We start from the raw sequence: 1081493 nt of genomic DNA, 5'->3' as shown, positions 1-1081493 counted from the left end.
ATAGTCAACAAGTGGCACAGATCTGATCTGCATACTGGAGACATAATATTGATCACAGTACGTTATAGGATGTAATCCCTGTGGGTATGAGAAATGTACAGTAACTCCACAGGTAATTTACTTCGAAAATTGCCATAAAAAAGAAAAAGCACTCCTGACTTGCAGATCTAGCCGATTTCTTGGCACAACTCGAGATTTATGAATAGTGATACAGGTGCTGTTGCACAGGGACACAGGGTGTGAGTGTCTCTGTACTCCAAATATGGTTGCATGGTACTATTAAACTGGTGGAATTGGGGGCCTTTTTTCCCACTTGCATTACAGCCCTCGAAACCCCTGCTACTCCACTGGGCATCATTAAGAATAAAAAAAGCTGTTTTGGTATTTTCTGACCAAAGTTTCATAACAAAGTATTTACTGAGTTTCGTTTTAAGATCTCAGTCATTCAAAAAGAAATTAAAGGCATCCAGGAGTATTTGAAGGCTGTTACCGGTTCTAGCGATTAGGACCACATCGTCCACATATAGCAAGACCAGGACCAGGAGTTTCTCAACTACAGCAAATATCTCGTGTTGGAAAGTAGATTATTAGCAGTGGTAAATATGCATATACCACTAGCACAATATAGGGTTCAGAATAGGTCTTTAGAAAGTTATTCCCATGCTCATCCCTTGGTAGCTTGACTGCGAGCAGGCAGGCCTAACTTTAAAGACAAGTATGTAAAGCATTTAAAAACACCAATTCAGTAAATAATTAAGATACAACTCACAATAAAAATCCAACACCAATTTATAAAAATAGGAAATATTTGTATGTTTAAAATTACACCAAAACAAAAAAAATCCAATGTAGAGAACCAGTGATGTGAATTTTTAAAGGTTGAGCACTATATAGCACATAGAAACCTATAGCGCCTATTGGGCCATCTGGTCGTGCTAGACTAGCACGAAGTCAAAATTTCAGGCCGATTGCGATGGAGCGTCTACCCCTCGTGGTAAGGTCTCAGTCAAAGTTTTTACCCTCTGACTTAGAAATGTTTCTGGAGCTTTTCTTCCCGGGGTCCCTCAAAGGTCTCATCCAGCCCAGGTTCATTATGGGTCCGCTGGCTTGCCTTGCGACAAGCTCCTGGTCAAACGTATGGAAGTCGAACCTCCAGAGCTCTCCAGCAGGATGAACCAGAGATTCAGGCTGGCTCGCGGTTGAAGGTGGGCGGCTTTACTCTCACGGTTGGTCCTGGTCACCTTTTCTACGTTCGGACTTAGAAACGTTTACAGAGCTTTTTTCCCCCAGGGCCCCTCAATGCTCTTCACCAGTCTGGATTTGGTGAGGGTTTGCCGGCTTGGGTTTCAACCAGTTCCAGGTCAAACTCTGGAAGTTGGACATCCAGAGCTTTGCACCGAGACAAACCTGAAGGGCAGGCCAGCTCGCGGTTGAGGGTCGCTGGCTTGGCTAGCCAGATCGAGTCGGTCCACTTCTGGAGCTTTTTTCCAAAGTTGCTCCATACTTCTGGAACTTCTTTGTGAAGTTCCATTGAGGGTCCCAAAATGTCCAAGACTTTCTCCAAGGGTCTGGAAGTTCCAAAATGGTTCTTGAAAGTTTGGGATTTCAATTCCCAGAATCCTCTTGGACAAAACCCTTATAAATCCACTGGTACTAGTCCAGGCTGGGGCTTCTTGGTGGTGATGGTCCAGGTGAGCTCTGTAAAACTGTAGCTTGCAGGGAATCCACTCTTTAGTCCTTTTGAAGCAGGGGGCGTGGCTTGAACGCCGAGGGAGGATGGCGGACCCGGCTTGAGCTCCGCGTCGTCGTGGGATTCGGAACTAATTATTGTCGTCTTTCTGGCAGTAGGGCTGCTTTGAGGGACGGTGGAGTGATGAGGACATCGCGGTGAGTCTTTCAACCGCTTCCGTTCTAATTTTTTATGCACCTTGAGACTTTTACTCGTATCGGCGATTTCTCCTCATCAGAGATGCGAGCGGCCACCATTTTGTCCCGCTTTTTGCAGCGCTCGCTCTCTCTTCATCAATCCTTGTCGTTTGCTCAAATGAAGCTATGTTGCCTTCTACCAGCTCCTTTGTGATGCCTGAAGCCCACTTCTGGATGTTTTATCGATATTTTTAACTGTTTTTTTTTTCTCTTCACCTCTACTTGATACTGCAATGCTCTGGCCCGCCTCCTACTTCAATATGCAGGTGCTCTTTGGCTATAATTGATGGACTTTTTGCATTCAGTATTGGGTACACTGTTTTTATTTTTTATACATCAGTGCAAAGTCCCTGGGGTACCTCGGTCCTGTTCAAGCCTAAGCTCAAGTCCATTTCCAGTCATCACTCCCTGAGTTGATTCAGTGCACCTGTGTGAGTGGCGCACTTACCTCCCTGCATTGCAGCTCTGTCAAAATTTTGCTGCTTTGGTCTCACTTTCTCGTTTTTTTCTTTTTTGGTTGGACTGGCTGTTGTTTTTGGTGATGGCTAGTGAATCCCACTTGTCCAGACCATCGGTCTCTGGCACAAAACCGAAAAGGCACAAAAATGATCCGCCTTCACCAATTTTGTCTTCGCAAAATCCGATCCTGGATACTATTTTGGATGAGGTTCGTGGCCTTCAGCCATTCATGACTGCCACCAATGACAAGCTTAGGCAAATTGAGGAAAGATGGATTGTTATGGAGAGTAAAGTTCTTGATCTTGAACAACGAGTTAGTGACATTCAAGATATCTCTGCTAAGATTCCTCATCTTGAACAAGAAATTGAGAAACTAAAACTCCACACTGAGGACCTTGAAAATCGCAATCGCAGAAACAACCTACGCCTTTTTGGTCTGCCAGAAAATGTTGAAGGGTCTGACTTGGTTTCATTTTTACAGAAATTTCTTCCAGAACTTTTAGACCTTCAGTCATTGTCTCATCCTCTCAACATACAAAGAGCGCACCGCTTGGGTCGACTTCAGCCATCTGCTAGTAAACCTCGTGGTATTATAATGTTGTTCTTGGAATTCACCGAACTAATGCAAGTTTTGAAGGCTGTCAGAGTTAAACGTCGCCTTACTTGGTCTGGTCATAACATTTTCATTTCTCAAGATATATCTAATGCTACTAACGCCAGACGCAAAGAATTCCTTGCTCTTCGGCCTCAAATGCGACAACTCAACATTCAATATGGAATTCTTCATCCATGCCTCTGCAAAATCACTCATGAGGGTCGCTCTCGCTCTTTTGAGGATCCGGATAAACTCAGACTTTTCCTGCAGAACTTTTCTTCGCATGGCATGGACACTGGCTCCTGACTTCATTTACATTATCGGATTGTTCCTGCTTTAATTGTTCTCTTTGACTTGCCTGTTTTCTTATGTTGATTCCCTGTCCTTCTTTATTCTTGTGAGGCTTATAGCCCATTTCCTATTTTTGTCCTCTGCTACTGCTTTCATTGTGGTCCGCGTCCTTCGGTGTCACCACGTTTCCCTGCTCTTAGATCTCCTTTCTTTTTTTTCAGATCTGGATGTTCGTCCTTGATCTGTTTGCTTTTCTCTTCTTCCCCTTTCCTCATCTCCTTCCTCTTTCTTTTCCTCCTTTCTATTTTTCTTTCTTTCGTTCTCCCTCATTTCTACTCTTGTTTTCTAGGTCTGGCTTAGTTCATAAGATTTGTCTTCATGTTTTTCTGATTGTAACATGTCTTCCCTTTTTTCCTCTTGTCAACCCTGCAGTTTTATGGTCCTATGTTCGTACCTTCCCCTGGTCCCGGAAATATGGTTAATGTCGTGTCTTGGAATGTTCGTGGTCTGGGTCACCCCGTCAAGCGTCAAAAGGTATTGTCTCATCTAGCTAAACTTAACACCCAGGTTGCTTTTTTACAGGAATGTCATTGCAATGATAAAGAATCACTTAAACTCAAACGTCAATGGGTCAATCAGATTGTTTTCTCTCCTGCCAATGACCGACACGGTGGTGTTGCTATTTTATTTCATAAATCCATTAATGCTCAAATCCTATCATCTGAATGTGATCCGAATGGTCGTTGGGTATTGGTTGAGGTTATCATTAATAAACGACAATTGACTTTTTTCAATATTTACGGACCTGTTAAACCAGACATTGAGTTTTGGAATTCTGTAAAATTGAAATTATTGTCACTTCCTAACTCTAATATTGTGATTGGTGGTGATTTTAATAATTGGTTAGACCCGTTCACTGATAGGCAATCCAAATGCAAGTTCAAACCTGACAAATCCCACAAATCCTTTCAAACAGCCATTTCCTCTCGCCCGCTATTCGATACTTGGAAAACTTGTAACCCTGATACCTCAGAATTCACTTTCTTTTCACCTGTACATCATACTAGATCTCGTATTGATTATATTCTTGTTTCCAAATCACTGCTACCTTGTCTCCAGTCATCGGAGATTGGATCTATTTTTATTTCTGACCATGCTCCTGTCTCCACCCACATTGACTTATCCCTCACCACTTTCAAACAAGGTAGATGGCGTTTCAATAACTTTCTTTTATCAGATCGCACTTTTATTTCGGAGGCGACTGCTTTTATTAAGGAATTTTTTTCTTTTAATAAATCCTTAGATACCTCCCTACACAACAATTGGGATGCTTTTAAAGCATCTTTCAGAGCCTTTACTATTGCCTATTCCTCAAAGAAGAAAAAATTGCTGCATGCTAAGTATAAAGAAACTTTAACCCACATAAAAGCGTTAGAGCATAAATATTACTCTTCCAAATCCTCTTCATCTGTACAAGAGTTAATCAAAGCCAAATCCACCCTGAATAAGATTGCCACAACGGAGGCCTGTAATATTCTCCTCAAGGTTAAGTCGAAGTATCATGGAGGCCAAAATAAAGCTGGGAAAATGTTGGCTAACTACCTAGAAATTAAATCAGAACGAAAAGTCATTGGCCCAATCCACTCAGAATCTGACGACTCTCTCCTCTCATTTGATTCAGATATTATTGACACATTTCAATCGTATTATAGGCTACTTTACACGGAAACCACCAATCCCTCTGAAGATGATTTTGCTACTTTTTTCAGGGATATCCCTAAGCCTCAAATTTCCCAGGATATGTTTCAACCCCTTGAAGATGAAGTGTCCTTACAAGAATTATCTGATGCACTTAAATCTATGAAGAAAGCAAAAGCTCCAGGCCCGGATGGTTTTTCAATTGAATTACTTTCTGCTTTCTCCTCAATTTTTGCACCCAAATTATTACAACTTTTTAATTCTTTTATCTCCAATTCCCAAGCCTGTGGTTCTTTTTTGGAAGCTCTTATCATTGTAATCCCCAAACCAGATAAAGATCCCTCCTATTGTAAAATTTTTCGTCCTATTTCATTAATTAATTATGATTGTAAAATCTTTGCAAAAAAATTGGCTTCTCGTTGAGAGAAAATTATTCCCCATTTTATTAATCCAGACCAAGTTGGTTTTGTTAAAGGTCGCTTGGCCTCTGACAATGCCAGAATGTTTTCCAATATCCTTGCTCTTAGTACAAAATATCCCTCCCCATTAGCGGCTTTATCCCTGGACGCTGAAAAAGCCTTTGACCGTGTTAATTGGGAATTTCTGCTTCACACCTTACGATGGTTTGGCTTTGGTCCGAAGTTTATTTCTTATGTTAAGTTGTTATACACCAACCCCAAAGCTTGTATTTTTGTTAATGGTCTCTTTTCCTCTTATTTTTCCCTTCAAAGAGGTACACGCCAGGGCTGCCCTCTTTCACCATTACTTTTCCTGTTATGTCTAGAACCATTTCTGGAACGTATCAGAAGTAATCCTCTCATTACTGGTTTTAATCTTAAATCTCAACAAATTAAATTGTCCGCATATGCTGATGATGTCCTTATTTATATGTCTAATCCTGTATCCTCCCTGCCCCCTTTTTTGAAGGAAATTGCAGCGTTCGCTAAGGTTTCAGGTTACAAACTGAACTTCTCTAAAACTGAGGTTTTACCCTTAAATCCTTCATGTTACAGATATATGTTTGAATCGTCTAATTTCACTTGGTGTCCCCAGAAAATAAAATACCTTGGTACATGGTTTACCCCCACCATTCGTGATACACTTGTCCAGAATTTCTCTGCCTTAAAACTTAAAATTACTAATTTGTTGAATTTATGGTCTCCATTATTCCTTTCTTGGTGGGGCAGACTTGATACAATCAAAATGATGATTGTTCCTCAAATTTTGTTTATATTATCTATGTTACCCTTCAAAATTCCTAAATATTATTTTTCCCAGATTAATTCGCTATGCACAAAGTTTCTTTGGAATAACAAACATGCACGTATTGCTCTAGTTAAATTGATTCGGCCTAAAAATGAAGGAGGTGTAAGATTCCCTGATTTTAATTTGTATCATAATGCATTCTTGATTCGTCAATTTTTTGCCTTGTCTAGGGATTATCAAGATTTGCCTAAGCCTGCGTGGGTTACTGTTGAATGCTCCTTGCTTAATGATTTTTCAATACGAGATGTTGTACACATGTCTAACTGTACTTTTATTTCTAAATACCCTATTTTGAAACATTCCCATATGTTGTTGCATACACTTTTCTTTAAGAACATGAATAACTATGAATCTTTTCTAGCGTCATCCCTTTGGTTTAATAAGTACATTAAATTTCGCCACAAGTCATTCTATTACAAACAATGGAAAGAAAAGGGCCTTCTTTTTGTACATCAGTTAATTGTCAACAATGTAATTCTCTCTTTCCATCAGCTACAAGTTACCTTCAATCTCCCTGATTCCTGTATTCTGCAATATGATACACTAGTCCCAATTTTGCAGGAGTGTCTACAGAAATTCCCTTCTCCTCCAACTCCTCCTTCTTCTCCTTCTGACTCTTCATTATTTCACACTTCTTTCGATACTACTCCTAGTGCCTCTTATATCTATAAATCTCTATCTACTTCTGTCTGCACAAGGGTTAAATCTAAGGTGGAACTAGAATGGGAACATGACCTCTCCTTGACTCTATCAGTATCACATTGGCATAAGTTTTGGCTGAAACTTTTCAAAACCTCCAAAGCTGCAAATCTCACACAGTCCCTCTTTTTTATTTTCAATAGAGTTATCATTACTCCTCTTTTACTTCATAAATGTAATCACTCTGTCACGCCATCTTGCTGGTCTTGCTCTATTGCTGAAGGCTCATTAGTACATCTACTGTTTTACTGTCCTAAGGTTTATGCCTTTTGGAAGGAGATTTGGTCAAAGTGTACTCGGATCTTTTCTAATAATGTACAACTTAATATTCATAATGTATTTTTGGGCTCTGTTTCACCAGATTTTGATCTAGTCACTCCCCCCTCTCCGTTATTAGACGTATTCCTTGCTGTGGCCTTTAAAGTCATTCTCACCTGCTGGAAAGATAATTCTAAACTATCCTCTCTACATTGGTGGAACTATATTTGTGATGAACATAGAATTGCTTCTATCCCTCAGTCTTCCATTCATGTACAAATTAAGTCCGACCTACTATGGTTACCCTTTACATCCTTCTTATCAACATCATCATAGTTTCTATCTATTCTAACATCTTGTTCTTCTCTCTTCTTTTTCTGTCCTCTCTCTTTCCTATACTTCTCTTTTCTCTCTCCTCCTATCCTTTTTCTTTCTCACTCTCCTTCTCCCCTTTTTCATAAAAATGTTCACTCGCCTACTTAAATTGTATATCTGCACTATTACGATTTTTAGGAGTTTTATACCTTTTGGTGTTTTATTATGCTTCACCTATTATTGTTTATTCTTGGCCAATTGTTAAGTCTTTTCACTGTTTATATTACTTAAACTCTGTTTCCTCCCTCCGTAGTATTAGCTTAACGTATAGACATCCTCTATTTTTGCTGACATGTTTTACAATTTACTTACTCCTGCTGGCTTAATTTGTATTGCTTATCTTGTGTGCTTTTATCTTCAATAAAAACTACTTAACTAAAAAAAAAGTCCTTTTGAAGCAGGTTTGATCCACAGGGCAGTAGTTCCAGATTGAGCAGAAGGCACAGTCAGTCAGAGTGCATGGCCTGGTTGGTGCAAATCAAACTTTCAGCATGGCCCCTCTTCTTCTGTAGTTTCAAGCAGCAGATCTAAGAGGCACTGCCCACTCTGATACTTAATCAGTGTTCTCTGGGGTCACACAGGAGGGCACTGCTGTCCAATAGAGTGCAGGACAACACCCCAGAGCATGACCATTTCTTCCAAAGTGTGGCAGAATGGTCTCCCAGAAAACACTATTTTCACAATATTCAATTTGACTGAAGTCCTAGCAGAGAGGCAAGAGCTGAATAAACCAACTTCCAGAAAGCACAAATGAAGGCTATACAGTGAGTTCAAAATCAGCAGTCTGTTGGAAATGTTCATACCATGCAAGGAGCGTTTCGACAGGGAGTTCCTATGATGCATGGTGGAAATTGGATTTCAACGGGAAGGTAGAGGTTGTGGTGTCATCATTGATCCGACTACAGGGATTGATGTGGCAACTTTGAAAACTTGGAATCACTGCAATGTTTGAGGCAAGTTGAGGCACTGGAAGCAGGAATGTTAATTTAATACTGGTAACAAGGCAAATGGGAATCAGGTTCAGAATGGTGGATTTCTGCAATCTCAAAGTAATAATGTGACTCAGGCACAGCAAATACAGAGGGTCCAGAATTACAACGTGCACCAAGCTCAAGCAAATGCAGGTTACGCAAGCCCCAATGCCACAACAAAATGCAAATGTTCAAATATATAACCAGAATCAGGTTTCCAATGTACACAGAAATCCTTTTGTCAATCAGGGTACATCTCAACAGTACTCTATGATGCAGGCAGAAGAGGATTACAGCTCGGACGTGTTGCAATGATGAGGCCTGAGAAGGGAGGAGGATTGCGTACTTGGCGCAACCTTATAGGGAGACCAGATTGGTCCATTCGGGGATGGTGAGGCAAATGCTCATGTCCCAGATGATGAAGCATGCCACCTTCTCTAGATGAGGGATTTCGTCCTGAAAGGGATTCCCCCACAGGCTCCTAGAGATAACCTTTAGTGCCTCTGTCTGTTTGCCCAGACCCAAGGATTTCTTTATTGTTTTTTGAGTAACTATTTGGGGATTTAATTCTTGTGAGTCTTTAAATTTCACTCGGACCCCCCTCTAGCCTTTTTTTGTGAAGCATCTTTGAGCAGCCACGGCTGCGAGTCTATGACTTGAATCCTTTACTTTCAGAACTATTTGTTCTCCACTCTTTTTGAGGATCTGATCATGCAGAAACCAAGTCATAGTCATTACTCTCTGTCTTACACAATTATGACAGAACTACAGGGGTTGGCCTTTGACGATGCCACAGTTCAAGCCATCCTGACCACACCCAGCATTATTGACACCATCCAGAGTGGGACCTCTACACAAGGGGATGACTGGTCTAGATTGTTTCTGGACGACAAAGCATTTATGAAAGACTGGTCTCTCATTGCCTGGAAATGTACGAGAGACTGACTTATTTTAATATTTAGCACTGCCAAATAAATTGCAGACACAATTCTCATTGGGATCCAGACCCTTGAGTCACATATCAAATCAATTATTTCGGTGACTCTATATAAAAAACAGGTTGATGAAACGAACAAGGTGAATAAGGAGCTTAAAGACTCCATTCTGACGGCAAAGATCAACAAATTCAACAACGGCATGGTTCTCTTTTGAAAAAGTGTATCCATACACAAGCGACAACTACGCTCTGCCACAATTTAATCAGAAAGGCAAGAGGCATGGATCAAACTATTCCACCTCAGGCGAAGAGTGGTCAAGCGATTCTGGCTACTCCACCAATGCAGAAACTTAAAGAAGGGGGTCAAACAGAAGGAGTAGGAGCAATTGGAGTGGTGGCCAATCAGGTCCCCCACCACCACAATGGTGGCCTCCTGCACCATACGGCTACCCCAATCCACCCTTTCAACCACCAATGCTCCCATACCATACACATCCTCCGTTTTTCCCTAACCAGCCTTTTTTAGGGTGTGGCTGAGGACGATCGAGGGGTAGAAGAGGACACCAACAAGCCCAGGTGCATTGGAGTCCTCCTCCCTCCCATAGGACCACACAAAGCATGACGAAGCCCACCTCACATCTAGGGAGCAGCCACAATGCGACCTAGTTGTTAATTTGAGTGACCGTCAGCTGTCTCAAGATGAACTGTCAGTACTTGACAGAGGATTGGGCTATGTCCCTTCGTACAAAGGTGACACCTTTCAGATTAAATAGGAACTAGCACAATTCTTCCTCAAAATTCGCCTCCATTTTTTCTGCAAGGACAAATCAACTGACGAGGCAGATGAAGCACCATCTAACACCGGCTTAAAAATCCGCTCTACCTTTAATCCCCCTTCTCATTTGATCCCTTTTCAGGTCCTGACCCTTGAGAAAGCGGTTTCAGATGAAGTAACTAATCTGAGTAAGAACAACAACAGGCAGTTAAAGAACATTCCCAAGAGGAAACAATTGGCAATGCAAACATTGGCCAACAACGAATCTAGCATCATCAAACCAGCAGATAAGGGGGGGGGTGCTACCATCATCATGAACGCATCCTCATATAACAGGGAATGTCTACGGCAGATGGAAAATAGGCGTTTCTATCGACCACTGAAAATGGATCTGACCAAGAGGCTATCACTGGAAATCAAAAGGCTAGTTGAAGACGCCAAAGAAAATGGTTGGATTACACCCCAAGAGGCATAATTTCTCATTACATCACACCCGATTACTCCTTATTTTTATGTATTGCCGAAAATACATAAGGAGCAAAGACCACCCCCAGCAGACCCATCATCTCCGAGATAGGGTCTCTTCTTGAGCCCCTCTCAACTTTCATGGACCATTTCCTTCGCCTGCTGGTTGTCGAGATGCCGACATACCTCCAGGACACGAAAGACATCCTCAGTCTTCTTTCCAAGACTCCGTTTGATGCAACCAGAGACTATCTTGACACATTTGACGTTGAGTCTCTCTACACCTGAATTCCTCAGGATGAAACACTGGCAGCAATACAATCCTTACTCAGCAACAGAGTTACGGACACCATCTCCCCAGTACACTTCATAATGGAAGGTGCATGATTAGCCATTAAAGAGAATCTTTTCAAATTCAGAGATGTGTTATATCTGCAGACATCGGGAACATCTATGGGCAGCGTTTTTGCACTCAGCTTGGCAAATCTGTATGTACATCTGTTTGAACAAGAACAGATACTGACAGAGATGAACCCATACAATATGCACTTTCTCCTGTGAAAGCGCAATATCGATGACGTTTTTGCCATATGGCCGGGAACACCAGACACCATCACTGAATACCATCAATGGCTCAAAACCAGGAATTAATTGTTTAAGTTTACTTTTGAATATAGTAAAACAATTTTACAGTTCCTGGACGTTCGTATCTTTCCATCAGGAGATGGCCTGGATACTGAGCTCTTCAGGGAACCTATGGCCAGAAACTCCTTACTATCATACAACAGTTACCACCCCAAATCTCTTCACAACAACCTGCCTCATGACAAGTTTAATGAATCAGAATGAACTATTCCTCGAGTGACAAATATGAAGAACACGCCAGGACCCTCTCCTCTCAACTCAAAGACAGACACTACCCGGCCAGTTTTGTCCGAAGATCCAAGCAGAGGGCAGCCAACAACAACAGAGATGCATTGATTGAAATCACTGCACCCAAAGAGGAGTCGTCTAGATCACATGTGTGAACAATTTCTGTAGATTTTAGTATCAAATGAAGAAGAGTATTCGAAAAAACGGGAAAATCCTGAACATTGGGAATACTTCGATTCCCCAACCATTGTTCGCTTTTAAAAGGAGTACAGATCTCAAGGACCAACTTGCACACACCCGACCCACACTTAAGAGACCTGCCATCCAAGAGATGGGGATTATCAGCAATCAAAGGTCACTTCCCTTGTGGGTCCTGTGCAGCATGCCCGCAAACAAAACACACCATCGCAATGGACATTGGTTCTGATAGACCCTAGGTATTATCTCGCCACATGAACTGCAACAGTGAAAAGCTGATCTACTTCATCAACTGCCCATGAGGTCTATGGTACGTGGGCATGACTACATGCAAGATAAAACTAGGATAATGGAGCAGAAGAGTACCATCCGCTGTAAAAAAACAGTCTACTAAGCTCACAAATCATTTCCTGGAAAGAAATCACTCACAAGATGAATTGACCTGGACGGTTCTGGAGAACCCCTATATACCCTTGTGTAACAGACATCACCAAATATTTGTTCTGACGTGAACAAAGATGGGCCCACAGATTACAGAGTAACAGCGCAGGGCTGAATGATGAAATCCCGTGGACGACGCTATAAAATATATGCCCTCCAGTTCAGCCACTGCATCCTACATTCAATAGTGACACACACTGTACATATACTACTAGGGTTTGTGATTTGGAAAACAATGGGCAATACTCACCATCTCCACACTAGCCATCACCTCATCAACACAGAGAAACCTTGAGAGCATCATTGCATACATCTATGACTGGTCTGGATGTAATTTTAGGCCTCTAATACCGGTAATGCGAACGGGCCGTGACTTATTTATTGAGTTTCACTCTTGCTTTATACACTATGACTCCTAAGATCTGGGTATATGACTTTCTGTTACTGGTATCCCCAAATAACCTCGCCAGTGTATAAGGACAACAAACTGATAGTATCTGAATCCCTGGACTAGTACTTGACTCGGAGATCACAAGTGTAGGCGGTGTGTGACTGTTTCACAACAGGCAGTAACACATTGACATATTTGCAACCTTATACCTACATCCATGAGGCACACACAGAACCTGCATTTTGTTTTAACTTGCTGATATGATTTATTGACAGGACACTAGATTTCATAATGATATTTGTCTTTGAATTATATAGTGCCACATACTCAGGACATGCGCTACTTCGCGTGAGTCAGAGGATCTTAACAGTAGAGGGTGTATGGCCGTTTCACACCGGGCCGTCACACACTGACATATTTGCCATCTTATATCAGCATCCATGAGGCACACGCAGAACCTGTACTCTATTAAAGACATGATTTTATGTCAAGACACAAGATTCTTTAAAGAACTCTGTCTTTGAATTAGACAGAATATAGTGCCCCACACTCAGGGCATGTGCTGTCTTGCATGAGTCAGAGGTTAAACAACTACAAAAAACTAAAAGTCCTTCAGCCCGGATTGACGCATGTTGACGGAGTGACGTCACGCGTACGAGCACACATTACCGGCATGATATAAAACGAGCAGCTTCCGGCTTGACCCCCACCTCCAGTTTCAGCTCGTGTACCGCCAGGGGTACAGGCGGAGAGGTGAGTGGGGAGACGCTAAGCACAAGGAGTATGTTGCCCCATTGCTGAATGTGCATGCTCGTAAACATCAGAGGGCTTTTGTAATTACTATCGTAATATTTCAGCATTATCATGAAGAGCTCATTTTGTCTCTAAGACGGTGCATTTAGCCATCCCTAGGGCACATGGCACATGGCACCCCTGCTGAGCTTTTAACACTAGCCGTGAAGTACAGACACTAGACACGTTTAATCACCGGCACAGGATCGCCACAAATATATGTGTTTGTGGCCATCCACAGGCCATTTTGCACCCCCCGCCGATCATTTAACACTAGTCGTAAACTCTAGACAATAGACACGGGTAACTACTGGCACCACATCGCCATAACCCGGATATATGTTTCTTGTTCCCCTTAAGAACTGAACAGAATACTCTGGGAATAAGCACTATTGTTATCCACCATGTAGTAAATAGAGCCTCTGCAACACACACATTGGCGTTTGAATTGTGTCAATGAATAGGACGTGTGTGTGGGCATCGCTTCTTCAGACTTCGGTGGCAGTCTGTGATGGCCACTAGTTATCTTTCTCATCACTACCAGCCTCAGAGTTTAATATAATGACAATCAAGGACTTGCATAGTGCATGGCCTCAGGACATGGTCTCAGGACATGGGCTAATTTCATACACAACAAGGTATTAGGATCCTATCTCTCACTCTACAATGTCTAGCTTCAGCAATTCGCTTTTGGGCTTGTGCTCTCAAATCTGGTTACATAAACACGAGGATCACACCTTTTGAGACTTTGTCTGTGGTATTACCTTACAGGGTCTTCTTGTACAAGGTTTGACAGGGCACCACCAGCACAACCTATTACATCGGTGGGTCTTTGTTTCACGCTAGTGATGCTGTCCTTAAGGCATAGCACTTCTGTGTTGTGAACGCTCTCCTGCCTTCTGTGGGCAGTCTTGCACTAATGCCCATGCTTATCATGCCCTAACATAAGGTGTAATCCCTGTTAAAACGACGCTAGCAAGGATAAATATATTGGTTCATCCATTTGAATCATTCACTTGGGCCTAGGAAGAACGAGAGATTTATTTTGTAGAGCACACACGCCCTTGACCTTATGCCAACAGGTCTGGGGCATTACTTGACTCTACTAATTTCTAAACTTCTAACTAACAAGCACTTTCGTGCACTTGGTCTCTCCGTGATCTGTTTTTCTTCAAAATTTTGTGTGACAGGAGTAGTGTCAATTCAATTCTTGGTATGCCTGACACTTCCACATCCTTTCTTTCAGAGCGGTGCCCCCTTCCCTGTGCTGTCGCCAGGTTGAGGTGAGGCCTCTTATCTGTACACTACGGGTAAGCGAATTTCGCAGTAACTAAACATGCCAGAAGCATCGTACATGTGGCGATAAAAGTATCCCACATCATTTCCACTGTGTACTCACAAACATGTTCAGAGGCACTTATCTATTGATTTTTCCTTGTTGTTTGTGTCTTTCTCTACAGGTACGACCAGTAAATCAAAACTGAAAATAGCAGGATTACTGGTTTTGTATATAATTCTTATTAACATTATTTTTTCATCACTACTCACATACTATTTTTGCAGTAGCATTTTCCAAGGTCCTGACGAACGCTGTGACACCTTTGGGTCTTCTGGGCTGAAACATGTAGACCTGTTTTTTGTCTGGCACATGCAGTTTTAAATCCATACTGCAGGTGCACTCTTTTTAATCCTGGCAGCGAGAACGAGCTAATAAAGGCAACTTCTTCGCTCTCGGTAGCTAGTTTTAACATCACTACCCACACAGTTTAATCAATATTGGTTGTGCTGCGCCCTCGCCATAACCCGTCCTTGCTCCTCTCATCTGCAGGATTTAGTATATCCTAAACAGTGTAGGAATAAATCATCCCTGAGCTCCTTCCTCTCAGAGAGGGAGTTGTAGCCCTTGGCAGGACTAGGTGTTCCCGCCAGGAGGAGAATCCCAGATGATGAAGCATGCCACAATCGATGGGTGAGGGATTTCGTCCTGAAAGGGATTCTCCCACAGGCTCGAGATAACCTTTAGTGCCTCTGTATGTTTGCCCAGGTATCCCAGACCCAAGGATTTCTTTGTTGTTTTTTCAGGTAAATGCTTACCCCACATCATTCCAGATCGACACTGGTACTACTCGCTCTACTGTGAGTACAGCAGAGGTTCCAAATCTACCTCTTTCGGGAAAAGGAATCCACGTTGTAGGAGTTGCGAATTAACATATGACTATCCCGGTTTCAGAAGTGGTACCTGTCAAAATAGGGTCCTTTGAGAGGAGTCACAGATATGTTGTGTGTGACTCAAGTCCTGTAAACCTGCTTGGACAAGATCTCTTGTGCAAGCTGAGTTCCATTTACTGTACCCCATGTGGAATCGATTTCCAGACTCATAATGAGGACATTGCCTTCAAACTTGTCAGTCAGAGTTCAGAAATCAGAATGTACCACATGTTAACAAAAGATGATTTGTCATCAGAGCTGAGTGACACAGTGTTACCTGAAGTCTGGGACTTTTCAGGGAAAGACATAGGTCTCGTCAAATGTGTTGAACCAGTCCGCATAACAGTGAAGTCTAATGCTGAGTACCCGAGAATCTCACAAAAAGTCTAACCCCTGAAACCATTGCTGGAAATACTTCTGTGATTGACTCAATGATTGAGCAAGACATTCTGAAAGAGATTGTGGGGAGTCCATGTAATTCTCCCATCATGGGTTTACGGAAACTCAATGGCAAGCGCTGTTCATGACCTGCGAAAGGTCAACTCCATTGTTTTTCCTTGTTGTCCTGTGGTACCGGATCCAGCAGTGATTTTGTTTCAGATTCCATGTGAGGCTGAGTGGTTTTCTGTCATTGACTTGTGCCAAGCCTTTCTCTCTATACCATTGCATGAGGATAGCCAATTCCTTTTCGCTTTCCAGTTCAACAGTTGTATTTTGGCATGGTGCTGAGTCCCACAAGGGTATACAGAGAGCCCAACTATCTTTTAACTAGATCCTTAAAAATAATCTAGAGTCTCTGGTGATGCCCTATCACTCATTCCTAGTCCAATACATTGACGACCTATTGGTGGCATCAAATACGCAAGAGACTTGCAAACAAGACACAATTGCTCTGTTGAACCACTAAGCTGAGTATGGACATAAACTATCCCGACCAAATTGTGTACTGTAAGAAAGTTTTCCTGTACCTAGGACATCACATTGAGAAAGGAGCAAGGAAGTTCTCACAAGAGAGAATCTTGGCAATTCTGAAAATGAATCAGCCAACTACCCAGAAAGAAGTCAAGATGTACTTGGGAATGGTGGGCTACTGTCGACACTGGATTCCTAACTTTTCCCTATTGGCCAAGCCTTTACAGAAGCTGACATACAAAGACATGTCAGATCCGGTACCATGGGTTGACAGCTGCATATGTGCCTTTTTAGACTTGAGAGAATGTCTCTGCTATATTCCAGCACTGGGAATGCCTGATTACAATAAATGTTTTGCTTTGTTTTACAGTGAGAGAGAGGGCTGCGCTGTCTCATTGCTAAATCAGATGCACAGGAATGCTCGCAGACCCGCTGAATATTTTTCAGCTACCCTTGATCCTGTAGCTGCTGTTTTGCGCGGCTGCCTTAAATGGGGCATTTACAGGGGTAATTATTGAGCAGTGTGAAGCATTGTCATTGGTCATTCATTACCTGTTTTTCTTCCTCACTCTGTAGAGGTCCTATTAACTTGCACTAGAACCCAATACCTTACCAACAGTCGTCTCACTAAGTATGAGCAGGTCATACTTGCCACGGAGAACATCGCCATTAGATGATGTACTACACTTAACCCTGCCACTCTTTTTCCAGTACCCGGAAAGGATTTTACTGAAGGTGAAGTTGAGCATGACTGTCTTGATGTTACTGATCGATGCACCAAGCCGAAACCTGACATACAAGATGTGCCACTAACTGAATCAGATTATGTGATGTTTGTTGATGGCTCCTGCTGACGTCTCTACTATCTCAGGTGTGTTTGAAGCATCCTGGCTTCAAGGAGCATTTTCTGCACAAGTGGCCAAATTGATTGCTCTTACTAAGGAATGATGTGTTTCAGATCAGCTGAGAGTGTCCATTTTCACTTACAGTCAGTATGGCTTTGGTGTTGTTCCTGACTTTGGACAGTTATGGTTAAATGGGAATTGGTGACCTCTTTAGGGTCCCCAATGAGAAATAGTGCAAGTGTCCACAATTTGTTGAAAGCGTTAGAAATTACCTGACCAGATTGCGGTTGTGAAGTGTGCTGCACTCCGCAATGGAACCAACTATGTGACAGTGGGCAACAGATATGCGGACGAGTCCACAAGATATTTTGCTCTGAATGCTTGTATCTTTAACAGGATATATCACGATGAAAAATCAGATAAACAAATTGCAATCTGTTGTTAACCACAGTTGAAATTTGGGAGGAAGATAAGCGGTTATAAGAGGAAGTGTTAGAAGCAGAACAGCAAGGTTGGATTAGAGCTGGTTGTGTCAAAAGACATGAGGATGACATTTGGGTTTCAGGAGATGGAGGACCTGTGTTGCCAGATACCTTGTTACCTCCAGTGGTGAGTCAATATCATGGAGCTGCCCATGTAGGGTGAGATGCCATGGTGCGCTTGTTCAGGAAATCATTGCTTAACCCCAGGTTCAGATTGATGGTTGAATGATTGTGTCACAGATGTGTTGTGTGCCAGCAGCAGAATGAGGTCCTGAGGATGTTGTGTGCAGCATTACAAGTCGAACAGAGGCTACATTGCAGTCGCCAACCACGGGCTTCTGAAATTGTGAAGCAGGTCAATGGCACTTTGAAATCCAGATTGGCTAAAGTGTGTGCTTCAACATCTGTGGTATGGCCTGGTGGTTTGCCTCATGTGTTGATGAGCCTAAACAGTACTCCCAATAGGAAGACAGGATTGTCTCCCTATGAAATCATCATGGGTAGAGCTATGAGACTGCCAGCTGTGCCTGCGTATGTGCTTGTGAAATTGACAGATGACATGATTCTTTATTATTGTTAAGGACTATCTGATGTGGTTCGTTCTGTGTCTCATCAGGTTGGAGAGGCTATAGTCCTGCCTCAACAGGAGAAGTGCCATGACCTCAGTCTCGGCGACTGGGTTATGGTGAAGAAGCATGTGCGCAAGTCGTGCTTGGAACTTCGTGGCAAGGACCCTACAAAGTCATCTTGGTCACTAACACAGCTCTGAAGTTTGGAGGTCTACCCAACTGGATGCATGCCACCCATACTTGCCAAGTCCCTTGTCCCCTTGATGACATAACAGAACCTGTCCTTGAAGTGCTGGCTGTAAAAGTGAGACAAAAGGAGCATGTTAGTCAATCTGTTGGGACCAGCAAGAAGCTGGAAGAACACTTGTTCAGCATGTGGGGGGTCTGAGAGAGTCAGCAGTTGGAGTCAGTTACAGAAGAGTTCCATCCTGTAGTGTTGACTGTGCCAGATTCAGACCTTTGGTGAAGGGCCTAGTGTAGCAGTAACACAAGTTGTCCCTGGAGACCGATGGCCAATGTGATAGGAGAGAGGGAGATGCAGTTTGTCTGATGTGCTCATGCCACACTTTGTCAAAAAAGATACTGATATTAGTCAAGTTGAATTTATTTGCGTAGTTAGATAAAACCATTGCAATACAAATAATTAATGATTCGATAAAATTCATCTTGTTCAATTTTAAAACTTCTACAGTCTTCCATTTGTTCATTATTAAAACAAGCATTGTGAGTTTCCAATTAAAAATTCAGTTCTTGGAATACAAAATCAAACTTCTTAGTTTGCCCATATACACAGAATAAGAGCCAAAAAGATCCAACAATTTATAACAAGCCTTCCTGACCATTCACAAATGCCTAAATGCTGAGATATAAGGGAGTGGGAGGCGAGTGACTACACAGACTGTGTGAGTTAGTTCTTGTAGTGATGGAGAAGGGTCCTAAAAGACTCTGCCTTTGATGGAGCCATGCTATGGGGGAGGAATTGACTAGAGTGCATTAGTGCCTCTGACCATTTCCCAAAGAGTGCCATGTCTCCTTGAGATCATTAAGAAGAATAAGTACGGAAATGTGCCAAAACTGTTGTAATGTCTCTGCGTGTCTCCCCCTTAGTCATGCTTTTTGGCCCTGGAGGTTACATCACGTCCTACTTGCTAGGCCTCCTAACTTCATCACAATTCTACCACCGAAGTGTGAAAGTGCAAGATGTTCCAGAGCTCTATAGTAACCCCACATGTCTCCTCTAACGGTATGCCATTAAGGCCCCAATAGCTATGCCTTATCTTGCTAGCAAGACCTCGGATGCTCCTTTGTGTTCAATGGCCATTACCCTTTTCTCCACAATCCTGAGAAGTTTTTCCAGCGCACAGTTAAGTCTGAGGTTTATAGGACTGAAGAATGCCACAGCAGCCTCTCTAAATGATCTTATCCCTCTCTTGATTAACTCTTTGCGTAGGATTTTCCGGCGTTTATCTTGGGTGGCTTTGCAGAAACAAAGCACATGAATGATGTCGTTAAGCACTTCATCGCAGAGCCTGCACTGTTCCCCGTATTCTTTTCTTTGCCAAGGCAGGTAATGTACTGATACCGGTATTATCCCCAGTCTGTATTTTAGAAACTGCTCCTTTGTGTAGATGCTGTAAGGTGTCACTAGAGAACCTTGGGGAGATCGCTCCATGTAATTGCAGAGAGTCCACCTTGCCAGCAATACTTTGGTATTTCATTTTATTATTCTTTTCAGCTCGCTGCGGCTCAGATTTAGGGCCCAAGTGGATGAGAGGTCCAGGGTGGTAAGTTAACTTTGTAGGAGCTCTCATGGGTGATCTATCCCGCGTGTCTTTCCAGCTAGGGATAATGGCCCACGGGGCCCTCCTTAGAAAGTTTGAGGCTTTGACAGCGGCCCACAAAACCCACCTGTCTGTCCAAGGTTTGTTTTACCAGGCCGAACTCCAACCTGTTTTGTGCAGGGGATGTATACGCCGGCAGATTGAAAACAACCTTGAAGATTTTTGAAACTGTGCATTCCAGCGCAGTACTGACCCGGTCCCTCAGGGCCACACTCTCATAGGTTAAGGCAGGGAGAATTTTGTCTTGTGCCACCAGCGGGATCGGACAGAATGAAGAGCCCTCCATTTTCCTAAGCAAGCCCATGCCAGCTCCAAGTGCTTTGCCTTTCCTTTTGATTTCCTCCATTTGGGCTGTAAACCTCCCATTAGAATTAAAGAGAACTCCAAGATATTTGTACACATTAGTTGATTCCACCTTTTTACTGCCCAGGTACCATTTGTGATTTTCAACTTTTCCTTTGACATGTAAGTGTTTGGGTCTTTTTCATATTAATAGGCAACACATTATTGTTGGAGTATTCCAAGGTTCTGTGAAGGAGATGTTGCAGCCCCACTTTTTAATTCTTCTGCGTACACCAGATTTGCATCATGAGTCTTCCCAATTTTGGCTCATAGCTGTTAACTTTGTTAAATAAAGGTGGGAGATCAGAAAGGAACTAATTACAAAGAGTCGGGGCCAACACACAACCCTGTTTTAATTCTTCAGTTGATGGTATACACCTTGACAAATGTGAGCCATCACCCCAGAAGATACTGACGGATTTGGCCTTATTGACAGTGATGAGGAGAGGCCAACAGTAAGAAGATCAAAGAGTACCCTGTCGGTGCTACTCCTCACCTGAATGAACATACCTAGCTATCAATGACTGGGAGAGAGCACTTTGGACATTTTGCTATAACAATTGAGCCTCCTTGAACTGAAATGTGTGGCTGAACTGAGTTTTGAAATTGGATTACCATTAAACAGACTGAATCAATTCATACTGGATGTGATCATTAGTGAGTTTGAATTGAGCATTTATTAGAAAGAATTTAGTAGACTTTGCCCAAACTACTAAAAAAAGTACCAAGGCCCGAGTCTGCTGAAGGAGCGTAAAGTTGTCACTTACAAAAACACAAATTAGGGCCAAGGAAGTCTCATGACCATTTGAATATATTCAGCTGAAAAGACATTTGAATTTTGCTTTTCTGTTTGCACAAGTGGAAACAACTCAAGAATACTGTGCTGTAACTTTCTATTTAAATGGTCTAACCTCAAACCTCAAAGAACTCCTGGAGCCTAACTCTAATACTGGTAGATGTAGAGGCTTGTGCAGGAGTGTTTGTTGTTTGACATTAGTATAAATTGCTTTGCTTGTAATGTTGAGTTCACTCCATCCTTCCCAGGTAGAGGAGGTTAGGTCTACAAGTGCCCCTCAAACACCACTTCCTATTACCTGTAGATTACCTGCAATAGATGAGAAAGACTTACATGTAGATGCAACTAGAGTAGACTATTCATTGAAGTTTATTGCAAAATGCTGTTTGAATATGTTGACACTGTATGCTAGGGATTGCTACATCTACATGCAATTACCTGCATCAGTTGCTGAGGGGATAACATACCATCACCTCCCCTTACATATGGAGTTACCTCAAATTGATTGCTGAGCTTATTCTTTGGAAAGGATCATCTTCAATATTCTTAATCAAATCATGACTTGTTTTTATTCAGAAGATCCTGCGTCGAAGCATTTAAATCGTCAGGCTGATGCTAAAAATGTAGAGATAGTGGGACATTTCTTTAGACCCACCATGCCATTAGACACTGCTTATGCGGATAGACATTTATTTTTTTTATTAATTATTTTTGAGTTTTCTATAGCGCTAGGATAGACCCAAGGGTATCAGAGCACTATGAGAATAAGTTTCCATGAGTAATATCCGAGGATTCTTATGGGTCAAGAAAACCCGACAACAAAGGAGTATAAAATATTACCGTATTATGGCAGTCAAAAACAGTTGTAAATGTCTATAACATAACGGCATTAGGGAAAAAGTGTTAGAGACAGATTAGAGACAGTGAGTGAGGCGACTACATTATTGGATCAGTCAGTGGACATAGATCAGTCTGAGAGATTGTTGAAGTAGTTGTTAAGCAGTAAATATTTGAGGTCCTGTTTGAAGCAAGAGAAGGACAGGTTGCAGCGGAGCTCCTCGGGTAGTGAGTTCCAAATCTCAGGAGCATTTCCTGAGAAAGAGTGCACCTGTGATGATTTCTTCTTCTTCTTTGCAGGTGTGAGAAGAAGTGAGTTAGAGTTTCTCAGTGTACGGCCTCTTCCTGCTTTCACTGATACAGGTGTGGAGGAGAAATTCATAGATTCAGTAGAAGACAGATGAAGAGACATATTGGCTAAAGTAGTAAATCATTCAAAATTATCCCAATGGGCCATAGAGGAATGTGAGCATAGGTTAGTGGGAAAATTATTAGCATTATCTCTAGATTGGCAACACAAAGGTAAATTGTACATATTCATTAGAAAATCCACAACAGACACAAATTATGTGGGAAATAGTAAATATGATCATACTTTTGAAGTTCGTGGAAATTGGGGATTATACTTGTATGGAGCAGATCCTGTTTTCCATGGAGTTTATTAGATTTGTGGTAAAATGCAGTTTACAGGTTACCCAAGAGGTGGTATGGAACATGTTACATTGGGATTGTTTTTCCAAAAATCTATCATGTGGGACAACTTGATGACCCCCACAGGGGAACAGCATTTGAGAACAAATAGAGGTGCCAGTGCTAGTGTAATTGTAAGAGATATCTTTGATGCTCTAATACCATCTGTAGGAGTGATACTGAATTCGCAAAAAATAGAAAGCTTTTTAATGCAGTTAAGTTGTCTACCAGTACAGCAGGAGGATTTTTAGTTATAGATAGTGAAATGGTTATGTCAGATACATGGTTTTGCAGAATAGACTTGTTTTAGATGTCCTTCTTGCGAAGGAGGGCCGAGTCTGTCGGATGTTAAAAGTTCAACAATATTGTACTTACATTCAGGACAAAAGTAAGGACTTGAAGAAATACATTAAGAACATTACTGACTTAAAGAGGGATTTGAAAGGGTTAGTAGCAACAGGTGCTATGGAAGCAACAGGGAATTGATTTTCTTCAGTAGGCAGATGGTTTGGAAAAGTAGGGTGAGGAATTGTTGGAAGCATTTTGAAACCTTAGTGATAATTGCTCTTTGTGGGTTATTCTTGTTTGTAGTCTATAAGGGATACAAACGTGCATGCGTGAAAAAGGGACTGAAGAGAAAGAGAGCGGACATGGAACTGGAGGATAGACAGAGCAAATACTATGATGACATGAAGCTTCTGGAGAAATCCAGAAGAAAAATGATGAAAATAACTAGATTGTGATTTGTCCATCTGATACAAGATTTTGATCTTAATGTGGAGATTCGCCAATAGAGGGGGAATTGGAGCAGCGTAATTTTGGCTCCACCCTTACAACTCACAAATACTTAACATAAACATGCACTTAGCACGTTTCTTATATGGTTTAACAACTAATGTAAAGTGTTGTACATGACATCATTATGAAAGTGCATTCTCTGTAGAATTAGAGAATTCAGATACACTGTGTGACAACCATATTCATTGATATATTCTTTGGAAATGTAATAAATACACCATTGTTACTTATTTAGAATGTGTTTAATTTAGAAGCGACAATGATTTATGTAATGTTTGGGGTAATGTTTCATATATTTAAATAAAATGTGGTTCTTAGACATACATATGCATGTTCAAGATTTTACTGTATTCTATATGTAACATGAAGCTAATGTACTGAAATTTAATTTTCATTTGTATTTAAAAGTGTACACCCATATTAAATGAGCAACATTGATTTAATACATTTGTCTGACTAGGCCTTTATTCCATTCTCCATTAAATGTTGTTTTCTATTTTCTGGTCACATGATTTTTTTCTTGCAGGTGCGTTTACAAGGATTGTTAGTTTAAGAATACATACATCACTGTATTAGAGATAGAGATAGAGCCTGAGAAAAAGACCTTGACAAAAAACATAAAGATCCAGAGCATTAACTAAGGAGCTCCATTCAGCATTAATGTGACATGGCTTGAGTGAAAAAAGAAGATGTTGTTCCCATGTTCAGTGTTAAACACTTCATAAATGTTGCAGCTTACAACATGAGACTGGAAATGGACAACGGAACCCCTGATGATGTGTACAGAGGGCTGTTGCTCAAGAGACACTTGTGTTAAAATCTAGTTTACATACTGTTAGAGTTCAGATCTCTTTCAGAACCTTTCCAGTACCCTTACCCCACTTTCCCTTGGACTTTAAAAGGTTTAGACCCTCTTGCTTATTCCCTTTGATCATTAATGTTTTAGCTTAGACATACATTCAATTCCCCTGACATAAAGAGGACTCCAGTGATAGAGCTTCTGAGATGCTGACACCTTTCCATACTGTCCACATTTTCCTACATTACAGATTCTTTAGGTTTAAAAACCATCCTCTTCAGTTAGGTTTAATTTAGACGATTTTAGATTTCACTCATTTGCAGACTATGAAATCAGAAACTCTTCTCTGAGCACTTAATCTTATTATTGATCTTTTGTATTGCTGTGACTGAATTGCTTGTTTGTCAAATACTGGTACACCTAAACTTCTTCAGGTGGTTATGTTTCCCAGTTGTTATTTTGTACTGTTACAGCTTGAGATGTGTACCTTTATTTGGCTTCTAATATAAAATAAACCATCTGAACTATAGTCACTGATTCCTGGTACTTATTGTGTAGCTAAATGGGTTACACTATTAATTGAAATTGATTGATTAAATGTTAACTCCCATCACCTCTCAGGCAGAAAGAAATATTCATTTAAAATGCGCCTGGGTGCTGCTTTATGCTTTTTCTTAGCGCTCCCATATGTTATAAAATACAATATACGAATGCATAAACTGCTGTCACAAACAACACTACACCGGCCACTGGCATGGCAGGATGCCCACCATGCAGTGAGTGCAGAGATGCCTGTCACTGCCGGGTTGTCCTCTCTCATCCCTAAGCCCAGCTGCAGAAACATGCAGACATTCCTACCTGGGCTGCTGTCCATCGCCTCCTTGCTGGCACCACAGCTGGCAGGAAGGTGGTTACTGGTGGGCTAGTGGTCCAGGGAACTACCGGTGGCTCCGGCAGGGGCACACCAAGGTTGACCCACCACGGCTCAGGATGCCCACGGGTGCCACGGATCGATGGTGCTGGAGAGCCAGGTCCAGTCAGTGGCGGTGCAGGTGGCTTCGGAAGGTGGTCAGACATTGGGGGACAGGATTCAGGGGGTTCTTCTGCCCTGGTGCCAAACTGCCAAAGGCAGGAAGTGCAGCGCTGCACCCATGTGCCACTGCTTAGGCACCAAGCCTAATGTAACCACAAATGATCGCTAGGGGTTGATGCCAGATACCGAGCTGAAAGGCTTGACACCATACAGAATGCAATCTTTTTGGAGCACACAAGGGCCTACAGGTACTTCGATGTGAGCCGCTGTGCCCCTTGCGATGCCCTGCCCTCTGTGCCAGGTGCTGTCGTGAGCTCGTAGGATGCTATAATACGGGCCAATATGGGCTCGGTGCATGCACTAAATGTGGCCAGGCTGGCTGGGTGCACAACGGTGGTGGTATGTTTTCTTACTGCCAGGGCGCCTTCGACATCAGCAGCCATCCTGTTGCAGTCAACACGAAGAGGTGTGTCTGCCTCAAGGAGGCTCCGACATCACGCTCACCCCTGGCTGGCTGGCAAGTACCACGTGCGTCTCAGCCAATCCAGATGCTGCTCCAGCAGCGCCAGGATTGGCTTGAGCAGTGATACTTACCACTCATTAGGAGACCGGGGGCTGCAGCATGGAACAACCCTCGCTCTTCTAATAAGCAGCCTAGTGCGGGCTGGTCGCAACATTTTCCAGCCCTAAACAGAACATGTGCACTCTTGCTGTGTGCTCCGCCGACCACCTGACGACGATGTCATCGCTTCACTTGCACTGATTGAACTCCTGCTGCCCCGCCCCCTTCTGATGCAACAGCCTCAGGCTGGCGTGGCGCGGTGGCCCACCTGGGATCGAATATGATTGTGAATGTGATTGTGAGTGACGGCACGCATGTGAGATGTTTGTTTTGAGTAGTGGGGCAACGGTCAAGCAGCCTAGTGGACGCACCGCCACTGCGCAGCTCCTCCACAATTGCTGAGGAGCTTCGCCCCACTGGTTCAGAGCCAGCAGGTGAAAAATAAAATGATGTTCTACCATTGTTTTATTTTTTACTTGCTGGCTGAGCCAGCGTGAGTAGGGAGGAGCGGAGCGGGGCTGGGGCCTTGGATGGGACCGGTTGGTGCACTTTTTAAGTGCAGATGTGTGTTTGGCCGGCCGTCTTAGGCCGGCAAAACACACATGCGCACTTAGGTTTCCCCAACCCAGCTGTATTGAACAGCTGGGTTGGAGAAACAGCACAGGATCTCTGTCCTGAGCGGAGCATCAAAGCAGCCTGCTCAGGCCAATCTTTGCACTGCTCTCAAAGCATAGCATGAGAGCAGCGTGGGGATTGCACAGAGAGTCTGTCCCAGTATCTGCTGGGATCAGGAAGAACACGGAGGCACGATGCAATGCGGGAGGCAGTGGGCAGCTTAAGCTAAGTTCCTTTTTTTATTATTAAACACCTCCCTGCCCCTGCACTCCACCTCCCGTGCTCCCCCTCCCGCATTCCCTCCACCTGCCCACCACTTTTTGCTTGTGGCAGTCGCCAGTGATTATAGCAATACAAATGTTTGCAGTTGTGCACTATGAGGATCTGCATCGCACATGGAAGCATGGGACTGCAGGTCTGCAAGTGAGCTCTTTATAATGTTCGTATTCCAGTCACTGGTGAAAAGCCCTGGAGGTAAGTTGATACCTAGGTTCACATGGAAGTTGTGTGGCACTTAGAAAGTCTCTACTGGACCTAGGATTTGTTGCTCTAAGTCCTCCCTGTAGACACTGTCTAACAGCTGGGTGGCTATCAGGTTACCTTGAGACTCATTCAACACAAACTCCTAATGACTCTCTACTATCTTTCCAGCTTGCTCAGTTTCCTTGCTGCTAGATCAGGATCTTCAATGTCCTTAACATAATTTTCTTGCACCTTCTTAACTGAGAGCACCACCACCATTAGCCAAATTAGATGAAATCCTCTAAACGCTATTGAGATATAGGCCCTGGGGGCTTTGCAGAAATCTCCATGGTCCATCTTATTATTTTTGCATTTTCTGAAACTGTTATTTCAAACCTTTAAAGTAGATCTTCTGTAGCAAAGTAATTGATAGCAAATGTCTCATTTTTTGACAGTTCTGAATCAGAATCTTGTGACTCCCTTATACTTGGATTTAGTAAATTTTCAATTTGAGCTAAATTTTGTGTCGGTGGTGTTTCTGATGGTGCCTCTACTGCATTTTCAGCAATTTCAGTCCTTAAGTTTGGACCTGGTTGCAATTCTTTTAAACTGAGACACATTTCATTTTCGGATCTTGAGGTCAATTCCGTAGTTTTTGGCAGCTTTATTGGCAGCACTGGTGAGCTGCACGGGATAGGCTACGTAATAGGGTTTGACTGAATCATTTGGACAACTGTTGCTTCTTTCTTTTCAAGGGTAATGGTGGTAAGATCACTGTCAGTGTTTCGTTCATTGCTAGCATAGGCTTCTGAAAGGTGACCTTCTTTCCCAATAAATCTGCCAGAAGTTCTCCAACCTTCACAAATGGGCCAGTCATGGCAGATGGTGAGGGGCCTGTGGCACCCTTGTTTAGGCTGTACCACGTACGCTGCAAATCCTGTACCTTACCAGGAAATGACTCATTATCTGGATCCTTCACTTCTGGAAGATCCAGCACATAGATTTTGACCTGAACAATATTTCATAAGCTGTGCAGTTCATTAAAACATGTCTTTGCATGTTAGTTAAAGCTCTCTGTGCACCACATAGCTTATTTAACCAAGGTGTGCCATTACTTGAAACCCTAATGGCTTGAAACCCTCATGGCTTGCTTAGCCTTTTGGGTGCTAAGGGTTTGCTGGACAGGGCCTCAGCACCCACCCTCCGGGGAAGCGCTGGAACTCCTCCCTCAGACCTCTCCCCCAGATACCTTACCAGAGATGGTAGCAGAAGCACATCCACTGCCACCCTCAATCCCTCCATTGGCGAGACCATGACATCAGCATGCGCATGGCACACTAACAGGATGATACTGCTCAGGGACCTGCTGGCAGCCGTTTTGCTTCCAGTGTGTCTGCTAGCAAGGACCCAAGTTGGGTAAATCCATTCACTAGGGGAGGAATCGGGTTGGAAGAAGCTGACAGGGGGAAAGGAAAGAGTTTCTTCTCCCCCACATGTCTCTCTTTTGTGCATTCCTGCTACGAAATCGCAGGAGCGGCTAATATCAAGTAGCAGGATGGACCACTAGGCTACCAGGGACTGTTGCTATTGGGGTGAGCATCCACCACAATGAGGGTCTCTCCCCCAATGGGTGCACATACATTTCCTTTGTTTCCTGCTCCTGGGTTACTCGTCCAAGGGGAGATTTGTTCCTCCTTTGTTCCCCCTCACCCCTCTGGGAGCTGATAAGCTGTTTTTTTAAGCTTCTGTGCCCCTGTCGGACTGAACATCTGTTAGACATCATGAGCACTGTGTTTTGCATTTTAGGGAGTGGACTCCCCTGGCCTGGAGTCGCTCTTTCTGGGGAGCATAATGTTTTCCTTTTGTTTTCTACCAGGATGGGAGAATGTCAGCCATTTTTTAGACTGATAGACCCCAGGGGTTTGGAAAGCTAGTAAACAACAGTGATGATAGATATATATGTGAGGTTGCGGCAACCTGGACAACGGTGCTTCCCAGGAGAATAATTTTTTCCTCATTGTTTTCCATCCCCCAGGTGACAGCTGTTTTGTAAGCTGATCTGCTCCCGTGGTGGCAGAAACCCAGTAGGCACCAGGGTGTTGTGTTTTGTGTCAAAGGGACTGTCCCCCTGGCTAAGAGCCACCCCCACTGAGGGATAGTTTTCTTTTCCTTTGGTTTCTACCCCCACTTAGAGTTGACTGTCCATTTCTTGGGGCTAACCTGCCCCTGGTGGGGAGCGGGAGTCAGGGGCAGAAAACCACTCAACACCAGGCATAATATAAATGTATATGGAAGGAGCGGCCCCTGGAAAAGTAATAACAATAGTACAAAAGCTAATTAATTAAGTATGTTGCATTTCATAAAACTAATTATTAAAAATACACATTTTGAAAGACAGCCCATGGAATGAGGCATACAGAAGAAAGGTTTAGAGTTAGCAGAAATGATTAGAGAAGGTGTCACTATTTAAGACTAAACTATTAAAAAAATTAATTAGTAAAAGATGTAAAGAATGAATCACGAGATAAATGGAAGAATAAGATGAAATGGTCAAAATAAAATAAAACGTTCCTCTACAAGGAAATAGCAGACAAGAAAATATAGTAATGAGATTACCTGAGGGGAAAGGGTAGGCAAAGAATTGGTATGCATCTGTCTGGGATAGGGACAGCGTTCTCCCAAATGATAGAGGAAGGAAAGGGCACACCAAAGTCTTTCATCACGTGAGAATTGTTCACTGGATCGGGAGATTGCACAACAATTGAGTGGAACTTACAACGACCATGGCTCTAAAAAACATCTAATACTTATATTTGTGTATTGTGGGTCACATCTATAGTTCACATCAGGTATTTGCAAATTAGAATGGTGATGGATTGTATCAATCTCCTGATTTACATAAGGATGAGGAGCTTCCAGAGCAGTATGTATTAATGTTAGTTGTTAAGTGTTGGAGAATGGATGTTAGAAATAGGGTGAAACAGATGCAACACTTTTTTTCCCCATGAATTCTTGTTGAAATGCAAAAACTGGGATTAAAGCCCACACATCTCCATTCCAACTTCTGAAACCAATCTACTGGACTACGTTTTCTCCAGTCGTAAACCTACATATAGCACACATTATTTAAAGTGTCATTGAGCATGTGATAATTAAATAATGGTTCCAATAGCATCTTCTTTATTAGGTTTGCAGTGTGAAGCAGGGTTTCTTCCATCATCAAACAGGACTTGTAGAGCATGGCTAATCACCCGTGAGGATATCCAGGCGCCGCGTATTCTATCTGTGGAGGCTTAGTTGAACAGCCACGTCTTGCGTCCTTTCCTGAATTCCAGCAGACAGGGTGAGGTCCAGAGGTGAAGAGGGACGTTGTTAAGGACCTGGCCAGAAGGAAGTTAAAGGAATGACCTCTGCTGTAGCTTCAATATATGTAAGGGGTGTGAGCGAGGTGAAGGGAGGTGGAGCGCAGGTGTCTCAGAGTTGAGGCTGTGGTTAATGTATGCTGGTCCTTGGTTGTGCAGGGCCTTGTATACGTGGATCAGTATCTTGAAATGCCATCACTTCTGAATGGGAAGCCAGTGGAGCTTCCTGAGATGGGGGTAATGTGGGTCTGTTTGAGGAGATCAAGGATGAGTCTGGCTGCAGAATTCTGTATGATCTGTAGTCTCTTCAAGGGTGCACAGACAGAATATTGAGTTTTTGTTTTTTAATATATGTGTTACATTCTTAGTTGGTATTACTTTTATCTTAATTAAATTTTGCATTTATAAGTTCTGTAGCGGGTTGTGGGTTTATAGGGGAATAGGGTGGGAAGTAATTTATTTATAATAAATTAATGATTATTTTTTATGTATTAGTATTTATTTGATTTAGATTTTATAGTGTTAATTGTGGGAATTAATGTATTAATAATTAATTGGTTGTTAATTATTATTAATTAATTTGCAATTATGTTAATTGTGCAATATTTTTAGGAGAGGGTTGTGGGTTTATAGGGGAAAATGTGGCAAGTAATTTAATTATAATACATTATTTATAATTTATTATGTATTAGTATTTATTTAATTTAGATTTTATAGTGTTAATTGTGGGAATTAATTTATTATTAATTATTAATTAATTGTCTGTTAATTATTAATGAATTAATTGGCAATTATGTTAATTTTGTCATTTTGTTGGGAGCGGGTTGTGGGCTTATAGGGGAATAGGGTGGGAAGTAATTTAATTATAATAAATGTATTAAAAAATGTATTTATTCATATTTATTTAATTTATACTTTATAGAGTTAATTGTGGGAGTTATTTTATTATTAACTATTTATTATTTGGTTGTGAATTATTAATTAATTAATTAATTTGTAATTAATTATGTTAACTGTGTAATTTGTTTAGGAATGGGTAGTGGGGTTTATAAGAGAATAGGGTGGGAAGTAATTAATTCATTATTAATTAATAATGGTTTGTTAATTAAAGCTAATTAATTCATTAAACTTAAAATATGGCAATTATGTAAGTAATTGATGTAAGTTGTGGGGTTTATAGTGGTAAGGGGTGGGAAGTAAATTCTTTTAAATTAATTAATAAGTTGTTGTTAATTGATATTAATTTATTAATGTAAAATTAGTTATGTAAATTGTGTAATGAGTTTTAGGAGTCGGTTGTGGTGTTTATTCTGGTAGAGGGTGAAAAGTAATGTATGTTTTATTAATTAATAATTAGTTGATTAATAATATTAACTTATCAATTGATAAACATTTATGGTAAGTGTGTATTGTTATTTTGTGTGTGTGTTTTGTTTTTATGAGGGTAACGTTTGGGGAGTAAATTAATTTCTATTTGTCTGAAAGTTTTGAAAATGAAGAATATATGTTTAATTGATAATTAATTATGTTAATTATGGAGGTACATTTATTAAATGTGGGTTGTGAATTGTAGGTGTTATAGGGTAGGATATAAAAAAGATTACATTTATGTAATAGATAATGTTTTTGTTTATAAAAAAATTCTATTGAAAAATAGTTTTTTGTTTTTAAACTGTTTTTGGATTGTTTTAAATAATCTTTCTAGGTATTTGTTAGATCTTTTTAATATTCTAATATGTTTCTATATTTTGTAATATTTAAAACTTTTATATATGTTTAATTTTGGGGTTTTTAAAATCTTTTGTGTTGTTGTTGTTAATTTGTTTGTTTTAATTTTGAACTTACTTCAGTGGAAATCTTAATTTTTACCCCTTTGCTATCCAACACTTTCCCTACTGTGGCACTCACTGCAGTGGGAATAGTATTTTTTACCCCTCCGCTATTCAACACTTTCTCTACTGTTGCACTTACTGGAGTGTGAATAGTAAATGTTACCCCTCCACTTTCCAACATTTCCCGACTGTTGCACCCACTGGAGTGGGAAAAGTAATTTTTACCCGAACGCCTTCCAACACTTTCCCTACTGTTGCACTCACTGGAGTGGGAATTGTAATTTTTAACTCTCAGCTATCCAACACTTTCTCTACTGTTGCACCAACTGGAGTGGGAATAGTAATTTTTATAATGTATAATATGCGCGCACAGCCAAACTTATGCAATATTCAATGAGGTTTGCTTTTTATCGTGTGCTGCCGGGGTAACGTACTCCGAGATGTTCAATACTGATTAGCTGCGTATCCGATACTAGGATGCGTCCCCCTGGGCACTACTATTGTTAGAGGTTTCATGAGTTAATCAAAATTTCTGGGGTTTAATTTTGTGAGAACCAATGATGATTACGAAAAGTTTGTAGTCTTTCCACTGTTTTTCATCCATAGTACATATATTCTTTTTTAATCCACATATGTTCTTATTGCTTTGCGTGATTACACGACTATCCCGTTAGTTCCAATGCATTTCGGGTTGTATAGCCTTCATCGGGGAAGAAACTGCAAAGTTAATCGATAAAACAAATATACTCTGAGGAGGCTACCCAAGAAAATAGAGCTAACTACAATTTCACTTAGTAAACATACTCTCATGCCTTCGTGTATGATATCATAATCCAAATCAAAAAGGAGTAGTGATGTCCGTTTTCTTTACAAAAAGTCAAAGTGCTCAGGTGGTGTTAATATGTGATGTTTCTCCTGCAATAGTTAGCAGCGACTGTATAACGCTGGTTAAACATGCTGGGACACCCCGTTGGGAGTAGCTGTGTGCTTAATAAAATTATTTATTATTATTATTATTACGAATATGCCGGTTACAAAATATAAAAGTGCTCATGTGGCGATCTATTACGGGTGCTTATATAAAGTTCAGCCGAAGTTTTGTCACTCGATAAAGAGTGAAACCTTACCACTACCGTTATCACATGCAGCCAATTCGAGTGATCCGTGAAAATAATCGGGATGAGCAACGGTGTGTTAGTAGATATATTACCATGTGTTTGCGAGCATGCCGAAAAAAAACTCAAAGAAAACTTACGGAGGAGTCGGCTCATGCGGGTATAGCGGGTCTCAGATGGTGTAAAAACATGGGTTTATGCAGATTAGTTCAATGGCTATTGAAGTAGTAATCATAAAGACAGGACTACACTCGGAGGTTATAGCGGCCATGTTGGTATTAGGTAATACGATTTTTCGTATTCAAAGCAGCCATGTTAGAACGGTAGAGTGAAAATAGCTGTGAACGCGGGTCCGTTTGTGTTAGCATCAAAATAGATGCGAAAATTTAAAATAAAAATTTGTGAATAATGTGTAGAACATAAAACGGATAGACATAATTGTCTAGTATAAACCAATAGATATTCAGCTTCATATTTTATAGAAACAAGATATTACAAATAACGCGAGAATTCCATTAGTTTGTTCATTCCAAAAGGTTTTAAGGTTTCCAATAATTTTATCCAAACATTTTCTCTTTGAAGAAGATACTTGTTCTTGTCATGGCCCTCTTCTTTAGTGATGGCTTCCAGAACTTGGAATTTTAGCTGGTTAATGTTATGATGATTCTCAAGAAAATGGCTGGCCACTCCTGATTTCATATTCTTAGTTCGTATGTTTGATTTGTGTTAATTTCTTCTTGTTTTAACTTTACGTTCAGCTTTTCCTACATATGCTTGTCCGCATGGACATTTAAGAAGGTAAATAACGTTCATAGTGTCACATGTGGCTGGGACACGCAGTTTGATATTATTGCCTTTGCGTGGATGTACTGTAGATGAGCCTGGAATGATGCAGTGACAATTGTTGCAGTTGTGACACGGAATAGTGCCTTTGTGAATGGTATAATCTTCCTTATGAATCTGTTTGAGCCTTTCCCCTACATTTTTGCTTCTTGTGTAAGCAAATATAGGAAGTTCATTGAATAAGTTATTAAATTCATGTTCTTAGGTTAAAATTGACCAATGGTGTTTTATGATTCGTTGATATGCTTTTTTGTTTCCTTTTCAGCACTTTTTGTGAGTAATTCATTTCGGGGTTTTGTTGACAACAAACCTTGGCTTGTTCCAATATGGGTGTCGGATAACCTCTTAGTCTGAATCTTGATTCCATCTCATCAATGCGATTATTCACAGTGCTAGTATTTGATACTATTCTTTTCACTCAGAGCATTTGTGAATAGTAATTTTTACCCATCTGCTATCCAACGTTTTCCCTACTGTTGCACCCACTGGAGTGGGAATAGTATTTTTTACCTCTCCGATATCCAACACGTTCCCTTCTGTTTCACCCACTGGAGTGGGAATAGTAATTTTTACCCCTCCGCTATCCAACATTTTCCCTACTGTTGCACTCACTGGAGTGGGAATACTAATTTTTACCCCTCTGCTATCCAACACTTTCCCTATTGATGCACTCGATGGAGTGCACAATCTAATTTACAGACAATTATATATTTTAATGTTTTAATTTATAATATAATGTTTTTGATTACATTTTATGTTATAAGTGTAGGTAAATATATATATATATATATATATATTCACTGAAAAAACCATAGGTTTCACACACGTTATAGTTACGAATTAGCATTTAAAAAACCTTGCAAATTCACTTAAAAAACCATAGGTTTCACATATGTTATAGTTAGCTGGACATTTCACTCGTTAAAAACCAATGAAATTCCCCCGTTATAGTTAGTGCAGGCAACTATAACTCACGCGACCGCAATCCTCTGCTGATGACGTCAGATATTACATCACTGTATTTAGACACTTATTTACCCATGTCTTCTTCCATTAATCTTTAGCTATACATATATTACAAATATTTATTTTTCATAAAGACACATATGTCATCAGTGATGTAATATCTGACGTCATCAGCAGAGGATTGCGGTCGCGTGAGTTATAGTTGCCTGCACTAACTATAACGGGGGAATTTCATTGGTTTTTTACGAGTGAAATGTCCAGCTAACTATAACATGTGTGAAACCTATGGTTTTTTAAGTGAATTTGCAAGGTTTTTTAAATGCTAATTCGTAACTATAACATCTGTGAAACCTATGGTTTTTTCAGTGAATTTGTACGGTTTTTTAAATGCTAAGTTATGTATTTATTAATTTTTTTTTTTTCAGGTTTTTCACCGTGCGCGCGTAGAACCGAGGCACAAGAAAACCGAAAAAAGGTGCAAAACGCGACAAGGGGGCAGGGTAGAAACACCCTGACCCCCTAGGCCTGCTCAGTAAGCGCCACGGAGCTGCGTTGCAGAGTGTTGTAAAAAGGGGTGTGGCCTCTGAACACCTCTCTGCAATGCAGCTCCCTGGCGCATACTGGAGGTACCTGGTAGGCTAGTTGGCCCCCAGGGGACCTCAGGATTGAAGAGGAATGAATTCCCCAACTTAAAACGCGCCACAGGGTGTGTTTGCACACAACACCTCAGGCCCCGCCCCCTTCCTTCACCATTGTACAAATATTCCTCTAAAATCAGCCGAACTACGAATTCCGATTTACTCACCTGTTATCAGGAGAGAAACCAGTGCTGCATCTTTTAGAAATTTAAAAATCGTCTGTATGACTTAAACACATTCTTTCAACTGTATACAGGAGGTTGGCTAGTGCTGGATCCAGGATCCACCACTGAGTAAGAAAAAGTAACGATAACACTACTTACCTGCTAAGTGAATTTTCTGCTTTAGGATAACATTGGTGATTCTATGTGAAAAAGTTTCTGAGTGTCAACTTTTAAAATACAATAATATTCCTTAAAAATAACTGCTGTAACCAAAACACTTTTACTCAACTGTGTACAGGAGATGTCCAAGGACTGAATCTAGGATCCAGTCCTGTGGTTAGAAAAGTAATCCATAAAGTAACTAATTGCATTTAACTAGAAATTCACATTGAGCTCAATGCTGCTTTGTGTTTGAAATTGTGTTGCCCATTGCAACAACTGTAACTACTGTACTTAAAAGTCTGTTGCCTATTTGCCAAGTATTTAAACTAAAGCAATTCATTCTGAGAAAGTATATTTTGTATTGTAATGTATAATGTAATTATAATGTAATTAAAAAAAACATATCTAAAAATAAATAGTTTAACAAATGTAGTAAATCAGTATAAAAAAAATCTGTATAACAATTAATAAATTAAAAATTGTCATTTACAAAACCTTTGAAATTCACTGAAAAAACCATAGGTTTCAGGCCGAATATAGTTAGGAATTAGCATTTTAAAAACCTTTGAAATTCTCTGAAAAAAACATAGGTTTCAGGCCTGATATAGTTAGGAATTAGCATTTAAAAAACCTTAGAAATTCAAAGAAAAAACAATAGGTTTCAGGGCTGTTATAGTTAGCTGGACATTTCTCTCGAACAAAACCATTGAAATTCCTCCGATATAGTTAGTTGTACTAACTACATCTCGCGCGCCCGCAATCCACTGCTGATGATGTCACATATTACATCATTCATGACATGGTCAGTGACATCACTGATGACATCTCAAATGACATCACTGATGACATCTCAAATGACATCACTGATTACATCACTGATGGCATCATCCACGTGACAATCAGATACCCATCATCATACACTAGTATAACCTTTCATCACTCACTGTAAAATACAGAGTGCCAGATTTAAAACCATTGACAAACCAATACAAGTTTCTAAACACCCACTCAGTGATTCCTAGATGTATACACACATCTAATCACTTACCTATAGATTCAGTCATACATGCTGTCAATGATCAATAGAACACTCTCACCTATACACCTATATCGACATTGCACACCAGCACACATCCTAATAACTTATGAAGTCATCCTACTCACTTATGCAAGCAATGGATCATACTTACTTTTACTTAGCTATACACTTATAAAAACACCACTTCATCTATTCATATAGATAATAGCTCATACTTAGTGTGTTATAAAATCACTATTACAACTATACAGTTATCCATACAGTTATCCATATAGTCACTCATACAATCACTGAGTCTTATGTATACTTATTTATATACAACAACTGACACATACACTGGCTTTTATTTTCCTGGTTTGTTGGACATGTACCATTGAGACATATATTGGCTCATCACCACACCCATAAAGATATTCACTCACCCAAACAACTGTTATAACATGTAGTTTTAACTTCATATACCTTCTGAATCAACTATTCACACATCTTTGGGCAGTCACACACCCCCCACCGAACCACACACACATTCACTCTCCCATACAAATACTCAGTTAACTAATCAATAAATAATATAGACTTTCACGTAGCTAGTAACCAACTGGTGTAGCAGTTTACACAACATGTTACAAAGTGATACAGATATTCACACAGTTTAGTCACTATCCAATATATTTAGTGAGACACTATAAATTAGTCAAGTAAACAGTCAATCACACTGCTACTAAATCCTCCATCCAGATATTTATATTTATATATCCACTCATTCTTCAATGCAAATTGCTATATATATATAATACATATTTAAATAACGAACCAAACCACATTCACTGGATGATGCCATCAGTGATGTCATTTGAGATGTCATCAGTGATGTCACTGACCATGTCATGAATGATGTAATATGTGACATCATCAGCAGTGGATTGCGGGCGCGCGAGATGTACAACTAACTATATCGAAAGAATTTCAATGGTTTTGTTCGAGTGAAATGTCCAGCTAACTATAACAACCCTGAAACCTATTGTTTTTTTCATTGAATTTCTAAGGTTTTTTAAATGCTAATTCCTAACTATATCAGGCCTGAAACCTATGTTTTTTTCAGTGAATATATATATATATATATATATATATATATATATATATATATATATATATATATATATATATTCACTGAAAAAACCATAGGTTTCAGGGGCGTTATAGTTAGCTGGACTTTTCACTCGTACAAAACCATAGAAATTCCCCCGTTATAGTTAGTTCAGCTAACTATAACTCGCGCGCCCGCAATGCACTGCTGATGACGTCACATATTACATCACTCATGACATGGTCCGTGACATCACTCATGACATCACTGATGACATCTCAAATGACATCACTGATGACATCACTGATGACATCATCCAGTGAATGTGTGTTTTTCTGAAAATTACATATGTTTTATATATGTATATCTCAAGGTCGATGGAAGAATAAATGGGTATATAAGTGTCTAAACGGATGATTTGCTTTTGAAAAATTGATTGTATAACTGACTGATTAAGTGTATCTTAGTGAATACATGGCTTAGGGAGTAATGTTTAAATATGTAAATATCTGTATCAGTCTCTCACTTTGTGTATAAGTGGCTGCATGGGTTGGTGAGTAGCTACATGAGTGTCTATATAGGTTATTAGTTGGTTTTTTGAGTATCAGTATAAGTGTCTGATGTCTGTATGGTTCGGTGGGGGGTATTACGTAATGCATAGGTGCATGAATGAGTGACTCACTGTTTGTATGTGTTGAAGACAGCATGTGTGCAGGACTGTATGGGTGGATGAGTGTGTGCATGGGTGTGTTAGTGAGTGAATGACTGTCTCAATAGTGTCTCTATGAGTAACTACATATGTTTTAAACTAGTATATGTGACTATTGGTGTATATAAGTGAGTATATGTGAGAGTGGGAGATTGAAAGAGTTCCTGTATTAATAAGTATGTGTTTCTATAAGTGATTGTTAAAAAGACTAAGTATGTGTAAGTTTCTGTAGACGTAAGTGTGGTGGTGTGTGTATAACTGTATATGCAGGTAAACGGATGTTTGATTCTTTATTAGCATGAGTGACTACGTGTGTGAGTAACTTTATGGATGAGTGGCGTTGTGTAACAGGATGTATAGGTGTATGAGTACATATGAAGAGTGAGTACATGTATGAGTGACTGTATAGGACTGTTGGTGAATGAGTGGATGTGGATGTGGATCTTACAATTACTGAATAGGTTGTTGTAACTGGTATTGGTATGTCCATTGTTTTGAAAATTTTAATTTCTATTTTTGAATGTGTGTATCAAAGGTTATATTAGGGGGAGAGGAGGTCTGCCACTCTATCACAAGGATGATGTCATCAGTGATGTCATCAGTGATGTCATGAGTGATGTCACTGACCATGTCATGAGTGATGTAATATGTGACGTCATCAGCAGTGCATTGCGGGCGTGCGAGTTATAGTTAGCTGAACTAACTATAACGGGGGAATTTCTATGGTTTTGTACGAGTGAAAAGTCCAGCTAACTATAACGCCCCTGAAACCTATGGTTTTTTCAGTGAATTTCTATGGTTTTTTAAATGCTAATTCCTAGCTATAACGTGCCTGAAACCTATGTTTTTTTCAGTGAGTTTCAAAGGTTTTCTAAATGCTAATTTCTAGCTATGCCTACAGAGATAGGACATGTGAAGAAAGAAGGAAAAAGAAAAAGAAGAAATGCAGAAAGAAGCAACAAGAAGCCTTCCTCGATGCCTATGTTATAAAGCACAGTGCTATGCCATACATCTTACAATCTGGGATTCATATCTTTGTCACAGTGCATATGCAATGTTACACTACCCAGCACATATTTTATATTACAACTTTAGAGACTACTTAGGTTACACAACACTGCCCTGTGCATATTACACTCCAAGGCGCATATCACATAGCAAGCGTCAGTGCCTGTGCTATCTCGCGCTCTCCAATGAATCTGTCATTGCGCACAATGTATTGAATATTATATTTCACGCCCCCGTTCATCTTATATCACACTTTTTGGTGCATAGTTTATACCATATACTATATCTAGTTTTCATTTTCAATCGTGCTCTCAGGACTATGTTCTATATAACACTGCGTCCACCTACCCTTTTCACGGGCATTACATTTTGCGATAAAGTTCCTAATACCCACCTTCTATGAACAGTTAGCTTGCTGCCCCATCCACCTCCTCCCTATCCTCTGTTGTCTGAATCCATGGACTAGCCTTCTCCCTCCTGCCATGCATGGTCTGATGTGCTGCCACTGCCCTGCATTTAGCGTGATGTACCAGTCCACTCATCCTGCCCTCCATTGCCCAATTCTATGGCCCATCATTGACCTCCTGCTTAGCCTCTGTGCTTTGCTTGCTGCCCCTATTCTCCTTCCCCCTGCCCTCCGATGTCTTTGTGCATGCCCCTGCTCCATCCTTTTTGACCACCATGTTCCATGGACCTGCCACTCCTATCTACTCTGAGTGTTCTGTTGAGCTGCCACTCCCCTCCCACCTGCCTAGCATTGTCAGATGACTGTAACCTGTCCCTGCCACCTCCACCCTGCCTGTCCACATGCCATGCCCCTATCCCCTTCCTCCTGTCCTCCATGGTCCATTTTACTGCCACACCCTTCTGCCCTTCCTGGTCTGTTGTGCTGCAACTGCTCCTCCTGCCTGCCCCGCGCGGTCTGTTGTGAGGCCCCTTCCCCTGAACTCTCTTGTCTGTGCCCAGGTCCTGACCCTCCCTTCTATCCTCCATGGTCCTTTGTGCATGCCCCTGCACCCTCCTTCTTGCCCATCATAGCCATTGTGCTGCCACTAACCCTCCCGCTTGCCATGCATGGTCTTCTGTGCTGCCATGGCCCCTCCCACCTTCCCTGTGTGGTCAGCTAGCTGCTCCTGACCCCCTCCCACCTTCCCTCCATGGTCTGTGTGTATGCCATCATAGTCTCACTGTTGCTCTCCATGGTGTGTCTTGTTTCTAGTGCCCATCCTGCCTGACCTCCATGGTCATCTTGCTGCTCCTGCCCTGCCCCCTTGCCCCTAGCCCTCTGTTTCCATGTGCAGACCCCTATTCCCTCCCTCCTGCTAGCTACCATTGCCTCTTTCCCCTCTGTTGTCTGTTGTCCATGTGCATGGTCCTGTCCCCTCCCTATTGCTTTCTATGGATTGTTGTGCTGCACTCCCGCCCCGCATGCCCTGTGTGGTGTATTGTGCTGCTGCAAACCCTGATGCCTGCCCTGTAGGGTCAGTTTGGTGCACCTCTCAATGTCCCTCCTGTCCTCTGTTATCCGAGTCCATGTCCCTACCCCAATTCCTCCTGCCTACCATGATCCAATGTACCATACTTGCGAACATTTTGAACTTGGTAAGATGGAGATTTTTAAATAAAACTGGGGTATTGATTTTCCCCTTTGAGTTACATTGAAAAAGAGAAGATTGTAGACAGGAAACAGATCAAGTAAAGCCCATTTGAGCTTAAAAACATTGGACGTTTCCTGACTGAAACGGGTCTGTTGGCATGTATGGTTGTATGACCACTGCCTCTTCCTTCTGCCCACAATGGTCTATTATATTGCCACAGCCTCTCCTGCCAGTCCTGTATTGTTGGTTTGTTGCCCCTGCCCCCCTTTCCACTGCCCTTCATAGTCTGTTGTGCTGCCACTGCCCTTCCTGCCTGCCTAGTGTGGTTAAATTGTTGCCTCTGCACTCTCCTACCTGCCTTCAATTTTCAGAGTCCGTGCCCCTGGCCTCTGCCTCTCAACAGTATCCCAATGAACAACTAGATTGCTAACATTCTATATTTATTACAAAAGTGTGGAATGCCTGACGTCATCTTGATGTAATCAAAACTGTAATGCCTAGAGCATTTGCTTTAGAAATTACATCTATGAGAGGGTCTTATTTGCATCAAAATTATGGTTAGTGCTCTAAAATGAGGACATATTTTCTGAGTTTTCAAATAGCGACAAAGAACTTTTAAATTATTTGTAATCTTAGTTTTTTTATCCAGTTGACCACTTGATTAAATGTTGCATCCAAGGGGAGAGGGTGTGGTGTTACTTCCAGAGCTGCAGACTTTGTAACTGGGGAACCAGGTTGGAGTTTCTGCTTCAGCTCAACATTCTGTGATTCTGGTCAAATCACTTAGGTGCCGATTACGATCCGGCAAAAACCGGGTACGAACCGTCGGACGGAGCATATTCTCCGTCCGACGCGTACCCGGTCGTCAAAATGTACAAACATGGAATTACGATTCGCACGGGAACACCATTTCCGTACGAATCGTAAAAAACCCCGACCGAACAAAATAAACCTACAAATGCGATCCGGGAAAGCGCCGACCTGACGTCGGGACGCTCGCAGCCTGCCATTCACGAACCAGGAATTACGATTCGCACCGACGTCATCCCGCACGGTGAATATTTTCCGGCTGCCAAAAACTGCCGGGAAATCAGGACGACGCGAACAAGGACCACCAGTACGCGACGGACAGACAGGACGACGCGAACAAGGAGGACCAGTACGCGACAGGACGACGCGAACAAGGAGTACCAGTATGCGACGGACAGACAGGACGACGCGATCAAGGAGGACCAGTACGTGACGGACAGACAGGACGACGCGAACAAGGAGGACCCGTACGCGACGGACAGACATGGACCCGAACCTACGTGTCATCCCGGCCCTCATAGCAGTCGACCTCCTCTACAGGTTCCGACGCAGACGCCGCAGAAGGTCAGAACAACTAAGGGAGGGGGGAAAGTGGGGTGGGGTGGGGGTGGCAGGACCAGGGCAGGCCACAAACCCCCCAACAAAGTCACACAGCACACATGCCCAGGACATACCTGACTCCCATGCCCTGGTCACTACGAGGGGGTGGGGGCGTGTCCAGCTAAGCCAGCGACCGCCACAACGGAAGTCCGTCACGACGCGAACCGGCAACACAACCAGACCGGTACGTCCCGTACCCACGCCTGAAGAGCGTGGGTACGAGTTGTACCACGCCCACACCCACGTCACCCCAACAATGGCGGGACGGCTCGTACCCATGTGGCAAAGGCCTGGGTACGGCCCGCACAAGCATCACATAGCGTGGGGACGGATATGTACGGACCCTACCCCCACCCCGTATGCATGGAGCGTACCCCCACCCCAACAGTGTAAGTACGACCCGTACCCACACCCGCGTACGTATGGAGCGTACCCCCACCCCAACAGCCTAAGTACGACCCGTACCCACACCCGCGTACGTATGGAGCGTACCCCCACCCCAACAGCGTAAGTACGACCCGTACCCACACCCGCGTACGTATGGAGCGTACCCCCACCCCAACAATGTAAGTACGACTCGTACCCCCACCCGCGTACGTATGGAGCGTACCCCCACCCCAACAGTGTAAGTACGACACGTACCCCCACCTCGAATGCATGGAGCGTACCCACATCCGTGTATGTCGTGAGCGTACATATTGTGAAATTGGAGAGGTGGGTGCAGAGTCCTCCCAGCAGTGCCCTGAGACAGGAGGGGTGGGTGCAGAGTCCTCCCAGCAGTGCCCAGACACAGGAGGGGTGGGGGCCTATCACTCCCAGCAGTGCCCTGAGACAGGAGGGGTGGGTGCAGAGTCCTCCCAGCAGTGCCCAGACACAGGAGGGGTGGGTGCCTATCACTCCCAGCAGTGCCCTGAGACAGGAGGGGTGGGTGCCTATCACTCCCAGCAGTGTCCTGAGACAGGAGGGGTGGGTGCCTATCACTCCCAGCAGTGTCCTGAGACAGGAGGGGTGGGTGCAGAGTCCTCCCAGCAGTTCCCTGAGACAGGAGGGTTGGGGGCCTATCACTCCCAGCAGTGCCCTGAGACAGGAGGGGTGGGTGCAGAGTCCTCCCAGCAGTGCCCAGACACAGGAGGGGTGGGTGCCTATCACTCCCAGCAGTGCCCTGAGACAGGAGGGGTGGGTGCAGAGTCCTCCCAGCAGTGCCCAGACACAGGAGGGGTAGGTGCCTATCACTCCCAGCAGTGCCCTGAGACAGGAGGGGTGGGTGCCTATCACTCCCAGCAGTGTCCTGAGACAGGAGGGGTGGGTGCCTATCACTCCCAGCAGTGTCCTGAGACAGGAGGGGTGGGTGCAGAGTCCTCCCAGCAGTGCCCTGAGACAGGAGGGTTGGGGGCCTATCACTCCCAGCAGTGCCCTGAGACAGGAGGGGTGGGTGCCTATCACTCCCAGCAGTGCCCTGAGACAGGAGGGGTGGGTGCCTATCACTCCCAGCAGTGTCCTGAGACAGGAGGGGTGGGTGCCTATCACTCCCAGCAGTGTCCTGAGACAGGAGGGGTGGGTGCAGAGTCCTCCCAGCAGTGCCCTGAGACAGGAGGGTTGGGGGCCTATCACTCCCAGCAGTGCCCTGAGACAGGAGGGGTGGGTGCAGAGTCCTCCCAGCAGTGCCCAGACACAGGAGGGGTGGGTGCCTATCACTCCCAGCAGTGCCCTGAGACAGGAGGGGTGGGTGCAGAGTCCTCCCAGCAGTGCCCAGACACAGGAGGGGTGGGTGCCTATCACTCCCAGCAGTGCCCTGAGACAGGAGGGGTGGGTGCCTATCACTCCCAGCAGTGTCCTGAGACAGGAGGCGTGGGTGCAGAGTCCTCCCAGCAGTGCCCTGAGACAGGAGGGGTGGGTGCCTATCACTCCCAGCAGTGCCCTGAGACAGGAGGGGTGGGTGCCTATCACTCCCAGCAGTGCCCTGAGACAGGAGGGGTGGGTGCCTATCACTCCCAGCAGTGTCCTGAGACAGGAGGGGTGGGTGCCTATCACTCCCAGCAGTGTCCTGAGACAGGAGGGGTGGGTGCAGAGTCCTCCCAGCAGTGCCCAGACGCAGGAGGGGTGGGTGCCCATCACTCCCAGCAGTGCCCATGGAACGCAAAGGGTGGAGTAGTCACAGATACCATGCCCACAAATGTCAGTCAGGTGCACAAAGACCCTGCAGTACATGTACCACATGTGTGCGAGGCTGGGAGTATACGCATGCATAGCGCAGAAAAGAAAACATGTACACATGAAGTCATGTTAATAGGCCACATACACAAGTACAATGACTACCAAGGATGCCACGAATGATGCAGGTGGAGACATCGCTCAGCATGCATGTGCAAAGGTGAAGGACTACGTCACACACCCAGCAATGGACACACAGCTCTGTGCTAAAGTCAGGGGACACCCTGCAGGGAAGAAGTCAGGGTACACAGAGGAAGGAATACACCTTGGGACAATTGCAACATGCAGCAACTGCTTACATGAATGGAGAAAGGTAGCTAACACCGTGTGATGGCACACAGATCCCAGGGTCCCCCCTATGAGCAGCACACCACTACATTACCCACACACCCAACACATGACCAACACCCACAACCATGTAGCAGCCCCACCAACAGCAATGCCAGCAATGCAGGAGTGTTCCAAGGCCAAAAAATAAATAGCTTTATTCAGCATGAGCAAAAAACTAGTATGACGTAAGTCCAATATTAACAAAGGCCATAGGGCAGTCTAGGAGTCCCAGCTGGATGGGGGACACAGTGGGATGCGTGTCCCCTAGCTTGCCTGCACAGTTACAATCCGTTGTCTTCCACAGGGGTCAGGGCATCATGTGGGGGGGAAGAAACAGGCACCGCAGGGACAGGAGGGTGAAGGGTAGGCGTCGTGGGTGCAGGGATGGAGGACTCCACCACAGGGGGTGAGGCAGGGCCAAAGGTGGATTCTAGGAGCGCGCTGCACACCTCGGCAAGGTCCTCCAGGGACTCCCCTGCACCCGAAGGAACCACAGGCCCCAAGGAGGGGGGGGGTCAGAGGGATGGGTCGCAGCGCCACTGGGGGAGGGTGTGGACAGGGGGGGGACTCAAGCACCCTGACCGGGGACCTCCTTGACCGCTTGCGGGGTGGTGTCACTGTGGGGCTCAGGGACAGAGCGGCCATGAAGGAGTCTTTGGGGGAGATGTGGCCAGGAGAGCTGAGGGGAGGGGATTTGGAGGGAGTGGATTGGGTGGAATGCGGACTCCCACTCTGGCTGCGTGTGACACGTTTGCCCCCCGACCCAGTGGGTGTGCCTACTGCTCCCTGTGTGTGCGTGTCAGGAGGTGTGCGGCGGACCTTCTCTGCTGGTGTGGTGCCTGTGTCTGTTGTGGTGGGTGCATGCTTACGTCTGGGTGTATGTGGGACAGGCATGGGAGTGGGAATTGTGGAAGGAGCAGGGGTAGGGGGTGGGACGTAGCGCTGCAGGAGACCCACTGCTGCAGTCAGTGTGGAGTCTATGGACCTCAGCAAGTTGCGTTGGTCAGCCTGCGATGAATGAATGCCCTCCAAGTATGCCTCCATGTTGTTGAGGACCTGGCTGTGGCCATGGAGGACATTAAGGATCGCAGTCTGACCAATCTGCAACTGCCACTGGATGTCCACAGACTCAGCATTGGCGGCAGCAGTGGAGACAGGGGCAGGGGGTGCGGTGCCTGGCAGGAAGGAGACATGTGGTGACCGGGCACGTTGGGAAGGGACACGAGCACGTGGGAGGCGGCTGATGCCAATGGAGGGGGCGGTGCCAGATGTAGGGCTGCTGTCAGATGGTGGTGCAGCCACCGCCCACTCGGAGAGATCATCCTCAGACCCGTCAGCTTCATACTCTGTTGTGCCAGTCGACAGGTCCCCGGGTTCACTCTCCTCCGCATCTGTCCCACTCGAAGTGCCAGCCCCGATGTCACCGCTGGCACTGGTGCTCGGTCCCTCCGCGCCGTCTGTGTCCATGTCTCCCTCCGTGTCCCCCGACGATGCTGTGGGCAGGGTGAAGAGACAGAAAGTAATCATACACCTGTATACATCTGTCACATGAGTACAATCTACGTAGGTTACAGTGCATAGCCTGAAACAAAGGATGAGTTACAACTGCAAAACAAGGTACATACGTAGGCCCTGCAAGACACAGTTGTGTGACCCACCATGCCATGGAAAAACTATGGAGAGCATGACACAATAGCAAATGAGATGACATGCTATTCTGACTGAGGAGCAAGGCCCTGGGGACAATACAGCACTGCATCTGCACCACACAGCGTGGCAGGAAATTGGGATGAGCAGGGACCAAATCCAGGAACTAGAGGCACATGCAGCATAGGTAATACTGAGAACATGCCCACCCTGACTGGCACGCTGCACCTTGAGTGTATGTCCAGACAAACATCACACACTGGCCAGTCCGAGCAAGGAGATGACAGGTCTTGACATGTAGGCCACGGCCGCCCCACCCACCCCCTACATGAGACAAATCTGTGGAGACACAGGAAGCACTTACATCTCTTAGTCTGGGTGAAATACACATGGGATGCAATAATTCAAGATTGCACACCAAATACCCAAGGTGCGCCTGTCCAAAGAATCATGTACAAATGGGCATCATCAGATGTTTGCTACAAGACACACAGGCAATGGCCACCGTGAGTATGTACTTGGAAAATCAGGTCAGGCTGGACAGTGGACACTTGTAATACATCTCACGTCAAGAAACATGGTGCCAGGGGACAATGGCACAGAGCACAACCTATGCTGTAGACACAGAGATTGTCGACATTCTCGGATTACACACATGATACCTAGGAAAAGATGCCCCTGGGGACAGTAGTGGCCACACAACTCCATGCTCCTGAATGGAAATGACTGCAACACACGCTAACATCCCTGCACTATGCGTAACGCACACTCATGCACATCATGTCACAGGCCACCACATGGGACATGCCTGCTGGAAGGCCTCGCACTCAAGAGATTAACTCCCATGTCTGAAATCAGCATTAGTGCCAACTGACATGGAACCCACAAGTCCAGAACTGGACAGGGCACAGGCAAGATCACAAAACCTGTTACACACCACCCCCACACATGATGCTGCAGGCATTGTACACTTGGAGAAGGTGTCAGGCCACATAACTTTGTGATGGAGTGACTACACAGAGACCAGGGAACACATTGCAAGGTGGGGAAGGGAGGCAGGAGAGGCCTGCAACACTGTGGGTAACAGGATCTGCACAGCACCATAAACCCTGGAAGTGTATCCATGGAACAGTGCACTTACAAATGCTGGTGAAACACAACAAACACACACATGTACCTACCCCCTTCCGGCTGCTGCATGGCCTGTAGACGCCTGTCCAAGTCAGGAAAGACCACCGCCAGCACACGTTTCTGGATGTGGGAGAGACGGCGGCACCCGCGGTTCTTGTGGCTCTCAGGTGAGTCCCCCAGCAGGAGCCGTGCGATCCTCTGCGGCCAGCACCGGATATCCTGCCAGCGTTTCCTCACCTGGGACAGGTGCCGCCTCCGACCATCCGCACTCCTCACGGTGCTGACGGCGTCCAGCCATATCTGCTCCTTGGCAGAGGCGTCTACCTGTGAGGATGAACAAGTGACACTACATCAATACACCTTGCACATGTCACGGGGACACAGATTAGAACACATTTGCTGTTTACAACAAGGCATAGTATGCATCCAACGCATTGCACCTTTGTCATAGGGACATGATCCTGTGGGGGAAGGCCAAAAGCAGTACGTGCCATTGAAAGGACACAGGTGGAATGAGGGCAACTACACAATCAATGATCCAGGCTCACACTGTGCATCACACCCACCCCTCCTGTCTCAGGGCACTGCTGGGAGTGATAGGCCCCCACCCCTCCTGTCTCAGGGCACTGCTGGGAGGACTCTGCACACACCCCTCCTGTCTCAGGGCACTGCTGGGAGTGATAGGCCCCCACCCCTCCTGTCTCAGGGCACTGCTGGGAGTGATAGGCCCCCACCCCTCCTGTCTCAGGGCACTGCTGGGAGGACTCTGCACACACCCCTCATGTCTCAGGGCACTGCTGGGAGTGATAGGCCCCCACCCCTCATGTCTCAGGGCACTGCTGGGAGTGATAGGCACCCACCCCTCCTGTCTCAGGGCACTGCTGGGAGTGATAGGCACCCACCCCTCCTGTCTCAGGGCACTGCTGGGAGTGATAGGCACCCACCCATCCTGTCTCAGGGCACTGCTGGGAGTGATAGGCCCCCACCCCTCCTGTCTCAGGGCACTGCTGGGAGGACTCTGCACCCACCCCTCCTGTCTCAGGGCACTGCTGGGAGTGATAGGCCCACACCCCTCATGTCTCAGGGCACTGCTGGGAGTGATAGGCCCCCACCCCTCCTGTCTCAGGGCACTGCTGGGAGGACTCTGCACACACCCCTCCTGTCTCAGGGCACTGCTGGGAGTGATAGGCCCCCACCCCTCCTGTCTCAGGGCACTGCTGGGAGTGATAGGCACCCACCCCTCCTGTCTCAGGGCACTGCTGGGAGTGATAGGCCCCCACCCCTCCTGTCTCAGGGCACTGCTGGGAGTGATAGGCACCCACCCCTCCTGTCTCAGGGCACTGCTGGGAGGACTCTGCACCCACCCCTCCTGTCTCAGGGCACTGCTGGGAGTGATAGGCCCCCACCCCTCATGTCTCAGGGCACTGCTGGGAGTGATAGGCCCCCACCCCTCCTGTCTCAGGGCACTGCTGGGAGGACTCTGCACACACCCCTCCTGTCTCAGGGCACTGCTGGGAGTGATAGGCCCCCACCCCTCCTGTCTCAGGGCACTGCTGGGAGTGATAGGCACCCACCCCTCCTGTCTCAGGGCACTGCTGGGAGTGATAGGCACCCACCCCTCCTGTCTCAGGGCACTGCTGGGAATGATAGGCCCCCACCCCTCCTGTCTCAGGGCACTGCTGGGAGTGATAGGCACCCACCCCTCCTGTCTCAGGGCACTGCTGGGAGTGATAGGCCCCCACCCCTCCTGTCTCAGGGCACTGCTGGGAGACATCAGGCATTCCCCCCCCTGGGTCCCCCCTACAGTACATAGCATGTGTGTCACACCTGGACACAATGGCAGAAGTCACAGTCACTAAAAAGGGACACAGTCTGTGCCAGTGGACACTAAACTCACCTGATAACCTGGTCGCCCATACAGCATGGGGTACCGTGGGAGGATCACATCCACCAAAGCCATGTTCTCATCCAGGGTGAATGGCTGTGACCTCTCCACAGCCCTTGACATGGTTCCAGGGAATCAGTAGCAGCAGCTGGGTCGTGGAATACAAAGATGTGCAGGCAAGTGCTCCCTCATGGGACCTGGCTGCCTTATATCTGCCTTGCTGGCCCATCTCATGCACAGGAGTACAGAGTGATTGGTCACTCACATTTGCATCCTATGTTTCCTCCAATCCCTTCAAACCTAGCAGTCTGTGTGTTCTCTATCGGTTTCATTCTCCTGCATGATGTCAGCCCCACAAACACATTGCAACAAAGTAGATTAATTCCAACTGACTTCTGCTGTGCACCTTCCAGAACAAATTCAAATTTTGAACTTGATCTTCATGACAACCAGCATGCATGTAGGCCTTAATACTTGTCCCTCATGTGTCCCCTATGTAATTTGGAGCTTCACACACAGGTACGGTGCGTTCCGGGGCCCTAGGGCACCCCATATGCATTGCAACGGCCCGTACACGCGTGCCTACATTCACAGGCGTGCATACGGCCCTATCACTATGGGTGGCCTCGCGTATGCGTACTCGTAGTGGTACGGGCCGTACACACGCCTGTACGCTCCCTATCACTATGGGTGGCCTCGCGTATGCGTACTCGTATTGGTTCGGGCCGTACACACGCCTGTACGCTCACTATCACTATGGGTGTTCTCGCGTATGCGTACACGTTGTGATAGGGAGCGTACAGGCGTGTGTACGGCCCGTACCACTACGAGTACGCATACGCGAGGCCACCCATAGTGATAGGGAGCGTACAGGCGTGTGTACGGCCCGTACCACTACGAGTACGCATACGCGAGGCCACCCATAGTGATAGGGAGCGTACAGGCATGTGTACGGCCCGTACCACTACGAGTACGCATACGCGAGGCCACCCATAGTGATAGGGAGCGTACAGGCGTGCATACGGCCCTACCACTATGGGACGCCTCGCGTATGCGTACTCGTAGTGGTACGGGCCGTACACATGCCTGTACGCTCGCCATCACGATGGGTACACATACGGCAGCACTCCCATAGTGATATGGGAACGTACACAGGCCCTCTTCGCAGCAGTACAGCGGTTTTCACACATTACAGTGGTGAAAGGCGGCACACAGGTAGGGATAGGGCGGACATACTTGTCCATGGATGGACATACTTGTCCATGGATGGACATACTTGTCCATGAATGGACATACTTGTCCATTAATTGACATCAAGGCATCGTCTGTGCATTACTACATGTGTGGGGCACAGGTGTGACGGCCTGTGATGTGGAACATTACTCCTGAGTCGAGAAGGCACCAGATGTATGATGAGATGTCTACAGATGTACTGTGTGATGGTGCAATGTGTGCCAGGCATGCCCTTGACTCCTTTGACATGTGTGCATGTCGTACTGCACACTTGGGGTGAGCGTCACTGGCATGGCACGGACACCAACACACGGAAGTGTCCCCTGATGCCCGGTACAGGGGTTACCACACCTGACTTGTCACTACCCACTATGTCATGTATGTGTGGGGGCTTCCCATCAGGTTGATGTTGGAGCACCCTCAAAAGCTGCAGCCGTTGCAGCAACCAACATGTGTCTGTGTGTAGATTGACATTGCACACTGTTCCGCACACCATGCCACATGTGGTAGCGGATTTGAGGTGCACATGTATGCATGGGACACGGAGTACTGTGACAAGGACATGTCTGCATCCTCACAATGAATGTGTGGTGAGTCATGACATGTGCACCTTCATGGCAAGGTGTGTGGGCTGTCCTAGTGTAATGTCATGTGACCTGTGGCTCTAGTGTTCCGCTACCAGTCTCTGCAATCGGCATCCTACTTCTGCTGATGTGTGGGCGTATGTCACTCCTGTCTTGCGTCTGGCTGTTCACTTGCACTGGGACACAGCTATTCCCATGGCATGGCATGGGGAGGTTCTCAATCTCCGTGTGTAGCTGGGTCTTGGTAGGGGTGTCACCTTGCATCCATACGTGTCCTGGGCATGTAGCACATACCTGACTCCCTATGTAGCATATGTGTATTGACAGATTAACATGTGCTCAGTACATATGAATTGTTGTCGTAGTGCACTCACTCTATCTTGTCACTTCCAAATTACTGCAGAGCGCCGCCTCTTGCCCGAGCAATTCCGGACTTGGCTGACATGCGGGAGAATGACAGCATCCGGCTCTACCGCTTCCCCCAACCGTTGATTCTGGAGTTGACGGCGAGACTGGCACCACACCTGCAACCGCAGCACAGGTATCCTACGGCACTGACACCCCAGCTGAAGGTAATGGCTGCCCTACATTTTCTTGCCACGGGTACCTTTCAATATACCATAGCTCATGTTGGTGGCATGTCCCAGAGCATGTTCTGCCGTGTGCTGCATGATTTCTTAGAGGCCATGTTGATTCACCTGGATGACTTCATCAAGTTCCCAACCCCTGAACAGTTGACTGCGGTCAAGCGTGGATTCTATGCCCTGGGAGGGATGCCCCATGTCATTGGGTCCATAGATGGGACACATGTAGCTTTGGTACCACCACACGCACGGGAGGTGGCGTACCGCAATCGGAAGCACTACCACTCCATCAATGCCCTTGTGGTGTGTCAGTCCAACATGGTGATTTCACATGTCTGTGCTCGTTTTCCAGGATCAGCACACGATGCCTACATCATGAGGTGTAGCAGGATGCCTGAAATGATGATGCAGCTGCGCAACAAAAGAGCATGTGTTGTTGGTGGGTACAGTCTGTCTGTCCTGTATTTTGCATAGCCTACCAGCATGACCGCTGCACCACTTCTAACGATGTCAATGTGCTTCCCATGTAGGGGACGCTGGCTATCCCAACATGCCATGGCTGCTCACACCTCTCCGCAACCCCATCACGCTGGCCCAGCTCCGCTACAACACCGCCCATGGCCGGACAAGGCGAGTGATAGAGAGGACGTTTGGCCTGCTGAAGAGCCGATTTTGGTGCCTCCACAAGCCCGGCGGCGCGCTCCCATATGCCCCTGCGAAGGTCTGCAAAATCTTCATGGTCTGCTGCATGCTGCACAACATGGCAGTTGAGAGAGCTGTGCCACTCATCCTGGATCAACATGACGAGGACCATCCACCCGTGGAGGACGAAGGGCTTGGCAATGGGGCTAGTGATGTGGAGGATGTGGAGCCGCAAGAGGACATCCGGACTCGGCTCATACGCGACTTCTTTGCTTAGTGGTGAGTACCAGTGTCTGAGTGTGCACGCATTGGTCCCCGTGTGGCATGTGTTGTGATGTGTGTCTCCACCTGCATGTATGGCACGTGAGTCAGAGGTGTGTGTGGGTGTGTCACTGGAGTGATGGTGGCAGTGATGGTTGTATTTCCCCAGTCATAATTGTGACCTAGCATGTTGTCATCCATACATGTGTCGAATAAATGCACATGCAAGTGGCTGTGCTTTTTGTGGCTGACTTCTTGTGTGTCTCTCTTCCCCAGGTACTTGCGCATGCCGTCTGCTGCTTGCATTGTTGTGGCACTGCTATTCCTCATGGACACGTCATCGTGGGCTGACTCAGCGTTACAGGCACGGACACGTTTGGAAGTCTCCATAGGGTAAGGGATGCATCAGGGGTGTATTGGGTGTGGCAGTTGTTCACGATGTATGCACACTGCCCCTGTCGATGTTTGGTTCCTCTGCAGACATGTCGCATCACCATGGTGCACATGACATGCAGCTGGGTACACCTGAATAGATGGTCAGACTTGTTGACAGTCATCTGTAATGGGATAGTGGATTGTGATGATGGCATCAATGTGTGTAACACTGCCCTCGGACACATGCGGTTAGCATTGGGTTGACATGCTGTGGGACTTCCACATCAGCTGATCAATGGTGTATGGCAGGCTCTCCGTGAGCAGCTGTGGGTGTTTAGCTGTTAGCCGACAATTGTGTGCCAGTTCCATGGCTAACACGCATTTGTGCTGCAGAAGGGGGGTGCCAGTGTTGGACCCACATGTTACTCCACAAGATGTGTTCATGTGTACTTCAAGTTGCCTCTGCAATCCCGAATACATGACTAATAAAGGTGTCCCTATGCCTCCAAGGTGCCTCTTCTCCGTCAATGCTGGTGTGTTGCCACAGTGCATCCAGCATGTCTGGCATGGTTCTCCCTGATAGTGGCTATGTGTCGATGTGTCGAGTAGCAAGATGCAAGCTGTGTGTGTGGGCTGAGACTGTGTATTGGGCATGATGTCCATGACTGTGTGGGTATTGTGACATGTGCCATCCCCATGCATCCAACGTTGGCCAGGCCCCCATTCTCTGCATCCACCGGACTCAAGCTTGCAGGACATGGTTCTGCCACCTGTCTACACATACCTGGGTGCCCCCCAGGACCCTGGACATGATCCCTGACCTCTGCGCATAACTGTTGCTGTACTCAATGTGTCTGTCAGCATGGTTGTGCGGCCACCCCCTCAGCTGGTTGGGCCCATCACGGGTGTGTATGGTGCTCCATGTCTGTCTTGACTAATACACTGTGACCCGTGTGTCCTGTGCCAGACTCAGGCCCCAGGGTGTGGATGGTTGGAGTCAAAAGAGAGCTCAGGCATGTTTAGACTTTACAACACACAGGTAAGGTAATAATGCAACCAGCAGGCATCTTCTCTTCATGGTGTGAATTTTTATTTTGGGGGGGGGGGATAAAGTGAGGGGCTTTCCGGGAGTTTGGAATCCAAAGTTCAGTAGGGGAGTTGGTGTCCTTGCCATTTGAAATCCTCAGAGTCCATGCCACAGTCTTTGGCAACATTGGTCAGACAGTGACCAGCAGGGCCATGTGGCAGAGAATGTCTCTTGATGCTGTGATGCTGTTGCTCCAGTGGGCCAGGTGCCAGGCCAGGTGTCCTGGGAGATGGTGATGTTGCGCCGACCCTCACGGTCTTTTACGTGGACGACCCGCCCTCCTGCGGGGACCCTCAGAAGCAGGCCGTGACGACGTCTGGGATGCTCCATCGGATGTTTCCTCCTCCTCCTCCTGCTCCCTCCCTGTGGGTGGTGATGTTCTCCGCCTTCTGGCACAGGGAGGGTCGGCCATGTTGTCGGCCATCCAACGGAGTGTATCGTGAATCCCCTGGAACACCGTCACTTGCTCAGCCTGTCTGTCCTCCATCCTCCGTTGGTGTTGCAGTAGACAGGCATGTAGCTCCGCATGTTGCTGGGCCTGCTGGGTCTTGATCCCCTCGAGGACAGACACAACCTGGGCCATGCCCGTGGTGTCCTGCCGGTATGTGTCCATGATGTTACGGACATGGGCAAATACCGGTTCCCCAGCCAACTGGTCAGGCTCGCGCCTCCGCCGTCCTCCACTCCCACCACCCCTGCCCACTTGCACCTGGCCTGCCCTTGTGGGTACATCGGGTCTCCGGGACCCCTGAGGGGTGGCATTGGCGTTGTCGCCTGCCTCCTCCTGGGTGCCCGGGACACCGTGTCCCTCCTGGCCAGCCTGGCTGCATTGTGGTGGTGGGGCAGGGATCCTGGGTGTCTCCTGGGATGTGGCAGGAGTGGGGGTGGTGGTTGGCACAGTTGTACCTGACGCAGGTGCTGCAGGTGGTTGGACACCAGAGGTGCCAGGTCGGTCGGGGTCGTCCACAGAGTGGTGAGAGTCGTCGCTGCCGGTGGGATCGGGATCCCGCAGATCCGGGTCCTGTGAGTCTTCCCCCCCCAGTGTTGGGGGGTGAACCACGACGTTGACCTGTGTGTGAGAGAGACAATGTTAATTTTGGTCCATGCAACATCCATGTTTCATCAGTTTCAAAGTTGGCACTTTTCCTCTTGGAATTAGGATCTGTCTTGCATTCCACTCACAGTGCACTTGTGCATGGGTGTGTCCCTTGGACACCACTTTGGCCCCTTTAAATATGTGTGGCACAGTCTTACTTGCTGCGTCAAGTGTGACTGCAGTCAGCAGTGGAGTGGGCAGGTGTGGCGAGCCATGCATTGGCGCCTTCCGTGTAGCACTGTACATGTGCACATGGAGTGGATCCACACACTTATATAATGCAGGTAGCTGTCGTTGTGCTCGTGAACAGGTTGTGACATGGGCCTGTGTTTTGCCATGGGGAAGAGGGGGGGTTCTGGCACTGGCCACCCTTGGCTACATGCACGCAGTCTACCTGCTGACGAGCAGACATTCCCACACACCACATGGCTGATTTGCTCTCCCTGTGTCTCCCTCCCTCTCTGTCCCCCTCTCCCTCCCTCCGTGTGTCAGCCTCCTCCCTCTGTCCGTGTCCCTGTGTCTCCCTCCCTCTCTGTCCCCCTCTCCCTCCCTCCGTGTGTCAGCCTCCTCCCTCTGTCCGTGTCCCTGTGTCTCCCTCCCTCTCTGTCCCCCTCTCCCTCCCTCTCTGTCCCCCTCTCCCTCCCTCTCTGTCCCCCTCTCCCTCCCTCCGTGTGTCTGCCTCCTCCCTCTGTCCGTGTCCCTGTGTCTCCCTCCCTCTCTGTCCCCCTCTCCCTCCCTCCGTGTGTCAGCCTCCTCCCTCTGTCCGTGTCCCTGTGTCTCCCTCCCTCTCTGTCCCCCTCTCCCTCCCTCTCTGTCCCCCTCTCCCTCCCTCCGTGTGTCTGCCTCCTCCCTCTGTCCGTGTCCCTGTGTCTCCCTCCCTCTCTGTCCCCCTCTCCCTCCCTCCGTGTGTCAGCCTCCTCCCTCTGTCCGTGTCCCTGTGTCTCCCTCCCTCTCTGTCCCCCTCTCCCTCCCTCTGTGTGTCAGCCTCCTCCCTCTGTCCGTGTCCCTGTGTCTCCCTCCCTCTCTGTCCCCCTCTCCCTCCCTCTGTGTGTCACCCTCTGTCACCTCAGCCCAGCTTCCTAGACACTCACTTTTTCCAGTCCTTTGAATGGCCCTTGGCTTGTTGCTGTGAGTTTGTTTCTGATCTCCAGGCACCCATTGGGTGTAGTGTCTGTGTGTGCGCTGCTGCTGTGGTTGTGTGTGCTGCCACTCTTTCACAGTGTTGACTGTTCATTAGCTGCTGTCATGTGCAAAACAGTGCCTTCACCCCCATGTGTTGATGCAAGGCGTCTGCCATTTGCTGGCGAGTCTTTCCTGTGTGGGGACACACTGTTTGTCTGGCTGTGACCTGGGCCATATGGGCAGTGGGCATTGTTGTCTGCTTCTGAGTTGCACAATGTGATTTTTGGGGCCCACCCTCCCGCCATCCGGGTTACCGTGTCATGTGTTGGTGTCTGCTGTGGCCTGTGACTTGACATTGTCCAGCTGGGTGCATGGGGCATGGTGGCGGCAGTGGCATGTGCGTGTTCATGGAGTGTGGGTGAGTCATGCGATAGCTTGGGGTGGTTGCGTGCCTGTTTGTGAGTTTGGTTGTGGATGACGTTCCCCCCATGTGAGGTGCGTTGTTTGTGTACTCACCCGGGTCTCGGAGTCCTCCTAATCCTTCGACTGCCTCCACCGGCTGTATGGCCATCACCCTCTCCTCCCAGGGCTGGTAGTGTACGGGTCTGCGGGAGGGCCCTCCTCCAGTGGCGTTGGCCTGGTTGTGTTCCTCCAGCATCTTGGCTCGGACCCTCCTCCGCAGATCGTACCACCTGGCTTGGCATTCCTGCCTGGTCCTTCTGGTGTCCGCAACAACATTCACAGCATCGACGATGGTCTGCCACATGGCTGTTTTTGCTGCAATGCTGGTCTGTCTGACCCATGTTCCAAAGAGCTGTGGCTCGACTCTGAGGATTTCATCAACAAGGACCTCCAACTCTCGGTTACTGAACTTTGGATTCTTGTTAGTGGGCATGGTGAGGGGTGTGGGTGTGGATGGTGTGTGGATGGTTGTGGGTGTGTGGGTGTGGTTGTGCGGGTGTGTGTGTGTGAATGTGATGAGGGGGTGTTTGTGAAGGTGGTTGTGTGAAGGTGTGCAAGTGTAAGGTGTGGTGAAGCTTGTAGTATGGTTCTGTGGTGTCTGGCAGCAGTGAGTCTGTTGCAAAGGCTCATGGTTTGTGTGTGTGGGCCCTTTTTATTGGTCCATTGGTGGGTGTGGCTGTGTTTGAAGTTTGGGTGGGTGTGTTATAAGGAGTGGTGGTGTTTTGGGCCTCTGTTTGTTTTTGGCAGTTGCAGGTCAGTGAAGGCTTTTTTGTAGTGTTTGTTGGCCATGTTTAGTGGCTTTGTGCCATTCGTATAGTGTATTCTTGTGTAGTTTTGTTTTGTCCTGGTTGTGTACGTGCGTTTTGAGCGTGTGTACGGTGTGTACATGGGCCATTTGGTTGTACGGTGCTGTCCTTGTGTGTGGCTTGGTACGACTCGTACATGCGGTTGTGATGTTGGGGCCTGGGGTGCGCTCCGTACTTAGGAGGTTGTGTTGGGGGTGCGACGGGAACGTACTGGGGTGTACATTGACGGTGGTACGACACGTACAGGGGTGGGGGTACGACTCGAACGTACTGGGGTGTACATTGACGGTGGTACGACACGTACAGGGGTGGGGCTTCGACTCGAACGTACTGGGGTGTACATAGACGGTGGTACGACACGTACAGGGGTGGGGGTACGACTCGAACGTACTGGGGTGTACATTGACGGTAGTACGACACGTACAGGGGTGGGGGTACGACTCGAACGTACTGGGGTGTACATAGACGGTGGTACGACACGTACAGGGGTGGGGGTTCGACTCGAACGTACTGGGGTGTACATAGACGGTGGTACGACACGTACAGGGGTGGGGGTACGACTTGAACGTACTGGGGTGTACATAGACGGTGGTACGACACATACAGGGGTGGGGGTACGACTCGAACGTACTGGGGTGTACATTGACGGTGGTACGACACGTACAGGGGTGGGGGTTCGACTCGAACGTACTGGGGTGTACATAGCCGGTGGTACGACACGTACAGGGGTGGGGGTACGACTCGAATGTACTGGGGTGTACATAGACGGTGGTACGACACGTACAGGGGTGGGGGTACGACTCGTACCTACTGGGGTGTACATAGACGGTGGTACGACACGTACAGGGGTGGGGGTTCGACTCGAACGTACTGGGGTGTACATTGACGGTGGTACGACACGTACAGGGGTGGGGGTTCGACTCGAACGTACTGGGGTGTACATAGACGGTGGTACGACACGTACAGGGGTGGGGGTACGACTCGAACGTACTGGGGTGTACATAGACGGTGGTACGACACGTACAGGGGTGGGGGTACAACTTGAACGTACTGGGGTGTACATTGACGGTGGTACGACACGTACAGGGGTGGGGGTTCGACTCGAACGTACTGGGGTGTACATAGACGGTGGTACGACACGTACAGGGGTGAGGGTTCGACTCGAACGTACTGGGGTGTACATAGACGGTGGTACGACACGTACAGGGGTGGGGGTACGACTCGTACGTACTGGGGTGTACATAGACGGTGGTACGACAAGTACAGGGGTGGGGGTTCGACTCGAACGTACTGGGGTGTACATTGACGGTGGTACGACACGTACAGGGGTGGGGGTTCGACTCGAACGTACTGGGGTGTACATTGACGGTGGTACGACACGTACAGGGGTGGGGGTTCGACTCGAACGTACTGGGGTGTACATAGACGGTGGTACGACACGTACAGGGGTGGGGGTTCGACTCGAATGTACTGGGGTGTACATACACGGGTGGGGGTGTACATACACGGGGGTACGTCTCGGACGTACGGGGGCGGGGGGGAGTGTTGGGTGCGTATGCAGGCACATGTCTCCATGGTTGCTATGGGAGTTCGGTGCGGACGGTGTTTTTTCCATAAGGTTGTAACATCGGATGCACAGGATGGATCGTGATTCCTCGGTCGGACTTCACCTTTCCCATTTGTACGGTAAATCGTCAGAGGACGTGTCGGACGTGTGGGTAATCATTCCCGATGCGGTTGGTATGGACTTTTTACCATGCGAATCGTGTTTGCCAGTTCGTACGGCACTTGTACGATTCGTATGGTAAAAAGACCAGATACGAGTCGCACGGGGAATTTTTTTACCGGATCGTAATCGGCACCTTAATCTCCCCATGTCTACAACCAAAATGAATTTGATCTTGTGTGATGTAACCAATGTTCATGTAAAGCACTCCAATACCTGACAAGTCTGCACTATATAAAACTGCAAATACACAAAAAATAAGTGTTTTGCACACTTCTGTCATTGGGCTACATTTGGGCTACATCTGGGTGATATTTGGGCTACATTTGGGCTCTTTTGTCTCTGGTGGCCATTTTAGGAGTTTTATTTGTTATGAAGTTTCCTAATTTCCTCATTTACTGCAGTCTCCTCAGTAGGAAATGCTTTCAGTTTTTTACTTTGATTCCATCAAGAAGGTATTCAGATATGTCACACATTTGCCATAAATACACTCCCTTAATAAACCATATCCTTATTCTGTTGACAAGTGTCTTGTAGACGTGTTCAAGAAGTATATCTGCATACTACACATTGGTAGCAGATTTTATAATCTGTTTTTAAACAAGGGTGTTAATTTGTATTTTTATTTTTTTATTTCTAGGAAGGAAGGAAGGGGCCCATTCACCTGATTTCACCTGCACGGGCTGCCTACCCTTTCTCTCTTTCTCCCATTTCTTCTGTTGCCCAACCCGTTTCTTCTTGTTTTTTCTTGCATGAGCACGAGACACTGTGGGCAATATGACAGCTTAAAATATGGTATAGACAATGTTTTTCTTTTTCCTGCTGGGTCTTGAGTGTAAATAATTGTAAACAGATAAGCTGTGGGCTCTTTGGCACTTGCCAATAGTGTTGTTCGAACCAACCAACATGACATTGCCTGTACTATTAGGTCAGTCTGTTATGTTTAAGGAGTAGAGTTATATCTCTGCCACAAGACACTTGTCAACAGAATAAGGATATGGTTTATTAAGGGAGTGTGTTCTCCTAAGAAATATTCACATATGTTAAGTGGTGAAAAGAAAGGACATGTAGACTTATTGCAAGTTTGTAAGGTTCTATTAACAGCGAGGACACGTTAAGGCTCACTTATGAGACAATTAATGTTAAAAGTGCAAGTAATATTGATGTAAGACGTCTCTGCAATTTACCTATCGAGTAGCTTTGAAAGACTCGTCATTGTTGTTCTCTTTTTATGTTCATTGTACAAGAGCGTTGCAATATGTGGTAATGTTTAGTAATAATTACAACAGGGACACGACAACACGGGTCCAATGACGACAATGTCAATAATATAATGTGCACTGAACACAATATTTTATAATTTATATATTCCATATAGATTTAATATTGTTTTGAAAAGCTGTCCTCTCGCTATGTTCATTGCTTTCTACGGTATATATGCTGTCTGCCACAGTGACGTTGTTTACACTAGGCCTGGGCTAAATTTCTGTTCCGCTCGCGGAAATTGCGATAATTTGACAATCATGCACCGCGAGAAGAGTGAAAACAAGATGGCCGCGCACGCGAGCAACCGCATGGGTAAGTTGGCGAGCCGCGACCACGCAGAAAATACCTCGAACGGGCGGGAAAAAAACTTCTGCATCTTCACGATATTTAGGCGTGTTTACGGAGATTTTTAACATTTTCGCGATAATTTGCGAAAGTCACTTTCGCAAATTCCGCCCACCCCTAGTTTACACATGATCAAGCCTTTTGGTGAAACGTGTTGTGTTAATAAACAGCAGTCCACTTACACTGTTGTTGGGTCTTTGATTCCTGAGAGCGCGCGGATTGGAATAGTGATTATTGTGAATTGAAACAGCCGGTTATCTCCGCCGGCGTGCGCGCCACTTTCCACGGGTCCACTCAAGTCCGGAAGGAGTCGTTATGGTATGATATATATATATATATATATATATATGTATAAAATTATAAAATAAATTAAAATTAATAGTTTATTAATTGTTTTAAAGGAAATAGATATATATATTACATTTTATATATGTATCTTTAAATATTTTCAAATCAAATGCATTTAAAAAAAATTGTTAACATGTCAATTTTATTATTTAATATACTTAGCATTAATTTTTATTTAAATTAACAAAATCAATATTTCGTACATCGATATTTTTTACATATATATTTTTGCTTCGATATTTTTGTACATACAATTTTAAATATAGGATGTCGATATTTTTGACATCGATATTTTCGCATCAATATTTGTGTATGGGGATATTTTGGGAACCAATATTCTATCAGTGAACCCTCTTCAGGAAGTGCGAGGTGATTTCTGTGCACAGTGTGTTGGCATAGTCCAGCCAGCTGGTGACTAGGGCCTGGATGATGGTTTGTCTGGTGTTTACCAGGAGCCATTTGAAGATCCAAAAGAGTGAGGAAGCCTGTGGAGGAGACTGCATTGACTTTCATGGTGAGCTTGCTGCCAAAGATAATGCTGAGGTTGCAGGCTCGGTTTGTCGGCATGGGTGAGGGTGCTAGTTTGAAAAGCCACCAGGAGTCGTTCCACAGGTAGGTGTTGTTCCCGAAGATCAGTACTTCCATTTTGTCTGTGTTCAGTTTCAGGCAGTTGTCTTTCATCCATTCAGGGATGTTCATCATGCACCTGTGGAAGTTTGTCCTCGTGGTGGAGGGCTCCTCTGACAGTGGAAGGTATTCCAATGGAAACTATTGTGTGTTTTACTACAAACTTGTATCTCCATCTGTTCAGGGTGTTTGCATACGCTAGCATTGTCACTAGAAATGGTAGCTAGTGTATGAAGGCACTGTGAAACTGTAAACAGGTGGTTCTTTTTTGCCCTTAGGTGAATCCCTCTGGGTCACACCTTGAGTGCCAGGTTTTCCCTATCCTGCCTTCTTATATCTTTTTTTTTACGTATTCAAGACAAGCAGAACTAGACCCCATGTTTTCTAATGGCATCTCTAGCCCCAATATTTGTCTTGTAGTTGCAACCAACCAATCAGACTTTTTAGTCCCGTGGGACCAGTACCAATCATGCAGGACCGAAAAGATCGACAGGAGAAAAATCAGATTGCTTCATCTTCCTAATTTACGGTACTGCTGGAATACTAAGGGGTTCCTGCAGGTCAAACTGTCCAGATATACCTATTTCTTTAACCCTTTTATGACCACCCCAAGTGCCTCTTCAAATGCAAAATTCCTCAAAAACTGCTGAATTGCATCAAATCACAAAAAAGGATGCTTTCTAAGTAAAGTTGTAACTTTATGACAAATTTGGTGTACTTTCGCTCACTGTTTTTCTGCATCGCTTCCCAAAATTTCCTATAGAAATTAATATGGGAAGACTATGTTTATTGGACCTTCCCCCCTTTTTCTCAGCCCCTGCTAAACAGATCACTCTGAATCTCTGCAGTAAGAAGCTGAGGTGAATGAATGTTTTGGGAAAGTTTTGTTAAGATTCCTGAAACTGCGCCAACGTTATTAGCAAAACAAAAGAAGCTCTTCCTATGATAACTCTGACTTTACAGTGACAACCACCACTGTGTAAAAATAAATGTATAAGATATATATTAGAGAGTGGCCATAGCCACTCTGTAGTTAAAATTAGGGGGCCCGATTCACAGAACTAACTTAAGACAAAATCCTAAACTTACTACCATTTTGGTATTCACAGAAGGCACTTACTCATTTTGGTATTCACAGAAGGCACTTACTCATTTCGGTATTCACAGAAGTTAGGAGTCCTAACTTTAGGACTCCTAAATGCCTTCTGTGAATACCGAAAGTCTTAAAATTAGGATTTTTCTCAGTTTAGTAGTAGTATAGTTAGGACTCCTAACTTTAGGACTCCTAAATGCCTTCAGTGAATACCGAAAGTCTTAAAATTAGGATTTTTCTCAATTTAGTAGTCCTAAGTTTAGGACTCCTAACTTTAGGACTCCTAAATGCCTTCTGTGAATACCGAAAGTCTTAAAATTAGGATTTTTCTCAGTTTAGTAGTAGTATAGTTAGGACTCCTAACTTTAGGACTCCTAAATGCCTTCTGTGAATACCGAAAGTCTTAAAATTAGGATTTTTCTCAATTTAGTAGTCCTAAGTTTAGGACTCCTAACTTTAGGACTCCTAAATGCCTTCTGTGAATACCGAAAGCCTTAAAATTAGGATTTTTCTCAGTTTAGTAGTTGTAAAGTTATGAGTAAGTGCCTTCTGTGAATACCAAAATGAGTAAGTGCCTTCTGTGAATACCAAAATGGTAGTAAGTTTAGGATTTTGTCTTAAGTTAGTTCTGTGAATCGGGCCCAGGGTGTCCAGAGATAGGGATTTGTTTTATTTTTGTCCCTTTATAACTTTGCACCCATTTGACGAATGTGCGTGAAACTTTTGCAGTCTGATGCCCTCGTTTCATTTAGGTAGGTTCATGGCATTTGGTAAAGGGGTTGCAAAGAAAAAAGGGGGGTTCCAAAATGGGGGTAAAAGCCAATGCATTTTCCATAGACTTTTGTATTTCACATAGTGCAAAATAAATCTGCTGGATTTTATTTTTACTTGGCAGTGTTACATATTGGGGTCACGGATGATTCATTGGGGGTATTGCAGGTAAGCAGAGAAAGTAAACGTTAAGTTTTAAGGTTTCTAAACTTAGTGATATCTTGTAGCACAATGATACTAAAAGAAACCCCAAAACTTAAACTAGACTTCATATGTAAAGTTTTAGATTTACTACATGAACAACTTAAAGATCTGTTTATGGGTACATGCCAACAGAAACATATAAACAAATATATAGCGAATAGAATATATTTTAGTCTACATAAGTTTTCTTTGCATGTTTTCTTGCTCATCAAATAAAACAAGCCAAACAAAAAACATCTTTCGTATGCACCGAGCGCAACAAAATGACAAATAGCGGTGAGCCACCTAACTACCATTTGGAGGGAATGATAATAGGCCACAGGAAAAATCATCTTCGTTTTTCTTAACAATAACAATGATTGCCTTTGATTCACTTTGTCCTTCATATGTAGCACAATCCTATTAAAGCTAGCAAAGATACCCAAAGAATACATCAGAACTGTATATGTAAAGTTTCAGATGTACTAAGCGAACAGCTGAAAAACGTGTGTATGGTTACATGCTCATGGAAACCTATAAGCAAATGCATAACAAATAGAATACATCTTAAGCTACATAAGTTTTCCTTGCATGCTCCCTAGCTCACAAAATAACACTGTACCCATCAAGCCAAACAAAAAACAGCTTCCTTATGTACTCCTGTGCAATAAAATGGAAAAGTGACCTAGCAGTGAGCTACATATAATTCTATATGGAGAACATGATAATTGGCCTTTAGGAAAACAAATTATTATCTTTTTTGATTTTTATAAAAATGATTGGCTTTCATTTAATCTGGGCTTCATATGTAGCACAATTCTACTAAAAGTTGCATGGAAGCCCCAAAAAAACATAGACTGCATTCTAGTTGCAGAATTACTAAATGAAGAACTAAAAGACACATTTATGGTCACAAACTTTTGTAAACCAATAAACAACATGACAAACACAATAGATAAAAAGAAAGAAAGCACATTAAGGGGCCTGTTCCAAATCCGTCCGTAAAACGAACCGACGGACACGGACCCGGACCGAATACTGACTGACACGGACCAGCGCCGTACGACCCGTGCAGTACGATGCAACGCGTGTGAATTACAACCGACACATACAGAATACAAGCCGTACGACCGAGCTGTAGGGAAAATAGTGTTCCGGTCGGAAAACCGACGCGATTTTCACCGACCGACACGAACCCGGAATGAACCCGACCGACCCATACCCGCGATGTACGATTAGCGCAGTACGATGCAATGCGTGTCAAACCAGACCGACTCGCACGGAGACCAAGCCGCACGACCGACATGCACAGACAACCGGGCACACAAGCAATAGAGACCACCGCGACCGACGCGTACCAAACACAGAAGACAGGCAGCGTGAACGAGACGGAGAAGCCCACACGAGACAACAGCAGCGTCCGTTTCCGTCACATGAACGTCTCCTTCATGCCTACAAAACACAAAGGAAAAAAGACAAAAAAAGGACCAAACAAGCAATGACAAAGCCAATAAATACCAAAAGAAAAAACATGGGACAAAGACACACCCACAACTCCAACCATATAAAGGACTACAATCACTACCATCATCCCTTGCAAACAGGAGACACAGTCAGCAGCAAACACCAGTACACAGCAACCACAGACACACTCACAAGTCACCCATCACACAACTAACACACCATCAGCACCTCATACAAAAGCACACACACATACACACAGCAAAACTTGCACCCTCACACACACATCACATCACTCACCACCACCACCCATCACCATGCCTCCAAAGAAGAATCCAAAGTTCACAAATAGTGAGTTAGAAGTGCTGGTAGACGAGATCATCAGAGTAGAGCCACATTTGTTTGGTACATTGGTTCAAAGGACCCCATCTCACAGAAAACCAAGATGTGGGCGAGGATTGTTGACAAAGTGAACGCACAAGCACCAGCAAGGCGCACAAAGGACGACATCCAGAACAGGTGGTATGACGTGCGCAGGAGGGTCAAGAAACTCATCGAAAAAGATCACGCCCTGAGTCAGTGCACCGGCGGTGGCCCTCCTGCCAAACCAGTCTACTTCAGGACCTGGGAGGAGAAGGTGCGGGACATCCTACCACCAGAGAGCCTCCATGGCCTAACAGACATCCCAGAGCCTGGTGAGTACACAAACAACATACCCAAGATTGTGAGGCATGGGGACAGTGAAACCATGCACCGCTAGCAAAGCTACACTAACCAATAGATAATCAGCCCAAGATGTCTATGCCAGTCACACAAACACAATACCTGCCATCTCATAGTGACTGGGAACTGTGTCATGACATGCACCAACCTACAAACAAATAGAGCAAGCCAGTGGCACTAAGCCAAATACACCCTGCCAGACAGTTTGCCACCAGAAACACACCACCTCACAGTGCAGCTGACTGTTAGGAAGGAATAGTGGGGATGCAGGTGAAGTGAGTGTAGCCAAAAGCATGATGGACCTGTAGTCACAGATAATGCCCACCCTCCTGATTGGCCCATCAAGACCTCTCAGAAACATGCCCACATAAAAGGGAGAGGAAAATGACTGACAAGATGGCTGACATTGGGTCCTGCTGTGGGGAGCATAAGGCCCTGCTAGGGGTTGTGTGCAAATCAGAAGCAGGACACCACTGACTGACATCTCATGAAAGACAATTTGCACGCCCTACAATGGAAGCACGTTTCATGATGGGAAGGAGGACTGATAGCCCTGACCATACTAATCAGCATGGGGAGACCCCCCCCCAACACAAACTCCACAAACCTCACCGGGTACAATGCATTGACACACACCTCATTGAAATATCAGCAAAAGATACCCCGTACTGGGTGCTGCAGTGTGAAGCACAGGGGCTCACTTGGGACTTGTAGCCAAACAAACACCAGGATTTCACAGTCAGCCATCTTGCCATTGCTGTCACACCCCCTCACATGGAAGCAGAGTCAAGAGGGAGGAAGTATGGGCATGCTGGGAAGGGGGGTGTAGCCAAGAGTATGATGGGAGTCGCAGTCACAGACAACCTACACCCACCCACATGGCCCAGCAAGATCAAACTGAACCATACTTGCCTCACAGGAAGTGAGAAGGGACTGACAAGATGTCTGACACTGGGCTCTGTTGTGGGGATCACAAGGCCATGCTGGGAAATGGCCAACAACAAACATCAGGACTACACAGTCAGCCATCTTGTCATTGCTGTCATACCCCCTCACAGGGAAGCAGAGTCAAGAGGGAGGAAGTATGGGCATGCTGGGAAGGGGGGTATAGCCAAGAGTATGATGGGAGTCGCAGTCACAGACATCCTACACCCACCCACATGGCCCAGCAAGATCAAACTGAACCATACTCGCCTCACAGGGAGTGGGAAGGGACTGACAAGATGTCTGACACTGGGCTCTGTTGTGGGGAGCACAAGGCCATGCTGGGAAATGGCCAACAACAATATCAAACTCTGTCTGTGACAAGCTGGGAAAAAGCAGTGTACAGGCAGGCATCTGTTTGAAAAGTAGAAAATGTCATGGTTGTGAACCAATGATGCATGTAGAAACATAAATCGTATTGTGTGTCTCACCCAAACACAGGTGGTGCTGGGTACTCAGCACCAAATGACTAGGATACCCAGTCCCAGACTCTGGTGGACACTGAGCTCTCTGGTCTGACTCTCTCACTGTCCTCTTCGGATGATGACGACCAACCTGGCCCATCCGGTGTGAGCCATCATGCAGCACCAGCAGCTTCAACATCTGCCCCCCCCCTGTACCGACACCTCCAGCATCTGGACACCGACAGACAGTCTTAAAATTAGGATTTTTCTCAATTTAGTAGTCCTAAGTTTAGACTTAGGACTACTAAATTGAGAAAAATCCTAATTTTAAGAATTTCGGTATTCACAGAAGGCATTTAGTAGTCCTAAAGTTAGGAGTCCTAACTATACTACTACTAAACTGAGAAAAATCCTAATTTTAAGGCTTTCGGTAGTCACAGAAGGCATTTAGGAGTCCTGAAGTTAGGAGTCCTAAACTTAGGACTACTAAATTGAGAAAAATCCTAATTTTAAGAATTTCGGTATTCACAGAAGGCATTTAGGAGTCCTAAAGTTAGGAGTCCTAACTATACTACTACTAAACTGAGAAAAATCCTAATTTTAAGACTTTCGGTATTCACAGAAGGCATTTAGGAGTCCTAAAGTTAGGACTCCTAACTTCTGTGAATACCGAAATGAGTAAGTGCCTTCTGTGAATACCAAAATGAGTAAGTGCCTTCTGTGAAAACCAAAATGGTAGTAAGTTTAGGATTTTGTCTTAAGTTAGTTCTGTGAATCGGGCCCTTTGAGCTGGCATCTGTGACATCAGCGTTGCAATGCGACTACTCCTCATAATGTAGGCATCGTGCGCCGAACCAGGGAACCGTGCACACACATGTGTGATCAACATGTCAGCAAGACAGACCACCAGAGCATTGCTCAAATGGAAGTGCTTCCTGTTCCGGTATGCCTGCTCATATGCCTGTGGTGGTATCAGGGCAACATGTGTCCCATCAATAGATCCGATGACGTTCGGCATCCTCCTCAGTGTATAAAAGGCATCCTTTATTTCAGGGAGCTCAGCAAGGTTCGGGAACTTGATATACAGGTCGAGGAATTGCAATATCCCCTCCAAGACATCGCGTAGCACCCAACTAAACATTGTTTGCGACATACCACCAGCAGTAGCCACAGTGTACTGGAATTTACCGGTAGCAAAGAAGTGCAGGGCTGCCATCACCTTCACCTCTGGGGTCAGTGCTGTAGGGTATGTCCGGCCAGGTAGCAAATGTGGTGACAACTGCTCCACCAACTCCGCAATCAGTGGCCTGGGGAAGCGGTACCGTCTGATGCAGTTGCGATCGTGCATGGTTGCAAGGTCTGGGAATGGACGATGGACAGCTGGTGCCCTGCAGTACGGAGATGCACAAAGGAAGATTGTCAGTTCATCCACCCATGTGGCCATGACCACGATCACTATCACATGCTAGTTCATGACATCACACAATGTACTGAGGTGTGTGCTGTTGGGCATGGACACATATGTCACCTACAAGACCACCACCTCACATCTCAATCCCACATGTCAACATGAGTCCCATGTAGTGCAATGGCCAATCATCTGGCTGTGTCACCCAACCTATGTGCTGCTGCAACGTTAAAAAAACACACCACAGTGACAATTGAGGCCTCATGTCTCCCAGGCATCACAAACCTTTGCCATGCAGAAACCCAGGCTCCCTGTTTTGCCACATCAACACAGCAATGGACATGGTGTAGCACGTACACACAACAAGGCAAGCTTAAGACCCACAGGTAGTGGCCACTGTTGTTCCTGCCGGCCCTACATGTACGTCTCTTAGACACACACCCCATCAAGGTTGATGCATATACCATATGGATGTGGAGACTGTCACCCATTGGCAACATTTGATCAGACACATCTGAGACACAACATGCACACAGACTGTGGGTGCACATCAGTATTGTGGCTACAGGTCTCACTGTGACGTACATGCCATCACCCCCAGGACTCAGGGTGTATGTGACATGTCCTAAACATATCCAACCTGACACTGTGGCCTTGACTCATGCCCATTACTGTCCAATTGCACATCACAGTGTTAATATGCACAACACACAAAGGATTCTGCACCCATGTACACGTGCACAGCCTAGGAGTAGCTGCACAAAGTGCCAGCCAAAAAAACAGCTGTGGCCCCCCCAAACACCCAGGGAATGCAGCCTTACATGCCATGGGACACTGTGTGGCCAATGCTGTAGTGTGGCAGGTGTGCACAGGTGTCCATGGCCTGTATATGTGTGTTGAATCCATATAATGGTCACACTAATGAGGTCCGACACGGTTGATAATGCGTACGCATTGCACGGATCATGTCCGAGCCGTGCGTACGCTTTGGCATTGAATGCAATGAGGTCCGACGTGGGTGACAATGCGTACGCATTGCACGGGTCATGTCCGAGCCGTGCGTACGCTTTGGCATTGAATGCAATGAGGTCCGACGCGGGTGACAATGCGTACGCATTGCACGGGTCATGTCCGAGCCGTGCGTACGCTTTGGCATCGAATGCAATGAGGTCCGACGCGGGTGACAATGCGTACGCATTGCACGGGTCATGTCCGAGCCGTGTGTACGCTTTGGCATTGAATGCAATGAGGTCCGACGCAGGTGACAATGCGTACGCATTGCACGGGTCATGTCCGAGCCGCGCGTACGTTTTGGCATTGAATGCAATGAGGTCCGACGCGGGTGACAATGCATACGCATTGCACGGGTCATGTCCGAGCCGTGCGTACGCTTTGGAATTGAATGCAATTAGGTCCGACGCGGGTCACAATGCGTATGCATTGCACGGATCATGTCCGAGCCATGTGTACGCTTTGGCATTGAATGCAATGAGGTCTGACGCGGGTGACAATGCGTAAGCATTGCACGGGTCATGTCCGAGCTGTGCGTACGCTTTGGCATTGAATGCAATGAGGTCCGGCACGGGTGACTATCATGCATACGCGTCGGACAGGCATGGCCCAAGACAGGCGTACGCCTTGGCCATTGAATTGTATGTAGACGGGTGCATGTGTGTATTCAAAATACGCGTTGTACAGTCAGTTCAACGAGCCGGGTGCACCCTTTGGCTCTGGACTGTCATGGAGACGGATGTGGATTCAAAACTTGTACGAGTTGTGCACTGGAAATTCAGTTGGATGCCTACAACAATGTTGAAATTTCAAGTGTTCCATGAAGGTGAAGATTTGAACGATGCGGAAGGCGTGTATGAGTCGTACTTTTAAATGGATTGGCCAGATTCATAGAATGCAACCGTGTTGGACCTATCACTTGGGACACATGGCACAGAGTCTGCCGCTGCAGCACAGATATAAGGCTGGCAGCCCCAGGGAGCTCACTTGCCTGCACTACATGCTACTGGACCACATCCCTGCTACCACTGCTGCTGTCTCTACATCCTCTGGCTCCTGCTATGGCACATACTCTGAGGGCCCCAGCCTTCACTGAGGAGGAAACCAGGCCCTGCTGGACGTGCTCCTTCCAGAGTACAGAAAGCTCTATGGGAAACCAGGAGAGGGGGGTGAGTGTGCATTCCACTGACTTCCTAATTATGCATGTTGTCTGACTGGCAGTACTAGCAGTGTGTACACCAGTGGCAAGCATTCTCAATGACTGCTTTCATCCCCCAACGTGTGTAGGTACATGCAATGAATAGTTTTCCTGCTGCTAAAGTGCATTATTGCAAGCTTAAACTATCCAGGCATTGTTAACATGTCAGACATGCATGTGCTTTTGCAATCCCCATGGTTGCACTACCTGTGTAATTTATTTCCCTTTGTGATGATGACATGTCTATCCAAATGTGTGCTGCAGCAATCTGGGGCATGTGTGTTAATGTACTTTTCGCTTTGTCCTCCTCACAGGTTGATGCCCAGCAGAAGCAGGAGATCTGGCTGACCATCGCCCGGGCTGTTCGTTCTGTGGGGGTCTACAAGCACCGGATCTGCAACTGCCAGAAGAGGTGGCAGGACCTTCGGGGCTGGGCCCAGAGGATAGCTAGAGTCCAGCTGTAGCTGTCACCTCCATGCAGGAGGGGTGGACACCGGACCCTGACTCCCCACATGCTCTGTATCCTGGCGGAGGTCTTCCCGGACCTGGATAGGCAGCTGAAGGCCAGACAGCAGCAGGAAGGGGGTGAGTCCATGTCTGATCTGTGTACTATGTCTGACATGCAAATAGCAGTCTTTTGTCCTGGTCACACTTCCACATTACGTAGCTCTTTTAGTCCCAAACTCAGGTCCCTCATTTGTGTGATGCATATGTTACACAGGTGTGGCCCCTCCAATCTGTTGCTTGTGTCACTAGGGCACTGTGTCCCTGCAGTCAGTTATGCTTCAGGTACCGGTCAGCATCAGTTCCCGTGAATCTGTTGTGTGTTTAACGGGTGGGACAATTATTTACACAATGACTGAGATCTGACATGTGATCTGTGTGTGCCCTTGAGATGTGTACCAATTGCTGGTCTGACTCGCAACATGTGGCTGGGGTATTTTAAACATACCCATGCAGCAGGGGACTCCAATTTTTGGGCCTCAGGAGTATGTATAGCAAGTATGTCACACTTGCTTTGCCACCTGACTACTGTCCAGGGCCAAACACTGTTTCACTTAGTCCTCGCCAGTCATGCCCCCTCAAGGGCATTGAGAAACACTCTGTAATCCCACTCCTGTGTATGAAATTGCATGTTGTGCTCAGTGACATGTGCCCTCAGGTGTCTGCCTCTGTGTAATTAGGGTGTGGCTTGTTGCTACGTACAACTGGGGTGTCCATGATTCAGAGGGTCAGCATGACATCTGCGATGTGACTGTGAGAGACAAGACCTGTGTGACATATAGGTGTGAGATCATCTGACAGCGCACAATGGTGTATGCAACTGTGTCCTTCATGCAGCTGGGTTACATGCATGGCAGACTGTGATGTGTTAATGTACAGGGATTAGTGTTTGCTGAGACTCATATGTCTGATTTGCATGATGTGGGGTCTTCTGGGTCCTGGATATGTTGTTTGCATGGCAAGTGTGCCGGCAATCTGCTGAGTTTGCTTTACCCCAGAGCTAGGATTGTGAGTCAGTGCATATTGTTGTTGACTGGATGCCCTGCCCCTGTGACAGGAGACAGTGTTGACTGACTTTCAGGGCATACCAGGGCCATGGCATTTAATTTGCTATGAGTGAGCCTGCATTGTGTTCAAGTGTGCACCATGCACCACATTCTGGCATTGACCATCAGGACAGGAGTACATCATAGTGTATGTTGCTGGCATGCATCACAAGCATGTGGAATGAGTCTCTGCCCATTCCTTCATCCGGACACCTGTACTGAGTCAGTAGCAAGAGGTGTGCTGTGTGTATAGTGACATACTCCTACATGTTCACTTGCATGTACAACTAATGTGTGGGTGGTGCATGTTGGCACATTGGGGTGTTAGCATCCAATATGCAATGGACATATGTGTGAAAGTCAAGGAGGGATATGTGTGCCATGGTTGATGTTGAGAATGACAATTGTCTTATCCTAAACAGTGTTGGCACTTTGAGCTGTGTTCAGCTGATGATGCCAGGGCTTGCCCTGTGATGTGATGTACTCACTGTGGTGTGTGCAGTCGGTGCAGGTGACTGATGTTGTTCTGTTACTTCCTATTCCTATCCAGATACATCAACGGCACAGGAGGGGACAGCTCCACGGACCAGGAGGAGCCACAGAGCATTAGAGGGACAGAAGGAGAGGAGTCGGGTGGACCCAGTGGCATGGAGGGCGAGTGTAGCCACACAGAGGAGTTGTCAGCACCATCCCCCCCAGCTGAGGGCCACAGCAGCTCTGAGGATGACTCCCTTGTGGAGGCAGGTGTCAGCAGCCACCAAACACCAGCTAGTGAGGCTGTCCCCGCCACCACCACCACCACCACCCCCCTCCCATCGGCTCCCATCCCAGAGGTCCCTGTGGGCTCCCGTGTTTGTGAGCATGTCTCCTTTCTGCCAGGCACCGCACCCCCTGCCCCTGTGTCCCCTGCTGCCCTGAGTGAGGAGTCTGTGGACTTACTTCGACAGATCCATGTAGGGCAGACGTCGATGCTGAAGGTCCTCGATGCACACACGGGTCTGTTGACACAACTGGTGTCATTCATGGAGGGCATTTCCTCGGGCATGTCTGCCCTACAGAGGACCAATCAGTCCGTGGCCTCCTCACTGATGGCAGCAGTGTCCCCCCTCCAACAGTCCTGCACCCTTCCTACCCCTGCACCACCCACGATTCCTAGCACCCTACCTGTCCCAAGCACAGAAACCCCCAAACCAAGGTCTAGACGTGCACACAAGCAAGCGCAGGGGACTGATTCCACACTCACAGGGGCTGGTTTGCTGACACACACACAGTCATCCACAACCACTCCACAGTCCTCCGAGACCTCTCCCTCCCAGCCCCCTTCCCTTGCCTCACCTGCAACCCCAGCCCCCCAGAAGCTCTTCCTCTGTGACCTTGGCCTCTTCCCCACTGACCCTGCAGATCCTGATTACAAGGGGAAGAAGAAGTCCCCACACACAGAAGGGAGTGCCCCTCACACCCGGACACCCTCCCCAGGCGCAGTCAGACAGAGACGCCCACCCGCAAGTCCCCCCGGCACCAGAAGAGCAAGACCCCCCCGCCACCATGCAGCTCCAAGGCAAAGTCTCTGTTCTCCATCCCCCAGGCACCCACTCCAGAGGTTCCCCCGCCACTCCCTGCCCCGGGTTCCCCACACACAGGTACACCATCCCCAAAATGCTAAGGCCATCCCCCCTAGCACTTGCTTCTCCACACCTGGTCAGACAGATGGTGCCACTGATGTGTGGACCGTGATCCCCCCGCCCTGCCGACCTCACCTGTCCCCCATTCCGCTCCCATGGATGTAGGCACTGCTTTGGAGTCCACGACCACCCTGTCTGACGTGGGCACTGCAGTGGTGAGCCAATCCACTCCATCTGACCTGGCCACTGGAGTTGTGCCGGCACCCACCCCATCTGACTTGTGCCCCACAGTTGTGACAGCACCCTCCACTTCAGTCAGCTCCACTGCAGTTGCAAGTGTCTGGCCTGCATCCACCACCTCTCCACTGCCTCCTTCTGCAGCGCCCTGATCCTGTCCCTGCGGTTCCTGGCCTGCCCCCATGTATGCCCCTCCGAGGGGATGACCCCGGTCCTTAGCAGTGCAGGCAAGAAAGGAATGACAGTTGTCACTCTAGTTCACTCCTTGGCATTTGGACATGGACTGGCCATTGGCCTTTTCTTAGAACAGACGTTTCACTTTTAAGATGCTGAATAAAGCTTATCTTCTTTATCCCTGTGAACTTGATTTAGCTGTACATTATGTTGATGTTGTTTTACATGCCCTTACCTGTAATGCTTGGTTTACAATGTTGAATACTGATGTGTTGATGTGAGGTACTCCCTGTGGTCCATGAGATATGTATCCTATTCTGGTGGGTATCCATGTCATCCTTTGCAGCTACATGGGTGTGTCAGGATCACCTATTTGTATACATCTCTCTGTGAGCATTTCATTTGCAAGGTCTCATCTGTGGCTTGCACCCCTGCACATGTGATGTGCTTCCCATTGTCCAATTTGTCACTTCCACATACTTTGTGCTCATCAACACTGGACCTACAGGTGTGGGCATCATAGTAATAGGAGCAACTGGGGCCTCTGTGCAACTTGCTAGACATATGTTTTGGTTATGTGCAGATGACTTAGGGGAGACTCCCGTACCCAGGCTGTTGTGACCAGAGCCTTAATTGTGTGGTAACTGATGGCTGACTGACCAAGTGTTCTGCAGACATGAGTGGGATTGCGGTGAATATGTTTGGCACATCTGCGCTCCCACAGGAGTTGTGTCCCCTCAAGTAAGTGTGTTGTCCAGTGACATGGCCTGGGCCCATGGTGTGTGTTGTATGGGCATGTGTGTGTGTCCACATCCCTGTTCATACACAGACAGTGTTCCCTTGATATGTTCCTGTTGTTGATGCTTGCTGAGTGGTACTGGGTTCATCCCACTACTTTTCCACTAGGCTACCAGATGTGTGGGTGCATGACACACTACTGTTAATTGGTTTCACACAAAGGAAGGTGCACTCAGGGCTAAGTCCCAATAAACAAATATATTCCAAAACAATTTTTTTCTTCTTTTATTTTAGAGACAGCAAACAGCCAACATGTTTTGTTCCCTTTGCCACAGGAACTTCTTCAGGGCTGTAATCAATTACAAGACAACATGTATAAAGACAACATATATAAATACAACATATATATAAAAGAAACAAGACTAACCTCACAATATATACATATATGCATACATTGAAAAACACATACACTTATGTATTTAGTACAAAAAACCACATAACTTACATATATAACAGTTAACAAGACAAATGGCTTGTATCACATATTTGCAAACATAAGCATAGATGGGAAAATTAAACACATACAAATTATATAATTGAATACATATTAAGATCAGAAGGAAGCCAAAGAAAGGAATGGGAAAAGAAAAGAAAAGAAAGAAGAAGAGAAAAAAAGGAAAAAGAAAAAGGGGAGAAAAAAAGAAAAAGAACAAGAGAAAAAGAAGAGGGGAAAGAAAAGCAGAAAAAGCCAAGAACTTAAGTGGGGGCTCCCAAAATGCAGCAGATGTCGAGCATTGTGGTGATGGGGACTAAACCCCCCTCATCACAGTGACCAAAAGGTAAGTCTCATCATGGTCAAAGCTGCAAATAACAAACACCATGTATGATCCCTGCTCCCAACACATCAAACACTTCTGGGGCAAACTAGTGGTTGTGTCCCATACACACAGAGATGTGGTGAGGCTAACAGTGCTGTGAAAACATAACACACTCTCGGTCATGTACAGACACGCACCACACATGGGGGCTGACAATGCATACAGCGTACAATGACACAACAGCAGAAGTGACCATCACCAAGCATGCACACATCTCGAAAATAGACACACCAATCAAAACAACATGTGTAGACTGTAGGTGTCAGATCCCAAACTCACATTCAATGCCAGCAATGGCACCCAACAACCAGGATGAATGTGCACGATGATGTGAAATGACTCACAGGGACAGCATGCAAAATCACAGAAACAGCATCCAGACAAATGCCCACAACAGCAATACCAATGCACTGGTGCAGATGCACAAACACAAACAGGTAGACTCACACTGCACATCAGACACAACATATGTGTGTGTGTGTCACAGTATCCCCAGGCAACTACATAACACATGAGGGGGGCTGAACCGCAGTGACACAGATGTGGACACAGTGCCATACAAAAGTAAACCATCATTGGGACACCCTCAGTGAGCAATCAGGTGTTGGGAGATGAGAGGGAGCACAACAGACACATGTGACACAAGCTGGAATGAACACCAACTAACACAGCAAGAGACTGACAAGCACCACCACTACCCCCAGGGAACAGACATTGGGGTGACACAAGCATGCATGACACCTCCACTGTGATGCTAAAGGCAGATGTCGTACAAACTGGGAAACCCAGACATGTGTCCTGTGCCACAAACGTACATCACACATACACAAACACAAATCACTCAGCATGGCCCCTCATCCATGGACAAACGGGAGCTAGGGGACCACCTATGCAAACATTCACATCAGTCCACCCTCAACACCACACACCCTGAACTGCAACAATGTGTATCTGTGAAGCCCACATGGACAGGTGACATTGCACATGCACCCATTACAAACACAGGAATGTTGGGAGGAACTAAGGTGCACACACACATCACACAAGGACAGTTCACAACCCTGGAGAATGACAGACATACTGCACAGTATGCGGTACATGGCCATGACCTCAAAGTTCACGTAACCTTCAGAATCCCTGCCACAGTCCCAGGACAAAGCAGATGCCAAGGAGAAACACAAGGCACACATGCTGACACCTGCCAGCATCGCAGCCATGAACCCGACAAGAGGGAGCAGTCACACACACATACAAATGTCTCAATCAGTGAAAACTACCACCTAGGGACAACTACATGATTTAGCAAATAAACAGGTGCCTTGAGGAACCCTGACTGTGTCCCATCTGTGTCTGACAACATCATCACCACTCAGAACTGACAAATCCCAATGATGATACACCAATTAACAGTAGAAACAACAACACCAACGACGGACCAAGGTTAAGCACTTCAATTCCTAAGTCTAAGAATTTTTTTTTCAGTTTGGTGCAACAACTTCCAACATCTGTCGTTGTTAGATGTTCAATAGTCCAAGAGATTTCACAGAAAGGAAGGTGCACTCAGAGCTAAGACCCAATAAACAAATATATTCCAAAACAATCTTTTTCTTCTTTTATTTTAGAGACAGCAAACAGCCAATGCGTTTCGTTCCCTTTGCCACAGGAACTTCTTCAGGGCTGTAATCAATTACAAGACAACATGTATAAAGACAACATATATAAATACAACATATATATAAAAGAAACAAGACTAACCTCACAATATATACATATATGCATACATTGAAAAACATAGACACCTATGTATTTAGTACAAAAAAAACACATAACTTACATATATAACAGTTCACAAGACAAATGCAAATCCTTCAAAAAGACATAAATGAAGCAGAGTGCTCAATATTCAGATTGGCGCATAGAATATAACAATTGAAGTGTGAAACACAAAATGCATAGCATCTAGGTCTGGTTATGATATCTTTGAATTAATAAGTTTTTTAGACTCCTTGTTAATGTACTTTTTGCATTTGCATTATTAGAACTGTAAAGTTTTGGGCTTTTAGAACATGTTTCAGTGGACACTGATGATTACTATAAGATGGCTGCATTATTTTACATTCTTAAAACCGTCATCGCTTGTAGTTACTTCCTGCTCACGTACTAGAGCATTACGTTTTTACGTATGAGTGAAGCTTTAAAATGGCGGCACTTTTTCATTACGCGTCGCTGCCGGTTATCATGCCGCCCGTCACGTCGGGACCCTTTTGGTAAGTCTTGATAGGATTTCCGTCGATATTAGATAGACTCGCTAAGAGACGCCTAGCGATTTTTTTGGTATTGGTGTTACTTAACTGAGGTGACGTTATGGTGTGTGTTTTGTTTTTATATGTGAAATTGTCACGTGAGTGCTTTCGGTATGATTTGGTTTATGTTCACTTTTTACTTTTATTATTAGTCCTTAAATGTGCTAGTTGGTATAAACTTTTGAAGTACATTGTTATTTTATTTGGAAGAGTTGCTGTATAGTGACATCTTCTATGATTGGGTTCTAGTATTGTGTTTTTTACTTTGTACAGTATATCACTTTGGTATTTGATAGGAGGTTACCTTTTGATATCTGTCTTCTCCTCTGTTTAGATTCTTAAACATTTGAATGTGCTGTTGCCTTTCTGAGGGATTATATCCTTATTCTCAATATTTGTTACCCCGAGGGGCTTCAACCACACCTTCAACATTGAAGGTAAGTCCATTGTTAGTTAGATGCACATATATTAGGTAATCTGTTTTCTTTTTGTAAACATTTTTTATTTGTAGTTGTGTCTGATTTGCGTTTTGTGTTTCACACTTCAATTTTTATATTCTATGCGCCAATCTGAATATTGAGCACTCTGCTTCATTTATGTCTTATTGAAGGATTTACATACATCTATTGACTAAAGGTGAGCATTCTTGGTAGATCTATATAGTGCTTTTCGTACAAATGCCCCTCTTGTCCTTAGAAAATAAGTCATATTACATGTTAACGCTATATATATATTGCAATAGGATACATGGGGTGATTTATCCCTTATATATATATTTGGATTCTCATAAGATTTAAGAATTGGGGTTTCGTTCTTTATATGAACGGCAAGTTTCTGGTTTACTTCACTAAAATCCTTGAGTTGTGTACGCATCATGGTCAGATTATTTGGCAATCCTATTTGATCTTTAGGTGAGACCTGTTTTGGTCACATTTTGTAGTCCTTTCTGGGTTTGGCAGTTATATATATTCTTCATGAGTTTGACGCCTTTCTAGGCTTCACTTGTTCGTTTATTATATTTGGATTGGTTATTTTGATTATTCTTTGCATCAATTCTTGGCTCTTTCTGCTTTTCTGTCCCCTCTTCTTTTTCTCTTGTTCTTTTTCTTTTTTTCTCTCCTTTTTCTTTTTCCTTTTTTTCTCTTCTTCTTTCTTTTCTTTTCCCATTCCTTTCTTTGGCTTCCTTCTGATCTTAATATATATTCAATTATATAATTGGCATGTGTTTAATTTTCCCATCTATGCTTATGTTTGCAAATATGTGATACAAGCCATTTGTCTTGTTAACTGGTATATATGTAAGTTATGTGGTTTTTTTGTACTAAATACATAGGAGTCTGTGTTTTTCAATGTATGCATATATGTATATATTGTGAGGTTAGTCTTGTTTCTTTTATATATATGTTGTATTTAAATATGTTGTCTTTATATATGTTGTCTTGTAATTGATTACAGCCCTGAAGAAGTTCCTGTGGCAAAGGGAACGAAACGCGTTGTTTGCTGTCTCTAAAATAAAAGAAGAAAAAAATAGTTTGGGAATATATTTGTTTATTGGGACTTAGCTCTGAGTGCACCTTCCTTTGTTTGAAATCTCTTGGACTATTGAACATCTAACAACGACAGATGTTGAAAGTTGTTGCACCAAACGGAAAAAAACTTTCTTAGACTTAGGAATTGAAGTGCTTAACCTTGGTCCGTCGTTGGTGTTGTTGTTTCTACTGTTAATTGGTGTATCATCATTGGGATTTGTCAGTTCTGAGTGGTGATGATGTTGTCAGACACAGATGAGATACAGTCAGGGTTCCTCAAGGCACCTGTTTATTTGCTAAATCATGTAGTTGTCCCTAGGTGGTAGTTTTCACTGATTGAGACATTTGTATGTGTGTGTGACTGCTCCCACTTGTCGGGCTGATGGCTGCGATGCTGGCAGGTGTCAGCATGTGTGCCTTGTGTTTCTCCTTGTCATCTGCATTGTCCTGGGACTGTGGCAGGGATTCTGAAGGTTACGTGAGCTTTGAGGTCATGGCCATGTACCGCATACTGTGCAGTATGTCTGTCATTCTCCAGGGTTGTGAACTGTCCTTGTGTGATGTGTGTGTGCACCTTAGTTCCTCCCAACATTCCTGTGTTTGTAATGGGTGCATGTGCAATGTCACCTGTCCATGTGGGCTTCACAGATACACATTGTTGCAGTTCAGGGTGTGTGGTGTTGAGGGTGGACTGATGTGAATGTTTGCAAAGGTGGTCCCCTAGCTCCCGTTTGTCCATGGATGATGGGCCATGCTGAGTGATTTGTGTTTGTGTATGTGTGATGTACGTTTGTGGCACAGGACACATGTCTGGGTTTCCCAGTTTGTACGACATCTGCCTTTAGCATCACAGTGGAGGTGTCATGCATGCTTGTGTCACCCCAATGTCTGTTCACTGGGGGTAGTGGTGTTGTGTGTCAATCTCTTGCTGTGTTAGTTGGTGTTCATTCCAGCTTGTGTCACATGTGTCTGTTGTGCTCCCTCTCATCTCCCAACACCTGATTGCCCACTGAGGGTGTCCCAATGATGGCTTACTTTTGTATGGCACTGAGTCCATATCTGTGTCACTGTGGTTCAGCCCCCCTCATGTGTTGTGTAGTTGCCTGGTGATACTGTGACACACACACACACATGTTGTGTCCGATGTGCAGCGTGGGTTTGCCTGTTTGTGTTTGTGCATCTTCACTAGTGCATTGATATTGCTGTTGTGGGCCTTTGTCTGGATGTGGTTTCTATGATTTTGCATGCTGTCCCTGTGAGTCATTTCACATCATTGTGCACATTCATCCTGGTTGTTGGATGCCATTGCTGGCATGGAATGTGAGTTTGGGATCTGACACCTACAGTCTAAACATGTTTTGATTGGTGTGTCTATTTTCGAGATGTGTGCATGCTTGGTGATGGTCACTTCTGCTGTTGTGTCATTGTACGCTGTATGCATTGTCTGCCCCCATGTGTGGTGCTTGTCTGTACATGACCGAGAGTGTGTTATGTTTTCACAGCACTGTTAGCCTCACCACATGTATGTGTGTATGGGACACAACCACTAGTTTGCCCCAGAAGTGTTTGATGTTTTGGGAGCAGGGATCATACATGCTGTTTGTTATTTGCAGCTTTGACCATGATGAGACTTACCTTTTGGTCACTGTGATTAGGGGGGTTTAGTCGCCATCACCACAATGCTCGACATCTGCTGCATTTTGGGAGCCCCCACTTAACTTCTGTTCTACACAGTGAGGGGGTGTTCTTTTTACATTGCCACAGTGCTATGGTGATGCTTGCCTTGTGTATGTCACACTCATGTGTTGGTCACACATGTGCTGTTACTTACATTGTATGCTCGTTGTCATAATCACTGTTGTGGGCATTTGTCACAGACTACACACTGTTGTCATGATGTTAGGGGGGATGTATTTTGCGGACATACCTGATGTTGGAGTGTGCTGGATGTGTTGCACATCACCCATCCTATGGCTGGGGGTGGCTGTAGTGATGGGCAACATAAGCCCTATGGGTGGGGGTGGCAGTAGTGATGGGCAACATAAGCCCTATGGCTGGGGGGTGGCAGGGGTGATGGGCAACATCAGCCATATGGGTGTGGGTGGCAGTAGTGATGGGCAACAGGTCCACTATGGGTGGGGGTGGCTGTAGTGATGGGCAACATAAGCCCTATGGCTGGGGGTGGCAGGGGTGATGGGCAACATCAGCCATATGGGTGTGGGTGTCAGTAGTGATGGGCAACAGGTCCACTATGGGTGGGGGTGGCTGTAGTGATGGGCAACATAAGCCCTATGGCTGGGGGTGGCAGGGGTGATGGGCAACATCAGCCATATGGGTGTGGGTGGTAGTGGTGATGGGCAACAGGTCCACTATTAGTGGGAGTGGCTGTAGTGATGGGCAACATAAGCCCTATGGCTGGGGGTGGCAGGGGTGATGGGCAACATCAGCCATATGGGTGTGGGTGGCAGTGGTGAGGGGCAACAGGTCCCCTATGGGTGGGGATGGCTGTAGTGATGGGCAACATAAGCCCTATGGGTGGGGGTGGCAGTAGTGATGGGCAACATACGCTCTATGGCTGGGGGTGGCAGGGGTGATGGGCAACAGGTCCACTATGGGTGGGGGTGGCTGTAGCGATGGGCAACATAAGCTCTATGGCTGAGGGTGGCAGGGGTGATGGGCAACATAAGCCCTATGGCTGGGGGTGGCAGGGGTGATGGGCAACAGGACCCCTATGGGTGGGGGTGGCTGTAGTGATGGGCAACATAAGCCCTATGGCTGGGGGTGGCAGGGGTGATGGGCAACATCAGCCATATGGGTGTGGGTGGCAGTGGTGATGGGCAACAGGTCCCCTATGGGTGGGGGTGGCTGTAGTGATGGGCAACATAAGCCCTATGGCTGGGGGTGGCAGGGGTGATGGGCAACATCAGCCCTATGGGTGTGGGTGGCAGTAGTGATGGGCAACAGGTCCCCTATGGGTGGGGGTGGCTTAAGTGATGGGCAACATAAGCCCTATGGCTGGGGGTGGCAGGGGTGATGGGCAACATCAGCCATATGGGTGTGGGTGACAGTAGTGATGGGCAACAGGTCCCCTATGGGTGGGGATGTTAGTGGTGCTGGCCATTCAACCCCTATGGTGGGCTGTTGTTAGTGGCCAGGATGTGGATCCCCGGCGTCGGTCCCTGAGCCGGTCATAGATGTAGAGTACTGGTATGACCTGCGCAATGGGATTCATGATGTGTTTGTGTCGTACACGCTGCGTGTTGCTCCGTCTCATTCCCGCTGCAAGCCGGTCCGTCTCGTAGCCGTGGATTGATTTGTGGCGTGAATAGTAGCTGATATGCTTGTTTTCGGATGCTGTGACGTGCCGTACATGACGAGCCGTCCGGCGCGTAGGAAGTACGCATCGTATTTGTCATGCCGGAAACTGCTATGGATACTGCTTCCGGGCAACTCGTTCATCTTTAGGAGTTACGGCTCGGACGGAGAATGGGGCTTGATTCACAGCCTACGAGTCGGTCGTGTTTTTGGCAGTTATGTGCATCGTACTTACTCTACAGGACGGACCGGTTCCGGGTACGTGTCGGTCGCAAGGTAAGGCTACGGACAGCTGTCCGACCGGCTATCGGAATCGGCCCCTAAATCTGATTGCCACGCTGTAGTTACAGCTATTATTCTTAAAGATAGGAATTCCTCCAACATTACCTCCCTAATAACTTTCCACCCATTTGACAAATCAAAATAAAACATTCCAGACATATTACATTTTCTGTATTTTGAGATGATGTAAAGTTTTGTGGTGACTCTTTAAGGGGGTGAAAAGATAAAAGGGTGTCCCAAACCAAAACACTTTTTTCCACCTATGAATTTTCCATAAACTATTGTATTTGACATAGAGGGAAAATGGCTGAATGGATTTACATGTAATTTGGCATGATTATACATTATGGTGCAGAGATGATGCTTTTCGGGTACTGCAGTTAAGCAGGGTAAAGTATTTTTTAAGTTATAAGGCATTAAAACTTAGTGCTATCTGTCACAGCTGTACTTTTGCGGAATCTCACAGAATTTGTGAAACTACTTTGGTACATGCCCATGAACTCATTACAAAAAATATAATACATTTCCATACCTATTACCACTTTAACAAAGTGGTGATAGTTTGGGACCTCCTCCTTAACTACATCTAAGGCCCCAACACTGCACACAGTCAAAGGGTAGTACAAACTGTTGCAGGGATTCTGTACATACACAGAACAATGTGCAGGATTATGGGACCTTGGTGTATAGGGGCTGAGCCTTCCTACCGCCTTGGTACCCATGAGCCCAGGACCGACTAGCTATAGTGTCTCACTCGCTCTCCTACACAAACATGAAAATGATTAGACAACCCAGAACACAACACTCCCAGATCTCTCAGGAATCGTGCTAACAAGACACACCTTTTCGCTTATACTCTCGCTCCTGTCCACATTAAGATCTGACTGAGACATGAATATAGTTTAAAATGTTTATTTTAACTAACGTGCTCTAATGTATACAATCCACAACAAGCAGAAAAAATGCATAACAGTAATACAGTTAGCATCACAGTCAGTCCATACATTATGAAGGGAGATGTCATTGTATAAAGACAATGGTGAAAGGACTATGCTGCCTAACTTCCCTCCCCTTGGCAGGAATGGGTAATATTATTATATAATAGAAGATCTCTGGGTTTTGTTAGCAGACCCCACACCTTAAAGCATAGATGGTATTTCTACATCGAAGCTGGGTGTTGCTCTTCTCCCTGGAAAGGTCCCTCTCCAAGTGTGTGTTACCTAAACATGTATTCCTGTAATATCAAAGTGCGTGCTTCCAGCAGAAGCTGCGTTAGTGAGTTTTGTCTAGGTGTTAGGGCCTGACCAGAACAGAATAACAAGGGGCATTGTTTATCCACCTTACTCACAATGTTCAGACTAAACTCCAGAAACAAGCAGAGAATGAACACAGCAGACAGTTCTCATGTGAAAGGGATAAACAGAATCTTGCAAAAATATTCATGTAGTAACATGCGCAAAAGCAGCATCATGCTTGCACGAGCCAAGCTAACTTAGTGATGTCTACAATGTCCCTATCCGCCACGTGACACCCTCCCCTTGGCCAGGTCGTAGCAGATAGGCAAACAGAATGCAACTGTAAGCAGAAACAAAGACGCCAGTGAAAAATGCCAAATCGGAGTAAAGATTTGAAATTTAAATGGAACCAATAAAATAAGTTGAAAAAAAAATGTTTTTAAGGTTGGTCCGGAAGAGGTAACCAACTACTTGGGGCACCATGAAACGCAATTTGTTCCAAAAGGTCATCACCCTCATTCAAAGCGAAGAGGGATGCCATCCAGTTGGGCAGGTCAAAGGAGCAGACGTGCTCTTCATAATCCAGTGCCTCTAGGAGCATAGTAAGACAACTTGCATGATATTCAATGAAACTTTGGTGCAGGAGTTGCTGCGCAGCCTCACAGGTATTCCAGCGCGCCAATGCTCCAAGTGTAGCCCCACGTATCAAACTCCCGTTCCCAGAACAGGCCAGATCATGAGCCAGCAAGAGATCCACCAACAGATCATAATCCAGGTTAGCAAGTGACGTATTGGAGAGGCAGACATCCAGGGCTCAGTAGAACGGGCACCGTCTGCAACAGAACAATGGTTGTATGCAAGTAAAATAGGTGAAGCGATAGTTAAGTCCATAACTCACTCCCAGAGCCAATGGCAAACATCCACAAAGTTGTTACAGTCGTTCACAGTACAGATGCACTTGGCTGGGTCTGGGCAGGAGCACAGGACGGGCAGTCACTGTGTAACAGGTGAAGAAGTGCCAGCACACCGCACCCCAATAAGAGGATCAATGGGCACCCTCCGAAGGCGCTAGAAAAAATAGAACGAATAAAGGCCGGTATTACTCCAAAAATCATCTGAAAAGAGGAAACAGAGCCAGATCCCACAAGTTCAAAAAAATGTGCAAGGCGCATTAAATATCTGATTAATTAATTCCCCAAATTTCAGTGGGAGATTCGTATTCAAGAGTGACTGAATCTCACTTGATGTTCTCGCCACCTGCAATTCGAAGGTCTCTCGAGCTGAAGTGAGAGTGACTTCTTGTTGAAACATTAGCGCTTTGTGTCTGCTTAGTTTAATGAAGTCTGTTTTCAAAGTGGGAATTGAAGGCCACAGTGAATTATCTACACTCCCTTGTGGGGGCGGAAAAAGCACATAACTGCAACAAGTAACAAGATGGGAAACCGTTACTATATACGGAATGCCAGCGCGTGAACCACAGTAATTGTGGTTATTTAGGATGAGATAACTCCCATTAGAAAGCAAAGTCCCTTTTGAAAACAGGCCAAATTAGGCGCAGATACGTTGCAAGCACCGTGAAGTTGAACCTGCCTACAATCTAAAGCATGAATCACAGTTCTCCCCTGTCATAAAAACTTCTTTATTATCACGTAGACAGCAGAATGTAAATGGTAACGACCACAATTCTTGCAAGAAAGTACTACCAAGGGGTTCAAGCCTACCGATTGGATAATGTTTTATACATGCAGTACATTGAAAGAGGGAAATAGGCAAATAAATAACCCTATATATTGACCATGCCGAAGAATCAGTCTCTGCTATTGAGAACGGTAGCTGGTCAAACTTTTCAATATGTAATAGAGTGCATGTTGAATCTTTCATGGACATAAGCTTTTGTTTATCCGTCAAAATAAAGGGCAGAAACAGGGCCATAGTGTTTTAATAATCTCAAGGCACTTTCCAATTTTTCCATATTAGCAAAGTCCAGCCGAATTGCATTACAGAGCTCAATTGATTCTGACCATGATATAATACAGACACATCATTCTGCACAATGTCAATAACAGATGAAACAATATTGCCCAAAGTGTAAATACGAGAAGAAAAAATATTAATGCTGTTTTCGACCACATCTAAAACTGTACGCAAGTTGTCTTGATCAAGTTGTCTTAATCTGAAAGCAGCCGCCATTTGGGACAGCTTCAAGATCTCATTATAAGCTGCATATGCAAAACGTTTTGGGAGAGGGGATTTTGGACCTAAAATGAAGTCTGCTAGATGAATGTCGCCTGATAAACGTGAGAGATGTTGTTTCACAGATGCCAAAGTAGACTGCCTCAACCATTGTTGACACAATTTACCCACAAGTAGTAACCGAATGTGTGTGTGGAAAACGAGGATCCGGTCTACTGAGAGTAAATCCCCTGGATGAATTTGAGAAACGTAACTGGCAAGCATTATTATTGATGGGCCATATTAACCAGCCCAAGGGATTTATAGTGGACGAGTTAAGGGAACTATTGTGAACCATTTTGTTCAATGTCTCTAAAGACAAATTTGTATATAGCTGCCAATCGTCATTTGCCGCTAGAGATGGAAAAGATAGAGAATTTAAGTTTCTAGCTGCAGCTAAACCAAAAGAAGTTGTCTGTTGTACAGTATGAGTCAGGACTATCAGATGTGATGGTATCAAACACGCACGATGCAATGATTCAATTCCCTGCACCTGCCAATCTTTGGTACCCCATATCGATTTTAAATTGATCATGTCCTTCCAATAATCATAACCTTGCAATGAAAAATTGACAATGAAAGTCGAAGAGTATATCAATTTGGTATGGGTCCGCAAGAATTTTATGTGTGTCGTAGCATGCAACCTATTATAGTAACAGTTAGGGTCAGAGACATTATAGCATGAAAAATAGCCAAACTTTATTTTCTGTGTCCATGAACTACCCTGGAATGGTGCAGGACAATGTTGCCATTGAGTATAATGAACTGTAGTCTGTATTGTGTTGGACTTATACAAAAAATTATGACCATAACGTTTGACACAGAATAAATCAGCAGAATTGGCAGAATTGAAATACAAATCCTCAGTTTCAAAAGCAGTATAATATTTCAAATCAGACAATAGTGAATATATGGCATTAATATCCCAGTCGTCGGAATGCAGTCCTGGTCTAATGACATCACATAGTGATACACGAAAGGCGAATTACATTCGAATCATCACAGTCAGGATGTAGATTTCGTATGGTACTTTAGCCCAAACAATGTCATCCCGACTTGAACAGCTGAGATGTTAACGTGGGCTTGGTCCCTTTTCATTATATGTGAGGAAGTATGTGGTGCCAACACCCCATTGACCTAATGGACAGCAGAGCGTTCAGGAAAATAATGGCCATTGATCAAAAGGAAAAAAACTGTTACAAAACCAATAGACATGAAGAGGAATATCATGGTTAGCACCATCCAAATGTATGTCAATGGAGTAACCAGATAAATTCATCGAAACCAAGAAAAGAAAATGCAAATTTTCTTTGGTGAGGCCGCTAAAGCAGAAGTTGATGAAGAAGATGAAGAGCTTGAACAAAAGGTATCTCTATCCATATAATAACCACTCGTTCCTAGGCAAAACAATGGAGGTTGATCAGCCTTAAAAGTGGAGTGTACAGCAGTAGTGTGAATATCAATAGTGTGTTACAGTGGTGGAGTAGCTTACTCAGGGGACGTAGCATCTATAGATGATGACAAAACAGGCAAAACATCGATTGAGATTTTAACATCGCCTTCCTTCTTTGCAGGAAATGCTGCGGATGACATCTGTTGCAGAGAAACATCCAGCCGAGGAATGCTATTAGGCACACTATTCAGTATCGGCCATATGGTGTAACTTGACATGTTTAATGGAAATGTCTTTCCTCCTTCCAACCTGGTAGTAGAGGCAAAATCACTGTATGAGTACCTACCCTTTAATCCAAGAACTGGTACAGGTGCATGGTAAGATAGACCAAATTCTCTTTGGTTTTCCAACTTCTCCCGGACCAGATCACCGACTTTAGGAAGCCAGCCAGACACAGGAATCAACACGCTGCAACCGTGGACGAGGGCATATGATCCTTTGCAAGGACATCTCCAGTGTTTTGTAGATCCTGTAACATAGCATAATAGTTATCAACCTCAACATCTAGACCATCAAGGTCTAGCACAAACATTTTAATGCAAAACAACATTTCGTATGGGGTCCGCCCACCCAGAGATCTTCTAGGGAGATTATTTAGTGCAAGTTGGACACCATACAAATGAGTCAGCCAACGCCGACCAGTATCTAAAACTCTAGATGTCAAAGACTGCTGTAAGTCACAGTTCATTCACTCCACTACAGAATTACCCTAAGGCCAGTATGAAGACAAAAATTGCAGCAGCATCCCCAATGACGAAATAGCACCCTTGTAAGCTTTAAAGGCAAATGCTGGACCTTGGTCAGAATGGAAGGTGCCGCAGGCAAAGGTTCCGACAAAGACACGCAAGTCTATAATGATATTTCGAGCATCAGCACTACGTTGCAGCCAAAACCAGAGGAACCTCGTGCATGAATCTACTGAAACTAAAATATATTTATATGCAGTGTCTGACGACAAATGACTGCAGTGATCAAGGTAAATACAAACAAATGGTTGATTTGAAATGTAAAATTGCATATGTGGTGGACGTGCAACTGTAGACGGCTTAATCTGTTGACAAATTTCACAAGTAAGAACATAATTACGAGTCTGTTTATACGGGCCACGCAACCAATAACGCTGTTGCAAGAGAGACACTGTCGCTAAAACTCCAGCATAAGCAGATGCCATGCCCTCATGAGCTGCTATGATCAACGGAAGCCTACAGTACTCATTGGGAATCAGCCGATCCCCACCGTACGGAATTGTAGCAAATGGGACTTGCTCAGGTGTAAAATAGTAAGAATACCTTGAAGGAAAACCTTGTGGGAAGGACGTCCCATTCTTCGTTGCCACTATAGCAGCAAGTATGTCATTGTCAATTTTAGTCATGGACCTTGTTACGGCTGCTACTGAACAAGTGGCAACTGCAGATTTGGCTGCCTCATCAGTCATAGAATTACCAACACCATGTGCTCTCACACGCTGATGGTCAAGAGTATCGATAACATGTATGAGCAGCAGACTCTCCTTTAGAGCTGCCACCCGAACCCAAAGCTTTTTATGCTTTATTGCGCTGCCTTTCCAATCTTGATAATCATTCTGAGACCAAAAGAACAAATTGTCATTCAAGTATTGCACAAAGTAAAATGAATCGCACACTATAAGAGTGGGCACTGTGGGATCAGCGAATTCTAGCACCAACAACAAAGCACGCAGCTCAGCCAATTGAGCAGTACAGTCTGCTAGAGCCTGTGTGTGCACCAAGGAAGACTTAAACTCACAGTCAACCATAGAGCCTGCCATTATAGCGCAGGCAGCTGAATAAGGATGTTTAGAGGCCACGGCTGATTGAGCAGATCCGTCGGTATAAATGATACATTTGTACCGATCCAGAGGAAGGAGAGATGACGGAGGTGGATGAACCTGTTCGTATTGTAAAAACTCCTGCATCTGCAATGATGGGTCAAAGATAAAAGTGACATCAGCCGATGTTAATGAACTTGCCCACTGAATTCAACGTGGATGTAAAGCTTTAGAATTCGGAATGCTCACCTTTGTGACAGCTTCTAGGGCAGGCACAAGAGACACTATAAAAATGCGCTTACCTTGAGCCAGTGAGCGTTCCTTAACAATCGGCATCTGTACTGCTGTAAGAATTTTATTGATGGAAGAGAAACGCATCCCCGCCGAAGTGTACAAGTGCCATTTGTATGCAACTGGAACTGTATCACCCTCATTAAACGTCAAGTATGTGAAAACCCACCGTACCCGGTACAATCCATATGACTACGTTCATAGAACTGTCTCTTGTTAAAAGAAAGATTGTCGCAAGCATTTCTGGCTGCAAAGACGGAAGAATTACGGTGTGTTCCGGAAGCCAGCTGGATGACGAAAAAGTAGGTTGTATGAATGCATAAAGCGGCTTGATACGCTAGGCATATTCAGGTATATATGTTCGACCAAAATTCAAAAAGCCCAGCAAAGTGCACATTTCTCCAAGAAATGAGTGACCAAGCCCCTACCCTCGTTGTTGAGTTCGTAACCCAAAAAGAGCACGTTCAAGTAGGCGATGTGAGATTTAGCAAAATCAAATTTATACCCCAGGTCGGCAAAAGATATAATGATATGATCAATGGGGACTAGATGTGGTATCAACTCGTCATCTGTCAAATAAATGTCATTCATATATAAGAAAGTGACTGGGTCTATAGTATGCAAAAGAGACACGACACGCACAGCAAAAGCCCCAGGACTATTCTTGTAGCACATAGGCAAATGCGTAAATCTTTTCTGAATGCCGACCACGGTAAATGTGGTCAAGTCACGGCAGTGAGGAGCCAGATTGTGACTGTTGAATCCATTGGATATATCAAGTGTTGTTTTATACTTTTTACGTACTATGTTATTTATCAACGCAGAGCTGTGGGTGTTTTGTACGGCAAATGTACAAACATGACTATTCAAATTCTTGTAATCCGACACTATACGATAGGAACCGTCTGGTTTCACTATCGGAAAAAGAGGATTATTCATCGATGAAACACAGGTTCAATTAAACCCTGATAGTCCAATTGGATCAAGATTTCATCCACAAAAGCTTTGGCGTCTTGCTTTATCAGGTACTGGGCCTGTGGCTGTGGCATAGAGCGTAAAGGTATCTCATGTGCCGGTGATAACTTGTCCCAACTCACTTGATTACGATACGCAGCCGGCGATAGGGCTAAAGCCATTCCGATGCGTAAGCTTGTTTAGCCTCATCTGAGACGTCGCAGGAAAAACTAGGAAGAATTACGTCTTCCCCGTGAAGAAGTCAAGACGAATGGGGGAGGCCAATCTGACTCTGCCAACAAAATGTCATGAGAGGAAGTAAGATTTTCCCAAAAGATTTCCTTAATTGTCTGTCTGATATCACCCTCGAGTTGTAGGATTATCTCATAGAGTCTATCGGGGGGTTCAACTGGTGCATATGCTGTTTTCATCATTACAAAAGTATCAGTTGCTCTCGCCTCCAGACAAGGACGGAATGCTTCCCACACTATAGTAACTTCCACCATGCTTTTGAGGAGTGTCACAGCCCATCTCCAATCGAGGAGCAGGGTTCTCACTGTCTGAGGCATATTTTGCTGTCAAAGCGGCAACTTTCTTGTTCTGAAACGTCGCACGGTACGGAAGCTGTCCCTCCTGTTTTGCTTTTACATCAAACTGTTGTGTCTGATCATGGCTTTTTTGAGTGGTCTTGCCTTGTCTGCGATCCTGCTGCTCCCCTCCACCAAACTGGGGATCTGATGATTCCTAAAAGGAACGAGGAGAGCAGGGATCAGGAACCTGAAATCTTTCTGGTGTCTTAAGTTTAGTGCAGTCATGCAAATCATATCTACGTTTAGAAGTATCAGGTGTCAGAGAACATGCACGCAAACCTTGCTTCTGTTGTTGCTGCTGCTTATTCTTATTCCAGTTCTTCTTCGGAAAAACTGGACGCCCCTCCTTTTCTGGCTGGGGCTTATTTTTTGCCTGAGTAAAAGGTTTAATACCCAAATTATTGCGTCCTAATGTTTTACAAAATGTGCGTATGTTCTTTGGCAATTCACTTTGTTTATCCACGTCAGCGACTACCTCAAGTCGCTGACTCACTTGCAAGCTAGCTGCTTCACTCTTTACGTTAGCAAGAATCATGTTAGATACTATAGGGAATGCCACCACTAGCCTCATCCCCAGTTCCAGGGCAGCTTCTGCCGCGTGTTCATCCTGAACTTTCTTAAGAACCATCAGAAGCACTGTCATAGAGGGGGAGCCAAAGCATAGGGAGTAAGCCGCAGCAAACACCTTCCCCCAAGTGGTGCAATCAGCTAAATTGGGAATTAAACCTTTGGTAAACTCATGGTAAGTATTCTGTGTTTTCCACAGGAGACGTGTGAGGAAAAACAGCTTTGAGTTGCTCAAACTTCTCGGCTAACCAAAAAGGGAATTCATCCCTATTCTGAGGTTGCTTCCCCATCGCTGAATTAAACATGATAGGACTTATCACCATGCCACCTTGCCCCGGCGGCTGAGCAGCACCTGCTGGAACTGTTGGAACATTACGAGGCGTCATACGAGTATGTGAACTAAGGACGTGTGTAATAATCACAGCTCTGCATGTGAAACAGTCACATAATTTGGATGTGGAGTAAAGCCTGCCAAAATGGGCCAAGTGGCCCCGTCGATTGAGAAGGGTCACAGACGGACCACTGAAACAGGGTGGGGTAGGGCGTCTTTGAACCATATGGTGTGCTCCCAAGCTGACAATGGAACTTCAAGTAAACTATACGGATGGTAATTTTGTGGAACCGCACCATGTATATATTTATGAAAGAAATGATCTTTTCCATCAACTGCAGAAAACTTAACCAAGGAGTAAAAAACCTTGAAGCGGTAATCTGCATTTGCTCTATGACAAATATGAAATCCACTCCCGCAACTGGGACTCCATTTGTGGTCAAATGCGCAGTAAGCGCAGCACAGTTAGGCGCAGCTATGACTATCGGTTGTGCCATTATAGCAGACAGCGCAATAATGGGCTTATAACAAAGAGAACCTTTTAGAATTCAAGCTTGAAAAACCTATAATATCGTCTATGTAGGAGGTAAACTGCCCCACCCCACGGACTTCTCCGTAACTGGAGTGAGGGTATCATGGACAAGTGCTAGCACTACTCAGGGGTCTCGTCAATAAGTACCAGACCAAACGTTGGAGGTGCCATGTTGAAGGGATTCTGCACATGCACAGAACTATGCGCAGGATTATGAGACCTTGGTGTATAGGGGCTGAGCCTTCCTACCACCTTAGTACCCACAAGCCTAGAACCGACTAGCTATAGTGTCTCACTCGCTCTCCTACTCAAACACCAAGAAGGAAATGATAAGACAACCCAGAACACAACACTCCTGGATCTCTCAGGAATCGTGGTAACAAGTCACACTTTTTCACTTACGCTCTCGCTTCTGTCCACAATAAGATCTGACCGAGACACGAATATAATTTAAAATGTTTAATTTTAACTAATGTGCTCTAACATGCAGTATACGAACCACAACAAGTAGAAAATGCATAACAGTAATACAGTTAGCATCGCAGCCAGTCCACACATTATGAAGGGAGATGTCATTGTATAAAGACAATCGAGAAAGGACTATAGTGCCTAACTTCCCTCCCCTTGGCAAGATGGGTATTATTATTATATAATAGAATAGAAGATCTCTGGGTTTTGTCAGCAGACCCCATACTTTAAAGCATAGATGGTATTTCTACATCGAAGCTGGGTGTTGCTCTTCTCCCTGGAAAGGTCCCTCTCCAAGTGTGTTACTTAGACATGTATTCCCGTAATATCAAAGTACGAGCTTCCAACAGCAGCTGCGTTAGTGTGTTTTGTCTAGGTGCTAGGGCCTGACCAGAACAGAATAACAAGGGGCATTGTCTATCGACCTTTCTCACTATGTTCAGAATAAACTCCAGAAACAAGCAGACAACAAACACAGCAGACAGTTCTCATGTGAAAGGCATAAACAGAGTCTTGCAAAAATAAAGTAATGTAGTAACGTGCGCAAAAGCAGCATCATGGTTGCATGAGCCATGCTAAATTAGTGGTCGGTAATGTCCCTATCCGCCACCTGACAAAACAATATGGCTGCCTTTTCATTCTCAAAAAATAGCTATTACCCAATTATATACTGGCTTCTCATATCTATGTACCAAAGAATACTGCAAAGTTATCACGTATACCATGGCCAAAAATGTAACTAATGCCTAGCTGTATTATTGGATTGGGGTGCACTTGCATCACTGATGGTGTCGCATGGGCAATGTAATAAGTAAGTCAATCAGAGAAGAAACAAGATGGCAGTGGTAATAACAGGCTGTCAGCGCCTCTGTTAAGTTGGTAAATACAATATAGAAATACGTATATAGTGTGCACAAATTAATAGACACTATGCCATCATAGTAGTGTACATTAATATATGGAAAGTGACATTTCGACATATATACAAAACTTTTTACAATTCAGAGCACAACAACAGTAGAGTAATTTTGATCTGTCACTATTAAAGATCCAATTTTAATTCAAATAACGCTCCAAAACAACACAAATACAAACAAGAGTCCATGTGTAAACAGTATTGATAGCCCAAACGTCTGTTGACACGTAGGTTGATAGATGGCGCACACAGCCGGCACGTGTTTTGATGTGTTGACGACTTTATAAAAGGGTGTTGAAAAAGGTAAGTATAGGATTTCAGAATACAATGTTACATGGCTAACAATGTTAGTTTTTCGAAAGCAGGTCAGGAAAAGTTTCAAACCATGTACTACAGCCACTTGCTAGAGCAATAATGCAGAGATAAAGAGTATAAACAAAGCGGACCAATAAGACATGTCCTGTCTTACCTCGAAAATATCTAAATTTCACCTTTTGGTTTAAGGTGAAGAAAAAAGTTTCAAGAAAACAACGTGGGTATATGTTAGCCCATTATCCAGTAAGGGGAGGTCTGTAAACAGACAAAAGTAGCAGACTATTTCAGGAATCAAGTACCCACTAGAATATCAACTGGTGGTACGGTCATAGCAATTATCAAAGAGAGAACTCACCCTTAGTGGCTTTGCAAATAGTGTCAGGCGTAAGTCTTCAGGTGGCTCGTAGTGCGAGTTTGTTTATATAAGCCCTACGTTGGCCACGTACTCATAAGCACAGAGACAGGAGTTACCTGTCAGGAAGTACACAGCAAATGCGGGCACCATTTTGCAATGATAAAAAAGAGGTTGAAACAACACTGAAACTGAGTGTATCCCCCTATTTAGTAGATATGTTCTTACCAAGTTGGTAGCACATATCTCGTATATATTTTTCTCAAAAAATAAAAACTAGAGAAGCTTAGAAATAGGCTAATTGTGCCAATAACATGTGTTGGTGTAGAAGATGGGGTACCCAATATAAAACCCATGGCAAGTACAGGTGCCATTTCGGATTGGTGCCATGAAGTTGATGCAGAAAATTCTGTATTATAGACCCCTAATCGGAGTATTATAAACATCTTTCTAGATCAGCAGCACTTGACTCCCTGTACAGTTGAGTCGATGGTCTCAAGGAGAGTATATAAAAAAAGGGTATAAAGAAGTGTAAAAAGAACCCTTCTGCCAATAGCAGTTTTGTGAGATATTAAGAAAATAAGGACCTCAGAAAAAGCATGTCTGTAGAAAGAACCAAGTGTCACACAGGAGCCAGTCAGCATAAATTTGATAGTACTCCCAGGTGTTTTCCTGAACAATTGCATTATACAATGGAACAAACATGAACTTCAGTGTTTAAAGTGAGGTTTCAAACCTACCATCCATATTGTTTAGGACAGCACATGGATTATAGCAGCACATTGGGTGGTACCGAAATGTTAGTAAGGTAGGTAAATGCTAGTTACAATATAATTACATTGTCCAACATATGCAGGTTATATTTTACATAAACGTAGTATTAAAAGTAAAAATTGTTAAGCAGGATTTGCATAATAATTTTTTGTAACACCAACTTCAGTCTTTCAGAAATACAAACATTTTTCTGTCCAGGTTGACGCCATGGTCAACAGACCTAAGCTTAGTAATAAGTAAGTCACATTTACAAAGGAATGCAAGACCCCTATTCATGGCCCTGTGTTGATTAGTAAATCTGGAGAAATACAAGGCAGTACAATTTACTGTTTTGCATTCCTCTGCACAGCATAATCTACATTGCTGCTAAATTTCACATACATCTCTATACCATGCCACTGTAGCCACTCCACTATACGCTATTCTACTTTACGCCACTACACATCTACACTGTATGAGACTCCACTCTTTGCCACTCCACAGTACGCAGCTCCAGTCTACATCACTCCACATACTCAACTCCACTGGAGGCTACTCCACTATAATCGATTGTACTCTACGCATTTCTACTGTACACCACTCGACTCTACTCTATTCAACTGTATGCCACTCCACTCTACAACACTCCACTGTATGGTATTTCACTGTATGCCACTCAACTCTATGCTATTACACTAAATACAACTCCACTCTACACTATTATACTGTATGCGACTCCACTCTATGCCTCTTCAGTGTATGCCACTTCACTGTATGCCACTCTGCTAAATAATACTGCAGGTTATGCTATTCCACTTTACGCCATTCCAATATATGCCACTCCACTCTATGCTATTCCACTGCATGTCATTCTACTGGATGCTACTCCACTCTACACCACACCAGTATATGCCACTCCAACTTACAATACTCCATTCTACATGATTCCATTGGATGCCACTCAACTGTGCGCCACTCCACTGTATGCTGTTGCACTCTAACCCATACAGTGTATGCCACCCCAGTCTACACCACTTCACTGTACACCACTGCACTGTACGCTGCTCTACTATATGCTATTCCAGTCTATACCACTCTACTGTACAGCACTCAACTCTATGCTGTTTCACTGTATGCCACTCCACTATATGCTACTCTACTTTTATCCCACGCCAGTGTACACCACTCCATATTACTCCTCTCCATTTTATGCTAGTCCACTGGACTCCTCTCCACTCTACACCAGTCTACTATATGCTATTTCACACTACCCCAATCCACTGTACATTACTCCACTCTAAGCTATTCCACTCTATGCCACTCCACTGTACTCCACTGTATGCTATTCAACTGAACGCCACTCCATTATATGCTATTACACTATACACAACTTTAATCTTGGCCCCTCCACTGTATGGCATTCCACTCTACCTTACTCCCCTGTGCACCACTCCACTGTATGTTATTACACTCTACCCCACACCACAATACACCACTTCAGCCTCTAACCACTTCACTGTATGCCACTCCTTTTGTACACTACTATAGTATACGCTATTGCACTTTATGCCACACCACTGTACACTACTACCCTATAAGCTATTACACTCTACACCAATCAACTGTACGCCACTCCTGTCAATGCTACTCTACTGTACGTTATTCTACTTTCTGTCACTCCACTGTACTCTACTCCACTCAATGCCACTGCAGTGTACTCTCCTCCACTCTACAAAACTCTACCATGCAATCGCTCTCTACGATACACCACTCCACTATATGACACAGTAATCCACTCTATGACACACTCCTCCATTGTACTCTATGACAGTCCACTTGATGATACTCCACGTTATGACACATAGGTATTTCTAACTATAAATTTTCCTTAACCTTTGTCAATAAGATCATGATCATTAGTTTTCTGCAATGAAAATGTAAAACTACAAAATGATGCTTCCACAAGGGCATTGGAGTAATCACCCCAGCAGTTTATAAGAAATGCTCTGTAATTTTCAGTATATACTAGCAATTAGGCCTCCTGAATGCCAAAACTGAACGCGGACAGCTGATACACAGAACAGCTGTTAAATGATCTGAGGAGAGCAGCAGTTGACAGGAAAGTAATCAGGGAGTTGAAAGAAAGTATGATTAGATTTCTGCCACATTAGCTGACTGTGCTTGTTCCTTGGGAATCCTGAAAGACATAAGTACATTGTTCACTTCCTGCATTGTGTGTAACAACACAAATTTAGACTCTGAAGGTGTCACCTACCAATCCATACCTCATTTTCTCTGAGTTAGGAATTGACGTTGAAATCAATCCAAGACCTAATTAGCCTACTTTTTGATTAAAAAACACATTTTACAGTTTTATTCTGCAGAATAAGGCATTTGCACCGGTCCGGTGTGTGCTTCAATTAAGAATTTACCTTACCCTGCACTTTCTCCTTATTTGTTTGCATGAATCTTATTTTCGGAAAGAAAAAAAGTCAAATCATGTATTTACCTCTCTTTTCTGATTAAAAAAAGTGGCTTCCATTTTCTTGATGAATTGACTTATTTTGAGCACTTCATATCTTCTCACAAAATCTGGATGTGGATTTTGGAGAAGATTTTTGAGAATTGTTTGATTTTTTTTTTTACCATTTTAAAGCAAGACTTTTCAAGAGTCAAATAACATTTCCACTTCTGTTATCAGTTTTGTCGTGCTCGTTGAGTTTTGAAAGGTTATGGGTGACTGTATTGGTTTGTAATTGTGGCAGGGGTGGAAGAAGGGAGAGTTAGGTGTGAAAGGTTTCAGGTTGTTAAATAGAATTGTCTTCTCCTCAGAAGAAAGAATGAAAAATACAAATACAAATTAGATCCCTCTGAGCATATAGGAATTATACAGAGTCTGGGTTGCCTATTCAAAGGCTGGTCACAGAAGCTTAGCAGGAACCATGGGGCATACATGTCTCCCTGAAAATTGTCATTGCATATCTCCTGAGTTGCATGTGCCTGGTTCAATTATCGGATCACCAGTGGTTAGTTCACCAGTGGTTAGTTCTTTGTCTCATTTTCATGTTGTTTCAGGATGTCTTGAGTAGGTCAGGTTATATTATCTTTCTTATGTCCATTTATGACAGGTGTATTTCAGTAGGTGTCGAGTTACTGCTTATGACCTCATTGTTGTCTCATGTAGGGTTATTGCTTAAGAGGGGTGATAACTCAAATCAAGTAATTATCACAATCCTCGTCAGAGTGAACAACAAAGGTTACTAAATAAACCTAGGCAGAAATCTCTGGTAGCTGTGGCACAGACCAGACATGCTTAACTTTAGAGGCAATCTGTAAAGCATATATGCAGTACTTTAAAAAAAATAAAGTCAAAACACAAAAGAAGAAAAATCCCAAACTAATTAAAAAAAATAGACAACAACAAAAATCCAATAAAGGGAACCTGAGACATACATTTTTAAAGTTTGAATTAAAAGAATGAAAAACCAGCACCAAAAATCATTAAATGTCAACCTCTATCATCTGGTAACCCTTGACTGATACTAAGGTGAAAGTTAAGGCCAACCGTGGTGGAGCGCGGACTGGATACAGGGATCATGTTCACTGAGGTGAAAAACTTACCTTTCCACATGGAAATGTTTTTGAAGGTATAAATTCTTCAACCGTCCAAGGCAGCTGGCTAAAACTGAAGAGGAGCTCGTCGATGATGGACTATTGAAGGGACAAGGTATCAGTGAAGCCATTGAGAAAGGCAGGAAAAGTTCAGATTTCACACCCAAGAAATCCTAAATGTTAATTGGATCTCTTTTTAGGGTGGCACGAGTGAAGCTTTCTAAGTTCAAACTTTCCTAAACCAGTTCTGCGGCAGCTTCCTCTCCAACAGGTACTGGTGTCAACCAGACTTGAAGGACAATAGAGGGGTAGACTCAGATGTAAGCTACATCTGCCTGTGAAAAGGTGGGTCTCTTTGAAGTTAATCAAGTGTCTTGGCACAGCCCCTGGGCTATCCTGTCAAGGGAAGAAAAACACCTCTCCACAACCAAGGCCCTTTGACCCTGTCTTGGGAGCAATTCACACCTACCTACAAGGGAGCCATCAGCTGCCGGACAACAGTTGGAATACTTATAGAAAAAGGCCACAGAGGTTTTAGAAATGGGAAAACAAAATCTAAAGTGCCTGTGTCTTAATAGTTGGATACAATTTGATGTTACCAATAAATTAAATTTTTTCTAACTTCTAAAAATAGCCTTTGAAATATTGCACAAGTTGTTACCAAATTGAAATTAACATGTTAAGATGGAATAACAGAGTCCAGGGTTTCCCTAAAGAGTCTACCAGCCTTGCTACAGTGAAAATGTTTTTTTATTTGTTTTCACTATGAGGATGTGTAGTATTAAACATTTACATGTCCTACTTTTAAATGTCATACACTCTGGGCCCGATTCACAGAACAAACTTAAGACTAAATCCTAAACTTAGTACCATTCTGGTATTCACAGAATGCACCTAGTACTTCTGCTATTCACAGAATGAACTTACTACTTTTGCTATTCACAGAATGAACTTAGTACTTTTGCTATTCACAGAATGGATTTACGACTCCTAAACTTACGTCCGCACTCGGGCCGGAAATTCCGGCCCGGAGGCGGAGCTTCCGGCCCGGAGGCGGAGCTTCCGGCCCGGAGGCGGAGATTTCGGCCATAGCTAAATCGGCCGGAATCCCCACCTCCGGCCCGGAAGCTCCGCCTCCGGCCCGGAAGCTCCGCCTCCGGGCCGGAAGCCCCGCCTCCGGGCCGGAAGCTCCGCCTCCGGGCCGGAATTTCCGGCCCGAGTGCGGACGTAAGTTTAGGAGTCGTAAATCCATTCTGTGAATAGCAAAAGTACTAAGTTCATTCTGTGAATAGCAAAAGTAGTAAGTTCATTCTGTGAATAGCAGAAGTACTAGGTGCATTCTGTGAATACCAGAATGGTACTAAGTTTAGGATTTAGTCTTAAGTTTGTTCTGTGAATCGGGCCCTCTGACTTATAGGTACTCATACCCGTCACAGGGGTGACCTATTAATGTGTAAAAGGAAGGTGTAGACCTGTCAAAAGTTCTTCTTCTGACACGTCAAATTAGCAGTACTAAACTCAGACCCTCAGGATATTGTGGCAGAGATTTGCATATTTGCGGCACAAAAGTTGAAATTTAGAGGCACGAAAATGAATTTTTTTTTTACTTTTTTGGAGCACTTTATTTTACTTGAAATCATTCCATTCCAGTTAAAAGCACCACCATTTTACAAGTTCACATTTTTAAGTTGTCTACTTTTCTTGAACACAACATTTGACACACATTTGCTTACGTGCCTGTGCAGGATATAATTCTCTGAACTACATTTGCTTACATTTCCACTTCATAGGCATATTATCAAATAACTTGAACATACTTTATAAGGGCTAAGTTCACTGATCAAAATGTTTTTGTTTGTTATTATCCGTTCAGCAACAGAGCTATCATGAAATTACAACAATGCAACAATAGCAGGCTGACTAGGACTTCTGCATGGCAACATGAGTGAATTTTATTATATAAACAACATCACTCCCATGTTTAGTTAGAGAAGCATTTCACTGGCACTGAGAGGTCACCCCATTCTGGAATTCCAGCCCAGCTGATTCCTGTCTACCTCTTGTGAGGGATGATGCCCAGTCCTCCACCAAGACGGGCCACCTGATGAAACTTACCCACAGGTAATGGGGAGTTAGATCACTCTACAGGGATTTGGCAGATTCATCCACGCTAGGCACACTAGGTTAGGTAGCGCTAGGTAGGTGTACAATATATTACAGTACTTATATGCAAGCATATGTTCTCTGAAACAGCAAAAAGGTTGAATTGTTTTAGCTTTTTCACCATTCTCTTAATGCTGATCACAATATTCTGTTTCCTTCTATTGATTATTGCAGCGCACATATTTTACTCCAGAATCACAATGCTTCAATGAATATTTAAACCGCATGTTGTGTATTTCTTGAGTATCTCTTTGGGCAATGCATGAGTAACCAAACAAATGTTTTCTAGATCTGTTACCGCAATTTCCTGAGGAGTCACGGTTGTCATGTTCCGAGGTTGCACATTCCATTTGTTACCTGTTAGGGCTGGGTACAGATGGTGCACTGTGAGCTCGCAGAACTAAAGCCAACATATCCTGTGCTCAGAATCAGTCTCGCACAGTTTTGAAGTTTTTGTTGTCCAACAAATGCATAGTTTTTACAGGGAAAGTATAAGCCTCACAACATAGATTCAGCCACTTGAACAATTAGGGGAACTGCCGAACAAGGTACTTGAGGATTAAAAGAAAGGATGGGATTGTTCAAAAGATGCAAATGAGGTTGTCTTCAGTTGGAAGCTATGTTTTACCTAACTAAATATTACTGAAAATGGCAAGGTATTCTCCTGTATCTATGCATGTTGGACGAGATGCATTAGTTCGAACATACAGAAGTATTTGATCAATCCTCATAAAAAATTTGGATCAAAAAGGCTTAGTTTGCAAAACAGTTAAATGTTTGCAAGAAAACAAACATGATTAAGATTTTGAGTCACAAAGGCAAGTCAGAGGGACATTTTAGAAGATTGAAGATAGACTTTATGGAGATGCCAGTCCTATTACAATTTGAAAACAATTTTGGTAATTGTTTGGTAGTTCATCAGGTGGGTAGAAGCCTACCCAACCAGAAGGTATGACGCCCTCACTGTTGCCAAGCTCTTACTGAGGGAGTTGGTCCCTAAATTCAGCTTACCATCCTCTTTAGAGTAAGATAAATGCTGACACTTTAAAGATGAGGTCTTAGGGATTGTTTGCATGGCACCAAAGGTTCAGCAAATATTTAATTGGGGTTATCTCTCAGAAGCATCAAAAATTGTGCAGAGAACAAATGGTATTCTGAAAGCAAATCTAGAAAAGGTATGTGGATCTAAATCACTGAAATGTCAAGATTATCGTCCATTGGTGTCGATAAACTTGAAGCGCACACTCAATAAGACTACACGATTGTCTTTACATGATGTGCTCATGAACAAAAGAGCTATGCGAATTCCTGGGATTCCCTAATTTGCACCTGTACATATTGATGATGATCTGGTTCTGGATTATTGTAGAGGTTTGAGTGATCTGGTATGCTCTATCTTCAATTAGGTGAATTTGGCTACACCTTTAGCAAGTGAAGAGCCTTGGCATGACCCAGAGTGTAAACACTGGGTTGTGGTGAAGAAACCCATGAGGACATTTGGTCTGGAGCCTAGATGGAAGGGGCCCAAGCAGGTAATACTGATGATAACCATTACTGTTGTGTGGTGGATTGTAATAGTGGTTTCACACATCTTACAAAGAGAGTGAAGATACAGATGAAGAGGTGGTTACATCAACCGCTAATTCACAGAGTCAAGCTTGAGTTCGCTACATGGATCCAGAGGGGGTGAAACAAAGAGAACAATGATTACAATGAGTTCAATAATAAGACTAAGAACTACAAGAAAATCAAATCTTAAAAACATGATCTCTGATAATCCCAAGAGCAGTTCAAGGTACTCCACTTGCAAGTTGTGGAAATCATGAGAGAGGTAAAGATGAAAATTAAACAAATGTGTTTGAACATGAAAGCTTCAATCGAGCTGATTGGACTAAAGGTGAGAAATAGGGAAGAAGAGTATTACAAATAGTAACAGAGTTGAGGTCCTGATGTACGACACTTCCAATTTGCAACTCGCAAATTGCGTCATTTTGCGGCTCGCAATTTGCGTTTCGCAAAATGGAATTTACAACAGTGTCTCAAGCACTGTTTGCGATTCCTAATGGAGTTGCAAATTACCTGCCTCATTAATATTCATGTGGCAGGTGCAATTTGCGACCCCAATGGGAATGGCTAGCACTCCCAGGGATGGTGGCCTGCTGTGGTCAGCAGACCACCATGTCTGTGACTGCTTTTTTAAAAATGCAACCCATTTTCCTTAAAAGAAAATGGGATACACTTAAAAAAGAAAAATGAGACAGTTCTGTTTAATTTTTTAAGAGTAGGCAGTGGTCCATGGGACCACTACTTACTCTTAAAAAATATTGACGCTACCAGTCACAAAGCGGAAGGGACTTCTTCCTGTTTGCGAGTGGCTACCACCTAATTGAAGTAGGTGGTAAACTGTGAATGTTTGCGACTGCAATTGTGGTTGCAAAACAATCGTACGTGGAAGTGCGACTCGCTATTAGTAAGATACACCCTTGGAACGCCCCTTCCTAATAGCGAGTCACAAACCCTATTGTGCAAGTCGGTAATAGGTTACCGACTTGAAAAATAGGGTTTGTACATAGGGCAGACCTATTTTGCGGTCACAAACAGGCCGATTTCCCATTTGGGACCGCAAAAATTGGTCATACATCTGGCCCTAAATGATGAAGCCTCTGGAAAGTCAGAGGTCAGAAAATCAATGAGAGTAAGAGTGCCAAACAAGAAGTACACAGCACCTGAATGGCCATACTTGACAAAGGTTTCTGTTGAAACAACCTTCATGAATAATTGTGAACTGAGTAAGGTGATGATCCATACATAAAAAATCTTTGATGAAATAATGGAACTGAGTTTTTAAACTTGAAAACAATTTTTGTTTTTATTATTTTCCATAGTGTGCATGAAAAGTCCTTTAGATTAGAAATTGAGCTAGATACTTTTGAAAGTTTATGACCTCTTAAAGAAGTTTGCTTTTTGTCCTTAGTTATCTTGCTTGATAGCATTTCTTTGAATTTAATTTTATCAACTGAACTTGTGAAGTACATACCTATATCTGTTTATATCGATCAATTCTGAGGACTGAAGAACAACTTATTTTTTTATCTTTCACCATTAGAGTTGGATTTTTTTTTTAGAACAGTGATAGCAATCTATAATAAAACTAGTTTAACCTTAAAGGTAGTTCTCCTAATTCTCATTTTTTAGATTTGGTTAGTGTTTTAGTGATATTATGCACTCCTGTTGGGTACACTTCTGAAAATAAAAATGACTAATATTTTAGAGATGCTACGAAAAAGTAGTAGATTAGATAACTGAGATGTTTCTGTTGAACATCTTAAGGAGGATATATATGCTAGTTTACTTAAAGCGTATAGGGAAGTGACAAACATTACCACACTGTATTGTTTGCACATATCTTGCCAACTTTTGTATTGAAGGGGGTCACATATTCTGAGCTCCTCTTAACATATGCCTGGACCTGCAGTGTTTATTATTCTACTTTTACAGATCGGGACCTTCATGTGGAATTCAAGATTGGTTTTGAGTTACAGTTTAAAGGGTTGACTATAATAAAAAATCTGGTTTTGTTAAGAAGGACTAATAATTGCTCTGTTATGTTAAATAAAACATAAAAAAATCTTCATGGAACAAATGTATGTACATTAAGGTGCGGATTCCGATCGGGTATAAAAAATTCCTGTACAACTCGTATCCGTATATTTTTATGTACGAATCGTACAAGTCCCGTCCCACCGGTGAAGTATGATTCGTACGTGAAAAATACATACGAATCGCTTCGGGAAAAGGTCTACGAGACGTACCCAGACAGTTTTACGTACAATTTGTAAAACTGAAGTCCGAGCGCACAAGTACGATCCGTACCGCCCTTCCGAATACACAAGCGTAAGTAAAACGTTCCATACGGAGCAAACTCTGTACCACTCGTATCCCGGGTAAACTTGTACACGGGATACGAGTCGTACAGCCCCTCCCTCCCACTGCGTATGTCCGCACGCACCCCCGTATGTCAGCACCGTACCCTGCGTATGTCAGCCCCGTACCCCCCTATGTCTGCACCGTACCCCAGCCCCGTACTTGTACGCACCGTACCCCAGCCCCGTACTTGTACGCACCATACCCCAGCACCGTACCCCAGCCCCCTACTTGTACGCACCGTACCCCAGCCCCGTACTTGTATGCACCGTACCCCATCCCCGTACTTGTACGCACCATACCCCAGCCCCGTACATGTACGCACTGTACCCCAGCACCGTACCCCAGCCCTGTACTTGTATGCACCGTACCCCAACCCTGTACTTGTACGCACCGTACCCCAGCACCGTACCCCAGCCCCGTACTTGGACGCACCGTACCCCAGCACCGTACCCCAGCCCCATACTTGGACGCACCGTACCCCAGCACCGTACACCAGCCCCGTACTTGGACGCACCGTACCCCAACCCCGTACTTGTACTCACCGTACCCCAGTACCGTACCCCAGCCCTGTACTTGGACGCACCATACCCCAGCACCATACCCCAGCCCCGTACTTGGACGCACCGTACACCAGCACCGTACCCCAGCCCCGTACTTGGACGCACCGTACCCCAGCACCGTACCCCAGCATCGCGTATGTATGGACCTTACAACAACATTGCATATGCGAGCACGGTACAACAACATCGCGTATGTACGCTCCTTACATACGCGAAAATGTCTCCTACTGAACCAGGACACTGTAAAACAGCACAAGGAGGGTCAATTCGACTCGCACAACACCACAAAACACGTCTACAGTAGAAAATACATGAAAATGACTGACCTGGCACATCCAAACAGGCAAACAGAGGCCCAAACTCACAACCACCTCTTATAACACACCCACCAAAATTTCAAACTCAGGCACACCCACAAATGGACCAATAAAAAGGGCCCACACAAACAAACCATGAGCCTTTGCAACAGACTCAATGCAGCTACAGAGCATACCCCAACAACTGCACCCATACACCTTAACATATACACCTTCACACACACTCCTTCACACATACCCCTCTTCACATTCCCACACACACCTTCACATTCACACCCACAACCATCCACACCCTCACCCCACACCATGCCCACATACAAGAATCCAAAGTTCACAAGGGAGGAGCTGGACATCCTTGTCAACGAAGTCATCAGAGTCGAGCCACAGCTCTTTGGAACATTGGTCAGACAGACCAGTGATGTAGCGCCTAAAGGTTTGAAAATTGTAGGGGTGCATCATATTCACCGTTAGTTAGCACCCGCATATAATCAATGTATCTTTTAGATGTGTCGTGCGAAATGTATTAAGAAATGTGTCAGCTGTATCGCAACATAGAAGTGTTCGAAATGTGAAAACATATTGTGAATGTATTCAGTAAAATGCATGATGATTAGTTTCGTTCAATGCAATGTATTAGGTTAAACGTGTGACATGATTAAAATTACTTATGTAGGTCGCTTATTCATGTATGTGAAAGTAAAAGTACTAATGCTTAGAATGTGATTTAATAGCGTGTTTAACCGAGTAGAGGCCCGAATGCACATATATCATTGATAAGAAAGGCCTGTTATTTTCTTATGTTAGCTGAATGCGGTAGGCCGCAAATGATTTATTCTAGTAGAGGTTTTGGGCTGCAGTAAATTGTAAAGTTAAAAGATGCGCAGTATTTCTCCATCCCATGATCTCACCGCAGGTGCAAGGACAGTTGGTTCGTTAGTAGAAAAGGTTTTTGTCTAAGAATTGAATTATGGGGGAAGCCAGACATGGGAGTACTTTGGAATGTGCCAATCGCAACTCCTAGCGCGGACTGTGTCTGGGACTCAAGGCCAAGCTGATGGACGATGGAGGATGGACAGCTCAGGATGGAAAAGTACTGGAAGAAGAGCTGGTCGAGGAGGTATGCCAGAGGGTGTGTTCTATGATTTGGGGTTTTGTATTAGAGACAGCACTCCGTGGTTTGAGCAGAATAGAATAGACCAAAGCAGAGATAAGAGGTGGGCGAGGAGCTAGAAGGAACACTTTAGATCGAATTCTCACTAAGTGAAGACTTCTTAGGGAGTTTCACTTCTGCCACCTTTTTCACGATTTCTTGGGTCTTAAGGGAATGCTAAGTAGGGATGTCATCTAGCATAGAGTAGGTACAGAGATGCTTTTATTTAATGATTCCTAATATCGACATTGGCTTGGTAGTTATCTACCTCATGCTTTTAGAATTTGTACTTTTGTTTATATTTAGTCGAATGCGGATTCTTCGTAGAGTAGCATTTGTGTTAGTTCCTATTTACCTGTTGTGCCTGGTACTAAGGTGCCTTTATCTACAGATGTTTTTGTTGATAATAAAATCCCGAGAGCAATAGAGATTGGGTTTCGAGTCCTTAATTATGTCAAATTGCGGAAAGTATTCTCTGATAATTGTGTTTGCTCCCTCCACGCTATTGGGCAAGTAAAAAGGTTCAATCGGCCAGAGTGGGTTCTTGGAGACTAATGGAAACAAGAAAATTGGGCCCCAGCAGTTGGTAGCAGAGACGGATGGTTACTTCCGATAGCGAGGGACGATTAGATTAAGATAAGTGATCCTTGAGACCCATAGACGATAAGTAATGGTGAATCATCAGACGGTGAGCAGCAGACGACGGCGGATGATGAACATTGACGGCGAGTAGCAGTGCGGCACGAAGCAGCAGTTTGTGGAGTGAGTATGAATAGGATGAGATGTTGTAGATTGCGGTGTTGATTCGTTGTGTGATGTCTTGCCGAGTTGGAGGGAATGTTGAGTGATTGTGAGATCAGGCTGTGAGCGCGCGCAGCCCGGGAATTGTGGTATAGAAGAAACCCTTGGTAGATTTTGTTGACCACCCAAAGGAGATCGTGAGGTACCATCGATCACCTGGACTGAGATAGGGGGAGCGAATGTGTGAGTGCATGACAACTCGACGCTGGTCGTGGGTTGCTGTATGTGGATTTGAGTATTTGTAACCTATCAGAGGCGATCTGTCTGGCCGGATGGGGACAGACAGTTGCCAACCGAGGTCAACAATTTCGAGAGACTGTGGACGAACAGTCAGAGGCTGTGGACGGACAGCCAGAGAAGTAACTTGTTTGGGACAAACGGTTATTTCAGTGTATGAATGGGACGAGTGCAGGCGTGAGACGTAAGTGTAAGGAAAGGGAACTGCTGTGAACGAAGGAAGGTGACGTCAGAGAGTGTCGCGCTGTGATAGGCTGGTTGGTGTTAGTCGCGCTGTTATTGGAGGGTTTGACATTAAGAGGTAAACAGCGTGTGAGATCGAATTTTATCAATCATGAAGTGTTTTAAGGTTTTGCGAGAACTGTGTAGATGTGACAAACATGTGGTTACTCGAGAGGGAGAAGAAGCCCCTCCTGAGGATACTCCGCACATTACATGGCAAAGAATGTGGGATTGCATACGATAATTTGGCTTGAGAATTGGCATAAAATGACTCAAAGTGAAGGAGAATTAGCATTCCCGAGGTATGGCTCATTCAGGTTAGCAGTGTTGGATCAGCTGAAGTCTGTGATGGCGGCTTTACGACCTTTGCCAAGGCCAACACAATTTGAAGCGCTACATGCGTGGATTAGAGCAGCGCATGATAGAGAAAGAGGAAGAAATCAGAAAAGGATTAAAAAGTCGGTCAGGGCTTTTCAGGATGCCAGATGGGATGCAGCGGAGAAAAGATGGAGGGTACAGGCAATAGAGGGAGATAGACTGTATCCCTTATTGATCACTTTGGAGGGGACAAAGAACATAAAGTTAGATGATGAGGATGATAGTGATTTTGAGGATAGCCTATTGGAGAGGTTGTTATCACAGAGAACACCTCCGTATAACCCAGAGGACCCAGAAGAGACTAGAGGAGTAACGATCCAACCAGAGACGAGAGTAGAAGGAAGGATCTTGATAGGAACAGAGAGTACAGGGAGCCAGTCTGTGGCTAGCGTAAAGGTCGAGAGAGATGTGAGATTACCGGATGCTCTAAAGGTACCGGTCACTATTGGACCTATTGTTTCGATTTATCACCCAGATTCAGAGGAGGTTGCGAACCCAGAACAGACAGCCGAAGGGGTAAGGAGAGAGGTCGCAGGAAGTGGTCTAATGGGAGGAAATGGCTTAGTGGGTGGAATGGCCTGGGCTTAGAACCCTATAGAATGGAGTACACCCTTGCCAGCCATGTCAGACTCATCTAGGGGACAAGAAGAACAGAGACCAGAGAGGCCGAGGTCTCTGATGGAGTCGAGATCAGATTTACGATCATGGGTACCACCTGTGAGAAATCAAAACCCAACAGTGATGACAGCAGAAAGAGAGCGGGTTACTTTCATGAATCGGTCTGCTCCAATGTGCATACCAGAAGAGAGTAGGTCGCAGGAGCAAGAATGCGAGGACAGCGATAGGGAAGGTGCAGTCTGCCGAGACATGCTGAGAGGAGCCCTGAAAGGGAGGATGATAGATGTAGTAAGGTTAAAGGCGGAAGTGGATGAGATAGTAGGTGGAAACTTACCCCTTGAGAGAATATTAATATATGGACCAGATGAATTACTCTTCGTAGCGAAGGATGTGACTCGGAAAGCACGAGCTGCACATGAGAAATTGTCAGAATTGGCTAGGCGATATGAGGTGGATCTGTCCAAGACTAAAACATTGCAAGGAAGTCATAGGTTGCAGTACAGTGACCAGGAACTGGAGGAGAAAAGGGTTGCTGGATTGAGGGCCCACAGCAGAGATCTGATCACAGCCATGCGTGCATAGCTGATGCTTGATAAATGGGAATAAAAATGGTCCAAGAAGAAAAGCTCAAGGAGAACGATAGGAGAGACCCCACCTCCGGGTGGAGGGGTGTTGGAGATAAGGAATTTCCCTTTAAGGGAAGTGCAGAATGGAGGATACGTGCATGTACCCTGGAGCAGGGGTGATTTGGCGGCATTTACGAATGATTTTCCCCGGCTTAGGGAGAAGCCCGCAGAGTGGTATAAGCAGGTTGACCGTTTTGTAAAGATCTCGAAGTTATTGTGGATTGATCTGAATACCTTATTTGATATTGTAGTTCTGGGAGATTTGTGGGCAGCATGCAAGATTGCCGTTGATTGGCCGACTTACGAGCCTGATAGGAATGCGATCACGAATGGTCCGGCAATGATAGTGATGAGGAAGTACGAGCAAGTGATTGCGTGGTTGAAGTCGAAGGTCTCACCACAAGACATTGATTGGGTGAAGATAGATAGGACAGTGCAGGAACCTAAGGAGACGGTACATGAATTTTATGAGAGACTCTTGCAGGCTTTTAAGCAGTACAGTGGCCTAGATGTGTTGGACACCAAAGATATGGGACAGTTTGCTTCAAAGTTTGTGTTAGGATTGAGGCCAGAGGTTAGTCTCATGATACAGCAGCATTTGATTTGTTGGCAAAACAAGCCTGTTGATGAGATTTTACGGTATGCCCGATATTGCACAGATGAGATTGAATCAAAGCACAGGAAGTTGAAAGATAACTTGATGCTTGTTCAGATGCAAACCGCTCAGGGACAGCCTAATGGGGGAGCGTTGGTAAGGAGACAGGGAAATTGTCAGGCGGGAAATCAGAATGTTCAGGGGCAAGGAAGGCCAAGACCAATAGACCCTAGAACAGGTATGGATGTGGCGACATTGAAAAAGACTACAGCATGTCATCAGTGTCACCAGGTTGGACACTGGAGACGCGAGTGTCCCCTGAACCCATGGAATCAGGTACAGCCGGAAGGAGAAATAATTCAGGTCCCTGGGGCGGAGGCGGTACCGAGAGTGACTAGACCTAGAACGATAAAAGGAGGGACTGGTGTTCCGCAGGTGCAGGTTCCCCAGCCACCCAGAATACAGAATGAACAACAAGGAGCTCGAACTTATTTGCAAATGCCAATGTTTGAAGTGAGCGAGGAAAACGATACATGCCTGTTGGCACGATCATGTACAAGGAGAGATAGGGATTGCATGCTTAGAGCCATCCTAGAGGTAGATCAGAAAGGACCCTTTGTGGAAGCAGACCTTGACGGTCACCCTACAACCTTTTTGGTTGATACAGGGGCTACCAGATTGACTATAAGATCGGCAGTGGTTCCAGGTTTAGCTCTTTCTGGGCAAAGTATCCAGGTTGTTGGTGTGGCAAATAAGAAGCTGATTAGTCCACTGACGGAGCAAATTCCAATCAGGATAGGAAATTTCAGTGATCGACACCAGTTCGTGGTGTGCGATTCTAGTCCGGTTTGCCTGTTAGGGAGAGATCTATTGTGCAAGCTCAACTGCACGATCTACTGTACCCCGAAAGGAGTGGAGGTACAGACGAGAGACGATGACGCGACCTTTAAGGTTGCGAATCAGCATGTGTGTGTGGAAATGTACCCAGCATTGATGGTGGAAGAGCTTCCACTTGATCTGAGGGACTCAGTGTCTATTGACGTATGGGACCTTAGTGGTGAGGAGATTGGTTTAGTCAAGGGAATAGACCCATTGAAAATCCAGATTAAACCAAACGCGGAGTTTCCGAGGACACTCCAGTATAAGTTATCTCCTGAAACTATTGCAGGGATTAAACCTGTGATTGAGTCTATGATCAGGCAGGGAATACTAATGGAAATTATGGGTAGCCCATGTAATTCGCCTATCATGGGACTACAGAAACCAAGTGGGAAATTTAGGATTGTGCAAGATTTGCGAAAAATAAATGAAATAGTTGTTCCATGTTGTCCAGTGGTACCGAATCCATCTGTGATCCTATTTCAGATCCCATGTGAAGCTGAATGGTTCACAGTGATTGACTTGTGTCAAGCTTTTTTCTCGATTCCTCTACATGAAGAAAGCCGATTTCTTTTTGCATTTCGGCTGGAAAATCGTGTGTTAACGTGGTGTCGTATCCCACAGGGGTATACAGAGATCCCATCTATCTTTAATCAGATCTTGAAGAAAAATCTTGAAGGTCTTGTGTTGCCACAAAACTCTGTTTTAGTGCAATACATTGATGATCTGCTTGTTGCGTCGGAAACGGAAGACGCCTGCAGAATTGATACCGTTGCTCTGTTGAATTACCTGGGAGAGAATGGTCACAAGGTGTCTCCAAACAAGCTGCAATACTGTTAGAGCGAGGTACAGTATTTGGGGCACCGAATTGAGAAAGGCAAGAGGAAGGTGTCTCCAGATCGCATTGATGCGATTCTGAGAATGCCGGTTCCCTCGACTCAGAGGGAAGTCAGAATGTTTCTGGGAATGGTGGGCTATTGCCGCCAGTGGATCCCAAATTTTTCCTTTGAAGCGAAGCCTTTGCAGCGGCTGACGCGTAAGGATGTGAACGATCCGGTACTATGGGATGAGGACTGCTTATGGTCATTTTTGAGGCTGAGAGAAGCTTTAAGCAGTGCACCAGCTTTGGGAATGCCAGATTATAACAAGGCATTCGCCTTATTCTGTTGCGAAAAGGAAGGTTGCGCATTAGCAGTGTTGACTCAGAGTCACGGAGGTGTCCGTAGACCAGTTGCCTATTTCTCAGCTACTTTAGATCCAGAAGCTTCTGCGTTGCCCGGATGTCTCAGATCCATTGCTGCAACAGGTGTCAGTATCAAAAGATGTGAGAGCATCGTGATGGGTCATCCGCTTACTGTTTATGTGCCACATTCTGTTGAATTGTTGATGACTAGGACTAAAACACAGCACCTCACAAATAATAGGTTGACTCGTTATGAGCAAGTCATCCTTGCTGCAGACAATGTGACGCTGAAGAGGTGTTCTGTTTTAAATCCTGCTACACTGTTGCCTATTCCAAATGTAGATGTAGATGAAGATTGTGAGGACCATGATTGTCTCGATGTGACTGAACTATGCACCAAACCGAGACCTGACATTGTCGATGAACCGCTTCCAGTTTCAGATGAGATTTTCTTTGTGGGCGGTTCATGTTTAAGAGACAGTGTTGGTCGACTGAGAGCAGCGTTTGCTGTGTGTACCATCACAGGGGTGGTCGAAGCCGCTTGTCTAGAAGGAGTATACTCTGCACAGGTGGCTGAGCTTATTGCCCTGACCCGTGCCTGTTTGGCCGCGGATAAGATCCGTGTAACGATTTACACGGATAGTCGATATGGATTTGGTGTGGTTCACGATTTCGGACAGCTATGGTCCCAGAGAGGGTTTATGACATCTTCTGGTTCACCCATCAGAAATGGGGATTATGTGCGACAATTGTTGGAAGCATTGCAAGGCCCAGATGAAATTGCTGTTGTTAAATGTTCTGCACACACTAAAGGAAACGATTTTGTGTCATTGGGTAATAATTACGTAGATGAAGTTGCTCGATTTTGTGCAGAACAGGGATATAATTTTACTGAGAACCATGTTGTGGAAAGCGAAGAGGAAACAGATTACGATGTGATGTTAGCTATGGCAGACTCATGGGAGGAACTGAAGCAGTTGCAAGATGGAGTCTCTGATCAGGAGCGGGACAGCTGGATATGAGCTGGATGTGAGAAGGGAGATGTGGATGTATGGGTTTCGAATGATGGACGAGCTGTGTTACCGGAATGTTTGCTGAACCCCATTGCGAGATTGATACATGGTGCTGTACATCTTGGCAAAGATGCAATTATGCGAGTGTTTCGTCAGACGTGGTACAATCCGAAGTTTCGAACGGTAGCTGAAGCTGTGTGCCAGAGGTGTGTCACATGTCAACAGATGAATGTAGGAAAGAGGACCGCTGTGACGTTGAGTCACATAGGTAGGTCAGGTGGACCTTTTAATAGAATGCAGCGGGATTTTATTGAAATGCCGAAGTGTAATGGGTTGAGGTACATATTAGTCATAGTATGTGTCTTTTCTAGGTGGGTGGATGCTTACCCGACACATAGGTGTGACACACTCACTGTAGCTAAGTTATTATTGAGAGAACTAATCCCGAGGTACGGTTTCCCGACCTCTTTTGAATCAGATAGAGGAACGCATTTCCACAGTGAAATCATGAAGCTGCTTTGTGCTGCCTTGAATGTAGACCAAAGATTGCACTGCAGTTACCAACCAGAGGCTTCTGGGATTGTGGAGCAAGTTAATGGGACTTTAAAAGCCCGAATGGCGAAAGTGTGTTCTTCGACATCTTTGAAGTGGCTAGATGCATTACCTTTGGTTCTCATGAGTCTCCGTAGTGTCCCTGATAGGAGGACTGGATTGTCACCCCATGAAATCCTTATGGGAAGGGCGATGCGCTTGCCAGCAATACCTGCTACTGCTTTGATTAATATCACTGATGATATGATACTGGACTATTGTAAAGGCCTGGCTGACGTTCTATGTCTCAGCGGGTGCAGACAGCAACGGTTCCAGCCGTAAGTGACCTGTGCCACGACTTGTGCCCAGGGGACTGGGTATTGGTGCGCAAACACGTGAGGAAGAGTTGCCTGGATGCTCGCTGGTGTGGGCCATATCAGATCATTTTAATAACGAACACAGCAGTGAAGTATGGAGGACTTCCGAACTGGATACACGCCTCTCATACCCGTAGAGTTCCAGCACCCTTGGAAGAAACAGCCCCTCTCGAGAACGAAAACCCAGCTGAGGTGGCAGAGCCATCTGAGGGCAAGTCAAGCTGTAGGGGTTGCTGACGCAGCTGGTTGTGCACTAAACCAAGCCGAAAGGGAACGTGAAAGTAACATCGAGACGGACTCGGAAGAAGAAGAAAGAGCTGCAGTGGGCAGTACCGAGTCAAATCCTGCGGAAGAAGAAAGCAGTGCACAGGGAACCAATAGGGAGAGTGGAGGTGCCACAGAAGCAGAAAGGGTTTGGCCCGTGAGTCAGAGACGGGTAAACTTGAGATCGGCACCAAGAACAGATCTTGCCCCAGTTTCCGAAGAAGCAGAGCAAAGTGACGGAGATCAAACCCAAGGTGCTCTGAGACGATCGAAAAGAACAAGAGTGCCGTGCCAGAAGTACGCCTCACCCGAGTGGGCATACTCAGTGACTGATGACAGGTTTACTGACCACGGGACGGCTGAGATCGATCACACTGGTCAGCAGTTCTCCGTTTCCGAGAGTGGAAGTGTTGTTGAAGATCCCAGGATTGGAGATCGAAGGAATATTGACCATCAATATTCCGAATCCGCCACTTCTGAGCATCATCCGTGGTCTGATTTTGGAAACGCTAGACTTCCCAACTTTTGCAGTTATACCAGCTCCCCAAGAACTGACAACCCTCAAACTTGAAATTTTGCAGGGGGTCCTACAGCTGTTGGGACCCACAGTTATTCTGGACTGATTGAAAATTTGCTGTATATAAAGTTTGAAAAGAAGATAAACTAGGCCCGAGTGGAAGAAGAATAAATTTAGGGATTTTCCATTGGAGGGCGAAGCAGAGCTAGGGAAGCCTCCCTGGTCTAAGAAGATAAGAAATTTTACTTTGTTAGAGGTTTCCCCCGGTTTAAGAGAGCAGCTGAATTGAAATTTCTGGATGAGAAAGAGACTTGTGTCAACAGAGACTGTACTGAACATTGAGAACATTTCAAAGATGGCGGAACCTGGAAATACACACCGTAGAGCCAAAATAGTGATAGGCATACTGTTAGGGGTAGTGATAGCTGTTATATTTGCAGTAGTAGTAACTTCATACATGGTGGCCCATAGGCAGGAGGGGGAGGTTCAGGGAACACCCACACCTACCACTCTAGGACAGGGAGGGGTCACTATTAGAGATCAGAGAGCTCAGACACTTGAGGAGAGTCGTATGTTTCATATAGATTTGTCTAGAGCTGACTTTAAACTTAATGCTTATGCGAAGCTGTTGTATGAGTATGTTGATGCGATGGATGCGAAGGATTGTTATGTGTGCATGCAGTTGCCTGCTTCAGTAGACGAAGGTACTAGATACCATCATCTCCCATTGACATATGGGATTTCTTGTAGCCTATTGCTTAGTTTTATGACAGGAGACAGTTTGAGTATTTCTTTTCGAATTATGACACAGTACTTCCTGAAGTTCCGGCATAAAAACATTTGAATAAGTATGATTATTACAAGTCAGAAGATAGACTTCGGAAGTATTTCATACCGACTGTGAAGCTAGATACAGCTTATGCTCATAGACATAATTTGACATGTTGGTTGTCCGAAACGGAAAAGAAGTTCATAGGTCAGAGAGAGGACAGGTATAGAAAACTGACTCAGACACGAGATACAGGAGATAGTCCAGTGGATTGGACGGATGAGGAGAGATTGCACAAATCTAAGGGAAGTTATGGACCGATTGCATTAGATGAAGTACAGAAGGGGAAATTGTGTGTTGCCCGTCCTCAAACGCCTAAGGAGAAGGTTCCAGTGGGACAGAGTACGTGTGATCATACTTTTACCATGGAGGACTCTGCTAAGAACTTCTTGCAAGGTCCGGTACAGGTGATTCTGACTGTGTATTATGTATGTGGGAAGAATGCTTATGTGAGATTGCCTGCGAATTGGTATGGTTCGTGTTATTTGGCTATCATTTTCCCAAAGATTTATCATGCTGAAGACTTGAATCTACTAGAGACGGGACGTCATTCTAAAGTGCGTAGAGCTGCAAGTGCAGGAGCAGTGATTGGTGATATATTTGGAGCGACTATACCTAGTTTGGGTGTGGTCCTGAGTGATGTGAAAATAAGAAGGTTGACGACTGTGGTGGATGAATTGTCAATGAATTCGGCGAGATCATTGTTGTTGGTGAATGGAGAAATGTTATCGATACGAAATATGGTTTTGCAGAATCGACTTACGCTAGACGTATTATTGGCAAAAGAGGGCGGAGTCTGTAAATTGCTGAAGGTCCAGGAATGTTGCACGTATATTCCAGACAATAGCAAGGACCTGGAGAAATACATAGACAACATTACCACAATCCATAAGGAAATATTAGATTTGACAGGAGAGAATGTGTGGGAAAAGATTGGTCAAGGATTTGGTCGCGTGGGAACTTGGTTTGCGAACCTGGGAATGGGATTTCTTGGATCTGTGTTGAAGCCTATGATAATTGCTGTGGTTTGTGTGATCTGTCTGTGGGGATTCGTAAGAGCATGGAAATGGTACAGAGGGAATAGGGTCGAAAGAGCCCTCAGAGCGAATGAGCAGAGAATGGCGAGATTTCAGGACCGTCAATATCAGGATCTTAAAAGGATGGAAGGGATTCGAGTAGAATGGTGACAACTGCCGTTTAGATCAGCTTCTTATTCCAGGGAAAGTGAGAAATGATGGTGTGATGACAGTTGTCATCAAAGGGGGGAACTGATGTAGCGCCTAAAGGTTTGAAAATTGTAGGGGTGCATCATATTCACCGTTAGTTAGCACCCGCATATAATCAATGTATCTTTTAGATGTGTCGTGCAAAATGTATTAAGAAATGTGTCAGCTATATCGCAACATAGACGTGTTAGAGATGTGAAAACATATTGTGAATGTATTCAGTAAAATGCATGATGATTAGTTTCGTTCAATGCAATGTATTAGGTTAAACGTGTGACATGATTAAAATTACTTATGTAGGTCGCTTATTCATGTATGTGAAAGTAAAAGTACTAATGCTTAGAATGTGATTTAATAGCGTGTTTAACCGAGTAGAGGCCCGAATGCACATATATCGTTGATAAGAAAGGCCTGTTATTTTCTTATGTTAGCTGAATGCGGTAGGCCGCAAATGATTTATTCTAGTAGAGGTTTTGGGTTGCAGTAAATTGTAAAGTTAAAAGATGCGCAGTATTTCTCCATCCCATGATCTCACCGCAGGTGCAAGGACAGTTGGTTCGTTAGTAGAAAAGGTCTTTGTCTAAGAATTGAATTATGGGGGAAGCCAGACATGGGAGTACTTTGGAATGTGCCAATCGCAACTCCTAGCGCGGACGGTGTCTGGGACTCAAGGCCAAGCTGATGGACGATGGAGGATGGACAGCTCAGGATGGAAAAGTACTGGAAGAAGACCTGGTCGAGGAGGTGTGCCGGAGGGCGTATTCTATGATTTGGGGTTTTGTATTAGAGACAGCACCCAGTGGGTTGAGCAGAATAGAATAGACCGGAGCAGAGAGAAGAGGTGGGCGAGGAGCTAGAAGGAACACTTTAGATCGAATTCTCACTAAGTGAAGACTTCTTAGGGAGTTTCACTTCTGACACCTTTTTCACGATTTCTTGGGTCTTAAGGGAATGCTAAGTAGGGATGTCATCTAGCATAGAGTAGGGACAGAGATGCTTTTGTTTAATGATTCCTAATATCGACATTGGCTTGGTAGTTATCTACCTCATGCTTTTAGAATTTGTACTTTTGTTTATATTTAGTCGAATGCGGATTCTTCGTAGAGTAGCATTTGTGTTAGTGCCTATTTACCTGTTGTGCCTGGTACTAAGGTGCCTTTATCTACAGATGTTTTTGTTGATAATAAAATCCCGAGAGCAATAGAGATTGGGTTTTGAGTCCTTAATTATGTCAAATTGCGGAAAGTATTCTCTGATAATTGTGTTTGCTCCCTCCACGCTATTGGGCAAGTAAAAAGGTTAAATCGGCCAGAGTGGGTTCTTGGAGACTAATGGAAACAAGAAAATTGGGCCCCAGCACCAGCATAGCTGAAAAATCACGCCTGTGGCAGAGGATCGTCGATAGGGTGAATGCTGTTGCGCCCATCAGAAGGACCAGGAATGAATGCCAAGCCAGTTGGTACGATCTGCGGAGGGCAGTCAAGTGGAAAATGAACGAGGACTGCGCCCAGAGCAACATCACTGGAGGTGGGCTGCCCTGCAGACTGGTACATTACCATCCCTGGGAGGAGAAGGTGATGGCCCTGCTTCCGCCGGTGGCAGTACACGGAGTCGAAGGAGTTGCAGGGCCTGGTGAGTACACAAACAACTTACGTAACATGGGGGTAATGGCATCCACACTCCAACTACACTAAATGCATGCAACTACCCCCAAGCCCTCACCGGACACAACCACACCAAAAACAACGCTCATACCACTAACATGTGTATGCCCCATTCACAAAGCAAGGCCATGCCATGTCCCAGGCTACACGAACCACAAACCCAAGACTGGATGTCCGGGATGCTGGGAGGGTGGGGCTCACAAAACACATTGTTCAACTCAGAATCAGACACCATTGCCCTCAGCCCATATGGCCCAGGTACATACCCATGCACCATGCTCAATGCATAGGGACTGGCAAAGTACTGACAAGGTAGCTGACACTTGGCCCTGCTGTAGGCAGCACAAGGCCCTCCTGTGACCACTGTAAACTCAAACACCAACACCACAAGCTCAGATATCTAGGACACGAACTCACACTCACTGTCATGGCAGCATGCTCCATGAGGGGACAGATACATCACCTGGGAGACCCAATGCCAAATCACACTACACCCACCAACAGACCCTGTCACACACACCCCTTACACAAGCACACACCCCCGGGGCAGGCAATGGATTTACCCACTCTCACAATGGACATGTGACACAACAAGATCAATCCATAGCCAAAGAAGCATTCAAGCCAAAAATCTACATGTGAAACACTCAGGAGAACATATCAATCTGTCCCCCGCAACATACCCATCCACAAGTGAACATTGAGGGGAATGCTAGGCACATACAACTACCTGGAGAAACTGTGCCAACTTGAATATGTATGAAACATGGATGTCGCATGAAACAGCATTAACATTGTATCTCTCTCACACACAGGGCAACGTCATGGATCTCCCCCCAACAATGGGGGGGAAGAATCACAGTCCCAGGCTCGGGAGAAACCTGATCCCACCGGCAGCGATGCCTCTCAACACTCCGCTGATGACCCCAACCCACTTGGCCTTCTGGTGTCCAAGCCCCTGCAGCACCTGCTTCAGGTACATCTGTGCCAACCACCACCCCCATTCCTGCCACATCCCAGGAGACACCCAGGAGCCCTGCCCGCACTGAACAACTGAGCCAGTCTGACCTGGAGGGACAAGGTTCGCTGGGCACCCAGGAGGAGGCAGACAACCCCGCAACTGCCATCCCTCAGGGGTCCCATAGACCCAATGTGCCCACAACGGCAGGCCAGGCTCATGTGGGCAGGGGTGGTGGGAGTGGAGGCAGGCGGAGGCGAGAACCTGACCAGCCAGCTGAAGGGACCGGTATGTCACACATACGCAACATCATGGACGCATACTGGCGTGACACCAGGGCCATCAGCCAGGTAGTGGAGACCCTCACAGAGATTAAGAACCAGCAGGCCGAGCAAGACGCCAGTCAACAAGAACACCAAGGACGGATGGAGGCAAGACTGGCTGAGCTACTGGCGGTGCAAACGGGCATAAGCCGTTCACTCCGTTGGAACGCCGACAACATGGGCAACCCTCCCTGTGCCACCAGGCGAACACCACCATCAGCCACAGGGAGGGAGGAGGAGGAGGATTCGTACGACGGCGCATCCCAAACATCGTCAAGGCCTGCATCTGAGGGTCCCGCGAGGAAGGTGAGTCGTCCACAGAAAAGACCGTGAGAGGCAGCGGACCATCCACATCTCCCAGGTCACCTGGCCTGGCACCTGGCCTTCATGCGCAACAGCAGCACCTCATTCACTGACATTCTCTGCCACATGGACTTGCTGGTCACAGTCTGACCAATGATGACAAACACTGTGGTCTAGACTCTGATGACTTCAAATGCCAAGGATCCCATCTCCCCCTGTGAACTTTGGATTCTAGGCACACTGTATAGCACCTATTTTTTCACACAAAACACTCCCCCCACCGAGAATAAAACTAAATTTCTCTAATTAGATGTTGCAGTCATTTTGCATGAGTCCACAACATACGTGTGGGGAAATGTCAAACTATGCCTGAGTGTTGAACTAACTGTAGCCATCCATACCCTGGGATCTGAGTGGGGTACAGGACACACATGGGTCACAATGTATCATCCAATACAGACATGGAGCACAATCACAATACTCACCCGTGATGGTCTCAAGCTGCTGAGGTGGGGCTTGCAATACTTTGCGGACAGACCAATTTGGAAGAGTATCATTAGGGCGTAGAGGTCATGGCTCATGTCGAGGTTCCCGGGGAAGGGATTCCCAGGTATGTTTGGCCAGGTGGGAGAACTATGTCCTGCATGCTGGAGTTCGGTGGATGTGAAGAATGGTGGCCAGGGCAAGGTTGGATGCACGGAGTTGGCCCAACGGGGTCTTGGATGACAGACGTCCAAGGTTGGTTTGGGGTCTGGGGTTGTTGACTGCCTCCTGAGTGTGGGTGAGGAGTGTGAAGGTCATCCTGCAGCAGACAATGATCCATTGCAGCTATCTCAGGTGGACGGTGATGTGACTGGGGTGCGGGATTGTTAGAATGGGGAACCTCTGGTTGGCACAGGTAGGTACTTGTGACAAGCAGTGGTCCCTTCTTCTATTCAGGGCAAGAGAATTACCCCTTCAGAACAACCCCTGCTCACCCTATAGGTAGTGTGGCGCGAGCAGTCAGGGCTAAACTTCAGGGCGCTAATCAGTTAAGCATTTATGATCACACACAGTAAATCACAACGATCCCCCACAAATGGACACCAGGCGTAAGTTGTATCAAAAATACGGATGCTTTATATAAAAGATTCTTTGTTACGCAGGCATGTACATGACCATCGATAACGGTTGCGAAATGGAAGCCACAAGATGATAATTAGGCACTGTTCTTTTCTTTGGTAACTTATTCGATCACGAGCGCTTCACAGGGCTCGGTTGAGTCGGTCCAGTCACAATGATGCGCAGTGCACCCGTGGTACAGTGATACGGGGAAATCAGAACGTTGCGGACCCCGAGTCCGATAGAGAGTTCACTGTACCTGGGAACGTGCGATGTGTTTGGACGAGTCTTCGGGGGAGATGCAGGTTCTGCACCTCGCGGGTCTCCGGATCAAGAATTCAGCGGGCGGCTCTCGGTAGACAGGTGCAGCCCAGGGCCTCCGACACGGACTGTGCGGGAGGTCACGGCGGAGGGCGGCACGGTCAGACTCAGGCTGGGAGGTGAAGCGGGGCGGCCGGATACTTTACGACGTACGGGCGGCCGTCCGAGGCTTGATTTCACTTCCCAATTAGAAATCCGGCGGGAGGGCGAGAGGGCACCAGGCACGCTCCAGTGGCAGGCAGGTGACAGGGAAGCGGGGCGGCCAGCCTCGATGGGTCCAGAGCGACTCAGGTAGAGCGGGGCTCTCGGCGAGGGGAGGCGGCCAGGCTTCTGGGTGTCACGGCCCTAGGAGGGGTGGCAAGGTGCGCAGAGCACTCCGGCGGGAGAAAGCACACGGCTCGAGTTCTCAGACGAGCGGAGACACGGTGAACCCACTGGTCCTGGGGTTCAGTTCAGGGGGCAAGCTCTTCTTCCAAGCCCTTGGAGATAGTTGAAGAACAAAGTGCAAAAGTCTCTTTTAGTCTTTTTCCTCTCCTTCCTCAGCAAGGCACCTACTGCAGGCCAATCCCTCAGGTCAGGGAAAGTTACTCCTCCTTCAGCTTCTTCCAGGTCCTTCTAGTCGGGCAGAGTTCCTTCGTGGTTCAATCTGGATCTGATTTCTTAGGAGCCAGGCTCCCACTTTTATACAGTGATTCTTTTGTTCTTTAGCGCCAGGGGGCCTGGGCCTGGCTCAGTCCAGTTCTGGAGTACTTTGTTTTGGTGACTCTGCTCTTTCCTTTCAGCAGCAGGGCAGAGACATCAGCCGCTCCACAGGGGGCGGAGCCGGCTTTGTGGTGGCAGAGCACAGGTCTATTCAAGAGTCAGGGTGTACTCCTCCCACCCATCCTGGTGCGATCTCTCTACCCACCACCTGGCAGCCAACCTGTCTCCCGGAATCCCCCAGCCCTGCTCCTGTACTGTTGCTAGGCAGAACCCACACCCACAGCAGAGGCGGACTGAGATGGTCAGGCACGCAAAGGCTAACTTTCTAAAAGTAGCATTTGCAAACCCAGGATATTAAAATAACCTTTACCAAAAGATGTATTTTATTATCCCGAGTTCAGGCATACTAAACATGACTTTCTACCATGCTCTCTGAGTCTACTAGGGTCACAGCGTGTAGCGATCCCAGCAGCCCATTCTGGCCAACGGAGAGCAGGTAACCTTCAATAGTGAAAAACGAAAATGGCTGTAATTCACTATTAAGACATGCCACACACATCAGGGCATGTCCTACCTTATGCCTACAATGCACCCTGCGCTTGGGCCTACCAGAGGGGTGACTAACATGTAGTTAAGGGAAGGTTTAGGGACTGGCAAGTGGGGACACTTGCTCAGTCAGCGCGACGGTACCAGACCGCGCGCAGGTTCTGCAGTGGCAGATCCTAGACACATTTTACCCCGCTGCTTCAGTGGGTGGCACAATCAGTGCTGCAAGCCCACTAGCAGCATTTGGATATACAAGCCCTTGGCACCCCCGGTGCACTCTACTAGGGACTGATAGTAAACCAAATATGCCAAACGTGGAAGTCAATTCACATGATACATTTTACCATAGGGAGCACTTGCACTGTGGCACTGGATGGCAGTGACACAGTGCCCTGAGCAGCTAACACCAACACAAAAACACATTGAGGCACAGACAAAAATGGAAGGGTGACCCACGCCAATGGTGCCAGGTCTAACAGGGATGTTGAAGCTGAGGTGTGCAGAAGCACCCTGGATGTGGACAAGTTTTTCGGGAGTTTGGCAGCACTTGCTCCGTAGAGGGCGGGGCTGTAGTTGACACAGCTGGTGTCGTGGACCTGGGGGACGGTCTGTCTTGCCTTGGAGTGGATCCATCTGTGGATCATGTGCATCATGCGGAGGGTGTTGCAGCATGAGGTACAGATGCTGGTGAGTTGCATGGCAATTGTGAGCGACGAGTCCATGATGCACACCATCTTGTGTGCATGGCCACTGGGTGCTGGTGCAGTGCCTTGGCGGGTGGGACACAAGGAGTTGACCCAGATGTAAGGGGACAATCCTCAGATGATTACCTCAGTCCTGTACAAGTCCAGCCTCAGGTGGCTGATGTTCAGCCATTCATCAACTGACCTCATGCCTTCTTGAAGGTTGGAACTGGCAATGGCTGTGTCTTTGGTGAGGGTGAGGAGCAGCTGGCTGTCAATGGCATACGAGATGATGATGAGGTTGTGTGCGCATGTGATGGTGGAGAGGGGGGTCCTGGACACATTGAAGATTGACACGCTGAGAGATGACCTCAGGGCTATGTGCCAGATGACGCCACTGTACTACATGGTGAAGGCTTGAGTCCCACTCCCATGGCCTTGCTGGTGAGCTACTTGGTGATTTCATCCTGGTCCATCCCCTGGATACCAGTGTTGGAGATATGTGAGCTGACAGTGTGTGACCACATCATGCATAATGCTGTGGAGAGGTCAAGGGGGGTGGCCTCACCATTGTTGAGCAGGGCAAAGTTGTCGGTGTTTGTGGCAATCATGACGGTTGCAGTGGGGTGATTACTGTGGAAGACGGTCTTGTGCATGTTGCCGGGAGCTCTTTGTGTGGAGGAAGTTTGTCAGTTGCACGTTGACTGTCTTCCTGATGACATTTGCTGGCTAGGTAAGCACGGTGATGTTCCTTGAGAGCTAGCGTTCCTGCCGTCCATTGTCTATGAAGGGCCTGGGTCACTGCATGCCTCTATCTACCATGGAATGTGGCTAACTCCAATGATACATACATGACGTGCTGGACGGGGGCTACAAGGCTGGGGAATGATGTGGTTGAGATGTTGTGTGGGAAGGGGCCTGGTGGAGATCCCCAGGGGATGTTGCACATGAGCCGGGTGTTGTATCTGCTGATGATGGAAGTCCAAAACCTGAGGGTGGTTGGTCCCACGTATAATAGTGCGATCTGCCTCTGTGTGCCAAGGCTTGCGTGTATGTCCATCAGCTTGCAGTGGTAGAAAATTGCAAGGGATTGGCTCAGCGTTGCAAGGGTGGGGTGTCTTTTTGATGGAGAGCTGATGTCAGTGCACTCACGATGCTGATGAGCTCCTTGATGTCGTGCGGTTTTATGGCCTCGGACCCATCTGAAGGATCTCCAATTGTCCTTGCTGATGATATGGTGATGGCTGTGTGTCCAGTTTTCCAGGGTTGTAAGGCCACTGATGGTTATTTGTGTTGCAAGCTGTGCACAAGAGTCCTGCTAGACGTGTATGAGTCCAGTAGGCCTGCCTTGTCCCAGGTGGCTTAATTGTTGATGTGCGTCACAGGAAAGTCTGTCAACATGGCTAGATTGTTGGATCAGTTGCTGATCCAGTGTGTGAGGTTGCAGGGTGTGGCAGTGGTGTTGGTTCCAGTGTCCCACACAGCATGTCTGTGTTGACTTACATTAAGCATTTTTGAGGGATTGGTAGCGGGGTGTGTGGCAGTGTGTTGCTCGTCGGAGACATGGATGCTAATGTGGATGGACCAATGATGGATGCTGGTGTGGTTCTCATCCAGCCAGAAGTTCCTGGCCCACAGCCACATGTATCCTGTGGATGTGAGGGCGTGCGTGACGATGGACGTGCTGATGGCTTTGCGGAATTGTGGATGTAGGCCTAGAGATTTGTAGATGGGTGTTACTCTGAGGGTTTGTGCTAAACTGGATTTGTGACCCTGAGTGCGTACTTGGGAATAGATATCAATTCATCCTCCGGGATTGTTAGTGCCGTCCCTGCGGGTGCTCTTGTATCCGTCTGAGATGGCAATGAAGAAGTTGTGTGCTGAGGATGCTTTCATCCAGGTCACTGTCCTGAAGGTGATGTGTGGGCCTGTTGTGTTGAGGAGGTAACAGAGTCCCATGGCATGCTGGTGGATGGAGCCGGTGTGGAGTAGGAGGGACATGACCTGGTTGGTGTGATAGGGCCTGGAAGGTGGGGCAGCGCTGTTTAGGCAGTTGGAGTTGCACACTCAGCATGCGAAGGTGTCGTGTGTGCGCTTAGGGTATGCCTGAGAGCATGCGGTTGATTTTCAGTTGGACATTGCTTGGAGGGTGGCTGCAACATGAGACTGTTGTGTGATGTGGGTCATGCAAGGACATAAGGGTCGTGCAATGTGCACGTTGCATGCGCTGACGGTCCTGCATTTGGCACCGCGTGGCCGCAACAGTGGCACAGACAAGCTGATGCCAGCCTAATGAATGGGTGGAGGGAGGAAGGGAGGAGCATCTTGGAGGCGTGTGGGTTGCAGAATCCGGGAACTTGGTGGGCTCTTGCCACAGGGGCCGCAGCAGCAGGCGGCATGTACTGGAAACTAGGCCGAAAGCAGCACACAAAGACAAGGATGTCAGAAAGGACAATTGCAACAGGCGTATGTAAAGGAAGGAGTGTCAGGTTACTCATGGCTTACCCAGAGAAAATGGATGAACAATCACCAAAGATGACTGACACAGGATCAAGAAACAGAAGGCCGAGCTGCGTACAGGAGACACACCCTCAGCAGGCGTTGACAGCCCATTGGGGGGAGCAACCGGCCCAAATACATACACAACCATGGACTTCATGCACAATAGAGATTATAAGCCATGAAGAACTGAATGCATGTTGCCAACTATACATAGACTCATATGCACAATCTTTGACAACTATGCCAGAGATGACGCATGCAAAGTGGCAAGAGACCTGCATTGACAGAGATGAGGCACTTTGGAGGGTGAGGCACACCTTTATTACTCAGGCTCACACTAAGGGAAATGCATCAATATGAACAGACTCACAGGTTATTTGACTGAACATATGGGATCTACGCTGGACACCCCCTTCACAACACGGATGTTGTAAATCCAAATGAACTGGCACACAAGTTAAGGGGATGAGCCAAACACCTCCTGCTGCACACGAAGAGGCTGCAATTCCCCATTGAGCCTGTTATGGAGAAGTCCCACACTATGTCCACCCGTAGCATCCCGTATGTTTCAGAGGGAAGTTTTACACAAATTGATGCCTTCATCAGAATCAAAACACCATTACAGATGACTGTCAGGAAGGGTGACTATCAATTCATGGGAGTCATGCTACATGTTATGTGCCCCATGGTGAGTCAACATGTATGCATGGTAACACAACATGCACAGAAGCAGTCCCCACACATTCCAAACACGTACCACACCCAAAATGCCTTGCTGCAATCCTTACCAAAACTGACATTTCCCCATGTCCGTACATGGAATGCTGATTCAGCACACGTTGCAAACCTCATGAGGAATAGCAGGAGGACAACGATGACACGAGCAGACAACATGCGCAAGAACCTGGGAATGACAGACACACAAGAAGTCAGCTAAAAAGAAATTCTCTGCATACATGGTCATTTACTAAACAGGAACAATGTTGTCCCCATGCTAATTTAAAAGAAAGTGTCTCAGCTAAAATGTGTGGAATGACATCATCACTCGAGTGACACATCAGAACACACATCTAAGTCACTTAGCATACAGTCAGCTGGACACACACATCGCAACACATGCCACCCAAGGCTCCAAGCGTGCACACTCAGACCCAGTGAATCACCATTATGAGAAGAAGTTGTGTATGAGCTGACTCCGGATATCCTCCTCCTCCTCCTCACTTGCCTCGTGACCAAGCCCTTCATCCTCCACGGGTGGATGTTCCTGCTCATCCTGGTCCAGGATGAGTGGCACTGCCTACTCCACTGCCATGTTGTGCAGTCTGCAGCACACGAGGAAGATTTTGCAGACCTTCGCCGGTGCATATGGGAGGGACCCGCCTGTCTTGTGAAGGCACCGGAATCGGCTCTTCAGGAGGCCAGACGTCCTCTCAATCACGCGCCTGGTCTGCCCGTGTGCATTGTTGTACCGGTGATCTGCAGCTGATCTTGGGTTGCGGAGAGGCGTCATCAGCCATGGCATGTTGGGATAGCCAGAGTCCCCTACATGGAAACATCATGTAAATAAGTGGGTCAGGAAATGCCGTAAGAGTCAAAGATACCGCAACACACAGGACAAACAGAGTATACCCACCAACAAGACATGCTCGTTCGTTGTGCAGCCGCAGCATCATTTGTGGCACCCTGCTACGCCTCATGATGTAGGCATCATGTGCTGACCCTGGAAAACGTGCACAGACATGGGAAATCAGCATGTTAGCAAGACACACCACAAGGGCATTTATAGAGTGGTAATGTTTACGGTTGCGATAGGCTACCTCCTGTGCCTGTGGTGGTACCAAAGCCACATGTGTCCCATCAATGGACCCAATGACATGGGACATCCCTCTCAGAGCATAGAAATCCCCCTTGACACCTGTCAACTCCTCAGGAGTCGGAAAATGGATGAATTTATCAAGGTGCTCCAACATGGCAGCCAAAACATCACGCAGGACACGGCTGAACATTGTCTGTGACATGCCACCAACATCAGCTATGGTGAATTGAAACGTACCTGTGGCAAAAAAATGTAGGGCTGCGGTCACTTTCATCTTGGGGGTCAGCGCAGTAGGATACCTGTGTTGCGGTTGGAGGTGTGGTGCCACCTTGGCGGTCAAGTCCTCAATCAACTGTTGAGTGAATCTGTAATGTCGGATGCAGGCATGTTCCCTCATGGCACCCAAGTCTGGCATTGGTTGGGGGACAGGCGGTGCCCTGCAGAAAATTGTAATGAATAACGAAGATTGAGAGCATCACAACATCAATGTCAATGAACAGAGCACATGCTCAACTGCTACTTCACATCTGCTAAATACAGAGTCTGGTCTGTGCAATACATCCAGGACACGTATGCCAGCTTGGTGATACTCCTACGAAAAGCCAGATCCACCCGTTGATTGGCAAGTCTACATGAAATGCCCTGAAACGAGCTGGGGGCCAGTCTGAGTGAACAGCCAGAGACATCACAGGAGTGACAAACATCCACATAGCTGCATTTAAAGAATGTCATCTCATACAGACAGCTGATGGCAAGCTAGACGCACAGGTCACATGGAATGTCAAATGTACAGATCACACACATTGCGATGAAGGGGTACACGTGAAAACAGAAAACACAGACATTGAGACGACGCAGGTATGTCCTCATGTCAAAATATCATGTTCGATGCATACAGACCCTGCTTACATGGGAATCCACATGTGGCATGGTGTGTGTAGATGTGTGCCATTCCCATCTCCACACAGACACATGTTGGATGCAGCAACAGCAGATGTAGTTGACGGAACACCAACGGCAAGCTCATAGGAACACATGACACACACATGACATAGTCACATTGGGGCACGCTGATCGTGAAATGTCAGTTGTTAGTGTCCCTGTCCATGGCAACAGGGGACAGTTGCGGGTGGTGGTGACTCTGCCATACCAGTGATGCTGTGCTTGACACATTTGTACTACAGGCACACATGTGCAAAGTGTGAAGGGGAAGTGTGCCACATAGTGCCCCATCACACATGACATGTGTACACAGGTCATCACACATTAATTGTGCAACTACATGAGGAGACATGTGCAATATCACTGCCTGACACACCTAGGCCCTGCACATGAAAGTCTGCAATGACAATGACTTGATGTACAGCCTTGTGCGAGTCAGAGACCTCCATTCCTAACGTGTGCGCCTCCTATCACCAGTGTAAGCGTGTGAAACGCACCGTACATACGCTCAGAGAGCGTGTGTACGGTCCGTATCACTATAGTAGTGGTGCCGTAGGAGTACGCGTGGTACGGACCGTACCCACGTCGTGTGTACGGTCCGTATCACTATAGTAGTGGTGCCGTAGGAGAACGCGTGGTACGGAACGGACACACGTCGTGTGTACGGTCCGTATCACTATAGTAGTGGTGCCGTAGGAGTACGCGTGGTACGGACCGTACACACACGCATACTCCTACGGCACCACTACTATAGTGTTTCGGACCGTACACACTCTCTCAGTCACTATGCAGAACATGGAGAAGGGTATTCTGTGGCTCTGTTACATAGATAAACTGTTTGTCATGTGGAAGGGTACCACTGAATCAGCAGAAGAATTTGTAAACAAACTTAGAAAGAACACTAGAAATCTCAACTTCACTTCCAATACCAGTATTATATTTCTTGATGCAATAGTAGAATTCAGAGAGGGGAGCTTCACAACATGACTTTTTCGCAAACCCACAGCTGGCAATAGCCTTCTCCATGCCCCAACAGTCACCCTGAAACACTCAAATGGAGTATACCCTATGGTGAACTGCTCGGAGGAAAAAGAAACTGCAGCTCACTAGAATCCTTCGAAGCAAAATGCTAAATCATGCTTGCCAAATTTCAAGACAGAGGTTACCTTAGTCGGGTACTTGAAATAGGGGCAGACAGGGTCGCATCCAATGACAGAGACAACATTATTTTTCGGCCCACGTAAGCCAAAGACAACATAGAGGAAAGCACAGCAAGGTATATCACCATTTACAGCAATCAACACAAGCAGATGGAGAGTATTTTGAGACATCAATTGCAGAACTTTAAAAGGTCAAAGAAGGTTACGGTTTTGAACAGCAAGGTCCAGGAGACTCACCAAAGCAATGGGAGTCAGGGCAAGCCAAGAGTAACCAGGGGAGACCAAGAAAAGCAAAGTTGACCCTCAAGTGGACTCACAGGCCAAAGGCACAGGAGTCGTGAGAGGACCCCGAGCGATTTCACCAAACAGCATCCCACGGAGCACTCAGTGTGAGGAGGCCAGAGTTCTTGGTAGGAAATAGTGCCAGAGGTTGGGGCTACTAGGAGCCCAAAGCACTTGCTCAGGAAATGCCAACAAGCATATGCAACTGCAAATGAACATGGTACACAGGGGTACAGGTATGGAAGCCCCCACGAGGAATTCTCCCCTCAAACTTGGTGAGAAGCCAGCTCGGGCCTCGAAGGATGTAGAAACCCACCTCCTGTGTTGCTGGAACCTTCAGAGTCCATAAGGGCTCAGGAGTAGCAGAGTGGACAGTCGTGATGTGGTGCCTGCGAATGCATGGGAGTGACTCCTTCACTTCAAGGGAGATATCTTTGGTTGTCCTTGATGCTCCACAGGTCCTGTATGGAGCCTGTATGGTGCACGGGCACAGACGATGCTTTGGACAGAGAGGGAGATGAAGTCGGGCCCAAATGAAGTCCAGCAAAGTCCAGAGTTTCGAAGCTCAGTGGTTTCTGGTTCAGAATCTTGTCCATGTTGAATCTAGGGTCCTACAGCCAGGTTAGCCCTTTTGTACCCACAGGAGAAGGTTGGACAGATTCAAGGGACCCTCCCAGGTGAGGGTCTGGACAGTGGGGAGGTTACTCCCATGACCTTGGTCCAGTTTCATGCCAGAGCAGGAGTCAACAACTCCCATGACTGGTTTGAACTGGACTATGCACAGGGACACCAAATGTGCCTCTCATGCAGAATTTCGGTTGGCGGCAAGCTCACCCACCCAGCCCCAATACACTAAATCCTGTCTGTGAGGTGGTCCTGTGACAGGATGCCTATTGTTGTACCTTCCTCTGCCCGAGCTTGGCTCAGCAACAGAAGGGCAGAAATGTGTCGGCAGCAAACCATTTTGTGCTGCCCTGGACTAGAAGGCTGGTACAGGGAACACCAGGGACCCCACGCAGCTTGCTTCTGAGGGGTGGAATCATACCTCCCACACCAGTTACCGGTGTGGGGATATGATTCCACAATGTTTGACACCAAACACGATAGGGTTATTTTGAGCCGTTTTAGAGTTGGTCATCACGCGGTCGCAGAATGTCATAAATGGGTGCTGCGCTAACAACCCGGGAGAATGGACTCCGTAGGCTGCAGGGGTGTCCTGCTCATGCAGTGACACCCTCTCACTTAGAACCAAGTACCTTGCCTTCACGATTGTCACGGCCTGCTATAGGGGTGGCTTATAGGTTTCAAGTGTAGTGACCCTTAGATATAGTACACCTATATCTTAAATAAGTGGAGCATGCACCACTTTACACAGGCTGCAATGGCATGCCTATAGGTTCCATTTTGCATGGACTCTCATGGGTGGCATGATACATGCTTCAGCCCATGGGAGGCCTCTGGGCTACCTTTGCCCTGGGTACATGGGTACCGTATACTAGGGACTGACAAGGGTACCCCAGTATCCAATCTGGAGTGTACCTAAGCACATGACATAACAGTTTAGGGAGAAAGCAGATAGACTGGGGTCCTGATTAGCAGGATCCCAGTCAGACTAGTCAAAAACAGTATCACATTTAGCAAAAAGTGGGGGTAAACATAAGAAGCAGATCCTACTTTCTTACAATTCAGAAATAGGTTACTTAAGAAATATATTATATACCCAAATAGAGATGATATTGAGTCTAGACTTGTACAGTTCGATTGTATCGAAGCACAGAAAGGGTCAAGGTATAGTGTTAGGTTATTATTTTCTAAGGTCTATGTATGCATCAAAATCTTTTTTTCCAGTATGCCTTGCTTATGTGGCTACTCTTAATAAATTGCAAGTCTTCAACTTGGATGCAGCAATAGTAATTATTAGGCCAAAGTGTTGAAAGAAGCAGTGGCTTATTTGGCTTTCTGAAAAGTGAAATAATTCTCAGCAGTATACCGCTTAGACTTTGATGAAAACAAGGCTAATGGTAGCAAAAGGTGCTTTAGAAGCAATACTAGACTCAGAAAATGTATGTTTCATATCTGGAACAGTATCACTTTCACTGAAAAACAGTAAACCGCATCTAACCAGAAAGAAACCCATTGGAAAAAAAATAAAAAAGCAGTTCAATTTCGATTTTCAACCAAACGTGGAATTAAATGTTATGCAAACATTACAGTTAATGTACTTGTTGCATTGAAAAAAATTTGAGAAACCATAAAAGAAAAAGCACAAGCAGCAATCATTCGAGACCTGGAAAGCTTGTGGGCATGCTTAAAAGTGTTGTAATCTTGTTGTAATGTATTCTAGAACATGGGGATGTCATGTGGAATGTTGGTGGGAGAAGGTTGAGACTTGAGCTGGGGTTCGTGATGAACGGAGTCTGTTGATGCCTTCTGTTACATATACTGGAATAAATATCATAGCAACTCGACTTGGTGTATTACGATCTTATCTTCAACACTGGCGACGAGCGACTTTCAAACTTGATTGGGGACAAGTGAGTGGAGGCATCAATTCCCCTGAGGACTTACATAAACCCACGACAGGCGATTTCGGCCTTGAAGAGACTTTGACTTCGAGGAATTCACAGATATTCTGAACCTAAGACTTTGGAGAGTGCTACTTTCAACATATTGCGTTTTTTTCAAGTAAATGTGGACTTACGAATAGATGACGGTGAACTTACACTTTCCGTTGTAAGTATTGCCATTTTTGAAAGCACTGGAACATTCTGTGGCTCGCGACTGTGTGCTCAAGCTCATTCGCGAGCGCTGAAGCTGATCGTTCGTCACGCCATTCTTCTTTGCTTCTACGTGTCCACAGTCATCGCGCAAAGACACGCATCACGCATTACGCTGTACGCTTTACGTGTCAGCGTGTCAGCCATTTTTTTTTTTCTCTGTCTTTATTGATACGGAAGCTGAAGTTGAAGCTGACATTGAGGGCGAAGCATGAAATATGGAAATCGGAATGCTTAACAACGGAAATAGAGTACTGTGACTAGCGGAAAACAGTGGATTTGACTGTGAGTTTGGTTACAACTCATATTTGGAGTGCAACATTCTGGACAGCGGTGACTACTTTTCTTGTGTTAATTTATTATTTTTTTTCTAGGTTGGTTCAGCTTTAGACTTCTGGACAGCGGTGACTACTTTTCTTGTGTTAGTTTATTATTTTACATAAGACTTGTAAAATAATCCGTAATTGTTTAATTTACATTCAGTTGATAATGGCTACTCCAACCAGTATGTCTCAACCACCAGCATTTCTATCTGAAAAAGGAGATCCTATTTTACCCTGGAAGAGGTGGAGGAAATTATTTGACTCATATATTGTTGCAATAGGTGGGGAAAAGTTTTCAGCAGTCAGAAAACAGGCTATATTGTTACATAATTTAGGAGTTGAGGGGCGTAATATCTATGATAGTATTGATCTCATTCCAGTAGGATCAGCGGAGGGTGAAGCTAGTGATGTGTATGAAATGTCCATGGGGATGCTGGAAGGGTATTTTGGTCCACGTATAAATGTAGTCCTTGAAAGACATAAATTCTTTACTAGGACTCAAGGCAGTAATGAACGTGTCAAGAGTTATGTAGCTTCTCTCAAAACCTTAGCCAGAACTTGCGAGTTTGGTGACCTTTCTGATTCTTTAGTTAGGGACCAGCTTGTGAGATGCACGAACAGCACACGTGTACAAGAGAAATTATTGTCAAAAAATCCAACTTTGGTGGAGGCTGTTTCAATAGTTGAGGGCATGGAGAATACTTCTTCTTGGGTAAAAGAGATGAATGTTAGGGGTGAAGGGAAGAAGATGAATACGAGTGATGTTCATGCATTAATGGAGGAAGAAGGTTCGTTAGATTTTGAAAATGTATCTAAGGTTAAATCTTCTGAGAAGAATAAGACTTTGCACAAAGATACGAAGACTGCTGGTGGAACTCTAAAGAATTTTTCTTCGAAACAAGACAGTGATGATCGTTCAAGTTCTCAGGTCACTAAGGGGGATGGTGAAAAGGGTAATAGAGAGATGCCCAAGATTAAGTGTTATAGATGTGGTAGCACTAATCACTTTTCCAACTATCCTCATTGTTATGCGAAGGACTCCATTTGCATGAAATGTGGGGTCAAGGGTCACTATGCTCGTGTATGCAAGTCTTCCAGGGTAGGGGAGAAGAAAACTGAGGTTGTGCGTACTATAGTTTTGAATATTGATGAAAAGAGTGGTGGTGTGGATGCTGGGAAGCTTTCCATGCCGGAATGCAAAATCTTAGTGGACTGTTATGAATTCTTGGTACTTGCTGATTCGGGATCACCTTTCACAATGATTGGGAATAAACAATGGGATGAAGTGGTTGGTCTGGACAACGTCACGCTTCTTCCCCCGGATATTAATCCTGTCAGCTATGGGGGTGCCAAAATCATTGTTTTGGGTTATATCGAAGCTTGTATCAAATTCAAAGAACGTGTTACGGTGGGGAAAGTGTATGTAGCTGAACGGGGCGATAACTTGTTGGGATGGAGACATCAAAGGGACTTGGGGATTATGCTTAATCCCAATGCTCAGGATCCCAAAGACCAAGTCATGTTGGTGGATGATAAGAATGGGGGTGGATTCGGAAGTGAGCTCAGTAATGAATGTTTTAAAAGGTTTCCAGAGGTATTCACTGATAAGCTGGGTTGTCTTAGAGGGTTTGAACATCAAATCATTCTTAAAGACAGAGCAATACCTTGTGTTCATAAGGTGAGGAGGGTACCCAACATGATGATGGGACCTCTCAAGACTGAACTAGATAGGTTGTTGAGTCTAGGTGTTATAGAGGAAATTGAAGCTTCAGTGTGGTTGGCGCCCATTGTTTTGGCCTCGAAGGATGGTGGTGCTGGGGTCAGGATGTGTGTGGACCTGAGAAGCCTGAACGAATGGATCTGGGTGGATAGGCAACCTTTGCCTAATATTTCTGAGTCGTTGAGTATGCTTAAGGGAGCATGCATTTTTAGTGTACTGGATCTGTCCTCCGCATACCACCAGATTCCCTTGCATAAGGACTCGAGGCATCTCACCTCGTTTGTGACACCACTGGGAGCTTATCGGTTTTTAAGAATGCCATTTGGGCTGGCGTCTGCCGCAGCGTGTTTCCAAAGAATTATGAAGAAAGTGCTTGATGAGGTGAAAAATATTTTGTTCTTTCAGGACGATATATTGATTTATGGTAAGGATGTTGAAGGACATAATAGGACTCTGATGGAAGTTTTGGAGAGGCTTAAGGAAAAGGGGTTAACTGTGAAGAAAGAGAAGTGTCGTATTGGTGTTCACACTGTCACGTATCTTGGTCATTTGATTTCGGGGGAGGGTATTCAGCCCAAGCTTGAACTTGCACGGAGTGTGGTTGAAGCTCCTGTGCCAAAAGATAAAGAGCAAGTGAGATCGTTTTTGGGGCTTGCTGAATTTTACTCCAAATTTGTCAAAGGGTTTGCAAGTGTGACAGAACCAATCAGAGTTCTGTTGAAAAAGGGGTCAGTCTTTGCGTGGTCGGAGAAGTGTCAGGAAGCTTTTGAGATTGTCAAAGGGGAGATTGGGAAGATGCCCACTCTCGGTCATTTTGACGTTAACAATAAAACAATCTTGACCACGGATGCTAGTCTTAAGGGGTTGGGAGCTGTTTTATCCCAAGTGGTTAATGGTGAGCAGAGGACGGTGGCTTTTGCCTCGAGAGCTCTTAGAGATGCGGAGGTTAATTATTCATGCATAGAGAGGGAAGCTTTAAGTGTGTTCTGGGCTGTTCAGCACTTCAGGTTTTATTTGTGGGGGATACCGTTTTTGGTGAGAACGGACCATCGTCCATTGGTGCAGATCTTTTCGTGTAGGCATAGTGAACATATTACTCCTAGGATAAAACGATGGAGTGAGGGGTTGCAAGAATACAATTTTGTTGTACAATATATACCGGGTTCCAGCAACAAGACGGCGGATTGCCTTTCTAGATTGCCTGTCAATGTAGTGAGTGGAAGTTGTGAAGGTGATGTAGTGTGTTGGGTGGTTGAACCATCTTTGTCTTTGGAATCTTGGATTGAAGGGGTCAAAAAGGACAAAACTTTGGAGTCTTTAAAGGGTTGGGTGACTCAGGGTTGGCCTGATTATAAAGTCTTGGATTCAGAGATGAGAGCTTATTGGCAGGTTAGAGATGATTTGTCTTTTACTGGGGGTAATCTCATGAGAGGTGAGAGGGTGATTCCTCCAGTTGAATTTAGAGTGAAAATTGTTAACACGGGCCATGAAGGCCATCTGGGACGGAGTCTTACGAAGGCTAGAGTGAGGGAGCGATACTGGTGGCCGGGGATGGATCGCATGGTTGAGGAGGTGGTGAGAGATTGTGTTTCCTGTGCCGTTAGTGATAAGTCGCATGTTGTTAACAAAGCTCCTTTGTCTCCTGTTTTGGTTCCGGATGTGGCTTGGTCAAAGTTGGGTTTGGACATTGTAGGCCCTTTTGAATTATTACCATCTTATGAACGTTTTGTTATTTTGCTGGTAGATTACACCTCTAAGTGGGTGGTTACCAAGTGTGTGTGTTCTGTGACCACGAAGGTGGTTATTGAATTTTTGAAAGATGTATTTTCATTGGAAGGGTTTCCTGAATTTCTTGTCACAGACAATGGGGTGCAATTTGTGTCCCATGAGATGGTGGAGTTTCTCAGGAATCATGGTATTGTGCATCAGAAGACAGCTTTATATGCTCCACAGGCTAATGGATTGTCTGAGAGGATGAACAGGATGGTGAAGGACTGTGCTCAAAGGGCATTGTCTTTGAAGGTTTCGTTCAGTGGGGTATTGAGGGACATGTGGTGGGCGCATCGTACTACACCTAATGCGGTCACACAGGTTTCGCCGTTTGAAGTATTGAGGGGCAGGAAAGCCACATCGAAACTTAATCCTTTTTGGTTGCCTGTGTCTTCTGGGCCTGTGGTGAGTAGGGAGGACTGTCGTAGTAAAATCCTAGATTATCAGCACAAGTATAAAGCTGATTATGATCAGAGAATGAGAGTTAAATGCAAAAAGTGGAATGTTGGGGACAGGGTGTTAGTGAAGAATCCCAGGCATTGTTTGAAGGGAGAGTCTTCTTTCCTTGGCCCCTTTACCATTGTGACAGTCAGGAAAAATGTAGTAAAAGTTGATTCTGGTGCTATGTGGAGCATGTCTAGATTGGTGAAGTATCATGGCAATACATGCAGAGATGATGTAGGAGGGGGTGTTTGTGTTAAAGATGCGGAATCTTGTAGTGGGGTTCCAGTGGGTGGAAGTGCAATGCCGTTTGGTGTGCGCCCTTCTAGAGAGAAACACATGCCAAGGAAATTCTGTGACTATGAGTTACAATGATTGTGGTTCTAAGTGTTTCTCTTTGGAAGATAGATTCATTCTATCACGCTATTATGGCAGTTGTGAATGTCATGTTTTTGTTCTTTTAATTTTATTTTCTTTTCCTTATAATTCATTTAGGGAAATGTTCTTTGTATATTGTTTGTTATGTTTTTCTCTAAGTAGGGGGGATGTGTTGTAATCTTGTTGTAATGTATTCTAGAACATGGGGATGTCATGTGGAATGTTGGTGGGAGAAGGTTGAGACTTGAGCTGGGGTTCGTGATGAACGGAGTCTGTTGATGCCTGCTGTTACATATACTGGAATAAATATCATAGCAACTCGACTTGGTGTATTACGATCTTATCTTCAACAAATAGCATTGCACAAAACAGGTTACAGAGAATTAATGTCAAGAACGCGCAAAAAAGTCAAAAGAGCAAAACCAACATTACGAAGATTAAGACATGCAAGAGTTCATAATACCGTTTTCAATCAGCTAGCAGAAGAAGGACTAAACCTGTAAAACACTTTGCAACCTAATTCTTCCCGGGAACATTAGCATACTATTTCCACATTGTGCAATTTACTACATAATTGTTCCATTTGAACGTGAAATGCAGTTTGAATCACTAATCGAAAATGCAAAACACAATATTATATATCACAATTTCACAGTTGAATGCCTGACAAACTTAATAATTTGTCAAGTAGCAAAGTATCTCATTTAATGTTGGCGACGAGCCACAAAACTGTGTGTAAATGAATAATTTCAAGTACAGTCAGATATATCAAGATGACAAAACATACACCACTGTTGTCATCTTTTTCAACTGTAAAAGGAGAAAACACTCCGGCTTGCTAAGCTATTAGAACAGCATTCAACAGGATGGTCCCATTGATCAATATTGTTAGGCAATGTTTGAGTATCTTATTGCATCATCTTTAATTCATTTTTTTTTTATTCAGAAGTGTATAATATCTGCATTTGAAAATGATGAAAATCCTTGTAAATCAGTTAGAAATATGTACACACTTGTAACAATTTAGTGTCTGTCTCATAAAACTAAAAGTTAATTGATTTAAATCATCAACTGTTCCAATCTTTTTCTACATTAATGAGGTGTATCGATACTAGTAACCTCCACCTCATTCAGCTTTTAAATGTGTAAAAAGGTGGCTGAATGCCTAAGCTTGCGCAGAATAGATGTCTCATAATCTTTTATGTCAGGTGGCAGAAATACCTCCTTTACATTGTGTTTGATGTGTTCTGACCAACTTTGTACATTCAGGACTTGTACTGGTGGGTATCATTTCAGAGCCTAAAAAGGGGTACAGAATGATTCTCATAAGTACTTATTCATTTTGGTGACATGTGGCATGATTATGTGTGAGATGGCGGTGCTCAGTGACTCATGTTCTGTTTTTACTTTGAGACTTGTGTTCCTAAAAAAATTAAGGCCCTAAGACATGAAAATACCATAACTGTCGATAACAACAGCCTTGTCTCCTGAGAGAAAAGTATTGTAAGATTGAGAGGAAATTATACTGAAATTGAGTGTACTTTCGCGATTGCCCAAAAAGGAATGTTTTAGAGGCCATCTAACAGCTGAAAAAATCAATAACCTATATTTGAACATTACATAGACATTTAATAGAGTACAGAGGAACAAAAGAGCTAAAAATCAAAATCGGGTTTTAATTGTCATGGTAGCTTTTGTTTCTTACATCTGTGAGCCCAAGTGCCAGAGTCACATGGACTGCATCCGCAATTTGCAGTGGTCTGAGGACTTTTCTACTAAAGTCATGGGGGCTTCAACTGTCATTTGTAGTGCTACCTGTCACAAGTTTCAAGTTTTTTTTTAATTTATGTTACGGATTTTCGAAGAAGTCCACATAAAATCTCAAAATAACATACATATAGATAAAATAAAATTCTAGTTAACAATTGTATACACATAGTAAAATGCATCACTCCACCAAGAGATCTAACGGGCATATACGATATCCAAGCTTCTGAAAACTTTCTAAAAGTCATATTTAACAAGCATCCAGCAAGCAGCAACATGTTATACAAAACAGGATATAAAGTGTCTTTTGTGCAATCAGTGCAAAAATGTAGGAGTTATAAAAAAAGTAAAAATGTATTTGTATACCACAAAGTGGCGCTAAGACAATTCAAATAACTGATACATAAGAGGTGAAGAATGCCCACGTAGGAAACACTATCACTTTCAACGATGTACAAGCTAATACACCATAATATAACTTTAAGACACCTTCATCATGTCTTTATTGTGTATCTTAATAACTGTTGAATCCCTTTACTGATTGTTAAATTTGTTTGGCATTTGGTTATTCATTTTTCTTTTTTTTTTGGGCCACATTCAGTAAAGTACATTGCTATATATACATCCATAAATAATTGCATGAGGAAACATTACCAATCATAAATAGGATAGGAAAGGAAATAAAAACATTTTACAAAAATGTTATTACATAACGTAAAATATGATTATTAGGCTGCATTCGACACCCCAGAGGCCCTAGATCATTATGGTTGTGGGTTGCCTTGCCTCAATATTGGCTTTCCAATTGTTGATGGAAGCCCAGATATGATTTCCTAGTTTACTAGCCCTCCATCCTTTCCTCTCATATATACCCTTTTCAAGATTATAAATAGCTAAAAGCAGTGAAAGCCACTGCTGGAGTGTGGGGAGGTGGGGGGGCAGGGTCCAACCAGGCCGAAGAGATACAGATTCTAACTACTGCCATGGCCAAAAAGACAAACTCACGATGCACCAGTGGCTCTCCTTCCTTCGTAACCCCTAATAACATCAGATCAGTTGTAAGTCTTGTTTGAATCCTCAAAGATTGTGTCAAAAATTCTTCTATAGCTATTTTCAGAGGCTCTAAAACCGGGCAAGAAGAAAACATGTGAATAATATCAGCATTGGCACTACGGCATTGGGGACAGAGGATCCCTTCTGTGCCACCCCATTGGGCGATCTTAGCTGGCGTATGGTATAGTGAAAAGATTGTTTTTTAATGCTGTGCTTGCAGCCCAGCTGACCTCAATACAGAGTGGCCCAGCTTAAGTGAGTCCATAAACTCGGCCTCTTCAATACTTAGCTTTTGCTGCCACTTCTCGCGATGTTTATCTAAGTCATCAGCCATCAATTGCCTCATCCCTCCATAAATCTAGGTGATAGTACAGCCCTCTGGATCCCTTATTGCCTCCATATAGGATCTTTAGAGAAAGCTCCCCCTCTTTCTTTTTTACGATGTAGCTTCGAACCTGAAGGTATTTGAAAAATTCTTTATGATCAATATAGAAGGACAACTGGACCTTCTCAGATGGTATTAAGCCATTTGAATTGAGCAGATCCCCCATCTTCCCCACTCCTAGTGCATCCCATCGTGCCATAATGCCGTCATGAAATACCTCTGGGAATGATGGGTTACCAAAAAGAGGAGTGTAAAAATGTATCCTACCTAACCCTAGCTTCTTCCTAGCCATAGTCCAGACAGAGACTGCTGCCCCTAGGGTCTTAATTGTAACTTTTTTATAATAGCTAGATTCTCTGTATCTCAATAGCCAATTACGGTCTCTCTCTAGCAGAAATTCTTATACATCCGGGGGAGCATCACTTCTCCACTGGTCCACGACCTTTCCTCCGAGTAAACCCGGGATGTATTGGATTGTTGTAGTACATTTTCAGGTCTGGGACAGCCCCTTCCCCCTTTTCTCTGGGGAGGGACATGAACCTGAAGGTCCTTCTGGTCTTTCCATGTGCCCACATAAACTTATTGATGATATTTTCCATCTCCTTAAACCAGTGACTTTCAAACACTAGGGGTATCGTTCTAAAGAGATACAAGATCTTTGGGATAAATATCATTTTAATTACGTTACAACGTCCAACAATCGAGAGGTGCAGATTGTTGAACCTGTCTAAATCTTTCTTACCCTTTTGGATCACAGTGGCCAGATGTTTTGCCATGATTTTGCCCCTTTCCGAGGTTATGGTAACCCCTAAATAAACTGCAGATTAATTCACCCGTGGATCTGACAAGCAGATCTTACTATTAATGACTATTTGCTTTTTCTCCAGATTGAGCAAATAGCCAGAGACTACCCCAAAACGTTTGCTCGATCACTATCTCCCTTAAGGCATCAAATGGGTTAGCTGTCATTATTGCCAAATCGTCCGCATACCCCAGAATTTTGGTCTTGAAGTCTTGTAGCTGAATAGGCTGGATTCTTGTATTGGCCTCAATTTTCCGAATTAGAGTGTCTATACAGAGTGCAAATGAAAGGGGAGAACAAGGACACCCCGGTCTAGTATCCCGCGTGAGAAGAATAAGGTCGCTTTGTCCACCCATTAAACGGAGTCGGGCCTGGGGGACTCTATATAAGTCTGTATGGCCTCCATAAATCCCTTTCAGATCCCCACCTTCTCTAGAGCGGCGCAGAGATACTCTCAGGAGACCCTATCGAACGCCTTCTCGGCATCTAGTAGAATAAGTGCCATAGGGTCTCCGGTGACTGACGTGCCATCAAATAGGGTTAAAACTCTAAGAATATCCTTGGCCGTTCCTCTACAAGGAATAAACCCATACTGCCCAGGGGATATCACCTTCCCTATGATAGTACTTAGACGATTGGCCAATATTTTTAAAAAGATCTTAGTGTCACTATTCATACGACTAAAGGGTCTGTAAAATCCCATCTTATTAGGGGGTTTCCCTTTCTTTGGAAAAGTAACTATATTGACTCTCGCCCACGACTCTGGGGGGGCTTCTCCTTTTTGTACCAGGCACATTATGTCGATTAGGTCAACCCTCAGCACAGGAAAGAAGACTTTATAAAAATCTAATGGAATTTGATGGGGACCACAGCCTTACTGGCCGGGAGTTCTTTTAAAGCTCTTTGTATTTCTTCTTCTGTAAATGTACCATCAAGGGATTCTGCACCTGCTTGTGAAAACTGCTCCATACCGAGCGACTCTAAATACTCTTTTATACACCCTCCTTTCCATATAACTTTCCATAATATCGCTGGAATACCTCGTGGATTTCCCTAACCCCTGAGACTACTTCACCCTTTTGGTTTTTTACCTCAAAGATCTCTCCCTTAGCAATTTTCTGTCTTGTCCTGGTGGCTAACAAGTGCCCAACTTGCTTGCTGTATTTATGACAGCTTTGCCGCCAGGCCAGGTATTTTTCTGCTGCTCTTGCTGCCACGATTTCTACAGCGTTTGCCTTTACTAGAGCAAGTTTCTGGAGAATCCCCTCAATACTTAAGCTATTAGCTATAGCCCTAACTAGCTCCTCTTCTGTGTCTATCATTGTGCTATAGATCATGTTTAAGCACTGTGTTGCTTTCTTGTTCCAATTCAGAGAATAGTTCAGAGTTTCCTCTCGAACCCCGGCCTTAGGAGCATCCCACACCTACCACTGTCCCTATTTACCTCTAGAAATTCTTCCAGCCATTTATTCATATGTCGAAAATGCTCAGGATCTTGAAGAAGACCCCTCTGAAATGTCCAGGTGTGTTCCGGTTCATCTGTCCCTGTGTTTGTAAGTTCTAAGACCAAAGGGTTATGGTCAGACATAAGCCTGGGGAGCTTCTTGATGGTGCAGGTCGTGAGCAACTGATGCAAGACCAAAAGGTAATCCAACTGCCCTACTGGAGCTGAAAAATATGTGCTGCCCCATTCCTGTGGTTTTAAGTGTGACCAGACATCAGTAAGCCTTGCCTTGTATCAATTGAGTGAGCGCGCAATGCACTTTTGTTTTCCGGCTCGGGTAATTACTGAGATTCCCCTTCCATAGCCCCCCCCAGGCCATTGATATTCAAGTTGCAGCATAATATGATTGGTAATGGCCATTCGGCAAGCTTGGTGAATTTCCAATGTGAAACACTGATGTCTCCAGATGCAGTCCCATGAATACCGTTGATCTGAGCTTGGAATTAAATTCCTCATTTATGATACAACTGTTACAATCCTTGAGACTACGGTTGAGGCATCTAAACGAACTTGGATTTTGACGTGACCATTTATTGAGTCACTAATGGTTTCTGATGGTTGCTTTTTAAAATCTTTACCTTGGATCCTGATGATGAACTATCAAATTGATAAGGTCAAAACACCATCGATGTTCCTTCTGGCACATTTACTGCATTACTGCATATTTGATCCTATTATATATTGGACACTTTTTATAGTATTTTTCCACTGCCATTGTGTTTGCTTTCTGTTTACACTGTAATTTGTATTATTATATATTTGTTATGTGTAACTTTATGAGTACCATTTGTATATATTTGTTTTACTTTTTTGAAATATTTTATATTTCATAAATAGTTATCTCAATAACAAAAAGCTTTTCTCAAAAACAATTATTTTGTCCATGGGTACCTCTGTATATTCATCTTTAAATGTATTACTATTTTCCATTATCATTTTTACTCTTCAATATATTGTTTGTATTCTTTATTGTGATATGTTATGACAAACGCTTCTAGGGTGGTTAGACACACTTTTCTTTCATAAGTTTCTCCCTGAACCATTGTAGCTGTGATATAATTTTTTAACATGGCATTTTCAGAATTGTCATTTAAAATCCGACTTCATCATAAGTTAGGATTTTAAATTAGGACTCCACAGACCCCAAACATGGACGAGTAACGGTTTCCGATTTGGAAATTATACCTATAAAATGTAACAAGGTAATTGTTAGAAATTGAATTTTTGGTTGGCTAGGGCATGCGCCTAAACCAGGCAGAAACCACCACTCTAGTCAGGGCAAGGTAGTTACATGCTGAAGATAACCCCTGCTCACCCCCTTGGTAGCTTGGCAGAGCAGTCAGGCTTATCCCAGAGGCACTGTGTAAATCATTTGCGCAACAAACTCACACAGCAGTGACACACTAGGCACACCACAAAAGAAACTCCACACAAGGTTATGTAAAAATAGCCTTTGTATTATCCATAAAACACATTACAACATAATCACATATATACACTGTGCAACCTGACACTTGGTATGACTTTACAGGGATTATAAACACTGCAGGGCCAATCGGGCCACTGCCATTACCATCATAATTCACGTTAGTGAAGACAACCAGTAAATACTGGTAAGGCATAAAAACCTTAGGCATGAACATCACAGCATTAACTAGTACAGCATATTATGCAAAACATAATAAGCAGTAGTGCAGTGTATCAGATCCATAACCCATCATGCCCCTCTTATGCTTAAAGATAACTGCACAGTATGCCACACATTATAGCGACATCAGCATAGCACATTATGTATATATATATTCAGCACAATGCACCACAGTACTTCCGAAATTAAATGCTTGAGCTTTGCAGTGAAAATGTATTTTGTGGGAGAGGAATGTTTGCAACTGCAACACAAAGCCACAGAAGCAAGTATTAGGGAACCTTTTAACGAAGGAGACTCTTTTTCAACATATTGCTACCACTTCTGATCTGACTTATGGTAGCCAGTCTGTCTGTCCCACAGAGGCCAACTACCCCGGGACTCGGGGGCCTCCGCCAAGGTATCACCCCACTCTATGAGCCTTTTCAATGCCCCTTTCCACTGTCAGGGCTCAGGCCAATGCGTGCCCCTCAAACAGCTGCCCACGATCTGGTGGTGCAGCTGGGAACACCAATTCTTGCTCCCAAACTCGGAGCAACACCAAAGCAGCTCAGGCCAATGACGGCAGGGACCAACGGTGACCCCAGTGGCCTCCCCTTCACGGGAGACCTCCCCCGGTCTCGGACGTTGATTGGGGAGGGAAGCCGACACCTTGCTCCCCTCCTCTGCCCTGACTCAAAATGGGCAATGTCCCTGCCTCACAGTGACCGGAGCTTACTACAAGAGAGCTCAGCCCCACTCACCATTCCTTGTGGACTCAGCGGGTGAAGTTGCAGCCATCTGCTGCAACCAATGACCCGAGCTCATGCATTCTTTGGGGGAGGTGGTAAATGGTGGTGCTCTGGTCCGGCACTTCGGGGTCGGGACCGTCACGGGCTGCCGTCCCCGGCCTCCTTTCCTCGGTCTCGCAAAATGTCAGTTTAAACTGCAAACACAGGTTCTGAAATGGCAGGGCTGAGACATGTTTAAAGGGCACTTAAGTGGGTGGCACAATCAGTGCTGCAGGCCCACGAGCAGATTTTAATTATCAGGTCCTGGGTACATGCACTGCACTTTACTAGGGGCTTATAAGTAAATGTAATATTTTAACTCTGTATTAGCCAGTGTTACCATGTTTTAAGAAAAGAGCACAATCACTTTAGCACTGGTTAGCAGTGGTAAAGTGTGCAGCAAAAATGATGCTAGCAAAAACATAAGGTCTGAAGGCAAAAATATAGGGAAAATCCATGCCAATGATGCCAGGTCTAACACTTCATTTATAGACTTGTTTAAAAATATGCTATAAGAGTATGAGAATGTGTGATTAATTGTTTGGCTAATTTTAATATCCGTGTGCTACTTTGTCAATTTCTCACTTTACAAGAAGGAATTATTGGTCGTAGATTGAGATATTTGTTAGAAGACATAACTATATTAATGCAAACTTGTACAATATATTTAATTCTGTCATATGTCAATGTAGATATTTATTGCTGTTCTTTTTATGTACCTCCAAATAATAATTTAAAAAAGCAATAACATACCCAAAGCAACATAACAACACAAATAAAATACACCCATTCGCAACTCTACAGAACAATCAAAACATTATGAAACACATCAACAACAGTCTAGCACAACGAAATCACATTGCAATAATGAAGCACAAAAACACAGCTGCGTAAAATAACAGAAAACATCATCACCACAACCAAATGCTAGCCAACAAAAGTGCTCAAACATTATTGCAATGCCACCTCCAGAATCTGGTTTTAAAAAACGCTGTTAAAAGCTGTTTAGAGCAAGCACTGCTTTAACTTGCCACCAAGGACAGGATATAGCAACACTCAAAACTGTTTCGTGATCCAACACCTTGTTCTTTAATGTAGTGTCCCCAGTGCTGCCTGTATGTGGTACAGCCGCGCTACTCGTCTGATTATGCTTGGAATTTAATTATATGAAGGCGTACAGAAGAAAGCGCATAGAAAGCGCAAGAATTAATGGTACAATATAACTCTTTCATACAAGACTTTCAAAGTGATTTTACAAACAAGTGTTTGAATTCTGAAAGAAGAGCGCCAATGGTCTTTGTTTAATCACTGCCTCTGTGCTCCACAGCTGAAGATGAAAGTCGCATCGGAGACCCCACTGAGTGGCCTTCAAGAACTTGGAGTTGTTACAGCTGGCTTCCCAGCATGAAAGAATATATTCCTTCTGGGTTTTAGGACGGAACAATGTGACAAAATAGAGCACAGCTTTGGATCATGTTTGATAAACTATCTGCTGGCCGCAGGATATTCTGCACAAAAATGAATGAACGTTAAAGTAAAGTCTCAATTAAAGGGTAAAAGTCTAGAAAATGAACTACCAGCGGGTACCTCTTGTGCTGAACACCTTTGTGATTTTAGAAGAATGTATTAAAAGTTTAAGAAAACAATGCATACATGTTCACCACCTGAGCAGAGACCTCCACCACGGAGATGGAGATCTCCCTATGTGAAATTAAAGGGAAATTTAATGAAGTTTAATATAAACAAAATGACATACATTTAAATGTAGTATAAATGTAAATTATTTAACTGTTTTATTTACTTGAAATAAATAAAATTAAATTTCACAGCACATTAAATAATTAAATCTTAAAATGAAATGGATATTACATAATAGAATATTTTAATATATTAAATGAATTATATATATGAAGATTACTTTGTAAACAATAATTTAAAATATATGATCTAATCTACTAATGTTATTAAAAATCAGAGTATCTGTACATAAACATATGTTTAACATAAAACCCCATACAATATCTTAGTCTCACAAGCCTGGTAGAACAAAAGCAGGGTCCTTCAGCAACCAGGCAGGAGAACAACAGGAATTGTCTTGGCATCCTGTTATCTGGCTTTCAAGTGTACCCACGTGTTACATTTGGCTTAACAAATCTGTCAAGCAGGATTTGACAGAGTGATGTTGCAACATCACACTGTCTAAAATAATCCTACATCAGATCAAATGGTATTGAGTAATTACTGCCCAGTATCTAGTCTCCCTCTTCCAGAGAAAGTGCTGGAAAAAGGGATACATTATCAGCTATCAACATTTTTATAGATAGTTTCCCGAGAGTGATGCTGGCTGGTTTATGCCTACTGCATGCACTATTGATAATAACAGACAATATCTAAAAGCTTCTGACAGAGGTGGCAGTGCTACACTTACTTTATGGCAAGATCGAGGTTGGTGACCTAGCATTGCTGTGGTTTGAGTTTTTCTTACTAATATAATACAATTGATAATTATGAAACCATTTAACTCTAAGGCAAATGAGTCCTACTAGGGTTCACATTGAGTTCCATGATATCTAATATTTACATGGCTTGATAGGCTGACCTAGTCTGCAGCTATGACTTTGTATTGATGTCATATCCTTACAATACACAGGTTGTGTTCTCCTTCTCTAGTCATTATATTAAGACTCAGTTAAGCTTCTAAGATTCTAAGAGCAGTGGCAATGTGGATGCAGTCCCACTCAGTCAAATTAAATGGAGATAAAACAGAGCTAATACTATTAGGGGGAGCTTAATCTGATTTGGACCCTAGAATGGTGGCCAAATGATTTGAGTGACACATTTAAATGGTTAGAGAAAAGAAAAGGCAATAATATCATATGTACCATTATTCTGGCAATCAACTAATCGACTCTGGTGCCAACCAATTACTAACAAATGCCACCTTTGTGCCTTATATTACCCATATGACCAACAATATACATTGTGATTTGTCAATTCATGTTAAGCCCACACTCCATCACAAAATACATAAAATATGATAGGTAGCCAGGAGACACACAAAGCATCAAGTTGTCAATTGCTAACATCCCATAACCACAATATATACATATATTAGACATATATTCAATATCTTCCTGTACCTTCGGCCTCATGCCGGCTTTCAAACAAAAAGAATATATGTCATATATGTCTTTAATGACTGCTGCCATGTGCCCTTATTCAGTCATATGCTTTGCAGATGCATGAATCATACGCTCAGAAGCAACAACCATATTTTCTTTAGTTTGTAATTGTATCTCATACAGAACCCTTCAAAATGGCCGCATTGGTATTTTTGCTATTCCATCTGTGTTCTATAAGTGATATTATTTACAAACTGCAAGACAAAGAATTAGTGGCTAAAGATTGCAGTGTTGTTTGATCTGTTGTACAATGGCACAAACTCGTATTGACACCCATTGTTTCCCTTTGCTCATTATTTAAGTGAACTACCTATTATCCCTCCCTAGTGATGTAAGCGCCTATTGAAGTTTGAAAATCTGTTTATTAATTTCGAAAATAACAAAATACAGAGATTACAGCAAGCATAGTGGGAAAAGACATCTCATCTCAGAAAACGTACATATCGTAGTATATCACAAGTGAATTATTCACTTCCATGCAGCTGAGCATGAGAGAGAAAAGGGGGAACAACTTGGAAACAAAAGGGGGAAAGGAAAAAGGAAGGGGGGAAAAGGAAAGAGGCTGTCATTCAGCGGTATCAGGGTCCATTATGCAGCGAGTTAGGTGGCATCAAGTAAAGATATGGGCAGTAGAAGGGTATTAAAGGGGGGCTTAACAGGTCAGGTCAGGGCCAAAGAGCGTTTCCCACTCCATCATGGGGCAGAGGGCCCAGCTTCAGTGGCATCTCGCCAATCATCCACAGCATCAGCATGGGCAAGAAGGTATCCCACAAGGGGTTGCCAGATATCCTGAGGTCGGGAGCGTATAGGCATAAGATCCCAGTAAGCAATAAGTTGTTCATGACTGTACGCTGCATCCGTTAGCCAATCAAGCACAAGCGGCAGTGTGCGCGTGCCCCATTGCATCGCAACCATTTGCTTCGCACGCAGTAAGAGGATTGCTGTCAGTTTGCTTACCGCTTAGGGTCCATCACTAACAAAGCCCAGTAGTGCTACTCTGGGAGTGCACTCAGGGAGGTGCCCCTTTATCTCTACATTCATGTAAAAAAAATGTCAGCCCAATAAGCCGAGATTCCCAGACAGTCCCAGGCAAGATGAAGAAATCCGGGCATGGGAACAGACCAGCACAAACAACAAGCATCTTTGAGAGGCCCGCCTTGAACAGCCCTTCAGGAGTGTGATAAAGGCTATGTATATATTTAAAATGAATGAGACGGAGGCTGTAGTTTGGGAAAAGTGCATGCGACTGTACACAGCGGTATCTCCACTGTTCATCCATGAGAAGAGGGACTATATCCGTGTATCATGCAGTTCGGCTCATCTGGGAACATATTGACAAAGTGTTCTGCATCTCAGCATATAACTGCGTAATGAGCCAGTGGGGAGAGGAAGTTGTCGAGGCCCACTCAAGCACTTGGAAAGATTGCAGGGCATTGGTAAATGAGGTGTGATTCACTCAAGTCACAGTGTGGAGTTGATGATATGTGAATATGTTTAACTAGTTGACGCCCCCACCTGTAAAGACTGCTGAGAAGAGATAAAAAGGGTTATCTGGGTATAATGCACCTATCATCGTAAGTCCCTATTTACGCAGTCTAGAGTGAGTGTCTGGATCCTCAGTGATGGGAAAGGAGGGGGGACCAATTAGCAGCACCAAAGGAGTGAAGAGGTGTCTGACGCGGGCCCTGCACCTGAGCTTGTTCCAAGCCTAGACAGTGGACGCCACTATGTCAACACGTACTCGCGGGCGCCTAGGGGCCATGAACAATGCCATTGAGAGTGGGCAGGGAGCCGCATGATCAGCTTCAGGGGCAATATGGGTAAGGAACTGAGTGGGGAATAGCCAGTAATGTGCAAACTGAGTCTGAGTGCATAAATAATACAGGGCCATGACAGAGGCTCCCAATTCACCCTGCTCAAAGGGGAGTGTCATTACTTCCCAGGAGATATGCGGTTGTCCACGCGCTCATGCCAGTGAGACAAGTCAGGATCTGAGCTGACGACTGAAGTGCAGTGTCAGTGGAATCGCCAAGTTGATGAATAGGTAGAGCAATTTTAGGGAGTATTATCATTTTAGCAATGGCCAGGCGGCCAGTCAGTGTCAAAGTGAGTTGCCTCCAGCACTCACTTCTATCATCAAGCCATGTAAGTAATTTGCCGTAATTGAGCTTCCACAGATTGTCCACATCTCTACTCAACCAGATCTTGAGGTACTTGATAGGGCTGTCAGCCAAAGCAAGTGGGTATTCCAGGGTGAACTATGACATCACATCTGTCAGTGGAAAGATAAGCAATTTCATCCAATCAATCTCATTGCCTGATAAACCCCCAAATCTGGTGAATTCCCTATAATGAGAGGGTCGAGGTGTAGGTGTGGGTCATAACATATAAAGGGACATTGTCGGCATATAATGACACAAGGATTCTATAAGAAGTAAACACAAGGGTGCGATGGGCGTTGTGTTGTCTGAGTCTAGCAGCCAGTGGCTCCATCACTTTCACAAAGAGTATGGGTGTGAGGAGGCAAACCTGGCATGTTCCCTTTGTCCCCTCAAAGTGATCAGAGATCCTGCTGTTCATGTGCAGCCAAGCCATAGGCTGCGAGTAGAGCAGGCCAATTAGTTTAAGAAAGGTGGTACTCAGTCCGAGGAGTGTCAATAGAGTGAAAAGAAATGGCCATTCAAGAGAATCGAATGCCTTGGTGGCATCCAGGAATAGCGTCGCTGTGTGCTATGCTGGATCAATGGTGTGGAGGAGGGCAAAGAAAGTGCGGAGATTAAAGGACCTAGATCTTCCGGGCATGAAGCCTACCTGATCAGGTCTCACTATGATAGGCAGGAGTGGAAGGAGGGGCGAGGCAATGAGTTTGGCAAGTTTCTTATTATCTGTGTTCCTCATGGATAGTGGGCGATAATAGGGGGTTTTGCCAGGCTCAAGAATTGTGACAATGAGTGCTTTATGTACAGATGTAGGCAATGACCCCGAAGAGAGTAATTCTTGATACATTGCAAGAAGGTGTGGGGCCAATCAAGGGGCATACTCCTCATAGAATGCTGTGGTGAGTCTGTCAAGGCCGGGGTCCTATCCGCAAGCATTGTTCCAAATACTACAACAATTTCCTCAGCTGTCAATGGTTCATCTATGTAACTCTTTAGTCCATCTTCTAGCCATAGTAGCTGAATCCAGTCTAGATAAGCAATAAGGTACGGGGGGCCCAGTCGTGTTTGATAGAGAGAAGCAAATAGGTGACCATGGTAGTCTGCAGGGCCTCCGTACCTGTGTGTATCTGTGAGTGATCTAATAATAGTGTAAATTCTCAGGCAACTATCCTTATAGTTTTAACTTCTATATTTCTCACAATAAGGCTCAATACACACAATTATTCATCAATTTTGTGAATGGACTCTACAACCTGTATACATATATAAAAAAAGTCTTGCATCATTCACTCAATTACACCAGTGATAATCCATACTCTTCACAACAATTCTAAGCTGTGAGACATCTAAGTCTTCTTTCAATATTGTTGAAACACATAACATACAGACTGCAAGTCTGATTGGAACGATCAATTAATATAGGTACATTACAGTTGAGGTTCCAAACAATGAATAATTGATATAAATCGTGTTCCTTCTATTATTTAGTACTCTCCAATGGTCAGAGTAAAGCAGATGCTCCATCTTTTCTTCATCTATTTACTTTATTTAGTTTCTGAAGGCTACGCCCTTGATCTTCTATTCTCTATGCGCATTTCGGCTAATGAGCCTTCCTCAGGAGATTCCATATAATAAAAACAGAGTCTTGGAGGATTTTTTAGTGTCCAAAATTGCATATGTCTAACTGCCCATTCCTAGTATGAATTAAAGGATTTTTTCTTGTTATTAGATGTGTCAATTATTTGAATGGAATATATCCTATGCAGAGTGATGCTTCCGTCAATGTAATAACCTCTGTACAACTTTTTAACGGGGTTAGCTCATGGCTGTGCCCTGTTCTATGTCCAATACTCGGAATCGGGGAGGCAAATTGCGTTTTGCCGATACCGTGAAAACACACTCCACCATCCTGACTTACTTCCAGGCACACTGGAGAGGGAATTTCTGGGGACCCAGAAGGAGGGGGGTCTCCTGGACTTTGTTTGACTAAGCCTGTTGTGGTCCTCCAGGCCTGGACACTATGTTATGATAAGTTATGTTACATTACATTATGTTCTGTTATTTAGAAAGCACACAATCACCATAGGTTTCTTGGCTCCATCCCAGAAGGAGCAGGAGATGGATAAGTAGATGAATAAGCCCAATGCAACAGTCAGGTTACAAGGAAGCACCTGAATTAGATAATGGTGGCTTTGTGGCAGGGATTAACAAACAACAAATTGAATAATTTGGCTGTGCATACTGCAGTAAGTTGGGTTATTGGTTGTGGGGGTAGAAGGCATACTCAGGCAACAACCACAATCCTTGTCAGGGTGAGCCACAAAAGTGATTACATTAACCTTTGCCTAATCCTCTGGTAGCTTGGCACAAAAGCATTCGGGCCTAACCTAGAGGCAATGTGTAAAGTATTTATGCAGCACACAAATGGTAATAAAGTGAAAATACATCACAAGAAAAAATCCCAAACCAATTGAGAATACTAAAGAAAAATGTACTAAGTAAAATGACACATAAATGAATTAAATCCAGTCAGTAAAACCAAAGTTATGAATTTGTAAATAATTTAGTGTAAAATATTGCCTAAAAGATCAAAACACCAACCATGTGTATGTGGTTGCGCTAGACAGGGGCGAAGTCAAAACTTAAGGTCAACAGCAATGGGTCACAGGATGGATACAAGGGATGGATTTGGCCCGGTCTCAGATTATCTTCGTACTTAAAAACATTTCTTGAATAAAAGTCCAAGAGAACGTAGGGCTCAGCAAGACAGCAGGCTGTGTCCGAGGATTCATCATTGCCGGGAGCCAATGGGTGAAGTCTTTGTGATGGTGGAAAAAAATCGCAGAGTGGGAAAAGCTGGATTTCCAGGCTGAGTAGGTTGTCATTGTAAATGGGAGAGGGCGGGCAATCGCTGTCAAGCTGATGAAGATTTTTACCTTCAGACTAAGACAACTTTTGGAAGTTGGAAATCTCCAGCGGGATGAAGCAACAAGCTATAGCTGAAGAGGGGTCCACAAGGAAAGATACTGTTGTTGAGAGGTCCCGCTGAATAGGATTTGCTGCTGTGCAGAAGAATGTAGCAGGAGCTACAATGAAGTAATGCCAACCAGTGATGCACCTCAGGCATATCGGCTGGCACAGAGATCTCTTTGTTCTGTTGGTTCTCCAAGCACTTTTTGGTGAAAAATACCCAAGTCCCAAGTTTCAAGGAGCAGGCATGAGTCGCACCTCTAACACCACTTTCAAGGGTCCAGGACCTGGGGCACCACTTGTGGGTTTAGGACTCACTCCAGCATAGGCCAGATGCAAGGTTCAAGGTCTCTTCAGCTTGTTATGTCACTGTAGCTCAGACAGGAGGCCAGCCAACTAGCCCTTGGGGTCATTGTTAGTAGTCCTGGGTTTAAAGAGCTGGTCCACTCCTTCAAGCAGCAAGACAGGCCTTCAAGCAGCAGGGCAGTCCTCTGGTAGCAGCAGGCCAGCCCTCTGGGGTTTGAGGCAGTCATTTTAAAGTGCTCCACATATAAAGCAGTGTACTGAAGAGATGTTCTGAGGGTCCAATATTTATACCTTGTGCAAGCCTTTGAAGTGGGGTATTCCCTTTACTACCCCCTCAATATGGTTCTGGAAAGTTCTCCCCTTCCCCTGTCAAGGCTCCAAGAAGTCTATGGTGACAAAAAGCTAGTGTCAGGGCCCTTTATGTATGCTGGGGGCAAGTCCTGTGAAGTGTAAGTGGGTCAGGGGAACAGCTCAACCCACAGCCATCTTGGCACGATGGTACATACTGCAAATACCTAGTCCCATTTTATCTCATTGTCTGGGAGGAATACACACAGTTCAGCAGCAAAACCATTTGTAGTCATGTGACTCAGGACACTGGCAGCAGGCACCAAATGGTTAGAACAAGGAACTGCCAATTTCCTAAAAGTATGCAAGAAGTGATGGATAGAATGCTTGAATTATTCTCAGCCACTGGTAATTACTCAGGGCCACATCCCAGTCTATCACTATTTTGCACACCATGTGGCCTCAGCTTAGACGCACCCATTTGCAAATAAGTCTTGGCTCCAATAGGAACAGTCCGGTTCGAACTACGAAGCCAGGTCCTCTCTAAACCAGATGACAGGCAACCTAGGACTGGTTTCATCCTAGCTGGGTCTCATCTGCTAGATATAGCTTGGTTCCAGTGCCACAGTGTGCATGGGAACCCACCTCTGGGCATGCCCATCACATTTACGGCAACACATTGAAGTATACAAAAAGTGATGGATGGAATGCTTGAAATAACCTCAGCCACTGGTAATTACTCAAGACCACATCTCAGTCCATCGTTATTCTGCAAACCATCCCACGTTAGTGTATACCCAGCCATATGCAAATTGTCCTTGCTCCAATAGGAACAGTCCAGCTCAAAGTTCCAGGCCAGGTTCTTGCCGAACCACAACAGAAGCAACCCAGGACCAGCGTCCATACATGTCTCATTTAGAATTGAAGAAGATTTTAAATTCCAATTCATTTGAGTCTAAGCCTGATATTTCAACAGCTCCCAATCAAAATGTAACCCAATATTATCCAGTGATAGAGATAGGTCTTTCAGTAGTGAAAAACGAATTTAGGAGTTAATGTTAATTGCGATTTGTAGAGCGCTTAATACCGGTAGGTCTCTAAGCGCTGAGAGAGAGTAGCCACAGCCCCCAGGAGTGACTGTTAGCCCCTGATCATTCTGCATTATTCCCAGGCCTCAGTGTGTTTCCTACTACCAAGAAATGTAAAACGTAAGAACAATTTCTATTTTTTAAATACGGTTGAGCTAGCCTAAGGGCCTTTAGAGCGTACCTTAGGGGTGACTTATAGGTATTAAAAAGGAAGGTTTAGGCCTGGCAAAAGGTTTATTTTTTCAGGTCAAATTTGCAGTTAAGACTGCACTAAAGGGTGCAATGGCAGGCCTGAGACACGTTCTAAGGGCTGCTTTGCTGGGTGGCACAATGAGTGCTGCAGTCCCACTAGCAATATTTAATTTACAGGCCCTGGGGAGATGTAGTGCCATATATTAGGGACTTATTTTACTGGGCTCCTGTAACTGATGTAATTTTCCTCCTAGTAACTCGCTGATCCTCATGTAAAGCGCTCTGATACCTCCGGGTCTAGCCAGAACTATATAAAACTCTTCAAATAAATAAATACATAAAAATAAATAAACGTATAAGTACATTAAATGTGTCAATTATGTGCACGCCAATTTTACCATGTTTTATGAAGAGAGCACAAGCACTTTAGCACTGGTTAGCAGTGGTCAAGTACACAGAGTCCTAATGCCAGCCAAAACGAATCCAGAAAACAGGAGGGGTGATGGCAAAATGTCTGAAGATGACCATACCAAGGATGTCAGGTCAAACACATACATAATGTCTTTTGAAACAGTCCTTGATAATAAAAAAAGATCAGAGCCATTAATAGATTTATAAACAATGCACAGGTCTTAAAATGAATGAGGTGTATGTTTTGGGAAGCCAGTGAAAGGGCACTTATGAAAGAATCTGGAATCCCTTTAAATTCTATGAGCTTCTGCATTCTGGACTGTTTGAAGTCCTCACTGGTTCCTATATAGAGAGAATTAGCAATAAGAGCCGTAGCAGCTAGTCTTTTACCATTACTGATCAGAAAGGGTAGTATTTTTCTGAGCATCTTTGAGAAGAATAGACTGCGAGACTTGGTTGGACTTTGAAGGTTCCTTGTCATTTTAACTGTAAGATTTTTGCCTTTTTTATCATCCGGGAAAGAATTCTCATTTTGGCAGATCTTGTTTGCCTTTCATGATTGTATTGCAGTTGTATCTGCATTTCGTTTGACTTAAGTACTAGGGATCAACATAACTTGACTAATTCTGTGCAGTGCAATCATATAGACTTACTCAACAATTCCACAAGATCGTGCAGAATCACACGCAAAGAATAATTCTGCATTTAGCACAATTTGCTCAGTGTCAAAATGCCCTCTCACGTCCAAATTGGATGCAAGGATGCATTTTATGCTGAGAAATGGCACTAAATGCAACAGAACATAAATAGTGAGTGTGAGCGGTTAGTTTGCACTCACTAAATGTGCACTTGGGCTAAGATTTTCCCCAAACTTACTCCCAGCATTTAGCACTAGTTTCATAGCACAAGATGCACCCTCAGGTCCAAAATGGGCACTAGGATGCCTTTTGTGCTAAGAAGAAAATAGCGCTAAATAGAACACAACATAAACAGCAGCATGAGCAGCACCTTGTGGTCGCTAAATGTGCTTTTATGGTAGGTTTTTTGACTCAACCAAAATACTCTCAAGTATTCGAGTGGGCGTAATCACATCATTATCAGTAATTCCATGTCAAAGAGTAATGACGAATTACCGAAATTACTCTGGTTACTCCGACGAAATTGAAATTCCTTCCAAGCCTATCAGTTACTGCACATCCAATTCTACATAAATTTCATCACTTGCAAGATGGCTCAGTAGAAGTGCCATTTAGGCGTATCAAAGTAAATGTGTTTCTCTGCATATATAAATAGCCTGATATTGGTGATTAGAAGGGCTTTAGCCTAGGGGCCCACATAGATATTAAAAAGATGTGGGGCTAGCACAGAGCCCTGAGGAGATGCATGTTTCACTGGATTTTTTATGGATTGTAAGGTTAAATTTGATTGGGTAGGCCAGTAAGGAAGGACTTGGACCAATCCAGTGTGACACCAACGATGACTGCAGCTCTGAGGAAATTGAGTAGAAAGGAGTTATCCACTATGTTGAATGCTGCAGACAGTTATGATAGGATCAAAGAAAACATGTGTCCCTCATCCAATTTTGTTTCAAGTTGTCTACAATGTAGAGGAGGATTCATTCTGGGCAGGACAAAAGCAAGCTTGGGAGTTCCTAAAACAATTAGCATCTTGGAGACGATGATGATGATGATTAAATATTTATAAAGCGTTCACAATGCCCCAATTGTGTCCTGGGACTAAAAGAGTCAACATAAAGTAACAGTTTGAAGTAAAAAAGGTAGCCTTACAATTGACTAAACATCCAAGTTTTCAGTCCTTTGCAGAAGCTAATATGGTTTGCGTCTTCTAAACACAAAGGTAGATTGTTCCATATCTTTGGAAGAAGGAAGGCGAAAGCTCTTCCACCCTTGTGCAAATACTGTATGCGTGGAATACTAAGGAGATATGTATGTGTTGAACTTACTGACCTGTTAGGCTTATATGCCTGCAATTTCTCTATTAGAAACGTTGGTACATGCTCATAAAAGCTCTTTGAGCTAAACATGCCATCTTAATGAATAGATTGCAGAGGAGGTTGGAGAGTGTCAGTTTCGTCAAGATTCTGGAAGGCCGATTTTTGGACACATTGTAATCTAGCAGTTGCTTTGACAGGCAGCCCTGAATGTAGGATTTTGCAGTAGCCTAAATGCAACAACATTGTAGCTTGTACTACTGATTTGTATGTTTCTTCTGTAGCACTGGCAAAACCTTTTGCAACATTTTCAAAAATAAAACAACAAGAAGTAGAGTCTGTATTGCTTTGTTTGTCCAAATTTAAACCTTGGTCAATTAGGAGACCCTGGCTTTTTGCTCCCAATGTTGGTACAGGAGACTCACCCAGATCTTGCGGCCATCACTTTCACAATCGTGCTATTGACAGGTCTTACCTATATTCAACTTTAATGCATTTGTAAACATCCAATGGGTCACTGCTTGCTTACATTTATGAAAATTATGTGACAATTTTTTCATCCCTAACTGATAAAACAATTTGCATATCTCCAGCATATGACATGAGAGAGAGTTTCTAATTTTTAATCAGTTTAACCAATGGGGAAATTTACACATTGAACAGCGTAGCACTCAAGACAGTGGCCTGCGGTACTCCACATCTCAGAGCTCTATTTTTTTTTAGGAAAAGGCCATATTGACCGCTTTGTGAGAAACTATGCAAGTCTTTTTATGGCTTTCCAATGAACCCCAGCTGCACTCAGTCTCTGAATTAGGACCGAATGTGCACCCGTAACAAACACAGCACTGAGATCTAATAAGACTAATGTTGTATGCCCTTCAGCCCCATGGTTTTCTGAGAGGTTGAGAAAGCTTTGACAGGTTTGCCGACATCAGGAAAGAAAGTGGCGCATGGACCCTACTACAGCTGAAAGGGATCTGCATACACTCAGTGTGAGAAGTTGGCCTGATGTATGATGTCACTAGTTATAGTGTACACCTTATATCAGTCCAAATACCCTTATGGTGATTGGTTGTAAAGTCAACCTTATAGACCAGCTATCCTAGTGGTAGCATGGACAAGAGCAGTCTTAGGCTAAACTCTGAATGGCATGTGAAGCCAGCTGTGATACCATATATAATCCCTTGAATACCAAATGAAAGGACACCACAACAGATATATATATATAAAATAAAGTGTATTTATTCTAAGCAAACCCTCAGCACTCTTTATGAGATTAGAGGTAAGTACAACACAGTCTTATTTATGCATACATTAAGTCACACAGGTAAGTAATACAGTTAGGCCCTAGGGGCCACGCAAACCATATACTAAGTAAGTGGTATAAGGACCACTGTCACGGAAATAGAATAGGCCTAGGCCTAGGGAATCGCTGGGGCTACACTACACTAGCTTTAGTTAGGAAGTGGGAGGCCCCGGGATTCGTGTGCAGAGTGGAAACACTCACGCGTAATGCGTAAAAGTCACTAGCAATAGTACAGTTTAGAAATAGATAGATTTAGGACACTTCCGGAGTAGCTAGGAAGTCGAGATTTGAAACTTAGACACTAGGATAGTCACTATCCTGATGAGCACCGGAGTACCCAAGTTACCTAGCCCACAGGCTGCGGGTGCATAGGGGTGAAGATGCGTCGTTTTCGTCGTCGACTCCTATGGAGGCCTGAAGAAAGATGCTGACAGGCAGTCAGTGAAGAGTGTCCGGTGGATCCCAAGGCTGGGATCAAGAAGAGAAGAAACCTGCAAGCAGACGGGACAGAGTCAAGGTCACTAGCCAGTGACCACGTGGAACCAGGAAGGAACCAGGCGATGTCGTGAAGATTGCAGGTGAAGGTGAAGCTTGTCGCTGCAGCCAGGAGGACCAGGAAGCGTCGAGGACGACCAGGACCAGGAGGCGAGCTGTCCCACAAAGGCTCTTGCTGTCGGCGGCGTCGAAGTTGGACTAGGACTCACCAAGCCTTGGCAAGCGGAACCCACGAAGAACAAAGGACTTGCTTCTGGTGCAGACCAGGAAGGTCTGGGGTGCTTCTTCTTTGCAGAGAAGCGGGAGCCAGTCTGGAGGAGCCAAACCAGCGCAGAAGATTTCAGGGTGCGTCATCACAAAGGCCACTAGCCAGCGGGCAAGCAACCGGACAGACGCGGCAAGCAGGAAAATGCTGAAGGGCCCCACGCAGGACTCGTGGAGTGTGGGGGGCTGATCTTCGGTGCAGATGGTGCTTGGGGTTGGGGCTTCTCAATCCCCGGTGCACAACTTCGAGGGTACCTCAGAAGCTGCGCTTTAAGTTACTAGCCACTTTTTCCAGGTAGCCGGTCCCACGTCGCTCGTCGCCTCCACGGATCTCAGCTCTGCTGTAGATGTGGATCAGGGTCGGAGAAGTCTGGAAGTCAAGGCTCTGGTCAGGCTCTGCAGTCGGTTCCTCGTAGAACGTGGGCAAAGCAAAGGGTAGTCTCTTGATGGTGCCTGTTTGCACAGGGTAGCCACTCCTTGGCTACAAGGGAGATTCTTCAGTCTTCTTCTTTCGTCGAATGTCGAAGGTTCAGAGTTTCTGTTCAGTTTTGCTGGTTCAGGATAATCTAAAGTCTTGAGGCTCAACTCCCACTCTTATACTAATCTGGGGGGCTGGGATACCTGCTAGGTCACGCCTTATGGGTGGGACCTGGGAGGGGGTGGTTACACCCACTTCCCTTTGTCCAGTTTCACGCCAGAGCTGGGGCTGGAGTGCCCCAGCGCCGGTTTGAACTGGACTATGCAAGGAACACCTTGTGTGCCCCAGGCATGTCTCATTCCTTTCAGCCCACCCTGCCCCAATACACTAAAGGCTGTCTGGGGAGGTGCTAGCACCTCCCCAAGCAGGAAACCTATTGTCCAGGCCTCCCTGGCTGGGATCACTCCCAGCTGCAGGAGGTCAGACTTGTGTCGTGGCAGCAGCATCCATTTTGTGATGCTGAGGCTTTGGTCAGAGGCCAACAGTTGAAGTATGATTTTAACATGTCTTTCCCTCTAGAAGGGAGGGATAATATCCTCATCAACAGAAATGGTATGGGGGTATTATTCCAAAGTGTTAGACACCTTACACGACATGTTTTGATAAAGCCCAACCATAGTTACCATAACCGTTTAAGATTATAAGGCACTTTAAGAGTATATGGTAGGCTATATCATAGAACAGCTATAAGGACATGATTCCGAAAGCTGCAGACAGGCTCAGCTCATGCTAGAGCACCATCTCACATGTTACCAAGCACTCTGCCTCCAGGATTGTTAAGGCCTGCCATAGGAGTGACTGATAGGTACACATGTGTCTATATATAAGGGTAGATATAGGCATACTATATCTAAGCAAGGGGTGATTACACGACCTTGCCCCAGCTGAGTGATCAGCCAGTTGTGCCTGATCGGAAGGCCAGACCAGGGGTGGCATAATACATGCTGCAGCCCCTGGGAGGCCTAGGGTACACCTATGCCCTGGGTACCTAGGGTACACTGTACAGGGTCCAATAAGGTGATCCTTACCAATTGGTTATGTACCTAGGGTACATGGAGTCCATTTTAAAGAGAGAGCAGACAGCCTGAGACCCTGAATGGCAGGATCTCAGGCCAACTAAGTCGAAAAACCAGCTAGACACTAGGCAAAAAGTTGGGGGTAACCATAGTCAGATATCCACCTTCCTACACAACCCCCCCCCCAAACGAAAGGAGATAAGGCTGGCCTTGACAAGGTAAGCCTCTATTGCCTAAGTGGCCATATAAGGAAGAACCAGCACTGGCATGGTTACCCCCTGTCTCATGGTCCACTAAGCAATCCCTCATCCTAAAGGTATCATAGGGTCTCCACCATAGGGAATCTCTACCTTGGGTGTGTCTTTGCAAAGTAAAAGGCTGGTGTTGAGATGGAGTACTGAAGTGAGTGTCCTCAAAGTGAGGCCTCAGCTTCCTCCAATCATCCTCCACCATGGATGCCTTTCTTTCTTTCACTGAGTTGCACTGTGCTCTCAGGGTCAGCCTCTGGCTACCTAAAGCTGGAGGCTGGGTCCCTTTTGTGGGCTTACTGGAGGGACAGGTCAGGTTTGGGGCCCTAAGGTCCCAGGTTTGCCTGTGCCCAACAGAATCCCTCTGGGGGAGGTCCCTAACTACCTGTAAAGGGGATCCCTCAGGAATGTTTTTACCCATCACCTGGCTACGGCTACTAGCCAGGCAATCCTCATTCTTTTGATTGGGGGGTTCTTGTGGACAGGGGCCCTCTTGGGGTCCACTGGCCTCCCTGACCTCTGCAGCCCTGGGCTGACTGAGGCAGGGTAGAGAGAGGCAGGCTACCTGCACCAGACTGGGTCCCACCTTGGAAGGGGCCACTGACATCAGAGGCTCTGCCAGGCCAGGCCTGGCTACCTCTGGGGCAGTTCCTTCACAAGGGGTGAGGTCAGATCCCTGAGGAGGCTGACCTTTTCCTAATGTCTGGGGAGAGGGAGACTTTTCTTCCTCCCCACTACTCTCTGTTTGTGTGGAGTGATCCATAGTTTCAGGCTTCACTACACCTATATCAGTCTGAGTATGGGCTGAGACCATTACAGCCTTGCCAACCTTTTCAGGAAGGCACTCAGTTTGTGTTTGAGCTGTGACTGTCACAGCTCTGCCAATCTCTACAGGGAAGTCTGTCTTTGCCTGGGCTGTGGCTACCACTGCCCTTCCAACCTTTTCAGGGAGGAAATCTACTTGGACAGGGGTTGTGACTGGCACAACCCCACTACCCTTTTGTGAAAGGCCTACCATTTTAGAATGGGTGTCTTGTTCAACTCCAGCCCAAGCTGAGAGTTCTAAGTCATTCCCCAGTAAGCAGTCCACAGGCAAGGTTGGAGACACTGCCACCCTTTTAGGGCCAGTGACACCTCCCCAGCTGAGACATACCTCTGCCATGGGATGACTGTTCTGGTTGCCATCAATGTTAGTTACCTGGTATGAGAAACCAGGCAAAAGCTGCTCAGAGGGAACCAGCCTATGGGCCACCATAGTGATGCTAGCTCCAGTGTCTCTGTAGGCCTCAGCTTTTCTACCATTGATGTAGGGTTCCTGTCTGTACCTACCCAAAGTGTTGGGACAGGCAGTGAAGTTGGCAAACCCCATGCCACCATCACAGACAAGAGTAGCTGCTGTAGGGGAATTGGCTAAGCCAGGATCCCCCTGTGTTCCCCAAGAAAACCCAGCCAATTTTTTGGGGGCACTCCCACCACCTGGGGGATTACTGCTGACAGTAATAGGTGGTGTGACAGGAGTAGTTGGAGGAACAGTTTTGTTTTTAGCCTGTGGGCAACTGCTGTCAGTTTTCCAATGCCGAGGTGTTTTACACACATGGCAGTAAGGCTTTTTAACTGTGGTAGAGGAGGGAGCTTGGGACCCACCACCCTGTGTGGAGTTTTGGGGCCCTGAGGAAGATTTCTCTTTTGTTTTATCCCCACCCTTCTCTTGAGGCTTGGTGGTATCTTTCTTTTGGTCACCACCCTGATTATTAGGCCTAATCCTGGTCCTGACCCATTTATCTGCCCTCTTTCCCAATTCTTGGGGAGAGGTCAAATCTGAGTCTACCAGGTGTTGATGGAGAAGCTGGTTCTGACAATTACTAAGGATCTGCTCCCTCATAATCAAGTTGTACAATCCTGTATAGTCCTGCACTTTGCTGCCATTTAACCAACCTTCCAAAGCCTTAGTGGCACAATCCACAAAATCAGACCAGTCCTGTGTCTGTGTCTTCTGGGTGTCTCTGAACAACAACCTATATTGCTCAGTGGTTAAGCCAAACCCATCTATCAGAGCACTCTTCAGGACTTTGAAATTGTTTGCATCCTCATCACTGACTGTGAGGAGCTTGTCTCTACCTTTGTCAGAAAAGGAGAGCCACAAGATAGCTGCCCACTGACTCTGGGGAACCTGCTGTACTTTGCAGGCCCTCTCCAAAGCAGTCATCCACTTGTGGATGTCATCCCCATTCTGATATGGGGGGACTATCTTGCTTAGGTTTCTATGGTCATAAGACCTATCCCTATCTCTAGGAATGTTGCTGCCACCAGTGGGTTCTAACCCACTTAACTTTTGCTCTCTAGCCAGAGCAAGCTTCTCCTTGGCAAGGGCAAGTTCTTCCCTCTGAATCCTCAGATTAGCTTCCCTCATTCTGGCTTCATGCTCCTTTCTCTCAGGGGAAGTCATTCCCCTGTGAGAGGAAGCATTAGAGATGTTAGAGACATGGGAGTGGATGGATTCCCTTGAAGGGGATCTGTCCCTCCTGCTTCTCTGTGTAAGCCTACTTGGGGGTCTGTAAGGGGGGACCCCATGCAAACTCCCATGTAAGCTTAGGTTAGCCTGGCTAAGTCTTCCTACTTGGCCCTGGCTGTCTACCTCTTCATCTGAAGTCTCCTCTGACTCCTCTGTGGTGGGTAGACCCTCCTCTGTACCTAGGGTACCTGCCTGAGATGCCCTAAGAATGTCATACTCCTCTAGGAGTTGTCTTAACTGAAGGAGGGTAGGGTTTGCACCCTGTTTTATTCCTCTGGAGGTACACAAGTGTCTCATCTCCTGGAATGTTAAGGTATCATATCTAGAGGGGGTCTTTTGCAGACCTGATCCTCCTGAGGGAGCATCTACTTGATCTACTCTCAGAGACATGATCTAGTGAGGGTGTGGTGTGTGCACCTACCTACACTAGTTGTATCTACTAAACCTCTCTAGTAGTTGTAGTCAGGGTGTGTTACTCCCTTCAACCTACAACTACAAAGTCCAGTAGGACTTAAGTATTATAATCTATGTTATATGTACCTAGACAATATCTGTGTGATCTTTCAAATTAGTATCTCAAGATTACAATGGTATTACAACAGCAAGCTCAGATCCCAACCGCTGCTCACCAATGTGAGAAGTTGGCCTGATGTAAGATGTCACTAGTTATAGTGTACACCTTATATCAGTCCAAATACCCTTATGGTGATTGGTTGTAAAGTCAACCTTATAGACCAGCTATCCTAGTGGTAGCATGGACAAGAGCAGTCTTAGGCTAAACTCTGAATGGCATGTGAAGCCAGCTGTGATACCATATATAATCCCTTGAATACCAAATGAAAGGACACCACAACAGATATATATATAAAATAAAGTGTATTTATTCTAAGCAAACCCTCAGCACTCTTTATGAGATTAGAGGTAAGTACAACACAGTCTTATTTATGCATACATTAAGTCACACAGGTAAGTAATACAGTTAGGCCCTAGGGGCCATGCAAACCATATACTAAGTAAGTGGTATAAGGACCACTGTCACGGAAATAGAATAGGCCTAGGCCTAGGGAATCGCTGGGGCTACACTACACTAGCTTTAGTTAGGAAGTGGGAGGCCCACGGGATTCGTGTGCAGAGTGGAAACACTCACGCGTAATGCGTAAAAGTCACTAGCAATAGTACAGTTTAGAAATAGATAGATTTAGGACACTTCCGGAGTAGCTAGGAAGTCGAGACTTGAAACTTAGACACTAGGATAGTCACTATCCTAATGAGCACCGGAGTACCCAAGTTACCTAGCCCACAGGCTGCGGGTGCATAGGGGTGAAGATGCGTCGTTTTCGTCGTCGACTCCTATGGATGCCTGAAGAAAGATGCTGACAGGCAGTCAGTGAAGAGTGTCCGGTGGATCCCAAGGCTGGGATCAAGAAGAGAAGAAACCTGCAAGCAGAAGGGACAGAGTCAAGGTCACTAGCCAGTGACCACGTGGAACCAGGAAGGAACCAGGCGATGTCGTGAAGATTGCAGGTGAAGGTGAAGCTTGTCGCTGCAGCCAGGAGGACCAGGAAGCGTCGAGGACGACCAGGACCAGGAGGCGAGCTGTCCCACGAAGGCTCTTGCTGTCGACGGCGTCGAAGTTGGACTAGGACTCGGACTCACCAAGCCTTGGCAAGCGGAACCCACGAAGAACGAAGGACTTGCTTCTGGTGCAGACAGGAAGGTCTGGGGTGCTTCTTCTTTGCAGAGAAGCGGGAGCCAGTCTGGAGGAGCCAAACCAGCGCAGAAGATTTCAGGGTGCGTCGTCACAAAGGCCACTAGCCAGCGGGCAAGCAACCGGACAGACGCGGCAAGCAGGAAAATGCTGAAGGGCCCCACGCAGGACTCGTGGAGTGTGGGGGGCTGATCTTCGGTGCAGATGGTGCTTGGGGCTTCTCAATCCCCGGTGCACAACTTCGAGGGTACCTCAGAAGCTGCGCTTTAAGTTACTAGCCACTTTTTCCAGGTAGCCGGTCCCACGTCGCTCGTCGCCTCCACGGATCTCAGCTCTGCTGTAGATGTGGATCAGGGTCGGAGAAGTCTGGAAGTCAAGGCTCTGGTCAGGCTCTGCAGTCGGTTCCTCGTAGAACGTGGGCAAAGCAAAGGGTAGTCTCTTGATGGTGCCTGTTTGCACAGGGTAGCCACTCCTTGGCTACAAGGGAGATTCTTCAGTCTTCTTCTTTCGTCGAATGTCGAAGGTCCAGAGTTTCTGTTCAGTTTTGCAGGTTCAGGATAATCTAAAGTCTTGAGGCCCAACTCCCACTCTTATACTAATCTGGGGGGCTGGGATACCTGCTAGGTCACGCCTTATGGGTGGGACCTGGGAGGGGGTGGTTACACCCACTTCCCTTTGTCCAGTTTCGCGCCAGAGCTGGGGCTGGAGTGCCCCAGCGCTGGTTTGAACTGGACTATGCAAGGAACACCTTGTGTGCCCCAGGCATGTCTCATTCCTTTCAGCCCACCCTGCCCCAATACACTAAAGGCTGTCTGGGGAGGTGCTAGCACCTCCCCAAGCAGGAAACCTATTGTCCAGGCCTCCCTGGCTGGGATCACTCCCAGCTGCAGGAGGTCAGACTTGTGTCGTGGCAGCAGCATCCATTTTGTGATGCTGAGGCTTTGGTCAGAGGCCAACAGTTGAAGTATGATTTTAACATGTCTTTCCCTCTAGAAGGGAGGGATAATATCCTCATCACCAGAAATGGTATGGGGGTATTACTCCAAAGTGTTAGACACCTTACACGACATGTTTTGATAAAGCCCAACCATAGTTACCATAACCGTTTAAGATTATAAGGCACTTTAAGAGTATATGGTAGGCTATATCATAGAACAGCTATAAGGACATGATTCCGAAAGCTGCAGACAGGCTCAGCTCATGCTAGAGCACCATCTCACATGTTACCAAGCACTCTGCCTCCAGGATTGTTAAGGCCTGCCATAGGAGTGACTGATAGGTACACATGTGTCTATATATAAGGGTAGATATAGGCATACTATATCTAAGCAAGGGGTGATTACACGACCTTGCCCCAGCTGAGTGATCAGCCAGTTGTGTCTGATTGGAAGGCCAGACCAGGGGTGGCATAATACATGCTGCAGCCCCTGGGAGGCCTAGGGTACACCTATGCCCTGGGTACCTAGGGTACACTGTACAGGGTCCAATAAGGTGATCCTTACCAATTGGTTATGTACCTAGGGTACATGGAGTCCATTTTAAAGAGAGAGCAGACAGCCTGAGACCCTGAATGGCAGGATCTCAGGCCAACTAAGTCGAAAAACCAGCTAGACACTAGGCAAAAAGTTGGGGGTAACCATAGTCAGATATCCACCTTCCTACACTCAGGCTAAAGGAATATAAGCAAGCTATTAATGAGGAAAAGGTCTCCTACTATACAATGATGACGGAATCTATTAGATCCCCTAGGGAACTTTTCACTATGATCAATTCCCTTTTAGCCCCCTCAGCCAATGTTAAATCCGAGGTCTCCCAGGACCTTTGTGATAAAATGGCAGATTTCTTCTATGCCAAAATTAAGGACATTTACTTCTCCTTGGAGAAGTCAAACTCTGTGGGAGCTACAACTAATAACCTATCTTATTCTCTGGTAGCACCCCTGAAGGACTGCCGTTTGCGCTCCTTTCCTCCTATTCTTCAAGAGGATACTGAGTTGTTGTTAAGTGGGATTAGATCCGGCTCTCCCCTCGAATCTTGTCCTCTTAAGATTTTGCACCTCCTTTGACCACTATCCTCAATACCGTTATTTCCTCTGGCCAATTTCCCACCACTTGGAAAACGGCGGTGGTAAAACCTCTGTTTAAGAAGGCCTCTCTTGACCCGACAGAATAAAAAACTATCGGCCTATTTCCCTACTACCCATCTCAGTTCTTACTTGGAGGAACACCAACTGCTCGATGGCTCGCAGCATGGCTTCAGGAGTGAACACAGTACGGAGACGGCATTAACAGTTGTCCTTAACATCTGACAACAGGTTGATGCTGGTCATACCACCCTATTGAGCCTCCTGGACCTGACGGCAGCCTTCGATACAATCTCTCCTTGTAGATTGGTGGGCAGGCTTTGGGAAATTGGGATAGAGGACTCTGCACTCAGTCTGCTTTCATTGTTCCTCTTGAATCGCTCACAAAGAGTTAAGATGGGCCAATTTCTTTCTGCCCCTAAACAACTGTTTTGTGGAGTCCCCCAGAGATCCTCATTGAGTCGCACCCTCTTTAATATCTATGTAGCCGCGCTCGCCACTGTGGTAAGATCGTTTGGCCTAGAAGTGCTTTCCTATGCTGATGACACTCAGATTTTGATTCCCATCACTGAGAGTGTCTCAGCTTCAGTAGTAAATTTTAAAAACTGCATGCGGGCGGTGGCTGCATGGATGGTTGAGAACTACTTAAGACTCAATGGGGATAAAAAGGAGGTCCTAATTTTTGGAGACAGGGTGGATATCTGGTCAGAGGCTTGGTGGCCTGACTCTCTTGGATCTTGCCCCAGTCCTTGTCTTAATGCCAAGAATTTAGGCATTATTGTGGACTCCTCTCTTTCCCTGGGCTTACAAATAAATAGAACTGTCTCAACCTGTTTTGGGATGATACAGACTCTCAGGAAGATCTTCTGTTTTCTTTCCCTTCCATTGCGGAAACAACCACTTCGGGTTGATTCATGCTCCCTCTGTGTGTGTCGAGGTCACAATTGTTTGCGATTTATCTCACGCTCCTCACCGATGGTTAAGTTCCACGGCTGCGATTTAGTTTCAACTATGCCTTCATGAATTATCTTCATCCAGTGTCTCTGTTGTCCTCCACCTTGGGAGCCTACCAGCCCCGCTTTTTTTGAGATTCAGCCAGGATTTTTCGAGGTTTCCTTTAAGGGTGCCCTCCCCCCCTTCCCCCTGCGCCACCCTGTCCTGATGAAGACCCCGGCAATAAGGACCTAATCTACCTATTTACCTACCTGGGTTTAAGGGGTCGAAACGTCGACTTATCATCCACACCAGTACCTTCAATAGTGTATTTTGCACTGTGTCTTCTTCTATGTACATGGTTGTCTAAATGATTACATGTCTCAATGAATTTATTTCTGTTTGAATATGTGGCATGAAATACCTTGCCAAAACAATTAATTTGTGATACTGTTCAAATTTTATGTCACTTGCCTCCCCCCTCCTGACTATCACTTTCAACACGATTCCCCCCTTTCCTCTGGGCACTATCTTGCACCTTATTTTGCATAATTGAATGTGGTTTTGTATCTAAAATGAGATGATACTTTTGCGGAGTGTGATTAAACAACACTCTTGCTTCCTCTATTGTCGTTCTATTTCTTAATTTTTCTTTTTGATTGTGTTCTCTATTACACATACTCTGGGACCATTTCCCTATACTAAAAATATGTCCAGCAGCTACATAATTAGTTTACGTTTTAGAAGTGGCAGTTTGTGTGCATTTTATTATTCTGAGGCGATATGAATCGTAATATGGTGGCATCACACAAAGTTTCTGAAGTTACTTATAACTCCATTCCGAGTTTCCAGCAAACATGATCAGCTCCTCATTATGATCATGATTTATATTTAATAGCCCTTATTATGTTTAATTCATTTTGCATAATTAGACTTTGAATTAAAAGGAAAATCAAAAAACTAAATAATGAGAGATAACTTGGAACCGTTGAGCCAAAATAAACAGCCTGAATACTTAAGGAATTTTTCTGAGTTTTTATCAAATATAAGATTCTACAATTCATGAATTCACTTTCATAATCTAGAAACTAAATGTTCTCAATTTTATTCTTTCAGTTTGGGATGTCTGACATGGTAAACTAGCAGTACAAAGTGAGGAGAAGGATACATCCATATTTTTTTTGGGGCAGTGGAGACAAATAACAGCATATATCATCAAAAAAGATACAGGAAGACCACCAGGAGTTCCAGACTATTTTGATGGACTACACAAGTTGTAACGTGTGAAATCCTGAGTGGTCCCAAATGACATGAAGGTGATTACCGGAGAGGCAACAGGTTGTTGGCTCCACAAATTATTTGCATTAAAGCATTCAAGTCAATAAAACTACTAAACTAAAATGGCTGCATTTTTTGGCATACTTTTTTGATCCCATAATAGAACAGACCCTGGACTCTGAAAGGACTAAACACATCTTTGTTTAACATTGCATTCTACATACTGCTTGTCAGTTGCATAAAGTAAATACTTAGAGCCAAGCATAAAGTCACACACCAGTGCACACATTTAGAGTATGGCAAAAGCAGATAGGTTATGGTGACAATGTTCTTTTATGGCATACTTGAGCAAAAATAAAAACGGAAGTTTGGTACAAGGTTAGTTCTAACCAAGATTTTGTGTTGACTGCATTATTACTTACTGTGATTTGAAATAAATTCTAACTTTTTTAATTTAATAGAGATGGAGCCACTTGATTTTATAGGTTAACATTGCCTTCTCAAAGCTGCATTGTGTGAATGGCATCATGTTTGAGTTGATATATTGACTGTTGGTATGCAGTATATTTGTAGGATAAAGAGCACAAATAACTTTTGTTTGTTACTATGAATGTAAATGTCTCCCTTTAAGGACTGGTCTCGAAACGAAAAATGATAGGCTGGTCTATTGTATAGAATGAACGTTTTAAGACTTTTCAGGTGAATTATGCATTTGGTTGAAATGGGAATCTTTGAATGATTTTTTAATTTATATTTTAAATTAGAGAGTGGCATATGTATGACAAATACGCATTTAAGGGTGCATCTTCTGGAAAACCTTTCTTGAGTGATATGCTTCTCTGCTTTTTTTCAAATGATTGCAATTTCCAGGATGTTAAAACAATCATGCCTAATGTTCTTCATACTGGTAAAAGTCATAGCAGTCCTTTCGTTCAAGGATCCCATACCACCATTCTTTTTCTTTTTAGTGAGAAATCACTCAAACATTCCAGCATTATCCTCCCTTTCCCATCTTCGTAGACTACGGAGGGAACAGAATTCCATATGTCCTATGCTCACCTCATGGCACCTCTAACCCTACCATACCCCTGACTGTGTTCTATAATTATCAATATCTTAGCACCTCTATCCTAACTGACAACGTAGAACTAATGCTGCTGATCCTACCCTGATACCTTCTTCCTATGCCATCATACTTTTACACTTACCATAATAAATTTACTCTTACATTTGTATAATCTAGTATATCTTCTGTATTAGTCCTCTTCATTTATTTCTCACCTGTTTTCTACTTCCTCTTTTCCGTTTTATATTTCCCCTTGTCACATTCTCTTTAATTGGTTGCAAAGAAACAGAGTACAGTACATTCCCAAGTGAATTCAGCATGTACAAGAAACGATGATGGAGCAGAACACTGAAGAACTGAGCAACATGACAAAGCACCCCACCATATCTGTGACATCAATACTTTAAGGATGATTAGCAAAGGTTTGTTAGATAGTATTGTTCAGAATTCATATTCAATTATATTTTTGTTTTTCAATATTCAATTATTTGTTTGTTTGTCTATATTTGTATCATTACCTGTAATTGAAAAATCATTTAAATTAAAAGGACATGCATACGAATCAAGTACTATATCATTAACAATACACCGATCAAATGAGTTGTCAGTGCCAGTAAGCATTATAAAACATTTGAACAGCATATTTTCTACCATTTAGCGCACACCGACATACATGATGTACACAATCTGAGGTTGGTGTTGGTAATTTAATACAATACTTATTACACAATCCAACAGGAAAAGGATGCCCATATGCATGTATTACAATGAGCATTGAAAAACATGTGATATTCTTTAACGAAAAAGCAAACACTACGGCTGACCATAAGTTATGCACTTCAAATCCAAATATTTGTAAAGTTCAATTCCTGTGCACAATCTTCCAGAGTACGCCGTAGGTCGACTCTACTGTAGACCAGTTCAATAATGGAAAAGCAAAAGGGGAAGATGCACCAGTAAGAAGTCCAAGTCCAAACAATATCTTGGATATTTCCTTTTAATTTTCTCGTAAGAGACCCACAGCCAACGCGTTTCGTTCCACACTGGAACTTCTTCAAGGCTGAAAACATGCAACGTAACAACATATAAATGACACCAATGACACAAAAGTACGTCACATAACACAAAAAATACATACTTTCAATAGTCAAAGTTACGAGTGTGTGTGGTTGTGTAGAGATAGAGTCCTGAGGCGGAAAGCCGGGACGGATCTTTTTAACTTTGTTCCACCTGTTATATTTTATTTGTGCACTTACCCGTTTTGTTACTTAATCTTTTTAATCTGCTAAACGCCGCTGTGTGTAGCGGAGTGCGGCCCCGCTCTAAAAGACTCGGCTAGCGCTAGAGTCTATTCATCTGTGCCTCCCTTAATCCCCATAGCAGCCGAGTAGGCGCTGCCTGGGGACCCGCCATCTTGGATAGGGCGAACAGACGATTGCTTGGCCCCTCCCCGCCCTCACGTTATCTCCAGGATAAAATGACGCTCTTTCCCGGGGAGCGCAGCGGACGGGCGCAGAGGCGGCGCCGGCGGAGCACCGAAGGTGCGCCAAAGGTAAGCCCGTCTGCGCCCGTCCGAGCCACGCCCGGGCCAAGGGCCATACCCCCTGGCCGTCTCATACAGTATTCTAGGGATACCCTGTTAGGTTTTCATACTAAAACATCCACCTGCACTCCATTGTTTAACATAGAGAACTGGGTAGGACCATGGTGCTGCAATCTATGTAAAAACAGTTTCGGTGACACTCAAATAAAGAGCCCCCCAAGCCCTAACAAAACGGAAAACCTACAGTGTGGGCTTGTCAATGTCAGGTCCATGGGCAAACATGCCCAACATATCTTTGACTTAATCCTGGAAAGGGAGCTGGACTGTCTCTTTGTGACAGAAACCTGGCTAACACAAAACAGCAACCCGGATGTGACTACCGCTCTCCCGCAGGGGTACCTCATTGCCAGAGAAGACAGACCCCTCCAGAGGGGCGGAGGAATAGCAATTGTCTACAGGGACTCACTGAGCTGCATGACCTTCCCAATCCCAGATATCAAAGGTGCGGAAAGTATAGGCTTCACCCTAACAGTTCATGATTCCTTCACCTTCTCAGGAGCATTAATATACCGACCTCTGAGAAAACCTACCGATTTCTTGAATAGTATAGGAGAAATAGCAGGAGATCTAGCCCTAAAATCTGCTAATTTCACAATTTTAGGAGACACAAATATACACCTAGACTCCTCCTTAGATCATGCCACCTTAGGTTTTACGGAAACAATGAAGGTCCTCAGCCTCAAAATACTTACCACCATGCCCACACATAATGCAGGTCATATCCTTGACTGCATTTGTTCAAACTTGGACATACTTCTTGTAAAACCTCCCCAAGAATTAACTTGGTCCGATCACAGCTACATCCCTTTTGAACTCCAAGGAATAATGAAACATAAACCAGGGATTTAGCCTTGCGCCCCCCAGGGTGGGCCCCACTGGAAAAACCTCACAGGAAAACCGGGGTTCCTAACCAAGGCACTAGAAACCAGACCATCAGCAGTAGGGAACCCTGAGAAGGATAGCCAGTCCTTCAGGGAATGGATGGATGCCCTAGCTACGGAAAATGACAAAATAAAACCAAGTTTAAGGCACAATAAGAAACATAGAACCTCTGCCCCCTGGTTTTCCCAAACCCTAAAGGAAGAACAAAGGAAGGTTAGAGCATTAGAGCGGACCTGGCGCAGAAAATATAATATAACTGATCAGTCCAGGTACAAAGTGGCTCGCCGACACTACCATGGGATGATAAAAATAGCCAAAAAGGACTTTTTCACCGATGCCATAACCAATAGTAACAACAAACAAAAAGATATCTTCAATATCGTCAACTCCTATACTAATCCAAAGAACGACATTCCCCCCTCCCAAACCCTATGTAATAACATCGCGGACTACTTCCACGAGAAAATATAGACGATCACCATAGATTTCCCATACCCCTCCCTCCTGGAAGAGTCCCAAACAAAAAACAATAACGCGGCAAGCCAGTTAGCCTTCTTTCAGGAAGTTAGCCCTGAAGAATCTAAGAGAAAATCCTTAAAATAAAATCTGGCTCCCCCTTCGTCCCCTGCCCCCCTTATGTTCTCCACACCATGGTGGAGATCGTAAATCCCATCATCAATAATATTATTAACTCTTCACTCTCCCGGGGAGTAGTTCCTGAGGAATGGAAACTAGCAGCAGTAAGACCCTTAGAAAAAAAAACATCACCAGACCCTACTATCCTCACTAATCTACGACCAATTTCACTACTCCCTACTTTCTGTAAACTTACAGAAAAGGAAGCAAGAGAGATTCTCCAGATAAAACCTTGTGGAGAATCTCTCTTGCCTCAAAAAATTATCTCCACATAGCCATATACCCCGGACAGGGACTATATATGCTTCTTTTATATACGTATGTGTCATATATTTGTTCTATATATGTATATACAAATATTGTTTGTGTTTTTTTATTGTGTAATATATATGGGATATAAATGTTTGTCTTTTCTTATCTTTAATTACACCTGTATTTATTGGGAGTTGATATATGTTGTTTATAATAATAATCTTTTATTATTTATGTATTTTGTGCATTTAGTAGGTCTGTCAACTTTGACTATTGAAAGTATGTATTTTTTGTGTTATGTGACGTTCTTTTGTGTCATTGGTGTCATTTATATGTTGGTACGTTGCATGTTTTCAGCCTTGAAGAAGTTTCAGTGTGGAACGAAACGCGTTGGCTGTGGGTCTCTTACGAGAAAATTAAAAGGAAATATCCAAGATATTGTTTGGACTTGGACTTCTTACTGGTGCACCTTCCCCTTTTGCTTTTCCTACATGTGATATTCTGTTGTCTACTTGCAAATAGATGTTATATTCATTATAAACGACTATTGTTACAATCAAAGCAAGGAGAGGGCCCGAAAAACCGATCATCTTCAAATTAGAAAGTACAGTACAATACAAATTTATAGTAGTACTCCAGCCTTTAATGGTGAAATAACACATGTGCAGTGGCTATAGCATTACGGTGAATGCAAAGAAAAGGGTGTAACATTAATACATTGCACTTTATTCATGCGATATTTGTTCATGGGTCCCCACGGGAGCCGCACTCTGAACACCCCCAAATATGTCGATACATAGTGACACACAACCAATTCTAAATATCCTTCTTCCAGCTGCGCAGTGCGTGAAGGTGCTCACTACTGTTCAAGTTTACGTTCATTAACTTGTCTCCTGTGCTTCTTTCTCCTGTGAATGATAACTATTTTGCAGCTAATAGCTAGTTTCTTTAAATTCAGTCTATTTTACTATGCATTCATTCCATAAGTTAAAATCCGTCATTGAATAAAAAAATGCTCAGAGTCAGAGCACTTGTGCATGGGCTGCCTGTACAATGCACTCAATTATGCAAACAGGTCAGGCAAAGGATAATTATTGCTATTTGAATATGTTGTCCAGTTTTCAGAAGTCCAACTTAATACCATAGTAAACTGTATATGTAACAACCTATTTTTTAATGAAAGAAAATGTTGTACAACTGTGATAATGGTCACTTCAAATGCAGTAATTTCTCAAGGTTTTCTCCAACTTTTCATATCTTCTTAGAAAACCTATAAACACATGATGTCATGTCGTTGGAAGTTTTGTATCGGTTAGTGGTATCAATTTCAGTCAGCAGGTGGACAAAAAGTTAATTTCAATACAAAACATTTGGCGAAAATATTATCATGCATAAAGACTCTGGAAGATTTCATTGCCACATGTACATTTTTACAAAGTTACACTCAGTTTCTGAACTTCAAGTTGATATGCCTTAATATACATGATCAGAAAGTGGTTTATTTTAAGTTTTGTAATCGAAATACATATGCTCGAAGGCTTTCTGTTCCCTTTTTTATCAATAATTTGAAACGTTGCCCAAGGATACTTCTTTCCTTTCTGTTTGGGAAGATGTGTAGCCAAACAAATCTGTGATTTTCAGACTGAGGAATGGACCAAAGAGGTTACTGATTAAAAATCCAACTCAACATTGATTTAATTTAATTATCTTTCAAATCAGGAGAGAATTTCTCATCTAAAACCAACCATTACCCCCTCATCTGCTTTCCCAGTCCCAGTCACTATCCCTACTGATTGAGCGTTTTGCACACCACAAACATGCTTTCACTGCCCCCTCTATTGAGTAATCAAGCCCCAGACAAATGTAATACACAATAAAAATAATTATAACTATGTCACAATATGCCTCTGCTACCCCCTTTAATCACTCCCATCATCTTCTGGCTTAATTGATTTCCTGACTCGCCCCTTCTTCCTGTTTTTTCTTTGCATGGATAGGTTTCCATGTTGTGATGGATAAAGGTTGGTTTGAGTGTTTTAGCATACTTTTCATGGATGGTGGCTTTCCTTGAGAGCTGCAAGTGTGAGGTGAAAAGCTGACTTCTATATGCATGTTGTTTCAGAAGCAATGCTTCAGTGGGTGGGTCTTTTTAATAGTGCCCCTCCTTACAACTGCAGAACAGGAAGGGAAGGTGTAATTACAGAGCCCTGCATATTGCATCCTGAGCGTGTATTAGCAGCACTATCCTACGTGTTGGCCATATCATGCCTATTTATACGTTGCTCATAAGAGAGTAGAAGCAAGTGCTTGCAAGGCTTTCTAGTTTAAAATGGAGCCTCACAAGAATAAAGAAGAATCAAAATATATCTTCTAACCATAAGCAGCCGGATGGAGATAGGCATATAGGTCTATCAAGAGTGGTACATTTGTCCTTGACTGATAAATTACTAGCTCACGTTTTGCAAACAGATGAAGCCAGTGAACATCCACTTGACCCTGACCCTGTTGAACTACACAAAGGAAAATAAATTCGGGAGCTCATTTTACTTCACAATAAGTTGAATTTAGATTTCCAGACCCCTTTCACATCAGGGAAAGTGGATTATTGGACCAGTATCAGCCAGGTTATCCAGATGTACTGCCTTTGCATACCACTATTTAAAAAAAATAAGAGATTGGTCTGAAATTGAAAATAATGACTTTCCCTTACATTCTTGCAACAAATTATAATGTGGAGCATTCTGAGGATGAATTTTCTCCTGTACTGAAAGATGATCCGCACCTTCTGATCAATTGCCCAAAAATGTGAACAGCTCTATTAAGAGGAATTATTTAGCAACAAATTTTAATCTGTAATCCTCAATTCATGTCACATTTATTCCTCTATCTTTGTTAAAAGACTTTCAGGCTTTATTTGATTAATTTCAGCAGGGCAACGACGATTCGATTTTTATGGGACTTACATTTGGTAATATATGTTCAGCAGTTTCTGCAGCAGCAGGGGAAGCCACTGCGGCCCAGCATATGATATGCTTTTGCCAATGGAAGATTGGACAGTTTAAATAAAGGACATTTGATGCATTTAACTTTTACTGATCCACAACTGTTTTGGTACCAACGTGACAACATGGTTAAAAAATATTGTAGGTTAAAACGTTATTACCTTTTCTTGCACAACTGCAAAGATGGTGATCATTTTCAGGTTTCAACCCCAGTTTTGACATCCCTTTTAAGGAAGGTCCACTCTTTCTAGAAAAAATTCAGCCCCAGCAACCTGCTCTGTCTACCAGCTCTCAGCATTTACCAACTAGCATGTGCATTACGAGCTTCAAAAGAGACCACATGGTGTTCAACTGGAGTATTCTGAGCATCAGTGGTAGCCAACAGTCAAGGATAATTGAGTGATTCATGGCTTAACCAGAAGTTATTCTGCAGAATTTGCAGAACTTCCACAGATAAACACGTTCTGTCAAACTCCTCTTCCTAGAAATCGGGTAAAACAAGCAGCTCTGACTTCAGGTCTTATGGTGGACAAGCAAGGAGTAGAGTTGGATACTATTCAATATTATTCTTTGAACAGATATCTTCAGAAGACTAAAGGCTGGTTTTATGTCCTTAGCCTTTCAACAAATTTGTGCAAACCAAGCCATTCAGGGAGTTGACATTATAGACTTTCCATCCCCTAATTAAACAATTCTACTTTCTGACACCATTGGATCTTTTGTGTGCATATGACTAATAACATTGCAGAAGCTTGTGCCACTTTCCCTCTTCTACTCAGGGTGGTAGCAAAGATCAGAGATGAGGGAGTCTCAATGATTCATTGAGGCAACAGAGACCATGGCTCCCACATCTAAAACAGTTGGCAGTAGATCAACCATGGATCATTCCTCTTCAACCCGCTCCACTTTTGTTTCTGTTCCTTTCAGAAACAAAGCTACTTCATCTCCATAAGATGGGTTGGGGTTTGAAAAGAAAGGTTACCAAATGAAGGTTTGTTCCTGTGTGCCCTTCAACTTTAAAAGTGTATGAAAAGCATTCCAATATGTTTTTTTCAAAAGGTGAATTTCTCATAAACTCCAGATATATGAAGTGATTCTTCTACTAAATTACATTTCTTAAGAGATGGATTCATATTAAGTCTATCTAACTATCCCCTAAGGGCGCATTGGGATGCCATTATGTCATTTATTGAGTCTTGAGCGGAACTTTCCCACTGGGAAAAATTAGTTGCTAAGTTGCTGAAAAGTTTTGAAAATCAAAGTATTCTATTCCTTTATAGGATTGGCAGGTAGTTGTGTCTCTCTTTAATAAAAAAAAACCTTTAAAAAAGTTGGAAATGACATCTTTACAGTTCCTTGCTAACAAAGTATTACTTTTGGTAGCTATAACAACAACAGTAGGATCAGAGAATTGATTGTTCTTTTATCAAGTCATCCATTTAGGAGAGATTTATTCCAGACGGGTTTGTTTAAAGACCTAATCCCACATTCCGTGCAAAAGTAATTTTTGGTTTTTATTTGGAGCAGGTTATAGTAATACCTTTATTTTTTTCCTGACCATCAAATACCAGAAGAGATAGATTTACATATGCTAGGCCACCATAGAGCATTATTGATTTATTTGAAATGAACAGCTGGCTTTAGGACATTTAATGTGCTTTTTGCCAGCTTTGGTGCATCTTATATGGGTAAGCAACAGGTAGCTGGCACTTTGAGTAGATGGTTGAAAAAAGTTAAAATATACCTTTACCAGAACAGGTTCTGGTAAGATTAGCCTGTAGTGTGTCAGCCTCGTGGGTTGAGGTTAAAGGAGTTTTTATGAAGGATGTCTGCATGGAAGCCATCTGGTCTACCCCCTTGCTTTTGTATAACATTATATATTGCAAGTTGGCAATCAGTCTTCTATGTCACCTGAGGAGACAGTTATATCGTCAGTACTCTAATTGCTTTTGTTTTTGCAGTATTCAACAAGAAAAAAAGATTAGAAAAAAAACAAAAATAAACACAAAGACTGAAGATTGAAATTGACTTATAGAATGAAATACTTATCGTTATTACTCAATCTGTAAGCACTGGGATGAGGAAGGTAGACTAGTTACTAACTTACATTACTATGAGTCTTGGCCGCCCTTGGCACAATCCTATATTCCTGCTAAGTGGGGAAGTGAAAAGAAACCATTTCAGGCAGAAGGTGGTTGAATTTGCTAAAGGAGATAGTGGATGCAGGATGCATCTTGGAGTGGAAATTATATTTATTATGTATTTAACAAGTATTTAACAAGGCTGAGTGCGCACAGGAAGTGATGTGATGAGAGTGAGAGCGAGCGGCAAGTAGGGAACAGGGAGCAGCTGCGTCTACTCCATGTTCTGCTGAACCAGTTTGGGGCTGAGGCAATCGACTGCTGTGGAGCCGTAGAGGAGGCAGAAGGTGGAGGAACGGCTTGCTGGGTGTGCTCTGTGATATAAGTGTAGACGAAACGGACGGGCGGGCGAGGCTAGAGCAGAGGATCCTACTGGCTGCCCAGAAACTGCTGCCGTTAGGCTAGTGCGGCTTGCGCGTCAGTAAGGGCCACTCGCATTTCGCTCCTTTCAACCAGTTTATTACCTGCCTTTTCTACTGCATTCCCTGCCGCACCCTCTCTACCACCTCCTCCCCCTTGCATAAGGAAATTTCTCAGAAATGCCCTGTGTTGACAGCAAGCTTATATCTGTAGATAAGGAAAGATAAAAATTTTTTTTAGAAATGCTGTATTTTTTAAACACGTCCCCTGTACTCATTGTGCATTCATCGTCTCACAAGGGGGTGGAGTGATTGCACCTCGTCTCCTCCTTGGTGACTCCTTGGGTTTTATTGCCCAGGGTAAATTGGGGAAAATGTAAGCTTGTTGGCTGGTGTAGAGAGTAGAAGATGAGAGTGGCCTAGGCCACCTCCCTGGTGGTGCGGAAGCGGGCAGCATTAGGTTGGTGAGGTTTTGCGCCCCATAGTGGTGGTCCACTCCCTGTACACTCACTTATTCTGCCCCCACAAGCTTTATGCCCCTCCTTGTGTCCCTTGTGAGCCTCTGCTCTATCCTCTAGGAAAAGGTAGCATGTACTGTGGGTCTGGAAGAGACTCAGATCGGTGGATAGAGGGAGGAGAGAAGCCAGCCAGGCATCAGGCATCTATGGTGAAGTAGATAAGTTAAACAAACTAGCAGAAGGTCTTAAGTCCAAAAATAATGAACAGAAAGCCGCTTAATGCTGCAAACAAAGTGAAAACCTCTTCAAATAGTCAATACATCACTAAGCCAGAAGTATAAGAGTCCATCAGCCCACCCTTATTGGGGGAGCTTCGTCATCTGAGACTCTGAGGGGTCAAGGTCTGGGCCCACATTATCGAGCCAGCCGGCCCTGCTGGGTGCCCGACCCAATGATCCCAAGATGGAAAAATCTCCTGCCACAGTGTGTAATACAACTTTTGAATCACACCAGCTCCCCTAAAATATTGACAACTGTTGTAGATTACTTGTTAGCTTTTCTCTACTGCACAGCTCTGTTGGGGTTGGAATGTTGTATGACATCATGGAATGCCTGGGTGTCTCTCCAGAGGAGTTTGGCAGTTGGTGTACTCAGGCTGAGCTGAATGGAGCTTGCTCCTGGTGGGGCTAATCTTGTACTATCTAACTACTTCCTGTTATCCTGACCACCTGTGATGGAACTAAGCTACCATTAAAGAAGTATCTTACATGAACTGATGGACTCCCGTACTTCTTTATAACATTTTGGCGACGATCTTAAGGACTGACGTGTGCACTAAGGAGTAAGGACTTCTAGGAACGAAGGAACCAAAAGAAAAGGAACTAAGGAGTTTAAGGACTTTCAAGATGTCAATTGATACGCAAAAGTAACGCCCTGGTCAGCCCCACCAGTGTCCTGTACCACCTGGACAGCCTGCAGCCTGGGCGTTTGTATTCACATCACTCTGGAACCTGCTGTCATGAGTGAACAGTCTCTCTCAACAAGCCTCCTGTGTTTTCTGTCCTTCCCACTAACGTCTTACCTCTTCAGCTGAGAGCGGGGGTGTATTTTAGGGAAGAGAAGGACTTTGGTTACTACCTTCATAGCGATTCGATTTAAATCTAGCCCATCTATGCTGGACTGCCTTAAACGCTTGGACTGATCGTTTCTTGAGAGGATGTTGGTGTGTGAGGCGATGGTGTAACAAGCGCTTTAGTCAGTGGAAGTAAGCACGTCATACGAAGAGCGCGACTCAAGCAACTCATTCACTTCTGCTTACCTGGTGTGCTGTCTTGCCGAGGCAGTTATTTCGATTGGAGCTCTGCTGTCTTCGACCTCCAATCCTATTCTGGTTACATCATCGAACGTTCACTGGTAGTAGCAGAACTCCTTGTCACTCCGTAAGTTCTGCATTCGACTGTTCTACGTGTTTCTCTGTCGTCTGACGTGTGGGCGTTACTAACGCATTCACGCCTACTACGTCTTCAGCAGCCATTTTGACGTTGCCATGGCTACATTTCTGTAACTGCGCGTTACACTCTATGATCGTAACAACGATCTCATCACTTCATGCTGTCGCGTCTTGCTTGTGGATCCCGGTGCTCGTTGGAAGCATGTATAAAGCAATTCTGTGTTCGTTGCGCTGGTTTTTCCTGGCGATTGCAGCAACGGTTTTTCTTTGGAAGGTGTTTGTCTCTGTCTTCAGTTCAGCTACAGTTGGGTCTGCTTGGTGACTTGCGGTGGTGAACGACGAAGCACATCGAGTCAACATGGAATGGAACTCTTGGCTCTGTATGGAACTGTCTATTGGTCGAGGTGTCGGGTGAGAGATCGCTCACCAGAGTATATGGGTTTTCCGTTTATTGGAATACTTGTCACATTATGCATGTCAAATTTTAGTCAGTGTGTTTACAGTCATGTTTTTTTTGGGGGTATATAACAGTTGTATGGCGCTCTCTTTTCAGTTTACATGTGCAGTGTGTACCCATTTTTGGGGAAGTCTTGGGGGCGCTGTACTCAGTCATGAGCAGTTTGAGGGAGCAGTCCGTGCTCAAATTCAAGTTTAGTTTTTGGTGACGTATACTCTGCGATGTACCCTGGTACAAGGGTATTGTACCTGGCAATGGGGAGGTCAGTTGGTATGCTGTTGTACCAAATGTAGGGGAAGTTGTAGCTTTTCTTTAACTGGGTGTCTACCTTGTGGTGTCAGTTCCCAGGGTGAATTTCCTGTGGTGTACCCTATCTAAGGGATATTGTGTGTTCTGAAGTGTTTGTTTTGTAGTGTTTCTGTCTCTGTGTCTCTGTGGGCAGGTCGTGGGGGTAATCTATGCCTCTAATTTAGTTTTCGGTGTTCCAGGGTTAGTACCCTGCGTACCCTTCCAGGTGTAAACTTGTTAGGGGATGTGGTTTACGTTGCGTTCGTAGGTAGTCAATGCCTTTAAGTTGTTGTCTTTGTACTTAGAGTGTACCCATTCCTTTGGTGAGGTTGTGGGGGTAGGCAATGCCTCTATTTTGTTTTTGTGTTTAACTCATTGTGTACCCATTATTTGGGGAGGTTTTGGGGGTAGGCAATGCCTCTATTTTAGTTTTCTAGTTTTCTTGGGTCTGTGTACCCTATGGTGTACCCTATTTAGGGGAGGTTGGTTTTTTTCAAGGGTTAGTACTCTGTGTTTTTGGCGTGCTTGACTAATTTTCAGCGCTATCAATGGGTCTTCTTTTCTAGTTGACACTGTGTTCCAGTCGAAGTTCGCCTCCATGGAACTCGTGGCCAAGGGTTTCATGTTTGGAGGACTTTGAGTGTGCAGTTTTGTGTTTAGGTCTCTTTGTTACTACTGGTGGATCTTAAGTGTCAGCATGCCTTCTGGTCTAATTCTTGTTGTTGTTTTTGGAGATGTTGTTTTCTTCCAAGGGTCTGTATTTACATCCATCTGGTTACAGGGTGTTTTCCCTGGGTGTACCCACTTTTGGGGAGGTTGGGTGGGTGTTCGTCTTTCTTGTTGCATTGTGTTTTTCATCTGTGCTTTGCATTATTTTCCCTAAGGGAGGGGGATGGGGTGTGTAGTGATGTTGTTTGTGATCTTTAACATATGTCTGTTCATGCCAGTCGTTTTGTGATACCTCGTGCATTACTCCCAAGGTTAGGTACACTTTATTGCTGCACCTTCTTGCCTAAAGTTTATGGGGTATCTTACTTTACTTCTTTTGTTCCCTAAGGGAAGAGGATGTGTTGTAGATTACTTGTTAGCTTTTCTCTACTGCACAGCTCTGTTGGGGTTGGAATGTTGTATGGCATCATGGAATGCCTGGGTGTCTCTCCAGAGGAGTTTGGCAGTTGGTGTACTCAGGCTGAGCTGAATGGAGCTTGCTCCTGGTGGGGCTAATCTTGTACTATCTAACTACTTCCTGTTATCCTGACCACCTGTGATGGAACTAAGCTACCATTAAAGAAGTATCTTACATGAACTGATGGACTCCCGTACTTCTTTATAACAACAACCATAAGGCGAAAGAAGTCTCAAGCCCATCTGACCGTTTTGAAGCCCCATCCTACCATATTGTCCATATTTTCTAAGGGACAGAGGGGTAGGAAATAAAGAAATGGGGATCCCCATATGCGCAATCAAAGAAGAAGAGCTGGGTATAGTTATGGTCCTCTCTCAGGGCTCAGTCCCACATCTGCACAATTCCTCCATACACAGCCCAGTGCATTCTATTTTTCAACCTCAGCTCATTGACCAGTGACACTTAGTGGAAGCAGCAGAAGAAATGGACATGGAGGAAGCTAAAGCTGATCCTGAAACAATTGGAGTTGGTGCCAAATCGAACTCTTAGCCTGTGTTTATGTCTGAGCCTGTGAGTCCTGTGGTACCAACTGGCACCTCAAATGTTGAAGCAGTACCAGGAGTGTCATAACCCAAGGGGGTCTCTTGCGTGGCTTACAATGAGCTTCATAGGGATGCATGTGGCTTTGATCCTGGTGAATTGGAGGACTTTTCTTTGCCGGACATTGCTATTAATATGGATAAAAATCTAATTTTGGAGACTAATTTAAAATCGCAAGTTGTCCCAGAAACAGCATTGAGTCCGTCTCTGGACTGTTCTGTCAGTGGTCCTCTACTTCCAGCTTTGTACAATGGTATGCCTTCCTCAAGGATATAATTTCTAGGTTCATTGGACCAGATGAAATTGGATGTGTCTTTAAGTGTTGGGGCAAAAACCTCATGGCGATTATTGAATGAGGGAACTAATGGAAATGGTAGAGGGAGAGCCAATTCTTTATGTTATAGGGTATTCTTTACTCTATTTTGTACTTTCTAGCTAAATAAATGGCTAATTCTGATCATGTGTAGGAAGTATTGTCCCCTATCCTAAGGGGGGTGCAGCACCTCATTTCTGCCGGAATCTGTCTAGGGAAGGAAGAAATGGTATTGAATTGAAAACGCAGGCTTCTCAAACTAATAAAGTGGTAACATATGGGGTGTTAGAAATGGGAGTTCAAGTGAGAACCTATAGTGACCCAAGGGCTTTCCCCACTAGGCACTCAGATGAGCTCCCCGGGGTGAACATTGTGCCCTGTTCCTCCTCCCTAAATCAGGTTCCCGGGGACTTTTGCCTTGTTGTTCAAGGGGAGAATGTAAATGCATCAGTACTCAAGAATTCTCCTCTGTTTTTCCCAATTTTTAAAAAGGGGGCATTCTTATGCCTCTGGATACAGTCTCACAAAATGTCCCTCCCATTGTTAATCTATCAAGGGTTAAGTATCAGTACTAGGCAGACAGTGGCAAGAGAAAATGGCTTACGGATATGGAGATAACAGGCCATAACAATTTGGGAGGGTTGGGCACTGGTTTAGAGAATGACAAAGCAGGGATAGGTTTGGTTGATCTGGTGAGTACAGCCGCAAAAGTAAATGGAGCTCATAAAATTGCGGGATGGACCTTGGACAGATTTCCACCAATCCTTTCTCATGCATATTCTCTCCCTGTATGTACTGATCTAAATCATGGGAGGTCTTTCAATGGGGGGACTTCTTCTTCTTCACCAGTACACATTTTTAAACCGGGGGCTGAGCAAAGGCAGAGCAATAAGCTAGTTGCAGGACCTGGGTCCGAACAAGTATCATGCTGTGCAGTTAGACTCTTGTTCAGGTAGAGCTGTATCTAACAGCAGTGGGGATGTAGAACCAAAGGACATCATAACTTCAGTTGGTAGTATTACAGGGAAAAGATTGATTAATATTGCAGGGAAACGATGGCATAAGGACCAGTGAATCTAGAGGGGGAGATGAGTTTGCCCACTGGAGTTGGGTAGCTGGTTCTTTGAATACTTGCAAAGAAAACCTTAAACTCGCTATGTTACAGAGGTGGCCCCCTGGGTAAAAGGCTGTCCTGGAACATGGCAGGTTTAGGACATCCTAACTCTAAGTTAAGTTCCTTAATGTTATTCCATCGATTGATAATCTGTTTACTGGAAACGTGGAGTTGTGCAGATTTTAACTATAAAAACGACATAGTTTTCTGTTGTGGAGCAAATCCTTCTGTAAAGGGTCATGAGAGTGGCAGCTTAGCTATTTTACATAGCGGTACTATACATTGGAATCATCTGGTCTTTGTTCATCTGTCAAATCTCTGCATGTGTATAAAGCTGGCTGTGGGTAGTGATATAGGAGGATAGTATTCAACTATTTTACTGGTAAATGTTTATATTCTCCCTGGGAGGGCATCTGACTCTCTAGTTGAATCCATGTTTGCTTTTGTGCGCAATATCAGAATTCTAGAAGAATGCACAGTGAAAATCATGGTAGGAGGTTTTAACACTAATATCTCGAATTGTTCCTCTGTTACATTTGGTAATCAGGAGTTGGAAGACGTATGGAGCATCCCTGAGACAACCTTGCCTGGTCATATTAGATCAGACAGGCGAGGATTACGTTTCTTGGATTGTCTAAGAAACAATAATTTTGTTACTTGAAATGGGAGATGCCAATAGGACTCTCCTGCTTCCTTTAATTTTAGGTCCTCTCGAGGGCAGTCTTTAATTGATTATATCGTGGTATCCTACCAATTGTTTGGTGCATGTACACAGTTTAAGGTACTGAAGACAAATCTGAGCAATCACAGTATTCTCTCTTTGGATATCAATCTTGAACTCAAGACGCTTGAGTCTTGGAATCCCAGAGACGATACTATTGTGTATAATAAAACAAATAAGTATACGTTTGGTCAAATAAAAATGTTGTAATATTAGCTAGACTGGTTAAAAAGGTGAATTCCAGTCCCACACAAGAAAATCCCATTGTGTGGTTTCAGAAGCATTTGATTTTCTTTAAATCATGTGGGAGCAAGAAAGTAGCTAAGGGAGCTGACCCCTTGGTGGCTACCTTTTGGAAGTTAAAAAAGCTAAACAGGGAGCTGAACTCCTTTGTAAGGGAACAATTTAAGCAGCCATCATTAATGAGGAAAAGGGAAATGAACCGATTGAAGTGGGTAAGTACATGATTGAAGGCATCTGAACGTAGAGAAGTGGAGGATCAAAATGGATGAAATTGAGAGAGATTGCACTTTCAGGTGACTTGCGCAAATACTGGGCTTTAATATTTGAATACTGTGACTGCAGAATTAAGGCTGAAGCCATCCTAATATCTGATGCAGATTGGATTCACTATATTTCACAGTTTGAAATTATGCATTGAATTCTAGGGACAGGTTTCCTTTGGAGTAAATTGACGAGTCCCCTTTCACAAAAGGATTATGGCCGTCCCTCTCGCAAGGAGATCGATTGCTTTCTTGAGAGAGCAAGGTTTTCGGGGGAGATGGGCCTGTACAATTTCCTGATATCCCTTATTAAGCAAGATATCTCCGCATGGGCCTCCTTTCTCCATCATGTACATGGGATTATTCCGTCCTCTTGAAAAGGAAGCATTGTGGTACCTTTATACAAAAAGGGTCCTAAAACCTCTCCAGCCAGTGTTAGGCAGATCGCATTATTGGATGCGATAGGAAAATTGTTTGCCAAGAGTATACTATTAAACCTCCAGGACTGGGCTTTTGGCAACAATCTTGTTCCTGTGGAGCAAGCATGTTTTCGTAATCAGAATCCTGTGCACACGTATGGATAATTAGCTGGTTCTGTATGTATTCAATAAGTGCCAGAAGGAGTCAGACAGATTCTTAATAATGGATACACAACGGTCGACATCAGGCGTGTTGTGTGCAAGATTCCTTTTAATGAGAAATTTCAGTTCAATGTACAAAAGAAATTGATCAGCCGACACGTGTTTCGTCACAACGTGTAGCTGTTGTGACTCATCAGGGCTAAGGAAGGAAAAGGGGATAGGGAAAAATAAATGCAAATAAATACAAAATGACCACAAAGGATTAAAAAAGTATAAATAATAATAAATGGAGCCATGGCAACAGTCAAATGATGTAAGCCAAGAAAAGGAGAATGTCAAAAGACCGGCTCGACATATGGTGTCGGTGAGGGAGAACGGAGGATTCTACGGAGTGCTGGGAAAGGGGTGCCAAATGAAACAATTGGTCAAGCAAGTTCGTGGTCAACGAAAAAGGAGGGTGTAAACAAGTGAAGCAGGCAGAATGTTGTGAACATAAGATTCACCGTGTGAAGACTACGTCTTGTCCGAATGAGTAAATTGGTGTCTATGATGCAAAACAAAAAATTATAACCGTGGAACGATTACATATAAAAGGAAAGAATAAGCAAGTGCCTGTTACCGGCAAGGTGGAAGATAAACGTAGTGAAGTAAGAGGTCGTAAAACGTGTCTACTACAGTCTAGTGATCCAATATAGGAGAGGTGCGAGGGCAGTAGTGGTATAAGCTAAACGTAGTGAGTCATGCCAGTGACAGGGTATATAAAGGCATGAGAAATGATTCATCACAGAATGCGATCAACTAATGAGAAAATTCATCAAGTAAATACATCAAATGGTGGAAACAGTCAAGGACGAAAAAACAGTCAAGTTGGGAGCACATGTTGATCTGGAAACGACCAGAAGGTCACAATGGGAAAAAAGACCCAACATTAAACTAGGAAAACTGAGTCATTTGAGAAAGGTGACGGTACAGAACGATGATAATCATGGTAAGAGCAAGAAGCGTATATAACAGGAAACTGAAACAAAGTCAAAATTAGCATCCTCACTGACATACAATGGCAACCAAATATGATCATGGCCACCCTGGATGTAGTTTCTCTGTACACATCCATCGAACCAGATCTAGGTTTAAAGGTGGTGACCAAGTCTCTCCAACACCGTTCGGCATCATTGTGGGAACACACCAATATGATCTCAAGTATGATGGAGATTATACTCAATAATAATTACTTCCTGTATGATAACCAATGGTACAAACAAACCAAGGGAGTGGCAATGGGTTCAAAATTCTCACCATCTTTTGCCAACCTGTACATGGGAGCACTGGAAACTGACTGGCTGTGGGGGAAGAAAGCAGCCCAATGGACGGATTTCATCGTCTTTTGGGGAAGGTACATTGACGACTGCCTGTTATTCTGGTCAGGCTCACAAGATCAACTCGATTCCTTCTGTAACTATCTTAACTCCAACGACATGAACATGAAATTCACATGCCAAGCCAGTAACAACTGTGTCTCTTTCCTTGACATTGAACTATACGTGAAAAATGACACCCTACACAGCAAACTGTTCCGCAAAGAAACGTCTTGTAACGCAATTCTTCACGCAAGCAGTGCCCATCCTCTGCATCAAATACGAACTATTCCCTACGGAGAGTTCTCCAGGGCCAGGAGAAACTGTAGCGAAGATTCTGAATTCAAAGACTGTCTTATTGACATGCAACACAGATTTTGTCAACGCGGCTATAAACCCTTGATCATCAAGAAGGCAACTAACAGGGTTAAAAACATCCGAAGAGCTATGACCTTACAACCCAAAACCTCTAAAAAAACAGACAAACAAACCGTGAGACTCATTACTGAGTACAATGCAATCAGCACCACCATACGCAAAAGCTTCAATAAACATTGGAACACTCTACTGACCGACAAATCGCTAAGGAACAACATAACAGCACACCCACAAATTACTTTCAGAAGAGGAAGAACCCTTGGAAACAGACTGTGCCCCACCACACCACGCTCAGCTCCAACCTCCTCATGGCTAACCAGTCACACGGTCGGTTTTTTCAAATGTGGAAGCTGTGGAACATGCAAATGGGCCATGAATGGCACCAAGGATTTCAGTGGATGGAATGGCAAAAAATACAATATCACGACTAACATTAACTGCAATACCAATTTTGTCGTTTACATTCTGCAATGCACCTGTAAATTACAATATGTGGGAAGTACGATCAGACCACTAAAAGAACGCATCAGCGAACATGTCAGAGCTATGCACAACGAAGATGCAAAGTACCCCATGGCTTCGCACATAGCTACATGCAAAACTCAAGGACCACGCAAAAGCCTGACTTTTTTTGGAATTGACACTGCCAAAAATAGTGTCAGGGGTGGTAACCGTGAATTAAGACTGAGAAGACAGGAAGCATCATGGATCATGCGTCTTCAGTCTGTCAAACATGGTCTTAACATTGACCACGAGCTTCAGTACTTCTTAGGGTCCTGACTCTTCATACCTTATGTTTTCTGCCTTATCATGTAACTCTATCTGCTTAGCCCTTCTGGCCCGCCAGCTGCATATTAGCTTCGTATATCTCTGAACCCAGTGATGTTTATTTTGTCTCTTACCCACTTAATTACGGTTTTACTGGGGTTATTTACCCTACTCATATGTGCATTTCTGGTTTAATTTTCTCTCCTTTGCTCGTTTCAGGTGTTTATATCATGCATTTGTTGATATTTTAGATCATGGTCACTGACCCTCAGTGGCCTTTTCACTCTAATTTTACATGTTTGGTCCTATCTACTGTCCAAGTTTATTCTTGTTACAATCTCATTTTCGTACCACCCTTGTTTCCCCTCTTTATCTTGATTGATCTTCCTTCACACTCATTTTTCACATTCATTATTCTTATCTCGTTTTCACCTTACACGGTTAAATGTCACTCCTGTTGTGTCTTTCACCTTATGGACCTTCTATCCCTCTTTGACATGCTTTTGACTTATTTGCACCATTTGACCCATTAACGCTAACCTGCGTCCTCACTTCCGGTCTTCAACCGGAAACCCCATCAGCCGCTCTAGTTGTTTTCGAAACTTGAAGACTATTTAACTTCCGGTCCTACCGATACTCACCATTCCGCACCCTGGAATCGCGAGCTGATCCGTTACCCGAGATCGCTCTTCAACCGGTAAGGCCATGCACCACACAGTCTTTCCCCTTCCCTACAGTGAATCTACCTGTACTAATCCACTTTCCCTGTCTCCCTATGGTTACAGATCCTGCTATTTTAGCGTTATCCGTGCGATCCAAGTTCCCGCCGTTCCCTCAGCGGGTCCTTCTCCTCGAGTGACTTCGTACTGAGGTCCTTTTGACATATACATTTACTCCCGTACAGGTAGCTGCCACTTCCCTCACTCTTTTTCTTCTATTCACAACTTATTCTGTGCTCCTGTCACATTTCTCTACTGTTTTTCTATCCAGGATGTTTCTCTCATTAGCATGGTATCCTGTTTTACTTAATAATTGGTGCCCTGAACCTGCCATGTATTTGTTTCGTTTAACTCGCGTCACTGACTTCATCAATCACTTACTGTTGCATTGTGTGTCACAATTTTGACTTTGTTTCAGTTTCCTGTTATATACGCTTCTTGCTCTTACCATGATTATCATCGTTCTGTACCGTCACCTTTCTCAAATGACTCAGTTTTCCTAGTTTAATGTTGGGTCTTTTTTCCCATTGTGACCTTCTGGTCGTTTCCAGATCAACATGTGCTCCCAACTTGACTGTTTTTTCGTCCTTGACTGTTTCCACCATTTGATGTATTTACTTGATGAATTTTCTCATTAGTTGATCGCATTCTGTGATGAATCATTTCTCATGCCTTTATATACCCTGTCACTGGCATGACTCACTACGTTTAGCTTATACCACTACTGCCCTCGCACCTCTCCTATATTGGATCACTAGACTGTAGTAGACACGTTTTACGACCTCTTACTTCACTACGTTTATCTTCCACCTTGCCGGTAACAGGCACTTGCTTATTCTTTCCTTTTATATGTAATCGTTCCACGGTTATAATTTTTTGTTTTGCATCATAGACACCAATTTACTCATTCGGACAAGACGTAGTCTTCACACGGTGAATCTTATGTTCACAACATTCTGCCTGCTTCACTTGTTTACACCCTCCTTTTTCGTTGACCACGAACTTGCTTGACCAATTGTTTCATTTGGCACCCCTTTCCCAGCACTCCGTAGAATCCTCCGTTCTCCCTCACCGACACCATATGTCGAGCCGGTCTTTTGACATTCTCCTTTTCTTGGCTTACATCATTTGACTGTTGCCATGGCTCCATTTATTATTATTTATACTTTTTTAATCCTTTGTGGTCATTTTGTATTTATTTGCATTTATTTTTCCCTATCCCCTTTTCCTTCCTTAGCCCTGATGAGTCACAACAGCTACACGTTGTGACGAAACACGTGTCGGCTGATCAATTTCTTTTGTACATTGAAGTGAAATTTCTCATTAAAAGGAATCTTGCACACAACACGCCTGATGTCGACCGTTGTTTATCCATTATTAAGAATCTGTCTGACTCCTTCTGGCACTTATTGAATACATACAGAACCAGCTAATTATCCATACGTGTGCACAGGATTTCACTTTCAGTATTTGTTGTAGGTCTTGACCTACGCATTGCAGGGGTAATTTCATTGGGTTTGTCCCCCCTGACCTAGTGGCACCGGACACCTTTGTTCACTTGACTAAACCACGTACACGCTTGAGCGCCAAGCTTCCTCCAAACAATCAAACCCTTACCACTGTCAACATGTTTTCGTAAGCACTGTGGTACTTTAGATAACATCACAGCTCTGCAAACCTTGATTAAAAAGTACCCAGTAGGTAAGGGTATAGCCTTATATTCTGCAAACACAAGGAGATGATGGACGGAGCGCTGACATTTTTCAGACACTCACTGTCAAGAACAAGCGAAAGAAGGTACCACGCACCTGAAATTCTATACCTCCACAGGAGCAGCCGAACAAGAAGGCCTGGACTCAAACGCGAGACAATCTTCCCAGCACCCCCGCCTCGCTACAGCGAAATAAATTTACTTCCAGCAAAACGGGGGAAAGGGGAATGGGATAACAAGAGAGACTCCACAGCTACGCCTGCTTCTCCTGGACTCTTATGTGGGTTGCTCAGGCGTCTGTAAATACAATTAACAAATGATTAATTGAATGTTCCCTCCAAAATACCTTAGCTACCCTCTCCCTCAATACTTCTCCTTTACCTGGATCTTACTGTGGATTTGCCTCTCTCTATTTATGTTGCAGTTATATCATTAGACCTTGCTGAGCTGGGGCACTGCTGATTGATGATTAGCTGTTGCGGCAAATTGAAGGTAAGCATAATATATATATATATATATTTCTACATACAGAACTTTGAAGAAGTTGCTCCTTATCTGCCTGCAGTATTTAGAAGGATTTCTGCGCAGCAACTTGGAAGTAATAGAAGACTGTACGGTGCTCTTTTTTGATACTGTCAGTCACCAAATCCAAGAATTAAATTAAGTCAATTAGCGACTGAAGACAGCAAATGATTTTTTTTTCCTACTCTTATTGAGCACTGCAAATGATGTTCTAATAGCCTTGTAAGTCTCTAACTTGCTGCATGCTTCATACGCGCTACTGCTTCTGACCCAAGCACGTTTGTACCTTTTCCACTCACCAGGAAATATCAGTTACTTGCTCTGACTGAAAAGTTCTTGCCTCGATAGACATTCAAGACTGTCTCTGCTGGTTGTTGCACAGGCGAATTTCCACTCACTGGAAATATCAGGAATTTTCAGGTTTCTCCGGCAGCGGCAGACAATACACCACTACCTGATATAATTAGGCAGCGAAGACTCACTAAATCTCTCGCCCCTAACGAGTCTTTCAGAAATTCTGTGGGAGAACAAAACGACACAGCCTCCTCACAGATAACGACAGTTGAAGTGCGTCGCGGTCAGGGAACGCGCGCACGTTCTTGAAAGCTATTTACAAAACACTAGACCGCTAACCAACTAGATCGCTCCGCGAACGGGCGCCCTGTTGGTAGTGGTTTTTTGGCAGACTAATCTTCCTTTAGAACGTCTGAAAGAAGGGAAGTAAAGCAGCCGACCCCAGGGGTAACTAAGTAGTTTCCTTTTGCGGACTGACAAAGGGGGAACCATGGAAGCACACAAATTACCGTTCTTGACACTCACCCCCAGTCACAGATCTGGGTCAAATCCATCATCGTTCTTTAGCTCACTTTGTCACCCCAGTTCAGACACAGCTATATGCAAATCAGTCTTGACCCTATGCCTCATGGGAACAGTCCAGCCCAAACTGCCAAGCCAATGTCTTCTCTGGACTGGAAAAAAACATTCTGGTACCGGTTTCAGGCTAACAGCCCTCATCAGCCAGGCTAGCTTGAATCCAGTGGCAAAGTGAGCAATAGACCCACGTCTGGGCATACCCTGCCAACTTAGGGCGAACACAACAAAGACAAGGAGATGATGGACGGAGCACTGAAGTTTTCAGAAACTCACCCCCAGTCACAGATCTGGGTTGAATCCATCATCGTTCTTTAGGGCAGTTTGCCACCCCAGGGTTTCGGGGGCGATGGGCCTGTACAATTTCCCGATATCCCTTATTAAGTAATATATATCTCTGTATGGGCCTCCTTTCTCCATCATGTTCATGGGACTACTTTGTCCTCTTGAAAAGGAAGCATTGTGGTACCTTTATACAAAAAGGGTCCTAAAACCTCTCCTGCTGGTGTTAGGCAGGTCGCATTATTGGATGCGATAGGAAAATTGTTTGCCAAGAGTATACTATTAAACCTCCAGGATTGGGCTTTTGGCAACAGCCTTGTTTCTGTGGAGCAAGCATGTTTTCGCAAGCACTGTGGTACTTTAGATAACATCACAGCTCTGAAAATCTTGATTGAAAAGTACCCAGTAGGTAAGGGTATAGCCTTATGTGCTGCCTTTATAGATTTCTCTACAGCGTTTGGCATGATTGGCTGCCATGGGGATGCCCACACATTTGCTCAGGTTAGTTATTGCACTGCTTTCTTCACTTGGACTCAGGTCCTCATGGGAGGGACCCAGGGTTTGTCGAGCAAAGTAGAAACCCATTATGGGCTGAAGAAAGCATGCTTTTGAACACCACTTATTTTTTCCCTTTATATTAATGACTTGCCTAGTAGGGTGGGGCATTGCAAGGAGGGGGACACTAAAGTAAGGAATAATGAAACTTCATTGCTTACTGTATGCGGAAGATGCCATTCTGTTATATTTAACTCCGATAGGCTTACAGAGGCATCTTAATGAGTAAGGCAACTATGCTGATGAATATTTCCTAGAAGTAAACATTTCTAAGAGTAAAATCATGGTTTTTAGGTCCCAGAAATGTAGGGTTAGGAAAGATTTGCACTGCTTCTTGGGGAAAGATAGGCTGGAAGCAATGAAGTTGCACCCGTATTTGATAGAACTTTCTCAAGCAACTGCTCTAGCAGTGATCACATTAGTCAGTGCAGAAGTAAGGTAATATCTCAGGCCTTTGCAATTGGCAGGCTATATAGATGTTGTGGACAAAGACCCTTCACCCATGTTTTAGCAGTATATCAGATTAAAATTCCACCCTCATAATGTTACGCTTGTGCAGCAGTTGATGAGAAGCATCAACTGGGATTTCTTTGAGAAGGTGGAAGGGCACATTTGCTGCCAAATTGTAACCTGAACCATACAGTTGCTACAATGGCTATCCGGTTGAAATTCGGGCTTCTCTCGACCAACGTGTTGGCTATGGCAGGAGACCTAAGGTAGGGTAAAAGTATATTGAATAGTGATGGGAGTTCCATACAGGCTGCCTTAAAACATGAAATTTTCTCTCGCTTGAAGGGAAAAAGTACTGCTTTTAGAATTGAAGCTGACCCTCTTTCAAAGCAGGCTTTGAAAACTTTAATTAAAAAAACAATCTATGAAGTTAGTCCTTAAAGAGATATTGTACTGTATTCTCGGCACACTAGGAATTACATAATATTGGAGAGTAGCATGTGCAAAAAACCTCAATCGTATGTTTTTTAGAAGCTTCTCCATGGGGTGCATAAAACCATCTTGCTATTAAGGCTGAATTTGCTCCCCTTACGAATTATAACAGGAGCATGGGAAAGATTAGCTAGGAAAGATAGGCTCTATGACCTTTTTGGAAACCCGTTGCAAGATTTAAACCATATGTTATTTGTCTGCCCTTACTACAGCCACTATGACGCAGGATGTTAAGACCAGTGTTCTTAAAGTACGATATTACTTCAGCAGTGGAGGCCCGAAATTGTCTTTTGACCCCACCCTTTGAATCAGCAAGTTCCAAAACATGTCCCTTTTTCAAACCGATTTTAAACATTTTTTAGATAGGATTATCATACTGTTCTCAGTTGTACGCATGTTGACTATGGTCATTCAGGGTAATAACATTAGCATAATATAAGTAGATCTTTAGGGTAATAAGAATTGCATTGTTGAAACTATTATAGCATTAAGAATGCCTGAAGCTGATTACACTGGATAATTATGATATACTGTATTAGAATTGCACAATTGTTCCTATTGTATTTTGCATATTGGTCAGGTTTCACATTCCTCCCAAATATGTTTAGCACACTTGTACTTTACAAGTTAAGGACTTCCATTATAAGTGGAGTGTGTTTTTATTCTGCTTGCTGCTGCTATGTAATCTGTTGTCTACATAATCAATTGTGAGATTCCTATACTGTTAGCTTATGGAATGCATTTTATCTTGTTTATTAATAATTGTAAGATTTGTTATTCGCACTTTTCAGTGTATTCTTTATGTGGAACTCTCTGGAGTTTCGAATCATAATAAATAATAAACAACTGGAAACAACGTAACAATTACCATTTTACACAATAGAGGGGTTAGTAAAAGTCCGCTATGGGGTGGGAAATGTTCAACCACTAAGGGCTGTGAAGAGGAAGACCTAGACTCGGAGTAATGATGATTTTTCAGAAAATAACGAATTTTCTTGATTCTGTCTCACTACGCCAGGCAATAAGCTAGCCAACAGGACCAGGAAAAAAAAGTTTGATTTCAATGAAGGTCCAGTACTTAGTAGAAAGTCAACCACAAAATATATCTGTCAATTAACCTTTTTGTCCATAACTCCCAGCTATACAAAGCTTAAGAAAGGAGTGAGGTGGTTTATATTAGAAAGACATAGAGCTACCAGGTACTGGAATGCATTGATCCCAAAAGAAACACAAATAGGTAGCAATTATCATTTCTGTTCAAAATAACTGCTGTGTTCTCCCTATAGGAGATTTTCCAGCTATAGAACATCACTCCATTATTATAAAGCTGTGCAAAAGGCACAGTCCCTTAACTTTGCTTGCGAGTCTCTCTATTTGTATCTGAAATTTTATTTAGCATGAATGGCATATAAATTCAGACATTCTTGGATTACATTTTTAATGACTGTACCAATCTGATGTAACCTTAGATGACTTTAAAAACAAGTTGAACGGAATGCACAGAGGTGAACCGTACATCTATTCCCCCACTACTCCTAAATTCTTTTTGGGGAAAACCAACACCAGACTTTGTATAATGGCACCAGAAAAGAAAAGACTTCCAGCAGCCAGAGATTTATGGGAGAACTTGACATAGTAACAGCTTTTAATCTGACTTCACATATTTTTATTGCTTGGGCAAGGAGGCCTATGAATGTGGTCAATAACAATGAAATCATTTAATAAACAAAGCCCCCATCCCCAAGTCTGGTCCACGTCTGGTTGCAACAGCAGGCAAGCACATCCGAAAAAGCCAAAAATATTAAGCAGAATGATTAAATGGTCCTCACTTTACACTGATTTTCAGTTGACAAACATATTAAAGCTGCATATGACAAAAACGTGCACGTGTCTTATTTCAATTGAGTACAAAAGTAAAACACCAGGAACAACTTCTCCCCAAACATTATAATGCAGAAACTCTGGACAGTGAAAAAAAATGCCTAACACTTAGCAGCAGTCATAAAACATTGTACAATGTGGATTTTGAAATGGAACAAAACAACATTTCAAAATGTATTGTTCTGGGTATCTTATGTGTAAGATTGTTTGTTCTATAGATGCCAGCTTTACTTTAAATGTTTAAACTGGGAGTATCCTTCTATCCTTTTACCATCACAATTTATATTTGAGAAACTGTAAAGTTCAAAAAAATGTAATGTATTCAATATTATTGTTATACAAGGGATAAACCATACATGTGCCAGTAAGCAGCAAATTATGTGACTTGTTGTCAATGATTTGAGAAGTGACTTTGTGACTTACTTGAGGGCCTGCCTCTTATTCTTTTAAACAAATCCTTATCACTCTCATAACAGTGACAAAAGTCATTTGGCAGACACATTGATGTAATCATAGTATAGGCAAATCTGTGAGTTTATATACATATACATAGATTTATATATTTATATTTACATTTGTAAGAGAGTGTGCACAATACATTGCACCATAGATAAACAATATGTCTCCTCTTTACCAATCAGTGTATATGTATAGTTTTCTCTTTGTGATTCTCTTTAGTTTCGAGGGGTAGGGGGAAAAAGCCTTGTTATCAAAACCATAACACCAAAATAAAATTGAAAGTTACATTGACGCTGTAAACTTTTCGCCAGTTACAGAGAGTACCAAAGTATAACAAAAGTCAGGGAGGAACAGGTTGTGCTCAAAGGCATCATTCCTCATCAGCTGTTCACAGTTGGATGAGTGTGAGAAAATTAAGAATGCCTTGCAAGCAAGAACCACAAATGAAAAATCTGTTCTCCAAACCCCAAACTTTTTTGGCAAACATTTTTCCTGCTATAAATGCAAATAGTGCAAGTACACAACAATTCTTCAATATGTTTGAGAAAAAAAAAAGAACAGTTTTAAGTACCTTCAGTTGTATTCTCTATTTAGTGGCAGATTTATCTCTTTCCCATTTAGTTACCTAAAACAAGTACCTTCCAGGCCATCATATTATTCAGTAATGGAGTACTTTCATTACTACATTTGTAAGGACATTTTGCCTTTAGGATAGTACACTGAAAATGGAGAACTAGTTGTAAGATGTCTGCTCTTTATTGGTAGGTAAACCCTGACTTTCCATTTAAAATTTGGCAATCGCTGAACCAAGGAATGATACAGATGTAAGCAAGTAATTCCAAAGATTAATACACTAACATTTATATAGTTGTGAGTTATTTGTATCACTCTGGAACTCTGCAGCAAATCAGGCTAAAACAATCAACTTGAAATTTAAACTTGTAGCAGGACAACCACATCCTACAGACACTAAGACAGATTGTAAAGGCACCGTGTGACATCAACTGTAGAGCTATACATGTAACAGCGGGATCTGCCACACCATCACAGAGGAGACCTGCTCCTCTTGTCGTTGGGGCTTTAACTTCTTGTTTACTTTCTTGTGTCCTTGACCTCCAGAGATTACTATAACAGAACTTCCACTCATTTTCTTGGACCGCTGTTTATTTTTTTGAAGAGATATACCTGGATCATTCAAAAGTTCATAAATGGTCCCATCCTCAGGGCCATTTTCCAGTGGGTTGGATATGTGGGATGAAGTCAAAGAGCTACTCGAGGAAGACAAGTCACTTTTTTGGATTGAAACTACAGAGCCACTGAGCCAAACTGCACTATCATCGTTGCCTGCGGACACAGACAGTGGTCCCTCATTTTGCTGGACATGAGAATCTTTTTGATCTTCTTCTTTCGACACTGGGTTGGCCATCATATTGTTGCTGGATTTCCGTCTTGTTTTCTTGCCTACGGACGTTGCCATGACAAGGAACTTTACAGGACCATTATGAGCGTGATAAGAAACCATCCCTCTTCCTGTAAGAAAAAATAAAAATATATAAATGATGATGGAAAGCATGCTCACATACAATTCCAATAAAACTAACGTTTTTCCCAGCACACTGTGCTGCAGACCCCTTCCATGCTAATGGCATAAGATGGGAGGAGGCTTCTGGATTTTTAGGATGAATATTCACAAGCTATCAAAGACTACATTGTGCTGTAGAACCCCACAATAACACCAACAAGTGAATGTGCACAGTGATACAATATGTATATCATATCCCATGAATGGTAAGTGGCCTTTTCCAACTTCAGTGGCAAACTTAAGTTACATAACATCAGGGAAAATCATAACAAAAAATATAATCCGCTGTTTAAAAAGCAACATTAGAGTGCACTCATCAGGATATTTGGACTGAGATGAGTAGTGAGGTACTGTGTTTATGATATTGGTGGTGAGTACTGCAAAACTAAAAAAAGAGGTGAGATGCACACCTTGCGAAAAAGATCTTTGCAACTGGTGATTGTACGCAATGGCTTGATGCACAAAAAGTACGGAAAAAAGGCATGCACTGTTTTTTGCAAATGATATGTATGAGGCAGGACTCATCTGTGAATCTTTACAAATGGTTGTGAATTTTGAGAGCAAGTTTGCAAGGCACAACAAATCCCATCCCTGTAATTGCATTTGTAAAGAGGCAGAGACTGCCAGCAAGATGTGGCGCACTGCTAGGGGAGATTATATGCTGAGGTCGCAAAGACTGCGGCATGCTGCCATAGATGCCCGCAGCTATCATTTACAAAGTGAAAACTGACCATCACCGACAGCTTCCACCATACAAATGATTACCATCACCGACAGCTTCCACCATAAAAATGATTACCAACTGCTGTACGAGCTACTCATTCTTCAATGGTTTATGACCAATGGAGTTGCACACAATCGATACATTTCCCTGTGAGTCACAAAGTAGGGGGGGCGTTGCAAGTTATTGCCCACTTTTTCTTGAGATTTAGGATTCTCAGTGTAGAAACTATGAGTCACAACCCCATTTGTGACTCGCAGTCTCACTTTGAAACACTGGGTTTTAAGCATTTGCACTCGCTTAACTTGCCATTTTGCTTAGTGCAGGCTTTGCAAGTGAAAAAATCCTTCTGTAGATCAGACTCAAAATGTTCAATTGAAAGAAAAGTGACTGCGTCAAGATTTCAGTAACTTTTCATGAAGGCACGGAATGAGAGTGGAATTTTGATCTTATACTGGTAAAGACTATAATTACATCAGAGTATTATTACCAAAGTGGTGGAAATCAAGACCTAAATATCATAAATTCACTCAGCAGTTTCACATAAACTTTACAACGAAGTAGACAGAGTGTAGTTCAACAAGGTATACCAAAATTGATAGTTAATCGGTCAACAGCGCATCCACTCAATCACATTATGTGAACTCCACTGTCAAGAGTGATCTGACCAGTACTGATGAGAATTATATTTGGAATGTGATGAGTTGTGAATTACTGTAATTCTAATATTGGTAGGTAATGAAATAAGAGGCAAAACATTCTCCTACAAAATTCCTAACCAGTCATATTACCTAATGGCCAGATGTCTGGTGGACTAATGCATTCACTATAGGGGCCTGTGTTTGACCTCATGGTCACAGGTTCAAATCCTGACAGGTCCACTCAGCCTTTCATCCTTCTGAGGTCCATAAAATGAGTACCATTGAGTTGGGTAACAATAAACATCTGTAATTCAGCACCAAGATGCCCATGGATGAACGTGCGCTCAACAAATACACGTTATTTATTTTTTAGTTTCATATAGCACAAACTTGACCCGAGGGCATCAAAGCGCGTTACAAGGATTACACATACATTGATTGCAGGTGGCAGAACATAAGTAGGAAGCAAAGAATAATACAATAAAAGGCAGAAGGGAGATAAACATTGTTGGGAGGAAACATTGGTCATTTACAAAAGATAAGGTACAAATGGGATGTAAATAATAATACAGAATATAGTGGTGTGGGGTGTATACAGAGGGGGTGGGAACAGAGATCAAAGTGAGCTGTGTGTTTGTCGGTCGAGGTAGGTCAAAATAGTTTAGGTATTTGTTGAGAAGATATAGTTTTACGTTTTTCCTGAAGTAAAGGTAGGATTGGTTGTCTCCGAGTTTCTTAGGAAGGACGTTCAAAATTCTAGGGGTGTTTCTAAAGAAGGATTGAGTGAGAGATTTGATTGCCTTGAATTTGGGAGGGATGAGAAGTCTGTTTGAGCTTTGTAGAGGTCTTTTTTGGATGGCTTGTGTGAGTTTATTGGAGATATGGGTTGGTTTTTCAAAGTAGAGGGCTTTGTGGGTTATGCGAGTTGTTTTAAATATACTTCTCGCTTCAAATGGTAGTCAGTTGAGTTTCTTGAGGGTGGGAGTGATGTGGTCAAATCGTCTCTCTCCAGAGAGTAGTCTAGCCTCTGTTTTGAGTGTAGACTTTATTGGCAGACGGTGGATTTATGGGGTGCAAGTGATCGTTGTGTTGCCGTAGTCCAGCTTGGAGAGGACTAGGGATTGGAATACGGTTTTCAGGTGTTCATGGGGAATAAATGGTTTGATTTTCTGTATGCGTTTGTATATAAAAGGCACTTTCTGCTGTGGTGTTGAAATGTTCATTCATGTTCAGGGTTTTTCAAGAGTATTCCCAAGAGTTTTAAAGAGTTGCATGTAGAAATTTTACACTTTAGTACAGTAAAGCTGTCAAGCCAGTTGTGGATAGGGTAGGGATTTATTTTAGTCTGGATTAGGAGGAGTTCCGTTTTTTCTGGGGCGGGGTTAGTTTTAGGTGGATGCTAGTGAGCCCGGTGTGTGTCAAGGAGACAGTGTTGTTGAGGTGTTGGAAGGCATTAGGTGATGCAATTTTGATATAGATTTGGGTGTTGTCTGCATAAAGACGATAGGAAATTCTAGCTTGTTTCAGGATCAGTGTAAGGGGTTTCATATAGAGTTTGAAGAGGGCAGGGGATAGGATTGAGCCTTGTGGGACTCCTTGGTTGACTAGAGTTGCTGTCAATGTGGACTTAGTTTGATATGGGTACATCTTTCGTTCAGGTATGATGAGAACCATTGTACTATGGTACCACTGATGCCAGCATGTTGTGAGAGGTGTTAACAAGAATGCTATGGTTGATTGTACCAAAGGCCTCTGAGAGCTCCAGGAGTATTAGTAGACAGGCATCCCCCTTGTCGAGGGATCTGTATAGGTCATCAGTGATGTTCAGGATTGCAGTCTCTGTACTGCAGCCTTTCCTAAATCAGAATTGAAATGTGTCATGCAAGTTAAATTTATCGATGTGGTTGTTTAATAGAGAGAGGGCACATTTTTCAATGGTTTTAGCAAGCAGAGGAAGGTTGGTATCAGGTCTGCAATTAATGAGTACATTGGGTTCTGCATCAGGCTTCTTGATGAGGGGGGCGATTGCGCCAAGTTTATGAGAGGCCTGCATGGAGCCACTGGATAGGGACAAGATGGTGATATTAGTTCAGGTTGGAGTGATGATGTGTCTGAGATTTTTGACAAGAGAGGAGGGGAGAGGGTCAAAGAGGTTGGCTTCATGTATGACAGTATTTCACAGACTTCCTTTTCAGAGATGTTTTCAAATTCAGACAGGGTAGTATTGTTTTTTGAATGAAGGTGGATTGTTGGTGGTGTTTTGGTATTCAGAGTGGGTGGAATTGTAGAGATTGTCATTGGCTGGTGAGGGGAAGGTGGGGGGCCAACATTGGAGGTGGGGTCATCTTTAGTAGGTTAGGAGGAGAAGAATAGGAGAGGGGGGTCAACTAGAGTTCAACATTTGTTATTTTATCTGAGAAGAATATAGTGAACTCTTCACAGTGTTTGTTGGAGACATCTATAGGATGTTGACAGATGGAAGAGGTTTGGTTTTTGATGATCTTGAAAAGGTCTTTGGGACAGTTTTTGGAATGGAACAGCTGGGGTAGAAAAAAGGGGATTTTTCTCCATAGATGTGTTTTTTTATATTTTAGGCATTCAGTTTGGAGGAGCGAATGATGGGCTAGAGAGATTTGATTTCCCCATTTTCTTTCCGTTAGTCTGAGTGTTCAGCTTTCATTGTTAAGGTTTGTGTTGAACCATGATCTGGAGGGGGCACTTCTTGAATTTTTTAGTTTTAAGATGAGCGATGGAGTCAAGAAGTTCTGTCATTTTTATATTGTAGTGGGCGATGAGTTCATCAGTGGTGGTCAGTTCTGGTGAGGAGATAATTTGGGAGCTGATAAGGGATTCTAACTCTGAATGCTGGAGTTGGTGTATGTTTCCCATCCAGTGCTTCAGCAGGTGGTTTTGGGAGGGGAGCATAGCTTATTTGATGCTGAGATTGAAAAGAATTAGGCAATGGTCAGACCAGTCGATGGGAAGGATTAAGTGGAGAGATGTGGCATTGTTGGTGATTATAGAGTCAGGGGTAGAACCTTTGTTATGAGTTTGCTTTTTACAATGTTGAGGGAGACCTTTCGATCCCAGGACTTGTACTGTGGTGTTATCTGCATCATTCAGGTGTAGTTGTAGGTCTCCTAAAACAATGTCTGTGGGACCCTTCAAGGAGTTTAGTGTCATAAGGTCCATTGGTTCTTCTAGGAATTGACGTTTTTCACCTAGAGGGTGATAGATGGTATGGAGTTTCAAAGGGATGGGTTCTTTGGAGAGAACTGTTCCTCCTAGGTATTCAAAAGTCAAGTATTCCACTGTGTGGAAGGGTGTTAGGCAGAGTTCATTATTGTTATGATCACTAGTCCAAAACTGGTACGATCTTTGTAGTTGCAATGAATGATTGAGAAACCAAGTCGGGTGAGGAGATCAATGATAGCAGATGAGCGGTCGTTGAGCCAGGTTTCTGTCCGAAAGCATGGGACGATTTTATGGAGTAGGATAGTTTCCCCTATTTCAGTGGCGTTATTGGCTGCTGACCAACAGTTTAGGAGCATGCAAATTAAGATGGTTGTCAAATTATTCCTGCTTCCAGATGCCACTATGCCTTGTGACCTTGAATTTCCCTGCAGTGTTGCACAAACTCCACCAAATAATTAGGCATTCATATTCATAGAGATTGCTCAGAAGTAATTTCTCTCAACTATGGTCACACTATGGAACAACTTGATATGCAAGTGGAGTGATGGATCAAACTCCCACTGGCAATGTCTGGATGCACAGCAATCATTAAAATGATTGTGCTGTCACGTTTTATACATTTATTTTTAAAGTTTCCCATTGCCTTCACTGGCAGTTTTTCCATCTCTCTGAGTGGGCTACTCATCTGACTCATATGGCCAGTTCCCAGCCTTGTACCCTCACACTTCCCTATGAGCGCGGTGTTTGGTGTCCCAGAACTTTAACATTATTACTATGTAGCCCAGGCTCATTATGCTTACTGTTGGTATCATACGGATGCCCATTTGACGTTCCTTCAAACCTGATGGAACATTTCCAAATATTCACCGTATTGCTGCAGGGCATTCCGCGTAACCCCAATACCATACAGACACTCGCAACTACTAGTTGGGCATGGTTTAAACTCCTGTGCTACCTAGGTGGAGGTAATGTCTATTCCACACATGTTCCACTTATAAAGAATTTATGACTCCCACTTACTCTAGAACACCTGGTACAGCGTTCCCTTCACTCACATGACTTATGGGTCACTGGTGACCTGTTTACAAATGGCGTACTCAAACCCAGCTCCACTATGGCTAAGGGAGGTCATTTGACCCTTACGCAGATATTCACGATCCATCATTTACATAACACACTGCGCAGGGTGTTACCCACTTATCCAACCGAAACTAAATACTTCCCACCACTCACATTGGGGAACACTTCTCCATACAGCAGCCATATAATTTCCAAATTGTACCACACTTCCTTACAACTGAAATCTATTGGTGTGGAAAAGGCCAGAGCTGCATGGGAACGTGACCTAGGTATCCCTATCCCACATAAAACTTGGTATTACTCTTGTACACAGACTAAACCTATTTCTGGTAACCACCGTCATAAACGGTAACTGTTACACTACCCCTGAGGCTCTGGCAAATTTTGAACCCTCCATATCCCATTGTTGCCCTAAATGCCAGGCGGACCATGAGGATATCCGTCACTTATCATGGACCTGTGGGGTGATAGTATCCTTTTTGGGGTACATCTATTCTACTTGGTCTCTCATGCTTGAACGACCTCTTGCAGCTGACCCCTGATGGCTTTGCTGGGGTATGTTACGCTATTACCATCAGGCTTACGTTGTTTTACTGCCTTACTTCTAGCCAAATGGCAGATTTTTTTAAAATATGGATTCTGATTTCAGTTCACATTGTGTAAGGTGAATGGAGGTGAGTTGGGCTGGTGGCCTCAGAGGGTGATTGGTGTGAGGGATCCTGCATGCACTGAGGAAACCAAAGTTATAGGGTAGGAGGATTGGCTGGGGTCAGTGGCATATGAGCTGCTCAAGGCTTCCACTTCACTTTGTGACATTTCAGAAGTGGCATGTCTAGGTTTGAGATTAACTGTTTGAGAGGGACAGTTGACCAGGTAGTAGCGTTTGAGATGTTCGAGGGTGGGTTTGTGGTAGACATATCAGGGAGAAAGCTGGGGTTGGACTTGAAGTCTGTACGTAAAGATAGTGTTGATCTAAAGTTCCAGGCAGGTGATTGTGATCAGTTGGGTTGTGGTTGGTTTACAGGGAGTGAGTAAGGTAGATTGGTAGAAGTCATAGGCTAGAGCAGGAGTTGAGGTTGGGTCTCATCTGATGTTGTAGGTGAGAGAATCATGTGTGGTAGTTTGGGTTGATTGTGTAGGAGATATATGACTTGATGAGGGGAAAGGGTGGATCTTGTACTGTGATGCGGTATTTAGAGGGATTGGAGAAAGGAGAGGGTGAGTGTGCGGTGAAGTGGGGGTTAGTGCATGGGGTTGATGGGATCGGCTGGGTGGGGAGAAGGAGAGAGGGAATGTTCTGCAATGATTGGAGAGGTGGTGGGTTTAAGGAAGGAGGATAGGAAGGTGTGGAGGGGGGGAAGTGACAGTCAAAGACAGAAAGATTGTGCTCTGTGACTTGAATAAGGATGTCCCGTTTTTGTAGATTGTTATGCACAGTTCGCCACCAAACATTTGTGATGAGGATATGGATCCATATGGGATGTTGATGGCATTGGTTATATGTAGGTTCTGTAGGAAATTAGCTCCCCATTTGGCAAGTTATATGGTGTAAAAAATGAGGTCGTTATGAAGTCTTCATGTGTTGTGCTGTGATGGATGTCGGTTATTAGTGTTTCAGGGTGTTCTTTAGGAGTTTGCGTTTGTTGTTTTTCACAGCATGCTTGGAGAGGTTTGGCAGAAATTTAAAGCAGAAGGAATTATGGCCATGTCTTTCCAGAGGATGGCCATGTGAGTACAAGTTAGGGTGTGAGGAGTATATTGAATTACTGACAGGGACTTGCGGTGGGCATGGGATCCTGATGGTGATTAGGGTATAGGTCCCTTTAGGTTTCCCTGATACCACTAGTTGGTGTTGAGGCTGACCTGTGGTTGGAGTACAAGGTTAGGGTTTAACAGGGCTTAGGTATTTATGTTAGATCATGGTGAGGTGTGTAGTGATGGGGGAAAGCGGGCACTTCTTGAAAGGAGTGAAGTACAAATGGCAGTGAGTTTAAGGAGGGGAGGTCAACATGGTGATCTAGCAGGATCCCTGGGGGTCAAAGGTGGCCCAGGGTGCTGAAAAGCATTGATGGGGATGCTGACCTTTCAAAGTTCTTTGAGGTCATTGGTGTGCATGGTTGGCTAGTTGGTGGCATGGCTAGCAGCAATCGTATCATTACTAGTAGGGATTGTTGCTAGCTGGGCTGTAGATCAGTAGGACTGGAAACTGAGTTTGCCTGCCTGGGACTGGAGGGTCGGGGAGTGTAGGCATGGTTTGGGGGTCAGTATAGAGAATCCACTAGTGTCAGAGGTAGAGAGAAGCTAGGGGGCGAATCTGAGGGTTGACCTTCAGGGTATTCAGAGGCCTATCTTGTAGTGTGATGCAAGTCCATTTATACTCATTTGAAGTTGGACAAGGTCTCCACGTCGGAGAGGCACTGGGCTTTGATAGTTCTTGGTTTGATTTCTACAATGTTAAATGAAACCTTTTGATCCGAGGAAGGTGTCTAGGGCTTGTACTGTGGTGTCATCTGCATCATTCTTGTGTAGTTGTAGGTCTCCTAAAACAATGTCTCACAGCTGGCATCTCTTCTCCCAAGTCCTCTTTCCCAGTCACAGAGGATTGGGTAGAATGTCAGACACTGTTTTCCCACAATACCAATGGTGGTACCCAAAATTTCTTGCACTGCACTAGGTACATTTCTTTTATATTCTCATCATGTATTTAGCCATTCAATCTGGTATAACTTAGTTACAGTTTTGTCTTCCAGTTTTACTAAGTATCTCTTCACCTTTGGCGAAACTATCACTAGAACTACCAGTTATTCAAGATGGTAGTAAGCTACACTCAGTCTTTGCTTTTTATAGATTACCTTGACAATTATCAAATATCCTGCCAGTCAGTGTCTTTCCCACAGCCTGAATGACCAACAGACAAATAATGTGATAACTAAAATGAGTCTTTCCTTATAGAGGGTACTACAACCAATAATTGGGTTCTACATCCAGATAACAAAAACAAAATCTGATTATAATACAATGCCCCTTCTAACACCGCTGCTTCCCAACAAATAAAGCAGGTTAAACACGGTCTTTAAAGTCAATCTCCTCACTTAAATGACTTAAACCAGATTCTTAAAAGGCCTGATCTTATGGTACATCCTTTGGAATTATAGAACGCATCATGTAAATTGGAGGCCTTTTCTCCTTAATACACAACTGAAGTTTGTCTTATCCTTTCCTCTTCTAACACTATATTCTCTTCCTCCAAAACCCTCCTCCTCCTCATGCTCTTCACCTAGAGAGGCATTTATCTCTGAACCTAAATCATGGACAACATTTAAAAAAGAGTTCAGTTAGAACAAAGGTTTCTGGCTGTATGTGGAGCTACACCATCCTTTTTTGTCTCAAAGGATCCCTTGTATTTCCTCTTTTTGGGTAAGTTTGAGATTTGTCCAAGCCGAAGGGATACTACAAATGTAGTGCTGCATATTGCGATTTGATGTGTCCCAAAATGAGGACGACTCCTAATCTAGTCTTTCCATTCTGTATTCTCGAGCGGGGATGTAGTACATATCCCTCAAATTCGGTCTTCACTGGAGGTAGAGGTTTTTTGAGGGGGGTGGTGATGCAGCGGCTTCGTAGTCTGCCAGTGTCAATAAAGTTCTGTGAACGCTGCAGTTTTTGGGGCCTGTTTATATTTTATTGACTGTGAATATTAGATTTGCAAAATTGAACGCTAACATCTGAATATGAGTGGATGTAAACATAGTAATAAGCTTTAGTGCAACTGCCATTGGGGTTAACTTTGACACTCAACATCTTTTTGTAATTATGGTACATGTAAGAAGAAGAAAGGATGTGTCCCACAGAATAAAAACATCTATTGCCCATTTCCCACTATCTATATGTGTGTTCTTGATCACTGTGCCACAGGACTCAATCTGCAGCTTACTTATGAGGCCCGATTAGGCCCATATTGTTTTGGTGTTGTTTGTGTTGTTGTCTGGAGGGTACCTGGCCTGTCAGTTCAGCTAGACTATTTTTATGTAATCAGAACTAATACTGATTTGAACATGACAGGTCTCTGTCTAGAGAAGACTAGTGAGTGAAATCCAATGGACAGGAATGCAGCCCAATCAACCGCCAGTGGCTGATATTAACTCAAGATGCGCTCTCATCAGCTTGTTGTATTTTGAGGGAAGGCACAGGGTTTACCACCAGAGTAGACAGTTGGGATGTATTCCTGCCTGGAGCCATACATGCATTCCAGAGAATGCATTCTAGAAGTGGGGCATTGCCTGCTCTACCCAGCCACCTCTCTTTGGATGGGAAATCAGTTCCAACCTTAGCAATTGGGTTTTTGAACTCAGAACATGTACTATCATGGAGTGGAATTGTTCTTTTTCCAAATTCCAAGGACTGAACCTAAATGGTGAATCCCCGCCATCAATGATATGATTTTCATTGACACAGGCTGTAGGCTACATATTTCCTCAGGGCTAGGTCTAATCCTGTACCAAACTGAATATATGCTCGCCTGATTTCTGCTGCTTGACTTGCCGATTTATAAGCCACCATTCTTATGTATGGAGAGCAGATATTCATACATAGAGTACCAAAAAGTGCCACCTAGACTTCAAGAGAGATCATAGAAGGGAGTGACCGAATTTTTACTTACAGCTGCAGGTGAGGTGAGTGGTGGCTCTGCCTCATGAGGAATTAATTTTCCATGCCTACATTTGCTTTGCTTCAAAAATATATTAATCTTTCACCCATGACTTGCCCTTTCATGGAACTCATTGTTCTCTATTCATACAACCAAAGAACTCAGGTGGCCAAAGAAACGTCAATGTTAGATACTTAGGTGTCTACTGGGTCTGCCTTGCTGAGCAGAGATCTAGCTCCCTGCTGGCTTGGGTCCTAGTTGATTCTAGAAGCGCTGATAGGTCCTTTATGCTTCTTATGTGTGGCTTTGGTGGCAATTTACTTTGAGGGTCAGAACTCTGTCTGCCTCACATCAGCGTCAAGATATGGCAGCTATGGACATTAACCCAGTGACCTGGAGTTGCTAGATCCTTTGGACTGTGAGATATCCTATTTCCTAACTCCAAACAAAGCTACATTTCCTGGTTGTTTAACTTTTAAAAGTTCACTTGCTCTTATTGTGCACTTTGGGGTTACTGTAGGACACATTTCACCCAGACAAAGTCAACAGTTCAGGCAGCCCATGACAGAGCGCAGGCCGGTTACATGACGCAAGCAGGGTTCGCTGAGCAAAGTACCTTAATCCTTGTCGCAGAACAAAATGCAGTAGTGGAAGTAGTGTAAGTCGTTGGTTCCTTAGACAAAACGCAGAGTCTAGGATGTGAGGGCGATGCGCTGGATTAATTGATGCTGAAGAAGATGTGTTGACCATCTCCACACTCTGGCTAGCTATACATTGATCCCTGAAATGGTGAGTCTGAAGGCGGTGCTGAGTGCAGTAGGCCGGGTCCAGAACTTGCAGGGGCGGTGACCGCTCAGCCCTACACAGGGCTTGGTCGCCCAACTCACTGCTGCCGCTCCTGCCTGCCTTTGCCGCCTCCTGCCTGCAGATTCCTTCGCTCGCTGCCCGCTGCTCCAGGGAATTTCCCGCTGCTCCTGGGAATTTCCTGCTGCCCGCTGCTTCTTGGAATTTCCCGCCGCTGCCTCCCTGCGGCCCCGCCCCCCTGTGATTCCATTCGCCGCCCCGCTCCCGCCACCCAGCTGCTCCTCCCTCCCGGCTCCTTACTTATGACGCCCCCAGAGCGACCGCGCAGCGGACGGGCGCAGCGGGAGAAGGTGCGCCAAAGGTAAGCCCGTCTGCGCCCGTCCGCGCCTGGACTGCGCCCAGCGCCAGACCTCCTGGTCCTTGCCCTCGCCAGCACACCCTGCACATCTATGACGCCAAAACCCTCCACGCACTCAACGCTGGCCGAAACACCGCCTGCTACCAAGCCACCCCGAGACGCACCCACGGACCCTTCACCTGCCTGACCTGCCGCTTCACCGGCCTCCGACCCAACACCGCACCTGCTAAACCGAGCCCCAGCAACAAACACCTGATGTGCATCCTGCTCAACACCCGCTCCGTTCACAGGCATGCCGTCGAACTCTGGAACCTCCTCGACTCGACAGCACCAGACATCGCCTTCCTGGCGGAAACCTGGATGAACGCCCGACGTCGCCATCGCCGTCCCAGAAGGCTACAAAATCACCAGGAAGGACCGCGTCAACCAGACAGGAGGAGGCATCGCCATCATCCACAAGAACACCATCAGCATCATGACCAACTCCGATGACACCTTCACCTCCGCCGAACACCTCCACTTCCAGATACACACTGACCCCAAGACCACACTCAGAGGCACCCTCATCTACAGACCACCGGGACCACGCACACAGTTCAGCGAAGACATCACAGACTTCGTCAGCCCGCACGCCATCAATTCCACCGACTACATCCTCCTGGGGGACCTCAACTTCCACCTGGAGGACAACAAGGACCGCAACACCACTGCTCTGCTGGACAACCTGGCCAACCTCGGACTCAAGCAACTGGTAACCACCCCCACCCACTACACCGGCCACACGCTTGACCCAGTCTTCTCATCCAGCAAATACGTCACCTTCAGCCACTCCACCAATCTCCAGTGGACTGACCACAGCTGCGTCCACTTCAGCTTCAGTAAAACGACGACCCACCACCACCCTCAACAAGTCCCCCGAAGGAGCTGGAACAAGATCACCGGCGACCAGCTCACCACCTTCCTCAGCCAGAACCCCCCCACCAGCTCAACAGACCCCAACGAAGCCGCCAACAACCTCACACAGTGGATCACCAACTGCGCAGACGCCCTCGCACCACTGAAGAAGAACCCCCCCAGCAGACGCGGCAGCAAGAAAGCCTCCTGGTTCACCGACGAGCTCATCACCTCCAAGAAGAACTGCCGCTCCCTGGAGATCACCTGGCGCACCAACCAGACCACAGACAACATGACGGCCCTCAAACACGCCACCCGCAAACACCACCAACTGATCCGCGCCACAAAGAAGACAGCCTTCAAGGAACGACTGGACAACAACACCCACAACAGCAAGGAACTCTTCAGCATCGTCAAAGAGCTCTCCAACCCCGACGCCGGAAACAATGACATCACTCCCTCGCAAGACCTCTGCGACTCCCTCGCAGCCTTCTTCCACGACAAGATCGCCAACATTCACAACAGCTTTGGCCCACCAACCACGAACCCCACCACCGAACCGATGCCCCCCACCGCCACCCTCCACACCTGGACCCCAGTCAGCACCGAAGACACAACACGCACAATGAACACCATCAGTTCCGGATCCTCTATGGACCCCTGCCCACACCACATCTTCAACACGGCCGACCACATCATCGCACCCCACCTCCGCGACATCATCAACGCCTCCTTTAACACCGCCACCTTCCTGGAGTGCTGGAAACACGCCGAGATCAGTGCCCTGCTGAAGAAACCAACTGCAGACCCCTTCGACCTCAAGAACTACCGCCCCATCTCGCTCCTCCCGTTTCCTGCCAAAGTCATCGAGAAGACCGTCAACAGACAGCTAGCCGCCTTCCTCGAGACCAACGGATCCCTCGACCACTCGCAATGCGGCTTCCGAGCCAACCACAGCACGGAGACCGCCCTCATCGCAGCCACAGACGATATCAGATCCCTAATGGACAACGGGGAAACTGCGGCCCTCATCCTCCTGGACCTCTCCGCAGCGTTCGACACTGTCTGCCACCGCACCCTGGTACAGCGCCTGAACAACACCGGCAACCAGGAGAAGGCCCTGGAGTGGATCACCTCATTCCTCGCCGGAAGAACCCAGAGAGTCCGCCTCCCCCCTTTCCGGTCAGCAGCCACCGAAGTCATCTGCGGCGTTCCACAAGGGTCATCGCTCAGCCCCACCCTCTTCAACGTCTACATGAGCCCCCTCGCAACCATCGCACGTCAACACAACCTCAAGATCATCACCTACGCCGACGACACCCAGCTGATCCTCTCCCTCACCAGCAACCCGGACGCCGCCAGAGCCAGCCTACACGAAGGGATTTAAGACGTCGCCGAATGGATGAAGAACAGCCGCCTGAAACTGAACTCAGACAAGACGGAGGTCCTCATCCTGGGATCATCACCCTCCGCCTGGGACGACTCCTGGTGGACCCCCGCCCTGGGAGCCACCCCCAAGCCAACGGACCACGCATGCAACCTAGGCTTCATCCTGGACTCCTCCCTCTCGATGACCAGACAAGTCAACGCCTTCTCGTCTTCATGCTTCAACACCCTGCGCATGCTTCAAAAGATCTTCCGGTGGATCCCCACCGAGACCAGGGAGACGGTCACCCAGGCCCTCATCACCAGTCGGCTGGACTACGGGAACGCCCTCTACGCCGGCACCGCCGCCAAACTCCAGAAGAAACTCCAACGGATCCAGAACGCCTCAGCACGACTCATCCTGGACATCCCCCGACACAGCCACATCTCCGGACACCTGAGAGACCTGCACTGGCTCCCCGTCAACAAAAGAATCACGTTCCGACTCCTCACCCATGCACACAAGGCCCTCCATGACCTGGGCCCCAAGTTCCTCAACAGCCGCCTGACCTTCCACAAGCCCACCCGCCACCTCCGCTCCGCCAGCCTCGCTCTCGCCACCGTCCCCCGCATCCGCAGAGCCACCGCTGGAGGCAGATCCTTCTCCTACCTCTCAGCCAAGACATGGAACTCCCTCCCCATCCACCTCCGGACAACGCAAGACCATCTCGCCTTCAGGAAGCAACTCAAGACCTGGCTGTTCGAGCAGTAGCGTCCCCCCCTCCCCCCCCCAGCGCCTTGAGACCCTCCGGGTGAGCAGTGCGCTATACTAATGCCTATGATTGATTGATTGATTGCATCAATTCTGATGTTGCAGTAGGCGATACATTGGTGTCCTATCGCTGCAGCGATTTCGGATCGCAGGTTCTGGCAGATGCAGCACTTTAAACTTCATCCAAAGGCCCTGGACTGGATTGGCACCACTTGGCAGAGCACGACTTACAGCAAATAAAGTCCAGGTTCTGGGATGAAGTTGAAAGGAAGTCTTTGTTATCCCTGAGACTACAGCAATAGGATGTAAGCCAAAAAGCTCTTGGAAAAACGTAAGTCCTTAGGATGTAGAGAGCAGGTCCAGTCCTTCTCACTTTCAAGCAAGCAGCAGCAGGCAGCCGGCCAACACAACAAAGCAGATAGCAAAGTAGCAGTCCCTCCTACAGCACAGCAAAGCAGTTAGCAAAGCATTCATCCCTCCTACAGCACAGCAGCTCTTCCTCCTGGCAGAATGTCCTTAGTTCCAATAGCGTTCTGAGTACATGGTGACAGAGGTCCAATACGTATACCCATTTTAGCTTTTAAAGTAGGGAGACATCAAAGAAAGGTCTTTGTAGTGCACAATATCCTGCCCTTCCCTGCCTCCATACTCCCTACAGGGGGGGTACTTAACCATTGTGTGGGAACAGGACACAGCCCTTTCAGGTAGAAGTGTCATTTAATTCCCCTCATGCTACTCAGGCAGACCCATCCACATGCAGATGACCACTCAGGCACACCTGCCCTTCCTTTGTGTGTGACTGTTTAGAGCGAATGCAGGAAGCCAGCTGTCACCCACCCTAGATGTGCATTCCATAGACAGGCAGAACACATCATATGATTCAAGTAAGAAAATGCCAACTTTCTAAAAGATACACAACAATAGGGCAACCCACTAGACCCCAAGGGATTGGGTATAATATGTCAACACAAAAATAAACCTTGAGGATTTATTTGACTTATATTAATCAATTAAATAGTCACCGTAGTGAACATCATTTCAAAAGAACTCAGAAAAAACCACAATTCATTCTTTTGTGTTCTTTTTATATCTAAAATAATTTTTTTGGGGAAATTATTTGTATTGAAGAAGTGTCACAGCGTCACACTTCTTCAATACAAATAATTTCCATTTGATGTTTTGCATATATTACAAATGTGTAAATTGATCTTATGTTATATGACCAACTGTGTATGGTGCATATTTACGAAAAAGTGTCAGTAACTACTGCTTAAGTTGTGAAATAAGACAGTAGTTTTAGTTGCCAGTGTTCAAATTGAATTACGTTTCTTTACTAAATCAATGAAATGTGTTGAAACATTCTAAAAAGAATTATTTTAGATATAAAAAGAACACAAAAGAATGAATTGTGGTTTTTTCTGAGTTCTTTTGAAATGATGTTCACTACGGTGACTATTTAATTGATTAATATAAGTCAAATAAATCCTCAAGGTTTATTTTTGTGTTGACAACTTTCTAAAAGAGGCATTTTCAGAACTGCAATTATTAGTGATTAATTGTTTGCTTTTCCTCCTTTAAATGTTTTTTTAATGATGTTTTAAATGATGACATTTGTACTATGTGCTTTTTTATGATTGTATCTTTTGAATTGAATAAAGCTTGCTGTTTATACAGAGAACTGCAAACTAACAACCAACTTCATTAAAAGATGTGTTTTTAAATTGTGAGTCCAGAGACGCCAACTTTGGTTTTCCTATCGTTTCCCAATTGGAAGCTATACTTATAAAAAGGCAGCTCCAATGTCCTTGCAGTAGTGAAACACAAATTTAAGAATATTTCAATACCAGGACATGTGAAACCTTAAAGTACAGGTCCTACTTTTTAAGGACACCACACCTTGCCCATGGGCTGTCTAGGGCCTACACTAGGTGTGACTTATGTGTTATAAAAAGGAAGGTTTGGGCCTGGTAAGTCGGTTAACTTGCCAGGTCGACATGGTAGTTTAAAAATGCACATATAGGCTCTGCAGTGGTACGCCTAAGACGTGTTTAAAAGGGCTACTTTTATGGGTGGCACAATCAGTGCTGCAGGTCCACCAGTAGCATTTGATTTACAGGCCATGGGCATATGTGATCCACTGTATGAGGACTTATAGGTAAATCACGTATGCCAATCAGAGATAAATTGATTGTTATCTCATTTTTGATACTGAGCACATACACTTTAGCACTGGTCAGCAGTGAAAAAGTGCACAGAGTTCAACAACCAGCAAAATGAAGGAGATCAGAAGTACATAGTCAGGAGAAATCAAGCCAAGGATGACAGGTCTAACATCTAGAATAGGTTCTGTGATGGAGGGGTTCCTTTTCTGTATAAAATACTATACGTCAACATAATGTAAAACTTTTCTCATTTGTATGTGTGGTGTAGATTGCAGAAAACGTTTATTAAATGTTACACCTGCCTAAAAGAAGCATACATTTTTTACTCAAAGCTCCAGCTACAAATGGTGGCTGCATGGAGCTCCCATGTGCCACCCCTACGAGGCTCCTTGATGCAATGTAGTGCCATAGTGCTTCTCTGTGATACAGTAGGGCTACTTTCATGTCCAAATCAAAAACTGCACTGGAAAGTGAATGCCAATTCGAGACTATGTGCTGGTTTGCATCACTTGATGACACATCACAGGCACAAAGGCTCGATAAATCTGCCCCTTAGCGTCTTTTCTAAGACTTCAGATTGTATCATTACTGCAACTTTGATATTTGTATTATACTACACTCATTCTCAACCTCCTTTGAGATAGGCCTTACTGTTCAAGCAAGCTACACCAGAGAGTCAAAGGGGACTGGGAGGCTAACCTTTTATTGCTGAATACATACTTTGCATCCTGTTTAGTAGGGAAATCCTGCAATCTCAGCTTTCATATTGTGAGATTGTCTCTCTGACACCAAAGATGATGGAAAAAACCAAAATGTCCCATGAAGCACAAAAATGCTAGATTACACTTATTTGAGATGATCAAAGTATGTTGCAGTAATCTTGTTTGTGTCTTCTGTTACAGTTGATGTATTTGTTTCTTTGCCATATGCAGACCCATGCTAAGTTAAGTTGTACCTATTAGAAAGGTTTCCTTTATTTTCAATTGAGCAGCAATGATCCATTTGACTTCTCTCCTTTTTTTCTATTATCTGTTCTCTTAGTGAACCAAGTGTCTTATAAATAAGTGGCTTACTAAAACACTTATAACATGAGTAAGTGCCAGAGGCGGGTCTTGATAACTGTTCATAATTATTTAGATATTTAGGCTGCTTGCCATACCTCATGACTGTTTTTCATGTATGTTTGATGTTAGAAATTTTGTTTCTGATTGACGGAGGTATGCACCGTGTCCAAGCAGGAACTACTGAAGTAGGAACCTCCTCCTTGTTTCTCAGAAGGGATATGTGAACCCTTTCCTCTCACTTACCCTTGGACCTGTCTGTGTCTCCCTTGATCTACTCCTCACTCTGCTGGTGGGTCCCAAACCACCCTTCTTGGGGTCACTCCCAAGTAACTTCTTCTTGACCCTGGTGCTGATTAAGTGGCCCGCCCCCTTGGCAAGCTCCCTAGGGTCACTGAACATGTGCTCTCTTGCAACCAAATTGTATAGCCCCTGATAATTCTCGACTTCATGGCCCCTACCCGAACCACCCCACGCAAAAAAATTCAACACTATCCACCCAGTTCTGTTGGGTAGCTTCCCTGAATTTCCGCCTATACCTCTCTGGAGTCAAACCATATTTTCTGATCAGGGCTTCTTCCATGGGGGGGGGGAATACCTCATCTTGTCCTCCCTCTCTAGGGCCAGTGAGGTACCTCTACCCTCACTAGGGATGTGTCTCCACAGACTAGACCCCCAATCTCCCTCAGGGATCTTGTGATTGTGCAGGGCCATCTCATAAGCCTTAAACAATGTGGCTATGTCATCTCCCATCACAACTTCGGGCACCAGACCTTTGGGAATGTTGATCCTCTTGTCAGAGGGCACTGAAGAAATGCTGCCACATCACTGTCAGCCTCAGCCTACCTGGACTTAATGTCCAGCTACTTCCGGCTGAGTTCATGAGCCAACATTTGTTTCCTTTCCTCTATGGCCGATTTCTTCTTCTCCTCCCCCTACATGCCCATCCTTTTTTCTCCAAAGCTCTCTCTTTCTTCATTTTCAAATTGCCATGCTTCTGTTTTAACTTTCTCTCCTACCTCCTGCCCTACAGCTTCTGGTGTGGAATCACTAATCCTGGAAGGATGTTGCCCCCCTCCTCCGCACCTCCTGTGAGTCTTCGTCTGAAACCTCTGCATCATCCGCTCCTCATCCTTTTCTAGAGTTACAGTCAAAGCTACACAAATTTCTGCCCAGGCCCTCAGTGCCTTTTGCAGCTCCAGCTTCCTGGTGTGGTCTTTATAGGAAGCTCAATTCCCTTGCAGAAATCGTTGAGCTGGGCAAAGTATAACCCGCCAGGTTGCCGGCTCAAATTCAATTTTTGCAGATGGAGATCCTACAGTCAAAGGCAGTATTTCAGGAAAGAAAAACTAAAAGTTCCAATCAGGGAACATTGAAAAGAGTTCGAATTGATCTTTTGTATGGATTGGTAGTGTACCCCAAATTAATGCGTGGCAGTGCACAAACACAAGTCCTATCGCACCGCTGCCACTAATGTTAGAAATTGGGTTTCTGGTTGGCAGGGGTATGCAGGCTGTCCATGCAGGAACCACATTCCTAATCAGAATAAGTCAGCTACACACCCTAAATTAACCTGTGCTCACCCTCTGGTAACAGCACAGAGCAGTCAGGCTAAACTTAAGAGTCATGTGTAAAGGATACTTTGACGGGTTCCTAGAGCCTCTTCTGTTTCCGGTCCCCTGCGGGATCTGCACTGGCTCAGGGCTGAGAACCGAATTAAGGTCAAAGCCCTGAGCTACATGTTCAAAATCAAAACAGGTGTAGCCCCTCAGTACCTGCAGTCTCTTGTTTGCCCCTATGTGCCTCTTAGATGCCTACGTTCATCACTCAAGGGAAATTCTCTGTGCCCAGAGTCTGACTATCTCGGATGGGTGGCAGATCGTTTGCGTACCTCGGTCTTTCACTCTGGAATTCCCTTCCCACATCTATTCGGAATGAAACGGTATATGTCCAATTTCGCAAATCATTGAAAACCTGGCTTTTTAACCAATAATCATTTAAGCAGTTTTACATTCTGTGGTCTGCCTATGCCTGGAAGCCCTTTTTGGGAAGCTGATGTGCCCTATAAATTTAATTAATAATAATAAAGTGTTTGTGCAACACTCCAAACAGTAAAACAGTGAAAACAACAAACAAAAAGATACATGGTTAGAGAAATAGAGCTTCATTTAATGAACCAAACTAGACCAAAATGACAAATATAAAAAAAGTGTAACGGGAGTTATGAATTTTTAACGAATAAACTGAAATGTAGTGCTCAAAGCATAAAGCGCCAGCTAGGTCTATCTGTTTGCTCTAAACCGACTTCAATCCAAAAGTTCAGCCTGACCTGAATGGAGTGCAGGTCTGACACAGGATCCAGCCTTGGCCCGATGAAACAGTACTTTGGTTCGCGTTTGCACCGACATTGAGGATAAGAGTAGAGGAGCAAAGGAGGCGATGGGTCGGTGTCGATCCTTAAGATGCAGGCGGAGCATCGCATCCTAGCCGTGCAAAGTTGGAGATGCATATAGAATGGAGGTAATGTCCTCGATACTCGCAGCAGCTGCCATGCATCGGCGTTGATGGAGATGTGTTGTCCTTGATCCTTGCAGCAGTGGCGATACATTGGTGTCAAGGTAGATGTGCCCGTTCGGAGCGGCGCAACAGTGTTGATACATGGATTTCAGCTGGAGCAGCACTTTATACCCATTTCCAAGGGTCCTGGACTGGCACCACTTGGCAAGGCAAAACTCTCATATGGCAGAATCCAGGTGGGGTAGCATGGCAAATTGGAAGTCTTTTATGTCCCTGAGACTTCAATCGGGGGGCAAACCAGCAAGCCCTTGGAGTCACTCTGGTTCTGGGTTGGAAAGATGCACATCTCACTCCCAGGCAAGGAGGGCAGGAGGCAGCAGGTCAGCTCAGCAGAACAGGAGTTCAGCAGAGTAGCAGTCCAGCAGAGTGGCAGTCCTTTCAGCAGCACAGCAGTCCTTCTTCCTGGCAGAGTATCCTCCGGTCCAGAAGTGTACTGAAGTGCTGGTGTCAGAGGTCCAGTACTTATACCCAGTTGTGCCAATGAAGTGGGGGAGACTTCAAAGTGATGCATTTGAAGTGCACAGAGTCTCTGCCCTTTTTACCCTGGCTCCACACTCACTACAAGGGGTATGCAGCCTTTTGTGTAGGGACAGGACACAGCCTATTCAGATGTGTCAGCTCCTCCTTCATATCCTGCCCAGGATGTCCCATCAGGATGTGGATGGCCCATCAGTTACACCTAAGATCCCTTTGTGTGTTGCTGTCTAGAGGGAATGCACAAAGTCCAGCTGTCACCCACTCCAGATGTGCATTTAGAGACAAACAGAAGGCACCAACTGGCTAAAGTAAGAAAATGCCAAATTATGAAAAGCAGAATTTTCAGAAATACAATTTAAAATCCCACTTGTGATTTTAAACTGTGATTCCAGAAACGCCAATTGTGGTTGGTCCAGTCTCTTCCCAATTGGAAATGAAACCTATACAATGTAGTAAGGTCATCACAATGCTATCCTATGGGAGAGATAGGCCTTGCAGTAGTGAAAAATGAATATGAGTTTTTCACGATTAGGACATGTAAAACTTAAAAGTGCATGTCCTAATTTTTAAATACAATGCAACCTGCATTTGGGCTTTCCAGGGCCTACCTTAGGGGTGACTTATATATATTAAAAAGGAAGGTGTGGGCCTGGCAAGAGAGTTAACTTAAGTCAAGTCAGCATGGCAGTTTAAAACTGCACACCCAAGACCTGCAATGGCAGGCCTGAGATATGTTTGAAGGGCTACTTAAGAGGGTGGCACAATCAGTGCTGCAGTATCACTAGTGGCTTTTAATTTACAGGCCCTCGACACATGTTCTGAACATTACTAGGAACGTATAAGCAAACTACATAAGCCAATTGTGGATGTCAATGTTACCTTGTTTTAAGCAGAGAGCACATGCACTTTAGCACTGGTTAACAGTGGTAAAGTTCCCAGAGTCCTAAAGCCAACAAAAACTAATTCAGAAAAATGGGGAGGAGGAAGGCAAAACATCTGGGGGTTACCCTGCAGAAAGGGCCATTTCCAACAGTCAAAATACTTCATATACAGACCTATTCCTTTATGAAAGCATAAACATTTTCAACAGTGCACTTGCTCTGCTCTCCTTTTCCATCACCTGATTTAAGGCTGATGCACTGTGAGATTCACCATTATTGTGTCGTGCTCTTAAATCAACATCTTTCTTTTTCCAGCCCCTGATTATAGTCCTATTCTTCTTCTTTAATTTGTTCAACGGGACACTTGTTACGGCCTAAGTTTACATCCACTCATGAGCCATTTCCTTGATTTGCTTGATTTACAATCAAAATCCTCAGTTTTTTCTTTTACTTGGATCCCCAGTCTTTATGGTCTCCTCCATAATGACATAAGGAGTGATATTAGGGGTTTTATGAAAGGGCTCTACGGAGGTAGTCAACAAAAGGTCAATTGTAAAACAAATAACTATGGCACCCAGCCAACAATCCTCTGAGAAGCGTCAACGGGGTTTTCATTCCAGGCACATCTCTATCACCATCAAGACTGCTTCATTTTAGAAACAGCAGTGTTCACACATTTAGAACTTCCTAACACTGTTTAATTTGTAGAGATATAAGTGCAAGGACCGGGGCTTACCGCAGGAGCCCACCATGGTGAATAAGTGTGATATTTTGGACTATTCTAGGTAACCTCACCATATCCAAATGGTCAAGAGCTCACTTAGGCACTTGCCAGACCCATGGTTCCCACCTTTCTCCAGACTCTCTATAAACTCAACCACAACTTCCCAGCCTTCTGTGAGGGAGGTCTCAAGCTCCGATGAGGGGCCTGCATCCTGAATAATGTGTGGTGGTCAGACAGGGTGAAGGTAGTGGGTAGATGCTGAACGATGGTCCTTATCCCCCCCTACATATAGCTCACATAATCCAGCATCTCCAGCTGCCTTCACCCAAAATCTTAAGACATGGACTGACGCAAAGCTTCTGCAAGCTAAGGCGATGGAGCGGGTAAACTCTGGCTGATCTCTGTCTGAAAGCACTAAAAGCATGCAGGAATTTCAAGCCTGGGGGAGGCTTAAATAGCTGTACCTAAAATGGACATAGGACTCACATGATATTGAGCACCCACTGGATTTGCAGCTATTCCTGTGGGGCCAGTGGTATTGAAGCACACAACAACATTAATAAGTGACACTAAAGTGCATTAGTGCTTTGAGGGGACCTGGAACTCAACATGTGAAGTGTGAACAATTAGTTTTCCTCAGTATTTTTCCCCAAAATAAAGCGAAACTACGGAAGGATAAATGTTGACCCTTCCTGTGGGTAAAGAGAAGAATCATTTGGATGATGGGTTTTCGCACTTACAAAACAAAACTCTTTTTAAAAGAAGTGTGAAGTAATTTTCAGACAAACGTCATATTTTAGAACTGGGAAACACTGGGCTAATACAGTGGTTCAATACAGATATACAATTTTAAATTAGTGCTGATGCTACAGTAAGCCTATACAAGCCAGACACCTAACAGCGCCAAATAAAGTGACTGTCAGAATGCAACCAGGCCTCAAATACGACAATTTTGGTCGAGGAGGGTGAGTGGAAAAACAGTAACATGTCATTTTGCCTACAGCTCTAAAATTATTGCACCAGCTACTCTAAATATTTTATAATTTCCCACAGCTATTATAGGCAGATGTTCGATGTAAAATATCTCAAAAGTACGGACATTTATCAAATGACCCCATTATATCAGCATTCATAGACACTGTGCTAACCAGTCACTGAACAGTTTAGAAATGTTAGAATAAACTACCCAGTACAGTCCAAACACTTCCACTGGAGTCATTCTTTAAATATGATTGGAAGCACTGTTCATGAAGAGGTGATTGATGATATAGCATAAAGCAGCGTTATCATTTTGATTCATTCTCACTATTGGCTAGGATTCCTGCACTGCAATCTTTTCAGAAAATATATAACTAGAATAATTGCACAAACAGTTACTAGCCACGTTTCTGAATTCTGTTTATGAAAATAGGAAAAGAACGGGCTTTTCTCCGTAAAACATTTCTAAGATCCTTTTTTTAAAATACAATTTTGCAATTGTATTGAAATTTGAAAACAATAACTGTGCACATCATAGTTCCAAAGATTCCACAGCAATCTGTCGCACAACTGACATCATCCTGGGTTTGTTTTGTACACCTGGCAACCCGTGCTGGAAAAAGCACAATCACAATATGCTGCCATCTACCGAATAAGTCAGGCGTGTGTTGATTTTTGATATGGAGTTTAATGGTTTTATTCTTGGAACGAAAATGCAAATTCACAGCCATGGGGAGGGAAAGCAGATGATTCGAATTCTCTGGAGCTGGTACACACTGCTCACTTTTCACGTGTCAGTTCCTGCTGTTAGCAATAGGTATCATATATTACCGCACTGCTGACTATTATTTATGGCGAAGTATTTACTGCAATAGTACGGGGAACAAGGCAGCACGGAAGGGATACGCATCTTGCACAGCAAACATACGGATTGCTTTCTGGCAGCCTGGGCATAAGATCCCAATTTTCGCCAAAGCCATTGCCTTGACTTTTTTATTATTGTCGGGTCACAGTTTTTTCAAACTCACCGATGGTCTGCATTTACATGCATTTACTCAACACTGCAGTTAATGCTCTTAAAACTTTCCACAAATCTCTTTTACAGAATAAGTAGTGCAAAAATGTAATTTTATTATGGGCATTTACCAGCTATATGATAGTTTATATATTACCTAGTTATTCTAGATGGCTGTGGCCATTTACATGGTACATGTGTAGAAACCTCTAAGGATGGTATTTACGAATCTCCACCCTGGTGGCAGAGTTCTCTCTATTGTACAGTATAGGGGAATGTAAAAAAAGTGTATTGAAGTTGAAAACTTAGTTAAAAAAATATGTTACAGTTTATTGTAAATTGATTGTTTTATATTTATTTTAAATGTAAAAACACATGAACATGCTAAAACTTCATTGAGGTAGTTTGATTAAAAATGTAATTAATTTAGAAACATTTTAATAAATTAAAAATAATTTAAAAAATAATTTATACGCAAGAAGTCCCACCTAAAGTAAAACATTTTTTTTATTATGTTATAAATATTAAATGTTATGTTTAGAATCACCTAAATGTAAAGTCATTATATTGCAGTAAACAATAATGCTATAAGAACCTTTAATTAATAAGCATTTATTAAAATATGCTACCATAAAATAAATACATTTTATTTTTAATACATTTGCATTTATATATTTAAATAGTATAAATAATGCATTTTAATTGAACATTATCTGATGGTGTTTTGTATTAAGTCACTACCTCCATTATTAATTTCTATGGGAGTTTGTTTCAGTACCAGTGTCTGGCCTTTTGTGGTGCTGGACGTACTAAAAGCTGGAGTACATTTACCACTGATTTGGTTGTTTTAGGCTGTAGTAACTTTAGAAGTACAGGTTGTGAATGGCATTGGGCTTACTCTATTGTGGGTCGGTGTATTGAGCCCAAACCCCTCCCTCCCTTAACTCCTACTTACTCCTCCCTAAAACCCACAAATCTGTTTAGTAAGTACACCAGATTTTTCAACCACTCTTTTAGTCCCTCTCAAATTTACTACTAAGCAGTAAACTTACGTGTGAGGATCTCTTCATAGAAAAGAGGTGGACATTTAAACTTGTAGGTTTGTGAATTGCATTTAAGAATAAGCCATTCATACTACTGTAGCACTACTTTATGTACTGCAAAATACAGTTGTGAACCAGACCAAAAATGTACATATATTCATATTGGAGGAAAAGAAAAAGTATTTTCACACATTAGAAAGTTTTTGCTGCCGTGGCTAGGTTTTGTAAACAGTCACGAAATTTCCCACTCCTGTGTCTAAAACTGAATTCCACCTTTGGGTAAACATTTCTCACTTTCTTCAAATTTTTTTGCTAGTTCTTTAATCTTCAATTTAACTATGCCTTTAAAAAGCATCCCAGAGGCAACACCCATGGCATCAAGCATATCAGAGCGTCATTAAATCCCCATGTACTGAATATGGACTGAGTGCTGCATAGAGATACTGCTGACAATAACAGGATGTGCATCTAAAATAGCATCTTCCAATGCTGTGATATTTCAGGACACAGGTGTATCCATAACTGTAGTGTGCTGGCTGGCATGTTGACCCACAGGCCTTTCTAAATTAAGATCAGAATTGTTATTCCACTTCAGAGGTTCACTGCTGTACACTTCATTGTTCTGCAAACTCCAGGAAACTGAAGCGGACAATACACATCTTTCTGTTACAACGATGCTCTTCTAATAAAATTACTGTAAATATTTGTTTGTCATATTACAAAGTATAATTATCAAATGAATGCTTAGAACGGCAGCAATGTTCCTCTGGTTTCCTTATAGTTGAGTGAAGTTACCCCCTTTATTATGTTATATATACCTTTTCTAGGTGAGATTCTTGAAAAATGGGTATTTATCTAAACTCTCAAGGTTTGTGAAATACTACTGTATTCTTAGCAGTCACCTTGCTGGCTTCCGCCCGAGCAGAAGTATGGAATTGATTGCAGTCACCATCTTAGATGATCTGCGCCTAATTGTTGACAATGAAGGAGTGGGTGCCATTGCCTTGCCAGCAGCCTTTGATACCATAAACCACATGATTTCGGTTTTAAGGCTTGCTGACATTAGCATTCATGGTACATTACTAAAGTGGATCATACCTTATCTTTCCTGACAGAACGTGAGCCATTGCAACACCTCCTTTCTGTGCAGACTCTAGGAATCTCAGTAATGGTGATACTCAAGGTTCCATTTTTTCACCTCCTTTAGTTATATATATATATATATGTATATATATATATTTCACCTCCATTCGCTTCGGTATGCCCACCACCTCCAGATCAGAGGGCGCGTCGACGGACGGACCTCCCAAGCTCGGTCCGATAATATTTGACAAAGTTCCTACAAAGCAGGAGAGTCGACGCCGTGTCAAATGCGCAAAATATCCTTTATTTTCAGTCAGCTACAACGTTAGACGCGTTTCGCTTGTCCCGCAAGCTTGTTCACTAACGGTCTCCATAAAGTTTTGCCGCCATTATAAGCTCTGCGTGTGAACGTAATACGTGTTGGACTACTAAACAATAAAAAGTAACAACAGACTTGTAGTCCAAAGTAAATTACGGACTCCCCGGCGGCTGATCTTGCAATTACTCAATTCATTTCATAATAATACAATCGGTCTGATCTCCTCTGCACATTCATTAACAATTCTAAAATAAAATTGTAAACAAGATTAAAGTATAATACAATTTGCATTTTGGAGAGCTCAGACTGTCATAAGAGTTTCGGTAGAAGTGAATCATAAGCGCACGTTATGCCCCAGTGGGCTAACCCGATCCCAGTCATAAAGCACAATGCCCTTTGTTTGTTGAGCTAATAGTACCATAACGCCCAAAACTCACACAATTCTGCCCAAGTGGGCTATTAGCAAAATTCTAAGCCACCTTAACAAGTCCATCTCATATACTCTCTGTTGTAAAAACAAGTCTGTAAAAAAGTGCACGTGAATAAATCATATATCATAACTTTAAAGAGATACAATTAAAACCATTCTAAATTTCATTCTACTTCAGGCATAGGGAGTGAAACACAGTCATTTTATAAATGTGTATGAAAGTCTTCTTCCATGTTCAAACCTTCGGGGATCTTGGTGTTGAGCCTAATAATATAATTAGACTCCAACCTTCTCAGTTTCTTAACTTTATCTCCCCCTCTCTCGCTCACAGGGACTGCATCTATCACGTAGTACTCAAAACCTTTAATACTTCTATTGCGGATTTGATCAAAATGTCTAGCCACGGGGTATGTTTTATCCCCATTCGTAATGGCTCTCAGATGCTGCAGTATTCGCTTATGTACCGGGAGTATTGTACTACCCACATATCGCAGGTTACATGGACAGCGAAGGACATAAACAGCAAAATCTGATTTGCAGGAGAAAAACCCTTTGATTTTATTCACCTCTGGCGTAAGGCCTCCCACAAAGGTAGAGGTATTCTTACCATGTGTGCATGCTTTACATTTCGCACACTTAACAAATCCCTCTTTTCTACTCAACCAATTTTGGGCTGTTTTCCTTTGTGCTCCTGGGAGTAAATTACTAACCAAGGATTGTTTTAGTGACTTGGCCTTTCTGAATGTTATTAATGGTCTCCTACCTACAAACTTCCTAAGAATAGGATCATTTGCAATAATATGCCAGTGTTTTTGTAGGATTTTACGCAAGCTTCCTTCTTGCATGTTAAAACCAGTAATCAATCGGCATTTATAGTCACAATCACTGTCCTGTCCTACTGATTTGCCTTTACCGTTAAATAGTATTTCCTCCCTCGGTTTTTTACGGGCTTTCCAAATGGCTGCATCCACCCACACCCGGGGGTACCCTCTAACTGCAAAGCGGCATTTCAAGCATTCTAGTTCTGCATCTAGATCTTCAGTGCTGCTACAATTTCTCATAGCTCTTAGGCATTCACCATAGGGAATACTCCTCACTAAATTATTAGGGTGAAAGCTTGTTGCATGAAGGAGGGTGTTACCATCTGTGGCCTTACGATAAAGTTTTGTTTTCAATTTATCGTCTCCAACATATAGGTCACATCTAAGAAATTGACGCTGCTTGCACTGATCTCATAAGTTAATTTCAAATTAAGATCATTGACCTGCAGTCCGTTAACAAAATCACATGCACTTTCTTGGGAGCCCTTCCACACAACAAACAGGTCGTCGATAAAGCGACACCAAAACAGTACATTTTCCTGCCATTCCTTAGGAAACTGCGTCTGGACCACCTGCTCCTCCCACCAGCCCATATGCAAATTCACATAGCTGGGGGCCAAGCAGGTGCCCATTGCAGTCCCACACACTTGGTGGAACAATTCTCCATTAAAAAGAAAGTAATTACTGCCCAGGCAAGTCGCAGTCATAGCCACTAGCATCTGAGTATGGTGCCACAACTGTAAAGGCCTGTCACCCAAAAAATGTTTAATGGCGTTCAGGCCATCCACATGTCTGATGCTTGTAGAAAGCGTTGTTGCATCAATGGTCATCAGTAACAAGTCTGGTTCCCAAGGAATGTCAAATTTTTCTCAAAAAATCGCCCGTATCTTCTATAAAAGACGGGAGTTTTTTAACTAAAGGATTGAGAAAAAAATCCACATATTTTGAAGTGTTCACCAGCGCACCAGAGATGGCCGAAATAATCGGTCGTCCTGGGGGACTCTCAATGCTTTTATGGACCTTAGGTATCAAATAGAAGACAGGCGTCACAGGTTTGTTAATCTTTAAAAACTGCAGTTCATCAGTACTAAGCAGCCCACGTCTATGCCAATCCACTAACAAGTTGTTAAATTTATCATGGCTAGCAATCATTACATCCTTTGCAACTCTTACATAGTTTGATTTATTGTTAAGTTGCTTATAGGCCTCCTTGAGGTACTGTTCCTTACCCCACAACACCACATTCCCCCCTTTATCAGCATCACGCACTATACATGCATCATTATTGGCTAATTTTCTAACCAAGGCATAGTATTCTTTGTCACGCTGAGTGTATGCTTGCTTCTTCATTTTTAATGAACGACACAAATTCTTCACATCATTGACCACCAAGTCATTAAACACATCTACAGAGTCCCTACTCGTTAGTGGCGTGAATTTGGATTTTAACTTAAAATTGGTTGGTACACTTTGTTCTATACACATATTCTCATTATTAGCTAGTCCCAATGCTTGTTGCAAAGTATTTGGCACTTCTTGACATGCCTGAGCATCGCGGTCTAGGTCGTTATTCAAATCTGACATGACTAGCATCAAATTCATATCGTCCACAACTAAATTACTGGATTCATCAGCCGCTAGATTGCTGCTTCGTCCGGCCGGACATTTCGGGGCAACTGCAAAAAATCTTTTTAATTTCAGAGATCTTGTAAATTTGAAAATGTCAACTCTAGTTTGAACATAGTCAATATCGGCTTTCGGGCAAAAGGATAAACCCAGTTTCAAAATATTCTGTTCCTTATCCGTTAACAAAATATTCGTGAGGTTAATGACTGTGGCGGTATTGCTATGCTCTATTTGCTTGGTTTCTTCATTTTCTCGCGTTGTTTACACTGCTTTGCCCCTTTGCGCCGCCTCTGTCTCTTCCTCTTGGTGGCCTGGCGTTTATTTGGGGGCGGGGTCGTAGGTTGAAACGTCTTTCCTCTCTTAAAAAATCAAATTCATCAATAACTGATGGTACCACTGCTCCAGTGCTAGGCCCCTCCTCTAAATCAGTATCCAATTCCGAGCTGGGAACACTGCTCAATTCAGATTGATGCTCATATGGTCTTCCACTGGCCACATTCAGCCTCTGTTTCCGCATACTATCGAAGTTTTTGGCGAACGTATAGATCTGCCCTCGTTCATAGTCGATTTTGTCACGCCGGAATTTCTGCGCCTTCCTTTCCTTGATTGTTACTTCCAATTTCGACAGTCGTTCTATCATTTCTGTCTTAAATTTAGTGATCATCTCTTGGTCTTGTTCTTTGTCAAGCATTTGCAGAATTTGCTCAATTTCTTCCAGAATTTTAGCACGGTCTATGTCGGCGTACTTAACAAGAATTTGCAGCATTCTGCTCGAGGCATCTTGGTTGTTCTCTGCCCATTCTCTTAACATATTAGGATTGGGGTCCTCGTATGTAGGAGCCACCAAAATCCTAAGACCTCTGGGAACCCTTTTTACTTCCAAGTAGCGCTGAAGCGACTTGGATTCCCACCATTTGGAAAGTTCGGAGCGCTTCAATTTTTCCAGTCTTCTTAATCTGGCCACTACATCTGTAACTTGTGCAACGCCATCCGATACAGCTCTTACGTGAACGGAGAGCACTTTATCATCAAAAATCGACCGTGCTGCCTCTTCCCTCTCCTGTATTTCACTAGCCGACATTGTCAATCAAAGGTTTAACTCAATAGGGATAAATCCCCGTGCATTGAACCGCCAATAACCTCTATCCAAAATGGATGAGATTGTCACTGTCCTTATTGGCTTTCCCTCTTCCCATCTGAATCCTGCGCCGCTTACCTCCTTAAAGAAGTCAGGTTCCCTCGGGTCCTCCGACTCGTTGATCCCTGCTGCTCACCTCGGAGAAAGCTGCACGTTGTACAATGTACATTAACCACGGGAAGAAAACCTTCAATCCCGTATCTTCAGATGGGGGGCGGTGGCTTACAAACTTCACCTCCATTCGCTTCGGTATGCCCACCACCTCCAGATCAGAGGGCGCGTCGACGGACGGACCTCCCAAGCTCGGTCCGATAATATTTGACAGTTTTTGTAGGATTTTACGCAAGCTTCCTTCTTGCATGTTAAAACCAGTAATCAATCGGCATTTATAGTCACAATCACTGTCCTGTGCTACTGATTTGCCTAATAGTACCATAACGCCCAAAACTCACACAATTTTTGGGCGTTTATGGTACTATTAGCGCAACAAACAAAGGGCATTGTGCTTTATGACTGGGATCGGGTTAGCCCACTGGGGCATAACGTGCGCTTATGATTCACTTCTACCGAAACTCTTATGACGGTCTGAGCTCTCCAAAATGCAAATTGTATTATACTTTAATCTTGTTTACAATTTTATTTTAGAATTGTTAATGAATGTGCAGAGGAGATCAGACCGATTGTATTATTATGAAATGAATTGAGTAATTGCAAGATCAGCCGCCAGGGAGTCCGTAATTTACTTTGGACTACAAGTCTGTTGTTACTTTTTATTGTTTAGTAGTCCAACACGTTTTACGTTCACACGCAGAGCTTATAATGGCGGCAAAACTTTATGGAGACCGTTAGTGAACAGGCTTGCGGGACAAGCGAAACGCATCTAACGTTGTAGCTGACTGAAAATAAAGGATATTTTGCGCATTTGACACGGCATCGACTCTCCTGCTTTGTAGGAACTTTGTCAAATATATATATATATATATATATATATATATATGTATATATATATATATATATATATATATATATATATATATGAATCACCAAATGCCACGAAAGCTTTTAGGAGGGTACTCAGTAATCTGCTGATCATCCGGTCTTCTCTCCATGACTCTCCTCGTAGTCCCGAGTAAATTATACTGCCTGACGCGTTTCGATGTAACAGGACATCTTATTCATAGGCTTGCAAAAGGTAGGTGCCAGAGACGCTCCTCTTTTATAACCGCCTTTATTTAATTGATTAATTACCATCAGTTGGTTTCTGTTTAGTGCATTTACATTTTCAGTGGCATCATGGGACTAGTAGTCCAAATTTACATGAGACTGGTAGTCCAAATTACGAGCAGTCTTTATCCCTAAGTGGGTTTCTGTACACTTTCCATTATAAGAGCATATTTCTTTCCTTGGTAGGAGTTCAGGATTTTCCAGGAGAGTCTTTTATTATCCATAAGGCTAATTACGCCATGCGGTTGGAAAGGTTTGCAACCACAGCCTCTCAGCTGCATTCCAAATGAGATGGTGCACCTCCCCACGGCGCGGGCCGCCGTGTCAACAATGAATCACCAAATGCCACGAAAGCTTTTAGGAGGGCACTCAGTAATCTGCCGACCACCCGGTCTTCTCTCCGTGACTCTCCTCGTAGTCCCGAGTAAATTATACTGCCTGACGCGTTTCGATGTAACAGGACATCTTATTCAAAGGCTTGCAAAAGGTAGGTGCCAGAGACGCTCCTCTTTTATACCCGCCTTTATTTAATTGATTAATTACCATCAGTTGGCCTTATGGATAATAAAAGACTCTCCTGGAAAATCCTGAACTCCTACCAAGGAAAGAAATATGCTCCCATGAATAGTCCCATGATGCCACTGAAAATATAAATGCACTAAGCAGAAACCAACTGATGGTAATTAACAGAAAACAATAGGCACATTTCTTGAGTTTTGCTTCACTAGTGGTGATTAGGCCCACCTTTAATTAGGTTAAAAGTCTGGGTGATGTATTGGCTCCAACTGATGCTGCACATATGGGGGATAAGGTATTGCCCCCAGAAGCCGTAATATTAGAAATATAATATAGCAACATCATGAGCTAGCAACTGTTTTTAATGACATCACTCACATTGCCACACTTATCGGTTACAAACAATAACATTATGAAACCCACAAGTGGAATATATATAGGTGTGTGGGGAATATGTAAGGTCTGGCAATTTCACACAGTAGTTAGGAGCCAATATATTGTACCAAGTTCACAAATGGTTCTGAAAATAGGTTTTGACAGCACTGGTTCTTCAGTTCATCAATGCTATGTTACATGTATTTAGGGGGACTGATTACTTCACAATATTTTCCAGTGGCTACGGAGTTTCTCTTCTTTCACACTGGCTCCACTCTGGGATGGTTTGAGTGAATATTCTACGCTCTTTCTGGTGTGCATACAAACTGCTTGGGGAACTTCCCACCATTTTAGGTCGAGCCTAGAGCAGCGCGCATGCGCTGTTGTTAGGTCGAGCCTAGAGCAGCGCGCATGTGCTTCATGCTCGACTTTTAGTAATGGTCTTTAGAAAGCTCACCACACGCACGTGTGCTTTCGTTTGTCTCCCAGGTTTTTGGGCTTTGCGTGCGTTTTTATAAAAAAGACAGCACGCAATTGGGCAAAGGCGGGTGCATGTCCCGCCTTTGCTCCGCCCACGGCCTATTGCTTGCGGTTACCCGCACAGGCCACATCTGTTTTCCATTATCGTGCCCAGACACGGGCACGATAATTGAAAACAGATCGCTCGCTGTGGCGAGCGCGCGCGCGCGCGCGCACACCACTCGCGGGCTTGTCACTTTGCCGCCATTTACTATCTGCTGGTGGAGAGGCTGAAATCACACTGGATCAGCTTCCCCATGGAGGCACGATTCGATGCCCACCAATGTCGGCCCAGCTCGGTGGCGGAACAAATGGTTGCCAAGGTAATGCACCATTATCCCACTAATCCCATAATGTCTTGCTGCCCCACAGCCACTTCTGCGCTGCACCTCTGTAGCATTCCATCGTAACAACATGTTCGGCCTCCTTGTAGCGGGTGGATTGGTCTTTTTAAAGAATATGACCTTTACAGAATGCCCTGAAATGGAAAGTGGCGTTATGGGAGGCGGTTGAAGTGCGTGTTCTAAGAATCCGGCGAACACTGCTCATTCCTGCTTCATGCAGGCACCAGCAGTGGGCAAGCATACTTTTCTCTTTTTCCCGATCTGTTCTGCTATTTTCATAAAACCAAAGAATTTGACCATTTATGAAACCCTTTCATTTTCGTCAACAGAAATAAACAGAATTAAAAAAAAAATCAACTTGTCCGTCAAGCAAAGCAATCAAATGCATGACTTCAGCACCTGATGACGACCTGGTTTTTTGTGTGCACCTTTTGTCGACGGTTAATTGTAAAACAGAGTAGTTAAAATTGTGAGTGCCTACAAGAAGCAAATAGGTCCACATAGCGTCAGTTTACCGTGATGTAAAGAGACATAGTGTATCTAATCAAATGAATGCACCAGCAGTTAGATTATGAAGTTGAATTCTTGAGTGTTGTGGAGTTCTGTCACTAAACCGTGGCCGTGGTCACTCTGCCCAGTAGTGGTCCTTGTTGTCATTATGACATTAGTACTTTTTACTTTTCTCTCTCCTCCCTTCCATACACCTCCTTCGTGTTGCCCCCTGTCTGTGGTGGCAGCTTCCAGCCTCCTTGGGCTGTTCTTGTGTTTTGGCTTTGTTTTTTAAATTTTGGTGGGGTTTGTTTATTTATATAGCGCCATTTTGACTCAGAGGTATTGGAGCGCCTTACCTAAGCAGCTTCCTTTGCACCCTTGTTACTACACAGGTGTGATCCGTCTATTATTGCAGCTCTCAGCCTCTTTCGGCCTCTCTTGTGTTTTGGCTTTTTTTGTTTTTATTTTGGGAGGAGGGGGCGGGGGGAATCGTTAATTTATATAGTGCCAATTCGACTCAGAGGTATTCGGGCGCTTTACCTAAGCAGCTTTGTTGTTTTGCTGCAGAAGTCACAGTTAAGAACACATCAAGAAAAGTCATATTCCCACCTTAAATTCAGCAATGAAATTCACCTTTTCGTGACAGTAACACTGTTAAAGCGCATTGTATACAGGAGTCCTGCTTGGGTGATTCCCCCATGTTGAAAAGGGCTGAAGGGGATACTGCGTGTGCCAGCCTGTAAGTAGCTCACGAAGTGTGGAGGAGGGAGATTACTTCATTACAGTAATAGGGCACACTGTAGGTCTTTTAACTGGCACACTGTACATGAGTGACTGTCTTCTTACACTGTTCACCAACTAGGAGGCCCTCTGGTGTTGGAGAACCATATTTAAGACATTAGCCACCTTGTCTTCTGCTTCGCTCTACATCACATTATGCCTGATAGACACGCTTGAACATTTCAGGAAATATATATTTTCTTTCCATTTTGTATTCGGGGATGCCCTAAGTCTGTAGTATTAAAATTAATATTTTCCAGCTATCAATATGGTTCCATCTTTATATTTTTGATAGTTAAGCAAGGAGGACCTTTGGCACTGTGCAGTTCTTGTGATAAGTATTGCTGGTGTCCTTGGAACAGAAACAAGTATTGGCATAGCCAATAGGTCTTATAAGGTACCAAAGGCGAGACCTATTGGCTATGCCAATGCTTGTTTAAACATATTAAGATTTTTTTTTTTTTTATGTACTAAATATAATCATAAGTAATGTTACAGGGCTAGCCACGAGTGGTGGCGATCATTCGTACATAGTGCCTTATGTAGCTACCCCTTACTTTTATCTTTTGAGAGTGAAAAGTGTAGGGAGGAAAGGATAGGAAAATCAAGTGGTGAAGCCCTAGAGGGATAGGACAGGCATGTAGAGAGGTACAGAAGTTTGGTATTACATTGGTGGCAGCTATACATACTGCATTACGACTTTTCAGATATACGGTGACTGTGAGTCCACCTGCGAGCCTGCACGAGCTCTGTTTCAGTCTGCTGCTTTGGCTCGAGGATCGACCATCCAAGTGTGGAGGCCAGATGTTTATGGGGGTTTATAAGGGTCTAGGTATGTGTCCAGCGCTTCCTACAGCCCTCTCGAGGATGCTTTCCATGGTGAGTGCTGTAGCGCGATGCTGTTCGCTCCTCTGAGGTGTGTGATCCAGTTGATCCATCCTTTGTGGTTTGTTTTGCTTGGATCTTTCCAGTTGGTTAGTACCATTTTAACCGCCACATATTTTGTGTTATTCCACATTTGCCATTATTTGTTTTTCCCACTGCCACCACTGGTCTTCACCTTCTTCTGTAATTGGTCACTGCTAGTGGATTGAAAGACATCAAAGAACATCGCTTCTGCTGGATCCTGCACACAAAGGTTAATGCAACCCGAAAGATTGTCTCACCCACGTTATCACCCAACCTTATCAATGGATTTGCACACCACTCTTAGATCTTGATAGTAAAAAATAAATCACAGCAAAACCGGGAACAGAGAATTTTGAGTTAACTACAGTAAAAAACAAACATTTGCAATGTAATAGGTCTTGCATTTACAAGAGTTTGAGCTACTGGCATTGTAAATGAGAATGCATTTTATTTATGTGCTGTTTTTAAAAAAGATAAATAAAAGACATTGTCATTTGCAATGTCAATTGCTTAAACTCTCGCAAATGTGAGACCTATTGCATAGGGCTCGGAGACTGTAATTAAAGCCTACCGAGTAACAACACACATAACAGGTGGTGTCAACATTGGAGGTTACAAAATGAGACAAGGGGGTACTAAAGAGGGAAAACTAACCCTAATGACCAATGAACAGCCACATTTTACAGTGGACAGTGACACAAGCCAATGAAAAATATGGGCGGAGAGTAGGTGGATCTTAAATACCTGAATACAGAATGCCTCGCAGAGCAGCACATGCGCTGCCCAGGCTTGACCTAAAGAGATATGTCCCTTCCAATCAGAATTAATCACATTGAATACAGAGATAAGGGTCGTAATAAACCACAAAATGAAGATGTAAGTCAAGTATCTTTGCCCACAAATAATAGGAGCTCAGATTTGTAGGTACCACCGCCTCTATTTGAGGGATACCAAATGTTTAGCACATTACTGTTCAACATTGACTCCAATTATAACCCTAGCACCTCCAGAAAGGTTCTCTGAAGTTCCAAAGAAATTCACATTATTTCTTTAGAAGTTTCAGTTACATTTTTTGTGCAAACCTGACTTTTGCCCATGATCAAACCAAGGTGGCCTTTGTTCCATCATATTATAGTAGTAACGAGGCAAACTGGAGAATACCATTAGTAGAGAGAAATGATTCTCTGATTTATAAACGCTGTGCTCTTTGCGATCAGATGAGAAAATGATTTGAAATAAAGCCACATATTCTTTCTTTTACTAATGAGTTGCTAAATCTAAAACAGGGCCATCAAGATCTACCTATATCACCACAAGTATTGGAAGGTAGTTAACATCGGTTGGCCAGAAGTAAATAGAGCATTTTTATTTTATCAAGGTCTCCTAAAAGATTTGAAAGTCATCTTGGACACAGGTGTTTAATATTCCTACTAAGTGTCTTGAAATCATACATTTGGTGGTGCAGTTGGATCATCATGTATCTGATCGTCATTTTAAAAAACATAAAGTCCTAGTACTGCCGCCTAAAGTAGGAGAGAAGAGAATTATGGAGACTTTTGACACAATTCAGTTAGACAACATGAGGGGGCTCATATTTATAGAGGTTAGAGAATCAGGACATGCAAATGGTTTGTATTTGTAGCTTGGAAGACTGGGCCATTTCGCAAAGTATTCTAGAAGTAAACCCAAGACAGTCAAGAGTCATGTGTAATTAATCATGTGTCCAGATGGGCTGTAACTATGATGCAGTCAGCTGTGGTGGACATCATTATTCCCATGAAGATGATATTGACAGAGGGTCAGGAAAGGGTGGTTTCAAGACTTTTATATTCTGAAGATTCTGGTAATTATAAGGCTACTACGTTTGCTCAATCTTTGCAAATTCCAGTCATTAAGCAAAAGATCCCTGAGGATTTGAAGGCAGTGGATAGTTCCAATTTATCTTCAGCATTAGTGAGCGCTCCTAAACACATGATTTCTTTGGTCTGCTTTGGTGCACATGATTGAACTTGGATAACCCTTGCATTGGATAGACTGGCAGGACAGTTCAAATGAATTCTGAATATTGTCAGAATAGTTGCATGGATTCATGTCCATTCAAAGAAAATCCCACTTTCAAGGTTCTCTCCGGAGTGATAATTTTGCCAGCTATTTGGTGTGCTAACGTCTTACCTCCTTTTTATGAAGAAAATAGTAATGTTTATGAAAGGAATGGCATAAATGTTTTAACTCCACACAAGGTTTATGATTGTGAGATCAGTTTGCAATCAGGTGCACACATTTCTTGCAATCAAGTGTATGGTTTTACTGAACTAACGAGAGAATATCTTTCATTGTTGAGATGGATTCATGAGCTGGGAGGTGATTTATATCAGAGAAATCCCAAAACTGGATAGGTTTGCTCAGTAGCCTACTTTACTAAGAAATGCTCATCAGCAGAACTGAATGAAAGATCAGGTCCTTAGAATGGAAATGCCAATGCCTTATCATCACACGATCATATGGAGCATGAAAATCAAGAAAACAAAGATTCACCATTTTGTTTCCAATTATTCTATGTGATCATACTATTGTTTTAATCAATTAAGTTCATTTTTGACCAAACTACGTACATAAAGTAAATTTTTAGATAAAGAGGCCTAGTTAAAATAAAAAGTAACTAGCCATGATTATTGTATCATGAAAATGCTGTGTACAAACAACCATATCAGTTAAGACATTAGGAAACAAATTGGCTTCCTGATTCAAAGATGGCTGGACATCCTGATTTTGCTAAAATATTTTGGAGGCCAATATTATTTTCTGATGTCAAAACCTATGAACAACATGTTTGGTCTGAGCTCAAATCAAGCGTTCCCATATTGAACTTGTGAGTACAAACATGTTCAAATCAAGCATTCTCGTAGTAAACCAATTAAGTTTTTGTTGAGTTGCCAAAGAATTGTAAAGTAATTCTAATGGTTGTAGATCATTTGACAAAAATGGGTACATTTCAATCTCTGCCTGGTTTACCCATATTCAAAACGTTGTCTCAGATTTTTACACAACACCTTGTTCATTTACCTGGTGTTCCACAGGCTCCGATTACTAATAAAAAATCCAAGTTTATTTCAAAATTCTGGTCTGCCTTAAGTAAGGAACTTGATATGGAAGTGTGTGTCTACCAGTTTTCATCCTCAGATGGATGGACAGAACAAAAGATGTTATCAATGTGTTCAACAGTATTTGATATATATTAGCCTTGGCTCAAGAGTAGGCTTTGAGCAAGACATTGTGGTAAGCAGATATAACATAACATGGAGCACTCATCTATCGGAATGTAACCTTTTTTCATAATGTTAGGGTATGATCCTTGTATAGTTCCCTTGAGTCCGTCTTTGTCTTCCACAGTCCCTTCTGTGTAAAAACATCTGCACAAGAGGCTTTGGAAAATGCTAAAAATCCTTATAGGTTTTATGCTGATCATAAAGGAAGTTCCGCATTTCAATATGTTATAGGTCTGAAGGTGTGGACACATACAAAAATTTGCATTTAGAAAAATCTTCTATAATCTTCTAAATTGCAGTCTACATATGTTTGCCTATTTGTGATAGAACAGATTGTGAATCCAATTATTGTAGGATGGGAATTGCCAGTCTATGAAAATCCATCCAGTTATTCATCTATCTTTATTCAAACCTTGTCCTGCAAAAACATGTCTTGCTTCACAACTTATGCCAATTTAGCTGAACACAGAAAATGAGTACATAGTATCTTGCATTATGCATTGTACAAAGAACACTTCAATTGTTGATGGACTGGAAGGGGTTTGTTCCACAATAACAATTATAGAACCAGCCTAGAATCTTTAAGCTCCATGAATATTACAAGAATTTTATGCAAGACATCCTGACAAACAGGGAGCCCCACCGCTAAGACAACGGCCTATGGGGGTTACTTCCAGGAAAAGGGTTTAGAAATATTGCTTAATGCTTATTGTGGCTTATGTTTGGGACAACATTTTAGTACTTAAAACCTGCTCACGCTGAGTGCCTTTCAGCTATCCTGGAGTGCTGATGCTGACTTGAATCAGGCTGTGCACATGAAAAGGTTGTGCATGGTAGAACGTTCTCAATGAATGTCCCAGCATCATAGACTCTTGCATGTCTAGAGGCAGCAATCTTGGATCCTCATGTATAACTTTCCTTGTGGGTCTTGGCATTCTTTGCTTAGCAATTCCACAATGTTGCTGAAGCAAGGAACTAGCTACATGAACCTCAGATTTTCCTTGTCAAGACTTTTGCTTTCTAAAGGATTGTTTTTATGAGCATTCGGGTTACAGAAAAATATCCTGAATGTATATGTTGATGAAAACTTTTGAATTTATTTCTTGGACATTTATCTGAACTCTTAAAGATAAAGACTAGGTTATAATTATCTGAGCTCTTAAACTTGGGTTTGTATGTTCTACTCAAGATTCATTGTGAAGTAACAGGGAGGATTTGAATATTGGACACTATAGCAAACACACACATCCATGTCTTGCAGAAGGTATTAGGTTCCTAGCACAGTCAGAGGTGTTAGCGCACAGATATGTTTCAGGATATTTATTTTTCATTTGTTTCATTTTCAGGAATTCCTAGTATCATATTGAAATACATTTATATATACAAGGAAATATGCTTAGCAGACTTTAGTACTCATTACTTAAGTTATAACTTTATCTTTTAGAAACCTGCTACAGGTTTATTCCTTGACCAACAGAAGTGATGAAGCAGGGTGGTAGAGTCTGTGCTTCTGCTTTCTCTCTAAAATTCTCCTTTCCATTCTTTTATCCCTGGCCTTCATGTTCTTGTGTATATGGTCACTGGTGGGGAACTGAGAGATGGAAAAACACATCATCTTCACTGGATCCTATGCAGAAGGTTAGTACATGTTGACAAGTAGATTTAAAAACGTTGTCAAGTAATTCTACCTTGCTACTAACTGAAAGAGAAAGAAGGCCACACTTATCAATGATTCGCTATGCCTCTCAGACTTTATAGAAAAGAATGACACACAGAAACTATATATTGCCTCACTAATTTTAATGGATTCATATATTTGTAAATTATCATCTTTCTATTAGAACAAAGTTGATTTAAAACCCTCATTTATGAACTCCTGGACTATCAGATCATTGGGGAATGAGCACCCAGTCCTTCTAGAGGTTACTTTGTACCCAGTGCGTAGCACTATCCAGTGGTAGATTGTCCTCTTCTGCACTGCTTTGCCTTTTTTCGCTTCAGATAACCCCACAAAGAGCTGATCTTCCACCCAGTTGCATATGGCGCAGTCTATGTAAAAGCTCAGTGCCTCTTCAAGTATAAGTCTCCACTCCTTCTTAGAGGGTTGAGGTGGAGCACAGGATGCCAGCAGAGTGAAAGTTTGGCCGACATGGAACGGTGTCACTACTTTCGGCAGAAAGGATGGCGGTGTATGCAAAACCAATTTGTCTGGTAAGAGGGAAGTGTATGGTGGATTGACCCAGAGAGCTTGAAGAAGTGATGGTAATGAGAAACATGGTCTTTATAGTAAGGAGCTGTGACAGTTGTGAATAAACTTGAAAGGAGTACATATTAGATAAGTCTGGACCAGATTAAGGTCCCGTTGGGGCATGACAAAAGAAGAAGAGGGAAACATGTTTTGCAGCCCTTCCAAAAAATGCATCAGAACTGGTGATTTAAATAAAGAGGGCTGATCAGACAAGCGTAAGAGGCTGCAAGGTCTGATAGATAATCCTTAACAATGCCCAGAGCAAAGTCTTGCTGTGCAATAGGCAGAACAAAAAACAAAACATCAGACAGCTTGGCCTGGAGGGAATAAAACTGGCAAGTGCCGCACCAAGCCACAACTTTGTCCCAACTACAGGCTTGTACATTTTTTGGCAAGGGATGCCTGGCTGCTAAGATATAGAAAAACCACAGGAGTTTAACCCATAAACCAAACTGAGATCTGGGTAAGTACGGTATAAATGCAACAATATCTCAGCAGGAGTTATTGTGATTACTTAAACTTGTATGTGCAAGACATTACAATAGGAGAACACAAGAGAGGAGGCTTCAAATAATTCAATCAAAGCACCCGTAGGCGTCATATATTATCAGAAAATCACGAAACAGTTGTTGAAGCACTGTTGGGTATAAATACCAAGGCAACCCTAGTGGAATGTGTACAAAGTGCTCGTGACAGTGAAGTAACGGCGCAGGTGATAACATGAAAAACACCACAGCATACGGCGCAAGAGAATTTACAATTTATAAACAGGTTAAAAGGTTCAAAACATCAACTTGTTCAGTTATACAATTGGTAATTTCCGTTATGTTAAAGAACCAAGGGTCAAAGTGCGCCAAAGGCGTTTGAGCTGGTGGGCAATGGTCGACAACGTTTCGATCCTATTTAATTAGGATCATCTTCGGGACCTGGGTCGCCTATTCGTGGAGTGCTCTGTGAATAAAAATAGGTATCAGGGCGGCAGAAAAGGGGGTTGGAAAGGGGGCATAATTGGCGGGAAGGAAGACTCTCAAAAGCATACCTGGCTGCTAAGATGACATCAACCACCTCGGGGGAAGATCAAAAGTGTTCAGCTGTCATCACTCAATCTCCAAGCATGAAGGTAGAGATTGCTTGGGCCTGGGTGCAAAACCCTGCCATGTTGCTATGATAGCAGGTTCTCCCGGAGGGGCAGCCTGTTCAAAGGACATATACTCAAGTCCTGCAGATCTAGATACAATACTCTTTATATCCAATTCGGAGCCACTAGGATGACTTGGGACCGGATGGGCCTGATCTCACGGTAGGAGTGGTATCAGTGGAAAGACGTACAGGAGTCCTGAATTCCACTCAAAGCGAAACGCGAACCGAGCAAGTGGTGCCTTGGAAACTCAAACATGCAGAAGCTCTGACATGGTGTCTTCTTTGTGGTTGTGAACAGATTGAGTCATGGTTCTCCCCATGCTTGGAATAGAACTTGTGCCACCACGGGGTGTCGCTGCCATTCATAATCCGCCTTTCATCGATGGCTGAGCTCATCCGCCCTGGCATCCAAAGATCCTGTGAAGTGTTTCTGGCATTTCCAAAGGTGAAAAGCCTCCTTGCACAAGGTCCGTCATCCCACCCTGCTCTGTTTGTTGCAATACCACATGGTAGTGGTGTTGTCTATGAGCACCTGTATCACCCTCCCAGTGATGGATGGAAGGAAGGTTTCAGCTCCAAGAGGAAGGCCTTTAGCTCCAGAAGGTTGATGTGAAGCCAGGACTCTGCCAGAGACCAGAAGTCTCTGATCTCCACTTCTTCCAAATGGACGTCCCAACCCAGAAGCAATGCATCGGTCACCACAGTCATCTGTGAGAGGGGACTGCCAATGGTTCATTTGAAGTAAAGTAACCACCACTGCAGGTCTTTCACAGTCTCCTCCAAAATCTGATTGTGCTCAAAGAGGACCCATTAATGTGAGGCCCAGTAGGACTTAAGATCCTACTGCAGAGCCCGAATATATGCCAACTGTTGTGCTCGGCCAGCAGGATGTAGGAGGCCATCAATTCCAGCAGCTTCAGAGTTGACCTCACTGAAATCCAAAACAGAGCTTGAAAGATCAGGATCATAGCTTGAATGTCCTGGACTCCATTTCCTAGGGGAAAGCCAAGAAACCATCCCGTTTCCAGAATGGCTCAGATGAAGGGGAGAGTCTGATAAGGAGCCAGGTGAGACTTTGGCAGGTTGATAGTGAACCCCAAAGATGACAGGCGGTTTCCCATAGTTTGGAGGTTGTTGATGACTGCCTGAGGTGAGCCCACCTTCAACAGCCAGTCTTCAAGGTAGGGAAAGACTGGCACCCCAGACTGCCGAAGAGTTGCTGTTGAGACCAAAAGGGAGCGCAGCAAACTAAAAATGCTCCTCTCCCACCACAAACTGCAGGTAGCGCCGACGAACAGGCAGGTTGGGTATGTGAAAAAAGGCATCCTGCAAGTCCAACACCACCATCCAGTCTCCAGGGCCAAGGACAGGCAAGACGTGGGGCAGGTTGAGAATAGGCCGAAGACCCTTTAGCCTTCTTGGGCACCAGAAAGTAGCAAAATTAACAACCACACTCTACTTCTGGCATCAACCCCCTCTCAGCAGCCACTTTGGCCAAAATGGCCTGCACTTCCTGTCACAAAATGGAAATATGGTCCTCTAACCAGTTTCTAGGTGGATGGTCAAAGGTGTATCGTGGGCAAAAGGAGGGGTAAGGCATAGCCTTTGCAAACAATTTGCAGAACCCACCTAAGCAGTGTGAACTCTTGCTAACCCCGATAGAATTGGTAGATTGTGCCTCCCACTGGGTGGCTGTGACCATCTAAGGGTACACTAAAAAGGTTTGGCAGTTGGGCTTTGGTGAGAGTGGAGGGCTGCTGACCTTGTCTGTTTGGGCAGTGGACACCTCTGCCTCGAATTTACTAGGTCCCTTGGGGGCTGGACAGGATGGTGGTACGGAACAAAGCCACAAAAGCAGCATTGGAACTGGTGCGGTTGAAGAGGAACAACAAGCAAAAGCAAGATGAAGAAATCAAAGCTATGCTGACAATGTGGATCTTTGTTTCCCCATGGAGGTGAATGTCCACCCATCAGGCAGGTCTGCAAAGGTTGTGGAAAAAAGAATCATTTCATAACTGTGCTGAGCTAAAGAAAAATCAAGTGCGTCATGATGGAAAGAAAAGATGTACGCGAGAATGTTACAGAAGCCCTCTCGCCGTGCACACAAAACCAAAGAGCAAAATCAGCTATGACAAGTAGAACCAGGCAAGATAAATTCTTGTAAAACTCATCATCTAAAGGCTCTACGACGTCATTGTCGAGTATCAGCGAAGAGGAAGGGTGTGCACTAATGAGATCTACCAAAGAATGGTGTGCACATGAGGAGTTAGCGGCCTGTAAATTAAATCATAGCTCAAAGACAGCTTATCAAATAATGTGACAAATTTCATTTGGACCCTCTCCCAAAAACACATTAACAAATTGAAAGTTAACAATCACTCCATAACTTTTATCATAGAGAGTGGAGAATCTATAAATATCATGCCAGTGGAAAAATGTAACAGTCTATCCCCTGTGAGACACTACCAAGCCAAGGATCATTCACAGCGATAATGAAACACAAAAAGACATTAATGCGAGCTTCCATTCATGTTCTACACAAGACTTTATCGAGTGCCTGCTTGCTCAGTTTTGCCACCGCTGCTAACTTGTGGTTGATATTCCTCAACTGCAACCTCCATGTTCAGTCCGAGATTAGGATCTGGCTCCCATCATGGTTTCATGGCCTGAGAAAACTCAAGAAAATTAAAGTACAGCTTCACATCAATGAAGACTGTGGCTCATCTACACCGTAGAGTTGCTTTTCATTTACAAGAAGCTGTACAGAAAGAGTTGGAAGCGCTTTTAAAACATGACATGATTGAACGTTCGACAAGTTCCAAGCCATGGGGTTTGCCCATAGTAGTAGTACAATAAAAGGACAGTAATGGAGCAGTGCGCATTTGTGTTAATATGCGCCAGGAAAACAAAACCATTGAGAGGGAGAGACACCCTTGTCCACACATCGCGGACATGATCATGCAATTTAACGGAGCCAAAGTGTTTTCCTGTCTTGACCTGAACAAAGGACGCCATCAACTCGAGCTGGAGTAGAACTGTAGGTACATTACTACATTTTTGACTCATGTTGGTTTGTTCAGATATAAAAGACTACGTTTGGAGTTCCTTTGCCTGCATAGATATTTCAAGACGGTATTCGCGGAGTAATTCAACCTGTTACTCATGCTTCCAATTACAGTGATGACATAGTGTTTTTTGGGTGAACACAAGCAGTACACAACAAAGACCTTAAATAAGTGTGCCAGTTACTTGCTGATGCAGGTCTCACTGCGAACGCCGGAAAGTTTCACAAAACCAAACTTAATTTATTTGGCCACATATTTTCTGATAGGGGAATGATTCCAGACCCAGACAAGGTGCAAGGTGCAAGGTGCAAGCATTGTCATCCACTTGCTCCCCCCCCACCAAGATGTTACCATGCTGCAATCCTTTCTGGCCAGTTATTGCTCAAGATGCATTCGCAACTTTGCTATAGTGAGTGACCTATTGAGAGACTTGACAGAGAAATGTACCATTTAAGTGGTCTTTGGAATGTAAGTTACAGGAGCCTCTGCTCTCCTTGCAGCGACATTACGGTAGTTGGTAACCTCAATAGGATTGGTACCTCCATCGAGGACTCCTTCCTGTCCTGCCAGCTGAATACTGAATGTCCCCAATGTTATGCCACAAGGTGAGGGCACAAACACTGGGACTTGCCAAGCGAGTCCCAGTGATCCCAGCCACTGTACCTCGGGCAGGCCTTCCAAGCCAGAGGCGCTTGGATAGATTTGCTTTGCACATATTTACTGTATATTGTGTTTCAATTTATGAAATTTGCTATTTTGTCTGTTTTTAAATAAATTTATACATATGTGTATATATCAAAATCTCCTGGTGATATTGGTGGAATGTTGAATGAATGAATTTGGGAAGGGATATTGATTTTCTTACTATATATACATCTAAAGGGAAATCGTTGATTTTGCTTGGTACTCAAAAACGAAGCCATGGTGGCAGTGAAGGATGAATACCGAATAGATGTACCTCCCTTTTGACTGGCCCCTTAAATACTCTCAGCGGTGGCTCCTCCGATATGGGTGAGAAGCATGCACCCCCCCTCCTGCCAGCAGCCTCAAAACTTGCAAAATAAAACTATAATAAAACAGGTTAATTATTGCTTTCTTTTTCAAGTTCTGAGAGCTGTTTTAGGGGCAGGGTCATCACGGGGCAGTCATCATGGGGGAGTTGTGGGCACCGTTGTCAGTGTGTATGTGGATTTGGCCGGCCAACTTAGGACGGCCAAACCAACATGCGCACTGAGATGTCTGCAACCTGAGCAGCATTGCCGGGGTGAAGACAGCAGTCACAGGCTACCAATCTCTCTGGGAGCGCAAATCCAGGGAGCTCTTGCCAATCCTGATGCTGCTCTCATGCTGCCAGCAGCATGAAAGCAGCGTCTGGATTGGCTGCAGATTGGCCAGAGATGAGCAGAAGAGCAGTGATGCGGCAGGTAAATTCTTTTTTTTTCTTTTCTTGTCGTCCAATCCCCGGCCCCCCATTCTGTCCTGACACTAGCCGCTATGTACTACTCTAATCTCATCTGGCAGTTCTTAGACTTTAAATCGACTCTGCTTGCACCTTGAAGGGGCAAAAGAGGCCATGTAGCACTATATAAAAAGTTAAATTACCTACATAAAGAGACCTACATTGATAGTGCACTTATTGCCAATAGTTCATGTTATATTTTATACAAAATGCGACGGCGTACTATACTACTTATTAAGTTTAGGACGTATGGTTATTGTGCAATCATAAGACAAAAATGCCCTTGCAGGTAAACCCTTAAAAGCAAGAGCGTTATAAACATTGCTCGCAAATAAATCTCTAAGAACATCATGTCAGGCTTTGGTAATGTGTTTTGGATCACTAAGCCGTATGTAATCGGCTGTTCCGTCATTACTTGAAGGATCGTTAACTGGCACACAGAGAAGTCTTGATTTACAAATTGTTTTTGACAGCAACAATATTGGATTACCTAATTCATCTGCTTGCTCTTTTAAGGAGCACACATTCAGCGCCGCCGAGGTCTCGCCATTCATTTCAGCAATGGATACTAGAATATTATTTATTGCCCGGAGTGAACCAGAGTTACCTCAGTGCAGAGACGGGGAAAAATGTAAATTTTCTCTACAAAACGTTTCTTGTAGGAAGCAAAATTACCAATGTTCTCGAGCAACCTCATGATATAAGCAAGTGTGCGTAACAACTTTAAGGAAATCAGCTACAAAGGTGAACGTGGCTACAGACAGACAATCATAATTTATGAAAAATGCAGAAAGTGGTTAAAAAAACACCTAGTCATACAGAAAAGGAGGCAGAAGTGTGGTGTTCAAAGTGTCTGTAACTGGCTGAATTTGCGAGGATAATACATTTAAGGCATGAGTTACAGTTGAACAGGGCAGGCGGTAGAGCAGCTGTAATCTCATTTTTTTGTCTTTTTCCGACCACTAATCTATGTACAGTAAAAACATACATATGACAGCTTTCAATAGTAGGTTTGTTGCTCTAACGGAGTGATTTTGACTTACTTAAATCACTATTTGGCCAGCGCAGAGGGCACGGAGGGCAGGGGGTATCTGAATTTAATGCCACAACGCACATCCCAGCAATATACAACCGTTGTGTCAGCGGCAGCGTCCACGACATCCAAGTACCGTTAATGAATTCTGAAACTTAGCAGGGTTTACTAAATAATAGCAGTTTTGAGGGGATCGTTCACGCAGAGACGTTCCGTTTAAAAATAAGGAGACTATGGTTGCAGTGTAAGGGAAAGAGTTGAGTTGAGTCTGCGCCAATCAGATCATCACTTCACATTGGTCTCCCGAGACTGGGCACCAATACAATTTCTATCGTACAGGCTACCGATTTCTTGTAAGCGAATACATGATTGTTTACATGCAGAATATTTGCTCCATGGTGTTAAGGCAGATCCTAAAGCACACATTACAATAAATACATCACTAATCCTAATTCGATTTTTTAAAGTTATAGTTTATTAGAAACTGGGCTGAAGTAAGCACTGGAAGTGCTAAATTAAGACACAGTATCCGTCACAGTGTTGGGTTGACTGGTGTATTAAATGGCTGAAGAACTGGAGCAGCACTAGTATTTTACCACATTAGACGGTGGTAAAAGATTGTTTCTCACAGAAAAATCTCAAAGCATATACAGTACATAAGACAATTACATGTACAGAGCAACATAAAAACACAAAAGATAACCGGGAACACCCCAAAAAAACAGTCAAAACAAAATGCAGTTCAAAAACCATAATACAACAATATAACCAGTGGCGCAGCAAGGTCAGGTGGTACCCGGAGCGGAAAATTTCTTGTCACCCCCGGCTTGACAAAATGGCAAAAAAATGTGTTTAAAACACTTCCATTTTGTCACCCCCCCCCGTCAGTGATGACACCCGGGGAGGGCCGCACCCATCGCACCCTGCTTCCTACGCCCCTGACTATAACATCAGATTGCAATGATGCAGCACAAAAACACTGCAGCACAGAAAACAACAGAACGATTCACAACCACAGCAAAATGGCACTCAATAAATATGCGCAAACATTCTTCTCACACATTACCTCCTCCAGAAAACAGTTTTCATAAAAGGGAAGTAAAATGTGATTGCAGCACGAAATACCTTAAATCAACACCAAGGACATGAAACAGTGCCTGTCCAAAACAAAATGTGTTTGTGATCGGGCTCCTGTGCTCTAAATTGGACAGATGGACACTATGGCAAAAGTGGAGGAAACTGATTGTAAAACAGTAGGCAACATATGTATTGATTATAAATCATGTTAAAGAGAAAAATCATTTTTAACAAATAAATGCTAATACGTGAAATAACATGCTTTTAAACAGAGAAAGCAGTTTTGACATATTTTGCTGCTTATGCCATAAAATTTGGAACAGATTGATAATGCTTTAAACTAAGTAACATCTTTCGAACGTGAAATGTAGATAACAAATTTTTCACATTTCTAATTATGTAACAACAGACAAATACAGTAAAATTAGTTTGTTTCATGTTTACAGTTTGCACCACTTCTTATTACAAATCAGCAAAAATGGTGCAAATATGTTTGTGTACATTTTCTGTATTAGATTAGTAGAGGAGCAACATCGACCTAGAAATCATTATCATCTTTGATATTTATGTAAACTCGATTAATCCACTATAGTAATCGTATTAATGCTATTTATGTATAGCTTAAACCAAAACTGGGACTAGGTAACAGCCTAAATTGGGACAATGCACCTCTTAACTACACACTTTACAGTTTTGTCCCTCATCACTCAAGATTCCACCCTTTCAATGCAAATAGCAAAACTAGACTTCCTAAATCAAGGGTGGAATCTACACCTCTGTCCCTCTCTGGTTAACAGCAAATAGCAAGAAATAGATGTAGACAAACTTAACACTTCTCCATTAATGAGAAACGAAGAAGATATATTTTGGCATTGGTTCCTTCATGACATGGCAAAGATCTGTGTTGGACTTGGCCCTTTTTGGCTACAGTTCCCTAAACTTGTTGCTTTCCTCCTTGACCTTTTTTCTGACATGGTGTTGCCAACTTAAATGCTTTGGGCACTTTGCCACTGCTGATCAGTGTCAAAGTGCAAGTGCTCCCTGTATAAAGTGTAATGGTAATTGGTTGTCCATGATTGGTATGTTTGCCTTACTAGTAAAGTCCCTAGTAAAGTGCACTATGTGTGCCAGGGCTGGTAATGCAACTGCTACTAGCAGGCCTGCAGCACTAATTGTGCCACCCACACAAGTAGCCTTAAACAGGGAACTCAGGCCTGCCATTGAAGTGCCTGCGCGCAGTTTGTTAAACTGCCATGTTGTTCTGACAAGTGCACCCATTTGCCAGACCTTACCCTTCCCGTTCTAGGCACATCAGACACCCCTATGGTAGGTCCAAGGTACCCCGGGCAGGGTGCAGTGCATGTTAAAGGTAGGACATGTACTAGTGTGTACCATGTCCTGACAGTGAAATAATCTCCAATTCGTTTTTCACTATGGAAAAGCCATCTTGCCCATAGGATAGAATTGGGAGGCTGTGTAATATGTTTTCCAGCCTATCTTCGCAAAGGCTTAAAATGGAGAGGTGAAGTTTAGTGTCCCTGAACTCACAATGTAATAACACATCATTTTATGAAGGTGGTTTTTGCCTTGTGTGTTTAGAAGCCACTCTTTTAGAAGTGGCTGGGTTTTTGTACTCTAACATTTCTGTGTGTCTCTGCCTCGTTATGGATTGACTGTCTGAATTTGAAAGTGATAGGATCTGGGGAATGTCTTGACCCAGGGGAGGAGGTGAGACAGCAACAGACTGACGTGCATCTGGAGTGTAGGGGGAGGAGTAGCCCCTAGAGGTGAAGAGGCCTGTGTTGCTGCCATGAAACAATGGTCCCATCTCCTGCTGAGTGATTGAGAATCCAGACCCCCACTATTCAAAGGAAGAAGGTGTCACTGGCAGGGAGGCACCCAGAACTGGCTTGAACAGGGGTCAGTGCCCCTTGAACACAAAGATTTCAAAGCTAATTAGGGGTATAACTATGAGAGCTGAAGCCCCCGAACTTGATGGAAATGGATTGATGAAGATTGAACAAGACTTGAGCTACTTCGTGGTCAAGAGGAACCTTTGCCAAGGAAGAAACAACTGAAGAGACTGAAGGATAGGACTAACCCTTGCTGTGTGTTCTGGGGCCGGCCTGCAGTTTGCTTTTTTAACCAAGGAGAGGCTAAAGGGATTTTGCTGTGTGCTGTGTCCCCCTGCTTGAAAGAACTTTGCTGTGTGCTATGTCTGGAAGTAACTTATCCCCAAGGGCCCGAAGTGAGCTGGCTCCCTGTTGCGGAAACAGAGGAACACAAAAGATTCCAGGAGAGTCTCAACGGCTCTGTGTGCGTGTGCTTTGTGCAGCCTGACACCTTCGTGAGGATTGCCTTTTTATCGTGCACACCCGGAGTCCAAGTCAGTCTCAGCGACGCTGTGTGCGTGTGCTTTGTACAGCCTGAGACCTTCGTGAGGATTGCCCAGTGGTCGTGCACCCGAAGCTCAAGTGAGTCTAAGCGACGCTGTGTACGTGTGCCCTGTTGCAGCCTGAGATCTTCGTAGCGTCAGCGGCCTGGACCAGCAGCCCCGAAGGAGCTGAGCCGCAGGCCCGAGCCCGCCGTTGCCAGAGCGGGACCTCAAGCCAACCTCGTTGGCACACTGCCCAGAATTCCCAAAGATTGCATCGGAGGCCCAAGTCACTGGAAGAGGAGAGCGAGGTTGCACCCCCCAGGTAACATGTGTCGATGCCTGGGGTGGGGTGTGGACTTGGAGGGAGACACTCTCGGTCTCTCCCATTCCTGCAGTGCTAGCTCTGCTTCAGCACGTATCGCGACCCATACTTTCCAAAGGAGTGGCAGTGCCGGGGCCAGAGTGCGGGGCTGCACTTTTTGTTTACCCCATACCCCTGTGGGGCAACTGTTGAAGGAGGCTGACTGTGAGTCAGCACGAGTGGGGGAGAGACCGCCGAAGGCACTGTGATCGGTGCTTAAGTGTATTACACATTGCATTATTGCTGCATAACGAACTACCTGATTAGTGTATTACACATTGCATTATCTCTGCATAAGGAACTGCCTGATTGTCATATTACGCATTGCATTATTTCTGCATAACGAACTACCTGATTATCGTATTACACATTGCATTGTTTCTGCATAACAAACTACCTGATTAGTGTATTACGCATTGCATTATTCATGCATAACGAACTACCGGATTAGTGTATTACGCATTGCATTATTTCTGCATAACGAAGTACCTGATTGTTGCATTACGCATTGCATTATGTTTACATTGCAAAGTGCCTGATTGTTGTGATACGCATTGCATTATTTTAACATTGCAAAGTGCCTGATTCTAGCAAATTGACACTTTTGGCCAGTCATATCACATTGAAAAGATGTTTGACAATAAACCCTGCTACACTATTACCATTTCCATCTACTCAGTCACAAGAATCATATGAATGTACATTTCTCACTTAGAAGCAAACAAAGGGTTGTGATGACCTACAAAATACTCCCCTCTCCATTACCGACGGAGAATTATGGGTTGACGGCTCATGTTTGAAATTACCCGATAGCACTACATCTGCTGCTTATGCTATCACGACACTTCAGACAGTAGTTGAGACAGCTCGTATCCCACAGAAGTCGGCCCAAGCGGCCGAACTGATTGCACTGACTAGAGCATGTGAGCTTAGTACAGACTTACTTGTTAACATTTTTACCAACAGCCAGTACGCTATTGGGGTGGCACACAATTTTGGCTGCTTGTGGAATGAAAGGGGCTTCCTCACCTCACATGGGATTTAGATAGTGCATGGAGAATTAGTGCATAATCTTTTTACTGCCTTAACCTATCCTAAGAAAGTGGCGATTGTTAAGTGTAGTGCACACAAGAAAATGACTGACAAAATAGGAGCAGGCAATGCTTTTGCGTATCACACAGCCCATGAGACCGCAACACAGCGAAGTACTATGTATGTGGTGAAGTCACAAGCTGAACGTTGGCATGATGCCAGGCAGGAAGTGCTGGACATGCAACAATCTGCCTCTGCTGACGAACTAGACAAATGGTCTTAGGAGGGAACACTGGATGATGAGGAAAATTGTTTAATGACATTTCCTTGAACCGATTCAAAAGATCTATAAATAATGATGAAGTGGATCAAACGGACACTGCGTTACAGCAATATGTTGACTTTAATGTGGGACTCTTTCTTTGTTGGTGCGGTTTTAAACAGTAGGAAAATTTGACGCTTGACCCGTGTAGTACAAACAGCAATAGCTCTTAAAACATTACAGAAAAACTCCAAATTACGAGAATTGTGACTCTACAAAATAGAATGGTTCTAGATGTAATCTTAGCTGATCGTGGTGGAACATGTCACATTATCGGGAGTAGCTGCTGCGTGTTCATCCCTGACCATGCCCCTTCTGTCTATGATGCCATTTCTAAAAAGCATACAAATAGCCACTGAGATACATCAAGACTCAAGAACATGGACTTGGACTGGATGGTTTTGGAACATATTTTCTGTATGGGGTCTGAAAATATTGTCTGCCTTATTCATAATTATTGCAATTCTCTTCACTTGTTGTTTATGTATTCAATGTGGGCCAATGATCTGTTCCCTCTGTATATCCACTTGTACTACTTGTTTATCATCTAAAACGAATGTCCAAAATGCAAATGTCCGTTTAGCAATAGAACGAGAAATCTGTGAAATGATGTGTATCATACCACTTTGAAGAAATAAGAAAATGTCTTAGCTTATGCTAAAAGGGTCGTCTGTGGAAACGTGTAATATTTTCATTAGCATAAGCAACAGCCAGTTTGGCTGTGGTGTCCATTTAGTTTCCTTCGTAATTCTATCGTCCTCTGCTGTTCACCTTTTCACGCTGCTTGTGTCATTTATTTTTGTTGACCTCCTGACATGGCTAAGCAATGTACATGCTGGGGGTTTGTGGCTGCCAGTGCACCTGGTCTTAGATGTTATCTGTTGACTGTTTACTGCTGCCATAAGCATTCCTGCTCCCCCTCCCTATTTGCGGACCACTTAGTCATCTATCTGCCCTTGTTTGCTGATAGCTATTTCTAAACTTGTTCTTTCCATTTCTGTCCACATGCTTACATTGCAACAAAACTGTATAACAGGACAATGGTTTGTGAATCCAGTGTACTTCCTCCTGCAGCACTCGAGAGTGTTGTTTGGATGAGGTCCCACTCATTAGTGACTAATATACTTGATTAATTTTACTACAACTACAGTGCCGATCTCTTTTGTTGGTCTGCGGACCTGTGGCGAGAGGGTGGTCCTGCACCAGTTTACCCCTAAAAAGGTATATTTCCACATCAGGAGGGCGTGGGGCGTCTGTCACCAGAGCTCCCGCGGTCCTGAAGTTTGTGGGTGCCATTCCTAAATGGCAGGCACAGAAACTTAAATAGAGGTTAAGGGAGGAAGGTGTCCCTCCGTAGGAAAACCTGTGGAACCGTGTCCAGCCAGTAGGGCTAGGTCCCCTAGGAGTGACTAGAGAAAACCCACTTCTAACCTGGAGGACAGGCTAACTGGGAACAGTATCCCGACTGATGGGTCTTCCAGGGATACACCTCTAGGTGGAGGTTGGCAAGGGACCAGCACCCCTAGAGAGGCCCCAACCGCCTGGAAGTACCCGTGGAGCGGCATGGTTGGCCCAGGGAGTAGTGACCAAGAGAATCCCCTGGGGTCAGGAAGGCATAGAAAAGGAGGGTGTCATTGCGGTTGCGAGCCTGCATCCGTGTTGGTGAGCAGTCTAAATATCGAGTTTTAAATTTCGAACTACAAGTATATCGAGTTGGAAATATCGTAGGTAAAGAATATCGAAGTCAAGAATATCGATGGACAGAATATCGACCCCAAGGTAAGTATTATCGAAGTCATTAATATAGATGTAAGTAATATCGTAATCAAAAATTTCGATGTCAAGAATATCGATATTTTATTAGTGTAATGTATTTTAATATGTATTTTATTTGTATGTTAAAGACTATTGTAATGTATTTTAATACATTTAAAAATAAATGTTTAGAGATTAATAATTATGTAAAATATAATTTAGCGTTTTAGTATCAGAGCGGGTTGTGGGTTTATAGGGGAATAGGGTGGGAAGTAATTTAATTATAATTAATTAATTAATATGTATTGTTTAATTGGTATTCATGATTAATTGTTAATCACTTACTAATTGTTAATTAAATATATTAATTGATTAATTAATTGTTAATTAATTACTAATTGTAAATTAATTTTATTAATTGGTTAATTATATAAGTTCTAATTAGTTTCATATTAATATTTTTTTATTGGTATTGTTAATTAATTAATTGTTAATTACTAATTAATTGGTGATTTAATTTTATTAAGTGATTAATTGATGATTAAATTAATTATGTGAATTTTTATGTGTAGTGGGTTGTGGGTTTATAGGGGAATAGGGTGGGATGTAATTAAATTCAAATAATTACTGATAATTTGTATTTATTTGTAATTAATAATAATTAATTGTTAATTAATTATTAATTGGTATTTAATTGTTATTAGTACGTTAAATATAGTAAATATAAATAATTTATTATTCCATGTTATTTGTTGTTATTGCTAATTAATGTATTGTTAATTAATAATTAATTTGTGAATAATTGTAATTTGGTAGTTAATATGTATAAATTTGTAAATAATAAGTATATTAATTATAAAGAATGTATTATGAATTGTAAATAATAGATACACTGATATTTAAATGTATTGTGTATTTTGTATGTGTAGTGTGTTGTGTGTTAAAAGGGGAATAGTGTGGGATGTAATTTAAAGTTATTTATATAAATAATTATTTTAAATAATTGGTATTTAATAATACATATTTTGTAAATTAATTATTAATATGCTATTTTTTTATAACTAATTATTTAATTGGTTATTATGTTTATAGAATCCCTATGCTATCCAGTGCTTTCCCAACTGTTTTACTATCTGGAGTTGGAATAGTAATTTTTAACCCTACGCTATCCAGCGCTTTCCCTACTGTTTCACTTACTGGAGTGGGAATAGTAATTTGTACCCCTACGCTATCCAGCGTTTTCACTACTGTTGCACTCTCTGGAGTGGCAATAGTAATTTTTACTCCTACGCTATCCAACGCTTTCCCTTCTGTTGGACTCACTGGAGTGGGAATAGTAATTTTTACCCTTACGCTATCCAACGCTTTCCCTACTATTGCACTCTCTGGAGTTGGAATAGTAATTTTTACCCCTACGCTATCCAGCGCTTTCCCTACTGTTTCACTTACTGGAGTGGGAATAATAATTTGTACCCCTACGCTATCCAACGCTTTCCCTACTGTTGCACTCTCTGGAGTTGGAATAGTAATTTTTACCCCTACGCTATCCAGCGCTTTTCCTACTGTTGCACTCTCTGGAGTTGGAATAGTAATTTTTACCCCTACGCTATCCAACACTTTCCCTACTGTTTCACTTACTGGAGTGGGAATAGTAATTTTTACCCCTACGCTATCCAGCGCTTTTCCTACTGTTTCACTTACTGGAGTGGGAATAGTAATTTGTACCCCTACGCTATCCAGCGTTTTCACTACTGTTGCACTCTCTGGAGTGGGAATAGTAATTTTTACCCCTACGCTATCCAACGCTTTCCCTACTGTTGGACTCACTGGAGTGGGAATAGTAATTTTTACTCCTACGCTATCCAACGTTTTCCCTACTATTGAACTCTCTGGAGTTGGAATAGTAATTCTTTTCCCTACGCTATCCAACACTTTCCCTACTGTTACACTCTCTGGAGTGGGAATAGTAATTTTTACCCCTACGCTATCCAACACTTTCCCTACTGTTGCACTCTCTGGAGTTGGAATAGTAATTTTTACCCCTACGCTATCCAACGCTTTCCCTACTGTTGCACTCTTTGGATTTGGAATAGTAATTTTTACCCCTACGCTATCCAGCGCTTTACCTACTGTTTCACTTACTGGAGTGGGAATAGTAATTTGTACCCCTACGCTATCCAACGCTTTCCCTACTGTTGCACTCTCTGGAGTTGGAATAGTAATTTTTACCCCTACGCTATCCAGCGCTTTTCCTACTGTTGCACTCTCTGGAGTTGGAATAGTAATTATTTTCCCTACGCTATCCAACACTTTCCCTACTGGTGCACTCTCTGGAGTGGGAATAGTAATTTTTACCCTTACGCTATCCAACGCTTTCCCTACTATTGCACTCTCTGGAGTTGGAATAGTAATTTTTACCCCTACGCTATCCAACGCTTTCCCTACTGTTGCACTCTTTGGAGTTGGAATAGTAATTTTTACCCCTACGTTATCCAGCGCTTTCCCTACTGTTTCACTTACTGGAGTGGGAATAGTAATTTGTACCCCTACGCTATCCAACGCTTTCCCTACTGTTGCACTCTCTGGAGTTGGAATAGTAATTTTTACCCCTACGCTATCCAACGCTTTCCCTACTGTTTCACTTACTGGAGTGGGAATAGTAATTTGTACCCCTACGCTATCCAACGCTTTCCCTACTGTTGCACTCTCTGGAGTTGGAATAGTAATTTTTACCCCTACGCTATCCAGCACTTTTCCTACTGTTGCACTCTCTGGAGTTGGAATAGTAATTTTTACCTTTACTCTATCCAACGCTTTCCCTACTATTGCACTCTCTGGAGTTGGAATAGTAATTTTAACCCTACGCTATCCAACGCTTTCCCTACTGTTGCACTCTTTGGAGTTGGAATAGTAATTTTTACCCCTACGGTATCCAACATTTTACATTCTGTTGTTTTTGTTGGAGTTGGACTAGTAGTTTTATTGTGTCTGATATTTCATATGTTTTGTATTATTTTTGCTATTGTAATATATCATTAATAATAAAAATTATTCACATTAAAAATATTGATTATTATTTGCTATATGTAATTATTAAATATTTATTAATGTTATTTTTTTATGTGTATAGATGTATTGGTAATTTTTAAAAACATTTAATAATTTATACGTTACAGAAATTATTAGTAAAATTAATTATTAAGTATATGTATTATATATTATATGTATTTGTTTAATTAAAGTTTTATTAAATTATATATATTAATTATACATTTTAAATATTATACAATATATTTAATTATGTTTATTTAATTTCTAAGTATAATTTGGTTTATTTTACATATATTTTTAAAGTAAAAAAAAACCGATATTTTTAATAACGATATTTTTGACATCGATATTTAATTTTCGATATTTTTGTACTTACCATGTTGTAGATAGGATGTCGATATTCTTGACATCGATATTTTTGTTGCGATATATTTGTAGGTCGATTTTCTGTCTGTCGAAATTATGTCATACAACCTCCGTGTTCTATCGCCCCAAGCAGGGAAGTCCATCAAGGTAGTTGATTGGTCTACGCTGGCTTTTGGCTGGGAAGGGGTTTTGGTGGACTTGGCCCTTTTTGGCTAAAGTTCCCTAAACTTTTTGCTTTCCCCCTAGACCTTTTTTCTGACATAGTGTTGCCAACTTAGATGCTTTGGGCACTTTGCCACTGCTGTTCAGTGTCAAAGTAAAGTGCTCCCTGTATAAAGTGTAATGGTAACTGGTCGTCCATGATTGGTATGTTTGCCTTACTAGTAAAGTGCACAGTCTGTGCCAGGGCTGGTAATGCAACTGCAACTAGTGGGCCTGCAGCACTAATTGTGCCACCCACATAAGTAGCCTTAAAGAGGGAACTCAGGCCTGCCATTGCAGGGCCTGCGCACAGTTTGTTAAACTGCCATGTTGTTCTGACAAGTGCACCCACTTTCCAGAACTTACCCTTCTATTTCTAGGCACATCAGACACCCCTATGGTAGGTCCAAGGTACCCCCTGGGCAAGGTGCAGTGCATGTGAAAGGTAGGACTTGTACCATGTCCTGACAGTGAAATAATCTCTATTTCGTCTTTCACTGTGGAAAGGTAATTTTGCCGATAGGATAAGAGGCTGTTTAATATGTTTTCCAGTCTATCTTCCCAAAGGCTTAAGATGGAGAGGTGAGGTTTAGTGTGCCTGAACTCACAATGTAATAACACTTCTTTTTATGATGGTGGTTTTTCCATTGTGTGTTTAGAAGTCACTCTTTTAGACATTTGTGTGTGTCTCTGCCTGGTTGTGGATTGACTGTCTGGATTTGAAAGTGATAGGATCTGGGGAATGTCTTGACCAAGGGGAGGAGGTAAGAAGCAACAGGCTGACCTGCATCTGGAGTGTAGGGGGAGGAGTAGCCCCTAGAGGTGAAGAGGCCAGGGTTGCTGCTATAAAACAATGGTCCCATCTCCTGCTGAGTGATCGAAAATCCAGACCCCCTCTAATCAAAGAAAGAAGGTGTCACTGACAGGGAGGCACCCAGAACTGGCATGAACAGGGGTCAGTGTCTCCCTGAACACAAAGACTTCAAAGACATTTAGGGGTATAACTATGAGAGCTGAAGCCCCTGAACTTGGGAGAAATGGATTGATGAAGATTGAACAAGACTGAAGCTACTTCGTGGTCAAGAGGAACCTTTGCCAAGGAAGAAACAACTGAAGAGAGTGAAGGAAAGGACTGACCCTTGCTGTGTGTTCTGGGGCTGACCTGCAGTTTACTGTTTTAACTAAGGAGAGGCTAAAGGGATTTTGCTGTGTGCTGTGTCCCCCTGCTTGAAAGGACTGGGTCCGTAAGTAACTTCTCCCCAAGGGACCGGGGTGAGCTGGCTCCCTGTTGCGGAAACTCAAGACCACAAAAGTTTCCAGGAGAGTCTCAGTGACGCTGTGTGCATGTGCTTTTTGCAGCCTGAGACCCTCGTAAGAAGTGGCTTGTGATCGTGGGCACCTGATGTCAAAGCGAGGCTCAGCGACGCTGTGTGCGTGTGTTTTGTGCAGCCTGAGACCTTCATGAGGAGTGCCCGGTGATCGTGCACCCTAAGCTCAAGTGAGTCTCAGCGACCCTGTGTGCGTGTGCCCTGTTGCAGCCTGAGATCTTCGTAGCGTCAGCGGCCCAGACCGTCAGCCTCGTAGGAGCTGAGCCGCAGGACGGAGCCTGCCGTTGCCAGAGCGGGACCTCGAGCCAACCTCGTCGAGGGAGGGTCCGAGTCCCACTGACCAGAATTCCCAAAGATTGCATTGGAGGCCCAAGTCGCTGGAAGAGGAGAGGAGAGTGAGGTCGCACCCCCCAGGTAACGTGTGTCGATGCCGGGGGCGGGGTGCGGGCTCGGAGGGAGACGCTCTCGGCCACTCCCATTCCTGCAACGCTAGCTCTGATTCGGCACGTATCGCAGCCCATACTTGCCAAAGGAGTGACAGTACTGGGGCCGGAGTGCGAAGCTGCACTTTTTGTTTACCCCTTACCCATGTGGGGGAACTGTTGACAGAGGCTGACTGCGAGTCAGCACGAGTGGCGGAGAGACCGCCGAAGGCACAGTGATCGGTGCTGTACTGTATTATGCATTGCATTATTGCTTCATAACGAACTACCTGATTAGTGTATTACACATTGAATTATCTCTGCATAACGAACTACCTGATTGTCGTATTACGCATTGCATTATTTCTGCATAAAGAACTACCCGATTGTTGCGTTACGCATTGCATTATGTTTACATTGCAAAGTGCCTGATTGTTGTGTTACGCATTGCATTATTTTTACATTGCAAAGTGCCTGTTTCTAGCATTACGAACTGCATAGCATTGCATTAGGACTGCAGTGGAATGTTTAGAAGTGCTCATTAATGTCACCAGAACTTACAACGCTGGCTGACCTAACAACCGGCCAGGAGGAATATTACAAATACGCATATGTTGGACTTATATCTTGTGGTCTCATCGTATATCTTCTTATATAAATTTACACTTGTTTTTGTGAAACTCGTGTGGAGTCCATTTGTCATCATTGGGTTGCTGTGAGCGTGGTTGCAAATACTTTACACATTTGCCTTGACGATAAGCCTGGCTGCTCACCCCAAGCTACCAAGGGGGTGAGCGGGGGCTATCTCAGAAGGTGTCCTTCGTTTCCCTGACGTGGAAACGAGCGTCCCTATTTGGCCTAGGGTACTTACCTCATCCAACCAGGGATCCCGCGTCTAACAATCAGATCCTCAGGAAATATTAATCTAGCCAAACAATCAAACACCATTCCAAGTGACTCTTCACATATGGCACATTCTTTCCCAATGCCAAGAGTGTGTTAATGTGTTAAAACAATTTCATAACCTAAAAGACCAGACAGTCATCAACTGTAACTCACTGTATCACTCTCTCCGACTGACAAGGCAGTGAGCTGAGCCAACAAAATGCTAGAATCCAGTTCTCCGAAAAACCCCATGTTTTCCCTCATGCATCAAACAACTGCTTCCCTCCATAACACTGGACATGACAAGTTTGATAAATTCCTTGTTATGATCAGCAGTTATTCCAAGTCTGTTGAATCACACCTTTGATACACCCAATTGAAATTAAAAATCCACAGACTTGAAGATACTGGCACAATACCGGTCTATTGCTCACATTTCCTTACTCAACTAGACCATGGCAAGGGATGTGACAAAACAACACTAAGAATACATTGAACTAAATCATTGTTTCTATGACCTCTGTGGGACCCCTAATCAGCCTTTGTCCACATGAGGCTGGAGCTCTTAACTTCCATGGGTAAGGAAAAAAGCCAACTGTAATGTTCCACAACCTAGCTCTGGCTAGGATACTGATAATCACACAAGTGAGCTTTAAATGCTGAAACATTGGGCTCACATAGCCTGGCACACTCTCTTAGAAGTCCAGTTGTTTCTCACCAGTCCCCGTCAAACAAAATCAGGTTTGGATTAGCCAAATGACTTGCAAGGTGCCATGCCACAAGGATAATCCTTCTCATTTAACATATACTTTCACCCCCTTGGCACAAGTAGTAGATCAATAACGTGTAAACCTCCGAAAACACACAGACAACACACAAGCTCACCATCAGCTACACACTGAATATGACAATTTAATCAACACCACATCTCGATTGATTGAACCTGTCACGCGATTACATTAGACCTGGATAGAAACGTCAGTTTACATGCTGATGTTGTTAAGATACCTTCTCTCCTTAAACACAATGACATTTGACACACATTCATTGGCGTGCAAATACAGGATGATAGTCTCTGAACTGAGTTTTGCTTACATTTCCGCTTCATATGCACACTATCAAATACCTTGAACATTCTGTTCAACGGCTAAGTTCATCACACAATCTGTTTATTTGGGCGTTAGGTGAAACAGCTATCACAATAGAAAAAACAATAGCGGCCTGACTGGGTCTTAAGCGTGGTAATATGGATGATGTTATTATAATACATGATATCAATCCTTTCTTTTAATAGAAAGCATTTTGCTGGCACTAGAAGGCCGAACCATGCCAAAATTCCAGCACAGCTGATTCCTGTTTACCTCACACGAGGGATGCTGCCCAGCTCTCCAACAAAGCAGGCAGTCTAATGACACTTACCCACAGGTAACGGAGAGTCAGAGCACCCTACAGGGATTTGGCAGATTCACTCACCCTAGACATATTAGGTTATGAATCGCTAGGTAGGAGTAAATTATATTATAGTAGTTGTATGCAAGCATATATTCTCTGTAGTAACAAAATGGTTGAACTGTTCTTTTTTTACCATTTTGGTAATGCTAATAACATTATTCAGTTTCCCTCTATTGATTGTTGCAGTGCACATATTTTACTCATAAATCACAATGCTTCAATAAATATTGAAGCTCCTTACTGTGTATTTCTTGTGTATCACTTTGAGTATGCATAAGTAACTAAGCGAAAGAGTTCTAGATCTGTTACCAAGATTTCCTTGGGGATTCAGGGCTGTAATGTTCTGTGGTTGCACAATCCATTTGTTACCATGTCAGGTTAGGGGTTCAGATGGTGCACTGTGAGCTAGCAGGATGGAGGCCAACATATTCAGATGGTCTGCGTGCAGTCAGTCTCGCACAATTTTAATGTTTATGTTGCCCAGCAAGTGCACAGTTTTACTTGAGAAAGTATAAGCCGTAAGACAAACCATTATGTCTCTTTGGGATGAAGAAGCCCTTTTACTACACAAACTGAGCCAAAACCAACATTCTATTCATGGGAGCAACCAATTGACTCTTTACCCTACAACTTGCTCACTGGGCTCAGAGTCCATCCTTTAGCTTTTCTGAAGCAAGAAACCTGTCCATACAGTTTGACCCCGAAATTACAAATGGTTCTCAAGTCAACACACCATTCAAGGATATCAATCTTTAGCTCTCATTATTTTGCAAAAATCTACAACCACTGCAAACAGATCATACAATGGTACTGACAAGAGATTTGGTCTTGGCATGCCTGAATAACTGTATAATCATTTATAGTCTTTTGGTGGTGGCAGCACTTAATTTGAACAAGTGATATCTGGTACTCTGCACCGGCACTTAATTTTCAACTCAGGCACTTATAACAGTCTGTCACATGGTGGCACTATCTAATTTAAAGTTGAGCACAACAACAGTTATTTATTAATTAGATTTGCATTAAAAATGATTAAGGTTGCTGCCCAAGCCATTTTTATAGCTTTGGGGGCCTAGAATATTCTGAATTCTCACACTTGTAGATCAGTGGGTGGTGCAAGCTGCAGTGGCCTCCTGACGAAGGCTCTGGCACTTATTCTGTTTAAACAAATTAAGCACTTGCCACTCAGTGTAATTTCCTTGTGAACTCCAATAGCTAGGACTCCCTCCTACTGAAATCCAAGACCATCAATAAGTATTTGCTGATACCCACATATTTGAAAGCGAGGTCAACTAAGGGTAGCTGTGTTGCATCTGAAAGTATTTTTTCATCTACGGCTACAGTCTTCTCTTCAATGGTTAGCTTTCGGAGTGTTAGGCGATCTTAGTGCCGGACAATCTGATTTAATGCAACCCTATCCTCAGGCAATTTTCATGCTAAAACTCTTAAGAAATACTCAACGCACCATTCCTCCATTCCAATGTATAGAAGTTGACATATTGAATTTTAAAAGAATAAATAAAGTAAAGGCCTTAGAAGCAGGTTGTGCTAAAAATGTTTACTTTAGGTCCCACTGGACTGTGGCAAAGTCAAATTTTTGGCCAACTGACTTCAGGACCCATGCAGGCCCTGGTGAACAAAATACCTTTCCTGGTAGCAAGCAACAAGTGATGCGCCGGATTCTGTCACGCAGTCGACGGGATGTGTCGATCTCACTAAGCTGCAGCAGTGGCGATACGCTGTCTGATTCATTTATCTGTGGAGGTAAAGCACTGGATCCGTTGCAATCTGAAGATTTTACTCCTGCAACCAGGTTGATGCACTGGTTATGCTACATGCACACAGGAGATGCATCGAAATCTGTATTCATAGTATCTGGGCCACTTCCAGTGACCCAGTCACAGGAGCAGGGACAGAGACTTTTATATCCCTGAATCTCAAGCAACAGAATCAAGCCAACAAGCCCTTGAAGATCACTTGGGGTTATGGCAGAGTCAAGCTCTCCTTCAGCATCAGAGAGCAGCAGGCAGCAGGGCAACAAACAGAAAAGCAGGCTTTCTGATTTGCATTCCACTTAAGTCCTTTAAGTAGCAAAGCAGTTCTTCTGGCAGAGCTTAGTTACAAGTTCAGTAGTATCTAATTTGATGTGGTCAGAGACATATACCTAAAAGTGCCATTGATGTGGGGGTGACTTCAAAGGAGCTCTCTGCAGTGCACAAGTATCCCTTTCAACCCAGTCCTGTCTGCTAGGCTATCTGCAGGCGGTAATCTGTCCTTTATGTGGCGATAGGACATTGCCTATTCAAGTGACGGGTTAGCTCCACCCTTCCATCCTGCCCAGGCAAGGCAATTAGAATGTAGATGTATGTAGATGGGTATTCAGGCACACCTATCCTTCCTGTGTTGTGGCTATCTAGCAGGAATGCACAAAGTTTAGCTGTCATCCACCTCAGACGTGCATTGGGGACAAGCTGTCAGGCACACAGAGCAGTAAGTGCAGAGAAACGGCCACTTTCTAAAAGTGGAATTTCCAAAACACTAATGTTAAATCCCACTTCACCAGTGAGGAGGATTTATCATTAACATTACAAAGATATGAAACATGTAAAAGTTACCGCTGTCTGATCAGGAATTACAGCTTAAACGTATATTAAGGAAACCCAGTGCTAACCTATGAGAGGGGTAGGCCTCACAGTAGTGAAAAACTAATGTGGGGCGTTGTCACTACCAGGACATGTAAAGATTAAACACACAAGTCCTACCTTTTAATTAAATGACACCCTTCCCCTAGCGTTACTTACGGCCTACCTTAGGGGTGACTTATATGTAATAAAAGGGGAGTTTGAGGCTAGGCAAGTAGTTTTAAATGGCAAGTTGAAGTGGCAGTAAACTGCACGCACAGGCACTGCAATGGTAGGCCTGAGACAGGTTTGAAAGGCTACTTATGTGGGTGGCACAATCAGTGCTGCAGGCCCACTAGTAGCATTTGATTTACAAGCCCTGGGTATATAGTATTCTACTTTACAAGCAACTTACAAGTAAATCAAATATGCCAATCAGGACTATACCAATGTCAACATGTTTAGGTGAGAAGCACATGCACTTTAGCACTGGTCAGCAGTAATAAAGTGCTCAGAGTTCTAAAGCCAACATAAAGAATCAGCAAAGACAGGAGATAAAAGGCAACATGGCTGGGGAAAGACCACCCTAAGGATGACACATCTAACAACGTGCAAAAGCAATTCAAGGTTACGGTTCCTAAATAAATATTTATTAAATGGACGAATTGAATTCTATAGCAGTAGAACATGTTTCACCATCTTAGTGTCAACACTAGGGGGGCAAGCTTCTAAGGCAACAGTAGTCAATCGTTGAAAATGGTGAATTCCAATGATGGCCCTTATAATAGCCTAATAAGATTAAACATCTAGGATTGTTGGAGGAGGGGAAACCCTCCAGAGAATTTTCTGGTGCTTGGGTGTCTGTTGAAGATAAATGATTGGGCTCCATAAATCAGTCAACTCCCACCTTCTGAAAATATTGTCCTTTCGTTTATATTTGAGTAGATTGTTTTTGTTAAACTTTTCTTCAGTGTTTCATATGGAGTGGTAAACATTAAGCATAACTTTCCAGCAGCTTCAGCAACAAAATAGAACAAGACCATAATCTTCCATCACCTCAAAAGGGTTCTTGCTGAAGCTCAGGCTCAACTCACACCCTGCTGCTGAATCTATATACTGCAATTAAAACAGAATGCCGAGAATCTCTCCCTGGCACAAGAAATTACCAGCCACAGCTAACTGTACAGCTATAGCAGATCATGCTCTCATAGTTTTAAACAGCAGGGGGGAGGAATTTAATAAAATATCTACTTGTCCATGGGGCAGGTTGCATCATAAATCTACTTGTCCTGTAACAAAAATCACTTCTCCCTTTGGTGCCATGTAGTGCGGCGACAAATTATGGCAGCAATCTCATTATATAAGACCTCTGATATAGCCGCTCTTAGTATGCCAGGGCTCATACCATAGTAGTAGTGTTTGAATACTTGCAATCCCCTTATGTTGCCACGTTTCCACAGATCTACATACTGGGGCTGAAGGTAGTGGTAAGCAATAGTTCTGGGGTTAGAATGCCCTTTTGAGTCTGTGCATACCTACTAACTTGCATGTTTTAAGGGTTTTCAACAACTCTTCTCTAATCTTTTCCCATACGGAGAAATGCTGAAAATTTACTCTTGACAATGGCAGAAGTAAACCTTCTTCCAGAGTTGGGAAAAAAAGTAGTTGGAGGGAAAGTGAACTTGCAAACATCTACAAAAATCTACACATGCATATTTGCTCATGCTAAAATGCAGTGCACAAATATTTTCTAGGAGTACTATTGCTTGTCCTACTTATGTAAGTTCTTGGGAATTCATGAAAGCCGTGTAGCTGCACATAATGCAAGGTCATATACCATGGGTGCGCTTTTGACACTTTCTTTAATAATTGGGCCCCTAATTTGGTCTGGCATTGACCATGACCTTTTGCGTTTATTAAAATTCTGTCTCTCCCTCTCTGTATTGCCTGGTTTCACTGTGAGCGACAGCATTCTGCTCTTTCACAAGGAGCATATCGGCACAAAAAGTAGTTTTGTTCAATGCCAGTAACTACTGTGGCAGTATGTGCGTTTTGAGGGCAAAAACAATTTTTGCTTTTGCCAATGTTTGTTAGAATGGTGAGGGCCCGGCCGCTCCCACAACAATATGTTTTTACAAAAACCATGCCAAAACAAGTCACACATTGACAAAACTAAAAAGCTGACCACCAATTTCAAACCTACTGGCTTTGACAATGCTTGTTTATTTTTGTTTCCCCCAATGTTACTGAAACTGGTTACACTGATTTTCCATTAGGAATATTTTTGAGAAATACTAGCATGCATCAACACATGTTACTAAATGATGCTGAAAAGAAATGGTACCTAAAATGTTACAGTAGTTTAGTGAAATGTTTTTTTCTTGCTTTAATTTTTTTATGAACATTTTAGTTTGAAAGCAAAGAATCACCAATCTTGCTTTCAAGCTTCTGCAAATATTTGCATCAAGTCAGAGCGCATTATGGAAGCATTATACATAGCCTAATTTTGCTAAACTTTGAAAACGTGTGTACACATTTTTTATACTGGAACCACTTTCAGTAGAGCAATCGGAGCTTACAACATTTACTTAAAGCGCTCGCCCTAATAATAAAGGCTTCCAATTAATGAACCATAAATACAAGTTTGAACAGAATTAACATATGGACAAAAAGATTACCTTAACTGCAGACAGTGCCCTTTTCTGATCTGTAGTGTGGTACTGCAAACTTGCAGCCAAAGGGTTTGTGCTGAAGGGGGTGGGCCTACTTGTTCCAAGGACAAAATACACATGAAAACGTGTTGCCCTTGACCCCAAACAATATGTTTTGGGCGTCAGGCTATAGGAATTCCACATCTGAGCAATGGTGACTTGATACATTCATCCTAACTAACCATATAATTGAAAATCTGAAAGCAGACATGGAACACATCTAGTCAGAGTACATCAACTATTTGCAGGGAATTCAATTAACATTTATTGGCGGAACTGAAGACCGTATTGAGAAGAAAGCTGATGAACATAGTATCTTTCAAAAGGAGAACTGCTGCACCTGAATCACTGGATCTGCAAACGTATGCTGATAAACCAGACAAAAATCAGAGCATTTGTTTTTTAGAGGCAGGTCATTAGTGCTACATACAGCAATTATTTTTTTCACAGTACAAATGCTGAGAAAACCTTGTAGAGAATTACATGCCCTTCCATTCGGTTGAATTAATCGATACCAGGCAAACTTCCTGCCAGCAGAATGGCAAAACCGAATAGTAGAAAGAGCAATCAAGGAATGTAAGCAGACATTGTATGCTTAGGCTAAGCTAAGGCATCTCTGGGGCTTGATCAGTTTACAAGGATTTTCACAAGAACTTACAGCAGGATTTTGAGAAGGTATTTCTGTTCCTGATCAACAATAACATTATGGGACGAAGCTCTCCAGAAACCTTTGAATTTGCTTTTGCGCTTGCCAAGTCTGGCAAACTGTTCTAACTGTAGACCTATCTCGATTCTAAGTGCTGACAACAGCTTATCAATTTAGGAACCACAACCCCCCCAAAAAAGGTTACTTATTGGCTAAACAATATCTTTATATCCCGAAATACTAGCTTTAGGTTTTAGTAAATACACTAATTTGGTCCCTAAATTGGACTAGTTTGGCCAAGCAAATTTAGAATTTACCACTGCCTTGAAGGAGAGGTATAGATTGTGACATACAGTTCAGTGCTTCACAACCAAATGTCCCTAATATGCTAGAGGGCACCAATGGATTCCCATCAGAAGTCATGAATAGCAATCATGTGCCATTGCTGTCCATCAGATATTAGATGTGTTTATATTGTGTGGGGGTTGCCCGCCATAATGGCAGGGATGCCCACCATTATGCAAGTAATAGTCACTATAATGTCAATGATGGCCTATATGGCCAAATGCTGGTTACCCTTATGCAGGTATGGCTACTGTTATTTAGCGATCAGCATTATTATATCACAGATGGTTACAATACACCTGAGATGCCCACACAGCAGTAGGGGTGGCTATCCTCTTAGATCAAAGAATTCCATCAATATGACAAGGAGTGCCACCATTACACATGCAAAGTGGTGGAGGACATCACACTCACAAATACTCCCGCCAATAAATGCACTGGCACGCTCAACACTGGGCACGATGGCGGTCTGAAGACCAACATAAAGTGACACCTAAAAAGGTTTCACTCAACACCTTAATGGTTCGAACTTTACCCGTGTTTTCCTACTTATTCAATGAATCTTAAGGCAATAAAAAATGGGCTGTGTTCCAAATCTCTATGACCTGACACTCTAACTGTGAGAGATAGGCAACCCTTATATTACCAGTGGACCTTAGATCCATAGGGCACAGAGGCCAGGCCTTGCAGGTAATCCAGAACCACGATTAAATAATGACCACATCACAGGTAAATTTGCTCATAACAGTAGTCAAGGGCTATGTTGTCAAAACAAGGTAATAATCAGACGAGTACAGCATAAGGCAAAACGTAAAAGCGCCAAGAGTTATAATAGACAACTGGGCCCTGCAGCTCTTTGGAACTAATGTTGGCCTAGTCCTATGCCTTGCATGTCTCCTTCATAGACAGTCCAAGGCTTCCTCCTAATTCATGGATGATTTTGGACACCCCTTCAAATTCATGTTATGTACTTCCTTTCAGTTCTGAATTCCGTAGCAGCAGGCTTTATAATATGGGCAAAGGGTACAAGAGCTCCCCAAGCTGCTTCCCACTGCTCAGATATTCCAGAACGCCCACTGAATATTTTTTTTTTAACTCATAGATTCTTTCTTCATAATATGAAACACTATCCTCTGTGAGGGACACACAGTTCTAATCCTGAAGTAACAATTGTATTTAACAGCTTGACGTCATCCTTGTTTCAAACCCATAAAGTTTATTTACAAGATAACATTACGAATTTGGGTAGGCAGGGCTCCCTTAACTGCCAGCAGGCTCAAGTAAAATCTTATAAACTATTGTTTCAGTGATGCTTGATTTAATAAAACAGGAAGTACAACGTTTGTATGCGATTATATAAAATGTGAAGTGCATTATTGAATTCGAATGTTTTCTTGTGACACTAGAAATACTTCAACCAGAAATAATAAAGCCCCATGCAAGCAGAGGAAATACCACTTACCAGTCACTTTCGGAATACCCTGCAATCGAGGAACTGGTAGTGCAACAATTAAACCGAGATTTGTTCCAACCAGCAATAATCCATGGCACACCAACAGACTAGTCACAGAGACACGCTGATGACCTACAAAAATAAACAAAAGCATATATTGGCCAAAATTCACATATGTTTATTCACAAAAAAACATGGAAGCTTCCATGTAACAAAGATGTAATAAAAAATATTGTCACATAATTTCACATACTCATGGTGCTGGAAGTATGCGTAAGAGTCACATAAACCAAAGCAAAAACATAATTGTAGAGAAAATAATTGTACATTAGGCCCTATGCGGGAACATTTAGGACTGGCTAGACACAGGGATATACTTCCTTTGAGGGCAAAAACCACTGCTATGGGACTAGGCAGTAAGCAAGCCGTTAATTCCTTGTCTCCATGGTAGTTTGTTGACTTTTATTTGTTACCTTACCTTTAATGCTGACCCTATGAACAGCTCTGCTCGCCCCATCTTCGCTGCCTTACCCTTTTCAGGTCTCGTCTAGCAAAGGCTGCGCTTGCGCAGTCTCGCTCGTGAGATTTTATGTTTTCTAGTAGTGGGGCTTGAACCCGCCCCTCTTCTCCATTGGCTGGCCTCTTAAATGCTAGTCAGCCATTGGAGAAGAGCTTTGTCTCTCGAAACAAGCCCCGTCTTTTTTGGATTCGGGGGTGTGTTTTTTAGCGTCTTTCTCGTTTTTAAGCCCTGCCCCTTTTACACTGGTGGGCGTGTTTTTTTTGTGTTTTTTTTTACAGAGACGTTCTCGTGTTTATGCGGGGAGGAAGGCAGGCGCGATGCAGCCTCGGCTCCCAATTCCCGCAGCCTCCTTTGTTCTCTGCTCGGGCTCTTCCCGAGGAGTCAACGCTTTGCCCTCACACCCACAGCTGAGAGGGAGTCCCCACGCGCTTGCTACTGGATTTCCTTCAAAAACCTCCTCGTTTAAGCGAACCTTTTCTGTGGTTGAACTTTAAAGAACTTTATTTAAAAAGCGACGATGAACCCATAGTGGAAGTTGCTGCATTACAAAAAAATAACCCTCTCCCTCCTTACATAATTAATGCATTTGCTTGTTTAAACAAATTTTGAGGAGAGCGGGCGCCCTTTGGTTTGTTGTTCGGCGGTGTTTTTCTGTTTTCAATCTTTCTCTCTGCGAGAAGTCGTGTGGGTGGGCTCAAGATGGCGACTTTTGTGAGTGAGCTGGAAGCAGCCAGGAAGAGTCTGAGCGAAGCGTTAGGGCACAACATCAAACAGTGAGTACAACTATGGCATTCTGGTGTTTAGTTCACTCCCATGGAGCCTGCTCCTGTTATATCGTCCTACCCTTTTGTTTATTTATGATTTGTCTGAGGCACAATTTGTTTTCGTTCGGCTTCTTCATTGTGGCTGCATTTCCACCTCCGTTGCTTGCTGTCCCTCCCGCCACGTTACTTTAGCACTGCTTCAGAGCTTGTCACGTGAAAATGCCATAAAGGTTTCATTAAACACTACTTTGTTCCCGGCCACCTCGCTTCATTTTTCATCATTATGGTCGCACCTCCCATATCCTCGCTGCATTGCTTGGTGCACCTGTCCGCTACCTCTCCCACTACGTTACATGTTTGTTTAAGGATCTTACTTATACTTAGCTTGGTACAGGGGGAAGGAGCGCTCCTTCGGAGAGTGCAGCTTCAGGTAACGGAGACAAAAGCCACCGGGAGCTGCACCCTACATACCACCCGGTGGAAGACAATCCGAAAGCCCCGGATTGAACACCACTGTTCAAAAGCTCTAGCTTAACATGAACATGTAGGGATTACATCAAGAGTTCAGTGAGGCTCATGTGCGGACCAGCATCGACTCCAGCACTGACTGCAGCCGGTTCAGCTCTCCCCATTCTGAGTCTGCCTCCCTCCTCCTCTACTCTTACCACTCTTCTCCTTTCTTTCTCTTCACTCTACTTTCTTGCACTCCTCTTGCTGTCCTTTTCCTCCTTTCATTCCCTTTTCTGCCCTCCTCGCTCTTCCCTTCTAGCCATTCTCTCACTTGCCGCTCTATCCACTTTTCCTGCTTCCTTTTTCTTCTCTCCCCTTCATTCTGTCTTTTTCCCATGTTATGCACTCTCATCCTTACCAGCTTTTCCTTCTCTCTGTCGCCTCTCTCTTACATTCCTTCCAACCGAGCCATCATGCCACATAACTCCTATCAGCATGATTTCATTCAGCGCCACACAGTTCCACGCAACACCATTCCACTCCACACACTACCATTCTACACCACACAATTCGACAACACACCTTATAATTCAACTCAACACATAGACACAACACACCACATACATCCAATCCACGCCACTGAATACCACATAATCCTATCAAATTCAACAACACACCACGTAGTTGAACTCCACCATACCACTACACAACACAAAATACCATTCCACATAATTCCACTCCATAACACAGAATCCCAGGCAAGGTTTTAAAAACAAAAACAAACAAAAATAATGTCATGAGCAATGCCAATAGCTCTAACTTTAACAATGCAGAGACCATTGCATTCTAAATGCTTGTTTATTGGTTGTGTGAGGATTGGATGGGATTTTTTTTGTTTTCTGATAGAAGGGGCGGGATGGCCCCATTCTGTCACCATCGAGTGTTGGTCAGTATGGCAAAGCAGAGCAAAGACACTTTTCAACTCTGTGCTTCTGTTTTTCCTTCATCATGCCATTCGCCCGATGGCAAAATGGACGGCCTACCCTTTGCCCTAGTTGGAATCTTCCGCGTTATCACAGATGCGGGTAATAATGCTTAATTGTGGCACAGCACAGAAAAACAACAACTTACATATTTACAATGTCATTATGAATGGCACAGGTCAGTCTATCAGATTTGAGATCGAAAGGTTCAAAATGAAGGTACAGATCAACGACCACGTTGTAATTGCATGCGGAGTCAAGGCATGCGTAATAAGGAGGCATATTCTGAAGTATCTCTCATGTGGACTGTGATTTTCCAAGCAGATCACCAAGCATTGCCTTTTCAGGGAGGGTCTCTACGCTTTTCCATTGCGATATTCCAGGAAAATGTCGTTTTTGCTAGGAGTTAGCTTTAACTGACCTTATTAATGACAGTTCTCTCCTCTTCACCCTCTACACTCTCTTCTTGCAAACAGGCATGTACCACATACTTTGTACGCAATTCTTTTCGACCTGAGTCACTTTCGTCATACACCCCTCTAGAGATCTGACCAGCCCCTTGTTCTTCCTCTGAAATATTTCATGTCTTCTGTCCATCTCCAATCAGAACTGCTGCTATCCACTATCATTCCTACAGCAGAGCTGAGCTCAGTTAATATATCAGCCAGTGACCACCACATCAGGGTCAGCGGATGACCCCAGTGAGCATTCCCATATTCAAATGTTGTAAATGTTTTGAAGCTCAAAACAGGTTACTAGGTTCAAGTTAAAAGATGTTTCCAATGAAGGTCACATTGTTTTTTTAGGGAAAACTCAGTAAGCAGGTCCTGCTTTGAACATCTCAGAGTGTGGCTTTCTGTCGAGATTGCTGCATACACATTAATGTTCTTGGCTCACACGAGTCTTTGGGAATGAACACAAATTTGTTTTTCCCCACACGAATGCTAAATATCCTGCGCAAGTGTGTTTTTTTCAGATAAAACAGTTCCTTTAAGAAAGTCTTAAGCTGCGGTTATTATGGGCAGGTATAGTGGGGGCTCAGTTGGAAGAGCCCCTTCAAAACTGGTGCAGCTCTTCCAATATGTTCCAGTAGCAGAGCAAGTAACTGATACACCTGGGCTGGTGTAGGATCCTTCTCTGGCACATTGCCATCTGAGACCACAGCACGCTGGAGTCTCTGGAGTCAAGATCCTCTGGAGGAAAGCAGCTCTTCACTAGCAGATTCAAACGGTCCTGTGGATCTGGTCAAAGAACTGACTCATCCTCGATTCTGGCAACAGATCCTGGAAAACAATGGTTCAAATCATAGGAAGCTGGGGACAGCAAATTAAGAGGGCCTCTAGCAGTCAGCGTTGTTCTTTCACATCTCCACAGTATGAACCTTTTCATTATTTCATTGTTTCGGAGCTGCTCGAAAGTTTTAGTTGGATGCACATTGTGAGTAGCTAGTTTGTCATTGGAGAGTGTCCTCGTCCCATGCTTAGAAAAGCCCCTACATGCTCCCGTTCTATGTTCAGTGCTGGATTTATTCATCCAGAAGAATGACTTGGGGTGCTGAAACTCTCTCCGAGGTGGCTGCAGGCAAACAAACAATACGACTTGGAGTTTATTCATGATGAAGAAACTCTCTCATGCACTCCAGCTCTACTCATTACTCACCAGCATTACAGAAGCTTCTGGCATCACTGTGGAAGAAGCTGCTACAAAGCAGGGCAGCCTGCTGGGTGTTTTTGCATGTCCTTTAATCAGGGGTGTAGCTTGCTCAGTAAGATTGGGGGGGGGGGGGGGAGGGGAGCTTCAGATTTTCCCAACAATCACACAGGCATATAATGTTATAATACATTAAAGGACAAGCAGGGTGCATGAGAGGGACCCAAGGGGCAGTAGAAAGGGAGAGGAATGTGTATTGGTATCAGTACTAAGTTAGAGAAAACACAACATTTTGTGAAAATAACCAACATTTTAAAGGAATTTCAAAACAGGGAGAGAGAGAATGTATTGTGCGTTTTTTGTCTGTGTGAATGAAAAGTTCCTGGTGAAATCCGACAGCCATTTCTTCATTCCAAACTGTTTATGAGAACAGACATTTATTGGGGGGAGGAACATCCCAAACAACACCCCCCAAAGCTAAGGCCCTGCCTTTAATTAAAATAGAACAAAACAACAACTAATGCCAATACTGATATTATAGCCAACATTACTTCAGAGGCACATAGAAATGAAGTCCATGACAACCATATTTCACAATTAAATTCTTTAAAATGTATTTCAAAATTCTTTTTAACTTTTTGATTCAAAGAAGATCTGCTCAAGTTGTCTTCAACATTTTATAAAACACTAAAACACATTCTTTGTACAAAAATAATCAAACCTTTTTTACTACAAACTCACCACACTCTCTTCTTCATACAACTCACAATCCCCATTCGCATACACTTATAACCCACACATAACTACAGCCATACAACACAGCCTCTTCCTGGTTACCTAGACCTGTTTGATATTATTGAAACACCAGGGGAATCAACCAAACAACAACAACTAATTTACACAATAGTCTTTCAAGTGCACTCCTACCCAAAATAAACAGCTCTTTTGAATTCACAACAACTTTACAGTGCACGAAAGCAAAGAAAATAAACACAAGTTTGTTTGGCAAAATAACAAAAGGTCGACGCGTTTCAAACCCACTTCTAAGGGGTTCTCTTCAGGACCAAAATAGCTCTTACATGATGTAGTATAATCCACTACTCATTTCACAAGAAATAGTGTGTGGAGAGTGTGGATGTTTTCGAACAACTCGTTAGGCAAAAGTTGCACAAGAGCTTTAGCACGCGTGAAAATACAAGTTTTCCTTCTAATCCGTCCGTTTTTGATAGAGGGCAGCTCCAGAATAAATCTTTCCTGCTTGCTGCCTCTTTTTGTGAAACAAATTCTTTCTTCAGTCCATCGTCCAATGTTATGCTCGCGAGCATAACGTTGGACCGAAATGAGTAGTGGATTGTACCACATCATGTAAGAGCTATTTTGGTCCTGAAGAGAACCCCTTAAGAAGTGGGCTTGAAACGAGTCTGCTGTATACCATGCCACAAACTTGTTCCACCGGCAGGCATATACCGTCTTAGTGGAGGGATGCCTGGCTGCCAAGATTACGTCACAGACTTCGGGAGGCAGGTCAAAAGACATCAACTGCTGCCGCTCAATCTCCACACAAGGGGGTGGAGACTGGATGGGATCGGGTGGAGGACCGTCCCCTGCTGCTGCGACAGAAGATCCTTTTGAAGAGGCAGTCTGATAGGAGGATCGATGGCCATGTTGAGCAGCTCAAGCTACCAGACTCTTTGTGCCCAATCCGGAGCCACAAGAATGATTTAGGCCCAGTCGCGCCTGATCTTATTCAGCACTATCGGCAGACGTGATAGAGGCGGAATGGCATACAACAGACCGCAACTCCACTAGCGACGAAAAGCCTCGCCTAGTGAGTGCCGCCTTGGAAATTCCAAAGTGCAGAATTGCTGACATTGTGCGTTCTCTTCGGTGGCGAATAGATCTAACCAAGGCTCTCCCTACTGTTGAATGAGACCTTGCACCACCTCCGAATGAAGACGCCATTCGTGATCCATCATGCACCTGCAGCTGACTTCGTCCGCCCTGGCGTTCAGAGAACCCGCCAGGTGTTGAACAACCAGGGATATGCCCTGATGTTCCAGCCATGTACAGAGGCGAAGAGCCTCTTGACATAGGGTCCACGACCCCACCCCGCCCTGTTTGTTGCAGTACCACATGGCGGTGGTGTTGTCCATAAACACCTGCACTACTCTTCCCCAGACAGAGGGAAAGAATGATTTCCATGCAAGATGAATCACCCAGAGCGCCAGAAGGTTGATGTGAAGCCCGGACTCCGCCGGAGACCAGAGGCCTCTGATCTCTGCCTCTCCCATGTGGCCACCCCATCCCAGAAGGGATGCGTCCGTCACCACAGTGTGGTCTGGTTGGGGAAGGGAGAGGGATCTGCCATTGACCCAATCCTGGTTTGTGAGCCACCACTGCAGTTGTTGTGCAGTGCCCTCAACGATCTGGACACAATCGGACAGATTACCCTGATGCTGCGCCCACTGGAACTTCAGGTCCCACTGCAGAGCCCACAAATGCCACCTGGCATGATCAACCAGCAGGATGAAGGAGGCCATGAGGCCCAGCAGCCTTAGAGTCATTCTGAACGAAACCGGGGATAGAGGCTGAAAGATCGGAATCATAGCCTGAATATCCCAGACTCGTTGTTTGGGAGGATAGACCCGAAACCTCGTTGTGTCCAGAACCGCTCTGATGAAGAGGAGCTTCTGAGAGGGAATCAGGTGTGACTTCGGCACATTGATGGAGAACCCCAGCGAATGCAGGAGGTCGGCCGTAGTCTCGAGGTGGGTGACAACTGTCTGGGGTGAGCCCACCTTTAAGAGCCAGTCGTCGAGATAGGGGAAGACTGAAACCACTGATCTGCGCAGTTGAGCTGCGACCACTGCTATCACTTTCGTTAACACCCGAGGGGCACTGGTAAGGCCAAAGGGGAGCACAGAAAATATAAAATGCTTGTGGCCTACCATGAACCGTAGGTAACGCTGGTGGGCCTGCAGGATGGGGATGTGAAAATAAGCATCCTGCAAGTCCAATGCTACCATCCAGTCTTCCGGGTCGAGGGCCGACAAGACCTGAGCAAGCGTAAACATTTTGAACTTCTCCTTCCGGAGGAAGCCATTGACGTCCCTGAGGTCCAAGATAGGACGCAGGCCCTTGTCCTTCTTGGGGACCAGAAAGCAGTGGGAGTAAAAACCACGACCTACTTCTGGGACAGGAACACGCTCAATGGCTCCCTTGGCCAAGAGAGCCATAACTTCCTGCTGGAGAAGTGCCAGATGATCCTCCAACATTCGGTGGTATATCGGTGGCATGGCTGGAGGGGTAGTCTCGAAGGGGAGGGAGTAGCCCCTTCGGACTATCTGCAAAACCCACCTGTCAGACGTCATGGTATGCCAGTGGGGGAGGTGATAGCGAATCCTGCCGCCCACTGGCATTTGATGGGCCTGAAAGGTCAGAGTAGGAGGGTTTGGAGGCTGCGGCAGAAGGGGGGTAGTAGACTGGCCTGCACGCTGGCTCCCAGAACCACGACATTTGTTCCCACGTACCCGGACGCGTGAAGATTGGGTAACTTGCTGCAGGCTGTGGCTCTGGGTGGGATGTAGCAGGGCACCCCTCCCATAGCCAGGAAAGGGGTGAAAAGCAGACTGCGCAGGGCTGGTGGAGAGACCCAAGGACTTAGCCGTAACCCGTGAGTCATTGAAACGCTCTACAGCGTTGTCTGCTTTGTCACCAAAAAGTCGACGGCCATCAAAGGACATGTCCATCAAGGTGTTCTGGACATCCCCTGAAAAGCCAGTGGACCTCATCCAGGCGTAGCGCTACCGACGTGGAAATAGTTCTGCCCAGAGAGCCGCCGGTGTCCAGTCCACAATGTACTGTAAACTTTGCTACATCCCTCCTGGTGGCAACAGCCTGGGAGAGCACTGCCCGGGCCTCCTCCGGACAGTGAGGCAGCACCTGCGCCACCGTATCCCACACCGAGTGGGAATAACGGCCCAAGAGACATGCAGTGTTTGCAGACCACAGTCCTAAGCTGGTGGAAGAGAAAGTTTACTTGCCAAGGTGGTCCAGCTTCTTGGATTCCCTTTCCGGTGGAGCAGTAGGGAAGGCGCTTGTGGAAGTGGAGGCTTGGACTCCCAAGCTCTGCGGAGTGGGGTGTTGGGAGAAGAAAGTGGGATCGCTCGGAGCTGGGCGGTGGCGTCGGGCAATCATCCGGGCCACGGGAGCCCCCTTGTGTTGGGCCTGGACCACGTGCACAAAAGGACATCAGTGAGGGCCTCATTAAATGGCAGCAGGGGCTCTGAAGAGCTCGCCGCCGGTTGAAGCACCTCTGTCAGGAGGTTAGTCCTGACCGCCACCGTAGGAAGCTCGAAGATGAGAGCCTCGGCTTCCCTACGCAACACCACTGCGTATGACGCTCCCTCTTCTGTAGCCACGGTAGGAGGAGACAAGATGTCAAGGTCAAGTGAAGTGTCAAGACCTCTGTCATCCCCCAGTTCCTCTCTCCAGTCCTAGTCAGAACCTAGCTGATCCGTTAAAGAGTCACCTGACCCCTACCAGTCTTCCTCTTCATCGTCTGGATGCCACTCATGTTGAAAAGGGGCTCAGTGTCCACTCCGAGATGCCGGGGTCGACGCCAGCCAGGGGGCCGACCAGTGTCGAGCGCGGTAGTGGTGCCGGAGGAAGCGGCGCCGGTGAAGGCGTAACGAGGTCAACCGGCGCCGATCCGGATCTAGGCCTGGATCCAAGGGGGGCCTGCGGGGCCGGATCCGCTGGCAGCCAAGACCTAGGCCCCCCAACCGAGTCTGCGGGGCCCAAACATGCGCCGGCGGGGTCGGTCTGCCCAAAGATGGCATGCATTGTCTCGTAGATTGTATGAAGCTGGGAGGCAGTCACTCTGGGTCCCAGAAAGGGAGGGAAACTCGGAGTCGACTCTGCGGAGCCGCAGGAGGGGCACCACCCGCGTGCTTCGTCGGATTGGCTGACCGACGAGGAGAGTCGAAGAGCGACGATGCTTCTTCGACTTCTGCTTATGCTTTCACTTACCCAACCTCGAGTGCAAGAACTTCGAAGATTTCGAACTGGAATGGTGGTGGCTCTGCGACTGGTCACTCGACCTCCCTCTCGACCAGGACCTCAAACAGCATAGAGCCGACTGCTGGTGCTCAAGCAGCTTTTGGGACTGCTCCCACAAAACCTTCGGCGCCATAGACCGGCAGTCGGAACATGACTTGGGGTCGTGGTCACGCTCCAGGCAACAAAGACACACTCAGTGCGGATCCATTACAGACCTCATGCGATGACAAGAACTGCAGTCCTTGAAACCGGGCATCCCTTGTGCATCTTCGGAGTCGAAGACTCGAAAAAGAAGTTGACAAAAGTCGAGAAAAACTTAGTCAAAAAATGACTGAGGTACTGCTCTTCCCGGACCTGCTCTGGCTGGCGTGGAAAAAGAAATAACTGACTTCAGCACGCAAGGGCAGTGTCTAAGTAGCTGCTGTGACATCATCCCGGCGACCACGACGCAGATGACGGACATGGAGCCGACCGACACCACCTTCCATCGCGCAGAGATACTGCTGACGAAAAAAAATTCTGGATCCAGTCTGACGCCTGGGGGTAATTCTAAGGTAAGGAATCTATAACTAATGTGTTTCTTTCAGATATGGCATTTTATTTATTTGTGTTTGTCTGCTATGCTCTCAGCAAACTGGGCAACGCTCCTCCGCTCCTGAGGAGGAGCCGCCCCTGCTTGTGTATATTGTGTTTATTACCTTTGAAGCAGAAATGAAGGCAAATAGTAATTTGAATGTGCAATTAGGTCTACCTCTCTAGGGCAGGTGAAGGGATTGTTGAATTGATTTACCCTGAAACTGCAAGGGAAAACATGCTCTCAATGCCTCATTCCCTCTCCATCCACCCTGGATCTACCTTAAGGTAATACACACATGAAGTGAAAAGACAATGGGAAGGTAATATGATGCTCATTATAGCTCCGCTACTCTCACTGTGTCTGTGAAGCTGAATCAATGCCCTAGGAAGAAGCAAGGATGGTTTAATAACGTTATCTGAAAACAACAAACGTTCATATTGCTAGTGTTATATCCACTCACCACCCACTAGTGAAATGCATGTGCTGGGGGCATTGGTAAGCGTTTCCTCTTTTTGTGTTTGAACAAAAGAGCAATCTGTGTTACAAATTAAGGCTTGTTTGCATTATCACATAGTCCTTGCTTTCTGCTGTTTGTATCCTATTCTATTTTGTCCTAGGAAGTACAGCCAAGGTCTTTTAAATTTCAGACTCCAGAGTACAAGGCACTCCAGAGATTCTTACAGCTTAGCAAAATTACTGCAACTATCTATTACAAATGCCAACAGTCTCTTCTGTCAACAGCAAAGTCTGCACCCCGCCTCCAGTTGTCTTTGTCCATCCTTTGCTTTCTTGAGCTGATATCAGTATTAAGAAAGATCTCTAAAAAATCTACTTTACAAGAGCATAGAACAGCAAATAAAGGAACAGTGTTTATAGAGTTGGCCGTCCTAACTTTCATGATCCTGTATGAATTTGAGTCTGCTCACAGGAATGTGGATCCACTCAGAGTATGAGTGACAGAGCTTGGGTGTTGCCAATAAGTCTACCCACCTCACACAGGGATTGGTTCATGATTCCATTGCATGATTTAGCACTGCGGGTCAAGGAATAAAGTGGCCAATTCCTGCAATGTCACAGCAAAATCAGTTAAAGAATAACTGGAAAAGGCCAATGTTAGCCTGGTCAAGTAAGCCAATAAGAAAGAATTCAAGCACCCAAATTTTAACCTAAGTTTATTGGTTCATTTACTGTTCAAACGTTCCACAAGTCTGCTAACTGTACATTTAAAGGTGGCCAGTCCATCAAAATCCATCTTGTTTCATATGTTCACATTAAAACTCATTTATACAAAAACAGGTCCTGCTATAGCAGCGATACTAACGTTTTTTTCCTCTCATTAAGCTATTAATGCTTCTGCAGTGTTGATCACGCCCAGGTGTGCAATCAGAAAATGTGACTATTTCCAGTGTCTCTGTAGCTCTCCCTTGTTCTATTCCCCTTTCCCTAAGTCTACTACTAAGCTACACGTTGTCAGTGTATGGCTGAGTGGCAGTGGGTTTGCTACAGTGTGGAACTCACATCACTCCCATTGGATCTGGATTGCAAGTTAGTGCATCTTGACAGATGTTTGGCTGTAAAATGTGATGTAGAAGAAGCAATACTGACAGAAAAATATGTTTGTATTCATTATAAATTGAAAAGTGAAGGTGATAATAAAAACCTTTATGGGGATATTCGTGTTTTAATTAATAATACAAATATTACGATTTTCCTGTATCAGCAGCTGTCCCCATTGTAGTTCTTAATGGCAATAATAATAATTCTTCAAAGAATTAGCAGCTGATATTCCCGCCCCTTATCCCTGTGTGTGGGTCAGTGCTTACCACATGAAACTTGTGGGTACACATTGTGTACTTCACTTTTATAAAACAAACTCAAGTTGGCTGCCCAAAACTGATGCATGATGTTATTCTAAACTCTACCAAAGTCAGTATTCTGTCCTGACATTACAAAGTCAAGGCATCGCAGGCGTTGCACTAAGAGCAAAATGGCACAGCATTTTAGAAAAGTATGGGGGTCTGAGGCCCTTTCAAATATTTAGTGGTCCAAAAAGAAAAAAAACAGGAGCACCATATGCAGAAGGTATTTCTGATAGAGGGAATACCACAAACAATGCATATTCTGGTTGTTTTTATGAGTGATGAGCTGGACTGCCAGCTAATGGTAGGATAAGGAGGGTAGCCCATGCTGCTTCGACCACCTAGTGATTACAGCATAACTTGGAAACAGGACATCGGACAGCTACTGATAAAGAGTAAACCCCGACATTTGAATTATAAATTTAGATTGAGGTTCGATGAAGTTCTGATGATTTTTCATCAGATCCCATTACTTGATGGCCATGCAGCACTGAGTTTGCATGGAGGCATGTTTCTAAGAACTAATGGATGTGCCAAGGAACCCTGGTTTGTGCTCAGAACTATACTACATCTTTACTGTTTGGGGTGGCAGAGTGCTTTAATGAGTCCATGTACACAAACAAAAGTATAAAAGACACGGCTACACTGGGTATCACATAGGATTTTAACACTCAATGGGAGAGAATGGGTACTTGAAACCACCGGCAATAGTGTTGGGTGAGTTTTTTAGAACTGCATGGGACTGAAATATGCTTCTAATAAATACTTTTAAACCAGTAATTTAGGTGCATGATGATTGCCAGGGCATTTGTTCGGTCAACTGGAACAAGCAAACTACTCTGTCCTCCAAATCTGTAATGTTAAACAAAGGGTCACTGGCATTCATCTTGCCAGAACAATATGCACATTGTGAATGGACAAAAAGGTTGGGACAGCTACATGCACAATCTAAAGATTGGTTCATAACATAAGAAGCGCACTATATTATGCCACTCTGGTTAAAGCTGTTAGAAATGGGGGTCTCTAGTTGGCAGTGGTATACACCCTTTCCAAGCAGGGACCCTACCTTCTAGTCAGGATAAGGGAGTTACACACACAGATAACCACTGCTCACCCCCTTGGTAGGTGAGCACGAGCAGTCAGACTTATATCTGTGTTATGTACAAATACTTTGAACATTGCGTCTCAAAGTAACACAGTGAAAACACTACAAATGGACACAACACCAGTTTAGAAAAATAAAGTATCTTTATCTAAACCAAACAAGACCAAAGTGCCAAAAAACCAACATACACAATTTAAAATATGACTTTTAAAAGGTTTCACGAAATTCTGTACATGAACTCTGTGAATGCAGTGATTTTACGCAAAGTACCTCAGATGCATCATAATCCACAAGGAAAAACGGCAGCAGAGGAGGGAAGCGTTGGATAACACATCGATGCGTCCTGAGTCCTAAGGTAGGCGATGCATCAGTTCTGCTGCACACAGGAGAAGTGTTGTGTCGAATCTGGATTGTTGGGCAAAATGATGTGTCAAAATGCAAGGTGGTTCTGGTCTGCGGGTGATGCATTGGAAAAACATGGCATGCAAGTGCAATGTGTGGAAATCCGGGAGCGCTAGTAGTCGATGTGGTGGCAGCAAACAGGCACTGCGTCGATTTCATCAGCTGCAGTCCCACAATGAGTCAATTTTTTCTGCTGTATAGAAGGGCCTGCTTCAGAGCCAGTGCGGGGGTCTCGGACTTTGCAAACAAGGTACGCTGAACTCAGGCTGCAGTTTCTTAGGCCAATGAAAGACGCAGCAATAGTTTCTTCAGCTGCACGCTAGTGGTGCGTGGAAATTTCTCTCGCACAGTGGTACTGCCTCAGAAAAACAGGTGCTGGAAGGGTGAGGTGTCTATTTTGATAGTTCCAAGAAGATCTTTGCAGCAGAAGCAACCTTCAAGGGCCTAGAACTGGAATTGTGTGCAAAGGAAGGTACCCCCTATTTGATTTTGGGTTCTAGAGGAGGGGAAAAAAGCTAAAAATGTGAAATAAAACTCTAAACTTACCCACTTTGTTTTACTGCTGGCTAGATGCTCTTTTTATAGGCATATCCCCCCTCCAAAAAAAAAGAAACCTTCCTACTACATGATTAATTAGTACAACTGTATTTTATTGTTTATTAAAAAAATATGTGTTTTATTCTTTATCTTTTTTTATCATTTTTCACATTTATATTTGGTTTATAATATATTAAATAAACATTCATATATTTACAATTTTGATGTAGACATTGTCCTGAAACACAATTTGAAAGATTGTACATAACCCCACTGAACACCCATCAAACCTGCATACACACCTCTCAAAATTCTCCAGTGACACTAGCATTCACACAACATACACATTATCAAAAAAAATTTAGAACATGTATGGGATCCTATATCCTTCTGACCAGCAGTAAAACGAAGTGGGTTAGTTTAGAGTTTTTTTCACATTCCTAGAACTGGAATTGGCACCACTTGGCAGGTCAGAACTCCAAGCAGTGGAGTTCGGGATGCTTCAGGTGAAGTCTTTCCTGGCTTTAGACTTCTTAACAGGAGGCAGGCACACACAAGCCCTACTTAACAAACAGGATACAAAGCAAAGTCCAGTCCTTTTCCTCTACAAAGCAGAAGCTGCAACTGCAGGTCAACCCAGCTGTTCTTCTGGGCAGAGGTTCCTCTTGATCAAGAAGCGTTCTACAGTCTGGAGTTTTAGGTCCAATACTTATACCCCTTTTAGCCTTTGAAGCAGGCATTCTTCAAAGGAATGTCCTTGTAGTGCCCAAGTTCTTGTTCTGCCTGGTCTTGGCTCCAGACACACTCCCGGGAGGGTACAGACAGCATTGGGAAAGGCCAGGTACAGCCCAATTTGGGTGCAGGTGATAGCTCCTCCAAAAGACTCTATCTCAGGAAAATCCATCAGCCCAGTGATGGCCCATCTGGTTATGCAGGGCACACCTTAACTCCGTTTCTGTGACTGTCTAGAGTGAATGCACATGCAGGCCCCTGTCAGTCTATACCAGAAGTTGATTCCACAGGCAGGCAGAGACAAGTTTAAACATGAAAATACCCACTTTCTAAAAGTGATTATAAGAAGGAGTGGGGCACTTATACATTAGCTTGATTGGACCTCTTTTAAATATAGAAAGCAAGTGCATCTAGTTGTGTTTTTTCAATTGTGAGTGACTTGACAAAGAAAGGGGGAAAAGAAACTGAATTGGCTTGGTCCTTGTTTTATTTGTGTTATTTGATCAGAGACGTCGCTTCAGGGGGGTGTTTATGGTCATCAAAGGGCCTCCTTGTAGCATGAAACACTGCTTTTTTTCTATAGAAGGACAGTGAGCTCAAAGCATTAGCATCACATTTCCACATGCATCATCAAATCATCAAGATTGCGACATGTTTTTTTTTTGTTGTTTTTTTAAATGATTTTATTGATAATCCATGAGCGCACAAAAAGGAGAGCAAGACAAAAAAATTAAAAAAAGGAAAAAATATAGGTCATCACTGGTCCCCATATTTCCTGACCTAGTTTCTTTTTTCGCGTACCTTTCAGCGCATATGCACTATATTCAATTTTGAAAGATGCCAGAAATCTAGCACGCCAGAGTTCAAAAGAAGGTGCATCACGCTGTAGCCACATTGAGGCTATACATAATCTTATCACCGCAGTGGCCATGAATATCAAATATCTATATTTATACATCGTGGAGTCCCTCCCATTTTCTTCATCTATCCTTAGTAGTACACACGCACTGGATAGTCGTACTGTTCCGACCAATATCTCCTCCACAAATTTCTCAATATGACCAAAAAAAGTATTTAAATGCATACATGAATAAAAAATATGAAGTATATCAGCCTCATCGTACTCACAGCGGAAGCCTTTCCCATCCTTACCCCCCCCCCATCTAAGCATTTTTACTGGTGTGTAATATAAATTAAAAATTGTTTTATAATTGTGTGCGCGTAAATTAGCGGCCATAAATAACCTTCCAGCCATTTTAATAGAAATTTCAATTCGAGTCCCAACCCGTCCCAGCCGATGGTCCCATTTAGAATTATGAATCTCTAAATCGTTAACCATAGTTTTAATTAATAACAAATACAGAGCTCCAATACGAGAATTCTTCCCCACAGCTTCAACTACTGGATTTGAGTCTATATTCCAGTGATGTTTAAACAAATAGTCCAGAATTTAAAGATATTTTTTAAAAAATCAGAGCGACGAAGTTGAAATTTCTGCGCTAACATTTCAAAAGACAGCAGATCCCCATTGTAGTATAAATCTCGAATTCTTTGAAGACCTTTGTCTCGCCACCGATCTACTTTTCGGAGTATATCCAGAGATCTTCCCCATGTTATCATATTTTTTTACAGATCGCCATGCTTTAAACGCTGCTATCAATACCTTAAACCGGGTCCGCTTGTAATAATTCAAGTCTACATTAAGAAATAAACGGTTTTTCGCTGCACTACCCAGTAACATTTGACAAAATAGAAGGAGCTTCTGCTGGATTACTCACTTCTATCCCTGTCAGAAGAACATTCATGCGCTGTAGGGTACATGCCAAGTAATATAAAGTAAAGTCGGGGACAGCCCAGCCCCCTTGTTCACAAGGTAAGATCATAAATCGATGAGCTCTACGTGCTTTCCCCTGTGCCCACACAAATCTAGTACACAAAAATTGTAACCGCACAAGATTGGCCCGAGGTATCTCCAATGGAACAGCTCTCAAAAAATACAGTATTTTAGGTAAGATTAACATTTTAAGGACGTTACAACGCCCAACCATAGATAGATGTAAACATTCACATCTATTTAACTGTTTCTTTACTTCACTCAGAAGAGATGACCAGTTAGCCCCTATCAAAGAGTGTAGACAGGCCCGTAATTTAATCCCCAAATAAGTCACTTCATTCATTACCCTTTGATCTATGCTAGTTGTTATATTGACACATAGTATTTGAGTCTTAGCCGCATTAAGTTTGTAACCAGAGACTACACCAAATTGTGACTCCAAGGACTCTATTTCTGGTAAAGCTGTGAAAGGGTTAGGACTATTAATGGCTAAATCATCTGCATAAGCCAGCACCCGATAATGTTCCTGCTGGAGTATCACCGGTTCGATCTTACTACTGGCTTCCAACATTTTTATAAAAGGATCAATGTATAACAAAAACAGCAAAGGGGAGCAGGGACATCCCTGCCTTGTTCCACGAGTAATGGGCACCCAGTTAGACTCTAAGCCCATAGTACAGATTTTTGCTCTAGGTTGGGAATAAAGCGCCTGCATGGCTTGAATAAAACTAGACTGAAACCCCCGTCGTTGTAATACAGACCATAAAAATCCCCAGGCAACCCGGTCAAAAGCCTTTTCGGCGTCAAGTAGTATAAGACTAAAGGCATCTCCCGTGGTATTAACAATATCCATTGATGTCACCACCCTGTTAATGTGGTTAATCGTCCCTCGCTGTGGGATAAAACCATGTTGTCTAGTCGATACCAACGGAATTATAACTTCAGCTAACCGGGTTGCGAGGATTTTCGAATAAATCTTACTATCAGTGTTTTAATAAAGATATAGGACGATAAGAGCCCAGGTTATCCGCCGGTTTATCTTTTTTTTTAAAAACAATAATACTCGCCTCATCCCATGTCCGGGGAGGAGAACCCATCTGTGCCTGTCTGAACGTAGCCAGCATATCGTCTTTCAAAGAATCAACATTTTTTTAATATATTTTGAGTGGGAGTTTATCTGGCCCAGCAGCCTTTCCCGAAGCCAGGCTATTGATAGCGCGCTCTATCTCCTCCACCGTTATAGGAGTTTCAAGGAGATCAGACTCTTGTTTATTTAAATTGCTATCACAGAAACGCAGAACAAAGGCCTCACCAGCCTGTATATCATACTCTTCACTTTTATATAAAGTTGCGTAAAACTCATGAAATACATCCAGAATCCCTGCCTCTGTTTCTACCAAATCCCCACGTGTATTTCTAATTGCTTTGATCTGCTGAGCCATCTCTTTAGATCTTAATTTCTGAGCAAGGCACCGTCCACTAGCCTCGCCATACTCATAATTCAAATATTTTTTAGTCTTGCACAATTTGGCTATTTCTGAGCTCCAATGCAGATTAATCCTGGTTTTACAGCGAGCTACTGCTGTCAAAGTTTCAGTAATATCCGATCCACGTTGTATGACTATGGCAGGTTTTTCTTCAGCAAGCATTAATGCCGAATATAATCCCTGCAATGAAGTGCGTTGTTGCTTCTGTTTATATAAACCATAGCTAAGCGCTTCCCCCCTAAAAGCAGCTTTGAAAGAGTCCCAGACACAGCCAATCCCCGCGGTATTCCGATTGATTTAAAAAAAATGCCTGATCCAAGTATTAATCTTATTAACAAAGAGTGTGTCACACAGCAATTTCCTATCAAAGGAAAAGGCACGTGGTCTAGTACCGACCCTCCCAATATTTAGGCTTAGTACAAGGGGACCGTGATCGGAGGAAGCTCCTGATGGCAGGAGAAGGCAAGATGGCGGCCGCTGAGGTGGTCGAGTGAGAGGTGGTGAGGCTGCTCCCGCTGATAGATCCACCCAAGAACCGAAAACGGCTTTATACTCACCATAACGGCAGCCTTTCTTCGCGTGGCGGTGTTGTGGTACCGCTCATGTCGTAGGAGTGAGTGTCCGGAGCTGCGGAGAAGAGCGGGGCTGTTACATGCTGGCTCTTTAACATTGAGACTCGCCGGAATCTGTAACAGCTGTGGTGCGGTCGACTTGGTTTGCAGTTCGCAGCAGAGGAAACGGAGGTGGCGAGGCAGCGGATCTCTCGGTGTGCGCAGGAACTGAAAGAAGTCTGAGTAGCTTTTCTTTTTTTTTCTCCCCGTTTGAAAGCTCGCTGAGCCTGTCGGCTTAATGGCACCGAAGGGAAAAGGCGCCAGGACAAAAGGTGTGCCCAATTCGTCCAAGACAGCAACGGCAGCAAGTATGGAGGGGGCAGGTGGAGGAGCGTTGATGGCACCCCCGGAGGTAACTGCCGGTAACACCGGCAATCAAATTAATACTGAGCCAATGAGAGGAGCCTTAGTAAATGGGGGTAAGGGAGCACAGCTTAATAGAGGACCACAACAATTGGCAAATACTGGCAAAGATCGTATAGTGCCAGAAATATTTTTTAAAAAGGGTACCCCCGGCTCTATTCCTAAGGATCTCTCTAATATGCAGTCCCTGAAGCAGCTCATTACTGCTCCTTTGAATAACAATGTAACCGCTGTGAGTACTGCAATTGTTGCTGTAACCCTTCCAGTGTCACTTAGTGACAATTCTGAGCATTGCGTGGATATAACTGAGCATGATGAATTGGAGAGGGTAGATGGAAAGGCAGTAGTGCCACCTGGCCCGAAAGTTTTGTCATTACAGCAGCGTGTAAATCAAGATATAGAGTTAACAGCAGACTTAATGAAGGACGGGGAGTCTGCTGGCTCAGGGGGGCAGTTCTACTCTATGTCTGATGTTTCTGTCACTTCAAAGGATGCTAATGGCAGTGTAACCAGGAATATTGATGATTGGGCTGATGATGCTAGCTTGCATTCGGAAGATGACGTCCTAAGTACAGATTCTATGATAAATCAAGAACCGTATGAAACTGTCCGGAAAATGTTTGAGTCCGTGAATTCATCAGCTAAAGATAAAGTGAATGCTATCCAGTCCCCATGGGATAGCTTACCCAGTCTGCAATCCGATCGAGTAACGCCCAGTGGAAATGCGTATGCAGAGCCGGAGGACGAGATTACCTTGGCAACTATCTATAAGGCAATAAAGGTTCACAGGGAAGAAACCAAAGACGAAGGGCTTCGGACCCAAGGGGCGGTGCGCAAGTTACAAAATTCCGTGCGCCGCATTGCTAAATCTCGCACTGAGGTCACCACTAGGGTACATGAAGCAGAGGAGCGGATATCTGTTGTGGAGGATCAACTGGTACAGCAGAAATCCTCTATTACTAACCTTCAGAAGACAAGGGAAGACATTGACTGGAAGTTGACAAATTTGGAAAATCGTGCACGAAGAAAATCTGCGCGTTTTGGGGGTTACGGAAGGCAAAGAAGGGACAGACACTTGACGTTTTATAGTTGAATTGTTCATGGAGGCCTTCCCGGACTTAACAGACTGGAACTGGGATGTTGAAATCATGAGGGCACATAGATTTCCTTTTGTGCAGAAACGGATCGCAGCGGGAGCTAAGGAAAAGCCTAGAGCAATTCTGATATGCTTAAATAATTATCTTCTACGTGAAGCACTATACGACTTGGCTAGGCCAGACAGGCCACGAAAAGGGAAGGGATGCGATTTTTTTGTACGCCCTGATTTTTGCTACACAGCCGTACAACAGAGGTGGCGCTTACGCCAAATGATTGCGCCTTTTCAAGCCAAGGGGGGACAAGTGTTTCTTTTAAACCCTGCCAAGCTGAAAGTGATTCACAAAGGAAAGACATTCTATTTCTTCTCAGAGATTAAGGCTCAGGAGTTTTTGGCTACAATCTGAAGCTGCTGATTATCAATTAAGATTGAGTTTTCTTGGTTCTTAGAACCCCCTTTAGGTTTTCTTGTGGTTACAGTATGGTGGGGTTTTACATTTAGGGGGTAATGTATAAGGGATGTGGTAATTTTGCTTTACTAAAAGTAAGCAAAAAGGGAGTGGGCCTGTAATTGCCTATTTTTAGGATCATGGTTGAGATGGATCCTTCCCCTCTCTTTTTTTTTTCTTTTTTTCTTTTTCTTATTCTTTTGTGAATGTGTTATGATTAACCTAGATTAACATTTAAGATTTAAGATTACTCACCAGTAACCAGTAGGTCTGTATACTAAGAGGGTAGCGCCAGGGGGGGGGTTCCGGCTGTTCTTGGGTGGACACGGCGGGTTGCACTCACATTTTCTCCCCATCATTGAGGACACGATCCTTACGCCTTTAGTGGGTTGGAGGAGGGGACGGACGGGGGAGGGAGGGGGTTGTTTTGTGGGTTGGGTGGGGGTGGGTTGGGTTGGTGAGGTAAAAAAAAAGAAAATAATGGTTCATGAGCGTGCAGGGATGGAGTGTTGGATAATTGATTGTTTGTTGAGTACAGTGTGCATGAAATTTGGGGTAATTGATGTTGGTTAATGGTATTCGTTGTTGTTCACTGAATGTTAGTGGACTGGACAATTACAATAAAAGGCAACGGGTGGCAAGGGGATTGACAATGCTTCAGTGTGATGTGATGTGTCTTCAGGAAACCCACATTCCTTGGGCCAAAAGAAAGATTCTCTTGGAGCTGGGTTTTAAAGTTTTGATATGCACCCAGCAGTCTACTACTACCCGAGGGGTGGCAATTTTAGTTAGAAATCATATTCATGGGACTGGTAGGGTTCTAGGTGATAAGCAAGGGAGATGGGCTATTGCTGAATGTATAATAGGGCAGATGAAACAGAAGTGTACTGTTTGTTCCATTTATGGGTCAAATTTTGATGAGGCATTGATAATAGAGGAGCTTAATGTTGAGCTGGCTCAGTGGCCCTCTCCACTTTTAATATGTGGTGATTTGAATATACATTTGGGGCCCTCAGAATTAAGTGAAACTAATTGTCGGTATAATGGGAGGAAACCGAAAGTTTTTAAGGCACTGCAATCACTAGTTGAGGATCATGGTCTTGCAGATGCCTGGGGTATGTTAAGAAGAGGTGAACAGATACACTTTTTTTTCCTGCCCGCACCGTAAATTAGTGAGGTTGGATTACTTTTTGGTTTCACGTGTAATGTTGATTGGGGCTGCGATCCAGGTGTATCCGCGACAACATGTTTGACCGAAAATCATAATAAAATATTAAATAAACATAAGATACATGTTCACTAATATTTACGAAAATTATGCAGGTACTCAAAAAACCAGGCAACTTTTTCTTTATTGCAACCAGAAACAATGAATCGCTATCATTCTGGGATTCGTGAAACTCTTGGTAACTGGACACTCATGGGGATGGCTGCATCAGCTTAGTTTACAGTGTAATCGTCCTTATTTTCCTAATTATCCTCTATATTTGTCCTGTTCATGCAGACTGTACCCCAAGGGCTTGTCAACGTGTTTCGAACCTCTTGTCAATTACAGGTACTTCTCAGGACTAAGACTGGTGAATGTGTCCAAAATAAAATAATTAATGAATATGGTTTTATTTCACTCTCTGTGCTCCCATATAAATGAGATTAATTAACTGAAGTACCTTCTCCGTTCCGTATCTTAATACTCGAAGCAAAAGTCTTTTATAGTTCAATTCAGGCTCCTCATTTACACCACTGGTATCTGAAACGATGTGATTATTCAAGGCTGGAATCTGTGCGTGTAAACTTCAGTATTACTGACTAAAAATCGTGTGTAATATGCTTTTCTTTGACGTGGAGTCTTTTAGTTTGCGGGGATTACTCCATTCCAAACGATTTGTTGGCAGTCAGATTAAAGGTCAGTCGGTGTTCAAAGTTACAGTATCGCAGTCTACACCATTTTTGTTTTTAGTGGGCCAGTACGAATTGCATGGAATCGGTTTAGGGGCACTATCACGGATAGATTGTAGCTGCGCATTCTTTTGCAACATTGTTTAATCCTGTACACTGCAACCATTGATTGATGTGCTTACGTTCATGCGGATAATTGTATAAAGTCTGTCATTTGCTTGATGTTATTTTGTTTGCTGGATACGGCCATTTCTGATCATTCCGGGTGGGGTGCACCTCTGCCAAAGGACTGATTAAAATCCGGCTGGGTGTTTAAACTTCAGGCGCGATTAATAGACTACCGCATTGCTCAAAAATGCATGATGGTCTATGTAGTTTGAGGCTCCGAATAGTTTAGCAGAAAAAAAGATTTCATGTGGTTGTTTTTTAACCACATACCTTGCACCCAGTTTTTGAGTAATGTATTCTTCTTACTTCTCAAGGTGATCACAACATTTTTAGGAATTTTTGAAATAACTAGTAGCCAGCACATATGTAGTTATATGTATCATTTAGAGACGTTGACTAGACATTACTTAATTTGCAGAGTGTCATTATGATTCATAATCTATGCAACTCGGGCATTTAGTTCAGGCCCCATGTTACAGTATTGAATTTCAAAATAAAATACGCTTTCCATTTCATGAGAGTCTACTCCAAGTTTTCTCTTATTGGCTTTTGCTTAATGACACTCAAAACTGTCCATTTTAAATCTTTCGCAGTGTGGCCATAACTCAAGAAGTGATTCACGAGAGGAGCAGATTGAATTTTCGTTTTTATGCTGGACCACTCTTTCTTTTACCTCTTTGTTCGTTTTACTAACATATTTTTTGACAAGGACAAAGAATAGCAGAAACCACATTCTTTGTTCTGCAGTTCGAAAAATGTTTGTGCTTCCAATAGATCTGGCCATTGGTGAATTCTGAGCCTTCAATTGACTACATACTGTGGAGTTTCCGCACTTGTGATGAACCCATCGGTTTTTGTAACTTCCAATGGCCACGTGGATCTTCCGGTCTTGTTTGTTTTCTGATGTTGGATCTCACAATTTGCTGGCCTATGGTGGTATTCTTCATGGCACAAAGAGGTAACTCCAAAGCACCGTCCAAGTTTTCGATCAAGTGCAAATGATTTTCTTTAAAAAAAAACAAAATTCTGTTGGCAAAAGGTGGAGACACAGATAAGGTTGTCAATAGGTTATTTTTTATTGTTAATTAACAGACACTCTCTTGGTGTATGCCGTGCTTTCTTCATGAATGTTTTAGGAGCTTGAGGATAACCTCTCTCTTTCAATTTCTCCCTGAGTTCATCCGCATGGAAGAAGTAGTCTTCTTTCCTCATACAATTTCTTCTTATTCTTAAAAACTGCCAGAATGGCAAGTTGTCCTTTAGATTGCGAGGATGGAAGCTTCTTTAGTGGAGTGCTTTATTTTTGTCTGTTGGCTTCTTGTGCAATGCTGTAACTAATATTCTTGACTGGTCAAACTTCCACATTAAGAAATGTAAGACTCTTTTTGTTTTTTGAGAGGTTGAATTTGATGTCAGGCTTCTTTTATTAAGCCAATTGAAAAAAGTCATCAGGTCCTCCTCATTACCACTCCACAGACAGCAAATATCGTCTATATATTGGAGCCATTGTGTGATGGCCTCAGAAAACAGAATATTGTTGTAAATCAATTCATCTCCAAATAAAGCCATGAACAATACTGCCATTTCCGGCGCGAAGTGACAGCCCAAGGCAGTCCCCTTTGTTTGTAAGAAGAAATCCTCTTTGAATTCGAAGTCATGCTTTTTAAGGGCTATCGAGGCCAGGCTAACAATAAATTGTGTTGGAACTTGGTGTGGTCTTTTTTCAAGGAAAAACTCAATAGGTTCAAGTGCATCACCCTGAGGAATTTGTGTGTAGAGTGAAGATACATCCATTGATACTAGACACACAATTTTAAAACCACCTTCACTAAAAGATGTGTTTTTACATCCTGAGCTAGCTCGGACAGCCCAAACTCCAAATTTCTAGCTGTTCCCAACTGAAAGTTACACTTGTAAAATGTTACAAGGCAGCTCCAAAAATATAGTAGGGCTAGTCCTTGCAATAGTAAAAAATGAAATTGGCAGTATTTCACTATCAGGACATGTAAAACACATGAGTAAAAGTCATACTTCTCACATACACTACAACCTGCCCATGGGGTTACCTGGGCCTACCGTAGGGGTGTCTCACATGTAGCAAAAGGGAAGGTTTGGGACAGGCAAGTGGGTGCATTTGCCAGGTCAACATGGCAGTTTAAAACTGCACTCACAGACACTGCAATGGCAGGCGTGAGACAAGTTTACAGGGCTACTTGTGGGGATGGCACAATCAGTGCTGCAGGCCCACTAGTAGAATTTAGTTTACAGGCCCTCGGCACACATAGTGCCCTTTATTAGGGACTTACCAGTAAATCAATAAGCCAATCATGGAGAACCAATTAGAATTACACTATACCCAGGTAGCACTTGCACTCTAGCACTGATCAGCAGTGGTAAAGTGTCCAGAGTACATAACCCAGCAAAAACGAAGTCCAGAATAACATAAAAAAATACAGGAGGTAGAGGCAAAAAGACCACGCCAAGGATGCCAGGTCTAACAGAAGCCATGCATAATAGATGTATTTTCCTCTAAAACATTACTTTAGACAAGTGGGAGAAGAGAAAGATCTGCCTGGTATAGTTAAGTAGTTGTACACAGGTAAGAAGTTATGAGTGAAGATTAGCAGGTTTATGAATACCCCAGACTTTCTTCTAAATAAAATCCAACATATATAAGCTTTCTCTATCTGAGTGTTACAGTTAAACTTCCCAGATGATTTCCAGTAACCAATAATCCTTTGCTAATTCATCCAAATTGCATAGTTAGCTAAAAGTTCCTGATGCTTCAAAAACATGACATACTCCTGATAAACATTGAGCATCAAAGAAATAAAACACTGATAATATGTTTCCACACTGGCTGGTAGGGAAATCGGAGTAATGAAAATATGAGGCACTAAAATAGATCACATCATTGGAAGCACATTGTGAATGGCATGCTTTATAGGTCTTGCCTGAGACAGTGCATACACTGTCTGTTGCAAGGCAATTGTTAGCTTACATTGGGCCTTAAGCTCACCTAATGCTTACCATTGATTGGCTTTATTGTCAAGACATTTGCTTGCTTCTTACTCGCCAGCTTCTGTAGGCTTTCCTTCATCTTCTGGTGTTTGACCCTCCCCTGGAGCATAGACCCGTTATTTGTGTCCTTCCACTGCTGTTTTCATTTTTTTAAGCACTCTATGAGAGTGTGTGTGCTTTCCAGTGGTCTTCCTTGTCTACTCTCTGTCTCTGTTTCATGCCTGTATGTTTCTTACCTTGCCCTTCCTCCCTCAGTTGCCATTCTTTCTTCCTACCTGCCTTCCCACCTTTCAATTCTGGCCTTGCTTTCCCAAACCCACTCCATTGTCTGTGTGCTTCTCCATTCCCCTTTGTTGTTTGTTTACTTCCGCATCCCAATCTGTCCTGCCGCTGTTCTCCACTTGCTTCCCCATCACTGGTGGCCCCTCTCCATTGTCTGTAGGCTTCCCTATTTTCTTACCCATCCCCGCCCACCAACCTTTTTCTGTGTGCTTCATCATCCCCTCTGCTTCCCATTGCCACCTTTGTCCGTGTGCTTCCCCATCCCCCACCCTCTGTTGCCAGTGTGCTTCACACTTATCCCTGCTCGACCTTCCTCCATTGTGCCTGTGCTTTTCCATCCTCTGCACACCGTCTGTTGTCCATGTGCTTCCCCATCCCCTGCCCTCCATTGACCATGTGTTTCTCCATTTTTGTCTCCTGCTTGTCAATCTTTACCTCACCCGCATCCTTCTTTTCTGCCCTCCCTCTGTGTTGCCACTCCCCCACCTGCTCCCCAGTTCCCTATGTGTTTTATTTTTTGTTTTTAAAAAAAATCACATTTGTGCTACAGCAAAGATATGCATTAGTCTGTCTAAAAAAAAAAAAAAAGCAAAGTTTGCACAACTTTTTATTTACAAATTCATCTCAGATTGGTATATAAAAAGAACAATATGCTTCCCTCATTTTGTAGGTGTGCACATCCAAATTGGCATGCGCCTACAAAATGAAATGATGTCTAGGCCATGTTTTTTATACTGTCTTCAGCCATGCTACACAGCTGTTGCACTGCTGAACTATTTGGCTAAAAATCGTTGTCAAAGCCAATAGATCTAATAGGCGACACCTATTGGCTTTGACAATGCTTGTTAATACATCTGATCATAGCAGAGATGATTCAATTAAATTGTGGTCAATTCTAGGTTTCACAAGGAAATATCAGGGTTTATTTTAAGATACCAGGTAAGATAGACGATCATGCTTCTGCATGCTGTGCAAGATGGCTATATGGAAGTTTGTGCATCCAATATTCTTCTGCGCAAGAAAGACACAAAATTATTATAAAAATTATTAAAAGATGGTGAGACTAAAACCAAACGGAATAATAGCAAGATTTTAAAACCTACCTACTTTTAATTTTGTTCAGTCTGGCTAAAAAAATTGAGATATTTTTCACCTCTTACTGACTTTTCCATACGACATATCCTTAGCTCCCACTAGTATTCTTGTGTGACTATTTCGCAAATTATATTGTAAAATATGCAACTTACAATCAAGCACACTACCATTTGTGATTGTGCCAGGAAAGAAAATAATGGAGAACTATGAAAGGAATCAGAGTACATAAAAATTAACCAAGCAAGTTGGATTCTTCTATTAAATGAGCATGCAAAATGTAAAAGTAGTGCCCAATAGGAGGATAGAAATTAACAGAGCTATAGAGACCAGGGTGAGATAGGGCAAGACTATAGAATCAAGTGCTTGCCTGTGTTCATAACAGCAGTGAAAAAACAATTGCTTTTCATTGCTGTGACATAATTGCTGTTAATAACTGTATTTTAAGTCCAGAATTCATGCTACTTGATTTCCATTGGAAGCCATACACAACAACTAATGAATAGAAATGCAGTTAGCTTCACATTCCCTCTTATCGGAATGGTGTACATTTCCAATGTGTAAAGGGCCTGCCAATCACTTTTATACACTGCCTTTATATAAATTAATTTCCATTCTTTATTTTTATTTATTTATTGTGTTTTATAAAGCGCAAACATGACCATCACAGTATCAGAGCGCTGTACAATGGGAGAAATTGAGAGGGTTGCAATGCAATGAAACACCTGACACAATAAGGTAATCTGTACAAAGATCTCGGAGCATGGTATAAATACAATAGGATTCAATATAAAATAAGGAAATCTGTATGCAGAGTTCAGAGCGCAAGGTGTAGAACAATAGGATACAGTATAAAATAAAATATGGTGAATGACTGTTTTAAAGTAGTTCTCTTAAGGCACTTATTTTTCAAGTAGTACAGCTCTAACTTCATTCTTGAAGGTCCTGAGTGAGGTAATTGCTCTCGTTGAGGGTGGTAGTGAGTTCCATATTTTGGAAGCAGATGCAGCTACGTGAGTCTGTGAGTTTTCCTTTTTTGGAATCTGGATGGTTGTAGTATTAGGGATTTAGCACTTCTCAAGTTCCTTCTGCCTCCCGATGGCTTGATCCTATTCAAGTATTGAGGACCAGAGTTGTGAAGAGGTTTCTGTGTTATGCAAACCACCTTCAGGCCCAGTGCTTAATTTGAGCCAGTGGTTTTCGGTGCTCGGCACCGGAACCTAATTGTCAACACCAGCACTTATGAAAGTCTGCCACACAGTGGCACTGTTTGCATTTTAGAGCTGGGCACAACAACAGTTGTTTATGGATTCAATGTAAATCAAAAATGATTAATAAATTACGCCCAAGCCAGTCTCATAGTTGTTGGGGCCTGGAATAGTCTGAACTGTCACACATGTAGGAGTGTGATGGTTAGTAGTTGCGATGGTTCCGTCATTGGCAGAACTGGCAGGGGCAATGGATGGTGCAAGCTACAGTGGTCCACTAACGAGAGCCCAGGCACCCGTGATTTTACAATTTAAGCAGTGCCTTCATTTATTGTTGATTTCATTGGGGCTAGGCTGGCTTTCAGTAGACATAACAGTGCAGCAATCCCATAGTCCAGTCTTGAGAGCACTAGCGATTGAACTGCAGTTTTGAGGTCACCTAGCGGTATGAAGGCTTTTAGTTTTCCTAGCAGGTGCAGATGTAGGTTAGCGCTTTTGGTTACAGCTTGCATGTTTAACTTAGAGTCTAGTGTGATGTCTAGTGATTTTATGGAGTCACAGATGGTTTGGGTGCAGTTTAGCGATCTGAGGTTAAGAGACCAGGTTGCTGTTGAGGAGATCTAAGGGGTGGGGAGAAGATAATGAATTTGTTTTTTGTCAGGTTGAGTACATTTCAGTACTTTTAAAACTACATTTTTCACTCCAAAGTACCAATAATCCTCCTGCATAGGGCTACGGTAGCCTCGCCAGATCTTCAATTTTGTTTATTTGTTTTTTTGTTGGGACTTCAACATGATGAGGATCACCTTGTATTCTGTTTGAGGCAGGTGGGACACACATCAACTAGCCCTCTTTGTGCTTTCGATTTTTTGCTCAATGTTAGCAGCAGTGGAAGACAGTAAAGTTTGGCACACCTGTCTCAGTGTCCCAGTATACCATCCTGTAGGACCTCCTGCAACATGCATCAGCACCGGCAAGAAAGATCGCATTGGCCGGACCCCAGATCAAATTTTAACCTGGCAACAAGAATTACCATTAGAATCTTGGGAAAAGAAGCATTTAACAAATTTCTGGATGATTACCGGATCACAAACAAAAATCACTGAAAACAGGATTATTAAAAGCACTACAAGAAAAGAAGCAATGAGGACACAGTGAATGGAGTGCTCATGGAAGGCACTGTGAATTGATGACAAACTGAAGCTCAGAGACCTCGAAAACTCAAGTTGAAGTGTTGTGCAAAAGGTACTGGGAATTGAAGTGCTGAAGTTTTAAGTATGAAGACACTGGCTACGGAATTACTTTAGCAACATATATAAAATTATAGATAGGTGAAAGTGAATTAAGGAGATGTTTTTTAGAGAGGTGTTCTGAGTGGCATAAAATAGACAACAAAAGCACAGCTTGAAATGTCTACAGCATTAGTCACAATCCAGAGGTGAAAAGCATCCCAGTGAGTCACTTTTTACCCATCTATAATTTTGAGTTATGTATGCCCACCCCAAAATCATCTGCCCCTGTAGAGGAGTTATGAGTGAGCCATACACAACATAACCTCTCCTTCCTGACCCAAATGTGAAAAGAATACCATATCTGCCATACTTAACCAACCCCCGCCATCTTTCCTACCTTCCTTCCCCCTCCGCCAGCTGTGCTTTTTGCCTTCATTTAGAGCAGCACTTTGCTGACCAGATCTCAGGGAGCACGACCAGCCTGGCCTGCACAGCCTTTATGACGTAGCAACGGTGGGTAAAAAGTTTTGTTATTCGATTTAGAATCTTATGTCAATGATAGAGTCTTCCTAATGAAGTCATGCATAACAAAGCAATTAGAGAGAAAAATGGAAATTGAAGGTTCAGAAAATTGATATAGCAAGCTCAAGCTACTGATTCTGAATGTGCCAGAAATAATGGCATGAAAACAGAGGGTGGCAGCACCACAGACTTAAAGCAGTAGTACATGGAACACAGGGCAACAACAGTAAAGCAAAATGTGGAGCTATCCTGGACTAGCAACATGTGGTCCGTCGGCTACACTGCCGACTTTGGTGCTGGAAACCAGGGTTCGAGCCTTGGGGTCACGTCCACATCCTGTGATTCTGGGCAAATCACTTAATCTCCCCGTGCCTGAATGTGTAATGTAAATATGGTGCTCTGTAAAGCGCTCCAATACCTTTGGGTCGAGTTTGCGCCATATAAATATGCAACAAAAAATAAAAAAGCATACCCTGGGCCAAGTTCAAGAAAGGTAAATATCCCAAGTAGTAAAAGACAGTCATAACCAAAGTTATATGGGCTTCTCACACCCCTGAGCCCCAATGCCACTACACCAGCAGCTCTGATAGCTCCTCTCTTGAACAGGAGGCACTTGAGGCTGAATGAATCAACAAGCTGCAGCTCGAGCATAGTAGCAATGCATCATTATAAAGTCTGCGTTGTAATCGCATACTTTGTACCGCATGAGATGTAAACGCTGCTTCCTAAAATTGAGTTATTTAACACATCTGGAAATTAACGGATGCGTTAAATATCTTCAAACTCGTAATTCCGCCCAATACATACACAGAGGTTTACACAATAGTCGAATTAGCCCACCCACTTGGAACCAGCCCCAAAGACTGCATTTGGTTTCGGCTGGAAATAGGAGTTTTTTTAAATTGGTATCACACCAATTTTCCCTCAAAAAAACTCATACAAATTTAAGAACATGGCCACCAGCGCTAATGGCTACCAGGAAGGTAGACTGTTCTATGAAACGCCTGAAGTAAACTCCACATGTGTGCGCACCCAAGCGAAATTTGGGGCAGAATGAAACAGTAGGGGTCAAGCCACTGAGTTAGGACCCAGGCCGGGGAAGGCGAAGCCGGACCCGATAGAGGCCTAGGGTGGAACGCCGGCCGGCGGCGGGACCCCTCCACGCCACGCCCCCGCAATTAAGAAAACCCGGCTAGGCCGGGGAGGGCATGATAGGCCCACAAACAATGGAAGCTCCCCCCCCCAATCAGGGGGCGAGAGAGGTAGGCAAGGGGGAGGTCAAAAGGGGTCAACGGCCCAGGAAAATTCAATTTCAAGGCTCCCCCTCGCCGCACAAGAAGAAGAAGAAAAGAATCAGAAGCAGAGGAATAGGAGTTTTTTGGCGCCAAGCAGAACGGCGGAAAACCTCGCCGGGAGCCAGCGGCGACAGGGCCCACTCGGGGCAAGGAACATCGTCCCCAGGGGCGGCAGGGACGGCGAGCAGCGAAGCCCAGGGGGAGGTAGCAGCAGCAGATTACCTGCACGGCGCCGTCTTCACAGCGCGGCCCCCGCCATCTTGGGCACGAAAGGAGGGGAGCAACAGCCACCGGGAGGAACAGGTGGCGACGGGGACCGCGGGAAGGACACGAAGCCTGCGGCCCTTGCAAGTTGAGCGGACACCCTACGGAACGTGCCGCTGGTTGAGCCTTGCGTGGTGCGCTAAGGTTCACGTAGAAACCCACCCTTTCCGGACCGGGAGTCAGCAGGCGCGAGTACCACCAGGGGTCGTTCGGCGCACGCTCGGAGAACAGCGGGAACAGCCTCGAGCGTGAGCGCGCATCTTAGCCAGGCCATTGGAGGAAGCGAGAGACCTCTTAAAGAGACAGGATCCCCTTTTTCTCCGTGGTCCCTCTCTGGCCGGGTGTTCGACACAACGGATGGCTTGGGAGTCAACTTCCAGATGCCGGCGCTGCCTGCCAACATGCCAGGCAATTACTCGGAGGTCAAACCAGTACCGCAAAAGACGACCCAAGGACTTTGTGGGATCCCATGACCTACGAGTCCAGACTAGGAAAGTCACAATTGCTTTGAGCGAGCCAAGGAGGAAAGCCACTGCAGCAGGTCCCCACAATCGCCTTCGTAAAGGTAGAAGAATGATGGGAACAACGGCATCGGGGGTTTCGCGCCTTCGCAGGAAAGAAGGAAAGGAAGGCCGCGCCATCGCATGGAAGGCAGAATTTAAGGCCGGGGAAGCCAACCGGACCGGTGAGGAGGACGCAAGGACGCTACATGGCATTTCGCGCCTTTTTCGTCGGAAGGGAAAGAATGCGGCGATCACCCCCGCCCCAGCTGTCGTCGAGGGACGGGCAGGGTCCACAACAGAATCCAGACTCACGGGCACTTGGAGCCAATACGGCGGTGCCCGGATCAACAGGGGCAACGACCAGGGGTTGGCGAAGAGCTGGATCGAAGCTGGGCAACTGGCGACTTCGAGCGAGCAACCGGGGAAAATCACCGAGGGTCGGTGCGGGCGGCGGTGCCCCCGAAAGGCGGAAGACTGGTGCGGGCGGCGGTGCCCCCATGGCGAGCCCGGACGCGTAATTAAGTGAAAGAGGTAAGGAGCGGGGCTGCGCGAAGCTAGGGTACGGCCGAATCACGTTGGTAAGCCAGGGTTGCGGCCAGCCTACTCACAATCGCTAAGACCCCGCCCCCGGCATTGAGCACAGTAACCCCGTTTTGGAACAATAAGGAAGGGTCTAATAAGGTATGTTCTGCGGTTTATAGGCAGTTCCGGGATGAAAGTTAGGAGCTCACTATTCTATAGTGGAAAGTTAAGTGGTAAATTCCAAGGAGCGAAGGATATCTCTTTTGAACGCAGTAGTCTGCGGTTCGGTTTACGTCATATGCAGGCGGTAACCTACTGGGTACAGGTTCTTGGCAGCAGGCATAGTAACCCTCTGCAGTAACTTCGCCTACGTAAATGCACTCACCGTGGTCTGGTGGGCGCAACTGACTATAAAAAAAAAAAAAAAAAAAAATCATACTCAGCTGTCCGGTAGGTCTTGGTATTCGATCCCCAAATGGTTGCGTTACAGAAAAGGGATTCACTATACAGATTGGGTGGGCACTCCTGCTTGAATTCAGGCAGTTTGAAGCAAAAAAGGTTTATTCAGGAAAGTTTAGTCGCCTTAAGGAAGCCATCACCCGGTGCGGCAGCACCGGTCGCACCGCACCACCATACCGCGATAGGGGCCCGAGCACCTGCCATCGCACACGTCTCACAGCGGTTACGAGAGGTGGAGAGGGGTTCGAGCCCGGTAAAACAGACCCGAGCCTTCACGGAATGGGCCCGATTGCTGTAAAACGCCGGGGAGACAACAGGGCCGGTTTGTAGTGCTGGGGGCGCCCGGGGTGATAATGTTTGTGGGCGCCCCCCGCCCCTAGGACCACGCACTCGCTGGCACCCTGTAACAGTGACCAAGTCACCAGGTCCACACGCTCGCAGAGGCGCCGAATTTGTTATATAGCGCCTTCCGGCCAGTGTAGGGGGCCGAGCACTGGGCATCGCACATGCAGGCATCTAAACGCAACAGGTTTTACAGGCGTTGAATCACGCTATTAAAGCATCGAGAGGTGTCCTCTGCCTGTAATGTGTCAGGCTGTGGCAAGCATTTGTCGTCACCCCTTTTACTTTCTTGGCTATATATATAAATCTGGTACATTTGGGAGCACAAAGGCTCCAATGAGAGGCAGTGTTTTTGCAGAATCTTTGCGGCATCTTACCCTCCAAGGCGGATTTTCTCCATGACCTAGTTTGACGCGGGCGATCTACCCGCCGAAGGATCGACCTTCATACCAAAACCCCCGGGATGCTCTTAGGCTTGTAGAGGCTTCCAGGGCAAGCTGCAATAAGCTGATGCTGCGTAGGTGTGTGCGCAGGGGTCTGGCAGCAGCGATTGCATGACAGAATACTGACATAAATATCATGTTTTCTTTTCTTTTCTATAGCGCGTTAAGTATCAGAGCGCTTTACACGAGCACTTTACATTCAGTGCACAGAGACAATCAAGCATAGGTCGAATACGGGTATAGGAAAGGATAAATAAGCCAAAGGACGGAAAGCGTAGGGAAGCGAGCACTCAGAGGCGGAAAAGAAACAGCGCAGTTGGGAGTTTTTCTTTGAGAATAGGAATCGTTCGATAGCCAAATTTACTCCTTTTGCAGCATGGTTGAAGTTTCTAATAATGTATAGGTTGAAAAAACAAAAAAAAAAAAAAAAAAAAAAAAAAGTCACAGATTTCAAACATGCCTACTGGTTGTGCTTGCCTTTCCCACACGCGAGGGGCGGCTAGGGGTAGGCAAGCTCGGAAAGTCACAGACAGAACTATGCATTGGCTTTGCTTTTGGAGTCAAAAGCATGCAGATTGCAAGGCATGGAGTAGAGCTTAGGTACGTTAATCCCCGGACTTTCATTATTCTGATGTCGCAAATAGGTTCACCTGGGTTACAGGTAAAAATCAGGCGCTGAGTTACACACCTAGGAAAGTCGGTAGGCCCGGTTACAAGGCAATTGGGTGTTGAAAGCTAGTTGGGGCGGAATGGCTCCCACTGGTGTACGTTTAAGGGCTGTCAGACAAAACACTGGGTTTATTCACGATGCAGCAGTCACAGGCACAGCTTCATGATCCCTTCGTTCAGGCTACAAGAGCACGTTCGAGCCCAGTGCTTGGCAGTACTGGTAATAGGAGAGGTAGGGCAAGGTCCGAAAAAACAGTCTGTCTAAATACGGACGCCCCCTTGTGCTTAGTTAAAGGTCAGGTCTAGAGGAGGCCAGTTTAGACACGGGGCAGAGAAGGGTGGTGTTACAGTTGGGTTAATATTTCAGGCAGCACCCAAGAAAAGGTTTCTTTTGGGGTCGAAACAGGGCCCCAATGGTGATTAGTGGAGGGGAATCACCGAGAGTATTTACAGTAATAGTAGTGAACTGCTGCAGTGGTTCACCCCACAAGTCCCAATACCTTACAAAGTACCATTCAGAAAAGTCTCACCCTGCATCAACATATTACAGCGAGAAACTCAATTATGTGGAGTACACAGGGAGATTTAGCTATGGAGATACCTTCCCCAGCTAGAACAAACCAGAGGTATAGCATCCAGTGAGGTACAGCTGCACTTCCGATACGAAACGAAGACCGGTGAGTTGCAGGTCCCTAAAGTTAAAAGACATGTTGGAAAGAAAAAAAAAAAAAAATAAATAAATAAATAAAAAAAAAAAAAAAAAAAAGACGCATAGCGGGCGGTGGTACCAGCAAGATTGGGGCATAAACGAAATGATAGATATGTGTCCCCGAGGGTGTAGGACAATCCAAGTGTTGTTGTCATGTGGCATATTATAATTTTCGGTAAGAGCACAACCCGGACAGGGCAGTGCAAAAGCCACCCGTGGTCAGGGCGTTGGTCAAGACAAGGCCCCGGGGAATCCGTGTTTTCGGCTAGGGGAGAGCCCCCCCCCCCCCCCCCCCCAGTTTCCTCAATGTCAATTACGAAAATTTAGCCCAGTATACCTGCGCCACGCAGCAAGCGTAGTTAGAGGAGGCAAAGCAAAAAAAAAAAAAAAAAAAAAATCCTGAAGAGAGCTGACCATCTCCGGGGACAAAGCTTACAAGGCCCAGGGGTGGATGTCAAGCAGCACGGGTGCATAAAACTGGTAGTAGTCAGGGCAGACCGCACGAGGACAGGAAGAGACAAGTTCAGGCGGCACATCGTGGGCATATTCGAGCTAGGAGGTGGCGAGTAGGTAGCGAGGGTAGGCCGAGCAAAGGGGGGAGCTCCCTCCGATCGAGAAACCGTAGGGAGCGTGGCGGAGCTGACACGAGGAACCTAGTAGAGAACGAAAGTACTAGGAGATAGATGAAAGGCTCACACAGTGTCCTTGGATGCCTCACGCCAGGGGCACTGGGGGAGCCGTTGGGCGGCGTGCCGCCAGAGAAAGAACAGAGATGACACTCCTGCAGGACCCCGGGGATGCCTTACGGCAGGGGTACAGACGGAGAAGATGACAAGGACCCAGCCGCAAGAAAATAGAGTAGATGCTCAAGTAAGGTCCTTGGGATGCCAAACGGCAGAGACCCCTGGGAGAAGGGAGGGCCCCGAAAAGATACAGGACGAGCGGGACGGCACTTGCAGCCCGGGCATGCCCAGAAAGGGACACCCTCCTAATCGGTAGCAAGTTGAAGCCTAGACCCGCGAATCGAAACACAGGGATTGGGGCCCCTCCCTCCTCTCCCAGGCAATTGGGGCGGCTGGGGTCCAGAATGGGAATAGAGAAAAGAAGGAACAATAGATAAAAGTGAAACATGGTCGTTGAAGGACTATAGTAAGACCATGAATGTTGAAATTTGAAATATGAAGATTTCATGTTACAAAAATGTTTGTTGTAAAATAAAACTGCGACCTTTTCAGGCACCAAGAAGTGGTCACGTGGTACTTAAGGGAAAAGCGCGCAGAGATGGCAGCAAACAGGGGGGGAGCGGGGAGGGAGCGCTCGCCGCCTGGACGGGGTTAGGACCCAGGCCGGGGAAGGCGAAGCCGGACCCGATAGAGGCCTAGGGTGGAACGCCGGCCGGCGGCGGGACCCCTCCACGCCACGCCCCCGCAATTAAGAAAACCCGGCTAGGCCGGGGAGGGCATGATAGGCCCACAAACAATGGAAGCTCCCCCCCCCAATCAGGGGGCGAGAGAGGTAGGCAAGGGGGAGGTCAAAAGGGGTCAACGGCCCAGGAAAATTCAATTTCAAGGCTCCCCCTCGCCGCACAAGAAGAAGAAGAAAAGCCCACCCACCCACACCTATGGATACGGGCGTCGCAGCCGTAGGGGCGGAAGGGTAGCGGAGCTGACACGAGGAACCTAGTAGAGAACGAAAGTACTAGGAGATAGATGAAAGGCTCACACAGTGTCCTTGGATGCCTCACGCCAGGGGCACTGGGGGAGCCGTTGGGCGGCGTGCCGCCAGAGAAAGAACAGAGATGACACTCCTGCAGGACCCCGGGGATGCCTTACGGCAGGGGTACAGACGGAGAAGATGACAAGGACCCAGCCGCAAGAAAATAGAGTAGATGCTCAAGTAAGGTCCTTGGGATGCCAAACGGCAGAGACCCCTGGGAGAAGGGAGGGCCCCGAAAAGATACAGGACGAGCGGGACGGCACTTGCAGCCCGGGCATGCCCAGAAAGGGACACCCTCCTAATCGGTAGCAAGTTGAAGCCTAGACCCGCGAATCGAAACACAGGGATTGGGGCCCCTCCCTCCTCTCCCAGGCAATTGGGGCGGCTGGGGTCCAGAATGGGAATAGAGAAAAGAAGGAACAATAGATAAAAGTGAAACATGGTCGTTGAAGGACTATAGTAAGACCATGAATGTTGAAATTTGAAATATGAAGATTTCATGTTACAAAAATGTTTGTTGTAAAATAAAACTGCGACCTTTTCAGGCACCAAGAAGTGGTCACGTGGTACTTAAGGGAAAAGCGCGCAGAGATGGCAGCAAACAGGGGGGGAGCGGGGAGGGAGCGCTCGCCGCCTGGACGGGGTTTAAGAATGCCTGCCCCTGATGTCACCCCATAGTGCCTCGTGATCGCAGACAAAGAGGGCATTAAACACGTCGGGGAATTCTATTTGTTTTGGGCTGTCAGCATTCACAAAACAATGTATTGTTCTTTTTGGTATCCCTCTGCCTGGTTTGAGAGACCGTTTCGAACCTCAGTCCATGAACCGCGCTAACCCTGGTGGGATCAGTAAAAGGAGTTAACGGACTCATTGGAATGATGCATTTCATTTGAAAGCAGAAATATCCATTTCTACACGTTTCCTGTTATCCCGAAACCAGGAGTAATTTCCGCAAACAACAATTTCCGATGACTGCACAATCGATCATTCAAAACAAGTGCTGGATTTTTGGATTAGGAACCTTTTAGTGCCCTCCAAATAAACAATACATTGAAAATCTGCCAGTGTGCAATCTTTAATTCTTTAAACAAATATAATCCCATTTAATTATATTTTTCTAATATATGCACACAAGCAAAACAAAATCTTTGCGTATACAGTATAGTTTATGAGTGTGTATGTTTTTCATATTTCTCCAATTTCTAAACAAATAAGAAATTGAAATATTTGCAGATTGTGTATGCCTACTCTTTTGTACAAATGAAATGCCACAATGTCTTTTTTGTGGCACAGTGGCTCCTTTCATGGCCTCTTACAAACAATGACCCCCCTGCATTCCATCGCTCTTTTGTGATGACACAAACGCAGTAGCCTTTGAAAACACCCTCTTGCCTACAAATGGAGACTACAGCAACAAACAGTAGGATGTGGGTGTTCGCAGCAGAGGATTGACTATTAATCCCAATGTGCAGGCAAAAAAAGGTGGGAGGTGTACGGAAAATATGAGGGGGTGGGCCACATCAGCATGGGGGAGGCTGCAGGAAGGAGAATGTGGAAAATGTTCTCAGGGCATAGGAAACACATGTCAGTGATAGGAAATAATAGACACGTTCACACTCTAGGCACGTCATGGCCTTCTTTCTTCTTCCTATGCTGTACACGTGTATCCTCCTTAGAATAAGGGGATACGGCGCCGTGTAAAGAACGGAGAGGAATGGCGCTACGTGCCGCAGAGGTACCCGGTCTGACGTGTTCTCTCTTCATGCCACAACAGCAGTGGCAAGAGCCGAGTGACGACGAAGCCGAAGGTGCAAAGCTTCACAAGCACTCTGTTTATGCACGCGAATGTCATCAGTTACAAAATACCCAGGAAGAACTGGCACTTACGCCTGCGTAAGTGCAAAGCAACTCAATCAATCTATGGCGATCAGCGAAACAATGAAGCCAAATTCAACAGTCGTTTGATAGGATTTCTCCATATGTGCACAGAGATGCCATACACAGTACGGTAAAACGAGCAAGTGCTCCTGGGAGACTCGCATGTATTCTATTTGAATGCATGGGCATGGGAGGGTATCACAATGCCATGTACTGGGAGTGTTTTTCTATAGCGAAGGAACACAATAACACGATGTAGACTTACCACTCGAGCGGTCGACCTTGAAGCTGGGGAACCGGGTTCGAATCTCGGCAAAGACGCTCAACATCCTGCGATTCTGCAAATCACTAAATCTCCCCAGTGCCTAACAAAAATGGATGCCTCCATCTGTAACGAAACTGGTGCTCATGTAAAGCCCTCTAATACCTGATATCTTCGGGTCTAGCTCGCGCTATATAAAACTCTAAAACTAAAAAAGTGAGGTTGCGAGTTATAATAAAGGCTCCCAGGTTTCCGTTTTGACTGATTTTTACAGATAAACACAGACAGAAAACAATGTGTTTCCTGTCTGTATTTATTTATAAAAGCAGAAAAATCTGGAAAATTGTGCTTCTTTTTGGTGACTCTCCATTCTGTTTTTCGTAATTTCGAGGACAACAGCTGAGCAGATAGACAGCATGGGAAGGTAAAAACAGGTTGAGATTTCCCTAAATGCAGGCGTATGCTAACATATATTTGTACTATAATGCTGATATTTCCTATAGGTGTAGTGTTTTACTACATTTGGCTGCTTAATTTGCTAAAACGCGACAGGCAGCATAGTATGAGTGCATGATCATCAGTTAAATAAATGTGGAAATATAGCAATTTAAGACACCATATATTCGCAAAACACAAAATAAATATGGATAAATACCAATGAGATGAACAAAACATAAATATGGATAAATACAGACGGAAATGTTAAACAAATAAATACCATAAAACCGGGAGCCCAATAATACAGATATGGGCGATCACATCTCTATAGACCAGTCACGCAGAGCACCATCATATGTATACCAGCCTGCAAAACAGGTAGAGGAAATTCAAAAATTATAGAAGAAGTTACATGGTGGGAACTATTCCTGAATAATAATTCTTTACTATGTATAAAATTCAGAAATTCTTGTCCAACATGTGTTTTGCAATATTTTTGCTTTATCAGGACCACACATTTTCAACAAAAAAATCTATTCTATTAAATCTGCAGTAGTTACTCAATTTGTACTAGGTTTCTGAATCTTATACGCAATTAGGAATAATTAATTAAGAATAGTGCCCCTCGCATAATTTCTATTAGAGGTTGTGGCTTAGTTGCATTGCTAATATGATCATCAACGGGCCTGGATATGTGTACTTTGCAAATTTCTTTATTGAAATGCATCAAACTTTTAATATATTTACATGTTAGGGGTGTTAAGTGGGCTCAACGTCTTCAACTTAACAGTCCCTTAGGCTGCGGTGGCTTGACCTGATTCAATATATTGCAGAGGCGAGCAGTCTGCTTTTTAGGTCTAAATTCAGCTTGAGAGGTTGGCCTGCATTGTTTGAGGTGAAATTCAACAATGGTGTGTAATACAGGGGAGTGGGTACCTTCTCACGCACACAGTTAGCTCCCCAAGGACTTGAAAATCTTTGAGCATTAGAAAGTTAGCCTTTATTCTACTGAATCTAGTGGAGGCATTCAGGGTCGTGATGCAGTCTGTCTTCCTGATACCCATGCAAACCATGGATGTAAAGTTCAGAGTTTGACTCTTCTGTGTTTCAACCGCTGGCGTGCGCATGTTCCAGTTATTCACACAATACAACAAAAAGCAGCATAATACTAGAATATCGAAGTCAGAATATCATATGGCATAAATATTGTGCCCAAGTATTGTTTACAAAAATATCGGCCCATTAGATTTATAAATAGGTCATATTTATGTCAGGCGATATTTTTGTGTCTTATATTGAGACATACAACCAAGTATCGTTGTTTTCACTCAGTTGCTGGACTAAAGGATTATAAGGACCTTCCAAAACTGTATACTTTGGAAATTGGTGTTAATTACTGTGGACTCTGCTGGCTAACAAAGAGGTTCACATTAAATAAAATGCACACTTTGTGTACTTCTGCACTGGTGAAATGTGCCCCTCGGGAGATTTGTCTTGGATCCACAACTGTGCCACCTATTAAGTTGCTGTCTGTTCTCGTTGGAGGATTGTGGATATGAGCATCATAGGTATAGATTTTGATTTGTAGCTGGCTCTGAATAATCATTTCAACTAGGGTCACAATGAAGTGTACAAAAGGAAGACTAGAGGGGTGAACACAGAGGAATTGTGTCTGTTCGCTCAGGTAACAAAGCGCTGTTCTGAGTAGTAAAGGAGACCACCAGATTCATTGTGTCTCAGGCTGAGGACAGGTCAGGCAGCACTATAGCTTTCAGTTCATCTTTATTAAGTGCCTGAGGCAATGACTTATGATACCAGCCAAGGCGGATTACTGTGTGAGCCACTGTGATAAATAAAACGCAGCTTCTAATCAGAGAGAAGGTTGTGAGGTTCAGTTTAAATTGAAGGTGGCATTTAGAGATTGGAAGAGCAGGAGACCCACTGAAAATTGGCAAGGCACCTGTCCCGTCAAGCTGGGCAAAGTGCAGGATTTCCATCGATAGTCTAGTTGACTGGTGATGGAAACTCTTAATTTGGCCTTGCTGCCAAAGTCATAGTGATGACTGCCCTATCCTGTAAAGGGTGGGGAGACTGCCATTAGATATCCCTGCTTGGGACCACAGTGTGCGGCATGGTGGTTACAGACAGGGAAATCCAGCAATGGCCGTCACACGCAGGGGAAATGCACAAACAAGCTTCTACTTTAGAGCTCTTTTGTGTAAAACCAACAGAAATGCAGAGAGTTATGAAAAACAACATGGAGCTCATTCAGAATTTCACTCAATCTACAGTGCAAGCTTTGGTGTGGTGACCACAATTTAGGCTTAGAAATCCCTGGGAGGCAAACGGAGATCTCCAATTTAGAGCAAAGGCTATGGTCTCCACTATCCCGGTGAGCTGGTGGGCCACCCGCTATGGTCTTAAAGACCCTTTACGGCTTAATCAAAATGCAACTCTTTTGACACCAAAATGGTGAATCTGTTCCATTTCATACTACCATTTGCAGTACATTATTCCTAGAAATAAATGATTTCTCAACTGTCTTAAAGTGGAAACACTTTACAATTTCTTGCCGTGTCACAATCACAGGGTAACATGAATAATGAGAAACATGAGCCTATCTTTATTTTTCTCTAATATGTGCTACGTCTAGCCTATATTAAATGTTTAATTCAATGACTAATTATGAAAAGGCCAATGTTGAATTCATGAAATGTATTTTCAAACTTTTAAGAAAATACATAATTTTATTCTACTAGTTCCTGTCTTGTTTGTTTTCTTTCCCACTCTTTGTGTTGTGTTAGACCTGGCATCTTTGGCGTGGTTACCCCTGACTTTTTTGCCTCTACCCCCAGTATTTATGACGCTATGCTGGATTTCGTTTTTGCTGGTTTAGATGCTTTGGGCACTTTGCCACTGCTGATCAGTGTCAAAGTGCAAGTGCTCCCAAGGTAAATTATTATATTGATTGGTTATCCATGATTGGTATATTTGTTTCACCTGTTAGCCCCTAGTAAAGTGCACTGAGTGTGCCAGGGCTGGTGATTCAAATGCTACTAGTGGGCTGCAGCACTGATTGTGCCACCCACAGGAGTAGCCCTAAAATGATGTCTTAGGCCTGCTTGCAGTGCCTATGTGCAGTCCAGGACTGCCATGTCGACCTGGCCAGTGCAACCACTGACCAGGCCTTATCCTTCCCTTTCTGTAGATGTCAGGCATCCCTATGGTGGCCCTATGTACCCCCCTGGGCTGGGTGCAGTGTATCTGAAAGGTAGGGCATGTACTGAGGTGTGTAACATGCCCTGGTAGTGAACTACAGCCATTTTCGTTTTTCACTGCTGAGAGGCTATCTTGCATATAGGACAGAATGGGGGAGGCTGTTTACATGCCTATCTTCCCATAAGGGCAAGATAGAAAATCCAAGTTTGGTATCTTTGTGTTCAGAATTTACTTACACATCCTTCTAGCAAGATGGTTTTTAAATTCACTGTGTGAGAATGGCACTTTTTAGAAAGTAGCTATTCTCCTGTTTAACCTTCCTGTGTGCCTGTGTTCTGATTGGCTGACTGGTGTCATGTGATGGGCTGGGTGGCTCCAGGAGTCTGGATGAGTCAGCAGCAGGGTGAATAGGGAGATCTGCTCTAGATGGGTGGGAGGAGTAGCCCCTGGGTTTGAATAGGGCTGCCTCTGCCAGCACAATACCGGATCCATCCCCTGCTGGCCAGGCTGAGGACTCTGCCTCTGCCAGCACAAAGAAGGCTCCACCTCCTGCTGAGCGTCTAATGACCCTGCCCCTCACTCTGAAAGGAACCAGGTGCTCCAGGGCAGAGCACACCCAGGAACCAGTTTGAGCAGGGGAATCCCCCCACTGAAACAAAGAGAGACAAAGACTTGGAGGGGTATAAGAAGAGGACCCCAGACACCTAAACTTTAGATCATCCTGGAATCAAGAAGGAACCTCTGCCAAGGAGAAAGCTGGAAGACTGAAGAGGAAGGACTGTCCTGCTGTGTGTTTGTGGGCTGACCTGCAGTTGCTTTGCTGCCAAGGAGAGGGGAAGGACTTTGCTGTTGCTGTGTCCCCTTGCTTGAAGAGATCTCCAAGGGCCTGAGAAGAGCTGGCCTCCTGTTAAGAAGTCCCAGGAACAAAAGGACTTCACCCCCAGCTTCCCCCTCAACTCTGTTGAGTGAGTTCTGCCCTTCCTAGAGTGCTTGAACCAATTGTGGGGCCTCTGGAAGTTGTGCCTGCTGTTGGGAAGCTGACCAAGAAGAAAGAAGCAAAGGTTCTACACTTTTTCACGCACAGCCGGCATAGCGAGAAAATTTCCGTCGCTCCGCTTGTTAGCGGGCAAAATTTTATCGCTGCGAACATCGTCGCAGAGCCTGCTGCCGCTGAGCCGGATCGTCGCTGGAGAAATCGTCGCCCCGCCCGTTAGCGGGCCGAATTTCGTCGCTGCGAACATCATCGCAGAGCCAGCCCAGATCCCCGCTCCGCTCATTAGCGGGCAGAATTTGATCGCTGCGAACATCGTCGCAGAGTCTGCCGCCGCTGGGTGTGATCGTCGCAGAGCCAGCCAAGTTCATCGCACCGCTCGTTAGCGTGCAGAATTTGATCGCTGCGAACATCGTCGCAGAACCAGCCAAAATCATCGCACCGCTCGTTAGCGTGCCAAATTTTATCGCTGCGAATATCGTCACAGGGCCAACCCAGATCGTCGCTGGTGAAATTGTCGCCCCGCTCGTTAGCGGGCCGAATTTTGTCGCATCGTGCCTTAGCGAGTAAATTTCTACCGGAAAAGCTACGCCTTGGAATCCATACAGGCATCGCCTCACTCCCCATACAGACCAGATTCGACGCCCACGCCCGCTGCGTGCAGCAGGGTTGTCGCCTCACCTCCCCAGGGTCTCAGGACTGACGCTGTTGCTTGTTTTTCGACGCCTGAGCGCCGCTAAGAACTTTTATCGCATCACCAGGTACTGCTGGCTAAAATTGACGCTAAGGTGAATGATTTTGTCGCTAAGCTAAGAACTCTTTTTGAAACCATATTCTTGAACTGTGTATGTTGGATTTTTGTCGTTTTGGTCTTGTGTAGTTTATATAAAAGTACTTTATTTATCTACACTGGTGTGGAGTCCATTTGTGGTGTTTTCACTGTGTTACTGTGAGTGTTGGTACAAATACTTTACACATTGCCTTTGATAGCCTAGACTGCTCAGGCCAAGCTACCTAGAGGGTGAGCAGGGGTTATCTTAACAGTGTATCCCCCTTTCCCTGACTAGAAGCAAGGGTCCCTACTTGGACAGTGGTACCTACCCTGCCAACTAGAGACCCCCAGATCTAACATGTTGTTACACTGCTAAGCAATAGAATGGCATGTGTGCTTTTTCTCAAAATATATACTGCATTTTTGTTCAACTTCATTGGCTTATTCAGGCTTTCGGTGAGGCCACAGTAAATAGAACAGAAAATGTCAGTGGTTTGGAAGTTAAATGTCATATGTGTTAAACACCATCATATTGGAAGGCAAAGGCTAGGCTTCTGGCAACAAGAAGGCAGGAGTGAAGTTAACAGTGGATATTTAGCAGAGAATAGCCACCTGGCAAAGGGCAGCAATAGTTGTCAGCACAAAGGGCAGCTTTCACAGTCCTTCCTTTGAAAAGAAGATCCCAAAAAGGACTACCAGGAACTGAAAGCATTACTACCCAATGCCACCTTAAACCTTCTGTTTAGAAAGGCAGTTCTAGTATTATGAGAGCACTGCACCATTGGGCAATAGCTAGACAGAAGGACAAAGCTCCTACAACTGGAAGAAAGCAATGGCCATAATGCATGAGGGGTTTGCTGATGGAATGCAGTGAACTAAAAAATGAAGTGCTGAAAAAGGTGGTGGGAATTTAAGAAAGTTGATGGATTATGTGTAGGGACTTCTACAGTCAATGCCTAGTGCAGTGCAAAAGACTGACTCCTCCTCACCACCACCTCTGAACATTCTTGGACATGGGAATGCAACACCTGAAGAAGGAAGACCCTGCCACAACCTGGAAAAAAGGAAGATGCAAGCGCTTCTGAATGGCACCCAGGAACTTGAATGCTCTCCAAGGGTCAAGAAGATGTCCTTGTTGACCTGCTAAATGTACACAAACGCCAAGAAAACCGAGAAGACAGCAATGGACTGCACCTTGCAATAGCCTGGTCGATGGGAGACATGCTACCTAGAAGCCTGTCCTGAGGAATTGAGGACAACAGGAGTGCCCAGGAGTGCTTTTTTTTCTAGCACCAGGAACTGATTGGAACATAGTCATTTTTCCACCTCTTGAGAACCAGGACAAGCTGCAGAGGCAGATATTCAGATTCATCCTGCTCTGAGTTTTTTGCAGTACAAGAAACATGTTCTATGGGACCATGTAGTGAAGGAATCTAATCTCATTTCTGGTCGATTTTGAGAGTATAAAAAGTGACTAAATCCCAGGTTAACACCTTGGACTGGAGCAAGTGGCAAATCTGCCTCAGTGGTGAAGCAAGGTCTGCACCTATGAAATACTGCTTTGTCCTGCTCACAGATTTAGGTTTCAAAAGTAAAGGCTTCAGTGAGAGCTTGACAATGACATACTCAAGTTCAAGGGATCCTCTACGGCTTCAGACTCTTGCTTTCCTTGTTGGAGGACTTGGATCCAAATAAACTTATAAGTCAAAATGTAAAAAAAACGTGTACTGGTATCAGTCACTTGGAACACCTGACCTCTGCTCATCAAAGTCACGTCGAAACGGTTGTATGATGGTACATCGCAAACGTTAACATCGTATGCCCTCACATTGCCGTTTTTACATCGTATGTCCCTTTACATCGTAAGTAATCACAACACACCCAATTACGTCGCATTTCAATTGAAAAGCATTCAAAATACATTCACACCGCATACAAACACCCCGCATAGTTCTAAATCGTGATTTTTACCCCTATGCACATTCCCCCTGACCCTAAGGCCTAAATTACACTGTAAGCAACGTACAAAACACACTACGACCCCCTAAAGCCTAAAACTGTATCATATACGACACTTAACACTAAGCTCTAACCCTAAAGCCTAAAACACTACCATATCTGACTCTAAGCCCTAAAAGTCCTAACCCTAAGGTCTAGAACACTACCATATCCGACCCTAAGCCCTACAAGCCCTAACCCCTAAAACACTACCATATACTACTATTAACCCTAAGCCCTAAAGCCTAAAACCCTCCCCCTCCACTACGCTCCCCACCAACTACCCTAAAGCCTAAAACACTACGAGTACATTGTCGTCCTTACCGGTCTCTCATGGTTCCAGAAGCGTTTACTCCCCGCTGTCCGTGTCCGTTGTAAGCGCCCGCGATGTAATGGCGCCTCCGATGCAATGGCGTGCATAGTGAACGCACGCGTCGTAACGGCGCATGCGTTGTGACGGCACACAACATAAATGCATGCGATGTGACGCATGCATTGCGATGGTCGTTCGCCGTTGAAACCACACCTAGAGCCAGGTCAATAGCAAACTGTGACTTTTAATTGCTGCTTCGTGTTTTCTTGGTGTCTTTTGCCTTAAAGAATGAAAAAGCCATATGTCTGGTCCCCTTTACCTTATTTTGATCATTTTTGTGTCTTTTGGGTTCTTACCATTTTTCCTGATTTCTCTAAATTTGTTTAGGGGGTTTAATTATTTTTCTTGACTTTAAATTGTTTCACACTGCTTGAAATTAACATGTACTACTCTGAGGAGTTGGTGTTCTGAAATGTATATAAAAAAAGTTAAAGATGTATTTAGGAAATTACATTTACTGCAGTCCAGTTTGTAGAAACATATGCAGACATGTAAATCCCTATTTGGCAGGTAGGGGAATGATTTACATGGAGATTAAGGGTTTTTGCTAAGACCATACAATGTACTCAAGGTTCGAGATCAGAATTTCAGGGATCATTATCCCATTGCTGACAAGCTATCCTATAGACTGTCAAACGTCTTCTTTAAAATCGTTCTTAAATTATAGCGACTGGCCACTAGTTTGTCTCTTCAACTTCAAAGTAGACTACTTCCTTAAGGGAAATGGCACAAAAACGTTAATGCTGAAAGTAATGGTCACTTTATTTTAAGAATTGCATAAATATAATTGTCTGTAAAAACATGCCTACAGTGTTAAATTTGAATTTCACTTCATGAGGCTTTAGTTGTAAAGCTGTCTCAAGGTTTCACTGTTCATTTGCAGTCAGTTTGACATTTGATAAAACGATAACCAGAAACCAATAAATTATTGTACATTAATGTACCTTATATCTACTTTGAATTATGGATTTAGTCACATCAGAGAGTCGTGATTACACTGCCTTCTTGCTTGGTAGAGGTAATAACTTACAGGTGTTTCAAGATGGCGAACAACAGCTGCACTCTTTTGGCCTTCATTATACAAGGGTATGATAATGTGCGGTTGGGTGGAGAGGATGGTGTAGAAACAGTGGGGTGATGTCCCATCTCTATGTTCTGCGCAAAGACTGGAAAAGACTATGGGTAAGGCATATCTTCATCCACATTAAGACGGTAAAGATGTTGTCTCTATAGATGTAATAGTGGGAATCTTGGGACTAGATGAAACAAGCTCTGCAAACGATATACCCTTAAACAAGCATCTAGTAGTAAATAAACACAGTTTCAGAAATAAAATGAGAAAAAGTAAATGGTCAAAGATATCGATACGAACAAATAAAGTTAGACCACAAAAGGTGTGAGACTCCCACTGGAAAAGGAAAGGTGAAATACCCCATGCAAGGTCTTCTGTACATTAACATTCCCTGAAGAGAAAAGAGTGATAGTGACGTTTTAAAGAATCTAGGATTTGAAAATCTTAACACAATCCTCTAGAGCAATCACACAGGTAACGAGATGTTCTCAGCATATTGATAGAGGAACCGTTCTAATTTGAGGCAGTAAAGATTATTACAGGATGATGTGCTTGTTGGGTTAACGTCTGCCACTCTGGCATTGCAAAGAGCAGTACCCCCAAGGCAGGCTATATTGGCAAGGATGGAATTTCCATCAAAGGTATGTAAATTGGTAAACAAAAAAAAAGATTCGGAAGTCCGAGTTTGGAATTGACAGATGTACAAATAGAGGTGTAATGAGCAGACATGGAACGTTTTTGCATTCAAATGGTGGTACCTATGCAGAAATCCGAGGACTGGGAAGGGTGAGTGATATAACTTGGATGTAGGGGGTTTAGTGTCCATTTAAGTTGGAATTAAAGACCCCATGTATATGGAATCACATGTTTTTCAGGCAGCATCTGAACGTGGTTGATTGGTCATCCTATGTGGTTCAGCTATCCTCAATAGTTTTCTACTTCACTAACCACTAGGCAAATTTCTTAGTCAAACAACATCTTATCAGCTCATGCCATCTTCCGGCCGGTTTATGCAGAGGCCAGCAAATACACATTCTGTCTTCACTCCTAAGCCCTGGATTTCTGAACTCCTTTCCAAAATTCTAAAAATTGGTGTTTCTTTTGTTGGTAGAGAAAAGGGTCCAAAGTGCATGTTTCATGTGAATATCTGTCCGTAGCCTTGTCATTGTGTCCTAAAGCAAAGACTTTTGTGTAAAGGTATCATTTGCCATCTCTAACCCTGCACTTCTCTCTTCTCAGCAAATTGGTTTAGTGGCAAGGAAGTATTTGGTAACCCCAGGTGGTGTAGCAATGCTGTTAGAAAAAGTGATGTGACATCTCAAACAAGATGTCAAAAGTCAAAATCATCTTTGTTCGGTCATTGTAGGACCATAAAAGCACAGAATTAAACATTTACATCTTCAGAAATATAAATAGCACTTTAAAAGCATCATAAAACAAATAGTCATCTAAGTGCAAAGGTTCTTCTCAATTTGAAAGCAGCAATGATATAGCTAAGAACAACAGTGCAAGCATTTCATGATTCTAAGTTTTGCAGATAGATCAGGCCCTCTTTATGAGAATTAAGGCTCTTATGCAATAGGGTAGGGCATACAAAGTGCAATCTAAAAGAGGCATACAAAGTACAAAAGAACATAAAATGTACAGTGGATTGGGAAGTAACACAGTCACAGGGGCAACATGGGAGGGAGGGAAACCAGGAACCCACTAGTGGGAAAGCCACAAGGAAATGAACTGTGTTAAGTCTAAATCTAGTGAGATAAAACCTATACTCTGGATTTGCTATCCAATTCAGATAAGGCTCCATATCAGATTATGTGAATATGGGCATATATCTTGTAACTGTAGGCATATCAAGGGATTTTTCTATTCTAATTCCCTCTCTGTAGGTTTCATAGCTCCCATTGACTTCCATTTTAAGATCAGGGGTTGTACTTTGCGGTGACTCAAAAAGATGACTGTACCCCAGACTATGAAATGTGTTTTGCACATAAGCCAACCATGGGATAGCAGTCATTTTATCTAATCCTGGACAATCTAGTAATACCTTCCTCGAGAAGCCTGCATTAGTGTAGCTCCAAAGCTTTATCCATAATAAAAGAGGTGCCATGGAGATCCGGTCCTCCCTGAACTCTATACCCAATTCAAGATGTGAAATAAGGCTTGAAGAGGATTTAGGAATAGCCAGAAGCAATACAGCCCCAGACTCTGGCTCCAGAAGTGCCCAACGAGAAGCACTTGCTTTTGCGGACCTAGCCTTTCTGCAAATCTGAATATTGCATCTTCTGCTGCGTGCATCTTTTGTGCCCTTTGAGTAAGCAGCCTGTCCCACAACCCATTTGTCTCCAATAAAATGCCAAGGTAATTCAAAAAAGGAACTTTTTCAATTTGTTCCCCCCCAATATAAAATGTTTTTGACAGGGTGTACTTTGGACCACAGGTCATAATAAAATATTTTAACTGATTTACCTCAAGTTTTGATCTCAGCATAAAATCCTTAAGCTCATTCAGAAGCTCTTGGAGGGCATTTGCGGTCTGACCTAAGAGAACCGCATCATCCGCATAGAGCAGCACGGAGACTGCCTGCTTGCCAATCCTAGGGACATCATCACTACATGCCCTTAAAGCGGTGTCTAGGGAATTGATGTATAACAAAAAAAGAAAAGGTGCCAATATGCAACCTAATCTCACCCCTCTAGTCATGTTTATTGGGGCTGTACAGTCCCTATGCCGTGTAAAGCGCACACTCTTTGTGGAGTACCAATGCAAGCGTTTTACCAAAACCACAAGAGGGGGATCAATACTCAACTGCTCGGTTAGGTCCCATAATATGCTCCTATCTACAAGGTCAAAAGTACAGGAGAGGTCCATAAACGCGATATGTATGGCCCCTCTCCTTGCTTTGGCCTATTTGCCTATGATGCGAGGTAGGTTAACTATTTACTTTACAGTCTCTAGACCTTGTCGAAAGCATAATGGGCAGGGAAGAAAAATGAGCTAGCCTCTGCCTAGTCCTCCAATTTGGCTAGGAATACCCTCCAGAGGAACTTTACCGTGGAATCGATCAGCAAGATTGGGCGATAACTTGCAGGGCAGTTGCAATCTCCTTTTCTTATAGATGGGTACAATGATGGCTTTACTCCCTTAATCTATAAGGTCGCCTTTCACCGCAATCCTCAATATATTTGTGACAAGAGGAGCCCAGAATTCCATGTTATTTTTAAAAAGATCAATTTGCACCCAGGGGCTTTTCCACTTGCAGCACTCATAATAGGTTTTTTGACTGCAGCTAAGCCTACAAGATCGATTAGCCACTCCTCGTTGATGGGATGGAAATTCGGCATATTTTTGTTTGAGGACTCACCATCTTTGTTGTCTGGATTAAAAATAGACGGGTAGCCAGACAGACATGCGCACTTAGAAGTGCACATGCGTCTCCCTTCCATGGACCGGCCTGCCCCACCCCTCCCTACACATGCTCACTGAGGCAGCAGCCGAAAAATAAAACAATGAAAAAATATTGTTTTATTTTTCAGCTGCTGGCTCTGAGCCAGTGGGGTGACAGTCCACAGCTATTACGGACAAACCGCTACTGGTGCTAAAGGATTGCAGAACAGGAGTTTAAAATTATACACTGCAGTTTTTGTGTAATTATTGTGCTTACTGCCATATAAAGGGAAATGGTGACCGGCAGCCAAATGGTATGCCTAACTACATGTTAGCTATGTTTGGAGTACAAGGATGAATGCATGGATTTTCTAATTCGATTGGGGTTTGGAATTGAGAGCGACTCTGGGCAGTGTGCATTTGATTTTTTTAAATTTTCTTACAACTTGCACAGCATACATACAAGTGGCCTCTTGTTGCTAAATCTAAAACCGAGCTAACTAAAGCAAGAGAGCAATGGCTATATCTAGAGAAGAGGAATCTCTCTTAATTAAGCAGCAATGTGTTAATTGCTTTTCTGAATGACGAATAGTTAGTGATATGTCATGAGCATTCCAGAAGGTTATTCTATAATTTGGAAGCTTGGTAGCAAAAGGATCGACCCCTGCTGCAAACATTGTCATTCTCTGAACATGTAAAAATAGTCCTGGTGACAAGTTCTATTAGAGATACCACCTGCACAAGGCACAATGTCTTAAATTTGATTCTTTGGTCAAAGGGTACGCAATACAGACTTCTTCTTGCTGATGATACTCTTGTATATTTCGTGAGGTTGCACACCAACCTGACTTCTGAAAATGCTGGTGCTTGGCTGCTGCAATAGTCCAGTGAGGACATAATGCAGGATGATACCACCAGAGTCCACTGCACCTTGGGGATAAAATCACAATTGTTCCTCATAGCTTTCAGTATGCTGAAGCAAGAGCTCACTGTTGGTTGGTCAAAAGCCAAATTGTCATCAAGTAGCATCCCCAGAATTTTACCTTAGCCTTATTGCAGGAAAGGACACGTGATAATCAGACCAAATCAAACTGAGTACCATCTGCATGAGAAAGGACTTGGCAGCCAAACAAATAAGTAATGTCATATAGGGGTTGGGCATACAGGTTAAATAGCACATGCATGGTACCGAGGATCCCTGAGGCATGATGCCTTTTACTGGTTTGAGAAGAGACTGAGACATGGGTAGTCTAGGGACTGGTGATGAAAATCCAAGAAAGACCAAACCAGTTCAACACTGTGTCCTTGATACTTTCCTCAATAAATATAGTTAATAACACTTGAAGGTCACCCTTGTGGTCAATCTTGTCAAAAGCAGCAGAGAGATCTGGTAAGATCACTCTACAAGCATCATCTTCAAGATAAATCTGATATCATCCATTATTGATACTAGGACAGGTCATGTGGCTCTACTGGAACACAATCCCAGCTTCCAGTCATCCAGTATGCTGGAATAGGAATCCTGAAAGCTGGTTGGACACCAGCTTTTCTCTGTGATTTTATCTCTCAAGACAAGAGCCAAGACCTGGAGAACAGAAGGAGGAAAAGGATCATTGGAAAATGCATTTTTTGTAAAATTGAGGAGATATTTGACCCCCTAGGATGTTACTAGCCAGGAATTAGATCACCTGAAATTAAGGGTTTCCCGGCATATCATGTGAAGGATTTTCCCATTACAATTGGTAGTCTTTACAGTTTCATTAAATTTTAGCTGGACTTTCTGGGCAAAATTATCTGCCAGTACATTGCATACATTTTGTGACACTGGCAAAGAGGAATACTGTTTGACTTCCTGAATCTGTTTACTCAAATATTGCCTTTTGATATTAAAAAAGTTTGTCTGTATTTATTTTTGTTGTGTCCTATATTTCCATAGAGCTGTATTATATCAAGAGGTCCTTCATTTGTCTCCAGCCTGTCTTGTATGGAGTTTTCCATGCAGGACCCCATGACCGGAGCAGCCGACTTTGGAGCTGGGGAACCAGGTTCGAGTCGCAGCGTCATCTCAATATCCTGTTATTCTGGGAAATCACTTAATCTCCCAATGCCTATGTGAGGAAGACCGGGATATCACCCCGCCCGTGACCCCTGTTAAAAACCCTAGAATGACTAAGATACCTTTCGCTAGCCAGAGCCCAGCACAGAAAGAGTTAACCCCCTTCGGCTCCTCTCCTTCGCAGGACCAAGAACACCCTTCTGAAGGCATCAGCCAATGGCGGAAGACGTCGTGGGCTGAAGGGGCAGATCCATGCATTGAAAACAAGGAAGACGCCGAGAGAGAGGCACGTGAAGAAAGAGTGCCGGAGGAAGAAGAGCAGAGAGGTGGCGTGGAGACGGGACCAGGTTGTGCAGAGCCAGGACGAGAAGCAGACGAGGCGCTCCAGCCCTACGGAGGAAAAGGCGACGCCGAGCAGGAGGAGTGGTCCGAAGAGTGGTGGACAGCCCCGGAGGACGCCATAACGCCGTCACAGCTCCGGAGAGCTGTGGCTCCAGCGGTACGTGGAACGGGGCCGGGGACAGTGGCATAGGGAAGGGGGGAGGCGAGTCTGGGAGACTCAGGACACTCAGGGAAGTGTGGTGGTCACCTGCTCCTCTACAGTTCAACCCCCTCCTTGCTTTCTCCCCCCGTTGTTTTTTTTTTGTTGTGTGCTTCTCCGTTGCGGTTCACTCACTCCGTTGCGTTTCCCTCACTCACAGTCGCAGGGGAGGATAAACCCCAGCACAGCACCTCCTTTAGGCTCCACCAATTTGCACGTATTGATGTTTTTTTTGCTGCTGTTAGTCCCACGGACTTTTAAGGGGCCACGGTAAAAGAAAAGAGTAAGCTCTTAACAAGTACAAGAGTAGTGGCCACGTAGACGGACCTGGCTGCCAAAGAAAGGCGGTTTACTCATGAGTTCTTTCCTTCTGGTGCAAACCTTTTTTTGTTTTTCCTCTCCTCCCCCCTTTTTTAGGAACGTTTTCCTGGGTTCCTTACCTGCCATACCCCTTCACTCCCTCCGTGGGTGCCTAAAACTTAAGGTGGTGGAACGTGACTTGTTTCACGTTAGCCGTAAACAGACAAGACAGATTCAGATTTACTTCCGCCTTGTTTTCTCTGAACCCCAAAACGCAAGGCATTATTAACAAACTCGTCAAGTTTGGAAGGCGCCAAGTTACCATCTGCCTCTCTTTTCAAGTGCTTTAGGGCAGTATTTCTGTATGGACCAAGTTGATTTTGTTACCACATTTCAACTTGTAGTTTGGTTGGTTTTAGAGAAGAACATTGTGTGGAAGGACATTAAATGTGTAACCAGATTAATTGATAGTCATTTCAGGACACTGGGAGAATATTGGGACCTCTACTCCAGAACTCAGAGCTGAAAGCTATATCCAGCTAATTGCTAACTATCTGCATAGGTGCCTTGACTGTTTTATGTAATCCATAGGCAGTGACAAAAGATGTTGTTGGGCGATGTTGAAATGAAGCTAACAGACACTGTGTGGTTTAGAGTATCAATATATACCACAAACGCCACAAATATTGCACAATTTCACCTACGTATTGCTACAAAGCATGTACCTTACCCTTCACTACTGAATAAAATCTACTCTATACAGCCCAGAAAGTGCCTGAGTGCCAGGACATGTATAACCTAAGTACATATATTCTACGTTTTAAATACACTGCCCCCTGTCCCATGGGCTATTTAGGGCCAAATTTAGGGGTGACTTATAGGTATTATAAAGGAAGGTTTAGGCCTGACAAAAAGTTTATTTTGCTAAGACAAAATGGTAGTTTAAAGCTGCACACAGGAGGCTGCAAAGGCAGGCCTAAGACGTGTTTTAAAAGGGTTTCTGTGGTGGATGCCACAACGAGTGCTGCAGGCCCACTAGTAGTATATAATTTACAGGCCCTCTGTACATGTAGTACCAATTACTGAGGACTTACAAGTAAATTAACTGTACCAGTCAGGTAGATGGCAATTGCACCCTGCTTGTAGAGAGAGAGCACAAGGACCTTACCACTGGTTAGCAGGGAAAAAGTTCACAGAGTCAAATGCCAACATAAACGGGTTCAGCAACAGAAGGCAAAAATCTAGGGGTGACTCTGCAATGAGAGCTAGATTGAACAGCAAGCCTGAGAGCACCCTTTTAGACCAGATGGTGAATTTTTCTTCATTTCACTTGTTCGAGATCATGGAATAGTGCAAGAAAATGCATTATTGATTGAGGGGGGATGAAAGCCCCACTCAAGCAACAACCACAATCCTTGCCACTAAACGAACCTATGCTTAACCCGCTTGTAGCTTTGCACAAAGCAGTCAGGCTTAATTTAGAGACAATGCGTAAAGTGCTTATGCAGCACGCAATCAATAATAAATTAAAGACACAATACAAGAAAAATCCTGGCCCAATTATTAAAATAGAGCACATTTTATTGAATAAAATGGCACTGAAGACGTTAAATCCACTCAGTAGAACAGGAGTTATGATTTTTATGAACTTTTTAGTGACAACTTTGGGTATCTGGTTATGCGAGACAGAGACAGTTTGACAGTTTGTGTCCAAGAAGAAGGCTTCTTTGAGGAGTTGCTGGATGAAGTCATGGTGGAGATTTTTTGCTTTTAGATTTAGGGGCTGATTTATATCTTGGAGGTATGTATACTCCGTCACAATGGTGACAGAGTATTCATTCCGCCAAGATAAAGGTCTGCCCACCTGATTTTGATGCAGGCGATGTGGCTATGGCAGTGAATACTCTGTCACTGCCATAGCTAAACTTCTCCGACAGAATAAGGGCAGTCAGAGAAAAGCCTATATGGTCACCCACCAAATTAGGATGGGCGGACATGTAGCCATTTCTTCCTGTCTATCATTGCCAGGCAAACCCTTGGTGAAAACTCCCACTGCGAGGGGGCCTTACATTTTATGCACCAAACACCTAAATGCATTGGCAGGAACTGCAGTGACGGTGGTTCCTGCCAATGCATTTTAAATTACCACCAGCTTGGTGGTCAATCATGAATATGGTGGGCGGTCCCTCCATCCCACTGATGGAAGCTATTTATAAATCAACCCCTTAGTCATTTTTTAAAATGTTGAAAATCTCCAGCGGGATGAAGCTGCAGGCTGCAGCTGATGAGGGTGCCACAAGGCAAAATACCTTTGTCTGAGATCCCACTGAACAGGATCTGCTGCTGCGGAGAAGAACATAGTGGGAGTTACTACGAAGTAAGGACAACCGGCGATGCACCTTGGATACATTGGTTGGCAGGTAGGTTGCAGTCTTCCACCAGTTCTCAGGACACATTTTGGTGAAAATGTTTCTAAGCCTCAAGTTTTAGGATTAGGCAGGAGTAGCACTTCTAACACCACTTCCAAGTGTCAAAGGTCTGGGGGGGCATACCTGGGGGGGGGGGGGGGTAGGAATGACTCCTGCAAAAGACAGTACAGGATTTGAGGCTTATGGAGCTTGTTATGTCCCTATATCTCATCAGAGGACAGACAACTAGCTCTTGAGACACTTCTGGAGGTTTGGGGTACAAGGGAATGGCCCAGGTCTCCTTCAAGCAGCAAGGCAGGCCTTCAAGCAGCCGGACAGTCCTATGGGGGTCCAAGCAGTCCTTCTGAAGTCTTCCACATGTCCAGGAGTCTCAGCCTTTGAAGTGGGAAGGGAGCGGATTCCCTATACTACCCCCACAGCTGGTTCTGGAAAGTTCTTCTCTTCCACTGTCAAGGCTCCAAGAAGTCTGTGGTGCCAAAAGACTAGTGTCAGATTCCTTTGTGTGTGTTGGAGGCAAGCTCTTTGAAGTGTACATGGGGCAAGGCACAGCTCTACATATTAGGGTTTCATGAGTAAACTCAAAGTGCCAAAGTAATTTTTCATTATAAACCTACATTTATGGCTGAAAATACATCATGTACTGCTGCTAGCTAGCCACAAAAGGATTCTATGCAGGCGTAAATGCAGTTATGACTGTGGATTTCTCAGCTACGAGTGGGGAGAATTGTACAATCATAAATCCCAGTCAAAGAGTGGAAAGGGACCATTCTATGGCATGTTTGGCCTTGGAACTTTGAGAACTCCCTCAAACGTACATTTGTGAGGAATCCCAAATTGTGATTCAAGCCTTTCCCACTCTGGAAAGGGTCTGGAATTTGCTCCTGCCTGGGGCTCGAAGAACTTTTTTTCCAGGATGGGAGGGTGAACTAATTGCCCCCATATTTGCCAGGGGTCTAGTGAAAGGCTTTTTTCATCGAAAATTGGTTTGGCTCATGGAGAAAAAGGTGTGTGTTTGCACAGGGGGTTATGCTCAATCCAGTAGGAATAGGAGACTTTGGCAGCTGTCACATGATATTCCTGGAAACCTGCACCTGACGCAGCTTTCCAGGTGCACTTCTGGGGATGTTTATGAATAGACAAAAAAAAAGTAAAGGCACATTCACTGGTGAAACTCTTTGCCCATACTTTTATATATTCTTTCACGAATAGGGCAATCGCTCACGTTTAAGCAATCTACTGACCAAAGCTAAGCCAAGGATGTTGTACTAATTAGAGAAGGTGTTTTCTTCGAATCTTGGGCAGCCTCAAATCAAAGCCATCTTACCAATATGAAGTCCCAACTGATATACCAGACAGTTAGCCCAGGCCACGTACAAAGAGATATGTATTTTCCTGTGTTATTATAAGCAAGCATTTGCAATGCAATAGGTCTTGCATTTACGCAAGTTAAGCTATTGGCATTGTAAATGACAATGCCTTTTATAAATAAAAGGCATTGTCATTTACAATGCCAATAGCTGAACTCGCGTAAATGTGAGACCTATTGCATTTAAATGCATGTTTAAGTTTAAAACAGAGCGTGGCGCCTCTTCAAGGATACCCCGCTCGGTTTCTTTTCGTTTTTTTTACTTTAACACTGAGCACGGTAACCTTGAAGCGGGCTCCGCACTCAGTTTTAAAGTTAGAAAAATAAATAAACAAACAGAGCGCAGTGTCCGTAAAGAGGGCACCGCGCTCACCAATAAAGTTAAAAAAAACCAAAAAACAAAGCACGGTGTCCCTGAAACGGGTGCCGCGTTAAACATTGTAGTTAATAATTTTAAAAAATGAAACTGAGCGCAATGGACCTAAAGCGGGCGCCGCGCTTAGCATGCAATTCATCCCAAAAGTAATAAAGTCTAAAAAAAAGCGTACGTCATTGTCCTGTGTGGGTGCACTGCAAATGCAGGAAGCAGCCGCTATGGTCCCCATTAGTAAGTTACAAAACAAAATAGTGCTCACAGACCTAAAACGGAGACCGTGTAACAAGCCAAGTAAAAGGTCCAGTTGTCAGGAGCGGTAACAAATGGCGACAAGGCGGTAACAAGAAGGGACTAACAAGCCTCATAATGAATCGGAAGCCAGCATTTACCAAGGACAATGACACCAGCCAATGACAAATACGGGCAGAGAGTGGGTGAGGCTTCCACAGCATACTCTACTACAGCATGCCTAAACAGAGAGAGCAGTGCATGCAAGCTGCTGCTAGGCTGGACCTAAAAATGTATTTATGATGATAATACCATTTCCAATAAGATGTAGGCAAATATAGCATCCATTTCATTTGTGTCCATGTTTTTAATTTCAGGCCAAAACATAACTAATTTTAATGCTATTGTATGCATGTGAACGTTTAAAGCACATATCATATTGTGTGCATTTGCTGAGTAATGAATTTCTGGCTCTGAATAACAGAAATAAAAATAACTGGCACAATTGACACCTTCTAGCTATATACAGTGTCATTATGTTTAATTTTTTTTTTTTATGGAGTTTTATATAGCACAAACTTGACCCGAAGGTATCGGGTATCAGAGCGCTTTACACGAGCACCAGTTGTGTTACATGAAGACACATTAATTTTTTTGTTAGGCACGGGGAGATTACGCGATTTGCCCATAATCACAGGATGTTGCGCGTCCTTGCTGAGACTCAAACCCATTTTCACAGATTTGAGGGTGACCACCCTAGGCATTAGGCCACCTCCACTCCCCAATTTTGAAAAGCAAAGTGGATCATGATATTTAATAGACACATATAGATGTCTACATGAGAAGTCTGATTGCGAGCTTTAAAAAATAGACGAGACAACTGATGAATGTCTTACACTTCGGAAAGAGTAAAGGAGATGGTGCATTATGTTACAGTTTTAAAGCCAGTGAAAAATAGCTTTTAAAATTTCTTCTTAACCACTGAACACCTTAAAAGATAACAGAATTGGACATGGAAGAAAACCACACGTTAAATTGTGTGATTGTTAACTGAACATAAATCACAAGGAACTACATATTGCGATTCTATGATAGCCAATATATTTCAAATGTTTAATCAACATCCCTGAAACCACTAAGCTTAAGCAGATGCAGAAATGTATCACATGCCACGTAGTTATTTGTAAAACTGACTTTTTACCCATTCTGTAAGGCATTAAAAGTTGAAAAATACGGGCACAATATATGCCTGTGCATTGCTAGCAGATGGGTCCCTAAAAAAAGGAAACTGTTAACATTTAAAATGTGCAAATAAAAAAAATTAAATTAAATACAAGCACTTATACGTTCTCGAATATAAGAAATTACCACAGAAACACTCCAGCAGAATTGGCGGGTTCACACAGAAAACTATTTGCACAACTGTGAAGTCATGGAGTGAGGTTCAATATCAGGAAACATCTGTAACTGTATATCTGCCAAATTATATTACAGTTCAAGCCGAGTTTAAATTCGACCATTACGTATGCTTGCATAGTCTTTTCACTACCACCTTCACATACTTGACTTAATCCATTAAAACTGGGGAAGCTTAGTTTAGGAAAGCATGCCAATTTATCAGAGTTCTGTAAAATGCCAAAGTGGCATTAATGCAACATACAGGGAACAGCAAAGGGCAGAACTACAGTGAAAGTACATATGTTGGAGTAAAATAATAAATCAATGAAAAAAGGCAACTGGTTTGTAAATAACGACATCGGGATGATGTATAAATTGCATAAATGCATAAACCAAGCAATGCCTTTTCCATAGCCATCATAAATGGAACAAATACTATTAATAAAGTGAGCTTATTCATAGAGGCAGTGATCATCATGCAGGCCGTAGCATAAAGGTAGTAAAATATACCCTAACAGTGTGCAATCTCCACCTCCTGAAGGGAGGAAGAAAAGCAGAAAGGGGCTAGGAGACTTATTCCAATTCAGAGGATTATCTTAGCATTTAAACAAATCAGACACATTGACAAGCTAGACACAGGGAGGTTGCCTTTTAGACCTTCTCAGCATCTTCTATCCATTGTGGCATTTAATTAACAAGGCTGCCATACCACCCTTCGTGAACATGTAAATAAGCCTAGGCTCTTTCCCTGGTTCAGTTGCGCCAGGAAGTGTCGTTTTACAACCCTCATTCTGTAACAACATTGTCTTTATTATATCTGAGACAAATAAAGATATCCATAAAGCAGAACCTACATGAGAACATGTGAAATAGCTGAAAATGGCTCTAGTAAGCAAGCAGCATTTTTTCAATGTGAACTGTGCCTTTGATCGTTCACGTATGATGCCTGTGCCGCTGGGGTCTGGAGAGCTGATCTTTAGGGATACAAGACACAGTGCTGCCTAAAGTGAGCCATGTAGTTTAGGGACAATTTTTCTCCTTGAGCTGGCCACTAATCCTGAAGCGTGGTTTTATCTATGGTGCATGCAGTGCAATAGATATCTAGGAAGCTATTGCGGCATCAATTAAAATGCTGCATTCGGAAAATATGCTCATGGTAGTTGCAGCCCTTAAGGTCGCACCTGGGCATTTGGACCTTGTCCTGAAGGAGAATGTAAGTCATTCAGGAGAGGTATGGGGAAGCATGGTGGGAAGTCACGGTCCCTAACTATTCTGAAATCCTAACCCTTGAGAACTAAAGACAAACTACTCATTCTTACTCTATTTAATTAGGGGCAGTCATTTTTTCATTCAATACTCAACCTCCATCAAACCATTTAATATTGTGTCTAACAAGTTAGCAGTGTTATCCATCACACTTTAGATATGAATAGTACTGGCATGGGCTTGGTGAGAAAGGCAATTTACATAATAAGATTGAGTAAAGGAGCCATCAAAACATGAAATAAACAATGAAGAGAAAGGATACCCTTGAGCGAATCTACAAGTGATAAAATGAGTGGCTGATTGGAAGTTACTTAGTTAGCATGGATAAGTCCTACATAAGGATAAGGAGTGAAACCATTCCATAGTCCTGCTTTGGATTGTGGTGACCCCAATAACTATGGTTGTGGAATGCCATGGTATATGGTACCAAAGGCCAAAAAAGTGTCATTGATACTGTGGAACAACACAATTTATGTGTCATGGAGCGGTACTAGGATGCTAGGGCCTGGCTAGTGGGTATGTAACTTCAAGAGCATTGGAAATGCATGATGCACACTATCAAATTGACACACCATACATATGTGTAGTCAGACTAATGAACATTACATGCCATCAATCCACCTAACAGCAAAATACAGTTAATTGCAAGTTCCTTCCGGTGGTGTTGCTCACCTTCAGTCAAAGGTCTCCACTCCTAGAATCCTCGCCGTTTCATGCAGATGCCTCATCTCATGGTTATTTATATAAAAGGGGTAGGAAAGGTTGGGAGATAAATCGTATGGAGGTCATGCATTTTTTAAATACCAAACTCATAAGAAGAAAATAATGTGAAGGGCCTATAAAATATACTCACTAGTACCCATTTGAAACATTTAAGTTGCACAGATCACTGACATGATATTGAAGCCAAAAGTGACTTCAAACAACATGACCATTTCAAGTGGGTGTTAATTAAATGATCTCTCAGCTACTTTCCTTTGCCCACCTCCAAGGATACTACCATTGTGACCAAGGGTATCTGTCTCCCTTTCGTTCTCTCCTATTATGGTACAATATGAATATTTAATTGCAGATATAGCCATGCTTTAATGCTGCTATTAACTAGTAAGTTCTTGGTGTTTCTTGGGTTTTATGTGATATGTTCAGTCTCAAAGTTTTTTTTATCGAAATTAGGTCATTCAGTCCAACGTTGGGGTTGTTTCTTGTGTTTACACAATGTATTCGAGGGTTTCATGCAAGTTTAGCTCTGGTATGACCTAGCATATTATATCTCGGAGGGTATTAGGCATATCGGAGGTCAAGAAGGTAATTAGGTCATTGGTGTCATTCAGTTTACTTTCCAAAGGCAGACAGTGGCAAGACTCCCAGATTTTTAATGCATTGTAGTAGGAATAAGTTATCATGTTGCAGAAGTATTTGGGTTTAACTTTGGTTGGGATTTTCTGTTTGCTATGGTTGTTTAGGGTACATACAGCTCTAGACACTGTGCTAACGTTCAGAGTATGATGAACACTGGATTGCTGTAAAGTGGCATAGAGTCTGTGGTTGAGACTATTGTGATGGTTGGATGCATGTATGATCTCTCGGACGTCAATTGTTCAGGCATATTGGTGGGTGAGACCATGTCCTGTGGAAGTTGTGGGATAGTTTATATGTACTCAACCAATTGATGATTCAGGACTGGCATGTGCAATCTGGGCCAATTGTGGATGAAATGAGTTACTAATTAGGTTTTGGGGTTCAAAAAGAGTGGCTTTACCATCTGTCAGAATAAAATCGGACTGCAATAACATACCTTGCTAAAGCAACAGGGTAACATGTCAAACCAATGCATCTTAAGTTAAATTAAATTTCAATGTAGGTCTTTTTCCCCTGAACATGTGTTAATAGAAGTATTAATTAACAGGAGCTAGTGATGTGGTCTCCAATTAAGAAGTTTGACTACTTGTAACCGAGTCTTACATGATTATAGGTTCAATCGTCACCCGAAGCTTTATGGAAATATACAATGACAGGCCACCTTTGGGTCTGCCCTCTTTGTACTCTTTAAAAGCTGGTTTGCTGTACTCAAGGAAGCCGTTGATGGGGTGAGCAATAGCAGACCATGTTTCTTGTAGGTCATTGATTTCAAAATTACTCTAAACGATGGAAGGTCTGTGAAACGCTGTTTCTGGGCGAGACCACAAATGTTCCAAGAGCATGAGGAAAGAGGTAAAGAATCAATGAAATGTGAGTGTACACTTTCCTTAGTTCAATCAGAGCGCATGCAGGTTAAAACTGAAGGCAGCCAGTTCCACTCAGCACTTAAAGGGTCTTGTGTCACCTTCTCCCATTCACTAGAGGGCTGTGAAGGTGAGGTCCAATGCATTTTTTAAGATAGAGTAAGCCTCTTGCTTAGACGCAGCTGGGGCAGTCTGGCAGGATAGCCGGTTTCCTTAAAGGCACGGAGCATGATGCCCCAGGAATTGAAAAATTCTTCTCTAGATAAGATCTTTTGCATATGAGCTGCAGAAGCAAATGGAACCATCGTGGTTTAGGAGATTTGTGTGCCCCGTGCAGCAAAAACTTAATTATGATGATGTCCTGTGATTCCAGAAAGCGGAGTCCCGAGATAGACTTCGTTAACCTTAGATGTTTTCCTTGTTCAGAACATTATGGGGACATTGCGTGCAATTTTCCGGGTTGAACAACAATTTTACGTTGGAATATTGCAGGGCTGCTTGCTTAGTAATTCCTTGGCTACCAATAGGGCCGGGAGAATCCTGAATAGGGTTTAAAGCATTGTAACCTCCCTGATTTTCTTTCACCAATTGGCAGCCCACCTGTTTCCTTACGATTGTGACTTGGATACTTCCTCTGTTGACCTGAGTGCAAAGCCTGGGGGAGTCAACTAAGCACCCCTGGTTCTGCACAGCCACTGTCTCCTGGGGGGGGGGGGCAATACGCTCTCCTTTCCAACTGGTTCACCCTTGTATCAACTACCTCAGCACTCATGTTGGTTTGGATTGCAGAACTTTTGATTTGTCTGGTCTCTTTGGCACCTGTTAAGGGTAACATTTAGGTTGAAGATCTCCGTGCCAACGTTTTGATCTGATGATTGGGCCTTTGTGGCTCGATGAGTGCCACTTCTTTCCTCGATGGACGCTGGGCTCCTTGAGCTCTTTTTATTGAACAATGGGTACAGTTGTTGAGTTGCTCAAGAGGAATTTCTGCTGTTTTTATTCTGTTGTTTCCAGCGACATGTCCTCTCTCTTTTACTTAGGGGTGAAAAGGGCTGAGTTAGGTCTGGGCCAGGGGTTCTGAGAGCAGGCTGAGCTGGCATTGCTGTGGTAATGACCAAGCTTTCCTGTGGAGATATTCCTCCATGCTCTGAACTGAGATCATCTGTCGAGGAAGGAGCTTCCAGAGATGAAATTTTGAATACTTCAGAAGCTTGGGAAAGTGTTGCCTCAGTCAAGATTAGACATTGCCCAAAGCAAGCTCTGAACCCTTTTGTCACAGTTAAAAATGTGTTTAGATAGGCTGAAAGTGATGACAAGTTATTGATGAGTGAGGAGCAAAAACAAACTAGTAAAAAGGGGAGGTGATAAACACAATGTCGGACTTGAGTCAGGTAAAACAAATGAAGCAGGTGGGTTCTTGAGACAGGCCTTCGAGCCATCTACAGCGTTGCTGCCATTGCCATGGTCATATGGTGACGGTGTGGCAGCATGGACTATAGATTGAAAAATGGACCTTAATGGCTCAGCTTCAGCGGCACCAAGCATTCATCAGTGGAAGACCCCCACCTTGTTGGGTACGAGTGGAGTAAGCAGTTTGAGATTTCTTAATACAAAATCAAGAAGGGTAGTGGTGAGCGAGCCCACTTGACCTGCCCTATTCTTAGGGCTGGCTACAACATACCTGAGTGCAGGATTTAAGGCAGAGGCCTGAGGACACAGATCAAGGTCGTGGGACGAAGGCTCCCTTGTCAAATGTGAATTCGCTGGGAAAACGGCCTTACTCTTCCTGTGGTTCAAATCTGGTGGTAATGCTCTCCTCACAATACTAGACCTCATGGTTTCACAACTTGCAAGGCCTGTAATGCAGAGGCTTCTTGGACTTAATCTGGGCACAAGAGGGGTAATAACATTGCAGCATGCCACCGCAGAACTGGTTGTAGAACTGATTGCAGGGGTAGGGGGCACAAGACGGAGGGAGCTCACCGGGGCCACAAGCCACACCTGAATCTAGCCAGGCTGCTCAACCTACAGAGTATCGACACCTAGGGTCATACACACCTTGTTGTCCCCACCCTTTGACTCACAGTCAGATCCAGTGTAGGCTTGAATGGACTGTTGTGCGCTGGACTCACCAAGCGACGGGTTTGGCCAACAAGCAGCAGCAAGCTGGTATTTAAAAAGAAAGCAGTAGCTTACTGGCTTGCTTAAGTGCTTAAATCTTTGGGTCAACAAAAAGAATGGTAACAGTTCCTAAGGTGAAGGAACAGGGATAGAAAGAGTCCCCAATGTTGCAGTCCAGATCGGATCTGCTTCTGGGGAAGAATATCCCAGGAGCCAGGTGAAGGAGTGTGAGTGAGGAGAAGTAGTGGTACTCCTGTGCGGGTGCTAGTTGTGCCCTCACACACCCTTGCGGGTGCACAGCATCATCATAGGGCAATGCTCCTCGTGGGGGTGGCGCTGCAGTCCCTCATGGGCCCTCGTAAGGGCACTCTATCGGAGATCTATTTAGGAGTCGCCGCAGTTGCGCATGTGGGTGTGTGAGTGAAATAGTGAGTGAATAGTGGGTGGTCACCTGCATCATTGGGTACTCTTTCTATCCCTGTTCCTTCACCTTAGGAACTAATACCATTCTTTTTGTTGATGCTTAGCCTTTGGAGCATTGGTACAGGACTTTTTTCAATATTTGCTCCATGTCCCCCTCTTACATTGTGTTTACTTAAATCTTTGGAGCCTTAAGGTGTGGCTCCCCCATTGCAATGCAGCTTCCCATCTGGCTCCTAGCTCCTGTCGCCTCCCCCCTCACTCGCTTTGATGCCACCCCCACCTCACCAGTTGCCTTGGCTGCTCAAGTCCAAGGTCAACACGGTCCTGTGCTGCAGTCTAAAGGCAGAAAAAGAGAGCGGCCACAAGTAGGCAACTGCGGGCTCCCCTGATGGAGCGGCAAGAATGTCAGAGGTGGGCAGAAACTGAGCGGGGTCAGCGTAGCAAAGCTGCGAAGCTCCTCCTCGTGTACGTCGTACGCCCATCAGGATCTTAAGTCAGGACTTAAACACTTATTCTAGTGTCATTTATTTGACTTTTAAACTATTCAGAACAAGCAGGATTAACGTGATGAAACAGAACTTCAAAACACATATTTTCCATAATACAGTATATCCAAAATATTGGCCACAGGATAGGTCATAGAATGGTCAATGTTTAAACTCTAACAGCAGCCCGGGTAAAGGAACTATTCCCATCTATAAATATTTTATATCTTTTAATTAATAGAAAGATACATCTCGAGGCCTTCAGGTTAGAAAAATAACACCAATAACACAGGAATCTTTCCCAAATGAAGCATCTAGGGTGCGATGTGAAGTAACTGGCAGATCTTAGCCCAAGGCAGATAGGTGCCGGGATTCCTGGAAGCATACAGCACAGAATGACACAGGCCAAGTCAAGTATTTGTCATGTGCCATCTGGTGGAGATGAGCAGTCCCAGCAGATTGCAAGCTAGACGTAGGCGGCTGAAAGCGGAATTCACCACAATGCAGATTCCAAATCACAAATAGCTTAAGACAGGCCTTCGATTAATTTCTGTGTGGTTACCATGGTACCAAGCATGAGGAGTAGTAAACACGCCCTGGCCGTTGCCCACGTTCAAATACTACAGGCTGCATGCATTTTGAGACAGGACTGGTTTTAGAAAGAACAGCAATAAGGCCAAACTCGGCTTCACTCGTATTATCAGTCTTGGATGAATGAGATACTCGGGTAACAGGATTCATACCTCTGGCCCTCGTTTAACAGTGGGTGTGTTATTCTACTGAGTTATCTCACTGCCTCAACAAAACATAAAAGGTATATTTTTCATAACAGACTTAAGTGAATTATTAAACAAACATAATCCCATCATTCCAATCCCAAAGAAAACAATAGATATTTCTTAGGATGAAGCGTTATATGTTTTGGCATTTCTACTATATTGGAAGGCTTACTAGGGATAGTAGGACCAAAAGTCCCTAAGGAAGGAAATGGACGGGCCCCCAGAACAGAAAGGGCGGGTGGGATGCATAGAAGTCTGACAGCTCCTGCTTGACGTATTCACACCAGGCTGGACTGGCAACAGCAGTCACAGATAGAATTATCTGCTGTGCTCCCAAGGAGCATTGCCACACCAAGATTTAAACATAGGCACAAAACCCCTTTCTGCACTACTGTCAACCTAAGAATGATCATCAATATGCGTGTATAGACCTAGGGCCCGATGCCCCGAGACCAGTTCACAATCCAGGATGCGCACATTGCACACCACTGATTTCAGAACTGCTCTTTATGTATTGCGACTGATGTACAAATGAGTTGCATCACAAAAATATATATTCAAAGATTGCCGCAAATCCTCTTCCCTCAAAAACGTTTATCATGCAAGCCTCATTTTGCGATCCCCTGTGAACGGCTGTGAACTCAGGGATGGAGACCTGTAAGCAACAGCAGGCTTCCATCCCTGCGTTTGCCTCCCCAGTGTAACAGCATTTATTTCTAAAGCGCCCATGTACCCTCAAGTGAGAGTTGCTGATTTTAAAAACAAGTTGGCAGGTTGGGAAAACCTCAGAGGGAGCAGACAGTGGTCTCCTGAACAAGGTCTGTTCCCTCGAGGCTCCCGCCAAGATTCTCGAAGGTGAATCTGACCCTCAGGGTCCACTTTCCCTTTGTGAATCAGGTATCACCCCTGCCCAAGTGTTGAACAATCATCAATGATTTGTGACCACAATTGTAGTCACAAACCACTTATATACCCACTGTGACTCGCAAATACGAAGGGAATGCCCCTTTAATGTCCTCTACTAACTGCGATTCATGAAAGAGTCGCAAAACCTCTGTGTGCAAGTTGGGCTGACGTTTTGGACTATCAAAAGTGGATTTGAATCTTAAAAAAGTAATTCTGTAGTTGCAAACCTATGGATTTTGTGAATTTCAGCCTTTGTTATCGTAAAATAGCAAGCTCATAGGTGCTACGAAACTTTAGCAAATGGAACAATACCAATCACCTTTACCACCGCAAGCCACCATTTTGGAGGGGTTCTTTTAAAGATCCTGTTCTGGGTGGCAGAATACCACCAGCTGCCGTGTGTTCTAGCAATAAGGTCGGCAGCTTAGATTGTGATATGTTAGTCGCGGTCAGTAAGTGGCTTCATTCTGGCTTGCTGAAGACAGCTCCAAGGTTACTGATGCTGCTGAATGTGCCGCCTCCTTTGGCGCGTATTCATGCATCCCACAGACATCAACCCCAACAGTGTGATATTGCACAGCCACCAAATGGCGGGATCGGATTCTGGGGATTCACAACATGGATTCTAGCAAATATTATATGTACACATTTTTCCATGCCTAAATTCTACTAGTGGTATTATTAAATTTTCAAACCAGATCATGTTTTATACTTTAGTTATGAAATTCCATCCTACACGTTTGCAATAGAAGGACGAACATACTGCACTTGTACAGCATGTCTAGCTTGATAAACTGATTACATATGTAAAGTTTGTTAACCATTTTATTCACTATAAAACTGATGGGGTAATACTAAGCATTTCTCGGTTTATTATTGACAAACACTTAGAGTTTTGAGGGGGGGGGGGGCACTGTGCACTTTTCAATTCGCCTTACCACCAGGATTTTCCTAGCAGGGACAGATATTTAAAAGTTGCTATATGTCCACCTATCTAAATTAGGTGGGTGGACATGTAGCCATATCTAGTAGTCTCCAACATCGTTAAACTATGGTCTGTCTCAATTCAAATGTTGGCGGGGAGGGAACTCCATCCCTTTTGCGGCTCTGTTAACATTTACATCAGGTGCTAAGTTCCCAGAAAGGCAGAGTTTTACAGATGAAAGAATGTACGTTTTTTCTAAATTTAATTATAAGTTCTAATGAGTCATCCTGCAATTTACTCTGGAAAGACCCTCAAATAATTGATGTGCTGATATCAGAGTATCTCAGGTGATTTTGATGACTATCTGTGTGTCATCACCATACAAACTAGAGTCAGAACCGCGGGATTTTATAAGGTGAGCCAAGGGAATCCGATACAAGTTGAAAAATAGACCAGAATGATCGAAGCCTTGAGGGTCTGAGTGATGAAGAGTAAGGGGATTATGATATTTCAAAGCATCATTTTGATAATTAGTTGCTGAGCCATAGTAGTTCAGAGACTTTTACTCCTAAGTGCACATACCTGTTTGTAGGTTTTCGCCAGCACACCATATTGTAAGCTGCCGATGAATCCAAAAGAATCAAAGTGGGAGAATTGTTATTATTGACACAGCGAGGTAAATCATCAAGATGGGACAGAACAGTGAATTCTGTTAAAAAAAGGCCCAGGCAGCATCCTATTTGTATCGGATGTAACTGAGTATTTTGTTCTACGAAAGCTGGTAGATAATTAATAAACGCCTTCTCTAGCAATTTAGTCAAATACAGCTTGGCTGGCAGTTGAACAGAATGTAAGGGTCCAAAGAAGGTTTTTTGATCAGAGATGATACGGATGATGCGGAGGCCAACTTCAGAAGCCTGGGGACCTGGTTGGTAGATAAAGATGTATTTTTAATAGCTCTTGGTCAGTAAGGGTCAGAACTAAAATGCCTTTTATGCATTATTTGGGGGGGGGGGGGAGAGGGTTGAGTGGAGAACCTTGAATTGTACTAGCCAGAACCAGCAATCCTCAAAGAGTAAACCCTTGCAATAAGCTTGCTGGGCCGGGAAGAGTGATAGCAGAAGGAGGATCCAGTGCCACACAGAGCTCCGCTCAAGAAGCTTGAATGAACACAGGATTGCATTTCTCTTTAGAACTGCTTGGATCTGTTTGTCTTGGAGGGTTGAATAGTTATTTCACTATTGTGAAGATAGCCAGGGGTGGATTGTTAGCATCGACGGTTTTTTTAAAGATAAAAGTCTTGTTTTGTTGTCTTAGTTACTTTTTTGTAAACCTAGCTGGCACTCTGGTGCTTAAGTGTGATAGCAGGATTATAAGAGCAGTGCCACCATGCTTCATGTAAAGAGCATTTCAGCTTCAGAAGATCCCTAACAACTAGCAGGCTGACAAAACTTTTTGCTGGAGCTGGGGTGTACGATGTCCGCCACAGAGGTGAAACACTACAACGCACGAAGCGGGTATCACTCCCACGGGGACAGGCTGCATTTTGAACTCATTTTAGGGACTTTGAGTGAACTGGGGTCAACTGGCAGATCTCAGGCCTTCTTGTGAAATGCATTGACTATGGGCCTGGATGGGCTGAGCATGCACTGTCCTAGAGAGCACTGAGTGGGGAAGAGGATCGACTGGACATGAAGCACGTCGCGGTGAGAGGATCTGGGAAAAATGACACAATGAGGCACAACTGTTGGGTGTTCCGGCAGATGACAAGTGACTGAAGTACTGCTGGAAGATTTATGTCTGGCTCTGGAGCTGGAGGTTGATGCTTGCTGGGCTTATGGTGGGGCTCAAAGACCACCCTCACAGTGGCTGCTGGGCAGAGCAGCAGCAGAGGGGGGACCGGCATACTGCTACAGCCCTTTGTGCTGGACTGGTCACCAGTAACTGAGACCTGCTGCTCCTGAAGCTAGGCCTGAACCTTGATCCATATTGCCACAGCAGAGCACAGCAGAGCAGATTGCCATCACAGGAGAGGGCTGCCTAGCATTGATGGGGGACGCAACTTGCTTGGTGCTTGCACCTGCATTGCTGTCCTAATTTACTATTCCCACTCCAGTCTATGCAACAGAAGGGAAAGTACCTCACTAAGAACACATAATACATATGAAACATGGCCCTATTAATTTATAATAAAATAAAATATAAAACTCTTAATATAAACTTAATTAGTTAACCCAAAAATAATGTTATATATTATACCGGTGGACGAGTTTACATCAATTATACTATGTGTTAAAGCGGTCTCTGGGCAAAGAAGTTACAATACAGTCAGCACAGTGTTTTATAATACATTTTCTTGGTTTTATACATGAGGGCAATGTTTATTGAGTGATTGGCGGCACAGTTTGAATTTGTGACATGTTCCCCAATAGGCTGGAGAAATTCATTTCTTGTGCTGCACGCATACACACCCATTATGTTAAACCTGTGATTATTGGTGACTGGTTATGCACTAGGCTGGGATATACATTTTAAATAATTGCACTATGCATTGTTATATTCTGTGATCATATGTCTTACCAGTCACATTGTTGCCCGTATATATCACGATATAGGGTGTGTATTAGTGCAAAGTCTTACACATAATGATATTTTCTTTATGTTTAGTGTTGCCTAAATGGGAAGGGCTATACATACGTACATTTTCATGGCGCCAATTAGATTGATAAAGGCTTCTGTGAAGCTGAAACGCGTTTCTCTTTAGCTGTGGGGTCGAGGGAGATCCGAGACAATAAAGAAGCCCTATTTCAGCATCCTCGAGTGCGTGCCTTCTTCGTGACTGGAGCAGATGGTGTTTTTAAATAAATATATATATATATTTAAACAATTACAATGAATATTTACTATTTAACATTCAATTAAAAAATAATTGGTTATTATTTATTTATTAACTTACCACACTATGCCCCACAAACCTAGAAACCTACACTTAAAACATAACTAAAATAAATAAATGTCACACAATTACCATAAATATTATTTAATTACATGTTAATTAATAAAACAATTACTCATTATTAACAATTTATTTATTACTCAATTAATAATTGTTTATTAAATTATTAATTAACTTCCTACCCTAGGCACCTACAAACCCACCAACCCACACCTAACTAATAACCGATTATGACTTGGGTGGTAGGACCATCCTGGGACTGCCACCAGGGAACCGTCGTTCCCTGGAAGTGGCGCAGCAGTCTTGAGGCCGTAATATTCTTGGCGAGACTGCTGTGGTCCCGCCAAGCCTATTGCGAGTTTGTGTTGGTGGTTCCAAATCCATGAAAACCCTGGCAGAGAGAAACAAAGTGGGCCCTATAGGGCCCCTTGTGCTTCCACCTCATGTGGATGCACACAGGGGGGGCGTAACATGTGCCTCCTTGCATTCATACACATAGGTTCCTGCATGGCATGGACATTCAAGTCCATGTGTGCAGGAACCTTGCAGTGCCTTTTTCAAAGGCACCACTGACTTTGAAAGAGAAACCCCCGTGCGACCGCTGTGCTGCCTGCCCATCAGACCACATAAAAGTCATAATCTGGCTTGCAGGCGGCGGCGACCTTCGGTGGTGCAGTGGTGCGGTGCTTTGCATCGACGCACCACCGCTCTGCCAAAAGTCGTAAACCGGGGCTTAGAGTCAATGTGGAATACCCCCTAAAATGGGCAGACTCTGCTGGTAAATACCTAGCAGTTTGGGTTAGCAGGGACTCTGTTGCAGAAGAGCAGAAAAATTATTGCAGACATGGTTGGAGGAACAGGTGCTGATTTGGGCTAGATTACCATTGTCTATGTGTGGTAGTGTCACCGTCGCAAAAATTGTGGTACTGTTGCGGGGGGTCAATGGGCACCAGATCTTGAACTCTACTTAAACTGCGCGCATGCCCAGTTTGTATACCACTTGGTCCACTCAAAGCTGTTCAAAATATTAGCGTTGAGGGAGGCAGCTATTGCTAGCCCATGCCCACAGAACATTGCCCCACCCCCTCTCACCTCTGGAATGCCCAAGGTAGGAATTGACATTCTGGGCTGCACGGTTTGGTCCTGGGGTCTTCTGCACTGATGGGCAGGCTGGACTGCCTGCACTTGAGTAGGTTACCCTTGGCTTAGAACCCAATGTTGCTGCTCACAAGTGTGCCAAAAGATGAGATGCTTAGGTCTGACTGCAATGGGAGATTTCCATCCTGATAATGGCTTTATCATGCTACAGGCACTACAGGAAATTACTGACTGCAAGCTGCTGGACATGCGTCTTTATTACTGACTGTAGGCCATATGCAGGAAACTCCACAACACACTCCCAGAGCACCCTTCCCAAATTCATGCAGTGGACATTTTTTTTTACTCTGACTCTCCTAGGAGAATAATCACTTTGCTGTACTTCACTATGCAGGACAAGGCACCAGTGGTCAGCTCTAGGGTGAAACTTGAATGAAAACGGACCTCTACTCTGAACTATCCGATTAGCAATGGTGCTTCTCCTGTACACAGACAGAGCCCTGTTGCCAAACTATTGGTTGCATCCGATACATGTTGAATGCCGCCACAAAATGTACCGTACCCCTGCAATGCTATATAATTGGAACGGAGGAAGGACTCACGATATGCATGCTGTGGTGTTGATGGTGCAAGCTTAAAGGACAACAATGCCCAACGCTGTCCCCTGGTTGCACTGTTAGGCTATGTTAAAGACATTCCACATGTTGTAAATGTCAAATCACTGCTATGATGCTGCTGCTGGCTTAATGCCAAGTGGCAATGAACTGGGGCCGTGGTACTTCCCCACATGTAAAATGCTATCTTAAAGATGTGGTACACTGTCAGGAGCAGCTTGATGAGTATTGTCCATTAATGCTGACCAGTTCCCACCTAAAGGATATCTGGGGGGCTATCAGCATTATTTGGCCCTCCATGCTAGGAGCGCTCAAGGATTGATTGGGACTGCTGAAGATGGATATTAACTGAGATTAGCGACCTGTGGTAAAAGGTCTCTGACTGAACTATGGCATGTACCTTTAAACAGCCCAATAAAACAATGTAAATAAAATGACAAATCTTTTTGCTAGGTCTACTAACAAATAAGGCAATTTGGTTCACAATCATGGACACAGATTAAAAGTTCTCCATTATCATTTGAAGGCCTATGATCTGCCATTGAGGAGACAAGAGGTTCAAATGAAACCCTGTTCTATTTTTGAAATGAAATTGATCCAATCTGAACTGTATTTAGTTTTGTGGGTTGATTAAGTGAACATGTAAAAGGCAGTCTGAAATGATCAGACTGAAAGAAAGTATTATGTGCTGGCAAATTTGAACAGATTGCAACCAACATATGGCCCTTATATGAGCAGAAACTATAAGATTTATCTTTAGATTACCAAAGAGAAAACATGTTGAGGAACTTGACTGGAAGAGGGTCAATAGGACTATCAAAACATATTTAAATCTCCTAGCAAAACTTTAAAGCTTTTGGTGATAGTCTTGTGAGTTATCATTGATGCTGAAAGATCCTTTGTTTAAGCCCTGGCTTATGGCGGTCAACATACTTAGAGAAAAGACGGTAAAACAGCCATAGAACTAATAATTCTGATTGTCAGAGTTTCCTGATAAGGGGTATAGATAGCATCAATTTGTTGGCATTTGATACTGTTCCTGACAATAAAGGCTAGGGCAGCTTCACGCTTATGTGGCCGCTGTATTTTAAACAGTTTATACCTGGGTGGAGAGATATCTTTCTATACATCAGCTGTGTGGTCGCTGAACCAAGGTTCAGTGATACTAATAAGATCAAGTGCATAGTCAGTGATTAAGTTCCTTTTAGCAAATAGGCTTCTAACTACAGTACGTGAATTTTTAATAAGCCCTGCTTGCATTTAGATCATGTACCTCTAAACCACCGGAAGAGAGCACCATAGATTTATCAATAGCCAGATTAAGTTCCATTAACTTTTGTTCTATTTTGTTGTCAAGCACATGAAAAGAGGCCAATAGACTTAGACAATCATTACAAGTGGCCTTGTATAATACAATATGTGTGGCAACTCCTAGTAAGGCACATGTCTCAATTATGGGTTTTGTGATAATTACCAGCAGGTCAAACATGCGGATATTGATAGGGGTAAGCACTAAAATCTACATGTTATTTTCCAAAAGCTAGTAACTAGGTGATATTTTTTGCACTAAATAAATTCCGAACACTGCGGATCTTGATTTTATCCAGTCCAATAAACATCAGACCATTTAACAGGTCACTCATAGCAAGGGCCTTAAAAATGTGGAATGCCAGTCGGGGTGGGGGCGATAGCTTACTATATCTCGCTGAGAAATGGAACAGTATTGGGCACCAGGCTCTGTTGGATCACAGACCGGTAAAAGACCGTCTTGCCTTTGGTGTGCCGCTTTGGTGCTGCTGCCACAAACCCACGCAGGGACTCATTAAGTGCCCACCTGTATGTCACCTCCCTGAAATACCATACTGACCAAAATGGTTGCTGCTACTGTAGTGTTAAGGAGGATGGATGTTTATTAGTATATCTCACACAAAAAACACCAGTAACAACTGTTTTTATTAGACACCAACATTTCCATAGTTCGGCAATACATTTAAGAAAACAATACCCCAGTAAAATAGATCAATGACTGTTTGACAAAGTAATGTTAGCCTAACATGTGAAAAGTATTACAAAGCGCAGTGAAATCAAAAAAACAACAGAACATCAGCAACTCGTAGTAAAAGTGAGCTTTGTGTACAGAACGTAGATCAGCAGTGGGTCTCATTAAGTTCCTGCCTGCTTGTTCCTGCCTGCTTGTTCTCTCCAATAACAATTAGCACACTGACCAAAATGAATACCATCAGCATAGGGTTCAGGAAAATAGAACATGGTTTTGCAAGCATATGCCACAAAAAAGAAGAAAAAGTAAGAAAACATGCCACTGCTTAAATGATTGATGTTAGAAATGGGAGTCTCTAGTTTGCAATGGTTTGCACCTTTGTCCAAGTAGGGACCCTTCTTCCTAGTTAGGGTAAGGGGGATACACTTGTAAAATAACCCCTGCTCACTCCTTTGGTAGCTTGGCACGAGCAGACAGGCTTATCTCAGAGGCAGTGTCTAAAGTATTTGTGCATGCATACAGTAACACAGTGAAAACATTACAAATGGACACCACACCAGTTTAGAAAAATAAGCAAAACTTTATCTAAACCAACAAGACCAAAATACGATAAAAATCCAACATACAATACTGTCAAAATAGTTACTTTGCAAGAAAACCTTAAAATTGTAAAAATATCCACAAAACAGTTCTTCCGAGTAGGTAGCTCTCTCCAGAGCTACCGCAATGCTGAAAACAACAGAGTCTCACAGTTCCAGTCGACCACGTCGATATGAGCCAGCAAAAGCGTTAGCAGACTCGTGAACAGTAACTTTCTTGTGGCGGTGCGCGTTGGTCAGGGCAACCTTCGTGGTAGCGTTGCAAAAATGGAAGCGGTGCAGGATGCAGTGCCCTCACGATGCGGTGCAGACAGCGGCTCAGTGACAATCATCCAGACGGTGTCGGTGAGACCAAGGCTAATGGTGCAGGGTGAGGCAGTACTCAATGCAGTGCTGCTAGGTTGCACAGCAGACGGAGCCGGTTGATGTTTAGGTCAGGCAGCGAAAGTTTCGGTGATGTCCAGGCAGGGTGTAACGAGGTGGTGCTGAGTGTGGTGCCCACAGAACGCGGTGCAAGCAACGGCTCGATGACGATCGTCCAGGTGGCGTCAGTGACACCAAGGATGCAGTGCAAAGTGCAGCAGTGCCTTCTGCGGGGCCTTTCAGGACACTGAATCCTGCAATGGACTCGGTGACAGAGTCGGTTGCACTTTTCTTATGCAGCGACTGAAACCAGCAGTTCCAGGGACGGTGCCCAGGAGGATTGCAAGGTCTTTGCTGTTCCTGAGACCTCTTGAACAGGGAGCAAGCTTCACTTCCTAGCCCTAGGAGATACTTTCTCAAGTAGGATACACACACAGTTCCTCTCCTTGGCAGGCCAACCCCAGACAGTACACAGCAAAGGGGCAGTATTCCTCCTCCAGTTTCTTCCAGCTCTTCTCCTCGGCAAAGGTTCCTCTTTAAGTTCAAAAGTGATCTTTGAAGCCTTTTCTATCCCTGAGACTTGCAGCAAGAGGCAAACTCTACTTCAAGCCCTCAGAGAAAACTCTAGCAGCAGGATGAAGAAAGCACAGTCCAGTACTTCCCTGCCCAGGACAGAAGAAACCACTGTAGGCCAACCCGAACAGCACACAGCACAGGGGTAGTACTCCTCCTCCAGCTTTGCCGGGTCTTCTTTCTGGCAGGTTCCTTAGTTCAGCAGTAATCAAAAGTTCAGAATCAGGACCCGACTTTTTATGGCAAAAATTCCTTTGTTCTCTGGTGGCAGATAAGCTCTTTGCCCCAGCCAAAACCAGTTCTGTTCTCTCTGGTGCAGCTGCCCGGCAGGACGTGGAGACAGCATTGTCCAAGGCAGACCAGGCCAATTCAGGTGTGAAAGAAATCTCCTCCCCCTACTCTAAATGCAGCCCAGGTCTATTCAGCCCAGCTCTGACTCATCCAGAAAAGGCAGCATACACATCAAACCCTCCCCCGCCCCTGGTGGCCATCTGAGAGAATACACATCACAAGCCCCTGTCCTTTAAAAGCCAGACACTCAATCCACAAACCAGCAGAGGCACACAGGATGGCTAAAAGTGGTATTTTCAAACACACAAAATAAAAATAATCTTTACTACATTTTTATATTCTGAGTTCAGGCATACTAAACTCCATCTTTCTGTCTTGTCCCAATGGGAAGTTATATAAAAACTCTCACTCTATCCTATGGGACAGATAGCCTTTTAATAGTGAAAAACGAAATTGGCAGTATTTCACTATCAGGACATGCCACATCCATCAGGGCGGGTCCTACCTTTCACATACACTGCACCCTGTCCACAGGGGTACATTTGGTCTACCTTAGGGGTGACTCACATGTAGGAAAAGGGAAGGTTAGGGCCTGGCAAGTAAATCCACTTTCCAGGTCGACATGGCAGCACCTAACTGTGCAGAGACACTGCAGTGGCAGGTCTGAGTTACCTTTGAAAGGATGCTTGTGTGGGTGGCACAGCCAGTGCAGGCCCACTAGCAGCATTTGGGTTACAGGCCCTCGGCACACACAGTCCACTGTACTAGGAGCTTAAAAGTAAACCAAATAAGCTAATCAGGGAAACACTAATACATAACAACAATTTACAGAGAAAGCATATGCATGTTAGCACTGATCAGCAGTGTTAAGGTGCCCAGAGTCATAAAACCAACAAAAACAGGTCAGAAACAGAAGGCCAAAAAGAAAAACGTCTGGGGATAAACCCACTGGACAAAACAGGTCTAATAATTGCCATATAGTTGTAATAACAATGTTATTTTAAATGTACAAAAATGAACCACTGCAATTCTTTTAACAGTATGGATGTTTGTAAGCAGGCAGATGCAGAAACTCTTTTTAGTTTTAATGTAGTTTGCAGGAAAACATGATTATAGACTTAGACTTACTGTAAACTGAAGCCACAGATAAACACAACCAAAAAGAATTCATACAAAATTAGGACTGAACATAAAAAACAGTTTGCAAAGTAAAGCATTGGCCGATCAGTCCTGGCAATGAAGTGCACTTCTTTTCAGGTGGATGTGCACAATTGATAAGCAAAATGCAATTCCTCACAGAATAAGAGTTGCGGAAGTGGGCTGATCTATTGCTCATGCTATATTCTGTGGTGTGTGGAAGCAAAAGGTGAATGACAGTTCACCTGACCAATGGATGAAAAGGGCTACCCGAAGACCCTTAAAGCATGCAACAATGTATACATATTGATTATTTTATTATATGTGATTAGCGAGACGACCCCAGCTGTCTCCAGGCCAGACTTAAAATTGTTTCAAGTACGTGGGCTATTTTGCCTGGCTACGTATAATTTTCCTTCAAAGAATTCCATATACCCAGTTTCTGTGAAAAAGTACATACATATATCTTTTTTGCACACATTTAAAACCAGCTGAGCATCATCAGTGGTTCAATTACAAGGGCCTTATTGTCATCAATTATGTCTTCTTGAACTTATATACTTACTTAGGGACCCTTGGCACTGCATTTTTACCAAAAGGTTTCAAGCATTGTTTAATAACGAAAAAGATTGTTTATGTTGTGCAAGGAAATGGGCAGTGCATTGCAAAGTAGTATGCAATAACTGAGAGTGCAAGCTGCCACCTCTCTAATGTTTTAAATGTCAAGGTCCAACAACAGACACAAGTATTGGCATTGGTAGAGACTGTAATGCTGAGGTTTCTTTGAGAGAACAAATGACCAGAACAATAGGCTATAAAATGGCATCATCATACCAGTTCGATAATGAAACAAAGGTAAGTAAATACACGAGCAACTGGTGATGCCCTCAATGTGTAAACGTTCCAATAAAACAACGCTGAGTAGGGAGCCACTGAAGCAAGTTCTGCAAGGGGATGGGAGATTTCATCGCCAATAAAGCCATAACTTCCGTTTCCTATTAAGCTCAAGAAGCAAATGCAAAGATGGGGGTCTGTGATTATTTCTGCAGGTTCCTGTTAAGGAAGCCTTCATTACGTCCCAGCCGCTCACTTCCAATTGCTTAACAATTGCAAGATTCTCTAAGCTTTAATAACTATTCAACACAGCGAAAAACCATGTTTCCTCACTGGCCCTCAGTAGACTTGACTATTGCAATAATGTTCTGTTGGGCCTCTCGAACACATCCTAGACACGGATAGTAAAGGGTTCTTAACGTTGCTGCCTGTGCTCTATCCAGCCTAGCTAAGCACACCCCTACCTCCACTGAGTGTCACTAGGAGAGCTGGCATTCAGACTATAGACAAATAACTGGCATTACTGATATTAGCCTTAAAATCAAAGACCAATTTGGCCACTGTCCATCTCTCTGACTTTTATCACGCTATACAGCAACTCAAAACAGCACATCCACTAATCACAACGATTTGCCTAGGCCCCAAACTCGCATCCAAGTTGCAAACCTTCTGATGGGTTGACAAAACTGGAACTCAGTTCCACCCATCATTCATGCGACTGACTCTCTTTAAGTTTCCAGATTTACATTTTAGAAAAACACTTGGTGCAAGAATAAGCAAAAGACGGATAAACACCAACAATTATGACAATATGTAAATATTAGGCCTCTGACATATATTTGTGTTCATTTAGCCAGTCATAGGATAAATTACGTGTCTGTTTAGATTTGTCCATGTGAATCAAATTAACCCATTGGCACAACACATCATGGCCTACATTGGTATTTCCCCCTACTATATAATAGACATACCTTTAGTTGATACCTTAACATTTAAGGTAGCTTTTAATTACAATTAAAAAATAAACAAGAGCATAATAGCAGCTGCATCGATCAGCACTTTATGAGACACTTTGGCATCCCTGAGTAAAGTGCAATATGATAGCGCTTCAATTAATAGAATTTATACGTCACTAACTTACGCCCGGATGATTGTCCTGGCAAGCTAACATGGCTCATTGAAATTAATGGTCAAATGTTAGGATTGGCCCACGATATTTAGTGGGTCAGTGTTATCAATGACTTGCATTTGATACACGCTCAGTATTGATATCATATTATTGATACCATTGCCTCGCTGTAATCGGTGGCTCAGAGTCATCAGGGGCTGAGCATAGATCTGCTGAGGAGAAACAGAGCTCAGAGGGCGGCGAGGCAGGAAGCCCAGGACAGCAATTCTGAAAGGATTCTGTGATCGGGAACAGCAGTTGATGACTTTTTCTCTGGCACAGAAAGAGTGATGAGTAAACGTTCTCCTGGCATTGATGTTATGTACCCTGGCATGTGATTTGTGATGATTAGTTCTTTATTGGAAACAATGTATAAACTAGCCACAACATTTCTGCTGCGCACTTCTTCATTCTCACGCATAGTTGAATGTTGGTCACAACCATACCTGTGCACCCAGAGGTTAGTGCCCGTTAATAAAGTGGCAGTAGGTGTGTGACAAATCTCTCTACAATCAACAACTGTCTGTACATGTGTAAACATGTGCTGTAAATGCATCATTTGGTGCACTTTATGAAAGCATTTCTAGGAAGTTGACGGGCAGCACTAGGGTTGGTATTCAACTATCCCCAGTCTAGACGTGCTATGGGTTAGCGCCGCTTCAGCTTGCAGCGGTTCCACGGTATGCACTACGAGTAAGTGAAATCACTAGTGCAAGACATATCTGGTAAAATACTGAAAACCTGGAATGGCGGACACCAGTGCATATGCAGTACTCGCACGGTTCAGAGGCATTGTAATTGTAATTAATACTGCGTTTCGAGATGGTGCTGCGTTTTATGCTTGTGTGTTCATTGGCATTTACCAGTTGTACTTCTGCTGTTCGTCCCTTGTGGTGAATGTAGTCATCATTATGTGTTTCACATGCCTACACTGAAAAAGTACTTGTCGTACTTGACATGTTTCTGACGGTCTAGGCTGTTTTTCTCTAACCTATACTTTTAACTATCGATTTGTGGAGCCTATATTTTGATTTTACAACATTTGAGCTGGTTTTCGCCTACAAAGCTGTTTTGACTTCTGAAAAACACCCAATGAAAATGTTAGAAGCAGGGCGATGTGTTTCTGTGTTTTACAATTCAGCAGTGACTTTAGAATAACGGTGCAAGGCCATTGTGAAAATGAAAGTGGAAACCCTATCTGACCTTTTGGCTATCATTTATTTTTCATGACACATAGAAAGACAGAAAAGCCATTAATCGGCTAGCAATGAGAACTCACATTTTCAGAGGGAGGCCATTTCCAACCGCTACCTTGGCTAGTACTGCCAATATTGATAGGCTGAACTAGAGTTACTGCAGTCCTGATCCCGCACACACGGGATTGAAAGACCAGGATGCAGAGGCCCTGCATTTAAAACTGAAGAAGAGGTGTGGACACGCTATCACTAAAATAATTAGCATATAGTGGGGCCTGGGTGCAGGGTCAGGATAGTGTTGACCTCAAGAATAGATGAGGTAATTTGTACTTAATAGCAAGATTTCAAACAGCATTGCAAAAATACAGTCAAAAAGAAAGAACAGTCTGATTCGAAAAGGGAGTTCAAGATAAATAACTTAGAGAAAACCATGAGGTTTGTTAGAAATATTAGAGTACAATAAAGAAGGCAACCATATAGCTCAGTTAAATAAATCAACCGTAGGACATCGGAAAATAATGTGCCATGAAGGCTCCCAAATAATACATATAGATGTAATAATGAGCAAAATCAGAAACATAGCCCAAGTACAAAATGTGCATCAACAAGAAATCAGGCAGCATCCCTAGAGGCTCAGAAACCTTTTCTGGCTCACCTCAAATTGCAGAGTTTTATTATAAAATCACATTCACTATAACATTCACCCCCAGTCACAGATCTGGGTTTAATCCATCGTTATTTTGCTCACCACGCCACCCCAGTTCAGACATGGCCATATGCAAATCAGTCTTGACCCTGTGCCTCATGGGATCATTCCAGCCCGAACTGCCAAGCAATGCCTTCCCTGGACCGGAATCAAGCATCCTAGGACCGGTTTCGGGGTTTCACCCCTCTTCAGCCAGGATAGCTAGACTTGACAGGGTCAAGACTGATTTGCATATGGCCATGTCTGAACTGGGGTGGCGTGGCTAGCAAAATAACGATGGATTAAACCCAGATCTGTGACTGGGGGTGAATGTTTTGCCAATGTGCAACATTCCGTTCATCATCTTGTGTGTTTTGCTGTTTATTATAAATTCCAGCACAGAAAGAAACGCAGAAGTGCACAATCTGCATCAGATGAGAACATTTATCTTTTCAACAACAAATCACAGTTTAATATTATAAAATATCAAATAATCCCACCCGGAGGAGTCAAAACAAATGTGTTCAATAAACAATGGAAAGGGTCGTACATGTTCTCAGGGGCGGCTCTAGGCTCATGGTGGCCCTGTGCAGGGAGCGTAGGTAGGGGGCCCCGGAAGAGGGGGTCCGGGCGGGGCGGAACTCAGGAAGGTGTTTTAATAAAAAGTCCACTGGCCATTAATGAAATATGTGGTAAAATACTAATTATGAGAAAAACACCATAACTGCAGCATCGCATCATTCCAGTGGTCCTGGGTGAGTGTGCAGCAGTGGAGAAGGAAGCGGGAAGAAGAAAAAGGAAAGGGAAGCAACAGAAAAGGTGGCATGTGAGAGGAAGGAGGGAAGATGGAGTGCTGAATAATCGTCGCTTGTATTGTATCACTAACCTGTGGTACTCCTATGGCTTTCAAACCCGTTCCTTCTCCCAGCCTTGCCTCTCTCCAAAAACATACAAGCTTCCTTTGTGGGATCACCTCTCCCATGTCAGTGCTGTAAGTGGCATGGAAAAGATGGTGGGGTCTCCAAAAGTGGCATTGCCATTTAGGCGTAACTAGGAAACCTTTGCAAAACGCATGGCCTATGCAAATATGGGTGGGGCCTAAATGTGAACTGAACGCTGCATGCCACCTAACAAGTATTCCGGCGCCTTTATGTGTGTTTTCTGGTAGTGCTTCTAAAAACATCATACATCAGCTAACACAAACACCTAAAACAGGCCAGACCCATTAGCTGTACCAATGCTTGTTAGCACTGATTTTTATCCAATGTACATGAAGGGGTAACTCACTTTCTTCCTGTCACATCACTTCCTGCTGCAGGCTCCATCTCTGTTATTCACTTACACCCTTTGCTGCATTCATATTTCTGAAGTCTCCCCATCTACATATTTCAAGTCATCTGCACCACTCTCTTTCACTCTCTCCTACACATACTTCCTTTCATATCCTCCACGTCAACATCCCCTCTCACACACCCTGCACTTTCGTTTTCATTTGCACTGTCCCTATTTTGACAGCTGAATACCCTCATGCACTTTCCCATAGAATCGCTGTTCTCTGCACCCAGCAGAGAGGCCAAGGATTGGATGAGCATTTAGTAAGAACACCTTGATACGAGATCCTGTCAGAATGCCGAACTGCTTTCAGCCTCAGCTGCAGTTCTCAATCATGCCCAGTCATGAACGATCACCCACACTCTGAACTCATTCAGACATCTTGAGGTGACTGGGCCTTGCAGTGTGGTTATGCAAGATTCGTACATTGCATGAAAAACAACATCACTGAAACCCATCTGAGATATGAAAATATTCTTAGGAAATAGAGGTGCACACATAGTTCACCATTGCATAAAGCGACCGAACTTTACCAGGGACTGAGTCACTGACTGGGATCAGCTTAAAGGTTCTTGCACACATTGTCAGAAATCAGTGTTTTTCTTGTAAAGTTAATGGCATGATTAATGGTTCCGGAGGGGGGGGGGGGGGGGGATGCCTTTTCATTTACTGGGAGTGCGGAGTACCGCCACTGGCAGGATTCGCCCAACTTAAAGCCCTGTGCATGCTCTTCTTCTCCCTACTTATTTCCGAGTACCGGGCCTATAGGTTGGCGCCAAATCCCTGCCAGGGGCCGCCACGAATATGTATTGTATCCGATTCCTCGTGGCGGCCCCTGGGGTTTGGCGGCCCTGTGCAGGTGCACAGCTTGCACATGCCTAAGGCCGCCCCTGATGTTCTGTCTACAGTGTGTAACCAGAAAGAGCCTTGAATGTAGCAAAGGCTTCCTCCAGAGTTCCTCAGGAACAGCAATATAAACAGTGTACATTTTGCTGCATGCAGTGTGATATGAAAAAATATAAACACACAATTAATATTATGAGACAACAGCTTTATTTTTCAAAATGGTGAGAAGGCATAGTAGAGTCCTAGTCAAGAATAGGCAATAGATTCATGGTACTATGCACATATATTAATAATCAAGAAATAGCTCCCACAGGGGTGATGGTGGGCGAGCTGAGTGTAGCTTGAATGGAAGTAGGAAACGTCTGCTCCACAATCACAGCTGCTGTGGCTTGGAATGGATGGGATTCTATCTCTAGAGGAGAGTTAAGTCCAAAGAGTAGAAGAAAGGTAGACCACATTAGCAATTCAAGTCCGTAGAAGTAGGAGGCAGTGTTGCATAAGGCAAAAGAAGCATTGGATTGGAGGGATGGAGTCTTTCTCTGAGCCTTTCCCTCAGTCAACGAATAGGGTTGGTTGAAAATTATGATGAGAGGTTTTTAAAGGTTTTGTAAAATTTTTCTTGCTAGATTTTCACGATCCGTGGCTCTATGCAAACCAATCTGATTGCCCGAAACTCTCAGTGTGATTCACCAAAGATAGAAAAGGGTTTGAGCCACAAATATCCTGGAAATATTTACGATTTCATGATGAGGTTCGTCAACAAAAGCATACGATAGCCACATTAATGGGTGAAGAGCTACAGTGGTGTAAATATTGGAGTGGGAGGAAGGAGGTAATTGAAAAGGAAGGAGAGAAGTGAGTAAAGGTTCAACAGACAGACACGCTATCACACACTATAACCCATGTAGTACGATAGCTAATTGAGATACCTCTTCTGAATAGATTTGTATGCAATTATTTAGTTACAAGCTCAAAGGTGAACAATAAAACAATAAATGATTTCGTTTTTGTATGCATTATATATTCTCGACATGCCTCACATCTCTTTCGTCTATCTTATTTTATAAATAATTTCAGGGTTTTAATATTTTTGCTGTATAGATATGTATAATAAAAGCTGGGCACCGTTTCAAATTCAAGAAAATACGTTTCAACATTTCATTGCTGTGAAGTTGATTAAACATTTCACCCAGATAATATTTGCAGTGATTTTCATCCTTCATGGAAACTGACATTTGCCAGATTTGATTAAATCTTCATTCAAAGTGGAAAAAAATATGTGAATCACAGAGGGATACTAGACATTCGCATCTAAAGGCACAATTATGATGTTGGACGGTCCGAGTCTGTCCGACATTGTTTGTGAACTGGAACCGAATGACCTCCTGTTGCCGGTTCGAGCCCAGCAAGTAGGATGCAACCAAATCTTATTTTTAACAATGGCAGCATGCATTATTGCATGCTCATATTGTTAAGAGCAGAGGTGCAGTTCGTCCGTGCACCCCGTAACAGGCACCTTAAGGTGCCTGCCACCGGCACTGCAGGGATCACTGCATGGATCAGCCTTGCACCCATGGAAGCCCTGCTAGTGGCCCCCAAAGTGGGATTCCCACAGCCTTTCTGTGTTGGAAAGGCCGGCACAGAAAGACTGTGGGAATCTTCCATTGTAATCCCTCGGCCGGAAAGAGCCGCCTGAGGGATTGATGGAGGATTTCAGAATGGCAGCCGGCCTCTCTCAGCCCGTCGGAGGCCATTAAGAAATCCGGTTCAGATTCCTTTCCGACCGACCCTATCGAATAAGTTGCTTACCTTCGGTGACGATATATCTGTAAGAAACATTAGTTAGTTACAGATTCCTTACCTTAGAATTACCCCCAGGTGTCAGACTGGATCTGGAAAGTTTTTTCGTCAGCAGTACCTCTGCGCGTCAGAAGGCGGTGTCGGTTGGTTCCGCGTCCGTCGTTGACGTCGGGGTCGCTGGGATGACCTTGCGGTAGCTACTTAGACACAGCCCTCGCATGCTGAAGTCAGTTCAGTACACGACTTTCCACGTCAGAAAAGCAGAGCCATGCAAGACATTGACCACAGGTGCACAAAACTAGGGCCCTGAAAGTATATCCTTAATCCTAGAAATCAGTTCGCAGAACGGGGAGGATGGGTTGAGCAGTAAGGGATCTATAACTAACTAATGTGTCTTACAGATATATAGTTACCGAAGGTAAGTAACTTGTTCCTCTGAAAGAAACACGTTAGTTATAGATTCCTTACCTTAGAATAGATACCCCAGCAATAGTAACCCCGGTGGTGGGTCTGCGAACCAAGATCACACCAGAAAGTCCTGGAGAACAGAACGGCCAAAGAAGCCATCTCTATGGGCTGTCCAGACAGTAGTGTTTCATAAACGTGTGCAGTGATGCCCACGTAGCTGCCTGACACATGTCATGGAGAGGAACTCTTCTTTCCAAGGCCATAGTGGCTGCCGTCGCCCTCGTAGAATGGGCGCGTAGTCTCACTGGAGGCACCTTTTTATCCAGATAATAGCATGCTTTAATACACAAAATGACCCATCGAAAAATGGTTTGCTTGTGTACAGCCCGACCTTTCTTGGCACCCACGTAGCCAACAAAGAGTTGGTCATCCACCCGGAACTGTTTTGTGCGATCCAGATAGAAAGAAAGCACATGTTTTGGGTCCAGATGGAGGAGCCTCTCTTCCTCTTTCGAAGGATGCGGAGGAGGAATGAAGGTGGGCAAAGTAATGGTCTTCCCGATGTTAAAGGCAGTGACAACCTTAGGAAAGAAGGGTGGACGAGTCCTGAGAACCACCTTGTCCGGATGGACAGACAGGAAAGGAGGCTTGGAGTAAAGAGCCTGGAGCTCACTCACTCTTCTGGCAGATGTGATGGCTACCAGGAATGCAGTTTTAAGCGTCAGAAGCCTCAAAGGACAGTTGTGAAGCGGCTCAAAGGGAGCACACTTTAAATAGGTTAAGACTAGATTCAAGTCCCACTGAGCCATAACGAAGGGAATAGGAGGAAAAAGATGAGTTATGCCTTTCAAGAAATGATTAACCACCGGGGACTTGAAAAGAGAAGGCTGATCTGGAAGCCAAAGTAAGGCAGAGATGGCCAAAAGATAGTCCATTGATAGTGCCCAGGGCAGAGCCTTGCTGGGCCAAAGAAAGAAGAAACAAGGGAACCTCAGAAAGAGGGGAAGAAAGGGGATCCACAACCTTTGCTGTGCACCAGGGCATAAACTTGTTCCACCGGCAGGCGTATACCGTTGCAGTGGAGGGACGCCTGGCTGCCAAGATAACATCACAAACTTCAGGAGGCAGGTCAAATGACTCAACTGCCACTGCTCAAACTCCACACAAGGAGGTGGAGGCTGGACAGGTTCGGGTGGAGGACCGTCCCCTGTTGCTGCAATAGAAGATCCTTCCGAAGAGGCAGACGGGTCGGAGGACCAATGGCCATGTTGAGCAGCTCGGGATACCAGACTCTTTGTGCCCAATCCGGAGCCACAAGGATGACTTGGGCCTGGTCGCGCTTGATCTTCTTCAGCACTCTGGGCAGAAGTGGTATAGGCAGAAAGGCGTACAACAGACCACAACTCCACTCGTGACGAAAAGCGTTGCCAAGTGAGTGCCGCCTTGGAAATTCCAACGTGCAGAATTGCTGACATTGCACGTTCTCTTCGGTGGCAAATAGATCTAACCAAGGCTCTCGCCAATGCAGAAAGAGACCATGCACCACTTCCGAGTAAAGATGCCATTTGTGATCCATCATGCACCTGCGTCTGAGTTCGTCCGCCCTTGTGTTCAGAGAGCCTGCCATGTTTTGAACCCTCAGGGATATGCCCTGATGTTCCAGTTATGTCCAGAGGAGGAGGGCCTCCTGAAATAGGGTCCATGACCCCACCCTGCACTGTTTGTTGCAGTACCACATGACGGTGGTGTTGTCCATGAACACCTGCACAACTCTTCCCTGGACAGAGGGAAGGAATGCTTTGGGTGCAAGACGATTCGCCCAAAGCTCCAGACTACGCCGGAGACCAGAGGCCTCTGATCTCCGCCTCTCTCATGTGGCCACCCCAGCCCAGGAGGGATGCGTCGGTCACCACTGTGTTTTCTGGTTGGGGAAGGGAGAGGGATCTGGCATTGACCCAATCCTAGGTTGTGAGCCACCACTGCAATTGTCGTGCAGTGCCCTCCGAGATCTGGATGCAATCGGACAAATTCCCCTTATGCTGCGCCTACTGGAACTTCAGGTCCCAGTGCAGAGCCCGCATATGCCACCTGGCATGATCGACCAGCAGGATTCAGGACTCGCTGTTCGGGAGGATAAACCTGAAACCGCGTCGTGTCCAGAACCGCTCCGATGCAGAGAAGATTCTGAGAGGGGATCAGGTGTGACTTCAGCACATTGATGGAGAACCCCTGCAAATACAGGAGGTCGGCCGTAGTCTGGAGTTGGGAGGTGACTGTCTGGGACGAGCCCGCCTTCAACAACCAGTCATCGAGATAGGGGAAGACTGAAACCCTTGATCTGCGCATATGAGCTGCAACCACCGCCATCACTTTCGTTAACACCCGAGAGGCGCTGGTAAGGCCAAAGGGGAGCACGGTAAACTAAAAGTGCTTGTGGCCTACCGTAAACCGCAGGTAACGCTGGTAGGCCAGCAGGACGGGATGATGAAAATAAGCGTCCTGCAAGTCCAACGCTACCATCCAGTCTCCAGGGTCGAGGGCAGACAAGACCTGAGCGAGTGTCAACATCTTGAACTTCTCCTTCTGGAGGAAGCGGTTGACATTCCTGAGATACAAGATAGGACGTAGGCCCTTCTCCTTCTTGGGAACCAGAAAGTAGTGGGAATAGCAACCATGGGGCAGGAAGGCGCTCGATGGCTCCCTTTGCCAGGAGAGCCATGACTTCCTGTTGGAGAAGGCCCAGATGATCCTCCGACATGCAGTGGCACTGAGGTGACATGGCTGGAGGGGTAGCCTCGAAGGGGAGGGGTAGCCTCGAAGGGGAGGGAGTAGCCCCTTCGGAATATCTGCAAAACCCACCTGTCCGACATGATGGTGCGCCAGTGGGGAAGGTGATGGCGGATCCTGCCACCCACTGGCTTTTGATGGGCCTGAAATGTCAGACTAGGAAGGTTTGGAGGCTGCTGCAGAGGGAGGGGGGTTGGTGGACTGGCCCGTCCGCTGGCCCCCTGAACCACGGCAGTGGTTCCCACATCCACTGGCCCGCAAAGATTGGCATGCTTATTTTGGCCTGTGGCTCTGGATGGGATGTAGTGGGGCACCCCTTCCGTAGCCACAAAAGGGGCAAAAAGCAGACTGCGCTGGGCGAGTGGAGTGGCCCAAGGACTTGGCCGCAGCCCGTGAGTCCTTGAAACGCTCTAGAGCGTTGTCCGCTTTGTCGCTGAAAAGGCGATGGCCATCAAAGGGCATTGTCCATGAGAGTCTTCTGGCTTTTCTGGGGATGTCCAGTCGATCTCATCCAGGCGTAGCGTCGAAAGGGCTACCGACGTGGAAATCGTCCTGCCGACGTGGAAATCGTCCTGCCTATAGAGTCGGTGGTATCCAACCCACAATGGATGGTAAATTTTGCTGCATCCCTTGTTTTGGGCTTAGACCAGGTGCCCAAAAGGATGTCCGTAGGGCCTCATTAAATGGCAGCAGGGGCTCCGAACAGCTCTCTGCCGGCTGAAGCACCTCTGTCAGGAGATTAGTCCTGACCGGCACTGGAGAGAGCTCGAGGTTGAGGAACTCGGCCGCCCTATGCAACACCACTGCGTATGAGGCTCCCTCTTCCGTAGCCACAGTAGGAGGAGACAACATGCCATGATCAGGGGAGGTGTCCAGACCAATGTAATCCCCCAGTTCCTCTCTCCAGTCCTGCTCAGAATCGAGCTGATCTGTTAAAGGGTCACCTGACCCCTTCCAGTCCTACTCCTCCTCCTCTGGGTGCCAATCAGGTCGAAAAGGGACCCTAGGAGTGAACAGGGGCACAAATACCCCTCTTGGCGCCAGATCCGGCGTCGGGCGACATCGGTCTAGCGCCACATCACGATGGTGGACTGGGTCGATGCCAGCCGGTGGCACGACTGGCGTCGTTAGTGGATTTGGTGTCCGAGGAAGCGGCGCCGGTGGAGGTGTAATGAGGTCAACCAGCGCCGATCCGGATCCAGGCCTGGAGCTGCCGGTGGAGAAGGCCTAGGTTCCCCAACTGAAGAGGGGTGAAACCCCGAAACCGGTTCTAGGATGCTTGCTTCAGGTCCAGGGAGGACTTGGCTTGGCAGTTCAGTCTGGACTGTTCCAATGAGGCACAGGTTCAAGACTGATTTGCATATGGCCAGGTCTAAACTGGGGTGGCATGGTGAGCAAAAGAATGATGGATTTAACCCAGCTCTTTTGACTGGCGGTGAATGTTTTGATTTGTTCTGCATTCCGTCCATCAGTTATGTGTCTTTTGCTTTCTCGCCCTAAGTGCACCGGGTATGCCCAGACGTGTGTCCCAGGCTCACTGTGCCACTGGATTCAAGCTATCCTGGCTGAAGAGGGGTGAAACCCCGAAACCGGTCCTAGGATGCTTGTTTCCAGTCCAGGGAGGACCTGGCTTGGCAGTTCGGGCTGGACTGTTCCCATGAGGCACAGGGTCAAGACTGATTTGCATATGGCCAGGTCTAAACTGGGGTGGCAGGGTGAGCAAAAGAATGATGGATTTAACCCAGATCTTTTGACTGGGTGTGAATGTTTTGATTTGTTCTGCATTCTGTCCATCAATTGTGTGTCTTTTGTGTTCTTTTTGTGGCACTGAAACGCAAGATAGGTTTTTTTCCCCTGCAGGAGGTGCCATAAAAAGGACTTTGGCCCCAACTGTAAGTCAGATCAGTTCAGACTTTTACCAGTAAATTAAATAACTACACCTTCAATTACTGTCAAGAACATAGGAATCCCAGAGTGACCTGCATGGACAAAAAGACTTCCAATCTGCCAGGTCATCAAGTGGTCGATATACACCCCAGTCCACCACCTGACACTGGTCCCTGGTGCATCTAATCGCATCAGCCTAGCATACCACGTATCACTAATTTACAAGCACTGATATTGACACAGGGGTAATTAGTTTACAAACCTCTATAAATAGCTAAAGAAAGTACTACTGTGACCTTCCAACATATTGTTTACTACAACTCTCAAGAGGACAAAAAATGCCATGCAAATTGTTCACCAAAATGTTTGTGTAAAGTGAAAAGGTGTTTGCTGTATTCAGGATTTCTAAGCCAATATCATTGATTTCTTGATATCCCTATCAATTGCCCCATAATGCAGAGCCAACTTGACCAGACAATACACAACAATGTATTTCTTCAAGGTCTTGGTATGTATGATTGGCATTCTCTGGGCGATAAAATCAGTGTTGTTTGATTTTCTATTAGGTAACTGAGACATATTTCTAGGGCTGTATTACAATAAGGGAAACCTTTCTCTGTTTGCACCACGGCACACCTTGAAACAGGTGCGCCGGGCGCAAATAGGGAAAGTGACCCCTATTATGGTGAATGTGCTGTCCTCAGGTCAGACGCAAAATCGCACTACCCTTGGGGGAGCACATTCAAGTGAAATACTGAGTGGCTGCTTCAAAGCCGCTCCATGTTTTGCAGTGCAGGCTGCAATCTGCCTGCGCTTTCAAGAGGAGAGAGAGAGATCACTATGCAGGTGGGTTTAGTGAGTGACTGCATCTGTATGCAAGGGGATATCAAAGGGTCCACGGGACCCCCTTTCTCCCTTCCAGAGGGCTGCCTTTCAGTGTACCTCTTAAAGGCTTGTTTGCCTCTAAACCCTCATCCATAATATGGTCAGGCACAGAGGCAAACTGATCCTCTCATTGCATGGGGCCATGCCTCCATGCAAATGAGGGAACACCCTTTAATGATAGTAATGGCACTACATCTGCATCAGCGTTATCAGTATTACAGAAGGGGACGCATAAGCTTCTGGTCCCTTCTCTAATGCCCCAGAGTTGAACAAAGCGTGTGCACATGCCTATTGCTCCTATGGGCATTCTCTGTAATATGGCACCTGCTTGGGTGATCCTTGCAACCAATTTAATATTCAACCAACTTCATTACTGTACAATCCCCTTTTATGTGAAATTGAACTCAAAGCATGAACACTGGTGTCAAACTAAAATATCAAAAAGCCCAAAAATAGATCTATTTTAATCTACAATTGATACTTCCATGACTTGCTAATGTCTGTATCACTAGGTACTGTAAAGACATATGTGTATACTGTACATGTTAAGTAGTAATTGTGGGCCTTATGTACAAAACTGTTTTGAGCTCACAAACAAGCTGAATCACAGAAATGACCCATTTTCAAGCACTTTTATTGTACAAATGCCAAATTACGATTCAATAACTTCTTACTGAATCGCAATTTGGTTTAACGATTTAGTATTTGGATGGGGCTTGTTTAGGGTGTCCCTACCAACTACCGAACTGCAGTGGTATGTATTAAGGTTTTGCGACTGAATTCCAGTCCAAAAATACCTTTTTTACCGACACCTCAAAGAATGTGGTAATCCATTTTAAAATGGGAAGGGGTCCATAAAGGAACCCTTCACTTCTGAGAACGTAAACAAAAATATTTTCTCCTGTGAATCACTGCCTGCTCTTAAAAAATGAAACTAAAATGTTTCATTTATGTTTTTGAAACGCATCCCGTTAGAAAAACATTGCTTTGTTGAAAAGCAATCAGATATCATGGTCTGCTGTCCCCAGCAGGCCACAATGTATATGATATCCTGCCCATCATTCCTAATCGGTCAAAAACTGAGAATTGCCTCATTAATATTCATGAGGTAGATCTATTTATTTGTTTAGTTTGATATTTTTATATAGCCCAAACATGACCCTTGCTGGTATCAGAGAGTGGAGCAATAGTAGCAAAAATATCACATTCAAGAAAAAATACAGGATAAAATAGTCACCAGAGAGGAAGTGTAAGCTTTACAGTGTTCAGACAGCAGAGGCGATAAACCAATAAGAACATTATTACCATAATCAAGAAAACTGCAGGATCATGTAGTGTCCAGAAAAGTGGGGTAGTGTCAGGATTGAGAAGCCGAAAACACCAGGTTGTCAGTATGCCAAAGTTATGAGGAGAATTGAAGATTGAGATGGGTATCGTAGGATCAAGGAAGAAATGTATTCAGAAGGAGTGCTTTGATTTCTTTCTTGAAGGATACAGTTGAGAGATTTATTCTGATTTCTGGGGGGAGGAGTTCCAAATTCTTGGAGCAATCCCGTTTTGCGATTGACTAGGAACTGCTATTTTCAAGTTTTCATACATTAGGAATTACAATTTCCTAATTGCAATTCGGAAAGAATCGCAATTAGGAAATAGCAATTCTCTTTTTTTGTACATATTACCCTAAGTGCCCAAATTAATTTGTGCCTTAGGCCTCGTAAAAAACCTCTGACATGCCAGTGTAGAGATGCTATTTGCCAACTTTAATTAAGCCTTAATATAGGAAATAGTCATATAGAATAAAAGTGGGACAAAAGAGATGCAGAAGCATGAAAGCACTGTTCCCATTGAAAAGATGATGGTCAGGGACATTTGTCTCGCGTTAAAATAAAAATTATTTTGAAACAATTGCATTCGCATAAATAGTAAATCAACAGTGATTCAAAAATTGTATCAGAAGACCCTGCAGGACATAAGGAGCTCTCCAAAATCAAAATTTCAGACTCCACAAAATGTTCCTGAAAAATAATTCTCTCTGTTAACTGGTAACATGACTAAGTAAGTTGACAACAAAGCTCACAGTGTTTAATGCTCATATGGCATATGATGTGAGCTGTGAGTCAAATGTTTGAATCCCAGCAAAGCCAACTTATGCTTTCATTCTTAACAGACTGATAAACCCAGCACCAATAAACTGACTCATAACAAAATCTATCATTTACAGTGCTTAGTAACTGCAGAAGTGCGGTATGTAGCATTACTTACTAAAAAAGTTACTATTAGTGGCAGGTCCTGTGACTTGTTGTTAGGCAATCTATAAATAGGCAGTCATTTAGAGTAAGATCAAAATGAAAATGCCAGATTGACCCTGCAAGCAGTTACCTTTGTTGTCCTTTTGGTAAGGGTAAAGGAGGGGCTCAAAATATCACTTCGTTTCTGCAAAACTGCAATACCATTTACAGGCTACAGTCTCTAAATGTATTGTTGTATTACATCTGGAGATTTTATAAAGCTCTCACTCAAAATTCATGAGTAAACGAGCAAACACATTTTGAACATGTCCCACTAATTAGGAATTTGGCAGAAGGCAACACTTTCCTAAGGAAAAATGATATTACATTTCCTCAACCGCGGGCGTGTTCAGTTGCAAATTTCGTTACTCAATAGATGTTGTTCCATGAACATTATTCTCTCCAGTGAAACATCCTAATTCATAATGTATTAATCAAACACACAACATACATTTCACACATGTTGCAATGTTCTTCATTTTCACTAAACAGTTCCACAAAAAATGGGCTAATCACGGGTGGAGATTAACTCTGCCTGAACGGACTTTTTTGACTTTTTCCTATTCCTCAGCATCCCAGAAGTAAGTCTGGAAAGGTGTGCCAGGCTCAGGTTTCCAGGCATACCTCTGGGAGTGCCAGGTAACTTTTATAGCAGGATCTATGAGTAGTGTTTTCCATAGTCAGAAAAGTCCACACAGGGGGAATAGGATCTGCTGTGCAAACATGCATTTTCTTTTCCCTGAGGGGAAAATATTTCCCCTGTAGAGAATCACCTTCCTCTCTATCCCTAGCAAATCAGGATGTTGATCGATTCCTGATCCCAAACTGGAAGGGGAATCATGTCACTGCTTGGCTGGAGCAAAGGAGAAGGAGAGGCATTTGGGATGCCCACAAACAGAAAAGTGTGTAGGTGTTTCCAAGCTCCAAGGTAAACCTCCCTCAAGCCCACTTTAAATCTCTTCAGTGGCATGTAGGACTTCAGAGATCTTCACACTTGTGTTGGTTACATGTTTTTACCACCATGAACATGCCAGGCTTTAGTACCTTTGTAAACTTCTGTTTAAGTGTAATATGTCAGGGGGATTTTGAACTAATATTACCTGTCAACATATGATGAACAGGAGCTGCGATGTTAACATCTTGAAGGTGCTCAAGTGTCTCTGTATGGAAGAGCCGCAACGCCGACCCAGATGTGAAGGCAATCCAGATGCCAACTCCAACAACAGCCATATGAGAAATCACCATGCCTTCTTCATGATGGGCATCAAACTGGCGCTATAAGGTCCCAGAATAAAAAAAACAAGCATAAACATTACAAATAAAAAACATTTGAAACAAGTTGTGGCAAAATATGAATACTACAGTATCATTGTTGACAAGAAGGCATACACTATTATTGAAGTTGCCAAGGCATTCTGTAGGTGTGCTTCCTGTTCACCTAGGGCCACATTACATAAAGTTGCCTGGAGCACAATGAACGTTTGAGCCCGCTTTGCACTCCCCGGGGCACTTTGGTATTACAGACGCTTGTGCAGCCCCTTCTGTAATATCAATAGCGCTGGTGCACTTAAAGCACCAGTGCTATCTCCAAGGGGGCGTAACCCCATTTTCATGGGGGCGTGCCGCATGAAAATGAGGCAATTGCTTTGACTCTGCACCTGCGCCATATTACCGACGTGGGCGCACAGGCCCTCAGGAAGCACACAGACAGTGTGCCACCTTATATCAGCATTCTGCATGGGGTCAAGGGGGTCCCATGGACCTTTCAGACATCCCCTTGCAAGTGGGTGCTGTCACTGACTGCACTCGCCTGCAAGGGGATCTTTATTCACCTTTAAAAGTGCAGGTGGATTGCCATCTGCACAGCGAAACACGGAGCGGCTGTAAATCAGCCGCTTTCTATTTCATGTGAATACACTGCTGCCAGGGCAGCACACATTCGCTGCTTTCCCGAGGGTAGAGCATTCCTCATAATGTGGCACACTTTCCTTCACTGCGCCGAGCGCACCTTTTTAAAGGTGTGCCTGGCGCAATGAAGGAAAGTGTGCCGCATGTGTAATGCGGCCCCTAGTCTGTAAAAATATGTGAACTGGATGCAGAAAACGTTTTTTTAAATTAGGTGATGCTCTGAATGTCAACTTACACACACATTTCTACTGTAACAAACCAGTTTTTACGTCTCAGAGCAGACTCGACATGTCTTATTCCAGGAGCAATATGTCGGTGATAAACGGTTGTATCTAAAGATGAACCCAACTGAATCTGTTACCATTTTATAATCTTATTTCGGCCTCATTCATAATTGCCTAAAGAAAAGGCACCTGAAACTTAAACCCAGAATTTCTCCTTATCACAAATAATAAAAATAGGTCTACTAAACAAACGTGAGTAAAAATCTTGAAGATGCAGATATTATTCATTAAGCAAACATCTCAGCTAAATCGCTTTGTTGGAAATGGGGATTCTGGTTGGCTAGGGTATGCACCTAAGCCAGGGAAAACCCACCACTCTATTTGGGGCAAGTCAGTAACACACCAAAGATAACATGTGCTCAACCTCTGGTAGCTTGGCACAGAGCTGGCAGGGTTATAACCAGCAGCAATATGTAAAGTATTTGTGCAACACACACTCACTGGAATTCACTGGAAACACTACAAAAACACTCCACACAGTGTAAGAAAAATAAAGATTAATTATCTGCGTAAAACAAGACCAAAATTACAAGAATCCAATAAGTAAACCAAGAGATATGCAATTTTAAATAATTCAGGTAAAAAGCAGCATTTCAGAACTGGACTCTTTTTAGAGCCTTTACGATAATTTTAGCTCAGCATTTAAACATTTAAAAACTTGCAGGTAGTTAATACAGTGGGAGCACTGAATAGTTAGGGTAGTTCAGTGAGGAATGTGTCAGGCAATCTCCCCCAACTGCGATGAGCGCCATACAGTAATGCCGGGACCACTCAGGGCCAAAGTAGGTAAGCAACCTTTTTTTAAATTGAGCAGATAATGCGAGCTAGCATTGCTAGCGTGTTGGGAACTGTCTTAGTAAAGAAAAACAAGTAATGTCTCAATCTGATTAAATAGTACAAGTAAATTAAATATACCAATTATGGATAAACCAATGTTAACATGTTTAGAGTACAGAGTATGTGCACTTTAGCACTGGATAGCAGTGATAAAGGGCCCAGAATCCTAAACCAGAAAAAAAATTGTCCGAAAAATAGGAGGAGGATGGCAAAAAGTTTGGGGATAACCCTGCAGAAAGGGCAAGGTCCAACACAAACGGCTTCCAGCCTAAAGCCAGGGTAGACTAATCAATACCTTGATGGACTTTCCTGCTTAGGGTGATAGAACATGGACAATGGCTCACTCTGAAGGGGCACTTGTCAGTTCTACACTTCTCTGAACCCAGTTGTATCCCTCTGTTCATACTCTCAGGGCCCAATGAATTGACCCATGGGGGACCCTTCTCCTCACCTGTCGACCCCATATGTGCGGCACCTAGCCAAACTTTGCTCACACGCACATCCCAGTAGGCAGACAGTAACCCCATGGCCAACAGTGTGATGTGACCCATTCCTTCCCTTGGGTCTTACTCTGTCCCCAACCCAGGATAAATTCTGACCATGAGGAAAACACCCAACAGGTATCACTGACAGCTGCTATTGACAAGAGCTAGGCCCCAGGTCATTCAGGGCTCTCTGACTCCTGTGGTTCCTCAAGCTGAAGGGCAGTAGCCTCAGGTGCCTTACACCCTGTTTCCACTTCCCCTCCCACCAGTTCAGGGGTGGTATCCTGACACTGATTCTTCAATCCAGGGTCTGTACCCTTAGGGTGAACATATGAGTGGAAAGCCAGGACTTCCATTGGAGTACCCCTACCCCCTCAAGGGAAACACTCCCTGGGTGGGTTGTACAAAAGTCTAGGTTGTGCAGGTCTCCAGGGCTCTGTCTCTGTGAAAGTGCACAGAGGCCCCCCCAGGCCAAAAGTGGCCTCACTCGAGTCAGTCGTGGGGTGCCCTGATTGCAGAGCTGGCAACGCCTGACTCACTGGTCCTCCCACTGTGGACTGTTTTCACCTTCTGCCCCTCTGTCTGGGACTATGAACCCTCCACTGTGGAGTGGTAGCCCCAGAAACCAGAACTGGTACAACGCTTTTGGCAGCTGCCCCCCAAGTTGAATGCAGTAATGGGAAAAGTTCTCACAAAAAAGGAAGAAAATACATTTTGAATTGCCAAAAAACAAACCAGCTTGAAGCAGTATTTCCCCATTTGGGCCTGCAGGAAAGACACAGGATACTAACAATTTGTTTGCCAATTAGGATGACTCCCCTGTAGAGGACTGTGTCACTCAGGGCATGATCTTTGCTGCAGAATATACTAGAACACATGGTACATCTTCTCTGGCCTTTCTACCTGAAGTAGTAAAATAGGTCCAGAATGAACACGGGGCAACACCTGCCTTGGAGTTAGGGATGAAACTGATGGGTAATTTTGCCGGAATATCCACCATAATGTTGAGTAACATTAAAGGGGAAGCAACGGTGTTAGCTATACCCCAATGCCTAAGGGATTTGCCTCCTGCACAGCAGGAGTGCGAATTATCTCAAATTATCAAAGAAACCTATGCTATGCTGGGAGCCAGACCAGGAAAAGAGTAATTCTGAAAAAGATAACTCTAAGCAAGTACTTAACTCTTCGACAAAGAAGAAGTGGGATAATAAGAAGAACGAGGACAAAACAAAATCAGGGGTGGGTCTCCTACACAGGAATTTATCAGAAAAACGTTACAACTTACGTAACTGTGATAATGTTAAACCGCCTGATAGGTATCAGGATACTGATACACATTCCTCTCGTTCCTTACCGGATTCATTCGTAAAAACACCTGTCTGACTAAAACAGGAAGACAAGCCTAAAACATGAAAACCTCAATTTAAAAAGAAGAAGGTAGTAGGACTTAAGGTCAGACATGCCCCTGGTTTAGATGACTCTGATTCTGAACAGAGAGTGGGCATTGACAATGCTGGGCAATGCAGCAGAAGTCATGATAGTTTACCTGAACCTAAGGGGTTGTCTGGTGGGAGTAGCACTGAGTGAGTATATCATGGTGGAAACACCGGATACCAGGGTAAGGGTTCTGCATCGTTTATACGAAGGTCAACTACGATTGGAGGGGGGTGTGCCCAGATTTATTAACGTCCTCTTGTGGGAGGAACTCACTCAAGGTTATGGTATTCTTCTGTCCGAGAAAGATTCTCCACCTGCCCTTGTAATGGATTGCCAAAGGGGAAACAGTGATTTTACCAGCTTTTTCCAACCTTGTTCCAGAATCAATTAAACACTTATACTCCAGGGAGTGGGAGTTAGAACTAGCTCCTGCGTTATACCGTAACCATGTGGGGTGGGATGACAGTTCACCTTATCATGACATTCCATTGAGAACAACCACATAGCCTCAAAGACAATATCCAATAAAGATTGGAGCAAAACAAGTTAGGGAAATCCTAGAACAACTTTAATATAAATCAATGAATAATCTTCCGTTTCTTGTAATGAAATCAGATCAATCATATCATCTAGTATTAGATTAAAGGCACCTAAACTCAGCTACTTACACATTCGCAATACAAAATGCACACAGTGCCATGCTAATGAATAACATTGTGCGGAAGAAATACAAAACAATACGAGACATCTTGAATGGATTTTTCTGCCAAAATATAGCTACATGAAACAGATATTTCACAGCCTTCACAGCCCTCAGTTCTCAGAAACAATTTTGCCATTCACTACAGGGTTATATGAATAGACCCTGGCTCTTTTCAGCCAGAGTTACAGAACTACTTGCACATTTTGATGATCAGTCTTTGTCCTATGTTGATGACATATACTTGACGGATGATGACCTGATGGAACACTTGACCAGAGTAGATCGCATAATTACGGGTTTTGCTCTCATGGGTAACAGATTCAATTAAAAAAAATCATAGATTGCCCCCCTTAGTGTCCTATTATTGTGATACAAGTTGTCAAGTGAAGGCAAGAGCCGGGCGACCCATTTTTTTGAAAAATATGCACTGCTCTAGCTTCTGACTTTGAAAAGATTACAATTCTGAATTTTGACAGAACATACATTCCAGATTAGGCAGACTACAATCTCATTCATTCAGACTTTTCAAGCACACATTGGACAAAAGAACCCACAGAAATGTTTGATTCCTTCCAACATGACATGATGCCTTCAAAACATGTGCACATGTGTAAATAAAACCAACCTGGTGATCTGTGTAATTGAGGGTACACATACCGATTGTATACAATTCGCATCTATGATTAACAAGATGGGGGTGTGCCAGGTCATGAAGTCCAGTACTCAGATAGTAGTATAAAAATATTTCTTTTTTAAAATTCTTAAATCAGTGATACGAACAGCTCAGCCAACACGTTTCATTCCCACACGGGGAAACATCATCAGGGCAAGATAGTCACAGTTGAATTTTGTTAGTTCAAATAGTCGCAGTGTAGATAATGTTGTGGTAGGTATCGCGGGTACTTCCCAAAGTGATTTCAGATCATCACAGCATGTGTATAGAAACCTATTGAGGATCAATGATGGTAATCGAGCGTGCCTATTTTAGTCCAGTATATTATACTGGAACAGACCGGAAAAGATACAGGTATAATAACTCCTGCATAAAAAATTGTCCGGTCGTAACCTCCGTCAGTCAAATCGCATCTATATACCAATGCAGAAATGCGTTTTACAACTACTGAAAAAATCCTGACAACAGTTCAGACTGCGATAGTGAGAGAGCTTGCCCTGGCTCAAGGAAAACAAATTATTGTGGTGAGCCCTGTACCAACCTTACAGGCGGTTAACAGAGCAAGCATTCATAATGCTAAATCTCTACATCCAGGATAAATACAATGGGCAGATTCCCTCACTACAAAAGATGAAGGCTATAGATTTGACCCTACGCTACAAATGCAAGCATTTCTCCAGTATGAGCAGGAATATCCTTTGCCTAATGAAATCATGCTTCTGGATTGCTGTGACTACATCATTTACGCTAATGGTTCTGCTCAGCCTGACGTAGGGACCAAACATCAATATTCAGCTGCATGCACAGTCATAAGTGGCCGTATGCACGATGGAACTTTCCATCCTGAAAAAACCTAGGTGATTGCCCGGCACAGCTGGCAGAACGTAATGCTCTGGTACTACAGAATATGAATGCTGGATTCCCCACAATTTGTATGTGTTTCATATGATTGTGTACAGTCATATAATGAGTGTCTTGTTTATTGGAATCCGAATTGATTCAGGGATTTGAAGGGCTGAACACTGAAGCACAAGTTGCTTTGGGAACAGGTGGTGAAGCAGAAAGAATGCTTGCCACAGGCTGATGTCATTCATACATTGAGTCATCAACGTGTTGGCGTTCAAGTTGCAGGGAATTCAGAGGATGATGAAGATGCAAAGGCGACAGTTCACATTGCCACGTTTGATCATATTCCAGGAATGGGGGATAGAGTAACCCCAAACAGTGATCGCAGACGAGGATTAATTCTGGCTGCACATGAGGGTCTGGCTTCTGCACAAGCAGGGGTGACTGCTACAATTACACTATTGCAGCAACGCTATTGATGGCCAGGTCTTTACAAACAGACCAAGGATTTTTTCCTGAGATGCGACATCTGTCAGTAGATGAAGAGTTCCACAGTGGCGTGTCCATACTAAACACCTCTTTTGATTTCCAACAAGCCCTTGGTTTGTATTTTTTTGGACCTCTGTGGCCCCCTATCATCTGACCAGTCTGACAAGTATATCTTGGTGGTAGTGGAATACGGTGGGTATGGCCACAGCTATCGGCTGATGCCCGAACTGTTATAAAGGATCTGCGAGTCTTTATCGGGACATAAGCAGTTGGCACACTACATTCTGATCCGGGTCCGGCGTTTAGCTCTCAGACTTACAAAGAGGCCATGGGAAGTTCGGGTGTGGCCCTGTGTTTCTAGTCTTCATACCATCCTGACGGAAATGCGGTTCTGGAGAGGAAAAACAAGGACTTAAAACAGTCTTTAACAGCAAGGGTATTAGACTCGGGTCGCAAATGGGTCCAGCACCTTAATGGGACCCAGAGGGCTTTGAACAATATGCCAAGAAAGTCTCTGGGTGTTCGGTCTCATTATGAAATCCTGTTTGGGGTTAGATGTGTGTAACTGGCTCTGTATATACCATACCAAAGTGAGGTATAATGTGCACAGAGTCCAGTGGATCCCCAAAGGTAGGCAGAGGTAAAGTTAGATAGCACCTGACTCTCTATTTGTGGTAGTGTGAGCGAGCAGTAAGGCAGTATCAGAGGAAAGTGTTAAGCATTTGTTGTACACACTCAGTCAGCAAATTAATTCACACACTAAAAGACTGAACTTCGAGCTGGCGCAAGCCGAATACTTTAGATACCTACAGGTGCGACACTCCCTGCAGGCTAATATCCCACCTGAGACCAGACTACCACAAACCTCCCCGCTTGAAGATAGATTACTGGACGGGCACATTACAGAACACGCCCTCTCACTTACATACAAAAAACTAATTAATAACCCCCCGGGGGGAACAACCTTTACAACGCAACTTTTACAACGCACTACCATTACAACGCATTTTTTACAACGCATAATCCATTACAACGCATGACATTACAACGCATGACACTACAACGCATTTTTAAAAACTACCTTTACAACGCTTTCCATTACAACGCATACTACCATTACAACGCATACCATTACAACGCATAATATTACACTATACTATCCAACACTTACCCTACTGATGCACCCCCTGGAGTTAGAATAGTAATTTTTACCCCTACACTATCCAACACTTACCCTACTGTTGCACCCCCTGGAGTTAGAATAGTAATTTTTACCCCTACACTATCCAACACTTACCCTACTGATGCACCCCCTGGAGTTAGAATAGTAATTTTTACCCCTATACTATCCAACACTTACCCTACTGATGCACCCCCTGGAGTTAGAATAGTAATTTTTTACCCCTATACTATCCAACACTTACCCTACTGATGCACCCCCTGGAGTTAGAATAGTAATTTTTACCCCTATACTATCCAACACTTACCCTACTGATGCACCCCCTGGAGTTAGAATAGTAATTTTTACCCCTATACTATCCAACACTTACCCTACTGTTGCACCCCCTGGAGTTAGAATAGTAATTTTTACCCCTATACTATCCAACACTTACCCTACTGATGCACCCCCTGGAGTTAGAATAGTAATTTTTACCCCTATACTATCCAACACTTACCCTACTGATGCACCCCCTGGAGTTAGAATAGTAATTTTTACCCCTACACTATCCAACACTTACCCTACTGTTGCACCCCCTGGAGTTAGAATAGTAATTTTTACCCCTACACTATCCAACACTTACCCTACTGTTGCACCCCCTGGAGTTAGAATAGTAATTTTTACCCCTACACTATCCAACACTTACCCTACTGTTGCACCCCCTGGAGTTAGAATAGTAATTTTTACCCCTATACTATCTAATACTTACCTTAAATGTAATTTAATATTATGCGTTGTAATGGTATGCGTTGTAAAGGTAGTATGCGTTGTAATGGTAATGCGTTGTAAAGGTATTTTTTAAAAATGCGTTGTAGTGTCCTGCGTTGTAAAGTCATGCGTTGTAATGGATTATGCGTTGTAAAAAATGCGTTGTAAGTGCATGCGTTGTAAAAGTGTGCGTTGTAACGTCATACATCCCCCCCCGGACATGCTCTTACCACTTAGAGAGAAATGGGTGGCTGAGGGGCTGGAGATAGACGACGAGGAATGGCTTTATGCTTTGGCTTCCACGCGTGAGGTCGCGATATCAGCCTGACTGCGGCTCATCCAACTGAAGATACTACATAGAACATATATATCTTGTACCAGGTTACATTTAATGGGGAGGGCAGACACGGTACTCTGCAGGAGGGGTTGTGGTGGCACGGGTACCTTCTTCCATATATTATGGGATTGCCCCAAAATTCAACGGTACTGGCGAAGGGTGGTGCACTGTATGCAGGACGTGTGGGAGGTGGAGATTTGCCCAGAGGCCAAGAGGTGTCTCCTCAATATATGGGAGCCAACGGACCTGCCTCCGAAAGGGCGGCTTTGGGTGACGCTCGGGCAAATGGTAGCAAAGAGGAACATTGCCAGACTCTGGGGAAGCCCTGGTCCACTAAAACTGACAGACTGGCACAGCGACATGGACTGGTGTATGATACAGGAAAAAACTGTGTATGTAGCGAGGGGGTGCCCCCGGAAGTGGGTGGAAGTGTGGTCCCATTGGAACGATTTCAGGGGAGGCATTTGCGAGCCTCTGTCCACTACGCAATACAGCTCAGGAGAGGTGTGACGAACCCGGCGACCCTGTGGCCCCGGGGGCTGCAGGGGGGGCGCTATAGCTGCATCCCCTGGTATATGGGAGGACTCACTGTGCTCAACATTGTGACCTTTGATTAGGTAGGTTGGGGGGGAGTGGGGGGTGTTCGGTTGCGGGGCTCACTGGTGCTATCCTCGCAACATGTTCTGGTTTGTAGTCAAAAATAGAAAATGAGTCCTTCACTATCCTCACTGAAACTGTGAGACATCTGCACTTTATCGCGCCGCCGTACCCCCGGGTTGACGGCGTTGGGCTGTGTGCTATACAAAGCAATGCACGTGTTACATACTGCGCGGCCGGCCCGAGGGGTTGGAGGCTGGAAGCTGTGTATTGTGAAATAATGTAATAAAGGACTTTAAAAAAAAAAAAAAAAAAAGAATCCAGCTTCCAGTGTTCTGACTCCCTTCGTGGGGTGTTAGAGTTCGAGACCTGGAAAGAGATTCCCACCTCTCTCATTCTTAAGGTATGGAGCTGACTATAGCATACATCACCTACTTCTTATCTTGCACTACACTTAGGTTAGGTACACTGGGGTAGAACTAGTTATAGAAGCATCTCATGAGTACTCGCAATTTTAGCCTATGTTATTTATGTATATGAATATATGTGTCATAGCTAATAGATAATGGTAGTGCAGTATTATTTCTTCCTACTGTTTACGCTGTACATAATATATCTCGCATACTGTCTTGTGATTGTAACAGCTCATATCTCTTACACGAGAAACAACACTGTTCAATAAATCCTTTTATTGAAAAAAAAAAAGACTGAACCTCAGACCAATTGTTTTTGTATAAAAATATTCTTTTAGTTATTTTATTTTCTAGAACCAAGCAAGCCTGGCACAGGTAAGCAATAAATACTTTAAAGTTTGAATGATAATTGTATATGCACTTTGGTTTGATTTACAGTATGGTTGCAGAGAAATGCAATACTTAGTAAATGCAGTACATAGACTTGAATGAGCTTTTTAGTAAAATAGCAGGTATGTAACTTTTGAGATTACTAGGCTTACACAGAGTAGTATACCTAGATACTACTCTGGGACATTTCCTGAAAAGAGGTAAATAAAATCGCTTTTGTTAGATTATGCAATTTTAAAGAATTTCTTTAGTTTCTCAAACTCCACACAAACAGTCAATGTTATCCTACGGAGGAAAATAGTGTCATCGGTTTTGAGGTATGTATTTGGTAGTGGGAGTTGAGGTTCTGGGGTAGACTCAGGGGTCCCCCAGGGTCAAGGATTCACTCTAGTTACACCCTCAGCAGCACTAGGGTGGCCGGGTGCAGTGTGCTGAGGCCCAATGTTATCCAATGGGGGATGGGGGGCCTCTGGTTGGTGGCTGCTGACTGTCAGGCCACTTGGCTGTGGGAGCAAAGCTCCTGGAATTTAGCTCAGGGCAAATGGGGAAACAAAGTAGCACCAAAAGTGCACCCTCAGTGGCACTAGGGCGGCCAGGTGCAGAGTGCTGTTTTGACGTCAGACGGCCTGTTGTTTTCAATGGAGAACCTCCGGTTTGGAAAGACAGGCTTGGGGATAAAAGTCTTCTGGGTGCGACCACCACTTCGAAATGTAAGTTGGGAAGTTAGGGGTTGGTTAGGCACCGTTGGTTTGGGCACACAAGGCCGTGGGGCATCTGGTGCAGGGGTGCCTTTTGGGGTCGGATCTTCTTACCACCTCCAGATCATGGTTAGGGGGACTTCTGGATTTAGGCTGCAGGCGTCAGCTGGAGGCTTGAGGCAGGTCAGGGGTCACCAGATCTCGGGTCAGGATAGCTGGGGTAACCTCCTTGTGGTGTTTTCCCACTCGAGCTCGGGCCGTGGACAGCGGGTGCAGAGTGGGGCGGATCTGCGGTGTCCAGCCAGAGATGGTAGATGAACAAATCAGGTGTTCATGGCAGACAAAGTCTTTGTGCTTGAAGGCAGACAGGTCATATGGAGTTTTTGAGGTTGTTGGCTGCAGGACACACCGCGATTTCGCAGGAGCAGGTTTGAGGGGGAGACAGGCCGGCAGGGCTGGGGCCAAGTCATTGGGTGTCTTCCTCTTGTTAGCTGCTGCACGGCTGTTTGGTCCTTCTTCTTCTTCTTGCAGGTTCTTGGTTCAGGGGTGCCCCTAAATACTAGATATAGGGGTGTTACAGGTAGGTAAAAGGCAGAGACCAATAGCTCCCTTCCCTGGGCTGTGTACACTCCATATTATGCCCCCCTCCAGTGAGAGGGGGGCATGAGCCTGTCCCTGGTTGGCTGAGTCACCCCATCTTCAAGATGGCATGGACTGAGAGCTGTGCTTCACCTCGCCTCCCCCACCTGAGTTGGCAGAGGTGGGCACACCTTTCTTCCTCACTTGTTTTTCCCGCCGGTTCTCCCACCCAAAGTGGGGGTCAGAACCAGTGGGGACCAATTGCTGAGAGCAGCAAGTGGCCTGGGGAAGCTCACAAAAGGCGGCAAGCCTTTGAAGCTTCCCCTTCGTGATCCCTGCCCATCCTGGCGGAGGAGGCTTGGCACCTCGTCCCAGGATGTGCATTGTTTCAGGCCCCAGAGAGCAGCAGGCTCTCGACCCAGGGGTCCAGAAACATGTCTGGTGGTGGCAGCTGAAAGCAGCCACTCTGCCTGGACACTAGTGGTAGGTTAGTTTTCACGGGACAGTTCTAAGATGCCCCTGTGTGCATGTTTCATTATCCCACACTGGCATCAGTGTGGGTTTAATGTGCTGAGAAGTTTGATACCAAACTTCTCAGTTTTCAGTGTAACCATTATGGTGCTGTGGAGTTCGTAATGACAAACTCCCAACACCATACACTCTTAATGGCAGCACTGCACTTACAATGTCTAAGAATGGACTTAGCCACTGTAGGGGTACAGGGCTCATGCACATGTACCCTCACCACTGGTATAGGGCACCCAGCTAGAGGGGTAACTGATCTATGCCAGTGCAGTGGGTTGTAGGCATGGCACAAAGAGATGTGTGCCATGTCGACTCTTCACTTTGTTCTGCACCTGTGTGTGTGTGTGTGTGTGTAAAGGTACAGGGCCTCTAAGGGTGGGACAATAAGTGGTGAAGCCCTTAGAGGTCTTCCCTGGTCACAGTGCCCTGGGTACCTGTGGCACCATTTACAAGGAGCTGACCTGTGGCTAGAGATGCCAATTTTGTTAGTTTTGGAGAAAGAACACAGGTCCTAGGAACCTGATTGGCAGGGACCCAGGGCACGTCAAGTCAAAGTGCATCACTAGTCTGGCAAAAAGTGGGGGGGGGTTACAGCAACCGAAATCCACTTTCCTACAATGTGGGTCCCAGATCTCGATAATTTCAGAACAGTTGTGACGGAAACACCGTTTGATATAAATGACTGGTTGTATTACAGGAATTAAATGATTTTTGCGACAAACAAATCAACGTCCAAGTAAAACATGCTTCCACTGGAGAAGTGGAGGTTGTTCTGGCAAGGACTGGCTGGATCCCGAAGGTTGGGGATATGATCCGAGAAAAGATTGTGCCTGTTCTAGCTCTACGGTACTTCTCCTGCCCCTTGCCAGATGCCAAGACAAACAGTTTGTCTCTATTGATCTGCTGAAACCACACTATGTGGCTGATTCTCAGCAGTAAGCCGCGTGGACTCCTGGGTAGCTTCCAATCTCCTCTCACTGCCATTCAGCAGGCACAGATGGAAGCATTAATTACAAATGAAGCCTGCTCTCTTCAACAAGAGACAACGATAAACAGCAATGAAGTATGTCTTCTACCTGTTTCGAAAACAATGACAAATGTGCAGTCAACAAGTACAGAAAGACAGATTTCAATTCGGAATCCTGAAAAGAACAAGGCCTACGCCAATGTACCATAGATTGAGTCTTCATCTAATTCGGACCAACTTGCTGAGCTGCCCAAGATAGACCGGACGACTTCTGGATACTTCATCGACTTTGATGCTTCTCTTCTGATGCATCAGAATCACCACCGGACCCAGTGCCCCTGACCTTTGAGCTGAAAGTTTGTGTCTTCTATTTTTAGCTGAAAAGAAAATACTTTGTTTCTCCATGGTTACACATTTAGATTACAATTGCATTACTTTTACTACTCCTTTGGATCGGTTTTGTGACTGCGTTCTCTTTCTTCTCCTGAATGGACATTTTGTCCTAAAACGCTCTGCTGTACACATAGTAAATTTGGTTCTGAAACCATACGCATCATCACACCATAAGCAAAGAGACTTGTCCCTGGTGAACATTTCAGCTGTTCCAGCTCCGTATGGGATAAGGTATTGTTTGATGTGTATGGTCCCACAGACCTCTTGCAAGTTCCACATTTGTTTAAAATGTCCTTAAATTACATCATTATCACCCCAAGTACTATTTTTAGGTCTCGCATAGGCAGCGCATGTGCTGCCTCTCCAAGGCATCAAGAACTCTGTACATGTGTGGAAACTCCCTACTCCACCTCTTGGATTTTAATTGGTTTCTTCGCTAGTCTGCTTTATTTTTGTGGTTTTTACAGGCTAATGCGCTTTCCAGGTCATCCTCTTTTTTTTCGGAACGCCTATGCAGCACCGCCTAACTACAGTAAATATGCCGCTAGTGAAATGAAGTGTTTGTCTTGGAACTCTTTTTTTTTGTTTTCGTGGTTTGCTTTTTTCTGTACTGCAGTGTCATGGTGTGCTCCTTCAAGCCTTTTTCTTCCCCCTGCTGCTTTGCATTAAGAGCTCTCCCCCCCAGACTCTGTATTTCTTTTGTTTTGCACGTCGCCGCAGCATGTGCCTTCAAGCTCTTTTTCTCACCCCCCCTCCCGGTTCACATGAAGAGCCCTCCTCCCCACTCGGTATTTCTTTCGCATGTGGCGTGCTCCAAGCCCATGCTGGCTCTTGGGTTCTTTTCTCTGTGTTTTTTCAGCACTGCTGCCTGCCTTCTTAGTGTTGTTAATCCGACACCTATGTGGAAGCGGGAAGTTGGGGAAACTGTGGAGAGCCTTTGACGCCGCACAATGGGGTGTCTCTAGAGAACTCATATGTTATGGCGTTTTATGTTCTAACCACAAGACTGCACAACAACCTCTTGTTTTCGTGTATGGGTGGCGCTGCTATAGATGGTACCATAGATTCGACTTAGCTCCAAGATCTCTCTCCTCAAGCCCTTTTATTCTGCTTCGGCCTCTGCAAAAAGCCTTTTTTGAAGGCACCGATCTATGTGTGATATGCTAACAAAGAAATTAAGTTGGCAAGTGCCCGGCCAAAGCACCATATCATTCATATTCAAACCTGGCGTGTCTGACTTAGCCATTCATCCTTTTGAGGTTGATAAAGTACGTTCAACAGACACGTGAAAATACCAACTGTTAATGATGAGCCCTGCAATGAGTACCTGTTTTCGGCCATTCACCATGTGTCGAGCCCTAACCCCTTCCCTGTTGGAAGATGTCTTCTGACGTGAGGGACCACCCACTGGATTATAGCCAGCCCCACACTGTTCTCCTTATCTGAAACATTCCTTCATTTGGCCGGCCACATCCTATCCTTCCCTCCCCCTCCCCCCATTAACCATGTAACCAGACCCGTCACTGCCTCTTCCTTAGCTGCATAAATTAGTGCCCCCCACTGCTCCCCTGGTGCACTTTTGTCTACGTCTAACCTTAATCAGCATCCTATATCAGCCCCGCTCCCTTATCTATTCTTATATTTAACTCAATATATACGTGCAGTCGATATTTTCAAATATGTTCCTTTACAAGTAACACATTCAACACCATCAGCTGTGTTTGTATTATTATAACCAACAAACATTCTCTATACTTGGCTTCTTCTCAAAGATTATCTTTTACATTCAGGTGTTCTCTCCAGATAACTGTTATAAGCCACACCCAGTGGCTTTGCAATGCCAGATATCTATATGCCTCTGAGAGTGTCTGGCAATTCTCAGCAAGTCACATGCCACCCAAACTGCAAAGTCTCACACAATTCTCAGAAACCATATCCCGCACATACTCAGAATACACTACTTCTCCTAGAGGTCTCTGTAAGTTGTCGTAAACAAGAGACAAAGCAAGCACTGGAACAAACTGCCACCCGTTCACCAACGCCGCCCCTCTCACTCGCCTTCAGCTCTCCCCAGACAGCGCCCAACCCCCCGCCATGTCTCCCAAGCACCCGTAGGAATTGCCACCAATCCAACCGGCTTCATAAGGATGAAATGCTGAGATGAATGGAAGTCAAATCACTGGTGTGTGTGCTTCACTCTTAACACATCAGCCCAAGCTCTGCCTCCCCTGGCTCCTATCCAGGACGGAGCTTTGCAGCAGCTGCAGTAAAATGACGCGCCACGAACTGCACAAGGAGCACATCTGCCAGCCAGGCCCAAGACACAGAGCCCACAGGCCCGCCATCAGCCACACCCTTTTCTGCTCAGCTGACTGCCTCCCTCCCGGTCACTCTCCTCCTCTGCTGGTCTCTTTTTTCTCGGCCCTCACCACCATCTGCCATGTCTGCCCCCACTCCCCCCCAGTGGGTGCATGCTGCTCCTTCTTGGTCTCTGCCCTGTGCTACAGCCAACCCGTCAAGAGCCCAATGATTCCAACCTGGTTGAGAAGGACCCTCACGCAATGCACCTCTACAAATGTTCACTTGCGCCATTACAGAGGTGTTACATTTCACCATATTCCTCGCGCCCTCGTACATATGAGCAGATACTTTAATGCGAAATTAGCCTCCGCTCCCAAAGAAACAACATAATTCTCACCCAGTGTTACTGACTGCAAAGTACATGAATTTCTTCAACTAGCATGATGTATTTCGAAGTCACTCGTAGAATTTTGTCTCACTTCATGTTACGCCATTACTTCAAAGCATTTTTTGCTACGTTGATGCAGCAAAGTGATTCATATTATGACACTGCCTTAAAGTATTTCATTAAGTTCCACTCTTGCAATGCACTTCACATCATTCACTCGCTACTAAGCAGCAAAGTGCTTTTTCTTAACCCTCTGCAGCACAGCATTTTGTTACTAAACTTAAAGGGGTCAAGTCTGTGGGTATTGTAGAGTGTTGGCTGTTAAGGCTCAAGTAAACACAGGTAATAATGATAATCTTCCCACAGTCTAATCGCACTTTGAACGCTGGAAAAACACAGCACTCCATGTATAAGTTACGTATCTCATTTGTGTAGCAAGCAGGATAAGTTGGTCATGGTGAGAAGGTGATGGTGATCGCATCTTCTCACCCTTAATCTGTAAGTGTGCACAGTGGCCCAGCTGCACTGACATGCATCAGGCAAGTGTCTTGACAGTGAGTGCAGTTTCAATGTACCCCTCACAGATGTCAACAAACTCATTACTTCTTTCATTTTCTGTGGTCATATCCAGTGGCGACTGGCATCTACGGGTGCCAGCAAATGGAACGTCTGCGAGCTCTTACAAGCACAACAGACCTCTCTGCTCCAGCCTCAGTCTCCAGGAAACGCAATGCCTTTTCACCCAATTCTTCTGTCTGACAGGAACTGCAATGCAATAGATCTCGCATTTACGCGAGTTTGAGCCATTGGCATTGTAAACGACAATGCCTTTTATTTATGTTTTGGTTTTTGAAACCTAAATAAAAGGCATTGTCATTTACAATGCCAATAGTTTAAACTTGCGTAAATGCGAGACCTATTGCACTGAAAATGCTTCTTTATGATTGGGACATTGATGCAGTATATGAAATGTTAGAAGATATAGAACATTCCACTGTTTTCTCCTGATGACCTATATGATGGTACAGCCAATTTTGATTAGATGTTCTGTTTTCAAAATTAAGATCATTTTCGACACAAGGCTAGTATACCTCATGAAGTATTTAACTTTACACAAGTAAACGACCAAGGGGTGGTTACTCTGCTTCTTTCCTTTTCCAGTTCCACGGTTTGGACTTTTGGAGGGATACAGTAGATATCAAATCTATTTGGGGACTAAAGATTGGCAAGTTCAGGGAACAGAGGCTTTATTTAGGGCCTGTTTAATACCACAACAAATTATTATCCTGAATAAAACTGTGAAACAGACAACGTTCCTTGGCTTGGCCAAGATCAACAATTTGAGCACACCACAGGTTCCCGCTATAAGACGATCTGACAACTGGCAGCAGTTAACACCATAAGATGAAAGCACTATTGATAAAATGCTCCATAAGAGTAAGCATACTTCATATGATCCCAATTGGAAGGGGTGGCTAGTCTGGCCACAAGATACTAACAAATGTCAGAATTGATTCCTAGGTAACAGCAAGGTATTTACAGCCAATAAGCCTGACATGCGATATGTGGAGAGTGAACATTCAGGGGTGGTAACAACTTACAGTGTTGGGAAATTGTGCCTTGATTGGCTAAAAACCTCAACACTGTCTCAGGTACAACAGCACTTGTCCCTTCTACCTGATGACCTGGACTTACAAGACGTTTTAATGGGCCCTCAGAAACCGCTTCCTTTATATCTTCTATAATGAAATATGGACAATATCTCAACAATAGGCTCCTGAAAGGCTGCGTGAGATTGACAGGGCCACCTTAGTTCAGGCTCTTGCATTAGTGGACAACGGTATGACTACTTCATCTTCTAGAATTTATTCTTTAGGTAACATTGTCTCATCCGCAATAGATGTGCTTCAGCAAGACTTGTCTGTATTACAACAAGGGTAGCCCTAATTTAGGTCAATCCTATTGTTAATCTGGACACTACAGACACTACGTTCTGGCCATGTGCCTTGAGACACAAACATTACAAATGTTTTCACAATACAACATTTCAGAACAACAGGGGCCGTATTATATAAGGTGCCCCGGGGGCTCAACGAGCGTTGGCGCCTGCTTTGCACGCACCGTGTACTTTGGTATTATAGAAGGGGCCCAGATCCTTGTGCGTCCCCTTCTATAATACTAATCGCACTGGTGCACTTAAAGCAACAGCGGTATCAACAGAGTGTGTTCCCTCATTTGCACAGGGGCTTGCCCTATACAAACGAGGGAATTCCTTTGACTCTGCGCCTGCGCGATATTACAGACGCGGGCACTGAGTCAAAGAAGCCCTCAGGCAGTGCACTGACAGTACCCCATTTAAAAGTGACAGCAGCCATCTGCAGGGGGTAAAGGGGGTCCCATGGACCCCCAGACATCCCCTTGCAGGCGGGTGCAGTCACTGACTGCACCCACCTGCAAGGGGATCTCTAATCTCCTTTGAAATTGAAGGCGGGTGCCGCCTGCACTGTGAAAACCAGGAGCGGCTGCTCTGAGTTTTCACATGAATGCTCTGCCCCCAGGGCAGCGCAAGTTCGCTGCTGCTCTTGGGGCAGTGCATACACCACAATGGGGCGCATTGGCATGGTTTGTGCCCGTTTCACCTTTTCAAAGCTGCGCCGGGCATAAACAATGCCAATACATAATACAGCTCCAGATAGCTATGGCACGAAAGGATGCTAAATACACTATGTTACATGTTGGAAAAACTGGAGAAATTACCTCTTACAGTTGCTGAAATAGCATCCTTGGATTGGATAACCCATGGGTACATTACATTATCAATCTCCATTTTCCACTTTCAGTATTGTCTACAATACCATCAAGCAGGCAGATATGAAGTGTTGGGTGAAGGGTACATACACAAGCTTCCTTTCACATTCCAGTGTCAGAATAAGGATACTGAAATTTTTCTCAGTGGATCTGCCTGCGCAAATACTTTAAGTATGTCCCTAGTATGCTAGGCCATTTTGTTGCATGGAGCATGCAATGAATGTCTGAGGGAAACTTATCCTGCTACTTGAAAGGGTCTCTGGTAGCCATTAAACGTCTGACTTTCAGATTGCTTTCAAATGGGAGTTACCTGATGTTACACAGTCAAGGTTGCTGCGGGATGATACCAGTGGTTGCTTATGTGGTGACCATGTCTTCCATTGTTACATGCTGTACACAAGTCCTATTTCTGCCTGCCCTTGTAGTTACGGAAGATATGCTGTGGCCTTCAATTAACCTAACCAACGTGCTTTTTGACACCCTGAGCAAACTGAAAGCCTCATTTAAAAAAGATGTGTCCTTAGCTTCGTACAAGGAGACGTTCGATCTTCAGTGGGTGTGTTCTTCTTCGGAGATGCAGACGCTTCTCCGTACCAACTTCCCACGACATTTTGGGAAGCTGGTCCATTGTATTTTTAACATGACTAGTATGACTGGAATTTTAGGGTTTTTTAGGAGCATTGGTTCAGGGTTGGCCAGCATCTCCCAGACGGTGTTTAGAGTAATTTACCCACCCTGTCCACTGAAGCATATTTGGAGGTCTTCCACTGGTCCTGCTCCTAGTTGCAGGGATATTGCTTTTAATATTTTTGCTTCGCAATGGATGTCCCAGTTCAAGGTCAAATGAAGCTGCCACTGCCTCACATCCTGTTGTGCCGTGAACACATAGTGCATTTCTTGGCATGCTTTTGCTTCAAGAATTGGATGACCATTGGTTCCTGCGTTGGCGGCCTGTATGACTTTATTGCATGCAGCCTGTGTTCCTGTAGCCGCGAGGGCTGCTGGGAGGGCTTAAGGCACCACAGAACACCGTAGTGTGCAGCACGAAAATGTATTAGTGTTCATCGAAGAACGTGGAGTACTGAGGTTTGTAGGTATAATGTCCAAAATAAACAAAACAAAACAAAAGTTGTAGGAGATGACTTCTCTCCAAAAGTCCTGGGTCGGGTCTTTCGGGTCCAAGATCCTCTGTATCACTCTCTCTCATATGCAGCGGGCAGGGGGAGGAAACAGAAAACAGGTTGGGGTCAGTAAATGTCCTTGTGGTGTGCGTTTGGTCTATGCTACCGTCACTGGGGCATACGTGCAGGGGGGGTCGTGCGGGATGTAGACTTCTGCATTAACATCACCCAAGTGCCCTACCTCCCCGTACCTTCCCACCACCCCCACCAGAACGATCCCCTGAGGGGTACTCGCCTTATGCCACGGCCCATCTCCAGGGCCATGGCGTCGGGACCCGGGGCGTCTTCTCCCTCTCTCAGCCCGCCGGGTGTGGACGTAGTGTATAGTGCACTCCGCTGACTCCATTTCCTCTGCTCCTCTCTGCCTTCGCCTTCCTCCGCCTCTCTGCTCTCGCCGTCTTCCGCCTCTCTGCTCTCGCCGTCCTCCGCCTCCGATGTTGTGCCGCCTTTCCTTGCCCTCCCAGCCTTTTGTGTTGCTTCCTTCCGTCTTCGTCAGTGACTCCTCCCTCCTCACTTGGGCCGACACTAGACCGTTGCCTGCTTCCGATATTGACGGACGTGGCCCGTTCGCCTCCCTCTCCTCCTAACAGTTCCGCTGCCTCTTGTGCACTTACAAGTGTGCCCTGGACTTGTGCTTGGGGTCACAAGTGGTGGATCCTTCAGACATACACGTACCAAATGGACCCGCTGAAGGACCACCTGTGCAACTGTCCCTATGGATTCCATTGCTCCTGACCACGTTCTATGAGCTTCCTTGGGTTGCCTCCACACCTGGTGGTTTGGATCTAGGCTCTGTTTCAATGGAACATCAAGTGGCGGACAATGCACCCTCAGCGGCTGCTGTGGAGGCTGGATGGGAACATACTTGCTCTATCAATTTGCTCCGAGGTGTACTTCTGGGATCATCACCTGCGTACAGCAATGTTTTGTCTGCCACTCTGAAACATTTTGCTTTCTGTGTGGTGGGAACTTTTGATTCGGCATGCTTTTTAACTTGCAACTTTGGTTTTAAATTGCCTTACATTTTATAGTTTCAATATTTTTAACAGCTATTGGCTTTGTGAGTGAATGATTATAAAGCGATTTTTATCATCCTTTTATCATATACATTTTAGCATTTTCCGTTATATATGCTAACGCATTTTTCAATGAAGGTATTAGTTTGCTATGGATAGCTTCTTTGCCAACCAATGTACGAGAAGTAGGCGTCAGGGGCCCGAGTTCGGCCTGGTAGAAAATAGTGCCATTTTACATGTAAACGGTTCTTTCCGGAAGTTGCCTTCACTTTGTCACATCGACTTTTCAGACGCATTTGCGTTTGTGACTCTTGTGCTAGTTAATTGGAAACACCAAACTTGCTGACACAGACAAACTTTGTAAGAACACTATCACACTGCCTTGCCATTGCGTACAAGGCACTTTTGCGCATTATATAAATGTGTTTGTTATTACGTCCATATGGCAACACAGTTCATGACTAAAGATCATTAGCAAAACAGCAAGTGGCCCCTCAGACATAAACTGTCCAAATTGCCTGGGCCCAACCCCAATACCCAAAGACAGGATAAAGAGCCTAGGAATTTGGCTGGACAGGTCACTCAAACTAGACCACCAAGCGGTACAAGTAGCGGCCACATGCTTTGGAATCCTAAGGCAACTAAGGAAAATATTACCATTACTACCAGAAACAGCAGGCAGAACTATGGTACAAGCACTGATACTCCCCCGGCTGGACTATTGTAATGCACTATACCTGGGCACCCCAAACACCACAACAAGAAAACTCTAAGTAGTGCAGAACTGTGCAGCCAGACTACTATATAACATCCCCAGAAAACACTTGGCTAAGCCAGCATTGAAGGCATTGCACTGGCTGCCCATCCCAGAACGGATAATGTTTAAATCACTCTGCATTGCACATAAGACCCTTTGGGGCACAGGCCCCAAAATTAACTCCTCCCTTCTGTCCTTTCACCGACCCCTGCGCAACCTGAGATCTGCCAACCTGTTTCAAGCCAAGGTTCCGAAAATCCTGAGAGTACGATCAGGGAGACGTATGTTCTCGTACAATGCCTCCTTTCTTTGGAACTCACTCCCTCTACAGCTCAGATCTACAACCCAACACTTCAAATTCAGGAAACAACTAAAAATGTGGCTTTTCCAGAAATTGCAGTAAGACCGGAAAATGCTTATGGTTGCAACCAGCGCTGGGATGCCTAAGGGTAGCCATGCGCTCTATGAAGAATCAATTAATAATTAATAATGACCAGGACAGAGTCTGTAACACCACCCATGTAATCTACATGATTACATGCCCCTGTGAACTGAAATACATAGGGATGACCTGCAGAGAAATCAAACAAAGAATCACTGAACACAAGAGCAATGTCAAATGTAAAAAGGCCACTACAAAGATGAGCACACATTTCATCAACACAAAACACACAGCCGATGAAATCCGGTGGGTCATTCTAGAAACAATGACCACAAATAACAACAATTCAGAACGTATCCTTTTTGAAAAAAGAACAACGCTGGGTGCACCGTCTGAAAACATACCAAGTAGGGTTGAACGATAATATACCTTGGCACACTTCTGCCCATTGAACAATCAACTTCATGACAAGTCACAAACAGAAGTCAACAAGCGCACACCTCAAGACATGGCACACCCAGGCTAGATCAACAATACAGTACGTGGAATATGATTCTCATCAAAACATAGACACCAAATAGGGGGGGATCAGCCATCGAGCACCATGACAGGTGATGGGTCCCCAATACAAGCTCATGGAACCAACTGCTGACTTCCTCGCTCTCTGTACTTACTAAAACAAACTTCCACAATTAGGAACAAAGCCAGACATTAACATTCAGACTGATCATCGAGATTGATCATAAAAACAAAATAAGAGTTACTCCAGAAGTCACCCCATTTTAAATAAATTATTCTCACCACACTGCTCAAATATCATTTGTATCAGCGCTCAGGGTGACACCTTGACAAACGTGCCTTTCCTGTAGAGAAAGTCTCTCTACTATGCCCATATGATAATCAGGGTATTTAATGCCTCCAAAACCGGCCGGCGCCACAGGAACACGTCAGACGGAGAACAAACAAGCAGCAAGGAAGACTTCTCACTGGTATGTCTTAGATAACAAGGCCACACGCATGTTTTGGCGCGCTACTTTTTAGAAATACCGAACCATTCTTAACCATTGTTTCTACTTTAACAGTAGAAGTGCGCTCTCTCCGCACGTCCTCCGAGGGAGCCACCGAGCTCTAAACCAAGGTAATTACAACATCACGGCCACTATTGCCATGATCCCGAAGTATGTAACCAGTGTCGAAACTAACTGACCGCATCTTGTCTTTTATCTCTAAATGATTCTTCTTTACACGCACGCTGTCGTCTATTTAATGCAGCGACCAGCCTCTCAAAATATAGATGGCATGACTTTACGACCAGCCTGAACAGACCGTCCTGCTTTGCGTTGGACTTATATAATGCACATTCTTAACATACACGTTGCCGATAGCATGCTTCTAATCTAAACATTAAATCAGCTTTTTAACACGCAGAAGGTATTACCTTCATTTTGAAAACCACAGACAACACTAATGAGCACCTCTCCTCTTTCTCCTGAATCAACAAACACGTAAGCGATTACCAGTTCTCTAACCCACTACAAAGGCCCTACACATTTGTGTTCTCAGACACTTACGAAAGTGCCTACACCATAGCGCACCATGACAGCGCATGGGAATTAAATCTTGCATTCATGACGCTTTCTCAGAGGGCAACACGATGATAATTTGTCAATAAACTACACCATTATTACGTTGACACCTAAAAAGGTACCCCATGATATCCATGTATAGAACCACACGCTCTCAGCCATAATGTTTTATTTCATCACCTAACGAAGTGTGTTTTTAATTTATCAACTGATTCACAGGCTCTCAAGGAGCACATTCTGCACACTTTGACAGTAAATGGTCATAACTGGATTAAGAAGTACTTAATACATGTATATACTGTCATGATAGTCTTTTCTCCCCTTTTCGAGAGTTATGTACAACTGACCCATAACTATACAGTGCACTACATGACACCCTAAGAAGAAGGGTAAGTGCAATTACTTACCTAAGCATGTCATGCAACAGTGACTTGTCAATCCGGTCCTGAAGAAAGCCCTCCGACCCGACTGGGCACCCGTGGGTCTGAAACATGTTGACTGCTCGACCACCCATTTTTGACACAGGTGCTATAGATCAGTAGCCCTTCTATTCATGTACCACATTTCTTTTTAATCTTGCCCCACCCCTGACTAAATAAATTTGAACCAGTGGCAAGGAGGCAAGTTTAAGTTCACTTCACTCTCACCCACACTATTCCTGATCACCATCCCTGATCACTACTGTGAATAACCAGTTGGTCTCCCTCCTGGGGAGCACAGAAAAAACCCAATGATGAGACTTTTAACGTAAAAAATAAAGGTGGACAACCAAGATATACCGCTATTACGAGTAATATGTGAATGAGGGTTTTTTTTAGAAGGCAAGAGCTCAAGACCCTGGTAAAAACAGGACAAGTGATCCACACTCCCTTGATTATTTGATGATTGAATGGAAGTCGAATGGATCCTAGCTTCTCTCGCCCCTATTTGATTAGAAGACAGGACAGAGTCCTGCACAATTACCCACCAGGTAAAGGGGCTAGATCATTTGGCAGGACATACATATGCACCTTAGACATGTCAGTCAGTCAGTGATAACTTTATTTCGGTCATGAGACCATAAAAGAACACATAAGTACATCAACAATTACAATAAGACAATAAATAAACATAAAAGGTTTAAACATTTAAAAAGGATTAAACTAGGAGTTATCAGTGAAAAAATGATTAGTTTAAAAAGGTTTGTCTCCTGCGCCACATACTGTGTAAATAGCGAGATACTGCAAAAACAATATGGGGACGGGTATCATAAGTTAAAGACCTACAAGCCTGCATAAAATAACGAAATACCAAGTTCCTGCAGATGGGAGTCAACCAACATTTTCTGATTACATAGTAAGCAGGACAAAAAAACAGCACATGTGCGACAGTCTCCGTTTTATAATTACATGCAGGACAAGTTTCCTGATTCTGGGTCTGCCACTTAGATAATAAAAAGGACCTAACCGGTAGGGTACCATATCTTAACTGAATATATAATTTTCGAGCAAGTGGGGGTTCAATTTGGTCCATGAATTCCTCTAGTTTAGAATCTTGTTTGACTTTGAGGAACTCTGAGGTCAACCTACCCACCGCTGAAGAGCTCAAGAGAGATTAAAAAATTTGTGTGGATATCAGAGAGAGAAGTTCTTTCTTTGGTAACCCGGGACAATATGCTTCCGGATTTGCCCACAATTCCAGGAGTCCTAGTTGAATACTAGCTGCATTAATATGCAGGAGCCAGGGGATCTTTTTATATTTAAGGGCAGGCCAAATCTCGGCGAATTCTGCTCTATATGAAGCCAGTTCAGGCACTGACCATAACCTCTTCCAGTACAAAATTGGTCTTTCACTAATGATCGCCTCTATTGAAACTATACCAAGATCAAGCCTGAGGGGGATAAAAGGCGTACTGGGAGGGAGCCCTAGAAGAGATCTTAAGAAGGACTGCTCAGCCTTTATGAGGGTCCCTATCTGCTTATGTCCCCAAAGTTCAGCCCCATAGATTGCAGCCACTCTTAGACATGTAGGTTAGGGTTTGCATCGTAGGAGTACGCTAGGCTGTTATACTTCTGGATATGAATGCATATGTAAATTGTCTAAGCAAGATGGTGGAACTCTTCATTTTATTCACTGTCTTGACACTCATTATAATGTAGAACACCTGGAACGGGCGGAGGTGGAGTACATCCCTTGCACTCTCCATGCAGGACTATTCTCTTAGCAGCAGCACACAATCCTCTGCTTCTTACCTAAGGGGCCTGAAAGATTGATTCAACAGTGTTGGAAAATCCTATACTGAGGTATTTTCCTATTAGTATCTGGCTCTACAAGTCCCTTTCGAGGTGTAGGATAGGGATCTTTTATGTCCTGAAGAAATGCCAGGGATCCGATAGGACCAATAGGTGTGAAACATGTTGACTTCACATATACATTAAGGCTAATTTGGGCCACTGAGCCCTCATGATAGCTACTCTGTCATTGTTTTTATCTCTGCCAAGGGAAACATCATATTAAAATTAATTAGGTATTCCTTAGACAGTTTTAATTTATTTGGCACTTTATTTACACTCACTTCACCCTACACATTCATATCCTCACACAGACCTTCATCATTACAGCTAAATACTAAAAGGAACTCTGATAAAGAGCCCTCTCGAGGGGCCCATAGGGCATTGCATCTCCGGCCTATCTAGGAGCAAGCCCTATGATGAAGCATGACATCCACTTGGATGTGTGAGTGCACCAAGTAATAATCACAAGGATTCCCTTGGATAATCCACTTCCACCCAAGCTTTCTTGCTTTTGAATAGAAACAGTACCTTCTAGATTTACTGATTACTTTTTAGGAGCGCAGGTACTGGACCTTTATCAGCTCCCTGTCCTCCCTTGTGTATATATAGACTGTTTATGTTCATGTCAGGCAGCCAGGTTCTAAACATGTTCTAAATGTGCAGGCACCTGGTTGTCACATCTGAACTTTGCTGGGCTGAAGATGTCAAAGCACCTGTGGGAGTGACCTCTTCAACCTGCTAAAGTGCTTGTACGACCTCCTCTCATGACGAGGGGAAGAGTCATTGAATTGATAGCCTCTGTCCTAGACACTTCAGGTTTAATCCCTGAAGTGCCCAGGGCTGAGTGTCCAGCAACTCACCACAGAGTGGGGTGGGATCAGCACTGACCTCATCCCACTCTGTGAAGAAGTAGGGAGAAATGCCAGCCAATGAGAGGAGGTCTGTTAGAAATTGAGAGTCTAGTTGGCAGAGGTTTGCACCCTCTCCAATTAGGGACCACAATCATAGTCAGGGTAAGCTAGATACACACTTTAAATTAACCTGTTTTCACCCTCTGATAGCTTGGCACAGAGCAGGCAAGCTTAACGTAAGAGAGAATGCGTTAAACAACGACAACGAACAAAAAGGCTCCACACAGGTTTGGAAATATAGAAAATATTTATCTGAGTAAAACAAGACCAAACAACAAAAATCCAATTGGTAGAAGTCAAGATTTGAATTTTCAAGGAATCAATGCAAAAATAGTGCTTAGAAGTTACCACCGGTCAAAATGTTACTTCAGATCGCGAGGGACTGGCACAAATCCAAAGTTAAGGCCAACCGCAATGGAGGGCAGGCCTCCTACAAAACCCAGATAGGTGCCGCTGAAGAAATACCTTGGTTGGAGCAAGTGTCGACAAGAAGAGCCTACAGAATCGTCATCAAGTCACACAAAGTGGGTTCTGCAGTGCTGTTGAGCTACACTGAAGTGAATGCAATGCGCTGTCATCAAGCCGCGAAGACTGTGGATCAGCGGTTGTCAAGCTGCCTCTGCATTGGGGGTCAAAGGGCGGTGTGGTGGAATTTCTCACGCAGTCGGGGTGATGCATCGGATTTTTCAGAAATCAGCTGCAGATCCCACTTCTGAGGCCCAGGACTGGAGAGGGCACCTCAGGCAAAGGTAGGACTCGCAGGTGGCAGAGTCCAGCAGCACCAGCAGGATTGCAAGAAGTCTTTTTCCTGAGACAGGAGGCAAGCCAGCAAGCCCTTGAAGTCACTTTGGGTTTAAGTGAGATGGGTCCAGTCCTTGTCCTCAGCAGGGTAGATATCAGCAGGCAGCAGGGCACCACAGCAAAGCAGAGAAGCAGTACCTCAGAACAGTCAATCAAGGCAAAGTGGCAATCCTTACAGCACAGCAGTCTTTATTCCAGCAGAGTTCTTCCTAGTTTCAGTGTACGGATTTGGTAGGGTCAGAGCCCCAGTACGAACATCCAAAAGTGTCTTTGATGTAGGGGGTGACTTCAAAGCAACTCTTTCAAGTGACAAAGATCCCTTTCAACCCAGTTCTGTCTACCAGGCTACCTGTTGGGGTAAATCAGTGCTGTGTGTGTGGACAGGACACTACCAATTGAAGTATAAGTGTCAGCCCCTTCCATTCCTCCTTGCCAAGGAAGACCCATCTGAATTCTATGGGCACATAGAGCAAAGTTAAGAGCAGAGAAATGTCCACTTTCTAAAAGTGGCATTTCTAAAATAGTAATGTCAAATTCACCTCTATCACTAAAGAGGATTTATCATTACCAATCAAAAGATATGAAACATGATTTTGCTACTCCATTCTAATCAGGTATTATAGCTTAAAAGTGTTTTAAGGAATTCCCAATGCTAGCCTATGAGAGGAATAGGCCTCATAGAAGTGTCAAATAAATGTAGCTGTGTGTCACTACCTGGACATGTAAAACTTAAAAGTACATGTCCTACTTTTTAGTTACACAGCACCCTGCCACCTACCTAGTGCCTATCTTAGCGGTGGTCTTTGTGTATTAAAAGGGGAGTGGAAGGCTTGGGAAGTAGTTTTGAATGCAAAGTCGAAGTGGTAGTTAACTGCACACACAGGCTTTGCAGTGACAGGCCTGATACATTGTTGAAAGGCTGCTTGTGAGGGTGGCACAATTATTGCTGCAGGCCCTCTATCAGCATTTAGGTGACAGTCACTGGGTACACAACTTTACAAAGGACTTAAAGGTAAATTAAATACACCAATATGGTATATACCGGTCATCATGTTTTAGGGGAAAAGCAAATTCACTTTAGCACAGGTTAGCAGTGTTATAGTGCTCAGAATCCTAAGGGCAACAAAAATAATCCTGCTAAAAGTGTGGGAAGGCAAAAAGATTGGGTTACCATGCAAAAAGGGCCATCTCCAACAAGGCAGCAGTCACAACCCTCATGGAACCTTACAGGCTTCCCCACAGAGATGCTGCAGAAGTGTAATGTTTTTATTTAATGTTTTATGCATGTATGTATGAATATTTGTGTACATGTGAGTGCGTGATGTGAATGGGTGTGTGTGCATTGACAGGTGTGAGTGAGTGTGCATGTGTCGCCCACAGCACGCTCCAATTACTAGATGTCACTAGTTTTGTTTTGGATAAAATCATCTAACAGAGTTTGAAGGGGGAGAGATATCGGCCACCTAACAAAAATCAGTGAAGGCCCCATCACTGTTACCTATCTATTTTTGATGGAATACTACCTGGTTTCTGAAGGTGCAGAGGTAGCCGCATCACCGGTTGGAAACCCTTACATTGCAGTCCATCTGCCACAACAGCTTAAGAAGGTCAGAAAGCCCTGTCACATTTGAGGAGGGCTTTCTGATGCAGCCTTCCTGTCAGACACTGTCATAAAGGGTTCAACAGTTGTAAACAGGAAGAAACAACAGTGAAATCCACATGCTGGGAGAAAAACTTACAGCATAACAGGGCCAATGAGGTTTTGGAATGTGTTTCTCTGAAACAGAAAAATGCAGGCCAACCTGACATGATGGCCTGGCTGGCCTTACATTTTCGGTAAGAGCCTTATTTTAAACCACCTCAGTCAGAGTACTGTGGATCTCTAGATAAGGCAGGCCAACCTCTACTGGGCTTGCATAAGTAGAACCTCTGGCCATCTCAGTGGCTTGGCAGCCCTCAATGTTCTAAACAACTTTCATAGTCACCACAGTAGAATGTTTTTCACTTAAGTATTTACAGAGAATTAAGTGTTAGCACATGATCTCTAAATTTAGAATCTACCTTAAAAGTTCTCACAGAAAAAGTGACACAAAACATCAAACGTTTTAGCCTATCATGAAGGGTAACATCATACCATCAAGGAATACAACACAGAGTTGATTTTTGGATAGACTTCTAATGTTTAATGGCATAACAATTTGAAAATAACATTTTTCAATTGCCCAGAATACTCAAACTAAAACAAAAGGAAGTGCATGCCCAATTCTCTTAGTGCCTCAGGTGCAGTGTCCCAACATATACGTGGGACTTATCCAGTTTGGGACTTTCCTGCAGGTGTCCTTAGGTGTAAGGGCAGGCTTTCTTAGAGAGTCACAGACAAAATTAAGGTGGCTCTCCAAACTTTAATAAAAGGAGGAAAGCTATTAAGTGCTTTGTATTACAAAGCTAGATCCAACTTCCAACAGCTTTAGTCAAGATTAAATAGGGAAGAACACATAAATGATCAGTTAATGGACATAGATTATGCAAGGGCATGAGAACATACTTATGAGGTATCCCACAACAACTTATTCAAAGTAAAACATTACAAGTTCAAAATGGAGGCATATATTTTGTTCACAAAATGAACTTGGGTTATCCTTCTACTTGACTGATTTGTCACAGTAAAGTACCTCATTTTTGGCATACTAATGTAAATTTTGTAGTAGGTTACCATATAGCTTTAAAACCCATAAACTCTTAAAAACGCGTACAATCCCTTGATAATGTCATTTGAGATGTCTTCAGTGCTGTCACTGCCATGTCATGGATGATGTAATAAGTGAGGGCATAAACAGTGCATTTCGGGGGCATAATAGTTAGCTCAGGTAACTATAACTGCTGAGTTTCGCTGGCTTTGCAAGAGGGAAACCTGAGCCTTAAATAAGTGTCTATCAAAAATTATGAATGCGTCCTCATGTAACGCAACTGGTGCTATGTAAAGTGCTCTGATACCCGATACCGGGGCAAGTTTGCGCTATATAAAACTCTATTAAAAAAAAGTCCCTGTAAACGTTTTTTTTCAGTGAATTTCTAAAGGTTTTAGAAAATTCTAATTCCTAACTATAACGTACCTGTAACCTTTAGTTTTGACAGTGAATTTTTGTGTTTTTTTAACTGGTAGTCACGTTTGCAGAGTGGTGGATAAAGGGCGTGGGCCTCTGACCAGCTCTCAGGACTCCAGCTATGAGGGACTTACTGGAGGTAACTGGAGGCTTCTTGGCCCCCAAGGTTCCTCAACATTCAAGAGGACTTCATCCCTTACCAGTATTGCACCAGGAGGGGAATTTGCAGAGTGGTGGAGAAAGGGGGCATGGCCTCCGAAGTCCTCACAGCAATCGCGCCCCGTGGAATATACTGGAAGTAACAGATGGGGTAGTTGGCCCCCAAGAACCCTCTGGAGCCAAGGGGACTTCATCCCCCAACCAGCAGTGCGCCAGGAGGAGCATTTGCATAGAGTGGTGCAGATCGTGCGTGACCTCTGACAACCTCTCAGCAATCCCGCTGTGTGGGGCTTACTTCAGGTAACGGGAGGGTTTGATGTCCCTCAAGGACGTTCTGCAGCCAAGGAGACTTCATCAGGAGTGCGCCAGGTGGTGCATTTGCAGAGTGGTGGGGAAAGAGGGCGGGGCCTCTGACAACTTGCTGGTCCTTTTTTTAAATTCTTTTATATTTTTTAGAAGGGCCTCTCTCCCAGGTTGATTTCAGCCACAAAGGCCTTATTCCCTAAGGGACTTTTTTTAAATTTAAAAATAATATTAATGAGGGAGGACCGCGTGGCCCACATCAGGCCGATTTCGGCACTGGGGACCCATCTCCAGGGGCCTGGCCTCTATTGTGGGTGCCCTGGTCCCATCCAGGGCACTCACTTGTCACTCGTGGGGACTGCATGGGGAGCCCCAAAGCCCCCTGTGGTCCCTGCTAGCTCCTGGTGTCTTGTGGGAGCCAGCATTGCTTTCGTACAGAGGGAGCTGCTGAACATGCAGCTCCATCAGTCCAAAAGCAATTCTGCTCCACTTTTGGCAAGCAAGATCATTTTTAATGCTCTTGCTTGCTGAAAGCACAGCAGCGTTTGCATTGACTTGGCAGGAGCGGTAAAGCTCCTGTCAAGCCATAGCAAACAGCGATGTCCTGGAGGTGGGCACCCTGGGACATAGCAGGAGCCGGCCCTGGGGGTGGCTGACACCAGGACCATCTTTGGCACCCCCATTAATAGAAGTTAAAGCCCCAGGGAGGTGGTGGCCTCAGGGCCAGTGGGAAAATCTGTGCAGCCCCACTGCATTTTTACTTGTAAAGTCCTGGGGACGAGGTGGTCCCTGGGGCTGTGGGGGTCTGAGCGGCCCCCCATTTAATAATTAAAGAAGCCCAGGGGAGGTGGTGGTCCCCAGGGTGCGGGGGGGGGGTGCAGCGCAGGCACCCTGGTATAATTTAAATCAAAAACTCCAGGGAGTTGGTGGTCCTTGGGATTGGATTAAACCTAGGAGGGGGTCTCATGCGCCCCCTTCATTTATTTTTCATATGCCCCCAGGATTTGGCTCACCCACAGGGCTTCATTTAAAAGAAGCATGGGAGTCTGTGCAGTTTTTTTTCCGATTTTGCCGCAAATCCACAGATCCGCCTGTGAATTTGTGGCAACATTTTTATAGAAAATCTCTCTTTAATGCACCATATCTGAGAAATAATTCCTACCCTGCCCCCTTTTCTTTTTTTTAAACTTTATTTGTGGGACTCTGCTTCAAGCAGAGTCCCAAGATGGCTGCCAACACTTCCTGGTTGAAGTGCTGCCAGCCAATCAAATTTCAGTAGGGTTTTAGTCTCCCAGATATCTATATATTTTTTAATTAAATATCTTTGAAACTTCTGATTGGATTTACACCAAATCACAAAAAGCACACTTTCTGCACCAACATCTAGCTGTCTGCCCAATTTGTGTAATGCCGTTCAGCGGTTTAGGCTCTAGTTATGTTCCAAAAATGAAAAATCTCCATAGACATACGATGGGGAAAATGTGTTTTGGACACTGCTTCTTTTTTCGGCCCCCGCTTCACGGAGCACCCCGAAACTTTCAACACAACAGCTGAACCAAAAGGGGGTAGCTTTTTGAAAATGTTGTCAAGATTCGTTAAGCGGCATCAAAGTTTTTGGTAAAACAATAAACGCTTTTCCCATGGAAACGTTGCCTCTAACTACTTACTGGCTATCGCCAGTACGTTAGATAACTATATATCACTTTCTTTTAAAGTTTCGTGAAGACTCGTTAAACAGCGACAAAGTTATTAGCAGCAAAAAATAAAAAGACAATCCTAACTAGAACAACCTACTGGGATATAGATATATATTGCTCTTTTCTGCCTAGTTTGCATCTGCAAAGTTTCAGGGTGATCCGTCAAGTTGGAGCCAAGAACAAACTTGATCCCAAAGCGCATTTCCTCCATTTATTTTCCTATAGGAAATTTAGGCACAACTACTACCTAAATCGCTTAACAGACTTACACCAAATTTGGCAGAAAGCTAGTTCTACGTCCAGAAAGAGTGCTTTCTGAGTAGTGGTGTACATCCATTCAGTAGTTTTGCAGTAATTAGTTAAAAACACAACTTTGTGTGCATTGGATGCAGAGCCTCCACGGATTCCGACAGATCTCAAAGTGAGATCTGATTGGCTTCCACCACCTCAAACAAGAAGTGGTGGCAGCTATCTAAGGACTCAGCCTCGGTCTCAGTCTTGACAAAAAAGTAAAAAAGACACAAGGCAGCTTTTGGGGGTGTGCTACAGTGGTCTGGCAGCCAGGCCCTGCAAATTACTTCTGTGCAGGCTCTGTGCCCAACCCTCACAACATATAAAGCAGAAACAGCAAACCGCCTGCCATGCACAGCCTTCAGTCATGCATTTTGGGCACCCAGCCCAAGGTATAGAAAAGAGTGTATACTTTTTTTGGGGGGGGTTGTATTTTCTCTCCACATTTTTAGTTTTGCAGTTTTCAACTACTGATTTTGCAAATGTTTTGATCTCATGTCAAATAAATAGTTTTGTTCTTCACTTTTTTTACATTTTCTAACTACTGCTTTTGTAATGTTTCTGATATTGCTTAACATTTTGAAAAAGTTTTGTATTACTTTTATTTTTTACACAAGTATTTGTGCTCTGTTCCATGGCCCTCCTATATGCTAACTTCACCACAGGCCACAACCTTTTTACTGTGTTTGCAATATATCCTGAAATGTTATATGTAGTCATCATTCTATAGCTCTTCTTGGTGTAGCACTTTATCTAGAGCAGTTGGTTATCTTTCTACGGCTTGCTTCATCTTTGTTTCTGCATGCACTATTTTGGTTAGGTGCATAGCAGTCAGTTGCTCCCCCATTCCAGTGTTTCCCATTGAAATTTGGCCAGTCTTCCCTCTGTGGAGCACATTGTCTCAAAAAGCACTGTCAAAGCCTGAACACTAACGTTTGTTTTAGCAGCCTGAAGGTAAAATAACTGCCACACCAGTTATTCCGTCATTGACTTTCCTCTTGCGGTGCTGCGGATGTGCATGGACAGCAAGGATGTCGTCATCTTCTACCTGGTGGATGATGCACTTGGTGTTTACTGGTCTCCTGTTTTGTCTGAAGCCGTGATGCTTTTAGATTGTATTTACTGCAAACTGTCTCTGTTAAACATCTACCCAGTAATGGGGGTTAGCAAAACCATTTAGGGTTGTTTCTATAGGGTGCTGTTTTGAGTATTGCTAAGCAAATAACTACTATAATGTCTATGTTTTACCTCCATAGGTACCACAGTACTCCTGTGGGATTCATAGAAACAATGAGAGGGTCCCACATGAATAGGGCATGGGTTTACTCCCAGTTTTGGTACCGAAGAAGAACCACAGGACTCAGACCTTCTAAATAATATGGTGTTTAGAATGAAGGGGTGATTGTTTCTCCAGTTTAAGGCTAGATATCTCCTCATTGGCACAATTGAGTAAGATGTCCTGTGTTTTTTATCAAGTTTTCCCATGCTTAGGTGTTGCGGTATTGTGATACCTGAAAATTGTACTGTGGGACCTGAGGCAGAAAATAAAGACATCTGATTAGTTGGACAAACTGTTTTGGTACATGTACAGGAAGTTCTTACCCTTTCCTTCTCATCGAGGATGTGGCATAAGTCCAGGCCCTATCCCAACTCCCGACGGGAGGCCTTTAGCTGCACACTATGTGGGGCTAGCCATAGGGCATGGTCTGTGGTCAGAACCCACGCCCAACACCCCCCGCACCCAGACCCACAGCTTTCATTTATTTATTTTTTAATTAATTCTTTTTTTTTTTGTGGTACCTCAGTACTCCTGCGGTACTGCCATCACGCATCAACCCACTGTACAGCAAGACCATGCAAGCAGTACCACACAGAGGGCCATGCCGATTTCCACAGAAGTACTGTGGTAACCGCAAGCAGAAAATTATTTTCATTTTAACCCTTGGGTGGCAGGACTTTATGTGTTCTTTTAATCAATTAATCAATTAATCAGGGGTTTGTATAGTGCAGCTACTCACTTGTGAGGGTCTAAAGGTGCTAGGGGGGTAGCAGGTCCGTTGCGATTCAATTAATTGAAACAGCATGTGGAATAACAGGCCCTTTGGGTTATCTTTTCTGGCCTATCTGTTTTTGAGCTCTCATTTAAGAAGAAATACATGACATGTAAGAATGTATCTACTAGAGGAAGTGTGGGGATGGCAGCCCCGGTGCTGAACATTCGATTATCCAGTCAAGTTGGTATAAGGTGTAAAATTATTCAATGTTACCCAACATCCTATTATCTGAGTTATCTAAGAAATAACTACACCATGGTCAGACCCAAACTCAGCTGCAAAAGGAGGAGTGTTATGCATGGGGCTAGTTTCCTTACCATGTAAAAAAATCCTAGCTACAGAAACGTCAACCAAAAGCCATTCTGGCCTTGGGGAGAAAGTTATCTCCTTCACGGAGAGCCTTGTGAAAGCTAAAGACCCCTGGAAGCCACAAAGCCTATACAACTGCTTTTGACTAAGACCATCATTATTGGGACATGGAACTTGAGAACCATGTACAAGACGGGTAAAGACAACCCAAGTGGCAGCGGAGATAAAAAAAATACAACCTTGCCCTGCTGGGCATAAGCGAGACCAGATGGACATAGTCCAGACAGAAAAGACTGGCTCCAGGAGGAATGTTGCTGTATTCTGACATGAGGAAGAGAAAGCCCCACATACTCAGAGATTAGCACTGATGCTAATCCTAGCAGCCAACAGAGCTCAGATTGGATGGGAAGCCTACGATCCCAGAATCATTACAGCGAGCTTGCACACAAAGAAAAAGAGGATCAACATCAATGTTATCCAGTGCTATGCACCTACAAATGACGGTAGAGAAGAGGATAAAGAACAGTTTTACAGCAGACTCCAATCCGTCCTGGACAAATTCCTTAAGAGATACATCCCATAGTGATGGGGGACCTCAATGCCAATATTGGAAGCAATAACACTGGTAACAAAGAAGTCATGGGCAACCATGGCCTTGGCAACATGAATAAGAATGGTGAAAGAATTGTAGCTCTCTGTGCCCTGAACAGTCTGGTGATAGGGTGTAGGGTATTCCTACGCAAAAGAATGCACAAGGTATCATGGATATCACCAGCCTATTCTACAGAGCATCAGATCAACCATGTCTATATTACCAAGACATTCCTAAGGTCCCTGTAAGATGTGAGAGTGATGAGTGTAGCGGATGTGACATCAGACCATCACCTTGTCGGGGCCAGGATAAAGCTAAAGCTGAAGAAAGCATGGATGGAACCGACAAGCCAATGACAGTGATATAATACCACCCTCTTCAAAGATAGACAGAAGCTGAGTAAATACTCAGTCACCCCTAGTAACAAGTCTCAACTCCTGCAAGAATTAGAGGACAACAGAGAACCAGTAGAAAGACAGTGGGAGATGATCAAAGAAATAGTGACATCAACCTGCCAGGAGGAACTGGGTTTCAAGAAACACCAGCTTTAAGAATGGATCTCCATGAGACTCTCTGAAAAATCCAAGCGAGAAAGGAAAAGAAAGCTGCAGTCAACACCAGCCGAAAAAGACCAGAAAAAGTGAAATCACAAGGCAAATACACCAAAACCAACAAGGAAGCAAAGAAAAACTTAAGAGCATAAGAAGTATAGTAAGCAGCAAGCCATGGAAACTTGAAAGAACTCTACGACATAACAACGAAACTCCCCAGCAGACATAGCAAGTCCGAAAGACCCGTTAAAGACAAAGCTGGGAAATCAATCATTGGTAACGAAGGCCAACACCGAAGATCAATGGAGCACTTTGAAGAACACCTGAACCAGCTCATGCCGCAGCCTCCTCGAGCCATACAGCCAGTTGACATGGACTTGCCAATCAACTGCAGCAGACAAAAAAAGGAAGAAATGCGGCAAGCCAGTAAACATCTGTGAAATGGGGAGGCAGCAGGACCTGACAAGATTGCTTCAGAGGCACTGAAGGCAGACATTGAAATATCAGTAGACATGCTCTACCCCATGTTTGAAAGGATCTGTGAGGAGTAAAGGTGCTATTAGACTTGAAGGCAGGATATTTGATCAAGATCCCCCAAAAAAGGTGATCTGAGTAACTGTGCAAACTACAGAGGGATAACTCTTCTATCAAGACCAGGAAAAAAACTTGAAGCCTTCACGTACCTGGGCAGTGTCATAGACCAGGAGGATGGCACAGATGCCGATGGCAAAGCAACGGCTACCTTAATTTAGCTAAAGAAGATCTGGAGCTCCAAGGACCTAAAGCACAAGTTACTTACCTTTGGTAACGATATATCTGTAAGAGACATTAGTTAGTGATAGGTTCCTTACCTTAGCATTACCCCCAGGCTTCAGACTGGATCCGGAAAGTTTTCATCAGCAGTACCCCTGTGCGTCGGAAGGTGGCGTCGTGCAGCTCCGTGTCCGTCATAGGCGTCGTGATCACCGGGATCACCGGGATGACGTCGCGGCAGCTACTTAGACGCCGCCCTCGCACGCTGACGTCAGTTCTGTACACGACTTTCCGTGCCAGGAACACAGAGCCATGCAAGATACTGACCACTGGTGCTTTGAAACTAGGGCCCTGAAAAGGATTACCTTAACCCTTGAAATCAGTGCGCAGAATGGGGAGGATGGGAGGAGGGTAAGGAATCTATCAATAACTAATGTCTCTTACAGATATATTGTTACCGAAGGTAAGTAACTTGTGCATCTGAAATAGACACGTTAGTGATAGATTCCTTACCTTAGAATAGATACCCCAGCAATACCAACCTCGGTGGTGGGTCTGCGAACCAAGATCACACCAGAAAGTCACGGAGAACCGAACGGCCAAAGAAGCCTTCTCTCTGGACTTGGCTGTCAAAGCAATAATGCTTAGTAAAAGTGTGCAGTGAGGCCCACGTGGCTGCCTGACAGATGTCTTGAAGAGGGACACCATGTCCCAGTGCAGTAGTAGCTGCTGTCGCCCTGTTAGAATGGGCGCGCAGCCCGACCGGAAGCTCCTTTTTAGCCAGAGAATAACCGGCTTTTAAACACAAAACAACTCAGCGGGAGCTAGTCCTCTTGAGAACGGCACGGCCTTTCTTGGCACCTACGTAGCCAACAAAGAGCTGGTCATCCACTCGGAACTGTTGTGTGCGATTCAGGAAAAATGAGAGCACACGTTTTGGGTCCAGACAGTGGAGCCTCTCTTCCACTCTGGAAGGATGCGGAGACGGAAAGAAAGTGGCCAAGGTGATAGTTTGCCCGATATGGAAGGCAGTAACAACCTTTGTCAAAAAGGAAGGACGAGTGCAGAGCACAACCTTGTCCGGATGAACAGACAGAAAAGGAGGTTTACAGGAAAGAGCCTGGAGCTCACTCATGCGCCTAGCGGAGGTGATGGCAACCAGGAAAGCAGTCTTTATTCCAGCAGAGTTCTTCCTAGTTTCAGTGTACGGATTTGGTAGGGTCAGAGCCCCAGTACGAACATCCAAAAGTGTCTTTGATGTAGGGGGTGACTTCAAAGCAACTCTTTCAAGTGACAAAGATCCCTTTCAACCCAGTTCTGTCTACCAGGCTACCTGTTGGGGTAAATCAGTGCTGTGTGTGTGGACAGGACACTACCAATTGAAGTATAAGTGTCAGCCCCTTCCATTCCTCCTTGCCAAGGAAGACCCATCTGAATTCTATGGGCACATAGAGCAAAGTTAAGAGCAGAGAAATGTCCACTTTCTAAAAGTGGCATTTCTAAAATAGTAATGTCAAATTCACCTCTATCACTAAAGAGGATTTATCATTACCAATCAAAAGATATGAAACATGATTTTGCTACTCCATTCTAATCAGGTATTATAGCTTAAAAGTGTTTTAAGGAATTCCCAATGCTAGCCTATGAGAGGAATAGGCCTCATAGAAGTGTCAAATAAATGTAGCTGTGTGTCACTACCTGGACATGTAAAACTTAAAAGTACATGTCCTACTTTTTAGTTACACAGCACCCTGCCACCTACCTAGTGCCTATCTTAGCGGTGGTCTTTGTGTATTAAAAGGGGAGTGGAAGGCTTGGGAAGTAGTTTTGAATGCAAAGTCGAAGTGGTAGTTAACTGCACACACAGGCTTTGCAGTGACAGGCCTGATACATTGTTGAAAGGCTGCTTGTGAGGGTGGCACAATTATTGCTGCAGGCCCTCTATCAGCATTTAGGTGACAGTCACTGGGTACACAACTTTACAAAGGACTTAAAGGTAAATTAAATACACCAATATGGTATATACCGGTCATCATGTTTTAGGGGAAAAGCAAATTCACTTTAGCACAGGTTAGCAGTGTTATAGTGCTCAGAATCCTAAGGGCAACAAAAATAATCCTGCTAAAAGTGTGGGAAGGCAAAAAGATTGGGTTACCATGCAAAAAGGGCCATCTCCAACAAGGCAGCAGTCACAACCCTCATGGAACCTTACAGGCTTCCCCACAGAGATGCTGCAGAAGTGTAATGTTTTTATTTAATGTTTTATGCATGTATGTATGAATATTTGTGTACATGTGAGTGCGTGATGTGAATGGGTGTGTGTGCATTGACAGGTGTGAGTGAGTGTGCATGTGTCGCCCACAGCACGCTCCAATTACTAGATGTCACTAGTTTTGTTTTGGATAAAATCATCTAACAGAGTTTGAAGGGGGAGAGATATCGGCCACCTAACAAAAATCAGTGAAGGCCCCATCACTGTTACCTATCTATTTTTGATGGAATACTACCTGGTTTCTGAAGGTGCAGAGGTAGCCGCATCACCGGTTGGAAACCCTTACATTGCAGTCCATCTGCCACAACAGCTTAAGAAGGTCAGAAAGCCCTGTCACATTTGAGGAGGGCTTTCTGATGCAGCCTTCCTGTCAGACACTGTCATAAAGGGTTCAACAGTTGTAAACAGGAAGAAACAACAGTGAAATCCACATGCTGGGAGAAAAACTTACAGCATAACAGGGCCAATGAGGTTTTGGAATGTGTTTCTCTGAAACAGAAAAATGCAGGCCAACCTGACATGATGGCCTGGCTGGCCTTACATTTTCGGTAAGAGCCTTATTTTAAACCACCTCAGTCAGAGTACTGTGGATCTCTAGATAAGGCAGGCCAACCTCTACTGGGCTTGCATAAGTAGAACCTCTGGCCATCTCAGTGGCTTGGCAGCCCTCAATGTTCTAAACAACTTTCATAGTCACCACAGTAGAATGTTTTTCACTTAAGTATTTACAGAGAATTAAGTGTTAGCACATGATCTCTAAATTTAGAATCTACCTTAAAAGTTCTCACAGAAAAAGTGACACAAAACATCAAACGTTTTAGCCTATCATGAAGGGTAACATCATACCATCAAGGAATACAACACAGAGTTGATTTTTGGATAGACTTCTAATGTTTAATGGCATAACAATTTGAAAATAACATTTTTCAATTGCCCAGAATACTCAAACTAAAACAAAAGGAAGTGCATGCCCAATTCTCTTAGTGCCTCAGGTGCAGTGTCCCAACATATACGTGGGACTTATCCAGTTTGGGACTTTCCTGCAGGTGTCCTTAGGTGTAAGGGCAGGCTTTCTTAGAGAGTCACAGACAAAATTAAGGTGGCTCTCCAAACTTTAATAAAAGGAGGAAAGCTATTAAGTGCTTTGTATTACAAAGCTAGATCCAACTTCCAACAGCTTTAGTCAAGATTAAATAGGGAAGAACACATAAATGATCAGTTAATGGACATAGATTATGCAAGGGCATGAGAACATACTTATGAGGTATCCCACAACAACTTATTCAAAGTAAAACATTACAAGTTCAAAATGGAGGCATATATTTTGTTCACAAAATGAACTTGGGTTATCCTTCTACTTGACTGATTTGTCACAGTAAAGTACCTCATTTTTGGCATACTAATGTAAATTTTGTAGTAGGTTACCATATAGCTTTAAAACCCATAAACTCTTAAAAACGCGTACAATCCCTTGATAATGTCATTTGAGATGTCTTCAGTGCTGTCACTGCCATGTCATGGATGATGTAATAAGTGAGGGCATAAACAGTGCATTTCGGGGGCATAATAGTTAGCTCAGGTAACTATAACTGCTGAGTTTCGCTGGCTTTGCAAGAGGGAAACCTGAGCCTTAAATAAGTGTCTATCAAAAATTATGAATGCGTCCTCATGTAACGCAACTGGTGCTATGTAAAGTGCTCTGATACCCGATACCGGGGCAAGTTTGCGCTATATAAAACTCTATTAAAAAAAAGTCCCTGTAAACGTTTTTTTTCAGTGAATTTCTAAAGGTTTTAGAAAATTCTAATTCCTAACTATAACGTACCTGTAACCTTTAGTTTTGACAGTGAATTTTTGTGTTTTTTTAACTGGTAGTCACGTTTGCAGAGTGGTGGATAAAGGGCGTGGGCCTCTGACCAGCTCTCAGGACTCCAGCTATGAGGGACTTACTGGAGGTAACTGGAGGCTTCTTGGCCCCCAAGGTTCCTCAACATTCAAGAGGACTTCATCCCTTACCAGTATTGCACCAGGAGGGGAATTTGCAGAGTGGTGGAGAAAGGGGGCATGGCCTCCGAAGTCCTCACAGCAATCGCGCCCCGTGGAATATACTGGAAGTAACAGATGGGGTAGTTGGCCCCCAAGAACCCTCTGGAGCCAAGGGGACTTCATCCCCCAACAAGCAGTGCGCCAGGAGGAGCATTTGCATAGAGTGGTGCAGATCGTGCGTGACCTCTGACAACCTCTCAGCAATCCCGCTGTGTGGGGCTTACTTCAGGTAACGGGAGGGTTTGATGTCCCTCAAGGACGTTCTGCAGCCAAGGAGACTTCATCAGGAGTGCGCCAGGTGGTGCATTTGCAGAGTGGTGGGGAAAGAGGGCGGGGCCTCTGACAACTTGCTGGTCCTTTTTTTAAATTCTTTTATATTTTTTAGAAGGGCCTCTCTCCCAGGTTGATTTCAGCCACAAAGGCCTTATTCCCTAAGGGACTTTTTTTAAATTTAAAAATAATATTAATGAGGGAGGACCGCGTGGCCCACATCAGGCCGATTTCGGCACTGGGGACCCATCTCCAGGGGCCTGGCCTCTATTGTGGGTGCCCTGGTCCCATCCAGGGCACTCACTTGTCACTCGTGGGGACTGCATGGGGAGCCCCAAAGCCCCCTGTGGTCCCTGCTAGCTCCTGGTGTCTTGTGGGAGCCAGCATTGCTTTCGTACAGAGGGAGCTGCTGAACATGCAGCTCCATCAGTCCAAAAGCAATTCTGCTCCACTTTTGGCAAGCAAGATCATTTTTAATGCTCTTGCTTGCTGAAAGCACAGCAGCGTTTGCATTGACTTGGCAGGAGCGGTAAAGCTCCTGTCAAGCCATAGCAAACAGCGATGTCCTGGAGGTGGGCACCCTGGGACATAGCAGGAGCCGGCCCTGGGGGTGGCTGACACCAGGACCATCTTTGGCACCCCCATTAATAGAAGTTAAAGCCCCAGGGAGGTGGTGGCCTCAGGGCCAGTGGGAAAATCTGTGCAGCCCCACTGCATTTTTACTTGTAAAGTCCTGGGGACGAGGTGGTCCCTGGGGCTGTGGGGGTCTGAGCGGCCCCCCATTTAATAATTAAAGAAGCCCAGGGGAGGTGGTGGTCCCCAGGGTGCGGGGGGGGGGGTGCAGCGCAGGCACCCTGGTATAATTTAAATCAAAAACTCCAGGGAGTTGGTGGTCCTTGGGATTGGATTAAACCTAGGAGGGGGTCTCATGCGCCCCCTTCATTTATTTTTCATATGCCCCCAGGATTTGGCTCACCCACAGGGCTTCATTTAAAAGAAGCATGGGAGTCTGTGCAGTTTTTTTTCCGATTTTGCCGCAAATCCACAGATCCGCCTGTGAATTTGTGGCAACATTTTTATAGAAAATCTCTCTTTAATGCACCATATCTGAGAAATAATTCCTACCCTGCCCCCTTTTCTTTTTTTTAAACTTTATTTGTGGGACTCTGCTTCAAGCAGAGTCCCAAGATGGCTGCCAACACTTCCTGGTTGAAGTGCTGCCAGCCAATCAAATTTCAGTAGGGTTTTAGTCTCCCAGATATCTATATATTTTTTAATTAAATATCTTTGAAACTTCTGATTGGATTTACACCAAATCACAAAAAGCACACTTTCTGCACCAACATCTAGCTGTCTGCCCAATTTGTGTAATGCCGTTCAGCGGTTTAGGCTCTAGTTATGTTCCAAAAATGAAAAATCTCCATAGACATACGATGGGGAAAATGTGTTTTGGACACTGCTTCTTTTTTCGGCCCCCGCTTCACGGAGCACCCCGAAACTTTCAACACAACAGCTGAACCAAAAGGGGGTAGCTTTTTGAAAATGTTGTCAAGATTCGTTAAGCGGCATCAAAGTTTTTGGTAAAACAATAAACGCTTTTCCCATGGAAACGTTGCCTCTAACTACTTACTGGCTATCGCCAGTACGTTAGATAACTATATATCACTTTCTTTTAAAGTTTCGTGAAGACTCGTTAAACAGCGACAAAGTTATTAGCAGCAAAAAATAAAAAGACAATCCTAACTAGAACAACCTACTGGGATATAGATATATATTGCTCTTTTCTGCCTAGTTTGCATCTGCAAAGTTTCAGGGTGATCCGTCAAGTTGGAGCCAAGAACAAACTTGATCCCAAAGCGCATTTCCTCCATTTATTTTCCTATAGGAAATTTAGGCACAACTACTACCTAAATCGCTTAACAGACTTACACCAAATTTGGCAGAAAGCTATTTCTACGTCCAGAAAGAGTGCTTTCTGAGTAGTGGTGTACATCCATTCAGTAGTTTTGCAGTAATTAGTTAAAAACACAACTTTGTGTGCATTGGATGCAGAGCCTCCACGGATTCCGACAGATCTCAAAGTGAGATCTGATTGGCTTCCACCACCTCAAACAAGAAGTGGTGGCAGCTATCTAAGGACTCAGCCTCGGTCTCAGTCTTGACAAAAAAGTAAAAAAGACACAAGGCAGCTTTTGGGGGTGTGCTACAGTGGTCTGGCAGCCAGGCCCTGCAAATTACTTCTGTGCAGGCTCTGTGCCCAACCCTCACAACATATAAAGCAGAAACAGCAAACCGCCTGCCATGCACAGCCTTCAGTCATGCATTTTGGGCACCCAGCCCAAGGTATAGAAAAGAGTGTATACTTTTTTGGGGGGGGTTGTATTTTCTCTCCACATTTTTAGTTTTGCAGTTTTCAACTACTGATTTTGCAAATGTTTTGATCTCATGTCAAATAAATAGTTTTGTTCTTCACTTTTTTTACATTTTCTAACTACTGCTTTTGTAATGTTTCTGATATTGCTTAACATTTTGAAAAAGTTTTGTATTACTTTTATTTTTTACACAAGTATTTGTGCTCTGTTCCATGGCCCTCCTATATGCTAACTTCACCACAGGCCACAACCTTTTTACTGTGTTTGCAATATATCCTGAAATGTTATATGTACTCATCATTCTATAGCTCTTCTTGGTGTAGCACTTTATCTAGAGCAGTTGGTTATCTTTCTACGGCTTGCTTCATCTTTGTTTCTGCATGCACTATTTTGGTTAGGTGCATAGCAGTCAGTTGCTCCCCCATTCCAGTGTTTCCCATTGAAATTTGGCCAGTCTTCCCTCTGTGGAGCACATTGTCTCAAAAAGCACTGTCAAAGCCTGAACACTAACGTTTGTTTTAGCAGCCTGAAGGTAAAATAACTGCCACACCAGTTATTCCGTCATTGACTTTCCTCTTGCGGTGCTGCGGATGTGCATGGACAGCAAGGATGTCGTCATCTTCTACCTGGTGGATGATGCACTTGGTGTTTACTGGTCTCCTGTTTTGTCTGAAGCCGTGATGCTTTTAGATTGTATTTACTGCAAACTGTCTCTGTTAAACATCTACCCAGTAATGGGGGTTAGCAAAACCATTTAGGGTTGTTTCTATAGGGTGCTGTTTTGAGTATTGCTAAGCAAATAACTACTATAATGTCTATGTTTTACCTCCATAGGTACCACAGTACTCCTGTGGGATTCATAGAAACAATGAGAGGGTCCCACATGAATAGGGCATGGGTTTACTCCCAGTTTTGGTACCGAAGAAGAACCACAGGACTCAGACCTTCTAAATAATATGGTGTTTAGAATGAAGGGGTGATTGTTTCTCCAGTTTAAGGCTAGATATCTCCTCATTGGCACAATTGAGTAAGATGTCCTGTGTTTTTTATCAAGTTTTCCCATGCTTAGGTGTTGCGGTATTGTGATACCTGAAAATTGTACTGTGGGACCTGAGGCAGAAAATAAAGACATCTGATTAGTTGGACAAACTGTTTTGGTACATGTACAGGAAGTTCTTACCCTTTCCTTCTCATCGAGGATGTGGCATAAGTCCAGGCCCTATCCCAACTCCCGACGGGAGGCCTTTAGCTGCACACTATGTGGGGCTAGCCATAGGGCATGGTCTGTGGTCAGAACCCACGCCCAACACCCCCCGCACCCAGACCCACAGCTTTCATTTATTTATTTTTTAATTAATTCTTTTTTTTTTTGTGGTACCTCAGTACTCCTGCGGTACTGCCATCACGCATCAACCCACTGTACAGCAAGACCATGCAAGCAGTACCACACAGAGGGCCATGCCGATTTCCACAGAAGTACTGTGGTAACCGCAAGCAGAAAATTATTTTCATTTTAACCCTTGGGTGGCAGGACTTTATGTGTTCTTTTAATCAATTAATCAATTAATCAGGGGTTTGTATAGTGCAGCTACTCACTTGTGAGGGTCTAAAGGTGCTAGGGGGGTAGCAGGTCCGTTGCGATTCAATTAATTGAAACAGCATGTGGAATAACAGGCCCTTTGGGTTATCTTTTCTGGCCTATCTGTTTTTGAGCTCTCATTTAAGAAGAAATACATGACATGTAAGAATGTATCTACTAGAGGAAGTGTGGGGATGGCAGCCCCGGTGCTGAACATTCGATTATCCAGTCAAGTTGGTATAAGGTGTAAAATTATTCAATGTTACCCAACATCCTATTATCTGAGTTATCTAAGAAATAACTACACCATGGTCAGACCCAAACTCAGCTGCAAAAGGAGGAGTGTTATGCATGGGGCTAGTTTCCTTACCATGTAAAAAAATCCTAGCTACAGAAACGTCAACCAAAAGCCATTCTGGCCTTGGGGAGAAAGTTATCTCCTTCACGGAGAGCCTTGTGAAAGCTAAAGACCCCTGGAAGCCACAAAGCCTATACAACTGCTTTTGACTAAGACCATCATTATTGGGACATGGAACTTGAGAACCATGTACAAGACGGGTAAAGACAACCCAAGTGGCAGCGGAGATAAAAAAAATACAACCTTGCCCTGCTGGGCATAAGCGAGACCAGATGGACATAGTCCAGACAGAAAAGACTGGCTCCAGGAGGAATGTTGCTGTATTCTGACATGAGGAAGAGAAAGCCCCACATACTCGGAGATTAGCACTGATGCTAATCCTAGCAGCCAACAGAGCTCAGATTGGATGGGAAGCCTACGATCCCAGAATCATTACAGCGAGCTTGCACACAAAGAAAAAGAGGATCAACATCAATGTTATCCAGTGCTATGCACCTACAAATGACGGTAGAGAAGAGGATAAAGAACAGTTTTACAGCAGACTCCAATCCGTCCTGGACAAATTCCTTAAGAGATACATCCCATAGTGATGGGGGACCTCAATGCCAATATTGGAAGCAATAACACTGGTAACAAAGAAGTCATGGGCAACCATGGCCTTGGCAACATGAATAAGAATGGTGAAAGAATTGTAGCTCTCTGTGCCCTGAACAGTCTGGTGATAGGGTGTAGGGTATTCCTACGCAAAAGAATGCACAAGGTATCATGGATATCACCAGCCTATTCTACAGAGCATCAGATCAACCATGTCTATATTACCAAGACATTCCTAAGGTCCCTGTAAGATGTGAGAGTGATGAGTGTAGCGGATGTGACATCAGACCATCACCTTGTCGGGGCCAGGATAAAGCTAAAGCTGAAGAAAGCATGGATGGAACCGACAAGCCAATGACAGTGATATAATACCACCCTCTTCAAAGATAGACAGAAGCTGAGTAAATACTCAGTCACCCCTAGTAACAAGTCTCAACTCCTGCAAGAATTAGAGGACAACAGAGAACCAGTAGAAAGACAGTGGGAGATGATCAAAGAAATAGTGACATCAACCTGCCAGGAGGAACTGGGTTTCAAGAAACACCAGCTTTAAGAATGGATCTCCATGAGACTCTCTGAAAAATCCAAGCGAGAAAGGAAAAGAAAGCTGCAGTCAACACCAGCCGAAAAAGACCAGAAAAAGTGAAATCACAAGGCAAATACACCAAAACCAACAAGGAAGCAAAGAAAAACTTAAGAGCATAAGAAGTATAGTAAGCAGCAAGCCATGGAAACTTGAAAGAACTCTACGACATAACAACGAAACTCCCCAGCAGACATAGCAAGTCCGAAAGACCCGTTAAAGACAAAGCTGGGAAATCAATCATTGGTAACGAAGGCCAACACCGAAGATCAATGGAGCACTTTGAAGAACACCTGAACCAGCTCATGCCGCAGCCTCCTCGAGCCATACAGCCAGTTGACATGGACTTGCCAATCAACTGCAGCAGACAAAAAAAGGAAGAAATGCGGCAAGCCAGTAAACATCTGTGAAATGGGGAGGCAGCAGGACCTGACAAGATTGCTTCAGAGGCACTGAAGGCAGACATTGAAATATCAGTAGACATGCTCTACCCCATGTTTGAAAGGATCTGTGAGGAGTAAAGGTGCTATTAGACTTGAAGGCAGGATATTTGATCAAGATCCCCCAAAAAAGGTGATCTGAGTAACTGTGCAAACTACAGAGGGATAACTCTTCTATCAAGACCAGGAAAAAAACTTGAAGCCTTCACGTACCTGGGCAGTGTCATAGACCAGGAGGATGGCACAGATGCCGATGGCAAAGCAACGGCTACCTTAATTTAGCTAAAGAAGATCTGGAGCTCCAAGGACCTAAAGCACAAGTTACTTACCTTTGGTAACGATATATCTGTAAGAGACATTAGTTAGTGATAGGTTCCTTACCTTAGCATTACCCCCAGGCTTCAGACTGGATCCGGAAAGTTTTCATCAGCAGTACCCCTGTGCGTCGGAAGGTGGCGTCGTGCAGCTCCGTGTCCGTCATAGGCGTCGTGATCACCGGGATCACCGGGATGACGTCGCGGCAGCTACTTAGACGCCGCCCTCGCACGCTGACGTCAGTTCTGTACACGACTTTCCGTGCCAGGAACACAGAGCCATGCAAGATACTGACCACTGGTGCTTTGAAACTAGGGCCCTGAAAAGGATTACCTTAACCCTTGAAATCAGTGCGCAGAATGGGGAGGATGGGAGGAGGGTAAGGAATCTATCAATAACTAATGTCTCTTACAGATATATTGTTACCGAAGGTAAGTAACTTGTGCATCTGAAATAGACACGTTAGTGATAGATTCCTTACCTTAGAATAGATACCCCAGCAATACCAACCTCGGTGGTGGGTCTGCGAACCAAGATCACACCAGAAAGTCACGGAGAACCGAACGGCCAAAGAAGCCTTCTCTCTGGACTTGGCTGTCAAAGCAATAATGCTTAGTAAAAGTGTGCAGTGAGGCCCACGTGGCTGCCTGACAGATGTCTTGAAGAGGGACACCATGTCCCAGTGCAGTAGTAGCTGCTGTCGCCCTGTTAGAATGGGCGCGCAGCCCGACCGGAAGCTCCTTTTTAGCCAGAGAATAACCGGCTTTTAAACACAAAACAACTCAGCGGGAGCTAGTCCTCTTGAGAACGGCACGGCCTTTCTTGGCACCTACGTAGCCAACAAAGAGCTGGTCATCCACTCGGAACTGTTGTGTGCGATTCAGGAAAAATGAGAGCACACGTTTTGGGTCCAGACAGTGGAGCCTCTCTTCCACTCTTGAAGGATGCGGAGACGGAAAGAAAGTGGCCAAGGTGATAGTTTGCCCGATATGGAAGGCAGTAACAACCTTTGTCAAAAAGGAAGGACGAGTGCAGAGCACAACCTTGTCCGGATGAACAGACAGAAAAGGAGGTTTACAGGAAAGAGCCTGGAGCTCACTCATGCGCCTAGCGGAGGTGATGGCAACCAGGAAAGCAGTCTTTAAAGTTAGTAAACGAAGAGGACAGTTGTGAAGCAGCTCAAAGGGAGCGCACATCAAATAGGTAAGAACCAGACTCAAGTCCCACTGTGGCATCACAAAAGGAATAGGAGGGAAAAGGTGAGTAATGCCTTTGAAAAATCTATTAGCAACAGAGGACTTGAAAAGAGGGGGATGAATAGGGAGCCTGAGAAAGGCTGAAATTGCAGAAAGGTTGCCCTTAATAGTGCACAGAGCAGAGCCCTGCTGGGCCAAAGAAACAAGGAAATAAAAGGGCTTCTGAAAGAGGGGCAGAAAGGGGATCCAAAGCATTCGCTGTGCACCATGCCACAAATTTGTTCCACCTGCAGGTGTATACCAATTTAGTGGAGGGACGCTTGGCTGCCAGAATGACATCACAGACTTCAGGAGGCAAGTCAAATGCAATCAACTGTCGCCGCTCAATCTCCACGGAAGGAGGTGGAGGCTGGACAGGTTCCTGTGGTGGACCGTCCCCTGCTGCTGTGACAGAAGATCCTCCCGAAGAGGCAGTCGGATTGGGGGATCCACACTCATACTGAGTAGCTCAGGATACCAAACTCTTTGAGCCCAGTACGTGGCCACAAGAATGAATTGGGCCCGGTCTCGCCTGATCTTCTTCAGCACTCTGGGTAGAAGTGGTATAGGCGGAAACGCGTACAATAGACCGCAACTCCACTCTTGACGAAAAGCGTCGCCGAGCGAGTGCCTCCTTGGAAATTCAAATGTGCAGAACTGCTGACATTGCGCATTCTATTCAGTGGCGAATAGATCTAACCAAGGCTCTCCCCACTGTTGAAAGAGACCTTGCGCCACCTCCACGTGAAGACGCCATTCGTGATCCATCATGCACCTGCAGCTGAGTTCGTCCACCCTGGAGTTCAAAGAACCTGCCAAGTGTTGAACCACCAAGGAAATGCCTTGATGTTCCAGCCATGTCCAGAGACGCAGAGCTTCCTGACATAGGGTCCCCGACCCTACCCCGCCTTGCTTGTTGCAGTACCACATTGCAGTGGTGTTGTCTGTGAACACCTGCACTACTCTCCCCTTGACAGAGGTAAGGAATGCCTTCAGTGCAAGTAGAATCGCCCGGAGCTCCAGAAGGTTGATATGGAACCTGGACACCACCGGAGACCAGCGGTCTCTGATCTCCGCCTCTCCCATGTGGCCACCCCATCCCAGAAGGGCCGCATCCATCACCACTGTGTGCTCCAGTTGGGGAAGGGAGAGTGATCTGCCGCTGACCCAATGCTGGTTCGTGAGCCACCATTGCAATTCTCGTGTAGTCCCCTCCGAGATCTGGATGTAATCGGACAGGTTCCCCTGATTCTGCGCCCACTGGAACTTCAGGTCCCACTGCAGAGCCCGCATATGCCATCTGGCATGATTGGTCAGCAGGATGCAGGTGACCATGAGGCCCAGCAGCCTCAAGATCATCCTGACCAAAACCCAGGACAAGGACTGAAAGATCGGAATCGCTGTTTGAGAGGAGAAACCCGAACCTGCAACGTGTCCAGAACCGCTCCGATGAAGAGGAACTTCTGAAAGGGAATCAGATGTGACTTCGGCACATTGATGGGAACCCCAGCAAATGCAGGAGGTCGGCCGTAGTCTGGAGGTGGGAGATGACTGCCTGGGGCGAGCCTGCTTTCAACAACCAGTCGTCGAGATTGGGAAAGACTGAAACCCCTGATCTGCGCAGATGAGCTGCGACCACCGCCATCACTTTCGTGAACACCCGAAGGGCGCTGGTAAGGCCAAAAGGAAGCACGGTGAACTGAAAGTGCTCGTGGCCTACCGTGAACCGCAGGTAACGCCGGTGGGCCGGCAGGATGGGGATATGAAAGTAAGCGTCCTGCAAGTCAAACGCTACCATCCAGTCTTGCACATCTAGGGCAGAAAAAATCTGAGCAAGAGTGAGCATCTTGAACTTCTCCTTCCGGAGGAAGCGATTGACGTTCTGAAGGTCTAAGAAAGGACGCAGGCCCTTGTCTTTCTTTGGAACCAGGAAGTAGTGGGAATAACAACCATAACCCACTTCTGGCGTCGGAATGCACTTGATGCCCCCCTTGGCCAAGAGGGCTGAAACTTCCTGCTGTAGAAGTGTCAAGTGATCTTCCGACATGTGGTGGAACTGAGGTGGCATGGCTGGAGGGGTAGTCTTGAAAGGGAGGGAATAGCCCCTTCAGACTATCTGTAAAACTCACCTGTCCGAAGTGATGGTGTGCCAGTGGGAGAGGTGATGGCGAACCCGGCCTGAAACACAGGACTAGGAAGGTTTAGAGGCAGTGGTGGTGGTGGTGGACTGACCCGCTCGCTGGCCCCGTGACCCACCTCGGGGGGTCCCACATCCGCGGCTGTGCTGAGACTGTTGCTGCGCAGGCCTGTGGCTCTGAAACTAATGTGTTTGGGTGCCCCTTCCTTGGCCACGAAAGGAGCGAAAAGTAGAAGCCGAAGGAGTGCTTGTGTCCAAAAGGCCCAGGGACTTGGCCGTAGCCCGCGAGTCCTTAAAGCGCTCCAACGCACTATCTACCTTGTCCCCAAAAAGGTGAGTGCCATCAAAAGGCATGTCCATCAGAGTGTTATGGACATCCCCTGAAAAGCCAGTTGTCCTCAGCCAGGTGTGACGGCGTAGCGCCACTGTCGTGGAAATCGCTCCGCCCAGCGAGTCGGCGGTGTCAAGGCCACAATGAATCAAGAACTTGGCTAACTCGCATTGAGCTGCAAGAGGGTCTTCAGACCCCTCGCAGTCCTCCCTGTCCTCAGTAACCTGCTGGGCATGCAGGAAAGAAGGAGGAGGATGGAGAAATGGATAGAAATTCTCCATCTGCATCGGAATCGGCGTCGATCGACACCTGTCCGGCAGCGTCTCCATGTCAGGGTGGAAGCCGGGGATGACATCGGCCAGGTGGCCAGCCGATGCCGGCTGTAGTGCCGTAGACGCCGGTGGAGGTCGTATGAGGTCAACCAATGTCAGCTGTGATCCATGCGTCGATGACGTCAGGCTGGATCCGATGACAAAGAAGTGCAAGGACCCCCAGTCGAACCCGCGGGGCCGACAGCCCAAAGAGGCGAGCCATGGCTGACAGGAAGTCCTGCAGCTGGGCCGGAGTCACAGAAAGGCGGGTAGACCATCGGCAACTGCGTAGACTCTGCCCGAGCCGCGGGGGTGGCACCACCCGCACCCTCAGCCATGTCACAGGCGAAGAGCAACGTTTCTTCTTTGACTTCTTGTGCTTCGTCTTACCTGATCCTGAGTGCCAAGACTTCGTTGAACGATGGTGGCGGCTCCGCGACTGGTCCCTCGACCTTCCACGGGACCAGGACCTTGAACGGCATGGAGCCGACTCCCGGGCCTCAAGCAACTTTCGGGACCGCTCCCGCAAAGTTTTCGGAGCCGTGGCCTGGCAGTTGGGGCATGACGTGGGGTCGTGGTCGCGTCCCAGGCAGTAGAGACACTCGCGGTGCGCGTCCATCACCAACATCATGCGGGGGCAAACTTCGCAAGATTTAAAACCGGGCATCCCCACAGCACCAGGAGTCGATAGACTCAAAAAAGACAGAGACAAAAGTCCCAAAAACTCAGTCAAAAATTGACTGGGGGTACCGCTCTCTCCGGATCTGCGCTTGCTAGTGCGGGAAAGAAAGAACTGACGTCAGCACGCAAGGGCGTTGTCTAAGTAGCTGCCACGACGTCATCCCGGCGATCACGACGCCTACAACGGACGCGGAGCCGCACGACGCCACCTTCCGACGCACAGTGGTACTACTGATGAAAATTTTCCAGATCCAGTCTGACGCCCGGGGGGTAATTCTAAGGTAAGGAATCTATCACTAACATGTCTCTTTCAGATGCTGCAATCCAAGCTTTTTAATACCAACGTAAATTGGTCCTTGTGTATGGAGCAGAAACTTGGAGGACAACTGTGACCACCACCAACAGAGTGCACACCTTCATCAACACCTGTCTGAATAAAATCCTCCATCTCCACTGGCCAAACTCCACCAGCAACAAAGATCTATGGCAGCAGACTTTACAACTCCCTGCTCATGAAGAAATCATGAAAAGCCACTTGAGATTGGTTAGGTCACACCCTCTGCAAGCTGCATCAAACACCACGAGACAAGCCCTGACTAGGATCCCTCAAGGAAAAAGGAAAAGACGAAGGCGAAGAAACACCTTGCGTCGAGGCTGACTGTGCGGAGATGGGTTACACCTGGAGCCAGATTGAAATAAAAGCCCAGGAAAGAGAAGGCTGGAGAGTCCTGGTTGATGGATAGACCCGGGGGTGGGGTGGGTTGTGGGGGGGGGGGTGTAGTAGGCATCTGTAACTAAGTACCTAAGCAATAGCGAAAAAGTGAAACTCCAACTACACTGCAAAATAGGAAACCATATTATTACAAAACTTTATAATAAAATGATTAATTAGTATGAATATATTCCTAAACACTTTCTGAATTTCTGTGTTGATTGTCAATCACTGCCAATGTTAGTACACCCTCAACATTTTCAACAATGGATAAAACAATTAAATATTTTCAGACTGGATGACATGGAATAGGCACTTTGTTCAATGGACACATTTAATTTCACTCAAAAGATAAAAGGTTTTAAATATCACAATTATATCGTACGTAATAAAACACTGTAAAAGTAAGCGCAGGCCCCTAAAAAGGAGTGCTGGTAGGCCCCACCAGCAACCACCGGCTCAGATTAAGCACTGAATATAATCTGATGCACTTAACGAGCACCGCTATAAATTTCTCCATATTAAAATTGAGGATGAAACTATGGCATTTAGAAACATTCTGCTATTCTAGGAAAATATCTTGCTGTGCAATTAGACATCGTCATGTGATCACAAGTCCAAAACACTTGAGAAGTGGCAAGGAAAAGTAGAAAACAACAATAAAAACCTAACCCAATAACACGTTTTGTTCATCTGTATCCCCATCGGCAAAAAAAAATTATGTTTTTTTCATTCTGTGCTTGCACAAGGCAGTATTAAGTATTCTTAGATGGATACAATACTTTGAAGAACAAGATTACTCATGCGTTTCTGTAGCAACAATCTCCAGCAAACAGAACCCACAAAAACAACGTGTTCAGGGCGTTCTTTTAAGCGCAGTGGCAATTGTGTGCTGTATTACTCAAAGTCAGCAGCTACGGTGAAATAATGCACTCAATCACTAACAAGTCAACTGAAGCAACCGGCTGCTTTGATGAGACATGCAAGCACGACTTTGAGCTCTTCGGTTAAATCATGACAGCTGGCACTCTGCAACTCTGATCTTTTCTAAATGAAAACCTTCATTTGGAAAACGCAGTTTTATTGCCTAGAAAAATTAATGTGGGTGATTTGATATTCATAGTGCTTTATGTATGTGTGTTTATTATCATTAATCTGTTTGATAGTGTGCTTAGCGATTGGTAAGAAATAAGGTTACAGGGGACAGAAAATGTTGGACAAGAGAAGGGGAAGGGAGGAGGTAATAGTAACAATTTAAAAGAACAGTGTACTCGGAAGTGCCACCGGTCGTTAACACTCGACTGTCTTTTCCAAGACTTACAGAAGTTGAGTGTGCTGGGATTCAGGTCATGGAGAAGGTGTGAAGTGTGGTCTCAATCTTGGGGAAAATGGATACAAGGGTCATGGTGAAACTGCAAGATCCTGTCAGTAGCAGTGCAGGGGCTTTTAGCAGGATGGAGAGAGTAGACACTATGGATGCTGGGTTGAGCAATGCTCCTCAGTGTGCGGAGTGGGGACTCCGGTAGAAATGACCATGGCACCTGGACCACTCTAAGATTGTGGCTACTTTCTGTATACAAGTGTACAAGTGCAGTGCCTCCCAAATCAAGATAGTGACTGGTGAATAAATGACACTATTCCAGGATCAGAACAAGATCAGGAAACTAAAAGAGACTTACCCTTTTCCTATGCTCTGGCTTCTCAGGGTACTGTACCAACAGCCACTGGGCAGTATACACATCAGAGAGGCCGGTTGTAGCCAAGTGGTTAAATGAATACACACAGTCATGAAGGTCTGGATTAATGGCGTAGCTTGCCCACTGACCACCCGCGGCCGCCGTGAAGCCCGAGGGGGTGTAGAGGGGGGTGCTGGCAAGAGTTTTCTCCGTTTGCCGCCCTGCAGCAAACACATTGAGGAGAGGAGAGGGGGGTGCTTTTGCCGCCCCGAGATGGCAGGTAAGATCGGGGGGAGGCCGCCGCCTCCAAAACATATGCCACCTGGGGTGGACCGCACCCCCCTAGCTACACCACTGGATTAAAATATACACGTCCTTCTGAAGCAATAGGAAGCCACAATCCATTCCAGTAGGAAGCCTACAATGCAGTAGCGTAGCTAGGCCTTAGGCCGCCCATGGCGGCCACTGCATCTGCATGGCAGCCTAATTGAAGAGCGGTGGGGGTCGCTAGTGCTTCATGCTGCTGCGACGGCTGCAGATCAGAGCGGGGGAGGGGAGTCGACCACTGCCCCCAAAATTCATGCTGCCTGGGCCGGTCCTCCCCCACTGCCCCCCCCAGCTATGCCACTGCTACAATGGTTCCATTTGAGAAGATATAAATACGGTACCAAACACCAGCCAGTGACTGATTTCCAAATCTTCAGATGGTGTCCATCATCCAGACCACAGGAGCAGAGCGGGCCAAAGAAATCCTCTTGATGAGATAAGATGATTCCTGCTAACTTCACGGTAACTGTTGAATGCTCAGACACAGGAGCAAGTGTGTCATACACTGGAGAAAACTTATACAGGAAACGGTGTTTGATTTGTAGGCATGTCGAAGATACCACAGCTGTGAAAGCTTATTCACCTGAAGGCAAAGACAAAGCTTTTACAGAGCTGATGATTTTTGCAGTGTTAGCTACATGAGATGGTATCTTGTACACCCAGGTTGGGGAGTGGCAGCACCTAATTCTAACTGTCAGGTTGAAGACACGTTGTGGACAAGACTCGTTCTACACCAATGTGTGAAAGTTGGACAAAAGAAACCAGAAGAAGAGCAAGAAAGTAGGTTTATTTCAAGGAGAAGAGATCCCACCACTCTACAGTTAGCACTTTCACCAAGCAGAGACAAATATTCTGGAAAGACTGGCCAATCAAAAAAAACTGGTTTGTGAGGCAATGGTGAAGCAGAAAAGAATAACCAATCAGGAAACAGTTTGTGAACTTAGCACTTGGTTTCCAGTATAATTTGAGCACTCTCAGGCAGTGAAGTCACAGAACAGTGTTCCTTTTGCCACTTACTGTATGCAACGTTTGCATGCAACACGCTGAACAATTATCCTTTACTGGTAGTGGTGCTCAGAATCAGTGCTTACTCATGCAGTGGCGTCACCTCTGCAATGGTGGAGGAGTGTCGCCACACTGCCTGGCTCAGAGCCAGTAAATGAAAAATAAAACAATGTCATCGTTTTATTTTTCATTTTACAGCTCTGAGCCAGGTTGGGAGGGGTGGGGCTTTGGGAGGAGGAGCGCAATGTGCACTCCACTCCCTAAGGGCACATACGTGTTTTGGCCAGCCATCTCAGGCTGACCAAAATACACAAGCGCACGTAGGTGTTCTCCAGCCAAGCTGCATTGAGCAGCCAGGCTGGAGAATCCCCACAGACTCCTTGGTCTGAGCAGGGCGTCTTTCCTTCCTGCTCAGACCAATCCCTGGGCTCCTCTCACGTGAGAGCAGTGGGGGGATTGCAGGGAGTCCGTGATGTAATAATGTAATTATTAAAGTTAGACATAATATAGGGTAGATTTGAAACACACGTTTCTGGTCACATGACTAGGAAAATTAATACAAAACTAAATAAGAAATAAAATTAAGTAGTAAAACATACTTATTATTTGGAAAAGAAGCTAAATAAAACAGGACAATTTGAACAGATCAGTGAAGAACAGGCTGAATAAATAGATGAACATTATAGTATACAACCACTACACTGAAGAGACATGATGGGTGATTCTTTAGTACTATATCAGATGAGGGAAGCAATAGTAGAGCCTATTAGTGTTTGGGGGAAAAAACACCAGAAGCAAGATGTTATGCACACTGGAAAAGGGGGATGATACGATGATCGTCCAGTCCAAACTTCAGCATCTGAGTACCAAGCTGAATGAATGTATTCAGAGAATACATGCTGTCAGCAAGATGTAGCCTATATTTTCATACTACTATATGAAAGTGAACTTTCTGTCACTTTTTATGTTGTTGAACATTTTCTGCGAACTGGAACTAGCTTCACTAATATATCTGCACATGATTTTGTTGAAAAGGTGCATGAAAAAGATGAAAATCTAGATTAAAGCTTAATCTACATTTTGGCATGTCAATGAGAGACAAATGTATATTGGTTTCTGTTAGAAATTGGGTTGTAGGTTGACTGGGGGATGAGCCCTAGTCAAGCAGCAACCACAATCCTAGTTAGGGTGAGAAGCAGATAAACCATAAATTAGCCTGTGGTAACCCTCTGATAGCTAGGCACAACGCTGTTAGGCTTAACTTAGAGGCAATGTGTAAAGTATTTGTGCAAGACTTCAAATAGTAAACCAGTTAAAACACCTCACAAAAAGATTCTCCACCAGATTAGAGTAATAGAGCTTAATTTAACAATCAAAATAAGACTAAAAGGACAAAAATCTAATCAGTAGAACCGGAGTTATGAATCTTCAAAGAATAAACTGTAATATAGTGCCAACTGGGACATCAGGTTGTGCTAGACTGGGTCAAACCCAAATGTTTAAGCCAACCGCAATGGCGTGTGGGTCGGATAAAGTTTTAAATATGTCCTGCTGAAGGTTTACCTTTTCAAGTTTTGTGCCAAAAGTCCCATTCGCATAGAAGCAGGTCGACGGAAGCACGGAGAGCGCCACTGGTGGGGGTCGGCGGGACTCAAAAAGAAGGTCGGGCATCTCAGACTGGCAGGCTGGAGCCTAGCAGTGGTGACCCATGTCAGCATATGATGCTTGCTGTGCAAAGAGATTAACTTGGGGCGCTCACGCTGGTTTCCTGTGTAAGCGGTGCAGGTGCGGAGCGACCAGGTCTGTTCACGTTCGAAAGAGCCCAAAAGCTTGAATTAAATGGCTTGAGAGCCACACCAAGGGCCCAGGACCTAGAAGCCACCTCTTGGGGTCCATGAGCTCATTGAAGGTGGGTCCAGGAGCTGTGGGGAACCTGTTATGTCCCTGCTTCCCAGATAAGGATACCAGCAGACTAGTCCTTTGAGTCACTTTGGGGTCCTAGGTTTCAAGATGTGTTTCAGGTCCAGTTTTTTTTCTCCAAGCAAGAGGGCAGCAGGCCACCAGAGCACAGCAGTAGCTCCTTCAAAGAAGCAGCCCAGCAGAGTGGCAGTCCTTTCAGCAGCACAGCAGTCCTTCTTCCAGGCAGAGTAGCCTCAGGTCCATAAGTGCACTGACGTGGTGGTGTCTGAGATCCAGTACTTTTACCCAATTGTGCCTTTGAAGCGGGGGAGACTTCAAAGACATGCTTTTGAGTGCACAGAGTCCCTTGTCCTTCCTGGCCTGGCTCTAGATGTATTACAGGGGCTTGTGCAGCCCTTTGTATGTGGACAGGACACACCCTACTCAGGTGAGTGAGGCTGTGCCCAGTTCCTCTCTCCCGTCATTCCAGTATGGCCCATCAGGTCACACCAAAGCTCCCATTGTGTGTGGCTGTGAAGGAGGAATACACAAAACCCAACTGTCAACTACTCCAGACGTGATCAGAGATAGGTAGCAGGCATCAAATGTCTAAATTAAGAAAATGTCAATTTTCTAAATGTGGCATTTTCAGAATTGAAATTTAAAATCGGACTGCACCATAAGTTGTGATTTTAAATTGTGATTCCAGAGACACCAAACGTAAAATTCCTCATATCTTCCCATTTGGACATTACTCTTATAAAATGTAATAAGTTAATCCCAATTTTATCCTATGGGAGATATAAGACTTGCAGTAGTGAAAATCAAATTTCAGATGTTTTCACTATGAGGACGTGTAAAACTTAAAAGTACCTGTCCAACATTTTAAATACACTGAACACTGTACCCTGCCCACTGTGCCCAAGCCTAGGGGTGACCTATATACATTTTAAATAAAGATTTGGGTCTGGCAAATGTTTTTTTTGTTGCTTTGGTCAAAATGGCAGTTCAAAACTGTTGTAGATATGGTAGGGGCAGGGGTCTGTGGGTGCACCCGAGTGGAATGTCTTAATTATTGCTGCAGTGTCATTAATGGATAGAGGGTTCCATGCGGACAGTTGATAGTCTTTGGTTGATGAGGTTAGCAGGCTGGGAAGGTTAATGGGGGGCGGCCTTTCTGTGGAAGATATCGGAGAGGTTGTTGCAGAGTTCTTGTGTAGGGGTGATAGTGTTGGTTGCAGCTGTTGAATTGGGGAATTCCTTGATGATGGCAAAAGTTCCTTGCAATTGTTGGAGCTATATTTGATTCTCAGGAGAAGGTCCTCTTTCTTGTTACTTTCATTTGATGGTGAAAATGTTTAAGTGTGGTCTTATAAGTGTTTCTTGCAGTGGTTCCTCAGGTGGTTCTCCATTTTCTTTCGAGTTGTTTGCAAACTCTCTTGGATTCTCTGAGGTCAATATTGTACCAGCTAGCTAGTTTGTTGGATTTTTGGATTTGGTGTGTATTAGGAGCACTAGGGGATTGGCGCATCTTGGTATCCAGTTAATGAAGTTGTTTGTATCTGGTGAGGTCATTGGTGGGGTCTGGGTAGTTTAGTTAGAGGACATTACACCATCGCGTTTCTGTAACTTTCTTTCAGGAGCGGCTTGGGTGTTGCTAGACTCTGTAGGGGTGATTGGTGGACCGGTTACGTGGAAGTGGACGCTGCAGTGCTCTGTCCATGTGAGTGGCGTGATGTGGCTGAGTTTAACCTTATCATTGGAGACGATGGGGTCCACTGTGTGTCCGGAGACGTGGGTAGGGCCATGTACCAGCTGGATGAGGCTCATGTTCTGTAGACTTTTGAACAAGTCTGTGGAGCTGAAGCCTGTGGGGTCGAGATGAAAGTTGAGATCGCCTAGGAGTATGAAGTCTTTGTCACCCATGGCGATTGGTGGGGTGAGGTCAGTGAGGTGGCTGCTGAAGTGGGTGCAAAGTCCCGGGGCCGGTAGGTAAAGGTGCCTTTAATAGTGGTTTTACGGTCTGTCTGAAGTTTGAAGTGCATATGTTCCACAAAAGTGGCTTCTGAGTCAGTGTAAGAGATAAACTTGATGGTGTCTATGTGGATGATGGCGAGTCCTCCTCCTGGTTGATGGGGGCGGTCCTGATCCAGGGTTTTGTTAAACAGTAAAGATGGCTGTTGCGATGTCCGGCACAATGTGGGGTTGGGACAGGTTGTGGTAAGGAAGAGGAGTTCCGGTGAGTTGGAGTCAATGAGGTCCCAAATCTCGGCGGAGTGCTTGCTAAGTGAGCATGTGTTGATGAGCATGCATGCGAGTGAGTGAGTGAGTGTTGTTGTGCGGGGTGGGTGTGTGGTGCTGTGTGAGTGAGTGCCTTGAGTTCTGACTTGGTGAGGGGTACAGTGTGTATGTGTGTGGGCAGTGGGAGCAGTGTGTGGATGCATGTCAAGTGACAATGTGAGTAGGCAAAGGAGTTCACCATATACTGAGGTGTGGCTTAGCAGCAGTGTTTGTGGTGGTGTGAAGGGTTCAGTAGGTGGCGTTTGTCAGGGTTGTAGTTCTGGTAGGCATTTGGGCCATGGTTCCTGGAGCTGAGAATGGTCCAGCCACGTACGGGTACAGACTGACTTGCCTTTGGCGTATCTTTGGTGCACTAGCGACATTGCAGCCTCCAATAAGTAGGGACTTGAAGAGTGGGAGGCACGTGGTGGGTGGGCTCTGCAAGAGCGGAAAAGTTTGGCGGGAAGAGCTGGAATGTTCGGAGGGCTAAAAAGGAAAGTCCATTGGGCAAGGTGGGAGAACTCAATTGGCAGACCGAGTGGGGGAAAACGTGACAGAAGAGTTCAAGAAGCAAAGCAGAGCAGTAGGAGGATGAAAAGATGCAAAAAGGGGCAGTTATTTGGAACAAAAGATGCAAAAATGAGCAGTTAAATAGACAGCAGGCAGAACAGACGGCACAAACAAAGAGAGAGTAGTTACCGAGTTGGGAGCAGAATTAGCAGCAAATAGGAAAAACATCAGAAGACAGACACCAACACGACTCAGAAGGACAAGACGAGGTCATGGTCGCACTGAAGTAGAAGAGAGGTGTCTTGGAACCTAATACCTACCAAATATGAACTAGAACTTTTTGAAAGTGGGGTACATTAAACTGCATACAATGTTTTTGTATCATATTATTTGTTGTTTAGTAGCTTTCACTTAATACTGCAGATTTTACATTCATTCTACAAATTGGAGCAAGAGCCCAATCATTTAAGGTTTTGCGGGGGTATAAACTGTGCCATGTGAAGATCGGAATTTGCTAGTCACCTTTGAGTTCTCTGATCTTATGAAGGAAATTGGCCTTCAGGCTTGATTCTCCGTAAACCACAGAACACTACAGTAACCTGCTTTCCCTATCATGTTTTTTAAATGGTAGTTCATCCCATATATAATAAGCTTTTCATGAAAACTATATATTCTCTTATGAGATGAGTATGGGCATGCGGACTAACATGGATAACCACAGAGATGACAAAAACGTGAAATATACACTTAGGGACTGATTTACATCTTGGCGGATGGGTTACTCCGTCACAAAGGTGACAGATATTCTGTTCACCGAAATAAAAATCCCATAGGATATATTGGGTTTATAATTCGGTAGACGAAATATCGGTCACCGTTGTGACGGAGTAACCCATCCGCCGAGATCTAAATCAAGCTCACAGTCAATATTCAACAAAGAATTCTCAGTACCTAAAACCTCAGTGACAGCTTCATGGGCAGAACCTTTTATAGCTCGTACATTTGTTAGTCAAATTATGATATTCGTGGGAGGACGAGCTATTCAATTCAATTTTCTGCTATTTCCATATTTGTTATTAATATATCAACATATTAAGGCATAAGGGAAATAAAAATATAAGTTTCATGTGCCATGTGAAAGAACAAATTTATAAATAAATCAGTTAGTCATTCTCCACCCACTTCCTCCAGACGTGATCTATTAATACACGCGCAATGCAAAGGGCGGCTTTACAAAGTTAAATGTCGACTTGGTTTGGGGAAAACGAAAACATTTATTTTCTTACATTGAAACTATAGCAGTCACGTGGTCAACGTCCTGCTGCTTACGGCATAAAACAAACTGTCACAGGCTGGAGCATTGGCTAAGAAATGAGCAGAAAATGCGGAAACTGTCTTACACACAAAACCTCAAGGCCAACTGTCAAGGGAAAATGTTTTACGACATGTTCCTCGGGTAACTAATTCAGCAAGCCTTTATAGGCCGGTGCATTCATGAAGAAGCTATATGTTGTATAAATGTCCCGAATTAAAAGATAAACCCAGGCCTTTTAAATGAAAGCATAATATGCAATTTGTTTGAAAATGTAGTACAGTTATTTAAAAGTGATTCTATTACAATTCTGATCCTCAATACAAAAAAGTGAAAACACCACCAACCACGGGTCATTTACAACCTGAAAAGGTGAGAAAAAAATCAGTAGCTTAGTTATCGAACATTTCTTTCAATCTGACACCCAACATTAATTTACAGGCCTTGATTAAATTCACAATATTCTTACATATCATTCATAGATTATTATGCAATTTTGCTTGACTTCTTTTAAGCAAGTCCATAACATGCGAAAAAAATGCTCACTGGATACTAGTCACGCAAGACGTATGCTCGCTTTTCTAAAGTCCGAGGATATAGCAGCAAGCCACATGATGCCCTGAATGCGGAATTTCACAAAATGTTCTAGCCTAATTCATCACTTGTAGAAGAAGAAAAAGATTGGTCCAGGACAAGTGGTGTATGCTAGGTGAAAGAGGGCTATAGGGAGTCACAGTGAGCCTGGATTCAGAAATAAAACCTAGAATCGAAAGAGGTGTAGAATGCGTCTAAGCAGCAGGTGCCATACAAGATACTAAAGTACATAAGTAGAATGTAGACTTTACCGTGAAAGGGAAATGACTCTAGGTGACCGTGAAATAAGGCAAAGATGAAGGATAAGGACTAAATAAGACAGAGGAGACAGGAACAGGAAAACAGAGGGCAGGGTTGGTCATCATCACATGACGAACGTGAACTTCATGGTGAACAGAAGTGCACGGTAGAAGAACCAGCTGAGATTGAAGCACCACATATCTTTTGTAGTGTTCTATGCACAGCACACTCGCAGAGCAATCTGAGTGCATTACAAACAATCTGGAGCACTGCACGGTGTTTCTTAATCTGGGAGCCTCTATTAGACTAAGCCACTATTCCCCTGCACTTGCTCTCTGCTGTATTTCTGCTATTTCCTGCTCACTTAGAGAAACAAGGCTTTCTCCGCCATTACCATGTGCAATGGAGTCTCAGGGGTTGTTGAATGCTTTATTAGCTCAAGGGTCTCTTTGGGAAACCCAGCTGACGTGGGTAGGTTGTCAGCCGCGATACCTACACGGTAAACCGGCTCTGACATAACTGGAGGAATATAGAAATGCCAGTGGCATGATGGGGATGCTCCAGGAGGAGTACATTTTGAATATACAATGATAGCTCTTACACAGCCAACTCAAAGTAACACCTCAAATGTAAATTTGTAGCAACACATTTGCACCATTTTGGGAATACTAGCTGCAATGGCTCAGTCAACAAAAATGTACGATTTGGGAGTTAATATTTCACAGTAATTTCTTACAGTTTAGTCAAAACTGGACAGAATGTGATTGGATAAAGAAATAACATCTAAAAACATAAGTCTCTGCATGCATTAGACTTCATTCTTGGATATCATACAGAATTTCTTATAAAAAAAGTTTTATAGTATAGCTATTAGTGTACTTTTATACCCACTGAGAAGAGCGGTATATTTTTCTAGCAGTTTTTAGGTCTCGGCTCGAAGGCTGCGCTTGCGCAGTCTCGGTCCGAGATTTAATGACTTGGAGAAGAGGGGCTTGAACCCGCCCCTCTTCTCCCCTGTTCTCCATTGGCTGGCCTCTTGAATGCTGGCCAGCCATTGGAGAAGAGGTCCGTCACTCTGAATAGGCCCCGTCCTTTTCGGATTCGGGGGCGTGTTTTTTTCAAGAAGTCTAATTATCTCCTCCAGCCAATGGCAAGAGGAGAACACGCCCCCGAATCCGAAAGCGCCGCTGCCTTTCTCCGAGGCATTTCTGCTTCGCCTCGGAGAAAGGCAGTCGTAAGGGAGAAATGTTCCTCGCGACCTCCAGATCCGCAGTCCAGATGCTCAAGCCCACCGAGATCGGTGGGGAGGAGGGAGCGGGGTGTCACCCACGGGGTACCGCACTCCATTAAACAATGCAAGTGTTAAACTACGCGTTGTTCATCGGCAGCTGCACCTCTGACGGAGATCTGCGCCGAGGGGGCTGTGAGTTCTGATCAGCGAATGCTCCTGTAGATCCGCCAGAGTCTGATCCCCAACAGGGCAAGGGTTCCGTTGGCGTTTACAAAGATCCGCTTTACATTACGTCGTGGGGGAGTGGGTGAGGCGTACAGCTGGGTACGATATCTAGTTAGTTTCATTTTAGGTCATCGGTAGCCTTTTTCCGTTGTGCTTTTCAAGTCCTTCTTTTGTGTTCATGAACACCTCCTACCTTCCACTTCCTGTAAGTCTTCAGCTGGAGTGACTGCGGAGTGGAAACTCTCGCGAGAGCAGTTCATTTGGGTGAGAGCAGTAGCTGTGCCGGGTCGGATGTTTCAATCTCAGTGTTGCTGCTTGGCAGCAGCGTGTGTGCATCGTCTGGAAGTGCTGGCGGCAAATACAGAATAACAGAAAGACAGGGGTTCTTTTAGACGCACTAGTGTGCTCAGTTCAGAGCAACTTAGGTGGCCGCTATTGTGTTGCAAGGGACATTTAGTGCCCTAGAGGTGCCCGGACCCCGGTGAGCCGCCACCATGAGCGGGCGGCGGGTGTGTCAGAATTGCGGCTGTGCTGATATAGACGTGGACCAGGCCCGTGGAGATGCTGTGTGCACGGGCTGTGGCTCTGTTTTGGAGGACAACATCATCGTGTCCGAGGTGCAATTCGTGGAGAACAGTGGGGGTGGCTCCTCAGCCGTGGGACAGTTCGGATCATCAGATGGTGAGTGCTGAAGTCCTCCTAGTCGAGAGGTTTAGGGGCATGCCATAGTTCAAGGAATTGTAGCACCCTTTCATATGTATGCACGTTAATTCCCTGCACACACTGAAGACAAATGAAGGGTGTGTATACATGTAAAGCTATGTCCATTGAGCCCATTCTTGAGGCACGTGGCAAGTGTGTATGTAAACACGGATTTCACATCTTCCGCAAGCATAAAACACAGTTGCCGCATGGACAAGACACATGCTATGTCGCATTATCTATTCGTAGTAAAGAATCAAGTTTTCGCGTTCTGTATACACGTTGAAGATCACTTACACAGATGTCCTTGACAAGCAATATAGCAACATGCACACTTTCTACATCACAGTCAAGTAAGACAGTGCCAGCAAACTGACTCACTACTCATCCTCTGCGATCTGAATGCAGTTAATATGTACAGTGTGCATGTAAACAAACATACATTATAGGTGGGTGATAAACTGAAAGCTAGAGCCTGGCTGAGCGCGAAGTCTTGTTGGCCCTTAACGGGCCAAGCTTTCATGCGGCTTGTGTCTACCTGCCTCCCTCTATCTAGGATGTGGCGTTTCTGCCAGAACTGCCGAGCAGGTCCGAGTCTCTGCTTCCGCTCAACATCCTGTGTTTCTGGACAAATCACTTCATCTCCCCCTGCCTATAAACAATTTAGTGACTAAGTGTATTTTAATTAACGTTCATGTAAAGCGCCCCAATACCTTCAGATTAAGTTCACACTACATACAAATTGCAGAAAATGCTCAAAGGTAAAAAAACAAAAAAAAAGCCTTGACACATGGAAACAGAGAGGCCTGGTCGATTTAATTAAGGGCGTGGCTTAAAACATTTAAGTGAAAAAAATCTGTGCTTAGCATAGTGTGCTTCCCGACTTGTATTTTGTCTCTTTTTTAATTGTATCTAGATATATAATACAACATGTAACTTACACCTACAACAAGCCATGACTATTGGCTTTGTCAATGGTTGTTAGTTGCATAAGATAAATAAGGAACAACTATGGCTTCGTTGTATATAATGTTGAAAATGCTTCAGTTCTGAAAGGATGAGGCTGTGGAAGAACTATAACAAGTCTCTTTGATGTTACATCACAGACAGTTAAGGATGTTCCTGCTGCAGAGTTATGATTTTGTTTCACCCTGATGGCGAGGGCAAACATGGAGAGCCCGATAGACTCGCCTCAGCATCTACTTTTTAAAACTACTTGTGCTGACCACCGACAGGACCTGGCCCACTTAAAGCCCTGCGCTTAGTACAGTTATTGGCAGCGGAACACATAGGCCAATCTGTATTCGTAAAGCTGAAGAGGTGACCTGCTCAGGGTGTGATCTTTGCGGTGGAGGCTCAATGTAATTGTTAAAAGAGTGTAGCAGGCTGCATTCACTGAAACGCACCATTTGAGAGAGATTAACCCCTTCGGTGCTCATGACGGAACGGTTCCGTCATGAGCGTCGGTTGAGCTGTGCTCATGACGGAACCGTTCCGTCATGACCACGCCCGCGCAAGCAGCGCTCAGCACAGCGGGGGAATCCGCCCCGCATGGAAGGGGTTAAGCTATTGACATTGTAAATAACAATGCCGTTTCTTTAAATGTTTTAAAAACAAAAACATAAACAAAAATAATGGCATGAGCAATGCCAATAGCTCTAACTTTAACAATGCCGAGACCATTGCATTGTAAATGCTTGTTGTACTTTGAAATGTAAACGTTTTGCTTACCTTGTGAGTCAGATTCACGGTGAAGGCCATTGAATCTAGCACTTCCTGCCATGCATCTCTTTCTCAGGCTCCCTTGATCGGATGCTATAGCAACGCCAGAGCTACAAAACACTCTCTGGGTGCAGCTAGAAGCGGACATGGTCTGCCATTGTCTCTGCAGAATTGCGTGAGCCTGAAATAGTCTCTTTCAACGGATCTCCTATGAATACTGCAAGCTCAGTAGAGGTCGCCGGGCCCAAAAAGTTGTGCCAAAAACACGAAGGCGTTCGTAAACTCAGCTAACACCACACAAAGGCCCATATTGTCCTCGCGTTTCAGCAGCCAGCAAGCACCCTTTATAATGATTTGACAGTGAAGTTTTAGTCTATTTTACCTATTCTCACTCCATGTGGATGTTAGTTTGCTTAAATAAAGTTGCATATTTCAAGAAATATTGTAATTTTTTTTTCTTTGCCGGAAATGTCATTTTGCAAGAAAGAAGTCATCTCTGCTTCTTTAATGAATTGGTAGCGAAGCCTACCACGGCCTGTCTCATTAGTCTCACTGTGCCTCCTATAGGAACAATAGGGAGGTGTCTCAATTATGCAAGGTTGACATCTTAGTAAGTAACTGAAGTGAGATTATAGTTTAGAGGCGACATCCTCACATACATTTTAGGGACAACATTCATCCCCTGAGAAATAACTGCAGAGTGAATTGCACACCCACTGCATGCCAACATGCATATTTGCATACTGAAACGATTCGGTGCAGGCGTTGAGTTCAGGGCGTGCACTAAACAAAATCAGGCAAATGGATTAAATGTGCGGAAGAGAAATCCTGACACAAAAGCATGGCATTTACAAGTACAATGCCCTTTTTTATACAGCCCTTCATAGTGCAAACTGCTGTCTATACTAAGTGCTCTGAATAATACGTGTCACTGGTGAGTGGAGTTGCCTTATAATTAGAGATTTCCTGTACCAAGCGCATTGATTTTGTGACAGAATTGGCACCCACCTTCCCAATGTTTGTTCCAGTTCTCATGTCTAGTAAGTAGTCCTATATGAATGCTACATTTAACTATTTGCCTAAAACAATTCTGTAAAAGGTCCACGTGCCGCATAATTCTGGGTGCAAATTCCGCTCTCCCTAAATATCGATATTGGTAGCTGAAGTAATTAACTAAGGTGCAATTACCACCTCATTCCGAGTTTTAAACCTTGGAATGGGGGTGAATACACTAAATGCACCGTTTTCCCTTGTTATACAGTGTGCAAACTAGAAATGTGCACAGTTTCTCTGCTGAACGTGTGCCCGGCTTTACTTAATGAAAATAGTGCCATCCAAAAACAGTGAGGTGCTCAGTTTGCACACAACTCGGAATTCCCATTCAGTCGCAAATGTCACTTCGCGTCCGAATCAAGATTCGCACCTGATGTGCGATGAAGGTCTAACATACGCATTGCAGAAGGCAGTGGTTAACCTCTGGATAAGAATATTAGAGAGAGCCAAAAGTTTTTGTTGGAGATTCTGTTCTGACCACTAATTCTTAATTCTAAATGAGTAGGAAATAGTACCAGCAAAAAAAGCAAACGCTTACTATTTAGGCACAAACAAAAGTCAAGTGGGTCAGCCATTATAACAGACCCTCACAAGATAGGCAACGACAAACCCAATAATCTGGGCTTTTATATAGTGCAAACACGTCTTGTGTTGTGAGGGGAGGAGACCCTCATCCTCTGGGGATAAGGTAAATGAAGTCGTATTAGGTCAATTAATTTAGAGGGAAATAAAAAGACCACTGCAAGTAGGAACACTTCTCACTGCGGGGAAACCTGATACATAAAGAAACCGTTCATTTCTCCTTCACTCAACACAGGATCCGTCCTTATGAATGCACAAGAACCAGTCAGCAGATGACAATACATAAGACTCCAGTCCTGGTCCCACAGGAGCCATCCCTCAAATTGCACTGAATTAGAAATCCATGCTGGGTAGGAAGCTCTGGGGACATCTCCAACCACAGAGCAGTGATCATTCAATGCTGAACAGGAGGCACTAACAATCCATCTCCCCTACCAACTCAGGAGAGTCTGCTGTATCCTTAAAGAATACTAATGTACAGTGGGCACAAGTGCTGCCAGCCACTCGCCACAGATCATATCTGTCAAGACAGCTCAACTTCAAGGAACGACATCCTCTACACCCCGCAGGGGATTCGGCTGTACAAGCACAAACAGTTAATTGCCGGCGTGCTGCTACTAGCCCCCCAAACACTGCAGCGTTGAGCAACAATCCAGTGGTCAGACAAAGGACCTACATGCCTAGGTGCTTTGACTAGGACACTGGGAAAGCAGTCAACTGTAGATGAGCGCAGACGTAGTCAAGGTCGCACTGATGGTACAGATGTCGAAGGGTGGGCAGCTGATGCGCTCGGAATGCCACAGCACACTTTAACTGGTAACATATATGCCTACACGCTTTCATAAGCCAATACTGAGTCTGTTATTGAGCCCTCAAAAAAGAAACTGCAAATTTAGCAGAGGCGCCTAAAAGCTCACCCTGACATCTGATTTCCCACATTGAATGGCGTTTCTTTCAATGTCTTAGTTTTACCACAACTAATGTGCACGATGGTTGTGGTGACTTTATTCCCCACCAAGGACATTACATTTGCACAATCAATTCAGTGGCGCATTGGCAGTACCTTGGCTTTCTTATTTTTCTGCTACATCCCCATAGTTCTCCAACATAGTAGTAAAGCAGTATGCAGTGCTACACCAAAACCGTAAATAAATCCAACATGTAATTTATGCAATTGACTATGCATCGGAAACACAATGTCATGCCAGTAGAAGTTTTGTCATGGAGATGGATTCTAGGAAATATCGATAAAAAGGAGGTTCTAACGTGAACGTTTTGGTCCCATATAAGCTTTCGGGGAGGCACAAATAATAATCAGAGGAGGCTTACTTTAATTTAGACTTCACTGGAACACCTCCACAGATCCAGAATACAAACAGACTAATTCATCCTATGATACGATATCTTTCCCCATTATCCTACAGCCACCTCCACTGAATAAACAGTGCCCACATGGACAACTCCCATCTCCTCACGCTTCCTAATAGACAGGATGGGCCATCTCTGAATTGATAGGGGAAGCAGAGATGTTACCTACCACACTTGCACATTACAAAGGCTCTGCCGATCTCACTCACAAAGGTATTGACACTTTTCTTTTGTGCCCCAGACAAGTTGAGGTCAGGGCAGGAAATTTCAAGTACCTCTGGGAATGGAAACCTCCAGAACCTTCTTCTACTTAAAAACTGACACCATGTATAAATATGGGACCCTCAGACCCAAATCGTCAGTACACCTCTGGGCCTGTGGATACTACAGAAGAAGGACTGCTGTGCTGCTCTTCTTCCAGAAGGACTGCTACCATGCTGCCCTGTTATTCTGCTGCCCTGTTATTCTGCTGCCCTGCTTGCTGAGAAGGAAAACTGGACCAAGGGTCAGCTAACTGATCTCCTGTTCCGAGCTGCAGAGACATAACAAGCCCCATAGGCTTCCCTGCATCTTCCCAGTTGACCTGCTGCCAGAACCTGCAACTGGACCTGCCTGAACCCTGTTGGCCTCTTTTGGATTGAGTTCCTGATCCCCAAGTGGGGCACCTCAGGGCCTAGATGCTTGGTGTGGCATCAGTTAAGATCTCTTCCCAAGAAAAGGAGAAATCCAGAAGTTTTGGGATCCTCAAGATCACGAAAGGGCCTGTTCACCCCAAAGCCTTGCTGACCGATGTGAAGATCCGATAAACCTGACTCATCATGTCACAAGGATCGCCAGCGGCACCCAGCAACACAAGATCCACACTTCGCGCTACAGCATCGACTTTCCGTTATGACCACCAATGTTCATCTCCAGCAACGACCGCCTGCAATGCCTGACTGGATTTTTGCAAACCTCCAGCAATGACCATCTGTGACACTAAACACATCTTTGTGCTACAGCAACGACCATCCACGATGCTGGGAATGCTCTTTGGGGTACACTGACAACCATCCACAACGCTCTCCCTGCTTCTCGCGGCCCCCTCCACCTCAAATCGATTACTTTGCGCTTACATTTTGAAGGTAACTCTTTCAGTGGGAATAACTTTGTCCTTGTATCCAGCCCATACTCCATCAAGGTCAGTTTGGACTTGTGACTACTCGCATGACCAGATAACTGCAAGTGGCACTTTGTTCTTTTAGGTGCTATACTTACGTTAAATATGTAAATTTACATAGCTCTGGTACTACTGATTAGATTTCTGTTGTTTTGGTCTCAAATAATTTATTACATATTGATTTATTTCCCTAAATTAGTGAGGGAGTTTTCTTGTGCTGTGTTTTCACTTTATTCGTGCTTGAAGTGCTGCATAAATACTTTTTGCATTGACTAAGTTAAGCCTGACTGCTTTTGTGCCAAGCTACCAGAGGATGAGCACAGGTTAATTTAGGGTATACTTGTGCTTCACCCTGACAAGAATTGTGGTTGCTGCTTGTGCAGGGCTTCACTACCCTCAACCACTAATACAGTTTCCTACATTGGTGTTCTGCAGTGAGATTAGAACTTGTGTTTGAGCAGTGTCATACAGTGATTCTGTGTTACACTAAAAATCCCAGATAGATAATTTGATACCATATTCAACCTATTTTTATATTCTCTATTTGCTCTTAAATTAGTAATTTTACAAAAGTTAATACTTACCTCACCTTCATAAACTTGTAACTCTTTTGTTTTTGCACCTATGATACTTTGCCATGATGGAAATTAATCCCAACTGCCTATCATACCACAATATGAGGGAACTGAAGAAGTTCTGCAAAGAGAGGAGGCAGGCCATAAAGAAGGGGTCCACTTAGCAGGAGCTTCAGAATGCACTGTATTATTGAGATAGCACGCTGGTGGGGACACTCCCAGATGTCAAAAAGATGGTCCTAAGCAGTATGATGATGACAAGGAAGAAAAGGACTTCGCACTGGCTCCAGATAAAAGAGGAGGGCCCACAGAGATTATATTCCCAGTTGGTTCCCGTACAGAAAGCAGTGTATCCTCTCACAACCTGTCTCCTGAAGAGTTGAAGGACAGACAGGCTGAGAGGGACCTGAAGCTAGCCAGATTGGCTGCAGAAGAGATGAGGCAGACAAAGCATTAGTGGACTAGATAAAGGCTGAGGGGGAAAGAGCCTTGGAGGAGAGAAAAACGTTGTTGGCTCATGAGCGGAGTCTAAATGAGCTGGACTTAAAGGGAAGACAGCTGTCAGAGTCCAGCACTAATGATGGCAAATACCACAGGGCCCAAAGGCGATCAAGAAGTCTATATACCTATAATCCTGGTGCCCAGCTTTGAGGTGGGGAATGGTATTGATAGATCGTCTGCATCCTACAAGGTAGCCCTTAGAATACATAGGGGCCAGGAGGAGATTAGAGGGACAGTATGAGGAGACACATGCCAGCTATCGGGAGGGATACCCTGTTGGTTTTAAAGGTGACTGGCCAGATAATCTACACATCCCATGGAAGCAGCCTGTATCACTAAGTTTAGTCTAATTCCAGAAGGACACCGCTTAAGGTTTAGGGACAATGCTTTAGTCAGGAGAGTCAAAGACAGACTGTCCTGTCTTAGGTAGATTTTCTGGACTCCTCCAGTAAGGCACTGAATAGTTGGGTGAAGGGCATCCAAGTGAGTAGTTATGAAGAATAGGATGATCTAATTTTGAGAGAACACATACACAGTAACTGTTTCACAGAGTTGCACCCACATATCGTTGACTGCACGCTTACTGACCGCAGAGAGCTTCCAAAGGAGGCAGACTTCTTGGTTAGAACCAGAGTGTCTGGGAAGGTTTCTGGGAGTGATCCTGAGAAGGGAGGTTCAGGTTTCCTCCAATAGAGTGAGGGAGAGATGCAAAGTGGCCCACACAGGTCAGAGTATAGTGAGGAGAGAAAGGGTTCCCATACTCCTTCTGAGAATAGGAGGGGTGGTTTGGGTAGGCGGGGGTCCAAGGTGTGCCTAATTTCGAATACAGGTGCTTTGATTGCTCCTAGCTGGGGCACAAGCAAGGGGACCTGGTCTGTACCAAGAGGCAGTCCACAGGGAGCAGCTTCACATTGTCAGAAGAACTGGGAGCAGCAGCCATCCAAGGGGACCTGAAAGTTCTGGTTTCCAGAGGTACTGCTCTCACAGGTAGAGTACAGAGGCCCAGATGGAGGGGCAGGAGGTGGAGACAGTCCACAGTGGGAGTGCTAGTGGATCAGAGGTTGTCAGCTTCGCAAAAAGAGCACCGTAAGACTGACCCTGGTGAAGTCACTTCTGACTAGAGGTGTTCTCTGCACTGTCACAGAGACAGAGGGCTGGAGACCTGCACCAGGCAGTCCTCTGCAGGACACAGGTAAATTGTGCCACCATTGAGGGGGTTGGTGGTTTCCCCATCGAAGCCCTGGCTTCCCAGGCACCTGTTCAGTCTCAGGGCACAGTCCTCGGCTGAGTGGCCAGTATCATGCTATCACACCTTGACTGGTCGGAAGGAGAGAGGAATAAGGGTGCCTAACATCTGGGACTGTTGCCCCCCACTCTGAGAAACCTCACAGGTCAGAGGTTCCTGGATGGCCTGGCTCTTGGCATTAACAGTTGTCAGTGGCCTCTGTTGGTTGCAGTCCTAATGGTCAGAATTTCCCTTGGGTGGGGGACAGAAGTCTGATTCAAGGTGGCGGGAGGGGCCACATTACATTTTTGGCCATGGTGGTACTGTCTGCCTACTTGAATGCATCTGTGAGCAAGTTAAGGATTCCCATGGATCAGTTCAGTGGCTCAGGAGAGTGTAAACTGAGGAATCCAATTCAGTTCATAGAGACATATAACGGACCAGTATCTCTTAATAACAGGGCCTTCATCCATGTTCTATCGCCTAAGCAGGAAAGCCTATCAAGGTATTGATTGATCTACCCTAGATTTTGGCTTGAGTCATGTTGGACTCGCCTGTTTTCTGAACCCATTTTTGTTGGCTTTTAGGACTCTGCACATTTTACCACTGCTAGCCAGTGCTAAAGTGCTTTTTCCCTGTCAGTTGAACATGGTAACATTGGCTTACATCGAACTGACACATTTACTTTAGTTGTAAATCCCCAGTAAAGTGGTCCTACATGTACCCAGGGCCTGCATATTAAATGATGCTAGTGAGCGTGCAGCATTTATTGTGCCACCCACTTAAATAGCCTTGTTAACATGTATCAGGCCTGCTACTACAGCCTGTGTGTGTAAACAGCCATTTTGACCGGGCAAAATTAACCATTTGCTAGGCCTATATCTTCCTTTTTAATATATATGTCACACCTAGGATAGGCCCTAAACAGGCCAAAGGGCAGGGTGCAATGTATTTAAAACGCTGGACATGTAATTTTAAGTTTTACATGTCCTGGGAGTGAAAAACTCTTTCATTTGTTTTTCACAACTGCATGCCTATCTTTCCTATAGGATAACAGTGGGTTACCTTATTACACTTAATGAGTGATAGCTTTCAATTGGGAGCAAGCAGAAATGTTAACTTTGGTGTCTAAAGAATTATAATTTAAACCCCTTTTAGTCTGATTTCAATTCTGAAAATGTCAGTATTAGAAAGTTGGCATTTTCTTGTCCCAACCATTTGGTGCCTGCAGCCTCTATCCTGGCTCACATAACTAGGTCTAGCTGTCAGTTGGTCTTTGTGCATTGCTTAAAGACAGTGAGACAAAGGAGGAATAGTTGTTGGCAGGATGGACCATCTCAGAATTGACAGAGGGGCACAGCTGTCCCCTGCTACACTGGTACATCACAAAAGCTCGGCCTCAGTTCACTCACAAAGGATTTAACACTAGTCTTCTGTACCCCCAGACAACCTAGGGCCAGGTCAGGGAGACAGGAAATTCCAAGCCACCTCAGGTGTGGAAACCTCCAGACCCTTCTCCTACTTCAAAGCGCACACCAGGTATAAATATTGGACCCTCAAACCTAACTCTTCATTACACCTCTAGAGCTCAGAATAAGGACTGCTGGGCTGCTCGACTATAGGAAGGACTGCTACTGTGCTGCCCTGCTTGCTGAGAAAAATACTGGACCTGTACTCTTTATCTCAGGCTGACCTGACTCTGAGGGTCAGCTGAATCAACTCCTGCTATGAGCTACAGTGACATAAGCTGACCTGTTGCCTTGTCCAACGACTGACCTGAAACTGGACCTGCCTGAGATCTGCTTGCCTCTGCTGGAGTGAGCTCCTGATCCTTAAGTGGTGCCCCTCGGTTCCACAGCCTTGGTGTGGTGTCAGTTGAGCTCTATCAGCAAGAAAAGGAGAAATCCTGAAGTTATGGGCTTTTCGCGACCGTGAACAGACCTCTTTGTGCCAAGATCTTGCCACCCGGCAACACAAAGTGCCGATGAACCTATCTCTTCACACGACAGCAACCGCCAGCGACGCCCATCAGCGCGAGATTGGACTGCGCGGTACAGCATGACCATCTGTGCCACTAGACACATCTTTGGCTACTGTAACGACCGTCCACGATGCCTGGCCTGCTCTTTGTGCTACAACGACAACCATTCGTAGTGCTCTCCATGCTCCTCAAGGCTCCCTCCACCACGATGGGATCTCTTCATGCCGGTCTTTTCAAGGTAGCTCTTTCAGCGGAACTAACCTCATTCCTGTATCCGGCCCAAGCTCCATCACGGTCTGCCTGAACTTGTGACTTTCACCCAGTCTCGCACAACTAGATATTTGCGAGTGGCCATTGTGTTTTAGGTCTTTAAAATTGCACATATCTGGTTCCACTGATCGGATGTTTGTTGTTTTGGTCTAAAATAATGTATTACATTTAGGTCCATTGCTCAAAATTGGTATGATATTTTTCTTGTGTTGTGTTTTCACTTTATTACTGTTTGAAGTGCTGCATAAATACTTCACACATTGCCTCTAAGTCAAGCCGGACTGATTTGGTGCGAAGCTACCAGGAAGTTGAGCTCAAGTTAATTTTGGATTTACCTGTATTTAATCCTGACATTATTAAAGAATTGTGGTTGCTGCTTGAGTAGGCTTCCACCCCCTAAACCAGTACCCTAATTTCCTACAGGTGCAGTCCAGCACCACCTTGTGCACCATACAAAACCAATATCACCTAACAACTCACAGTCTCAACAGCACTCAGTACACCACCTCATCAATGGTAACCCTGAACCAATTAAATACTCTTATGGGATATACCACCCTAGCTGGGAACAATTAAACTGCACCTACCAGTGACACATCAGCCTTCAAAGGCCTACAACTCTTAAATAATTCCAATGACAACAATCCCCCAATCACAAAAGCTCTAGTCGATCACCACAGTGCATTCTATTTCACAACTTTGCGTCCCCTGGAACAGAAACTAGCTCTCCCATTCTCCCCTTCCAAGCTAGAGGCCACAATATCCCACCTAAGATCTAGGCATTCTTCTTTCTTAGACTCCCTACACCCCAGAGCTGAGGTGAAATAATCCTTGGAGCTCAATACCAAAGAGCAAGCTCCTAATCCGCCTCAAGAGTTTCCTTTCCAATCTATTGCAAGCAAGTACAGTCAACTGGCATGTAAGCTACAGCACCTCAATATCCTCGCCCTCCTCTATCCGGTTAACTCTTTCTTCTCTAGACAATACACAAAATACAGAATTCCAACTATTTTATCAACTAGGAATAAACACCAGTCCCACGCAAAGCTGGCACTGCCTAAATCAGACCCATATAACAGGAATTGGTTAACAGGAACATTATTCCTATCACAACTAAACCTCTAAACACCCCTCTCACCGAATTCACCACCTCGCAGACACTATCTTACAGTATAAGCTTTACCTATAAATCCTTCTATATAGCCACTCTGTAGTTATAGTTGGGATTCTGAGAGATAGGATTTCATTAGGTTTTTACTTGCTAAAAACATTGTCACAGTTTGATGAATCTCAAGAAACTTTGCAGACCTAATCTTTATTTCTACATTGGCTCATGATGTATGGTTTTGTGGTGATTAGTTAAGGGGGTACAAAGAAAAAAGGGAAGTCCCAAAACACGTTTATCTACAAATATATTTTATGTATTCTTTTAAAACAGGCGTAGCAGCAAAATTGCTAAACAAATTTACATGAAATATGGTCAGGAATACAGATCATTTCCTCTTTTGGTTCTTTGGTCTGAATTTGTTCAGTTTTTAAGTAAAAAATGGAGAAAAAGTTAGTGATATATTGGGCAGTGGTATACCACTGTAACTTCATCGCATACCGTGGTACATGGCGATAACAAAACACAATATTGATCAATCAAGGCCTTTGCAAAATAAAAAGACAGCAAAATTGTTTAGATCACCCTTTGTCTTTGTGCTGTGTTTTAACAAATATAGCTTAATACTTTTTTGTATCATATATGAAGAAATTAGGCAGTTTAGCAAAATCTGTAGAGTTATGGAAAAAAGTATTTTCATTGATGTATACATTTTTAAAAAGGTTATGAAGAACTGCATGCTTTTTTAAAAGTAGCTAGAAAGTACTGTGGTAATTATTGAAACCTAAAAAAAATATATATAGGATACACACAAAATGGACATAATACAGGGAGGCTCTTATAAGAGCCTTTTTTATACAAAACATGTATATTTTTTTGTCAAGCCACAGTTTTAGGTTTGAAATGAAAAAATGGTTTCCATATATTGAAAAATGTACACCATCGGGAAAATCCAGGGCTGCAATAACATATATATGTAAATGGAAGACATTTTATGAAACAAAGGATTGCTGACACTGCCTTGTTCACATGTCTTCAAGTCCTTTCAAACTTTGCAGCATTTACACTTCCACTCCACTTCAACTCTCATCATTGCCAGACCAAACTCCATCATACTTAAATCGATCATCCCTTGTGACTGGACGGACCACCACAGCATCTCCTTCCTCATCACGGAACCAATGAAGACAAAAAAACTCCAACTTAAGAAGCACAAACAATGGAAATGAAATACCTATGACATTAACCGCAATGACCTAACTTCCCTCACCAACAATTTCCTAGCGCCACCAACGGACCTGACAGATGTACATGAACTCACAACCCACTAAAACAACTCGATGACTAACATTCTCGACACAGTGGCTGCCCTTCAACTAAAAAAGCCATCCTCTAAAGACTCCAAAGCCTGGTACAACGGGAGCCTGAACGACCAATGCCACAACCTAAGACTAGCAGAAAGGACCTGGAGATCCGCACCGGCCCTAGAGCACCTTAAACATCTAAGATTAAGGAGGAGTAATTACAACAAACACATCAGAATATCAAAAGCTAACTTCTTCAAAGACCAACTAAACAATGCTAGAAATCCACCAAGAAAAATATACGAAATGATTAAACTTCAGCCCACTCAACATCACACCGACTCATCTGTAGGCCCCAACCCGCAACCCAACTGCAACACTTTTGCCGCCCACTTACTGGAAAAATGCAAAATGATAGAAAAGGAGCTATTTACAGCAAATGAACAACTCCCAATATCGCCCCAACTTAATCCAACATGCCACAATCGGCACAAACACCTCAAAAACAATGCGTCATGGAACACCTTTAAACTCTTTGATGAAAATGACAAAATTAAGGACATCTCTAAAACCATCAAATCACTTCTGCGATCCGCTTCCAGCCAACATCTTCTGCGAAATCAAAACTGCTCTGATACCCATCTGGACAAAGATAGTGAATGCATCTGTATCGCAAGGAACCCTTCCAAGCTGCCTAAAAGAAGGACAGGTAACCCCCATTCTAAAATAACCCACGGCTGACCACACAATTCCAGATAACTACCGTCCAATTTCCACTATTCCTACTCTGGCAAAACTACTGGAGAAGTGCGTCCACTCACAACTATGCAACCTTAAAGCCCAATTCCAACTCATTGACCAGTTCCAATCAGCCATCAGGCAGAATCACATGATGGAAATGGCCATGACCCACATCGCCGATGACGCACTCAGAATACTAGATCAAAACGAATACTGCCTTTTAATCCTCCTAAACCTATCATCAGCCTTTCGATACAGTCAGACATATCAGTCTCCTTGACCTACTCGAACACAGAATGGGCTTATCAGGAGCCATCCTAAAGTGGTTTGCCTCCTTCTTAGAAAACCGAACTCAAAGATACATAACCAGTCGCTATCCTCGACCACACCGGTCACTATGGGAGAAACTCAAGGTTTCACCTCATCTCCTACCCTCTTCAATCAATACATGGAACCGTTAACCGAAATGCTGAAACTCTCCAATATCCACTACCACATGTACGCGGATGATACCCAACTATACCTAAAAATGTCATCGCCGGACGACATCCTCCTACTCAACACAACTTTACAAAAAATCCACATCTGGCTAACTAAAAACCACCTCAAACTCCATGCACTCAAAACTGACTTTCTCCTAATCTCGTGCAAAAACAACAATTGATGGACAGAATGCAGAACAATGTCATACATTCACCCCAGTACAGAGATCTGGGCCTAAATCCATCGTTTTTTTGCTCACCATGCCGTTCCAGTTTGAACCCAGCCATATGCAAATCAGTCTTGACCCTGTGCCTCATGGGAACAGTCCAGCCCGAACTGCCAAGCCAGGTCCTCACTGGACTGGAAACAAGCATCCTAGGACCGGTTTCGGGGTTTCACCCCTCTTCAGCCAGGATAGCTTGATTCCAGTGGCATGGAGAGCAAGGGACCCACGTCTGGGCATACCCTTCCCACTCGGGGTGACAAATGCAAAAACAACAATTGATGGACAGAATGCAGAACAATGTCATACATTCACCCCAGTACAGAGATCTGGGCCTAAATCCATCGTTTTTTTGCTCACCATGCCGTTCCAGTTTGAACCCAGCCATATGCAAATCAGTCTTGACCCTGTGCCTCATGGGAACAGTCCAGCCCGAACTGCCAAGCCAGGTCCTCACTGGACTGGAAACAAGCATCCTAGGACCGGTTTCGGGGTTTCACCCCTCTTCAGCCAGGATAGCTTGATTCCAGTGGCATGGAGAGCAAGGGACCCACGTCTGGGCATACCCTTCCCACTCGTGGTGACAAATGCAAAAACAACAATTGATGGACAGAATGCAGAACAATGTCATACATTCACCCCAGTACAGAGATCTGGGCCTAAATCCATCGTTTTTTTGCTCACCATGCCGTTCCAGTTTGAACCCAGCCATATGCAAATCAGTCTTGACCCTGTGCCTCATGGGAACAGTCCAGCCCGAACTGCCAAGCCAGGTCCTCACTGGACTGGAAACAAGCATCCTAGGACCGGTTTCGGGGTTTCACCCCTCTTCAGCCAGGATAGCTTGATTCCAGTGGCATGGAGAGCAAGGGACCCACGTCTGGGCATACCCTTCCCACTCGGGGTGACAAATGCAAAAACAACAATTGATGGACAGAATGCAGAACAATGTCATACATTCACCCCAGTACAGAGATCTGGGCCTAAATCCATTGTTTTTTTGCTCACCATGCCGTTCCAGTTTGAACCCAGCCATATGCAAATCAGTCTTGACCCTGTGCCTCATGGGAACAGTCCAGCCCGAACTGCCAAGCCAGGTCCTCACTGGACTGGAAACAAGCATCCTAGGACCGGTTTCGGGGTTTCACCCCTCTTCAGCCAGGATAGCTTGATTCCAGTGGCATGGAGAGCAAGGGACCCACGTCTGGGCATACCCTTCCCACTCGGGGTGACAAATGCAAAAACAACAATTGATGGACAGAATGCAGAACAATGTCATACATTCACCCCAGTACAGAGATCTGGGCCTAAATCCATCGTTTTTTTGCTCACCATGCCGTTCCAGTTTGAACCCAGCCATATGCAAATCAGTCTTGACCCTGTGCCTCATGGGAACAGTCCAGCCCGAACTGCCAAGCCAGGTCCTCACTGGACTGGAAACAAGCATCCTAGGACCGGTTTCGGGGTTTCACCCCTCTTCAGCCAGGATAGCTTGATTCCCAGACGTCCCAGACGTGGGACCCGTGCTCACTACGCCACTGGAGTCAAGCTATCCTGGCTGATGACGGCTGATAGCCAGAAACCGGTCCTAGGATGCTTGATTCCGGTCCAGGGAAGACATGGCTTGGCAGTTCGGGCTGGACTGTTCCCATGAGGCACAGGGTCAAGACTGATTTGCATATGGCCATGTCTAAACTGGGGTGGTGTAGTGGGCAAAAGAACGATGGATTTAACCCAGATCTCTTGACTGGGGGAGAATGTCTGCATTGTCAGCGTTCCGTCCATCATTTGTTTGTTGTAACACGTTTCTCCTAATCTCCCCACCACAGGGACAAGGTGACATAGTAAACTGGATGAAACACCTAACAGCCCTCAATTGCAAACCTCACATTATAGATTCCACAAGATCATTGAGAATAATACTTGACAAGAATCTCAACATGAGGGATCACATCAGCACAGCCACCAGAGGAGCCAACTTTCATATGAGCATTCTCGGAAAACAAAAACCCTTCCTCAACAACAACGACTTAAAAACAGCCGATCAATCTCTAGTTCTACCCAGAATAGACTATGGGAATACAACCTTATGTGACTTGCTGAGATACAATCTGGCTCCTCTAAGAGTCTCACTCAATGCGGCTGCAAGACTCATCACTGGCTCCAGAAAGAACAACCACATCACACCGGATCTAAAGGAACTGAATTGGCTCCCCTATTGGGCAAGAGCACAGCTAAAAACTTGTATGCACGATGCACAAAGCCCTAAACCTTAATACGCCAAAGTATCTAGCCAATAAACTCAAATTATCAAGCAATAGCAGAACTCTGAGAAGCACCAACACCCTGCTATTGAAACCACAAAAAGTTAGGAAAAAAAACCTACACACGCACCTTCTCTGGCCTAGCACCTAGGATATGGAACGCCCTGCCCCAAGCAATCAGAATGAACCCCTCCACCACCTCCTTCAAAAAAGAAGTCACACTACTTCTAATGAATAAAACTCTCTGCTGATACCAACCAGAAGTTGCCCATCTACCAAGATGCTTGATTATCGCTGAAAGAGAATGACTAACACAACTCTGACCTTCAACTTGAACCTACAACATATACGATCTCATCTTAGATACTCATTTTTATGTGACTAGCACGCAACTTCTCTTTTGATGTAACTTCTGTGAAGCACTCTGATACCCTCATCGGGTCTAGTCCGGGCTATATAAAACCTTATAAATAAATAAATAAAGTATTTGACAATTCAAAGTGTGTGTTTGGAAACATAGACATTAAGATGGTAAATGTCTCCTTCATCTCAATTTCCAATCTAACTCCAGTTAAGTTTCCTATATCATTGCCTCCACAGTGGATAACTATAAAAGTAGGGATGGTCACAATTAATAGCAGAGGAATGTAGAGGGAGAAACTGATTCCATTTCAAACTCCTTTCAGCAATCTATGTTAGCTCAATTCCTTTCAAACCTCAATCATTTTCAACACCTACTTTGTTAGCATGCTGCCTGGCCTGGAAAATTAAATGTGCTCATCAAACCAACCCCAAATCCCCTTGCACATACACTGACATTCAAGAACATGGAACAGAGGGACAGACAAACAAAGATATAAAGAGTTAAATGATTGGCCATTAGGAAACGACTTCATACCAACAACGTTTATGTAAAACAAGGACAGTTTTTGGCTTCAATATAATTTGGATTACTAATGCAGCACAATACTATCAAAAATCAACATGAGGTAAGAAAACAAACAAGGCTGCAGCAATCATGTTTAACAAGTATTAGAAAGGTATTTGAAACAAGCATTTCTGGTCAAATGACAATGAAAAAGAATAGAATAGTAGATATAGAAATAAAATTAAGAAGAAAAGCATACTTATTTGAAAAAGCAAATCAAACATGCAATCTGTCAGATTAGTAAAGAACAAGCCAAATAGATATATTAACATTATAGTATACACCCACAACACTCAAAAGACATGAAGGGTGATGCTTTAGAGATTTATCAGATGAAAGAAGCTAAAGGAGAGCCTATTAATGTCTTGAAAAAAAACTATGAGCGAGATGTTATCCACATTTATTCCTCACTGGAAAAGCTAGATGATATGTTGATCATTCAGCATGTGAGTAGCGAACTACAAGATTGTATTCAGAGGATCAATTATTTCAAAAAGATCTTCTTTATATTTTCAGACCACTATATGAAAGGGAACTTTCTGTCACCTATGCTGTTGCACATGTTATGCGAACTGCAACTGGAGTTACTAATATAAAAGCACAGGATTTTGTTAAAAGGTGCATGAAAAAGATGAAAATCGAGAATTTACCTTAATCAACATTATGGTAAGTCAACGAGGGACAAATGTATACTGGTTTCAAGTCACACAGAATTGAAATTTATGCTCAGAAATTTATGACCACCTACTTGGCTTATTACTTTCAGCTGTGCAGAGTACAGATAGGATGATTTGTATCAAATTCTCTTTATAGCTAATGCAAATATTCTGGCCATTAACAGCAACACACCAGCAGAGATATTCTCTTTGGATCCTTCCACTGTTTGCAGAGATTTCTGTTCTAAATTTCAAACTATGCTTCACTACTTAACCAACAAAAAATAAATCCCATCAGAGAAAAACTGGATTACTTTTGGTGAAGTGTATCAAGCAAGAGGTGTACCACACATTCATATGCTACTTTGCATCACACATCAACCTAAGTTTGGATACAACACTGATGACTCAGTTCTAAATTTTTTTGAACGGTTTGTAACCTGTGACGTTCCACAAAAAATAGAACAACAAGAAACTACATGAGCAAGGTTTATGCTTTCATTCACATAACTGCGGTAAATACTGCTTAAGAAAATAACAGTGAAAATCGAAATATTACTCAAGATGTTGCTTTGGATTCCCAAAACCAACTCTACAGAAATAAAGAGTCAACAGTTCAATGTCATCTTTAAAACATGCGGTTACCACCAAATCACTGAAAAATACATACAATCTTAGAAGACAACAATCATCACAATAAACCAATGGCTACAACCCTTTACTTCTACAGATATGGGATGCTAACCTGGACATACAATTTGTTGCAGGTAAAAACAAAACTTGCTATGAAACCCTGAATCCATATTCTAGATCCAACAAATAAATATTTGATGTAAATAGAATTTACAAAATGTATGGAGGTATACCCTGTACTATTGAGGAACCAATATTGAAAACAAAACGATCACGGAGGCAACGCTAATGTTCATGATGAACTTTGACCTATCGCGAAATTACCACAGTACTAAAATAAAAATAAAAATAATTAATACCATATTTAACCAGCTGCGGTTTCTACATGGGGCGAAGAGGATTGACCTTCTGAATATAGCCATCAAATTACTTGCATGCAATCAATGCATCACACTGGCACACATACAAACTATATGTATGTCACCACACGGAGCTGCCACTCCCGTTAGACAGTAGTGGGTGTGTTCTTTTTGCCAAATGGCAGCTAAGACTGTTTAATTGAACTGTGCATGTCAGGTTGGCCTGTAGTTTTCCTATGGCCAACACGACATGCGCAGTTTATGGTTTCCCCCTACTTAGACATAGCTGAGAGCGAGCTGGACAAGCAACAAAACCCCAGCATGAGTAAAAACGGAACTAAAATGTAAGTGGGACGAATTTTAGAATAGAATATACAAATATTCGTCGAACAGCTGCATGCTTGTGCTTTGCAGGCAAAACCTGTAAGTGTCCATGGTTTGGTACAGAGAATAAGGAGAAAATAAGCAGTTAGTGAAAACAAGAATTTGCAGGAGACCGACAAAACAAATGTTCGCTTGCCAGCGTATAAAAATAACTTGCTGAAAACGTGATCCTTAGTGGGAAGGAACTGTCTATTTGGCATCAAACACCAAAAAAGCAATGGAGGCCTTTAAACACTGGATAAAATCCAAGTTTTCAACTTTTCAGATTTTGCGTTTACTGCAAGCGGCATGTTTCTATTTGTTTATTGCCCTTGAGACGTCTTTGAGCTCCTCTTGCCTCTGTATAGACATGAGGTAATACCTGCCTTCCACAGTAGCATTAAAGAGTAAAGAATCTGCCTCTGGAAGAACATCTGCGGCAAACACAATTGTACACTTGGTTTGAAGCTCCACATAATGAAAACCACACCTGTTTATCATGTGTTTTGTGACTGCTGAGTATTAGAGAAGAATGCCACTAGCTGAAAGCTAAACAAGAGATCTGTGGCAATGTGCCTTCAGCTAAGAGGGCCTAAATACCTTTCAATAGGCAAGGCAACACATTAACACAGAGAATGGAGCCATGGGTCTGCTTGGGTCAAAGAGCCCCTGCACTAGCTGAGCCATCAAAAACGTTATGCAAGTGAATCATGCAACAGGCATAATGTAACAAAAATATAAAGTCTCTCCAAAATTCAAAAACTTTTATTTTTTTTAACTTGAGGAAGCGTTTCACTGTAGTGTGTCAGACAACATGACTGTATTGAGAGTTCATTTTTTAAAAGTGATAGTTTATAAACATGATCTTAACCCCTTCAGTGCCCATGACGAGCTGGACTCGTCATGGGCCGCGGTGGCGCTGTGCCCATGACGAGTCCAGCTCGTCATAGACCCCGCCCGCTAATGCAACGGCCGGCACTGGGCGGGGAAAGGGGCGGGCACTGAAGGGGTTAAAGACATTCCTGCCTTCCACCCTGACAGAATGCTATTAGTGAACTAAGGAGCAGATCAGTTGTCATGGCCACTGCACATGTGGTCTAGACTTGTTTTATATAGGACGCTTGTCTGGCCCCAACTGACCTGCTTCTACGGTGCTGCGGTGCTGCTTCTCGCTTCTTCCTCGCCGGGGTGGGACTCGGTCCCCCAGCACAACACGCTCATCAAGAGGGGGCGGGGCCATGCTCCCGACACCCATAAAGGCGCCAGAACTCTCCCGCAGTGCAGGACATGCGCAGGTCCATCTGTGCCCGGAAGAGGCTGGGTTAAGCTACCCCCTTACATCTTGCATTTTTGGCCTGCGAGGTATTAACATTTTAAAGTTATTTATTTCAATCTTATATGCTATTTATTGGGAGGCTGCTAAGACCAGCTAAGGTACATTAACCCTAAGATTGGCCCCACAGTGGTTGTCTGGGAACGTCTTCATTTGCAGCAGTTCATCCTCTTTTTCAATGGCTAAAAGGAAGGCAACAGAGGGTGGGAATGAATCAGGCTCAGTGAAAGCCAAGAAAGTCATGAAACTAGCCAAGCATGCGGGGAGCTATTGCATTCTTGACCATATAGAAAGCCTTTTGGTTGAGTGTGAGGGTATTTTAGATGTAAATGGGGCAGAGGCAGACTCAAGCAAACCCCGGTGGTCCCTCTAATCCCACTAACTATGGCACAACTCAAATCATACCAAAGATGTTTCTGATGTCTAAGAATAAAAAGGATCCTGCACTCATAACAAAACAGCTAAACACATACTTAAAAGTAGCAGTCACAATTCACTCTGAAACAAATTCTGACACATATTCCAATAACACAGTAGATCCGCCAGTTGTGTGCAGTAATCGAATTGCCCTTTTACAGATCCCCATTAAAACTAGGAATAGCTGCACTGAGAACTTTACCACAAACCAAATTCACAATATTTCAGCTACTATCCCCAGCATCCATGATTCTGTCAGTGACCTAAAGGCAGAGGTTATAATTTTGAAATCCATAATAGGTGACCTCAGGGTGGATGATGAGGGAGTTAATGGCCCTTAACAAACCAACATCTTCGCGCCCTTTGACACAAACCAACCTGTCTAATTGACCTGTCACTAGGGAAAATATTGAAGTACATGTGGGTAATAGGCAGGTTGCTCTGTCTCCTGCTCCAAACCACAAGGTTGTACTCGATAGAAATGGTACATTATACAGGGCCAGAAAAGAGACCTGTAGATATATTTCCAACAATTGGGAGAGCGGGGGTCAGAGTGCTTTATTAGATCCAGGAAGGTTGGATTCGCTGAGCCATCCACTCGCACACATATGGAGCAAAGATACTTCTCTCAATAGTGTTCAATAACGAATGAGCCCTGCAAAGTATTTATGACCAATGTCCAAAAAAAAGCCCCACAGGTTTTGAGAGGGAAGATTCCCTGAGAAATAAGGTGACTCATTGGATATGGCATGCAAGAGGGTGCAGGTCTTTAATTAGGGAAGACATTGTCAGGGTCAGAAGGCACATGATCCCCTACTCCTCTACTGATTGTCTGGAGTTGACTTTGGTTAATGAAAAACTGGCTGAGAACTTAATAGCCTTAGAGTTTAAGTCATGTCTACCTGCTCCTTCGGCTATAAAACTTTGCTGCAGTCCACTGCCCACAGACCAGTCCCAGATGGTTAATAGTTATATGAAGGTATCGCTTTCTAAGTCACCATTGTGGGAGGGTGATTGACTAAAAAGAAATATAAAAGATATGAAACAACCTTATTTCCCACTAAATAAACATAAGAAGTTTTTTTTTTTATAGCGCACATCCTGAACTTCTGTATTTCAAGGTGGTGTCATATAAGGTAATGAAAAAAAAGGAGGGTAAAAGAAATAAAATTGCCTACGATCACACAATTTGGTGAAGCTGAGAAACCTGGATTGAGCCCAGACTTTCTGCTTTCACATTGCGCAATTCAGACCTTGGGACTGTGTGGCTCTCTAGCCCACTCGTTTCTCTCTTGTGTCAGGACTGTTACACCTCACCACTTTCAAAAGTCAGCATCTGCCACTGTATTTAACACGATTTTATGCTTAGAAATACATTTTAAAAACATAGCAATTCAATTAAAAATTTAAAATCTTGAAATTAGTTATTGTTAAGAAAATTATTTCTGTATATATCAACCTAAACTAAACAAACGTTAGAAATTCAAAATTTATAGTTAACACTTTATAGCTATATCTTATATTTATAACTTATGCCCGCCCAAAACTTACTATAACTCACTGACCTCCATATGGAGTTTTGTCAACTCGCTAGCCAGACTGAATTAACTATATCTTGTGCCTTCCTCATGCACTGCTTAAATCCTTTCATATTACTTCACTTATAGCATGTTAAATCATGGCATTCATGACAACACTCATGACATCTTAAATTACATCATGTATGAGAAGACTGTGCATGGTAGAGAGCTGAGTTATAGTTAATTTTGTCTGGTTAGCAGGTTGCCACTTTGTACGGAGGCGGGCAAGTTATGGTAAGTTCATAGTAACTCTCGAACACACTTAGTATAAATCTTTTTTTTTTTAAAGGCAATCACAGACATTGTGCTGTGTCTGCCACTAGCAGGCCACCATCCCTCCGACAGCCATCAATTGGAGTGAGTAGCAATTTGTTACTTACTTTGTGAATATTAATGAGATTTATGTACAAACAATCGCACTTAGGTAGGTTCATAAAATAATTTAGTGGTTGGAAAAAGACGGTATGTAAAATTGAGACCACTTTTTGTGACCACATCTGGTCCTTCATTTTTAGAGGGTTATTGATATGAACTCAACTTTTTTTGGGAGCACCAAGTCCATTGTCTCTCTTCCAAGACCACAGACCCAGGGCACCTGGCAATAAGGGCTGTACTTCCTGTGTAGTCTGTAAAAGTCCATGGACAATTTTACAGAACATTTCAGCTTCTCAATGGTTGAGATCCTAGGAAACCTTCCAACACAACAAAAGTACTTTTTCAGTGGCAACAGGAGGCACATTCTTCATTTGGGAAAATAACAGGAGGCCTGAACAATTGTGTGAGGGAGAGACTGCACTTTTCCAGAGACAAGGTGGCAGATTAGACCCAAAAAGGCATGGCAGGACCATCATCAGCATCTACTGCTTCAGATAAATAGGTGGTCAGATAAAGAGATGGTCTGCTCTACAATGACAGTGGAGCAGGAGAAAACATTACCCAACTCTGTTGTTTAGGAGTACTTCAGCCATCCATCAGGCAAAAATAAACTAAATGCCTGCATGTTCACTTCCAAGCTCTGGACCAAAAGCTCAGCCAAGGCCACTAAGGACAATAATTCCTTGGAACTGCGACCATGCAAACACATCTCAGTTCAAATCATGAGAGGGAGTACATGAGGGGGCCAGCGAGGGCAGAGGACAGTGGCACCTTTCCAAGCATGCCGGAGGAAATGATCCAGTACCTGTAGGTTTTTTTTCTATATTGCATTAAGTGAACATTTGTTGAGGTGAATAGAATAAAACGTTAGGTGAGGAGAAGATGGAAGACAATTTCCAGATGTTTAAGCACTGAAAAAATGTTTTAAATTGTCTGCCTGTTGTTTTAGTTGCTAAAACAAATTTAAAACATAAAAACCACCCTAGTAAAAAAACATACACACAAAAGAGTTGTTTTGAAAACCACCCCAAAAAACAAATAGCTTGTCTTTTTTAACTATAGTGGTCCGATAAGTTTGGTGTGGAAGATAAGCACAGCTAACTTTAGTAAATCCTGTTTTACTTTTTCCACTGTTATGCAGTGAAGGAGCTCAGTCACAGGCCACATCAAGACTATGAGCCTCATTTCGAATTAGGGGAACCTCCATGTTTCCTATGATGGAGCATTCATTAGATCTGGCAGTGGAAAATTTGTGTCAATGGCCCGTTTGATATTCAGTTGTCATTTAAACTACTTTAAATGATCCAGACTATTTAGCGTGATTTTCCAGGCATATATTGTTTGTTTTTGGGGCTGCCAGGAAAGTCTGGCACTCCAGAACAAGAAATAAAAGACATAATCTCCACAGAATAAATGCTTCCATCATGCAACAGATATTTCTTTCATAGTTTTCAATTACAAACTCTTACCTTGGAATGTGTTAAGTGCAAAATAAAATGACCCGCCTACACATGCTTTTAATTAGCCGGAGGTTGCTCCAACTATGCAGAACGTTACTACATCTGGTTGGTTTTTTTGGTGAATTTATTACAAGTCATGCAATGAATTGGCTAAATGATATGGGTGTATTAGAGCTATGTATTTCTTTTAAATAGTATGTTTGGAGCGAGAAGCTTGAATTAAGAAAATGTAATAGGAATGTAGCAGTGAGATAATAGTTCAGTTCTGTAAGCCTGCAAAATGTATTGCACTGATGAAATGTTTATTTTAGTAATACTTTGTTTTTATAAAATGTATTGCATTGATGAAGTTTTTATTTTAATAATCATTTGTCTTTCTTGACATGATGTAGCTTTATAATTTTCAGGTTTGCTCATAATTATTTAATGAATGTCAGGCTATGAGAAAGTTTGACTCTTTAAGGGATGTATGCTAATTCTAGTAAACATTACTTTTAAGTAAGAAATAAAAAATATATATTTTGCAAAACAGTATAAAATATAGGCATTTTAAAATTACCTCTACAGTATGAGTCTCCGTACTAATTATGAAGATCTGTCCACCAGAGGAAGCCCAAACAGTATCTTCCATCACCATCATAGTGCGAACTGGCAACACACCTAATTGCATCAGCTTTGGTGTTTCTGATTGCCAGGATCCATCTTTGAAAAAGGGAACAAAATATATAGAGATATAGATTACACATCAGACTATTTTATCATTGTAAACTACTCTTTGAAACACTTTTCACACATTTAGTACATAGTAGTTCCTCAATAGGATACAAGGAAGGTCCAGTACTAACTTCCAAAATAAATGTCTAGCATGAAATTAGAAGCAACCATATTTTACTGTATTTGCTAATTTTAATTTCATACACATTATTTTAAGTTTCTAGAGCTCTGCATTCTAATAGAGAGGTCAAAGATATTTCTGTAATGCCTACTATTATGGCTCAGCTTGCTTGGGATGTCATAAGAATGACCTCTTCAAAACTCAATACAAGATTTAATGGATTTTAATATCTACCTTCTCGTCTACCTTTCCCTAAACCTGGTCTATCCTACTTTCTGTTTCAGTTGCTTATGCTAATGTCTGTATGAAGCTCTGCTGCTCTTCTTACTAGGTTTGCTCTATAAGAGTACAACAAATAAATAAATAAATACAAATAATGGTTTAGAATACAAACTCTGTATATGAATTGTCAATATACTGTCAAATGCTGTTTAAGAAATGTATAACATTTCTACATTTATTAAAATTAGGCTTGCCTTCCTCTTTACTATTTACTGGCGAGGAGAGACAGCCTCTTCTGCTAGTTATAGAAAAGGAGAATTATCAATAACCACAGCATAACAAGTGCAATTTATGATTGCTAAAATCATACTCTTTATTGTGAATCAGACAGCTGTAAAAACAAAAATAAATATACTCTACCAAATAAACTGTGCTTAATTTAGGTGATTACCAATTCAATTTTGTAAGTATTAGTAAAACTTTGAGAAATATCAACAGGCTTCTCTCACCCAAAAATATAGTTCAGTTCACATAATCAACAATTAGAAAATGAGGGCTTCATAGATGCTGGATGATATAAGAATAGTTCATGAAGACTTGAAGCCGCTCATGAATGTCAGTTCTATTTGCTACGTGACTTTCCTTAAATGCTTTTAGTCTGTTTTTGGGCTTCATTCTTTCAAAATTAAGTATGAAGATACATCAACTGGCATTTGTTTCATCCTTGAACATACAAAGCTTCCTTCTTTATTAAGGCTTTATATTTGCCGTCTGTGGAATGGTCTAGATTAAAGTGCCCAAAAATGGGGTCATATTGTGCTCTGGCCACTGGTAAAATGGTAGCTTATATCAAATTCTACCAGACAAAACCTTGGGCAGAAGTAGAGAAGAGCCTTATCTCAGACAGAACCCACAAATCTGTATGCTTTGTTTGCAGTTGTATTTTAAAATATTGACAACAAAAATATTCTTGCATTCAAGTATCATTTCGAGAATATTGACTTCCACAATTTTGTGATGTATATATTTAATATTCTTTAATAACCTTTATCAATATCAGCTCGTCTCTCAGCTACATATTTAAACTTAACCTGAAAGATGTATTAGTTCTGCAGAAAATGAGGGTGTCTCAAAGTTTGAGCAGTGGCTACGGGAAGGTAAAGGTTTACAAGAAAACTATTTTGTGTATTGAAAAAGGAAAAGTATATTTTTAAAATTGAACTTCCTGGGTATTATCAACAAGGTAGACCCTCTGCATACATGAGATGAGTTACAACACCAGAAACGTAGATGAGTACAACACTTTTCTCTGCATATAATCTGTAAACTGGAGGGAAATTAACACACTAGGAGGTAAGTGAATCAGGTGAGCACTTGTAAAATGCTGTAATTATTTAAGCTTAAGTGACACATCTAAAGATACAATGCTATGTTTATGATTCAGGCACATTATATTTATTGTTCCTGTGTTCCAACAATGCAGAATTTTTTTTTTTGTATAATCAATGTACCCTCTGGAATACATTTTTAAATATTAAAATAATTAGAAAGTTAGGTTCTCAAACATCATAGTATATTTTTAAAGGACTAAATAAATCATCCAATAAAAAGGTATCATCTGTGCAAGATTCCATTTTATTTTCATCTTTTGAAAAAACTATTTTTTATAATTAAGTACATAACACTCTACTGTTTTAAATGCCAAATATTAAGACACATATACTTTCCAGTCCTTATAAATTACTGACATGAAAAAAGAATTGCTAACTATGTGCACTTTCATGTAAGAGGCACAAAATGAAGTAAATGGAAAGAAAGGATTAAATACCTTCAAATTCCACCTGCAGAGACAATCTTTTCACGGAAATGGGCCATTAGACTATAAATACTTTCTTGCCTCTGCGCAAAATTTCTACACAAATGCATTCAAGTGGAAGCCATTTTGAGTCCTCCAAAAATGTTGCAAATTCATTCAAAAGCAAAACACCCAATAAATTGAAAACAGATGTGAGAAGGGAAAAAGATATTGGTAGGGAAATCTGTCAATAAATATATTAAAGGCATATAAAAATGCATTAGGCTATATATTACTACTACATCTTGGTTCTTGGTGTAGTGAAGCTTTGGTGCAATTAGGGCTGGCAGGAGTGGTAGTACAAGAAATGGACTGAACAGCAGAGTTATATCCCCTATACATGCTTGGTCAAATAAGTGCTTTTCATGGCCTTTTGCTTTAGGCATGACGGTTCCAACGTCTTATATTGTAGTTGTAATTGTATTTATATAGCGATTACTACCCTACACATGGCGTTGAAGCATCTTTTGACGAGTAGCACGCTACCCTCAAAAGAACCCAAAGGATTAGCGTTAGATTAGTTTAGGGAAATAGAACATGTTAATTTGAGTGAAGGACATGTGAGTCGGTTAGGTTGATTGATTAAGGATAAAAGAGGGATAGAGCAGGAAAGAGTTTAGTGTTATTTAGGAGGTTGTATTAGTTAGATGAGGTTTGAGATGAGTCAAAGGAGGGATATAGAAGGGAAGAGTCTAGGAAATGTTTTTTTGAGATCACAGTAATAAAATGAGGTGTTGGTTGGGTGAAGGACAGATATAGGAGGGAAGTTAAGTTAAGTTAAAGTATTTGTAATGCGCATGGCTGCCCCAGCATCGGGGCGTCCCAGTGCTAAAGTTGAACACAGAGCGAGGAGACAAGGTAGAGAGGATTAGCAGTGGGAGAAAAGCCAGGTCTTCATCCGCCTTCGGAAGGTCAGGTGATCAGGACTGCTGCGGATGTGAAGAGGGAGGAAGTTCCAAAGGGCTGCGGCGAACAGCTTGAAGGATTGTCCACCCACTCTGGCCCTCCGAATGCGAGGGACTCCGGCCAGGAGCAGGTCTGCCGAGCGCAGCGCTTATGTGGGTGCGTAGTAGGAACATAGATCACCCAAGATACTTGGACCGATGGCCAGAAGGATCTTATGGGTGATACACAGCGTTTTGAAGTGCACTCTCTGTTCTAGAGGTAGCCAATGTAGCTAGCAGAGGAGTTTGGAGACGACAGTGTTTAGGGAGGGCGAAGATAGTGCGAGCAGCAGCATTCTGAACACGTTGCAACCTTTTGATCATGGATTTGTTAACACCCAGAAGAAGCACATTACAGTAGTCCAATCTGGTCAGGACTGATGATTGGATGATCAGCTGCCAGGTTTGAGAGTCAAAGAGACCTAGAATTGGCTTTAGCCCACGCAACAGTACAAAACATTTCCCTGCCACTGATTTGACATGGGCCTCAAAGGTGAGATCATTGTCCATCATTATACCCAGATTCTTTACCACAGGTTTAGGTATGGGGGCACTCCAAGAGCAGGAGGCCACCACTCATTGCCCCAGAGATGGGAATCCCTGCCTACCAGGAGGATCTCGGATTTGGCTGAGTTTAGCTGCAAATAGTTAGCGGCCATCCACTCCTAGATGGCTGTTAGATCTTGTATAAATTTTGCCACGTCCCGGCTGGGATTGTTGGAGAAGGCGATCACCAGCTGGGTGTCATCTGCTTATGACATCAGGGAGATGCCCCAGGCTTTGGCCAGGGGAGCCAACGGTCTCACGTAGACGTTGAATAAGGTAGGGCTAAATGCTGACCCTCGGGGCACCCCACAGCATAGTGGATGAGCGCATGAGATGAAAGTGGGGGCAGTAACTTGGAAGGTCCGACTGTCTAGGAAGGATGAAAGCCTGGAGAGGACATTGCCCTTGACACCGATCTCCTCAAGACGTTGAAGCAGGATCTCATGGGAGACTGTCAAAGGCGGTGCTCAGATCCAGCAGAATTAATGCTGTAGTTCTGCCTGCATCTAAGGAGGTCTGTAGCTGTTCTATGACCACCAGCAGAGCGGACTCGGTATTATGCCGAGGCCGGAACACGTTTTGAGATATATCTAGTATTGAGTTCACTTCCAGGTAATGAGTTAAGATTGAATTAACATGTGATTCGGTGATCTTGGACAGGAACGGGAGCAACGAGATTGGTCGGAAGTTTTCAGGCTTGGACACGTCTAGTGACGTTTTTTTCAGTAGATGAACTCCCTTGGCATGCTTCCAGGGCTTAGGGACCACTGTCGAGAATAAGGATAGATTAATTAGCTCCAAGCATTCAGGCAGGAGACACTGTTGGAATTTTCTGAAAGTGTCAGGTTTCATGGGGTCATCTGGGGACCCTGATTTTACTTTGACAAACAGTGCTTCCATAGCATGATGGGGGTAGGGGGGACCGAGGCGAGTGAGTAGGTCTCAGAGCCCGCAGACACGTTCCTCCCCATGCCATAGGAGGCATTTCCTGGGTGGAAGCTACAGTAAATGCGTTCCACCTTATCCAGAAAGAACTTGGCCAGTTCTTCACATTGCAGACTAGAAGATATGATACCGTCTGCGGCATAAAACCCTTTCTGGAAGAGTCTAGAAAGGGTTTTATGGGAGGCCATAGTAGTAGAGTGAGCTTTGGGGTGAGTCAGGTAGGAACATAGGAGGGAAGAGTCAAGAAAGGATCTTAGGGGGATCTTAGTAGTAGAATGAGGTTTGGGATGAGTCAGAGTGAAGGTAGAGGATATATTGATAGAGGTATAGGATGAAACAGAGTAGATTTGGGATGAATCAGAGAGTGGAGGTAGAGGATGTGTATTGAGAGAGTCAAAGGATGAAAGAGTAGTGGATTGGAGGAAGTTGATGGCTTTTTCTTTCTGTTTTTCTACAGTAGAAGTAAAGTAATAAAATATATAGATACAAAACTACATAGAAAGGGTATACATGTATAAAGGAAAATAATAAAGAGATTTAAGATTGTACTGCATAAAGTTCCATATTTGCAAGTATGGATAGATTGTTAGAAACTGAGACCTTCATCTTTCAATAGTGAAGCACTTGTAGATACAATTGTTAGGATCAAATTTATATATTGTGATAGATAAAATAAACGGAGACCCATAATCATCTAGTCAAATAACTCATATGAAAACTATGCAGTGACCCATATATATGTTAAGCATTAACTAATGTGTGTATATATAAATATATATATATATATATATATAAATATATATATATATATATATATATATATATATTACTGCTCCCAAGGTGCCCACGTGGCAAGAAAGCACTCCAGAACCAGCCATGCCTCTCAACACCCCAGCAGAGGAAAATGCGGCCAGACGCGTTTCGAGTTCAATCTCTTTTTCAATGGCCGTTCACCTATATCCTGCGGCCATGCCCAGCCTACATATGCTGCTCCTGCCTCCTGATAGGAGAGTGTGTAACTGGCAGTCCCCACAGAATTGTGGTTAATGTAGTGCGGCACAAAAATAAAACCCTGTATGGGTGCCAAAAGATTAGGATCCCTAATGCGTGCCCTGGATGGGCTGACCCCTCTGTAAGCATCTTCTCGGCGCTGGTTCTCTCGAGAAACTGGGGAGATCCCCAGCTGACGACCCGCTTGTATTTGTGCGGTGGTGCTCTCTTCGCGGCTGGACCTGCCGCTTGTAAATTACTGCTCCCAAGGTGCCCACGTGGCAAGAAAGCACTCCAGAACCAGCCATGCCTCTCAACACCCCAGTAGAGGAAAATGCGGCCAGACGCGTTTCGAGTTCAATCTCTTTTTCAATGGCCGTTCACCTATATCCTGCGGCCATGCCCCGCCTACATATGCTGCTCCGGCCTCCTGATAGGCGAGTGTGTAACTGGAATATATATAGGTATATGCATATGTATATACATACATAAACACATACATATATATATACATATGTACATATACACACACACATATATATATATATATATACATATACACATATACATATATATTTATTATATTTTTTAACTGAAAAAACAAAGGTTCAGGGATATTATAGTTGGGGTCAGATTTCACCTGTACAAAACCAGAGAAATTCTACAGTTTTAGTTACCTGAGCTACCTATAACGTACGCCCCCACAATGCACTGCTTATGACCTCGGATATTACATCACTCATGACATGGTCAGTGACATCACTGATGACATCACTAAGATCGCAGGAACACACAATAATGCGACAATGCTGTTTAATCTCTCAATGACTCTTTCTTGAGTGATAGATGAGAGATTTTCTAATAATGGAAAACAGGAATATTAATCAACAATCACCATCAGGTGATGTCCATTGTCAAAAGGACTGAAGAAGTCAATGGCAATTCTTTCCCATACATGCTTTGGCAACTCTAACATGTTTAAGTTGTGATGGGTGGTTTTTGATGAAAGGCAGTTGCATAGATGACAGGCCTTCAATACTTTTTCAACTCTCCCATCGAGACGAGGAAACCGGACTCAGTTTCGGAGAGCTCATTTTGTGGCAACGATTCCACAATGTTCTTCATGGGCCACTTTAATTATCTGTTGTCGCAGATTCTCTGGAAAATCGTCTTGAGTAATGGGTACTACATCTTTGAAATTTTTAAACTTCTGGTATTCACTGTCACTGATAAGAGGTCAAACGTGCTGGTTCCTAGACTGATGTATGATAATGTCTTTTAGTTTAATCATGTCACTATGTTGACTCATGACAGTGCCAATTTGTTCCAATGCAATGGCAGCTGGTGTGCTTTATTTCGCAATGAAATTTATGTAGGCTTCAGCCGTCTTGTAAGGGGTACCATGGAACTGTAGACACAGTCTTGAGAAGTAGTCAGCAGGGTTTTCATCTTTTCCTGGATGGTGCATGAGTGTTTAGTTGTATCCTTGTAATCGTCTACCCCAACATTCAATGAGAGGAGGCATCTTGGCCTTTAGATTGCCAAATATGGTTAACAATCCTTGATGATCTTTCACAACCATGAAAGGCTTTCCATATAAGAATACGTAGAAATATTCACAAGCCCATATCATTGCTAAACTTTCTATCTCAGTTCGTGAATAAGCACGTTCAGTGTGGGACAAACTTCTGCTTGCATGTGCCACAATAGGTCTTCGAGCTTAAGGGTGTCCTCTGTGCTGTGCAAGGATTGCCCCTAACCACACTGGGCTAGAGTCAACAATAACCTTGGTTTGAAGCTTTGGATCAAAGTATGCCATTTCAGTACCGTTCTCAACAGCTTCTTTGATTTTCTTGAAGCTTTGCTCACATTCACGAGACCAATGAAATGAAACATTCTTTTTCATCAAGTCTCTCAACAGAGCACATATGGCGGCAAAGTCTCATATGTATCTAGAACAGTAGCTGGCCATGCCAAGGAATGAGAATAACATGGAAACATCTTAGGGGGAACTGGCATTTCACAACGCTTGCACTTTAGCTGGGTCGGTTGTCATATCCTATCAGAAAATATATGCCCAAACAATTTTAGCTTCGTATTATGGAACTCACATTTCTCAGCATTTAAAGGTTAACCTGCATCGGCAAGAAAGTGACACAGTACAGTGAGAGCCTAATCGTGCTCCTTCTGTGTAGCTCCGAAAATATTTCATCATTATAATTGAAAGCATTCACCAAAGGCTGTATGATATGTCAAATTACATCTTGAAAACTCTCTGCAGCTGATGACACACCAAAACATGGTATTTTATACTGGAACAGGCCAATATGTGTAGAAAAGGTTGTAATGTACCTGCAATTCTCCTGAAGTTCCAACTGATATCATTTATTCAAATCAAGGCGAGAAAAGACCTTTGCACCATTCAATTGTGTTATCATGCTGGTAATGTGCACACCTAGATGTTGGTCTCTTTCAATTGCCTTGTTCGCTTGACACATATCGACGCAGGTGCAAATAGCTCCTTCACTGTCCTTTTTGGGTACTACCACTGTGGGAGAAATCCATGGAGCTGGACTAGTGGAAAGCTCAATGATATCATGTTTGAGTAATGATTCAAGTTCTTTTTCAAAAGCTTCCTGTAAATGAAATGCAATTTGTCTGTGTCTATGAGCAACAGGACAGACGTCCTCATTATTTTGCATTGTACTTTCATAGTCTTGAGTTTTCCTAACACATGAAACAACAAAGGGAAATGACTTACTATTTTGTGACGAACATTCATGTTATAGTTCACGGATACCAGTCCCATATCAGTAGCTGTGCCGAAGCTGATCAAACAAGCACTTAAGCTGTAGCTTGAAGTATATGTATGGGCGCTTGGACTTTTGTTTTCCTGTGTTTCATCGTTGCTACAAATGAACCTTGACTTTGTAATGGCGTCAATGCAGCCCATGTATACACTTCAGTTTTCAATGGCACAAGTCGTGGCAATGGAGATAGTTCACTGTATTTCTCCTCAGGCATAAGGTTTATCGATGCACCACTGTCGACAATAAAAGGTATCAAGCAACCATTTAATTTTAGTGTAATCTTTTGACAATGTTTGACTGACTTTGGTGCTTTTTCATGTCGACTTTTCTTTGACCTGTATTTTTCTTCACATATGGCCAGCCCAACATGCACACATTTTTCTGAGGTAAACATCGACATTGCACAACCATCTTCTTCACCTTCACTTGATATTGATACTGAAGAACCTTTTGAAGATTATTTATATGAAGATCGACTTTGTTTGCTGTACATTTGCCTCGACTGGCATTGTCGATTGGCCTTGTGGGCATGACCGAATGTTGCTTTTTGAACATTCAGGTGTTCATTTTGTCTTTGCGCCATGATGCACTTAGTTTTTCCCTCACCTTGCAAACCGTTCAAAATGGTTTTCCCTCCGACAGTCTTTGCAAACCTGTCTAATGACGGCACATTTACCATTGTGTGGAAATGAAAATCCACACCTGAAGCACAACTTTTTTCCCAGGAGACCTACTCTGTGTCGTTCAGCCTTGTGCTTTTGCTTAAATTTCATGCTCATAACTGGCCCACTCTCGGCACCTTCGGTCTCCATGTCAGTAGCTTGTTTATCAGCATGCTCTTCAGCGCTGGCAGTTATGAGAACTCACTCCAGACTAAGAGATTATCCCAGCATTCATCGTTTGAATAAATCTGACAGGCATCCGTTAATATCCAGTCTCTCAACAAATTTGTCAATGGTTTCACCATCTTTCTGATGTTCTTGACTGAAAATGTACCTTTCATAATCTACATTAGGCATTGGATTGAATTTGAGATTCAATGCTTCTTTGATTTGACGGTATGTAACTTCGTCAGCTCACAGTATTTTCTTTGAGTTCTTTTACATGTTCAATAATACGATTCTCAAATTATTTGATAATCTTCATGTTATCTGTTTCTTCTAGCATATCAATGAAATAACCAAATATCACTATACAAGCCAGTCCATCAGTCGCCATTATTTTGCCTTTTGACATTATCGAATGGTAGTGGTGGTTTCAGGAAAGCAGTGGCATTGTAACCATTTATAGGATTGGCTGACACGGAGACTGGAGTTCTCTCTGACACGGTCTGCTGTCCTAGTGCTACAGCTTCATCCATGCCTTTTCTAAGGCACTGTGCTGTGCCGGCCTTTGGGTCATCTTGGACAGTCTGTGGGACCTTGATCTCCCTCTTGGTCTCCATTGGAGCCCTTCACTTTTCTGGAGACCTGGCAGCTTTTTGTTTATGGATGGCTCTGTAAGCACAACCCCGGGCATTTCTTCACGCAATCGCTGTGGTATGATGACTCTCTTCAATTGGTTCTGGTAAGCAGATGACCATTTTTTGTATCTGAAACACTTTGGTATTAGGCTTTACTTTGTACTGTCTGACACCAGGTTGATATCTGCCTCATAGCGCTTCTGAATGCAGTGTTATCTTGCAATTTCCTGTCGGTATTTGCTGCTCTTTTACAATCTGGTTGTATCTGCCTTTAGTGTTATCACTTTGGATGATGTAAAGCTTTAGGTTGGGTAATAGCGCAGTACCTCTCTCCATGGACATACAAGCCAGTTCAAGGTCAACAATATGTAGACTTCTCAGTGAAGCTTCCATTGTCTTCAAATACTTCAAACTGGCTGGATATGCGCCTTGACTCCACATACGCCAAATGTCGATTTTGCACTTGAACTGAGACCGGCGTGGCACGTACGAGCAGTTTACTGGACCACAATAAACTCTCTGACAAAGCACTGTCAGTCTTAGGGCTACTTATCCCCTATCTTATCACCAGTAGTAGCATCCTCTCCAGCCTGGGCAACCGCCAATGACAAGCCACACACAGAGCTTGGTATTACAAGTCTTTATTCGTCTGCGGGTAACAGCAAACTCAACATTCTAAACCTGCATTTACTTCACTATGCACTAACACTTATGTCACAGTTCTACAGAGTCCAGCAGGAGCCAAAAGGGTTCCATCAATGCTAATTCACATGCCACTACAGTACCCAGCTGCACACAACAAATCAGTTGGTGGAAACACATTCAGTTACTATTAGAAATCAGTAATGACCTTGGATTGTTTTTGGAAACTTTTGCTGAGCATTTATTGGATGTGGAGAGTGAATGTTCCTCCGCCGCAGGATTTAGATGTAGCATATTGTCTCCATATTTCATGAGTGGGCATCTTCCTATGATGTGTGAACAGAGATTCTTATTTATTCATGTGTGCCTACCCCTTGCTAGGTAATCTCAATGTGCCAATGCTGGTAGTCAGATGATATTAGTGACCAGTGAGAACATGATTAGTGCTAGAGAGCACACTCATTCTCTCATAGCATGCTCAAATCTGATTGGAATTTGACTCCATCCCACTGTCTGTTTCTGGGGAGAGAGCACAGGGCATACTGCCTGCAACAAGCCCCAACCTGTGCTGCTTTCAGCACAGTGCTCAGGCCAACCTGCAACAACTCGCATTTGCACTTTCCCTTTCCTGCTGCTACGACCCCCAAGTCTGTCTTGTGTCACTGGAGAGGTATGGCACACCTGCTGATGCTGTACCTATTTTGATAGTGTGTGTCAGTGTGTGTGCTTTTGTAAGCATATGGGTTTTAAGAAAACTTGTAATCTGTCTTAATGAACCGTGAGAATTTGTTGCACTATACAAAAGCCAAACCCTTTGTTACTTACAATGCTTGTTTAAAAATCCAGCATTAAATCTGCATAAAAAAGAACTTCTATTTCTGCAACATGGAGTTAACGGCTGCCTAACTTTTCCTTTGTCATCATTGGTGAACATTAGCAATCTAGTTGTTAATCTTGTGAAGATACAGTACAGCACTGTGAATAGAAAAAGCAAACAGCTGAAATAGTAGGTATATCTTTCATTCACAATTTCAAATGTTCTTTATGAAAGTTTATAATTTACAGAAAGTGTACTCTTATATTAACTTTTTTTTTTACTACAAACCATATCTTCAAGTAATCTCTCAATTATATTGTATTGCAAGATTGCTGCCATAATGAAATAACCTTAACATTCACCACTACTCCTGAAATAAGGGTAACATCACCAATATTTAAAATGTGACTTAATTACATGATCTTTCTTTGTTTTCTCACTTAAACATAGTGACAGCACAATGAAATTGATTTTGTAAAAATATAGACAGTTAAATTAAAATGTTGAAGTGTTTATTTTAACAACAACAATGCTATCCAGGGATGGTGGGGAACACTTCAAGGCTGTTAATGACAGGGGCATTCGAGTAGGGCACTCAAATTCTGCGCCCATATTACAGAAGTCCCCTGGGGATGCTACGGGCATTTGTGCCTTCTTTGTGCACGCCTGGGGCACTTTGGTATTACAGAGGAGGCTGCAGGCGCTTGTGCAGACCCTTCTGCAATACAGATAGCGCTGGTGTATATGAAGTGTCATGGCTCTCGAGAGAGGGCGTTCCCTCATTTGCATGGGGGAATGGCCCCATGGAAATCAGGGCCTCTCTTTGCCTCTGCACCCATGCCATATTATCGACTTGGGGATAGAGGCAAACATGACTTTAGGAGGAGCACTGAAATTATGCCACAAAAATGTGATGCTATTTCAGTGTGCTCCCCAAAGGCAGCTCTCTTGAGGGGAAAACATCCCCTTGCAGGTGGATGCAATCACTCACTGCAGCCTCCGGCGAGAGAACTTTATCCCCTCTTAAAAGTGCAGGCAGGTTGCTGCCTGCACAGAAAAACACGGACCAGATTTTTAAGAGTTGCTCCGTATTTCTCTTGAATGCACTGCCCTCGGGGCACCGCGAGTAAGGTGCTGCCCAGAGGGCAAAGCATTCCTCCTAATAGGAAGAACTTTCCCTGTTCGTACCCATCACAACTGCTTTAAGGTGCACTGTGGCGCAAACAGAAAGAGTGCACACTATCTGTAATAGGGCCCCAGGTCCTTTGAACCCATCCTGGTCAATAACTACCTCAAACTGCATACCTGTTCGGAGAATTCTGCCTAAATGCTAGTATTTCATATCGCTCCTCCTTACTCCCCTGTGCTTTCTCATTATTATGGGTGCTACTAAAGATTTCAAGATCTAGGGCCTGATACAAAACTCGGCGGACGGGTTACTCCATCACAATGGTGATAGATATCCCGTGTGCCAAAATATAAATTCAGCGGACGGGATACCCGTCACTGTTGTGACGGAGTAGCCTGAGTTTTAAATCAGGCCCTTAGTACTTGGTCCCCTTCTTTGCTCAATCTACACACCAGTGTGGGCTCCATTATATCATCCCTATGATTCCTGCACTTCCTATTTGCATATGGCACCCATATTTGATGTGTCCCTCTTTCCATTCACTAGCCACAGATAACCAATTTGCCACCTTTATTTTTCATTGGCTAAGCAGCAAGTTTATTTTACATGGAACATGTTAAATAGTCACAATGTAAATTACATAGGATAATGCAAGTAAATACATGTCTGGAAAGATAAGATCTATGATGATAGATGAGGGAAAACTGCAAATAACAGTAATACACAGATAATGATTTATATTACTGCCATATGTATATTTGTGTCTTAGTTGATGAGAGAATGATGTATACCACAAGGCCAGGAGAAGATCAGTAATGGAAGGCCCGAAGGACAAAGAGGCCGGAACATTGATGCACAACAGGGTTATTTTGGTGGGACTAGAAGGTTGAGACTAGAAGTTTCAGAGAAAGAACTATGAATGGTACCATTAATGGCTTTACATACTATTATCAGTTGATTGTTCTGGAACGTGTTCTCTGCTGTGAGCCCTCCTTCCTGAAGGTGATATCATAATGTAGTTTGAGGCCTAAGTATGATGTACAGGGGCATTTGAGAAAGTTAAATACTTTGACCAATGGGGTGAAGGAAAAGAGTAGGTCACCTTCCAGTAGGCTGATGCAATAATGACGTTTGCTGAGCTCTAAAGTCATAATTAGTATCTTAGATGCATGGAAGGGAATGTTAGAGCAGATATTGAGCATATTCAAAACTGTCTGGCACCTATGCTGGTTATGAAGGGATCCAGTTGATAACTGGGTTAAATAGCTTAAAATTGGATCCGCTTACCCGCACTCTCTGCAGCCCACACTAGCTCGAGGTATTTTGTCCTGCCCGGCCGCCATATTGGGTCAGGCACGCGTGAGCAGCAACACCTGGGGTCTGTAGGCAACACGCTATTTAGCGGGCGCGCCGCTGGCGCGCCTAAGGCAAGCCCGTCTGCGCCCGTCCGCGTCCCGGCTGTGGCCCCCCACTCTGCTCCACGGACGGGGGAACGCGTGCAGCGCTGAGGTACGGTAGGGATGAGCTATGTAATTTGTTCTTACCTGTATGCTCCTCACAGCCTCAGTTCGATTTGGCGGATGCTCAGGAGCATGTCTGTACTATATGTGGCTTTTATCTCCCGGACCCCTCCTCGACTGTCTCATTCGCCCCAGGCAGTCGGCCAAAGCAGGATACGGCTCCGTCCATCTCTGCCGCCTTAATCAATGTACGTTCATTTAAAAAACATCACGCCGACATTTCTGAGCTCCTTTCTGATCACCCGGTTGATCTTCTGTTTTTTACGGAAACGTGGCTCGATTCCAACTCTGACCCTTTTATCACCCTGGCTATCCCTCCGGGGTACAAAGTTGCTAGGGCCGACCGATTAGATGGAAGGGGGGGCGGTGTTACGGTTATTTTCAGAGAAAAGTGGGAGCTTATTAGGGGTGAGTCTTATGATTGGGGGCCTGGAGAAGCGTTAGACTTTAGCATCAGGCTTTACCCCACTTTCTTTTAAGGGGGGTCGCTGGTCTATCGCCACCCTGGCCCTGCCAATGCCACCATTCAGGAGTGGGGTGATAAGCTAATTTCTAGGGCGCTTAGTTTCCCCCATTTCCTATTCCTCGGCGACTTGAATATCCATTTGGATCAGGGGTTGGGTACTGATGCTATGCTCCTTAAAGATATGCTTCAGCTTGCCCAGCTATCCCAATGGGTTCTTCTCCCAACACATCAGGCTGGACACATCCTTGATCCTATCTGCTCTAATTTTAACATTATTGCAGAGGATCCTCTTCCCCTTGTGTGGTCGGACCATTTCATTACTTTTTTCTCCCGGAAGGCTGGCCCTCCCCTTGCTGCTGAATCTATCTCGCGGAAACCAACCTTCAAAAAGGTGGATCCCGCTTCTCTGGCTGTGGCCCTGGCGGCTTCTAGGCCGTCCCTTACGGGTGATCTTGTAGAGAGCTTTGCGACTTTTACTAACTGGCTAGACAAGTCTATGTCTTTGCTTGCCACTCCCACCTCCTCCCGGTCTTCGAGAGTTTCGCCATCTAAACCGTGGTTTTCGCATGATTTACGCCTGCTCAAACAAGATTGCAAGAAGCTGGAACGGATTTGGCGTCGTCAAAAGTATTGTCCTTTGGCCAAGGCTGCTTTGAGGGCCAGGCAAAAGATCTATTACTCTGCCATCCTCCTGGCTAAAAAACAATACTTTACTGACCGTATTGAGCAGGCTGGCAATAATTCAAAGGAGATATTCCACATATTCCAGAGCTTCACAGCCCCTGCTGCTCTTAAGTGTTCGGGCCCTGCCTCTGTTGACTGGTGCAATACCCTCTCCTGTTTCTTCTCGGATAAAATCCGGTTCATACAGCAGTCCCTAATGGTATGTGCAGCTCCATGGCCGGAAGACGGACGGACGGTGCCTCTTCAGGGTGCCTCAAACCACGTCCTGTCGGTCTTCTCGCCGGTTGATCTTGCCAGCACTCTCAAATTGCTTAAGGGCCTCAAGTCCGGCTCCCCCACGGATTGCTGTCCAGCTAGATTGCTGGCAGCGGTCGCAGAGACCATTAATTCGGAGGTCAATGTCATTATTAACCTCTCACTTGAGGAGGCTTGGGTTCCACCGGAATGGAAACAGGCCAAAATTCTTCCTTTATTGAAGAAACCGGCCCTTAACCCCTCACTGCCCTGTAATTATCGTCCTATCTCCCTCCTCCCCAGCCTTGCTAAGGTATGTGAGAAGGTAGTGACTAGACAACTCTCCGAATTTGTGGAAAGATCTGAGGCCCTGCACCCAGCCCAGTCTGGGTTTCGGGCTTCTTATAGCACAGAGTCAATGCTAGTTGAGATCTCGGAGGCGATTCGGGACTGTTTAGATGCGGGTGGCAGAGCAGCTCTGGTGATGCTTGATGTGTCAGCCACATTTGATACGCTGCCACATGCCAGACTGCTTTCCCGCCTCTCCGAGATTGGAGTCTCTGGCCTGGCTTTAGCCTGGCTGAGGTCCTTTCTGGAGGGCCGTACCCAACAGGTTTGGCTGCCTCCCGCAGCCTCACTCCAACAGGAGGTCTCTACTGGTGTCCCCCAGGGCTCGTCACTTAGCCCCCTCCTCTTTAACATCTATGTTACACCGCTGGTCTTCTTGGCCGAGAAGCTGGGGGCTAAGGTGATAGCCTATGCTGACGACACCCAGCTTCTTTTCACCTGGAGCAAGGGGGATGATTCCGTGCTGCTTGTACAGAAGTGTTTGTCCTCTGTATTTGGTTGGCTTGCCAGGGCTCAACTCAAATGCAATGAAGACAAATCGGAGATCCTTCTTTATGGTAACTTCCCCTCGGACTTTAGATGTAAGATTTGGCCCCCGGACCTTTCCCCTCCCTCTTCCAATGGGAGCTCCGCAAAAAACCTTGGAGTGTGGTTCGAGGACAATCTGTCTTTCTCGGTCCAGGTGAAGAGGATCTCGGGTGGTTGTTTTGGCCTTCTTAAGGTTCTCAGGAGTTTTCTCCCACTTCTCCCTAGACCGGCGAAGGAAACGGTTGTTCGGGCTTTGGTTTTGTCCCGCCTGGACTATGCCAATGCCCTCTATATTGGCCTGCCTGGCTACTCCTTGAACAAACCTCAAGCGATCTAGAATGCGGCCGCTAGGCTCCTTCTTGGTATCGCTAGAAGGTGCAGTGTCCGCTCTCATCTTCAGGCCCTGCACTGGCTGCCCCTGATTGAGAGGGTTAAGTTCAAGGCTTTGGTCATTGCCCACAAGGCCCTACATAATTTGGGTCCTATCTATCTGCAGAGACGGTTTGCCTTTTATGTTCCGACTAGAACCCTTCGCTCATCAGCTCTTTTACTTGCGAGGGTTCCGCGCTTCTCCCGTTCTAGGATTGGGGGCAGCTCGCTTGCTGTCAAAGCTGCCGTTGCATGGAATGCTCTCCCATTTTTCCTGCGAAATACCCAGGACCCAGGTTGTTTTAAGCGTCTCCTTAAAATGTATCTGTTTCCATAAGTCTCCTCTTGCTCTTGCCTTGGCTCTCCCCCCCTTGGGTTCGCGCTGGGGCACTCTTCGGAGTAACTACTGCGCGTTATAAAAATATTTTAACATAACATAGCACACCTAGGTTTCTAATGATGTTGGGTGTGTTACATGGAAGAAACAGAAGGGGTTGCCTATATAAGTGGGAATCAAGGTATACGGAAAATAGATAATCTGTGCAGAATATGGCATGCGAAATATTGAGCCATCTGGTGGTGAATGACAGACAGGCAATCCGCAGTCTATAATAGGAGGTGGAGAGTGAAGTTGGGGAATAAGAAGATGTAGTTGTCACTCATACAGAGGTGATAGGAGAATCTAACATAGGAGATTTTGAGCCCCAGACCTATGGAGGAAAGGAAGGATTTGAGTGGAAAAGGCAGAGCCCCGTGGGCAGGGTTGTACTAGCCCACAAGGCAATCTGGCAGTGCCTGTTGAGCTGATGTAACAGGTCATTGAGTGGGCCAGTTTGTTGCCGGTTTTATAGTCTGAAGGGCCAGGTTTTACTGTCCATTCAGTCTTCAAATCCTTGCAAAACACTCATACAGCGTGTCTTTAAAAGTTCGTAACTTCCCCAATTTGCAAACATGAGCCACTTTTTTAGCTATCTAATTCACTAATAGGGGAGGGGGTGCTTTCATTTTTGTACTCAATCCTATTTTCTTTGCAAAGCCAACACTGCTTGGGGGGACCCCTACAGAGACAGAAATTACTGAAGCGAAGCAAGGAGTCCCAGGAGACAGTTAAATAGATACAAGGAGAACTAGATGACTACTGAGATAGTAATGCCAAGGGTAGAGACAGCACTAGAGGGCTCATTTATTTCTGTAGAGCAATTCATCCAATACTAAAGTTATACCTCTCACAGCACCAACCTTTATTGTGTCCTTTTCTAATGTCAGAGTCAATTGCTCTTGGTCAGGGCCAAAGGTGATGTGCTTTTTAGCAGCACGTGATTTTCCTGAAGGCTGCGGATCCTACCATTATATATCTTATTTAACAGAACCACTACTAAATTCAGCTCTTGAGAAAACAATAACCTTTGAAGAGGATCTTCATTGGGAACCACATCTATTCAATACCACAATTGAAAGGAAGTACCCTTTCCCACCTACTAATCACTTCTTTCTGGCAACAAAGTACCTATTTCTCTATCCCTCTAGAAATATCTCACCATTGTTTTTGATCCCCTTCTCCTCACTAACTACTGCATAGCAACCAGGTAACTGTGCTGTGCACATTTCAGGTTTTCACAGTCCTTGATTACATCAGGCGATGCCCCCTCCCACAGAAACTCAGTTCTCATTTACACCCTGACAAAATATCTTTAAGAACCACTTAATACTCTTCAAAGTTTCACCTTGAGCTGCCATTTCCATCCATCAAGCCATGTAAATCCTTATTGTAAATTGCACAAAAAAGAGTCATCCTATTACGTTTTCTGCCCTCTATCACAAATTTGTTTGGCATTACCATTTAGTGGTTTATAGAAGGAAATAATCCCTGAATAGTAAACTGATGTATATCTTCCTCTGAGTGCCATGACTGACTGTGTACACGGTATCCTGACTCTTACTTTTGACCCCGGCATCACATAATCTAGTGTGTGTATGCAGAGACCTAGGCCTGCCCCTGTCAATGCAATGCCCAGACCTGCCCTGTGATCTGGAGGGATGAACCAAGCGTACCCTTAGAGTGGACAAAGACTACTGTCACTGTCTTAGGTTTAGCACTTAAGGTGGTGGTGGCAGCATACTGTGTTTTGTGATCTCATATTGTTGGCCACATATTTTTATCTGTGTCAGTGAGAGTGTGGCTATTAGACCAGTCAGCCTTAGAGTGGTCTTCCCCATACTTTTGGCCTTCACCCCTCCTAATGTTGCTGATCTTGATTTGGTGGCCTTGGGACTATGTGCACTTTACTACTGCTAACCAGTGCTAAATTACTTGTGCACTCTCCCCTAAACTTGGCATAATTGGCTTGTAACCAATTGGCAGATTCAATTTACTTGAAAGTCCCTAGTAAAGTGGTACCTCATGTACCCAGGGCCTGTAAATTAAATGCTACTAGCAAGCTAGCAGCACTCACAGTAGCCCAGCAAAACATTTCCCAGATCTGCCAGTGCAGCCTATGTGGGCAAGTTTAAACTGTCATATCAATCTGGCAAAATAAACTTTTTGCCAGGCCCAAACCTTTCTTTTTAATACATGTAAGACAGCACTAAAGTAGGCCCTGGACAGCCCAGAGGGCAAGGTGCAGTGTATTTAAAACTTTGTACGTGCACTTTTAAGTTTTACTTAAACTGGTAGTGAGGGGGGCATGGCCAAGATGGCGGAGAGCTAAGACGTGTCTCGTCTTTGCTCCTCCACCCGCCGACTTCCAGCACCGGCATACGGCCTTAAACAGCGCAAGGTAGAGCAGTCGGGCTATCCATCTCGCTCAGGATTACCAACAGCCCTATCAGGAGATTCCCGGGTTCCCACAACAGACGCTATGGCTGCTGGGCCTGCATCCGGCCTTGGAGGTGGTGCGAGAGACAGCCGCGGTGCCGTGGGCAGCGGGGCGAGGCTGTGGCCCTGACGTCTGGCTGCGGTGTGCCCCATCAGCGGTGCCCGCTGGAGCTGCGACGCTTCTCCCGCTCCTGCTTGTGGCCCCGCGAGGCTGCCCGGGGGGCGTCTCCATGACACCCGCGCCCCCCCATGCAGCTGGGACAGCGCCGGTGAACTAGACGGCGCCCGGGGAGGCCTTTGGTGATCCAACGCTGCGAGACGACACATCGGAGCATAGACGGTGAAGCCAGCGATTCTCTCGCACCTAGCTGAGCATCTCCAGCACGGCTCCTGAGGGCCCAGACCTCAGCGAGGTCCCTACTGACTCTTGCCCTGCCGGCCCCAACCTTCACCAGGCTCCCGGGCCCTGCTCGCCTACTCACCACAGCGGGAGGGACAACCGGCCTGCGCACTGGGCGCTATTTTAGAGGGCCTTCACTGCGCCAGCTCTACTGCGACCACCGCTCCTACTCTGCAGCGTGGGCCGGGGCCTGCCCGGGTTGTCCCTGGTGACCGGCGGCCCCTCTGCCCTCATGGGACACAGCTGTGGCAGACCCCTGCGGCCGGCACTTGGGGTCGCTTTTGCGTTTGTCTCTCCGGAGGGCACGTGTCAGGCCCATTTTGATACCGCGGCTTCAGAGCCCGCCTTGGGAGGTCGCCCTCGGGCCAACAGTGGCTTGACACCCTTTGCCTGCACCTGAGGACTGGGTCCCGCGCCATTTCCAGGACAGCCCCTTGCCTCTCTCTCGCAGCTGGCCCTGCTGCTTGGGCTCCTGCCTGGTCTCTACCACACGGGCACCAGGATAGCCCTCAGGCACCCTCTTTGGCTCCTCCGGGACACCCTTGGATCCATCCAGCACCAGTTGCCTCTGACTCCCCGGCTGCATACTGGCGGGACGAGCCCGATCGAGTGACTCAACCGGACGTTAGATTGGTCAGCACTGGTCCCCTTCTTTCGCTGATCGTCATGGCAGGAAGGGCTGGGACCCCGACCATGACATCGGCCTAGGGCAGGAGGGACAAATCTGCTAACAGAGAGAAGAACGCGCTGAAGGATCTATTCGCTAAGGCACAGAGCGGGGGGTCTGGCGACCCGGATCGATCGAGCCCGACCTTGCAGATGGCGGACTCGTCGGAGGCCCCGGTGACGCGGGCCTTCTTGGAATTCCTATTTACTGCTCTGCACGAGGACCTCCAAACTCTAAAGTGCGACCTCACTGTGGAGCTTAAAGATGTGCTCAAAGATCTGGACGACCTAGAGGACAGGGTGGTGTCTCTATAAGACAAAGGCGACTCCCGAGACACCGAAATGATGGCCTTGCAGCAAGAAGTACTTTGCATCCATTAACAGCAAGAGGACGTGCAATCTCATCTGGAGGATTTGGGGAACTGCTCCCAGCACCATAACATCAGGATCCGGGGGAGTTGGCACTAATGAGGAAGCTGGGGACATTTTTGCTTACTTGCGAGAACAGTTTAACCACATCCTGGGCAACCCTCTAGACTTTCCGTTGAAATTGGACCGTGCCCACAGAGTGGGCCCGCCCAGAGCAGCGACAGCACCCCCCCGCTGACATTCTGGTTTGCGTCCAGGACTTCCAAACTAAAGAAGAGATCTTACGCAAAGCCCGCGCCTTACAGCAAATCTCTTTTCGTAATCAGACGCCTACCCTTTACCAGGATTTTGCAGCCATCACCCTCCAGAAACGCAGGACCTTCCGTCCCATTACAGAAATCCTTTGCTAACGCGGTATCTCCTACTCTTGGGGGCACCCATTCCGCCTAGTGTTCCAACATGATGGCAAGTTGTTTCAACTTTGCTCTTTATCAGAAGCCAGCAAGCTCCTTGGGATCACCCTCCCGGAGGACACAGCCGAAGGGGGTTGCTCAGATCAAGGGTCCGGTGATGATAGACCGCAGTGGAGACAGCAGAGGCGGCACCGACGCGTCCGCCGGCCAGACCCCGCAGTGATCCAGATGGAGCAACGAGCGGCTTTGGAGGCTCTACCTGGGGTCCTGGCCCAGGCCTCTGCGGACTGATCAATCCTGGTTATTCTTGATATATCCTTTTTTTCTTGCTGCGTTGGGGGTGGAGGGGAGAAGTTAAGGGGTTGACATTGGCTACACGATCACCCGATAGACTTCCTTCCAGTTCATCCCTTGATGACGGACACTGTTCGAACGTTGATCTATTCTTGGCGACTGTTGCGCCTTGTGGGGTTTTGTTCTTCTATCCACTTTATTTCGGCAGTTGGGGTTTCTTTTTACTTTATGCACTCTTCATCTCCCTCCCTCACTCTCCCACATGGGGTTTCCAAATGCCCGACAGGACGCCTCTCCCTTCTTCCCGTATGGCCGTTGTCATAGGGGATCTTCCCCGGCTAGCTTGGGGCCCCGGTCATCCCATGACCACCACCAGGCGCTCACACCTTTCCCAGACTGAATGCCGCCCCCTTTCATAAAGATCCTCACTCTCAACATGTGGGGGCTCAACACTCCGATTAAGCGGAGAGCGCTCCTCTTATTTAGAAAGCACGGGGTGGATATCTGTCTCCTCCAGGAGATGCATCTCCTCTCTAAGGATTGTCACAGACTTCGGTCCCGCTCCTTTCCTACCCAATTTCATACCTCTGGACCTGTGAAGAGGGCTGGGGTGGCCATATTGGTTTCGAAGAGGTTTCAGGGGAGGGTGGTGCAAAAGGTGGCTGAAATACGAGGTAGGCTCCTCACCTACCAATTTACCATAGGGGGTCATACATTCACAGTAGGGTCCATTTACGCGCCCAATGACGGCCAGGAGCGCTTCTTGGGCGAGGCTTTACTTGAGGCGATGGCCACTTCAGACCACTACATACTGCTTGGAGGTAACCTCAACCTAGTATTTGACAACGATCTGGACCGCTCTGCGCAACACACTAGCCAGGACGGGGCCCTCTCTTCGGCCAGACACACTAAATAGCACGACCTGGGACTCACAGACCTGTGGCGACACTCTCACCCCGGCACAAGAGATTTTTCTTTCTACTCCAACGCACATAAAACCTACGCCAGATTTGATTATTTTCTGGGCTCTAAACCTATTCTAGATCTCACGCTTTCAGCTGACATATTAGTGGTGGCCCTTTCTGACCATTCCCTTGTGGCAGTCACCCTGGCCTTCCCACATGCGCGCCCCCCAGTTCGTCACTGGCGCTTCAGGGATGCCATCCTGCACCGGCTGGACACGGTCATTCGTTTACAACTCGCACTAGACGAGTATTTGCGACACAATGTTAACTCGGACACAGCCCTCTCTACCAAGTGGGAAGCCCTCAAGGCTGTCCTTAGGGGAGAAATTATAGCTATCTCTGTGGCTGACAATGTGGAGCACAAGCGGAAGAGGGAGGAACTGACTCTCAAAACACAAGAACTGGAGCAGCTACACCACAGCGCACCGGGACTCCACGGGCTTGGAGGCAAGGACAGGACAGGACACAATTGGCTGCCCTGGACTGCGATCCAGCAGAATACGCTGCGATGCGTCTGTGGCATTCTTTCTATGTGGGAGGGGACAAGTGTGGGCGGTTGCTCACACACAAACTGCGGGAAGTCCGACATAGAGAAGGGGTCCGAGAAATCAGGGGATGCGCCAGGATGCTTTACACTGATGACGCTGCCATAGCTGACACGTTCCGTGATTTTTACACGCAGCTTTATGACAAAGCCCCTAGAGTCAGCCGACATCGATTTGTATCTGGCTCAGGCCCACATTCCCAGCCTGACCCCGACCAAGCAGCGCACGTGGAAAGAGAGATCAGAGTAGAAGAGGTCATAGCTGCTATAGCCCGCCTGAAACTGGGTAAATCGCCGGGCCCCAATGGTTATACCGCGGCTTTCTATAGGCAATTTTGCGCTACTTTGGCCCCCCTGCTCACTCGACTTTTTAGTGGTTGTTATTCCAAAGCCCAGGAAATACAAGGCCTCCTGAGGCTCTTATCGGCCTATCTCACTCTTAAACATTGATCTGAAGCTATAAACCGGGATCCTCGCGCTCGTCTCGGGCCATACATGCAGGGGTTGGTGGACCCCGACCAAGCCGGTTTCATACCGCAGCGGAAAACGAGCGATAACACAAAACGAGTCACGCACTTGATCGAGAAGGTTTCCCGCATCCCTGGGAAATACATACTCTTGACAGTGGACGCGGAGAAAGCTTTCGACCGCGTCCACTGGCCGTATCTCGAACAGACACTGAAGCGTGCTGGGATCTGGGACAAGATGCAGACGCTCATACTGAATTGCTATCGCTCTCCTGCTGCAACTGTTCGAGTGAATGGCCAGACTAATAGACGATACGGCCTCACCACATTTCCCTCCCCGCTCACCCCCCTAATGGATAACCCAGACTTTGAGCCTGGCGTTGGCCCTCATTCTTTCCTGGGATGGAGGTAGCCGGGTTGTCGTGCCCTAGGTCAACTGTTCCACAAGGGTGAAATTATTCCCTTTTCGCAACTCAGAGCCGATTACGGCCTCCCTGAATCGGAACGCTTGCACAACCTGCAGGTCCCACACTGGGCCATGCATCCCGATAATTGGGTGCAGGCATCGCGACTCCTTACAATGAATGTTGGCTCATTACGCGACCCTCCGATAAAAAATTGATCTTGGATCTTTACAAAATGCTTTTGTCCAGATTCACTCACACTTACCACGCCAGGCGGGTGCGATAGGAGAGGGACTTTGGGAGGGTTCTCATCTCCCGGGAGTGGGAAGGCGCGTGCTACAGGGCACGCCACACAGCTACACAAACAGGCCTGACCGAGACCTTCACTAAACTCGTATACCATTGATACTACACCAGGCTGATCCTACATATAGTCCCGACTGCTGGAGGGGTTGTGGACAGAGGGGTTTGTTGGTTCACCTCCTATGGGACTGCCCACACATTAAGGCATATTGGACACCCGTCCTTACAGAAATCGACAAGCACTTGGACACAGAACTTCGTAGGTTCCCTGATTACATTTTGTTGGGAGTCCCAAACCCACTCACTTACCCCTGAAGTCCAGAAGGGGGAAGCAGATCGCCATCGCCCTGGGCAAGGCCATTCAGAATCTACTCCTACATTGGAAATCCACCCGGGTTCCCTCACACAAGGGGTGGTATCAGCATTTGCGGCACATGCTGGGTATGGAAAAGATCTCTCTCACCTTGGCCGGCAAGGGCTCTTCCTTTAATGATCTCTGGCAACCCTTTCTGGCCCTTCTTGCCCCAGAATTCATGGAATTGCACTGTCCCACATGCCTACGCCTCCTGCACCTTACCACCCCGGACGCCCACACATGACGCATTTCCGCCTTTCTGGGACCTGCCGTGCCATGCGGTGCCACTTACAGTCAATTCCATTGGGGGAGGGAAGTGTGGCTTTCTTCTTTTTTTTTTATTCTCTGCCCCTTCCCCCCTTTTTTTCATTCTTCTCTTTTTAGTTTTCTCCCCATTTCTTCTTTTTCATTGGGGTGGGTGGTGGGTTTCCATTGGAGCTTACATATTTTAAAGCATTTCACATGGAACTTGTCGAGCCCTGCGTGGCTCGTTGGTATTGTGCTTCTATTTGTGGTGCACCATACTATTAATAAAAAGATTTAATACTAAAACTGGCAGTGAAAACCTCTTTTATATGTTTTTCACTACTGCATGGCCTACCTCTTCCACATGATAACATTGGGTTTTCTTATTGCACTAAATAAGTGAAATCTTTCAATTGGGAGCAGGTGGACAGCTAGAGTTTGGTTTCTGAAGAATTGTAATTAAAAGCTGTCTTTAATGGTAAAAACACAACTCTGAAAATGCCACATTTAGAAAATTGCCATTTTTATGCCTTAAACATTTGCTGTCTGCAATCTGTCACTGGATAAAATGACTAGGTATAGATGACAGTTGGTCCTCATGTATTGCTTCCAGAGAGTGAGCCAAACAAAAGATAGGAGGTGTTGGTAGGATAGGCCACTCTGACATAAAGGGGCAGATCTGTCACGTACCACAATTGCACATTACAAAGGCCCTGCCTGAGCACACCCACAAAGCGTTTGCTTCTAGTGTGTTATATATCCAAACAAGCTGGGGCCAGGGCTGGAAGGATGGGGATGCCTGACACCTCAAGAAGCAGAAACTTCCAGAACCTTATCCTATTTCAAAGTTGGCTCCAGGTATAAATAACAGACCCTCATATCCAACTCTTCAGTACACATCTGGACATGTAGAAGTCTCAGAAGGATGACTGCTGTGCTGCTTTTCTGCAAGAAAGACTGCCACTCTGCTGCTCTGCTGCTCTGCTGTGCTGCCCTCCTGCTTGAGTGAGAACGGGACCTGCACCTTAAACCCAGGACCACCAGAGTTACTCCAAGGACTAGTTGGCTGGTCTCCTGACCAGAGCCTCAGTGACAGAACATGCTTCATTAAAATTAAAGCCAACATCTGGACTTTGCCAGCTGTGAGTCCTCCCCCCCCTAAGTTGTGCAACTCCAGTCTTGGACCCTTGGAAGTGGGCCTGAAGGTGCTCTGCCAGCCCAGCTGTGATCCTAGCAGAACTGAAGCACTGCAGTGCATCACTGCATAAAATTACTCATCGCAACCATAGTGACACACATCACCTCAAACAACCCTGCATCAAAACTGCTGCGCAACGCATCACTGGTGCAGGACTATGCATCGCAGGCCACAATCTCCTCTGAATCACTGCTGCGCAATGCAACCTTCGATGCAGGTCTTGGCATAGCAAACCTCTTATTGACAGCATCCTCAACACCAATGCAAGACTCAACATGGCAAGCCCAGCAACTCCTTCAGAACCAGCCAGTTCGCAACGCATATGTGACACAGGACTTCCCTTTGCAAGCTACTTGTCGATTGCACCACTGACAATGTTGCAGGACCTCACATTGCAGCCTCGCTGCTCCTCGGAACTCTGGCTGCACGACGCATCCTCAATGTGGATCACGCAATGCTCAGCAAACCGGATATAAGGTACTTTGTTCAGCGGGCCTAACTAAATCTCTGTAGTTCGGTCATGCTTCATTGTGGAGGGTCTAAACTTCTGACTTTGACTTAGTCTAGTGCGGCCGGATAACCACAGTTGGTGCTTGATGCTATTTGGTGCTAGTTTTACCTAAATCTTTCAAATTGCATATCTCCGGTTTTACTAATTGGATGTTTGTCATTCAGGTCCTAAATTATTTGTTAATTTTACTCTATGTTTCTAAATTGGTGTGGGATTTTTCTTGTGTTGTATTTCTCTTTATTACTGTTTGAAGTGGAGAACAAATACTTTGCACATGGATTGAAATTAAGCCTGACTGCTCCGTGCTAAGTTACCAGAGGGTTGAGCACAGATTAATTTGGGTTTTGCTTGTAACTTCGCCCTGACAATATTGTGATTGCTGCTTAAGTAGGGTTTAATCCTCCTCAACCAGCAACCCAATTATTTTCAGAGGCCTACTGGCTCTTCTCATGTCAATTTCCACTGACTGACATCCTGCATATATGATGAGTGCATATGTAGTTTGTGTGTAACACACATGCAGTAGTAGGGTTCTGAGTGTGTACGAGACTGAATCCCGAAACAAGTTGGATGAGGACAGCTTCCTCAGACAGTGGAAGAGTACTGGCTGCAAACCTGTGGCCAAAGAGTCGAGACTCAGACATTGAAGGGAGAAAGGATTATGACAGTAGATCTCAGGAATGAAGAGTAGGATTGCAGTTTCTATTGTTCAAGGTAAGGACAGGTCTAGGTAGGGTCTCCCCTTTTGTCTGTTCCTGATTGTTTCTTCAGGCAGGCTAATGGTAGCAAAGTGCAGAGATCTGACTCTTCATTGTGCCTTTGTTTTGGGATAGGCCTGCTTATGGCCAGCTACGTTGCTACATGCTGTGACACTGATGAACTAGCACAAACTCTGTACCTGGGTAAATTACAGAAAATGAAATTTGAAAAGGAACCAAGCCCAAAGTGACTATAAAGCTGTTGACAGTGGATCCACTTCACCTGTCTCGAAAACGTGTATACAAGTCGGACCCAAATCACCTCACTTTAGTTAGTCAAGTTACAAGCTCTTCTTGCCCAAGGAAGAGACTGCTCTGCAGAGCAGAGTAAAATCAGCTGTGTGACCAGGGCTGTTGTCAAAAGGTGATGGCAGGATTGTTTGCTAATCTAACCACTAGCAATGGCTCAGGGTAACATCCCACCCCATCGTTCCATTGCTCACCATGCCTCCTCAGTTTGGACCCAGTCATATACAAATCAGTCTTGACCCTGCTCCTCATGAGAACAGTCCAGCCTGATCTGCCAGGCCAGTTCCTCCCTGAACCGGAACACAAGTAACCCAGGACACAGGAGATAAGGGTTTGCCAAGTGCCTAGAACCATGCCTGCCTTCGATAGATGAAAGGTGAGTGCCTGGCCCTTCAGGAAGATATTCCTCTGCATGTTTCCAGCAGGAGGAGCACCCAGAGGAAAGCTGACTACCACAGAGAGTGAAGCAGGAGCAACCAATGTGGTGAGGGGTTCTCCCAATCTCTTTGAACAGTTCCCTCTGTGAACTGCACCAAGTCTTTGTAAGAACAAGCATCAGTAAGACATCCAGCAATTTTCAGTGAGTATATGAGACTGGTGCCACCACTGCTTATGCTTTTGCCACTGTAGCAGATGCCCTGATCGGCCCAGGGGCTATAAAGGCAGAAGACACACTATCACAAACAATTCGGACCAAGGGTTGCTACTGCTGTACTTGAGCGTCTGTCTGCACCAGGCCGGAGAGGCCAAAGATGAGTAATGCTGCACTGGCCTGCCACTCTGACTCTGTCCAGTGGTCCCTGTGGCAATGCAAGGTTGCTGCTGTGGGCCCATTAGAAGTGAATCTGCCGCTGCAAGGGCAGGTACATGAACTGCACCTGCTGTATTGCTAGAACTATATTGTCACCCAGCAGGTCAAAATTGGACTTAGCCTTTGCCTAGAATAAAAGACTAGAACACAAACAAATCCGCTGCATAAACCTTTTGCCCCAATTAATGTAAGTAACAAAAGATGGTGAATGGAGTTGCATGTGATCAGTAAAGTTACTTAAAGTAATATGCACCTATGCCTAATTAATACCTATCACGCAATATACCATATATAGTCATTAAAAATCACCTAGATTGGAGAGAGACTAACAAAAGGGGGACTGCAGCACCTAACTGAAAATCATAATTAAGATTACAGCCTGTAATTGAAACTCTCATTGAACTATATTGTTTTGTTTCGCTAGAAGGTTAAAAGATATTTGGCCTTTTTCTCTTCTCATTTTACACCCTTTTTTCTATAGATTGTCTTACTTTTATGCTGATGACACCCAAATCTGCTTCTCCTTCCCAACACTAACACCTCACCTCCAGTCACATATGTCTCACTGTTGCACAGTCACTAGCCAATAAATGGCACTTTGGTCATGTAGGCTAAACTTTTTTTAAATTGAAGTCATTTACTTTTCAGTTGCAAATTTGAGCTCCATCTTTCTAAAGACGTCCTTTCTAACAATAGATTCCTTAGTTTCTGGACCATCAGCAAAAATGTATGTTTCTTTTCAGTGGATATATGATTATGGAGACCTTCGTTATCATTAGTACAGAAACAGTAGCACACTTTCAACTAAATAAATGCAACGCAAGATCCATTCACTCCTGCTGCTCAACACAGCCAAAACCCTAACACATTAACATCCTGCTCATTGGCTCATTACCTTTAGACAAGCTTCTCGGCTTTCTTTCCCAAACTCCATTCAGCCTACCCAGACACATCCCCACCTCAATTTACTGACATCAGGCTGGCTGGCTCACCGCAAATAACAGGGCATTTAAATATGGTTATGTTATCAATCAAATCAACAAACAACCTGTTCCCTAGCTGCCTCTTTGACACCTTATCATGGCACATACCAACTTTCTATCTTATACTCACAAACCAAAGTCTTCTGAGAACACCTAAACCAGCATTTTCCCCCTTCCACCTTCAAGTACCAAGCTCCCTGCAAAACAGAAATGCATTCTTGAATCCTGTACAAGTGGACATAGGTTTCAGGAAATAGGCTACACAAGCGGTGTGGTTATCCCCAGTCTTAATCCAAGATCCCTCTAACTGCATCAGTGGGATGTATAAAAGTCTAAAACGTAGAAAAGATTTTTACTCGCATGTTAAAATTGGAGTCTAAATAGGGTTGTCTCTTATTTATAAAAGTTGCAAGTGTGTATTAAAAACTGTTTTACTTTTGTTACAGCAAGTGAATCACTTTATTGTGATACCATTTTCATTTTCTTTTTGATTGGGGGTCAATGGGTCAAATTAAGGATTGTCGCTTAAGAAGCTAATGATTTCCTTGTAGGAGTTTTAGCTCCATATTGGTTTGCAATCATTTGATCACCTGGGTATATCAACAGATCTTTTCAGATTAATCCCTTTAAATTGTGCAAAGATCTATTCTGACAGCCACATAAATAATAAACCATATTTATGTTGTTTAAAACAGTAAGCCTACCAAATTCTAGACAGATCATGGCATGTGGAGTCAAAGTCTGTAATTCAAATAATTGTTATATAATTTGTATTAAAATTACATTTAAAACCTCTATAATTTGTTTATTAAAAATGATTAACCTGTATTAAATAATTGGATAGATTTTCATTGTTAACACCATTAGCATCGAGCCCATAGCAGACCCCCTCCATATAGCTGTGTAAAACGTGCAAAGGCTCTGGCAGTTGATTTCAGTCTATTCTTCATCTGTTCCAAATGTAGCGACCATGTGAGTTTTAAATCATAGTACGTATACTGTGTGACCTGTTCGATTTTATTATCCAGTTGCAAGGTGAATTTTGACTTTACTTTACCACATCACATTATTTTTGTTTTAGTTTAGTATTTTCTCAGTCATGTTAGCTGTTTTTGGAGACCCATCTGAGTCGCCGCGATTATAACCAGATCAGCGTAAATTAAGTGTGACATTTTCTTGTTGCCACATTTTGGAGGATCCCCATCATCCTGATCGAGTATTGGGATTAGGTCAGCAATATAAATTGCACATAGCAGGGATGCCAATATACAACCTTGTTTAAGGCCGTTATAGGTTTTTATTGTTGGTGTAAACTCTTGGGATCTGTCTAACTTCACATGGATCCAAGTATCTGTAAGGAGTTCAATTAATAACTGTGAAAAAGCCCGGTCAATTCCCCAGTGAGACAGCTTTAACCATAGCTTGTGTCTTAAAACCTTTTCAAAAGCAGTAGAAAAATCCACAAAAACAGACAAATAAATTAGTTATTTTTAATTTTAGTGTGCAATGGATTAAAGTGGTTAAAATTCATACATTGACCATGGTGGAGCAGTTAGGTCTGAAGCACGTTTGATTGGCCGGAAGATGTTTGCCTCCCTCAGCCTCAGCTAATAAAAACGAGAAGAGGTGCCTGGCAAGTAACTTGCCATCGGCTTCCAACAGTGCAATAAGCTGATATCTGGGCTCTGATTTTGGGCCTTTTTTTTTCTTCTTATAAATCGGTTGAATATATGAGTCTTTCCAAGATGCATGAACTTACACATGAAGGAAAGATTGATTAAAAAGCAATGCCAGGACATGGCTCCACATTTTCAAATCTGATTTGGTATGCCATTGGGGCCAGCGACCCGGGAATCTTGACTATTCATAATAAATGATTCTATGACTTTAGCAGGAAGAATGAAAGGCTCAAAATCGCTATTTCTATATATGATATGATTCTGGTGTAAGTGCATTTGCCTCCACACAAATATACTAGTCTGGGAGATGACGCAAAATAAGTTACGAGAGTGAGCAGAGAGGGAAGCCTGGAAGGGTCTGCCATACCATCATGAGTCTGTAAAATACTTGTGACAAGTTGATCTGGTTGAGACATTGTACCAAATATGTGTTGTCCTTTTGTACACACTTTGGAGGGGTTCTAGGTGAGGCACGTCACTGGAGATAAACAGGTCTGGACATTGCAGCATCCTAATACACAGTCAAGCTGTGGAGGCATGGGTAGCAGAATGTAACCATTGGAGCTGAAAATACAGTTTTCTCAGGTTAACATCCCCCCCCCCCACCTCTACCAATGAGCCAAAATTAGACCAATATAGAAACAGAACCTGGGACTACTTAAGTGATAAAGGTTTGGGAGATGCAGAGCTCTACAAAGATACACTAATTGTGATTTGTCAATAAACAACTGTACGTACCCTACAATGTATTTCAATAAGAATATGCACCATCTAATAATATAATTGAACATGAAACTGAAGAAGGCTTTTAAAATACAAACATTTGGCAGCATGCTGATTATGGCTGCTTGTTGATTGGAAGCCATGATTATTTTCAGCATCTACTTGCATTCGGATAAAATTCTTATTAGTCGGGCCACTTCACTGAGGCAACTTTATGTTACATTTCACAAAGGGCGAATCCCCTTTGCACAATCAAAGGGGGAAGCAGGGAAAGGGAGCGAGATTATTGTTTAAGCCACAATTATTTCTGATACGCAAATATTCTAGAAACAGTGTCCTGTTTGAGAGATTAAGAAAGGTTTGACCATTGCAAATGTTACAAAAAATCTAGGAAAGTTTTGGCCACCTTCATAATGCTTCACGTTACCTCTAACCCTGTCATAGCATGCACTTTGTCAAACGTTAAAGCTAGTGTTAATAAGTAAAAGATGGATACTACAGGGGAGCGTGGCTTGGCATGCCAAGATGGCAGATGCATGAATTGTGACTTCTCGGCCAGCCCACATAATCCTGCAGAATCATGCAGGCTGGCACTCTTGTACGACTCCTCAACCTGCTCTGCTGCCTTGATGCTGCCGCGATCATAGTCAGTCTCCTTCGTTGAGATTTTTCATAGGGATCCACTGAAGGTGCACCGACAGGATACCGATAGGGTCTGCTCTTGGAAAATACTGAGTGGAATGCTGGGCCACTGAAGTGGCTGTGCACTCAGGGGGCCGCCTCAACTGTAGACTGATAGAAGAGGATTGAGGTCTGACCTGCAACGTTGTCACTTTTCAGCAACTGTCCAGACAGGGTATTAATGGTAGGAGGGGCCCTGGGTGCCAGCATCACCTTTAAAACAAAGAGCTCTAACTATCTATTGACCAAAGGCTGCTTAGTGGTCTCCTGATATTGGCTTGTTTTGTGCTCCAGAGGCCCACTTTATTGCTAAGCATTTGCTCTCCCTCACGTCCCGTGGGTAGGTGGCAGCTTCCCACAGGGCAGAGGGCTGCTGCTATCCATTGGATATCGACAGGGAAGACAAATCATTAATTGCTTGATCTTTCTCCTTTCTCTCTCCCTCTCCCCACCACAGGGCACTGTTGCTTTTATCAAGTGATCACAATCCTGACTGGCTCTCTCACTGCAACACAGAGTATGCTGCAGTGGTTGCGACTGAGTATACCTACCCTGCCTGGCCCTTCATCTCTTCCAGAGCTTCTCTGCTGTGCCATGTGGCTATGACATCTTATACCTCAGTCACATTTGTCAGCCTCCCACTAACGGGGAAAACTTTCTCCTTTTCCTTTCTGGAGTCTTGGAGGTGTACCTCATTCACACAATGGGCAAGCAGCTGACATTGTCTTGGGTCCCGGTTGTGTCCCAGGAACAAATGGGGTATCCTTCCCAGTGAATACTTACTATTCTAGCGAGGGTGAACCTATTCCTCCAACAGAGAAACTGGATAGATGCTTCATGCTATTGCAAACACCAGACCCGCACTGGAAAATAAAGTAGCTGTGATGGCCACAGATCTCATCCTCTTATGTGTCAACCATTAAACTTTCAAAAAGGGTGAAGAAGAATGAAGCACTTCTACAAGACTTGCACCCTCAGACAACAAAGCTCCACTAGCAGGTTGTAGAGCTTACAGGCAGAATTTGTTTTCTAGAGTGGAGGGAAGAGGACACGTACATGCGAGGACACGTACATGCGCTCTTACCACAGCAATATCTGCATTGTAGGCTTGCTAGAAAATGCAGAGGGTCAAAATCCTACTGCCTTGATTGAGGACTGGCTTTCCAAACATGTTGCACCCACTGACCTCACTCCCTTCTTTATCACGGAACATGCCCACTGGGTGTCAGCACGTTGTACCCCTCAGGGCCAATTGTGGTAAAAATCCTGTACAACTGAGACAGAGATACATTAATGCATGCGTCAGGACGAATGGACCATCTTTTCTGTGAAGGAGCCCATATTATGGTGTTCCCAGATTATGCTCTTGGTGTCCACAGTTGTCAAGCATCCTTCCTGGTAGTCAACAGCAAGCTCTAAGACCTTGGTCTCAAATGCTCTCTACTTTTCTCAGCCAAAGTAAAGATCCAGACTAACTAATATTTCTATTTCTTCACTGCACCGAAGGAGGTGTGGGACTGGACAGAGCAGCTTGAGTAGTCACCGTGGTCACTGTAAAGATCCCCCACCCCCCCCCCAACGTATGTCTGGAAAAAAAAACAGAATTCTCGGTGTGGAGCCGCCCTTTGTTGATCTAACTCAAGAACTTCCACCCTAGTGCAATCTCAAGAAGAAAGAACTTCAGCCTTATCAATTGGTGTGCAGCTTCAAGACCCAAAAGGGTACATCAATTTGTGGGACTCTGATACTGCCACTTCATCTGATAAAGACTCAAATGTCTCCCTCTCAAAAACCACATCTTCGCTGCTCCCTGCAGTCATGCAGCAGACAGTGGATGAACTGATCTCACCTAAATGACAACTTCATATACTGGTCGTTAAATATTTTTGTTTTGATACATGGTGCCCCTCTTTTTGCTTGATCTCTCTCATGTTCATAATTACTTGAACATGTACATCACTATAGGCTTACAGGGAAATGGTTGCAAATGTGGCTCATCAGGGGTTAAAGATACTTCACCCTGCCTCCATACTCGTCCTTTTGTAAAATAGGGCCATTACACTTCATGAAAAGGGCACCTGGTCAACTGCTTGGTTTACAGCCATACACACCTCCGCTGCATAAATGCCCTGTACTGCAGGGGAGGACATTTGAGTTAAGTCTAGGTGATTGGGCCTTTAACTGCAATTCATCTACTTGGTTCACACTTCCACAACTCAATTAATGGCGGTAATGCATGATGGATTATTTTAAAATTGTGTGAGCATGGCCAATCTACCTAATTACTTGATTTACAGTTAACTCTCTCCCCCCCCCCCCCCCCCCTCTCTCCTCTCATTTTGGGATTCAGGCATTCCTGAGAGAGTTCTAAATGAACAGTGTTGGAGCCACAAAGTTTGGGCAGTTAGATGGTACTCTGCTGCCCTGGGTGGGGGTTGGGGATATCCTTTTTGCAAGCCTTGCCTGTTTTCTATCTCAATGAACACAATCTAAGTACATTGATACACGCCCCAAATTGTCAATTTACAACTTGTTGAGATCCCATATGAAAGAGGTGCTTTGTCTCTATCATGCCATACGTTATGTCTAAGGTCCCGGTTGTGTCCCAGGAACAAATGGGGTATCCTTCCCAGCGAATAAGTCTCATATTGGATCGCGAAATGACACTTGATATGCTAGATTGGAGCTACATGATCACGGTGCTCCATTGTATGTGATTAGGAGTCAAACTGAAGCAACTGATAATAGTGCTTTATACACATCCACCAGTTTAGGTCAGAACCAGCTAGCACATCTCAGAATCTCCTGCCATACAATGGGGCACTAGGCAGGGATTTCCTTTCTTCCATTTTCAGTTCGCTTTTGTGATGGAACCGTTAGTTATACATGTTTTCTAATGGGCTGGGATTGGGACAGCCCCCTGGATAACGAAATGCATATAGCCTCCTAGTATGAAAATTATGTTCTAATCTACATCCAAGATATTAATAAGGGCTTTTATTACATAGTACACTAACTCAACACCTTAGGAAGGGTTTCCGGCCTGGGAGTACATTGATGGAACACATGCATCTTACCACTGTGCTCAAACTGGCTGTATCAAGATATAGTGCTGGAGGGTAGTCAGATCAAATGGGGAGCCTCAATTTTTATTAAATACCTTGGCACTAACATGTACTGCTCAAACACTAACATGCTCAACAGGAACTTAATTAGGGCAATATCCTCACAACATCCTCACTTAGAGCTCCTCTCCCCTTCTGGAAGTCCTTGCCATTCCCAGTTCCAGGATGCATATTCCTTATAAAAATTGTAATTCTGACAAGATTACTACGTTATTTTAGTAAGTTACCACTGCGCATACCTAAGAGTACATTCTGTACATTGGACGGGATAATTTGGAGTAATGGCTGCCTCAGCGGGGCACTACCTAAACTGCGACTCCCGGTAGACTATGATGGATTTGGGGCTCTAAATTCTGAAAACTTCTATTTAGCAGCACAACTCCGATGGCTTTCCCGATTTATCGCTAGTAAGCTCCTACAAGAGACTGGATCCTCATCTAAACCAGAAACCTTATATCTCATTTGGGAACCTTTCTTACCTAATGCACCCCTCCTAGATACTTTATTTATCTCTTACATATAGCATAGGACTGAAATGGCAGGGCATTAAGCCATTCATCTGAAATTGCATTCTATGCTCCAGGTATCCCTCTCTGTAGCCTCTGCTGCTTCAGGTAGAGTATCCCTCCTGCTGTGGCATCAACTTGGTATGACTCAGGAATATACAGGAATCTAATGTGTGGGAGACACATTTCAGGATGGTAATCATTCCATTTAATCTACTGGTTGAATAATAGGGCCTCCCAGCTGGTGAGTTCTTGACATATAGGTTAGATTTGGTGACTTTTAAGGACATTTGGCACAAAACACAAATAGAACCCTTGAGCCAGCCTCTCATACAAACTTTATTTACTATAGGAGCAGGTAGGCCACTGATATCTTGGCTTGTTAAAGCCATTGCAGATTGTTCTTGTTCCCCACTTGAACAACTTAGAACTGAATGGGGAAATGGTATAGGATGCACCTTCACATAAAAGGAAAAGGATAAAACACTCTCTCAACCATACAAGATATCACATAATAACAGATTCTAGTGAATTCAATTTAACATCCTGCACAGGGTTTATCTAACAATACCTTAAACACTACGTGTCCTCGCTGTCAGGCTGAGGAAGCGGACATTAAACACATGTTCTGAGACTGTCCATTAGCTACCATTTTCTGGTTTGAAATACCCAAGGAGCTCACTCTTGTCACAGGCCACCGTGATTTATAGAAACTGGAATACTCTGTCCTGGGACTTTACCTATACCCCAAATCAGGAAAAGTTGATAGTAGTTCCTGAACCTGGCTTTTATACTGGTCTGGAGTACACTAACTATGCACTGGAAGGCCCACTCTCGTCCTGGAGTCACTTATTGGCCTAACACTGCAAAATGAACTCAAATCTGTTACCTCACTGAGACTGGAAGCTAGGGGTCTTAGAACACGTCCCATAGCATCTGAATGGGATGAATTACTATTTACATTTTGAGAAAACTTGAAAGGTGATACAAAACTGCCTTATAGGGACATTACCATACTAATTTTCACTGGATGGTTGAATGTCGTTTTAAGCTATTTGCAATGTACTGTTCACCAATGTCACATCCTCAGTGTAATGACATGTACATTTTTGCATTGACCTTATATGGCTTCTCTCCACTTGGCCACATTAGTTAGCAGTTTCACTGACTTTATGACAACCTAATGTCACTACTACTTTGTTATTTCACACAGTTGGGTATATCATAACTCCATCTTTCAGACCAGGTGTTGAAAATTGGGTTTCTGGTTGGCAGAGGCATGCACGCTGTTCAAGCAGAAACCACAATCCCAGTCAGGGTAAGTCAGATACACATCATAAATTAACCTGTGCTCACCCTGTGGTAGCTTGGCACAGAGCAGCCAGGCTAAATTAAAGAGTTAATGTGTAAAGTATTTGTGCAACACTTCAAACAATAAAAAAGTGAAATCACCACACAAAAAGAAATTGCACCTGGATAAAAAATAGAGCTTAATTTATTGAACAAAACAAGGCCAACACTACAAAAATCCAATAAGTAGAACCGGAGTTAGGAAAGAATAAACTGAAATGTAGTGCTTAAAAGCAAATAGCTCCAACCAGGGTCATCTGGTTGCGATTGACTAGGCTAAACACAAAGGTTCAGGCCAACCACAATGGAGCACGAGTCGAATACAGGGATCACCTCTGTCCCACTAACAAAGTACCTTGTTGCGCTGTCGACTGGCCCGCTCTGTGGAGCGCAGGCGGCGAAACTTCGTCAATATGGCTGGATGTAGGTGATGCATTGGTTCTGAGCTGCTCAATCCGAGATGTGGCAGCTGCTTCTTAGTGATGTAGTTATGCATTGTTGATGAGCAGCGCAGCCGGTGATGGAAAGTCCTGGGTTGGCACTGAAAGAGATGTGTCAGTTCTGACTGGCGCAATGACCGCAGTACATGGGTTTGTAGAAAACAACTGGAAAACTCACTTCCAAGGGCCCAGGACTGGAATGGCACCACTTGGCAGGGCTGGACTCACACTTGTCAGAGGGGTTATTGGAAGTCTTTGATGTCTCTGAGACTTCTAAACAGGACGCACGCGAGCAAGCCTTTGGAGTCACTTTAGTTCTGGGGACACAGATCAATTCCTTCTCACTCCCAGGCAAGTACAGCAGGAGGCAGCAGAGCGGGCAGAGCAAAGCAGGAGTCCAGCAAGTTCCAGTAAAGTGACAGACATTTCAACAGCACAGCAGTCCTTCCTGGCAGAATGTCCTCAGGTCCAGAAGTGTACTGAGTTGCAGTGAGTTGGTGGTGTCAAATGTCCAGTACTTATAGTCAATTGTGCCTTTGAAGTGTGGGAGACTTCAAAGAAAGGCCTTTGAAGTGCCCTTCCTGCCCTGGCTCCAGAATCACTACAGAGGATTATGCAGCACTTTGTGTGTGGACACAACACAGCCTATTCAGATGTGAGAGCTAGCTCCTCCCTCCAATCCACCCCAGAATGGCCCATAAGGATGTGGATGGCCCATCAGTCACACCTAAGCTCCCTTTGTGCGTGGTTGTTTAGAGGGAATGCACCACCCAGACGTGTATTCAGAGACAGGCAGAAGGCACCAAATGGTTAAAGTAAGACAATGTCAACTTTCTAAAAGAATACAAGAACACACCATCTTTGCCATAGTAAACCCTGGGAACATGTTTCACAGTCTGTCCAGTTCACTAACTGCCAATTAGGTGCTTATCACTTTCAAATCCAAGTGCATAATGTAACAAGTCACATATAAAAAGTGTCAGCCATTGTCTTAAAAACGTTTTACTTCTACCAATCTGGCCAGACATTCGAAATAGCCAATCTATGTCAGCTCTTCACAGATAAAAAAAGACATGGCATGAGGAAAATCCTTCTGTGTGTGGATCTAATCATTAGAATATTTAGACAGTTCAACATGTGAAGTGTCCACCTCTCTTTCAGAAAGACTTGAAAACAACCCTGTTTTCAGTGCGCAAACTCACACAGATCCACGTTTTGTGAATCACCTTCACCAAACATATGTCTGGGACGTTTGTGACAATAACTGGGACATTTTCTTTTAAATAATGTGGTGTGTACCATACTTACTTACTCATCCAAAATAAACCGAAATATCAGGGGTGAAATGCATTGACACTATTATTCCAGTCACTATCCATTTTTCCTCATAAGTACTTTTTGTGTCCACAGTTCAAACTGATGTTTTGATATGCCATACAAGAAGACACGTAGTTATGAAACCTATTGCAAACATACACGTGTCTAAAAATACTATACACACGCACACTTGTCTGCTGTGATTACACACAAGGTAATAATAACATTCCTAAGTGATGGAGGGAGAACAAATCTATTATGTTCAGGTAACTTTCATGAACAAGCATTTACAATGCAATAGGTCTTGCAATTGCGAGATTTAGAGATATTGGCATTGTAAATGACAAAGCCTTTTTATAATATTAAAAGGCATTGTCATTTACAATACCAGTAGGTTAAAGTACGGCAAAAGCTAGAACTATTCTATTGCGGAGCACGGTGGCCGTGGAGCGTGCACCGTGCTCACCATTAAAGTTTAAAAAAATTAAAAATAAACTGAGCGCTGGGTCCCTGAAACGGGGCCCACGCTCAACATGAAAGTTAAAAAAAATATTGAAACTGAGCGTTGTGTTCCTAAAGCGGGCGCTATGCTCAACATGAAAGTAAAAAATAAAAATATGAAACTGAGCGCGGTGTCCCTGATGCAGACGCCACGTTCAGCATTCAAGTTTATTTAAAAATTTTTTTAAAAAAGCTGAAAGGAAGCGCGGTGTCCCTGAAGTGAATGCCGCGTTCATCTTAAAAGTAATTTTTTCTATAAAAAAAGCATCGCCATTGTACCCTGAGTGCTGTGGGGGTAGGGGAGACCACTTTAAAAGGTAGAGTATTTAAACAAACACAAGGGAGCTCCAGTATTTAGACCAGGGGCGGTAAAGATTATAGCAAGGAACAATGGTACTGGGAGAGGCCACAAGATCCTCTGGTAGCCTAGGCTAAAACTATTTGAACAGGTATTAATCAAAAAGAGAACAAACAAATTGAAGAATGCCCAAGGGGGACTTATTGCGCAGTCAATGCAGGGACACAAGGACTTCAGGAAGTGACTGAGTTACATGAAGCTCCCCAGACTCCGAGGACGCGATCCGCTTGACTCCACGCACCTCCTTTTTCAAGTTATCACGATGAGGACAGGGTCTGGTTGACTCCACCCGCCTCCTACCTTCACTTCCCACTACAATTTGACTGAATTGACGGTTTCCCCGCGGATATTTCCCCTCCGGCTCCAAGCCTCCTGTACGACGCTTTGTAAATTCTACTTGCTCACACTTTTGTTGTCCTGATGATGATCTCTAACCAATGAGATCGAAACGCCGTTGACCTCTTTCCACAACCAAAACTCTCTCATTGCATTGAATTAGAGTTTTGATGTTTTTGTTGTCAATGTGATGTAATTATAAATGTCACCGACCCTTCACTTCACGCACTTCCACTATTTTGTGTGAGCACCTGAACTACACCATGTAAACAAGTGATACTCCATTAATACATGTGAGATCATTTCAACCTTGTGTCCCTGCATTGACTGCGCAATAAGCCCCCCTTGGGCAGTCTTCAATTTGTTTGTTCTCTTTTTGATTTATACCTGATCAAATAGTTTAAGCCTAGGCTACCAGAGGACCTTGTGGCCTCTCCCAGTACTTTAAAAGGTAGCGCTTCATAGCGCTCTATAAGAAAAGCGGCTGCCGGTGTCCTGTGTGGGAGCACTACAAATGCAAGAAGCAGCCGCCATTATACCGATTAGTCAATAAACAAAATAATGCTCACCGACTTATAACGCAGACCGTGTAACAAGCCAAGTAAAAGGTCCAGTTGTTAGGGGAGGTAACAAATACAGACAAGGCAGTACCGAGGCGGGACTAACAAGCCAATTTATGAATCAGAAGCCAGCATTTACGAAGGACAATGACACAAGCCAATGACAAATGTTAATGTTATCGGGGATTTATAGAGCGCACCGCTACTCCAAGGAGTGTCCCGGCGCTGAAAGATCCCCTTGGAAGAGAGATAGTATACATTCTAAACCACAAAGACCACCGTTACTGCTGGAACAGCCAGGTCTTAAGCTGGCGTCTAAAACTGAAAAGCTCCTATTCCTGTCTGAGAGCGAGAGGGAGAATATTCCATAATTTTCCCACAAACACCTGGAAGGAGCGATCCCCTTCCTAGTCCCCAAAAACCTGGGCACCAGTAACAGGTGTTGTGTTGATGACCTCAGAGTCCTGATGTACTAGACCCCACTGTTATGAAGAGCCTTAAAGGCCAGCACAAGAGACTTTAAGATTATCCTGTTCTTCACTGGAAGCCAGTGTAAAGCTTCTAAATGAGTCATCATATGGGTCCTAGGCCCTACCAGAGAAATAGCTCTGGCGGCCGCATGTTGAACAACCTGTAGACGACCCAACAAATAATTTGGGATTCCCAGGTATAAGGCATTTGCATAGTCCAGCCTAGACATAATCACGGCTTGGACCACCTTTTTTCTGTGGGACAAGGGAAGCATTGGTAGAAAGTTTCTCACCATTCTTAACAATCCAAAGCACATACCGGCCATGGATTGCCCCTGTGACTTCATAGAAAGATCAGAGTCAAGCATGACTCCCAGATTTTTAACTGTGGTAACTGAGCTGGCAGGTGGCAGTTGATTCTGAGGCCACCAATTCTGCCATTCATCCCCAGGAGTGTGACCGAAGAAGATTATTTCGGTTTTGGCGGAATTGCAAGACAATTGATTTTGTCTGGACCAGTCAAACACTTTTGTCAGGCATAAATGGATTAAGTTTTCATTGAACGATTCATCTTCAGTCGTCAGCATAGGTTATAACATGTGCCCCATATTGTTCTGCGAGGGGTGCCAACGGTGCCATATAGATATTGAATAACGTTGGGCTCAGAACTGAGCCCTGAGGCACTCCAACATTCATTGTAGGGACATCCGCCGAAAAAGGGGGAGACCACACAGATTGCTGACGGCCTTCCAAAAAAGAAGAAAACCACCTGAAAACCGTGCCCCCAATACCACATTCACTGAGTCTCTGTAGGAGTCGTCCATGAGGCACGGTATCGAAAGCCGCCGAGAGGTCCAGCAGTATCAGTACAGCCTTACCTACTCTATCAAGGCTGGCTTTGATAGTTTCAGTGACTTCCAATAAAGCCGTTTCAGTGCTATAATTAGCTCTGAAACCGGATTGACTGGGATGAAAAGCCTTGGTGGTCTCACAAAAATCACTGATGACCACATTCACGTACTTCTCCAATGCCTTGGCAAAAAAAGGAAGTAATGTTATGGGCCTATAATTGCTTACTACTGCAGGGTCCGCTGAAGGTTTCTTCAGGAGGGGAATAATCTTACCCTGTTTCCACTTCACTGGGACCTTACCTTCTGACAGGGACAAATTTAGGACTTGATTCACAGCTGGGTTCAAGACCTCAGCTACAGATGCCATTATTTTCGCGGGACAGAAATTGGATGGCGACCCAGACTTAAGTGCCTTCATGATGGCAAGTGAGGTCTCCAGGGACATAGAGGGGAAATCCAAAAGCATATTTTCCCTAGAAAATCCTTTAGGATCTAACACAGCATCCTGGTTCATACAAATAGATTTAGCAAATGAGTCTTCAATGGACTTAATTTTATCGAAGAAAAATTTTGCAACCTGATTCGCCCATTCAAGGGTAGAAGTAAAAGGGCTTTGAGTGACATTGGGAGAGGAAAAATCTTTCACAATTTTGAACAATTTATATATATTTCTTCTTATAGGATCGAAATCCTTTCTCCATAAACGTTCAAGACATTTGCACGCCCTTTTGCTTGTTCTTAAAGCCTCCGTAAACCAGGGCGCTAAAATTTTACCCTGCACAGAAATACGCATCTTAGGTGGGGCGAGAAGAGATGCCCAGTTATGGAGCCAGTTTTCCAGTGCGTGCGTCCCATCTTCTGAGGAGCCCCTCACAAGAATAGGATTGCAGTTCAGTATTTCCGCTAGGAAGTCAGGCGTTATCTGCTTAAAAGATCTATATTCTTTGGCTTGTTTGGTATGATGAGGCTGTATTCTACTAGGAACCTTTTTAAGCCTGAAAGTAAGCAGAAAATGGTCAGACCAGACAATAGAAAGGGGGTTATCTAATACAATATTACAGGTAGAGAAAATCTGGTCCAAAATGTGACCCTTTTCAGGAGTAGGGGACATCACATACGGAGTCAAGCTGAGGATATCCAGGAATTCGCACAGCTTCATGGTCTCAGGGTCATCCTTTTGATTTAAATGTATATTAAAGTCCCCAAGGACCAGGCATTGACTGAATCTAGTTACAATAGGTGCAATAGCATGGCCGATGGACTCCAGAAAGCGTCCGGTCGGTCCTGGTGGTCGGTAAAGGATCACTCTGGCAACTGACTGGTTGGCAGATATCTCTAGGTGAAAACCTAAGGTTTCAGCTCCCTCCAAGTCGGTGATAGACATAGACGCGCAGGGTTGAGACCTCTTATGAATAATCGCTACCGCCCCCGCCTCTACCTCCCTGTCTATCTTTCCTGATTATCATATAATCAGGAGGTATAGCATTTGCCAGAGTCGGATTAGATCGCTCATGAAGCTAGGTTTCTGTAATGAACAGAACGTCCGGCTTAGCATCCAAAATGAAATCATAGAGTTGTAATTCATGTTTCTTGATGGATCTGGCATTAATCAGGATAGCTGTAAGATTTTCCCTGGTCACATCATTAACGAGGGTTTGTGAGCGAGGAGTGTGGTCATGTTCCCTAAGAGCACATCCCGCTCCTAATCTAGGACAGCCTTCCAATTACAAGCGTTACAATTCAGTGGTTCAGAATCAACCAGAAGCTTAATAGTGGAATGGCACATTGTCTGCCTACCAATCGTTAAAAGACTTTCCCTGCTATATGTAACGCTACAAGAGCTCATACCTCTATGTCCCTCAGCGGGTCTGGCAGCGTTCCCAGCGACGGCCGCCGGGACGCTGACGGGCGCAGACGGGCTTGCCTTAGGCGCGCTAGCGGCGCGCCAGCAGCGCACCCGCTGTGTGTGTCTGCTGCACGCTAGCGCAGCGTCCCTTTTTAAGCCCTCAGTGAGCCACTAGACTGCTCCCCAGGAGGAAAAATGGCGGCTCAAAAATGCCGGTAAATAGACAGCCCCGGTTCGAGCCCCGCCTGCCTCCAGATGCCAAGTCCCCGTTAAAATTCCCACACAGTCACAGTAAACACTTTTCCCCACAAATATGAGTGGAGAGTGGGCAGGGCTTCAAGTGCATACTCCAATACAGCATGCCATGCAGAGCTGCACATGTGTGCTGCCTCTGGGCTCGACCTAAAAATGAAAGGCCATATTCAGCAAAAAGTAATGGCCAGATGATAGGGATTAGAGTTCTGCTACACAGTCAGATTCCTACGTGGCTGCATATTCTGAAATCATACTGTACAACTCAGCTTGTTTTATTTTGGTCTGGATTTAGCAAATTATTCTATCAAGCCTGCTCCAAACGGCTGTACTGTGAGAGTTAGTTAAAAATAAAATGTATCTCTTCCGTGTCTGGTTTATGGCTCTTTAAAGGACACACCTAGTGAGAATCCACAAATAATGTATATCTCAACATTAGTAAGCCGTAAGGGGGACACATTTATGGGATCACCATCCCCACCACCTTGCAACTGTTTAGAAAAGGCGAAGAAAAATGTAATGTTTTCGTAAATTCCATGGAAGAACTCTGAAATGTTACTTTCGGTGAGGTCTTGTCCGTGTTTGGGTGTAATTCAACTACACTGCCTACGTGTTTATTTAGCTTAAAGGTGGGTATACAGCTACTGTATATTTACAAAAGTCTGTTGTGATTGGGCAAGTATCATCTTCATTGTCCTTGGCAATAACATAAAAATAGATAGGTTTTGCTTTATACTTCTATACCTTCCCAAATAGCTCTGCGAGAGGTATAATATCAATCGGTGCTGGTTGTGTGTAATGTCACTAAATTTCCTCACATTTGCCCCCTATTAACCACAGTTTAAGATAAAGACAGACAACAAAACGAACTTAATAAAACATTAAAATCTTTTCCTCATCAAATTCTAGCTGCTGAAATTCTATTATTCACATTCTAGTTTTTACTACCTCTTTATTCTTTACAAAAACATGAACGCAGATACACAGATGGTTCAGGGCATCAGACTCTGGCACATCCTTGTAAGTCAGAGTCTGTGGCTAAAAAACATCTTTTTTTCTGTGGACATTTCATAATCACGATTATTAAGTTTGTCTTCGCGTGGCCATCAATTATTTATTTATATGTTTATTTATTTAGTTCACGTTTCTGTATTTCATGGGAGTAAAAGTACAGGTTTGGATCTCATTATATATGAAAAGTAGAGATGTGGAGATTTTGAAAAATGTACTATAAACTACATTTAACTCAGCAATCGAAGAGGGGTTAGAAGCATCCGAGCAACATAGATATACAAATTGAAGGGAGATGGGTGAAGGTAAATTGTAAGGGCATACCAAACAATTGCAGGTGAGAGGGACATTGGAAAAGGAGGGGAGAGTTCGCAGAAATCAGAAGTGGAACAATCACAGAATAGTCAGTAGGGGAAAAAGAGAAGGGAATAGAGGCATAAGACAAGCAGAAACAAGAGCTGGCAAAAGCCAACCGGGTTGGCGTTGGCAGCTTTTGGCTTAGCCAATGCGTATTTTGTTTATGAGTGTGTTTTTGTATCAAGACGTGTGACACATGAACCGCCCAGTATGAGAATTTGGGGAAAGATGGCAGGCTCTTGCCTGAGTAAAACAAGTATTATCTAAAATGCAAACAGATTTTAATTTCAAATCAAACATTGCACCAGTTGCTCCTGGCACTGAATAGGTCTACTTACTGCACAATGCGCACATTGTGCAAGAGCAGAATGATGCCCTTCAGAGTCACATAAGCCAATGTCTGAAGTGGGCTGACCATGTTTGTAATGTTGCATGTTGTGGCTAGTGGAAGCAAACATTGAATGCGACTACAGCAGAGAAGCAGATGAATATATGGACACTTTACATACTTTTATTAAAAACAAAAGGTCTTGGCTAACACCAGACCTTCAAAAAGCTGGGAGAATAAGGGTGAAGTATGCGCTAAGTTGAGAGGTAAAAGGAGCCAGTCATAAGGATGAGGAAGAGGGATAAAAAGAGAAATGTAAACAATGCATTCTATCAATGGGTGCAACAGAAAACATATATGCAAGGCGTTGGATAGTTTCAAATAAATAAAGTAGCAGATGTCTGTGGTTCACTGTAATTAAGGTAGTTCTTTTGCCATTGTCTCTCCACAACGTATTGTTTTGTGAGTATTCACTCTGACATAGTATCTCACAATTGTATCCTGGTTTGGCAAACAAGTGATCAAGAACAGGTTTTTAAATGGATATTACTATAGCACTATTTTTTAAAAGAAAAACGTTTTTCGTAGAACTACAACCTTCCTGTGTGTGGTACAAAGTGTGGTACAAAGTGTTTGATTCACATACTTTCTTACAAGCTCAGATGTTTTTATCCTGATTGACAGAATGAGAATCAGTGGACATGTGCAAACAGAAATGGAACTTAGCACTTTGGATAATCCGCCACTACAGAAGATTGTCTGCAGTACGAATTTTGTGTATAGGAGCAGGGAAGGCAGCTTAACGAGGGATATTCACGCAAAACCCAGAAAACATATACAGCCGAATTAGATGTAAATTCACAGGGGCACTCTTAATGGAACATTTTCAAACACTTAACCATCCAATACACAGTTTGAAATGGATTGTCCATGAGAAGGTTACTCTGGGTCCCAGAGGGGGTGACCTAATTGATATCCTAAATCTGTGCGAATGCAAATAGATACACCTATTAGACACTGTAAACCGGGGGCTGAATGAACATGAGGAAACCACAAGGCAGCTGCCCTTACTCAGCACTGGTTGACATTTTAGTGAAGCAGATCTCGATCAGATGTCTCACGTTTCAATACCCTGGTTCCTTATTGGTTTTGTCCATCTACCATTTGGAACGGGAGGACAGAGAATGAACAGACCACCCCTTGACCAGCCTCACACCAGTACCACTTGAATCCTTCTGGTTATTTATATGATATGGGTTATAAATGTGTTGTATTGTCAGAATTATTTTAGTTTTCTTTTTATTTACTTGTGATTTTGACAATGTTTTTCACCTACAAATCAGGTGCCATGTTACATATATAAGAGGACTGTCTTCAGCTCTATTGTTTGAATGTATGCCTAAATTAACCATGTTTTTGAATGATCGTTTATAGGAACTTAGATCGTGGACACATTTCCCTAGGGTTGTTACTTATCCAGATCACAAGATTTTTTCCATGTCCTTTGTTCTCAAAATACATTTTGGTTAACCCCTTCGCCACGGCAGGAATTCCGCCGCGGCGCTGGGGGATTTTGGGGGCAGTTGCGGTGCCGCTGTGCTCGTGGCGGAACCACTCCGTCACGAGTCACGGGTGAGCTGTGCTCATGACGGATTGGTTCCATCACGACTCCGCCCACTGCGCTAATTGCCCGCACAGGCGGGGAATTAGCACCGCGTGGGCGGAGCGGCCGCCAACGGCCGCAGCATGACGGAACAACTCCGTCATGAGCACAGCGCACCCGTGGCTCATGACGGAGTGGTTCCGTCATGAGCACGGAAAGGGTTAATGAATGTAACTGAATGTAAATTGCGCTGGTCCCCGAATACCCAATTTACCATAACATCTTTAATTTCTAAGTATTCATACACCACACAGTTGTATAGCACATCGTTCCGTGTGCAAGGTCAAGTCGAGGCCACAGCAGCAAGCGTCTGGGCCCCTGACATGACCGTGTGCACGCGGACCAGTGTCATTATACAGGCACTCCTTGGTGCGATCACGGTGATGCGAGACACTCCAGCAGCCGACGGCTGAAAGTAAAGGTAACACATTTCCTTTTCGTTCGGCTGCCTATTACACTTTGACCTTCTGTTATCCCACTCATGGATGATCTATCATTGCTATTGCAGACACTTTTCCTGATTTATTCAGACAAATTCCTCATTGTTATCCCCACAATTACGCGAGACATAGAACCTATCGGTAAGTGCAGACAGCTCGTTTTTAACATTCACATAATGTCCTGACCTCCAGTCATCCCTCTAATGGATGCCCTGTCAATTATTTCAGATTTATCACTTTATTGCCCTGGAATATATTTCCACATCCACCTTAGAAGATCCACATCCTATTGGTAAGTGGGCAATCTCCAATTGAACTTAAATATGAACCTTATGACGTAGGCCCTATGTTACAAATAGTTGTGCCATTGTTGATGCCATATTCCTTGGACCAGAGGAGTTTGAACTAACTCTCCCACATGCTAACTTAGGGTGGGATACAGGTGAGCCCCAGCGCCACTATGCCTTGTACCCCTTATCTTATCACATTGATCACAGGGTCTACCTAGTTATTGATTGGTTTCCTTCAACCCTTCTTTTAGGTTGCTCCCCTCCTGTCCTGATGAAGACCACACTGAAAGGTTTCATTGGCCTCACCGCCCTTTAGGGTTGGAAACGTCGACAATTTCCCTTTATCGACATGGACTGTGTTTATTTTCCACTTCTAGATAATACAGAATGTATATATCTACTTACGTTGGAAAACTAAATGGTGATAATTGTCTCTAGACAGGTCATACTTAAATTGAATATATGCACTGTATATAATCGCACTTGATTTATCTACTCCTTTCTGTTCTACCTGCGAGCACTCATATTCACCTTCAATTTCCTCCCACTAGTATGCAACTGTCTCACATGACAATGTGTTTCACGAATTTGACCATATAATCAATATAAATCATAAATTGATAGTTGACTCATATAAGTGTGGGCATTAACAAACATTTAGTCGGTTATTTTCACACCCTGAAAATATATAGAACTCTAATTGTGCAAAAGGTGCAAGTGTTTTTCCGAACAGGGTAAGAGAGGGCAACATTCTATATTATGACATCGTTTAGAGGGCGAGGATTCTCCATAGTGAAAAATATATTTTAGTCTTGGAAAAAAAGATGAAAACAAAAGAAAGTGTATTTTTGTCAAACCCACTTAGAGAATTGTCCATCCTGCAGATAGTTCTCATGAGTGTGCATGGTGGAAGAGAGGTACTCATAAAAATACTACCAGGATTCCTTGGGTGTAAATTGTAAATTTTCTACTTTTCCAAAACATTTCAATCACTCTAACCCAGGGGTGAAGCTTGGTCAGTGAGATTCAGAGTGTGTGAATATCAAAATTCCTGTATAAAAAAGCAATGGGCTGCAGAGTGGAGGGGTGAGATACCAATGTTTGGGATGTACTGTTTCCATGAGGAACAGGGTCTGTATTATTTAGTATTAGGTGGGCCTCAGTCTAGAGTGGCACAGTGAGCAAAAAACAATGTAATGGAATGTTACCCCCAGTGACTGGCACTGGTTCGAGTATGTGTGAGGATTTATCCCATCACTTTTTGAGTGCCTGATTGCCAGTAGTATGCCTGGAAAGTCGACACCGGTGTATCTTTCCAAGCCTACTACTGCTAATCTTTGTGACTTGTAAAAAGTAGCACATTGGCACCCATTTAAGGGGTATTTCAATGGACATAGATTTAATTATTTTTGGTTAACCTGTCACTACATATATTTAAGATCAAAATTTAAAAAATAAACAAGCTAAAACCTATCAGTGAAATGAGAACAAGAAAAACATACACAGATACAGCAGACCCGACTCAGATTATATCACTGCAAAGACAGACATCTATTAGAAGCAAAGCTTTTAAAAACGTTCATGACTCGCTCCAATGACAATGCTATTAGTGAACTAAGAGGCAAGTCTGTAGTCATCTAAACTCTAAATGTGACCTAGATTCTTATAATAGACGAGCAACATCACAGTCTATTAAATCAAATATAAGAGGGGCTCGTACAGTGCACGTCCTGTTTCAAGTACTTAAAAATGTGCGTGCTATAACCTAATTGTTGTTAGTTGGTGCATCTTCCTTATTCCTGTTCTGTCCCTTGCTGCTCAGCCATTAATGATGTCATTTGGAGTGTTGAGTGTGTGGGACTTGAGGAGATGTCAGTTGGAAGAGATGGGCTGAGCAGCAAGGAGGCTGCTCCTGGTGGGGCAGTACATGGACTTTGTAACTTAACAAATAAACCTACAACTTGTTCTATGTGACCTGTCTACGAGACAATCTTCATTTTAACACTGCTCTAAGCCGATAATACAGAAAAAAGAGGCTGTGTGAAATTAAACATTTGTCAAGGATCGCACAATTTGGACAAGCAGGTTAGACTCCAGGTAATCTGGTTTTACATTTTGAAATTCAGCCACTAGATGGCTACCTCGGTCCCATTCTCTCGCTTCCATTTATGAAGGTCACTGTTTTGTCTTTCTTTCCTGGCTCACAACGAGGAAAACTTGGCCAGTAATAAAACACCTGATTTAGGGCCCTCAGACCCAACTGCAAAGCCAAGAATGCATTGATATGGAGGGTGTCACAGCCCAAATACCGACCCTTCGCTCCTGCTCTATTTAGTCCAATATTTATCATAATAAAAATACCTAACAGAGAAAAAAAACAACTTCGAAAAATATTGTTTCTGTTTGAATAAAGGCTTTGCTACTGTCAGTCTGCACCTCCTCCATTTCCCTCCGATTTCAATCTGAGATTAAAGCTTTAATGCTTGAGTGCTTGACTATAAATCCATTTGAAAACAATTTGACATTTTTATTCTAGTATGAATTACCAAATGCAATACCTGTAAAGTCCCTCAGTCACCCCCTGCTCATTTTTCTAGCTCGCTCTCTCGCGCGCCTGGAACCATTTGTCTGAGGTAAAATAGGTCAGAGATTCAGTAAAACGCCCCCTCAGGACTGGCTGTGTCTGGATAACCAGACTGCGCCTCTCGTATTACCATGCAGTAACTGCAAGAAGACAAACGAGGCTGACCTGAAAACAACTGCTTGTGACAGGATGATCAGGCACACAGAAGGGCATTAAAATATTTCAGACAAGCTGCATGATGAACATCAGCGTCTGACATCTGAGAAAGGTGCACCACACCGGAACCGCAAGAGGCAGCACGTCGGCGGATGCGCCATTCTTGCAGTGGAAGACAAGGCATTTTACAAACGTGTATGATGTAGCCAGGCAATTTAGAAATCACAAATGAAAGCAAAGTTATTATTATTAACTGCAAATTGCTAACTTCAGCTAGACATTAATACATTGTGAATGCTCCTGTGCACATATTCAGAAATGTGGACGCCCAATGATTCACTGAGCAACGAGGAATACAATTATCTGACACATTTTGTTTTATCTAAACCGCTATTTTACGTGCTTCAATGGTTCATTGCTTCAGGGTGTTTGTTTGGCGTTGACCTAGATCATACAGGGACAGTTAAACAATGGTTGGCAGTTTAATGGACACTGTACTAAGGAATGAAAAAGGATATTTAAATGATCAGAAACCTGTTTGTGAAATAATACATTAATTACGGTGTCACCCCTTTGAAACTGGGTCTACATTCATAACAGTGTCCAGGACGTTAGTGTCTTTATTGCAGGTTTGGCCATGAACAGCATAATGGAATTGCTTTTCCTGTCATCGTCATCAATTATATTGCAAGACAAATTCAAGAGTGCAGCTTAAATCTTTAAATAAACATATGGTATGTCAAAAATACTGATTCACACAATATTGATTACAATAATATCATCAAAATAATTACAATATCATTAATAAACATAAAAACCACTTCTGACACTAAATAATTATTTAAAACAAACATTAAACAGTATATACACGTTAGAGTATTTTTTATATAACATTACCAAAATATTTATAAATCATCCCAATTATATATATATATTAATATTATATATATGACTAGACTGACAACCCAAACAAATTTCATTAACTACATTTAGAAAAACAATCTAAATGTGTATATCTATATATATATCTATCTATCTATCTATCTATCTATCTATATATATATATATGTGTGTATATATATCTATCTATATATATATATATATTATCTACTGGCGGTCGCCAGTAGATAGTTATAGTTAGGACCCTGTTTCCATAGGAAATCCGCAACATTCTATTTGGAATAACTTTGGCGCCGGTCGATGAATCCTCGCGAAATTTTCAAAATAGGTGGGGCGCTACGCTCCGCTCCTACCCTGAAAGTCTCGGGGGGATTCGTCAAGCGGGGGCTGAGAAAAAAGGGGGGTCCCAAAACGCGTTTTTCCCATGCATTTTTCCATAGGACCTTTAGACACAGCTACAGCCCGAACGGCTGAACAGAGTTACTTGAAATTTAGCAGAGAGGTAGTCCTCAGGTCAAGGAAGTGCCTTTTGTAGGTCTGGTGTAAATCTGTTCAGTAGTTCCTGAGAAAATAGCATTTAAATCAATATATATATGTGGGCGGAGCCTAACCACACATCTCATCCTGAGATCTGATTGGCTGTCAGCACTTCATCCAAGAAGTGTTGGCAGCCATCTTGGGACCAATATACATGATAGCACCTCATTAAAAAGCATTGCAGTTAATAGAAGATTTTAAGACTTTAGTTACATTATAAATCATTTGTTGATGGTACCATACTCATTTTAGGAATTGTGGTATGTTCTAAGGTGATTTCACCATGTGAAAAAGCCTTCTGCTGGGATATCATGATTGAGAGAAAAATATTTTCTCATGCTTTTACCACAGAGGTTTGGAAGGTGATCTATAAGCTAAACTGAGAGCTTATTTTCTGTAAATTCACATTATCTTTCTCAGTCATGTGAGAATGAAGTCTGACATTCTCAGTAAAACATGTACATCCAACAAGGGCAGAGACTGTCAGTTGATTCCTTTGTGTTCTACTGCAGCTTTCCAGAGTGTTCCAAAGAACTACTAGAGCGCTAACCGTCCTACTTATGATAAATGTATGGCACACCTGAAGCCATCTTGCTTGGATTAAAGTGGTAACTCTTAAAACATTTAATTTAAAAAGGAACAAAATGAGGTGGTTCATTTTTCCATAAAAAGTATGATTAGTGCTGCATAAAGAAAAATTAGGGCACATTTTGAGTGACTTCTCAAATCCTGGCATGCAGACTGAAACATGCACTTTCAATACCAGCAGCAGTTTTCCCTGGTGAGCAGTAGCTTTACTACAGTGATCTAATGAGCAAAAAGAGTGCTAACATTCTGATTTTATGGCAAATGTGTGACACATTTGAATGCCTTCTTGATGGAATCAAAGTAAAAAACTGAAAGTATTTCCTACTGAGGAGACTGCAGTAAATGAGGAAATTAGGAAACTTCATAACAAATAAGTCTCCCAAGATGGCCACCAGAGACAAAAGAGCCCAAATGTAGCCCAAATATCACCCAGATGTAGCCCAAGTATAGCCCAATGACAGAATGTCCAAGAATGTTCTTAAAAACAACTAGAGCACTTACTGTCTTCATTATGACAAACGTATGGCACACCTGAAGCCATCTTGATTGGAATAAACTGGTAACACTTAAAACATTTAATTTAAAAAGGAACACAATGAGGGGGTTCATTTTGCCATAGAAATTATGATTAATGCTGAAGAAAGAAAATGAGGGCACATTTTGAGTGACTTCTCAAATCCTCTTCTATTTCATTAAAAAATTCTGACATGCAGACTGAAACATGCACTTTTAATACCAGGAGCAGACTTCCATGGTGAGCAGTAGTTTTACTACAGTGATCTAATGAGCAACTAGAGTGCTAACATTCAGAATTCATGGCAAATGTGTGACATATCTGAATACCTTCATGATGGAATCAAAGTAAAAAACTGAAAGCATTTCCGACTGAGGAGACTGCAGTACATGAGGAAATTAGGAAACTTCATAACAAATCTCCCAAGATGGCCACCGGAGACAAAAGAGCCCAAATGTAGCCCAAAATCACCCAGATATAGCCCAAATATAGCCCAATGACAGAAGTGTGCAAAACACTTATTATTTTGTGTTTTTGCAGTGTTATATAGTGCAGACTTGTCAGGTATTGGAGTGCTTTACATGAGCATTGGTTACATCACACAAGAACAAATTCATTTTGGTTGTAGACATGGGGAGACTAAGTGATTTGACCAGAATCACAGAATGTCGAGCTGAAGCAGAAACTTCAACCTGGTTCCCCAGTTGCAAAGTCTGCAGTTCTGGAAGTAACACCACATCCTCTCCCCTAAGTGCAACATTTAATCAAGTTGTCAACTAGATAAAAAAACATAAAGATAACAAATAATTTAAAAGTGCTTTGTCGCTATTTGAAAACTCAGAAAATATGTCCTTATTTTAGTCTTTTAGAGCACTAACCATAATTTTGATGCCAATAAGACCCTCTCATATATGTAATTTCTAAAGGAATGCTCTAGGTATTACAGTTTTGATTACATCAAGATGATGTCAGGCGCTCCACACTTTTGTAATAAATATAGAATGTTAGCAATCTAGTTGTTCATTAAGATACTGTTGAGAGGCAGAGGCCAGGGGCACGGACTCTGAAAATTGAAGGCAGGTAGGAGGGTGCAAAGGCAACAATTTAACCACACTGAGCAGGCAGGAAGGGCCGTGGAAGCACAACAGACTATGGAGGGCAGTGGAAAGGGGGGCAGGGGCAACAAACCAACAATACAGGACTTGCAAGAGAGGCTGTTGGAGGGAAGATCTATTACGGGTCAAGGAAGCTAGGGGCGGTCCCCAGAGCCCCGGGAGCCACCACAGAACTGAGCAGGAGAGTGAGTCAGGGACAAAAGGGGCACCTTAATTTGAGCCGGGGTGCCTAGGAACGCTTGCTCCAAAAATGAAGAAAACAGACATATGAGACATGGAATTGGAGGCAGAATACAATGGCAGTTTAATGAGAAGATGCAACTTCAAAGAAACCGCAGAATAGAGACCTAAAGTACAAAATACAGAATCCAGATAATCATACAGCTGTCATGATATTCTCTGTATCTCAATTAATGGACTGACAGAGAGAGAGAGAAAACACATCTATAAATGCATCATGAGAAACAAGTTACACCAAGGAAAATGTTACCTAGGGACACTCACATTTACTCTTAGAGCAAGCATTCCTGCAATTACAATACAACATCTTTTAAATGCAAAAGTAAAGAGAACAATGGTTAAACATAACATGACATTTCATATAGGTAAAATAGAATAAGATACTTCAAGCAAAGCCGAGCAAGACTGTTGGAAACAGCCCCACTCCCACTCCGCAGGGTGGTGGTGGACCTTCCCAACACAATGGGGTAGCTTGGCTCGAGTGGTCAGGAAACAGGCGCAGTGCTAAGCATACAATATACCCATACAATAACCATGCGTGCATCCGTTCCAAAAACGACTCTACACCGTAAAAATTATGAAAATATTCTTTCTTTATCTTTTTCTCTTAGTTGCTGATTGGGAAAATAAATAGGTCAATCACAATATACAAGTTTCAATTAGTGCAGGTCAAATAAATATTGGCTGTTTGAGGAAATAAATAGGGGTGATCATAAATAACAGGGCATAAATACAAGTGCAATATATACAGACAATTAAATACTTTGAGGCAATAAATACTGTATCAATAAATATTGTACACCAACAAGTCCTGTGGACCTATAAATATAGTGCAGCAATAAATAGGTAAAAACTCAATAAATACAGTATCCCCAATAAATAATTAAAAGTATACAGCACCCCTCATATAATCAGATGACACTTCACTTCTTAAGGGCTGATTTGGCCCAGGCACAGCTTGTAGGGTTGTGGAAGGATTGAGGGGGGAGGCTACTCCCTGGCTGGGACAAGGCTGAGGCCTAAACTGAGGTAGATCAAAGGGGGGAATACCAATGCCCTGGCTTTCCTTCTCCACACAACCTCTCTAGGTTAGTCCCAGTTCACCCCAGGCACAGTCAGGTGGGTTTCAGCACCTCCCTAGCCCCTTAGAGCAGTCTCTCAGGTCTCCACAGGGCCTTAGGCGCCCTCTACTCCACTTACTGCCCTTTTTCTGATGTTCCGACGCCGCTGGAGTCGTGTCGACGCCGTGAGGCGGTTCCGGTTCGGTCTCGGCGGCCTCGGCACAATGTCAGTTCTTTGTCGACGCCGGTAGGCGGTTCCGGTCCGATGTCGGCGGCCTCGGTTCGATCTCTACCTCCGATTCGACGACGTCGGGCAGTCTCTTCACGATGTCGACTTCGGGCGGCTCCGGTCCGATGGCGCTCTCGACTCCGATGACGTCGGCCGGCCTGGCCTCGATGTCGACTTCCGGCGACTCCGGGGTGCGATCCTCACCCCCGACCTCCGGTGCTCCTCCTCTCAGGTTCCGGGCGACTCCGGAGTGCGATCCTCACTCCCGACCTCCGGTTCACCTCTACCTCGGTCTCCGACGACTCCGGAGGGTGGACTTCACTCCTCCGATGACGCCGCTCGCTCGACCTCGGTTCACTTCCTCCTCGACCTCTGGTATTCCTCTCGACCCCCGTCGGCGCCCTCTCACGACCTCAGGCGGCTCCGGGTACGACGTCTGCTACTTCAGTCAGCGCCGCTTCTCCACCTCGGGCTCCAGGTCTCAGGCTACTCGACGCCGGACTCCAGGGAAACCAGTTTCCAGGTCAGGATCTTGCTGCTTTCTGCTTCTAAGGCCTGTTCCTGCTGTTCAGGTCCTTAGGATGAGTTTTTCTGTCTTCTTCCCACACAGGGCTACAGGCTGGGATCCATCAGTAGGGACAAGTATCAAGGGTGGGTTTATGGACCCCACTCCAGGCACAAGTTTCCACCCCTGCTGCTTCACTCCTTCCTCCTTCACTGTTGTGCTCCTCTCTCTTCACCAGTCAGGTGCCAACTGCCAGCTCCAACTGCCAACTGCCTCTCTTGTCCTCCCAACATTCTAAACCGCCTCCAACGGTCACAGGGTTCTGGAAGCTCCTGGAATGTTCTGGAAGGTGCTGGTAGGTTCCAGTGGATGCTGGTGATGTCACAGGTGGCCACCATTTTGTGCTCCAGGCCCTCAGACAGAAGTTTCAGGGGTAGCTAAAATGGTTCCCTGAATCTGTAGCAACACGAAAAAGTCTGGTGGTTCCCAAAAAGGAAAAATTCAAACAGGGTTTGAGGCAAAAGTGGGACAAAATAAATAATGATGAGGAGGGACCACCCAAAGGGCTGACAGGTCTAACACGCGTCCCCCCCAGCTGAAAGTGGGGAGAGCTACCCAACCCCTTGGGAGTTCTCATCACTAAGGCGGAAGTACCTTGAGAGACCGTCTGCATTGGCGTGGTCCACTCCAGGCCGATGTTCCACCTGAAAGTCCATCCCCTGTAGGGAAATAGACCACCTCAACAACTTGGGATTCTCCCCCTTCATTTGCATCAGCCAACGAAGGGGTCTGTGGTCGGTCTGAACGAGGAAGTGCGATCCAAACAGGTATGGCCGCAACTTCTTCAGAGCCCATACCACTGCAAAGGCTTCGCGCTCTATTGCACTCCACTTCTGTTCCCTGGGAAGTAGTCTCCGGGATAGGAAGACCACGGGTTGATCCAGACCCTCTTCGTTGAGTTGCGATAACACTGCCCCAATGCCATGTTCTGATGCATCTGTCTGGACAATGAACTTCTTGGAAAAGTCTGGGGCCCTTAAGACCGGGGCCTCGCACATGGCTTTCTTCAATCTCTCAAAGGCTTGCTGACAAGCCTCCGTCCAGACTACCCGTCGAGGTTGTTTCTTGGACGTGAGCTCCGTGAGAGGGGCTACGATGGTACCGTACCCCTTCACGAAGCGGCGATAGTATCCCGTGAGGCCCAAAAATGCTCGGACCTCAGTCTGTGTCTTGGGGGGTTCCCAGGCCATGATGGCCTCGATCTTCGCCTGGAGGGGTTGCACCGTTCCCCTACCCACCAAGTGTCCAAGGTACACTACCGACCCCTGCCCGATCTGGCACTTGCTGGCCTTGATCGTCAATCCAGCTTGTCTCAGGGCCTGGAGTACAGCTTGCAGGTGACGCAAGTGATCCTCCCAGCTGTGACTGAAGACGGCTATGTCATCCAGATAAGCAGCAGAGAAACTCTCCATTCCGGTGAGGATCTGGTTTACCAGGCGCTGAAACGTGGCAGGTGCGTTCTTGAGCCCAAAGGGCATCACACAGAACTGGTAGTGGCCATTGGGCGTGGAGAAGGCTGACCTTTCCCTTGCTCCATCAGTCAACGAGATCTGCCAGTACCCTGAAGTAAGGTCTAAGGTACTTAGATATTGGGCAGCTCCCAGCCGGTCAATCAATTCATCCGCCCTAGGGATCGGATGTGCATCAGTCTTTGTCACTGAATTCAGTCCCCGGTAGTCCACACAGAACCTCAGTTCTGGTTGGGCACCCGGTGGTGCAGCTTTCGGTACTAACACCACCGGACTAGACCAGGGGCTGCTAGAAGGTTCAATCACTCCTAGCTCCAGCATCTTAGTGACTTCACCATGAATGCTGGCCTTCACCTTGTCTGACATCCGGTAGATCTTGGACTTCACAGGTGGGCTGTCTCCTGTGTCCACGTCATGGACGCACAGGTGAGTCCTACCCGGGACAAGGGAGAACAACGAAGAGTACTGCCCCAGGACCTGGCGACAGTCCTCCTGCTGTTCAGGAGTTAGAGATGGGGAGAGAATCACTCCCTCCACCGACCCATCCTTTTCTTGAGACGCAAACAGATCAGGGAGAGGCTCGCTTTCCACGTCCTCTCCTCCGTCAGTCACCATCATCAAGATGACTTCGGGCCTCTCGTGGTGGGGTTTGAGGCGGTTGGCATGCAGCACCCGCAGGGGCTGACGAGGGGTCTTCAGGTCCACCAAGTAGGTAGCCTTACCCTTCTTCTCCAACACCTCAAAGGGTCCTGACCAGCGATCCTGGAGGGCACTAAGCTCTCCGGGTTCGATCACCCACACCTTCTGGCCAGGCTCCAACTCCACCGGGTGAGCGTTGTGGTCATACCACGCCTTCATTACTGCTTGGCTGGCTTCCAGGTTGTCAGAAGCTTGCTTCCACAACTTAGCCATTTGGCTCCGGAAGGCCAGCATGTAGCTCACCACATCCTGGGGGAGCTTTCTGGGAGTTCTTTCCCATCCGTCTCTCACCAGGTTAAGAGGTCCACGTACAGGGTGCCCATACAGAAGCTCGAAGGGGCTGAAGCCCACTCCCTTCTGTGGCACTTCCCTGTAAGAGAAAAGTAGACAGGGTAGGAGGACGTCCCATTTCCTCCGCAGGCTCTCAGGCAGACTTCTGATCATGCCTTTCAAGGTTTTGTTAAACCTTTCCACCAGACCATTGGTCTGGGGGTGGTAAGGAGTTGTGAACCGGTAGGTCACTCCACACTCCTTCCACATCGCCCGCATATATGCTGACATGAAGTTGGTCCCCCTGTCGGACACAACTTCCTTGGGAAAACCCACTCGGGTAAAGATTCCCATCAGGGCCCTAGCCACAACCGGTGCTGTTATGGTCCTCAGAGGTATTGCCTCTGGGTACCGTGTGGCATGATCCACCAGGACCAGGATAAACCGGTGACCAGCTGATGTTGGCGGATCTAACGGACCCACAATGTCGATGCCCACCCTTTCAAAGGGGGTGCTAACGACAGGAAGTGGTTCCAGGGGAGCTTTCAGCTTCACCCCTGTTTTCCCACTGGCTTGGCAAGACACACATGTCCGGCAGTAGGTATCGGACGACACTTTCATCTGAGGCCAATAAAAGTGTGGGACAAGACGGGCGAAGGTCTTGTCTTGCCCCAGGTGTCCTGCCAATGGTATCTCGTGAGCCAACTCTAAAAGGAAGGCTCGATAACGTTGAGGGACTACCAAGGCTCGTGACGATCCATGTAGGGGTGCCTTGGGTTCACTGTAGAGGAGGCCATCCTCCCAGTAAACACTGTAGTTCCCTTCAACGTTCCCTGCTGCCTGGGCTTCGGCCTGTCGCCTCAGCCCCTCAAGGGTAGGGCACTCCCTCTGGCCCTGGCAGAATTCCTCCCTGGACGGGCCTCCCTCCACGTGCCACTCGGCCGGGATGGGTAGGTCCTCCAGGTTGGTAACGTCCCCCTCCGCAGACTCCTGGTCCACCACCTCCGGTGGCCTATCCGTCCTACGGGGTGGAGACGCCGAGGCAGGCTCCTCCTGTCCTCGGTTCTTCCCTTGACTGGCAGCTGGCTGGGCCTTTGTTCCAGGCTCCAGCCGGAATGAACTCCCTCTTCGGGTAGTCCCGGACCTTGTGCTAACACAGGCCCAGTCAGGTGTACCCAGCATCTCGGTATGAGTCCGGTATTCCACCTCCTTCCAAGCGTTGTGCTCCATGTCATTGCCCAGCAGACAATCGACTGGCACGGCAGGGCTTACGGCAACTCGAAGTGAACCTGCAACCCCCCCCCATTCAAAGGGAACCTCAGCCACGGGATAGTGGCCGGTTCTGCCGTCAGCCATCGCGGCTGGGTGGAGTACATCGGGAATTACCTGCTCTGGAGACACCAGTTGGCTACGCACCATAGTCATACTGGCTCCTGTGTCTCTCAGAGCCTCCCCTCTTTGGCCGTTGATGGTGATCCACTGCCCATACTTTGCGGTATTTGCGGGCACCTGGATCTTAGGAACCATCTCCCGTTCTCCCAGGGACACTAAAGTGACACCCGCCCACTCCCTTCCCTTAGTTAAGGGCATCTCCTCCCCGAGCACTGCACTAGCTACTCCGGGGGTCTTTCCTCCAGTGGGAGGGGGTGATCGTTTCTGACACTTCGGATCTCCTTTATAGTGTCCAACGCCACCGCACTCGTAGCAATGGACAACCCTTGGCTGCTGACTCTGGCCAGGATTAGGGTTTCTGGGTGGGTTAGCCTTAGAGGTGAATCCTGTTCCCTTCCCTTGGAAGTTATTTTGGGGGCCTTTGGAGAACTCCTTTTTCTTTTCCCCTCCTTCTTTCTTCTGGGGGGCGCCCTGTCCGGCCTTTTGAGTATCCCCTCCAGTCCCCCTTGTGGACACCCGGGTACTAGCCCAAATGTCCGCCTCCTCAGCAAGCTTCCGGGGGCTGGTCAGCTTGCTATCCACCAGGTGTTGCCGCAGTTCAGGGAAACATTTCTCGAGTAGGTGTTCCTTCAGTACTAGATCAAACAGCTCCTCGTAGTTCCTTACTTCACTGCCCTGAATCCAACCTTCCAGTGCCTTCTTTGCATAGTCCAGGAAGTCCACCCAATTCTGTGTGCCCAGCTTGTGACTACCCCTGAACTTCTGTCTGTACTTTTCAGGTGTTAGTCCAAACTTTCTGATGAGCGCCAGTTTCATGGTGGGGTAATGGGTCTGCTCATCCTCTTCGAGGGCCAATAAAGCATCCCTACCAGCTGGAGGCATGTACTTATACAATCCCCCTCCCCAGTACTTCACTGGAACCCCATGGGCCCTCAACGAGACCTCATAGGCTGCTAGCCACTTGGCGATGTCGTCACCCGCCCCATAGCTAGCTACTATGTCCTTTGGCAGGTATGGTTTGGATTCCCTGGTGATCTCTTGGGTCTGGCTGCCACCATTAGGAACAGGTTGTGCCCCGATTCTCAAGATCTGAAGATCTATTTCTTTCAGTCGCAATTCATGGGCCATCCTCTGCTCCTCCTTCTCCTTTTCCAGCCTTGCTAAGTCCCATGTGAGCTGTCTTTTCTCCCTCCGGTCCGTTAGCTCCACTTCAGACAAGCCACCGCTAGAGGCACGGCTGCCCCCCCTAGAAATGGTTCTGGGCCCTGCTGACAGGTTCCCCACCTCAGGTTGGTACATCTCAGCCCCCTCGGGGTCAGGCTCTCCATCCCTGTCTTCCTCCTCAGCCTTGCTTTCCCTGCGTGCCTCCCCCCAAGCCCTTAAGCTGGTTTGGAGTGCACCCTTCTTTGCTCCTGGGGGACAGTACACCCCCTCCCGCTGGCAAAACTCCCTGAGTTGGGCCACAGTGTACGTTTCTAGATTTTCTAGTACAAACTCCATCTTGCCCACTCAGGTTAGAGGACAGGTTTTGTGCAGTAGCAATGCAGGGGGGTACCTTTAGTAATACCTCCTCCCACCACCAGAGTAAATTTGGAAAAAACAAAAACCCACAATTAGGAAGGCCGCTGTGAGAAAACTCCCGGTGTAGGCCTATGGACTACCCACAGTTATTGTTGAGTATATGTAGGCACAGCTCTATCCCACCACTGAACACCAATTTATGTTGGAAACAGCCCCACTCCCACTCCGCAGGGTGGTGGTGGACCTTCCCAACACAATGGGGTAGCTTGGCTCGAGTGGTCAGGAAACAGGCGCAGTGCTAAGCATACAATATACCCATACAATAACCATGCGTGCATCCGTTCCAAAAACGACTCTACACCGTAAAAATTATGAAAATATTCTTTCTTTATCTTTTTCTCTTAGTTGCTGATTGGGAAAATAAATACGTCAATCACAATATACAAGTTTCAATTAGTGCAGGTCAAATAAATATTGGCTGTTTGAGGAAATAAATAGGGGTGATCATAAATAACAGGGCATAAATACAAGTGCAATATATACAGACAATTAAATACTTTGAGGCAATAAATACTGTATCAATAAATATTGTACACCAACAAGTCCTGTGGACCTATAAATATAGTGCAGCAATAAATAGGTAAAAACTCAATAAATACAGTATCCCCAATAAATAATTAAAAGTATACAGCACCCCTCATATAATCAGATGACACTTCACTTCTTAAGGGCTGATTTGGCCCAGGCACAGCTTGTAGGGTTGTGGAAGGATTGAGGGGGGAGGCTACTCCCTGGCTGGGACAAGGCTGAGGCCTAAACTGAGGTAGATCAAAGGGGGGAATACCAATGCCCTGGCTTTCCTTCTCCACACAACCTCTCTAGGTTAGTCCCAGTTCACCCCAGGCACAGTCAGGTGGGTTTCAGCACCTCCCTAGCCCCTTAGAGCAGTCTCTCAGGTCTCCACAGGGCCTTAGGCGCCCTCTACTCCACTTACTGCCCTTTTTCTGATGTTCCGACGCCGCTGGAGTCGTGTCGACGCCGTGAGGCGGTTCCGGTTCGGTCTCGGCGGCCTCGGCACAATGTCAGTTCTTTGTCGACGCCGGTAGGCGGTTCCGGTCCGATGTCGGCGGCCTCGGTTCGATCTCTACCTCCGATTCGACGACGTCGGGCAGTCTCTTCACGATGTCGACTTCGGGCGGCTCCGGTCCGATGGCGCTCTCGACTCCGATGACGTCGGCCGGCCTGGCCTCGATGTCGACTTCCGGCGACTCCGGGGTGCGATCCTCACCCCCGACCTCCGGTGCTCCTCCTCTCAGGTTCCGGGCGACTCCGGAGTGCGATCCTCACTCCCGACCTCCGGTTCACCTCTACCTCGGTCTCCGACGACTCCGGAGGGCGGACTTCACTCCTCCGATGACGCCGCTCGCTCGACCTCGGTTCACTTCCTCCTCGACCTCTGGTATTCCTCTCGACCCCCGTCGGCGCCCTCTCACGACCTCAGGCGGCTCCGGGTACGACGTCTGCTACTTCAGTCAGCGCCGCTTCTCCACCTCGGGCTCCAGGTCTCAGGCTACTCGACGCCGGACTCCAGGGAAACCAGTTTCCAGGTCAGGATCTTGCTGCTTTCTGCTTCTAAGGCCTGTTCCTGCTGTTCAGGTCCTTAGGATGAGTTTTTCTGTCTTCTTCCCACACAGGGCTACAGGCTGGGATCCATCAGTAGGGACAAGTATCAAGGGTGGGTTTATGGACCCCACTCCAGGCACAAGTTTCCACCCCTGCTGCTTCACTCCTTCCTCCTTCACTGTTGTGCTCCTCTCTCTTCACCAGTCAGGTGCCAACTGCCAGCTCCAACTGCCAACTGCCTCTCTTGTCCTCCCAACATTCTAAACCGCCTCCAACTGTCACAGGGTTCTGGAAGCTCCTGGAATGTTCTGGAAGGTGCTGGTAGGTTCCAGTGGATGCTGGTGATGTCACAGGTGGCCACCATTTTGTGCTCCAGGCCCTCAGACAGAAGTTTCAGGGGTAGCTAAAATGGTTCCCTGAATCTGTAGCAACACGAAAAAGTCTGGTGGTTCCCAAAAAGGAAAAATTCAAACAGGGTTTGAGGCAAAAGTGGGACAAAATAAATAATGATGAGGAGGGACCACCCAAAGGGCTGACAGGTCTAACAAAGACATTTTAAGCAAAGGAAGACAAGAGCTCCCAGTTCTTGGGGAAAACCTGCACAGCCTGTTAACCTACATACAGACGGCGAGGTTGTCCGTCGATATCTGTGGGTGCTCCCTTTTTATATCATTTTGTGGGCTCCTTTGCACGCTACATCTACCTACGTATGCTACCCAAAAGCTTCGTCTGCAGATTTTACCAGACATTTCGTCATTTACCCACTTAATGCTGACAATGGACTGGGTGAAAAGGTCAGTCTCTCAGGCCAATCGCTTATCGTAAGTTCCATAGAGCAAGCAGAAAATAATGGGTATTGTACAGGAATTCAATATATTCATGTATAAAATCTCCTCAGTTCTCCTAACTTGACGCTCTGCGGTTGCCACTTCCTTAAAAGCGGGAAACCTGCCCAGGAAGCAAGTACCAGTCCAGGATGCAGCCTACTGTATGTCGACAGCTTCAGGGGGATGTTGAACTTTGATACCGAGCACGGAGCACTCGGGTAGGGTGGGGGCTACTAGTTTGGAGCAGAAGGCCTCGCAGACCTGCCTTCAGACTGCTATACACTAACATTGCACAGCTATGGTCAATTTAACAAAGAGGCCTACATATTGAACAGAAGAGCCTACACAGGGGTTTTATGCTGGCTGAGTGGTAAGGATGTCTCAGGATAATTATATAGCAACACAGGACCCGCTGGTCAATTTAATACGGCCTACAAATGCGGCTGGCAGGGCAAGGACAAGGGTCTCATACTTCAGGTGTGGACAGAACGGGCCAGGGGCCCCCTGTGATACAAAATCTACCCTCCTTCAAGGCTGTGGCAATGTAATAGACCATTGTGGGCAGAAGGAAGAGGCAATGGTAGTACAACCATACATGCCAACAGACCCGATTCAGCCAGGAAACGTCCAATGTTTTTAAGCTCAAATGGGCTTTATTTGATCTGTCTCCTGTCTACAATATCCTCTTTTTCAATGTAACTCAAAGGGGAAAATCAATACCCCAGTTTTTTTTCAAAATCTCCCTCTTACCAAGTTCAAAATGTTCGCAAGTATGGTACATTGGATCATGGAAGGAAATGGGATAGGGACATGGACTTGGATAACAGAGGACAGGAGAGACATGGAGAGGTGCACCAAACTGACCCTGCAGGGCAGGCATCAGGGTTTGCAGCAGCACAATACACCACACAGGGCATGCAGGACGGGAGTGCAGCACAACAATCCATAGAAAGCAAGAGGGAGGGGACAGGACCATGCACATGGACAACAGAGAACAGAGGGGCAAGAGGCAATGGTAGCTAGCTGACCATAATGGACAGACAGGAGAGAAGGCTGCAGCATAACAGACCATAAAGGGCAGGAGGGACGGATCAGGGGCATTACAATGGAACAGACAAGCGAGGAGGGAGGGAGTAGGGGTCTGCACATGTAAACAGAGGGCTGTGGGCAAGGGGGCAGGGCAGGAGCAGCAAGATGGCCATGGAGGTCAGGCAGGATGGGCACTAGAAGCAAGACACAACATGAAGAGCAACAGTGAGACTGTGATGGCATACACACAGACCATGGAGGGAAGGTGGGAGGGGGTCAGGGGCAGCTAACTGACCACACAGGGAAGGTGGGAGGGGCCATGGCAGCACAGAATACCATGCATGGCAAATGGGAGGGTTAGTGGCAGCACAATGGCTATGATGGGCAAGAAGGAGGGTGCAGGGGCATGCACAAAGGACGATGGAGGATAGAAGGGAGGGTCAGGACCTGTGCACAGACAAGAAAGTTCAGGGGAAGGGGCCTCACAACAGACCACACGGGGCAGGCAGGAGGAGCAGTTGCAGCACAACAGACCAGGGAGGGCAGAAGGGTGTGGCAGTACAATGGACCATGTAGGACAGGAGGAAGAGGATAGAGGCATGGCATGTGGACAGGCAGGGTGGAGGTGGCAGGGACAGGTTACAGTCATCTGACAATGCTAGGCAGGTGGGAGGGGAGTGGCAGCTCAACAGAACACTCAGAGTAGATAGGAGTGGCAGGTCCATGGGACATGGTGGGCAAAAAGGATGGAGCAGGGGCATGCACAAAGACATCGGAGGGCAGGGGGAAGGAGAATAGGGGCAGCAAGCTAAGCACAGAGTTTAAGCAGGAGGTCAATGATGGGGCATAGAATTGGGCAATGGAGGGCAGGAGGAGTGGACTGGTACATCATACTAAATTGAGGGCAGTGGCAGCACATCAGACCATGCATGGCAGGAGGGAGGAGGCTAGTCCATGGATTCACACAACAGAGGATAGGGAGGAGGGGGATGGGGCAGCAAGCTAACTGTTCAGAGAAGGCGGGTATTAGAAACTTTATTGTTTTTAAAACATTTTGTCTGTGCAAACTACTTAAAATATGAACAAGTATGCAGCATAATCTCACTTTTATTCAGGAAGAAGAAGACGTTAGTGACTGTGACTCCGGGCTCACTTGGCAAAAACACCCCCTGACCCTCCACCCCCTATCGCAAAATGTAATGCCCGTGAAAAGGGTAGGTGAACACAGTGTTATATAGAACATAGTCCTGAGAGCACGATTGAAAATGAAAACTAGATATAGTGTATGGTATAAACTATGCACCAAAAAGTGTGATATAAGATGAACCAGGCGTGAAATATAATATGCAATACATTGTGCGCAATGACAGATTCATTGGAGAGCGCGAGATAGCACAGGCACTAGCGTGTGCTATGCGATATGCGCCTTGGAGTGTAATATGCACAGGGCAGTGTTGTGTAACCTAACTAGTCTCTAAAGTTGTAATATAAAATATGTGCTGGGGAGTGTAACGTTGCATATGCACTGTGACAAAGATATGGATCCCAAATTGTAATATGTATGGCATAGCACTGTGCGTTATAACATAGGCATCGAGGAAGGCACGTTAGATGGGGCAATATAACCCGTGCGAAGACAAGTGTGGCATGACATTTTCACGGGGTGGTGTTACAGTGCACATGGGCTAGAGAGTGTCATAGCATATGCACTAGCTAGTGGAATACAATACAGAGGTGTGTGGCACTCGGCAGGCAATGGTGGGTGTAACACAGCATTGGGCTCTGTCAGGAGCGCGCTGTGACTCGCAAGTGATGTTCGTCCCCTTTTCCAGAGAGTAAAATAAAAAGTATTACACATCCGGCAGTGGATGTGTGTTTTATTAACTGTGAGGGGGGTTTCTTGCATAGTTTTGGTCGAATTTTTGTCGAATCCCCTTTGAATGGCTTGGTGTGCATGTGTATTAAATGTGCCCGTCAATAGCTACCCATGTTTGTATAAATAAACGACAAGGGTGTCTACCGGGATTAGGCACGGTAGAGCATCAGACATGTCAGAGCTTCACTAGTGGTGTAAATACATTCCACGTGGATTAATTGCATGCATAGTCGCCTTTTAATGAATATCACGCAAATCGTCATGGTGATAGGTACGTACGGTTTGTCCAGCATGTCCTAGGTGTGTCTATAAATATATATTTTTTAAAAATAATAAAAAACAGTGTCCAGCCCTGGGGATTGGGGTCAAAAAAATATAATTAGGAGACAGGCCCTGGGGGATGGGGTCATCAGGGCCAATAAATTAGAATAAGAAGGGGAACCACACAGCCCCCCTTCTTAAAAAAATAAAATAAATAAAAGACTGGCATCGTGCCGGAGGCCATGCCCCCTCCATGCAGCACTCTGCAAACACGCCCCCAACAGGCATCTCCAGTATGCGCCAGGGAGCTGCGCTGCAGACAGGTGTTCTGAGGCCAAGCTCCTTTTTACACCTCTCTGCAACGCAGCTCTGTGGCGCTTACTGGAGGTACCTAGTGGTCTAGTGTGACCCTAGGGACCCTTAGGATTCAAGGGGACTTAATCTCTCAACTTAGAACAGCCACAGGGCGCGTTTACACAGTGGTGAAGGGAGGGGACGGGGCCTGAGGTGACGTGTGCAAACACGCACCATGGCACGTTTTAAATTGGGGATATAATTTCCCTTCAATACTGAGGGCCCCTGGGGGCTAACTAGCCCACCAAGTGCTTCCAGTAAGCGCCACTGAGCTGCATTGCAGAGAGGTGGTCCAGGCCGTGCCACTTTTTACACCTCTCTGCAACGCAGCTCTGTGGCACTTACTGGAGGTACCTAGTGGGCTAGTTGGACCCTAGGGACCCTCAGGACTCAAATGAACTTAATCTCCCAACTAAAAACGGACACAGGGCGTGTTTACACAATGGTGAAAGGAGGGGACGGGGCCTGAGTTAACGTGTGCAAAAACGCCCTGTGGCCTGTTTTAAGAGGTAGTTTTAATCCCCATGCCCTATTATATACTAGGGGCTTATAGAGGAGGTAAGGCTAATCACAGGGGGACCCCAACGCATAATGTTCCCTAGTGTATGTAGGTGTTTTCACTGTATTCTAAGTGTCTTTTAACATAGCACTGGCTCTAGGACTGGTTAGTCAGACTCAGTTACCACCAGTATCCGTCTGAAAAAGTTGAGGGTACAGGATGATTTTGCAACAAGGCTTCTTTCTGCTCTTCTTTTTGTTCTTTCTGCACATTATCCTTCTTCCTGCACTTATCTTCGTATTTGAGGACTTCTGTTGCTTCTTTCTGCACTTCTTTTGTTTCTTTCTGTGCATTTTTCTTCTTTCTTCACATGTCCTATCTCTGTAGGCATAGTTAGAAATTAGCATTTAAAAAACCTTTGAAATTAACAGAAAAAAACATAGGTTTCAGGCACGTTATAGTTAGGAATTAGCATTTAAAAAACCTCAGAAATTCACTGAAAAAACCATAGGTTTCAGGGGTGTTATAGTTAGCTGGACTTTTCACTTGTACAAAACCATTGAAATTCCCCCGTTATAGTTAGTTCAGCTAACTATAACTCGCGCGCCCGCAATGCACTGCTGATGACGTCACATATTACATCACTCATGACATGGTCAGTGACATCACTCATGACATCACTGATGACATCTCAAATGACATCACGGATGACATCACTGATGACATCATCCTTGTGATAGAGTGGCAGACCTCCTCTCACCCTAATATAACCTTTGATACACACATTCAAAAATAGAGACTAAAATTTTCAAAACAATGGACATACCAATACCAGTTACAACAACCTCTTCAGTAATTCTAAGATCCACATACACATCCACTCATTCACCAACAGTCCAATACAGTCACTCATACATGTACTCACTCATCATATGTACTCATACACCTATACATCCTGTTACACAATGCCACTCATCCATAGAGTTACTCTCACACATAGTCACTCATGCTAATAAAGAATCAAACATACATTTAATTGCATATACAGTTATACACACACCACCACACTTACTTCTACGGAAACTTACACATACTTAGTCTTTTAAACAATCACTTATAGAAACACATACTTATTCATACAGGAACTCTTTCAATCTCTCACTCTCACATATACTCACATATATACACCAATAGTCACATATACTAGTTTAAAACATATGTAGTTACTCATAAAGACACTATTGAGACAGTCATTCACTCACTAACACACCCATACACACACTCATCCACCCATACAGTCCTGCACACATACTGTGTTCAACACATACAAACAGTGAGTCACTCATTCATGCACCTATGCACTACGTAATACCCCCACCGAACCATGCAGACACTCAGACTGATACTCAAAAAACCAACTAATAACCTATATAGACACCCATGTAGCTACTCACCAACCCATGCAGCCACTTATACACAAAGTGAGAGACTGATACAGATATTTACATATTTAAACATTACTCACTAAGCCATGTATTCACTATGATACACTTAATCAGTCAGTTACACAATCAATTTTTCAAAAACAAATCATCCATTTAGACACTTATATACCCATTTATTCTTCCATCGACCTTGAGATATACATATATAAAACATATTTAATTTTCAGAATAACACACATTCACTGGATGATGTCATCAGTGATGTCATGAGTGATGTCATTTGAGATGTCATCAGTGATGTCATGAGTGATGTCACTGACCATGTCATGAGTGATGTAATATGTGACGTCATCAGCAGTGCATTGCGGGCGCGCGAGTTATAGTTAGCTGAACTAACTATAACGGGGGAATTTCAATGGTTTTGTACAAGTGAAAAGTCCAGCTAACTATAACACCCCTGAAACCTATGGTTTTTTCAGTGAATATATATATATATATATATATATATCAAGAGACACAATCCTGGATTACCACCTTCCTTGGTAATTATCAAAACAGGTATTGAATATATATATATATATTCACTGAAAAAACCATAGGTTTCACACACGTTATAGTTAGGAATTAGCATTTAAAAAACCTTGCAAATTCACTGAAAAAACCATAGGTTTCACACATGTTATAGTTAGCGGAAATTTTACTGATAAAAAACCAATGAAATTCCCCCGTTATAGTTAGTGCAGGCAACTATAACTCACGCGACCGCAATCCTCTGCTGATGCTAATACTGTATTTAGACACTTATTTGCCCATGTCTTCTTCCATAAATTTTTAGCTATACATATATTACAAATATTTTTTTTTCATAAAGACACATATGTCATCAGCAGAAGATTGCGGTTATATGGGCCATGTACGCACGATGCGCTTCGCGCACCGTGCGCACATGGAGGACATATGATGCACTTCGTTTTCAAATGTAATATTTTAATTTTTCACAGCTGTTATAAGCCATGCACAAATGGTGACCTTCGGGCACCATTTGCACACGGGGTGGGAGAGTGTGGATAATTTTTTTTTATATATATTTTTTTACCGTACGCGTACGGTAAGCGTAATCGGCGAAATTAGCGAAAAAATAAAAATTCCGTTTTTGGCCTTGGGGGATCTTTGGGGACTCCGTCAACATGGCTAGGTGTTTTGGAGCTGTCCAAACAGCCCCTTTACATGTTTTTGTGCTTTGTATTTGAATCCACACTCTCAGTGCGAGAGAGAAAATGGCGGCCGCCGCTTCCTGGTTTCGGCCGATTCGAATGTTTACTAAGATCTAAGAGCCAATCAGAATCGGGCTCGCGCACGCCACCGTACGGTAAGCGTACCGTAAGCGCACCGTAAGCTGGCTCAGATATATATATTGATTTAAAGGCTATTTTCTCAGAATCTACTGAACAGATTTACACCAAACCTACAAAAGGCACTTCCTTGACCTGAGGACTACCTCTCTGCCAAATTTCTAGTAATTCTGTTCAGCCATTCGGGCTGTAGCTGTGTCTAAAGGTCCTATGGAAAAATGCATGGGAAAAACTCGTTTTGGGACCCCCCTTTTATCTCAGCCCCCGCTTGACGAATCCCCCCGAGACTTTCAGGGTAGGAGCGGAGCGTAGCGCCCCACCTATTTTGAAAAATTCGCGAGGATTCGTCGACCGGCGCCAAAGTTATTCAAAATAGAATGTTGCGGATTTCCTATGGAAACGTGGTCCTAACTATAACTACCTACTGGCGACCGCCAGTAGGTAATATATATATATATATATATATCTCAAGCAAACTACATATAAAACATTATCAATAAAACCTAAATGAGCATTTACCACTCAAGGACATAACTGATGCAAATAATTCAAACTAAAACTAAATTAACCAATTAAATCAACCTATAAACAAACATAACCAATAAAATCAGACATAAAATTAGATCAACAGTATAAAAAGAATAACATTTTAATCAGCTAAATACTTCAAAAACTAAAACTTACTTATAATTAAAATGATAAATGAAAAATAGAAAATAATTAATAAAACACTTTCCAACTTGTATGTCTTTACACGCACTTCCTAAAAACAACACTAATCACAAAGCACCAAAAAGATAACACAAAGTATATAGAAATTGTTGTAACATATATACTCACTAAAAACAATTAAAAATACACCTAATGACCTTAACTTCAACAAACTACCAACAAATAAACATTTAGAATGAAACTGAAACTTTTTCTTCCAACAGAAAAGATAGCGCCTGCTCCATGTTAAAACACTGTCAACTGCAACGCCGCAAAAAAGTGAGAAACATCTATGAACAACATAGATATAGTTACACATTAAAAAAGTACTTACATAACTTTATATATAAATAACAAACTTATAAACTTGGAAAAATTATATTTCTTTAAACTATTACACACCGGTTGGAACTGATAGTGTTTGGTTGGCTGAAGAGATGCCCCCAGTGAGGCAGAACATCTGCTCCCGTCAAGGGCAGGTGATTACACTGACTGAATAACCCATGCTCACCCTTGGGTAGCTTGGCACTGAGCAGTCAGTCTTACTACAGAGGCAATGTGTAAAGCAAAGGCACAGCAGCCACTAGCGATAAATGCATTGAGCATCACAAAATAGACCCCATACAGCATGTATGTATAAATGTTTATATTCAATACACATATTCAATCATTATAACATGACCATCATAGACCTTTGGGCATAAAATACAATTGGAAATATAACTAGCAGTACTAGGCCCACTCGTATTGTTAGGATTTCACTAGTATGCACCCTGTACACAATACCTAATCTACCCCACCTTAATTGAGATAGCATCTTTATGCAGTGCAGGATAACAAAATTATGTACATACACAAAAATAGAACAATTTTTAGCAGCACAGCGGGCAGAAGCCATGCAGGAGAAACTCAATGTCAAATGGTATTGTGCTTTTGGCACCAATCAACATATAAGGCAGTGTCACTGGCCAGTGTTATGTAGCACAGGCAGTCTGCACGTGATCACTACCACTCAACTCAAACTCACCTCTGCACACTGCGCAGTGTGACAGGTATCAGCCAGTCCATATGGCAGGCTCTTACACACACATGCGCACTCAGCACTCTAATGTGGTGCAACTGGTACCCTGCAGGTAAATGGTTCACTCTCTGCAGACTCCATGGCCAAAGCATTCCCTTCATCCTCAAGTTCACCCCTATTGTCCTTTACCCCCAGGTGGAAAATAACCAGCCCCGCTGCTCGGACACTGAGCTGCAAGTGGCCAAAGTCACACTTAGTCTGGGTTCTCAAGAAGCAGGTGGGAATATGTAACATTTTAATTTGGAGTTACACATTAACAAGGGAGAGGTTAGCAGCCACTCAGGAAGTTTATCCACATGTCTCAAAACACAAAGGAGTCACGCGGTCTCTCGACCCACTTCCAAACTGTCTCAAAAGTGTTTCTTCAACCCAGCCAATCTCTTGCTACTACCTGGTGCCACAAGTCTTTGGGAGGGGCCTGGTGTAGAGATGGCAGTTGGTCCACCGCGATGAGGGTCAACAAGGGACAACTGATGAATGGGAACTAACACAGGGAAGCCTCTCGTAGGATGAGATGCCCTGATCTGTACACAATGATCTGGGTCATGCCCATGTGATCTAGGCACAGTGACTGGTGTAATACCCAAAATAAAGAAAAGGGGGGAGAAGGCAAAAAACCCTACCTCATCCTCCTCAAAAAGTAGTACGTAAACACACACAAGGATGTAGAGCAACCAAAAATCGGCCTATGTTTGCAAATGTAATAGATTTAAGAGAGCACACACACTTGGTAAAAACTGCCCTCACCCACAACAAGTTGTGGCATGCTTCATCATAGGGCTGCTACTAACGCCTCCGCGCAAAACCAACGCTAGAGGCGGAGCAATAGGGAGGGGTAAACAATACAACAGTGATAAAGACAAACGGAAAAGACAGGATCCTAAAGTGCAGATAAGTCGTGAATTTAAATACTGGCTAAGGGATATCTCCATAATAATTTTATTCCTAGATTTCTTTCTACCAACAAAATAAAGAAAAACTAAGGTCCCTAACGGATTATTTTGAAGACACTTGGGTTGGCAGACCGCTATGCTCCGGCTATCCCAAATTCAAAATACCATGGTGAAATGTCTATGACAGCACCTTGGTACAAGAAGCTAAAACAAACAATGCAGTAGAAGAATGGCACAATGCCTTCCAATACACACAAGGCAGAACCTAACCTACACTCTATAAATTTATAGAAGCAACACAAAAAGGCAAAGCTACCAACAACTATGAATGGAGCAATCTGTAACCCAAATTGCACCTAAACTTAGCAAACAAACAAAAAGAATGTAAAAGATGCTACAATCTACATGTAAGCCCGCACCGTTCCCGGACGGGATTTCCAATATGGCGGCAGAATAGCAGCAGGAAGAGAGCGAGCACAGTGCTCTAGTGGCAGTTTCTTGGCAATGCTTTTGTTACAGCCTATGCACTTAGCTATACATGATGATGCAATGCCTCTCGGATCAGTTTTGATAAATAGTTGCTCTCAGTCAGTATTCGAATATATTTACTGTCCTTATCGCCACTTGCCCGTCTTATTCTCCTACTTATGCCTATTCTTCTTCTACTTATTCTGATCGTACCGCTGGTCGTTGTAGCTTGGGATTGTAAAAAATTCTCTTACTTATTAGAGGACTATATTCAATGTCCATATAAAGATATATGCCACATGCTCTTGAACTATCAATTTTATTATTCTATCAAGTACCCCTTTTCCCCCAGCAGTCGTTCACATATCGTCACACCTTGACCTCCATTACATCAGTTCTAGTTACATCTTATCCACGGGGCTGTTTTCTGAGGTTTTCCGGGTGTCTCTCAGACTACCCAAGTACTACCTACATATAAAGCACTATCTTAGTTCATTTCCTCAGTCAAACTTTTATAAATTGCCTTAACTGCTCCCATCTTTATGATGGTGGCCGCCACGCCACAGTACATGCTTCCTTCTTAATCTCCGGGACTCTGGACACACCTATTTCTGTTGCCCAAAATTCTGTGATCACGGAATTTGCTGCTCATTATTGTGTGGTCTTGTGTGAGTATACTGTTTTATAATTGTAGTTTTGTTTATGAATTGGGCTGACCTTCACCTGATGGGTCCCATTCATTACAAATTCTTTACATTTATTCTGAACTGACTCTCCCTTGTGGTACTGGTTCCCACCCCCTGAACTTGGCATACCAGTCGCGCCGTCTGGTGGACACAATGATAAGATGGCGGCCACCTCGTAATACTTTCTAAGCCCCACGTGATTCCCGGGACTTGGGACATACCCCCTGGAGCAGTCACGAGTCATAGAAATAAAGCAGATGGCACATCAGTCTCTACGTTTTTGGCGTACACCATTGCATGATGGCGGCCATACAAGCTTTACTTTACTTGTCCTATGTGACCCCCGGTACTCGGGACACACCCCTCACAGCTGTGCCGACTCATGGAATTAACCCGGGCTATTTAAACGGGAAATGACCTGCCAGTCTGTCCTGACACTACCGGACAGGAGACGTTCCGGCCGCGATTTCCGACTTATTGAGGTAAGGAGACAGACTCTGTGTCCATATTTATGGTTAGCACTTGATATTAGTTAGGTTTTGGATACGACTCACGCCTAGTCTATTAGGATGGGCCTTTGTTAAATTTTTCATTCTGAACTGTTTCCTGCATATGCATTATGTGGGGGATATATATATCTTTTCTACTCCACCACTGGGGATTGATTTAGCTAGTGTAAAGACTATGGTGTTTTACTCAGTATGCAGACTTGTCCTTGGGGTTATTATGATCAATGCTACTCGGTGGATGGGGGACACACTATCCACCCCCTCTGATGGGAGGATAGGCCTGCCTAGCGCCACAGCCATGTCTTTTATTGTCTAACCTGCGACACGGCTGTGTTTGACTAAGACGTGGCCTCTCGGCTGTTGCGGTTTCGTAATATTTATCCTTTCCTCATGGATATGGCTGCATTCCTTACCTCTATTTTTAGTTATTGGCCTGGAACTGATTCATTAAATTACCTTTTCCGGTATAGGTTGGAACTGGCATTCGCCCTAAATATTGGGTCCTCCTTATCTTGGTATAACTGCCGTCTTAGCACTACCTGAACTTGCACTACCTGAACTTACCCTGCCTTGGTTTTATTTCACCTACGTGAAGTGTACTTCGCTCTCTCAAAATAAGTGAATATCCAGGCTCGGATAGTATTAATGCCTTTTATACGGACTAAGTCTCTACATATTAGGGGGTCACTAAGTTACATTTTCTTTTCTTTCACATAGTATAAGTGGACGGTATTTACTACATCCCCTGATGCATTGGTACGCCATGGACACATTGATGTCCCATCTCATGAGGGCCTTATTTATTGGTGGGTATAGTGAATATACTGGTATATTCACCCCGGTCTCGTCTCATTGATTCGTTAATTATGGATCGCTCAGGAATGCCTCACTCACTGGTGCATGATTGTTCTGGGTCTTGTTACTTTCACCGCTTCCTCAAGAAGCCTCTATGACTTAATCATTTATCATCTTTTTTCTTTCTCCTTTCTCTTTCATGGTAATCATGTTTTATATACCAGGATATATTAAATATCTTGTTTGATCTTGTCTCTATCGTGAAATTCCTTCACAAGTCTCTCATTTTTTTCCCTCTCTCACTTTCCTTTCCATCCACTCCCCAATGTCATGTAGAATACTCTTTGTGTAGTTTTTTTGGCCAATATATGTATGCCATGTATTATGTCTAGGTTGTTTATCATGAATGGTTTCTTCACATGCAAATCCTTAACGTGTGTTAACTTATGTATATAGCAGTCCTGTCACAAACGTTATTCATTGTGTCATTAACATTGTATATATATGTTATGTGTCTCATGTTTTGTAATGTCTTTTATACCATATTCCTGTGTGTATGTATATTTGTTAAATCAACAGCCCTGAAGAAGTTCATGTGTATAGACGAAACGCATTGGCTGTTCAGTTCATCCTGATCGCTTTTAATCCTTTGTCAATAAAAGAAGAACTTTAAGAATACATCTTTGAACACGGATCTGATTTTTCCTTGTGTGTTTGTCTCTTTGTGGTGCACCTTTGCTTCGGATTGAAATTGTGACATTCCTGTTTTGGACTGCACCGTGGCAGTGAGTGCGCTAACAGTTTGCACACAGATCTCTGGGTATTTCCAGTGTAAATATATTACATAGGGATAGCAGGTCAGGTGCTGTTTCTCATAGGGTTCCACTGTCAAGGTTTCTTTTTTCCTTTCACAGGGGATTATCTACATGACAGGGCCAATCGGGCCACTGTCAGAACCATCAGAATGCAAGTAGTGAATATAAAACAACCAGTAACTACTGGCATTAGCACTTAGGCATAACCACCATATCACTTAGCATATACAGAACATATTAGGCATAAACCATACTATGCATTACATTAGGCATAAATACATTATGCATCACATTATCTCAAAAGTGCACCATATTAACACCCTAGGGCCTTGCGCCCTACCAGTCAGTGTTCCCACGCGGGGGCCCTGTCCTGGACTCGCCCACAATGCCTCTTAGAGCAAACTTGCCCTCACGAGACCTTTACACTGGCCCTCCTGGAGCCAATGCAGCCACGACAAATGTGTGCAATAGAAAAGGGCTGGGGTGCAACCCACCTCGGTCTCCTAATAAAGAGAATGTCCCCACGTTGCAGCTGCCACAAACTGGCGGTACTGCTGTATGTAAAACTCTAGGTCCCAACAGTGCCTTGGGAGCCCCTCCTTCCCGGGGCTCCTCTCCCCAGGAAATCACGCTAGTGCTCCCTTGCAGGCCCCACCCACGGGCCTTGTGAGCCCCTCTCCCCGGGATTCCTCCTTGGAAGATGCGGCCCCCAGGTCTCTGACCCACTAATTCGGCCCGGGTCCTCCGTCCGGTCCGGGAAAACACCCAAAAGGTTACTTCAACTTAGGGAGGAGGGGAGACTCTGACTCGATCTCCCCCCTCAGGGAAAACAGCCCTATGGCTTAAAGCAGCTACACAACCTGGGGCAGTAGGGGTGAGGGCTCCGTGCTCACTCACCCGTCTCGAGCTGCACCGACTTGGTGTCAAGCTGCCCTGTCAGCAGTCATCCCGCGGCTTCGCCCCTCTATAGCACGCAGGACATCTCTGCTTTCTCCAGTCCCCTCACCACCTCTGGGGATTGCTTGTAGGAGTCTGCGAGGCGCCGGTGTCACCTTACGCCGAGCCCCGCCCACAACCAGGCGCCATCATGCCTGACTTCCACTTGGGGGCAGGAAGAGCCCACGGGGCTCCATCTCTCCTGCCGGCTGGCCCCACCCACAATCAGGCTCTACCTGACTTTCACCTCCTACGTGTTTGCGGGGAATTTCAGATCGAGGTCTCCGCCAATTTCGCCATTCTACCGACGGTGCCTGCTGCAACTAGGCAGATGGAGCCCCCTCCGCGGGGCTCAAACACCATGTACCCACTACCCTGCTTCATGGAGCAGCGTCTCTGTAGTTTCTCGGGCTCAGGAGAACGAATCCAGAAATGCCCACCACGCGCTCCTGTCACAAAGGCAAAGTTAGAGTCCCACTCTTTTGGGCCCAGGGCATAAAGATGTAGCGCTTACAAGGCGCTAGGTCCAGACCTCCCTAGGGTAGAGCTGGGCACAGGCAGGCCAGCACGTAGGGACCCTCAGGAAGCAGCAGCTGGGTCTCACGGCAGTTCCTCCTTGCCCAGCAGTCCTTCCAGGCTCAAACAGGTACAAGTAAGCACCCACAGCACAGCTTTCCTGGTGTCACAGCCCCAGTACTTATACCACATTTGTCTTTGTTCTGTCCTGGCAGAGGGCTTGGGGATCCAGTAAAAACCAGTTCTAGGGGGTGCTGAAGCATTTTACAGTAATCACACCCTCCTTTGTCAGGTTAAGCTCTGGCCCCAGCTACACCACAGGGGGGCGGAGCCAGTATTGAACAAGGCAGGCACAGCCCTATTCATGGTCAGGGGCTACTCCGCCCACTTCTCCAAATGCAGATCTGCCTATTCAGCCTAGCGCTGACTCAACCTGCCCCTCTGGTGCCACACACCTCCCTAGCCCCTGTCACTCTAGAGCCAGGCATGCAATACACATCAGACAGGCAAAGACATATAGCACACAGAAATGACAACTTCTAAAAGTGGCATTTCTAAAATAGTGATAATAAACCTGTGCACACCATTACGCAGCATTTATTATTACTATTCCAAACATACCAAGCTTGACCACGCTGCTCCTCTCATATCAGGAATTACCACTGCAACACTTATCAGGGAATCCCCAATGCTTTCCTATGAGAGGGCCGCCTGACAGCAGTGAGAAACCAAAATGGCTATTTGTCACTACCAGGACATGCCACACAGTTAAGGCACATGTCCTACCTTTTACCTACATTGCGCCCTACCCCTAGGGCTAGCTAGGGCCTACCTTAGGGGTGACTGACATGTAGTAAAAGGGGGGTCCCAGATGTGACACCCACTTTATGTGCCACATCACAGCGGCAGTAAACTGCATGCACAAGCCCTGCAATGGCAGAGGCCTGAGACAGGTTTGAAAGGCTACTTTTGTGGGTGGCACAATCAGCGCTGCAAGCCCACCAGTAGCATTTCATTTACTGACCCTGGTATCTGAGATACCACTTTACAAGGGACTGACAGGTAAATAAATACGCCAAACATGTGTAGATGAATCTTACCATGTTTACCACTGAGAGCACACGCACTTACACTGGACAGCAGTGCTAAAGTGCACAGAGTCCTAAAACCACCAATACCAGTTCAGAAAAAATACTAGGAGAAAGGCAAAAAGTTCAGGGATGACTCTGCAAAAAGGCCAAGTCCAACACACTCCAATCCATACCAATCAATCAATCAACCAATCAGGGGCTTGTAAAACACAGATACTCATCCATGCGGGGCCTCAAGGTGCTGGGGGAGGAGGAGGATGCTGGTTGGACTAGATGGAGGATCATTCTAAGAGCCAGCAGGGCTTTGTAGGCATGAGTGAGGAGCTTGAAAGTGACTCTCTTGTTGACTGGGAGCCAATGGAGTTGTCGGAGGTGTTGCGTGATGTGGCTGCGGCGGAGGATGTCAAGGACCAGTCTGGAAGTCGCGTATTGGATGTACTGTGGTTTCCTGAGCTGTTTCTGGGTGACGCCCCCGTAGAGTGCATTGACTTAGTCGAGTCTGCTGGTCATGAGTGCATGGGTGACCGTCTTTCTGGATTCTGTGGGGATCTATCTGAAAGTCTTTCGGAGCAGACGCAGGCTGAGGAAACTGTGTTGATTTGGTGGTCCATCATGAACGAAGAGTCCAGTATGATGCCATGGTAGCGTACGTGGTCCGTCGGGCCGGGGTGGGCACCCAGAATGGCTGGCCACCAGGAGTCATCCCAGGCTGACGTGGTGGTTCCCAGGATGAGAACTTCGGTCTTGTTCGAGGTGAGCTTGAGGCAGCTGTCTTTCATCCACGTTGCGATGGCCTTCATTCCAATTTGGAGAAGGTGGTGGATACTAAAGGGGTGACATTTACTATTCCACTCCAATCTAATCGGATTTGGTGAAGGTGTTGGACACCGAAGGGGTGCAATTTGCTCTTTCCTCTTCAATCATGAACATTTTATGCAAGGTGCAACACACACACATTTTTATATACATAATCAATACTCCAAACCCACACATAATTTTTGATCTATAAAATAAACTAAAATTTACTCAACACACAAACCAAAGCTTCAAACCTATATATTCATATTTAACATTAACATATAAAAGAATATTAATATCACTATTAATAATAAAAATATAATTAACAATATTTACTACCATTCCTAAACCTTGAACCATAAAATATAATAAAAATATAATTAACAATATTTACTACCATTCCTAAACTTTGAACCATAAAATAAAAAATAAAATAGTCCAAAATTAACAATCATAAAATAAAAAAAAGATAAAACCAATATTTAAAATGCTTTTCTTAAATTACAATTCATTTTTAAAACAAAGCTTTTTCAAATATTAAACACATTAAAAATCAGATTATATTTGTTTTACCAATTATTTTTATTAGTAAACAGACAGCATAAATATACAAAAAATATAACATTCTACATCATAAATAATACATATATATTATAATTGCATAATGTACCAACACATTTAAAAATGCGTCAAATAAATGTAAATATTACTAATAAAAATGTATCAATATGTTTACAATAGATTTATGTTAAGCAATTAATACAGCTAAACTGAAAGATTTCAACAATTTCAAATTAAATAAAGTATCTTACTAAAAACAAATGAAAATATTAATAAACTTAAATAATCAAACACTACAATGAATTACATACAAAATAACACTTACAACAGTAGCGGTCCGTGGAGGGAGTTCGGTGGGGCAGTGAGGCGGGGCGGGGGAGGTGCAGCGTGGGGAAATGTAAACACCGGAATATGGATGAACGGAGGTAAGTACATATTTGAATGAATAAAACAAATTCCTTTGCGCGCGCTGCATCGCAAAATGCGATGCAGCGCTAGCAACTAAGTTCTTTTATTTATTTAAATGTGTACTTACCTCCGTTCATCCATATTCCGGTGTTTACATTTCCCCACGCTGCCCCTCCCCCGCCCCGCCTCACTGCCCACCGAATTCCCTGCACGGACCGCTACTGACTTACAAATGGTATTACATACAATGATATTTTTTTAAATCGATATTTTTCAAGATATTAAAAACAACACTTAATTCTTACATTCAATACTCCTGTCAACAATATTTTTGGCATCCCAATATTGTTAACACAATAGTTTGTATCACACTTTTTTTTTCTGTCCAAACACCAACTTAACTGCTACATGTTTATGGCTTCCACTTTATCATTCAATTCTATACAAAAAATCTTCAGTCCCAACAACACATCCTTCCTGTCCATCGCACAGACACTCTCTCCTAAGAGCCCTCGATAACTTTGTAGAAGCACCTTGAGAGCACAGATGGACTGGAAAAAAAGGATGACGTGGTATGTTTATTACCTTCATCTGGAATATGTGTAGCAGGAGCCATATACCTGACCTCAAGCACATCTAGGAACCTCAAACATTACATCAACCGCCTCCAGTCCAGGTACAACTTCAACCACAAACTCTCCCAACTATGCATGCATACTATAGTGCTCCCAAAAATAGCAAGAACAATTGTAAAGCTACCTACAGTGCTCGTAACCCCGAAAGGACGTACTGCCAAGCCTGAATCCCAATATTACTAACACTATCAGCAAGTTGTTTCCCTCAGTTCGAGATAATGCAAAACTGAGTAGAAATCTTCCAACCAGTAGTTTAATTTTTCATTGGCCAAGGTGAATACCGGAAATATAGGAGCTGTGGGACAAGGCGTGTGGAACACAGTCTCCTGTGGGAGCATGCCGAAGCAGTGTTAGCTTAGCATGTTGTTATGCAGCACAGAGCCAGAACTACGATAAGCATGTGTTTGACCTTATTCTTTGTGCGAATGCTTTCTTAATACTGATGTTTAAAAAACATAAGGGGAGAAGGTCACCGCTTATTCAATTTTTGCATCCATTAACACCAATAGGTGCAAATAACTTAATTAATTCACAGAATACTGCAGATGTAACACGAAAGTAGTGGAAATCGATCGAGCGATATTGCTCCCTCCCCAAAAATTGCCACGCATGAAAGACAAACGCACCGAGTTTTTCTTACCCGATATCTGGAGTCTCTCAAACCAAATACCGGGCTTACTGTAGCATTTTCAGTTGCAACGTTACCTTGTGCTGAAGTTCTATATTCTACTGCACTGATCTGTGCATTCGACCACGTCAGACCAGAGTATTTTTACCTATACTGTATTTATCCTCAGATTTGGAGTGTGGGAAGCGAAACGGATGCAGCCTCCGTTTCTAGGACGTAAGCCTGGTAGATACAAATAGAACGTGGTCACAGCTGCTCCGATTATTATGTCAAATGCCCGAGGCTAAGCGCACAATCATGTATAATTATGTTGACACCACAACAGTGAAAGATTAAAAAGGCGGCATTTTCCTCGTTAGAAACATTGCTCGTTGATGTGCCTTTCAGTTTAGATGTTAGAGATATGTACGCATTTTTATTTGCTTACAGGATTTTAAAAAACGATAAAGTGACCTATGCATGGACTCTCGTCCACCCAACCCAACAGACGTCTTACAGGTGGATTCACTAAACAGGCCACTTTATATGGCGCAGTAGAAATATCCAAGCATTCCAATTTACATGCACACAGACAACACTTGACAGCTCTTTAAAAGATTTACCATGTTGCTGGTTGCTTAGGCATCTTTGTTCCAACTATATCCGCAGTTCTCAATTGTCCTAGTTCATGACATTGCTCTTTCTTTTTTAGACCCTCCTAAATGGGAGCACTTTACCGAAACAATGGCCCTAAGAAATACTTCTTCCTATCCAGTCCATGTTATCTACACAGATTAAAAGGTAATATTGTTTTTCGAACATCACATTATTCAGTACTACCATCCTTCGAGCACCATGACATCTAGGAACACGCCTATAAGTCTTTTAAACTCCTATGCGGAGAAACACATGTAATGGTTTAGGCTGTCAAAGTGAAGCCTGAATTCACACTGACTATAGATAAAGGTATTATTGTACTTATACTTTGGAATCAATAACACAAATCAGCATACCACAGTGCTAATGTTCATATCTATTGGTTCTGCTGATGCCTTTAATGATTTGGGGGTGACTACGTTTGTTGATTGTCTTCAAATGGGTTTGCGGTCTCGGGGTGATCCCAAGATCTAAATCCTACTGCGGAAATTTTTGTCATATTTCTTTGACATCCCATATTGTTAAGGTTTATGTATAGCCAGCGAGCCTGTCTTGCATCAAGTGTTTTCTTTGGTGGATATCTAAATAAAAAAGATTATCTTCTATTGTGATATCATCAATCTGCAAAACACATTACTCCAAATAAAGTTGTTTTCGCACTAAGGTTTTTCTTCCATTTGCTGTATGGGCTACACTGACAAAATAGACTTAAGACTTACGATATTATCTGAGAACAGAGTAAAAAAATGATCATTCATATAGATTGGTCATATGGCAGCAGGAGATAAATCACAGTTAAGGGGATTGTGCAGGATGGTAATATCGGAAAGATTATTACAGAGTGTAAGTGGCAGCTACATTTTTGCCAGATCTTAAATTGCTTGTAAATTCACTGTTGATGTCATAGCGCGGTCTAGATCACTGCCACCACCTTAGAGGGTAATAAGATGATTGCCGCAACTGGGCATCAAGGTATCTTGATTAAGACAACACCAGGAGGCACGGACAAGAGATTGAAATATGCATGAAAACAACCTGGAACAAAACAACAACAAGAAAATAGACGGGTCAAGAGAGGTGTCTGTGCAATAGAGAGGTGTCAAGGGCACAAAATAAGGGCAGGCGGAAATTGAAAGCACACGAGATGCCTGCAGTAGTATGCCTGTAACTGCAAGAGGAAACAAACATAGGGTGGGAAACAGGCAGGCCAAAAGGGGAAGCTTCTCAGGGGTCTAGATGGATGTCTTTTGCCAAGACGGCAAGATATGCAGAAGTGCAGGGTTGGCTGACAGCTTACATAGTGGAGAGGAGAAGGAAACAGGAGCCAAATGGGACAGTCTCTATTCAATCTTACAAAAAGCTAAAGTGTTCTGGTCAATGATAAACTCTCTACCATCTTCTATCTCCAAAAAGGGTCAAGACAAGGCTGCCTCTTTCCTCTGCTCTTCTCCACATTGGCTTTGGAACTCTTCTTAGAAAGAATGAAAATAAATGGCGAAATAATGGGTATAAAAATCACATGAAATTAATATGAGCATGCACTTTTTATGCAGACAGCATCTTCAATCTCTTGAAAGACCCTGAAAATGTAATTCCCTGTTTATTGAAAGACACATCTTCCTCTATCTCAGTATCGAGCTACATGCTTAAGAATGACAAATCAGAAGTGGTCCACTGAACAAAGCTGTGCTAAACATCCTATTGTACAAAGCAAGTTTAAATGGAACTCATCGAATACCACTTATATAAGTATTCCTTTCACGAGCCACATATTAACCCTTTTCAATCAAGTACAACCACAAATTTTGTAAGAAGTTAAAATAAGACATTGACATGGTCTCCCACATATTTAGTGGTGGGGTAGACTGGACACCATTAAAAGTATGCTCATGTCAACAATTTTGTATCCCGTTATGATATTTCCACTCCCATTCTTGTCCTCCGGTTTTTAGCAACCTACTACAAACACCTGAAGATGTTCCATTGTAAACTCCAAGGATCTAGGAATGGGGGAAGGGTCCACTATCCTGAGGACATTATTCAACATCACAGACTCTGGCAACTAGGGAAACTTTACAGTTCTCTGCTCCAATTTGATTAAAGAATCATTATAAACAGAATCAAGATTAAAGTCTTTAACAACTTAACAGCATTGACCCTACAGAGAATAAGCACATTGGAAATCTCAAGACCCACCAGGGGCTGTATCATGATGAGTTGCATTGCCTCAGTTAAAACAATGATCATATGTTTCTATGTGTTTGAGCCATCTAAAGTTCATACATGTAACTCAAAATTTCTCCAAGCTTATGCATGAACTCTAGAACAAGTTGGAAACCGAGAGAGGCAATCTCTGCTAACTGTTTCTGTGCTGCGACAAACTCTGAAACTATCTTGCTCAACTGGCATGCTACCTTTTTCCTTTCCATCAGTCCAGGATCCTCTACTAAGCGATTTAGTGTGAGGCCTAATTCCGGGGGGTAACTCCCATTACATCCTCGTCAAACAAAATGTAAGCAATACACCTCACTGATAAGATATATTGTATGTTTGTTTGTCTCTCTGTCTTCTCTATCTCAAAGACATTCCAAGGGGGTTTCGAGATTCTCGTAGGCTGGTGCTTGTGAATTTCAAACTAGTGTCTTCAGTGTATTTTCCATTCTCCCATATTTCCCCTGGTTCCTAACATGCACATTATTATTCAATACCTTGGTTAGGAAAGTTGGACTTCAGGATTGTCGGCTACATTCCTTCAGAAGAAATACACTATTATTCTTAAATCCTGTCATATTATTTCTTTACTTAGTGCTATACTAAAAATTGGTAATAAACAAAGTGCTTAGTACTAGATAAAACACAGTTATGAAGCAAATTTGTGGAGAGTAATCTTCCTTTTATGTGTTATAACCTAGAAGGGCATCTGTAAACCTACACTGAGTCCCCACAATAGGAACATTTAGTTCTCCTGGCATGGCCTGAAAGATAGAGCCATCAGACAGTAAGGGTGACATGAGAACTCTCTCTTCGGGAAGACAGTATTCTTCCTGCAGTTGCCCTTCCCCAAGAGAGCCCCAGTTCCCTCCCGTACACTGGTTTCATTGATACTCTCCTTCATGATGATGGAAATGGAATTGCCTTCTCCAAGGTAAATACATCACAAGGGGAGAGTAGTCCTTGAGTATCTGGGGTGGGGAATTTTGGTGATCATGGGCCTGTAAAGTGATTTGAGCTATGACACTATGATGGCCATTATTCACAGATTGGACCAAATTCCACTTCAAAAATGATGTTTGTAAAGGCCAGGGTGTTATGTCTCCAGTCAGACAATCTTCCTGGCATTTGGGTTCCAGACCAAGACACACATACCTCATGTTAACACTTTTAATTGCTCTTCAATGAGTTTTTGTGTGAGGCCTCGCTTTCTAGGGGACAGCTAGTGTTGAAAGCTGAGACTGGTGCAGGATCATAAGCTGAGTTCTCCAGTGGCTGGAGTAACATGGCATCAGTCCTCGGTCTCTTCAGCACTGGAGGTGTGCCTAGCATTGAATACTCAATACAAATTAGCCATCACCACTTGCTTCATTTACAGTGATCCCTATCTATTGTTGTGATTGCACTTCCTGTTCAATTACTTCCTGTGCAGGATATGCCATTTACTATTGCTTGTTCTACCCATATGCAAAGAGCCTTAGACCCTTGTACTCTTAATCGCAAGGACTCTTGTGATGTTTTTGTCAGTGTGTTCATCTGACTATATGCCTATATTTGTGTCCTTGAATTATGCCCCAGTTCCATCTATACTGCTAGACCCGCAATGCTAAGGGTTCCTCGTTGAAACAGATCATACCTAGCGCTCTCTAGAGTGGTTAAGTGTCTGCTCCTCTACAATTGTCACTGTACTTTTCTCTCACGCTCTAAGCAACATTGATTGCACCTTTTGAAGTTTGTTATGCTTAAGGGTTAATTTGTGGCCCATAATTTAAGCTTGCTTCATTCACGTAATATCAGTTGGCAAGCAAAAAACTACTACAGGAAGGTGTTACCCATTCTCCTGGCAATGAAACGCAACAGAAAGAGACCGTTTTTGTGTCTAGCCATTGACACAGAGGAGAAAACCTTTTTTAGGCATGAAGAAGGTGCCACTGACACACAGGTCACTCAGTAGTTCATTTCTGCCAAAGTCACTGCAGAATAACTTTTCCATTTCCCCCTTGAACTCTGCTAAGGAACATCTTCATAAATATTTCAAGTGAATAATTACTATCTACCTTTTACGAGTGCAGACTAGTTTCACAAACACACTCATTAGTTCATTAGGACTGTCTGCAGATATATTAATTTCCTTTACATGCTATATACATAAGGTGATCTTTCTTGGTTGCCATTATCAAGTATGCAATGTCCCCTCCTACTTACCTTCCGCCTTTGCATAGATTGCGATGTTCCCATTAACCAGGCCAGCAAATATGTGGCCAGAGACGTAGGCCAGGCTCATAACAGTTGACTTGTCAGGAGTGTAGAAATGCTGCAATCGTACCTTCTTGGAGCCCTGATTACTTTTGTAAACAGAAATGCTGTCAAAGAAAAAAAGTGATATGAAATGTAGTGTGAAGTAGCCATCACATATTTAAACAGCGTTAATACTGATTTACAAACAATAAGCACAGCCATATGATACCGTTGGGAATAAACTGTGGCAGATACGTTAGCCAATATCACAAGCATGATATTGATAAACTGATTTATTTCACAAAGGTATTTTGTCCACAGAGTTTTAAAATGATTATGAGAAACACATACAGATAAAGAGGCTCTTCAGAAGGTAGGGAATGTTGGACACGCAACAGCCCATTAGCAATGCTAGGTTCATGAGCTACGGTAATGTTTCCAGGCACTTTGAAAGTGTATCTGTGTTGGTTGTGCATGGGCCACAGCCCTCCAGTAATGCTGCAATGGCCAGCTGATGAATTCTGCAGGGTTATGACAGACAGTGACAGAGTAAACTGCAATCCCAGCACAAAAACACATTAGTGTACACTTTATACCACAGCAGGACTTAACACAATTAAGATTGATGTGGGGCCTTAAGTGAATATATACAAGCACATATTGCTAAGCCAGTGGTTGTAGGTGTTTAACAGTATGTATACAGTGCACACCTAGATAGGACGGCACATATAAAAATAATAGTGCTTTTGAGGAAGCTGAAATATACGTCACACAAGCGGCAAGCACCTGGCAGTTAGGTACAATCAAGCGGAGCGGATAAAACAGAATGCATTGGCCTTTTAATTTACCCCATATTGCCAGTGCTGATCAACGCACTGTCAACATCTCGGGCATTTCAATATGATACTGTTATTTGTTCTAGTAATATCTATACCTATTTTGTATGTATGAAATCGACAAAGAGCAAATTCTTCTTCATAGCAATAGAGTGCTAGGCAGAAAGGTATATTACAATTGAAGAAGGAAGGTCTATGGAAGGAGATAACATTAGGAGAATGGTAGTAGAGGAAAGAGGAAGATAATGAGGATTACAAGATAGGAATATATTATAGTGATTGGAGTTGAGGCGATGTCTGAATGAAGAAGGTAGGAGAGTGGAGAAAAGAAGGGAGAATCGAGGACTGGCATGTTGCAATAGAGAGGAAGGCTAATAGGGAAATATTACTTAAGATGAGCCCTTCAACCAGGCGGTTATACTAGAAAGTAACTTCTGTTGAGTCTTCAGGACTTTCCTGAAGAGCAGCAGAATGCAGACATTACCTGGCTTATATATGATACATCAGGTATTGAATCATTGCACATGGGCGTTTGAGAAGTTGGACACTTTCAGTATCAGATATTGAAAACAACACAATCAGAGTAACAGAAGCCACATTTTTCTCCCTAAATGCCTTGTCATGCTTTGCAATGCACCCAGATCATCAGTAACATATTAATATGCATATGGTGGCTGTTAGAACTGGCCTCTTGGCGTGGTTTCCCCCTAACGTTTTGCTTTCATACCTCCTGTTTTGCGGACTTTGTTTTTGCTAGCCTTAGGACTCTGTGCCCTTTACCACTGCTAACCAGTGCTAAAATACTTGTGCTCTATGCTCAAAACATGGTAAGATTAGCTTATACCCACTTGGCATATCTAATTTACTTATAAGTCCTAGTAAAGTGCACTACATGTGCCAAGGGCCTGTAAATTAAATGCTACTAGTGGGCCTACAGCATTGATTGGGCCACCTACTTAAGTAGCCCTTAAAATATGTCTAAGGCCTTCCAGTGTAGAGCCTTTGTATGTCGTTTTAACTTGGTATGTCAACTTGGCCAAATAACTATTTTGCCAGGCCCAAACCTTCCTTTTCATAACATATGTCACCACAAGAGTAGGCCCTGGACAGCCCATAGGGCTGCTAGTGAAAAAATCTTACATTCATTTTTCACTACTGCAAGACCGATCTCTCCCACAGTATAATATTGGAGTTGTTTCATTACATTTTATTAGTGAAATTTCGAAATAGGAAGTGGCACTGCTTCGTGTTTGGTGTCTCTGGAATCCAAATTTAAAATTATAGCTTATGGTGAAATCAGATTTTAAATTACAATTGTGAAAATGCCAATTTTGCAAGATGGCATTTTCTTGCCCTAGCCATTTGGGACCTGCACCCTGTCTCAGGTCACATAACTGGGTGCAGTTGGGCTTTGTGTATTCCTCCTAGACAGCCATACACAATGGGAGCTTAAGTGTGATTGGATGGGCCATCACTGGCAGGATGGGATGGAGGAGCCGGGTCCTGTCTCACTTACAGTTGAATAGGCTGTGTACTGTCTCCAAACAAAGGGCTGCATTCCCCCTGTAGTTAATCTGGAGCCAGGGCAGGGAAAGCAGGGCATCTGTGCACTACAAAGGCATGCCTCCAGAAGCTTCTCCCCACTTCAAAGGCATAACTGTGTATACAAGAAGCACTACAGACACCAGTACTTCAGTACACTTCCGGACCTGGGGATACTCTGCCAGGAAGAAGTATTGTTGTGCTGCTGAAGGACTGCCACTCTTTAGTACTGCACTCTGCTGGACTGCTGCTTAGCTGTGCTAAGCAGCTACCTGCTGCCCTCTAGCCTGGGTGAGAAGAACTGCACCTGCATCTCTTGAACTCAGAAACCAGAGTGACTCCAAGGGCTAGTTGTGTGTCATCCTTATCTGAAGCCTCAGGGACATACCAGGCTTTCAACAACCTTTCATCAGCACCTGGAGTCTGCCATCGGTGAGTCTACCATGCCAATGGTGCCACACCCGTCATGGACCCTTGCAAGTGAGCTTAAGGTGCTTTACAAGCCTCTGTGGATCTTGAGGAAACGACTCATCTCCTCTGCTGCACATCATAACCCAGAGCAGAACAAACACATCTCCGCTGCTGCATGGATTGGACCCATCTCATAGACCTGCTTTGCCACCGCGTCCCTTAATGCTTTCAGAACCACACTGCTTCACATACCCTCAGTGCAGGTCCTCACATTCCTCGTTAACGGCAGCCTTGGCAACTATTTTAGACTCCACATCGGAACCTCAAAACTCTTCGAAACAGACGCATCACCCCGACTGTGGGCCACTTCCACAATGCCAAACTTCACATCACAAGCCCCATTAATGGGAACCTCGAAGATGATGCAGGCCTTCGCATTGCAGCCTCTGTGCATCTTGACACGAGCCATCGCTTCGGCTGTACGATGCATCTTTGATGCGGAACCTTGCAATGTTCCGCAAACTAGGATTTAAGGTACCTGTGCAGTGGGCCTAGCTTTATCCCTGTAGCCGGGCCTGTACTACATCACAGTCGGCTTCAACTTGTGACTTTGACCCGGTCTGGCGCGACCAGATATCCACCACAGGCGCTTTGTGATTTTGGTGCTATTTTTACCTAAAGCTTTAAAGTCAATATCTCTGGTTCTACAAATTGGATTTTTGTCATTTAGGTCTTCTTGTATTTATTAAGTTAAGCTCTATTTTTCTAACCTGGCCTGGGATTTTTTTGTGTGGTGCTTAGGCTGTTTTACTGTTTAAAGAGTTGCACAAATGCCTTACCATTGCCTCTACCTTAAACCTGACTGCTCTGTGACAAGCTACCAGGGGGTTGAGCACATATTAATTTGAGGTTTGCTTGTGCCTTACCCTGACTAGGGCTGTGGTTACTGCTTCACCAGGGCTTGCACCTCACTCAACCAGTAACCCAATTTAACAGTGGCATTAACACAAGACTCGACTCCTTATTTTGACTGCTTATGCCCACTGCCACTTTCATGTACCATAATTGCTCCTAATTTAGTAGGCTGTCAGACAATGACAATGCAAAGGCAAATAGCAACATTGCATTAGAGCTACCTCAATGTTGATGCCCAGTACTAAAGGTCAACCATGTTACCTGATATCTTACAACTCACCCCCATGGCTGGAAAACATCCATATCCCACCAGCCTTGGCTTCAGATCCGAGTGTTATCTGCAGAGGAGGATATAGAGAGCCACTGACACCGAGAATATGGTGCTGCCTATGTCTATCTCTCTACTTAATGCTCTCCCTGCTTAACATCTTATAAAAAGGACAACATTAATAGTCACATAAAATAATTTGGCATATTTTAGAAAGTGCCCCAAAGGCATGAGTGCCAGTGATGTATGCAGCTCTGGGGCACTTGGCAATTACAAAAGAGGCTACAGACATTAGTGTGTGTCCTTCTTTTATATGAATTTGACCTGTGGTGCATTACAGCTGTGGGTGCAAAGGTAAAGAAGCTCTCAGTATAGGTAAATCGTGGGCTATATAAACCTAGCCACAGTAATGGTGACCCCCAAAGGTGTGGCTTGGAAGGAGGAAAGGAGCATCCTACGAAGGAGAGTGCTGTCAGTGACTAAGCCCGACTGTGGGAGGATCCTTGTCCTCCTTTCAAAATCAGGTCAGGGTTATGTTTGAAGTGAAAGGCAGATCACTGGCTTCAAACTGTTGGTCCACTTTTTACTAATGCGCTGTTCAGAGTAAAGGTGCAAGTAGTTTGCACCTGCGCTCTGAACAGCAAATTGACTGGAATAGGACATACTGTCCCAGACTGGGCCTGGATCACCAAGTTAAGGATGCACTGCAGAGTAGGACGGTGTGCCCTATTTCTAAAATAACCCCTGGTGTGCAGAGTCTGCAATCATTTTCTGCCTCACATTAACTTTATAATCAGGCTGCCAGTGAGCATGATGGGAAATTTGATGGAAAAAGTATTTGGTCCTCCAACTTTACTTTTTGAAGCCACACCAGAAGGAAAAGGAAATGCTATGCTTGTGGAAGCTACTTTTGAAAAAAAGGAAACCAGTTCTGTATTTTTCCTTGGATATTATGAAGACAGCCAGGTAGGAAATGGACACTCCAGAAGGCCCTGTTGATGTTGGTCACCTTGTCACTGCACTGTCTGTGCACTGGTGTTATATGATAGTAATGGCCCGTCTATTTTGGCATTATGTAAATGTGGGCAGGGTATCCGTTTTAACATGTGCAACTGCAAAGTTCCAAGCATATGAACAAAGTTGTGCCATGTGTGTCATTGTCGTCTCTGGTGCAGCCACACACACTCACTGTGTGCAGCTGTATTTTCAAAGAACAGGCAGTTTACTCGCCACCCTGTCACGTTATGATGCAGGATGACAAGAGTTCCACACTATATCCACGTTGTGGGGACCTTAAGTTCCCATTTCAAAGACCAGAGTCTTCCCTATCACATCTGCATTGAACGTTTGGACGCCAGAAGGCAGACAAAAGGTGTAGAAGTCCCCAGGGCTAATGAAGAGGCATGGCATGTGCTTCTGACCCTCCAGCAAACCTTCAATAGTCAATGCAGGTATGAAACTGCCTCCCACCTTATGAGTGCAACACATTCAGCATTTCTCCTGTATGGCTAGTTGCTTTTGACATGCTTTGAAGTTGCAGAATATGCAAGTGAAACTGGATTCTCTCATTTTTTATGAAATATGCCCCTATACAAATGACGAAGTTCCCTGTAGGATTGGATGAATGTCGATTATGTATAGTTGGAATTGTTGTTACATTAGGGACTGTCCGCTCACGTATAAAGCTATTTGCAATATCACATAGCTCACGGAATGTTAAGCACCAATGATATACCACCAATGTCACACTACCCTCAAGCATCCCTTCCAAATGTAGCTTTTTCATCCTCGAAACACAGTATCAAGGAGCAGTGTCAAGAGAGAGTGCAAATATAAAGCCAAATCCTTCGAGTATAACGGAAATAGGGAAGGCTCTTCCAGAGTGTACTGGCTAGCAATGCTGGAGGTAGCCTGAAGAAAGCCAAGCTGATGTGATATGCCATGCAGCATTTTTCCAGGATTCAAATGCTGACACTTAGTGGTATGCCTAGCATGATAAACGTTGCCAGTCCTGTCCTTAATAATGATAGGACCTCGATCAACTGGGTTCTGCTTAACTCAATGCGATTTCAATAATGCGCTTTCATCCTATACATCTATTAAAATTCCCAAAACCCAATGAAAATCACTCAAATAAATGATGGTTTACAATTTTATGGATTGAAAGCCTGATTTCGAACGTCTAATTGTGTTACGTGTTAAGCAATAGCACCAGCTGAAAGTCAACTAATGCTGTTTTTCAAAGCTACTACAGTTCCGCATACTATGGAACTTCAAATCTTAGGAAATAACACTCACCTAGACTATGCAGGCAAGATGGCGTACGATCACGCGGACATAAACACGATAGCAGCACATATCAACAATTCATTTCCATTTCACTTGCAAATAAATGAACCGGTTTATTAATAAAAGCATATAACCTGAAAGAGTCACCCGTTGCACATGTTTATGTGTATAAATGGCACTACACAGTGCTTAATTTATAAAAGAATAAGTGGTGAGCCCAAAGTTTTGTTAGGAAGCCCGCAGCCGGCAATAGCACAGGTTGAGTTGCCATATACCAAGGTTGAGTAGTCCTGATTCCAACTCATGACTCTTTAATCCACCACTACACATTCTTTACATCTTCGGATCACTTTTGTAGGTTAATTTCATCGCTTCTTTCTGCCTTGGTCACTGTTTTTTCATTTGTTTTTCCTTAATGGCGGTCCCCAAAAATGTTGGCCCCACTTTTAAGCCCTGCTTCAATTTAAGCACTGTGCACAACTTCTTCACATAAAATTCACTTTCAATTAGAAACAGCACTTTACCTTCCTTCCTCCATGCCCAGGCAAATAGTAGAAACATCCGAATTTTTCCCATTTTCAGTTTCAAGAGCGTCCTCTAGCTCGTGCTTTCTTTCCTCTGGAATGTACACCATACAGAGTATGCGAGATTCCACATTAAAGCATTCAATGACCTTGGAGGAGCAGTTTTGCAGAGAGATTATTGTAATTTGGCCCATCTGGTTAGTGCAGCTGCCAATCTAAAACAAAACAGCAGGGCATTAGTAAAGTATGACTCTGCATGTTTATAGCAGCTTTCATCAATAGGTAACATTTTATCTTTCCAAAGTATTCCAATACTGCCACTCTTATTTTTCTAATTTGACACGTGTATTCTCTGTCTAATCTGCAGCACAGTCATCGTCTCTATTTGTTCATATATATGATTGTTTGGAGGGGTGTGAAAAGGAAAATGTCCTTACCTGTAGCCAACTCTTTGCACCTTGTAGTATTTGTAGATCACATATTTTTAGCTCTCTTCTCTTGTAGATCACATACTTTGCACTGTCTTGCCATCTAGTGTTGGGTTTGGAATATTACAAGTTGTTTACTTCAAGGGATTATGTTTCAGTTGTGAGTGAGAATGACCCTGATCAGGTAGCTGAAAACCATTAAATTTACTAACAATTACTTTACTTTTCATCCTCAGAGGGAGTGGGTGTCACATGAAAATCTACAACACACACCGAGAACAGATAGTTATCGACAAGTAACATTTTCCGCTCGCAGAAACGTAGATTACATGCTTTGCTCCATCTACAAGAAGTGCCCAATCCCCCGAGGCTGAGGTGTGATTTTTGTTAACGTGAGAGCCGATGAACATGTGGTACTTTGCCGAATGTCTGTAAGTTCTCTATTTGCACATACATAGCACATCAGTATGCAATCTTTATGGCTGCGTCCCCTTTAGAGATCGGTTGCCCAAGGAGTATGGAAGAATAAGAGACAAATAACTGCTATAATTTGCGTTAATGTTTTTTAAAGTCTATCTAGTACGAGTGCTCACTTGTCATCTAGAGCATGTAGTGCCTTTTCTGCTCTGCTTGCAGGATTTTGAAAGAATTTTGAGGTTAAATAATTTGACTGTGATTAAAACTGGATTCAACCTTTTGTATGAATTGTACATGTGTAAATAGGACTACCTTGTCTTAGTGGGCTTTAAGGAAATGTTCTTCATTGATAGCACGTGGGGTTCACCAACTTTGCACAAAGAAATTACTGCTACCAAAAATGCAACTATCCACGTTAAGGCCTGTAGTGACCAGAAGAGTAGTCGTTCAAAAGGCAGACCTATAACTGAGATACCAGTAGGAAAAAAGTTGCTCTAGTTGGGATAACCCTTCTTAATCCTTCCATGAAGGTTTTAATGCGAGAGATTTTCTAAAGGGAATTGGATTGCCTGATTTTTAAGTAGGCAGCAGCTCCTACTGACAGATGCACTTGAATAAAATGTAGATTTGGAATGCATCCTTAACGGAATAAAGGTATTGCACTTTGTGTGATGGAGTTGCAGTGAGAAAAGGTATACATTGGTTTGTTTATAATAATGTTGAAAGCACTTTTCCAAATTGGGTACCTGTTGGGACGGAAAAGTCCCTTGCATGGTGGTGGACGTGTACCCCTGCCATGACTACCCCAACTGAAATAATGTTTGGATCCATGATGCAGATTTTGTTGTTGTCATGGACGGACACTGATAATGTTGTGCGCCATGACTTTGGCCTGTTTCACGGATTGCAGTGGTTCTGGAGGGGCGTCCAAAGCACTACTCCCACAGTGGTTAAAGGCTCCTGCCTTTGCCAAGAGTGAAGCAGCACGAGACTGTGGTGGCAGCCTGTTGTATAGTCATCAGTAGGAGTGAACAGGCCTTCTTACCGGTATCACTGGAGTGAGGCCTACATGCTCGCTCATTTAAATTTCCATTGATGTGTGTTTAACCTATGTCAGAGTAGTGTGTAGGGCTGCACAGTGTGTGTGTGTGTGTGTGTGTGTGTTATATACAAGGGCTAGGTGCATGTATGCCTGTGAGTGGTACAATACATAGAAGATTCTAGGTTTCTTTTTGGGAGACACAGGGCCAACTGGAGCAGCATGAGGAGGAAAAGGAATCCCCCCAGACAGATTTGAGGATTGCTGCATTCATGTGAACTGGGTGGAACACGCTGGAGGAAGGGAGAGCCAGGCTTCTCAGTGTACTTCAAAGTGTGTTTCTTCATTCATAGACAGGAGACTGGGAATGGGCCTGGGCACATCTAGAAGAAGATGAGGTTGATTAGAGAATCGTGAAGAGTAAGGCTAACACCCTGTGGTAACCTTTTCGTACACATCACTGTGGCTGACATCCATCTGTGAACCTCTAGTCCCTCTTAGTGGCAGTGTTGTGAGGCTATTAGGTTTGGAGTCGCTCCTGCTGTGACAGTTCACTTTCTGGGGGAAGAGCATGGTAGAGGAGAGGATACTTTGAAAAGACGCGGACCCCCACTGTGAAGATTACTGCAATGATGATTGGCCGCAGCACTTGTGTGGTATGAAGTCGGCTACACTGAATGCCCTGTGAAGGATACACCGTCCTGAGATTCCAGTTTTGTCCATGGTCCATTGTCTAATTTGGCCTAATTTCCACCAACGAACTTGACCTTATAAGGGACCTGGATCTTAGTTAAACCCTTTCCACCTACATCTGGCATAACCATGACCCAGTGTCCCGCGTCAATAAACCATTTTTCCACATTTTGTGCTGGGTAACCTTTTTTCCTTGATATCCCTTTCGCACAGAAGATGGAACTAATTTAGTTCCAGGTTGCCTGCCTTGCATCATCTCAAATAGGGTGTTTCCTGTACTAGTATTGACAGTGGTGCTATAGGCCCAAACCATATCCTTGACTGCATCCTGCACTGACAATCCAGCACTACCCACCAACTGCAGCGTCCCTTTTACCAATTTGTTGTCTCTCTTGACTAGTTCATTTCCTTGGGGATTATACAATGAAGAACATGCATGCCTTACACCAAGGTTATTCAAAAAACATTTCATTTCTTGTGAAGTCAGTTGGGTACCATTAAATGTGAGTAGCAAGGAAGGTATACCCTCTCTTCTAAACACCTCACTTAAAACAGCAATGGATTAAGTAGTAGTAACACGCTTCATAAATGCCACCTCCACCCATTTTGATTTTGCATCAACCAACATAGCAGCAAACGTATGTTATGGGAGGAAAGCAAAAGGCCCAATAAAGTCTAAACATACCTTCTCCTATTCCTCCCTTGCTTCAGACACATGCTGTTCTTCATGCAAGTGTCCTATACCCACTCTCCAACATTTGTAAGAATGTTTGCAAATTTTAAACTTCTCACCCCACTCCTTCACTTGTTTATCCAGGAGGGGCCACCAAAACCTTTCTTTAACTCTCCTGGTGGTTAACGTCTGACCCAGGTGTCCCTCATGTGCCAAATTATTTAATTTTGATCTGAGTGCAACAAACCTTTGCTTTCTCATCAACAAACAATCAGCATGAACAGATAAATCATCAACCACCTTGAGAAAGGGTTTTACCCCATCAGGCAACATACTTTCTCTCCTCACCATTCCTCTAACTAACTACACCACACATTTGAGCATTAAGTCCTGTCCCATTGCTATAATCCAGTCTTCCACGGAGATGGAATTCCCTAATCCTTCTGTAGCATCATCTAGACTAGCCACAACTTCTTCCATAGCTAACTCACTCATTTCCACTGCTTTATCAGGCAATCTCGATAAACAGTCAGCCATTATTTTTACATGCCGGGACATATTCTACTTTACACTTGCAATTTAACTGCCAATCTTGCTAGCCCCTCTGAAAATATTTATACCTTCTGGTCCCAACACCTGTGAGAAAGGAATTGTGATTTGCTCTGAGGAGAAACATGCTACCCCATAAAAACACCCTGAAATAGACAGTTGACCAAGCAGCAGCAAATGCCTCACATTCAATGATGGAATAACTACATTCCACATCCATCAGTGAACGTGAAGCAAACGCTATGGTGTTTTTCTCCTTGCCATGATTTTGCGCTAAAACAGCCCCAATACCTACCGCACTGGCATCCACAGTGACTATGGTCTTCAAGGCACTTTGATACTGTACCACACCCCTGCATGTACATTATTGTCTTTGACAATAGAGAAGGCTGCTTGTTGTTGTTAACCCCAAATTAACTTCTTACCCTTCCTCAGTAACTCTCTCAATGGCTCTGTTTTATGAGAGAAATACGGCACAAATTTGGAGGAATACTACACTAAACCCATGAAGGACCTAATTGTATCTCTACCATGTGGGACATGGGCATTTACTATCGAGCTCACCAAACTGTTTTGGGCTTTACTCCCTCCCTTGTGATTAGGTAGCCTAAATGCTCTAACTTTTGAATGGATAATACACATTTTTCTCTATGCAAAGTCAACCCTGCTTCTCCAATGCGACTTAACAGTTCACTAATTATTTTGCTATGTTCCTTACCATCCCCTCCAAACACCAGGATATCATCCTGAAAAACAATGCCCTTACTGAAACCTGAAAGAATTTTTGTCATCAGCCACTGGAAAATACTCGCAGCTAAAGACAAGCGAAAAGAAAGTCTTCAAAAGTGGAAAGTGTCTTCAGCCGTTATTAATGATGTAAGGTGTCTGGAGTTTGGATGGAGTTTCACCAGATGATAAGCACTCTTCAAGTCAAGTTTTGAAAAATACTTTCCCCAAACAACATTAGAATTAGCTCATTAGCATTCATTGGCAAAGAAAAAACTGCCCATCACCACATTCTGATTGAGGCTGCAAAGGTCAACACAAAATCTAAGGGACCCATCAGATTTTTTTAATTATAACCACAGGAGACAGTTACTCAGCCACCTCTACTGTCTATCACTTTATCCTCGAAGGGATATTGAATTAATTCCTCCACTTTCACCCTCACTGCCATCAGTATTTCCTAGCAACATGTTTGACAGGAACTGATTTAAAAAAAAAGAAATTAATCTCATGTACATTATTCTCCCAATCTGCTCTCGAAAACTCCCTCATGGTGAGACAGAATGTGTTTCGAATCATTTGCAACAATGATCATTACTTGGTTATCAACCCACATGTTACCCATGATATGAAGGTCATATTGATGTGTCCAGCCCACAATAGGAAGACCATTTGGAGCAACATAGGCCTTCCCTGTTGTCTGCCGCCCAGCAAATTTGATCTGTGCAGTGATAAATCCCATAACTACTATATCAGCCCCTTGGTATCCCTTCAATATGGCATCTGAGGCTACCAGTAGCACTCCTGGCCACGTGACATCAAACAACTTCCTTCCACCTATTGTGCATAAGGAATCTGTATCAACTATCAATGACCCGACATTCTGGTTGACATCAAAGATCTGCTTTGGAATGTGTTCACCTCTTTTCAAGATCAATCCCTTCCAAAGTACTTTCATCCTGCATCATGAGTACCCTGTGTTCCGACTGCTCTTCATCTACCATTGCAATTTTCCTATCTGCATCTTTACACATGTGCGCAAAGTGTCGTTTCTCCCCCGGAGTAGCGGCAATCCTTGCCCACTGCAAAACACTGCCTAGAACCTACCAGATGATAATTGCTTCCACACCTATGGCAGACTCGAGATGATAATTTCCCTTCAGTATTCAACAATACTAAACTTCTTGAGAAACTGTTTTTGTTACCGCTGCCACCTATGAACAGTTTTTTTGTCCTCACTGCATTCACCTGGTCACCATCATCAGGCAACACCGTAAACATCAGTGATCTTGTTGTCTATACCTGTATTCTTCATCTCATGCATGTATTTTTCAGATTCCTCAACCACCATAATTTCTCCTGTATTTTAATGCTATTACATTGGACAATCAACTGATTCCTTATCATTTTCTCCGTCATCTGTTCACATTGACATTTTTTGGCTAGCTCTCTCAATCTAGCCATAAAGTTATCAATAGATTCAGCAGAGCAATGTGGCTGTGTGTAGAATTTGCCGCAACGCATTACCACATTCACTTGCTTGGCAAACCTAGTTTGCAATCGTAGCACTGCTTCTTTATATACATCACACCTCCTTGAGCTTCTCAAACAGGTGGAAGATATTTGAATACGTGCTGGCCGTCTTTTACCAATGACCCCAATAACATCGATTTTTTTCTGATTGGAGAAAATTTGAAACCATCGAGTGCTAATAGATAATTCTCAAAACAATTAATCCAGTCTCCCCCTATAGAGGAGCATCTCCTGGTATCATCAAGAAAGGAAGAGGTGTTACAATAGAGGTTGCTAAATCCATGATATAGTAATTGATTAAGCAGTGATATATGTTTTTAATCCACTAGGAGGCAGCACAAGGTGAATATTGGTAGACAAAGCTGCATACATTGCAAAACAATCTTTTAACCAATCATGTACTTGCAAGATGGACTTTTAACTAAATCAGGTACTTGGATAAAGCAAGCCAATCCCTGATCAATGCTTAGGTGCAGTTGGCAATCACAAGTTTGATAATAAAAAAACAACCTCTCCTCCTTCACTGGCTTTAAGTCATACTCAAAGAATGTCGAGAGGGGGTGTCAGCAGGTCAAGCTCAAATATGTTTAATTCAACAAGCTGTATTTAAATAGCGGCCGGTCACGCTGCTAACACTCTACAGTGTTTAAAGCCTGCACGGCACTTTGACACTGTGCTCTGTTTCTAACACACATTGCCACAGCAAGTGTTCGGTCCGTATCGAGGCTAGCACATTCACCTCACGCTCTGCCTGCCCATGGACTAGTGCGAACAGCTTAACTTAGCGCTCTATGGTCCAAGGTGCGCTAGCAGAGCAGCTTTCAGATTGTTCATAGATTAGCACGTGCACACCTTGCACAGACTTACCTTGACCTGTCCACTTTTGTGCTCCCTGGTTCGGCTCCATATCATTACAATAATATTGCTGTGGCCTTGCCTGAATCTTTACGCTAATTATACATCCACATCTTTTCAGCATGTAAGCATGAGACCAGACCTACTGCACAAAGCGGCTGAGGGAAACTAGCAGCCTTTCAGTGAGCACGGCAGTTGACAGCTGCCATCCGTTCCTCTGTAGCCACAGCAAGTCCTCTAACACCACAGATGATCACTGTAGACAGCGGTTCCACTGTGACTACAGATGATAAGATGAATTAAGTATTATGAAAATCAGCTGCAGGTCTTTGACCGCACCTCAGGCACCTTGCACTGTCACCCACCTGGGCTTGTGGTTGGGGTTTCTGCCAATCTCTGGAACTTTAACTAGTGTCTGGCGAAATCGTTGCGAAAATTGTCATAATGACAGATGGGTTCCACACCGGACAGTGTTAGAAGAGAATTAACTTTAATGCAACAGAGAAAGCAACCCCACACCGCAGTCCTGCCAGGCACAACTAGCAACTGAACTGCTTGGTTCAAAACCCAGAACTCTGATATGTCATCGTAGAATGCCAACACGTCATAATACGGTCTGCATCTTCAGCATTGCAGAAGCTGCCCAAGCACATTATAACACTAATGTGACTCAAAGTGCACAAAGGATCAGGACAACTGGTCATCCCGCGGCCGTCAACAAAATCCCTTCTCACCTGAGGTTTGCAGATCTATCTTCACATACAGTGTTGAGGGTTACAAAGAAGCAGGAGTATGAGGGCGACAGGCATAGGTTATAATACAGTGACACTGTAAAGTGACAATAAATATTTCAAAGGCACCATAAAGACATGCAAAGAATGACTTACCCAAAGGAAACCGTGATCCATTGAAAGTGAATCAGATTTAACTTCACAAGCGAGATATGGTTCAGGATTATAGACAGCACATTCAATCTACATAGTTTGAAAGAAAACTTGGTTAATCGGAATAGAGAAGTAAACGCTTTGTCAACTCTTGAAAGAACTACTAAAAATGTCATTTCAGTTTCCCCTTTTGTTTAAGTAATTTTCTTTCTCATTTGCCCTTGCTGCTCATCAAAATGCCAAAGAAAGAATCTACTCCAAATTCTAACACATATTGTCTGATGGTCTTGTTTTGTATCACAGTATCGGACACTACAATTTTCACATGCATTCTGAATTAGAGATGCAGAATATTTTACTTGTGCACTTGTGTACTGATACCCAAATGTCTCCCAAGTGTCTTCTTACAAGAATTGTAAATAGGATTTACACCCCATAAAAATGCTCAGAGAATTATGATTAGATGCTTTTTACAACCCTAAATCACAGGTATTACGGCGGAAAATCAGTTACTTTCAACATTTCCTTCATACTAAGGTTGGGACATGATAGTCATGAAATAATAAATTAGGACAGGGTTGTAACTTTGTATCTATTCACAACTTTCCCACCACACTTTTCCCATACACTTTTTACTCTTGAGGTAGGTTCCAAATGGAATTGGGGTGGGGTCCACACCAGGAGAAAGCCAGGATGAAATTAGTGCAACATACCAGTGGAATATTAAGGATGATAGGGAGGAATAGGTCGACCCTCAAACCTATAGGCCCACCCCTTCATATTTATAGAGTACAAGCCAGAGGAGCAGTCACATATGGCAGTGAACTATGGGGTCACAAAGTCCTGGACAGCTTGGGAAAGGAGGAGAACAGATTTCTTAGGCGTTTAGTAGCTCTTCCTCGGAGTACACCCCTAGTGCCTCTAAGACTTGACCTGGGCATTAGACCCCTGGAGGAAGAGTTGGCGCTTCGTCCCGTGATCTATTGGCGTAGATTATGGACGGTGCCTGAACTGATTCACTATAGACAGGGTCTACAGGAAGTTCTTGGCCTCCCAAATGCGGGGAACATTGTCTGGCTTAAGTTTGTAAGGAATAGTTTGGTGAGCCTGGGTCTAGATGCACTTTGGAACGACCCTGAGAATGCCTGCTCTAAGCTTCCTAAAAAAGCTCTTACCAAACTGTACTATGATTCCAAGGCTCCCTTACTTCGACCTTCAAAATCTTTAGGGTCGTTAACACATCAATTCCTTTACATGAAGACCACATATAGTTTTGAACTAGCCCTTGACAATGTTTACCCTGCAATAATCAGGAAGCTTTTTTTGCAATGGAGGCATGGATCCTTGCCAATTCGTGCTCTTACTAGCCGTTGGTCCGCGCCGACATCCAGTATTTGCCCGGCATGCAGTGCAAGCGACGAAACCGAGCTGCATCTAATATTCTTCTGTCCGGGCTATACTGAGGCGCGCAGAAAATGGATCATTCCCGTTTGTAGGAATCTGGGTTTTACCAGATGCCACGAAGCCTTTAGAATTCTCAAAAGCGAAATGGCTGCACACATTGTGTTTGCTGTGGCAAAATTTCTGGGGGCTTTATGGCACAAACGGAAGCGGTACTTAAATATGTCACCATGATTGTTTAGTACTCTGTTATAAAGGCACATGATTACATGTAATTGCCAGGAATCTAGCCTTGCGGCTGTACCAACAACTTGTAACCATTTTTATCTATTGTTCTTAAATGTTTTTATATTCATTTTATGTACTTTTATGGAGATTCTCCGAAATAAAGTTTTTCTTGACTTGACTTGGTTCCAAATGGCAGAAGTAGGTGTGCAAATTGAGAGGGCAAAACCCTCAAACACCCCTATGTTTGAAGGAAGTGGAAGAAAATAGGATTCTAAATAAGCAAAGTATACTGGGTTGGAGAAATAAGCAAAAGGTTTGATGTGCTAATGCAAATGTCAGCTAGGGAGTTTCTGTTCAGTGGACTATCCACACGAGTAAGTAAAAGTCAGTAGGAATACTTATCAGAAACCGAAACTTGGATACATTTTCTTGAATACCATTGAGATTTTATTTGAATTCCCCAAAAATTAGAGAAACTACTAAAATCTTAGGAGGATACAAACAGTGAGTAGATTTCAGACTTTTAGAAAATGTTCTATGAAAGAGGCCTGTTGGTTTTATGATGGTAACGTGATAAGTGGCATGATATGTATACCCTTTATATTGCAGAATTACATACTTAGGTCCTGATTTAGTGATTGACAGATGGAGTTAAGGCAATCAGGGTGGTGGAGGACTTTAAGTCCACCACCCTGACTTTACTCCTTACGCCAAATTTTGAGTTCACCACCAGCCTTGCAGTGAACTATATGGATATGTATGAAATGCCATCACAGCAGTTCATACAAAGCCATTTTAAAGTTTGGTGTTCATTTGCCATTGGTAAAAGATGTGTACACTAAACTTTTAAATGCTTTTACTTTTCCCAAAACAAACTTGCAAAGCAGGAGCCCACACCATAGGAGATTTCTTCAATGGCGTAATTGTTTTGACAGTAAAAAAAAAGCCACCTGACTGCCTGCTCTAAATAGGATGTATGGTCAGATGGCTTACCTCAGAAGGTCCATACTGCCTTACACTATTAGAAGAAGGTTTAGCCTGACAGAGTACATTTTACTCTGTCAGCGAAGGCATGGTGGTCTGTCCAATCCAAAATTGGACAAGCGACTGAGAGTTAGGTGGACAGGGTACTCCATCGTTGTTGTGATGGCATACCCTGTCCATAAAAATCTACACCAGGCCCTTAGATTGCATGTAGTATTGCATTGGTGGAATATTCTCACCTCCTCTAACCTCTGAGGCACATTCCAAAAAACGTAAGCTTAGGAATTCACTGAAATTTGTAAAAAGTGTGTGGCTAATATCTCATTCTTAACTTCACATTTGACAAATGTTATTTCATTCATGAACACCGCAGTTAAGGGTTTTGCCAACATATTTCTTTTTTCATCTGGAGGTCACTCATTTGCCTACCTTGCACCGAAGCTCTGGAACTCGCTACTCCTATCACCAAGATCAGAGAAGATTAGAGAATGCTAGAAATCACTCAAAACATACGTTTTCAAATGACCTGCTTTTGTCTCAGCCACTATGTGATGAACTTGACCTGCAGCGCAGGTAAGCCCGTCATGTAGCCATCTGCTTTACAAATCCTTAGCATAGCATTTGCTACTGTGTATTTTGTTTTGATCATACTTCATGGACCCTGACAGAAATAATTGCCACAAAATATAGTTTAATAGGATTTAGTACCACTAATTTGACCTGAAAAGAACAGACTTGTCCCAAAAGGAGTTGTAAGGTAAACTAAGGGGCTGATTTAGAGTTTGGTTGAGTTTTGCTCAGTTGCAATGGCGATACAGTGTCTTGTCTGCCATACTCTTGATCTGACTGTCTGATTTTGAGGTCATTGGGGCGCCACGTTCACTTCAATGGAGTAAAATGTACTTTGCCAGTGTAAAACTGCCTCCGACTACCCGAGGGAGGAGAGGCAATCAGAGGTAAGCCATCTGATTATCTTCTCCATTTAGACTGGCAATTTGGAAGGCATCTTTTCCTTCCTGTCTATCATCACCAAGTATATGCTTGCAGTGAGAGACAGAAAAAGAAATACAAAAATAAAAATACTCACACACCATAGGAGAAAACATCCATGGTGTGGGGGGCATTTTTCTTTATTTTTTAAAAACAAGCTACAAAATTGAGAGTAGTTTTTAAAGAATAAAAAAATCTTTGGAAAAGTTTGACAGGCGGATGGAGCCCTATGGCAAACTTTTCCTACGCTGACAGGAACTGCCATGAAGATCCAGCAAGGGGAGGTGTGCATTTGCAAAGTTTGTGGGTGAATTAAAGGCATGAGGGCAGATAAAGTTCTCTGCCACTCTGTCTACCTCCACACTGTCTGCCAAACCCTAAATCAGGCCCTAATTCTCTGCCATCATTTATAACGAATTGATGTTATTGCTTGACCCAATTTTCACATCAAGATTTCTTTATATGGACAATGCTTCAGAACCAGAGTCCTAGGAAAGGGGTCTGCAGGAGTAAGTTGAACACCATTCTGGCACTTGCCTTCAACAGAAAGAAGACTCTGCCCATTTCCATCTAAAAAAGGCCACATATCTAATACTCCTTGTCTACTACACTTTGCATTGTCTATATGTCCTTCCACCACAGACTGAAAACCCAGCTCTGCAACTTTCACATTGCCAATACCAATGATTCATTGTTTCTTCCACATACCCCCACTCTTTTCAAACATCATTGCTCATGTGCTGCTGTTATCTCTATTTAAGCCATTCCTGCTTCCATCAATTTCTTTGCCTAACAAATCCTACTGTTGTGGATTTCCAAAAGGGGATTTAAATATAAATAGAGCCCATTTCACATTTACTGAACATGGCACTAATACCCAACCAAATCTGATGAACACTGCAAATAAATCAGATTATAAAAATGACTCAGGGGCGCTTCCGGTCAATCTCTACAAGCAACCCTACTGTGAATTATTTTTCTCAGCGGATGACAGGGAAATGTTGGCCTGCACACATTTCCCAGCTTTAGGCACAGCAATTGGATATCACTATGTAATCTAGTATGAAGGATTGACCTTGCTTCATTTTCAAAACAACTGAGCGTTATGACCCATTTTGCTGCAAATATTTCCCTTAGCTGAGGTCCTATGTTTTAAAGAAAAATCTACAGGGACGCACATAAAAGCATCTGATAACTGAAGAGCAATCACAGTAATAAGAAAAGAGGCACCTCCTCTCCTTGAAAGGAATCATATATATAAGCACTCCAGATATATTTTACTTTCACTTCTACAGACACAAATATTAGGATATACTACCAAAGATGTTTGTGGCTAAGTACAAACCATACTGATCTCAAAAATACTTCCACAGCACAAATATTAACACCACACCTAACACCAGATGAAATTGTAGCTACTCCATACATCTGATAACAGCAGGCATAATGGTCATCAAGTTTACTATGATAGAGATTTTATACCCTCTCACATCTTACATTGTCTCCGTATAAAACCAGGAAGCCAAAATGATAACCAATGTTCTCAGTTCAGCAACGCGCCACCTATTCTAAGATAGGTACACTCTCTGTCTATGCTATTATAGGTTCCTTAAAAATATTCTGCCTAATCCATCACAACCTATACTAAAGACTCCAGATTATTTGTCCAACAGGAAAATCCATGCATGTACCTTGGTCTGCTTTGAATTCCCAGATTCTAAATGAATGCTGTACAGCAAGGCTAAAAGCTGTTAACGATTCCAATAGGTCTCAAAGACAAGACCTATCGGCTTTGCAACTTTCAGGTCAATTAAAGACAGCACATGCATGGTCTGTTGCAAGACATATTATGGGCTTACCAAGAACATACAGGGGCTTCAAGCCCGCACGTTTCTTACCATTGGTAGGCTTTCCTGTCACTCTCATTGGCTTGTTTCTTATTCAATGGCTTGGTGGAGCACTGTCCCTTTATTTGTGCCCTCCCATTGCTCACTTTTAGGGACCTATTTTTATTTTTACTTAAGCACTCTACAAGAGTGCACACATTTTCCAGCTGTCTTCCTTGTCTACTTTTTTTAACCACCCACATGCACCATGTTGAGCTGTCACACCATGTGTTTCCCATCACCCCTTTCCGTGATGAACTCAACATTATATGCTTCGACCCCTGAGTTGCTTTTTCACCAGCGTGCTTCTCTCCCTTCTGCTCCAAGTTTCTCCCGTCCTCTACTCATTTCTCCACCACGCTTAACATTGCTCTTCTGTATGGCCCATTGCTACTCCTCCCCAGCAATGCCCTCTCTACTGCTTCTGCCCTCCACTTTTCTTCCTCTCACCCCTGCCCTCCAAGTTGCTTTTTCTCTGTGCCCTCTGTGCCCTCCTCCTCGCTCACCCATTTCTCCCAACAAAACTCGCCATGCTGATTCCGACAACCCCACTATTTTGCTTCCCCCCACAAAACGATATGACCACTGGATCCCAGCACCATTTTTTAGGTTTATTGCCATTTGACAAAGCCAATAGCTTTCAAAGACGAGGCCTATTGGCTTTGCCAATGTTTGTCTGTATTCTTCTACATTCCCTTTTGAAAACTCTTCCCTTAGATCTCAGAAGAAAAAACCCTCCTCTCCTTTTAAGGATAATTTTAAAAACTCACATGCTTATCTTCGGATCCCTCCACGACCCTTCTACCTCTAAAGGAGTTGTTTAAATACCTAGTGCTAAAGACCTTCAGGTGAACGTGAATTTAAAAAAAAACATGACACAATAGAAATAAGATGAGATGGAAAGATATGTCCAACTGAATTGCCATGCCAGCAAATATATGGTGGATGGGAATGAATAAATCAGCCTGTATCACTTATAATTACACTTACTGTTGGGCCCAACCATATGCTAATTAGCTACAATGCAAACAGTGTAATTGCCAGAGGTTCAAATTGGTGCATGCATTTACATATTTTGTTTTTTTGCAGACTGCTAGAGTTATTATCCATCTCAGCTCCTAGTATGACTGCAAGAACTGCATGCCTGACACACAGAAGAGTCAAACGAAATGTCTCTTATTGCATTGCTATTGCTACTAGACCTGATACGCCCCTGAACCATACCCAACTCTTACTATGAGAAGTTTTTGGTTGGGAAGCCTTCACCCCTTCCTAAACTTAACCTCTTAGAAATTAATTATTATATATAATAATACCACCATGATAGCTAGTCAGTGTTTCCGTGCTATAGAGTTCTAAGCTTCCTTGCTTAAAATCAATAGTGGTCCTACTACAAGTTATGTTTTCAGAGAGTTTAATGGGCCTCTTCTAACCTGTCTTCCCATCAGACACCAAATATTAAACTTTCCCCACATTCATGACCACCTCTTTCTTTGTGCAACACGTTGCAAGACAACAATTCCATGCACGTAAGCAACATTAAAATATTGCAAAGATTAGCTAAGGAATTGGGTTTTTCTGATAGATGATTTCCTGTTCAACCTCAAACAATGTATTGCTCAGATTGTAAGTGTATTGAAAGATTACCTAGCAAGAATGACCCACAGGTGAACATTTTCTTGATTAAGAAAACATAGCACTGTCAATCTTTGGAGGCAGCATTACATACTGTCTGTGTTTCGAGGCTCCAACACAACCTCAAAAGAAACTAGGGATAGATCGATCCCTATCTTTTGTCACCTTTTGCATTCTCACTGCTTATTGGGCAAATCTTTTCTAGACATGAGTGAGAAAATGCCAGAACAGTTAATGAAGCTTTGCAGGAGAAGTTACTGAAGAGGTGGTTCTCGGTGAAATCTCAAAGATCTACAATGTGGTGAAATTAAACCAAAACCTTGATAATGAAGACAGCAAAGTGAATATTACCAAGGAACATTCTTCTAGAAGGTGGTGTGGAGGGCAGGAGAGTGGTTGCAGAGACTATGCTTGTGTGTCCTGTGAACAGAGCTATTCTATTATAAAATTTCATGGAGGCATATACTGGTTGTTGGACTTAGCCCTTTCTGCAGGGTCCTCCGCAGACTTTTTGTCTTCCCCCTCCTGTTTTCTAAACCTGTTTTAGTTGGCTTTTAGGACTCTGCACACTTGACCACTGCTAACAAGTGCTAAAGAGCTTGTGCTCTCCCCTTTAAACACGTTAACATTAACTTACACCCACTTGGCACATTTCATTTACTTGTAGGTACCAAGTAAAGTGCTACTACATGTAACCAGGGCCTGTAAATTAAATCCCACTAGTGGCTTGCAGCACTAATTGTGCCACCCACTTCAGTAGCCTTTTAACCAAGTTGCAGCCTTTTTGTGCAGTTTTAAACTGCTATTTTGACCTGACAAAATAAACCTTTTGCCAGGCCTAAGCCTTTCTTTTTAATACATATGTCACCCATAAGATAGGCCCTAAACAACCGATAGGACAGGGAGAAGTGTGTTTAAAAAGTTGGACATGTACTTTTAAGTTTCACGAATCCTGGTAATTAAAAACAATCAAATTTGTTTCCTACAACTGGAAGGCCTACCTCTCCCAAAGGATAACATTGGGTTACTTTATTACATTTAATAAGCGCTAACGTTTGATTGGGAACAGCTGAACCTTTCATGTTTGGTGCCTGAGAATTTGTAATTAAAAATCCAATTTTGATGGTAAAGTTGGATTTGAAGTTACAATTTTGAAAATGCCTCTTTTAAAAAAAGCTGTTGCAATGTGGTGCCAGCATGGTGCATCAAACACAAGAAGCACAGCCGACAGGCCCGTGGGCCATAGTAATATCATGAACATTACTATTATCATCATTTTTTGAATCAATTTTATCACTATTATCGATGTTAGTCCAACTGAAACGTTAATTTCCAAATCGTCCATATTTTATTCACAACATTGTAATTCCAGTATTTTAAAGTTAGTAGAAGAAGCCACTTCAAGCTTGTTACTACAACATGTGACTATGTAAATTTCATCCATTATAGCGTGTACCCAATGTATATTGGAAGACTCCCTTCGGCGACTACAATGTCAATGTGAAAAGTTTAAAAGGTCCTATCAGCACAAAAGATAGATGACATATCTCTAGCAAAAATAATTATTTGGGGAAGCACTTATATCAAGTCCAATGCCACATTCATAACGTGAAAACATGAACATAAAACGCTGTTAGTTACTTGAGATAGCTATAACTGGTGAATTTCAGTGGTTTTGTTAGTTTAAAATGGTATGTTTTAACTGACATTTTCACCTAACTATAAAATCTCTTTGACTTTTGTATTTTCCCCTGAATTTATAAGGTTTTTTTTAATGCAAGTTAAGATATTAATACAATATCTATCTATACTATCACTTTAAACTTTGTTTTTTCAGTGAATTTCTAGGTTTCTCGATACTCATCATGTGCATGTGGCCATGCCCTGCACCCAAACCCCCAAAGTGTCTAAACCTACGCTGGGCAAGACCTTTGGCCATGTGTGATATTATATGTTTTGGGGGGTTCTGTTAATCCACCGTGATGCTCAGAAGGATACTCTTGGGGATTCTCACTAGATCCATGGATCCACTACAAATCCCCAAGGATTTCACAATGGGTGTTGTGGTAGATCCACAGAACTTTTTTCTTTTTTCAAATTTGACTCAAGGGTGTCCCATCCCACGCGGCCCAGGGGGTCAGGGCACCACTACCCTGCCCACTTGTATTTTATTTTTTTATTTTATAGGACTCTGTGAATAAATCTTCAAATCCTAAGACAGCGACTGCAACTTTTCCTTCAGGTTGCGGCCAGCCAATCACATGGATGAGCTCACAGATCCCTCACAGATCGGCCATGGACCATCCAGAGCGTGATATATACATACATTTTTAACCTTATCACAAAAAACAACTTTCTGGACGACAATCTAGCTTTTGCAGTATTGCTGTTCAATTTATTATATGGAAAAATGAATGGGGAAAACATGTTTTGGAACCCACTCCCTTTTTCTCGGCCTCTGCTTGACAGATCACCCTGAAACTTTCCTGGAAGGAACCTTTTTTCAAGTGTGGTGAAGATTTGTCAAAGGGCACCAAATTATAAGCAAATCCAAAAATGTTTATCCTATGGAAATGCAGACCTAACTAGAACTACAATGTGGCGACCGCCACAGGGTTTTATATATCACTACATTTGTGATAGTGGCTTTTTCAGTTGTGTACCTGTCTCCCCTCATAGAAAATGCATTTGATTCATCCTATATTTTTAATTAATTGCTTAATTTTTTCATCATTATGACATTCTTATTTACAACCAAAATTAAAATGTTGGCTCATTGGTCAAAAACTGTTCTGGGGTCAAGGAGGGCATGAATTCAGGGCTGAAGGGAGAGACCTCTTCAAGTGAAAATTTTATTTCTTAATTTGGCAATTGAAATTTTGAGCTACGTTTGTAAATATGGGAGCACAGTAATAATTATTCAACGTATTATTAATGTACAAGGAGAGTGGGGGAGCACTGGTAGGGGTGGGTAATGTAATTTAGCTGCAGAAAAAACTTGTGCGCATGTCGTTTAAAATGTTTACCAATGGCTAATTGCCCTGTACAGCTTGTTTAGGTAGGACAGGGTAGGTGTCAGACCTGGATGAATTCTAGACCGTATGGAAAGGGCCAGTGCCACATAGTCCAAGACTATGTAGAGCTGCTCTGAATTTGGAGGGGATAGGAAGCAGTGCCTGGTCAGAGACCAGGGAAAGCTTTGAGAACTTGCTTTGCATAGCCAAAGGCAGTAACTCACTATAATCATTAAAAAAAAACACCACAAGAACATTGTTAAATTTAAATTACGATTGCCTTTGCTCATACCAAACAAACATTCATGTCGGAAAAAAAAACATTCCCTGATAAAATTACAGTTACAGTGGCATTATGGTTACAATACAAAACACGTGGTTAAGGTGGTAAATTCCCCTGTTAAGTTAAGCTGCACAAATCATAAATATTAATTCATGTTCTAGCCACGAGGTGCTCATGTCCTCACGCATAATAATACTGATTTATTCTGAGATTGCATCATCAAAGACATCACTGATGATTTCAGGAATGAAGGAAAAATCATCATTATGGAAAAGTGCGATGAAGACGAATGAGGTTTAGAAGGAGAAATAGAAGGACAGATGGAGGAGTGAAAACAGAGATTGGGACAGAAGGTGGGAGGCAGAAAGTGAAGACAGGAAGAATGGAAATAAGAAAAAGGAATAAAGCAATGCATTGAGGGAAGAAGTGAAAAAGGGAGGGAGCAGAAAGGAAGAGAGTAAGGGAGTGAAAGGGGTGGTGAGATAGGAAAAAAGAGCTAGGGTGTAGCAAGGAGGAGGAAAGAAAGAAGAATGGAGGAAAGGATTGATGGACTGATAAAGCAAGAGAGGGATGACAAGACTATACTGGGTAGAAAGTCAGGCAAAGTGGATTCAAGGGATTTAGCAAGGGGCAAAAAAGAGAAGCTGGAGAGTGGCAGAATGGAGATATTGAAGACAACAAAAAAAAGGAACAAACTAATAGAGAAAGGAAGGAAGGAGAAAGGAGAATGGGATTAATGGAGGAAGGAAAGGGGCAGAAGGGATTAAGGAATATAGAGGAAGGAAGCAAGCAACATGGGAGGAGAAAGAATGGTCAGATGGAAGAAGTTACAATGCTAGAAGAAAGAAGAGAAGAAGGAACACTAGAAAGACAAAAGAAAACAAGCAACAGCCTAAGTGAGGAGCACAATAGACATATTAACCAAATCGCACTTTTCAGTTAGCAATTGGAAAATAAACACAGAACTTTAAGACCTGGAACTGATTCACTAACCAGGTGAAGCAAAGAAAAACCCATATTTGTAAAAAGTATTACATCATGACCTATCAATTACCTTAAATTCCTGATGTTTTGACATCATGACTGGCATGTGGCCAAGAAGGAGAGGGTGCTTCTCTTTTCTAATCTGATTGCCATCATCTTCAATACAAAACCATCCACACTGATTATCTTCTTCTGCATCAAAAATCAAATGAAATAAAAATGAATGCAGATTTCGTTATCAAACCACACCGTTTTGAGAAACTGATTTTAAAACAAACATACATCAATGAGAGCTTTTTGACAGGCCCGGTCTTTGTAATACACTGCTAGAAATGGTAACAAACTAATGATTATCAATTGTATGACCAGTATGCCATAATCTCTGGTCTTGTTGAAATCAACACATGATTACCATGGTGGCAGATGAGACACTCTCTCTGGGAAGCCACCTTCTGCTGTTCCCATAACAAGGCACTGGAGCAAGCGGATCGAAATCCTTCAATTTTTTGGCGGACATCCCATTACTGTCCAAATTTAAATGCCCCTTTCGCCACCCCAACCAGGTACTTTCGGAAACCCTGTTTACAAAATCTGCTAATTGTGCTAGTTTGGGATACTGGGGATGAAAATGTGTAATATAAGGCCTTATGGCTTAAATGTACTAAGAGTACTTGCTTACAAAACCACTTTGCAGGTACACTATCACAACACCTTGAACATTGCGTACAAGGTCTTGGTACACATTGAGCAAATGTTATTTGTTATTTCGTTCATGAGGTGACGTTGCTATCAAAGAGAAAATAAACAATTTCATCTCAGCTTAAGCATTGACCCGGAAATAAACATGTACTTCTGTGCGCAAATTGGAGGAGCACTCAGCTGTCGCTTGCGAGGTCATCGCTGTGTTGGAGTTTCTGCTTAGCTGGTTTCTGTTGATCCCTCTGCGAGGAGGGATGTTCAACCTATGACCAAGACGAGGACCTACATACCTTGCCTTCAGGTAAAGGGGAGTTATATCATCCTAAAGGGGATTATTGGCAGAGCGCACACACACCCAAGAAAACTAGGTTAGGAAATGCAGAGTAGGAGTACAATATACAAAGTACGTGTATACCAGCATATATACACTGTTTTAGCACGATGGTGGAATTGTTCATTCTCTTCACTGTCCTTATACTTCTAATCACTTGTATCTGCTTCTGTCTATTGATCATTGTCAGCGCATATATTTTATACAAGAATCACGATAGCTCAATAAATATTGAAAACACCCCTTTGTGTATGTGTTGTATATTTCTCAAAGAGAGCATGAGTGACTGAGCGAAAAGGTGCTAGATCTGTTACCACGATTCCTGTGAAGATTCAGAGTTGTCATGTTATGAGGTTGTCCAACCATTTATTACCTGTCCAGGTTAGGGGGGCGTAAAGTGGCACCGTGAGCTAGCTGGCTTATAGGACAACATATGCTGAGGGGGCGCATAGAATCAGTCTGGCACCAATCCCAACATTTATGTTGCCAAACAAATGCGCAGTTCCTACTGGAAAGTGGAAACCGTACGACACATTTTCCTTTAAGGAAAAAGGGCTGTGTTTGAAAAAAGGAAAGCTTTATTTGAAAGCAACCACAGACCTGGTGGTCTGCTGACCCCAGCAGGCCACCATCCCTGCGATGATAGTGAATCGTAGTAGGTCACAAATTGCGACACACCTCATTAATATTCATGAGGTAGGTCTATTGCTAAATGAAAGTTAATCATTTGCATGTATTAGGAATAGCGATTTTCTAATTACGATTCCCCAAAAAAACAAAATTAGGAAATCGCTATTCCTAATCTTCATACATCTAGCTCCAAAACATAATATGTATGAGCGAAAAGATTTTGAGTGGAACAAGAAAAACTTGTCCGGTCACTATGAACATGTCAACATGACAGGTGGGAAAAGGAAACAAAATATGTTAATGAGTACTATTTATACTATTACCAAGTTCACATTATGAGACATTTCTAAAAACTTGCCTTTCCCTATCCATGACATGGTGAATCTGAGAGCTCTTTTTTGGATTCTCAAGGAACATGTTCAGCAGTGTCAGAGTCACTTGTTCTTCCCCATCACTCTGAACCAGACTACCATATAATGCTACTCTGCTCATGATCCATTCATTGTCATCTAACTTCATACCATTATGAAACAGGTTTACCACACGCATTGGCCTAGTAAAGTTTTCAGACTTCTTGGTCCCCACAGGGGCACTTATCTTTACAAAATCACCTAACTTCACCACATCACACACACTTCTCCTTTGATCTTACCCAACCTTCCTCCTCATCTTCAACACTGATTCTCTACTCCTGCAACCTTCACATCAAACTACGTCACTCCACCCTTTGGTCCATTCCATTGATCCTGGAACTACATTACTGTCTGGCTTCCTTCCTCTGAAGAACTTAAATGGTGTCTTACCAGTGGTTTGGGGGGGGGGACAATTGGTAAGCCACCAGGCATACATGTAAACTTTTCTTCCAGTCTAGGCTATTCACCTTTCCCAACAGGATACTCTCTTTTATGGTCTTATTACCCTCTCAACCATACCATTGCTAACAGGATGCTAAATAACTCTTTTCTGGTGTTTTACCCCACACCATTTTCGAAAATCTTCAAATTTCTTTGTATGAAACTGTCCATCATTGTATGTAAAGATCTGGCGACAATAACATTCTCTCTGTAAAACCTTTTCCAAATATTTGTTGACATGGTTAGAACTGATATCACTCAACACTTTTACCCCAGGGCATCCTGAGTAAACATTAACCATCATAAATATGTACTGTATGACATTCTCAACATGCAGAGGCCCCACAACGTCCATAGCCACTTCTCGTCATTAACCATCTGGAGTAGGAAACACACACATAGTTAGACTGCATATTTTCAAAACTTTTTCACTCTCTACCTCTAAATCTAAACCCAGACACTTGTAATCCCACCTAAACCTTTCCTTTTATTTAGCAGCATTAAGATGACATTTGTGTACAATATCCACCAGTTTGTGTCTCAAAGAACTACTAACCTGGTGCCTCAAAACAATCAACCATTTTGCACAGACCAATAATTGTTTATCCTTTTACATATATATTTTACTTTCAACCACCCTGAGGTTACATACAGCAAAACCTCAACAAGTAAAGAGTCACTGTCTAAAGCAACTTACCAATCATCTTCTGAAATAGCTACTTGGGTTTCAACGCACACATTCTTGACCATTTCCTCTTTTACTACTGAAGCTTCCTCACTATTATCCTTGGGATTGACCAACTTTGATAAACAATCTGCTGGTCTATCCTGAGCACCAAGAATATAGCATACACAAATGTGTACTTCTTACATTCCACAACAAACCTTCTGAGTCGAACCGAAACAGCATCAAATAAGTTCACACAAAAATGCTCACTATTAGTTTTGACAATGAACTTAACACCCCAAAAAAGTACTATTTTTTTCCCAAAGCACAACTGACAGCTAACACCTCTTTTTCAATGATCATGTAATTTAGTTTCACCCTATTAAGAGCTCTGAACGCTACAGTACTCACATTATAATCAATCAGCCGATCAATCACCTGGCTCAACACAGTGCCCAACCCTACCCCACTGGCGTCAGGAGTGCCCACCCACTTTCTACTTGGCACAAAACCCTGTAAATCAAGTGCATGCTCTAACTTGTTTTTCACATCATACACCCATATAAATTCTGTTTTCTTCTTCACCAACCCGCTAATCTTCATAGTTCAATCAGCAAGATTCTTCAGAAATTTACCATAGCACAAAATCACCCCATAGCAGTCAAATATTCATCTTTACATCCAGGTTCTTTCATATTTCATACTGTGTCCACTAAACTCTTTTTTCAGTCTCACACAAGTATTGGAAACAGAATGACAAAAATATGAAATGTCATTATTCGTGAAGAAACACTTATAAGCTCACACAAATAATTCCAGCTTTTCAAGTCTCTTTAACACCTTTAGCACCCTTTTATCATACTCTCATTCTTGTCCTGCTACATAAATATAATCCAATAGACCTGATTTAGAATAGAGGCTCCTGATTTCTGAAGCCAAAAATTGATTTATTTTGCCTGTTTCCCGTCTGAACTTGCCTCTGCTTCAATAGAAATCAATGGGAGAATTACATTCTGTGGATTATGCTTTGTAAATCTTCCACTTTCAAAATGTTGGCATATATGCACGTATTACTACATTGTCTAGATAGTACTCGACTCCTACTAGACCATTCAACAAATGTGACATGGCCTGTTGGAACAGCATAGCAGCAAGGACCAAACATACAGCATGCACATGCATTTAAATGCTTCCATCTGCATTATGAAGACTGTTAAGTAATGTGAGTTTGTATGAACCCTTATCCCTTAACCCTTAGCTAAGCAGAGGCTTACTCCAAGTTTGTAAAGAACTTGGCCCCTAACATTGATAACATCTCAATGATGATTTGAAGTGGAAATCCATCAACCACAATCTCTTTATTGCGTTCCATGAGATACACACAAAACCAAATCTCTCCACTGGCCTTCTCTCATATAATAGGCTTAACCACTTACTGCCTTCAATTGCAACAAACATTGCTAGTAACACTTGCCCCACACTTGGTTCATCTTTCAATTACAATTCTTCTCAAATGTTCCTAGAATAATAATGAAGAAGAAATGGAGTCCTGCTTTCTTCCACAGATTGTGCTCTGAACTTGCGGCTTGATATAGACTTTCTCAACAAAGCTGTTACCTATTCTTCAAAAGAATCTCTTTCAGATTGTTATGTTATGTTGATTTGTATACCACACTAATCACCCCAGAGGGTATCCAGGTGCTTGGGCAGGTGTGTAGGTAAGTGGTCTCTATGGTGCTTATACGAAGAATCAGGAGTTCACCTTCTTGAGGAAGTCAAGAAGTCAGGAGGAGGTTCTGATGTGTAGAGGGAGGTCGTTCCATGTCTAGATTGAACTCTACACACAAAATTATATAATTCCATTATGGTGGAGACACTAGGTAAGTAATGTTTGTCCACTTTCTTCAAATATAGTTCAAATTTGTTTAGTACTCTTGAAGATTTGCTATCTAAATGACGCAAATCTACTGAAATGTCATAACCGTCTACCCCAGTGTTGAATAAGAGCTACCATTCTATCGACTCCAGTATTTACCCACAAACATGTACAAAGCTGTTTCCACTTACTCCGTTTTATCGCAGGTTATTCTGGATGATTTAAAACAATGGAGGTGAAGTAAGGTTCTGCATGACTTCTACCTCACTCGTTATAGAAGTAAGTCTAACATACTTAACGTAGCATACATTTGTTCATCAGAACTAAACGATTTTCAAACGAAAGGTTAACAGCAACGAAAATAATATGCTGAAAGTTCTTAAATATAAGATATTCAGATTTGTTCAAATGATAAGTTAATACCAAGGTGTGGCCATCAACATGTTTCTGCCAGTTAAATGACTGCCAAACATGAAAATGTGTGTACCTTTCACCGATGCCAGGAATGACTAAGAACACACTTCTCCTCAGTATGCTGTTTAATTTTTTAAATAAACGTATCTAACTTTCCTAATTTTCTTTTACAAGTACTGAGAGTATTTTATCTTGACTGGAGATCTCACACTTAAATATTAGGTAAGTAATATGATTTTGTTCTCTGGGTTCAATTTTGAATCGCATTCCCTTTAGATAGACTGAGCTAGCTGGGAAAGCTCGGGAGAGTGGATGCCTCTCTCCTTCTGTATGTAATATATGGCTGTCATGTTGTCCATCTGGACAAGGACGATCTTGTCCACTATGTGGCGAAGGAAGGCCTGGAGTGCTAGATGGACAGATAACAACTCCAGATAACTGATGTAAAGGCCCTTTTGACTGGTATCCCACTAATCCTGGACAGTCATGTTTTGTAGATGGGCTCCCCACCCAGTGAGAGATTTGTCTGTTGTAATGGTAATCTGTGAAACTGGGTTGAGAAAAGGCCGCCCTTGCAACAAATTGTTTATCTTCTATCACTGCAGAGAGCGATGAGTGTGGTGGTTGATCAATACTTGCTCTTTCTAATGACCCTCCACCTGAGACCATTGATGCAATAGGCATTCTTGCAGAGGCTACCTGTATAATCTTGTGTGTGGTACTATGGCGATGCAGGAGGCCATCATGCCTAGGAGGCGCATGACTGTCTGGACTGTAATCTGTTGATCTGGGTGAAAAGAGGTAGCAATGCATGGAAGGACTGGACTTTTGCCTGACTGACATAAACTTTGCTGACCTCTGTAATGAGGATACCTCCCAAATAGGGTTGGATTTGAAGGGGTTGTAGATGGAACCTTACGGCTTTCATGGTAAAGCCCAGTTAGTGAAGCAGGTTTATGATTGGTTGGGTATGTGCACGACACTGCTGTTGCGTTGTAGTCTTCATCAGTCAATGTGTATGGGAATACATGGATGCTTTGTTTTCAAAGGGGTGCAACTACCACTGCATGGCATTTAGTAAAAACTTAACGCCAGATTCACAAAACTAATCTGAGACAAAATCCTAACTTTACGACTTTCCGTATTCACAAAGGGCATTCAGGAGTAGTAAAGTTAGGAATCCTAACTTCACTACTCCTAAATGTCCTTTGTGAATACCGAAAGTCGTAAAGTTAGGATCTTAAGAAAAAAATTAAGTTTAAATGAGACAAAATCCTAACTTTATGACTTTCGGTATTCACAAAGTGGATTCAGGAGTAGTTCTGGATGCTGCATTTTATGTAAAAAGGGGACCGCCCACAAAGCCCGTCCTGCAAGCGCCCGCTCCATAAAGAGCTAATGTTTCTCTGACTCACTGCGCGACCACTCCAACAAAACATGCAGTTGCGTGGTCTGGAAGTTGTGAGTCAGATTCAGGATCCCCAGTACCCCTCTCTAGGTGGCCTATAGCTACGTTCCCTACTCTTGCGAGGCTTCTTATTGGCCCACATGAATGAACAAATCTCCTTCTGCAGCTGTTTAAGAACTCCGGGGGGAGGCTCTACGGGTTGAGTTTGAAAAATGTATAGAATTTTAGGCAATATGTTCATTTTGATCGCCGCCACTCTTCCCAACCAGGAGAAGTAGAAGGGTCCCCATCTGCCCAGCTCCCCACACACCTGGGAAAGGAGCCGTTTGTAGTTCAGGGCTGCGGTGTTATGAGTAGAATTTGTGAGTTGAATCCCGAGATATGGGATGGCTCCTGCGTACCAATGGAGCAGAATTGATCTTGTCAGGGTCTCTAAGGTGGACGGTCGGAGTGAAAACCCCATAGCCTGTGAATTTGCCACACTAATTTTGAAGCCAGAGGCTATTGCAAATTTCTCCAGCTTGGCAAAGGAAGCGGGAACAGAGACCTGTGGCTCTTCCAACGTGGCAACCACATCATCAGTGTACAGGCTGATGGCGTGAGAGTCCCCCCAAACCGCACACTGAGAATCCGCGGCTCTTCCCTCACCCTCTGTGCCATTGGCTCCATATAAAGCGCGAAGAGCAACGGGGAACGAGAGCACCCCTGTCTGGTGCCCCACAAGATCTGAAAGGGTTCAGAAGAGCGCCCGTTGACTCTCACCATAGCTGTTGGCTGACTGTAGCAACTGAACACCCATCTAGAGAAGCAATCTCTGACCCCGGACCGCGCCAGGATAATCTTCAGATATCCCCAGTCCACCCGATTAAAAGCCTTTTCGGCATCGATCAATAGGATAACCTGTTCTGTAGTTTGGCGCTGTGCTTTATCAAGGAGATGAAGTAGCCTCCTCGTATTGTCGCTACACTGTCTAGTGCCTACAAAGTCAAACTAGTCAGGGTTTATTAACAATGGCATCATCGGGCCCAAGCGTGCTGCTAATATGCCCGTGAAGAGCTTCAGATCAACGTTCAGGAGGTATACTGTTCTGTAGGAGGCACAACACAGAGCATTCCTACCTGGTTTTGGAATTACTACAATCGAAGCTCAGAGTATTGTGGGAGGGATGTCCCCCGTGTCTCCTATCGAGTTAAATAATCTAGTGAGGATAGGGGCCAATGATGCGCAGAAAGTCTTGTAAAAGATGTTAGGGAAGCCATCTGAGACGTGAGACTTGTGTAGTTTGAGGCGAGCTATGGCCGAGATGACTTCTTATATTTGAATGGGATCGTCTAGGCTAGCTGCTTGGTCCGGGATAAGTTTTTGGAGATTAGCTCCTTGCACATAAGAAAGTGAATCTTGCTGTGCTAATTGTTGTGCGGAGTACAGAGAAGCATAAAAATCCCTAAAAGCCCATGCTATGGCTATGTCGTCGGTGCATTCATTACCAGCCTCATCACACACTGTATGGACTGTGGTCAAATGGCGCTGTGCCTGGAGTTTGTTGGCTAAGAGGCGCCAGCACCGATTGCCCCCCACATAAGAGGAGTGACGCAATCTCAGTGCAGCATATTCTGCTCTATCTAGGTCAATATCCGCGAGTTGCCGGAGAACTGCCTCCAGCTGTCACCACACTCGTGGAGCCCCGGTCCACTTGTGGATGCGTTCTAGTTCTTGAACTTGACCGGTGAGGTCCCTCTGTCTTCCTGATTCTATTATCGGCCACGGAGATAGCTATAAATCCCCCCCTGGTGTATACTTTAAGTGTTTCCCATAGTGTGATAATTGAAGTATCAGGGGTGTCATTGAAAATGAGGAATTCCTTTATGGCATTGTCCACGCGTTTTATTACGTCCGAGCGGTGCAACTGGGTATCACGCAGCCTCCAGGTTAATGATGGTCTTTCTTGAGGGGGAGAGCGAGCGTGATAGTCAGCGCCACGTGGTCTGAGTGTGAGCACGGCTCGATGTCCGAGGTTCGTTTGTGAGAGAGCAAAGCGTGGGAGCGGGAGCGGATAAAATAATCAATCCTAGCATACGTTTTGTGTGCATGTGAATAAGAGGTGTAGTCTTGGTCATTTGGATGCATGGAGCGCCACATGTCTACAAACCCAGGTCTCGCAACCACTCCCGCTTGTGTAAGGGCCCCAGTCACACCATGACGTTGAGCAGAGCGATCTAGTTGGTTGTCGAACACTAGGTTAATGTCGCCACCCAGTAGGAGTGTCCGGTCTGGGATGACAGCAAGGTACATCACTGCCCTGCTCAAGAATGCCTCCTGTCCCTCGTTGGGTGCGTACATAGAGCCAAGGGTATAATGGAGTGCGTTAATGGTGATCGTGAGTGCTCGAAGCCTTCCTTCAATCTCTGCCTGCTTTGCCCCCAATTTGCTCCTGAAAGAGCGTGAAAAAAGAATAGCCACGCCTGCCATTTTAGCAGTACACGAAGAGACTTATTGCAGAGGAAAAGCCCACAATCTAAGTCGATGTGTGCCATTTGCTAGGAGGTGAGTTTCGTGCAGTAAGCAAATTTGTGTTGTTGAATGCTCTAGATAGGACAGGACGGCCCTTCTCTTAAATCGGGCCGTTCAGACCTTTCACATTTAGGGTAAGGATTTTAAGCTCATCTAGCGCGCCTGTGGGGTCCCTGAAGATCCGCATTAATGAGCTGGTGGTCCCCTATGTGTTCCCCTCTCATGCTCCATGGGCTGTCTGGTGTCTTTACCTTGCAGGCGACCACTGCCTCAGATAGGACAAAAGCGGTCCACGACCCAGGAGAAAAAGCAAATTCACCAAAAATAAAATAAAAAACCCCTACAAGAAAAGTCCTACAACAAAGTCCCAGAGGACTAAAGTCCATCATCTTGGAATGTATGTGATCCGAGGACTATGCCCCGGGTCGAGACAGGGGTAGGGAAACTGTAAGCGGTGTCTGTGACCAGAGTCTCTCCGCCCCCACCCGGACCCATCCTGATTTCTGTGTAGAATTTAAACAAAGGTGGCTACACAGTGTCAGCTTGTTGCCTCTAGTTACTCCAAATTGCCATCGCCTGTTGGCTTCCCTGTAAGGGGCGCATGACTGCTTGGTACTCCTTAGACATGGTGGCTGAGTCTGGTTTCAAGGAGTTTGTTGGAGGTTTGAGCCGAATCCATGTATGGCCCCTTCTCCTTTTTCTTTTTGGTTGGCTTGGTGGTGTCTCCTCTTCTGCGGGCTCTGCAATGCCCAGGAGCCTTCTGGCCTCAGCAATCGATCATATTTGATGGAGTTCGCTATTGAGAGGGAAAATCAATCTAAATGGATGACATCATGACTACGACACGCCAATGGATCGTAAGTGTGCAGTGATGGGTCGGAACGCCTTTCTTTTCAGTAGGGTCGAGACGGCCAAGTCCTGATATAAAGTAGGTCTCTAATCTTTATATCTGAAGGTGGGGGCATCTCTAGCTGCTCATAGGATCAGCTCTTTCAATTGATAATCATGGACGCTGTTTAAAATCTCGGCTGGGGGAGGCCGCGGAGCTTCTTTGGGGTCCTACTTTGTGCGTAAAGTAATAGCTTAATGGAGAACTCTACCGGCTAACCAAGCATCGCGCGGAACATGTCCATCAACATGGCCTCAATGTTTGTATCCTCTAGTCCTGTTGTGATGCCTCGAATACGGATGTTATTTGGACGAGACCTGTTTTCAAGGTCTTCTGTATGCGCTTGAAGGTCCAGGTATTGCTCCCGTAGGCGGATGAATTCCTGCTGTAGGCTCTCGAGCTCTTCTGTCTTGGTCGACTCGTGGTCCTCCAGGGAGTTAACTCTCTCTCCCAATGAGTCTCTGACACATGACACCGCTCTCAAATCTGCGGACAGCTCTTGCTTCAAAGTGTCAAGGTCCTCCCTCAAGGAGGAGAAAAAGGAACGACTGACTGGCCCCTCCACCTCTTCTCCCCCCTCCACCTCTGCTGATGACCCTGGGCGGGTGGGTTCTCGGACTGAGACATTTTTAAAAGCATGTCCTTGACCAACCTGTCTTTCTTCAGTCTGCCGGTTGCCTTGACTGGGGACACGCCTCCCGATTCCCTTAATCTTCTATAATCGCAGGTCATGGAGCTCTCCCTGCGAGCTATGGACTTGGCCTTTGTATCACGGTCTCTTATGCATCCAGTCTAAAAGGGGAGGGAGCCAGTGCCTTCCCGATGAGTCCTCTATCTTCAGAGGTCCTCTGTGTGCTAGGCCGCTATCTCTCTCTTGCCACCACTCCTCTCACCGGGTCTTGTGCCCGGGTGCACGATTCAGCAGGGCCCTGGAAATCACTGTCAGGGCTCAGCCCCCCAGAGCGTTCTCTAATGGGGCCAATGCTCCCCCGCAGCCAAGCTTCTGTTCTGCTGTTTCAAGGGCGAATCCCCCAGGGCTCTGGCCTCTCTGGTGGTACTAACAATGGTCGATTGCTATCAGGGCTTCTCTCCACTTAATTGGGCCTTTTTCCACCTAGGCCTCAGCGTGCCTCAGCACGCCGTTGACAGCTACTTGCATCTTTATAACGGCGTGTACTCATTGTGACCGTAGTGCGATCTATTCTCTGCTGCATATGATGGGGCCTCTGTCAGCTCCTGGTTGGAGGGCTGGAGACAAAGCAGGAGCCGGGATCCAGGCCGCCGTTGGCCTACTCAAGGGCTCCACTCGACTCGCCACCGGAGGGCACACTCTGGATGGGTGCAGGTGGTTTTGGTACGAGTGGGCAAGTCGAGGAGCCACAAACTGCACCCGGTCTGACCGGGCTGTCTCTGCAGCACCGGGGACCCACACTCTGCGGCAGCCCTTTACGACTGTCGCACTTGCTGCTCTTTGCTGCCTTGGCTCTCCGCGGTACTCCTCACCCTCACCACAACCCTCAGTCCGCTCCAGATGGAAAAGAGACCGGCAGGCAGTAGGCTAAATGGGAGGGCCTCAGTCCTTACCACCTCGCGGCACCAACCTCTCTTTCTGCTGGCCTGCTCCTCATGCTGTGTGCTGCTGCCAGGTGTTCCAAGTGCGGCATCCACACCAGTTGTCTCCGGGCTAAATTAGAGATGCTGCCTAGTTCAGGCCGCGGCAGCCGGGTCTCCTCACGTCGGACCTATCGCGGTTGCCTCCGCCCCTTGCTACGGCCACCCAGCAGGGTCCTTTATGCCGCCATCGGTCATGGGGGGGACAATACACCCCGGGATGGTGTCTTTTCATGTTCGGGGTCACCCGGTTCCGCGCCAGACCAGCTCCGTCACTTCGCGGCCTTCTTCTTAGAGCAGTGGCAACCCTCCATGTGCGGCCTCGCTCCTGCATGCTACCTCTCAGCGCACACCAGACGCCGCGTGGCACCAGGATTGCTTGTCCGGGGGGGCACCTCTGCTCAGCCCACCTCCCCCGGGGGAGCCTGACTGTGTATAATTACTGAATTCGGCCAGGCAGGAGCGGAGAGATAGAAGAAAGCGCCCGACTGCTCCGCCATCTTGTCTGCGCCCCCCGCTCTATTTTTTTTTTTTAACTAAGAAAGGATTTCACCCCGTTGTATTCAGTCAGCCTGGTGAACGTCACTTCTGGTGAAAAACACATGGAAAGTGGTCTATGGAACCATCAATCAATCAATCAATCAGGGGAATTGTAAGCGCGCTACTCACCCGTGAGGTCTCAAGGCGCTGGGGGGGGCTGCAGATCTGCTTAGCCAAAGAGCCAGGTCTTGAGAGTCTTCCTGAAGGTGTTCAGGGAGGGAGCTTGTCTGATGTCTGCCAGTAGCTTGTTCCAGGTTTCGGCTGCAATGTGAGAGAAGAATCTCCTGCCAGCTCTGGCTCTGTGGATGCGCGGGGTTTCGGCCAGTGCGAGGTTGGTAGATCGGAGGTTTCTTTTGGGTACGTGGAAGTTGATTGTGTCATTGAGGTATTTGGGTCCATTGTTGTGTAGGCATTTGTAGGCGTAAGTAAGGATTTTGAAGGTGACTCTTTTCTCCACAGGGAGCCAGTGGAGTCTTCGTACGTGTTGGCTGATGTGTTCATGCCGGTGCGATGCTGAGGACGAGTCTGGCGGCAGTGTTCGGTCTTGTCTGGAGTTTGCGGAGTAGGGACTTGTTGATGCGTGCGTAGAGTGCGTTTCCATAGTCCAGTCTCCTGGTGATGGGTGCGCGGGTCTTACTTGACTCAGAGGGGATCCATTTGAAGGTCTTACGGAGGATGCGGAGGGTGTTGAAGCAGCGGAGGTGACGGTGTTGACCTGTCGGTTCATGGTGAGTGATGAGTCGAGTACGATGCCAAGGTTTTTGGTATGGTCTGAGGAGGTAGGTGGGCTTCCGAGGGAGGTCTGCCACCAGGTGTTTTCCCATGCTGAAGGGGTGGTTCCAAGGACGAGGACTTCTGTCTTCTCGGCTTTGAGCTTCAGGCAGCTGTTGGTCATCTAGACTGACGTCTTGCATTCCTTTCTGGAAGTGGAGTTTGTCATTGGTGGGGTCTTTTGTGACGGAGAGGATGAGCTGGGTGTCGTCAGCGTAAGATACGATGTTGAGGCGGTGTTGTCAGACGATAGCTGCAAGGGGGGCCATGTAGATGGGGTCGGAGAGGCATGGTGACAGTCTGATCCTTTGGCTTCTTCCAGTGAGGAATGACCAGATCCAGTCCAGGCCTGGTCCTTGTATGCCAGCGTCGTGTAGTCTGGTGACTAGTGTGTGGTGGGAGATGGTGTCGAAGGCCGCTGATAGGTTGAGTAGGATGAGAGCTGCGGAGTGTCCTTGGTCCAGGAGGGTGCAGATGACATCTGTGGCAGCGAGTAGTGCGGTCTTGGTGCTGTGGTTGCTTCGGAATCCGGATTGGGACAGGTCGAGGACGGTGTTCTCTTCGATGAATCGTGTCACTTCCCTGTTGACTGTTTTCTCTGCGACTTTGGCTGCAAGGGGGAGGAGCGACATGGGCCGGTAGTTCTTGAGGTGGGTGTGGCCAACAGTGGGCTTCTTGAGCAGGGGCCTGACTTCTGTGCGCTTCCAGTCATCTGGGAAGGTGCCTGTTTTGAAGGTGGTGTTGATGGTGCATTGTAGTTCAGGTGCGATGGCGGCCGCAGCTCTGTGGTAGATGTGAGGAGGCAGGGGTCAGCGGGGGCCCCCGAGAGGATGCCTTTCATGGTCGAGGCAATATCTTCGGTCGTTATCGGTGTTCAGTTGGAGATGGTGGGCTGGCTGCTGTCTCTGGGGAACGGGGGTCCCGCTGTGGCGTCTGGTGGATGGTCAACGAAGTTGTCGTAGAGGTTTCTGATCTTGAGGTGGAAGTAGGTTCCGAGCTTGTCGCATAATTCTTGGGATAGGGTGATGTCTGTGGCTTTGCTGCATGGGTTGGTGAATTCCTGAAGGACACTGAAGAGTACCTTGGAGTTGGCGAGGATTTTGTTGTGGATGAAGTTCCTCTTGGTGGTTCTGATTTGGTTGTGGTTGTCCGTCATGGCGTCCTTGTAGGTAGAGTAGTTTTCAGTTGTCTTGGTGTTTCTCCAGTTCTTCTCCAGGCATCTGCAGGTGCGCCTGGCTTCTTGGAGATCGGCAGTGAACCAGGCTGCTTTCCTGGGGCGCTGTTTGTCGGGGGTTGCGTAGCGGGGCAAGCTCGTCTGCGCAGTTGGAGATCCAGGTGTGGTGTCCTCTGGCTGCGATGTTTGCGTCGGGTGCCCAGGTGTGGTTGTCTTGGGTGAGGGTGGGGTTGAGTTTCTCATCAGTGACCTTGTTCCAGTTCCTTTGTGGAGGGCGTGGGGCTGGTTTGGGTGCCTCGGGTTTGTCGAAGGTGAAGTGAACGCAGTGGTGGTCAGTCCATGGCAGTTGAGTTGTGTGGCTGAAGTGAACGCTGTTTCCTGCTGCAAAGATGGGGTCAAGGATGTGTCCTGCTCTGTGGGTCGGTGTGGCGACGAGTTGTTTGAGTCCGATGTTGACGAGGTGGTCTCAAAGGATGGTGGAGTTGGGGTCGCTGCAGTTGTCGAGGTGGAAGTTCAGGTCTCCAATGAGTATGTAGTTCATTGAGGCGATGAAGTGCGGTGTGATGAAGTCGGTGATGGTGGTGGCGAAGGGTGTCCGGGGGCCGGAGGGTCTGTACACGAGGGTTCCTCGGAGCGTGGCGTTGGGGATGGTCTGGATCTGTAAGTGCAGGTGTTCGGGGAAGGTTTCGCTGGAGGTGGTGAGGCAGAGGGTGCTCTTGTGGGTGATGGCGAGGCCCACTCTCGGGTGGTTGGGGCAGTCCTTCCTCTGCATCTTGTATCTGTCCGGGATGGCGGTGTTGATGTTGAGGGCGGAGGCAGCATTGGTCCACGTCTCTACGAAGAAGGCGATATTGGGTGAGAGAGAGTCGAGTAGGTTCCAGATTTCCATGACGTGTTTGTGTACAGAGCGCACGTTGAAGAGGATGCATCTTAGGGTGTCGCTGGTGTTGGCGTCAGTGGTGTTGGAGGCCGGGGTGGTGATGAGGATCTGGCGGCAGTGGAGGCAGGAGAATTGGCCATGGGTCGTGTTCGGTGAGGCCTGTTGGCAGTCTCCGAGTCTTCCGGGGTTGAATGCAAGGAGGGTGGTGGTGTCATAGCGATGGATGGTCGCAGATCCAGGGTTCCTGAAGCTGGCCGCGGTCGGGTAGCTGACGGGCGCAGACGGGCTTGCCTTTGGTGCGCCTTCTGCGAGCCAGCAGCGCGAACACGCAGTGGCTGCCATTAAGAAGGTGAGGGGGGCGGGGTGGGACGTGAGCTAGGGAGGTGGGAGCGGGGGCGGAGTAGGGGGCAGGGCCTCAGGTGTGCAGCGGCGGGAAGAAACGGCTAAGTACTACTTTCAAGAAATGTGTGTTTTGTATGATTTTATGCTGTGTCACCAATGAGCCCAAGGTGTTGGTTTTCAATGCGTATCTAATTGCATTTTATTAGCTGTTTTCTTTAGTGTCTGTTAAGCATTATTTATTTATGTAAATACTGTACCCGTTGCCTCTGATACCACCCTGAGTAGAGGAGACACCACAATTTTTGTGAAGGCTGTGGTTAGTTTTAGGGTGATAAGGAGGCCTCAGCTCTCTGTCCTGACAAGGAAACTCATACTTTCCTCAGCTAATCCCCAGCCTACCACCTGCATGAGCATTAGTGGTGACGTAACAAAATCCATGTCTTATTTACTGTGTTTTACCTGCACCTGGCTGAGTTAGAGAATGCTCTGAATGTTTCATTTACCCGCTGCTTTAAAGTTCAGTTACATAAAGAATACTTGTGCTCATTTTCGTCATATACGTTTGACAGCAATTTGTTGTGCCTATGTTTGTCCAGCATGAGTGGTGTCCTCTTACTATTACGTTAAATCTCTTCTGAGACCAGTTTTAGCACTGTTAATACTACTTCTATCTGGACGATCCAGAGTGTTTTTTCTATTTATTTATTTTCAAGATTATTTGAGTTATTCACTCAAATTGGAGAAGCAGCATAATTTGATTTGGCCTTCAATATAATTGTTTAAAACTATATATTATTTCATTTAAAGTAGGGCTCGCTGGAGCTCAGATCAAATGTGGATAACGTGCTCACTGTTCTGTTTATAGCTACTTCATTGCTACCATCAAAACTGAAACCCAGATTTCTTGCAGAGTTAATTGAGAATATTCATTACCTTTCGATTACTTGAGAATTACAAGAGAATTGACTGTACACAGGTTGACCATGACACTTGGGTTGTTAAGAGTCCAAACGCAAGTGATGGGCCTGTGAAGAATCTTCTTCGATCGTGACCAGGGATCAGTGAGGAGACCAGTTATAAACAAACATGTCTCAAAAGGTCAGCCTTGAGGAGTTTCCTGAACTGTAAGTAATTGGATCCGAATCCCAAGAAGAGCGTAAGGACATTCCACAGTCATGGGTGCTGTACACCCAATGATCTGTATACATGGATTATCCTCTTGACTGATTGCAGATCTAGCAGATGGGCAAGTGACGACTGTAGCTGATCCTGTAAATAATGCAATATTTAATCCCATGTTTTTTGAGGGGTTACCTAACAAACATAGACACTAGGTGTATCTAAAGAATGTTCAACCAGTCCTAGTCCGGCTCTTCAATTTCATCTTCTAAAACAACTTGTAACTAATTTCAGCAACAAATTCACCACCAAATTATTTTCCCCAAAGAGACATGTTCTTTAGGCTAAGTTATCTGTTGCTTCATTTGTATTGTGCTTCTACAGCTTTGTAAAGTCTGGGTTCTGTACATCATGAATGAGATTTTTTTTAATCAAGTTATACACTTGATGAATCTGGGTTCTTTATATTTCTCTTCAGCGCCAAATATGAATGTTTATGGTAGTAACTTGGGATTGCTGACTATGTACCTAATAAGAATAATTCACGTGAAGTAATTACATTTTTGATGTGCATATTTAGAAAACACAGAATGTCATCTGCTTAGGCTGATAATGAGTATCTACAAAGATGAGTTTGTGGTAAGCACATTTTGAGAGATGAGAACAGAAAGAACAAGCATTGGAAATGCAATAGATCTCGCATTTGTTAGAATTAGAGCTGTTGGCATTGCAAATGGCAATGTCTTTTACCTATGTGCTATGGAGTGTATATATGTGGTGTGTATTGGAATTATATGGGTCGGATTGGATTAGTTTGTTGTGACAGTGTGTAGCGTGGAATTTTGTGTAGTGAATTGTGGAGTGGAATTTTGTGGCATGGTGTGCTGTGGAATTATGTGGATAGTAATTATGTGGTATTTAGTGTACTGGAATTATGTGCAGTGGGACTGTGTTATGGAGTGTAATTATGTGGAATATTATTTTGTGTTGTGGAGTATTGTGTAGTAAAGGATAATTGTGTGGTGTGCTATTGAATTTTGTGGCATGATGTGGAATTTTGTGTTGTGAATTGGATGTATGTTGTGTGTAGTGTAATTGTTTTGTTGAGCTGATTTATGTGGTTTGGTGTTGAAATATGTGGTGTGGATTTCAAATGTGTGGAGTTGAATTGGGTGACATGCAACTGTGTGGATAGCATTGCATTTTTGGTGTCGGAGCTTTGCTTTAGATCTGTGTTTTGGAGTTTTAAAAACATGGAAAAACTGATGTCCGGACTCATAAGTGGAGACTCTATTGGGCTCCTTGTGATTATGTTTATGGGCAGGATGGAGTAGCAACAGTGGCAAAAGGTGCCACCTACCAGAGTAGAGAAGGTATTTGAAGAGTTGCCACAGAAAGAAGAGGCAGATGGTCCCACCTACCAGAGGAGAGAAACTATTGCCAGAAGCCTGCCAGAGAAAGGCTGGTGCCTGCGGTGAGTGATATGTGTATTGGAATTATGATGTATTTTGAGGTAGATGGTTGGGCTATATATTATAAATAGATTCAACCTATCTTGACTATACAAACATGAAACAGAAATTTCTTTCAAAAACTGGTAAACAATAAAACAAAGTAAAAAAAGTTGTGTTGTTCCTAACTTGAAATATCCTTTATAATTAGAGAACGTTGTGGTTTCACATTTATGATATTTTGAAGCAAATACATTGTTTTTGGTGATTTTTTTGCATTAAAACAAAACCCAATGCATTTTTGGTCAATTGACTCTTCGTCATGGGTCAGTTTGATCAAAAGGAAACATATCTTGTTTAATGATTTCAAATTAGATTTGTGTCAGGCACATACATTGATATGCTCATCAAATGGAGATAACTTGATGCAATTTATGAGAGGTTGTCCAAACTGGATACAGAGAGAAAAAGCGAAAAAGAAAGACGTCCACGCGCTATAGCTAGAAAGTAAAAGAATAGAAAAACGGCTTGTTCTAAAACTACCTGTCCCAGCATGCATTAAACCGGTTTTGTAAAATAGTGTACCTACATGCCTAGATCCGACCTAAACACCCGTGTCCTGCATAATAAAGTGAAGTGAATTAACATAATCCCGGCATCTAGTACCTGAAATTTAATGTTCCGTCTAAGCTCTGATTAATGCAGTGCTTGTCATTGAAGACATTTTAATCTTTTCAGACATAAAACAATAGAGAAGCCCATGGTTAACCGTGATCAGTGGCAAAAAAATTATGTCAATAGATTCCATGCCAAAAACGGCTTTGCCAACTTATTTTGGTAGTGCTGTACTGCACTGAAACACTGCACAGAAACACAGACAGGAAAACAAGAAGAAACACAATTTTAGATGTTCGAAAGACGTGAACCTAAGGCGAACACTGAACCCATGGTCTGCACACTAAATATGTCACATTTTAGCGGCTAGTGTGTAGCTCTGTGAAATGTCCAACTAGCTATGAAGAAACAGGTGGCCGTGAAAAGTATCTACATGAAATATGACTTTTCAGCAATTTAACCCTGTACAGTTGCGACAGAAGTCTAGGGGATATGCTATTAGAGGCTGAAACCGGACGCTGTGGCAGGTAGGGAGGTGGGTGTGGAGGTGTTTGACACCTAACTCGCAAACAAACAACAATTGGCTGCTGCAAGCAATAACAATGATAGTACATGGCGAACGGGAGGGGTGGGAGGGTTGTCACAAGATAAACCCATGTCGTTGAGAACAACATTTGAAGCCCGTATTTACTTTAAACAAATGCATTCTGGGAGTGGGGGGTCTTGGTTCACTACTATTGAATGTACACAGATGAGTTGAAAGGAAGATGGTGCCTCTGCTGCAAACTGAGTCACCTGGTGTGTAACTTTACACTGACCCAGGCCCGCTGCAGTAGTCTCCAGGAACACACTGCCATTTCCCCCCAGCCACACTCGTATTCACAAACCCCCTGGGGTCACCCGCCAGGCAACCCTGGGACTGGGGTGGGAGTGAACTGACCTGGAGCTCTCTGGTGCGAAACCACCGACAGACGATGGAGGAGAACAGGGGCCTGAAGCCTGATAAACCCAGGGTTAAAATCAGGAGACGGTGTTTGCAGGTCGGAGAGTCTTCAATGAGCGTGTGCCGCCACACAAGAGTATCAAATCAGGAGGCAAGTCATTGGGGCGGAATCACGAGACTCTGTGGAGGCACAACGCCGCACTCATTAAAGGACACCCAGTTGCAAACGTGCGGCTACGGCTCGTTGGGCAGCATGAAGCCGTGAAAATGCAAAATTAAAATAAATAAAGTGAGCGCTGTGTCCCTAACGGATGCCACGCTCATTAAAGTAAAAAAAATATACACTTTACAGCGCATAGCGCTGCAGACGCCGTGGTGCCCATTAGTGTCTATTTCCCAAATAGTGCGCGCTTACCGACATGAAGGAGACAGTGTCACATCACTAGTAAAGCATCCAGTCCAGGTGGGCGGGGCTAAAACTGGACAGGGTGGGACTAAAAAGCCCCCCTTACTATGTGAAGCCAGCTTTTAGCATGGAGGATGACGCAAGCCAATAGAAACAGGGGGTGCAGCCTACACTCTGCTTCTGAAAGTGAATTGATCACAAGAAGCCTCGCAGCTGCGAGCAGCACGCATGCGCTGTAACGCAGGTCTGCGAGACCTAAAAATGCACAATGCTGTTAAGAACTAGGGGCCAGATGTACAAAGGCATTTTGTAATAGCAAACCCTGCAATTAGCAATATGCTAAGGTTTGCAATCCTAAATCGTTTTTTGGTACTTATTAAAGAAGATGGTAACCTATTTGTCAAAGGGTCATGTTCCCTTTTGCAAATGGTGTTGGCTGATTTCTGGGAAAGCAGACAGAGAGCCAGTGCACCACAGCCTTCTTCCCACAGTGTTTTCCCCAAACGGGGATCTTGTTTTTTTCTTTCAAAGAAGCACCAGTTCCTTTAAGAAAGATGGACTGTTTAAAAAAGATTCCTTTTTGAAAATTTAGACAAAGGGATGGTGGTTTGCTGTTTCTTTTAGGCCGCCATCCCTATGACTACACCAAATCGCACATAGTAACCTTCCTAATTAATATTCATTAGCCAGGTCATTCTGCAGACCCCTTAAGGCTGGAGATTCTGCAGCGTGACCTATTCGTGCACAGGCCACATTGCAAAATTAATGATTTGTCACAAAATGTTGGTGCGAGATTTGCTATCACTTTTTGTGAACGTTCTTGAAGTACATCTGGCCCCAGAGTCATTCATTTCCTTTTGTTGTGAGTCGTTTCCACAAAACAAAAAAGTAACCTTCAAAGGATTAAAATATTTCTTAAATATGAATCAATGATTGTACCGTAAGGAATTTACACACTATTTCACCCACCATAAGCCAAATACATCTTACCCAGAGCAAGTTTTGCCATTTGTAAATTGTTGATCCAAGACTGTTTACTGCCAGGGGAACACGTGTTGAAAATACCAGTGAAGAAGGTTGACCGGCCGGCTCTGCCAAAATACAAAAAAAAGCATAAAGAAATCATTAATTTCTCATATGAACTGCTTTGGTTGGACCATCGTCCACTACTTTTATTTTCATGCTAAATAGCGCATTAGGAAAATAAAATGTTACTGACTTGTCTGGCTTGCCAGGGAGCTGCAGCTGGATTCTGCAGCGATCTGCAGCTCGGATTTCATCCTCTTTCTTCAGGATGAGTTTCTGCAAACCAAGTGTCCAGTCTTGTGCAACTGCGTGATTTAAGTTCTAAAGAAAAATGGGATAGTGAAGCGTACAAGTAGAATACTTGACTGCACAGTTAAATTACATAGAGGCTCCACTCCATAGTTACCCACTTTGGCATCCGTGCCAGAAAGACACTAATGCCCTAGAAGGTGACATTAAAAAGCAACAAATTTAATGAAACCCTGAGATTTCCATAAGTGATTTTCAGAGAGCAAATGAAAACCCAAGGAAATAAATTCCATTGCATATAGAAGAGGTCAACACCTGTATCATGCGATGCACAAATAATGAAAGTTTATTAGTGTTGGGGGACCCTAAAGCTATACTTAACAGTCCCTGAGCAATAAGTGACTCAACTGTATTGGAAGCCTTATTTGTGCATTTTTCCCCCACTAATGCTTTCCTAATGATGACCTGTCATATGAAGCAGGTGGCCAAAATGTGTTGGGAACACATATTGGTGCTTATGAAAGCCCCAAAATAAAACAAGCATTGGCAAAGCCAATAGGTTGTGCCTATGCAAGCACTGTTGGCTTTGCCAATGTGTTTTAGCTACGTTGTACACCAGCGTTGCTACTTTTTAGGTTCAACCGAAGAGCCAGGTCTTGAGACTTTTCCTGAAGGTGTGTAGCGTAGGGGAGTGTCTGATGTTGACTGGGAGCTTGTTCCAGGCTGTGGCCGTGATGTAGGAGAAGGTTCTTCCGCCTGCTCTGGTCCTGCGGATGCGTTGGGTTTCTGCTAGGGGGAGGTCGGTTGAGTGGAGTTCCCTTTTAGGTACATGGAAGGAGACTCTTTCGTTAAGGTATTTAGGTCCGGTGTTGTGAAGGGATTTGTAGGCGTGGGTGAGTAGCTTGAAGGTTACTCTCTTATGGACGGGGAGCCAGTAAAGGTCTCGTAGGCGTTGGGTGATATGCTCATGTCGTGGGATGCCAAGGACGAGTCTGGCCGCGATGTTCTGGAGTTTGCATAGCAGGGATTTGTTGATTTCAGTGTAGAGGGCGTTTCCGTAGTCCAGTCTGCTTGTTATGAGTGGTGGGTTTCTGGATTCGGAGGAGATCCACATGAAGGTCTTGCGGAGGATGCGGTGGGTGTTGAAGCAGGTGGAGGCAACGGCGTTGATTTGTTGGGTCATGGTGAGGGAAGAATCGAGAATGATGCCGAGGTTCAGGGCGTAGTCTGTGGTGGTGGAGGGTGCTGATGGCGGAGGGCCAAAAGGAGAAGTCCCAAGCTGAGGGGGTGGGTCCAAGGACGCTGACTTCCGTCTTCTCCGAGTTGAGCTTTAAGATAGCTGCTGCTCATCCAAGCTGCGACGTCTTTCATTCCATCTTGGAAGCAGAGTCTGGTGGTTTCAGGTCCTTCGTGAAGGAGAGGATGAGCTGGGTGTCATCGGCGTAAGATACAATGCTGAGTCCATGCTGTTTGATGATGGCGGAGAGGGGGGCCGTGTAGATGTTGAAGAGCGTGGGTCTGAGCGATGATACTTGAGATACTCCGCAGTTAATCTCTGTGGGTTCGGAGAGGAAGTGTGGGAGTCTGATCCTTTGGGTTCTGCCAGCGAGGAAGAAGTGGAGCCAGTCAAGGGTGGTTCGCGTATTCTGGGGTTGTGGAGTCTTGCTGTGAGAGTGTGGTGGGAGACGATGTCAAAGGCTGCGAAGAGGTAGAGTAGCATGAGGGTTGTGGTGTGGCCTTGGTCGAGGAGTGTGCAGATGTCATCCATGACAAGGAGGCGGGCAGTCTCAATGCTGTAGTTGCGGTGGAATCCTGATTGGGTGGGGTCGAGGATGGAGTTCTCTTCGATGAAGATTGTCAGCTTTGCGTTGACGATCTTCTCGGTGACTTAGCAGCGAAGGGAAGGAGAGAGATAGGTCGGTAGTTCTTTAGATCTGTCGGGTCTGCGGAGGGTTTCTTGAGAAGGAGCTTGACTTCTGCATGTTTCCAGTCATCGAGGAAGGTGCCGGATTCAAAGGAGGCATTGATGGTTCGATGTAGCTTGGGCGCTATTGTGGCGGCAGCTCTGTGGAAGATGTGCGGGGGCGGGGGTACATGGGATCTCCTGAGTGAATGCTCTTCATGGTTGTGGTGGTATCTTCAGTGGTGGCCGTGGTCCAGGTGGTGATGGTGGGTTAGCTGTCATCACTGGAGGGAAGGGTGGTTTCTGGAGTCTGGTCATTGAACTTGTTTTAGAGGGTCTAGATTTTCAGGTGGAAGTAGGAGCCGAGCTTGTTGCGGAGGTCCTGGGAGGGAGTGACATCTGTGGCTTTGCAGTGGGGTTTGGTTAATTGCTGGATGATGTTGAAGAGTTCCTTCGAGTTGCTGGAGTTGGTGAGGATTTTGTTCCGGATGAAGGTCTTCTTTGTGGATCTTATGCTTTGGTGGTATTCTGTCATGACGTTCTTGTAGGTGGTCAGGTCTTCCGTGGTTTTTCTGTTTCTCCATCATTTTTCGAGACGTCTGCAGGAGCGTCAGGCTTCTTGGAGGTCAGTGGTGAACCAGGTGGCCTTCAGGAGGTGTTGTCTGTCGGTGGGGCAGAGGGGTGAAAGCTTGTCTGCGCAGTTGGTGATCCGCCAGTGTAGTTCCATGGTTGCAGAGTTGGCATTGGTCGAAGCAGGGGGTGGTCGTGGATGAGGGTGGAGTTGAGGTGCTCCTCTGTGACCTTGCTCCAGTTCCTTTATGGAGGGTGGGAAGTGGGTTTGAGAGCTGTGGTTGTGTTGAAAGAGAAGTGAACGCAGTGGTGGTCCATCCAGAGGGGCTGGGTGGTATGGCTGAAGTGGATGTTGTTCCCACCTGCGAAGATGGGTGCATGTTTGCACCTAGAGCTGTACTAAAGTACTCTGGGGGCACAAAGGGCATGAGCGCCCACTTTCTGGTATTATAAGTGGCAGCAGATGTTTGTGTGACCACTACTGTGATAAAGATCATGCCGGCTCTCATGTGGTGCAGGCTCAATCTCAAGGAGCATGCCTTTGTTTTCAAGGAGGTGTGACCTAGTGCAAAGGAGTGAATAGTTTTCCTTTGAATCCTTCTCCTATTTCAGACACAGTTGGTGTCAGGGAGGACACTGTGTGCCACAGTGCGCCTCCTAAGGTCAAACCCTTGAAAGTAGGGTAAAGGGTTAAATGGATCCCTCCCTGACTTCCACCTGTAAACAGGTGCAGTGAGGAGATCTCAGCCCCTCCCCCTTTGTAATGCCCGGTTGCGCCTGCAACGTAAAAGACAGACTGGCTGCTTCTAACAGCATCATATTCATAGAGTGGGGACACTAGGAGCTGATTATTAGGTCCAGTGACCCTTGCTCCCGAAAAGTAATTAGTACACAAAGGGAGTCACTGTTCCTTGTAGAGGATGAAAGAGGAAGAAACTTTTTTTCATGTGCTACTCAATCTGTGGGGGACAATGTGTCCTCATCATAATGCCCTCACACCCCGAAGGATGTCATGCTTCATCATTTGGGCTTTGCTCCTCGTTGGGCCGGCGCTGCAATGCCCTACGGGTCCCTCAAAGGTTCTCTTAATCGGAGATCTTTTGATGAGAAGCTGTTTGGGTGCATGGGTGTAAGTGGCAGTGAAGTCTAAAGTGCTGTGTTAAACAATGACTGGAGGGAGAGTGGGTACTATTTATTAGGGTGATCCCTCTGTCACTGTTAAAACAAAGGGTGTAGTGCTGCTCTAGGGGATATTATGTCTCTCTGTAGCTGGGTATATGTCCCTAATGGACATATATAATGGTCAACATGTTTCGTGTTGTATGTGGCCTCAGAAGGAGATCCAAAGCGCTTCTTCCGGAGCAAAGGAAGTTTAATTTTAGTATCCTTGGCGGCCTGAACTAACCAGTGCCACCAAGTTTGTAGAAGGGAATAGCGTTTCTGAAAAGAGAGCAAGTGTAGGACAAAAGTATAGTATGGTTAATACCTTGTCATGATAGGTTGTCCGGGTCATCCATTGGAGGGCCTGGTGCGCATTACCCTTAGCGTGACCGCTGAGGATAATACTGTGGCCGACCATCCAAGATAATAATCTGTGGGATGAGCAGCACAGGAGGTCAAGCTGCTGCACCTGGGGCAGAGGTCGGGGAAGGAGCCGACAAGCAGGGGTTCTGACACTTTTGCTCAGAAAGATGAAGGAAGCTTGGGAAAAGTGGATAAAAATAATACTTGGGCCTTGGAACACAGATAAGAAGGATACAGGAAGAACTACCGGAAATGGTATGCTACAATGAATAAAAAAAGGAGGAAAAGTAAGTAGCAAGCACACCAACAAATTAAAAGTAAGGGTTGGATTAGATGTAAGCCGCTTTTAAGATTTATATTAAATACAATCGATTTCACAAGCGCAGTGCCAGTGCTTTGCAGGTGACACCTAAAAATGCCTTTCGCCGAGAAAAAATTATCAGATTCATTCGACACCACTTGAAACTATTTGATCAGTTGTTTTATTGCAACAAGAGAATTTTAACACATCACCATTTTGACCAATGTATTAATATGAATATTATTTTCTTTATTTATGGCAATCATAAGTCTCTTTTTTCACCTTTCTAACAAAAAATTGTTCTAACACATATATGAAGCCAAGAGGATCATAACATATCTGTGTTGCTTTGACCATAAAATGTATATACCCTTTTGAACTGGGACCACAACTAATCTATGTATCCCTTGAACTAACATTTAAGAGGCTTCCTCTCTGGGAAACTGTTAAAATATACAGGTGTAAACATCATTTCCTGGAAGGCTGAGGGCACCCTATGCTTTTTAAGAGACCCTGTAGTACTTCCATTGGAGAAGCCACAATTAAGTACAGATCTGAAAGCAGCAGAGAAACAAGTTTGATTTTCCTGAGAAGCAGAGTTGGAATTCTGTGGATTCAACAATTTGATTCAATCCCGCGGCATCCGCCGGCGGGTTTCCAACATGGAGGCGGGAGTAGGACATCCGGAAGAGGGGGTCAGTGTTCCAGCTTCAACAACGGAAGCAACGCATTGTGGAATGGCGGAAAGACACAGCCAGGAGAGAGGAGAAAAAGAGGAAGACGCCGAGGACCACGAGAAGGCAGGAACGAGGAAGACTATGGAGGAATGGCTACAGTCAAGACCAGACGACAAAGGAGGCTGCGAGGACCGGAGCAGGAGCTGCAAGGAGAGCAGGTCAGCGGAGAGCAGCGGGAGAGCGTCCGGAGGCACTACGCTAGAGTCAAACCGGCCAGAAGGAGAGCAGGGCAGCGTGACTTCCCCAGCTACTACCCAGGAGGGCCACGGCTTAAGGCAAATACTGTTTCTTAACCTCTTTTCCCTAGGAAGGTGGAGGACAGGGTACCACTAGGGTATTGAGGGCACTTTTTATGCATGTTCATGGACACAGAGCACTACGGAGGTGTGGCTAAAACAAGGCACTAAAGTAAGTGATTGCTACTCGTGGTAAAGAGTGTGCAACACTGAAGTGAAAGCGCCCTGGGTGAAGCTGACGGTTGACCCTTAGATTACGCTAGCCATACAGGCACATGACCTTTTCCCCGTCTGTTTATTTTGAGGGTCTTAAATCACCACCACTCTTCTTCTGGGACAGCCAAGAACCAGGACACCGGGAACCAGGAGCCTGAGAGAAAGGAGTTCTCCTGGAAGGGCCCAGTGAGGAAACGGACCCTGCTAAAGACACTGTTAAAGACCCAGCTGAGAGTACTCTTTTTCCTTTCCCCATCCCCTTATTCCGTATCGTACTCACTTGAACTCTGCTACTTTACTTTAATAAAACAATGCAGATACCCACTGTCTGAGAGTCATAGTGACCACAGGTGGTGTCAGAAGTGGGATCACTGGTCATTAAAGACTCATCTTGACTCAACCCAATACCATGGAGGCTATGGTCATCCAGTTGGCAGAAGGCCAAAGGCATCTACAGCTAGTTCTAGAACAGCAGAACCAGAACACCCAGAAAGAGAGAGAGGCTTTTCAGTCTGCTCAAAAGAACAAGCCACCCTGCTGACAACCAATCAACAAGTGCAGGACACCGCCATTTTGCGGTTGACGGACGCTATTTCAACCGCCAGGGTACATCCTAATTTTCCTAGCTCAGTGTTACAGAAGTTTCAGGAAGGAGATGACCCTGACTATTTTTTTGTAAATTTTGAAAGAGTAGCGAAACTGCTACTTGGCCTCCGGAAAGATGGGGCCAATATATAGCACCTCTCCTGTCAGGCGAGTTACAGGCAGCGTACCAAGCTGCCAACCCCGCAGGAATCACTCCATATCCTGAAATCAAGAAGACAATCCTGGAAAGACAGGGACATGATACAGAATATTACAGAGCTAAGTTTCGGAAAGAGAAATGGGCTGCTAGGGGTCTCTATTATCGCATCAGGGATTTAGGTGAAAAGTGGTTACAATCTAGTACAGCTCCCATGGAAGAGGTCATTGTCAAGGTCTACCGGGAACAATACTTAGATGCCTTACCTAGTAATACAAGGTCCTGGATAAAACAACATCCAAACTTAACAGTACAGACAGCCATTGAGTTAGCATGCTCCTATCATAGATCCCCAGAATTCAGAGTACCACTCCTCAAAAACTCCTTGCTTACCCCGAGAGCCTACCTTAAGACAGTGCAACAGAGAAATCCAAGCGGAAATAGGAGTGCAAGTAAACCACCTTTACATCCCATGCCAACCCAAATGGGTCCTCAGTGTTTCAGGTGTTCAGAGTGGGGACATATAGCCAGGATTTGCCCAATCAAGGGATACGGAGGAGACCCCATGGAGGTGGGATGGTCCCGAGGTCGGGGGTTAGCCACAGGAGAAACCTCCGGTCAATACAAAACCCCCATCCGGCTTGATGGTAGGTCTGTGGATGCACTATTAGACACAGGATGTCACCGCACAATCGTGTCCCAAGAATTAATACCTCTCAATCAGGTTTCAGATGAGGCACAAATTCAAGTCTCCTGTGTACATGGAGACGTACGAGTGTATCCTCTGGATGAAGTGGTGCTTGACATAGAAGGAGATCCTGAGGTCCGAAAAGTGGGAGTGGTGCCAGCATTAGCAGAGAAAGTTCTCTTGGGCACCGATTTACCTCGTTTTGATGAGTACTTACTCAACATAACCAAAAGACATAAGGACACCGAATGGTTGCAGGAAGCCCCCTTCGCCACTTCAGACATATTAAGGGTGGAGACGAAAGTTCATAAAACCCGAGCAGAGAAAAGAAAAGACAGAGCAGAGTATAGAGCCACAGGTCTGTTGCCGGTTACCTCTCTCCTTTCTTCCCCAGATGACTACCAGACCCCGACGAGGAATTTTAGAACCTCACAGAGGGACGATAGCACGTTGGTCCAGGCATGGACTCAAGCCCAGAAGAAAGACCCAGATAAGGTAGGACCATACTTTTGTGTACGGAAAGGTCTTCTGTACAGACTCAGTGGCGTACCTCCCCACCGGGTCGAACAGCTTTTGATACCTCTAGCTTTTCAAGAACAGGCATTGCACATAGCACACAGTCAAGCTGGGGGTGGTCACTATGGACAGGAACATACTCAAGTATTTGTCAGAAAGATTCTACTGGCCCGGTATATATAAGGAGGTAGCTACGTTTCACGCAGCCTATCCTAGATGTCAGTTGGTAAATCCCTCCACAGAAAGAAGAGCTCCCTTACACCCGTTACCTATAATTGATGTTCCCTTCAAATGAGTTGGGATGGATTTAGTAGGACCATTACTTTCCTCTAACCGAGAACTTCAATATATACTGGTACTAGTAGACTATGCTACGCGCTACCCTGAAGCAATACCTCTGACAAGTATGACCACAGTCTCAGTAGCTCAAGTAATGATCTCTTTTTTCTCAAGAGTTGGTTTCCCAACGGAAATACTGACTGGTCAGGGAACCCCTTTCATGTCCAGGTTAATGAAGGAAATCTGCACTCTGCTAGGGGTACGACACATTCGAACAGCGGTTTATCATCCACAAACCAACGGTTTGGCGGAGAGATACAACCAGACCATAAAAACCATCTTGAGGAAATCTATAAATGATGCAGGAAAAGACTGGGACCATAAGCTTCCCCTGTTGTTTGCAATCAGGACCCATGAACAAAGGTCTACAGGGTTCAGTCCTTTTGAGTTACTATTTGTACGACGACCTCGTACACTTTTAGATATGGCAGCTGAGCAGTAGACTGAGGAGGAGGATGAAGGGAAGCCGTTGTTGGGGTACACTACTTCCATAAAAACTATCCTACATAACCTGTGGGAGGAAGTCCATCAGAACTTGGAAAAGGCACAGCAAAAACAGAAAGCCTTTTACGACAAAGGTACCAGTTTGAGGCAACTGACAGACAAGGACAAAGTATTGATACTTCTCCCATCCTCAGATAAGAAGTTATTAGCAACCTGGCAAGGTCCTTATCAGGTGTTGGAGAAAGTTACACCGGTCACATACAGGATACCAGTTCCATGAACAGGGTCTAGGGGACAAATATTCCATATCAATCTCCTAAAGAGATGGGAAGATTCAGCTACACAGAAGGGAGACGCACCGGAGTGTATTAATCATGTTACCCTCAACAAGCGCATGGAGATCCAAGTCCAACCTTTGAGAGACCACAGGAGAAAGACCCCACATGGGAAATTTTCTCACCTCAGACCAAAAAGATCAATTGTATGACCTACTAGACCGATTCCTAGGGCTAAGTTCTAGCACCCCTGGAAAAACGTCTCTGGTCACGCAGACTATTAAGACAGAACCTGGAAAGGTGATCAAGTTGAGACCCTATCATATTCCAGCAGCCAGAAGACAAGCTTTAGAGCAGGAAGTAGACGCAATGTTACAAGCTGGGATTATTGAGTCCTTCCAAAGCAATTGGTGCTCCTCAGTAGTGTTAGTACCCAAACCGGATGGAAGCCTTTTAATTAATTAAATGCCCATTTGAAATTTTAATATTATCCCATGCCCAGAGTGGACGAGGTAATTGAGAGACTGGGGGGAGCACAGGTAATGTCCACCATTGATCTCACGAAGGGATATTGGCAGACACCTCTTAACCCGGTAGATAGGGAGAAAACAGCCTTTTCCACACCCTCGGGGTTGTATCATTTTAAAGTAATGCCATTTGGGCTACATGGTGCCCCAGCTACCTTTCAAAGGTTGATGGATGTGATATTACGACCTCATCAACAATATGCAGTAGCCTATCTTGATGATATTGTTGTATATAGCTCGGACTGGGAGACATACAAACAACATTTACAGAATATCTTCTCCTCCCTTCACCAGGCCAATTTAACTATGAATCCCAAGAAAACAACCCTAGGCACGGATCATATAGAATATTTATGATACTCCATTCAGGCAGGAACACTTCATTCTCAACATAACAAGCTAGAAGCCATTCAGGGAATACCCCAACCCATAACTAAGAAGGATGTACGAGCATTCCTGGGTCTAGTGGGTTACTATCGACGATTCATTCCCCGATTTTCAAGGATAGCATGTCCTCTTACCAATTTACTAACCAACAAACAACCTAGTCAGAAAGTAACGTGGACAGATACTCAAGAAGTGAGCTTCCAGGAATTGAAATCCGTGTTGTGTGAGGCTCCTGTCTTGACTTGTCCAGACATTGAGAAACCTTTTGTGTTACAAACAGACGCCTCTGATCGTGGATTACGGGCCGTGTTGTCACAACCAGACACACAGGGAGATCTTCAACCAGTCCTGTACCTTAGTCGAAAACTGTTCCCTCGGGAGGTACACCATGCGACCATGGAAAAAGAATGTTTGGCCATTAAATGGGCTATGGAAGCTTTGCAATACTATTTGTTAGGACGGACCTTTTTCCTCATAACAGACCATGCTCCATTGACTTGGCTTGCCACTCATAGAAACACGAATCCAAAGTGCTTCGCTGGTCCTCTCTCTACAACCTTTTTCTTTTCAGACCATCAATGCACCCGGAAAGGCCCAAGGAAATTTGTACTTTTTGTCTCGATGCCCAGTGTCTGTATGGCCCGATCGTCCATACACAGGGGGAAGGCAGTATAATCCTGCAGTGTCCGCCAGCAGGATTTCCAACATGGCGGCGGGAGTAGGACATCCGGAAGAGGGGGTCAGCATTCCAGCTTCAACATCGGAAGCAACGCGGTGTGGAAGGGCGGATAGACACAGCTGGGAGAGAGGAGAAAAAGAGGAAGACACCGAGGACCACGAGGAGGTAGGAACGAGGAAGAATACGGAGGAACGGCTACAGTCAAGACCAGAGGACACAGGAGGCTGCCAAGACCGGAGCAGGAGCTGCGAGGAGAGCAGGTCAGCGGAGAGCAGCAGGACAGCGCCCGGAGGCACTACACTCGAGTCAAACCGGCCAGAAGGAGAGCAGGACGGCGTGACTCCCCCAGCCATGATCCAGGAGGGCCGTGGCTTAAGGCAAGTACAGTTTCTTAACCTCTTTTCCCTAGGAAGGTGGAGGAAAGGGTACCACTAGAGTTTTGAGGGCATTTTTTATGCATGTGCATGGACACAGAGCCCTATGAAGGTGTGGGCGAAACAAGGCACTAAAGTAAGTGATTGCTACTCGTGGTAAAGAGTCTGCAACACTGAAGTGAAAGTACCCTGGGTGAAGGTGACAGTTGACCCTTAGATTACGCTAGCCATACAGGCACCTGACCTTTTTCTTCTTCTGGGACAGCCAAGAACCAGGACACAGGGAACCAGGAGCCTGAGAGAAAGGAGTTCTCTTGGAAGGGCCCAGTGAGGAAACTGACCCTGCTAAATACACTGTTAAAGACCCCGATGAGAGTACTCTTTTTTCTTTCCCCATCTCCTTATTCCGTATAATACTCACTTGAACTCTGCTACTTTACTTTACTTTAATAAAACAATGCAGATACCCACTGTCTGAGAGTCATACATGACCTGAGTGACCACATACGTTAAAGGAAAGATCAAGAAATTATGCATCTTGGTCCACAAAGACAGTGAATCTAACAAAGGAGGATTGTAATTCATGCACCATGTATTTCCAACATTGACTTTGGGAAGAATGCACTCCTATACCTAACAGCTTCCAACCTGATTTGTAATGAGAGGTATTATAGTACCTGCAATTTAAAAGATCGTGGGTTTTGTATTTTTACATTGGTGCCTTCTACCTCCTTTCTGATTTCTCTACAGCCGTTCAAGCATTTGAGGTTAAGTTGTAAGATTCATTTACATTAAGCTAGGGCTGTTTGCATACCAAAGTGGGTTACAAGTGTGATTATATATTTTTTCTAGTTTATTCATAAAAATGAAAAGATATATAAATCAACATCCCGATACGTTCAATAGGTGGCATTAATAATAGATAGATATTCACATATAGCATGAGGATAAGGTCATGCAAGTATCACATCATAAACTATTATTTAAAACCGTATCACTTGAATAACATACTAAATGTGCTACGAGTCACAAATCTCTGTACACATGCATTAAGGTACTATTATAGAATGTTAACATTTTAATCCCAACACAACAAAATGAAAGGATGTGTTGATGAGAAGTAGAACCGAGAATGGGTACACATTAGGAGAGACAGGATACAAAACGTTGGATATTGCCCAACATAATACATTTTGTCTTCAACAACAATAACAAATTCTCACTTCAAAGAAGAACCACAGATTATCTAAGGCCTTTCCGTTGAATGTAACTATTTATAAGAAAGCTAGTGTAGTTATGTCAAAAATTACAAACTGCCCAATCAGCTTAGTATTCCATGTCTTCCAGTGTACAGCCAACTTTTTTGTAACAATGCATTTGATGTATATTTTTTAAAAGTCTATCAAGTATATGACATAATTGATCCCTATTTAGTAGATGCATCCTTTCTAAGCTGCTTATCATTATTATTTGAGTTTGACACAATAATAAGTAAACATATGAACAAAGTTTATGTTCAACTGATCCACAGCAGTTACACTTGTGCTTTAAATGTAATTTTCGTTTCTTTCTGGCCTCGAGTAGAATATCATGCTCAGCTGTTGCTGAATAAGAAACACAGGCAGGCCTGGCTTGAATTTGTTAGTTTCTGGTACAATACTCCTCCATTGCTTTAGAGATATTATCATATCATCTAATTTGGTCCATTATGAAAAATGTTTATTTTTTACTTTTATATACATTTGGACCCTGAGTTTGACTTTTATGGAGATAGTGACCGTCGGGATGGTGAAACACCTTACCTCCGATGGTACTTCTTCCATAAAATTTAGGGATGAGAGATGGCACAGTGATCGTTTCTGTACCTTAAAAGGAACCACTGCCACAGTGGTTCCTTACAAGGTATAAAAAGTTTGGTGGATGGCCATTCACCAACCTTTTAAACTTGTTTTTCTCTTCAGAATCAAACTCCCAAAGGAGTTTGTTTTGAAATCAGAGAACTAATGACCCCCGTGCCCTGAGAGTTTCCTCCTAGGTAGTGCGAGGATCATTATTTTTTACTGTATGCCACCTACTTCGTCAGGCTATCAGAGGAATCTTTCCATCAAGGGAGCCCCTGCTGGCTCCATCAAAGTGAATCTTAGGATCCACACATCTTTAAATGAGGCGGGTGGACTGAGAGTTTGGCAGACAAGGTACTCCACCATGTTTGCAATGGAGTACTGTGTCTGCCACACTTTATATCTGGCCCTAAGTTATCAATTGTGTTATATCTTGTTTTTTTATCAATGCATTTTCCCTATTGCTTTGGGCCTTGCTGTTCAGCCGATGTGAATGTGCTGCGTGGAATGTTGGAGTGGTGGTGATGCAATGGAATGCTGGGGTGCCTGTGAGGTTAGGTGTGTCAGTTGGAGTATGGGATGAACAGCAGGGAGGCTGCTCTGGTGGGGCTGTACTAGGTGCAACCCTGGACCAAGCTATGGATGTAATTATCGGCAACTAAGAAACATAAATCTTCTTCTAAAACTACACCACAGCTACCAGACTTCAATTACAACATTTTGGCGATGATCTGGAGACAGAGCCATGCGTGTAGTTTGGTGCAACTTCTGAAGTCATTTAAAGGAAGATAGAAATACTGAAGAAACTAAGTGAGTCAAGATTTACAATGTGAGGGTGAAGCACTATGCCTGGCAGGCTCACCAGTGTCCTCTACATCGGACGGCCCCAGCCAGGGAGTACTTGTGTTATTTACATATCTGAGTTTTCATATGTATGAAGTCAACCTGAAGTGCACTGAACTTTTCCAACAACCTGAACCTGGCAAAGCTGACAAGGAAAATAATCATCGCAACAAGTTGTGTCAGCGCATCGCAAGTGTCCTGTCCCATCGGACAGTCTACGGGCAAGGCATGGTTAACCGCCAGCTACATGTGGAAGATTAAACCTGGAATTAATGAGTAACTGGGGTTTTGACCTCCCAGGGTGGTGACTCTAAAAAATCTGTTTTGGTTTGTGGAGGCAGTGCGCACAGATAGTATCTGTTATCAAATGTTGGAGGCCTCATGTGATGTCTGGTTAAGTGTCATTGGAGTTTAACCAGATACTAGGATTGGGTCTGAGGATTACGTTTTTGGAGTTATGGAGTTTTGACAAGTGCTCTGTTTATTAACTGTTACTTTTGCACAAGCTGTGCCTGGGTTCGAAACTGATGCATGAGCCGGCAACTTCCTATTTCGAGAGCAGGCCCAGAGGGTGCGCAAGTTCCCTTCCATCTCCATGGGGGTGCATGAAGGTGCAGCGGGACAAACAGCGATGCCCCTTTGATGCAGGTCAAATTTGTCAAAAAGCTAGATCTTGGTCAAGATAGAGTGCCTTTTGTAATTTGATGTAAATCTGTTCAGTAGTTTTGGGGTTATTATTTATGTATATCTAAAGAAGCGGGTCCACCGTGGATCCATCGCAGAGGATCAGCGGATTCATGCGTCAACAGCAAATGCCATTACTGGTTAGCTGCAACCTAAGAAAAATGTGTGGCTGTTATTTTGTGGATCGGGACATGGTTCCCCAGGGGAGGGGGGTAATGAAGTCAAAATACGATATAAGGGGTCAGAATAGAGGTATCCTGACCCCATGGAACTGATAGTGGGTCACTCACACACCCTCTCACACACACCCATACAGTCACTGATACATCCACTCAGAAACCCTGAGAACCAGTCACAGCCCACATAGGGACTCACACACCCACTCACAGAACCACTTACACACCCAAACAACCACTCACACACCTACTCACACATCCATACAGTCACTTACACACCCACTCACAGATCCAGAAACAAATAACACACACGGGCACTAGACCGCTACTTACACACACACAGTCACTCTCCACCCAGTTACACAACCATATAACCTCTTATACACCTACACAAAACACACAGCTACTCACTCATCCGCACACAGGCAGTGAAACAATTATACAAATTGTAATAGGATATGTTTGCAATAAATGTGTTGTTGGTTTGTATTGAAACCATAAACAGACCCCTTATTTGTCCACGGATCCAAGGCACATCTGGGGATCCAAGTGAAAAATTAGAAAAAAGGTTGAAAATAGAAAGAGCTAGTATTTGGCAACAGGGTTGGCTCTGAAAAGAGCCTTTGCGTTTATGGTGGAAAGATGATATCAATTCAATGCTTTATTTTGGCTTTCACAACGATAAACGTTCATAAAACAAGCAAGCATTCTACTACCTCATTAAAATAAGAAAGTCAGTGATACTAGAAAAAAGGCAAAACAAGTATTAAAACTCTTCTTTATATGTTATTTCTAGTAACTATGAGAGATAGAGAGTGCATCATCATGTTTGGCCTTAACATGCATATCATTTTATTTGTACTCACACCTTTCTTTTGATCTGAAATATGAGGTACAATCAAAGATGCACAATTACAGTCCAAGGCAGCAAAAACATATCCTGAGGGCAGGTTAGCTAACTGGATATTACGGGGAGCAGAAAATAAAAACAGACATGAGAGGACTAAAATGAAAGACTGGGTGTAGTGTTTGAGACAACCTAGGACACAACAAACACATTGATCATACGAAAACATTAACTTACTTGGTAATTTCCTTTAAGATGCCCTATTAGTTGAGTAATGTGACTAACCACTTCCAAATCATGCAGCAAATTCTGTAAATCTTGATAAAGCTGTCCAGGTCCCATGTAAAGTTTATCTGAAATTATTTAAAAAAATCACTATGTAGGTATCATTGACATGATGCAATAAAGGTTTCGTTTCATGCAGGATCTTACATTTATATGTATTCAGTTTCATGATTTATATGGAGCGAATTCTGCTTGATATTCAAGTCCATTGAACGCAAGGATCAACACAATTTTCAAATATAATTGCCTATGTTTGTTCAACTGGGAGATGAGATAAGGCCTCAAACCTACCATTGAAACCCAATTAAAGTTCTGACATAATAAAAATGTTTCTAAACACTTGCATGTATTAGCAAAAAACATATTAATCTGTACATGCCCAGAGTGGTAGGCCTGAAGGCATGAGAAAGACAATAGTTCACAAACTCCAGAAAAAATATGTGTTTTCCCCCAGAGTCTTAGCTGAGGTCAGAAACCATTTAAATTCGAAACAAAGACTAAACATTGATACTGAATAGCAGGCTTTACCACAACTGATGATGGAAGGTCAACAAACAATGTGCCTATTCAGACAGGCTGACTTTTAAGACAATTAAATAATTGTGAAAACACAGCAATACAGCATTGCCTACTTGCAGGTAAGCAATGTGTTATATTTTTGAGTCCCACAGAACAACTTCCCTAGAGGGGAAAGACAGTAGCTGCTTTAAAGGCCCCGTTGGGCCTAGACAGCTGCAGTTGCAGCATTGTACTCCTAGAGGTGTTGCCAACTCACCAACATGTCAGTTTAAGGCATCATTGCCTCTTAAATATTCCCATTTATTGGGGCTAATTTTAACTGCTCTCCCTCCAATAAGGGAGAACATATGGCCATCCCTCCTACTCTTATATCTTGGCTTGGTTGTTAAGGTCTTCTCCAAACCCAGCTATCCTCTTCCAGCTTTGGAGACCTGTGCTGAGTAGGGGTAAGCGTTAAACTCCGCTCTGCCGGCAGCGTTGGCTGAGTTTTACCACTCTGCATTCCGCTTGGAACACAGAGTTTGGCAAACAAAAAAATGCAACCGCCGGCAGAGTGGAACTTGATGTCATGCCTGTCCGACATCCGTTCAACTGCATGAGATAAGATAGTGCAACTTTTCCCTCCTCCCAAGCAATAACAATAATAATCCACATGGCCCTTGTCTCTTGTCAACTTTATTGGCCAAAGTGATGACAACCAGCTTAGGGGACCAGTCCATAAAGACAATTTCATGAGCAACTGCTTCTCTCTGAGCTGCCGAAATGAAGTAGGCATGGTGCATTCAGCAAAGATAGCAACAACTTCCCGGCCTCGGAAGTAGCATAGCCATGATGCTCTTGTCATGTGACAAGTGACAACAATGTACCACTAGAATAGTGAGTGCGTGTGCTTGGTACCACAATGACACCTTCCCAAGTGACAGCTCCTTTCCTAGGTCAATCATTGGTGTATAGTGTAACAGGGTGGATCGAAGAGCCTAAACAACCAAGTAAAGAAGAGCACTGGAGAATGGGAGTCATAACGCCAGGTTAGAGTGAGAATGAGGCTATAGCATTTCAGTCGAGGTCAGGACCTCAACGCATCAGCCTTCATTATGTGTGGCCTAGCAATTCTGTTCTGCTGAAAAATAACAGGAATGGGTTTACAAGTGGCACGCTGTCATTACATTGTGTGGTGCTACTTCCTGTGCATAGTCAGATGAGCTGTGCTCACTCCCATTTGCGGCATCATGGAGGAGTACCGATCTGCGGGCTGCACCGCACGTCCTGCTAGGTGCAGCCTCTACTCCTATATTCTCATACAGCCCAGCTGACCAACTGTACTCAGCCTCCATGTTCCCTTCCTGCTGTCAGTGGCGCAGTAAACACCTTAGAACTCCCCGACGCAGAGCAAGAGTTCCATATGGAGCCTTCCAAGTGAGGTGGAAACGCAGCAGTAGCCTGCCGTAGATGGAGATAAGGAATGTATGTCAAGCCGACCCTGCCGCTGCAGTGTGAATATTAACACCCCCCACCCACACATATAAATGCATAGGTGCCGCACAGGAATGGTAAGCCCTAATTGAACTTGTGCAGTGTTGCACACAGAGAGCGAATGTGAAATTGAGGAAGTGGTTTCGGTGGCTCAGCAATACTCCTCCCACTCATAGAACTCCATGGAATTTGGCTGAGTTTTCCAGCAACTCCACGGAATTCCACGGAGTGAAACTCCACGAGCTCCGCCCAGGCCTAGTGCTGAGCCCTGTCTTCTTTCAGCATCATCCCGTGGCCCTCAAGAATATGCCCCTTGGCTGTGGTCACCAGGCTTAATGGAGTCCTAGCAACTTGCAGGACTCCTTTGTGTCTAGCAGGGGTCAGGGAGTTCCCCTCCAAATGTACCTATTGCAGGACCAGTCTTTAGAGTTTGAAAGGGATTGACTCTTTTTTTAAATTTTTTTAAAAATATTTTTATTGACTGCAAAAAGGCACATTAACATACAGAGCTCTGCGCCTACAACCCGGGGGCCGGCTACAGTGCTGCAATTGTGAACCCAACAGCACCGGATATCCCACATCCCGCAGGCCGGGCAACACCGTGTGCGGCTGCCACAGCTCCTGCAGTATTCCAATTCGCTTTCCTTTGTTATCCTTGACTTTGGAGCGACCCCCTGACAGTTGCAAGGTCCGAGCGTGTTTTACCCGTATCTTGTTGTTCTCAGTTCCGTACCTTTGGCAATAAACTCTAAACCCCCTATCCCCGCCTTGGGATCCCACCAGGCCCCCCCAGCCCACCCACCTAATCTAAACAGTTGAGGTCACCTGTCAGCCGCCACCGTTTCAGCAGTTTGCACTCATTGCCCACCCACATCCCGACACCTTGAAGCGTCTCGGAAGATCTTCATCGCCTCTAATCCGGTCCCTCCAGTGCAGATTTTAGGCCTCCACCCCACTAGCACCCTCCCCAGGAGCCACTCTCTCAGCTGCCTCCGTGCCGGAACACCCTGGGGCGCTTTCCGCTTCCTTATCCCTCCTGCCAATATAGTCTGCGTACAATCCGCAAAAGTTTTTAGGCCGGCTGCGCGGCGGCAGCAGCTCACTGAACCTTGAGTACAACAGTAGAGTACATCACGTTTCCACTGCGCCACTGTGGGTAATGGGCCCCGCATCCAGCACATTGCGACTCGCCGTTTCGCAACAAGCATCCCCATATCTACCAAACGTCGCACCGCCCTTGGTACTACCCTGGAGTGTCCCAACAGTGCCACAGCCGGATCCGGAGCCAACTCCACCTCTGCCACTTCCGCTATCTGCCGATAGACCGCCTCCCAGTAGCTGCGTATACCTGGGCAGTGCCACGCCAGGTGCATGAAGTCTGCCAGTGGGTGCTTGCATCTTTCACACGCTGACTCTTCTCGCAAGCCATATCGATGCAGTCGCTCCGGAGTATAATAAATCCTGTTTAGATATTTGAATTGGACCAGCCGGTGTCTGCCATGCAGGGAGATGCGTCGTATCCCTGTACAGCAATATGCCCACATGGCATCGTCAATTATAATGTCCAGATCTCTCTGCCACGCCAGTCGGGCCTTAGTAAACTCCTGCGACCTTTGCGACTGTGCCGTGCGATATAATTTAGAGATCAACTGATGGGGATTTGTGTTCTTAATAATAAAGGACAACTCCGGAACCTCTGCTGGTTCCGCCATGTCATCCCCCAGCAACTGTCTCCAAGCATGTCTGACTCTATGGTATTGGAAACGTTGCAGCTGTGTGCCACCCCCTTCCGATGCTGCCACTTCCTCCCACGTCTTGACTACGCCGTTCACGAACATGTCTCCCATGGTGTGTACACCCAACTCTCTAAGTGACCGCACCACCCCCTCTTCCGTGCAGGGGGACAGCCAAACCGCCCAGTCAAGTGGCATTGCCGGCGAATAAAGCTGCGCCCCCGACGTGCGCTGTAATATATTGTTCCAAGCATGTCGGGTTGAATTCAAAGAGTCTAAGAACCCCGTTCGGCGGTCCGGTGGCTCAAAAATGACAGCGGGGAGCGGTGCTGCGAACAAAGTCTCCAATTTGAGGTACGGTACGGCCTCGTCCCCATGCATCCAACTGTGGGCTTGAGCCCCCTGCGCCACCCTGTAGTACAGTTCCAGATCCGGCGCTCCCAGGCCGCCCAGATGGTAGGGCAACGTCAGGACCCGCCAGCTGATCCATGCCTGCTTGCCCGCCCACGCCAGCCTCAGCAAGGACGCCTTCAGCCTCGCGAAGAAGGCGCGCGATAGCACCATGGGGATGTTTACAAACAAGAACAGAAACCTAGGGAGCACCACCATCTTCATGATGGATATGCATCCCAGCAGTGAGAGAGGCATCTTGATCCAAGTCTCCACGTCATCTTCGAGTTTTCTGATAGCCCTGCCATAATTCTCAAACAGCACTACCTCCGAGTCCGTATGAAGCTGGATCCCCAGGTAGCGGACCGCGTCATCCGACCACTGCAGCGGATATTCCATGTCGAAGGGTGCCGTGACCGGCGTCAACGGGAACACTATAGACTTGTTCCAGTTCACCTTCAGACCTGAGAGTGCTCCATATTGAACCACCTCCCGCAGCACCGGGGCCAGGTTATTTTCTGGGTCCCTGACGTATAGCAAAGTATCATCCGCGTACGTGGAGACCATTATCTTATAAGTTGGAAAATTAATTCACCTTAGACTATGGTATTCACGCAGAGCACACGCCAATGGCTCCGCCACCAATGCATACAAGATAGGCGACAGGGGGCAGCCCTGTCTGGTCCCTCTCGAAATAGGCATCGCATCCGTAACTCGGTCTCCTAGCCGTAATCTCGCAGTGGGGCCGCTATACAGCACCCCGATCAGTTGCAGAAAGACCGGGCCCAGCCCCATTCTTGTCAGGACTTGCTGCATGAATGGCCACTCTACCGAGTCAAAAGCTTTTTCCATATCAAGAAAGACAGCTAATGCACACGTATCTGGGCGCACATGTTGTATGACCCCAAACACCGTCCTCAGATTGTACGTGAGGTTCCTGCCAGGCACGAACCCCGCCTGTTCAGGGACTACAAGTTCCGGGGTGAGCAGGGCCAGGCGAGTGGCCAGAACTTTCGCGTATAATTTAGCATCAACGTTCAGCAACGATAACGGCCTATAAGAACTGCATTCCTCCGGCGGCTTACCCGGTTTTGGAATCGCAACCAGGAGGGCCTCCCGCATGGACGGCGGCATGTGCCCTTTAACGCACATGTCATCGAACAATGTCGATATGTGTGGGAGAAGCTGATCAATAAAGGCTCGGTAGAATGCAACAGTGAGGCCATCTGCTCCCGGGGCGCTATGCGCTTTCATGCCTGCCAGTGCCTCTAGAATTTCATCCCTTTCAATCGGCAGGGCCAGAAATTCCCTGTGCTCGTTCGTGAGAAACGGCAGTTTAATATAATCCAGGTAGTCCCCTATGCTATCCTCCATACCAGACTGTTGAGAAGCATACAGCTTAGTGTAGTACGACTGAAAGAGCGCAACTATGTCTTCCTCTTCCGTTAAGAGCAAACCTTCCTCCGATCTGACCTGGGTGATGACGGATCTACGTCTACGGGCTTTGAGCAAATTTGCTAATATCGATCCCGGCCTATCACCCTCCCCATACACCCTGGCGGTAGCGTACTTCCCCAGATGCAGTACCTCTGCATCAGCGGTCTCGTGAAATTCCGCCAGTAGTGTCTTCATCTCCTCAGGGATGCCCTCACCCTTTGTTTCGCGCTGTCTAGCCTCCAGGACCTCCAGTTTGTGCTCCAGCGTCGTGAGCCGCTGCCTAATGTCTCGTAGCACCCCCGAGTGTTTGGCCATCGCCATTCCTCGGATATAGACCTTAAAGGTCTCCCAGATAGTCTGGAAGTTGTCCACGGAACCTAGATTGGTATCGAAAAATTGCTCAATGGCCTCTGCCAGTTCCTCCTTAAAGAGGGGGTCCAGCAGCGAGTATGGGGGAAATCGCCAAAGAAATGGCGGGGCCGTCTTTCTGGGCGCGGCCAGTGACATCATCACCGGTGAGTGGTCAGAGAGTGTGCGCGGGAGTACCGCACAAGCTCGCACCTGCGAAAGGAGAGACGATGACACAAGCCAATAATCTATCCGCGTGTGCAAGCTGTGGTATGCCGAGTAGTGCGTGAAGCCCCCCTGTTCCGGGTTACGAGCTCTCCATGCATCCTCTAGATCTAAGCAGAGCATTTCTCGCATAATCGCCTTCGCCGCCGCGGACTGCGCCCGTACCGGTCCACCCGATCTATCCACCTCGGGATTCAGAACAACATTAAAGTCTCCTCCCCACAGCACATTCCACGCTCCTTGGTCCCTAACCGTGCCTGCCAACGCTGTGTAGAATTCAGGGCAATCAAAGTTCGGCCTATAACAATTAACCAGCAATACATCCAAACCGCTGCCCTGAAAGCGTGATAGCACAAATCTGCCTGCGCCGTCCGTAGCTATTAACTGCGTTCTATATTCCGCCCGAGGGCGGACCAAAGTCAGTACCCCTCTAGAGTGTGTCGTGAACCCCGCCGCATGCGCGTCGCAGAGCTCCCTGGTACGCAGCATAGGACTATTATTAGGAAGATGCGTTTCTTGAAGGAAAGCTATATCTATCTGATGCCTCTTTAGGTAGTGCATAACTTGCCGGACCTTACGGTGATCATTCAGGCCCCTGACATTCCAGGTCAGAATTCTGAGAGTGCCAAGGCGTTCAGACATATCTGTGCCTGTCGTGGACAGCATTGTTGCCGGGGCGCCAATCGCCCGCAGCTCTGTGTCGCAAGGAGCAGGCGCGTACAAATATACAAATCAGTGCATACCGACAGTTAAACCTCAAAACCCTGCAACTGCATCCCCTCCCCTCCCCCCACCCACAGCAGACCCGCCCCAACTTGGCCTTGCCGATTCCCATAAATGGGCGCCCTGACCCTCCCGCCTCCCTACCCCCAACTCACTGACCCACTGAAAGCTGTGGAACGCACTCGCGGGCGGAGGTTGCTCAGCGCTCACACCCTAGTGTGGAAGCGCCTAGTCACTAACGGCAACCACCCGGTCCGGCGAGCCTCTATCTGCCCGTCCACCACCCATCAGCCATAGTCGACCGCAGCTCCGTGGCTGTACTCGGGTCCTAAGGGCTCAGGAGCTCTCGCAAACAGTAAACAAAAGAAAGACAATATATTTAAACCCCTCAGGCAGTAGGCGCTGCACTCTGCTAGATAAACCCCCGCAGCAGGCACTTGCCCATGGCCGCTCCACCGGCGGGAGGATATGTACAAGGCTCCACTCTGCCCACTATCATCTGACCCCATCCTCACAAACCACACCAACCCACCAACCCCAGCTTAACTCTGCTCAACAGTCAATGAATTCTAACCAGTCTGGCCTGCCCTTCGGGGTCAATCCTGCTCGTCCAGTCCGCCTTCCCTCGCACCATCCTGAAGCTGCGTCGCAGGGCTCCTACGCTGCTCCTTAGTCCAGTCCTTCAGCGCTTTCTGCAGTGCTTTGGGGTCCTGGAAAATATGTGATTTGCCCTGTCTGTTGACCCGCAACTTGGCCGGGTACAGCATCGGATAATCCACGCCCAACTCCCGGAGCTGTTCTTTGGCTGGGGCAAACTGACGTCTACCTTCCTGCACTCTGGCTGTGAAGTCCGGAAAGAGTGATATAGTCGACCCCTCGTATGTCAAGGTTTTCTTTTCGCGGGCCACCCTCAGAGCAGCATCCCTGTCTCTGTAGTTCAACAGTTTCGCGATAATCGGTCGGGGTGGCGCTCCCGGCTGGGGCCTGGGGCCCAGAGATCTGTGCGCCCTCTCCACCACGAACATCCCCGAAAACACCTCCTTTCCCAGCAGCTCGACCAGCAGCGTTTCTACGAAGCACTCCATGCGGCCTGTCGCAGTCGTCTCCGGAAGGCCTGTAATGCGCATGTGTGAGAAAGTACCCTCTTTCTTGCATGGTATGGCCCCCACTTTTTGCTAAATTGCTGAATGTACTTTGACTGAGTGTACCCTGTACTCCTGCCAATCAGGTGCCCAGGGCCTATGTTCCTTCCTCCAACACACAAACTCCCAATTGGCAAACCCTGGCCACATGTCAGCCCCTAGTAAATGGTACCCTAGGTACCCAGGGCCTTGTGGCCAGGGAAGGCCCCTAAGGGCTGCAGCACTCATTGTGCCACCCTTAGGGGCCCTGTACCCTTACACACACACACTGCCTGTGCAGGCTGAGTGTCTGGGTGCAGGACAAAATGAAGAGTCGACATGGCACATATCCCTGTGTGCCAGGCCCAACACCCACACTGCCAAGGCATATGTCAGTCACCCCTCTGACTGGGTGCCTTATACCCATGGTATGGGCACAGGAGCAGGAGCCCTGTGCCCCTACAGTACCCAGGTCCATTCCCGGGCACTGTAAGTGCAGTGCTGCCATTTAAGAGTACATGGTGCTGAGAGCTCGTCAAACACGAGCTCCACAGCACCATAATGGCAACACTAAAGACTGGGAAGTTTGGTATCAAACTTCTCAGCACATTAAACCCACACTGATGCCAGTGTGAGATTTAATGTACCAAGCATCCCAGAGGGCATCTTAGAGATACCCCCTTACAACTAACCTACAATCCACGTCTGCTCTGAGGCTGCCCAGGCTGCCACACAGCAGACACGTTGCTGGACCCCTGGGTGGGAGAGCCCCTGCTCTCCCGGGCCTGCAACAATGCACATCCTGGGTGAGGTGATAAATCTCCTCCCCCAGGATGAGCAAAGGGAAGCTTCAAAGGCCTGCCACCTCTAGGAGTTTCCCCAGGCCACTGCAACCCCCCACTCTGGCGGGAAGCTTGGCCGGAAACCCCATACAAGGACCGGGGATGTGCCAGCTGCCCACCCCACCCCTCAGGTGGGGGAGGCGAGGTGAAGCCCATCTCCGGGCTCTCGCCATCTTGAAGATGGGAGGCCCTACCCTATCAGGATTAGGCTACTGCCCCCCTCCCACAGGAGAGGGGCAGGATAGGGGGTGTACCCACCCCAGGACAAGGACCCATTGGTCCCTGACCTTCACCTACCTGTAACGCCCCTAAATCTAGTATTTAGGGGCCCCCCGAACCTTCCTTCCCCAGATTCCAGATTCAAAAGACTACAAGAAGAGCAAGAAGAACAAAGACCTGCCCTGCAGCCGCTAAAAAGGGAAGAAGACACCAACTGCTTTGGCCCCAGCCCTACCGGCCTGTCGACTCCCGAACCTGCACCAGCGCGTCATCTCTCGTGGCCAGCAACCTCACCAACCCCGGAGGACCTGGCTACCTTTTGGCTCTAAGCCCCTGGGACTCCCATGAGTAGAAGCTCTACTCAGAAACCTATTTCTAACCCCTGGCAGCAGCCCGGAACCGCGAACACAGCACACTCTGCACCAGCCAAGCCTGGCCAGTGCCGGAGTGGACAAAGACCCTGAGGACGACCCCACGGCGACTGTGACCCCGAGTCCGGCACCCAAGGACCCCCTCGACATTCCGGAAGAAGCCTGCAGCCTCGGAACAAGGTGCCCCACCCAACCTCGATCATCAGAGGGTAAGATTTCCCGACACCAAAAGGCACCCCTGCACGCGGCGCCCTGCGGCCCCCTGTGCCCAATCCCGGGGTACCCACCTAACCTACAACTACCCAACTTACCTCTCGAAGTGGTGGTGGCACCTGAAGCATCCTCGTCCCCGAGCTTGCAGCCTTTTTCCTAACCGGAACATTCCCATTGATTTCCATTGAGCGCCCGACGGCTCAAAAGCACCCTGCACCCAGCCGCCCGAGTGGCCCTGGCAGTGCAATCTCTACACTAGCCTACTTCCCCACTTGCCCTGAGTGAGTGACCAGGAGCCCAGCTCCCACAGCCGCGTGGCCTGCTAGTCAGCAGCCACCAAACCAGGCCCCCCTATTCCTCATAGGCTAACATTGGGCCTAACTCTCTCTGCACCCAGCTGCCCTAGAGCCGCTGAGGGGGAACTAACTGTGCCTATCTGACCTTGGGGCACCCCTGAGTCTATGCCCAGAACCTCACCTTTGCCAGTCGAGAACTTACCTGAAAACCGCTAACTCTATTTTCTACATAGGGTAACATTGACTGGCTTTTTCTTGAAATTTCGTCTAAGTGTGGACTTTTCAAATCTTCAAATATTCACTAAAAATCAGCCGAGCGACAAAAACGCAAAAACTCACCTGTTCTCAGGTGGGCTCACAGTGCTGGATCTTGGTTCCCAGCACTGGCTCGGAAGAATACTCGCATCTATACTTACCAGTAACCCCATTTTCTCCCATAGGAAACCATTGACTGCTTTTCTGTGAAATTTCTTTTAAGTGTTGATTTCTGCAATTTCTAAATATTCCTCAAAAATCGTATAACATCTGAAAACGTAATTACTTACCCGTTTTGGATAAATGACCCAGTACTGAACCCAGACACCCAGTACTGGATTACAAAAGTAGTGCTCACTTTTGAAATAGCTAAATATTGGTTAAAAATCAGTACAGTACCAAAATCGACTTTCAACAGCTGATTCTGAGAGCTGACCCAGGACTGGATCTAGGATCCAAGCCTGGAATTACAAAAGTAATCTGAAAGTAATCTGTTGCATATAATTTGAATTTATCATTGAGCTCAATGTATTGTGTTTAGAAATAGAGTAATAGAGTTGCCTACTGCAACTATTTGTAACTGTTTACTAAAAAGTCTATTGCATATACAAAAGTATTTTTATGAAACATCTCTTGTCGAGAAAGTATATTTTAATTCCAAGTGTTGGTTTTAAAATAAAACAAACATATATTTTTTTATATATACAAACCATTGGCCTATTGTTCAGTTTTTGAGTGTGTGGAACTATTTGCTGACTGAGTGTGTACAACAAATGCTTTACACGTCCTCTGATACTGCCTTACTGCTCGACCAGGCTACCACTTTGGAGAGTAAGGTTATATCTAACTTTAACCTCTGTTAAACCCTTGGGGTCTGTGGACTCTGTACACCCTGTACCTATTAAGGAACAGTATATACAGAGCCACTTTCTCACATTGGTGGATCAGCGGTGGGATACAAACTTGCATTTGTTGGACTACTTGGTTACCATCTGACCACACGACAGAACTCCTAAAAATTGCCTTTAGAATTCTGATTGGTCTTTCCAAAATTACTAAAAGTCTTGCTAGGGCCTTGCTTAAGTCCCATTAGAATTTTAGAAAAATAAAAGTCACTATAGTCAGGGTAGAGGGTTAGAACTGTCAGGTTAGAATGTCTCAAACAAACTCAGCTATTAGTGATAATAATAACATGGACCTGGTGGAGGAGCTCGACCTCACACCTTACTTACACTTGTCTTTCAAGGAATTGAGGTCCTTATGCAAACTTAAAAAATTACAAATGGGCCTGCATCCAACCAAACTAGGGCTCCAGGAGCTCTTGGCTGAGTATGCTAAGGACCACTCATCTGAACATGGTAATGGCCAGTCAGATGAGGAAAGGGAAGCAGAGGAGGTTGACAACAACACCTCTATGCTATTCCCTAGGGAGGAGAGGGCACCCATACCCTCCCTTTCAAGGATTAGCATCTGGGAACCTAGAGACTACACAGGTGGCTCTGGTCCCAGAGAGAACACTGGGGGACCCCCCAGTGAAGAGGACAGCCTTGTGAGGCTGGCCAAAAGATTAGAGCTAGAGTCCAGGCTCCTGGCTCTAGAAAAAGAAAGGAGAGAGATGGGGTTAGCACCCATCAATGGTGGCAGCAATAATAAAAATAAGGATAGGGAGGAAACTTCTGACCTTAAAATCCCCAAACGGATTGTCCCTAAATTTGAGGAAGGTGATGATATCACCAAATGGTTCACAGCCTTTGAGAGGGCTTGTGATATCAGAGAAGTGAATAAACCTCTCGGGGGGGCACTCCTGTGGGAACTGTTCTCTGGTAACTGCAGAGACAGGCTTCTGACCCTTTCTGGGCCAGAGGCAGGATCCTATGACCTCATGAAGAAAGCTTTGATTGAGGGATTTGGATTCACCACTGAGGAGTATAGAATTAGATTCAGGGGGGCTCACAAAACCCAGACCCAGTCCTGGATTGATTTTGTAGATTTCTCAGTGAAGACACTGGATGGTTGGTTAGCTGGACATGGTGTGCAGGATTTTAATGGATTGTACAATTTATTCATGAAGGAACATATTTTGAGTAACTGCACAAATGAAAAGTTGCATCAGCATTTGGTAGACCTAGGTCTAATTTCTCCCCAAGAATTGGGAAAGAAGGCAGACCACTGGGTCAAGACTAGGGTGACTAAGACAACCACTGGGGGTGAACAAAAGAAAGTGGTCCCAAAACCTCCCCAGGGGAAAGGTGGTGAGAACCTCCAAGATAAAAAGTTTGAGTCTTCCAAAGGGCCCCAAAAACATGTACAGGTGGGTGGGACCCAAACTACTCCCTATGTGCCCCAACCATATAGGGGGAAGAACTTTGATCCCTTAAAGGCCTGGTGTAATACCTGCAAGAAGCAAGGACACCTAACTGTAGCTTGCCCCCAAAACAAAGCCCCTAAGGCACCCAGTACAGCTACTCCTGGGGCAGCAAGCATACAAATGGGATCAGAGGTGTGCCCTGAGCAAATCTGGGAACACACTGAAGCCAGTCTAGTCTCCTTGGGGGAAGTGGAGTTTGCCACTGTAGCTGTGTGGCCACCCAACTTAAAGAAATACTTGCAGTACCCCTGGGTGAATGGAACTAGGGTAGAAGCTCTGAGGGATACAGGTGCCAGTGTCACTATGGTGAAAGACACACTGGTTTCTCCTGAGCAATACTTGATTGGGAAGTCTTACCCAGTCACCAACGCTGACAGTGTCACCACTAGTCATCCCATGGCCATGGTAACATTAGGCTGGGGGGGCTTACTGGCCTGAAACAGGTAGTGGTCTCTCCAAAGTTGCCAGCTGCCTGTCTGCTTGGAAATGATCTGGAAACCTCAGCCTGGGCTGAGGTTGAACTGAAGGCCCATGCAGCCATGCTGGGCATCCCTGAATTGGTGTGTGTGCAAACCAGAGCACAGAGCAAGAGGAAGGGTAAAAAAAGTAGGTCTGGAGCCTGGAATAATGGCCCAGCCAACCAAGAGAAAAGGAAAGAAGACTGGGGAACCAGCTTCTACACAGCAAACCATTCAGGACCCCTCTCCCCAGGGAGAGGATTTGGATACCCCTGAGGGAACTGAGTCCATGGAGCTTGACCCTTACCAGGTTGAACTCTTCGGCCCAGGGGGACCCTCTAGGGAAGAGCTGTGCCAGGGTCAGCGAGACTGTCCCACTCTTGAAAGCCTGAAGCAGCAAGCTGTTTCAGAAGCCAGGGGAGATGCCAGTGGTACCCACAGAGCTTATTGGGAAGAGGGATTACTGTATGCTGAGGCAAGAAACCCCACTCCTGGAGCCACCAGGAGGGTGGTAGTGCCACAGAAGTACAGGGAGTTCCTCCTAACTTTGGCTCATGACATCCCCCTAGCTGGGCATCTGGGGCAATCCAAAACTTGGGAAAGGCTAGTGAGTCACTTCTACTGGCCCCAGATGCACCAAAAGGTGAAGGAGTTTGTCAGCTCCTGTGTCACCTGTCAGGCCAGTGGCAAGACAGGTGGCCACCCAAAGGCCCCCCTCATTCCACTACCAGTGGTGGGGGTCCCCTTTGAAAGGGTAGGAGTGGACATTGTGGGTCCACTCGAGCCACCCACAGCCTCAGGGAACAAGTTTATTCTAGTGGTAGTGGATCATGCCACTAGGTACCCTGAAGCAATTCCCCTTAGGACTACTACAGCTCCTGCAGTAGCCAAGACCCTCCTGGGTGTCTTCACCAGGATGGGTATTCCTAAGGGGGTGGTTTCAGACAGAGGTTCCAACTTCATGTCTGCTTACCTAACACACATGTGGAAGGAGTGTGGGGTGCAGTATAAGTTTACTACCCCCTACCACCCACAAACCAATGGCCTTGTTGAGAGATTCAACAAGACATTGAAAGGTATGATCATGGGGCTCCCTGAAAAACTCAAAAGGAGATGGGATGTCCTGTTGCCATGCCTGCTTTTCGCTTACAGAGAAGTGCCACAGAAGGGAGTAGGTTTCTCACCCTTTGAACTTCTGTTTGGTCATCCTGTAAGGGGACCACTTTGTCTTGTAAAAGAGGGCTGGGAGAGGCCTCTTCAAGAACCCAAACAAGACATAGTGGCTGGTTGAATTTCAACCTGGGCAACAGGTGTGGGTTTTGGAGCCAGTGGCACCAAGGGCTCTCCAAGATAAATGGAGTGGCCCTTACCCTATCCTAGAAAGAAAGAGTGAGGTCACCTATCTAGTTGACCTGGGCACTAGCAGGACACCCAAGAGGGTCATCCATGTGAACCGCCTCAAGCTCTACAATGACAGGGCTGACATCACCATGCTGATGGTGACTGATGAGGAGCAGGAAGCAGAGAGTGAACCTCTCCCTGACCTCCTCTCTTACAGCCCAAAGGATGGGTCAGTGGATGGTGTGATCTTATCAGACACCCTCTCTGCCCAACAGCAAACTGACTGCAAGCAAGTCTTGCAGCAGTATGCTAGCCTCTTCTCCCTGACCCCTGGTCTGACCAACTGGTGTACCCATGATGTGGACACTGGTGACAATGCACCTGTCAAAAACAAAATCTATCGACAGTCAGACCAGGTCAAGGAGAGCATCAAAGCTGAGGTCAGCAAGATGCTGGAGTTAGGGGTCATTGAACCCTCTGAGAGCCCCTGGGCCAGCCCAGTGGTTCTAGTCCCCAAACCTCATCAACAGGGTGAATAGAGAGAGATGAGGTTCTGTGTGGACTATAGAGGGCTCAAATCTGTCACCAAGACAGATGCTCACCCTATCCCAAGAGCAGATGAACTGATAGATATATTAGGGGCTGCCCAATTCCTCAGTACCTTTGACTTAACTGCAGAGTACTGGCAGATTGGCATGGCCCCAGGAGCAAAAGAGAAAACAGCATTCTCCACCCCTGATGGGCATTTTCAGTTTACCGTGATGCCCTTTGGGTTAAAGAATGCCCCTGCCACTTTCCAGAGGCTGGTGAAACATGTCCTGGCTGGGCTGGAGTCCTTTAGTGCAGCTTATCTTGATGATATTGCTGTCTTTAGCTCCACCTGGCAGGATCACCTGATCCACCTTGGGAAAGTTTTAGAGGCCCTGCACTATCAAGGCATCCAAATGCCAGATAGGGCAGGGCACTGTGGTGTACTTCGGCCACCTTGTAGGTGGAGGCCAGGTACAGCCCTTACAACCTAAGATCCAGGCCATCATGGACTGGATAGCTCCAACAACCCAGACCCAAGTCAGGGCATTCCTTGGCTTGACTGGATACTACAGGAGGTTTGTGAAGGGGTATGGGTCCATTGTGACTCCCCTCGCAGAACTCGCCTCCAAGAAAATGCCCAAGAAAGTGAACTGGACAGTTAGTTGCCAAAAGGCTTTTGACACCCTGAAAGAAGCAATGTGCTCAGCACCAATTCTAAAAGCTCCAGATTATGCCAAGCAGTTCATAGTGCAGACTGATGCCTCTGAGCTAGGGATAGGAGCGGTCCTATCCCAGACCAATGATGAAGGCCAAGACCAACCTGTTGCTTTTATAAGCAGGAGGCTACACCCCAGAGAGCAGCGTTGGAGTGCCATTGAGAAGGAGGCCTTTGCTGTGGTTTGGTCCCTGAAGAAGTTGAGGCCATACCTGTTTGGTACTCACTTCCTGGTTCAAACTGACCACAGACCTCTCAGATGGCTAATGCAGATGAAAGGGGAAAATCCAAAGCTATTAAGGTGGTCCATCTCCCTACAGGGAATGGACTTTGAAGTGGAACATAGACCAGGGACTGCCCATGCCAATGCAGATGGACTTTCCAGGTCCTTCCACTTAGACAATGAAGACTCCATAGGACAAGGTTAGTCTCATCACCTTTCGTTTGGGGGGGGGGGGGGGTTGTGTGAGAAAGTGCCCTCTTTCTTGCATGGTATGCCCCCACTTTTTGCTAAATTGCTGAATGTACTTTGACTGAGTGTACCATGGACTCCTGCCAATCAGGTGCCCAGGGCCTATGTTCCTTCCTCCAACACACAAACTCCAAATTGGCAAACCCTGGCCACATGTCAGCCCCTAGTAAATGGTACCCTAGGTACCCAGGGCCTTGTGGCCAGGGAAGGCCCCTAAGGGCTGCAGCACTCATTGTGCCACCCTTAGGGGCCCTGTACCCTTACACACACACACTGCCTTTGCAGGCTAAGTGTCTGGGTGCAGGACAAAATGAAGAGTCGACATGGCACACATCCCTGTGTGCCATGCCCAACACCAACACTGCCAAGGCATATATCAGTCACCCCTCTGGCTGGGTGCCTTATGCCCATGGTGTGGGCACAGGAGCAGGAGCCCTGTGCCCCTACAGTACCCAGGTCCATTCCCGGGCACTGTAAGTGCAGTGCGGTCATTTAAGAGTACATGGTGCCGAGAGCTCGTCAAACACGAGCTCCACAGCACCATAATGGCAATACTAAAGACTGGGAAGTTTGGTATCAAACTTCTCAGCACATTAAACCCACACTGATGCCAGTGTGAGATTTTATGTACCAAGCATCCCAGAGGGCATCTTAGAGATGCCCCCTTACAACTAACCTACAATCCACGTCTGCTCTGAGGCTGCCCAGGCTGCCACACAGCAGACACGTTGCTGGACCCCTGGGTGGGAGAGCCCCTGCTCTCCCGGGCCTGCACAATGCACATCCTGGGTGAGGTGATAAATCTCCTCCCCCAGGATGAGCAAAGGGAAGCTTCAAAGGCCTGCCGCCTCTAGGAGTTTCCCCAGGCCACTGCAACCCCCCACTCTGGCGGGAAGCTTGGCCGGAAACCCCATACAAGGACAGGGGATGTGCCAGCTGCCCACCCCACCCCTCAGGTGGGGGAGGCGAGGTGAAGCACATCTCCGGGCTCTCGCCATCTTGAAGATGGGAGGCCCTACCCTATCAGGATTAGGCTACAGCCCCCCTCCCACAGGAGAGGGGCAGGATAGGGGGTGTACCCACCCCAGGACAAGGACCCATTGGTCCCTGACCTTCACCTACCTGTAACACCTCTAAATCTAGTATTTAGGGGCCCCCTGAACCTTCCTTCCCCAGATTCCAGATTCAAAAGACTACAAGAAGAGCAAGAAGAACAAAGACCTGCCCAGCAGCTGCTAAAAAGGGAAGAAGACACCAACTGCTTTGGCCCCAGCCCTACCGGCCTGTCGACTCACGAACCTGCACCAGCGCGGCATCTCTCGTGGCCAGCAACCTCACCAACCCCGGAGGACCTGGCTACCTTTTGGCTCTAAGCCCCTGGGACTCCCATGAGTAGAGGCTCTACTCAGAAACCTATTTCTAACCCCTGGCAGCAGCCCGGATCCGCGAACCCAGCACACTCTGCACCAGCCAAGCCTGGCCAGTGCCGGAGTGGACAAAGACCCTGAGGACGACCCCACGGCGACTGTGACCCCGAGTCCGGCACCCAAGGACCCCCCTCGACCTTCCGGAAGAAGCCTGCAGCCTCGGAACAAGGTGCCCCCCCCAACCGCGATCATCAGAGGGTAAGATTTCCCGACACCAAAAGGCACCCCTGCACGCGGTGCCATGCGGCCCCCTGTGCCCAATCCCGGGGTACCCACCTAACCTACAACTACCCAACTTATCTCTCGAAGTGGTGGTGGCACCTGAAGCATCCTCGTCCCCGAGCTTGCAGCCCTTTTCCTAACCGGAATATTCCTATTGATTTCCATTGAGCGCCCGACGGCTCAAAAGCACCCTGCACGCAGCCGCCCGAGTGGCCCTGGCAGTGCAATCTCTACACTAGCCTACTTCCCCACTTGCCCTGAGTGAGTGACCAGGAGCCCAGCTCCCACAGCCGCGTGGCCTGCTAGTCAGCAGCCACCAAACCAGGCCCCCCTATTCCTCATAGGCTAACATTGGGCCTAACTCTCTCTGCACCCGGCTGCCCTAGAGCCGCTGAGGGGGAACTAACTGTGCCTATCTGACCTTGGGGGACCCCTGAGTCTATGCCCAGAACCTCACCTTTGCCAGTCGAGAACTTACCTGAAAACCGCTAACTCTATTTTCTACATAGGGTAACATTGACTGGCTTTTTCTTGAAATTTCGTCTAAGTGTGGACTTTTCAAATCTTCAAATATTCACTAAAAATCAGCCGAGCGACAAAAACGCAAAAACTCACCTGTTCTCAGGTGGGCTCACAGTGCTGGATCTTGGTGCCCAGCACTGGCTCGGAAGAATACTCGCATCTATACTTACCAGTAACCCCATTTTCTCCCATAGGAAACCATTGACTGCTTTTCTGTGAAATTTCTTCTAAGTGCTGATTTCTGCAATTTCTAAATATTCCTCAAAAATCGTATAACATCTGAAAACGTAATTACTTACCTGTTTTGGATAAATGACACAGTACTGAACCCAGACACCCAGTACTGGATTACAAAAGTAGTGCTCACTTTTGAAATAGCTAAATATTGGTTAAAAATCAGTACAGTACCAAAATCGACTTTCAACAGCTGATTCTGAGAACTGACCCAGGACTGGATCTAGGATCCAAGCCTGGAATTACAAAAGTAATCTGAAAGTAATCTGTTGCATATAATTTGAATTTATCATTGAGCTCAATGTATTGGGTTTAGAAATAGAGTTGCCTACTGCAACTATTTGTAACTGTTTACTAAAAAGTCTATTGCATATACAAAAGTATTTTTATGAAACATCTCTTGTCGAGAAAGTATATTTTAATTCCAAGTGTTGGTTCTAAAATAAAACAAGCATATATTTTTTATATATACAAACCATTGGCCTAGAGTTCAGTTATTGAGTGTGTGGAACTATTTGCTGACTGAGTGTGTACAAGAAATGCTTTACACGTCCTCTGATACTGCCTTACTGCTCGACCAGGCTACCACTTTGGAGAGTAAGGTTATATCTAACTTTAACCTCTGTTAAACCCTTGGGGTCTGTGGACTCTGTACACCCTGTACCTATTAACCCCTTCAGTGCCCATGACGAGCTGGACTCGTCATGGGCCGCGGTTGCGCTGTGCCCATGACGAGTCCAGCTCGTCATAGACCCCGCCCGCTAATGCAACGGCCGGCACAGGGCGGGGAAAGGGGCGGGCACTGAAGGGGTTAAGGAACAGTATATACAGAGCCACTTTCTCACAGCAAGTTGCACCGACGTGAACGGGCCTCTAAATACTCAGTTTTTTCTTGTAACACCTGCATCTGGCGCTCGAGTTTCTTTTGGTCCACGTCCAGGGATGTCTGCGCTCCCTCCACCTCCGAGAGACGTCTGTCAGACTGGTCCAGGCGTTCCGCATGTTTGTCTATACGCTCGCCCATACGATCCATCCTGTACGATAGTGCGCCGATCTTGGCTCCGAGGGAAGTTATGCCACTCTGCAACCCTTTCTCCATCGACAGCAATAGCCCCCGAATGTCCTACTCTTCCTCCGGGGGGCAGGTGTGCCCCCCGACGCCGCCTCCAGCGGCGCCTGAGCTTTGGGGCGCCGCAGCTCGAAGGTCAGCTTGGGCTGGGATTTATCGGTCTTAGTTAAATCAATGAGGACATTGTTCCATGTTGGCGGTGAAACAAAAATCGCGATCACCTGCTCAACACAAGAAAAAAGAGAAAAGAGAGTGTAGAGGGGGGAGGGAGGTAGAAGGGAGGTGAAAAGAGGCAGAGAGAAATTTCCCCAGTCTCAAGGATCTAGTCCCGAAGGGGAGGACTCAATGTAGCCTCTTGTTAGCCCTCACACACCCCGAAGGATGTCTTGCTTCATCATTGGGCTTGTTGTTGCTCCTCGTCGGGCCGGCGCTGCAATGCCCGACGGTCCCCCGAAGGGTGTCTCTGTCGGAGGTCTTTTAAAGAGAAAAGCCGTAAGGTGAGTGGGGGTATGTGGGCTAAACAAATGTTAGATCCGAGAGGCAAGTGGTTGCGTGCGTGCGGGGTGTGTGAATAAAAATGCCTAGGGGTGTCCAAAAAGTATTGTTTTAATATTGTAGGGCCCCTGGCAAAATAAAAAGACCAAGAGGTCACGGGGTCACTAATAAGCGCGAGGTGCTAGTGTGACTTATAAAAAGGTCGACATGTTTCACGCCTAGTATGCCCAAGAGGGTCAGTGGCGTTTCATCAGGACCAAACTAGAGTGAGAGGTTGTGCACGGTGAAGACGAGGATTCCAGTGAAGGGAAGGGTGACCTGCGTCTGGGAAAGGTAACGAGCGGTACGGGGCTGCGGGGTACAGTGACCTAGTCAGCAGAAACAGAGAAAGCGTACCAAGCTAGTGTAACCCTCGTGTATGTAACCGGGGGCTTCCTAGGTAAGGCCGTGGCTGCCTGCGCCCTATTTGGGTTGCTTCGGGGGCCGCTGGCAGTGGGTAGGTGCTGACTGAGCCGGCCCCCGAAGCAACCCAAATAGGGCGCAGGCAGCCACGGCCTTACCTAGGAAGCCCCCGGTTACATACACGAGGGTTACACTAGCTTGGTACGCTTTCTCTGTTTCTGCTGACTAGGTCACTGTACCCCGCAGCCCCGTACCGCTCGTTACCTTTCCCAGACGCAGGTCACCCTTCCCTTCACTGGAATCCTCGTCTTCACCGTGCACAACCTCTCACTCTAGTTTGGTCCTGATGAAACGCCACTGACCCTCTTGGGCATGCTAGGCGTGAAACATGTCGACCTTTTTATAAGTCACACTAGCACCTCGCGCTTATTAGTGACCCCGTGACCTCTTGGTCTTTTTATTTTGCCAGGGGCCCTACAATATTAAAACAATACTTTTTGGACACCCCTAGGCATTTTTATTCACACACCCCGCACGCACGCAACCACTTACCTCTCGGATCTAACATTTTTTTAGCCCACATACCCCCACTCACCTTACGGCTTTTCTCTTTAAAAGACCTCCGACAGAGAGACCCTTCGGGGGACCGTCGGGCATTGCAGCGCCAGCCCGACGAGGAGCAACAACAAGCCCAATGATGAAGCAAGACATCCTTCGGGGTGTGTGAGGGCTAACAAGAGGCTACATTGAGTCCTCCCCTTCGGGACTAGATCCTTGAGACTGGGGAAATTTCTCTCTGCCTCTTTTCACCTCCCTTCTACCTCCCTCCCCCCTCTACACTCTCTTTTCTCTTTTTTCTTGTGTTGAGCAGGTGATCGCGATTTTTGTTTCACCGCCAACATGGAACAATATCCTCATTGATTTAACTGTCATTGGTGGAGCACGGACATTGGACCACAACCAGCTCCTGGTCCCCCTCTCCTTTTTTTGACCCATTTATCGGTCTTACCCATCTCACTTCTCAGCGCTTCGTAGCGTGGTTCAGACACCCAGGGCGCGCCAAGCCTGCGCACCCGTGCGCTCCGCCGTGTAGCTGGGCCTCGCTCCGCAGTCTCCACTCGGAGGCGCCACGCAGCGGCCGCCAACACAACTTGCACCCCGTCTGCTGCCTCCACCAATCGCACGGGGGTGCAGTCTCTCAATCGCTGCACCCCTCTCTCCACTCTGCTCCGTTTAGCACTGTGCCAGGCCTCAGCACACTCCGGTAGAGTCCAATGGACCAGCGCCGGGCTCGTGCCGGGAGACGCCCCCACACCTAGGTTTACTCGCCGATATTTCCTGCTACCTGCAGGGACCACAGCCGGGCGACCACCCCACCGGCCACCGGCTCTCACCTCGTGCGGCCTCTTCTCTACTGCTGCAGCGCGGTCCCACCAGCCTCCACGCCAATACGGCGATCCCAAGCTGCTGTACAAGCCAAGTCCGAGTCTGTGGCCAAGGAGCGTCTGTTTCGCGCCACCAGCGTGCACCAGGCAGCCCGCCCTTGGCACTCACCGCACCAGCCTCCGTCCGTGCCGTCACCTCACCGCTGGGACCATGCGCCGGCTCGCCAGGGCCTCCGCACGTCAGACGCTATGCAGGCAGCTTCAGGAGCTCTCAGGCGGATCCCCGCGGAGACGTCCGGCATCGAGCTTCTCCGTCCCCTCACTCGCGCTGGTGCTCCCCTCCATTGCGCATGCCTCAGGGCCACTTCTTCCGATGCCGCAAGTGACGGCGAGAAGCCCCGGGCCAGCCCCTCCTCGCGCGGCCGGCCGCACGCCCACTTCCGCACAGCCGTCTACGCCTGCACGCCAGGCCGGTGATCTCCGGCCCAGCACACTCTTGGCGCCTCCAGCTCCCACAGCCGATCTACAGCCCGCCCGGGCTCAGGATTCCGCCAGTCAGTAGCGCGGCCAGGTAGGTGCCCCCGCCGTCGGTGCAAATTTTGCTGGTAGATGGTAGGGACAGGATTTTTGCAGGATCAGGTGGGTAGCTCGCCGGAGCTCCGAGCTCAAGCAGCCATCTTCGCTGCGAGCTAAGCTCCGCCCCCCAGGGATTGACTCTTTTAGGTTGCCTAGCAAGTCCAATCTCCACTGCCCCAAAGACAGAATGGGATTCCGGCGTCACTGGCCTAGGAAATTTGATTTCTTAGAAGTATAAGCCTGTAGTCCTCTATAAGCAGGGCCATATCAGCAAGCAGGCCCATCTACCTGTCTCTGAAGTTTGCAGTTCTTCTAAGAGTTTCTCCCTTGTGCAGTGGTTCTAAAGCAGAGGTGGACCACACTAGTAAGGGCCATTTAAAGATGCTGCATCATCCCTTTACCTTGATCCATCCCACTGAATAGCATTCTGGGTTTTTCCAAGATAGCAAAATCAGGCTTTGACCATTTATAACACTTCCGCAGCCTGTAGCTCTGTCCCGAACTGATTAAGCAAACTGGTACAGCCCTTCGAAACATCAAAAGGGAGCCACTCCTGTAAGTTGTGCCAGAGTTCTTTCTTTCTCCCTTTGTTTCTGAGAGAAAGGGTATCCTCAGGCTTGTCAGTAAGTGTGAGTAAATTTGTCCATTCAGATTCTTCCTCCTCTCCCAGAAGATGAAAAATCTTCCCCAAATGGGCCTATTTTCTGGAGGAGGCTTTGAGATGCCTGTTGGTCAGCAGAATATTTAACTAGGCGCTTCAGAGTAGTTCAAAGAGAGAATCTAATTAAGGGATGACTCAGGAAAGTATTGCAAAACCAAAATATATGAAGATGTACAAATGTCACCCAACAAATATTACATTTGGACTCAAGACCTTTAAAACCTGGGAAGAGACCGGGTAAAAATGTATCAAATTGTAGCCAATGCAAAGACTCACACTATAGTCAAAAATAAATCAGGCTATTTCCTTTTGGGAGCCCAATTAAATTAGACGGGATGCATGGTCCTTAATCAAAATACTGGGGGTCCCATCTGCGACGAGCTAGCTGGGACGCTGATACCGAGCTGAGTTAGACAGTCATCGCATTAACCTAGCCTATCATGTGTGCACATGCAAGGGCATGTGTTCAAGTGTAACCTGCTCAGAACCTTTTGATCCAGCTGTGCTGCAGTGGACCTTGGTTAGCACTCAAAGGTATTTCAACAGACCTCACAGTGAATGGCACTCAGTGAGATTCACTCACAGCAGAAATCCAAAAATAAGGTGGTCCAAAAAAAAAAAGAAAAAAATCTAGGGGGATTAAGTGGGTCAAAAAAACACTTTCTTACATGCACCACATATAGAGGCGTCACATTATACCATACATTCCTACTCCCCATAAAGCACTGTCCAGCTCCATACAGCTGTTTATCTTCTCCTTTTGTATGGAGGACTTCCCTCTGGCTTGTTGACACATTTGGAGATAAAGGGAGGGAGAGTGTGAGACAAACTGTGAGAGCGGCTGGTTCTGTTAGTGCTAATAGCTCTGCTAATGCTCACCAGTTACAGACCACAACAATGTAACTGTTTGTTTGATGCTGCACCAGACCCCCTTGGTTTGGTTCCAGAGTTAATCTGCTTTGGTGATGCATAAATACTCAAGCAAGTTGCACCTGCATATTGCTGAAAGTCTTATATTTTCTGAATAGATTTGCCTGATAGTTGTACTAATATTCTCCCCGGATTTGCCTTGTAGAAGATGGTGCTGTGAATTAGAACCTGAAGACCAAAAGCAGTTTTTTCCAATTATTAAATTGGGTGGATTGTCGAATATTGAAGATGGCTGTAGACGCCTGTATATGAAGGAAAACTGGTCATTCAGATTTAACGAGATTATTGATATTATCTAGATGAAAGAGACTGTATTTAGAGGATGCCAACCATTGGTACCTGTATTATAGTGAAAGGTGATGGTGTTCAATTGTAAAAATCAGTTGCAGTTCTTATGCTCTGGAAAGAGGTGTTTTGTGTCATTCACGAGACTTGCGCTGAGTGTCACAAAATTAAATATCGTACCAAAGTGTGAAAAGCACCCTGTTGCTATGCCACTGGACCACTTGTCAAGCACTGGGTGGTAAAGGATAATGCGCAAAATGAAGCAGCCATAAAATGCTGCTGCATTACAGGCAGTGGCAATGGCCAAACAAACTGAGTAAGTGAGCATTAAATGTTACATTCTTAAAGGTGACGAAATTGAAAATGACACTCAAGTAGGAGATAACATGGGGAATGGGTGTCTCACATAGGTAGTATAGGCAAACATGTTGGCACCCGGGGTACTGGTGATGTATACATATATTTATTTAACTATCTGAAAAACCAGCAACCTATAAACATTAAAAACATAAAAATGCAGACTGAGTCTTAGAACCACAAATTAGAATCACATCTAAGTATAAGCAATAACAAAGAAAAAAACTGATATCACCACTTATATTATGGTCCATCCAGATTTCACTCCTATACAAGCTAGGGAAAGGAAAGTAATACATGAACTCAAGAGACGAATAGAACATTTTCTTTCCACTTAATAATAAATAATTAACACAGCACTTGTCATTATTCTTATTACAGACAAAGAATAATCCAGGTTCCAGTGCTAACTATACACGGGCTGTGTCTATAGATGAATAATCAAATTTTGAAATAATGCTGGGAAAGATGATATGATTAAACTTATGAATCAACCTTATACTCGGGAGGATTTAGAGAATATCTTTGGCACATCTTTTAAAACAAGAATCAAATGATGATTGCCAAGAAAAAACCTATAACCGATCCTTCTCTGGTATGGCTCCCAGGATCTGGAACGCTTTGCCCACTGAAACAAGATTGAACCCTTCCACTGCCCCCTTCAAAAAAGAAGTGAAAGCGTTTCTCATGGCTAAATTCATGTGAATTAACTGACTTATTACAGTATATTAATTACTAGTTCTGTTTTTGATCTCCATATTCATTTATTTTTCTCGCCAGTCTTTACGTCTCTGAGTATCGTATATCTGACCCACTTATAACTGTGTTTGCTATATCTACTCTTGTTTGCTACATCTGACATGTAAAGCGCTGTGATACTCGCAAGGGTCTTGTTCGCGCTATATAAAACCTTCAAATAAATAAATGAGTATATCTGACAGTCTCCTACTCCATTCTTCAGAAGCAAGAAGTCCGATCCTAACATCCTTGGTGAGCCTCAAAGAGACTCAATCAGACCATATGAGGTCAAACACTATCTTCATTGCCTGTGCTAATAAGAACATTCCTACCTACATTAAATGTAATTGAATCATGATCCAAAATGTGAAAAATATAAAACTGAAATGAAAAGGTAAGAACGAGGTGGAAGTGAAGTTAATACCAAGAGTGTTGTGTCAGTAGTGAGAAGGATGTTCCAAATATTTATCAGAGCTAATTAAAATTCAAAATTTGATTGTGGAACTAACAAAGCTAAACAAAAGCTAGGCATGCTAATCTCACCGATTTAACTTTTAGGACCAGAGAGACTACTGTTGCAAAGGAAAAAGACAATAACATTAGTGATACAAAAGGAGATGGCCTCAGTCTGCCCGATGGAAATGATTCAAAGAATTGTGAGTATACGATTACACCGATATTTTCTCCAGACCCAAATTAATTGACACTGAATTAATCAGCATATTGGACATGACCCTCACTGAAATTAAATTAGAATAACTTTACTACCTCGAGCTATTAAATAAATCTGTGGGTAAAGTTACTCAAAACTGTAAGAGGAAACTACTGAAAAGTGTATGTAAACTTTGTGAATAGCCTCAGCAGTTTGCGAATAGCCCCCAGACCATTCAATTTGATCGAGGCATATAAGTTCCACTTTTAGTGAAAATTTACATTCAGATTTTACGACTAACTAAAAAGTAGTAAACTTACTCAAAAGTATAAATTACTCAAAGTGTAAGTTACCTTTGTGAACAGGCCCTATGTGCATACTCAGGCAGTTCCTGTAAGGTGCCCAGGTGAAATTTATATTTATTCAGATTGTTCATCACAATATGAGAATGTGTGATTTCTCTGATGCAGGGGATATTCCTGCCAGGCCCTCGCAGCCACGGAGTACAGGTGAGATATTATACAACACATTCACTAATCTGGATTTTTCCCTTTGGTAAAAGGATTAGGAATGGATTACTACTTACAAAATAATATTACATTCACATTATTCGATTATAAATGAACAGCTGCTATTCACTCCAATTTTTAAAAAAATGAAGTGGTCTGAAAAGTGTTCGTAGTGAACAAAGCAAGTTCAGCAAGTTTATGAATACCACATGCTACTCATTTAGGTCAAGAAATACCACAGGATCTGAGAGTCCCAGAACTGTATGATGAATTGTAGACTAGTTTATAGATGGATCGTGTGTATAACAAGAGCGAGTCTCAGGGTTTTACCTTGAAAGTATGAAATAATGGTTAGGAAGGTATAGAGTTTAAGAGATAAAGGTGAAGGATTCTATGTATTCTTCAAAAACTGATTCGAAATCATTAGTGACAAAATAGATAAGGCTCTTTTCCCTGTAATATTTTAAACACGGATATGTTACTACTAAATCTCCTTCCCATTGGACTCTAATGTTTGGTGATGGAGTAATGGAGTATTTCAACATTAATAGTTTAATTATGAAAAATCGTGTGAATTAGTCACAACAGAAAGTTTCAACAGTTTTAAAGTATAATGATGAGGGGTTAATAACAGATAGTGGCTTAACCTGGATTTAGTACATGACCTGCAAACAGCACAGTTCAGAAAGTCTGCAGTGGTTGCCTTTCTGTGCCACCCTTTTTCTGTTCATCTGCAGATCAAGTACCAGCTATGAGGAATTCTGAGTTAAAAGTATGCACAACAATAGTGCTTTGATATTTGCAGTGTTCCTGAGTGATGGGTGAATGTGTGAAGCTGAAGAATTAATAATGTATAGAACAATTCTTTGTAATCATTTAACAAATTTCACCTGCAGGCGTACCATGAAGAGTGAAGAAACAGGTATGAAAGCTTATGCCTCAAAAGAATGCATGGAATGTATGAGAAAATCAGGCAGGGGTTGTAGGATCCCTGAATACGGCCATTGACCCACACAGGATTTCAAGTCAGCCAAAACATGTTGCCGAAATCTCTAGATGGCTGAACAATTGACCTTCATCAAAGATCCAAAACTCGCTGCTTTTAATCATATTTACAGTACTCCTAGAATAAAGAGAATTCCCTAAGGGTATACCCGCACATATTTTTACTATATGGCTGGATCCCTGCTATCATCCTGTGACACTTTATATAAGAACTTCCATTACTGATTGAGTCTGCCAAGGTGGTATTCACCAACCTCAATCAACTAATCTGGATTTATAAAGTGCTGCAAATCACATAATAAGGTATCCAGGCAGTTGCCGGTCCTGGATGGTTCATTTGAACAGCCAAGTCTTAAGGGCTCTTCGTAATTCCTGAAGTGAGGTAATGGTCCAGAGCTGCATGGAAAGTCTGTTACAGGTCTTTTCAGAGATGTAGGAGAAGGAGCCCCCTCCTCTTCCGCTTCAGTGGATGAGGGGAGTGTGGGCAAGTGATCGGGAGGTGGAGCGTAATCTTCTCGGCGGTTGGTGGAAGTGAAGGCAGTGGTTAATGTAGGAAGGTCATTGGTTGTGTAGAGCCTTGTGTAGAGCCTCAGTGTGGCTTGACCACCTATGATAAAGCATGCCACGATATGCTGTGGGAGTATCGCTTATAAATAATGAATAGATTCCTGTCACCAAGGAATGTAAAAATTGGCCGCAATTATAATGCAACACATGTTTTTTGGTTACAGTCTTCTATGAATTAATATGTAAAATGATAGCACTATGCTTAATCTGGTGGAACAATATTACACAGAAACTGCTCTTTAAGCACTTGATTGAATACAATTTTGTTATCGATTAATAGAGTGGAAGATTCGTATCCTACGTGCTGTACTAGTTAGAAGTGCAATGTAACCGTTTGTTGAACGCACTCACATATTCTCCAACATTATAAGAGAATTAGATGTTAGTAGAAACGTCAACCAATTAACATGTTCCTATGAAAGTTAATGCAATCCAAGGCTCAGTAAACAATGCTTAGAACGTGTACTGACTATTGTAATCAACGTGATTCGTTTCCTTAGGCCTCATTAGTTAAGTACATATGATTTGGTGATGTATTAATTGTGATAAAAGATTTTTAGGCTAATAATGTGGATGCAAGATGTGTATTAATGTAGTTAGAGAGGATTGCCCCTATCGAATTTTAACGGTTGATGTAACTTCTGACTAACAAAGTATGGTCAACTTATTCATTTAGCTTAAGTCATAGGCCTGATGTAACTTCTGACTAACAAAGTATGGTCAACTTATTCATTTAGCTTAAGTCATAGGCCTGATGTAACTTCTGACTAACAAAGTATGGTCAACTTATTCATTTAGCTTAAGTCATAGGCCTGAATTTGTAATACACTTAGAGTGTCTTCGTTTCGGAAGGTAATGTTTAAATTCTTATGAGAGTTTTGTAGAATGCTTCCTGTCTCACGTTTGCATTGCAGGTGGACAACATTTAGCAGTGAAGAGTAGGGGAAATGTTCCATTAGACAAGGTTGCGTAATTAAGGAGTAACAGTTAGCTTGGCTGTAGGAGATAAGGTGGAGGGGAGTGTTTTCACACGAGAAGACCACGGTCAAGCTGCTTCAGAGGAGAGTGTGTGGAGAAGGCTGTGAAGGGAGTCAACGTCTAGGAAAAGGTTGTGGCTGAGCCCATTATGAAGCCTATGAGGAGAAAGGCATTACAGGACATTCTCTGAACACAACTTTGAGTATATGATGCCTTGTACAGAGGGACCCACAACCCATTCCTGCTTGCCATCCTGACAGAGAGCACATGCATGCTAATGTACTTCCTTTCCTTTGCTTGTGGCTTCATGCCCCAGACCCATCCTATGGCGAAGTAACAATTTAGGAATGCCTTTCAAACTGACAACTGTTCTCTTTAGAGTCCTTTAGTTTATCCTAACTTCGGGATGACACTATTAGGCTAGAGTAGTGAAAGTTAGAACCGTATGCTGTACACCGAGGAAGTGCCGATGCAAGCGGACTTGAACTTTTGTTTTCTCATTTTAGGCATAATTGTCAAACTTATAGTACTTTTCATGATCCATCAGGTTAACCTTTTTAGGAGGTTCTGTTTCCTTCTGTTCCCTTTGTTTTTGTACACTCTAATGCTAAGATTTGTTTATGTCCAACTATTTTTGAATTTGTAATAAACCGGCTAAACCTTCAATTAGTTATTGATTCGGTTTCTTATGTAGCAGTTTGTGTTACACTGTATTCCAAGTGACCCATGACCTTATTCTTTCCTCTATGCATTCATGCTGCTGAAAAGAACCATCAAAGTCCGACAGTGGTTTGAACTGAACAAGCGGGCCCAGGCTCCTTCAAGATTAATCTATAACATGAAAAATATACAATTGCTGATCTGAAAAGATCTAAATGCACATGAATTTCAGTGAATTTTAAGATGTACGATTCAAGCACACTAAAAACATTGAGCACTTCTGTGAAAGCAAAAGTTAACATAATTTTGTATTCCCTGCTCATCTGCAACTTACTCGGACTCAAAGAAGACCAGCAACACTCTTGGATATCTCTTATTGGTTCATTGAGTGAGAGACAACATCCAAAAATGTGTCTCAATTTATCAAATAAATACATGTCTTTAAAACAAGCAACCAAACATTGTGGTATTTTCATACCTGCTCTCTTGCAAAGCTCATTTTAATCAGTTATGACATTTTATTGATTGACTAATAAAAACCATTATCAAAACACTAGTTGAAACCCGTTTTTTGTTAGCAATGTCCTCGAAGTTTACACTTTTCATGATACGCATAGATTGTCGCATATCAGACTAAAATTACCGGCACCTTTGCAAGTGCTAATGACATAAGCAGGAAACATGGGCCAGCCAGTAACGTCAATGAAAACCAAATTAAAGGCAGGAACAGAGTAAATATTTTAATAATGATTCTGTAGTGTAATGACAAGGCCTGCAAGCTCCAGTCCTGTTCCAAAATGAAGACTCGGAGCACCAATAGTCTGTAGTGGGAGCCAACAAGAACCTTAACCTCATGATTTTGTACCGTACCGTTTCATGGAGTGCAGTCTAAAGTTAACTTTGGTTAGAATAATTCAGGTAGGAATCCAAGACACATCCATAGTCATTCTTTCATTGTAAGTCTAAACAATTGTTAGACCAAGTGGTTTCTTGCTGGCTGGGATGCATCGAAGCCAGACAGAATAAACCGCCCTAGATAGGATGAGTAAGATACTCTTATCCGATAACCTGTGCTCACCCTTGGGTAGCTTGGCACAGAGCAGTCAGGTCATCCTCAGGATCAAAGTGTAAAGTGTTGGTGGAACAACACCCTTGCATCACACTGTGTACGCTACAAAAAGACTACACACCCTATGTATAAAACACTCATCTTTGTATTATACACACATTGAATTCAACACAACATACACATTGGATATATACTTTACAGTTACATGTGATTGTAGAACTTTCCCATTAGCAGCAGAATGGCATCAACATATATGCACGATTCAGAGGTATTCGTAAAAACCTGGCATTCCCAATATCGTTTCCCTTCTGGCAGAGGTGCAAGCTACAGTTGCCCCAGGCAGCTAGCCGTGGGTATCCACAAGTCATAATGAGACCCCTCGGGTCCTGTCATGATATTCTCCACAACTGAGTACCTCATGGAATGGGTCAGGGGAAGGGGATACAGTGACCTCGGACTGAGGCCACAATGTCAGGCACTGTCGTCCTCTCGATCTGGAGGTTGGAGACAGTCTAGGCTGCCAGCTCAGGTAAACATACCCCACACTCTTCAAACTCCTCACATTCTGGCAACCCAGATGGGGTGCTGATCTTTACGGGCACACTCACCTGCACAGTGTGATTACGGCGTTTGTCAGGACGGTCCGTGCCCCAACAAACAATCACTTCCACCCATTTCTGATGCACTATGCGTGGCCCTTACAATCTTGTGGAAATGGGCAGATTCTTTCTGTACCAAGGATCTCATGGACAGGAGGCCAGCCAACCAGCTCTTGGATAGTTCTTAGGGACCCAGACCACAAAGGTTCAAAATTAGGTGCAGACCAGCAACATCCAGGCAAAATCCACCAAGTGATAGTTCACTTACTACAGCATGACAAGGCCCAGGCCACCACAAGTCTTCGAATAATCAAGTTGCAGCAGTCCCCTGCACCACTAGGTCCTATTGTCAATGTCACAGCATCAAACCAGCATAGTATGGTTCCAATCCCCAGAGTGTTTCTAACTCCTGAGAGCAAAGCCCCAGTAGTTATACCCACAATGGCCTTTGAAGATGAGATCAGTTCAAAAGGCCACCTTAGAAATGCATGGGCCCTCTCTAAATTCTGTCCTGTCTACCATCCTATCCCGGGAGGCTTGATCAATACCTTTAGTGGGGCCAAGACCCTGCCCCTTAAAATGCAGGCGCCAATTCCAACCCCACCTTTTTATCCCCTGAAGGCCCCACAAAGTCATAGTTCCGCAGCTTTCCTTGAGCCCCTAGTTTATGTATGTCTAATCAGGAATGCACAGATGTAGCTGTCTCCCCAGCACCCAGATGTGGATGGGAGACAGTCTGACTGGCACAAAGAACCACAAGCATGAAAATGCCCACTTTCCCAAAGTGGTATTTCCATGTTAGTAATGTCAAATCCACTCGCACCACTAGAGAGAATTTGCCACAGGTACGCTGTCTTTCAATTAAGTGGCCTTTTACTACCAAAGTTTGCTTAACTAAATATTTTCCAATCTCACCCGAGTGTGGTTCGTTGTTGTTGAAGGTAAACTTAAGATAATTTTGTAGGTGTTACACTGCAATAAAGCCAAGCATGCACCCAGTTATTCCATATACGAAAGCTCACTATAGGCCAAGCTAGGAAGGAACTTTGCTCTTATGGCTTCAAGTATGAGGCAAGCTGATGAATTGTACATTTTGCTACATAGCTGTCAAAACATGAAAGCCAAAGGCAGCGGCATACTGTAAAATCACAGGGATTGTTAGACATGGCACTTTTTGCAGGTTTCTCCCCAAACGTTTTGTCTTTTGCCTCCTATTTTTCTGACCCTGTTTTTATTGGCTGCTGATCAGTACTAAAGTGCATATGCTCCCTGTTTCAATTGTGAATATGATTAGGTATCCAGGATTGGCCATGTCTGATTTACTGGTAAGTCCCTAGTAAAGTGCATTGATTGTGTCCGGGACTGTAAATCAAATGCTACCAGTGGGCCTGCAGCACTGGTTGTGCCACCCACATGAGTAGCCATGTAAATGTGTCTCAGATCTACCACTGTAGTGATTGCACACTCAGTTGTTAATTGCCATGTTGCACACTCAGTTGTTAATTGCCATGTTGACCTGGCAAGTGCACCCAGTTGCCAAGCCCTAACCGTCCCTTTTCCCACATGTAAGGCACCCCTAAGGTAGGGCCAAGGTACCATGGACAGGGTTCAGTGTATGTGAATGGTAGGACATGTACAGGTGTCTTTTGCATGTCCTCACAGTGAAGTACTGTCTATTTAGTTTTTCCCTGTTGAAAGGCAGGCTGTCCCATCAGCTATTATTGGGTTTGCACTGTAACATTTTACATGTGTTACTTTCAATTGAGACAAGATAGAAAAATGACTTTAGTCTCTCTGAACTCAGAATTTAATAAACACTCCTTCTGGTAAAGGTGGTTTTTAAATTGTGTTTGAAAATGCCTCTTTTAGAAAGTGGGCATTTTCTTACTTGGCCATACTATGTGGGTCTACTTGTTTGTGTATTCAGTGTCTGTTTTTGAAGTGACAGGAGCTGGGGATGTACATTAACTCAAGACACCCACAAGGGGGTTAAGTTATGTTCTTCCTTGCCTGGGTGACTCATCACTGGGCTGAAAAGCCCTGGTCTGCATGTAGAGTGGTGGGAGGAGTTTTGCTAGCACCGGAATAGGCTGTCTTTATTTGTACAATATTGTCTCCACCCTGGTCATGCTGACCAGGGAGAACAGAACTGGTTTGGACTAAGTTCAGAGACCCTTGCCACAAAGAGAACAATGACAAAATGAGTATGAGACCTTAAACCCCCAGGACTTTAGATTACGTCAAGAAACAAGAGGACCCTGCCAAGATTAAGAACGGAAGGACTGTGTGAGGAGTGCTGCCTTTTCTGTGAGAGGGGTGGGTTGGCCTGCAGTTGCTGCTCTGTCTGTAGTGGAGGAAAAGGACTGACTCTTTTTGCCCTGCTGTGGTATCCTGCTCAGGAAGAAATCTCCAAGGGCCTGTTTGTGCTGGCCTCCTGTTTTAGAAGACTCGGGGACTTCAAAGTCTTCCATCTGTTTGCTACACATTGGTTTGTGTTTTCTGGTGCTTCACGTGATTGGAAATCTGTGGTGCTTCACTTTGTTCTGAGGTTTTCTATTGCTTAGCTTTATGGTGCGGTTCCTGGCACCGCCCTGAACTGCCCTGTGCTGCTGGGGAATTTGTGTACTGACCTTGAAGACCTTGAAAACCACCGGGCATGTTAGTTGCTTCAAAACGCCTCCCGGCTCTGGGCTCAGCCCCCTCCTGCTGTCCAAGAAGCCCAAAAGATCACAGGGCAGCCACTCAGCCAGTGCCTCCGGGGCACCAGGCATTGTCTAGCAACCGCCCAAAGCCTGCCAGGAAAGTTGCAGCCCCGCCCAGCAGGACAGCGCGTCAAGTACAGAGAGCAGTGAGAATGCTCTCTAGTTACCAGGAACCTCGCAGCAGTGCTGCGTGAAGGGAAGCCCTTGCACCTACTGCTCCATGTAGCCGGGGAGGCGCCGATGTCAGGAGTCAGCTGGTATAGGCCGGGCTACCGGGTGAGGGCCCTTCTCCCCTCCTCTTTGTCCTCACAACTCCCTCACTGTGGTGCCACCAGGAGCGCGAGCAGCCACTATTGTTATCGGAGGACAGGGGCATTTCCAGATCGATTACCACATGGCTGGCGCCATACTTACAGTCTGGGATACCAAACCAGGTTGTGCCTGTTACCAGACCAAAGCAAAACCAAAGGAAATGATAGACAAGTGTTGAACATTGCAAGCACTCACCCCCAGTCAACTGATCTGGGTTTAATCCATTACCGTTCTTTAGCCCACTCTGCCACCCCAGTTCAGACATGGCCATATGCAAATCAGTCTGACCCTGTGCCTCATGGGAACAGTCCAGCCCGAACTGCCAAGCCATGTCTTCCCTGGACCGGAAACAAGCTTCCTAGCACCGGTTTCTGGCATTTCAGCCGTCTATAGCCAGGCTTGCTTGAATCCAGTGGCAAAGTGAGCAAGGGACTCACGTCTGAGCATACCCTGCCAACTTATGGCGAACAAAGCAAAACCAAAGGAAATGATGGAGGGAGTGTTGAACATTGCAAGCACTCACCCCCAGTCAACTGATCTGGGTTTAATCCATCACCGTTCTTTAGCCCACTCTGCCACCCCAGTTCAGACATGGCCATATGCAAATCAGTCTGACCCTGTGCCTCATGGGAACAGTCCAGCCCGAACTGCCAAGCCATGTCTTCCCTGGACCGGAAACAAGCTTCCTAGGACCGGTTTCTGGCATTTCAGCCGTCTTCAGCCAGGCTTGCTTGAATCCAGTGGCAAAGTGAGCAAGGGACTCACGTCTGAGCATACCCTGCCAACTTATGGCGAACAAAGCAAAACCAAAGGAAATGATGGACGGAGTGTTGAACATTGCAAGCATTCACCCCCAGTCAACTGATCTGGGTTTAATCCATCACTGTTCTTTAGCCCACTCTGCCACCCCAGTTCAGACATGGCCATATGCAAATCAGTCTGACCCTGTGCCTCATGGGAACAGTCCAGCCCGAACTGCCAAGCCATGCCTTCCCTGGACCGGAAACAAGCTTCCTAGGACCGGTTTCTGGCATTTCAGCCGTCTTCAGCCAGGCTTGCTTGAATCCAGTGGCAAAGTGAGCAAGGGGCTCCCGTCTGAGCATACCCTGCCAACTTATGGCGAACAAAGCAAAACCAAAGGAAATGATGGACGGAGTGTTGAACATTGCAAGCACTCACCCCCAGTCAACTGATCTGGGTTTAATCCATCACCGTTCTTTAGCCCCCTCTGCCACCCCAGTTCAGACATGGCCATATGCAAATCAGTCTGACCCTGTGCCTCATGGGAACAGGCCAGCCCGAACTGCCAAGCCATGTCTTCCCTGGACCGGAAACAAGCTTCCTAGGACCGGTTTCTGGCATTTCAGCCGTCTTCAGCCAGGCTTGCTTGAATCCAGTGGCAAAGTGAGCAAGGGACTCACGTCTGAGCATACCCTGCCAACTTAGAGTGGGCTAAAGAACGGTGATGGATTAAACCCAGATCAGTTGACTGGGGGTGAGTGCTTGCAATGTTCAACACTCCGTCCATCATTTCCTTTGGTTTTTGCTTTGTTACCAGACCAAGCTGTATTTTTGAGGTTGGCCCATTTTTAGAATGGCCGGTAACATGCCTTTATGGGTAGTATTAATGCAATGTCCAGTTTTTAATGATCTGTGATGGTGATCTAATGTATTTGGCCTATTCTACAAAGTGATTTATGACCTGTGCAGGGTAATAGTATTTACTTCCGTGCACTACAAACGTTTATGACAATTGCCTTATGGCAAAGTAATTTATGATCTATGCATCATTATGACAATTGCCTAGTGGCAAAGTGATTTATGTGATTGTGGTCTATGTATACCGCAAAGAATATTTTTAAATAACCTGGTGTGGAGTCTCTTTTTGCGGTTTGCCTAGTGTGCAAACACTTAACACATTGCCTCTGGCTAAGACTGATTGCTCTGCCGAACTACCAAGGGGGTGAGCAGGGGTTATCTTGGGTGTGTAACTCCCTTACCTTGACTAGAGTGGTGGGTTCTGCCTGGCTTAGGTGCATACCCTAGCCAACCAAAACCCCAATTTATAACAGGGGCCAATTGCAGAATGTGGCAAGTAGTCTTTAAAACTCCCATATCTCACAGACATTCATAAGCATTTGGTGGAAAAGATGCCCTCACCGCCCCCCCAGTAGGAGGGGTGTGGTATTCTATGCTTGTTACCTGCTCTCGTGGCTGCCTCGCACTCCGTATTGCATTGCCTTGCAAGCACTATTGCCTCAGCACTATCGTCCCCTCCTATGGTTTCCTCTTCCCATCTATTTCCAACATTGGAGCACTAGACCGCCAACCTTATTGTTACTTCAAACCTCTCAGGAACACTGGAGTGTTGACATTTCTTTTAAGACTGCGGTCTAATTCTTTTGCTTTGTCTGGAATTTTTGTGGTCAAGCAGCTAAAACCTATTGTAAAGCCTAATTCCAAAGACAGTCCTGTGGTCTACTCCATTCTTGCTGTGCTGGATGTCTTTATCTTCGTGGGACACATTCCACTCTGATCTTCATTAAGGGAACCTTCACAGTAACAGGCACACTTTGTATTTTTGCCTGTCAACATTTGTAATATGACCAGTGACAGGCACACTACTGAAAATTGAACTTGCTATTATATGTGAACAAGTTTTTCTTTTACAGGTGTAATTCTAACATTAACTCTTTACTACACTAAACTTTTCCTTTACAGGTGGATTCTCGGGTACCAATCGGATAGTGCGGCTTATTAATTTTATAACCACACTCTTTGTGGTAACACAATGCAAAACGTACCACATTCTTTCTATTGAGTCCAGGTGAACCCTCTATTCCCTGGATACAGTGGAATTTTTTTTTCCACACTATTCCCGTGTATATGGCATTTAACTCAGCGCTGAAAGGAAAATGTCCCTACTTCTTCACTGTTTGGGTCTAGCAGGACGAGAGATCTTCCAACATCTCGCACAGTAATCCACACAAGAGGCAGATGATCTCAAGGATTAAGAAATATGTTTGAAGGAACTAGATTCAGCGAATTTGCCCAAAGTTCCAACTGTATTGGAAAGACATCATTTTGGAAGACGTATGCAGAGAGTGGGAGAGAATTTTGAGGATTATGTTACTGTATTAAGGAAATTAGCACCCACATGCAATTTCGGGTCTAACTATTAAGAAAGACTGAGAGACCAATTTATGTGAGGGTGCTCTTTAGATGAGGTCAAAGAAGCATGTTGGGAAAAGGACAATCCCTCTTTATCAGAGGTAATTACCACAGCAAAGTTGTGTGAACATGCCAAAGCTTGCGTAGCAGAACTAAAAAAGAGGGATGATGGAGGATGTAAAGAAGTAAAAGTGGAAGTAGTAAATAAGTTTAAGGTTAAAATAAAATGTGACAAAGCCTCAACACAACAAAGGTGAAAGTAGTAGATTTCAATATACAAAAGTGGTTGCAACAAAGATACTGTTTACCCAAGGAAATCCCAAGGAACGTGTTACAGATGTGGGCAGTATGGGCATGTGGCAAGTTTTAAGGAATGCATTGGGTGGAAGGCCTCGTGTAAGAAATGCAAGAAAAAGGGTCACATATCGAAATGTTGTCATAGTAGTAATGTAAAAAAATGAGGTCCAAGAAGTTTTGTGTGATGAAGAGTATGAAGTAGAAGAAATCATTTTAAGGAACTCTGAAGGAGAAAAAACGTGGTTCGTTTGAAATGGTTCTCATTAATGATACTCCTGTGCGAATGTGGTTTGACTGGGGCGAAAATCACACTCATTCCCAAGGAAGTTCATGATAAACACATGAATAGTAAGCTGGTACTACATGAACCTGACATCAAAGCCAAAGGTTATGGCAGTGAGCCCATCAAGCATTCAAGATATTTCAATAGTAACATTATTTAAGATTGAGTCCCCGTCGGGAAGGTGTATGTCTCGGAGAGGGGTGATTCATTAGTTAGCTGGATACATGAGAAAGACCTCCGAGTTATACCACTGAGTCAAGCCACTTTGAGTGGTCCTTCCTTTGAAGGAGAATTTACGAGGGTCTTCAATGAACATTTAGGCTGCTTGAATGTGTATTCATACAGAATAGTATTTAAAGAAAAATCAGTACCAGTCGGCAGTAAATTAAGATGTGTGCCCATCAAGGTAAAAGAGAATATGATAATAGAACTTGATAAGCTGTTGAGTGGTGGTATTATCATTGAAGTCGAAGCCTTCTTGGACTCATTGGGTCCAGCTTCCCCTAGCAGGAACGTTCAACCACACTCCATATCAGTCCGCATACCCTCTCCCTCCTAGGCGAATAGTAGCTGCACGATGGAGTAGGCAATAACGAACTCATAGTATACGCCTCACCCCAACTCTAGGAACCCCATGGCACTCCCCGGTTCAGTTCCCCCCCTAGTTTTTCTTTCACTGGCACAGACCTGCTACACCACAGACCACACTCACACCAACCATGATGTACATGTAATATCGAACTCTACGATGGTCTACCCCGTTACGTATATGTTCCAATCATTTATGTGAAAAGTGATACATGTACGTTTCTATAACTAAATGCCAATAAAAAGAATTTTCACAAAAAAAAAAATCATTGAAGTCAAAGCCACGGAGTGGTTAGCTCCAGTTGTCATGGCACTTAAGAGCATTGGGGAGTTCAGGCTCTGCAAAGATTTGAGGGAACTTAACAGGTGCGTGGTTGTGGACCTTTATCCCCTCCCCAACATCTCCGAGATGTTGTCCTTATTGGAAGGAGCTAAATTCTTCTCTTCCATAGACTTGGCATCAGCGTATCTTCAAGTAAAGTTGCATTTTGATTCCCAAGACCTAACGGCGTTCAAAACTCTGTTTGGGACCTTTAAGTTCCTCAGGATGCCTTTTGGTCTTATATCTGCTGCGGCCGTTTTTCAAAGAATGATGGAGCATGTTTTTAGAGATGCCAAGGAAATTAAGATCTACCAAGATGACATACTGGTTTTTGGATGTAACGTGGAAGAACATGACAGCAGGGTAAGAGAAGTTTTAAGGATTTTGGAAGCCAATGGTCTTACCATTAAAGCAAAGAAGTGTAGATTCTATCTCACTGAAATTGATTATTCGGGACACAAGATCTCTAATTCAGACATTTAACACAGAAAGGAGTTGGTGTATACCATCAGTTTCATGGCCAGTCCTAGTAGCAAGGAGGAAGTAGTTAAGTTTTTAGGCATGACTGAATATTATGCCAAAATTATACCTAATTCTTCACACGGGACGCTTAGCGTGAGAGTGCTTTTAAAAAAGGGTGTGAATTTCAATTGGAATTCGGAATGTGAGAAAGAATTTGTTTTGGTTAAATATCTATTGTCCAAAGCCACCTGCTTGAGTCGTTTTGAACCAGGTCATGAGATTATTGTCCTGACAGATGCCAGTTTAGGAGGATTAGGGGCTGTCATGTTACAAGAACACCAAGGCATAGAAAAAACCATTTTGTTCGTATCTAGAAGTTTGAGAGGCGCTGAATTCAACTATTCTGTGGTGGAGAAAGATGTTTTAGTCATTCTGGGCAATAAGAAATCTTTGCAAATTCTTGTGGGGTTGCAAATTTACTATTAACACTGATCACAAGCCATTGAGGGAGATTTTTGAGAAGAAGGGACTAGACAACATATCCACTAGTATAGGAAATGGGTGGTGGCTCTCCAAGAGTTTGAATTTTGTCTAGTGTATGTTCCCGGTGCAAAGAATAACCTGGCTGATTGCTGCTCCAGCTTAATTGATGGAAAACTCTCTAAGGACGAGGAGCAAGAAGATGAGTCGAGTGATTATGATGGATATGCTGTTTGTATTGTCGTTTAAAGCGCAATCAAGAAGGATGAATGGGTAAGTGAACTTGCAAAAGATGTTACGCTCCAAGCTGTGCAAGATGGCATTACAGGGAGATGGAACAAACATGCCAAAATGGATGAAACCCTCAGGGTTTTCTTTCGAGTAAAGGATGAGTTAGCATGTCAAAACGATCCTTTGACAGGGGGGGGGGGTACCAGATTGATTCCTCCAGCCAACCTGAGGGTATGATTGGTTGATTTCGCTCATGAGGGTCATCCAGGCAAATGTTTGGAAGACAGGGTTATTAGACACAAAAAATCTGCCCTTTATCACCCAGAAACAAACGGTATAGTTGAAAGGTTTAACCGAGTACTCAAGGAAACCATTCAAATAGCTTTGTCCTATCAAAAGTGTTGGTACATTGAAGTTCAAAACAAGGTGAAAAGTTGCAGACTATCTCCCAATTCCATGACTGGGGGAACTCCTTTTGAACTATTTTGTAAGAAAAAGGCTTGTACCATGTTGTGTCTGTCTTGGATAGTTAAAAAATCACAAGGTTTAGGGTTTGAGAACAGGGACAAAAAGAATCGAGAAAGAAGTTAAAAAATGTTTATGAAAAAAAATGGTTTGACAAGAGGAAGGCGGTGAAGGAAAAGGTTGTGAAGGTTGGGGATATGATCAAAATCCGTAATCCGTGCAAGAGTTCCACTTCTCAAGGTTCAAAATTCCTGCAGCTTATGAAGGTCATTAAAGTGTTTAAGAACGCAATCTGGACTGAAGATCACAGAGTGTGGAATTTAAACAAGGTTGGCAAACTTTTGAATGCTTTTTTGGATGTTTCGTAAAGAAAGGGATGCAGACTTCTGTGGAAAAAGTCAAGAAGTAGTTGTAGAGAGTGGGAAAAAAGGCGACGTGTCAAACCAAAGTATTTGGAGGATTATGTTCAGTAGTCGGGACTTATAATCTTTCTGTATTAGAGATGCTCAAGTCCTGTTTTAGTGATTTTCTTTCAGTATTTTTCCTTCTGCATTAGAGGTTCTTAAGTCCTGTTTTAGTTATCTTCTTTCTGTATATTTCCTCATTATGTATCATAGTTTTCATGACTGTTGTAATTGGGAAGGAGATGTGTGGTATTCTATGCTTGTTACTCAAACTATTGTATGTGTCCTGCTGTAAGTCTCCACAAGAACATCTTGCCTATGTCATCAGTGTCTTGGAATCCTGTTGTTCCTAAGCTTCAGTCTGCAATGTATAGATTCAAAAGAGGGATCGGTTGTGTTGGATCCAGGTCTGAAGCTGGTACTAGTAGGCTGGGCTGTGAGGACCAACTTTGAATAAAGGATATCTTTTGCTCATAACCTGGTGTTGGAGCAATCTTTACAGGGGGTTACCAGACGCCACAGAGGTCTGCTGTACACTCCGATACAGAGGTACATTTCTTTTTGACTGCAGCTAAATGGAAGAGGGCCTAGCTCATGTCACTAAGCCAACACCTAAATAAATGTAGGTAGAAGTAGAAATTGTTGCATGCTTATCCAAGGACCAAGTATGAGTAGGACTCTGACCTTTCGTTTCCTGCATATCATAATCTTCGTTTTGCTTGAATTATCGAGTAAACTTCAGTGATCCGAACATATCAATACGAGTCTAATTGAAAATGACTTGTTATTCTGCAAACTACAAAATATGAATGCCCCTTCAGCAGTATTAGTGGGAATAGTTTTCTCATTTGCAGACCCTGCACAAGATAAATCGAATGGAGCCTGAACATGAACAATAGGAGGGTCAATACACGTCTCTGCTCAGGCCTTGTTTGTTGGAGTATGATCAAAGAATTGTTGACCCGAACCAACTTTACCCAGGCCCATGCCTATTCATGAATGACTAAACTGTTTTAGTAAAGGAATCCTTGCCCACGGAAGCCTTCTGTCCACGCCAACGAAGGCAACGCTGTGACCCACACAGCAGTCATGTAAATGAGCACCCAATGTGTAGATTGTTTGGCGAATCAAAGTTGGAGCTGCAAAAACGGTAACCAATGTGATGCACTGAGCAGTACAGCCAGCTGGGAGCCGCTTTTCTAGGTAAAAGACCATTTTCCTCGATCCATTTTTATACATCAGCCAGTAAGACTTTCAACCATTTACAGCCCCTGCCAAAAACCTATTTCAGCTTCAAGCACAGGTTTGTTCTTCCCCCACATTTTTTCTTAGCAATTACCTAACAGAACTTTCCTCAATCTTCAATTGCAGTTGCTTACAATGTATATCCTACACACTTGAGTGCTGCGAGTTATCTCTTTACCCAGTCCCGTTTCTGCACAATTCACTACCTTTGGTTGCTTATTGTCAGTTTTTTTCTTTCTTCAAGCCTCGACCTGCTCTTTAGTCTGGATTATTTCATGTCCTGCTGTTTTCGGAATGCTTTTTTTGCTGTGCGTAGAATGTGCTGAGCCCTGAGCTCCAGTTTTGAAGCCAGCGCGGAGTTCATTCTCTAATCCAATAAGAAAGTTCACTACAGTTCAAGTCTAAGCTTGTTTCTTTAAGTGTGTGTGTGGGTGTGAGAGAGACGGAGAAACAGAGAATGGGACTGCGCGATGGTGTTTATCTTTTGTTCCTACTCACACAGTATTTTGATCTTGAATCAGCTTCCCTTCTCTCTCTCTCAAATGTATATTGTTTGTTCAAAGGGTGGCGCGGCATAGCAACAAAGCAATACCTGATCTTTACACTGCTTCCTGTCTTGAGTACCTTGTCGGTTACAGTGTATTGGTTATTATTACTCGACAAAAAGAACGTCGCTATCAAGTCATGAAGTGACGTTTAAATCGGAAATGATTTCTGCCACAGCTTCTGTGATCATTCGTTGTTAGTGCACTTAACAGAATAATGACAAAGAAAGCTAATGATCTTTCTTTATCATCCTGAGGAGATCCACGTGTATTCAATAAGCACTATTTATTACAATTAGTGCATACTTCTTTTAAGGTTTTGGCTTTCTTTGTTCCTGCCAGTGATGACGCGTTTCTTGTTCCATTTGCAGATTGTATGCATCATGTGTGACCCTCTCATTCTTCAGGGTGCACCGCGAATTTATGGCCACTGAAGTGGGGTTTCAGAGAAATTTCTGCCGCAAAAGCCATTGAGTGCCAAGTCAACAACTGCAGTCAACAAAAAGAATTTCTAGTACCACTCAAAATCTAACCATGTATAGGTCCCTTGTTCTCGCCATGTACCGAGCCCATGAACTCTCTCACTGCTGCCAAATTTATTAATATTAATTCTCTAGCTTCATGCACGTTTTCAACTCCTTTCATTCTGGCTCACTTCATATCCATGGTCTGTAACCATAGCAAATACATTTTTTTGCATGGTTCCTCACATTTGTCCTTGGATAGCTTCCTTTCTAAACCCTGTGCAGCAGGAAGCTGCTGAAGAGGCCCCCAACTTCATCTAAATGCTCAAAATGTGACAGTACTTTCTTTTTACAATACAAATTGACATATTTGTTCCTGTAGTAAGTCAGATGTATGACAGACAATGCATATTCTACATGCAACCCCGCAGAAGAACTTCCCCGATTTACATTTAGAAAAATACTGCAATGTGAGATTGAAAATAGCCATTTGGCAGGTCAGGCTATGTTTATGTTTGAACAAAGCAACGCTGTTTTTGCAATTAACATAGCAGACGTATGTCTCTTGAAAGACAGGTGCAAATAGGTATTAAAATGTGCTGCACAGCTGCTTAGCCTGAACATCGGAAATCTAAAATGTTTTCCTATTTGCCTCCTAGAAGAGAACATGGGCTTAGATTTAGTTTTGTGCAAGTAGTTGCCGTCATCTACCTATTTATTGTAAATTTTTGTACTTAATTAGAAAATATTTCTTTTAGATACAAACACTAAATATACCAATTGCTGGTAATTAAGTTTGAAATATCAATAAACACATCTAATTTTTATTTTCAAGACTGGCTTCTGTAAAGCTAAAAGACACTCTGCCTAAACGTTTAGCCAGTGTACACAGATCGCGTAACCCTTTTTTAGGTCTTGCCTAGCGACACAGCGCATGCGCTGTCCGCCTTGGTGATATCTATTGTTGTCGGTTTCTTAGCCGAAGGGGGACCGGACATGTGCACGTGCCTGGAGGACAGGCAATGTGCACGGCTCGCAGCGTTTTCAGAACAACGCGCGCATGGTGCGCTTTCCCTCCATCCCCGTGATTTTCGGCGCATGCACATCTCTGGCTCGGGGCGTTTTTAGGACAACGCGAGCATGGCGCCCTTTCACTTTTTCATCGTAAGCTTGAACATAAGGTGCATGGAGCTGCACAGAACATTGGTAGTGGCTGTGTATGAGGAGCTGTTGCAGATGTTGTACGCAGCAGCCGCTCTTGAGTGCAGCTCCCATTGAACATTGAATATACTGCGTGGCGCGTGCCGCTACCATGCCTGCGAGTAGCTGTAGGTGGTGAGAGGCCAACGATTGAAGGGGAAACCTGAAGTATTTCTACTCCATGGGAGGTTTCCAAGAACTCTTTCTGAACGCACGTCTGTTGACGAATGTAGGCTGATCCAGTCATGTTTAAAGTACTGCATTCATCGGGACATGTTCGTTGGTCACAGATGGCACGTGATATATGTACCTTTCTGATTGAGGAACTATTGAGTGCTCTCCTTTGTGGCGTGCCTAAGTGGTAGTGGGAATCTGGGCAGCAGTGTGACATGTAAGCAGTTCGAGAGGGTGTTTCCTAGTTTCTGTGCTGCATGGGGGGATAAATGCTACGGTCTGAAAATGGAATGTTTCCTCCGGGCATAGAGCCTGACGGTTTTGTAGAGATAAACGGTGGCTTCCATTTTAGCTGGGCTGCCGCCCCGTCACCAGGGCAAAGGACGCTGGGTTTCCGGCGGGTCTAGAGCGGACTGCAGAAGCTCTTTACCTGAGGATGAAGCCTGCTCTTCACGAGGATTGCCGGCCGCGCCAACCACATGGGGAACTCCCGATTCCAGATTCGGGCTGGACCTAGGGTGAGTGGAAAGGGCCCAAGTGTATTTAAGAGTCTGTGTGGAGGTGGTTGCGTTGGGGTGGGGTGGGCTGTGAAGGCGTGGTCACTGAGGACTGGGAGACAACTATGTTGTCTTAGCTGAGACTGCTTGGTTAGAGGTAGGCACTCCCTGCTGCTGTCTTCATTTCTGTCATCACTGCCCTTCTCTGCCCTGCCTCCACAATCATGATCTGCCCTCTTTTCCTCTTGTTCCTATGTTTCTCCTTCCTTGCCTTCTCTTCATTCCCTTATCTCTCCCCACTCCTTTTTTCTCTTTGTTGCCCCCCCACCCGAAGTCTATCTTTTCTCTCATCTTTCTCTTGCCCACCCCTCATCCCCTTACTCTCTTCACCATGCTCTTCTTTGCCTCCCTCTACTTTATTCATCTCTTTCCTACCTCTCTCTGTGCCACACAGGCCCATGCCTTCTAGAAAGGACCCTGCTTGACACACGGTTCTTCCGGTTGCAAGTTGCAACACACAAAACCTTCCCCTTTCAGTGGCAAAGACTTCGGTTTTGTTCCTGAAGCAGAGGTCTTGGGGCAGGAAGGGGGGGGGGGGGGGAAGTGTTGGTGGGGGGCGATGGTGATTGTGTGTGTGTGTATCTCCAATTTGTATGATTTCGCTTTCATTTTTTTCAAGCGCATTAAGCCAGCGGGTGGGGAGACGCCCGCATCCTAAAAACAGGCCCTGAAATTATAGCTCTCTGTTCTGTAGCAGCGGCTTCCTGCCTTGCATGAAAACGCCCTGTGGGTTTTAATGAGTGTCTGGGCTCGCGGGCTACAGTGGCCCCTCAATGGTAGGCCGTGGAGACCCCATTGTGCACATACATCTTGTAAGGAGGGTCTGTCTCTTCTCTGTGGAGCTGCCACAAACCAGGACGTGTGTCAGCGACGCCTTATCTTCTTGTCTAGCGCCTTGTCATCGTCACACGATGTGTTCAATAAAATTAAAAACTTGTTGTATGTTGCGATGTGACTTTAAGCACTATCTCTCATTTCAGAGCAGTGCTTCAGGAGTGGGAGGTACTGCACATGCAGTGTGTGGTCACCCAGCACTTTTGGTGTGTACTCACGGTTTTGGCCATGACAGCCCAAGCCAACCTTTACTGTAGAATTTATATAGTATTTGATGTAAAGCTGACCAGGGGAGCGAAGCGCTTAAATTCCCACCATAGTGTAGTGAACAGGTACCTATGTCGGAGCATGTTCCCTGCTCTCTGTACCATGGTGCGCCCAGCCGGGCACAAAGTATAAAAGACCATGCACGAGCTAGGAGGCGCGTGTGTGTGTGTGTGTGTACGTGTAATTCTCAGAGGCCCGCAGCTGTCTTAACTGACGTGGTTCATGCTCAGAAAGTTAAACAAAATTAAGTATTCGCTTAGTGAGGCGCAACACCTATGCACTGTAGAGCCAGATGTTGATTTGTCATTTTTGTTTCACGCACCGTGTATTGTAGAGTTGTCTATTTTCGCTTCTGTTGTGGTAAGAACTCTTGTATTCCTCACACAGGAGCCCCTTTGTGCTGCACTTATGGAGTGCAAGCTCTCAACAGGCTTTTTGCGTATGTGAGGCTCTCACAGATGTCTAGGGCAGGCGCTCACACCTGCCCCAAGCAGACCAAGCTGGGCATTGTACCGCTCTGCGCCTACGCCAACTGAGCTGCACATGTCCATAAACCATCTAAAAAATGCCAGGTCAAGTGTTAGCAGGGAGCATACTATATGTGACCACTCAGTCTAGTTTGCAAGTTGCGCTGCCTCCTTCAATTGGGCAGGTCACGTTCCTGTCCCCAAAAATATTCATAACAATGGAGAAAAGGCAGGGTCGAGGTGATGTCTGCTTTCAGGTGAAGTTGCTGTCCGTTAAGTATTCTGAGGTACTTTCACCTGCGCCAGTCGGGGTGTTTGCTCTTTGACCTGATATATCTGAAGCGCCCTTTCTGTCATTATAGATGGTGAGGTTCATTGCATTTTTTAGGCTATTGGTATTGTAAATAACAATGCCTTGTATTTATGTTTTAAAACTCAAAACATAAATAGAAGGCATTGTCATTTACAATGCCAATAGTTCAAAATCGTGTGAATGCGAGACCTATTGCATTGCAAATGCTTGTTCTGCAGTAGAGCCTGCTGTGAATCTTAGGTTATTGGTGTACTTCAAGTGGACCATGGAGCAATTTTACCAAGTGCCCGACTGCTTAGAGATGCAAGCTTGGAGTATGGTAGCAGAAGGCGCTGTGGTATTGTCTGTAAAGTAAGGCATCTTTATGAGCAAGGAACTGGTTCAAAACTGTGGTAAACCCTGATACGTTTTTTTTTTTTTTTTTTTCTGTTTTTTTTGAAAACCTTTATTTCAAAATTCAGGACACAGCTATTCAGCCGACAGCCCGAAGGTTCGGCAGCATTGCAAGTTAGATACAGTGATGTGTCCCCAATGCAGTTCAAAGAGTAATGCAAAGGTCCAATTTTAAGTAAACACAGAAAAAACTAACAACAAACCCCAGCAAGGCAAGGACATTAAGAGCCCATGGCGGAGGCCCCCAGGGGAGGCCGGACCCCACTCGTCTACTAAGTACAAGACTGTGTACGGAGGAAGAAGGGGAACAGCAGAGGCCCAGAACAGTTACTAAAACCAAACTGTGCTGGAAAGTAGGTCAGGGGGAAAGCTGTTCCTCGGGAGGTTCCAGGTCCGGGGCAAGACATATTCCCCCCCTGTATTGGTTCCACCGCCCCCAGATGGCATGCCACTTCCGGGGGCGACCTCTAGAGCAGTAGACCGTCTTCTCCCTAAACATGCTCCAATCCATGTTCTCCTTCCACGCGGTCAGTGTAGGGGGTCCCGAGGAGCCCCATAGTCGCGCGATATCCCTTTTAGCTACCATGTTACCCAGAGTCACCCATTGGGTCTGCGCCTCATCGAAGTCAGTGGGCCCCCAGACGTTCAGGAGGCAGCACCGCGCCTCCGGCTGTACCACAATGCCCGTCACCTCCCCCATAACTGCATGGACTCTCCTCCAGAACTCCACAATGACACCACATTCCCAAATGATGTGCAGGAAAGTACCCACCATACCACATCCCCTTCTGCACAGGCCGTCCTCCGAGAATCCCATGCGGACCAGCCTTGGCCCCGTCACATACACCCGGTGCAGTATTTTAAGCTGCACCAGCCTCAGACGCGACGGGATCGCAACCTCCTTAGGCGAAGAAACCGCTGACTGCCAGTCCTCATCATCCAACTCAAGGCCATCCCTGGTCCACTGTTCTCTCAGCCCCAATAGCAAGTCTGCCCGGACGTTCATCAACTTCTTATATATGAGCGAGATCGTGCTCTCGGGCAGATGACCATCAAGGACTCGGTCCTCAAGGGGAGAGGACTCCGGCACCTTCTCACCCTCCACGAGGACTGATCGGAGGGCGTGACGCAGCTGGATATACCTGAAATACTCTGAGGGCCCTAGCTCAAACTCAGTCTGCAACTCCTCGAAGGACTTCACCCTCCCCTTATGCAGCACATCTCCCACCTTGGATATACCTATCAGATCCCACTTATCAAAGCCCTTCGTGTGCCAGAGTCTTCCCAATCTTTCCGATTCAAACAATGGGGTAGCGAGGGTTAGCCTATCCTTCCAGCCCAACGAGTCAGTCGCCATCTTCCATACGCGCACCGCCACACCTGTGGGCCCCGTGAGGGACGAGTCTAAGGACCGCGAATACAACGCCCTGTAGTAGTTGCCGCCGCGCAGCAGCCACCTATCCATGGCATACCCAGGGCTGAGGGCAGGGCCATAAAACCCATGGTTGATCGCGCTCAGCTGCGTGGCCCAATAGTACCGTCGGATGTCTGGGAGCGCAATGCCCCCATCGTACCATGGGAGCGTCAACTTTGAAATAGCTATTCGCGGCCGCCCATCCCACAGCAACGTCCTTTGGAGGCCTTCGACCTCCCGAAAGTATTTGGCCGGTACCCAGTCCAAGGTGTTCTGGAGGGCGTAGAGGAAGCGGGGAAGAGACATCATTTTGAACAGGGCCGCACGCCCAACGAGGGAGAGCGGCAGCCTCCGCCAACCTTCCACATCTCGCCTCAAGCGTGCCAAGGGGGGGAGCAGATTCCTCTCATAGCGCACAGCAGGATCCATGGATATAAAAATCCCCAAATACACAAAACCCTGCTGGGCAACCTGTATCGAACATGTTCTAGGGATCGGTGGGACCTCGCCACTAAGAACGTACAAGTACGATTTGCCCCAATTAATCACAAGCCCCGAGTTCCTACCGAACGATGCGAGTACGTCACAGACCACTATAAGTGACTTCTTTTTTTTTTGAAAACCTTTATTTCAAAATTCAGGACACAGCTATTCAGCCGACAGCCCGGAGGTTCAGCAGCATTGCAAGTTAGATACAGTGATGTGTCCCCAATGCAGTTCAAAGAGTAATGCAAAGGTCCAATTTTAAGTAAACACAGAAAAAACTAACAACAAACCCCAGCAAGGCAAGGACATTGAAGGCCCATGGCGGAGGTCCCCAGGGGAGGCCGGACCCCACTCGTCTACTAAGTACAAGACTGTGTACGGAGGAAGAAGGGGAACAGCAGAGGCCCAGAACAGTTACTAAAACCAAACTGTGCTGGAAAGTAGGTCAGGGGGAAAGCTGTTCATCGGGAGGTTCCAGGTCCGGGGCATGACATATTCCCCCCCTGTATTGGTTCCACCGCCCCCAGATGGCATGCCACTTCCGGGGGCGACCTCTAGAGCAGTAGACCGTCTTCTCCCTAAACATGCTCCAATCCATGTTCTCCTGCCACGCGGTCAGTGTAGGGGGTCCCGAGGAGCCCCATAGTCGCGCGATATCCCTTTTAGCTACCATGTTACCCAGAGTCACCCATTGGGTCTGCGCCTCATCAAGGTCAGTGGGCCCCCAGACGTTCAGGAGGCAGCACCGCGCCTCCGGCTGTACCACAATGCCCGTCACCTCCCCCATAACTGCATGGACTCTCCTCCAGAACTCCACAATGACACCACATTCCCAAATGATGTGCAGGAAAGTACCCACCATACCACATCCCCTTCTGCACAGGCCGTCCTCCGAGAATCCCATGCGGACCAGCCTTGGCCCCGTCACATACACCCGGTGCAGTATTTTAAGCTGCACCAGCCTCAGACGCGACGGGATCGCAACCTCCTTAGGCGAAGAAACCGCTGACTGCCAGTCCTCATTATCCAACTCAAGGCCATCCCTGGTCCACTGTTCTCTCAGCCCCAATAGCAAGTCTGCCCGGACGTTTATCAGCTTCTTATATATGAGCGAGATCGTGCTCTCGGGCATATGACCATCAAGGACTCGGTCCTCAAGGGGAGAGGACTCTGGCACCTTCTCACCCTCCACGAGGACTGATCGGAGGGCGTGACGCAGCTGGATATACCTGAAATACTCTGAGGGCCCTAGCTCAAACTCAGTCTGCAACTCCTCGAAGGACTTCACCCTCCCCTTATGCAGCACATCACCCACCTTGGATATACCTATCAGATCCCACTTATCAAAGCCCTTCGTGTGCCAGAGTTTTCCCAATCTTTCCGATTCAAACAATGGGGTAGCGAGGGTTAGCCTATCCTTCCAGCCCAACGAGTCAGTCGCCATCTTCCATACGCGCACCGCCACACCTGTGGGCCCCGTGAGGGACGAGTCTAAGGACCGCGAATACAACGCCCTGTAGTAGTTGCCGCCGCGCAGCAGCCACCTATCCATGGCATACCCAGGGCTGAGGGCAGGGCCATAAAACCCATGGTTGATCGCGCTCAGCTGCGTGGCCCAATAGTACCGTCGGATGTCTGGGAGCGCAATGCCCCCATCGTACCATGGGAGCATCAACTTTGAAATAGCTATTCGCGGCCGCCCATCCCACATCAACGTCCTTTGGAGGCCTTCGACCTCCCGAAAGTATTTGGCCGGTACCCAGTCCAAGGTGTTCTGGAGGGCGTAGAGGAAGCGGGGAAGAGACATCATTTTGAACAGGGCCGCACGCCCAACAAGGGAGAGCGGCAGCCTCCGCCAACCTTCCACATCTCGCCTCAAGCGTGCCAAGGGGGGGAGCAGATTCCTCTCATAGCGCACAGCAGGATCCATGGATATAAAAATCCCCAAATACACAAAACCCTGCTGGGCAACCTGTATCGAACATGTTCTAGGGATCGGTGGGACTTCGCCACTAAGAACGTACAAGTACGATTTGCCCCAATTAATCACAAGTCCCGAGTTCCTACCGAACGATGCGAGTACGTCACAGACCACTATAAGTGACTTCTTAGGTGAGGCAAGATACAGTAGGATATCATCGGCATAAAGCGAAATACGGTCCTCGTGATCAGGCGACCACCGAAGGCCCCGTATATCCGGGTGCCAACGTATCCACGCAGCCAACGGTTCAAGGGCGAGGGCGAACAACAGAGGCGACAGGGGGCAGCCCTGCCGAGTACCCCTACCAAGCTGAAACGGAGTAGATGCCTGACCATTCACCACAACATTCGCTAGTGGCCCCTCGTACAGCAACCGAACCCAACTCACAAAACCGCGACCGAAACCAAACTTGGCCAGCACGGCCCATAAATATGCCCACTCCACCGTGTCAAAGGCCATCGTGGCATCAAGAGATGCCACAACAGCCGGTTCACGCAGCGTGCCCGCCCTGGCGATGACGCCATGAAGACGCCTAAGGTTCAATGCTGTGTTTCGGTGCGGGATAAAGCCAGATTGATCCGGGTGGACCAAATCGCCAAGTACCCTAATCAAACGGGTAGCCAGGAGTTTGGCCAGAATTTTCGGCTCAGCGTTGAGGAGGGAAATGGGCCGATAGGAGGTGCATCTATCTCGGGGTTTACCCTCTTTATGTATGACCACGATCGACGCCAGCCGCTGGTCCAACGGGAGGATCCCATCCCCCCGCGCCTCCAAAAACATGGCGCGCAGGTGAGGGGCAACCCTATCCGGGAACAGTTTGTACAGGTCGATCAGCAGTCCATTCGGTCCAGAGGCCTTACCCGAGTTCAACGCGCGAATCGCCCCCGCCACCTCGTCAACCGTGATGTCACCATCAAAATCGTCCCTATCTATGTCAGAGAGGCAGGGCAACTCGATATCACGGAGGAGATCAGACGAGTCCTCGGGCGGCCTGTCCGACACAGAGGAATAAACCCTATGAAAATACTCCGCGAAACACTTCACAATCCCCTCAGGTTCCACAATCGCCTCTCCCCCCTCTCCAATCAACTCTGGCACCACTCTATTGACCCGTTCTTTCCTGTCCAACCACGCCAGGAGTTTCCCAGCCTTATCCCCAACGTCATACAGGCGGCCCTGTTGTTCCCTGCTGAGGGTCTTAGCGGCGTTTGTCACCAGGTCCCTATACTCCGCCTGCTTCAGACTAAGCTCATGCAATGAGGACTCTGTAACCTCCTCCTCCATATCCCCCTCAAGGGCCGCAATCTCCTCCTCCACTTGCCGCACCTCGCCATCCCTCCGATTCTTGGCAGCCACCACCAGGGAGAGGGCTTCCCCCCGAAGCACGGTCTTAAAAGCTTCCCACAGCGACACCGCCGAGTCCACGGTTCCCAGATTGTCCTTAAAGTAATTATCTACCTTCTTTACCAGGGCGCTGCGCATCTTGGGGTCTCGGAAATACCATGGGTTGATGGGGCCACCCTCCCTCCTCCCTCCCGACCTAGATCCAGCCGGATCCACACTGGCGAGTGATCAGAGATACCGCGTGCCATGTGCCTCGCCTCGGATATCAACGAGGCATGTGCTGCCAGAGTGAGCAGGTAGTCAATCCTGGAGAGGCTACCATGCGCCCCGGAGTGAAACGTGTATTGACTCTGTGTGGGGTGCCGGAGCCTCCAGCAGTCGATCAGACCAAACGTATCCAGGAAGTCTGGAAGCCATTTCTGAGCCCCCCCTGTGTCCCTGGGCGGGTATCTATCCAACAGTCCGGAACCCACAGCGTTGAAATCCCCTCCCACTACCAGCATTCCCCCCGGGAGAGTCAGCAAAGCCCTGCCCAGTTCAGCAAATGTGGAGGCCTGCAGGGCCGGCGGGACATAAACCGAAACCAAAACCAAAGTCCTTCCTTCCCACCGCCCCGCCACCGCCACAAACCTCCCCCTATCGTCAACAATGGTGGAGTCCACCTCAAAAGGCAACGATGCTCTAACGAGGATGCCCACACCCCTGGACCCAGAAGAGAATCCCGAGTGTGCAATGAATTTATACCCCTTCCTATTCAGGGCATAGCACGTATTGCCTATGAGATGCGTCTCCTGCAGCAGGACAACGTCTGGCATTGAGCGTTTCAAAAATTGCAAAACAATCCCCCTCTTGATCCAATCCCCCAAACCATTAACATTCCAGCTTATAACACTTAAGCCTCTACCCCCCATCCTCAAACGGAAAGAGGCCCACCCCACACCCGAGGCGCCACCATGGAACAGCCCTGAGGATAATCATCATGCCTTGCAGAAATAAACCCCCCAACAACAAACTCAAAATCCCCAAAACTACCCCCACCCTGCACCCCTGCTGCAGCTTAAAAAGCCCCCCCAACTTGCAGTGTGCCTGTCGCCCTACAAAAACAAAAATCTACAAAAAGTACCCTAAGGGAGGAAAAGAGCACCCCTCGTCCTCCCGCAACCCTCCACAGTTACTGCACTCTGTTCAAATCTTCAAGTATGTTAAATCAAGTCAGGCCGGCTTTGAGATATCAGCCCTGTCCATCCCGGCCGCTGTCTCCATGCTCGGCTGTGTCGTCCCCGGTCCGTCGCCGGGGCAAGGCGTCCAGCCATTCGTCGGCCATAACAGGAGAGTCAAAAAAGAATGTCCGGTCTTCATGCACCACCCGTAGTCTGGCGGGGAAAAGCATGGCATACTTCAGGTCCAGTTCCCGAAGTCTCCGCTTCACCCCCAGGAAGCTCTGTCTCTGCACCTGCTGGGTGAAGTCCGGATAAAAATTCACTGACGCATTCTGGAAGGGGACTGGGCCCGTCACCCTCGAAGCTTGCAGGATAGCGTCCCGATCTCGAAAATGAAAGAGCCGGGCGACAATCGGCCGCGGCGGGGCACCCGCCTTGGGCCGCCCGCCCGGCACCCTATGGGCCCTTTCCACCGCAAAAAACTTTCCAAGGCCCTTAGGCTTCAGATGATTGAGGACCAAATCTTCCACAAGCAGGTCCGTCGAAGCCTCATCCGAAGACTCCGGGACCCCGATGACGCGCACGTTGTTGCGCCTGGACCGGCTCTCGAAGTCCTCCAGCCGGCGGGCGGCGAGGTCACTCTCGGCCCTCAGCTTCCGGACCTCGTTCTGCAAATCCGCGACATCATCAGTGAGGCCTGTGGTCCTGTGGTCCAGGTTCTTGACGCGTTCGTTTGTCTTGCCCAGGTCCGAGCGGATCAAATTGACATCCACCAGGATGGCATCCACCTTATGCGCCAGGGCCTCGAATTGCCTCCCCATCGAGGTCTGCATCCCATCAAGCGCGCCCATGACATCCTGCAGGGATAGCTCCGGTGTCCCAGGCGAGTCCTCCTTCTGGGCATCCGGCGCCTGGCTCGGTCCACTCGGCGATGTTTTCAGGAGGGCGTAGCGGTCCATACTGTTGACTTGGGAATACGTTCCCCGCCTGGTGGACTTAGTCTTCAGCCGATCCCCTTCTGCTTTGCCCGACATAATGGACTCCAGGCAGTCCAATGCAGTGAAGACCGTTCCCTCTCAGAGAGAGGAATAAGGAGTGAGCAGGTCCGCCTTGTGCTGCCAGAGTAGCCCGCCGAGCGTCCTTGGGGTTATAAAGCCACCCAGAGCTCTACAGTGTCCGGGCAGACAAAGGGAACGAAATCGAAAGTGAAAGAGCGAGGGCCTCCGTCCGACAGTTCACATCTCACCAAGCCGTTGTTGATCAACTAGGAGTCGGGCATCCTGCCAACTCTAGCCCCTGGCATCTCCGGGAGTTAGGCCGCAATCTTTCGCCAGTCGTAAGTCCGGTTCCCGATGGGCGATCCGACCGCGGGTAGCATCAATCGCCTCCCTGACAACTCAGCTACACGGTGCCATGCATACCATCAGGATTAGAGCCAGGATAGTCGACGGAGGGCGCGAGGGTCTCGGGAGCTCCAAGCTCACGCGGCCATCTTGGTCAAGCGCTAGGCTCCTCCCCTGATACGTTTTTGCACCTTTGCAAAATACAAGCCGGTTGTTAGAAACCCTAAATACTCTGGCACAGGGTAGACTGAGCCATATTACCAAGTTGAGCCAGGGAATCTGGCAGACTATAACCCGTTAACCACCTATCCTTTACATGGAGATGGGTTTCTTCTGGGCTATGATCAATCATGTGTTTCCTGATCATGTTTGTAATTATTGAGTCCTAAGACTTATCACCATGGATGGACGCACAGAAAAAAATCCATATGATTTATATTTTAAAGGCTTTGTTAAAATTAATGTTCTAACCTCGTTCAAATTATGTGTATAGACGTAACTATGTAATTAAACACAATAGTGGCAATGAAATTGATTAAATATTAAAACGGTGTGCAACTCTGTGATGGTATTTCAATAAGGCATTGAATCGAATGACGAAATCAAATTTTGGTAACCAACCTCTCCCTTCTAAGCTGAGTATTCTTTGGACTGAAAATGCCTTTCTTAATTTCTTTAGTTGGCCTCTAGCCCATATACATTAGCTGAGCAACAAGCCAGTTGTTTAGTTAACTCCTGTACTTGAAGAAGGTTGCTTTCTGTCTTCTATGGCATTCAAGAGCTGATAAGGGAGACCTGGGCTTCATTAATGTTGTTTGTACGTCCGATAATACAAATCTCCCAGGAAGCAAACAATTCCCCTCTCTGCCTAATATGTGTTAATACCAGGCTTAAATAGACGTTTCTAATAATTTTGAAAAATGCAGACTTATGATGACTGATCTAAAATGCAAGAATTAGCATATGAATTCAATTATATCTTTACTGATTTTATCACACAATATGTATGACATCAATACACATATATGAATAATTGAGACATTACCAGACCATAGAAGAGCAACTGTTATATGTTGCACATTTGCAATCAATACTAAATGCAGAATGCATTTATAAATGGAAAATGTGCAATGAGGCACATTAATATTCCAATATATGATTTGCAATGGGGGTATATAATCGGAAAACACAAACATCATGCCAAAACTAAGGGAGGAATGTGCAAGAAAATTAGCTTGATTTGCCTAGGCATCATAGCCAATCAATGTTGTGTTCACCTTAAAAAAATCAGTGGGTTTTGTAAATGATAATACTTCTGCCCCAGTATCTGGTGCTCACTCAGTGTTTCTGAAAAAGTGGCAATTTCAAAGGGTTCTCTAAAAATGTAATTAATTAAATGCTTAAAGGCAGCAGGGGTATTACAAAGGTCAAATGGCATAATGGGATACTTAAAGTCCACATTCAGTGTTACATATGGTATTACTTTTGATTACATTTATAGAACATATGCTCCTGAAGGAGGAAAGCTTTGTGAAAACGTTTACTGCTCTAACTTGCTTTAATACGACTGATTTTAATTGAAGTGGGTATATGTTTCCAATGTGCTATACTTGTGTGTACACATTATTATATACTGTGTGCCCTCTGCTGGGTAACTGTGCAATATGGTCCAATATTGCATCTAAGATTTCTGGTGACATCATTAACCACACTGCAAGCCATATAATTGGGGCACTAGAAGCAACTGAGTTTTCCTATTGAAAGACCCAATGTAGAGTGAAAAGCCAAAATCTGGCGTGCCATTCGGAGGTAAGTAGAGCCATTTCCCTCCAAGGCAGGGCAACTTTAAATAAAATGCACGCCATTGTCGCAATATAAATACAACATTGCCTTTTTGGTAGCATTCTTTTTCTTCAGTAATTATATTCCATTAACATTTGCCTATTTTCCATTGGTTCCTCTGCATTAGTTGTTGAGATGTTTTTTTCAGCATGTAGCACAATTGGCAGTCTACTGAAGGACATCTTATTTTATTATGCCTGTGGCACTGCTGCGCTTCGACCTGAAGAGTCAAGTCTTTATGTGGAGTGGTAGAGGAAGGTTGATTAACAACTAAGAAAAGTACATATATTTTAATTCTTCTTTGAGCACTTGATAAAATAAAGCTGTAGCAGCTTTATCTCTCCAGGCCTGAAAATATGATGTACGAGATAACATTTCTAGACCCCTTCCACAACAATCCTGTAGGAGCAGTCTGGTTAATCTGGCATTTTGCAAATATGGCTCTGAATTGTTGAACACATTAAAAAAAATATTTAACCTCAAACATTGCCCAAAATTATAGGCGTTCCCCACATTATACCATCCTTAGCTAGACAGAAAAGAAAAAAGGCTGTTTTAACGTGGGCAGTCAAGCGTAGTTTAGTTTGTTACCGATATGAAATGGAGGTTGCATTGTGCTAAAAAAGATTGATAATATTAGGGGTTACCTGAAAGGTTTTGGGGTGGGGTCAAGGGTAGCTAAAGCTTTGGTTTATTACCCATACAGCCCAGTCTGTTAGCTCATGAAGCAGACAGCCTTTGAGATATTGAATGCAAAATAAGCAGCTCCTCTTACCGGCTCAATTGATATGGGTGACTGCTGCCTAACAGCCCTCCCCGGCCCTTCGCAGTCACTGACAGCAGGGTCTTCATTGCCCAAGCGGCGGCCCACCAGAGCAAGGGTCCTTTATGCATCTACTCAAGAAATAGCCTTGCAGGTGATTGTTTGGTTATGAAGTGCAGGGGCTGTTAGGATATTGAATAATAAATAAGCAGCTGATCTCACCGGCTCATCTCATTTAATATTCAATAACAAAATGGGTTCTCATTTTAGTCTCTGGAGCACAAAAATCATTTTGTTGAGAAAAGCATGAATGAAAACCAGTGTCTCTCAGTGATGGTTGATCCAATCCCAGCAAAGAACCAGCATTTTTCGTAGGGTGAAATCATATTGGAATTCACTACAGATCCTAAAATTGGTAAGGCACCACCAGTAAATGATTCATAGTTTGACTAAAATCTGTTATCGCCCTAGTACTGTATGTGAGACTCCAAACCAGGTTTTCACTACAGTACATTCCAAAAGGACAAAAGTGGCAGCGTATTATCATTAAAAAGAAACTATTGGCTAAGCTTCTTGTAAACTTCCCCCTAAATTGAACCATGAAAATCACACTATCTCACATATCACTGTGTGAAGTTCATCCAAAAAGATAATGCCTTTTGACTCTTTCTCAGGCAATAACCACCTCCACGGAGTAGCATCCCCCTTAAATAATATTGCTGAATTATACTATCAAGGTGAGGGGACATTTACTCCCAATGGAGCACCTCACACTTAACTGCATGTACCTAGAACTGTTCCACACCACCACTGACCATCATTTGAACTCTCTCCTGTTGACACCCCACAAACAAAAACCATCATCTAAACCTGTGGCCCTTTGCAAGCGCCCAGCAGTAACATTACAATCACCTAAGCCAAAACTATGTCAGTTAAATATATCATCACTACAGACATTTACACAGTTTGTAGACTAAACCATGCTTGAAAACTTCCTTCCCAATGTCTTTCTCGCCTGGTGCTCAAATATCGTAGAAAATATATTGGTGGCATCTCTCGAACACTTTCCTGGATACTCAGTGCAGTTTAGGCCAGTGTACAAAACAAAACTATCCCAGGAGCCAGTGCTTCTACTTGTAAGAATTAACTATAAAATAGGAGCACTTACTGGCTTTGGCATGGACAATAACTTGTTCCGCCGCATGTTCAGGAGGGAACCTGGAACTTTCTCCTTGCTCTTCGTTGCTTCCATATTCTATGACCTCTACCTGGCTCAGAGGAACACTCCATTTCAGTAGGTATTTCTGGCCAGTAGATGTCCTACAACTGCCATCGGTGTAAGAGCTGGAAAAAGAACAATATAGTTTTATTTATTTTACCTATTCTCAGCCACCATACAGTCTGCATAATTTGCCGGTATCCATGACTGTTTCATGTTGTAGTGCCAACTTCATACTCAAACAGAATTATCCTTTATCTTCGAGAAAAGTGTTTTATTTTCCTCTGATAGAATAATGCAGTGTAGAACAATTTAAATTTTGCAGTTTGCACTGGCTTTCACTGGGTGACGAAAAGCAATAGCCACAAACATGGTTACATTTAAACGAGCACACACACGTTATCACTGAAGATGCAGTTAGGCACCATTGCATTGTTATTAATATATAAAAGGACCTTTACCCTAAACTCACGGAACATAGATGAGTCTTTCATGAGATTTGCAAGAGAGGGGTTTAAATAAGTTCTTGGAAACGCTTTGAAATATTTCATAAAGGTTCCTGCAGAGAGTTCACTATCACCCGCCATCTTTGTCCAGTGACAAATAGCGCAATGGTATTAGCATAACGAACATGAAATCATGGATGTCGTCTCATGTTTAACCGTTATGTTTGATTCAGTAAATCGGTTTTAGTTTTTCTGTGATGGGAGACTATGGACATTGGTCAGGAAGAAGTCAATGAGACCGCTGACCAAAGATGTAGTGCAGGGAAGAAGTGTATTCTGCCTGAGGCCTTAGAATAGTGGGGTGTGGGTACAAGCGGTTGAGGTAATGCCTGGGGCATTGTAAGCCAACAAAGCTGACGCCCAGCCGCTGTGCTGCCCTGGTCCCAGGCAAACAAGAAGGAAGTTTTAGTTATAGTGATTCTGCTGAAGAACTGTGAAATCCCTGTGCAAGTTAGACTTGTGAGTGGAGAAATGGAAATACATGTATAACTGCAACAATAAAGTCAAGACAAAACTATACACACTAATTGCTGTTGAAAGAACTTGCAACTCAAATCATTTGGATACATTAATCTCTGTGGTCTTGCATTGAAAAAAATACTTGGGATGAGAAGTATGTGTTAATGATGAGCAAGACAGGATACTTACCGCATGTTGACGGTAGCACACATTAGTACATCATTTAGCATGAAGAGTCGTCGTTCTTTCGTTTTGATGATTTCTCCTCTCTCACCGTAAACTGTTTCGAGCATATCATCAGACCGGATGATGTACCTGTTCTCACTGCTAAGAAGCTGTGTTGAAGAAAAAACACATTTTGTATGATCACCTTTCACAAAGTAATGGCAAAATGTACAATGTCCGTACTCTAAAATATATTAGATAATATATTAATGACGGGCTATTTTGATTGTGCTTACAGCCTTTGACACATCCACAGCCTTAGCCTTGACCCGCCTTGCTTGTAGAGTGCACACTATCGGCACAAATGATATCCTTATGCTTGTAATTTGGAAGAATCAGCAAAAATTACATGTTTTTAAGTATTTTCTAAGCAAGACCTGAGAAAATGTGTTTGGAGTTGAGAAAATATGTGCAGTAGGTAAGAATTTTGTCACTTCTGTAAGCATCTATTCCTATTGTGAAGTGCTGCAGAATCACATGCTATGCATAATCCTGCCATCTAGTGATGGGACCAGACTTTGCAAGTTGGTTTTCTTGAGGAAGCTGTATGATCGGCATTGTGCATTGATTCTCCTCCCCCTCAAGGCATTGTGCATGTCGAAGTCTTTGTTCCCCAGAAAGTTTTGTTTTTGCTATGAAAGGAGTGAGGATATAGTCTGCGATGCGATGCAGCGCGGGCAACGAAATTCGTTTTATTTATTTAAATGTGTATTTACCTCCGTTCATCCATATTCCGGTGTTTACATTTCCCCACCCTGCTCCTCCCCCGCCCCGCCTCACTGCCCCACCGAACTCCCTCCACAGACCACTACTGGTAACCGTGCATGCCTTCTGATGATAATAGAAGTATTTATGTCCCTAGCCACAATGTCAGCTCCATCTAAGGCACATTTGATGGTAGCATTTGAATTGATCTTCCCTTTATTAACTGTATCTTCCCCCTTCTTCCTATATTACTCTGGAAGATGTTGCTTGAGCTCATGTATCTCGTCCTAGGTAGCTCTGTTATAGCATGAGAGGAGTCCCACAGAGTTTGCAATCCTCCAATGGTTTGCATGGCCTGCATCAACTCTTCTTGCTGCAGCATCTATTATTTTGCTTTCTTTATCTGGAGGAGGTGCTTCTCCAGTGCCTTGCGCAGCAGCTCTCTTCCTAGCAGTGGTGACAACCAGTGAATCTGCAGGTGGATGACCTCAAATACATATTGGGGTATTTGGTGAGACTTTATACTTCCTTTCAATATGTGGTGTAAGGACTCTTAATTTTACTGGGTCCTTGAACACCTATTTAGCCACATTTACAATGTATGCAATCATGGGAAAATATTGGACAGTTGTTTCTATGCGTGATAGTGTTTTAACCAGAAAATCACTTTCCTCCTCTGTTGAATACATGGGGAGCTTATGATATTCAACAGCTCTTTGTATGACACTGTGATAGGAGGAAGTGTCCTCAGGAGGAGAACGTTTTTTGGGCACAGGTGGGTCTATGTCATAATCTGGTAGCACTACATCATAGTCTTCCCAAGGGTCAGGCATGTCATCAGTATCCTGTGTACCCTGTGAGTCAGTGTTGTCTATTTCTCTCTTCTTCTCCCTGTAGAGATGGTGAATGAGTGTGAGGTTAAGCAGGCACACAAAATCATTAGGTCTTGTGCCCCTATCTTCTTGGATTGTAATCTTTTGGGGAGCCTCAGGAAATTGTCACTTTTCTGGCTTTTTTGTGTAGCCTCCTTTCTCCTTTTTAGCATGAACTGTTGTAGTCCCTCAAATACTACCCCTTGATCTTCAGTAGGTTTAGTACTTTGTGTTTTCTTCTGTTTAGAAGAGTGTCCGTGGTGTTTCTCAGAAGTCGGGTCTGAAGTTTTAGACTTTGTTTAACTTGATTCCGAATGCTTTTTCAGCTCCATGTGTGTCTTGGAGCTCTTCTGTGCAGATGTTTTTATCAGTTCTGATTAATGTCTTGGTGATGAAGGCTTGGAAAAAGTCGATGTGGTCTTCTGTTCCATAATCGATTTAGAATCATCCCCTTTTTGATGCCTGGCAATCCGATTAGGATCGAGAATACTCTCTTCCTTTCTCAGTTGCAAGGAATGGTCTTACCATGTCTTGCAGTGAAGGGGCTATTAGCAGTTGTAGGGGGAGGTCATTGTAGGAAGTGGCAGATGGTAGGAGATGGAACGACCTCCGCAACGGCTCAGATTGATGCGGGGAACATTAGCCAAGATGAAGGAGGCAGAGCGGATCTCCTTGGTAGGTCAGTGTAGTGCCAGGCAGTGGTTGATGTAGGTGGGTCCGGAGTTGTGCAGGGCTTTGTAGGCGTGTGTCAGGAGTTTGAAGAGGCATCTTTTTTGGGTGGGAAACCAGTACAGGCTTTTGAGGTGGGGGGTGCTGCTGGTCTATCTGGGAATGTTGAGGATGAGTCTTGCAACAGTGTTCTGGATGGTCTGGGGCAGTTGAGGAGCTGTTTGGTGGCTCCAACGTAGATTGTGTTGCCATAGTCAATGTATCTGGATAAGAGGGCTTGGATGATTGTTTTCCTGGTGGAGGTGGAGATCCATCGGAAGATCTTGCGGAGCATGCAGAGGGTAAGGAAGCAGGAAGAGGATACAGCAATGACCTGTTGCTTCATGGTCAGTTTGCTGTCCAGGATGATTCTGAGGTTGCGTGCGTGGTTGGTGGAAGTTGGTGTGGGGCCAGGATCGGTGGGACAATAGGTGTCATCCCAGGGAGAGGGCTTATTCCTGAAGATGAGCACATCTGTTTTGTCTGAGTTGAGTTTTAGGCAGTTGTACTTCATCCAGGTGGTGACGCTGGACATAGTGTTTCGTAAGTTGGCTCTGGCGGTGTTGGGGTCTTCTGTGAGAGAAAGGATGAGCTGCATATTGTCTGTGTATGAGATGATGTTGAGTCTGTGGTTGCAGATGATGTCTGCTAGTGCTGTCATGTAGGTGTTGAAGCATGTGAGGCTGAGGGAGGAGCCCTGGGGTGTGCCGCAGATGATGCTTTTGTGTCTGGAGTAGAAGGGAGGTAGATCGATCCTCTGAGTTAGGCCGATGAGGAAGGAGGCGATCCAGTTGAGGGCACTGCCTTGAATGCCAATGTGGTGGAGTCTGGTGATGAGGGTGTAGTAGGAGACTTGTCAAAGGCTGCCAAGAGGTAGAGGAGGATGAGTGCTCCTGTTTCAGCTAGGTTGAGGAGGCATCTAATCTTGTCTGTTTCTACGATCAGGGCAGTCTCGGTGCAGTGGTTGGATCAGAAGTTGGATTGGGGAGGCGTTGAGCAGGTTGCTTCCTTTGAGATACTCTGTGATCTGGGGGTTGATGGCTTTCTCCAGGGAAAGGGAATAGTGAGATGGAGCGGTAGTTCTCGAGCTTGCTAGGGTCAGCAGAGGGTTTCTTCAGGAGCGCCTTGATCTTTGCATCCTTCCATGCATCGGGGAGGGTGGCCGTAGTGATGGAAGAGTTGAGGATCTTCATGAGGCTGCTGATAACTTATTTCCTTCCTAGGTTGTAGATGTGGTGTGGTCAGGGGTCCGTGGGTGCCAAAAAGTGGATTAAGTTCATGATGGCAGCAGTGTCTTGAAAAGAGAGCTGTTTTCAGTCAGTGAGCTGGTGGCTGAAGGTGGTGTTTACTGGTGTGCGGGGGGATAATTGAGGTCAGTGGTTTTGGGTCGAAGTTGCTGTAGAAGTCTGTGATCTTGTGGTGGAAGTAGTACGCTGGGCTGTTGCAGAGGGCCTAGGAGGGGTGGATCATGTTCTCTGTGGCAGCTGGGGAGGAGAACTCTGATGATGCTGAAGAGTTCCTTGGCATGGTTCGCACTCACATTGAGTGGTTGGTGAAGGCGTCCTTCTTGGACTAAGCAAACACAAGGAGATGATGGATGGCATGCTGAAACTTTTCAAACACTCACCCACAGTCACAGATCTGGGTTGAATCCATCATCATTCTTTAGCTCACTTTGCCACCCCAGTTCAGACACAGTTATATGCAAATCAGTCTTGACCCTGTGCCTCAAGGGAACAGTCCAGCCAGAACTGCCAAGCCATGTCTTCCCTGGACCAGAAACAAGCATCTTGGGACCGGTTTCAGGCTAACAGCCCTCTTCAGCCAGGCTAGCTTGAATCCAGGGGCAAAGTGAGAAAGGGACCCACATCTGGGCATACCCTGCCAACTAAGGGAGAATAAAGCAAACACAAGGAGATGATGGACGGAGCGCTGAAACTTTTCAAACACTCACCCCCAGTCACAGATCTGGGTTGAATCCATCATCATTCTTTAGCTCACTTTGCCATCCCAGTTCAGACACAGCTATATGCAAATCAGCCTTGACCCCGTGCCTCATTAGAACAGTCCAGCCTGAACTGCCAAGCCATGTCTTCCCTGGACCGGAAACAAGCATCCTGGGACCGGTTTCGGGCTAACAGCCCTCTTCAGCCAGGCTAGCTTGAATCCAGTGGCAAAGTGAGCAAGCGACCCACGTCTGGGCATACCCTGCCAAATAAGGGCGAAAAAAGCAAACACAAGGAGAGGTGGGGGTGGTAGTTGCTGAGGGTGGACCTGAAGGAGCTGAGTTTGGTGGGATTTTTGTTATTGCCTACATCTTAACAATCTCTTGCAGTCACGTTTTAGGGTCAGTAGTTCGGGAGTGAGCCAGCTGGAGTGCTTGATGGTTTCTTCTGCTGCTGGTGTTTCTCGAAGAGGCGATGGAGTCAGCGGCAGTGGAGATACAGTATGGGAAGCTCTGGATGTTGCGTTCGAGGGTGTATCTAGGAGGTCAGGCTTTGAATCTTTGTGGTGGGCGTTCCAGAGGGGTTCTGTGACTCTTCTCCAGTATCAGCGAGGCTGGGGTTCTAGAGAACTGGCAATGGTGAAGTGAACGATGCTGTGGTCTGTCCAGGTTAGCCCGGTTTCATGAGTGATTATGTCGCTGTCGGAGATGATCGGGTCCAGAGTATGTCCTGCAATGTGCGTGGGGGTGGTGACCAGCTGCGAGAGGCCTATGAAGCGCATGTCTCCAGGAGGTTGGTGGAGTTGGGGTTGTTGGGGTCTTCGAGGCAGAAGGTCAGGTTTCTCAGGAAGATGTAGTGTTTGGAGCCAATCGTCAAGGGGGCGATGAAGTCCAAAATGGCTTTGCAGAAGCCTAGATGGGGGCCCGGAGGTTTTTTGGTGAGGGTTCCTCTGAAGGTGATTTTAGCATCTGTTGTGATTTGAAATTTGAGATGTTCCATTATCAGCATACTGTGGTCCTCCGTGGTCATGCATTGGAAGGAGCCCTTGTGTATTAAGTCAATTAATCAATCATGTAACTTGTAAAGCGCACTACACACCCGGGTGGGTTTCAAGGTGTTTGGGGGGGGGGGGGGGGGGAGGAGATGTTACTGGTCGAAGAGCCAGGTCTTGAGTTGTCTCCTGAAGGTCAGCAGGTCTTCGGTTTGACGTAGGTGGAGGGGGAGGGTGTTCCAGGTCTTGGCGGCGCGATGGGAGAAGGATCTGCCTCCGGAAGTAGTTCTCCGGATGCATGGGACCGTGGCCAGGGCGTGGTCAGCGGAGCGGAGTTTCCTATTGGGTACGTAGAAGGAGAGTCGGCTGTTGAAATAGGCTGGGCCGGTTTTGTGGAGTGCTTCGTGTGCGTGGATCAGGAGCTTGAAGGAGATTCTTTTGTCGACAGGGAGCCGGTGCAGGTTCCTCAGGTGGGGGGTGATGTGGTCGTGGCGCGGGACGTCGAGGATCAGGCGTGCAGAGGTATTCTGGATTCTCTTTAGTCTGCTGATGAGCTTGGACGAGGTTCTGGCGTAGAGGGCGTTTCCATAGTCAAGCCTGCTGCTGACCAGGGCTTGGGTGACAGTTTTCCTCGTGTTTGTCAGGATCCATCTGAAGATCTTGAGGAGCATGCGGAGGATGTTGAAACAGGTGGAGGAGACTGCGTTGACTTGTTTGGTCATGGAGAGTTTCGAGTCGAGGATGACTCCCAGGTTGCGTGCATGGTCGGTGGGGGCCAGGGGGGACCCCAGTAACGTGGGCCACCAGGAGTCATCCCATGCGGAGGGGTTGGACCCGAGGATGAGGATTTCTGTCTTGTCTGTGTTCAGTTTGAGGCAGCTGTCCTCCATCCAGTCGGCGACGGCCATCATTCCCTGGTGGAGGTTGGATTTGGCGGTGAGGGGGTCCTTGGTGATGGAGAGGATCAGCTGAGTGTCGTCGGCATAGGAGATTATGTTGAGGTCGTGTTGTCGGGTGATGCGTGCTAGTGGTGCCATGTAGACGTTGAACAGCGTCGGGCTGAGGGAGGATCCTTGTGGGACGCCGCAGATGATCTTGAAGGCCTCGGAGCGGAACGGGGGGAGGCGGACTCTCTGAGTTCTGCCGGAGAGGAAGGAGGTGGTCCAGTCCAGGGCTTTGTTTTGGATCCCTGCGTCATGGAGGCTTGTGCGTAGTGTGCGGTGGCAGACGGTGTCGAAAGCGGCAGAGAGGTCTAGGAGGATGAGGGCCGCCGTCTCGCTGTTGTCTAGCAGGATCCTGATGTCTGTGGTGGCAATGAGGGCGGTCTCGGTGCTGTGGTTGCTGCGCAATCCTGATTGTGATGGGTCTAGGATGTTGTTGTCTTCGAGGTGTCGTGTGAGCTGGGTGTGTACTATCTTCTCGATGACCTTAGCTGGGAACGGGAGCAAGGAGATGGGCCGGAAGTTTTTGAGGTCGCTCGGGTCTGCTTTGGGTTTCTTCAGTAGGGCGGTGATCTCTGCGTGCTTCCAGTTCTCAGGGAAGGTGGTGGTCTCGAAGGAGAGGTTGATGATTTTGTGCAGGTGGGGTGCGATGGAGTTGCTGGCTTTGTTGAAGATGTGGTGTGGGAGGGGGTCTGAAGGGGAACCGGAGTGGATAGATCCCATGGTCTTGATTGTGTCCTCGATGCTCACGTTAGCCCAGGTAGTCAGGGTTTCGTGGGTGGTGGGGTGCGGTGGGTTAGGTGCGGCAGGGGTCGTCCGGGGTCTGAAGCTGTCGTGGATGTCGGTGATTTTCCGGTGAAAGAAGGTGGCGAGTGAGTCGCACAGGGCTTGTGATGGTGGAATGTCGTTGGCGTTGGAGCTGGGGTTGGAGAGTTCCTTCACGATGGTGAGGAGCTCCTTGCTGTTGTGCGCGTTGTTGTCAAGGCGGTCTGTGAAGGTCCTTTTGGTGGTCCTGATGAGGTGCTGGTGGTGGTTGCGGATGGCGTCTTTGTAGGCAGTGTGGCTGTCTGGCGTTTTGTCCCTGTTCCGTGTGTCTTCCAGTTTCTGGCAGGTGCGTTTGGAGTCGAGGAGTTCCGGGGTGAACCAGCTGACTCTTCTGCTGGTGCCTCTGTTGGTGGGGTTTTTCAGCGGCACGATGGTGTTGGCCCAGTCATTCATCCAGCGTTCGAGGGAGAGTGCACCATCATCCGGGTTGGTGGGGTTCATCGGAGGGTTGAGTGCGAGGCTTGTCTGGAGTTGTTCTTCAGTGATTTTGCCCCAGCGGCGGCGGGGGGTCTGTAGGGTACGGTGGGGTCGGAGTGGTTTTCGGAGGGAGAAATGGATGCAGTGGTGGTCGGTTCAGGCGAGTTCGGAGACGTGGCTGAAGGTGACGTGGGGGCTTGAGGTGAAGATTGCGTCAAGTGTGTGGCCAGCGGTGTGGGTCGGCATTGTGACGAGCTGTTTGAGTCCGAGGTTGGCGAGATTGTCGATCAGGGTGGAGGAGTTGCTGTCGTCGTTGTTTTCCAGGTGATAGTTCAGGTCTCCGAGGAGGATGTAGTTGGTGGAGGTCAGTGCGTGTGAGCTGATGAGGTCGGCGATGGAGTCGCAGAATAGAGCCCGGGGTCCTGGTGGTCTGTAGACGAGGGTGCCTCTTAGGGTGGTCTTGGGGTCCGTGTGGATCTGGAAGTGCATGTGTTCGGCGGTGCTGAGGGTGTCGTTGGTGTTTGTAGAGATCTTGATGGTGTTTTTGTGAATGATAACGATGCCTCCTCCGGCTCTGTTTACGTGGTCTCTGCGGGTGATCTTGTACCCGTCTGGGATGGCTATGGCGATGTCAGGCGCAGAGGGTTGGTTCATCCAGGTTTCGGTCAGGAAGGCGACGTCCGGAGATGTAGTGTCGAGTAGGTCCCAGAGTTCGACGGCGTGTGAATGAGAACTCTGATGATGCTCTGCAGTGTTTGCCTAGGTGGTCATGATGAAGCATCTTTTAGCCATGGGGCGTCTCAGTGGCGATGACGGTTGTTGATGAGGGAATGAGCCATGTTTCTCTGATGAGCATCACGTTGGGGGCAAGGGTGGTGATGGTGTCCCATATTTCCGTGGCGTGCTTGCAAAGGGATCAGACGTTGAGCAGCGTACAGTGGAGCATTGACCTCTGGACAGGTGTTGGCTGGGTCGAAGTCGCGGGGTTAATCACGTCACAAGTGAAGTGACAGTGTTGGCAGGTGAAAGGTCTTTCTGTGCTTATCAGTGCAGCGCTGCAGAAGTTGGTGTTCCTCCCAGGTTTTAGGGACTGCAGCTCATCAGCAGTGTACTGGCGGGGGGCAGAGGGGCCAGGGATACTGGTGCTGTGTGTGGTCCAGGTGCAGACAGGTGCAGACGTGCTTGCCTTTGGCATGCCTTCAGTGCACCAGCAGCACAGCCATGCTGCGGCCTCCATTAAGTAGGTCGAAGGGGCTGGAGGGGTGCTCGGAGGCGGGAGGCATTGGGAAAGAGGGGAAAAGGTGCAGTGCATGGGGGTGACTGGTAACAGGGGAGCAGGCTGACTAGTGAGGGCAGAGACACCAAAAATAAAAGCAGTCAAAACGAAGTAAAATACAATGACCTGTTGGGGGAAAACACAAGAGGAACAAAACAATGTCACAGAGCGGGAGGGGGGAGGCGGGAAAACCGGAATAGCGCTGGGGAGAGTTCAGAATGGCAGAGGCATCAGGGGAGCTGGTGCTGGACCTGTTCAATGGGAGTCGCACTGCAGCTTCTATAAAGTAGGTCATGGGGGTGAGGGGCACTGGGAGATGGGAGGCATCAAGAAAGAAATGGCAGGGAAAAGGTGCAGCATGGTGGGGGCTGTCTGATAACAGGGGAGCAGGCTGACTAGCATTGGGGGAGGCAACAAAAAACAAAGTAAAATACAATGACCTGTGGGGGGAAACACAACAAGGGGCATAGAACAATGTCACAGAGCAGGAGGTGGGAAAACCGGTCGAGCATTGGAGAAAGCTCAGGACCGCAGAGGCGTCAGGCGGGAGCTAGTGGTGCACTGATGAGGAGGTGGTGCTATGCTGATGCTGAGATGGTGCCGTGTGAATGGTGAGGTTGTTCTATGGTGGTGCTCTGGTAATGCTGAGACATACTAAGCTGGTGCTGAGTCATGCTGAGGTGGTGCTGAGTCATGCTGAGGTGGTGCTGAGTCATGCTGAGGTAGTGCTCTGCGAGGGTGATACTGTGCAGATGCTGAGGTGGTGCTACACTGTTGCTGAAGTGGTGCTACATTGATGATGAACTGCTGCTGAGGTGGGGTTGCACTGGTGCTGAGGTGGGGCTGAACTGGTTGTGGTGCACTGATGCTGAGGTGGTGCTATGTTGATGGTGCTGTGCTAACATTGAGGTGGTGCTGCGCAGATGATGAGTTGGTGCTTCACTGGTGGTGCACTGATGAGGAGGTGTTGCTGTGCTAATGCTGAGAAGGTGCTGTGCTGATGTGGTGCTGTGCTGGTGCTGAGCTCATGCTGAGGTGGTGCTGTGCTGATGCTGCACTGGTACTGAGTGATACTGAGGTGGTGATGAGTGATGCTTTGGTGGTACTTAGGTTGTGGTGCGCTGGTGATGAGGAGATGCTGCACTAGTGCTGAGGTGGTGCTGCGCTAATGAGGAAGTGGTGCTGCATTGGTTTTCAGTTGCTTATGAGGTGGTACTGCACTGCTGATGAGGTGATGCTGCGCTGATGCTGTGATGGGGCTCTACTGGTGCCGAGTTGGTGCTCTGCTGGTGGTGGTGCTGATACTGAGGTGGTTCTGTGGTGGTGTTGAGTGATACTGAGGAGATTCTGCAATAGTGCTGAGGTGGTACTGAGTGATGTTGTGGTGACATTGAGGGATGCTGTGCTGGTCCTGAGTGATGCTGCAGTGCAGCGGAGTCATGCCGAGGTGGTGGTGCTGTGCTGGTGCTCAGGTGGTGCTGAACTGGTGCTGTGGTGGGGCTGCCCTGGTGCTGATTTGGTGCCATGCTGAGGTGATGCTGCGCTGACGCTGAAGTGGCGTTGCATCAGTGCTGAGTTGCTGCTGAGGATGGGCTGTGCTAGTGCTGGGATTAGGCTACTCTGGTAGTGGTGCACTGATGAGGAGGTGGCGCTGTGCTAATGCTGAGATGGAGCAGTGTTGATGCTGAGGAGGTTCTCAGGTGATGTTGAGTGATGCTGAGGGGGTGCTGAGTAATGCTGAGGTGGTGATGAGTGATGCTGGGGTGGTGATGCTTCACTAGTGCTCAGGTGGTGCTGAGCTGGTGCTGATGTTCAGTTGGTGTTAAGGTGATGCTGCACTGATGCTGAGGAGGTGCTGTGATGATGCTGAATTGCTGCTGTGGTGGGGATGCACATGTGCTGAGGTGAGGTTGCACTGGTGGTGGTGAACTGATGCAGAGGTGGTGCTGTGCTGATGCTGAGATGGTGCTGTGCTTATGTTGAGGCAGTGCTGTGCTGGACCTGAGGTGGTGTTGCACTGGTGGTGGTGCACTGATGAGATGTACTGTGCTGATGCTGAGATGGTGCTGTGCTGAGGTGGTGCTGTGGTGGTGCTAAGGTGATGCTGTACTAATACGGAGGTGGTGATGTACTGATGCTGAGGTGGTGCTGTGCTGATGTTGAAGTGTTTGCTGTGCTGATTCCGTGCTGGTGCGGAGGTGGTGCTCAGGTGGTGCTAAGTGCTGCTCAGGTGGTGCTAAGTGATACTGAGGTGGTGCTGACTGATGATGAGGTGGGGCTGAGTATGCTTTGGTGGTGCACATGTGGTGCTATGCTAGTGCCAGATGGTGCTGAGTGATGCAGAGTTGGTGCTGCACTGGTGCTGAGGTGATGCTGTGCAAATGCTGCACTGGTGCTGAGGTGATGCTGTGCAAATGCTGAAGTAGTGCTGAGTTGCTGCTGAAGTGGCACTGGGCTGATGATGGGGCCTGCCCTGATCCTGAGTTGGTGCTGCGCTGGTGATGGTGCAGAGGTGGTCCTGTGCTGTTGCTGAGGTGGTGCTGAGTAATGTTGTGGTGGTGCTGAGTCATGGTGAGGTGGTGCTGCGCTGGTGCTCAGGTGGTGCACAGGTGGTGCTGAGTGATGCAGAGTTGGTGCTCTGCTGAGTTTATATGGTGCTGATGAAGAGGTGGTGCTGTGCTGATCCTCAAGAAATGCTGTGTGGTGTAGAGTTGGTGCTGGGGTGGGACTGTGCTGGTGTGGAGGTGGGGCGGCACTGGTGGTGGTGCACTGATGCATAAGTGGTGCTGTGCTGATGTTGAGGAAGTGCTGTGCAAGTGCTTAGGTGGTGCTGCAATGGTGCTGAGATGGTGCTGTGCTGATGCTCAGTAGGTGCTCCACTGGTATTGGTGAACTCATGAGAAGATGGTGCTATTCTATGCTGAGGTGGTGCTGTGGTTGTGCTGTACTGATGTAGAGGTGGTGCTGAGTGATGCTGAGGTGGCACTGAGTGATGTTGTGGTGGCGCTGAGGTATGCTGTGGTGGTGCTGAGTAATGCTGTGGTGGTGCTGAGACATGCTGAGATGTTGGTGCTGCACTGGTGCTTAGGTGATGCTAAGTTGGTATTCAGGTGGTGTTGAGTGATGCTTAGTTGGTGCTTTGCTGAGGTAATGCTATGCTGATGCTGTGGTGGTGCTGCGCTGATGCTGAGGAGGTGCTGCAATGGTAGTGGTGCACTGATGAGGAGGTGGTGATGTGCTGATGTTGAGATGGTGCTACATAGAGTGCAGGAGGCTTCCACATTAAAAACAGAGTCTATCAGGACAGGGACTTCCTCAATGCAACAATCCCACCTTTAATGAAGGTGCCTCTGTGAAGACATGAGATGTAGGGTGCTGTTGAGCTCCTAACCTCACCACAGGGGGTGCTACCTGGAGTAATGAGTCGACAAAGCTCCACACCCAATGATAAAGTGGCGCCGCATGTTTAGCCCATGGGTGGCACCAACCTGCTGATAATCTGCAAACACCAGGTCAATGACGCATTATGGGGTAAAGGATGTGTATGGGGAAGTTCTCTTGCTCTCCGAATGGATGGTGCAGATGTGCACGGCCTGGGGAGGTGCCACCTTATAACATCAGCTACTGGGAGGGTGAAAACGTGATGCCCAGCTGATGAAGCAGCTCACATAAACAGTAAAATGCATTACAATGAAGTACACACTCAAACAGCCAATGGATAAACAGTGAGGACAGAGAGTCAGAAGGTGGGGAAAGCAAAGTGAATGGAGGAAATAGTATTCCTTCACATGCACTCCTATGACGAGTTCATAGAAGAATAAAAACAGTTCCTCAGCAGTTTAAGCTTACAGGGTAACTAGTCAAAACACCGTGGGATTGGAATGCTCCTGAGCGGTACAAACGCAAGAATAAAAAGGAGAGCCATCGATTCTAGAGGAGACCGAGCCGAGCAATAAAGCCACCCAGTCATGAGCAAGTGGCTGACCCAAAACCCATTCTATGTATACCGGAAATAATAGGGTTGAGTTCTCTGGGAAAGTGGTTGTTCTCTGTAAAGCCAATAATTCAATGTCAAAATAGTAAAGGAAATGATGTTGTGAAAGGGCAGATGGTCTTTCTTTAAAGTCTTGATTGGCAGGACCTTACCTTGTTTAGGTAGCGCTCATTGATTGCTTTTGCTATTTGCTTGATTTCACAGCGCTGATCTGCATCTCTCTTCCTTTCATTCAGCTTCTCTGCTAGTGTTTCAAGCTCAGTGAGCGCCATCTGAAGAGGCAGCCGGTCAGGATGTCCTTTAATTGTGTGCTTTAACATATCCTAAAACATAAGGAACACGTACTTGATGACTTTCAATGGGGGAAATATACCAATGCGCTAGCTGTCTCCTAAAAAGCAGGAAATGTAGATACATGTTCACGTATCCCTCAAATCAGACATATCTATGATATATACCCAATATGGCTCCTGCATAAGAAGCCAATGATACTTTACAGTATGTATGTGATTTACGTTATATACTCCTATTTGTCACCAAGTAGCCATGAATGACATATCTAAGATCCTTTGTGTAAATATAGAACTAACACAGGATGCTATGGACGTCTAACTCTCCCTCCATTACATGACGGTTGTACCCAATGCTTTATGGCCTGAGATTTTAACCCCTTTTAGCTGGTCCTTCTTTATCCATGTAGTTACATTTTTCATTTATTTTTAATGTGAGCCCTTGAGGCAATAGTACTTAACACATTTTAAATGGGAATAGGAACCCTCAGTCATTGTTCACAGGATGCACAAATTTGCTCTTATAAATGTACAAGTTACAACAGTTATATTTTACTTTACAAGTTGTATTGAACTCACTTAGGTCACCAGGGGTATGATTTAAAGTGTGGAATGGACTATTTTACGGGTGATCTCCAGTATAGTCTTACTTTTTCACCTCTTTATTTGCATTCCCTCTCGTACCTCTTACTTTCATTAGTAAATCCAGGGATTTAAGTGGGCGGGGTCCTCCCGGTGCTCAGCACCAGCAGCTCTAAAAAGCAGGTGCTGAGACGGGGCCCTAGTGTGCTCTCCATTTTTGCCCTCGCCATCAGGGTGAAAAAAATATCTTAACTCTGCAGCAGTACCACCCTTCACTGTCTGTGATGTAACTTCAAAGAAACTCGTTATAGTTCTTTCACATTCTCATCATGTCAGAACTGAAGCATTTTCATCATTATATACAAAGAAGCCAAAGTTGTTGCTTATTCATCTTATGCAACTAACAACCATTGGCAAAGCCAATAGTCCTGGATTGTTGTAGGTGTAATGTTACTTGTATTATATATCTTCGTGCAATGACAGACACAGCAAAATGCATGTAGGGTGGCACACTATGCTATGCACAGATTTTTAGCTCACACGTTTTTAAAGCCGTGCCCTTAATTACATCAGCCACACCCCTTTGAGAGAACACCCCCCGTGTTTTCATCCCACTTGAAGCCACGAGTAAACCTAGACAGGAAATTGAAGCAACTGAATTTCAATAGATCCTGTTGGAACACTAATGATCAACCCCTTAGCTTTCCTTACTCCCATTCTTTTTTTCTTGGTCAAGATAGTAAAGTCGGCAAAAACAATATGGGACACCCCTTTCTCTGAATCCATTGGCAGTTCCTACCAGGATGTGGCATTCTGGAAGAGACGTACCACTCCACAGGTAGTATTCACCAAGGAAACCATCTCTGCTAATCAGTTCCAGCAAAACTCAAGCCGATCTTCTGGAGGACTGCTGAAGCTGAGATTACACTGATGAGGCGTTGATATAGTCCCCTTGAAAAATCTAATGATTTAAAAGACCAGCCTTCCTAACACCAGGATTACATGCAACAGGGGCTGCCCTAATCTCCAGAACCTGGGGCGAATAAGCAATATAGTAGCTACAATGGTTCAGGGAAGAAACTTATTGAAAGAGAATTTGTCTAAGCACCCTACAAAAATGATATATTATATTGTTAGTGTTATTTAATTCCACAATAAAAGAGACCAATAATTTATGAAAATGTGAAAAATAAAGAGGTACCCACAATTAATTATTCGCAAAGAGTTTTTTGTTATTGAAATGATTTTTTATAAAACATTACAATTATCAAAACCAGTACAAAAATACAAATGGTGCTCCTAAAGATACACATAACAAACATTTATTAATACAAATCACAGTGTAAACAGAAAACAAACACAATGGCAGTGGAAAAAGTATACAATAACTTTTGTCCGATATGTAACAGGATCAATGATTCATTAAATGTGTCCTCTTAACTTGCCAGAGGGAACATCAATGGCGTTTCAACCTTATCAATTTATGAGGTCATCATCAGGGCAAGAAGCAATATTGTCAATACTGTTAAGGGGCGGAGAGCACCGAGTACTTCCCATGGAGATTATTTCTTCCTTTGTGAATTCCTATTGCGAATCACTTGGGTTTTGGATGCGGTCCGGCAAGTATTGATAATCTGGGCCCTGAATTCAGTTCTCAGTTACCTGGATAATTGCGGCAACTCTCGGTATTGGAAATACGGTTCCTAGAATTTTTCAGGTGAATTTGAGGCATTTAAACAAACTTTGATTGTAATTTTGACGTGAAGATTGACTATGTCACAAAAGGTATTTGATGGGTGCTGTTGAATATTGCTTCTTTGCACATTTGTTTTAGAATGTTGGGATATATTCAGAACAGCATTCCTTTCATAATATACACAGTGTGGCATTAGCACTAAAGTTACCCTATAATCACACGAAATTTAGACTTTGCATGGTTACATTGTTGCACTTTGCTGTTGTAGATGTAATCCAATCAAATGCAAAAAACTGTAAATAAATCAGATGGATTTGCGTATCGTTATAGGTTTTTAAACAGAATAAACCACCCAATTAGAACTGATACCGAGGCAGGCTCTATGAAAAAGGATATCGACAAATAAAACACCTGGGCGCCATCTGCTGAAATATAGCACTTCCAGCTGTTTGTGACAGTTACACACCTTTCTAGCAGACACTGAAAAGCATCATCTCGTCTCCTATGCTACCAATGTTTGTATTACTTCAGCATTTCACATTATTTGTTAAATAATTTATTTCCATATTACCGTCGTCAGTAAAATCGTATAATGTTTAAACTCTATTTCTGTGGATGAGTAGACATCATCCAGATGAATACAGGATTTCCTTTCACTTGAAGTCAAACAAGTGTGATCATAAATAATATCAAACATATTCAGAACAAGCAGCATGGTTCATATAAGTAAAGACGTTTACCTGAAGTAAAAGAATAAACTGAGGAAAGCGTTGGATTGGTTTCATCATTAAACCATAGAGAGTAATTCGATCAATGCTGGATTCCTGGCACTGCTGTTATAAAAAAAAACACACGTACAACATTTGACTGGAATGTTATTTACAATAAATATTGTACTATCATATACCAAGTAAACATTCCTAATAAATTGACAAAATACTGATAAAAAATGCATTTAATATGAAGAAGTAAGAAAAAGTAAGAAATGACTAAGAAGCCCCATATTTCATTTCCTACCATCCTGCAGAATATAGAATTGCCATAATTCTCTCAACCGCAGCCATTTCATTTATTGACCTTTCTTATGCACTGTAACCAAAAGAGCTGCATTAAATGTACAACACACACGAGTTGACAGAGGTCAAACAGCCATGTTGTTATGACCCCATTGCTGTACCACATGGAATGGCATTATATCAAAAAATAATAATCAGTGACAAACCGCATAGGTCTTAATTTAATATGTCAGGACATGGTAACACGGGTATTCATAAATGTTTATCATATGCATTGCATGCACAAATGCTGTTACACAGTAAAGACTGCCCTGTTGGCTTTGCTAATATCGTGAAACAAAGCAGAAAACAATGTTTTCAAAATAGGATGCATATTGGAGAAAAAGACCTGAATGTGACAGTGGGATGATTGTATGTATGTATTGGTAATTATAGAGAGAAAATATGGCTTAAGAGCAATGGAGCACTGAGTGGGGGCACGATCCGTGGGAAGATCCAATTATTGGGGGGAACTGTTAAGAGCAGTGGTCTTTGAAAATGTGTTGGTGCTGATCTGATGTAGATAGGGATGCGGTTTCATATCCTCGGAACAGAAAATGAGAAGGCTTGCATTTTGGTTTTTCCTTCTTGCAAGGTTGTGTCTCTGGTCTACTGATATCAATGCCCCTATTCTGGCGTTGTGCCCCAGATATGGCTAGTTGTTTTGACAAGCGGTGGTCTTTCTGTTGATGGCTTTATAAATGGTACAGCTAGTTTTAAAGATGATCTGATCTAAAAGGGGGAGTGAGTGTAGATATTTTCACATGAGGTACTGCGGTTGAAATGTATTTGAAGTCTTGATGAGCCATGCTACTGCATGTAGGATACCTCTCAGGGATGCTAGAGAGGCTCAGGGGCACTGCGGAGCATGGCATTGCTTCGATCCAGATGACAGAGGACTAAGGCATAAACAAGTGTGTCTTGTATTCATGTTCCAGGTAACACAGCTTCACTTTCTTCTAGAGAGAGAGAGACTGGAACCAAGCTGTGTTGGTCCATCTGGTGATGCGTTGCTTGAATGAGAGGTTTGTTTAAAGGGTGAATCCTTGAGATTTACATGGTCTGCCAGCTGGGGGGGTTGGTCTAGTAGGCTTTATTTGGTGAGCCAGTCTTGAATCCAGGGTTGTTTGGTGCTGATGGCAAATAGGATTAATTTACTCTTTGTGGGGTTTAGCTTCAAGAAGAAAGCTATTATCGAAGATTGGGTGAGTTCAATGGCTTAGGTAGATAGATATCATCTGCATATTAATGGATCTCAATTATGAGGTCTGCAAGATAGGATCCAAGGGATTCCATCTTGGATAGGGGATGGAGCCTTTAGGATGGAGCCTTGAGGTACTTCACTGATGGGGAGTTTCCTCTTGATCTTATGGAACCTATTTAAATGATCTGGTGCTGATTGGTGAAATATTTGAAGAACCCTTTCAAGACAGTGTATGAAAATCCTATGTATGTTTTTAAGGGATGATCAGAGTTGGATTGTGGATAGTGGCAAAGGCGACATAGAGGTCAAGAAGGACCAGAAGGTAGGGATCGTTCCTTTCATAGTGTACTTGGAGTGTGGCTTCTCAGTGCTGCTTCATGGTCTGAAGCCTGATTGCCAGTCCTGTAGATGATTCTTGCTGATGTGCACCTGTAGCAATTTTGCTGCTGCTTTCACAATGATTTTCCCTCTTAATGGAAGGTGAGTAATAGGGCGAAAGTTGGAGAGGTTGGCTGGATGTTAGCACTTGAGCACCTGGCCCACCTTAAGGGCATCAGACTTCTACCCAGCATAAGAAGGCATTAAGAATGTGGAGATGGGATACAAGGGCCTCTCATAGAAATTTGGTAATGGAAGAAGAAAGTGTGTCATTTTCAAAGGAGTTTGCCTTAAGAGGCTTTATGATATTGGAAGGGTCCATGTGCAAAACTGGATTGAATGAGGTTCATTTGTATATAAAGCTAAGGGTCATGGCTGGAACTTAGGGACTGTTCAAATGGTAATTATTTTTTATCTGGTTTTATTGATCTTCTATGTGAAAAAGAAGTTGATGGCATTGCATTTGTTGTCAGAGTGTGTGTACTGGCAGAGGACTGGTGCAGTGTTGATAACCTTGATGAGGGCTTCGCTTCTGTTGGTTATTTTACTGATGAACCTTTTCTGGTATTGGACCGTTGCTGTGATGATCAGTGATTAGAGTAGAGTGTATGGAGTAGGGTGGGTCATCTGCATATTTTGATCTTTTGCATCTCTATTCCCGTTTTTGTCAGGTATGTTTATTTTTAGTAGCCTCTTTAGTGTACCAGGGTGCTTAGGTTTTGGCTTGGGGAATCTGGTTTTCAGTGGGCATAGTGCTTAACATGACTTCAACATAGTGCTGTCAATGCCAGGGAGAGTTTTGGCATAAGTGCTGCAATAGAAGTGTTCTTGCAGGTTATTTAGTTCTTCTTAGATTTTTCAAGATGGATCTCCTTGATAGAACAGAAGATTAGTTTTCCTCTTTTCACCGGTCTTTCATGCTGAGATTTAATATATGTGATGGTGAAAATGATGGTGAAGTGGTCGAAAAATTCCCGGGCATATTAGAGGACACAGCTAGGAAGAGAACAAGTGTGAAGTGGTTAGAGGGGTTTGGGTTATTGATGAGGTGTTTTATAGCTAATGGGTTCACAAGTGGGTAAACAACTTCCTTGTATTTTGTATTGGAGTTGCCAAGGACTTTGAAGTCTCTGAAGGATATGAAGTGGAATGTTTGGATAGAGGTACAAGTGATGATGTATGAGAGTTCTTCTAGGATGCGTTTGTTTGACCAAGTGGTCTGTACATTAGATGAAGGAAGGCTGTTTTGGAGGTTGAGAGAGGCAAGCGAAAGGGAAGGAGCTTGAAAGAAGTAGGTATGGTACAGTTGCTAAGAGTACAGAGCCATGATATCCTTAGAAGACGGCAAGTCCCATTCTTGTTTTGATTGTGTGGTATATCGGTCGGATGCTTTAAACCTCACAGATAAAGGCATCCAGGATGTATGTGAAAGTAGGCATGACACAAGTTTCTGTGAAAAAGAGTGCATATAGTTGAGCTGGGTGATGGTGTTGATGAAGCCTGGAACATTTATGACTACAGAGTATGAATTGAAGAACAGCTATTGAGTATATTGTTCTGTGTGATGGGTGTGTGTGCTAGAGAGTGGTATGTTGATATGGTTGGAGGCATTAGATGTGCAAATTGGGTGAATGAGTTTGATCTAGATATGTGAGTGGAAGTGGTGATTTCTGAAAAGCACATAATGAAACTAGTTTACCTTGAACAAGGATCTTAGCCCTAGTTCCTTCCGGGTCAAGCACGTAATGCCCTACTCTGTGTCCGCCCTTAACTGGGGAGATGCAGGCAGTGTGAAGTACTAAAGAGTTGACTAAATTAAAAGAAGAAGATGAGGGCATGGCCTGCAGTCGACTGAGGTGGCCGCCTAATTGCAGAGCTCCAATCTCCAATCCACACAATCTGTCAAAATCTGTCCTTTTCAAGGGCACTTGCTCTTCTCCCTCATGTTCTCACTACTGTTGAGACAGCCGACAGCATGTGGAGCTGAAAATTGGGGCCCCTCTATCTCTGAGACTGATGCCATCAAGAAAACTAAAGCAGCCGTCTGCACCTCATGAGTTGAGACATGGGCGCTGGCCACCACTCATATACTGCTGTGGGGGATCTGACCAGGCCGCAATTGAACCTGGGGTCAGCTGGGCTCTGTGCACGGTAGCACCAATCCTTGTAGTTGGACGCCGCTGCCCCTGTGGATTAAAGCATCGAAGGCTGTAGCCTGCATCTGGCAGGACAGGTGGTGAGGTGGTGCAGCTGGGCCTGATCGGCCATGGAGGTGTGGGGTGACTGGTGCATCGGAGCCACGTCTGAGGGTTTTCCACCCTCGCTAAAACAGGGATCGGTCTCCCAGAGCCCTCATTTGTTTGGGTGCTGTGGAATTGCATGGTGAGCAAATGAGGGTGTAGCAGCTGACTTGGCGGGGGCCGGGAGGCACCCTGGGTAATTGGCTGGCGAGTGAAGCCCATTACGCCTAGTTCTGATGGGGCCAATGCTGTGCAGGACTGGGTGGTCTGCGGCTCATCTGTTCGGGAAGGTGTATGCCCTGAGTGGGCCTCTGTGAGACCTGTCAGATGCGGCCCATTGGGCTGCAGAGTGTGCACATGGCCTCAGCCAGGCAGCAAAGGCAAAATGGAGGCTGAGTCCTTTAGGAAGGTGGAGATTCCCTTGAGGGTATGACAGCATCTCCTTGGGCTGGATAGCCTGCATCTGCCCCTCAGTGGGTGCTGATGCACTCCTCTCAGGCCTGGAGTGGTACTGGATCCCCTAGCTGTGTCTGGAGTTGTGGAGAGGGTTTAGACTATCTTCATAGTGAGTCACAGTGGAGCTTTTGTGACAGCCTGCTTTGACCTCACTTCCCTGCATACCCTCTGACTTTATTTTATCGGCTGGACTATTGTGGTCCCTGCACTACATCTGTCTCGGGGGCCGACAATTGGGCTCTATTTTCAGTGGAGGGGCTGGCAGCGGGGTGGACTCAGGTGGAACCGCATGGATACCGCTCCCTTACCTGTGATTCCATAGTGCCCTGTGGTCCGTAGGCATCTATCTGCCAGATGCGATCTCGGCCTGTGGTGCTCTGTGACCAGATCTAGTGTCATATGATTATGTGTAGTTGGAGGTTAGCCTTTGTGCATTCCACCCAGACAGTATCACAAAGGAGGGTCTGGGTGTTGGAAGGCTGGGCCATCATGATTCGATGGGAGGAAGCTGTCATCTACCATACTTGCACTTCAAAGGCATGGTTCAGCTAAAATGCAAAGTACTGTGCACTAGCCTACTGTGACCCCAGACAGACTGGGACCGGGGTAGGGAGGCAGGAAATTGTAGATACCTCTGTAGGGGGAAAACTCCAGAGGTTTCTTGCACTTCAAAGTGGAATAACCAGGAATAAAAAGGGGACCCTCAGACCCACTCTTCTGTACACTCCTGGACCTGTGAAAACTAAAGAAGAAGGACTGCCCTGCTGACAGAAGTATTACCCTGTGGGAGGCCTGCCCTGCTTGCTGAGAAGGAAGACTGGACCTGCTTCCTTAATATCAGTGACTCAAAGGGTCAGCTGACTTCGCTCCTGTTTTAAGCTACCAGGCACAATGTTAAAATGAATGAAAGCGCGCAGGCATGGTCTTGTATTAAGGATTGATGATTTATTCTTCAGTCCAAATCACATGTTACAGGAAGATGTTCAGTTCCTTCTTAATGCCCCACCAGGAGCAGCGTCCTCCCTGCTCAGCCCCTTCTCACCAACTGCTCCACACTAGAATCCAGATCACCCTCAACATTCTATCATACCTCATCAAAGGCTGAGCAGGCAGGCAGAGAACCAGAGTAGGGAGAGTGTATAGAGAATAAGCACATTACAACACATCTCCCCCCTTATAATAATTGATAACAATGAAAATGTGTTATGGTGAAACAACACACACTCAGCATAGGAGGATGCATTAATACAACTAATAAACAACACCCCCCCAGCTATAATGATCATAAACAATAAAATGCATGAAGATAATTTAACACACATTTGGTAGAAAAGGAAAATGAATAACCAAAACATTAAACACCATCCTTCCTCTAATAATGATCAAAAACAAATTGCAAAACTAGCATGAAAACTCACACTACAACTATGGGTACAAAACACTACACCCCACAACGTACCCATTGTGCCTCATACAAAGGCACAAGACTGCGGCAGAACAGGGATCTACAACCCTAAACTGCACAACTAAGACAAAACAGATCTACCACTAAGACAGATCTAAGACTAAAACTAAGCAAGACCAGACTTACTCTAAGACTCAAGCCAAACTAGGGCATTTTCTAACCCCAACACTCACGCAAACTCCACGGGTATTCATAACCCAAGACAAATTGCAAGGCAACTATAACCTCAAAACAACCTCGCAATAAACTATGGGTAACCATAACCCATGACAAATTTAGGGTATCCCTTAACCCTCAAACACACTCGCAAAACACTATGGGTATTTATAACCCATGACAAATTTAGGGTATCCCTTAACCCAAAAACACACTCGCAAAACACTATGAGTATTTATAACCCAAGACAAATTTAGGGTATCCCTTAACCCTAAAACACACACTCGCAAAACACTATGGGTATTTATAACCCATGACCCTATTTGGGTATCCTATAGCGTAAAGGCACTAAACTTGTGGAAATATAATACAAAGCGCAACTCTAAAACAAGAGATAAACCTGTGATTACCACCCCGACATTAGATGTCCCACCCAATGAAGGGAAACAAAAACTGTGGAATATCACAATACAAACAATATTACATAAAATTTACAAAAACTTTATATGTACAACATCTTAAAACTGTATGCCACACCGGTGAGCGATCTCTCACCCGAAAACATTTCCACCACTCTTGTCGTAAAATCATCAACTCTCCAAACAGTTATGTTCAGCCCCAAAGTCCTGTAACAGGAACAACCTCAGAAAATCTACACATGTTCACGTGAAACGGGAACAACAAAAAAAACATCGCCTCAGGATACTTTTCAAATGAAGACTTCCACTCACCGCCGAAATAGTGACCTACTCGATCATCTTCGTGCTTCATGAAACTTTATTGTAAAAGCTGCATTCATGGAAGCGAGAAAAAAAACTTGGTTGGCACAATTACGTGGTTGGCGGAAATGGCTCGTGTCTCCAATGGCAATTACATGGTTGACAGTGTAAATGTTCACATCTCAACATGGCGGCACGTTTTTTACGCAGCGTCGAGTGGCTCACGGCACGCTCTGTGTGCCAAACATCCAAATGAACGACCAGGAAGACGTCATAGAAGACAGTATGAAGCTTGCAGCGTCTTCTTGAAGGTAGGCAATCACGCGCCATACAGAGCTCGTGCAACATTTGTATTTAAACTTAAATAGGCGGTTGAGATCACCGCGACCAGAGGTCTCAAAACGGACAAAAATCAATGTTAAAACCTCAAAAATAAGTCTCACCTGCCACTCCACGTAACTAGTAAACGTCCACAACTTGCCGATGACACTGCACATCACACACTATCCTTCGTGTGAATTCTCCACGCTGAAAATGGCCCAGAATGCTCACATAACTTTTAAACTACATCGTCGTGAGAGGAAACAGCCATTAAATACGTCATAAACACTGTAAATCCTTGTAAAATCAACGTAAAAACATGAGGCAAAAACGTATTTTTTTTTTTTTTTTTAAACCCTCAAAAACACCTCCAGATGTCAGACTTGGCGTACACTGTATCCAGAGTGCACTATATGCTGTAACTACTCCATCAAGCTCCTCCAAAGTTGCGCCAACAGCAGGAATCCTCAGAATATGGCAAAACTCCACATACCCCAGAACAGGAGCAGGCTTTAACATCAGAAATCAGCAAACCCAGGCTAGAGCTGACGGTTTCAGATAGTCAAAAATGACCGGTCTTTTGGTCACTGGTGGGGCTTGTGGAGTGCAAGATTACTTCTTTTTTTTTCCTTTTTATGCGCTTCTTCAGTTACAAGTTCATCCAAGGTAGGCTCTTAAGTTTCTCCAGTCCAAAATACACGCAGGTTCTTTAACTCGTCGCCAGTGTTAAAATGAATTAAAGCGCGCAGGCATGGTCTTGTATTAAGGATTGATGATTTATTCTTCAGTCCAAATCACATGTTACAGGAAGATGTTCATTTCCTTCTTAATGCCCCACCAGGAGCAGCGTCCTCCCTGCTCAGCCCCTTCTCACCAACTGCTCCACACTAGAATCCAGATCACCCTCAACATTCTATCATACCTCATCAAAGGCTGAGCAGGCAAGCAGAGAACCAGAGTAGGGAGAGTGTATAGAGAATAAGCACATTACAACACACAACAAACTCCAAAGGCCCCTCTACAACTGCACAGCTGACCTGCTGCAATTGGACCTGCCTTGCCGTGCAACTGGAGCTAACCGAGACCTGATGGCCTCTGCAGGAGTGAGTTCCTGATCTCCAAGAGGTGCCTACCAGGTCCTGGACACATGATGTGGTATCAGCTGAGCTCATCCTTGACAAAAAGGAAAAATCCTCAAGTTCTGGGCTCTTCGTGACCATGAACGGGCCCACTCATGCCAAAATATTGCCATTCATGCTGCCTGTTAACGCAAAGTTCTGGCGAACCCGACTCTTCTTGCTACAGCGACCACCAGCAACAACCAACAACACTAGATCTGCACTTCTTGCAACAGCATCAACAGCCTGCAGTGACCACCAACGCAAAGCTCCAACACCGACCACTCGGGTGACCAACAGTATCTTCGTGGTACAGCGATAACCTTCCCCAACGTGCTCTCTACTGCTTGCGGACCCCTCCACTGTGAACAGAAGTCTTTCGCTTGACTTTAGAAGGTAACTTTTTCAGCGAGACTAACCTGATCCCTGTATCTGGCCTGTGCTCTATTGCAGCTGGTCTGAACTTGTGACTTTCACTCGGTCTCACACAACCAGATAGCCATGAGCGACACTTTGTGCTTTTAGGTGCCATACTTACCTTAAATCTTTGAAATTGCATATCTCCGGTTCTATGGTTTGATTTTTGTCATTTTGGTGTCAAATACTTTATTTAAAATTGTACTCTATTTTTCAAATTTACTGTGGGATTTTTCTTGTGTTATGTTTTTACTTTATTACTGTTTGTGTGCTGCATAAATACTTTATACATTGCCTCTAAGTTAAGCCTGACTGCTTTTGTGCCAATCTACCAGAAGGTTAGGCAAAGGGTAATTTAGCGATTTATTGTGGTTCACCCTGACAAGGATTGTGGCTGCTACTTGAGAAGGACTCCACTAGTAACCCACCTTCTCACACTGTGCTTCAAGAAATGAGATGGTTTGGGACTGCAAAAGAGTGTTCTTAAATATATAAAAAATGTTTTATGAATCAGAAAATTCTTTCAGAATTGTAAATAGAGTGATACATTAAAAATCACAAATTGGAGGGTGCCTGAAAGGAGCATCCTCTTCTATGTGGGAGTCACAATGGAATTTAGTAATGTTTTGCAACCGTGGTTGCAGTTGCAAATTATTGTTGCTCAGCTATACACACCTCAAGGGGCAATATCGCAAATGGGAAGTTTTCCTGAGGGACTGGTTCCCCCTTAGAAGAGGAGTCAGGCAGCCTTAAAGGAAACAGGCAAAGGAACTGCCTACTCTCCTTAATGTGCTTCTAAACTGAAAAACATTTATTTTTACAGCAGGACCCTCTAATGTACCAGGGCTGATTTACTCTGGTTTTGGAGGGTAAATGCAAGGATGGTGGTCTCCTGTTCTTCACAGTCCACCCTACCACTGCATTCACAGCCATACACAATGAGTCGCAAATTGTGACAGGGCTATTTAATATTCCTTAGACAGGTCGTTTTGCAACATCTTGCAAATGTATAATTCGTGAATGAGCATTGGCAAGCCAGTCGCTGTTGAAATTGCACATCCTGGTTTGCAAATTCGGCCTTTGTGTATCGGACCCAGACTTCTCTCTGTGTAGCCCAAGCTAATATGTGCACCATTGAGAACCCCTGTCTTGTATTTTTAGACCCAAATTAACTTTTATATGCCATCAGTAAATACCCATTTGGAATCCAACAACGTGTTGCCATTTATAGGCAACTGTGGCTTATACTGAGCCCATGTTTATTTAATTGAGTAGAACCAAAGTCACGTTGAAAATAGAAACACGGATTAAGTGTGCTTTCTCAAGCTTACCTTAAGAAATTCAAGAAATTGAGGCTTGGCAGCACATGATTTCCGGAGAACTGCAACTGCAGTACTAAAATTATTTACATATTCACTGTATGCATCTAGCACCATTGATTTAGAAAACTGAAAAACAGTAAAAGAAATAAGTTACAATTAAAGACACTATAGCAGATGAAAATTTTGAATGCACAATACTAATTCAAAAATACAACAGTGATCGTAGATACGTTGCAGAGTCAAATAGCATTTGAAAACTGGCTTCAGGGGTCAAAAATACTTCTAGAAAAAACAGAGATCTTAGCAACGGGCTGCTTACCACCAATGTCAATAATCAGGTGCAAAAATATACACACACCCAAATTTGAAAACAGATGAATCCGGACAAAAAAATCAAACTTAAAACAGAAGCTTTTGATCTAAATAAAATCTCATGCATATTCTGCAGTCAGGGAGTGTCTAGAATGGTATATATTTATTTATGGTAAACGTATTTATTCGTTTAGAGTTGTCTTTACATGAGCTATTAAACATATTTATATGAGGTGCATTGACTGGAAAAAGTCCAACTCTTACATGGCATAGGAGACGGCAACTGGTAGGTGTAGAAAGCTGGCTCTGTTATGACAGATATTTCCACTAGTTGGTAATACCGTCCACAGAATCCAAGGGTTCCCCAAAAGTGTACAGGGTTCACTGCAAGACCCTACGTGTTCTATTAGTGGGAGTGTGGACAAGCAGTCTTAGGCCTAACACAGAGGAGTGTAAGACATGTATTGCGCACACATGATCAATAAATGACACACCTCAACTCAAGGAGTATCAGACCAATCTTATAAAATTATACTTTGTATTTTATTTTAAGAGCAAGTCTTTGTTGCTAAGGTAAGCTTCAAGTAAACCTACGTTTCACGTTCAAATGTTGACAGAGTAATATTCGAGTAGTTCAAGATTCCTGTGGAGGGAATCAATTGAGGGGTGTATCAAGTGAGTATAGTTTCAGTCCTCGGGTGGTCAGATTCACACGGAGTGCAGGGTCAGTCATGGGGGACTGGGGCACCCATACAGTGCAGATTTCAGTATCTTCACCGAGGCGGTTGATACCAGCTATGATTTTTGCTCTCGCGGTCAGCGGGGCAATGTGAGAGATAGGTTTCAGCAGGCTTTCAACACAGTTACCATTGCTATCTCTGGCAGTCAATGGCTGTAGTTCAGATCGGGGGCCGCCACCGTCAGATCATCTTGGAGAGATCGCGGTAGGGTCGGCGAAGCAGGAGGGGACTGCCAGGGCCACAGCAGCAGGGTACAGGATCTTGGGTCCGGAGCTGTGGACATCTCAGGTCGTGGTTCTGAGAGGTTCCCTTGAGGTCGTGGGCTGTGCCGGTCCTCTACCACTGTGATCTTTGGGATATCTTTTGTCACAGTGAGTTGCATCAACACTTGTGATGGTCCTCAACCCCGGCAGTTCTTGGACTTTTTGTGCAGTAGGGAGTCGCGTCAACAAGGTCGATCCTCCCTGTGGCTGTTCTCGGAGTTTGGTTCTTCTTGGACAGGTTCGCTGTCCTCAGGAGATTAGAGTCTTTATTGAAGGCAACAGTTCTCCCAGGGGTTTTGGAAATTGTGCTGCCAGACAGGTCGCAGGTTTCGTCGAAGTGGGAGACAGGCCATCAGGGCTGGCGACAAGGCAGTTGTTGTCTCCTGGCTTCAGCTGCAGGGTGTCCTCTTGTTCTTAGGTCGTCGCAGATCTGAGGGTCAGGTCTTGGGGAGCCACCTGTATACTAAATTTAGTAGGGGTTTTTAGGGGAGTAACATGTAGGGCCAATGGACACTTTACCTGGGGTGACTACACCCTCCTGTGGGAGGGGGCATAACCCTAGCCCTGATTGGAGGGGTCTCCCCATATTCAGGATGGCAGGGGAAAAAAGTGTGCATCACCTCCCTTCCCCCCACTTTGGAGTGGGGTTGGCACACCTATCTTTTTTAATTTTTCTGCTGGTTTTCTGGCCCAAGGTGAGGGTGTAAACCAGGGACTGCCATCTGCTGCTAGCAGCAGAGGCTGGGGATCACCATTACATATGCAGCAGGCCTTTGAAGCTCCCCTTTTCAAGCACTTGCCCATCCTGGGGTAGGAAGCATGACACCTCTGCCCAGGATGTGCATTTCTTCTGGTCCCAGAGAGCAGGGGATCTCTACCCAGGGGTCCAGAAACATGTCTGGTGGTGGCTGGCTGCCTATAGCCGGCCAGAGACTATACCAGGGTTGGTAAGGGTTCAGGGGGCACCTCTTAGGTGCCCTTTGTGTACATGGTACAATAAATCCTCCACAGGCATCAGTGGGGATTGATTGGAAGCAGTACTTTGGTACCAAACACTCCTATATTTGGTAAAACCGTCATGGTGCTGTGGAACTAGAGTTCTGGAGGTCCCAGCCGATGCACTCTCTATGGTTTCACTGGCACTTACAATATTGGGAAATGGTGGCCAATATTGTAGGACCATATCTGCTCTTGCAGATATGCCCTCACCTGTAGGATAGTGCACCCTGACTTAGGGCTTTGAGGCCTACTAGAGAAGTGACTTACCAATGCTGCCTGACAGTGTTAAGTGGCAGGGCACCCAGACAGGGTCCATATCGACTTTGTTTTCTCCCTCACAAGATCAGTGGCATGCTTCCCGGGAGGGTCGTCCCAATGGACTCTCTTCAGCTCCCAGGCCCTAGGCACACAGGGTACCAGTTACTAGGGACTTATAGGGGGCAGAGGTACCAATTGGGAGTTTGTTTTAGGGAAGGAGGACTGGCACAAAGGCACCTGGATGGCAGGGACCCTCGGCACTAAATTTGAAACCACATCAAAACCAGAAAAATTGGAGGGCTAACCATGCAAATGGGGCACTTTCTCACATGCCACTCTCCCAAACAAAAATAGATTAAACTTACCTTCCCTGGGAGAGTCTTCACCTTCTAAGTGGAAGAACCTGGAAAGGCCATCTGCATTGGCAGTCCCAGGTCTGTGTTCCACGGTGAAGTTCATTTCCTGTAGGGCTATGGACCACCTTAGCTGTTTGGGGTACTCACTGTTCATCTGTTGTAACCACCCAAGAGGCCTGTGGTCTCTTCTGAACTAGGAAGTGAGTGCCAAACAGGTATGGTCTCAAGTTATTCCGGGCCCAGACCACATCAAAGGCTTCCCTCTCTATGGTACTCCAACGCTGTTCTCTGGGGAGTAGTCTTCTGCTTATAAAAGCAACAGGTTGTTCATGTCCTTCATTTGTTTGGGCTAGGACTGCACCTATCCCGTGCTCAGAGGCATCTGTCTGCACAATGAACTGCTTGGTATAGTCTGGTGCTTTCAGGACTGGGGCAGAGCACATTTCATTCTTCAAAGTGTCAAAAGGCTTTTGACAGCCCACTGTCCAGTTCACTTTTAGAGGTAAGTTCGTCCAGTTCACTTTCTTGGGCATCCTTTTAGAGGTAAGTTCTAAGAGGAGAGTCACAATAGGCCTATAGCCCTTCACAAACCTCCTATAGTACCCAGTAAAGCCAAGGAAGGACCTGGCTTGAGTCTGGGTTGTTGGTGCTACCCAGTCCAGAATGGTCTGGCTCTTGGGTTTGAGTGGCTGAACTTGACCTTCACCTATCAGGTGACCCAAGTACACAACCTTACACCGCCCTATCTTGCACTTGCTTGCCTTGATAGTGAGGCCGTGACCTTTCAGAGCCTCTACGACCTTGCCATGGTAGATCAGGTGATCCTGCCAGGTAGAGCTGTAGACAGCGATATCATCAAGATATGCTGCACTTAAAGGATTTCAGCCGAGCAAAGACTTTGTTCACCAACCATTGGAAGGTGGCAGGGGCATTCTTTAATGCAAAGGGCATCACAGTAAACTGGAACTGTTAATTCGGAGTGGAGAATGCTGATTTTTCTTTTGCTCCAGGGGTCAGACCTATCTGCCAGTACCCAGATGTGAGATCAAAGGTACTAAGGTATTTGGCTGCCCCTAAACTGTCTATCAGTTAATCTGCCCATGGAATTGGATGAGAATCAGTTTTTGTCACAGCATTGAGGCCCCTATAGTCCACACAAAACCTAATTTCTCTCGTTTTACCCTTGGAGTGAGGTTTGGGGACTAAGACAACGGGGCTGTACCAGGGGTTCTCTAAAGGTTCAATGGCACCCAATTCCAGCATCTTGCTGACTTCAGCTTGGATGCTCTTTCTGCCAGTGTCATACTGCCTGTATATTCTGTTTTTGACCAGTGTTCACATCATGGGTACACCAGCTAGTATAACCAGGAGTAAGAGAGAAGAGCTCAGCATACTGACTTTTACTAGCCTGCAGTCAGCCTGCTTTTGGTCAGTGAGGGTGTCTGAAAAGGCCACTCCGTTAACAGATCCATCTTGGGGATTGCTGGAGAGGAGATCAGGGAGAAGTTCACTCTCATTTTCCTGTCCCTCATTTGTGACCATGAGCATGTCAGCTCTGTCATAATAGGGCTCCAGGTGGTTGACATATATTATCGGCGGTTGACATGTATTATCCTTTTGGGGTGTTTCCAAATGCAAATGCCCACCAGATACCCATACCCTTTTCTTTCAAGAACAGGGTAGGGCCCACTCCACTTGTCCTGCAGGGCCCGAGGGGTCACAGGCTTGAATCTCCACACCTTCTGTCCTGGTTTCAATTCTACCAGGTCAGCCTTTTGGTCATATCACTACTTCAGCAGTCCTTGGCTGGCCTGAAGGTTTTGACTTGCTTTCTCCATGTACTTACCCATCCTGGAATAAAGGCCAAACACATAGTCCACTATGTCTTGTTTTGGCTCTTTGAGATGTTTGTCCCAAACCTCTCTGACCAGAGTTAGAGGACCTCTAACAGGGTTCCCAAACAGAACTTCTAAGGGTGAAATCCCCACTCCCTTCTGTGGTACATTCTGTAGGCAAAAAGCAGGTATGGAAGTAGAACACCCCATCTCCTTTTGTGTTTTTCAGGGAGCCCACCAATCATGCCTTTCAATGCTGGATGAAACACTGCACTAGGCGATTGGTATGAGGATGATATGTTGTGATGAATTTGTAGTTCACTCCACACTCATCGATATATGTTTTAGGTAAGCAGACATGAAGTTGGTACTTCTGTCTGACACCTCATCCCTTGGGAAGCCAACCCTGGTGAATACACCAAGGAGGGCCTTTGCCAACACTGGAGCAGTGGTGGCCATTAGGGGAAGAGCTCCAGGATACCTGGTGCAATGATCCACTACCACCAGAATATATTTGTTCCCTGAGGCTGTTGGAGAGTCCAGGGGGTCAACAATTTTGACCCTTACCCTTTCAAAGGGTACCCCAACCACTGGAAGTGGAATTAAGGGGGCCTTTCAGTGGCTTCCTGCCTTACCACTGGCTTGGCAGGTGACACAGGACTGGCAAAAGTTCATCACCTTGTGGGGCATCCCTGGCCAGTAGAAGTGGTTGACCAACCTACTCCAAGTTTTAACCTGGCCAATGGGGATATCATGGGCCAAAGTAAGGAGAAAATCTCTAAAACTCTGAGGTACTACCACTCTCCTGGTTACACCAGGTTTGGGGCCTCTGGCCTCAGTGTATAGGAACTCATTCTCCAAATAGACCCTGTGGGTGCCACTGATATCACCATTTTATGTGCACCAGCTTGCTACCTCAGGATTTCATGTGTGGGTTTCTTGTCCGTATCACTGATCCATCCTAGAGGGTCGCCCTGGGCCCAAGAGATCTGCCCAATCTCTTCAGGCTAAGTTCCCTCTGAGAATACCAAGTACTCTACTGAGAGGAGGGGTCTGACTTGGGTTCAGTTTAGAGGCTGGTCCCCCAGTCTTCTTTCACTTTCTCTTGGAGGGCTGGTCCATTTTTCCAGGATCCAGCACCTTCTTTTCACTCGGAGCTCTGCTCTTTGTTAGGGTTGTAACACAACCCCCATCCTGAGAGACCAACCATGCTGGCATGGTTCCTCAGTTTGACTTCAGTCCAAGGAGAAGTCTCCAAGTCATTTACAAGCAGAGAATCTACAGGAACATCAGGGGACGCAACCACCTCCTTCTCTCCAACTACTACCCCCTAGTCCAAAGTAACTATAGCCATGGGATGGACTGTAGTGATATTGTTAGCATTGGTGACAGGATAGGACCTTCCAATCAGGTACTAATCTGAGAGTACTATCTGCTGGGTCACCATTGTGACACTAGTCCTAGTATCTATCCCTCAGGGCCTCAATCCTGGACTCATTAATGTTGGGAAACTGCCTTTCTTTTTTCATGTTATCTGACCAGGCAGCACCGACTAAGTCTATCTCTCCCTCAAAGAGCAATGTTGCCTCAGTGGGGTTATTGACATGGTCAGGCCACACCTGGGATCCCAACTGGATGTTAGCAACTGCAGGTACTGCAGGTGGACTGGAGGTATTTTCCTTTGTTTTACAGCTAAGGTCTCCAGTTCGGTGTCCTGTTGCCTCACAGTCATGACACCAAGCCTTGTTGGGATCCCAATTCTTGCCCAGGAATCCACCCTTAGACTGTGTAGAGACTCAGGGCCCATCTCCTGAGCAGGTTTTTGGGGGACTGTAGAAGATTCTCGATAATTTGTAGGGCTACGAACTTTCCCTTGGGGAGGGGGCTTTTTGGCTTCTTTCTTTTGATCTCTCAAACCAGTGTTAGTTTTGGTGACCCTTGTTTTGAGGCAGTGGTCTGCCCTCTTCCCAGATTATTGAGGAGAAAGTGAACCTACCAAGAATTGATGTCGTTTCTCTTGGTGATAATTACTTAAAAGGTACTCCTTCATAACCAAGTTATACAGCCCTTCATAATCATGTATATTGTTACCACTCAATGAAGCTCCCAATGTTTTAACTGAGTAATCTACAAAATCTACTCAGGCTTGTCCTTGGGTTTTGTTGGCATCCCTGAACTTGATCCTATATTCCTCAGTCCTGAATCCAAAGCCCTCAATCAGGGTACCATTCATGAGATCATAGGATGTAGCATCTTTCCCATGGAGTTTCAGGAGTCTATCACTGCACTTTCCTGAGAACATTTCCCACAGGATAGCACTGCACAGCTTCCTTTGGACTTGTCTACTAAGACAGGCTCTCTCCAAAGCAATGGACCCCTTAGTTATATCATCACCCGGAAAATATTTAGGGACAATCCTTTTGGGGTTTATGATTTTTCTGCCATCAGAGATGGGTCCTGGACCCTTCTCAACTCTTTCTTTTTCTGTGGCTGGGAGTTTAGCTTCTAGAGTTATTCTCCTTGCCAGTTTCTGAAGATCTGCTTCTTCAGTTCCTGCTCCATCTGGGATATTGCTAGGGTCCATACTGCCAGAAGTGTCTGAGGAGTAGTGACAAAGTGAACATCCTCCCCATCGACTTCATCATCTTCATCTTCCCCAATGGATAGAGTTTTGCTTGCCAATGCCTTATTTTCTGCCAGCACCTGCAGGAGATGGGCTTTATTGGGTTTAGGATCCGTTGCAAGGTTCCATGCTTTGCACAAATCTTTAAGTTGGGCAACTTTAAGATGTGCATGGGGACCCAGACTGAGTTCCTGGATGGTCCCTGCTGAATCAGACATGTAAGTGGGGTCTTATTAGAGAATTAAACAATGTAGTATTTCTAAGGCCCAACTGCTTTAAACACTTTAAACACAGTTTCTAAAACAGTGGGGACTTAACCAAGGCCCTAACACCATTTTTTAACCATTTCGAAAAAAAAAAATTGAAAACAATTATATTTTAAAGACAATTTTGGGATTTCCTCAGTGAAATCAGTTATCAATCAAGTGGCCAAACAAATGTCAAAGCCTTGTACCCCTACGATGCACCACCAATGTAGGAAGCTGGTTCTGTATATGATATTGCCAAAAGGTGGTAATACCGAGTCCAGGGGTACCCCAAAAGTGTACAGGGTTCAATGCAAAACCCAAAGTGTTCTATTAGTGGTAGTGTCGATGAGAAGCCTTAGGCCTAACACAGAGGAGTGTGAGATATTTATTGCACACATCAATAAAGGACACACAACTCAAGAAGGAGATTCAGACTAATTTTATAAAATTATACTTTGTATTTTATTTTTGGAACAAGTCTTTGTTGCTAAGGTAAGAACGTTTCAAGTAAAGTTACATTTCACATTCAAAAGAAGACAAGAGTAATATTTGAATAGTTCAAGATTCCTGTGGAGGGAATCAATTGAGGGGTATATGAAGCGAGTATATAACTTACAGTTTCAGTCCTCGGGTGGTCAGATCCACACGGTGTGCAGGGTCGGTAATGGGGGTGTAGGGTGCCCATACGGTGCAGATTTCAGTATCTTCACTGAGGCAGTCAATACCGGCAATGATTTTTACCCTCGCGGTTGCAGGGGCAATGAGCGGGATAGGTTTCAGCTGGAGCCCAACACAGTTACTGTCGTGGTCGATGGCCGTAGTTCGGATGGGGGACCACCTTGGTCAGATCATCTTGGAGAGATCGGAGTCACGTCAGCGGTGCAGGAAGTGACCGGCAGGGCCACTAGCAGGAGGGTACAGGCACTTGGGCCCAGAGCTGTAAACAACTCGTGTCATGGGTCTGAGAGGTTCCCTCAAGGTCGTGGAGGTCATTCAGTTGCAGGGCATTCTGTGGGCAGGGCAGAATTTCATCAACACAAGTGCCAGTCCTCTACCACTGTGGTCTTTGGGAGATCTTAGGTCACAGTGAGTCGTGTTGACACCAGTGTCAGTCCTCAATTCCGGCGGTTCTTGGAGTTCTTTTGCAGCAGGAAGTTACATCGACCAAGGTAGGTCCTCCCTGTCACATCAACCAAGGTAGGTACTCCCTGTGGCGGTTCTTGGAGTTTGGTTCTTCTTAGACAGGTCCACTGTCCTCGGGAGATTGGAGTCATTATTGAAGGCAACATTCCTCCCAGGCATCAGTGGGGATTTATTGAAAGGAGTAGTTTGGTACCAAACACTCCTATATTGAGTAAAGCGATCATGGTGTTGTGGACCTCGAGTTGTCGAGTTCCCAGCCCATGTACCCTCTATGATTTCACTGGCACTTACAATAATGGGAAATGGTGCCCAATATTGTAGGGGCATATCTGCTCCTGCAGATATGCCCTCAACTGTAGGATAGTACACCCTGCCTTAGGGCTGTGAGGCCTGCTAGAGGGGTGACTTGTCTATGCTGCCAGGCAGTGTTAGCTGGCATGGCACCCAGACAGGGTGCCATGTAGACTTTTCAGCTGTCTCCCTCACGTGCATGCAGGCTGCAGGGGCTGTGGCATGATTCCAGGGAGGGGAGTCCCAAGGGACCCTCCTCAGCTCCCAGGCACTAGGTACAAAGGGTACCAGTTACTAGGGACGTACATGGCAGAAGTACCAATTGTGAGTTTGTTTTAGGTAAGGACCACTGGCTCAGGGCACCTGGAAGGAAGGGACACTGGGCAGTACTTCTGAGACCACATCAAAACCAGTTAAAAATTGAGGGGCTAACCATGCACAAGACGGCTTTTCTCACAGGAGGTAAGATGTAAATGTGGAGGACTATCAGGTCTATAAATTGGAGACTGTTTATAATAATACATTTGCTGCTAAATGTTTTCTTAGTTAGCCACACAATTGTGTATGGAAATGAACTGTTAGATGATTTTCTCAACAAAGTTGCCTTTTATATTGTTATTTTGTGCTAATCACTCGCCTTGAGGCGGAAAGCCGGGGCTCTTAGCGCTCGCTTGCGCTGCTATCTTTCTGTGTTATTTTAATTGAGAAGAACTGCACAGATACTTTTGCCACTACGAACGCTGCCTTCAGCATCTAAAAATTGTAAGAACTGATCCATTTTAAAAAATTGTATATATCTTAAATAGCTCGTTTTTATCTTTGTTCTTACCTGGGGTGAGATTACTTCCCTCCAGGCAGCAGTCAAACAGGACAGCGCAGCTCAGCTGTGAGTGACGCTGGGCACTCCCCCCCCCACCCACCGGAGCCGCCATCTTGGGAAGGGAAGGGAGACGGTGCAGTCCATCGTCCCTCCTACCCTCCTCACTCACCAATGGATAAAAACATCTGCTCCGCACGTCCGCGCAGCGGGCGGGCGCAGCGGACGCGCCGGCGGCGCGCCGAAGGCGCGCCAAAGGCAAGCCCGTCTGCGCCCGTCCGCGCTGAGGACGCGCTGCAGGACGGGCTGGACCCTGGGCCCCCAGGCATTGACGCGCCTTCCTCCCGGGGGGACCTTTATGGCACCCTTTTGTCCCTTAGACCCCCTGCGCTCTGCTGCCATCATCAGCTCAGACCCGAGGTATTGTGTCGCGCCCACCTGTGTCCCTCGTGCAACGTTCCTTTTGCCGGTCCTACTCAGGCCCGCATTTATTCAATCTCTTCTTTGCCGGCCAGTCATACCTCCCAATCCAAACAGGGATTTTTGATCAATGCGCGCTCATTGATCAAACATGGGATTGAATTTCACGATTTTGTTAGTTCAAGGAACCCTGACTGGATCTTTGTTACAGAAACGTGGGCTACTGAGTCTTCTGGCCATGATCTGCTTCTGGCCATTCCTGAAGGATACACCTTTCTAAGGTTAGACAGAGAACGCTGTAGAGGGGGTGGAATAGCCATTCTTTTTAAATCTACTCTCACATGTACCATAAAACCCTTATCGATCTCTACGGATCCTTTTGAGGCGCTATACTTTTGTATTGTGCATACCCCGGTGAGCTCCTTTTCTGGCATACTACTTTATAGGCCCCCTGGGTCTAGAGCTAATTTTTGCTCAGAACTTTTTAGAATTTTGGAACCTTATTTTGGTAGACCCCATCTCACTATTCTGGGCGACATTAATTTTCACCTAGAGGATGTTACTTCGAAAGAGACCTGTTCTCTGCTTAATTCTCTGGAGGCATGTGACTTTGCACAACGAGTTCTCCACCCGACTCATAAGGCGGGGCATATCCTTGACGGGATCTTTTCCAACGACCCTAGATTAGGGGTTGGGACACCGGTCCCGATTACCTGGTCTGACCATTTAGCAGTCCCGCTGTTTCTAGACATTCCCTGCCCCGTTGCCATTGTGGGCTCTGGTAAAAAACAATTTAAAAGGAGCTTCAAAAATTTTACTAAGGAGGCTGTAGCCCCTTTTATTCTCAATGCCCATATTTCAACTCAGCGGAAGGTGGATGAGTCGGCCCAAGAACTTGCTGATGCCATCACCAGAGCCGCTGACGAACTAGCTCCTCCTTCCCTGAAAGCTGCAGCTAGACAGAAGCCAGCTGCCCCCTGGTTTTCCGTCGATCTGAGGCTTCTCAGACAAACTTGCAGACAGAAGGAACGTAGGTGGCGTAAATCCTGGGATCTCAAGGATAGAGAAGGCTATAAGAGCCTACTACGTGAGTACAAAAAGAGAGTCATTAAGGAAAAACAGGATTATTTTTCCAATTTAACCTGTTCTTTAACATCCTCCAAAGAGCTTTTCAAAATAGTGGACTCTTTGTGCTCTCTCCAGGCCCCCGATCCTGTAGTAGCTTCCCAGGAGCTATGCAATGATATATCAGACTTTTTCTACAAAAAGATAGATGATATCTACATAGCTCTAAAGTCGCAGGGGAACTCGCTTAATGCCGAGGATTTCTCCCAAATTAAACATCTGGAAGCTTGGACTAAAGAATCCTCTCACTCCCTTGATCATTTCCCTGCCCTTTCGCTAGAGGATCTTAATAGCCTGTTGGACAAAACTAAATCGTCATCTCCACTTGATCCAGTTCCTCTGAAAGTACTGAAGAACTGCAGAGAGATCATTCTTCCTTCGATGCTGGAAGTCATGAATGGAGCATTGGAACAGGGCATCTTCCCGTCACTTTGGAAGAAAGCCATCGTGAAGCCGCTGCTGAAAAAGACCACCTTGGACCCTGGAGTTTTGAAGAACTTTAGACCCATCTCTCTGCTGCCGGCCCCTGCTAAGATGTTGGAGACCCATTTGAATTTCCATCTTTCAAACTTCCTCGATACCTCTGGTTTCTTGGACGGGTCCCAACATGGCTTTAGAAAGCTGCATAGCACGGAGTCTGCTTTGACGAAAGTCATGGACAACATCCGCAGAAAAGTGGATTTGGGTCTAACCACCGTACTGGTGCTGCTGGATCTTTCAGCAGCATTTGACACCCTGTCTCCCCTTACTTTAACAACTAGGTTAAGGGAGGCAGGGGTAGAAGGACCGGCACTCAGTCTCCTGAGCTCCTTTCTTCAACAACGAGAGCAGCGTGTCATGCTAGGTGAATACCTCTCCCCCGCTAAGTCTTTGCAATGTGGGGTGCCACAGGGGTCGGCATTGAGTCCGACCCTGTTTAACATCTACGTGGCCCCACTTGCAAGACTAGTAAGATCTCAGGGGATGGAGGTAGTGTCGTATGCCGACGACACGCAGATTATGGTATCCCTGACTCACTCTGTGGGTGAAACCGCTTCTAACTTTAGGGCCTGCATGCAACTTGTTGCAGAGTGGATGATTGCCAACTCCCTAAAGTTGAACGGGGACAAGACAGAGGTCCTGGTCTTTGGCAAGGACCAGGGCATATGGTCAGATGATTGGTGGCCTCCTTCTTTAGGTAGCTGCCCAACACCAACACAATCTGCCAGGAACCTAGGCGTCATCTTCGACACCCAGCTCTCCATGGAGCATCAGGTCAACAGAACGGTGGCTACCTGTTGGGGAGTCATCAAGACCTTGAAAAGAATCGTACACTACTTGTCCCCTCAGGCACGGAAACAGGTGGTGATCGCCCTTGTTGGCTCAAGGCTTGATTACTGCAACTCAGTGTACGCCGGGGCCAACAAGGGCCTGCTTCAGCGTTTGCAGGTCATACAAAACGCGGCAGCGCGGTTTGCTCTCGCTTTGCCCTGGCTGGCCTCGATGATCTTAGCAAGGAAGAACCTCCACTGGCTCCCCATCTCCTCAAGGATCACTTTTAAACTCCTCTGCCTTACATATAAGGCTTTAACTGCAGGCCCGGCTGATGCCCTTGGATCACTTCTCTCTAGATACGTTCCGAGTAGATGTCTCCGATCCAGTGAGCTTAATCAACTGGTAATTCCCAGAGCCAAGAAGGCTAGATGGGGGAGCAAAGCTTTTTCCATACTGGCTCCTCTGATGTGGAATTCACTCCCCCTGGAAATCAAAACACTGCCCTCCCTTGACCTCTTTAGGAAGTCATTGAAAACCTGGCTCTTTATCAATGCTTACCAGTAGGCTCTGTTTCTTTTCGCTCACAGTCTTTATTTGGATTAGGCGCCTTGACGCCCATTGGGCATAGCTGCGCAATATAAATAATGTTTCATTCATTCATTCATATTTGGTGCCCCAGATTGTTTTGTTTACTTTTCTTTGACTATATTTTCGCTGGCATTAGGCCTCTGTACACTGTAACCCTTCCCGTCAATTCCATAGAGCATCTGCTCTGATTCTAAAATGGTACTGTAAAATCGTTTTTCACTATTTGAGTTGAACGTTTAAGTAAGCCACTGTAAGTGGGCACAGAAAGTGCACTAGTGGTATGGAAGTTAAATGTCATGTGTGGGATGCAACATTTACAACACTTGAGTATGATAAAAATGTAATGGCTCTCAGGAGTTTGACTGTGCTTTCGCTAGGCTGCAGTTTAAAGGTACTGAAGTAACACATTGCTGGGAACAGTCCCTTTGGAATGTAGGACACTGTATTTTTATATATGAGAGAAGTAACCCATAAAGTGTGCCTTTTTAGATCCCAAGGCTGGTGTTTAATATAAAAAAAGTATGCCATTCTGCACTCTGGGAATAGCATGCTCTCTCTACGAACAGTTTTCTGAAAGCTGTTTTCACTGTACCAGCTGTATTCTCTGGGAAAAGGTCTGGATTGGATTAGAATCATCCTTATTTTCTAGCTCTGCATTGGATAATGTTAAAAAATTATGAAAAGTTATTTTCAATTTAGTAAAAAAATTAAATCCCATGCTGAAAGTAGATTGTATGGAAAGCATACTTAGTGCTGCCTGAAAGAAAACAAGTACTCCAGAAGCCCAATACATATTCCTGGCTGAGATTTAACAAACTATCTCTTAGAGGGTAATGGTTTGGTTGCTGGGCCCAGGAAGACAGGAGTGTTGATCACTTACTGCCATGAATGTAACTAAGAAACACTGAGGACGTCAAAGCTCATTCCGCCTCCTCCTACCCCTACTGGTCAATTCACCTCCTGTCAGTGATGTTGGTAGGCCCTGTGCCTTTCGTGGAGGCCCCTGGGTTTGCTGCCAGCAGTGGATGAATCTAAGTGCACATGGTGGGTGCTGGCGATTCCTGCACCCGCCCCTTCACGAAAGCCACAGGTCAGTGTGGGAAGGATGTCCACCGCCCCCAAAACTCGTGCCGCCTGGGATGGATCGCCTTTCCTTGCTAGCCCACTGCCTCCTATAGCCATCTCAAGGTATGTGAAGCAGATCAAGTTGTAACGGTAAAAGAGAGATAGAAAGTCATGCTCCTGGTGGTTGGTAGCTGGGAGAATTAGATTGGCAGGTTATGGTACAGCACCTTTGACCAATATTCATGGGATTGGTATTCTTCCACATTAGGGAGACAAAGCACAATCAGTGAAGTGAAACACAACAAAGGACATATAATTATAGGTATAACTGGAATAGAATCTGGACTACAGAGTGCAGGCAGACTGTAACTAACCCCCAATCATAACTGAGTCAAGCGCAAGAAACAAATTATGAGGATAAGATGCTGCATCACAGGTAAGGAGGAAACCTGGGAGAAGGGAGGCAAAGCTACTGAATACAAGATACCAGCAGGTTAAAGGTTCAAAAAGAAATGGGAAGCCAAAGGGAACAACAACCACAAAAGATTGGGGCAAAGTAGACCAAATGCAAATTGAAGCATAAGTGAAGTAGTCATAACAAGTGCTGATTCAAGATAACTTACCTCTGCACATGTGAGGCCTTTGTACTATCGCTGCCTCCAATGACAGGGAAATGCTCCTGCTCAGTATAATCCTAGTGTGCCTAGTGCAGCGCACTGTTCTGCCTGTCTCTGGAAGTATTTGCCCTTTCTAAGTGAGTATGTATTTTCCAATGGCCTGTTCACCTCTTTCTGGAAGTTTAAAATCTTCGGGGTCTTTCCTGAGCTCCCTTGTCTCAAACATGTAGCAGACCCAATGACACCATTAACACTTATTTTCACTCGAGCTTGCAGAAGAGTTCCCATTAATTTCAATGGCCATTCTAACCTTCCTAGCTAAAACACTAGCAGGAGAGAAAAACAGTTTGGATCCTGACAGAAGGGCATGAACCTCATATGTATAGAGAATTGGCTAGAGAATGACAAAGGACAAGAGTCCCTCCAGATAGAGGAAGGGGAAAGCCACCTTGAGAAGACACCCCAGAACACAACACTCCCAGATCTCTCAGGAATCATGGTATCTTAACACACCCTACCCTTTCACTCACACTCTTGTACCAAGAGACACAAAACAGTTTAAAATATTTATTTTAACTAACGTGCCCTAACGTGCAGTATATGTGCCACAACAAGCAGGAAAATGCATAGTACAAATATAGTCTGCATAGCAGCTAGTCCATATATCATGAAGGGAGATATTATAAAAAGACAATGGAGAAAAGACTAAAGTGCCTAACCCCCCCTCCCCTTGCTAAGAAGAAGTATTATTATATAATAGAAGATCTCTGGGCTTTGTTAGCCGACCCCATACCTTAGCCTATAGATGGTATAACTTCATCATAGGTGCGGTCTCGCTGTTCTCCCTGGAAAGGTCTCTCTCCAAGTATGTGTCACCTATTCATGTACCTCACTAAAAACCAAAGTATGTTGTCCAAACAACAGCTGCATCGGTATGTTTTGTCTAAGGGCTAAGGTCTGGCCCTTGCACATAATGTTCAGTCAAAATCCCAGGAACATGCACAATGAACAAAGTGGTGAGTTCTCATGTGAAAGCCGTCATTTAAATTATTGCACAAATAAAGACATGTAGTAACGTGCACAATGCAGAAAGCAAGCTGCAACATCTTCATGCTAAGTTAGTGAAAAATAACAATGTCCCTATGGGCCACGTGACAGTGATTTCTATTTTCAATAAGCAGTATAATGAGCTGTATAAAAATATTATCCTTACTACTCCAATGTGTTCCTGGGTCTCAACCGTGCAATTTGTTTTGGAATATATTTAAATAAAGCTGTACGTGATAAGCTTTATAAATGATGGTAGCATAAACCATGATGGTGCAGATTATGAGTACTAGCATGTGGGACAATACAAGATATCACTGTTTGTACAACTGCAACTCTAACATTCTAAGTATGTTAAAGGTTATATATACACAACATCAATGCAGAAATTCTGATGGAAACATGAAGACTCTACTGAAGAGATTGTGTCTTATATTTACCAGCTACTAAAAAATATTTGAGGAGGAAATCCTGCTCCATTATGTGATATCAAAAAACAGGATTGTTTCTAAAGGATGGAGTCAGGTCAGGGTCAAGATAGTATTGGGCCTATGCACCAAGCTAACCCTGTAATTTGTGATGTTGACAAACTCATTGTACTTCGAGACTTTGGTGTGTTATCTTTAAATTATTCTCAGAAAAATATATGTGGGTTCACAAGCTGAAGCATGGGCAACTCAATCTGGCAGCCTATAAAACACAGATACCAAAAACATTTAGGGGCCCTATTACGAGTACGGCGGTCCTGGGACTGCCGTACTTGTGGTGGCAGTCTGACCATTGCCACACCAGCTGGTCTGCCCACCATTTCCTGAGTGTGGCAGTCGAGCCAACCCCGGACAGCCACCTTCACCCGGATCCAGGAGCCCCAATGGTGGCGGTGAGGAAAAAGGGGCAGGTACATGCTGGCAGTGCCGATGCGGCACAGCCAAGCATATTTTGACTTGCATATCCCCTGCCCATTTCATTGCGGGGAGCCCACCATGGAAAGGGTGGCGAAGATGCAGGTAAAGGGTCCAAAACAGGACCCACTGCAAATTATGGGCCTGCGGGTGCATGCAGGGGGTGTCACATGTTTTGCCCCCCTGGAATTTTACCCTCGTTTGTGCACGGTGTGACATGTAAGACATGGTACCTGCCACACCGTGCAGAAATGTGCTGCAGGCAGTCTCATGGCGACGGTATGTTGTTAAGACTCTCCTATGAGTCTAACACAGCCACTGCTGTGAGACCGCTGCAGCATCGCCAGACTGCCCTGAATTCAATGTGGAATCCGGTGGTTACTGCACCACTGACTTGGCAGTCCTACGGGCAGCGCAGCAGTGGTGGTGTTACAGGAGGACCATCAAACTCATAATCTGGCCCTTAATATGTTACTGCGTAACCACATGGTGCTCCTCTCATTTACAAGCCATATATGGAAAACTATCTAAGTACAAGTTGATGCCATTTTGTAAATCAGCGCTCGAATTCTGCTCACGTGCAGATAGTGTTACATGTTACAAGCTCATTCTAGTTCTGTTCCTACTACTGCTGCTGGTTATATGTAAGCTATAGTACCTGCTTGATCTCATGTGTTAACACTTGCTTCATACCTATCATCTGCATTTGATCTGTGACTTTTTCATGTAAAACAATCTGTTTTGTTTATGGCTCACTTTTTGGCTCCTCCCCTCGAGGCAAAGACTGTACTATAAAAAAACTAAAAATATTAGAGACTAGTTTTGAAGTTCATCTCAGATAATAATCCTGGATTCATAAATTCTGATTCTTATTGGGTTAGGAGTACCTTGTTAGATAGGCTTCATGGGGCATTTCTCTTGCTTCTCGTATGCGTTCTCATTAAGAATCAAATTAAGATATTTAAATTCCAGATGCTTGTAGACTGGGACATCAAAAATGTGGTGCAGTCATCTAGACTTTACATTATTTTGACTATGAACATTATATATTGAACATTGGTTTTCTATGTAAAACCTTTTATGGTCTAAATATACATATAATCAAATGTCAAAACTTCACAAAAAGACAAATATTGTTTAAAGGGTTGTTTAGAAGGTATGTAAGGAAACAATGTAAAGGGTGTATGAGGCAGCGGTACTTTCAGATATTTATGAGGCAAAGAAGGGGACTACAAGCTCACCAGTAGATGCTGGTGTGCCTTTTTGATTTAGCGATTTGTTTTTTAAGCACTTTTGAATTTTGGAAAATATCTTACTCCCTCGGGATTCAAGAATTAAAGAGAATTCACTTTTTTTTTTAAACGCTTCTCGTCTTGGCATATTTACAGTCCTCCAGTTCCACTCATGTACTTACTGAGGCCACAAAAACATCACCAATCATTTCCAGAGTGTCCCACTCTGACACACGGCTTGCCAGGGCTATCTGGAAAAGTGAATGGCACTGAAGAATTTCCTTAATTCGGTAGAAGACCATTTTAAGTTTCCTCTCACTTAATAGCCTGGGCTCCATTTCTGAAAGTGGCTTCTCATATTCCTGAAAATCGGGGGGAAAAGACACACTGATAAAAATGTAAATATTTCAGACGAAATATTCTAGTTGCGCATTGTTATGCTGGATAAAAATAAATTATAATAACACAGTAATGCACATACGTTTTTCTACAAACAAAATAAGATTAGCCACATCACTGACATCAAAAGTAAAATACCTCCAAAATTCTCTTCAGAGCATCCACATAGTTCTTTTCACTGTCCACAATTGAACCAAGAATATATCTTCTTACAACCTGTTTGAATGTAAAAGAAAAAACAATGTCATATATGAATAACTTATGTATATGTATATATATATATATAGTTGTGATTTGAGAAACACATTTATCAAAGTGAGTTTAGGCACTAGCTTTTTATTTATAAAATAGATATGCAATATTGTGTCCCAAAATAGCTAGCGCGCTCGTAAAATGTTGGCACAAACAAGAAAACTAACCACTGTGAATCTGCTGTCCTTGGGAGGACAAGGAGAAATTTTGCTAAATGGCAGTGACGGGACTTTCTACTCCTAAACGCTGTCATTAATTGCTGTCATTCTTTTTGTTCTAGCATCAAAGATGCTGCCATCATCACGAATAAATCTTCTAATTTTAAATGGGATGCTACATTCTATCATAACAAACCTTCTTATCTGGCAGCAGAGCTGCCAACTGGTGGCCTGAGAGTTCTCAGAGACAGAATTGCCCAGAAATTCTAAACAAGTAATTTCAGAACTACGTTCACCCAAAAGAGAACCTTAACTGTTACTGCTAATACAGCCTACAGCTCCCAACCTACTGACATCCTAAAAAAGCCCCCCTAAAAATGTATTTCCTCAGATTGTTCGTAAGCTAGTGATATCTAATGTACACGTTTCAGTTAAGCTTCTGTGGGTACATTACCTTGTAGTCTCCCCTAATTGCATTATCTTCTGGTTCAATGTTTTCATCACAATGTGAAACTGAGCATGTAAAGCAGCTTAATTCCTTGCAGTCCAAGAATGATTTACACAAATGTCAGAGGAGAGCTTAGGGCTTGGTTCTAGATTCTGATAGCTGTCAGCAACTTCTGCTGGGTGCTGGTCTTCATGGCTGCACTGTACTTGGCATGCGAGGCAGGCCCAATAGGCAAAATTAAGTTAGGCCCTCTGACCCTGTTGGTCATGGGGGTGTTGCTCAAATGTGGGGTAACCTCTGTGGGTAAGCTAGGTGTTGCCCTAGCAAAGTTAGGGATAGTGAAGGTGGGCACCTCACTACCCAAACTAAAAAGAGAGGAGGAAAATGAAATAGCTGTGATGAAGTTTCAGTTTAAAATGGCTCATGTTACTGTGGAGATGGGTCAACGTCCAAGAGGAAGTGACCTTAACAGGAGGATGTAAGGCAGAGTAGGCCTTGCAATGATACAGCTTGGTTTCTTTACTTTCTTCCACACTTGACAAACCAGGGAATGTCTCCCAGGGTTGGGCTGAGGTTGCCTGGACTGTTGGCTTGGGTGGAAAGGAAGTTGTGTGAGAAAACAGGCCTCTTTGCAGTGCCCCCACCCCACTTGTTGCCCCCATTTTGAGCACTAAATGCTGGTTTTCTGATTCTGAATATGCCCAGGGCCCTGGAAACCAGACACAGGGCCTGTGCTCTGATTAAAAGTACATGGTAATTAGGTGTAATTACAATTGGTACTGACAGCCTACCTGTAAGTACCTAGTACATGGTAGGGCATGTAGGTTTAGATGCCCACTTAAGTGTGCACTGCTGTGTGGCCTGCTGTCATTTCAAAAGTCAGCCCTGCTTTGCAGGCTGCTTTTAATTTAAAATTAAATGCAAATGCGACTTTGGAATTAAAGGTACTTACAACTACCTTATTTTTACATGCAAGTCATACCTAAGGACTCCCCAGGAGCCCCATGGGTAGGGTGCCTTGTAACTGTAAGCAGGCACATTATAAAATACGTTTTATTTGCCCTGGTCTAGAAGAAACTGGCAATTTAGTTTTTTCCCCATTGCAGTGCATTAGCTCCATAGGCTGACATTGGAAAACTTGATTAAACTTTATTAAAGTCCACGGAAATTCAAGAAGATATGGGCGCCTTGGATGAAGCACAATGGCTTAGAATTGGAAGGGGTAACAAAGGGTGGGGGAACACCGTCACGAGGAATGGAGGAAGACCCTTAATTGTTGTATCCTATGCTCCTATTGATGCCACACGGAAAGTTCATAACTTTACAATATGCTCTATACAACACTGATTCTTTTGTGTCACTCAATGTACTGCCTTGCAATGGACATTTACTGTGAACATATACCTGATGAAACTACAATGGATTATCCACTATTGTCTGTCAAATATTCATGCTTTGTTTTCTATGTTATTTTTCGATTAGAACAAAATAAAATAAAAATATTTTTAAAAAAACAACTTTATTAAAGTCTTGACAGGAGTGCGCTAAAATGATACTTCAGAGTGTCAAAATAATAGTTGGAATGAATCCATCAACTTGCCAAAGTTGGATTTATTATAACTATGACGGAAAATAAGTGAGAATGAGAGTTTAGGGCAGGAACAGGCCCACCCTAACTTCCTGCACAAACCCCCCCCCCCACCACCAGATGCGAGCACCAGTAATTAATTTAGCAGAGGGGTTGAAAGGGGTGAGTTAGGGAAATTTAGCCACACCTGTAGGTTCAGTTAGCCAGATTGTAAGCTCCAGGAGAGATTTTCTCCAGTTTGGATTTTGACAAACAGTGCTTTCTGTGACACAAATTTGCCACACTTTGGAGGAAGTTGTCATATTGGACGGTGGCGCACAATACCCAATTGGTCAGGGTTGCCCCCCTTCTTGTTACCCCAGAAGCATGGGTAAATATGGGAGGTCTGCCCAGCAACTCAGATCCCTGCCTGGGAGAAACAAGAAGAAGAAGGACTGCCCTGCTGAACACCTGGCCTGCACCAAGAGGACTGCACTCTGAAGGACTGCACCTGCTGCACACCTTGGGCTTTAGCAAAAGAAGGACTTTCACTCACTCTAAAAGTTTGAGGAGTCAACACACTGAAAGCAACAGATTAAAAGAGCTCCACCTGCATAATCTCCACCAAGAAGAACCCAGCAAGATAGCGTTCAGTGGACTTTTAAGGCTCTAGCCAGGTGCATTGTGAGTCTTGTAGCTCGATCTCCTAAAGGAGCATCTCAGAAATTCTGGATCCTTTGATTGGTGTTGAAACATCTGGAGAAAAGGCAACTTATCTGTCCATTGTCCTGATGAATAATGCACCAAAATGTAAATGTTCAGCACTTTCTTTTTTACTAGTGAATGGACTTTACAAATTTGGCATTTTAAAAAACATCTGTATTTCATGCCATAATTGTAAGTAAAAAAATGTAATTCACATTTTCATCATTAACATTTCTAGGAATTAATGAATTGCAAATGAAATATAATTTTATGACAAACTTTGCCACATGAAAATATTTTTTTAATAAACAAATGAGATACTTCTCTCGTATATATTTCATTTAATGGAAAATATAATAGGGTAACAAAAAGCCTTGCCCTTCACAACAAGGTATCATACTGTTGTTCAAACTTGCTTCCTTTACATACTGCCAAAGAGTCACTACCTCAAGAAGGGGCATCTATTGTGCATAGAGCAGATCCTTAAGGATCTTTCTTGGGAGGGATGGGTTTAGGTTTGACAGGGGCAGGTAATATGTGTATTTGGAAGGAAGAGTACGAGTAGGAGGGAGGTGGAGAGCAGTGTGTGTTTTTGGCATGTGTTTGGTGTTCAGGGTGAGTGTGTGAGTTTGGTTTTGGTTGGTGTTGGTTTGGGTGTAGGTGTGCTTCTGTGCAAGTGTTCTGGTTTGGGTGAGTGTGCTGTTGAGGTTGTTGGTGTGGTTGTGGTGCATGTGTATATATGTTTTGCACTTGCATGTGGATCTGGTGTATGTTTGGATGTGTGTGGTTTGGCTGGTGTTTTGTATTCTGGTGAGTGCGTGCATATGGGTTTGGTTAGTGTTGTTTTGCATGTAGGTGTGCTTTTGTGTGAGTACATGGGTTTGGATGAGTGTGCTGTTGAGGTAGTTGGCATGGTTGTCGTGCTTGTGGGTGTTGTGGTGCTTGTGGATGTGGAGGTGATTGCGGGTGTGCTGGTTTTTGTGGTGGCTATGGTGGTGGTTGCGGGTGTGGTGGTGTTTGTGGGTGTGGTGGTGGCTGTGGTGCCTGTGAGTGTAGTGTCAATGGTAGGTGTATGTTGTTTGTTTGCGTTTTATGTGTGTTTCTGTTTATGTGTGTGTGATTGTGCTGCATGTGTCTGTTGGAGTGGGTGCTTGCAAAGAAGTGAGTGTGCTTGGGATTGGGATGGGAGCTGGGATTTGGATTGCGGAAGGGACATGAGTTGGGGCAAATGTTTGGGCTGGATGGAGGACAGTGGTGAGGGAAGAGGATGGATGAGTGTGCTGTTAAGTTGTTTGGTATGGTTTTGGTGGTTGTGGGGGGAGACATTGTTTACTACGAATACGCTACAATGCATTCCATTACAACGCGGTCATTACAACAACCACATTGTTTCAACGCGAACCATTACATCGCAAGTCGTTTCAACGACTTGCTGTTGGGGGCGTGCTGGTGTTGGATTTTCAATCCAACACCTTGCCTGCTGTTGCACAAACTGGAGTAGGAATAGTAAATAATACTATCCCTAAATCCAGCACACCCCCTACAGCAATGTAATGGATCGCGTGGAAACAACACGGTTGTTGTAACGGAAGCGTTCCAATGGAATGCGTTGTAGCGCATTCGTTGTAAAGAGACATTCGGTGGTGAGTGTGGTGGTAGTTGTGGTGCTTGTGGTGTGGTGGTGGTTGTGGGTGTGGTTGTGCTAGTTATTGGGGGTATGGTGGTGATTGTGGTTCCTGTGGGTGTAGTGTCAATAGTGTGTGTATGTTGTTTGTTTTTGTTAATTTGTGTGTTTCTGTTTATGTGTGGGAGAGATTGTGCTGCTTGTGTCTGTTTGAGTGGGTGCTTGCAAAGAAGTGAGTGTGCTTGGGATTGATGTGGGAGTTGGGATTTTGGTTGAGGAAGGGACCGGAGTTTGGGCATACAGATGGGCTGGATGGGAGGCTGTGCTAAGTGAGGGGGCTATATTTGTAAGTGATCTCTGCATGACAGGCATTGAACTGTTAATGGCATCCAGAAGCGCAACCATTTGTTTAATTTGGCAACTAAGGCCCTGGATGCCATTTACAATTGCAGTCTGGCCTACAGAGATGCTGCGTAAGAGGTCAATAACCTCGCAGCAGGGGGTGAAGTGGCTGTGGCAAAGGTGACTTCAGCACTTTTAGTGGGTGGAGTTTGGCCAACTGTGAGGAGCAAGAGGGAGGGTGGAGATGGGTCTCTGGGTGGCAGACAAGGATCTGGTTGGTACAGTTCCTGTAGGGTCCCCCATCACTGGATACTGGTCGCTTGTAGAGGCCTCCGAAGAGGATGATGTGCTGGTGGCCTTTGTTTTCCAGACCCTTCACCCTCAATGCCACTGTGTCCATCGGTATCTGATGTCTCACCACCCGAAATACAGTGGCCATCTGCTTCCCCACCTTTGTGGCCAATGTCCCTTTCACCTGCTCTTGAAGATGCTGAAAAGACATATACAATAGTTTTATTGTATCTGTGTAAATAGAACTGATCATGAATATTTTGCTGAAAACATTTTTTAAATTTTCATATTTCTCCAGCTTTAAGGCTTCCAATTGTTGCTTTAATTTTATCATTATCTTATGTATGTAGGGAACATCTTCAGAAACCATTTGGCTACAGCTCTGTAGGTTCCAATATTGCTCTTTTCTTATTTTTGATCATTTTCCGTAACTGTTTTTTGTTTAGTGAACTTGTCACAAAAAATTATATAAAGCAAAAATCCCTTTGTACATTGTGTGTACAAGGCAAACAATCAATCAATGTGTGTTGATATTTACAGCAATGTTATACCTATATTTGTATAAACTGAAAGCCTGTTAATTTTGTTTGGGCATTTCACAATGCTAACACTTACTTTAAGTAACTTAAATATTTTTAAAAAGATAAAATTCATTTAATGGATTCAGTACTTAAGTTGCTTATTGAAGTATCACTCCCTGTGTATTAGCTCATGCTTTTGAAGAATAAAAAAAAACAATTTTTGGTATTTTTAAATCACTTATACAGCATAAGTAAATACATAGGGCTTGATACATTTCTAATCAACTTTAGTACAGAGAAATCATTTTTTACATGTGACTACAAAATATCGTGGGTCATTCTTTGTTTGTTTTATCATCATGAAAAAAATGTAAAAATATTCTGACTTTCATTTTAGGCAAAAATTGGTACAACATTACAGTAAATGATAAATACACTGATTCAGATAAATGTTTTAAAATAAAGAAAAATGCAAATCACAATATGAAAAAGATGAAACCTTGATGCATTTCTAAAATGTCTTAATAAATGATGTTTTTGTACCTGATTTGGAGTTTTCCAGATGAGATGCTCAAACATATATGTGACGGAACATTCCATCTCCAAAAATCCCTTTCACTAATCTATTTGTGTCCATTATTGATTTATCAGCTGGACATAAATTAGTAATGAACACAAACAGATCTGGACATAAAAATAATGTTTTTGCATATGTGTTACTCGGTCACCAACTTGTTAACATTCCAGTTTTTTTCCCCATAAATGTATGCCTATCAAATGCATTTTTCACAAACCAGACTGGGTGGTAACATGCACATTTGTTCATTCTTAATACATCAAGCAAATATGTCACTCTTAACATAAATGTAATTGTATTATTTAGTACAAACATAATTGTAATATGTTTTAAAAAAAATAAATTGCAATGTATACTTTTTTTCTAGTCATTTTGGCTCACATGCTCACTATTGTTTGTTTACAATACCAACTCACAAATATGATGTTTGGAACATCCACTGTATCATAAGTGCATGTAATGCTATGTCACTTGTAATAAGGCTAAAGTAACATCCTGCACAATTGTGACAGAGCATCACACCTGACACAACTATACATTTTGGCCTGTTTGGTACAACTGTCCTGTATAACATAAAACAAAGTCATGTATAATTCTTTTTAGGCAGGCATGTGTTTGCTCAAAACAGTCCTTTGGTAGTGATCAGAAATATATAGGTATCATATCCCACAAAGTAATTAAAAAAAACATCATCATACACCTTGTGCAAAACCTACACCTTCAAAAATTATTTTTGTGTGTTGGACATGTGTTGTCCTTTCTGTTGATGCCATAACTTGTTGCTGTAACCATATATAGTTATTTAAAATGAAAAGTCCAAAACAAATTTACCCACTTGCTGCTGTTGTTGGGCTCTCAACTACCCATCAAGCTGGGGAAGTATGTGGGCCATTAGAGGGGTTAGGGTGCAGCACACATGCTTCGCATGTTGTGAGGACTGACCGAGCTGGACACTGACTTCTTGGTCCAGCTCGTAGGTCCTCTCATCGCTTTCGGCAGTGAATGCTGCGTCGCTTGTAGACCCTCAGGGTCTGCACCTTCTTCACGATGGCCTTCCAGATGTCCTTCTTTTGATGGGAGTTAACCTTTATGGATACAAAAAGTTAAAAAACAAAAAAAAAAATGTGTGACTTTTTGTTTGTTAATATTGAAGTAACACAAATTTGAGAAATCAATCACAAGCATTTGTAAAAAGTTACAAAAGCAAAATAAAAAATTTTTGGTATCAAATTTAAAAAAAATGACAGTAACCTTTTGAGTATCCTTATACCTCATTATATCCTCATTTTTCTAATCCAGACCAGTGACATCATCTAGTTATTTGTGGGATATTACAAATAGCAAAGATCATTTTTCTTTGTTATGTAAATATATATATATATGTTAATTTACATGAAAAATACAATATATTTTCTAAATTAACATCATGTTAATTCTGTAGATTTCAAATTATATATATATATATATATATATATATATATACACACACATACGTTTATATATATATATATATCTATGTTATGTATGTGTGTGTTATGTCATTTAAAAAAGAACAGAAACGTTACTTCAATCACTACACTTCACTCAGGAACTAAAAGGGACACTTCAGCCTGTGCTTAAACTTAAAAAAAGTTAGTCAGAATACATTTTCATTTTAAACATGTACCTGTCCTGCTCCTCTGGAGAGAGGCTTGACGCCCTGTCTCCTGCTTTCCCTTGCATTGTGGGTCCCAGTTCAGAAACAACAGGAAAAGTTGAGGTGTTGTTGGCTGCAGTGTTAGGAGGCAAGTGACCTTTTTTTTTTTTAAACGCTACGTAGATCTACATGGAGTGTGTGATCGTCAACAGATATGGACACATCCATTGGCTTTTGTGCGCTGCTTTCACACACATTACCCTACGGCTGCGTCCGTCATGGAGTTTTATTTGCACTACCCGGTCAACATCGGTCTGATTCCTAATGTCCTGAGGGTGAGGTAAGGCGCCCATCATTTTCAATTGAGAAATAGGGTGTTTGTGAATGTCAAGTGCATCACCACCACTCAAAATTGTGTCTAGTTTGTTTACACATACAAAATGCTAATGTTATTCATTTTTTTCAACAGAAAAGTATTATGTTTATGTAGTGTGTTACTATGGCTAAATGAGATAGTTGCGTGGTTTTGTTTATACTTCCGTTGACAGAATTTTTTCATGTGTTAATAATACCTCTAAAATGTATTATTTGATCATTTCTACACAAAATTGTACAGACATGTCAAAAATGTTATTTTAAATAAAATCACTAGTAAAAGTTGTGTTAGATTGTGTTAAGAAACAACATATACTTTTACAAATACATGACATTTGTGTCATATCAAAAAAAGTTTGCTAATTTTTTGAAATATTTTTCTATTTTTTAGTGCAGACATATGAACTCAGGGAGAGTGAGAAGACAGTCTCAAATTTTAAGACCATTTACAGACCTTGTCATCATAGAAGAATGAGGGTTATGTGACATTACAACGCATTCCATTACCTCGCACTCCATTACAACGCCAAACTTTACCCCGACATGCTCTAAGTTGGAAACGATACATTTCCTATTACAACTCCAGGTGTTGGAGTTAAATCCAACACCACTGCTACACACCTTTTTCATTGCATAGGCATGTAGGGTAAATGCATGCGTTGTAACGGTTGCGGTGTAAAGGCTGTTTACCAAGAATGATACTTTATCAAAAAATTCACATTGAATAGGCAAGCAATTATTGATTTATGTCATCAGGTGGAGCCAGCTTTTCTGCCTCACAGTAAGAATACCACTTCAATAACACCAATAGTCAAAATCATGGCAGTACTTCATTTTGTGGTCACAGGATCATTCCAATCTAGTGTTGCAGTATCTGGTGGAATGTCACAACTAACTTGCAGGGGTGTACTGAGAGAAATAGCTTTCTTCAATGATTAGACATATCAACAGCTTCATACAGTTTCCACGAAATGAGGATTTTGCCAGTATGAAGGTAGACCTTTATGCATTGGGGCGCCTACCACATGTGGTTGGAGTAATTGATGGCACACATTTTGCCTTAGTGCCACCACACGTCAGGGAACAAGTCTACCACACTCCAAATAACTTCCATTTAATCAATGTGAAAGTTGTCTGCTTGCCAGATTTGTACATCACAAGAGTGTGTGTGCATTTTCCAGAATCAACGCATGATTCCTTTGTATAACGGGACAGCACCATGCCCCCGCAAATGTCACAACTTGGACCTGGGAGCGCATGGCTTGTTGTTAAGTAAAATCTGTCAATATATTGTTTGGTTAATTTCAAGTTTAATGATCTAAAATAGTATAAGACTTTGGCTCATTTTATTTGTTTCATATAGGAGACTCAGCTGATCCTAACCGACCATGGTTGTTAGCACCGCTGAGGAATCCAACAACTCCAAAGAAGTCTGCTTCAATGAGGCCCATGGAAGAACAAAGAGTCCTGTGGAGGATGCTTTTGGGCTTCTAAGGGCCATATTTCGATGTCTGGATGAGGCTAGTGGAGCCCTCCTCTATGTGCCAATAAGGTGTGCCAAATCATCATGGCCTGCTGCATGTTACTGAACATAGTCCTGCAACGGAACATCCCATACATTGTAGAGGATGAAGACCATGAAAAGCTACCGGGTGAGGATGTTGACATGCCAAACGGAGATCATAGTGGTGAAGATGAAGGAATTGACTTACATCGAGATGGTACTTCTTCACGAGTGTAAGTATATATTTACATATTATTACATTCATTGTTAAACCAATTTTAATCTAATGAGGATAAACGTCTGTGCTGGATATTTTGCTGATCAAAGTTTTACACACATTGACTACGTGTTCATTAACATTGTTTATCTATCATTGTTCGTAGAAAATGGGTCCTCAAAATTATTCATTTGTAATGTGTCGATTTTGTAATTTAATTTGAAAAATCTTTGTTTTAATCTGTTTTAGCTTCCTTCACCATATCATCTTCATTTGGACATTTCAAAGTTGTGACATTAGCAATTATATGCTGCTGTTGCAAAGTAAAAAGAGAACATGGGTTGATCCTGTGTAAGACAAACACACACAGTGGGTGTACATATCATCTACAAAGACACCTTGCACAGTGATTGAATTGAAGTTTTTAAGATTGCATTAGACTTATTTTATGTTGAATGTTACCACCAAGCCAATATGTGCTGGTTAAAATGCTCTAACCACATGTTAGTTGACCCAAAGCATACTAAGTTCCTTTCACGTTTGCAAAATCCTCAAATTCTTTGGTACGTATATGAAGCTGTTGATGTGTCTCCTCATTGTAGAAATAACTTTTTGTGCCACGCCACTTAAAGTTGGACAGTACTACAGATACTCCAACAGTGTATTTAAATGATCCTGTGAACACAAAATGGAATACTGCCATGATTTTCACAATTTGTGTTATTGATGTGGGATTCCTATTGTGAGTCAAACAATTCTTTATTCCAATATATTCAAATACTAGTTTTGGATTTTTGGTTTTTGTTCTTTTTTTATCATTATTGAAAAATGTGAGAAACATTACCTCCAAGGAATTTAATTATGAATGAACTATCATTTTAATTTTTGCATTTTAAAATGTATGATGGAAGGAAAATAATGAACAAATTGATAATAGAAATACAACCACCATCTTTGACTTTGTTAGTTCTGGTTTTATTTAACACAACCACATAAACTGAAACAGGATGAAAACAGAAAAGCAAACAACAATGAAAAAGTCAATAATGGTGAATGAAACTATTATAGAATAGACAACATTGTTTTAAATCAAAGGTACAAAATACAATTGGCATCAAAAAGGTAAATGTGTCCAGAAAATAGATCACAGAGTAAATGGTAGTCACTCACTGGAGGAAATTAGGTTATGTGCCTTTTGCTGGTGGTGATGGAGATCTTGCCATCCTCTCCTGGTAGTCCTGATGAACGTCCCCTCCTGAGGGGGGCTGGTGGATCCACAGTTGCAGGGTCTAAGGTGGGTGAAGCTGATTCTTCTTGTGGCGGGGCATCCCGTTCTGTGGCTTTGACAGATGTAGTTGGCCCAGATGTTGTTGGACCACAGAAAGGGGAAGAAGCTGCTGGAAAAGTCCTACACATATGGGTAAAAATATAATGCAGCACCCCAATCAGGGAGCCCATCTGTACATTGTGCTCCCTCTGCAACTGCTTCATCTACCTGAGCTAGCCCATCATGTCTTGGAACTGATGGAGGGATCCAGAGACCTTGATAGCCCACAGATTACCTCCCACAAGTGCTGAGCCTTCCAAAAATGTCATCCTCTGCTCAAATACGTCTTGAGTTTGGTCTCCAAGATCACCGAGTGGTAGGGGCTGGAGCATTTATCAGGCTGTGTAACAAGTTGCATACCTCCAGAGAAGGAAGCCTGGAGGCTCTTTTGTGGCAGGAAATCTCAGCTGGTCAGCTTGGTAGTTCATACCGGTGTTATTTACAAGACTTTTTAAAACTCCTGGACGCAGAAGAAATCTGGAGCTCCAATCCACCACAGCAGGCACTTAAAATCCACATCAAATGAAACGTCCGCCTCTGGTCTTTCCACTCAGACAGAGCCCAACTGGCACAATGTAAACACGCCTGGTCAATCTTATCAGGGTTTAAGCCAGAGACTGTGGCGTCCCATTTGTCATGCACCTATTCAGTGCTGTGGAAAAAAAGATTTTTGGCCCTCGGAATGGGTGAATGGCCATTCCTGTATCACTTGGCAAATTGGCGCCGCACAAATACCAACATAATGTGCAGGGGGTGTGGGAGCAGCAAGGAAACTATCAAGCATGTGGTATGTCTTTGTCCTGCACTCCTTGATGATCAAAAGATCTTGTTAAAGAGTGAATGGACCAAACTTGGCATCCGCACTTGTCGACAAGCTGTCCTTGCATCAATTAATCCGGACAACTCACTGCTTAACATCCGGTTCACCAAGTTCGTCACAAGAACAGTAAAAAGACTTATAAACAGTGAGAGCCAGCAAGCCAACAATTGTTAACAATAATAGGGAGGAATAGGTCCGATGTTGTTTTGTTGATTTACTCACCTCACCGTACCACCTAGCAGCAGTGGATTACGGCATTTTTGCACATGGTTTACTTGCTGTTCCCTGTTTTATGGAACCTTTAAATTATTGTATGTAGGGATTTTACCTTACAAATGGAATTGCACTATTAGTGGTATTAGTCATCAGCTTTTAATAATGACTAATGGCTTGTTCTGTGGCCTTAGCTGATGCCAAATTAGAACGGACAACCACGGCTCTCAACCGTTTCTTAATTGTTTCTTAAAAAGTCTTAATTGTCTAGATTAAGTTCATATTTTAATACCATGAACAAATATAGACTACTAGGTCTCTTAATTATTTATTGATGAACTTTGCATTTTTCTATTTGTTGTTACAGGACCAATGCACTAAATGGACGCATTTAGGTGGATTCTAAAAAAAACAAGAGGAAATAATGTAAGCAAAAACACAGGACTTAGATAATGCCTGTTTTCTGTTCTACATGTAAATATTTTAGCAATTATTTGACATATGTCTTTTTATCAGTGATGCATGCTCACCATTGTAATGATTTATATCAATCAAACAATAAAGTATTCTACTGCCCTCCCACAAACCTTACCCCATTACACTGTGCCCTTGACCAAGTGATCCACATACCACCACGTTCCGGCTGAACTGGAGGTGGTGGTGGTGTTGGATCAACTTGAATGCAATAAATTTGGATATTTTTGCTTTTCTAGTCATTGTCATCAAATACCCCAATACTATTAAAACGGAATCAGAATGTTTTGTTGAATTATACAGTTGCCTAAGATTTGTTAGTACAAGTTGGTTCAACAGCAACCAGGACTGGGGGGGGGGGGGGGGGGGAGGCGGAGGAGGTGGGGGTGATGTTCCTTGGGACATGGGAAGTAGAGGTATCCATAAGCTGAGGTGTGTTAACAGCTGGGTCGGAGGTGTAATGTAGGTGTGGGCTAAGTCAGACTCATTGGAGCGGTCTTCCCAGGCAGACCAGCTGGACCAGGCAGTTCCTCATCATCTGGACTTGCAGGAGTGGAGTCCTCACTGAAGGCTTGTTTCTGGAGTGGAGTAGAGTGAAGTGAAGTAGAGATATCATCTGTGGCAGATGGTTGTCCATATACTCTGGGTGTTGGACTATTATGAATATAAGAAAATCACAAATGTAAATGTTTGGATTATCCATCAAATAATTGAGAACCTAAAAATTAAGCAACCTAAAAGGAAAAAATAATTAATAGAATGATTTTACCTTTCAGTGATATTATAATAAATTTCACAATGTTTAAATTATACACATTACTTCAGAAAAGCAGGTAAAAGGAAGTCCTGAAAGGAAAAACATAATTAGAACGTGTACATACAATATACCAAACATTCAACACAACACAGAAGAGAGGAAGGATGTGAAATAAACCAGTCCAAGGCTTTACACAGGCTAAACTTCTGACTATGAAACAAATTAGAAGGATAAATTGCATTAGTCATCACAAAACATTGCACAGTACATTTATTATCAATACAACTTGTATTTAGCATACATCGCATATATAAAAATGTTTAAATCAACATACTTTGATTTGTGAAAAGAATTAAATCAATTCAATAAAATAACAAGAAAGTGACAGCATACAAAATTAAAAAATAACGACATTTTAAAATATAACATAGCATAAACTAGAGATTGATAAACACATAACACTTTAACATATTTGAAAATATGAAAGAAAAGAGAGAATTACCAACATCATATTGCAATATTATTTTCACAAAACAAAAACAAGGCATCATGGTAGTTCTAGTTTTTTCAATTAAACATTGACAATGCTTGCAAAACTGTAAGTTGAACATACCTAGTAAAATATATGCAGTGAAAATGAACAAAAATTGACAATATAAAGCACATATATGAAATATGGTATCAGGTGCAAGCACCATACCTTCATGTGCAATTAAATGGAGATTGAAACCTTTAATCTTAAATACAACAAAATACATTCAAACTAACAAGGCAAAAACAACAAATGCATGAAGAGAAACACACACATTGGCCATTAGTAAAATGAGAGATACAACAATAAGGCTACAAATTTCCTCAAAAAGAAAAAATGTATATTTGGGCTATTTGTTTAATAAAAGTGAAAGCCACATTACCAACAGCTAAATTAAAAGCAAAAATGATATTCAGGTTTAGTGACACATTCAAAGGTTTAGCTTACCTGTCTCCACTCCCCCAGGGATTCCTGACAAGCCTTCAGGATGTAGGATGTAGGATCTGAAAGACCTTCCCAGGAAACAAAGTTTTAAAGGGGGGTTGGGAGATCCACCATCAGTCTTCTGGGCCTCCAGGTGACGCTTGGTGACCAAAGAATTAACTCTCCCCCAAAGGTCATTCCACTTGTTACTAATTTCCTCCTGTTTGTGCTGGTTCTTTGCTACGGCATTCACTCTGTCAACTATTCTGGCCCACACTTGCCTTTTCTGAGCTATAATTGTACGTTGTACTTGGGCTCCAAACAATTGTGGCTCTACTCTAATAATTTAATTTACCATGACTGACAATTCTCCCTCAGTAAAACGGGGATTTCTCCTCCCTGCCATTATCAAAACAATATAATAAAATACATTTAATAACCCACAAGAAAACAAGCGAAAGAAAAAAAAATGGACAAGCAACAGAGAAAGCAAAAAAAGACTTGACTTTACTGACAAAAGTGCTCCTTGTGGTGCTGCAGTGGAATGGCAAAGAACAATGGTCTGAAATGGAGTGTGTTTTTTAGTGTGGTATGCAGGTGTAAACAATTAGCCAAAACACATCAAGTGTGTGATGCTAGCATCCATTCAATAGTCACAGGAATGGTATATTGTTGAGAGAGTCCCACATTGGAATCCCTCCGTCGGGAATCATCCACTAGGACAACACCAGCACAACTGTGAAATCTAAATATGCTCCGCGCAATCCCGCCACCCTGTCAGCGACGGTGTAATGTTAGCCAGCAGAGCAGTCACTGCTTTGATAGCGGTGAGGAACTTACACAAAGAAAAACACTGTCCATACGGATGCAGGATCAGCCAGCACACATCTGAATATGGCGGGCGGGATTTAGTCAGCTTGGCGGAGTACCTGTAAACTCCAAAGTGGAGGGACAACAGGTGTCCTTCCAAGATCTAAATTGGGCCCTAAGTTTCTCTCCATATCAAGTGTGATTGTAGATAGCATCACCTCTATTCCATCTCCCTCCTTCCAATCGTCCTCTGATAAAAACATTTTACCTCTACTGAAAGCTTATCCCAGGGCATCGCTTTTGTACAAATGTCTTATCTCCTTGGGAACGAGGTCTGTAAGTTCCCTGGTTTCAGATATTCTGGGACAAGATTTGGTTTAGGCTCCATAAAATTTTATATAGAACTGTTTACTCTTCACAATCGCTTTATAAAATGTATATCAGTGGTGTACAAATGTGTTGGTCCTGTAATAATATTCATTGCTATTCAATGCATATGTACATAACTTTTGGAGACAAGTCTGAAAACAAATTATCACACTTTTCCAGGGTATTCATTCTTTTTACATTAATTGTCTTTTCATGGACAAGTTGTCTGAGACGTGGGCTCGCTCTGCTTCTGATAACCAATTAATTGATCGCTTTCTTGCCATTGCTTTTCAATAAATTACCAGTAACTGGAAAACCTCCTCAAAACTCACTTTTAAAGCATAGTGGTTCTCGGTCTGTTTTCTTCACAGACTGGACTCTGCCTATATCACCCCAATGTCAATATTCACTAAACAGAAAAAATGGAGGTTACCTGTGAGACTTTTTCACAAATTCAAACCTACATTCCAAGAAATGTTTCTAAGACGCTTACAAACCCCCTTAGATATTTTCACCCTTTCTGTTGTTACTCTTTCACTGTTATGTACATGAACATTAGGAGTAAGTCTTTGAATATTTATTTTGTTTTCTTTCACATTGTATTTTTAATTCTCAAGCTAGTATAATGAAACACGCTATTTCTCATTTTGTTAAATTATACAGATCATGATCATTTTTGCTTTACTCTTTACAAGTTTTGTTTTATTTAAGTATTATCCATTGTTGTTTATTATATCTATCTTATGACATTTACTACTTACGTTTAAAAGACGGTGTTTTATATATTTCATAAATTCAGTAAAGTTTTTTCAAACTTGAAAAAAGATTATATCACTGCATTGTGAACCATTTAAAAAAAGCATTTGATAATATTGCATTTCAACGTAATTGCGTTATGATTGTAAGTCTATTTAAGACCTTGATAACTTGATGTCAATGAGGTATATCGCAATTTGCACCCCCCTAGGAATCGCAAAAATAACGGGGATTGTGGCCTGCTGAGTTCAGCTAGCCACCATGTCCGTGATTGCTTTTAAATAAAGCAATCTTTTTTTTTGTAAAGCAGCCTGTTTTCCTTAAAGGAAAATTAGATGCTTTGCAAAAAGGAAAATAAAAAGATTTCTTTCCATTTTTTAAGACCAAGCAGTGGTCCGTGGGACCACTGCCTGCTCTTAAAAATGCTTTTACAACCATTCACAAAAGGAAAGGGGTCCTTTGGAGACCCCTTCCCATTTGCATATGGGTTACCACCTACTTGAAGTAGGTGGTCATATGCAAATGTTTTGCGACCACATTCACAAAACATTCATGCATACAGTTAGGATTCGGTATTTGAAAGGGACGCCCTAAACACGCCCCTTCCAAATACCGAAATGCAAACCCATTTAGCGATTTGGTAACAGGTTACCGATTCGCAAATTGGGGTTTGCTGCATCTAAAAAGCATTTTTGCCTTTGCAAACAGGCCAAATTAGTGTATCGGCCTGTTTGCAAAGGCAAAAATGCATGATGCATGTGCCCCAATGTCTCTATAGGTACCTAGTATGTGGTGTGCATTAAAATATAAACATCAGGTCTATAGTCTTTGTCAAGGTTGTCTTCATAGAATAAACTTGCTGGACACAAACCCTTCAATAATAATAAAACACTTCAGCAATATTAAACATTGTTGCATTTATTGTTACTTTCAGTGCTAAAATGTCACGGGCTTTGACATCATCTAATAATAAGTAGAAAGAAAAGTGCACCTTTCATTGAGAATCTTATTTTCACCTTTAAACCCTTACGTGCAGGCGTCGACCTGGACGTTTCTGTTTTTTAAAACCCTAGGGTGGTGTCAAAGTGGAGTCCCTTTCCTCAATCATCAGCGAGCTAATGTCACATCACCCCACTGGGCGTGGCGAGGGGAAACAGGTGAGTGCTCTTTCCAGTCTTCAGTGGGGATTTTAGGCCCAGGTAAGGCATTACTGGAAAGGCAAGAGTCTCCCTTTTTCAGCAATTCCTTTCCCAAATAATTTCCTGCTCCTGGATTTTGGATGCACCGCGATCAGAAAGCCCCACTGTATACCTGCAAATCCACTGGTACACAAGGGATTCAGGACTGTTGATGGGTCAGCCACACGGGGGTATCCCCCAGGGGACAAAAAAATGCCAGTTACAAGGATTGGACTGGGTTGGGAAATAGGCCCAAGCACCAAAAGAAACGAGGCGTCTCCTTAGGCAAATCGCTAAAAAACGTGTACCACATCTACAAATCAGTGCATTTTTGAACTTGTAAAAACACGCTGTATATTTGTTTTGCAAAGTTATGGCAGACTGCATGCATTTGTGCTCACTGTACGCAATGTTTGTGGTAATATCAGGAAAATCAACCGTAATTAATAACCCATCTGATGATAAAACAGGCCATCATAAATAGCCACAAAAACCATCCCACATGCAGACCTGTCAGGCGAGCAATGTAGATTGCCTTATAGGCCAGTCCACCAAAGCACTCGCACATTATAGGTTTCGGCCCTCTCCAAACATAAGTCTACCCGCCTAGGGTCAACTATGTTGTTTTATCATGGGGGAGCAAATGCATCCGCTAAGGGTAAAAACACTCTACTCCACTGGACTGCCAGAGAGTGGGTTGGTCAACAGAATGGGCATGTGGTTAGGGCTGCATTTGCTGATATTACCATAAACATTGCCCACAGCAAGCACAAATGCATGTAGTCTTCTATACAATAGAAAACACTTATATAGCTTCTCCTTTTCAAATTCAAAACAGCCCCAATGTGTAGATGTGGGCTACGTTTTAGGTGTGGCCTTTGAGTACATTAAAATAAGTGCCAGATTTCCAATAATTTTACATACTGTTTGTATGAATTTTTTATGCATACCCAACACAAAATACTGCTGAGATTTTACAAAGGAACACAAAAGGCTATGTGCATTGCTCTGAAAATAAAAAAAAACATAGTGCTTTGCACTGCCTTGCTTTACTTGGTGTAAGGGAGACGTTCCATGGGTGGTGCATGGGTGTTCTTGTGCATCCTCCATTGTTTTTTATGCAACTCCATATCTACAAAGACTTGTAGGCATGGATTTGTGCCAAAATGAGGCACCTGCCTGAAGCTGGTGTAACAAGGAGAAATATCTTCTACTTGCAATTTCCTGTTTCCATGTGTGGTGCATTCTGAAGAACACATACATAAAGGAAAAAGTCACAATGGGAAATTGTTATATGCAGCAACGGGCCCTTTCCTGTAGAAATCTAACTTACCATAATGCGGACACTATTGCACTAGAGTGCATTAGTGCCTGCATTGGTATGATGGAGCACACAGTACCCTAGTGCATGGAGAGAGCACACCTACACCATTTCTTGGAAGATATGTGCAGTTCTGCTCTCTCCATATGATGCAGCGCAGCAACATTGTTCACTGCATTGTGCCACCTTGGCTTTTTATTGACTTTTTATAGTGTCTTTGGAGAAGTCTTTTACAGTTTATCACATCATCGATAGGCAAAGTGCTTTTTTCGATTTTCCAGTTTGTATCTCAAACACATGGACACACACTCACCTACTGTTATATAAGCATACTTCTGTCTTCCACGTCGGACAAAGTAGCTTCCAGTGATGCTGAGGAACATGCTCATGCCAGTTGTGATATCCTTATGCAATCACAATCTGGTCAGTGGAGCGACAGAAGCAGGGTAGACAAACCCTCGCTCAGCACCCCGCAATTTAGTACAGCCCCTAATTGACTGCAGACTCTAGATGGAAAGTCAATACAGCAATTTGTTTGCCTATTGACTTAGTTCACCTCTTGAAGAAATTGGGCACCAAACAGATTTGCATGTCTAACAAATTCTGGGGGAGCACGGAGACACTCTTATGCCGCATTCTAGGGCACCGGTGGGCTACCGCTTCACTTGGGAAGTTGAAGAAATTTCTGGGGACCTATGCTCACACTGGGAATAGTGTTACAGCAAACAAATGATGGACGGAATGCCGACAATGCAGACATTCTCCCCCAGTCAAAAGATCTGGGTTAAATCCATCGTTCTTTTGCCCACTACGCCACCCCAGTTCAGACATGGACATATGCAAATCAGTCTTGACCCTGTTGCTCATGGGAACAGTCCAGCCCGAACTGCCAAGCCATGTCTTCCCTGGAACGGAATCAAGCATCCTAGGACCGGTTTCTGGCTATCAGCCGTCATCAGCCAGGATAGCTTGACTCCAGTGGCGTAGTGAGCACGGGACCCACGTCTGGGCATACCCATCCCACTTAGGGCGAAAAGTGTTACAGCAAACAAATGATGGACGGAATGCTGACAATGCAGACATTCTCCCCCAGTCAAAAGATCTGGGTTAAATCCATTGTTCTTTTGCCCACTACGCCACCCCAGTTCAGACATGGCCATATGCAAATCAGTCTTGACCCTGTGCCTCATGGGAACAGTCCAGCCCGAACTGCCAAGCCATGTCTTCCCTGGAACGGAATCAAGCATCCTAGGACCGGTTTCTGGCTATCAGCCGTCATCAGCCAGGATAGCTTGACTCCAGTGGCGTAGTGAGCACGGGACCCACAACTGGGCATACCCATCCCACTTAGGGCGAAAAGTGTTACAGCAAACAAATGATGGACGGAATGCTGACAATGCAGACATTCTCCCCCAGTCAAAAGATCTGGGTTAAATCCATCATTCTTTTGCCCACTACGCCACCCCAGTTCAGACATGGCCATATGCAAATCAGTCTTGACCCTGTGCCTCATGGGAACAGTCCAGCCTGAACTGCCAAGCCATGTTTTCCCTGGAACGTAATCAAGCATCCTAGGACCGGTTTCTGGCTATCAGCCGTCATCAGCCAGGATAGCTTGACTCCAGTGGAGTAGTGAGCACGGGACCCACGTCTGGGCATACCCATCCCACTTAGGGCGAAAAGTGTTGCAGCAAACAAATGATGGACGGAATGCTGACAATGCAGACATTCTCCCCCAGTCAAAAGATCTGGGTTAATTCCATCGTTCTTTTGCCCACTACGCCACCCCAGTTCAGACATGGCCATATGCAAAACAGTCTTGACCCTGTGCCTCATGGGAACAGTCCAGCCCGAACTGCCAAGCCATGTCTTCCCTGGAACGGAATCAAGCATCCTAGGACCGGTTTCTAGCTATCAGCCGTCATCAGCCAGGATAGCTTGACTCCAGTGGCGTAGTGAGCACGGGACCCACGTCTGGGCATACCCATCCCACTTAGGGCGAAAAGTGTTACAGCAAACAAATGATGGACGGAATGCTGACAATGCAGACATTCTCCCCAGTCAAAAGATCTGGGTTAAACCCATCGTTCTTTTGCCCACTACGCCACCCCAGTTCAGACATGGCCATAGCAAATCAGTCTTGACCCTGTGCCTCATGGGAACAGTCCAGCCCGAACTGCCAAGCCATATCTTCCCTGGAACAGAATCAAGCATCCTAGGACCGGTTTCTGGCTATCAGCCGTCATCAGCCAGGATAGCTTGACTCCAGTGGCGTAGTGAGCACGGGGCCCACGTCTGGGCATACCCATCCCACTTAGGGCGAAAAGTGTTACAGCAAACAAATGATGGACGGAATGCTGACAATGCAGACATTCTCCCCCAGTCAAAAGATCTGGGTTAAATCCATCGTTCTTTTGCCCACTACGCCACCCCAGTTCAGACATGGCCATATGCAAATCAGTCTTGACCTTGTGCATCATGGGAACAGTCCAGCCCGAACTGCCAAGCCATGTCTTCCCTGGAACGGAATCAAGCATCCTAGGACCGGTTTCTGGCTATCAGCCGTCATCAGCCAGGATAGCTTGACTCCAGTGGCGTAGTGAGCACGGGACCCACGTCTGGGCATACCCATCCCACTTAGGGCGAAAAGTGTTACAGCAAACAAATGATGGACGGAATGCCGACAATGCAGACATTCTCCCCCAGTCAAAAGATCTGGGTTAAATCCCTCATTCTTTTGCCCACTACGCCACCCCAGTTCAGACATGGCCATATGCAAATCAGTCTTGACCCTGTGCCTCATGGGAACAGTCCAACCCGAACTGCCAAGCCATGTCTTCCCTGGAACGGAATCAAGCATCCTAGGACCGGTTTCTGGCTATCAGCCGTCATCAGCCAGGATAGCTTGACTCCAGTGGCGTAGTGAGCACAGGACCCACGTCTGGGCATACCCATCCCACTTAGGGCGAAAAGTGTTACAGCAAACAAATGATGGACGGAATGCTGACAATGCAGACATTCTCCCCCAGTCAAAAGATCTGGGTTAAATCCATCATTCTTTTGCCCACTACGCCACCCCAGTTCAGACATGGCCATATGCAAATCAGTCTTGACCCTGTGCCTCATGGGAACAGTCCAGCCCGAACTGCCAAGCCACGTCTTCCCTGGAACGGAATCAAGCATCCTAGGACCGGTTTCTGGCTATCAGCCGTCATCAGCCAGGATAGCTTGACTCCAGTGGCGTAGTGAGCACGGGACCCACGTCTGGGCATACCCATCCCACTTAGGGCGAAAAGTGTTACAGCAAACAAATGATGGACGGAATGCTGACAATGCAGACATTCTCCCCCAGTCAAAAGATCTGGGTTAAATCCATCGTTCTTTTGCCCACTACGCCACCCCAGTTCAGACATGGCCATATGCAAATCAGTCTTGACCCTGTGCCTCATGGGAACAGTCCAGCCCGAACTGCCCAGATCTCTGTACTGGGGTGAATGTATGACATTGTTCTGCATTCTGTCCATCAACTGTTGTTTTTGCATTTGTCACCCCGAGTGGGACGGATATGCTCAGACGTGAGTCCCGTGCTCTCCATGCCACTGGAATCAAGCTATCCTGGCTGAAGAGGGGTGAAACCCTGAAACCGGTCCTAGGATGCTTGTTTCCAGTCCAGGGAGGACCTGGCTTGGCAGTTCGGGCTGTACTGTTCGCATGAGGCACAGGGTCAAGACTGATTTGCAGATGGCTGGGTTCAAACTGGAATGGCATGGTGAGCAAAAAACCATGGATTTAAGCCCAGATCTCTGTACTGGGGTGAATGTATGACATTGTTCTGCATTCTGTCCGTCAACTGTTGTTTTTGCATTTGTCACACTGGGAATAGTGCACAAACCAAGCATACAGCTCTACTGGTCTACTCGCACAGTTTAGGTAACACCCAGCTTCTCACCAGTCATGAGCAGATATCAGTTTTTGCTATTGCAGCATATGCTGCATTTCAATGCAAATTCTGCTGCATTGCCCCGGTACCGTACAGGCCATTACAAGTTGTTCAAAATTCAGCCTGTCATGAAACATTTCACTTCCAGAAATCCAGAGATTTATAGTCCTGGAAAGAACATACGCAAAGATGAGTCCTTGTTCCTGCACTAGGGGCAGATGCTGTTCAGGTAGTACATGCAGAGTAAAAGTGGTTGTTTTGCAATCAAAATGTACATGCTGTATGATAGCTCTACTGGTTATATATACAGCCTGAAAGAACATATAGGGATGGACTCTGCTCTAAATCCTGTAGGATGCCCTTACACACTAGGAGTCGCAGCACAGATTGTATGGGAGCTTGTCCAACCACTCCTTTATAAAGGTTATAACCTTTTTCTTTACACATTTTATACAAGATTAAAGCAGTTCAGGACGCCGTACAAAGCTGGTACTGCAAAGGATTCCTGCAGGAGTTTGTTTGTAAGAAGCTCCAAAAGTCCCAGAGCTCTGTATTGCATTTCAACAAACTGCTCATAGCCAAATTCAATGATAGACAGGATGTGTACATGCTCACTACAGTCCATGATGAGAGCATTTGCCCGGTCACGCTTTAGGGTCAGTTGCTTGAAGTTTAGAAGTCCACCTGTATACTTGATTACAACAAGTACTTGGGCAGAGAGGATAAGAATGAGCAGGTACATAAGCTATATAATGCAAGTCGTAAAATACACGTTATAAGAAACTGTTTACCAACCTGTTCCAGTTTGCAAAATGCAATGCATATGTTGTTTACCATCAGACCACCACACATAGACTGATGTACCCTGTGCAGCAGAACCTAAAGCCTTTAGCAGTTGTTTTTTTAAATGTATTTATTAACTTTTGCTCAAGTGACCATACCGTGCCATAATTGCAGTTGTTTGTACATGGTTGACATCTTAGAATCACAACAATTTTCTGTAAGAGAGGTATGAGGTTACGGGTCACACATGGTTCCAAAGGCCTAAATATGCAACAGGCCTGGCATACAATCAGTAGATAAATAGCCTCTATATATTGGTCCCACCCTCCCTCCTGATAATGCGTAACTGATTCTTATCACTCCTTCCCTAGCCTTGCTCTATGTTGGCACCATGGTGACCAAAGTTTCTCCCACTTTTTGACACAACCCCTACATTTGTATACCGTTTCTTCAGCGCTTTAGCAGGTTTTGAAGTGTTCATTAGGCAACTTAGGACAGTCTACCCCAGCATGTTTACTATAATTGCAATGGTAGACATGATCACTCAGTTTGAGGAATGTGGGTCGTGAGCATCATTGGAAAGCCTTACAATGCATCCACAAACTGGAAGGAGCTGGATTTAGATGCATCTTCCTGAACTTCATGTGGCTGCCATGGAAGGTGTTAGTAAAGGTTCACTTGGCAAATATAAAGGATTAGTCAGGACTCTGAAGAGACAGAGACATGAACTGGTAGGTAAATCTTAAGCTACGTATGTTTTCATGGGTATATCATATAGGTAGAAGGGAGACAGTCAAGATAGGAGAGACACACATGCCGTCACTCCATCGTCACCGAAGGACTCAGCCCCAAGTGAGCCACACTCACCTTGATACGCAATGACTCAATGAACTCAATTGACTAACCAGATGAATCCAAATCCAAGAGCGTGTAATAGCCAGGCTCAGCCATAATTCCCCACCCTGCAGGCACATCCCTCAGCACCTCAAAGAGCTTCACTGGCTCCCCATCTTCAAACTCCTCATTCACACATTCAAAGCCTTACACAACGTACCTTAACAACAGCATAAGATTTCAGAAACCTTCTCGACACCTCCATTCAGCCACACCGTAGTCACACACATCCAACACATTTGCAGCACTAGAAACAGTGTTCACTCCTTCTCCTACCTTCCTCCTACAGCCCGGAAGAACCTGTCCCCACACATCAGAGCCACCCTTAAATTTTTGAATTTTATAGGAACCTCAACTAGGAAAGTCCATGGCTTGGCTACAACTGCTTCTGCATCAGCTGTAGGATACTGTCTCGGGTGGTAGCAGGCTTTACAAATAAACATAACTTTACACAGAACTCTGCACCCAACACTGTGCGTCTGGGTCATATGTGTTGTCTGCTTGCCATTTTCATCCTCTGTCAGAATATGGTAGATGATTTAAGGCAAAGTTTGAGGTTTACAGGGCATTGTGGGTAAGAAAAGTTATGGGATCCATGCAGGTCACACCACCCTAGAATCCTCTGTGTGTCTGGTTTCCAAAAACCTGCTTGTGGTTGTTAGATTTTAATGGGTTGTGGCTGAGCCTGCTACCAAAATCTGCAGCTACACCTTTGCTGATACCTCCACTTATCGATTTAGGAATTTTTGAGTTGCGGTCTCTTAGATTGCCCACACAAGGGACCATTTTTATTGGGTAATGCTAGGTGGTAGGACATTTGTTGCTCTCTGCATATTACAAAACGGTCTCTCACACAAATGTGAAGAAATTGTGTGTTTTTAGACAACAATTGAGGTTTGCAGGGTATTGTGACAGGAGCGTAACACAGGCCCCCACAGGCCCTGCGGTGCGGCCCCGAGCTGCAGGGGGCCTCCTTTGCACAGTACTCAGGCCTGGGAGCTCCATATTAAATCTGGAGCAGGGGGCCCTTCGTGTACCTTGCAGGGGGGCCCCCTCAACTGTCGTTACGCCACTGCATTGTGGCTAAGTAAATACCATGGCATCCTCCAAGGCACTCCACCCTTGACTTTCCTCTGTGTCTAGTTTTCTTACCTAGAAGCCCTGGCACTTACACATGTGATGTACCATTTTTATCAGGCGATGTAGTAGAATGCTAGATAGTAGGAAAGGTGTGGATCTCCACAGATTCCAGAACTTTTACTCACGGAAAGTGAGGAAAATGTGTGTTTTTACCCAAACTTTGAAGTTTGCAAGGGTGTCTCGATAAGACAACCATGTTATAATTTCACAAGTGACATCACTCTGAATACCTCTGGGTGTCTATTCTTCAGCAATATCTGGCCACAGTAGGTTTTCCTGAGTGGCGACTGAGCTAGGGCTAAAAATCCGCAGCTGCCTCATAATAAAAAACACATGGATTCTGCTAAGTAAAATATGATGTCTCCAGGTCGCCTTCTAGTGTGCTTTGTGCCCCCTGTACTAGGCCCAGCCACACAAATGGGGTACCATTGTAATCAGGAGACATGTGGGAACACAGAATAATTGAACATGTGTTATTACCAATTAAATTAGTCTGCATCACCCATGGGTTTCACAACTGTTTGCATCCCAATCTGGAAGTAGATTGAAACCACCAAAACTTGGAAAAAATTGGCTACCTCTTTAAAAATGACAAAACTGTGATAAAATAAATGTTTTTGTATACAACTTAACTTGTTTGTGGAAGCAAAGCAGCTGATTTTAGCACAACAAACCTTTTGTTGTTGCCACTTTAGGGAAAAAACAAACACTTGCACAGCACTTTGTTTCCATTTTTCCCCAAAAACCCAATATCTAGATATGTTTTGGCAACTTTCTCGGTCCCCGGAAGAGGAATCGACAAACCCTGGGTACTGTTGAAATCCCCATGATGTTAGAAAAAAAGGGCACATTATTAGCATTATTAACTTGTGTGGAAACATGTTATGGAGGGGTAAGCAAAAAGAACCCAAAATAGCAAAGAAAGGCCTCCACACTGGGGTGGAAGAGCCTCAGCAGTTATGGGGTTATCCATATTGTGTAACAACCACAGAGGGGCCAGCAACAAAGGACCACACACTCCCAACTCTCTGCACCAATATCAACAGTTGCAAGAGTGCTTGCAAACACATAACACCTTCCTGAGGTCATGGATTTTTCCACCCTGGAGACATTTGGAAATTATCTGACTTCTTTGTGGACTTCTTTGTGGCTGCCATTGTCTTGATCAGCCCCTCAGAATCGCAATACCTGCTAGTGGTGCTCCTGTTTATCATGGAGCAGCCAAAGAGAAGTGTGCACACTTTTATTGAGTCCAGTAGTGGCTTATGGAATCTCTGTGATATGGCACTGTGACCCTGATGTTTTTACCATTTGTTTTTGCTTTTCATTCAAAACTGACAGTGCCTGTTTGTGGGTTTTTTCCTGTGTGTGAATCAGCTTTTTCTGGAGCACTCACAGAGAGAATTCACTGGCTGGCATAGCAGCCTTGGGCCACCTTACCAACAGGCTCTCTCATCTCCTGCGGCTGGGCAGGGAAGCTACCTGTTTCTGCTCTTCCCATGCTTTACTGCAGTCAGCACAGGGAGCAGGTAATGGTATGCATATGTGTAGTTTAACTCTGGGAGCTTCCCCTGCATGTAAAGCCACCACCATAAGCATGGGCCTCCAGAGTGAGTCTTATGGTTCCCCAGACTCACTGTGGAGACTCCAGATTGGGGAGATTAAAGCATGCAGTGCACTTGCAGGTCTCCTGGGGGAAACAACAGCCAGAGACACCCCATGGAAATTAAAAGATACTTTGCCATGCAGAATCCGAATCCAATGAACCCAGAAGCAGGCCCAAAAACGCTCAAGGTGGGGCCAGAAATAAATGACAATATCTCTGACCATGATGACCAGTTTTGAATGGGGTCTTTGCTCCCAACTCCTGGTGCGTGTTCCACCCACCATAAGTGGCAAATAATTTTTCTTGATGATTTTGCAAGGCTCCTTCTCCCTGGACACTGCTACTTCCTCCTGCAAGCAAGGAGCTTTCTGGACTTGCCCTTCTCTTGCAAGTATTCCCCTGGCCATGGTCTTTTTGCAGCAGCACCCTATGGCCTTCTAGACAGGCTGTTCCCCGTGACGGCACTCCCATGGCACCTTGGGCATTCAGTCAGCCAAGGATGCTTGTGTGCCCAACAGGAGTCATTGGAACTCACGTCAAATGTATCCAATTATTCGGGGGCGTGGCTTGGACTTCACTGAGCATGGACGCGTGAGCTCTGAGCTCCGTGTCGGCCGTGCGAGTTATCCTGATTTAAATCTTCCTGGCGGCGTCGGAGTCTCAGAGGGGGACCCCCCCCCCCTGACGGAGAGGTGCCTGCCGGTGGGTTGAGCTTCGCGCCGAGGCACGGGGGGGCCGCCCGGATCGGCGACTGCTGTGGACCTGCTTGGTGGGGCCCGGCCATCTTGCCTGCAGCCTGTGGAGGGCCTCACATCCCCGGTGTTGCGTGCGAAGCAGCCCCGCTGGAGGTGGGCAGTGACCCGGCTGGTGCGGACCATCGGCCGCGCTGCGGCCCTCTGGCCCAGAGGTGAGCAGGGTGAGCGGTGTCGGCCCAGGCGGGGCGTGGAGGATCGCGGACGGCTGGCGGCACAAGCGGAGCCCGCGAAGACCGGGGAGGCGCAGATGTGGCGGCTGCGCCAGCAGTGGTTGGAGCTAAGCTGGGCCCGGCATCGACGCCCCGGGGAGCGGTTAGGAGGGCAGACTGCGGCCCGCGGCAGGAGCGGCGGAGGAGAAGCTGTGCGGGCACTGCGGGGATTCTGAAGTGCTGGACACCCCCCATAGCGCTATCGCGCTCCCGCCCCCCGCGTCTTGGAGTGGGAGAGCACCGGCCCACGGGAGGACTAGCGAGGACTGCGACCTTTGTGGTTTCAACTTCAAGTGGCAGTGCAGGTGACATGGCGCCTTCTTCGTGGGCTTTTGCTGCAGTTGGCGCTGTATGGGGAAATTGCAGTGAACGGTGCACCCCGTAGCTTGAGTCCCTTGGGCCTTTCCGTCAACAGCAGGGACCCGCTGCCTTTGCCGGTGTTGGTGCCGTGCCAGATGAGCCTGCACATTCTAAGCCGATGAGGGAGCCCTTAATCAACAGGAACGGTCGAGTGCATCGCTGTCTCCCAGTGCGCTGAGTCAAGAGCAGTACCGGACTCGACAGCACATGACAAACACGGAGCAGCCACAGTCACAACATACGAGCACGCTCCCATCGCTACCTGGCTTGGAAGCCCTGTGGCCCGGGATCGCTGGCGGGGCGGGGTCTTGGAGGGCACCTCGGCATGCCGGTGCTGGAGGGGGCACGGATCCGCTGGCGCATTGGGGCCGGCTGCTCCCCCCATTACTGCTGAGTTGCTATCCTACAGATCGCGCAGGCCTGGACGTGTTGGAGTGGTTGGCTTCCAGTGGCAGCAGCGGGCGACCCTGATGAATGGGTCACGGAGAGCTTGATTAAGTAGCTGGGGATATTGTAGCTACAACTGCGAGTGCCTCGCCCTGGTTGCGACGAAAGGCGATTGGGGCGGACAGCTTGCTGGCGGAGCAGGGTGCGGTTCCTCTTCCTGGTGGACCGGGCGGGAGGCGCGGTTGGAGCGGCACCCCCCTGACTGGCGGTGGTCGATGCTTTCACCCCTGCGCTGTGTCTGATGGATTGGGGGAGACCTCTGTGGAGATACAGGTCAACTGGAACTGTTGCTGTTGAGCAGGGCGGTCGTGCGCATTTCTCGCACTCTGGTGATCACTGTGTGGGCTCGTCGTCCTTTGAGCTGGACTGCTGTGGTCGGGGCCCGGCCATGGGGAAGCCGCGGCACGGTCAGGGGGCGGCGCAGACTGAGCACAGGGAGGACCCGCCTGACTCTCAGGTTCAGGACCCGGCTGGAGCCCTGGCGGCGGGACTACGGCAGCAGCAGCTGGATCAAATCCTCAAGGCCATATCGGACTCGAGGGAGGCACTGTTCCGCGACATAGCACAGGTGTCCACGAGCCTTGGATTTTTGCACGCTGATCATGGCAAACTGGTTGACCGCGTCAAAAGCACGGAACTCAAGCTTGAGACGCTGGAACCTGCCCAGAAGGCGACGGAGGCCTCACTGGGTGACTTATCACGTAGAGTGCAGATGTTGGGGAAGAGGGCCGAGGAGGCGGAAGGGCGCAACAGGTGCAATAATGTATGGGTGGTGGGCCTTCCCGAGAGACTTGAAGGGGACAATATGGTTGATTTTCTGGAGAAGTGGCTGCGAGAGGTGGTGGCACCGGAAGGATTATCGCAGTTCTACACCCTTGAGAGGGCCCACCGAGTGCCGTCTCGCCCGCCGGCTTTGGGCCGTCCCCCTAGGCCGGTGGTTGCATGCCTGCTGCACTTCAGGGACATACTGCGGAATACCCGGACATCTGGCCCATACAGAGTGGATAATGCCTCGGTCTCCCTTTACCCTGATTACTCCCAGGAGGTCCAGCGGAGCCGCTTCTCCTTCATGGCAATTGAGAAGGCCCTTCGGGCGGAGGGGATCCAGTATGCTCTGTTCTTTCCCGCACGTCTGAAGGTGATGGTGGACGGGACTTCTACATTCTTTGACGCGCCAGACGACGCATGGCACTGGCTGGAGCAGTATCGTGCAGGTGGGGGCGGCACTGGACAGCGAGAACTGGAGTTTGGGGCCCAGCCAAGGCCTCGTCAGGGCCGCCGCAATAGGAAACGTGTGGCGAATGGACATTGGGGACGACGTCGAACACCTGCCAGAGGTTACGCCAGGCACTGCTGATGGCCTATTGGACGAGTGACGATGCCTGTCTACAATTGGTCTACAATAGGGGATGGCACGCCGGGGGCTGCTCTGTGGCTCAGTGGGGAGTGGCAGTGGTTCTGATGAAGATAGTGGGAGACCTGGTTCCTGGTTGGGACGGGGGGCGGATTGGGAGGAGGGGGTCTCTTAACCAGGGGGGCCACCAGGGACGGGACGCTGCCGGGAAGAGGGGAATATGACGATTGAGGCCTGACACACAGGCTGGGCTGGTGGGATCGCTGTCCGGCTTGTGTTGGTGCCGGGTCACCACCTCTACCTCACACCTACTGTGAGTCTCTGGTAGCTACCAGGGTATTTTTCTTCGTTGGGTCTGTGTTTGGATGGGTAACTATGGTTTAGAGCCTGTTCTGGGGAAGGGAAGGGGGGGTTTGTTGGGGATGTTTTGCAAAGGGGGGGTTTGTCAGTGTGCCCGCTGGCCGTATTGGCTTGTGCTCTGTTGTATCCTTCTATATGGCGACCCGACTTGAGTTAAGATGTGTCACTTGGAATGTGCGAGGGCTGAACTCCATGAGAAAACGTTATAAAGTACATGCATATTTGGTCCGTAGGGGGATCCAGCTGGCCTTCTTGCAGGAAACACACGTTGACCAGGCGGATGGGCGGGCATTACAGAGGAGATGGAGGGGACAGTTGTTTTACACTACCTTTTCAGCCTTTGCTAGAGGGACTTTAATTTGGGTAAGAACCGGGGTTCCTTTCCAACCCTTGACCACACTAGTAGATCTGGAGGGGAGGTTTGTGTTGGTGTTTGGCCGCCTAGACGGCAGAGATGTGACATTCTGCAGTGTATATGCCCCGAACTCCGATCACACCGCATTCTTTGCGCGGCTGTCTGGGAAGCTGGCGTTGTACTTTGCTGGCACGGTGTTCCTCGGGGGGGACTTTAATTCTGTTACTGATGTGGAGTTGGACCGTTCTCACCCCCCACTGGCTCAATCAGCGGTACGTAGAGTGGCCAAGGTGAGACGGGACTGGCAGGAAGCTTGGGGCCTTATGGATGCCTGGCGGGTACAACATCCGTTAGACAGGGACTACTCCTTTTATTCAGTGCCGCATGACTTACATGTCCGGCTTGACGTTTTTTTTGTGTACCCCGGGAGCCCTGGAGCTTACGCGCCATAGTGAGTATCTGGCAAGGACACTCTCGGACCACAACCCCTGCTTGATAACGATACTCTGGTTGCAGCAACAGCAAGCGATCCCGACGTGGCGTTTGAATCCGGTGACGCTGGAGGATCCAGTATTTAATGCGGAGTTAGGGGAGGGCGTGGAGCACTACTTTCTAAGCAACTTGGAGACGGCGACGAGTAGAGCTCAGGAGTGGGACGCGCTTAAAGCGGCTTAAAGCGGTGGTGAAAGGGATTTGCATCTCGTCCGTAGCTGGGACGCGCAAGGTGCTGCTACGGGATATTGACCGGGCTGAGGCGCGGCTGCGCCAGGCAGAGTTAGACGTAATTATATACAGAAATACAATGGTATAAAGGAATTAATACACACTTTATTTTAGAAAAGAGCACATTTAATTACTCTCTCTTTAGTTTGTCAATCTAACTGATGTATATCAAAACATTTTTAGCAATCTACATAAATAATGATATCTAATTAGGAGGAAAACACAGAACATGTGTACAAAAATAAGCACTGAGATTAAAGGAAAAAACCTAACACACTACACCTAGTACACATACGCTAACCCCACAAATACATTCCACTAGTGTCCTCCCACTGATTCAGGACGGACCACTAGGAGGTAGTCCACACAGTATACTGTAAATCTATCCGTCAATGTAGACCTTCTCAGAATACTGTCGCGCCGTATCCAATCATAACTTCATATTTGCGACTCCTCCTTCAAATAATGTGTCTACACAATTGCGTTTCGGCCTTAATCTTTCCTTGGCCTCCTCAGGACAGGGTTAATACATGACTGTGCCCACACTACAAGAAATATATACAATGACCAAAATAAATAAATAAACCAATGGTATTACTGTAACCCTCCATGCCTCCCGAGCTGGTGGTTGGTGATGATAGTGCCCGCACAATCGCTAGTGAATCACAATCTCCACAGTCCACTCACCAAAAGTGACAACAACTAGTGACCAAAAGTGCCCAAGGAAAAGAAGCAGTCTAGTCCTGGTCTTCCGTGAGACCCGCTGTGAGAGCGGGAGAGCAGGAGAGCAGCAGTAACAGGCAGCGATAGCATCCAAGCGGAACCGAGAATCGCGGGGTTCTGAGAGCCGGGAACCAAGAACTGAATCAGGAGCTAAGCCGCGTTGGAGCCGAGGGAGGCTGCTGAATCCGGGAGACTCCAGCAAGGTCCCAGGTGAATCAGAAGAAGTGACTCTCTCTGACTGGAGAGTGGTTCCGGTCAGCTGTTCCCAGTTGGGGGCTGAAGCTGCCAGCGCGGATTTCCTGCTCTCTTCTGCCGGTTTGCTTGCTGTTGCTGTGGCCAGTTGATCAGTTCCTTGCGGTCGAGAGGGGGCGGGGCTGCGGGGGTGCGAGTGCCTCCAGCAGGAGCGTCAGTGCTCCTGCATCGGTCCATCTTTTCCACGTTGCCCATCAGTGGAGCCACAGTAGTCGGGGGGAGATAAAAAGCCACAGCCAGCCTGCAAAATAGCTAGCAACCCAGCTAAGACCGCCAAAAACAGCGCTACAGCATAGTACCAGCCCAACAGAGTCACCTGCAACACTAATCCCGGTCTCTAACTCCGGTTTCACTTATGAGATCATCAAAAGAGTAAGTCTACCTGGCAAAGAGAGTGTGCCCGAGACTGTGAAATTTTAACATAATCTAACCAAGCATTAGGGATGGCCCCCAAGAAACTTAAAAAGAACCTGGAACTTAAATTGAGACCAAGAGTGACCCTAGTTAGCCCGTGTGCCTCAGAAGGAAGTGGAGAGAGCCCGGAGACAAGCCCAGGAAAAAAAGCAAAGAAAAGAGCAAAAAGATGTGTGGCCGTAAGCAAAAAACAGGGTGGTAATGCCTCAAGTTCTCTAAAAGAATTTGTGGGGAAACAATTTAAAAAAGATTTCTCATCAGCAAAAGCCCCCGATCTAGAAACAATAGAGGCTGCGCCGCTAAATGAGAGGGTGAGTAAAAGTGGGAACGGGATTGTGAACATTTCCCTACCGCTTGAAAATCACACAATTGAAGCAGTAACTATGGCCAATCAGTCCCTACAATTTATATTGTCGTCACCACGGCTGTCCTCTTCACCACGAGGTCTTCTTATTTATGAACAAGAGACAGGACACCAGGATACCCTAATTTCAGAGGTGGACTCAATGATAGAGGAAGAGGAGGAACCAGGTAGAGAGTTAAATCAAATGAGGAAAGAAAAGCAGAACCCGCTTGAGAACTCGAAAAAAACTGCGACAGAACAAAGCGTGGAATTAAATCTAAACTCTGAACTAAATTTGGAACTTTCTGCTACACCTGCCTCGTCGATGCGGGACCTCATGTTAATACTACAGAGAACTCTACAAGGCCTTCTAGAAGTCACGTTGACAAACAATGATATTCTAAAAGTACAGAAAAAGTACCTAGCTAAGATAGAGAGTGAGCTACAGGGGATTAGATCCCAAATGCCTTCTATGGTAAGACCAGTCCCGGATACTGATCCTCAGCCCCATGGTAGAGGAACACCTCGAACCAGCCGACTTACCTAAAGAAAAATCGGAGGTCTATATTTCAAAATGGCCAATGAGAGTAATAAAAAGAGGCGAGGTCTCTAGATTTATGCCAGCAAACAGAGTAGGGCGAGTAGGAAGGAAACCATTAAAAAAGGATAGTAACAAGGGAAGTAACAAGACAGTGAAAAGATCAAGGGCGGGGGAAAAGGCACTCAACCCCATCAGGAGTATAATAAAGAAGAAAATCCCAGAGAAACAAAATAAAAGGGCGCAACTAGATAGCAATACAAGTACGCACGAGAAACAAGTTAGAAATAAAACTCCACCTCAGCCTAAGAATCCCGGTAGTTGCTTGGGTCATGGCTATGGAGGAAATAATCAAACTAGGAATACTTCGGTGGTAGGAATTAATAGGCCCACAAACCAGATAAATAAGGTACAAATGATACAACAGCAGGCAGTAAAAGGTGCAAGGAAGGAGGGTAAGTGGTTATATTTTGAACCAATACCAATAGGTAAAGGGGGTAAGAAGTCAAGGAAGAGGTTGCCGCTAAACAGGTCACAACTTCTGCAAGCGTTCGCCAAGTGCCCAAATTTGAAAGGGATAGAGTCAAACGATTTAAAACAAGTGGGATTTAGGCAAAATATAGAAGGAAAGGATGTGACCAGAGTATTGATGTACTCGGACCTGGTAAAGATTACGATTGAAAAAGCAGAGAGTGAGGTACAGAAAGAAGGGATACGGATACTATCCGAAGAGGAAGTTCAAATAGAAGTAGAAGGGATAGAGCAGCAGGGTAAAAAACATTTAAGGTACCATGCAGGATTAAGAAAGAGACAGGTAAGGACAATTGATATGGAAGAAGATGAAGGAGCTGACTTGCGAAACCTAAAAATAGTAGTAAATAATTCAGATGTGGAAAATTGGTGGGGGAACTGGAGTCAGGGATCATGCCACGGTGGTCCCTCAAACAGGTATACTGAGGGGCGGGGGGAGGAAGGACACCTAGATGACGTTGAATAGGTAAAAGGCATGCCGCATGGCATAAGAATAGCTTCCTGGAACATAAATGGTCTCGGAGATCAATTCAAACAAGAAAACATAAGGGAACTAGGGAAAAACACCGAGATCATCTGTATCCAGGAAACTTGGCTATGCGGCAAGACCCCGACATTTGTTGGCTTCCGCCAGTTTAATCGCTTAGCAAAGAAGCAAAGATTTGGGCGCCCGGCAGGGGGAATAATGACATTGCTATCAACCAAAATAGTGAAAAAGGTGATCGAAATAACTGGAAAATGTAAATGGTTACTCGCATGTAGGGTAACCTTATCTACCTCTGACAAAAAGAATACAATGGTGCTGTTAAATGTATATATGCAATGGGGTTCCAGAGAGGAATATGCTGTCGAAATGGGGAATTTTAAAGATGATATGGACATAATTTGTGAAAAATATGGCATGGATCTGATCATATTAATGGGCGATTTTAATCATAAACTGGACCCAAAGAAAGTAGATTGTTGGTCCCAAGAATTGCTGGAGGCTTATGATATAATACAAGCAACTTTCCCAGACTGTGTATGTACATCCAATGATATTCAGCTGGGAAATTATTTGGGGTCTAAAAGCCTCTTTTGTCTAAACGGAAGATCAACCTTAGACTGTCCAGCAAAGAAAACATTTAAATTAGGTTTGCAAAACTGCCCAATAGATTATGTATTTACGACACCCTGGTGCTTCCAACAAATTCAAGATTTTAGGATTACTAATAGAGAAGGAAGTGACCATAACCTCTTAGAATTAGGGCTCCCAAATGTACATTTGAACCACTGTAATAAAGTTATTCACCAAGAGGTGGGATACCCCAGGCAGATCACCACAAGACTAACAGAAGAGTATGTAGCCCGGCTAGTAAAACTGCAGCAGAACTTAGATCTGGGCACACTAAGTGGCCAGAGCTTGGATTGGTATGTGGGAAAAATTGAAGAAGTGGTCCAAAGCCTCAGCGATGGTCTGAGGAAAGAAAAAATAGATGATAAAAGGAACCAAAGAAAGCCGGAGAGACAAGAAAGATGGTTTACAAAGAATTGTTTGGAAAAGAAGAGAGAATTGAGGAGAACAGCACGTAGCCTAAGTATAAAGTATGATCAGGGTAAGGCTGATACCCTCTTGAAATTAAAAAGAGATTATAATATGTTAATTAGGAGGGCAAAAAGAGAGTATAAAGAAGGCTGCTGGAAAGAGCTGCTTGAGACAATAGAAACAAAGAATATACGCCAGTTTTGGAAATTAATTCAATCAGCAGTAGATCGCCCAGTGGCCAAAATGAATTGTGTGGTAGAAGAAGCAGCTTGGGAGGAATATTTGCTGGAATTATACAGCCCAGGCAGAGAACCAGAAGAGAGTTTGCAACCAGATTTGAACGGTCTGGTAGCAGTCTTAAAATCCGACTTTTCGGCCTCTGAAGTGAAAAAAACGATAAAACGTTTAAATCTAACAAGGGCAGCAGGTCCAGACAACCTCCCTGCCCTGATAATTAAAACTCAGTTGGACTGGTGGGCAGAATTCTTTGCTAAGATGTTCCAAGTCATTTTAGAAACTGGGAAGTTCCCTAACAATTGGAAGGGTGCAATAATAAGGCCCCTACACAAGAAAGGCGATATGCAAGCCCCAAAAAACTATAGATTAATTAATCTAATAGATATTGGGGAAAAGATCTTCGCAAAAATAGTATTAGAGAAACTAAAAGATTGGGCAGACCAGAACTCAATGGTACCGGTTGAACAGGGGGGATTCAAAGAAGGTCATTCCACTATAGACCACTGTTTCGCCCCCTGGGCACTTGCCCGGAAGTCAATAGAACAAAGGGAGAAAATGTATTGTTGTTTCGTTGATTTCAGGGCAGCCTTCGACCTAGTGGATCGTAAGAGCTTATGGGAGTGCCTGATAAAATATGATATACCGGAAAGCCTATTGATCATCTTAAAGGAACTACATAGAGGGAACTGGGCCCAAGTAATAAAGGACACTCAAGGGTCACTAACAAAGAAAATAGCTATAAGAAACGGGCTAAGACAGGGTTGTGTCCTGGCCCCCCTGCTTTTTGCAATATTCCTAGCCGACCTACCAGCAGCGCTGGAAGTAGAAAGAAGCGCAAGCCCTAGAATGAACGGAAGGAAAGTAGTAAGTCTTTTATATGCCGATGATCTTGTAATAATTGATCAAACGGAACTTGGGCTCCAACGGAAATTAAATGCTTTTAAAGAATACTGCGAGGCAAAGTTTTTAGTCGTAAATATGGATAAAACAAAGATCTTATGTTTTGGCAAGAGAGATAAAAAATTTAGTTGGTATTTAGGACAAATAAAACTGGAAATAGTGAAAGAATATAAATATTTGGGCCTTTGGTTCGACAGCTCCCTAAAATGGTGTACCCACCTAGAAGCCCAAAAAACAAAAGCTTTTTCATCCATCTGTGGGCTGAAAAAATTTAACAAGGATTATGGGGATATGTCGCACAAACCTATGTTAAAAGCTTATGAAGCCATGATCCCACCCCAAGTACTGTATGGGGCAGAAGTCCTCCTTCTAAGGGGTAAAGGAGAGTGGGATCGGGAGGAGGGTAAGGCCCTAAAAATGCTATTGTCCCTACCAAGTTCTGCAATGGTCCAGGCAATTAGGATGGAGTTAGGAACAATAGCATAGAATAGCCAGGTTCAAATGTCCTTGATAAGATTCTGGAAACGCCAGAAACCAGGGGGAGTGCAGAAAATCTCACACTGGTGTAGCGAAGAGATCCAGCATAGTAACTTAAATTGGGCAAAAGAAGCTAGAAGGAAAATCCAGGTAATAATAAGGAGTTTAAATGTGAGTACTATACAGCACTCCCTGGACGTAGAATTCACCAAGACGTATCTCAAGTACCAAGGCATGGAGCAGTCAAGGAATAATGATTTAGAGTACCTGAGGAAGAAAAAAAAAATCGGTCCAATATATAATAAACTCCTGGGTAAAGGCTGCATGGTATCCATACCTTGAAACTCTGCCAAACCATGGGCTTAGGTGTGAAATCCTAAGGATAAGAATTGGCATTAACCCATGGTTAACGGAGGGAAGAATAAAGTCAGAGATGTTACACTCAGATGGAACATGCAAATGCGGCCTTGGGACCAAATCTGGAATCCAGCATATACTGCTGGATTGCCTTACAGTTTTAGAACTGCGAAAATTGTTTTTACGCCCAGTATTTTTAAAATATGGAATAAGGTCACGAGCCCAAGCCATTGTGTTACTGACAGAAATGATAAGTCTTGACATTGCTATAGCACTTGGAAGCTACATAAAAGGCATACAGTGTTTTGTATGTGATAAACTTAAGCAAGGGTAGAAATTTCATCTATGCTCAAAAACCCTTACCCCAAGTATATAAACAATAAAGCTTAAATATTAGTTATAGATTAATTGGTTTTAATCAACTGCTGCTAAAGAGAAAGGATGTGGAAAATGAATCCCCCTAAATGAGAGTATCAATGATACCGCCGACTAACAACTTTTAAGGTTATTTTGATTATTTAACTGTGTATTTAATAATGAAAATATGGATGCTACCAGGAAAGAAGGTAGTCACCGGCCCCTTCTTAACAAAGCATTAAGCTAAATTAGTTCTAAGGAATCAGGTGGTTTTATTTGTTTATGTCACGGGTACTCATAGTACGGCCCGCGGGCCGTTGGCGGCCCGGCAAGCCTTCCTTGGCGGCCCGCGGACCTTGCAGACAGTGCCTGTGCCCTGTGCTTGTCAGCGAACACCGCCGGTTACAGCAGCGCGGAGCTGTGAGGCCGGGCGATTCTTTTAAAGGCCATTTACTTGTTAATGAGGCTTTGTTGTATTTCACCTCTTCTTAGCACCCCTGCATCTCCCCTCTCATTGAGTGGAGATGCAGGGGCGCTAAGAAGAGGTGAAATACAACAAAGTCTCATTAACAAGTGAATGGTCTTTAAAAGACCAGTGAAGTACTTGGGTGAGGCGGCCGTTTGCATTCCCTGGAAGCCGTCTCAGCGCGGGGTGAGGTGACAGAGGACAGCAGGGTGAGGTGATGGAGGGCAGCAGGGAGTGAGAGCAGGGGGTGAGGTGACAGCGGGAGGAAGACAGAGTGCAACAGAGGGAGGAAGAGGGAGGGAGAGAGAGGGAGAGGAGGAAGACAGGGAGAGGAGGAAGACAGGGAGAGGAGGAAGACAGGGAGAGGGGGGGAGACAGAGAGGGAGGCAGAGGGAGGGGGAGGGAGGGAGGGAGAAGGAGGGAGACAGAGGGAGAACGGAGGAGGGAGGGCGGGAGACGGAGTGAGAGATAGATAGAGAGGGCGGGAGACAGAGTGAGAGATAGATAGATAGAGAGGGCGGGAGACAGAGTGAGAGATAGATAGATAGATAGAGAGGGCGGGAGACAGAGTGAGAGATAGATAGATAGATAGATAGATAGATAGATAGATAGATAGATAGATAGATAGATAGATAGATAGATAGATAGATAGATAGATAGATAGATAGATAGATAGATAGATAGATAGATAGAGAGGGCGGGAGACAGAGTGATAGATAGATAGATAGATAGAGAGGGCGGGAGACAGAGTGAGAGATAGATAGATAGATAGATAGATAGATAGATAGATAGATAGATAGATAGATAGATAGATAGATAGATAGATAGATAGATAGATAGATAGATAGATAGATAGATAGATAGATAGATAGATAGATAGATAGATAGAGAGGGCGGGAGACAGAGTGAGAGATAGATAGATAGAGAGGGCGGGAGACAGTGATAGATAGATAGATAGATAGATAGAGAGGGCGGGAGACAGAGTGATAGATAGATAGATAGAGAGGGCGGGAACAGAGTGAGAGATAGATAGATAGATAGATAGATAGATAGATAGATAGATAGATAGATAGATAGATAGATAGATAGATAGATAGATAGATAGATAGATAGATAGAGAGGGCGGGAGACAGAGTGAGAGATAGATAGATAGATAGAGAGGGCGGGAGACAGAGTGAGAGATAGATAGATAGATAGAGAGGGCGGGAGACAGAGTGAGAGATAGATAGATAGATAGAGAAGGCGGGAGACAGAGTGAGAGATAGATAGATAGGGCGGGAGACAGAGTGATAGATAGATAGATAGATAGGGCAGGAGACAGAGTGATAGATAGATAGATAGGGCGGGAGACAGAGTGATAGATAGATAGATAGATAGATAGATAGATAGATAGATAGATAGATAGATAGATAGATAGATAGATAGATAGATAGATAGATAGATAGATAGGGCGGGAGACAGAGTGATAGATAGATAGATAGAGCGGGAGACAGAGTGATAGATAGATAGAGAGGGCGGGAACAGAGTGAGAGATAGATAGATAGATAGATAGATAGAGAGGGCGGGAGACAGAGTGAGAGATAGATAGATAGATAGATAGAGAGGGCGGGAGACAGAGTGAGAGATAGATAGATAGATAGAGAGGGCGGGAGACAGAGTGAGAGATAGATCGATAGATAGAGAGGGCGGGAGACAGAGTGAGAGATAGATAGATAGGGCGGGAGACAGAGTGAGAGATAGATAGATAGGGCGGGAGACAGAGTGATAGATAGATAGATAGATAGGGCAGGAGACAGAGTGATAGATAGATAGATAGGGCGGGAGACAGAGTGATAGATAGATAGATAGATAGATAGATAGATAGATAGATAGATAGATAGATAGATAGGGCGGGAGACAGAGTGATAGATAGATAGATAGAGCGGGAGACAGAGTGATAGATAGATAGATAGGGCGGGAGACAGAGTGATAGGGCGGGAGACAGAGAGATAGATAGATAGATAGGGCGGGAGACGGAGAGATAGATAGATAGATAGGGCGGGAGACAGAGAGAGATAGATAGATAGATAGATAGATAGATAGATAGATAGATAGATAGATAGATAGATAGATAGATAGATAGATAGATAGATAGATAGATAGGTGTGCATACCGGGTCTGGTGGCTCAGTAGATGAAGGCGTCTGCTGCAGTGGCCTGTGTTCAACCTCATGGTCATAGTTTTTTTTTGCTCTAGCCCCGCCCCCTCCCCCACTGGCCCCGCCCCCACCGGTGCGGCCCTCAGCCAGAAACCACACTGTAAATTTGGCCCCCGAGAGAAAGTTTGTGAGTACCCATGGTTTATGTGATCCTTTTATTGTATGGTTTTACTGCTTATGAGATTTTACATGTGTTTAAAGATTATGGTGTTAATGAAATGTATTGTTGTTGTATGATATGATCACTTTCATGGCATTAAGTTGTCAAATAAAGTATTCTTGACAGTCTACTTAACTGGATCTACACAGGTCAAATCCAGCAATGAATGTGCATTCAGGGCCCAGAAAGTGACATTAGTGGCTTTTATATATTGTGCTAATCCAAACTTACATGTCAAGTATGACTGTTTATTTTACCCAAAGTGTACCTACAGTTACGCACTACAAGCATATAATTCAGCCAAGAAGAAAGGGGACGTTGGACATTTTGCCTTGGGTTCCTAACTGAATTCCAAGGCCTAAGAATGCCACAACCAATTTAAACTGGGCACTATATGTAACAATGCTACCTGTGCACTGATGCCAGGCTGAGTCAGAGAGGAGTCTTCCATGCTCAATCTGTGCATATGTTTACCTTTAACCAGCTCAGTGCCTCTTGCCCTACCTGTACATCACCAGACCTAATTTTAAAAGGTTGGCACTGGCAGTGGGTTAGAATCCATTATGGAGGCTCACTCATATCAGAAATCAAAGCTCTGGAGGTTGAAAAAACAAAACACTGGTGAGTTTATGGTCAGAACTGGCTCGTGTACAGCATATATAGAAAGTAACATAGTAAATAGAATGCTTTCTACTGAAAGTTAAAGCTGTGAACAGTGTTTCTTTTATCTCAATATTCTAATCTATATTCAGAGGCTATAGATAAAATCGTTTTCCGTTACTTGTTTTGTGCCTAGAGTTATATGAGTGAAGGCTCTTTAGAGTTATATGAGTGAAGGCTCTTTATCATCTGAGTACAGAATTTCACAGAACAGAACTACATGCCATGTGTAACTATGTATTTGAAATGTATATGTATTGTAAACACTTTCCCAGGGTATATTAGAGAAAGTGCTGATGTCAGCATAAGGCACATGGCAATTTCAAAACCAGTAGAGTCTCAGATCCTCTCCTGCTTGAGCTTTTCGAGGATCAAAAGTAGAAAAGAAAGGTAAAACTGTTTCTGAAGTAATAGATTCTGAGTGCTTCTTAGCTGTTAGAGCAGACAGACATAAAAGAGGATTGAATGAGGCAAGGTGCTCGCTAAAAATAAGATGGCAATTAAGAATCAAATACTAAGCATGTACCTTTGAGATCTACAAAGAGTATATCTTCCACAAATCATTTACCCCTCATTTTCATTCTCTACCAACTTTTCCATGGTCAAGTTACCCAGTTCTGACACCTTATATCAATGATCATCACAGGGAAATTAACCACTTTCAATTAAATAAGAAGGATGGTCTTAGATAACCAGAGGGTGGATGTTTTCTTAGAGGGGACAACATTGCCATCCTTGTCCTCCACAACAACAAGGAGACATTTAAGATTGGTTCAGAACCAAGTACTTATTACTTTAGACAGGTATGAAGCCCATCATCAATGCAAAACCACAAAGAGAGACAGAACAACGGATTAGGACTACACCGAGTACTATCACTGAATGGTAAACAAAATGAGTAGGTACCTTCATGCTTTGTTCGAGCACCTGAAAAGTGAGAGCAGTGATACAGTTTGCTCAGTCATGCAAGACAGGTTATAGTGCCTGAAACATTAAAAGAGTGATAACATGCAGCTACGTGTTAATGGCTTCTCCTTTGCATCATCACGTAAAAATATTTTCCTTTTAAATCAATTGTCATATTGAGATGAAAAAACAATCACCTGTTGTTGTGATAATCCTTCTGGCATGGGAGTCATTATTGCTTCTGTATGCATACAGTCTACGTCAATAAATACATTCATTTCCTCATCCTCAAGGCATGCTGATTTGCGATCTGAAATGAATAACATATAAATTGTGCAAAAAAGGTGCAGTGAACCAAATAAACCACACTGTATTTTAAGTGGTGTAATTGCTATTCTAGAGACAATTGCATTGTTTGGAAAAACTCTTTAGACTTAGTACGAGATATGTAGTATTGGTTAGAAAGCACTCAACTGCAAAAAAGATCTTAATATGAAGATCAACAAAGTGAGGCGATACAAGCTCAAGATCTCACTGCTTCTACTTTATATTTATTTCTTCATGAGTTACCCAACCTGAGTTATGAGAAATGGAACTCAAAGCATTTTAAATGAAGTGCAGATTGCAATGTATTGCTTATCATACCCTAAAATGTGGCTTTCAATTTCTCATCTTTCCCTGGTCATGCTGCATGGCAGGTACAACAGAAGCATTATTTTTTTGTTCTGAAACAGGTTCCTTAGCTTGGGGGACTGTTGGTTGTCTTAGTCCCACTGCACGCTCAAAAAGAGTGTGTGTCTTTTATCGGCAAATAAATCAGTTCTCCATCTGGAATCTATCTGGAATGCTTCTGTGTTCTTAGTTCTCTACCAGGATTAGGCCTACTGCAGATAATGGAAGATGAATTGCCAGCTCGACCTGCTCCACTGTGCTGTCTGTGATTGCCAGAAGGGCATCACGTGAGCACCATCATGGGCATGACACAGTTTTGAAGCAGCAGCTATACAACAGCAGCACCTAGCCACCCACCAACTGCATTGTTGATCACCTGCACCAACAATTAACAAGGTTAGCCTTATTCTGGTCCGCTGTACTTATAAAACAACTAGCCCCACCACCCTGCACACCTGAGCGCAATAATACAGTCACTATGTACAAAACAAATAGTGGAAATATTTCTGAAAATGTTTGAATTAAAAATATGCTACAAAACAACAAATCTACAATGAATGGTGTGTCATTACAGTAAACATCAGGGTGAACATGGAAGTTGGACGGTGTTCTATGTAGGGCAAAGCTTTATGTGGAAAATTGCAGATTGCATAATTAATGTGATATTATGGATAACTAAAAGGCATGTAAACTTCAGAAATATTGTAACGTGTGTCTAATAAAGCAGTTGTATCAACGTGGAGAAAATCTGGGGGGTTTTCTGCATAGCAAGCCCTAAATTTTCGGCATTTTCCGGATGCTAAATTTGGGGGGTTTAGCACTCTGTACATCGTGACTCTAATATTGACTGCAAAAATGCATGGGTGCTCTGACCCTAAAATGGTATTGGTAAAATAGATGTCACCAAATTAGTCTATGTAACTTTCCTGTAAGACCATGGTAGATGGTGCAGAAATTGCACCAGCGGCATGTACATTAAATATCATATGTGGGGTGCAGTCTGTATTTATACCACCCACATGGATAACAAAATGATATGGCTACCAAAGCAACCAGTTTGCTCTGGCTGCAGCTTGAAAGCATTGCTGTGACACATTGCAGGGGAAAATGCCTTTTTGACCTTAGTGACTACAAAATACACCTTTGTCCTATATAGAGCTTTGGCGTCAAACCAGTGGCTTTAGTGGGAGTTTGATGATGATGTATCCTACTGTGAGGAACTCTTGCAGACTTCAGCCTTGGAACTTGCCCCACTACAGTATTCTGACTTCCAAAGAAAGACTAATTGAGAAGGTAAAAGCTCTGAACGGATGAACCGGTTGGAGTATACAACCTCCTCCACTCCATTGCAGCTGGCCTGAAATCACGTTTAGGTCCTGGTCAACAGACAACTGTTGTGTTTCAATGGCACTTTATTTTCTCCTTACCACTTTAAAAATTATATTTCATAATCCCTTTGTCTGGCTTTTTGGTGCCTTTTTGCTTCTTAACTTTTTTCTATTTTTTGCGATTTGTTTTGGAAATGTTCTCCTGTTGTGTTCTTTAAAGTATTGGTACTGTTAGAACTTAATACACACTTGCCCGGGATTGCATGAAGTGTCATAGCTACCATGGGATGAATAGAGACTGAATTAGAATTGTGTTTTGGCCTAACCAGATTGTTTTTATTAAGTTGGTAGCAGCTGCTCCCTCCCAAATCAATAATCCAATTTCTGACAGGTGAATTGAAATGAAATGCAGGGCCAGCTCACTGGAGCAATTGTGGAATTTTTCTAAGTGGATTTTTTGTGGCTACTTGTGGATTAAGGTGAAACACAACTTTAAGTGGACCAAATTGTCTAGTACACATTCAAAAACAAATTTTCCAACGGATACCATGGGAAACATAATTATTAATAATTGTTCAAATCTGTTAATTTATAAGAATAGAAATCACAAAGTTCCTTTTTCACTAGCAGGAAAGAAGGCACTGTGCGGAGGCCATTCTTTGTTGCTTGAGGAAAAACTGAGTCAGAGATGATGTGGGTATGTACTGGGTCACTTGTTCCTACTTTAAAGGATAAGTGGAGGGCATTAGGTTAAAATGTGGATGAAAGTTAAGCATATGCCATTTTCCTGATGTTCTTATTTTATAAACAGTTGTTATATTTATAGAGATGGTGAAATAATGAGTTATGTAATCCTCAAGGTACCTTAGTGATGAATGATGTTTACTTGTTTGTTACAAAGCTGGGACAGAGGTTATAACTACTACTTAAAGAGCACAAGACAAAAATATGTGTTAAAGGCGACATACCATGAGGTATGAAGGATTTGGTTCGAATATAAGAACGACCCTTCTGTACAGCAGCTCTAGTTTTCTCAAGTCCATCTTTTGTGCCGTCTTTTGCAGCCTTCATCAACCGCTGCATCTGCAAGAGAAGGACAATTATTGATTTACATATTTAGTCATTTTAATATACATTCAAAAATTATTTTGAGGTTTTACTGTTTTTCCAAGGTCATCATGCATAATATAGCTCGATATCAGTTTGAAGGCACATCACCTTGACTTCATGTTTTTGTTTTAATTGCTGAATTTCAACAGCTCCCACTCTGTTGGTCATCAAATCTTTCATCTTTTTCTCGTAGTGCTCCTTTAAACGAGTTAGGTCTTGAGAAAGCTACATAAAGAAATATAGTACACACTTTACAAAGCTAGTTTATTGGCAGATTTAGAACGACAACATATTTTCAAGGACTTGACCGTTTACTACGCGATCTAGAGTTTTTAATGAATAAATGAGCAAATATACCAGCAGAAGAGATATATGTTTTAATATATCACACTTAAAATCTAACAGTTAAGCATTTTGCCTAAATAATTGCTCTAATATACCTAGGAAATTAAGTTAAATAAGCACATTCATTTCTTATTCCATATTAAAAACACAGCTCAAACCCTCCATATGCAAGAACACAAACTATAAGCACTACATATAATTATCAAGAAATCGTACCCTATATACAGATACATTTTGAGCTTCAACAAACAAAGGCACACACCTTTCCTTGCCATGGATCTCTATTACATTTCTCTGGGGGAAAATATATCATACTAAACTATTTGCTATCTAAAAATAGCATAGGTAATCATTTCATAGGGATATGTTAAAATAGTAACAACATGTAGGCATCAAAACAATGCAGGCCTCTCATTTGAACACATTCCAAAATATAATAATGTCTTACATTTTCCCAAAAATTAAGTAGTGAAATAATTTTTTGGGATCAACTACTTTTAGAAGTAGTTTTCTGCATAGTGAATGACATTTTATTTAATTAGATTTAGTTTCAACTTTATTGAATTTTATTTAATTAGATTTCATTTCTTTAGAATGCAACGCCCAAAACCTACAGTAGTAATAATTTCCAATTCACTGAAAATGGAGAAGCAAAGTAAAATTCAAAGGTCAACATCATGTTACAATCTCAAAAATGTGTCCACATCGTTGTCAAGAGGAATTCAATATGAGCTGAAAATATTGCCTACAGGCCTTATTATGACTAAGGCAGTGTGGTAGCAGGCCACCACACCAGTGTCCCGCTCCCGCACTGCCAATGTCCTAATTAGACCGCCCTCTGGATTCTAACTTAACTACAGATTGGGCTGTCCTGTGGCGGCTGGCCCATGGTGGTGCCTGTTTAATGGCAACGCCATTGCAGGTACATGCAGGACATGGACTTGTGCATGCATCCCCTTGCGCAGATGCAAGAGGTAGGGCCTGCTTTGTTTCCTCTCCGCCACACTTTTGATGGCAGGCTCCCACCATGAAAACCGTGTCAGAGGGGAAACTCGTAATATGATTGGCTGGGCCGCAGAGGCCCAAACAAGCATATTGGGGCATCAAGACCACTGCAACACCGCCAGGGATCTCTGATTCCTGGCAGTTGAGGTGGTGCCAATGCGGTATGACCAAACAAGTTGTAATGGGGTTGTCGGACAACCAGTGCCCGCACCGCCACTGTGGCTACTTCGGTTTGATGGGTCACCATAGTCCTAAAAAGATCCTAAGTAAATTCTGTACTTTAGAGTACTTCTTAAAATCTTGAAAAATTGCCAACAGGACTTTTGTGATTCCTGATGAGCCCTATAAATCCCGATATATACTCCAAATAGAGGAGTAACCCAACAGTAATAGGTATTCCTTTTAGCGGTAAGTTTCTAAATTTTAAAACCTGGCCTTTGTGAATCTGACTAAGAGAGATCTCTCACACACAGTCATGGATGCATCTCTATAAATCAAGGGGAGCAGAATGATAATAATAAAACATATAACAACTCTAAAACAGCATGTGTGCATCATATGAAATATTAAACTATGCTGGAAAGAAACGAGGACTCTAGGAATACGCAAGTGCATTTAAAATACCAAATACCCAGATTAATTTCCTTCCCAGGTCCCGGGCAAAATCCTGGACAGCCTGCCATTTTTTTTAAAGAATGAACATACATGCAATACATGTGATAACAAATGGAAACACAACCCCAAAATCTTTGCAGGACTGACAATGTTAAAAGGTCAACAAATAAAGCTCTCTGGCCAAAGTGGTGTGCATTATTATTTGTGATATTCTTGGTACAACAGTACTTCAACAGTAATCTGGGGGGACACTATGACAAGGGCATGTTGCTATCACATGTGTACAGGTGCTCAGGTCACAACAGACCTGTACAAACCTCAAAGTACTATTATGGGCCAACAAATTAAAATTCACTAGGCAACATTTCCAATATATTTCTGTCATACATATCAGATCCTGTGCTAGTATTATACCGACTATCAGGGCAACACGTGAGGTCATTTGATTAACATTAATATGAAAGATTGCCAATGATTTCCCCAATGAAGCACAAAGAAACCACACGCACCGAATGGCACGCAGGTCTTAAACTCTATTTTGTGAAAGAATTGTGCTGCTACAGATCTTAGGCCATGATATCAGCATGGAGCAGTAATTTATAATCACAATGAAAATATGCCTTGTATCAAAATACAAAAAATTCATTTAGCTTACATACATAATATTCACATTACATATTAAGAAACAAACAGCAATCATTGCTTAGCTAAAACAGTAAGAATAATCAATCAATAAAATCACTGCTTCTACAATAGCCATTATATCACATTCTTTAACCTCGGGTCATTCAAGATCCCTTCACCAAGCACATCTTTCCAAATTAATAATCTTTAAAGGACTAGGGGCACACACTGCTGGTATATTAACGTAAACTACCCTTTACTTTGGGGTAAATGTATCTTGTGATATTTTCAGTAACTTACAAATAAGGACGTTATCATCATCGTTTGGTGCTGATACGTCTGTGTATTTCTAGACTCATATCCTGGTTGGTTTCCCATCTTCAACAGGAAGCAAAAGTTGGTATCCAGGGTGCTTCAATGCTGCTTACATATCATCAGGTTATGTTGATATGCCAACCTTTCCTGCCAGCATTGTTAAGCTCCCGTGGAGAGTGATTAGGCTGTGGAAACTTGGAACATCCCTCCTTACTTTGGAGTGGTACTGGACCTGATTAAATATATGCAGCATTTCAAGCACACCTAATCTCTCATGCAAAAACAGACCTATAGTTCTTTCGAAAACACATTACTCAAAAACGACCTTTTAACATCATAAATTAACAAATGACATTTAATTTGATTGCATTCACTTCCCTACATATCATTCACATAAGGTCTTCGACTGATGATATTTCACCCACCCCTTCATCTCCACCTGCACCTCCAAACTATGGAACCTTTCTCTGTTCAGACTGACCTTACCAGCCTGGCCAGTTTCCTCCCGACATCACTGCGAGAGCTAAAAAATTATTTTTAAAAAGTAAGTAGACAGTTTACTGATATAAAAAATAAAATGCATTATCTGGGTCTTAAGCCTGCTTGGTTCTGAAAGCAAGTGTTAGGATTTGGGCTGATTTTCTTTTAACTGTTCAAGTCTGGACAATGATGTTTGGCTGAACAGATGGCCATGTAATTTCCTGAAAGTGCTTGTTTTTATGTCATTGTGTTATTGAGTTTGGGTGAGAGAGTTAAGAACGATCACATGAGTGAGTCAAAAGTGAATATGTGAACTATTGTGACACACCTTTGTTGCTGGAGTTAGGACAGTTTCTATATTTAGGGTACAATATGAACCAAGTTGATGTCTGTGGGATCAGTAATGAGAGCACAGACTAGAACTGAAACAATTCTACATGTATTTTAAGACCCCAGGTCCACAGTACTCAAAATCCTCATATTCCCTGTTGGAAATGGCCCTTTTTGCAGGGTTATTCCCAAACGTTTTGCTTCTTCCTCCTTTTGTTTCCTAACCTGTGGTTGTTGGGTTTAGGACTATGGGCACTTTTCCACTGCTGATCAGTGTCAAAGTGCAAGTGCTGCCTGTGTAAATTGATATTGTGATTGGTTCTCCCTGATTGGCATACTTGTTTTACCAGTAGGTCCCTAGTAAAGTGCACTGAGTGTGCCAGGGCTGGTAAATCAAATGCTACTAGTGGGCCTGCAGCACTGATTGTGCCACCCACATGTGGCAGGCCTGAAAAGATGTCTCAGGCCTGCCACCGCGGTGCCTGTGCGCAGTTTATTAACTGCCATGTCGACTTGGCAAGTGCACCCACTTGCCAGGTCCTAACCTTCCCTTTTCTTACACATTGGGCACCCCTATGGTAGGCCCAAGGTACCTCCTGGGCAGTGTGCAGTGTATGTGAAAGGTAGAACATGTATTGGAGTGTGTAACATGTCCTGATAGTGAAATACTGCCAATTTCATTTTTCACTATTGAAACGCTATCTTGCCCCATAGGACAGAATGGGGAATGCTTTGTAACATTTTACAAGCAATAGCTTCCCATAGGGATAAGATGGAAAAATTGAGTTTGGTATCCATGAACTCAGAATTTGATAACACATCTTTTAGTAAAGATGTTTTTTAAATTGTGTGTTTGAAAATACCACTTTTAGAAAGTGTCTATTTTCTTGTTCAACCATCCTGTGTGATTTTGCCTGTTTGTGGATTGGCTGTCTGGCTTTGGAGTGATCGGAGCTGGGGAGGTGCAATGGCACCAGGAGTCAGCACTAGGCTAAATAGGCCTGATCTGCATTTGGAGTGGTGGTAGGAGTATTACCTGTACCTGAATAGGGCTGTGCATGACTTCCACAATGCTGGCTCTGCCCCCCTGTGGTGTGTCTGGAGCAAAGGCTCACATGGACAATGGATGTTGTTGTGCACTTGCACAGTGACCCCCAAAACTGGTTTGAACTGGGCTCAGAGCCCCATGCACAAAGAGAACAAAGACATTTTGGGGTATAAGTATTCAACCTAAAACCCCTGAACTTTAGATCATTCCTGAAATTCAAGAGGAACCTTTGCCAAGAAGAAGAGCTGTAGAGACGGAGGAGAAGTACGGCCCTTGCTGTGTGTCTGGGTTTGGCCTGCAGTTGCTGTTTCTGCCAAGGAAAGGAGAAGGACTTGGCTGTGTGATATGTCCCCTGCTTGAAGGAGATCTCCAAGGGCTTGAAGTGTGCTGGCCTCCTGTTCTGAAGTCTCAGGGACACAAAGACTTCACCTCCAGCTTCTCTGAACTCTGCTGCTGTGAGTTTTAGCTTGCCAAGAGGTGCCTGTGCCAGTTGTAGGCTTCTGGAGGTTGTTGCTGCTTTTTGACAGCTGGAAGAAAGAAGAAATGTGAAGAACTGCTAAAATCGACGCATCTCTCTTCTTGCGGCTGTTTTCTTGATGCATCTCCAAAGCGCAAGAAGAATTTCCACGCATCGCCGTGCCGCTGCAAAAACCGTTGCAGCGTCTGGCGCCGCTGCAATAATCAATGTATCGAGGGATCGCGGCTGAAGAGGACCAACGCAGCGCCGTTCGACGCATTGATTGCCAGCGCATACCAGAGTTCCATGCATCGTCCCTGTGCGGCACGCTTTCCCGACGCATCACCTGTAAACCGGAACCGTCACGAAGAATCAACGCATCACTCCCCATACAGACCGGATTTGACGCAACTCGTCCTCTGCGTATCGCAGAACTGTCGCATCGCCTCCCCAAGGTCTCAGGAGTGTTGCATCATTGTGTTTTCCGACTCTGCGACTGTTTGGCTTTTGGAACTGTAGATACAGGTACTTAGGTGAAAAGTCACACATCCATAGTTTTCTATGGTACAAGTTCTTGATACATTTTGAAAGTCATATTTTTAACTGTGTAGGTTGGATTTTTGTCATTTTGGTCTTGTTTAGTTTAGATAAAGATGCTTTCTTTTTCTAAACCGGTGGGGTGTCTATTTGTGGTGTTATCACTGTGTTACTGTGCGTGTTGGTACAAATACTTTACAAATGGCCTTTGGAATAAGTCTGTCTGCTCGTGCCAAGCTACCAAGGAGGTGAGCAGGGGTTATCTAGTTTGTGTATCCCCCTTACCCGACTAGAAGCAAGGGTCCCTATTTGTACAAAGGTACCTACCTCTGCCAACTAGAGAGCCCCATTTCTAGCATTTCCACTCCTGTGTCAAGAGTTCCATTTCCTCCCCTGCCTTCATCTTTGGAAGGCCAACCAGAACACTTTAAGTCCAGATTAGTTCTGACAGCCAGAGCCAAGGCAGCTAAGAGTGAGAGTGGGGATGCCTTCTTGCAAGGAAGGTTTGGGTTTTTCCTTACAGTAGAATACAGTAGTGTCTTCCTCAAGTCATCACCCCATGCAGCATATCGTCAACTGTCATGTGAGAAGAAGGAAGAGGCTGCTTGAGGAGGAGGAATTAGTGAAAAAGTAAGGTATGAATAGGACTGTACCTAAGAAACTCATAGGCCATTTTCATTACTATGGACAATCCCAAGACACTTTTTCCCAGAATGGACAGGATATCATCTGCGACTCACAGGTGGCAGAAATAGTGCCTACACAAAGAAACCTAACAATAAAGTAACTCAACCCAAATGCTTATGCACTGCAACAGAAATTTTCACTGTGATAAGAGCAAAGTTGTTACTATTAGACATGCCATTTATGGACAGGCTATTCATGAACCCTCATGATCATAGCAAGGGGGAGGGCCCTAGTCATCTGTGGAAGATATATGAAAAAACAAACTATTATATGGATTTGATTAGTATAGCACACTAGAAAGGAGTACACACAAGTCAAACGTAATAAAGCGCACACTCAAACTAAAGTTATAACCAAGAGAAATATTTCTGAAAAGGGGATTAAAATAGACCATCCAGAATTAACAGAATGCAATCTGCAGCATCCCCTGATTGTATTTTTCCTGAGCTGTAAAAACGTTATCCCCACCCAGAGAGGTGAAAGACAAAGTCTATGACAACAGCAAAATGTCAGGAGACCTTGTAAAGCTAAGCTGAATCAGAATGCTCCTTGCCATATGGGCAAATATGCTTTAGTGAAACGAAAACCTAAATTGCCTAGGGATAAGAATCATATCCACTAATAGGGCTAGAGACAAATTTTCATAATGACAAAAATACAAACGTCCTCAAGACAAACACCAATAGGTACTTTGAAAAATGAAATGTTTGCATGGCTCTACTTTAAAGGTGGTGTGGACCTAATCGAGCCATGGGGAATTCAGGGTGCTCAAACAGCAAACCAAGAAAGCTGATGTGTTAGACTTGGCCATTTTTGCAGGGTCATCCCAGAACTTTTTGCCTTACTCCTGGTATTTTGTCTGACCTGGTGTTGGTGGTTTTAGGACCCGGGGCAGTTTATCACTGCTGTCCAGTGTTAAAGTGCATGTGCTCTCTATGGTAAACTTGGTAAGATTGGTCTACACCTGTGTGGCGTATTTAATTTATCTATCAGTCCCTTGTAAAGTGGTATCTCATATTCCTAGGAACAGTAAATTAAATGGTACTGGTGAGCTTGCAGTCCTGCTTGCGCCACCCACCAAAGTAGCCTTTCAAACCTGTCTCAGGCTTCTGTCATTTCAGGGCCTGCATGCACAGTTTACTGCCGCTGTGATGTGGCACAAAAAGTGGTTGCCCCATCTGTGACTCCCCTTTTACTACATATCAGTCACCCCTAATGTAGGCCCTAGCTAGCCCTATGGGCAGGGTGCGGTGTAGGTAAAAGGTAGGAAATGTGCCTTAACTGTGTGGCATGTCCTCGTAGTGACAAACAGCCTATTTGGTTTCTCACTACTGTGAGGCTGCCCTCTTATAGGAATGCATTGGGGATTCCCTGATATGTGTTTCAGTGGTAATTCCTGATATGAGAGGGGTGGCATGATCAAGTTTTGTATGTTTGGAATAGTGAAAAATGCTGCGTAATGGTGTTCGCAAATTTATTATCACTATTTTAGATATACCAATTTTAGAAGTGGGTATTTCTGTGTGCTATGTGTCTTTGAGCCTTCCTGTTGTGTATTGCATGTCTGGCTCAGGATGACTGGGGCTGGAGAGGTGCAGTGGCTCCAGAGGAGCTGGGTGAGTCAACGCTAGGCTGAATAGGCCGATCTGTATTTGGAGTAGTGGGAGGAGAAGCACCTGGACCTGAATAGGACGGTGCCTGCCGTACACAATGCTGGCTCTGCCCCACTTTGGTGTATCTGGGGCTAGAGCCTACACTGACGATGGGGACTGTTGTGCACTTGTTAAGTGGCCCCAGAACTGGTTTGGACTAGGTCCAGTGCCCTGTGCCAGGACAGAACAAAGACTGAAAGTGGTATAAATATTGGGGCTGTGACCCCATGTAATTGTGCTTACTTGGATCTGAAGTACAAGGAGGGCTCTTGGGCACCAGGAGGAACTGCCACGAAGGATTGCCCCTCTGCTGGATTGACCTGTGAGCTGACATACCTGGGCCTAGCTCTGACCTGTGTGATTTCTTGGATGTAGCGCCAGGTGAGCGTTTTTCTTTTGACTACAAGCAGAAACGACAGAAACTTGGAGCGCTGTTTGCTCTCCTTCCTGACCAGCACAAGGGAGAGTGCTGCCATCATGATCCAGGAGAAGTGGCAGTTCTGGTGGCCTGCCCAGCGCAGGTTGGTATGTGCCTTGTTGTTTGAGCCCGAGGAGAGGGCTCAGTCAGCAAAGGTGCGGCAGGTGCAGGGTGTTTTTGCTCCATGCCCAGAAAGTTGCGGAATCGACGGAGATTTCGCTCCGTGACTTACAGCATACCGGAAGTCAGGCAGAAGACACCTGACTGTGGTCGGGGCTCCCAGGAAGAGGAGAGCCCCATGTGCTTCCTGGGCCTATCTTTGGGTGGGGCTCCCAAGAGACAGAGGAGAGCCCTGTGTGTTCCCAGCGACGACGAGCAGAGTGAGGCCCGCTGGCAGCCGAGAAGGAACGCCATTGCCAGGCTATCGGAGGCAGAGACCGGGCAGGGGTGGGTCCCAAGGATTCTGATTTCATGGGATGCAGATAAGTGTGCTGGAAACCTGGGCAGGAGAGGTGAGCTCAGGATGAAACCTTGATGGAGGCCTCTGAGCAGAATTGCTCCACATTTCTGGCCTGATCGCAGCTGTGCCGCATATCGAGGGCAGCTGCATTCTCATTGCAGCACAAAAGTCTCTCCAGTGAGGGAGATCAGGCGAGTCGCACCCCATCCACTTTCTTGTGACACAGGAGCGGTGGGGAAATTCTGTGGCAGCCGCAAGGTAGGCACGTGGTTGCCCTCCCCCTCGACCGGCTGCATTTGTGCCCTAAGATTGGGGTACATGTCAGGTGCCTAGGAGTTGAGGCAGCAGCCTGATAGGCGCTCAATATGAGACACACAGAAGCGCAGCGCTCTGCGCATTATAATTAAGGCTCCCTGTTTTCAGTTTTTACTGATTTTTACAGATAAATACAGACAGAAAACATTTTTTTTCTGTATTTATTTTTAAATGTGGATAAAAACGGAAATTGGGTTACTTTTTGAGTAATTCTAAATACTGTCTGCCATGCCTGCCAGGCCAATAGAAGTGTGGATTAATAGATAAGGGAGTTAAAAAAGAAAGGACTTTCTGTAAAGAGGCTTTAACAACAATAGATATGCACAAAGGTGATACTGAAATTTGCATATTTTCATATAAGTACTTTGATTTATCTTCTGCGGGTGTTCATAATACTGAAACCTGGCAGACCTTCAAGCATGAGTGCATATTTATAGGTTAAATAAATGTGGAAATATACTAATTTCAGCTTACTTTTTCCTCAAAACCCAAAGTAAATATGGATAAATACAGATAAAATTAGCAAAAAATAAATATGGATAAATACACACGGAAACGGCAAAAAAATAAATACCATAAAACCGGGAGCCCTAATTATAATGACTGATAGTCCCCGTGTAAAGTCGGTTGGTGACTATGGTCGAGGGTCCAATTGAGTTATGTGTTTCCTCCCCTCACATGCTTCAGGTGTTTATGACCATACAAGTTGTTTTGTCATTACACTGGCCCGATTGGCCCTGTGATATGTGATGATTATGACAGTGGCCCGATTGGCCTTGTAGCGTATATAATCCCTGCAAAGTCATACCTAGTGCCAGGTGGCACAGTGTACATATGTAATTCCATTCTAATGTGTTTTCTGAGTAATACAAAGGCTATTTTTTATAGAATCGCGTGTGGAGGTTCTTTCGTGGGGTGACTAATGTGTCGCTGCTGTGTGAGTGTGTTGGGCAAACGCTTTACACATTGCATCTGGGATAAGCCTGTCTGCTCATGCCAAGCTACCAAGGGGGTGAGCAGGCGTTATCTTCAGCATGTAACTCCCTTGCCCTGACTAGAGTGGTGGTTTCTGCCTGGCTTAGGCCCATGCCCTAGCCAACCAGGAATCCCATTTCTAACATGGTGTAACTATCCCTCTCTAGATTGAGGGTTGTTGGGCAAGCAAGCTCCAACGGTTTCTGGCCCTTAAACGAAAACTAAACAATAAAGGATGAAGATAATTTAAGATAGTTAATAACAGGCACTAGATTAGATCTTCCACAGATTAGGCAGAAATTGCCACAACACATCCCATTCTCACATGTGGCCCTCACGGTGTAGAGTTCAACTTTTCAACTGGCCTACTGAGTGTCATCTTTCTTCCTCTAAAACCTAACTGGCTTGCTATAATCGCTGCATGACCATTCCCCTAGGATCTTATTCCAATTTGGTTATAAACTTATGTCGTCCATGCATTTTTCAAGCTCCGATAATCTTATTCACCTTTTGTTTTTTAAATTTTATTCATCTCTGATCATCTGGAATTAAGGAGAAATAACAAACAAAGAAGTGAGGAGGGGCCTGTACACAGAAAGATTTAAGTTTGTAAAACTCATCTGGACACATTGCGAGCCTCCCAAGGGATCCTCCGGAGTGTCACTCTGAACAAACTATCAGGAAAATAAGACCGATACTAAGGGCCTCATTACAATGGCGGATCACAGCGCGATTGACACCGCCTGAAAAGTATTTGTCAGTCCTACCTGCCATATCCTGATAAGACCGCCATGTGGGCAGTCAGAAACGGCCTTTTTCTACTCTGACTTGTGCTGCGGCTTGGAAAAGGGCTGCAACACAATCTGCTGTAGAATAAGACATGATTTTAAACAACCAAGAACCATGTGCCAGCCACCATTTGGTGCCTGCCACAGGGTGCATGGATGTTTGATGAGCACTATATGTACCCTCCTGGCCACCGAGCAGTGGTCCACAGAGACGGGGGCTCCTACTTGGGGCCCTCAAAGTCCCTTTCCTTCTACCTTTAAATGGCGGTGGGACCGCCATATAAAGACTGAGGGTAAGGGACATCATAATCCCTACAGTGGTGCCTGTGCTGGCACTACCTCCATTGTAGGATTAGTCAGACCGCTCCCGTGATGGGCTTCTTGAGCATGTTGGAGGCAGCGGTCTTTCCCCCGACCACTGCGCTCCGACCACCGGTATTGTAATACGGCGGTCAGACCACTGCCCTGATGGGCGGACCACCAACGTCATGTTTATGGCGGTCTGCCCGAAATCGTAATGAGGGACTAACAGTTGAATATTTGCAAGTACTAAGACCGCATGCCGTGTGGTGCCAAGTAATGAAGACTGAAACCTCATTGTCCTTAATAAATGACTCCCCAAAGCTTTTGCTCCTGAGAAATAGGATATCAAGCAAGATTTTTAAATCATGTTTAACGGCTACTATCCCTCATTATTTTCTCTTCACTCCTAAGTGAAGGGTTTTTTACCTACTGGTATTGTCCCTTGCAAATACAATGATGAAATGAGTAATTAATAATCTGGCTAAGCACCCAAACCTTATCATTTTTTGGGGGAGAAGATGTATTTTGTCTTAAAGGCATGAATGCCCCATCTTCCTCATTTATTCCCATTCCATTTTCCGGTCTTTTCAATAGATCCCTTTTGTACACAAAATGACTGAATGACCAATTTACTAATAAAAATGTAAACAAATAAAACACTGTGTAATGCACTTATGTCAGCCAGAGCAAGCGTAGCTTCAGGAAAAAAAATATGGAAAAGAAATAAGAAAAGAAATGGGATTCTTAAAGGAGAGATTGTGTGGTATTATACCTATTCACTCTACTTCATAATTCCATGCTAACTCCTCTAGATTAAATAAAGATTTACCCAGTGTTAATTAGTTTGCTATTAGATTGCCCACTATGATTCTCTATATTGCAGTTGCTAAAGATACCACCTACTTTGGAGCTCCTCAAGCAAAGCTATGTGAACAGTAATCATCACCTCATCATTAATTTTAGCTTAATTTCACCAGTCTATGTCAGTGAATTGTGGGGATCAGCACATACAGTTATTATTGGTGCATAGTTATGAGTAAGCTGTAATTTTAAATAAAAAAAGAATTAAAGCTGGCTTAGAAATTAACTTGAAAACACACTGTAAAATGAAACTTTGTCAAAATATGCATATGGAATTAGGCAGCCATATTCACTGGTAGGCCGATGTGTATTTCTTTTAGTAAATGGAAGCTTTAGACATTGCAGAACAATGGACAAATGTATTTGATAGCTTGCCCTTAATGTGACTGGCTTAGAATCTTCGTCATAACTGCAAAATGTTCCGGTTTTATAACTTTAATATCTTCTTTAAGCTACATGTTCTTGTTTGCACCAAGCGTGAACTTCCTCTCTATCTCGCGTACATATATAATGCTGAATAGAGAATTGCATATTTTAACAATAACTCTCACTTACATGAAATACGAAAAGCATTGCCTAACTAGAAATCCTCAAGTAAATGTTTCTCTCTTTAGTATAGTTCATTGCAACGCAGTAAAAAAATTGAATAGATGATAGAATAGACTCTGCATTAAGCTTCCCTGGGAACCAAGGTTAACGCTTCCAGAAACACAAATGTTTAGTGATGTCTGGTACATATGTTATAGCAGACTGTTGACTTCCTGTGTTTTTCATGGGAAAGGCAAACCAAAGCATACTCACCACTGAAAGATGTCTCCCCATTGGACTGAAGTGATCGTTGTTGTATACATGTGTTCTTTTTTATACTAGTGTGTGTTTCTAGTTAGAAAGATGCCACTTTTTGAAGAAGGTGCTCCCAGACACTCTCTCTTGCAGACTTTCAAGCATCCATTTTCTATCCCTGATGGTTTTAGCTACTGCTGCATCTGTTGCCCCATATTTCCTCGTTGAGGCTTTATTTGTACAGATGGCTACTGAAATTGTATGCTACTACTCTTTGGATATTGAGACTCGGCTGAGTTTCAAAAATCACTCTTCATGGGGACTTCACTACTTAATTTGATTTTTTACATTATGCTTCTTTGATCTCACTTCTTTCCCTAAACTCTTTACGGGTTCTAATAGATTTTAATACTGGACCTTTGTTTAGAATAGTGATTCATTCCTTTATGGAACACACTTGTCATTTTTGTATTATTAATTAAATTAACCACAATTTCTTTGATACATTTCTGTAAATGGATTTTATCTGACTTACTAATCAAATTAAAAAAAAAACAGTTTACCAATCTCTTTATGAGAATAATGGTTTTTCGAAACTAACCTAAAAACTTTCATTATTGACTGAACAGAACTGAACTGATTAATTTCGATGTCTATTAATACGATTTGATTTAGCTTCTATTCTAAAACGTTGGCAAAGATCTGTCACCTATAAGAAGAATTTGGCTCAGAGTTGGAGCCCATTCTTGTAAGTCACAGGTTGAACTGGCACTTGAACTACAATTTTGGACTCTTCCACTTTATCCGTTTTTTGGCAGCAAAGTACGGTTCACACCTTGAATGGAGCTATAAAATAATTTCCCAAGTTAGAATAAATTACTCGAATCCCAAAATCAAATGCCCAGAACCTGAATATCTGACAAGGTGGTATTCAAAGGCTGCTGCTATTTTGCAGGTGTGAGTTTTAAAATGATCGTTCATATGGTGTTGAATTGTGATTTGGATTGAATGAATAGATGGCTGGAGCTGTTATTTACTTTTATGTAATGAGGTTGAAGAGTTTCAGACTTGCTGTAGTCCAAAGATCCCAGGATAGATTGATGTCGGGATTGTAATAGCCATTATTGTATGGTATTTCTTGTTTGCAGGTCTGAGATGTAGAGTGTGAGGTACCATTACCTATACTATTAGGATAGAGATACTAAAACATTGCTGTGATTGTTTATCATTGATTAACAGAACCAAATTGGGCAAAAGAGTGATGCAGCATTGATTAGAATGATTTCAAGCTGGTCAAGATTTAACTTGTAATTGAGGCTTTTTTGGATGATTGTAATACTGTTATTTCCTTTAGTAGAGCAAACAAGAATTGATATATGTTTGTCGCGTCATATGAACGTTTTTGCTGAAGTTTGAGCAAACATTAAGTAATTGTAAAAAGGGTGAACAGGTGCAAAGAATTAAGTCATACGTCATAGGGCTTGCACTGGTATTGGTTGCTTTGTGTGCCTATGCGCTCTGATTGGTTGGTGACTTTACGGTGCCGTGCTGGGATTGGTGAGGTTATTGAGTGAATACCGCATTGCGATTTGCTGACAAATAGGTTAACAGAGAATGGACAAATCGGGAACAGAATCAAAATATTGAATTGAAGTTGTTTTTGCCTTTCAATGTATTATGATCAAGAAATGTTTTAAAGAAATTAATAATTTAGTGAAGGGAGATGTTACAATTCCAGTACTAATCCCGGCCCCCTGATATACATCTGTAAAACAATTGTTGTCCAGAGATTTTCACTTATGATTTGTGCTTTTGGATCATCAAAGAAGTAGTTTAGCTTGCGTAGACATTGCTGATCCGAGCCAAATTTCTTTGAACAACATTTTTTAAAATGGCAGCTATGTTGTTGTGATGAAGCAATATTTCAGAAACCACGAGACCTATATACATCATTTAAGTGTTAAAACATATGTTTTGGGGGTCAAGTACTCTTCTAGAGACAGAAAATAACTCCTCAAAACAACCCTTCACCATTTTACAAAATGCCAGCTATGATATAGGAAGAAGATATATATATAGAAATGAAATGCATAATATGTGTTTTTAATCCTTTTATGTATACACCAAACAATGTTTTTGATCTGAATATGAATATAGTATTTTAGATACATTTTCATAGTTCACTTTATTTATTTGTTGCGACAATCGCTTGTGGTACATTTGCAGAACGTTGAACATTTGAAAACGGCATATCGACAGGGACATCATTTTGTACCACAGTTTTTGCAAGTACATGTATGTGTAAATTCAGTGGGTTGAGACTTTAGAAATTTCATAGGTTTTAGCTCTCCATCAATATATTCCCAAACAAATTCACATGGATCTTTCTCTACATATGCATGATACAGAAACATTTACACATCTTCTGATCAAGTAGAATGCTCTTTTAATGTGTCCACGCACAGTATTTGATGTCGGTGTAAGGTCACTTAGTGGGACTGATCTCTTGAACTCACTGTACTGAAGATCGTCAAATGTGTGACAGTCAGTACTCATTTTACACATACGCACAAGGTATTTTTCTATGTCTTTAAAGTCACATTCTTCTTCTGTCTCAGCAATTTATTTAAGAAACTTCACAGGTGAAGCAGTTAAAGCTCTGAGCTTTGTTCCAATTTTGATAATGGTGCCATCACCAGTAAGAATATTTCTCACCTGTTCCATAGCGTATCTATAACTCGGACAATCGTTGACTAATGAACATTGCAACAAAACTGAGTAGAATAATAATAACATCAGTGTCATTTGACAGTACAATGACTCGATTGGAACCATTTAAAACAGCCCACTCAATATGTGTCACAAAACAAAGGTCAGCTTCCTGCAATTTGCTGTTACGTTTTTGAACAATATGGCCTGCCCCTTTTGACTATATCTCTGCAGGGACCAACTGCTCATTGACAACCATTCCATTTGCAATAATTGGAAACTCAGTGTTCACTGAAGCATCAGCAATATTTTCGCGAGTTAACATCTCCAAGTTCATCTTGTTCGATGTTGATGACCAGAAGTTGCACAGGTATAGGAATCACATTTTTGATGCAGGCAAGGGCAATTTTTCCCCTTGTAGACATTTGTCGGATGCTGTCTTATTCCTTGACAGATAGTTCCAGGTAAGTGTCAAAGACAATGTGCAGTTCTTGCAAGGTGCACACTGCCTTTGATATTCAGCAGTCAAAACACTGTTCCTTCAATGGAATACTTTTGTACCGGCTCCCAGGGACCTGTTCTGGTTTTTCTCCTACTCTTTCTCAGTTTTTAGATTTAAAAATCGACTCACCAGATTTTATGATTCTATGTGATTTTAATATGCATTTAGAAAATTCAGAGAACACGAAAGCGGCATGCCTCACTGACATGCTACTTAGTCTCAGGCTGGAACAACGGGTAAATGAACCTAAACATCAGGCAGGCCACCAACTTGATGGTATCTTCTCTGACTGTCCGCATTTATCTACATCAGCAGTCCTACCCTTGTGTCGCAAGCCCGTGATTTCACAAGAAGGCCAGGAGGGGGACGCGGGGGATGTACCTCACCCAGATCGGTATTCTCCCCCTCTGAACAAGACCCTCTTCCTCCCTTACAGCAGGAAGATTGGTCCCTCATGTCACCTGTTACTCAGGACATCGACGTTCCCATTTGTGAGGGCGGCTCCTTTAAGAGGAAACCTTCTGACACCAGCCCTGCTCACAAGGCTGACGTCGTTACCCAAGGTCCTATCCCGGGACACCAAGTACAGCTGGGAGCGCGTCAAGAAGCCTGAAGAAGAGACGAGGAGTCGGCGCGTTGTTGGAGCTCGAGTGAGAAGCAGACGGGGACGCCAGGAGAGGAAACCCTGTGCTAACCACAGAATCCCGAAGGAAACTGGAGGATTGCGGTGGCAGAAGATCAATGTACCGGCGCTACGCCACGCCATCCTCTCAGGGGAGCATGGCTTTCCCAGGTGTGGGAACGTTTTGCGGGTTGGGCCGGGAGGAGGGAGAAAGCTGAGTAAGCGGATGACCTGACTCCTCCTATCTCTCCCGGTAATCTGCCTTGAACCGTCTTCACAAACACACAGCCCTATAAGTTAGCATGTGCACCGGTGGTCCCTCACTCCTTTTCCCTTTAATTGTCACCTAAACATTTTGCCTGATACGTGCCTCTTTTGTTTTGTCCTTTTTTTTGTTTTATCTATTTTGACTACTACTCCTGTCTGCCACAACGAATAAAAGAAGAGTCTAGAACGGACTATGAAAGGATCAAGGACCGGATGAGAAGATATTATCCGTCACTATCTATATGGACTGTGGCAAACAAACAATAAAACAGGTGTATAATCCTAATAAACCGGGTTTGAGACTACCTGTACTGGATGTTTGGTTTTCTTGCTTGAGACACGATCCTAGCTTAGCAACCCTTCCGGCTACAACTTGCTATGGTCTCATCATTGAGCAGTTATGTTTAATATTAAAATAGCTCACTTTAATACATCTCACAATAAAAATTCTTCCATTAAGGCTCTCACCTAATTGGCATCTGAAAAAGGAGATAGAACAAGACGCTACCTTATCAGAAACACAGCCTTGCATAAACACAGATCCTGATAGAGCGGCTAACCTATATCAGGGTTGGTTGGAAAATGCCGCAGAAAAATTTGCACCGGTCAAACCCCTTAGGAGAAACCGGGACACTCCCTTTGAACCTTGGTTCACAGAAAACCTAAGACTGCTTACACAAGCATGTAGGCAGGAAAGAAAATGGAGGCTTCATTATGAGCATTAAAAAAAAAGATACAAGCATCTTTTAGCCTCATACAAAAATGTGATTTTTAAAGACAAATCTAAATACTTCACTCAGAAGACAGAAGCAGCCAAAAATTCTACAAAAGAACTTTTTTGCAACTGTTAAACATCTATCTAAAACTCCTGAAAAAGAGTTTCAGGGAATGGACCAAACCTTTTGTAATTCACTGGCTTCCTTTTTCAAGGTAAGGTCAGGTCAGTTTTTAATCTTTTTTCCTCAAATCCTTTGACTAATCACAATGACTCCCAAATTAAAACTAATGAATGCTACAGTGACTCCCAAACTATTAATAATGAATGTAAGGTCTATTTAACTTCTTTTGCTGAACCACCGAAAACAAATCATTTAGTAGCTGACACTATTTCGGAACACCTAACAGAAATTTTTGATCCTATGATTAGGTCAGGAAAATTCCCCGGTGTCTGGAAAATAGCCCATATTCTTCCTTTAATCAAAAAAGCTCACCTAGATCCTTTAGATACTGTGGACTACCGGTCCATTTCCAGATTGCCCTTTCCGGTGAAAATAATTGAAAAAGCTCTTAACTCACAGTTGATAGCCTCCTAGACCCTTGGTCGAGGACCAGAGCCTCCTAGACCCTCGTCAATTCAGGATTAGGAAACATCACAGTGCAGACTTGGCATTGATAAGTGCCTCAGAACAGATTAGATTGATACTGGATGCTGGAGGTAGTGCAGTGCTGGTCCAATTGGACCTCTCAGCGGCATTTGACACTGTAAACCACCAAATCCTGCTGAATAGGCTGGAGGATATTGGGCTCAAAGATAAAGCTCTTGTATAGTCAAATCATTTCTGTCAGACAGACTTCAGTTTGTTGCAGCTGATAATTTTAAATCCCAATCCTTCTTTCTCCCTTGCGGCGACCCCTAGGGTTCATCTCTTAGCCCGACCCTTTTTAACATCTACGTGGCCCCTTTGAACAAACTCATTAGATCATTTGGGTTCTCTGCAGTTACCTATGCAGATGATACCTGTCGGAGGTAAAAGAAGTCCAAATGTAGCCAGGTAGTAAATTCCAAGAATGTAGTTTATTAATCCAGTTCCAGAAGGGGCGATAATCAAGTTACAACAATACCCCATTAGTGATCTCTGTATCATCTAATATTTCAGAGACAGCAAAGCGTTTTTACAACTGTATGCAAGAGATCTAAAAATGGATGGCCCAAAACTGCTTAAAGTTGAATTCAGGCAAGACCAATGTGCGGCTCTTTGGGAAGGACTCTTCCTTTTGGTCCCAAGACTGGTGACCATCTGAACTTGGACAACTTCTGTCGCCAGTTACGAAGGTAAAAAATATTATCTTTGACAACCAACTAACTTTCGAAGGGCATGTAAATACAATGATGTCTGCCTCCTTTACTATGAAACTTTTACGGAATATCTTTCCTTTCATTCCAAAGGACCTGCAAAAAACAGTAATTTCTGCTCTGAACTTTAAAAAATTGACTATGCAAATGCTCTTTTCGTAAACATAAGAAAAAAAGTCTAAATAGGCTGCAGGTCCTACAGAACTCAGCCACTCGCTTGTTACTAGGCATACCCAAAAGAGAATCAGTTTCAGCAGCCCTTCCGCTTCTCCATTGGTTACCTAGAAGCATCTACAGTTTAAGGCCCTGTGCATTGCTTTCAGGGCTCTTCATGGGGAAGGCCCACAAGTTTTTAAGCTTTGGGTTCGCTGGTATTTTCTGTCACGATCCCTTCGCTCAAAATCAGCATGCAATATCATTGTTGCTAGAGTACAAAGAGTAAAATGGAGCGGGAGACATTTTATTGGCAGCATTTACCGACTCTGGAACAGCCTCCCTTTAATCCTGAAAAAGGAAACTGATCTTCTCTGCTATAGAAAAAAACTAAAAATCTGGCTTTTCAAACTTTAGGAGTCTCTAAACTCTTGCCAGCCTTCAAACCTGGCACTGCCCAGTTTGCAAGTTGGTGCGCCTAATCACCTTAGGGTAGTAGTGCGCGTTTATTACCAATTTTTATTTAATACATTTCATTTCATTTCATTTCATATCTGTAGAACAGTCTGAACCACCTCTCAGAAGTCTTGCATAGATGAAATCTTGACCATTCGCAATTGTGACATAAAATCCACAACCTCATCTTTTATCCAAGACACAAGAGATGTTCTGAATCTCAATGAAACACAAAACACTGAGCGACTTCAAATGGATTGCATTGTCACCCTTGGTGTAGAGGCATTGTACACAAATATCCCACAGCAGGCCACACTGGATGTTATAGAAGAAATCTTGAGATCAAGGGATTGGACGTCTCCAATTCCAGTCAGTTTCGTGATTGAATGTTCAAATACAGCCCTCACAGAAACTTTCTTCTAATTTGAAGACCGCCTATTTCGCCAGATATAAGGGACTTCAACGGGCAGCACCTTCGCCCCTAGTCTGGCTTGCCTGTAGATATCGAACTTTGAGGAAAAACATATCCTATCTATCACCAATCCCTACACTGAGAACATCACCACATTGCGTCGATATATCAACAACATTTTGAGCTCTAGAAGGGTGAAAAAGAGAGGGTCCCTCAATTTGTCAATTGGGCCAACAACTTAAACCTGTACCTGAAGTTCAGCGCTTATATCGCAGAAAAAGAACTTCCATTCCTTGATCTAATTATTAGTCTGTCACAGGGCAAACTACATACCAAGACATTTAAGAAGCAGACTGAAATTCACAGTCCCCTACTTTACAGTAGTTACCATCCGAAAGCTCTACGGGATAATCTACCCTATGGGCAAATCTTGCACATCTGAGGCAATTGTAGTATTCTAAATGACTACATAACCCAATCCAATGATCTAGCAGAACAACTGGCCAGACGAGAGTACCCCACAAGGAACATAATAATAGCACAAAAAAGAGCACGCAATAACAGTGAATCGCTCTTAGAACAACATGTAAAACCAGAAACTAATGTATTGACTTATGTCACGACATATACCCCAGAATCCAATTTGATCAAAAAGATGGTTAACAAACACTGGAAAATCCTACAAATGGGTGATCTTACATTTAATTCCCCTAGGTTTGCCTTAAAAAAGACAGCCAATCTTAAAGATATGTTGGTAAACCCCAGACCAAAAAGAAAGGGGCCACCCCAACAAAAACGACTTTGGGCCTACCCCCAGTAGTAGGTCACTACCCCTGTGGCCAATGTGCCATTTGTCCTTTGACCAGTGCAACAAAAACTGTGGAACTGACTGAAACACTAACATGAACACAGATAAGATGCACAAACTGTAATACACGTAATTGTGTTTATCTCACTACATGCCCTTGCCAAATGAAGTCCGTAGGCAAACAAAAGGCCACACACAAAAGGACCTGCATTGGACTATCCTAGAATTTCACTGACAAATACAAAAATAAGCTCTTTTTAGAAAAGAGCCAAAAATCGGATTTTGATGCTGTCAACCCACACTAAAGGGTTAAATGATGAAATCCCATGGGTTGAACTGAGTAGTTGACCACACATTACAATGCTGAAAGGTCAACAATCAAGTAGGTACTTCTGACATGGTTTCTCCAAACTTGTTATGACCTCTTAGCTGGGAGACCACAACACATATGTGAAGATCATAAGAACATTTAATAAAGGAGAGGCCTCATTGAACATACACTACATTCCTTACGTTCACCCTGAATGGCACAACATGTTCCTTTACTGGACACTGGGATTTTGACTTTATGTCCCTTGGGCAGTAAAATAAATAAGTGTTTTTTTTCCATCAGACTTAGGTGCATATATATTTAAAAAATATATATATATGTATAACTCTCCTAGAGTGTCACCACCACGAGGGAGTACAATACGCGAAGACCATACAAGGGAATTGCCGGTAAGCAACTGCTATCCTCTTAAATTACTTGTGTTCCACTCCTCCGCATGCAGGTCGTGAGTGAGAGACTTGCTCTGAAAGAATTTCTGTCAGCTCGAAACCCACAACCTATTGGGTGAGAGCTCTATCTGAATTTTTTTTTTTTAAATGGGAAGCAAACATGGTCTTAAAAAAACGGTTGCTTTCCTGCATCTATACAATGATAGCCGCTTTTAACTATAACTAGCATAATACACTATGCGCTGGCAAAGGAAATGCTTCTTTACAAAAAACTAGCAATAAGCCCTTTTATCGGCCGGACACAGATACTGCCTATACAATGTATGCCATACCTACGCACAAAAGCCATCCTCTTGACCGCTTAAGCACCAACAATTTGACCGACATGGGGTTCCCATGTTTGATTAACTTTGCTTTGGGTCATCAATCGATAGCACTCGTTTAAGTAACGTTTATAACATGCAAGTCTGTTTAAAAGAAACAATATCTATGTGTCCTTAGTGTTGATGCTGTCACCTTTACTTTATTGTATGTTATTTTACCTCCCCATTTTTCCACCTTTTTCCAGGTCGCACAAAAAATTACAAGGAGAAAAAAACCTTGTAAACCACAGCACGGCTGGTTACTCTATCAACTTGTACGCTTGGAAGGACTAGCCTTGTAGTCGTGTAAGATAATTAGAAAAAAGAATCCTTCTTGGTCCTGATGAATTGCCAAGAGACCCCTTAGGGGCTGAATGAGGCAAGAAACATGTTAACCAAATTTTAATAGCACATAAGCTCTTTAGGACCATTATATCCCATAGGAGTTACACTGTTTTTGTTTAGGTGAAGAGAGCTGCATCAATAAAGTTTAATAAAACAGAGCATCTCAGAACCTATTTTAAATCACTTCTATCACTTCACTGCACTACTTACAACAGCCCACACACCCTCACTTACCTAACAGCTTTGCCAAAAAAGAACACCGCCAAAGAGCCCCTTCGTGGTTGCCCGTCAGGCATTGCAGGGCCAGCTCAACGAGGAGCACGCCCAAATAATGAAGCATGACACCTCTCGTGGTGTGTGTGGGCACTTCCTCCAGTAGGAGGATATTCTACTGACCTTATTACACTTCCCTTCCTCAGGAATGGCACACCGCTATATTTAAACTATCTCAATAAGGGAGTACGTGTGCTGGACCAAGTAAAAAAAAACTCCTGGTTCCTTTCATTTTGATATACAGTCCACAGTTTTCAATGAGGACAACTTTTCAAATTGAAATTCTTCAGATGAAAGTTTTTGTTCGAGTTCTTGTATGAGTTTGTACTTCACTGGTTTGGTTGCATCATCTCCATCAAATAATGCATTTGTTGAAAGAAGATCATTCGACAAAATGCCCTTGATAAATTCACCCCTTTCTTCTGCTACATCCATCTCTCTATGTGCTTGCGAAAGTTGTTTTTTTGTAACCTGTTTTGTAGTGGCTGGTTGGATGAAACTCTTACTATGGCAATTAAAGTGTGGAAGTTTAGGTTTAGTAATTATGTCATAAAGCTTCTTCTCTTTCAATACAAATCTCTCCTGCTGCAGTTCTGCTTATAGTTTTGATCCATGTTCCAGGACATCCAGAAGACGTGTCTTTATTTCGGTATCCACATATTGTTTGGTAACAAAGTTGTATAGTCGCACAAGCTCAGTCATTATTAGGGGTTTCCTTGCTGCTGCAAGAAATAAAGAAATCTGTCAACATATATATTGACACATTCCATTTCTTTCCCACAGATTCGTGGTGAGGAACGGTTTCAGGATGATCCATTAATTTTTAATATGTCATCTCTCTGAAAATATTGCAAATAGAAAGGACTTCATGGAAAACTTGCTGCCATTGAGCAACATCTTCACTTTTGTATGTCTGACCAACAGTTCCCTTGGCGCTTTTCTGTTATCTCTGGATCGTCTATTCCAGTTTCACACCTGGAGCCACAGCATTGAACCTTCCCTCTCTGTCTTTCACCACAAAATGTATTTGGATGAATCTTCTGTAGAAGTATGGTGTTTCCACCTCTAGCTTCTTCACTCTTTCTAAATACCAGAAACTATAGTTCAGGTAGTTTATGCAATCTAATTCACAAAACACACTATTCAGTGACTACACAGTCTGCACGAGCAGCATCCAATCACCTTCCCGATCAGCATGTACCAAGTGTTTCACTAGAGCTATCATGTTTAAAACATTTCCCCAGTACTTGCAACATTCTGATTTTCTTCAAATGCTTTGACAAACTCTACAAACTTGGTTTACTGATTTTGAACTGAGTGCATTGAACATTGCCTGGCTTTGCATTATATATTTTGAATGAAGTGCACCTTGTGCCTTGTCCACTTCTTAACAATTGCAAAACCTAATTTGTCATTCTATTCCTCAGATCTGATGAGCATACCTTATCATGAATGAACATAATGAGTTCCGCTAAATACTGACTGGACCATTTTGCTTCCAAAGATTTCAGCCTCAATAAAAGCATTGTCTAGGCCACATCCACTGAGATAACTTCCTGCACAATGCAACGCACCTTTTGTCATGTAGAAAACGTCCATCATTAGATAAAGATCATCAAATTCTACTGGACTGCTCATAAAATGTCAGCTACAATACAGAAAATACTTTTATTGCAGAAAATTGGCAGTATAGGCTAGTCTTCAAGTTGAGCACGCACATTTTGGAAATTTTTAGAGATGTTTAAACTGTTGCGTTGTTTTTGACTGGAGATGATATTACAAGTAAAAACCCAACCTACTTCATTGGGACAGTATACTGGGAGATCAGAGCATGAATTCCAGCATACACAGGAACTGGATTTTCTTCATCCTTCAGTCTGCACCGAATAAGTGAAATGATAAATTCAGTTAAATCAGCTTTGCAGACCGCAGCATCAGGTAGGAGAAGATCCATGTCCTCAGCAACTTTGAAACATTCTGGTAGACTGGGGCATATGGGTGGCTGGTAGTGATTTTGCACACATTTGTAAGGCAGTTGGGTTAAAAAATGGTTTGTTTATGTATACAGCTGACACAGCTTGTTTTCCAGCAGCTATTTCATTAGAACCGTCTTGAAAATGCACCATGGCACTATCATGTGCGCTGGTTGTTCCAGACAAAGAAGAACTGTCTTTAAAATCTAAATTATAAAGAGCCCAGTTGTAAATCCTTTCCTGGTAAAGTGACTTGGAAGTGGTGTGCTGTTGGATTCACAAGATGTTACAGCATGATCTGCTAACAAGTTCCTGCTCCGTACTATTTCATTATAACTTGATACACCACTCCTATTCATTGAAGGGATTAGCTCTCTATTTTTGCACTTGTCATAGATTGCATAGGTAGACATCATGTGTAGCAGAGTTTTCTTTTTGCTGTGATGTAAATCATAAAACATGATTTGGAAAAGACAGTACGTTTGCACAATGTAAGCCAGTAGGTTTACAGGATTGTCTTCCACTTTTTCGCTTATAACTTCAAAGCCATCATCAATGTTGTTGACTTCTGTTCCAAACTCATGAACATTAGTTTGTAACAATTTTGCTTTGCTGATATTAAACAATGTTGTAAAAAATGTTAAGACAACATTAGGCATTCTTGTTGACTACCATGATTTGCGGTGCTCATGGGCATCCCAAAATTTGTCATTAGGTCCAAAACCTAAATCTTTCAGGACATTTCTTAAAATGGTTCCTGATGACTTTACTGCATCCTGTGATCTTATTTTGGCAGCAAGAACTTCAGGAGTCAAATCAGCTGAGAATACCATAGGTGGCTCATTCTTTTTGTTAGACTGACATAACGGAATTCTGTTGTACATTCTCACCAGAAGTGTCATCAATGTTGACCATTATTTCTCCAAGTGTGAACTCGTAGCCAGCACTCAAGAGTGACTTTAAAACTTCATTTGCATTTTCAAAGAGTGCAAACTTAACTGAAGGGTTGCGGTTACGTTGCAGCTGGGAGCACATTGTACATTCATATTTTTGAATTATGTGCGCATGCAGTTTGGGTGGGCATACAAATCCACTTTAAATAAATTCATCTCGCTGTTTAGATCGGTTACTCTGCTGAAAACTTCATCTTGGAAGAAACTAGCTGCAGATAAAAACATGTTTGCCCTTTGAGACTCACATACTCTGTACTTTGTTCTTTCGTCAATCCCTTTGGCTATTGTTCGGGCTAAACCACAGATAACACATTGAAGATCCTCTGCTTTCTGATCAGTTGTTGAAGGTGGATTAGGGGTAGCCATCGATCTTCTAAGTGGATGGGCATTGGGTTTTGTTGTCATTGCTTTCTCAGAAGACTCTGATTCTTGTTGTGATTCACTGGTTTCTGTTATTTGACACATTTTTTACAGGCTTTTTTTCCATTGTATATGACTTGTAGCAATGATAAAATATTTGATCATCTTCACCAATCAGTTTTAATCTTTTGTGAACTTCGTCTTGCCGTATTTCTCCAGCATCCCAAACTCGCTTCTGTCCAGACGCAGTTAGCTTTTCTTTACGATTAGTTTTGCATATGACACATTTTTCTTTGATGAATGAGTCCTCAGATTTTGTAGTTAGCAACACTGTCAGGAGATAAATATCCTCTGCTATCACCTGCGTCACTCATGTTTACAAATTTGAATCAATGTAAAACCTCAAACAAAAACAATACTAAAATAAATTACCAATATCGTAGCTAAAGAACAAGTTACTTACCTTCGGTAATGATAGATCTATAAGAAACATTAATAGTGATAGATTCCTTACCTTAGAATTACCCCCAGGCGTCAGACTGGATCCGGAAAGTTTTCGTCAGCAGTGCCCCTGCGCATCGGTGGGTGGTGTTGTGCGGCTCCGCATCCGTCGTTGGCGCCGTGGTCGCCAAGAATACGTCGCGGGTGCTACTTAGACGCCGCCCACTCACACTGACGTCAGTTCTGTACACGACTTTCCACACCAGGAACGCAGAGCCATGAATGATACTGACCACTGGTGCATTGAAACTAGGGCCCTGAAAGGGATGACCTTAACCCTAGAAATCAGTTCGCAGAACGGGGAGGATGGGTGGGGCGGTAAGGAATCTCTCACTACTAATGTTTCTTACAGATATCTCGTTACCGAAGGTAAATAACTTGTACATCTGAAAGAAACGCATAGTGATAGATTCCTTACCTTAGAATAGATATCCCAGCAATACCAACCCCGTTGGTGGGTCTGCAAACCAAGATCACACCAGGAAGTCCCAGAGAACAGAACGGCCAAAGAAGCCATCTCTCCGGACTTGGCTGTCCAGGCAATAATGCTTAGTAAATGTGTGCAGCGAGGCCTATGTGGCTGCCTGACAGATGTCTTGCAGGGGGACACCACGTCCCAATGCAGTAGTGGCTGCAGTAGCTCTAGTGGAATGAGCACACAGTCCCACCGGAGGTTTCTTTTTAGCCAAAGAGTAACAAGCTTTGATACACAAGACAACCCAGCGGGAGATAGTCCTCTTGTGTACCGCCCGACCTTTCTTGGTGCCAACGTAGCCAACAAAGAGTTGGTCATCCACCCGGAACTGTTGTGTGCGGTTGAGATAAACTGAGAGCGCACGTTCTGGGTCCAGATGGTGGAGCCTCTCTTCCTCTCTGGAAGCATGTGGAGGCGGAAAGAAGATGGGCAAGGTAATAGTCTGCCCAATGTGAAAGGCCGTAACAACTTTAGGAAAAAAGGAAGGACGGGCCTGAGCACAACCTTGTCCGGATGGAACGACAGAAAAGGAGGCTTACAAGAAAGAGCCTGGAGCTCACTCACCCGCCTAGCAGAGGTGATAGCCACCAGGAAGGCAGTCTTCAAGGTCATGAGATGAAGAGGACAGTGGTGAAGGGGCTCAAAGGGAGCACACATCAAGTACGTAAGAACCAAATTCAAGTCCCAGTGAGGCATCACAAAAGGAATAGGAGGAAAAAGGTGTATAATGCCTTTAAGAAATCTATTTACAACAGGGAACTTGAAAAGATAGGGCTAATCAGGGAGCCTCAGAAAGGCCGAAATGGTAGAAAGATAACCTTTGATAGTGCCCAGAGCAGAGCCCTGCTGGGTTAAAGAAAGAAGGAACAAAAGGACCTCGCATAGAGGGGCAGAAAGGGGATCCACAGCCTTTACTGTGCAGCATGCCACAAACTTGTTCCACCTGCAGGCGTATATCACTTTAGTGGAGGAAAGCCTGGCTGCCAGAATGACATCACAAACTTCAGGAGGCAAGCTTAAAGGAATCAACTGCCGCTGCTAAATCACCACGCAAGGAGGTGGAGGCTGGACAGGTTTGGGTGGAGGACCGTCCCCTGCTGCTGCGACAGGAGATCCTCCCGAAGAGGCAGTCTGATCGGAGGATCGATGCTCATTCTGAGTAGCTCTGGATACCATACTCTTCGAGCCCAGTCCGGGGCCATAAGGATGACTTGTGCCCGGTCGTACCTGATCTTCTTCAGCACTCTGGGCATAAGTGGTATAGGCGGAAAGGCGTACAACAGACCGCAACTCCACTCGTGACGAAAAGCGTCGCTGAGTGAGTGCCACCTTGGAAATTCCAAGTTAGTCACAAGTATGGAAGCTTGTATTTGCTGCGCACTGTTCACAGGTGTATAAACACCACTTTATAAACATATATTCGCAATTTTTTCATTTATTTGCTGTTGAAAATCTTTTCAAACCAAAGTTACATAATCTTTCATGCATTTGTACATGATGACGTGAAACTCAATTATTTGCTGAGTACAACAATGTTCATGTGCTTGGAATTCAACAAAAACCAATACATATGCAGATTTACAAATTTGTACATTCATGGGTACTCATGCCCAATGCATTTCGGAACATAATAGTTCCTTCCTCAGGGGAAATTCTTCAATGGGCAATTTATGTCTTGCATAAACCGATAGTCCTAACGGAGTGTAATCTTAGAGGGTTAGCATGCACGAGTAGCTTCCGTAATGCTCAGCATTACGGAAGCTACTCTTTGAATGCGATTATACTACTTACAGACATTCAACATAATGGGTGCTATTGAGAAAACGTGCATGCTAAACCTCTAAGAGATTACACTCCATTAGGACCATCGGTTTATGCAAGACATAAATTGTCCACTGAAGAAGCAGAGCCTGCTGACAGAGGGTCCACGACCCCACCCCGCCTTGCTTGTTGCAGTACCACATGGCAGTGGTGTTGTCTGTGAACACCTGCACTACTCTCCCCTTGACAGAGGGAAGGAATGCCTTCAGTGCAAGTCGGATCACCCGAAGCTCCAGAAGGTTGATATGGAGCTCGGACTCCGCCGGAGACCAGAGGCCTCTGATCTCCACCTCTCCCCTGTGGCCGCCCATCCCAGGAGGGACGCATCCGTCATTACTGTAAACTCCGGTTGGGGAAGGGAGAGGGATCTGCCATCGACCCAATGCCAGTCCGTGAGCCACCACGACAACTGTCGTACAGCGCCCTCTGAGATCTGGACGTGATCGGACAGGTTCCCCTGATGCTGCGCCCACTGGAACTTCAGGTCCCACTGCAGAGCCCGCATATGCCATCTGGCATGATCGATCAGCAGGATGCACCAGGCCACAAGGGCCAGCAGCCTCAGGGTCACTCTGACCGAAACCTGGAACAAGGGCTGAAAGATCGGAATCAGAGCCCGAATATCCCGGACTCGCTGTTCGGGAGGATAGACCCAAAACTGCACCATGTCCAGAACCGCTCAAATGAAGAGGAGCTTCTGAGAGGGAATCAGGTGCGACTTTGGCACATTGATGGAGAACCCCAGCAAATGCAGGAGGTCGGCCATAGTCAGGAGGTGGGAGGCGACTGTCTGGGGTGAGCCCGCCTTCAACAACCAGTCGTCAAGATAGGGAAAGACTGAAACCCCTGATCTGCACAGATGAGCTGCGACCACCGCCAATACTTTCATAAACACCCGAGGGGCGCTGGTAAGGCCAAAAGGGGAGCACGGTGAACTGAAAGTGCTCGTGGCCTACCGTGATCCACAGGTAATGCCGGTGGGCCTGCAGGACAGGGATGTGAAAATAGGTATCCTGCAAGTCCAGCGCTACCATCCAGTCTTGTGGATTGAGGCCAGACAAGACCTGAGCCAGAGTGAGCATCTTGAACTTCTCTTTACGGAGGAAGCGATTGACGTTCCAGAGGTCTAAGATAGGACGCAGGCCCTTGTCCTTCTTGGGTACCAGAAAGTAGTGAGAATAGCAACCACGACCTACTTCTGGCGTCGGAACGCGCTCGATGGCCCCCTTCGCCAAAGGGGCCGCAACTTCCTGCTAAAGAAGTACCAAGTGATACCCCGACATGCGGTGGTACCGAGGTGGCATGGCTGGAGGGGTAGTCACGAAGGGAAGGGAGTAGCCCCTTCGGACTCTCTCTAAAACCAACCTGTCCGATGTGATGGTGCGCCAGTGGGGAAGGTGATGGTGAAGCCTGACACGCACTGGCTTTTGATGGGCCTGAAAGTTTGGACTAGGAAGGTTTGGAGGCAGTGGTGGCCAGGGTGGAGGTGGACTGACCCGCCCGCTGGCCCCTTGGTCCGCCACGGCGGAACCCACGTCCGCGCTGGGATTGCTGCTGCGCAGGCTTGTGGCTCTGTTGCGAACGCTGCGGGCGCCCCTTCCGGTGCCACCAAAGGAACGAAAAGCAGAAAGTGGAGGAGGGCGGACTGCTGAGAGTCCCAAGGACTTGGCCGTAGCCCGTGAGTCCTTAAACCGCTCCAACGCGCTGTCTGCTTTGTCGCTGAAGAGGTGACGGCCATCAAAAGGCATGTCCATAAGTGTGCTTTGGACATCCCCCAAAAATCCAGTTGTCCTCAACCAGGCGTGGCGTCGGATCGCCACCGTCATTGCAATCTATCTGCCCAGTGAGTCACCTCTGTCTAGGCCACAATGAATCATGAACTTAGCTGCGTCTCTCTCCTCTGCAACAGCCTGGGAGAGAGCTGTCCGGGCCTCCTCCGGACACTGAGGCAGCACTTTTGCCACCGTATCCCACAGAGAGTGGGAATAACGGCCCAAGAGGCATGCGGTGTTCACAGACCACAGCGCAGAACCGGCAGAAGAAACAATCTTCTTCCCAAACTGCTCCAGTTTCTTGGATTCCCGATCCGGTGGGAAGGCGGTCGGGGAAGCAGAGGCTTGGACAACCAAGCTCTCAGGGGTGGGGTCTTGGGAGAGGAAAATGGGGGTCACACGGAGCCAGGCGATGGCGTCGGGCCACGTTCCTATCCACAGGAGCCCCTGTGGTGGGCCTGGACCAGCTGCCCAAAAAAATGTCAGAAAGGGCTTCATTGAAGGGAAGCAGCGGCTCCGCAGATGTTGCTGATGGCTGAAGCACTTCTGTCATGCGGTTTGTCTTGACGGCCACAGCAGGGAGCACGAGGTGTAGGGCCTCGGCCACCCTATGCAACACCACAACATAACTAGCACCCTCCTCCGTAGCCATGGTAGGAGGAGACAGCATGCCAAGGTCTGGTGAGGTATCCAGACCACTGGCTTGCCCCAACTCCACTGCCCAGTCCTGTTCATACTCGCAATCAGCTGCGAGAGGGTCCTCAGACCCCTCCCAGTCCTCCCCTTCCTCCACAAGCTGGTCAACCGGCCTAAAATAAGGAGCAGGGACATAGGGATAGAAATCACCGAGCAACGTCGAGAACGGCATCGATCGACATCGGCCCGACGCCGTTTCCACTCTGGGGCCGACGTCGTCCCGAGGAGCGGGCGACATCGGTAGTGGTGCCGGTGGGGTCGACGTCGGTGGAGGTGTTATAAGGTCAACCGGCGTCGACCGGAATCCAGGCCTGGATCCAGAGGGGTCCTGCGGCACTGAGGCCGGAGCCGAGAGCGATGCCGGGGCCGGAGCCGCTGGCGATGAAATGCAAGGACCCCCAGTCAGGACCGTGGGGCCCAAAGGTGCACCAGCGAGCCCCGACAGCCCAAAAAGGCAAGCCATGGCCAACAGGAATGCCTGTATTTGGGCCAGAGTTGCCTATGGACCCGGAAAGGGCAGGTAGGCCGACGGCGACTGCACAGGCTCTGCTGTAGCCGCGGGGGAGGCACCACCCGCACCCTCAGCTGCGTCGCGCGACCGGTGAGGGGAAGTCAGAGAACGATGACGTTTCTTCGACTTCTTGTACTTCGCCTTACCTGACTCCGAGTGCGAAGAATTGGATCCCGAATACCCATGGTGATGACTCTGCGCATGGTCCCTCGACCTCCCACGGGACCGGGACCTCGAAATGGCACGGAGCCTACTGCCGGGTCTCCAGCAGCTTTCGGGACCGCTCCCGCAAAGACTTCGGTGCCATGGCCCGGCAGTCGGGGCACGACTTGGGGTTGTGGTCTCGCCCCAGGCAGAAAAGACATACATGGTGCAGGTCCGTCACCGACATCATACAGTGACAGTCCTCGCAGGACTTAAAACCGGGCATCCTAACTGCACCAGAAGTCGAAGACTCGATGAAAAATAGAGACAAAAAGGCCTCAAAAAGTCAGTAAAAAATAGACTGGGGGTTCCTGCTCTTCCCAGACCTGAGCTTGCTGGCGAGGAAAAAGAAAGAACTGACTTCAGCGCGCGTGGGCGGCGTCTAAGTAGTGCCCGCGATGTCATCTAGGTGACCATGGCGCCAACGACGGACGTAGAGCCGCACGACGTCACCTACCGACGAGCAGGGGTACTGCTGCCAAAATCTTTCCGAATCCAGTCTGACGCCTGGGGGTAATTCTAACATAAGGAATCTACCACTATGTGTTTCTTTTAGATATGCATCATTAAAGAGCCTCCATTTGGAGGAAGGGTTGCTCTGAGGAGTTATTTTCTGTCTCTACAATACTAGTTGACCCCCCAAACCTATCTTTTGACACCAAAAAAAAGTATATAGGTCTCATGTTTCCTGAAATATTACATTATCACTGCAACACATCTGCCATTTTTAAAAATGTCGTCCAGAAGAATTAGGACCAGAGTAATAATGTCTACCCAAGCTAAATTACTTCTCTAATGATACAAAAACACAAATCAAAAATGAAAATCTCTGGACAACATTCTTTTTACGGATGTATATCAAGGGGCCAGGACTATCCAGAAAGATGAAAAGGCAAATCCTGAGGGTTCACCTGCATACATTATGACAACAGATTATGGATTACATATATGTTTTGGCTTCATCGATGGAGCAAGATCACGAAAAAAGAGGGTCCATTGAGTTTCCAAAATATGGAACTTTTAAAACTACAATTATTGAAATCTTAAAAGGTAAATTGTATAAAAAGAGACCACCCCTAGACCTCCTCAATATGAAGCTTTGAATTTATGGGAGAGGGTTGTATGAGAACAAAAGAGAAGGAAAATCTGTGATTGATGGAACTAGATTATATTCAGTAATTACAACAGAAACACCAGGAAAGGGAAATGAAACAAAAGCAACAGAGAAAGGTGAAGAGAAGAAAGAGAATGATGATGAAACAGAGAGCAATTCAGGGGATAATATTTTAGAAGATATGCTAGCTGCAAGACCACCACCTTTTGCAACATCCACTGAACAAGGTGAATCAAATACTAGTACAAATAGTACAGTGGCTACTGCCCCTATAGAACCCAGTGTACTACAGACTGAAAGACTTCTACAGATACTTCAAATTGTTCCACCAGGCGCAGCTCGATTAAAGGTTACAGTTCCTACTGTGGCAAGTAAACCTGTTGTGTATAGTACAGCACAATCACCACCAGTAAATGCACAGAACACCACAGACAGTACAGGCACTCATAGATGGGGAACACTAATCTGAAAAAGAAGGGCTTTTAGACATTACCAAACTAAAAGTGGAATATGAGGAAATAATAAGAGGTTGTTTAGAATTAGAATATCAAAAGAAAGACTTAATTTACCTGTGTAAGGAAATTACCAGACAAGCATCAGTCAAACATGATAATTCTGTCAACCTAACTCAGAAATATGAAATTGATCTTTCCAAAAAATTCCATCTGCATAAACGTTATAGGGGTCATTTAGATGATGTAGCAAATGAAAATATGCGTGCCATAGGAATGCGTTTACATATTATGGAACTGGTAGCGTGCATTTGCAAATGGGGTTAAACTAAAAAATCTGTATTTAAGGGCCTCATTATGAAGTCGGGCGGTTGGACTGCCGGCTGCTATTGCGGTGGTTGGGAAACCGCCCGATGAGAATGTGGCGTTCTGACCGCTGTATTTTGATTTGACTGACAGGCTGGCAGTAAGAAAGTCATCGGTACTATGGTGGGGGAATGCTGCGGGTGTAGAAAAGGCCCAAAGAACCTGCCACCACTGTGCAGCACCTCCTGCATGTCCATGCACCGTGTGACATGCACTATATTGTGCATGGCACATGGTACACGGAGGTGAGTGGGGGCACTATATGTGCCTGCACTTTTCATTGGGCTATGAGGCCCGGGGGGCCTTTTTGCCCCCCTAGTCACTTTCCGACAACCATTTCATAGTGGGGTTCCTCCCATGAAAAGGCTGTCGGAGAGGGATATTGTGATCCCAATGGCAGTGCCTACCATGGTACTGCTGCCATTCAGCGATGATCCTCTGACCGTTGCTCCATCGGGATCTATGATCCTGGCAGAGGCAGTGGTGCTGCATCCGATAGCTGTGGGTCCAACCGCCAGTATCGTAATACAGTATGCGAACTGGAGGGCTGCTGGCAGTTGGACCGGCACCCACGGGCTGTCAGCAGTCTGACTGCTGACATCATAATGAGGCCTTAAGTGGGCAAAGAAGTATGAAAAGAAAAAATGGGAAGCTGAAGTGGTAGGAACGAAAGATGAGAAAAATAAGGGAGAAACCACAACATAACTACTAAGAGAAATACCAGAATAGCATGGACATGTACCTTGGAGCAGAGGTGATCTTACATCATTTATGAACAACTTCCCAAAATTGAGAGACAAACCTGTGCAGTATACTCACAAGTAGAGCGGTTTATAAAGATTTCAAAAGGTGTTGTGGGCTGAATTGGATTTGTTCTTTATTGTAGTGCCTAATGATTTGTGGGCTGAGTGTAACACTGCTGCATAATGGCCACATGAGGAACCAGTAAGAAATATTAGAACTAATGCACCATCTCCGGTAGTTATGATGGGCAAAGTGCCATGAAAAGATTTGGATTGGGATTCAATTAAACAAACAACGCAGGAACCAAAAGAATCAGTTCATGAATTTTGTGAAAGAAAGTTACAGGTGTTCCAACAGCATAGAATATCCTGAGAAAAAGGATATGGGAATGTTTGTGTATCAGTTTGTCTTAGAGCTGAGACCAGAGATCAGTTTGCACATAACTCAAAGTATGATGTGCTGGAAGAGAAAATCACTTGATGAAGTTTAGGGATATTATAAATACTGTAGTGATGAATTCGAGATGAAGCAGAACAAAAGAGAAATACATTTTGCCACAGACAAGGTTGGCTCAGAATGGGTTTCTGAATGTTTTTTTTTTTTTTACAGGGACTCAAGGCGGAATGCAAGGTGTTGCTGTTCCACAAGTTGGTTTCCAGGGTAACCAAGGATGGGTTTAAGGTGCCTCAATGTAGATGTACCGGTGTTCCTGTTAATAAAGGTTCAGAAGCAGATTTTGCTGCAATGAGAAAGGTTACTCTGTCGCATCTGTCACAGAATCGGACTTTGGAAGAGGGAGTATAGATATAATCCGAAAAATGTTAATGAAAATGTTCTAATGCAAAAAGGAGTGCAGATGAAGGAACATGCAGGTGCCAATGCAAGGACAAGTCCCAATGATGCCAGTCCCATCAGCTCAAATGATCCAACAAAACATGGGAAATCCCCGATTCAATTTAAATCAGAAGCCAAAAAATAATACTAACCCGTTTCAGAATTCAAAGGAACCATTTCCTAACCCAAATCAAAACTCATTACAGCAGTATCCCTTTTTCGAAAATGATGGTTCAGGTTCTGATGTTTATTAATGAAGGTGCCTGGGGGAGGCAGATTTGATACGTGGCGCAGTCTTAGAGGTAGACCAGCGTGGACCATATGTAGAGGCTAAAGTGTATGGCCACCCTGTATAATTTCTTATTGATACAGGAACTACCCGATTTACTGTTATAACAGTGGAAGTCCCATACCTACCCCTTTCGGCCAAATTGTCAGAGTAACAAATAAACATATTACAAATCTAATTTAAGAAAAGGTCCCAGTCAAAATAGGTTCATTTGAAGAAAAACACCAGTTTGTTGTTAGCGATTTGAGTACTGTAAATTTGTTAAGGAGAGATTTGTTGAGCAAGTTAAATTGCACCATTTACTGTACACTGAACGACGTAGCTTTGGCTATCTTTTCTATTAGAAGAGACACCTGCATTGAGGGTGGTAATTGTACCATGATAAAGGGCATCCAGGATATCTGCCAGGGCAGCAAATGTGACTAAGGATGTATCAGGGATGAGAGTACAAGACTCTTGGGCTGTATACAGTTAACGTTCCTAACCCAGTGGATTGTTGATTTAGGAATCTAAGCACTTTGGCAGCCTTCATCAAGCACGGAAACATGGATGAGAACATGAATTGACAGTGAGAGAAGCAGATAACCAGTGAAGTCTGTAATGCACTTGGGTATGTGACTACGATATATGTGCCACCTTAATCACTGGGTTGGGTTGACCAATTGTAAACACTCCAGATTGCTCATGTCATCAATAGAACCTTGAGTTTATGAATTTTTGAGATACTGGGACAAATAAAAATGGTTTCTATGATTTCAAAATGTTTCAATCATTTCGCTCTTCAGAATTTCACTAAGCAAAATTATCCTCTTAAATTAACTACACTTCCAATAAGATTTGGCATACAAGAGTTCATTCTTTCACCTGTTTCATAAGGCATCCCTTACGACAATACTCCATAGCAAATCTATCTACTTATACCATTATTACAATATCACTCAGGTGTGCCTTCTAGTCTGGGATCCCAAAAGGATAAGAAATCTAAAACTCTTTCTAGAGAAGCTGACTAAATGAATGTCATTGCTTTCTCTCAAAATGAAACTGACCACAACGCAATTCCCAGCCCTCTCCCCCCACAACTCTCTGTCCCCAAAACACAAATGGTTTGATACTGTACATCCCCCAAGTATCCACTCCACCATGTAAAGTTTCTCATCATTTAATATTGTCCGCACCGCTGCTTGGTTGGTTAGAGAAGCCAAAAAACCTGATCACATCACACCTAATCCACAACACATTCACTGCCTTCCTTTCTGAAGTGAAGATTGATTTAAAGATCACAAGCATAACACAAAACGCAGGTCACAATTCCCCTCATTCCTACTTGAAGACCAAACTTCAAAACACAGGTGAACAAAATACCAGAAACAGAAATTCTCATAATCTCCAAAGCCAAATAGGAAAACCATCAGAAGAAGCATTTTCCGGTCTTGCTCCTAGACTATATAACTCCATCCCCAACCACGTTTGACTTAACCCCTTCGGTGCTCATGACGGAACGGTTCCGTCATGAGCGTCGGTTGAGCTGTGCTCATGACGGAACCGTTCCGTCATGAGCCCGCCCGCGCAAGAAAAGGTCAGCACCGCGGCGGAATTCGCGCCGCATGGAAGGGGTTAACCCTAATCTCCTTGCTTTACCAAAAGACTTAGAAAGTCACCCATTTAGACTCTGCCTCCTTGATTAATTCCTTAACTATGTTCTCTCCTATTTTTAATGATATTTTGTTTTAATGTTATTTTACTATCAATTACATGCAAAGTGCTTCGCTGCCCGTATGATTAGATTCGAGCTACAGAAATACAATAAATACATTTATGTGATTGCCACCCAAAGTGCATAAGTTGTACAAACACTGGGCTTCCTATAAGAAAATTATTGAATCACTGCAGATAAGAGGGGATATGTGGTTGAAAATGTGAATACATATGCAAGCCTTGTATTTCAAAAATAGGTTCTCAAAAGAGTTGCAGTGTGAACCCTTTATTTCAGACTTCTCGAACATGTCGATCATGCGCTACCAGTAGCTCAAAGGAGCTTGCTGCCTGGAGGTTGGAATCATTCAATGTTGTGCCAATCTGCTAGTGCTGCCCTTAAAAACATAGTGAGCCAAGTTCTTGGAGGTTTACTCTCATACTCTCAAATAAACAAATGTCCTGCTGCTTCCTCTCAATAAGCCTGAAAAAATGTCTCAGCACAAATTGTTTGGAACTCTCTCATGACAACTATCCTGAAAACAGTCACTTAAAAGAGTCATTGATAACATTACTACATGTAAATTTCTTTTTCTATTTATTTTCCATTTCTCTTTCTTTCCTTTTGTTCTTCCTTTTCCTTTCCATCCTTTTCTCTTTTTTCTTTGTCTCACTCGTTCCCTATCTATCTTTTTCTATCGCTTTTCCTTTCATTTTCCCTTTATTTTTCTTTCTCTTGTTTTTTCATCCACTTTCTTTTCCTTGATCCTTCCTTCCTTTCCTCCTTTCCTCCATTTCTGTCTTTCATTTAATTTTTCCTCTTTTATCACTTTCCTTCTTTCTTTCGTTTCTCTTTTTCCTCCTTTGTTCCTTTCTTGTTTTCTTTTTTCTTCAGCTTTCCTTTTTTCCTTCTGTCAATTTTTCTTTCCTATCCTTGTGTTCTTTCTGTACTCTCCATCTTGCCTTCTTTCACTCTCTCCTTACTTTCTTACCTTGTCTTTGTACGTCTTAACTCCTCTCCTTCTCCTCTTTGATCCCCTTTCCTTTTTTCTTCTGCTTCATTCCTTCTTTTGTTAATTTTTTTGTCTCTCATTTATTTCCCACTTCCTTCATCGTCGTCTCTCCATTATTCTTACTTTCCCTTCCTTCTCTTCTGTTCTTTTCCTGTATTACTTCTCTTTTCATTGTTTTTTCCATTTTTCTATTCCCGCCTTCATTCCCGATTTTCATCCTCCTCTCCTCACCCTTCCTTTCTCTCCTACTTTCCTCTCTTTTCTGGTTTGCTTCTACTCCTTCCCTTACCTACATCTTACAAAGTCCATATATTAGGCAGTAGCTCAGTGGGGGGGGGGGGGGGGGGTATATTCATCATAAGTAGCTTGCATAACTGAAAGGGTAGGAAATCCTGCTTTATTTCACTGCATCTGATGATGGATTCTGGCTCCAACTCTGCTATCAGGATGATGTTGGACCAAATGATCACATTCCGATTATCACCTCTTACTAGAAATAGAATAAATATACTGCTTCTCAATCAATCAATACATGTAAAGGCTACTTTATTATAATTGCGGGGCTCAAAAATAAAATACATTGCAAATACTATAGATTACTTACATGCCTCTTGTTAGATATTCGGAGAAAAGAAACTGGAGCCCCATTTTTACACTCTGAATCACTTTGTTCTTCATAGCTCTCAAATTCACTTGAACTCCATCCACATTCCAAAGAACTGTTGCCACCTTCTTCGCCATTTTCTACATCATCATAAATCATTTCCTCTGGATCTTATAAAAGAAGAAGAAAGCAAAATTTCACAAAATATATTTGTATATCCATCTAATACTGTCCTTACCTTAACTATTTTGCAGTTTTTACATTTGTGTAAGATTTTTTAATGCATTGTCAAGCCTTTATTTTCAACTACGCGTCCGTATGCACTTTAGAAACCCTTTACATACATAGCAACCATGACAGAGTTTAATCAGGGGACATGCTGCTTTCGGTAAGACTTAATCAGCAATTAACTTTCTAGACATGTACACCAGCTTTACTATAAAATATAAATAATTAAAAATGATCTGTGTATATTCAAAGAAGTGCATGTGTAAAAAAGCAATAGGGAAGAAGTACAAACAAACATACATTAACACAGCTGCACGTTGGTATAGAAATGAAGAGGCAACTTTTTTTCAGGGGATGGACAGGACTATAATTCTCCTTATTTTGGTTCTTGTATATTGGGACCCTGTTCAATGGTGCAGGTGCTCTTCAGATTTACAACAAGTATTTGCAATGCAATAGGTCTCGCATTTGCGAGAGTTTAAGCTATTGGCATTGTAAATGACAATGACTTTTATTTACGTTTTAAAAACCAACACTTAAATAAAAGGCATTGCCATTTACAATGCCAGTAGCTCAAACTCTCACAACTGCGAGACCTATTGCATTGCATGCTTGTTATTTAGTGCTGCGTGCCACACATTTCTAAATCCCTGTAAATAGCATGTGTTATTATTGCCCAATTTAAGACAGCCTAGGTACCTTCACATCACCGCAGGTTTCAGCGACGAGCGTTCAACTCTTTGAATCATCTTTCCGGCTTTAAAAAAGTACCAGAATCCAGCGAATAGAACAACTGGGCGTACTACTCACACGGGTCCTGGGCAATTTGAGAGTTGTCAAAAGCTAAAACGGAATTATTTTTACCACGTTTAGTTGGGGTGTTGTATTACTACCAAACTCGGGACTGCTTAATTCAGGGGCCTCTGCTTCTGAGCAGTTAAAACTCAGACCATTCCGGCAGCAGGCAGATCTCTCTCTGCAGCAGCTCCTGAACCCTTTGAGCTAACTTCTTGTTTAAATCGACCCTAAATACAGTGGCTTAGCTGTGACGTGTTTCTGACTGCAGCTCCTTTTGACCTACTCCATGAGTTCAACGCCCTGGGAAACTCCTCATCCTAGTATTGTGTTAACATCTGCAATTGGCCGGTTTAATAACAGATTATCGTGGTGATTTGCAATAATCTGATGTGAATTGCTAAAGGGGACTAAAAATGACTTGTTTTATAAAGTTATTTCTGCCATGGCCTTGAGGCTTCACAGCGCAGTGATTCGTAGGTGCTATTGAACTACAACACAGGATGAGTGTCTGGTTTGCCCCACTCCGGTTTCCAATGATTTCAGCAGCAGATGCATAAACCTGAAATGAATATCTTGGAAAACGGGGTCTTCATCAGGACTGGGAAAAGGGAAGAGGCTTACACCTAGAAACAATAGTGAAATCGAATGAGGTGTGTCTAACTAGCAGACAATTATATTGATTACGAAATTAAACATTAATTACCAGCATCAGCAGGGGCAATTCGTGCTGGAAAATCGAGAAGTGGGCCCTCATGGCTCCTGGGGTAGAAAAAGATGGGGAAACAGGGAGTACAACGAGATTAAACTACAATATAAAATAAAGTAGCATGTCACCACAAAACCCATGATGATACAATACTCACCACTGGGGGTGGTTTTGTGAGCCTTAAGGGATCGTTTCCTATGGGCGTCTGAATATTCATACAGGGCAGTGGTTCATACATAACCAAAGCTGTTTTCCAAGATATTCATTTCGCTGGTTTCAATAGGGGTCGAAACGTCGACTTTTCTTTGTCTTCTATCAACACATTAGACTGACAGTGATTGTATAACTGCTTTCTTGGTTTATGTCGTTGTACCTGTGTTTCTTGCCATTTAAGTGGCATGTAAGGTCCCTGAATATACTGTGGATGTTTCTATATGCACGACCTTCCTCCCTCACATCGTTTGCACTGATCCGAACGTCTTGCACTTGTCACTTCACTTGCACCTGTCTATTCAAAATGATGATATTGATATAAACTTTGTCTACTGAATGGTTGATTGTGTCGACCTTTTTGCTGTATAATTGATTAAATCTGGTCATTTTTGAGTTGTCCTAAATTTGTATATTTTGTCAACAAATGTGCTTTGTAATGTTTTTGTAAATCTACCTCCACTGTGACTTTTTTTGTGTACTGATCTCCTTACCTTGGTCCAGTCCTGAAGGCGAGTAGGCCGGGGGCTCCTCTGCAGGGCACTGTAGAGACTGTTGGCTCGCTACCTCCCTGCTAGGACCTGAGGTCTCTGAATTCATTTCTTGGAGCCAGGCTGCCCCCACCACCGCTGGTTAAAGAAACAAGCTGTTGCTATTCCGCGAATGCAAAAAAAAGTGCTTACCGAGCGAAGGGGATCGCCGCTAGATGCTGTTTGGGAGGTGGGAGGGGTGTTCTCTGTAGGCAGGAAAACGGGTGTGGCATTAAGTAAATAAATAAATAAATGAAAGGCCACAGGGATAGCCGTTGGATGCTGTTTGGGAGGTAGGAGGGGTGTTCTCTGTAGGCAAGCATTCGGGCGCCGTATTAAATAAATTAAAGATACCGCGATGGCTGCTCGATGCTGTTTAGGAGATGGGAGGGGTGTTCTCTGTAGGCAGGCATATGGGGACAAAAAAAATAGTGCTTACCGACTAATTAAAGGGGACAGTTTAACGACGCAAGTAAAAGATCCAGTCCTGATGGGAAGTCCCAAAAGGAGACAGGGCGGTAACAAGGAGGGACTAAGAAGCCTCATTTTCAATTGGAGGCCAGCGTTTACCATAGACGATGATGCCAGCCAATGAAAAATAGGGGCGGGGCTTCCACCCCACTTCTAAAACATACCCTACTACAATATGCCTCGCAGAGCGAGCAGCGCATGTGCGTTGCAACGCTAGGTCTGCGAGACCTAAAAACAGAAAAATCTACAGGCAGGTAAAAAGCTACGCAATGATCAGATTCGACTTTATTCGTTCTAAATAGACCATAAAGTATAAAAGAACATAGATTTGTATAAGTTAATGCAGACCGCAGAAAACCATACAATAGCAGCATGATATTAACAAACGTCAAAAAGCCTTTATGTAAAATGATCATTCAAAACATAAAAATCCATACAGACAAGAACAAAGAGAAGTGTATCAGTTAATTGCATAATCAACGGGGCCCTCTGCTTCAAGGCACATTGAATGTAAACAGCAGTTAAGAAGTACATTTTCGAAGTAAGGAGAGACCTTAGATAGTTAAAAGCCGCTCTGAATAATCGATTTTTTTGCCTCTTTTAAATAGCGGAGTAAATAGCGTTTTCTCAGAAATGAAAAGGATTTACAGAAGAAAATAAAATAAATTGTGCTTTGAGTTGAGTGCTCGTCACAAGGACAGACAGGTAAGCAATGAAAATAGGAACTCTGGTGAGGAAAGGCGGCCAGAAAGTGCAAGTCTAAGTCTAACTAGCAAAAATCTGTGATGCCGGTTACACACCGATCTTAAATAACGTTCAGTGCTGGTATTCACATAGATCTGCATATATGCCTGGACAGTTGGCATATCAACCACCCTCCGCATTCTCGCTTGCATGCAGCCATCTAAAAAGGTTTTCTTCAGCGAAATGAGGAAGGCAGTGTTCACCCAGTGGCGAAAAGAAACTTAAGGGCCCACCTGCATGGCTGTGTGGGCCTATGTTATGCCACTACTGTCACCCAGCTGGTAGAAGTTAATAGATCTTTCCGCCCCAGAATTAGATATTGCGAATGTACCTTATCGAGGGGATTGTTAAGCATTGGTCAAGTTTCAGACAGTCAGCAATCATGACCCTTTTGAACGAGGTCTTAGATCAGATTCTCAGCCACAGGAGGAGTGGTTGCATTCTGATAAAAACCATTTATATACCCAATCTCTGAATGACTTATGAACAAACTGGTAATTTTAGGGACGGATAATAGCCTTTTAATGAAACTGTTCTCAATTGTTTCATGACCTTCCTGAGCACTAATGCCCCACAGCCCAGCCACATAGCAGGCAACAGCACAGCATTTGGCTTTCTAAATGGCCATGAGGTCCCTCATAGGCTTCTGGCCTAGTCTAACGGGCAAAGCGAAGTCCAGCTTCAATGGGTTTGGAGAATGTCAATGTCAATGTCAAATGTTTTGGTAGAGCGCGCATATCACCAGACGGTCTCAGGGCGCTTAAGGCAGTGTCTCTACTGGACTTCAGGACCCCAGATGACTGTCGAAGAACATTTTGAAATCTGAAAACAAAGGGATAGTACTAACCTTAGAGCCATTGTCTAAAAAGGCAGTGCTATCCTTTTTCTGTGCACAAAAGATCATAACATGCGTCATGGCATGGTTGACCCTTACATCTGAGCTAGTCATGAACTGGCAGAAACGGTCCAGCAGACTTTGTAGACCAATTGCTGTCCTGACAATTAGGACAGTATCGTCAGCATAAATTAACATGGGAACTCTGCGGGGACAGTTACCCCTAAGCTCTAATAGATTTTCTTCCAAGCCATTTACATACAATGAAAATAGAAACAGAGCCAAGACACAGCCCTGGTGAGTGCCCCTAGTTAGACTAAAGGCTGTAGTTGTCTTCTTGCCAGGGCGGTTTCTTACGCTGGCATTGATGTCATTGTGAAGCTCTCGGTTGAAATTGACAATATACTGATCGACCCCCATGTCTGTCATAATGCTCCAGAGTTTGAACCTGTTAACGGAATCAAAAGCGGAGCTCAGGTCCATAAAACCAGGAAAGGCTTGCGCTTCTTGGCCGCTGCGTATTTATTTAATAACTAGTATCAATTCTGAGCCTGCTCCACAGTTCCTAGGTTGGGACGGAAGCCGAATTGGACCACTTAAAGTACATTATGTTCATTGGCCCACAGCTGAAAGCGGTCCAACAAGATTCGTCCCATGATTTTGGCAGTCAAATTAATCAAAGAGATGAGGCGATAACATTGAGGATCAATTTTTGAGCCCTTTTTAAAGATGGGGATACTAGTAGCATGGGACCAACCCTTGGGAATGCCAGTAGCTAGGTCAACATTGAGAATATTGGTCAGGAGAGGAGCCCATAATGAAGTATTAGCTTTAAACATGTATGAAGCAATCCCGTCTGGGCCAGAGGCACGCCCAGCCAGGCAGCTGGCTATTGAGAATAGAACCTCACTCAATTCGACTTCTGGGGCTGTAGAATGTGTTGTCAGGGTACAGAAGAACCTACGGACGACCTGAAGGGGTCAATGATAGTGCAGTTTAGGGAGACAATATTCTCCATATCAGAGCCAGAATAAAGCTTCATGAAATGAGTGACCCAGATATCAGGAGGAATTGAAGTATCAATGACAGGGCCTTTAACTTTCTCAAAATGATTGTGGTTTACTGTTGCCCAGAACGTTTTAATGTCTCTTAGATCACTTGATTGCAATATGGAGGAATAGGTTTCTTCTCTAATAGCATTCTTCCCTGCTCTAAGGGTACACATGATACAGGGTCCTGCAGCTTCAAACCACATCCTGATTTATGGTTTTCTTCTTCAGGGCAGCTAACAACTGGGCATTTGCCTTAGTGCAATTTGAGGCAAACCACTTAGTGGGCAGTCTGCTGCGAGATCTAATTCGGACCAGAAACAGTTCATAAGCCGTACCACAAATAACTTTGTAGCTTTGAAGAAGCTTGGTGCCACAGCCCTCTATATAATAATCAACTAGTCTCTTCAGAAATTCAGGGAGTGAAGAATTCACCAGCTGTGTTAGGAATGTAGTTTCATCTGTCTTCGACCAGCTCTTGATCACCCCACGGTTCCGAAAGAATGATAAAGGAAGGGATTGGTCCTTTTTAACAAGGAGCGAGGCATGCAGTGAGAGAGCCAGAAGTTTATGGTCACTAAGTGGTGAGTCAGTGTTAGAAATGGGGTTTCTGGTTGGTTTGGGTATGCACCTAAGTCAGGCAGAACCCACCACTCTAAACAGGGTAAGGGAGTAACACACCCAAGATAACCCCTACTCACCCCCATGGTAGCTTGCCAGAGGCAATGTGTAAACCGCTTGTGCAACACACACACACCAGTGACACAATAAATACACAACCAAAAAGAGACTCCACACAATATTAGATAAAAATGTCTCATATATTTTATATAACACATAGACCAAACTTGACATAAACCATAAATCACTTTGCCAACGAGGCAATTGTCATAACATCACAGTTGGTGCAATAAAGTAAATACTTATATGTTGCACACATCATTAAAACACCATCACTGTACATATTCTGCAGGTCCTGAAATAATACTCGTTATCCTGTCATTACAAGGCATAAAATGACATATATAACATCAGGGCTAGAAATGCAGCAGTTTGGTTATGCCAAGAAAAACACATGAATCAACATATGTGGGTTTATATGTCATTACAGTTCATCATAAATCACCCCAAACGCAATTATCACACAGATATAGCGCACCTGCACTTCTATTACAGGTAATGCAGTAAAAATGTGAGCCTCTCAGGAGATTAATGCACATGTACACTGTAGGCTGCAGGCCCACCTGCGTGCCTGCTATGAGATATGGTAAGCAAGGGGAAAGGCTGAATGGTACCTCTGTTGAGGATTCCTTCCCATCTGGCTAGTGGGGGCAACAATTCCCCCAAAGGTATGTGACACACATTGGGGAAGTGGGGGGGAGACAGCAAACTCCACGAGGAGAAAGGCACAAACAAGGCAGCTGCCCGCGAACGTGAGCCGCAGGGGCTGAGCTTACAGGGATGGCAGCGGAATCGGGGATAGGCTAATGCCCAGAGTGGCACACTGCTCAGGGCGCTCCTCCTGCCAAGAAACTGAGGGACACCGGACGGATTCTGTTACCCCCTGGCACAGGAGACATCCTGACTCACCGCGGGATTGATGGCCTAGGAGCACAGGTCTGCTCCCAGCACCTTTCCTTGCAGCAGGGGACCTCTCGCTGAGCAGGATACACTGAAGTCTGGTTCCATACAGGGAAACCAGGGCAGCAGCTTCTCTTGTGGAGGCAGTCCCTCCGCTGAGCGGTAGTTGCTGACAGTGATGTGAGGAAGCCCTCTTTGTCTGAGCGGCATGTGCAAGGTACCAGCTCGTTGACTTGCGCATGCAATGCCTGTGTAGCGCGAGCATGTCTTCTGGATTTCATGGAAAAGGCAGTTAATTGCGCTGTGATGCCTGTTTAGGCAATTCCAGCTGGGTCACAAAAGGAAGCACCCCACCTGCCTTTGGGCAAAACGTTGAATCAGCACATGCTGATTGGGCGATCCAGAACCAGTTGTCTTACTCACCACATGCTAATTTCCGGTGACTTTGGAGGCCGAACTCACAAGTCCCACTGTCATCTTGAGGTTTTCAGCTGGTTTCCAAAGCAAAGAGCAGACACAGCACTCACCACATGCTGGGCTCCTTGGAGTCACTGGGGGAGGCACAAAGGTAGGCTGTAGGCGGAAGGCCAGCACATCAAAATAAGCTTGCAGAGTGACAGTCCTTTCAGCAGTCCCACAGGCAGGCAGGCCAGCACAGCAAAGCTAGCAGTTCAGAAGGCAGTTTTCTCCTGACAGCACAGCAGTTCCCTGGCAAAGTGCAGTGTGTAGAGCCAGCAGAGTCTGGTTACAATGTCCACGCAGTGTCTAAAAACATGGGGTCACAGCCCCTGTACTTATATTCACAAAGTCTTTGTTCTGGAGGTAACTTCAAACAACTTTAGAAGTGCACAACACCCCTAGTCAATACCCAGCCCTGGCTTCAGACACACTACAGGGGGGCGGAGACAGCATTGTGAGAGGACAGGCACAGCCCTATTCAGGTGCAGGTGACAACTCCTCCCACCACTTTAGCTCAGGAAATCCCATCAGGATTTGTGGCAAACACTTCAGCTTCCTTTGTCACGGTCTTTAAATGACAAGTCAATGTGGCAGTAAACTGCACATGCAGGCCCTGCAGTGGCAGAAACCTGAGAAAGATTTGAAAGGCTACTTCTGTGGGTGGAGCATGCAGCTCTGCAGGCCCACTAGCAGCATTTAATTTAGAGGCCCTGGGTATATAGAATACCACTGCACAAGAGACTTACAGGTAAATTAAATATGCCAAACAGGTGTAGACCTAACATACCAAGTTTACAGGAGAGAGCACATGCTCTATAGCACTTATCAGCAGTGGTTAGGTGCCCAGAGTCCTAACACCAACAAAAATAGTTCAGAAAAATACAGGAGGAAGGCAAAACAGTTGTGGATAACCCTGCACAAAGGGCCTGGTCCAACAATCATCAAGGTTATAATACAGCAGCCAATCCCTCAATGGCTGTGACAAAACAATAAAAATCTATGTGGCTCGGAGTACCCTTCCCGACATAGGTGGGAGTAGTGTAGTGTACTGTACTGAATTTAGGGAGTCATAGGAGAAGATTACATTACATTTGATAGCAATACATTTAAGTCATCCCCCAGTGGACAGTGAGCATTGTGAGTGAGTGGATCCACTGAGTTGTCCACCAGACCGCAAACATTGGTAGAGGAAAACTGGCATGATCTCAGTTTGAAGTCCCCCAATAGTCGTACAACAGAGAAACTGCTAAGCCAGTCTTGGTGGTATCAAAGGCATTGTTATAAATGTTTATTAATAGCATTCAAGTAGACTGGCACTGAAACAAAATCAACTGCAATGGCTGGTGTTAAGTAGGTGGCATACCCAGCCAAGAAAACAGAGTTTGTGAGCCAGGTCTTTTGTAGGCAGACGACCGCATAGCACTCAATAAATATGAGCCAGTCTTGCCTATCCCGCTTGCTTGCCAGGCCTACAACATTCCATGAGGCTAAAAATATTGGATTGGATTTATACCATCCAGGAGCCTGAAAGGAAGTAGAGCTGTCACTGGTAAACAAAAGAGGCATGGTATCTCCGCAAATCCTTGAGGACCCATGCTCCACCGGCATGTAGCAAGTATCATGGGGGGTCGCCACGTGAGAGTCAGTCCAATTGATCCAGTTGTGAATGGGGGCCAAGCCTGTTGGAAAGAGGGGCAGGATTTCCATGCAGCAATGGAGTAAGCAAACACACCTGTGGTTTATAAGAATATCCAAGAAGGAGTGCCTCAATCACTGCAATTGGAGGCCAGTCAAAATTTAACTTGATCAAAATATCCTTGCCAACCTTCTGTCTCTGGAATTGGAACAATACAATCAGAAGCACTGGGTTTAGGGGTGTTGCCCATCCAAGGGACTCTGCTAACAAGGTTTATCTGGCTCTGCAAAAGTACAGGGCCTTCCAGTCTGCTATTGGTCCAGTGAACCACTTTGTTAATCAGTTGGTCATGATCTTTACACATGCCATGCGCTTAGTGGAGGAACATATTTCAATATAACAGGAAAGGAATTGCTTGTGATGGGAGATGCAGTGTGTGTGCCCTGAGGAGTGAGGAAGGCTGAGTGAGACCAGCACTAATATTCCTGATGACCGGATCACTAGACTGTGCCAGCACCTCGCCTCTACTGCCAGGAACTTCCTGCGGGCCTGGCATGGCAAATTAGTAGGTCTGTCTTGGCCAAAACCACATTCCCTTCCCAGAGGGACACCGGGACCAGCTGGGGCTGTAGACTGTTGGGGCTACACTAATGATAATGCCTATGGAAAACGGTGGCTGGTGGATTACTGTACGATGCATCAGCAAAGCGTCACTTAGCTTGGCCAGTGCTTCCTTCCACCTTCTCTAAGCGGATAAAAATTGAGCCAACGCATTTGTAAAAGGAAGACATGTCGCTTCTGTACACTTCGCCAGCTATGCCTCCTAGAGTTGCCAGGAAGTTTGCCACTCCCTCCTAAAATGGTAGAATTTTTGGCCAATCCCATAGTCTATACAAAATGAAGCTGCACGGCCCACATTGTCGGAGACATTTGTCATCTTGTTTAGCAGTACACATGTAGGAGGTTCTATGCAGAATTTTTAGGTGAAGGAGATGGAAGCTGTCTTGAATGGCTGCTTTCATCGGAAATGGTAGGGCATCCCCCTCAGTCTCCGTACTACAGCTTCCCCATATCCCTTTGCCAGCTCTCCCTTAGTCGTCTTAGCTATTCCTGTGTGTTTCTCATCAGTGTAATGTATGTGGGAGAGGTGGCTTTTGTGGTCAAGTGTCTCCCCAACAGTTGTCTGTCTAGTAGCGAGTCTTTGTGTCTTCCTTGGGGATCCTGGCCTGCAGGGCGTCTGAGTTGCATGTATTTAAATATCTGAATACGTTACATGATTTTTAATACAATAATGTATTCTGGACACAAATAACTGAATCATGATGTCTACATTTAGACAGTTCATAATTGTGAAGGACATGGCCATACGAATCTTCGTTGGTAGTGAGTTCCAGATTTGTGGGGCAATTTCGGAGAATGCACATTTTAAGATGGGGAAATAGAGAGGTTTCCCTCTTAAGGCTTTACTTCCTCCAACTAAGATTGGCTAAGTGTTTGGTAATACCCAAGTGTAGTTCTTTGTATGTGATGCAGGCACTCTTCTCTATACAAGTCTCTAGATGCAGCAGTCTCAGTGATACCTGTTCTGGGGTTATGTCCTCAAATGTTCTTGATGGAGATGAGTCCAGTAGCAGAGTGGAAGATTGTATTCAGATGTCCTTAGAATATTCAATCCAGCTTATATTGTGACCTTCTTAACAGTATCAGACCAGGGTTGGCAGGGTGTGTCTGTGGTTCCTGTTTGTAGTGTGTGCAAACTGGAAAGACAAACAGTTTGCACTTTTGATTCGCAGCATCTTTACTGGTCTCAAATCTTGTGGGTGAACCCCTGCATATGGTGCAATTTGTACCCAGCTTGCAGACCTCTTTTGGGCACAAACAGGAGTTTGCGTTGAAAAGGGGATTACTGGCTAGTGATGGGAAAGGTAGGGAACCAAAGTACAACCAATATGGCTGTTGACATAGGACAGGGTAGCTCCTGGGAAACTAATTAGAGGGGAAATGAGCCTGGAATCGGAGAAGCAGTAACCACAGAAGAAATGGTCGACAGAGCAAGATGACATGACCGAGACCAACAGGACACAAGTCAGGAAGCCAGAGGAACAGCATAATGGATTGCAACCAGAGAATCAAAATGTCCAAGAGCACGGTGCTGAGACAGAATATTGAGTTGGAAATGTCGACTTAAACAAATATCGAGTTGGTAATATTGTGATTCCGAAATATCGACATCAAGAATATTGTGGTCAAGAATATCGAATTTAAGGTAAGAAATATTGTTTTTAAAAATATAGAAGTCATTAATATTGTTTGCACAAATATAGATATTTAAAATATCGATTTTTTAATTAGTGTTATGTATTTTAGTTTATATTTTGAATGTATGTGATGTATGTTTGTGTGTATAAGGATCATTTAAGTTTTTTTAATATAGGTGTTACATTTTTAGTAGTTATGAATTGTATTTTAATTACATTTTGCATTTTAAGTTCCATAGCGGGTTGTGGGTTTATATGGGAATAGGGCGGGAATTTAATTATAATAAATGAATGATTATTTTTTCATTTATTTAATTTAGATTTTATAGCGTTAATTGTTAGAAGTAATTTATTTGTAATTAATTATGAATTGGTTGTTAATTATTATTAATCAATTAATTGTTAATTATTTATGGTAATTGTGTAATTTAGTTTTAGGTGTGGGTTGTGAGGTTTATAGGGGTGAAAGGTGGGAAGTATTTTATTTTTGATTAATTAATTAGTTGTGAATTTATATTAATTAATTGATAATTAATTAAGGTAATTGTGTGATGTTTTTAAGTGTGGGTTGTGGGGTTTATGGAGTAAAGTAATTTATTTGTAATAATTAATAATTAGTAGTTGATTAATATTAATTCATTCATTGAAAATTAAATATGGCATTTGTGTAAATAATTTTAGGTGGGGGTTGTGGGGTTTATAGGGAAACAGGGTGGGAAGTAATTTTTGATTAATTAATTAAACATTAGTTGATCATTAATATTAATTAATTTTTAATAAGGGTATTTCTTTATTTTTTTGTGTGTGGGTTTTAATGTTATAGGGGTACGGTGTGGGGAGTAAATTAATTTGACTTACTTTATAATTAGTTGTTAAATACCATTAGTTTTTTAATTGAAAATAAGTTTTAATTGTGTAATAAAGATTTTTTAGTTTAATTTTAACTGCGAGCTGTGGGGATTATAGTGGTAAAGTGTGGAAAGTTAAATAATTTTTATGATTTTTTTCTAATTAATAATATTTCTTTCATTGGTAATTACTTATGTTAGTTGAGGAAGTAAATTTTTTTTAATTTAGATGTGCGTTGTGAATTGTGTGGTGTTATAGGGTAGGAAATAAAAAAAGTAAATTTATGTAATGATTAATGTTTTTGTTTCTAACTCATTTTTATTATAAATATGTATTTGTTTGGAAATAGTTTTTTATATTATTTAATATAATATTTGTAGGTACTTGTTATATGTATTTAACATAATATTTGTGTTTATTTTTAAATATTAAATACATTTGTATTTGAATTTTTTACATATTTATATATTTTTTAATTTATTGTGTTTTTTAAATATTTTTATTCTTGGTAAAATGTTGTTTGTTTTTAATTTTGAACTGACTGAAGTGAGAATATTAATTGTTACTCCTCTGAAATCCAACACTTTCCCTACTGTTGCACTCACTGGAGTGGGAATAGTAATTTTACTCCTCCACTGTCCAACACTTTCCCTACTTTTACAATTATTGAAGTGGGTATTTTTTAATTTTATCCCAACGCTATCCAACACTTTCCCTACTGTTGCACTCACTGGAGTTGGAATAGTAATTTTTACCCCTCCACTATCCAACACTTTTCCTACTGTTGCACTTGGAGTGGGACTAGTAATTTTTACCCCTCCGTTATCCAACACTTTCCCTACTGTTGCACTCACTGGAGTTGGAATTTTAAGTTTGAAGATTTTTAAAGTTTCATGTTTTCATTTATAATAGAATGTTTTTTTCATGAGATTTTATGTTATTGGTACACACACATATACATGTAAATTTTTATATAATTTTAGAATTTTAAAATAAATTTAAATTAATAGTTTATTAATTGTTTTTAAGAAATTATTGAATAGTTTCTTACCGGTCGGTGTAGTTTTGCAGCTTGAAAAATTTTCTAGATTCACAAGCTGTGCATTATTCTGCCATCTAGTGGTTGGGTCCGGAATTGTAGTACTTCTTGCTATCTTTTTTTTTGTTGGTGGACGTCGACATTCTACCATTTGGTGTTCTCCTGTCACGTCGACGGGCTTCCTCCGGAAGCTCCCACCTTTGGTCGCCTTCTTCGGAATCTCTTCTTCTTCTCCTCCTATTCTCATCCTCCCTCGAAGAGGAGGGTGGGTTCGCTAGTGAATCCAGAAAATTCTTCAAGCTTCAAAACTACACTGACAGGTAAACTATTCATTTTGCAGCGTGAATCTTTTCTGGATTCACATGCTGTGCATAGACTTTGTAGCGGTTTGCTTGTCTTGTGGTGGCTGGGTGGAAGATTAGCTTTGTTTTGTGAATAGATGTTGTGAGACCTTTTGCCTACTTGTGCATCTTTATTCATTTTAATGTCCACACAGTAATGTTTTGTGAATGTATGCAATGAAGACCATGTTGCAGCATGCAGATGTCCAGAATTGGAGTATTAGCTAGAAAGACAATAGTTGCTCCTTTCTTTCTTGTTGAGTGTGCCCGTGATGCACCTTGTAAGGCCTGTCCTGCTTGCCTCTGGCATAACTGTATGGCTTGCGCTATCCATCTTGCAATGGTGTTTTTGGTTACTGGTCTTCCTAGAAGACTCTCTGCAAAGGATACAAAGAACTGTTTTGTTTTCCTGTATTCCTTGGTTCTTTCAATGTAGTACATGACCGCCCTTCTTGCGTCAAGTGTGTGCAAAGCTCTTTCTGCTTTTGTCTTTGGCTTTTGAAAGAAACTTGGTATTTGTATACTCTGATTTTTGTGAAATCTTGATACCACTTTTGGTGTGAATTGAGGATCTGTTCTCATGACAATCCTGTTACTATGTATTGGGAAGCAAGTTTCCTGTAGTGTTAGTGCCTGTAGTTCACTAACTCTACGAAAGGATGTTATTGCCACTCAAAAGGCAGTCTTTAGTATGAGCATTTATGGCGTTGCCTTCTGTAGTGGTTCAAATGGTGCTTTCATCATTTGTGCTAGATCTATGTTCAGGTTCCATGTGGGTGCTGGCACTATTTGTGGAGGTCCAATTAGTTATGCTCCTTCTAAAAACCTCTTGACCACATGTTAAGTGAAGAAACTTTTCCCTTTGTGTCCTCTGGTATATGGTACAATTGCTGCTAAGTGCACTTTCAATGATGTATAGCATCATTTACTTTCCAGTAAATGTGTCAAGTACTTTAGCACTGTTCTCTCCTTTGTAATCTTCTTTGAAAGACTCTTTTTATGACACCATTGTGTATATCTCTTCCACTTCGCTGTATAACATTTCCTTGTTGTTGGTTTCCTAGCTTCTCTTAGAACAGCCATTGTGCTTTCTGGCAGTTTGAGATGAGCCATGCCGCTAGGCCTAAGCTCTCTGGTTCTGGGTGAAATACATTTTGCATTGTTAGCAAATCTTTCCTTCTTGGCAGTTTTTGCATTGTCCCTTGCGATATCTCCATTATTTCTGAGAACCAAGTTTGTCTGGCCTACTCTGGTGCGATGAGAATCATTGTCATTTGGCTGATCTTGCATTCTCTGATCACCTTGTTCATTAATGGTATTGGGGGAAAAGCGTAAGCAAATATCTCTGGTCAGTCTATCCATCGTGCATTCCCTAGGGACTGACTGCAAGGTCGCCTGGATGCGCAGTTTAGGCATTTTGCATTGTGGGATGTTGCAAATAGGTCTATTTGTGGTGTCCCCCATTTCCTGAAATCTTTTGGAGTTCTGCTTGATTTAGTTCCCCCTCGTGGGATGATGTTCTTTTTCTGCTCAGTCGGTCTGCTTCTACATTGTCCTTCCCTGGTAGGTGTATTGCTATCATGTCTATTCCCTTTGGAATTGCCCATCTCTAAATCTCTTGAGCTAGCGTAGAGTGATACCGACTGAGTTCCTCCTTGTTTGTTTATGTAAAACATTGTTGTTGGGTTGTCTGGCGGTATCGGCACCCTTTTCCCGTATAGCTCCTTCTGAAAGGCTTTTAAGGCTAAGAAAACGGTTTTCAACTCCAAGATATCGATGTGTTTCACTGCATCCTACTGTGTCCACGATCCCATCACTTTGAGGTTGTACATGTGTGCTCCCCATCCCATTAGGGACGCATCTGTTGTTATGGTCGGAGTTGGTGTTGTGAAAAGTGTGCCCTGTGCTATGTTTGTTTTGTTCCACCATGCCATCTCATGATGAACTGCCTGTGTGACAACCACTAGATCCTCCCAACTCCCTGTTGCCAGTGACCATTGCTGCTGAAGCCATTCCTGGAACAGTCGCATGTGTAGGCAAATGTTGGAGACTAAATGAATGCATAAAGCCATAATTCCTAGCAGTTTCCCCACTGTCCTCCCTGTCAGAGAGTGCCCCCTGTGGTATAGATGTGTCTCCTTCAGTAGTGCTAATGTGCTCCTCTTGCTTCGGACCACCTTTCCTAGTATTGTGTTGATTTGTGCTCCTAAGAACACCTTTTGTTGTTCTGGTTCTATTGACGATTAGTGCCAGTGTACTGAGAAACCTAGTTGAACTAGTTTCTATTACTTGCTGTATATGCTGTTTGCATAGATTGTAGGAGCTTGCTGTTACTAACCAGTCACCTAGGTACAGGTAAACATTTATTGGTTGTCTTCTTAAGTGAGTGGCTACTGCAGCTAGGCATTTTGTGAAGACTCTCAGTGCAGATTTTAGTCTGAAAGCTAGCACCTTGAATTGGTAGTGTGTTTTGTTGACCACATATCTTAATAGACTCTGGTGTCTTTTGTTCATGGGAATGTGCAAATACACATCCTTTAAGTCTATGTTTGCCATGTAGTCTCCTGTTTGCAGCTGAGGTATTACCTCTTGCAGTGTTGTCATTTTTAATCTTTGAGTCTTTATAAATTTGTTGAGGAACCTTAGGTCTAGTATTGGTCGTAAAGTTCTGTCCACCTTTGGGATAAGGAAGTTTGTGGAGTAAATGCCCTTGTTCCTTTCCTTGCGTGGTACCTGCTCTATTGCGTGTTTGTTCTGTACCTCTTGTAGTAATTAAGATATTTGTTATTTGGAATGTATCTTTTTGCTCGGTCTTTTCTTGGGAGGTTTCTTTGCCAGCTCTATGCAATAACTGTACCGTATTATGTATAATATCCATTTATATGAAGCTATCTTTTCCCATTCTTTGAGGAAGTATGTTAACCTGCCTCCTACTGGTGTAATATGTCGCAGGAACTGTTTGCTTTTCTGTTTTGCCTTGTTTTTCTTTTGTGTAGCATACTCCGTGATGTCTTTGGAGTGTGCACAAGCTTTTGAGTGCAGTCACTTGGTGATTGTTTATGCTACCCCTCGTTGTGGCTGGCCTCTTCCCCGAGGGCGCACACAAAATAGTTGCCTATCCTGTTGGTATTGCCAATTGTGCTGCTGTCCCTGTTGCTGTCCCTGGCATACTAAGTCTGTTGAAAGGCTTGGTGTGAGGTAGTAGGTTGGTGGTTACCTCTTCCCATTGGTCTCCGTGAAGGTGTGCCTCTATGCATGCCTCTGAACTACAGTGCACCCATAGACCTTGCTGTTGCATTGTGTTTCTTTAATTGGTTTAGTTTTTGATCCATCACACTTCCAAACAGCTGTTCTCCATTGAAAGGAGAATTTAAAATGGTTTGCACCTCCAGCTTGAAACCAGAGATTCGTAGCCATGCATGCCTCCTTTTGGTAATACCGATTGCCATTTGTCTGCTGGCTGTTTCAGCAGCGTCTAGGGCTGATTTTAGACATGTGTTTGTCATGTTTTTTCCCTATTCCACTAAGTGATTTGCCCCCTTTTGGAATTGCTCTGGCAGGTGTTTTAACAGCTCTCCAACCTCCTCCCAATGTTGATATGCATGCCTGTTGATCACTGCATTAGAATTAGCTATGCGCCATTGAATTGCCGCATTTCTCTCAACCTTTCTTCCCATGAGATCCATCCTTTTGTTCTCTTTGTCAGGTGAAGGGCCCACATTTGTTGGTATATTAGCTCTCTTTCGAGCCGTAAAAGCTATGATTGAGTCTGCTGGCACTGAACCTTTGATGTACATAGGATCCTTAGAGGAATGTTTGTATTTTTTCTCTCCTCGTGGGGTGATCGCCTTGCATGTAGCTGGTTCTTTAAAAGATTCCATACCTTGATCCAAAACACTTGGCAACATGGAAAGCAATTGTCTCCTTGTTTGGGTAGGCAGTAAGGTTTCTAACACAAAACATGATTCGGGTTTTTCGTCCTCCCAATTGCACTCCAAAAGTGTCTGCTGCTTTCTTCATGACTTGGTTATACATTCCAATGTCATCCGGTGGTGAAAGCCTCGCTGGATATATCTCCACTGCTTCTTCTGGCGATTCGGCATTGAGATCTTGCAATTGCAGGTCTTGAGCCACCGAGGTCACTAAAACCGCGTAGGTTTGTTCCTCTTCATAGTCTTCGAAGAATTCCTCTTCTTCTTCGTCTTGTGGTTCGGGAGATGTTGGCGGCTGTAATTCCTTGACCTATTTTTTGACGTCATCGAAATTTTCGGCAGAATTTCGAATAGTTTAATCTTTTCCTCGAAATCTTTCTTGCGTTGCAAGATACTAGCCATTTCTGCTTCGAGTCTCTTTTTCTCTTTCTCCATTTCTGACGCGCGAGTTTCAGCGTCAAGACTTTCCGCCTTTCTTTTTGAGCTTGACGGCGCCAATGCAGCTGTCGAAGCCTGTTTAGGCCTCTCTGTTTTGGACGTCGGAGCGTTATTTTCGTGAATGTCCTTCGACTACTTTGAACTTTCGAGGGTCCTCTTTTGCCATCTCGGAGTCCTTGTTTAAGGAACCGACGGTTGTTTTCCCTTGGGCGTCGAGTGTTTCGATGCCGAGGCTCCTTTAGAGGGCTTAGAGTCAATTTTTCTGGACTCGCTTATCTTTTTCGAGGTCTACGGTTCTCTTACCTCCTTTGGAGTCTTCCCGACCTCTACGACTATGACGTCTTTGTCCCCTTCAACTTCTGGACCTTTGGCTACGTTGTCCTCGTCTTCGCTGGAGAGGGCCAGGTCTAGAAGCAATGGTGGCGGGGCCTGACTCCGCATGTTATAGTTGACTCTTCTCTGCCTCTCTCTTACCCTTAATGTCTTTGGGATGAAAGCTGAGCATGCGTTACAGTCGTCACTTCGGTGATCCAGTAGCAGGCAAAGTTTGCAGACTGGATGCTGTTATTTTTGTGTGTATTTGTGATGACAATTGTCACAGAATTTGAATGGTGTTTTGTCCATTAACGCACACAGGGAGCCCCCTGCATGTGCATTCTTCATGCGTCGAAGTTTTTATTTTTTTCCTCTTCTTCATGCTCCGGCTCATAGGATCGAAGTCCAGTACGTTGAAGGACCTTTTCCCCTGTTCTTAGGATAATTTTGGTCAATTCTTCTCTCCAATCTTCTGGAGCTCCTTTCCATCTAGATCCAGTCCCAACGGCGGAAAAAAAGATTCTGAAGATGGCGACCAAAGGTGGGAGCTTCCGGAGGAAGCCCATCGACGTAACAGGAGGACACCAAATGGTGGTATGTCGGCACCCACCAACAACAACAAAAAAAGAAAGAAAGAAATACTACAATTCTGGACACAACCACTAGATGGCGGAATAATGCACAGCATGTGAATCCAGAAAAGATTCACGCAAAATATGAATTATTATGTATGTGTGTTTACATTTTTTTTATTACGTTTATTCATTATATTTTTTACATTGATATTATATTTAATTTTTTAATATTATTTAACATTTTATATTTATTATTTAATTTTATATGTATATATAAAATTCAACATTTTGTACAACTATATTGTTTACATCGATATTTTTTTGGGATATGTTTGTACTTACCTGTTTAAGTGTAGGGAGTCTATATTTTTGCATTCTATGTTTACATCAATATTTTTTAATTCCATATTTTGTCAGTGAACCCAAGAGCACATAGCCCAGGAGAGCAAGAAGAGGAACAGAGCACATCAAATAAATTCGAGGAAAAAATGGCGCTGAATGGAGTGAGAAGAAGGCACTGCTCTTCCCCAGCACAGCTCTGACTCAGAGTTGTGACTTAGGGCAAGTGCTAGGGAGGATTTTTACTCCCAAAAAGAGGCATGGTGGATACAAACACTTTGGGTGTGGTGACAAGAGGAACACCAAAGGGGGGGGAGGAAAAGCATTCACATGAAGATCCCTGCACCTTTGTTGTGACACTATCCTAGCCCCTTACTGATGATAGTGTTAACATCACCAACAAAAGATAACACAGATTTGCCAGATTTTGTGTTTTAAAGCTTTTTTGAGGTACAAACCAGGCTAGATCCAGGGAGATGAGAGGTAGGAAAACTCCCAGGATAAGAATGTACCTAAAGTATCTTGTTGGGAATTAGTTTTGGTAGCACTTTCCATTTGATGCGAGAATAGTCATGACTATAATTGGGACTGAGAAGGAAGGAGAGAGAAAAACCAGACCTGCTCTGTTCGGAAGACTTTTTCCTTTAATTGTTGTTTCCTACAAAACATAGCCCTCTAAATAATGGAAAAAGATAACATGCATTTTTGTGCTTTCTGTAGTCTCTGTTCATTTACGTTGCCTAAATTTAATCAGAAGCCAGAGAAAAGTTTCCATATATTGTGGGTAAAGAAAATATTGCATTGATTAAGTCTTTTGCAATGCAGGAGGTCGAGTTTGCAAAGAATGTGGAAATATCATGAATGAAAAAATCAACGAAATGCACATGTACAAAATGAATGATAAAAGATGAGGAATGGTGCTATATGTACAGTAGTTCTCAACCATATGGCTAGTTAAACCGGACATCCTTGGCATGGTATTCCCTCAAATCTTTTGCCATTACCCCTCCAGTTTTGTTGAATTTGTTTTTGTTGGCTTTAGGACTGTGAACTTTATCAGTGTTAGCCAGTACCAAAGTGCTTGTGCTCTCTCCTTCAAATGTCGTAAAAGTGGCCTAGCCCTAATCGGCACATTTAATTTACTTCCAAGTCCCATGTAAATGATACTAGATGTACCCAGGGCCTGTAAATTAAACGCTACTAGTGGGCCTGAAGCACTCATTTGTACCACCCACTAAAGTAGCCTTTTAAAATATGTCTCAGACCTGCCAATGCAGTGTGTAGTGCTATTTAAACTGCCATTTTGACCTAGCAAAATAAACGGAAATGTACCCAATCACACTCACACTCCAAAGGGCTTTGCTCTCTGCACACACAGGATATCTGACACCAGGCCTCTCCTATCGTGTCACCCAGAGAGTTTGAAACCATGAGAGGGGAAGGGGAAGAATTTTCCAGAACCAGATGTGGGGGCAGGACAATGAGTCTCCGCACAAAGGCCAGAACCAAGTATAAATATTGGACCTCTTGAACCACTCTTCAGGACACACTTGGACCTGTTTTAGTTACAGAAAAGGACGGTCCTGTTGAAAGAGGACTGCTTTACTCTGCTCTTTGAGGGACTGACTTGCTGTCTGAGTTGGAAGACTGGACCTATTTGCCTTCATCACAGGCTAACCAGAGTGACTTCAAGGGTAAGTAGGATGACCTCCTGTGTGAGCTACAGGGACACAACAAGCTTTAAAGGCCTCCCTGTAACTGTCTAATGACTAGCCACAATTTGACCTGCCTGAGCCCTGCCGTGGTCTTCATGGAGCAAGTTCCAGATCCCTAAAAGGTGCCTCCCATGGTCCTAGACCCTTGGCTGGAATCAAAGTGCATTCCTCCTCAAGAAAAGGTAAAAATCCTGAAATTTGGGCTTCTCACGACTACAAAAGGGGCCTGTTTGTGCCAAGACTCTGTTGCACATGACGACCTCCAATGCAAAGATCCTGTAAGACCTGCACTTCGTGTCAACAGCAAGCGCCGACTGACAATGCAAGAACTGCCATTCATTCTACAGCAACAATATCCAGCGATGAGCACCAACGCAGAGTTACAGCAATGATGCCCAGCCTGCATCTAGCAGCCTCCTCCACCGCAAATGGACTTTGAAGGTAACTTTTCAGAAGTACTAACCTGGTCCCCGAGTTTGACCTTCATTTTAACAAGGTTGGTCTGAACTTATGACTTTCTCTGGTTTTACTGATTGGACTTTTGTTGTTCTGGTATACAAAGTGCAAGAGTAAATGGAAAGCTTATCTGAACACATGGTTTATAAAGGCAGCATGCATACATATTGGGGACACAGCAAAGACAGAAGGGTTCCCGCATGAATCGGAAAGGAAAGCAAGATGTAGCACCTGCAACCCCTACATGATGCTCCTGAACTTAAACCAGATTTGGTTTATCTATTGCCTGAGCCATCCTAGAAATGCTCTGCAGCCATTTAGATAAGCGCAATAAAACTAATAAAAAGTGAATCACCTACTCATGTTTTCCAGCAGCAGGAAAGACATTTAAAATGGATTGAACAGATTGGTGATCCTTGGGGAATTCCGTGAGTGAGAAGATGTAGAGGATTGATCATATGGTAACTAATGATTGATATTTATCCACCACAATGGCAATTTCAGACCTTATGATCAAAAAGACAGTAAATTAAATGGTCCACAATGTTATTGAGTTTTAAGAAAATAAAATTACCTACACTAACCTGAACCTGCCAATTAAAGAGTCCATCACAATATCCATTTCCTTCAATAGTTGCAACAAATGTCATTAGGCAGTGATTAATTGATTGATTTAATGGAAGGTTGCAGATGAACACTTACAGCACAATACCTAAATTTATGAACAAAGGACAACTGCAAAAAAGGGTCGAATGTTGGCTGAGTGGACAATAGTTTAACACCCGAATAATAGCATTTTGGTTGATACACTAAAGGATGGGGACTAATATATATGAGCTTTTGAATAGTCTACAATACAAGGCATCAACTTCTTAAAACATGGGTTGGGTAGAATGTATAGTAGATTCTGCCCAGCAATTACGAGACCGTAAACGGAAAGTATGTTACAGAGTGGCACAAAGGTGTCAAATTTGGCTTTGTAAAGAGGTCTAGTCCAAGTGTGCAACTGAATGATGCTTCACAAGTAAGTTTATCAGAGTCTGAATTGTAAATATGTCTGTGACTGTCACTGACACAAAGATTTTGGATATACTGTCAAAGAGAAATCATAGTTACATTGGTATAGTTGATCCTGGAGGTGAGATCTCTAACAGATTTTTGGTTGTAAATTAAATTTTGTACTGTAAGTAAGGGAGGCAAGAAATACCGTCAATGGATGTTGAGTTCAGCAGCGACTGAAAGCCATGATAAACTGGTCCTAGATTGAGGAAGGGTTCTTCAAGCACACTAAGAGTTCGAGGGCAGTATTCCATTTGAAGAGACAGAAACTCAAATGCATCTTTTTGATGAATAGATGTTGTTACATTATACGATATATGTTCTATTTCAACATCTGGCCAGCTGTAATTTGCACCCCATGTATCTCACTCCTTATTTTACCCCGTAAACATGCTTTAAAAATCACGGGTATCAGTTTGCATTCTTTTGAATATTTTTACTATTATGTGTGAATACTATCACGTCTGTCTTCATTCTCTAACTTTCGATAAATATGTTGATACATTTAAAAGATAAGTATGTTCAGTGGAGATTTTTTTAAATATTGATTTATAAGAACAATTAATAAAACTTTTTAGTCTCTCTGAAATATTTGTAAAATATTTACAAATTAATTTATATTTTACTTTTCAGTATGTGCATCAGCATAGTAATGCATGCATTTGCTTTGGTAAGTGTTGGTTAGATTGTTTCAAAGTACTTCATTCTCTGCCTTTGGTGAAGGCCATTCTTCGTTCATCAGCTGTGTCTCTCCTGAGGTTCATATTAAGAAGAAGAAGAAATATTGTGAAGCACCATATCAAACAACAGAATAACCTGTCCAGAAATGCTTTCTGTGTGAAAAAAGTCATATGTATTGCTCAGGAGGAACCCTGCTGTTTTAAAATTGCCTAGTACTATCAGGGAAGAGGTGTGGCGCCGCGGCCAGGGCGACTGACTCTGGAATATGGGGATCACGGTTCGATCCCTGGCGCTGGCGGCAGATTAGCCCAGCACCATGTGACTCTGGGTAATAGCTTGCTTAATCTTCCCGACGGCCCCAGCGCCTAGAGACCCGTTTACGGGTGACTGTTTGCGCTTTACAAATGTGTATTATTAATATTAATGAAGAGGGATCTAACGAAAGTTACTACCCAAGGGCAGAATTAGAATCTAGAAAAACTGAATCATCTTTCGGGAGGTTTAAACAGTGCCACAGTTAGCCCAGCAGACGGCGAAATATTGCAACATATTGCTAAGGCTCCAAAATGGGTAGTGTTAGTGGTGGTAGTATGGAAGATGTTGTTAATATCCTGATAAATGAGGGCCATGCCTGGCTATGTCTGTAGCATAAAAATCAGATTTGTCAACTGGTAATATATTATTGACGCTGATAGTTTGTTTACTAACATACAAACATTGTCATGCTGTCCATGTAAAAGGGGGGTTAGAGCAGAACTCAGATATCCTTCTATTCCAGTAAAAAAATATTATGAAACCATTAATACGAGGAAGCATCAGGCAGCAGGTAGAACCAGGTACATCTTAGTAGCAGCTATGATATTACGACAATGAGTAAATTATAGCAGTGGTGATAGGAACTGGTTCATCTAGACAAATGGATGAATTCAATGAATCATTATGGCTGTAATAAACATTTGCTGGACGATGAAGTTCGGGTGGTTAGATGATGTCAATAACATGTAGTATGCTTGGTTTTCGGCCTGTACGGCACACTAATGAGACACTTGTGTTACCTGTTCATAACACAGTGCCCTACACGTTGAGTGGGGTGAAGATCGTGCTATTTTTAACTAATTAATGAGAAACGAAATTTAGCATGAAAACATCCTTATTTTTAGGGAATATTATTAATTCTCTAAAACAGTGTTGCAAGAATACAGAGTTACATCTAATAATTTTGCGGGCAGCATGCATATAGAAACTAAAGCAATTATGCAGTCACTGTTTGTTAATTCACTATGAAAATCACACCTGTTGTGGAGCCTGAATTTTCTCTTGGGACATCATCGTAAATAACTTCATCGGGGGCTAAAAGAAACAAAAACACAGTTTTACAATTTGTGCGACAATCGTAAAAAAACATTGCATTCGATAATCTGCTGTACTATAAGAACATATTTACATTTATGACGCGTCGCGCTACTTCACTCTGAATCAGTGTAATTTTTCAATAGGAACATAAAAATGTCTTACAAAAAAGAAAGTTGATTTTATCTTCAAAAGTGTCTCATGTACATATACACAGGGGCGTGGGTGTGCTGGCCATCGTGGCGGCCGCGTAAATTTTGCGCTCCTAGCCCACCTAGGCCAATCCTGACCCCATCACCTGCCTAAGGGGTCTAGCGCAGCTCATTATACCTAGGAGGATGTAGCAGACCGCCCCCCCGTGCAGTTAATTATCGGCTGTCACACTCTTGGGGGCACCCGGAGCCCGGGGATCGGCGAAGCTTCGGGGGCAGGCTGCAATGATCCCACATGCAAGACCGCAACAGGAGGGCCCTGCGACCAAGAGTCGTAGGTCAGGTGAGCAACAGCAGCTGTATACTGGCACTCTCACCAACTTAACTCTGTGGACCCATCCGAGGCACTATAGACTGCCAGCTGACGTACACAGTAGGGAACGCTGCAGAAGGAAGTGGCCCGGATTTGTGATGGTAAGTAAGTAAGTAATAGTTTATTTGCATAGTTAATTAAAACCATTGCAATACAAGCTTTAAAATTTGCGTCTACATTTAAAAAACAATATGTCACTACAACCTTTAAATTCCATCTATATACAAAATTTTCCTTTCAAATTAAATCAAACGATCTCAATTTTTAAACGACTGTAAATAGATATAAATTGTATTATAAAATTATCTAAAAGACAATTAAGAATCAAGTCTTGGCAGTTTCTTTCCTCTACCTTCATGAACTTTACAAGACTACAGTTCAACTGAGGATCGTGGTGTATGAATATTATCTAAAAGACAATTACGAAACCAGTCTTAACATTTTCTTTTCCACTACCTTCATGAACTTCACAAGACTACAGTTCAGCTGAGAATCGTGGGATGCACAGAATATCTGAAAGACAGTTAAGAGTCAAGTCTTGGCATTTTCTTTTCCACTGCCTTCATGAACCTCACAAGACTACAATTCAGCTGAGGATCGTGTGGTGCGAAGCAGGCAAGAACTGCCTGTCTTTGTGAATGAATTCCACGTAGTTTAAAATGGTATTTTAGCAGATTCTTTTGTTCTTCCAGCAATTTGTCACAGGAACACAGCAAATGAGGCTGTCCTCAGGCACCGTACCACATAAGCGACAGAGGGAGCCCGGCTAATCCTTTAACCAGTGTGGAAGGTGCCAAATACAGGGTAACAGACTCAGCCAGTACTTTAAAATTTTCATTTTGATTGTTTTTGAGTAGACCAAATCAAGGTAGTTCTGCGGTGCCTGTGTAGAATACGTGTTCAGGATCATCCAGCCATGTGCCCTTTTTGCAAGTGATGCCTTGTCTTCAACCCATGAGAGATGTTTAATTGTTTTCCTGACCAATCTTTTAAGCGTAATATGGCTTGTGGGAGTGTCCCAAAGCTGGTGTAAGCCAAGATTCGACAGGCTCCTTTTAAGGTACTTCGCGGCTGGTGAGGCTGGGTGTTGTGCTAATTCCTTCCATAAATAGTCATTTAAGGTTCCTTGTTTGGTTTTACGCGTTTTGTCCCAAACAGTTATGTATGCCCCCTGTTTTACCAGGAGCTGTTTCTGGACGCCAAACTCGAGCCTAATTTGAGCCGGTGAGGTTTGCTTGGGCAATCCAAAAATAATCCTATACACAGCTGTAACTGTGTTGTCCAGGATCTTGGAATCTCTACCTCTCAGTACTTTGCTCCCTTACGTTATTGTTGGTAACAGTTTAGCTCATATCACTTGTGTCAGAGGCAGGAGAGACGGGCCGGTAAGTTTACTGTTTAATGCTTTTAGAGTAATTGCTGAGGCAACGCCTTTGCCTCTGATGCTCATTTTCTGTACAGTAAACTGGCCGCTGTTATAAATTTTTACACCTAGATACTTATATACGGTTGTATCCTCAATACGAGCATTATTCCAAAATCAGGTGAGTGACTTGTTCCTTTTCTTACTGATTGTCATTGTCCGCGTTTTCTCCAAGTTTATTGTCAGCTCATTTATATCCGATTTGTGATGGCATTCTTCTAGAGGTCAGTCGGGCCTTCTGAACGTTCCCAGTGAAATCCCACCCAACAGAGATACTGCTTCCCCCTCCCCCCCCCCCCCCAAGAAGACAGAGCACAGATTTTTTGTGCATATTGAAAGCCTCCATGGGCACGAGGGAGCTCTTTGATGTGCACCAGGGGGCAGAACTCATGATGGGGTTCACTTATGCAGTGCAATCGACCTATGCACGGAGTGGGGGGCCTACCAGATGGCTTTTTGAGGAGCTCGGATGTGGCCCTGGGAGTGGGTGCCCTCCCCGGTCAGAGATAGTTGTGTTTGTTGACCTACGGGGCTGCCCCCCAGACCGGCCTTCCTCTCTCTCTCTGGGGTGTCAGACGGAGCCCCAGTTGTAGAAGCCTTGCATGTGGAGTACCAGCTCTAGAACCCGTGGGGCGCCATCATCTGATCCCAAGTAAGACCTGGAAGGGGTTTGTGAGCTGGATTGGCCTTACTACTAAACTGGCCCAAGTGCCACCCCAACTAACCAAAGAGGCTTGGGAGACTTTTGAGGTGAGAAAATTGATCCAAGACAGTATTCAAGGCCTAGGCTGATGGTACTGGAAGATGTAGAACTGGGGATGCACCTGCAACAGCTGTACATCACCTGAGCCCCCTGGGATGTGTCCTGGTATGGAGGGGCCTACTGGGAGGCATGTGACTTGTCTCGTACCGGCTGTCTAGACGCCCACCAGGCACGAGGCCGGAGGGAGGATGCTGTATCCAGGTATGGGCTGCACTCCTAGGCAAAGAGATGAGTAAACCTAAAGCCAAGACCCCAGCCCCCAACCAAGTATGCCGTAGGAGCAGCATGACATCCAGGACATAGAGTTGTCCCTTGACCCCTTCTCCACTCACAGCAGCGGACATTGGACAGAATACTTGGGGCCATTGAGGACTCTAAAATCACCCTCCACAGGAAGATCGGCATGGTGTTGGCAGAGCTCGGCATGCTTCAAATTGGCGGATAAGGTTAAAGACTCTGAAGCAGCCAATCAGGTCCTGCAACAGGCACAATAGGCTGGTTCGCCAAATGGAAGACATGGAAGGGTGCAACAAATGCAACAACCTCCTAATTGTGGACCTCCCTGAGGGATCTGAGGAATCGGATATGGTGGCCTTCTTGCACAAGAACTGGTTGTAAATGGACTGCCCCCACTTAACTCACGCAAATCTTTGCCCTGGAATGGGCACATAGGTTCCCGGTTTAGCCTTCGGCCATGGTGCACCCACCTCAGCCAGTGGTGGCTAAACTGTTGCACTATAGTGACAGAGTGTTGCAGGGATTCTGCACATATACAGAACAATGCACAGGAAACCAGGACCTTGGTGTATAGTGGTGTACCAAGAACCCACCTTAGTGCCCAGAACCCCTATCCAACTAGCTATAGTTTCTCATTCGTTCTCCGTACTGCAGCGAAGCTACCAATGATTAGACATCCTTGAACAAGTGACTCAGACTCTCTCAGCAATCGCGGTAGCAAGAACACTCTTTTGCCAACTCACTTATACTTGTCCACAACATAAGTAATCAGAGACACAGTATAGTTTAAAATGTTTATTTTAACTAACGTGCTCTATAATGTAGTACACGAGCCACTACTTGCAGCAAAATGCATAAACTCAATATTTAGTGAGCATTGTTACAATTCCACAAAATATGAACGGGGAGATCATTTTATGAAGCTAGTGGAAAAAAGGCCTAAAGTGCCTTGCCACCCTTCCCGTGCTAGGAAATAGTTTATAATAATTATAGAAGACCTCTGGGCTTTGTCGGGGGACCCCATACCTCCAGGTTTAGATGCAAAGATTTACATCTCCGGACAAACACAGCTCTTCTTTCTGAAAGGTTTTCTTCGAGTGTCTTAACATGCCTACAATGCAATATTAAAAGCACCAGATTTTCAGTAGTGCACCTGTGGCCGTATTATGTCTAACATGCGTGGGACTGACCAACAGCAGATTAACAGAGCACATTGTTTTTAGACCTTGAACACGCTGTGCAGACAGAACCTCAGAGTACAGCTAGAAAAGTAAAAGGTAGACGGTTCTCATGTGAGCAAGCACAAGCAGAGGAATTGTGCAAAACAAATGCATGTAGAAACGTGTGCAAAAAGCGGCAACATGGCAGGCAATCTTATACTAACTTATGCTAACTTAGCAATGTACGCAGTAAATCCATAACCTCACTACACCCTCCCCCTGGTAAGTCCTTCGCATATAGTCATAGGACGAACACAGAGTTCAGGAAGTATGAGCAGAGTTCAAAAGCATCAATAGTTCATCGAATTTAGGAGATGGAAAAAATGCTAAGAAAAGATATAGTCGATTACGTTAATGGGTGCCCTCAGAAAAGAAAAGAGAAAACATTTTTATGTTATATATATAAAAAGAATTGACAAAGGTGAGCCCCAGCCTTTTTAATCCATCAGAGTGTATGAGCAGTAGACAGCAACGGCTTCCAACAGGAAATCATTGTCATCGGTAGAAAACATAGAAGCCATCCAATTTAGCAAGCAGAACGAGCATTCGTGATCTTCACAGGTGGGTGCATTTAGCACCATCATAGGACAACTTGTCTGACATTCAATGTAGCTACGTTGTATGAAATCCTGCGCCGCCGCAGAGATATCCCATTGTGCCAATACTCCAAGCACAGCTGCGCATGCCATAAAACCAACTCCAGAGCATCCTTGCTTATGGGCCACTAAGGGGCTCATCAACAGGTCGTAATCCGGGTGAGGTGATGACGTATTTAAGGCAGCGACCCAACGCCCATTGAAAGGAGCATTCCAAGCATGAAAAGACGGGTTGCACGCAAGTGTAGTACGCAAAGCAGAAAGACAGTCTATAAGCCACGCTGAGTGTAGCCAGTGGCAACGTGCCATAGCATTCAAGCATCCGGTCGCGCAGCAATTGTAACCGGTCTTGGTAATGTAGGACCACAAGCGGTGCATCCATTGCGTAGTAGGCAAATCAATAGACACAAGGGGCTATGGTAAGCAACAGTGGTAATCCCCCAAAGACGCTGGAAAAAATAGAATGAATAAAGGCTGGTATTACACCATATATAGTCTGAAAAGAAGTCACAAGGCCAGAGCCCACAACTTAAAAAAAAATGCACCAGGCCATGTGTATCAGATGCATTGAAGATACGATGAATTAGTTCACTGAAATGTTGTGGGAGGTTTGTATTTAAAAGGGCTTGAATCTCAGAATTTGTACTCGCTATCTGCAGGACAAATGTCTCACGCGCAGAAGTGAGCGGTACCTCCTTTTGGAACAATAGCATTTTTATTCTGCTCACCTTTTTGAATTCTGTTTTTAAAGTTAGGATGCAAGGCCAAATTGAGGTATCGAGGTTCCCCTGCTGGGGTTGGAAAAGCACATTTTTACAGCAAACTACGCGTGAAACTGTTACAATGTACGGTATGCCAGCAAGCAAACCGCATCATTCTTCGTTATTCAAAGGAAGATAGCTACCATTAGAAAGTAGGGTGAAAGTGGGATTAATAGCCGGTACAGGAATCCCCTTTAGAACACAGGCAAGATTTGGGGCGGTAACACTGCAAGCCCAGTGTATCTGTAAGTTTTTGCAGACAAGGGAACGACCCAATGTAGAGTCACAAGATTCCCCTGTAAGGTATACTTCACTGTCATCTGGCAATCATCTGTATGTAAAAGGCAAAGACCACACTTCATGGAGGAAAGAGCTGCCCAGGGGTTCATAGCGACCTATTGGTAATGCTTCATGCATGAGGTAAATTTAAACAAAGAAAACGGCAAAGAGATAACCCCGTGGATGAGTCAGACAGTAGAGTCATTTTCAGCCATGGAGAATGGTGAAGGGTCAATCTTCTCAATATGTAAAAGTGTATATGTTGCATCCTTCATGGACATAAACTGTTGTTTGTCAGTTAAATTAAAAGGTAAAAATAAGGCAGTTGTGTTTAAATAATCCCATGGAACTTTTCCCATTTTCAAAGTCCATGCAAACTGCATCACAGAACGTAATTGATTTTGACCATGATACAACACAGATACATCCTCTTGTACAATATCAACAACAGGTGAAACAATATTATCTAACGTTTAAATGCGAGAAGATAGTGTGTTAATACTATTGTCAACAATGGCAAGAACCTTTTCTAGATTAGCTTGATCTATTTCCCTCAAACGTGATGCAGCTTCAATTTGAGAAAACTTCCAGATTTCATTGTAAGCTGCGTAAAGAAATCTCTTTGTTCTGGGACCAGAAGGGCCTTTAATAAATTCGGCCAAGTCAATGTTACTGGACAACAGCGATAGATGTTGTTTAACTGATGATAGGGATCAGTGTTGTAACCAATTTTGACACAATTTTCCTACAGAATACTTGGTAATTGAATGTGCATCAGTAAAGTGGGGATCTAATCTATCTTGTTTCATAACTACGGACCCTGTTATGAAAACATACTTGGCAAGCATCAGCAGTCATCTGCCAAACTAACCATCCTAGTGGGTCTAAACTAGAGACATTAAGCGTAACATTCTGGAATAAAGCTTGCAGTTCCTCAATGGAATAATCAGTATGCGTGCTCCAGTTCTGATATAGGGCCATCTTTGGAATGGTAGGGGCATTTATCTGTTTTGCAGTGGCTAAACCAAAATAGGTGGTTTGATAAATCGAATCATTTAAAAATAGAATTTGTGTTGGGATGAGGCACACACGATGTAAAGCTTCAGTGCCGCAAACCTGCCAGGATCTAGAACCCCAGATTGATTTCAAATCAACAGTAGCCTTCCACTGGTCATAGCCACCCAATGATAAGCTATGTATAAACAAATTGGAGTACAACAATTTTGTGTGAGTTAACATCACTTTGGGAGTAGATGACATGTTTAAAATAAAAGGACTTTGGATTGGACCTGTCGAAATCTGTAAAATAAGTAAACTTTTTCAAGAGGGATTTGGAGCTGCCTGCTAATGGAGAGGGGCAATGTTCCCATTGAGTGAAATTAAAAACATTTCTAAAGGTATTAGCTTTATGCAGGTAGTGATGTCCAAAATGCTGGTAACAATATAAATCGGCATCATTTGCAGTAGTTAAATACTAATCTTCAGCATCAAAGTCCGCATAAAACTTCAAATCTGAAAATAAAGATTGCACAGTTTGCACATCCCAATCATTTGAATGAATGTTCTGTTTCACTACATCACCCATTGAAACACGAAGTACATTTGGAACATTAATAATCTCTGTTGGACCATGAATCTGGTAATCCACAACATCCCAGACAATGCCGTCAGCTACTGGAAAGGCAGAGATGTTAACAAAAGTCAGGTCTCGTTTCATGATGTGAGAAGACGAATGCGGAGCTAAAGTTCCAGTCACCAACTGAACAGCAGAGCGGTCTGGCAAGTAATGTCCATTGATGAGTAAGAAAAATGCTGTCACAAAGCCAACGGACATGAACAGAAAAATTAGGATGAGCACCAACCAGATGTATGTCCAAGGAGCAACTAAATAAGTCTGTTTTAACCAAGAGAAAAAAATGATGAATTTGGTAAGGGCGAAAGATGAGTTGGAAGTCGAGTCAAAAGAAAAACGTGACTGGCCAAGGGTAGTTGCTTGCAAACCAGGCAACGACTTGCTTGTGGGATTAGCATATTCAGTCTCCTCAGTACAGGTGGAGGCTGGTTGGGTAAGCAAGGGATCAGTGACAGAGTTCATCTCGATGGCAGTGTCACGCTGTGTGTCGTCAGATGCGCCAAACACAGGATACCTGGATATTGCTGGACATGATGCAGCTGGTGCTATACTATTCAGGATCGGCCAGATGTTGTAGCTTGACATTGTCCACTGAGATGTATCTGTTGTCTTTGAGACCAGGAAGTGGTGGTAAGAAGCCTGTACGAGTACCCTTCACGCCAAGCACTGGAATCGGTGCACGATAAGAGGGGACAAATTCTTTCTTATTCTCCACCTTCTCTCAGACAAACATTTGTATGCCAAAGAGCATTTCGTATGGGGTCCGCCCACCCAGAGATCTTCTAGGGAGATCATTAAGTGCACGTTGCACGTTGTACAAGTGGGCTAGCCAGTTCCTGCTAGTACGTAAGACTCTAGCTGTCAAGGATTGCTTTAAGTCACCGTTCATTCGCTCCACAACTGAATTTCTCTCAGGCCTGTATGGAGACGAAAATTTCACCTGCACCCCCAAAGATCGCATTGCATCCTTGTACGCCTTAGAGGCGAATGCTGGACCTTGGTCAGAATGGAAGGTGCCACATGCAAAAATTCCCACAAAGACACGCAAATCCCTGATGACATTTCGAGCGTCAGCACTGTGTTGTGGGCAAACCCTCACGAAACGTGTGCATGAATCAACTGCAACTAAGATGTATTTATAAGCACTATCTGTAGAAAAAGGACCGCAGTGATCAAGATATACACAGCGGAGAGGCTTATTAGAAATGCAGTGTTGTGTTAGGGGCGGTCGTGTGACAGTAGAGGGTTTAATCTGTGGACAAATGGCACAAGAAAGCACATAATTACGAGTCCGTTTATGTAAATCACGCCACCAGTAACGTTGCTGCAAAATAGAAACCGTTGCAGAAACTCCAGCATGCACCGAAGCCATGCCTTTGTGTGCGGCTGTTATCAATGAAAGTCTGCGGTCAGCGTAGGGAATTAACCTGTCACCAACGTCATTAATTCTGACATATGGAACCTTGTCAGGAATTAAATGATTAGTACTTTGAAGGGAACCCTAGAGGGTAATTACCACCCTTCTCAGTAGCAGCAATTGCTGCCAAAACATCATTCAATCTGAGTCATGGATCTTGTAAGGGCTGCAACCAGACAAGTGGCTACTGCAGACTTGGCCACTTCATCAGCCAAGCTATTGCCGACAGTGTGCGTGCCCACACGTTGATGGCCAAGAGTATGTACAACATGTGTGAGTGGCAGATGTTGTTTAAGATCCGCCACTCAAACCCAAAGCATCTTATGCTTAATTGTGCTGCCTTTGGAATCACGATAGTCATTCTGAGACCAAAAGAATAAGTTGTCATTGAAAGCTTGAACAAAGTAATAAGAATCACTTACAATTAGAGTATTCACATTAGGATCCGCACACTCCAGTGCAAGCACCAATGCGACCAACTAGGCCAATTGGGCGGAACAGTCTCCTAATGCCAGTGTATGCACAACACTGGATTTAAACTCTCCGTTCACCATAGTACATGCCACAATTGCACAGGCCTCTGAATATGCATGCTTAGAAACTGTTGCCGGTTGCGCTGAACCATCGGTGTAAATAATACAATCATACTCCTTAAGCGGCACATAGACAGAGGAGGACGATGAACAAATTCATACTGAAAAAACTCTTGCGTCTGTAGAGAGGAGTCAAAGATAAAGGTGACATCGGGAGATGTCAAAGAAGTAGCCCAATGTAGCCAACGCGGATGCAAGGCCTTTGAGTTTGGTGCACTTTCCTTTGTCACTGCTTCAAGTGCAGGATAAGGTGTTACCACCAAAATGCGTTTCCCCTGTGCCAGCGCACGCTCCTTGAGGATGGGCATCTGCACAGCTGTCAAAAATTTCTCAACACTGAAAAACCTCATCTCGCCCGAAGTGTATAAATGAGATTTGTAAGCAATAGGTACAGTGTCACCTTCATTAAAAGTCAAATAAGTGCGACACACTGCGAGGCGCAATATTATTAACACCAAGTTTGTGTGGTTATCACGTGTTAACAAGTATTTAGATTCAAGAAGATCAGACTGCAAAGATTGCAGGATAGATGAGTGTTCCAGAAGCCTGCAGGCTTTAGAAAATGCTGGTTGTATCAAGGCATAAAGAGGCTTGATACGCTGGGCATATTCGGGAATGTAAATACGTCCGAAGTTCAAAAATCTCAGCAGAAATTGTAGTTTTTTCAGGGTTATTGGAGGTCGCAAATGTGTGCATTTCTCCAGGAAGTGAGGTGCTAAGCCTCTACCTTCATTATTGAGCTCATATCCCAAGAACAACACATGTGTACTCTGCAATGTGTGATTTGGCAAAGTTAAATTTGTAACCGTAGTCCGCAAACAAAACAATGATGCGGTCAACCCCGGCAGAGATGCGGCCATAATTCGTCGTCCGGGAGATAAATATCAACAACGTACGAGTACACATCTGGGTCAATGCTGTCCAGTAACGATCCAACACGGGCGGCGAAAACACCGAGGCTGTTTTTATAGCCCATAGCTAAACGCCTAAATTGTTTTTGTTACCACCGGCTATAAAAGCGGTCCATTGACTGCATGCCGGGGACAGTTTGTGACTGAAAAATCCATTGGAAATGTCTAGTGTAGTTTTATATTTTTTTATCAACAAGACTGTCTACAAGAGCAGAACTATGGCTATTCTGTACCACAAAAGTGCGACAGGGAGAGTTCAAATGCTGGTAATCCAAAACTATGCGGTACGACCCATCGGTTTTAGTAACGGTAAAAAGCAGGTTATTCATTGGTGACACACATGTCTCAATCACTCCTTGATACCCTGACTGTGTTAGAATTTTAGAAACGGGACCCTTTGCTTCTCGTCGGAGGGGATATTGGGGGTGAGGCTGTGGCATTGACTGCAATGGTATCTCATGGGGTGGAGAATCCTTATCCCAGCCCACATGAGTACGGTACAGAGCTGGTGCAAGCACTAAAGCCCACTCCTCTGAAAAAGCCTCTACATGCTCCTTGGGGACATTTTTCGAAAAACTTGGAAGTATCACCTCCTCCCCTTTCGGAGCTGCAAAAACAAAAGGTGGGGGTCAATCTGTCTCTGCTAATAAAATGTCATAAGAAGAGGTTAGATTTTCCCAAAAAATCCCTTTAACGACACACTGTAAGTCACCTTCAATTAAAAGAACTATGTTATATAGTCTGTCTGGGGGAGCCACTCGAGTGTCAGTAGTTTAATCTGTAATGAAAGTGTCAGTTGCTGTCGCCTCCAGAAACGGACGCAGTGCTTGCCTCACTATTGTAACCTCCACTGCGCTGTCTAGCAGCGTTACTGCCCATGTTAAATTTAGGAGGCGGGTTCTCACCGTCTGTGGCATATCTCGCTGTTAAAGCTGTAACTTTCTTTTTTTTAAACTGTGGGCGCTGACGTGGAAAATAGGCTTGTTTTCCCTTCCCGTCAGTCTGACAAGGCTGCTCACGTCCTTGTGGGGTGCCTCGACCTCTGCCGCGCTCCTGACGTTCTCCGCCACTGGCTTGTGAGCCTGATGTTTCCTGTAGAGAACGAGGAGAACGCTGATCAGGAACCTGAAACCTGTCAGGAGACCTAATTCTCGCACGGTCGCGCAAATCATAAGTGCGCTCAGAAGACTTGGGTGTCGGTGACGTCACACCCGACCCCTGTTTCTGTTGTTGCTTTCCCTGTTTCTTAGTTCTCCAATTCTTTTTATTAAAGACTGGACGCTCGTTTTTCTCAGACTGAGCTTTTTATTGTGTTTGCGGTTGAGCTGATATCTTAGCAAAAGGCTGAACACCCAAACTATTGCGGCCAATGGTCTTATAAGCCTGTGCAATCATTTTCGGTAGTTCACGTGGCCTGTCCAGTTCTGGGACCGGAGCCAAAGTATTAGCTACTTGAAAGTTCACTGCATCTCCCTTGACATTAGCAAGGATCAGATCAGCAACTACGTCGAACACCCTGACCAGTCTCATCCCCAAATCAACACCACTTCTGGGCCGTGCTCATCCTGAACACGCTTCATCACGGAGGGGAGTACGGTCATTGAGAGAGTGCCAAAACATTTTGCATACACTGCCGCGAATACCCTACCCCAATTGTTACAATCGGTTACTTCGGGTATTAAGTCTTTCTGCAAACTAATTGTCAAAATCCTGTGCTTCTCCACTGGAGAAGTATTTGGAAATACTGCCTCCAGCTGGTCAAATTTTTCAGCAAGCCAATAAGGTAAATCATTTTTATTTAGAGGACATTCGCCTATTACCAAAATAACCATAACGGGACTGATAGTCACACCGCCAGGTCCAGCTGGTTGCGCAGCAAGTCCAGGTGGTCCCACCTGAACGTTGCGAAAGACATATTTTAGGACTGCCCTATGCACCCGTAACAAGGAGGTGTGCAATATGCGGAGCTCCGCTACAGGAACGGCCATATGTTGTGGATGTGGCGACTACCCAGCCAAAACGGGCCAAGTGGCCCCATCAATATATAAATGGCCCATACGGATCGGAGTCACTGGGTGGGGCAGGGGCACCATTAAACCAGATTTGGTGTTGCCATGCCGACAACGGAACTTCAAGAGTCCTATAAGGCCGATATACATTAGGAAGGGCCGTATGAGTGTATACATGGAACAGGTTATCTGTCCCGTCCACTGCCGGAAAGGTGACCCAAGAATATAACACCTCAAAGTGGTAAGCCGAATCAGCTCCAACCACAAAGATATGGGCAATACCCACGTCCGGCACTCTGTAATCGGCCAAATGTCGACGCAGCGCGACGAGACTATGTGCTGGTATATCTACGTCAGCCATGAAGACAAAAGAATAGATAACAGCCTAATGCGTGGCAGCACAATAAAGGGTAACTACAAAAAGAAAAACACCTTTTAAGAATATCAAGCTTGAACAAACCTATATAAGCATTAATATAGGAGGTAACACCATCACATCTGTTTCCGGAAACAGAAGCAAGGTAATTGTGGACAAGCACAAGTACTAGTCAAGAGTCTCGCAGATAAGAGCCAGACCAAAAGTTGGGCGCCATGTTTCAGGGATTTTGCACATAAACAGAACTACGCGCAGGAAACCAGGACCTCAGAGTATAGTGGTGTACCAACAACCCACCTTAGTGCCAGGAACCCCTATCCGACTAACTATAGTGTCTCATTCGTTCTCCGTACTACAGCGAAGCTACCAATGATTAGACATCCTAGAACGAGTGACTCAGACTCTCTCAGTAATCGCAGGAGCATGAACACTCTTTAGCGAACTCACTCATACTTGTCCACAACATAAGTAATCAGAGACACAGTATAGTTTAAAATGTTTATTTTAACTAACGTGCTCTATAATGCAGTACACGAGCCACTACTAGCAGCAAAATGCATAAACTCAATATAGTGAGCTTTGGTAAAATTCCACAAAATATGAACGGGGAGATCATTTTATGAAGCTAGTGGAAAAAAGGCCTAATGTGCCTTGCCACCCTCACTGTGCTAGGAACTAGTTTATAATAATTATAGAAGACCTCTGCGCTTAGTCAGGGGGTCCCCATACCTTCAGGTTTAGAAGCAAAGATTTACATCTCCGGACAAACACAGCTCTTCTCTTCTGAAAGGTTTTCTTTGAGTGTCTTAACATGCCTACAATGCAATTTTAAAAGCACCAGATTTTCAGTAGTGCACCTGTGGCCGTATTATGTCTACCATGTGTGGGACTGACCAACAGCAGATTAACGGAGCACATTGTTTTTTTACCTTGAACACGCTGTGCAGACAGAACCTCAGAGTACAGCTAGAGAAGTGAAAGGTAGACGGTTCTCATGTGAGCGAGCACAAGCAGAGGAATTGTGCAAAACAAATGCATGTAGAAACGTGTGCAAAAAGCGGCAACATAGCAGCCAAGCTTATACTAACTTATGCTAACTTAGCAATGTACGCAGTGAATCCAGAAGCTCACTACAAGAGACACCCTAATGCAGTGAGCATGGACAGACGGGTTATTCAAGTGGACAATGGATAAGCCAAACGGGCCTCCTTTTTGGAGGTGAAAAGGGCTACGAAATTCACTCCTTTTCCCAGGAAAACTTAAGATAATGATGAATGGTAACACTCATTTCTTCTTTTTTTAAATTCTTTTTATTAGAAAAAAAGCAGGGTATATCCATAGCATTACAGTACATTCGCTATGAGAGGACAGCGTATGAAGAGACCATGAATTATACATTACAGAAATCTGTATTATGATCTTAAACCCACCTCTACTAATTATTGACCTTTCAATTTCCAGCAGGGGCTTGGAAGTTAAATAGTGTTGGCGTATATATATTCCCTCTGAAAGAGTTCCATTTACCCCATATCTGTGACCACTTTTTCGAGCGGCCCTGCTTTTATATATTGTTTTTTCTGGTATCATACACCAGTCCATGTCATCCTTACATGCTCTGAGTGTTGCCACCTCTGGCCCCCCCATAGTTTTGTGATGTAATGTTAAGTTTAGCCATTGGCATTCTCAAATTAACACAGGGCTTTTATCTTTATTATTCAAATATGTAGCTCCCCATATATTTAGGAGACACTGTTTGGGTTCTGGCTCCAGTCTAGTCCCTAATGTCTCTCCAATTCAGCACATAACCAATCCCCAGTATTTCTTTATGGATTTGCACTCCCAGATTATATGGTAGAACGTACCTTCCTGCCCACAGTGCCTCCTACAAGCCAGATCTACCTTGAGACCAATCTTAGCTAATGTGTGGCATGAGAAGTAAACCCTGTGTAGTGTTTTGAGCTGTATCAATTTGAATCTCGCAGAAATGACCACCTCTTAGGGTGAGGACAGTGATTCCTTCCATTCTTCGTCATCTAATTCCTCAACATCTTGTGTCCAGTGTTCTCAGACTTGAAGGGGTGGGTCTGGGGAATTATTAGGTCACATTCTCTTTGAAGTGTAGCGAAGGGGACCACTCCTCCCTGTCTCCACAAATCACCCACATGTGAGATAACTATGAGTTCCCATATGTCAAAGCCCTTTCTGTTCCTCAGGGTTTACAGTCACCCAGTGTCCCATAGTGGGGTGGGGAGTGTAATTTTGTTGTCCCAGCCTACACATTTGTTTACTGCATGCTAGATTTGAAGTGTGTGTTTGGTAGAAACTGTTAGCTGGAGCCATGTTGGTGAGATGCCCTCTCATATCTACCACCTGGTAAAACCAATTTGTCCATCCTATATGCTGGTTCATCGTGGGGTCTATGTAGGCATTGATTAATCACCATAAGCTGTGATGCCCAGTAATATTTCCAAATGTCGTGGAGTGCAATACCCCTGTCGTACCAACCCTTACCAATTTCTGTGTGGCTATCCGAGGGGGCTTGCCATCCCTTAGGAGTGTTCTCTGCTCGCTCTCTATGGCTTGGAAATAAGAAGCCAGGATCAGGTATGGTGTATTTCGTAATAAATATAAAAATCTGGGGAGTGCAGCCAGCATTCTAGCAAGATCCCCTTACCTTCATCCATAAACCTTGAAAAAAGGAAGCAACCATATCCGTTATTTTCATGGACCCCTACTAAAGAGATTCAGGAAGGCAGCCATATACTGTCTAATATTACTCAAACAACCACCGAGTTACTATCAACCCAGACGCCGGAACCCCCTATTGTGAATGAGGCAACTTAACAAGATCTTGAGACTGCGACTACCTCAACTCTTAATCCTCTGCTGCCTTTGTTGCCTTCTCCGATTGACGATTTAGATAACTTTGCATCAGATCTTAAATGAATTGCGTGTGATGAAGATCTCGCAAGAAAAGGCTCATAAGAAAACTAATGAGCAGTTCAAACAAATTAATGAGAATCTCCAACAACTAACCTCCCGTTTGACCCAGGTAGAGCTCAAAGGCTCTGCACTAGAGGACTCTTCTAAGAACCAAGACATTATACTACATAAAATGCAGATTGAACTGGAAAATCTCCAACTAAAGATTGACGATGTTGAAAATAGAGCTCGATGTGTATATCTATGATTTATAGGAATACCTGAAGACTCAGAAGCTGGTTCATCTGCTGCAAAGCTGATCTCTGATCTGATCCACAAGCATATATTGCCAAAAAAGAAAACCGAAGGAGGGTATCTCACCATTGTTCGGGTCCCATCAATTTGCCCATTAAATGCCAAATACCCTTAAACTATTGTGGATTGCTTTGGCGATTTGCGGATGAAAGAACAGATCCTATCACAGGCAATCTCAAAAAAATCCTTTTCCACAGCAGAGAATTTTTAGTTTAGAATTTTCTCAAATATGTTGATTCAAGAGGCACAAAGGCGAAGAGAATTTGTTGGACTGATTAGTGAATTTAATAATTCGGGAGCACCAGCACGGCTTATACATCAATCCAAATTAAGAGTGTTATTTAAAGGTCGTGCCCATGTATTTTTGTCTGTAGATGGAGCTCAAGAGTTTTTGCATATAGTCAAAGAGGGAGGTGGGTAAGGCTGAGTTGCACTCATCAACAAAAATGTCAGCCAGGGGATCAACAAGAAGGGAAAGGTATAGGGGTAAGGCGGGGTGCAAATTCTAATTCTTGCATTAATATTTTATTTTTTATTATATAAAATAAAATAACCCCCAATAATCTAAGCCATTCACTTCTCCTTATGGGAAATGAGCTTATAAGTACCATTCCAAAGTAATCATTTAAGAGAGAGGGGGGGGGGGAGGGGTTTGGGGTGGCGGAACATTGGGCTCATGATGGGTAGGGCCTCTAAATGGGGGAGCTGGAGGGCTGGAGGTGCACAGGTGTTTGGGGGTTAGAGGACGAAAAAGAAAAAAGTTGCAGTTAGTAACGGTTTCAAGTCTCCAATTCAAGGTACCAAGAGGAAACTTTTTGTTCATTCTTAATATAGTCTTATAATTGTTTCTGCTAGAGGGAGATGAGATGGAGAGGAAAAACCGCCAGAGAGATATAGGCTCTATGATGAATCAGAATGGCAGCGCAACAAATGATTAGGTTAGCCTCATGCAATAATAATGGGGCCAACAACCAGACTAAACTTAAATCTACACTTCAGTGGTTGATATCGGCCCAAATTCATATTATTTTACTTCAGGAGACGCACTTAACCCCTTCCATGCTCATGACGGAACGATTCCGTCATGAGCATCGGCTGAGCTGTGCTCATGACGGAACCGTTCCGTCATGGCCCCGCCCGCGCTCGAACCCTTCAGCACCGCGGGGGAATCCGCGCAGCGCTGAAGGGGTTAAAAAAATAATCGTCCCCCTGCAGGTTACCTAGCTATGTCTCCTTTGCTTTTTTTGCATCTACAGGGACAGCAATTAGGGGGATAGCAATTCTGTTTACAATGCATTACCAGGGAGAAGGTGTACAGATTATTAAATATGACAGCGATAGATGGATTATAGTAAACTGGAAGACGGGCAACCAGATCATTCAGATAGTCAATATAGCGGCCCTTGAGAGTCTTAAGGACGCTCTCTGGAACCTTCCTGGCTATATTATTCTAGGGGGGGATATCAACCTACTACAGAACTTACAACTAGACACTTCACGTAAGAATAAAGTCCAAAATATACCCAGAGTAGCTAGAGGTTTGGCTACTTTGATACAAGATTTCGCTTTACTTGATCCCCGTAGAGTCCAATATCCCCAGACACGTAAATATACCTGTTTTTCTAAAAGATTCAACTCCGCTTCGAGAAATGACTTTTTTTTAATCTCGCATCACTGGGAACTAAGTAAGGCCTATATTCTCTCAAATCCATTTTCTGACCATTCAGTTCCAGTAATTGAAATTAAAGTCAATCTTACTAGGCAACAATATCCTTGATGGACTCTAGATAAGAACCGAATAATTAACCGAAGAAGAATGGGTTACGAATATTCGGGTTAAGATTAGGGATTTTTTAGAATAAAATACTGGGTCGGCTTCGCACTTCTCTATTTGGGAAGCTTGTAAAGCTTATATTAGGGGAGAGATAGTATCTTATAAAGCTAACAGATCTAGATTAAGGAAGATTACTATTTGCCCTTGCAGCGAGACTTAGATCAAGCAGTTCATAGACACATAATCAACTATTCTCAAGACACCAAAAGTAGATTGGAAAAAGCTAGATATGAGCTAAAAGCCTTTTATGAGTTCAAGTCTAGTGTCAATTAGAATACATGCTTTCAAAAATTGTATGAAGAAAGCAAAGATGCTGGCACATTTCTGGCCTGGTCTATAGAAAAGAGAACCAATAATGCTATGATCAAATCAATTTTCAATGAAAAGTTGATCAGGGGGCGGACATCAGAGCTGTTTTTCTCTGCTAATATAAGAATATATATATATATATATATACATATATACCTATCTCCGCCTTCCTTGGCTTCTGTAGAAGAATTTCTTGAATCTATCGAAGTACCAAAACTTACCAGCGTCCAACAAGGCCATATAGTAGCTCCAATCACAGTTGAGGAAGTCCAAGAGGCCATTAAGGATTCTCCGAATGGGAAAGCATGTGGTTGCAATGGCTTCTCAGACAAATTTTATAAGGTATTCATGCCGCAATTAGTAGAAATTCTTGCCAGAAATATTCAATGCAATGTTAGAAGGATATCACGTGCCCAAGTCATTTTCTGAGGCAGCTATAATAAACTTTGTTAAAAAAGACAAACCTACCGATAATCCAGGCTCATATCGGCCGATTGGCTTACTCAACGGTGATTACAAATTGTTCACAAAGATTATGGCAGCTAGAATAACCATCTCTGCTCAATAATTGGTTCATAGGGATCAGTCTGGATTTCTGCCAGGGATAACTATGGCAATTAATAAAAAAATGTAATCCAGGCAATTGATTATTATACGAATAAAAAGATGGAAGCAACAATCATCATGATAGGTGCTGAAAAAGATTTCAATTTAGCTCCATGGCAAATTCTGTTTGTGTTTCTTTTGAAGTTTAATTTCCCCTAACAATTCATACATTTATTGAAAAACTTATATAGCAACACTGTAGCCAAGATTATAATAAATTGTAAAAACGTAGGATCATTACAAATTAGACGAGGCACTCAGCAGGGGTGCCCGAAGTCAAATGTGCTTTTCGCATTATTCCTATTTGCATTATTCCTAGAACCTCTAGCATCCTTGTTACAGCAAGATCCACAAATCAAGGCACCCATTCCGGGAGCAACTTAACTTAAGCTTTTTGCAGACGATATAATCCTATACTTGACTGTGAATAAACATAATATTTTGAATGTCTTCAAAAAAATCAAATCTCTTTTGGATCTAGGGGGATAGAAGATTAATCATTCTTAATCTGAGGTATTACTTTTAAAATTCTCTGACTGCATTCTTCCATCTGATATGTGTAACCAGGTCTGTTGGACCGGTTTAATCAGATATTTAGGGATATATGTCACATGACTTTCTGCAGTTATACCAGTTTAATTATGAATCAACACTTTTGAAGGCCAGAAATCTTTTAAAACAGTGGCAGGCCTTACATTAATAGGGAGAATTGCGGTTATTAAAATGATGATTTTACCTCTTTTTCTCTTCATTTTTTCTAATGTATTTATCAGTTTCCCCTCCAAGGTTTCTTCATGAGATAGACCAAATGCTACGTCCTTTTGTCTGGTCTGGCAAGACACCTCGCACAAAACTTGAGACTTTACAGCTATTTATTCAAAAAGGCAGTCTTGCACTCCCGGACTTTAAAAATATTATCAGGCAGCGTTTTTAGATTGGTGAACAAGATCACTCACTAGACGCGATTCGAGAAGAAACTTTTATTTGAAACAAATGCTTCTAGAATTTGGCGCTAAGCTGGTTTCATTTATTAAAATTCCTAAACTTCCCCGTAGCAGATATAAGACACATCAGGCTATTTCTGATCATTTTTTTCAATTGAAGGAGGAGTACCATTTTATCCCCTTCCATAATGAAATTTTGCTTGCACAGGGATAGGCCACCATATGAGTCAAAAAAGTAGATAATCTTGGGAAATGGTGGAGCTACGTTGCTTTAGGGGTTTTCTTATAGAAGGGACAATGAAATCTTGTAATCAAATAAAATCGACCAATCCAGGACTCCCTTCTGCATTATTTTATTCTTTTTTTCAATTCCGGAATTTTTAAAGTAACTTTAAATTCCCCCCCAGATGCTTTGGAAAATCTGATTAGTCATACTTATTATGTGAGGGATACTAGAGGGGTAGGGAACCGGTACCAGATTTTACTGGATCACTTGCATGTAAAACTAATACCTTAAGCATTACAAAAGTTTCAGAGCTCCACAGGCTGTAGGGTAGATATCCAAAAATGGAGAGCTTATAATAGCTGGGCGCATTAAGCCATAATAGGGGGCCAACTTCAAGCGCATGGCTTTTTTCTGCAAATGGCAACTTTATTATAACCCATCTCGACCTCCATAAAAATGTATCCTTCTGTTTTGGGAGCATGTTTTAGGTGTAATTTCTCCAATGGGGATTGATCCCATATTTGCTTTTCATGTCCAGTTTTAACTGAATTCTGGGAGCAAATCTTTCACTGGCTTAGCAACAAGCTCCAAATAAACTTAGCCCATGAACTGAACACTGTCCTTTTAGGAATTATCGATACATTCAACTTATCTATTCAACAGCGACAGTATATTTTTATTGCATCGCTTGGCGCCAAATCCCCCGATTCTGCAAAAATGGAAAGTGGCTGAGGCCCCAACTCTTTCTCAATGGCTACTTAAGATGTCTTGAATGGAGGCAAAAGAGAAATTATATTTGCAAACATTAGGAGCTTTAGTTACATTTTTAAAAATTTGGGGTGGGAAGTAGGTTTAGGCTGTGAGGGCAATCATGTTATGAATTATCCTTTTCTTTCAATAGGGAGAATTGTAAAATCAATATGAATAGATCATACTGCCAGTAAGGCTTTGTCTGTATAGGTTTTGATTTATGTAAATTTGATGGGTATCTATTATGTATACTAACAATACTAGTATTGTGATGAATTGTCAGTTTATGCTTGTTTTCCCTAACTGCAAAATTAATTAAAAAATCTAAAAAAAAATGTCTGGGGAGTTCCAGCACCTTGAATAGGGCTGCATGTCTCAACAGAGAGAACGGAATGGACGTCCAGTGCCGCACATCTCCTTTTAATCTTTGTAGTAGAGGGTAAGAGATTTCGATCATGGAATAATGCCTGGTTAGTGGTAATAGGTATTGAAACCCCTCCGTTGTAACTTTTGCCTCACATCCCCTGGGCAAGGGGGTTGTACAATTCTATATGTAAATAATAAACTTTGTCCAATTGATTGTATCAATCAAGGGTGATAGGGGGCAACCTTGCCTCGTCCCCCTTCCAAGTAGAAAAATTGGAGAGGTCTTATCATTTGTTACAACCTGCACTAGTGGGTAGCTGTAAAGAAATTTCATCCAGGCCATAAAATTTGTCCCGAAGCCCATCTTTACCAGAACTGTAAATAAATAATGCCAATCAATGGTGTCAAAAGCCATGTTGGCATCCATTGACACCACTATTGCATCCTCTCTTAGTACATCTACGTGCCCCAGCACACCATTTAGTCTCTGAATGTTTAGTGCAGTGTTTCTTCCTGGCATGAAACCTGACTGATCTGGATGTACTGGCTTCAGGATAATCTGTACTAGATGTGAGGTTATGCCCAGACGTGGGTCTCTTGCTCACTTTGCTACTGGATTCAAGCTAGCCTGGCTGATGAGGAGTGTTACACCGAAACGGGTCCCAGGATGGTTGTTTCTGGTTCAGAGAAGACCTGGTTTGGCAGTACGGGCTGGACTGTTCCCATGAAGCACAGGGTCAAGAATGATTTGCATAAAGCTGGGTCTGAACTGAGGTGGCGTAGTGAGCTAAAGAATGATGATAGATTCAACCCAGATCTGTGACTGGGGGTGAGTGTCTGAAAAGTTTCAGCACTCCGCCCATCATCGCCTTGTGTTTGCTAGACGTGAGACTAACAGTTTGGCCAAAATCTTGACTTCCGCGTTAAGCAGAGAAATTGGGCAATAAGAAGAGCAGCAGTCTTGTGGTTTGCTCTCTTTATGTATGATGACGATTGTGGCTAATTGTTGATCTGAGAGAAGTTTACCCATTATCCGGCTTTCTAAATACATGTTCTTTAATTAGGGGGTTACCCTAGTAGTCACCATCTTATAGAGCTCGATTGGGAGACCATTAGGTCCCATCGGTTTCACTGATCAAAGTCCACAAATGGCCTGAGCTATTTCTTCTTCAGTGATGTCGGACTCTAGTAGCTCTAAGTCTTTCAAGCTAAGAATGGGCATGGGCATGTCCACCAAGAACTCAGCAGATGCTTCCCCAGTAGAAGCGTTATTTGGGGAGTAGATTTGTTCATAGTAGGCAGCGAAATTGTCTGCTATCAATTGTGGGTCATGAAGTGTCACCCCTCGATCCGTCGAGAGTTTGGTCACTAATCAACTTGCTAACGATGTTCATCAAGCCATGCAGGTAGTTTTCCCACCTTGTCTCATGCATCCTATATTGTATGTTGTGTCGCTCTATCCTTTGTCCTCAAAGCTTCGCTAACTAGATCTTTATATTCTTTCAGTTTGATATTCAATGCATACTTGACTCTCCCAGAGCCGTCTCTAGGCAGTTGCTCCTCCAAGTGAAAAATGTCATTTTCTAATTTATCTACTAAAGCACAGTTTTCTTTCTTGACCCAAGTGATCAAGGAGATGGCTAGTCCCCTGGCTACTACATTAAAAGCTTCCCAGAGAATTAATGCAGAGTCCACCGACCCATTGTTTTCGCGAAAGTAATAATCTATCTCTTTTACCATCCTGTTCCTCACCTGTGGTAACTTTAGTTATCCACGGGTCAACCGTTGCCAACTTCCCATTTTGTCTTGTTCCTGATGTATAGAATGCCAATAAAGGGAATGATCCGAGATGCCCCTCGCCAAGAGGCGTACATCCTTACATCGCAGAGCCTGATCTGTCAATGTAAGTATTTAATCAATTCTGGAAAGACTATTATGGCCCCAGAGTGGAATCTAAATGGTTGCCCATCTGGGTTGCTAGTTCGCCAGATGTCTACGAGTCCCATGGCCTCAAGGAATTCAGAGAAACGTGATGGTTTGTGGTAGGGGTCATGGGGGGGGGGGCAACAATTTAGGGATCCTGATAAAGTGCCATTAAAATCTCCCCTATGGTCAACCTCCCCACTGGGAAACTCAAAAACAGGTCTCCCAGGTCCTGGAAAGCAATATTATGGAGTGCCGGAGGAATGGAGATTATCACAGTATCTTCTAGGTTTGTTCTAATAAGAAAAAAAGATATTGTCCAATAGCCGCCGCTTTGGCCCTGTCGCCCGAGATGCTCAGTCTGGCATCCCCGGAACCCAGATTCGCCATTCGATCAGTCTATACAAGAGCTTAAGTTGTCTTTATCTTCAAGATGCACTGTTTTGGCTCTGCAGCCGCCGTGGTCAGTTGTCTTTTTATGGAACTACTCTCTGCATGGTCTGGGGCTGTTTCCCCCAACCAGTATCCAACTGTCGATCCATTCTTTTGCTATATACTGAGTCTCAAGGAACCATGTCTTTTGTTCTACCTCGGTCCGCAGTCTCACCGGAAACAACATGGAGTATTTCACTCATTATCACGTAGTGTCTTCTTGACCTCCAGAAAGGATCTACATTGCTTCTGAACCTTGACCCTGAAGTCAGGAAAGAAGGTAATCGTACTGTGTTCATATCTGACCAGGGGGTGGGGGGGCGCTCCACGCTTCCCGATCTCGGAAATGGAACAGTATGCCCAGCAGGCGCCTCGGAGGAGCCCCAGGTTTTGAACTGCCCCCCAGAATCCTGTGGGCCTTCTCGATCAAGAAGTTGGACAGGCCATTTGTCTGCAGATGGCGTGTCACGAGTTGCCCCACAAAGAGGCTGCCACGGGCCCCTTGGCCTGCTCAGGGACTCCCAGGATTCTAATGTTGTTACAACGAGATCTGCACTCATAGTCGTCAAGTTTCATTTCCAAATTGTAGCTGGTAGCCTGCAATACTTTGATTTGTTGTTTCAGCGTTTGAGTCCAACTGGAGCTCCGCAGTGGTCGTTTCAATGTTTTTGACTTTGTCACTCATGTTTTGAAGGTCGGCCCTGATTAGAGTTACCTCAGGTGTGATAGAGCCAATTCGGTGTTCAAGTGAAGTACGTACTCCACCTATCGCCGCCATAATGTCTTTGGGAGGGAGTTCCCCTTGTTTGGATGCTCTTTTCTCTGTAGCGGCCGTCCTAACTGAAGCCGTAGAGTCAGTGTCTGGATTCTTTAGGGTTGTTTTTGTGAGTGTTTATTTTGCCCCTTGGCACCAGGCATCTTGTCTGCTGTTGAATTAATTCCTAGCATGATTAGCATGCTTCCAATAGGTAGTAGCCGCCGCCTGACCGAGGGGCAGACTTACCCACTCGGCCTGTCGGGTTTCCTCTGGGCATCGGGAACCACTCTCCGATAGTACCACGGGTCTTCATTCCACACTTGTAGTGGGTTATTGCTGTCCAATATCTTTTTCGCAGGTCAGTGAAGCCTATGAAGCCACAGGATTTAGACTATTAAGGGGAACTCAGCAACATCCAGAGCGATTTGACCCGGCAACACGCATTTCTGCTTTAACCCTGACGAGGTTTGGACACACCTGTAAACCTACAGAGCCAGAGATGGGATCGGGCAACAGGAGCACCGGGCACAGAAAGACTATGGGGATGTAAGCGTCTAGCTTGGAATATCCCCTACCGTTGAGCATTGCAGAAACTATCCAGAACACGAGCTGATAGGGACAGGGAAGCAGCTTTGCAGGCAACAGCGGATATCCTATTCGCCCAGGACATCTGACTCCGATTCTAGCTAAGCCTGGGGGTGCCATACAGAAGAGGTGGATAATAACAACCAAGAACGGGAGAACCACTCCCATATGAAGGTGACTCCTCAATCTGCAAATGACCATCCATAGCACTTCTGCCCGGTGTGACAAATGCGTGTTGGAGAAATGGCACAGGGCAGTGCTGATGGGCTCTGACCTGTGGCACAAGATTTGCTCTCAGATGCCTGCTGAGGCATCCCACAGGTGTGGTGATGAAACATACTGTGACCGGCATCAGCCAGATACTCTGAGTTTGAGCTTTCTCTAGAGCCTACCCCACACCGCTATCCCACAGGTGCCGGAATAATGGAGATATTTGCTATTTGGACCTCAGTTTATCAAAGGTTGGGTGGCTAGCCATTACTGTACTGCTCTGGGGCTGGCGAATTGGGGCAAATGTTGTAATACTGTCTCGGGGGGGAATATGATGAGATGAATTCTATGGTGTGGGTGGAGGGGGATGACTGAAAAGTGGGCATATTACATGAGACTGCATGGCCCACACATGACATAACATTCATGACATGGAACATCTGGAGGATGAGGTCAGCAACGAAACAGCACAAAATACACATGCATTTCCAGAGGCATGGAGTACACATTCCGATGCTCCAGAAGACACATCTCATGAATGTGGAAGCGAACCGGATTCGGTGCTGCTGACAGGGGCAAGTATACATCACGACATATTCCGCGTTCGCACGGTGAGCCCTAATTTGGTTAGGCTAGGGGTCCCCTTTGAAACAACATCTGTTAAAGTAGATAAAGAAGGCGGATACATGTTGTTAGAAGGAAGACTGTGGAGGTGCCAAGTGGTGTTGGGCAGCATATATGCACCGAATCCAGACCATGCCCCCTTCTTAGATTCTCTCTCAACACAGATGAGGTGGATGTCGGTGGGAAGGCTGATGCCTGGGGCGACTTTAATAGTGTACTAAACACCACCCTGGACCAATCTACCCCACCGCTCCCAGGGACACTCACTGATAAAACAACTGAAGGCTTGAGGGACTAGTTGACACACTGGGTACTGGAGGTCGTATAGCGCACATAAGATGCAACGGATAGGGACTACTCCATCTATTCTAATGTATACCAAGTGCACACAAAACTTGACCATTATGTCTGTTCCAGAGACCTATGCCATTATATCATGCACAGAAAGCACCTAGGCCACATATTTTTCGATCCAATCATAGTCCCTCCTATTATTATGTCACCCGACTGACAAACACCCAGCAATCCTGATATGGCGGCTGCATACATCGGCCCTCTCGGATGTCCCCCTTCGAAAAACCTTATGGGAGGCCATAACACCGTATTGACTCACGAACCAGGGAACAGCCTTGAGTAGAAAAATTGAATGGGAGGTGTCCAAAGCAATGGTAAGGGGACACTGCCTGAGCCAGTAGGTGAGGATTCACTGCGACTTTGATCATAATCTCACGCGATTGGAGGAAACACTCCATAAGTTGGATAAATAGCTTGGGGCTGATCTGTCCCCCATACAAAGGCTATGTGAGGCTAAGGGGCAATGTAACATAGCATTGGAATGCCTTAGATGCCATAATTATAAGGACTATGTAAGTAGGGCCCACAAGGAGGAGGGCAGACAGGACAGGATATTGGCCTGGCATCTCAGACAAGGAGGCCAGAGGCATCCGTCACGAAACTACTCTTCCAGAGGGACTAGTCTCTCTACACACCCAAGGATGTTAACCCTGTGTTCAGAGACTGCTATGTCTCACTGTATAGTCCCCCTCAGTTGGACTTTCCTAGGGCCCTTGAAGAATTGCTTGAGACCCTGGCACCTTCCTCTGGACGTGGCAGAGGGACTGGGAGGACCAATCATGGCACTAGAATTCGTAATGCAATTAAAAACATGGTGCACAGTAAATCCCCAGGTCTTGACGGTCTACCGGCAGAGTTCTGTGTGGCCTGTGCTGGTAAACGGACGCCGAGATTGGAGGCTCTCTACGCAGTGGCACTGTCATCTGGGTAGCTCCCAGACACAACTAGGGAGGCCCTGGTCATCCCTCTAACTAAATTTTAGCAGAATGTGGAACTTCAGTTTGAAAAAGCAACAGTCTCATTGTTTTACATTACCAACTTCTCTGTTCCGTCCCTCTCCAAGATTCACCTCCCTGAGCCCTACTACTGACTAACCTCCCCATGAAGCAGATCAAGTAGGTTGATGCCATCCACAGTGGGCCTCCTCAAGAATGACCATCTAAAAAGCACAGGATGTCTGACGAAAGGGCAGGTGGCTGAGGATTAATAGGAGTGTTGTTGACCACAGACACACTGTGAGCAGTAAACACAAGGTTGAATAAGGTTTTTAGATAAAGGAGAAGCAGCTGGGCCTGCAGAATGAGGAGCCCCAAATCAGAATGTGCAGCATTACCTCCATATCCCTTGCTGTTCAAAAAAGATGACATAGGCTGGGAGAGGGAGTACAGGCACTGGCTTCGAGTGATGTTTTGAGGTGTGAGGGCTCAGTGCACCTCACAAAAGACAAAGATATCACCCTCCCCGTGCAAATTCGTAGAAGAACTTATACTTATAATGCAATACTTTAATCAGTGCTTTGGAAAAATCTCATGTGGCATAATTTACACTTTTAATAACAAATATTATTTTACAAAATGTTAATTATACTGCCAAGAAATAGTGAATGATGGGGATTGCCTCTGTGCTTCTCCAGTTGAATATGGTTTGCTGATGGCAAAATCGCCCAGACAGCTAAATGTGACACTAGAAAGCCCTAAAATGAACTTCTTTATGAAAGTGCGTTTATATTTTATTCAACAATATTTTAAACAACTTTTTTGTCTTAGTTGCACATGACTGTCCCATCATTTTCACAACTTGCTGGGCATTAACATTGGCTTTGTAACCATGAATAAATGTCAATATGTACTTCTTGCGTATCACTTGTAATAAGGAGGCCTAAAGTTCAGGGTCTTCTCAACATTATGATAATTCTCCAAATTCGGATACAGCATTTCAATTATTCTAATTTCTCTCACATCCCTACTATGACCAACATTCTCTCTTCAATTATTATCAACCATTGGCATGGCCTCTAGGTCTCGTCTTTAAGACCTTATAAGTGATTGCCATGCAGCACATTATCCTGAGAGCTGTGGCGCTAGGGAATGAGAGCTTATACAGTTACTACACAATGGTTCATGCAGTCTGATTCAGGAATACATGCTTGCCTCTGGAAACATTTATGGATGCACTCCAAGCCTTTTTATAGCAGATATAGAAATTAAAGTGCCTTGATGCAAGTCAACAGCACTATAGCATTCTGTGAGCGACTGCATCACTAGAGTATTGAAAAGCCTTAAATAATTGGGTGTCAGAGGCAAGTTATCCTTAACATAATAAGATGACAGATTTAACACGCATCCACCTGTAAACTTTGCACTGAATTTACAAAAGCCCAATTGTTTGAACAGTGGATGAACCTTGCTATATGTTAGTTCAGGCTGTATCCATATCCCCAGGCCAGAGATTCTGGGAATCATGGTAATGCCAGTCATTAGATTAAGCCAATATTAATATCTATAAATGATGGGCAACAACTAATAATAGCGGAGATGCATGGAGTAGAATAAAAAGGAAGAGATAATATGTAGAACCCTATATTTCATTAGAGTGGTCTCCAGCTTAACTGCCCTCATGTTGAAGTCTATTTGCATTGCCAGGTCATGAACCAGTGTTACATACTTCTGTTTTAAATCTAAAAACAAACATAGTGTGGCCTTAATTATTAATCGCAGGATGTTTTCATGGGTTTAACTTTTCAGAATATGAATTACTTGGCTGAGAAAGGCTATGAAGATTACACACACACCGAGCTGCATTGTAGTAGAAGTTAAATAAGCAATGGCAAAGTCAAAAGCCAAACCTAAAAATGAATGAGGAAATGTTCTTTTTCTGATAATTGCAGCAGTGTGTGCCTTTACAGCTGAGCCATAAACAACTTTATACGAAATCCTCTTCCAACCATATCAATGCAGTATAACACGAATAAGGCATTTTGGCAGCTATATGCATCACATGTGCTGTGTAAAGTTAAGGCACATTTGAACATTTCATTAAGTTTCGAATCAACCATTAACAATTCGTAAATTGTGATTTATTTATTTATAATAGAGAGTTTTGCGATAGAAAGAGTTCCATGTTCTTTGGTTAAAAAAGAAACAATGAAAACAGACATGGGTGGTTCCGTCATATAATAACGCTGAGCCCCGTGTTATGCTGGTCAGAAGGTTGGTCTAAGGTGCTGCATGAAGACACTTTAGAAAGCGGTAGCACACAGGAGAGTTTGTGGACTAAAAACAATCAGAGGTATTTCTAACCCGCGCTAACATGATTGTTGTCTTTGCAAGCAGCCCAGCACATGGGCATTCCTGTGTGTAGCCTAGCAACGACACAAAGCATACAAATGCGGTTAAAAAGACACCTACTGATTTAATTTATCAAACTTTTTGTTTGTAAAGGATTTCTGTGGATGTGCAGTGTTGTATTAAATAAAAATAAACTGACAAAATAAGCACTAGAAAAAGTACAAAGCATGACAAACGAATACTTCACTGGCAGTTGTAAAATCACTATGTGGCTTTGTAAAACAATAAAGAATTAGAAAGATGTTAGTTTGTTAACCCAATCTCACACACTCTGACATGCTAACCAATAAAAAAATTATTCCCCCGAGTGATGTAATGTGAAAGAGACACTGGCCGTGATTGCGTCGTGCGGAGGAGTCAGCCACAGAGTGTGCACAGAACCCCCCACACACCCATCATGAATTTAAGCACTAGAGAATGTAGGAGGAACCGCTGAGAATAGAGTCTTCCTGAACGTTCTGTTCTTGTGCAAGTTGCTGGAATTGTAGTCTAAGAAAAACAGTCTGCAAGCTTTTCAGAAACAGGGTCCTTGCAGCTTTGGGACAACAATGGGTTGGGAGGGGGATGGGGGGGGGGGTCAAGAACAGGCTAGGCACTGGAGCGAAGTTGTCCAATAGTTGAACTGTAAGTGTAACTTTAATGAACCAACACTGGAACTCGAACCTGGCTTTTAAAGTTTGTACGCTTGTGATACCCGGTATAAATATACTTTGTAGTTGAAACACACAAAGAAAGGTATGAAGAGCTACATGAACCATGGCAGTGAGCACGAGCAGCGAACGCACTCACGGAAGAATGAACGCAGCTTAGCGAATCTCCAGTCGCATCATTTGGCTGTGCTGTGCATTAAAGGGGCCCCATGGAAAGGCTTGGGTTTGGGTTGACTAAACCGGAACACCTCTGTGAATGGCGAACACCAAGACATAAATATCTAGGCTGATGCTCTACGTTTTAATACTACTTTGAACTTTGTAAGAGATTGGGAGGCACGAATGTCAAAGGTTGGAGGATTCCAGTGTATGGGCCCTGAGAGGTGGAAGGCCAGGAAACCGAGGCGGCGCATGATACATTTGGTATGGATATGAGATTGCGCCAAGTGAATCTTAATGGGAGTGTACCGGCACTTCCCAGGAGCAAAGAGGTGCTGTGGAGAGTGGGTACCAGCACTTCTAAATTTACATTTAAAGCACTGTTTAAAAGTGGCAGAAGGGTGCTTTTAAGTCTTTCTTTGTTTCCCCGTTCTAATAAAGCGCTTACTAACCCTGACGACGCATGACGAATTTTAATGTAATGTAGAAGCCAGCCCTCTGTAATAACCACTGTCTAAGATCCTTGGTCTCCAGCTCCGTGATCTCTCGTTCTAGTCTACTCTTCCAAATATTTATGAGAATAGCTTTTGAGAGTCTCGAATTTCCTACGTGAAATGGGCTACTTGTGCCGTAGAATTATAAACCTTATTGCCAAAAACCCAGCGCAATTTACCAATTCAAATGTCATTAGTAAAGCGCTGTCTGCAGCGTAATGACTACCACACAAGCAGGCCAGTTTCCTGTAATTCCCGTACTAAAACCTGCTCCCTCATATAAAGTAGTTTTATTGGCCTTTTTTCGTGTGCATTCAACCAGTGCCACTCTTGAGAGCGGGTCAGGGCAGAATGACGCAGCGGGCGCCATTTTCGTAACTGTAACATGGCTAAAGAGGTCAACTACAGCCAAGGAATCGGGGCTTCCTCTGGCACTTTATTCTGCTGATAACTCCGAACATGCCAGTGTTGCCAAGCTGCAAAGAACTCCACTGAGCAGCCGGCTGGCCTTTGTGGGAAGCTTCAAATTACCTTCCAGGGCAGCCCTCCTCTCCGCCCCCACAATCACTTAAGTAGCTAAGAAGATTGTCCGTTCGGGAAACTGCAGCGGTGACTCAATAGAGGGGTGGGGAGAGCCGCAGTGTTGTTGGTTCCAAGCAGGTGGGAGAACCTGGAAACCGAGCATCCTGCAGGCTCACCCCAAAGAAGGAGCATGAATTGTTGTTCTGCTCTCGTGGGCAGGTGCTATTTTATCTTCTTCACTCAGCATCTAGGAGGACTCTTCCTGTGGTTGTAAATAAATAGTAGAGTCTGCTTTAGCCCAATGACCGACCGTGATAGGTATGTGAGACGGTGGGCTAGCCGTGAAGAAAGATGAAGAGGTGCACGAATGTGCAGAGGCAGACAAACAACAAGAAACGGCTTGGGACCGTTCGATGGGAATAAAAAAAGCGTGTACCAAACACACGATAAGTAAAACCACAAGTAAGGGGACATGTGACGGGCAGTCGCAACGAAAGTCAAAACACACTTAAAGGCGGGACAACAAGCAGCATTTCAAGAATGAAAAGAAGGTAATTTTGACAGGCACGAGAAGGAACAAATGGAAAGTCGTAGGCAAAGTCTAAGCCCCTAAATAGATATACCTAGGCCCGACCTAATAAAGAGAGTAACTCTTCATAAAAATTTTAAAAAATGGACTCTACCATAAGCTCATTGAATTCCAATTCTTTATATAGGGGGAAGCCAACCAAAGGGAGGGTGTTGCAGTCCGGGCAAGTGCCATCTTGTTTTGGGCTTCTTCCTCATGTAGTATAGCCCAAGGGAGATATAGAGGGCTGTTTCTGGATTCCTGCCTCCATTCTGGGTGTAGTTGACCTGGTGACTGGTGACAGAGAAAGCAGACAGGGCATGTTTGGTACCACCCACCCTCATCCCTTTTTGTTAGCTGTTAAGGGGCTTGTAATTTTGGCTGGGGGATTAGTTCTTCAAGGGGCTTGGGTTGGGACAGGTGCACAATTGTGGGTCTTTGCTTGTAAGACTGGTTTGTCACTTGAGACAGGCGGTTATTGGTGGTCTGGAAAGTTTTGCATGGGTTTACAGAAGTTTTTTGGGCGTTGCCATTGGCGAACCACGTGAAAAGGGAGGGGGTGAACACTTATCACCTGGTTTAGGTACAAAACACATTTGATCTGGACGGGAATATTTTTCGCTAACACCCAAAAATTAATAACTCACACTCAAAAATGTGAAAGAATTCATACTTTTATTATGAATTTAAATAACAAATGCATTTATGCAGATATCTTACACATAAAGAAGTTGCTCAATAGTGAGTGAGAAGAAGGAAGGTTATTAGAAAAGTGCTCGAGAAAAGATCAAGAAGGGGTGAGAGTTGAGTGCCAATATACAATATATACAAAGAAAATAAACAAATGAATAAGAGAACGCCTGGCTGGAACTTCCTTGTAACAATAACATCCACAACCTCATGATAAACCCTATACATTTTTAAATAGTTAAGACGTAGATAGTATCTCCAGTACAGGTTGATATAATTATAGATGTCAACGTTTTGACCCCAAATGGATGGCAGGCCGAATTTTCCTTAAAACGGGGTCCTCATCAGGACAGATAGGAGAGCAACCTAAATACCACTGATAGGAAATTGGTGTTGGGTCTTCACACGTAGGTCCATGTGGCTCCCGAAGATCAGCAAGTAATTATTTAATGGTCCAAAAGGATCCAATATATCCATATATCTATCTAACTATCTAACTATCTATCTATCTATCTATACGTATATATATTCACTTAAAAAACCATAGGTTTCACACATGTTTTAGTTAGGTGGATATTTCATTCGTAAAAAACCAATGAAATTCCCCCGTTATAGTTAGTTCAGATAACTATAACTCGCGCGCCCGCAATCCACTGCTCATGACGTCACATATTACATCACTCATGACATGGTCAGTGGCATCACTCATGACATCACTGATGACATCATCCTTGTGATAGAGTGGCGGTCGCGCGAGTTATAGTTATCTGAACTAACTATAACGGGGGAATTTCATTGGTTGTTTACGAATGAAATATCCACCCAACTATAACATGTGTGAAACCTATGGTTTTTTAAGTGAATTTGCAAGGTTTTTTAAATGCTAATTCCTAACTATAATGTGTGTGAAACCTATGGTTTTTTAGTGAATTTGCAAGGTTTTTAAAATGCTAATTCCTAACTATAACGTGTGTGAAACCTATGGTTTTTTAAGTGAATTTGTAAGGTTTTTTAAATCCTTTTTTTTTCTTTTTCTTTTTCCTTTTTTTTTTTAAAACAATATGCTACCTATGTATATAATCATTGGTTTACTGTATCCTGCAATATAGAAAGGTTCACCTTTTTTAAAAAAATGGTTAGATATAGTTGAATAACATAGTTAATATCTTCTACAAACTTTTTATTTTCTTAGGATTTTTTACCGTGCGCGTACAGTAAGCTTACCATACGCGCATGGTACGTTTTATGTACGGTGCCCGTACGTAATGTTTATGCTCCGTGTGCGCATGCGTACGCGATTTACGTATGCGTCTGTAATTCGCGTGCGACGCGTAAGCACTTGCTCCCTACGCGCACGCGCGTGCGCACGTTACGCGGAACCGCCGTACGTGCGTGCGCGCGTGCTTCTAATGCGCATGCGCGTGTGTGCACATGCCTCTAAAGCGCATGCGCGCGTGCGCGTGTCTCACATACGCGCATGCGTACTTTTACCATGCGCGTACGGTAAGCGTACTGAGCGCGCACGGTAGGTCATGTGATCCAGAAACAACACTTTTCATTGGTTTAAACTGGTTTCATTTCCAGAAACTTCCCAACACCACACCCATTCCCCTCATTCCTGCTTGTGATTCCTTAGGAGAAGGAGCTAAATTGTCTTTGGGATACAATGGCAGAGCAGCAGTCCTCTTCTGAGAGTGAGCAGGGCAGCAGCATCATTAGACAGAGAAGTAGGAAACAGAAGAATTCTTTTGTTTGGGAGTATTTCACATTTCCTGAGGGGCAGAAAAAGGTAAATGCTCCATTAGTCACCTGCTCACTTTGTGAGCGTGTCTTATCTAGGGGTAATCCAAGGAAGAAGTATTCCTTTGGTAATTACACTATGTTTAGACACATTAGGGATGTACATCCCAGGACTTTTGCTCGACATACTGAAGCAAACCCTTCAGTAAGTCACCCGAGCACATCCGCAGAAGCTCAGCCGAGTACATCTTCGGCAGCTCAGCCGAGCACTTCCTCTGCGGTGGGAGCATCACCCTCTTCTGCTCCTCTGGACATCTACCCTCGGTTTCAGAGGGTACAAATAAGGTGCATCGCTTGTTACTCTCTTATTGCTGTGGGGGAATCTAGTATTCCTCTAATAGATAATAAGATTGAGCAGCACAAGTGCGGTTCCTTCTAATATTCCCATTCTTTCTTTCCTCTGTCCCTGTATTAACACAAGGGCTCTTTTAAGAGCGACCCTACCTCACAATTTTTTATTTATTTATTTTATTCTATTTTTTTTTTTTTTTCCCGCCGTACGCTTACCATACACGCACGGTACGCGTACCCCGCGATTTAAAAAAAAAATATATATATGTCTTTTTCACACTTCTGAGTCCTTTTTGGACCCCCTGACTAAGGCTAGGGGGTCTGCAACTCTCTACCTTGCCCCCTTTTCACGTTCTCCACCTTTGTTTTTTAGTGTGAGACACACAAAATGGCGGCCGACACTTCCTGATTTCGACCGACTGGAATGTTTACTGTCATGTAACCACCAATCAGAATTAAGATCGCGCACGGCAGCGTGCGCGTACGGTATGCTTACCATACGCGCACGGTGCGCGCTTATAGATATATATGTACTTTTAACTGAAATATTCTCAGGAACTACAGAACAGATTGACTCCAGATATTCAAAAGGCACATCCCTGACCGGAGGACTACCTCTCTGCCAAATTTCAAGTAATTCTGTTCAGCCGTTCGGGCTGTACCTTGGACTAAAGGTCCCTATGGAAAAATGCATGGGGAAAACGTATTTTGGGACCCCCCTTTTTTCTCGGCCCCCGCTTGACTAATCACCCCGAGACTTTCAGGGTAGGAGCGGAGCGGAGCGCCCCACCTATTTTGAAAAATTAGCGAGGATTCGTCAACCGGCGCCAAAGTTATTCAAAATAGAATTTTCAGATTTCCTATGGAAACACGGTCCTAACTATAACTATCTACTGGCGACCGCCAGTAGATAATATATATATTCACTTAAAAAACAATAGGTTTCACACATGTTATAGTTAGCTGGACATTTCACTCGTAAAAAAACAATGAAATTCCCCCGTTATAGTTAGTTCAGATAACTATAACTCGCGCGCCTGCAATCCACTGCTCATGACGTCACATATTACATCACTCATGACATCATCCTTGTGATAGAGTGGCGGTCGCGCGTGTTATAGTTATCTGAACTAACTATAACGGGGGAATTTCATTGGTTTTTTACGAGTGAAATGTCCAGCTAACTATAACATGTGTGAAACCTATGGTTTTTTAAGTGAATTTGCAAGGTTTTTTAAATGCTAATTCCGAACTATAACGTGTGTGAAACCTATGGTTTTTTAAGTGAATTTGTAAGGTTTTTTAAATGCTAAGTTATGTATGTATTATTATATTTTTTATATATTTATTTTACAATAAACTACCTATGTATATAGTTATAGATTGACTGTATCCTGTAATATGGAATGGCTCGTTTAAAATGTTTTTTTTTTTTAAGGTTTTTCACCGTGCGCGCACGGGGCGCGCACCCCGCGAATTTTTGAAAAAAAAATAAAATGTTTTTTTCACCCTTTAGGGTCCTCCAGGGACCCCCTGACAAAGGCTAGGGGGTCAGGAACTCTCTACCCTGCCCCCTTTTCACGTTCTCCACCTTTCTTTTTCACTGTCACACACCAAACACACAAAATGGCGGCCGACACTTCCGGATTTCGACTGACATGTAACCACCAATCAGAAGAGCGCGCTTATAGATATTTATGTACTTTTAAATGCAATTTTCTCAGGAACTACTGAACAGATTGACACCAGATATTCAATAGGCACATCCCTGACCTGAGGACTACCTCTTTGCCAAATTTCAAGTAATTCTGTTCAGCCGTTCGGGCTGTACCTTCGACTAAAGGTCCTAGGGGAAAATGCATAAGAAAACGCGTTTTGGGACCCCCCTTTTTTCTCAGCCCCTGCTTGACGAATCACCCCGAGACTTTCAGGGTAGGAGCTGAGGAGAGCGCCCCATTAGTTTTGAAAATTTCGCGAGGACTCGTCAACCGGCGCCAAAGTTATTCAAAATAGAATTTTCAGATTTCCTATGGAAACACGGTCCTAACTATAACTATCTACTGGCGACCGCCAGTAGATAATGTATATGTATATATATATATATATATATATATATAATATATATATATATATATATATATATAGCTCAACCAATCTGTACTGGAGAGACTATCCACGTTTTGAGCAACTTCTTTATGTATAAGATACCTGCATGAATGTATTTGTTATTTAAATTCATGATAACACTATGAATTATTTCGCATTTTTGAGTGTGCGTTATAAATTTTTGGGTAATAGAGAAAAATATTCCAGTCAGGACCAATTTGTTTTGTACCATTTCGTACCCAGGTCCTAAGGCTAATTGGGTTCTCCCATTGTCTTGTAATGGGTTTGTCACCTGTAATGGGCAGGAAGTTAAACGTTAAGTATAGGAAGTTAAATTGGTTGGTTGTTTTTAGATATAGTAAAAGGCGGTAGAGGAAAGTTAAGGCTACAAACTGTAGAGCTGAAGTACAATAGGAAGTAGATAGTGCCTTGGATAACTACGGAGGAGGGACTTTAGAGTTGGGGGGTAGGAGAATAGATATTTAATTTTCTGCATAGCAAGGCTTTAGCTTTGTAAGGTGGAATGACCAGGTCAAACCTTGTGATGCACACCTGTTTAAAAAATGCACCCTTTTCCACACAAATCAAGTTGTCAGTGGTGTGCCCCTTTCTCCCAGTGGGCAGCACTGGCTTTATCCCCGTTTTTCCAGAGCTCTCTGTGTGATACAATATCATCCAAGCACCACACTGTTTGGAGTCTGAATAAGTATGGTGTACAGTTTTCCTTTTAACTCTCAAATGTACTCAGTGAAATTAGCTTAAAAAGGGAATAATGTGAGCTGCAGTCACTAGAGCTTGAGCATCATGCGGCGGAGGTTCACCAGGCCCAAGATCCAACTCCCAAAGCTTCCCACACCCTGCGATTGGCGCAGGCACGGTACAAGGAGCACCTCACAGAGCGCACTAGACAGCGCTTGGAAGCCACGAGGCACAACATTTACGACGTAGGTGATAAAACTGGAAAGCTGCTAGCGTGGCTTGATAGGCGGGATAGTGGCGCTAGGTGGATTGCACAGCTTAGCACTGATGAGGGACAGACGACGACTGACCCGCGCGAAATAGTACGCATCCTGGCAAGGCACTGTCGGGCGGTCTACTCCTCCGCTTCCTCCATGACAGTGGAGGAGGCGCTGACATATATCAGAGACCTTGACATGCCCAGACTCTCCCCTGAGGCTCGAGAAACCCTGGAAGCCGAACCCACGGTAGAGGAGATACAGGCGGCAATCGGCGCACTGCAATCCGGTAAAGCGTTGGGGCCCAACGGCATACCGGTTGACCTCTACAAGAGGGCGTCCGGTACGCTTGCCCCACATTTATTGAATATGTTCACTCACAGTTTGCAGAGGGGCGAACTCCCGCCTGATCAACGCACGGCCACCATAGTGGTGATACCAAAATCGGGTAAACCGGCCGATCAGTGTACCTCCTATCATCCCATATCGCTGCTTAACGCGGAGGCCAAGATCCTCGCAAAATTGCTGGCAACTAGGCTGACACCGCACTTGTCGGAAATTGGGCATCCAGATCAGTCTGGCTTCATGCCCGGCAGAAGCACCTCCCATAATTTGAGGCGATTGCACGGGGTGTTGGCTAGGACGGACCGTTTACGGGAACCAGCAGTGCTCGTCTCTCTGGATGCGCGAATGGCGTTCGACATGGTCGAATGGCCCTTTCTTTTTGCAGTACTGTTACACCTGGGCTTTGGGCCCAAATTCGGTGCCTGGATCCGACTCCTCTACACCAAACCAATGGCCCACGTTACTGCCAATGGACATATGTCGGAGGACTTCCCCTTGACGCGTGGCACGCGACAGGGTTGTCCCTTATTACCGTTACTCTTCGCCCTGGCGCTGGAGCCGCTTGCGGCTTGGATACGCTGGGAGCCCATTATACGGGGCCTTAAATGGTTGGACGGCTGGGAGGATCGCGTCTCCCTATACGCGGATGACGTGTTGTTGTATCTGTCCTCCCCCCCCGACGCTCTATATTAGCACTACTCAACATCTGCGAGGTCTTTGGCAGAGCGTCGGGATACACGATTAACTGGTCCAAGTCGGTCTTGTACGTACTAAATGGCCCTCCTCCGCGGCTACCGGCGGATTGTCCGCTCCGAATGACAGAGGGGTCGTTCAAATACCTAGGCATATATATCACGGCGGATCAGGCGGAATTTTTCTGTCGGAATTTGCGGCCCCCTATGGACCGCCTCAAGCAGGATGTACGTCACTGGGGAGCGCTGCCGCTGACCCTGTTGGGGAGGGCGGCGCTCTTCAAAATGATGGCTCTGCCTCGGTTTTTATACGTGCTGGAAAATACGCCGTATCAGGTACCACCGGCTTACTTTCGTGCAATTGCAGCACAGGTCACTAGCCTTCTATGGGCCAACGGGACGGTACGAATTGCGCAGCCTAAACTAGTCCGCGGTTGGTACGAGGGGGGGGATTGCGCTCCCCAATGTCCAAATTAATTACTGGGCGGCACAGCTAAAGGTAATCAATCAATAGCTCCATGCGCCACAGTCTGACCCAGCATTTAAGGCGGACAGAGACATATTGGGCATGAGGGGTATGCTGTCGCCCTTATACGATGGTAGATTGGCCCCGGAGTTAATTGGCCCTCTGAGACAGACCGTAGTTATCTGGCATGCGGCCCAGGCCAAACTGGGGTGGCGGGGGGTTCTGACCCAGCTCACGCCTCTTTGGGACGCAAAGCGGTTGGGGCGGCTCAGGGATAGCATGGGCTTTGATGGCTGGGACAGCATCGGGATTTCGGTTGTAGGCGACAGAAGGGGGCGGTGGTCGCATTCACACGCCTGCAACAACAATACGAACTAGCGCCCTCGGAATGGTTTCGGTACATGCAGATTAAACATGCCCTGATATCAAGGTTGGCACCCGGCGAGGAGGTTCCGGAGGCATCTCCTCTGGAGGACAGGTTACTGACTGAGTATATGCCAAAGAAGGCTACGTCCTTCACATACTGCAAGCTTGTAAACAACCTGCCAGACCCAATGGGACCCCTGCGGGAGAAATGGGCCGGTGATGTCGGCGAGTTTGATGAGCCGGAATCGCGGGAGGCGTTGGCTTCGCCACGCGAGGCGGGTATACCCTCAAGGCTACGGCTGGTACAGCTCCGGATTCTGCATCGCTCGTATTACACCAGACACTTGCTACATAAAATGGGTAGAGCGCTGCACCCCTTCTGTCTGTGAGGCTGCGGGGAGGAGGGAACCTTCTTCCACACCATTTGGGATTGCCCCGTAATCCAAGACTTCTGGAGGCGGGTGATGCGGACAATGTCACAGTTGTGCGGGGTGTCGTTGATGCCAGAGCCCACGCGCTGTTTGTTAAACGTGTGGGAGCCTAATGATCTCAACCACCAGGCTCAGAGCTGGGCCACGTTGGCGATAATGACAGATAAGAGAAACATAGCCCAAAAATGGGGGGCGGTGGGGGTGCCCTCGCTGTCCGCATGGGTAAGGGACATGGATGCAGCCATGCTGGCTGAGCGATCAACATTCATCAGGCGGGGATGCCCCCGTAAATGGGATAAGGTGTGGGGGGCATGGAATAAATTTAGAGGAGGAATATACGGCCCGCCGCCAGTGCTGGATGATGATACCTCTGACTCAGACTGATGGAACGGGCTTGGGGGCGGGAGCGTGGGGTACCAGTACCGCTCATGTAAAACTGTGTAGAAATGGTTCCAATTGCATCGGTGTAAAATTGTGTGCTGTACTGCCAGGTGATACGGGAAAACTGTATAATCAAGTGTCGCGCTGTTTTGTTCATAAGAAAACAATAAAAAATGTTCCCAAAAAAAATAAAAGGGAATAATTTAAGCAAAAGCCGATTCTCAGTAAAAGGTACTGTATTGCTGCCCCTCAGTTATGGGCTAGAGTTTTATCAGGTCTTAATTAAAGTTGTTCTTATCTCATTTGAAGACACACATTGGGTATCGCAAGAATAGAGAAGCCCTTTTAGCTATGGTCTAGACTTGGATCTGGAATATTATACATTTGTGTTTTTTATGTCTTTGTTTGAACCGAACGACTCATGATCACAGTCCTTGATTCCCATAACACACCAGTACACAGAGTTCACCCCAGATTATGTGCATTTTCCTCTTTCACAAAAAATGTGAGAAGTGGTACAGTCAGTTGTGAATCTCCCACAGCACAAGCGGCCCATTTATGGTTATTGGTAACATTTTCCATTTTGATCACGCATTTATTTAAGTTGAACTTCCTATGTATAGGCTGTAAAGCGGTATCCTCAACTAGGGTAGGCAAAGCTAGGTTATTGAACAGTTAGTATATACTGAAATGGATCCTTGGCAGAAGCATGAAGAGGGTTAATCTACAATAAATAAAGTAGTTCGTAAAGTGTTAGACCTGACATCTTTGGTGTGTTTTACCCCAATCTTTTTATGTTCAACTCTCTTGTTATCGGAATTTGTTTTGTTGCTATTAGACTTTGTGCACTTTACCAATGCTAACCAGTGATAAAGTGCTTTTGCTCACTCCCTTAAACACTGAAAAATTGAGCTACACCTGATTGGCACATTTAATTTACTTCAAAGCCCTAGTAAAGTGGTACTGCATGTACCCAGGGCCTGTGCATTAAATGCTACTTATAAGTCCTGCATCACTCATTGTGCCACCCACTAAAGTAACACTTTAAAACATGTCTCATGTCTGTCACTTCAGCCTGTAGTGCAGTTGCAAACTGCAATTTTGACCTGTCAAAACGAACAAGTTGCCAAGCCTAAATCTTCCTTTTAAATTCATATAGCTCACCACTAAATTAGGCCATAAAGGCCCATATGGCAGGGTGCACTGTATTTGAAAGGCAGGCCATGTAGGTTTACATTTTAAATATCCTGGTTGTGAAAAACTCCTAAATTCATTTTTCACTACAGTAAGGCTTTTTTTTACCAACTGGAATAAATTGGGTTACTTTATTTCATTTAATAGGTGCAAAGTTTTGATTGGGAGCAGGTAGAAATATATTTGGACTCAAATGAATTCTAAGTGAAAATCCTCTTTAATGGTAAAGTAAAATTTAAGTCACAGTTCAGAAAATTCCACTTTGAGAAAGTTGGCATTTTCCCTCTCTATTCATTTTTGGTCCTCGGCCAGTGTCTTGGGTCACATGATTGTAAAGAGCTCTGCTGCTGGGGTTTGTGTATTCCTGCGAAACAGTGAGACAAAAGGTACTGGATGTAGGAATGACGGGCGATCCTGCCTAGATGGGTGGGGGGAGCGATTCCCTGCCCCATTTACACTTCATTGGGCTTGCCATCAGCGTACACAAAGGACCCTGACAACAGTTTGATCAGATCAGGTAAATCTTTATTCGGTATACAAAAATGCAACCATGAAAGATACAGTACAAATAAAATAGATTAAACATATAAAAAATGCAATAAATAAGCAGGAGACATAAAGCAGCTCATAACTAAGTCCACAGACATATATACATAACAAATCTGCATTATTAGGATCAATGGTTATATAGGCTAATAACAAGCCAAATAAGTCAAATACTACTGGATGTAAATAATAGTACAGCACAAAGAAAAGATACAATAAATCACTGTCACTCCTAAACTTGAACATTTTGCTAATCTGAACATAAAATAACGTAAACAAGAATAAAGCATCAAGGCCACAGCATTAGTGAAAGTGAGGAAAAACGTATTCCCCCACTAATCGCCTTAAGCAAACAGCAGAAGATATGTATTTATAAATTATCAAACTTATATATTCAGTTTGGCGCAACTGCAGATATAAAAGAGATGGTGGACAGCGGTGTTGGACCCGGCCCTTCTGGCAGGTTCACCCCGGAACTTTTTGCTTTTTATTGGCAACCTGGTGTAGTGATTTTTGGTTTCTGCGCACTTTACCGCTGTGTCCCAGGGTAAAGTGCATGCGTGCAGTGAGGTTGGCCTGCCCTCCCATAGGAATGCATGGGGGAATGTATGTGTCCTGGTAGTTCCTGATGCGTGGGGTGTGCAGGCCCGCGTTTGGTATGTGCGGACTCGTGTGATTGAATGCTGCGCGATGATGTGTGCGGCGTGCATGTACCTAGTGTGGAAGTGCCACTTCTAGAAGTGGGCACTTCTGTGTGCAGTATGAAATGTGTGGCTTGTCTGGCGATTGGCTGGTTGAGGTCATGTGACGGGCTAGGGATTCCCCAGAGTCAGGAGGAGTCACCCAGTGGTGAATAGGGTGTTTAGCATGCTGATGGCTGGGGAGGAGTACACCTGGGTCCTGAATAGGGCAGGGCTTTCCCCACACAATGCTGGCTCCGGCCCCTGTGGTGCGACTGATGACCCTGGCCTGTCCACTGAATAGGGAGAGGGGCTGAGCAAAACAAAGTGCTCAGGAACCTGTTGTAACTGGTTCGCCCCTTCCCTGCACCTTCAGACAAAGGGTTTTTACTGTATAAAAATGGGGCTGTGTCCCCACAGAAACTGTTCTCTTCCAGGATCCGATCTGAGGGGGCCTGCTGCTGCTGGGCGCCAGGAGAGACCGCCACTGGGGGACTGCCTCCCTGCTGGAGGGCCCTGTGAGCTGGCCCCTGGGCCCAGTCTTTGCCCCCCTGCTTGAAGACTTTTTGGTTGCTGGACTTTTGCTGGCAGCGCCTGGGAGCGCTTGGATCTGCTGTATAGCGCTAGGAGCGCTTGATTTGGTGGCCTGGCACTTTTAGCGTGCTCCTGTGTATCCTCGGTGCAAGCGAGGGAATCCCCGGCGTAGGGATTCCCCCCCCTCGTGTGCCAGGTCAGGCGGGAGCCCACCCCGAGTTGTGGTGTGTTGGCGGGTGCCCACCCCGCGTAGTTCTGCCTATTTAATGCTTTAATACGAAGGCGGGAGCCCACCCCGCGCTTCGGAAGAAGCAGAGAGAATCACCGCCACAGCCGGGTTTACCGGAAGTCAGGCACCCCCCTGGGGGCGGGCCACGAGACGGAAGCAGGAAGCAGGCGGGAGCCCACCCCGCGCTCCTGCGCATGCCCCGGGAGATAGGCGCCGTGACCAAGAGAGCGCCACATCCAGAGGCCCAGGCGGGAGCCCACCCCGCTCTGGGACGTGCTACCTCAGAGAAGCCGGCAGCAGGATTGAAGGCGGGGCTCCCGTGACCACGGGGAGAGCCCCGCGGACGCTGCAGCCGACACCAGGGAGCAGAGCAGAGTCAGCGCGTCGGAACTCCCGGTGAGTGGGGCTTCGATCCAATCTCGGTGGGGGCATTGTTGGGTCCTAGAGCCCCGTGAGGCTCCAATGTAGAGGGGCATCCTGGGCTGTGATAATCAGAGCGGCCCCGGAAGGCAGCGGGCCGCTCCAACGTTACGGGGGCAGATTATTCGTTAAAGCCTAGAGGGCTCCAACGTCGCCCTGATTATTGTTACCGAGTCCCCTGAGTGGGACTCCAAAGATTGGGGGCATTGGTACTTTTGAGCCCACGAGGCCCCACCATTTCCCCAGGGCATATTGGCATTCCAGAGCCCAGAGAGGGCTCCAGAGGCACGCCGGTGCCGGAGTTCGTTCCACAGCTGCCCAGCACTTAGTGGGCAGCTGCAACGTTTAGGTTTGGAACCCTTTTTCGCTTTTTGCTTGCGCAGCTTGACTGGGACAGAGCGTCCTAGCCTGGACAAGGCCAGTTGGCCTAGGGACTGCCACAGGTGGTGGCTCATGTGGAGTTTTGCGCTGTTGTTCCAACCTGCACCTCTGAATGTGTTTTTATGCGTCATGTGCCTTGTTTTACACCGCTGAATGTTTTATGCATCATGTGTTTTCTTTCCTAGCACCCCTGAATGTTTTATGCATCATGTGTTTACCTGCCCGGCACCTCTGAATGAGTTTATGCGTGATGTGCCATGTCCTACGCCTCTGAATGTTTTATGCATCATGTGTAATGTGCGGTTACCCCTACAGGTATTGTGATACTTAGGTGGTTGTTTGCTTTCTCCTAGTACAGGTGGTTCTAGTGAGGTTCTGGTTCCCTGCGCGATTTTCCTAAGGTGGTTAGGGTTGCGTAGGTGGTACTTACCTGATACCAGTAAGTACTGGTTGTGTGCTATATATGTTATTTTGTGCTACAGTAATTTTATTCCTATGTTCTAAATTTTATATTCTAAAAGTGCAAATTCCTGACAGTGGTCCATGTGGCCCTGTCCCCTGTACATATAATCCCTTGTAAATTCTGCCCGTGCCTGTTGGCACATTGTAAAGTGTGTGTTTTTATCTAAATGTGTTTTGTAGAATACAAAGGCTATTTTTATAGAATACCTTGTGTGGAGTTTCCTTTGTGGTGGGCCTTGGGTGTTGTTGCTGGGTGCGCGCGCAAACGCTTTACACATTGCCTCAGAGATAAGCCTGACTGCTCGTGCCAAGCTACCAAGGGGGTGAGCAGGGGTTATCTTTGGCGTGTAACTTCCTTGCCCTGACTAGAGTGGTGGTTTCTGCCTGGCTTTGGCGCAAGCCCTAGCCAACCAGAAATCCCCATTTCTAACAAGCGGCAAATGTTCAAATTCTTTAAGAATGGAATAAAAAATTGTTTACTCAGAACAGTATACAGCTTACAAACAATGTAAAAGGGAATTGACTTGTGAGCAAATCACACAGGCAGGGCTCTAAAAACAGAATCCTGATAAGTCACGTAGGAGAGCAAATAATGTGCAAGGCTGAACCTAAATCTTATCAAATAATAGGGTTGGGTGTAAGAAAATGCACATGTAAGATAAAGCTCAATTTTACAGGTGAACTAAGTGGGAGGTAGTCCATTACCCTCTTTTTTTCTTTTTCTTGCCTTTGATGCGCTCTTATAGCAGATCATGTTTTAACTGCTTTTTCAAAACATTAACCATTTGCAGTGGATTGGAATAGCAGTCCTCTCTCCATTTCAAGGCAAGAAGTTCCTTGACATATCTCAACCAGGTAAATTTGGAAACACTATCTGATGCATGCAGTCTTTAATTATAGATTGATTAAGTGTTGTTTCTTGTTTTGACCAGATGGATCTCCAGAGAATCTAAGGACCTAATTTAACATAATCTTCTAATGGAACTAAGCCCAAATCCTTACGACAAAGAATACTACGGAGACTATTTAAGACTGAGAGAAACCTCCTCAAATAGGCATTTCCCTCCACTTGTAAATTGGAGACATCCCAGTAACCCCAGATTCCTCCACCATGGATGACCATGGCCAAGAATGTATGGAATGGATCTTAACCATAACATCCAGAGTTGTCCTGTCCAATAGCCCAGCAAATCTAAAGAGCGCAGCAATCATTTGCTCGAGTCTTCGCTTCCTGCAAGAACGTTGTCCGTCAAATAAGTATTCCATTATAAGAAAAGGTGGACACAGTTGATAACTTTTCACCATTAATATGGAAAGGTTTGGAGGATTTCCCTATAATCATCACATGAGATTTGGAGGTATTTGTCTTTAAACCCAAATCATTAATAAACAGATATTTATTTAGCAGTTTTTGCAAACCTACCCATGTTCTTGAGATTAAAACGCAGTCATCTGCATATAGTAAGGCAGGTAACTTCCTAAATCCTACTCTAGGTGGAGCCACCTCTTCTAAATTGGGGTTCTTCTCTAGGTAGTTGTACAGGCAGAATAGATAAGGAGCCAGCACGCAGCTTTGCCTTACACCGTGATTAATTTAAAAGGTTTCACTAAGCTCTCAATTTTTTGCCATATCTGACCCGCCCTACGACTCCTACATGCATCTGGGACAGAAAATGGACTAGAGGCAGATCAATGCACAGTATTTTACAGGCACCCACAACCGTGAAACTATTTTCTCATTTTGAAAAGAAAACTTCAAAGTGTGTTGGGATTATGAAGAAAGAGACCAGAATCACTGCATCCTGGCAGAGTAACCTGGCTCCAGATCTTGTGGTAATGGCCCCAATGTACATGTAGAAAGATAGCAAACCCTCTAAGTGGACACATGTTTAGAAAAGAAATAGAAATGCTGAGCAGAACAAAAAAATATGGCATGTCCCCAGCATGCCCCCTCGGACAACACTGGAGCCTACAGAAGAACCTCTGGTGTTGCAGTTCCATTGCAGTGTTAAATATCTCTGCGTACTGCAGGTAGTCCTCCACTTGTGGAGGACATAGCCTCCGCTGACCTAATGTGCGGAAGGGACACCCGCTGAGGGCTAAATATTTTAATAGTCCCTTGCAGCATCTGTGTTGAAGGGCTTTACAATCCTTCAGGAAACCACTCTCATTAATATCGCTGTGCATTTGTAAGAAGGACAGCATATGTGTAATTGCAAAACATTTTGGAGAAGAATGACTGCCAACACATAGGAATACTTGCAAATAAAAACATCAACTTACTTTCCATCCATTCAGTGTTGGCTGGATCAGCAACCCATTTGGCTAGTACATTTTCTTCTCCTTTGACTTGAATGTCTTCTCTTAGGAGTGAAAAAAAATGAGGAAATCTTCAGCAGATCCAAATCATTCAATGTCCAATCTGAAGGGACTGATTTAATCATTAAATAAATGCCATAAACTACATCATAAGTTAATAATATTTCATAAGGTTCCTATACATTGCTACTTCATAATATTTATATTCTTGAATATCATTTATCAATGGCTGTTGCACATTAAGAAACGATAAAATTCTGAAAATGTTTATTGTTTAGTTTGCATGCATTTTCTCCACTTTTGAATTACTATTTTAAAATAATATATAAACATTAAATGCTTGTTTACATACATATATATTCAAACTATTTCTATACAGTATATTTAACACTTACATTAATGAAAAAGATTAGTAGGGATATATTTCCATGGACACAGACCTATTTGATGGATCGTCCAACCCCTCGAAGTTTAAGTGGCTGTTTGTAGCTACTTCTTGCGTACCTTATAAAAACAAAAAGGTTACATATCATGAAATAATATATTTTTAGCTCCCTCATCATAAAACGTGTTTTATATGCTGTCCACATAGCAACAGTAACTGTTGGAATGTGTTAAATTATTTTAGTTGTCCTATGTTACTTTTCTAATCAATGTTCACAGGGGCACACCAACTAGGACATCATTCTGCTAAACCTCTTTGGGACAGTCAAAGTAAAACAAAACAGAGAGATTCAATCAGTGGCGGATCCTCCGCTAAGGCGGAGGTGCGTCGCCCCACTGCTTTGCAGGAGTGAAATAAAGGAAACATAAAATGATAATAACTCAAGGTTATTATCCTTTTATTTTTTCTTCTGCCGCAGCTTCGCGGGGTAGGGCTGCTCCAATGACAGAGGAACGGGGGAGGAGTGGTTTGCCCACTCCTAAGTGTACATGACTGTTTGGTGGCCCTCTTTGGCCGGCCAAACCATCATGCGCACTTTGCATGTTCTCCACCCAGCCTAGGTGGAGAACATGCCCAGGCTCCCAATCCCTGGCTAACTGCCGGACTATGGCGCTCAGACCAATAAGAAGGCTGCATTGTAGGGTTGTGATTATTCAGGGGAGCCTGGGTGTGCTACATGGTTCCTATTCGGCTGGGAGAGAAGGCAGAAGAGAGACACGACAAAAGGTCAGTTTTTCTTCTTTTTACAGAGGGGTGGCAGGGGGAGAAAGGGAGCTAGAAGACCTCCAGGTGAGTGGTGTAGTGCTTTGCGATGAAGACTGCACTGCAAGGAGCACAGAATCCACTCCTTCTGGCCATAAAGATCCCACAGTCGAGACAACGCTTTGACAGAAATGGGGGAAATACCCTGAATAACTGCACCTGCTGTGCTTCTCTCTATCGGACCCTGTGTAACGACTCAAATTTCCCAAAGATAGGTGCCTACGCCACTTCTGTCAAGGGGGCGCAATATGATTTTGCACCCCTAGCCACAGTTTAGCCTTCCATTACTATTTCCCCTTTCCTAACCCCTCTTCCTTCTCCTTGGTGAGTTTGCTTTAGTTACAGAAAGCAAGTTTCTTTTGAAGTGGTTGGGGTTGGGGGTCTGCAGGTTAGGGGAGATTTACATCTAGGGTGTAACTTTGCTGGTACATGAAAATGAGTAACAGATACAAACCTTTGAAACAAGTATCACTTGACAAAAAGTTTGACATTGAAGATATCATAGATATATCCTTGACATTTTCTGGAATTAGGTAAACAGTGGGGTGGACAGGACTTGCACCGCAATGGAAAATATACATTCAAGACAGATCGGGTGGCGGGGGCTCCATCTCAGGTGAAGAATAGAAAAGGACAAAAACAATGAGAAAGGTCCACCTAAAGCCTTAATTGTTTATCTGTTGGAAATATTATTTTATAAATTGTTTTTCACAAGACACATAGTTGCCTTCACAGTTCTAGTGTGATATCTGGAATTCCTCCTAGCTAATGAAACTTACTTGTGGGAACTGTTTCATTACATGTTATAGAGGGGTGTGTCTTCAAATTTAAAATGGCCAGAAAGGATCGTAGAAATCAACATCTGCTAGAGATCAAGGAATCCAGAAGAGTGAGCAGAAATTCACCCCTACAAATGAAGGATGTGCCCAATCTAGCAACAATGTATGAAGAGGAGTTGGTTTGGCTTGAGATTTTAGAGGTAGACTTCTTTAATGTGATCATATGTTAGAAAATGTCATTTGAATTTGGCTTAAAATCAGCATGATGGAAACTAATCAACCAAGACATACAGAAAACGTGAAGAAGATATTCAAGATGATCAAGTAGGCAAAGAGGCGTATGAGGGCTCAATTGTGAAATTGGAATCCCATATTGCAATTCTTTGTGAAAGGACAACTGAAAATCAGGGCAGAGGATGTTTATGGTATTTTTGCAGCATAAATCTCACAGGAGTAGCAGTGCAGGAGAGAGAAAGGGGTGTCGACAAGAGAAATGTAGGATCACTGCAGGGAGACTAAAGGCAACAATTGGGTCACACTAAATGTTTGGTATTAAGAGGAGAAGAAAGTCAAGGGAAAGCGAGAAGTCTAATATGTTCAATACAAATATGAACAGGGCAATGTTCAAAGTTTTAAATAAACTGTGGGTGATTCACAGCTACAGATCAGTTGAATATTTGGAAGAGGGTCTGGTTGTTTCCTGTGGTTTGTGTGTGTGTCTGAAAACAGGTTAGTACACATACATAAGATGGAAGACCACATTTAGTTTCAAGAAGCTAATTTGGGATGGGGTTAGAGACAAAGAGGAGGCGAGAATGTTTATGCCGGAAATGTTAATGGATAGCACAACAAGTTTAAAAGGGGGAAGATGAAGAGCCTGATTAGATGATTTAAGGCAGATGTCCTGCTGTTGCAAGACACATACCTAGAGGGCACTTAATTTAAATTTCTGGATACAGCACTTCACATATTTGCTCCACCAATGTAGGTCACAGCCAGTTCCATCACTGTTGCTAATATGTACCAACCAATTTTTGATGAATAAGAGATCAGTAGATCTAAAATGGCATTGTGTTACTGCAAGAATATTACTGATGAAGAGCTAATGAAACTGTCAGGATTTACTGACAATAATGAAGAATCAGTAGACTCTAGAAGAACAGTGAGGAAATCCTTCTTTAAATAAGTAGTGTGGTTCAAGTAATTTTTTGTTGAATCCTACATACATTTAAGGACATCCTGGAACGACAGAGTACAACAGAATGCAAAATTACTAAAACCTCGGTGTATATATAATCTTATTTTCAAGCACTTCCTTGATTTCACATTTTTTCTTAGCTGGCTTGTCTAAAAAAATAATTAATTGCCATTATGAATCGTCACCCTGAATGGTTGTTTAACTGTTTATAGATATATCTAGATATAGATAGATCTATAGATATATATATATATATATCTAGAGACATATATAGATATATATATAGATATATATATAGATATATGCTTGTTTTTGTCACCCTGAATGGTTAACTGTTATATATATATATATATATATATATATATATATATATATATATATAGATATATATATATATATATAGATATAGATAGAGAGAGAGCGATGTGCTTGTTTTGATTACACAGCCCTCCACTGACCACCAGAGGGTGAATAGAGCAATTTCAAATTTAAATTAAGATGCGAAACAGCAAATTATGACACCATGCAAATACCTTCAACGTCCTTAAGGTTATTGACCAACAGCAGTACTTCCCAAGCCACCTGTTTAAGCTCATTGTAAAGCAATAGGTGCATTTTCATTGGACATGACAATGAAAATGTAAAAAAATGTTCTAACTGGCTACTTATGTACATGTCACATTTGGTCAGAACTGTCACCATATTTGCATGAGGAAATGGCCTATTCTAATTCTGTTCTGTTAAACCCTTTTCATCAAATTGACACATGTGGTTGGGGTAGAGGACTGATGCCTAATTAGAATGCCCATGCCCATAGCAGTGGTATCTACTAGTGGTTGTTTTTATGAGTTATTAGAAGAAATAAACTAAATTACAAGGAGAAATAATAGCGGAGACTTTATCTAGTGAATTTTGCCATTTTTGGAAGTGACTTCAAAAATGAGGCTTTGGCGAAGCAGCCAGAGCTGGCGACTCAGGAGCTGGGGATCCGGGTTCGAGTCCCGGTGTCGGAGCAACATCCTGTGATTCTGGGCAAATCACTTAATCTCCCCATGCCCATTGACCGGGCCTGGTTACCCCTATGGGTGATAAGCTGTGCTATATAAATTTACTAAGTTTCTTACTTACTCCATCAGCAAGGGAAGCACACATTGTTCTGGGTATGTATAAATGCCATAGGTATATGTGAATCAGCATTTTCTGTGTCTCTACTGCCTAGTAAATTCACTGCCTTGCTACCAGATATGAGTTAGACTCCTCTAAATCAGCGTCACAACTCTTATGACTCCCATCAGCCAAGAGGATCACCAGTACAAACCACTCCCTAACACTGCAAAGTGGCATGAGTGTGACAGATCAATGTTGCACAAAACAATTTAATGAAGAACAACTAAATAAATAATGATAGTGGGTAAGTGAGCACAATAGATGTGATCTTATGTACAGATGATAAAACAAAGCTTAAACTATAAGGAGAGAAAGCACAGTTGTGCACGATCATACCTTCTTCATCAACAGAAACATTCCTTATTATTACTGGAGTGGAGTAAGTTGGAAGTATCAAAGGCAGATTTGATGGCACAGCATAGCCACATGGCACAGGAACTGAATATCCACTAGGTACCCAGGGGCCACTGCTTTCTTGTTGGCAATTTAGTTCTTGAGGTAGGCTTTCATCAGAGTCTTGCATAGGGGTGATATCAATAACTGAATATGGGTTAACTTTGTTTCGTGCACCTTCTTTCTTGATTGCAGCTATTAAAAGGAATTAAATGAATTAAATATGCAACATATATAACATATATAGTACAAAGATACATGGTTTTCTGGGCACGCACCATCTAAGTTGTATCAAATAAATTGCTTACAGCAACATTCAGATCATTCAACCTCAGAAGGTCTTTAGGCCATGTGTGGGTCTTGCTACGTTGCTTAGTGTTTTTTGGTAGTAGGCCATTCCAGCATTCAAATTTTTAAGTGACACTAGTCTATGTCATGTTTCTCAGTCAAGCGTTCAAATCTTGAATTAGTTAATCAATTCAGCTATTCTTTCGGATTCTAATTGGAGTCTATAAGCACGTTTTAGAGCTGATCCATACAAGACAAAGAAACATATATAAATTATAGATTTGTGGTATTTACAACAACACACACATACATATATATATTAAAAAAATCTATATTTATCAAAAAAGATACATATAGCTATATCGATATGTTTGTTGTATTTGTATAACACAAACCTAACAATTCAAAGTCAAAGAGCTAAGATAATTGATGTTGAAGGGTGATGCATTTGCAAATCATTATTAACTACAGTTATTTTCCTCACACCTTTTCAATATTTCAATTTCAAACGGTCAGTGTTGGTCATTAAAAACATTTTGTTATGATAAAAGAGACTGCATTTAACTTAGCTGCTATAAATAGTCTCATTGCATCCTGTTTGCTTAACACAAAGGACTTGACAGAAACATTTTGCAATCCCAGACAGGATTTGGCTAGCTTGCCCTCATCAGTGAGGTGCAGCTGCAGTCATATGGCACAATGAGCACAGTACCTGACTATGTGTGTGCTGATCGCATTTAGACTATCTTCAAAAACAATCAACATGTTGATTGAAGGAATGCTTTAATTTATCCCAGACCCTAGTGATCTGGCCACATAATTGTTTATCCACTCTAGACATAGAAGAGTAATTGCAACTGAGTGAGATTAATCCAGGTATTTCCTCAATTTCTTAGTTGTTTCATAGTCAGATTCAGGAATCCAGGTAGTCTAGCTACCTCCAGTCTTAAACTCAAAAATCCGTTCCTCACACTTCAATTGCAGTCTGCCTTATGGCTGGGTTGAAGCCAGTGCATAAAATGTAACCTCATCATTACTCACTCTACTTTTAGACTAAATATATAGATCACTTTGAAGAACTAAGAATGAGATTATGAAGTTCTCCCTATTAGGTCCACCCGTAATCCCCTGAAGTTAGCAATCCTAGGCCATATAGTTACCCCAAGAGGAGAAGTTAACATGGGTTAGGGTGGAAACGTGCAATTCCCCTCTACTCCGCTTCATTCAGCCACTTCACACAACATTTCCCACACTTCTCTACCAACTTCTTCCTTGAGCCAGGCCAAGGTCATTTCCAAAGTATATATAGACCTCACTGGGGCAATAACAGAGTGATGATACCATAAGAGCAGAACCTATATCATGCAGAAACTACGAGTGGAGCCCAATCTCTGAACAAATTACTTCAATATGGTTTGTATTTATCAATCACATATTAGTACTAAATCTGTGCCTCTAAACTATCCGGTTTCAAATTCCCAATTGAATACAAGTTCGGACATCTATAGGCAAAAGAAGGAATTATCATTATATCACTAGCCTATTTGTTTAGGCTTCATCTGGTTACATTTTCTGGATTCACAGAGTTTGTTTTTCTAGACTCACTGGCTATAAGGACTCAGTCAATGTGCCTACATGAATCAGAAAACCAGTTTGACTGCAACCTAAATGCAGCATACTGAGCAATGTTTACATAAAATGCATTTCAGGTGACCGTCAGATCCATGAGACATGGCAGGTACTGGTAGTAAAACACCTAAACCTCTCATAACTTTTTTTATTTTTTTTATTAATAGTTGGCAAAACCAAATTAAAAGGATGATACTGACCGTATAGCTTATGTAAAAACATTATGCCATATCAGGTAAGAGTCCATGTATAGAGGCTGAAAGCGGGAGGCCCACGCCCCAGTTCACAAGAGCCATCAATCACATTGTGCTCCCATGGATAGCTGCATGGAAATGCTGGCTAAGCAACAACATCACAAACCATTCTTACAGTGGATTAGGGCAGGGTTTGTCATTGGGTGCAACTTGTGAAGTAGTGTTGTGCTCGTTGTCCTTAGTTAGGGTCCTGTCTGTACGAAGAAGACAGGAGGTGAAAGGCTCCCAAAAATCCCGGGGACGGGCGTTCGGAGTCAACAATTCCCACTAAGTCGAAAGTTGTTCAGGGCAGTAAACTATGTACTTGACCCAATCTTTAAATTTAGGGGGCCGGCCCGTGACCTACCCCAGTGACTGGTAACTCTGCACTTTGTGAGGAGGAGTGTCAAGGCGACCAGCTTACGAAACTCACTAGGCACGTCCTTCACGAAGCCCAAAAGGCCAGTGAGTGGAGAGAGAGGATTAGCCACACCCACAATCGCAGCTATTATGTTGAAGACCTCGGTCCAAAACGCTGCGACTGTCGGGCAAAGCCATGCCAAATGCATCAAATCGGAGTCAGGTGCATGGCAGCGCTGGTAGTCAGAGTCAGGAAAGAGCCCCATCCTGCGCAGCTGCACCGGAGTGCGATAAAGTCTGTGGAGGATTTTGAAATGAATAAGACCGAGACAGTAGTTCGGGGTTAACATTTCATGTAAGGAGGAACAGTAAGACCATTGAGCATCCCACAGGGGGATGGTGAGGTCTGTACTCTATGCTGCTCGCGCCTTTGGGATATGCACAGGGGCGGATTGTTGCGCAAGACAATAGAGGCGTGTTATTAACTTTTGTGGCGACAGTGTCATGTATACGTGTTCTAGTGCTATTAGTGATAGCGGGGGTTAGGGAAGGTGTCATGTAGCGCACAGCATGTGGCACGCAGCTGAATGTATAGAACGCGTCCAGCAAAGTAACAGTGATTGAATCAGTTGATTTTGGAGGAGCCAGGGATTGGTCGCCGAGATACAGATAGGCAAATGAACGAATGCAAAATTTGTCTGAACGGTCAGTAGCGCCCCTGTCTGGCAGGGGTGGCAATAATGGATGGTTGGCCACTGGGACCGAAGAGGCACATAGCTGTGGACAAACCACGTGCCTACTGAGCCCAGCCCAAACCCAGCCCAGGCCCAGCGAACACAATGCACTGTGTCAATCTCGGCTCTAGGTGGATTGTAAGGGAGGAAAAGGGCCGTGGAGAGTGGCTATGGGGAGGCTTTGTCTAATTCGACTGACATGAGGCTGGAATGGTGTAGGATGAATCCAGTAATGTAAAAAGTGGGTCTGAGCACACAATGCATAGAGCGCAGATCCAGGGCTCTCAGCCCACCTTGTGATTGTGGTAGAGTGAGCAGTTCATAAGAGGTGTGGGTTTGTCGACCCACCCTTACCAGTGATATCAGGTTTGACCGCAAGCGTTTGAAAAAACTGAAGTAAGAGGAATTAGGACATTGATGAATAAATAGAGAAACTTGGGCAATACAATCATTTTTGGGATGGCAGTGAGGCCAGCTATAGATAAAGGTAGTGTATCAGTATGTGACACTCTAGCCAGTCTATACCCAGCCGTAGTTGGACCACCAGGGCTCGTCCGGGTCTCTGCTGATCTAGATGCCTAAATATTTAACTGAGCTGGAGGCCTATTGTAGTGGGTATTCCGTAGAGAAGGGAGTGGTTATATCGGTTAAAGGAAAAAGTACAGATTTGGACCAGTTCACTTGGACACCTGAGTGGCTGCCAGATTTTATGACCTCACGGACTAGTGGTGCTATGTTGGCCTGGTGGTCCTGCATATAAAGGGTGATGTCATCTGACTATAAAGAGACAACGAGGCACGAGACGTGAAGCCCAGGCCTCTATCCGCATGATGTTGGTGAAGGTGTGCCGCCAGAGCTTCCATCGCAATGGCGAATAACAAAGGGGATAATGGGCATCCCTGTCTAGTGCTTCTTGTGATAGAGAATGGGTCTGAGATTAGCCCATTAAGGCGAACACATGCGGTGGGTAGAGTGTACAGGAGCTAAATCTGCGTTACGAATCGGGTGCCAAGTCCCAGGCTCTGCAGCAATGGAAAGAGATATGTCCACTCTAATGTATCGAACGCTTTTGTAGCGTCTAATAGGGCAGCAGTGACAGGAAACTGCGGGTGCAGGTATTGTAGCACCCCAAAGAGGGTGAGCAAGTTGTGGGATGTAGATCTGTCGGAAATAAAGTCAGATTGGTCCGGGTGCACCATAACGGGCAGCAGCAATTGCAGGCGGTTTGCTAATATTTTAGCGTAGATTTTATTGTCTGTGTTTATTAAGGACAAGGGTCGGTAAAAGTCGCATTGGTTCGCTGGTTTGTCAGGTTTAAGGAAAGTGATTATCGCGGCCAGATGACAGGGCATCTTGATAAATGTCCAGGAGTTTAGAGACTAAAATCTATGAGTACTCCTTGTAGAAGGCTGTGGGCAGTCCATCAAGGCCAGGGGCCTTGTCAGGCGGGAGGTTCGATATTGCCTGAGAAATTTTCTCGATGGTAATGGGGGAGTCTTGAAATTCCCGCTGGGCGTCAGATAACTAGACCAGCTGTATTAAATCAAGATATGCCTGGAGACAGGTGGTATTCGCGATTGGAGATGTAGAGCATAGACGGGCAAAAAAAGTAGCCATAGTGTTGAGTATGTCAGTGGGAGAGGAGCTTGTGCTGCCATCAAAGTTTAGAAGCTCGGAAATGTGGAACGATGCATGTGATTTACGGAGCATACGAGCCAGCGTTCTACCCGGGCGGTCGCCTTCGCCAAAACTGCGAGCAAGGGACTCCTTACACAGATAACGAGCCTTGTGCAAAGCTTCGTCCTGCTACTCAGTTTGGGCTGAATACCAGCCATCGTGACCAGATTAGTGGACTGATAAAAGTCTGATTCCAATGCTGAGTTTTCAGCCTCTAATCTAACGAGCATGCTGTGAATATCCCTAAGGATGCCATTCTGTTTTGAAATGCATATGCTGCAAATGAACGCCTTAAACGCGTCCCATAGAAGTGCAGGCGAGTCGACACAGTTTGTGTTCAACTCGAAATACTCCTAAATAGCCGTTCGGATCTCCTCCTTAAACACCTCGTCACGTAGTGCACTAGGGAGTAAACACTATGAGAAAGCACGAGGAAGAGAAAGGGGCGATTGAATAGTTAACTGCAGTAGAGCATGGTCGGAAAGAGTGTGAGGTCAGTGAGGGATGGTACCCATAGTGGTACGTCTCTGGTTGTTAACCAATTCAATTCTGGACCATGCCCTGTGATATGTTGAAAGGCAAGTGCCCTCTCACGCCTCCTGATGTGTAAGTCGCCAGATGTCAGAGAGATGGTTGTCAGATATCAGTGTGTGGAGGGTTTGGGCCCGCATGAGAGTAGAGGTGCCAGGAACTGCCTGCTCTGTAGAGTGAGTCATCTAGTGGGACATTAAAGTCGCACCCCCAAACCACTGTCTGGGAGCCTGTGTCTGCCATCAGATGCCAGATCTTGGTAAAGAATTCAGGGTCATCTGAATGAGCTCACATGTAGCAGCCAGCATAATGGTATGATTATGTAGTGTACTTGCCAGAATGATGTAATGACCCTCCTTGTCACAGATGCAGCAGAATGTCACCCAAGCGTGATTCTTCCGGATGAGAATACTGACCCCCCCGACATAATTAGAGTATGTTGAGGAGTACATCCCTCCAACCCCTCACGAGAGACCCTGAGAGAGGAGATTTGGCCAAGTGGGTTTCCTGAAGAATTCAAATGTCAATTTTGTGTCTATTCAAGTAGGCGTGGCTCAATCGGGCCTTCCGGCCATCATTCAGTCCACATATGTTCCAAGTTAGGCCAATGACCATGGGCATCTCACTACAGGCTTCAACAAGGACGAAGGAACATGAATCGGGCAGCGACAAAGACCCTGAAAGATTGTGTAGCATCAATACCAGATGTGTATGTACAACTCATATCATGAGAGCCGTGCACAGTAAATAGTCAACAACATTTTAAACAGTCCCATCCCCATCCACCCCCAACCCCAACTAAGAACTTGCTTACTCTAATTCCAAGCTCAAATCCTGCTAAGACCCCAAGGAGGAGCAACAATATGTAACATCTAGCAAGAGCCACAAACGAATTACAAGGATTCAGTCATTGTTACTTAGCTGTGCCCCAGCTGACGAGCGGGGAGAGGTCGCCAGCATATGAGTAGACTTGGCCTTTTGCTTGGCAAATTTCAAGGCCTGTTTAACATCTGTGAAATTCTGTGACCTGCCGTCCGGCGTGACCTTGAGCTTTGCTGGGTACAAGAGGACGTATTGCGTGCCAATCTGTTGCAGCAGGCACTTGGCAGGCAGAAATTCATGACGAGCGGCCTGGATGGCCAGAGTGAAGTCAGGGTAAAAAGAGTTGCCCTGATGTTGGAGCTTACCATTCTGAGGATCGGGTCTCTATCCTTGTAGTTCAACAAGTGAACTATAATAGATCGAGAGGCTGCCCCCATTGGAGTCCCAGGTCCGAGCAACCTTTGAACCCTTTCAAAGAGGAATGCAGAGGATAATACTGCACCAAAAAGGTCTTTAAGCAAGTTTTCCATGTAGTCCTGCATTTTGGATATCGCAGTGGTCTTGGGCACGCCCATGATGCGGATATTATTGCACCAAGAGCACTCTTCAAGGTCTTCATTTTTGGCCTTTATGAGTTCCAGCACTTTGTTCATGCGAAAGAGCTGTTCTCTAGTCTCGACTTGGCTATCATCGGCATCGGAGACGCGGGCTTCCAGTCGGTCGAGCCTGGTGTTGTGCGTTTTTTTACATGGTCTAAGCGCGATGTGAGCAAATCTAGTTTTGAATCAATTGCCTTCAGGCTGGATTTGACCTCCATGAGGATCTCCTTTAGATCTGAATTGTGGCCCCCGAGTCCTCCCATAGCGATGGTCCAGCCACTTCATCTTCAGTGCAGTCAGGGCCGCCGCTCAAATTAGAGCTTGGATTGCTTGGCCTTGTGCTTGCCCATGGCTCGCTGTGATCTGACGGACAGAAGAGTGCAGGGACAGGGTTGAAGTGGGGGGGGACCGTTGTGCTATAAGTCGCACTCTGAGCTGCCATCCGGGCCCTGGCCGCATAGCGGGAGGTCGCTTCACATACAGCGAAGTGCTGGGTTATAAAGCGTGTATGTCACTCTCTGCAGAATTCAGTGGTGACAGGAAGATGCAGGGGTGAAAAGAATGTGAATTGGCTACCAAGGAAGGTGATGTGCAGGCGACCAGGTCAGCCTCTTTGGCAGGGGGGACAGGCCAGTAGGGGAAGATCTAGCAGCGCCCCACTCTTCTAGTCAGGTGCTGGCCGAAGATAGAATAAGGCAATCCAATCCAGCCCCCGAGATGACAGAAGGGCAGACAGCAACAAGGTTAATCCTGGTTAATGGGCTGGCCAGCGCTCACTGTGCCGGTGTGTGCCACCTACCCCTGTGGCAAGCACAAGGTGCTCCCAGCACCGTAAGGAAGAGGAACAGCAGGCCACTCGCCTTCCGCTTCCACCAATCAGAGGAGCGGCCCGCTTGGCCCAGCCACTAGGCCCGCAGCACCCAGGATCGATGAGAGGGGGGCTCAGGCCGAGGGGATAGCGCACCAAAAAGCACCACAATGCAGGGGACAGGCAAAGGGGGCAGAACCTGACAACGCAAATGGAACGCGCAGGCCCGACTGGCGCAATCGCCAGTTTGCGCACCACCAGATGTGGCACCCGGATCCGCCAACAGTCACAACTCCTCACCCGATGTAATTCCCGAACCAGAAGATTGCAGAGTTAGGTCCAGGTTGGGCAGCAGCACTCCGCCTCCCGTGTCCCAACTCAAGGGTGCGGCGGTCGGCCTAGCCACAAGGATCACCACCACAGTGCGGGCCTCAGCCGCAACACAGAGAAACTGCAGCATCTCCACTCAGCCAGATCCCGATTGCCACGCTGTTCCGCAATCCACAGGTACCGGGAGGGCGGCAGCAGCAGGGCACAGTCTGCACAGTATTGCACCCCTGAGAGGCTCCAGGATGCACAGATGAGTACGGATTACTGGCTCAGCCGGCAGAGTTCACCTACAGAGTGGCCATCTTGCTGCTCGGCGAGACCACACCCCAAACCTCTTTCATAAGTAACAAACTCAAGGATCAATATAAAATAGAATATTCATTTTACTACACTAATCTAGTGCACACAATATGAATTGTAATCACAACGAAGATAACATTAAGGTAGTGAGGAAGTTTATGGGTAGTGTAAACAGCATAACGTACTCCAACATGATTACTCCGTATTTTATAGCACTAACGCTCTTGATTACTAGTACCAAGCACTATACTAGCTCTAGCACATTAGTAGATAAAAAGTCTATTCTGAGTTTCAAAAATGATTCACAGTATCCGTTTTCTGAGCAATAAGTCCTATTTTGGCTCGCAAAAGCAGTTGTGGGTGTGATAAGCACAGGCAGCAAAGAATACCATCAGACAGCGAGTGAAGGTCGATTGCCTCTAAGCAGCCTCCTTAAGGTAGGCGGGGGACTGTGCCTGTCCCCTATGCCGCCTGAAAGGTAGGTCCTCTCTGACTCTTAATGCCCGGTGCGTAGTTTCAGTAAGATTATTCACAAGCTTGATAATTATTTTCAGAATAAACATTTATCAATGAGTAATGTAATGACCTTTCAGCTATTTTCACTCCTTAAAACCTTGTTCTTTGAAAAAGAAAACAAAATGAAGCACACAATTCTAAACCTAGAAACGATGTAATTTCATAATAATGATTAAACAGGAAATGGTCAACGTCAATGATTAAATACCACAAATATATTAATGTAAGCTTGATTATGACATTTTTAAGAACAAAGCAAGATGAAAAAAATGTGCATTTGTTTTAATCAAATATATTCACATTTAATTATTTACTCAGCACATGTTGTTCACAGTAGGAGAATTCAGACCGTAAAAATGAATAAAAAGGAATGAAATATAATATTTACAATAGTCCTTCAATCGTCAAACTTGGTATTAGAGTGCCGCAGCTAGTTCACTGGGACTGTTGCTAGTTTGCTTTAAAAAATGAGGGGTAAAGAGATGCTTTAATCAACAGTAATTCTACAGCAATTTTACGGTGATCTGCTACTTCTAGTTCATTTTCACAAATCCACCCTTCTATTGGGTGTTTTCTTTTCATTTCAAAGGTTAATGCTTTGGACTGTGAAAGATAAATTTAAAGTAAATTCTCAATAAAATACTTTAGTAATGTACCCAGGCCTCATTACAACCTAAATTGTGTATGATCATGTATCGCTAAATCATCTGTACAAAAAAAAGCAGAGATGTGCACTCTGTACTTCTTAGGTGGAGTCAAATTTGCAACTTCAAAAGTAAATTAGACTTATCCAAATTGCATGGCACAGCAGAAATCTTCTCAAAGGTGCACTTACTAAACAATTTCAAATGCACAGTTCTGCTATAGCCACACTGCCATCGCTGAATATTTCATAAGATATTGGATGTCCAAAAATAATATTTTTTGCAATTTTAAAAGTGTCACAAACAAAGGGGTTAATGTCGGGTGGAAAGCCTCTGCCCGACACCAACTCGTGTTCTGGACCGACCAACTTGCGGTGCGACTGAACACTGTGTTGTCGGAGTTCAATTGTTCCCAAAGGAAGTTCGTGTTATACCCTACAACCGGCAATAACACAGGCTCCTATGGGGAAATGGGCTGTGTGCGAAAAACCCTGCACCCTGTCGCCGGCTCCCCACCGGGTCTGCCACACAGTGCAGGGTTTAACAGGGGTTGGGGGGCCATTAGGTACCCACTCGGCCATCAACCATATGCTGCAGGGGCAAGGGGACACTGCCAGGGCCCCCCGTCACTTTCTGACAGCCTTTCCGTGTCAGACAGGCCGAGGCGGCAAGGCTGCTGGAAATCGGCATCGTAATCCTGACAGCGGAAACGCTGTCCATAGCGGTGTATGATGTGGTTCCAAGCGACAGAAATACTCTGCGAGTCGTTCGGAACCAAGTCAGAATAACCGGATGGTTTACGTTCCGACCGCGAAGATCATAATCGGGCGGTCAGAATGTAAACCGACCAAGTCTTTCAAAAAGGCTCCGACGCGGTCGAGGAAATTCCGGGAGGAGGCTTTCCGCCTTACATCATAATGAGCCCCATAGTGTATAAAAACTGCAGAGACAGGCAACGACCAGCACACTTATATTTCCCCAACCCTGGTAGACTGTGACACTGTCAAATTAAATAGTGATGAGGCAAAACACTGCCATTCTTTACTCCACAATTGGAGCAATACATTTCCAACAGCATTCCTTAGTGGTCACAATAGATTTTGAACCAAGCATCACATTGAAGCAACTGCATTCAAGCTAGCTATAATGCTGTAATACCTCAGTTCCTGCAGTGAAAGGTCATATTGTTTTGGTTAAATGATGTACCAAAGTTGTTGCAGGCACAGTATAATGAAGCATCTCTCCCTTTATCCTGGTTTGCCTACCTAGGATTGATAAAATATATCTTTGATATAGGATCCACCACACCTAAGTGCTATAGAAAAGCTGCAATGCAATAATTTACATTACTATGGAGGATATTTTTAATTTTTTAATACAGGGCCATGTATTGGCTCGCCCCGTCCCCACTCAAATGGATGTAGTAAGGATTTTGCTCACGTGATTAACTTAAAGAGACTTGGAATAATAAGGGATACCCTGTCTGTCTGATTTTTTGAAAGCCTTTAAACATTAAATAATATAAACAGCTTTATTAACCCCCTCAACCTTCAATTTATTCAAATGTCCTGTTTAAAAGAAGGGCTAATCATTTCCTCAACTGGTGGCTGCATGAAATAGATTTTTCATTGTTTGCTAATTTTTAATTTAGCAATCTAATTGTTTTGAGAATCTATATAGCAATGTTTGTGCATATCAATGTGCGACAGAAATGTTGCAGTCCTGATACCAATGGGGTTGATCCACATAGGTACATTTAGCTGTGAAGGTAAGTTTATGATCAAATTCACCTTTTAACGCCTGCCAGAAATTCACATAGGGATTCCTGGCAGGTGTAACTGGTTTCCAGAGAGTCCATTTCTCTGCAACAAGAACATTTGTAAACCCAACTCACGGGGTGGCAAGAGGCTAGTCCAAATTGTGGTTTGTACTGGAAGTTTGAGAATACCCATGAAAATGTATGTCTGGGTATTTCCAAACTTTGATCCAACTTCCTTTTACCCCGAATACGGTCAAACACATACTCCAGCACATGGCTAGGACAACTTTCTTTCCAGGGTGGGAAGGTGAATGAATCACCACTACATTTGGTGTGAATTCACAGAAACATTCTCCATGGAGAAAATGTTTACGCTTTGGAGGAAAAAATGTGTGTTTGAACAGAATATTTCAGTCCTCTTGTGCTGTACTCGCACAGAGAATAGGAGGCATGACATTCCCAAAAGTAAACCTGAAACGTTTGCCTGATCTAGAATACTCAGAGCTTACAGACGGAAGATCCCTCCTAGTCTCAGATCCAGCAGTAATTAAAAACAGACATTGAAAAGGGTCCCTATTGTTGTGTTTTGTCCTAGGTATACAGCCCCGGGGCTGCAACCAGATGATGGGGATGAAGAATGCCCAAAATCCATCTGGCCTGATAAGCAATGAAACAGAGTTGTGGTGTAATGTGTAATCAGCCCCGGTCTGTGTTCCCTCCTAGACCAGGCCTGCCAAGGTACCATTTATTTCTTATGCACCACGTGATGCAGAACAAACCAAACAATGCTACTCCTGCAGGGGCACGAGCGCGTGCACACACACACACACACACACACACGCACACACACACACACGCACACGGGGGTACACACACACACACAGGGGTGCACACACACACACACGGGGGCGCGCGCACACACACACACACACATGGGGGCACACCACCACCTCCCGACCTGTCCCGTGTTAATTCTGATGCTTTGATGACAAAAGTGTTGTTAACTTTAATGTGTTCTCACTTTGTATTTTGGGGAGGAATGTAGTGTTGCTCCAGTCCAGTGAAGCAACTGGAGTGACCGGGATTGTTACACAATGCCCCAAAAGTCCCACTGCTTATAGGTGTCAAAGGTGGCACCCACAAGATAAAGTCACATACCTGAAAACGAAAGTTACCGGACACTAGACACAAAAGCAAAACCCTCTTAAACCAGATGGTCTGTCAGTCTAGTACATGGAACAGGATTGCTTCGGAAACCATACCGAGTACAGGTATTGGGCAGGGGAGCTCAGCGAAGGGACTACAGATACACTTGGACCCCCTGATTCATTGGAGCTAGACTCAGATGACACCTATTCTGGAAAGACTCCATTGAGACTACCCTCCGGGTCATCCAGTGCAGGGGCCTAAATACCACTCCCTCTGGAACAGTCATGTGGTTGATAAAACTATTTGAAAGCTGAAATGTTCCTCATGATGTTTTTTTGTCCACGGCGAGCAGTGACTCGGGTGCCATGCAACAAGACAATGGTCCATGGATTTTACTCAAAAGGTAACTGGGCAACAATCTTGAACTAATACCTCATCACCCACTTGCAGATCTGGCACTTTAGCTTGGTGAGCATACACACAGTGACCATTGACTGGATCCGGAAACCCTCCGGGATGGTGAAGAATTGGTTCCAATACTACTCAACCCATGGAGTGGTGCCCATGAGCCTGACCCGTGGTAGAATGGGGGGTCTGGCGTTAGTCTCACAGGAATGATTAAATTGCATGTTCCAGATACTGTTGGGTCGCCGAGGTGATTCAAATGACTTTGTTCAAAGTTTGCATAAACCTTTCGTCCTCCCCATTCGCTTGGGGCCACCTCCGGGTAATCTTCTTGTGCGTTATCTCCAAAGAGGTGACATAAGACATCATCTTTTGCCCTTGACAGGGTGTTCAGTGCACAGTTCCTTTATCAAACCATGAGTGGCCATAATGTTCTCCAGTTTAGGCAATATGTCACTGGCACTCAAAGACACGTGAATCTCTACCTCCGGATATTTAGAGTAGTCATTGATCATCACAAGATTATGGCGCCCATCTGGAAGGCTCCCAAAGTCAAGACTCGCACACACCCACAGATGTCATGGCCCATGTTGGGTCACTACTGGCGGTGGAGGACTAGCATCCTCAGCTACTAGGCCCAGGTACAGGATCGGACCACCTTCTCTACCTTTTCATCCATAAAAGGAAACCACACTTTTGTTCGCAGACAGTTTTTGGTCTTACCCATACCCTGGTGTCCAGCATACGTAAGTTGGATGACCCGGTCAGTAAGGGAGGTGGATATGACTAGTTCAGTTTAGAAATACATTTATTTAGACCATGGGTCTTTAAACAACATAAAAACATATTACAATAAATATTTTAAAACATACAATACAAATTTCAATGACACCTTGAAGGGGCAATTCCTGCCTCATTCCAACAGCTTACAAATTTCCCATGTATAAAAAGCACCCATAATATTCTCAATGATAAAAAATCTGTCTAAAAATATATCTTAAAACTAATGCTACAACCTAAAAAGTTTATTTGGAGCAATGCCCGTCTTTACTTCGGGCTAATTCTTATCCAACCGTTTCTGTTTCCAGCAAGGACCTTTTTATCGCCTTCATATATTTTGCAATAGCAATTGCTATATCGAGGTTTGGCATGTCAGTAAGAAGTTTAGTTGGGTATGACTAGGTGGTGCCCTCTCAAAAGACACCTGTTTGAGTCAGCACTCAACTCCTGGTGAATGTGATATAAGCTTTCCAAACTTTGCAGCAAATCAGGGATGAGCAGAGACAAATTCTTCTTGAAGGTGTGCCATTGGTTAGTCTTCACTGTCTCAAGAGCTTTTTGAAGGCAGTCATCTTGGCTGGTAGCTTGGCATAGGACATCCACTGAAAGTGGAATCGGATGTGATCGATGAGTCACATATCGTACATATTCCTCAGGTTCATCGGCGTCTGCTCCCTTTGCCGGAGTGGCTGCCCGAGAGTGCCACGGCAAATAATCTGCTAGGTCATGAGATCCAGGGCGGTACTCCACGTGACAATTGTACTTCTAGAGTTGAAGCATTCACTTTTTAATTTGTGGAGGTGGCTTAGCAGTAGTACCTTTGAATAGAGGAATTAGCGGTTTGTGATCCGTCGTCACACTGAATGGATTTCCATAGACATAAAGGTGGAAATGGCGACATCCAGTGGATGGCTATTGCCTCTTTCTCAATTTGAGAATATCTCTGTTCAGTGCTAGTTATAGAGTGACTAGGAAATGCCACATGTACCATTTATCATAGTCTGTGGATCGTTGCATCAGTACTGCCACAAATCCTTTAGGGCCAGCGTCCACAGCTATGTTAGTGTCCTTTCAGGGGTGAAAGTATTCCAAAGTGGCATTAGAAGATAGGGCCTACTTAGTAGCCTGAAAGGCAGCCTCCTGCTCGGGACCCCAGGACCATGGGACTGACGTTCTGGTGAGTTCTGGGAGAGGTTGCATCAGGGTCATGAGGTCTCTGATGAAACTGCCACAATAATAGACAATGCCAAAAACTGCAAACCTCAGTCACGGTGGCAGGTGCAGGGGCTTCCTTGAAGTCTCTGACCTTGTCGGGGTCCGGAGTCACTGCCTCTGATGAGCACACATATCCAAAGTGTAACTTTTGCTGTAGGAATTCACACTTGTGATGAAGAGTGAGGCTGGACTTCTGAATTCTTTGAAGCACCAGCTGAACCTTACATTGTGTTCTTGGCACAGTCTTCGTATAGATCAAATTGTCATTGCGGACATTAACGACGCCTGGGAGGTCAACCAGAAGTTCCTGAATGGTGTTTTGAAACACTTCAGCAGCGCCAGAAATGCCAAAACTCAAACGCTTAAACCGCTGTAGGCCTACATGTGTTAAAAAAGTTGCTACCTATCGGGACAACTCAAACAGGACTTGCTGGTGATATCCTGAATGCAAATCAAGTTTAGAGAACCAACAAGCTCCACTGAGTTTACCAATGAGGTCGTCAATGGTGGGTGGTAAATGTTTTTCCCTCTTTATCACGACATTGGGCATGCACATATCAATGCATATTCGCACCTCAACCGGCTTCTTTGGTTTTCGTGCCACTACGATTGCCGTTACCCAGCGTGTCGTTGCTGTTACTTTCTCAATTATGCCTGCAGTCTCAAGCTTTCCCAATTCTTTCTCTACCAGGGGTCTCAAGTGAAATGCAATGCGCTGATGTTGGAGTGCTACTGGCCTGACGGGTCAATATGCAGGTGGATCTCTTTTCCCTTTAGGTACTATAGGCCTTCAAAAACTGTAGTCCAGCAATCGGGAGCCATAAGTTATGGCAGCCTTGAATTTTCCTTGCATCACAAGAGGTTTTATCCTGGCCATAGGTGAACACCTTGATTGTCACAGGGTGCAATTTTGAGGTGAGTCTCATGTTATAGTAAACCTCAGCAGACATGATGTTGATGGGCGCCCCGGTATCTACCATGGCAGTGGTGAGATGATCTCTGACCCGTATCAGGCATTGCAGGAGGTGGTGTGTGGTTTGAGCAGCGGTGCCAATGGTGAAGACAGTGTGGATGGTATGTTCCTCGGTTTCGCCATCATCCATGTTGCTGCTTCTCTCTCTTATGTTTGGTGACAGTGGTACGCTGGCCTTGCTCCTTTCTTGAGTGACAGACTCATAAAATAATTGAGTTTTCCGCACCCTGTGCACTTCTTTCCTCTTGGTGGGCATTCAGAGGGGCGATGACTGCTTCCTCCACAGTATCCTCAGGTTCATAATGTGGTAGCCTCTCTCCCACCTTCTTTGGCAGCGGGGTTTTGTGTGATGATGTTGACCAGTTTGGTCATTACTGGGGTCTGTAAGGTAGCTCCCATGTGAGCAGCACAGGCTCTGGAAAGTTTCTTGGTCCTGCCCAGTGTTAGGATGTCTGCTAGAGAGCCTCCTCTAGTAATTCACTCATGAAGTTTTGCCAAGGCACATCCCTTAATGATTTGTCCTCTTATTTCCTAATTTTCATCATTAAAACCACAAGTGCTGGCAAGTTCCTTTAGACGTGTGCGAAAGACATCAAACGATTCATCAGCCTGCTGCCTTGCTTGACCAAACATAAACCTCTCATATTTCCTTGTTCACCATTGGTTCAAAATGTGCAGTGAGAGCCGCTATGACGGTAAGGAGCGTTTTGGAAACTACTTCATTGATGAATTTGGATATTTATATAAGTGTCCCTTCCCCCTAAGTGTAGGATCAGCATGCTCTTTTGAGCATTGTCCAATTTAGTTGCTTCAAAGAAAAGGAGCACCCTCTTCACCCATTCTTTCCACTTAGGCGCTTGTGGCGATGGAGCACCTTCAACTATGAATGGCTCCATCACTGGTATGTTCGCCTTAGTGCTGAGGTGGATGATGTGTACCCTGAACTGTCACTTGATTAATTATTCCTCCTTTCCTGTTCTTGTGAGAATACGACTACCAGTTCTCCAGCCCACAGGTTCCAGTTATGTGGCAGCCTTCTCACAGACACTTTAAAAATGATATATTTATTTTGCCAGCCAGCACACCCTGCTACAGGAACAGATCACATGTGCAGGCCTCCTCCCCACCCACTGTGTGCATTGCTTCCAATGTACAGACCAGTTAATTATATGCTGGTTTTCTCTCTCTTTTTGTTCACTCACCTGAGTATGCCAGCAGGGGGCATCTCACCATGTGTTCATCCCTGTAATGACTGAGCCGACCTCTGATCTGTACGGCACAGCCCCAGCACCGAGGTTCCGCTTGCATTGCAAAGGAGAGTGTGTGGCCTCTGATGATTGTCTGAAGCTGCTAGGTGTTCACAGGGCCACCAGCCACATGGCACGAACACTGCGTACACTACTGGCAGGTACTCAGCCACCACACGATGCCAGAGGCAGCGGGACAACACCCGCTCGTCGCCAGTGTTGTGTTGTGTCCCGGGTATACAGGCCTGGGCCGCAAACAGATGGTGGGGAGGCAGAATGCTCAAAGGCCCTGCGGCCTGATAATGAATGACAGAGTCACAGTGTAATGTGTATTCTGCCCCAATCCAGGTTCTCTCCTAGACCATGCCCGGCTGGGGTAGCTTTTCTTTCCGTATGCACCACATGGTGCGGACCAATCCAAAAAACGCTAAACCTGCAGGGGCACACACACACCCCTGATCTCGGGTCATTGTGGAGCAATCCCGGTAGCTCCAGTTGCGTCACTTGAGAGACACTACACCTATGTTCACGCTTACCTTTATAGGGAAAATACTAGTACTCCAAGTCAGGGATGCAGTCCCTGTTAAAATTCCACTTGTTTAACTTAATCTTGCATTCTCTATGAGCGTTTGCTTTTGCGGGATAGTGGGTTTCTGTGGATTTTTTATGCAGCATATTACTCTTGCAGAGTGTAGAGTGTGAACTGTGACTCAGTCCCGTCTAGTTTTCTGTGGCAGTTGAAGTTGTGGGTGGGTGTTTATAAACGGCAAGTTTTGTGAGAGCTCTGGAGTTGAGGCTGAAGGCAGTGCAAGTTTTTCCATGGTGCCTGTCAGTGGATAATGGAACTATCCAAAATACATGCTCATTCAATCCTTGGCCTCTGCATGGTCACATTTGACAGTTGTAATTGCAATTATAGGTGAAAGTGTATGAACGAGGTGCACTCCTATAGAAATACTGACAGGGCAAAACTGAAGAAAATGCAGTGCTTACAGGTGACTGGATACATTTTGCTGGGGGGGCTGATGAAATTAACAAGATGCAGAAGACGAGAGTGAAACGGTGGAGCTGAAGAGGAAAGAGATGAGGTGCAAGATATGAAAATGGAGTATTTCAGAATGATGGAGGGTGAAAAAGGGCAGACATGTTTAACAGAGAGACTGCAGAGGACAGTGGCGTGAATGGAAGCACAGGAGTGATTTAAGACTACACTTCCCCTTTCACAGGTGTTAGTGATGTTTAATTACAGTCTCATATCTTCTGCATTGAAACATTTTCAATCCCTATTGGTTTACAAGAAAATCATTGTTACTCCTTTATCTTATACTGCTAACAAACATTGGCTAAACCAGCAGTTGTTGTTTGTTTTAGGTATATGACCTTTGTTGCGTAATATGCCTGGATGAAGAAACAGAAAGCTCACAGGGAGGCATCAAAATACTGCTTGGGTGGCATGCTATAGAAATAACAGGATTTTAGTTAACATGTCTTAAGACATGCCTTTAATTATATAGGTCAAGCCTCTTGGAAAGAATTCCTAAGTACAATTTGTAGGTCATGCCCCTTCTAGATACCTTCCACTTTTTTGCCCCCACTTAAAGTCCTGCATGTGCGTCTGGGAATGATAGGAATTGCAAAACAAAATAAAAGTATGCTCATGAGGAGGTGTAAATCTCTCAACTTTTCTGATGAAGGGTTTGTGATTAGGGCCCATTGTTTAGATCCAATTAGTTATAGTTCAGTTTAGTTACTGCAGTTTTGCGTTTAAAATAAACAATGTCATAAGTTTATCATACTATGTATTGACTGTAAGGCTATGGTTATTCCAATGTCTCAAGGGGATCATAATCCTATTAAGATCAGCCTGAAGATTATCCATCGACCAGTTTACAATAAGGAATGTGGTGCTAGGGACCTCTCCACTGGTTCAAACAATTTTAGATTAAAATGGAGGGCAATAATGTCATGACAACTGTCCAGACTTTGGTCAGAGATAATCTCCCTCTTTTCCTCTCATGTTTGTCCGATTCAAGTCCTAACCTTGGGGCAGTAGACTATTTTGTTAAGATTTGCTTAGCTCTTCGAGCTCAGCTCACGATCCCGCTGCGCGCCTTTACGGATGACCAGGGATGGTTTGATCATGAGTGTTCTCTGGCCAACCGTGACTTGCGACTAGTCTTATCTGCTAGCCCGAGGAACCTGTCTGATGTAAAAAATGCTAGGACTCGATACAAATTGGCCATAAGTAAAAGGAAGGAGGAGATTCTCGAGGAGCGTTGGGAGGTGCTAGCGCAAACAGCCGCCCAGGGAAGGGGGGATATCTTTTGGGGCGCGGTTAAAGACCTGCGTTGCTCGGGTCAGCTCGCGACTCCAATGGATTGCACCATCCCTGGAGCAGCATGGGTGGACCATTTTTCTAAGATCTACGCGGCCCCACCCTCAGGGGCGGCCACCCCAATATTTAATAGCCCCCCACGGGTTGATATATTATTACCTGAGGTGGAAGAGGCCATCGCACAGAGCGCGGGGAATAAAGCCCCTGGCCCAGATGGCCTCCCAATTGATATTATTAAGGCTCACCCTGATGTATGGGCCCCACTTTTGTTGAATGTTTTTAAGAACTTAATTTTTACTTCTCCACCACCATCAACCTGGTCATCTAGTATAATAGTGCCCATTTTTAAGAAGGGCGACCGTTCCCAACCGGCATGTTACAGGCCTATCTCCCTTATTTATTTATTTATTTTATTTATTTTATGGAATTTGTAGAGCGCGCAGCTACCCCCGAAGGGGTGTCCCGGCGCTAAAATCCAGGGGTTACTGAGTGGAAAAGGGGAGAGAAGAAAATGTGATGCAAGGGAATCTAAAGTCCGGAGAAGAGCCAGGTTTTGAGTTTGGCTCGGAAGATGGTTTCAGAGGGGCAGAACCTCAGCTCAAGTGGAAGGGAGTTCCAAAGTCTGGCAGCAATGACACCGAAACCTCTGCCTCCGGTTCTGGACAGTCTAAAACGGGGCGAGATCAGGAGGCGGAGGTCATTGGACCTCAAGGATCTGGTGGAGCAGGATATCGAAGCCCGATTTTTCAGGTAAGTAGGGCCGAAGTTGTTGACGGCTCGATATGTAAGGGTGAGAACCTTAAACTGGATGCGGCTAGCCACAGGGAGCCAGTGGAGTTGCCTTCGATATGCAGAGACAGATTGACGGTAAGGGATGTTACCGATCAGTCTGGCTGCAGCATTCTGGACAATCTGCAGTCGACCAATCAGGTACTGCGGAGCCCCTGCATAGAGGCTATTAGCATAGTCCAGGTGGGACGTAATGAGGGCCTGGGTGACTGTGCGGCGGGAATCCGTGGGAAGGTACGGGAGGATCTTTTTTATCATCCGTAGTTTCATGAAGCAGGCGGAGGTAACCTTATTGATCTGGGTTTTACATGACAAGGAGTCATCGAATTGGAAGCCCAGATTCCGCGCCGAGCGAACCGGGGTAGGGGCAGGATCGAGAGCTGTCGGCCACCACCAAGAAGAGGGAATAGAGGTGTTCTGATTGAAAAACAGGACCTCCGTTTTATCTGCATTTAATCTCAAGTGGTTCGTAGTCATCCAGCCGCTGATGTTATTCAGGCATTGGCGAAAGTTGAGGAATGCGGAGTCCGAGTGGTCCCGGAAAGAAAACACCAACTGTGTGTCGTCGGCGTAGGATACCACCCTGACTCCGTAGGACTCAACGACGTCAGCCAGGGGGGCCAGATAGACGTTGAAGAATAGGGGGCTAAGGGCGGAGCCCTGTGGCACCCCACATGACAGAGGTTTTTCCTCTGACTTGAAGGGGCGTAGTAGTACTCTTTGGCTTCTGGATGAGAGAAAGGACTTGATCCATCCGAGGGCAGAGCCACCGATGCCTATCTGCCTGAGGCGGTCCAGGAGGATGGGGTGAGAGACCGTATCGAAAGCTGCGGACAGGTCGAGGAGAACCAGCATGGCCTCCTCGCCCCTGTCCACACACTCCCGAATGGTCTCAGATACCTCCAGCAGGGCCGTTTCGGTACTGAATCCTGCTCTGAAACCGGATTGGGATCCATGAAGCAGAGAGTGGTTTTCCAGATAGTCCGTAAGTTGGAGCTGTACTGCTTTTTCCAGGACTTTGGCAGGTTTGGGAAGGAGGGAGATGGGACGGTAGTTAGAGAAGACAGTGGGGTCTGCGTCTGCCTTTTTCAAAATAGGGATCACCAGTGCCTCCTTCCAGGTGGTGGGGAAGAAGCCATGGTGAAGGGAGGCATTCCAGACGGTAAGGAAAGGGCAGGCCAGTGAGGGTGCCAGTTCTCCCATGATTTTGGCGGGAACAGGATCAGAGGGGGCGCCAGATTTGCAGGCGATGAGCAGTCTAATAGCCTCGTCCATGTTTAGTTTGTTGAATGCAAGGAAAGATGGAGACTCAGGGGGGCTAGAAGTAGGAGATGGAGTGACTGACTCAGTGGGGAAGGAGACACACAGTTTGTTTATTTTTTCTAGAAAAAAATCTGAGAGTCCCTCACAAAGGGCCTGACTGGCGGTGTTCTGGGGGGCTCTAGCCGGAGGGTTAATAAAGTCTTTGACGACGCTAAAGAGCGTTTTTGAAGAGTTTTTGGCTTTATTAATTTGAGCGGCAAAGTGGTCTTTCATCGCGCCTTTTTTAAGTTTGAGAAATTGTTTAAGTGCCGTTCTGTAAAGATGTTTGGCTTCAGAGTCGTAGTTGAGCCTCCACTTGCGCTCAAGGGCCTTACATTTGCTTTTCTCCTCCCGAAGGGAGGTGGAGAACCAGGGAGCAGAGGGCCGCGACCTGGTGGAGGAGATGGTTATCTGGGGGGAAATAGAATCAATAGCCTTAAGGAGAGTAGAATTTAACCTGGAGACATTTTCATCAATGTCCGGGGAGAGGTACTCCGAATGGTAGTGGAATATGGGATCCAGGGTAGCGCAGGTGACCTTATGCCACTTTCTTCCCAATTCCTTTCTATGGGCCAGTTGGGCAGGTTTGCGTCCTAAAGTAAGAAGAAAAGGGACGAGGAAGTGATCGGTCCAGGTTAGAGGGAGAGGCTGAAGGGCAGTGATGAGCGAAAAATTTGCAAAGATAAGGTCCAGGGTGTGGCCTGCCACATGGGTGGGACCTGCAACCAATTGTTTAAGATTGAGGCTTTCCATGGTGTCGACCAGGTTAGTAGCCTTAGCGCATAGCGGGTTGTCGATGTGGAGGTTAAAATCGCCCAGGACAATGAAATTTTGATGTTTAATAGAAAGATCAGCCAATAAGTGGACAAGGGCATTGAGGGAGGGCGTGGAGACAGGAGGGGGACGGTATACTAGTGTGCCAGCTAAGATTGCTGATGCATTGTCGGAGATGGAGAAGTACATAGCTTCGATTGTGCCTATTGCACTGAGTCTAGTGAAAGTCAACTGGAAAGAGGATTTAAGTATGACGGCAAGACCACCACCAGACTTACCTCCGGTCCGATTCAGGCATTTGATGTCATAACCTGGGGGGATGGCCAGATAGATATCTGGTGAGGAAGAGTCAGTGATCCAGGACTCGGTTAGGAAAAGAATATCCCATTCCTCAGACGAAATGGACATCCAGATGTCGTTGGCGTGACGGGGTAAAGATCGGCAATTAATCAGACCTGCACGTAAGGTGTACTGATTAGGGGAAGAGGGATGCGGTGGTGAGCAAGGGGAAAGACGGGGTTGACAGGGCGGGAGTGTAAAGCTGCATTGTGGGCAGAGATAATGAGCGGCTTCCAGATGACTCGGGATGCAGCGGGGGCAGGTCGGGCATAGATGTGAATTAAGTAGGTGTAGTTGGGCAGAAGTCCAGCAGATGCTTATTGATAACACCTTAAAGATTTTAGGGAGAGTATTGTATAATAAAATCCTATCATGGGCCGAGGACAACCAAATTTTAGAGAGTTGCCAGTTGGGTTTCCGCAATAAAGTCGGAACCGCGGAGCAGTGCCTTAATCTGAACCTTATTTTGGGCAAATACACCGTAGCACGTAATTGCCCAATTTACTTGGCCTTTATGGACCTATCCACTGCTTTTGACCTTGTTAATAGGTCATTACTATGGAAGGCCTTATTGGATTACGGTCTGGACGAATCCTTGGTACATTTCCTGGCCTATTTGCACAGAGACTTGAAGGCCTGTGTCAGGATTAGCATTGGGGGTGAGGTCTCTGAGCTAGTTAGAGTTAATAGAGGGGTTAGACAGGGCTGCGTCCTTGCTCCTCTCTTATTTATAATATATATTAACGGCCTTCATAAACATCTGATTTCTCTAACCGCCGATGTCCCGACCATAAAAGGTAATCATCTCCCCTCTCTGCTTTATGCAGATGATGCGGTCCTCATGGGGCGCACCCCAAACGCTCTACGTATTTTAGTGAATGGCTTTGTTGCACATATGGATTCCCTAGACTTGAAGACCAATTTTAAAAAGTCCTTTGTAATGTCTTGTGGCCCGAAGAGGCGTCATATTGGCAGTATAGTTGTGGGGGCAGAAAGACTGGACTCCACTAGCAGTTTCCCGTATTTGGGTGTGGTCTTTGCTGCGAACAACTCCTGGAGTGGGCATATAGCCCACACCAGGAGTAAGTTCTCAAAGTCCATCAACTCCATTTTGAGCCTCCCCCGTCCAAAATTAACCGGGGCATTGCCTGCTATCTTAAAAATATACAAAACTCAATGCGTCCCGGTTGCTACTTATGGTGCTGAGGTTTGGGGAACTGCTAGTTGTTCTGACTTAACTGCCGAGGAACATAGATTTTGTAGGAAACTTCTCTGTGTTCCCATCACTTCCCCACATTTTATATGTCATAGGGAATTGGGGTTGCATTTTATAGGGGATTTTATTCGTGCACGTCCAGCCCTTTTTTGGCTGGCGATTTGGAAAAACCCCGCCGCCATTCTGACTAAGGATATCATCGAGGATTGTCTACGCTGCGACAGGGGCTCGGCCATACCCTGGTTATCAGGGGTGTCTAGCGTATTTCGCAGCGTGAACCTTGAAGATACCTTCCTAAAACCAACTACCACTGTGCTCCCCACTAAATGTGAACTTAAAGCACTTTATATGTCATTTGATGCTGAAAGGGTAGTAAGGGAGTCTTTGAAACCTAGTGTCTGTGGATACCTAGCCCGTAATCTCACAATTATTCCGACACCCAGTTATTTAACCCTCCCGCTGAGCCATTGGGAGCGTGGCCTTATATTTCGCCTTAGGGCAGGCACTATTAAATATGCACTTAGCTTTCCTTTATGGAATTTTAACGACCAATGTGTTGAGCCATGCCCTTGTGGCTCCCAGAGCAGGCAAACAATTTTACATTTCTTATTTTTTTGTAAATTTTACATGAAGTACATTAAATGGTTTTTAACTCCATATTTTAAAAAACTAAAACCACTTAGCCTGGAACTTGCATTTTCAATGATTTTGTCCCTGGATGACGGTGAACATGTCTTTCGCGTGAGCTCTTTCCTAAAAACTGTGGTTCGTGCCCGGTTAACAATGTCCTAAAGTAATATGGTTTACTCCTCATGTGCAAAACAGTATTTTAGTGTCTAATTGCATGATTTTATAAATGTTTTGTCTTTTTTCTGTACTTTTATGGATTGTAATGATCCGAATAAAGTTTTCATTGATTGATTGATTGACTGCTTAAACTTAAATTAATTAAAATAGAAACCCCTCGAGTAATTCCAATATGCCACTCATCAATAATATGAGATGATATTCGGTGATATTCAATACAAGTGTGCGAATCAATTTTTCTTTAGGACAAAAAACGATGACGCACCAAAAGGTGTGTTCAAAAATACTATATGACTGGTATGAAAGGTATGCCTTTTTTTCATCATTAACAAGAAGATTTGAATAAGCTGCACAAGAACTCCTTTCTTATTGTTTATCACATGTCATCTCAATTGTTATCTCTGGGGAAGTTTGTACAGCGTCTTTACCCTGATGTAGGCGTAGGAGAGTGTGATGGATTGATAATTGCAGTAGGGAACAATTTCAAACAACAACTGCATACAAACTACTGTGGAGTGTACTACAACAGTCCCATATGAGTCTATATACGAGTGCCTTTAGACCCTGTAATAGTCAGACCTATTGACGTATAAAATTGTGGCCTATAATTGAAGTGGTCTCTTGGATAGCTGTGTTTAGAAATGCTGCAGGGCATAAGACCCCTGCTGGGAGAAGAAGAGGTGTATGGTAGAGTAGTGCACCAGCTGCAGATAGTAAATATAAATGCAATAGCCTGAGTCCCAACCTGGTGTGAGTTTTCAGTAAGGTGGGTGAGGACCTAAAGACTGGAATGCTCAAGTTGATAACTCTTTTGTCATACATGACAGGCTACTGTGCCCGGGCAGTGCCATAACGCCACAGTTGACCATATACTTTTAGGCCCATTCCACGCATGAGACTCGGAAGCCTGTAGGCTATGAAGGTGGATTTTCCTTTATGGCATCACGGGCAGAGATGGAGGAAGAAAATAAATCTTACAATTTCTCTGAAGAGAAGAAGGATGCAGATTATAAATGAAGGGCAGCATGCTCCGATAGTGCCAGTTTGATATGAAAGCAGACAAGCATCTAGATTCATGGGCTGGAGATGAAGGAGAGGTGGGCATAACCCTGCAAGCCCATGTCCTTCTCAGATCCCTTTACTACTTATTGTTGTCGGCAATGTAGGTTAGGTCTGCAGGACTGAAGATGCAGCAGTGTGTACATGATTTCCAAAGAGAAAGAATAATTGATGTGCCTCTTATCTTCGTTCCCCTGTGTCTTATGCAACATCACATGCCCGTATATAAACTGCAGTGCAGGCCAATTCATTGGGAGATATAACTTATCAATCCAACGTGCCTTATTGCATCTCAGGGAGAACTTCATAGGGACATTTGATGCTCAAAACTAAACAGGACTTTGTCCCATTCACTTGTGTTCACATAGTGAGTTCTGCCCTAATCTAGGAATTTTCTGGAAGAGGGCCTCAATTACTACAACTACCCACCCTTAGAACTCTCCTGTTAGGTAATGAGGTATTTTTGCCATGGATGGTCAGCAGAAGGAGTGGCTTATACGATCTGTAAACCGTTTCCAGCACATCTAGAGTGGATAACCCCTTTGGAAGAGCAGAGAGAAAAATAGTGAGTGAGTGCGTGAGTGAGTGAGTGTGTGAGTATGTGAGTGAGTGCAGTGGCGGCTGGCAACATTAATGAATGGTGAGGCACTCACTGTAAATTCTTCCGGGCGCCGGATACTCCAAACAGATGCTCTTCTCCCCGCTGATCCTAGGGGTGATGCGGAGCTAGAAGGAAAGGGGAGGGGACTTCCTCCCTTGTGCCACGTGAATCTAACTAATCGTGCATCATCATTGCAGCTCCAGGATTGGTTGCAGCAGGCTAACCCAGCACTCATTTTGCAGCTGGGGGGCTGTGCCTGCAATCCCTCAACTGTATTACAGAGCTGGGATTGCGAGCTTTGAAGTGTGCATGTCAGATTGGCCGGCTGTAGGCAGCCAGCCAATCTTACATGCATACTTGAACACCTAAAATGTCATCCTGCAATCTGCAGGAATCTGCCCGCCTTCACCATCCAATTGCTATAGCCTTGGGCACACAGAATGATAGAATGGTAATGACCATTTTATTATTCAGTGTTTACCGCTGTGCTCCCAGCAAGTGGGACAACGCTCTTCTGCCGAAGGAAAGAGAGAGAGAGCTAGCGTGAGTGAGTGTGTGAGAGAGAGAGAGATAAAGTGAGTGAGTGAGTGTGTGAGAGTGAGTGAGTGAGAATCTCCATCTGTTAGACAGTGTTTTCTCATTCAAGGGCTTTAAGACATACATTTAAGCAGACAGTTGGTTGAAGGGAAGTGGTGCTTCTATTAATAGAAATGCATTCCTGAATTTCTGGTGAGTATTTTTTGAGGAGGTCAAATAAGTTACAGTGCTAGAAAAACTTTCAATTGACAATTGTTAATACACTGAAATATGATTGCAGGCCAGATTTCATTTTCAGACAAATGGCTTGTATCAGGTAAAGAGTATAAAAAAATTAAAAATAATATTGGAATAACTCGAGATAATGGAATACGATAGCCTGGACAGGAATGGCTCAGATAATTCCACACAATATATAGACATGAAAACAAATGAGGTGATCACGAATCTCCATCTGTTAGACAGTGTTTTCTTATTCAAGGGCTTTAAGACATACATTTAAGCAGACATTTGGTTGCCTTGATTAGCATTAAGCATCATCATTTTCGAAATTCATACACTTTCCTCCTGGGTCAAGGCTCTTTCAATTTCCCGCCTAAAACTAAATCTGAAATACACTTTTAGTAGAGGCAAGAGAGTCACTGCAAAATAACACTAGGTGATACTTGATTCTGGGTGGGGGAACCTGTTTATTTAGTAAATGTGAAGCTATTACAAGACCAGTAAAATAAGCATTGAGTTTTCTATAGATACCTGCATCAGAATTGTCTTTGCACTCTAAGTCACTTCTGTGCTCATCAGAGGGAGGAGTGTGTGGCTTTCTGTCAGCTTCAGGAGCGTCGTCATCACTATCGAATTCAAACTTCTCTCCTTCGTCTTCATCTGAATGACATTGATGGAAGTCACTTTCTAGAACTGATTGCACAGAGAAATTTAAATTTATATTTATCTTTACAAGCCTGACACCAATGATTGCCACGCATATGTGAGTAGAGGAAAAGGGAAACCTCTACAACAAAATGCAGTCAAATGAACCTTTAAATACAACATTGCACTCACTCCTGTTTTTAGGTTGAAGCCTACCTGCAGAGCACATGTCTGGTTTGCTACAGACATCTTGGGAACATTCAAAACCTTCCCTTTAAAAAATTGTTACAAAATGTAAAATACAGTGTACTACACTATATTTTACAAATATAGCATACTACAGTTTATGTAAAAACAAAATTCACATATTCAATTTTTTTACAAAAACGTCCATGCAATACAGTGGTAATAACTATATATTACATTCTACTTGAATTTTTTTTTTCTTTTTTTTTTTAAGGCATAGTTCTCCGTAAAGTGTTGTGAAAATAGATCGAAAAATATAAAAATTTCCCTACCTATTACCACTTTAATATAGTGGTAAAAGGTAAGGAACAAAAACAAAACCTACTACTTACCCACATCTAGGGCCCTAAACCAGAATGCAGTGAAAGTGTGCTTAAAGATTCATGCCTGCCTTTTACATTTTGGAAAGGCAACCATTAGCCAATTAGATAATGCCTTGTCATCAGTATGTACCGTGGTATACCGAACAGTTACAGCAGTATACCATGGTATAATATATAAAAAAATAACACTCATAATTTTATTCCTACTTAAACTATTTACATCTACTACCAAAAATTACCATTTACACCTCATAATCTATATTCCTGCCACATTACATCTACATCTGTTTGCACACTCTCACTCTGTCTGCTTCAATTACCACACTCCATTCTATGCCACTCAAATATACACCACTCCACTCTGCTGTATGCTATTGCACTCTATGTCACTCCTCTCTATGCCACTCCACTGTACGCCACGCTACACTATTCCACTTCACATCACTCCACTCTATGGTGTTTCCCTGTACGCTGTATGCAACTACACTGTACACTATTCCACTCGATGCCACTCCATTCTACACCACTCCTCTCTACATCACTCACTATATGCAATTACTCTCTAATCCTGAATAAATCAAACATTTACCCCAAGTCAAGAGATCTGGGTTAAATCATTTGTCCTTTTGCTGACTACACCACCCCAGTTTGGACCCAGCCATATGAAAATCAATCTTCAACGTGCTTCTCAACGTAACAGACCAGCCCAAACTGCAAAGCTGGGTCCTTTCTGGATCGGAAACAAGCATCCTGGGACCGGTTTCAGGGTATCACCCCTCATCAGCCAGGCTAGCTTGAATCCAGTGGCACAGCGAGCAAGGGACCCACCCCTGTTCATACCCATCCCACTTAAGGCAAAAAATGCTGCGGCAACAAATGATGGATGGAATTCTGAATAAATCAAACATTCACACCAGTCAAGAGATCTGGGTTAAATCGATCATCCTTTTGCTCACTACGCCACCCCAGTTTAGACCCGACATATGCAAATCAGTCTTGACCCTGCTCCTCATGGAGACAGTCCACACTGAACTGCCAAGCCCAGTCTTCCCTGGGCTGGAAACAAGCATCCTGTGACCGGTTTTGGGATATCACCCTCATCAGCGAGGCTAGCTTGAATCCAGTGGCAACGTGATCACAGGACTTACATCTGGGCATACCCATTCCACTTAGGGCAAAAAATACTGCGGCAACAAATGGTGGATGGAATGCTGAATAAAGCAGCTATTCACCCCAGTCAAGCGGGATTCAAGCTAACCTGGCTGATGAGGGGTGATACCCCGAACGGGTCCCAGGATACTCGTTTCTGGACCAGGGAGGACCCAGCTTGGCAGTTCGGGCTGAACTGTTCCCATAAGGAGCAGAGTCAGGACTGAATTGCATATGGCTGGGGCCCAAACTGGGGTGGCATAGTGAGCAAAAGAATGATGGATGTAATCCAGATCTCTTGACTGGAGGTGAATGTTTGATTTCTTCAGCATTCTGTCCATCATTTGCTGCCACTGCTTTTAAAATAAAGCAATTTATTTTTAAAATGCAGCTCGAGATGTACTTAAAAGAGAAAAATGAAAAGTTTTCTTTTCATTTTTTAAGAGCAGGGAGTCATCTGTGGGACCACTGCCTGCTCTTAAAAAATGTTGGTGTCTACATTTACAAATGGGAAGGGCTCCCTTGGGGACCCCTTCCTGTTTACAAATGGATTAACACCTCCTTCATAGAGTAAACCACCTTTTTTATAACAGAAATACCCATTGGCTGTTTTGTGCCGCCTGCTTTGTGTCACGGTAACCTTATGAAACAGTGGATTCTACAAAGCATGACAACAGGTAATACACACAGCTGTTTAGTAAGCTGATTTGCGTGACAATCTTTTACTTGGGGTGATGGGGTACAGTGACTTAAAATGCATTAGTGTAACGGGGGATGTGTGACACTTGGCAGGGATGTCTGTACAGCTGCACAATGGCTGTCCAGCTGCACACTGTCCATCCAGCTGTCTCTCTCTCTCTGTGCAGCTGTACACTGTCCATCCACCTGCCTCTCTCTCTGTCCAACTGCATTCTCTGTCTGTCCAGCTGCACACACTGTCTGTCCAGCTGCACACACTGTCTGTCCAGCTGCACACACTGTCTGTCCAGCTGCGCCCTGTCTGTCTTTCCATATTTAATTTTCTCTCTTATTCTCCCTGGTGCCCTCCTCCCACCTTGTTATGCTTTTCTTCTCCCTCATTGCTGTCTCCAAAGCTCCACTTCTACAGGGGGTGTTTATTGTAAGCGCTTCAGATCCCAGCAGTACCGCAACTCTGAGCACTGGAGGTAGATCCCAGAAGTGCCTCCGCTGTAAGCATTGCATTTCACTTCAGTTCCTCCAGACTAAACCGTGCCGATCCAACCAGTGCCTTCACAGTAGGCCCTCCCAATCACAGCAGTGCATTCACTTTAGGCACTGCAGACAAAACCCAGCAGTGCCACCACTGTAAGCACTGCCAGTCCCTGTAATGCTTCTACTGTAAGCACTGCAGACAGATGTAGTGGTGCCTCCACTGTATGCAGGACACATCCCATCAGTGTCCTATCTGTTAATACTGCTGATCCGAGCAACAGCTTCACTGCAAGCCCTGCAGACATCCCAGTGGTGCCTCCACTGCCATCACTGCATATCCAATTTATATCTTTACTGTAAGCACATAACAGGTACAGTCATACTACCATGTTAAATGCCTTTTCAGCATCTAGGAAGAGTGCCACGGCATCGCCCCTTCCCTGTTCGCTTACCAGATCACATGTGATAGAAACCTCATATAGTAAAAGGAAGAGCAGCCAGGTACAAAGCCCACCTGAGATCTATGCACCTGCCTGGGTATACAGTGTCACAGTAGTGTAGTCAGCTCCTTTGCTATTATTTTTAAGTTTGGGTTGAGAAAAGAGATAGGTGGGTAGCTTCAACAGTTGAGCAGATCTTTGTCCAGCTTTGGGAGAAGAACCATGTTGACACTGTTAAACTCAGAGCGAAGAGAACTAGAGCTGCACATCTTTAAGGACTTTGGGCAGAAGGAGAGTACCAATCAATGTGTTTATTTTGTAATATTCAACGGGAATGTTGTCATCTCCAGGAGATATGCTAGTTGGCATATGTTTAATCTCTTCTTGGATGATTTCTTCTTTTATGTCACCCTGTAAGTCATTAGCAGAGTTGTCAGTAAGATGCGGAAGACACAGTTATTCGAAGAAGCAGGACCCCTCTATTGAGATTGTGCCAATACCCAAGGGTGTGAAGAGCTCCCTTTAGAAGGCCATGAACTCTGCCACAATACATATGAGATTGATGACAAGCCTTTGTCAGGTTCTTAGTTCTAGTACAGAGTACAAGGCTGCTTCCTGTTTCAACTTTTGTGCAAGCAACCGTCCATCCTTTTCTCCAAACTCATAGTGTTGGTGCTTCAGTCGCCCTAGGGCTTCTTCTGCCAGGGATGTGAAAAGAGAGTTGAGGTCCATATTATCCCTAGGAAGAAGGTGGAAGGTGCCTGTTGTTGAGTGTTGGTGATATTGGGCCGTTAAAGTATGGATTCACTATTCCAGGTGTGGCTTGGCCTCCAGCAAACCTTTTCTGCAAAGATCAAACTACCTCATAAGATGGTCATGCATGTAAGCTTTATTTGAGCCCAATAAGTCTTGCGCAGATGCCATAGAGCCCTCGACAGTATCCATGCAGGTCTGTAAGTGCTGTTTTAGTGCATGTTTTGCTTCCACTGTATGGAATCACTAGATCCACTTCCTCCATTGTGTGGTGGTTTAACGATATGTAATGCAAATGCCCGTTGTATGAGAGAGTGATCCGATAAGCCAGAGTCAGACAAGGTGCAAGAGGACAGGATGGGAGATGGAGACCCTGCCATCCAAAAGTAATACATTCTGATTCCTGTACCATGTGGGTGCAAATAAAATGAGTACCTCTGTTTGATGTAGGAGGTACCAGTGATCAATAAGAGCATGATCCTGCAAAAGATCCAAGAGCACCATCCTATTCTGGTTACACCCTCTCTCAGCTGGTCCAGTCCTGTCCTGTCCGGGCAGGGATCTTGATCGATGTTCCAGTCACCCCCTCAGCATGTGTCTACTGCATCCACAGTCCACCGTCAGTCTGTGCATTGAGAGAAGAAAGTGAGCTTGTGGCCATTATGGACATAGATACTGCCTATGATAAGCTGCAAGTATTGTATCTACAGTCATGCAAAAACATACCCCCAGTAATTGCCTGCCCAAATTTTGTTTCTAACATGATGTCGGAATTTATAGTGAACTGTTGAACTATATATAGAAATTGGACTTTTTTTGTGAGAGACGTTGGATGGGGCAAATGTGACCATGATACAGCAGGCAGGCCATGATGTGTCTAGGGGCATCAGTGATCGCCTCCCGACGAGCCTGTAGTCTAGGTACCCTTTGGAATTCCAGTGGTTGGTTGACTTTTGTGCGCAATAGCTCAGGTAAACAGTGCATAACATTTTTTTTTAGATCTGCTCTTTCCTCTTTTTACGTAACTCCATATATGAGAACATTATCACAGTGACTGGGGTCTACCAATTCGATCACCTTGCATTGGTGGTTACATATTTCAGTGCCCCACTTTGGCGTTAGATCAGCGCTCTGCTGCAAGTCAGTGAATCTGTCCTCCGCGCATCCCAGCTGGTGTTTGAAGGCACTTGAGTCTCTGTGGAGTCCTTTACTTCTTTAATGGTTTCCAGAGTAGCTTATTCCATAGTCATGACGGAGATGGTGATGTGGCACAAATAGAGCACTGTAAGAGCCAGTAGAGTTGGGAGGAAAAAGAGCATTCCAGCATGGCCATGCCCTGGCGCCCCAGTGATGATAGCCAATTCAGATTGTCCCAAAGGAAAATGGCTGATGGGGCACCCCAGGCTATTGGGTTGCGGCTAATACAGGTAGTTGGGCCAAGAGGAAGGTACATAAGAGGCCAGGCTGCAGTGTTTGCCGATGGGTTTGTGTAGCAGCTAGAGCGTGGCTGATGGACCGGTATTGAGGAGGCAATCAGGCATAATTTCAGAGTATTTATGTCTCATGGCGGGTGGATGGCACTCGGCACCTGCCCAGATCAGGATGGTCCCTCCATCGGTGGTAACTGTGTGTGTAGCCTTAAAGTTGCCCACGGGACTACCCTCGTTTAGGTGCTTGTGTTGTTAAGGGTCCTTACGCCATACTCGCCGCAAGTGCCTAGGTCGACAAAAGGCGGTAGGAAGGAGCCTGAGTGTCTCCCTGTTCCCCAGAGATGAGGTGAGAAAAAGCTGTGGAGCACTCTTTATCTGGCAGAACCGGCTGAGTTCAGATGTCATGTCTCATGTCCTACTTTTTAAATATCATGCACCCTGCCCTGTGGGCATTAGGGGTGCACCCTAAGTGGTGCCTTATAAGTATTAAAAAGAAAGGTCTATGCTTAGCAAAGGTTTTATTTTACTAGGTCAAAATGGCAGATTAAAAACTGCCCACCAATTCTGCAATGGCAGACCTGTCATTAGATTTTACAGGGCAACTTTATTGGGGGCCAATGAGTGCTGCTGCCCACTGTAGGAAGCTGGCTCTGTATATACCATACCAAAGTGAGTTATAGTGTGCACAGAGTCCAGTGGAACACCACAGGTAGGCAGAGGTAAAACTAGATAGCACCTTACTCTCTATTTTGTGGGTGTGTGGGCAAGCGGTAAGGCTTTATCGGAGGGTAGTGTTAAGTATTTGTTGTACACACTCAGGCAGCAAACAAATTCACACACACAGAGACTGAACTCAGACCAATTTGTTTGCATAAAAATATTATTTAGTTATATTTATTTTCTAGAACCAAGCAAGCCTGGTACAGGTAAGTGAAAATGTTACTTTTCAAGGTAGGTTGAACAATACAAGCAAGCTAAATGAAAATGACTTTGTTACAGGTTTGTAATTATTTTCAATACAGTGGAAATTACTGTTAGATTACTTTTGATTACTTTCCAGGCAACTTTATGGATTAATTTTTCTAGTGTGATATGCCTAGATATCACACTGGAACATTTCATAGAGAAAAGGTAAGTGAAGCAGTTTTTAGTTATTTGAAGTTTTTCAAGTTTTCATACAAATCCAACTCAGCACTTAGAACAATTTTCCCAAGAAAGCAGTCAATGCAGTCCTATGGGGGGAAATGTGGTTATCGGTTTCAAGGTAAGTACAGGTTTGAGGGGGTTGGTATTCCGGGGATAGAACCAGGGTTCCCTCAGGGTCAAGGATGCACTCTCAAAGCACCGTCAGCGGCAATAGGAGTCCGGGTGCAGAGTGCTGAGTCCCAATGTTGGGGAGAGGAGTTGGCCTAACGGCTAGGGCGGTCAACCTCAAATCTGGGGAACCGGGTTTGAGTCTCGGCAACGACGCTGAACATCCTGCGATTCTGGGCAAATCACCTAATCTCCCCATGCCTAAAAAAAATGAATGTGTCCTCATGTAACACAACAGGTGCTATGTAAAGAGCTCTGACACCCGATACCTTTGGGTCAAGTTCGCGCTATATAAAACTCCGTTAAAAAAAAAAAATGTTCTTCAATGGGGAATAGGGGGCCTCCGGTTGGTGGCTGCTCACGAGCAGGCCACAAAGTTGTGGCAGCAAAGCTCATGGTGTCTGGTTCAGGGCAAACGGGGGACCCAAGTTAGCCCCAAAGTACACCCTTAACGGCGCTGGGGCAGCTAGGTGCAGGGTGCTGGTTTGGCATCTGGTGTCCTGTTGATTTCAATTGGGGTTCTCCGGTTGCAACAAAAACTGCAGGCTCTGGACGAAGTTCTTCTGGAGGTGACCATCCATTGGAGAGGTAAGTTGAGACGCCTTGGGATGCTGGGACACTGTAGGTTGGGCCACCCAAGGCCGTGGGATGTCAGGTGCAGGGGTGTCTTTAGGCTAAGGGTTTTTCTTACCAGCTCCGGTCGTGGTCAAGGGGACCCTCCAGAAAGAGATTGCAGGTGTCATTTGGAGATTCGAGGCAGGTCAGAGATCACCAGATCTCAGGTCAGTATTGTCGGGGAGAACTCCTCATGGTGTTGGGCCACATGAACTTGGGCCGTGGGCAGAGTGTGTGGGTGATCAAATCCAGTGCTCAAGGGATACAAAGTCTTTTGCCAGGGCCGGACTGGCCGTAGTGGGCACCGGGGGTTTCCCTGGTGGGACACCAGGGTTGGGGCTGGTTTTGGGCCCCTGGGGGACCTTTTTTGTTACTGGGGGCCAGCAAACAGCTCGGCCAAAGCCGGCCGAGCAGTTAGCTAAGGCTAATTTCGGTTCCCAGTCTGGCCCTGTCTTTGGCTTGGAAGGCAAGGCAGGTCCTCCGGGTTCTTGAGGTTGCTGGCTGCAGGACACACCGGGATTTCGCTGGAACAGGTACAAGGTGGGGACACGCTGGTAGGGCTGGGGCCAAGTCAGTGGGCTTCCTCCTCTTCTTAGTTCAGCACGGCTTCTTCGGTCCTTCTTCTCTTCTTCTTGTTGATTCTGTCTGCAGAGGCAAGGTTTAGGGCTGCCCCTAAATACTAGATTTAGGGATGTTCCAGGTAGGTAAAGTTTGGGACCAATGGGTTCTTTCCTTGGGGTGGGTCCACCCCTTATTATGCCACCCTCCAGTGGGAGGGGGGGGCATATGCCTCAATCTGGTTGGCTGGGTCCCCCCATCTGCAAGATGGCGGGGACAGAGTTGTGCTTCACCTCGCCCCTCCCACCTGAGGTGTGGGGTTGGCAAAGGTGGGCACACCTCCCTTCCTCACTTGGTTTTCGTGCCAATTCTCCCACTCAAAGTGGGGGTCAGACCCAGTGGGGTTCAGTTTCTGGAAGCTGCTTAGGCCTGGGGTAGCTCACAAAGGCGGCAAGCCTTTGAAGCTTCCCCTTCGGGGCAGGGACCATCCTGGGGAAGAGGCTTGGCACCTCATCCCAGGATGTGCATTGTTCCAGACACAGAGTCCCCAGAGAGCAGCAGGTTCTCGACCCAGGGGTCCAGAAGCATGTCTGGTGGTGGCAATTGGGTTTTGTCTCAATGCAGTTTAGGGAAATAACATATGCCCTAGGTACCTGATTGGCAGGAACTCGGGGCACACTCAGTCAAAGTACATCAACGGTTTGGCAAAAAGTGGGGGTGACCATGAAAAAGAGGGCACTTTCTCACACCCACAAGTAGAATTTAATTTACAGGCTCTGGGCACGTGCTGTACCATATGTTAGGGATTTACAAGTAAATTAAATGCGGCAATTAGGTGTATGCCAAATTTGCCATGTTTAAAATGGACACCACAGGCCCTTTACCACTAGTGAATGAGCAAGAAGCGCAGAGTCCTATGGCCAGCAAAAAGGGGTTCAGCTACAAAAGGCAAACCTCTGGGGAGATACCACGCACAAGATGGTAATTTCCAGCAAAGACGATCTTTAACTACCATCTGGAGCCCAATCATGAACAGCTGTTCTGGCTCAGGGAACAACTAAACAACTGTTTTTCTGCATTTTCAGTGTCTAAAGCATACAAATGTAACTTCGAAGTTCTACAAGTTCATGCTTGAATTGTTCACAGCAGAGCTTGGACACAAAGATACGCAATTACTTCTCACTGTTTCCGACTTGTGCTATCTGCAGTGCACGCATTTAGTCGGAGAAAGTTTGAGCTATATGTTTCAGATTTAGACACTGCAAATGCATAAAGACTGGTACTCAGACATGATCTCCGCCAGTGCAACTGCTCATGATAGAGCCCGTTATTAAATAAAAGTACAAATGCTACTCCAGTAGCTTTAATGTTTTCGGTCCCAGGAAGCAAAATTCATCCTTGCTGTCATTTTCCCAATACAGAGTACTTGTATTTGACATCAATGTGTTCACTGTTCTTTTCCACCAACAGCCTTTGCTTTCTGATATGGGCTTTGGGAGGGACAGAGCTGAAAAGCAACTCCAGAAACAAAAGGCTATTCACAAACACAATTCGTATTCTGTTCTTCCCTTAGCTCTGTATTCTTGGCTCGGGTCATCCCCATCAGTTGCAACTGAGCATTGCTAGAAAAAGACATCACTTCAGCAAATCAGCGCGGTGGGAGAAAGGAAAAATTGCTTCACTCGGAGTCAGGAAATGCACGTTTTGACGCACAGATAAATAGGCTTTGTCTGGCTGAGCTTTTCATGAATTAAAGATGCACTTTCAGCTTCGACAATTTATTCCTGTGAAAACTCAGAAAATATGTGCCATATCCATAAGTGAAGTCATCGGGTAAATGAGTCCTTACTATAATTGTACTTCTCTGTTAAAAGCATTTGTCAATCACTGTGTGATTTTCTGCGGGAGTGATAGCTGGTCATATATCGGATATGACCAGGATACTTTACTAGTAACAAAATATACAGAAATAATATGACTACTGTATGAGCCCACACTAAAGATGCTATTTTGATGGACATAAGCTCATTGATAGATGCAATGAAACTGCTAATTGGACAGCATGCTCGTATCCTCTACTGCACAGACATCTAACTCTTGCTGTAATGAATCAATACTTGGCTTGCTGGTCTAAATGACGATTGATTAGTCTAGCTTGGAAGCTACGAAGGTGATGGTAGATCCCATTTAGAAAACACAAGGAGATGGTGAACGGAGCACTGAAACTTTTCAGACGCTCACCCCCAGCCACAGATCTGGGTTTAGCCATCGTTCTTTAGCTCACTTCGCCACCCCAGTTCAGACCCAGCCATATGCAAATCAGTCTTGACCCTGTGCCTCATAGGAACAGTCCAGCCCGAACTGCCAAGCCAGGTCTTCCCTGGACCGGAAACAAGCTCCCGGGAACGGTTTCAGAGTAACACCCCTCATCAGCTAGGCTAGCTTGAATCCAGTGACAAAGTGAGCAAGGGATCCACTTCAGGTTATACCCTGCCAACTTAGGGCGAACAAAACAAACATAAGGAGATGATGGTCCCATTTAGAGCCATGTCAGTATCTCTAGTAAGAAAGCATAGGTGCTACTTGTATTTTTGTATATAGTTTATATTTCATTTTGGCCCACACTTTTGAGTAAAATGGCATGTGGTACCTAATGGACAGTAATTGTGAAGGTGCTTAGTAGGGGTGGGCGAAGAATTCCTCTCAGCCGGAACAGAGTTCTTTCTCGCTCGAGGTGCCCCAATGTTAAATCGGCGAGCGCAAGCAGGAAAAATCACGCGCTAGACCTCCTCCCTGTGAGATTTCTCAACACAGGCAGTAGGTCGTGATCGCTCACATTGAGAAATCTGCCACTTACTTTGAGGAAGCTGCCGCTCAAGTAGAATAGCTACTTGAGTGACAGAAAGAAGCAGCACACTCTGGTGCGGCGCGTAGCGCTGTTCGCCCTGATCTTACAGCAAGGGACAAACTCCTGGCACTAAAAATCCACGCGAACAGCGGGACATACCACACTCCACCACTTGGGCAGTTTTGGGCACTTCACGGAGATCCGCAGAGCAGAACTCCATGGACTCCACCCAGGCCTAGTAATTAGAGGGAGAAGCCAGAAAGTGTCAATATCTCTGAAGGGTGAGCTACATTTATACAAGCAAGTTAAGGCACTAAGCCTTGTTGTGTGCAAAACAAACTTTGGATACCAAATACAATTAATCTTGCATACTATTTCTCTTTGCATTCAAATGCCATGGTTGTTCTCATAAAAAGTGCTGCCGAAAGCATCTGTTTTCCCCGAGTCTTTAACCTTTAACCACTCAGTGAAACCATTATTTCCCATTGTAGCTCAATGCCATCACCACAAATTAACTGCTCCCTAGAAGAGCGGCTACAGCTAGAGCTTGACTGCATGAAAGTCCATCTCTCTCTATTTGTTATTCGGTACTACTACCTCACAGGAACTACCTCCAAGAAGCAGATGCTCTTCATGGAGCTTGACCCCATTCAGTGCAAGTTCCCATTCGTCACAGTTTTTATGGGTGGTAGCAACAGGAAAGATCACAATTGTTAAATGCGGAGAGTCAGATATACTTGAAGGGTGGAATAAATTCTGACATCAATTCATTAGTTATCGCAGACTCTATATTTATTGTTGGTGGTGGAAGGTTTACTACCCTTATCATCAACTCCCAATTTCACAGGTCCCTCGAGTGAGCATAGGCAACAACTCTGTCACTATCAATGTTTGTATCATGGCACAGCTGGCTCTATATCAAACTGCGCATGGAACAATGGTGTCACACAAACACAAAAAGGCTAGAACCAAATCCAGGCAACCTGAGGGTACAAGTATAAGGTACAGCAGGCACATAGATAACTTTGCTTAGCTGAAGCAAAACAACTATTTAGGTTTACTAAATGTAGTTCCTTACATCCAGAGGCCAAACACTCTCCATGACATATGTGTGAACTACTAGTTGAGGGCGTGGCCAGGCCAACCAAAATGGCACACGCAACTCTTTAACGCTCTGTCCGTCGGCCCGCCAAGTGATTGCAATCCAAGTCGGTGGACCAGCATCAAGACCACTGGCAGACACAAATGACCCCCTAAACCCCACATTTTTCCTCTTGGGTCATTTAGGTGCCAAAAAGCAAATTTAAGGCTCCATGTCATTAAGCCTCGCGGTGCATGACCTTTCGGTGGAGGGATGCATCATCAGCCAAGAGCCCCTTGTAACTCCCGAAGAGGGGTTGAAGCTGCCCTCCCGGCCCCTTCCCTGGGCCTTGGACTAGTTTACTCCTGCCGCGGCAGAGGCGGTGTGACCTTCAGGCATTCCACTGTGGCTAGCCACCTGGGGATCCTGTAGCGGGCCTGTGTCGTTGCAGTAGGCTGCCGCGGAGATAACTGGCCCCGAGGGTCGCCCGACAGGACCAGCCGGGGCCCCACCTAAGAACCTGCCACTCTCGTACTCAGCTTCCCCGCTCTGGTGCCACAACTGAGGCACATGAAGGAGACTTCACTCCAGGCCTTGCGCGACCACATCAGGCATCCTTGCTGCAGAGGGCCTCCTGAGAGCCCTGAGGAAAGCCCATGCTACTCAGGCGAGCTTCTGCCGGGAGCACTGGCCCCGGGGCGACTTAGGGGGACCACACAGGCATCCCCCTACGCAACTGCCACATCCACACTCACCTCCCCTGCTCCAGCACCACGATGCGGTGAAGCCACAGTGCACCACTATCGCAGCTCAGGACTGGCTGCCACGAGCGGAGGGGCATGTTCTTCCCACGGTAGTCCCTGGGCTGGATGCTGGGCCTCCTCACCAGCCACTGCATAATCACTCCACCCTCGGTCCCCAGATGAGTGGCTCTGCAACCTACAGTGCTCAGACAGACCACTTCTGGAGAGGGAGGGTGGCCCATAGACTACTGTCTTTTTCTCCCTGTGCAGACTGGCCCTGGGGACCCTTTCTTTGAGCCGCACGGAGTACAGGCAGATTAGTCACCTCTCACCTTCATCCCCAACACATCAGCGCCATGATCGAGGCACATGTGGGGTGCCGGCAGAAAGGTGAGAGCCGGAGGTGTTATGATTCCTGCAACTTATCACCAATTTAATTGGTCCACTGGGCGTCCACCCGGACAGTGGGACGACTATTTAACACTAATGGAGGACTTAACGTGACCACCTACAGCCCCCCTTTGTATCGCCACAATGTTCACTGGTCTTCTCGACCTTATCCTTCTGCTCCCTTGAACCTCACATTGTGACAAAAGCCCCAGTCTCGCGGTGAAACAGACCATGGGCAGACTGCCCTGCCCTGCCTGGCTCCAGCGGACCCACCCTCTGTTGTCCCAGACACGCAGTTGCTGGGAGCCACCCCACCACTTTCTACATTGGAAAAAGTGGATAAGGTACTGGCAGCTGTAGAAAATTTCCCAGGTCTCCATGGAGACCAGGCTTGGCTCCTTAGCTACTGAGTTAAGCTTCTGCTTGATGACTACTGTAAGCTTTTGGATAAAGTTTCAGACTTGGAGAAAACACTAGCAATTCTATAACCGCTGGTGACAGATAACTGGTCTGCAATCAGAGATCTTCATGAATGCATTCAACACCTTGAGAACTGGACGGAGGACAGAGGGTTGCTCATGTAGGAGCAATATCCACATTCTGGCGCTGCTCAAGGAGATTGAAGGCCATGACCCTTTCACATACCTGGAACCTGGTTCACGTCCTTAATCTCGCCATCGGACCTCACCGCTTTCGTCTCCCTGGAGAGACCTCACCATGTCCCTGCTTGACGTTTGCCACCGGGGACCCCTCCTCGCCCAATGCTGGCAAAGCTCTTGCACTTTAAGGACTGTAATACCATCTTCCACGTTGCCAGAAAAGCTGGTCCACTCTGGGTGGAGGACGAAGTAAGCAAGTTGTTTCCAGATTACACTAGAGCAGTCCAGCACCAAAACTCCTCCTTCTTGGAGGTCAAATGGCATGTCCACCAAATGGGGATGCAATACTCGTTGCTATTTCCAGCCCGCCTCAAGATCATGTCCGACATTGCCTCCATCTTTTTCATGGACCCCTACGGAAGCCCCCCCCCAAACCACAATGACGATGACAGGGCACATCACATACTGGGGCTACCCCCCACCCTTCCTCTGTAAAATCCCCTCATCTGGAACAGATCATGGAGGACAGACGCCGGGCCATGCAGGCTACTGCGAATTTGGGGACTAATGCCACAGCTACGGATATTGAGACAGGGCGATACATCTTCACATTGGACGATGACACCCTTCCACCTGATGACTCTCAATGAGGCTCTCCGACTCCCCCACTGGTAACACCTCAGATGGTGGACAATCTCATCTGAATATTGTTCCACTTGATTCCACACAGCTTTTTGTTTCACTTATTCATTTTGTGTTGAAGAGTATTGTGTTAATGCATACACTGCCCCGTGGTGGCAGCCATCACCACCTGCCCATCCTGCTTGGATCCTCTGGGCTTCCCATGTTGCCTACTACTGCTCTTACCGTTGCATTTGCTTGAACCTGCCAATCTCACATTGTTCAGCCCCACTCCTTGCACTGCACACTTGGCAGGACACGGGGCCTCTGGCAGCTCTTGCTGAGTCCGACAGGACCTTACACTGTAATGTCCTTGTAGCATGGGCTGAGAGTTGGAACTTAAGCTGGGCATCCCTCCTCTCTGTGAGCTGCTTGCAGCTCCCTCTTTGTGCAATTGCTCCCATGACTCACATTCTCTTTCTTACCCTTAATGTCAGAGAAATGCACACTGCCAGGAAGCGATACAAAATGTGTTCCTATGTCAAAGGACAGCGAGTGCAAATAGTCCTTTTACGGAAAGCCCACACTACAAGTGAGGAGCTAGAGCACCTGCACAGGTGTTGGAGGGGCCTTATGCATTTTCTGGAGTTCCATTTCAAGAAGTTGGCATAGCTATGGATAAAGAAGGGCAGTATGTGCTCCTTGAGGGCCACCCAGACAGCTGGCCAATGCTAATTGGGGCATCTATGCCCCATACAAGGATCAGGGAACCTTTTGAGACACCCTCTTCACTGTACCAGCCCATAAGACAACAAACCTATGGGTGTTGGAAGGCAACTACAACTTTGTGCTCGACCTTGCTTTTAACAGATCCAAACCTCCTTTGCCCCACTCCCTCCAGTCTACACAGGCAGACTGCTTCCAGAACTGGGTACATCACTGGTAGCTTATGGACGCATGGCGTTCTCAGCACCCTAGGGCCCGACTCTTCTCCTTTCACTCGATACCCCATAACCACTGTATCAGCCTCGACAGCTTCATTTGTTCTGCCTCCCTGATACCCCTTGTCAACACTCGGATTATCTGGAACACATCGTATCCAATCATGATGTCCACACCGTGGGTACTTCCACTTCTACTGATATCCACGTTAAGGCTCCTGCGTGATTGCATAGAGAACCCGCTCTTCTAGGAGAACAGGACAACCATATGCAACAGTACTGTGTCTGTATCTAGAAGATAGGGGTAGTCCACCCGACCATGGATAGGGACATAGTAAATGCCAAGAAGCGCCTCGCCAGACTGGGTAAAGCAGTGGACCATGATCCTACGCATATACCTCATAACTCACCAATGGAAAAACCACCTACACCACCCTCCTGGAGTGTGTGAGGCACTATAATTTTACAGCCCATGCAGCCCAAGTCTACAGAGAGGTCGACAAGTCAGGCAGACTCCTGGCGTGGCTGACCAGACAAGAGTACTCAGCCCACCCTATCACGGAAGTGGTTACTCTCTGCAGGCCATTTATGACTATTACTCCTCCATTTTCCAAGCACTTTCTGACACCTATGAGGAGCACTCCAATTCCTCACTTCCACCAGGCTTTCTTTAGATGCCGCAATCACGCCTGCTGGTGTAGCGCAGGCAATATGGAACCTTGTCCGGAACAAAACACAGAGGTTGGATGACCTGCCCTTAGAGTACTACAGTATCTTCTCCTCGACCCGGATGCCCCGCCTTATGGAAATGCACGAGGCAGCCTTGCGAGTCCCTCCTGATCTGCCTTCCTACACTAGAAAGAAACCCCACACAACAGACATCCTATAAGCCCACTGCCATCCTTGGGGCAGACTATAAAATCTTGGGAAAGATTCTAGCTGATTGACGTTATGAGGGGAAACTTCACACAACTTTGGCAGGCATCAGATCTCAAGTGTACTTCCGGCTGCCCTGCCCCTGACTCCAAATGGCAAGCTAGCATTAGTGAAGATGGTGCTTTTATCTAATCTTTAATATTATTTTACAAACCTTCCAGTCATCTCACTCCATTCCTTTTTTAAAGAGCTTGACACCCTTTTATGCACACCTATCTGGGGCACCAAACGCCATCGTGTTGCCCATGTAAAATTATAGCTGCTGGTGTACTGGCGAGGACTGGGCACCCCTTCCTTTGAAGTGTACGTTCTATCAGTACAGCTCCAATGGTTATCTCGCTGGACATTACATGGGCAAGAAAAACTAAGCAGGGGCTTATACCGGTATCCACGAAACAGGGCTTTCTCCTTCTGAAGGTTTTGCCCTCCTACCCGTGGCCTTTGCACGTAGCTGTGGCTCGAACATTCATGGTCCGAATACATCGCCTGTAAAGCGGGCTCTCGATGTACAATTCGGCATTACCCCTAGTCAGTGTCCCCTGCTTCCTGGATTTTCATTCCCCATAGACATGAGGGCTTCGACAGAACACTTGTTGCTCATTCTAGGGTACCACTTCTTTGATGGCCACCCTCTGCCATTCAAACAGTTTACCATAGAACACGGCCTCCCACCGGGCCAGTTCCTTCTACACAGACAACCTAGCCACACCTGTCGTACTCTTTGGGAAATTTCTAACGAAGAACTCACCACACATCCAGTACTGCAAGCTATCCTTACCCTGGGTGAAGGTTGTCACCTTATCACCTGGCTGTATAGAGGAGGAGCGGATGCCCCTACCTGGCTGTATAAAGGAGGAGCAGATGCTCCTCTCACTACGCTGCGGCAAAAGTTGGAGGACGATTTTGGGAGAATGCTTCATGATAAGGAATGGGAACAGGTGCTCGAATTTCCTTGACTGGTCTCCTGTAATTCCTTTTTAAAACATCCAATTCTTTCTACTTGGCAGAGTGTATCTTACCCCAGCCCAATTGAATCGCTATTTCCCAGGAGCACAGGTAAACTGTCCGCATTGCCATGGGCCTGATACAGATCTCATGCACATGTTGTGGTCCTGTCCGGCCCTGTAGAGTTACTGGCAATTGGTGCACACCACCCTGCGTACAGTCACAGAATTATCTGATATTCACACATGGGAGGCTTACTCCTTGGGCATTTTTAAGCGTAGGAAACAACAAATGGTATGCACTCGCTTTATGGCCTTGGTGCTCCATCTTGCCAAACGGACCCTCACTCTCCAATTGCGACCCCCCACGGCTCCACCAGTAGTGGCATAGCAGCATGGCGCGGTACGCAAATGAGACATAGCTGAAGACGCTCTTCGCTACGAGGAGGTTTGGCATTTACGCAAGTGACCTATCACTCCCCAATGGGCTACTCTCCTTACGAACACAACCTACGAGATGTGGGGAATGAAGATCTTCCCCAAGATCTGAGCGCACATCCTACACATGCACCACATGTCGCACACACGCTGGGCGTCCTCACACATGAGCTTGCACACTTTCTTTTCTCACTAACTTAGTGTACACAACTCCATACACCTATCTGCACGTTCACACACTTTTCTTCTTCGACCACTATGGCCTGCCACCACATTATCCCTTGCCCATATCCCCTCTGCCCAGTTCTTAGTTCTGTCCCCAGTTCGCAACATTGCAGCAGAGTGTTGCTGACCATTTCAAGTGCATAACATCTAGTACCTTATAATTTTAGCTGCTTTATATGCACCATTCATTTGCTCATTTGTGTTCTCTTACATGTGAATGGTTTCTATTTCATGACCAATGTCCTTACCATATTGATGAATACTGTTGATTGCAATTTTTAACTCAATTGTAAAACCCAATATATATATTTTTACCCCCCAAAAAATGAGTGAGTGAGCTACTAGTTGGACCTGTACACAGAAACAAGTGGTCTGTAAACTGTATTTAAGGAGGAGGCAATTAAATCCTTCAGTGCGGGCTAATTTTGATCCTGGGACTGAGCCACGACCCCGACTTGAACCTGGGCCAGTCCTCAGGCCCCAGCAGCAGCTTCAGACGTGGTGCGGTGTGCCGTGCACTGCAGGGGCAGCCCAGTACAGCGGAGAGCAATGAAGGAACAGTGAGCTGCTCCACCGCCTTTGGTGTATGGCTCAGACCGGAGCTGCAACCCCCGGACTTGGTGAGAGGCCTCAAGCGTGGTGAGGTGTGGTGCGGTGCGGGTAGGCAGAGGAGGAAGCAGCTGCTGTGAGGAGAGTCAGGGTGGTGTTGACAGCACCCCCCCCCCCCACTGCCTCCCCCTCCTCCTACTGCTGCCCAGATGGAGTCCCAAAAGAAAATGACTTCTACTGGAACAGTAGCTAACAAGTCGACAGTGGCTGCGGGCAAGGTCAGTCCATTAATATAATCCCTTCAAGCCTTCTTTGGGAAATCAGGCAATGCGGGAAAATATACATTTGTAAAAAATCTAGCCACAGCTATCTATTCCGATACAGAAAGCATCAAGGGTTTGCCTAACCACCTTACACCTCCAAAACACACACATAAATAAACTAGATCAGCCTGCACCAAAAATCAAATATAAAAGAGGATGCACATAACAAACTTTTTGCATCAAGTAACCCATAAGGGAATAAAATCATTACCATCCATACACAGGTCCACACCTCAAATTGCCATGACATGGCAACAGAATTGGATCGTCGGCCTGCCCTTCCATCTACTGATCATCTAGGGAATAATACAGTCCTGACAAAGGCACTGCGTCAAGCACCGAACCATCAGTATTCTACACCAAAAATGGACCAAAAAACAGATCCAAATAATTTGCCCAAACATGGGAGATCTTCTTCTAATAGCTTTGGCACTGGAAATTACTATTTGGAGGTTTCTTGGCTCAACTTTAATAATGGATAATTCTGAACTTATAAAAGCCTTGGAAGTTAAAACCATCAGCCAGGCTAATAACTATGAAGAATGTGTATCACTTCCGATAGCAATCTTGAGCACTCAAGCACTTTCAAATAACACTTATGAAATAAAAAATGTGGCAATTCCTTTAATAACAGAAATTCAAAGTCATTCGATATCACAAATTCAAATTGATTCAAATAACTCTTCTAAAGCAATAAAATATGATGTATCCAGTTCAATGCAGAACCAACTTGGTACGACAAATCTGAACTATCACAATGCATTGGTATCACAGCAGAATAGAGACAATATTGCAGACCTTCAGGAGCACTACAGCCACATTAATACAGAGAATATGTAATCTCTACACGCCTCCTTACTAAGTATTTTACAAACGTCCATTTCCATATTGAACGTGCAATCAGACAAATTAGATCTCCAGATTGATCTTATGAACATTATGGCAACACATATTGCCAACATCAATACCAAATTAAAAAAATTAACACATCAGATTACAACTTTACAAGCAATAACTTGTTCAGATTAAAAAGGAACCTGCAAATGTTGCCAATTCATTGATAAACTAAGCTCTTTACCAGCTATTTTAACTGAAATTTTAAATGAGATGAAGAATTGTGAGAACTTAATATCATCCACATCGTAGATTCCAGAGGGAAAGACATGTGACCAAGCACAATCAATAGCTACGCATCAAAGAGCAGAAAATGAAAACAATACAAACAATACTTCCGGCAGATTGCAAATCAAGCCGAGTACGACCAGCAGGGCACAACCATCTTCACCTCGCCCTCCATCAATGGTCACAGAGGTAGGTGGGTTTATGACTCAAGCTCAAACTAAAGGACAATAGAAATGTGCTAGGAAGGTTAGCTGAATAGCAGATACAGCAACAACTTATATTCCATCTTCCCTGTTAACAGAAACATCAATCCTACCCAGCAACCATCACCCCAGTGGTCCTGTTAAAAGCCATTGATCCTGCACCACCAGATGGATTAGCATGAAAGCTGTGCTCCTCAGATCAATCGAATCCATCGCCAGCATTTTCTGACAGACTGGGTACCATTCGGGAGACTTAGACAGAAAAAGCAGATCCACATGGGCAGAATGTGCAAGAACTTTCCTTACTGAGCCCTTCAATAGTCATGGCACCTAGGCCATAAGACAAACCAGGGACAAATCTGACACCCTCCGATACACTGGATTTGGAGCAAACAACCTCCAGTAAGCCACGCACAGTGAAAGATATCGAGCTCATCAATACTGACCGATCAGATAAAACCCAGCTGTTAGATAAAATGAACATTCTTTCTAGACACCACGTAAGAATGAGAGATTTGGATAGGCCAATGTCTACAAACAAGAACTTAGCGCTTCCTATAAGGGTGAAAACGGTCTCCTCAAGCAGCTGTAGAATTAAAGAACATGAATGCACAGTAGCAATACCACACGTAGATAGGATAAATTTGTTCGCTCACTCCCTACCAGAAGGCAACTCCATTGATAAGCCACACTAGGAACATCAAGGCAGGAAGCAAGAGGAAAATGGCAATAGCTAATACTCATAACACAGAGAGAGCAAATAATACAATACAACTATGAAATGCCAACTTAGATTTGTCCGAAAATTCCTCGGAGTTCAGCACTTGCACCTTCAACACTGACCGCGACTCCTTGAAAATCGTGCTAACACCAAAATATGTGTCACAGGGACAGCAGGATACATCGAATAGGGGAAACGTCATGAGGCTGCTTGCTGAGATACCTACACTGCGCCACATCAAATCAGCAGATTTAATATTGGTTAGATTCCTGTCCAACAAAGATGGCAGCCACTTGGAGGAAACCTTAATCTTAGAGGAGATAGTCATCTTAATTAATAGTGCAACCCAACAATTTGAATCATGGGGCATACGTCTTTCGAAGCCCAAAACACAGCACTATCAATCTCCCTTGCTAACATCAGCCCAAAGGCGGAAAACCCATCTGGGTCCATTCCCTGTATATTCGGGTTTACAGAATGTTCGAGGACCAACAGGCAACGCCATCAATTCTAACAAACAAGCAATGGATGCAACTCAAGATCAATGGTGCTGGCAAGCATCTGCCATAAACGTCCCAAATAAGGAATGACTTGCAGACTAAGTGACAAACAATTTGAAGGAAACCTTCCTTAGTATTCTCTCCTGGAACATCGCGGGAGCAAAGCTCAAAATTACAGACGACGTATTACAAACCACCTGGGTCAAATATGAAATCATAGCCTCGCAAGAGACCTGGTTGACCGGCCCAATGCATTTGGCTGGGTATGTCCTTCACCAAGTGGAAGTAATAAAAACACATTGGTTCGGAAGGCTTCAAAGGGGGTCTCACCGTTTACGTATCAAATGCATTAAATGTTGTATCAGAGCAATTACTAACCACAACCTCAAATATACAGGTAATTAAGCTTAGCCTACGCCATGGCCACTGGAAAACACCAGTAATTCTATTTAATAGCTACGCTCATCCTAACGCACAAAAAAAGTCTGCATTATTTAGGAAATTTCTTCACGAGATAACCGAAGTAAGGTTTAAAAATCCCACCTAGGAAATAATGGTAATAGGCGTATTTCAATACTGAGGAAATATGAATTTTTATGGTCAATTGTGTCCCCTATCTAGACCCCAACGGCTCCATGTACATGCTACAAGTACATGTATGTTCCCTCCACTTCAAGCTATGAAGACGCAAATACAATTGTGTCCAACGTTAATATGTACTCTTTCATATCTGCCATGAATGGGCCAGATATTCCGTCCCTAAGTATGCCTTGCCACCGTCTTTATATGGTATACTTTTCACGTTTTCCAGCTCTGGCAAGGTAGGCCCTGAATTCTGCCATCGAGCTTTTTTCCTGCTTCTGCCTCTGAATGCTCCAGCCTGGACCTGCATCTGTATCCATGAACTTTGTCTTACTTCCTGCGCGGCTAACGGTGCCTAGCCCGGCCTGTTGCCTGCCAAAACTGTATTCAGCCTTCAAGTTATCTGTTCCGCTCCTCAAGAAATGCATTCCTGTCTAGTAGCTTAGGTAAACATCCCTCTAGCTGCAGAGCAAAAGGCCCGGCCTTACTGTCTCCGTACAAGTAATTCATGACTCTCGTTACCATGGTAGGCCCATGCCCCCTCGCATCTCATGTAGACACTTAGACGCTTGTACACGCACTAGCAGTCAGTATAGAATAGGATCTGTCCGAGAAGACCTTTCCTTCCAGATAATATAGTTCCTTAAACACAAGATATTAGATATGATTTAGGACTAGGTTGTCCTGACACCCCAGACTTCTGTCTCCTCATGTAGAGCTAAATGTCAAATTCCCTTCACCCTCTAGTTACACGTCAATCACACGTCATGCGGCTGCGCGCGCATCTCTGCCATATATTTTTGCTGACTTTGCAGGATTCTCTTATGGATCCACCCACTTGTGTCATCATCATAATGACGTTTTTAGTATACGCCTCTATATACGCCTATTGTAACGCCTTTTCTATTACGTATGTGTATTCTTATCAGCTGTTACGCCTCCTGCATCTGTCTTTACTGTAATGTAGTACTATATATGCTATAACCTGTCAATAATGTATTGCTGATCCCTTCCTGAACCTTCGTGGTGGCGGAACTCGATTGCCTGGTTCGAACCATCATTCCTTTGTAAGGAATAAATTCCCTATTATACCCTCGAATACCACGGATTCTGCCTCTTATTTTTACTGAGTTATTCGTATTGTATTTTACCGCATAAATTAAGTCTAGGTAATTTAAATTTACCACATAATTGGCGCCCGAATAGGGACACCTCTCACACCCCACGCGCCGGAGGTGCGTTGCAGACCCGGTCTCCTGCCACAGCCGGCCGGACAATTACGCGTACCCGCAGGATTTCCTGTATCTCCCTCAGGCCAACGGGGGCGACTGAGGCTGCGATCAACACCCAGACGAGGCGGTGAGGAGTGCGGAGAATCCCGACCAGAGCCTAGCTGAGAGAGCAAGATCCGAGGTATACAGAGGCCCACCAGATTCCGAAGTTCCGAAGTATCTAAGTCACGAGTCGAGTCCAGTCTAGTTTGGTCTAGTCCAGTCCAGACTTCCGAGGCCTTCCGTTCCGTGCTTCCCGGTGAGTACCGTTGCTGAGGACGCATCTAGACGTGCACATTAGTTTGTGCCGGTCAAGACGGGTCTGGGTACACAGACCTGGTCTGCACTGTTTTAGCAGTGTATCTGTGCTGTTTAGCAGTACATACAGTATATTTAGTATTATGCAGTTAACTAGTTTTAATTCTAATTATTATTGTTCGTTCTAAAATGTTTTGATATGTTTTAAATGTCGTGGTATGAGTGATTGTTCGATCTTCATTATTGTGTTTATTGTAATTATTGTGTTCAAGACCGAGTAAGAATTAAGTAACAAGGTTCAAGATGCCGTTATTTTCAAAATTAAGACAGATAAAAACTAGAAAAGGGATACTCGAGGAAGCTGTTCCCATCCCACCTAGGGACACTCCAGGGTACTTTATGTTCCATAAACATGGCCTAGATGCCGTATTATATCTTGATCTATGGGTGGACTACACCAAGGATTTGGCAGAGAGTCAGAGATGGCCCGCTGCTGGAACATGGGATGCAGATTGCATCATGAGAATAGAAGAAGCGTTATGGAAAAAGAAAGCCAGACAGTCACAGAAAGATGCCATTGAATTATGGCGTAAAGAATCGCATAGGCGCACAGAAAAAGCGCTCAGAAAGGAAGAGAAAAGTAGGGAAGATTCAGAAAAGGCCCGAGAAAACATATTAATTGATGAAGGTACCCTAGTAAAAACAGAACAAGTAGACAGACAACGAAACACTCTTATGAATGGTATGTATCCTCTTCTGGCCGAGGGTTTGCCTAAGGCCACCTTGGAGGTACCAAAAGATCTGCCATCTCCGTTACTTCCGATTAAAGTACATCCCAAGACCGCAAAAGACATTTTCCTTTATTCCTATTTAGACGATGCAGCCCCCGAATATGCTAATGGTGCGCAGCCACGCACACCACCCGTTAACGACGCTCAACCCCAAAATCAGCTGCACCCACCTCCGCAGCAACAAACTCCTACTCAAGTTCTAACCATTCCATCTGTTTCTACAGTCCTTCCTGCACCCACACTCTCTACCCTACACCCAACAAATCCTTTTGGAATTGGCACCTCAGGGGGTGCGACAGGAGGTTTTTCCACGCCACCGCCAACAACTAGATTGACTTATAGGGATTTAGCATATCAACGTACACCCCAAAGAATATCAGACAATATATTAAACAAGCCTCTTTCCGATTGTAGATATGATCCAGTGCCAGGAAAACACGACAGAATGTTGCTATCCTCAGTACGTTTGCGACGAGCTGCAAACTATTTAATGACGTTACCAGGAATGGTTGAACATCTAGACAAAATATATCGCTTTATCCAAACAGGGCAAGGTCCTGAAAGTATTGCCGAAGCCATGGAATACCAGAAAGTAGACATACAAAAATTATTGTTACGCTTTTTCATAAACTGTTTGATCAGAAATAGAGATAGGCCTGAGGTAGATTCGGAGGAAATGCAAGCACTTACCAAATGGGGTCAGAATATAACAGACGGGAGACATGATAAACAGAAGTGTATAGAAGCCATGTGCCGAAGGATCAGAAAAGAAGTAGAACGAATACATGAAAGCAGAGTAGAAGCAGATAAAACTGAATCAGAGGAAGAGGAGGAGGAACAGTCAGAAATGAACACAGGACAATTTGAATTACCAGCTAAACAAATGATAGCTTATGTAGGAAAAGGAAGATCTTTTAATAAAACAATACGTCCGATACGTCCAGAATGTAACAGAATTTTTCAAACAGTTATTACAAATCCAAGGACCCCTGAACACTTATTCCAGGCTACTGATAAATTACTTCGAGAACGAAGGGGGTACCATGTGCTCGATTCTATGGATGAACAAGAATTAGCCAGGTCAGCAGTACAATGGGCTGACAGCTCTGAAAAATATAGTGATGATGCGCTAGCACACACGTTTCTGAATCTCGCCCCAGACGAACAGCGTTTAGCTAGTATATACATGATACAACATCTCCTTATATTATATAAAGGCCAACACTCCGATCCTGGTCCCCTACCTGATATATTGATAGAACTACTCATGAATAAATGCAGAGGTTTAGGTACCGATCTAATTAAAGTAATTCTAGAATACAGACATAGATATAGTGCCTTTTTGTGTCCAGAACATGATCCAGCTCCTTCCATGGAGAGAAAAACGTATTACATAGACAGACAGAATCCCTTACGCGAAGTACACCCAGTCAGAAATGATGACAATACGTTTAGACGCGTGTTTGTGTACACGCCCATAACTAAAATAGAACTATTGGAAATGAAAAAATTGGTGCCCAGCCATGACAAAGATCCAGCAGGTTTTCACCGTGAACTAAAGGACATGTTACTCATGGGTGATTATACCTATCCTGACATTATGAAAATATTGAAAGTATTATTGCCTGCCGGTATTTATGAGAAACTCAAGGAAAAAGAATGGGAGGTGGGAGACCAAAAGATTGATTGGACCGCATTAGAAACTGAAGAAAATAGCAGAACTGCAGGCGTAGGGCTTGGGGACAAAACAAAAGCATTGCCAGGTTTATTAGTACAAGTATTGCCACGTTTGTTAACTACGAAAAAGGAAGATTGGGGAGCAATCTCAGCTTGTAAACAGAAACCCGAGGAAGACACTAGTGATTTTTATTCCCGATTTGAAAAATGTTTTGGTATTAATAGCGGCCTGAAAGCAAATAGCGAGTCATATCCACACCTTTTTGTAACAAAACTAGTCGAGAATTCCCTACCGCAGGTTAAAAACAGAGTATTGAAAGTTGAGAGCACTTGGCAAGCTAACACTCCATCACAAATGTTACAAATGTTACAGTATCACCAGAATAGAATAAGAGAAGAACAAGAACACGAACAAAGACGTATGAAAGACACGAAAATGAAAATGCTCGTCGCTCAGTCAGTTCCAGCTGACGGTCATAAAAAGGGTGCGACACAGTCCAGTAATTCAGCGATTCCCGTTAAAGGGACATGCAATTATTGTAAACAGCCAGGTCATTATATAAACGATTGTGCAGTTCTGAAACATAATATCTCTACGGGTAAAACCAAGAAGAGACCGCGTCCGCCTAGACAGGATCAGATCCAACAACAAGTACCTCAGAATATACAGCCTATGCAAGCTGCACAACAGACCGTACCACCACAACAGCCACAGCCTATTGCTGCAACACAAAACACGACACAACAGATGTACCAGTATGCACAAAATGACTATCCAGAGTATCAGCGTTACACATGAAATAGCCTAGAGAGGGAAGTTGGCTTACCCCTTATTGAGGTTCCTGTAGATCAAGAGGGTCCCTATGTGCAGAGTCAAGTATTAGGGAAAGACAGAAAGTTTCTACTTGATACAGGGGCAAGCAGAACAACTATAAGTCACGATGAAGTCCCAGGGGCACCCCTCTCAGGCTCACAAAATATTTCCCTTGGTTTTTCAGGAAAGCCCACTATTAACGAAGTATCACAACCACTTGCATTTACAGTCGGTCCATTGACACGGACTACAGATCTATTGCTTACGAAATCTTGCCCAGAAAACTTGTTAGGTATAAAAACATTGAAAGCTCTAGGAGCTATAATATGTTGTTCTCCGGACGGAGTACGACTATTTTTGCGTGACTTTAAAGGTCACTACGTGTCTAGAGACATGGATCACCGGTTACAGAATCTACCTGCACATTTATGGGCACAAGGCCCCACTGATGTAGGTTGTATGCACATTACACCATATCGAGTTACACTCAAAACAGGAGTGGTACTACCACGAATGCGACAATACAAGTTACCGCCAGATGCTGTAGTGGCTTTACTGCAAATCATTGACTAGCTCATTGCACAAGGAGTGGTTGTAGAAACCGACTCCAATGTATGTAATTCTCCGATTATTCCGATTCTTAAACGAACTGATCCAAAAGCACCCCCAGTATATCGATTAGTTATTGATCTGCGCGAATTGAATAAATGCATTGTACCACAATATCCCGTGGTCCCAGATATCTCTTCATTACTGACAGCTATTGATTCAGAGGCAACGTTCTTTACTGTAATTGACCTCAAGAACGCCTTCTTCAGCGTCCCTATCGATCCGGAAAGCCAATATTTGTTCGGATTCAGTTTAAATGGACGAAGTTTTAAATTCGCACGCGCACCTCAAGGATTTACAGAAAGTCCTAGCATCTACAGCCAAGCACTGAAAAGACAACTTGACAGTATCCACATGCCTGTTAACACTGCACTGCTTCAGTATGTCGATGATCTACTGATCACATTGTTTCAGCCACACATAGAAATCAGACGTTGTAGTACATTAAATCCTGCCACACTTTTGCCATTAAGTGGAACAGACCCACTGGCACATGATTGTATTGAAGTCATTACTATTACGACGAAACCCAGACAAGATTTGACAGATGTCCCATTACCAGATCCAGACCTGACACTTTATGTAGATGGTTCATGTATGAGAACAAGTACAGGAAAGTTAGTGGCCGCTTATGCAGTCACGACAGACACCGAAGTCATTGAAACAAATTGTATCGACACATTATCAGCTCAAGCAGCAGAGCTTATTGCTCTGACACAAGCCTGTATTCAAGCCAAGAATAGAAAAGTTAACATATACACAGATTCACGTTCTGCATTCGGAGTTGTACACGACTTCGGAGTCCTTTGGCGAGAGAGAGGTTATTTGACTTCTCACGGTGCCAACATTCAACACGGTCCCCTCATTCAAGCTCTGTTAGATGCAATACATCTACCTACTTCAATATCTATCATGAAGTGCAAAGCCCATACAAAAGTCACCGATATTATTTCCCAGGGTAACGACCTAGCAGACCGAACAGCTAAGCAAACAGCACAGAATCAGACTCATGCAACTGACTTGACAAAGACAATAGTTCCGACGCCGACACACTGCATGACAGTTAAGGATCCCGCCCTTGATGTAATTGACATACAGACACATGCTACACCAGAGGAAATAAAGAAATGGACTGAATTAGGAGGGATCCAAACAGATCAGGGATGGATGACGAAGGGAAAATCTATATGGTTTCTCCCCGACTCAATGGTTCAAGTTATCATTAACACAATACATAGTCCAGCACATCTAGGAGAAAAAGCTATGTTAGACAGTATTCAACACATTTGGTTCAACAAACACTTACGAGCTGCAGCCAAACAGAAAGTCCGAACTTGTATGATTTGTTGTCAGTTCAATCCAGGTAAAGGCGTACCTGTAGAGCAGGGTGGATTTCAACCTCCCGATCACCCTTTTGAAGTCCTCCAGATGGATTATATCCAGATGGAACGATGTCGAGGATTCAAATATGTCCTCGTAGTTGTATGCGCTCTTTCCCGTTGGACAGAGGCGTATCCCGTTTCAGATTACACTGCCCCGACTACTGCCAAACAATTAGTTCGTGAATTCTTCCCACGGTATGGTTTGCCCCGTATCGTGTACTCAGATAATGGCCAGCCGTTCTCATCCGAGTTAATGAAACACATTTCACTCTTATTAGGCTATCAATGGAAATTCCACTGTGTCCGACATCCCGAGGCAGCAGGTCTCGTGGAACGTCATAATCAGACCCTGAAAATACGACTTTCTAAAATCTGTAGAGAGAAAGGTGTCGACTGGATAGTAGCCTTACCGGTTGCACTATTTTACATGAGAATGGTAGCACATTCTCGCACAGGGCTATCCCCGTACGAGGTGGTCTTCGGTAGGCCACCAAATATGTGGGGGACGCCTATACCTCGTAAAATAACTGATGTTGATTGTAATATGCTGACAGATTACCTTGCTTCCTTGATGTCTGCACTACAATCTTGCCGTTCACAGGTATCTGCAGCCTTTCCCGACAACACCGAGGTAAAGCCCCATGAAGTAGTTCCGGGAGATCTCGTTTTCGTCAGAAACTTCGACAGGAGGAGCCCGTTGGAGCCTCGCTGGCTACAACCAAAGCTGGTTCTTCTAACGACGAGGACAGCAGTGAAGGTCGAGGGTCGCAAGGGTTGGTTACACTCGAGTCATATCAAGAAATTTCATGGACTACCAGCCGATCTGAACTCTCAGCCCTGCCCCCTTCCAGAGACTGATTCAAAACTCCCCCTGGTTGAAAAGACCGAATCACAGGACTACAAACTGAAACTAAGGTCTAGCAAGTCAGACAATTCGATTGTTTAAGTCCTCTCCAAGGTGAATCGGTTGAATTAAGTCTTTTGACATGTATCCTCTAGACCGAATGAGAGAGAGAAATAGACAGAAACAGCTCAAGAAACATGCATACTGTAAATCACTTCATAGTCACTGTATAGTGACATTGTTGATTATGTTTTTTCTAAGTCTTTTTATTATTGCTGCAAGTATACTGTTACACATGTACTATCCTATTTTCAAGCATGCTTATAATGTTACTGCCGAACATTCTTTTAGTGAACTACCCCCACATGAGTTGTCCTATAGATTTGCGCTGCGCAACAACACATTCATTAGTATGTTACACCATTCCCATCAGACCAGCAATGCTACAAATTGTTGGATATGTGGCCGACTCCCTCCCTATCAGAAATACAAAGGAGTTCTGCCTCTCTTTCCGTACCCGTTTACACACAATGGTTCCTGTGGAGCATGGTTTAGTTTGATTAACTCTTTAGATTCAAACACCGTAGTTTACCAGAGCAACTGGGTATGGGGAAACCTGAACTTAGTTTTGCTTAAAGCCTGTTATCCTAACAAGGAGGGACTTCCCAAAAGAACAGGAACTGACCTAGAAAACGAAGTATATGGATTAGGTAATTTTACACTTAACCTCATGATTCTAAATGTCGAATCTGAAGCTACACTAGTCTTGCCTGCTATGTCCGTATTACCAGTCAAAGGTGAATTCTGTGTAAGAAAGAATGGTTCAGTACACCTGGGTCATAGTAAATGTACTACTGTGATCGAATTCAGTGATAAAGGCAAGTCTACATTTAGAGCTTCCCATCATTCCTACTTCATCTGTGGTCACACCGCATATATACGCCTACCCCTAGATTGGGATGGTACCTGTTACATTGCATTCCTTCTGCCACCTGTTTTCCTAGCCCCTCCTGATTATCATAGAAATACTAATCTAGTACACCATAGACCCCAGAGAGATATCCCGATTGTTGACTACACCGAAACACCATGGGAACAATATACAGACTTCAATAAAGGTCTCTTTCCTTACATAGGTGTTGTCTCAAACAGTAAACTGATACGTAGATTAACCAGAACCCTTGAAGCAGTAGTGAATGAAACTACCTCTGCACTAGGCAACTTAACAGAGGAGCAGTCTGCGATGCGGATTGTTGTTCTCCAAAATCGTCTTGTCCTTGACGTCATCCTAGCAGATAGGGGCGGAGCTTGTAGGGTCATCGGATCAAGTTGCTGTGTTTTCATCCCAGAAAACGCGCCATCCGTATATAAAGCCATAACTCGTCTTCACAAGATTGCAAACCAGATACATCAGAATGCAGGCACCTGGACATGGTCCGGTTGGTTCTGGAGCGTGTTGTCAGCCTGGGGATGGAAAGTCCTATCCTTCCTAGGTATTGGCCTTCTCATAGTATTCAGTTGCTGCCTATGTCTACAATGTGGACCAGCGATTTGCGGCCTGTGTGCCACATCGTGTATTCCACGTTCAAGTTTTCATTCAAGATCCCGGAAGAAGAAAGAAGAGCAAATGATGTTACATGAACAGATTGATGGATTCCTGAAGATCGATATTTCATGAGGGTCCGTAGGGGACAAGGAGGGAATGAGGAAATATGAATTTTTATGGTCAATTGTGTCCCCTATCTAGACCCCAACGGCTCCATGTACATGCTACAAGTACATGTATGTTCCCTCCACTTCAAGCTATGAAGACGCAAATACAATTGTGTCCAACGTTAATATGTACTCTTTCATATCTGCCATGAATGGGCCAGATATTCCGTCCCTAAGTATGCCTTGCCACCGTCTTTATATGGTATACTTTTCACGTTTTCCAGCTCTGGCAAGGTAGGCCCTGAATTCTGCCATCGAGCTTTTTTCCTGCTTCTGCCTCTGAATGCTCCAGCCTGGACCTGCATCTGTATCCATGAACTTTGTCTTACTTCCTGCGCGGCTAACGGTGCCTAGCCCGGCCTGTTGCCTGCCAAAACTGTATTCAGCCTTCAAGTTATCTGTTCCGCTCCTCAAGAAATGCATTCCTGTCTAGTAGCTTAGGTAAACATCCCTCTAGCTGCAGAGCAAAAGGCCCGGCCTTACTGTCTCCGTACAAGTAATTCATGACTCTCGTTACCATGGTAGGCCCATGCCCCCTCGCATCTCATGTAGACACTTAGACGCTTGTACACGCACTAGCAGTCAGTATAGAATAGGATCTGTCCGAGAAGACCTTTCCTTCCAGATAATATAGTTCCTTAAACACAAGATATTAGATATGATTTAGGACTAGGTTGTCCTGACACCCCAGACTTCTGTCTCCTCATGTAGAGCTAAATGTCAAATTCCCTTCACCCTCTAGTTACACGTCAATCACACGTCATGCGGCTGCGCGCGCATCTCTGCCATATATTTTTGCTGACTTTGCAGGATTCTCTTATGGATCCACCCACTTGTGTCATCATCATAATGACGTTTTTAGTATACGCCTCTATGTACGCCTATTGTAACGCCTTTTCTATTACGTATGTGTATTCTTATCAGCTGTTACGCCTCCTGCATCTGTATTTACTGTAATGTAGTACTATATATGCTATAACCTGTCAATAATGTATTGCTGATCCCTTCCTGAACCTTCGTGGTGACGGAACTCGATTGCCTGGTTCGAACCATCATTCCTTTGTAAGGAATAAATTCCCTATTATACCCTCGAATACCACGGATTCTGCCTCTTATTTTTGCTGAGTTATTCGTATTGTATTTTACCGCATAAATTAAGTCTAGGTAATTTAAATTTACCACAATACGCACCTAATATATAGACCGGATGAGGACTAGCATCTGGCAGCTGAAAATGAACTTTGGGCAGTTCGCCCACAGGCCATCCATCTTCAAAAACAGCCAAACTGAATAGGGAAAGAACTGGTCACAGCCCTAAAGTACCTTAGCCTGAGGGTAATCAATGGCAGAACTCCAGGCGACAATCCTCCATTATGGACCAACATCAGGATCAATAATTGATAACATGAATCTTTCCTTGCCACTACTAAAACAATTGAGAAATGATAAAGTCAAAAGCTCGGCGGATAGTGACCACTCATACCAACATTTGTAGTTGTGCATAAATCCTGACAGATATCAATTTCTACCTGCAGTAAATGGGGGTACTGGAAATAACAAACTTGAAGCAATTAAGGTGTTCACAGCATTAATTCCCAAAGCTGTCTGCTAAGGCAAAAGTTATACTGGAGGCTAGCACAGCATCATTTATCACTTCAATAAATGCTTGGATAGGATTTCCGACAAAACTGCTAATGCATGCCTCAGTATCTACACCAAGAGCAAGGCAAACATTCCAACGACCAAAAACATTGATGGAAAAAAGCTTAGAATTAAGAAAAGACCCGAGATGACAAATCAGGAAGGTCAGGAAATCTGTTGTACCAATGATCACATAGGAATATTTTTTTTTTAAACTGAAAAAGCAATATAAAAAACAACTCTTAGTTGAGAGGAGATAAAATTCTGCAGATTTCTAGGCAAAGCCTTTCTTTAACTGTAAATGATCTAACACCAGAGCTTTCTGGACAACAATTAATGGCATTGGAAGGGAAGTCAGAATAATAAACATCTTGAGTGGAAAAGGATTGAGATGATTATTTGATGAAGACCTTTGCTAATCGAGAGTGTTCCCTAGAGCAAGAAAAATGCAAAGCTGTTGAGATAAACAGTGTAAACAATCCAGCTATATCGTCATTGTGTAGGATGCCGACTGCACTAGCATACTCAAACTGCACACCAACTAGAGTGGTAAAAGTGATCATGGGAGTGTCGAAGTGATGGGGTGCCAGCCCCAATGGCATTCTGCAAGCTACATAAAAGCTAGATCTGAAATACTGGGACAGCTGCTAATGGCACTGTTCAATGTAGTGGAGTCTATGGGAACAATCCGCAGCAGCTGGAGGGGGTTGATAATAAACCCAATTTTCAAGTGGGGGTGGGGGCAGCCAGCAAATCCAGCAAATTACAGGCTAACTGGACTCATCGACTCGGAAGCCAAATATTATGTCTCACTAGTTTTGGAAGACGTAATTGAATGGTCTAACACTGACAACCTGATTTCATTCCACCAGACAGTGTTCCGGAAAGGTTATGGTACCACCATCAACATGCTATGAGAAATGTAAACGCTTGAAGAAAAAAACTGCTTTTATGTTTTAAAGACCTAAAAGCCGCTTTCGATCAAGATGATAGAGCCCTCCTGTGGGGAAAACTAAGGCGGTGGGACCTCCAAGAAAAAAAAAAAACTTACGAGCCATTGAACTATTCTACACCGATACATGGGTTCAAATTAAGTTAGCAGGCGGAATAAGACTGTCTAGGCAAGTACCCTCAGCCATCGGCCTCAAACAAGGGTGTGTTCATGCCCCACACCTATTTAACCTTTTTATGGCTGATCTATCGCCCCAGCTTGATAAGGTAAACTCAAATCCACCGAGAATAGGACCACTAAACCTGACCCACCTTTCATATGCTGATGACATTGTGCTGTTGAATCATACAAGGATGGGACTCCAAAGTTCAATTAAAGAACTTGCAGAATATGTTAAGGTCAATAAACTAGAAATAAATGCAACTAAGACAAAAACAATGTTAATATGGAACAGATCCAGTCCCCCCTCAATATCAAGCTAGGAGATGTAAACCTAGTAGAGGTCAACCCTTATAAGTATCTAGACTTTTACTTTGACAATCAATTTTATTTCCAGACAAAAACAGTATATGGTAAGAAAAAAGAATGCGTTGACTTACGCCTTTTGTGCTCTTGCCAGGAATTGGATGGCCCTTCCTTTCAGCCACTGCTAGCTATCATTACTGCAAAATTCATTCCAACACTGGTTTATGCAAGTGTGGTTATACACAGTAAAGATGCCTGATGAACTCCAAACAAACCACCTGCCTACAAACTAAAGATATATATAGGCCCAAAATTGGGTCAAAGCAATATACAAAACAACACCAGAGCTGACAATGGGGCAAGATCAAGGCAGGATAGCAAACAAACTGTTGATTACAAAATAATAATGTATTTAAATATGTGTGGGGCATACCATCAACATCAATAAACGAAATATATCTTTGCTTGAAATTACCATTTGCCGTACCTCTAATATCATCTATGTCATTCTCGGCCCCTGTAACCGGGCGTACATCGGTGAAACAGGTAGGGAATGTAGAATCAGAATGGGAGAACATAAGTCCAATATTCGTACCAAGAGACTCTCAGCCCCACTGGTCACTCATTGGATTGACTGTGGCCACATGGAATTCGATCTCAAATGCTCAATATTGGAGAAAATCAGAACCCCTATGGGTAAGGATCCCATTAACATCAGAAAAAAGAGAGAAGTCTTTTGGATTTATTTTCTGAACTCTGTAACCAAAGGCCTCAATGAAATCTGTCCCTGGGAAAATGCTATCACATAAATCTATACTGCTGTGATCTTTCCATGATGAGTTCCTTACAATTTCCCGTTTTTTCTTTTTTAACTCCATCCACCCCTGGCTGAATTAGATCTATCGCCTCTGTTCACACTATAACCAGATTTTCTACACATGTGTCTTATTTTGAAACACGCTTATTCTGTTCTATTATTTTTTTGTTCGTGTAAATCCTCCGTTGTCCCGTTCCAATATGGCCGCCGTTTTACCCTGGATTTTGGACGTTGGTCCTATGTCTATGACTCTTATTTTCCTGCCTACCCGTCCTCGCGAGATTTGTATCCTGCGTATCCTCCGATCTAAAAAAGATTTAAATTCTGATATCCCCACCAGCCCCTCGAGACGAACACACATCTGTGGAGCGCTCCATATCTCTTCATGATGTTTACATCTTCCGATTGAGCACACGATTATCCCCGGTAAGTTTTGCGCCCACTGTATTTGGCCGGCACTTTATATCTCTAGTACGGTTTCTCGTTCTCGACTCCGTGACCTAAGCTCGTAATGTTACCCTTGTTTTGGTTGAGCCTGCCCGGGTTCTCATTATACATCTTAGTTATTACCCTAGAGGGTGCTTTTCCCTCTTTTCTTCCCAATCCCCTTTTTTAAATCCTTTGTTACCATCTTTTACTGCTAATCAAATCCTAGCCATGGTTTTCGGTCATCTGTGCTAACTGCTATCTGTTTTCTATTTTGGTCCACATTCTTTTTAGTCCTTCATCTTTATTCCCTGTGCACCCCCTTATGTATGTATTGGTTCATCCCTGTATTATCTTCATTTTCAAACCCCATGTCTTTTGAATTTTGTGTCTGTCTCGCCGCTGTAGAAACGTATGAGTCATCAAGGCTTGAACCTCGTGCTCACTTTTTGAATTCAGCTACCGGAGATCTCTCCCTCCCATAGTGTCTTCTGTCCAGCCTGCTATGCCCAAAATTCCGTAGGAATTTACAGCATCCTGAATTATTTGGGTAAGCGCAGCCTGACTTATTGATTCCTCAATACAGATCCTCTAGGGGTGCGTTATTAATTACTCCATTCCTCTTTATATCTTTTAGATCTTTGTTTCTCTGAGCCGAACGCGGCCTTAATAATTGTTCCATTTAAAGGTTTAAACGGATGCTATATACCCAGTCAAGGTATTGAGTCTCTCCTTTGGGTCTGTGGTTTAACTTTATTTATTGATTCTGGTTATTCGTTTGTTGTTCTCTTTCAACATGTCTCACGGCTGTTGGTTTTGGCATTTTTTCTATTCTTGGGCCTCAACACTTTTTCAGGTTTCTTTGGTGCACTTTGTCCTTTGATTCATATTTTTCATTTTTTTATCCTTTTCCCCATGAACATCACCTTGACTGACATTGGCTGTATTTTTTAATTGAGTTTCTATTCATTCATTGTTTTGATTTTCTTATGTAATTGTAATTGGCTTGTCAAGGCATGCATAAACCTAATGTATATTTAAAGTTGTTTTTTCGCATCTTGATTCTTGTAGGTGCATTTATATGTCCCACACGACTTATACATCTATTGCCCTGACGAAGATGTAGCCCCTCCTGGGCTTGACACCGAAACGCGCGTCGGCGTTTAATTTCTCGTGCCTATTTGGAAACCCTGCCTCCTTCGATCATTGGGAGGAAACACGAGACTCATTGACCTCTTTGGATCCTGATGATTTTAGACTTTTTCATGAATTTTTATGTATGATAATTTTGAGTAAATGTTGAACACATGAGTATGTTTGTGTGAATGAATGCCGGTATGTTTGACTTTGTGAAGTGTTTAGTGTGGGACTTATATATTATTTTTGCTGTATTGTGTATTTATCTCATTGTTATGAGAAGGCTGATATAAATTGAGTTATTTTTGGAATCATCATATTTAAATAAATTATTATTTTGTAATCAACAGTTTGTTTGCTATCCTGCCTTGATCTTGCCCCATTGTCAGCTCTGGTGTTTTGTATATTGCTTGGACCCAATTTTGGGCCTATATATATATCTTTAGTTTGTAGGCAGGTGTTTTTTTTCTAGTAGTATTTTGTCTTACCTTACCCCTGTACCATCTGACTATTAATTCATATTCAGGGTTCCCCCTATTTAGTGGAGAACTCCAAACAAACATCTACATTTGAGATTTCGGGCTTCTACAGAATGCCTCACCCACACAAGTCTGTCTCAAATTTGGGCTAACACAACAAATCAAAGCAAGAAGATATCACACTATTAAAACTTGGCACAAAATATGAATCTTCAAACTAGCCCTTTGGTCAGAGCTCTATGGCAGTCTCTGAGGAATGACGGCCACTCTAATTACAGCACATATTTGTGGTTGTCCATGGAAAAAACAAATAAGAGTGATTTATGGGACTTAAATCTACTGCATCCAACCTTTTGTCGTACCATCAATAAAGAAGCCAAAATGTACTCCCTCATAGATGATAAGTACAAATTCACTGCTGGGTCACATGCCGTATGGTAATACAAACATACAACACTTTACAGCCAGCAGCATATCTCGATACAACATATCCAGCTTATCTAAAGAAGAAGCTGATGGCTATTCGGCTAGGGGTCTTGCCATCCCTGACTGGCCAACCCACATGGAGACATAAAGGATTAATAACAGACTATATGGCGCCCTAAAGGAAGATATCTTACGCCTGATGTGCATTTGTCCTGCTCTAAAGGAAGCCTGCATTTTATTGCTTAAGCGCATATTTAATGATCGGTGGATCCAAACTTGTCTGACGGCCATAATGAAAAGTCTAGAACCTACCGACCCCCAGATTCACTGCAAATTGTTGGAATTTGTGACTTTGCATGGTAATTTACTTAAAAAGAGATCCCACTGGACATAGCATAAACAGTAGGCTATCATGAGTGAAATTAGGGGCACAACGGCATCAACGATAAATGAACTAGATGGCCATGAAATTTAGCACTTCAAGTAACCGGAGCATCCGTAGTTTGCACTGCAACGCACTATGCAAAATGCACGTAGTGTAGCAGCAATATCAACAATATCCACAAATGCTTTGATAAAGCAACTTTACATGCTAAAAAGCATATCAACAATACCCACAAATGCTTTGATAAAGCAAATTTACATGCTAAAAAGCATATAACCAATTCACAAAAGTGAACTTTGAATGAAAATAATAGGCAATGAGAGAGGTGATGATTTTGGGATCCCCCCTAATCTAGGGGGAAGACCAAGCAGATGCCTTGAACACAAAGAGCATATCATGCTGGTGAACGATTCAGTGGTGGTCCCTTCCTCCTAGGACCACCCCAAGCACAGTTATGGGCAAAAATACAATCCCAACCAAAGGCCCTGCAAAGTATTATGAGACGAGATTAGCAGTGGGCAGTGAATATTATAGTGTCCAATATCAAAATAATTCTACAAAGAGCTGCAGTTCGACACTTTCATGAAGCTTTTGCATGTGGCTCAGAGCAGACAAGCACACAGTGCTATCTGCTATGCACTGCGCAGTTTGAGGAGTAGTTGAGAATAGTACTTCGCGTAGCTACGTGTAGTGCTACTACGCAAACTACGCCCAGGGTTAATTTCAAGATCTTCTAAGAGGTTTTAAACTTGTTAGTGGATATCTGGTTGAGTAGTACTTTACACAATTAGAAGCAATACAATAATTTGACATGCATACCCACAATAGCACTTTAATTACCTTTAAGTAGCCCAAGAGACTATAAATATTGTAAAGCACGAAACATAAAAACTAAGGAAAAGTCAGCATTTCAAGAACTTTTAAGTAGTTTTAGACTTGATAGTTGATGTCTATTGCGCAGTTTTTTTTTCTTGTACAATTAGAAGTAATGTACTAATGATATGCATCTGCACAACAGCACTTTAATTACTCTTTAACAGTGAAAGAGATGACACTTCAATGCCAAGCGCCTAATATAAACGTAAAGTACTATGTACTACATTACGTTTTTATATTTTAGTCTGTTGATTGCAAATATTATGATCAATATAAATCCAAGGACAGTAGTGGAAATGGAAATTTCTAGGACAGCTGGTAAAAACATATAACCTATTGAATTTTAAAAGTTTTATCATATTTAAGTATTTGGTAATATTGTGACGCTTTTATTAACTCAAAACAATAAAAGTGAATTGATTTTTTAAGAATGCATTTTAAATAACGAATACTGGATTTTGGGAAACAGTAATTTTGACTTTGGTGTAGTGTGTATGTAACAGAGAAGCTATGTTTGAGTGCCTCTGTATAATACCTTTTTTACTAAATGAATCGGCAAACTGTTGAGGGTAAGGGTACTGGCCTGAAAAAAGTGCATTAGCACAGCACTGAGCAAGAAATTCAACTTTCAAACCCTCTATTTTTTACATATACAAAAAAGTAGGCGGTTTAATGACACACACTTAAAAACCTACAAACATCCACACTCATCCAAAGACTGTGAATGCGCCCATAAGAAGTTGTGGGAATTTGGAGTTAGCAAGAGTGATCAACATAGTGCATGGCACAGAATCTAGGATTCAGAATTATTTGGGTAATCTTTCTTGCTTTTGGTTTGAAGCTACAAATCGCACTAAACCCCACCAAAAGGTAACTAGACCTTACTAGAGTAAACAGTCAAACACTGATAAAAATAGGATTCCCTGCTCTGCAGTGCTGTTCCGCATTCCTCCACCAGAGCAGGGGAGGCAGATTTACATACTTAGTGAGTGTTAAAATAAACAATAATGCCATCCAAAGACATTGATGTGTGAGCGATAGTCATGTGATTTTTGTGTTTTTTTGCTAAAGAGGTCAATGTGGCCTTGTTATAGAAGGCAACAGAAGGGAAATGGTCTAAAATTAGTCTGTTTGCATTGTGTATGGTTAAGAATGTCATTAAAACATTTTGTTTCTTTTTTCCATTAGATTATCTGATCCTTGTTTGCTTGGTGCACAAAGATGCAGGGTATAAAAGCATGTTTGTACATCTAATCTATTTCCTTGATTACAATGTGGCGAATTTTTAAGAATTCCCATTGCGACATATGTCACATGCCGAACACCTTGTCATCTGCCACAGTCTTCCAAACAATGCAGGCCTTGCACACCGTGCAGAGGAAATCAAGTGACATAAAAATGGGGGGAAGAGTAGTCGAGTGCACGCTGTGCATCCCAAGGCAGCTGGAGTTTTTGTCACATATTTATAGCCCTGTCAACAAACCACGAGATTCTCCCAGACAACAGAGGTTGAAATAACGGGTGACCTAAATGTGATCAATTGGCACAGATTCTAGAAAGTTATGCCACTCATTTAACAACCAATCGGAACGTCTCTCCTCCACAGAAATTCCACCATTCCCAGAGGTTTTGAGAAATTCGAATGTGGGGAAATTGTCATCAAAATTCAACTAGTGCAAAGTCGCAATCTGCCCGAACCCACTTTCCTTTTAATAATCCATTGCACCAGGAAAGCCGTAGGAAAATAATAAAGCGTGCACAAAAACCTGATCTATGCAGACCAATGGAGATACGTGATCTTTGTTAAAAAAGCATTCCTTCCCTCTTTCACTACAGGAAATAGGACGTTGTTCACTAAAACCCTGTATGAAAAAGGCTCCTTGTAGAAATGTCTCTTTTTTTGCTGTGTTTTTTCACAGCATAACCTTATGAGCAACAACAATCATTACCTCTTGTTCTCCTCTCTCGCAAGATTTCCCTACGCTCTGGAGAAGCTGCAAAGTTGCAGTGGTAACGTGCACTTATTGAACCACCCTGCAGTGCACCACCCTCCATCGGTCTTTTGCGAACAGTAAGCCACCTCAGCAGATTTTAATGGAAAATTACAATGGAAAACAGGTTCATAGTAAAAAATGGCTAATTAAGAGAATGCACTGGACAATAGCGCAAGATCCCTGCCAGGCCTCTTTTATCACACTCACATGTTTTCATTTACCCTGAGATGCAATATAAAAAAAAACGAGTACATATTCTAATCATCAGTATTTCAGAAACATTTGGCAGAAGGTTTTCGGGTTCATGTGCATGATTTAAAATGAGCGCGCTGCATGCCAAGTTTATTGGGATTTCTCTCCATCCACTAAAGGACTCTCCGAGAGACGTGGGGTGCTCTTTAAGCTGTGTACTGGGAAAATGTTTAAAATTCCTAGTAAGAGTTGAATTTTAAAAGGAAGATTAATCGATATGATCGTCTACACAGTTCATTAGAAGGTCAAACAAGCAGAACTGAAACATTGTTTAACATCCAATCAATTATAAATTTAGTACAGAATTGGGGGAGCAACACAAGCCCCTGCGGCGCAAGACCAGCCACAGCGTTTCAGGGGACCCTCAACATTTTATGGGGTCTCCTTCCAGCCGAAGCCTGTGAATATTTGTGAGATGCTGGAGACTCAGGCTCCCCTTATCACATTCTGCGGGGGGAGGGGCATCATTTTGCTTTACACCACTCTACAGAATACTAGTAGCAACAATAAATACATGAAAGAACACAACGCCGAAGTCTCTTATTGGTATGGTAGACTGGCGACAGCTGATTTGAATCATGGCCAATCATTTGTCTATACAAAATGTAGGTAATCAGGCTGAACTTAAAGGATAGTTTGGGTAAAAACGTTATGCCCGGATATGACAGCAAGTTCGGAATTCAGATGCAGTAAGGCACAGCAGTAGCACTCATTAAATTCAAATCCTAGTCAGCCTTGTCATTCATATAAATGCGTTTTATTGCATTGAAAGGTTAAAATAAGTTGAAACAAAAGAAACCAGGTTATTTTTTCCCCTTGTGGTGTTAAGTGATGACCCCAAATACTATTGAAGCCCTTATGAGCCAACATGCTAACATTCAGCTAACACTGGCAATAATAGACTTCGCCATAAGGAAGATGGACCACAAACCCATTGGCAACCTTTGGGTCTATTTCTATCAGTTCAAGTACTAGTCAATAGATGGTAGGCATGAGACAAGAAATTTCGGAGTACAAAGTGGATATTGTACCTCTGACGCCTGTCCTAACTACTCCGAGATCCGTAGTTCAAAAAAGGCAGCTCACTCAGACAATATTGCAGTACCCAAATGTCAAACCATCAAACCAAAGAAAACCACCATATAAAAGAGAATTGAGGATCCCAGGCCAATGGAAATGTGATTCCTATTTGGCTAGAGGAAAGGAAATTAGACACGGTTTGTATTCACAGGTCTTTCTGATATGTTTATGGTTTAAAGTGTCGGAGGCTGTAATGTGTTTTTCTATGAAAAAATAAGAGGAACAGTTGCATCAAATTTATTTCCACAGTAGCTCAGGCTACCAACATATCCTGGAAAATAGGGTATGAGCTTGTGATTTAAGCTTTAGAATTCTCTACATTAGACCAGGTCAGCTGAGGTAAAAACCTTGGGCAAGAGTGACAACCACAAGACAGGGGGAGCCACTATATAAGATGGCATGCAGCTGGAACAAGAAGAACCCTGGTTAGGTTTAGGGTCACACCAAAATCTGTATTGATGAGAACTCGCGACCAATAAGGCATAGGAGGGTAGTACCACTTGTTTTGTGATTTACTAGCCCCGCACAATATGAAGCATCAAGCAGATCCTAGAAGAGAACTCACTAACAGTAGCAGTTTTCTGGTGCCACTGGGAGGTCTCAAAAAGGTGTTCTTGGCTCACTATCAATCCAGGTCAGGTGTGCTTCAGGACAGACTCTCTCATTCAGTCAATCCCTTCTCAAACAGTGGCAGTTCCTCTCCACACCATCGCCTTTCAAGCAGGGCAGCAGTTTCTGCATTCTACTTTTTCCCTTGACTTTGTCCTGGCAGGGAACAAACAATGTAATCGGTTATATTTTACACATAACTCTCTCAGGGGTATTGCACACCTTCTCAAAACCCATAAATATGAGGTACCAGCTCCAGAGAGATAGTACTTAGGTGAAACTAGTAGGAAGCCAGGACCCAATCAAAATGTATGCCTTACTTTATTACACCTGCCTGCTAACTGAACCAGGGAGCATGTTTGGCTTCCTACACTGTGTAGAGGATGTAGCAACACATTTATAAGCCCACTTGGGTTGAGTTACTAGGAAGATCAGATCTCGAGGTACGTATGCAGTCAAACCAGGTGCTGGCTGAAATAAGAGTGTAGCCATGGGTGAAACCACAATAGTGTTTCTGGGGTGCAGAAATACCATATTATCTCTGCACCTACAGAGACTGCTCTAAACATAAGGGAGCCAGAATTACCCTATCCATAATATCGAGAACCACCATCTTGTAGAATATGAAATGTGTCTGTAAAGAGGGCATCATTCAAACCGTATAACAAACAGATTCACAACCACATTGAACAGACTCCATGGGTAGGAAATGAACACAGTTATGGGAGGGCAAACTCTTTTTATGATGTGAAGTCTGCACCTGTTGGTGGGTGGAGGGGGGCAAATAGTTGCACTTCAATTCGGATGTCCAGTATGAGCAGTGTGGCATGTAGGGAGGTGCTCTCTCAAGGGGGCTGCAAGTACGAGGAGGGCAGCTTCCTTTTTGCGGATGTATCTCTGGGTTCTTTGTAGATGAGTGCAAGTGCATTTGTACATGTTTGCTAACCCTACTGATGAAGTCGTATTCCTTGGATTTTGAGGGAATACTACAGCCTACAGTTTTATCAGTGTCATCCTACATATGTTGGCTGTTAAGAGTTTCTCCCTTACATGTCAGTCTGATCTTATTGTGTCATGGGCCCAACAAAGTAATACAAGAGAGACCGCTTACAACAATACCACAACAACTATACCTAAAAGCAAAAAACAAAAAAACAACTACTGCCAAGTTATACATTCTTGAACATGGCCGATTTGTCATTCTCTCACACACAGATGCACTAATGAAATATGTTGGATTTACATATTGATTGTTGTAATATGCAGTATTTATCTGGGACAAAATAGGCCGATTAAATCATGGACATAAAGAATAAGGCAAAGGTCCATGGGCTATATGCTGGATTCAGTTAAAAATACTCCACTAACAGTATTGAGATATAATGATCTGAAATGTCATAATTCCATTACATACATTTAATCAATGAAAGTATTAACAACATATCTGCTCACTATGTCATTGTATGAGACATTATTTTACCACAGAGTCAGAAATAGTGAAGACCTTCACATTAACTGGCCAACATTCTGCTGAATGTTTGACTATCATTAAGGAAAATAAGTATTTTTTATTAAATTGACATTTTGCAGATAACATGGACATTTTCAGCATTTCAAATCTCAGATTGGTATTAGAATCTTCTCAGATCCTGCTAATGTGGTTCTATAACTTAAAGTAAAGTATACAATGCCCCTTCAATCATATGGATTTGGACAGAGAAATCCTGAAATTCATATCCATATTTGTACCAATTTAAAAGTTCTGAAGGATAAACAAAAAAGAGTCCTAAAAAAATGACAATCCAGCATAGATTAACCCGGAAAGGTGAACTAATGTTGATCGTCTGAGGAACAAGTAAGAAAGAAAGGTCAAGAATAAATATATAAATGCAGAGATCCAGAAATTGGAATTTCAGAGTGGAAACTTAGGTGAGAGATGAAAATCAACTTGAACTAAGCAGCATGCAAGGTGTTTAAGGTGTCTTGAAAAAAAGAAATTACAAACCAGACAAATAAGTATTATAGAACTTGTTTCACCAAAATGAGTGTATGGGGTTTGTGTTGTGTGGGCTCAGCTCGAACCTCATGCTGAAATATGAGAATGTGGAGCGTCATCAGGGTTCTCAGGTCGGCAGTTGCTGCCTGAGGCTCGGTGTTGCCAGATGTACGATTAAACTGGTGTTCTCCTTAATGGTATCATCTTCCTTTCATTGTTGACAAGCGGCAACATCGAGGAACCCACAGGTGAAGGAACTGCCTGGACTGCATTCCCGTGTTCCTGTGCACCCGTGCTCCTGGCGTATTTCTGGCATTTTAGGTGGTGCAGGCGACTTGAGAGGGGCATCGCCTGATCGTCTCAGTGGTTGGTGTCCACCTGCTAATCAGGTTGGTGTTCCCGGGTGCAGCGTGGAGGATTTGGGGAGAATTTGGCCACTCCTGATCACGAGCGCTCCTGGTCGCGAGCGCTGTACACCAACGTTGATGTCATCATGCCGACTACCACGGCCATTTGGGATTTGGCAGAGCTGAAACCACGATGTGGCCGTCAAGTGTGACGTTACACGTCGACCTCCACCACCATTTTGAATTGTGAATCAGGAATTTGTCTGGAGTTTCGGCATTTGCCAGTCCCAGTGAGTCGACGTGCATAGTAACAGGCACACCTCATGTCAAATTTGGCATTTTTATGAGGAGAACGGTGCGCAGAAACACGCCCTACACAGGAAAAGATTTGAGGTAGAGGGAGTTGCGTGCAGTGCGGCTATTACAGCAAATCAGCTTGTCCAAAGTAAGGTAAACGGTGACAGACACACCTTGTGCGTAGTACTTTGAACATTATTTTGTGCGATTTTTGGCCACAGTGTTTTAGCAGCACCCTAAAAGAAACTGTTTGGCATCCTGGAAAAGATTTCTCCACCTCCTGTATTTTTATCAGTTCCAGGTACTCCAATGTTGAATTGGGAATGTTGGCATGAGGCATTTGTAGCCTATCTGAAGGCCATTGATGGGGATACATTTACGTCAAAAAAGAAAGGAGCTCTGTTGGTGTACAATTTATGTTAGGTGCAGAAGGGAGGAGTATTCTCAAGACGTTGCCTATGATTGGTGCATGCAGGCACCCGGGAGGATGGAGATGGTGAAGAGATAGAAGACTATGCTTCTGTGGTGCATACTCTTAATAAGATATTTAACCCCAAGAAGAATGTGGTGTTAGAACAACACAAGTTTTTGCAGCATTGCCAGGCTCCAGATGAACCTATTAATAATTTTGTAGCTGCATTACACACCCTGGCTATAACATGCAACTATCAGGAGCTTAAGGATGAGATCATTAGGGACCAACTAATTGAAAAAACTAACAATGAAAAAATTCCAGAGAGATCACTAGCAACTGAGGATCCAAGTCTGGAGGTGGCATTGACCATTGCTAGAAGCATTGAACATTCTCGGCATTGTATGAGGGAATTGGGTGGAGGCAGGTCAACACATGAAGTTAACTTGGTGACTAAAAACGTGGATAAGGGAAATGTAAAACTTTCAGACAAATCACTTGGAGGCAGTGCCTGGACGAATGTTAAAATATATGGTGAACGTTTAGATATAGTGTGCTTCCGTTGTGGGAGCTGAATGCATGTAAGCACCGACATACATTGTCCAGCTTCAAATGTAGTGTGTTTAAAATGTGGTAAACAAGGCCATTTTGCGAGATTCAAGGGTCAAAAGGTATAGGGTGACACTATGATTAAGTCCATTGAAGATTGAGGTCACTCAGATAAAGACGAGAGTGTGATACTAATGTTGTCTTCATCATCATTTCATGTTGAGAACATGGTGTCAGCAGTGCATCCGGTGGTCAGAAGGAATACTCTGATGTTTGATGTCATTATAAATAATGTTGACATATCAGTAATGGCAGATTCGAGTTTGCCATTCACATTGATTAGAGAAACTTATTTTGCTAAATTGAACATTCCGTGTTTGAGCAAAGATCGTGTTAAGCATTGTTAGTATGGGGGAAAAGAAGGTGGAATTTTTAGGCCAATTTGAAGCTACTTTGGTGTTTGACAACAAAACATCCAGTGGTACTGTGTCTAGGGGCAAGTCTAACTTATTGGGGTGGAATGAACAGGGAAATTTGGACATAATCCTGGACCCCAATCATCCTGATTTAGTCTTATCCAGACAACGGTTATTGGAGATAAGTAACATTGTGGTGTGTGATGTAGATGAATGTAAATGGTTAGTAAAGTATCCTGTGCTCTTGGTAAACTCAGAGGGTTCAAACAATGCATTATTTTAAAGGATAATGCGTTACCCAAGGTGCACAAGGTGAGACGCGTTCCTCTCAGTATGAGAAATGAACTCAAGTTAGAGTTGGATAAGTTCTGCAAATTGGTCAATTGTAGGGTCTGAAGGATTGGCTCCGATGGTTTTATCGCATAAATCCGACAAATCTTTGAGACTGTGTGTGGACCTACATGACTAGAATGCTAACATGTGGGCTGATTGCCAACCCCTTCCTAATATCAATAAATTGTTGTCCTAATTAAAGGATGCTGCGGTAAAACTCCCTTGTACCTCACAGATGAAGTAGCAACCGCCATTTTGTGTCTCCAGTGCCTCACAGGTATATTCCCTAATTCTGTCGTGCTGCAAAAAAAAAAAAAAAGACAAAAAAAAAAAAAAGGATTTCCAACCTCCAAATGCTGTCTTCATTCAATAGATGTGTTGACTATTAATTAGGAAAATATTATTTTTGCGAAAACCTAAGACTTCTTCACTTCACTGAGCCCACATGGCAAATAATTGACATTCTGTTTTAAGTTATACCTCTTGAGTTTTTCAACTATTTTGCGCAATTCAGTATATCACAGCTGGAGACAGTGAATTCGGATAGTCGTTATTTGCTGCTGTCACTGCAGTTCCTATAAGGGTATGCTGATTTTGGACAATCACTGACCGGAATTCTCACTCAGCATTTCCTGCATTAAGTGTTTCTAGTCATTTTAATCTTTTGGAACTTATTTTACAAAGTTTTTCTCTCCTCTCAAATTTCTCAATGGCGCTCTCGCGTCACACCCGTAATATTCCTCAACAAATGAATGCAAACACAATACCTTTGGAAGACAACAACCCCTTCAGTGTATTACAAGATAACATGGAAGAAGCAACAAATGACTCTGCTGCCGCTAAAACCTCTTCTCCTCATGTTTCTCCCTCTAGCTCAAAAATTTCTCCCAAAACGCCCTCTACTTCCACGCCAGGAAAACGAGTGAAAACAAATCCTCCCTCTTCTACTAATACTCCGTCTTCTATTTCAATGGAGCTTCTCCTTGAGGAAATTCGCTTTCTTAAACCCTATGTGGCAGAAACAAATTCTCGTCTACAGAATCTCGAAGATAATTGGTCACACACTGAACAAAAAGTTGAAGATTTGGAGAGGAAAATGGCCTCAGTTCAATTAACCACTGAACAAGTTCCTGGTCTACACAGGGAAATTCACAACCTTAAGCAACAAGTGGAAAATTTGGAAACTCGAAATAGGCGTAACAACCTACGTATTTACGGTCTGGCGGAAGGCCTTGAGGGATCGAATGCTATATCCTTCTTTCAATCTTTTTTACCTACACTTCTTGATCTCCCAGGTTCTTTAACTTTAAATATTCAATGAGCTCACCGTCTAGATCCAGCCTCACGCTCTCCTAATGCCGCTTCAACTCTAACTAAACCTAGAGAAGTTATTCTGTACTTTCTAGAATATACAGATCTACTTAAAGTTCTTCAAGCTGCCAAACAGAAAGGGAAGATCACCGGGAATGGTTCCAATCTTTTCTTTGCACAAGACTATGCCAAGGTTACTGCTGATCGTAGGAAGAAGTTCTTGGATATGAGGCCTGCTCTTCGTTCTTTGAATGCTCGCTACGGCTTATTCCACCCCTGCCTCTTTAAAGTGACGTATAATAACAAAACAACGACTTATGAAGATCCAATGATGCTTCAACAATTTCTGAACTCTTGTAGAGATCATTCTATGGATATCCCACGAATATAATTAATTTGTGTACTTATACGTCTTTTATGTCATTATTGTTGTGTATTTTTGCATTTTTGTATGTCCTGAAGTTTGCTACCCTATCATACCTGCTGTATTTTGCACCGTTGTGAGGTATATGATTAATGGTATTTCCTTTCAATTTCCGTTAGATGCAATGATTTGCTCCTTGATGTATGTCCTTGTCACACTTGCCTGGAGGATGCTCTACCCTTGTGTCGTCCTGATGGAGTCTTTGGTCCGGTGTGCTGCTTTCCTCATGTGGCTCCACCATCCCCAGTTTCTTTTTTCCTTTGCGGTATGTCTTTTTGACACTTTTTTTTATGGTCAAATGTTTGATTGGTATTTGTTTTCTGTTTTGTGTTCTTCTTTCCCTTTATTAGTTTTCATTCTCTTTTTTCTTTCTTTTGCTTTCTTCTTTGAACTGCTTTCATCTTACAGCAATTTCTGTATGACAATTTTCTTTTTATATCCTTTCCTGAGTTACTTTCTTAAATCCTATTTTCATCAATCTTAATATTTTTGTAAGGGCATCTCTGTCTTCAATTCTGATTATACATCACCTGTTCGAGTTATATTTGTTGGTTTATCTTTAGAGTTGTAACTTGGAATGTTAAAGGAGTAAATAATCTCATTAAAAGACAACGGGTAATAACACATTTAGCTAGATTGAACGCTGATATTGCACTAATTCAAGAAACACATTTATTTGACAAGGAGGCATCTAAATTGAAACGTGGTTGGGTAGGCAATGTCTTTACTTCCCCTGCTTTAGGTAAGAAAAATGGAGTCTCCATCTTATGTCATAAGAAATATCAGATTTCTGTTACTCATCAAGAGACTGATTCAGAAGGTCGTTGGATAATTGTTAAACTTCTTATAAATCAAATACTTCTAATTCTATTTAATGTATACGCACCTGTAACTGTGGACAATACTTTTTGGTACCTCATATCTGATAAACCTCTTTTGTTTAATGAGGAATATGTTATTTTGGGTGGCGATTGTAATCAAGTTTTTGAACCTATAATAGATAGATATTCTACTGTTAAATTTTCCAACACAAAGATGCACACACAGCTTACCTCCTCCATTAATCGTAAATCCTTAGTTGATGTTTGGAGACTCTGCAATCCTGATACCCGTGAATACAGCTTTTACTCTCCTCCACATCACTCACAATCTCGTATAGACTACCTTTTCTTTAGTAAATCCTTAACTCAACAAGTTTCCCACTCGGAAATTGTTTCTATTTTAATATCTGACCATGCGCCAGTTCTGGCTGACTTTGACTTACTACCCTTTACACCTTACGCAGGAAGGTGGCGTTTTAATAATGTATTATCTGATCCCAATTTCACAAGCCAATTCACCTATTTTGCTTCTGAATTCTTTTCCTTTAACTCTACCCTGGATTCTTCACAAGTAATGATTTGGGACTCTTTTAAAGCCGCTGCTAGAGGTTTTATTATTAAATTTGTTTTGCAAAAGAAAAAAGCATTTGAACATAAAAACTCCCAATTACTTGCTAAAATAAAAGAACGTGAATATACTTATTATCATTCAAACTCCGAATCTGCTTTAAAAAAACTAATTGAAGCAAAATTTACCTTTAATAAAATTTCCACAGAAACCGCCTCCTCTTATCTATTAAAAAGCAGCGCTCGATATTATGGAGGTCAAAATAAAATGGGGAAATTGTTAGCAAATTACTTGAAAATTAGACAAGAACGGACTAAAATAGAGTCTATACGGAATGACACTGGTGTATCGTTTTTTTAAAGATAATGACATCTTAAATGAATTTGTCTCTTTTTATAAAAAATTATATACCCCTGAACAACAACCAAGTAGTGCAGATCTGTCTTCTTATTTTCAATCCATTGATTCCCCTACACCTCATGATATCGATTTTTCTCCCTTAGGGGCTGATATCACGTTGTCTGAAATTACTCACACTCTCTCAATATTGAAGAGAGGGAAAGCTCCAGGTCCTGATGGATTTACCATTGAAGTTTACGTCCACTTTGCAAATCTTTTAGTACCGCATCTCTTATCACTTTTCAATGCCTTTATCTCTGGCGGTTCTTCACCTGGAACATTTCAAGAGGCCATGATATGTTTAATTCCCAAAGAAAATAAAGACCCCTCTCTCTGCAAAAACTATAGGCCAATTTCTTTAGTTATGAAGACGCTGTATGGGTGGAAAGTTATGGACTTACGGCGCTACAGTTGTCAGGGCCCAAATTTACATGTGGCACAATCCTCGTGAATGGCTACACCCAAGAGCCATTGAAAGGGTAAGGTTGAGAAATGGTGGAGGGTGGTGCCTTCTTAATTGGTCCACGTCAGTGGAAAATGCTCAAATTGAAATTGCTTGTGATGTTTTTATTACTAGTAGACAATGCAGGTATAAATTGCGAAAGAAAAAGCAAACAAGCCGACACGTGTTTCGCCCTAGTGGCCCATTGGCCTTGGGCTTTTTCAAGGCTAGAATGGTTTGAAAGTTAAAAATAAGTTGAATACAGAATTGGGTGAGAAAAGTGAAGGAGAAAGAGAGAAAGGAAGAGTGTGATGGATTTACCAAAAGTGTAAATTTGGGAAAAAGGGAAAGTAGGGAAGTAGTCAAGGAAAACAGAAGATGTTAGGGGAAGAGGAAACCCAAAAAATGCAAGGCGATGGATGGAGAGAGAGAGAGAGAGAGAGAGAGGGAGGGAAGAGAAAAACAGGGGGAAGGGAAGGATTCAAGGAAAACAGATGATGATAAGGGAAGAGGAAACCAAAAGATGCAAGGCAAGGGATGGAGAGAGAGAGAAGAAGGAAGAATATGGGGGGAAGGAAAGGAGAGAGACGATAGGAGAGAGATGATGGTTCAAGAAGGAGAGAAGAGATAAAAAATAAGGCTTATTAGTGGTGACATTTCGTTTTCACATAAAACAGCGTAAAACAGGTGAATATGTACATAGATTACATAATATCAATACAAATGCCTTATTGGGTGCATTGACACATTGCTGTTATAGTAGAATCATAACATTAGTAACATAATATAAAATGTCATATTTTCTCTTGGAGATATTATATATTTTTTTCTTGATGAACCTACCATTTTAATCTGCAGGCTATGCGCCCTTGACGTTTATTTTATCTTACCAATTGCCTTCTTAAACCATCACACATTTTCTCCTTTCATAATTTACCCTTTTCTTTTTCATCTCAGGACCCTACTAATCCCAGGTACAACTACACCTCCTGTATAGTATTGTTGGTTCTGCCCTGCTCATGCTGTTGCGCCTAGGATTCTGTTACTAATGTTATGATTCTACTATAACAGCAATGTGTCAATGCACCCAATAAGGCATTTGTATTGATATTATGTCATCTATGTACATATTCACCTGTTTTACGCGGTTTTATGTGAAAACGAAATGTCACCACTAATAAGCCTTATTTTTGATCTCTTCTCTCCTTCTTGAACCATCATCTCTCTCCTATCGTCTCTCTCCTTTCCTTCCCCCATATTCTTCCTTCTTCTCTCTCTCTCCATCCCTTGCCTTGCATCTTTTGGTTTCCTCTTCCCTTATCATCATCTGTTTTCCTTGAATCCTTCCCTTCCCCCTGTTTTTCTCTTCCCTCCCTCTCTCTCTCTCCATCCATCGCCTTGCATTTTTTGGGTTTCCTCTTCCCCTAACATCTTCTGTTTTCCTTGACTACTTCCCTACTTTCCCTTTTTCCCAAATTTACACTTTTGGTAAATCCATCACACTCTTCCTCTCTCTCTTTCTCCTTCACTTTTCTCACCCAATTCTGTATTCAACTTATTTTTAACTTTCAAATCATTCTAGCCTTGAAAAAGCCCAAGGCCAATGGGCCACTAGGGCGAAACACGTGTCGGCTTGTTTGCTTTTTCTTTCGCAATTTATACCTGCATTGTCTACTAGAAATAAAAACATCACAAGCAATTTCAATTTGAGCAAAGTTCTTGATGTTGATTTTCCACTGACGTGGACCAATTAAGAAGGCACCACCCTCCACCATTTCTCAATTTCTTTAGTTAATTTGGATTATAAGATCTTTGCAAAAATTATTGCGCTTCGCATTGACCCTATTTTACCCACTCTTATTGGCTCGGAACAATCAGGTTTTGTAAAAGGTCGTTTATCCTCAGATAATTCCAGAGTATTTTTTAATATTCTTAGTAAGGCATCCTCTCTCGATTACCCCATTGCTGCTATAGCTTTAGACGCAGAAAAGGCGTTTGACAGAATAGGATGGGATTTTATGTTTCAGGCACTTAAATGGATAGGATTTCCTCCTAAATTAATTTCTCTTATCTCCATTTTATATTCCAGTCCTAAAGCTTCTATTTTTGTGAATGGCAAGATTTCTGATTATTTTCCTCTTTCTAGAGGAGTGCGCCAAGGCTGTCCTCTCTCTCCTCTTTTATTCATAATAGCGTTAGAACCCTTTTTAACCAAAATTAGACTAGATGAAAAAATAACTGGCTTCCAACTTGATACCTCTCATGTCAAATTATCTGTTTATGCAGATGACATCCTTTTGTACTGTTCCAATCCGGCCAACTCCATTCCTTCCTTTTTATCTCAAGTCGAAATCTTTTCTCAATTATCTGGTTATCGTCTTAATTCAGATAAATGCGAAATTCTACCATTAAATGTCTTTTGTCTTAAGCAAGATTTCATACAAACAGGATTTTCTTGGCAAAGCTCTAAGATTAAATACTTAGGCTTGTGGTTCTCCTCTAACATTCCTGAGACATTAAAAATAAACTTTGATAATTTGATTAAAACTTTATCTGATTCTATTGACCGCTGGCACCCACTTTTTCTTTCTTGGTGGGGAAGATTGGACTCCATCAAAATGATGCTCGCCCCACTGATTCTTTATCTACTCTCTATGATTCCGGTTCACATTCCTATTCTTTATTTTAGGAAGATTGACTCTATATTAACCAAATTTCTTTGGAAGAATAAACCCCCTCGAATCGCACTTTCCGCTCTAAAAGCAGATAAACTATCTGGAGGTCTTAAATTCCCTGACTTTAAATCTTATCACCATGCCTTTTCTTTAAAACAGTCCTCTCACTGGCTCTCTGAAGATCAACTGATTCATCCTCCTATTTGGTTGAATATAGAAAAACATTTTATATCCCCTTTTGAATTCAAGTAATCTCTTGCCTTCACTAATAGCATTTCCCTTTTTCGCTCTCCTATTATTTCCCATACACTTAAAATCCTTTCACCTCTTCTACCTTCTTCTTATCCCTCTTTATCCTCATTAAATCAACAGACCATCTGGCATAATAAGCTACTACACATTAATAATCGCACCCTTTATTGGAAATCGTGGAGACTTAAGGGATTACTCTGGATCTCCCAATTATTGGTTAATAACATTCCTATATCTTTATTAGATCTTCAGTCAAAATTTTCCATATCATCCTCCTATAAGGCTAAATATGTTTTATTGTGCTCCTCTCTTTCTCAATATCTTCATTCCATACCATCTCTACCCACTCCTCCTTCTAAATGTTCTACTATCTATCCTTTAAGAAAAGGTGTTGAAAGTCTTGAATGCGTCTGGTTTGACTTTGAAGAAAGATAAGTGTATCTTTTGCTGTGATAGCGTGGACTATCTTGGACATCATGTTTCAAGTAAGGGAATTGAGCCAAAGTTAAAACTGTTGAGGGCTATTGAGGATGAATCTACCCCTAGTAATAAGGATCAACTTAGGTTGTTTCTAGGTTTGATTAAGTACTATGCCAAGTTTGTGGGAAATGTTTCTAGCAAGACTGTGTGTTTGCGTGAATTTTTAAAAAAGGGTCTGTCATATGAATGGAGTGCCGAGTTTCGGAGTGTTTTTGACTTGATAAATAAGGAGATTGTGACTGCACACCCCTCAAACAATTTAACACCCATGATACGTCTTATCACTACTGATGGCAGCAACCATGGGTTGGGTGCAGTTTTGATGCAGAGAAGAGATAATGGCAAGGAGTAGATCATTGCTTTTGCATCTAGGGCACTTTGTGGTGCTGAATCAACCTATTCCACCATACAAAAAGAAGCTTTAGGTTTGTGGTGGGGGTACACTACTTGAGGAATTGTTTGTGGGGCAATCAGCTCATTCTACGTACAGATCACAAGCCATTTTTGTGCTCTTCAAGACTGGCAGTGGTGGAAGAGCCTCTCTTCACAATTTCAGTGTTAAGTGGCAGGGTGGCGTGTACCCTGTTTAACAGGGAGTGTATGGGGAGGAAAACCTTTGACTGAGAAGGTGGGAAAGGTGTTGGATGTGTGCAGGCATCTACAGAAGAAAAGTGATTGTCGTGAGAGAGAGGTTGAAGTGAGGGTTGGTGATCTGGTGAGAGTTGTAATCCCTCAACATGTGAAAAAATGCCAATCTAAGTTTTCCTCGTCTATGGTGGTGTTGGAGAATGGTAAAGTGTGCAGCAAGAGTACGATTGTGGTGGTATCTGGTTCTAAGGCTGACTTTGTGTGTAGGAAAATGGGTGCGGATGTGTCGATGGCGGACTGGTGCACGGACAAGTATGGAAATCACGTCAGTTCTTGAAGGAGGAAATTATGTACTAGTAGACTGTTCATTTAGTGATTGTGTTTTTTCATACATTTTGGATAGTGTCTTTCCTGTGGTTTCCTGTGAATTTGTGTCTCATTTTCTGTGGGGCTATTGTATTTTTCAACTGCTTGTTTTCGTTTGCAGGTTTTACCTATGGTGCCCACTAGATCGTTGTATTATGCTTTTGTTTTATTTTATTATAAGGGAAGGGGATATGTGGGGTTTGTGTTGTGTGGGCTCAGCTCTTGCCTCATACTGGAATGGGAGAATGTGGAGCGTCATCAGGGTTCTCAGGTCGGGAGTTGCTGCCTGAGGTTCAGTGTTGCTATATGTACTATTAAACTGGTGTTTCCCTTACCGGTGTGGTCTTCCTTTCAGAGTGCCAGTCTTTGTGTTCACATGATTGTAAGTGCCAAAGTTTCCATGCACAATGTAGAATATTAGTGTCAAATATGCACAGCAGTAGAAAGAATTTGGTGAATAAAAAAATGGCTATTACATACAATTAGTCTTCATCAGGGATGGATACCTCCATTTCAGCATGTCCACCAACAAGGACAAATGGTGCTTCTCCATAGCCCAAGGTTTGAACATTGCACAAGGGTGTCTGGAAAGTGAGTTGCCAATGTTAGTCATTGTGAATCCTATCATCCAATCTAAAAAGCCTGATTTACCTAGGAAGCAAATGAAGTGCATATGGGATATTGCTGTAATAAATCACTTCAGTTCCCTCCGCAGAAGTCTCACTGCCTTCAAACTTCCCCTGCGGTTTACGTACAGTAGCGTACACATTTTTCAGAGATATGCAGTTTGAAGCTTCTTGTACTACCCAATTACACTAAAAACGAATTAATGAATTCAGGATCCTAAAGTCGTTTTATCTACGGGTGGGACACAAGTAAAGTGTTATGAGATTTCAGAGACTATTACCAAATTGCAATTTTTATGTGTTGATATCTCATGCAGGACTGGCCCCGCTCCCATACGCCATGTACTGCATTTGGACTAACAGCAATGACAGAACACAAGCAAGTATAAGCTGTTGGAAATGCAAATCTTTAGCACACAAACAAAGCTAGTCTCATGGTTGCATGCCTTTCCAAAACATGAGTCAGCACGTTGAAGTAGGTAGGATAATCTGAAAAATAACAGTTCTTACAAATGTGGTAAAGTCATGAATGACAGCAGTCAGCAAACTCTAGCCCAGAAAAGCACAGAGAAATATAATGTTCTACCCTACTCAATAAAGCTCCATCGCCCTTCTTGCTGATGTGATTGTTTCTAGAAAAAACATATTCTTAGCTAAAATCAACAGGGTTCTCTGAAAGTTTTAATGGATGCTCACAGGGCTTGAGAACTTTTATATTGAAGGAAAACCCTCACAAAGTAACTGAAGAACGACTTTGAAACTACAAGAGGTGAGATTTCCTGTGTCATACACCATTTCTGAAAGGCAACTCCTGAAGCATTGATATCAGATTTGGGGAGAGTGGGAGTGAAGTTAAGGATACAGGGAGGCTACTACAAAAATGGTTTACATTGAGCCAGGCACCTTTAGAATTACTTTAGGGATAGCTTACAAAATAATTAATGAGGATTCAACAATACAATATACATTTTAGCAGAACGTTATTTTATCACTGGCTGGTTTCACCCTCCCACTAGTGATATAATGAGTAATGCATCGGACATAAGCAAGTAAATGACTCTGTTATACTCATAGTTTGAATCCTCCAAAAATAGTTGTACTTGGTATTTGTGCAGAATTAATTTTTAACATGTATTTATATCTTTCAGGTTATCTTGTAGGGTTTCTATACTAATAATACCATGACCATGTCGCAAGCCACATTACTGAGCATTATGAAACAATTCAAATCATATTTTACATTTTCCAACCAACATTCAGCCTTCTCCCTTCTAACCACAACTACACTCGCATTTAATGCACTTGATGTTAGCATTTTTGCCATTAGGACTGGCAGCACACTTTAGGAGCTAAGCACTTAAGTTCAGCTGCAATGATTGAAGGTTTCCTCAGGTTATGTTGGCAAATCATATGTTCAAGAGACTTCACGACTTTTTGTTAGTATTGCTTCAGACCACAGCAAATCAGGGCTGGACTTTGAAGGCCAGATTGAGATCTTCCACAGCTCATAAATTGAGCTGATTTGTCAGCAAAGCCAAAGATCATCTTAAGCATAGGGGCATTGGTTATATTTGGTGTGAGTACTTGAAATTAAATCAATCATGTGTAAACACTACTAGTCACCCGTGAGGGTCTCAAGGCGCTGGTGGAGGTGGTGGAAGGGGGTAGGGGGGTTCGCAGGTTCCAGTCCGTCAAGGAGGGGGCGTGTCGAAGAGCCAGGTTTTGAGGTTTCTTGTGAAGATGGGGAGATATGTTGTCTGTCTGAGGTAGAGAGGGAGGGCGTTCCAGGCTCTGCCGCGAGGAAGGAGAAAGAGCGGCCACCTGATCTGGTCTTTCTGGAGAGGGTGGCGTAGGATAGCTGGGCTGATCATAGGGTCCTTTGGTGTGTGTGGAATTTGAGTCGGCTGTTCAGGTATGCTGGCTCGGTGTCGTGGAGGGCCTTGTGAGCATGGGTGAGCATCTTGAAGGGGACTCTAGCTTCGATGGGGAGCCAGTGGAATGTGCACAGGTGCTGGGAGATGTGGCAGTGTCTTGGCAGGTTGAGGACCAGTCTTGCGGCGCCGTTCTGGATGTTCTGTAGCTTGCGTGTGAGGTTTTTGTTTATTCTGGTGTAAAGTGCTTTGACGTAGTCGAGTCTGCTGGTGACCAGGGCGTGAGTGACTCTCTTTCTGTGTTCGGGGGGGATCCATTTGAAGGTCTTGCGTAGAAGGCAGAGGGTGTGGAAGCAGGAGGATGAGACGGCGTTGATCTGGTGGTCCATTTTGAGTTCTGAGTCCAGGATGATTCCCAGGTTGTGTGCGTGGTCTGTGGGGGTGGGAGGACTTCCGAGGGCAGGGGGCCACCAGGTGTCGTTCCAGGCATCGGGGTGTGGGCCCATGATGAGTACTTCCGTTTTGTTGGTGTTTAGTTGAAGGCAGCTGTTTTTCATCCATTTGGCGATGGCTTTTATGCCTTCTCAGAAATGGTGTCTGGCGGTGTTGGGTTCATTGGATAGGGAGAGGATGAGTTGGACTTCGTCTGCGTATGACACAATTTTGAGTCCATAGGTTCTGACAATGGGGGCGAGTGGAGCTATGTAGACGTTGAAGAGCATGGGCCTCAGGGATGACCTCTGGGGGACTCTGTAGGTGGTTGGTGTAGGGTCCGAGATGAAAGGGGGGAGTCTGACCCGCTGCGTTCTGCCAGAGAGGAAGGAGCGGATCCAGTCGATGCCTTTTCTTGAATCCCTGCGTCCTAGAGTCTGCGTATTAGGGTGCGGTGAGAGACTGTGTCGAACGCCGCTGAAAGGTCGAGGAAGACGAGGGCTGCAGTTTCTCCTTTGTCCAGTAGGGTGCGGATGTCGTCTGTTGCGGCGAGGGGGGCAGTTTCCATGCTGTGGTTTTTACTGAAGCCGGATTGGGAGGAGTCGAGGATGTTGTGCTCTTCGATGAATGTGGCGAGGTGGCTGTTGATGGCTTTCTCGATCCCTTTCGCTGGGAAGGGGAGCAGGGAGATGGGTCTGTAGTTTTTGAGGCCAGTGGGGTCCGCCGAGGGTTTCTTGAGGAGGGGGTTGATCTCGGCATGTTTCCAGTCATCAGGGAACGATGCAGTTGACAGGGAGCGGCTGATGGTGTGGCGGAGTATGGGTCTGGACTCTCGAAGTTTGGTGGTCAACCATCTAGCTTTCTTGGCATGGGTGTTGTTGTTTTTCTTGAGGGGGGCTAAGGTGTTGGCCCTGTCGGTGATCCATCTGTGCAGGGTTTGGGCTGCGGCTTTGGGGTCCTCGTTTTCTGCGACGGTAGGGGTGGAGTTGCTGAGTGATGAGGTTAGCTGGTCGGTGGTGATTCTGGTCCAATTTCTACGTGGGAGCAGGTGCTAGTGTCTGTGGATGGTGGGTGTTCTGAAGGTGAAGTGGACGCATTGATTGTCGGTCCATGGGAGTTTGGTGGTGTGGCTGAAGGTGATGGAGTTTCCTGTTGTGAAGAGGGGGTTGAGGGTGTGCCCTGCTGAGTGCGTGGGTTCGGTCACTATCTGGCAGAGTCCAATGTTGTGGAGGTTGTCCAGGAGGGATGTGGTGCTGGGGTCCAGTTGGTTGTCGAGGTGGAAGTTGAGGTCTCTCAGCAGGGTGTAGTTTGTGGATGCGATAGCTTGCGGGGAGATGATGTCTGTGATGGATTCGGCAAAAGGTCCGCTGGGTCCAGGGGGTCAGTAGATAAGGGGTTCCTCGGAGGGTAGTGGCGGGGCTGGCCAGTATCTTGAAGTGAAGGTGTTCCATCAAGTCTGTTTGCTCGTCGGGGAGTGTGCTCAGGCGGAAGGTGGATTTGTGGACGATATCGATTCCTCCTCCCGGGCGGTTGGGGCTGTCCTTCCTGGAGATCTTGTATCCTTGGGGGATGACGATGGTGATGTCCGTTCCCGAGGAGGTGTTGGACCATGTTTCACTGAGGAACACTACGTCAGGGGTGGTGCTGCCGAGGAGATCCCAGATTTCGGTGGCGTGTTTGTGGAGGGATCGGACATTGAGGAGGAAGCATTGCAGGGTCTTCGGTTCCGGTGTGTTCCTGCGGGTGGGTTGCGCTGGGTCCGTGGTCTTGGCAGTGCTGCAGGTGTGCCGGCAGCAGTGACAGCTGAAGGGTCCGTGGGTGTTGTCTGGTGATGCTTGCTTGCAGTTGTTGTTGCGGCCTGTTTTGAGGGCGTGGAGTGCCGCTGGGTCGTAGCTTAGGCAGTGCGGCGATCCAGGGTTCCTGGCGCTGGTCACAGTTGGGACACAGACGGGCTTGCCTTTGGCATGCCTTCACTGCACCAGTGGTGCACCCGCTACGCGCCTCCATTAAGCAACTAAAGCCTGAAGTTGCATGAGACACCCTTAGACTGAAAGCACAAGTATGTCCAGTTCTCATTTGATAAAGACATAGAGCCTGATTACGAGTTTGGCGGTCTTGGAGTAGGCACCAGGCAGTACCCCGCTCTAACACTACCAACCCCATAGTCTGGGGTCCCACCGTATTCAATTGGAATACAGATCGGGCGCTCCTGCAGCTGCAATTCCATTGTGGTACGTTTTAAAAGCTTGTATGTGAGCCTTAGAAAGGCAGCACCGTGGGATGCCACAGCGTGTTCCAGCACAGCATGGATTCTGAAGTCCATGCCATGATGGAACAGGGGAACATACAGACAGGGGGGGGCAACACCGTGTGTGTTCCTGCATTTATCCCCTGGCCTAGAGGCAACAGGGTGCCCTGCAGGTCTCCCTTCGCAGCCGCACTGCCACCATGGGCTTGGCAGTCGATTGTACCGCCAAACTCAGAATCAGGCCCATAGTGACATCTGTCTCTCATACCTGCCATGCCTATGGGCTAGCCACACCGATCATGTTACTAGGTCCTTGTACAGATTTGTGAATAACCTGCTTGTCTCATGCATATTGTTTTTAAAGTTTTATATGGTGAGAGTATAGTGTTAGGATGGAATTACCCGCAATAGCAAAACTACTTTCAGCTATATTCTAACATATATATTCATATCTGGTGCAGATGCAAGGCCTCCTTTCTTGAACTCCTCTAAGGTCTCAAAACAATTATTTCTGTAAAGAACCACATAACTAGCCTGACCAATAACCTTTTATACCCCTTTAGGAAAGAGAGCATGCCACCTCCAAGCCTTCTGGTCAGGAACCATGTATTTAACTCCCAAAACAATGTTTGGGTTTTGCCAAATATTTCCCCATCTTCCTCTGTCACAATGATCAGTGCATTCTCAGTGTAAATCTGTGGGAGACACAGATGGAAAGAGCATCTGTGATACTAAGTAAAATGCTTTAAGGTTTAGGGCTGAAACCCTCTCTTCACTACACTGCACTAATGTCTCACACTTCTTCCTCCAGCAACTGTTGTCCTCACTAATTCAAGACAGAAAGATTTAATTCTAGTGAACAATTGTGTTGCCAGTCATATGACAAGGAAAAGGAAGTATAAACATCGTAAGTAGGGAGATGTGAATAATTTTGGAAAGGAGTACATTTGTGTATTTATTGATTAGATTACTGAGTTTGTTTATTGCTGCTCTATCCCTACTGGATCACCAAGACCAAGTACTGAATCTTCACATCGTTTCACAGGGATTTCAGCCCCTGCCCTGTGATCACACAGCCTCATAGTAACATTAATTCTTACTTACTCTATTTAATCCAGAGATCCGAGCAGTCTCTGAATTCCACCAGAAGTGGCTGTAAATTCTCTACAGTGGAAAAGCACGACATGTGCACAGATTTGCCAAATGTGTGGTGATAGAAGGAGATAATTCTGTGTGCAGCATTGGGATTCAATATGCAGAGGATGTGGACTAACGGCTAGGGCGGTCGACCACTAATCTGGGGAACCGGGTTCTAGTCTCACTAAATCTCCCCATGCCTAGCAAAAAAAAATAATAATGTGTCCTTCTGTAATGCAACTGGTGCTCATGTAAAGCGCTCTGATACCGGATACCTTCGGGTCAAGTTTGCGCAATAAAAAACGAATTGGGTTAGATGGCACCATTGTTCAGTCCCACGAATAAAGTTTATGGATAGACAAAGGAGATAATTAAAAGGTCTTCAGAATTCCAGATGGGATTGGTAATTGAGTTACTGGTCCCAACAGTAATTACAAGAACCAAGGTAATTTAGATGACCCAGTACATTGAAAATATCAAACAGCTCCAGGAAACTACAGAGAAAATGAGGAATTACCATGGGATCAGATGAGGAATTACAAATCCCCCAGTAAATTAGAATTTCTCTGTGGAGCCTAAGTGCTGCACATTGTATTCCCGGTTAGCTTCATCTGCAGCCACGTGTACCCCTTGGCAAACCTGGGAAGCTGGGAAGTTCAAGCCAGCACCAAGGGCCATGTAGTGTCCCTCAGGAGAGCTATTAATCAGGGGCGTGGCCAAGATGGCAACCGGAATGGACATGCCTTGGTGAGCTACTTACCTGGCCCATAAAAATCCTCCACTTATCCTGCTTCCCAAGCTTTACATTTAGTAAGGGTCCTCCTCGCTCTACCTGGAATATCCTTCAACACCTGAAAACAACCCACAACGGTGGGGAAGTTTTGATTGACAAGGAGCTCGGAGGACTACGGCGGCTTTGTAGAAGGCAGGCCCGTGGATCACGCTCTACACTGGAGTGGTTCTGGAGAGAGAAGTGGAGACACAAAGGTGGGTTTTGCTGCACTACACGACCACTGGGGTGGACACCCTCCATAGGACCTCTGATGCCTGTGGTGAGGAGGAAGAGCCCAAATTCCCAGAGGCCCCCCTTGGCTCTACGAGACAGGTCTGACGGCTCTGACATGGGTGAGGCCCGCTAATGTGGGGACGACAGTAACAAGCAGACAGTGGTGGCTAGATTTAAAAACTTGAGCAGATTTCATGCGGGAACCCTAGCGTTTCCCATCCTGTGCCCAAGCAGTGCCACAGAGTGGAAAGAGAGCGGCCATTGTGAGAGATGACCTGAGGGCGCTAGTGAGGTCTTGCCGCCCAGGCTGTGGACCAGATGGAGGTCAATGGTGGGAGGTGTGGGGGTTCCTCTCTCCTTCCCCCCACCTCCTCAATCCTTGAATATCCCTGGCCTGAACCAGGATCCGGACCTAGTGGGCGCTAAGACTTGGAAATCACCGACTGGGCCTGCAGCATGGAGGAGCCATGGGAGACCCACCCTTCCCAGTAATTGGGCGACACTACAGAGGTGCTGTGAGACTGCCAGCTGAACCCCTCAGAGGGCCTAGTACAGGAAACCGGTCCAACGCTGCACGTGGGTATCAGATAGACGCACCCAGTGTACCTACCACCCCAAGCAAACGACAATTGACCTGAGACCTGTGAGCGAGGCCGTGAGTGTACAAATTAGACAATCCTGTCAACACTTAGATTGGTGACCTGCTGGTTGCGTGCCTTGCCCGACGGAGCCTAGCGCATTCTTCAAGATTGCCAAACATTATTTCTACCCCTTCTCTTAACTGGGACATACAGACCTGGGGCTGGCCCAACCCCCCCTGCTCAGTGGGAGACTCGGACTACGGTGTAGTGGATGCCCCCCCTTTGTTCCAAGGCCTACAGGAGGACCCTGACTGGGACTTCCTCACCGTTATGTGGCCCTGGGACATATGCGCTGCTGAACAGGATGAACAAAATCAACTGATAAAACTCATTTATTACCGCCGCCACTCTCCCCCTCCTGCCACAAATTGCCAAAAGGACATACTTGCAGCCGTTGTTTGAAACGCTCTAATCGCCTTGATGAGGCCTAAAGTAAACAAGATTAGGCGCTGCGGGGAGGTGCACAAGAGTCAACTATACGCCCGGAAGATGGCGACACTGAAGATACATTAACCAACCCACTCTCCAAAATTTGAGGAGCTGTTTGCTGCAGTTCTGGATATCAAATCCACCCTAGAACCGAAACCTGATGCAATCAGTGTGGACATGGGTATTCTTAAAGAGGAACATAAGAAACTGAAAGAATGAGTCACAGAAACTGAGTCAACTCTAGCTACTTTACGACCCACTGTGACGTAATCGGACCAACGTCTGCAAGCCATGCAGACAGAAGTGGAAAACTTGAGGGAAAGACTCGAGGATCAGGAAGGACGGGCCTGGCATAATAATGTGCACATAGTGGGCCTTCCAGAGCAGTTAGAGGGTCCTAATATGGAACTCTTCTTGGAGGAATGGTTTGTTGGAACAATACTAAAAGGCAGGCAATCAAGTTTTCTTTTTCTGTGGAGAGAGCACAAAGATTCCCGTGAGGGCCAACTCGTCCTGGAGCCGCACCACGTACGGTAGTGGCATGCCTATTGAATTATAGAAACAGAGACCATATCCTTCAAGTGACAAGAACAAAGGGTCCATCGATGGTAAAAAATACACCAGTGCGTATTTACCCTAATTACACCCTGGAGGTCCAGAAGAGCAGGCTCTCCTTCCTTGTAGTATAGAAAACGCTACGGGAACATGGTATAAAATACGCAATGCAATTCCCCGCCACTCTTCGAGTCAAATATGACAGCACCAAATATTTCTGGTCAACACGGAAGCAGCATGGTCTTGGCTCAAGCAGAAAGGTCTGGCCCCCAAAGGGTGGAGGGTTGGGGGGGGGGGGTTAAACCAGCTCTAACCATCCATGGCAAACAGAACGATGATGCCGAGTGCACCCAAAGAAACAATTGCAGGGCCCCACCAAGGAACAGGCAGCAGAAGAAGTGAAGGAGGTGAAACAACACGTGTCAGCCTCCGCTCCATCTGGCTCAGAATCTGAGGCACAATGCGATGACACTCAAATGATGTCTGTCACCCAGCTTGCCACAGCACTGGGTAGTTGCCCAGGAGTCACAACTCAAACGGCAGACGAATTGATGTGAAACAGTCTTGAGCAGGTTTGGCGGTAGAGTGGGTAACTGTGCGAACTGGATTTGTCTGTGATAAGACATTGCCACAACAATATACTTTTTATTCTAAGCATTGGGAACCACATCTTACAACATGGGCCAGTGGCAGCAACTTCTCAGGGCCCGCTCTTATCCATACAGACACTTAATAATAGAGTTAACATAATTTTTTTGTTACTATTGCATCTCAGTGCTAATGGCGGGCCGCACGTTGATGTTCTGGCTCGGGTGTGGGAGTTGGGTCTTATTGTTAATTTTCTTTAGAAATTTGCAGAGGATTTCTCTGAATGTACTGGGGAGGGCGATATGTGCCATTAGCTTGGGAGGGACTGCGCAATGATTCGGTGGTAGGGGGGCATCAACAAGGGAATAAACGCCTGTCCATGATGATATGCAACTGCAGACATGTCATTTGAAGCCCAAAATATTATTAAACTTGGAATGTCCGTGGGCTGGCGGGGTACACTAAATGATACAGAGTATACCAATATCTCTGGAGATGCAAAAAACATATAGCTCTCTTACAGGAAACCCATCTCACAGCACACACACTGGAAGCTGTGCGTAGGCGCTGGTGGGGTACTCTTATAGGAACCACATACTCTAGCTATGCCAGAGGGGTATTGATTTGGGTTTCCCTTGGGACTCCTCTAGAGATTCAGTACACATGCATTGACACAGAGGGCCGCTATGTGGTCATGGGGAGTGGACTAGATTGTCTCCCGATATCGTTGGTATCACTCTATGCTCCCAACATTAATCAGACTTCATTTTTACACTCTCTCACACCCACATTACTACAAGATACATTGGCCCCTTGCTTACTGGGGAGGAGTTGTTAATTGCACTCACGACCTCGACATGGATCGCTCACGTCCCCCACTTCCCAGAGCGCAATCAGTGGCGTCAACGCAGGGCCTACAGCAATGGTCCAAATAATCTACAGATACGGGGGGGCCTGGAGGGGACTACATACAGATGCCAGCGAGTATTCACATTACGATAAGTGAAATAGAGGATGCCATCACACAAATTGCGAAAGGTAAAACGCCAGGAGCAGATGGCAGGCCTCTGGACTTTTATGCAACTTTCCGAACCCATCGTGCACCCCACTTACACCAAGTGTACACGGAAAAGTATAATACCTGTATGCTGTCTGCCTCGCTTCAAGACCGATATCGGTAGTGCTTCCTAAACCGGGCAAAGACCCATTGCTGCTGGAATTGTACCATCCCTTAACCCTGTTAAACGCTGACTACAAGATCCTAGGGAAAGTAGTGGCAAACAGACTAATAGAGATAACACAATTGCTAGTACATTCAGATCAGAATGGCTTCATACCAAATAGGAGTACTTTTTAAAATATGTGTAGGCGGTTTATGTTGATGGATTGGGCAAAAACCTGGGAGACACACTGCTGGGTAGCATCTCTAGATATCGAGAAGGCCTTCGACACCTTAGGATGGCGCTACCTGCGAGACGTGCTCTCATGCTATGGGCTAGGGCCTAACTTTTTACGGTGGGTAACCTTATTGAATAGTTCTCCAACTGCAAGAGTACGGACTGGTCGTGTTATATCGGAATCGATGAAAGGGGCACCCGCCAAGTATGTCCCTTCTCACCAATCATATTTGCATTTGCAATGGAACCGCTCGCGTATGTGTTATGTGACGGTGAGCACTACACTTGGGACTAAGGGCGTAGGGGAGGTGGCACATGGTTTCACTGTACGCAGATCACACGTTGATATAATTACATGGTAATGCAGCAGATCTACCGGATCTGATTTATTTTATTTATAAAGTTTTATATAGCGCGAGCAAGATCCCGAAGGATATCAGAGCGCTTTACGAAGGAAGGAAGGACAGAAGTCCAATATCGACAACAAGTAAGAATACATAACAAGAATAATCGCATAAATCCCAGACAAATATTCGCATAATTCCCAGACAAATGAATCAAGGAGAGTAGTACAATAAACGGGTATGTAGCAGGCTACGTAAGGGGGTACACAATGCGGAAAAGAAGAGCATAGATCCAATATATCGACATCAAGTAGAAATACACAATAGGAATACTCGCATGTTTCCCAGACAAGTGAATCAAGGAGAGTAATACGATAAACAGGAATATAACGGGCTACGAAGGGGGACACACAATGCTTTAAAGAAGAGCAGCATCACATGAAGGTACAATGGTTGTAGGAACAATGATTTTGAGCAAGTGATCCCAGCCCAAGTTAAGGTAAACATTTGTTCATTAGGAAACTTTTGGCTTCCAGTTTGAAAGCAGTTGTTGAAGAAATTAGGTGTATTTCCAGTGGAAGAGAGTTCCATACCCTTGAGACCGGTTCTCTTTTTGCTAAGGATGGGTGGTTTCAGGAGGAGAGTGATAGCGCTTCTTGAGGTTCTCCCACCGCAAGATAATTCAAGCTTTTGCACTAGGTACCTGGAAGTTTTGAAATGCAGTGCTTTGTGCACCAGAACGGCAATCTTTAACTGAATTTGAGCTTCGTAGGGCAACCATTTAAGAGAGTTTAGGATTGGGGATATGTACTCATTTCGTTTGGTACCTGTGACCAGTCTGGCCGCAGCGTTTGGTGATGCCTTTAGGGGAGCCAGAGTGTATTTGGGAAGGCCACAGAGCATAGCGCTGCCATAGTCCAGCCTTCGGCAGGAGGAGTGCCACCTGCTTGAAGTCCTTTTGTGGAAGAAATGGCTCTGAGTGTCCTCATCAAGTGATTAGCTCCCTTACACACATTACTGATATGATTTTTCATATTCAGGTGTTTGTCCAGGGTGATTCCGAGATATTTGGCTGGGTCTATCATGAGAGGGGTGCAATTGAAGGCAGTGAGGTGATTCAGCCAAGGGTCTAGCTTGAGGATGTGGTTCAGGGGAGAGATGAAAAAGGAATTCAGATTTGGAGATGCTGAGTAGTAGATGGTTCTCCGTTTACCAATTTTGCGTAGTATTTAGGCTAGTGTTGAGTGAGATGATGTTGTTCGGGGATGAGATTTTCAAATAAAGTTGCGTGTCATCCGCATACATATGGAAGAGAATGTTTGTGGAATTTAGAGAATTAGTTAGTGGTGCCAAGAAAAGGGTGAAGAGGATAGGAGATAGGGCGGACCCTTGGGGGACACCCATGAGTACTGGAGAGGGAGTGGTTTGCCTTGATTCTTTGTGATGTGTGGTGAAGGAAGGACGAGAACAATTGTAGCACCGACCCGAGAAACCCATCCTGTTCTTCAAAATGGATAGAAGGTTGTCGTGATTAACTGTGTTGAAGGCGGAAGAAAGGTCAAGGAGGATTAGGAGGCAGGAATCGTTTTGGTCAAGCATTTTTAACAGGTCATCCATAACGTGCGTGAGAGCTGATTCGGTACAGTGCCCCTTCGGAAAAGCCGGACTGATGCTGGTCTAGGATTTGGACATTCTCTATGTAAACACAGAGTTGGGATCATACGCATTTTTCAAGTAGTTTGGCTAATGTGGGGATGTTGGAGATAGTGCAGAAATTATTGAGGTCAGTTCTATCTGCGTTAGGTTTTTTAGTATAGGTGACACCTGCGCTGCTTTTAGGAAGTCTGGAATCGTGCCTTGTGATAGAGAAGCGTTTACAATCCTTGTCCAGGTGGGGATGAGTACATTTTTGATTTCGTTGACGATGGCCAGTAGCAGCGGGTCACTGAAGTGGTTAGATGGATGAATGTTCACTGAATGGGGTAAATGTGCCCCATGCCGCATTGTTCTTAGTGTTCAGGCTGATAGGTTGGCGCTTTTCTGAGAGGTCAAGGGGTGGTGCAGACCCCTGATGAGGCTACTAGAGCAATTCAGAAAGGTATCAGGGCTGAAGGCTAATTGGGACAAATCGCTTTTGTTCCCGAAGACATACTTAACTCCTGCATGGAGGAGAATACTCACAGTTATGTCACTTCCTTGTCTTGTGATTCATTTAAATATTTGGGGGTCTAGGTGTATCACGCATCTGCGGACCAGTTAAATGGGAATCTGAGTAAGGCACTGACCAACGCTAGACCTCATTACCGGTTTGGGCAGATCTACCACTTTCACCCATGGGTTGTATTGCCCTCTCTAAAATGTTATTATTGCCAAGACTACTGTACTTTTTCACAGCACTCCAAATACAAGTGCCTCGGAGAATATTTAGGGAACTGAGATCAGTGCTGGTGGCTCTAATATGGGGAAAGAATAGAAAGCGGGTTTCTCTCAGGAAATGATATGCACCACTGTATGTATTTAGCGGGGTATGGGGGGGTTGGGAGCCCCTGAACTACGAGAATTACTATGCAGCTGCCCAGTTACAAAGGCCAATGTGATGGATAGCTGACCAAAATGTATCAGAATTGTGAAATTGGGCAACTCCAACTCGCCCCACAGCCCTTTTGGAGTAGTTAATAGGTACAAAAGTCACAACACCAAAGAGGCCAGGCAACCTCCTGATGACTACTGCACGATATTGCTGGCATCATTATTTGCAAAAGAAAAGCCCCCTCACGCCTATGCACCAGTACTAACCCTTCACTGGAGGATAGCTACATCTACAAGCTCTCTTCTTAAATGTTCCCTTCGAAGCCGTAATGCGCCATGTTGCATAAACAGATTTATATACTGCAATAACAACTGCTTCACTAGTATATGTTCGCAAAACTTTGAGTGCAGTGGAATACTGCATAAAGGCCAGGAGCTTGCATATTGGCTTAAGTCATTTCCCCCGTGGGTGGGAATATGCATTACAGAAAAAGGAAAAATTATGTAGTGTCTCTTTGTCCTGATTTCATGAGAGGTGTCTTCCATTGTAGGCTTTATCAGCCGCCCAGTTGTTGGGAAGCGGTTAACTGGTAGTACAACATATCTCCCCTTCAGAAATAGTTGTTTATAATGGCCCACCAGGATGACATCAAGAAATGACTCATAAGCAGGGGCAGGATTACAATCTAAAAATGTGTTGGTCAAGCTAATAGGCTTAATAATCCTCATCCCTCGCTTCCAGATATAGTCCCTACAATGCTCCTTTTTCAGTGGGTGTGAAACTGGATTACATAGGACCAGGTTTTCCCACATACCTGGTAGACCTATATCCTGCAAAACTGACCTAATAAAAGCGAGCCATGGTATCTTCTCCCACTGTTTTGGGTGAGGAGCGACTTAATCAGCTGCCTCTATGTTTCCAGTTCCTCGACGGACTACAGCCTGCACCAATAAAGCATGGCTCAGGAGAGCAAGATAAAGCTGATCAGAAAAATGCCCATGTCACGGAGCTGGAGAAGACAAGGGAGCACTGCAGGAGATCGAGAAGATTCCTAATGAGCTTATTTTCGGCTTTGACAAGAGGCTCAATTCTCATATGCCCCATAGCTCTGACCCGCACATAGCTGCGCTTTTAACTTTCTTGTTATACATCTCCATTACTGGTATTAAAGGACTGGCATGGGTCTTCTCCTGCAGCTTGGCCACAGTACCAGCCTCCTGCTGAAATTTCAGGGTACTCCTGTTAATCTGTGACATCAAACGAAGTTTATTTGTTAGGCAGACCCCGATAGAAAAACTACTGAAGTAGCTCAAGCGGAGCTTCTTGAACCGTGATATTCACACCTTTTTGTATGGGTTAAAGACCATGAGTGTTGTCTTGCTAATGTTCAATTCCAGACCCCTGTCACTGCAGATACGTGCCCACTATGACTTGCAACCCAGATGCGTTTTTGATATTAAAAGGGTGTCGTCTGCTAATAAAAAGGAGGAAATCTTATGGGAACCCAGTTTTGGGGAATAGTTCCCCGGGAAGTCCAGTGCCTTCACTAAGTCATTGATAAAAAGCGTGAGCAAGGTCTGTGCCAAACGTAACTCTGCCTCACACCTGACTCAATCGCAAAGGGGTCAGTTAGCTCTCCTTTATTTCCAAATCTAATACATGCAACATTTGCAGCGTCCAGTTGCATTAAAATCAATAGGAGATTCTCGTAGACACCCATCTGCTTTAATACCTCCCACATTTCCGCTCTGGGGATAGAGCCAAATGCTGACCTAAGGTCAACAAAGACCACAAACAAGTGGCCACGGTCCAGCAATACCTTTTTGCAGTAAAGACAGCAAAAGAGTAATATTTGATCTAGTGTGCTTGTATTTTTCCTGAATCCCGCCTGGTAATCTGAAAGTATACCATTTGCCTGTACCTACTCTAAGAGTTCCCCAAGTACAAAATGAGAAAATACCTTTTGTGAGACATTTATAAGGCTAATTGATCTATAATTACTGGGGTCATCTCTCGTAACCATTTTGAAAATAGAGATTATTTTGACTTCCTGCCATGATCTAGGTATAGGACCCCTCCCAGGATGGACTTGAAATGTATGAAAAATAAGGTCCCCAGGCAGAGGTCTCCAATAAGTATAAGCTGTCTGGCACGGAGTCAGGCCCAGGGGCTTTGTTTGAGCGGTTAGCCTTGCTTGCCCCCAAGATGTTATTAGGAGTGAAATCTAACTGGTCAGCAGTGTTTCTTTCAGGAACAGGGTCGTCTCGAATAGGATTTGAGGCAAAAGTATAGCTCATTGCATAAACTTTTTTGAAGTGTTGGACCTAAACCTGAGGCTGCAAATGAAAATCAGTTGGGACTAAGTCAGATCGGCAACCATAAGCCAATGTCACCCAAAAGAGCTTATTCTCTCCTTCCCAGACTGCCCTGACCAAAGTCTCCCAGACCTCCTGTTCCCATGATCTACGTGCTGTGGACAAAGTACCTTTATAGCCCTTGCAGGCATCGGACATTTCTGCTCTACTACCAGTCTTTAATGCCCTAATCAGGTTGAGCCTAGCGACCCTACACTGGCTATTAAACCAGGCGCCATGAGGTTGCAGCTTACTTTCCTTGACTAGCTCTTTTTTTAATAGAGATCGCTGTAAAACAGATAGTGGAGGTTATATTACAAATAGTATCCCAAAAATGTCCAGAGCACTACCACAATGAGAAGTAAGTGGCCAGTCACTCAAACGGGTCAGTTTCAGTAGGATAAACTTCAATAAACATAAGGTAAACATAGACAACAGATCGTTCCATTTGTTTTTATTCCATATATAGATGCAAGTAAAATCACAAACAGCCGACACGTGTTTCGTCTTACTCAACGACTTTTTCAGTCGAGGTTCTTTTGCAGGCCCAGAAAGTGAACTGAAGACTGGGGCTGAGGGCCCCCTTTTTAGTTATGGTGCCTTTTAAAAAGTAGGAGAAGTTTCTAGAGAATTTCTTTTGAAGTGATTGGTCTTTTCCTCACTCCCCTGCCTTGGCTGCATGAACATGCAGGGGTGACAATTCCTTTGTGTGAAAGCAGAGCACAGCTATTCAGTTGCCAGTGGGGCTGTGCCCAGCTCTGCTCGCTAATCCCGTCAGTTGATGGTCCATCCAGATACACCTAATCCCTTTATTGTGTGGCTGTTTGGAAAGAATATATAAAGTTCATCTGCTAACTACACCCAGTCATGTGACCCAGGAGAGGCTGCAGGCACCAAATAGTTTAGGGCAGAAACATGCCAACTTTCTAAAAGTCTCACTAACGTATACAAAAAAGAGATGCATCGAATGCTTGAATTCATCTTAGCCACTGGCAATTATTCGGCGCAGCATCCCAAACCATCTGATTTTTTTTATTTTTTATTTACACCAGGTCACCTCAGTTTGGACCCAGCTACATTCAACTCAGTCTAGACTCTGCTGCGGCAGTAACAGTCCAGCACGAACTGCCAAGCCAGGTCCTCCTTGAACCAAAACATTAGAATTCTAGGACTGGTTTTGCCCTAGTTATGGGCTCACCAGCTGGTACAGCTTGGATTCAGTGACACACTGTGCATGGGTCCCACGTTTGGGCATACCCATCACATTTAGAGTGACAAACTAAAGAATACAAAAAAATGATGGATGGAATGCTTGAATTAATCTCAGACAATGGCAATAACTGATGGATTGGGATGCGGCCCGAAAGATTATCAGTGGCTGTGAATAATTCAAGCATTCCTTCCATCACTATTTTGTAAACTAAATGTGGCATTTTTAAAATTGTAACAGAATAAATAACTTTACCATTTAAGAGGATTTTTTATTACAATTTCTCAGAAACCAAACATGAATTGCTTACCTGTTCCCAATCAAATGTTAGTACTTATTAAATGTAATGAAGCAACCCAATATTATCCTATGGGATAGGTATGCCTTGAAGTAACGAAAAATGTATTAAGGAGTTTTTAACTACCGGGACATGTAAAATATAATTGAAAGCACATGTCCAAGTATTTAATTACAATGTGTCCTGTCCTCTATGCAACATTGGGCCTACCTTAGGGGTGATTTACATGCAATAAAAAGGAAGTTTAAGGCCTGGAAAGGGGGTTATACTACCAAGTTAAATTGGCAGTTTAAAACTGCATTAAAGCTGCAATGACAGGACTGGGACATGCTTTAAGGAGCTTCTTAAGTGGATGACACAATAATAGTCTTACTGGTAGCATTTCATTTACATGCCCTTGGTATAAAGCATACCCCTCTACAAGGGACTTAGAAGTAAATTAAATATGCCAATACGGTGGAAGCCAATTTTACCATGTTCAATGGAGAGAGCACAAGCACTTTAGCACTGGTAAGCAGTGTTAAAGTGCACAGAATCCTATGGGGAACAAAAACAAGTTCAGTAAATGTGTAGGGTAAAGACAAAAGGTTTGAGGGTGATAATGCGGAAACGGACAAGCCCAACAAGACCCCAGACAAATAGCAGTGGAGTTGATTAATTTTAATATTTCTTCCATTATTTTGCTGTTTGTTGCTGTTGATCCCCCAAGTAAAACAGTTATGCCTTGATGTGAGCCCATGCTTACTGTGCCACAAAACTTAAGTAATGCCTCACTGACAAATGCTAACTAGGCCTAAACCAGTATGAGATTGCTTGTGTTCATGTCAGGAAGGTTCCTGGCCTAGAAGTAGAGGCTAGGCAGTTCCTATTACAGCAGGACCAAGACTGATTTGCATATGGCAGGTCTCCATCTAAAGTGACACATGGGACACAAACTCTAAACTGGAATGTGGCAGAGAGTGACTGGCAGTGGTTGAGATTATTGCAAGCATTCCTTCCATCACTTTGTTTGTTGTTGGGAGCCAATTAAAGTGATTATATTGTTACCCCTTAAAGTGAATTACATACTTTCTCTTTATGGGAACATCAGCTTCAGCACAGGTAATGCTTTCCCCCCCTTCATACTAACCAGTCGCTCAATCATGGCATCACATTAACCGTTGCAGTGCATGTTGCAGCATTTTCTGCAATCTCAACTTCCAGAAGCACTCCTGGAAACCCAGTTTAGCAGCTTGTCTGAGAAAAACCATATAGGAAACAAAGGGGCACAGAAAACGTTGATGCAGCCAGGGCACATCCCTCTGCATGCAGCCAACCAGGACGCAATCGCCCATTCCACTCCGAGGCCGGTGAGTGGCAAATTTTCCACAAATGCCTCATGTCCCTTGCAGAAATGGTCCACTCTAATCCATCCTGGACCACTGATCCATCTCCACTGCTATATTTACAGCTCCAGCTGGACTCCACCTAGTTTTTACCTTACCTAGGACAGGGCCAACAAAGGGGAACAAAAAACGGACTCCTAGGCCACCAACCACACAGCAGCAGAGCAGCATGTAAGCAGAGGGAGCCTCAGCTGAGGAATGGACAAATGAAATAGGTAGAGGGAGCCAATGCACAAAGACCATCATACACAGATGGTACCAGTTACACAGACAAGCTATAGTGGCACACATATACACAACTCTAGACACAGCACATACAGTCACACATGGGCTGATGCCAATGACACCCTACACATTCCAATAGACTTATAGACAAGCAGACACACAGAGATGCATACACACAGGACAAAAGATAGCTAAGCACCAGTGCACATAGGTAGAACAATACATTTAAACACCCAATGCCACATCCATACAGACACTCTTTCCAAGATTCAAACAGACGCACAGATACCCATGCACTTTCAGGCAACCATCTACACGCACTCATATGCACAGATGGACATAAATGCTCAAACTGCACACAAAGGCAAATATACAGTCACACAGAGTCTACATACAGGCATGTCTGAATGACATGGTCATTTGTGCTTTGGAGATGGAGGCTTCATATCCACCAACCTTTAACCCCTATATGAAAAAAATCAAAGTGGCAAAAAGTTGGAGAAATGTGTGGAATGTCAACATATATTTAATAGTTTGTCTGTCCTCAAAGCATTCACTTGCACTGGTGATGCAATATGTCAATCTCCGTGAGCAGGCATTGAGAGCCATTTTTGGAATTAGTGCATGTAGGTAACAATACAGTGCACGCTATACGACCATCTAATCATTGGCCTTTTTGATATTATAAAACATGTAGTACTGTTGTTCAGTACTTGCATCTCTCTATAGTTAATGGAATAGCACATTTGGGGTTGCCAGATCACTCAATTTACCTCACACAGCATGTATCTATTACTGGACTCTGCTTTTACCAATAATTCTTGTGTAAGATGTTTTTATTTGGTTCAGCTATAAACTGAGTCTCATTTAGAGTTTAGCGGAAGAGGAGTTCTTCCGTAAATTGACCATGGCTCCCCCAGTGTAAACCTCTCACCTCGTGACCCATACATTAAAGGGTCGCGGCATCACTGTGAACCTAGTCCCTAATGAGGAAAGGAGGCCGTCACTTATTTTTCCTGCTATGCATGGTGGACACAAGCAGGGAAGTGTCTGCCATGCATATAATGGAAGACACATGCAGGGGAATGTAGAATGGCCCACATCCGCGGGGAGTGGCCACTTGTTTTTGTACTGAGAAAAAAAACTCTTGCTTTGAGAGGTTAGTTTATTCAATTTAAAAGAGTTTGCAGGGTGTTTGCTTTACATATTATGCCCACTCATCAGAACTTCAGTACTGTGAAGGGAGATATAAGCTACCACAGCAGCAGCTCCCTTCATAGCCCAGAGGTCCCAAAGAAGCAGGTGGGTATCTCTAAATAGGATAAATGGTACTTTGCAAGGGTGACAGAGGATATGGCTTCCGGACCCCAGGAGGACCCGAAGACCATACACCAGGGTCTACATGACCCCTATAATTCCTATAAACACTGGTTTGTTAATTGAAATCCTGGGGCTAAAACATGGTATTAGCCATATGTCATACAATCTGAGAATTGTATCATACATTAATTTTATTCATATTTCACTAAAAACATACTTTCGTTGATAATGATGCTCATTCAACTTATTTGAGTTTTCCATCCTTCAAAGGATTTGCATGTGGTACCTATTTTGAAAGAAAAAATATCATAAAAGCACACTTTTTACAAACATTTTTTACCCTGTTCTTCTTAAAAAACTACTTTATTAGCCTACTTTCACCTGCAGTCACAAATAGGCCTATTTAATAAATAGGGTGGGAGATCAGAAAGGTAAAACAAAATGGACCACTTACAAACTTATGAATTACTTGAATCATGCAAAGTAATGGCACTTTTGCTATTACTGAGAAAGGTTAATGCCTTAATGTTTTCTGTAAAGACTGAGCATCTTATTCAACAGCTCACTAATGAAAAGAGTAATTCTACATTAGCAGAGCTAAGCTCTGTGCATCACACACTGCACCTGCATACTTCCATTCTGCTACAATCACAAAGACTACAAGTCCACATAGTAAACAAGAGCCTTTACTCTTGTATCTTCAAATGATAGGTCATGAAATCTGCAAGCGACACTCATGTAATCATTCCAAAGATATCAACTAAAGCAGCAGTAGAGTAGTTGCAGCAAATATTTCGAGTATAAACCCACAGTAACAATAGTTGCAGCAAATATTTCGAGTATAAACCCACAGTAACAATAATAATAATGATAATAAGAATGACAACAATCGTCTCTTTCTTTTTCTGTGTTTAAAAAACAAATCAACAACTGCACTTGCCAGCTATATTTCCTGAAAGATAAAAACTTGTTCGCCAAGAGGTCTGATACTTGGTTCATAATAAACAGCAATAGCCCGTTTGATAGCAGTCATACCTGGACAATTGCTACTCAAAAGCAATTAAAACCCTGTTCTTGAACCAGCACCTAGGTGATCTGCCAACTTTGGATTATTGGGTCAAGTGGCTGGCATAGACTACCAATACAATATGCTGATGTTGTTACCAAGCACAACAGTCAAAAAATACATCAAGTCATCTGCTTTTGTCGGGTACTCCTACCCAAGTGTAAACTCTTGTTGCGCCCTCAATTTACTTACCTGGGAGTGTGTGGCTGTAGTCAAGCCATCATGTTTTACAATGGAAACAACATCAGGCTTAGCTCCCAGGTGATTATGTTATTAGTGACAGCAGCAAAAAGACTCATCGACCAGTGGCAGCTGCCTTGGAACGGGGGTGGTGGGAGGGGGATGAAAAAATAAACTTAGCTGTCACCGTCGCAGCCGCTGCCACCACTGCCTCTTCTCCGTCTGCAGAACTGGAAGCATCCAGGGTCCCTGCTTCTCCCAGCCAACCACAACACTGCACGAGCAGTGTCGTGATTGGTCTGAGCAGCCAAACAAGCCACTCAGGCAGTGCCTGGGAGCATGGGCATGTTCTCAAGCAGGCTGATCAACAGCCTGGTGGAGAACATGCTAAGTGCGGATGATGGTTTGGCCGGCCCTTTTGCGCACTTAGGCAGTGCAAGTCACTCCTCACTCTACTCTGACTGCGGCGAGCTCAGCCCCGCCCCACCTGACATGGCTCGGAGTCCAAAAAAGAAAAAGAAAAAGGACAATAACTCTCGTTATTATGATTATTTTTTTTGCACTGCTCACTGAGCAGTGGGGCGACGCTCCTAGACACCTGAGTAGTTACCAACAAACTAGTTTTTAAGTCTGAACTGATATGTTTACGCTCACACTTCTTTCTTTTTTTTTTTTTTTAACAGCTTCGGCATTTGTGCACCTTAAGCACAAATCAAGTTTTAAGCTAATCTTGTATTCTAATTACATTTTGACTTTCTGGAATCCCGTATTTGCAGCACACTCTAACTTGTATTGTGAATCTTTTTTAACTTACTGTGTGTTGGAATTGCAAAGGTTGTGTTAACTAGGCACTAAAACAGATTTGACATTTGAATAATAATATTTCTTATTTCTTGAAGTTAAAGGGAAATAAAATGACCACCTGGAAAATAAAATAGTGAATTAATTTTCCTTTTTCGCTTCACTAGATAAAGTAGGTTTTTCTTCCTACTGATAGCATACTAGAAGGGATAAATAGGGCTCTTTCTGTTTTACAAAAGTGGCTATGAAAGTTGTCAGTGACATTGCTATGAAATGTATAGATCTCTGCTAAGATAATTAGAGGTGATCAGGACCGACTGGATTGCTTTTCAAGGGCTGTTTCAGTCAAGTGCCATGGGGTGCAACAGGCTTTTGTGCCCGCTTTCTGTGCCCCCTGGGCACTCTGGTATTACAGTATGGGGACCGCAAATGATTGTGTGGCCCCTTCTGTAATACAGATAGATCTGGAGCACAGATAGCGGCAGTGCTACCATTAGAGGATGTTCAATCATTTGCATGGAGGCGTGAATCACTTTGCTCTGTGCCTGCGCCGTATTGCTGATGTGGGTGTAGAGGCAGATGTAGAGTGGAAGCACCCTGGGCCATTGCGTAGCTTGCACACTAAATAGATACACACCACTCTGTGTAACTATCGGGTGCTAACTGGCCTCGTGTGGCCACGCCCCTTTCTTTTATTGACTCGCGCTACGCTCTCCGGCATGAGCGTGTGGGTGTGACATATCCAGCGTTCGCCAGGATGAGAGGCTGAGCCGCCAACTCATTACATCCCATCCTAACTCAGCCTCTTTTTTGTTTGGCTGGCGGTCCCTGGCTCCTTACATGGCATGTGAAATCCTTCAGGTGGGAGCTTGGTCTCGGGTTCTCTCTCAGACTGTACCTGGGGTGACAACCTCTGGCCGTGGATGGGGGTCCTGGTGTTGCTGTTGTCTCTCTGCCCCCTTGCATCGCTGCCCCCACTTCCTGGCTTGTCCCGCGATGTGTGTTGTGGTAAGCATTTGCAGCCGTATGCTCCCATGGGGTTCTTCTTCCTCTGCCCCACTGTCCTCCACGGCCCCTCGGACACCGTCGGCTTCCACATTGGATGGAGGCTCAGGCACTCTTTTGAACCATGAGATGTTACGGGTCACTTGCTCCCCATACTTCTTACCGGTTATCATGGTCCCCTTGACACCGACTACAGTCCAGTGACCTGGTTCGTACCGGGTTCGAAACTTTCCTCCTGGCCTCCTATCTTTCAGTATTACAGTGCCCCCTACCTGTATCCCCCGGGGCATCGCCCTCCTTGTTCGGCTGGCTGCGAGGTTCTGCCTCTTTGTTTGAGGGCGTCCTCTTCATAGTATGGTGGGGGGGGTCCTACCTGGGCAGACAGGGAAGGTGTCACGGCTAACCCCCCTGAACATCAGCAACCATGGTGTTTGGCGGGTGTGCTGTGGGGGTGCTACTATACTTGCGGAGGAATAGTTGCAAGTGTCGCTCTGGTTCTGCGTTTTCTGCCACGCCAATTCATAGGGCCTTGTTGAAGGTCCTCATGAACCTCTCGATCTCCCCGTTGGCCTGTGGCCACTGTGGGGTGATGAGGCGATGCCGTATGCCATGATGCTGCATGAATTTTTGGAATTTGTTCCCTTGAAACGGAGGCCCATTGTCACTCTTGATCTCTTCTGAGCACCACAACATTGCAAAGGTCTTCTCAAGCAGCGGGGCAACCCAGGAGAATGCGGTGGAGCGGACAACCTTTACCAGGGCATATTTAGAGTAGCTGTCGATTATGGCTACAGTCATCCAACCATCGTGAAAACTCCCAAAATCGATGCTCACCTTCTCCCTCGGGGTCTTCCCATGATCTTCCATCTGGACGGGTGCCGGTCTTTCTGAGGCACTGGTCAACTGGCAGGCTGGGCATCTTCTCACAGCTTCTCTCACCTAGGCCTCGAGCCCTGGAAACCACACCTTTTCTGGCATCTGGACTTTCATCTTCTCAATTCCCTTGTGCCCCCCGTGAGCCAGTTGTGTTGCTTGATGTTGTAGGGCCGCCAGTACGACGATTCAGGCTCCTCTTAACAGAATTCCCCCTTGGGTTACACTTTGCTCGTTACTGAAACCCCGCATCTTCATGAGGCTTTCTTTCTCATCGTTGGCAGATTGCAAGAACTGGTGCCAGTGTCTGCCTTGGACAGCTGCGCATACTTTGGTGATTACGGGATCCCCTTCCGCTGCAGCGGCAATGTCCTCTAGAGTCAGCGCTTTTGGGCACATGATGGTTAAGATCATGTTCAGGTGGGCTTCTAGTGCCTCGACGTCTGATTCTTCTCCTTGCTCGTCCTATGGAGCCGGATGGCTCGAAAGGAAGTCGGCAGGATTTTTGGCACCTGATCAGTAGGCCAATTTCATTTTGTGATGCTGGAGTCCAATGGTCCATCGCTCATTCATTGGGGGCGGGTGTGGTGCTGAGCCCTTGAACAGCGGCACCAACGGTTGGTGGTCTGTGATGACCCTAAACGGCTGGCCGCAGACATATAAATGAAAATAACGGCATGCCCAGCGGATGGCCAGGGCTTCCCTCTCAATTTGTGCATAAAGTTTTTCAGTCAGTGAGAGCGCCTTGCTGGCGTACGCCAGGGCAGCCCATCTCCCTGGCTCCTGTTCCTGGGTTAGTACCGCCCGGAGGCCTATGGGGCTGGCGTCGACTAGTATCTCCGTCTGTTTGGCAGGGTCCAAGTATACTAATGTGGTGTGGTTGAGGAGTGTGGTCTTGATTCTCTGGAATGCTGTCTCTTCCAGAGTCCTCCATTTCCACATGGCGACTGCTCGGGTGAGGTTTCGGAGCGGCTCCGCTATAGTAGCCTGGTCGGGGATGAATCGGCCACAGTACATGCAATCCCGAGGAAGCTTCGTACTTCAGACACGGTCACTGGGGCTAGTGCGTCCTTGATCGCTTGAGACTTCCACGGATCCACTTGGATACTCTCCTGGTTGAACAGGTAGCCGAAGAACTCTATCTGCTAATTCTCTTGAGTGCACTGCCATGGGGGCAGTGCAAGTTCGTGGCTGCCCTTTGGGGAAATGCATTTTTGCTGATAGGGCGCACTTTTCATGTTTGCACTCATCACACCTGCTTTAAGGTGCGCCGTGGCGCTAACATGGAAAGTGCTGCCTATCAGTAATACAGGCCCAGAGAACTTAAAGTGGAACAGGTTGATTTCAAAGTTGTAATTTCTGTGACTTGCTCATATCCCAACATTACCCTGGGGGGGGGGGGTGGGGAGTCACCTAAATTATATAAATTGAATGTGCTTTTCAAAGCTTACCAAGGCTCAAGTCTCTTTGGTAAAGATATTGTTTGAATTCACATGGTGGCAAAAGTATTTATATATATATAAGAAAATCCTTACAAATATAATCGCACTGGAGTTTCCATTAAAGAGAATATTTCTGCAGGCAATGCAGAGCCCGATATTGAATCTCGATAAACATGCCGACACACATTCATCAGGCCTTGTTTTCTTCATAGTTATTTGTTTTCAGCAAGTCACAATGTGTGCATCCAAAGTTGCATCACTGAACATGGACAGATGAGAGGATCTAGCAGTATCTGATGAAGAAGGGTGCTGCTAAACTCCATGGGTATTTAATGCTGATGCCATTCCAGAAATATATGTCTTCATAAATGAAAGGCTTTTTATAAAGAGTAGAAAATTGGGAGTCGTAATTTGGTAATGCTCATATACTTATTTACATAGTGCAGATCCAGCTACAATGAGCAGAGGAGTACGTTAGAAAGAATAATATTGCAGGATCATGAGATGCTGTGCATATATTAGATCATTACTTGTTTATGGATTACAGATATATTCTACGAGGTAGGAGTGGGATATGTATATTTAAATGGGAGACAAAACTATGCAGTGTTTTTTTTTTACATGGCATCGTGTATGGTTTTTTTGTTGTTTTATTTGCAGAGTTTTATATAGCGCGAACTTGACCCGAATCCAATCAGGTATCAGAGCGCTTTACATAGCACCAGTTACGTTACATGAGGACACATATTCATTTTTTGGTTTTTTTTTGTTTTGTTAGGCACGGGGAGATTAAGTCATTTGCCCAGAATCACAGGATGTTTTAGCGTCGTACCGAGACTCGAACCCAGTTCTGAGGTCGAGCGCCCTAACCGTTAGGCCAACTCCTCTCCCCAAATGTTTACACAATTTCACAAATTTCTACAACTGATATTTACATTATGCACACAGATCTCTAAGACTTAAAGCCATCTACTCAACTATTCTAACACATATCTTCAAAAAGCCTTCACTCATTGCTTTGGATGTTATGGGAAGGTATTTAGAGACATGGTTCGGAGTTATTCAGAGCCTTGCCTTTTAAGTAATTATTTTATGTACAAAACCAAATCCCTACCATGCATCCTTTGGTTAATAACCAAAGGTCAGCATTCAAGATAGGTCACAATAAAGTTACAGATTGGCAACTCACTAGCTTTCACTGACAATATGAAGTACATTTGTCGCACACTGTCATCTATTAATGGAAACCTAATTTAACCTCCCAGCTTTCTTCTAAATATTACATTATTATATAGAGCTAGGTAACATAAATATTTGTATTTACATTGTAATACATTTAAAACCAAATCAAATATTTCAGAAATATTTAAAAAATAGGCAAAGATGTAAACTGGTTGCAGAACAGCTGAGAATGTTGCTACTAGTCGTATAGGTATCCCATGTATCACCATCAGGTTCTAAAACAATATTGGAAGATTTTCCTATGACAAATATATTTTTTTATGAATCTCATAGGCAATTGTGCATACTAATTATTATAGGAACCTAATACAAATGGGAGACCATCGGGGATTTTTCATTGTGGAGATCCCATTTGCTGGTGTGTTACTATTTCAATAGGTCCCTCTACCTTCTCTTTTTGATACCAGTGTCTCTAGAAATGCTCCCTAATATCTATCTGCACTATTTCTATGCTTTGGCTAGGAACTATCCTATTATATGTAGAACAATATGATCAGTCTCCCTTTGTAAGAATAATGTCACTGTCTCATTGCCTATAATATTTTTATTTGTCAGTTGTAGAAAGATGTTCATTTTTCAAACCTATAAAACATGTTGGCTACTTCCCAATGGTAGGTAACAGCACCATCAACACTACTTTGTAATTCTTCATTTCTTTAATTTTCTTGCATGCGAGAATGGAATTATAACTAGCCAAGAAGAACCATGTCCATTGTTTAGTATTAAAGAGAGATTAAAGTTACAGCTACTGCTTTTTGAAACACTTGGAAAGTTCCTAGCATGGAAGCCTGGTGACCTTCTCCAAGTTGACGTTAGCCCTCTCAACACTTTACGGTTTTTGTTGCTCCATTACTTATTTAACATCAATTCTTTGAACAGAGTAGCCTTGATGAAGGACTTGAGGGGCTCATGTAGGCTTTTGTCTGAAACAGAGGACCTCTGTGATGTCTCCCACACATTAGTGAGGATTTTACTTCCACACATGTTTTAACAGTGCATGATATTTTTTAAGCAATACGTGGCTCTCTTCACGGCATATGTAAAACACCTATTCTAGATACGAAACAGGTTGGAGAATTATGCTAGTTCTCATGTCAATTCAGCAAATACCAATCTTGTAGCAGACTGTGCGGTAATAATAATATGCAGCTTTGTCCTATAAATCCTAAATTCACCGGCATTACCCTTTTGACTTGCAGTGAGATTGTGTTACCATGTCTTCTTGAGATGAGGTTACTATAGCTTTATCAAATGTTAGGGTTATCAACTCAAGCTGCTTACATTAATCACAAGCAGGTGAAGATCTACTTCCGATGTCTCATTTCCTATTCAAAACTGCAGTTTGTATTTGGTTGGTTGTGGTCTATGAAAGATTGTAATTTTGGTCCTGTACCTTTTGATCTAAAGGTTGTTCGTACAAGCAAGCAACACAGTCAGTGACACTTGTCAAGTCAACAGACCAGAGCACCCACCTTAAAGCCAGTAGGCAGGATCTTCTCGTGAGAAGAATGTGAGAGGACCTTGAAACATAGATACTGGTACATAAACATATTGATGAACAACCCGCTTTCTGAATAGCATGCTTAAATGTGAGATGCGGAAAATTTGCAAATGTACAAAACAAATAGAATTGTTTATGGGCCTTGGAGAATCACAATACATTGCATGCATATTTAAGGCAAGTGAACACCTCAGATGAATACAAGAATTACATTTAAACTTGCTGTGTAATAGATCTGTTCACGTTAAGGCATCCATGTGTAATGAAGCAATGGTATTAAGTCAATGGCGACATGCAATTATACTTTGTGAATTAGTCTCACAGTAGAGCTTAACAGCAGCTATATGGCCTTTCAATGTTCCAGGAGCTTTTACTCAAAGTTTAAGTGCCATCAGCAATGGGGAGCAGAAGCTCTGTAAAGATGATTTAAAAAGGGACATCCATGGCCATGGCTCTGATTTTAACTCATCATAAATACTCTAAGGGTAATGTTGTGGCAGAAAACTGTATGCTTCCACAAACAACCCTGTTGAGTCCTCTAGATGTCTGAAATGTCCTTGTTGCAATGTCAGTTGAGCAGCTTTACCAGGTAATTGTAAAAATATTTATAGAGCGCATGGATACCAAAGGCATCCCCCTTTACTCATATACCAGATTAAAGATTTTGTCAACTGTCAATAATCCAGACCTGAAGCCTCCTTTGATAGGAGAACACATGATTTAATTGGCCAACCACACTTTTAAATTTCCCATTGGAGCCTGGAAAAAGACCTTACAGTCTGTGTCAATAATGATTATGGTGGAGGGAGTAGTGAGGCGTTTATGTGCACTAACTGAGTAATTATTTTAGAAAAGGAGGGTCCCCTGCATGCAGGTAGATTGCCAAGAGCCGGTAAAGTACAGTGAATCTCTAAAACATATCTTGAGCGAGAGAATGCATAATGAGGTTGCAGTCATATAACACTGCAGTGGTGTCTTAATGAAACAATATATTAATCATGAATAAACTACAAGAAATGTCAAATACTAAGTTGTTGTATCTAAAGTAGCAAAATATTTATTTGATATACATAAGAGATCATATTAAAATGTCATTTAAAGACTTTCCACTAGACTGTTCGCATTCCCGTTTTGTAAAGGATACAACAGATGTTAATTTCTGTAATATGGAACAATTCATCATGATATTGATACAATTTGATATTCCTAACAATTAAATCTAGTAATAACAAATTGGAATAATATTACATATAAACAATTATGTTGATTCATGGGTGAATAGTGACCATACGACATAGTGCTGGAGGGCTCCAACTTTACAGAGGTTACTACTACGCATGTTTCGGCGAAAAGCCTTCATCAGGAAGCCGGCAAAATAATTTACTAATGCTGCCAATTATGGCTCACATCCAAGTTGGAGCCACACATGAGGTCTAGTCAGGGGAGTACAGGAGTGCTCACTGCGGAAGAGATGTTGACTGGTACCTATCAGCATACAGCACAGAGAAACTAGATAACTTGTTTTAGGTTAGTTCGGTGCAAACAGGGAATGTAGCAGGCTCATGTGGCACTGATTCAGTAAGTGGAAATAGGCACATCCTAGGATAGGTAAAGCCTTGACGAGGAAAGATTTTTCTACATAGGGTAATGTTGTGACTTCTGGTATTGGATGTTGTTACACAAACCAATTTGTTCATTGTATTTTCCTTGGGTTTCACCTCCAATAGGGTCTCGTGTGGGCAATATCAAGCTCTCTTTCTTGCTCTCTGTAACAAACCTTTAGGATAAACTCTTTCCACTAGTCTCAAGATAAGTCTATCAGTTTCATTAAAGAAATCTGTTCTATCTGAACAATTACGGCGTAAACGGTTGGTGGAATTTTCTTCTACTTTGTTTCAAATCAGGGACATTTTGCTTGACAATACTTCACTCAGATAGTAATTAAGAAATTACCTCTTGGGAAGTCCATCAGTTATTTAATATTAACTAAGAGCTGTTTGATATTTAATCTTTTAATTTTAATTTCTAACTCTTTCAAAATTAGTAGCCAATTTTTCTCTCATCCTCATTATAAATTCCTCAAGTATTGAACTGCCGTCAAATAACACAATATCAACCCATAAGCCATCTTACCAAGATATCACTCATTTGTAAGTGCATAACCATTGGACTAGGATTGTGATCATCTAATTTAATGAATTCCAAATCAATTAATTCCATATTTCTTTTTGCCTTGCTCATTATAGCCTACTCAAGTAACACATTGGGAGTCATTAATTCCGGCGCCGACAAGCGAGATGTATGGGCCTCTACTTCGATGACATATGTTGCTTTTCTACGTGCTTCCAATCTCCATCCAGGCTTGGAGGAGTCATTTCGAATAGGTGAGTCTTACTCGCCTCTGTTTAAATCCTAAATATTCGACCAGTCTTAACACACCCCACTCATTCTGAATTCCCTTGTTTTACATAAGCTGTCAACATTCTATACACCAGTACTGAGGAAGACCCACTGTGATGTTTATTTAATTTTGCATACATTTTAGGTTGAAAGGTCACCTCTTCTTCTATTTGCTCACGTGCCTAGTCTCTTCACCCCTGAACCAAGAAGAGGCAGTCCAAAGGGTGTTGATAGAACTTTATACGCTTTAGGAGGGACGGTCCTATTTCCTTTGTGTTGTATACATATGCACTTTGTCACTTATCTCACCAAAATCACGTTCTTCCTGCTTGTTGTTTGTTTTACTTTGTGTATGTTGCAGCCATATATGAACTCAACTATTGTAATTAATACATACCATTTTTGAATTACTGATGCTTCGTTTTTGGTGTGTTTTGATCTGTGTTTTTGACTATTCTGTCAATCAAAAATAGTCTTGCTAAGCAATTGTTTTCTACCCAACAGAACTCATTGTAGATTATATTAAAAGATAGAGTGTAGCAGCCAACCAGACATCTTACAATCAACTAAGAATTATTTGGGGAAAGGGTGCATGCTGAAATTGAATTCTAATATTTTACTCTTCTTAGTTTTAAGAAGTTAAGAGCATACCAAACACAGAAATAAAAACGTTTCAGTGGGGCATTTTACAAAATATTCTCACATTTTAGCATTTTTCTGCAACTAAAAACAATAGCTTCCTTCTTTCGAAACATATTAGCAAATACTCATACACAAGGTACCATTCAAAACGGTATCATACGCTAAGGAACAACAAATATTCTGTCCACAGACAGCATTAGAGATTCTTTGCATCTGTGCACAAATATCATTCGGAGACAATAATTCGCATTGGGGACGGTAATCCTCTCGGCACTGCCAGAGCTAAGGAAAATCAAGGTCTCAAAAAATAAAGGTTTTTGAATAATTCTATACATTTCGGGTGTGTATGCCGTTATGTAGCTCATCATCAACCCTGATTAACCAGTCTAATTACCACTGTCACATTCATAAAAAATTACTTGCTGATGATTTCTACATGCAGAGAGTTGTGAAAAATAGACCCCATAAACACAGCAATGAATCAAAGCTTTTTATTGATATAGGCTAGGAAGGCATAATTAATTGGAAGACTGCTATCTAATGCGCAATCTTTCATTACAACTGTGGATACTCCCAGTCCTAGAATTCTAGACAGATGTATGGATGTCAGTATACAAGAGAAGATAGCGTCTGTACACTTTTAGTACCGAGGTGGCAGGCGTATGAATTGAGGACTCTCTTGTAAATGCAATGACTTTGCTGACAAATGGACACTGGCTTGCCCAAATAATCATTTAGGAGGATGAAACATGTCACAAATTCTACAACAAAACTACTGATTATTACTACTTACCTTCAGGTGGTGGAGGTGGGAATTCATCGGTGTCTACAAGATCCATAATATCTAGAAATGTTCTTGGCATTCAGTAAGATGAGCAATCCTAAAAAAAAGAATCAAAAAGCCTTTTATAGCAAAAAATCAGGAGGAGTGATCTGAAAACAATTAACCAGTAAAGTCAAGGTTCTAGAATAGGAGGTATTCCTGGAGGGAGAAGTAGACTATTAAAACCTAGTATTCCCAACCACAATTGGAAACACCTATCTTCACATGACACAAAATATAGGTAAAGAGATGAAAAGATAGTAAGCTTGGGTTGATTCCTATTCAAAAAGCGTTGGCATTTTCTTAATAATGGACAGAGTATTATATATAGAGCATCTCTAACGGTACGTTCTTCATGAATTTAATGTTCCCCACATATACAAAGTCATGGAGACCTACCTATATAAGCAATGCCGTACAATTATTAGATCAATCGATTAAACATCTTTATGTATTATGCAAAAAGTAATACCAAAATGCGACTGCTCCACATCAATCTACAGAGTTCTCTCACATCTCTGTTTTCAGACATATGTGCTGCAGTCAAAACAATAACTGAAAGGAATGGACTGGGTTGCTAGAACCTTTGCAATAAATTCTTCACAAAAAAAAATCTAATTGTGCAGCAAATTTAAAACCGAAACATTTAGTTAGGAGCATTTTATGTGCTATTAATGGAGTTGTCAGGATGAAAAGTTTTAAATGGTGTCTCAAACTGAACTACATTTCGAAAAATAATTATTGTTGTAAAGTTGGTACACCCAATATCACAGAAAAATGAGTGTGACCCCCCCCCATTCAAGAAACAATATTAAATGAATTTTTAAACCACAATTAAAAAATAAAATCCCCCCAAAAAATAACAATAATTTAAAGAGATAGAAGAAAATAGATAAATTGTTATTAATTACACAATGGGTCTACCTCTCTATGAATGTCATACCAAAGATTATCCATTGGAGTTGGAGTATCGAGGTGGCATCCATAAAGCACATATTACCTATAATCCTCATTATAGCAGATAGTCATTTCCCCATAGGATCCTAGTCCAGTATTTCTCTTACCTTATGGGAATGATAAATATGTTTCTTAACCCTGGAATCTTAACTGAGAATTTAAACATGCTTCCGAGCACCCTCTTCTACAGAAACTTTAGCTAGGTTTGAATGAGTCATTACATTATAAGATCATCGCATTATTGCCATATATCTCCAAACTATTAGAGAAGGCTGTTACCCTTTAAGTGAAATCTCTTGGAGAATAACTTGCGGTTGCAATACTATTCAAGCAGGTTTTAAATGGAGGAACAAAACTTATTGTCACTACTGTATTGGATGACATTTGGACGATGGCTGGAAGACAACGGAGGAGTTCTTACACTACTTTACCTTCCCACCTAATTCAATACCATGGAACACCCATCTCTCCTTCGCGTCATGCATTATTAGTCTGTGTGTGAACACTACTGCTTCTTTTCTGCAAGGAAGTTCCATCTGGGATCCTATTGTCCGACTACCAAACCTCTATGTTGCAGTGCCCTGCAAAGCTCAACTACTCTTTCTGATTTGGTCTCTACTAATGCCCTTAGAATTTCTGATGCAGGACTTCAATGTAAGAGCATATTACTACAAAAATTATAACCAGGTTATATTTAGGCTAGCTGACAATATGGATTACTTTAATTCGAACCTATTACTAGACCTAGATGGATTGTGAAAAAGATTTAAAGTTGAGCCCTTCTAAATCGAAATAATATCCTTCGGCAACAATCTGAGCTAATGTGACAGTGTACTTTGGGCACACTCTTTTGATAATTGCCCACAAACAGGGGAAGTCTACACGGAATCTTTGAACCATCATGTTTTGTAAATTGTAGTAGTCACTAAAACCTGTCTTTCGATCAGGAATGGTGCACAGGAGACTTCCCTTCCTTTCTTTTTGCACAGAGTCACTGTAGCCAACGCTTACATTTAGTCAAGACAACATTATGGCAATTCACTATACTTTGTCCTTGCCAAGAAAAGCAGCCACATTGCTAAAATTTCAGAATGCTATTGTCAGATTGCTCTTCAAACCTAGAATGTTTGACAATGTATACGGCTATCTCAAATAGCTACTCTGGCTCCCCATTTGTAAGATAATCGAGCTTAAATCTGTCTGCTTGGTTCATAAAGTATTTTAAGGAGTTAGCCCTGCATTCCTTTCTAAATTTAAAAAACAAATACACTTGTGCATAATCTCAGAACCACGTGCCAACAGCAGTAAATAGTGAAAAGATCCCGATTTAGAGATCGGCAGATGGTTTACTCCTCACAAATGTGATAAATACCTTATTTGCCTTATTACAAGAGCCATAGGATATGATGTCCTTCTAATAAGGTGGACATGATATCCATCACATTTCTGATGGTGTAGCCTGTTTGCCAAAGTCTAAAACAGACCATAATTTAGCAAGCTGCTGTGGTCATTACTTTCGGACATAGGTCATCTTGTGACACTCTCTTCCGCTCACTGTCATAGCACACTCCGATCTGCTCAATTCAGGAAGCTTCTTAAGACCCAATACTTCGCGAACTATTCTTGTACATAGCCTATTATCAGATTGGCTGAATTCAGGTCTTTCTCCGCAGTGCCAGGACACAGGGTTTATGAGTGACAGTATAAAAAGACAAACATAAATAAACATTAGACTGATTCCTGCCCTATCCAGCTATGGCGGAAAGACAACCTGACTTTACCTAAAGCAAAATATTGTTTAGCCTCTCTGACTTTCTGCTTCTCAGTTAATACGTCCCCTCATATTTGGGGTATCTGCTTATGATACACACGCAGAAAACGGCTATCCCAACCCCAAAGACAAGAATGCAGTGGAGAACGGCAACCAAGACTGAACAGAAAAAGAGTAGGTACTCAGTATTATGAAAAACACCAGAGGGTAATTATGTGCAACGTCACTCCTCATGTCACAGTTCTAACAATCTGAGCAGATACAACAGCAGTCAACAAAAGCACCCATGATAATGATCAGGGGATGTAGTGGTGAGGACCCGGAGTTTTTCATTTTGTACCCAATAATTGAAATATTAATAAAAAAGCAAGAGGCAGACTAAACTATCATCTTTAATCAGTCCCCGAATTCCTCATATCATAGTAGCAAACATTTGCACAAGCCTAAAAGAAACACACACACAAAACCTGACCTCTATTATTTGCACACATACTTTTCAAGCATTGCAGAATGCCTTTTGGACAAAACTTGCCAAAAGCAAGACGAGATACAAGGTGACCATTGATGGAATGAAGTTCTCTCTAAAAGCCCCTTCTCAGCCAAGTTTAATGCCTAAACTCCAAAAGCCTTATATCCTTCACTTCAAAGCCATGTGAGTGGCACCTGCCAAACAATAAGAAGGCTGTCTTCCTTACTACACCAACCTAAAACTAGAGCCCTGCACCAGGTCACTGATGTTGATTTACCCAACATGCTAGGGCACTACCTACTGAACCCAGGGCTGGCCTGGGACAGAAAATAGGCCTGGGCACCAAAATTGAAATGACATCCATTAGTGAATTAGAAAACTAGAAAACTGTCCCATGCTTTCAAATTGAGGCAATTTTGCACTTAAAGATTTGCTGCATAAGTGATTTGCCAAGTATGGAAGACTGCATGTATTGCTTCAGCCAAAGTTTGTTTTATTATGAGGGAAATTAATAGACAAGACTAGCTCAACAGACAATAAAAGCGGCCCACACGATGACCTGTTAAACCAGCCCTATGAACCCTAGCATAATAGCGAAGCACAACCGCCCATACCCCCTGAGCCAAATTATAAAGCTCGGCCTCATTAATACCCTTTCTGTTTTGAAACCTAGACAGCACAGGCATGACCTTTTATCTGCTTGCAATGGTTTGGAGACAACGCTATAACATCTCTTGATGGCCTTGTGCCACCACGTCACAAATCATCTTACATTGATCGCATTTAGTTACTTTGATGTTATGTAGGGTATCTCAAACCGTGTTTCAGTCGCACTTAAATCTAGAAATCTAAAGGGCTCTCTGTTCGTAAGAGAATCTCATTCAAGCCTCATTCCCGACACATGAAACTTTTAACAACACAGGCCCTGAGCATTTAAGGAACAAAATCACTCATTATGTTCACTCACACCTTGTGCCGTTGTCTACTTGCTATTCCAAGATGTAATATTATTAGAGAAAGAGGACAATCTTTTCTATCTCAAAACTATGGAACTCCCTCCGCATGCATCAACGGGAAGCCCAAAGTCATCTGTCATTTTTGGGGAAAAAATATTAAAACATGGCTTTTCCAAAGTTCCTACAGGAGAGATCCTTTCCTGACTTCAAGGCCAATACTCGCAGTGCCACGATAGGTAACAGCAACGCATTTTTCATTCATACATATACATCACCAGATTCAACAAGGAGAAGACAAACATTTAACAAAATAAGACAACAACCACGGAATTGTACTAAAAAACATAATTGTATTAATTTTCAAAGATCTGCTCATCTATTTAAATATAAGCACAGGTATGCCAATGAGTACCTAGTTCACATGCTTCTGGAAGTATGTGTAACATACTTACAAATTTGCATTAATAACCATATGAATTCATCAAAATAAAAGCTTTGTGAATCAGGCCTTAATGTAAAATTATTGACTTGGTATCTTCTTCAATCCCAGGAAGTCTAACTCAAAAATTAGCAAAACTCATGATCGCATAAAAGGTCAAGCATCAAATTTGGAACAATGGAATTGAAAGCAGGCAGATGTGGGGGAGAACTGAATGACCGGGAAGAAAGTGGGCGGTTGAGGGAAAGGCGAGCACACTCAAGGGCAAAATGTGAAGCTTCTTTGTTTTAACTGCACAGTCACAGCAAAATCATGCACGTTTCTGCATTTTTTGCAGGAGCTGGGTAAATAGTGATGTTTCTTCGCTATTTGCAAAGCCACTGGACAAATAGTGCCTAATCTCTGTTTTTTATCAAGGAGCTTAGAAAATAATTTCCTTTGCTCTTTATTATTCTGTTGGATAGAGTGTGTGATGTTGCAGTTAGCGCTCTAGCGTTAGACGCTAGAGCGCCGGGGACCACTACGCAATGCGTACGCCACGAACGTGGCGTACGCGCCTGTATAAAATAAAGGGGCGCAGCCTGAAAAGACAGTCCGCGCCGAGACCCAGACCTGCAGTGTGGCGTACGTTATTGCGGCTGCTAGCGTGCGCAGCGAGGCCCGCCATATCACCGGCATCACCACAACACTGGCGACGAGGAACGGGACACACGCCTCCGTGTGCCTCAGCAGTGACCCGTGCCCCGCGGCGGTCCCGCGCGCGCCCACGTGGGTCCGACGGCTCGAGTTGGAACTGCTCATTTCCATGACGTTGAAGCTGAGCCCCACGTGCCCTGTACAATCACCGGTGAGTGCACGTGTGCACCAATTCACGACACTCTCGGCGGACGAACATTCCCGCCTCCTGCAAGGGTGATTTCTGACTGGAGGTCGTGCCCTGTCGGGGCCCTGAAGCTTCCTAGCCTTCCCTGGTGTGGGGATTCCCTGACTCTGCGGCCTACTCCTGCTGTGTTGTGTCCCAGGGAGCCATGGGTGATGATGAACGCCCCGCCCAAGCGGTGCCACTGCACCCTGCATCTGGCGTCCTGCCGCCCTTCAGCGAGACTGCTGACCCTGCCACTGCCGCCCCACGCTGGCAAACGTGGATTGGCCGGCTCAATAATTATTTCGCTGGCACCAGAGAGACTGACGGAGCCGTGAAGAGGTCACTACTGCTCCACTATGCGGGGAGGAGGTGTATCTCCTGTTCAAGCATCTTCCTAACACCGGGAATGCGGACGATTATGATGCGGCTGTGACGGCCCTCAATGCACATTTCGACCCCCAATTAAACCCGGACTTTGAACACTTTAAGCTACGCCAGGCGAGGCAAAGGGAAGGGGAGTCAGTAGATGCATTCCACGCTCGACTGAGGGTGTTGGCGGACACTCACATCGTCGGTGATAGAGCCAAGGAGGAGATCCGAGCACAGATAATCTGCGGCATACGAAGCAAAAAGCTACGAACCCTCATCCTTCGCCAACCGAACATCCCGATGGCGGACATCCTGGTGCTGGCACGGTCCCACGATCTGTCCGACGCCCGTGCGGAGGAGATGGAGATGGCGCTCACACGAGGAACCGGGTCAGGAGTGACAGTCAAGACGGAGCGGGCCGACGCGATACAGACGCGTGAAGCGCCCCGCCGACCCGCGGCCAAGAAGCCTGCGGCCTTGTGTGGATACTGCGGGTATGACGAGCACCCGAGCAGGACGTGCCCCGCAAAAGGGAAAGCGTGTGACAACTGCGGTGTAATGAACCATTTTGCGTCTGTTTGCCGCAAACGCTCCACGCAACGAGACCGAAGGGGGAAGAGGCCAGCGAAGAACATGGTGAGACAGCTGTCCCAGCTATCGTTGTCTTCCCACACCAACGCAGGCCGCAAGCAAGCACAAGCCCTGCGAGATGAGGTCTCTGAGTCCGATGATGACGAGGGGGAGACGTACCTGGTCTCGTTCACCAGAGCCCTCAAGAGCTCGAGAAGACCGCAGCCGAGGTGCGACGTTCTAGTCGCCGGATCCCGAATAAACGCTGTGATCGACACGGGGGCGTCAGTCACCGTGATGGGGGTGCAACAGTACAATCGCCTCCGACCCAAGCCCGAGCTCCGACGGTCGAAGGCCCAGATTTATGCCTACGGAAGCGACACACCGCTGCCCCTGGCAGGAAAGATGACGGTGCCAGTGAGGACAGATGACACAGAGATAACGATTGATATACACGTGATCAATCAGGAAGCAGACACCCTCCTAAGTGGGCATGCAGCCGAAGACCTAGGGCTGATAGCATTCCTCCGGAAGGTACAAGAATCCCAAACGACCACCCTGCTGGACCAGTTTCCGGAGCGGTTTACTGGCCTGGGGAACATCCGACGACCGCCGGTCAAGCTCCACATTGACCGCTCTGTCACACCGACAGCGTTAAAACACAGGAGGATTCCCTTCCACTTACGCCCACTAGTGGAGGAGGAGTTGAGGAAACTGGAAGAGCAAGGCGTCATCGAGACAGTAACAGGACCCACCCCATGGGTATCTCCCATGGTGATAGCAGAGAAGCCCCGCCAACCAGGCAAGATCCGAGTGTGTATCGATATGAGGCTGCCCAACAAGGCCATCAAAAGGGAGAGACACATCACGCCCACGATGGATGACATAATCGCAGACCTCAACGGGGCCCGGTGGTTCTCCAAACTGGACCTTAATGCGGGGTACCACCAACTAACGTTGGCCGAAGAGAGCAGATACATAACTACCTTCAGCACACACCTGGGGCAGCGAAGGTACCGATGCCTTAACTTTGGCATCTCTTCGGCAGCGGAAATATTCCAGAACACTATCAGAGACATTTTGCAGGGGCTACCGGGAGTACTGAATGTCAGTGATGACATACTGATACACGCCACAACGGTGGATGAGCACTACCGGCGGGTCCGGTCTACACTGACGCGGCTGAGGGAGTTTGGGGTCACGTTACACAAAGAAAAATGCCAGTTCTTTCAGCAAAGGATCGAGTTCTTCGGGTACACGTTTACCAATTACGGCATTCAAGTGGACCCGAGGAAGTCCCAGGCTATCAAAAACGCCCCAGCACCGACATCCGCGTCCGAAGTCCGTAGCTTTCTCGGGATGGCCACGTACTGCGGGCGGTTCATCCCAAATTTGGCTACCACAGCTGAGCCTCTCAGACGCCTCACAAAGACTGACCCCCTGTGGCACTGGGGGCAGGAGGAAGAGGAAGCATTCCACGCCATCAAGACCACACTTCTGGATCAAGCCACTCTGGTCTATTTCGATCCGACCAGGAAGACTGAGCTGCTCGTCGACGCCAGCCCAGTGGGGCTGGGCGCAGTTCTCACACAAGAGCAAGAACCGGGGAGATGGGCAACCCTGGCCTACGCGAGCAAGGCACTTACAGCAACTGAGCAGAGGTACTCTCAGATTGAGCGTGAAGCACTAGCCATCCGATGGGGCTGCCGGCATTTCCACCTGTACGTCTGCGGGCACCCCTTCACAGTAGTGACGGACCACCAACCATTGGTGCCCCTGTTCAAGGGGACAGCGCCCCACCCCCCTCCGAGGATCGAAAGGTGGGCCATCGGGCTACAACAATACCAGATGGATGTGATCTATCGGCCAAGTGCGAAGAACCCGGCGGACTTTCTGTCGAGACACCCGGAAAGTGAAGAGACATCCCCGATGGGGAAGGAAGAAGAGGATGAAGCCGAAGCACACATCGATCTTCTGGCCGCCCTGACCTGCCCTCGAGTACTAACGATCCGGGAGATCCTACAAGCCGGGGAGCACGATGCCGTAATGGCAAGGACACGAGGAGCCCTCCAGAAAGGGTCATGGGCTGATTTCCTACAGTCCGCCAACTCGTGGACAGACGAGGAGAAGAAGGACTTGCAGCAGATCTGGCGAGTGCGGAATGAACTAAGTGTGACCCGAGATGGAGTCATCCTGCGGGGGTCCAAGATCGTCATGCCGGCCGCACTGCGCCATCAAGCCACGCTCATTGCTCATAACGGCCATCAAGGGACAGAGAAGATGAAGGCCCGAATGAGGGCGAAGATATGGTTCCCGGGGCTGGATGGCATGGTGGAAGACGTGGTAAGGAGCTGCTCCGTGTGCCAGGTGACGAGTGGCCCTGAGCCTCCGGCCCCCATCGTGACAGAAGAAACGGGAAGACACCCGTGGGACAAAGTCAGCATAGATTTTGGAAGCCTCCCAAACGGAAAAGTGTCGCTGGTTATCATCGACAGCTTCTCTAAATATCCCGTGGTGGAAGTTCTGCCATCCACAGCGTTCACGTTTGTGGGACCAGCACTGGAAAAAATATTCACCATGTTTGGGTGCCCCTCGGAGCTAAAAAGCGACAACGGACCACCCTTCCACGGTCACGAATTCAGGGAGTTCCTCCAGCACCAGGGGATAAAGCATCGGCGAATCACCCCTCAGTGGCCACAGGCCAACGGAGAGGTAGAGCGTTTCATGCGGACCCTGAATAAAGTGATACGGATAGCCGGCGTGGAGCATCTAGACCCCGAAAGGGAGATTCAGCGGTTCCTGGGGAAGTACAGGAGCACGCCCCACTGCTCCACCAAGCAAGCCCCGTGGACTCTCATGCTTAAAGGTACGCGCCGCGATGGGCTACCCACAGCCCCTGGGTGGACGCCCCCACCGTTCGAAGCGGAGCAGGCCCTTCAACGACGGACACACCGAAACCGGCAGGTGAGCCGGGCCAGAGGCAGTCGAGACCGCGACATCAGGCCAGGGGACAGCGTCCTCGTAAAGGATCGACGGCCGGGAGGAAAGTTCAAACCCCGGTATGAACCAGGAAGTTGGACAGTTGCACAGCGGCGGGGTACCATGATCACAGCCGAAAGAGGGGTGGAGTCGACCACCAGGAACATCTCGTGGTTCAAACGCATTCCTGAGGCCACTGAGCGCGACCCGGGGGGGCTGAACGGAGGGGAGGAAGAGATCTCAACCCCAGAGTTGGAACCTGGACCAACACCCAGCGGAGCCGGCATCGCCCCAGAGCAGAGCCATCCTGCCCCGGCGGGAGGTGAAGCGCTGAACAGCCACCCAGCCAGCTGCGGCACTCGGGCCACCGCAAGGTATGGTCTGAGAGAGAACCCCCCGCCAAGCAGCCGCCTCAGAGACTTTGCCTGCCACGCAAGTGAGTGACTGTTATGGACTTCAGTTATTTTTGTTATCCAAGTTGGGGAGGGATGTTGCAGTTAGCGCTCTAGCGTTAGACGCTAGAGCGCCGGGGACCACTACGCAATGCGTACGCCACGAACGTGGCGTACGCGCCTGTATAAAATAAAGGGGCGCGGCCTGAAAAGACAGTCCGCGCCGAGACCCAGACCTGCAGTGTGGCGTACGTTATTGCGGCTGCTAGCGTGCGCAGCGAGGCCCGCCATATCACCGGCATCACCACAACATGTATGATCACAGCTATTCAGCCAGTAGCCGGGTAAATAATGACATTTCCTTATTATTTGGTTGGCCAATTGCCAAATAGTGCATAGATCTGCTTTCTAGCAAGGTAAATAATAAAATATCTTGCTATTTACATGGTTTCTATCAAACAGTACTTAATCCCTCCTATTTAGTAAGCGACGGGGTAAATACATTTCTTTGCTATCTGTATGACCAGTACCAAAGTGTGCATAATCTCTGCTATTCAGGCAACAACAGTTAAAATTATAATGTTTGTATGCTGTTTGCATGGCTGCCAGCCAAACAGTACATTATATATATATTATTTACCAGCAGCTGGATATCTAGCGAAGTTTTGTTGCTATTTGCATGGCCGCCATCCAAACAGTGCAGAATCACAACTATTTAGCCAGTGGCTGATGAAAAAGTGCCTTTCTCTGCTATTTGCATGGCCGTCAGAGAACCAGTACACAATCTCTCTACTAATCAGCCAGCAGCTGGGTAAATAGCAAAGAAAATTCACTATTTATCTGGCTGCCGGATAATAGCTGCCACCCATGAAGTATTGTTCAAAATCCTGTGGAAGGTTACAGGAGCTGAGCTTCAGCTGCTCCCCTATGGTCAATCCATGTAACACTATGCACATAGAGGCATAGAACACAACGGTCTCATAGAAAATTAAACACATGGGCCTGTTGCTGGGAAAACAGCTAACACAAAGTTCCTACTTCAGGCTTGATGGCTCAGCAAGGTACACCAGAAGGCTTTACATGACAAGGAATATTTTTAAGAAAAAATATAATCATGCTATCAGCAAGCTGGTTACAAGTTAGGAAGATTCAAAGTAAAAGGGTGGAATGTGTGATGAACTATGATTGGGGACTATTTACCCTCTACCCTAATTCGTACAATTGCTCCTGAGTTGTGTGTACTACTTACAACCATTCAAGTGCATATGATTTGCAAATTAATAGAGTATAATAAATAATCATAAAGTGTAAAATACCGACAACTCCTATGTGTGCATACTGATTTCAGGTTGTGGGGGCAGGGCTCTATACATACCTCCAGCAGAAGAGTGATTCACTGGGAGGTTTGTCTGACCTCTAAACTCCTACCTGACAGAGTATAATTCAGTGGTCAAGAACTGAGAGACACCCCACAGCTCTGCATTTCTCTGAAAAAGGCCACAATTTCTTTAGGGTTTAGGTACTCTACCAGGTTAGACCCCATTATTTTGGAGTTAATACGATGGGAGTTGAATGAAAAAACAGGCACAATGCACGGGCCTCTGTTCATTTATTGACATATGTATACATCTAGCTACACCTTTTCTAGACAAATGTATATGTCAACAGGACTGCAAAAGGGTTAATATATGTTGGTGAGGATTGAAAGGTTTCTTAAAAGCCACATCAAAGCACCTTGGGTCTATCTCAAATGTGTGTCATGATGCGAATATGGAGACATGATGGCTTGAGTTCTTTTTCTTAGACAATATGGACTCACAGTGGATAACTTAAATGTATGTAGTTGTGCTCAACATTTTATGGATATGTTTAAATACGGGGGCCAATGCATAAAAATACTATTTATTAGCTTCATAATTCATACTTGCCAATTGCTCATCCATCCACGTCCTCTTTAATGCACAGTAGATGCTTTCTGGCATTCACCTACTAACACCAATACAAACCGACATACAGACTCACCAGTCAAAAAAACATAACATTAACTTATAAAATATACAGATATATTGGATTTGCCAATACTTGTTTTGTCTTGCATGTTTGTTATTCCGATATTATTAACTCAAAATGTTGCACCCAACGGTATAATATATTATAAACAGACATATCCCCACAACATACATGCACACTACTTTTACCTGATATTGTTACTTGAATATTTTGAGAGTGTACTCCGGTTTAAGTACTAACTGCAGCTTGTATAAATTGTTGTCTATGATATGCTTGGCTTATTATTTATCTGTCCCTATGTGTAAATTTGCTTAGGTTGTTAACAACATTTATGGCCAGTTATGTTTATGATAAACTGATGTTGAGCTGGGTGGGGCATTTATTGTACTGTTAACAAGACCAATATGGACTTTGTCTTCGTTGATCAATGTGATACACAGTGAGCTGAGAGAATACTGAGATTCTAGAATCCCCTTTACAAACTACAAGTGCAGCGCCTGCCAGGGGATCAAATATGAAAGCCTTCAGTTCGAAGAACCCGCGACCAATTTAAAAATGATTAAATTAAATGCAGGGTGTTGGACTTGGCCCTTTTTGCAGGGTCATCCCTGAACAAGTGCGTGTGCTCTCTGTAGTAAACATGGTAAGATTGGTCTACACCGGTTTGGCATATTTAATTTACCTGTCAGTCCCTTGTAAAGTGGTATCTCAGATACCCGGGGGCGGTAAATTAAATGCTACTGGTGGGCTTGCAGCGCTGAGTGCGTCACCCACCAAAGTAGCCTTTCAAACCTGTCTCAGCCCTCTGCCATTGCGGGGTGTGTGTGCGTAGTGTTACTGCTGCTGTGACGTGACACCTAAAGTGTGTGCCACGTCTGTGACCCCCCTCTTACTGCATGTCAGTCACCCCTAAGTTAGGCCCTAGCTAGCCCTATGGGCAGGGTGCATTGTAGGTAAAAGGTAGGACATGTACCTTAAGTGTATGACATGCCCTGGTAGTGACAAACATCCATTTTGGTTTCTCACTACTGTGAGGCTGCCCTCTCAGAGGAATGCATTGGGGATTCCCTGATAAGTGTTTCATTGCTAATTCCTAATATGAGAGGAGCAGCGTGGTCAAGTTTGGTATGGATGGAATAATAATAATGAATGCTGTGCAATGATGTGTGCAGATTTATTATCACTATTTTAGAAATGCCACTTTTAGAAGTTGGCATTTCAGTGTGCTATATGTCTGCCTGACTAATGTGTATTGCATGTCTGGTTCTGGAGTGACAGGGGCTGGTGAGGTGTGTGTGGCTCCAGGGAGGGCAGGGTGAGTCAGCGCTAGGCTGAATAGGGAATCTGCATTTGGAGTAGTGGGTGGAGTAGTCCCCTGACCCTGAATAGGTCTGTGCCTGCCTAGGTGAATGCTGGCTCCGCCCCCTGTGGAGTGTCTGATGACAGAGCCCAACCTGACAAAGGGGTAGAGGAGCCCTGTAAACAAAATGCTCCAATACCCCCCAGAACCAGTTGAGGATGGTCCCCCAAGCCCTGTGCCAGGGCAGAACAAAGAAGAAATGTTGACCCGAGGAAGTGTGCTTATTTGTGACTTGAGGGGTGGGGGGGGCGGGGGAGGGGACTTGCTGCTGCTGGGCCCCAGGATGAACCGCAACGAGGGACTGCCTCCCTGCTGGAGGGCCCTGTGAGCTGACATGCCTGGGCCCAGCCTTGTACCCCTGAGACTTTGGGCTTAGCGCCTCAAGAGCGCTATATTTTTACTCCAGGTGGAGTGCTGGTGGCTTGCAGCACGAGGCTGTGACGTGTGGATGATTCTCCTGTGCCTGCAGGAGAAGCGGGAGCCCAACCCGCTGTTGTATGCCTGGCGGTCGTGCTGCATCGTATTTCGAGGGAATCCCGACGTGGAGATTTCCCCCCCTCCCGCATTACCAGAGATAGCAGGAGCCCACCCCGCGTTTGTGCTCCTGTTGGCAGGAGCACACCCTGCATTTGTGTATTTACCGGCGGGAGCCTACCCCGCACTTGGTAGCCGAGAAGCGAAGCCGCCACTGAGATCGGCAGCCTGGAAGACAGGCAAAAGCCTGTGCCTGGTCATGGGCAGAGTTAAGTTGCGGCCCACCAATAGACGCGGGCTGGGAAGAGGAAGCTGCAGAGGCAGCCAATTACAAGCGCGCCCGGAAGGGGAAGTCAGGCAAGCTGCCTGAAGGAAGGCGGGGCCCCCATATGCCGGTGGGAGCCCGCATGTACCCAGAAGAGTCGGGAACCTTGCAGGCTCCATCTCTGCCCCCTCCGTTTCGTGGAAGAGAGAGGTGGGTCCCAAGAGGCCCCAGTAGAGGGGCCGACCGAAGCACATTGTCGGTGCCTTTCTCCCGATGAGAAGGAGAGACCAGAGGAGTCAAGAAGGAGAGCTCAGTGAGTGGGGCTCAGATTTGCACAGCTGGTGCCCGTGCCATTGGGTGCTGATTTCCTTCAGCTGCCCCAAAGGAGATCGGGCAGCTACATCGTTGGGGGCAATGTTTGTTCAGTAGCCCCAGAGCGGGGCTCCCCATGCACGAAGAGTGCCAGTGCAGATTTCTTGTTGGGCCAGTTTTGGATCCCTAAGTCCCCGAGTGGGGCTTCAAAGGCACTGTTCATGCCAGTGCTCATTTCGCATCAGCTGCACCGCGAGAGAGCGGGCAGCTGCAATGACGGGGGCATGTGTGTTTTCATGATAGGAAGGGGTGAGAAGCACCCCATGCCCACAGCGCATTGCGCACGGTGTTTTCGCTGCTTTTGGCAGCCAGAGGGCTAGTTGGAAGGCCCTACAATTGCGAGCCCTGACATTTTGGACAGAGGGCACTTTCAGCCCCAAAAAGGCCAGTTGGCCAGGGGTCAGTGTTGGTAGGGCGCAAGGCCTTAATGTGTTGCCTACGGCATAATGTGTTTATGCTGATGATTTATGCCCCATGTGTTGATGCCTAATGTTATGCTATAGTGTTTATGCATAATGTGTTTGGGCTGATGATTTATGCATAATGTGTTTTATGCCAAAGTGATACAGACAGAATGCGTTTATGTTGCAGGTGATAAGACTAAGTACAGTATTGTACCAGTGGTGACTGGTTGTGTTTTATAGGTGCTACTTGTGCTTTGTGATGGTTCTGACAGTGGCCCAATTGGCCCTGTCATGTATATAATCCCCTGTAAATTATTACCTGGTGCCAGTTGGCACAGTGTGTATGTGGGATTATGATTATAATGTGTTTTGGCTAATACAAAGGCTATTTTTTTAGAACCTTGTGTGAATTTTCTTTTGTAGTGTGTCTAGTGTTTTGCTGCTGTGTGTGTTGCGCAAACGCTTTACACATTGCCTCTGGGATAAGCCTGACTGTTCGTGCCAAGCTACCAAGGGGGGTAGCAGGGTTGATCTTCAGCGTGTAACTCCCTTGCCCTGACTAGAGTAGTGGTTTCTGCCTGACTTAGGCCCAAGCCCTAGCCAACCAGAAATCCCATCTCTAACACAGGGTGTCAGGGATGTTCAACTCTCCATCCATCCTCTGATGGCATCTCTCAAAGCTTCTCTCTTTGGCACCTCATGTCACAACGCATTGTAGGTAAGAAGGAGAGGGAATAACTTAGCCTCCCAAGAGTGCGGACACTTTATTGATCCAGCATCACAAAAGAAGGATCCTGGAAAAAACATTGGAATAACTTTTTTAAAAAAGTTTACCCAACTCACTCCTATCTGGCTAACGCCTGTCAACCGCACGTACTAAAAGGTGAATGTTGAACAGTCACTTTGTAATAGTTGCAAAACATTCCCATACCTCATTGACATGCACAAGCAGTTGATTAATGTCTTGTTTGTGACAGAATCACGTTAATTTTCTACATGGAATTGAAATTTGAACATAGTGAATTGCAATCTCTGTTTATATATTTTAATAGCTTATTTTTAGGGCAATATATTTGGGCCTGACAAAAAGAATAACGCACCTGACCCTGAGACTGCCAATTATTAAATATGCTTCCAAAGCAGATTAAAATATTTATTGTAAAACGAATTGAGAATTGTAATTTGTCAAAGGGCAGGATTTCCAGACAGTATTTTTGTTTATGTTTCGGTGGGCTTATTATTTACACATATTTTACTTTGTGTGTACTTATGACCCAGTAGTACTGAATCCAGATGCTCTATTGAATGACGAGTCAATTGGTGCTATAAATTAGCCCAAAAGACCGCGAGGGAACTGGTGGAATAACCATGAGACAACAACGATTTGCAAATCTTTTGTGTTTCAATGTGTTTTCCGGGGGTCTATGTGCACTTTGGGCAGAACAACATAGCACAGCTCCAAGGCTCGGGCTTCACGGAAGTGCTTCAATGTCTCTACTACCCTTCTGGAACTAGAGCTGGAATTCACATTAAAATGTTCTTAGCTGTCAGCTTCATAGAGATCCCCTCTCACTTCCACAGCTGTGCATTGAATAGTTTCTGTGCACATAGATAATGGTGAATTGGGCTCTAAACCGCTGATCTTGCTTTAGATAATCAGAACAGCTAAGGGCTTCCACCGGAGAAATGAATGGGGACTTGTGACCTTTTGGAAGGGCCTGTGGCATCAGATGGGCAGGTATTTATTTTATTTGCATGGGCCAGCAAACCCATCTGTAAGGCCAGCCACCATTATCCACTGGAACCACTTTAAACAGTTTTCTAGAAACAAACATGTATCTTCCTTTACTCTCACTACTAGAACTTTTAACCCTTAAATGTGTTAAACTTAAGTATGCACTATACACTGTTCAATAGTGATTCAAATCAGTCCAGGATTAAGATGTAAAGGAAAGTGTTGCTACTTACAGACTTTTAACACATTTACAGAGAAGAAATATTAATCAGGTGCATGAACAACTGCAAAAAATGGCCATACATTCTGCCATGGCAATGCCAAGTTTGAATATGTGGAAGAGGTGTGGCACAGCAGCCAGGGTGCCTGACTCTGGACCACGGGGTTCACGGTTCGTTCCCCGGCACTGACGGCAAGTTAACTCAGCACCATGTGACTCTGGGCAATAGCTCGCTTAATCTTCCCGAGGGCCCCCAGCGTCGGGACACCTCTCCGGAGGTAGCTGTGCGCTATACAAATGCTGGTATTTCCTATATATATATCTGTCAAGGACTGGATGCTGAGGAGGTCTGTTCAGTTTACCTCTTGACTGCAAGGTATACTTGCACCACTCTACACTTAATTATATACATGAAAGGTGTCATGTATCTTTGATTGGGAGTAGGTAGGAATGCCAAATTTGGTCTTAAATTAATTCTAATTTAAAATGCTCATTAATTGTAAAGTCAGAATTTAAGTCACAATTCTGTGGCAAGTTGAAAGTCTCTTGTCCTAACCATTTGGTGCCTGCAGCCTGTATCCTGGGCATCATGACTAGGTGTAGCTGGCAACTGGCCTTTGTGTATTCTTCTCAGACAGCATCAAAATGGGGGACTGGATGTTGTCTGGATGGGTCATCTAATGGAAAGGGTGAAACAGTCACCTACATTTGCACCTCAAAGGGGCTCTCTCCGCACTCTCACAAAGGACTTCACACTAGTCAAATGTCACCCCAAACCTCTCTGAACCAGGACAGGAGAAAGAAGGAGGGCCATATTATCAAGGAACGCCGATAAAATTATCGCTGCTTTAGTGGCAGGAAACTGCCGCTAAAGCAGCGATAATGGGCTTGATAATATGCCCTTGTGAATTCCCATAGAAGCCCAGGTTCACACCAGCTTGACTGCTGGACCAGAGGAAGAACAGAAAAGGACTGGAGCTGCTGTCTGTGACCTGAGAGGGCATGTTCTATGACATCACTGATATGATCACTGAGGACATCTGAAATGACATCATTTATGACAACACTGTGTATATAATGGCATGAGTTATAGTTACATCAGTGAACTATAACTGGTGAGCTTTTTTGGTTTATTAGTTTAAAATCTTACGTTTAAAGTGCCATTTTCATCTAACTATAATGTCACTTTAATATTTGTTTTTTTTCAGTGAATATATATTTTTAAGTTTTATATAGCACAAACACAGACCAAGGGCATTGGAGTACTTCACATGAGCACCTGATTATACTACTTAAGGTCAGATTAATTTTATTATCAGCATTATACGCTCAGGAGAGTAAGTGATTAGCCCAGAATCAAAGGATATTAAGCCAGTGGGGGACTGGAACCTGGTTACCCATTTCCAAAGTTGGCAGCTCTTGCTGTTATGCAACATTCATATTTCTCAATTTATGTGTGAAAGTTGTACACAAGTGGTATTATTGTGTATGATCACGTATAGTGAGCACATTCTCTACTGAAGTGGCATGGCAAAGTAAACTGACAGAAACAAAAAATACTGGAAGTTTCACCCAGAGTCTTGATTGGGAATACTTGCAGGGGGTTGTCTTAAAACTGGACTTAGGGACAATGTTCAGCACCCTTCCACTGGTGCACAAAAAGAGCTAATCATTTTCAGTAATTTACATATAGATCAAGACTTCCGCAACCCACCAAAAATGGGCTTGCAGCTCACCGGGGGTTCCCGATCCACAGACTTGAAAACGCTGTTTCCAGTGAGGAGTTCAAAATGACTTCACTTTAGGCCTTCTACAAATGCAGTCTAGCTTGTACCTGGATCATTCTCTTCCTTGTCTTAGGTCTGCTGTATGAACTGGTGGTAACAAGCTGAGCCAGTTAAAGGTTAGATGCAGAGTAAAGTAAGGAAATGGCCTGGATTTCAAGCCCTTGTCAGAAGAGAATATCTTGTATTATTGTTGATACACTGAAAATCCCTAGCAGTCGTGTATAGGAGTATTTCATGCTGCGCCAGCTCACTATTAGTGAGACTGTCAAGTCTGAGCAATCCTCAAAAGAAAGGAAGAGAAAATATATACATGAATAATACAGGTTCTTGTAAGGCAAACTTTCAGACAGTTCACTGATAATGATGAATCCATTTACAACCAAAAAGAATACTGGAAACAGACATTAAAACTAAAAGAAAGCATTATGTAGCCTATGAAGCTGCATTCAGTGACTAAGAGCTACTGTGTAGTTCCCAGTATGTCCTGTAGGCACACAGTGCTTCCATTTTTTTCACTCAGAGACTGTATAAAATATATAATCAACAGGATCCTAGTAGTGAACTGGTGGAAATAAGATCCGCTGGGCAGGATTCCAAAGATTTCACTGACTAGGGTGCAAATTTGCATTGATATTTTCACATTACATTGACTAGAATGGTACGACTGATATTTTGCACTGCGAGTGCACTGAATGACAAGCATAGGCAAAGCCAATAGGTCTCACCTATATGTTTTTGACTCTGGCAATGTTTTTTAGCCATGCTGTAAAGTAGCACAGCTGCTTGTGCAGCAAGGCCAAAACTAATAAAAACAAAGCGTTATCACACATTGAAGAAAAAAAAAAACAAGCACATTTGTGCTGGGCGTGTCATATCGTTTTTAGGTCTCGCCTGACCCAGCACATGCGCTGGTCTGGCGAGACTTTTTGAGAGGGCTCCAAAAAGTGCTACCAGGCCAGCTTAGACCTACAGTGCATGTGCGCTGCCGCGCGCGCCGCACTTGATGCGAGTACTTTTGCGGCCGCGCGGCCGCTCTGATGTTTGATCGCGATCACTTTCGCGGCTGCTTGGCATAGCCAATAGGTCTCGCTTTTGGGACCTTATAAGTATTTAGTTATGCAACTGTTGCATGGCTAAACACTTATAAGGTCCCAAAGGCGAGACCTATTGGCTATGCCAATGCTTGTTTTATTTGTGGCTGTGTGCTCCCACAGCAACATGGAGGGAGGGAGAGACAGCAGAAGCTGGGGCAAGACACAGATAACAGAGTAGGAAATGAAGGAAGCACACGGCAATGGAGGGTTGGGAGGATGAATCAAGCACACAGACAACTGTGGCAGTATAGGTGGGGAGGATTGGAGGAGTAAAATGGAGGGGATACAAGTACATGAGGAATACAGTTGAAAATCAAAACCGTTCTCTCGCTCTCTCAAAAGTTTAAACAAAACGAAAAAAGTACCTCCTGAAAAATATGAGCAGCGGAAGGCCATAGTAATGCTTCAAGATCTAGGTGGGACGGACACACAAAGAGGAAGAAAGCCTATGAAGTTGGCAATAAGAGGTGAAGAAATAAGAGTGACAATGAAACCAACCAATGGTAAAGAATGGGCAGCCGCTAGGCCCCCTGTAACGTGATAAAAGATATTGCAAAACAAAACACATGTGCTGTATTAAGCAAGACCTAAAAATTACACTTGCATAGACTGAGGAGTGCATAAATAAAATGTTATACCGGTGCTGATGTACAAATTGGAAAAGTACAATTTATATAATCCAAAAATATTAGTGCAAAGTGTCACTGGTACTAATACAATCTATGTAATCTATACCCGAATGTGTTATAAAATAGTAGTTTTATAAAGTCAACAAACTTACTATTCACAAACCGACTTTTAAGAATGGAGGTTGGGCAGCCATAGTTACATATCAGGAGTGAGTAAGTGTGGATATCAGAATGTCACCAAGCAAAAGGTAGTGACCAGTTCCTAAAAAGGTCCTCAGTAGAAGTGCTAAATATACAGCATTCCTTACCACTTAACTATTTACAGCAGCAGGCTTTACAGCTGATAACCTTGGCTCAAAAAGTATTTAGGAGATACAGTGGCAGACATCCAAGTGTTTTTTATCAAGTGCACAAACACTACTTATCTTGGCAGCTGCCACATGTTTTTTAATTACTTTGATGTGTGTAGGAATACTTACCGTTAACTTGAATAATTTGTACAAATCAAAGAAAACGACAAAATATATTGTTACTAAACTGAGAATTTTATGCAACCAATGTTTTGTTAAAACAAACAGGATGGCTATCATTATGTAAAAGTGTGCCCCTGCAATTTGTGTAGATATAACCGCTGGTAACACAGAATCCCTCTATACATGCCATTATACACAAGTTTGCGGTGTCGCCTGCTACTCAGCGCCCTGGCTTTAGTTAGGTGACCCAAGGTCTCTCAAAAGGGTGAGTGCAGTCACAGCAGCAGTAGGTTGTTCAGTACCACGAAATCCTTCCTCATCCTTTTGCATGTATTCCTAGGCATCCCCTGGAGTGATGCAGCTAGCCTGTTGTGGCACTGGCACCCTCCTCCCATGGCAAGGTGGGCTGGAATGTCGGGGGTGAGGGTCGGAGACTCTTTTATTCACAATTTTCCCATCGGGGTAACCTACATGTAGACAGTCTTCTGGATTATCTAGATTCTGCAGGTTTCCCGTGAGTTGTGTTGTATGGAGACATCATGATCTACAAGGCTCACAGGTCCCATATAGGAATGTGCACAGGATTCACTTGGAATCCCTAGTTTAGATGTAAATATGGAACTGTGTTTTTTTTTTCCAAGCATTTTTGGAGGGTCAACACTAGCACACGTATTCAATTGTACTATAAAGTTTCAGATGAAAAGGCAAATACGAGAATTTCAAAGATTTAGGTCACTTGCATCTCTAGTGCAAGTTATAAATATGTCTCCACTGTACTGATATGTTTTAAATTCTTGACACGATTAGTCATTACGTTTTAGTGCAATTTCCTAATGCCTTCTGCTAGAGGCTTAGCCATTTCAAAGCATCTCCCCTATTACAAGGCAACTAATTTTCAAGCTTGTATTTGTGCAACACAGACCTGCCGACACACACAGTGCCACCGTTTGTTGCACAACATCAGCTCCCTTCCTACGGTCACCTGGTGAGGAGCTGATATGACACAGTGGATCAAAATGTGGGCTGGAAACCCATGCAAGATGAAGGTAAGGGGATAGGAGGCGTGCAGATATCAAAGTGAAGGCCATTCCAAATAGTTGCTGCAGTGCCACAATAATTTGTTGAAAGACCAAGGCATCGTATGACCATGAAAAGTTTCAAAAGCCCGGCAACAGTGTAAAAATATCAGGCACAGGCAGCATATTCTTAGGCATAACTTTCATATTCCCATAGTGTCAAATGCCAGCGCATTGCCTCAATTGATTCTAAATTGTATGAAAGACCAGGGTGCAGCCTCAAATGATCAGGCACAACCATCACATACCTACAAACATTACACACCCAGGAAAGTCTTCAAATATTTATGCACAGCCTGATAAGTAGTGCCACAGCGTTCTCAGATATAGATTGGAATGTCCATGCACTGTCTTGAATGGCTAATTATTGCCTTTGGAGTGAGGCAATGCTTCATAGGAGCAAACACAATCATCATATGCTTTGGTATAACAACACTATCCAGAGAAAGCCTCAACTGATGTGGTACAGTCATTGCATGCCACGACATTGTTTTAAATACCAAGACACAGCATCAAATGGCCAGGCATACATTAATCCTTCAATACCACGGAATGAACCCCATAGTTCCCTATCACAATCGTCATATGCTCAGACTTTTCATAAAATGCCCAAATATAGTCTCAGCTTCCCAGACACAATGTCATAAAGTCCAAGCATAGCCTAGATATGCCCATTTTCAACCACTGTATGCCTAGGCAGTTATAGCTTGATATGCTGAGGGTGAGCTCTAGGTGTCCAGTGTAACTTAATAAAGCAAAGGTATAGTCTAAAATGTTCAATTATAGTCCTGTATGCAAATTATAGATTTAAAACAACAACCCTGGTTCCGGGGTAGGGGCTTCCTCGGGGAGCTCCCCTCTGGCTCACCATTGTTGTTTCATGCACATACATCATGAGCAGTAGTCTGCAGGGGGGCGGCCAGGTGGGTGCTGGAATCAAAAGGCTCCAGAGGCTAGCGATAGAGCAGCAGAAGGCTTCACAGGCTAGCGGTAGGGCAGGCTATATGCCTAGACATTCCCACCCCCATGTGATTCCAGGATCGGAGGTCATCATCACAGATTTAGGTGAATATTCTTGGACGTGAGGCCATATATAACTGGTGTATGCCCCACAGAGGGTGGCCATCTTTCTTTTCTTGTTCAATGAAAAAGATCAGACCACTGTGTCCATTTTACACTGGGCAAGATGATCTCATTGAAATCATTGCTTGACCCTGTACACCATGTTAGGTGTGGGCCAGGTAATCTATTACACTTCGAACGACAAAGGAATCGTAGACTGGGAGTGGGGGTAAGATAAAACGCAAGAGAATAAACTGCTCATCAGATTGCACTGACAATTACTGCTGCAACATACAATTCACAGAATGATCCCTTGCTACGAGACTTATTCATATGTGTAACCTTCCAATATGTCCTCATGTAAACTGTCCACATGCAAACTATTCTCACAGAAAGATCTCTGGGACCCATTAGGTAATGTATGACCTAAATAAAACGGCAAATACACTGCTAAATAAATAAATATATATAACTAAGGTTGATGTTGAATATTGTCTGCATACTCCTCAAAAAATCTACATTTTGAAATACAAGCTTTAAATTTTATATGAATGTTCTAATTCTGAATATTTGCCAACAATTTATTCTGCAGGTGGTTTAAAAGCTTCCGAGCAGCTTAGTTTCAAAGTGCGCATAAATATCCGATTTTCGAATTCCCCTCACTGACACACACCTGGATGAAATACATTCTCATATCTTCAAAACACTCTGCCTGCTGGCCTGGTGCTAAAAGCACAGCCACGAGTAAAGACCAGACTGCCTGCTCTTTAACTGCCTCCCTGGGTCAAATCAATCGCTCTACTGTACTTTCCGTTCCCCAGGGCTGGAAAGACCAGCTCTCTAATTATGTGTCTACTTCACCTAAACAGGGCTCAAATAGGACATGCCCTTGGGAAACACATTTGCAAACTGTCCAGGCACGTCAGTGGCCGTCCGTCTACCTTTCCCACACTTCTAACAGGACATCAGCAATGTCAGCGGCTGCACTGGGCCATGTAGCCGTCTGCGGAATCAGCGTTCACACCGTGACATGTTTTAAACATGAGAGCTGTAACTTGGAAGTCTCCATGCGTTGTGTTTCCATGCATCATGTACTTTCAGCTCTGATTGCTGCCTCGCACGCAGTCAGTGATATGGTTTAATGATTGCAGGCGGTAGGTAGATCTTGCGGTGCGGTGCTGTGCAGTGAGAGAAAAGTGCGAGATACAAGATGTAGGCAACCCATCTTCCAACCAGGCCTTCTTTATTATGCCACTGCCGTGTCTCTGGGGTTGTCCATATTGAGCCAGGCGGGCTCGGATAATTTGAAGCATCTCGGCTTGCGTGTTCCCTTTTTTGATTTCTCTGATGACGGAGATGTCGCTGTTGCATTATGTAAATCTAGTGTGCCCGATTTATAGCGCTGTTATACCTGGGTGCCCAATAGCAACACTCAAACCATGTATTTTTATATTAAGCCTTTGCAATGTAGATATGTCTTTCTTGTTAGATTGTGCAAGATTTTCACATTGTAAAAGAAGTACGGGGGGGGGGGGGGCGAGTGTTTTAGTTCAACAATGGCGACGGCAAGCTGAGCATCGCATCGCATCGCATCGCATCGCATCATGGTCAGAGAGGAACGAAGACTTTGTCCCCGTCGGACCTTCGTTCGTTTTCGCACCAAGGAAATCGAAGCAAGACACGCAGAATAGCCAGGCGAGTTGCATGAAAGAGGCAGGAGGTAAAATCAAGACTGTAGGCAGCCCTGGCAGTAGGAAGACCCAGGGCTTTGGAACCTGGAGTTGGACTCCTGTGAAAAACAGAAGGCCCCTTGGCGCATTGAGCGCTATTGTTAATGAATGAACACTTCAGAGGTCATTCATGCAGAGGGAGTATATTTGCACCTGCCTGTAGCCCTGTATGGGGCAAGGATTGCGCAGGCCAGCTGCCATCTTTCTCTTCGAGGACCTCCACTCTTAGCCAAGCTCTGCATCTTCTCCCAGAGCCGAAGCCCTCCTGCACGGCCTGTCTTATGCCCCACCGACCACCCTCAGTCAACAGCAGGGGTTGCTCTTCATGTCTTTCTCCTCAGTCAGACTGCGCCTTTGTATCTGCGTCTAGGACGCCAAAAATAAACCCGCCGTTCTTCGTGTGCTGCGTTTTACTTGACTGGCAGAGAGGTGGCTGTGTTTCCTCACATACCCCCTCTTTACTTCTCTTTATTTATTAGGAAATATACTGGTGGGGCGTTAGAGAGTCTCACATTATTTTGATACAAGTGAAACAATGGTTTAGGAGAGATCATTAACATGTTAGCAACTTATAGGGGACGCTGAAGAGGTTAGAGTGGTTATACATTGAGATACAATAGAATAAAGGGTGTGGGGTGTGGTTGGCAGTCATTAAAATGCTGCACAAAAACAAGAGAATTCAAAGGTTGAAAGCAAGCACACATAATTTACGGTAGCGACGGGGAGATTAGTTACAACAATAGAATTTAATTTTAAAGCGAAATAATTAAAACCGGATTATGTTCTTACACCTTCAAGTATGCAATAATTACATCTGAAGAACAATAATTCCACAGGTTTTGCATTAGTGGCATCACATGAGCTGATTTTATCCATAAATCATGAATGATAAAAATACAAAAATCGATTGATCGATTCAGATCTCAAAGTCAGAGGCAACCTTAAGGCTAATAAGAGAGTCCAATCAGAATTCAGCACAACAGGGGGCGGAGAAAAAAGCTTCCATACTTTCCCAAGCTTGAATCACGTGTAAGGCAGTTTCAAAGCCCTACGCAGGAGGGGAGTGGCAGGTCGGCGCTTGCCTCGTAGATTTTATTCACTTGGGAGCTCGACTCTCGAGTCTTATTCTGGCTCCACTGGTCTGAATCTATGACTAATATTTACCAAAGCTGAAAGAAAAAAAGTGACTTGCATTCTCCCATCATCTCCTTGGAAACACCACTAAAGAAAGACAATGAACCAGTGACATATTTGTGGAAATCTAGGGACCAACCAAGTTTATTGGATTCTTTCACTCTGGGCAGTCATCGCTACTGACCCCAATACCACAAGCGCGCATTCGTTTTTCAGCAGCGCAGAGAATTTGAACCGTTACCCTAACTTCTTTCCACTTACCGAAGCTAAAATGATATAGTATTATTATTTGCCACATTGCAACATTTTACTAGAATTATTTGATGCAAAGAAGGAAAAATGAGTCCTGGGGGGAGAAAACGTACTAGTAATGACCATTGTCAAAGTCAGTAGGCCTGGACTTGGCAAGCCGGTGCGATGTTTACTTTTGTTCTTTATTGTACGTATATGCCACTTCCATATAAAAATGAAAAATAAAGAAATTAGGCTGCCACGTCAGACTTGCTATTAAAACAAGCATTGGAATAGCCAATAGGTCTCGCCTTTGGGACCTTATAACTGTATAGTTATCCAGCACAATATCCTTGATACAACAACATCAACTGTTGCATGGCTAACCACTTATAAGGTCCTAAAGGCAAGACCTATTGGCTTTGCCAATGCTTGTTTAATAAATATTTCGGAAAGTGTACATAAATGTGGAAATAGGAGGTGTAAAGAGAAGATGACTGTGTAACTGATACATAACACTACCAATGGAAATAGGGAACAATTTAACAATAATTCAATATGACCAATATGTTCTTGAAGCGAAGCTGTAAGCCTGACGTGGAGTGATCAACAAGATGTAAGCCTGACTTAGGGTGATTACTAAGATGCTCATTCAAAGTGTTAATTCGCCAGGGCAAGAGTAATTGTGTTGGTGGATTAGAGACTTCTGGGATTGGGCAGGACCACACATTGTTGGATACTAAGATGCCCTAATGTTGCTGGCAGCTACTGTAAGGCTTGGAGTTGGTCCATGAAGGAATACAACTGATGAGAAGTTAAGTGTTACAGCCTTTGCCCTTATTATGACTGTACTGGAGTGTTTTTATCCTGTTGGTCTGTAGGTGTATTAGTACAAGCTGTTCCAAGCATGGCTACTCCTGCATAGACAACATATTGTCTCCTATGGCAGATATGCCAATGGAGTTCCACCTCGTAAAGCCCTTCAGCTTATGGATTTCTTTTAACCAGGGACAATTCCAGAGAGGCGTCTGTTTAGTAGGTTTGCGAGCCCATCCCAATGTCTTCGACGCTCTGTCCCACACTTCTAATGTGACTTGGGTGGCTGGGAGAAGTCGCCCCCTTCCCCGTCCCCCATGGAGATAATACATACAAGTATGATTCGCCATTATGTCCCTTTCCAGCCTATAGGTGGGGTGGTTTGCCGTGGCGTGTATCCAGTCATTCACCGGAGTTAGATATTCTGCCCAGTAGTAGGCCTCTATATCTGGCAGCGAGATCCACCCATTGTACTGAATATGGTGTAGTGTTGTCAGAACGATCCTTGGTTGTTTCCAGAGAATTCATGATTATTGAAAACAATTGAATAATATAGTATTCAGAGCACTACTCTGCAGGGTACATGCAGAACCTGACCACATTCCAGGACCTGTAGCCAATCCTTCATAGTATATAGATTAAGTGTGTGTGTAGCAGAGGTTGGCCACCTGCAGAGGTTTGGGGGCAGGGCTTGGATGTAGCTTAGACCTTGTTCAACCCCTCTCTGTGCATGGCTATGGGCCATGCACTGCGGGTGTTGGACACCAGCGTTAGAGTTGGGACCAGTCGCTGGCTGGAAGCAAGGCCTGTAGCCAAATATTCTGCATGGGGCAAAACACCATGTGCAGTGGGGTTTGGCTGTTTGCAGTAGGTTAGGACTCTTGCCAGGCCCTGTAGTCAACCCTCTCTGTGCAAGATCAAAAACCATGGTGTTGGCCACCCAGGCTGTAGAGGGACCCGGATCCATGGGAGTTTTCCTACTATGCATGGGAAAACACTGTGCACAATGTGGTTTAACCACCAGCCGAGTGTTGTACACAGGGTCTGGTAAACTGCCAGACTCAATGGACAGCACCTTCTACGCATGGCCAAAAGCTGTGTGCTGCAGGTGTTGGCTGCCCACAGAGAGACAGGCGCAGAGGATTGCCAAAAGCCAGGCTCTGCACCTAATCCTGCAGCACAGGGCCGTGCGCAGTGGAGGGTTGGGCATAGGCAGTGTTTCATTTGAGCTTGTGGTTTCTGGTGCTCAGCACCGGCACTTTATTGCTAGTACTGGGACTTATAACAGTCTACCACATGATGACAATATTTGTTTTATTTAGAGATGAGAATAACAACAGTTGTTTATTTATTCAATATATGTTAAAAATAACTAATAGCTGCCACCCAAGCCATTCTTATAGCTTTGGGTGCCTGAATTAGTCTGAAGTGTCACACTTGTTAGAGTGTGATGGTTAGCAGGTGTGTTTGTACTGCCATTGGCAGCACTGTCTGGGGCAATGGGTGGTGCAAGCTGCAGTGACCTCCTGATTAGGGCCCTGACACTTATTTTCTTTTACAAATTAAGCACTGGATAGGACCTTACACAAGGTAAGGCCCTGTGGCCATACACGCTGTACAATGCCGGAGGACATATGCAGCAGGAGTTATGTGCCTAGAGAGTGCGGAGTGCTGCCAACACTTGCTACACCTGACTAAAAACCTGCACAGCAGTGGCGACTTGGGTGCATGGGCTGGCAGGAGGCTGCCTGCAGACGGTGGTGGATAGGACTGAAGTTCTGGACTGTGGTCAACCATCCTGTGCACAGCTAAAGGAGAGGGTTAGGCACAAAGAACTCTTGGATGTGGTATGTGATAAAAAAAATCACTGAAAAAAACAAAAGTTAAAGTGAAATCATGGTCGGCATTGGTTTTAACATCTCAACGTAAAAACTCAGAAATTCACCTAAAAACACATTTAGACTGAAATCATCATTAACCTTTTCGGTGCTCATGACGGAACGGTTCCGTCATGAGCGTCGGTTGAGCTGTGCTCATGACGGAACCGTTCCGTCATGACCCCGCCCGCGCAAGAAACGGTCAGCGCTGAGCGGGAATCGGCGCCGCATCGAAGAGGTTAAAAATAAAAGCCATGGAAATTCCTGTTATGATTAGGAGAACAATACATAACTTGCACAACAACTATGTAATCCATAATTCACACACCAAATGCTTAAGACCTTTTAATATTCATCCCAATAAAAAACAACTACTAAAACGAAATGTAATTAAACACATAATCAAACCAATCAAAGAGACTACTTTCATAGTCATCCCGGTCAAAGGGGTAAGGGTAACCTGACGTAATCACATCTGTTAATGATTTACAAAATTTGTAATTCCACCTTGGAATGGGATGAATTGTGCATTTTTAGAATTGAAAGACAAACCAAGGGCACCTGGAGAGGTGCCCTAGTCTACAGACCTCCTGGCCCGAAAACCAACTTTATCAACCGCCTGATTGAGACTATTGCTCCACACGTACTAGCAGCTGATAACTTCCTCCTTATCAGTGATTTTAATTTTCATACAGAACTTCTTTTAGATACGGACACAGGCCAACTGATCTCTAACCTAAACACACTGGGACTAGTACAAATGGTGATGGGACCCACCCACTTGGCAGGTCATACCCTTGTCCTCCTGTTCAGTAACACAGCTAGTGTCAAAGTGGAGTCCCCCATCCCTCTGCTCTAGTCGGATCACAGCTTATTGAAATTCTCCTTACAAACAGTCACTACTAAAAATGATCCTAGTAGTGAGCAGATGTGGAGTAGGCCTTGGCGGAAAGTTACTCCTGTCACCTTTCCGCCCCACTTTAACCCCCTGTCCCTAATAAGCACCGAGAATATTGATCATGCAGTGGAGGCCTTTGAGAAGGCAATTACACAGGCCCTCGACAACATTGCACCTCTGTCAAGGGTCAAGTTTAAGCCTAATGTATCACCCTGGTTTACTGAATCACTAAAAGCTGAAAAGCTATCCAGTAGAAAAAACCGAATGTAATTGGAGGAAAACCAAATGCATCGAAGACAGACAAGCGTACAAACTCATCCACTGAGTTTACTTGGACAATATTAAGTTAGCCAAAAAATCGTATTTCATTAATAGAATCGACAAAGCTGCTAACTCTAATAAGGAGCTTTATAAAATGGTAAAGGAATTTACTAATCCCCCCCAGTCACTCCAGCAACCCTTCTTCACAAGCATGAGTAGACACGTTGTCCACCATCTTCGAGGAAAAGATCAATACCATTCATAGCAAGTTTCCTCATCACAGTATTACATTTTTTATAGCGAATCTGACACCAATCCTGAATTTACTACTCCTCTTCTAGAAGAGTTTAACAAAACTCACTCAAGATGAAGTCAGAACCGCCCTTTCTAGGATCAAGTCGGGTTCTCCAGAAGACCTGGTCTCACCCCACATTCTGTCTACCATTGCCCCCTCGTTCCTCAAGAACCTTACTGACCTATTTAACATGTCCTTAAACCAAGCAATAGTTCCTATTAAATGGAAAGCAGCCAGGGTCAAACCCATCCTGAAAAAAACCTTTTATGGATCCTAAGGAGCCCAGTAATTATCGGCCAATTTGTCCTCTTCCCTATTTTGGAAAGGTACTTGTGTCCCTGGTTAACAAACAGCTCACAACTTATTTAGAAAGCCATGAACTCTTGGACCCCTCTCAATCTGGGTTTAGGGCTGCCCATAGCACTGAAAACTCTCTGGTGGAGGTTGTCGACAACATAAGACTTACCCCATGCTTGTCGTGTTGGACCTGTCGGCTGCCTTCAACCAGGGCCGGACTGGGACCCAAAACCGGCCCTGGCAAAGAGCTCAGCGGCACCCCGGGGTGCCGCCGAGCGCTTTGCCAGGGCCGGTTTTCGGTCGATTTTGTTACAGGGCCGATTTTGCAGCTATGCTGCAAAAACGGCCCTGTAACAAAAACGGCCCCCAGGGGCCCAAAACCGGCCCCCACCCGTGCGGCGCACCGGGGGATTGCCCGGTGCCCGTTACGGCCAGTCCGGGCCTGCCTTCAACACCATCTCTCACAGTATTTTAGAACAATGACTGTGCGAGATGGGAGTCAGGGGAACAGCCCTAGATTGGCTTGGAAACTATCTAACAGATCGAACCTCCACCATACAATTGGGCACCCTGGTTTCCCATAGTCAGTTGGTAGACATGGGAGTCCCTCAGGGTTCCATGGTAAGTCCCGTGCTCTTTGATCTCGATGTTTTATACAATCAAAAACTGGTATAAAGGAATAAATAAACAAATATTTTTTGAGTAGAGCACATTTAATTACTCCCTCTCTAATAATTACTCTAGAAGATTATATCAAAGCATTTTACACTCTACATCAATAATGGCATCTAATCATGAAGAACAATAGAATACAAGTATACACCAAAAAATGTACATACACAATGACATGACATAAATCACAACATATAGAAAGACATCCATATAAAATACAATAACCCCAAAACAAGAATCATTTCACTAGTGTCCTCCTTACAACTCTGGACGGACCACTAAAAGGTAGTCCAGATGGTACACAAACAGTCTTTTAATTATTATAAACCATCGCAGTGTACCATCGGCAATGTCAAAGCATTACTATATTTCAGCGACTCCTCCTTTTGAAGTGTCTACGCGACCACGTTTCGGCCTTACTCCTCCTTTGGCCTCCTCAGGACAGGGTTAACACATCACTGCACACACAATTTTGACAGTAAAGTCTGCTGCCACAATTTCACTAAGAACGGCAAATTCTAATTATCAGGGGGCTGACGGCAATAATGCACCTCCCTTGCCTGTGGCGATGGCTGCTCCCACTCAAACGGACCACGCCAAAGTCGTCATTTTCAAGCTCGTTATTCCGCTAGGTCTGGACACCAATTCGACTTAATCAATCTCTGGTCCGAGTACTTCTCCGGTCCACCGCGATCCCACACCCAGCGATCTCGATGTGGCACCCTTGGCCAAAGTGATCTGGTCCTATGGGTTCGATGTAGTGTCATACGCTGACAATACCCAACTACTGATCACCCATGGTCCTAATTCAACCGACACTAGACTCAGATTTCAAAATGGTATGACCCATAATAAGAACTGGGTGCAATGCAACCACCTCCAACATAATGCCAGTAAGACCGAGGCCATCCTCTTTGGGCAGGCACATGAATTTTGGTCGAATGACTGGTGGCCCTAGAGCCTTGGCCCCTGTCCATCTCCTAAACCCATGCTGCAGAATCTTAGAGTGCAGATCGATAATCGGATGCCCATGAAAGATCATATAAACCATATAATGAGTACCTGCTACGGACTAATGAGTAGCTTACGCAAGATCTTTCAATGGATTCCAATAGAACCAAGGAAACCGCTTGTCTAGGGTCTGATCATAAGTCGGCTCGACTATGGAAATGCCCTGTTGACTTCCAGTAATGAGGAGCTTTATTCCAGACTTCAGATCTTGCAGCATACTGCCGCCAGGTTGGTGCAGAATATTTCATCGCAGTCCCTGTCTGTACCTAGTCTGAAAGCTCTTCACTGGCTTCCCATCAGGAGATGAATCCGTTTTAAGGTTATCAGTCTGGTACACAAGACCATGTATGGAAACGGGCCAAGTTACCTTGCCAAAAAACTTAACTGGTACTTACCTAACAGGACGCTCAGGTCAGGAACCAAACTTCTTCTTACTACCCTCAGGATTCGTACCGCCAAGAATGGCGGTAGGTCCTCTTCCCATTTGGCTCCTGCCTTTTGGAACAAACTTTCATTACAGCTCCGCATGATCATGGAACATAAACAGTTTCGTAGGAGGCTAAAACATTGCTCTTCTGACCGCCTTTCCCCTTTTTGTCAATCGGCCTCTGGCCTTTACTGGAGTTCACTAGCGCTCGGAGACCCCAAGGGTGATATGTGCGCTCAATAAATCCTATGACTTATGCCTTATGGCTTGTGATGAGGGAAAATACGGTCTCTCACTGTGAAAGGGAGCCAATGGCTGATGTGTGCTGACCCACTGCTTTATGATGTAGTGGGCGCAAGCAAAAGTGAATAGAGTTAACGATCAATAGATGAAGATGGCGTACCCAAATCCCCTTTATGTATTTAAATACAAATAACTTTTAGTTATGATTTTATTTTGTTCTGGTGGTAGCCAAGACCTTTTGGTTTTTACAAAACAGCACCTAGAAAGCCAAAAGGCTGGCAGTCAATGCCGGACCTATTGGCTTTCCCAGAGCTTGTTATGACATGAGGCTGACCACACAGCAAAAGCTTTGCCTACGGCATACCTAAAAGGTGTCTATTTTAAGAATATCTTCATATTATCAGTAATCCTGGAAATAAGTATATTTCCGTACTACAACTCTCATTAAATGCTTAAGACCGAACAACTCCCCTATGTAGTCAAACAGAGCCCTTTGGGTTGGTGACCCTGCTTGATTTTTTGTTTTTTTTAATGAAAAAAACAAACATGAAAAAAATGCATATTACCTTTAATTATGTATCTGGGTCTGTGAAGTTCTAGGCTAGCTTTGTTTTTAAGCCCTCTAATGGAAATCTAGAGACATACGGAATCACCAATATAAGATCTGAGCTGTGGCAAAAAGTATGAAAATGGGGGCTATTTCAGTCGAGTTAATGATAATATTATATGTTAGCTCTTTAATTAACAGATTGATGAAACACAATGGTGGTAATATCTGAGCTAGCATGTTATACAGATGGCTGTTTTGCTTGTGTGCAACAGAGGGTCATGGTAAATACACCACATCAGCAATTCCAGACAAACCTCACTCATGATGAATTATGTGGATATTTGCTTGGACCATTGTAATCTACACCTCAGCCATCAGCGAATAACTTTGCTTCAGGGACACTAAAAACAAAGAAACGGATTGACAGGGAGGAAAACAGTCACACTCCTGGCCAGTATGTAGAAATTCTTTATAATTCATCATGAATTGGGTAGTCTCCTGCCTGCACATATAGCCCCTTTAACCTCCCCTGCATCTTTTTGCTCAAAATACATGATTAACTGAAAGCCTGAAGGCTGGTCAACAACTTGTATAGTACATCCAGAGGTGGCTCCTCCACAATGGCAAAGGACCATCGCCCCAATGGCTCTGAGCCAGCAGCCGAAAGATAAAACAATATTTTATTATGGTTTTATTTTTCAGCTGCTGGCTGAGCCAGCGTATGCAGGGAGAGGCGGGCCATTCCAGGCCATGGGAGGAGAGACAAGGAATCGTAGGTGCCCTTTTAAGTGGGCATGTCAGTTTGGCCGGCCGTCTTAGGCTGGCCAAACTGACATGCGCACTTAGGTTTCTCCAAATCAGCTGTATTGCACAACTGGGTTGGAGAAACAGCACAGACTCCCTGTGCCTGAGCGAGTGTTAATCTAGTCTGCTCAGGCCAATTCCCACCCTGCTCTCATGCTTGAGAGAAGCGCAGGAATTGGATGGGTAGTCTGTGATGATGTCCCAGGGACTGGTGGGACCAGGAACTGGAAGCATAAAAGTGTGAGGAGGCCGGCAGCACCAGGTTAGTCTTTAACTTTTTTTTATTATTAAATCCCCACCACATGTTCCCCCTGCGCTCCTTCACCCGCCCCACCACTCTTTATCTGTGTAAGTCGCCAGTGTGTACATCACACTAGCTTTGCAGTTCCAAATGAACACGTTTGCAGCTCTTGGAATAAGAGGGTCAGAAAGATCAAAAACAGCCGAACTGCTGTGCCAAACATTACTACACACAACTACTTACATAACCATAAGCACACGAAAGAAGCAGTACTAAACTCATGGGCGACTTGCATTCAACATTGATGTACCATTCCGTATAGGGAACCACTGTAACCTTCCCACACTTGAAGTGGTTGCTACACAGGGAGTTCAAATTATTACTACATTTTTTTAGAACAAACCTGTTTGAAAAATAAGTACCATAATCAGAGTCTAGTTTAATATGTTCACTGTCAGCTATTATGGTCTTTTAGTACACTCAACATCAATATGCAGGGTTAATGTTGTAGAGTGATATATATACTACTGCACAAACATGCCTGTAAGCAGGTCAAAATACATCCTGTCCACTATTCTAATTAAAACAAGCATTGGAAATGTCAAAAGTGTTCACCTTTGCAAGATCTATTATTTTTGTCAATGATTTTTTTTAGACATATTGCATAGCAGCATAAATACTGCTATGCAACATAGCTTAAAGAAAAAAGTGAAAAAAAAAAGAAAGCATTGGCCAAGCCATTGCTTTATTTTATTTCGTTTTCACTGTAAACCATGTTACATAGCTGCTCCTGCTGTGCAGCATGCATAAAAATAATTGACAAAAACAATAGATCTCTCAAAGGCAAAACCTCTTGGCATTGTTTTTTAAGGAGCGTGGATTTGACAGATTGTAAGGTATACTGAATGAATGTGAGGAACATTAAACAAAAGTCACAATTTAGATGTAAAGTAAGTAGCTTTGGCCCACAGAATAATTTTTTAGGTCTCGCCTGAGCCAGCGCATGCGCAGATCTGGCGAGACATTTAGTAAGTGGGCTTTAGAAATCCGACCACACGCTTTTGCTTGTGGCCTAAAGCTTGTGGTTACGCTCGCGGTGATGCGCACAGGCGCCATCTGGCTTTCCGTCACGGCTCATTAAGCGCTCGTGGCACCCTTACTGCGCGTGATTACTTTCACTTTCGCACGCACCACTCATGGTTTTTTTATTTCCTTTTTGCACGCGTCTGGCTTTCCTCTCAGCCTTTAGCTGTCGCTTTCCCTCAGAGCCTCCTCTCCGCCTCCTCCCCTGCTGCTCTTTCACACCAGCCACCTCACATGCTCTCCTCTCTGCCCTCCGTCGCAAGCTCACTACTGTACCTTAATCTTCTTGCTGTGCCTCAGTGCCACCTCATTTGCACCCTCCCACGTTGCTCTTCCACACCACCCACTCACCTCGCCAGCCCTCTCTTGTGCGTTGATCTCCGTTCTCTCCCCAAAGCCTCCTTGTATGCCCCTTTCTTCTCTCGCCAGCCTCCGCATGCGTCTTCCTCTGCCCTCATGAGCTCTCTCTCACCTGCCTCCTCCGTGCCCTCCACCTCTGCCCTCTCGCTCGAGCTGCTTGAAATGCCTCCTCTCCTTCCCCATGCTCTGTCACAAGCCTTTGCCCCCCGCAGTGTCCTCTATACCAGCCTCCTCCTTTTCCCAGTGCTCACTCCCCCCTGCGCCTCGCTAGCTTCCTCCTATGCAACCCCCGCTCTCACCATCCTCTCCCATGTCGTACTCTTTCCTCCCACTGCTCTCCCTCATTAGCCGCTCCTTTTCCATTTACCTCGTCCACTGGTTTTCTTCAGTAGCCTTTTCCCAGATCCCTCCTTTTGCACCAACCTAGACCTCCCTGTATCTCCCCCTCCCCAGCCATCTACTTTAAACTCCACCCTGCCTCTTGCGCACTCTCCCTTTTGTGGCTCCCCCTAGCAACCCTCCTGACCAGACCGTGTCAGTTCCCATCTTTATCTCTCGCCTCAAACCGCTCTTCCTCACAAACTTCGTTAGGACCTCCTGCCCTCCACCTGCTCTCTCATGTGCCCCCCTCCCCCTTGCCTCCATGACGTTCCCCGTGGTAGAACCATCTATTCACTAACTCCGCCCACCTCAACACGCCCTCACCTTCATGCCCCTTCACTCTATAACCAGGTGTTCATTTTCATCGTTTTACCAGCAGTCTCTCCCCTGGTCTCCTCCACTAGACCCTTGTGGCCCTCTTTACCCCTAGCCTCCATGACACCTGTTGTGCCCTCCTCCACTCCATTTCTTCAGCCCCCTCCTCTTTTGGACACTTGCATTCAGGGGTGGATTCCGCCGAATATTTTCGGTCCCATTTTATTTTCATTCTTTCCCTTTTCGCTCCCTCCCATCTGTCCCCTTCACCAATTTAGCTCCCTCCTGATTTCTTTACATGCACCTGTCTTTTGTTATCTATGTCTCTTGTTATCTCTGTCTCTTTGCTCCTCTCACTTTTCTTCTCTCCTCGATTTCTACCATTACTCCCCTCTTTAAATAATGTCTCCATTGTCTCTTAACTCACTCCTCCCGACCCCTTACCGTCCCAACTTCCTTTATCTCCCGCTGTACCCTCCCCTCTCACTCCTCCACATTTTGTATCATTCCCTCCTCAATCTTTGCCTTTATTTGCGTTTATCCTTGAGTCCCCCCACCCACAATCTTTTGCATCCTCACTCAGCTTCTCAGCTCTTTTCTATATCTCTGTACCCTCCTCTATACCCCCTCTCTTCTTAAGCTCTCTGTGGCGCTCCCTCCACCACTTATTCTGTTACCACCTCCTCTGTGTTTATCTCACTTTTTTTCTTTCTCGCTCTCTAGCCTTCTTCGCCTGTGTGCCCTGCTCTTTACACCAACACCCTTAACGCCCCATCATGCTCCCCCTTTTTTACAGCCTACACATGTCCGGTTTCCTCTTGTCGCACTTCCTCCTTTGCCTGCATTCTCTCTCCTCCTTTCTCGCAAACCTTCTCCAGCAGTTTTACATCCGTATTCTCTCACTTCCACCTCTTTTCTCGGTTTGATTTCCCTTTACATCTTCAATTAATTCCCCCCTATGCCTTACCCTCACCCTCACTCGTCCTGCCCACTCATGTTAACTCAGTCTTTACTTCCACCCACAAATTCCTACCTCGTCCCTGCCTTTACTCTCTTGACCCATCTCAGCTTCCCTACAACCCCTAAGGTCTCTCTCACCCCCACAGCCATAGATTCTTTCCTCGCCCACTCCAACCCTTAACTTCCCCGAAACCGCTTCGCACTACCCGTTTATCCCTCACCCTGAAAATGTATTCTAACCCTCTTCCATATCTTCCCTCCCACACCCCCTTTCGCTGCCCTCCCGCACTCATTTGTCTCCGACACCAAAATTCTTTGAGTCCTATCTTGCCTCCACAGCCCTCAGTGGGTCCCCATCTCACTTCCATGCCCCTCATATGCTCCTTCCCTCGTGCATTCATGCCCTCCTTTTACTACCCGCCCCATCCTCACCGTGATACTTCACCTCCCTCATTCCTCGTGTCCTCCTTTACCATTTCACCACATTCTTCGTAGCCACGCCAATTCCTTCCTTCACTCACCTTCACCCCCTTTACTCTTCATTCCTTGTTCCGCCAGCCATCGATCACACCGGCTTCTTGCCCTCTTTCTTCCCCATTTCTCTCCCACTGAGATCCACTCATCCCTTTCCCCCCATCATACTAACAAACTCCACGCCCACTCATTCCTTCACCCATTCTGTGTCCTCGATGTTGTACGTGTAGCACGTGCTCTGCGTTTACCTTGTATTGTGTACTTTACTCTGCGTACTCTCTTCTTCTGGTACTTGATTTACGTGGACAAGAATGTATCAGTTTGCTAATGTCCACATTTATGGAATAAATGTATCCCACAATTTACAGCGTAAGCTACACTTGTTTTCTCACGACTATTGTCACACTTCGAGTGGTGTCAAGATAGTAAAATCTTTAAATCGTTTTGCAGACAAAGGAGTGGAAAGTAGGTGGAAAATGATCAAAATCTGTTTAAAAGATAACATTTTTAACAAGCATTGGCATAGCCAATAGGTCTCGCCTTTGGGACCTTATAAGTGTTTAGCCATGCAACACTTGATGTTGTTGCACCAAGGATATTGTGCTGGATAACTTCAGTACAATATCCTTGGTGAAACAACATCAACTGTTGCATGGCTAAACACTTATAAGGTACAAGGTTTAGCCATGCAACAGGTGATATTGTTGCACCAAGGCTATTGTGCTGCAAAACTAAATACTTATAAGGTCCAATGCTTGTCTGTTTTGCTTTGTGCAAGAAAAGTAACTTATCACGCTCATTTTGTGAGATAGAATGCCTCCCTTCCTACTCAGTTTTCTAGCAGCGTCCTTTCTGACGTTTACCATAGCTTGGACGGAACCGCAAGCGGCCTGACTATATTTTATGCCATGGGTTTTAAGTTGCAATGTAATCATTTTTTGTCCTTTTAAAGTTTTCCTATTTTTATGACAATAATGTAGCTTCGTAGGGGGTGGGGGGCAAAAGGGACAGAGGTAGGGGGACAAAATAGACAGGGGGATTGGGGGAAAACGGACAAAGAGGAGGTGAGGGGGTTTAAAGAAGAGCAGAGAGTTTTGGTGGGCAAACGGTCAGAAGGGAGTGAGGGAAAACAGATGATGGGGCTAGGGGAGACCGTACAGTGCCATGCACTCTATAAGAGAGTGTTAGAATTGGGGTCTCTAGTTGGCAGAGGCCTTCACCCCAAGTACAGATCACCACCCTAGTCAGGTTGAGTCATCTACACAACCTAAATTAGCCTGTGCTCACCCTCGTGTAGCCTGGTGCAGAACAGTCCGGTTTAACTTAAGAGGTAATACGTAAAGCATTCATGCAGCACATTATTTAGAGCAACACTCCAAAAACACCACAAAAAGCTCCACACCAGTGTAGGAAAACAAAGTACCTTTATCTGGTTAACATAAAACCAAAACAACAAAAATCCAATCAATACTTCAAGTTATACTTAGCCATGCAATCGTAGTGCTTTGGTACAAATGCGCTTCTTGTAGGGTTACAATGGTAATTCTAGTCCAAGTACAATAATTTCCTCCAGGGGCTCAGAACCAGAAGAGCTCTGGTGGGGGAGGGAGAAAGCAATGCTCTGACAGACCTGGAGCTAGTGGGTTGTTACAAAAAAAGTGAAATGGGGGTTCAAAGGTCCTCTTTTTAAACAAGAGGAACCAGGAGCTTTTTAAACAGGTCCTGCATACAGACTCCTAGATAATATATATGATAAACGGGGGGAGTGCAGTTCCTAGATGTGAGGGAAGATTCAAGTCTTTCTAAAAAGTGCCCTCACACACCCCGAAGGATGTCATGCTTTATAATTGGGCCTGCTCCTCGTCAGGTTGGCACTGCAATGCCTGACGGGCACCCGCAAAGGGGCTCTTTTGCGGAGATCTTTTGTTGATGAGGCCGTATGGTGTGTGCGGGCTGGGTAGTGCGGTGAGTGTCTAAACTGATTAAAATAGGTCTAGGGTAACCCTTTCTGATACTTTTATTCAAAGGGGGCACTAGCTTAACTAAAAGAAAATAGCCCCGGCTGGATATGATGATCCTACAAGGCCTGTGTGGTGCATATGGTGGCCCGGCGAGGAGCAGGCCCAATGATGAAGCAGGACATCCTTCGGGGTGTGTGAGGGAACATTTTAGAAAGACCTGAATCGTCCCTCACGTCTAGGAACTGCATACCCCCCTTGTTTCAAAGGTCTTCCCGGCCGCCCGCGATATGCTGATCGGGAAAGCCAGGTTTGCACAACCCCACAGTGCCTGAGCTCTGGCTGGAGTAACGGAAGTGTCGGTCTCCTAGTTCAGGGCTGGTCACACGGCAAGCTCCCCGAGCTGGGAGGTGGTCTTAAGACAGTCAGGCTGGGCTGGCAGGTTGAATGCAGACAAGCCTGGTGGCTCTAGCAAAACAAAGGGCCAGATAAAGCGATCTAACTGACAGCTAGCCCTGCCCTCCAGAGCACAGGTTTGGTTGGCGCTACGTCTCTGGTTGTTATGGTGATGCTGTGGTACGCACACAAAGGCTTTCCTCAGCACTGCAGCGTAAGCCCATACAGAGTGGGCAGAGCATGGATTGTTGTAGATTTTATTTGGAAGTCAAACAGCAAATGCTGGAATGTTTCAGAGCACAGTGCTCGATCTTGTGAAAATGAGGTCTTTGATGGCTTTGAGACCTCGACAACAGGGCGCAAGTCAACAAGCCCTTGGAGTTCTTGGGTAGCAAAAAGGTTGTAGAGGGCAGTTTCAGTCCTCCCTCACCGCCAGAGGTAGCAGGCCAACACAGCAGAGCAAGTGGCAAAGTGGCAGTCCTTCTGGCAACACAGCAATCAGCAGACAGCAGGCCAACACAGCAAAGCAAGTTTCCTCATGGTACTGTGGTAAATAAAAATACCGGACTGAATTTCATACGGGATCTTAAATAAAGTAAAATAGCTCAAAATAACAAGAGGCAGAATCCGTGGTATAAGAGGTTTTCTAATGGGCTTTATTCCATTCAAAATGGCCGACTCGAGTCGCGGCCTTCAGGTTCCGTCACCACGAGGGTTCAGGAAGTGAAGTACAATAATTTATTGACATACATGCATTTTTATAATAACTGCATTACAATGAAACGAATGTAGAAGGCGTAACATTTGATAAGAAAAGTGACGTGACAGTGACATAATCGAAACTAGGCGTAATAAGGAATAAAAGAAACATGATTGGTTAGAATTATCAGACATAGGTGGATCTATAAGATAATACTTGGCATAGATGCGCGCGCGGCAGCATGACGTGTAATTGACGTGCAACTAGGGGGTGAAGGGGACTTGACATTTAGCTCTACATGTGGAGACGAGAAGTCTGGGGGGTCAAGTCAACCTAATTCCAAATCATATCTACCATCCTATGTTTGGAGAACTATGTTATCCACAAGGAAGGACTCTCGGACAGAATCTATTCTATACTAACTGTGTGTGCGTGTACAAGCGTCTAAGTGTCTATATGAGATGCGAGGGATAGAAAACTTTCCATGGCAACAGGGCTATGAATCACTTGCAGGAGGACGGAAAGGCTGAGTCCTTTGCTTGTGAGCTAAAGGAAATGTTTACCTAAATCACTGGACAGGAATGCATCGGCTGAAGAGCAAAATAGATAATTCGAAGGTGAAATACAACTTCTTGGCAGACAGGCGAAAACTGGCCGAGGCAGGCACCGTTAGCTGCACAGGGAGTAGGACAAAGTTCATGGATACAGATGCGAGCTCAAGCTGAAGCTGTCAGAGACAGAGAGCAGGGAAAGGCTTTGAGGACAGAATCGGGCCTACTTGCCTGAACTGTAAAAATGGAGTAACTTAGCCATATAAAGTCGGTGGCCTTTCATACTTATGAATCGAATATCCAGCCCTTTGATGGCGGATCTGACAGAGAACATGTTGACGGTAGACACACATATGTTTGCGTCTTAGAAACTGGAACTGGAGGGAACATACATGTACTTGTAACATGCATATAGAACCGTTGGGGTCCAAGATAGGGGACATAACTGACCAGGAAAATCCACATTTCCACATTCCCTCCTTGTCCCCTTCTTGCCCTTCAAGAGATATCAATCTTCATCATTCCATTGATTTGCTCATGGAGCATCATTTCTTCTTCCTTCCGGCATTCTGAACGAGACCTGTGATATGGAATGCATGATGTGGCACACAGACCACAAATCACTGGTCCACATTGTAGGCATAAACAACAACTGAAGAGCATAAGAAGGCCAATACCTAGGAAGGATAGAACTCTCCATCCCCAGGCTGATATCACACTCCAAAACCACCCGGACCACGTCCAAGTGCCTGGATTCTCGTGTATCTGGCTTACAATCTTATGAAGGCGTGTTATAGCTTTATATACAGATGGCGAATTTTCTGGTATGAATATGCAGCAGCTGGATCCGATGACCCTGCAAGCTCCGCCCCTATCGGCCAGGATGACGTCAAGGACAAGACGATTCTGGAGAACAACAATTCTCATCACTGATTGTTCCTCTGTCAGATTGCCTAGGGCGGCTATAGTCTCGTTTACTACAGCTTCAAGAGTCTTGGTGAGTCTGCGTATCAGCTTACTATTTGATATTGTACCTATATAGGGAAAGATACCTTTATTGAAATCTACATATTTGTCCCATGCTGTCTCAGTATAATCGACAACTGGGAGATCTCTCCGCTCTCTTTTATGTACTAAATGAACATTTCGATAATAATCAGGAGGAGCTAGGAAAACAGGTGGCAAAAGGAATGCTATGTAACAGGTACCATCCCAATCTAGAGGCAGACGCATATATGCCGTCTGACCACATATGAAGTAAGAATGGCGAGAAGTTCTAAATGAAGATTTGCCTTGATCACTATATTCTACTATAGTAACACATTTACTATGGCCCATATGTATGGAACCAACTTTTCTCACACATAATTCACCCTTAACTGGAAATACTGACATAGTGGGCAGAATTAGTTCAACTTCGGATTTGACATTCAAAATCATAAGATTAGGCGTAAAATTACCTAATTTATACACTTCATTCTCTAAATCAGTTCCTGTTCTACTGGGGTGACCCTCCTTATTAGGGTGACAGACTTTGAATAAAACTATATTCAGATTTCCCCATATCCAGTGTTGTTGATAAACTGCTGTGTCTGGGTCTATGGAATTTAATAAACTAAACCATGCTCCACAGGAGCCATTGTGTGTGAATGGATGTGGAAAGAAAGGCAGAACTCCTTTGTTATTCTGATAGGGAGGGAGTCGGCCACACACCCAACAATTGGTGTCATTACTAGTCTGATGGGAATGATGTAACATACTAATGAATGTGTTATTGCGCAGCGCAAGTCTATAGGACAACTCATGTGGCGGTAGGTCACTAAAAGAATGTTCATCAGTTATATTGAAAGCACGTTTAGAAACAGGATGATATATGTGCAAAATTACACTCGTAATAATTACTAAAACACTCAATAAAAACAAAATTAATAATGTCCTCATACAGTAGCTACGCAGTGATTTACAATAAGCATGTCGTTTCATTATGATTCTGGACTCTACATGATTCAGACCTAAGGGGTACATGTCGGGACAGATTCAACCGCTTCACCTTGGAGAGGACTTAAACAATCAAATCGTCCGACAGTTTAGATCTGGACCTGAGTTTCTGTTTATAGAGTTCGGTGCTACTGGCCTCAGCCAAAGGTAGCTTTGAGTCAATGGGGGAAGACACACGGGGAGTACTGTTTGTGTCAGGAGGAAGTCCATGAAATTTTTTTATATGGGTGGAATGCACCCATCCTTTTCTTCCTTCGATCTTCACAGCTGTTCTGGTCGTCAGCAGGACCAACTTAGGAAGCCTCCACCTTGGCTCCAGTTGGGTTTTCCGATCAAAATTTCTGATGAGAACATAATCACCGGGAATTACATCATGAGGTTTCACCTCGGTGTTGTCGGGAAAAGCTGCGACTACCTGTGAACGACAAGATTGTAGTGCAGACATCAAGGAAGCCAGGTAATCTGTCAGCATATTACAGTCAACATCAGTTATTTTACGGGGTATAGGCGTCCCCCACATATTCGGTGGTCTACCAAAGATCACTTCATAAGGGGATAGCCCTGTTCGAGAGTGTGCTACCATTCTCATGTAGAATAGCGCAACTGGTAAGGCTACTATCCAGTCCACACCTTTTTCCTGACATATTTTAGACAATCTGATTTTTAAAAGTTGATTATGTCGTTCCACGAGACCTGCTGCCTCGGGGTGTCGGACACAGTGGAATTTCCACTGATATCCCAACAAAAGTGAGACATGTTTCATTAATTCGGATGAGAAAGGCTGACCGTTATCTGAATATACAACACGTGGTAAACCGTACCGTGGGAAGAATTCTCGAACTAGCTGCTTGGCAGTAGTCGGGGCAGTGTAATCTGATACGGGATACGCCTCTGTCCAACGGGAGAGAGCGCAGACAACTACGAGGACATATTTGAATCCTCGACAACGTTCCATCTGAATATAATCCATCTGGAGGACTTCAAAAGGATGGTCAGGAGGCTGGAATCCACCCTGCTCTACGGGAACACTCTTTCCTGGATTAAACTGACAACATATCATACAGGTACGAACTTTTTGTTTAGCTGCTGCTCGTAAATGTTTATTGAACCAAATGTGCTGAATGCTGTCTAGCATAGCCTTCTCTCCTAAATGTGCTGGACTGTGAACTGTAGCTATAATGGCTTGAACCATGGAATCAGGGAGAAACCATACAGATTTCTCCTTCGTCATCCATCCTTGATCTGTCTGGATCCCTCCTAGTTCAGTCCACTTCTTTATTTCTTCTGCTGTGGCATGTGTCTGTATGTCAATTACGTCAAGTGTGGGATCCTTAATTGTCATACACTGTGTTGGTGTCTGAACTATTGGCTTTGTCATGTCTAATGTGCGATTCTGAGCAGTCTGTTTAGCTGTTCTGTCAGCTAAATCATTGCCTTGAGAAATGGTATCAGTAACCTTCGTGTGTGCTTTACATTTCATAATCGATATAGCAGTGGGTAGATGTATTGCGTCTAACAAAGCATGAATGAGGGGTCCGTGCTGAATGTGGGCACCATGGGACGTTAGATAACCTCTCTCTCGCCACAGCACGCCGAAGTCGTGTACAACTCCGAATGCATAACGTGAGTCAGTGTATACATTAACTTTCTTATTTGTGGCTTGAATACAGGCTTGCGTTAGAGCAATAAGTTCTGCTGCTTGGGCTGACAAAGTATCTATACAATTTGTCTCAATAACTTCAGTGTCTGTTGTGACTGCATACGCGGCCACTAAATCTCCTGTACTTGCTCTCATGCATGATCCGTCTACATACAACGTCAGGTCTGGATCTAACAATGGAACGTCTGTCAAGTCTTGTCTAGGTTTCGTCTTTATTTCAATGATTTCAACACAATCATGAGCTAGTGGGTCTGTTCCAATTACAGGTAATAGTGTAGCAGGATTCAATGTATTACACCGTCGGATCTCTATGTGTGGTTGAAACAATGTCAGTTCATAACCGGTAAGTCTTGCTATGGTCAAGTGTTGTGTTTGTGTTCGGTTCACAAGAACCTCTACTGCATGTGGTACTTGAACTGTCAATGGGTGTCCTAATACTATGGCATCGCTTTGTCTGATTGCTAAAGCTGTCGCTGCCACTGATTTCAGGCATGCAGGCAAAGCCTGAGCTACGGGATCTAATGTACTGGAAAAATAAGCACATGGCTTGCGTGATCCTGCTTGATCCTGAGTGAGTACTGACAAGGCAGTACCTTCGCGTTCTGTAACAAAGAGTGTAAAACGTTTGCTATAACATGGTGTTGCTAAAACAGGTGCTTGACATAAAGCTTCCTTTAGGCTTTCAAAAGCTTGTGTATGTTCCTGAGTCCAAGGGAGAACAGTCGATGTGGCTGCCTCCTGTGTGGTTAACTGAATGAGTGGTTTTGCTAGAAATGCGTACTGAGGGATCCACTGCCTACAATATGAAGTGAGGCCTATGAAAGCTCGCACCTCCTTTTGTGTCTGGGGTATTGACATGTTAGCAATTAACTGGATGCGATCTGGTGTAAGCTGCCTTCCCTCCTTGGACAGCGAGTGACCAAGATAAATAACTCGCTGAACACAGAATTGCAGCTTAGAAGGGGACACCTTGTGCCCCTTGTCGGCTAGGAAATGTAAAACTGTCAGAGAAGCTTTTTCACATTCTGACTCGCTTCTCGCGGTGATCAGCAGATCATCGACATATTGAAGCAGTGCAGTATTGACTGGCATGTGGATACTGTCAAGTTCTCGTTTCAATGCTTGGCTGTAGATGCTGGGGCTTTCTGTGAATCCTTGGGGAGCGCGTGAGAATTTAAAGCTGCGCCCATTTAAACTGAATCCGAACAAGTATTGGCTTTCCGGATCTATTGGGACGCTGAAAAAGGCATTCTTGAGATCGATTACAGTAAAGAATGTTGCTTCGGAATCAATTGCTGTCAACAATGATGATATATCAGGGACCACAGGGAATTGTGGTACAATGCACTTGTTTAGTTCACGCAAATCAATAACCAATCGGTATACTGGCGGAGCAGTAGGATCAGTTCGTTTAAGAATCGGAATTATCGGTGAATTACATACATTGGAGTCTGTTTCTACAACTACTCCCTGGGCAATCAGCTCATCAATGATTTTCAGCAAAGCCACTACAGCATCATGCGGTAACTTGTATTGTCGCATTCGTGGTAGTACCACTCCTGCTTTCAATGTAACTCGATAGGGTGTAATGTTCATGCAGCCAACATCCGTAGGGCCTTGTGCCCATAGATGTACTGGTAAAGTCTGTAGTCGGGGATCCATGTCTCTAGACACATAGTGACCTTTAAAATCACGCAAAAACAACCTTACTCCTTCCGGAGAACAACATATTATGGCTCCTAGTGCTTTCAGAGTTTTAATTCCTAACAGATTTTCTGGGCATGATTTAGTAAGCAATAAATCTGTAGTCCGTGTCAAAGGTCCTATCGTAAGTGGTAGAGGCTGTGATACTTCATTAACAATAGGTTTTCCTGAAAAACCAAGGGAAACATTTTGAGAGCCTGAGAGGGGTGCCCCTGGAACTTCACTACGTTTTATTGTTGTTCGACTTGCCCCTGTATCGAGTAAGAATTTTCTATCTTGACCTAATAATTCACTATGTACATAAGGTCCTTCTTGATCTACAGGAATCTCGATAAGCGGTAAGTCAACTTCCCTCTCTAGGCTGGTTCATGCGTAGCGCTGATATTCAGGGTATTCATACTGTGCAGTCTGATACATTTGTCGTGTTGTGGTTTGTGTGGCAGTAGCAGGCAACGGTGGTGCAGCTGGCACAAACTGTATGGGTTGCTGTGAGGCTGGCATGGACTGTTGCTGAACTGGCATGGACTGTCCATGCTGCATAGCTCCTTGTTCATTCTGATCTTGTCTAACTAATCGTGGTCTCTCCTTTGCAATACCTGTAGCTATATTACGTTTCAGGACTGGACAATCGTGTACATAATGGCCTAGTTGTTTACAGTAATTGCAGGTTCCTTTTACAGGAACTGCAGAATCACCAGAATGTGTCACACCCTTTTTGTGACCATCTGCTGGTACTGTCTGAGAAACTAGCATTTTCATTTTTGTATCCTTCATGCGTCTATGCTCGTGTTCTTGTTCATCCCTAATTCTATTGTGATGATACTGTAACATTTGTAGCATTTGCGACGGAGTGTTACTTTGCCAGGTACTCTCGAATTTCAATATTCTATTCTTTACTGGAGGCAATGCATTTTCCACTAATTTTGTCACAAATAGATGTGGATATGAGTCACTACTTGCTTTTATACCACTATTTATACCAAAACATTTTTCAAATCGAGCATAATAATCGCTTGTGTCTTCATCTTGCTTTTGTTTGCAGGCTGTGATTGCACCCCAATCTTCCTTTTTTGTAGTTAATAAACGTGGCAGTACCTGTACTAGTAAACCTGGTAACAGTTTAACTTTATCCCCGAGCCCCGAACCTGCAGTTCGGCCCCTTTCTTCCTCTGCTAATGCTGTCCAGTCTATCTTTTGGTCTCCTACTTCCCACTCTTTTTCTTTCAGTTTTTCATAAATGCCAGCAGGCAAAAGCACCTTTAATATCGTCATAATATCAGGAAAGGTGTACTCTCCCATCAGTAACATGTCTTTAATTTCTCGGTGGAAACCCGCTGGGTCCTTGTCGTGACTAGGTACTACTTTCTTCATTTCTAATAATTCCATTTTTGATATGGGTGTGTAAACAAATACACGGTGAAACTCATTGTCTTCGCCTTTTATTGGGTGCACTTCCCGTAAAGGATTTTGTCTATCCATATAGTACGGCGTTCTTTCTCTGTGGGGCAGCGAGAGAGAATCCGGACTTACAAAAAGGACATACTGTTTACGTGACACTAATATCTCTTTAATTAGCTTGTTACTAGAACCTCTCCATCTGTTCGTGAGTAGTTCCGTTAGTATATCAGGTAAAGGACCAGGGTCAGCATGTTGGCTCTTATATAATATGAGGAGTTGCTGAATCATATAGATTCCAGCTAAACGTTGTTCATCTGTACTGAGATTAAAAAACGTGTGTGCTACGGTCTCATCACCGTATTTTTCAGGACTGTCAATCCAGTGAACGGCTGATCTGGCTAATTCTTGCTCATCCATGGAATCGAGGAGGTGGTAACCCCTTCGTTCTCGTAGTATCTTGTCTGCGGCTTGAAACGAATGTTCAGGAGACTTCAGATTTATTACAGGCGTCGGATACGTTCTGCTATTATTTGGACATACAGAGTGTATGGGATCAGAAAAACATCTAGTACTTTCACAGTATCTCCCTCTGCCTACATAGGCTATGGTCTCTGACTGTCTTGCGGAATTCCCTGATTCGGACACTTGATCTTGCTCGAACTCGTCTGTTCCCAATCTCTCTTCATGAATACGCTCTATTTCTTTACGTATTTTTCGGCACATGGCTATTATACAATTTTGCTTATCGTGTCTCCCTTCTGATATATTCTGACTCCATCTTGTAAGGGTAAGCATTGCATTCGGGTCTACCCCCGGACGATCTTGATTTCTGATTACACAGTTTATGAGGAAACGTAACAGTTCCCCCTGTATCTCTACTTTCTGGAATTCCATAGCTCTGTTAATACATCCTGGATCTCGTCCTGTTTGAACAAAATGATATATGTTGTCTAGATGCGTAGTCATCCCTGGTAACCTCGCTAAATACTCTGCGGCTCGCCTGATACGTAATGATGCCAGGACCATTTCGTCCTCTTTACCAACCACTGGGTCATATCTACAATTTACAAGGAGTTCCTTAAGCGTACGTTCACTTACGAATTTAGGTGTACGTGAATGCGCTGACTCTTGAAAAACAAGTTTATTTATTCTGGGTGGTGTAAAGGTACTGCTAGCACCTCCCGTGGCCCCATCTGGGGCGTCGGGTGTGAATGGATTCGTGGAACGTGACACAGCAACTATGGGTGTCGATACCCCTATAGGATCGACTGCGGAGACAGATGCGGAAACAGATGTGCTTGCCGAAGCTTGTATCGGGACTTGCTGTTGCACGGGTACAGATACCTGATCCTGACGTTGAACCCCTACACCAGACGGTCTATGTGGTGCGGCGTTAGCATACTCGGGGGCTGCATCGTCTAGATATGAGGAAAGAAAAACATCTTCTGCGGTTCTGGGATGCCCTTTTGGATGTACCTTAATTGGAAATAATGGGGGTGGCAAGTCTTTTGGTATCTCTGGATCAGCCTTAGGTAGTCCTTCGGCTAGAAGGGGATACATACCATTCATAAGAGCATTTCTTTGTCTATTTACTTGTTCTGATCTCACTCGGATACCTTCCTCAATTAATAGATTTTCTTCAACTTTATTTGAACTTTCTTTACTCCTCTCTTCTTGTCTACGTGCTTTTTCTGTTCGTCTATGAGATTCTTTACGCCACAACTCAACAGCGTCTTTCTGTGACTGTCTGACCTTTCTTTTCCATAACTCTTCCTCCACTTTCATGATGCACTCTGCATCCCAGGTTCCTGCTACGGGCCACCTTTGACTTTCCGGCAATCCCTTGGTATAATCTACCCATAGATCAAGAAACAATATGGCATCTAAGCCATGTTTATGGTACATAAAATGCCCTGGAGTGTCCCTAGGAGGAATAGGAACTGCTTCTTCAAGCACCCCTTTTCTGGTAGTAATCTGTCTTAACTTCGAGAAGAGCGGCATATTTACAACTGATCTGATACTTACTCTTGAATTTTCTTAATACGAAAAACACAATAAATGAACAGTGAACAATGAACAGTCATTCATACCACAATATGCAAGACATTTCTGAATACTTTAAACATTAAACATTAAACATTATAACAATGATCGACAATGATGACAGTCTGCCTAACTAATCACCACGCTGAATTCTTGACAATAACTGAGTACTTCGGAATACTTGATATACTGCTAAACAGTACATATACACTGCTAAACAGTGCAGACCGGATTTGTGTACCCAAATCCGTCTTGACCGGCACAACCTATGTGCGCGTCAACACGCCTCCCCGGTGATGGTACTCACCGAGTAGCTCCTTGAAACGGAAGGCCTCAGAGAATGGACAGGACTCGATAACTGCGGACAGCGGACCCTCTGGACGTCGGGATTTCGGAAAACCTGGTGGGCCTCTGTATACCTCGGATCTTGCTCTCTCAGCTAGGCTCTGGTCGGGATACTTCGCACTTCTCACCGCCTCGTCTGGGTTGATCGCAGCCTCAGTCGCCCCCGCTTGACCGGAGGGAGCTTACAGGAAATCCTGCTGGTACGCGTTTATGGTCCGTCCAGCTGTGGCAGGAGACCGGGCCTGCAACGCACCGCCGGCGCGTGAGATGAGAAAGTGTCCCTGTTCGGGCGCCATTATGTGGTAAATAAAAATACCGGACTGAATTTCATACGGGATCTTAAATAAAGTAAAATAGCTCAAAATAACAAGAGGCAGAATCCGTGGTATAAGAGGTTTTCTAATGGGCTTTATTCCATTCAAAATGGCCGACTCGAGTCGCGGCCTTCAGGTTCCGTCACCACGAGGGTTCAGGAAGTGAAGTACAATAATTTATTGACATACATGCATTTTTATAATAACTGCATTACAATGAAACGAATGTAGAAGGCGTAACATTTGATAAGAAAAGTGACGTGACAGTGACATAATCGAAACTAGGCGTAATAAGGAATAAAAGAAACATGATTGGTTAGAATTATCAGACATAGGTGGATCTATAAGATAATACTTGGCATAGATGCGCGCGCGGCAGCATGACGTGTAATTGACGTGCAACTAGGGGGTGAAGGGGACTTGACATTTAGCTCTACATGTGGAGACGAGAAGTCTGGGGGGTCAAGTCAACCTAATTCCAAATCATATCTACCATCCTATGTTTGGAGAACTATGTTATCCACAAGGAAGGACTCTCGGACAGAATCTATTCTATACTAACTGTGTGTGCGTGTACAAGCGTCTAAGTGTCTATATGAGATGCGAGGGATAGAAAACTTTCCATGGCAACAGGGCTATGAATCACTTGCAGGAGGACGGAAAGGCTGAGTCCTTTGCTTGTGAGCTAAAGGAAATGTTTACCTAAATCACTGGACAGGAATGCATCGGCTGAAGAGCAAAATAGATAATTCGAAGGTGAAATACAACTTCTTGGCAGACAGGCGAAAACTGGCCGAGGCAGGCACCGTTAGCTGCACAGGGAGTAGGACAAAGTTCATGGATACAGATGCGAGCTCAAGCTGAAGCTGTCAGAGACAGAGAGCAGGGAAAGGCTTTGAGGACAGAATCGGGCCTACTTGCCTGAACTGTAAAAATGGAGTAACTTAGCCATATAAAGTCGGTGGCCTTTCATACTTATGAATCGAATATCCAGCCCTTTGATGGCGGATCTGACAGAGAACATGTTGACGGTAGACACACATATGTTTGCGTCTTAGAAACTGGAACTGGAGGGAACATACATGTACTTGTAACATGCATATAGAACCGTTGGGGTCCAAGATAGGGGACATAACTGACCAGGAAAATCCACATTTCCACAGTACAAAAGTGAACTGAATTGGGATTGCCGGAGGTCCAGCACTCATACCCAAATGTGCCTTTCAAGTGGGGTAGACATCAAAGAGGCCCTCTGAACCTCAGAAGGTCCCCGCCAGCCTTCCCTGGCTCTAGATGCACTACAGGGGATTATGCAGCTCTTTGTGGGGGCAGGCACAGCCCTATTCAGGTGGAAGTGTCAGCTCGTCCCTTCCAATCTATTTCAGGAAGGCTCATCAGCCTGGTGATGGGCCATCAGGGTACAAATGTGATACCCCAGATCCCATTGTGTGACTATATAGAGGGAAAGCACAAAGCCTAATTGAAAGCCTAACCGAGACGTGTATTCCGAGACAGGGTGAGGCACATGCTGGTTAACTTTCTAAAAGTGGAATTTTCAGACCTGCAAATTAAAAATAACCTTTACTAAAAGCTGGGTTTTTAAATTGTGAGTCCAGAGATACCAAGCTCCAATTTTCTATATGCTCCCAATGTGAAATTACACTTACAATGTTTTAAAAGGAATCCCCATGTTACCCTATGGAAGAGATGGGTCTTGCAGTAGGGAAAAATGAATTTAGCAGTTTTAACTACCAGGACATATAAAACTCAAAAGTGCATTTCCTGCCTTTGTATTACATATAAGACACGCCTAAGGTAGGCACGAGGTACCCCATGGGCAGGGTGCAGGGTATTTACACTGCACCCTGGCCATGGGGCAAACTAGTGCCTACCTTAGGGGTATCTTATATCTAATAAAAAGGAAGGATTGGACATGGCAAGAAGGTTAACTTGCCAGGTCAAAATGTCAGTTTGCAACTGTACACATAGCCTTTGCAATGGCAGGCCTGAGCCACGTTTAAAGGGCTACTGAGTGGGTGGCACAATCAGTGCTGCAATCCCACTAGTAGCATTTCATTTACAGGCCCTGGGCACATACAGTGCACTTCACTAGGGACTTACAAGTAAATTAAATATGCCAATTGTTGATAAGCCAATGTTATCATGTTTAGAGTACAGAGCATATGCACTTTAGCACTGGTTAGCAGTGGTAAAGTGCCCAGAATCCCAAAGCCAACAAAATTCGAATCCAGCAAAAAAAGGGGAGGAGAAAAGGAAAAACTTTGGGGTAGTCATGCAGAAAGGGTCATTTTCAACAGAGAGCATGGCCAAAAGTAAATAAAAAAGTATTTGGAGCAGCACACATCCAGTGAAAGGACACTGGCCGTAAACAGGAAGCTGTGATGGGTCCATTCTCTTCACATGGAAAGAAGCCCTGAGAAGAATGCAGGAGGAGGTGAGCTGGTGGCAGTGACCAGAAGGCACAACAAGTAAGAAGCATGTAAACTGAACTGAAGTGGAAGTCAACCAATGGTAAGTATAGTTAAGCTTTATTTTTTTCAATAGCTTTTGCTGCGAGCGCATGCATGCCTTACCCGAAACCTAAAAAGGGTTATCCAATGTATAAAAGATTATTAAGTGCCCAAAGCGAGAGCCTAGTTTTATATTAAAATGCCAGCCATGTTTAGCAGTCGTTTGCAAACTGTCGACCATGAATACCATCATTTAGAATCGTTTCTGGCAGTGCACTCGCCAGGAGGTAGCTGGTCCAAAAGTATAGTATATTGACTTTTTGAATTGTGGAATGAGATACGTTTCTAGTCTAATAACATGTTCATAAAGTGGTTTACAACGGCAGGTTTACCATTAGGTAGCACTGTAAATTTAGAAGGTCTCAATGTCATTGCTGCATCTTCTTGTAGAAAAAAATGCAATATTTTGCCTTAACCTACGGTTTTCATTGGGCCTACAGGCATGAAGCTATCTACACCCCAGTCTACAACACTTCCTGAGCAGTTATCAGACAAGGGGGACCTAACCAACTTAATAAACACAGCATGGTTACCTCTCAACACAAGTTTCAGTGAAACTTTGCTCAACCTCTGGTAGCTATTACATAAGCAGCAGACTTTTCCCCAGAGAAATGTGTTAAAGCAGAACTGATAATGCTAAAGTCAAGAAAAAAACAAATAATATTCCCCCAAAAGAAATTTGATAAAGAGAGAAAAAGTTAATGAGCAAAAAGAAACCAAAATAATTAAAATCAAATTTAGACAATAGGATATATCTTTTTTCAATTTTCAAGGTAAAAAGCGCGTTGAAAGAGTAAATTGCTAACTTAACGTTTCAGTTTGCGGTTATCCATGGCCTAGGTGAGATACCAGGCCAACTGCGCTGAAACCATTGGTTTTGGTGCAAAAGGTTCTAAGCAGGACAATGCTGGACTTCAGAGCTGTTGAGGTTGATACACCGCTGGCATACGCAAGCTACTCTGTACCGATTCAAGGTTCTACCTTTGGACTAAGTCACTTTTTGGTTCTCAAAATCCACCAGCGGGACCACGGTGCAAGCAGTAGCTGTGCAAGGTTCCATGAAGTGTATACCTTTAGTGCAAGGTCCCAGTGAACCAGATTTCAGAGTGGCAAAAAAATTCAAGCAGGTTGAATTTGGCTTTCTTGCCCTTCTTGGGTATGCTAACCCTGGACAAGCTGCAGCACCATTTTCCGGTCCATCAGAGATGTAAAAAACAATGTTGTCAACTTTTTTCCAACTGCTGAAAAATTTCTTTCTAATAACGTCTGCAGACCTCAGGTCCTTAGAACAGGCTTCTAGGCAACAGCTGTTTCTCTACCCAGGTCCTCTGCAAGGTTCAGTCGTCTGGGGTCAGCTGGGCTCTCTTGGAGACAAGAGATCCTTTGCTTCTTGTGCTCCCGTAGCAGAAAAAGGAGCCTAGACACCAGACTCTTGGACAACAGTTCTAGTCCCTGTGTGCTCAAAGGGGTCAGGAGTCCTTCAGTCTTCTTTCTTCATTGAGGGCCTTTTCTTCAGATGTTGCCCTCCTACATCCAGGAATGTTCTTTCGAGGTGGTGGTGAGGTACCAGTTTTAAACTGTGTACTAGCCAGTGTTTTCAGAGTTTCTTCTCTCAGTCCTGTCTACTATCTTGCCAAATGTCCAACTCATTTTGCAGGACTTCTTTTTATGCATAATTAAAAATATTCTCAGAAGTCATAAATCCAAAATGGCTAACACCTTCTTCCATCAGAAGGGACTCTGGCCTTCCCTAAACCACTTCCCTATTTAGACAATGTCGCATTCCACTGTCAGGGCTAAAAACATCGTCACCTTGCTGGGACGGTATTTCGAAAGCCTGGGAGGACTCTTGGAATAAATGAGAACAGATCCCGACAGTACCATGTGGCATCTCCAAGTTAATGTGGGTAATCTAAAGGCTGTCCTTTCTTCTGAAAACTGTTCATGTCCTCCTCACAAAAGTTAAATTCAGTCTGAGCAGTTGTGGAAAGCACCCAAGCTTTCCTGGGCTCAGCTGCTAAGCCATTGTCATTTGGAGAGCCGGGTAATCAACACCAGCCGGGAATGTGTGCTGAACATCTTCAGTTGAGATGTATGGCAAAACTCATTTTATCTTAGTTTTGACTCAGGGAACACAAAGTACATTTTTATCAAGTTACTTTTCCAATAAAGTTTTAAACCATGAAATTCGATTTTTAATACTGAGTGGAAAATTACTTTTAATTATTTTCCTTGTATTTTAAATATATAAATTAAGGCTTTTCAATACACCTAGACATCTTCATGTAAGATCTAGCTTAACCAACACAGTGAAAAGGGAGTTAGTCACTGTGAAAACGTGCTATTTCCAAAATGCAGTGTGCAAATTTTTTTATGTATATTAAGCACCCAATCTCATGGATTTACAAGGCACACTTAAAAGGGGACTCATTAATAGATAAAAATGGGTTTTCCTACATGGCAAATGCACTTTTCCTTCTTATGTGTGTCTGCAAGTGTTCTAAACAGCAGCTCTGCCGGTGCACAGTGGTGTTTCTGGCAGCTATATATTTCTGACATACATGAGGGTAGTGTAAATACACATGATGTTCCACATATGACATTTAACTCCCATGGGCAGAGTGTGTGGCTTAACAGCCAGACCTGCTGACTTTGGACCTGGGTATCCAGGGTCGAGTCTCAACCTCGACTAAACATCTTGTGAGTCTGAGCAAAATCACTTAGGTGGTCCGATGACAATGGCAGTCTGACCGCAACCGACGGCTTGTCGGTTGCGGTTCAACCACCATCTGCTGCTGCGGTCCGACCGATTGCATTACAATGCATGTGGTTGGAAGCAGCAGTCGAAGGTACCATCCGATACTTTCCAACGGGCTCAAGGAGCCTACTGGTGTGTCGGAAACTGTTCATAATCCCTTAATGATGACGGCTCTGCGGCCGGGATTATGATGTGGGTTTCTGACAGCCATTTCATGTCGGCATGTCTGACATGGAAAGGCTGTCGGAAAGCGACATCGGAGGCCCCTAGCAGGGCCCCCTTCCCTCCTGGACCTTTGCATTTGGGCCTAGGGGCAAAACATCCCTGTACATCCCTTTACCGTGTGGCAGGCACCATGAGGTGCCTGTCACATGGTGCAGGGATGTATGAAAACATCCATTTTACAATGGAAGCTTGTGCTGCGGGCCACTTCTACCCGCCGCACAAGATTCCATTGAACAATGGATGTTTAATTTGGATGTCGGAACCGCTGGCCTAAGGTCAGGCGGTTCCTTTCTCGCAACGGAGTCGTCAGCCCTACATCGTAATAAGACACTTAATTTCCTTGTGCCTGGGAACAGCACCTAGACACCCTCACAGGTGATTAGCCAAGCTCTTCAAATCTGAGTATTATTATTATTTTATTATTATGCCATTTGTTATGTGGATTATCAGTGCCGTCAACCATAGACTTGCATGAAAGTTTTTAAAAAAACGAATTGGGTTAAACAATTTTAACTGTTCTATTTTAGGGATGGTGCAGACACTATGTGGCACTTAATAGCAGTGTCACTCTGCACACAGTCCTAACACCAGCAGAATAAATGTCCAGAAATTAGCACTAAAAAATGTGTGCTGACCAAGTAGAAAAGCAATAATTGTTGTACTCTTTATCTCCTTTATTTAGTTCAGTATGGGATCACATAACACACCATCAGTAGAAACACACTCTAATGATGTGCGTCAGGTCTCTGGCAAAAATGAGTTGCTGCCACCACTGCGCAGGAGCGCTTGCAGCTCGGATTGTTTGAAGTCACCTTGCATGTAGTGTGGAGTCTCCCCGTCGCCTCTCAACCCCCCAGCATTGTTGCTCATAAGAGAGTTCAAAGTGTATGATTGCAGGATCATGCACAATTTAACATAGACATGAGATGGTCAGAGACCTCAGCTGCCTTACATCCACATGTTCCAGTCACCAAACATGCCTCTATCCTGTATATTCATGCTTTAATAAGCATTGGCAAAAATATCTAGTCTAACATACACAGAATGACAACAGTACAGACAGATATGTATTCACATGGAACAAACACACATGGAACATATACCGGCACACACAGTAAACAGTATGCACGCATGCATTGCACAAGCAGTGCATACATGTTACTGTGCGACAAAGGGATAGTTTATTTATATGAATTTTACATCACGTACAGCTAGTAAGATAAAACTGTGCTACTTAATGTCAATTAATTTTAGCAAATAGCAACATACAAATAGCAATAAAAACAATAAAACAAAGAGGATAACCCCTACTACAAGAAACAAGCAAGGTGGACCTCATATGCAGATTCTTAGCTAGTTATAGACTTTAGACCATGCTGGTATCGCACTGAACTTAACTGCTCAACAGCCTCATGAACCCAAACAAGAACAACAAGGTATGTGCATAAATACCTACTTGTTTTACAACTAATTTAGTTATTCCAAACCAAGGGGTATGATGTTATCAACATTGCCCACTGAACATTTACATTGACTATAGATCAATTCAGGGAAAACTATTGTCCAGCTCTGAAACCAGATCTAATAGTAATCTTCCAGAAGAAGCACTCCCACCCACTCTCTACATCTTAATGTACATACATGTTTCTCTGGTGTTATCTATTTGAACAGTTCCGTTCTCCAGGTGGAAACCTCTGGTACTTGAGGGATGTACAATTCATGTTTATGCATCACGTTGCAAGTTTTAGACCTCGGTATTACACCCATTAGGCACATCTCCAGTGTATGCAAATTCCATTTGTTTGTCAGAGATATAAGTGGTCCTGCAATTTCCCTCCAATATGAGATTAGGTGGGAGCATTTTCTTATGTGATAAAAGTCTGCAGCGACATAGCTACATCTAGGATAAGTTTCTAAAATATATAGGTGCATTTTATGTAGGAGTTCAGCTGTGAGATAGATGCATTGTATGTAAAATCTTCAGGAATTGCTCTGTTGGAAGAACGTGCCTAAACAAACTTAAATTGGTCATAGAATTGTGCAGCCAGGAACTCAGTGATGTGCTAAATACGTGAATATAGCCTTATAGCCCGCCATAGCAGGCTATACCAGCCATTAAAGGCCCGCTCCAGCATGGGCCTTTAACAAAGGAGGGGGACTTTAATGCTGGTATAGCCCACCTACGAAGGGCTATAAGGCTATTAGAACATTCTGCCACTAGAGGGCAGAATGTTATAACAAATAAAACAAAGGCCTCTCAGAACCCGAGGGGATTGAAATCCCCTAGGGCTCCGAGAGGCCTTTGTTCAAACAACATTGGAATGTTACTCTGTGGGATTTTACTAGGCCATAAAACAACAGAGCACTCCATTGTATTCAATGGAGTGCTCCACATTTCAATGTTCTAATGTAGCCTTATAGCCCGCCGTAGTGGACTATACCGGCTATTAAAGGCCCGCTCCAGTGTTAAAGGCCCAAGCCGAAGGCGAGGGCCTTTAATGAGGGAATAGAATTTAATAGCCGGAATATCCCTGCTACGAAGTGCTATAAGGCTATTAGAACATTCTGCCACTAGAGGGCAGAATGTTCTAACAAATAAAACAAAGGCGTCTCGGAGGCCAAGGGGGTTTAAATACCCTCAGGCTTCGAGAGGCCATTGCTCACAGCAATAGCTGTGAACAAAAGCAACATCGGGATGTTGGTCTGCGGGCCGTTATCGGCCCACAGAAGCACGGTGCACTCCACTGTATTCAATGGAGTTCTCCACATTCTAATGTGCTAATAAACGTTATGGTACCCTTGATGCAGTCCATTTCTTCTTCTGACAATTTGCTGGCTGGCTTACCAGGAGTTTCTCTTCACCTTGAGAAACCACAGGTCTCAAGTCACGACCAGTGAAATCCCGGTCTGTTGTTTCTCATACTTCAAAGAACAAGCTCAAGAAAATCATAAAGTTGACAGTAACCTCACAGAAATTGTAATGCAGAGATTTTTATGAGAATCCACCACTCCGTAGCCCAGGTTGAGACTGGAAGGAAGATCAGGGACTACCTCTCCCTGGATCCTGACAGCCACTGAGTAGGGGGCAGAGGAGCATGCCCCCCTAAATGTATCAAGCATTATAAAGTACATTCAAACTCCCTTGTTGGTAGATGCACCCAGGCGAAGCCCAAACCAAGAGAGGGCCAGACTTCGCCTGCCATCGCCTGAAAGAAGCTGAGCTGGGACATCCTTCTTGCTTACCTCACATGAAGGACAATATTCATGGATAGTGACATTAAATTCCTTAGCTGGTGGCTTAATGCTAGAGTTTATGAATCAAGGACATTTTATTAGGTAGCCTGCAACTTTGTACTGCAACATTTGCATTTTCGAAGATATTTTTAAAAAAATGTGCTATCCTTTCTTTTATACCTGTCTGGTACAAAAACTGTTACCTGTGATAGCCCCCTGGTAAATTGCTGTTCCAGCATAATGGGAAAACTTACGGCAGCTGAGCCACTGCAAGGGGTGACCAAGCAAAAAACACTTATCAATAAATCACAAGGGAAATTCACGCTGAAGAGTTGAAACTCTTATAGAGGTAGAATTGATTCTTAACACCGAAAAGGTCCACAACCCATGGGGGTTCTAGGTCTAGATAAGCAATGGCTGCCCCCATAAAGATGGTGACTCATGGCAATCCAGTTAACAGCATTAGCCATGGCTATGGGAATCAGGGCTTGTAATGGCCACCCTTGTTCCAATAATAACGGCAATCATACCTTCAATAAGAATCACCATACAAGTAGAATTAATTATATTTTACTAAACTTCCATCTATGTAGAGATATGGATGGCATGAAGTTAATCGAAAGGAGAGATAGCGAACATAATGACCTGTCATTCACTAGAGAATTATCAGTCTTGAATCCATTAAACGGGCCCAACTCTGACAACAGATACACGTTATAGCTAGTGTTTATAAAGAAGTAGTTGGGGCTACTGAGCAAATTGAATCTGCAGTTACCACTGGTACCGGCCATAGCGAATTTGTCAACATACATTCGAATTTCTTTGCATCCCTAAGCAAGCACTTTCAGGCGGGTATGAAACCGATCCCCAATAATATTAAAACACGTGTTACTTCCATTTATAAGGAGCCCTGGTCAAGCACCAGCCCCAATCCCTTGCAGGGTGAACCACAAAGAGTCACCACATTAACCTGTGCTTAACCTTGGGTAGTTTAGCACAAAAAGCGGCCAGGCTTAACTTAGAGGCAATGTGTAAAGTATTTATGCAGCATATAAACAGCAATAAAGTAAAAAACACAACAAAAATTCCAAAACTAATTTCGAAAAATTAAGTATTATTTAACACCAAAATGACTAAAATGCAATCAGTAATACCAAAGTTATGAATTCTAAACGTTTTTTGCTAAAACTGCACCTAAAAGATCAAAGCGATAACCACAGACATCAAGTCGCGCAAGACCGGTTCAAGGTCGAAAAATATGGGGGCCCGTGGTTGAACACAGTTCAGATACAAGAAGTGGATTGGGCTTGATCAGCACTTACCTTCGGACTTAGCAGAATTTCAGAGAAAAGTTTTCTGAGAAGGGAAAGTTCAGTGGCACAAGGATCCAGGAGGTGCCAGAGGAGGGATCATTGTCGTCGTATAGCTTTGGGTTGAAGCCACATGAAGATTTCAACCTTCGGACTTAGTCTCTGAAATGGATGATGAAAATCTCCAGCGGGATGAGGCAGACAGCTGCATTTGAAGACAGTTCCACAAGGATGGGTATCTCGTCGGGGAAGAACCGCTGGACAAGATTTGCTGCTGTGGAGAAGAACAGCGCAGGAGAAACTGGGAAGGCAATCCGGCCAGTGATTCACCTTGGGCAGATAGGCGAGCAGGTTGATCCTGGTCTCCTCCTGGTTATCATAGCAGTTTTTAGCCAAAGAATTGCCAAGTCTCCACTTTTTGATTTTGGCTATCGGGTCACCTCCAGCATCACTTCCAAGGGTCCAGAACCGATGGTGCACAACTTAGAGGGTCTGGACTCACTCAGACTGCATTCAGGTGTGGGTCCACAGTGAAGGGAGCCTTTTACGTCCCTGAGGATAAGATCATGAGGACAAGAAACTAGCACTTTGGAGTCATTCTGGTTGTCCTAGGTTCAAGGTGCAAGTCTAGTCCTTCCCAAGGCAAGAGGGCAGCAGGGCAGAAAGGTAGCAATTCAGCAAGGCAGCAGCAGGCCAGCAGTCTAGCAGAATGGCATTCTTTCAGCAGCACAACAATCCTTCTTCCTGGCAGAGTATCCACAGGTCCAGAAGTGTACTGAACAGTTGGTATCCAAGATCCCTTTTTTAGGTCAAGCCTAGGCAGCACATGCAAGTTCTCTTTGAGATATGCTGTATTCACTCTGGGCTAACAGCCCGCCCATTGCCTTTGTATTCGTCCCTTTGATTGTCATTCAAAAATGCTTGCTTTGTAGTTTTTAACCCTTACTCTTTGTCCCTCCTTTTTGTGTTTGGTTTCCTCACACAGAGCACCACCCAATTTCTGGTAATATTACGTTTCTGTGTTGATTTAGGGGACTATTTTTTTCTTTGATTCCTGCTCTTATCACTGTTTGCCTGTCTTCAGTGGTTCAGCTTTGGCCCAAGTCACTTAATCTCCCTGTCCCATTAAAATACCAAGAAGAAATGTCAGACGCTGCTCTCAAAATTGCCTCTTTAATTTTCTCTGACTTCAAAGTGTGAGGATTTCCCTCAAACCCCTTCCACTTCGCTGCTTGTTGCTTTAGCGAGCCTCTGTCAATGGACCTTCAGCAGCCCAACATTGCAGCACAGTTGAGGGCAAGGCTTGGAAAAATCCTGTCGCATTTTCTCGGACGCTTATTTATATAATGTGAACTCAAGTGACTGAAGGTGTTGGAGTGCTTTACATGAGCACTAATTACATTGCACAATGTCAGATTAATTTTTGGGGACATTTTTATAGAGCGCAAACTCGACTGACACAAAGATATTGAAGCGCTTTACAAAAGCACCAGTTGTATTACACAAGGTCAGGTACATTTTTAGGTCTCGCCTGAGCCAGCGCATGCGCTAATCTGGCGAGACATTTAGTTAGTGGGCTTTTAAAAGTCCTACCACAGCTTTTTGTGTGGAATTCTGCATGCGGTTACGCACACAGGCACGAGCAGAGGTGGCATCTGGCTTTCCTCTCGCTCTCCCCCGCGCGCTCCTCGCTCTGCCTCTCTGTCTTGCTTGCCCCTCCCCCACCACAGAGCATGTCTCGCAGCCGCGCAGGGGGAAGACAACTTTTAAATATTGTATGCCATTCACACACAAACCATGGTGAACGGTACCTACAAACGAGCTGAAGGAATCCCTCTTCAGCCACAACCATGCACCAGAGTGCAGAACTCGTGAAAGCGTGGCTTGTCTGATCGGGTTCTAGCATGTGATATACTCCGCTGTGTCCACTTGGATACTTGAACTGGCAAAGGCAATAGGTTTGGTTTTACCATACGAAGACAATTTCTTCAATCTCTTTGTGCATCCTAACTCTATTTTGTGCCTCAGCCAACAGGAGAGGGAGATAGCAGGCATTCCAGCACAAGCATACAGCGGGATCTAGTTTCTCAATTATATCCACTCTCGCCTTTTCTAAGAAATCCACAGGTACAGACAGAGCAAGTTAACTTGCCTGCAACCACTTTCATGCTCACAACCCGCCCCCTTCACTTCTCAAACCCGCCACTGAGTTCGCGTCTAAAAAAACTGACTAATCCCTTTCCAATTGGCATCCCTGGGGCACTATACAAATGAACTTCATGGCTATACAAATAAACTTCATAGGGGCACTGCTGTTTTGCCGCAGGGGTACCTTTGAAAGATATAATATGGACGCTAATTTCATTGTTTCTTAACGCCCACCTCTTTCCTCGTTTAAGGCACGCCCTCACCCCAAGTTCTCAATAGAGCTTCTTTGATAGTTCTACCAGCTAAGCTCTCAATTTATTTTATTTGTAGTTTCATATAGCGCGATCTCGACCCGTATTGGATCGCTTTACATGAGCACCAATGAAGTTACGCAAGGACACATTCATTTTGTACTAGGCACGAGGAGATTACGTGATTTGCCCAGAATCACAGGATTCTGTCGTTGAGTCGACGCCGAGGCTCGAACCTAGTTTCCCCACCTCCAAAGTCGGTAGCTCTGTCCACAGTCTGCGTTATTATAGGCAGTTCTTTCTGAGTGACAAAATCCTCGCTGTAAGAAATGTCTAGAGTAACAATTTAGCACCATGCACGTGCTCATTTCTGGCTCCATGCTTAGAATCACTAGTTTTGCAGCTGTTATTGCCCAATATCTTTTCAGAGCGATATCAAACGGGATGATGGAAGGAGCGCTTGAGCAAATCAGACACTCACCCCCAGTCAACTGATCTGGGTTTAATCCATCATCATTCTTTAGCTCACTCCACCACCCCAGTTCCGACATGGCCATATGCAAATCAGTCTGACCCTGTGCCTCATGGGAACAGTCCAGCCCGAACTGCCAAGCCATGTCTTCCCTGGACCGGAAACAAGCATCCTGGGACCGGTTTCAGGTTCATAACCCTCATCAGCCAGGCTATCTTGAATCCACTGGCAAAGTGAGCAAGGGACCCACGTCTGGGCATACCCTGCCAACTTAGGGCGAACAAAGCGATACCAAAGGGGATGATGGACGGAGCGCTTGAGCAAATCAGAAACTCAGCCCCAGTCAACTGATCTGGGTTTAATCCATCATCATTCTTTAGCTCACTCCACCACCCCAGTTCAGACATGGCCATATGCAAATCAGTCTGACCCTGTGCCTCATGGGAACAGTCTAGCCTGAACTGCCAAGCCATGTCTTCCCTGGACCGGAAACAAGCATCCTGGGACCGGTTTCGGGTTTATAACCCTCATCAACCAGGCTATCTTGAATCCAGTGGCAAAGTGAGCAATGGACCCACGTCTGGGCATACCCTGCCAACTTAGGGTGAACAAAGCGATACCAAAGGGCATGATGGACGGAGCGCTTGAGCAAATCAGACACTCACCCCCAGTCAACTGATCTGGGTTTAATCCATCATCATTCTTTAGCTCACTCCACGACCCCAGTTCAGACATGGCTTGGCAGTTCGGGCTGGACTGTTCCCATGAGGCACAGGGTCAGACTGATTTGCATATGGCCATGTCTGAACTGGGGTGGTGGAGTGAGCTAAAGAATGAGGATGGATTAAACCCAGATCATTTGACTGGGGGTGAGTGTTTGATTTGCTCAAACGCTCCATCCATCATCGCCTTTGGTATCGCAATATCTTTTCAGAACCTGAGGCTCTGATTATGCTGGATTTTCTTTTCTGTTTGCTCACCAGCCAATAAAAACACGAACAGCAATACCTAGTAGGAATGTGTAACAAACAACATAACACGCGATGCAAAATGTCTACACACAACACTAGTAACATATAAAATGCTTCTGTTGTAGCACCCCCAGGCTGTAATTAAGTTTTGGTTTGACCCAAAGTCACATGACCGCAGGAGTTTAATAAAAGGAGCGGAGCAGCACAATCGATTGTTCTGCACCAGCTACGATCCTTGGTGTCTGTCTGGGTCATTGTGCACTGGTGCAGGCCTGGACACACAGCATACCCTTGAAGCCAACGACCCCCCCAGCTGTTTTATGTGGCCCCAGCCACGTCAGCAAGGTTTCGCCCTCTCCCAGCTCCCATCTCTGGACCTTAGTTGGTGCAGCCTACCACACGGCGCCAGCTTTCTGGACTGTGTACACCACACACGCACACAGGTGGACCACCCCTCCCCCATTCTTTCACTCTCACTCCCAATGAAAGAGGGCACAAGGGATCTTCAGACCTGCCAAGCAGCAGCCACCGCTCTGCTACGGCACACTAAAAACAAGCATTGGCATAGCCAATAGGTCTCGCCTTTGGGACCTTATAAGTGCTTAGCCAAGCAACAGTTGTTGTTGCACCAAGGATATTGTGCTGTATAACTAAATACTTATAAGGTCCCAAAAGCTAGACCTATTGGCTATGCCAATGCTTGTTTATTTTTAGGTGCGAAGAGAATAAATCATTCTGACACGCCACAGTTTATTCATTATTTCCCCTCTACATGACAAATGGGAGCAGCATTCATCCCTCCCACATCGCTGCATGCCTGCCCCGCTGCCTCTTCCTGTCCTTTTCCTCCTCTCAGAGATCTAATTTCAAAGCACATTCAAGGCAGCTTCCCAGGGACTGTGGAACATTAATATTGATGTCGATGTACGCAATGATACATGTGTGCATAAAAATGAAATTGAATCAATGTTGTCTAAATCACCCAAGATGACCCCTCCGTCAACTCAGAGTCAGAAATACGTGGTCAGGCTGGCCCTGCAGCCTAAGCCTGAGGCAACTCATTGAGAGATCACAGGTGGGGTGGCACATAAGTAGCAGGACTAACGCAGAAACAGGAAAAACCCAGATTAGTGACATAGATAGCAGTGACACCAGAGTGGTCTGGAGAGATTGGCCCCAATGAAGCTCATGAGGACGGAGGAGCGCTTGTTTCCAAAACATCATAAATTTATGTGCTACATGAAGTTAGGGACACTTAGCCAATCAGGACACAGTACATGCAGTAATCACACGCACCCCATGCCGGACATCTGGACATGTTACCCACTAGCCCTCATTGCATGGTCGAGACCCACCTGCATTTGTCATCAGGTGGGAGTAATTTATGGCTCCAGGACTAGGCCCACATTTCTTCCCTAAACAAGATCTATGAATTGTTTTATGATGCTCCAAGAAATGTATATAAGGGCGCTCAAAACTGTGGTACTTAGAGACACTCCTCAGGCCAAGGCTCTGTAACTGTGCTCCCAGCCGAAGTGTTTGATTAAACCAACTGTTACTGTTTTGCCAAATGCCTCTTGTCTTTGTTTTTCAAGGTAAATTCATATTCGAACAACAGCATTTTTTATTATACAATGTGAACCTGAGCAACCCGAAGGCGTTGGAGGGCTTCACATGTTCACAAGTTACATTACACACAGTCAGATACATTTTTGGGGCATTTTTATAGAGCGCAAACTCGACTGATCTGAAGGTATTGGAGCGCTTTACAAAAACACCAATTACATTACACAAGGTCAGATACGTTTTTTTGATTTTAGGTGCGTGGAGATGAAGTGATGCCGACGCCGTACCTGTTTATTCATGATTTCCCCTCTACCTGAAAAATGGGAGCATTTTGTTGTTGTTGTTATTGGGCATAGCTCTGGACGTGCTCCTATACCCAGGGGGCTGGGACAGTGGGTGTGGCCAAAGCTTGCTGATGAACGGTTGGTGCAAGCATTATTTTCAGTGGAAAACTGTGAAAAAGGGTACCTGGTGAATAGAGGCCTGGGGGAGGAGGCATATGACTTAACTGCTTTTTTCATAGGCTGTTCAATACTGTAGTGATGAAGTCACACACAGAATGTTATAGTGTTGTTGACTTGCATCGAAGAACTTTTCTTTCTGTCTGTGTTTTAAAAAGCCTTCAAACTTGTCCCTAAATGTTTCCTGAGGAAAGCATGTATTCCTGAATCACACTGCATTACTCAGTGTGTAGTAATTGTATAGCTCTTTAATCCCTGGTGGCACAGCACCCAGGATAATGTGCTGCATGGCTGACCACTTATAAGGTCCCAAAGAAGAAACCTATTGGCTTTGCCAAAGTTTGTTATACCCTGATGCCCTCCTTCGGGAAGGCGGGAGACACTTCTAGACTGTGACTTTCAAGTGTATGGAATTTTCTGACTCCCCTGCCCTGCCTCCGAGCTGGCTGCAGTGATAATGAGTAGGTGTTAGATCAGTGTGAGGGCAGAGCACTCCAAATCATGTTGCAAGTAGGGCCCCCTCATCCTACCAGCAGATGCCCCATTAAGGCAAAACTAATCCCTCTATTGCGTAACAGTCTGAGAGGAATTCACAAAGTATGTCAGTTACATCCACTTAGGTGACCCAAGACAGGCTACAGACTCAAAAGGACTAAAGGGGAGAAAAATGCCACCTTCCTAAAAGTGCCATTTTCAAAATTGTAATGAAAAATACGATTTTACCGTTAAGGAGTGGTTTTCGATACAATTCTGAAGACATCAAACATGATATCAAGATTTGCAAGTACTATTGACTAGATCTTCAGATTTCTTTCCATATGCAGGAAATCTGATTTTAAACAAGGGCTACCTTTAAGTCACTTTGTGGACTTCCAGTTCGTGTTTGATATGGTCCCCGGTGATAAACTCTGGTCAGTGTTGGGAAAAATGGGGGTGCCAAGTAACATAATAGCTATATTAATTAAATTACACAGTCAGAACGTTGCAGAAGTGAGATGGGAGGCCAGCGAGAACTGACAGGGTCAACCCCTGTTAACAAAAGAGTACACCAGAGATGCTTCTGGCTTCAACATTAAAATTAAATGATGTCATTTTCCATCTTGGCACATGGATTAATGACTTCTAAATAAATTACTGGCTGCAGAGTCCCAGTGCTGGTGTTTGGGCAGACACATTATTAATTTGGAAAACATCAGTGAGTTTACGGATATTGTTAAATTGGTTTGAGTTTTGTGCGCGGATTGGAAGAAAATCCAGCTAAAACACTGGGAGGTGCCTTTATGATGCTAAACTTTGGGGTCACTCCCATTTAAATAATTATATAGCAACAGAAAATAAATTCCTGAGGGCTTTCGTTAACGTGCCTCAGAGTGCCCCACTGCTACCACATGATTTGGGAATGAAACCAGTCTCCCAAAGGGCAAATATTAGACCACTGCTCTTCAGGTGGAGGTTACAGTGCACGGAGGAATTAGCAAAATATTGTATTGTCCTTGAAGAGATTATCTCATTATATAGTCAACATAAGATTCCATGGATCAACAATACCCATTCTCTGATGATATTGCTTGGTTTGGAAAAGCACAGGAACAACAAGCCGGATGTCCCCACTGCATCATAAGGGCAGCTAAAAGGCATATATTAGCAATATATGGCCGAAGTTTTTTGGACTTTAAATGCATCCCTTCATTTCAACTTTTTTCAGATACGGAATCCTGCCCATAAAAAGTTTTTGCTTTAAGTAGCACAGCACCCCACTATCTTCTAATATATGTCTTGCTTACAAGGTGACTGATGAACCTGTGGTTCATCTACTGTTTTGTTGTACTGCCTAATGAAAATCCCCGAAAGAAATGAAAAATCCCATTATGTCAATCTATTGGGGCAAGAAAATGTGTAGTGGTCATAAAAGATAATGAGAACAGATACTAATGAAGCAAATTGTATGTAGTCTAGCCAAGTGTCTTTATATTACTTCGTGTATAAGGAAGTAGTGTATTGATAAGGGGGATACATTGGCATGACAAGTATTTATATTCTAGGCTGATTCATTTTTGCAGGCATCTTTCTATATTTTTTATAACTAGTAATGAAGCCATGACGATGATTGTTTTAACCTTTGTATATGTCCAGTTGATACAAATATTTGAATAAGTTATTGTTTTAGATACATTAAAGATGATAAATTTGATTGCTATGATTTTAATTGTCTTTGTAATATTTGTCTTTTATGGTTTTAATTAACTGCAATAAAGAAACACAATGAATAATAAATAATCAGTAGCAACTTGAATCAGGTGTTCCCAGAGACTTTAACTGTTTTTCACAGTACAGCTAACCATTCCTGTCGGTCAATGTCTTGCCTAATTCTGAGTCCCGGTTGCAGTGTAACATTCCCTCAGTCTACTGGTAATAATTCCCTAATCTAATGATTCTCACAAGCGAAACTAGGGTTGGCTTATAGTGTCTGGTTTTTTTTGTTTTTTTTTTAAATATTTATTTTGGCTTCTAGTGTCTGGGGTTTTTTTTGTCTTTGTATTTTTTATTTTGGCTTCTAGTGTCTGGGGTTTTTTTATTTTGGCTTATAGTGTCTGTTTGATGCTACTTTTGATTATTCCACAAGAAACGGTCTGACCGTTAAAAGAAAAATCTTAATAGATCAAGGAAAAAGGGCACAGAAGTACACCTGGTTTCTTGGACGTGAAGTAATTGAATTAGTAACAAGATTGCAGTACCTTGGTGTCTATTTTAATTGGAGTGAAGGATATTGTGACCAATTTGAAGAAATACAGAGGAAAGGCAATGCTTTGGCTTTTAGTCTGAAATCCCTTTATACAACAAATTAGTGTTCGACGCTCACACCAATTTTGCAGGTGGCACACGCTAAGATCATCCCCACCTTGGCCTACAGGAGTGATGCTCTCAGAGGTTGGGACTGCACCACTTTGGTTAGAATGGTACTCAAAATCTACAGGGTCATTTTCCTACTACCAAGGAATACATAGCCTGCACAATCGAGCTGGAGTTTAAGTATTGCCAAACAGTCTCTGGCTCGGGAGGCAGCGTTTGCGATCTGCTGCCACAAGCTAAGGATGGCACTTGAGGGTTCTTTGAGCTGTCACCTATGGCAAGAACTGATTCACACGTCAAGCTCTCTGGCACAGGTCTACTTGAATCAGGCCTTGCTTTCTGTTGGCCTAACGCCTCGGATCTATTCTTAGGCCACTTGGAGTTTAAAAAACTAACCAAATCCAGCCCACAGTGGCTATTAATGCTGGAGGACAAAGACAGGCTGTCCAAGTGCAGTCACGGGTGGATTACACTTCAAAACTCCATTAGGTTAAAACCTCAAGGCTACCTCGGTGAACCATACAGCAATCAGGCTAAAGACCACTTCCTAAAATACAGGCTGAGCCTCCTACCCCTATTAAGACACAACCCCTCCCCCCATGGAGAAGGAGTCTGGGCAAGCGATTTGCCAGCTATGCAGGAAAGAACCAGAGGACACTGTTCATGTCTTATGCCCGTGTCGAGCAGGAATGGAGGATCGACAAGAGCTTCTGGGAAAGAAGTGGAGAGATCGGGACATAAGGTCATGCAGAAAGGCGGTGCTGGCCTGCTTTGATCCAACAGACGTAGGTCATAATTATGCTATGGTCAAGTTCTTACAGAGATTTGGGAAGAAGCCTGCGATTAAGAAATCAGCAGAAGACGGGGTAGCAGTAATTGCCTGAGAAAATATTATTGCTTCAGTTTATTTTCGACATACACCTTAAACTCTTCCCAGTAACTTGCTTTGACTGTAACTGGCCATGGCGTAAGCACTTGCACTTTAATCCCAAAAGGTACCATCGCAGTCTTCCCAACGAGCCATTTAGACTTTAGGCCAGTATGATGCTGTGTGAAAGCCTAAAGCTCGCCTCAGACTACACTACCTGCATCCCCTACTTAGTTTTGGTATAGCAGACTTAGAATCTTAACCTCTGCATCCTAAAGTACTTAAAAACGTTTCTGCGCTTTTACTCTATCTTTAAATGATCTCTGTGTAATGGTTGCTCTGCTCTCTTAGAACCTACTTCCCCTGATCTTAAAACAAGTTCTCTAAATCTTAATGGGTTTTAATCGATTTTATGAACTTTTAACTTTTGGCGATGATGATTTGATTTTATACTTTGTTGTACTGGTGTTTATTATGTATTTCAATGCCACGGTTCTTATTAATCAAGCAAATTATCATCTAATCTAATGATCTAACCTCCTTTGCCTCGCCTAGTGTTAACACTATGTGAAGGGTCTCATGGCTAGCTAGTTTCATAAATTCGATTCCCTAGGTCAATTCTGCTGCCCTTACCTGTGTGGAATAAGTCAGAATCTGCCCTAATGATAATTCTTATGCATATCTAAGGTCAGAAAAGTCCTGAAGATTTCAATCAGGTCCTCCACTCAATATCTGCTTTAGCCCAAAGTGATGTGTTTACCACCTCCACTTTTCCTGTATTCAGAGGAGATGCCATAAGAGTAACTCTGGGGAAAAGGTATTTTACCTTCTATTTTCTTAATGCATTTGTTGCAAGAGTGGCTTGCTACTTGCATTAACTTAGGTGAAGGTGTTCCATGCCTGCAGTCGCCAAACAGGGTCTCAGTCGCGGTTTTGTTCATCGGGGCCCGACGTGTCTGTGGGAAAGAAGGTGTGCATACGCAGCTTCCCTGCGTGTTTTTTCACTGCACATGCATATTTGCCTGCAGCGTTGTCAGTTTGTGCACTATAGATATGCCAAAGATTGTTAGTTCAGTTTGGCAAAACAAATTTGTTACGCCCTAGAAAAGCATTATGCATTTTGGCACAGAAAACTCGATTAGCAGCAGCATCATGTATGCCAAAAAGAAAAATACAAGCACGGAGATCAGCATTGCTTGCCCATGTAGCAATGACCCAATTCGTACTATATGAATTAGAAAGTCTATCCCAGACTAAAATCCCCGACTCCATCTTTAACTGCTGCATGCTCTTCACTCCAGACATAGTCTCCAAGATCAAGCCTATTCTGGATAGTGGATCATATGTAATAGGGTGCATGGTCCTAGTATTTGGCTCACATATCCAATGAGGGTGCACTCTGATGCAAACAAGCACTATGTGCCTGATATTTAATTCACGTCCTGGGAGCTTAGCTTCAAATACACCCCAAAGGCTATTTGTCTAGTGCCATCATGTCCAAGTACTACATCCATCCTACGGAAATTGGTGAATTTCAGTAGCCTCATAAATTAATTATTCTCTGCTTCTTCGCATTCAGTGAGATATTGTATATTTCAATGTCCCTATCAGAAGTATTTTGATGACTTTAAAGATTTGTCTATGCTATAGAAAACACTCAGGTGAGTAAAATAAATAGCAACATACAGCCAAAGAGAGATTTGCAGGATGGATTTTGATACATGACAGTCTTTGAGCTGCAGAAACATTGGTGAACAAGCTTGGGAGGTGGGGGTTTGGATTTAAAGATTTGTTTTCTATCATGCTGCAGCACAGAGAACACTACTTTACACATGAGAGAGTATTCCCCTCTGACCACAGATAAAGATGATCCCGGTCTCCTGATATTGCTTAACCTCTCAGCCGCCTTTGGCACAGTCAACTATCCTACCCCCATAAGCACCTTGGCATTTAGAATGAGATTCACTGGCAATGTCCTTCGCTTGTTCTTTCCAACCAACATCAGTTTGTTCAAATGGGTGCGTCCAGGTTTCAAAAGATCCCTTCCACCTACAGAGTTCTCCAGAATTCCATTTTCCCCTGTTCCTCTCAACCTCTACATGGAGCAGCTTGGTGCTCATCTGAGAGATAACAGTATCAAGATTCACCAATATACAGATAATACAGAACTCTACTTGAAAGTCTCCTCTGCTTCAGACATACAATGCCTCAAACACTGCTAGCACAGCATCCAGACCGATATGTCCAGTTCCTAAGTCAATTTCAACCCAAACAAAACAGAATTGGTGTTATTTGCCAAGAACAACAAACAAGAAGCAATGTAAACCTAGTTAAATGACATGAACCATGACAGCTTCAAACCCCAACTTTCACCACATGCCAAGTCACTTGGATTCACTCTGAACTCCAAGCTCACCCGTAAGGAGCACGCTGCCAAAATCCAAAGGTGGTCTCATTCCAGCTCTCTGGTACCAGCTCTCACTACCAAACAAAGTGAAACCATTTCTTCCAGAAAGTGACTTGAGAACCCAGTTCAAGCCCTCATATTCTCACATCTGGAAGGCTATTGTGCCCTGCTTCATGGTCTCCCAGACTCCACATTGACACCATTAGGGGAATCCTACACATGCAGCACACCTCATCCAGGGCCTGAAGAAATATAGACACCACCCCCAACCTGATGGAACATGACTGGCACGCCTTGCCGGCCCGCACCCTCTTCAAAACTAGCTTTATTAATTGGAAGGCCATCACAAACAGCATGCAGACAAGCTTATCATCTCTGGTGGTTCTTAGCACATCTGTAGGCATGACACTGGCAGAAGGCAGACTAAGAAGTGTGCAAAAACAAGGCAGCAGGCCGTCTCCATCTAGGCAGTAAGGATCTGGTACAACATCCTCAAATCCAGCTGGACCCCCCAAACACTGAACTCATTTAGGACAGAGTTGAAGACGCGCCTCTTTGATGACACCCTGAAAACAGCTATTCTTTAACTCCTATTCATGAAAAACATGCTCTAGAATGACTTATTTCATCAAACTGTGAGTGAGGGTGCGGCATGATGCTTAATATTAAAAGAAGCTAACAGATGTGCTAAAAATATACATAAATGGGACCACTGACAAAAGCATTTACGAGTATGCAAAGCTATATTCCTGTATTCACTCACATGTAAATGTCTCTGTAAATTGGACCAAAACACATAAAACAGGAATAATATTGGGTTAGTCAGGAAACATTCATAAACAGGTTAGTATACATGGAAAGGAGTGTACCCTTTTTCCACTTTTAAAATAGGAGTTAAATATTTCGGGGAAGATTCACAACAGAATGTATGAGCACAAGCAGTAGTACGCCTGTATTAGTACTTCAGCGCTCATAAATTCGTTTATCGATCACTTCGAAAGCGCTTCTGAGAACCGTTCCCCTCTTGTCACTCCCAAGTAAGAATTCTGGAGTGGACTTTCTGGTGCTTTGCCTCTAGGACTGAAAGCTACTGGTTCCACCCTTCACGGTCTGCTCGTGGATTACTGAAAGTTTGTTCCTGTGCTCTGTACCTTCTCTTCAAGTTCTTTCTCTAATTTCTATCTCCAAACCGCCCCGTTAATTTTAATTTCCCTAAACAAATTACGATTATTATAGCTTGTGCTGTGCACGTGCCCCGTTCCCCTCACCTTGTGGCACTTTTAATTATAGGCACTGTGATTTTCTGAAGCAGTGTTAGCTGCACGCAGAAGGTGCTAGATCAAATGAGCTTCCTTTGAAGAGCAATTTGCTAAGGACGTAAAGCCCCCTAGATATGAGCACTGCTGCCCACAACAGAGACATGCGGTTTGCATGAGCTCTGATTTATCACACCAGACAGATAAAAAAATGCACCCAACAGAACAGGCCCAAACAGTTAACATAATCATAGGGACACATTTAAACAAGGTGATGACAGCGATACGAAAAGGCATAAATGCACTTCTGAACTTTACAAACCCCCTTCACATGCTGTTATATTACAATCTGAGAAAAATAACAAGGGAAAAAGCATTACTGTACGGTAAACTGATATATATGCGAACACATCGCACCAGAAGCTGAATCGTTTTATGCCTCTGGGGTCACTGCAGCCGCGTCATAATAAGTGTGAAATGGTCCAGAGCGACCAAACAGCGTGCAGCGTGGTCTAACAGCATCCTGCCTCCCCTTCGGCGGGGTGCAGCTGCCATAGCGTGAAGCGCACGCCTTTAAAGAGCATGTGTGCAGCTGGGGCTCCCACGTCCAGATGTGCTCCGAGATGGACTGCTGCTGAAGCGGACTGGTGCTAACCAGCCACATCCCCAAGACATGTTGCAAGAAGAAGAATGTGCTGATGTCACCACCGCTTTTGTCATAACAACGCCAGTGTCCCGCAGCCTGTTCCAAATGGAGACACACTGCTGCGCTAGCAACATTAATAGCAGTTTGGCTAAATACAGCTGAAGTTCGTGATAACGCGGAAAATAGAACACAAATTGTCGCGGAGAATATCAAAGTACTTGTGTCGCTTGTTAGAGACAGTGTTCACTGTGCGATTTACGCACCTCGCTACCTTCTTCCACGCCACTAAAAGTTTAATGCAAAGGCACACTGGGGGGGGGAAAGCACCCTACTCCTCGCGTCGAGGGCGGAATACTGCAAAAATATACAATGCACGACTTGTGAAAAGTGTCCGCGATAACGGGCCAGGTGCATGGTCGGCTCTGGGTTTCGAGCAGAGAACCCTGATTGCGATACGGAAAAAAACTGTCTTTCGTTGGAATGTTGGGACCGAGAATTCAAAACAAAAGTTAAGAAACGTCAGCACAATAGCCTAAAAACGTTAAGACGCGAGAGTCTCGCTGCCTTTCCCCTAATTAAGGAGAGTTGGCATTTTTGATGCCCTCACATCTCTCTTGGCTGGTTCTGCATCGGCTCACTCTGCAGAAAGGTCAGCGAGGCTGCAGCAATCTGCAGAAGAGATGCTCCAAACCTGCCAGCACCGATGCAACACCGCCCACGCAGAAGGGGGCCCCCACAGTTGCCACCACTCACCATCCTCCCTGGATCCGTGCCTCTTCTTCAACTCCTCTTCTTCCAGCCCGGAAAGATTCTTTTTTCCCCTCTACCCTGGCTGTTAGATACTGTTGTTCTCCCTTCAAAGTAACAAACGGTGGTAGTTGAACTGCTGATGATTGGACGCGCGATGGAAATGACGCACTGCTATTGGAGGATGCCGTTGTCAGTCCGAGTGGGGTGGGTGCGTGATTAGGATGGCAGGCTGCCTGCAGCAGAGGTTTTGGCAGTAAAGCTTTTGTCCCCTCCTTCCCACACTCACTCATTATGTGCGTGCCCCGCATTCCTACGGGGCCACGTGAGTCTGCAGCAGCCCGGGCAGCGGTGCGGTGTGCACAGCTGTGCAGCACAGTGTCAGCAGCAGCTCCAGTTTCACCGGGAGGCAGGGCTGCTCCATTCAGCTTCCCGCCCTTCTTCTTCCCGTATGGATCCTGGAGGGCTGAAAGGGAGGACGAGATCTCGCCCTGACTTAACTGGACACGTCTCTTCAACACACTTGAGCCAATTACGAGAATGTTCTCTGCGAAGCCTCAGCGGCCAGCAAACTTCTCATACGAATTATGTTTTCGAAGTGTGTGTTGTCATCTCATCTGTTGCGTTTTCTTAGAAGTATCCCGAGTTAAGACGTTTTCTAAAATTACCTTCGAATAAACACACAGCTTCACCGCTCTTACAAGGCAGAGTGAGAAAGGCAGAGTGAGAATTTTACACATTTTTTCCCCAGCTCTTTTGGGTCAATTATACTCCTCGTGTTATTTGTGAGCCTTTTAGATCTTGTCTTCTTGTGGCTGAAAATGGCCCTCTAAACATTTATTTATACAGCAGAGATGAGCTAAAGCCTGTCGCGGATTCACAGCTCAGATTATTGTGCATTCTGGTACTTGTAGTTTTAGCTTTCACTATAGAAATCATAACACCAAAGGCATCAGAAATGCAAAAATATGTCATAAAAACTAAAGCCAGGGATGTCTGTCTCCCTCAAGCATCTAATTGGACGGACTTGTATGCTTTCTTCATAACTGGAAGCACTCGCCATGAAAATTCCACTCTATCTCTAGAAAAGAGAAAGCATTTAGCATTTATTTCTTACTCATCTTGACGCTTCTGGAAGAGGCTCCTATAATCAGCAACTGGACGGGATGCAGGGGTGCAAATAGACTTTACCGGGGTTGGAGGGGTGCAGTTACGATTTTGTACTGAAAGGGTGGGGCTAATTTAACATCCCTGTCAAAACTACTTGGGGCGGCTCCGGCCATTGTGTAAAAGAGAGGGTCATTTTTCGGACAATGTGTTGAATTATGTCTTTTAAAGAACGCGAGATAATTATCAATGGTCTAAGTAATAACAGGATTAAATAAAATTCCCTGGGTTTTAGGATTCTCCCACCACGAATTTTAGCAGGCTGGATCGCAAACGTCAGAATATAATATACATTGTGTCAGTAGATCTATCTGGCAGGATCCAGAATTTTGGCTTCTAGTTTCAGGGATAATTAGCAGCAACTGGTTTACTCTAAAACACACTGTGCCAGCTGCACCCGTCTCACTATTTAGTCACCCCTCCTCCCTTAAAGAAAGTTTTGGAAAAGTATGCAGTGTAGGAAGCTGGCTCTGTATATACTATACCGAAGTAAGGTATAGTCTTCACAGAGTCCAGTGGAACCACAAAGGTAGGCAGAGGTAAAAGTAGACAATACCTTACTCTCTATTTGTGGTGGTGTGGGCGAGCAGTAAGACTTTATCAGAGGGTAGTGTTAAGCATTTGTTGTTAACACTAAGGGCCATATGTACGTAGCCTAATACCGGTCGGTAACGGCCGATTTTCGGTAATTATACCGTTACCGACCGGTATTTAGGCTTTTGCAATGTAGGGGGCACATTACAGGATTCGGTATTTACCGAATCAGTAAAATTACCGAATCGGTAATTTTACCGATTCGGTAAATACCGAATCCTGTAATGATATGTAGGGGGAGTGTGTGGGTGTTGTGGGGATTCGTTATTTACCACCAACTAAAAGTTGGTGGTAAATGACGAATAGGTGAAAAAAAGCATTTTTGTGCACATTTAAGTGTGCAATGTGGCAGACATACATGCCCTTAGGGCATGTATGTGTGCCACATGTGCACACATGCAGGAATCAGGGGTGCAACAGGGTGTCACTGTGACACCCTGCCACCCTTGATTGTGCTCCCCCCATTACCGAATCGGTATTTACCGATTCGGTAATGGTAACTGGCTTCAAGGGATGCATTATTACCGAATCGGTAAATACCGGTTCTAAAATACCGAATTTTACCGATTCGGTAATAATTACCGAATTATTATCTACATAACATTTACCACTTCATAAATACCGAATCGGTAAAATTCGGTATTTATGAAGTGGTAAATGTTGGGCTACCTACATAAGGCCCTAAGTCAGGAAATGATGTCACACACTCAAAGACTGAACTCAGACCAATTCTGTTTGTATAAAAATATTATTTAGTTATTTTATTCCTAGAACCAAGCCAGGTTTGGTGCAGGTAAGTGAAATAATGCTTTGCAAGAATTATGCAGTGAAATACCGTTGAATGTAGGTTAAAATACAGTTGGTTGATTTACAGGTAAGTCAATAGGCAACATTACTTTTCAGTTGCTTAGTAGATTACTGTACATGTTACTTCTTGGATTTCTTTTTAAATCACTTTTGCTAATCAGTGTGATATGCCTAGATATCACACTGTGAGATTTCCTAGACAAAAGGTAAGCAATTCAGTTTTGCATATTTGCAGTTTTTCAAGGTTTCATACAAACCAACTCCACTGAAGGAAAAGTAGTCAGTGCAATCCTATGGGAGGACATTAAGTTATCGGTTTAACGGTGAGCACTTGGTTGTGGTAGTTGGGTTTCTGGGGTTAGAACTAGGGTTCCCTCAGGGTCAAGGATGCACTCTTAAAACTCCCTCATTTTATCCAATGGGGGATAGAGGGCCTCCGGTTGGTGGCTGCCCACAAGCAGGCCAGAAGGTTGTGGGAGCAAAGCTCCTGGTGTTAGGCTCAGGCCAAACGGGGGATCTGAGTTAGCACACAAGGTGTACCCACAGTGGCACATGGGCGGCCTAGTACAGGGTGCTGGTTTGGCGTCGGCTGCTTCGTTGATTTCAGTGGGGATTCTCCAGTTGCAACAAACACTGCAGGCTTGGAGACGAAGATCTTCAGGAGGCGACTACCGGTTTGAGAGGTAAGTTGGGATGCCTGGGGATATGTTGATTGGGCCCCCCAAGAACATGAGACGTCGGGTGCAGGGGTGTCTTTAGGTGTCAGGCTTTTCTTACCAGCTCCGGTCGCGGTCGGAGAGATCCTCCGGAAAGGGGCTGAAGGCATCAGTTGGAGACTTGAGGAAGGTCAGGGATCACCAGATCCCAGGTCAGGATCACTGACGAGACCTCCACATGGTGTTGGGCCACTCGACTTGGGACGTGGGCTTTGGATGCAGAGTGGTGCAGACTGGCAGATTTGACCGGAGCCAGAGTCTGTTGGTGAGCAAATCGGGTGCTCACGGGAGACAAAGTCTTGGTTCTGGAAGGCGGGGCAGGTCCTCCGGGTTCTTGGAGGCTGCTGGCTGCAAGACCCCCCCAAGGTTTCGCTGGAGCAGGTTTGAGGTTGGAACAGGCTGGTAGAGCTGTGGCAAAGTCAGTTGGTGTCCTCCTCTTCTTCTTTCAGCACGGCTCCTTTTATCCTTCTTCTTCTCTCCTTGTCTGAGGAGGCAAGCTTTGGGGTTGCCCCATAATAATGGATTCATGGGCATTATAGATGGGTACAGGTCGGGACCAATGGGTCCCTTCCTTGGGGTGGGTACACCCCCTATTATGCCATCCTTGGGAGGGGGGCATATGCCTCACTCTGGTTGGCTGGGTTCCCCCCATCTGCAAGATGGCGGGGACTGAGAGTTGTTCACGTCGCATCCCCCTCCTGAGGGGTGGGGTTGGCAATGGTGGGCATACATCTCCTCCTAACTTGGTTTTCCCGCCGATTCTCCCGCCCAAAGTGAGGGTCAGAACCAGTGGGGGCCAGTTGCTGGGAGCAGCAAATGGCTGGGTAGCTCACAAAGGCAGCAAGCCTTTAAAGCTTCCCCTTCGTAGCTTCCCCTTCGTGGACCCTGCCCATCCTGGGGGAGGAGGCTTGGCACCTCATCCCAGGATGTGCTTTGTTTTAGGACCCCGAGGGAGGCAGGCTCTCAACCCAGGCGTCCAGAAACATGTCTGGTGGTGGCAGCTGGCGAGCAGCCACTCAGCCAGGACACTAGGCCAGGCTTGTTTTTCAGGGGCATCTCTAAGATGCCCTCTGAGTGCATTTTTCATTAAATCTCACACTGGCATCAGTGTGGGTTTAATGTGCTGATAAGTTTGATACCAAACTTCCCAGTTTTCAGTAAAGCTATTATGGTGCTGTGGAGTTCGTAATGACAAACTCCCAGCACCATATACTCTTTATGGCATTACTGCACTTACAATGTCTAAGAATTGACTTAGAAACTGTAGGGGTGCAGGGCTCATGCAACTGTACCTTCACCAATGGTATAGTGCACCCAGCTAGAGGGGTGGCTTATCTATGCCAGGGCAGTGGATTGTAGGCATAGCACCCTGGGATCTGTGCCATGTTGACTCTTCACTTTGTTCTGCACCAAAACTAGCAGCCTGCAATGGCAGTGTGTGTGTGTGTGTGTGTAAAGGTACAGGGCCTCTAATGGTGGCAGAGTAAGTGCTGCAGCCCTTAGAAGCCATGCCTGGCCACAGTGCCCTTGGTACCTTGGGTATGTTTTTTACAAGGTACTTACATGTGGCCAGAGAGTTGCCAATTGGGTTTTGCAACAGTACAGTTTAGGAAAAGAACATAGGACCTGGGTAATTGGTTGGCAGGAACCCAGGGCACACTCAGTCAAAGTACATCAAGAGTTTGGCAAAAAGTGGGGGCAACCATGCAAAAAGGGGCACATACCTAGACAACACCCCCCCCCCTTCAAATGAAAGAAGATGAGACTATCCTTTCCCTAGAGAGTCTTCATAGTCTAAGTGGAATAACCTGGAAAGCCTATTTGCATTGGCATGGGCAGTCCCAGGTCTATGTTTCACTGTAAAGTCCCTTCCCTGTAGGGAGATGGACCACCTCAAAAGCTTAGGATTTTCGCCTTTCATTTGTATTAGCCATTTGAGAGGTCTGTGGTCAGTTTAAACTGTGAACTAAGTACCAAACGAGTATGGCCTCAGCTTCTTCAGGGACCAAACCACAGCAAAGGCCTTCCTCTCAATGGCACTCCAACGCTGCTCCCTGGGGAGTAACATCCTGCTTATAAAAGCAACATGCTGGTTTTGGCCTTCATCATTGGTCTGGGATAGGAAAGCTCCTATCCCTAGCTGAGAGGCATCAGTCTGCACAATGAACTGCTTTGTATAGTCTGGAGCTTTGAGAATTGGTGCTGAGCACATTGCCTCTTTCAGGGTGTCAAAAGTCTTTTGACAGATAACTGTCCAGTTTACCTTTTTGGGCATCTTCCAGGAGGTAGGTTCTGTGAGGGATGTCACAATGGACCCATATCCTTTCACAAACCTCCTGTAGTATCCAGGCAAGCCAAGGAATGCCCTGACTTGAGTCTGAATGTTTGGCGCTTCCCAGTCCAGGATGGCCTGGATCTTGGGTTGTAAAGGCTGCACTTGGCCTCCACCAACAAGGTGGCCCAAGTATACAACTGTTCCCTGCCCTATCTGGCATTTGGATGCCTTGATAGTTAGGCCTTCAGTTTGCAGGGCTTTCAAAACCTTCCCCAGGTGGATCAGGTGATCCTGCCAGGTGGAGCTAAACACAGCAATATCATTAAAATATGCTTCACTAAAGGCCTCCAATCCAGCAAGGACTTGGTTCACCAACCTTTGGAACCTTTCAAACCAGAGGGCATACAAGTAAACTGATACTGCTCACCAGGTGTGGAGAATGCTGTTTTCTCTTTTGCTCCTGTTGCCATGCCATTCTGCCAGTACCCTGCAGTTACGTCTAAAGTACTTAGAAATTTGTCTGCATCCAATTTGTCTTTCAACTCATCAGCTCTTGGGCTAGGGTGAGCATCTGTCTTGGTGACAGAGTTTTCATTTGTTTATTTTTATTTTATAAAGTTTTATATAGCGCGAACAAGATCCCGAGGGATATCAGAGCGTTTACACAGGGATGAGAGGGAGAATAAAACTCCAGAAACTATATCAAGTAAAAATACCAAACAGTTGTAGTCACAATAATCACAGACAAATGGAACACAGTGTAAAGGACAGGCTGCTATGGGGGGGCACACCCTACAGCCGAGAGGAGCAGAGAGCAGAAACACAAGTTGGTAAAAAAGTTGTAGGGTCAATGCAACACATGTTGGTGCACTAGTTGTAGGACCAGTGGTTACGAGCAAATGCACAGAGCCCAAATTAAGGTAAGAATTTGTTCATTAGGAATCTTTTCGCTTCAATTTTGAAAGCATTTATTGAAGAGATTCAGCGCAATTCAGGAGGAAGCGAGTTCCAGTTCTTTGGGGCAGCACCTGAGAAGGCTCGACGACAAGTTCTCTTTTTATCATGATACGTGGTTTCAGGAGAAAATTGTTAGCGCTTCATGAGGCTCTCTCGCTACAGGATAATTCAAGCTTTTGCGCTAGGTACCTGGGGGTGTTGGCATGCAGGGCTTTGTGCGCTAGAACGACAATCTTTAACTGAATTCGAGCTTCGTAGGGCAACCATTTAAGAGATTTTAGGACTGGGGAGATGTGCTCATTTCGTTCAGTACCAGTAACTAGTCTGGCCGCAACGCTCAGTGCTGACCTTAGTGGAGCCAGGGTGTATTTGGGAAGGCCACAGAGCGTAGTGCTGCCATAATCTAGCCTCGGCAAGACCAGTGCTTGGACCGCCTGTTTAAAATCATTTTGAGGAAGAAAGGGCTTGATAATTCTAAGTGTCCTCAGCAAGTGATTAGCTCCCTTACATATGTTGCTGATTTTTCATATTCAGGTGCTTGTCCAAGGTGATTCCGAGTGATTTGGCAGAGTCTATGATGAGAGGGGTGCAATTGGAAGCAGTGAGGTGAGTCAGCCAAAGGTCAGGCTTGAGAAGGTGGTTTGGAGGAGAGATGAGAAGGAATTCAGTTTTGGAGGTGTTGAGCAGGAGGTAGTTCTCAGTTAACCAAGTTTGAGCAGACGTTAGGGTAGAGTTGAGTGAGATGATGTTATCCAGGGATGCGATTTTCAGGTAAAGTTGTGTTTCGTCCGCGTACGTATGGAAGGGAATGTTCATGTCATTTAAAGAATTAGCAAGAGGTTCCAAAAAATGTTGAAGAGGATAGGAGAGAGGGCGGACCCTTGGGGGACACCCATGAGTACTGGAGAGGGCTGGGAGAGGGAGTGGTTTGCCTTAACTCTGTGTTCTGTGGTGGAGGAAGGAGGAGAACCATTGTAACACCAAACCCGAGAATCCCATCCTATTCTTCAGAGTGAAAAGGAGGTTGTCGTGATTAACCATGTCGAATGCTGAGGAAAGATCAAGGAGGATCAGGAGGCAGGAGTCATTTTGGTCAAGCATTTTTAAGATGTCATCCATAACGTGGGTGAGTGCTGATTCTGTGCTGTGCCCCTTTACAAAAGCCTGATTGATGATGGTTAAGGAGTTGGAAATTCTCCATGTGATCACAAAGTTGGGATTGTATGCATTTTTCCAATAGTTTGGCTAGAGTGGGGATGTTAGCTATGGGGCGGAAATTATTGAGGTCAGATTTATCTGCGGTTGTTTTCTTTAGTATGGGTGATACCTGCGCTGCTTTTAGACAGTCTGGGATGGTGCCTTGTGATAGAGAAGTGTTTACAATCCTTGTCCAGGTGGGTATGAGAACGTTCTTGATCTCTTTGAAGATGGTCATGGGCAATGGGTCACTGAAATGGTTGGATGGATTGATGTTCTGAAGAATCCTGTTGATGTCTTTCACTGAAAGGGGTAAAGGTGCTCCAAGAGGCATTGTTCTTAATGATCAGGCTGGTGAAATTGGGCTTTTCTAAGAGGACAAGAGGTGGTGCGGACCCGGAAGCTGGAAGAAGAGCCTTCTTGGAGGCAAGTTTACTGAGATGAGTCTTGATTTCTCAATGAATTAAGCAGAAAATTCATCGCCAGACAGTGGGCTGACATCGGAAACAGAGTGATTTGGACCAACCATTGATTGTTGTTTGACCAATTCGAAAAGTTTCTTGGGGCGATTTGCGGCTTGATCAAGTTGTTGTCTGAAGTAATCTGCCTTAGCGCTCTTGATTTGCTTGTTGTAAATACTCCTGGCCTCTCCAAGGAATTTTTGTTGATCCAAGGAGGGATTTGACTTCCAGGCTCATTCAGTTGCCCTGAGGTTGCGGCGTTCCGTGTTTAAATTGTCATTGTACCATGGTTTGGATTTTTTTGTTGAGGTATTTTTTAGTTGAAGTGGTGCAATATCGTCCAAGATGTTAGAGATGGCCGAGTTGTAGACGTCGGGGAGTAACTGAACCTCACTCAAGTTAGTTTGGGAGGAGAGGGCAGTTTTACAGTGGGCAGCTAATTCAACTGGGTTTATTGATCTGAAATCCCTTTTCCAGATCTTAGATTTTGTTGGATGAGCCTTCTTCATCGATACCTCCATGTTACTATAGAAGAGAATGCAGTGGTGGTCTGACAATTCTCAAGGGGTAATGGATTCCAATGTGATGGACTGGCCTTTCAAAAAAATGAGGTCTAAAGTTTCCCCTTTGTTGTGAGTTGGTTGATCACAGTGCTGTGTTAGTTTGTATTCATTCAAAAAGTCTTTAAGACAAGTTACCGCTTGGTCATTAGGGTTAGACCAGTGCAGGTTGAAATCGCCAAGAAAGATTTGGGACATGGCTGAGTCAACATTACTCGAGATGATCTCCATTAGTTGTTCAATGAAGGGGAGGTTGTTTCCCAGAGGGTGATAAAAGGTGTGAAGTTTGCAGACCGGCCGGTTGTTACTTGAGATATTGAGACAAAGACATTCACAGGCAGAGGGCGAAGAAGCCTCCATGTGGGAAGTCGAGAGTGTATTCCTATGAATGCAGGCTAGGCCACCTCCAAGCTTCCTAGCTCTGTCTAGCCTAATTATGTCATGAGTAGGAGGTACAAGGAGATCTAAGATAGGAGTGGAGGCTGGATTTAGCCAGGATTCCGTAAGGATGATAATGTCTAGATCATTTTGTTTTATTAGGTCAAAGATGTCAGAGGCGTGTTTGCTGGCTGACATGCAAATGAGTAGTATACATTTCAGTCGTGGTGGATTTGTGGAGGAGGGAGTCTGGGTGACATTCACTCTCGTGAGATTGTCTTTATTGATGACTCTAAGATTATGAGGAGGTTTTCTGTGCAGGTTAGGATGGATGGTTTGTATTTGCTTCGGCGGGGTCAAGTTGGAGTTGGACCTAGTCGAGTAAGAGTTGTGAAGGTCATTAGGATCATTGGACGCCAAGGTCTCAAATCTTCTGGGCCGGTAGGGCGCGTTAGCTAAGGGAGTGGTTTGCGAGACGGCTGGGGCTAACAACTGACCCATGCGTTCACTATCACTAGGGGAGGTTCTAGGCAGATTTGCAGAGGTGAGGATGGAACTGATCACGCGGAAAAAATCCTTTGAGAGGACTTTCAGGTCATATAGTTCGGTAGTGAGAAGGTGCAGCTGGAGATATATATCATCAAGGCGCGCACCGAAGTCTGAAATGGGTATAGGATGTGGTGAGAGAGCAGGCGGAGAGGGGGGGTCTCCGTGTAGGCCTGTGTGTGCTAAGGTGGTGGATAGTTGTTCCTGGGGAGGGAGTTGATCGTGTGGAACTAGCGGGGTCCAATGAACCGTGGGAATCAAAGATGTGGTGTTATCGAGGGTGGTATGACCATATCTCTGCGGGTCAGGAGCAGTTCCGACCGGAGACCATGGGTTTGACAAATCATGGTTGGAGTAGAGCATTTGTCCATTCACCCGCGTGGTAAGTGGCGTGGGGAGAGGGATGAGGGAAGAGTGATCAATCAATGAGGGCAAAGATACCAGGTCACATGGGGATCTCTCCGCATGCGGAGCAGAAGAAGTCGGGCGAGCTGGCTGTGCGCCGAGTGGCTTTGAGATGTCCTTCATTTGCTGGGACAGTGAAAATAGGGAACAGGGTGAACTCTCCACGTGAGGAACGGAAAGAACTGGACTAGCTGTTTGTGCACCGAGATGACCCAAGATGTTTCTCACCTGCTGGGTCGAGGGACTAGAAGGTTGGGGCACCTCCACTGGGGACTGAGTCGCTCTGTGATCATCTAATAGCTAGGAGTGATTCAGAGGGAGCGAGGGTCTCCGCTGAGAGGTGAGGGGAGGACCGGTAATGACCTGATTGTTGGAAGAATGAGGGTGGGTGTCATTGGGCTTCACCCAAACAGCGAGCTTGAGTGACGGGAAGATGGTAGCTATCTTAATCAGATTGGCATTGGAAGCTTGTATAAGGATGATCCCATTGTTATAGAGGGTGATGGTGGCATTTACGTTGTGCGTGGGCGAAGGCACTGTAGTCAGTTTGAGACCATGAGGTGTTTTTCTGGTACATAATATTCGGAGCATAGAGTAGAGGGCTTTTCGCCAACATGCTCTTTTACTGGTGTAGAAAATAAGGTCATTAACTCTATTACCTTTGTTTGCACAATAATAGACGTCCGAGATTAAGGTCTCGGGCCTAGACCTTAGTAAGTGATGCTTGTGTTTTTTGGCGGCGTTTTTCGAAAGGTTAGGTGGGTAGTTGATGATGAAAGCGTTAAGTCCTGAGGGGTCAGGACTTAAATCCATCTTGAGAGTGTGGCTATTGACCGATGAAAGTGACTTCTCCGTAGGACAAGATGGTATAAGAGGAGAGCTCTTTGACCAGGAAGGTGGGTGTTAGACCTGGTACCATTGGCGGTGTGAGTCTCCCTTCCATTTTTTCTGATTGCCTCCTCTGTTTTTGATATGTGTTGCTGGTTTAGATGCTTTGGGCACTGTGCCACTGCCATTCAGTGCAAGTGCTTCCTATGTTAAATTGATGTATTGATTAGTGACTCCATGATTGGGTTATTTGATTTACTTGTCAGACCCTACTACAGTGCACCATGTGTGTCCAGGGCTTGTAAATCAAATGCTGCTGGTGGGCTTGCAGCACTGGTTGTGCCACCCACAGAAGCAGCTTGTAAAGTGTGTCTCAGGTCTGCAATTGCAGAGCCTATATGCAGTCTGGTACTGCCATGCTGACTGGCCAAGTGCACCCACTTACCAGTCCCTAAACCTTCCCTTTTCTTCATATCAGACACCCATATGGTTGGCCCAAGGGCAGGGTGCATTGTACGTATAAGGTAGGACATGCCCTGGTGTGTGTGGCATGACCTAATAGTAAATTACAGTCATTTTCACATTTCACTATTGCAAGGCTACCTGTTCCCCGTAGGCCAGAATGGGCAGTTTGATTATTACATCTTATATTCCTAACTGACTCAGGGAACATGGTAGAAATTCGAGCTTAGTATGCCTGAACACAGAATGATAAAATACATCTTTTTAGTAAAGTTGGTTTTAACATTATGTGTTTGAAAATACCACTTTTAGAAAGTAGGTATTTTCTTGCTTAACTGTCCAAGCCTGCCTCTAGGTTGTGTATTGTGTGTCTGGTTCTGTGAGTGACAGGGGCTGGGGATTCCAGGGGAGAGGGTGAGTCAGCACAGGGCTGAATAGGAAGATCTGCATGTAGATGGGTGGGAGGAGTTGCGCCTGAGACCTGGATAGGGCTGTGCCTTCCCTCCACAATGCTGGCTCCGCCCCCTGTGGTGCGTCTGATGTCTCTGCCCTGTACTCTGAAAGGAAAGAAGGAGTCAGGTAAACAAAGTGCTCCAGGACTGACCAGAACTGGTTTGGACTAGGCAAAGGCCTCTCTGCCTACAGAGAACAAAGAGAAAAGTAGTATAAATATGGAGACCCAGACCCCAAGACTTTAGATCACTTCTGGAACAACAAGAAGAAACCTCTGCCAAGGAGAAGAACCAAAGGAAGCTGTAGGAGTGGACTGCCCCCCTTCCAGTGTGCTGTGTTGGCCTACAGTGGTGTCTTCAGTGCTAAGGAGAGGAGAAGGAACTTTTGTGTGTACTTCATCATCTTGCAGAATATTTCTCCAAGGGCTTGAACTTGTGCTTGCCTCCTGCTGAAGTCTCAGGGACAACCGACTTCACCACCAGCACCCCTCTGAATTTCCTTGCTTGGAATTCTATCTACAGAAGCATGCGTGTCGCTGGAAGCTGGAAGCGCGACGCAACAAGAAGAAGCGTGTCGCCGCCGCAGCTGTAGTCATCGCATCGCCGGATAAGCGTGCCGCATCTCCCAGAAGCGTGTCTTTGTCACAGCTGTCTGCTGTTGCATCACCGGAGAAGCGCGTCACAACCGTAAGGGTTGCCGTCGCATCACCGGAGAAGCGTGTCGCAGCTCCAAAGTACAGTCGCCGCAAGGCTGCCAGTGCGTGCCCGCATCGTCTCAACATCTTCGCATCAAGGGCGCCATCTTATCACATCGCACCGGATTGTCGGATCGCATCGAGGCGCCATCTTGCCGCATCACAACCGGGCTGCAGCACGAGAATCTACGCATCACCTCCTCTCCGGTAAGGATCAAGATGGATTCCCTACTCTGCGCAAGGATTGAGGCGCGACGCATCGTCTCCCCCGAAGCAAGGAACCAACGCATCTCCAAC

At 44.4% G+C, this 1081493-nt stretch overlaps 1 protein-coding gene across 6 annotated transcripts; it reads right to left on the bottom strand.

Annotated features, from left to right (window-relative positions):
• Positions 1 to 200099: 200099 nt before the first annotated feature.
• Positions 200100 to 1069121, bottom strand: ARHGEF10 (Rho guanine nucleotide exchange factor 10). Of its 6 annotated transcripts, none has more exons than XM_085610812.1 (29): positions 1068986 to 1069121; positions 993111 to 993198; positions 905115 to 905276; positions 877547 to 877798; positions 873300 to 873363; positions 872824 to 872903; positions 825874 to 825930; positions 801337 to 801506; positions 762370 to 762486; positions 762120 to 762234; positions 759349 to 759461; positions 716124 to 716201; positions 715769 to 715948; positions 697461 to 697577; positions 687341 to 687433; positions 684185 to 684355; positions 671322 to 671467; positions 670117 to 670292; positions 611000 to 611115; positions 595858 to 595985; positions 595629 to 595729; positions 574578 to 574699; positions 563106 to 563192; positions 555306 to 555520; positions 548488 to 548645; positions 460177 to 460319; positions 369116 to 369290; positions 273246 to 273368; positions 200100 to 202596 (listed from the first exon to the last, which is right to left on the bottom strand). In XM_085610812.1, the coding sequence occupies exons 2-29, from the start codon at positions 993178 to 993180 to the stop codon at positions 202079 to 202081; spliced, it is 4047 nt and encodes a 1348-aa protein (XP_085466938.1). In that variant the 5' UTR covers positions 993181 to 993198; positions 1068986 to 1069121; the 3' UTR covers positions 200100 to 202078. The 6 variants fall into 6 exon arrangements, with proteins under 6 accessions (XP_085466938.1, XP_085466940.1, XP_085466937.1 ...); XM_085610814.1 differs by having other exon boundaries at positions 905115 to 905243; XM_085610811.1 differs by lacking the exon at positions 1068986 to 1069121 and adding an exon at positions 1068703 to 1068837.
• Between the last annotated feature and the right edge of the window lie 12372 nt (positions 1069122 to 1081493).

This window comes from Triturus cristatus, chromosome 6 (genome assembly GCF_964204655.1).
Source record: "Triturus cristatus chromosome 6, aTriCri1.1, whole genome shotgun sequence".
Lineage (NCBI taxonomy): Eukaryota > Metazoa > Chordata > Amphibia > Caudata > Salamandridae > Triturus > Triturus cristatus.
This window is presented reverse-complemented; position numbering and strand designations above follow the sequence as displayed.

Bases quoted from the DNA above. Each gene is read 5' to 3' on its own strand.
- ARHGEF10 (XM_085610812.1), bottom strand. From the start codon at position 993,180: ATGCCAAGAACATTTCTAGATATTATGGATCTTGTAGACACCGATGAA. The intron at 873,364-877,546 runs GTATGATCGTGC...TGTTTTTATAAG, and splicing joins TGTTTCTGTTGATGAAGAAG to GTACGCAAGAAGTAGCTACA. The intron at 611,116-670,116 runs GTAAGTGCTCCT...AAATAATTTCAG, and splicing joins TATTGTCCATGCCAAAGCCA to ATAAACTTTACATGGGACCT.